Raw genomic sequence first — 1048356 nt, 5'->3', positions numbered from 1 at the left:
CAAGTAGTCAGAGGCCTTGAAAACTGGTTTATCAAAGTCGTTTTTTTCACTCTGAATGAAATAACATATTAGTGAGTCCAGGGGTGCTGCTAAACCTGTTACGGTGCATAGGGCAGCCCTCATAACAAAGGACTATCCGGTCCACAATGTCAGTGGTGCCAAGTTTACAAACCCTGGTCTAGGGTGTACGAGCCAGGCAGCCACAGGAATTTTTGCAGTGATGTACGTTAGTTGTTTCTTGTCTAACTGTATATGCAGTGATAGAGGGTGGGCCGTTATCCTTCCTCAAAAAAGTCCATATGGAAAAGGATAAATGGTGATTTATATGATTTTTTTCTTTTTTTTAATTGAAGTATAGTTAATTTACAATGTTGTGTTAGTTTCTGGTGTACAGCAAAGTGATTCAGATATATTTTTTTTTTCCATTATAGTTTATTACAAGATATTGAATATAGTTCCCTGTACTATACAATGGGACTTTGTTTATCTATTTTATATATAGTAGTTTGTATCTGCTAATCCCGAACTCCTACTTTATCCCCCCCACCCCTTTTCCCCTTTGGTAACCATCAGTTTGTTTTCTATGTCTGTGAGTCTGTTTCTGTTTTGTAAACAAGTCCATTTGTATCATATTTTAGATTCCACATATAAGTGATAGCATATTTGTCTTTCTCTGTCTGACTTATTCTACTTAGTATGATAATCTCTAGGTCCATCCATGTTGCTGCAAATGGCATTATTTCATTCTTTTTTATGGCTGAGTAGTATTCCATTTGTGTGTGTGTGTGTGTGTGTGTGTGTGTGTGTGTGTGTGTGTGTGTGTGTACGACATCTTCTTTATCCATTCATCTGTCAGTGGACACTTAGGTTGCTTCCATGTCTTGTCTGTTGTAAATAGTGCTGCTGTGAACACTGGAGTACATGTATCTTTTCGAATTTGAGTTTTTCCAGATATATGCCTAGGAGTGGGATTGCTGGATCATATGGTAACTCTACTTTTGTTTTTTAAGGAACCTCCATACTGTTCTTCATGATGGCTGCACCAATTTACATTCCCACCAACAGTGTAGGAGGGTTCCCTTTTCTCCACACCCTCTCCAGCATTTATTGTTTGCAGACTTTTTGATGATGGCCATTCTGACTGGTGTGAGGTGATACCTCATTGTAGTTTTGATTTGCATTTCTATAATAATTAGCAATGTTGAACATCTTTTCATGTGCTTCTTGGCCATCTGTATGTCTTTTTTAGGGAAATGTCTATTTAGATCTTCTGCCCATTTTTTGATTGGGTTGTTTGTTTTTTTGTTATTGAATTGTGTGAGCTGTTTGTATATTTTGGAAATTAATCCCTTGTCAGTCGCATCATTTGCAAATAGTTTTTCCCAGTCCATAGGCTGTCTGTGATTTATATGATTTGCTACCTGGGGGTATGTAGCTGGAACCAGGAGTCTTGAGTTCCACAATGAAGCTGCTTCCTCCCCTGCGTCAGCGGAACCCGACACCATTGCAACCCAGTCGCGTGGCTGAGGAAGGGATGAAGTTTTGGCTTTAGTGAATCATAAAAGCAGAAAAATGTGGTGTGACTGCATTTTCATTAACGATTGTTAATAACCTTCAGAGCTGAACTCTTCAAACTGAAAACGATAAATTTTTAAATCTTACTTTAGAAAATGGGGAAAGGAGTACTTTTTAACAAACATAGTTATGTCAGGAAAGTTGCCTTTTATTCTAAATAACAACTTATTCACTTGAAAATAACCTTTTCTTTCCTCATTGATTTGGCCTTTTCACTGACATTGCATGTTGCCATGAGGATGTTATTACCTGTATGGTAACAAGGAAGTCCAAACAAAGGATGGTGGCAACGCCCCTGAGAGTGTGGCAGTTACCACCAGGATCTTTGTTTAAAACAAAACAGTGAGTGACACTTAGGTTTTGTGTTTATTATACATGAATGTGATGATTCCAGATCTGAGCTGGACATGTTCAGAAAATGGTTTGTTCTTTAAAAAGAAGTGTCTGAAAATAAATTCCATTATGGGCTTTAAATGCTAGATCAAGGACTTTGGGGAAGGTTTATAAAGGATTTATAAAAGGGACATTATATCCTCTGATATACCCAGTGGTAAGAGAATTTGCTTGCCCTTTTGGTTTCCATGATGCTTCATCTCTGCAGAGTTCAACATATTAATTCTTAAAATGCCGAGGTTAATATGCCTAAGATGGTATCTGGAATAGACTCGGCAAGAATGCCCGCTAAGTTTCCTCCAGTGACAGTCTGCTTGGCCACTGTTGGGTGTCAGCGTTTTCCCGGCTCTGGTTCACAAACAATCATGTACCCATCTTGATTACACAAATTATATTTAACAACTGCTCTTTGTGAATGCCCATTCCTACGTAATTTAATCCTAATTAAATAAATCCTCTCTAATCCTTACAGCAACCCTTCAGGGCAGGGATTATTACCCTCATTTTGCAGAGGAGAAAACTGAGACTTATATGAATTGCCTAGGGCCACACAATTAATAAGTGGCAAGGACAATGCTTGAACCCATGCTTGTCTGATTCCAAAGCCCCTTTCAAACAACTACCCCCTATAATCACTGTGCTAATCTGGGACTAAGTACATTCATTCATTCGTTCAATCATTCAACAAATATTTATTGAACATCTAGTGTGTGTCAGGAATGGTTAAAATAGTCACTGAGGATACAGAAGGGAACAAAGTAGACTAAGATCCCTTCCCTCGTGGTGTTTCTAGTCTATGGAAGGAGACACATAAGTATATAACATGTCACGTGGTGATACGTGATACAGAGACAAAGCAAGGAAGAGGGAAAGAGAGTTCTGGTTAAGTGGTGGAGGTTGCAGCGTAACACAGGGTGGTGAGGGAAGGCCTTCCTGAGTAGATGACATTTGAAAAAAGACCCACGCGGATGAGGCTGAGGATCATAGAGTCACCTGGGGAAAAGCGTGGTAGACAAAGACACCAGTGCTGAGGCCCTGGAGGGAAGTGTGCCTAGAGTGTGTAAGGAAGGCCCGTGTGGCTGGAGCGGACTGTGCAAGGTGCAGAGCAGTGGGATTTGAGGCCAGGGAGATGAGGGGTAAAGGAAAGGACAGGTGGTGAAGGCCGCCAGCCCATTAGTAAGGACGTTGGCTTTTGCTCTGAGATGAGAACCCATTTGAAGGTTTTGAGCACCAGATGGCATGGTGCAACCTAACATTTTTAGAGTATTACTCTAGTCTAGCTGCTATGTGCAGATACTTGGAGGGCAAGGACAGGAAACAGGAGACCAGTTAGGGGGCTACTGCAGTTATCCAGGGGAGAAATGACTGGCCTGCACGACAGTAGTAACAGTGAACGTGAGGAGAAGGGGTTAGACTGGGTGTGTCTTGAAGGTGGAGCCAGCAGATCTGCTGACCGGCCAAGATTTTTGACCTGAGCAACTGGAATGATGTGTGTACCATTTACTGAGGTGGAAAAGCCTAAAAGGAGAAGCAGTCAGGGGAGACCAGGGATTTATTTGAGGACATGTTAAATTTGATTTGGGATGTTTTAAAGGTCCCTACTGCACATCCGAATGGAGCTTTTAATGGACAGCTGAATATATGAGTCTGGAGATCAGAGAAGAGGTACAGACTGGAGATACAAATTGTAAAAGTCATCAGTTGACACATAGCATTTAAATCCATGAGACTGCATTAAAGTAACATGCATTATTGGTTTGAGTCGGGGATAGTCGAAGCCATGAACTAGAACTGTGCCTACTTTTTAGGGCCGATTACCCCATGAACGTGGCCTCATAATGATGTTCCATCATCTGTGAAAACATTGCCAGTAACCCCCAGAGAATTAGCCAGAACTGCTCATATTAAAGGAATTGACTGTGACCAAAACTCAATCTGCCTGTATGGCTCCTGTGAATTTCTAAGACGTACAATATAAGATCAGAGAGGAAATGGTGGGATCCAGGATTATGCAAGAGACCCAAGAATTCATGAGTCAAGTGTGTGTTGGAAGGTCATTGTAGGGACACAGAGAAGCATCTAGAATGAGCAATACATTTATAAAGAGAAAGAAAATGTAGTCATAGTACCTTAACAGAACTTTGTTGATTTGCCTGCAAAATAGGAAAACAGAAACTGAAGAAAAGCTACCTTCAAAGTAGAAAAGGACCAGCTGGAAGGAGATGAACTCGTCGCCATCTCCGCCGTGCTCGGTCCGGAGGGAGTGGGATAGAAACACACGGAGGGGTTCAGGTATGGTCAACTGTGGGGCTTCCCTGGGGCTGAGGGGGTCCCCTGGGACACAGGACTTCCCATGCTGAAACCAGGGCAGTCCTGGCAAAGCAGGATGCTTGGTCACCCTGTGTTCAGGCCAGAAAGACTTCCTGGAACCGAGTAGTTTGGCAGTGGAATAGAAAACAACTTATTTAAATTTAATCTGACAGATGTAATCAAAATCTCTTGGTGATTATTTCCCACCCTGAGTTCTCACATGCTTAACCCTTTAATTTCTGGAGGGATTTCAGAATGCCTTCTGGTACACAGTGACTTCTAATGGGACCGGTCGACCAGCCCCATGGCTTGGAAGCACAGTGTAAGATTAAAAGGAGTGTTTGTGACAGAGGAACATCATTATGACTTCAGACAGACTGCAGTGGCCTTTTGAGGCCAAAGGACCATCTCTGAGGACAGACAAGACCAGGTACTGGAGGTCTGTTGATCACTCTGTGGGCACTTCTGTGGAGGGAATTGAGGCACACACACACCACACACACACACACACACACACACACAGTCTCAGTTTAGCCATCATTTCTGGTGCTTTTCCTATGGTCACCTTCACTCATCCTTGGATTTTGGGAGTCCCAGTCACCGCGTTCAGTTAGGGCAGGACTTAGGTTTTGCTCACCTTTAAACCCCCATGGTCTTACCCACTGCTGGGTATAGAGTGGGTACAATAATCATTGAATGATTGAGGAGAATTCCTCCTTTTTTTATTATTTATCATCACTTTTCCTAAAAATCTTTTAGTTCCTAGGTGTGAATCCAATCCACAGCATATTATGTTATATAGAGCTTACTCTGTAACTGAGCAAGAAACAAAAAAAGGAGATAACATATTGGATATATTGACTGAGTGTGATGGCTTTGTAGAGCCCCAGAAAGTCAGCCCTAGGAGGGATCATCCAGTTTGACCATCTTGTCAAATCCTCTCATTTTACAGGTAAGGAAAGGAGTTCCGGACGGATTAAGTGACTGAGGTCACACAGCCAGGTGTGGCAGAGCTAAGATTAAAACCTGGTTTTTGGTTTATATTGTGATTTAGTAGGAAACCCTCCCATTATCCTCCTTCAGATACACTGCTCTGTTGACTTTTTCTTTTTAAGCAATAATTTTAACTCTTTCTCTGATCTTCCGGTTTCTGTCCTTAAACCCCAAGGTCCTCTAGGGCTTGGCTACAAAAACAGTTGTAGAAATAGTAGCAGGGCCCTCTCAGCGGTTTACCAAAAGCCAGGGAGCCCACTCTGAAAAGAACACAATCAATCACCCCTTGTGAATGAACCCACCCACACACGCCTCAGCCCCCAACGCACCCAACTCAGTAACACACAACAAAAGCACAGCACACACACCAACTTTTGCCACTTTTGTATTTTATTGTGGAACTGAGGTGTTTTTTTTTTTTCTTTTACATCAAATATCCTCAATGGAAGAGGGGATATTGCACACAAATATCATAAAAGCACTACATATTACTTTCACTGGAAACTAATTTTCTACATTAGATATGACTGGATAGGATAGAAGTGATGCAGGATTATAAGACATAATACCATACACAGCTGCAGACTGACACAAACACCATTCAGAACAAGAGAGAGGAGTGGGAGGTGCTTCTCAGCCAGGCTCAAGACCATGTCCTTCCAGGGTGGAAGAAGGGCTGCATGCAGCTCCGTAAGCCTGACTCAGTGCCGCAGGGGCGTTCTGAAAAGGGCAGCCCCGGTCTTGAAGCCCCATCTCGATGGCTCCTTTTTTGGGGAGCTCCAAATGAGTGCAGAGAAGCTATTTATTTCTTCCCTTCCTTTTCAGTTGTTGATGCTGCCTTTTAAATTAATAAAGTCACAGATTATTTTTTCGTAGTAAATAGTTTTAATACCAGGTGAATAACCTAATTGCTTTCAAAGAAATGCTCATCCCCTAGGCTGCTTTTGGTGTGTTGTTCAGTTGGTTAAAAGATAAAAGCTTACAGTTCCTTTCAGATGGAAACAGGGTCTTTTCTTCTAAATCTGAAGCGCAAAAAAAAAGTTATTAATCTAACTCACAATGTCATTACTGAGCAAGAACCTCCTGTGACAGGTGACTAAAGAGGCAAGAAAAGCAATTTCAGAATTGTAGAGCAGCTCCTGAGAGCTGAAATTTGGTAACAGGGAAAATGGGAAGTGGTAAAATTTCCATTAGCAAATGATTAAATCTTATTAAATGAGTACTGGAAAGCTCCTAAACTGTGTAAGCTATTGGAGACACTTAAAACATTCATATACACTGGGGAAACCATTCACTATGATATGTAAGGTTAAGAAAAAAAAAAACATTTTTTTTTTTTTGGAACACCATGGAAAATGGCATTTAAGGGTTGGGAAGGGGGGGAGGGTCAGTCACTGTATCCAGCCCCACCACAAGACTGAGAAAGCATGCACAGGGATTGGGTTTTGAGAAAGGGGATAGAATTAGTTAAAATTGAAAATGGAGGATCATCTCTAACGTTTAGTCTCTGTAGAATTTTAAGAATACTACCAAAAAGTTCATGATCATGAGTGCTATCTCGATGGAATCCCATCATTTAAACAGAGTGTAAATTCCTTTCACTCAAATATTCAATCTATACAATTGGATTAAGTAATCAGTATGAATAAAGCTCCTAGAAGTCTGTGTCAATCTTTAGCTCTCACCATGAATGTACATGGTACATTGTGATGGCTGTTACTAAACTAATTGTGTATTTATGAAACTAGCAAAATTAGGTTAGTCACACAGGTAGGAAAGGTGTCTGGAAGGACAGGAGCAACCTGTAATGTAAATATTGCTGTTCCTGTTATATTCAGGCTCTGTGGTCATCACTGAGAACAATGGATGGAGAAAGGTACTGATCTGTTTCATAGGAAAAAGAGCCAGCTGACCAGTGACAGCTTTTGTATATTTTTTCCATTAAATTCCATAGCAAAAAAGAAAAGAAAAAAAAAAAAAAAAAAGGAGTGGGATAGAATGGTTATAATTGAAGACTGGCTATAATTTTCCTAAAATGTTTGGTTTTTTTCTTAAAGCAAAATAATGTACATGTTAAATAAATTTAATTTGGGAAATTGGAAAATAATTCCATCTTCTATCAAAGAAAAATCAACCAGAGGTCTGGATTTGGCAAGAAGGCTGGAAATCTGTTTCTCTTCCAATGCATCATGTGAACCAACTTAACAACTAATTATTGAATAATCATCTTGAGTATCTTAGGTTGTCTCTTAAAATACCTTTTAAGTAGGTGAGTTTATACTCACTGAAATCCTTTTTTGTCACAATGTGTTTTCCATCGTGTGCTCATTTTTTTGTACCCTAAATCAATGCGTTGTTCTTAAGGACTTCAAAGAAATAGGGTAATAAATAAAAGCTGCATTTCTAGAGAAGCCTAAAAAAAATAGAATATTAATTTTTAAAAAAAATTAAACATTTGAAAAATGTAATTCACAGCATTAAGTAGACTGCATTAGGTCCTCGGTGAAGGGACCTGGAAGAAGCATTGTTTAAACCCTCATAGTAGTTAGCAGTGCAAAACACACACTTATCAGACAAAAATAAACTAAAATGTTAATTCTGAAATAAATAACTAACATAGAAAATAAAACGAGGTGATTGTTGACTACTCCGTAGATCTTAGAGTCTGCAGGAGACGCAACTCGACAGAGCCCAGCACAGCTGTCACTGAAAAGTTTGCCACATCTGAACACTGGGTGCGCTGATCTGCAACTTGAAACTTAATGTCAGTTTTAATCATGATCTGGCTTCCCAGGTTCATAGTTCAATGATGACAATGATGGAAATGATCTCTGAACTCTACGTGATGAACCGTAGGAGTTGGGAATTCATTTGTTTTCAACGTATTTTTCTTTTTTTGTTTTTTTTTCCAAAAAAGAAAATCCCAAAGCAAATTTTTGCTAGGGTTCTTTGAACTTGTCTTGGCTCTTTTACCTCATGGTTGAAGATCTTGAAAGAAGTACGTAGGATACCACTGGGTGATGTACTCGTAAAGGCCTGGAAAAGTAGCCATTCTCCCCCACTCTAAGATAGCGCATACTCAGATTTTTGTTATGGGACTCAAGGGGTGGGAGGTATCACTATTCCTGGTAGTGATGGGCTTTTAATAAATATTATTACTGCAATATCAGACTTCAATCTCACCAGAACTTCAAAAAACATTATTCATTTTTTTTGTCTTACGAAACACTTTAAAAAAAAAAGAAAGACTGTCACTTGAAAATTTTCTTTGCATTTTCCTGTAAATGAAAACATTTGTTAAAAAGTTCATCTATGAAAAGTTCTCACATATCTAAAAAAAAAAAAAAATTCTTCTGTACACTTGTTCCCATAATTATGCTGAAATTAATGGAAAATTAAAAAAAAAAAAAAAGCCAATGTAAGACGAGGGAAGCTAAATACTGTACACTTGCTGAGAACCTCTTCCACCTTTAAGATTCACTGTTTTCCCAGTTCTGATCATAGAAGCCGTTTCAATCTTGAACTTGCAGTAGTAAAGAAGCTATGAAAGGCTCAACTTGCTTGGCTGAGGGGCCTGAGGTGGTATTCAACACACAATGCTCAGCATCAGACTGTTGCACCGATCAGGTAAGCTCCTAGTACCCCTCCCACGCGCACACACATGCTCCTTTAACTGGAGTGTCTATAATCCTACACGGATGTTTTATAAACTCGCTGTGTCACATTAAAAAATAAGTGCATCAAGTATCTTTGTACATTCAAGTCACTTCCTAAGGCAAATTGTCTACCGTATGTACTCCCAACTGCTTTGGTATTTGCTTGTTTATCGGGGTGGACTTGGGTGTCTCCGCATGCAGGTTAACTGACTCAGAGTGGACTAACTGGGTGCACAGATGCTGGGAGCATGCCTTAGATCAATCTACTCGTGTGTTTGAAGAGTCTGAGAGTTCTGAATGGGGTTCAAACCACTTGCATGTCCAGTCTACACTCACTACATTTTGTCAGTGTGCAGCCTTCAAACTGAAGGAGCTTAATTAAGGCGTGAAAAATCTCACATGCCCTCATTACAAGTTTTGTTCTTTTCTGTTTTCTTCCAGCCAACTTGTTTTAGGAAACTAAGACCCTTTTTGATGACTCAGACTGACACAAGTTACAAACTTTGCCTATGCAGACTACAGAATAGACAGAAAATGCAGACCTAACTAATGGTTATTTTCTCTTCTCTGCCCCACCCTGCTCTCTCTTTCTCTCTGGTATCTCACCAGCATTCTCTACCATTACATCTCCTCCTCTTGCATTCTTTTTTTCTTTCTCATTTTCTCCCTCTCTCTCTCTCTGTTCTGCGTTCCCTCTCTTTTGTGCGTGCGCGCTCTCTCTCTCTTTCTCTCTCTAAGACAGATGCGTCTACCTAGCAGAAATCAGTTGGGTTTGCTAGTGCATGGTTTCCAAATGTTCAGCAGAGATGAACTGGGGTAGGTAATTTTGCAGTAACTTGAACCCTAGTGTGGGAAGACTGCTACTTCCCTTAGCAATCAGCAAAAACTGAGAAATATTAGTGACTTGTATCACCATGACACAGTATAGCATTTGGCAGGTAACAGTTCAGCGACTTATTTAGGTGAATTGACTTTTGTTAGAAAAGGTGGTTTCAAACTGAAGAATTTCTGGAAACAAAGTTCAAACCCTGTGGTGTGGCTGGCCTGGTTGTTACAGTTCGATCTTACATGCAGGGAAGGATTCGTCTTGCATAACCACGGTACTGCTGCTTGCTAAAACCATGATGTTGAGGTCCTGCTGCTTCTCATGGGTCTCCTGATACCATTCCCTCATCACTTCTGAGTCATGAGTTGGGATCAGGGTCACCTGCAGGGAGAGAGAAAACAGCTGCTGAAGAGCAGAACCGGAAATCGGATGGAAAAAAAACAGAACAACAGCGAGGTATTAATTAGACCATTAGAAAAAGAAGGGCAAAGAGAAAAATCTTCTATTGTCCTTAGGAAATTCAAAGAACTTTTCAACTTAACGTTTTCTAGGAACCAGAATAAAGCTGCCAAAAAATCAGTTTTTCTGGGGGAGCTGAAGACTGGAACCAAAAGCAGGTCATGACTAGCTAATCAGTTTATCAATGAGTCGTCGGTTTTTCAGTTCTTTAGTGTTAAGAAAAGTGCTTCAGTTAAGGTGGAATTTCTTGTATTTCCTTTAACATAACTGATCCTAAGAACAAACGTTTGTATCTTTAATTTGTGTGTGTGTGCTTAGGGGCAAAGGAGTTGGGTGGGTAGGCGGGTACTGGCTTGAACAGTAAAAATTCCACCTCGTATTCAGTAAGAGGCCACTGGGTGTTTCTCATTAGATTTCATATGATGAAATAACCAGCATTTCTATTTAATGTTATGCAAGCACAGTTTACTAAATGACTGTACAAAACCATAAGGAAAACTTAGATAAGCAAAAACCACAGCTGAAATAGTATTAAGAGTGGTTCGTGCCTAGTTATGATGTTTGGGAGTTGGGAGTATCCTGCTGGGGACCATTTTCAGCACTGCTCCTCCTGCAGAATCTCACTGGACAGCTGATTTTCTAAATGGCCATATTCCAAGCTTTGGTCTACTTGTGAAGCACAAAGGAGTAAAAGGCAAGTCCTTATCCGCATCACATGGAAATATAACCACTTGGTTACATCGGTTAATATTCTTGGTATATTAGGGTGAAGGGCAAGTAATCTTGGTCCCATTTTGCAGATTAATGTATTATGCTTTAGGGTGGTAAAGTGGCTTTCCTCCAAGTCCCTCGTGGCTGGTGGTAACAAGAATACTTTTAGACCGCCTTCTGTGTGTTAAGTCCACTTTGTCCTCAGGATAGTTTATGTGTGGCAGACCCCCCGGGGTACCTCACGTGGATCCACAGTCATAATGGTGCCTCATTAAACATGATCCCTTGCCTCTGCCTCTGGACACAGCTCCATGTGCAGTGCGGACACTGTCCTGGAGCTCTTACCTGCATGTTGCTGCCCCACTGGGCCTTCCCTTCCAACAAGGCGTCCAGGACAGCCCGGCTGGGCTCCTCAGCAGCGGGGTCATTCCCACTCACCACGTAGTAGGACGACCTCACTCTCTTGAAAAATTCAACATCGACGTTCTTACTGTTGCTGTGGTTGGGAATATAGCACAGGTCCAAGTACACAGGGGGGCCTGGAGGCACAGCTGAGGGCTTGGATGTCTTGGTGTTTCCTGGCCCTTCAGTAAATGAACAAAAATACAGAGAAAGCCAGGGTCACAGGAATGCGAAGAGACCCGTCTGTCCAGTACACCTTCCCTACTCCTTCCCGAGAAGGTCCTCTAGCCCGTGGGGAGGGGGTACTGGGCATTCCCCTCTCTCACAGAGGGCATTTAACACTGGCAGTTTGAGAAACTATCACCTGGTTGTTTACCATCTCAGCAGGAGAAATGAAGAATGGAATGTTTCCCTTTGTGGACAACCCATTAGGAAGAAGAGTTCAGGCCTTCCTCAAAGCTGGAACTAGGTAGTAACACTCCTCCTGACAGAGGTACTCATGTGCATTTTAATTTGAAAAGTGGTCTAAGAAACAGATTTTAAAGGACAAAAGAAAATATCTGCATTTGGTAAAACACAGTTAAGCAATCTTTGTAATCCAGTTAAGATCTCATTTGAAAGCAATTTTGCCCACAGCTGAATATTATACCCTCACATTCGACCTAGCCAGTGGTCAGATCTTAATTAACACCATATGATTTCCAAGACCCTCAGCACCTCAACCTCATTCATAAACTGATGAAACACTGTATTCTCTCCTTAGGACAGTACTCTAAAATGTGAGACGTCTCCTTAGACAAGATCGGATACCAAACTTTGGCAAGAGGAAGGGTCAGAAAGACTAGGCTTTCTCTAGCCAATCAGGACATACCAGGCTGAGGTCAGGGGCATGTGGCAGCCAAAATTCCCAGTCTAAATCAGAAAGCCTGAGCAAAGGAAAGATTCAGACTAACCCCAAAGTTTCTGGGCACCTTGTTTGGTGAGCTGGCTTTCTGATTTGTTCTAATTAGAAGGTTTAAACTTTTTGAAACATTAATACAACTAGCATTCTAAGGCAGTGATTCTTTCCCTGGCCACATGATTAGAATCACTTAGCATGCTTAATACCAGGCCCCATGCCCCAGAGTCTGGCTTAATTGGGCTGGGGTAGGGCCTGGGTACCACCATTTTTTAAAAGCACCCCAGCTGATGCTAATGTGTATCTGGTATCTGGTTTGAGACCACTGCTGTAAAGCCATTTAAAATACTAGCTGGATCCTATATATTTAATCCTCTTGCCTTTCTCCATGGGATGTATAGAGGCTGTCATCCCAGAGTCGAAACCAGCAGTGAATTCCATCAATGGTCTAGTTTTATTTTCAGGGGGGTAGGGAAGTGGTGAGAATCAGGCAAACTGGTATTTGGATAAACCGACTCATTTTATGAATAGATTAGCCAGCCTTTATAATGAACCTAAGCTAAAAGCCCTCAACATATCCATGTGTAAGTCTCCCAGAGAATTCTGACTTGTAACAGAAGTTTGTGAGTTACATTTCTTCTAATATTTAAAAATGTCTGCGGTTTCCCCTTGCACGCTAAATCACTCCCATCAACACCAAAGGAACATGGCTCGTAGAAGCCCAAACCGAGGGAACTGCCAGAAGTCGACCCAGGTTTGTTTTAAAATTAATTAATAGTGCAATTTTTAAAAAGTTTAAAGTTTAAAAAAAATATCACTTGTGCGGGCTAGAGTGTATGTTCAGCAAGTTTGGTAGCAGATTTCAGTTGGATTTTATCTGTTTGGATGGATTTCATGTTTTCTCCTAAGTGCAGGTCAAGTTGTCAAGTCCTTTAGATCAAGGAGTTAATTATCTGGTGGTTTTCTATTAAGTCTAAGCATGAACAAATTCAGTTTGTTTTCTACGTGCAAGTAAAAAGAGGAAACCTGATAAGACCTGAGTCTTGAAATTGATGCTCCATGTTTCTTAAAAGTAAAAATTTGTACCTGTAACTAATACTTCCTAAAATGTACTGAATTTGAGAGTCCCAAAGGTTCATCTCTCAGATTTTCCATAATAAATCAAGGAAGTGTTGCTTAAATTACTGTTTGCTTTACACGTTTGAGTCAATTTATGTTACTTTGTGAACTGTGATCTAAAATCCCCAAATAACTGTGTAAAGCAAATAAAATATATGAATTCAAATCCCTGTAATTGGTTTGAAGCAACAAAATGAAGCTGGGCCATCAGAGACCTGTTGCATCAAAAACCCAGGTCATTGCTGAGACCTTGATAAGTCTAAGAATCTGAAGTCAGGGATATCTGCTCTTGCCAAGTGGAATTTCAATCTGAAATAGAATGCTGAGTCTCTGTTAGTGAGGCCTTGTGGTCAGAATGGGATAAGTAGAGCCTTGGATGCTTTTCTCTCTATTTGTACTGGGTACCCAGTGGTCAACTGAATTTGCTGGTTGATCAAACAAAGCATTGCCTTTAATGGGGATGCATCTCCAGCCTGGTAATTTTTTTCTATTTAAAAACTGTATAATTTTTAATTTTTAAAATGTTGTAACTTTATTTTAAATGTTTTTTTATTTTTAAAAAATGGAACCTAAATCTTGGACCTATGCTGCTTATTCCAGGCTTGGCTTGGAACTCTGGTTCTCCCTAGGCCTTTGAGAGCTCCTGGCCTGTGTCACCTCAGCTTGATTCTGGGGCCGGCGTGGCCGAAGCCAATGCCAACAGAATCTTCCCAAGGAGCATGGAACACACATCCTTGGTTCTGAAGATTCAGAACAAGGCTGCGGTTGCTGTGTTGCAAAAGGGAGCAAACCCAGGGGTCGCATCTGGGAAATCAGAGCTGCCCTGGGCCATAAGCTGAGCTATCCCCAGGCCTACAGGCTACACTGGGCTGAGATCTATACCTTTTGGCAGACGAAAACAGTGAAGGGAAGGGAGAGCACCAAGTCGTGTTCTCTCACCTCCCCAGTACAAAGTCGGATGGAAATGCAGAGGCTGCAGTGAAAAGTAGAATTGTCGTGTCCTGCACCAGGATGCCAGCACCTTCCACCTACCTGCAGTCGCCGTCTTTACCGATTTGGATGTGGAGGTGTTCGCGGCATTCTTGGTCTCCTTGTCTTTCTCTTCTCCACGTGCGGCTTTGACCTCAGGAGTGGTGGTGGTTTTTGTTGCTTTTTCCACAGATTCCTTCTTCTTAGGAGAAGCCACTCGGGACACCTTATCTGAGGATTCCTTCAAGGCCCCTGGCTTGGGTGAAGCTGCGGAGGGCTTGGACTTCCCATCACCCTTCTTGACAGGTGAGGATGACTTGGTCTTTGTACCTGGCTTTTTGGTTTTGGTCTTCTCCTTCAGGTCCTTCTTCAGAGCTTTGCCCAGGTTCTGCTCGATGGCCAAGGCCTCCGGGTCCATCATGGACACATCAGGGTGGCGTGGAGAAGGGCTGCGGTCCTGCATGGGGGCCGGAGGTGGATCCATGTGTTTGTACGTGACGGTCTTGTCTGTGGGGATGGTTTCTGATTCATCTTCCGAGTCGATGTTCGCATCAGCTGTGATGGAGGGGCACTCTTCTGTCTCCGGGGGGACATCAGAGTCCGTCTGGGACGGGGCTGACTCGCTGACTGAGGTGGGAGGGGTTTCATCACATTGTCGGCCCTGGGGCTTTCCTCCAGGAGGTGGTGGGGCTCCCCCTGATTGGGTGAGGGGCTTCTCCGATTCTTCCGTTGGCTCTTCACTGGCAAACCACTCGAGAGGATTGGGATTAATGAAGGAGGGTGAAAGCTCCGTCTTGGGATGCTTGTATTCACAGGAGGACACAAGGCATAAGTCAACATCCTGGCGAGCCTCGGAGGGGGACTTCTTTTCAGCAGTGTAGCACTGGTCTGGAGTCTCATAGGCATATGTAGACGCCTCGGGGGTTCTAGCGCTTTTATCGGGGGTCTCGTAACAGTATGCGGAGGTAACAGGGGTTCGTGTAGTTGTTGTCGATGTCTCATAGGAGTAACTTTCAGACCCAGGGAAGCTGGCAGTTTTCTCAGTGGTCTCATAAGAGTAGCTGGAATCCCCAAGTGTGTGGCCACCCTCTTCAGAGTCATCATAGCCATTGCTGATGTCATCCAGGAGCCTTTGAGACCGCTCAGTCTTTTCGTAGCTGTAAGCACTCACTTCAGGGGTCCTTATCGTCTTCTCACTTAACTCGTATGCGTACCCAGACTCTTCGGGGCTCCGCGTGGGCTTTTCAGTAATTTCATAGGCATAGCCGGCATCTTCGGGAGTCTTGGTGGTTTTCTCAATGGTCTCATAGGAGTAGCCTCTGTCACATGGGGATTTGATGGTGCCCTCTGTTTTCTCATAGTAATAGCCACTCACATCTGGGGTCCGGGTAGTTTTCTCATAAGCCTCATAGTCGTAACCTTCTTCATCTGGGGACCTGGTTGTCTTCTCAGGCTTCTGATAGGCATAGCTGAAGTCTCCAGGTGTCTTCCCTCCACTGTCCTTCTCCAGGCTGGATGTGGTCAAATCTCTCGTCAAGGCTAGATGGTGTGGCATCGTATCAAATAACATGGAGGCACGGAAGCCATACGGCTCTGCAGATGCTGCACCCATTGGTGGGGGAGAGGCAGTGTGGCAAGGTGCTGTGCTCTCTTTGACTGCAGAGGTAGAGTCTGAAAAACTAGGGGAATACAAAGGAGAGGACTCTCTCGGGGTGAGTGGAGAGATATCAGATTTTGGTGAGAGCTTCTCGCCTTCCAGACTTTGCACTTTTTCAGTGGTGAGCGAGGCATATAAGGATATATCCCTGGGAGGAACAACATCGGATAGAGTATCTTCTTGGAGAGGAGAAGCGATCTGAGAAGGGGTATGTGCAGAGGAGGTGGATGGGGAGGCCTCCACCTGAGAGACTGAGATGAGCTCAGAAAGATCATTATCTTGGGTGTAGGACGGCTCCTCCGTTGGTGGGATCTTGTGTGATAAACTCGAGTCCTGCATGTCAGAAGGACTGTAGTCCACCTCAGTTGGCCCATTTTCAGTGATGTGAAGCATACTTGCACCCACTGTAGGGTGATCTGGAGACTGACGACTGAAGTCCATAGCAAGGGAGTGCTCAGGGGATTCCTGGCCAAATTCAATTGACATCGAGGATTGTTCAGATCTGTGATCTTGAACTGGTGTCCTAGACTTGGCTGTTTTAGGGGAGAAGTCTGGTGGAGAAATTGACATTGGTCTTGGGCTTTCTTCCTTAGATGGAGACATTTCTGTTTCCTGGAAAGTGGTAGGCGTTTGCACGACAGACACTGAAAGGGAGTCGTCTACTTCAGTGGAATGTGGGGAACCAACCTCAGCATGCAGCGAGGGAGACGCGTCATCTGTTGTTGGCTCTGGAAATGAGCTCGTAGCCACAGAAGCTGTGGAGACCGAGGCCACACCCTCCATGTGAGAGTATGTGTCTTCTGCCACACCCTCATCAACAGGGGTAGCTGACTTGTCTGAGACAGTGCCTTCAGAAATGGACATCTTAGTGTCTTCTTTAAAAGATCCAAACTGACTGACATCTATTTGTGTAGGAGAAACATCTCCTCCTAACTTCCTTTCATCTAAAGCCAGTCCTGCTTGAGAACTCATGGCTTCAACATCATCAGTTTTCTTTTCTTGACCAAAGTCTTCCTTTATCGGTATAAAGTCTGTGCTTTTCCCTTCCTGTTTGTCTTGGAAAACACCAGTGGAAGTCATGTCAGAAACTGGACTTATTTGGTCTGGAAAGCCTTCTTTTCCATTCTTTCCTTCAAAGGGGCTTTCGGTACATCTATCAAGAGCCTTGTCATCCGCACTTGGAAAACTTTCATATGCAGACTCAGATCCAATTAGGGGAGGGCTCCGTAAAGGAGACAAAACTTTTTCAATAGGAGACTCCGAGTCAGGCACAGGTTCATCCATGGGGCTTATGGAAGCCCTTTCACTCTCATCTTTGGCATCACTGAATTCAAAGCTCACTGGCACTGCCGCTGGCTTTTCAATGACCTCTGTGGGAAGGTGACTAGATTTCTCGTCAGTGGGAGATTGGTAGTACGGTGTGTGGCCAGCACTGCCAGTCACAGACTGAGATGGAGACACCACTTCCAGGGTCTTATCCTCAGGACTGGCACAGTGTTCTTCCACTACTTCTTGGGTCACCTCCAGAGATGCTGGGACTACTTCTGCCTCTGCTGAGACTTTAATCTCACTGGGTGTCAGAGAAAAGTTCACGCTACGTTCACCCAGCGGGGTCTTTTCTATGGGTGATGGTGGAGATGGACTCAGGGACGGGCTCTTGGGTGGGCTAAGTTTTTCATCTGAAACTGCTGAGACGGTGTCTTTGATCTCCAGCATGGCACCGGCTCTCACGTCTTTCTCTTCAGAGCAGTAGGCATCACGTAGAGCAGATCTGCTGAACCTGTCTTCCTCCATGGACGAGGGTGGTGAGATGGTGGAGGCTGAAGCACTGTAATCCTTCCCATCAGTGGCATCTGTTTTTGACCCTTCAGAAAGTCCGTTGAGTGATGTCACAGCAGGTTTGGAGTATTCCTGAGGATACAGTGAAGACTCGTATTTGGTGATGTTTACAAATTCTTGAGATGGGGACTCGGTCTCTTCATTGTTGGTCTCGTCACTCATCACATCTCGAGGAGTAGACATCTCGTCCATGGGGGTGGGCTCGCTGGATATCTCAATGGTAGACTGGGTGTAGCCGGAGGTGGCAGTGAATTCTTCAGGCTGGTCTTCCCGATTCTCCTCGTCGGAGGCAGTGGCCTCACTCTCCGAGCCTCCGGGTAAAGTCTCATCGTGAATTGAAGATGCAGGTTCTTGGACAGGAGACTGGGCTCCCGCTAGCTTGGCGGGCGTGGTAAGGAATCCATACTGGTCCTCGGCACCGCTAGCCTCCGCAGCCTTGTCAACCACGGCCATCACGTAATCTTCAGCTTCAGCCTTTTCGGGCTCATAGTCTTCCTCTCTGGCATCCTCGGCTCTGTCCTCCTCGTCGCCCTCCTCCTCAGATTGTTCAGCTTCTCCCTTCTCCAGTGCCTCGTCCATGTCTTCCTCTGCTCGGTCATCACCACTGGCCACCGACTCCCTCTTCTCCTTGATGTACCCGTCAGCCTCAGCCTTCACACTCTCCTCCTCCTCCGCCAGGCTGTGCTTGGAGGTGCTCACACGCACGGTCTCCTCTCCGTCCTCTTCTGGCTCCTCGGCCTCCTCGGTTTCCGCCTTCTCTTCATAGTCTCCAGTCTCGGAGGACTCCTCAAAACCCGCTCCTTCGTCTTCAAATTTTTCAGTGTCCTCCACGCCCTGCTTCTCGACGGGCTCCAGCTCCTCGGGGGTTTGCTCACACTCACCCTCCCCTTCAGTGGTGGTGATGCCCTCATCGGGGGACTCGGCGGGACCTCTGGTGACTTCTGTCTCTTTCTGGATGACATAGGCTTCGACGGGCTCGGTTTCCTTCAGTTTCTCTTCATCTTCGATCAGCTCCAGCTGAGGCTTGATGTCTTTTGCTAAGTCGACCTCTTCAGCCTTCAGCTCTTCAAAGTCCTTGGTCAGATCCTCGGGGGATGACATAAGGGACCTCTCGGCTTCGAGTTCTTTGGCGGGGCCAGTGGTCGCTATTCCAGCTGCTGCCGCCACAGCCGCTGCAGTGGCCATGGTGCCGGCGGCCGCGGCCACAGCCTCTGCGGCCTTGCCTTCCTTCTTAACGACTTTAATTTTCCCCTTCTCCTTCAGCTGCCCAGCAGCAACAGAATCTTTCTTGACAGTCTCTTCCTTCTTGGGTACTTTTGGTTTTAATGCAGCCGGTTTTTTTGCTTCAGATACGGGAGTAGGTGATTTCTTTGTGTCTTTAGGAAGTTTCTTAATTTCTTTTTTGGGTTCCTTTTCCTCCTTTTTTATTTCCTTCTTTTCCTCCTTCTTAACTTCCTTCTTGGCTTCCTTCAGTGGGGTTTCTTTCTTAACCTCTTTTTTGACTTCTTTTTTCTCTTCTTTCTTGATTTCTTTTTTGACTTCCTTTTTCACCTCTTCCTTTTTTGGTTTTTCCTCCTTCTTGACAGGTGTTTTGTCCTCCTTTTTAGCCACTTCTTTCTTTGGCTTTTCCTTTTCCTTCTCCTCTTTCTTTTCTTCGGGTTTTGCCTTTGTTTCCTTTTTCACAGTCTTCTCCTTGGTGACTTTGGGTTTGATGTCTGTGCCTTGCTTTTCAGGCCCCTCGGCTTTGGCCGGAGGCAGCTCTTCTTTGCTGGGCACCTCCTTTTCTGTCACTGGAGGTTTGGTTTCTGCTTTTACTGGTTTGTCTTTTTTCACCGTTACCTTGTCTTTGCTTTCAACTTTGGGTGCCTTTTCCACGTGATTAGCTTTTGTGACTTCAGGGGTTTCTTCTTTCGACTCCTTTCGCACGGATTTGCTGGGGAGTGGTTTTGCAGCTGGCTTCAGGCTCTCCCGGCTGTCGGCCCTCTGCTTCAGTTTTACTTGTTTCACAGCAGGGGTGGCCACCTGGCCAGTTAGATCCTTCTGGGTGGCCAGCGGCTGTTTCAGGAAGTCCAAATGTTTGAGCTTTTCCAGTCCTTCCAGGATATTGTATTGGGTGCTGTTGCCAGGAAATAAGACTCGGATGATTTTCTCTGCAGGGTTTGCAGGATGCCACACGATCAAAGATGAGACTGAAGTTAAGTAGGAAATTGGGATGTCTATCTCTTGACCGTTAGGCAGGATTAGTTCAGCCTTGTCTTTGCTGGTGCCAGTCCACTGCTGCATAAAATACTGCATTTCCTTGCTGCTCTTGACTGGGTTAAGCACATACATCTCTAGTTTACCAACTCCCATTTTTTGGAAAAGAATGACAGGATCAATGGTATTGCCTACACTTCTGAACAGAGGTTCTGGCTTCATGGACAATTTGTTTAGGTACTGGAGAGTGAAGCAAGCTTCTTCTATGCTTCTCTTCATCTTGATGTTTGGCTCTGGGTTTTTCAGATTTTCAGGTACATTGAGAAATACAACTCCTAAGTCGGGGGAGATGAGGTTTTTCATCCAGTCACTATTTGTGGTGGAGCCCTGGGACTGTTCTTCCTCGAGCTCTGCGATTTTCCGCTGGAGCACGCTGTTTATTCCAGGCAAATTGTCATCCCCAATGTGGGTGAGCAGGATGGAGTCCACTCGGTCCAAGTGTCGGATGAGCTTCCAGAAGCAGGATTTTCTTTCTGATCCTCCGTTGATGAGCATATTGAATCCATTCACTGCAAACAAGGCAGAATCACCCCTCCCTCCTGGAAAAATGTAACAGCAGGGCTTGGAGAGCTTCAGAAATCCACCTGATGTGGGAGGTTCTAGGATATCAAAGGGAGATGGGACTTCCACGGATTCAGAGAGATACTCGGTAAACTCGGAAAGTCCTTCCATTTCTGGCAATATAGAAGCGGAGTTGAGTTTAATATTGATGAAGTCTTGGAGATTATGTCTGTCAAGATTGGAGTTTTTCCAGTCCCCTTCTTCGGGACAGAAAAGGGTTAAGCTGGCTTTGTTGGCGGGATGGGTGGTACTCAGTAACTCCCCAATCTGGGATTTAAAAAATCATAAGAAACAAAGAAAGAAGAAGTTTAAGTGACTGTCATCACCGATCCATCCTCTCCATCTGTTACTAGTTATGACAGGATCACTGGACGCACACAGGGCAAATGTCAGAGATGTTGGTTGGTAAATATTTCCATACTGGTAAGTGAACAGCCTCTGTCCTGACCACTCCTACCATTCCCTTCTCCCTCAACTCCCTACTCTGCTACCCCCGCCCCAAGCACCTCCCCCTCAGACCTCGCCACCATCTGTTCTTGCCCAGCAGGGAATTTTCAGAACGCTGCTCCACTTCTAAGACTAGTGACCATCTGGATGATCAGTGCCTGTGTGGTTATGAAATACTCTGGGTACAACCCCTGGGTACTTGCCATGCAAAAATGCCCTTTAAAAAGTAACAAACTATCACAGGGGATGGCTCGGTGAGTCATTTCACCACTGATATAAAATGTTTTCTTTTATTCCACTGGGCTGGGCAAAAAGGACTGATGACACATTAAATGAATTTTGATATAGTGCACATGGTGTCAATTTTTAGAATTTGGTAGGTAGAGAAGAAAAAAGTTTGGTGGTTTTTTTTTTGCATCTTGGAGACAGGAAGTTATAGACTGCACATTACTACAAAAAATTACTGGTTCTGGCATCAGTTCACACTATGTAAAGCATGAGTAGTTCATCCAGCAGATTCTCTGCAAATACAGACACTCTGAAACCAAGATGGTCAGAGCAGTTGGATAATTATGTGAGCAAGTAGCCAAAATTTGTCTCCCATTTGCTCTTGTTTGAATCCAAGGTGAGATATTCTACTCTATTACAATTCCTGTTCTTTTCAGGGCAAGCTGGGCATGAGTGGCTAAAATCAAATCTGGCTGAAAAGTTTTCAATACATTGTTTAGTACTGCAGGATGGGAATGCAGAAGAGTTAATTGGGACCAAAAGAGAGACTGTGACTTACTTACTTAATGAAAATGCTGTTTTCTTTCTCACTCCATATTATGGCCCTATGCCTAGTAGGTAGTGAGGGAGAATCATGCCATAAACTCCAGTCTTCTTCCTTCAGTTAACAGCAAAGCTCATAAATCAGCTCAGAGTTTCCAGTGAAAAGAGCTCTGTGTCCTTAATGGTAAATGATGAGGGCAAAGCAAAGATTTCATTTGGTCCAGGCATCCCTGAGCCAGTGGGTCTAAACTCTTCCCTTCTAATACTGGAGTGGTTTTCTCTGTCTCATACAACCTCCTGGATACCAGTATTCTGAGGCTACTAGTATGAATGTTTAGAAGTGTTATAAAATCTGAATTTTCCAATGTTAGATTGCAGTAAAATAGCCATTTTTGTTTTGTTAGCCAATTTGTCCTACATTTTATGTCAAGGGTCACAAAACAGCAAAACAACAAGTCTTTCTTTGACTTTGCTGTCTTCCTCTGACTTGACGATCTTCTACAAAAGGGATAAGAATCAACTATTTTGGAAGCTAAGAAAACTGATAAACAGTAAATGGTAGCCATCCATGGGGGAGTCTTTGCTCAAATTATTTGCTGACCAAAGCAAACATCAGCACCAACTATGGCTTCTTGTCCAGTAATTAGCATAGACCCACATCACCATCACTATAGAACAGTTACAATTGTCTCAATCCTAATTTTCACACAGAGCACACGTAAACTATTCATGTTTTATAACACATTTTTGAGGAGAAATCCAGGATAACTCAAACTGCTGAGTCTTTAATAGTGAAATGTAAAAATTAAGTTTAGTTCATTTTAATTTTTGAAATTCTACCCTGAGGGGTGTGGCAGGTAAAGGTATGATCCAACTGTGTGCAGGGGGTATTCAGTCACTAGCTCTTTTTATGTGAAGTAGGTAATCATCAAGATCAAGGAGAAGGTAAAAGGACTTGAGGAATACCTCCTTACTTTCCATCTTTTCACCTCTACCCAGAGAGTTTCTATGAAACAAAGGAAATGACCCCCCAAAGGAAACAAAGCTGTGCAGAATTCTGAGGAAGTCAAGGGCCTTGAAAAACAGCAAAGAGGCTGGGGAATGGAAAACTATGATGTACAAGAGAAAGCAGAAAAGAAAGTCAGCACTGCCAGACAGGTTTTTTTCAGAGAGGGAAAATCCGGTTCCTTTGGAGAAGCAACAACATACTGTGCATGAGACAAGAACACAGTCTCAGGCTGGAGAGAACCCATCTTGAAAGAGACAGATGGAAAGGGTCCGGGAGAAGGAGGAAGAACAAGTCCTACGGCCTTGGAGCAGCACAGCAGAAACAAAGCCCCGATGTCCCCCCCGAACCGGCTTCCAGACCTGTGCCAGCACGTACACTGGAGAGAGAGGGCCTCAAGGGCAAAGACCAGGTCTCACAAGTGCCCGCTCAACCAAGGAGCAGATGAGAGCAACGAGGAGGAGCCAACAATGTGAGCAGTGACAAGGAAACCTGGGAGTAGGTCTTAGACTTGGAACCTGAGGCTTCCTCTAAGAGAGTTTGGAAATCATCACCATGATAAATGGTAGCTAGTAGAGCCCGTTATACTAAAAGCTCCTGAATAGGCGGAAACACGTCTTCTCTATTTCTGCTATCTTTGTTTCCCCAGTACATCATCAGGCTCAATCGATGTTTGTTGAACCTCACTGAACTTGGCCAGTTCAATACGTGCTGTCCTCCTGAAGTGGACACTTGGGAAGTGACCAGAGCCCACTAATACTTTCCAAGCACACTGACTGCTACCCTCCCCTTGTTCTTACAAAGACGGGTGGGTGACATGACCAGAAGGAATATTGTTTGGGGCAAAGATAGTCTTTTTTGTTAATTACCTTTTCTAATTAAATGCAGGCATACTGGAAGAGGAAGGAAGATATAGGAAATAAATGACTTTACAGCAGATAATATTAATGAAATAAGATTGCAATTTCTAAACCATAGCCTACTAACTACATTTCCTTTTGTGGTTAGATTACTTGCTTGGCTAATGAGGAAATATAGCAGACAGTGTATCTGTGGGTTTTAGCAAGATGTTTAACAGGATCTCTGCACAGTGTGGCGGTAGAATTGGGTGATCTGTAGCCAGCCATATAAATTCTGCTGCTCCATGTCAACCTGGAGGGAGGTCTACGATGGGCTCATTTATGTCCTGTTGGTATTGACTTGAATGAAAATGGTGAAGGCATGCTTATCAAATCTGCGGACAGCATGAAAATAGGAGGCCTAGGCATTGTGGGGTGGCAGAATTAAGACATTTAGGAAAGCTCTTGACATTGGGATGATGATGACAAAGTCAACTCTAACAAACAGAGGTATTCTAAAGGGATAAATGTAAAGTCCAATAAACCAGCTGGGAAAGCAGGATTGGGAGATGGGGCTTATCAACAATATCCATGGAAAAGACTCAGGGATTTTAGTTGACTGACAGTCAAGTGCATTTATCATAAAGCTGAAGAAGCTTAAATTTCAAGGCTCCTCAGTGGCCTGGTCCCCTCCCAAAGTCCTGTACTTAATTGTGTATTAATAATTTTGTTTTCTTTTTCTTAAAGGGAACCCCCCCCCGAAAACTATGTTAATTACAGAGCTCCTCAGAGCCTGCATCCCTTCTTCACTGACGTTTAATTGTGGATGGTGATGGTCAAAAGTTAGTTTTAGACTTATTGAATAGAAAATTGTATTGAAAACTATAGAAGTCACTGACTCTCACAATCCTAACCTGGTCAGTGACCCCTGGAGTATGGTGTCCAGTGTGAGTCGTAGCATTTTAGAGAAACTGGATCAAAAACAAACAAACTGAAATTGCTCGCTCCTTCTCCTTGGCCTTAACCTCTAAATGCTAGACCTGGGCCCCCTTCTCTTCTAACACATTTCTCCCTCTAGATTACTTCATCTATTTTCTAATGTGCTGATGGCTTCCACATTAATGTCTCTAGCCCACTCTTAGTTCCCCGAGCTCTGGACTCCTATATCTAATTGTCTGATAACGCCAAGGCACTGAAACATGGCCAAGACTGAGCTCCTGAGTTTCCCCCATCCCCACCCTACCCCCGTTTCCTGCCAATGGACAGTGACCAGAGAATGTAAGGAACTTTTAATATCTTGTTTCATGGAGAACACTGAGTAGAACTGAAAGTGATTAATCTGGAGGGGAAAAAAACTGGCAGCACTGGTGAAGGGTGTTAAGACACTGTCAGGTGGAAAAGGGATCACATTCCTTCCATGAAGATACGATGAGACAAATGAGGAAAAACTTTCTAACAGAGAGAGAATGAAAAATGTCCCCAGGAGATGGTGATTTCACCATCCTCAGATTTCAGGGAGGGATGGGTTAGCCAGATGACTGTTCTATCTGTAGGTTCTGGTTTTGTCATTGACCTCCAATGACTCACAAAAGCTGAAGCTCAGAATGCACTGATAATTCTATTTTTCAGTCCATTTATTTTTAGCTCTTCTTGTTAAAAAAATGTGTCATTTTTGGTTTTGCCAAATTGTGTTTCTGGTTTCTCTGGAGTGACTAGTATGTTTCAAGGACTAAATAAAAGGAACAAGAGTAGACATCAAACGGCCTTTAAGATCCCTTAGTTACTGAGTCATTCTGTACTCAAAACCTTTTCCCAAGGCAACGATAGGCAATCACAGCTCTAAAAGCCTGCTAACCATTAGCCTGCTCCAGTGGTTTCCAATCCACTTTGGCTATGGCATCTTTTCTCCAAAGTCCAGAATGTAAAAAAGGTAAAGGCCCAGGTACTCTGGTTGGGACAAGGGGAAGTGAGTGAATTCTACCCTCTGTCTTCCCCTTTTCTTGTCTTCCCCCAGCACCCCTGACACCACTGATCTAGTCTGTAAGGGAAAGTTCTAGAGAGCTTTTAACGTGTGTTGAGCATTACTTCTCCAAAGTATCGGGGTGGGGGTTATGGGGCCGGCAGAGGAGAATATGACAGAGCCTCTGGCCTTTAAAACGCCTGCCTGATATTATGAAAACGTGTACCCTTCCGAACATGCCTCAGTGATTAGAATTCAGCCCTTGCACGGAACTCCCATTCGCCAGTTAAAGCTGTTTCTTTTTCTTCTTTTTCTTCTGTAATTAATGGTAAATTCTGATATATGCACAGTCCCTTGTGCTAAAATTCTACTCTTGTGGGCTAGTAAAAATGATTTAAGCAGCAATATTCACAACACGACCTTATTGACACTGCCTTATTTAAAGACAGAGAGAGAGGTATTATTTGGGGTCCAGATGGGTGGATTGTGATACCTCCAGATTTAAAATTCTGGCAATGACAAACCCTTTTGTTTACATATGTCCTCTGTTCTACTTTACTGTAAAAAAAAAAGACAAACCAATGACATGGGGGTAGAAACCAACCACTAGAAACTAACTGTGGAACTGCACAGGAATGTAGGAGAGGCACCTGTGTTCACGTAAAGGAGCTGAGGGTTCAGGGCTGAACTGAGCCTAGAGCAAGCCGGTTAACCGCCCACCCGTGGTACTGGGCCACGGGGCTGTTTCCAGGCCTCTGCAGCCCTCTCCCTTGCCCAGGCCAAGGTGCTGATAGTGTGTGTGACCTCTGAGCTACCAGACAGATGCCCAGCTGGCCCTGGGCAGAACACGAACCTGGGGACACAACCTTGCGTAAGATTCTGACATTACAGTGATCACACGCCCATCTCAGGGCAGCAGGGAGAGTGAGAATTAGAGCTCTGGCTTGGGAATCTCAGTGCAATCAAACAAGGTTGTGAGGGAGCCCTGGGCCCTTTCTCACTGTAGGGGGAACCTGGGCTATCTGCCTCGGGACCCAGATGACATCACAACTTCTGAAAGCTGGAGAAAAATGTTCCTTTTTATTCCTCCCCAGTGAATGAAGAAACAGTGATGTCATTCGATCAGTCTTTCTACAAAAAGCCTCCAGGTGAACCTAATGAAGCTGGGCAGTTTATTTACAGCTCTTGCCAATGATGGAAAGTACACAGAGGCCTCTCTGTGACTCTCGGGGCCAAGGAAGATTAAATGCAGAAAGACAGATGGCCCTTCCCAACGAGACTAAGACGCCGCCATCTCAGGAAGTTCTCGGGAAGATGGTTTTAAATAGATGCGGCAACTCCTCCTGTCAGCACGTCCCTCAACCTCTCCATGTAGAAATCTGCTATCAGCTACGGGCAGCCCCAAGCTGCTATGGTGACAGCCCTGAATTGTCGCTCTAACTAGGAGACAGAGGCGCGTTATTTTGCAAAGAGAAGTTTCCCAACCAGATAAATTCTCAAGCAGAAATAACCAAATTCAAATGTTCAATCTGATTTTACCAAATACCACTAGTATCCTATAATTTTCAAAACTTCACATGTATCATCCTTGAATAAGATATATTCATTAGAAATATTAATGATAAGGCTTCAGTCCAGCTACTTTAACCATCCTTCTCTTGGGGCATGGACATGGCCCATAGACACACCCCATTTTCCTACATGCCTCCCTCTCTTGGGCTATTCAAGCAGCCCAAGTTCAAACACTGGGGCCAGGCATTAAAAGTAAGAGAAATCAGAAGTTATTTAACCAGGATAAGTAAGTACATGCACTGAAAGAGATCAGGGCAGTTAAATCCTACCCAAAATCCAAGAGATCTTTGGAGTATTTCAGAAAACAGGAAACCTGGGTTTTCTTTTGGACTCTGTCATTCCAAGTTTCTCCATCATCTCTGCCATCTGTAAAATGCTGACTGTTCCAACCCCCCTCCATCTGTATCTCGGGCACATTCAGAATGGTTCCAATTAATTATAGATGAGTGCTCTAAATTCCTCGGGTGATGAGCCACAGGACTACAGGACACTGCACCACGCGGTTTTACTTATTTCAAAGGAGTGCAACACCCCCTCCCCTCCTCCTTCTATCTCCCACGAGCGCTTTCAAAGATCAGCCTAAGGCTACAACAATAACCGAGCAACTGTAAAGCTTGGATACTCCCAGACAGGAGCCTACCTCTTGATCGGTGAAAATCTCTATGAAGTTCTGGAAGGAGAAAGAGCCGGACTGGAGAATGAGCTCTCCGGTATTTTCAAAGCACTGCCCCGTCAACACGAGCAGCTTGTGTCGGGCAGCGTCCGTGATCATTAAGCGCACCTGAAACAAAGCACGGGGAGCATGAGCCATGGGGGGCACTGGAATCCCACCTTCTGGATTCGGCTGGCCCTTGGAGCTCTTGAAGTTTCTTACCAACAAGAATTATGCGTTCCCCGGTATTCACATTGCCCCTGGGGTGTTGGACGGAGCCAATGACTGTGGTCACCAGCTGCCCATGAATGCCATTTTCCAAATCTGGCTACCACCAAGACAGTAGTAGGAGTTAACTTTCTCCCCTTAGTTTCCTTGTCTTTTCCAAAGCAGTCTCCACAGCTGGCAATCATTTGTTGCACAGCTGTGCCCACTAGCAGCGTGCATACTAGCAGCGTGCAGTCCGTGAGACATGAATATCTCACAGGCTGACTCATCAAGTACAGTCCAGGTCTCCCAACTGCTGCCTCAGGAAACATAGGTTTCCAGCTAGGGTCCCAAGTCAGCCCCTCCCACCCAGGACCCCTTTCCTGCCAAGCCACACACCGAACACACAGCTCCAAAAGCAGTCTCCAATGGGAGCAGCAAGGTGCCTCACGTTGAACTTGAACATAAACAAAAGGCTGCCCTGATTGGGAATCTTTTAAATAGAATTGTAAACGGTTTGCACGAAAGAACTCTCTGTTCTTTAAGTGGCAGGGAGCCAGCCTGTCCTTCGGCAGAAACACCACTCCGAGCACCAAGGTTATTCATTCTGAGCCCGACTCAGTTCAGCACAAAGTGACCGCCAGGCATCACGCTAGGCACTAAGGGAGGGATGCAGAGTAAACAGGACGTGACCCACTGTCCCCACGGACCCCCGAGCCCAGGGCAATGCACGTGTACCGAAGTAATTGCTCCAGCCCCATCTGCTCCACAGGCAAGCCTGGGCTCCTTAAAGAAATTCCTCATTTTTTTCCTTCTTCATTTCTCACAGCTGTTCCAGGCAATGTGCCTGCACATGTATTCCACCTCCAGCTTTTTTCAAGTTGTATCTACTTCCTGATTCTGATGGCCAAAGACGGATTGCTAGCCCATCACCTGCCTCACCTTGTACCTTCATGGATTGTCAGAGGGGTCCTGCTGATCTGGAGCGGATGAAGTGGGATCAAAACAGGCTATATAATGCCAGCCACAAAGTGGAAGCAAACCAGATGTCCATCAGCTGATGAATGGATAAATAAAAGTGGTGTACCCATACACTGGAATACTATTCTGTCATAAAAAGGAATGAGGTACTGATATGGGCTACGATGTAGATGACTCTGGAAAACACTACGTAAAGTGAAATAAGCCAGACACAAAAGGCCACATGTCATATGATTCCACTGTCCGAAATACGTGCTCAGAATAGGAAAATCCATAGAGGCAAAAAGTAGATTAATGGTTGCCAGTGGTTGGGGGAATGGGGGTGACTGCTAATGAGCTTGGGGTTTTGGGCAACAATTTCATATGGTGGTAATAAAAATATTAATACTGAGAAAAGCCAACATACATGTTTTGGTTGTCATATGCCATGCTCTGTTCTAAGCACTTGACGCTTTTGGACACAAAACTAAATGTCAGTGCTATTATGATCTCCATTTTATAGAGGTGGAATGAGACAAAGAGATGGTCAATAACTTGCCCAAGGCCACCAGCTAACAAGTGGCAGAACCCAGGCAGTCTGGCAGCAGAGGCCGTGCTCCTGACAGCTGTGCTGTCCTGCCTTTCAGCAGTGACAAGGGGGTGGGCAGGACGCTCTGAAGGAGGCCTGCATCTGAGAAGCCGTTATTCTCCCAATTTGGGGCATGGAGGTCTCAGCCTGCAGGTTCGCAGTCTACTCCCCCTGCTACCTCCCAGCCAGACTCCATCCCAGCAGCCCACCCTCCGGGTGCACCCCACATTCCACACCCCCTTCACCTCTACAAAATACTACAGTTCTGGCCAGCGTCTTCCACTCTGTCCTTACTGAAAGGGGCAGTCTCGGGTGGTACTGATGCAGAGAACCAGCCGCTGACTAGGGGTACGGAAGCATCCCTGGACCCAGAACCTGTCTGTCCCTTGTCCCTCTCTTGCCACCTGCCCAGCCCCTCTCATCAGCTGGGTCTCCGTCCACTGTGTGAGGCCCTGCGGAGCCAGATACTTACCTCAGTGCTGACTGCTTCATCTGAGGGGTTGATCAGGACCACTGTTTCTAAAACGTCACTTCTGTGATGAAGGATCTTTTGTCCTGCAGGCACAAAAACACAGACAAAAGAGGAGACCTATAGCTTTTCCGAATTAAAACCGCCCCGCCTGCTTCTGGGACAGCAGAGGCGCCGCCGCCCAGGGTTCCAGGATTCCCCAGTGTCCTGGGAAACACAATTGGTGTCACCAAGCAAGATGGTCCGGGGCTCCACGGGCTCTCACAACCCTCTAGTTGTCAGGGTTGATCGCCAGGCTGCCTCTGCGCGTTAAGGGCGGTTTTCATCTGAGACAAGGGGTGGATGCCAGTAAAACGCAACAGGGCTCTCGACATTTCCTTTCTCATGGTAATTGGGGATGTTTCTCCGTATCAGCCTTTCTTCTGGTGAGAATGGCGCTGAGATTAACTAGGAGCCTTACTATGAAATGAATGACATCCAGAAACCCCAGCTAACAATTAGCCCAACAACCAGAATGTCTGTCTGAGGCAGGCTTACAGTCTGTTGGGGTATTCATTCATTAATTCACTTGCTCATAGAAAAGTGCAGGAACTGTGAGCAAATAAAGATGGGAGAACAACTCTCCCTCTGGACAGGGTGGCCAAAAAAAAAAGACAAGCAAAGTGGATGGAGACCACGAAAGCAAGGGGACGTGGGGATGGAGGAGCCTGTCTGAGGACGGCTGAAATTCTTCGGGGCTTCTGGCTCCACATCCCTGGCTCCCCACACCTGAAAGGTTTTAGGAACTTCATGAAACCACCTCCAGCCGAAGTGGTCTGAGGCCTATGGATGACCTTCTACAAGCGTCTCCCTCCTCAGACAATGAGATGAAAGGGATCAAGCGGATGTATGGCCAGAGTGGGTGATACATGCTCTGGCAGTGGGTGACGGACAGAGCAGCAGAGGGGTGTCCCTCAGACACACGGCTGGGAGACACGTGCTTGGGATGGTAGAAAAGGAAGGACAATGAAACTCCGGTGACAGGAGGAAATGGAATAGAATCTGAGGGAGACAGACACCAAAGGAGAGTATACAAGAGAGGATGGCCAGAAAGCAACTGCTTTCCAGGCAAACAGTTCTTCAAAAAGCTAAAACAGAATTTCTATATGGCCTAGCAATTCCACTTTAGGTGAACTGAAAGTAGGAACTTGAAAAGAGGCTTGTATGTCCATGTTCACTGCAGCATTATTCACAATAGCCAAAAGGTGGAGCCAACCCAAGTGTCCACCGATGGATGACTGGAAAACAAATTATGGTCTATCCATGCAATGGAATATAATTCAGCCATAAGAAGGAATGAAGTTCTGATACATGCATCAGTATGAACCTTGAAAACATGACAAGTGAAATAGGCCAGACACTAAAGGACAAATAACTGTATGATTCCATTTACATGAACTATCTAGAGTAGGCTAATTCATAGAGTCAGAGAGCAGATGAGAGATTTACCAGAGGCTGCAGGGGGAGGGATTGGGGAGTTACTGCTTAATGGGTACGAGTTTCTCTTTGGGGTGATGAAAAAGTTTTGGGAATAGCAGTGATGTTGCATAACACTGTGAATGTAATTAATGCCACTGAATTGTACATCTAGTAATGGTTAAAATGGCAAATTTTGTTTTTTATATATATTTTACCAGAAATTAAAAAAAAGTTATTAATGCAGTGTATCAAAACCGTTGAACAGCACACTTTAAAGGGGTGAATTATATGGTGTGTGAATTGAATCTCAATAAAGAGGTTAAGAAAAAAGGTGGCTTTAGTTAGGGCTTTTTTCCTTTATATCATCAAGGACCAGAAGTACTACAGAAACAATATGTTGAAATACTTACCACCATCACATTGACAAGCCCATTTTCCTCCGTTGTCTTACCTTTGCTAACAGCTAATATTTACCAGTAAACCCCACATTAGAAATGGAAAAAGCCCAAACTAAATAATGGTTTCAGGCACTGTTCCAAGCACCTCACAAGTACTAACTCATTTAGTCCGCAGAAGAGCTCTATGACATAGGTACCATGATTATCCCCTTTTACTGTTGAGGACAGTGAAGCCTATAGAGGAGAACTAACTAGCCCCAAGTCACAGAACTAAGAAGTGGTCAAGCCAGGACCTGCACCCAGGCTCCTGAGTCCTCCGCCTCACTGCTCTGTGGATGAGGGTTTGGAAAAACAGACATGGTGCAGACATCGAATGCCAAGGGAGAGCTTGGGAAAAATCCAAAGGAATAAAATCAGAGATGTGCTTAAAGAAGGAAGAATTCAGAAAGCATTAGGAGAAGAATATTGGCAAAAAGAAGAAAAAAAAAGCGAAGGTGACAGAACACCCACATAAAAGAGGGTAAAGTTAAGGGAAGGTATATGATGTTTTACTACAAATGCCTGAAAATGAAGAAACTCCAGAACAGAACAATGTCACCCAGTTTGAACAGGTGAAGGACTAAGCCTCAAGAAAAATAATTCAACTAAGCCATGGGAAAGAACATTTGTTTATTGTGAATGCTCAAGTCTGTAATTTATTAGACGTGGCTTTTTCGCTTAGTTGTTTTTGCTTTTGACAAGCATGTGCATTTCGAGCTAAAGCAAAAGAACATCAAACTGAATAAGCAAATGATAAAATGACAATCAGCAAAACATAGAAAACCATCCCTTTTCTAGGTCCCTCCATCAGTGGCCTCCTTTGAAACAAAGACTTCAGGAGCTTCAGAGGTGCTTAAGTTGAGATAAAATTAAGCGAAAGCTTAAGACTAAGGAAAAGTGAGTGTTCATTTCCTTGATCGTACTTTTGACGTGACTCTTTTTGGCACCCAAAGCCTCAGGCAGCATAATGCCAAGGTAGGGCTGTGGTCATGGCTATACTCTGTAGGAACCCACAAAAGTAGATCCAGCGAGGTACATGGAAGCGGCTCCTTCCCCAGAGCTCCTTTCTTTCCTAAGTGATCTACACAATGCCCAGACCCTGCTAGCTGCACCCTCCCAAATGCAAGTCCAAGCACAAAAGCCCAGCACCGCCTGAGCTTCTGCCCCAGCACCCTCTCCCCGAGACACGCAGTGAGGACCCTCCTGCCAAGCCCCCTGGAAGGAGGTTCTTACCATCCTCAGGAAGCTCCTTTCCTCTTTGGCTTCATCACTTGCAAACAACACAAATGCCATGTGACAGCTGCCGTTTACCTCTACTCCTTCCAAGTCAGTTTTTGGACCTGTTGGCTCAGGAATTCAACCAAGGATGTTTTTTCTGCCCATCTTTGGAAATACGGACAGCAGTGACACAGACATGCACCAAGATGCCACGGCTGCTCCTTCAAGAAAAGCCTTTTTACAGGATGGGATTTGAATGAAGAAGGGGATTTAAAGAGAGAGAGAGAAGCTTCAAGCTCTCATCACAGCCGACTGTTGGCCAGATTCTCGCCCCAGACGACTGACAACGTAAGCAGGGGCCGGGCCTTCCTGGCATCTGGCAAACCCAGGGCCTGCACGAGGGGCCCGGGCAAGCCATGCCCGCACTCCCACATCCCAGTGGGGTGCCAGCTCTCCTGGCGGCAGGCGGCTCTGGGCTCAGGCTGCTGCGACGCTCACGAAGTTGCATATTTGGGGAATGTTTCACACTGGGAAACAGGCCAGGCGTTCTGAAGGAGAGGCCGCCACCCTCGCCTGCAGAGGTCTCATTCAGTTGCTTCAGAAAAGAAGTTCCCAGAAGAGAAAGACAACACGGTTGCAGCCTCTCTCTTTGCCATTATCGCCTGCATTCTCCAGAAACAGCTCACAGGGAAACCATTAGGCAGCCCGGATGAATAGTCAGGTCTCCTCAGCACTGGTCTGGGGGCACCGAAAGCGGGGGCTTGAGATGGACTGATTGTGTCACTTACTGCTGGGATAAGAAAAAAGTCTTTGAGGGCTTCCCCACAAAACTCAGGGTAATTGTGAAGGCTCAATCCTGGGCGGCAGGGAGGGCGGGGAGGACTGTTATGTGACAAAAAGGGGTCTGCTCCACCTTGGAATCAAAAGAGGAAGGCCTGGGGACCCCCTGAAGCAGCAGGGCCTCACACACAATGAGACTTTTGTCTGTGGGCTCCCAAAGGCTACGCTTAAAACTCAAATAAGCCTGTATTTTTCAGTTATTGTTGGACCCTTTTTTAATTACTGAAATTCTGACAGATCAACTCAATCTATGTGTCTTGTAAGGTTGGGCTGTTTTAGTGGTTTACGTTTTACTGTATCCAGGTGACTTTGAAATCTCTGAAAGCAAAACGTCATTTTCTAGGTATGTAATTTTTAGGCTGCTTATAGGGTCTTATCTCCACAGAATTAATATTCATCTAAAGACACACACACGCACACACACAGGCTCTCTCCTGGTTTCAGCAGGGTCTGACCGTGGCTAAATTAAAAGACACGCACTGTTGAGGAACAGCCATAACCAAGCCCCGTAAAACTCAGAGCCTTCTCGCCGGCACACAGCTGGCCCTTCTCTCCCACACACACCTCACACGTCGGCCCCAGAGCACAGTGGCCTTAGGAGGCTGCAGCATCTCTGCTGCCAGGGCAACACCAGCAAGGGTCTCGGCCCAGGCAGGCAGCCGCTTAATGAAAAAGCTGAGCGCAACGGAGAGAGTGCTGGGCCCAAGCTGCAGGAGCGCTAAGAGATGGGAGAAAATCCTTGATGAAAATAATAACTAGTAATGCTAAAACCTTTTAGATTGTCTTTAAGAGGACGGTAACTGCATATCTTGGGGATGAATATGTAATTTCCATTTCCATTAATGATCACAATCCGGAACCTTATCCCTGCAACTTGCTTTTCCTAAAAAATGAACTCTTGGCGAGCATAATCAAGAAATGGATATGAAGACTAAAGATAGCTTCTGTATCCATTCAGTATCGAGGGGGGATGAGGAGGAGGGTCCTGAGTCACTGATAGGGACAGACCAGTAACTGGGACGGGAGAAGCAGAGCCCTCTGCCCGCCAGCCCTGCGCTTTCCTCCGCCAGCTCCCGCCGCTGCCCTGTCTTCACCCACAAGTCCTCCAGCCCCTGGCCCTGGTGAAAATCAGAGCGGACTCTTTTTGGAAAAGGAATTTGATATAATGATTTAGCACTAGAAAAAGGTCCAATGTGAAGAAGCAGAAATCTTGGAGAGGGTTAAAGAAGATTCTAGAGTTAGAAAGGGAAATGCGTGGGGTAAAGAAGGACTGTGATTATTTAACTAAATGGAAGGTTTGGTGGATCAAGAAAAGCCCACAAAGCACAGAAGGACTTGAGGTTAAAGTCTGTTTTCCTCAGAGGGAAGGGAGGGAGGCAGGGAAGAAAGAAAGAGAAAATGACAGCAATGAGAGCTCTCCAACTTTGCCTCTTCACCACAGCGGATTCTCAAAGAGGAAACCTCTCACCTCCAACCCCGACGTGCAGAAAACACCCCCGGGGTAAAATTTAGCAAAACGGATGAAAGCAAGAAGCGAACGGTGCTCAGCGCAGGAACTAAAAATTCATTACCAGCTGCTCTTCCAGCAGCTCGTTTCACGGCAGCTTTTTATTCGGAGTAACGTCCGGGACGCCCTTCTGCAGGAATCCACGTAACGATGTCAAGCAGTGGGTGAAGTGATGGGAGACGTTTGAAGAAAAAGGGAGCTGGTACGTAGGGACGGGGGACACCTGAACCTGTCAGGTTTTCTGGTGGATCTTCCTGTCTTCCGGCGCCCTCACAGAAGCCCCTCCACGCCTCTCGCCCAAGGCCAGGGCACAGAGCAGGCCCGAGGCCCAGGCGGGCGGGATCATGGCTCCCAGCTGCCTTCTCACAGGGGGGGACGGAAGAGCAAGTCTGGAGGCCGCACAGCAGCACACAGGCCCGCTCCCAAGAGCCCCTGATGGTCCCCCCCTGTGCTCCTGCTCCCACCCCATCACTGCTGAGCAAGAGAAACAGCGAGAGAAGAGGCAGTGGCCGTGGGTTCCTGGTAACGGCACTTCTGCGAGGCCACAATGCGCAGATGTCTCTTCCAGGGGCTCCCGCGGGAGGGCTCGGGGAGGGCCCAGGAGGAGCGCCGAGGAGCCCACCTAACAGAAGCCTCCCCTGGTTCCCTGGAATAAGAAACACCTCAGAGAGAGGGCGAAGGTGACCACGAGGAGGGCTAGACAGCTCAGTCCCTCGCCCCTGCCACTAAGGCGCCCTTAAAACAAAAAGTGCTGGGAGACTCGGTATCTCCTGATTCCACGGTCCCCAAAGGCCAACAGTGTCAGTGCAGACCACAGGACACCAGCCGTCAGGGAGACGACACAGATCCCCTGCCCAGGGCAGTAAAACTCCTAGCGCTAGAGGGAGTTTGATTCCCCAGGGGCTCTCGCACATCAAGATCAACTCTTTATCTTCCTCATCTGTCTGTTCTTGCAGCTTTCAGCCTGGGGCTGGGAAGAGGGCCCTTTCTAGGCAGGGTGTCCCAGAGGCAAGGGGGGAACAAGGGGGGAAAGACAGCAGAAGCATGACCCAACCCTGCGAGCTGGGTTTCAGGTCACACAGGTGTGGGAGCACCTTCTGTGTGCTTCCCGCTCTCCCACCTGGATCAAAACACACCTAAAATAGGAGGCAAACGCGTGGAAGTGAGAGCATCCAACTCTTTGATCACCAGAGAGCCCATCACAAGAACACAGCAGTAAACCCTTCTGCCTGTAGACGGCTTCAGAGTTCCCAGAGCACTTTGTCCTCTGGGTAGTGGTGCCCTGTTTAATCCTCATAATATTCCTGTGAAGTGATGGGAGCAAATATTCTTTTCCCCTCTTCATGGACCAAATATCTGAGGTCTAATGACTTGCCCAAGGCCTCGCAGACAGTACAGGAGAGCAGGACTAGGACCCATGTCACACGCCATGCAGTCACTCATGGCCAAGGCTGTGACGCTACCCTTTTCTCCCTCTTTTCCTGATCCACCTCGTCCAAAATAAAGGTTTTCAAGTTGTGATGCCAAGATTCTCTTTTGTAAGCAGTAAACATGCAGCCTGGGTCAGCCACTGGTCAGCCAATGCCTGCCCACTCACTCACTCACCCCTCCAGCGGGCACACTGGCCTCCCACACACCCCGAGGCCAATTCCCTCTTTGTTTCTGCTGCACAATCGGAGCCCAGTTCTCTCCCACCTTCCCCCTGAAATTCCTGGAAATGGTGTTTCTTTTCTGCTGGAAATACATTTTTTTCTGTTTCTGCATTTGTTTCAACCCTGATGTATGTTCCTAAGTGTCATGTCACTCCCCAAATTTTCAGTGTTTGTTTTTTTTAAGAGAATAAGAACTCAAATTCCATTATAAACAAGTTCAGGAGACTTCACAAATAATTTTTTAAATTTAAATAAGTTGATCATTGCTTGGGAGTTTTTTTCAAAAACTTAGATATCTTTTGCATTACAGAGAATTTAGTTATAATGGAATTTGAGTCTATACCTATTTTTCTTTACATTTTCTGGACTGAACTATCTTTCTTTTTTGTTGTCATTTGGTTTGGTTTGGTTTTTCATGTATCTGCTGGTCCTTCCACCCCATCATTCTCTTGGGTTCTCTGCCATCTTCTGCTTTATGTTTCCCTGACCTTTAGATGCCCAGATAAGCAAACAACCCAAATTGTCCAGACTTCCGAGGCTCCCTCGTCCCAAACACGTTCACCGCACAAAGGTGCAGGCACCCTTGTTCCTGGGGGCAGGGGGAGCCTCCTTTTGCATTTCCTTCCCATCGTGTTCCAGCTGCGCACACTAGGAGCACAGCCCGTGAGGAAATGGGACGCCAGGGACAAAAGGTCTGATTCCTTTTGCAGCGTTCTCACAGTGCACCGTTCTTCTAAATCCTCTCTTCGGGGTTTTCTCCTACCCAATCCTGCTCTCCTAGGTAATCTTCTTGCCTTTCCCCACTCCCTTTTCTAAGGGTCTCAAGGCAGAGGGATGAGAATCCAGGCTATCAGGGGTTAGAAGTGGAAGAGAGTGGAAGAAAGCTGTTTGTTTCCTTTTTCTTTCCCCCTATTTTATGCTCTGGCTGAAAGAAGTAGAAATAAATCTCAGAGATGGTGTTGATGAAAGTCTGGCTCCCTGGAGAGCATCTACAGGGAAACAGTAGCACCCAGCGTTGGCACCAGCTGAGGGTGCTAAGATAACCTGAAGGTTGTTTCTTCAAAATGTGCAGATGCTACAGATAAAAAAAAGGCACACCTAGTGAAGGGCGATGTATTAAACCTGTCAGGGCCGCCAACTCCAGAGATCAACATCTATCTAGCGCTTTACCATTTGCAAAGCGCCTCCCTCTGTGCTCACCCATTTAAACCTTGATGAAGGTGTTCCAAGTCTATGAGCCCAGTCCTCTGGGCTACAGAGAGGTGGGAGGTTTGAGTGCCCTGTTCTCAACGAAACCTGCTGCAGACAAAGAAAAATACGTATACGCTCCTCATGCATAAGACAGGAGCCCCTTCTGCCTCTGAGATGCAAGGAGTCGAGCAGGCCAAGGAGAGAACCGCCTACCCAAGAGCCTTGAGAAGAACTTGACAGCCCTGTGGAAGAAGAAACCATAATTTCCTCATCCCATAGAATGGGGGGACCTGAAGGAGCCCTGGCGACATTGCACCCCACTCTTCTCCCTCTACAGGAGAGGAAGCCGAGCCTCAGAGGCGCAGCGGCCTATCATAGGTGACTGTTGTATTTGCGCAGCTGCCAAAGGCAATTCCTATGCATATTGTAGACAGTTCTATCTGGGGGTAAGTGCTAAAATACTAACACTACCTTTCTTTGTTATGCACTTGGTGGCTTATAAAATCTTTTCTACTTTGCATGTTATCTCAGAGCATCACAAAGATCAAACTGTTATAATTATTCCTTTTTTACGGATGGGGAAATGGAAGCTGATGAAGCAGGTTGTCTAATAAGAGTTAGCTGCCTTATCCAGCAACACAGGGATAAAATAAGCTGTTGAAGTAGGTTTTGAATCTAGCCCGTCTGAATCCTGACCCCCATTCTCGTCACTGCCTCCCAATGCTTCTCAGGTTGATTTAGGAGTTTACAAGGTCTGAAACCTTATTTTTTAAAAATAAGGTTTATCTGAGATACATTTCTCTTAGTATATTATAGAATACTCCCAGAATTGGGGACCTAGGTTTGGAAATTCTTTTTGTATTGAGGGATACCTGCCATGTTCCAGGTACCCTGCCAAGTATTAGGTTAAACCATAAGATTGCCAATATTAGCGACTTTTTAACTCAAAAATGACACTTTCCTATGGTTCAACAATTAGACCTCACTTTCTTGAGATCAGAGTAGGTTTTGGAGAATGTTTTTTAATCTTACTGGTCTTTTCTTGCCTTTGTAAGAGATGTTATATTCCCTGTTTATTAAGACAATGTGAATTACTTAGAGAACACCCCTTTCTAAAGTTTAATTTGGGCAAATTAGTGCCTTCATAAAGTAGCATTGAGATTAAAGCACGAATGGGATGCTATACCTACCCTGAAGGGAAGATAGTTTCATGGGGAGACTTGGAATTTTGACAGTGTCTAATTTGGGAAACGTAAGTCAGAAGTAGTGGGGGCTTCCCTGGTGGCGCAGTGGTTGAGAATCTGCCTGCCAATGCAGGGGACACGGGTTCGAGCCCTGGTCTGGGAAGATCCCACATGCCGCGGATCAACTAGGCCCGTGAGCCACAACTACTGAGCCTGCACGTCTGGAGCCTGTGCTCCGCAACAAGAGAGGTCGCGATAGTGAGAGGCCCGTGCACCGCGATGAAGAGTGGCCCCCGCTTGCCGCAACTAGAGAAAGCCCTTGCACAGAAACGAAGACCCAACACAGCCATAAATAAATAAATAAATAAATAAATAATTAAAAAAAAAAAAGAAGTAGTGTCTGACACACAGCAGGGAGCTCAATCAATATTTGATAAAGGAATGAATAATAAAAATGGCTAAGATATACTGAATACCTGCCCTGGGTCAGGCACTGACCTAAGTTATTTATGCGCGGTTATCGCATTTAATCTGCACATTAACCCTATGAGGAAGTCATTACTCCCATTTTACAGATGAGAAAAATGAGGCACAGGGCAGTTAAGCAATAGCCCAAGGGAATATTAATGAAGGATGGAAACCTGGGTGGTTAGTGTCCAGAGCCCAGGCTCTTAGCCAAAAAAGTCATTTTAAACGGGAGGAGGGAAGACAGAAGACAGTGAGTTCGATTTGGGGCACGCTGAGTTTGAGGTCTCTCCCGTGGGAGAGCCAGGTGGCTCTGTCCAATAGGCAGGCAGAAACGTGGATCTGATGCTGAGGCCATAGGTTGGGCCATAAGCACAGATCAGGGAGGCAACAGCATATTTTAAGTGATGCTCTTGGAGAAAGAGCCTTTTGCTGAGAACAGTGTTGGGAGATGCCACTATTTAAAGGGTGGGCAAAAGCAGGAAAGAGCTGGTGAAGGTGATGGAGAAAAACTCGAGAGAAGTGATGGTGCCACTGACTTCTCTGCTCACCTTCAGCCCCAGACCCTGACGTGACCTGTAGCTGCAGTGCTGTCCTGATTTGCAAACTTAAACCACCTCCACATAGAGGAGAGTCAAGGCAGAATATTGCAAATACATTAAATAATCCAGTAATAACTGATACCTGCTTTACAAATTCAACCCAAAGCATACGCACTTTGACCTACATATCCACTGCCGTGATACTATGCTTAGCCCGTGGGCATGGCTTTATTTTCTGTCTGGGAGACATCTGCCTGGTGGAGGGAAAAGACTGTAGGTTGGCCGTCCTCAGGGTGCAATATTCCCCACAGTCACCTAAGAGACTTAATAAAATGCAGATCTGCATGGCCCACCCTCAGGCAGTCTGATTCAGGAGGCGTGGGTGGGGCCTGGGACTCTGCATTTCTGCAGTCTCAATTCTGATGGTTCTGTGGTCCCTTCTTTGAGAAACAAGACAGTGTAGATGCTGAATATGCTACTGATCAATAACAGCATAATCAGTGACCTTATTTTAAATCATCCTCACATTGATTTTATGCATTACTATCCTAAGGTCTGAACAGACTCTAGAATTATTTCCCTTGGGAGCCAATGTGATCATTAAAGGCTCAAACGACTTTTCCCAGTAAGTATCGATTCTCAGAATCATCTGACAGTTTTATCTGGCATTTAATTTGCCATCAAATTCCTGCCATTGATCAAATCCAGGGAAACGGTTGACCTCTCACCCTCATCTGTTACTGTTCAGAACCAAATCATCACACGATTCAACCTCAAAGCCAGCTGCCTTAAAAACAAAAATCAAATCAGTCCTTTTGGTACTGGCTATTGAAAAGGAAACAGAAAAAGAAAAAGAAAAATAGCTGACATAACATATATCACACGTACTAACTAATAATTACTAATCTCCTCGTAGCTCTTAGCCATACACCAGGGAGAAACAGCAGGAGTTGAATTTTTCCCGGTAACGTCCCGAGGGGTCAATGCTACCCGCTGTAGTAGCGTCAGGCTGGGGCACAGCAAACAGCTTGGTGATCTGCCAGGAGGGGACTTCTTGAGGTCACGATCCTGACCTGGAAGTATGAGGCTCAAGGGACCTGAGATCTGGCCTTAGCTGAAGTGGTGCCTCCACTGCCACCATCTGTAGTAAGTAATGAGAAGGGGGATACGCGGTCTTGTGTTCCAGCTGCTGTGAGTAAACCTGGTCATATCTTTTAAAGCCTTAGCCCAACACAAGGGAGCTGTAATTTTGTTGTTTGTGTTAGTTCTGTTTATTTATACACTGCCTCATTCAGAAGGGGGGGCGGAAATGGCTGCTCCGCCCAGCATCTGTATATTTCTCCTTCACATGTGCCTGTGTTGTCCCGTCCTGGCTTGGTGCCTGGGCTGCCCTGAAAAGTACACCCAATTCTGATTGACCTGGGTCTTCCCTCTCCTGGGGCTGAAGGGTGATGCGCAGCACACCAGGGCCAGAGCCGTGACTCCTCTTTGCTTTCCTGTTCTTCGCCCTCGGTTACGTGCCCCGTCTGCTGACCCAGGATGTGAAGTTTCACTGACAGCCTGGTCCTCAGCTTCTCTGACTCGGACGCTCTGCTCACATCTCACTGATTCCGGAGCACACTCTTTCCCTTTGTAAAGGACTTTTCTTTAGAAAACTCGTGGCTCCTAGCCAGTCTTTCATGATCTCTGCTGCACCTCGATCCCTTGCCGTGCTCTGACAAATGGCCCCAGCAGACTGACATCTTTGCTCACATGTTTTCCTCCTTAGTTTGCTCCTTTTCTTATTCTTTGTTTTTTATATTTATTTAGTTGGTTGCGCTGGGTCTTAGTTGCGGCAGGTGGGCTCCTTAGTTGTGAACTTGTGAACTCTTAGTTGCAGCATGCATGTGGGATCTAGTTCCCCGACCAGGGATCAAACCCAGGCCCCCTGCATTGCGAGTGTGTAGTCTTAACCACTGCGTCACCAGGGAAGTCCCCTCCTTTTCTTATTCTAAGTGAAGGAGAGGTAAGTTCCCCCCCCTGGCCGCTCCCATGTTATCCTCTCTACTCTGTGTGTGTGTTGTTCCAACAGGCAGCAGCAGGAGAAGGATGTCAGGAGTTGTCTGTGTTCATATTTTTCACCAGTGCACTGAATTTTGCCTCTGGTCATTCAGCCACCCCTTATGATTCCTTAAAGAATTAACATAGGGCATCATTAGGAAGATTCCATCTTGATTTTCTGTTCATCTACAAGGTCTCCACAAGGTCACCATCAGTGGGGTACCACTGTATGTCGCCAAACCACACTTGACCTTCTGCAGGAGATTGTAGCTGAATGACTACATCTGCGGACTTAGGAAAATTTAATGTAGGAAACAAGGACTAAATTCAGGGCCATATAATTAGTTAATATTTACTTAGCAGAGATTGGTTTTTGACATGATTCAATCAAATCTGGCTAAGGGACATTTTCAAGGCAGTGTTAAGTGTATTCTGAACCAACAGAGGTAGCTCTCCTGGAAAAAAGTCCAAACCCTGTGATGCAAAGTGATTCTAACAGATAGTCAGTCAGTCAAGCAAATTCTACCCTCTTCAATCATCTTTTAAGAAAGACTGAAATTCCAGTTTAGAATAAGTTCAAAGAAGATGGCAGGTAAATTGGGGACTTTGGGAAAACTTGCCTTTAAGAGAATCTCCAGATTTTAATTTCGGTGAGAAGTAACAGGTTCTCATAAGAAAATTAGCATGCATAAAATCACTTTCTACGTTCCTATCTTGTATTATTCTTTATTGGTTAATTTTTATGTATTTATACACATGGAATATATGCACTTTCCATGTGTATGCTAAGCAAAGTTCTTAGAATGCATTACTCTTTGTCCTTTCACAGATAAAAGAGTGTGAGTTGAGAGTATGTTTTGTCCCAAGTAAAAAATGCGGACAGGTAAGCCGGCTCTGGAGAACAGACAGAATCAGGCTCCCCAGAGCGTCGTCTGCTGGAGCCCTGGGGTATAACTGAAAGAAAGAACATCAAATTCTGCTCTAGAAAACAACACACTGAACACCTGCCCATTTATTTTGGAGTAGAGGCTGTCACTGGAGAAGCTAGAAAGGTGAGCCGGGTACACGAAGGTTGTAGCAGGTACCACTGACTCGATTGTGAGGTTGGAGCACAGGTCAGAGCCTGGAGTGTGCTGGTCACGACCAGGGGCTGCACAAGTGCACTAGAAGGTTCCTGGCTCTTCCCAATCCGGGTTTTGGAATCTTCAGTACGAGGTTCTCCTATACAGAGAACCAAGTACCAGTGGGTTTACTGCAGCCCGGACAGTTATTCTGCAAATCACACTGAAGAAAAGGGGCCACTGTTCATCCTGCCTCCAGGCAAATCCAATACCATCCTCCCTTTAAAGCCTTAACTTTTTTCCGTGAAGAGGTTCCAGGACCTGCTGGATGTCTTCCCTCTTTCAGAGAAACGCTTCTGGATCAGGGTCTGGATGTGGTTCTGGAGGCAACTTCCTAACTGAAATTGGACCAGAATACCAGCCCCAGACAAAGGGGATGCTCTTTCTCTCACAACTTTAGGCTTCACAAAAGGAATCTGCCCTCAGACAACCAGGACTTGGGGGGAGATGGGCCAGAAGAGGATTTCTGTATATAAAATAGACGCCTTCCCACACTGGCACTTGACTATGTATCCAGTATTTTTTGTGCAGTGTGGCTAAATGTTTAATCCTGGGACAAAAAGCCTTATAGGAAGTTTAAAACATCTGAAAAAGATGCTTAGATTTATGTCACTTTTTTCTCACAACTCTTAAAGGATATAATCTGATGCTTTGATGTGTTTTCTATACTGTTCCGGAAAATATCTACATTGTCTTGCTATCAGACCAATCAAAATCATTATGAAATTTCCTAAATGTCTCATGTCTCCAAAACTGCTTTAAAGAAGAAATTACATCTTTTTTTAATGATTAAAAAATTAAGGGTTATTGGGGTAAAGACAAGAAGTTCACTTATCAACACTACAACCCTTGGGATTTTGATGTCACTGATGAAGAAAATATATTTCTCTTCCCTAGCCCATTTTTTCCAATAGAAAATGTCTGTGCACTCTGATAAGCTTCATTTGAAAAACCATTATTTTAATATGTTGGTCTGTTTTTACTTGATTTAAAGAATGACAGTCATCCAAGGGTATCTAATGGGACACTAGGGTTACATGGTTTGACATGTTAAAAAAAAAGTTACTGAGAGAGTCTTTCCTATTAATGGATAATTATTTAAGTGGGCTCAGTTGCATGCCCTCCTCAGTTCTGCATTTCTGGCTTGGCCAGAAGAGTCGCAGAGAGAGAAACCAGCTCACGCTTTCTTATTAACATTTACTGGAAGCTGTGAGAACTATTCTGGAGTTTCATCTTGCTACCTCTATATTCATTCCGTAAATCCACAGCCCCGTTTCCCTTTGTTCCTCCTCCCTTTTTTGTAGCGTCTACACTTGGGCATTTCTGCGCTGCCTCTTTGGTTTCAAAGCTTTCCAACAGAGCGTTTCCAGTGTCAAAAATAAAGGAAATACAGCAATTAGCATACATTATGTGACTGTGCTAAACCAGCACACTCACAAACACGTCTGTGTGACAGGCAAGTCGGCCCTGTTTTGTCTTGTTTCCTGCCCGGCTCACAGCCTGCCATTTGCCAACCAGAGATGCCCGCCCCGTCCCCTCCTCCGCTCCCAGCTTTCCCAGCCACTGCACAGCCCAGCCAGCCTAACTGGCTCGAAGTATTTAATGAGTTTCTAATTCAGTTTTGGCTCTGGAAGCCGGCCAGCTGCCGGTGCCTGGGGCTTGTATTTCTCTTTCCACGTTATCAGAGGAGAGTCCCAGAGACAAATTGTGGCACTGTTGGACTTCCAAGGCCTCACGTTATCACAAGGGCTTGCTGGCTGCAGACAGTAAAGGAGCTAAAGGCAGTCACCCACCCCAGAGAGCCGAGGGGAAGATGAGGGAGACACCTCTGGGCGCCTGGAAGCGATTTCTAGGGAGTGAATACTGCTCTGTTATCACTGGGCCCCAGTCCAGCAGGTGAGAGCGAAGAACCAGACCACAATGAATGCTCTTTGGGCCAAAAACCACATGCTTTTTACACACAGGTGTCCTTCATATAGCAGGGCCCTGGAATACTCTCCACCACAATTCCAGTGGTCAGTTCTCTCCTCTCAGATGCGGGAAATGCGTCCCCGAGCTGCCCTTGCCCCCTGGACTCTCATGTGGGTCACGAAACAGCAGCACTGCTCAGAGGCAAGGCTCTGTGTGAGCCACAGAAGCCGCAGGGCTCTGGGAGGAAATGGTGAGAAGATGTTCTGAGGCTTCAAGTGCCGGGACACACCTCACAAATTAGGCAGTTTTCACATCATAGTCACACAAACCATAGCTAGGATGTTTCAACCTCTTCTACCTGGTCTTTCTGGGTTTTTACATATGTTGTTCCCTTTGTCTAGAAGACTGGTCCCCTCCTATTCACTTGGCTGCTTCCTATGTTCCTTCAGGTCTTGGAGACACATCATCACGTTTGGGGAGTCTTCCCTGAAGGGCCCAGCCCCAGAGCAGCTGGGGCTCACTCCCACGATCGTAAACGTCACTCTCAGCTTCCCCACGTGGTCAGCGCAGAGGCCCACGATGATGTCAGAAATCAGGTTTCAAGATGGAATCCGGTGCTTTCTTACAGGTGGGTGCTCGGCGTTTATTTATTATTCATCAGTGGGATGACAGTGTGAAGAAAAGGCCTCTTTAATGGAAATCGTAGTTCAAGGTTTTGAAAAGAGTATAGTACTATTAATTGAATAATGGATGCAGAATCATTAAAAAGAGACTTTGCAAATGAGGCAGACAGGGATAGATATTGATTCAGACTATGAGTTATACTCAGATATTTTTAAATAGCTGCATAAAGGTATCCCACATAAGCTGATTTATAACCACGTTTGACACTGTAAAAAGCAACTCCTCTGGGAAAGTTCTCCTCTTATCAATGTATCAAGACAGTCGTCTCTAGGATTTGAAACAGGAGATAATCTAAGGGGCTTTCACAAGTTAGAAAACAGGAAAAGAAAGAGGTGGCATGCTAGAATGAAAGAAAAAGACCTCCAGCCAGGAGGAAGCCAGGAGAGTGTAGAGTCAAAGAAGTCTGGAAGGAGCTAGAAGCCAATGTGAGAACAGGAACAAATGACTGGGCAGAGGCCGTGTTTTACTTCATGATCGGGTATAATTCGATTCACCAAATCCTGACAGAGTGCTGAACCTGGCCTGACCCTAGAACTGTGGGGCAGTGGTCAGCAAAAAGAGCAGGATGGCCCCTGCCTTCTGGGATGACGGCACTCAGTGATGGCACTCTGACCCGGGAGAGGAAGTGCTCAAGGGAGTAACCGGAGGGCTTAGGAAGGCTTCCGTACTAAGATGGCATCTAGATGGGAGTTAAAGGATGGCGGGGAAATGAAGCAAGAAGGTGTACAGCAGGGAGCCCCAAGCCCTAGAAATAAGCCATCAGGGATGAGGAGATCCAGTCCAGCTAGAAGGCCTACAGCCAGTAATCCAGGTTTGTAGAAATGTGAATTTGGATGGATCTATTCCAAACCCCTGTCTTACAGATATAGACATTAAGGTTCAGAAAGACTAAGTGACTTGTCCAGAGTCACACAGCAAGATAATGCGAGATCCAGGAGTCAAGCGTGGGTATCCCGACACCCAAGCTTTTTCCTCTCCTGGCAGGACCACTGCAGAGGCTGAGGATGCTCCCACAGAGCTTCGTGACCCCACGGCTCTGGGATCCAGATGCCTCCCTCCTGCACCTGCACTCTATCCCACGGCAAACGGAAGCATCCTGTTAAGTGACATAAAAGGTATCTGATTCTCAGTCTAGATATCGCTCAGATTCCTTAGTGGACTGCGAGAGAAGCCACTGAAGCCCTGTTCTTAGGTTACCTACTTGGATCAGTGATGGCAAGAACATCGAACTTCATCCACTTAGGCTACAACTGCTGGTCACACATCCTCTCTTCTTTTAGAAAAATAACAAACTGGAAAACATAACTATCTTATTTACAAAACGATACAGTGTGGAGGCAGGGAACTCTATCACAGAATGTCCAGTAAGTCCCCTCTCCTCAGGCTCCTCTTTTCCTGTCTTCGGAGACCCCTCGTGGCAAACTCTGGAGGATGGATGAAATGAAAATCCTCATACCCTGCACAGGAAGGCTTCAAGCCGGGTGGCGTAATCACCTCCGAGCAACACTCACTGTGCTGTAATTAATCTCTCTCCCCATGTGCATTCATAAAATGGAAAGATCTCAGAGTGAAGGAGGAAGTGTTTTTTAATGATAATGATTTTATATTTACAAAGTCCCCACTGTGTTGGGTCCCTCACGATGCACATAAACAAAATCTCTGGGCTCCACCAAAGCGACAACATCTAAAGAGGGAAAATCATGTGATCATCCTTATATTTCTTTAGAAATATTTCATTATCACGACCATAAGGTAACACAGGTAACCACAGGGGGTAAGGTGGTAAGCTGTTTAGAAAGAGCTATCTATCACCTTTTGTTTTTTATTAACTTTCTTTTGAAAAGAATGTTTTCCTTTTCCTCAGAGCCATTTTATTTTCATCTCTCCTCCAAGGAGTAAGATAAAAGTGGAGAAAAAGAAGATGCTTTCCACATCATGTCCTGACCCTCACATCAAAGACTTTTCAAGGTAATCACTTTGAAAAGATCTCAGAGGAAATGAAAAGGTCTTTAAAATGGTCATATCGACAATGACTTTCATAGGAGAAAAAAAACTTCTGCCTCTATTTTTGGTTCTTCCCTTTCTTTCCAGCTCAGACACTCATCTGGTCCATCATACCAGTTTTATCACAACAGGCCACATCCCTGATCACAGAATGTTAGGTCTTAAGCGCCACAGAAAGTCCAGTGCCTTTCACCTTGGATGGAGTAATGTTGCCTACAATGCTGTCTCAGACCTGAAGGCCCATAAGGTCTCTGAACTGCTGACAATTCTGGTTCTTTTAACACCTACCTTTTCACCACACCGTCAACAGAGCCAAGTGTGACTTGAGGGTGCAGAAAACCCCAGAAGTAGGTAAGAAGGGCAGAGGAAGCCAGCAACATCACCAACTGCGGCCACCGCAACTTTCCCAGTCCGTCCATCTGCCGGACTACGGGCTGTTATGGGGCAAGAGGCCCTTTCAGCTGAAAAGAATCTCAGGGAGGGAAGCATTTCAGTTCATTCATCCCTTCACTGTAGCACCAGTGCTAGTACTAATTAAGAGATTTCTTACAAGGCTTCCTGATATTGCCTATAGTACCTGTCTCCAGTAATAAGACTAGCCCTGTGCGCTCTGCTTAAAATAATATATTCCAGAAGAAGATGATCGCATTATAAGGCTACTGAATTGATTAAAAAAAAAAAGCACCATGGAACAACCAGCCACAGGGACATTTATGAGCCCTTCTCACCAGAAGAGATTGCCAAAAAAGGGGTTTATTTCTAAACAGTGTAATAATCAGCCAGTCTATTCCCAGCCCACATCCAATTCCTAGACAATAGTCATGGCTGCTGAAATAACGTCAGCTATTTCTAGCCAGGCAAAATAAATATAGGCTCAAAGAAAAGTATAACTTGTAGTAAAAGACCTAACACTACTGCTCTTGATTAAAGATGTTATTCTCCTTTCAGAGTCTTTTCAAGTGGCTGCAGGAGGTCTTTTTGCTTAGGGTGGGGTTTAGTTCTAGCTCAGCCCCCTTTTCCTCTGTCCCTATTGCACAGTAACATCTTCCTTTCTCCTGCTCCCCCAACCTCCTTTGTGCTCAAAGTGAAAATGGAAATACAAGGAAGAGAAAAGAATGGGTTGAAACCTTCCCTTGCTCAGTTCAAAAACATATTTTTGCCCTTCTCCACAAAAACTGAAATAGTCCTCACATTTTGGCTCGAGAAGAAACCACAGAAAGATAAGGAAGCAGAAAAGAAGCAAGTTGGGTGTGATTCCGATGGAGCCCCATCCTCTACCAGGTGAAAAGCATGATTTCCTGTGGACAGAGGAGGTGTTTGCGCCATTTCTCAAGTTAAACAACCATGAGGAAGGCCTGGATCTCACACTATTCGTGAAACATTGTTCCCCTGAAAACTGGACTCAGACTCAGATGTGAATTTGGTACGAAACTCTAGTTCCTGTAGGGCCCCTGAAATCCCTGTTGAATCTTTATAAATGTTCCTTTCTTCATTTCCATCATTCAATGGCTAGAGGGCACCCTCAAAAATCCATCAATGCCAACTTTTAATGAACATTAAGAGAGTCTAGAAGGCACTTCCTCCTCCAGGGCATAAGCTAAATCACTGGTATAATGATGTTTATCAACAACACAATATGTCAACTCAAACCAAATAATTTCATATACACAGCCAAGCTAGAAGATGGCCTATTGTTAATTACTTACCAGCCCTTAGGAAGTAAGCACCTAGCAATATTCTTCATTGTGTTAACATAGCCTATCTGCCTATTCAGGAGCTTCCAGACATTGGATATTTTTGCCCCTTCAAAAGACTCAGAGAGTTGTTGCTACTCTTAAGGATTCTTAAGAAATAAGTACAAATGTAGGCATAATGGAGTAGTAATCTATTATTTTGACTAATTCCTAACATCCTTCTTCAACGATGGATCACCTCTCTACAGCCTTTTATCGAAGACAGATTTTTTTCCCCAGTCTTGATTGTATAAAGCTCCTTCTCTCAATAGAGGCAGTGAAAGAAGCTGTGGAGAAAGCAAACCTGAGCTCAAATCCCAGCACTGCAACTGGCTATGACGCTGGGCAGATTACTGAATCCCTCTGATCCTCTGGTTCCTCATTCCCATCATTAAATGGGAATAACAGGACCCACACCTCATAGGGCTGTAGTGAGGATTAAATGAGGTCTTGTTCCTTAGGAGCCTGGCATGTGGGTGGCTCACTAAATGGGCGTAGCTATAATTACTATAATAATTAGAGTTGGATATATTGCCCAAATATCTAACTTCCTGCATAAATGAACCCTTTCAATATCAAAATGTAGACATTTATATATAACCCCCCGGACCATCCCTGTGCTCCTCTCCAAGACGCCCTGATTGTCTCCATTCAGTGTCCTCGACGCTTCAGCTCTCACTCCTGAACTGCTCGGCCGTAAGAGTCCTAGAACAGGGACAGCACAGTGCTTTGTGCACCTCAATCTTACCTGCCACTTCCTTTATCATTTCCACTGAGCATGAGTTTTAGATCTCACCAAAATTCCAAGCTGTCATTGCTTTACCAATCAATACATGGGTGATCCTCTCCGAATTAGTCATCCTAAAAATCACACAACTGTAAAACACCACTGAAAAGTTCCCCCTTTCAGCCACATGACATTTCCCTTGTGTATCCATTGCTGCTAGCGGGAAGGGAACCTGGTCACGCTTCCCGAACACCTCTCTTTCTTCTCTCCAATTGCTTTAGTCACCTAAACAGTTGTGCGAAATTAGGACAAGATTTAATGTTCATTTCATTTTGCATCATTTTAGAGTTTCCCACTCTCTCTTACTAATACATCTGATTATAAGGACTATAATATTATACAAATCAGATGAAAAAGTAACAACAACTAGCATTTAGTAGGTGCTTTCTAAGACATTTCTTAAAATAATTAATAATTATTTATTTCTGGCTGTGTTAGGTCTTCGTTGCTGCGGGCCGGCTTTCTCTAGTTGCAGCGAGCGGGGGCTACTCTTCGTCGTGGTGTGCGGGCTTCTCACTGCGGTGGCTTCCCTTGTTGCAGAGCACAGGCTCTAGAGCGCAGGGTCAGTAGTCGTGGCGCGCGGGCTTAGTCACTCCGCGGCATGTGGGATCTTCCCGGACCCGGGCTAGAACCTGTGTCTCCTGCATTGGCAGGCGGATTCTTAACCACTGCGCCACCAGGGATGCCCTGTGCAAGGCATTGTTGAAAGTGTTCTGCATGCATTATTTCCTTTACCACTGTCATTTCCCATAGTCCAGAGCAATTACTGGAAGGCTTGGACTTTGCTTCTCCAGCCATGATCCATTAGGGGATGGCCATGAATCTTATCAGGCAGGTATGGGCTCTCTAGTCATTTTTTCCACTTTGAGGGAATGAGATCAATGATTCCTTTTAGGTTTTGCTGCCCCCTTGCTCCTATACCCTCCCCCGTTCCCTGTAATCGAAGCCGTCCTCCCCAGTCAGTCCCCTGGGAGGGCGTGGGATCCCATATCCAGCTTGTCCCTTGCCTCCCACTGTCTTCAGCCCACAGCTGCAGCTGTTGACCTGTGTTTTGCTACTATCTGCATTTCAAATACGTTAAGAAAAAGCAAGAAATTAAATGACAAATTGGAGATTTGTGTTTAAAACAACTATAACAAAGGTCTTTGATTAACCCACAGTACTACAGAAAAGAGACTCATTATTACCACTGATGGTCCTTGATACACATACAGGGCCTCTCAGCTGATTGTCTCAGGATTTTTATAAACAACACCCTCTCAATCCAGAGTGAAAAATCACATCTTTGGGTAGGAAAACTAGGTCAAGACAGATATAAAAGAAATTTACTATTTGCATACGGTTACAACTGAAGGCAGTCAATCATTCATACATCTGTTCAACGCACATTTACTAAGCACTGACCAAGCGCTGGTCACGGGCCCCCAGCCAGTTAGGGTGGATGTGGGAGCTTACAATCCATTGCCCGGTACAAATAAGCCTACAGCAAAGTGATTAGGAGCCAGGAAGGCGGAAGGTCTGCTCCATGAGATGCCGCTGCTTCTCCGCTCTGACTCACAAGGTCTCCCTGGCCTCAGCTTCCTCATCTGTAAAGTGGGAACAGGTGGGGAGGGAGTTTGTACTGGCTTCCCTAGAGAGTCTCTTTCTGCTCTGACACTCCAGAGGAACTCGGGTACTTTGGTCTTGCTCTGTATTCCTGTGTGTGTCAGAAAAAAACAGTTTCCCACATTGTGCGTGGAAAAGTACGGCAACAGGAGCTGGAACCAGAAGAACCATAAAGTCCCTAAATCTTACTAGGTCCTAGTTTCCTGGTATACAATATGGGAACAATGACAATTCTTATCTACAGGGTTGTTGCAAAATTTAAAAGAGGTAACATGAGAACTGCTTTGGAAGGCACTGTACAAATACGAGTTATCACTCACATCCCTGAAATGTAACGACCTTCAGGATCAGGAATCGATAGCTTATCTTTCTACTGTGCTTAAGCATCTCTGTCATATTTTACGCTTATACCATTCAGTTAGCACACAGTGGATCTTACTATGTGGCCATGCTATACTCCATGATCAGGTGGCCTTTTGTTTGTAAGAAGATGAGATTTTTAAAAATTTCCTGCCTTCATCTATTGTCTCCTTGGTCCATAAGTAAATGTTTGCTTAGCCAGACAGATTTCTGTTTTGTCTCCTAAATTGAGTGCTTATCCCCAGAGGGGGCTTAAGAAACCCCATATAGAAGGAAGTTAGGCTGAGGAGCAGAAAGGGGTGGGTTTTGTGGGCAAGGCCCCCACCTCCCAGGCTGGCACTTGCCCCCTGCTGTTTTCACGCAGCCTGGAGTAGCAAGCATGATGGCACATGAATGCCATAAAGAAAATTCGGTGTTTCAGAAGCAGAGGAAGTGAAAATCGGGGGGCAGGGACAGAGGGGCGAGCCCGAGGAGCTAGATGTGTGTTCAACATGAAAATCCTTCAACTACCTCTGCACCATTCTTATTGGATGTTCTACCGAAAGGCTACTCAGAAGTGAGGGGGAAACTGTCAAGAAACAAAGTGATTTAGGAAATGTCTCAAAAACGGCCATCATGGAAAAACAAACTTATAGTTACCAAAGGGGAAAGGGCTGGGGAGGGATAAACTAGGAATTTGGGATTAATAGATACACACTACTACATATAAAATAGATAAACAACAAGGACCTACTGTATAGCACAGGGAACTATACTCAATATCTTGTAATAACCTATAATGGAAAAGAATCTGAAAAAGAAGAATATATATATATATATATATATATATATATATGTGTGTGTGTGTGTATATATATATGTGCATAACTGAATCACTTTGCTGTACACCTGAAACATTGTAAATCAACTATACTTCAATAAATAAATATATATACATATATATATATGCTTTTAAAGAAAAGGCCACCATAGACCAGAGAACATTACTGCTCTTCCAAGTCCACTGATGCTGGGAACACAGAGTGGAGACCCTGAATGTGGCTGTGTGAGCCTGGAAATGATGGGATGGTTGTGCAATTCCTTGATGAGGGACATTACCCTTCACAGACTTAAACACTATTTTCATGGAATCCATAACATATTTTTTTTGTTGTTAGCACAACTACCAGAAACTTTCAAGGACAGGAATACACAAAACCACAACCTCTGTTTTCGAGCCATCACACTCTCACTAAATCACATTCTCAATCACTGCTTTTGTTGAGTTAGTCCACAACTCAAGAACCACCAATGGCTCCCAGTGCCCTCAGGATTAAATCCAAGCTCCTCAGCCTAGAATTTAAGCCCTTTCCCAAGCTGGCTTTTTGCTATACTCTGGGGGGAACAAGATGTACAAAACATGGAATTATCACTCTTGAGGAGTTTAACATTCTAGTCAGTGAGGCCAGATTTTTGTATAGAAAATATTTAGAAAATATATGCTAGTATATATTCAAGTGCCAGGCCAGTGAAGGGACACAGTGGGTCAGGACACGGATTCATCTCCAATTCACCACACTGCTCAGCCCTCTATTTCTGGAAGAACACCTAATCTGTTGTCCAACCTGGAGTCTAGTATAATCTAGGCTTTGGAGCACGCTGATGACACTCAAAACTTTGCAGTGCGCCTGGATTTGTCAGGGCAAAATTTCCCCAGATAAAAGATTCCCTGTTTAGAAGACACTCTCAAGGCGAGCAGAGGTAGACAGGAGCTGTTAGGACGCCTGTTTACAGTGCGAGGAGGCGTACACAAAGGGGAGCAGTGAGGAAGCCCAGGCCTGCGGGGATCCAGAGCGCCTGGAGAAGAGAGGCCCCCGTGAACAAGCAGCGGCTCCTCAGCCCACAAGCCTGGGCTCAGAGAGTGGCACAGCTGCTCGCCTGGGGCCTGTGCGACATCCACCTTCTGTCTGCTAGGGGCCCTGTGCTTATCTATTCAGGAAACCCTGGCTGGCAAAGCTCACGAGCTCCACCAGACAGGATGCTGGGCACAGCTGAAACCACAAGGCCCACTGCTCCCCCACGTCCCGCTGACTCTCGCCTGCCCGTGGCCATCTGGAGCGGCCAAATTAACTATAAGTTGTCAAACCTCCTTTCATGTTGTAGAGACATCACCTCTATGTCTGTTTACAAACAGATTAAGTTGTTAACAGCAAACTGGAACAGGACCAAAAACATTCAACTGATCCAAAAATATGTCAGCCTAACACACACTTGGAAGAAAGTCACTCAGTCTGTGTGGCATTACACGTGGGCCCTGAGCAGGGCCATCCCTGTTCCTTGGCCCCAAATCCTGTCCCCTCTGCTCATGAGAACACTCCAGGTACATAACGTTCCTAGAGAACTTGACGGCCTCATGCCCACTGCGACAGACACCACGGGGTGGGCGAGGAAGAGGAGACAAGTAATAAAGACAATCAATCCCCCAGTGGAAATATAAGCAAATTAATAATTCTATACCACTATACTTGCTTTGGTTTTGCTTTTGTTCAATATATGAGAAATTTGCAGGGTGTTTTAGTCAGGAATTGGTCCCTAACTATAGTTCCGACCTGCAGGGTTTAGTCGGAATTTGTGTTTTGAACGTCATCTAAGGAAAAGAGATTTAAAAAAAAAAAAAAAATAGACAATGTAAAAGCAACAGCACAGGCTTTGGGAGTGAGTCCCTGCAGCACGCTGCCCACAGGGTCCCACAGCTGAGAGCTGGAGCTGTTCTGGGCATTTCCACTCTCATTTGCTCTTCAGAGTCAACCTGTGGTCTCTAAACCCAGGGTAAGGGATGCCCTCTCTCTCCCTGTTTCATGACCCCCAGGAGGGAACCCGGGGAATGGAAAGGGGAAAGTAAACTGATTCCGACATCTTCAGGGGTTTATATTCCTAACTGCCCATCTTATTCATCCCCCACCGCCCAAAGCCACACACCACCCGCTATGTGCGGTCCCACCCGGATTCAGTTCCAACCCACCCTTATAAGTCACCACCACACCAGCTTTAAGGCCTCAGTTCTGCCTGTCTCCACTTCATTTTTGAGTGCGACTATAATGGAAGATTGGTACCCGCGGAGAAAATGGCAAAATACTATTGCTTCTACCAAATATTTCCTGACTTGAGCCAATTAAAAGACCTCATACCTTCACAAGATCAAGTGAGTGCTTCTCGTCAAGTCAACTGCGGCCCCTGCCTATGTGTGAAACGGCTTCCAGGGGGTATGACGTGTGGGCTCGGCACCTGCACGCGCCCCGCCCCTCCCTCCCGGGAGAACTCGGGCGCTGAGAGCGCAGCCGGTTGCCATGCAACAAGGGTGACCTGTGGCCTCGCGTGTGCCGGTGGCACGCAAAGAAAGACAGACAAACCTATGCAAAAAGGTTCCGCAAATACGAGGTAACTGAGCGAACACTTGTCTATCGTCTGGTCAGAATCCATAGAGCCGGACGCCAGACACAGCCACAGTGCGATTCCCCGACTGACTTTTGTTTTCTTCCGCTCACTCCTGGGACCCTGGACGGGCTTTCTTCTCAGACTTCAGACGGCCTGGGTTTCCCTGTGGCTCTGCTGGGGGAACCACGGGGCTGCTTCCCGTTACAGCCAGGCCGGCCAGCAGCCCGGGGGGCCACGCTGCAGCCACACTGCTTTCAGAGGCCGAGCTGTACACTGTCCTCCCTTGAAATGCTATTTCTCAACAAAAGCTGGATTTTTTTTTTTTTTTTTTTACAGAACCTGATTTATTTATAAGAAATGCCATCAAAAATAATATGGGATTTTTCCAAATGCTCTCTTTTGTTCTGCTATTTTTCCCCTGCGGTTGTTCAACATAATGCTCAGGGTGGGAAGGGGATAGAATAGGACTAGACCCCTGGGTTTTGGAGAAAAAATAAATTCTCATTTTGAGAAGTTAGAGGCTGATTGCTTAACTGTGTCACTCCACCCCTAGAGGAAAAAAAATCTGGTTTTTATGTACATAAAACAGATACGATAATCTACAACAGATAGAATAATCTACATACACATCTGCTAGAATGCTGTTCTGGTTTGTACCTTTAAGAAGAACCACCCTCTAAATGCACTGTGGAATTCTTCCTTGGATCCTTGAACAATAAAAGGACATTAATGGGAAAAACTGGGGAAATTCCAATAAAATCTGTAGTTTCTTTACTAGCACTCTACCAATGTTAATTCCTTAGTTTTGATAAAGGTACCGTGGTTATAGAACTCGTTAATATTAGGAGAAGCTGGGTAAAGGGTCTAGAGGAACTCTCTGTACTACTTTTGCATAAATCCAGAATTATTCAAATGTATATCTAAAATTTTTCTGTAAACCTAAAATTATTCAAAAATAAAAGAAATGTCAAAAGTGATTAAAAATATGCTCAGTCCACACACAGGGGTTATTACCTACCCAAAAAACAAGGGAGGGAGCTGTGACAACCACGGAGGGATAGAACAAGGACCCTGGGGTCAGGCCAGTTCGGCGCTGCCGCCTTGGGAGGCCGCCTATACCAACAGCAAGACCACGCCCTTTTCAGTCTCACAGAGATGGATTTTCTAACACCTTTAACAAATTTTGAAAGTAAATGTAATGTCCCACTGTGGACAGTTTGGATGCCATAAATGAAGCAGCAGCTAGCATTCACCTAGACTCACCTTCCCCAGAAACAATCATTATTGTTCATCTTTCACTGTATTTCCTTTCATTTCTACACGCACATTTTTTACATAGTTGAAGGCATATTGGAAACACCGTTGTGCGGTCCTGCTTTCTTCACTTAATGTTCTTTCATAATTGACTTCCCGACATGAACCCAAAGCTTCGCAAACACAGGTTTAATGGCTGCCCACAAACTCCACTGAGCAACAGCTCTGCAGTTCACCCTAACCGGACACCCACTGCTGCGTCAGGGTGCATCCAAGTTGTGCCCACTCTGTTAATACACCACAGGGATGGCTTAAGAAAAAAAACAGTCCTGTATCCAGTTCTCTCTGGGGTTAAGTTACTCCTCACTGGTAAATTAGGCACAACAGGTTGTTGCAGAATGTTTGGGTCCATTTTGGCTTTGTGGTCAGTTAATGATGCTTAGAATAAAATGCCAGTGACCACCAGAGAAAATCTCAGCCCATAAGAAAAGAGAATGCAAGTACCCTGAGTTACATAGGTATAAAATCTTAAATGGATTCTGAATCAGAAATTAGTGAATAATAAAATAAAAATAGCAGACATCAAGACCTAGAAAACCATGGTGGTGTTTTAAATGAGCCAGTCTGCTTGTGTTGCATACTAAGTCAACATACTCATTTCTGTAAAAACCTAAATGGGAATAAATATCAGCCCGATATTAAGAAATGAGTGAAAACCTACGTATGTAAAGATGCAGAAATGGCCTACGCCTAGCTCCTAGTGGGGAAAATGGGATCCCATGTGATATACCCAATCAGACACACACACACACACACACACACACACACACACACACACAGCCAAATCCCAAAACAAACTTAATCCTGCCAAGATTTCTCTCCCCATGGTGCACTCAAGTGGCTACATCAATATTCAGGAAAAAACAAAAAACAAAAACCCAAACATACACAGAGAAGTTGGCTTTGAGGAATAAATTTAAATTCTTATTTTTGAATTTCATTTATCCCACTCTCTCCCTTCTGGCTATAGGGTATATGTAAGAGAAAACCTTCCTTTTGCTCCCTACCTCCACCCCATTTTCTGTTCCAACCCACTTGCCTCCATGGTTCTAAATAAAAGTTCAGAGGAGTGACAGAAGAAGACAGAGGCATCCCCACTGAGCAAACAAACTCTATCCAGAGGGTGTCCTGGGAGACTTTCAACAATCTGTTTAGAAAATCAAGTTCTCCAATCTTAGGAAGCTGGACCAGAGTCTTACTAATGAGCTAACAATCTTTTCAACAAAGGCAACAAATTACCAAACACTTCTTTCAAATGTAATGTTCATCAGATGTATGTTGAGAGTACACAGTGAAATAAATGTCTATTTTGAAAAAAGGGAAATTAGATTTTGCTCACCACCTCCCCTAACATGCTTGACTAGGACACTGCCCCAAGAGGGGATAAATCATTTGGTTAGAAATAGGAAATCTCTTCCTTGTTAGTTTGAAGGAACAGTGATGCTTAAGACCTCACGGATCTTAAAATGCTTAAGACCATGTCACCTTCCGAACTCTAGAAAGAGCAGAAAACTGCTCTGATGTGCACTGGAATCATGTGGCGAGCTCGTTCAAAATGCAGATTCCTAGATACCCCCCCTTGGAGGCTCCAGGTCAGCAGCTCTGGGATGAGACTCAGGAAGCTGTAGGTTCATCGCACGCATGCCCCCGCCAAGGGAGTCTGATGAAAGCTTTAGCTAAGTTGGACTTTCTGCAATGAATCTGAAGAGGAGAATATTGAAACCTAGCAGGGTAACCTCGAGGACGGGAGGCCAATTCCTTAGACGGTGCTAGCAAAGACCTCCCTGCATGAGGGCTCTTCTTTTGCACGCCTCCACTGGTCTCCAAGAACAGAGGGGCTGAGGGGGTGTCCTCTGAATCCCCAGGGGACTAGGAGGAAAGAGGACTTTAAGAAGCCCTGTGCTGCCTCAGGGTGAAATGAAAAGTTCCACAGAATAAAGCTTCAGAAGTGGCTTCACTAAGCTGGATATGTTCTTTGGTTCCAAGGAGCAATGCAAAAGACGTGTTTCAGGAAATAAGTATTTTATGAAATAATTCCTATTTTTAAAGTCTTCATACCCCTCATAACTACCATAAAATTGATTTATAATTAATATGGATCATTTGCTATAAACTAGGTACCATCTTTGTAAGAAACTGTTCTTCTATTTAGGGAAACTTACCATTTCCCTAATTTGGGTGCTTTTCTCTCCTCTGTACCCAAGAGATGTTTTGGAAACCACCGTCCTGAACACCACTTTGCAGAGACTCCTTTTCATTCTCACGTTAACTTTTCACTGGGGTCCGGTAAGAAGGCCTTGTTTCTCAGTCTATAAATCTGTCAGTGAAGACAGAAAACTGGTTCCTCCTCTGGTCCACTCTGTAGTCAGCAGGGTCTCCCAGGCAACAGCCACCAACCCCGGTCCATCCAATAGTCACCAGTTTTCTCCCTTGACAACTCTCCCAAGTCCTCCCCTGCCAGCAGGCCACCCCGATTCCACCACTGATCGTCCGACTGCAGTGGGAGGAGAGGATGGGCAGTCCTAGGAGGACACGTGAACACTGGCCAAGTCATCACTCAGCGGGGTGTCCTCTGTGGGCCTCACCCCAGGCTTTGGGCTTCCAGGGACTGAGCCTGCCTTTCCCTCCCAGACATCTCCCCCGTCTCTTTTTTAATCACTAAAAGGGATCCTTCCAGTAATGCCTCTAACGTGGACTATAAATAACTACAGAGCAAGTGATAAGGCACAGGTGTCCTTCAGGATGTTGGCCCAGTGACAAAAGACAGGCCTTTCTGGTACAGCCTTACTGAGAAAGTGGCCAGCAGTGTTGATTCTAGGCTTTGCTCATTTTTTTTTTAAAAAAGAGGATTTTGATAAGATATGTTCTTCCATCAGCTGTGTATGAGAGTATCCTTTAGCATATCTCATTGCCAATCAGGCTCCGCTTTTTCAAAAGGTTTTAGGTGCCCCAGAAAGGGGTCGATGCTGCATCTCAAATGCATGTACTACCTGTGCTTGGAATCCATTTACCCCAGACCTATAAGGTGCTCAGAGGGTCTGCCTTGGAATGCAGGAGTTCTTTACCTAGAGAACGCTCTCCACTCGTATTCAAAGGTTTGGAGAATTGAGGAGTGAGCCCTGGTGCCAGACTGCTGGAGTCTGAGCCCCATCTCTCTCCACCACTCACTGGCTATGTGACCTTGGGCAGGCTACGTAACTAATCTGTGCCTCAGTTGCTTCCTAGTTAAATGGGGATGATAATAGTACCTCCCTCTTGGGAGGTTGTGAGGATTACATTAGTTAATACATGTAAAGTGCTTAGAACAGTGCCTGGCACAAGGTGATCATTCAGCAAATGTTAGCTATTATTATTATTATTAACTCTCATCAAGAATGAGAAGCAGGGAGGGATATATTAGGAGTATGGGATTAACAGATACAGTCTACCATATATAAAATAGATAAACAACAAGGATTTACTGTATAGCACAGGGAACTATATTCAATACCTTGTAATAACCTATAAAGGAAAAGAATATATATATTCTTTTTGATTATATATGTATGTCTATATATGTATATATATACATCTATATAAATGAATCACTTTGCTATACACCTGAAACTAACACCATATTGTAAATCAACTATACTTCAACTGAAAAAAATAAATGAGGAGCAAGGCATGCTGGCATCATGGAGAAAAGGGGAACAAACGCAGACTCAGAAGCCACTAGCTCTGTCTGAGAAAGGCAAGCATTGTTCCCTAGAATATGATTCACCACAGAAATCCCTAGAAAGGTGGCCTGCCTGAAATTATTTTTAGATTTAATGAAAAAAGCAATCTAGTCCAAATTTGATGAGCTGGATGACTGTGAGGTCCAGCCCTGGGGCACTGTTCAGATTTTTGGTTCTGGTGTCATGCAGGGCTGAAATAAATTGATTTAAATGAGTTAATGAAAAATTCAGTCTCCCTCTTTGCAACTGGTATTGCAAGGGTTTCTGAAACAGCTCAACTGAGCAAGCTCCTTCCTTGTATAGATAAATGAGACCCTCTCCTTCAGAAAGAAAAGTATACATTTAACTTACGTAGCTCTTTCCAAATCACTCCCAATGAGTCTCTGATTTGGCCTACCTCTTTATTCAGCTTCTGCCTTTCTGTCAGGATTCCCGACAAACTGCCCATATTTCTGGGTCTGACTTTACTCCTGAATGGAATTTAATGGATTTGGCTGGTCGTTCCTTACTGGACCCGTGTGGGACAACATATCATGCTTCATGCATAATAAATAAAGGACATTTCTAAAACAATAAGGATGAATATATCTGAGATCTAGAGCAAGACCCTCTAGGTGCCCACTGGGCATTATCATAATTAGCCAGTGATTTAGGACAACTCAATTTCCCACCATCATTGCCTTGTGCCTTACAGAAATCCACCAACACTTCACTTCTTCTTGAAGGAGATGCTTGGAGTCTGAATGGAATATTGTAGGTGAAATTAGGCCACTTCTGAGTTGTGCAACATTCCCCTTCAAAATCTTGCTGATTATGCAAACACTGAATAATTACACCGATTCAGGCATTACACTCCATCAGAATGACAGAGCATTCGCACTGGCACCCCATTTCACTTTGTTAATGAAAAACAGCAAGCTTTTAAGACCACCATCCATCAAGAGAGAAAAAGAACTCATTCAGAGTAATGACAGGTGCACAACAATGGAAACAGGATTTTTTTTTTTAAGTATGTGGGCTGCTGCCAAAGATTAAAATCATTCTGTGTTTCATATCATTCTCTTTCTTTGTGTTCCTCTGAGGTTTAGTATTTTCTTTCGGCAGAGAAATAAAAAGGTTGGCGGCAAGGGCTCCCAAATTCCCAGGAAGATCTTTCCATAACTTCATACTGTGTGGATGACCATTTTCCACTAGGGTTGTTCTCATTTTCTTTAGAGGCCAATGCCCTCCCCCCACCCCCGTCCACAGTCTAGTGGGCAAATCTGCACAAGGGTAGTTCTTAAAAAATATTAATAAGTGGAACTGAGGAGGGAGTTTGTCCCAGACACTGTCCCCCACAGCTGTACAGAACATGATCTGCACCGACACAGAGAGTAATTCACCAGCAGCACTAGGGACAGGCAGGGATAGGCCCTCTTCTAAAATCACACACAAGCACCAACAGTCTCCAGCAACTCAGATGGGAAAGAAAAAAGAGGGATCTGTGTTTCAGTTGTAAGAAGGAATGCATTCTAGGACCTCTCCCACACAGCCTCTTCTTGCCCATTTCTGGTAATGGCCTAGACTACCTCTCAGAAGCATTACTTGGCTCATTTTCCCCCAGTACCCTACAAAGCGCTGTCTGAAGGATCCAACGATAACACATCATGTGTTTAGAGGTTCTTTACTCAGCAATCGCCACTACAGGACATTCAGGCTAGAGTCCAGGAAGAAAAGAAAAGAGCTCCAAAACAGATACAACTAAGTCAAAGCACTAAAGCTCAAGGACATTATTCCAGGGAAATCCCTCAAGGTTTAACACACGGGGTCAAGTCTCTCCTCTTTTCTTCTCCTTTAGATACGAGGTCTAATAGGCTTTGTTGCTGGATTTTGAATCTACTGCAGATTCAAAAGAACAAAATAGAAGGAAGAAAAATGTTCCCCCCAAATTCATGTCCACCTGGAACCTCAGGATGTGACCTTATTTGGAAATAGGCTCTTTGCAGATAGAGTTAGTTATGATGAGGTGATATCAGATTAGGGTGGGTGGGCCCTAATCCAATGACTGATGTCCTTATAAGAGGAGAAAACAGAGACAGAGATACAGGGAGAAAACACCATGGGATGACAGAGGCAGATATTGGACTGATCCATCTATGAGCCAAGGAATGTCAAGGATCGCCAGCAACCATAAGAAACCAGGAGGGAGGTATGAAACATAGTCTTCCTCAGAGCCTCCAGAAGCAATCAGCCTAACTGACATCTTGATTTCAGACTTCCGGCCTCCAGAAGTGTGAAAGAATAAGTCTCTGTTGCTATAAGCCACCCAGTTTGTGATTCTTCCTTAGGACAGCGGTAGAAAACTAACATGGAAGAGTACTTAGAAACAAGTGAAGGTAATTTAGAAAGAAACAACCTACAGCGTGATACCAATGGAGGAGATCAAGATGGATAAGTTTTCTAAAAGACTATGAATTAAAAAACCATAGCTGAAGCTATATGGGAAAAGCATCTAAAAAAGAGTGGCTGTATGTATATGTATAACTGATTCACTTTACTGTACTCCTGAAACTAACACAACACTGTAAGCCAACTATACTCCAATAAAAATTTTTTTAAAAATAAAAAATAAAAAACCATAGATGAGACCATTTAGTGTGATGGAAAAACCAACAGGTCCGCTCTGCTAGGACACTGAAGGCATAATGACATGATCCAATGGTGGACGTTCATAATGATCACCTTGAATCGGTTTTTAAAAGGCTGGATTTTGTTCAAGGGGTTCAAGCAAGGCCTCACTGCACTGCCTCACCCCAGGGTCTTTGAAAGGAAACATATTTGCCCCTTGGACTGCGCTGAACATTCTCTTTTATATAGCATCTCAACAAGGCAGTGTATTCTTCTGTTACTAAATTCCCGGGACCAATATTTCACATTTTCTTGTCTGGGAATCCTGGTCAAACTATACAGCTTATCTAAAGTAAATATAAAGATTTTCCACACTTCGTCAATAGTTGTGTGTTCCTGTAGAAACCACACACACACACACACACACACCCCTTAAGAACACAACAGAAGAATCCTTTATTAGAACACCAACGTGTTGGCACCTAGACAACGAAACTTCTCACTATGGATTTCACACAAGAACCAGAAAATCTTATTTCTGAAGGGTGAACTATGCAGTTGGACCTAGAATGATTATATCTTTCCTTCAAATCACTTAAAAACTCTATGCCTCAATCCACCCACTCACCCCCAACCTATTAAGAAATAGAAAATCAAAACTGGAAGTTAAAAATGTTTAAATATAGATTACAGGCCATATAAAAATGACCCACAACAGTTCTGATTTAGTCTTTTATTCTTTGCCCAAACACCATGTGCTAAACTCAGTTTGCCGGGGTGTTGTTTGCTTGTTTGTTTTCATTGAAATTTATGCTGGAGAATTTCTCTTGTTCCACTTGGAGAGCATTTTTTTCCCTGAGAAATCTTTTTCTTTATTTCAAGTCTCTTTGACTTGAAAAGTCTTGTCTTCTCAAATCATCTTTGAAAATTAGAAGTGCACAGCTTTATTTAACTACATTTTAAATAATACATTTAAGATTGGATATTGAATTTGTTTCCATGTCATTATTTCTCAACTAGCTCCAATATCCTGGCTCCAATATCCTACCTAGAAACGCCTAGGTACAGTTCTCGGCTCTTGCTCACCCATCAGAGGTTCTGGGTCATCACTGTGTTAAAGGACACTGAGAGGTTTCACAGAAAGCCTGCCCCTGGCTCCTCCCTGATGAAAGGAGGTGGATGTGAAAAGGCAGGCCCCACCCACAGGTGGACAGGCCCCACCCACAGGTGGACAGGCCCCACCCACAGGCAGGCAGGTCCCACCCACAGGCAGGCAAGTTTCCGGCACCACAATCTCATCTGCATCATAAGCAGCGCCCAGACCCCCATCCCACAGAGGTACCTTAATCAATTACTCCTCTTTACTGATTGGCCCTGAGCCCCCAGTCAACTCAGGGTAGCTAGGAGGGCTGGGGGTCCACGGTGGGCACAGGGAGGGTGTCCCAGCCCCTAAGCCGGTCCCCCACTGTTGTCACTCACTCCTCCGGGCACAGAGCCAGGTTGGAGAGGGTCAGCAAATTGTAGCTGGTTAAGGCCCCACACATCTCCTTCGCTTTTGCCCTGTCAGCATTTTAAGATTTAGGGCTGGGGGCTGCGTTCCAGAAATAATAAAAACCTCCCATTTACAGAAACACGTGGCAGGACTTCCCGGCCTCGCAGCCTGTCTGCAGCCCGCGCTGGGAGACACGGGCAGACAGCGTCTCATCAGGGAGGGCTTCCTTGGTCCAAAGGGTTCAAGATGCAGAGGAAGGTCGGCCAGAACCAGTGCAAATGATGGATTTGCTGTCGCCCCGACAGTAATCCAGAATTAGGGTGGAACGGATTGGAAAGGGTATTTTTCTTTCTCTAACCAAGCCTCTTAGTAATATGATATCATTCCCTTGCCTTAGGCTTTCCTTTCTTTTCTTTCTTTTTTAAAGCTGTGATCCTCTTACAAACCAAACATAAAATAGAGTCTCAGAACCTCTCCATATAAGGAGTTTCAGACAGACTGATTCTACACAATGTTTCTTGGGCTCAACAGAGAAAGTCATCCTAGGGCACTTTCAAGCTTTCTGAGTCATGCAGTACGGGGGACGGAGGGGGTAGCTCACACAGGAAAGAGCTTAACCTTTCCAAGCTCCAGGCTGGCCACGAGTGGGAAAGGTCAGTCTGGCTACTGGTCCCCGCTCGATGCATTAATAATTTCAAGAGACCCATTCGGCCCACAGACAGGGCTGGCCTGCTGATAAAGTGCCCGGCACAAAGGTCTTTTCATCTATTTCTAACTGGGCATCCGAGGCCATTAAAAACCTGCTGAAGAAATTAAAGACTTGTGGCTATCAAGTCTTATTCAAGGACCTCCAACCACTTAAATCCTGGCGCACTGGGTGACAAGTGTTCAGCCTTACCAGCCATACGCTGAGGTACGTTATGGTCACCGGTGCCACTAGCAAAGCAAAGGCAGAAGAGAGGGGAAGGGAGGAAAGGACGGGAGGAAAGAAGGAGAAAAGCTCGCGGGCAGGAGGAGGGCAGTGTGCAGGAACGGAGTGCAGGGAGTTACATGGTGGGAGTGGAGTGCTGGGGTTCAGGGCACTCCTGCCTACACTGGCCAAGGTGATGCTGCAGGAGACCCAGACACCAGAAAAAGCACATGATGTCGTGGGCATCCCCAGTAATCGAGTGGTCCAGAAGGCAGGTGGAAACTGGACAGTGCACCACCCCCCCCACCCCCAGGAGTTGCTGCCTAGAGCTGGTTTATTGTGTGGTAATCCTTTCAATCACAAGGACCCATACACTGAGGTTGGTGTTGAGACAAAAAGCAAAAAGAACTAGGTGGACGCGAGAAACAGGCCCACTTAGATCTTGGCCCTTTTCTTTTCCTGAGTTGTCTAAAGTCGGTGGCAATTTCCTCCACCTGCAGAGGTTTAAAGTGATTGCTTCCACAAGCACAATTTTACCTCTTTTCAGATGCATTCTTCTCACCTGAAAATTACTGGATACATGCAAACCTCCTCTTTAACATGTGCTTCCTATGTTATTTGTGTTCTTGTTTCCTCACAAAGAACCTAATACAGAAAGGATCTATTTTCCTTTCCTATTTCTCTGCAGAGAAATTTGCAAGTGATATTTAATATCTCTCAAGGTTAGTTAATAGTTTTTCTCTCCATTCTGGGCATCTCTTTAAAAAGCTCTATACCAGGGTTCTTCAAAATGAAGTTTGCAATACTGTAGTGTGGCAGGAAATCACATTAGTGAGTCGCAACCAGTATTTTTTAATAGAATAGAATAAAATAGAAGAGAAAATAATCCTAACGCACTGAAAATAGGAAGGACAGGTATTGTGAGAATTTTATTTCTATTTTATATGTATTCGTGAGTCACCACATATTTTTTATACTGCAGTTATGGTAAAACAAGTCTATAAAACATTCCTATACGTCTCTGAATATAAGTTCGTCTGGGTTAAACAATAAAATCTCCTGCACTGGGCCCACCTTATGTGCCAGTGTACTTACTGGATGCAGATCCACTGCCCCTAAAGTCTCAATTAGAAAACCACCTCTACCATTGATGGGATGAAAATTAACTTGGTAATTGCAAACTTGAATTTTTTTCTTTTCCCTTATGGTTTATTACAACATACTGAATATAGTTCCCTGTGCTATACACTACAATAGGATCTTGTTGTTTATCCATTCTATATGTAATAGTTTGCATCTGTTTGTCCCAAACTCCCAATCCATCCCTCCCCCTGCTCCCTCCCTCCCCCTCGGCAATCACAAGCCTGTTCTTTATGTCTGTGAGTCTGCAAACTTGAATTTTTATATAAGAAAAAAATATACTGTTAAAGTATACCAGGTCTGTTCACGTTCTGTGACATATCTCTGCTTTCATTTTGTGAGCTCCAAGAGAGAATGAAACTGCCTTTTTTACCCTCGACTGCAGTCCTTCTCAAGGATTTATGTCATAGTAACTTATTATTCAAAAATGACAGGACCAGGATTACGTCAGACGCATCTGATTCAAGGGTGTGACCCCAAAGGGGCCTCAATCCGCCTCAGCGTTGGCCAGACACCACAAGAGACTCACCTTATAGGGCTCAAAACTGTATCAGAATGCCAAACTGCAAAAAAAGAATAAACATCCAGCCCTGGAAGAAAACTCAGAGTTCAGAAAGCTTGGTGACTTGCCCAAGGTTAAGTACAAAATGTACCAGCAGAGCAGCCAGAAGGAGAACACAGGCCTCCAGTACCCAGCCCCAGCGCAATGCACCTTGATACAGATTAAATATGGCGGCACAGACTGACCCTAGAGGTTACCAGAGCTGGAGATAAGACACTAGTGAGTTTTCTCCTCTGTTGGCTGTATTATGTATTTGCCCTAACCTCCTTAACTCAAACTGACATCTGCGGCTTTTCGTGCCATGTCATTATTCCACTTCATACTGGTTTGAGGTTTCTGAGGTTAGTGTTTGTAAGAGCTTCCCAACCTCCGACTCAGATGAGCTCTATTTTCCCCAGACATATAACTTACTACTGAATCTCATTTCCATGAGAATCACAAAAGCACTCGTGACTCATGTCTCCAATGCTAGGCTTACCATTTTTGAAAAGTCTTATACTTTTCCCTCACTGTAAAATAGCGTGTGCCCGCTGTGTAAAATGTAAAAAATACAGAAAAAGACAAGGAAGACAATTAAAAGAACTTGTTGACATATTAGTCAGTGATAACCCATATTAAAAATGTGGGTGTAATTTGTCTATGAATATACAAAAATTCTTTCGGTACAACATTGTGATCAAACTGAAAAATACTTTCATATATCCTGCCCTTTTCACTCAACATTACACATCGGTAATGATTGTAAAGATTCATTAAATATATGAATCAGTAAAGATTCTTTAAATATATGCTTTATAAAACGGGCCAAATGTTGCATCCTACTGATGAATCATTATCCATTACACCATTCACTATTATTGACAACTTTGGAGTTTTTTTTTTTTTCCAGTTTTTCACATATATAAATAATGTGGCAGTAAGCATCTTTTTACATAGGTTTTCTTTTTTTGTATGTGTGTGTGTGTGTGCATATCTCTGCTTATTTTCCACAGAACAAATTCTCTGTAGGGAATTACTGAGTAAAGGGTGTGAGTACTGTTAAGACTCCAGATATATATTAAAAAATTCCATTCCAGAAAGGTTATTTATATTCAAAGAACAAAATATGAAGCTGCCTATCTTGTCCTTTTTGCCAATCATGAGTAGTATAAATTTTTAAAGCCTTACAAATTTATAGGTAAAAAATTGTACCTCATTGTGTTCATTTGTATTTCTTAATTGATAGAGAGGTTGAGTGGTTTTTATGTTATTATTTTATGTTATTGGCCATTTTTTATCCCTCACTTTTTCCTGACCCCCCCAACTCCCTGCTGTGTGTGTGTCTGTGTACATATGTGTAAACTGAATGTTCATGTCTACCCATTTCTCTACTGAAATGTTAAGGATTTACTTTTAATTTATAAAAGCTCTTTATATAATATGGATATTAATTTTGACTGTTATATTTTGAGCAAAACTTTGGGAATCACTTTTAACTCTAAAACAATTTAAAGTAACAAGATGCATTGGTTTTTACATTGTTACCAGCATAGCAATAACTCATGCCACCTGCTGGTAAAAAAACAAAACAAAATAGACGGCAATTCTCCATGTTTCCAAGATAGGATGCAGAGTTAATACTTTTTCCATGCCGATTATATTAAAGTGTTGGAAACAAAAGACAAATGGTGGACTGGAGTGATTTATGACATTTCATGCACATGGATCTTATGACTAAAAATCTCTGTTCACTAAATATTTTTAAGGTTACTTCACTTAAACAGACAAGCTTTGACTCATGTTAGATATTATTAAGAGAAAGCAAAGTTTAGTTCTGAAGCCATCTCTGGAACCAATTTTAGACACAGGTGTATGTGCCTTGCTTTAAGGAATCGTGATAATTGAAAACCCGAGTTTAAATATCAGATGAATGGAGAGAGGTTGCCTTATTATTTTTTTTCAAAAGACATTTTTAGAAAGAGATACCTTCAAACCAGAGCTTCTCCTACGCCATGATATGCACTAGTTACAGATCATTTAAAATCAATACAGGCTTGATTTGGCCAGGCCAATTAAGGGAAGAAGCTGCCACTTCATTTTGGATGAAGACGGGTCTTACCAGTTAAAGATCAGAAGGTTTTCATGTAATTCAAATGAAAAATATGGTTTAATGTGTGGTTTTCACGAAGCCACAGTTATGGAACACCTTTGTTGCCTGTACGTCCCGAGGAAACTTATCTGGGAAATACAATCCACTCCAAGGTTCTACAGAAACAGGCTGTCAAGATGATCAACCACTAAAGCAACAGGGCCAACAAGTCATTGATTTTACTCCTATCCATGGAGGTCAACAGCCAAGCTACAGGATCTATCACCAAATGGTCTGTCATCCCTAGGAAGATAAATGGAAAAGCTGCTGTGTAAAAAAGCATCCTAATGAATGAACTGAACTAACTTTGTGGAACTGTGAATTATCTTTCAACCCTTGAGACTGCTGCTGTAAACAAAAATGCCAGTCACTCTAAGAACCCCACTGATTTGGTGTGCCATAAACACAGCCTTCAGTAACAGTAAAAGCACTCGGTTCTTTGGGTGGAAGAAGATGCAGAAATCTGAATCTCTCTACAACTTGTAATGACCGAATGTAAAATACTCAAAACTGAATTCAATACATTTTTAATAAAATAAATTTTTATATTGTTTGCAAAAAAAAAAGATTCGCATATTATTCACTCATCTTAGCAAACTCTAGACAAGATTTTTCTTATAGGCTGACTTGGACTCAGTAGACAAAATTTCTAAGTCTGCAGTTTATAATCAGGGGAGAATGCAAAACAACTCAAGAATATCCTCTAATTGGAAGGGAAGGGAGTGGCTGGCCAACAATTAAGTAGAGAGAACAAAGCATTAGACCAGGTATGATCTGGGGCAGCTGAGAATGTTTCCCTTTTCCCACCATCTCAGCTATCAGGTCTGGGGAGATGGGGGGCAAGGGGGTGGAAAACAGATATTTAATTATCCTAGAGAACCAAACCCACAGATGAGGACAAGCCTAGGACGACAGCACCATGCTGAGAGCTTGGAGAGGACACAGTGAGGCACTGGGAAGATGACCTAACTGCCCCAACCAGCGGCCCAGGAAAGAGCATCTTGCCACCTACAGGGAGCAATTTCAACTTCCAAAAGCAACTGCCAATTTCCTACTTGTAATATGTCTCCTAGGAATTCCATCTACACACAGGTAACTTGTGCTAAGAGACCTGTCCTGTATTTCAGATAATCTAAGGAGTACTGGAGGTGGGGATGAAGGAAACAATGGCAAAGTTCCATAAATTCAGTAGAGAAACTCAGGGGAAACTCAGAGAGAGCACATGTACCCAGGTATGTCCAGGGCAGTAACTGGCACTTTACGTCGCAGGTAAGTGCTCAGCACGAGTCAGCGCCTTCTCCCTTCTCCTCATTCCATACAAGGGCAATGGGAGAGGCGATTTGGAGGGTCTAGTTCTTTCTAGAACACTCATGCAGAGCTTGACACATCTAGGTTCCCTTCCAGCACGACAATCAAACACATAGACCTTCGACCTTTGGTCAAACCCAGCTGTGCTACACCTCAAAACCACGTGTGGTTCAGGATCTTACTTCTAAAATGTCATTCTAACAAGCAACAATTAGCTAGGTAATTGAACCTGAGAAGTCAGATGAGAAAAAAGAAATAGCTTACCAAGCTACCTTTCAAAGCAAGACAAAAATGAAAATGGAAAGGTCCCAGGGCAGTGTGGATGGAAAATTATCACTCGGCAGGAGGGCCTGATTTGGACTGGATTCAGCCTTCTTCACAGGACGACTCTGTTCCAAAGAAACTGGATGCTAAGAAAATTCTGGTGTCCAAATATAGAGAACTGAGAAACATTAGAAGAGTTTGAAAATCTCCCAAGAAAAATCTGTGAGAACTTGTAAAAATTCTTCCAATGCTGTGACAAAATTCAAAAAGACTGAAATTCCAGAGCCTATCTAATCCAGGGACCCTCGATCTCCTCAATCTCACGGCTCCCAGCCCACGCTCCAGGGAGAGAATCTAGACTGACGAGAACCTAGGTCTGTGCCTGCAAGACGCTGAGGGAAATGGTGAGACAAAGGAAAAGAGGAGGTTGCCTCCTTTACTCACTGGAGTAATAAGGTCACTTCAGAACTATTTTCTGAAAGGAAATCATTTTGGGAGATGAAAAACAGCCAAAAGGTACCAGGCACAACCCTATGAGGTGCAGGCACTACTGCTAGTTAACTCGACTGTACAGATGAACAGACTAAGGCTCAGAGCAATTCAGCCGCCCAAGGTCACAGAGCTAAGTAAAAGCCAGAGCTGGCGTTTGAATCCAGCTTTCCTGATGCAGAATTATTGGTAGTTTGCTCCAAAGGAGGACAGGACTCCCTTTCCCAAGCCTGATCATGATCTTCTTCCTACGCTTATTTTTGTTGGAGGCACTGAAAATGATTGATATAAATTATGTTCTCCTATGGACTCAGCTCTGGGACCAAAGCATCCTTGACCATCAGGCCTCTCTCCCTGACTTATTTATTTTTTCCACATGGGAAGGGAACTAAGCTTTCCCCTAAGATGTAAGGAATGAGACTTTAAGACATCCTCGATCAATGCCATCATGAGAAAGGGAAACATTTCAAAGGTGGGTGGGACCAGCCGCCTGTATACCCTTTCAGCTGTAGCCACAGTCTTTGCTTTCCTTCTTTTCAGGAACATTTGCTGCAGCCAGGCCCAGGCCATTGTGGGCTTTGAGAAGAATGATATTCTGCTTTTGTAAGAAAGGGAGCAGATTTCCCAGGCATGCTTTGTGTCCCAGACTCTTTCACTAATTGATAGAGTAGCGCTACCGAGCACGTTCCCATTCATGCAGTCAGCGCATGCCTGCTTCTACGTTCTCAAGTTTTTCTTGTTTTTTTTTTTTTTTCCTTTTTAAAAATTTATCCTATGAAGTAAGACAACAGTTCCTGTTAACAAAATGAAGTAAAACCAAATTCTTCTTAATGAAAACGAACATGTCAGTAGGATTTCGCTCTTCATGCTAATCCCCTGTTTGACGGGTGATGACATCATCCCACAGAAGCTGGGGACAAATGTAATGTCCGCTGTAATTACAGGCTTAATAATGCAGAGTGATGGAGGCGCTGGGAGGGGCAGGCAAGCCCTTCCCACTGGGCCCTCTCTGTGAATACAATGGGACCCACGAATGCAGTGGTGGAGTCTTGCTGGGACAATACCAAAAGAAGCAGAAATCAAAGCACTACCTGGGCCATGGGTTCAGGCTTGATTTTTCTGATGCAAACTTTATGTCCCCAAGATACCACTTAAATAAAACTGCATCTTTCTCATTCAACCAAGTAGAACTGTAGTGTCACAAAAGACAACATGTGCACACATAAAAAACTCACAAACATGCACAAACTGAAGGTAAAAAAGAAAGCTGTAATTCACAAGGTTTTCATGTAGTGACATAAGAATGAATGTGGCACTTCGTTTGGCAGAAGCTAGAAGTTGCAGGAAGGAATTTTCTAAACTGTAAAGAAGAGAGGGATTTATATAAACTTTTGAAATGTGTAAAGCCTTGATTAGATACAGAGAAATAAAGATATTTAGCTCTAGGGAACTTCAAGTAAAGAGAACTGATAATGTTATAAAGAAACCATAAGCCCAAACAAATTATGCTTGAATAGTACTGTAGATTTTATGAGTAGCAAATGTTACAGGTCATTCGAACATTACATCAAGATGAATCAGCTTTTCCTGCTAACATTTCTAATTCATTTCCTTGAACAGCAGGTTAAAAGCATTAATCATTCACAAAGTTTTCTTTTAAAGCACTTTTATCTAAAAATCCCTTTAAAAAATATAACATATTTGGTAAAGTAAACTATTGGTTTATAGTACAGAATTCTACACATTATTTAGAATAAGAATGGTATGCTGTTTACCATGAAACGAATCAAGTTTACCAGAGGATTTGTTTTGTACAAATGACGTGTAATTCTCTCTTAAAAATGATTTTGAAGTGTATCCAAGATGCCAAAATGGCACATTATGTAAGCATTACAGATTTTCACAAATGAAGATTATATCCTTTAATTATTACTTTGAGTTGGAATTAGGAAGGCTAGTGGGTTAATGTGGTAGCAGAAGTGCCTAATATATCCTTATGCAAATTTATGAATTTTTGAAACATTCATGAAAATATATAAAACCAGAAAAACTGACCATGGTGATTTAAAGTAAATAGATGGGGCTTCCTTGGTGGCACAGCAGTTAAGAATCCGCCTGCCAATGCGGGGGACACGGGTTCAAGCCCTGGTCCAGGAAGATCCCACATGCCGCGGAGCAACTAAGCCTGTGCACCACAACTACTGAGCCTGCGCTCTAGAGCCCGTGAGCCACAACTACTGAGCCCGAGTGCCACAACTATTGAAGCCCACATGCCTAGAGCCCGTGCTTCACAACAAGAGAAGCCACCGCAATGAGAAGCCCGCGCACTGCAACAAGGAGTAGCCCCCGCTCGATGCAACTAAAGAAAGCCTGCGCACAGCAACGAAGACCCAACGCAGCCAAAAAAAAAAAAAAAAAAGTAAATAGATGGCCATATGCTGAAAGGTGGTGGGTAGAGGGGTTCAGCAGGGGGAGGAAGAACTGTACCAAAGGGAACTGAAATACACATTTTTGGGCACACTTGAACATACTCTCCACCCCAGAAAAACAGTACCTGTATTAACAATAGCTAACGTTTGTAGAGCACTTAGTATGTTCCATCCACCACTTCAATGCTTTACATGTCCTAATGCCACCAAATTTTCATAAATCCTCTGTAAGGTAGATTTATAGATGAAGAACATAAATCCCCTAAAGGTGGGGTTTATAGATGAGAAAACCATGACACAAAGAACTTAAGCATGAGGTGCAGCTTGTACTTGAACATGGGCACTCCACCTCTTGAGTCCCTGCCCTTCACCATTTTGCTGGATTCAAGAAGGTTAAAAAGGTTTTGACTCACCCTTTCAATATCTGCTCCTAAGTCTAGGATGCAAAGACCAGAAAAAGAGGTCTTAGTCCCTTACTGCAGGGTAACTGATAACTCTGTCCCCACTGCTCCCTGCCCCTCCCCTCCAGCTCCTCACCTTCAGAACCCAGCAGACACTGGGGGGAGAAAAATATTGCCATCCTGCATTACAACCTGAGCTGAATGGTTTCTCAGGAAAAGCAGTCACAAGTAGAAGCAGAGAGAGGAAGAACTCAGAGAGCAGCCCATACAGCACGGTCTTCCTGACATCTTATTTGCACAAAGCCGAACTGCAGGTTCCATCTAGTTCTCTATCAGAGGCAGAAGCTCTGACAGCAAAGACACACCATCGTTTCTCAGGCCTGCATCCCAAGCCACATGCTGGACCACGGACACGGGGTGGGGATATGCACCTGAGCCTGACTTCCAGGCTCTAGTTATGAAAGGGTGAAACTGCCAGCACCCAAGTGGGCAGTGGGGATCAGTAAGTAGTCTCCGCAACCCTCTGTTAGCCAGTGCTGTGCCTGGACAGACCTTCCTCTGTGTTATAAGAAGAAGAAAATAAATAGAAAAAAATGGGACCTTTGAAAAGACTCTGCAGCACAAGAAAAAATGAGCACTGTCTTGAGGCTTGGTGGAAAACCCGATCTCTAAAAATGACTTTCCATAGGGAACAAAATAAAATTTTAGAAAATGACACTCGATACAAAAGATGGCAGACATCATCTCTGTGAAATGACACAGAACAATAAAAATAGAATGGGCTGAATTATAGGTAGAGATTGAAAAAGAAGACAGTGGAATTAACAAAATAATTCTGGGAAAGACGAAATGCAGTAGCAGAAATTAAATTGGCAAGAAAGGGCAGGACAAACCCTGTAGAATATTGACCGGGATGTACAAGGCAAATGTGAGGTGTTCTAGAACATGTGGCAAAAGATCAAAGAAAAATGATGAGACAGAGGATGAGTATAAAAACAACTTATACTATTATAAGAATTATACATATTCTTAAGGCTAAATTCAGAACGGGAACAGAGACAATGACAAGGATATATGGAAAAGAACTTTGCACCTGAAAAAAGACCAAAGTCTGCAGTCTGAAAGGGTTCAAGAGTATTTCAGAAAAAAATAATGAAAAATACTTCTATCTCAATATTTCTTTACAACATATTTTAATTTCAGATAGCGTCAGAAGAGTAGCCAAGATCTGGGAGTGAACAAATGACTGGGAAAGTTAATCTGCATGCAACTGAATTTTTAACACCTTCACATAAAATCCTATGTAGAACAAGAAAGCCTGTTCTATACTAGACTTAATGGGAAAGTCAGGTTTTCTTTTTCCCAATAAGGGACACTGGTTTCCAATAATACATAGATTGTTTGCTATGGTCATATCCTCCAGGTTAAAGCAAAAGTATTTTTATACTTCATCAAGTAGGGCCAAGAGATATTAATTGCCATGCAAGAGGAGAAATGGACATTTAAACCAGAAGGTAAATGACAAATGATCAGAGAGGTGATGCGAGAAAGCTGCTTATAATTGGCCTGAAAAAAAAAGAAAACATCAGTAAGAGATGTCTGGCCTAACAGAGCCCTACAATTACCAGGTGAGTATCCCTGAAGGAGGCACAGGGAAGGTGCTGGGAAGAAGGTACTGAACGAACCTCTAAGAACCATGTATATGAGGGATGTTCCAGAGGGACTCAGGAACCATAATTATTTTGCAACACAAACCTTCAAATTCTGATTCAGAAATTTTGGTTGCTTCACTTCCCTCTCATTGGGATTTTTGCAGCCCAGCAAATTTGTAATTAAGGCCATGCTTTTAAGAGGCCAATGAATATTCAGATAGCTCTCTTGTACTTCCATTCTTAACTCAGAGCAAAGTAGTGGAATCCTTACAAGAATGTTAGTATCTTCACAGAAATATTTTAAAATCATGTCTATTTAATTGTTCCTATATCCTGAGAAATGTGCTATTGTCACCTCACATTGACCCCTGTGAAAGTCAAGAAATATCTGTGTACTCTAGAACCTGTAAAACCTGTAAAAGTTAAATTGCTAATGTTGCATTCAAAGGGAAAGATAAATACAGTGTCCACTGTTTTAATATAAAATAAAAAGCATTCATCACGAATCTCAGCTCTACAGTTCTCTCACTTTCCCCTTGTAGGTCAGTTTCCTCTTTTATATCCTTATATAGCACCATCTTCTCTTCCCTAGTACTTAGCACAGATTGTGATACATATTTACATGACTATTTGATTAATATCTGCCTCCTTACCTTGACTGAGAGCTCCATGGGAGACCATGTAGGAGATACGGATTTATTTATTTTGCTTATTATCGTTAACCTCAATATTTGACACAGTACCAGCCCTATCAGACAAGCAATATATATTTGTGAAATGAATAGACTGCGTGTATATGTTTTTATGCACTGTTCAGCCAAGCAAGTTATTGGATCCTAAGAATTCCAAAGAACTTTATACTAACAACACATCTTGCTTCTACACGTTGGCTATGCATATCAACTTTCCAGGCAAACCATTTTTTTTAAATATGTAAATGACTTTTTTCACTATGGGTTGGTATTATATCAGAGTACTGAACATAAAAGGAATCTTAGAGGTAATGAAACTGAAATTAATAAACGCTAAGTAATATGTCCACAACAGCACAATCTACTTAGCAGTAAAACTGGGATTGGAACACATTTTCTATCCCTCACCTCCACCCTCCAAAGGTTCTATCCATTGCTTCTCAAGACACTGGCTCTTAATCAGAGCTTCTAGGTTACCAAGTCTCTGAAAGTAATCAATAGTCTGTAAATAAACATTTTGCCACACCTCAATGTTTAAAGGAAATCTGCAATAAAGAAATTGTTTGCAATATAACTAATCACTACAAATTTTCAGATTTTTTATGCAGCTTATTTGTCAAGCCTAAGAGCTAATTATAGTTTCTCAAACCCATGACACCGCTTCTTCGTTGTCATACACATACTAAGCCAGTACTATGTGCCAGGCACTGTTCTACGGTTCTTTATTAAGGGACATTAGCCTAAGGCCTCCTTAGTTCTGTGGTTATGACCTAATTGCATTCCTTTTCTCTTATCATTCAGTTGCGACTGGGAAAAAGCCATTTCTGAAAAGTCAGAATCCTGAAAGATTAAAAATCTAGCCCTACGATTACTTGACTCAAGGTCTTTGGTCTCCATTTTTTTCATTCGAAATAGGTTTTTGTTTGGTTAGTTGGTTTTTTTCTTTTCCTTCTTTTTAAGTTGTAAGTTAGAGCTTGGGTTTTTTGTTTTGTTTTGTTTTTTAACAACTAGTTTCATATTTTTGATGAGTCTGCTTACCAAGCATAGAAAATCCATTTGCTGGCTAAAGGATCCCAAGAACAGAAATTTCTATCTGATGATGGAATCATATTTCTAGATGACCCCAGAGTGAGTCAATTTGCCAAATTATTTCATCTATATTTATATGCTGGAATGTTATTCCAAAGGCTCCAAATAGTCTCTGTTCTATGTATAAAACAATAAAACGAAAATAAGACACAGTATAATAATATGTATAACGAATACATAATATAATGCTTCTTTAAAAAGCAGACAACAATCTTGTCAGATGTTTTAAAATAACCCAAACCGGCATTATTTGTAGAAAAGAAAACTGTGATTGGAGAGTGGGGAGGGGCATATTAGGAAAAAGGGTAAGAAAAAGAAAAGAGAAACGGGGGAAATAGATGACATTAGATTAGAAAAAAAGGCTTGAGTGATACAGATGACAAAACAATGGAAGTAAAGGAGGTAAACCCACATGAAATGTCACTTTTTCATCAACGGATATTTACTTGGCTGTTGGAATGCTTCTTTAAAGAGGAAAGATGTTTTTGAAATAATGTAAAAGCAAAGTCATTCACGCACACACATATAATTACATACGTGCATGTAAATGTTTACACAATTTTAGCCACACAACCTGTCTATTCCCAGATCCAAAGCTATTCTAGACCATCTAAAAGCACAGGCCATAAGCCTTTAAAAATAATCTCACTTCTCATTTCCTTTACCACTTGGTTGGGTTTTTCTGTTTATTAGCTCATGAGGAGGGATATGGTGTAATGGAGAAGACAGTTCTCTATTTAAAAAATCATGTTTTCATATGCAAGAGACACAGGAAGCAGGAAAAATGGTGAGGACTTAGGAGTGGGGTGTAGTAGTTGTATATATAACAGGACAATGTAAATGCAGTGGGCTAACACATATTTTGCAAAGTCACATTTTGTGAAGCTACCTAGAAGACTGCCGTCGTCTCTTTCTCCACTCTCCCCTTCTTTCCCTACAGCAGTTCTGAGCTCCACTGCAATATTTAGATCCAATAACTCTTCTTCAAAAGCAGTGTAACTACCGGGGACATCCGATGTCTTATATAGAAACACAATCATATTAGTATTGAGGTGGCCATTTGGCTAGCTCAACATAAATGGTTTGCTCGCTAATGTTTCAATAACAAGAACTTGCTTCTAATCAGCACACCCCTGTGTAGATGGTGTAGTCACCACTGGCGTTTGTAATGAGGACCCGAAGCACAGGGGACTTTCCTCCTGAATTATCTAAGGAAGACTCACTTAGATTGTTCTGAGCTTGGGTTCCAAGTAGGTGTCAAACAAAGTGTGTTCTCTTGTGTGAGTGCATCTCTCTTGGCCCATGCTTCAATAAAATGCCAATATTTGCCCCAAAAGTACAATAGTTATTTATTAAAAACTCCCTTTGAAAATATCACCGTAATCGGAAGGAAAAAGGAACAACAGATTTCTAAGGGCATGTTTTCCATACGTTGTTTAAATATATCATGAGCTAAAGAAATAAATTTGGTTTAGGAATTCTAATTCTAGATAAATTTGAGGGTATATATAAAAGAAAGGACTGTATAACTAGATTCTAAAACTTTCAAAGAATAATAATCCCACAAGGAATTACTGGCAACTCTCTATTACCTAGTATATTTGATTAACCGGACCACCGGTCTTCTCATCCATAGAGATATTATCAGTAATGTCTTTGGTACAAAGATTATTTCATTTGGGTTTTAGAACACTCTGTGAGGTTTGCTGTAAAAATATTACACATAGGTCTTAGGAAGTGAATTAAACATTTTTTGCAAACATGATCAAATTAGGGAGAGGACAGATTGAAATTGTTCCCTCAAAGGTTATTAGATACCAAGAGTCAATCACATGACACATTACCATAAAAATCACTTTCCCTTCTGGACAATCATGGTTTTCTGATAATGATTACCTGCATGCAAGCTGTACACTGTCAGTAATAATTTGATTTGAGCGTTGCTTCCCAAAGGTGTTCATATCTGCATGTACTGACTTGTTAAATTGTGTTGTGCTAATTGATGGTTCACATGACAAGATATGCATAGCTGATCATGCTTATTAAAATGCAGGCCATTCTCAATTATCCAGAACAAACGAGGTCCCTGGCACTTTTAATACACTCAATCTACAGATTATCCCCAGAACTCAGGAGGTTTAGTCTTCAGCCTCCTTCCAAAGATCTGTGAATAAGTAACTAATCTGAAGCTCAATGCAGCACCAAACATCAACGTGGAAATTCTAATTTTAATGGAAAAAAAATGGAGCTATTTCCTATTTGGCATTACGTAGACAAAACGCTCAAGAATTTGACTTCTGAAATACTTTCCATGCAGGTGTTTGGCATCGTGCAAACACGATTAAGTTCTGTCTTGTTTGGTCTGTCTGCAAGGTAAAGACAGATGGGAAAAGCCAAGGGCCAAGAATTACCAAACTGGGAAGTCAGCCTGAGTGTCATAAAGCCGTGCATCTTCCCCTAAAATTAATAATCCTAGCAGATGCGACAGGCAGATTTTCTAAACTAAATTTGTTCACTGACATTTTAAAACTTGGATTAAAAGCCACTGTAAGCTAAACACAGAACAGGACAAATTCCCTTCTACATTTTACAGATGAGACAATTTAGTAAAAATCCATGAATCATGGAATACAAAAACTGGAAGGGACTCAGAGATCACTTAGTCCATCCTTTCCCAAATTGTGTTCTAGAGAAATTTAGATCCCTGGGAGACAGCAGCGGTGGAAGTGACAGGTCAAACAGGTTAAGGACATTTACGGTTATACAAAATTAAACAAGTTTATTTACACGCAGTTACATACCTTATGGCTCCTCAAAACGTAAGATCTAGTATGCCATAGTTCCCAGATTTATTTCACCATGGCATTCTTCCCCACTGACTATCTATTAATATTTTACAGAACTAACAGTTGGCAGAACAAAGCTTCGGATACCCCAATCTAGTCCAGCCCCTTTGTTTTGCAAGAAGGGGAAAGGCCTCACAGCAACTTTTCAGGGGGCTACGTGGGCGACAGTAATTTCAGGTGTGGCCCAGAGCTGCTGACTAGGTCAGCCTTCGAGGACTCTCTGGAGGGGGGCGGTCCTGGGAAGCAGCTCACAACAGATGTCCCCTCCCTGCTCTCTCCGAAGTGTCCCTTCTAGCCTCGGGGCAGTGAACCGATTACTTAAGATTTATTTCCATAAAACCTTTCACTGCCACAATCTCTCCCAAGTGTCTTCAGAGTCTGCCAATGGATAATTTTCCAGCACTCAAAAGATGAAGACAATTTTGAAATCAAGCCTCTACATTTAGTTCAGCAGTTCTGTTCTCACATGCTCTTTTTTTTGGGAAGGGGAGGAGAGAGGGGGAAGGAATCCTAAAACTTTCAATCTTTTCATAATTAAATTAAAGGGCTTACAATGTAGCTCCAAACTAGGGAATAATTAATTCAGTATGAATCCAAATTTCTTGATCACAAAGGGAATCCAGTACATTAGATCTGTTGTATTTATGCCTCAATTTGTATAGATAATAAGATTTTAGTGCATATTTTTATGCCTGTATATTTTTTTAAATAGCTTGAACAAAAAAATTTACAGAAGGATTCTCTCCTGCAAAATTCTCATTTGACACATTATTATACCCTGACTTGTTCTGTTAGTTATCTTATTTTCACGCTCAATTGTAAACAACTCCCAGGAACTGCCACGTAGATATTTAATGACAGACTGGCTGATACTAGGACACCTTCTCAAAAGACATAATGTGAAAAGATTATCTCCTTTCCAAATACGATAAGGTATCCCTCCCTCCATCTCTCTCTCACTCTCTCTCTCTGTCTTGGATGCACACAAACATTAAAGGGGAGGAGTTCCATCAATCAGTCTTCATGCCTATTTCACTGGTCTTTTTTTTTTACACAGGTCTACACTTCCAGATGAGAATTCAGAATGCAGAAAACAACTGCCCAAAATGGCTGAGGAGCTCTGTACCAAGAGAGTGTCGTCAGCCTGAGATGCAGAATTTATTCCGTCTTTAGTTTTATTGCTATCAAGTTAGCGTCCCCAAATGTGACATTTCCACCGACTGACATTTCTGGAACCAAAAAGCAACACCTGTATGCAGCAGCATCCTAGGGACAAGGTGCACCAAAATGCGGTGCCCCTCCGGGGAGCGGCTGTCCCTTCCCCAGACTATCCACGTGAGATGGGAACAGGGAATCTATGAATTTGGTCCAAAATGCTCCACTGTGCCTCACTTACTCACAGCCTGCAATGAAAATCAGTTTGATCAGGAAAGAAAGGGCCAGCAAAGGGCAGGATTAGAGGGCTTTCCAAATCAAGGCAATCCTAGGGATGTTCATATTTTATATCAAACCCTCAGGTAATTAACTCCATAAGGCAATTTTTAGAGGCAATTCAGTTTGCGTCTTTAAAATGAGCAATGCTGTAACTGCGGAAAGGAGCCACATCTCATAGAACGCCACCTTCCCCAGGCTTTTAATGCTCATTTTTAATTAGATAATTTTACTTTTAAATCATATGTAGACTCTCGTATTGCATTTTCTGCAAGCAGCCACCTCTGTAGTCCTGACTGTAGGCAAGTCTACGACATGGGTTAGAAAAGTTTATTTAAACAACATTATTTTTGTCTTGTGTTTATGTTAATTTCTCCAGTCCCTGTGGCCCACTTTTAAGTGCACGTCCCCAGGGGCACTTCTTACTTTCTCACATTTCTCTAGGACCAAGGAAATCTGACTTCACATGCAATAGAAATTACCCTTAGACCGCGGCAGAGAAAACAAAAGGCGTAAGCCCTGGAGTATGATGTTTGGAGATACTTGATGGTTGCCTGGGTAGCGTTTAATTAGGCTTGGGGTGCAGCTGGGGTGGGATGCTGGTACCTGGGTAACCTCTGTCGCTGTGACTCAATCTCTGGTTGAACAATCAAAATGCAATGCTTGTTATGATGTCCATTTCTCACCCCTTGTCTTCTTTAGGAATTTGACTAAATCCACCCCCGCGCCCCTCCTCCTGTGTCTGTCTCTCTCACACGCATGGTTTTTAAATTAAGGAAACACTCTTTGTTAGTGTCTTTTAAAGCTGTGAATGACGTATTTTCCCAACTAACTTATAAGCAGTGGGGATTCCTAATTCTTCCATAGATCCCTTTACAAATTCCTTGCTTATTCCTAAACACTCAGAAATATTACTTGACTTTTTAAAAAGAAATCTACTAGCTTATGCTTTATTCCTCATCTTCCACCATCATTTCCAGCATGTTTTCATAGATGCTGAACAAAACATCCTACAAAAAAACAAAAGCAGGCAGTAAAAATTAAAGGGACTGTACTTGCTGGTTGCTGTGTGGTGTGCTTTAAAAACAAACAAATACACACCCACCACAGCAACAAATCTAGCAAAGACCATGGGCTCTCTTTGGTCTCTGGAAATGAAGACAAAAGCACTGACATTCAGCGTAAGATGCCGTCCTTGGTGGGCGACGGTAGCAGCTGTTCTGGGATGCACCCAGTGAGATTTCATGGCGGGGTTACTGACAGTCCCCAAAATGGCTACTGGGCCCGGGCAGCCAATTTTCTGCTACCTTCCTGCCTGTGCTTGTCTATGTTGAGTGGTTCCGCAGTGCCCATTAGGAACTGCTTGAGAGCCATTACAGCCGGCAGAGTAAAGCATCCTTCTGACTCTGAAAAAAAAGTGAGATCTAGGGTGGTCTGAATGAGCCGTCATTAACAACCCTGGGGAATGAAGGCACCTGCACAGGGCAATGAAACACCATTTTATTCCTCTGGCCACACTTGCACCAGAAAAAGAAAAAAAAAAAAAAAAAATCACATGCGCTGTAAGGATCTATGGACATAAAGGATCGCCAAATTTCAAAGCTGAGCAAACTGCAAACCTCACAGGAATTAACGCCTGTATTGCATACACTACCAAATTCCGGATCTTCTCCTTGGAAAGTCTGGACCTCTCACTGTTTCAAAGGAATGCGGGTGGGGCGGGGGGGCGGGAGGCAAGCGGGCAGTTTGGGGCAGCGTGTGAATGGGAGCACTTGGGGGGAGCACGAAGCTGGAGGGGGCGGGAAGGCCGAGGGCAGGGGGCGAGTGGAGAAAGGCGAGTGATTTGCATTAAAATGGGAGTCCCCCTTCCCAGGCAGGCGGCATTGACCTCAATGGATGTTAAACAGAGGTCTGGTTACGTCAACAAAACTAAGGCTCTTTATTTGCCATTTTCTTCTAAGACCAGGATTCCTCCCATAACCTCATATGATGATGCAGTGAGAAAAGATGAGCCCGGTGGGCATGTGAGCAAGTGCCTGTACCTGTGCGTGTGCATGTGAGAGAGAGAACAGAGGATAATGCATCTGCTTTCCCTTGGAAATCACAGGATCCCTGAGGGTCGAGTCAGCCGCTCGAATGCAAGTGAACGTGTATTTGTGTGCTTTATCTTTTAAAGGTTGGGAGCAGGGCTGAAAACACATTCATTACTGGCTGTTATAGGGGGCTTGATATATTCTAGGCACATACAATTAGGCTATAATTCTGTACAACGACAGACTAAACATACAAGTCTAGGCAGAGAAAGAAGATGACTACAAACATTCTTAGACCTTTTCTAAGAGCATTTTAGTATTTTCTTATCATTCTACCAGCAAACGTTGTAAACCCTTGACTCTTCAACGTCAAAGGGAGGAAGGGATTCTCATGACTTAAATTCAAAGGGCTTGATTTTAATTCTCCGTCAAAAACCAATCTTGAGGCAAGATATATTTAGCAGTCACTCAGCACAAATCTGTGGTTTATTTACCTTCCAGAGAAAAGGCGTGGATTCTTAAACAGAACCACCCATATACACATTGCAAAGTCAATCACACCGCATGAAGCTTTTTTGTGAATGCGACCTAGGAGTTATAAAACTAGGGACAAAATGTAAATATACCAAAGTCTTACTATTTATTCAGTTGACTAAGAAAATAAGCCATAAGAAATCTCAGTTTCTTAAAACTGGAAAAGTCTATAGTCACTTGTTGTTTGGAGAGAAAAGAAGAGAGAACCGAGGGGTAGGAGGGATCGTAAGACGTCACCCGCGGACAGATCATCACAGCGAGAGGGCAGGCTAGCAACCTCACCCACATCAGCATCCTCAGAGAGGCAGCAACAGGACCACTTTGCACATGGTCTTCAACCCTGCCCTACGGTCCTGCTATGGCAGCACCTTAATGCATCACCTCCATTTCGCTCTCACACCCAAAGGACCTTCCTAAACTCAGCCAAAGAATGTTGCTGTCTCCTGCACATAACCAGCAACTATGTGCCTTCTGATAATGTCAATGGCAATTGCTTCTCTGAGAAACACCTTTCATACAAATTTTTTAATTATTACAAAAAGGAAGCCAGCCAATATCTAAAGCCACTATTTCCCCTAGATAATAATAATCACCAAATATACAAATCTGATAGATTTTCAACAAGGGCCACAATTTTAATACTAGCTTATGTTTATTGTTTTACCATGTGATAAGCACTGTTTCAAGATCTTTATACAAATTAATTCATTTGATCCTCATGAAAACTCTATGAGGTAGAAGCGATCATCTCTGTTTTACAAACAACAAAACTGAGGCATAGAATGGTTAGGTAACTTGTCAGAGATCCCACAGCAAGTAAGTTTTAGAGCTAGGATCCAGAATCTGCATCATGCTCTGTTGCTGGTGAGGATTTAGGTTAACAAAAATGTTGAATTACTTTTGCAGGCAGAAGTAGCAAAATGATGGAAAAAAAGACTGAAATTAATTTTCATTCTGGTGTCCCTTGTCCTAGGAATGCTCTACATTTGTTTGTTGTTTTGAAATGATGTTTGTCTAACACAGGCAATCATGGGACACTTTCTATAACCCTAGGAGATAGTCCTCTCTATTGTTAGGGACAGACAGATCTAAAGTTAAGTTAGGGAAAGAAGCAAATAGGAATGGAGAATGAAATAAATTCCATTCAGCATGGTGAATAAATTCCATTCACCTAGCTCTACTCTCGTGGTAAGATTTATCAAAATGATTCTCATCGAACACAATTAAGGTACAAAAAAATACTGTAATATATAAACAAAAATTTTACAATAGTATTTGAATTTGTACATATAAGGAAATATAAGACTATTCCTCTATTTTGAAAAGACTCAACTGTTGAACTTTGACTTGAATGAAAAGACTGGGGGGTGTTCATGAAAGAATACATAACCTTTTCTCTCAAGATAACTGGGTCTCACTTGAACCCTGCTTAGATGTGGCCAGGAGTGGTGTTACACCAGGGCTAATCAGCAGAGACCTGCCCTGGGAACAGAGACGTCTGTTGAAGGATATTGAGGAAGTCAATGCTGCAACAGGTTTGAGTGAGTAAGATGACCCTTGATGACTGACTATTCCAAGAATTAGAGTATGCCAGACTTGGACGGCACTTGGTGATCCCAGAGCTCACATTCTGGGGAGCTGGAGGACCCATCACCTCATTATTCATAGTAGATGACCTCCACCTCTGCAGAGAAAGCAACATATTCCAGCTTCCTGCTCAAAGGATATTTGTTCAAGATGACTAGGCCATTCAATCAGACCTGCAATCCTGAAGAAATAGGCCAACTGAATCTCAAAACCATATTTAAAAACTAGTACAAGACGTAAACTAGTACAAGGGAACAAATCTGACAAATCTGGCTGTGCTGCTCGCATGAGCTATTAGCTGCATTTGAGGCTATCACCGGTCTTTTATAAGGACTCTCCAATTTTTAAAAATAGCAACAGGGGTATAGTAGCATGAATGCAAAACAGATATATGAGCAACCCTAGCTCCTCATCTACAGTTGGCCCTCCGTATCTGCGGGTCCCACATCTGCAGATTCAACCAACCAAGGGTTGAAAATACTTTTCTTTAATTCCAGAAAGTTCCAAGAAGCAAAACTTGAATTTGCCACAGGCTGGCAACGATTTACATGGCTTTTAGGTATTATACATTGTATTATAAGTAATCTAGAGATGATTTAAAGTATATGAGAGGATGCATGTAGGTTATACGTAAACATCATGCATTTCATATAAGGGACTTGAGCATTCATCGGATTTGGTATCCACAGGAGTCCTGGACCAAATCTCTACAGATTCTGAGTGCCACTATACCTGTGTCATCAGGGAGGACAGTGAATATTTTATTAAAACTCTGCCAGCCTAGGCAAAGCAAAACAAAAAATGTTTGGATTTGATGCAGGGTGCTAGAGTTTGTGCTAGTCTGTATATGACTGTTAAATGCCTGCTCTTCTCACAAGAAGACAAGAGTAAGCAAAGCACTGACTGTGCTTTTTTGTTCATCACTGTCTGTTCACCTTCCCCACCCCACAGGGCCTGGCACACTGTAGGTGCTATTTAGGTATTTTTTAATTGGCTGAAGGAACAGCTTTATTTTTTTAGAGGTTTCAACCTTCATCTTGTTCCTTGCCTCTAAGTTAACTCAGACTCTTGAAACTCTAAATGCAGAGGTTCAGCTGACTCCATTTTAGGGGCCCGAGGTACATGCGTTAGCTTCTACAGACTATCAGTGAGTGGGGAAGACACACTAGATTTGAAGCCACTTAAAAAACAGATCTCAAATTTTCCCGTAAAACCCTTCAGTTTGTTCAGGAAAAGCTAAAGCCTTCTTTGGGTCCAATCCAGCGATCACCCTACGATCTCCGCTTACCCCAATATGGCATCCTCATCCTCTAACGTAACATCTCTTCTCTCTAAAACACACTAACCTGAACTGAATCTGACGTGCGCTTTTATCCTCTGTCGTAGTCTTGGTTAGAAACCTTCACCCCGCTCTGAATGCTTCCCACATAGGGCCTCACCCCCATGGCTGCATTCTGGATGCTCGGTTCTCAGAGCGGAGGCCCAGCCCTGCACAGCTGCACTCTTAGGCTGGGGAGGGAAGCTCATAACCTCTTCCTGGAGCTGGCAAGAATGGGAGGGTGCTGTGTGTCCAGGCGCCAATCTCTAGACACAGAGCCTAGCACAGCACTGCTACAACTAGGTCGGTAACCAATCTTTACTGCGGGTGACAGCAGGAAAAGAAGGGAGAATGGGCTACATGAGCCTAAGGTAGTGGTTTGTGGTGGGACCTGACCTTCCTTAGTCCACAAGAGTAATACTAGGTCCTTGGTTCAAAAATGGTTAATTCTTTAGCAATTCTTGCAGCCTTTCATTTCACAATATACTGTCATTCTATAAAGTCAAATACAAGTATGAATGAACACAATGCAAATCACAGGATTCATTTACCAAAAATAAAAAAAAAAAAAATATTCATAGTAAGAAAGCCAGAACAACCTACAGAGAAAGGATAAAAGCTTGAATTTTACATTTTGAAACATACTTGTTGGAAAAGGGTACTTCCCTTATTTTTCTTTTCATGAGATGAATTTAAAAGTCACGGAAATGTGCAAGACATAAAAAATACAATATAACAATGAGAGAAACAACCATATACTGTACCTTTACTTCAGCAAATCATGCTGTCTGATAGTCTCTGGATCATTCTTTTTGTCTCGACGCAAAGTTACAGAGCTGATTTTCACATGCCTTTACAGCAAATTTAACTTTTAATGAACCAGTTCTTGCTAAGTTTTTCTTAACACATTTACTCAACTCCATGCTTGAAAGCTACAATTCATTTGATAACTGAAAAGTATGGGATTTTATTCTAATAGCAAACTCAAAGAGAAGAACTATCCCAGTCTCATGGGCATACTGCTGCAGCCAAGTGTGACGCATGAAGGCACTGACATTCCGTAAGTGATTTCCAATCTCAGTATGTACAAGGCTAATGGAATATGATGTAATCAGTCAAAAAGGCTGAACCTCCTTGCTGGTTTTTTATCAATGCCAACAAAATTTGCAATCATACAACAAAATCATGTAAACAGAAAAGAGTGTTCTCTCTTTTACATAAAATTTAGATGATATTTAAGAAATAAAATGCAAAACAGTATCTGTGATAGATCAACGGCAGAGCTTTTGAGAAACACACCCCAGGGGCTTCCCTGGTGGCGCAGTGGTTGAGAATCTGCCTGCCAATGCAGGGGACACGGGTTCGAGCCCTGGTCTGGGAAGATCCCACATGCCGTGGAGCGACTGGGCCCGTGAGCCACAATTGCTGAGCCTGCGCGTCTGGAGCCTGTGCTCCGCAACGAGAGAGGCCGTGATAGTGAGAGGCCCGCGCACCGCGATGAAGAGTGGCCCCCGCTCGCCGCAAATAGAGAAAGCCCTCGCACAGAAACGAAGACCCAACACAGCCATAAATAAATAAATAAATAAATAAATGCCTTTAGAGACTATATTACAAAAAAAAAAAGAATGGCCCAAAGACAATTTTAGGTGATATATGGATGGCCTTTTTAAAAAAAAAAAAAAGAAACACACCCCAGGTTTAGAGTCTTTATGGGCAAGTAACTCTGTTCATAATCCTCAAATGTGACTAAGTGGGAGAAGTATGGGTCACAGCTCACATGAGGAAGACAAGGTGGGTGAGTCTGCCTACATCCCCAGGCCCAGAGGCACAGGTAGACTACATCCCCAGTGAAGCGGCAGCATCTTCATAAATGACAAATGTTTGTGTCCTTACCTTTAATTATTCTGTAGTATTCTTTTTCATCTCTGAAAGAAAGGCTATTTTAACAGTAGTTTGGAATTTCAGACTCTTTTACCCACACTAAGTAGGTGATAATGCAATGACGAAAATGATCATGTATATTTCATTGAGATAGAAAATGCAGAAAAGCAGATATTTCATTTTCTTGAGAGGGAAGGGCAGTTATGAAATTCTGGGAGCATCCAATTTGTATTCATAACTTCATGTGAGTAAAATTAACGTTTAAATAGTTTACAAACCCTTAAGCTCAGAGTACAGTGAGATAAATATGAAAAAATTTTTTTAAATTTACCCTAGAACTTAAAAACTTTTAAGACGCCACAAAATAGAAACCCACACAGTGACAACTTAAGAGTTAGTTGACTTTCCTAAAATATGGCTTCTTGCTAACCTAGTTCATAATAACAAACACAAAGAATCCTTTAGCAATAAGAGGAAATCTTTTCCATGCCCCAGGCAAAGCTTTCCAGCCAATGGCCTGTTTCTCATCCTTTCAAATTCTAGGTTGACTAATACTGAACTAAGCCTCACCTGGAACTTCAGGAGAGAATCTTGCAGAGTGTCGGGATACAAAAAGTTTCAGTTCTTGATCCAGGTTGCATTCAATCAGGTTTGTGTCCCATGATCGGATTCCTAAGGAAGGAAAGGAAGACAGATGACAGATCTCCAGTTACTCATTTCGAAGTGGTTTGGAAAGCATCACGGTAGCATTTCTCAGGCTTTAAGGAAGGATGTGGAAACTCCTTTCCTGAAGAGCGTGGTGACCAGCAGTGGATGCCCACAAAATGGGAGGGCCGGGGAAGTCTCTCCACCAGGCCGCAGGGGAAGGATAACTAGCAGTGTGGACTGAACTCCTGCCCCTCATAAAATGTAAATGCAGCTCTTCTGGAAGAGTAAAGGAAAACAGTTATTAGGAAAATGACAGGCTTTACTCCAGGGAGGGAGTAGAAAGGACAGGAAGATGGTGAGCCTGTAGCAGTTAGGGGGCTACCAGACAATTGCTAGCTTTCCCATGGTCCGCTTGTACGTGGCTAGAAAACGTAGAATGAGGGTGGGGAAGCAGAGATACGGAGGCTGGCATTCAAGTCCAGGGCTCTGTTTTTAAAGATTTTGCAGTGTGCATATGCATTTTGTGTGTGTATCTGGTTACTTTTCTTTACCCCTCCCATTCTTGACCTTGATTTCTCAACCCCTAGATATCAATCAAAATTTGTGTGATCTTTGCTAAGAAAGCTGGATCTCAATCTTAAAAGACGTGGCCTCTCTGTCCTCCCAGGCATTTACCTGACTAGCTTGGCAGACAGCTCTTTCATTCACAATTGTTAGTTGTCCTGAATTTTCTTATCCAGAGGCAAAGAAATGTGGCAACATTTTATATTGTATAAAACTTCTACAGAGTTGAGGGCCATGAACTGTCTATTCTCACAAAAGTTCAGGCTTCTGTTCACAAGACTGGAAGCTGGGGTGAGAGGAATGCGAGGGTAAGGAGTGCTGACGCCCTACCTCCCTCATCTCTTTCTGCTTCCTCTCTCCTGACCTTCCAAGAGAGATGGCTAAAGGGTAGAGCAGAGGTGGGAGTCCAGGGGAGCAGGCCAGGTGAAATTGGGGAACCACAGAACTGGGAGTGTGTGTTTGTTTTTCATGTATTTTTATATCTTCCCAAATAGACGGCTCATGGTAAGAGCCATTACGTAGGTAGTATCCTTGATTGTACCCCTGCATGGAACATCCTCAATTGCCGGAAACAAACCTCTGGAACAACAATCATTATTGCCTATCTACTAAAGGCAGGAACTTGAACCTCTAGGGGTACCACACAGGTAAACTATCTCTAAATAAACACTTGGTCATTTAATCATTTTTGCTGGTCATTAGTCATGCATACAGACTTGGGAGTATAAATGGCAGTGTGTTATTTAAACACACCTCTTAAATCCTTAAGGCATACGTGCATTTACCCCCATTTAAATCTTGTTCAGTTTTCCTGTCTTGCAAAGAATGAAGGTAGATACACACACACACACAGACTACAAAGATTCTGGAAACTGAGTTGACTACACATCTAAAATATCTTCAGATGATACACCAAACACCTTTACGAATATGAGAAATATTTTCAAATAGATGTACATCTACTACATAGAGGCAGAAATTTCTCATACAATCTTTGGGAAGAATTCAGGTGTGCAAGAGTTAACATTCCTAAAGAGAGGCTAAATTACAGGGAGAATTTTATGGGTCTCCCTGGAAACATTAACAGTCTCAGTTTGCATTTGTGCTAATGGAGTATTTAAATTTTAACAAGAAAGGCACGTTGTGATTTTGCGGATCTTTTTCATGCAGAAATGATAAATGGGGTTTTTTTTGTTTGTTTCACAGAAAGCCTGACAGGTCGAGAGGCCTGAATTCATTAGAATATTTTACTTCCACGTGTATATATACTGTGTATTCGGCTAGCATGGAAAATCATCGAGCTCCTGTCTGAGCTGCTTAACTGGAAATTGTTGACCGGATTATCTGTGCTCCAGGTCTGAGCTCCACTTTGTCTTCAGGCCTTGTCAAGTAGGGTCAATAAAGTTAATAATGAACATATGTATTAAAATTAAATTCGTATAATTTTTCTGCCTTTGTTCTAAGAAATGTCTAAATTGCTACATGATTTGAATGGCTTCATCTAGAGTTATACATAGACTTGTTCTTAGATTGTTGTTTGCCATTTTTCCCTTGGCTTCAATTAACTTCAATGTCATGACACATGCAGTTAAACATTTGCTTTTTATTTCATAAACTCCTGGTTCTATGATTTGTAATTTAGCAATGGAAAAAGTATGAAACAGTAGAAAAACCATTTAGTAATTTTTAAGTTACATTAGCAAACAGCTGATAATGTAACTTATACTCCCAGTGAAATTAAAAATTCAGGATTCTCTTTTCAAGGGAGCAATTTCCAGCCAAATTACGTCTTAACGATGCATCATCACTACTACCACTTATAAAATAAAGGTTACAATGGATTTACTCGTAATTTTAGTTGGAAAGGAAAAGTTTGGAACCAAGCCACTTTCTATATCAATTTTAGAAAGAAAATACTGTGTAATTACCTTGTACTTTCTACTGGATAATGTTAGTAAAGGGAAATACCACTTCTCAATGAAGATTCATATTGCATTTAGTCAGTTTATATATCGCTCCTTTGTGCCTAAGAGGAAGCCAGCAGTGGCCCCTCTAAAGTTCACAGGACAAAAAAAATGTCTTCTTTGGCTCTTCTCACATAGTCCCCTCCCTGAGTTCATGGCTGGAGGGGATAGTGGGGTGCTGGTAAAGAAGGTCTGAAGAGGCTTTCAGAAGCAGGTCATCCTGGTTTCCAGTGGGCAGTAGAAAAGCCATGGAATTTCCTGGCCCTTTTTCTGACTATCCCCCAATCCACGCCGGGTCAAGCTCTTCCCCGGGCCTTTGCTTCTCCAGCAAACTCTATCATGACTGTGCCCTTACAGGCTTACCCAGGTGGGGACAAAACAACCCCACCAGTTGGAGGAGATCAACCTCTACTTTTTAAACTGGGCCCAGAGAACATGTGTCACCCCTGGGCAGCTGGCCTATGGCTAGGCATCCTGAGAACACCCCTACCTAACCTGGCGCTGTCTTCCAGCCCTGGAAGCGAGTACTATCACTGTCTGTGTATAGCCTGATGACCAGGCGGGAACAAAGGATTATGGATTTCCATCTCAGTTCTCTGATTCCAGGGGTGGCAGTGCACAAAGGGGAGGCTAAAGTGCACATAAAGTTGACAGATGAAAAAAGGAGAAAAGAAAAGGGTGTGTGTGTGTGTGTGTGTGTGTGTGTGTGTATGTGTGTGTATTGTTGGGGGGGTGGGTATGACAGGACAAGTCAGGGTGAACAATAAGGAAGAGCCAGGTCGCCTTATTTTACATAGGTTAGATCTTGCCAAGTTTACTGATCATGCAAGCATTTTGCAGGATTATTTGATAAAACCAACAATTTTTTAAAAACACCTCTCATTTAAAGGCTAAAATCTATATCCTGAAAGAAACAATAGATTGAAGAAAGCAGAAAGAAATGACCATGCATTGTGTGCTGAAATGGTACACGGATTCTATCTGACTGCTATTTGAGCAAGTTGGTTTTCTTCCATGAGCTTTAGTTGCTCCCTCTCAGAAACAGACTTTGAATATTTTTTGCCCAAGTTCCTAAATTATTACTAAACTATAACCATAAGATTCTATTTTCAAAACTATGCTAAAACGTGATCTGAAGTCAGATTTGAATCATAAAGAAACAATTAAAACAAAGAAATGCTAAATTCCATAAGGTTTTCTTTCCTAGAGAAAAGTTTTCCTATTTTTTCCCTTGACCTAACCTTCAATTTGCTTTTTTCCTTTTGTTTTAAGCCAACAATTTGACGTTCATAATTTATATGTTATGTGTAATGCAGACAGTATCTTACAGAGTTCATCATTTCAAAGCATTGATGATAAATAATTTAGGTCTTGGCTAGCATTTCACATTAGAAGCAAGCAAAAAAAGTGATTTATAATAATTTATTTATTGGCCTAAAAGTTAGAACTTATTTAAAAAGTAAGCCTTTAGAGAACATTAATAATGACTCATCAATTTAATGACCTTAAGTTTAGTGTCTGGCTTATATTTCAGCATGGATCAAAGAACCCTTAGTAGGTAATACCAGTTAAGCAGTGCAAGCAGAAAGGCATCTGCCTTTTGACTTTGAAAAGTATGAAGATGAATATAATAAATTTAACAGTCCCCAACATTTCTTTTAATTCCCACCATGTTGTTGTTTTTTTCCTGTTGAAACAAAATGGAAATGAAACCCCAAATCTTTCCTGGGTTCTTAATTCTCTTAACCATCTTAGACTAAAAACATTCAATAAATGACATCAGAAACACTGTAATTAGCGAAACTTACATCTAAAAATCCAGGACATTAGATGTTACACACATCTATCTTTTTATGAACAAATCCTGCTGATTCCCAATGTTAACTAGAGGAAAGTTACACTCTTTAACAGTAATTGAAAACATCAAACGGACACTTTGTATTCTTTATATGTTTTAGTTTCTTTTAAAAAAATAAAATAAAGCAAAGAAAACTTTTCACAAGGCTCTAGAATTCCTTTTGCAAGGCATGGATATATGTAGTCCATGTCCTAAAATAAACAGGAGGAGTGGAGGCTCTGCTAAAAATAGGGATGACTGTTAAGTCCTTCTTGGGGACTAATTAGGAAGGGGGCAACAGAGGTGCCAAAGAGCAGTTGATGGAACAACAATGGTTTGGCATTGAGTCCTGCATAACTAACTAACTAAAGCTAGACCAGTCTGAGGAAAGTCTATTGTTTCAAATTTGAGAAGAAATGACCAGACCCTACATTATGCATTTTGAATACAGCTGAAGAAATGAGTGATGGTCTCTCTTCCTTGTGAAACCAAGCAGGACCCTATGGGGTCTTCCTGGGACAGATCCCTCCCCTATATCCTCTGCTTTAGCTCCTCTCTGAAGTACCTAGATATTAGTATCTGATGCATTACTTCCTGACTTGTTTTTCAGATGCTAAAACCACCACCAAATGGAAGAAATTAACTACTTGATGACCATGAGCACATAGTGCCCATTACCGCCTTGTTACCTCATCATCAATCAACCAGAGAATTGTGCACGAGCTCGTCACAAACCCTGGGACGCCCTCCCTCACCTTGCCTTTAAAAATGCTTCACTGAAACCCTTCGGGGAGTTCAGGGTTTTGAGCACAAACTACCCATTCTCCTTGTATTGGCACCTTACAATAAAGCTGCACTTTCCTTCACCACAACCTGGTGTCAGTAGATCGGCTTTACTGTGCGAGGGTGAGCAGACCCGAGTTTGGTTCAGTAACACCGGGTTTCATGAAGAATTTACTAAGCATCCATGCTGGGGTGTTTCAGGCCTGTTGATTTACTGCATTACCACCATCTTCCTACAGATCTATTTTCTGGACTTCCCAAAGAGCCCTAAGTCATCAAATGGCAAAAATCCAAGTCACCAGGGTCTCCAAACCCACAGAGCCTTTGTTAAGACAAGAGGGGAAATGGGAAGCAAGAGGAACAGAGGATGAACGGCTTTCCCAGCCTGCAGCACACAATCAGAGCCGAACCCCCTGGAGCATCTCCATCTTGCTTCACACAACGGGGTCCATGGGCACCAGTAACTACAGCCGTGGTATCAGAGTGACCTCTGGAGGAGGTCCAGCTGGGACCTGAAAGCTGAGGCAGCAGCGAGTCCGGCACAGGGAAACAGCCAGCCTGCCCTGTTGCTAAGTCATCTTAGACTGTCGGAAAAGCTACGGGAGCAGTATTTTCACTTAGCACTGGAAGGCCCTGCGGCTTGATCTGCATCCGAGACCCCAGGACCCAAGAGAGTGATCTCCAGAGGAAAAGCAGCATCTGTTACTGTGCGTTAGGAAATGGCTCTGCTCACTCACTTGGTTGATTCTTAATGGGATCAATACTGCCATTTCAGAGGTACCTGCAAAAACCTGACTGAATCAGTGAATTAAAAATCAGGAAGGCATGCTGACTGAAAAGAACACCTGAGGGGGCTTCTGGGATTCCAGTAATGTCTGCTTCTTGATCAGGATCATACAGGTATGTCGTTCTGTGAAAATTCACCAAGCTCCTCATTTATGACTTGTGCCTTTTCCTCTCTATATAATACATCAATAAAAAAATTTTTTTTAAAGACAGGAAGACAAATCTGAATATTATCCCTAAGCGCTAGTAGTGTAAAAATCAGTAGAGAGCACTTCACAGCGATACTTGAATGCCTCTAGTTTATCCTCAAACAGAAGCAGCTTGAATAAACCCCCCGAGAAATGGGGCACTAAAAGGATATCAGCAGAGTAACAAAGCAGGAATATAATTACATGGAAGGTGATTGCTGAACCACCTCCCTGCATGGGGCGCTGCCCACAAGTGGATGACTATTGCCTTTGTATAAAGGCAAGCTCTGAAAATTGCTGTTTGATCTCCTTGATGTTAGCTTGTCCTGCACTAACATCATGACAGGTACAGAAAACCAGTGATGCTGCAGTGCTGGCACCTCTGTCACTTATGAGTGGTGTCACCTTGAGCCGGTCCCTTTATCCTTCCTGCCTCTCTGGGCCCCCCATCTCCAAAATGGAGATGGTGGTCCCTCTCCTCGCACCACATTGGGTGGTTATGAACCTTTTATAGATAGAAAAACACTTCCTGATGTATTATTGCTTCCCAGCAAAGGTGCTGACAAATAATATTTTTTTAAAAATACAAAGTCATTGATTCATACAGTAGCCACACCCAAAATCAGTACGTGTGAAATCTTCCAAGGAGAAAATGTGCAAATAAACTAAATGAGTACAGAGCAGATTAAAGGGCTGTAGTTTGAAAATGAAGCGTTATTGAGATGCTCAAATGAGGCATTTCACTATTGACATACCCTATTCTTAAATATTGTTTTCCGAAGAAAATAACAAGACTGCTTGTTGCTCACATTCTTTTTCTTTTCTTTTTTCTTTCTGTCTTTCTTTTTTTTTTTTAATCTGAAAAGGAACATCAGTGCTTTTAAAGTTAAACAAAAGAACCAGGTCTGCAACTCCAGCCCCCACCCTGCAGCCTTTTGTTCTGGGGACAGGCGACCGTTTCCAAATGTAGAGGCAGACGACTAGCGTTTTTTTTTTTTTTCATCTAAAACGAGGTTTTTCTCTCGTCTTAAATTTATGGGGCGGTGGGGGTGGGGGGCGGGCGCGGGGAACGAGGGCTGCGTGAACGCCCTTTGTCCGCCTCGGGCTGCCGTAGAGACCGCAGTGCGGACTGCACCACGCCCACCAGCCGGTGTCTCCGGGCAGAACCGCTTCAGCACCACCCCGAGAGAATAGAGCGCGGTCTGGGCCTGCGGAGGGACCAGCGACCCCTGTCAGGGCGAGGGGAGGACTGGGACGCCGAGGGTAAAGGGAAAGGCAGAGGACAGACTGCCTACCCGGGGACTTCGAGCGCAACAAAGCCGGGCTGGGGAGAGGTGGGGGCACGTAGCACCCCCAAGCCCTGGCGGAGCGCACTCCCGGCCAGCCGCGCCCACTGGGGGCGCCGCAGTGCGGGGGGCAGGTGCGGCGGGCGGGGGCACTGCGGCAGCCCGGGTGGGGCTGCGGGGCGGGTCGGTCAGCGCGCCCGAGGCTGCGCCCGCCGGACCCTCACGGCCCCGCCCAGGGTTCCCGGCAAACCGCTATTCGGCCTCTGCAGGGCGCGCCCATAGTGCGCGCACCGGGCGAGGCGCCGGCCCCCCCTGCGGGCCTCCCGCCGGCCCCCTCCCTAAGCCATCACTCCCGAAGCCGAGAATTTTAGAAGAAGAAGCCCCACCCCACAACTTGGGGGTCCCATTGTCCTTGCTAAAAGCTGCAACCAAGGCCCCAGGGGCGGTAGCGAGGCAGGCGCCGTCTGGGAAGGAGGCGCAGGCGGTTCTCCATCTCTGCGTCCCGGGGGGTGGGGGGGGAGCGGGCGTGGCCCTAGGACTAGCCTAGTCATTCCAAGGAAAGAAAAGATGGGGAGGTTTTAAGCCAGCAAAGGCACTTCTCGGGGGCTGAGGTGGTTGTGGTGAGAATGATTCCCACGCGAGCCCTGGCACATGGTACTTCAGCCTGGGGTCTGCCGGCGAGGGGCAATCCCAGCATTTTGCGGGGGTGAGAGGGAGGCTGAAAGGAGTGGTCGCATCAGCGCCCCCCCCCCCCACCTTTGGTTTCCTGCGGTTGCGGCTTTATTGTGGCCTCTGCCCCTTTGACACCTGCATCTCATTTAGCGGGAGAGGCGGCAGCCAGCTGGGATCTGCCGACCCAGCCTGGTAACGGATCCATCAAGATTAGGAGAAGCTCTCCCACTGCGTCTCAAATCTGATAATTCAAATTATTCTCCGAAATGAGCCCAGAAAAAAAAGAGTCTGGACCGAGTGTGGGAAGTAGCGGGGAAAGACATGGGCGCGGGGCGTGCCGGAGGAGAAAGGTGGCCGTCGCGCCCTGGGTGGGGTCGCGTTTGCGCGTCTCCCCAAACGCGTCCCCTCGGGGCGCAGGGCCTCTTACCAAGTTCGATGTTGCCGATGGCGCGTCGCAGGTGCTCCTCGGTCACAATCTCGCCGACGACCACCAGCAGGTAGAACTTGCTGTCGAGGAAGCGATGCGACAGGCTGGGCGAGGTGGTCGCCGCCGGGCTGGTGATGCTGCCGGACGGCTCAGGCTCGGTGGCTTCCACCACCACGGTCGCCATCCTGCCGGCTTGCTATGCCTCGGCGAAGTGCCGCGCTCCAGCCGCTCCTCTCCTCTGCGGCAGGAGAAAGGATTATCTCCGAAGGTGCAGTCTCCGCTCCGCCCCCTGCGTCTCCCCTCCTCCTGGCGCTGCGCGCCGCCTCCCCCTCCGCCCTCTCCTAGAGCGCGCGGCGGAGAGGAGTGGGGAGTGAGAGAGGCGGGGAGGCGGCGCCTCTTTTATATGGAGACTAGGCAGGGAAGCGGGGAGGAGGAGGAAGAGGAGGAGGAAAGGACCACCCGGCACATCCTCACGGGGTGGCTGCCTCCGCTCTTCCAGCCGTTGGCCCAGGGCTGATGTCATCTGCAGCAAATCATCTCGCCCGCGGCCCGGAAGCTGGAGGGACGAGATGTGCGGACAATGGTCAGGGCAGGGCCGCGAGTCAAGGGGCAGGAGGACTCTAAGGGGGGAAAACACTCCCAACCTACACCCCACACCACACCCACCGCCCGCTGCAAACCCTCACCCCCGCTGGTGCAGGAGAATGGGATGGGTTTCCGTTTTCAGAGTCGGGATATTTTACCTTGTCCGAGGTGCACAAGTCAGGTCTCTGCCTTGTGTCCCATCTGCGTTGAAGCCAGGTTCTCAGGAGCTGTGTTAGCACAGCGGACGTGGGGCTGAGGGTACCCCGCCCGGGAAGATGGAACCTGTCTCTTCTTTGATGTGAATTCAGGAAGACATATTTACCAGTATTCACCACCTTCACTGTAAAGAATACATCAAAAATGCAAAACCTAAGCTTACCATTGTTCAGGCTTTGGACCTTACTCTGCAGGAGCCACTGATGAAAAAGTACTGGCTTTGTGGTGCTCGTGGGAAATGAGAAGAATGCAGATGCATTATTCCAGATACAGATTTTTCTTAATAATATGCTGAACAGATATGAGGCAGAACAAAGAATAAAGAGAAGATACTGTCTCTACCCAGCAGGATTATAGTGACTATAATATACTTTTCAGTTCCTTGGGGAACACACAAGAAAAATTATTTCATGTGACAATGATGTCTTTTAAAATACATGTAGCATTGGGAATTTTTATTGTCTTTGTCTATATTTAGAAGAACTCATAAAAATGTTGTTTAAAGGCAGCCCATCTACAACCATTTCTACAAACATACTGAACATACTGAATATAGCTTCTGTCCCAGGAAGGGGGAGGTGGTGGTGAAGAAGGAACAAAACATGCAAACACAGTACTATCACAAAAGACTGGGGGATAAGAGGCTTAGGAAGAGGAATGGATGGAAACTAGAGTAGTCAATATAGTTTTAGTACTAGAATGCATATTAGTAAAAAAAAAAAAAAAATCACCTGGATATAATAAGACTTCCAAAATAGCCCATGGTCTTAGCTGTTAACCACCCTGACTTATTGATAATGTACTCTTTGCTCTTAGCTCCTTCCTGAAACCCTGACACGGTCCTGGCCCCATCCTAAATGCCAGTCTGATCAGTGGGGACTAAAGATACCATCTGGCCCAGAGCACTTGGGGTCTGTGACAATCTTACTGGTGAGCTGCATTCACCAGTGAGCAGTGACAAAGAGTTTCCAAGTGAGATGGTAACAGATCACATTTTGGTCAAGAGAAGGCATTCAATTGCTGTTAGAGAGATGAGGAAGGCACCAAAGCCCATAATGGGGGGAGGAGATATGGCGAGGACCACTGTTTTCCAATTTCAGGCTTGGAATTAACGTCAGCTACTGATTGTCTTCCATTTCTCTGAACCACCATTACTTTTATTTATGTAATAGTTTTCATTAACTCTATTTCTTTTACTTAAATTTATTTTAAATGAAATTCTTTATTGCTGTATAGATGGAAACACTAATATTACTATAATTAGGAGGTATCCTTAAGAATAAACATAATGAAAATAAGTAATATGATAAAATTCCTGCTATACACTGTTGTTATTTGCTCAAGACTCTGACCCTGAGGTGTGCCCTAAGTTAAAAACAGAGATAGCAAGTGTTAGAGAGGTATTAAAGACATACTAGCACCTGAGTCATTCTCCGTTGTCATAACAGAAGGTTGGATGAAAACAACAGAAGAGCCTTCTTACTGTATGAGTTCGTGCAATTAAATGCCATGACCATGAACCACCTACATCATTACCCACACTTTGAAAAAGAGACAAAATGGAAGAACACAGACTAGAGATGCTGACTGCCACTGTAAAACTTTGTAACTTTGGGCAAGTGACTTATTCTTATCTTCAGTCTCTTCATCTATATACTGGGCAGAAAATATTTACAACTGTGTGAGTAACTACGTAAGAGAAGAGTAAATGATATAAATGTAAATGCCTAATACAGCGATTGGAATATAGTAAGCACTTAAGACATGATTGATGAATAGACCTGTTTTGACCAAGTTTCTCAGATAATGAAGTAAAAGCACCCTTACAAAATGTGTAAGTGACATCAAGTTGGGCACAACTACCAACACCTCTGAAACAAGAATTGAATATTAAGTGACACTACAAACTAGAAAAGTAGTTGCTCCCATCCCCATCTCAGGAAAAAAAGATACAGTCCTAAGGAAGAAGGGGAAAACTAACTTATAAGAGTACCTGTGTTAACTGCTGCCACTTGATATTACCTGGGTGTCCCAAAGGCCCCTCAGGCTCAACATGCTCCAAACCCAAATTATCTTTGCCCTCCAAACCTGATCCTCTCTCTTTTCCTATTTCAGTGAATGGTATCACCACCTATCCTGTGATCAAGCAGAAACCTCACAGGCATCTTGGACTCCTTCCTGACTCTTAGCCCCATGTACAATTTAGCATGGAGTCTGGTCAATTTTACCTCCTAAGTATCTTTTCAATCCTTCTACTTCTTTCCACTGTCCCCATCCTGGTCCAAGCTACCATCATCTTGAGAGGTAGTAGTGTACAGGTTAGAAATTGGGTTCTGGAGCCAGACTGCCTGCTTTCAAGTCCCAGCACCATAGTTTATTAGCTGTGTGACCTTGGGCAAGATGCTTAACCACTCTATGCCTTGGTTTCCTCATTTGCATAGTAGAGATGAGTGCCCACCTCACAGACAGGGAGACAGTTTAAACATGTAAAGTGCTTAAAATAGTGCCGTATATGTAATAAGCACTCAGTAAGGGTTAGTTGTTTCTGCTATTGTTAAACATTTTACTATGGAAAATTTCAAATGTATATAAAAGGAGAGAGAATAGTATAAGAAACCTCCATGTACCCATTATCCCAAATCAAATGATTTTTACAGTTTGCTTATTTAAATCAAGATCCAAATGAGATCCACATATTTCGATTGATTGATATGTTTTAAGTCTCAATCTATGTGTTCCTACCCTTTTTTTTCCTTTGAAACTTCTTGTTGAATAGTAGAAACATTTGTTCTGCAGAATTTCACAGTCTGAGTTTTGCTGATTCCATCTCTGTTATTTAACATGTTTGTCCATCTCCTGAATTATCTGTATATTGATAGTTAAATCTAAAGGCTTGATCACATTCAGGTTTGATATTTTTTTGCAATTATACTTCTTGGGTGATACTATGTTCTTCCATCAGGAAGCACATAAAGACTGGCTGACCTTGTCCTGAGGTCTTGGCAGCCATTGATGATCATTACCTAGATCCTTTATTTCATTAAAGGTTGGAATATAATAATATTCTAATTTTATTATTCTTTCTTCATTTGACAGCTGGGAGACTTCTGTTTGGAGAAATATCACCCTGTCACTTGGTTAGCCTGAGGTACACTTATGCAGGAAGGGAAAGATAAACACATGATTCTCTTTATTTACTAATTTTGAAAATAATGAATTCCATAACATCCTCCAAAGGTGATTAATAATTTTTTTGTATCATTAAGAATATAACTTAAGTCATTATTCATATTGATATTTTAACTTTTCAATCTTTGGGCAGTGATATGCTAAGATATTCCCAGCTCACCTTGAATATACCTGGCCTCAGAACATGGAATTAACCATTTCTCTAAGGAACCCTAGTTCCTTAAGAGGGAAATTGTATTTAGAGACCATAGTCTGAATACTAGGAGTGACTTGTTGCTACTATCTTAGTCATTGTTTGTAGGTATTTTCAGTGGACAGAAATAGAAAGTGAATTTTTTTTCAAGATAATAAGAGTTCATACTGAAATTGCCAATTCAGAGTCAGGACTGCAGAGATTTTGCTTACCCTTCAATTTTACAACTGTATTTCCTTTGTCTTATGCCAAGAATTCCAGTTCTCAAAGTCACCAAGGGTGAAAGAATTAGAAGAGTAGATAATTTCTCATTTTCTTTATCTGAAAATATATACAAATTATACTGACAGGAGTCTCAGGTCAAAATACTTTTGCTAACAATGATTACTAAAAGCAGTTTAAAATTTTTGCAATTACTTTTGTTCTTAGAATGTATCACACTAGAGAACCAAAATTACCAGTTGCCAAAAACAACAAAATGGTCATTTTTCTTTTTGTTTTATTTTACAATTCATATACAACCCTCTTAGAATAACAGAATAGCAATAAAAATGCTACTGATATCAATAGGATTACTGAAAGCAATTTAGGATTTATTTCTTTTTTTTTTTTGCAATTTTCTTTGTTATTAGATATATCCCACAGGGATGTAGTTTTAAAGTCACTTGAGTTAATTCCTTTTTATATATTATGCCACTAACTCAATACATAAATAGGTTCCTTTGTTACATTTCGTTCTCAGTTTTTATGAATGGATTTAAAATTTTTTCTCTTATTATAAGTGAGATGGACCATCTTTTCATACGTTTAAGGGTGATCTGCATTTCATCTTCTATGAGCTGTCTGCTTATATCCTTTGCCCATTTTTCTATTGGATGGTTAGTGTTTTTCTTATTGATCCGTGTCTATTTTTTATACATTAGGGAACTTTGCTTTTTTTCTGTAATATGATTTACAAATATTTTTTCTCATTTTGACTTTTTTTTGACTCTATGCATTGTAGATTTTGCCATGGGGAATATTTTTTATGTAGTTAAATTTAACTATTTTTTCATTTATGGTTTATGAGTCCTATGTTATATTTAGAAAGGCCTTTGCCATTCTGAGATTACGTAAGAAAAATTCACCCAGGGGTTTTCTAGTACTTTTAAGACTTTATTCTTAATGATTTGGATTTATCCAGATGAAAACTGGGAGACATGAATCCACTCATTTTGCCTCAGCTCCACATCACTTTGCTGAGAGAAGATTTTGCAATGACTTGGTAACCTATCTTTCTCCCCAGCCGATTTTGAATGTGTAAGAGCAGAAACTTTGATTTCATGTTTTTATTCCCTCACCTGCCCTGCCCTTTCATCCACTTCAACTCCAGCCCCAAGCTTCACCTAGTGTCTGGCAATTAAGCAGTTCTTACTTCTGCATTTCTTGATGGCTAGAGGTAAGATTCTGCCTGTGCTGAGGTAAGACCTGCCCAGGGAGTGCCTGAAAAGGAGACTGGGAAGTTCTCGGCCAGCCTTCTCATTAAGCTCAGGCCCTTACCAAGTACAAGTGCCCAGTGAGTCATACCAACACACGTAGAGGATGGCATCCTGAGGGAAAGAGAATTATAGTGGAAATAGCCAAGGCTGCTTGGAGACGGAGCTCCTCAGCTGGCACTGCAGACAAACTGCCGGGGCCACAGCAAACAGCAAAGCAATAACAAGCCGGCTTGGTGGGAAGCTGCAGACGTAAATGCCAACTCCCTTCCCGGGCCACAGGCAAACGGCCCCCGCCCCAGGGACAACTGTAGTCTAAGCAGCAAGATCCAACCAGCTTACGGTCAGGGAAGCCATCCCTCACGGGCAGAGGCGCTCCGGGGTGGGGGTGAGGGGTGCTGTCTGGGGACTCTGGGGGAAACCTCCGGATGGCCCCCGGCCCAGGGAGAAGTGGCTCACGTGTCCTCTGCTGAGCACCTGCAATGCGCTGCAGTGTTCTAGGCCCCAGGAGGGCACAGAGAGTTGGCTCTTGGCTCAGGTGAGTCAGGAAGGTAACACATGCACACACACATGTGGTGGAAGGCAGCAGAAAGGAATGCCCCGAGAGGGTCTGGCTTGCTCCAAGGAATGTGGAGAAAGAAGTAGGTGGCATCCGAATGGGAGGACCAGGAAAACTCAGAAGGAGGAAATGCCAGGAGGCCTCCAGCAGCCTGTGAGTGTGCTCAGCCTCGGGAGAGGGGAGACCCTGAGGCCACTTTGTGAGGCTATTAGGAAGAAAGCAGGGGGGTGGGGTAGTAGGCAGAATAATGCCCCCCACAAAACATTCATGTCTTAATCCCTGGAATGGGTGAATATGTTACTTTACCTGGCAAAAAAGACTTTGCAGATGTAATTAAGCTCAGGATTTTGAGATGGGGAGAATATCCTGAATTATTTGGGTGGGCCCAGTATAATCACAAAGGTCTTTATAAGAGGGAGACAGGAGTGTCTGAGTTAGAGAAGCAGATGTGATGATGGAAGAGAGATGTGATGAGGTGAGAGAGACAGAGACAGAGAGCTTGAGATTTGAAGGTACTCTGCTGGTTTGGAAGATGGGGGAAGAAGGCCACGAGCCAAGGAACGTGGGTGGCCTCTAGAAGCTGGAAAAGACACGCAAATGGATTCCCCCCTTGAATTTCCAGAAGGAACGAACCTCTGCTTGACACCTTGATTTTAGGGCTTCCGACCCCTAAAACTGTAAAATAATTCATCTGTGTTGTTTTAAGCCACTAAACTTGTAATTTGTTAACACAGGTAACACTTTGGGAACCTAATTCTTTGTGTCATGCCTTCTGGGAAGCTCCCACGTAGCCTGGCATTCTGGATGGCTATGTCCCAGTCCCACCCATTGTGGGCTGGGTCATGGGGAGAATGGGTCTGGGAACGAAGGATTGGGACTGTTTGTGAAGCTGCCTGATGCAGCATCTCTCATCTTTGTGCTTCTCATAGAGCACAGTCAGGGTACATGGTATTCACCCTCTAAATAGGCTGGAGCTGGGCAAGAACATCTGAAAACCACTGGGATTTAAAATAGCGATACAATCAAAGTTGCCCTTTAGAAAACTGTGGGCCATCTATCTCGAATCCCATAGTCAGCAAGTATCCGATTTCCCATTAGATGGTATTCAAGTTTTGCCATTTCTGAAAAGAGTTTGGTTCTGTTTAGAATTCCATAGTTGCTTATGGATTAGTTACTTCAGAGATGGATTCCTTCTGTGTGTACATGTGAGAAGTTTTTAAAAGTGATAGGAAAAAAAGGGAAATCATATACAGACAAGCAGAATAAAAGAAAGTTTTCCAAGATGTGATATCAGCACACAAAGGGATAGTCCTTTATTAAGTCACTCATACATTTATTCAGTCAGCATGTTTTTAATAACCATCTACCATGTACCAGATACTACTGTAGTTCCTCAAGATGCAATGATGAGAAAAACAAGCTTGGTCCCTACCCTCATAGAGCTTACTTCCCAGAAGGGAAGAAGTGCAGATACAGAAAACCAGGGAAAGGGGAGAAACGGCATCTTAAACATTCTTTAGATGATAATAAAGGAAGGTTCACTGGACAAAATGCCTCTGAAAGAACTGTGAAGTGGCACAGATTCAGTGTGGAATGAGATGCCATCTTGAATGCCCTTGAATCACTGTTTCTCCATCCACACCAGGGAGTGAGAAGCTGGCCGCTAGTGGACATGACACAAGAAATAGCCAACTGGCAGTAAGGAGTGTGGAGAATCTGCCAGAACTAAAGGGGCGTGGGGTGATGACCAGACTCAGAACAGCCCTCGTGTAACTGGGCATTTGTACTGCTTTCACAGCTTGTAGCAGGCTTCAGAAACATTGTCTCTCTCAATTCCCATGCTTCCATTTTCCAGGATACAAAACCGGCACAGGAAGGTCATTAGGACCATCACTAACAGGTATTATTATAACCTGGAGGCAACATGACTATATTGTCGTTTCTCAGCCTTTTAAACCATAGTCCCTCCTGTGGCAAATATAAAAATCGACTGCCTTTTAAGTATTTGAAACTTCAAAATGTATTAATCATCAGGATTACAAACAAACCAAACCAAATGGTAATTGTAAAAGAAGGTTCTGATTTGATCTGGAAAAGCATTTTTACCTTAATCATGACAGCAGCATGAAGTAGGGGCACACAGCAGGGAAGCATGCAAGAGGGGGCTACTTAGGTCATGTGAACACGAAGACCACTGTGCTAGTCTTGGAGCCACACATGCTGTCCCCTGAGATTTTCATCCACCACCCCCCTCACTGTCACCAATGAGATGACCACAATAAGTGATTACTGACAGCGAGGAAGTTAGACCATTATTTGTCAGTCTGACCTTTCATCCTAAAAAATAATTATTAAATATTCAATCATCATATTTGATGGAAAAATGTCACATTACCTAAATATAAATGATCTCTGAAAACTTCACTAACGGTATGTTCAAGCGTGGCATAGAGGTTAATCAAGTTTACAGTCAGGTTGCCTGACTTCCAAGCCCAGTCCCACCTTTTATTAGCTGTGTGTATTAGACAAGCTACCTCACCTCATTGTGTCTCAATTTCCTCGTTTGAAAACTGTGCATAACTATCATTTCTGTATCATAGAATTCAGTCATCCATTCATTTACTCATTCAGCATTTACTACATACACACTGGGTGTCAGACACACTGCTAGTTGCTGGGGATACAGTATGTTAACTGTCTGATGTCCTTTTAAATCTTTTAGGAGATATAGGCGGTGTCCACAGTTCCAGAGTTGATCTTATTTTTAAACGACTTAGTTTTACTGGTTTGACATATTTTTGCTGCTTTTTTGGTTTGTTTTTGATAGTACCTTAAAGTACAATAGACTATAAAAAATGTCACACTATAATCCACCCATGGTTGTATTATTTTGTCCTTTCAGAGTCTCAGGAACCACAAAAGATATAGACAAACAAAACAACATGCAACATATAATGCAGAAGATATACTGATAAAGCAACATGCATGCAGACTTACAAACAGAAGTTGACTAAATAATCTCTGGAGTGCCCTATAAATGTTTATGAATAAAGAGAGCCCTTCAGATGGTTTGTGAAGTGTAGCAATACAGCCTTGGCCACTGCATTTTCTTCACAGTGAATCCTAATTCTATAATACGTAACAGCAGCCTGCCATCCAAAGATTGCAGTGACGTGATTGCGGGTGGCTTTCTGTTCCAAGATACCAGTTAAACAGAGCCCAACCTCTGAGCCAGAAATATTTGTTTCTGCTTCTTCTGAACTCCTACCAAAAAGAGAAAAAATCACTCTCAGAAGCTCTGTTCCAGCTCATGAATACCCATGGGATAGACCAGGGGCGTTGAGTATGAACATGCCTCTTAGAGTTGCTGGTTACCTGGTCTTCAGGACACATGCCTACCTTGGCCTCTGCCAACATCTCACTCCTGGTGGAGTTTTCCAGGGCATTTGACTGAAAGGTTTTCTTTAGAGTGATGTGAAGACTCTATTAAAGAGAATGGAAATGAAAAAACAGGAAACCATGACCATATGGCAGACATGACAAAGAAGCCACCAAGATGTGGAGAAGTTGACATTACAATCTATGACACTTTTAGAGGAAATCGCTGTTGGATATAATCTGAATTCATGAGATAACTATCACTGATCGGGGTGAAAATAGTATTTATAAAGAATATAAGGCTTTAAACTTTAACATGTAATATTTCAAATTCAAATCAGACTTTAAATATCTCATTAGAATTCTTTTAAACATGAAAAAATCTTTTAAAGATAGTCTGAATTTTAGCTTAAGTTTAGAGATATTATGGAATGTAGACTACAACTTCTAATTAAATATTTGTGCCAACTTATTAAGGTGGTTCTTTTAAACTTTCCATAAATATTTACAGCACGCCAGAGACTATTTCCACCTTCCCCCCTTTATTAGTACTATGTATACTTGAGAGAGAGTCCATTTTTTACCCTTCACTGCACATATATGCTCGTTTTATTGAAATGATCATATAAGCAGAACAATCTAGGTTATCACGAACTAGTCTCTAGCTCTGCCAAGTAACTTTTATTTTCATAAATGAGCCATACTCTCTCTTTCCTCTGGACCTTTTCATCAGCTCCTCCTTCAATACTAAACATCTTACCCCTCTTACTATGCTAGCTTCTCAACCATCAAGTCCTAGCATAGAGAGAACTTCCTCCAGGGAACCTTCTCTGACTCTCCAAGACTGGGCTGGATCCCCTAGTCTCCCATGTTATCCTGTGCTTCTTCCTATCAAAGTCCATCTAGAAATAGGTTAGAATCAGTGACTTATAGGTCTGTGTCTTCTTTCTAGACCAGTGGTTCTTAAAGTTTTTGGACTCAAGATATTTGGTATTCTTAAAAATTATTAAGGACCCTGAAGAGCTTTTGTAAATGTGGCCATCACTATTGATATTTATTGTATTAGAAATTAGAATTGGGAAATTCTTAAAATATTTTTATCAATTCATTTAAAAATAATGGTAATAAACTTATTACATGTTAACATCTAAGGACATGTTTTTATGAAAATTATATTTTTCAAAACAAAAATTTCAGAGAGAAAATGGCATTGTTATACATTTTTAAATGGCATTGTTATACATTTGTACATGGACTCTGCTATCTGCCTTTGCATACGATATATTGCAATAAATTTTGGGTCGAAGTATATGAGGAGAATCCAGTTTCACACAGATAGTTGGAAAAGGGAAAGATAGTTTTATAACCTTTTCAGGTAATTGTGGATATTCTTCTTTGATTCTATGCTAAAACTCAACAAGTGGTAGATTCTTAAAGTTTACGTTCGATGTGTAATGTGAAAGCAAATCAATGAACTTTCTGTATTTTGTTATATTAAAATCCATTTGGTCTATTCTTCACTTTGAGTGAAATTTTTTATCCATGCGTGATTTCGTAACATACATTTTGGCAATCTGGAAAAGATTGGTTCACTGAATTATACACATCATTCTAATTTGACGAGTTCATTATATAATATTAAAAAGTTGTTAGTATCATTCTCATCAAACATATCTTTCATTATTGGGAAGCTGCAAGCTCTAGTTTTCCAAAACTCAAAGTGTCATCTGAAAGCTGAAATTATATTATTGGCAACCAATAATACAGGTTGTTTTCTTGAAGTGATAGGCTCACTTTTCTCACTTTTGACAAAATTTCTGCCAAATACCCAAGTTTGAACACAGTTTGTATGTCAATCACCCTTTCAAGTGAAAATTGTGTTCCATTAAAAAAGTGGCTAGTTCAGCTTGTAACTCAAGCAATCACACAAGTGTTTTTCCTCTAGACAACTATCATACTTCAACATGCAGCAAAAGTGATTCATGCATAACTCCCATTTCATTACATAGAATATTAAAAAGATATATATTTCAGGTTGAAATTTAATAAAATTGATCATTTTTCCTGCTATGTCAAGGACATTCTGCAGTGAAAGTGGCAGGAGTGTTTTGTTTGTTTGTTTGTTTGTTTTTGTTTCTTTCTGTGCATGGGGGGTGAATGATACAATAATTACTAGTATGTGTGGTGCCACTGTCTTGATTCATGCTAAGGAACCAGCAGTTTTACTCACCATTACTTTTGCACTATAAGTGAAAATGCCAAAACAGTGGGAAAAAAGCAAATGCAATCTTAGTATGTATTATTAATAAAAATAGCTTTGACCTTGAACATAGCCTGGAAGGATCTTATGGACCCCTAGGGGTTCCCTGACCATACTTTGAAAGCTCTGACTTAGAATGTGAGTTGTTTTTTTTTTTTATAAATTTATTTATTTTTATTTATTTATTTTTGGCTGCGTTAGGTCTTCGTTGTTGCATGCGGGCTTTCTCTAGTTGAAGCGAGTGGAGGCTACTCTTTGTTGCGGTGCGCGGGCTTCTCATTGCGGTGGCTTCTCTTGTTGCGGAGCACAGGCTCTAGGTGTACAGGCTTCAGTAGTTGTGGTTAGTGAGCTCTAGAGTGCAGGCTCAGTAGTTGGGGCACACGGACTTAGTTGCTCCACGGCATGTGGGATCTTCCCAGACAAGGGCTCGAACCCGTGTCCCCTGCATTGGCAGGCAGATTCTTAACCACTGTGCCACCAGGGAAGTCCCAGAATGTGAGTTTCTTGAGAGCAGGAACTGCTATCTCAGTATCTGTGTGTCCCCAAGACCTGCCTAGCACAGTACTTGGCACATAAATAAATATATTCAGTAAAGATTTGCTGAATGAATGAATAACTCAGAATAGCTTAATTTTCTGTTTGGCTAAACATTTCTCTCCATTTGTACACGGAATGTTCTGAATCTAACTTATCTTTCTTTGATGACTCAGGTTTATCATTGTGAACATTAGCTGAAACACAGTGACAGCTCTTGGGATTTTGTCCCTGTAATAAATAAATATCTACTTCATATAGGCAATTTCACTGGCTGGTTCTTGGTTCTTGGTTTGTTTACCTCCTTCATTGCTGATGAGCTTTCAGCCATCGCTTACTGATGATGATAATGTTATAACCTTGAAGAAATATCTCTAACTCCCTCTTTTTTATGTAGTGTTTAATCTGTAAGTTTATTTTTTATTTTTATTTTTTTGGCTGCGTTGGGTCTTCGTTGCTGCGCACAGGCTTTCTGTAGTTGCGGTGAGTGGGGGCTACTCTTCGTTGCGGTGCGCGGGCTTCTCATTGCAGTGGCTTCTCCTGTTGCGGAGCACGGGCTCTAGGCACAGGGGCTTCAGTAGTTGTGGCACGTGGGCTCAGTAGTTGTGGCTCGCAGGCTCTAGAGCGCAGGCTCAGTAGCTGTGGCGCACGGGCCGCGGCATGTGGGATCTTCCCGGACCAGGGCTTGAACCTGTGTTCCCTGCATTAGCAGGCGGTTTCCCAACCAGTGTGCCACCAGGGAAGTCCCAATCTGTAAGTTTAGAATGGTAAGTCAACTAGGCCAAAACAGATTCTGAGTTGCCACTTGAATCAAGTGCATGAGCTTTAGTGCATAGATTTTCCAAAATTTATTTGGTTAACCAGAGGCCTCTTTTACTTATTTACTTATCTATTTTAATTTTTTTGTGGTCCTGAGCCAACCCCTGTCTCCCTGAGATTTCAGGATAGCTGAGTTTTGTATAGATAAAGTTTTGCTGTATGTGTGATTGAAAAAAATATCCAAAATACACCAACTTATAATTCAAGGTAAATAAAACCATATGTCTGTTGTTACTGAGATAAAGGTAGATCTTATTTTGAGAACTCTTCAAATTGCTATAATTTAAAAAAATTCAAATTATTGGAATAGGGGAAAAGGAGATACAATGGGAGTACCAGAAGATCTGCTTAAACAGAATGTGAATTTCACTGCTTGCTTCATCTTTAAAAATTTCGTTTCAAACTTGTGAGCTCAGCTTGTACTGTATTGCTTTATATTTAGTCATATTGTTTTGTAAGGTGGTTACAACTTAATAGCACTTTAAGCTCATTTTAAAATACCACTTTTAAAAGTGACATCAATGCTTTGTGCTAATTCTGTTTTAAAAACTATTTTCAAAGAGGAGGTTGTTATATGAAATGTATCAGGCCTCAAAAATGTGCTCACAGAATACTGACTGTGACTCCTAGATGTATGGATAGCAAACTGCAACAAACAGTTTTTTAAATAAAATAATTTAACAACATTTTCATGGTCAGTGATTACATCACTTCTCACATGTACCTTAGTTAGTCTAGAAATAGAGAAAGCAACTTACCTGTCACACATCTTCCTTTGCAGTGGTAACTCCAGGATATTATGCAAGAAAAGGGAGTTGTCCAGGTTTCAGGTTTGAATGAGGAGAAAAGTTGTGAGTTAAGGCTGTAATTAGCTCGTCTAACAAAGAATCAAAGGCAGCTGGGCTCTAGCCTTTGCTTTTCCCAGGGGAGGGATTCCCCATCACTGGTGAGGGCTCGCCGATTTCCATTTTTCTTGAGCTTTAAGGTCTCTGGGAGGGTGAAGACAGTTGTGAAGGTCCAGCTCTTCACCTTGAGATCTGCAGTGAACCTGGGCCAACCTGGGGGTGGAGGAGCTGGTAGAGTGGGATGTGCAGCATCGGTCAATTTGGGGGGTCCACGGGGTAAGGCTTCCAGACACATACTGGTAGATTCCATTCTTCTCCAGACATTTGCTATTGTAGGAACATGGCATTAAAAATAAAAATCTTGGTTGCCACCATACTTCCAAAGGTCTGGAGATGTAGCATGTCTTATTTTTAGGCAGCCAATTGCAAACAATTAGCCTGATCAGGAACTCACCCAGGTTCTCCTCTCCTTCCAAGGCTACACCTGTGAGATTAGGATTTGTCTAAAGACAATCAGTGAACCTCAGGTACGATATTCACCAAGTTCCCAGTGCTCTTAAAGTCAGAGCAAATACTTAAAATCAGCTGAAAGTTGGGTTCTCAAAGGCTTTCATGCCCACTTTCAAGCCTCAAATAGTGGGATTTACCAGGTCATCAAACTGTTAAATTCCTTTTGGGGGAGGATGTGTCTATTGTATCAGAAGAGTCCCCTAAATGTGGGACTGAAAGCTCAAACATGGCCTTCCATTCCTAAAAAGAAATACTCTTCATGGTGGAAACCCAGTGTATAGCGGGCCTGGGTCTGGGCTTCCCTCTTTTGAGAAAATCATACACTACTCTAAACTGCTGGCCTCTCTGCCAGACAACCCCTCTGCTTCAATGCAGTTTCACTGGGCATGGGAAAACACAGCCGTTTACTAAAAATCAAACAGCACGAGAGTGAAAACACATGGCAAACATTGGAAGAGCCAGGATGTGTCTAACATGGATAGATTCCTCCTAGACTCACCTTGACCTAAAAGCCAATCAGGTTTCCAAGGGGTGGGGCACTATTAGCTGGTGTGAAGTGCTCAAACCTTGACTTTAATGTAATTTAACATAGCACTTGTTAACAGTTGAGCTTCAATATTCCAAGTCGACTCAACAAAAAGATTTGTTTTACCATGAAAGGGTAATAAAGAGAGTATTTCCTAGACCAGGATCAAGTTCTAGGGGCCCCATCCTGCCTGGCCCCCTGTGAACCAGAAGCAGATGCAAAGTCTCAGGGTACAAATATGAGGTGTCCTGGGTTCTGAAACCCAAATCAAGAAAGCACAAGAGTTTCTACAGTTTCAATACCAAAAGCTCAATTTTTAATAGTAATTGCATCTTAATTTTTACTGAACTCTTACAATGTGCATGGCACTTATGCCAAGTTTATGGGTATTATCTCATTTGAATCTTCAGATATCCCTATAAAATGGGTGCCACTCATGAACTGAACAAATATTTCTTGGGTGCCCTTACGGAGTTGTTACGTGCAACAGTGAACAGGGTGATAAAGTGCCTGCTCGAGTAGTGCTTACTTTCCAGTGGAGAGGGACAGACTATGAACTAATGGATTCTTCTGACCAGTAAACATTATTGATGACCTACTATGTGCCAAGTGTCCTGCTAAGCACTCAGGATACAGCAGTGACCCAAACAAACAAAAATGTCTGCCTTCACAGAGCTATATTCTAGTGGAGCAAAGACAGACAATAAACTAAAGAAGGAAGTAAATTAAATAGTATGCTATAAGTGCCAAGAAGAAAAATAAAGCAGGGAAGGGAAATAGGGGAGACATAGGGTGTAATTTTCCATAAGGAGTAAGGTGAGTTCTTACTGAGTGAGTGCAAAATCAGTGTGTAAACAAGTAAACAAGATAATTTCAAAGAGTAGCAAATTTTGTGAAGACCGTAGATCAGAATAAAAAAATGAACTTGAGTTTGGGGGAGAAGCTACTTGAGATTGTCTGGCCAAGGAAGGTATGATTGTGTGGCGAAGAGTGATATTTGAGTGAAGTCTGCAGGGTGAAGAGGAACCAGCCGTGGGAAGAACGGTGGGGAGAGCCTTCTGGAAGGTCTGAGATGGGATTGAGTTCAGGGTGTGTGAGAAACAGAAGAAGGCAGAATAGTGTGTGAGTGATGAACACAGGGGAAGAGGCAGCATGGAGTGCACATGGTATTAACAGCAGGTACAATCAGGACGCCCAGCAGCCCCCATACCCTATCTGGCCTCCGCAAGTTGGGTTGCCCTGGGGATGTATTGATACGTATATGCTAAGGAGAATGAATCCAAGGAAGCTGGAAGAACCACCTTTTGTGTCCCCGTCTCCCTCTGGGCCCCCCTCTGCACTCTCAGAGCTTTCCAAGGACAAGGTTTTTCTATAGACACTGAGTAAACTAGAATCTTTTTTCCCAGAATGGGGGTTTCAGTTCCCTGTTGTTGGTCATCTCCTTCTGCCTCGCCTCCCTCTACTCTCCGTGAAACACTCTGTGACTCCAAGCTTGTGCTTCGGGGGCGATCTGGCTACTGCCGGCAATTCGGAGTCTTGACTAGAAGAGAGAATTTTCTGCCCTTTTACTTAAATCCCAGCTCCTCCTGGTGACACTAGTTATCTGTAGGGTCCCCACTCTCCCTGAATCAGGCGATGGGATTGGCAGAAGTGCCAGTCCATAGAAAGGCTGTCAGGTGCAGCTGCCCCAGAAAGGCTGGCTGCCTGCCTCCGTCCCGGCTGACGTACTTCTCCTGGGCACTGGTCATGCCACTCCTTTCACCTTCTTCAGCTTTTGTATCCAGGAGGAGTCCCTGACGTTATTTTGCACCTCTTTCTTCCCAACCTTGAGCCCTTTCTGAAACGACCTCTTTTCTCAACAGTTCCCTGTGAGTCCGTGATTCTGAAGTGAGCCCGTGTCACCCTCCCCTCTGAATCTCCCTTGGGCCCCAATGCACTGGGAATTAAGCCAACTGGCCATGCCAATCAAACATGGCTGCACTGTCAGTTCCTGATCACCCCTTTTCTGAGGGATTCTGCCTCTGCCCATGTTTTTATCCTAATTTCCTTTGGCTTCTGATACAACTTACCCTGACCCTACGCTTACCCAGCTCTAGCTCCACTTTGACAGAGAGAAATGATTCACTTTATTTTACATTGTCTTTCAAATACACTGAAAACCTAATCACGGAAAAGTTCACATTGGTAGAGTGAACAGCAGGGTAAATGTTGCAAGAAGTGTCTCTTTTATGCCCCGGTGGAAAACGTAGTCTTTGAAAGGGAGCAGGTCAGAGGTTACAAACAGAGGCTCTGAGTTCATTCTGGTTCTTGGACCCAACAGCAGAAACGGCCATGGGCAAGTTGCTTAACCTCTCTGTGCCTTAATTTTCTTATCTCTAAAATGGGGTGATGACAGTACTTATTTCAAATGAGCATTGAATGACATTAAAAAACAACCATGTGGCCCTCCTCTCGCCAGGCATCCTGGAGTGAGTGACATCGTCTCTAAACCCAGCGTGGCAATCCCTGACACACCGCAGTGATGCCCAGGGAAGACAGGGCGACCTGGAAGTCCAATTACTTCCTTAAGATCATCCAGCTTCTGGATGATTATCCAAAATGCTTCATTGTGGGAGCAGACAATGTGGGCTCCAAGCAGATGCAGCAGATCCGCATGTCTCTCCGAGGGAAGGCCGTGGTACTGATGGGCAAGAATACAATGATGCGCAAGGCCATCCGAGGGCATCTGGAAAACAACCCAGCTTTGGAGAAACTGTTGCCTCACATCCGGGGGAACGTGGGCTTTGTGTTCACCAAGGAGGACCTCACTGAGATCAGGGACATGCTGCTGGCCAATAAGGTGCCAGCTGCCGCCCGTGCTGGTACCATAGCCCCATGCGAAGTCACTGTGCCTGCCCAGAACACTGGTCTGGGGCCTGAGAAGACCTCCTTCTTCCAGGCTTTAGGCATCACCACTAAAATCTCCAGGGGCACCATCGAAATCCTGAGTGATGTGCAGCTGATTAAGACTGGAGACAAAGTGGGAGCCAGTGAAGCCACGTGCTGAACATGCTGAACATCTCCCCCTTCTCCTTTGGGCTGGTCATCCAGCAGGTGTTTGACAATGGCAGCATCTACAACCCTGAAGTGCTTGACATCACAGAGGAAACTCTGCATTCTCGCTTTCTGGAGGGTGTCCGCAATGTTGCCAGCATATGTCTGCAGATTGGTTACCCAACTGTTGCATCTGTACCCCATTCTATCATCAGGGGGTACAAGCGGGTCCTGGCTTTGTCTGTGGAGACTGATTACACCTTCCCACTTGCTGAAAAGGTCAAGGCCTTCTTGGCTGATCCATCTGCATTTGTGGCTGCTGCCACCACGGTTGCTCCTGCTGCTGCCGCCGCAGCCCCAGCCAAGGTTGAAGCAAAGGAAGAGTCGGAGGAGTCGGACGAGAACATGGGATTTGGTCTCTTTGACTAATCACCAAAAAGCAGCCAACTCAGCCAGCTTTATTTGTGAAACAAGGAAATAAAGGCTTACTTCTCTTAAAAAAAAAAAAAAAAAAAAAAAAAAACCAAGTGCTTAGCACAGTATCAAGCACATATTAGGTACTCAATAGGTGTCAGCTATAGTTACAGGAAGCGCTGAGAGCATCTCTTCTCTTATCACCTCAGCACCGTCTGCAAGCCTTAGGCAGTAGGGCTTATTTCTCTTCACCTCTTTTTCACTGGACTGGGTACAGTGCCTGATGTGACTGGGTCCCCACTACAGCTTGATGATGGAGTCATCATGGAAGTATGAGTGTAGCTTTAGAGTTTCTCCATCACTTAGCCCAAACTTGGAATTTATTTCTAAACTGTGTATCCCAGTCAGCTGCAGAAGGAGTAAGCAAAGTATACATTTCCAGGCTTCTGTGTTGGTCACAGAGCCTGACCTGTTTGATAAATTTCAAGCTACCTTAGGTTGTTTATGGGTTCTATGTTTGGATCCTTCATTAAACCCAGCACACGTGGTCATTGCTGATTTTCTCCCTGAAATAACCCTTACTTAACTGTGCTCCATTTTTCTATATCCCCATTTTTGACCTTCAATGTTTGTTTTTACTTTCTTCGCATGCTACTAAATAGTACATGAATTCAGTCCAAAGGATTTTCTATTTTTCAGGGACAGTTTGTACCCCAAAGAAAAGCAAAAAGTATCTTTTGCCTCAAGGGTTTATTTGCATTTTAAATAGAACTCGATTTTTTTAGAACATGGTTTTGGCTTGAGCCTATTTATTCCCTTACTTATTGCTAATTTTTCTATGCTCCTGAAAATAACCTAAAAAGCCATTTAAAAGCCTGTCTGCCCGGTCAGTGTATAAGCTTCAGGAGGCTGGGGCATCTGGGAACAGTACCTGGCTGATTCAATTTATATCCATGGAGCTTGGTGTATAGTGTGGCCCATAAGAAGCTCTCAAGTGTTTGTTGAATGAATGTGAGGCAATTTTAAAGACTGCTTCTTCTATTAAAAAGAATCCTATACTTGAATATTTTGCATTATTCAATCTTCTGACAACCCTGTGAACCTGGTGGGCTGCAGTGTGGCTATAGCCTCCATCCTGCTTTGGCCACGAATTTTCTGCCTCACTCTCTAGAGGACCCCTAGTCTCCCTCCATCAGAAAGCAAAGCAGACCTGAGCAGTGGGGATGTGGAAGAGCCCACCCTGGGATATGGTTCCGGACCTTCCCATTGTGTTCGCTAAAATGTATTCTACAGAGCGCTCATCCCAAAAGATTCTCCAGACAAGGAAGGACTTCAGAGAGCTTACGACCTTGTGCTGGGAAACAGACTGGTGCAGAGCGTCATAAAAGGACCTCAGAGGAAACACAAAGTGGGGCTTCAGAGATGGAAGGAGACACAACCCACTGGGAAGCTGAGAAAAGACTTCACAGATGAGGCAGCCTTCAGAAGAGCTTTGAAAGGGGCAGAGATTTCAAAAGATTGAGAAGGGGGGCTTCCTTGATGGCACAGTGGTTAAGAATCCACCTGCCAATGCAGGGGACACGGGTTTGAGCCCTGGTCTGGGAAGATCCCACATGCCGCAGAGCAAGTAAGCCCATGGACCACAACTATTGAGCCTGCGCTCAAGAGCCCATGAGCCACAACTACTGAGCCCGTGCGCCACAACTACTGAAGCCCGCATGCCTAGAGCCCAGGCTCCGCAACAAGAGAAGTCACGACAATGAGAAGCCCACGCACCGCAACCAAGAGCAGCCCTCGCTCGCTGCAAATAGAGAAAGCCCGTGCACAACAACAAAGACCCAACGCAGCCAAAAATAAGAACAACAACAACAAAAAAAGATTGAGAAGGGAGGATATTGATGGCAGGGGGGCATTTGGAAGCAAGAGGCCGCATGTGGCTGAATATAGAGGTCACACTGGGGATGGGAAAAGAGAACCCTGGACCGGTTAGCTGCAGCCCTAGCCCAGAAATGCTTGCATGCCACATTGAGACAGTTGGTTGAATTCCATGGACAATGGGCAGCCACTGAAGGTTTTTAAGTAGGAGAGTGAGCCAAGGGGAGCCTTGTTTTAGGAATGATGGGAAACTATGACAGCTATGACCAGGATATGGTAAAATAGATAAACGGGACGCAGAGATGCCAAGTCATATTTCACTTGAGCAGAAGTCTAGGGGAATGGTAAGAAGAGCTTAACATAGGGGAGGGGGACGTGAAGGACAGTGGCTCCCTAGGGCCATGGCCTGTCCCCTACCTGTCTCTCCAGCCCAATATCTCACCACACCTATGCTGATCACAAGTTCCTTTAAACTCCTTGACATGCCATGCTGTCTCTCTTCCCTCCAAACCTGTGCATTTGCTGTCTCTTTTGCCTAAAATAATGATGAAGATGACGATGATGATGATAGCTGATGCTTACATGGTGCTTACTATCTGCCTATCACTGTTCTAAGTGTTTTCTTTTCCAGAAGAACCCTCATTTCTTGGACTAGTGCTACGCCTTCTCTCATCTTCCATTGCGGGCTGGTACCACTATGGAATACTAAATTGAGACTGGGGTTTCCAGCCATGCTAATGTTGTTGAGGCATAGACTTAATTATAACTGAATTTTGTTATAAAGGTAGAAGATTGATAGTCTGTATTTTTGGGTGTATGTTTCTGTGTCTGACTATTTTTATAAAAGTTACAACTATACTAAAAATGATCAGGAAATGACCTCACCTTATTGTGAATCCCTAAATGCAATGTTATTATCTGTTTCATCCCCATTTGTCTGTATCCACAGCATATAAAACAGTTCCTGGCACATAGTAAGAACATAATATATGTTTGTTGAATGCTTGAAAAACTGAATGAGTGAGCAAATTAATAAATTAGTGAAATTCTACAGACATATGCTATGGTCCCCAAGTCAGCTCCTAACCCTCAACTCTGCCTCTTTCTCTCCTAGTCAAACCCACCAAGACCACAGACACGTACTCACAGTGTGGTCTTTTCCCCTGTGGTCTTCTTTAAGGGTCACAGAGAATACAGCAGGACAGGAGTAGTAATCTCAGGACAACGTTAATGTTACTGCCTCCTGCCCACTCCTGTTTGCTGGCCCAGGATGTAGGGACAGGTGAAAACCTCGACAGGTTGGGCTCTGAGAGTGAGGGTATGGGAGACAGAGAAAGAACAGTGCTCGACACGACTTGTCACCAGTTCTTGTTGATGAAGGTAATTCTAAGATTCTAATTCTCAGACATCTGAACGGAGACTTGAACTCAGGGGACGCAGCCTTTGCTGTCCTGGGTTTTGTGGACAAAGACCTGAAGGCCAGCTGTCCCCTCTATAACCCCAGAATTTCCGATTTCAAGTTAGTTACCAGGTGATGGTGAGAGACGTGAGTTAGCAGGGCAGAAGATGCTTGGTGTTGAAGCAGAGTATGACCGTGTGGGTGAGGGGCTTAGAGACAGAACCAAGGCAGGTGGGAAATAGAAGCTCTTGACTCTTTTATCAACTTCCTGCAAAAACCTGCCAAATAGCGACGTGCATCCTCCCGTGAATATGAAGATTTTAACCTAGAGGGAGCCAGTTTAGCTCATATATTTTCATTTCACTTCCCCAAGTTAGAGTTATGATTACAAGGAAGCTAAAAAGACAACTTCATTCCTAGTGCTGGATGAAGAGAAATATGATATTGATTGAATGGAAGTAAACGTTTGGGAAAAGGTCAGTGAGTTCAAAGGCATACTTCTTTACATGGGAAAAAAAATGTAAGTTTTAACATGGCACTAATTCACTAGATCATTCCAGTAAAATAGAAAATAGCAAATTAATAAATAAATAGTCACTTTCAGAGAAAACCGGTTTGAACATTTTTGATATATACCCTTCCTGTGGGTATGTTTGTGTGTATGTTGCATATAGACTTGTTATTCTGTTTTTGAACAGAATTTTCCATTAAGAATGAAAATTAGCATTTTTCATTTTGAAAATGGAATCGTGTTTATATGCTATTTTGTACCAGAAAGGATATAGATTTCGTGGATCTGAAGCTTATGAAATTTGGGGTCTTCTCTAAGAAAACATATCAAAATGATGAATACAAATATATGTACAGGGCCTTGGAAGGGGCTGTGCACATCAGGGGTCCTGAAGTTTAAGCTCCATTAGCTTTTCAGTAAATCCCCCTCTTCATGCCCTATTTGGTTGGTTGGTTGGTTGGTTGGTTGGTTGGTTGGTTTTGTTCCGCACTTGACAACATGTGGTAAACATCCATAAGCTCCTTCACTGTCTCATGCCCAGAGTGAGGCCACTGGGAACAGCTCAGTTCAGTAAGCACACACTGAGCACCAAGTGTGTGCCTGACACGGGAACTACAATGAGAGGAAGCTGGGTGCCTGGCTTCAGCTCTCATCCATAAAGGAGTCATGGCAACAAGGCCTCTTGGCTGAGTCTCCGAATGGCCCGTGCACAATTCAGTTAATTCACAGGCTCCTACGAGTGAGACCTGGGAGGAGCACCACTCACCCTCTTCTCAGTTATAACTCAACAGCTCATCCTGGTAATTTATTTCAAGTCAAGATCTCCAAACTGGATTTCAGGAAGATAGGTTCTCCCATCTGCTGTCAGTTCCTGCAGTCACATTGTCTTTTGTCCCCTCCAGCACATGTTCCGAGGACCTTTGTTCTCCCACTATGGCTGATGAAGCATGGTACTGAGATCTATCAAAAATAGATGTTATGGGGCTTCTCTGGTGGTGCAGTGGTTAAGAATCTGCCTGCCAATGAAGAGAACATGGGTTCGAGCCCTGGTCTGGGAAGATCCCACATGCCGTGGAGCAACTAAGCCCGTGCGCCACAACTACAGAGACTGCACTCTAGAGCCCATGAGCCACAACTACTGAGCCCACGTGCCACAACTACTGAAGCCTGTGCACCTAGAACCCGTGCTCCGCAACAAGAGAAGCCACTGCAATGAGAAGTCCACGCATCTCAATGAAGAGTAGCCCCCAATCGCCACAGCTAGAGAAAGCCCACGTGCAGCAACGAAGACCCAACACAGCCAAAAATAAATAAATATAATAAATAAATTAAAAAAAAAAATAGATGTTATTATGTCAGTGACATAAATAACGTAGCTCCAAAAGTGGGGAAAATGGATTTGAAGGCTATAATTAAATATAGTTCAAATGTTGTTTAAAGTTAATCACTATAGCTTCAGTTTGAATCTTTAAAACTCCAAATTAGAAGGCAATTAATCCTTTTCTGCTGTATTTGCAATGCATACCATAAGACAAAGGGAGTGTTACCCCAGTTAAGTGCAATGGCAGAACAGAGCAGATGTCAAATATTTTCTATTTTAATACTGCAATTATAGTCGTTTAAAAGCAAATGTTAGAATAACCCTCATTTAAGCACACATGGATGTAAGTTTTTATCAAAATTATTTATTAATGTTTCACTTTCATTTTCTAAAATGCTGTAAAAGTGGGTGAACCCTTCTTAGCAACCACCCAGTGCCTTATGGCGTGCTGCGGAGGATTCGGGAGTCCAAGTTCTCAGGAATCCTCAGCTGACACTATTCAAAAGGAACTGTCTCACGGGCATTATTCAAATTGCTGTGTGATAAGAACTTATCTCATTTTCAGAAAATTTATTTATTTATTATTTATTTGGCTGGGTTGGGCCTTAGTTGCGGCACGCGGGATCTTTGCTGCAGCATGAGGGATCTTTCACTGCAGCGCACGGGCTCTTCGTTGCGGCGCGCAGGCGTCTCTCTGGTTGTGGCGCGTGGTCTCCAGAGCGCGCAGGCTCGGTAGTTGCAGTGTGCAGGGTCTCTAGTTGTGGTGTATGGGCTCCAGAGTGCGCGGGCTCAGTAGTCGTGGCACGCAGGCTTAGTTGCCCCGCGGCATGTGGGATCTTCGTTCCCTGACCAGGGCTTGAACCCGCGTCCCCTGCATTGGAAGGAGGACTCTTAACCACTGGACCACCAGGGAAGTCCCGAACTTATTTTTTATTTATTTATTTATTTATTTTATTTCATGTTTATTCCGAACTTATTTTTAAATACCTCTAAGTAGGCAGATTTTCAATGCTCTCAGTGACTAGTCCAGATTTTAATGGCCAAAACACAGGAAATTATTGGTCAACATTAGCGGACAGTACAAAAAAAAAATAGTACATTCACTTCGTGGAATACTGTGTGGCCATGAAAAAGAGAAGGCTCTTTATGTATTGATATTGAAAGATCTTTAAAATACATTGTAAAATGAAAAAAGAAAAATACCAAGGTGCTGAATACAACAGGTTATTATTATTTGGGGGAAAAGTAGCTAGATATATACGTGTCTTGCTTGTACTGTTGGCCCTCTGTATCCATGGGTTCCACATCTGTAGATTCAACTAACATCAGATTGAAGACACTTGAAAAAAAAATTCCAGAAATTTGTGAAAAGCAAAACTTGAATTTGCCATGCACGGGCAACTATTTACAAAGCATTTACATTGTATTAGGTGTTATAAGCAATCTAAAGGTGATTTAAAGTATACAGGAGGATGTGCGTAGGTTATATGCAAATACTATGCCATTTTGTAGAAGGTCCTTGAGCATCCATGGATTTTGGTATTCTTGGGGGTCCTGGAACCAGTCCCCCATGGATACCGAGGGATGTCCGTCTATGCAGAGAATATCTCTGGAAAGATACACAAGAGAGGAGAAAACCCAATGGCTAAGGCACAGAGAAGTGGGGAACTTTTTGCTGTATACATTTTGGAGTTTTGACCCATGTGACTATATTACCTATTTGAAAGTTTAATTAATTAATCATCACCTACAGAACACCTACATTTCTTACGCTATAATTCATATCTGGTTTCTGGGCTTCAAAGTCAGATGCTTCTCCATGTTTTCTGTGCCTTCACTTAGAAAAACAGACCATGGGGCAGTGTTCCATCTTGATTTCCCCTTACAAATACGATCTTTGAGAGGTTTCTCTCTGATAGCAAAATTATCAGGAAGAGAAATTAGGGCGTGTGGTGTCTTGATCCTTGAAAAGAGGACCTTTGTTTTCTGGATCATTCATTCAGTTTTCCCTGGAGAGGGGAAGAGGGTGACTGCAGGCTTCTCAGGCAGCTACTATAAGGTACTGGCAAGAGAAGTCCAGCCAGATCCCAAATCATCTTTGTGAACTGCGGTCATGATTGGCAGTGTCCCACTGCCCCAGGGATGGCAGGGAGAAGAGCAGCCCTCAGGAAGTTGCTCTGTGACTTCCTCCAGTAGGGGCTGAGGAGTTAACAGGACCTGAACCTGTGAATGTGGCTGGTCAACCCTTCTGGGCAGAAATCTTTGTCCTCTGGAGGAGACAGGACAGGAGGACACACAATTGCAGCAGCTCACATAGCCCTGATGCTAAGCAGAATAGTTCCAAGATGTAAATCTCTACGCTGCAGATGCAAACCACAAACTCTTTCTGAAAAATCTGAGATCTTTAATATTGAAAAGTCCCACCAAAAAAATCAAAACAGGACTGCAACCCTCTGTATTAGTTAAGAAAATGGTCTCCTTGAGAATAAATCGAAGAGCTTTCTAATTGCTCCTATTCTGTTTAGTGGATGTGGCAGTGACATTTTGTTCTCACAGAATCTTATCTGCCTAAAATACATAGCAAAAGATGACAGTGTCAATGGAAAATAAAAGACATTTCTGTTCACCAATAACTGGACAGTGATAAAAATAGGCCCTTAGAAGCCACAGCTAAAATGTGTACTCAAAGTTCTATGCTTTTGGGAGAAAATGGGTTCTCTGGCTGATGTCTGAAAACTCCTCAGCGGTAGTTGTTCTTTCAAGAGGCCCCCTCAGACCTCGGGCTCTTCTAAATGTCCCTTTCTTTCAATGCATCTCAGCATTGCTCAGGAGTTCCATCACGATGCCTTTGTTGGGCAACAAACAAGAAGTCCTGCTCCCTCTTCCCAACACCCCAGCATCAGCTGCTAAGAAGACATCTGACCCCAGATGTTGACACAAACCTAGAAACTGAAGTTCGAGGCAATTGGTTGTTTGTCATTTCTTTCAGTAAGAGTTTAAGCACCAGCTCTAAAAAGTTGAAGCTGAGAGGGTTGAAGAGCAAGGCAAGGGCCTTGGGGGAGGAAAAGAATGTTAAGGAAGAAAAAGAAAGAAAAGCTCCAATATTCTGCTTCACGTGAGCACCAAACCTCCATTTGTAGCCCAGCCACTTCTTGAGCAAATTATCTAATCTCTACACCTCAGACTCCTCATTTGTAAAAGGGAGATAAAAATAATCCACATCACAGGGTAGTTGTGAGTATGAGATAAGCAATGCCTATAAAACACATAGATACTGCATGGCACGGAGAAAATGCTCAAAAGTTGGGAGCTATTATTAACGTGGGGAGGTTGGGGAAGAAGCCAGTGCAAAGTTTCAAGCAGCCTTGCCTTGGGAGCAGCCCAGGTAGATCAGGGACGGGATCACATTTTGCTTTCCCTAGTGCAGGCCTGGAAACCACGTGGCAAAGTCGGCGAGAGCATGGCTGTGCTTCTCTCATCCCGTCCCACCGGCTCTTGGGAAGACTGTCCCCACAGGCCGGCCGTAACTCCTGTGCGAGTCCCCGTCACCCCCCATCTAATAACCGGAGCTTCCCTGTTTATCAGCAGCTCCCTGCCACGCTGTCATCCAGGTTATTCTAGACTTGATTTGTAGCCAACGCAATGGTAATCAACACAGTTATCACACCGTAAAACCCAAGGTCACGTGGAGGTGAAGATGGGCTAAAAAATCTATTACATTCAATGAAAACAATACGAATAAATCATCTTGATTTAAAAAAAAAAACGGTTATAGGAAAACACATAAACGTAAACAACACATCACCTTTCCGTGTGATTTGATGACTTGCTTCCCTTCCTCGAGGCACAGTGGCCTTCACTTGTCTGAGGCAAGGATCCTCTTTTGTTGCCCTTCGGTAACAACAGCGGAGAGAGCTGTTCCTGGAAAATATTTAGGGACCCATAACATGTATAATGAGAACACGGGTGGATTTCAGTTAAATAAATTTCTTTTTTTTTTTTTAATTAATTTATTTATTTATTTTTGGCTGTGTTGGGTCTTCGTTTCTGTGCGAGGGCTTTCTCTAGTTGTGGCAAGCGGGAGCCAATCCTCATTGAGGTGCACGGGCCTCTCACTATCGCGGCCTCTCACTATCGCGGCCTCTCACTATCGCGGCCTCTCTTGTTGCGGAGCACAGGCTCCAGACGCGCAGGCTCAGTAGTTGTGGCTCACGGGCCTAGTTGCTCCGTGGCATGTGGGATCTTCCCAGACCAGGGCTCGAAGCCGTGTCCCCTGCATTGGCAGGCAGACTCTCAACCACTGCGCCACCAGGGAAGCCCCAGTTAAATAATTTCTTAAAGGGCACTTTAAGGCAGGAGACTGCTGCTCTCAGTTGTCTAGGCTGCAAGTTTCTTCCCCTGAGAAAAGTGAAGATGGAACGCAATGACACGGCAGAGGATGGGCTTCTTGTCCTCGTGCCCACAGGCACTAGACCAGAAAGAAGAAGGATATGTCTGGACGTTTAAAGGTCCTCAAGACAACTTGGTAGTCATTTTAAGTTCAGCAGCTCTTCCACAAATGCTTCATGTGTTGAGCGCTCCACCTGTCCTGGAGCTGCTGCGGGTGATGTCCCGCAGACAGTGCAGAACACAGAAACACAGGGCGCGTTAAATATTACAGGGATCTGAGCTGCCTGGATTATAAAGACAAGCTGTTCAGCTCCAACAGGGTTAACCTGCTTTGTGAGTTCCCTAGACTGTCTGAATTACCTCAAACAACCGAGATGAAGTCAGAACCATCCAGGTGGAGGGCTTTCTTTACCTTTCTCTTGCCTAGTACGAGTGTATCTATTTCAGAATTCCTTCCAACCCCGATCTCTCTCACAAGGTTGAGCCTAATAATCTCCCGTACGTCACAGTCCCTTTCATTTGTAAATAGCAGCAATGTAGAAAATAATATCTTATTATTATTCTTTCTTATTACATCTTTTAAGTTATATACATTATACATTATTTATTTTCTTATATCCTATATTAGTATATATATTATATCTTATATGTTATTATTAGTCTCTCATTGTGTACCAAGCACTTTCACATGTAGTTGGGAGCATATTACTACATTGTCTGCATTATTACCCTAAATATTTATATGCATAGCCGGTTTAAAGGGGCCTAAAGGGTCCTGTAGTTTATTTTACAAGCTGCTCTAAATTAATACAGCAGAAGCCAATATAACAAAATAAACAGGTCCTAGTCTACCTCTGGTCAGCCATGCTCCAGGAAGATAACAGCTGCATAAATAAATATTTCACACTGGCGTGAGTTCTACCCGCTTGTCCCTGCCTTGCACAGGGCTGCTTCAGCACTTTGGCTTTATACAGCTCTTTTTGTTGAATAGCTCAGCAAGGAATTCAGATCTGTGGGCTCCTTTTAAGGGCCAATATCTGTACAATCCCCCTGACGGCAGCTTTCCAGCTTATGGGGGACTTTGGATAAAAGGTCTCTAGTACTGGGGAGACAGGTAGTTAGTTCCATCTTTCCAAATGGCTGGGGACCCATCACTATTTGTTGGCTTAAAAGGATTTTCTTTTCTTTTCTTTTTTCTGGCATTGTGTTTCAGGGCCCAGGGATGCCTTTAGTAACAGGAACTTAAGATTCCGCCTTCCCTATTAGGAGTGTTGGTAAGAAAAATGACACATGGGGCAGTTTTATCTGTGTGGCCGGACATCTGACAAAATATCTCTCTGTGCATTTGTATTTGTGCAGGAATTTTCTTGAAAATGCAATGTCCTTTAGGAGAGACAGAATCCATGGCCTATTATATAGCTATTATTTTTGTATGAATGGCCTCAGTTAGCCAAATTCGGTGAAACATCCCTAATTTGGAGGAGAATCATTCCTGGAAATATTCTAGCAAGAAGGAAAAATGTAGTACTTCCTTCCTCCATTTTACTGAGCTTGTCTCCTTGTTTCCTTCACAGCTCTTAAAGGGCTACAGAACATTTGAAGCTTGAGCAGAGAACCATGGCTCCCAACACAATTTAGAGAAGGGAGGCACCGTTTGGAGGGAAGCTGGCATTTGTGGAACAGACCTGCACCTCTGCTCGCCACCAGGAAGGACCCTCCTGCATGGGGAGGTGGCAGCTACATCAGGAAAGGAATTCAAGTTTGCGTAAGTTATTATTCATTGCAATAGTGCCATGCCTTCGTTTAAAAAAAAGATGACCAAAAAAACAAAAACACAAAAACAAGTGTTGCAAAACATGTAAGTACATTACCACCGTATTTTTCATTTTGCAGAAAAATTTGGCATCTGAGTACCTTACAGCACAGTGAAAACTGCATGCAATTTTTAAGAGTGAGTGTGTGGGGCTTCCCTGGTGGCACAGTGGTTGAGGGTCTGCCTGCCAATGCAGGGGACACGGGTTCGAGCCCTGGTCTGGGAAGATCCCACATGCCGCGGAGCAACTAGGCCCGTGAGCCACAATTACTGAACCTGCGCGTCTGGAGCCTGTGCTCCGCAACAAGAGAGGCCGCGATAGTGAGAGGCCCGCGCACTGCGATGAAGAGTGGCCCCCGCTTGCCACAACTAGAGAAAGCCCTTGCACAGAAACGAAGACCCAACACAGCCATAAATAAATAAATAAATTTTTTTTTTTAAAAAATTTAAAAAAAAAGAGTGAGTGTGTGTGTTTTACATATATGTTTTATGTATGCATTGATAGATGGGATTTTTATTATTTATGCAAACACCACATACAAAGCATTATTACAAGTATTTAAACAGCACATAGTTTACCTTCTTTAAAGCTATGGGTGAGCGAGGCAGAAAAATGTTCCATGTTCCAGTAGGATGAACCTCCTGACATTAGACAAAGTCTACTTAACCTCTACGGCACGGTTGACATCCCGGATGTATCCGTGATAAGCATTTGTACTCTGCTAACAACATCCTTAAGCGCACGTGGTATTGATCTGCTTGGGTTCCACCTCACTAACCCCAGCTGCTCCCAACATGAGGGAGAAGATGCTGAATAAGCAAAGGAAAGAGGGGACAGGCGGAGGGGACCAGTCCTTTCCTGCCCCCACTTGGGACAGCTTATGTGACCCTCAATCACAGCAACAACAAAAATTGCAGTGCAACCTGCCTTCGGTAGAGTACTGATCCTGCCTTGGAGGTCACATTGGGGGCCCACAGCATCAGAACATGACACAGTCCCTGCATTTATCTCTGGCCCCTCCTCTTGCCCTGGAATCCTACAAAAAGTTCTCTTGCCTTTGTTCTCTTGCAGCCAGAAACTGATGGAAGGTGGGCATTTTGGAGACCTCTATATGTTGTTCTACCACTTCTCTACTGGTGTCTCAATTTCCTCATCTGTAAAATAGATAGTACCCGCCTCACCAAGTGTGGTGATGATTAGATTAGCTAATGCCTATAAAGCATGTAGTGTACTGCCCAGCACAGGGTTACCGTTCGTAAAATGTGTGCTGCTACTGCTGCTATTATCTTTGCTCTCTGAGTTGATGCTGTAGGGCTACATGCAGAGCTGATGGGGATCCCAAAGGATGGAGAAAATACGATCTCCTCAGACGGTCTTGCTGACTTGCCTCCGTTTCTCTGCACAGGAGCAGAAGAATGTGGGGCTTCCTTCCAATTAGACTGGAAGCCTCCAAGGGCTGGAGTATCTATTGGTTTTTTCAAGGCCCTGCATTTGCAATCTGCCATGTTAAGCTTTACTGTTTCATGTCTCACAAATTTTTTCAAACAGTGTTTTTAGTTGAGGATTTGCTCTGTGAGCAGTTTTGTGTAGGACAGGATTAAGGGGGAAAAGGCATGCATATGTATTCCCAAGCAATTAACTTGTGAAAGTGGATATGAGCAAACCCAGAAACACAGTGCATTTTTCCACTTAAAATGAGAAACTGATTTCTTGATTTAGCATTGCAAACACTGCATTGTTGTCCAGTATCCAGAAGCCTAGAGACGAGTGTCTAAAAATAGAACCGAGGTTTATTGGATGATTACTATCTATATCCTACATAAACATGAAAGTTTTCTTTCCCTCCAAATGGTTAAATATGGAGATATGCTGAGAGAGAGGAGTTTCATGTCTTATTGATGTGACAGGCTCTATCTCAAGAGGTGCTTAATGCTGTGATAGATTAAGAGCACATTTCTTTAAATGTTCACAGCAGATCCAACAACTGGCTGTCTTCATCCTCCTCCAAAAATGCGTGAGATCCAAAGCTAAAGTCCTGAAGGCCAAAGGACCCATATGCATGTCTTGTTTCATAACTGGTGGCACGAAGCAGGGTCTTCCCTGTGGCTCCCGCCTCTGCTCAGAGTAGGAGGCATTTAGCTCTCTCCCCAGAGGATAGAGTGGAGGGTGTTTTCCCTCTACCAACTGTGTCTCTTGCTTTCATGCCTTTCTCCTACTTCTCTTGTTACTTAGAACCCCTCCAGTCTACCCCATTCTCTGTGGCCTGGACACAGTCTTTTTTTTTTTTTTGGCTGTGTTGGGTCTTCGTTGCTGCGCACAGGCTTTCTCTAGTTGCAGTGAGTCGGGGCTGCTCTTCATTGCAGTGCGCGGGCCTCTCATTGCAGTGGCTTCTCTTGTGGAGCACGGGCTCTAGGCACGTGGGCTTCAGTAGTTGTGGCACGCGGGCTCAGTAGTTGTGGCACACGGGCTTAGTTGCTCTGCAGCATGTGGGATCTTCCCGGACCAGGGCTCGAACCCATGTCCCCTGCACTGGCAGGCAGATTCTTAACCACTGCACCACCGGGGAAGTCCTGGACACAGTCATTTTGAAGCCACAGTTCAACTTCCCTGCCGCAGGAGAATGGGGACATTACAACCTCCTGCTGTGCCTTTAGTCAGGCATTGGATCCGGTGCTTCCTAAACAAGGGTGTGTACTGAGGCCACAGAGCTGTTTGGATGTGCGATGGTGCTTTCAGTCATCTCCCGACCACGGCACCTTTAGTGAAAGAAGGCCGGGGTGCCCCAACTCCCTGTAATGCACCGACAGTCCATACAATGAAGGGGTGTTCCAAAGCCCATAGAATCCTCATTATTGCTTCTAGGATCTGCCAGACTCTAAGGCACTCTGGTGTCAACTGTAAGCCTCTCTTCCCTTATCTGTGACAGATCTGTAAGACAACTGACCTCTCTTCCCTTATCTGTGACAGATCTGACCACTGACCTCTCTTTTTAGAAGCTCCCTCCACGCCCCATGTCTACCAGAGACCTAGGATAAGCTAACTGTGTGGTAATGTTAACTCTGTGTGTAATCCCAGCTTCCAGTTTGGACAAGATCCAACTGTAACGCCTGACCTCTTGCTGATGACATCATTTACAGGCACATAATGAAAACAGGACTGAGGATGAATGTCTGACTCTAGTAGCAAGGCCTCCATGTCCCTCTTGATGGTGCAGTTCCCTCTAATCCCTGATCTGTGACCTTCTTCCTGACTTGGCCAATGGTTTTGTCTGCTCAGACCTTAGCTTGATTCTGGCCACTTGTCCCCAATCCTATTGGTGCGACATCCCTTTTCTCTACTAGTGGAGACTTTCTGCCTGGACTGCAAATGCACCGTTCTGGGCTTGGGCGAGAACTGCCCCCCTAGTGAGGTTACATCTGAGTGGAAGAATTACGAATGGTTTTTCTTTTCTCCTTGTTCCATGAGTCTAATTTTATTTTTTAACAGTGGACATATATAGTCTTATACTCTCTCCCCGTTGTCTTTTATTTTTTTCTTTAGTTACAGAAGGAATATATGAATACATTTTTGTTACTAAAAAGAAATCTAACAACTTAGAGGTATTTAGAGTAAAAGGCAATCATTCCACTTCTCCCAACCCCCATTTCATTTTTTCCTCTCCAGAATTTGTTATCAGTTGGGTGTGTATCATTCCAAATCCTCTCTGTGCTTTTACCTATAAATATATGCATACATCAGTAATAAACTCAGAAAAAAAATGAAGGTTAACAAAGGGTCGTTTCTTAGCAGCCACGTGGTCCACCATCTTGGTTAGTCTCCACCATAATCTGTTTATTCTGAGATTCCTTCTATCTTGGTTCCAGTTCCTACACTGCCTTCTCAGGGCCTGATTGCCCTTCTCCAGATCCATTCTCCTGGCCACTCTCCATCCTTCAGAGCCACTGCTTCTCTCAACCTCACTCCTCTGCCATATCAGCACATTTGATGGATCTCCCCTGTTCATGTTGCTACCAGATTCCTTGCTAAGGAGGGGGTCAGGAGTCAGATGTTCAAGTATTAGACAGTAATGTGCAGGTAGGTAGCCAACATCCTCCTCTGGGTGTCTCAGAATTATACCTTATAACATATTTAAAACACTTTGCATTTCATCACATACTCCCTATAGGGTGCTGCTTCAATCTTAACAGTTTGAGGGGAGATGAAAATCATTTTTACCAGAACCTTCCACAGTTTACAAATAATAAAACTCTATGGTCAGTTTTTCATCCCCAAAGCAGATACTGTCCCCTTAGATACGTAGCTGAACATCTGATATGTGGAAAAATCCAACTGAGAAGCAATAGCTAAAAATAGAATTTAGAGAAGCAATGAGTCATGGCCTAAATGAACAAATACATTAAACGATATATTAAATAGAACAAACTTGCCAAAGGAACACTGAGGCTGCCTTAAGTTAATCTTCCCCATCTCGGAACGTAGATGTCAGAGGGGCTCAGGAATATTGAGAATCAACAACACTTTTCTGGTAACTTTATTATTTTGCATGTGTTTTTTTTTCTTCTTAAAGATGTAATTTGTACCCTCCTCTCTTCACCCCCCAACACACACTTATTTTAGTCCTAAAATAAAGATAGGTTCAGACTGATTTTTTCTCCCTTAAATGACTATAAACCTATCTTAGAAACAGATAAACAAACTAGCTCTGTGGGCTTAGCAGGACAGCAGCAACTATGTTAATCCCTGATCAGCCAGGTGCTTGCCCTCTGGGTGACCTTGAAGTAAGACCAGCTTCCCTGCTCTTCCTGCTCTCCAGTTACTTCCCCAGACAGTAAGTAACATCAGCATGCTCTTCTGCCCTCCCTGGCTACAGGGTAGGCTGACAAATGCAAAAAGGAAGCCCTTAGTGACACAGGCATGATTAGAAGAGACAGGTCAGTTCAGACAGGAAACTCTAAATCCTGAGTCTGGCTCCATCCTCATCCCAAAATCCAATCACCCCCAGTTGGGGTTCAGGCTCTGTGCTTGCAGTTGGGAGGGAAACAAAGATAAAACAGTCAATCTGGCTGGGCAGACCTGACTAAACCATGTGAAAAATCAGACAGTGGTACTAGAAAATAAGTAGTGCCATCACCAAGTGTCACAGGATGTGATTTCTGTTACTTGGAGTTTAAAATATCTCCTCTGCAAAATTTCCCACCTTCCCAGGCTATGTGCCTTCTCAGGACTGCAGCTCTTAACTCTCAAAGTAGCATCTGATTCTGGCCCACCTGGTATTGCTTATTGTTTCATATATGCTTGTCTTCCCTACTGGTCTGATAACTCCTTGTGGGAAAGAGCCACATCTGGATTATTTTCACTTTTTGGCTATTATGGATAATGCTGCTATGAACATTTACATGCAAGTCTTTGTGTAGGCACATATTTTCATTTCTTATGAGTATACAGCCAGGAGTGGAATTGCTGGTCAAATAGTAGCTCTATGTTTAACCTTTTGAGGAACTGTTAGACTATTTTTCAAAGTGGCTACCCCTTTTACACTCCCACTAGCTGTGTATAAGAGTTCTGATTTCTCCATATCCTTGTCAACAATTGCTATTATCTGACTTTTTGATTCTACCATCCTAGTGAGTGTAAAGAAGTACCTCACTGTGTTTTTTACGTTTTTCTGATGGCTAATGGCGTTGAGCATCTTTTCGTGTGCTTGATGGCCATTTGCGTATTTTCTTTGGAGAAATGTCTGTTCAAATCCTTGCCCATTTTTTAATTGGGTTATATATCTTTTTATTATTGAGTTGTAAGTAAGTTCTTTATACATTCTATATACAAGTCCCTTGTCAGATATATGACTTGTGTTTTCAGATATATGACTTGTGTTTTCCTTGTCAGATATATGACTTGTGTTTTCCCCATTATGTGGGTTGTCTTTTCACTTTCTTGATAGTGTCCTTTGAAATATAAACATATAAAATTTTGATGACACCCAATTTATCTATTTTTTCTTTTGTCATGTGTACTTTTGATGTCACATTGTAAGACTCCATTGCCAAATTCAATGTCATGAAGATTTACACTTACATTTTCTCCTAAGAGTTTCCTAGTTTTAACTCTTACGTTTAGATCTCTGATCCATTTTGAGTTAATTTTTGTGTATGGTTATAACGTCCTCTTAACACGACTGTTAACTGTCCATTTATTGTACAATTGAAAGAAAGTTCAAGCTGAGTTTTATCATTGATCAATCATTCAACAAGTATTAATTGAGGGCCTACTATGTGCCAGGTACTTAGGATACAAGAGTGGGCAAAACAGTTGAACCTTGCTCTTACTCAGTTCTAAATGTAGTGGGAGAGACAGATAGTAGCATTTCTCACAAATAGCAGTAAGGGCTCTGAAGGAAAAGTACAAGGTCGTTGAAAAGAGTTCAGCCAGGGGACCTGATCCAGCCTGGAAGGCCAGGGAAGGCAGTGATCTGAGGGGGTTGGAAAAGGGAGATCGGCAAGTGTGGCGTGAAGGATGGAAAGAATGTTCCTATCAGAAGAAGCATCACTGAGAGTGAGAGAGGGAGATGGGAGGAGACACGATTAGAGAGATGGGCAGGGGACAGAGCAGGCAAGACCATTTATTAAACACTTCCTATAGTAGTAAGCTCTTTCATATGCTGCATTCTTTCAAAGAGTTTTCATTCCAACGCTGGGAGATAGGGTCATTATGTATTCCTTGAATGAGGAAACCATAGCTCAGAGAGGTTAGGTGACTAGTAAGCTAACCCAGCTAGCAAGCGGCAGAGCTGGGACACAAACCCAGGGATGTATAAGTCTACACTCTGCTCCTATGGGTCTGCTACATGGCCTCTGCTCAGGACTGAAGTCATCCTAATTCATCCCTAACGTGGGGAACCTCTGAGGTTTAGGTTTAGGAAAGAACGGGCTTCACTGACATGTCTTAGTAAAGGATCTTGGAAGAGCTAGTCTGGGAGAAAGAGACTAGAGCACACACGTATAGGGCCAGAATCTCCTGGCCTGTGAAAGTGGGAAAATACCAGCTGCCCTACAAGTCCTTAGGGAGAAGCCTAGTCACCCTCATTGTTAGTCAACCAAGCTTAGTTGTCACTCAGGCAGAGAAGACACATTCTAAGACAAAGCCCTCTGGGGTCTTACGGCCTCAGCTTGGAGATCACAGTGTTTTTCTAGAGGTATTAGATGTGAGGTCATTCTCGGCTCACTCCAAGGACTTCAAAAACTGGACCACAACATTGAACCACCTCATGATGGTTCTTGCCTTGACCAGTGTGGCTAATTCCCCTGGTTAAAGAAAACCAATAAATGGTTTAATTTTAATTATACTCTCCTCTCCAAAAGACACCTCAGCCTCTTAAAGGGTGGGATTGCTGGTGTGGATACATGAGTCTGAACTCTGCAGGAGCCCGGGGAAGACTGATACAGCAGGAAATTCTAGACTCAGATGAAATTTCTCACCTGATCACCCAGAAGCAGGCAGGCTGGTGTGGCCATACATCTGTAATGGCAGCCAAATGCCCTCCTTCTCTGCAAGTTTGCAAGCTTTTAGCTTTCGGATTCTGTCCAGCTGGACGCTCACACAGGGATGATAAAGCAGAGCTACGGCAAAGCCTTATGAAAAGCAATCTGTTAAAAGCAGACAAGGAAAGTTGCTTGTCTCAGACTACAGTGCTTCTTGAGATTTCTGTGCATCTCTCCCCCACCCTGAACCAGCTTTTCTCTGCTCATCTGTGAGCGTGAAAATGACACTAGGGACCAACTGGCCTCAGTGACGAGCTTTTGCTCTCTGAGGGTGTGGCTGAGAGCAAGGATGCTTGCTCAGGTAACGGGGCCTCACCACCTCCTTCCTCTATTCCAGCTCTTCCTCTTATCTGATGTTTGATTCCAGCCTGCACTATGGGAGGCAGTGTCACAATCTCAAAACGCTAACAAGGGTCAGGCAAGTTCCATAAATGATTGAAATGGGCTAGGAGTTAGTTAAGAGGGAGCAGTGTAGACGAAAAAGATATCTCTAGGGAAATGGGAGATGCCCCCTCTAAAAGGGGCAGCATTCACTCAGCCCCAATTCATTATTGCCACGCAAAAAATTGGGCCATGGTTGGCAGATCTTATTATTTTTTTCAAGAAAATCAGAAATCCTGAATTTTATTAGACATTTCCATATTGTAATGTCGGGACCAGACCCGTTGAAGAGCACATCCAGCTTCATAGGCTACCAGCTTGCAACCTCTACAAAATAGCATAGGCCTTGAAAGCACAAACTCAGGATCCAATGAACTGAATTTGCATTCTGTGCTAACTGTAGGCCTGGAATAAATTATTTAATCTTTTACCATCATCATCAATTTAAAATTCCCTCATTGAGATGTTTTGAGAATTAAATGTGCTTAGCACAATATCTAACCTATAGTAAACTCTCAATAAAGACTATTCCTATTCTGCCTTGGTTTTCTTTGAAAAGACAGTCCTCCATCCTTGAAGAGCAGGTTTGTAAAGACTCCTAGTGCTGAAAACTGCTCAGCAACAGGCCCTGCTGGGAGTGGTGGAGCTGCAAGTGCAATGGAGCAGACACTCGCTTTCCTGCCACTCATCCAAAGCCAGACATCCAGCCCCTCCCCCACCAGGCATGCCCAGAAACTGTAGATCCTGCCTTAATTACCAGCAATAAGCCAGCTTCAGCCTGCAATGCAGGATCGGGTCTGGAACCCCGGCCTCCTGAGGCTCTTATAGGAATATGGCTCAGCCCTTCCCGAGCCTCCTCCATCTACAACAATTTATTAAGTCCCTGGGCCCCTCCCCCAACCCCATGCAAACCTCCCTGCTGTCAGAAACACCCCGAGCCATGGAAATCTGAAGATCTGGACAGGGGTGCACCATTAGCTGCATTCTAACCCTCTGCATCCGGACAGTTCTCAAGGGCAAACCACAGCTCACAAGATCCTTTTCAGATTGCGTAATGAAAGATGGAGCCCCCTGTCCTTGCCAGGACATTTTCTTCATTTGCTAATTTTCTTACAAACAAGAAGGAAATAATACATTCACTCAAGTAGAAAAGGAAATTGAGAAAAGAAACATAAAAGATCTTCTAGCATGGAAGAAAGGCAGCGTAGCAAAGGTAAACGTGTTTCTTTAGAGGAAGACCCTTTTCACACTAGTTGAGTGAGTCGGTTTTGAGAGTGAGGGATGAAGGGAAAGACAAGCCATCCACAGTTCTTTAGACACACCCGCCCTTGTCTCAGCTGACGCCTGTGCAGACTTTAAATAGCATATTGGTGAGAACCTCGGGACTCGGGCTTGGAGACAAGGCACTTTGGTAAAAGCACCTTCTGAATCTGAAGTGCTCTTGGACACAGGCAGGTAGGGGGTGCTTGGATAAGGCTGATTTTCCCCCTCCCCTCTGAGCCCTGCTTTCTGGCTCAGGCAGAAACAGCTAGGAAAGTCCTCTTCCTGGCTTTTGTTTGCAGTGTGGTTCTCCGAGCCACTCTTCCTAGCCCCTGGGGAGACTAGGCAAGTGGCCCACACCTGCTCTTGGCTCTGGGGCCCTGAGGCCAGATGAAGTTGGTGCTCAGGGCAGCTGAGCCACCTCCATCTGCGACCCAAGGTTACAATGAGCCTCTGGGAGGGTGAAGCAGGATCTTCTATGCTCTCCACTGCCACAGATGGCTTTGTTCTATTTACAGATCAGAAGTCAATGGCATTTTGCAATTCACTAGTTCAGTAGTTATTAATGTCAGCCCAGTTAAAAAACACACATTTAATTAGAACTGAACAAAGTTTTAAAGTGAAGATTAAATGTAGCTTCCTCAGATATATAAATCTTTCAGGCATGTCTGTGTTTACCTAGATAATTCAGGCAAGGAAACTTACCAGCTTAATCAGTGTGATTACCCATCTCAGCAGATTCTAGTCCTTTTGCTTCTTTTGTAAAAATTAATAGATTATGGCAGGAGCTCTTACTTCACTGCAAGTCTGCATGACTGGTCACTGGGTGCTTTACCCCTCTGTTCTTTCCCCTATCCTTCAACCTCATTAATTTATTCAAATGGCAGATCTATAGCCTCAATGAGCATAAAATCGTCCACACAGGACAAAAATAACATGAAATGCATACCAAGCTCTTTGAATCTTTCAGAAATCAATTCAGACCAATTAGAAACTTGGAAAATTAATAAAAAGTAGTGGTCATTTGCAGAAGCCCAGGAAGTTGGGGTGACACCAACCAGCAGCTCCTTTACACTTACAGATATAAAGTCCAGATTGGGGGTGCCAGATATAAACTCATTGCACAGGAAAATTCATTCACAAATTCACATTTCTGAGGATGCTTTTTCACTGGGATGGTGAATGGGGTCCCATGATAAGAGAGAATTCAACTGGTAGAAATCTCCATCAGAAGTGTTAAGAACAATCCCACAGGACTAGCCCTCTCTTGTTTTATCCCATCCCAGATTACAGTGAGTCCTGGATCTCTGCTACTTAGGACCAATGGGCTTGCTCTCTATTTGTGTTTCCTCAGTTGCCAAATTAAGGTGTTGGACTAGATACTTCCTAAAATTCTTTCCTGCTGTTATATCCTGAATTCTAAGACACCTTCTTTTTATTTGTTCTCAAACCTCCCCAAACCACCCCATCTGTACCTCATGTGATTGCACAAGCCCAGTAGCCTCACCTCCATGGAGGATGAGACATCCAGTTGAGAGAACACTATCCCTTAATCTCAGCGTTTCAGCACCACGGAGAGCAACATGCTCTAAACTAACCCCACCCATACCTTCAAACCCTTTGAGGTGAAATGCCTATGTCAAGTATGTATGTGTGTATATGTGTGTGTATGTGTATGTGTGTGTATGTGTGTGTGTGTATATATATGTGTATATATATACACATATGTATATGTATATATTTATGTATATATGTATGTATATTTTATATATATACATACACATACACACAATTATATTAAGCCCCTTTCAAGAAGTACTAATATGTTATATATAATATTATATATTACATATAATATATTATATCCAACATAAATATATAATATAATTTAATGTATATTTTATATGTATCATATGTCATATTATGTTACATTAATCTAAGAAAAACTATCAACAGAAATGAAGCCATTTAATAGATATATCCGACTCTATTTGCTCCCTTAGCCTTAAGTCAGTTGTCACAGTAGAACAGAAACATTTTCTTGTGTAGCTAAGCCCCTATGCCATTGTAGAATATTAGAGGTCAGTGGGTATAAGCTCCTCCCAGCACAGGAAACTCGTCTACAGTATCTCTGATGGTTAGCTATCACGTTTCTTCCTCATTATCTCCAGGCCCATAAAGCTTGGTACTTCACAGGAGATTATATACACTCTCTATTAGGAAGGTCCGTCTGTATTAAGCTGAAAGCTGACTGCTAATAACAATTCTACCACATTCATTTCCAGAATATCAACCACTTCCTACACCTCCACCACCAGCCCTCTAGCCCTAGTCACCATCATGTTTCATCTGCATTGTTGCAATAGCCTCTTAATTGGTCTTTCTATAGATGCCTTGACCCATATTGGTCCTTGTCAGTCTGTCTCTACAAAGCATCCCTTTTAAAAGGAGTAAACCTGTAAAAATCTAAGTTATACGTATGTCACTTTACTGCTTTATATCCTCCAATGGCTCACCATTTTTCTCAAAGCAAAAGTGAAGTTCTTTACAATCATCTAAAAGGTCTTTCATGATTTGCCTCTCACGCCCTCATCCATCTCTGATCTCATCCCCTATAACTCTCTGCTTCACTCACTCTGCTCCAGCCACACTACCCTTTTTTGCTGCCCCTTGAACTCCAAGCACACTCCTGCATCAGGTGCTTTGTATTTGCTGTTTCCTGTGACAAGAATGCTCATGCCTCAGATATCTACATGATTTATTTTTACACGCCTTTCTAGTCTTTTCCCAAATGCCACCTTAACATGGAAGTCTTCCCTGACCTCCTATTTAAAGCCTCATACACTCTCTATCACTATTTCACTCTTAGGCAGTAATTGGTAAGTGCTGGTAAATGTTTAACAACCCATGGTGGGGGTGGGGTGTCCCTGATTTGTAACATTTGCTCATGTAATACTATGATGTAACACTCCACCATGGTCACCTTCAAGCTATCAATATGAAGTTACTGAAGGCAAAGTTGGGAAAGGCTAACAGTCAACTCTCATCATCTGGTACAAGCCAGCTCAGCACACTATTGCAGGTAAAGGAAGGAAGGAGGATGCAGCATAGTCTTGGGGCTGAGTGCAATGGTGGCTTTGGGGTTGATTCAGGAGAACCCCAAAGGAAGGAAAAACTCCTGGGGAAGGAATTTTGCTATAGTAACAGGGAGCCTTCAGCTTTATTTCTCTCTTTCCAGCTGCTTTTGGGACACCTGAACCTGGATGCTCTGTCCACTCCTCGAATGTCATATGTTGAAAGCCAAACACTTGACTACCCTTCCAAACCAACATTTGGTCATTTTTCTGCTTCTGTCCAGGGAACCACAATTCTCCTTGTCTTCGACCTTTTGTTCTTCTTTGCCTAACATGTGCTCCCAGTAGCGCTGACCCTTCAGGATGATAGGACCATCATGCTCTGGGATAATAAAGCCCAGGAGGACATGGGAATACTCACAGACAACTGAGTTTATCAGGAACAATCCATTGCTCCTTTCTCTGATCTGATTACACCTTGTAATCCTGCCTTTGAGGGCTCTGGGAGCCACTGAGTCCATGTCATCCTCAGGTAGGGCAACTGAACTGTTCTGCATCTCCAGGACCATCTAACAGCATTGTCAAGGCCCCTGCATAATTGTTTTCATCCATCACTTCTACAGCACATTGATTTCTTGATCTTTTGAGGTTATGGATTCTCACTCCAGAAAAATATGCTTATGTACCTTCCCATAACATTTTGCATGTAACTTAAAGGGTAGATAGACCTACCTCCCATGAAGCCAACTCACTGATTCCCTAGGTATTCATGGCTTCTAGGTTAAGAGTCCTGGACCAGATCATCTCAAAGTCTTCTGCCAGAACACTCTATGACATAAATCACAGCAAGATCCTTTTTGACCCACCTCCTAGAGAAATGGAAATAAAAACACAAATAAACAAATGGGACCTAATGAAACTTAAAAGCTTTTGCACAGCAAAGGAAACCATAAACAAGACCAAAAGACAACCCTCAGAATGGGAGAAAATATTTGCAAATGAAGCAACTGACAAAGGATTAATCTCCAAGATTTACAAGCAGCTCATGCAGCTCAATAACAAAAAAACAAACAACCCAATCCAAAAATGGGCAGACGACCTAAATAGACATTTCTCCAAAGAAGATATACAGATGGCCAACAGACACATGAAAGAATGCTCAACATCATTAATCATTAGAGAAATGCAAATCAAAACTACAATGAGGTATCATCTCACACCAGTGAGAATGGCCATCATCAAAAAATCTAGAAACAATAAATGCTGGAGAGGGTGTGGAGAAAAGGGAACACTCTTGCACTGTTGGTGGGAATGTAAATTGATACAGCCACTATGGAGAACAGTATGGAGGTTCCTTAAAAAACTAAAAATAGAACTACCATACAACACAGCAATCCCACTACTGGGCATATACCCTGAGAAAACCATAATTCAAAAAGAGTCATGTACCACAATGTTCATTGCAGCTCTATTTACAATAGCCAGGACATGGAAGCAACCTAAGTGTCCATCATCGGATGAATGGATAAAGAAGATGTAGCACATATATACAATGGAATATTACTCAGCCATAAAAAGAAATGAAATGGAGGCATTTGTAATGAGGTGGATGGAGTTAGAGTCTGTCATACAGAGTGAAGTAAGTCAGAAAGAGAAAAACAAATACAGTATGCTAACACATATATATGGAATCTAAGGGGGAAAAAAAGGTCATGAAGAACCTAGTGGCAAGATGGGAATAAAGACACAGACTTACTAGAGAATGGACTTGAGGATATGGGGAGGGGGAGGGGTGAGATGTGACAGGGTGAGAGAGTGTCATGGACATATATACACTACCAAATGTAAAATAGATAGCTAGTGGGAAGCAGCCACATAGCACAGGGAGATCAGCTCGGTGCTTTGTGGTCACCTAGAGGGGTGGGATAGGGAGGGTGGGAGGGAGGGAGATGCAAGAGGGAAGAGATATGGGAACATATGTATATGTATGGCTGATTCACTTTGTTATAAAGCAGAAACTAACACACCATTGTAGAGCAATTATACTTCAATAAAGATGTTTAAAAATAAATAAATAAATAAAATAAAAAGTTAAAAAAAAAAAAAAGTCTTCTGCCAGTTCTAATACAGTATGGTTATTTTAATTCTTTTATGCTCCCCCAAGCTTGGTCAGCTTCTGTCTTTCTCTCTGAGAAAAAGAGAGAGAGAGAGAATTAAATTCTTCTTACTTAATTGGTTCTCTCCAGCCAAATAACAGCTTGTAATTATCAAATTAATAAAGCATCTCTGTTATTTATAATGTGCTCACAAACAAATGGATACAATCTTGTAAATTGTGTTTCATTGAAGGTATGACTAATGAGTTAATACACAAAAACTGAAAATGAATTATAATATTATTGCAACTTTTCTTCCATCATTCAGAATGTTTACCTGCAATATCTAAGGCAAATAAAAAACAGCCCCAAATAAGATGCTTAGTTTCATTTTTAAAAAGAGAAATGAGCTGTTGCAGTTGTTTTTACGCACTGATTTTGGATTTATTTTTTACATTGTGATCATTATGATGTAAATATATTACAAAATTCAGCAATTTTTTTGAGATTATTTTTACTTATCTTGACAACTCCTTCACAACCTTCATGTAGAGACTTCAATGTTATCTTCTGCTACTCAAAGACAATTCAGGATTTATTAAAAAAAAAAGAAGAAGAAGAAGAAGAAGAACCATACAAACTGTCATAGAGAGACTCAATGACAAGCAGCTATTGGTTATTTACTTCTCAGTTATGGGAAACTGAAAGGTAAAAATACTTGATGCCCTCTACTCCCTACCCTTACCCACCCAACTTCCATAGGTTAGCAGGAAATATCACCCAGGACAAAAGAAAGGGCCGTGGGGCGCAAGGGTTTGTTTATTTGGCAAATATTTATTGAGCACATCTATGTGCCAGCAACTTGAAAAGAAATTGGGATATGGAAGCAAAGAAGAGAAATATAAATACAGGCCCTAAGCTCATGGAGCTTACATTGGACAGATGAATAAGTGAACATAGTTGAGACAGAGCTAGTGGGGAAACCTTTAAGTCTAGTGAAACACACTCCTTTGCCTCGCCCTATGGACAGCTCCCAGCCCCTATGCATCTATGGCATCTTTGCAGAGTTGAGAGAATGTGCTACATTCCAGAGTAGGGAGGTTCCAGCATCGGCATTGGTGATGGTCTTTTTTTTTCCCTTTCAATATGCCAAATGGCTAATAAGTATATTAACTCATAATATGGTATTATGTCCTTATCTTATAAACAAGTTATAGGAGACACAAGTATTTTATGGTTGGCCAAAGAGGGCAAGGTGGGGGACAGGGGGAAGAAGACACTCTCACTCCTGGCTTGTCTAAGGAATTAGAAATATATTTGGTCTTTCTTCTCACCCCGATCAAGACAGCTAATCTCTACCTATGATTTGTTTTGTTTTTGGAGCAATAACAATGCTCAGTTGAATGGGCAAAGAAATGCTACATACATTAGTTTGGATCTGCCAAGGAACAGATGCCAAGATGGGATTAGATGTGCAAGAGATTTCCTGGAGGAAAGAGCCTGAAAGGCAAGGAGCACCTTCAGACCACAGTAGAGGTCTAACACCTGTAGAGGGAGAGGGGGAAGGAAGGAAGATTGGGTAAGAAGGGTCTCAGACTACAGCAAAGTTTCAAGAAAGATTCAAGCCTATGGAGCGTCCTTAAGACAAAGTTATCCTTGAAGGAGTTCTGCATCTCACAGAATGAGCCCACCTTAATGCCCTTGCTGTGGTGGCTAGGAGCAGCTGGGGGTAAGCATGGCCTTAACATGAGTGTCACGGTAGGTCCAGAGGGGCAGCAGCTGGGAATATCAATCTCCCATAGCGGGAGATCTGAGTGGTACATTTCCATGGCCACTACAGTATGTCACTCTGTTGACCTTGAGGAAGTCTCTTGCTTGCTCCAAGCTTCCATTTCCATTGCTTCAAGCTCTGTTCTGGGCTATAAGTTGTTTCTGGGAAGCAGTCTCCACTGGGCATTTCGGCAGCAGCCCTGGGTCACATTTGATGCCAAGAAGCACAAATTCCCCTCTCTTCTTCATACTCAGATTAAACATCAAGAACATTTTTATTCTTTGTTTCTAACCACATTTCCTGATACTCTGAGTGGGATGGAAATGCCAACTGCAATGAACGGCTACCCTGGTCCCTTCCAGTCACTAATTTAAAGTCAGTTCTGCAACAAAGTCTGTGGGTGAAGAAGATATCTGGTGACTGCATAACCCAAAGATGCTGCAGCCTGGAATTTAAAAAGCTAAAGCAACCCATTGTTCTAAGAGGAGCTTATACGAATGGCCTGCTCAGCCCCAGTTCGTTCCAAGGTAACTTTATTAATACCTGGTATTAGCCTTGCTTAGATTGCCTTATTGAAAGAATGCTGTTCTGCATTAGCCCTGGTTCTGGTTAGACAGGTTACATATGTCTGGATCTTCTAAGCATGATACTAGAAAGGAAGAGTCAGGCTGGAGAAATCTGAGATGGGCTCCACACAGTGATGGTGTCTTTCACATTGATCATGGGTGATTTTCTAGAAAATAATTATCAAAGGACAGACATGGGAGCACGTAAAGAAAACAATTAGTCATCATTCAGAGTCAGGTGGGTTCAGTTTATCAGGATTCAGTTTATCAGTCTGTCTGTGAGTTAACTGAAAATTATTTATTTTGTCTCTAGTATTGTGACAAAAACAGACATGCTTTCTATCATATTGGCTCTTACTGTCCAATAAGGGTGAGAGAAAATAGCACAAACAAGCACTCCAAGCTTACCTCAGTGCCTTTGCCAGACCACTAGTCTAGACAAATATGCTATGCATGGATTTAACAAAGTATTTGACAAAGTGTCTCTTGATAATCTTGAAAGCAAAATGGAATAATGTGAGCCGGCTAATAGAACAGTCCCATTTTATACTTGGGTCCAAAAATTTAGTTGTTCAAGAACAAAGTTGAGGACATGTGGGCCAAGAGAAGACTTCTTGGAAGAGACCTGGAGAGTGTGGGAAGGAAAAGCCAGCATGACTCAGCACTTCTCCATGATGCCCAAAGCTGCTGTATCTGGAGCCTACAGCACAGGACATGGAGGGTTAACAGCAGATCAGGGATGCTGTGGTCCAGGGGGATGGCTAGTGTCACCTAGGAAACCCCAGCGACTCCATTAGGTGTGGTCTGATCCACTACTGTAGACTTTTTAAGTCCCGGTCCAATTAGAGGGTTGTTATCAAAACACACCACAGAATATTTTTAAAATTGTACTTTCTTTGCAGAACACCAGCAGGGAGAGGTCAAAGGTATAATGCATGCCTGGATTAAAGTAAACAGTAACAAAAAGGAGCTCACAAATAAATTATTTGTTATAATTAACAATTAAGATTAGATTCGAAATGATTTTATTTTATGCAGGACAAAACCAACAAAAATATTGAGCTAGGTAAATTGAGAGTTTACTATGTGCCTGGTAATATGCTGTGTTTAATATGCACTGGCCCCTTTAAGACTCTCAGCAGTCTATGAAGTCAATGTTGTTATTATCCCCAGTTTGCAGGGAGGACACTGAGTGTTGACCAAGGCTAGAAAGTGCTAAGTCAGAATGTGAATCCAGGTCTGCCTTGCTCCAGAGCTTACTCATTAAACAATATTGCCTCTTGCAAGTAAAATTTTTCTTCTTATAAATAATAACATGAACAACATCAACCTTTTCAAAATGAGAAATATGTTTCAATTGGATATTTTTATATTATAGGAAAAATATTGTCATATATTCCCAACAGGTAAAGCATCAAGTCTATCCTTTTAGTTTGTTGTTTTTAGCATAACAGGAGAAATTCTTTTTTCAAAGATTTATTACAGAAAAGTAATGACAAGTGGCACCTCTCTGTTTAGTGATCGATATTCAATACAATTTTCTCTTAAAAATCATTAATTTCTTTATATTGTATACTTCAGTCTTAATTTTTTTAGAAATCTGAATCCACAGTTGTTTCCTTTTCCTTTGTAGAATTCTAGTTTTGTGTTGATTTGAATCAGAAACAGTTTAAAAGCTGACTTTTCATTTAACATTTTTTTTTTCTTAGGACCTGATCCATGGGAAGTGAGTTTTTGTGGTCCACACATTCAATATACAGCAGGTCACTGCACTCCATCACTGTTGTTCACCTAGGGATCTCCATCCCTGCATCTTTTTGCCTGGGAGAGACAATATGCTTAGCTCCCCTCTATGGATCTCGATTTCTTCCAATTAATAAATTGGAATTGGGATCCAATTTTTGCCAATGAAATATACGAGTGAAGCCTACTAGGGGAGGTTTTAGGAAAGATTTTATTTTCAGATAAAAGGACAGACACAAGAGGAAAAGCTTACAGGAGTCATGCCTTGGTAACCTTCTATTCAACTTGCTTCCTCAACTTGTTGCCTGGAAAGGCAACCTCCTTTGTGACCATGAGGTAACACGCTGAAGATGCCTGAGCAGAAAACTAGAAAGGCCTGGATCTTTTGTCTGGTCACTGAGCAGCTGAAACAAGCCTGCCACTGCCTGCCTCCCAACTACTCAGAAGGTAAGAATACCAAATTTTTAATTGTATAAGCCACTGTTAACCAAGTTTCCTATTTCTTGGTATTAAAAACCTTTTTAACTATTATACATCACAAATACATGTTAAATTTATAAGACAAAGTACCCCAGTGACACAGGTCAATGCAGTGATGGCTTGGTCAGTGCTTTTGAGATTAAAAGGCACATGCTCTTGCATTGGTGATTTCTCCACATTCTTGGGTATGACAGGCCACTCCCAAAAGGCTTGTTATCACATTACAATAGGAACAACTATATTAATACACCTAGTATTTTTCATCTGTGTTCAATACGAAATACATTTTAGAAGAACACCTGCTGCTGGTATTGATCTTTCCTCCAAGGATCCACCTGTGAACATCTGCAGGCTCCTGAATTGGAAAAGGCTGACTCTGCAAGCCCCTCTCTTCCCACTTAGTCATCCCCATGGCTACAGCTCAGAGCCTTGGGTAAATATGCTGATCACAGAGTGTAGCTGTAGTGGGATGCTCATTGAAAGAGACCAAACACGCTCAGAAACACAATCCCGGAAGGTTGCACTTGGGGAGTAAACTTGAAGCAATCACAGATATAATGCCTGAGAGTTCTCAGCAGTTGGTTTAAAGTCCTCATGACACCTCAGACTAGTGCTCCAGACCCAGAACTGCATGGCCCAAGAGGGAATGAGTGGGTGATGCAGACCTAGGATGATGAAAGGACTAGGACACAGGCTGCCTCCTAGCTCACCCCTGGGGAAGGCTTTTGGCAATTCCCCAGTGAAGAAAGATTAGATGTTATCATCAGAGCTGAATGACTAATTCCTTACTATTAGACATAATCATGCTTAGTAAACTTTTGAGCAAAACGACCTTCACTTCCTTTCTTGTAGTATGGTAATTTATAATTAGTCATCTTTTCGCCTTTGTAAACTTTCAAGTGAAAGAGACCCTTCAGGGTGATGTCTGGAATGGATGGACCCGACTGGTGATTTTAGTCAAAATTCTCATCCCCAAAGTGAGCCCCAGTAGGTAAGCAGAAGCACCCCTCCTCCTCTACCCGCTTCATGGGCATAAAGGGCTAATGCTTATAAAAGAGTCTGCCCACGGCAAACACCCACAGATAATAGCTTTCTCTCCCTGCCCAGACAGAATTCTCTCTCATCACAGCTTATATTTCTTATGAATAATTGTCATTGTCACTAATGAGGAGGGTGATAGTCACACCATGTTCATCTCTAGTCAGATCTTAACTTAAAGTGGGCAGCACACTGTAAGAGAGACAATAACAAAATTCTTCCAGCCGAGACTGAAAATTCACATCTTTAGAGGAATGGCTGATGTACCGAAAATGCTCAGTCTGGACTAAAGAAGCCTTAGAAGAAAAGTGTTTGATAAATGTGTCCAACTCTATGAAGGGCTGTCATGTTGAAGAAGGCTTTGACTTGTGCTGTCCCCAGAGGATGGAAATAGGATCAATGAGTCAGAGAAGTACAGAGATTATTTTTTATGTCTACGTCCTTTGGCAGTGTGGTTCTCAGGAATCCTGGGCTAACTGAAGGGAGTGCTGACATTGTTGGCTTGCAAATTTAAGTGACATGGACACCAGGTATACCCTTGTTCTAGCCCAAATCAGACCATGAAGATTTCACCAACATCTTGTAAGCTACCAGTTGAACTCTGCTCACAATCCCACCCCCTTCCTCACTGTGACCTGTAACAGAAGGGACAGGAGACATCTCTAATCCTAGTTTGTCTGGGGCCCTGTCTCAGAACCTTGACAACCAAAGATTTATAACATCAGCATGAGCCTCAGTGTTATGCTTTGAAGAAGCAAAAGAAACCCAAATACTACATACGGTTGGACCAGTTCCTAGGGGAATGGGTTTTCTGGAAATATTGTTATTCTAAAGCAATTTGTTGGGGGTAATGGAAAAAAAAAGAACCTAGGAAAGCCATTATGTAAATATGAGGTTATTCATGGCAATTCAAAACCACCTGCCTTGAAGAAATCATGTCAGTAGAGGGGATATGAAAGTTTTCCCCAGCCTGAGTTATTATCCCTTCTTGCGATTAACATCAGGCCTGTATGATTATCGATGTTATCGTTACACTGCTGCACATCTTCTCTCCTACTAGAAGGTACTCTTCCCTTGGCATCCTTTATCCTTGAAACACTGAAACCCCCGACATCTATCATCCCACCAGCGCCCCTCTGGGCTTAGAGGAATGGGAATCGGCTCACAATGGAGAAGAGGTAGCACTTTTATGAGGATGAGGTAGTGATGGGGGATGCGATCCCTCTTCCTGACCTCTGGCCCAAGTGTCCTGAGATTACCAGGCGGCCAGTTGTTCTTCTCTGTTAGCAATACCTGAGCACAACTCTAGCTGCCTAAAAAAATAATCCAGGTGAAACCACACCTCAAGGGAAAGCCAAGGAATTTATTTAAAGCCAAAAAAAACATAGCCTCATATACAGAGTCCTTGAACACTTAATAATAATGATAAAACAATAACAATAAAGGAGGCTGTAGTCAGATAGCAATTTTTTTTCTTTTTTCTTTTTCTTTTTTAGCAATTTTTTAAATTAACAGCCTTACTGAGGTATAATTTTCATACCATATTGTGGAGAAAAAAGAGTCCTCCTACACTGTTGGTGGGAGTGTAAACTGGTATAGCCACTAGGGAGAACGGTATGGAGGTTCCTTAAAAAACTAAGAATAGAGTCACCATATGATCCCGCAATCCCACTCCTGGGCATATATCCAAAGAAAACTATAATTCAAAGAGATACATGCACCCCAATGTTCATAACAGCACTATTTACAGTAGCCAAGACATGGATGCTACCTAAATGTCCATCGACAGATTAATGGATAAAAGAAGATGTGGTATATATACACACAATGGAATATTACTCAGTCATAAAAAAGAATGAAATAATGTCATTTGCAGCAAAATGGGTGGACCTAGAGATTATCATACTAAGTGAAGTAAGTCAGCCAAAGAAAGACAAATATTATGTGATATTGCTTATATGTGGAATCTAAAAAAAAAGATACAAATGAATCTATTTATAAAATAGAAATATACCCACAGACATAGAAAACAAATTTATGGTTACCAAAGGGGAAAGGGGGGAGACGGATAAATTAGGAGTTTGGGATTAACATATACACACTGTTACATATAAAATAGATAACTAACAAGGACCTACTGTATAGCACAGGGAACTATGCTCAATATTTTGTAATAACCTACAAGGGAAAAGAATATGAAAAAGAATATATATATGTATGTATAACTGAATCAGTTTGCTATACACCTGAAACTAACACAACATTGTAAATCAGCTACACTTCAATAAAAAAAAAATACTATCTGAAAAAAAATAATTTTCATACCATAAAGTCACCCATTTTAAATCTACAATAATATGATTTTCAGTAAGGCTACAGAACTGTGCAACCATCCGCATAACCTAATTTTATATTATTTCCATCATCCCCCAAAGAAATCTCCTATCTCTTTATAGTTACTCCTCATTTCCACCCTCAGCCCTAGGCTACCTCTAATCTACCTTCTATGTCTGTGAGTTTGCCTATTTGGACATTTCATACAAATGGAATCATGCAGTATGTGTTCTTTGATCTGACTGCTTTCACTGAGCATACGTTCTTTGAGGTTCATCCATGTTGTAGCATATATCATCACTTCATTCCTTTTAATTGCCAAATAATATTCCACTGTATGGATATACCATATTTGTTTATCCATTCATCAGTTAAGGGACACTTGGGCTGTTTCCACTTCTAGCCTATTGTGAATAAATCTCCTATGAACATTCATGTACAATAATTTTGAATTTTAAGGATTTATGTAAAATCTCATCCTATCTTTACTTTTCAGTTGGCTAAAAATTGTTCTAAATATTCAGATTCTTCCATCTGAGTGCCACTATTTGAACCTGTTTCCTTCTCCACATCTTTCTTTATGTCTGCCCTTTCCCATTCTTTTGTAACGGCATCCAGTACCAAACTGCTTGCTCATTCTCCAGAAGGCTTTATAGATTCCACCAACATATCTATTTAAAATACCTTATTTCAGACTGCATTCCAACTATCAGAATGTTTGAATCAATTTCCTTTCATTCTATCCTAAGATCCCCAAACAACCCCCATCCATCCCGATCTTGTGAGACATGGTATAATGGATGCTTTCAGGACATGGTGACATAAATAAGGGCCTGGTTCTCGGTGATTTTTAGGTGCAAAAATTAGATTCCAGATAGGGCCAGCCATTAGGTAAAACCCGCCACATCTTCTCTAACAGTTTGCCTTTTAACTAAGTAAGTAACTTGAATTATCCCAGCACTGATTATTAGGAGCAGAAGATTCAATTCCACTTTAGAAAGGAAAAAACTCACTCATTTAAACTTGGAATAAGTTCAAAACAGAGCAATGCTTCTATTAAAATGGTGTAAAAATGTTACCCTTTTTATTCAGATCTCACAATATAGTACATAGTCATACCTGTATTTCCTACAAAGAAAGGTAAGATTTCCACTTATTCTAATGAACACTTAGTTTATGATATCCAACTGGTAAACTTCATAACCTTGGCATTTTAGGAAATTGGACTCCAATAGCTAGAGGGATGGATTTTTAATTTCATGCCTTGGCATGAACACACACACAAACCCAAAACTATTAAAATTCCTCAAGATGCGTACAATTACTGACCTTTTTTCTTAAGGAAGGATTCCTTAAAGTTCTCTAACCCTAACAACCAATTCAGCCTACAACCTCAAGGACAATTTTTCAGGTTTACCACCTACATATTAAAGGAAAAGTTTGGACACATTTGTAGACAGAGTTGCAAAACTTGAGGAATTAAAAGTCCATGTATAAGCCCCAAGCCTGGTCTGATCCCAGGACATTTTCTCCCAGGTCATCCTTGTCCCCTTTAGATTTCCGTTTCCAGTAGTCAGGAGGTATGTTCTGGAAGGTGAGTTTTCCAGCAACTCTCTAGAGCCCAGTCCCTCCCATCAAAACATTGTGGTGTCCCAGGCCCTTTTTTTCTTTAATTAGTTCATTCAAGGAATGAGGCTGGTTATTAGCAGTCAGTTTCTCCTTTCCAACATTTCTAGGGGTAGAGACTTTCATAAGTACCGCCAACGGAGGGAACAAAGCCTAATTTTTCCATCTAATCCTGCTCCCCCTTTGTGGCAAGAGAGATTTATCCCTTTACTCATTTTCAAAAGATAGTTTACTAGAGGACTTTAACCTTCCTGTATTACAACCTGGAAGATGCTGTGAAAGAGAGCAGGATATGCCATCCCAAAATATGCCATTTTGGTGCAAGGATTATTTTCAGCTGGAAGTGATGAAGAATCAACTGATGCAAGAAGAGTTCTTTGCCTTCCTCTTTTTTTGCCTAAAAGCAGGGCATAAATTTCCCTTTGTGAAGATGTCTCCCACTTCCCAGGAAGAGGAAAGCCCTCATATCACTGGAGACAAAAGCTCAACACCAAAACAAGTTTGTGCAAACAGACCTTACTAAAATAACCCCTATCTTCCATTAATTCTCCCAAATATTTCCTAGTCACTTCCCCGTAATCTATTCTCCCTTAAATCCCAAATTCCCTTACCTTTGTTAAAATGATATATAAGCCCCCAAGTCTAGCCATTTCTTTGAGTTTCACGTCTTTTCTGTGAACTCCCATGTATGTAAAATATTAATAAAAATTGTATGCCTTTTTTGTTGTTGTTAACCTGTCTCCTGTTAGTTTAATTCACAGGCGTCTAATTTCAGAACCTAAGAGGGTAGAGCAAAAGCTTTTCCTCCCAGAAAATCTCCAGTCTGGATTCTGAGCATTTGTTAGTCAAGCCAAATGTAGCACCTGCACAAAGATGTGTCTAACCTATGTGTCTCTTAAAAGGTCTCACGCAGTAACTTTTTAATGATATGACCCATATAATGACCTGAACCCCTCCACAGAGCCCTGTGTGAATAAGTCCTTTAAAATTTCCTTTTGAATGCCAAATACATGTCCAGGGTTTTCTGCCTCAGTCTGAGGTGACTATGCCATAATTCAGTCCAAACTGAATGGTTCTCAGAACACACCGTAACTGTTTTGGTAGTTATGGCTCATCAGGGGTCCTATGAAGTAACTTAAAGGAATACAGAAATTATTGTCCCTTGTGACTTGGGTGTCAGAAAATTCCCTTCTAAAAATCTTTACAATGTGTTAAATTAAAATATTTTTCCAAGTCTTACATAATTTTTCCTTCATCCCATCACTGTTTAAAATAACAGTTATTCGACAGCAATTAGTCTGGACAATACAAAAACAAACAGAAAGAAAAAGAATGCCATTACACCAATGTGCGGCCAATTGTAATTGCTCAATATTTTCTTGCCACAAGAGACTAAAATCAGATAATGAGGGAGGATAGAGTATTTGAGAGTTTTTTGCTTGGCTGAGTTATTAAACCTCTTGGAAGGATTATTTGTCTTCTTCATGATTATTAACACTATTCCTCAACAATTTTGGGTTCAGAAAAGTATGAACCATGTAGCAATTAGAGCTGCCCTTTGAATAGAATTGGGTCTTTGGGAGCTAGTGAATTTCCCATCAGTAGTGTGTTGTTAATTGAGGGAATGAATGAACCGCTAGCAGTGTCCACTTGAGGTGGTTATGGGGGTGTGGTCTGTGCCCATGCTCAGTGGGCACAGCGCAGGGGACTGTGGGGCTCGCTAATGTCAAAGGTTTTCTGAAACCCCATGCTTCCATGAACCTCTGGTTAGCCTAAGGTGGCCAAAGAAAGACAGCTATAAGCAATTAGTATGTTTGATTTTATTTTCCACTCAATCTTTAAGTTCTTCAGGGAATTTAATGTGTTTTTCCTCAGTTTCATTGATTGTGCAATTCTGGTTCCTTTAGGAATTCTCACAATGTATCAGTGCCTCTTAGCAATTTCTTATAAATAAACTGCAATCCCAACAAAAAATATTGATGGAACAATTTCTGCCCAAACCCTCTGATCAGACTCTGATATAAACCTTCTGTTTTATTCTAGCTTGCTTTTTATTGCCTAATGAATAGAATTTCCTTTGGGAAGACACAGGCTGTCATCCTTCGATTTCATTTCAAGAATTCTGAGGCAGTTTCAGTTCTGGCCCAGGGAGTTGTACAATTCTCTGGCTGGCTGAATCATGCTTCGGAAAAAGGAGCTCTGAGAATTTATTTTGTAAGGTGTTTTTTGTTTTTTTTTAATTCATTTATTTATTTTTGGCTGCGTTGGGTACTCGTTGCTGCGTGCGGGCTTTTCTCTAGTTGCGGCGAGCAGGGGCTACTCTTCGCTGTGGTGCGTGGGCTTCTCATTGCGGTGGCTTCTCTTGTTGCAGAGCATGGGCTCTAGGCTCGTGGGCTTCAGTAGTTGTGGCGCACGGGCTCTAGAGCGCAGGCTCAGTAGTTGTGGCGCATGGACTTAGTGGCTCTGCGGCATGTGGGATCTTCCCGGACCAGGGCTCGAACCCGTGTCCCCTGCATTGGCAGGCGGATTCTTAACCACTGTGCCACCAGGGAAGCCCTGTAAAGTGTTTTTAAAGCTTTCAGGCAATAGTCAATGAATAGCTGAAATTCAGAATAATGCAAATTTATCTTTTATCTCAATCCATTGACCAAAGGCCTGTTTGAGGATTATCACCTGATTTACTGAAATGAAAACACATAAATTGTCCCAAAGCTAAGATTGGGACAGCATTGTGGATCTGGCAGCCGCTTCTGGGAAGAGAGTGTGGAGAGCCCCTGCTTTGTGTCTTTCTCAGTCAGCACGTGCCACATTTCTAGGCAAAGGAGAAGAGTTGCCTGGAATGTGATCCTTTCCCTGGGGGCCATGCTTCTGTGGGTCTCTTGGACACGTCCCTGGGCTGGCTCCAGCCCAGTCTCCAGCCCTCCCAAGCAAAAGCATTTCCAATGATACTGGCTTAGATGATAGTCCCAAAAGTCTGTTTATTTGGCCTGAAAGGATTCAGGACAGGGCACAGGGGCATCCTTATTCATCTTTAAGTCAAGTACTTACTTTTCTTGTTTTCCAAGATCTGACTAAAGAAGGCCTGTTAATCCTAAAACAGTTTTCCTGGGAGGGAAGATGAACTATATCATCATTCAAATTTGCTTCTGGCTTAGAGCTCTGAAATTTCTTTCTGGATATGGTTTCTATTTTCGTTGCAGCAGAAAGATTTGATTTCAAAGACAGATAGGAAAACTGTGTGTGGGTGAACCTCTGGGGCAGGAATTCTTTTTTTTTTTTTTTTTTAAGCCCTTAATTTGAACTTTGATGACAATAGCTAACGTTAATTGAGTGCCTTAGAGCTTATTAAGTGCTTTCTGATATGTGCTTATCCACACAACGAAGAGAGGGGATTCTTTTTTTTTTTTTTTTAATATTTATTTATTTATTTATTTATTTATTTATTTATTTATTTATTTATTTATTTATTTATTTATGGCTGTGTTGGGTCTTTGTTTCTGTGCTTGGGCTTTCTCCAGCTGTGGCAAGCACGGGCCACTCTTCATCGCGGTGCACGGGCCTGTCACTGTCGGGGCCTCTCTTGTTGCGGAGCACAGGCTCCAGACGCGCAGGCTCAGTAGTTGTGGCTCACGGGCCTAGTTGCTCTGCGGCATGTGTGATCCTCCCAGACCAGGGCTCGAACCCGTGTCCCCTGCATTAGCAGGCAGACTCTCAACCACTGCGCCACCAGGGAAGCCCAGGAATTCTTTTTTTTTTTTTTTTTTTTTTCCAGGAATTCTTAACGTGAGGTCCCTGACCTCTAACTGATGAGCAGCAGAGGCCTATGAACTCCCAAAATCGTATGTGAAATTGTGTTTCCGTGGATATTGGAGGGAGAACATTCATAGCTGCCATCAACTTCCCAAGGGAGTTCATGATGAAACAACAAAAACAAAAACAAAACCAATGAAGAATCATTGCTCTAAGAGAAGCGTTTGTTTAGTGAGGATGATTAACTCACTCTGAGTCCGGCTGTTCCTTCGTGAGCCTTTGAATGCGGTGGGAAGATGGGGAAGATGAGGAAGATGGCCGGGGAGGCTGGGACAGAGGAGCCTGATGGAGGGCTGAGTTCAGGGTGCCTCCACCCTTATTCATTCATTCATTCGCTCAACAAATATTTATTGAGCACCAACTATGTGCCAGGTGCTATTCCAGGCATTGCAGATATAGCAATGAACAAAAGAGATGAGGATTCCTGCCTTTATGAAGTGTACATTTGGGGAGGTGGCAGAGAATAAATCATAAACACAACATGAGTATATTATACAGATAAGGGGGACTCACTGTGAGGAGGGGAGGAGCAGTATGGTGGAAGGTGGGGCAATTTGTGCTCTTACACAGGGCAAATCTCAAAGAGAAGGTGTCATTCGATCAAAACCTTAGAGGTGAAGGAGTTTGCCTTGAAGATGTCTTATGTCTGGGGGAAGACCATTCTAGCAGAAGAAACAGGCAGTATGTTCCTAAGATGGAAGGGAAGGGAATGTCTGCTGGAAGACCAGTAAGAAGCAATCCAGGTGAGACCATGACTTGGACCAGGGTGGCGGCAGTGGAAGTGGTGAGAAGAGGCAGGATTCTGGACATATTTTGAAGGGAGAGCCAGTAGCATTTCTGTATGGATCGGGTATGGGTCGTGTATCAACACTTCTCAGCTCCTCCTCCTCCATGCCCGCTCATCACTGGGTGCTCCGCCCACTCTCTGTCCCAGGTTGGTCCACAGTCTACATCTGCACAGTCCAGTCCAGTAGCCACCAGCCACATGTGGCTGCTGAGCACTTAAATGTGGCTAGTCCAAGTTGAGATGGGCTTTAAGTATAAAATACACACTCGAATTTGAAGATTTAGTCCAAAAAAAAAAAGGTAAAGTATTATATTGGTAATTTTTAAAATATTGATTATATGTTGAAATGATGATATTTTGGATATATTGGGTTAAATATTAAAATCAATTTCATATCTTTCCTTTTATTTTCTTAATACAGCAATAGAAAACTAAAGTTACATATGTAGCACACATTATTTTATTTTTTTTAATATCTTTATTGGAATATAATTGCTTTACAGTGTTGTATCAGTTTCTGCTGTATAACAAAGTGAATCAGCTATATGCATACGTATATCCTCATATCCCCTCGCTCTTGGACAGCACTGGTCTAGAAGATATTTGAGAGACCCAGGGTTACATTTGAATCAAGAGTCCTCTGGGCTCATTCTTTCAAGAATGGAGATGATTTGAAACTGCCTAAGTGTGATAAAGGGCAATAAATTTCCAAAATACCTAACATGTTGCTTTCTTTGAAAAAAATGAGCTGTTTACCCATGTGCAGAAACCCTGAGATTGGCCCATCCAAACATCAACAACCAATGACTAGACCCAGCTTATAGGCACCCTTGAGAGCTCACTGCTCAGACAGCCTGAGATTGATTCCCCTCAAACATCTGCAGCAACACACCCTGAAGCCCCGAGGTGGCAATTCTTTCAGTCCGAAACCATGACCTCCAACTGGAAGTATCACTTCATATTGACCTAATAGCCTCATATGAATGTCTAAACCTCTGGTGAGCTGGATGGTGTCTGGGCATCTCTGCTGAGGATGGGTGTGGCTGGAGCTACGCATTTCTGAATTCTTTTCCCCACTTATCTTGTTGCTTAGACTCTTCTCTATATTATACACTCTATTTTATAGAGAGGGTAGTGCTGAATACTCTGATTAGTAAAAATGCTTTTACACCCGCGGGTCAGAACCTCTGAGGGGAGGGACTGGGAATTCACATTTTTATCAAGCTTCATAGATGATTTTGATGCTCCCTTAAGTTAGAGAGCTGCTAGAGAGAAAGGGCAACACACACAGGTATGTAAATACATGTGTGTGTGTGTGTGTGTGTGTGTGTATTATGAGAGAGAGAGACAGAGAGAGAGATATCTAACAATAGAAGATCAATATGCGTGACCACAACAACAAAAACCTCAACCTATTTTCATTGCTTGGGAGGAAAATTCCACCCTGAGTCACAGGCAGGCAGCTCTGGGCGGCTCCCACCTCGCAAGCTCAGGCTCTTCAGCCTTCCTCCTCCTCCTCCTCCTCCTGCCCAGAGCTGCCTAGGGCACGGGGAAGGAAAGGATCTGTTTGCCACTTGCTAGGGTGTCCTTTTAAAGCTCTGGTCTCCTTCTATATTCCTACCCTCCCCTGAGTCCTGCCAATTTCTTTCGAATTCTTTGTCTCAGTAGCCCAAAACATCTTTAGGGGATAGCAGACTCTCCCCTCTCTGAGTGTGGGCACAGGAAATTCAACCCCAAACCCACTGTCCTCCTACTCAGCAGCTAGGGCTGTGGACCACAGCCAATACCACACACAAAACGTCAAGGGCGCCCCCTCGACCACGCGCAGACAATGCTCTGCTGTTCCAACATCTCCCTGCTCTGCTTCCTTCAGATCGTAGTCTTTGGGGGAGACGTGACTTTACCTTTCTGCGGTGGAATTGACCCACGGAGCCACGCTCCTCAAATTGGGTTGTTTACGTGGATTGCATTTGTCAAGAAACCATGTGATATGCAGGAAGCCATGAATGTCTTTCTAACTCACAGTGGCCTGGAGTACCGTTCTAACAGCACTGTCTCAGTTCTGTCTACTGAAAATGGTGGCGCTCCTACGTGGTCTGAGTGTGACCTGAGAACAGGAACGCATTTCCCTGTGCCCGAGGGGAGGGAAGGGTGTTCCCACTAGGGGTGGGGATCAGGAGTGGGTGGGGAGGGGGTATGGGGAGGACTCTGGCTTGGCTGAGAGGGGAGCCAAGAAAATTTCTCTTGAGTTCTAGTAACTCGATCATTCTCTCTACTACGGAAGAGGGGCTCACAGTCTGGAAGGATTCTCAATGGGAATCAAGGGACAGGGGAGAGGGCTTTTTCTAGGAGCCTGAAATCATTCACAAGATGAGGGTTTGTAGGTGGGACACGGCCCACATTTTACTGATTTCCACTGTAGTCTTTCCACCAAGTATCTCAAGACCGGTCCATGAAACATTTCACACTTCGTGAGATTATCCTGCTTTTTAATATTTCTGACAGGTGTCCTACGGGTCCTTCTGGAGTGGCAATCTGTCCCTTTCTTCTGTTATGCTAATGTGCTCACCCTGTTTCCACTGTCTGGGAGAGGATCAGAGATGAAAGATGGCCCTCCTCACCAAGCTCTTCTCTCACTGGCCTATTAAAAATACTGGAAGCATCCAAATGCCGCAGACAGACTTCAGAGCTCCTGATTACAAACCCTGCTGTTTATCTCATGCTTTTACTTGCACTGTTTGTTGTTTGCATTTCTTTTCTTACAGAGGCCCTCTCCTGCCTCTGTGGCTATGGCTTAGATGGTGTTCATTTGTATTTCCGAGCTCTCTGACTTTTAATATTTGACCTTTGCTGAGACAGAAAGCATTTGAGAAAGCTGGACTGTCAGGAGAGGTTGGACGACATGGGGGCTGGCGTCAGTACAGAGTGGTTTCTTACCCACAGCATCTGTATCGGGTTATCTTTTAAAGATGATACCAAATTTAAATTGCATAAGATTAGAACATTTCTCAGAGCCAAATTATATATATTTTTTGCCTTTAAAGGCTAAAATAGGATTTTTAAGACTTATGGAAGAGCTAGAAGGTTGGAAGGAGAGAAAGATATGTTGGCAGATCACCAGAGCATGGAGTTAATTATGTCTCTTGTACAAACCTGTCAATATTTTTCTTCTCACTTTAAAACCGCACTCTCTCTCTTCTGCAACTGCATTGATGATATTAACCCTTTGTGACCCTTGAGAGAAGGAGGCAGGGCTTTATTGGGAGAGAGTACTACAAATGCAAAACAAACAGGGCTAGAATGATAAGCTGGGTTTCACACAAATCACTTTGAATAATCTGGCTGAATAGGAAGCTGGTGAGAAGGCAAGAACCTTCTGACTCATCACTGTTTTCTGTCCCTGAATTATGGTTTCGAGAATCTCAGGGCTGAAGGGGAACCTTAAGAACACCCAGTGTAATTCCCCCTACCCCAGTCTTTGCCCTCCCTACACCCTCTGCAAGCATCTTCTGGGCCCTTCTTGGCCACAGCCAGGTCTAGGGAGCTCTGTGCTATTAGAACTAGCCTTCATATTAAGAGGAGATTTGTCTTCCCATAGCTTCCGCCCTTTGGCACTGGTATCTTAAGGGCTCTGAGGAGATCTGGGATTACTCATCTCTGACAGCCTGTGATGGCCACCCATCACATCAAGCCAGAAAAGATGGTTCAAGGACACGCTGATTCCTTGGCCCTAAGCCCCAGACACACTGGTGTCCATAATGGGATGGCTGACCTACAGCCAATGTTAGCATCATTCACACCCCCGTCCTCTCCAGTGTGCACCATGCACCAGCAACACCAGTATCCCCCGGAGCGTACTGAAATGAGCCTGGAGTCCCCTCCCCAAAACTACTGCATCAGAATCTGCATTTGAATAAGATCCATCTGCACATTCGTAAGCACATCCTCACTTGCCCACGTGGCTTATGAAGAACACTGGCTGACTCTGACCCACGTGCCTGACTTGGGGCCCCAGAATCTTGGTGCACAGCATTCCTGCGAACCAGCGACCCCGTCCAGGAAAACTGGACTTGCACAGTGGAGGTGGTGCTTCCAAGGAGGACACCTTGAAAGATGACAAAGACATCAGGTGAGTGCTTTGAGGAGGTGACCTTGGGGAGGATCCCAGAGATGTTCCCCCAACACTGGGAGATACGAGCTTCAGGAAGCCTTCCTCCCTTCCTCTGGGACAGGCCCTCAGGCCTACTTACTGGGAAGAGATCCAGCTCGATGACTAAGAGAACTGTGAGTTTCTGGAGGCTCTGTAAATTTCCCAAGTTTGTTGTTATTGTTCTCAGTCTCTAACAATTTGTTTCAAAAAAGATTAATAGTATAAAACCACTTTAGGGGCCAACTTCCCAAAGACAGCAGGGAATCGGGGAAGTGGTGTATCCATCTATCACTCACAGCGAAGCTTGCAGACAGAGGAACTTCCAGAGCAGAAAAGATGGCATCAGTGTGGTCAAAAGGAAAAGGAGAGTCAGGAGCTGAAGGAACGGAACAGTGGAGACCTGGAGGTGGCCACACGTCAACCATCACCGCAGGGTTTAAGTGGCAGGAGGACCATGTGGCTGACTACTGAGTTATGGTAACCTTGCACCGGAAGGTCCTGGAAGGCAGTGCAATACAGTCGTGGAGAGCATGGCACTTACCAGCTGTGTGCCTCTGGCAAACCACTTAACCTCTCATTGATCATTTTCCCATCTGTGAATGTAGGTTGTACTAGCATTGACTTCACAGGATTAATGAGAACATACTCGTGGTGGGCACGGTGTCCTCTTCCCAACCCTCCATTCTACCCCAGCTGCTTAAGGCTTTAAAGAGTTTCTAGAACCCCATCTCCTCCACAGTGATTGTTAGGGATGGGCAGTTCTGAGCCAATTTGGGTCTCTCCTACAGTAGGACAAACGGGTCCTCAAACGGTAGGACAGAAAGACGCAAGGAGTCTTGGGTCTTTATCACTGAGCCTCTGAACGAACCTGTCCTGAAGGCTGTCAATCTCTGGTCTCCAAGTTATGTGACCTAACACATTTTTTTACTGTTTCACTGTGTTGGAGTAGAGTTTCATGGTACTTGCAGCCAGAAGTATCCATACAGATAGAAAGCTGTATGTAAAGTGTACCATGCGCAGCATGTAATAAGCTCTTGAAAATCGTTAGCACTTGTTGTTATTATTATTATTATTACAGACAGTGTACAAGACATGTACAGACCTTTGCTGGAAAAAGCATCAACCCAAAAAGGGTATAAAGAATGAGACCTCTCTTTTCAAGAGTTGAAAAAGAATATACAGTGATCTACTGTAACCAGGCAACAAGAAAGGTTTTGTTTTTTCTTTTCCTCCTGTCCACCCCCTAACTCCACCTCACTTTTCACTTACAAGAAAATCACTAAGAAAACTAGCAGATTGAAAGGATTTAGTGAACTTTCATCAGCAGTAATTCCCAAGCCATGTCCTAGCCTCTGAACAGCTTCAGGCCCTCCTGTCTGCCTTAATTTCTAAACTCATACAATAGCAAGAATACCAGCGTGCCAGTCAGAGGACAGGGGGCTGGACTGAATGCTATCTTTCTGTTTGTTTCTCTTCATTTTGAGAAGCTTTAGAAATACCGAAAAAGACAAAGAACAATCTAACAAGCCCCCAGGTTGTTGTGTTTACTTTGTTTAATAAAATAAAAATTACAGAAAATAGTTGGAAGACTCTTTGACCAATCCTTCTTTCTACTGATACATATGAATACGAATAGGTTTGATTCATATTTTTATACCCTATTTTTCTTCTATTCATATAGAATATACTATTTTAGCTGTGTTTTTAAAATTTACATACCTGGTAGGATATAATATAGTTCTAAAACTTGCTCTTTAGATTAGGCATTATGGTTTTAGATTTATCTTTGTTGATACACATAGCTTTAGTTTATCATTTTTATTCAGAATAGTGTTTCAACATAGACATTTAAGAGATTTTAGTTATCCATTACTTTGCTAATGGACACTTCTTGTTTTTTAATTTTTGGCCATCATAAGTATGGTAGCAATGAGCAGCCTTGTATGTGACCCATATCTTTAGATCTCTTTCACACTGAAATCTATACCTCAAAGCCTAATGCATAAAACATTTAACTCATCAACACATATTTGTTACGCTTAGTTGGCATCAGAGTAAAACAACTGGGCAAGAGAATCTTAATTAACAGCTCCAGACTTGCACAGGGACATGGTCTATAGCTTAAGGAGCTGTAAGCGCAGTTAGAAGTAAATATATACACCCAGGAAAATATAGCTAATAATGCAAGGCAGGAGATGCTAAGTATCAAATGAGTACAGTCAGTGCTGTTAGAACTGAAAAGATATGAGTTTGAAGTAAGGTGATCAAGAAGCAGAATGTCATTCTAGATCTGGAAGGACTTCAAGTAGAATTTCAACAGGCAAAAGATATTCAGGTCAGGGTCAATGATGTGAGCAAGGTAAAGAGGTGGGAAGCACTATAAAGTCGAGGCTCTAGGTGAAGGAAGACCCTAGAACTCCAGTTCACTCTCTCCACCCCAGGAGGAGTTACAAATCCAATTGCCAGATTCAGGACAATGATAGGACCAGGCTTTGGTGGCAGGGAAGAATATTGGAATTTTTAAAAGCTGAGGCAAAAAGCCGGGTGTGGCCCTCTCTTCTCCCTTTTCTCTCCACGTGGCTGGATGGGAAAGATAGGGATCACTTTGGCCTGAGGGGAGCCATCTTGGTTGCTTTCATTTCTCCTTGGTCATGAGTATTTGGGTTCTCTGTCTCATTCACATGAGGTTTGGGACTGGTGCTAAGCTCTAAGTTTGGGCTTAGAGGAGAAAGAATCTCCTTATAGGCCTTGCACCTTAGCCCAGTTCCAGCCAAGTTTGCCAGACAGTGTTATAGATTAGGTAAACAAGTTGACAGAGAAATGTTGTGTAGAAGATAAATTGATTTGAAAAGGTAGGATCTGGGTCACATTGTGATGGACACTGAATGTCAGGCTGTGGAGTTTTGACTGATTCTCAGGGACAGTTATGTTCCACTGAAGACTTTTGGGCCAAAGAGTATGGGGTCAAGGGATGATCTAGGAAGACCAGTCTGAATTAGAGGGGAGCGAGTTAAGAGGCTATGGAAGAAACCCAAACGTGTGATGATCTGAAATTCTATTTCTGGAAGTGGCAAGGGAACTAGACAAAATAAAAAATAATGGCTGTGAGAATTTTCAAGACTTATTGAATAACTGGATATGGAGGAAGATGGAAAGAAGTATGATTGTGATGTTTTTAGCCTAGGTAACAGATAATTAGTCAGAAAAAAGCAAGAAGGGGGGACTTCCCTGGTGGTGCAATGGTTAAGAATCCGCCTGCCAATGCAGGGGACACGGGTTCAAGACCTGGTCTGGGAAGATCTCACATGCTGCGGAGTAACTAAGCCCGTGCGCCGCAACTACTGAGCCTGCACTCTAGAGCCCGAGAGCCACAACTACTGAGCCCACATGCCACAACTACTGAGCCTGCGCTCTAGAGCCTGGGCTCCATAACAAGAGAAGCCACCACAATGAGAAGCCTGTGCACCATAACGAAGAGTAGCCTCCACTCGACGCAAATAGAGAAAGCCCGTGCGCAGCAAAAAAGACCCAGCGCAGCCAAAAATAAATAAATAATTAATTTTAAATAAAAAAGAAAGAAGGGGATCTGAGACTGATTAATGTTGAATTTGAGCTACTCATATTTCAATCAGGTGATAACATCCTTTCAGCTGTAAGAACTGTGAGCCTGAGGTTCAGAAGAGAGGTGGGGCGACGTGGGGTAATAATGAAAGGAGACATGTCTGCACTGTTGCCTAGTCTTTCACGTAAGAATGGCTACACTCACTGAGTGCTGACTGTATATATTTCAGCCACCTTTCCAAGTCCTTTATGTGTACTGATTAATTTAATGCTTATAGTAACCGTAAGAGATAGGTACAATTGTTATTCCAATTTTGTGTATGAAGAATCTGGGGCTCAGGGAGTTCTAAGTACTTGGGCAAGGTCCCAAAGCTCTAGGAAAGTGATTGATCAAGTATACAAGCCCAGGTAGTCTGACTTGAGGATTGGCTCCTAACTACCCTCTACTTCTTCAGTACTCAGACAGCCTTGTGCAATTGCACACAACATTGTTTTAACCATTGGACAATTCACTGCTACTGAGTACCACTGTCTTTTCTGGATGATATTTAAAAGTAGGAAAGCAATGATGATGGATGTTCACTAAACCTATGGTGGTAATCATTTCATGATGTATGTAAGTCAAATCATTATGTGGTACACCTTAAACTTATACAGTGCTGTATGTCAATTATATCTCAATAAAACTGGGGGTGGGGAGCAGAAAAGCAAGAAAACTGAGGTATTTTAAAGATTACTCAAAGAAAATGATACCTTTTGATCTGTGCAAGTGATAAATGTTTGAAAGAGGCTTAAAGAAGTTATTTTGTAGGTATCGTTTCTTCTTCTTGAAATAGCTATTAAAAGCCCTCTTTCTCCCTGCAGGCTTGAGGTGGGGAGATGGTGTCTTAGTGTGTATCCCATACACCTGTATTTTCTGCCATGGTCTATTTATATGCTTATTAGACTGTGAGGCCCTGTAGGGCTGGATACTTCCTGGCACCTTTTTAGAAACTTAATCTAATGTTTTATTAAATAAAGGAATAAATAAATAACTGACCATTTATACATGTGTTATGACATATCCCAAACCTTGGATATGTGCCAGGGAAACCTTCTGACAGCTGATGGTATCTAAGCTGAGTTGTGAAGGATGAATTGGAGCTAGCTGGGAGGAGCTAGGAGAAAGGGTTTCTGGGCAGAGGGACTAGTTTATGCAAGAGAGAGCAAGGCATATTCAGGGAGCTGTCAGCAGTCACTGTGGCTGGCGGAGAGGGGGCAAGGAATGAGGCAGGACGTGAAAATGAAGAGACACACATGGGCCACGCTGCAAAAGCTGTCCGTACCGTAAGAAAGGAGTCTGGACTCTGTCCTGAGGGCAATGGAGAGCTGTTGAAAACATTTTTTCCTTATTGATTTTTTTTTCTTTTCCAGATTTATAAAAATTGAGGAATAACATACATATGGCAAAGTGCACAAACCTAAAGTCAGGGACCAGTCATTCTGGTTTCCCCAGGACAGGACTTTTAGTTTTAAAACCAGGTCAGTTCCAGGTAATCTGAGACAAGTTGGTCATCCCATCTAAAGTGTCAATTTTACAGATGTCTACACCATGGACCCTCCTCATAGATCAAGCTCTAGGAGGCTTCTTCATGCCTCCTTATCAGTCAATTCTCCTCTCCTAAAGTAACCACTCTTCCAAAATCTCTCATTATAGACTAGTTTTGCCTCATTCTGAACTTTGTATAAATGGAATTATACAATATGTATCCTTTTGAGTCTAGCTTTTTCACTCAACTTTATGCCTGTGAGATTCATCCTGGTTATTGCTATAGTTTGTCCCTTTTCATTGCTGTGCAATATTCCATTGTAAGAACATATCTCAATATGTGTATCCATTCACCTGTTAATAGGCATTTACACTGAGTCCAGATTTTGGTGATTATGAATAAAGCTGCTGTGAATATTCTTGTACACATCTTTGGTCAACATATGCACTCATTTCTGTTGGGTAAATACCCAAGCGTAGAGTTGTATGCATAAGTTTGGCTTTAGTGGCAACTGCCAAGCTGTTTTCCAAAGAAGTTGTGTCATTCTACACTTCCAGCAACAATTTTGAAAATTCTTGTTTCTCCGCATTCTCAACCACTCCTGGTATTGTTTATTCAGTGGGTGTGAAGTCATATCTCATGGTTTTAATTTGCATTTCCGTAATGACTAATGATGTTGAGAATCTTTTATTGGCCGTTCATATGTCTTTTGCTAAGTGTCTGATCAAATCCGATCTCTACAAAGTTGGATTGTTTGCTTTTTATTGTTATTAAGGAGTTATTTATATAGTCTGGACATAAATCCTTTGCGAGATATATGTATTGCAGATATTTTCTCCCAGTCTGTGTGACTTGCTTTTTCACTCTTCTTAATAGAGTCTTTTGAAAAGCAAAAGTCAGGGTTTTAATTTTGAGATACAATTTATCATTTTTTTTCCTGTGGTGTTTTTTGTGCTTTATTTAAGAAATTATTGCTTGCATCCTTTACAATAGCCAAGATATGGAAACAACCTAAGTGTCCATTGACAGATGAATGAAGAAAATTCATATATCTATGAATTTTATTGGGCCATAAACAAATGAAATCTTGCCATTTGCGACAAACTTGCCATTTGGATGGCCCTGGAGGGCATTGTGCTAAATGAAATGTCAGAGAAAGATAAATACTGTATGACCTCATTTTCATGTGGAATCAGAAACAAAAACCAAAAACCTAGCTCATAGATATAGAGAACAGATTGGTGGTTGTCAGAGACAGGGGATGGAAGGCGGGCAAAGTGAGTGATGAAGTCAAAAGGTACAAACCTTCAGTTATAAAACAAATAAGTCTTAGGGATATAGCATACAGCATGATGACTATAGTTAGTAATACTGTATTGCATATTTGGAAGTTGCTAAGAGAATAAATCTTAAAAGTTCTCATCACAAGAAAAAAATTCTGTAACTATGTACGGTGACAGATTTAACTAGACTTACTGTGGTGATCATTTCACAATATATCAAATATCGAATTATGTTGTACATCTGAAACAAATATAATGTTGTAGGTCAATTATACTTCAATTTTAAAAATTAATGCTTAACCCATGGAGGTGAAGATATTTATTTTCTTCTAGAAGTTTTATGTTTTCTCTTTTGCATGAAGATCTATGATCTGAGACAAATTTTTATGATATACAATAGGGGTTGAGAATCATTTTTCCCTCATATAAATATCATTTTTTCTCACACAATTTGTTGGAATTCCCCATTGAATTATCTTGGAGCTTTTGTCAAAAATCAATTGACTATATATGTGTGGGTCTACTTATGGACTCTAATATGATCCATTGATCTATTAATCTATCCTTATGCCAATACCACATTGAATTGATGGCTGTAATTTTATAGTGAGTCTCAAAATCAGGTAATGTAAGTCTCCCAGATTTGTTCCTTTTGTTTTCAAAATTGTTAACTATTCTATATTCTGTGCACATCTATGTAAATTTTTAAATTTTGGCAATTTCTATTTTTTTAAAACCTGCTGGTATTTTGATTGGGATTGCATTTCATCTGTGGATCAATTTGGGGAAAACTGACATCTTAACAACACTGAGTCTTTCAACCCATTAACTTGGTATATTCATCCAACCATTTACTGAGGACTTAACATTTCTCTCAATAATGTTTTGTAGATTTTGGCATAGAGGTCTTGTGTAAGATTTACTCCTAGACGTTTTATTTTTTTATGCTACTATAAAATGACATTAAAATTTTTTTTTAATTTTTAATTGTTTTTTGCTAGTATGTACAAGTGATTGCTGTATGATGACCTTGCATAGAGTGATATTGTTAAATTATTTATTAATTTTAATAGTTTTTCAATTGATTCTTTTGAATTATTTATTTTTATACAATTATGTACTCTGTAAATAATGCTAGTTTTACTTCTTCCTTTCCAATCTTTGTACCTCCTTTATGCTAAGCTCACTGTACTGACCTGGGCCTCCAGTATAATATTGAATGGTAGTGGTGAAATTGGACATTTTTGTCTTTTTGCTGAACTCAGGGTGGGGAGCGTGTAATATTTTGCTATCAAGTATAATGTATGCTGTAGAACATTTCCTTTTATTTGCAGTTTGCTGAGATTTGTTTTTTAAATCAAGAACGGATGTTGAATTTTGTCAAATTTTTTTCTACATCTATTGAGAGGATTATAAGATTTTTCTCCCCTATTCTATTCATATAGTGAAACATTGATTGATTTTTGAATGTTAAATCAAACTTACATGCCTGGCATATAGCCATTATGTATTATCTTTTTTTGTATATTGATGGATTTAATTTATTAAATTTTGTTTAAGTTTATTTGCCTCTATGCTTATAAGTAAGATTGGTCTGTGATTTTCATTTCTTGAAATGTCATTCTCAGATGTTGATATCACCTGATGAAAGAAACGCTGGCTTTATAAAATGAGTTGGGAATTATTCATTGTTTTTCTTCTTTTTCCTGGAAGAGTTTGTGTAAGATTAGTATTATTTCTTCCAAAAATATCTGGAAGAATTAGAATATCTGGAAGCTATTAAAATATCTGGAAGCTATTAGAGCCTGGAGTTTTCCATATAGGAATGTTTTAAATTAGAAATCCAAATTATTTCATAGATACAGAAAGATTCTACTTATCTTTGTTTTAATTTTAGGAAATTGTGCTTTTCAAGAACTTGTTCATTTCATCCAAATTTTTTAATTTATTGGCATAAAGATGTATACTTAAAACCAAGTATATCAGTACTTACTAGTAATTATAAATAAATACTGAATGAAAGACAAAGATTTTCAACATTTATGAAAAAATTAAAAAACCAATTAAATGCTGTTTCTAAAAGACAAACTTTACATATAAGGATTGAAAGGGAAAAAACGCTCTATTTTCTTTACATACTGAACACTTCTGGCCACACACTGTATGGGTTTTACCCCACACCAACCAGTTCTCCAACAGCAGCTTCATGTCCTAAAATTCAATTCAATTCTGACTCTATGTACCTAGAGTTAGCATCAGATGCCACAGATGAAGGACTCAGTTCCACGGGACTGCCCCCACTTCAGATGCCAATCACAAGTAGTCCCCGGGTTACCCACACTTCCGTCCAAATTGGCTACAAACTGGGGAGTCCCACGACTCCCTCCTCAGGTTCAATAATTTGCTATAATGGCTCATAGAATTCAGGGAAATACTTACATGTACCAGTTTATTATACAGTATAAAGGATATGATAAAGGATACAGATGAACAGTCAGACAAACAGGTACATAGAGTGAGTGCAGGAGCTTCTATTCCCATGCAGTTGGGATGTGCCACCCTCCCAGCACATGGATGTATTCATCAACGCCAGAAACTCTCCAAACCCCATACTTTAGGGATTTTTATTGAGGCTTCATCACATAGGCATTATTAACTCAATCTCCAGCCTCTCTCCCCTCCCATGAGGATGGGTGTTGGGGTTGAAAGTTCCAAGGTTCTAAGCATGGTTTGGTCTTTCTGGTGACCAGTCCCCATCTAGGAGTCCAACAAGAGTCATATTATTAAAACAAAACATTCCTATTACCCAGGAAATTCCAAGGGATTTAGGAGGTCTGTGTCAGAGTCTGGAGTAAAAGATCAAATATTAGAATAAGAGATGCTCCTAGCACTCCTATTACTCAGAAGATTACAAGGGTTTTAGGAGCAATGTGTCAGGAACCAGGGGCAGAGATATATACATATACATATACGTATTCATACACATACACATATACAGGTACATATACATATTCATATACATGTACATATACACATATACATATTCATACACATATACATATACAGGTACATATACACATATAAATATACATATTCATACACATACACATATACAGGTACATATACACATATAAATATACATATTCATACACATATACATATACAGGTACATATACATATTCATACACATACACATATACATGTACATATACACATATACATATTCATACACATACACATATACAGGTACATATACACATATAAATATACATATTCATACACATACACATATACAGGTACATATACATATTCATATACATGTACATATACACATATACATATTCATACACATATACATATACAGGTACATATACACATATAAACATACATATTCATACACATACACATATACAGGTACATATACATATTCATACACATACACATATACATGTACATATACACATATACATATACATATTCATACACATACACACATACAGGTACACATACACATATACATATACATACATATATTCATATACATATACAGGTACATATATACTTATTATTTCACAAGGATATAGAAAGGTTGAAAGAAAAAAAGTGGAAAAAGATAAACTATATAAACCAAAGACTAGTATGGGTATCTAAATTTCAGACAAAAAGAGACCAATCAAAAAGTATTACTACATATAGAGTGCTGAAAAGATTAATAAAATTAATCTCTCTACTTAGACTAATGCAGTAAAAAAGAGAAAACATAAATTTTCATTATGACAAAAGGGTCAATTGAACAGAAAAGTTCTGAACTGTATGAACTTAGTAACAGCTTTAAGATAGGTAAAGCAAAATTTGACAGACTAAAAGGAGAAATAAACAAATACAAAATCATAACCGAAAATTTTAACATAACTCAGTAACTGATAGAGCAAGTAGACAAAAAAATCATTAAGGAAATAGAAGCTTGAAATATGGTTAGACAACTTTACCTAATTGAAAACTGCAACAAACAACTTCAGAACATATTCTTTTCAAGTATATATGAAACATTTACTAAATACTACCACATATTGGGCATTAAAGTAAAGAGATGATATTATAGATCTAACAGACATTAAAAGAAAATGAGTGTGTTATGAACAGTTTTATGCCAATAAATATGACAATTTAGAAGACTTTTTTTTAAAATGGAGTAATATGGCCAGACTTTCATTTCAGAAAGATTGCTCTGGCTGCAGTGTGGAAAATGGGCTAGATTGGTGGCAAGACCACAGGCAGTGAGGACATTAGAAGCCTACTGCAATCATCTAGGCAGTGACAATAATGACCTAGATAAGGAAGCGGTGGTAGGGAGACTGAGAAGGGATCCAATGAAAGAGGAAGTAAGAAAGGAAAGCCGAGGGTCAGTGATTATGTGACACTGCAAAACATTGATTCAAAAAATATTTATTGAGTGCCTACTAGATGCCAGGCACTGTTTGCAATCGTCAGCCAGACAGATATGGTCCCTGCCTTAGTGATGTAGCTTACCTATGACTGGTATCAGAGCTGGAAGTTGTACCTACGTGTCTTAACTCCAGATCCGAGCCTAGTACGCTTTCCACCAGATACAAGAGCCCAGACCTCCCCTCTGTCATATGATTCACTTTGTCTGTTACATCTGAGGCCAGTATAACTATCCTTGCGTCTGCCTTCTTGAGCCATCACAATGGCCAGGTTCTTCCAAGCAGCACTTATTGATTTAAAAACTTTATAAGAATAGACTGAACCCTCATAAATTTTCTTGGTTTGGCTCAAAGTTACATTCTCTAGGAGATGGCTATTCCAAAAATCAATATGCTTTCCTTTTAAAATGAAGCCCGGCTCTTTGTCATAGTGGCATTTGCAATCTGCTGGGCATTAGCACCTACTTCCTGGGATAGGGACAGCCTAGGTTTGGTGAAAATAGCTTCTTCCTCCGGCCACTTCAATCACCTTTGTCAAAAGCAAAGGATGTGGGGAGCCTGGCACCCTGAATTCATCTGGTTTGATCTTAGTTCCTCTTCTAACTATAGAACTGTAGAACACTGGAGCTGGAAGAAGTTGCAGAAAACATTTAATCCAACCCACACATTTTAGAGAGCAAGAAATCAAGGCTCACAGAAGTAGAATGACTTGAAAAGTCCCACAGCCACTTTTATACGAACCCAGGACTAGAATCCTTGTCTTTCCAGCGCTTTTTCCTCTAATACCACACATCTGTGCCATAGCATTGAGTCAGGGATCTATTCTTACTTGCTTTATATTTTGGAAAAATAAAACTTTAGTTTTTGCTCCAAAGGACTATTTCTAATTCAAATCCCCTTCTGTATTCACGTCCTGTGTTGGCCCTTCGCCATTGTGTCTGGCTGAAGGGAGGTTAGAACCTGTGCCAGGCAAAGGAGAAGCAGGTACTAGTTCAGGTGATTTCAAGGACCCAGGGAAGAGCCTTCTTCTTCTCACCTGCTTTAGGTATCTAAAATTTCTAAAAGACAAAACTTTTCATTATACAAGGAGAGCTAAAGCCCATGGTGCAAATATCCCACGAAGGAAAACGCAATGGCTTCAGCTGACACTGAATAGCAAATAACTGACATTGGATCCCTTCCTGAAGCACTTTTTTATAGTCAGAATGAGAGACAGTGCCAAAGGGCACTAGGATCCTTCAAAAGGATGGAGAGAAGTTCACTGTACTAGAAGAAAGGAATAGAAGGGGTGTGTGTGTGTATGTGCATGCAGGTATTATAGGGGTGGAACTAGGAGCTTTCAAAGACAAATTTGTCTACAATGACAACTCTATATATCACAGCTTGGTCCTGTCTTGACCCTATCTGTCAGTCTAAGGTGCCTGCATCCTCATCCTGGACCTGCATGTCTAAACACTTCCACCCCAGGAGCCAGCAGCAAGGAACGTGGGGAGCAGAATGTCTTCAAGCGAGTGAGCACCTAGGCAGCTGTGCGCCACAGATGAATCCCCAGACTAACAGCAACTGAGCCTTGTGATTCGTTCTTTGTTATAGTTGTCGTGAAAATTCTCTGTGCAAGAATTTTTAGTATGAGACAGTACATACCAGCACTCTGTATGATGCTGTAATGGTGGATATATGTCACCATACATTTATCCAAACCCACACATGGGCACCACCAAGAGTGAGCCGTAATATAAACTATGGACTCTGGGTGACTGCGATGTGTCAGGGTAGGTTCGTCACTTGCTACAAATGGACCACTCTGGCGGAGGATGTTGTTAATGGAGGAGGCTGTACGTGTGGGGGAGATCTCCGTACCTTCCACTCAACTTTGCTGTAAACCTAAAACAGTTCTGAAAGATAAAGTCGATTAAAAAAGAACTCTCAGTTCACGGTGCCTGGTGGGTTGGCTGGGAATTCCTGCAGGTGGTACAAAGCAGAGGTAGCAGGTGGAGTGAATGAGGCTCAGATGGGAACCACGGGCTCTACCATCTCTGCCTCTCACTGTGTGGCCTTGACCTCTGTTTCCTCGATTGTAAAATGAGGAGGACGGGCTCGGGGATCCACAGCTGCATTCTGATTTCATGGTCTTCATTAAAGATACTTTTCCAGGTTCTGTCTTCTTGAAAGAACTGTGCCTTGAAATAAAGGGATAACTAGGCACCCAAAAAAGACCCCACTTTCTCAGTGGAGGCCCTCAGGGCTCCATCCGGTTTTGTTGGCCAGGTCCAGAAGTATTGCCATTGATCCAGCTAAGGTTCTGTCCTCATCCAAGGGGGCCTCTGTGCTCTGGGTTCTACTCAGAGTAGGTGCTGGGGCTGCTCATGGGGGGGACAGAATCTCTTCTGCACTTCCCACAGCAAGCTGGCCTCTTACCCAGAAGGATCACGGTCTTCCTGGGAGAAGCTTCAGCCATGAGCCCAAGCCCAGGAACCTGACAGCGGGGTGGGTTTGCTGACATTCAGGACAGAAGGTCATTTCTCCTCAGGACTGTTTGGTTATTCTTCCTCCCTTCCCTTCCCAGGATGCCACCGTTGGGCCAGCAGGAGCTTCAGAGATGTGCTTATCTTTCTCTTGCAGTTCCTGGCAGACACTGAGTCTACCCAAAGCAGAATGTTATTTTTAACATCAGCCGGCAGTTCCCGAGTCTCTCATCCTGGGACTCATGCTTGCACTCCAGCCCCTCGTCAGGGCCTTGGCGTCTTCAAGCGAGCAGTAAACTCCAGCCCCGACGCCTGCTGGGTTGGGACTTCACAACCACATTTCTCTACTCCCTTTAAATTCAGATAAGCGTTTGCACGGCTCACCTACCACGCCTGTTTGGTAGCAGCAGGAGTTAAAGAACTCTGGCAGCTTCTAAGCCTTTGATCAGTGAAAGCACTTGATGGAATCAAGCAAGTTTTCAAGGTTTTGCTCCTGCTTATCTAGCAAAACACCAAACTCCAGCCCTCATTCAGGACTGCAGGCAGGCTTGGATGTCTGTACACTGACTTGCTACCTGCTGCCTCGCTGCAGGGACAAGCCCATCCATTTAGCGCTCCTTGTAATTGGAGGAGTAATTTATTTCCCTTGGTCTCTTTCCATTCCACCCAGCGCCCACATCTTTCTTTTCCTTCCAAGTGTTTTCGTACCTTCTTCTCCTCTTCGGAGTTCAGCAACCTCCCCCCGACTCTTTCTGCACTGCCCAAAGCACACACCTGTGGGCTGGTCCTGGGATATATGAGATGAGTGATAGAGATTCAAGCAGTTCAGGTCAGACCAGCGTATTACAAGCCCCCACCCTCCCCCCCCCACACACACACAGTGCTTCCATCCTTCTGGGTTAGCCCTGGAAATGGCTTTGGCAGGGTGGGTACTAGGCCAGTGACTGAGTCTTTAGATGAAGGGCTACCCAGGTTCTTTGCTCTTCCCTCTGAGAGAATTTCCCACAGAAGCAGGGAACCAGGTTGAGGATAGTCTACACAATTTTTCCTGGGTCTTTTCTGGAAATCTGTTGGTGGCTTGTTGTTGGAAAGGATCTAATTACATGGAAGAAAACAGCTGCATCCAGAGTTGGGGGCAGTGGTTTGCCGTGTACATAAAAATGAGAAGAGCAATTCCATGGCAAGGAAGCGTTGCCCTTCCAGGGAGCTGGCTACGCCCCAGAGTACTTCCAGTACCTGCTCTGTGCTGGGCAGCAAGCTGGGGCCTGGGCCTTGCTGAGAGTGCTAGGCCCTTGGTGGTCCAGCCCTGGGCATTCAATGATTCAGTGGAGAAGGGGTCCAGGGTTTCCATTTGATCACTTTCTTCCCTAGTCTTTTCTGCGTCATGGGAAAGACAAAGTCTACGGCAAAAAGTTCAGGAGATGAAAATTCATTCAGAAAGGAGCCCATAGGGTGTGTGTGTGTGTGTGTGTGTGTGTGTTGTGTGTTGTGTGTGTGTTGTGTGTACGTGTGCCTGTTGGGAGATACTTGTAACATTGATGGCTTTTATTTCAGGACAATGGAATGTAGCAAAAATGCTCTCTTTACGGACACACCCATGAATGCTCACTCTATATACATTCCCTGCAAAGGAAATGTTCTTCTTTCTGCTGTGTGTCCATCCAGTGGGGTCTTCCAGCATGCTAATTCAATATCTTAATTTTTTTAAGATCCTGGAAAAGGCTCAGATATACCCTCGGGAGCACGAGAGGATGCAGAGGAGCTGGCAGCAGCTTCCTCCCCTCCATGTCTCTCCCTCGAAGGCCTCCAAGGAGCCATGAAAGAGAAGAGCATGAGGCAGTCTGGGGAGCCGAGAGCTGGATGCAGAGTTCATCCTGGGGTCAGGGTTGGCAAGCTAAGTAGCTGAAGCTCTGCCTGGAAGGAGAGGCTGAGTCAAAAGCTGAGGGTCAAGATGAGAGGGTGGTTGGGAGAGGGACAGCTGTGGCTGGTTTACTTCTCAGGAGAAAGTCCTGAAGGCGGGGCATATGTTCAGAAATGGTCCTCTTCATAACCATCATCCACTCTCCGCTTCTACATGGCCTTCCGAATCCCCCCTCCCGCCTCTGCCAGACTGCAGCAAAATGGCTGTCAGGAAATCAATCATTTCCAACCTAGTGCAAATTTAAGCCAATGCATTCTCTCTCCCAGGGTCGTTTGCATTGTAAGCCTTAGCCCTGATTGCAAAATAAAAGCCTGTTCTCCTTATAAAGGACAGTCACACATCAACCCACCGACAGGAGAGAAATTTTAGGGGCAGGAGACCTTCTGGACTTCGGAACTTTAGTTCCTTCCAGCTCCAGTCCTGCTCTGGAGAAGAACAGGAGGCTGCTTCCAAGGTTTGACCTATCAAGTTGGACACCTCTCCTCCACTTGCCTTCAGTAGTACCTGAAATTCTCACTATTTGTCTCTTAAGGTTAAAGCATTTCCCTGCAAAGCCAAGTTTCCTCAACTGTTGTCTAGGATGCGGGCAATACAGTGACTGGACAAGGGACAATCATATTCATTTCCATATCATGGTGACATCTCAAACCTGGACATAACACAAAACGGTTCATTTTGATGTCCAGAAGAGGAAAGAAGCACGATGTGGTAGAAAGAGGCCTAAATTTAAAGTCAGGAGACCTGAGTCCATTAATAGCTATGTGGTCTTAAATAGCTTATCTTTTATATCCTCATCTGAAAAATGAAATGCAAGCTGTTTTTCATGGGATGGTTGTGAGAGTCAAAAGAGAGAGTTCATGTGAAAGAACTTTTAAAGTTGTAAGTCCTATAAAAATGTAAGTTTTTGTGATATTTGAATTTGTGAGACATAACTCCTTCCTTTTGCTGATGGGTCCCTCCAAGGCACTGGGCCTGCAATTCAGGTTCCTGCCACTAGAGGGACAGTGTTGTCTATTATGAGCCTGCAAAAACCAAGCATTGTACTTAGGCACTTCAAGCCTATGAACCACAGCAGTTACCTGGAGGTCTCTGTGCATGCTGGGACCCCAGGCTTGGATAACAGCCCCTTCACAATAATGTGAACTTTATTTGCTTTACATCAGGACCTGGAACTAAGTCTGTACTTCTTTTTAGATGCTTCCAGTCCCTGAAAGTAGTAAAGGAGCCCAAGAGTAACTGTCCTTAATAAATCAAGTCATGGACACTGCCTGATGTCATTTTGATAAACTGAGTTGTCTCACAGCCTGAAAATGAGGCTACTGGTTCTATCTTGCTCTTGGTTTCACAAAGCCAGACTTTTCCATCTTAGGTGAGCATGTAATAAGTGAGACTTTCTTTAAGCTTTATTGGGGGGATCCCAAATGGTCCAGTCTGTGGTGGTTAGTCCCAAAATGCACCATCACAGGTCACTTCATCCTCTGTCTACTAGGCAACATTTGCATCTCATTTAGACAATTGTTAATGTGGTACAGGCTGTAAGCCCTGAAACCCATCTCTCAGGGAATTTGGCTTTAACAGCAGAACATGAAGAACAGCTTTCCAGCCAATCGGTTGGATGCAGGGCTCATAAAACTTGAGGGTGGCCAGAATTACAAGGTCAGAGCCCAACATAGAGATACATGCAGGAGACATTCCAGCTTCTCCTTCCTCCAGCTGTGCACTAGCCAGGGGACTAGACAACTCAGTGATATTTTTACCCCATTCTCCATGTTCCTTCTTTACTTTGTCTCTATGCTACACTGTCTCCAGAGAGTTGGGGGTGAGGCTGTCAGTTTTCCCATAGTATCATTCCTGCCTGAGTGCTGGAGACTGAAGCACTGGGCTCCTGGACCCTGAGCAAAAGCTTAACTCATGTTAGAGCGGCAACCAATGTTAATTTTCTAAAAGATGTCCCATGCATCAGGAGCTACGTGGAAACCTGGGATCTGTAGGGCTGAGCCACTAAGCTAGGAACACTCCAACTTGCTCCTAGATTTCTAATGCATGTCAGTAGAGGATAGGTAGAGACCCTTTTCAGAGAGGAGGAGGAGGAGGAGGAGTGCTTTGCTCCCAGTACTTTTTGGAACAGAGAAGACCCAAGACCTATCTGTATTTGGCTCCAGGCTGTGTGTTACTTCTTAATGGAACTCCTCAAGTCTCTCTCTATAAACTTCCAGGGGGGGGAAGCGTCGTCATGTTAATAGCCTGAAATTGGCCATGGTCAGGTATTTATACCACAGAAATTGGCAAGCATGACAAACCAGGGTCCTTTTTTGTCCCAGATGGCTGGTTATTAAACATTTTCCACACCCCTGCACAAGGCCATCAGGGAAGGTGCAGCAGATAACACTAGCTGTTTGTCCATACTTATTCTTAACTAAGCTCTGCCCTTAAAACCCAACCACTGCGGCTCCCGGGGCACGGGCACGGCGGGCTGGTGGCAGGCGCTCCTGCGCACCGCCCGGCGCTACCCTTGGCCCACAAACGTGCTGCTCTACGCCGCGCTCTTCTCAGCCGGTGACACGCTGCAGCAGCGGCTGCAGGGCGGCCCTGCCGACGGGCGGCAGATGGGGCGCGTGGCCACCGTGGCCGTGGCCTTCCACGCGAACTTCAACTACGTGTGGCTGCACCTGCTGGAGCGCGCGCGCCGTCCTGGCCAAGGTGCTGTGCGACCAGGCGCTCGGCGGGCCGGTGTACGTCTCTGCCTTCTACTTTGGTATGAGTATTCTCTAGCAAAAGGATGACATATTTTTGGACCTGAGACAGAAATTCTGGAATACATATAAGAGTGGTCTGAGGTACTGGCCTTTTGTACAGGCAGCTGTTCTGTCTTAAGCTGGGCACGGTCCAGACCTTTACCTACTTTGGCTCCAGGCCCATAAAATTGTATTTTCTTGGAGATGGTTATGATTTGTAGGCTTTGATGCCCCTGGCCCAACCTGCACGTACCCTCTGAAAACCATCTCGTCACACCTCTCCCCAGCTCTACAAAGACTGGATTGTTTGTCTTTAAGAATTGGGTGGAGGGGGCTTCCCTGGTGGCGCAGTGGTTAAGAATCCACCTGCTAATGCAGGGGACATGGGTTCGAGCCCTGGTCCGGGAAGATCCCACATGCTGTGGAGCAACTAAGCCCGTGCACCACAACGACTGAACCTGTGCTCTAGAGCCCACGAGCCACAACTACTGAGCCCACGTGCCACAACTACTGAAGTCCGTGAGCCTAGAGCCCGTGCTCCGCAACAAGAGAAGCCACTGCAATGAGAAGCCCGCGCACCACAACGAAGAATAACCCCCGCTCACTGCAACTAGAGAAAGCCCGCATGCAGCAACCAAGATCCAACACAGCCAAAAATAAAATAAATTAAATAAATAAATTTAAAAAAAAAAGAATTGGGCGGAGGGAATTCCCTGCAGTCCAGTGGTTAGAACTCCATGCTTCCATTGCAGGGGCCCTGGGTTTGATCCCTGGTCAGGGAACGAAGATCCCGCAAGCCACGTGGCATGGCCAAAACAAAAAAGGGGGAATTGGGTGGAATCGTGATAGTTGGGCCTTCTCCAAACCACTAAATTACCCTTTGTGATGGTTAATTTTATCTGTCCACTTGACTGGGCCACAGGGTGCCCAGATATTTGGTCAAACATTATTCTGGGTGTTTCTCTGAAGGTGTTTTTGGATGAGAGTAACATTTCTGTTTTTTTTTTTGTCTGAAACATTTATATTAACATACTTCCATACAAATAACCCAATGAAAGTTTAGTATTAGTTGTTTTGTTTGTTTTATTTTATACTGCAGGTCCTTGTTAGTCATCAATTTTATACACATCAGTGTATACATGTCAATCCCAATCGCCCAATTCAGCACACCACCATCCCCACCCCACCGCAGTTTTCCTCCCTTGGTGTCCATATGTCTGTTCTCTACATCTGTGTCTCAACTTCTGCCCTGCAAACCGGCTCATCTGTACCATTTTTCTAGGTTCCACATACATGCGTTGATATACGATATTTGTTTTTCTCTTTCTGACTTACTTCACTCTGTATGACAGTCTCTAGATCTATCCACGTCTTAGCAAATGACTCAATTTCGTTCCTTTTTATGGCTGAGTAATATTCCATTGTACATATGTACCACAACTTCTTTAAGCATTCATCTGTCGATGGGCATTTAGGTTGCTTCCATGACCTGGCTATTGTAAAGAGTGCTGCAATGAACACTGGGGTGCATGTGTCTTTTTGAATTATGGTTTTCTCTGGGTATACGCCCAGTAGTGGGATTGCTGGATCATATGGTAAATCTATTTTTAGTTTTTCAAGGAACCTCCATACTGTTCCCCATAGTGGCTGTATCAATTTACATTCCCACCAACAGTGCAAGAGGGTGCCTTTTTCTCCACACCCTCTCCAGCATTTGTTGTTTGTAGATTTTCTGATGATGCCCATTCTAACTGGTGTGAGGTGATACCTCATTGTAGTTTTGATTTGCATTTCTCTAATACTTAGTGATGTTGAGCAGCGTTTCATGTGTTTCTTGGCCATCTGTATGTCTTCTTTGGAGAAATGTCTATTTAGGTCTTCTGCCCATTTTTGGATTGGGTTGTTTGTTTCTTTAATATTGAGCTGAATGAGCTGTTTATATATTTTGGAGATTAATCCTTTGTCTGTTGATTCATTTGCAAATATTTTCTCCCATTCTGAGGGTTGTCTTTACATCTTATTTATGATTTCCTTTGCTGTGCAAAAACTTTGAAGTTTCATTAGGTCCCATTTGTTTATTTTTGTTTTTATTTCCATTACTCTAGGAGGTGTATCAAAAAAGATCTTGCTGTGATTTATGTCAAAGAGTGTTCTTCCTATGTTTTCCACTAAGTTTTATAGTGTCCAGTCTTACATTTAGGTCTCGAATACATTTTGAGCTTATTTTTGTGTATGGTGTTAGGGAGTGTTCTAATTTCATTCTTTTACATGTAGCTGTCCAGTTTTCCCAGCACCACTTATTGAAGAGACTGTCTTTTCTCCATTGTATATCTTTGCCTCCTTTGTCATAGATTAGTTGACCATAGGTGCATGGGTTTATCTCTGGGCTTTCTATCCTGTTCCACTGATCTATGTTTCTGTTTTTGTGCCAGTACCATATTGCCTTGATTACTGTAGCTTTGTAGTATAGTCTGAAGTCAGGGAGTCTGATTCCACCAGCTCTGTTTTTTTCCCTCAAGACTGCTTTGGCTATTCGGGGTCTTTTGTGTCTCCATACAAATTTTAAGATGATTTGTTCTAGTTCCGTAAAAAATGCCATTGGTAATTTGATAGGGATTGCATTGAATCTGTAGATTACTTTGGGTAGTATAGTCATTTTCACAATATTGATTCTTCCAGTCCAAGAACATGGTATATCTCTCCACCTGTTGGTATCATCTTTAATTTCTTTCATCAGTGTCTTATAGTTTTCTGCATACAGGTCTTTTGTCTCCCTAGGTAGGTTTATTCCTAGATATTTTATTCTTTTCGTTGCAATGGTAAATGGGAGTGTTTCCATAATTTCTCTTTCAGATGTTTCATCATTGGTATATAGGAATGCAAGAGATTTCTGTGCATTAATTTTGTATCCTGCAACTTCACCAAATTCATTGATTAGCTCTAGTAGTTTTCTGGTGGCATTTTTAGGATTCTCTATGTATAGTATCATGTCATCTGCAAACAGTGACAGTTTTACTTCTTCTTTTCCAATTTGTATTCCTTTTATTTCTTTTGCTTCTCTGATTGCCGTGGCTAGGACTTCCAAAACTATGTTGAATAATAGTGGTGAGAGTGGACATCCTTGTCTTGTTCGTGATCTTAGAGGAAATGCTTCCAGTTTTTCACCATTGAGAATGATGTTTGCTGCGGGTTTGTCGTATATGGCCTTTATTATGCTGAGGAAAGTTCCCTCTACGCCCACTTTCTGGAGCGTTTTTATCATAAATGGGTGTTGAATTTTGTCAGAAGCTTTTTCTGCATCTATTGAGATGATCATATGGTTTTTCTTCTTCAATTTGTTAATATGGTATATCACATTGATTGATTTGCGTATATTGAAGAATCCTTGCATCCCTGGGATAAATCCCACTTGGTCGTGGTGTATGATCCTTTTAATGTGTTGTTGGATTCTGTTTGCCAGTATTTTGTTGAGGATTTTTGCATCTATATTCATCAGTGATATTGGTCTGTAATTTTCTTTTTTTGTAGTACCTTTGACTGGTTTTGGTATCAGGGTGCTGGTGGCCTCATAGAATGAGTTTAGGAGTGTTCCTTCCTCTGCAATTTTTTGGAAGAGTTTGAGAAGGATGGGTGTTAGCTCTTCTCCAAATGTTTGATAGAATCCACCTGTGAAGCCATCTGGTCCTGGACTTTTGTTTGTTGGAAGATTTTTAATCACAGTTTCAATTTCTTTACTTGTGATTGGTCTGTTCATATTTTCTGTTTCTTCCTGGTTCAGTCTTGGAAGTTTACACCTTTCTAAGAATTTGTCCATTTCTTCCAGGTCGTCCATTTTATTGGCATAGAGTTGCTTGTAGTAGTCTCTTAGGATGTTTTGTATTTCTGTGGTGTCTGTTGTAACTTCTCCTTTTTCATTTCTAATTTTATTGATTTGAGTCCTCTCCCTCTTTTTCTTGATGAGTCTGGCTAATGGCTTATCAATTTTGTTTATCTTCTCAAAGAACCAGCTTTTAGTTTTATTGATCTTTGCTATTGTTTTCTTTGTTTCTATTTATTTCTGCTCTGATCTTTATGATGTCTTTCCTTCTGCCAACTTTGGGTTTTGTTTGTTCTTCTTTCTCTAGTTCCTTTAGCTGTAAGGTTAGATTGTTTATTTGAGATTTTTCTTGTTTCTTTAGGTAGGCTTGTATAGCTCTAAACTTCCCTCTTAGAACTGCTTTTGCTGCATCTCATAGCTTTTGGATCGTCGTGTATTCATTGTCATTTGTCTCTAGATATTTTTCGATTTCCTCTTTGATTTCTTCAGTGATCTCTTGGTTATTTAGTAACGTATTGTTTAGCCTCCATGTGTTTGTCTTTTTTACGTTTTTTTCCCTGTAATTGATTTCTAATCTCATAGCATTATGGTCAGAAAAGATGCTTGATATGATTTCGATTTTCTTAAATTTACTGAGGTTTGATTTGTGACCCAAGATGTGATCTATCCTGGAGAATGTTCTGTGCGCACTTGAGAAGAAAGTTTAATCTGCTGGTTTTGGATGGAATGTCCTATAAATATCAATTAAATCTATCTGGTGTATTGTGTCATTTAAAGCTTCTGTTTCCTTATTTATTTTCATTTTGGATGATCTGTCCATTGGTGTAAGTGAGGTGTTAAAATCCCCCACTGTTATTGTGTTACTGTCGATTTCCTCTTTTATAGCTGTTAGCAGTTGCCATATGTATTGAGGTGCTCCTATGTTGGGTGCATATATATTTAGAATTGTTATATCTTCTTCTTGGATTGATCCCTTAATCATTATGTAGTGTCCTTCCTTGTCTCTTGTAACATTCTTTATTTTAAAGTCTATTTTATCTGATATGAGTATAGCTACTCCAGCTTCCTTTTGATTTCCATTTGCATGGAATATCTTTTTCCATCCCCTCACTTTCAGTCTGAATGTGTCCCTAGGTCTGAAGTGGGTCTCTTGTAGACAGCATATATATGGGTCTTGTCTTTGTATCCATTCAACAAGCCTGTGTCTTTTGGTTGGAGCATTTAATCCATTCACGTTTAAGGTAATTATCGATATGTATGTTCCTATGACCATTTTCTTAATTGTTTTGGGTTTGTTTTTGTAGGTCCTTTTCTTCTCTTGTGTTTCCCTCTTAGAGAAGTTCCTTTAGCATTTGTTGTAGAGCTGGTTTGGTGGTGCTGAATTCTCTTAGCTTTTGCTTGTCTGTAAAGCTTTTGATTTCTCCATCAAATCTGAATGAGATCCTTGCCGGGTAGAGTAATCTTGGTTGTAGTTTCCTTCCTTTCATCACTTTAAGTATATCATGCCACTCCCTTCTGGCTTGTAGAGTTTCTGCTGAGAAATCAGCTGTTAACCTTATGGGAGTTCCCCTGTATGTTATTTGTCGTTTTCCCCTTGCTGCTTTCAATAATTTTTTCTTTGTCTTTAATTTTTGCCAATTTGATTACTATGTGTCTCGGCCTGTTTCTCCTTGGGTTTATCCTGTATGGGACTCGCTGCGCTTCCTGGACTTGGGTGGCTATTTCCTTTCCCATGTTAGGGAAGTTTTTGACTATAATCTCTTCAAATATTTTCTCTGGTCCTTTCTCTCTCTCTTCTCCTTCTGGGACCCCTATAATGTGAATGTTGTTGCGTTTAATGTTGTCGCAGAGGTCTCTTAGGCTGTCTTCATTTCTTTTCATTCTTTTTTCTTTAGTCTGTTCCGCAGCAGTGAGTTCCACCATTCTGTCTTCCAGGTCACTTATCCGTTCTTCTGCCTCAGTTATTCTGCTATTGATTCCTTCTGCCAATGTAGTGTGTAGTGTAGTGTAGTGTAGTGTGTAGTGTAGTGTAGTTTTCATTTCAGTTATTGTATTGTTCATCTCTGTTTGTTTGTTCTTTAATTCTTCTAGGTCTTTGTTAAACATTTCTTGCATCTTCTTGATCTTTTTCCTCCGTTCTTATTCCGAGGTCCTGGATCATCTTCACTATGATTATTCTGAATTCTTTTTCTGGAAGGTTGCCTATCTCCACTTCATTTAGTTGTTTTTCTGGGGTTTTATCTTGTTCCTTCATCTGGTACATAGCCCTCTGCCTTTTCATCTTGTCTATCTTTCTGTGAATGTGGTTTTTGTTCCACAGGCTGCAGGATTATAGTTTTTCTTGCTTCTGCTGTCTGCCCTCTGGTGGTTGAGGCTATCTAAGAGGCTTGATGGGAGGCTCTGGTGGTGGGTAGAGCTCGAGAGTAACATTTATATTGGTAGACTAAGTCAAACAGATTGCCTTCCCTAATGTGGGTGGGCCCTGTCCAATCAGCTGAAGGCCTGAATAGAACAAAAAGGCTGCCCTCACCCCAAGTAATAGAATTCTTACTGCCTGACTGCCTTCAAACTGGGACACTGGCTTTTTTTCTACTGTTGGACTCGAAACATTGGCTATTCCTATGTCTTGAGCCTGTTGGCCTTCAAATGGGAGCTACCCCATCAGCTCACCTGGTTCTCAGGCCTTCAGACTCAGACTGGAACTAAACCATCACCCCTCCTGGGTCTCCAGCTTGCTGAGTCACCCTGCAGATTTGGGACCCTGTCTCCGTAATCATGTGAGTCAATTCCTTATAATAAATGTCCTTCTCTCTCTCTATACACAGCCCTTTGGTTCTGTTTTTTGGGAGAACCCTGAATGTTTCCCCCTGTTATGTATGTTAATATTTCATAGTTTGTGGTTCATGCAGTGTGGTTGTCTGGGTGATGACCACCAGCTCAGATTTACTCTGGACGTTAATTTTTGGGACCCCCCCCCGAAATCATAATATTTAGGTGGTCATCCACTCCTACTCCACAGCCTCTGTATATAACCTGAAAATGGAAATTCAGCCAGGTAGCCAGATAATGGCCCAACAACAGAACTGACTACATTTTCACTTTAGGTTGACAGTGGGTGGAATATGTATGTTGTGAATTCTGTGAATGTTGGGGACCGAGAATTGATTCTGGTAGGATTGCAAGCCATTTTGGAGCTGAGACTATCACAGTGTTTGATGATGCTTCCTAGTGAAGGACTCGGTCAATGTGATTGATACTCTACCTCAATACTGAGGTCCAAGAATTGGGCAGACACCTGCCGTGTCTGAATATTGCCTTTCTACTATTCATGATGAAGAACTATTTGTTCATTTTCTAACACTCATATCAGTGTCCTATCCCTCTGAGCCATGGAGCCAGAATACTCTTTTCACATTTTGGGTGGAAAGGGTTGTAAAAGCAACACCAGTTGCTTCATTTCTAAGTTTAAATTTTATGTGTAAATTATGTATATTAAATTTTTAGGGTAATGTGATTTAATGTAAATGAAAAATAAATGAATTTTAATTAAGTTAAAAAAACAAAACAGAAAAACGCAACCACTGTTTTGTTTATGGTGGCAACTTGCTCAGCCGAAAAACCACACATCACAGCCTCCCTGGAGGCTAGAGTCATATGACCCAGTTCTGGCCAGAAGGAACTAGAAACTTGCTGGGAAAGGTCTTGCTTCTTTACGTGGGCACCTCTCTTTCCTCCTTAATTTTTGCTGCTCCTTCATCCTACCTGGAATGATGACTGGAGGGTGTCTCTCTTATACCGTGGAGGGACACATTCCAAAAATGGTCAAGCAGAGAGCCAAAAGGAGCTAGGACGTGAATGACACCATGGAGCTGGCAGCCCCCTGAACTGCCCACTTCCAGACTTCTTAGGTGAAAAGTATCCCTATTTGGTCAAACTCCTCAGTTGGTTCTCTTTACATGCAGCCCAGTGCAATCTCTTACTAAGAACGAAGACTTTCCTTAAGAAGGGATGTTTGCGCTGACTCGATGGGAAGAGGCAGGAACTAAATGTCAGTTAAATGGAGCATTTACTTTGTGCCAAGTAAGCAGGTTCGCTGGGTTGCATAGCACTCGGATTTGCACCCCCTGAGCTCCTGATCTCTCCCTGCTACTAATGCCAGGAATTTGCCAGGTGAAAAGGAAAACCATGATGAGGTTGCTAAGGCGATCGAAGCTTTGTTTTGTCCCTAGGGGTATCATTTCGTGGATTAATTGGCAGTGGGCTCCCATACAGCAGGCTGAAGATGAATTCAGGCTGGAACCAGCCAACCTGGCATAGCAAACAGTAGCCTCTCTTCCTCCCTCTCCTACCCTGGTCCACCAACAGCCTTCCAATCTTATTCCCAAATTCTCAGCCTCCAGGCAAGCTAGCCCGCCCTCTTCTGCCTGCCACAAGCTGCTTTCCCAGGGAGGGGTCTTTTGAATTCAAGTACAGAAAATCCTCATATTAAAAAAAAAAAAAGGCCTTCAACCGGTTGCTAGGGTTTCCTGCTTACCGAGCTTTCCTAGGAAAGCGACTCGTCTCTATAGAGACGGCCAACGTCACTGGTGGCTGTACAGCAGCTCGGAGACAGGCTGCCTTTTCCAAAAATCATTCCTATCAGAGCCACTGTCACTGAAGTGTGTGCCTGGGGGCAGGGGAGGGAGAGGACCCTGGAGTCAATGGTGGCCTTAAATCCATCTCAACCTTTCTCTCTCTCCTTTGTATTGCAAACAGACAGAGCAGGCATTTCCAGTAATAAAGAGCATTTCTCTCTGTATTTCTACTTTTCTTCTGACCCATGGAAAGATTAGGTTCCTACCACACCCATTTATGTCAGTACACACAAACACACACACACACACACACATAGTTCCAACTGGATAAATGGCAGCTTAACGGGGGTGCATTTGATGGAACACTCAGGGATCCCATCTTGTTTATGAGGGCTCAAGGCTGTCTCAGCCCCAAGTCCCCAAGAGCCCTCGAGTCAACCCAAGACAAGGGAGTTTGGGGTGTGGGGAACCCTCTTCCATATCTTAGAGAGGAATGCAAAGTCATCTAGGCAAAGCTATCATACATCTGCACTAAGATGCCTTATAAATAGAGTGATCATATAGTTTATCGTCCATATCAGGACATCTATGAGAAGAAATCTTAATAATTATATTAAATATGGAACAACAACCAAACACCGTGAGTGTCTGAGCAAACTAGGACTTCGATCAGTTCACTTAATACTTGGAAATATGTGCTTCACAAACAATACACAGAAGAAAATGTCTTCCTGCATCCTGCTCTCCCCGGAGGGCCTCACTGCTCCTAAAAATTGAGAAATTTGGAAAAATTGGAAGTTTTTGAAGACCCTGTAGGTTCAGAAGTGAAGAAGAGAATGACATTATTGAAGGATTAGAAGATAGATTTTTAAGAATAAAGACCCTTGTATATATGATATTTTACACATGGTATCTGAGGATAATTACCTACCAGCAATATATGAGTGCCTGTTTCTACACACTTTCATCTACATGTGTCTTCTTAAATCTTTTAAGCCATTGTCTCTCCAATGTTCTTCAGAATCAAGCCATTCTTCTTATGTCTGGCCACTCTTTCTCTGTTCACAGCCAGACTTTCGTCTCCTCAAAAATTCAGTGCTGATTTGATGAAGACAAGCACAGGGACTGTATGTAGCTCACCTTGGCCTGTATCTGAGGAAAGTGCCATACTAGCGAGATGGAAGGAGCTGGCTTCTTCACATCATGTTATAAAATCCTGCAAGGCATCTACTGCTCTCCTTTTTCAGAAATTCTGGCCTCACGCTTGTTAGTTTGTCCAAGCAAACTTTAGCATCAGTGAATCACTTCCAGTTTTTTTTTTTCCTTGAAGTATTGTTTTGAGGTATTAACATACAGGTTAATGTAGGGGAAAATGACATCTTCACATTAAGTCTTCCTGTTTTCTTACGCAAGAAATTGGTTTACCTTTCCATTTTGTTTGTCTTCTTTTGTGTGAGGTTATTTTTTTTTAATACAAATTCTTGGACAACGATTCTGGATAATCTAATTTAGTGTACTTGGAGCTGGGCCAATGAAAAGAGCATCAGGGGTACAGGGAAAGAGCCCAAGGGCTCAAAAGACAAGCTTAGCATAGTTGATTTCACAACATCAGATTACAGATCATTTCACATCCTAGAGTCTGCCTCCAATCCTGAAATTGGGAGGCAAACATTTTCCCTAAATTGCAGTGTTAATAATCGTGGGTAAAACAGCTTTCTAAGTGTTGAACCAGGAACCTGGCCAACAGTGTTGACATGGAAAGATACTGGACTTAGAGTCCAAGGACATGGGCTAGCGATCTGGTTCTACCACTCACCAGCTCCATGAACTTGAAAAGTCTGACTTAGTTTCTCTGTCTCTTTTTACTCCACCATCTGTAATGTAGACTAATAATACTCCCTACCCGAAATCGTTGTGAGGATCAAATAAAATCACATAACAATTTACACATGAACACCTGAGCAATAGCTGAAAGCTATTAAACATGATTAAGAAGTGAGATGTCGTTTGTATAATTTTTTCTAATGGGAAATTATATTTTAAGTCACAAACATCTGACCTGTAGTTTTAGAAATCCAACATGCCCTTGAATTTGGGATACTTATAGACTGCAAGAATTCATACCTATGCTTCTCACATACTTCAAGAAAGAAAACCCATCATGGTGAGGTTATCTTTAAGGATAAGCAAACAGAAGGTGACTACCTGGGTGCATGGTGGTGACATCCTGGGAATCTCAGAGCAAGATACTCTCAACTCAATACTGTCAATAGCAATGCACATGTGGGTGTTTTGTTATTCAAATGAAATCCACCAGTGGGAAATTAAAGCTCAAACTCTTCCAAAAATGACACCTCCCCTTTCTCCCATTCATTGAAAGGGTCAATAAATAAACCCCAGGGTTTGCAATCTAAAGGTCTATATTCTGCCAATTGCTGGGCGTGTGAGCTCATTTCACACTCTTCTGATGGGAAAAGTATCTACCCTCCCAACCAAGGACCCAACCAAGTGATTAAAAATAAATGGGAAGTGTATGAGGCCCAAAGTACCAAAAAGTACCAGTAGTAAAGCTTCATGGCCAATAGGCTAACATATGGAATGATTCTATTGGATGCCCTGAAAGTTAAAGAAAGAAGCTATAATTCAAAAAGATACATGCACCCCAATGTTCATAGGAGCACTATTTATAATAGCCAAGACATGGAAGCAACCTAAATGTCCATCGACAGATGAAAGGATAAAGAAGATGTGGTACATATATATGAGGGAATATTACTCAGCCATAAAAAAGAATGAAATAATGCCATTTGCAGCAATATGGATGGACCTAGAGATTATCATACTAAGTGAAGCCAAAGACAAATATCATATGACATCGCTCGTATGAGGAGTCTAAAAAAAATGATATGAGTGAACTTATTTACAAAACAGAAAGAGCCTCGTAGACATAGAAAACAAACTTATGGTTACCAAAAGGGGAAGGGGGAGGGATACATTAGGAGGTTGGGATTAACATATACACACTACTATATATAAAAGAGATAACCAACAAGGACCTACTGTATAGCACAGGGAACTATACTCAATATTTTTTAATAACCTATAAGGGAAAAGAATCTAAAAAAGAATATATATATATACATATATATATAACTGAATCGCTGAATATAAAATTCTACTTTACTTTCTCTTAAAAAGAATCACCTCCACAGCAATGTTTGTTGACATTTTCTGGAAGTCCTAATAGTGATATGTGACAAAAACAACAATGTATTCACATTCTTTGATCTATTAATCCTAACCTTGGGAAAGGGTCCCAAAATAACATCTCAAAAGAAGAAAAAGAAAAAGGAGAAAGAAGAAAGAAAAAGAAGAAAAACTAAAAAGATATTTATAGGAAAATATTGGGAAATGTCCAATGATAGGGTCAAATAAACTTGCGGTGAATTTATAAGATAAAATCTCATACAATTTTAAAGGAGACAAGGGAAGACTTTGTAGAAACATTTTTAAATGGTTTATGGTGCGTGAAAAACGAAGACTGCAAAATAGTATTCATATGATGATCATAATTTCGCAGCAATTATGTTCGTAAGTGGAAATAATCATATAATCAGAAGAGAACAGAGAGAGAAGGGGCACAATGCCTGTGGAGCTGCTTTAATAATAGGCACCAAAAAGAAAGATGCTCTCACTGATTCCAACCGAGCAGCTCACTCTTCCTTCCGACGTTCCCAGTCTATTCCAGAATATTGTAAGAAAAAGGGAGGACTTTGCATGAAATAACGTGAATATTTTTATTTGCTAAAGGCGAAGTGTGCGTTTTTCACAGCTTCCCAACTGCCAACCCAACCACACCAGCTGCCACTAGAGAGGATCATTCGGTGGCTTCCTGTAAACATTGCACCGGTGGCAGTAAATAAAGGTATTTTTATAATTTTGAAAAGTGGTTACTCGATTTCCCTAAAGCAGGACCCCTCCTCAGGCTTGAGACTAGGGCTGGGGATGAGGAGGTGCAGCAGAGCCCCGTTTACATATTTTAAAATATTTTACTAAAATGTCGTTAACACTGTTCCCAAAATTTGACAGACACAGGGACCCAAACCACACCATGAGTCAAAAGCATAGACAGACTATACCAATTTGCTGGTGCTCAAACATAAATGTTTTATGTTTAACAGTATATCATTTTTTATGTTTAACATTTTACTAAAATATATATGTTGAGGCAGAAAACTAACTTAAAAAAATAAGAAAACTATTAGAACAAAACCTACTTAGTAATAAAATAGTGCAGAAGCATTAAAATATTCTATGGAAGGCAGGGATGTGTTATTCTATTCAAGTTCCTACAATCAAATCATAATTTATTTCCTAAATACTTTAGATTCACATCTGTACTGCTATAGGTTGGGGGCTGGGATATCATACTTACTGCCTACAGTAAGAATTTGTCTAAGTACTTTATGTGAATTAACTCATTTAACTATCCCAATAACCCTAAGATGTAGGTAGGATATTATCCCCATAGTACAGATGTGTAAATGGAGGCCCAGATAGGTCATGCTACTAGTGAGTCGCTAAGCCAGGAGTCAAATCCAGGCTATCTATCCCTGGAATGCGTGTTCTAAGCACCACACAGAGGAGTCACCTGTGTCAAATCAGTGTTCTTAGCTTTGACCCTGTAGCACCCTGTCCCAGTTCTCCAGGGGTTCCAAGAAAAAAGGGGGGGGGGTATTGCCAGGCAGGAAAAATGCAAGGTGAGGAGCCAGAAGAACCACGGCTAACCTGGACAATATATTTCAGCCTGGGACTTCCCTGGTGGCGCAGTGGTTAAGAATCTGCCTGCCAATGCAGGGACACAGGTTCGAGCCCTGGTCCAGGAAGATCTCACATGCTGCAGAGCAACTAAGCCCGTGCGCCACAACTACTGAGCCTGTGCTCTAGAGCCCATGAGCCACAACTATTGAGCCCACGTGCCACAACTACTGAAGCCCACCCACCTAGAGCCTGTGCTCCACAACAAGAGAAGCCACCGCAATAAGAAGCCTGCGCACCACAACTAGAGAAAGCCCACACGCAACAATGAAGACCCAACGTAGCCAAAAATAAATAAATAAAAAATTAAAAATAAATTCATTAAAATATCTGTATATATATTTAAGCCTATCTAGGTCTTGGTTTCCTTGTTCTTAAGGAAAATGCTTGGCCACCTGGGCTCACAATCTGGTTGTGAAGACAAGTTTTGTGAGAGTGTTTACTAAATTGCAAACTCTGCAGACATCGAGTACTATTTTGTCCCAAAGTTAAAATTTCCAAATACCTAAATTTCAATGGAAATGTTGCGAAAAAGTATCACAAAGCTTTCAGCCTTCTCTAAAGAGTTCAAGGCTTTTTCTTGATGACTCAGTTTCAAGCTGTATATAAAGAACTATTTGCCCTACACTAAAGGCCCCCAATTCTTACGTCTGACTCTGTTTTTCTCATTCATCAACCCGTGAGAGGATAAACACAGGAGTGCAGAGTAGGGGAGTTACAATTCTTTCCTGCCTGCTGTCTTCCCTTGTCAATCTCCCTGCATTAAAATTTCTATCTCTAATCTACTGTGGACTGGGAAATAATGAAACCAAGCTTGTCAGAGCCATGCTTGAAACAAGAGAGTAAGCAGTTTCCAGTTGAGGGCCACGTCACCCCTCTTCTGATTAAAGTTCATGAGCTTCAGTCTTTAGATTTACTTATTTGACTGTTCTGGGGCTTTTTCTGCTTCACTGCCCCGTGTCAAAATTTGATATAAGGGACCCAAGGTAAATGAGGTGGACTATATGCCTGGTATGAATTTACACGGAGACGTGGATGTTTGCAAGGTTATTGTTAATAGCCTTATAATGAACTCCTGACTTGTCCACTGCCTAGGCTATGAATTCTGAATATCAGGAGACAATTTGGGTTATCACAGCGCAACGATGTCTCCTCCCATGAGCACTGCCTTCTCCCTTCCACAGGGGTAGGTCACAGCATCCCTGTCTGTCCCCTGGGATCGCCCTCAGGCCACAGTTGAGAGAGCCAGGCTTTATCCCCTGGAGAACCCTCCCACATGTGTACTTGGGAGGCATGGCGCAATATTCACTGGAGCACTATTTGGGGTAGCAGAAGACTTAAAAATGACCTAAATGTCCATCTCCAGGAGAATGGGTAATAAATTGTGATATATTTAATCTTACATTAGAATATTATACAGCAGTTAAAGTGAATAAATAGAGCTACAGGTAAATTAACATATAACCTAGTTAATTTTCACAAAACATAATTTGAGCAAAAACACAAGTTTTAGAAGAATTTTAAAAGCAAGCTGTAGAATAATACCACTTACCTGAAACTTAACAGTACGTAAGCAATATCATATTTTGTTTATAGGTATATAGATTTGTTGTAAAGGATAAAGAAATGCATAGGAACACTAAACACAATAAACATCAAACTTTGCATACTAGTTAGCTCTGGTGAGTAAGAAAGGATATTATATATCCAATTTCTTTTTCTTGAATTGGGTGCATACATATGGAATGTTTATTATATTATTCTCTATACTTTATTGTGAGCAAAAAAAATTCAAAATCTTGTAAGTGGAAAAGAGAAGGAAAAATACACCAAAATATTTATAACAGTCAATTCTGAGGGATAGGATTATAGGTGGGATTCCTTTACTTTTCCTTTAAGAATTTCCCCCAATGTATCCATTATTACACTTGTTTTATGGCAGAAAAAGAACATCGATACACAAGAATGAAGTCTGAAAATTTCTCTAATCAGGTACAAAATGTTTTTTCCCCATAATGAGGAACTAAGCTATAAATACATACATATATATATATATATATATATATATATATATATATATATATATATATATATATATATATATATATATATACACACACACACGCACAGACATATACACTATATATGTATATATGTATTAATATATACTATATATGTATATGTATACTAAATATATGGAGTATGTACTCTATATACTTTATATAATATACATAGATACATACATACAATATATAATATTGTATATATGGGAAGCCACATTGGCTAAACTTCTTACTAAGGTGTGAATGATTGATATATGACTTAGCAACAACTGCAAGGGGAGAAGGGAAGAATAAGAGCAAGAGAGCACTGAATACCTGAAAAGATCATGAGTGAGTGAGTGTGTGTGTGTGTGTGTGTGTGTTTGTGTGTGTGTGTTGGGGAAGGGCATGTAGGGGTGGGAGGAGAAAGGGGTTGAAGTGAAAGGGACAATTAGAAACGACTGTCACAGGAGGAAATTGGAGACCCCAGGACGAAGTGTACGCTGCTACACGTGACTGGCATGTCAGGGGCCCCCACTCATCAGGCACGGCCCTGAGTTCTGTGCAGCTGTGGAGAATACCAGCCAGGTCCCCAGGATGGGGCCACTTTGCAGCAAGGAAATAGAGGCCTGGGTGTGCTGAGGTGCTGTCCCTTACCTCCCAAGACAAGGACAGGCTCATTCACGTCTGAGTTCCTCTTGCTGCCCAGCCTGCGGGGGCCTGTGGCATCTCACCAGGATCTGCTTCTCTGGAATTCTTTGGCATAAGGGTCTGTTTTACCCTGATCACTGTAAACAGAAGCATTTGACTTTTAATTAATGGAAGCGGATGCTTTTCTTTAATACACAGAAGTAGAAGATTGATTTATGTCTTCTGCACACACATAGGGCCGGCTTAATTTAATGGAGCTGAAGCGGGAGGGGAGAGGGTCTTAGCAACACCCATCTGGCCCAGCTCCGATTTAGCATGGATCACTTCCCACTCACGACAGAGATGCTAATTGTGAGCGCTACTTCCAAACACCATAGGATACAGTGTAATTACACTGCTCATAACAGAATTCCAAACAGGGCTCTGTTTTGAATTTGATGAAACATAATGAGAAATCTCTGTGGCAGATGACAACATTCTTCTTTCAATTAATGGGATACTTGCTCAGAGTCATCCCCCAAACCATCAGGAACTGATTAGAGAGATTTATGATATCTGAAAGGACCAAACACAAACATTTTTCAAGTAGAAAGTGCAGTAACACTATCTCCTTTGAGAACATCAGGGAGGACGTTTATTTAAATGAAATGTGAGTAGACAGAATAATTTTCTAGAACACCTTCCATCCAGATCTGAAAGTCAAATTGCCCAAAGCAAACAACATTAGGCCATTTCATGGAGAATTTCATTTATTCCTTCCCTCATTCAGTCATTCATTCACAAAAGTGAGCCAACAGATATGTATGGAACATAATCATGAGTAAGGTGTAGGGCTTGGCTGTGTTGAACAGCACTGATGAGTCACAAGGGGAAGTTTTCTGTAAGAAGACTTGGCATGTTTGAAAGAAAACAGATGTGAAGTTAGAAATCCTTAATTCAAGTTCAAGCTTTCCCTGCTAGGTATATGATTTTGGGCAAATCACTTAACCACCCTGAGCTTCGAAGTCTTCAAAATGAAGATAAGAATGCTTGTCTTTCTAACCTCATAGAATTGCTCTGAATAAAATGATGTACACAAAATCTGACTATAAGGTGCTATATAAATGTAAGAGTCTATTGATACGAAGATACTGACTGCCCAGTAGGGAAGATTTAAAGCACATAGAAATACCTATAATACAAGGCAAAAACGTCAATGCTATTTTGATAGAGGTACAAATTCATTTATTTATTCGTTCAAAATACCTATTGAGCTCAATATGGACCAGACGACATGCTCAAATGGAGTGCAAAGGAGTTCAGAAGGGAAGAATTACCTCCTTGTTCTTTAAATGCTGCCTGCCAAGGTTACTCCCCAGATCTTACAGTATCCCTGGTATCAGTGTGGCTCTCATTTTTGCCAACTATTGTAAAACTCATGATGTGGTTTGATTTCCTTTCACTACAAGGATTGCCACTGGTCTGAAAATGATTCCCCCCCAGCGTCTCCCTGCCCCTCCTCTATCTTTCTCTCACCTGAAGGTGAAAAGGTGAGAGGACGGACTAGCTTTGGAAACACACCTGCCTGGACTCTGCCTTGTCCAAGCTTCATGACCTGGGAACGTTCCCTGACATCTTTGAGTCTGGTGATCCCCTCTGCACAGTGGGGGAAATTATACTCACCTTGTAGTGTCCTTGGGGGTGAGAGCAGCTATGGAAAGCCGCTGGCACATTGCACACGCTCGGCCATTGCAGCCGTTATCATTGGAACGAAGGCCGTTTTCATCCATTCTCGTTTCCTTCATTCGTGGGATGACTCAGGTTTTGACAGAGGATTTGATTCAACGGAGTCATGGATATTTCCTTGTTTCATTTATTGATTTGGGAGGAGAAAAATGAGTGTGGTGAAAATTTTTTCAGTAGCTTCAAGCCTGTTGTTAAAAAAAATACAGACACGAGAAACGGCCTGCTGTAGGCAGAGCACCTGCTGCATCTTTTACAATTGCAGAGCGAGAGTCTGCTTCTCTTTCTGACCTATTTTTAGCCTCAGTTTTTTCTCAACAATTTCCCATATGGCCTTGCTTCTATTTCTTCTACCAAAAGCAGGGAATGTCACTTTTTCGGTTTGGCTCTAGTTTCAACTATTCGGTGTACAATTATATCTTACTTTTAAGCACATGATGGGGTGGAAGTGGCAAATCATCCAATTGCTTAAAAAAAGAGGTACCGGCAGAGACTCTCCTTGACCTGGCAGACACATGATTGGTAACAAGAAGATGGGCGAGGACATGCTCTCAGCCCATCAAGACAAGCTCCTAAAGTGCAATGTGTTAATGCTTTTTCACGACTCCCTCTGGAAGTCAGGAGGAGCGCCGCCCTTGGTGATCTCAGAGAGGCTGGGGAGAGATAAGATTTGGGCCAATCCCTTTCCAATCAAGATTCAGGACCACAAGTTCAATTATTGTCCTTTGCCACTCGGCAGGGAAACGTCCCAATCATGGCAGAGAACAAGAATTTGACCTGACAAGTATAAGAGCTTTCACACAAGTTAATAGAACTTGGAATTATGGAGACACTCGAAAATAGCTTTGGACTAAAGATTTTCTCTTTGACAGTTACTCCTGTTTCCTTGAATTTCTAAAAATGTCCAGAAAATGGATATCTGAATGCTTTCCCAATCACTTCTCCATCCAGCAGTAGACGGTATAATTTTTTCAATTTTTTAGTAGAGGTATCTTATTTACCATTTTCCGAGGCTTCCTGTGCCTCTTTGGGTCCTTGGAAAAGCAGATGCCAACCAGAATAAAACACACAGAAGGGAAATGTTTGTGAACGTTGCTTAGGGGAGAGGGAGCACAACTGGGCAGGGAGAGCCTTCAGACCCCTATGCAGGGCTGATAGCTGTTTAAGAGGAAGGGAAAAAGGAGAAGTGGGCAGGAGGAGGTTTAGACTGCAGTGAAACTCTGATAAAGCCTCAGCCAGGTCAATAGGGAGCCCCGGTGGAAAGACTGTCCATTAGAGGGGTCCCATATCGGGCAACAATGGCTCTGGTCTCCTTACCGTGCTTGGCCACTGGGTAAATGTAGCCCTTAGAAAGCAAGGCCTCAGCGTGAATGCTGCGTTAGATCCAAAGGCACACAGCAGGAAGCTGCCCATGAACTACTCTCCTTAGAGCGACTTCTCTTGAAGGGAGACTTCCATGGCTGCCATGTCCACACAGTTCCATTTTTCTACACGTGTTCAGCAAGCAGCATCTCCCCACTTCCCACTGGCATCTCCTCTAGAGGAGAAAATTAGAAGAGGTTAGTTGGGTAAACTATAGCCCCATCTCTGCAGCTGGTCATTGCCTCCACCCTCCACTATCCCTTCTAAATCCCCCTCACCTTCAGTGTCGCCTGGGCAGGTCTTGATGGCTTACCCAATGGTAGACCCCAATCTCTCATTCCTAAAGGGTCTGAGCCCCCAGTACCACTGAGCAAAGACTCCTAAAAGGTGCCCAATTGGCTCTACTGCATTTCACACATATTCCTCTCTGTCCCTATTGTGTCACAGTAGCCCTTCCTCCTCTGCCAAAATTACCAAGGACAATTACCCCTGCCAAAATGATGACTCCTCTTCTCACCAGCTGATCCTTGGACACTAGACATTCAAAATGCCGAGGTGGAAACCATAGCTTGTAGTACAATGGGATACATGATGTATCCTCTGACAAAAATGTATCCTCTCTGGAGACTAGAACCTCTAACCTTGCAAAGCCCAGAATTATGGGGATGGGAAGTGCAAAGCCCCCGTGTGGGTCACTGAGAGTGATGGCAAGTGGAGCTGTTCTTGCTTTCACCCTCTTGGTTTCTAGATGCTTCAGATCTATTCAGATTATGACAATGAGGGGGAATGTTTAACATAGCCCTGGGGTAAAACTAAATAAATATTGTTTGTTCAATGTGAATGCAAACTGTTTCTGATCTTTCGGTTTCTTGATTGGAGTAGAAAGGATGCAGGTGCCAAATCGATAGCCATCTACCTGAGACCTTATTAATCAGCTGTAGCAAAGATACTATGTCTGAAATAGCACTGTAATCAGGGCTACTACTTGGTTGAGCTTGTGGTAGTCTACAGCCATTCTCCATGATCTACCTTGTATCTGTAGGGTTCAGACTGGTAAATTAAATGGAAATGTGATAAGAACCACCATCCCTGTATCCTATAGATCTTAAATGGTGGTACTAATCTCCACCATCCATCTCCTTCCAAAAAAAAAAAAAAAACAAAACAAAACCTCTGGATGTGAGAGTGTTTTTACTAACTTTGGAGGCTTCCCCTATGACCTTCTCACTATGCAAGCTTTTACCCACAGGCCAAGGGTTAAAGTAAGGCTTATTCCAATTGCCAAGTACGGGTCTATGGACATTTGAACCCACTGTAAACCAGACTAAACTGGTCTTCATTCATTAGGGGGTTATAATAACATTTTGGGACTTTGAGTGTCAATTTTAACTCAGACTCTGTGTCCAACAGAAATGTTTGGGTATTCCTGTTTTCCAGTGTACAGTCACCCAAGTAAATGGCCATAGGTATTTTTGAGGATGGGAGTCATTATAGCATATACTTTTTGTGGTGTTTCTCCTGGAGATCTGGCCACCTCTTCAGTCAATGGATCCCAGGTCAGAATATTGGCTCAAGACTAGTAACTGAGCAAGTGATCATGACCTTATATCACAGTAACTGCCTTCAATCTCCTTCTCCTCTCTTCTTATCTTCTTCTGATTGTTATTAAGCAGTATTCTTGGCTTCTCATCTATTTGGCCATATTCCACAGACCATCTCCACAATTCCCTGTGGCCAAGCCCCCTTGGCTGCCCCTCTGACATTGCCAGTCATTATGGCAATTGCAGTCCCCTAGCTTCCAGTGGTTTAGTGCTGCCACCTGGCCTCTATTACTTCCAGGTTCCATTTTCCCATTGCTATCAATAAGCCCAGCTCACCCCTGCCGCCACTGAACTTCACAGAGTATTCCTGATGGCCTGATGAATGGTGTGTCCTCTGGACTCTCCTAAGCAATCCAGTCCTTCTGATGTCACATATAATATTGATTCCAGCATTCTCTCCTCCCTGGGTCTTTTAATTCCTTTCTCTACCATCTGCCAGAGCAATTCAGGAATGTCCACTTTGCTCAGTGTTACCCATTACATTCTTTAGGCTTCTAAGAGCCACTTTAGCCATGAATTTTCCCCATACCCCAGGGTGGGGTTTTGTCTGTGTCCCAAGAAACTGGGAAGTACATCTCTAAATAAAGAGGGGTGGGCTGTCTTAGCAAGTTTTAAAGGTTCAGGGGAGTCTACATAGCTAAAAGTCTTGGGGGCATCCACCAAGATGTCTTTATGCAAAGTTTCAGGGTCCAGGGTTTTCCCAGCCAGGGCCTTGATCTCAGCATAACAGCCCTGTTTTGGTTGATCATTTAAATGTCTCTGGAGCTCTGAGAAACTATTAGATTCTGAGTCTTCTCTTCAACTATGATCATTATTCCACTGCAGGGGATAAGAGACTTTTTAATTGTCCAAAGAGGCTGTCTGGCTCTCACACGTAGTCCTGAATTGTTTGTTAATGGCCCTTAGTTTCTAATGATCCCTCTACAGGGTGTCAATACAATATAGTAATGACTGTCGTTGTAGTTATCATTCCCTCATATATTTCAAATGCCTGAACCACTGTCTTGGCAAAGGTGTTCTCCTTCATTGGTACATTCTTCCAGGTCCCACCCATGAAATCTTCAGCATCTGAGCCACACTATTTTACTCCAGGGACTATCCAGGCCCCACATTTCTCTTGGGCTGGCATTCTCTTTGCCATCTGTGTGGTGAATAAGCTAGTTCCCAAACTCCACTCTATGTACCAACTATATAAGTTTGAGCCCTCCAAGAGTGGACACCAAGATGGAATTAGATGTGCTAGAGATTTGTTGGGAAAATGCTTGTGAAGAAGAAGCAGGGGTAGGTGGGAATTGCCTTCAGAACATGCAGGTAAAAGGAGAGAGGTAAGAAAGGAGGACAGGCAGGAGAACCCCTGACTGCAGGGCAGATCTGAGAAGGTCTCAGCTAGGCAGACGGGGATCCCCAGAGCAAAGATTTCCCATCATAGGAGTCTCGTGTCAAACAGGAATGGCATGGCTCTAGAGTCCCTGCTATGCTCAGTCCTGGCAGATGTCAAACCATGGAGAACATGGCCTCAGTGGGAGCTCTGCTGGAGACCTGAATTTGCAGCATCTGGAAGATATCCTCCAGGTACCATCTTTGCAGCAAGTTCTCTTGAAAGGGTATCTGAGCAGCACACCTCCATGGTTTGCACATCTCCCCACAGAGGTGGGAAGCCAGATATCTGGATGAAAGACCAATGGCCAACCTCCAGTGGCACAGAAGTTTGGAGAACTGAATTAGTTCCCCATTGGTTATATGGAAGAGTTCAAGCCATGGTTGAGGCCTTCCTTGGGCCATTTTAGGGGAGTAAGTTCTATACCTACGGTATCTCAAGATTTCCTTTGGTCCTGTCAGAATTCTTACCCCTGCAGGTTGAGCTTCTATATGCAGAAAAAGATCTTCCCATCTGCTATCTATGCAGCTGTGGTTCAGACATCTCCAGGAATGTGAACTGGATTCAAGCCCATAAAAGTGTTGGCTTATTTTGATCAAATTTGACCAAAATATCTCCTTCTAGACACTGGATCTTGGACTTCACTTAATTTTTATACTGAACACATTCTATGTCCTCTCTGATAGTTCTGTCTTCAAAGACTAGAGGTCTAATTTGTTCGATTAAGGAAGCAAACAAATGAAGGCTTAGAAATTGAAAGCCAGTAAATCAACTAAATTCTCCCTAAGATGAGGCTGATGAAAGAGACTTTCTAGGCAATGAGCTCTAAACCTTGCTGTATGGGACAATGGATTTGGGGAAACCCATTTCAAGGGAGTTATAAATAAAACTCTCTAAAGACTAGAGCAAAAGAAAAACCACAGTCCTTAGTGAGGAGGCAGGCAAGTGAGGAATGTAAAGTGCGTAGCCAGGCAGTGCATTACCAGGTTGTGCGTGGGCTTCAGAGAACTGGCTCGGCTCTCCTTCCAGCTAGCTGGAAGACTGTGGGCAAGTTGTTTGATGCCAGTGAGGCTTTGTTTCCTTTATAAAATGAAGTAAGAAAAATGCCTCTTGTTTATGATGCAGTTAAAGTAATTAAGAAACACAAAACAGAATAGCATAGTAAGAATGAGTTCTGGAGTTAGAAGTCCCAACTCTCCATCAGTAATTCAACCTTGATGAAGCTACTGAACCTCTCTGAGTCTCAGTTGCCTCTCTTTAAAATGAAGGCTATGGTACCAAGTCATAGAGTGGTGAGTGCTCAGTCAAAAATGCATAAGAAGCATTTAGCACAGTGCTGTTGTAGCAGATGTTGTTGGTGACCCACCTGCCTTACACTCCAGAGAACACCAGCTCCACCTTCAACTTTCCAACTGCCAACACCTGCATTTCTTTTCTGAGGGATTTTTCTTGCTGCTGGACCAGAGTTGCTGTCCAGCGTGCCAGGGACCAACGTGCCAGGGAATGAATATTCCCCCAAGGAACAACCCTCAACTAATGTCTAATGGTAGCTGTATAAGTAAGCCAGTAACCTTCCCTCTCGGTAGGGCAACTCAGGCTATTCTCTCATGTTCCCCTAGTGGTAACTGGCCAACAAAATGTACCTTTTATTGGCTGACTTTTCCTCCCTGTCTTACTTCCCTACTCTCCTACCAGTTTTTCCTCCATCTCCCAAACATTGATATAAAATACTCTCACTTCCCATCAACAGACAAATGGATAAAAAAGATGTGGTATATATAGACAATGGAATATTACTCAGCCATAAAAAGAATGACATTCTGCCACTTGCAGCAATGTGGATGGACCTAGAGAACATTATGCTTAGTAAAATAAATCAGAGAAGGACAAATACTATATGATGTGACATATGTGGAATCAAAAAAATAATACAAATGAATGTATATGCAAAACAGAGACAGACTCAGATATAGAAAACAAACTAGTGGTTACCAATGGGGAGAAGGAAGGGGGGAGGGGCAAATTCAGGGTATGGGATTAACAGATACAAACTACTATGTATAAGATAGATAAGCAACAGGGATATTCTGTATGGCACAAGGAATTATAGCCATTATCCTGTAACAGCTTTCTTTCAAAATTTTTATTAGAGTATAGTTGAGTTACAATGTTGTGTTAGTTTCAGGTGTACAGCAAAGTGAATCACTTATATATATATATATATATATATATATATATATATATATATATATATATATATACATACATATATATATGTATATATCTCCACTCTTTTTTAGATTCTTTTCCCATATAGGCCATTACAGAGTATTGAGTAGAGTTCCCTGTACTTGTAACAACTTTTAATGGAGTATAATCTGTAAAAATACTGAATCACTAGGCTGTACACCTGAAACTAATGTAATATTGTAAATCAACTATACTTCCAAAAAAACTTGCACTTGAATTCTTTTCTCAGAGTCTGCATTTAGGGGAACCTGAGTAAGATACTCAGGCGCACACACACACACACACACACACACACACACACACACACACACACACAATCAGTAAAGCTAGCTGTGATTATTATAAGAAATGTGCTTTATAAAATATGTCATTATGTAAATATTAGCAATGATAAAAAATTTGTCAAATTCTCAGTAGAAAAAGAAGGCATCCAACACCATCACAGTTAAGAGATCTAGAAGGAATCTTGAAAGTCACCTTGTTCATTTCTACCAGCAACTTCCCACTCATTCCCATCTCAGCACCTTCCAGCCCAAGACGCAAGTTCATACGACACCTTGGAACCCTGCCCCTAGAATAGTATATGATTGAGTAGCTTCCTGGGGAGGACTAGAACAGAGAAAGAGATGTCTTCACAACCACTTTTTACCTTCTCCTATCAACTTCTTACCTTCTCAGCCCCAAGACAGGTTTGGAAAGGGAAAACAAAGGGCCTAACTACTCACAAAAGGCTGAAAGCCCCTAGGATGGCTGGAGTTGCTGGACGCTGCCTGGGTTTAAACTTTGTCCTAGCAGGAGGTCTATTCTCCTGTGCCCCTTCAAGTCTGTCCCATGTGCTTTGTAAAGCATGCCTTTAACAGATGAGCTTAGGGCCCAGCCTCTGCAGATTGATAAGATCACAGGCTCTGCAGCAACCTCATTGCTGCCTCCCCTGCACCATCTGCCCAAACCAAGCCTGTCCCCATGAATCCCATTCAAAGCATGTAATTGAATGAATCCTGCTTTATGTGGAAATGAAATATGGCCCAGAGGAGTTTTCTTCCAGGGCTCATTTTCAGTTCACTTAACACATCTTGGTCTATAGGAAATACCAAATGCCAACACACCACTTCCCAACCAGGTGGACTGGCCTATCTCCACATCTTGAGAGCATCTACCATCAGGGCAGCAAGATGATTAATGGGAAGGGGTAAGGAGGTGTGACACCCTGAGCCATTTTCTACAGGCAGGGGGAAATCTGTGATTGCAGAGGTTCAATTTAGCACATCAGCATTTTATTGATACATCCGATGTGTAATCTAGAATTAACCTTCACAAGGGCAGGAACATTTTTGTCAGTTTGTTTACAGCTGTATCCCTAGCCCCTGGAACAATGCCAGAGAATAGCAGATACTCAATATTCTCTTGTTCTTTTCTTTAAAAAAATTTAGCTATAATTTACATAAAGAGAAATGCACAGGCATTAAGTATAGGATGAGTTTTGACAGATGTGTATACCCAATTAATCTAAACCCTCATCAAGATTGAGAACATTTCTGTTACCCCAAAATGTTCCTTAATGTCCCTTCCCAGTCAATCCCCCAGACCTTCCCAGAGACAACTGCTGTTTGGATTTCTATCAGCATAGATTAGCTTGGACTTTATATAAACGGAATCATAGTACAGTTTGTACTCTGTGATGTCTGACTTCTTTTGTTCCACTTAATACTTTTGAGATTCAGCCATTTTTCTTGCAGGTTTCAGTAATTTATTTCTTTTTGTTGCTAAGCAGATTCCATTTATGAATGCACCACAATTTGTTTGTCTATTCTCCTGGTGGTAGACATTGGAGTTTTTTCCAGATTTTGGTAATCATGACTAAAGCAGCTATAAATATTCTTATACAATTGTTTTTGTGAACATATGTTTTCATTTCTCTGGGTAAATAGCTAGGAATGGAATTTCTGGGTCATAGGACAGATATATGTTTAACTTGATGAAAAAAAGCCAATTTTCTGAAAGGATTGTATCAGCAATATACATTCTCACTAATATTTGGTATTGTTGATCTTTTTAATTTTAGCCATCCTAGTGGGTGTGAAATGGAATCTCACTGTGGCTTTAATTTGCATTTCTTTGATGGCCAGTAATATCAAGCACATTTCCATGTGCATGCCGATCATTTGCATATCTTCCGTTATGTAGTGTCTGTTTAACTCCTTGGTCAATTTCTGTATTGGGTTGTTTGTTTTCTTATTATTGATTTTAAGAAGTTTTTTAATATTCTGATTACAACTTTTTTTTTGTCAGAAAATAGAGAAGTATGCCTCAGACTAGGAGAAAGCTGAGCAGAAGTTTTTAATGTTGATTAAGTCAAATTTATAATTATTTTTGTGGTTAGTGCTTACTGTGTCCTGTCTAAAAAAATCTTTGCCTATCCGAAGCTCATGAAGATATTCTCCTAAGTTTCTTTAAGATGCTTCATAACTTTAGCCTTTACATTTAGGTCTATGATCCATCTCGACTTAATTCTAGCGTATGGTATAAAGTAGTAGTTGAGGTTCATTTTTTGCTGTACAGTTATCTAGCTATTCCAGCATCATTTGTAGAAAAGGCTTTCCTTTCCCCATTGAATTGTGATGGTGCTTTTATTAAAAAACAAAACAAAAACCAATTGACTATATCTATATCTGGAATCTGAATTCTATACCATTGACCTGTTTGTCTATCATTATGTCAATACCAACTCTTCTAATTACTACAGCTTTATATTTACTCTTTTTTTTTTAATTAATTAATTTATTTATTTTTGGCTGCCTTGGGTCTTCGTTGCTGCACGCAGGTTTTCTCTAGTTGCAGCGTGAGGGGGCTAATCTTCGTTGCGGTGCGCGGGCTTCTCATTGCGATGGCTTCTCTTGTTGTGGAGCACGGGCTCTAGGCACGCAGGCTTCAGGCTCCCAGGCTCTAGAGCGCAAGCTCAGTAGTTGTGGCGCACGGGCTTAGTTGCTCCACGGCATGTGGGATTTTCCCGGACCAGGGCTCGAATCCTTGTCCCCTGCATTGGCAGGCGGATTCTTAACCACTGCACCACCAGGGAAGTCCCTATATTTACTCTTGAAAGTAGGGAATGTTAGTTTTCCAACTTTGTTATTTTTTTCAAGATTGTTTTCCCTATTCTTGTTCCTTTTATTTTTATCTAAATTTTGGTACTGGCTTAACAATTTCTACCAGTAAAAAAGGCTGCTGGGATTTTAGTTGGGATTACGTTGAATTTTTTGGATTAAAGGGGGGAGAAATTACATTTTAACAATATTGGACTGTCTCATCCACGAACACAGTATATCTCTCCATTTATTTATGTCTTCTTCATTTTAGCAATGTTTTGTAGTTTATAGTTTTCAGTTTAGGAGTCTTGCACATCTTAAATGTATTCCTCAGTATGTTATACTTTACAATGCTATTGTAAATGTAAATGTAGACTTCTATATTTCATTTTCTAATTTTTATTTCTAGTATATAGAAATACAAATGATTTTTAGATACTGACTTTGTATCCTATGTCCTTACTAAATTCACTTATTAGTTTTAATAGTTTTTGGTAGATTCCTTTAATATCAGATTATCTGTGTATACAGCTATATCTCATCTGTGAATAAAAGTTTTACTTCTCCTTTCCAATCCTTCTGTCTTTTTTAATCTTTCTTTTTTGCCCTGCCTAGGATTTCCAATACAATGCTGAATACAAATTGTGAGAACACATATCCTTGACTTGTTTTCAATTCTATATTTTAGTTTTATTACATGATGTTAGCTATAATTATTTTGCAGATAGCCGTTATCAGGTTGAGGAAGTTTCCCTTTATGGAAAATTTGTTAAGAGCTTCTACTTTTGTCATGAATAAATGTTGGAATTTTGTCAAAGGCTTTTTTTGCATCTATTGAGCTAATTATAATTTTCTCCTTGATTCTGTTAATGTGCTTACTTACTTTTATTGATTTCCTAATATTAAACCAAACGTGCCTTCTTAAAACAATCTCCCACTTTGTCTTGATGTAAGTATCCTCTTTGTATCTTGTTTGATTCAACTGATAATATTGTTAAGGATTTTTACATCTAGTTATAGGAGGGATATAGGTCTGGATTTTTGGTTTGTTTGTTTGTATGTTTGTTTTGGTGTCTTGTCAGCTTTTGGTATCAGGATTATGCTGAACTCATAAAATCAGTTGTGAAGCATCCCATTTTTCTCTCTATTCTGCAAGATTTTTATAAGATTGATCTTATTTCCTACTTAAAAATGTTGAACAGAACTCACCAGTAAAACCATGCAGCCTGGAGTTTTCTTTTGTGTGAAAGTATTTTATTATTAATTCAATTTCCTTAACAGATATGTAGCTATTCAGATTTTGTATTTCTTGTGTTAGTTTTGCTAAGTTATATCTTTCAGTAAATTTATCTAGTTCATCTAAATTACCACATTTATTAGCATTAAAATGCATTCATAATATCTCATTATCTTTTCAATGTCTATAGATGCTATAGTGATGTCTTCTCTCATTGCTGGTATTATTTGTGTTTTCTCTCTTTTTTTCTTGGTCCATTTTGCTCTGGATTCATCAATTTCAAAAAAAAAATCTTTTTCAATGAAACAACTTTTGGCTTTGTTCATTTTGCCAATTATTTGTAGGCTTATTGTATTACTGATTTTCACTCATCTTTATGTTTTATATTTTGCTTATTTTGGTTTAATTTGCTCTTTTTTTCCTAGCTTTTTAGGTAAAAGTTTAGATCATTGACTTTATATCTTCTTTGTTCTCTAATATAAGCATTTAATGCCATAAATCCCTAAAATTTCTATAGCTGCATCTCACAAATTTTGACATGTTGTGCTCCCATTTCCATTCATTTCAAAATAATTTCTAATTTCTCTCATTATTTCCTCTTTGTTTCATGGACTATTTAGAAAATCTATTGTTAACTCTCCAAATAATTGAGGGGTTTTATAGATATATCTTTTTTGTTATTGATTTCTAATTTAATTATATTGTGGTGAGAGAACATCCATATAATCAACTGTTCATGTGCCCATCATTCCAGTTCTGGGTTGGCAATGATGAAGGTTGGCTAATGTCAACTAACTGAATCATTTTGTTTACTTTATTATTCAGCGGCTCTTCTGTTGGATGTTTTCTAGTGGGTGTCAAATCATCTCACATTGTTCCCACTCCCATGTGTCCATGTACAAGCCTCTACTCGATTGACACAGCCTTGTCTCTGATCTTCCTGTTTACCATCCAGGCCCCAGGCCAACCAGCCAGGCCACTGGACACTGTCTAGGAATCTGCATATATATTCTTACCTCGTGTTACTTCTCTTTCCATGCAAAGTGAATGACCAGGTGTGTCACTTGCCGTTCTGCCTACTGGGAAGATTTTCCCTTTTCACTGTCTCTCAAGGTCACCCATGAATGTGGATATAATGCAGCACCATCTGTTTTCAGCTGGCTTCCACATACTGAGTCAACTCAACTGGATAACAAGTTCAGGCTTTTACCTCCTCCCTCAGCTAATCATATGAGATCTTCCCTACAGCCACAGGCATGAGCTGGGAGATGGGTGTTGCTGCAACTATAGTGAGTGACATGGAAGTATGGGTGACCTGCCCATGCAGTTATCTGTGCTCTCTGTTCTGCGTAGGCTTGAACCTAGAACATTTCCATTTTATTATAGACCGATGCTGGGCTTGTCCAACTTTATGATTTGACAGATCTGATAGACCCCAGATCAGAATGGATAGTCCCAGGTGCAGGGTCATTTGGTTCTCCAGATAACCAAGCATTCTATCTCTACCAGGGCCCAATATCATGCCAAGAGCAGTTTTTCAAAAGGTGTATATTTCTCTGCTGCAAATGTCATGACCTTGCTCCAGAACCCCAGAGGCCTGTGTTGCCATTCTTTCACAGAGGCTTGCCATAAATTCCACCCTGCATCTTTTCCCACCACTGACACCTCCAACACCATAGGGCCTGTTAGACTGTATGACCCACATAGCAGGACTGCCTGCACCACAGCCTGGACTTGCTGCAGAGCTCTTTCTTACTCTGGACCCCACTCAAAGCTGGCAGCCTTCCGTGTCACTAGGTGTTCTGGCCAGGGCAATATTCCTAGGTGTGGAATGGGTTGTCTCTGGAACCCAAGCGGCCTACCAGGCACTGTGCTTCCTTCTTTGTGATAGGGGATGCAAAATGCTATCTTTTTTCTTTTACTTTGGTGGAGATATCCTAGCACATCCCTGACCACTACACCCTAAAAACTTTACTGAAGTGTCAGGTTCCCAAATTGTCTAGGGTTTTTCTCCCACTTTCTGGACCCCATGGGTTTTAAATGGACTTCAGTGCACTACCTCCTCTTGCTCATTTTTCCTAGTCAGTAATAGATTAATGTAATGTTCCACAGGACGTCTAGACAGTCCAGATCTCCTTGGAATATATTATGACAGAGAGTGGGGAAGTTAACATAGCCCTAGGGCAAAACTGAAAATGAATATTCATTGTCCATTTCATATAAATACAAACTCTTTCTAATCTTTTCTGATCAGAATAGAAAAGAACACATTCACAAAAGCCACAGATCTTAGGCCATATGTCTGAGGCCTTCTTAATCTCCTCTAGCAAGTGTCCCCAAGTGTAGCGCAGCAACTACAATTAAGGTTCTTGCAGCCACAGAAGAACAAAAGAGAAAGGAGACAAACAGGAAACAAATAGCAAAAAGGCACATCTATATCCAAACATGTTAATTATTAAATTAATGTGAAAGTACTATCACTCCAGTCAAAAGACAGATTGACACACCGGGTAAGAAAGGGAGATCCAAGTATATATTGTCTACAATTTTTTCAGGGCAATATAAATATTTTAAAAGTACATTATGATGGTTGCTAAATGTGTGCATTTTTCCAAAACTGATCAAACTGAACACTTTAAAAAGGTGAATGTTACTACCTATAAATTATACCTTAATAAAGATGTAAAAGAAAACATTAAAAAAAAAGAGGACATGCCCAATTCATTCTATGAGTCTAGAATATGAGTCTAGAATATCCCTGATAACATATCTAGACAAGGAAAGGCAAAGGAAGCTAGCAGGCCAGTAGAACTGATAAAAGTAGATGCAAAAATCCTAAGCAAAATATTAACAAAGTGAATTCAACAATGTGTAAAGAAAGATAAAACATCATGACCAAGTTGGGTATGCCCCAAGATTATATGATTGGTTTAAAAAGTTGGTTAATGTAATCCATCATATTAATAAATTATGAGTAAACACATAAGATCATCACGGGAGATGCAGAAAGAGCATTCAATAAAATATAACATCCATTCAGCTTTAAAAAAAAGAAATATAACTCTTGTCAAACTTGGAATAAAAAGAAACTTCCTAAACATAATTTACAGTAAACAACATACTTAATGGTAGAACGCTTAAGGTCATGAAGATCTGCTTTCACTACTCCTTTTCAACATTGGACTAGAGATCTTATCCATACGGATGGAAAAGAAAAAAAAGTATAAGCATTTGAAAAGAATATTTAACTGTCACTATTTGTAGGTGCTATGATTGTTCACAAAGAAATCCTGAGAATATGTATTTAAATTATTAGAATTAGTAGCAAGGTTGCTATATACAAAATCAATATTAAAAAATCAGTGACATTTCTATATATTAGACAAAATAAAAAATGTAACTTATTGAAAGATGTTACAATAACAGCAACAACAAAAGAATTTCTAAAAAGACATTTAAATACAGATGTACATACAATATATGCCTTTTTGGAAAAAAATTATAATTATAAAAATTTACTGAAAGACAGGGAAGAGCTAAATAAAGGAAGCAATATTCCATGTTATTGGACAGAAAGACTCAATATGATGAAGATGTTCATTCTCTCAAAAAATGTATCTATAAAATTAATGCAAGTCCAATCAAACTCCCAACTGGGTTTTTCATGGAACTCAGCAAGCTGACTTGTGTGTGTGTGTGTGTGTTCATATTCAAAGGACAAAGAATAATGCTTTGAAGAAGAACAAGGTGGGGCAGGGGAACCCCTTCTAACCTCTAGAAAGATTTATTATAAAGGTACAGAAATTAAGACAGTATAGTATAGGTGTAGGAATAGACAAACAGATGGCTGGGACAGACCAGAGAGCCTCAAAACAGGCTCATGTATATATGGAAACTGGATTTATAACAACAGGCATTACACATTAGCAAGGAAAGGATGAGCTATTTAATAAATGGAGTTTAGACAGTTTTTCATATAGAAAAATGAAATCTGATCCCTACCTCGTACCATACACAGAAATCAACTCCACGTGGATTAAAGACTTAAATGCGCATGGTACAATGAAGAGATTTTTAGAAGACAATAGAGGAGAAAGTCCTAAAAACTCAGCATAGAGAATTATTTCTTAAATATGACGAACAAAGTACAAACCATAAAGGAAAGCACATCCCTCTCAGCGCAGGCCTAGCTGTGCTCGCAGTGGCCTCTGGTGTCAGAGCCAATGTCTCCTGCCTCTTGCCATTCAGCAGACTTTAGCGGGGGCGGTTGGGGCTCTGAGGAGGTTCTGGATGAGCAACAAAAAGATGGATGCTTCCATCTTTGTAATCTCACGGCAGGAGATTGGTTCCATCTTCCCACAGAAAGAAAAGGTGTTCAAGAGACTGGGAAACACACCAATTTAATTTAGAAAGCACCTTTCAAGAGACAAGCAGTTAAGCTTTGAAATGTTGCTTCCCCAGTATAATACCTGCCAGTCGGGCAGCACATTTTCTTTGATGCAGAGCTAATGGGAGAAGGGTAGGATGATATGATGAGGAGCGATGATGGAAGAGGGTATATAAAGTGGGTGGGAGAGAAGGACCCTAGAAAAGGGGTGCATCGTAAGTGACCAAATCTCCACGGTGGAAAAGGAGATGTGCACCTCACTCCACACTATCCTGATGGTAGCACACAACGGTGGACACCCCTCTAGCCAGCCAGCTGGGAGGATCTGTCTTGGCTCACATGGGCCAACCCCAAGGGAGGGCTCTGATTGCACCTCCTTCCTGCTTCACCTGCTGAGGAAAGCACGAAAGATGTGCAAAGAAACCAACATGTTATAAGGAAGAAGGGGACCAGCTCTGAAAAACAGAACAACTGGTTATTCTACCACTGCTTTCTACCAGACTATTATCTACCCTTGAGAGCCCAGAGTTCTGCAGTTAAGTAACAAAATAAATCTTTGTTGTTGGACAGGCACCTTCAAATTCATTGGGATCATTTACGTCCAACTCTCTCAGTAAACTTTAACATTGCACCTGTCGTCTGGCAGACATTCAGAACCAGTGTTAAGTCTTGTGGCCATTTTATAGTGTTATCAATTTGCCATCTGTCCTTGTTTTAAAGACTAGTGCATTTTTACCATGGGTCCAGTGCATCGTAATGAAGTCTTTGGAAGATTAGCAAAGCATTTCAGGCTTTTAAACCTGCATGTGCACGGTGAGCAAGGTATGGGACCGTGGCTCCGGCGGCTACAAGGGAATGTGCAATGATTATACCTACTCAACAGACTGTATTTTTCACGTTGCCTAAGCCGCCCCTGGTGATAAGCTAGCCACTCTCACAGGCATTGTAACTCTGCTGAATAGTACTTTGCTATTTCCAATACATTCCTTAGGCCCTCGTGCCTTTATCTACACTGTGACTTCATCGGAACGTGCCTCTCTCTGCCTGCTCAAGCAGTCATCCTTTAGCTGACCGTATTTTTTTCATCTGACATTTATAAAACCCCCTCCATGGGTGAGACTCTTTGAGCATTTAGGCTACAAGATGGAAAACAAATAATCCTTGTCATGGAGAATCTGAGAGCTTGGTGGAGAAGAATGAAAGTTAAATACACACAGAGAATGGTTAAGATTTATGCACTTTGGCATCAGATGACATGGGTTGAAATCTCATCTCTGACATTTCCTAGTTGTGTGGCCTTGAATAAGCCACTTAATCTTTCTAAGTTTCCATATCCTCATCTGTAAAATGGAGACTCATTTATCTAACAAATATTTATTGAAGACCCACTATATGCCCAGCACAGGCTAGGTGCTATGGCTCTAGCTCTGGACCAGACAGACAAAATCCCTCCCAAGTGACGTTGGCGTTCAGATATTGACAAGTGGATATTAAAAATGAAAGAACAGATACATAATATGTCAGGAATGATAAGTGCTATGAAGAAAAATAGGGCAGGGTGAGTGGACCGTGAATGGAGGAGAAGGCTGCTTATTAGATGGTCAGGAAACACCTCTCTAAGGAGGCAGCATCCGTCAGAGATCTGGCTGAGTCAGCAGAGGTCCACATGGCAGTCTGGGAGGAGAGCATTCTAGGCAGAGAGAAGAGCAAGGTGGGAGCGTGCCTGCTGTGGCCGAACAGTAGGAAGGGACCAGGGTGGCGGAGGTTGTGAGCAAGGGGAAGTGGCAGTGGGTAGGAGAGCTGAGGCTGCGGCCAGGTCATACTGGGCTATGTAGACCAAGGTAAGAACAGTGTTAATTGGGGCCCATAATAGCAGCTTCCTTTAGGGATGGTGTTTGGGTAAAGCAAGGTCATGAACAGGAGTGCGGCATTCAGTAAGCACTCAGTGTGCATCAGCCATTACACCCAAGGGAAGAGAACATCATAGAGCTATGAGGCAAGCAACAGGAAAGCACAGCACAGGGCTCCGAGGAAAAGCACCAAAATGAAACAACTCGTGCCCTCAAGGAGTTTACAATCTAGTAGGAGAAATCAGATGAGGATCTGTACATACACCTACAGTAGATAAAATATGGCATGGACCACTGGGAAAGGATGGTCTTCTACATTGCAGGAAAAAGTACCATGATTTTCTTTTTGCCTGAAGATCGAGGAGAGCAGATGTGGACCTTTCTTCACTGCAGTGTCCCTGAGGTCTAGCACAGTGTGGCACATACAGTAGGTGCTCCATCAGTATTTGATTTGATAAGAGTAACCATATACACGGAAACTTTTTCAGCTTCTTGGTGCTGACAATATTGGTTTCTTAAACCTTCGGGCACAAATAAAATGATTTTTTTACATATTCATGGGGCCAATTCATTGAATGTTTAACTAGGTCACTGGGATTCTTAGAAATTGATGACAAAGGATCTCTTTAAGGCAGGAGAGTAGTTATGAGGAAATATCAGTTGCCCTTTGAAAGAGGACGACAAGGTTTCTTGTGAAATACATCCCAAGCATACCCCATGGTCCCTAGCATTGGTGTCCCCATCTGATCTGCTTTGTTTGAGATCTAGATTCATAGAACAAAAGGATAGCAGAGGCCCTAGAGGTCATTCTGACCAATTCTCACAAGCAGTATGCTTATATTGTGAGAGTAATCAATGTGAAGTTTTAAAAAACAAAACCAAAAACTTGTTCTATAGCAATTCCCAGCCCTACCATAGCTAAGGACCACTATTCTTAGTCTAGATGCAGAGCTTGGGATTAGTCCAGATGTGACTAATGGGTACATGGTAGAACAAAATCATCCATTACAGATACTATTCAACTCATCTCTCTGTTGGTCAGGAGCAGCCACTGAGGGTCCCTTTGAGTATCCAGCAATGAGGGTCAGAGAACGGGGGGTTGTGAAGCTGAGGGTGAGGCATGTTGTAGGTATTCATACGGCTGGTAGAATAGTTCTCCCCAAGATGGGGAAGAAATTCAGAAGCTAGTGAAAAAGGAGGAAACTAACCCAGTAAAGTCAGCATCAAATTGAGTTGCTAGGAAACAAGAAGATCCTGACACAGTGGGATCCTGGGTGTCAAGGTTAAGCGAGATAGGAGAAAGGAAGGAGAGGAATCAAAACATGAATGATTTCAGGGAAATGCTTAAACTGTAAAGGTGCCAAGCTCATCTTTAAAAGCAATACCAAAAAATTAAATGAAATAGGGCATTTGGAAAGAGATGAGGAACTTGAGCAACAGAAGTGGATAAAAGGTCAAGTGAAGCTAGTAGAGGGGTCTCCCGTTGTACAAACGTGCCAACAATTGCCCTCCCTCTCCCCTGAGCAGCCTGGCCCCTCTCTCACACCCACAACTAGAGGTCCTGATAGTACTGCCATGGGAATTTTTGTGATAAACCCTGGAGCCTTATGAATCTCTGAGATTGATGTTCAGAAAGAAAAGAAGACGCTATAACTAGCTGAGGGAAGCTGAACTCCAAAGCAAAAGACCAGCCTGAACCTGAAGTCTTCCCCACAATACTCCCCAAAGTATTCTTCTATGGGAAGTAGCTTCTTATACTGCCTGAAATTCTACTGGTTAAAGATGCATATGCATCACTGTATACCCTCTTTTTAAAAGATCAAAAACTCCGGGGATGTTATTAGAGATGTTAGTAGTCATTCACACATTAGTATAAATTACTAAAAAATTTGTCCACTTGTCTTTCTAACATCTTGCTGAGATCATCTGCTCTAAGGAAAAGGAAGTTTCAATTAAGGATGAAAGTTAGTAAATGACTGTATATTTCTTCATGTCTTTTGTTCCATTTTGTATTCCTGATACTTCTGAAAAGGATTTGAGGCAGCAAATATTTCTGGATTTTGAGGATTTTATGAAAAAAAGATAGACTGATTTTGCCCTCCCCTCTCCCTCTCCCTCCCATACACACATAAAATAGTGATGCTGTCTATAGTTGAATATGTAGTTGGAACATGGTTAGGGGGTTAGAAACATTAAATTGAAGTGACCTCCGTTAACATTGTTTCCTGCTAGTTAAACTACAAAACGCAATGGTTGGATCAGAACAGAGAGAGTGATACTACATCAGCTTTAAAGAATCAGTCCTATTGGGAAATCACATTTGGCTCTAATCTGATTGAAGAAATCACCACTGTTAGAGCAGGAATGTATCTAGCAAAGGACCCGGAAGCTTAGGAAAGGGAAGGTGAAAGAAGAAAGCCCTGAGTTTTGATTATGCATGCTGTAACCAGAGGAGAGAATAGTGGGGCCTAAAGGTGTCCTGTCCAGTCCTGTGACAGCTGATGTCCTGATCTAAGTGAGGCTCACCACGTAGCTTTCTGATTGCGCTCTAGCTTCCTTTATAGATTTGCTGCCAAGGAGGAAACTGGTAGCAACATGCTTATCCAGGGACTAGATAGCCAGTAATATTATTCTGATTGGTACATCAAGCTACTATAAGTTTGTTTAACAGGGGTCAGACCCTGAACTCTAATCCTTTTTGACTCTAAGACCACAAGAGACTGCCTGCATAAGACCTGATTATTATGAACTATGGTCCAAGACTAGAATTTTATTAATAATGGAGGGTGAAAAAAAGCTCCCTTCTACTCCCATTTCTTCTCCTATCTCCCCCACTCCCCTGTATACCCTCTCCTGTACCACCGGATATTCTGTTCCTAGACCCCTAATTTGCATTATAATTCAGCTTTGCTATGGATAAAATGGCTTCAGAAGGATGTCTTGAGCTGCCCCCCACCCCCACCCAGCACCATCATTGTACCTATGAGAAAAAACATTGTTAATTCCAATAGCTGATTCTCAAATGGATTTTGGACCATGACCCAGTGATAACTTGGGGACATTTTGTTCCCGTTAATTGGTCTTTCTAGCCAGCGTCTGGGAGCTGGCTGGGAAATGCCCTTAGTAAATCACTCCCAGTGGTTTGGGGAAGGACAGAGGAGGTTCTAGAAGAGAAAAGTCAGGCTAGGGGGTGGATAGCATGGAGGGGAGAGGAACAGAGAGCCAAGCAATATTCTGAAAATGGAATTTGTACCCAGCCAGAAATAACTGTCTGATCAGGCCTAGCTAAAGACTTTCTGAAATGATGAAGCAACTATTAAAGAGACATCTTTAAAAGCCTCTCTCAGTGAAGATTGAGAAAAAAAAGCCTCTCTCAGTGAAGATTATCACCTCTCTCATTGGTGATAAGCCGGGTGGGTTTATAAGTAACGTGCTCTGCCAGGCAATCTCGATAAGGCCTTATTCTCCCCTCCAGAGTTGGAAATTGAAGTTTTATATCTCACAAGAATATAGCATCTGATGCAATATCCCACCTAAGTGCTCTTGCCCAGTGGCTTGGGATGAACATGCTGATGTCACACTGACTCTATTGAAACAGAAGGACAATAGTCAGCTTACTTCCAAGCCCCTAAATGGAAATGCTGGGCTGGGGTAGGAATAGCCCAATACCAGGCTGCCCCTCACCTAGCTAGTGTGTGAGTTTCTCTCTGGCAGGCATGGGACGGGTCTGGGATGAAGCCAAAGCTATCAAAAGAGACAGAGGTCAGTACAATGTAGTTGCCACAATCCTTCTAGCCTGAAATTAAGCACGTGGATCCTTCCCAAGGGGATTATAACAGCAGTTCTGTCAGAGTGCCATGATTCTCTAGATACATGGAAAGTCTAATTCATTCATTCATTCATTCAACAAACATTTATTGGCTGTGCACCATGTTCCAGAGACTGCTGGTCTAGGAGAGGCAACAGAAGGTCAGTTGCAATCTTATAGGAAGGGAAAGTATGTCCAAGGGACTTTGAAAGTACAGTGGACAGGCATGGTAGGGGATCAGAAACAAGAGATGGCTCTGGCTAGGTTCAGCCCCGACTGGTCAATCACTTACAGAGAAAGGATGAGTGCCTCCGAAAAGGGATGGGGCAGAAAGTCTGGATCTGATTCTGTCTGGGGAAAAAAAGAAATGAAAACACTCAAAACTGAACCCAAACTAGTCACACCAAAGTGACAATGGCCCAAAGTGACAGGGAGCCAGGGTTTTCACCTAGAGAACAAGAATTAGCCTGACAGGGCAGAACACACTGCTATTTTTCACTGTGCCTGTCAACGTTGATTTACTCAAAGTATCCCCTCCACTTGAGAGAGTTGCTGCAGCTTCCCAAATAATCTGATGACAGAGAAGACACTGGCAGGGCAGTCACAGAGCAGGAGTGGCTGGGTTCATGTCGGGGCCAGGGCAAGCCTTCCAGCTCTGGGGGCAGAGTTGAGTTCAAGCAGAGTTCTACCACTTCCTTTGCATTAGAATTCAGTGTCCTCATCTGTAAAACTGAGAGAATAATAGGACCCACCTCTCAGAATTGCTTCAGAGCAAGGATGAAATAAAATAATGTACCAAGCTTAGCACATAATAAGTAGCTACAAATATTAGCCACCATGGCTGCCAACAGTAAAGGAAGGCTACTCTTACTTGGTGTCTGGGAAGACAGTGCTGCCCTGGGTGTCATGGGATGCAGAGCTGCAGTTTTTGGACAAGACAGAAACAAGCCAGGGAAGGGACGCACTCCCTCCTCACCTAGCCAAGCCCCTTCTCCTGGGGCCACACTCATTAAGCAAGGACTGGTGATTGTTCAGTCCCGGGTCTTGCCTGTCCCTTCCCCGAAGACCCACCAACACACTTGCAGATAAGCTTCAAGGAGGCTGTGGATAGGAACTAAGGGAAGGAAGAAGGGGTTGGGGAAAGCAACCAGGAGGCCTCTTTCTGAAGAAAAAAGGGTTTCTCCTAGTATGGGGGAAAGGAAAAGGGCTGGGACTTAGAGAGAAAACACCTCTACAGATTTAACACGCCATCTGAGAATAAGGGCAAAGCTACAGAAGACTTCCTAAGGTCTCTGAGGGGAGGGGAAACTGAAGTTTAAAAATGAAAAGACCTTCAGTCACATGAAGGGATCAGCCAGCTTGTTGGCCCACAGGAGCCGAGGGCCTCTATCCTGCCAAGGCCACATCCAGAGCTCCCATAAACAGCAACAGCTGCAGGTCAGGAATTGTCTGGAATGTAGAATTAGAAACAGTCCAAGATCTTGTGAAAAGAAATGCAGAGGATCTGGAACGCAAGCCAAACCTGAGGAGAGGACAGGGAGAAGGTGGGAAATGGCAGGACCTGATCACAGCCCTGCAGGGGTCAAGAGTGGGCAGGCACAGGACAGTGAGAGCTACCACTCTGATTTAGGGGAACAGTCAAAAGCACTCACACTAATTAATTGGGAGCTGTTCTTTCGGATTAATTCATTTGAATAAAGGTCTCCCCGAGAGCCTGGAAATTAATGCAAAACAAAAGACTGCAGCTGAGATATAAGAACTAACTCAGATGGAGCACCTCAGTCCGTCGTGTTGCTAACAGCCTCTGGTCCTCGCCCCATTCCAGGGAATAGACACATCACCTCCAGAGCATTGCCAAGACCTGCCCAAGCAGAACCACTCTTCTGCTTCCTGGCTGTTCAAACCCCCTGAAGGGAAGGAAGATGGTGTTTGGATTCACAAGTCTTACCAGGCATACCTGAGGATTAGGACTGAGAGATTTTGCCCCCTCCTCTTTTATCTTCTAATAATCCAAAGACCCCGTTAGAATCAAGCAGCCCAACTGTAGCTGACCCAAATGTCAAGAAGTTAGGTGCACAGAGGTGATGGTAGGATTACAAAAAGAAGGTAAATAAGTGCTATGGATGGCCCCTGATTAGGGTTTTTCATCATCTCTCTCAAATTCCTAGTTTCTTCCTTAATCCAAAGGATATCAACCAAGGTAAGCATGTTGACATAGAGATTCCTAGAGTAGAAACCTTTTTGTCAGGAGACAGTGGTCAAAGTGAAACCCAGTTTAACCTTCCTGTTTCCTTCTCTACCACCTCCACTGCCCCACATCCACCCCAAATCCTAGCTTTAGGCTATTTCTTACAGCCAGGGCTCTGCACACCTGGGGGAAATTGATGTAAAAACTAATAGATGCATTGGATTTTTCCATAACCTATCCAAGACACCTGGCCTTTGCTGGGACCCCAAAATCAGTCATCCTGGTGGAGGCAGAGCAAGGTTGGGAAACTGGGGTGCTCAAGAGACCCCATGACAACTTATTTGCACAGGACTTTTATGCCTCTCGTTCTCTACTTACACTTAAAGATGAGAAAGAGCCCCAGGTTAGTCACTGAGCCCTCACCCCTTGTCAAAATTCTCTTCATAGGTGTTCACAAACACTCACCTTCTTCTCATATTTGTGCAACTTGGTACCATGAGAACTTTTCAGTTCCCTTCCCATACACATGCATCTGGCCCAGGAGATGTGTAGGTAAGACACAATAGTTGGTTAACATTTATTACCACAGTACAGTACATGGGCGTATTTGGACAACTCCAAGGCACCAGGAAATAATACAAGTAGAAGAAGCAGTAAGGTGCGTCTGAAAAGGGAAATCTTCCTCATATTGTTTTTATCATCATATCAAGATTTTCAGAAATGGTAGAGAGTTGATTGTACATTCAGAACTAACATGTCCCTTGCAAACAGTGCTTCCATCTCACACATCTTAAAATCGAAGGTACAATCTGCAACCTGAAAGAAGATATTCCCCAAAGCAGAATCTTGGTAATAGGGAATTCAAGACACTCTGATTATTTTAAATGAGTAAGAAGCTTCAAGATCTTCTCAGGGAGGTGCATTATCAGGAAATATTCTGAGCTAAGAACATTCTGCAGAATCCCCCAATAGAAGATGAGGCATGTCAGATGCCCACAGACAGAGAGCAATAAAGTGTAAATAATTTAAAACTCCTTGATATTAACCTGCCTACGCATCACGTACGTCTTTAATAATTAATTCAGCTCAGTCTTTAAAGAAATTCTCTCCATGTAACTTAAATCATTCTCTCTGTTTTGCCTGTTAACAACAGGCGATCATTTCCTGTTTGGGACTCGTCCTTCCCAAGTGAGATGCATTTATTTACACAAGAGACATTTTCCTGCTGTTGCCGGTTTCCATGGATGCGTTCTGCACATGCTCAGTGAGCATCGTGGTTCAGATCAGAATTCTCATTAAGGTACTCACCGTTGTCAGGAACTGTTTTAGTGTTTTATATCTATTGGCATAATTTCCACAGCAATCCTATTGCCCCTCATTATTTCTCTATTTTACAGACGAAGAAAATGGTTAAATAACTTGAATAGAATGCTCCCATCACACCTGCCTGCCCCCAACAGATAAATCATTGCCTGACATATTCACCATGGGAACAAGGCTGTGCATAACTCGTATCATGGTGTTAACTGGGCTTAATTTTGTGTAGAAAAACTTGTCTTGCTGTAAAAGAAGCTGGTCCCTTTAAATACCTGATTACTGAGTCTTGCTAAATCATCCACACACAGAAAGCCTTGGGGGATGAGGAAAGGGGAGTGACAGGGTAATTGAAAATAGCTGAGGAATAGTGACATCAAATGCTTCTAATATAAAAGACACAGGACACCAGCCACAGGAGAAGATTTAGAGGTATAGGGAAGGGAACTGGAGCATGTTTATATTTTGTAGAATGCAGTTTGCTCCAGAAATGGAAATTATTCCAGGAAGGTCAGAGAGAAGATGCAGCTGTAGATGGAGGACAGTTGAGCAGAAACCCCAAGACCCAAAAAGAATCACATCAGGTATATTCACAACACTGTAACTCTATGTAATTTATTGATAGCAAAGTGGGATTTACACAGTGTTTATGCCCTGAGGCTTTGCCTATTAAAAAACGGCTGAGAAGGTCAAAGCAGAGGTGTCATAAATTAAGAAACCACATAGTATATCTTTTTTACTGCACACTATTATTTTCTTGTTTCACTTGCATATGCTACTTATTTGCAGTTTTTTAAAATGAGGTATAAAATTTTTTTAAAGTGAAATGTGTAAAGTACACAAACAAATCTCACCCGCATAGCTTCATGAATTTTTACATACATATTTCTATTTCAACATAACCAACCTCCAGATCAAGAGACAAAATATTTCCACCACCCCAGAAAGTTCCCAGGCAATAGCCACCAACCTCTGCCAGAAGTATTCTTACTTCTAACACAATAAATGAGTTTTGCCTGTCCTTGATAAATTACAGAAATGAAATCAGGCAGTCTATACTCTTTGGGTTCTGGCTTTTTCACTCAACATAATGTTTGTAAGATTCATCCATATTATTGTACATATCAGCAGTTTGTTCTTTTACATTGTGGTTTCATATTCCATTGTATGACAACACTCCTGATTGATTTATCTTTTCTCCTGTTCATGGACATTTGTGTTGTTTCAAGCTTGGGGCTATTATGAATAAAGCTGCTATGAAAATTGTTATATCTTTCTTTGTTGTTGTTGGACAAATGCACTCATTTCTTTTCCATGTTTACCTAAGAGAGGAATGTCTGGGTTATAGGGTAGGTATATCTTTAGCCGTAGTTGATACTTTTGTTGGACACTACAGTACATCCTTCAGATTCTCCTTCAAGACATTCCTCCTAGCTGCTGGGACTGGTGCCAGCTGTCAGCCCTCTTTGGAAATTGCTGCAGCTGAAGAGTGCTTCTCCTTCAGCTCATATCTGTGGCCACATCCGGGGGATCCCTTACGACCAGATAACAAAGGAGAAAAGAAGCCTAAGTTCAGTTCATAGATGCGTTGGTTTGGATGTGAGTATAAGCCAAAAACAGATGACTGTTCACACTCATGGGTGAACCTGAAGACAGTGGTGAGGGGAAATCCTCTCAATGAGCAGAGCCTGGCAGTGAATCTGGTCATCTACTTTGTGTGGCAAGAGAAATGGTCACAGGTTAGAACTCACAGAGACCCATGGGCAGTGGCAAATGGCATAGCCAGCTGACCAAAGTTTGGGAGGAAACAGATGGGAAGGTCAGGGACAAAGAAGAGGTAGAAGGCAGAGGGATGTGGATGGACAGATGGGAATAAGCTTGAAATAGGGAGACTTTAGTATTTCATGTTAATACCCACCCTGGAAGAACCATTAAAAATCCAGTTGGCATCAGCCAGCCCCTACCATTGGCCATGCCAGTTCCAATACAACGGTCTCGTGAATAGAGTAATCACAGTAGGGATGGAGACTGTATGGCACCAACAACATGCCTCCCACTTACAAAGGCTGACCTTGCCCATGCTGCTGTTGAATGTCCAACCTGCTAGCCTAAGTCACCAAGGATATGTCCCTGACATGGCACCATCCTTCAAGTAGGTCAACCAGTCACTTGGTGGCAGGTTGATTACATTGGACCTCTGTCATCCTGGAAGGGGAAGTGCATCACTCTGACAATAAGAGATACATACTCAGATATGGGTTTGTCTCCCCTGCCCACAGAGTCTAAGCCAACTCTACAACTGGAGGTTTACAGAGTAAGTCATCATTTTACAGCAAAGCATCTGTGTGAGGGGGATCCACTGGTTATATCAAATGCCATACAAGCCAGAAGCAGCTAACATGACAGAGTAATGGAATGACCTACTGAAGGAACAGCTAAAGTGCAAATTTGGAAGGGGTACCTTGCAATGATGGGGTGCCATCCTTCAGGACACAATGTATACTCTAAATTAGTGACTTCATGTTACCCCTTTATAGTTATACCTACCGCCTCCCACCCCCCACTATCTCTAACCTCTGGTGGTCACTCATCTGTTCTCCACCTCTATAATTTAGTCATTTTAAGAATGTTATATAGAGGACAGACAGGAGAAGCAAGAAGAACTACAATTCTGCAGCCTGTGGAACAAAAACTACACTCACAGAAAGACAGACAAGATGAAAAGGCAGAGGGCTATGTACCAGATGAAGGAACAAGATAAAACCCCAGGAAAACAACTAAATGAAGTGGAGATAGGCAACCTTCCAGAAAAAGAATTCAGAATAATGATAGTGAAGATGATCCAGGACTTTGGAAAAAGAATGGAGGCAAAGATCGAGAAGATGCAAGAAATGTTTAACAAAGACCTAGAAGAAATAAAGAACAAACAAACAGAGAGGAACAATACAATAACTGAAATGAAAACTACAGTAGAAGGAATCAATAACAGAATAACTGAGGTAGAAGAACGGATAAGTGGCCTGGAAGACAGAATGTTGGAATTCAGAGCTGTGGGACAGAATAAAGAAAAAAGAATGAAAAGAAATGAAGACAGCCTAAGAGACCTCTAGGACCACATTAAACGCAACAACATTCGCATTATAGGGGTCCCAGAAGGAGAAGAGAGAGAGAAAGGACCAGAGAAAATATTTGAAGAGATTATAGTCAAAAACTTCCCTAACATGGGAAAGGAAATACCCACCCAAGTCCAGGAGGTGCAGTGAGTCCCATACAGGATAAACCCAAGGAGAAACATGCCGAGACACATAGTAATCAATTTGGCAAAAATTAAAGACAAAGAAAAATTATTGAAAGCAGCAAGGGAAAAACGACAAATAACATACAAGGGAACTCCCATGAGGTTAACAGCTTCTTTCTCAGCAGAAACTCTACAAGCCAGAAGGGAGTGGCATGATATACTTAAAGTGATGAAAGGGAAGAACCTACAACCAAGATTACTCTACCTGCCAAGGATCTCATTCAGATTAGATGGAGAACTCAAAAGCTTTACAGACAAGCAAAAGCTAAGAGAATTCAGCACCACCAAACCAGCTCTACAACAAATGCTAAAGGAACTTCTCTAAGTGGGAAACACAAGAGAAGAAAATGACCTACAAAAACAAACCCAAAACAATTAAGAAAATGGTCATAGGAACATACATATCGATAATTACCTTAAATGTGAATGGATTAAATGCTCCAACCAAAAGACACAGGCTGGCTGAATGGTCACAAAAACAAGACCCATATATATGCTGTCTACAAGAGACCCACTTCAGACCTAGGGACACATACAGACTGCCAGTGTGGGGATGGAAAAAGATATTCCATGCAAATGGAAATCAAAAGGAAGCTGGAGTAGCTATACTCATATCAGATAAAATAGACTTTAAAATAAAGAATGTTACAAGAGACAAGGAAGGACACTACATAATGATCAAGGGATCAATCCAAGAAGAAGATATAACAATTATAAATATATATGTACCCAACATAAGAGCACCTGAATACATAAGGCAACTGCTAACAGCTGTAAAAGAGGAAATCGACAGTAACACAATAATAGTGGGGGACTTGAACACCTCACTTACACCAATGGACAGATCATCCAAAATGAAAATAAATAAGGAAACACAAGCTTTAAATGACACAATAGACCAGGTAGACTTAATTTATATTTGTAGGACACTCCATCCAAAAAGAGCAGATTACACTTTCTTCTCAAGTGCTCACGGAACATTCTCCAGGATAGATCACATCTTGGGTCACAAATCAAGCCTCAGTAAATTTAAGAAAATTGAAATCATATCAAGCATCTTTTCTGAGCACAACGCTATGAGATTAGAAATGAATTACAGGGGAAAAAATATAAAAAACACAAACACATGGAGGCTAAACACTACGTTACTAAATAAGCAAGCAATTACTGAAGAAATCAAAGAGGAAACCAAAAAACACCTAGAGACAAATGACAATGAAAACACGACGATCCAAAACCTATGGGATGCAGCAAAAGCAGTTCTAAGAGGGAACTTTTTAGCTATACAAGCCTACGTCAAGAAACAAGAAACATCTCAAATAAACAATCTAACCTTACACCTAAAGGAACTAGAGAAAGAAGAACAAACAAAACCCAAAGTTAGCAGAAGGAAAGAAATCATAAAGATGAGAGCAGAAATAAATGAAATAGAAACAAAGAAAACAATAGCAAAGATCAATAAAACTAAAAGCTGGTTCTTTGAGAAGATAAACTAAATGGATAAACCATTAGCCAGACTCATCAAGAAAAAGAGGGAGAGGACTCAAATCAATAAAATTAGAAATGAAAAAGGAGAAGTTACAACAGACACCGCAGAAATACCAAGCATCCTAAGAGACTACTACAATCAACTCTATGCCAATAAAATGGGCAACCTGGAAGAAATGGACAAATTCTTAGAAAGGTATAACCTTCCAAGACTGAACCAGGAAGAAATAGCAAATATGAACAGACCGATCACAAGTAATGAAATTGAAACTGTGATTAAAAATCTTCCAACAAACAAAAGTCCAGGACCAGATGGCTTCACAGGTGAATTCTATCAAACATTTAGAGAAGAGCTAACACCCATCCTTCTCAAACTCTTCCAAAAAATTGCAGAGGAAGGAACACTCCCAAACTCATTCTATGAGGCCACCATCACCCTGATACCAAAACCAGACAAAGGTACTACAAAAAAAGAAAATCACAGACCAATATCACTGATGAATATAGATGCAAAAATCCTCAACAAAATAATAGCAAACAGAATCCAGCAACACATTAAAAGGATCACACACCACGATCAAGTGGGATTTATCCCAGGGATGCAAGGATTCTTCAATATATGCAAATCAATCAATGTGATACACCATATTAACAAATTGAAGAAGAAAAACTACCTGATCATCTCAATGGATGCAGAAAAAGCTTTTGACAAAATTCAACACCCATTTATGATAAACACTCTCCAGAAAGTGGGCATAGAAGGAACCTACCTCAACATAATAAAGGCCATATAGGACAAACCCACAGCAAACATCATTCTCAATGGTGAAAAACTGAAAGCATTTCCTCTAAGATCAGGAACAAGACAAGGATGTCCCCTCTTGCCACTATTATTCAACATAGTTTTGGAAGTCCTAGCCACAGCAATCAGAGAAGAAAAAGAAAGAAAAGGAATCCAAATTGGAAAAGACGAAGTAAAACGGTCACTGTTTGCAGATGACATGATACTATACATAGAGAATCCTAAAGGTGCCACCAGAAAACTACTAGAGCTAATCAATGAATTTGGTAAAGTTGCAGGATACAAAATTAATGCACAGAAATCTCTTGCATTCTTATACACTAAAGATGAAATATCTGAAATAGAAATTAAGGTAACACTCCCATTTACCATTACAACAAAAAGAATAAAATACCTAGGAATAAACCTACCTAGGGAGACAAAAAACCTGTATGCAGAAAACTATAAGACACTGATGAAAAGAAATTAAAGATGATACAAACAGATGGAGAGATATACCATGTTCTTGGATTGGAAGAATCAATATTGTGAAAATGACTATATTACCCAAAGCAATCTATAGATCCAACGCAATCCCTATCAAATTACCACTGGCATTTTTTACAGAACTAGAACAAAAAAATCTTAAAATTTGTAGGGAGACACAAATGACCCCGAATAGCCAAAGCAGTCTTCAGGGAAAATAATGGAGCTGGAGGAATCAGACTCCCTGACTTCAGACTATACTACAAAGCTACAGTAATCAAGACAATATGGTACTGGCAGAAAAACAGAAACATAGATCAATGGAACAAGATAGAAAGCCCAGAGATAAACCCACGCACCTATGGTCAACTAATCTATGACAAAGGAGGCAAGGATATACAATGGAGAAAAGACAGTCTCTTCAATAAGTGGTGCTGGGAAAACTGGACAGCTACATGTAAAAGAATGAAATTAGAACACTCCCTAACATCATACACAAAAATAAACTCAAAATGGATTAGAAACCTAAATGTAAGACCAGACACTATAAAACTCTTAGAGGAAAACATAGGAAGAACACTCTTTGACATCAATCACAGCAAGATCTTTTTTGATACACTTCCTAGAGTAATGGAAATAAAAACAAAAATAAACAAATGGGACCTAATGAAACTTCAAAGCTTTTGCACAGCAAAGGAAACCATAAACAAGACGATAAGACAACCCTTAGAATGGGAGAAAATATTTGCAAACGAATCAATGGACAAAGGATTAATCTCCAAAATATATAAACAGCTCATGCAGCTTGATATTAAAAAAACAAACAACCCAATCCAAAAATGGGCAGAAGACCTAAATAGACATTTCTCCAAAGAAGACATATAGATGGCCAAGAAGCACATGAAAAGCTGCTCAACATCACTAATTATTAGAGAAATGCAAATCAAAACTACAATGAGGTATCACCTCACACCAGTTAGAATGGGCTTCATCAGAAAATCTACAAACAACAGATGCTGGAGAGGGTGTGGAGAAAAGGGAACCCTCTTGCACTGTTGGTGGGAATGTAAACTGGTACAGCCACTATGGAGAAGAATATGGAGGTTCCTTAAAAAACTAAAAATAGAATTACCATATGATCCAGCAATCCCATTACTGGGCATATACCCAGAGTAAACCATAATTCAAAAAGACACATGCACCCCAATGTTCATTGCAGCACTATTTACAATAGACAGGTCATGGAAGCAACCTAAATGCCCATTGACAGATGAATGGATAAAGAAGAGGTGGTACATATATACAATGGAATATTACTCAGCCATAAAAAGAAACAAAATTGAGCTATTTGTAGTGAGGTGCATGGACCTAGAGTCTGTCATACAGAGCAAAGTAAGTCAGAAAGAGAAAAACAAATACTGTATGCTAATGCATATATATGGAATCTAAAAAAAAAAAATGGTTCTAAAGAACATAGGGGCAGGACAGTAATAAAGATGCAGACGTAGGGAATGGATTTGAGGACACGGGGAGGGGGAAGAGTAAGCTGGGACAAAGTGAGAGAGTGGCGTGGACATATATACACTACCAAATGTAAAATAGATAGCTAGTGGGAAGCAGCCACATAGCACTGGGAGATCAGCTTGGTGCTTTGTGTTCACCTATAGGGGTGGGATAGGGAGGGTGGGAGGGAGACACAAGAGGGATGAGTTATGGGGATATATGTATATGTATAGCTGATTCATTTTGTTATAAAGCAGAAACTAACACACCATTGTAAAGCAATTATATGCCAATAAAAATGTTAAAAAAAAAAAGAGAATGATGAAACAGTTTTTAAATGGGGCATATTAATAACCTCATTTATTATTATCACTTCCAGAAGAAATTAGAGTATCATCTCTGAATGTAAAAGTGGTATTTTTACTGCAGGAGACAATATTTCTCTGAAGCTGGTGTCCCCTTCTGCCCTCCATGCCTCTGCAGCTTCCTGACAGCTTCAGGCCACCATGTCCTCGTACCTTCTCTGAGTTGTCTGCCATGAGCACTGAATCTTGAGATTGGGTCTGTGATTGTGCATGTTATTCAACAGCCTGCAAAACATCTCTGCCTTTCACTTTGAAAGGGACACACTTTGTGGTGTTTTATTTCAATTGATCCTCTTCGCATTCCAACCATATATTATAATATCACAGGTCATTAAAATAACGCAAGGGGCTTCCCTGGTGGTGCAGTGGTTGAGAATCTGCCTGCCAATGCAGGGGACGCGGGTTCGAGCCCTGGTCTGGGAAGATCCCACGTGCCACGGAGCAACTAAGCCCGTGAGCCACAACTACTGAGCCTGCGTGTCTGGAGCCTGTGCTCCGCAACAAGAGAGGCCACGATAGTGAGAGGCCCGCGCACCGCGATGAAGAGTGGCCCCCACTTGCCGCAACTAGAGAAAGCCCTCACACCGAAACGAAGACCCAACACAACCAAAAATAAATAAATAAATTAATAAAAAAAAATAACGCAAGAAGTGGCTGCTGCCTTCTCTCTCTGTCAGAGCCAGGGAGGTGAGGGAGAAGGAGAACTGAGTGGGTTTTCAAGGATGGATGGGAAATGTGCAAGGAACAGAACACTTCTAGGTTAGCTTGGGTGAGTATGGGGCTTGGCTGGAAGATTGCCTATTGAGAAACAATGGAAAGAGCATCTCGGGAACATCTCAGAACAGGAAGTGCCTGGGGGCCAAGCTTCCTGCACAGTGGAGCCGGAGGGCAGTTCTGGACCCCAGGAAGCATGGGGTCCCCTGCAGGAGGGTTTCCTGGATCTTCAGTCTGCAGCTGTCTAGCCATGCCTTAAGGAGACTGTGCCTCTCCTCTGCTTCTATTCTATTTTTCTCTGCTTCTCTACTTAAACAACCAAGTAAGTTTCAGTCCTTCCTAGTTCAAATTTTGGAGTGACTTGATTGGCTGAGCTAATCATTTTTTTCAGCCCAGCCTATGGGTCAGCTGTTCTTAGGTCAGCTGTCTGCCTCTGGTCCAATCAGATGTAGCTGGGAGAGATTGGGTTATACGTGTATGACTTAGAATGTGGCTGCCTAAGGCTGTCCTTCTACCAGTGGCTGTGGTGCATTTTGTTCTACATGGGTGTGACAGTCATCATGGTTGACATGTCTAATATAAAAGAAAAAAAAAGCTGTGGGGGGGCTGGGATGGATATGCAGTTGGTTTTCTATCCTTCAAAGAGTAGTTTCAAAGTGTGGCTCCAAGGGGAAAGGCAATGGCCGTTAACTGGGGCTGCAGTGAACCGATCTGTCCTAATTCACAGATAGATATCGCCTATCAACTAAAACGGTAACTAAGTTTTCCAACCATATTTGTGAATTTTCTGTCTGTATACCCTATGTGGATTCATCAGCTCTTTCTATAATAATGTTGCATATCTACTCCAACAACCCCAGTCACGTAAACAACAAATACTTATTTCTCATTCGTGGATCTGAGTTGTGGCTCTGTTGGCTTCAGCTGAACTCAAGCAGAGTCAGCTAGGCATGGCCTGAGGCTGCAAGTCAGAGTCGGGTCTGCTCCCTGTGTCTCTCATCCTGGGACAGGCTAAGAGGCTCCCAGGGATGTATTCCTTTCATGGTGGATGGAAGAAATGCAAGAGACCAAGCCAAACTCTGAAAGCACAATTAGAACCTCTGCTCACACTGTATCTGCCAATATTTTGCTGGCCAAAGCAGATGACGTGGCCAAACCCAACATGGGCAAGGAAGTACACTCTTCCCATGGGTCGGGGGAAGGTATAGCGGAAAGTGAATATTTGCTGAACAATAATATAATCTACTGGACCATGCAATTCTCCTTACTGCCCTGAATCACAGTAGAATTGCCAAACAAGACAATTGATGGCACGTTTGCTGACACTGCAACCTCCTCAAACGAAGAAACCATATCTCAACTTCTTTTGTGCCTAATTTCAAAGTATCTAACCCTATGTGTCACTCTCAGAAGGTGCTCAGTAAAAATCCCTTTAGTTGAACGAAATTATCAGAATTCTGGACCAGGATCAATACCAATCCACATGTCACTATGGTCAAATAAATTCATATTTTCTCTGCTTGAAGGGCTGTGTAAATAGAAGATGAAATGGCAGAATGTAGTCATTAAGAGCATGGGTTCTAAAGTCAACATGCCTGGGTTCTAATCCTAATTCACAGCTTCCTAGCTGTGTGACTTTGGGCAAGTTGCTTAGCCTCTCTGTCTCAATTTCCTCCTCTATAGAGTGAGGATAATAATAGTGACTGCCTGATAGCATTGTCTGAGGTTTACATGGTATATTCATGGAAAGCCCATCAAGGAGGGCCTGACTCATGGTAATTATTTCACTGTTGTAAGCAAGCTTAAAAAAATAAAAAAGCAACGTCTGCCTTTTAAGTGAGGCAGGATGATAAAGTGGAATGAGCTGGCATCTGGAGTCAAAAAACTTGTGTTGAGTCCCAGCTCCTCTATTCACACCATCTGTGACCTTGACCGAGTTCCAGTTTCCTCGCCTGTGAAATAATGGCTCCCTCCCCTGCCCGTGTGGGGATCAGGTGACATGTGTGAAGACACTTTTGCAAAGCGAAAACCAACAGAAAAATGTGAGCTGCTTTTATCAAATTATTCCATTCTTTGCATTGCTTATCTGATGACAGCTAATGGACAGTAAAGGGGTTCTCTGCTGGACATCATTAATCCCATCTTTAGAGACATAAGCATTTCTCTGAGGCTCTCAGTTGGGTAAATCGTCACCATCCCTGATCTAGCAGACACCCAGCAAGCTGATCCTCACAGATGCCCATAGACAGAAGTGAATTCCTCTTTCCTGAGTAAATACTCAGACTTTTCATAATTTCACTACATTGACAATGAATGCCTTGAGATTCTTGCCGAATGTTTGCTTTGAGCTACTATTTGGCCTCTACCTCTCATCTCCCCTTTCTCTCCTCCCATCCCCTCGTGAACCCCCTGCACATCAAATATTCCACTGCAGCTGTTCTTGTCAAGGTCACTGTTGACTTCAGCATTGCCAAAGTCAATGGCCATTGCTCAGCAAATCTGACTCAACCTATCAGCAGTTTTGATTTGATGGTTGATTTCTGCCTCACTCTAGAAAGACTTTCTTAACTGACCTCTGAGACACCAACCTCTTGTTTCCCCTCCTCTCGCCCTGGCTGCTCCTTCTTGAGCTCCTCTGATGTCATTCTCAGATCTCTTCACATCTCTATGTACACTCACTCCCTGCGTGATTTCATTCAGCTTAGTGGCCTCAAATGCCAGCTCCAGGTTGACAACTCCAAAATTTAATTCTGTAGCCCAGACATCACCCCAAACTGCAGAGTCATAAATCCAACTGCCCACTTGTTACCTCCACCTGGATATCTAAGTGACATCTCAAATGTGACATATCCAAAGCTAAGCTCCTGACTTTAATCTGCTTTCCCTCAGTCTGCCACTTCTCAGTAAACAGCAATGCCTTCTTGTTGCTCAGGACAAAAACACAGGAACCATCCTCACTCCTCTCTCTTGTCCTCTACATGCAATTTATCTGTATTCCTTTAGGCTCTGCCTTTGAGTTACATCTGGAATCTAACCCTTTTTTTTTTTTACCATCTCTACCACTGGCATCCTCTTCCGAGCCAGCATCATTTCTTGACGATTCCTACCCTTGTGCTACTCAACTCCCCTCTCCCAAGAAGAAAGATCCTTTTAGAAGTTTAGTCATATTATGTCACTCCCTTGATGAATACCTTTCAGTGGCTTCCTATCTCACTCAGAATAAAACCCCAAATCCTTGCTCTGACCTGTAAGATCTCGTAAGTTCTGGCCCCTGTTTATCTCTCTGACCACCTCTCCTAACATCCTCCTTCTTGCTGTTGGCTTACTCTGCTCCAGCGACACCTGCTCCTTCTTGGACACACCAACCTGCTCTCACCACAAAGCCTTTTCACTTTCCATCAAGCATTGTCCCTCTTCCGAAACGTTGTAGGTACAAACTCATCAGACAAAGGGAGATGTTACCAAGTGTGCATCTCAAGGGGTAGGATTTTGAAAGTTACTATTTTCTCCTTTGTGCTTTTTAAAATTTTTCTAATTATTTTCTTTTCTTAAATATTTATTTATTTATTTATTTTGGCCATGTTGTGTGGCGTGTGGGATCTTAGTTCCCCAACCAGGGATCGAACCTGCACCCCCTACAGTGGAAGTGCAGAGTCTTAACCACTGGACCGCTGGGCAAGTCCCTCTAATTATTTTCAATAAATACTGTTTTTTATTTATTTTGTAATCGGGAAATAAATATGATTTAAATTAAAGCCGAAGTCATGAAAGACTTCATGTTTAAAGACTGCTGCTTAGATACATTGTAAGATGGCTCCCTCCTCAGCAGAGGAGGTGCAGCCCAGAGGCTGGACCTGCAAATGGGCCCACACAATGCCCAAGAGCCTCCTCCTCCACATCCTCTCCACCTCTTCCCCATTTCCCCCAGTCAATGAGCTGCATACCACGATGATGAGAACTGATTTCTGGGTGAAGATTCTGACTCATCAGTTAAATTGCCGTGAAATGCTTTTTAATCCGTAATCTAGGATGATAAATAAATCGTTATTTTCCCCTTGTGAGTGGCATTACCTGTCATTCTACAAATGAATCTTATTTAAGAGATGCTTAAAATATGCATCAATAACATGGTTCTTGAGATCAAGCAGTTAAGGAGTAATTTAATCTGTGTGAATTATGAATCTGGATTCTTTCAATGCTATTTTCCTGTAGAGCTGTGAGTGACTCTCTTTTTTTCTCAGTTGTTATTGAGATTTACTTTCTGATTTTACAGAGGTCTCTATAAAGTTCTCTATAAAGAGAAAACCCTATTGGCCTACTTGAACTTAAGCAACAAAAATTTCTTTTGGTATAGTAATTGATAAAGGTCAGGACAGCAAGGTTGAGGGGTCTTCCTAAGGTTTGGTAGGTGGGTGTCCAGAGCACACAGAAAAGGTGACTCCTACCTCCTTCGGAAGAAAAATGACTTGGTGTGCCAAGCATCATAGCATTGCTAGAAGCGCTGGCTGCAACTTCATTTTTAAACTTCCCATGTTCCCTGGAAAATAATTGGACAAAGAACTGTGGCATGAGGTAAGAGATGGAGTGGGGAGATCTATTTATCATGGATTTTATTATGTGTTTCAAACCTTTTATGTATGTCTTTGAGGCCCTTCAGAAGTATTAAGCTGAAATCTGCTTTTAAAGGTCAATGGTCCTTATACTACTCTGCAGTTTGTTCTATTCCTCGGAGAGATAGGTAGAGAGGAGCAGATTTTAGAGCCTTGATTCAGCTCCAGGCCCTGTCCTGTGTTTGTACCTGTGAATCCCACTGTATTGCCCCACCCAAGGCCTGGAAGCCCATGACACAGAAGGCAACGCTTTTGCTGGCGTTAGCATAGCTCAGCTGTCCTGTGCTTAGAAGTGGGATAGAAGCACACTGTGGGACTAGCCCCGTGGTTTAAACAACTCCATCAGACCTCACCAAAAGTTATTGATTCTGCTCAAGATAAACACCAAATTTGGATTGTTTGTCTCCCTTTCTTCAGGGAGTGTGACCTCTCAGCCGCCGAAGGTAGCTCAGAACCTCTACTTTCCTTTTTTATTTATTTATTTATTTATTTATTTTTGGCTGTGTTGGATCTTCGTTTCTGTGCGAGGGCTTTCTCTAGTTGCGGCAAGTGGGGGCCACTCTTCATCGTGGTGCGCGGGCCTCTCATTATCACGGCCTCTCTTGTTGCGGAGCACAGGCTCCAGACATGCAGGCTCAGTAATTGTGGCTCACGGGCCCAGTTGCTCCGCGGCATGTGGGATCTTCCCAGACCAGGGCCCGAACCCGCGTCCCCTGCATTGGCAGGCAGACTCTCAACCACTGCGCCACCAGAGGAGCCCTACTTTCCTGTTTTTAAGTGGTCTGTGCTCCACCTTCCCTACATAACACCTGCCAACTATACCTTAATGGCCTGTCAACAGCCCAGGGACCACATCTGCCTTGTGTGTTGTTGTAACCCAGAGCCCAGCACAGAGTTTGGTACATGAAAATGCTCAATAAATATTTGGTGAATAAATGGATGGGCGAATTGACAGGTGAATGCTGTCACATCTCCTACGCAAGTCCCAACAAATGCTTTCTCCAACCTTTCCTCCAGGTTGCCAGCAGCCCTATACTGTGTTCATATGCGATGCACTTGGAGGAGGTTGGAGCCTGCCAGACTGCCTGCACTGACCCCTCAGCACTTGGCTTTGGTCTCCGCGTGTGAAAAAAGCACTGTTCCTGTCACTCCTGCCCAGGCTTGGAAACGGTGCATCGTAGTTCCCAATGAAACTAAAGCAAGGGCTTCACAACTGTATAAGCAATAAGCTAACTGACTAATGACTCAAAATTTAATAGCCGTGTACCCCAGCACCGCCATCTAAGCCCTCATGGTTGTTCCTTTTAATTACCACAGGTGGTTACGATGGGGAGGTCCCTCAGCCAGCATGACGCAGAGCCACCCAAGAAAATTCATATCCTAGGCTTTATTCTGTGACCCTACTCACTGCTGGGATCTACTATTATCATGTGTTCCTGAATTTTTGTTGCATCCTGGACACTGGTGTCTCTCCTCTGGTGTTCATTGTGCAACCAAGATTTCACTTTGAACATGATACAGATGTGACGGATGCTCCAGCTGTCATCACATTGCCACAGTGGTATCCAAGAACCGCTCATTTCAGCAACGTCTTTTATTCCCATGAGGGCCCCTCAGGCACTTGGGCCTGATGTTGGTAGCTCACAGATTTTTTTTTTACTTTGTCAATCAAACACTCTGGGGTTGGATACTTTGTGTTTATAGTTCATAACCAGTAAAGGTTTTTATTTAGCTCTAAGTAATTATATATACGAAACAACATAACAATAACATCAATAATACCATGTACAGCCAGTACCATGTAGCACTTACTACGTGCCAGACGCTGTTCTCAGTGTTTTATGTATTAACTCATTTTCTTATAACAGTCCTAAGTGATGGGTATTATTGTAATCATCCCCATTTACAAATGAGCAAACCCAGGTACAAAGAGGTAAATAACTTGCTGAATACACCTAGCATGAGGCAGAGTCGGGATATAAACCCAGACCGTCTTAGTCTAAGCCCAAGCTGAAAACTCTGCACCTTCAACGTTTACCTGAGATAACAAGCATCACCACAGAGACCCACTCTCAAATCTCAATGTCTCTAATCTACACATTTTCTCATTACCCACCTAGGTCCCTCCCCACCCTCTCAAGCTTATCAATTAACACTAACACTAATATTTATGTAACACTCACTGTGTGTCAGGCAGTGTAGTAAATACTTTACATCCAGTACCTCATTTGATTTTCACATTTACTTCTCAATATGTACGCTACTATTGTCCCTCATTTTCCAGAACAGGAGACTGCAGCCAGGCGAGGTGAAGTAACTTCCCCACAGTCTCACAGCGGGTTAAGTGGCTGAGCCAGGATTCCAGCCAGGTCTGAGCAGCCCTGAGATCACTACCCTGCATTTCCTGTGGAGGTGTTCTGAACCACACCCTTGGCCCAGATTGCTGACTTGCAGTTCCATGACAATCTTCCCTTTACCAAATCTCTTTCTTTGCAGCCCACTGAGGTCTTTTTCCATTTGGATCTCTGATCCCCACCCCATTCACCACACCCAGTCTGTGAGCTACTGGAAGGTGAGTCCACTATCTTATTTTTATTTCTTTTGCAGTCCCTCCCTGGACACTATAGACAGAGCATACCCACCCCATGTACGCTGACTCACTCACTTCGCCAGGTCACTTGACACAGAGAGGGTCAGCTCTTCAGGGCTGCACCTTCACTACAGCACTGTGGTCTTTTCTTTTCATGAGCTTTTCCTCCCTTGGCTTGAGGTTTGGGTTTACCATCTTTCTGGATAAATATCCCCCTCCTTTGTTGCCTGCACAGCTCCACCCAGTAGCGTCAGTGGGCTCTAGTCAAGGGCACTGGCCATCACCCCAGACCTGAAGACATTACTGAAAGCATCCATTATTCTCTCCAAATTTAAGTCAAGCACAGGGGTCAGAGCTGCTCTTCTTCAAGAAGGAAAGTCCCAGAGGAAATCAGCTCTAGGCTCCAGGTGTGCAGAAGAGAAGAAAGCCAAGTCCGACCACCAGTCCCCACTGATAACTACAGAACCAATCAACACACCCCCCAACCAGATGGTGAGAGTGGAGCATCCACACGAGACCCCCTTGGCAGCAGCATTTCCAGACAACCCCAAACCACCAGCTTTAGGAAACTTCATATTGCAGATGCCCCAGGCTAGACACATAGCTGAGTTTCAAGTATATCCATGTAAACAAGGTTGATTTCCTTCCACTGATGCCGCCTTTACTACGCACAAAGCATCTGTAAGATGTCAAGCTGCTTTTATACTGGACTTTTAAGAGCAGTTCATTTAGCCAACATGATAAACTTGCCAAGTCTCTTAGCCTTGAACTTTCATTCTGGGACACAACCCATCATCTCCCTGCAAAGCAGCCTTTCAATTGATCAATGGTTTATATTCTCCTATATTGTTTGTTTAAGGATATGTTTCTGCTATTTTTATAAGATACTCTCAGTCAACCTGGGTTATTCTTAGTAAATAAAGTCACACTCCTCATCCTTCCTCATGACGTCTATCCGATAAAGATTTTGCTGCTCCAGATGAAGCGAGGTGCGTTGGCTGATATTCTGGGCACCTTGTGTATGCCATTAGACTGAGGACTGGGACGTCCAGAGAATTCAGAACAGGAATCATTACCCCAGCACCGCCTACTTATCTCCCCTTATAAAAATAAATATTTGCCCAATAATATGGCAGATTTATGAGCTGCATTTTGTACGGTAATGAAAAAGTCTATCACTGTGTGTGAGAGAGAGAAAGGAAAAGAGTTAAGGTTGCCATGGGAGCCCTTGGCACTTCAGAGCCTTTATAATTATGAACAATAATTAGAGGTAATGCTTTATGGTGGTGAAGCACCTTGTGGGCTCCTGATAATTGTAAAGTGTTTGGCAATTCACTCACCCTCCCTGAGATTCGGGTGGGTGTAATTAACCCCACGAGGAGAAGCAGCCGCAGGGAAGGGGAGTCACGTGGGAAGAGCCACCCGGCTTTGCGGTGGCACAGACAAAGGGGTCACCCCAGCCCTTACCCCACACCACCTCCATCACAAATCGCTGCCACAGACCCCCTTCCTGGCCCAGGGCCCTTTGCTCCGATGTCTGGGTTGGGTCCATGGGGATGCTTGCCTAAACAGTGGAGAGGTGGGTAGGACCAAAGCCCAGGTGTCAGTCTGTCAGTGTTCCATTTCACTGGACGTGGACATGCAGCCCTGCACAGCTGTGGCAAGAGGAATGCAGAAAGCCACCTGGGGAAAGGGAAGTTGGAGATACGCCGCTCAGCTAAGATCAGCTAAGCCTTCGTGAAATCAGTACTCCTGCCCTCTCTTCCCCAAGCAGCTGCAACTGCGGATCGGTCCTTAGTCTGCCAGCTTCTCTGTTTATTGTCCCATGATACAAACATGCTTTTAGGCACCAATAGGAAGCTGGAGAAAGGACGGATCGTTTTAAAGCATAGTGTTATTGACATTTTATATGTATATATATGTATATATATATATATATATATATATACACACACACACACATATGTATGTACATATATAGTATATGTATATTATATGTCTCTATATTATAGACATATGTCATATTATAATATATTTTATGTATATTATACTATATAAATATATTACATATATATATATATATATATATATATATATATATATATATATATATATATATATATATATATATATATATATATATATATATATATATATATATATATCTGCAGGTAAATCCCTAAAATAAGTGGGTCATATGCTTTGGCTTTGTTATGTCAACCAAAAACTAGATCTCCATTTTCTCCAAAGAAAAACAGCTTATAACTCTTGAAAATTTCAGCCAACACCCCCCTTTGTGTCAACTTAAATTTCCATTAGCTAACTCAAACGTTTCCTTTTCTTGGCTGAAAGCTACTGCCTTTTGTAGGCTGACAGATTCCAGTGAGGGAAGGTGCTGGATCACGGCCGCTGACCATCGTTACCCCGTTTCTCAGTCCCTGCCCAATCCACCGGCGCAGCTCTGAGAGGGTTTGGTAATGGAACACAGCCTGGCTCGAGACGTGATACACGGAGACAGATACACAGAGCTGGCACGGAGGGCCATCTATGGCAGCACCGTGGTGAGTGGGAAGACGACACGAGTGTTTTCCCTCGATGCCGTGGTCTCGTTAATACCTGCTCCCAAGAATAATACCTGATCTCATTAGCGGGTACAGCTGCGCTGGCAGCTGAGCCAGGGATGGAGAGGACAGATGAGGTAAACCATGTCTTTTACTTCACTCCAAGGAAGAATCTGTGCAGCACAAGGCCTCTGGCATATTTTGAAAGAATGTTTTGTACCAGAGAAGTTAATTTGCTGTGATTAGTTCCATTACATTTGTGAGATTTCTGCTCTATATTTATTTGGAGGGCAGTTTGGAGTCCCTTTTGGTGATTTTCCTTTGTGCACCAAAGGCATTCTCTGAAACGTCTAACAACAACAACTACAGAATCCAAATGCAATGGATAATACCTCTTGGGTTCTAGGAAAAAGAAATGCTTGTGTGACATGAGAAGAAGAGGGTCCTGAGTCATTTGCAAGTCCCTGTGACAGCAGTTCAGAGGCTGGGGGAGGGAGCTGGAGGGCCAGGTGTAGGGCTGGGATCTGGGAGAGAGGGGAGTGGGGTCGTTCACTTTCCACCTTACACACTTCTGTACTGTTTGGAGCTCTTACAAATTTCATTTTGTTGACAAGAACAAATGTAGGTTATTTAGGATTCCTACTGCTTTTGAAGCTGCTCAGGGGTACATTATTTGCTGAGCTAGTGATAACAGGGAAGGTGCAAACTGCAGGAACAGGGCCTGAGCCAAATGCCAGATCAGACAGGAAGACACAGAGAAGTCCTCTGGGAAGTCCTGAGTGGTAGACAGGACTTGGGGGAGAATTAGAGGCTTCATGCGGAGGGAATGAAGAGAGAGGCACAGCCTGTGGCTGAACAGTGGGAAGTAAGACTTGAGGAAAGCAAAACCCTAATGAGGTTTCCCTCCCTCCCCCTCCCTCCCTCCACTCTTCCTTCCTTTCTTCCTTCCCTCCCTCCCTCCTTCCTTCCTTCCTTATTTCCTTCCTTCCTTCTTTCCTTCCCTCCTTCCCTCCTTCCTTCCCTCCCTCCTTCCTTCCCTCCCTCCTTCCTTCCTTCCCTCCTTCCTTCCTTCTTTCCTTCCTTCCTTCCCTCCCTTCCTCCTTCCTTCCTTCTTTCCTTCCTTCCTTCCCTCCCTCCTTCCTTCCTTCTTTCTTTCCTTCTTTCCTTCCTTCCTTCCTTCCTTCCTTCCTTCCTTCCTTCCTTCCTCTCTGTCTCACAAAATTCTCTGTGCTATGCAATACAGACCCCACTATAAACCATTAGTAAAGTCTACATTTCTCACTAATGCCTCTTGGAGAGAGTTTCCTTTCTAAGAGATGCAGGAAAATGCAAAATCCTGCTTTGGGGGTGGCGTGGGGGAAAACTAGGGGACAGCCACGTACATATGCACCTGATTCCTATGGTGATAAAAGATGGTTGGTGTATGGATGGGGGTGAGAAAAGACGATGGAAGTTTGGAATTCTGACCCCACATTCCTTTACATCTACTTAGCAGCCCTGGCCTCTGTCCTCCACATTCTGCAGGGCCCCCATCCACACCACCCTATACCTCCCCATCTCCCTTTTCCAAAGCAAGTCTACCCACGTGGTCATTCACAGGGGCAGTGCCCAGGATTGGGGGCAAACACCAGCCCCAGCACGTGGGCCCAGGCTGCCAGAGATCCAGGTGAAGGCAGCCCCATCTGGCCACACGCTCTCCTGGGCGCCGAGGGTAGCCAGCTAGGCCTGGCCTTTCCGATCCTGCACAAACTCATTGGGCAGGGGCTCAGGCAGGAGCAGAAAGTAGGAGAGCTGTTCCAAGTGCAAGCAACTGTGGTCCAGGCCATCTGGGAGCTGGGAACAGAGGACAAAATGCTCTGAAACCCCCTCTCAGGGTGTAGAGGCAAGCGTCAAAGAGGCGGCACCTCCTGCATATTCTTAACCCGTCTTTGCACGTCTACTCCACGGTGCTGATCAAAAGAGCTTTTCTGAGAGATTAGAAAAGAAAAGAAAGAAAAGGAAAGCCAAGCATTCACACATGCAGTCTTCCTAATTAACACTGCAGGCCCAGAGTGAGAGAGAAAGCAGGTTGGAATTTTTTGAGGCAGCTGCTCTCCCAACAGCAGTCTCTTCTCAGGGAAGCTGCAGGCTACTGTTCTCTGAGTCTGTGAATTCAGAGGGAGGCCTCTGACTGCTTCCCAAGGAAGGGCCAGCTGATGTCTGAGGCAAAGTAATCATTCCCAAACCAGCCATATGGGCAGCTGGAATCGCGTAACCTGGAATTCACGGGGGCCAAGCGTAACACAAGCGTGTGATGCTTGTCTACCGTATGCCAGGTCCTGTGCCATGTGAGCACAGAGAAGGGACCTCGGGTTAGGGACCGCTTCCTGGAGGAGGGCCAATAAAATGTCATGTCTATACTTATCAAGCTTGAATTCAGCCCCAACAATGCCAGGCCCTGGACACAGCCCAATATCTAAAGAAGGGTGAGCTACGAGGTAAAGCCCAACACGCTGGTGGAATGCACGAGGGGAACCCACGATGGACGGGCTTTGATTCAGACAAATCTGTCTGTGAACTTGTGTCCATTGCCTCCTTGCCGTGTTACCACAGGCAGTGATGTTTCCTCATTGGCAAGGGGGGGCACAGACACACCCTCTGTGCTCACGACACACCCACGTCCTGACCCTAGCAGGGTTCACATTGCATTTGTTACTATTGTTTACTCAATCTGCCTTTGTTGCACTACTGTGAACTCCTTGTGGGGAGAGGGATGGTAACTCTATTTATTCCCAGCACCTAGCACAATGCCTGATAATACATAGTAGATGTTCACAGAATGAGTGAATGACCTAAATGAGTGACATTTCCTGAATAAATTAAGCAACAAGATAACAATGGAGTAGCTTTATGCAATGGAGATGGCACCAGTTGTGGAATCAGAAATCCTGCCTTCACGTCTAGCTACTTTACCTAATAACTGTGTGTCTTTGGATAAATCACTTAGCCTTTCTGGGCTTCTGCTGCCATGTCTACAAGCGGAGACAGCTGGAATTAAGCTCCTCAAGGTCATATCCGATGCTGATATTCTATGGAGTTTAGGCTGAATAGAGTCCATGCAACTCCTTTATGAAGCAACCTGCTCAGATAAGATGCTCCAAGCTCAGCGTGAAGAAATGCCCTTCCTCAGACCCAGAGTTCAAGGATTTCTCTCCTGGGCTGGGCAGCCCCACAGCTCCGCCCCTACTCACCCCTGCCTCTGGTCCCTTGGCTACTGCTCTGCCCAGGTACCAACATGTCCACCACATCCCCTTTGCTTGGTCCTCACTTCAGTCTCTTTCTAATTTGAGTTCCTCCCTAACTACTCCCTTTATGTAGGCTTAGTCCTCAAGCTAATACCCCTCCCCACCTGCCCCGCCTTTGTGGGCAGGACCCACTCAGGAGCTTCGACACCTCTAATTAGAATGTCAGCCTCCATCTTAAAATGATTCCCTGGACTTGTGGCAGATCAGGAAATCTTCATGAAGGTTTAATTTTTAAGTTGCCAGTGCAAGGTGTTATTAATGGATTTGAACAAACAGATTGGAGGACACGCTGCAATACAGATATTGCTAATCAACACCATTCCAGCAGGCATATGCTAATTGGGCACCTCCTCTGCTTGAATCCACTCCCTCCATCAAGTGGCTTTGATAAGAGAGTGTGAGAGCAGGGTGTAAATTTGTTTGCAGAGACTCTCAGCCACTGCCCAGCGCACACAGGCAAGTAAGCAGCTGGCAGAGCAGGGACAGAGCGCTTCAGACAGAAAATGCCCTTTCCACTTCCCATTGCCTGTGAGTTTTGCGGTGAAAACGGCCAGAAGCGTTTTGCAGTGAAATGATGGCAGAGACACAGCAATTGAGTCAGCAATAACCTGGGAAGTCTAGTTTCTAAACCCGACATACTTGGGATGAAATGATTTAAATTTGTGTTTAAAATGGGGGGAAAAGTCACCCTGAGGCTTATTTGCAAAGGGCTTTTGTGTTGCGGGAATAAGAGGAAGCCATAAGAACTAAGGAAGCAGAACCTGGAGGAGAAGAGGCCCAGGCAGGGGGTGCCAGACCTTCACACACATGCAGGGTGGCATGAGGACAAGGGATCTGTCTGTGCCCCGCTGTGGGGCAGAGCGGGACCGGGGCCGGAAGATTTCAGCTCTATGTGAGGAGCACTCTTAAATGATTCGAGCTCTGGGCTAGCGAGCTTCCTGTCTCTGTTTGAGTCTGGATGACCATGGCAGGATGGTCACAAATGGGCCTCTGTCACATGGATGGGCTCACGTCACGTGAACATGAAGCTTCTCTCCGACCCTGGCATCTGACCAGATATGCTCGGCCTCATAACTGTGAGAGGGCAAAGCTGAGTCCGCAGGGGCTGGGGCATGGGAGTCCATCATGGGCCTGGGATACTTTGTTTTTTTAAATTCTTCCCACATCTTTATTATTCACGGCAGATATTTTGGTTCCCAACCCCTTGATATCCAGATGCCATACCTGAGTGACCCCTGTCCACACTCTACGGATGCTAAAGAAGTTTTATCTGACCCTGCCCGTGAGGACGTATCAGAGGACCTGACAGACTCCTCTCCCTGGTCCGGTGGACTCACTCACTGTTGGACAGCTCCACGGGCACTGGAAGGCCAGAGGACCTGGCCCTTCCGATGGGGAGAATCCTGCTATTCACAGACATCTGCCTACAGTTAATTGTCTGTGCCCTTTATTCACAGAGAGTGCACTTGTGTCATCGATACTTTCCCACCAAACACTGCAACTACACAATGTGTAAGTAACAATCCTGCCCCCAAGCAGCTTAAAATCTGGGGAGATAAAGCAGCATGTATGCAGGGAAGAATTAGAGGGCATCCAGACATTAAACTTTGTGGAAACAGCCCTAAGTGCGATCGAAATGACAGGCAGGCATTGGTCAGTAGGGGCAGGCAAACCACAGCCAGCATTCCAGACCTGCTGCATATTAGTTCAGTGACCTTGGACAGTTACTTAATCTCTCTGAGCCTCATTTTACTTATCTGTAAAATGCGAATAAGAATACTCACCTTTCTGGACTGTTTTAAAGATGACAGATAATACACATAAATTACCATATAGTGATAACATTCCTATAGTGCTTATTATCTACCACGTACTGTTACATAGATTAACTCTATGAGGTAGGTACTATTACCATCCCCAATATATAAAGCAGGTGACTGAGTCCCTAAGATATAAGTAACTTGCCCAAGGTCAGCAGCTAGTAGGTGAGGGAGCCAGAATTTATACCCAGACAGACTGGCTAGATGCAGTCTTAACCACTATACCACATTGGCTGACACAGTAGGTGCTTAATAATCTGTCATTGTTCCTACCAGGACCACCATCTCCACCATGACTAGTGTGGGCTAGACTATTTGGCAGAGTTTCCGTCAGGAATAGCATCTAGGCCTAAAGATCGAAGTGTTTTGTTAGTTAAGTGGGAAGAATAGAGGACATCCCAGGCAAAGGAACAGCAGGAGCAAAGGTGGGAGCAGCCCTGGCCCTGAGAGGGACAGAGCAGACCCGCCTGGCTGAAGCGTGGCATGAGCTGGGAGCCATAAAGAACGCCCCAGATCACTGGGGCTGGGGCCAGAACTTGGAAGCTCTGAAAAGCACGCAGAAGGCTCTGGAGTCAGTGACGGCCATAGGGGGCCAGGCCAGTGCTCAGGCCGGGCAATGTGACATATTGAATAGAAGCTGTGTTTTAGAAAATCAGCTAAACAGCAGACAGACCAGCCTTGGCAGGAAAGCCAGCAAGGACACTGTTGGTAATAATGAGGTCTAAAGTGATGACACCGTGAAATTGGAGAACAGGGCAGATGAGTGTCATTGTAAGGGTCTAAATTCAGTGAAGGAGACAGAGGAGTGAACGAAAGGGAATGGGAAGGAAACGTTAAAAGATGCCCCCCAGCTTTACCAGTGATAACCCTTAAAAGAGCTGTGGCCGCATTTTTCAACTTTCACTTCCCCATGTGGTCTCACCTCTGCTCGGGGCAGTGCAACAAACATTTATAAAGCATCCACAATCCACTAGGCCTGCGCACAATGGGCACCTGGGGAACGTGCACTACGTGGGCCTGAGGTCCCTGTCCTCAGAGTGGAGGATCCTTTCCTCCTCCGGGAAAGCAGACCAGAACCGTGCACCATGTCTGTGGCTCTCTGAAGCCCTTCCAGGAGATAGGCTGCATATCGGCAACAACAGAGGAAACAAGATGCTCTCTGAAAATCCTTTTTTAACAATCCTTCTGTTTAGAAATCACAATAGCTTGCTCTTTTGATGTGACCCACATGCCCACACATTTTTTAAAGGAAAGATGAGGGGAGAGCTCGTCCATTTGCACCCAAATAAGGTGAAAAGTGATAGAGAGTAAATGTTGCAGAGCTCTTAATTCCTGCCCTTGGTGAAACAAGAGATGGGACAGAATACTCCCCACCTTCAGAACCCAATTGCAGGGTCAATTGTTGCCAACTCAGAGCTCATCTGCAGGCCATTTGTTGCAAAGCCTTCTGCAGTCTGTCCCTGTCACCAAAGGAGACACCAGCTCTGAGGTTTTGAGGTTATTCGGAGGGTCGAATGATCCCACCTTTGGGTAGAAAGTTGAAGCAACATGGAAAATACCCAGCATTAAATAAAAGGGAATAAAGAGCAAGTGAAACCCTTTGTTCAGACTTCAGCTTCTCGGTATCTTCTATCTCATTTCCCTGTGACCATCTCCCCCTTGGGCAGGACTCCCCTTCTGGGGATGGGAGAGGCTAAGGAAGCTCCCTCCAACCTGGTAACAAACTCCAGAGACACCAGGGCCAAAGATGATGAGGGAGATCCCTAGTGGAGAGGCCCCGCCGGGTCCAGCCAAACCCTTACGCAGCAAGTCTGCTTCCTTCTCAACAGCCAAGCCTGGCTCCCAGGCCAGGAGAAATCAGATTAGTCTGACAAGATTTGTGCTGTCAGAAAGCAAGTTTTATTTTTGCCCTCAAGCCTGTGATCTTCTAGGTGTCTGCAAACTGGGGAATTATTTTTACCCAGATGTAGAAATCAAGGTATTCCACTTTGCCTTCCTGCCTTCACTTCCCACATGGTGTTGGCTCTGCTGGTTGGTGCCAGCTGACCTCTGCAGAGTCAGAACCGAGCTGGAATCTTGCCTGTGCCACTTTCAAGTTATGTTATTCTGGGTGAGTTTTTTTTTAACCCTCTCTGGATCTCAGTCTCCTTCTCTGGAAAACACACAGGGTTAGACTAGATGGCCTCTATGGTGTGAAAGAAATGCATCTATTTCAATACGATCTGTTTTGTCTTTTCACCTTATTTACAAAAAGGGCAGCATCTTATTTCTGTAGATCTGAGAACATTCGCCACATTTTGGAAATGCATTGTCCTTACCAAATGGAGGGAACGAGTAATGGAGGAAAACATAATAAACAGAGAGGGCAAGAAATGAAATGGTCTGGTTTGCAGAGACTGAAACATCCAGCCTGTAGTTTCAAAGGCGGAGCTTTGCAGACCCCCCGACTTGGTTCTCTCACTTACACCTGGCTGGAGTACCTCTCAATCATTAGCCTCCATGGGAAACACTTCCTGAAGCTCCATCTCTCAGACTCTGCCTCCCCAGTGACTTGACAGCCTCAGGGTTAAGAGCAAATGAGTCGAGCTGCAGAGGACGTGAGATGCTCTTGCTGGGCTTTCTGAGGAACGTAAGGGTGGCAGGACAAGAATTCTGCCCTCCGGACCAGCACACAGGGATCAACAGCATGATAAAGGGGCTTTGGGTGAGCACTGACTTTGTGGGACAATCACCGGCCCGCCAGCAGTTCAGAGGAGAGAGGTCAGGGAAGCTGGAACAGGTATGGCACAGGGGACACCAGCCACACACAATGCTGCAAGAGCCAAGAAAGAAGGAGCACGTCCCCTCTAGCAACCAAACTAGTGGCCCCATCATTCATCCACGCCTTTCTTCTACCAAGATGCATTGAGAACTACTACGCCCCAGAAAGGAGGATAAGGAGATTAATAAATAGGACCCCACCCTCCCAGATACTCCTGGTAGAAAAGCTTACAACTTAATGTATGACTATAGTTCAAGTACTTTACTTGAGGGAGAGTACCTGGGCTCCTCACTGAGCTCCTAATTACTCTTTTTAAAAACTTAACTTTATTGAGATATAATTTATATATTATAAAATTCACCCACTTTAAACATATAATTCAATGAGTTCCAGTAAGTTTATAGAGATGTGTAGCTATCACCATAATCCAGTTTTAGAACATTTTCCTCATCTCAACAAATTCATCTCATCTCATTTGCAATTAATCCCTGTTTCCATCCCTAACCAACCACTTGCCTACTTTCTATCTCCATATTTGCCTTTTCTGGGCACTTTATATAAATGGAATCATAGATATATGTAGTCTTTTGTGTCTGGGTTCTTTCATTTAGCATGATGATCGTGAGGTTCACCCATGTTGTAGCGTGTAGGAGTACTTCTTTCCCTTTTATGGTTGAATAATATTCCATTGTATGGATATATCACATTTTATTTATCCATTCATCAATTGATGGACATTCGGATTGTTTCCACTTTTTAGCTGTATGAATAGTGCTGCTATTAACATTTGTGTGCAAGTCTTTGTGTCAACGTGTTTTCATTTTTGGGGGGTAGAAACCTAGGAGTAGAATTGCTGTGCTATATGGTACACTTATGTTTAACTTTTTAAGAAACTGTCAAACTGTTTTCCAAAGTGGCTATACCATTTTATATGTTCACAGCAGCATAGGAGTGTTCCCATTTTTCTACATCTTCACCACCATTTGTTATCATCTGTCTTTTTGATTACAGCAATTCTAGTGGGTGTGAAATGGCACCTCATTGTGGCTTAAATCTGCATTTCCCTAACGACTAATGACGTTGAGCATCTTTTCAGGTCTTTAGTGATCATATATCTTCTTTCTCCACTGAATTGCCTTGCACCTTTGTCAAAATCCATCAACTTTAAGTACAAGGGTTTATTTCTAGACTCTCTGTTCTGTCTCATTGATCTATATGCCTATCCTTATGCCAGTACTACACTGTCTTGATCATCGTAGCTTTATAGCAAGATTTGAAATTAGGAAGTGAAAGTCCTCCAACTTTGTTCCTTTTTTTGCAGAATTGTTCTGGTTATTCTAGCTTTTGCTTTTCCATACAAATTTTAGGAATAGCCTGCCACTTTCTATAAAAGTAAAAAAAAGGTTGAAATTTTTATAGAAATTATAGATCAGTATGGGAATAACTGCCATCTTAACACTACTGAGTCTTCCAATCCACGAATGTGAAATGCCTCTCTGTTTAGTTAGAGCTTCTCTAATTTCCCTCAGCAGCATTTTGTAATTTTCAATGTATAATCTTGCCCTTCTTTTGTTAAATTGATTCCTAAGTATTTTATTCTTTTTAATGATATTATGAATGGGATTGTTTTCCTTCTTCTTCGAGTGTTCACTGCTCATATGTAGAAATATAATTGATTTTTTAAAATTTATTTATTTAATTTATTTTATTTTTGGCTGCGTTGGATCTTCGTTGTGGTGCACAGGCTTCTTATCACGGTGGCCTCTCTTGTTGCGGAGCACAGGCTCTAGGCACGCGGGCTTCAGTAGTTGTGGCACGTGGGCTGTAGAGCACAGGCTCAGTAGTTGTGGTGCACGGGCTTAGTTGCTCCACGGCATGTGGGATCTTCCCGGACCAGGGATCGAACCCGTGTCCCCTGCATTGGCAGGCGGATTCTTAACCACTGCACCACCAAGGAAGGCCCTATAATTGATTTTTGTATCACGTCAACTTGCTGAACTTGTTTAATAATTCCAATAGTGGTGTGTGGTGGTGGTGTGTGTGTGTGTGTGTGTGTGTATTCCTTAGGATTTATCTAATCATTTTTACTTTAAACATAATATAACAAGTTTATAAATCCAGTTTGCAAGCTCACAACAGACCAAAATCTACAAATTAGGGGAATGAGCGATCCAAGAAACAGGTGCACTGGTATCTCTAACAGATGACGTAGCTAACAATAAAGAAGACAGAAGGGGAAAAAGTAAAAAAGAAAAAGAAAAAGAAAGAGAATTCCAGAGACTCAGAGTCTAGGATCATTCAGGGAAGGGGTGAGCAGCATCGCACATCTCAAAAGACACTGACCACTCCACAGTATTAGCAGCCTGTGATAATTCGTCTCCCAAGAAAGAAAAAAATTAAATTAGGTTCAATGACTGCTATTCAAGAAAACTAAAGATATGTGTCTGTCTACCCCCTTAAAATTGTAATACTTTTAGGGTTTGACATTTGCTAGAATACATTTTTCTCTCCTAGAAGGTTCATTCACTCAGAGATGTTTCCTGAGGTATTGCTGTCTTCTCTTTTCCCCAAATCCAGGGTTACCCTGGCGGCCACCAGGCCCATCAGGTCTTTTCCCAGTGGTTCCTGGGATCCTCTGCATGGTGGAACCTTCTCAAGTTAATCTACCTTAGAAAATCATCTCCTGCCGGCATTGAGGAGTTTGCTGAGTCTGCGTGGAGGCCTGATGTTGCCTGTCTGTGTTCTCAGGACAATAGCCTGTGAGCCAGGCCCAGGGAGAAAATTATGCAAAGGAAATTAATACTGTGAATGACCTCCTATCTGAAGGGAGAAGAAAGCTGGTTGAAGCCATTAAAGTGAGTTAAGCGCTCAAACACCCAGCACGGCCCCTGCCCCTGGGGCAGGCTCTCTGTCTGCTAGCCTCCCAGCAGCTCGGATGGAACAGATGGGCAGGGCCCCGGGGACAAGGAGGCCAGGGTGTGCAAGAAGCAAACTCGAGCCAGTCCTTTGCAGAGCTCTGAAGAGAAACAGCCCCTTGGGTGGGGATGGAAAGGAGAGCCAGCTGTTCCACAAGGTCCAGGGACCCTGTAGCTGTGACCCTTAGAGAGGTTGGTGATTGTCGCAGGAATCCCTCTTGTTTCTATTGGTGACACTCGGGGTATGAATAGGATGCCGTTCTCACTCTGTATTGCAGATCCCAGAGTGGAAGAGAGAGGAGGAGGGGGAGAAAGAGAGAGAGAGAGAGAATGAGAATGCACATGAGCAACAAAGATGCCATGTCATCGCTGATCTTCCAGGCAGGACTTGGCTCCTACTGGACCTGAGGTGCTGGGAAGATGCTCATGCCTCCTCCCACCTCCTAGTTGCATCTGACCCCTGGTCTCCCCAGGCCCATTCTTACTCTCAGTTTCCCCTCCTTGGCTTCTCACAGACATCCCTATGGCAAACAGCCAGAGCAAATACCAGGTCGTGGCTCACAGCAACCCATGTGAATGTGAGCCACCCCACGCCCAACCCAAGGAGCCACTCGGCCCACCTGGCTACCCGCAGCTGCTGAGCCAGGTCCAGTTCAAACAGTGCCACCGCTGGGCTGCAGGCTCTGCTTCCCAACCCAGGGGGAGCGGGGGGAACCACATGCTGCTTTGCCTCTTAACAGGCAGGGGATAGTCCAGCAGGAGGGGAAAGCCACTGTCTGCAGAGGGGTGGGGGACACCCTATTCCCAGCTGCCAGCCTAGGCCTGGGGGGTCCCAGCTGCACCCTGCCCCAGTCTCCAGTACGCAACAGAGCAGTGGCTGAGCATGTGCTTACTGACCGCCTGACCTAACATCAAACCAGGGTCAGGAAAGGGCGAGAGTGGGTGCTGGTGCCCAGGAGAGGAATCAGGGTCATCACAACCAGAAACAGAGTCTAGATTCTCACCCAGAAGGCCTTAGAGAAAACCAGCAGCTAAAAACTGTTAGGCCTGCAAATAGGAACCCAAGCTGACAGGTAGAGAGGCTTCCTGAGTTATGAAACTATGGCCACAGTCCCTGGGTTTGGGGAGCATAGAAGGAGTGGACTGGTGAAAGCAAAAAATATTTGTTCTCATACGTTTGAGTGACTGACTAATCGGGACCTGGGGCAGTGGGACCAGGCCTGCTGGGGGCAGGGCAGATGAAGCACCAGCCTTGGGCATCTGTGGGAGAGCTAAATATGGGGATGGCACACAGAAGCACAGCTTGTCCCCTGCCAGGCAGCCAATCTGAGTTCTCCAAACATCAGCTGTTACAATAACAATGTAGGAACCTTCCCTGCTTCCAGCATTGTAAAGGACCAAGTTGTTCCACACGAGTGGGATCACCTCTCAAATGGCAGAACTTGTTTATATTAGTAACTTTAAATATCATGCTTCAACTCAACACTTGTGGCTCTTACCATTAAAAAAAAAAAAAAAAAAAAAAAACAGATAAATCATAAAGCCTGCGACCCCCACTATTCATATATGCAACCAATGAACATACATCAGGTTCCTCTCATATGCCAGGCACCAGAGTGCATATAACATGCCTCAGGCATGAACTCTGCTCTCTGAGAGCATATGGGGTGGTAGAGAATATCTGCTATGTACACAGACAATCAGAAGACAGGGTAGACGGTGGTACCTCACCTTATAGGAGAGATCTGAAACAAATACTATGAGCACAAGTAGGTTGGTTGACACATATGTACTTCCTAGTTTTGTCCGCAGAGACAGCCTAGAAACAGTTAACACCCAGTAGCCACATCATGCCCAATGCCCAGATCTTAGTTTCTAAATACCTTGCTCCAACTAAAGAACCCAAGGCTACTTGGGGAAATGGCTGATTCTAAGATGAAAAAAAAGGATGGAGGGGGCATATAGGAGCCAACCTGAAAAAGCTCTCAATAGCCAAACCTAGAACGATTTGAGACACTAATTAAATAATGATAATATTGGATTACAATGTAAAGAACAAAATAAATATCTGTGAGTCCATTCTGAGATGACTGAATAAATAAATAAATAAATAAATAGAAGGATAGATCTTCCTTAAAGAAGAATTCCAATTAATAAATGTAGAATAAATGAGCAACACAGCTCATCATTAGAATACCACAGTAATAATTGCTGTAGGCAGGATCCATTGATAAATGCTAAAATTAGTGGGAGAAAATTTAAGGGGAAACATAGCCTCAAAGTATTGCTCCCAAAATTCACTAATTATTGTGGTGGTTCTAAGATATGATCACAAATTCTTTGATATCCTGCCCTTCAGGAAATGGTGCTTAATTCCCCTCCCCTTGGGTGTGGGCTCGATGTAGAGACTCGTGAATATTTGTGGAAGGAGAAATATACAATAGTAATATTACAGTGGAGAAACCTGGCAAATATCACCCTAACAAAGGGATCAAGGTTAACATCACCAGTGATAAATCATGCTGACATCATGTGCCCACTGATAACATGGGATGAGAAGAGTACTTTTCCTCTGTGATATTTTTCCAAAAATCCATAACCTCGGCCTATTAATGAGAACACACAGATAAACCCAAATTGAGGGACATTCTAAAAATATCTAACTACTACTCTTCAAGAGTGTTAAGGTCATGGGACTTCCCTGGTGGCGCAGTGGTTAAGAATCCGCCTGCCAGTGCAGGGGACTCAGGTTCGATCCCTGGTCCAGGAAGATCCCACATGCCACGGAGAACTAAGCCCGTGCGCCACAACTACTGAAGCCTGCGCACCTAGAGCCCGTGCTCTGCAACAAGAGAAGTCACCTCAATGAGAAGCCCAAGCACCACAATGAAGAGTAGCCCCGCTCGCTGCAACTAGAGAAAGCCCACGCACAGCAACGAATGCCCAATGCAACCAAAAATAAATAAATAAAATAAAATAAAATTTCCATCCTGTTGGGAAGAAGTCTCTTGACTTTCCCCTTAGCTTTGAAAAAAAAAAAAGAGTGTTTAAGGTCATAGGAACTGTCACGGTTTGAGGGAGATTAAGAAAATATGATGAATAAATGTAATGTGGGGGACTTCCCTGGTGGTCCAGTGGGTAAGACTCCACAGAAAATCTGTTGAAAAAGTGAACAGAGCCTCAGGACCTGTGGGACAATATAAAAAGCTCTAATGTGCGTGTGATTGGAGGCCATGAGGAGAGGAGACAGATACTGGTACAGAAAACAAAATTCTGAAGAAGTAATTACAAAAAAATTCCCAAATTCAGTGAAAGACATAAATTTACAGATGCAAAGGTGCTCAGGGAACATTAAACAGAATAAATTCAAATAAAACCATCATAGTCAAACTGTGAAAACCAAAAGAAATAAAGAAATCTTGAAAGCAGCCAGAGAAAATGACACATTACAAGTAGAATAAAAATGTGATTGACTGTGATTTCTCACAGAAGCCATAGGGGCCAGAAAGAAAAAAGCTGTCAACTGAGAATTCTACATCTCATGAAAATATCCTTCAGGTATGCAGGTGAAATAAAGACATTCTCAAGTGAAAGAAAACTAAGAGGCTTCATTGCCCATAGACCTGCACTAAAATAAATGTTAAAGAAGTGCTTCAGATAGAGGGGAAATGATCTGAGAGGGAAAATTAGAACTTTGGAAATGAAGGAAGAGCAACGGAAATGGTAAACATCTGAGTAAATACAATAAATTACTTTTCTCTTCTTATATTTTAAAAATATGTATGAATATTGAAAGCCAAAATTATAATATCACTGGGTGGTTAGGGGGCTCTTATGTATGTAGATGTCATATATATGACCATATACATAACATAAAGGGGGAAGGTTAAAGGAACATATATGGTTGTAAGGTTTCTACATTCTACTAGAAGTGGTCAAATATTAAATTTAAACAGAATGTGAAAAGTTAGGTTATGTATATTATAATCCCTAGAGCAGCTACCAGAAATAAATACAAGGAAATATAGCCCGTGAGCAGGGCTGCCTGACCCCTCCCCAAGTCTGGCCCAGCCACTCCCCCTATCTGAGGCTGTGGGGAGTGATTGATCCCCTGCAGCTCCCCTAAACCTTCCCTCTGGGGCTCACCTGGAGGCCCCTCCTGCTGCCACATTTTCTAATCCCCAAAAAAATGTGCGGACAGAGGTGGCTCATGGTTCAATCCACATCCCAATGTCATAAGACAAGGAAGAGTGAGGAAATTCAGGCTGTTTCAGTCCAGTCTTCTGACCACACAGATGGGGAGGCAGAGGGCAAAGAAGGAAAACTATTTGCTCAAGACCCCACAGAAAGCCACTGTTAGAATGAGGCCTGGAACCAGATCTCCCAACACCACACACCACTGTGAAACAAGAGCTCTGGGGCTCCTGCCCCAGATCCTCTGCCCTACATGCAAGCAAGCTTTTGTGTCTGGCTGTCCTCCAGGTCTATTAATAACTGACACATACATAGACTATGTACCAGGAACTATTCTAAGTTTATCTGTCTGTCTATCGATCAGTCAATCCATCCATCTATCTATTTTCCCTTCTTTGTATCTATCTTTCCTTCTATCATCTATCTTCTCTTCTTTTTTTAAATCTATTTTTCCTTCTTTCCTTCCTATCTGTCTGTCTGTCTATCTTTATCTATCTATTTATCTATCTTCGCTTCTTGGTATCTATCTTTCCTTCTATCATCTATCTTCTCTTCTTTTTTTTTTTTCTGGCCTGGCTGTGCGCCTTGCGAGATCTTAGTTCCCCCATCAGGGATTGAACCCAGGCCCTGGCAGTGAAAGCGCCGAATCCTAACCATGGACCACCAGGGAATTCCCTCTTCTTTTTTAAAAATCTATTTATTTCCTATCTATTTTTCCTTCTTGCCTTCCTATCTATTTTCTATCCATCTGTTTTTCCTCCTTTTCTTCCATTTATCTTTCTACCTACCTACCTACATATTCACACCAAATCCTCACATTGCCTCAATCGAGGTAGGCACCATTATTCTCCCTGTTTTATAGATGGAAAAACTAAAGCATTGAGAGGTGAAGAAATTGCCTAAGAGCACACATCTATAAGTGTTGGTTCTGGCATTTGCGCCCAGATCTGGCTCTAGCATCTGAGTTGCGAACCATCACTGTCCTGCTCTCAGGAAGACCTATCCAGAGTAGAACTCTCTAAAACATTCCATTTGGTCCAGAGCAAAATGTGCCCTGGCTGCTGCTGACCCAGTTCCCACACCCTCGGGAGAGGAAATCTGGCTAAAAGGCATCTGAAAGGCAGGTTTGAAGGAAAAAACAAGGAGGTAGGAGCGGACAAGAGGCCCCAGCAGCCTGGAAAGCACAGTTGCTAGGCAACCCACCTCGGGCCTCTCGTCCTCTCAGGACTAGAGTCTCCTCCCAGGCTCCTCTGTTCTTTCTTAACAACAGCTGACGACACCAGCTCCTTCTCCCCTTCCAGCCTGCCGCCCCCTGAGTCACTGCCATCCCCAGTCACTGCCATCCCCAATCACACGGTGAAGGCAGCTTGGCTCTGCCCCAGGTCTCCTGGTGCAGCCAGATAAGGAGCCTCCAGCCATGCTGGAATCCAACCTCCCTTCCTCCCTGGGAAAGTCCAGTCTCCTATGGCCGCAAGGGATGCGGGCTCCAGCTAAGAAGGGGGTTTAGCCGAGCATCAGCAGACCATTTCTCAGCTGAGCTCAGTCTGACTGCGGGCAGTGGTCAGCAGCTTGCTGGTGGGGTGAAGATGGTTCTCCTTGTCCTGCTTTTCTTTCACCTTCCTCAAAGGTATCTGCTTTGCCACCAGTTCTGTCCAGGGATTAACAAAGTTTGGCTGCCGGTGGGGCCTCACCAATGTGCCCCTTGGATTCACTGGGAAGTCCAAAATGAGGCAGATTAATCACACTGCTCTCGAACCTCCTTGCCTGGTTTCACTGTGACTCATTGAAGGTGAAAGGCTATTTTCACAGCCCACTATAAAAGGCTAAAAAATGAGATCACCGTGACCCAGCAAAGAGGGGCAGACATTACTCCCTCCCCCAGGAAAGCCATCAAAGCCGTCGGGCTCTCCGAGGGCCTTCTTTGCCAACAAGCCCACTCATGGGAGCGACTCATGGTCCAGCCTCCTCCCCGAGAGGCCCCTCCTTTCGCCACCCTGCCCCATTCAGCTCACAAACCATTTAGCCACCTTCTGAAACAATGAATTGTACCACTTTCAGTAAACAGCCTCGCTGGATGCCTTGTATGGGCCAGATTCTTGACTTTTATAATTTATGTGTGTGGCAGCCAGCAATATACCAGAAATCATTCTCTATTAAGTTAATATCATTAGGAAACTTGCCAGTTGTTTTGCACAGGAAGAACTAAGAAGGGGAGCCCAGGAAAACAGCTTCCACCTTAAATGCATCCTGATGACAAATTGCTCAAATACCACTTTGCAGAGGTAAATGTGTTAGGCTGAGTCTTCACACCAACCGGGCCTGGAAAGGTACCAAGAAACCCATAGCTGCTTTCTGTTGAAGGCTAAAAGCATCCTTCAGCTACACTCAAATGTTTTCTCCCAGGCCGTTTCCAAAAGTGGGCTCCAATGCCAGGGTCACTGGGGAATATTGAGGGGGTATCAAGCCCACTTCCCACTCATTTCTTTTGGAACTCAGAGCTCTCCTGTGAATCTTTCAAAGAAGGGGGAGACACACAGGTGGAGGTGGAAGAGGGCAAGGCACATGAGGCTTTCGGAACTGTAAACTTCTCCCATTTGCACAGGAGGAAGTTGTGTTTCTAACATATTGTCAGTGTTCCAGAAACCAGCAAGTAACTGTCTGCCCTTCCCCTAACCTGGGATCCCAGGTTTGGACACCTGCCTTAAGAAACATGGAATAATTTTCACCAGTGCATCGGCGGAGTTCCCATGGGGAGGGAGCAGATAGCTCATTATTATTCTATCCTTCTGGTAAAACACAAAAAGGGCTAGTTTGTCTTGGTGAATGAAGCATAGAGCTCTCACTTGGTCCCCATTCCTCAGGAAGGTATCTTGGGTCTATTAGTCCCAAGGCTCTGAGTGGTCATACTGGGTAATTCTCCATTGGGGTGAAAGAAAGGAGATTGTGAGTAACTCCTGTGCTCAGAAAGAAGAGCAGGAAAGTTCTTTAACTTTTAATCTCAACAGCACTCCTGCCTTCCCCCTCCATCACACACACACGCACACACACACACACACACCATAATCGGAATAATAAATTAGTTTGCTTTCCTTAGAATGACAAAAATCTTCCTCAGTTCATCATCAGACCCTGTCCTATATCCTCACCTCACATCCTCTGAGACCATAAACGAGACATGGAGGACTGAATACGCTCAAAAGGACAAAAGAGGTCGTTCCTGGCTCTCACACCCATGGCAGAAAGCAAGGAAGAAGGAGGGAAAGAATAATACTGGAGTATGTGCTCTTGGGGAACCTCATCCACAAGCTTCAAGAAGCCTCTCTGGCCCTGGAATTAATCTGTTCCCAAAAGATATTTGTCGAATTGTGTCCCCAGATAAATTCTCAGGTTCCTCAGTCTCCATACGTCACATTCACCACCGGTGGTGGCATTTGATCATCTTCTCCAGATACCCAGAAAATCACAGGAGATCTGGGGAGAAGCAGCAACATTTCCTATGACGTCTGGATTTTTTCTAGGTGTTGATGTTGAGGCTTAGGAGGTGACATGGGCGGGAGGAAAATTCCTTTTTTGGAGATAAATAAAAATAATATCTTTCCAGTTACCATTGCTAAAAGACAGGACATCCCCAAACTCAGCGGTTTAAATGACAACAACCATGTATTTTGCTCACGAATCTGCAATTTGAACACAGTTCAGTGGAGCCAGCTCCACTACTTCCCTCCATTTAGCATCAGCTGAGGCAGCTTCGCTGAGACTGGAGGTTCCCCGCCTACAGTGGCTCATTCATATGGCTGGCCAGTTAATGCTGTCAGTTCTTCCTCAAATGGGACTCTCCACGGGGTGACTTGGGCTTCCTCACAGCATGGAAGCTTGGTTTCACTGTGAGCATCTTAACAGAAGCAAGAAGCTGTATCACTTCTTTATGACCCAGCCTCGGAAGTCACAAAGTATCATTCTCCCCATAGCCATATGTCCACCCACATACATGAACAGACCTTCTGGTGGGAGGAGAATTACTGTTGCCTTGTAAGAAGAGCACGTTGGATGAGAAACACTGTGGCAGCCATTTTGGGGAAATACAACCTGTCATAAATATTAGCTATAACTAATATATCAATATAATGATTCCTTACAATAGTCTAGACTCTGAGCTAAAGTGTTTAATACGAGTTTTGATTCTAAATCTCACAATAAGCCTATAACTCAGGTATTAGCTTTATCCCATTTTACAGATGAATAAACTGAGGCTTAGAGAGAGATTAAGTAATTTATCAGCTTGAAAGTGGCAGCACTGGACTTTGAATCCAGATCCACTTGGGCCAAGTGCCAGAGCTCACAACCACTGCGCTACAAGCTTCTCAGGACTGATGGCTAGCCCCAATTTGGGACTCATTAAAGTGATGCAGTGGAAAGAGAATAAAACTTGGGGATAGGAGGCAAGATTTTAGCTCCAGCTCCACTACTCATAATTAGAGGTGCCATTTATTACATGCCATGTGCTATGTTAAGCACTTTACATGCATTATCTCACATATTCCTTAAAATTATTCTGTGAGGGAGTTATTACATGATGTCCATTTAACAAGTGAGAGAATTAAGGCTCCAAGAGGTGAAGTAACTCGTCCAAGTTGCATAGATGTTAACTGAACTGGGATTTAACACTAGTTCTATCTTACTCCAAGGCTCTTAATCACCTCAATCCAAGGCCTGGGTCCTTGGACAAGCCCCTTCACTCTCTGAGCCTCAAACCCCTCACCTGTAAGAGGGGAAGATTATGATTTCTACGGTCCTTTCGGCTCCACTGTAGGTGGGTGGCCCTGGACACTAGGCACTGGGGTCTCTGGTGTTAAATCCCTTTAAGACATGGTTTCTCAACCTTAGCACAATTGATATCTTGGGCTGGACAATTCTTTGTTATTGGGGCTGTCCTGTGCATTATAGGAATTTTAGCAGCATCTCCGGTCTCTACCCATTAGATGCCTGTCACATCCCTCTCCCCAAGTTGTGACAACTAAAAATGTCTCCAGAGATCTGAATAGTGTAACAAACCCTCTTTTTTTTTTTTTTCCTTTTGTTGGGCTATTTTTTTTGCCTTAGACTTAGACCCTCACTGGTTCAGAAATTGGTGGCACTCATACGCCAGCAAGTGCCAAACGCCAAAACAAAGCACAGAGGCCAGCCCTTTTCCCCTCCCTCCCCCCGTCTTCTCTCCATTGCTCCTGCTTCCCCCGACTCTGTTTCTCTCTCCTATTCTCTCCTCTCCCCCCCACATGTCATCAGACGCTGGTAGAGCAGGAGAGACGCTGTCGCCAGTAAACTGTTTGCATTCTCAGGCACACCGCTTCCCAGCAGGCCTTTCCTCTGAGTGGAGCCTGAGGAGAGCCAGCTATGGTCCCCCAACACCAGACAGCCAGGCACCAGGGGTGCAAGCGAAAAACCGACTGTGCTAGGCTCTGTCTTCAGTAGGTACTGAGCCTGTGAAGGGACCCAACTCCTTTGTACACACTTCTCTCCCCACCCCCTCAGGCTCTGCTCACGGAAGCACTCCTGCTGTCACACAGAGCACCGCGGGGGGACATACCTGGAGCAATCTGCGGGACCCCTCAGGACCTCTTGCCTCCAAGGCGCAGAGCACTAGAGTAGGGGAGTTGCAAGAGAGAAAGCCCCTTGCCCGCAGCCTGAGGGCTCTGCTCTCTGCTCCTGGAGTCGAGCCAAGTTCTCACTACCTCACAAGGCATCTGGGACGCATCCACGGGTCAGAGGTGCTGGGTTCAGAGCCTGAATCTGTGGCAGCTTCTCCCCTTGGGTCCCACACCTACCCTTGTGAGAAGGAGTCTTGATTCTCCTCCTGCGTGAGAGCCCATGAAAACATCTGATGCATTATCCTGCCTCTCAACTCTTCTCTCCACAGGTTAAATACCCCAGTTCCTTTGAATAACAATCCTGTGATATGATTTGCAGACACAGCACTAGCCTGGATGTGTTTCCTTGCCAGTGGCACCTCTGAAGAAATAGATGTACTCAGAATTAAATCCACACATTATTATTATTATTTTTTTTTACCATTTCCCTATTCCCAGCAGCCTGTATAATAAATAACCTAGACATAGTGTATTGTTGCAAGCTTCAGTGCATTCTATGACATAACTGTCTTGACATGATTACTTTAGGTTTGTGTCATCATTGGGACATTGGGATTTCTCCCCATGTCCTTAACCAGTGGGGTCATTACTTCTCTTACTACTGAGTCTATATTTTTATTAACACAGCTGATGATGGCATTAGCTTCCTGACAGCCATATCACATTAATGACCCACAATGAGCTTGTAGTTAACAAAAGCTTTAAGGTGATTTTCACATTAACCTCTGGTAATGTGGTCAATGGTCACTGGTGCCAGGTATGTGCAGTTGATTTTTTTTAACTTAAGGACTGGACTGTACATTTGTCTCCATTCAGTGCTACCTTCATAGCTTCCTATATATTTTTTTTTTGAAAAAATATGTTTTAATCCAATAAAGATGCAAGAGAAAATATTTTAATTTGCTTGCAAAGAATCTATCTTTTTTAAATTTTATTTTATTTTTTTATACAGCAGGTTCTTATTAGTTATCTATTTTATACATATTAGTGTATATATGTCAATCCCAATCTCCCAATTCATCCCACCACCCCCTCACCCTACCCCCCCCGCTTTCCCCCCTTGGTGTCCATACGTTTGTTCTCTACATCTGTGTCTCTATTTCTGCCTTGCAAACCGGTTCATCTGTACCATTTTTCTAGATTCCACATACATGCGTTAACATACGAAATTTGCTTTTCTCTTTCTAACTTACTTCACTCTGTATGACAGTCTCTAGGTCTATCCTCATCTCTACATATGACCCAATTTCGTTCCTTTTTATGGCTGAGTAATATTCCATTGTATATATGTACCAAAACTTCTTTACCCATTCTTCTGTCGATGGGCATTTAGGTTGCTTCCATGACCTGGCTATTGTAAATAGTGTTGCAGTGAACATTGGGGTGCATGTGTCTTGTTGAATTATGGTTTTTTCTGGGTATATGCCCAGTAGTGGGATTGCTGGGTCATATGGTAATTCTATTTTTAGTTTTTTAAGGAACCTCCATACTGTTCTCCATAGCGGCTGTAACAATTTACATTCCCACCAACAGTGCAAGAGGGTCCCCTTTTCTCCACACCCTCTCCAGCATCTGTTGTTTGTAGATTTTCTGATGATGCCCATTCTAACCGGTATGAGGTGATACCTCATCGTAGTTTTGATTTGCATTTCTCTAATAACTAGTGATGTTGAGCAGCTTTTCATGTGCCTCTTGGCCATCTGCATGTCTTCTTTGGAGAGATGTCTATTTAGGTCTTCTGCCCATTTTTAGATTGGGTTGGTTTTTTTTTTACTATTGAGCTGCATGAGCTGTTTATATATTTTGGAGATTAATCCTTTGTCCGTTGATTCATTTGCAAATATTTTCTCCCATTCTGAAGGTTGTCTTTTTGTCTTGTTTATGGTTTCCTTTTCTGGGCAAAAGCTTTTAAGTTTCATTAGGTCCCATTTGCTTATTTTTGCTTTTATTTTCATTACTCTGGGAGGTGGGTCAAAAAAGATGTTGCTGTGATTTGTGTCAAAGAGTGTTCTTCCTATGTTTTCCTCTAAGAGTTTTATAGCATCCAGTCTTATATTTAGGTCTTTAATCCATTTGGAGTTTATTTTTGTGTATGGTGTTAGGTAATGTTCTAATTTCATTCTTTTACATGTAGCTGTCCAGTTTTCCCAGCACCACTTATTGAACAGACTCTCTTTTCTCCAGTGTATATCCTTGCCTCCTTTGTCATAGATTAGTTGACCATCAGTGCGTGGGTTTACTTCTGGGCTTCCTATCCTGTTCCATTCATCTATGTTTCTGTTTTTGCACCAGAAAGATATTGTCTTGATTACTGTAGCTGTGTAGTATAGTCTGAAGTCAGGGAGTCTGATTCCTCCAGCTCCGTTTTTTTCCCTCAAGATTGCCTTGGCTATTCGGGGTCTTTTGTGTCTCCATACAAATTTTAAGATTTTTTGTTCTAGTTCTGTAAAAAATGCCATTGGTAATTTGATAGGGATTGCATTGCATCTGTAGATTGCTTTGGGTAGTATAGTCGTTTTCACAACATTGATTCTTCCAATCCAAGAATGTGGTATATCTCTCCATCTGTTTGTGTCATCTTTGATTTCTTTCATCAGTGTCTTATAGTTTTCTGAGTACAGATCCTTTACCTCCTTAGGTAGGTTTATTCCTAGGCATTTTATTCTTTTTGTTGCAATGGTGAATCGGATTGTTTCCTTAATTTCTCTTTCTGATTTTTCGTTGTTAGTATATAAGAATGCGAGAGATTTCTGTGCATGAATTTTGTTTCCTGCAACTTTACTAAATTCATTGATTAGCTCTAGTAGTTTTCTGGTGGCATCTTTAGGATTCTCTATGTATAGTATCATGTCATCTGCAAACAGTGACTGTTTTACTTCTTCTTTTCTAATTTGTATTCCTTTTATTTCTTTTTCTTCTCTGATTGCTGCGGCTAGGACTTCCAAAACTATATTGATTAATAGTGGTGAGAGTGGACATCCTTGTCTCATTCCTGATCTTAGAGGAAATGCTTTCAGTTTTTCACCATTGAGAATGATGTTTGCTGTGGGTTTGTCGTGTATCACCTTTATTCTGTTGAGGTACGTTCTCTCTATGCCCACTTTCTGGAGAGTTTTTATCATAAATGGGTATTGAATTTTGTTGAAAGCTTTTTCTGCATCTATTGAGATGATTATATAGTTTTTATTCTTCCATTTGTTAATATGGTGCATCACATTGATTGATTTTCGTATATTGAAGAATCCTTGCATCCCCGGGATAAATCCCACTTGATCCTGGTGTTTGATCCTTTTTATGTGTTGCTGGATTCTGTTTGCTAGTATTTTGTTGAGGATTTTTGCATGTATATTCATCAGTGATATTGGTCCGTAATTTTCTTTTTTTGTAGTACCTTTGTCTGGTTTTGGTATCAGGGTAATGGTGGTCTCGTACAATGAGTTTGGGAGTGTTCCTTCCTCTGCAATTTTTTGGAAGAGTTTGAGAAGGATGGGTGTTAGCTCTTCTCTAAATGTTTGATAGAATTCACCTGTGAAGCCATCTGGTCCTGAACTTTTGTTTGTTGGAAGATTTTTAATCACAGTTTCAATTTCATTACTTGTGATTGGTCTATTCATATTTTCCATTTCTTCCTGGTTCCGTCTTGGAAGGTTATACCTTTCTAAGAATTTGTCCATTCCTTCCAGGTCGACCATTTTATTGGCATAGAGTTGCTTGTAGTAGTCTGTTATGATGCTTTGTATTTCTGCAGTCCATTGTAACTTCTCCTTTTTCATTTCTAATTTTATTGATTTGAGTCCTCCCCTTATTTTTCTTGATGAGTCTGGCTAAAGGTTTACCAATTTTGTTTATCTTCTCAAAGAATCAGCTTTTAGTTTTAACTACCTATATTTTTGAATCTTTGTTTTACCTTCCAAGATACTTGTTCCTATCCAAGGACTACACGATCAGCATATTTGAAAATCCAACCTTCTGTGTCTTCCTGCAGGTTGTTAAAAAAATATTAACCAGGGTGACATTGGGTTTTTAATTATCTACTGGAGAGATATGTCCATAAAACAGTAGTCTTAGGCACGGTTTTCTGAGCAGCTATGAATTCGTCGAAGCATGGTACCAGTGAGCCATTGTTTAAATCTTTGATACAGGGTCACCTTGAAACTTTGCTGAGAGTTTGTTAATTGGAGCATGGAATGGGAGTCTAGAGAGTTACTACAGTAAGAACTGAGTGGAGAAAGGTAGCTGGGACACCAGAATGTGGACTAGTTAAGCAGAGACAGTGCTGTTTGAGAAAGTGGAGTCAAACAGGGCACTGAAGTTAGAGAGACACTGAATGCCCAGTGCAAACTAAGAAGACAGGACCCATCTCAGCCTCGGGATCTGAAGCCAGATGGTGCCTTGTCACCCTGGCAACTTGTCTGATGGAATACACAAGAACTGATGTGTGAATAGTGTAAAAAAAAAAGGGGGGGGTGGTGTTGGGAAGCAAGTGAACATGCCTGATTGAGCCAGAAGCTAGTCTAAATGGTCAGGTTTCTGAAGAGACCTCTTTCAAAGGGTAGGGGGCCTCCTTTCTTTAAGAGGTTTGTTGGGCAAATGCTCAGGATACAGGATCTGATGTTGCTGAACTCCTTATCTACAATCTCTCCCATCTATCTACAGGGCAATATTATTAAAAAAAAAAAAAAGACAAAGCAGAGAGTTGGATACAACGTGTTTCCGCAGGACCTGTGCTGGCCCAAAGGATCACCACTCCTTTTCTAAGTTCTGCCAGATTATCTAATTTGTCATCTCTTCTAGGATTTTGCAAGGGATGAACATCTGTGGTTTCTGGAAAAAAAAACTTTAGGAAAAACCAGGACATTTTCTTGCCTCCTGTCATGTGGCACTTCTTTCTCCATAGACTTTAAAGATAACCAATAATAACATCTTTGTGATGCCAGTTTTTGGTGCTGTGTGATATAACTCATCTGGTCTTGAAAGTTGTACTCACTTTGTGCCATTAGTTCTTCTTTCCCACCCCTTCTCCTATCTTTGGATGACGTTTTCCCTAAGCCATGTTTATTCTGCAAATTTTCAGTTTGGAAGATCTTTCCCTCTGATGCAGTCAGGAAGAAAAACAGGAAATAAGCAGAGCTGCTTGCCCCATCATCTGTCAACATTACATCATCTGCTCCTGGCCTTTATTTCTTCATTGTTTTTGATCCCTGCGCAGCTTCTTAAAAGCCCTGTTTTTGTCCTTAGCATTTTCCGTGAGCCTCAGCTTGTTCTGGGATCTCACCTTTCTGGCATGATTCCTTCAGGTTTGTGTCACTCCTTTGAGTTTGTCTTTGACTCTTTGACCATTTTGTTCTCAACAGAATTTTATTATACCACTAATATTTTATTTAGTAGCCTCTTACTTCCCTCCTGACTAAGGCATCTTCCCTCTTAGAGTCTCTGGCTATAAGATCTTACCCCCATTTTTCTGGCTTCAGTCTTGAGCCTTCATGAGCCCAGACCATACACTAGCAGTGCAGTTCTACAGGTGCAGAGAACCAAAGAGCATGGCTTACAAAAGAAATCTCAACCCCAAGAGGGTGTGAGATTTAAAAACAAAACAAAAGGAAAATGAGAGTAATAAGGAAAATTAGAGCACTTGCAAACTCAAATTGCCCTGATCACCTGGGAAGTTTGTGGAAAGTGCAGATTCTTGGCCTCACTTAGGACTTCCTGAATCTCTAGGGTGGAAGCCAAGGCATTCATTTCTAAACAATGTCATCAAATGTTCCTCATGTAAACCAAAGTTTGACAGTCACTTTACTAGAGGCCAGAGAAAGAAGAACAGAGTAAGCTTTGATGGCTGAGATGGATTAGAAAATTCAAGCCTGCTCATTCTCTGTACTGCCACATCACTCTGAATTCAAACCCTACAAATTTCAGAGGAATCTTTCAACCTGGGTCAGAAGGGAGTTGAACACTGGAAGAAACAAGACCCTAACTGAAGTATTAACAGAGAAAGTTCTAGGGCTCAGTTGTAGAACTAGAATTTCGTGCTGACATTAAAATAGTCATTCTTGCATTATTTGTCTTCTTAAATCATTCCCATTTATGGGCATACCTCAGAGGTATTGTGGGTTCAGTTCCAGACCACCATGATAAAGTGAATATCACAACAAAGTGAGCACATGGATTTCTTTGGTTTACCAGTGCATAGAAAAGTTATGTTTACACAATATTGTAGTCTATTAAGGGTGCAATAGCATTATGTCTAAAAAAAAATGTATGTATCTTAATTTAAAAATATTTTATTGCTACCTAAATGTAAGGCTGGATACTATAAAACTCTTAGAGGAAAAAAGGCAGAGCCCTCTTTGACATAAATCACAGCAATATCTTTTTGAATCCACCTCCTAGAGTAATGGAAATAAAAACAAAAATAAACAAATGGGACCTAATTAAACTTAAAAGCTTTTGCACAGCAAAGGAAACCATAAACAAAATGAAAAGACAACCCACAGAATGGGAGAAAACATTTGCTAACGAAGTGACCAACAAGGGATTATTCTTGAAAATATACAAACAGTTCATGCAGCTCAATATCAAAAATCAAACAACCCAATCAAAAAATGGGCAGAAGACCTAAATAGACATTTCTTCAAAGAAGACATACAGATGGCCAAAAGTACATGAAAAGATACTCAACATCACTAATTATTAGAGAAATGCAAATCAAAACTGCAATGAGATATCAACTCACAGCAATTAGAATGGCTATCACCAAAAGTCTACAAAAAATAAATGCTGGAAAGGGTGTGGAGAAAAGGGAACCCTCTTGCTCTGTTGGTGGGAATGTAAATTGATACAGCCACTCTGGAGAACAGTATGGAGGTTCCTTAAAAAACTAAAAATAGAACTACCATATGATCCAGCAATCCCTCTCCTGGGCATATATCTGGAGAAAACCCCCCCAATGTTCATTGCAGCACTATTTACAATAGCCAAGACATGGAAGCAATCTAAATGTCCATTGACAGAAGAATGGATAAAGAAGATGTGGTACATATATAAAATGGAATATTACTCAGTTATTTAAAAAAAGAATGAAATAATGCCATTTGCAGCAACACGGATGGACCTAGAGATTATCATACTAAGTAGAGTAAGTCAGACAGAGAAAGACAAATATCATATGATATCACTTATATGTGGAATCTAAAAAAAAAAAAATGATACAAATGAACTTATTTGCAAAACAGAAACAGACTCACAGACTTTGAAAACAAACTTATGGTTACCAAAGGGGAAATGTGGGGGAACAGATAAATTAGGAGTTTGGGATTAATATTTACACACTACTATATATGAAATAGATAGTCAACAAGGAGAGGGAACACTACTCAATATTCTGTAATAACCTACATGGGAAAGGAATCTGAAAAAGAATGGATATATGTATATGTATACTGGAATCACTTAGCTGTAACCTGAAACTAACACAACAGTGTAAATCAACTATACTCCAATATAAAATAAAAATTAAATTTAAAAATAGTTTATTGCTGCAGAGAAGACAGTCTCTTCAATAAGTGGTGCAGGTAAAACTGGACAGCCACATGTAAAACAGTGAGATTAGAACATTCCTTCACACCATATATAAAAATAAACTCAAAATAGTTTAAAGACCTAAATGTAAGAACAGAAACCATAAAACTCCTAGAAGAGAACATAGGCGGAACCATCTTTGACATAAATTGTAGCAATATTTTCTTGGATCCGTCTCCTAACGCAAATGAAATAAAAGCAAAAATTTAAAAATGGGACCTAATTAAACTTAAAGCTTTGCATAACAAAGGAAACCATAGACAAAACAAAAAGAATACTTACAGAATGGGAGAAAATATTCGCAAATGATGCGACCAATAAGGGGTTAATATCCAAAATATCCAAAATGTTGATACAACTAAGTATCAAAAAAACAAACAACCCAATCAAAAAATGGAGAGAAGACCTGAATAGACATTTCTCCAAAGAAGACATACAGATGGCTAACAGGCCATGAAAAGATGCTCAACATTGATAATGGCTAGAAAAATGCAAATCAAAACCACAGTGAGGTATCACCTCACACCTGTCAGAATAGCTATCATCAAAACGTCTACAAATAACACATGTCAGAGAGGGTGTGGAGAAAAGGGAACCCTCATACACAGTTGGTGAGAACGTAAATTGGTGCAGCCACTGTAGGAAACAGTATGGAGGGTTCTCAATAAACTAAAAATAGAACTACCATATGACCCAGCAATTCCACTCTTGGGTATATATCCGGAAAAAATGAAAACACTAACTTGAAAAGATAACGCACTCCAATGATCATAGCAGCCCTATTTACAACAGCCAGGTCACAGAAGCAACCTAAATGTCCATATACAGATGAATGGCTAAAGATATTGTACATATATATACACAATGGAATATTACTCAGCCATAAAAAAGAATGAAATTCTGCCATTTGTAGTAACATGGATGGACCTAGAGAATATTACGCTTAGTGAAATAAATCAGACAGTGAAAGACAAATACTGTATGATATTACTTATATGTGTAATCTAAAAAATAATACAAATGAATGTATATGCAAAACAGAAACAGACTCACAGTTATAGAAAACAAACTGGTGGTTACCAAATGGGAAAGGGAAGTGGGGAGGGACAAATTAGGGGTAAGGGATTAACAGAAATAAATTACTATATATAAAAGAGATAAATAACAAGGATGTATTGCATAGCACAGGGAATTATACCTATTATCTTGTAATAACCTATAATGGAGTATATAATCACTATGCTGAATACCTGAAACTAAGACAATATTGAAAATCAACTATACTTCAATAAAAAAGTTTATTGCTTAAAGATACTAATCATCATTTGAGCCTTCAGCAAGTTATAGTAGTAACATGAAAGATCACTGATCACAGCTCTCCACAACAAATACATATAATAATACGAAAAAGTTTGAAATATTGTGAGAATTACCAAAATGTGACACAGAGACGCAAAGGGAGCAAATACTTTTGGAATAATGACGCTGACAGATTTGCTCAATGCAGGCTTGCCACAAACCTTTGATTTGTAAAAGATGCAGTACCTCCGAAGCACAGTAAAACAAAGTGCAATAAAAGGGTACACCTGTACTTGGACAAGAACTCGGTATGCACACACTCTTTGATAAATATCAGGGCATTGGACAGTGGAAACACATGAGTTTTGGAGTCTGGTAGACCTGCTCTGGAGTACTGTGTCTTCCACTTAATAGCTGAATGACCTTATTCAAGTTACTTAACTCTACATACAAAATGGGAATAGTAATACTAATCTTGATTTTTAAGAAAATCAATGAGTAAATAATACATTGGTAAAGCACATACTGCATATTAATTGTTCACCCTACATTCCTTTCTCTTCTTCCCTAAGGAAGATGTCAGGTACTAACCATTTTTCCCATTCCATGGAGAGTTCTTAAGGAAAACTTCACATCGAATTTAGTGAAACTGCTGTTATGAAACTGCGGCAAGCAGCCCAAAACCCCAGGACAAGAAGGACGGGGCCTGTCCTAAGTGGAGTTCTAATTTAAGGCTTGACTTCAATTATTTATTTATTACCTGTCCAAAGTGATTGTTGGTAGGTCATAATTTCAGAGTGAGTTTTCCTAATAAGGATCTAAAAACTAGAAACCTCTCTGTTTTGCAATGAATCTTGGAATTCTCTTCATGGGAAAATGCTTTTGGAATAGAAGGCTATGAGATTTTGGAATTCTCCTTCATACAAATTCCTTTCTTTTGAATAATATTTAATCTTTAATAACTACAGTATGGGATATTCTGGGAGACTATATCTATGATTATGGTTCTTTTTTTTTTTTTTTAACTAACAATGCTGACCCATTGACAATCAAGGGCTTTATCTATCCATCTACACACTACTTATGAACTACATAGCATCTAGTTTGACTTGATGGGTCGCTGCCCCCAAACTTAACTACACCTTAGTATCCCTCCTGACACTTGTTTTCAGACTGCCAGAACTTTTCTCAGATCCCTTAAGAGGAAGACTTCCTGAATTTAGGGGACTAATAAGGAGTTTTGGTTTGTGGTCACATCTTATATTTACATAATGACTCTTTTGATGATAAGCCCTTAGACTAGAATCCAAGAATACAGGTTACTGCCAAGGCCTTCAGTATGAGAAACAAGGCCTGGAATGTAACTTTTTCAGCTTCTTTGCTGGAGGGATGGTTAATGAGGTGACACATAGTTAAGGAAGTGTCAAGGGGCTGTCCAAGGGTAGAACTTCTTTTTAGACTCCAAGCAAGAAGTGACACTCTCTTCCAAACTGGAGTCTTAAAACTTCATTCTTAACACTATTGCAGAGAGAGGGCAGCAAAAGGGTCCTGGTAAGTGAGTCATTTTCACTAACAGTCAGCCATTTTTTATTAACGGATAATAGTCATTAGTAAGATTCGGTACATAAGGCAAGTACATGAAAAAAGAAGGATGGAAGGAAGAAAGGAAGGAAGGAAGGAAGGAAGGAAGGAAGGAAGGAAGGAAGGAAGGAAGAGAGGGAGGGAGGGAGGGAGGGAAGGCAGGAAGGAAGGTCGGTTCTGGCAGAAGGACCTGGGGACAATAGCAACTGAGACCCACAGAAGAGGATGCAGATTGCCCCAGAGCAAAACTCTTTCCTCAAACTCATTTGTCAAGGGTGACTAACTGTTCTGTAGTGAGCAGGAATTGGAGATTGAAGTGAAAATCCACTGTATGTTCTTTAAAGTTCTTGTAAATGACTATGTATACCAAATTGTATCTAATTTCCATTAATGATTTCATATGTGTACCAAATTGTATCTAATTTCCGTTAATGATTTCAGTCATTCTCAACTATGCCTTTCTTCATTTTCATGAACCCTTTTGAGTATGCTCAAATGGATATGCATGGCTAGGTGAATTGTACTTGCTACAGTTAACGCTTTGATGTCAAGATTAGTAAAATCTGGGTAATCTTAGCCCTTCCACATCCACCTTCAAAATTTTGTCATAACGAGACTTAATTCCCAAGATTCCTGGGTCTTAGAAAATAAAAAGCAGAAGTGCTCCATAAAATCAATAGGAGCTCCCAAATGTTGATTTCAGGTTACTTGGCCCCTCAAAAACCTTTGTATTTAACTCTTTTACTTGAGGAATTTTCAATAGGAAATGGGAAGCAAGAAAGGAGTATTAGTTAAGGACAGAGGTGACCAAGATGGCACCAGGCCTTTGGAACTAGCTGCTGTAACAAATAACAAAATATGGAACGATTCAAACACAGTAGTTTATTTACCTCAGTCCAAGGTGGATGTTCCTTCTCAGCAGAAGTTGGCTTGTCTCTGTCACCCAACTGTCATTCAAGGACTCAGAATGACAGGGGCTCTGCCATCTTCATCAAATGGTTTGTAAGGTCAGCATAATTATCTCCATCCTAAGGGGAAGAGCATGGAGTATTTATGGAAAATTTCTATGGGCCAGGCCTGGAAATGGGACATATGACTTCTGTTCAAATTCAGTTGGCTAGAACTTGGCATCACCTGACTGCAAGGGAAGCTGGGAAGTGTGGTCTTAGCTGTATGCCCAGGAATATGAGGAAATAGATTAGGGAATAGTTCACAATCTCTGACACAGAAGGCATTTATATTTACTCCCCCCCAGCCCTCCACAAATCTGGAATACTAATGCTTCATTTCCAGGACCACCACAGAAAGTCAAGAGATGGTTATGGTTATTATAATAAGAGACGGTGAGAGATACTATTTCCCGAACACTTACTGTGCTCTACAACCTGTGTTAAATGCACACATTATCTTATTTAATCCTCACATACATCGACCCTGATTTTACAACCAAGGAGACTGAGAGAGGATAAGTCACCTGACCAAGGTCTCACAGATAATCAGTGACAGAGCTGGGATTTGAACCCAGCCTGTCTAACTCTGATGGCCGAGCGCTTCACTGCCTCATTATACAACCATCACCACATTACAGAAGGACCAAAATATAAATTACCATCTACTGCAAAGTTAAGCCAGGATTCTATTTTCAACACAAGGAAAAGGAAGGAATGATCTTCAGATTTTGAAAATCCTCATGTGAATGAACTTGAAATAGAAAATCAGGAAAGCCTTTGGCCAAGTTTAGAAATCCCTGGAACTCCTTCGATTCTGCCATTGAAACCTCATTTGAGCATTTCCAGTTTATTTTTAGTTCTCACCAGGCACCATATCCTAGATCAGTGAAGCAGATTTTAAACAACCTTATGAGGAATTTTGATATAAGTGAGATTTTTTAACTGAGTGTGAAAGAAATGCAGCTAAACTACGAGACAAGAATATCTAAAATAAATAAGAGCCCAATATTTAAGTAGTAAGTGTCCACACCTATGAAAGCCTATTGGGCTTTGCTGTGACTGGTCCTCCTGAAAGAATGAGATCCCCCAGAATCTTCACCTGTTCCTCAAGTCTGTTGTCCCTGGCCTGAACCTGGAACCTGAAGGCTCTATAATTTACTTAGCACCCTTTCCTAACACTGTCTGAAACCCCAGCAAGGACAACGCAGATCTCTAAACTCTACAGACACTCCTGTAATCCTTATGGTTTGACCCTGGTTGATTGCCTGTATGGAATATAACACCTAGTTGGTCATGCAGGCCAAAATCAGAAAATGGAAGTAGAGATACACACCATAAATATCAAGTCAGTTGGGTTAGTGAATTCTGCTCACCATGACCTGTAGTTAGCAGGTTTTGGTACCTGTGAGCACTGGAGCCAGGAACACCCTTGGGTTTACACTCAATATGTCATCACGGATAGTGGTCCTCATACAAGGCCATTTGTTCTCCTGCCGGCACCTTGCTTACCTTCTGAGGCTGTTTGGGAAGAACAGTCACCTTCCACCTCTCCTGTAAATCTTCCAGGCACAGCCTCTCTAGCTACTTGTGTTAACATGCATCACGCCATACGTCATGCCGTGAATCATAACCACGGGAAGAAAGGAGGTAAAGACAAACAAACTTATCTTGTTGCCTATTGTGACAAGATCATCATTTTCTTCCACATAACTGTTTCCTCAAGAAAAGAAATAGAGTGAAGTGAAAACATTATTGGATGAGGATCTACTGTATAGCACAGGGAACTATACTCAATATCTTGTAATAACATATAATGGAAAAGAATATGTGTGTGTGTGTGTGTATAACTGAATCACTTTGCTGTACACTTGAAACTAATACAACATTGTAAGTTAACTGTACTTCAATTTAAAAAATTACTGGAATATGGCAAACTGTTTATAAAGTTGGGTAGTGTACAAGGGTGATCATTATATAATTCTATGCAATCATTTCATGATTTTTTACTACTTCATAATAAATCAAATATTAAAGAGAAATAATCTGGACTGAGTTTCTTGTTTTTATTTCCAACTCTTCTGCTCACCAGGGGGCCCTGAGCCACGAGGAACTGAATCCTACCAACAGCCGTGTGAACTTGGACGTGGATCCTTCCCCATTCAAGCTTTAAGATGAGACCTCAGCTCTGATTGTCACACTGATTACAGCCTCATGAGAGATGTAAAAGCAGAGCCACCAATTAAGTCATGCCTGCATTCCTGACCCACAGAAACTGCGAGATAATAAATGTGTGTTATTTAAGCCACTAAGTTTGTGGTAATATTGTTACACAGTGATAGATAACTGATGCAGTGTTTATACTGGGAGATGGCCAGCCTCCTCTCCTTTTAGGTCATCAGTGTAGGGGAGCTGGGGAGTTTATAGAATACTTTTGTCTGAGTGCCACCCTCAGAGACTCTGATTTAATTGGTTTGAGTTGTGGCCTGGATATTAGAATTTTTGAAACTACTTAGAGGATTCTAACGTGCTACAAAATATAAGAACCACTGCAAAGGTAGTAATCTCGTGTTTCCCTTCTTTTTCAACTGTCATCTTTTTTGCTATTCTCAGATTCTCTCCAAAAAGCACCTCACTTCAATACTCACTTCAGACTCTATGGAATGCCTGGGTATGCACAATCCTTCCCTTCTTGCACATGCTCATTCTTTAATACTTTGTTCCAGTCAAATAGCACTGACAAACCCAGACAGTTGTAGGGTATCCACAGAAAGTGACACTCAGAAAAGGGATAAGTAGTTCTCTGTGACTCCTGCGCCGTGACCCAACAGTAATGGTAACCAGCTGGGGAAATGTAAGATGGCTGTGTCTGTCAGGAAGGAGGGAGGAGTAGGAAAGCTGGGATGAGGTATAACTTTTTTGACCCATTAGTTACACATCCTGGTACTGTTTAAGAAGTTGTAAGAAACCATCAAATATTCTAGCTTATAAGTTTAACAAGTAATAAAATAAGAGCCACCATCAGAGAACATACAGTAAATGCTGGGTCTGTATCATCATCATTCAGTAAATGCTGAGTCTGTTATTTTTTTGAGAAACCCGTGGCCTTGCCCCTTCCTTTGATAAATCGCCTCATAATGACTATCTCTTCCTCAGTGCCTGTATTTAATGTCTATGCATGTCTGGGTGTAATATATAAAAGTATCAATTGTTAAGTTATTTTTGCTAGTTAGGATGGCTGGTGGCTGACTTGTTCTGACTGATAAATGTGTTTTTGATTTGTCTTTGCCATATGTCACAGAGGACACTGGGTAGAAATCTGCCCAGAGCGATATGATTATTACATTAATGATTTGGAAACTTGAGGTCCCCAAACCACAGTGCACAATAACCTGACTTGGGGGAGAAAATCCTGCTCTGGCTGGAGGCCAGGGGGACAGCTGACAAGGAACATAGCTTGCCTGTGTGCAACTGGCTTCCTGCTCTGCGCCATGCACCACGCTCTGCTGACCCCCGACCACAGAAGAGAGCCTTCCTGGCCGTCTGCAAACACTGCTGCCAACTATGAATGATCCTTGCCCTCTCTCCCGACCCTAGCTGCTAAACTATGCTAGAAGTTAGACATTGATTTATTGCTTAGTTTGCTGTTAAAATTGGCCTATATAAAAAGGAAAGCAATTGTAACAGTACCTTGCTGTGAGAGTTTTTAATCCCTTCTTAACCCTTCTCCTGGACAAAAGAACCTTTAGGTTAAGGCAGCAGTATACGTCACTCCCCACAGAGCTAAATTGCTCTGTGCCCCACCCAGAGTGCCATCTCTCAGAGGCAGTAAAACATAGTAGATGGGAACATGCACTTTGGCATTCATAGAGTAAGGTTTCCCAGCTCCACCATTTATCAGCTTCATGACCTTTGGGCATGATACTTAACCTCTCTAGGCCTCTGCTTTGTCATCTGCTCAACACAGTACCTGGCACATGTTAAGTGCTCAATGAATAGGAGCTATTATCATTGTTATTTACCTTTTTTCACCCAGAGGTGTGATGGATCCAGCCGCATAGTCACAGACTGGGGTACAGTTCACCCAAATTGGAATTTATTATCTCTATTCCCATCCATTCCCTCAAAGAGGAGGTCAAGCCAGGATAGTGGTTTTGTTCTTAGCTACCCATCCATATATTTCTATGTATAGAAGTTAGAATCCCCATCAGTTCTTAACAAGTACCATTTGTATGTGCAAAGCATAGTGTCAGGTGCTGGAAGAGACAAAAACACAAGATTTGTGAGCTTAGAAGTGGATCCTCTCCCATTTAAGCTTTCAGATGAGACCTCAGCTCTGAGGACACTGATCACAGTCTCACAGGGGAACTTGAAGCAGAGCCCCAATTTAGTCATGCCTGAATTCCTGGCCCACAGAAACTGTGAGATAATAAATGTGTATTGTTTGGGAATGTAAATTGGTGCAGCCACTATGGAAAACAGTATGGAAGTTTCTCAAAAAACTAAAAATAGAACTATCATATGACCCAGCAATTCCACTCCTGGGTATTTATCCAAAAAAAACAAAAACACTAGTTCGAAAAGATACATGCACCCCAATGTTCATAGCAGCACTATTTACAGTTGCTAAGATACAGAAACAACCTAGGTGTCCATCAACAGATGAATGGATAAAGAAGATGTGGTATGTATATACAATGGAATATTACTCAGCCATAAAAAAGAATGAAATTTTGCCACTTGCAACAACATGGATGGACTTAGAGAGCATTATGCTAAGTCAAATAAGTCAGACAGAGGAAGACAAATACTGTATCATATCACTTATACGTGGAATCTAAAAAATATAATAAACTAGTGAATATAGCAAAAAAGAAAGACTCACAGATATAGAGAACAAACTAGTGGTTACCAGTGGGGAGAGGGAAGGGAGGAGGGGCAAGATAGGAGTAGGGGATTAAGAGGTACAAACTACTATGTATAAAATCAATAAGCTGTAAGGATACAACACAGGGAATATAGCCAATATTTTATAATAACTATAAATGGAATATAATCTTTAAGAACTGTGAATCACTATGTTGTACACCTGAAACTTATATAATATTGTACATCGACTATACCTCAATTTTTTAAAAAGATAAATAAATAAATATGTGTTGTTTAAGCCACTAAGTCTGTGGTAATATTGTTACTAGAGGTGTCTGCCTTAGTTGGGGAAATATGACATGCCTACTATGTTAACCCACAGTAGGAGGTAGCAATTGACAAGTGGTAGAAAAATATGTTTAATTCCCAAAGTGATCTATGGTTAATCTACATGTGGAATTCTCACTATGTAATGGTAAGTAATAAATCCTAGCATACAGTATTGAGAGCTTATTTGTGTATGTTTAAACTGAGATGATAATTGTTAATAACATTTTTCAACTATGTAGCAGGTAGGTATGTGCTATCTTTAGTCATCCAATAAATATACAAGATAAATAGATGCATAAAGTAGGATTTAAAAATCTATACCTGCAAATTTTAGTACTGTCATACTGTCAGCTTTGGCTTCCACAATCTAGGGAAGAGTAAAGTTTTGATTTGTTTTGACACATCAACCATTTTTTGGACTAAGAATATGCCTGGGTGGAGTTGAGCCATGGTGCTACAGGGTCCACGCTTGAGGAATGATGAGGGAAGAAGCCCTCTAATTCTAAGCAGCTTAGCCCCGATTTGGGCAAAGCCAAGTGTGAGAACTATAAAGGTTTTTCTGGCCTCCCATAATCCTCTGCAAACTGTATTATGGAAATGATGGTAATTACTTCAAAGTCCCTGGTGATTACTGGGTCTTTGGTGCTGTTCATTGTCAATTCACCTCAGCCAACCAGCTGTCTCATGGACTTGCCTTTTGTACCAAACCTTTAATGAAACTGGCATTTGTGTCAATAAACTTTAAGTCCATCTTTGCTGAGATAATTATGTAGGTCGCTCAAATTTCAGCTACTTCAAATAATTATAGCCTTTTAGCCTCGAATATAAGGTGATGATTAAAGGAGAAGGAATCAGGGGTCCCCATGCCGAAGTCAATTAGATGAAAATGCTGGCAGTTCTCAGCTCAGGCCTCTGATTTGAATGCACAAGCCTCTGGGCTATATCAGGGCTTCACAAAGAATAAGTCACTCATAAAATACACATTTGTTTGCCTGAACCATGATCTAATTTGCAGACACAACAATTTCACCATATTAGCAGTTAAGGGGAAAAGCTCTTTCATGAACACCATCATAAAGACTGCTTTGTGGTCCAATGGCATTGAGCATCAACAACCAGAGTGCAATTCCATTTTCCCAACGAAGGGCAAAGATTATAGCAAAAACCACTGTATAGATTTCAAAACTATCCACACCCATGGACTAAAGACAAATTTAACAGTTTCACTAGATTTCTTTTCCGTGGCTTGGTAAAACTTCAAGGGACCAACTTTTAGCCATTTCATGTACTTGTCCTTATATACTTAAGGTAACAAAATTCACTAATTACAAAAAGAACGCATGTTCTCATTTTGGTCAAAAGCTTGAAATGTTCAGGAAAAACAAACAAACCTCTGGAGACCAGGAAATCATGACGCTTAAATCCCTTTCCTTCTGTGGACTAGAAAGACAAAGCCCTTTATTAATCACCCCCGCCTCCACTGCCATCTCCACCTGTCAACATTTAAAACTGGAGACTAATGGTAGACAGGCTTCTCCTGCAGGTCGTAATTGCCTTTCCAACAGAGAAGCTATCTCCAAAGCAACCAAGATACGAGCTATGAATTCAAGCTGTGACTCTCTATGTAAATTGCTTGCACTGAAATTGAAATTTCCCAAAAGAAAGCCGCACTGATTCAGTCTATTAAATGCATTCCTATCTCAGATGCAGGGATGTACTCTGGCAGCTAAGGAACTGTCCATACTCCATACATTGTACACAGAGATAAGACCCAAGGGCTTTTTAACCTGACCTTAAATTTAAAAAGAAATCCTGTCATTATTCATAATTCAATAATCATTGTTCATGACTTAAAGTAGCCCGACTGTCCACAGCTGCCCACATTAGTCCCAGAATGAAATAATGGTGTTTCATACACCATCATCTCACATTAGCTCATTTTTTCCTTATTAGCTTTGTCATGATTTTGTGCAATGTATTTTTGGTCTTTGGCATGCCTTGCCTATTCAGTATTAAATGTTCCCATAAGTTTTCCTGTTTGGTTTGGTTTTGTTTGCTTAATGGTTTTTTGTTTTGGTTTTTTTGCCATAAACTCCTCTACTCCAGAAACAGAATCTAGGATCAGATAAAGTTCTGTTGCACTAAGGCAACATTATTATTGTTCAGTCAATAGACAATTCACCTAAACGAGCCCGCCAGGGGATGAGATATGTGAACCCTTGGGGCCCACGGTTTGGCGAGCACTTGACACAGTCTTCCAGATCAATGAATCACTCACGCGTCATGTGGCCCACGTCCGCCTCCATCGAGTATCACCAGTCCTTTCCTCTCTTGGGCCCACCTTACTCCCCCCGCCTCTCCACCTCCCCACACTTGATACCTTTAGGCTCCCTCAAACTCTGTTTATGAAAATCAAGGAAAAGGGAAATAAACATAGGAGACTCACTCTGTGGCAAAGTGTCCCCCAATATTCATTCTCTCCTCCTCCCATTGCAATACAACTCTTGACTTTTAGCTGGGCCCACAGCTGCCTGGGATATAGTTAGGGATGCCATAAGACTAGTTCAAGCCAATAGCATATAAACAGAAGTTTCTTTTTGGCAATGTTTGGGAAATTCCATTAAGATGTGGCTAGCTTGAGCCATTTGCCCCATTTCTTCTTTTCCCTTTTCTCCAATCCTGCTATATCTGGTAAATATGGCGAGAGTTCCAGCCACCAAATTGGTGCAAGAAGTCAAGGGCCATACCCTATGGCAGAGAACTCTATGGAACAGAGCCACCATACCAGCCCTGGACTGTCTATCTCCAAACCTTCATGTGAAGGAGAAACACTTTTGTCTTGTTTAAGCCACAATTACTTGGCATGCCTGTTACTTGCAATGGAATTTGATCTTACCTATAGGCACTCTCTGATTTTCATTAGCACCAGGGGCTAATTTTGTTTGTGTCTACATTCAGATCATGAATCTTTTAAGCACCTGGTAAGATCATGCGCCTGACAAATATTTGACAAACTCATTAAAAGACTAACCCCATTAGTAAAGAAAAAGCTTATTTAATTTATTCATTTAATGCCAAAAATATCAGAATTTCAACAAATGAGAACAAAAAAGCATGTCTTACTTTTTGTAAGCAACTTTTTATGGAATTCAGGAATCCAGCTTCAGAAGTCTGCTCACTGTGTGATTTCATTTTCTGGGACACACTTTGCTCATTTGTAAGATGGGCCCCTTGTTCTCAGGGGACTGAGAACTGGGGAGGGAGCAGGGCCAAAAGAAAACCTAGTGGGTGAACCTCTTAGCTCTGCAGCCCCTGCTTCATCCCAAGCAATTCCACAGAAGATTTTGTTTTATAAGGAAATGAGAATCTTAAAAGAATCACTGGACCAGATCATCTATAAGAACCCTTCCAGTTCTGACATTTGATGATTAGAAAGACTCCCACATGGCCAGAATGAGGCAGGTGGTAGCACTGCTCTGAGCTGAGTCATACTGGGAATGGCATTGTCCTGGATGTGTTGCCAAAGGCAAAGCCTGAGCCCTGGAAGGGATGGGAAGATGTCAGATCCAGCAGAGAGGTTATAGGACAGGGTTGTTTTTTTCTTTTTGGCTCCAGTTATGCATTTAAACACAAGGACAAGTACATATTCAAGAACAGACATTTGCTTAATAGATGCATATTAAAGGCTATATACTGATGAATAGTTATACATGTTACAACTTAACTGAGCAGATGCTGCCTTGATGCGGCTCATCTCATTTATTCATGAGACGTTCAAGCAGAGGAAGGAGTGGAAGCCTGAGCCGTGGCGCTGGCCCGCACGCAAGGCTCACTAGGGGTGGGCCTGGCTGGAGAGGTCCTTGCTCCCAGAGCAGTGACCTGGGAACAGCCCTCCCAGCTCCACCCCAGACGTGGCACAGACACTGGTCTGGGAGCCAGGAGAGCCTGGGCTGCTCTCAGTTCTGCTTCTTCATCAAGTCATTCTCCCTCACTGAGTTTGTTTCCTCTTGTGTAAATGAGCAGGTTGGGCTAGATAATCTTGAAAGTACTTTTAGTTCTGAAATTCCAGGGTTTCCTGTGTAAAATGGGCGGGGGGGAGGAGTATGGAATGCTTCTTCTCCACTTGTGACATGTCTCTGGATAGAGGAAACTGCCCTAGAGGGACGCTTTCAGACACTTTTCACTCCTTGACTCACACTGTATCTGTGGAGGTGGGGACTTAGCTGGTTGGTCACTTTGGGGAGAACGAAGGGACAAATTTGACTCCATCCTTCCTGCCTGGCAGCGGGGGCAAGTGGCTGGCCTCCACTGCCACTGCCGTCTCCATCCGGCACTGCCTCAGACAGGGTGGGTGTCCCTCCTCCCAGCAGGCCCTCTGGGCTGCACCCCATCCACACATCCCTCCGCCTGCCTCCGTGTGACTTCACCTCACAGTCTGAATGTTGACGTGTCCACATGTCAGCATCAGAGGGGGTCCCTCTGTCCCGGTGATTCTTTTATTAAACAACCTTGTGAGGGAGGTACTATTATCCCCATTTTGAGGGAGGTACTATTATCCCCATTTTACATAGGAAGAAATTGAGACTCAGAGTTTAATTAACTTATCCACAGTCTCAAAGCTGGGCAATATTGTCTACCTCATAAGGTTGGTATAAGAATTGTACGAGCCGGGGCTTCCCTGGTGGCGCAGTGGTTGAGAGTCTGCCTGCCAATGCGGGGGACACGGGTTCGAGCCCTGGTCTGGGAGAATCCCACATGCCGCGGAGCAACTGGGCCCGTGTGCCACAACTACTGAGCCTGCGCGTCTGGAGCCTGTGCTCTGCAACAAGAGAGGCCGCGATGGTGAGAGGCCCACGCACCGCGATGAAGAGTGGCGCCCGCTTGCCGCAACTAGAGAAAGCCCTCGCACAGAAACGAAGACCCAACACAGCCAAAAATAAATAAATTAATTAATTAATTAATTAAAAAAAAAAAAAGAATTGTATGAGCCGTTTGTCAACATGGCTTTGTTTTGTTTTGTTTTTTATAAATTTATTTATTTATTTATTTTTGGCTACGTTGGGTCTTTGTTGCTGCACGCGGGCTTTCTCTAGTTGCGGTGAGCGGGCTACTCTTCGTTGTGGTGCGCAGGCTTCTCATTGCGGTGGCTTCTCTTGTTGCGGAGCACAGGCTCTAGGTGCACGGGCTTCAGTAGTTGTGGCGTGTGGGCTCAGTAGTTGTGGCTCGCGGGCTCTAGAGCACAGGCTCAGTAGTTGTGGCGCAGGGCTTAGTGGCTCCGCGGCATGTGGGATCTTCCAGACCGGGGCTAGAACCCATGTCCCTGGCATCGGCAGGAGGATTCTTAACCACTGCACTACCAGGGAAGCCACTGTCAACATGGTTTTTAAGGTTGTATCTTTGAGGCCTGGCTGTCCGACATGAATGAGGATCACGTGATGCAGTCTCTCTAGAGAGCAGCCCCCCATCGGCAGCCTGGTGGGTAAAGGGAGAAACCTGTCTTCAAAGTCACAGCTCCAAGAACCCTCCATCTACTCCTCACCCAGTTCCTGCTCAGGTGCAGCTAGCTGAGCAGAGGTGAGAGGTGGGGCCCCCAGGTTCCCAAGGAAACCACTTCTCTCAGTGGATGCCCGGTGCCTGGAGGAGAGGTTGAGGTGGGCAGGCTTGCAGTCTGGCCAAGTTTCTCTTAGGAGGTGCAGCCCACCTGGGAACCTCACCTGAGGGCGACCTCCCACCCTCCCTGTCAGAGAAGAGAAACTCCCCCTGGTGAAGCCGTCAGCTGCAGTTAGAATGAACCGTCTTCAAACTCCAGCAGCCCCTCGCTTAAACATTACCTCCTCCAGAGCTGTCTTCAACCATCTAGATCAGTGGTTCTCACCCCTGCGGGCCCCGAGAATCCCCCAAGAGGGCTTTAAAAAACAATGATGTCTGGACCCCATCCGTCCCCAGGCGAATCAGAATTTCTGGGGTTGGCCACAGAGGCCAGGGTTGGGGACCGCTGTTCAGGACAAAGCTCAGCCCTTACCACCCCCAGGCCCACATCCCACTTCGATGCAGTTTAACAGATGTCACAGCCATCATGTTTACCTGGATGGCTGCACTCTCTGCTAACTTGTGACCTCCCACCACGCAGGGAGTGCGTGCCGCCCCCCTCTCCAGTGCTTGACACAGTTCCTGATGTTCGGCAGCAGCTCAAATCACGTTTGGTGAATGAAATCAAATAGCAATAACTTGGAATTCAGGACATTTTCCCCAAAAAAGTCAGTAGACTTTTATATTGAAAATTAAGGACAAGTATATATGCTTGCATATGTATGTCTCATAGTTTCATAGTTGAAAAACATAGTCACAGACAGCTCACACGATTCTTACATAAACCCTGTGAGGTAGGTACTATTGCCCAGCTGTGAGAACTGGGGCAAGTTAGTCAAACTCTGAGCCTCAGTTTCGTCATCTTTAAAATGGGGATAATAGTGCCTCCCTCATAAGGTTATTAAGAAGATTAAATGAAATAACCTTAGCACTTAGCACATTGCCTGGCCCACAGAGAGGGTTCCAGAAAGCTAGCTACTGCTATTGCTATTACTGTTATCATTCCCTTCATGTTACAGCAGGTAAACTGAGGCTCAAATAGATAAAGACTTGACCAAGATCCCACAGGGTTAGGACTCACACCGAAGTCTTCTGACTCTCAATCTTGTACTCTTTTATATGCCATGTTGAGAATATTCTCTGGAGATAGGGAGAGGCAGGCAATATCAGCCTACTTTTCCGATGGGAACATAAATGACTGAAAGAGGTGATTTGCCTGGAAGCGATACGGCTAATGGCTCAGCGCCATGCGGAGGGAAGAGCCCCGGATCAGAAATCAGGGGATTGCTCCCTGTTCCCACAGCGGACTTTCACCAGGCCACATCTTCTCCCCGTGCCTCGGTGCCTGGCCCTAGCCCGGGGGACTGACAAGGCGACCACGAAGCATCCACAGCCCTGCCGGTCCAGGGCTGTGTGTGAGCTGCGTCCAGGGGGCCTCTCAGCACAGCAGGCAGCAGGTGTGCCTGTGAACTTCGGCCCCGCCCTTGGGCCAAGCAGCACATCCACGCTGAGCCCAAGCACAGGAGACAGTAAGCCAGTTCCCCGCCCCCACCCCTGAATGCCTGGCTCTCCAGGGAGCCGTGGAAAGATGAGGCCGCCCCTGGGACCCCCCCCCCCCGCCCCTGGCCAGGCTGCCGCATTCATTATGCACATCCTCAGCTGGGGGCTCTGGGGGGCCTGGTCCAGGAGCTGACGGTCTCAGGTTCTTCCTCTGGAGCTTTCTGCAAGGTGGTAAACAGACACTAACGAGCCTCTAGCTCCTCCGTGATGTGCCACACTGTCCCTCTCACAGGTTTTTGGGTTTTTTTGTTTTTGGGGGGTTTTTTTGGCTGTGTTGGGTCTTCGTTTCTGTGCGAGGGCTTTCTCCAGTTGCGGCGAGCGGGGGCCACTCTTCATCGCAGTGTGCGGGCCTCTCACTATCACGGCCTCTCTTGTTGCGGAGCACAGGCTCCAGACGTGCAGGCTCAGTACTTGTGGCTCACGGGCCTAGTTGCTCCGCAGCATGTGGGATCCTCCCAGACCAGGGCTCGAACCCGTGTACCCCGCATTGGCAGGCAGACTCTCAACCACTGCGCCACCAGGGAAGCCCTCTCACAGGTTTTGGCAGTAGCCGAGCTCCGTTATTCCAGGAAAAGTGGCTCTGGCCTCCCTCTTAGCCCAAGAACAAAAGGAAACTAGGCAGAGAGCTTTATGGAAAACCAGGCAGAAAAAGAAAAAAAAGAAAGACCCCCAAACCATACCAAAATATTTCCGTTAGTTCATTAGTTATTTCTGAGTGATTATTTTTCTTTGTGCTGTCCTAGGATTTTTTATTTTTTCTTTTTGTGAGTAGGTATTAGTTCTCCAAAGAGAAAAAGTCCACAACAATTTTTCATGTTTATCCAGGCAGGAGTTCATGAAGGCATGAATTGCCTGAGCTTCTTGCTTTCATTCTTGCTGCTGCCAGGAGAATCTAAGCTGTGGGCAGGGAGGGGCCTCCAGAGAAGCCCAGCACCCGGGGACAGGCAGGGCCGTCTTAGATGACCCAGGCGACCGAGGGCCACGGGCCCTGAGAAGTGGGACAGAGCCAGACACCATTCACTCAGATGAAATGACTGGGACAGCCCGTCCCCCTGCCCTGAGGCCACCTGTAGGTCAGCCCATCCCTTCTCCTCACCTAGCTGGTACCTGGATACGACTGTCCATGGATGGCCTCTGGCCAAGCTTCAGTTGTTCTCCAGGGCCTCTCTCCCTTAACCGCTCACAGCCATCAGGAGCTGAGGTTCAGGACAGACATCCACCTGATGACTCCCTAACCACCAGAAGCTCTAGCATTTAGCCTGTTAATTCAGTATCTCATCTTCACAAATCCAGGGACAAATCTTCAGAAGCCCCAGAGCAGTGAGGAAGAATGGCTATCCTTTATAGAGCACCCCCAATATGCCAGGATCTTTACATACCTTCCTTCATTCATTCAGCAAATACCTATTGACTTCCTGCTATGGGCCAGGCAATATGCTATGCTTGGGGCTGGGGATACTCTACTGAGTAATATGGATAAAGCTCCAACCCATGGGGAGTTAACAGACTTTATCTCAAATCCTCTCAAGAAATCTGCACAGGTGATATTATGTTTCTATTTTACAGTTGAGAAAATGAGGCTTACAGAGATTAAATAACTTGCCCCAAGGTCACACAGCCAGAAAGGAACAGAGCCAAGACTTGAACCCAGATCAGTTAGAACTCCAAAGCGTACTTCCTACCACACTACAGCATTTCTTAGCAAACCCAGAACAGGCCCCCCAGCTCTGCACTTCTGGGGCTTCACCAGCTAAATTGTACACACTGGAAAGGATGTCTTACATTTCTTTGCACCTTCATCATGCCGAGCACAATATCTGTTGCATAACAGACGCCTAAGAAATAGGTGAATGAACTATTTTAATATATTAACTCACTTTGAGCCCCCGGACAACTCACCTTCCCTTTCCATCTTCATCTCTAGTCACTACTCTCTCTTCTTCACAGCCAAAGTGTTAAAGAGTTTTAAAGAGTTACAATCCCTAGTCAACTTCCTCACATGCCACTCACTCCTCAGCCTTTTCTGGCCCCGGCTCTACACCCCCAAGCCCAAAATGCTCTCTGCAAGACGGTCAGTCACTTCTTTGTCATTAAATCCAGTAGGCCAGACCCATTTTACTTCGCCTTTCAGCAGCGTGCAAATCTGCTTGTCACTCCCCCTGCTTTAAATTATTTCAGTGGATTCCTCCTTGATTCAAACCCTTGAAATTCTATTGCCTTGGCTGCCAGGACTCTGGTTTTCCTCCTGCTCTGGCTGTTGCCCCCTGGTTCATTTTTCATGACTCTCCCATTGCTCCTCAATAAATGTGGGTGTTTCCCAGGGTTCCAGCCCAGGCCCTCTTCTCACCTCACTCCCTCCACTCTCCCTGGGCAACCACGCTCATATGCATCTCCGTCAATTTCCACCTCCTGCCCAGACCTCTCACCCAACGTGGACACAGTGGCCCTCTCCTCAGACTCAAACCTGAACTCAGTGCTCCCCTCCCACAAAGCTGTCCTCCTTCCCGTGTTACGTGAAGGATTAATCCCCGCCCCCTGCCCGCCCACCACCCAGACACTGGAACCTCCTCCTCCTCTCTTGCCTGCATCTTCAATCTGGCACCAAACCCTGTTGATTCTACTCCTCAGTAATGTCTTTAATTGTCCACTTCTCTCTCTCTCAAGACCACCACCTAATTTCAGGACCTCATTGTGTCCTACAATCACTGCAACAGCCATCAAATGATCTCATTTTCCTCAGCAAGTCTTGCCACCTTCAGTTCATTCTCCACCTTGAACCTGAAGAAACTTTTGAAAACTGCAAATCTGGGGACTTCCCTGGTGATCCAGTGGTTAAGGCTTCGCCTTCCAGTGAAGGGGATGCAGGTTCATTCCCTAGTCGGGAAGCTAAGATCCCACATGCCTCGCGACCAAAGAACCAAAACATGAAACAGAAGCAATATTGTAACATATTCAACAAAAGACTTTAAAAATGGTCCACATTTTAAAAAAAATCTTTAAAAACTGCAAATCTGATCATCACTCCCCTGCTTTAAATTATTTCAGTGGATTCCTCCTTGATTCAAACTCATTATCATGGCCTACAGGACTCTTGATGACCTACCTTCCTAGCATCACCTAGCACTCTCCACTCCTAGCCTGTGTTTAATGCTCTGACTATATTAAAATAGATTGGAGTTCCAGTACCATGCCAATATACCTTTGCACTTGCTGTTCCCTTTACTCAGAAAGCCCCTTTTATCCTTCAAGATTCAGTGCAGGTGAACCTTGGAACCTTCAATCCTGGGTTAGGGGTTGTCCCATCCTTCCTGGACATTCCTTTCCTACAGAATCCAGCACAGTGCTCTAGAACACTACGTGTACTGTCACACTATTATTAGACTTTAAGGGCCTTGGGGGCATGGACTGTCTTTTCCATCTTTGTACTTGCAGTTCCTCACACTGCCATGAAATTTGGTACATAGAAGATGCTCAATGGAAGGATTTGTGGGAAGGTGGGTGGACGGCTGGGTGGATACGAATGAATAGGTAGATGACTGAAACTCAGATGGAATTGTAGTTAAAGAAGTTGTCTCTCCACCTGTCCTTCAACTCATCTCTCAGGAATGGGAAGAGTAAGCTTGAAAAATAGTTCCAAAGACCTGGGCTAAGCAAATTTCTAAAAGCAATCTGGGAAAAACATAATGGCACAGACAAACAAAACACACAGAGTTTAATAACAAGCCACAATTTGTTAAATGGAGTATGTCCAGGTTGGCATGAAAAGATATTCAGAAAATGCTGATTTTTATTTAAAGTTATATCCACATATACATTCTAAAGGGAGGCAGAGAGCTGAGTTCTCACCCAACAAACGATCTAAATGTTCCATTGGATACAACTCATACCTCTCCACGCCACGCCACAAGGATCTCTGACAAAGGGGAATCTCCTAAAAACATCTAAGCACTTGCTTTGATGAGAAAAAACAAACACATAATTAAATAGTATGTTGGGAAAAGAAAGATTTTTCAAAATCAAAACTGAGATCTATAGCCAAGACCTAGAAATTGATGAAACAACTGACGGCTACTGTAACAATATAGATAATGACATGGAGACCTTACTGGATGTGGGACACTGTGCCTCCCTCCCCCAGAACTCAGCATTTCACACCAGCCACCCTCACGCCTCTTTTCATCTGATCTTCATGACAACGGTAGGAGGAGGGCAAGGCAGGGAAGATATTTTTATTCTGAGTAAATAGATAAGAAAAATGAATGGAAGGAAAGGAAAGGACTATGAGCTTGGGGAAAGATGATGCCAAGTTCCCTTTCTCAGCTCTAATTTGGGGCAACTAAGTGGAAAGTGGCCAAGAGGCAACCACCAGAGAATACCTGATGGAAACAAATGCTCACGTTTTCTCTGTCTGATAAAGTTGTCCCTCCGGTACTAAACTCGAAAGCTGCCTCCTTTTTCCCATCTTCTCCGTTCTTCTCCTTCTCTCGTATTCACTCTCCTCCTCACTCATGACATTCCAGCGACTCTGGATCACTTTGTTTCTGGTATACATCAAGGTTAATCTTATTTCAAGGCCTTTGCATCTTCTGTTCCCCATGCCTGGAACACATTCTATGAGGAACTCTTTTCAGCCCTTCGGGTCTCTGTTTAAATATTTGTCCCCTAGAAACAACTTCTTTGTACACACTTGCTAATAAGGACCCAGACACCTCCCACCCCAACTTTCTTCCATCCTGTTACCCCATTTTGCTTATGCAGGATAGGTCCTTGGGTCTAGAAGGGATTGATCAGGCTTCCTGAAAATGTAATGTGACCCCTACTTTCCCAGATATTATATCTGCAACTGGGTATCCTCTTAGAGAATTTTCTGTTCTGGAAACATTCACTGCTGTATGTCCTGGAAAATGATGCCAATCTCTCTGCTATGAGTCCTGACACTGCTGACTTCCTTCTCTATCACTAGGTAAGTACATTCTGTTTGATTTATATAAGGATTGTCGGGCTTCCCTGGTGGCGCAGTGGTTGAGAATCTGCCTGCTAATGCAGGGGACACGGGTTCGAGCCCTGGTCTGGGGAGATCCCACATGCCATGGAGCAACTGGGCCCGTGAGCCATAATTACTGAGCCTCCGCGTCTGGAGCCTGTGCTCTGCAACAAGAGAGGTCGCGATAGTGGGAGGTCCATGCACCGCGATGAAGAGTGGCCCCCGCTTGCCACAACTAGAGAAAGCCCTCGCACAGAAGCGAAGACCCAACACAGCCATAAATAAATAAATAAATAAATTTTAAAGTAGTATTATTAAAAAAAAAAGAATTGTCAGAGCCTGGTCTTTCTAGTAATGCAATTCTATTATGAACATTGTGAGTATAGTAGTTGTGCTAGTGATGATTGTGCTGAGACTGTTAGTTGTCCCTCAATATCTGTTCTCTTGTTCCTTCAATAAAAAAAATTTTTTTTTAGCTGGGTACAAGTTGTTCAGTATAAAGACTACACTTCCCAGATGCTCTTGTTTCTGGGTGTGGTCATATGACTAAGTATTGACCAATGGGATGTGAATTAAGTGATGTGTGCTACCTCCAGGTCATATCCTTAGAAGGAAGGGGAGTGTCCTCACTTTCTCTTCCCCTTCCCACTTGCTTGAAATTAATCTAGAGGAGGTGGTGAGCCATCTCCAACCTTGTGGATGACCACATCTAGTGATGGCAAATCAGCAAGACAGAAGGAACCTGAGTCCCTGACACCACGGAGCTGCTAACTGCCCTAGACTGTTCACCACCAGATTGTTACATGAGAAAGAAATGCAATTCTCTCTTGCTTAAACCACTGTTAATTGGTTCTTTCTGTTATAGCAGCCAACCTATACTCTGGCTAACAGAATCTGAAATCATCAAATTTATTCATGTATTGTATATTGTTCTCTACTGCCCCTAGAAAATAAATTCTAAAGAGGACAGAAACATTTATCCTTGATCATCACTTTATCCCTAGAACATGGAACAGTTCCTGGTGGATAATAAGGACACATTAGACAATAAGCAATATTTGCTACATGAATGAATAAGTGAAAGTAGAAATGAATCATTTGCTTTCATTGGCTGACTGAGATTCTTTCTGCCCAGGTTTTGGCTTTCCCCCTTCTTTTCTGGCCCTCCCTTTTAGCTTGTCTATTCCTGTTATAAAAGACTTTTCAGTACTGGGGGTGCCCCCATCTCTTCCACACACTCATCTGACCTTAATGTGGAAGAGGAAGCTTTCTGGCTCAGGGATCTGAACGTTTCCTCAGTTCTTTGCAGACCCAAGTAAGTTTGGAAAGACATTTTGACACAAGATCACAGTTCAAAGAAAGTCATGTGGGATATCAGAGACCATCTGGTCCCTCCCTGGGTTACCACCATCATGCTCTTCCTTTTCATGATGAAATATCAAAACATGGAAAACAGGGGGGTAGCTACTATGCAATTGGTTGGATTTTTCTCTCACCTCCTAGGGATCTTGGGGTGATTTGAGGCTGTGAGTCTGAAAACACATCGACCTAGAGCAATGCTGTCCAATGAAAACATGCAGACCACAAACACAAGCCACATGTGTAACTTCAAATGTTATAGTATCCACATCACATTTAAAAAGTAAAAAGAAACTGGTGAGAATAATTCAATAATATACTTAAGTTAACATGCTCATAATATCATTTCAACATGTATAAAAATTACTAAAAAGCAGTACAAAAATTAACAAAATATTTTACATGTTTTTATGCTAAATTGTTGTCTTTTACAGCACACCTCAGTTCAGACTAACCACACCTCAAGTCCTTAATAGCCACATGTGACTAGTGACCAGCACACTGGGTGGCATAGGTCTAGAGGAAAATGTACTGAGTTAGACTGTGTTCAGGTTCTGTTGTAGGCTGATCCCCAAGGCGATCTGACCTTCAGTGTCCTCATCTATAAAGTGGGGCTCGTTACACCTGTTTCACAATGTTTGGGGGAGGAATTATAGAGCTAATATAAGTGAAAGTGTTGAACAAGTGTGGGACAGTGCGGTTTTTGTGAAAAATAAAAACAGGTTCCAGCACACTCTCCCTCTGCTACTCCTCTCTATCAATGTCAATTATCCAGCAAAATGAGGCAAGAAGAAGAAGAAACCTCCCTGATCAATAGATGAATCCTGGGTGACGCCTTCCACTGCCACTGTCCATCTCAGACCCCAGAGGAGTTCGGGCTGGGGACACTCTGTTAGTCGGGGTGCTCCAGAGAAACAGAACCAATAGGATATAATGTTACAGATATATATCTAGAGAGGAAGAGAGAGAGATTTATTACCCACTGAAGACCAGAATGGAACAAAAAGGTGGGGGCGGGAGGTGGATTTGCTGTCTGCTAATGCCAACATCTATCTATCTTCTCCTGTCCTCAGACATTGGTGCTCCTGGTTCTCATGCCTTTGGACTCAGATGGGATTTATACCATCCACCCAGACATCCACTCCAACCATCATGGTTCAGACAACTGTTCTCAGTTCTGCCCTTACACATAGAAGAGAGACACTGTCCCCTAAGTGGAGTGATTTAGGAGGCTCTAGAAAATGCTTCTGTTTCCAAATGTCTTCCCACTGTACCTGAAACCCACCGTAATGGGTCCTTCTGAATGAGTGTCAACCATTGTCCTCTGCCCACCCCACCTCCATCCTTAAAATGTACATGCTGCTGAGGTTAAGGACACCCGAGAACACAGGGTTCCTAAACTTTCATGTGAGCAGCAAGTCTCAGTGTGGAGCCTGGGAGTCAGCATGCCTCCCCTGCACCCAGAAGAGATTTGTGGTGCGTGCTCTGAGCAACACTGCCCTTAAGCCAGAGCGTGGCCTTGTTTGTCTAGTGCTTTCCTCCTGTAGTGGCTGAAAACACAGACTGCTTGCAGGTCTGCCTTCCCTGCCACTCCTGCCACAGACCAGCTCCTGAGCTCCTAGAGCACCGAGCAGTATGGGCTCTGAGTGCTGATGCATGTGTGTGTGCACACACACACATTCTCCCTCTCTCTCTCTCACTCACACACACACACACACACACACACACACACACACAGCTGCTGAATGCATCCCCGCGGTGCCTGATCTGAACCCAGGACACCAATCAGCCTGCCTTTTGGGCCCCAAACCTTTCAAAAATGCTGGGAAGGTCACAGCCCTCCTCCTCCCACAGACAGAAACACAGCTCAGAGGCAGGCAGCACATTCCTGCCTGAGGACGCATATCTCTGGGCTGATTAAATAAACACAGCTTAATTAAATTAAAGTAAGATCAGAACCTGCCTAAACTCTGCTGGCAGCCCAGCGGAGTCCCTCATGAATCTTTCATTTTCATAAATGAATGACTGTGTACCTGCTTTGGGGCTTTCCCTGATAGAAGAGGGGCCTCTGGGTAGAAGTGGCTTCTTCTGGTCAGAAGAAAGCAGATACAGGGTATTTTTATTTAGGGAACCAAGAGGCTTTGGAACCTCTTTGTGCTTTTTGCTGGGGACGAGACATCATGCCCTGTTACTGGTCACAGGATGAGTGTGACTGAGGCTGCTCTCCTAAAACCAGAGGGTTATTAAGAGTCTGGAACAGTCGAGCAAATGTTTGGTGGAGAGAGAGATAGAGACAGAGACGGAGGTTGAGCACTGGTAAAGCTGCAAACTCACCCACAAGTGAGGTTGTTAGGAATATGCTTAGCAAATTCCGATAGACAGGCTTTGAATGGTGTTGGCTGTTGCCAGGAATCAGGAAGGAGAAAAAAAAAAAAAACAGAGCACCTTTTCCAGAAAATTTTCTCAAAGCAGGAGCTAGAAGAGATAAAGAAAAGCAACTGTGGTCTACCCTAAACTTATACAGTGCTGTATGTCAATTATGTCTCAATAAAACTGGGAAAAAAGCAAGCAACTGTGCAAACGTTATGGAACAGATAGAATTCCTCTGCTCAGCAGGGCAAAACCCATGTCTGCCCACAAGGCCTGCCTTGGGGGCCCATGAGAAAGAGTTTCTCAGCACAGCTGTGGACCAGCAGGTCCAGCGTGCTCCCCAGGAGCCTAGTTGACTGTTGCCGGGTGAGTCACCTGTGCTGGAGAGGAGGTGGGAGGATGGGACAGATATCACTGCCCTAGGGATGTCGAAATGGTGGGCCCAATGCCTGCACCCCGCCTGCACCCCATCTAAAACTTAGATCAGAAGAGGCAGTGTGCACAAAAGCCTGGTCTCCAACCAGCCAACTTAGGGGTCTCTGGGGAGTTGCCTCCTCAGTCCTCTCAGTCTCTTCTAGCAGGCTGGGAAGGGAAGGACAAAGAGGAGAAATGCATATTTTGCAAGTTCCGGTGGAAAGCCTTTGGGGAAGGAAGTTGAAACTAATGGGCAAGCTGTGGCTCTCATTCATCCACGTGACTGTTGCTTCCATTAGCCCGGAAATGTGAGAGGGGCCCTCTGCAATCTATCATTGTCCTTTGTGTGTGCTGGTGACACTGCTGACGGTGTTATTTTCTGGCTTCAAACTTACCCTCATTACAGGACTTTTGCTCAAATTTCTTACAGAACTGATCGCTTACATCACCTTATAGACTCTTTAAATTCCACCACTGGCTTCCCACTTAGCTCATCTCTCATCTACCCCTACTACCAACTCAGACTCAGCAACAACTGAGTGGACATTGCTGTTCCTATAACCCTACTTACCTGTTTCTACTTCCAAGCCCTAATCTGAGACTTAACCCAGCCTGGAATATCTCTCCATTAGCTTTCTGACCAGTAGCAGAGGTGTCTTCTTGTCATTCTGATCAAGTGCTCCCTACGTAGCGAAGCCTTCCAGGTGACTTTTCCAGTTCCATTGCCTCCAGTGATCCCAGAGTTGTGAGGATCAAATGAGAAAGTGCACTATAGACTATGGGGCATTTCACCAGACTAAGGTACACTGTCGTGTGTCATGGCTGCCTCTAAACTTTGAGCACATTAAAGAGCCATTTAAAACCCAAAGGACCGGGCTTCCCTGGTGGCGCAGTGGTTGAGAATCTGCCTGCCAATGCAGGGGACCCGGGTTCAAGCCCTGGTCTGGGAAGATCCCACATGCTGCGGAGCAACTAGGCCCGTGAGCCACAACTACTGAGCCTGCGCGTCTGGAGCCTGTGCTCCGCAACAAGAGAGGCCATGATAGTGAAAGGCCCGCGCACCACGATGAAGAGTGGCCCCCACTTGCCACAACTAGAGAAAGCCATCGCACAGAAACGAAGACCCAACACAGCCAAAAATAAATAAATAAATAAATAATTAAAAAAAAAAAAAACCCAAAGGACCAAGGGCTGCTAGTTCAAAGTGACAGATTCAGTCCACAGATTTGTTTATCTCCTCTCTCTACAAAGAAGCCAAGAGACACCTATCAAGACACTTACGATCTTAAAATCTTCCTATAACATGCAAAGCAGGTGGAGGAGTGTTAAATAGGAGCTGAGCAGAAGAGGCTGCTGAGAAGATAAAGACAATGGAGGGCAGGAGTGAAAAATGACGGTAGAAACAGGATCACTAATTGAAAGTCTGTATATAGAATAACACCCTTGACATTTCCCTCTAACGTCCCTGCTTGCAAAACATCTGGCATCCAGGTATTTACATCCAAGCCTGGGAGAAAAAAAAGCCTAAAATTAAAGAGGAAATTGTGCCTCTACAAGAAATGTGAATGGACTTCCTGGGAAGAATGAGGGCATCCAGTGTGGGATTGTGGCGTGCCACAGTAAACCATCTCACTCTGACATGCAGAGACCCTTCAGAGGAACGAGTGGCTGCCTTCCCACTCACTGAAGCCCAGCCCACCACAGTCAACAAGCTCACCCACCAACACAGAGCTCCTGGGCAGCCCTACTATGGTCTCATTCTTAAACAGCCAAGATCACAAGACTGTTGAGTAAAGCCTAAAATGTGAAATAGAAAGACTAAGATTAATAAAAAATAAAATGACCTTGGAGGAAAAATAAAGAATAGAAGAAAATCAAAGTGGGAAAAACCTCTAATTAATATTTCCAGAGATAGATGAAAAGATGTTGCATCCACAAAATATAAATGTAGAAAAGAGACCATCGGAGGAAAAAAAAGTCTTAGAAAAGAATAATATGACCACTAAAATTTTGTTAAAGTTAATGAGTTGAAAGATTAAATTCTTAAAAATATCTCAGAATGTAGAATATTAAGACAAAGAGGCAAAAAAAAAAAAGAGGGAGGAAGAAAGAGAAGACGTACATAGGAGCAATTCAACTAATAGGATTCCCAGAAAGAGAGAAGAGAAGAAATTAAAGGATGGAGATTATTAGTAAAATAACAAGAGAATTTCCCAAAGCTGAAGAAGGATACAAGTATTAGATTGAAAGATCTCACAATGTTCAGAACAGTCCATTTTTAAAAGTCCTCTGTTAAATCACATCATTGTGACATTTTGGAACAAAAAGGGCAACAGGAAAATTCTAAATGCATCCAGAGAAAAGAAAAGAGGTTCTTGGTTGCCACAACAACAAAAATGATTAACATAGAATAGAAATGCACTGGAGGGTTGTTGAGTAACTACCTATTAGTGGAATAACTGTAGAAAGAGGCTCAGAAAATAGGCAGAAACAAAGGGAGGCCAAAAAGCAAGAACACAGTCAAGGTCATACCACAGAAACAGCCTGATTCCAACAGAGCTGCCACTATTGCTGGGTCCTTCCAAGGAAGTGAACCACTTCCAAGATCACCACCACTACCAGTAGCATTGAACTCTGAGCACTTCCCCCACCAGCAAAATAAATTTTGCACCATTCACTCAGATTCAACGTCCCAGATGGGAGCATCTGATTGGCTAAGCTTAGGCAAATGCCAATTTCCCAGTTTTTAGAAGTCAGAGAGAAAAACTATCTGGCCTTCTGCATGGAAGCTGGAACCCTGCCTCCCACCAAGACTCACCCAAAGGTAGATTCTTCAAGCTTCACAAGAGGTTCAGACACCATGCAGTCAACACCAAAATAATAAATGTCTGCTATAGTTTGCCCCTCTGACTCTTCACCATCTTTATATATACCTCTCTCCATAGTTAAAATTCTAAAACAAACATTAAAATGTTCATAACTAACATATGCAAATATCTTCACACTCATCCCCTTAATAAAGCCAAAGTCCCATGAGTTGGTGCATCCAGGAACAATGCAAGACTTCCTAGGTGATGCATATTTTTCCTCTAGCTCTACCATAATCCCCTATTGATTTATACAACTTTTGGGCTAAATACCCTACACAGAACAGTGAGATAAAGAGAGAGAAATGAAAAAACAATTTAAATACATATATATAATGAAAATTACAGTCTTCATTTCTGCACTGGTCACAGGGTCATGTGGACTTTAATTCTTTTCAACTAGTAATGGTAATAGACATATTGTAGGTAATAAAAATAAATCTAAAGAATCTATCACAATGAGGACAAATCACTGCCTTCTATATGATAGAAAGAATCTAAAGCAATCTACCTTCCCCATGGTGCCCGGCTGACCCTCTCTGAGCACCATTTTGGAGTGCCAGAGTTGTACAGCCAAAGTGCACACTGAGAAGTGTCCGTCAGTAGATCAGCCTTTGTAAATGAAAGTGCTTCTGTTCATCTAATTATTAAGAACCACCCCATCCCTTGCTGCAACGAGTCTTTGGTGAGCAGCCTCATGGAACACAGCTATTCTCACACTTGGTTCGTTTGGAAAAACCCAATACACATGACTCTCCTCCAACCCTTCCACTCTCCTGTCCTCCAGTGCTGCTCCTTTCAGATCCCAACCACTCTGTGCAGCCCATGAGTCAGTGTACATTCTTTCCTCACGTCACTCTCTTCCCATGCAAATGGGCAGTAAGATGCACTGTTCAAAACTCTGACTACTAGGAGGATTTCTCTTCCTCAGTGTCCTTCAGGGAGAGCCCAAGTGAAGCTGCTGTTCCAGCCTACTTCTGTTTGATGCCAGAGCATTGAGCCGTTTGATTGATGTTCAGTTCTCGACACTTGCTTAACATCTTTCACTCCCTCCTACCACAGCTGCAGATACCCAGAGAATGAGTTCTACCACTTTTCAGTTGCAAGTCCCATCCCTGAGCATTAGGGGCAAGATTCCCCTTTACAGATACAAATACACGTGTGGAGGCTCAGGGAAAGACCCTGCAGTTCCTCTGGTCCAAGCACACCCTGACCATCCTTTCCTTCGGACCTACTCACAGTCCTCAGTTAAGGGTCATACACATAGTGAACACTCATGAGGTTGCTGACTGGCTGAACAGAAAAGGCAGAGATTTAAGACCACAGATGCTTGAGGTCCCAGAGGTCCCAGGTGTTTATTATACTATTTAAAAATAAATATATCCTAGCAGGTTGTGGTTCCAGGAAGCAGATTGTGAGGTGGGTATTGGTGGACAGACGGTTACTTAGGAAAACTCTTGGAATAAACACTTTTGGAAGGGAAGACAAATGCAGGAATGGGTCCAAGGAGCACACAGACTGTGATTCAGCATCAGCGAAGGTTTCAGCGACCCCGTTGGGAAGCTTAGAAGCTGAAATGCCCTTTCAGAGTGGTCCACAGTGGGGACAGAGAGTGCCTGGCCTTCAAACACTAAATTTTCATTGGCTATACTTGATCTATATTTAGATTTTATAAACTTACACCTTAAAAAGTAGATTCACATACCCAAGTTGTTCCAAACATACTTAAAAGTTTTCCAATAATTAAACTGCATATCGGTTTTAAAATTTAAATTAGTGAGAGTATATAAAATTTAAAAATCAGTTCCTCACTTGCACTAACCCCATATCAAGTATTCAATAGCCACATCTGGTGAGTGGCTGCCATAGTGGACAGTGCAGGCTTATACTATAAAAATTATATACTCGGAATTAAGAACGAAGATGGAGGAGGAGAAGGACGTGCTCTCACTCCCTCTTACAAGAACACCAGAATCACAGCTAACTGCTGAACAGTCTTCGACAGGAAGACACTGTAACTCACCAAAAAAGACACCCCACAAACAAAGACAAAGGATAAGCCACAATGAGACGGTAGGAGGGGGGCATTCACAATAAAATCAAATCCCATAACTGCTGGGTGGGTGACCCACAAACTGGAGAACACTTATACCACAGAAGTCCACCCACTGGAGTGAAGGTACTGAGCCCCACGTCAGGCTTCCCAACCTGGGGGTCTGGCAACGGGAGGAGGAATTCCTAGAGAATCAGATTTTGAAGGCTAGCAGGATTTGATCGCAGGACTCTGACAGGACTCGGGGAAACAGAGACTCCACTCTTGGAGGGCACACACAAAGTAGTGAGCACATCGGGACCCAGGGGAAGGAGCAGTGACCCCATACGAGACTGAACCAGACCTACCTGCTAGTGTTGGAGGGTCTCCTGCAGAGGTGGGGGGTGGCTGTGTCTCACCATGAGGACAAGGACACTGGCAGCAGAAGTTCTGGGAAGTACTCCTTGGCGTGAGCCCTCCCAGAGTCTGCCATTAGCCCCACCAAAGAGCCCGGGTAGGCTCCACTGTTGCCTCAGGCCAAACAACCAACAGGGAGGGAACCCAGCCCCAACCATCAGCAGACAAGTGGATTAAAGTTTTACTGAGCTCTGCCCACCAGAGCAACAGCCAGCTCTACCCACCACCAGTCCCTCCCATCAGGAAACTTGCACAAGCCTCTTAGATAGCCTCATCCACCAGAGGGCAGACGGCAAAAGCAAGAAGAACTACAATCCTGCAGCCGGTGGAACAAAAACCACATTCACAGAAAGATAGACAGCATGAAAACGCAGAGGGCTATGTACCAGATGAAGGAACAAGGTAAAACCCCAGGAAAACAACTAAATGAAGTGGAGATAGGCAACCTTCCACAAAAAGAATTCAGAATAATGATAGTGAAGATGATCCAGGACTTCGGAAAAACAATGGAGGCAAAGATCGAGAAGATGCAAGAAATGTTTAACAAAGACCTAGAAGAAATAAAGAACAAACAAACAGAGAGGAACAATACAATAACTGAAAAGAAGACTACACTAGAAGGAATCAATAGCAGAATAACTGAGGCAGAAGAACGAATAAGTGACCTGGAAGACAGAATGGTGGAATTCACTGCTGCGGAACAGACTAAAGAAAAAAGAATGAAAAGAAATGAAGACAGCCTAAGAGACCTCTGGGACAACATTAAACGCAACAACATTTGCATTATAGGTGTCCCAGAAGGAGAAGAGAGAGAGAAAGAACCTGAGAAAATATTTGAAGAGATTATAGTCAAAAACTCCCCTAACATGGGAAAGGAAATAGCCACCCAAGTCCAGAAAGTGCAGAGAGTCCCATACAGGATAAACCCAAGGAGAAACATGCTGAGTCACATAGTAATCAAACTGGCAAAAAATTAAACACAAAGAAAAATTACTGAAAGCAGCAAGGGAAAAACGACAAATATATACAAGAGAACTCCCATAAGGTTAACAGCTGATTTCTCGCAGAAACTCTACAAGCCAGAAGGGAGGGGCATGATATAGTTAAAGTGATGAAAGGGAAAAACCTACAAGATTACTCTACCCGGCAAGGATCTCATCCAGATTCGACGGAGAAATCAAAAGCTTTACAGACAAGCAAAAGCTAAGAGAAATCAGCACCACCAAACCAGCTCTACAACAAATGCTAAAGGAACGTCTCTAAGTGGGAAACACAAGAGAAGAAAAGGACCTACAAAAACAAACCCAAAACAATTAAGAAAATGGTCATAGGAACATACATATCAATAATTACCTTAAACGTGAATGGATTAAATGCTCCAACCAAAAGACACAGGCTTGCTCTATGGATACAAAAACAAGACCCATATATATGCTGTCTACAAGAGACCCACTTCAGACCTAGGGACACATTCAGACTGAAAGTGAGGGGATGGAAAAAGATATTCCATGCAAATGAAAATCCAAAGAAAGCTGGAGTAGCAATATTCATATCAGATAAAATAGACTTTAAAATAAAGAATGTTACAAGAGACAAGGAAGGACACTACATAATGATCAAGGGATCAATCCAAGAAGAAATAACAATTATAAATATATATGCACCCAACATAGGAGCACCTCAATACATAAGGCAACTGCTAAAAGCTATAAAAGAGGAAATTGACAGTAGCACAGTAATAGTGGGGGATTTTAACACTTCGACAGTAACACAGTAATAGTGGGGGACTTTAACACTTCACTTACACCAATGGACAGATCATCCAAAATGAAAATAAATAAGGAAACAGAAGCTTTAAATGACCCAATACACCAGATAGATTTAATTGATATTTATAGGACATTCCATCCAAAAACAGCAGATTACACTTTCTTCTCAAGTGCGCATGGAACATTCTCCAGGGTAGATCACATCTTGGGTCACAAATCAAGCCTCAGTAAATTTAAGAAAATTGAAATCATATCAAGCATCTTCTGTGAGCACAACGCTATGAGATTAGAAATGAATTACAAGGAAAAAAACGTAAAAAACACAAACACATGGAGGCTAAACAATACGTTACTAAATAACCAAGAGATCACTGAAGAAATCAAAGAGGAAATCAAAAAATACCTAGAGACAAATGACAATGAAAACACGATGATCCAAAACCTATGGGATGCAGCAAAAGCAGTTCTAAGAGGGAAGTTTATAGCTATACAAGCCTACCTCAAGAAACAAGAAAAATCTCAAATAAACAATCTAACCTTACAGCTAAAGGAACTAGAGAAAGAAGAACAAACAAAACCCAAAGTTAGCAGAAGGAAAGAAATCATAAAAATCAGAGAAGAAATAAATGAAATAGAAACAAAGAAAACAATAGCAAAGATCAATAAAACTAAAAGCTGGTTCTTTGAGAAGATAAACAAAATTGTTAAACCATTAGCCAGCCTCATCAAGAAAAAGAGGGAGAGGATTCAAATCAATAAAATTAGAAATGAAAAAGGAGCATTTACAACAGACACCGCAGAAATACAAAGCATCCTAAGAGACTACTACAAGCAACTATATGCCAATAAAATGGAAGACCTGCAAGAAATGGACAAATTCTTAGAAAGGTATAACCTTCCAAGACTGAACCAGGAAGAAATAGAAAATATGAACAGACCAATCACAAGTAATGAAATTGAAACTGTGATTAAAAATCTTCCAACAAACAAAAGTCCAGGACCAGATCGCTTCACAGGTGAATTCTATCAAACATTTAGAGAAGAGCTAACACCCATCCTTCTCAAACTCTTCCAAAAAATTGCAGAGGAAGGAACACTCCCAAACTCATTCTGTGAGGCCACCATCACCCTGATACCAAAACCAGACAAAGGTACTACAAAAAAAGAAAATTACAGATCAATATCACTGATGAATATAGGTGCAAAAATCCTCAACAAAATGCTAGCAAACAGAATCCAACAACACATTAAAAGGATCATACACCACGACCAAGTGGGATTTATCCCAGGGATGCAAGGATTCTTCAATATACGCAAATCAATCAATGTGATACACCATATTAACAAATTGAAGAAGAAAAACCATATGATCATCTCAATAGATGCAGAAAAAGCTTTTGACAAAATTCAACACCCATTTATGATAAAAACTCTCCAGAAAGTGGGCATACAGGGAACCTACCTCAACATAATAAAGGCCATATACGACAAACCCACAACAAACATCATTCTCAATGGTGAAAAACTGAAAGCATTTCCTCTAAGACCAGGAACGAGACAAAGATGTCCACTCTCGCCACTATTATTCAACATAGTTTTGGAAGTCCTAGCCACGGCAATCAGGGAAAAAAAAGAAATAAAAGGAATACAAATTGGAAAAGAAGAAGTAAAACGGTCACTGTTTGCAGATGGCATGATACTATACACAGAGAATCCTAAGGATGCCACCAGAAAACTACTAGAGCTAATCAATGAATTTAGTAAAGTTGCAGGAAACAAAATTCATGCACAGAAATCTCTTGCATTACTATACACTAATGATGAAAGATCTGAAAGAGAAATTAAGGTAACCCTCCCATTTACCACTGCAACAAAAAGAATAAAATACCTAGGAATAAACCTACCTAGGGAGACAAAAGACCTGTATGTGGAAAACTATAAGACACTGATGAAAGAAATTAAAGATGATACCAACAGATGGGGAGATATACCATGTTCTTGGATTGGAAGAATCAGTGTTGTGATAATTTCTATACTACCCAAAGCAATCTACAGATTCAATGGGATCCCTATCAAATTACCAATGGCATTTTTTACAGAATTAGAACAAAAAATCTTAAAATTTGTACAGAGACACAAAAGACCCCGAATAGCCAAAGCAGTCTTCAGGGAAAAAAATGGAGCTCTAGGAATTAGACTCCCTGACTTCAGACTATACTACAAAGCTACAGTAATCAAGACAATATGGTACTGGCACAAAACAGAAATACAGATCAATGGAACAGGATAGAAAGCCCAGAGATAAACCCACGCACCTATGGTTAACTAATCTATGACAAAGGAGGCAAGGATATACAATGGAGAAAAGACAGTCTCTTCAATAAGTGGTGCTGGGAAAACTGGACAGCTACATGTAAAAGAATGAAATTAGAACACTCCCTATCACCATACTCAGAAATAAACTCAAAATGGATTAGAGACCTAAATGTAAGACTAGACACTATAAAACTCTTAGAGGAAAACAGAGGAAGAACACTCTTTGACATAAATCACAGCAAGATCTTTTTTGATCCACCTCCAGAGTAATGGAAATAAAAACAAAAATAAACAAATGGCACCTAATGAAACTTCAAAGCTTTTGCACAGCAAAGGAAACCTTAAACAAGACGAAAACACAACCCTCAGTATGGGAGAGAATATTTGCAAATGAATCAATGGACAAAGGATTAATCTCCAAAATATATAAACACCTCATGCAGCTCAATATTAAAAAAAACAAACAACCCAATCCAAAAATGGGCAGAAGACCTAAACAGACATTTTTCCGAAGAAGACATACAGATGGCCAAGAAGCACATGAATAGCTGCTCAGCATCACTAATTATTAGAGAAATGCAAATCAAAACTACAATGAGGTATCACTTCACACCAGTTAGAATGGGCATCATCAGAAAATCTACAAACAACAAATGCTGGAGAGGGTGTGGAGAAAAGGGAACACTCTTGCACTGTTGGTGGGAATGTAAATTGATACAGCCACTATGGGGAACAGTATGGAGGTTCCTTAAAAAACTAAAAATAGAATTACCTTATGATCCAGCAATCCCACTACTGGGCATATACACAGAGAAAACCATAATTCAAAAAGACACATGCACCCCAATGTTCACTGCAGCACTATTTACAATAGCCAGGTCATGGAAGCAACCTAAATGCCCATTGACAGACGAATGGATAAAGAAGATGTGGTACATATATACAATGGAATATTACTCAGCCATAAAAAGCAATGAAATTGGGTCATTTGTTGAGATGTGGATGGATCTAGAGAGTGTCATACAGAGTGAAGTAGTCAGAAAGAGAAAAACAAATATCGTATATTAACGCATATATGGGGAACCTAGACAAATGGTACAGATGAACCGGTTTGCAGGGCAGAAATTGAGACACAGATGTAGAGAACAAACGTATGGACACCAAGGGGGGAAAGCGGCGGGGTGGTGGTGGTGGTGGTGTGATGAATTCGGAGATTGGGATTGACATGTATACACTTATGTGTATAAAATTGATGACTAATAACCTGCTGTATACAAAAATAAATAAAATTCAAGAATTCAAAAAAAGGAAAAACAAAGCAAAGAAAAAAATCATATACTCCTTGTGCTAAAAAGGATATGGCTTTAGTCCGTAAGTGCCTCAATTTCCTCATCTTCAACTTGGAGCCAATAATGTAGAGCACATGTACAGGTTGTTACAAACTCATTAACAGCCAACTTATGAAAATAAATGTATACAGGTGACCACTTCTGCCATAAAGTTTTTAGAGAATCTGTGGTTCAGAAATGGAAAAAAGAGAAGAAACTGAAGAGTGACCAAGGCAGATTCCAAGAAGTGTCCCAGGCAAGACTAGCTTGTCTATATGGTTGTTTTTTGGGTTTTGGGGTGTTTATTTTTTAACATCTTTATTAGAGTATAATTGCTTTACAATGGTGTGTTAGTTTCTGCTGTATAACAAAGTGAAACAGCTATACATATACATATATCCCCATATCTCTTCCCTCTTGCATCTCCCTCCCACCCTCCCTATCCCACCCCTCTAGGTGGTCACAAAGCACCAAGCTGATCTCCCAGTGCTATGTGGCTGCTTCCCACTAGCTATCTATTTTACATTTGGTAGTGTATATATGTCCATGCCACTCTCTCACTTCATCCCAGCTCACCCTTCCCCCTCCCCATGTCCTCAAGTCCATTCTCTACGTCTGCGTCTTTATTCTTGCACCACCCCTAGGTTCTTCAGAACCTTTTTTTTTTTTTTAGATTCCGTATATATGAGTTAGCATACGGTATTTTTTTTCTCTTTCTGACTTACTTCACTCTGTATGACAGACTCTAGGTCCATCCACCTTACTACAAAGAACTCAATTTCGTTTCTTTTTATGGCTGAGTAATATTCCATTGTATATATGTGCCACATCTTCTTTATCCATTCATCTGTCGATGGACACTTAGGTTGCTTCCATGTCCTGGCTATTGTAAATAGAGCTGCAATGAACATTGTGGTATATGACTCTTCTTGAATTATGATTTTCTCAGGGTATATGCCCAGTAGGTCTATAGGGTTTTGCTCTGATCAAAGATCTCAATCCCTAATTCCAAAAGGTCAGAACATCCCACTTTCCGTTTTTATGGTGATCACAGTTCTACCAATTAGAGATTCCTCTGCTTCTACTTTAGCAATTCAAATAACTCTTAACAGATACAAGGTTATTAGTCATTCCTATCTTACAGATAGTTTGATCAGATGGCTTTCCTCTTAACACCTAAGTGAGATCAACAGTGAATTCAAGATCATTCAGTAAATTGGTAATTTGGGGGCATAAAGCGCCTCCTTCAGGTGAGGGTAGCTGGGTACAGTACCTCCTTGGGAATCTTAGAGCAACCTGGAAGCACTGGGGAGTCTGGGACGGGACATGAGGATATGGAAAGGGTGCAGAAATACAGAGGAAGCTGCCAGGGAAATGCCGGAGAGCGCAGTCCTGTGGTAGAAAAGGCACAATGGCACACTTTTTCATTCTTCACCTCCTCACTGATTTTCTTTTTGTACTTCTCTTTCCTCTCCTGCCTCCTCTTCCTTCCCTTTCCTCTTCCTCCTCCATCTCCTTCATCCCTCCTCCCTTTCTCATCTCCTCTCTCCGTCTTCCCTGTCTCTGCTTTCCCTACTCACCTCCACTAAGAGCCTCTGCTCCCAGTGAACAGGAATTTGCAGCAATATATGTCTCAGCTATGTACCTAGTTAAATTTCCTTTTTTGGACTATCCTGGGAACTGACCACTGCATATAGTATTATTTTTGTAAGAAAATGAGTTCCTAATTCCAAGCAACCCTTTGCTTGGCTGGTTACTCCCTGTATATAGATTCTGGCATGCAGTGCCTTGCCCATAGTAAATCTCAATAAATATTGGTTTATTAGAAATAAACAAAGATGCTGACGTTCTTGGGTGTAAGAATATTCCTTCACAAAGAAACAAACCAAGCACATTCTGGTATGTTAGTGGCCAGGTTTAGACCAGACGGGGATTAAAACATTCATCCATCAACTCAGAAGCCACCTTTTGTTATAACAACAACAATCTTCCAATAGCTGGAGGACGTATGTTAAATAAATGTGAGGAAATATTTTCATCAGTAAATGTCAGCTTCTAAAGCCGTCAGAATGATGAGTTCTAAAACTTAACCAAAATTCAGTTTCATATTTATAAATGGAAGGTTATTTTTGTTTCCAACACATGCAAATAAGCAAATGTCACATTCAAATTTGACTGAATTCCCTGGTTAAATTTTCAAGTTAAATAAAATTAAAATTTAGTTAAGAAATGCCTGCATGTAATTTGTATTAAATGTCAGTTTAGTGTTTCTTTTCTTTTGTCTGAATATACATACAATGAAGATCATTCTGTTTTGGGGGGAAAGTGCTTTGGTTTGTTTTTACTGTTATCATTCATTACATAAAAGAAACATTATAACGATATTATAAGAAAAGAAAAATTTGCTTATAATTTCACCACCTCTGCAAATCAAAATGTTTTTATTTCTTTAACTTTATAACTGAAACTTCCATCTGGATGTAGGCAAAACTGTCACACATATTGATGTCATTAACAAATTAATTATGCAAACAAATCTTCCTCAAATACTAACATGTGTAATACCATCCTTATAGCTTTATAGCTGAGAAAATAAGTAATATAGTTAGTGTGGAGCCAGAGCATGATTCTCCAAGAGTTCACACTTGACCCTGCCTCCCACCCATTCAAGCACACTGGGGTCAAAGCAAGCTCTTCCTCTATTTCCTTACAAACTGCCGCTTCCATGTGGCAGAGTCAGATACCTGGATCAAGAAGAGTCACTCTAGCTTCGGAGCAGGGGCCTCCTGGTCATCAGCAGTGCAATTATCTCTAGAAATTTAGGTGTGGCTCAGAAAGCTGTCATGGACTGAGAAGTACTAAAGTAGCCTTTGTCAACCAAAGTGATTGAACCTCTGGCCTCAGCCTGACTGGCCTGACTTTCCCCTCTCAGGATGGACTCAGAGACCCTGGCTACACCCATTCACTGTGCTGTCACTTGAGCCAATTAGTAAAGACGGTCTCCCTCCACAGGGGTGATGTTAAGAAAGGATGAAAGGAAGAGAGGACACAGTGCCCAACACAGTCTTACAAACAAACATTAGGTGCTTAACAAATATTCGCTTGTTGAATTACGTGTGGAAAAGTACATGATTAATAAGCTCAGTAAATTATTCCAAAGTAAAGACATCAAAGTATCCACAATTCAGATCAAGAAATACAACATTACCAGCAACCCAGAAGCCTCCCCAGAGCCCCTGCAGTCACTACCCCCTTTTCTCCCCAAAGGTAAACACTATCCTAATTTGTAACACCACAGTTTATTCAGTTTTACAGCCATGGCACCTCACACAGGGAAGACAACAAATGTTCATTCTAATACCATCATTTAGATGCATGTTTTGAACTTTATATAAATGTGATTATACAGTATGTATGTTTGTGAAATTCATCCATGTTGAGGCATTTCGTTGTAACTGAATCAATTTTTTACCCCTGTATTCAACTGCACGCATGTATCTTGATACATATATGTACCTTTCCTACTGTTGAAAGATATCCGGGTTGTTTCCAGCACTGCGCTATTACAAATAATGCAACAGTGAACATTCTCGTCCATCTGTCAGTGTTCATATGTATGCATCTGGTTTTTTTTTTTTTTTAGGATTGACAGGATTGCAAGCTTTTGAATTTAATTTTATTTATTTTTTTATACAGCAGGTTCTTATTAGTCACCCATTATATACACATCAGTGTATACATGTCAATCACAATCTCTCAGTTCATCAAACCACCACCCCCACCTCTGCCGCTTTCCCCCCTTGGTGTCCATACGTTTGTTCTCTACATCTGTGTCTCAATTTCTGCCCTGCAAACTGGTTCATCTGTACCATTTTTCTAGGTTCCACATATATGCGTTAATATACGATATTTGTTTTTCCCTTTCTGACTTACTTCACTCTGTATGACAGTCTCTAGATCCATCCACGTCTCAACAAATGACCCAATTATGTTCCTTTATATGGCTGAGTAATATTCCATTGCATATAGGTACCACATGTTCTTTCTCCATTTGTCTGTCAATGGGCATTTAGGTTGCTTCCATGACCTGGCTATTGTAAATAGTGCTGCAATGAACATTGGGGTGCATGTGTCCTTTTGTATTATGGTTTTCTCTGGGTATATGCCCAGTAGTGGGATTGCTGGATCATATGGTAATTCTAATTTTACTTTTTTAAGGAACCTCCATACTGTTTTCCATAGTGGCTGGATCAATCTACATTCCCACCAACAGTGCAAGAGGGTTCCCTTTTCTCCACACCCTCTCCAGCATTTGTTCTTAGTAGATTTTCTAATGATGCCCATTCTAACTGGTGTGAGGTGATACCTCATTGTAGTTTTGATTTGCATTTCTCTAATAATTAGCAATGTTGAGCAGCTTTTCATGTGCTTCTTGGCCATCTGTATGTCTTCTTCGGAGAAATGTCTATTTAGGTCTTCTGCCCATTTTTGAATTGGGTTGTTTGTTTTTTTAATATTGAGCTGCATGAGCTGTTTATATATTTTGGAGATTAATCCTTTGTCTGTTGATTCATTTGCAAATATTTTTTCCCATTCTGACAGTTGTCTTTTCATCTTGTTTGTGGTTTCCTTTGCTGTGCAAAAGCTTTTAAGTTCCATTAAGTCCCATTTGTTTATTTTTGTTTTTATTTCCATTACTCTAGGAGATGGATCAAAAAGGATCTTACTGTGATTTATGTCAAAGAGTGTTCTTCCTCTGTTTTCCTCTAAGAGTTTTATAGTGTCTGGTCTTACATTTAGGTCTCTAATCCATTTGGAGTTTATTTTTGTGTATGGTGTTAGGGAGTGTTCTAATTTCATTCTTTTACATGTAGCTATCCAGTTTTCCCAGCACCACTTATTGAAGAGACTGGCATTTCTCCATTGTCTATCCTTGCCTCCTTTGTCATAGATAAGTTGACCATAGGTGCGTGGGTTTATCTCTGGGCTTTCTATCCTGTTCCATTGATCTGTATTTGTTTTGTGCCAGTACCATATTGTCTTGATTACTGTAGCTTTGTAGTATAGTCTGAAGTCAGGGAGTCTGATTCCTCCAGCTCTGTTTTTTTCCCTGAAGACTGCTTTGGCTATTCGGGGTCTTTTGTGTCTCCGTACAAATTTTAAGATTTTTTGTTCTAATTCTGTAAAAAATGCCATTGGTAATTTGATAGGGATTCCATTGAATCTGTAGATTGCTTTGGGTAGTATACAAATTATCACAACACTGATTCTTCCAATCCAAGAACATGGTATATCTCTCCATCTGTTGGTATCATCTTTAATTTCTTTCATCAGTGTCTTATAGTTTTCTGCATACAGTTCTTTTGTCTCCCTAGGTAGGTTTATCCCTCGGTATTTTATTCTTTTTGTTGCAGTGGTAAATGGGAGGGTTACCTTAATTTCTCTTTCAGATCTTTCATCATTAGTGTATAGCAATGCAAGAGATTTCTGTGCATGAATTTTGTTTCCTGCAACTTTACTAAATTCATTGATTAGCTCTAGTAGTTTTCTGGTGGCATCTTTAGGATTCTCTATGTATAGTATCATGCCATCTGCAAACAGTGACCGTTTTACTTCTTCTTTTCCAATTTGTATTGCTTTTATTTCTTTTTTTCCCTGATTGCTGTGGCTAGGACTTCCAAAACTATGTTGAATAATAGTGGCGAGAGTGGACATCTTTGTCTTATTCCTGATCTAAGAGGAAATGCTTTCAGTTTTTCACCATTGAGAATGATGTTTGTTGTGGGTTTGTCATATATGTGGCCTTTATTATGTTGAGCTAGGTTCCTTCTATGCCCACTTTCTGGAGAGTTTTTATCATAAATGGGTGTTGAATTTTGTCAAAAGCTTTTTCTGCATCTATTGAGATGATCATATGGTTTTTCTTCTTCAATTTGTTAATATGGTGTATCACACTGATTGATTTGCATATATTGAAGAATCCTTGCATCCCTGGGATAAATCCCACTTGGTCGTGGTGTATGATCCTTTTAATGTGTTGTTGGATTCTGTTTGCTAGCATTTTGTTGAGGATTTTTGCACCTATATTCATCAGTGATATTGGTCTGTAATTGTCTTTTTTTGTAGTACCTTTGTCTGGTTTTGGTATCAGGGTGATGGTGGCCTCATAGAATGAGTTTGGGAGTGTTCCTTCCTCTGCAATTTTTGGAAGAGTTTGAGAAGGATGGGTGTTAGCTCTTCTCCAAATGTTTGATAGAATTCACCTGTGAAGCGATCTGGTCCTGGACTTTTGTTTGTTGGAAGATTTTTAATCACAGTTTCAATTTCATTACTTGTGATTGGTCTGTTCATATTTTCTATTTCTTCCTGGTTCAGTCTTGGAAGGTTATACCTTTCTAAGAATGTGTCCATTTCTTCCAGGTTGTCCATTTTATTGGCATATAGTTGTTCGTAGTAATGTCTTATAATCCTTTGTATTTCTGCCGTGTCAGCTGTGTTTTCTCCTTTTTCATTTCTAATTTTATTGATTTGAGTCCTCTCCCTCCCTCTTTTCCTTGATGAGTCTGGCTAATGGTTTATCAATTTAGTTTATCTTCTCAATGAACCAGCTTTTAGTTTTATTGATCTTTGCTATTGTTTTCTTTGTTTCTGTTTCATTTATTTCTGCTCTGATCTTTATGATGTCTTTCCTTCTGCTAACTTTGGGTTTTGTTTGTTCTTCTTTCTCTAGTTCCTTTAGCTGTAAGGTTAGATTGTTTATTTGCGATTTTTCTTGTTTCTTTAGGTAGTCTTGTGTAGCTATAAACTTCCCTCTTAGAACTGCTTTTGCTGCATCCCATAGGTTTTGGATCGTCGTGTTTTCATTGTCATTTGTCTCTAGGTATTTTTTGATTTCCTCTTTGATTTCTTCAGTGATCTCTTGGTTATTTAGTAACGTATTGTTTAGCCTCCATGTGTTTGTCTTTTTTACGTTTTTTTCCCTGTAATTCATTTCTAATCTCATAGCGTTGTGCTCAGAAAAGATGCTTGATATGATTTCAATTTTCTTAAATTTACTGAGGCTTGATTTGTGACCCAAGATGTGATCTACCCTGGAGAATGTTCCGTGCGCACTTGAGAAGAAAGTGTGATCTGCGGTTTTTGGATGGACTGTCCTATAGATATCAATTAAATCTATCTGGTCTATTGTGTCATTTAAAGCTTGTGTTTCTTATTAATTTTCTGTTTGGATGATCTGTCCATTGGTGTAAGTGAGGTGTTAAAGTCCCCCAGTATTATTGTGTTACTGTCGATTTCCTCTTTTACAGCTGTTAGCAGTTGCCTTATATATTGAGGTGCTCCTATGTTGGGTGCATATATATTTATAATTGTTATATCTTCTTCTTGGATTGATCCCTTGATCATTACGTAGTGTCCTTCCTTGTCTCTTGTAACATTCTTTATTTTAAAGTCTATTTTATCTGATATGAGTATTGCTACTCCAGCTTTCTTTTGATTTCCATTTGCATGGAATATCTTTTTCCATCCCCTCACTTTCAGTCTGAATGTGTCCCTAGGTCTGAAGTGGGTCTCTTGTAGACAGCATGTATATGGGTCTTGTTTTTGTATCCATTCAGCAAGCCTGTGTCTTTTGGTTGGAGCATTTAATCCATTCACGTTTAAAGTAATTATCAATATGTATGTTCCTGTTACCATTTTCTTAATTGTTTTGGGTTTGTTTTTGTAGGTCCTTTTCTTCTCTTGTGTTTCCCACTTAGAGAAGTTCCATTAGCATTTGTTATTGAGCTGGTTTGGTGGTGCTGAATTCTCTTAGCTTTTGCTTGTCTGTAAAGCTTTTGATTTCTCCATCAAATCTGCATGAGATCCTTGCTGGGTAGAGTAATCTTGCTTGTAGGTTCTTCCCTTTCATCACTTTAACTATGTCATGCCACTCCCTTCTGGCTTGTAGAGTTTCTGCTGAGAAATCAGCTGTTAACCTTATGGGAGTTCCCCTGTATGTTATTTGTCGTTTTTCCCCTGCTGCTTTCAATAATTTTTCTTTGTCTCAAATTTTTTCCAAATTGATTACTATGTGTCTCGGTGTGTCTCTCCTTGGGTTTATCCTGCATGGGACTCACTGTGCTTTCTGGACTTGGGTAGCTATTTCCTTTCCCATGTTAGGGAAGTTTTCAACTATAATCTCTTCAAATATTTTCTCTGGTCCTTTCTCTCTCTCTTCTCCTTCTGGGACCCCTTTAATGCAAATGTTGTTGCGTTTAATGTGGTCCCAGAGGTCTCTTAGGCTGTCTTCATTTCTTTTCATTCTTTTTTCCTTATTCTGTCCCACAGCAGTGAATTCCACCATTCTGTCTTCCAGGTCACTTATCCGTTCTTCTGCCTCAGTTATTCTGCTATTGATTCCTTCTAGTGTGGTCTTCATTTCAGTTATTGTATTGTTCCTCTCTGTTTGTTTGTTCTTTATTTCTTCTAGGTCTTTGTTAAACATTTCTTGCATCTTCTCGATCTTTGCCTCCATTTTTTTCCAAAGTCCTGGATCATCTTCACTATCATTATTCTGAATTCTTTTTCTGGGAGGTTGCCTATCTCCACTTCATTTAGTAGTTTTCCTGGGGTTTTAGCTCGTTCCTTCATCTGGTACATAGCCCTCTGCCTTTTCATGTTGTCTATCTTTCCGTGAGTGTGGTTTTTGTTCCACCGGCTGCAGGATTGTAGTTCTTCTTGCTTTTGCTGTCTGCCCTCTGGTGGATGAGGCTATCTAAGAGGCTTGTGCAAGTTTCCTGATGGGAGGGACTGGTGGTGGGTAGAGCTGGCTGTTGCTCTGGTGGGCAGAGCTCAGTAAAACTTTAATCCACTTGTCTGCTGATGGTTGGGGCTGGGTTCCCTCCCTGTTGGTTGTTTGGCCTGAGGCGACCCAACACTGGAGCCTACCCGGGCTCTTTGGTGGGGCTAATGGCAGACTCTGGGAGGGCTCACGCCAAGGAGTACTTCCCAGAACTTCTGCTGCCAGTGTCCTTGTCCTCATGGTGAGACACAGCCACCCCCTGCCTCTGCAGGAGACCCTCCAACACTAGCAGGTAGGTCTGGTTCAGTCTCGTATGGGGTCACTGCTCCTTTCCCTGGGTCCCGATGTGCACACTACTTTGTGTGTGCCCTCCAAGAGTGGAGTCTCTGTTCCCCCCAGTCCTGTTGAAGTCCTGCAGTCAAATCCTGCTAGCCTTCAAAGTCTGATTCTCTAGGAATTCCTCCTCCCGTTGCCAGATCCCCAGGTTGGGAAGCCTTACGTGGGGCTCAGAACCTTCACTCCAGTGGGTGGACTTCTGTGGTATAAGTGTTCTCCAGTTTGTGAGTCACCCACCCAGCAGTTATGGGATTTGATTTTATTGTGACTGCACCCCTCCTATCGTCTCATTGTGGCTTCTCCTTTGTCTTTGGATGTGGGGTATCTTTTTTGGTGAGTTCCAGTGTCTTCATGTCGATGACTGTTCAGCAGTTAGTTGTGATTCCGGTGTTCTCGCAAGAGGGAGTGAGTGCACGTCCTTCTACTCCGCCATCTTGAACCAATCTGTATGCATTTCTGTTGGGTGTGATCTGGGAGTGAATTGCTAGGTCCTAGAGTATATGTAAATTTAACTTTGTTAGAAGGTGCCAAACTTTTCCAAAGTGATTGTATCAATTTGCACACCCACCAGGAGTATATGAGAGTTCCAGTGGTTCCACGTCTTTAACAACACTTGTGTTTTCAGTCTTTTTTAGCATAAGTCATTCTGGCAACAGTGACGGGGTATTTCATGGTTTTCAATTTAAACATCCTAGACCAGTACAATGACTGAGCAGCTTTTCGTATGTTTAGTGGACATTAAATATCCTCATTTGCAAAGTTCCTTGTCAGGTCTTTTGCCCAGTTTTTAAAATTAGATTGTTTGTCTTTTTCTTACTGATATGAAGATACCTTTTCGTACTCTGCAAATGACCCCTCTCGTATATGTACTGCGAATATCTTCTCTCACTCAGTGACTTGTCTTTACAACTCTTAATGGTGTCTTTTGATGAACAAAAGATCCTAATGTTAATACAGTCCAACTTGTGAATCTTTTTTTTCTGAGTAGTGTTTTTTGTGTTCATTTTATCTTTGTCCTCCCAAGGTCATGGGGAAACTCTCATATGTAACCTTGCAGAAGATTGTTTTTTATTTTTCACATTCAATTTACAATCTGCCTGAAATATATTTATTTTATGTGGCAGAGGTTAAGATTTATTTTTTCCAAAAGCATATCTAATTGGCCCAGTACCATTTACTTAAAACATCATCTTTTTTCTATTGCTCTAGAATTCCACCTTTATCATAAATCACATGTTCATACACATGTAGGTGTATTTCTGAACTCTATTCTATTCCATTTGCTTTTTTTAAGAGGGAGGATGGTTATCTCTGCACAAATACACTGCCTTTTAAATTATTGCAACTTTAAAATAAGACTCGATATTCATTAAAGTAAGTCCTCCAGCTTACTTCTTCTTCAAGATTGTGTTGGCTATTCTTGGCCCTTTGCAATTCCATATAAATTTTAGAGTCAGCTTGTCAATTTCCACCAGAACAGCTGCTAGGATATTGAATGGGACTCACTGAATTGATAGGTCAATTTGCAAAGAATTGATATCTTTTTTAAGGTGAGTTATTTAGTCTATAAATAGAGTCCATCCCTCCATTTAACTAGGTTTTAATTAATTTCAACAATTTTTTTTTAGTTTTCATTATGGAGGTATTACACACATCTTTTTATTAGATTACTAGGTATTTGATACATTTTGATGTTATTATAAATGACATAATTTTTTAAATTATTTTCTAATTTTTTGTTCCTGAAATAGAGAAATATATTTTATTTTTACATATTGACCTTTATCAAGTGATCTTGATAAATTCACTTATTAATGTCAATAGTTTATCTGTAGATTCTTTTGTGTTTTCTATATGCACAATTACATCATCTGTAAATAATGATACTTCCAATTCAATTACCCTTTCAAAAAATTGTATTGCCTATTGCACTGTCTAGAATTTCCAACACAAAGTTGAATAGAAGTTGTAATAACAAGCACACTTGTCCCATTTCCAATTCCTGAAAGATAACATTCAATATTTCACCATTAAGTGTGATGTTTGCTATAGGTTTTTGTACATACATTTTCTCTGGCTAAAAATATTTTCTTCTGTAATAGGGAAGAAACTTTGTATTCTATTACAAGTTAATTGCTAAAGGGATGTTGCCTATAAGGTTAAATTATACATAATGGCCCATCTCTGGAAACCCTGCTTCCCAGGCAATGAGCAGTAAGCTAAAGTACTTTTGTTTAGCTCACAGGAAACATCCTGACCAGGCCCAACTGTGAATGACTGCAGGAAGGAAGAAATTAACACTACCCCTCTGGAGGCTGTTAGGAACCAGGAAATGTTTGGCTTTACTCTCTCCCCTTTTAGTATAAAAGAAGCCTGAATTCTAACACAGGCAAGATGGTTCTTTGGGACACAAGTCCACCATCTTCTCGGTCTGCCAGCTTTTAAAGTCACTATTCCTTGCCCCAACAACTTGTCTCTCGATTTATTGGCCTGTCGTGCAGTGAGCAGTATGAGCTTGGACTTGGTAACACTTCCATTCTTAGTTTTTTAAGAAGTTACTATTATTATTATAAATGGATATTGAATTATATCAGGTAATTTTTTGCCTATTGAGATAACTGTACAATTTTTCTCCCTTATTTTGTTAATGACATGAATTACATTGATTGACTTTTGAATGCAAAAATCAACATCACATTAATAGAATAAAGCATAGTCATGACATGTTATCCTTTTTATATATCACTGAATTTAATTTGCTAATATATTGTTTAGGATTTTTGCATTTCTGTTCATGAAAGAGATTGCTTTGTAATTTTTATTTTTTGTAAAGAACTGTCAGGTCTGGGTGTCTTAAAATGAGTTGGAAAGTTTTCTTCCTATTCTCTAGAAGAATTTATCTAAGAGCAGTGTTAATTTTATTCTTTTACAGTAATTTTGAATTCTGATGAAACCATATGGGCCTGGAGTTTATTTTGTGGGAAGTTTTCTTTATGAATTCAATTTCTTTGAGACCTATCAGACTATTCAGACATTTTATTTCTTCTGTGTCACTTATGGTAAGTTGGTTTTTTTCTGAAAATTTATCAATTTCAACTAAGTTACCTAACTTATTGGAATAAAGTAGTTCATCATACCATTTTATTATCTTTTGAATGTCTGTAACATTTGTAATTTTGTCCTCTTTTTCATTCCTGAAATTATTACGTTATGCCTTCTTTCTTTGTGATTGCTCTTGCCAAGAGTTTATCAACTTTATCAGTCTTTTTACAGAACTAACTTTTGGCTTTTCTTTTTGTATGGAAACAAAAAAGACCCCAAATACCCAAGACAATCTTAAGAAAGAAGAAAAATACTGGAGGTATCATATGCCCTGATTTCAAACTATACTACAAAGCTACAGTAATTTAAACAGTATGGTACTGGCACAAAAACAAGACATAGATCAATGGAACAGAATAGAGAGCCCAGAAATAAAACCATGTTTATATGGTCAATTAATATATAAGAAAGGAGGCAAGAATATACAATGTGGAAAAGACAGCCTCTTCAATAAATGGTGTTGGGAATACTCAATAGCTACATGCAAAAGAATCAAAACTGGACTATTTTATCACACCATCTACAAAAAAAAAAAAACCTCAAAATGGATTAAAGACTGGGACTTCTCTGGTGGTGCAATGGTTAAGAATCTGCCTGCCAGCACAGGGGACACGGGTTCGAGCCCTGGCCTGGGAAGATCCCACATGCCGCGGAGCAACTAACCCCATGTGCCACAACTACTGAGCCTGCGCTCTAGAGCCCACGAGCCACAACTACTGAAGCCCACGTGCCTACACCCTGTGTTCTGCAACAAGAGAAGCCACTGCAATGAGAAGCCTCACACTGCAATGAAGAATAGCCCTTGCTCGCCGCAACTAGAGAAAGCCCGCATGCAGCAATGAAGACCCAATGCAGTCAAAAACAAACAAATAAATAAATAAATTTATTTTTAAAAAATGGATTAAAGACTTAAATGTAAAACTCCTAGAAGAAAACATAGGCAGTATACTCTTTGACACTAGTTTTAGCAATTTTTTCTTTTGGATATGTCTCCTCAGGCAAGGAAAACAAGAGTAAAAATAAATAAATGGTACTACATCAAACCAAAAAACTTTTGCAAAGCAAAAGTAACTATCAACACAATGAAAAGGCACCCTACTGAATAGGAGAAGATATTTGCAAATGATATATCTGAAAAGGGGTTAATATCCAAAATATACAAAGAACTCATACAATTCAACATTAAAAAAACCAACAACAACCTGATTAAAAAGTGGGCAGAGGACCTGAATAGACATTTTTCCAAAGAAAGCATACAGATGGCCAACAGACACATGAAAATATGCTCAACATCACTAATCACCAGGGAAATGTAAATCAAAACCACAGTGAGATACCACCTCACACGTCAGAATGGCTATCATCAAAAAGACAACAAATAAAAAGTGTTGGCTAAGATGCGGAGAAAAGGGAAACTTCATGTACTTTGGTAGGAATGTAAATTGGTGCAGCCACTATAGAAAACAGTATGGAGGTCCCTCAAAAAATTAAAAATAGAAGTACCATATCCAGCAATTTTACGTCTGGGTATTTACCCAAATAAAACAAAAACACTGATTCGAAAAGATATAGCCACTCCAGTGTTCATTGCAGCATTATTAACAATAGCAAAGATATGGAAACAACCTAAGTGTCCACTGATAGATGAATGGATAAAGAGGATGTGATATATATACACAATGGAATATTAGCCATACAAAAATGAAATCTTGCTATTTGTGGCAACATGTATGGACCTAGAGAGTATTATTCTATGAGAAATAAGTCTGACAGAGAAAGACAAATACCACATGATCCCACTTATATATGGAATCTAAAAAACAAAACAAACAAACAAAGCAAAATGAAACAGACTCAAAAGTATAGAGAACAAATGGATGGTTACCAGAAGGAAGCAGGTGGCAGGATGGGCAAAATAGGTGAAGGCGACTAAGAGGTCCCCTTCTCTTAGGGGACCTCTTATATACAAACCTCCCATTGTATATAAGTCACAGAGATGTAATATATAGCATTAAAAAATATGGTCAATAATATGGCAATAACTTTGTATGCAGACAGATGGTTACTAAACTTATCCTGGTGATCATTTCATAATGTATGCAAATATGAAATCATTATGTTGTACACCTGACACTAATATAATATTGTATGTCAATTATATTTCAATTAAAAAAATTTTAAGTCAAAATTTAGAAGCTAGAAAACTATAATAGAGAAAAAGATTTCATTTACATTAGCAAGAACTACAATAACAAGAAACATAAATTTCTTAGGAAATTCAATAATAAACACATAATTTTAAAAATTCACCAAAAAAATTCCAGAGGACACAGCAGAACATATAAACAAATGGGAAAGCATATCATATTTTTAGACGAGATGACTCAAGGTCATTTTCCTTTTTTGTACCAAAAGTATGCTGATCTTCCTAATTTGATTTTTAAATTCAGCATAACCTCATTAAACCTGCAAAGAGGGCTGGGTTTGTTTTTTTTTTCAGTATACAAAGGAATTCTACACTTCATACTGGGAAATAAGCAAATAAAATTTGAAAGGGAAACTGATAAAAAAAATCAAAGAGGGATTACCAGATGCAAAAATATTCTCCAAAGCTCGGTAATTGAAGCAACAAAGTACTGGCTCATGAATAGGTGAACCAATAGAATAGAAAGAAATGTCCAGAAAAAGAACACAAATACCAAGTCAGTGGGGAAAATTGAACTATTGAATAATGGTGGAAAAACTAGATAGCGATATGCGAAATGTTAATGTTGTACTCATATCTCTCTCTGTGTTCAAGATATGTTCCAAATGGAACAAATCTTTAAATATAAATTTTTAAAAAATCAGTAAAGGTACTAAATGAATAGATGGGACAATTTTTCTTAATCAGGAGGGATTTTAACTATGACCCCAAATCCAGAAACCATGAAAAAAATATCAATCCATTCAACTATATAAAAACAAATTTTTAAAATCTTGGCCTAACAAAAGTAAACCCCATCATCAAAAAAAAAAAAAGACAGATTGGTTCAAGATGGTGGAGTAGAAGGATGTGCTCTCACTCCCTCTTACAAGAACACCAGAATCACAGCTAACTGCAGAACAATCATCTACAGGAAGACACTGGAACTCACCAAAAAAGATACCCCACATCCAAAGACAAAGGAGAAGCCACAATGAGACGATAGGAGGGGTGCAGTCACAATAAAATCAAATCCCATAACTGCTGGGTGGGTGACTCACAAACTGGAGAACACTTATACCACAGAAGTCCACCCACTGGAGTGAAGGTTCTGAGCCCCACGTAAGGCTTCCCAACCTGGGGATCTGGCAACGGGAGGAGGAATTCCTAGAGAATCAGACTTTGAAGGCTAGCGGGATTTGACTGCAGGACTTCAACAGGACTGGGGGGAACAGAGACTCCACTCTTGGAGGGCACACACAAAGTAGTGTGCACATCGGGACCCAGGGAAAGGAGCAGTGACCCCATACGAGACTGAACCAGACCTACCTGCTAGTGTTGGAGGGTCTCCTGCAGAGGCAGGGGGTGGCTGTGTCTCACCATGAGGACAAGGACACTGGCAGCAGAAGTTCTGGGAAGTACTCCTTGGCGTGAGCCCTCCCAGAGTCTGCCATTAGCCCCACCAAAGAGCCCGGGTAGGCTCCAGTGTTGGGTCGCCTCAGGCCAAACAACCAACAGGGAGGGAACCCAGCCCCAACCATCAGCAGACAAGTGGATTAAAGTTTTACTGAGCTCTGCCCACCAGAGCAACAGCCAGCTCTACCCACCACCAGTCCCTCCCATCAGGAAACTTGCACAAGCCTCTTAGATAGCCTCATCCACCAGAGGGCAGACAGCAAAAGCAAGAAGAACTACAATCCTGCAGCCGGTGGAACAAAAACCACACTCACGGAAAGATAGACAACATGAAAAGGCAGAGGGCTATGTACCAGATGAAGGAACGAGCTAAAACCCCAGGAAAACTACTAAATGAAGTGGAGATAGGCAACCTCCCAGAAAAAGAATTCAGAATAATGATAGTGAAGATGATCCAGGACTTTGGAAAAAAATGGAGGCAAAGATCGAGAAGATGCAAGAAATGTTTAACAAAGACCTAGAAGAAATAAAGAACAAACAAACAGAGAGGAACAATACAATAACTGAAATGAAGACCACACTAGAAGGAATCAATAGCAGAATAACTGAGGCAGAAGAACGGATAAGTGACCTGGAAGACAGAATGGTGGAATTCACTGCTGTGGGACAGAATAAGGAAAAAAGAATGAAAAGAAATGAAGACAGCCTAAGAGACCTCTGGGACCACATTAAACGCAACAACATTTGCATTAAAGGGGTCCCAGAAGGAGAAGAGAGAGAGAAAGGACCAGAGAAAATATTTGAAGAGATTATAGTTGAAAACTTCCCTAACATGGGAAAGGAAATAGCTACCCAAGTCCAGAAAGCACAGTGAGTCCCATGCAGGATAAACCCAAGGAGAGACACACCGAGACACATAGTAATCAATTTGGAAAAAATTTGAGACAAAGAAAAATTATTGAAAGCAGCAGGGGAAAAACGACAAATAACATACAGGGGAACTCCCATAAGGTTAACAGCTGATTTCTCAGCAGAAACTCTACAAGCCAGAAGGGAGTGGCATGACATAGTTAAAGTGATGAAAGGGAAGAACCTACAAGCAAGATTACTCTACCCAGCAAGGATCTCATGCAGATTTGATGGAGAAATCAAAAGCTTTACAGACAAGCAAAAGCTAAGAGAATTCAGCACCACCAAACCAGCTCAATAACAAATGCTAATGGAACTTCTCTAAGTGGGAAACACAAGAGAAGAAAAGGACCTACAAAAACAAACCCAAAGCAATTAAGAAAATGGTAACAGGAACATACATATTGATAATTACTTTAAACGTGAATGGATTAAATGCTCCAACCAAAAGACACAGGCTTGCTGAATGGATACAAAAACAAGACCCATATACATGCTGTCTACAAGAGACCCACTTCAGACCTAGGGACACATTCAGACTGAAAGTGAGGGGATGGAAAAAGATATTCCATGCAAATGGAAATCAAAAGAAAGCTGGAGTAGCAATACTCATATCAGATAAAATAGACTTTAAAATAAAGAATGTTACAAGAGACAAGGAAGGACACTACGTAATGATCAAGGGATCAATCCAAGAAGAAGATATAACAATTATAAATATATATGCACCCAACATAGGAGCACCTCAATATATAAGGCAACTGCTAACAGCTGTAAAAGAGGAAATCGACAGTAACACAATAATACTGGGGGACTTTAACACCTCACTTACACCAATGGACAGATCATCCAAACAGAAAATTAATAAGAAACACAAGCTTTAAATGACACAATAGACCAGATAGATTTAATTGATATCTATAGGACAGTCCATCCAAAAACCGCAGATCACACTTTCTTCTCAAGTGCGCACGGAACATTCTCCAGGGTAGATCACATCTTGGGTCACAAATCAAGCCTCAGTAAATTTAAGAAAATTGAAATCATATCAAGCATCTTTTCTGAGCACAACGCTATGAGATTAGAAATGAATTACAGGGAAAAAAACGTAAAAAAGACAAACACATGGAGGCTAAACAATACGTTACTAAATAACCAAGAGATCACTGAAGAAATCAAAGAGGAAATCAAAAAATACCTAGAGACAAATGACAATGAAAACACGACGATCCAAAACCTATGGGATGCAGCAAAAGCAGTTCTAAGAGGGAAGTTTATAGCTACACAAGACTACCTAAAGAAACAAGAAAAATCGCAAATAAACAATCTAACCTTACAGCTAAAGGAACTAGAGAAAGAAGAACAAACAAAACCCAAAGTTAGCAGAAGGAAAGACATCATAAAGATCAGAGCAGAAATAAATGAAACAGAAACAAAGAAAACAATAGCAAAGATCAATAAAACTAAAAGCTGGTTCATTGAGAAGATAAACTAAATTGATAAACCATTAGCCAGACTCATCAAGGAAAAGAGGGAGGGAGAGGACTCAAATCAATAAAATTAGAAATGAAAAAGGAGAAAACACAGCTGACACGGCAGAAATACAAAGGATTATAAGACATTACTACGAACAACTATATGCCAATAAAATGGACAACCTGGAAGAAATGGACACATTCTTAGAAAGGTATAACCTTCCAAGACTGAACCAGGAAGAAATAGAAAATATGAACAGACCAATCACAAGTAATGAAATTGAAACTGTGATTAAAAATCTTCCAACAAACAAAAGTCCAGGACCAGATCGCTTCACAGGTGAATTCTATCAAACATTTGGAGAAGAGCTAACACCCATCCTTCTCAAACTCTTCCAAAAATTGCAGAGGAAGGAACACTCCCAAACTCATTCTATGAGGCCACCATCACCCTGATACCAAAACCAGACAAAGGTACTACAAAAAAAGACAATTACAGACCAATATCACTGATGAATATAGGTGCAAAAATCCTCAACAAAATGCTAGCAAACAGAATCCAACAACACATTAAAAGGATCATACACCACGACCAAGTGGGATTTATCCCAGGGATGCAAGGATTCTTCAATATATGCAAATCAATCAGTGTGATACACCATATTAACAAATTGAAGAAGAAAAACCATATGATCATCTCAATAGATGCAGAAAAAGCTTTTGACAAAATTCAACACCCATTTATGATAAAAACTCTCCAGAAAGTGGGCATAGAAGGAACCTAGCTCAACATAATAAAGGCCACATATATGACAAACCCACAACAAACATCATTCTCAATGGTGAAAAACTGAAAGCATTTCCTCTTAGATCAGGAATAAGACAAAGATGTCCACTCTCGCCACTATTATTCAACATAGTTTTGGAAGTCCTAGCCACAGCAATCAGGGAAAAAAAGAAATAAAAGCAATACAAATTGGAAAAGAAGAAGTAAAACGGTCACTGTTTGCAGATGGCATGATACTATACATAGAGAATCCTAAAGATGCCACCAGAAAACTACTAGAGCTAATCAATGAATTTAGTAAAGTTGCAGGAAACAAAATTCATGCACAGAAATCTCTTGCATTGCTATACACTAATGATGAAAGATCTGAAAGAGAAATTAAGGTAACCCTCCCATTTACCACTGCAACAAAAAGAATAAAATACCGAGGAAAAAACCTACCTAAGGAGACAAAAGACCTGTATGCAGAAAACTATAAGACACTGATGAAAGAAATTAAAGATGATACCAACAGATGGAGAGATATACCATGTTCTTGGATTGGAAGAATCAACACTGTGAAAATGACTATACTACCCAAAGCAATCTACAGATTCAATGCAATCCCTATCAAATTACCAATGGCATTTTTTGCAGAACTAGAAGAAATCATCTTAAAATTTGTATGGAGACACAAAAGACCCCGAGTAGCCAAAGCAGTTTTGAGGGAAAAAAACGGAGCTGGAGGAATCAGACTCCCTGACTTCAGACTATACTACAAAGCTACAGTAATCAAGACAATATGGTACTGGCACAAAAACAGAAACATAGATCAATGGAACAAGATAGAAAGCCCAGAGATAAACCCACGCACCTATGGTCAACTAATCTATGACAAAGGAGGCAAAGATATACAATGGAGAAATGCCAGTCTCTTCAATAAGTGGTGCTGGGAAAACTGGACAGCTACGTGTAAAACAATGAAATTAGAACACTCCCTAACACCATACACAAAAATAAACTCCAAATGGATTAGAGACCTAAATGTAAGACCAGACACTATAAAACTCTTAGAGGAAAACAGAGGAAGAACACTCTTTGACATAAATCACAGCAAGATCCTTTTTGATCCATCTCCTAGAGTAATGGAAATAAAAACAAAAATAAACAAATGGGACTTAATGGAACTTAAAAGCTTTTGCACAGCAAAGGAAACCACAAACAAGATGAAAAGACAACCGTCAGAATGGGAAAAAATATTTGCAAATGAATCAACGGACAAAGGATTAATCTCCAAAATATATAAACAGCTCATGCAGCTCAATATTAAAAAAACAAACAACCCAATTCAAAAATGGGCAGAAGACCTAAATAGACATTTCTCCAAAGAAGACATACAGACGGCCACGAAGCACATGAAAAGCTGCTCAACATCACGAATTATTAGAGAAATGCAAATCAAAACTACAATGAGGTATCACCTCACACCAGTTAGAATGGGCATCATTAGAAAATCTACAAAGAACAAATGCTGGAGAGGGTGTGGAGAAAAGGGAACCCTCTTGCACTGTTGGTGGGAATGTAAATTGATACAGCCACTATGGAGAACGGTATGGAGGTTCCTTAAAAAACTAAAAATAGAATTACCATATGATCCAACAATCCCACTACTGGGCATATACCCAGAGAAAACCATAATTCAAAAAGACACATGCACCCCAATGTTTACTGCAGCACTATTTACAATAGCCAGGTCATGGAAGGCACCTAAATGCCCATCGACAGAAGAATGGGTAAAGAAGTTTTGGTACATATATACAATGGAATATTACTTAGCCATAAAAAAGGAATGAAATTGCATCATTTGTTGAGACGTGGATGAATATATAGACTGTCATACAGAGTGAAGTAAGTCAGGAAGAGAAAAACAAATATCATATATTAATGCATATATGTGGAACCTAGAAAAATAGTACAGATGAACCAGTTTGCAGGGCAGAAATTGAGACACAGATGTAGAGAACAAATGTATGGACACCAAGGGGGGAAAGCACTGGGGGGATGGGGATGGTGGTGTGATGAATTGGGAGATTGGGGTTGACATGTGTACACTGATGTGTATAAAATGGATGACTAGTAAGAACCTGGTGTATAAAAAAATAAATTAAATAAAATTCAAAAAAATAAAAAGACAAACTGGGAAACATAATTAAACTCATCACAGACATAGAATAATCTTCCCAGTATATAAAAAGCTCGAGATTGATAAGAAAAAAGGCCAATAACCCATTAGAAAAATGGACAAATATTATAAACAGACAATTCAAAGAACATGTAAATTATTCCAAAAAATATTTTTAAATGCTCAATTTTACTCATAGTAAGAACTATGCAAATTAAAACTTCCCTAAGATATCATTTTTCACCATAAATTTAGCCCAAATCCAAAATTTGATAGCATGTTCTGTTGCCAGGGCTGTGGGAAACTGGTACTGTCATAAGCTGCTGGTGGGAGTATAAATTTGCACAACCCAGATGGATGGCAATTTAGCAATATCTATCAGAATTCCAAATGTATGTACTCTTGGATCCAGTTGCCCCACTCTGGGGAGTTTACGCCAGAGATCTATTTGCATATCTACAGAGCGGCATACATACATCTTACTAATTGCGGCACTACAGTCTACAGGGTAAGATTGGAGAGAACCTGGATCCTCTTCAGCGGGGGACTGGTTAAATAAATTCAATGAAGTGTTCTGTAGCTATAAAAAAAAAAAATAAGGGGGCTCTTTATGTATTGATATGGAAAACTCAGACATATTAATTGAAAAAAGCAAGGTACCGAATGATGTGTATAGCATACTAACATCTATATTACAAAGGAGGAAAACGATATATTTGTTTTATTTATGTTTATTTTCAGAATCTCTGGAAGGGTGAATAAAACAGTGGTTATCTGGCCATTGGGACCTAAGAATTGAGAACATAAATGGCCCATGTAGGAGGGAGGTTCTTTTATGGTAAGCCTTTTCATACTTTTTGATGTTTTTACCATGTGAGCATATTACTATTAAAATTTTCTTAATAATTTAAAGCAAAGAACTATACTAACAATACTGTCACATACATTTAACTTCACACATGGTTTAAATGCAGTAACTCTAACAAGTTACAGCTGTAATTCTAGCAAGGCCCTCTGTGCCATTACTACGTACATCAGTTAGGATGTTTTGGACTGTAAGTGTTGAAAAAGCCTTAAACAACAAGACAATTTATTATCCCATATTACAAAACATCCAAGGGCAGATGGTCCCAGGGCTGGAATTGCCTCTGCAATTTCAGGCATCACGTAGAGACCTGACCATGCCAAAAGGGACAATGCCATGACCTCCCATGCATTGCCCAGAAGTCCCCAGGAGACACCCTCACAGGTCCACTTGGCCAGTAATGTGTAATATGTCCACACCCAAGCTTCAGGAGAGACTGGGACATAATAGCAATAATACTAACAATAATCACTAACATTTATTGAGTACGTCTTATATGCCAGCTACTGTCATAATCACTTTATGTGCATTAACTCACTTCCTCTTCAAAGCCACCTGTTATGGATGTAGTATTATTATACCTATTTTACAGATGAGAAATCGAGGCACAGAGAAGTTAAATAAGGTTGCAGTGAGTAAGTCGTGGAACTGAGATTCACACTCTGGCCATCTGGCTCCAAAATCATTGATCCCAACTGCCATGTGTATTACCTGAGAATGAATCTTCAACGTCTTCAATAGCAGGAGGTTGATTCCACGACCAAGCAAGAAGGGAGAAGAATGGCTACTGGATATACAACCAGCAGTGTTTCTTCCTAGGAACAAACTGCCCAATCTGCAGCCCTTGACTGGCAGACTCTAAGCCCTCAGTGACAGACACTGGCCATTTTGTTAACACTTTCCATGTTCTCCAGAATTGTGTGTTGAGTTAACAGGCAGGAGAAAACCCTGGGATCTTTCTGGAAGGAACAGTAGCAGCAGCTCCACCTACAGAAATCTGCAAACCAGTAGTCACCATGCCTACCGGGGGGCACTGGAATGAGATCTGGGGAACAGACACGCTTCTCACAGGCAGGACAGCAACAGCAGGCTGGGGACCCCCATGGAAGACTCTGGGGTGCTCTCTTCAGCTGCCACACACCCACAGGTCACCTGCAGCCCAAGTTTCCATGCTTCTTTGTACCCAGGCAGAAGTGGTGCTGGACTGCCAGCCCAGCATCTTACTTGTACCAGCAGAGATGCATCCTGGGGCTCTAATGGAGTTCTTGGTTTGCAAGGAGGCCAGCCATGCCTGGGCTTCACAGACAAATCCCCCAGCCAGTCTACTCTGCTGTTAATAAGATCATCACGGGCTATTTCCCCACTGCAGAGTCTTCACCCCTCTCTGTGCCTCACTTGCCACTCAAGAGCCCCCACTGCTAAATACGTCTAAAACACTGAAGGTGAAGAGCTCTTTTTTCAAATAAAACTTCTGTCTTCTAGGACTTTACAGCAAGTAACTCTGCCCTCGTGTGCTAAAAATAACAATTTTTTCCCTGTCATTAATCCAGTAGTTTTTTCATATATTTGTCTTTTCACAGAGTCAGAGATGCAATGAGTCAGTTTCCTCACCTCCCAGGCATATCGCCCAGGGAAGGGGGTGGGTATATTCTTAGCCCGAGAGCACTTTGCTCTGCTTTATGTAAACCCCCGGGAGCTAGATGTCTCTAGACTCAGATAAAAAGGAGCCCAGGGTGAGCAGAGGCGACAAGAGAATGAAGCTCCTGAACAATGAGCCCATCTCTCTACCAAACCATTTGCCACCTGCAGATCTGAAATAGAGCTGCCGGCCTGGGGGACACCACCTTCTCTCCAAGAGCAGTAAACAGAGGAGGAATTCCGCTCCATGTTTCTTCCCCCAGGGGTGTCAGAACAGTTCACACAGTGGGCCCCATGTCTTCTCATTGGCCTGAGAGCTGGTGCCTGTGTCAAGGAGGGACAATGGGGTCTGGCCACCAGGGCACCCAGGACCCCTAAGCAGAAATTGTTAGAACTGTAAGAATAAGATGGGGTATGTTTCGCTCGCCATCGTGACCAAGCATCCTCAGGCTGCAGAGAGGCCACAGTCATGTTCACATATGCCCCAGCCATCGTGTTATTGATTTGAGCTTTCTAGAGCCAAGAAAGCCACAGTCACTTTTCTCTTCAAGGCTGTGCAGTCTGTTGGAACCACCTGTCTTAGAAGCTTAATGGCAAAAAGGCCAAAGATCTAAGAGACATGTTTAAATTCCGAACATGTCAGGCTTTATCACAGCTGCTTTCAGAACTCTTTGGCTTTGGTGTAGCCATGGCCTTGGCCAAGTCTTGTCGCCTCTCTGGGCCTCCATGGCCCCATCTTGTGGGGGAAGGCAGGTTCTGATCTCCACCAGTCTCTCCAGGTCAGAGGTTCTGAGCTTCACAAGTGGATTTTACTTCACTTTTAAGGGTGGAAGTGCCCTGCATCTGGCTTTAGGTCCCTTCACTCTCTCTATTCAGCCCTGCCCAGCATCTAGTGGAAATGCTGGGCAGACACCCCGGCAAAGGTTGCAACAGCTACTCACCCTTGGGCAACCAAGATAATTAATGAATTATTTATAGAGTGTTGTAGGCCAGATAATGCTCCCCACCCAGATGTTCACACCCTAATCTCTGGAACCTGTGAATATATTATCAATTACAAAAAGGACTTTGAAACTGGAACGAAGGTTATTAATCAAGGAACCTTAAAACTGAGAGAGTATCCTGGATTATCCAAGTAAATTCAATCTAATCATAGAAGCCTTAACTTGAAAGCAGAGAATTTTCTCTGGCTGGAAGTCGGAGTGATGCTGTAAAAAGGAAAAATCAGAGCGATTCAAAGCATGAGAGATGGGGCACATGGAAAGCATGAGATGGAAAATGGGCAGGCAGCCTTTAAGAGCAAAAGACCAGCCCCCCCCGCCACTGGCAGCCACCAAGGAAATCTCAGTCCAACAACCACAAGGAACCGAATTCAACCAACCACCTGAATGAGCATGGCAACAGACTCATTCCCAGAGCTTCCAAAAAGAAACACAGTCCTGCCAACACCTGCGAGAATCTAAGCAGAGGACCTTCGAAGCCATCCTGTATCCAGACTTATGACTACAGAACTGTGAGTAAACAGATGGGCGTTGTTTTAAGGCACAGAATTTGTGGTAATTTGTTACAGCTCCAGTAGAAAACGAATACATAGGATGTCCCTGACAACTGCAATATCTTAACATGGAAAGCTTGTCCACACAGGACACCTCCTTCTGCCTCTGGAGGCAGGATGGCAAAGCCTGGCCAGGCCAGTGGGCCACTGGACTCTGTCTTGCTTCTAGGAATGGACATATTTCAGAAGCTTGAAAGAAGGGAAGAGAAAGAGATGGAAGAAGGGAGGGAGGAAGAGGAGGAAAGAACTGGCTCTGATATTGTTATTACTATAACTCCCATGGGTATCAAAGTCCCAACAACCTTCTCTTCATAATTAAAAAATGTGAAGTTGGCTGCACTGACCTTATGGAAGAAGAGGGACCCAGAGTGCCCTGGGGATACTTTGGAATCCAGCAACTTAAATGTCTGCAGAGAACATCTTGTGAGCAGCCCTTTGGCTGTGAAAAGGCAAATGACCCAGGCTGGCTGACAAGTGTCACCTGCGAGGCCCAGCTGACACAGGAGTCAGGGCTGAGCTCCGTTCTCCACTCTCCCTCCCACGGGGCCAAGGTGATGGAACATTCAGAGCAAGTCACACCAAGCCCGCCCAGGGATGCTCAGCCAGGGAGCGAGGCAGTGTGCTCCACGCCCCACGCCCCACCTCTGCGGCTCTGGGGCTGGTCCCACCTCTGCAAGTGAGCCCTCTGTCTCTCTGTCTCTCTCACTCTCACCCTCTCCTTCCCCCTTGCCTCCCTTTCAAGTTCCAAAGTAACAAGTGAAAATTAACCCTGCCCTCTCCAGCTCTCCTTCCTCCTGTATCTTCTCAAATTTATGTAGTGAGATTGTATCATTAATTTCTATTCCTCATAAACAGGAAAAGGATAAAAAGACAAAATTTAAGAGATCTTTCGAAGATCAGCTTTCTCTAGCTCTAGAAAGTCACCCCATCCCTACACAGACCGTGCGTGTCCACACACACTCACCCTGTACCTCTGACCGCCTCCTAGCAAACCCCTGTTGCCCAAGCTGTAGGGAAGCAGACAGCTAGGGGAGCAGAGGAAGGGTGACAACAGATAATCTACCACGGGGAAGAAACATTTTGAGATCATCAACAGCATTTAGACCCTGAGAGACTCTGAGAGTTCTTCCTATCTAGTAAAATAATTATAATGACTAAATTCATTCCTCAAACGGCCTCAACACCCAGTGGGGATGTGTGCTCCATTTTAAAGGTCACAAAGATTGGGGATAAAAATCCATGACCTAAGTCAATGTTTCCTGAACTTCCAGTGGATGATTTGTTTACAAACTTCACACAGAGGAAAGAGAAACGTGGTAAGAACTGGGGAGCAGGAGAAGAGTCCCTTCCCTGGATGCGCCCCCGTGCAGATAAATACTTCACCCACTTGTCCTTCCAACCACTCCCATCACCCTACATGCACAGGTGTGCATGCGCAGGCATGTGCGTACACACACATGCGCACACGCGCGTCAGCCCCCTGCTTTATTCTTCCACGCCCAAACCCCATTTCAACACCAACTCCAGCCTACTTGGGAATGACACATGAAAAGCAACTGGGTCTGAAGGGCGCCCCTTCTCATACAAGAGTCAGCTTGGAAAGGGAGAAAGTTGCCAACCTCAAAGACACAAGCACCGGCCTGGAAGCAGAGCTACTGCCGCCCAGCCCCATGGAACACAGGGGCCCAAACTTCTAATGTGATTTTAATTATGAGACTCGAGGGAAAGATCTGTCCCAGCATTTGGAAAAAAATGTCCCCTGATTTGCTCGTTGTTCTTTCTCCAATACCATCTGTTGATGGCTATTACTCCACTGAAACACAAGCTGTGACAGTCCTCATTTCTCTTTCTCACCTGCTTCCAACCCTCATGATACGTACAAATAATTCTCCAAAAAGAGACTTTCAGCATTTGAGTTCCTGCCCTCTGAAAAACAACATAACACAGAGCCATTATCAAGTGCTAAGTGCCATTCGAAGCACTTTCCATAAATTAATTCATTTAATCCTCACGACAGACCTGTGAGGTAGATTCTATTATTAGCCCCATCTTACAGTCAAGGACACTGAGGCAAGGGAAGTGAAGTGGGTTGCCTGCAGTCAGAGAGTTAGTAAATAGCAAATCCGGGATTCAAATCCAGAGAGCATAGCTCCAGAGTCCACAGCCTTACATCTTAACCACTGTGTTTTCCAGATTCCCAAACACTGTATCTAAGGACCTGTCCAGCCCCTGGGAAGAAGACAGTGAGGAGATAACGCAGACCAACAGCACGTTGTCTATAAGAGAAAAGAAATGTGTCCTCAGCAAACACATTCCCACATTCCCTCTCTCTCTCTCTCTCTCTCTCTCTCTCTCTCTCTCTCTCACACACACACACACACACACACACACACACACACACACACTCACATTTACCCATACATTCCTGTCATACCTGGATCCAGTACCACCATGCAATAGGATTTAACCTTGACTCAGTTATCTGGGGTGCATGGACACAAACACAGACTCTTTTCCTTACCTTATTACCTTATGCTCTTGGGTACTGTGATAGTTAATTTTACACGTCAACTTGGCTGTGCCACAGTGCCCAGATATTTGGTCAAGTATTATCATTTTTATATCTACGACTGAATAACAGAGGCACTGACAGCCCTGAGAGGCCACACTTTCCTTTCAAACCAGAACTTGCTTCAAATGCAGAAAGAAGGAAATGGCATTCTGAGGAACACAAACCACCAAGGAATTCTATCACATTCTTTCTTACTCTGGTTGCTTCCTTGTTTATCTGACCACTTACTCCAAAAATGATAGCAAGTAAGGGGGGAGGGGCGCAGAATAAGCCAATAAATCCATCATTCGTTTTCCTTTCAGACCTTCCTTACTCACCAATAAGCCAAAAATAGAGAGTGTTGGTAGAACATGCACATATCAAGTGAAATGAACATAGCTGAGTTCGTTTTGTGTAGCATTTCCATTGTTCTGGTAAGAATACAATATATATGCATGTATGAGCTACGAAATACAATTTGTGTGGTTTCAGTTACTCTGCATGTGAGTTAAATTCTCTTATATTTGCATTTAAAACTAGGATTGCACCATCTAAAGATGAACTGTGAAATTCACACTGACAATTTAAATTTTTAATCTTTCTTTGCTTAGAATAAAATTAAATAGCAAATTTAAAAAAAAACACTATGACTAGACAAGAGAGAGACTTGGAAGAAAGGAAAATATTTTATATTTTAGTATTTACCTTTAACAACACTGTTTTCCTGTTTTTTGAACAAAGGACCCCATGTTTTTATTTTGTACTAGGACCCTCAAATTATGTAGCTGGCCTTGAGAAATGAAGTCTATTCTGCTATGATGTAAGAATTACAATAATTATAATTCTTTTCTAAAAATCACACATAATCAAAAAATTTATTATAAAAATGTTTGCTTCAGAGCCCCTTCCATTATGTGAGGACATGGCTAGAAGACGCTGCCTATGAAACAAGAAGGGGCTCTCACCAGAAAGTGACCATGCTGGCACCTTGACCTTGGATTTCCCAGCCTCCAGAACTGTGAGCTGTTTATTTTTTTTAAAAATTGGTTGCTTCATTGGAAATAAGAGGTTATATACTAGAGAATTTCAGACTCATCAAAGACATTTTCCTGTTTTCTAATGTTTACTAATAGAGGGAGGTTTTATAACTATAAGTGTATGGCTACAATATCTAAACAACACCTAGCAAATCCAGCATATGAATATGTCTACCTTTTGCTCCAGAGTAATAGCCTTTCTTTTTCCATTACCATCAGCATTATCAGCAGTAAGAGCTTCTTTCCTGTTCTCAACAGATTTTTCATCCATTGTCATGTTAAAACAAAGCAAGAAGTTCAAACAAAGCTACTGTGTCTCCTCAGGGGCTTGTTTCCTTTCTCTGTGGGTGCTTCTTCCTTGTTGCTATTCATTCCCTCTCATGAGAACTTTCTCGTCTGTCTCTGTAATGCAAACCATGCTCCCGGAATAACACACAACTTATATCCAATTCTTAGCATGACACACTCAGGAAAAATGTCTATAATTATGATGCTTCAAAATCTTGACAGGGTGAAAAGTAAGAAAACTTCAAAAGTTGAGAACCAAGAAATCAAGGTGCTATCTAGAAAACAGCAATCCAAAATCTCAAAGAAAACCGGTTCCTTCATGTTACATCTGGAAGGTGGCTTAACAAATCAAGTCAATTCCTTTCATATTATAGCTGTGGAACTTGAAGCCAGGGTATTAAACAACTCTTATAAGATCTTGCACTTGATGGCAGAGTTACCATACACGTACAAGTATCTTGACTCCTGATTGCGAACCCCTCTATCCCACCCCAATAAAATTTGCAGAAAGAATTCCTTGAGTTAAACCACAACACGGGCACGTATATTCAACCCTTTGAATGGAAAATTGTTATTCTCTGTGAGTCAAGTCAATAATGATCATTTGCAGTCTGGCTAGCCATGTGTCAAACACTATCCAAGCTAAGATTACACACTGACAGATGAAAGAGAAGACCCCTGTCCTGGTGCTCATAACCAGGAAAAGAAAATAGGCACTCAAACAGCTAAGCATGATATAATGGGTTGAGAGCCACACCTTCTCCTTAAGTTGGGTGCTGTAAAACTACAGATGAGGAAGTCTTGATTCTGCCTGAGGGCTCCAGGAAGACTTGAAGGATATTTGTAATTTACAGGTGTGCAACGGTGAGGGGAAAAAAAAGGTTTATCAGTTATCTTTTTAACTGTGAATATTCCTTATACTCCTTGGAGGTGTGAAAATTAATAAACAGAAACCTCATTTAAAATGGAATTAGGAGGCCAGAAGGGGAAGCTCTCATACCCTATCACTGGACATCAATTGCAGACCCAACAGAAAGAGATGTACCTTGCATCTCCAACAGGATGAAGGTTACTGTTTTACTACCCAGCAGAAGGAAGGAAGAATTTCTCCTTACCCGGCAACAGCCCAACAAATGAAAGGTTGTCACAACTCAACCAATGAAAAGTAACTACATTTCAAACTTCTAGTTTCTTCGGATGGACTCTGTTTATAACAGCCCCTCCCAACTCTCCCATCTCCTTTATAAAAGAATGTTTCCCTCCTTCATATTCATTTTACTATAAAATTTCCCCAAACTTCTAGCAAATGTGGAAGAACATTCATCTCTAAATTCCATGCTTATTCCTTGTATTCAAATATCCTCTAAAACACTGCTGACATTCCCCAGGATCACTAGCCAGAATCTGAAGACCAGAAGTCCATACCTGGGGGTTAAACAGCAGAGATTTTCAGTGCAGTCCATGGCTGTAGAGTAAAGCACAACTAACTGGACAGCAGAGATGACAAGCTGGAGACCTCATCCAGCACCACAATCTGATGGTCAGAGCTAACTCAGTAATTCACCCTGAGTCAGCTTAGCCTGTAGCCTAAGGACTGAAGTTTCCTTTCCACGGATCTTCACAAGAAAAGGCTTCTATTTGCCCTCCTGGTTCTCAGGAAGTCTCAAAGTCTTTAATCCAAACCTCCTTTACTTGAGTTTTAGGGATATGTACTATTCAACACTTAGCATTTCCATAAACCTGGAACTAAATATGTTAATAACTGTCTCAGGCATAATCCTACATTTCTGAGATTGGTCAGTGACAATCATTCTGCTAAAGGTATTGTTGATTTTTTCTGAGCACAAAAATATATTGAGTTGGATTATTTACAGAGATTGAGAAAAGAAGAACGCAAAAAAAAAAAAAAAAAGGTCCCCTTCTTTGTTCTCTGGTCTTGCCTGTGGTTTGCCAATGACTGCAGGTCTCGAACTGTAATTCTTCGCTGTTCCCGCATAAATCCATTTTCCTGGTGAATAGCTGGTTGTTTTATTGTTTTATGTCAACAGAGAAATAATAGCTTGCTATTTACTTAGTTTATTTATCCTCTAAACAACTCAGTATCATCTCTCTCACAAAGCCTCTCTCCTTGACCAAACTTTAGTCAGGGTCCCCTGAGTCCTCTTCACAACTAAGCTTCAATCTTGGCCCCCATCCTTGATGGATCTGCAGAGTCCCATCTTAGCAAAGATCGTGTTAAGTCAGTTTAGCAGAAATGCCCTTACTCTTTTTTTTTTTTTGACTTTAATTTTTTTATACAGCAGGTTCTAATTAGTTATCTAGTTTATACTTATTAGTGTATATATGTCAATCCCAATCTCCCAATTCATCCCACCACCACCACCCCCCCAAGGAATGTCCTTACTCTTGATGTCTCTTATTAGTAATTCTCCATCCACTGACCCCCTCACTCTGCTTTTTGGCTGTAAGTCCCCACCTGTCTTGGCTGTATTTGGAGTTGAGCCCAATCTCTCTCCACTGTTGCAATAGTCTTAACACTTATTGCAATAGTCGTGAATAAAGGCTTCCTTACTGTTTTGACAAGTGTCAGAATAATTTTTTCTTTAACACTACTTTCAAAATCATCAACTCCTGGGTATTTTTTTCTTTTACTAAAATTTAGAGCAGTGGGTTTTCAACCAGAATAACACAACGCACTATCTTAATCAGTTGTGAAATGAGAATCAAATAAAAAATGTAGAGTCACAAGAAAATATTAGCTCCTAATATGATTTCCTGAACAGCCCTTGTCATCAACAGTCTCCCCTGCCTCCCATTAAGGGGCCTATATGCCTTAGATAAGACCCCCTCAGGGCTTCATAAAACCCACTGTTTTGGTATTGACCTCTGACCCTAGTCTGGGAACCCCAAAGCACTCCACATATGGACCCTAACGCATATGCCTCAGGTCCTATCTCTCTGTCTGCACTCTGCCTTGACCTTCCCATGTGGCCCCTTGAGGCATGCCTCGTATTTCCTCCAGGACCTGTGAGTAATAAACTCAATTCCTCTGTAGTCTGTTGTTGAATTGCAGCTCACCATCTGGCACTCTGTGTTCCACATAACAAATGTTAATTTAACAACTTCATAACAGACACATAAGGCAAGCACACAGATAGTATCATACTCAACAGTGAAAAGCTGAAAGTTTTTCTTCTATGATCAGAAACAAGACAAGGATGTCTACTCTCACTATTTCTATTCAACGTAGTCCTGGAAGTCCTAACCAGAGCAATTAGGCAAGAAATAAATAAATAAATAATAGGCATCCAAATCAGAAAGGAAGAAGTAAAATAGTCTCTGTTTGCAGATGACATCATATTATATGTAGAAAACCTTAAAGATTCCACCAAAAAACTGTTAGCACTAATAAATGAATTCAGCAAGTTTGCAGGATATGAAATTGATATACAAAAATCAGTCAACTGTAGTGACTCTACACTAACAGTCAACTGTCAGAAAGAGAAACTAAGAAAACAATCTCATATACAACAGCATCAAAAAAGAATAAAATACTTAAGAATAGGGAATTCCCTCCCTGGTGGTCCAATGATTAGAACGCTGCACTTCCACTGCTGGGGGCCTGGGTTTGATCCCTGGTCAGAGAACTAAGATCCCACAAGCCACATGGCATGGTCAAAAAAATGAAATAAAATAAAATACTTAGGACTAAATTAAACCAAGGAGGGGAAAGATCTGTATGCTGAAGACTATAAAACACTGATGAGAGCAATTGAAAAGATAAAAAATAAATGGAAAGATATTCCATATTCATGGATTGGAAGAATTAATATTGTTAAAATGTCCATACTATCCAAAGTGATCCACAGAGTCAATGCAATCCCTGTCAATTTCCAATGGCATTTTTTACAGAAATAGAAAAAAAAAGTCCTACAATTTGTATGGAAACACAAAAGACCCTCAATAGTCAAGCAACCTTAAGACAGAAGAACAAAGCTGGAGGTATCACACTTCCAACTTTAAACTCTGTTACAAAGCTACAGTATTCAAAGTAGTTTGGTATTGGCATAAAAACAAAAACATAGGTCAATGGAACAGAATAGAGAGCCCAGAAATAACCCTATGCATATATGTCAACTGGTTTTTGACAAAAGAGCCAAGAATATACAATGGGGAGAAGATAGTCTCTTCAATAAATGGTCTTGGAAAAAACTGCATATCCACATGCAAAATAATGAAACTGGGCCTTTATCTTACACCATACACAAAAATCAACTCAAAATGAATTAAAGATTTGGTGTAATACCTGAAACCATAAAACTCCTAGAAGAAAACATAGGGGTACTTTTATTGACATCAGACTTGGCAGTGACTTTTTGGATTTGACACCAAAAGCAAAGGTGACAAATACAAAAATAAACAAGATGGACTGCATCAAACTAAAAAGCTACTGCACAACAAAGGAAACAATCAGCAAAAAGAAAAGGCAACTTTTAGAATGGGAGAAAATATTTGCAAACCACAGATCTGATAGGGGGTTAATGTCCAAAATACTGGCATACCTCGTTTTATTGTGCTTCACTTTATTACGCTTCAATTACTGTGATTCACAGGTATGGCATTTTTTACAAATTGAAGGTTTGTGGCAACCTTATTGTCAGATAATGGTTAACATTTTTTAGCAATGAAGTACTCTTTAATTAAGGTATGTACATTGTCTTTTTAGGCATAATGCTCTTGTACATTTAATAGACTACAGTATAGTGTAAACATAACCTTTATATACACCAAAAAATTCGTATGACTCACTTCACTGTGATATTCACTTTATTGCAATGGTCTGGAACCAAACCTGAAATATCTCCAAGATATGCATGTATACAAGGAACTCATGCAACTCACTAGCAAAAAACAAATAATCCAATTTTAAAATGGGCAAAGGGCCTGAATAGGCATTTTTTCAAATAAGACAAAGGGCCAACAGGTACATAAAAAGGTGCTAGACATCACTAATCACTTGGAAATGCAAATAAAAAACACCATGAGATATCACCTCACGCCTGTTAGGACATCTATTATCAAAAAGACAAGAGATAACAAATGTTGGTAAGGATATGGAGAAAAGGAAACACTTGAGCACCCTTGGTAGAAATATATTAACTTGTACAGCCTCTATGAAAAGCAGTAGGGAGTTTCCTCAAGAAATGAAAAACAGAACTACCATATGATCCAGCACTTCTGGGTACATATCCAAAGAAAATGAAACTCTTATCTCAAAGAGACATCTTCACTCCCATGTTCATTGCAGCATTCTTCACAACAGCCAAAGCATGGAAACAACCCAGTGTCCATAGGCAGATGAATGGATATAGAGAACGTGGTGTATATATTCACAATGGAATATTACTCAACCTTTAAAAAGCAGGAAATTCTGCCATTTGTGATAACATGGATGAACCTGGAGGGCATTGTGCTAAGTGAAATAAACCAGACAGGGAAACACATACTGCATGGTGTCACTTATATGTAGAATCTAAAAGAAAAAAGTTGAACTCATACAAAGAAGGAATAGAATGGTGGTAGCAGGGGCTATGGGTGGTGAGCGAAGTTGTATCTAGAGAGAAGCTGGTGAAAGGGCACAGACTTTCAGTTATCTGAATAAGGTCCTAGGATCTAATGCATAACATTGCGACTACAGTTGAAAATACTGTATCGCATAATTGAAATTTGTTAAGAGAGTAGAACGTAAGTGTTCTCACCAAAACAACAAAAACAAAAACAAAAACAAAAAAGGGTAAATATCTGAGGTGACTCTTGTGTTAACTCAATGGTGGGAATCTTTTCACAATGTATACACATGTCGAATCATCTGTACAATTTTATCTGTCAATTATACCTCAATAAAATTGGGAGAAAAAATAGAAAATAACAAGTGTTGACTGAAGGGAAGTAACAGATTCAAAAATTCCAAATAACTTACCCAAGGTCCCGAAGTTCACAGATGGAGACAGAGCTGGGAACACAAGCTTGTCTCAGGCCAAACCCCAAACTTTGGGTCGCCCCTGCCACAAGGCAGAGGCATTAAGCCTTAGAGTATAATAAACGGGCCATGAGAAAAGAACACAAAGCCACAGATAGTAAGACTTCACACAATTGCTAGGAGGATTAGATGAGGACTTGGTTAAAGGCCGCTGTAGGGACATTGCAGGTGTATGTCAACCACCCCTCCGTTCTGCCCAGCAAGATTCCAGCCCGACAACTTAATGGGAATCTGTTTAAGTTGCTGCCCTTCCCAGGAGTATCTGCATTTTAAGTAAAAGACATAGAAGTTCAGGCACCCAGTCAGTTGGAAGATAATTTGGGACTCAGGGCTCAGATCACGGGAGGAAGCCCTATTCTACTCTTCCTACATAGAAATGCGGCCAAACTCAGCACTACCATCCTCCTTGAGCTTCTCCAGGTTTTGCTGAGGGAAGAAAGGAATTCCTTGCTCTTGTATCTGGGGAACAATGGCAGACTAGCACTGGTTTCAGGGCTAACTAATGCCTCTTAATAAGCCCCTCGCTGGGGGAGGCCTGGGCCTACATCTGCTCTGAAATCTGCTTCCGCAAGCCCACTCAGGGAGTGTCATTTAAAATCTGTCCATCTCCAAAGACAGCATCTCATCTCATGACAGCCAAGCCTGGGGAAGCAGGATGTTACAGACAGAAGTGTCCTTTCTAATGACGCATGCAAGACAGCAGAAGAGCTTGCCGGGGAAGAGGCCACGGAAGGGAACAGTGAATAACACAGCTGCCTGGGGAGCACAGGCTTGGAGACCATGTTGCTCTGAGAAACATCCTCCGATGGGCGTTTAAGAGGAGCTGCAGATAACAGTTTAATTGCGTTGACTCAGACCTTGTTTCCCAGGGGTTTATTCTGTAATTTGTTCAAACTTTTGTTATAAGTCATTCTGCACTCAGGAAGCACTATCGATCCTGGCTAATCTGATCTATAAGGAGCCATTTAAACAGACAGTCAGGTTGCCATGGTAACGTTCCTATTTTATTTATAGTAACAAGTTCAAGGTATGGGATGTGAGAGGCAGCGCATCTCACTGCTGTGATTTTCGAGCTGTGTTCTGAGGAGGGGTAGTTTAGGGAAAGACGCTAAACACTGTGAGATCCGGTGGGAGCTCTGGTTCCCACCTCCATTACACCCAGAGCAGTCTCACTTTGATGTCTTTTACATTTTAGGATCACACAGTCTAAAAAAATTGAAAAGAAAACCAGAGAACTGTTGTAAAGAGCACTGGATCAGGATTTAGAAGGCTGGGTCCTTGTCCCCTTTGCACCCCCAACAGGCAGAGCCCGGTGGCCATGGTGTTTCCCGGCCCTAATAGCCATCCCTGTTGCCCTCATGCTTTTGGCCAGAACTTCCACCCTCCTAAGAGCACCCTTACCTTCGGGGGTTGGTCACAGAGGTGTTCCTGGGCCTCACCCTTGTGTTCCCCTTCCTCCCGCACCTCTCTCACTCCCCAGGGGTGGCAAATGGGCAGCCGGTCCCCTTCTTCAAGTCTGGCAGAGACCTCTCTCATGCCGTATTCTCCTCCTTCCTATGGTGGCCTTCACCTCCTCCCTTCCCAGGGCCAGAATGGCAGATAGGATGCACAGAGAGAAACAACAAAGGGAAGAACCCAAACTATTAGCCCTACAATACACGTAGGCCTGAGGGTAGCATGTATCAAATCAGAGTCTAGGTACAGAGGGCTGTGATGACAGCCTCGGCTCTTCTTCTATCAGCCTTAGCTGCTGAGGCTTTCGTCTCTCCACTCCCACCACTCTGTCTTCTCCTCTTCCTCTTCTTCTTTGCTATCAAGGACACCCTATTCACCTGCATAAACAGTTGAAAGGAAGCAAATTTTATAACAGCTCCCCCTGCAGTCTCAAGATTCTCCTTCATAAACAGAGATGGCAGGGTCTGTGCAAAAACAAGTGAATTTGACCTTGCAAGGTGCTGGGCTGTGCACGTGTGTCCTCGCACTGGGGGGAGAACGAGAGATAGGGTTGGGGCAGAAACCAGGTCCAGAGGCAAGCAAAGCATGGTGACTCTGAAGAGCCTAGAACAGAGGTTAAGACTGGTGCACAGGCCTCTGCCTAGGCCTGCATGAGAGCAGCAGGGTAAGGGACCCTGACTTGTGGTGTTCACCAATTTCTGTGGTGTAAATATCCCTCCATGATCAATTTCAGGTTACCAATGTGATGGCATCAAATGTGATGTGATGGAGTTGGGAAGAAACGTGCAAATAGCACATCATTATATAGTATTTCTACCACAAAGATACAGTAGATAGAGATAACTCCAGGGGCAGAGACAACAGTAAAAATAGTAAAACAATTAGGAAGCAGTGTTTTATATATTCATTATCTTCGTTTTAATATAAGTTATTTAATTGTAAGTTTATATAATTTAATTCCTAAAACTAGCAAGATTCCTGCAAATGTAACAGTTGGCTCTGATAAGCTGCTGTGAGCCTGCCCCAGCACATCACTGCGCCCGCCCTACCCCTATTGCCTACTCCCGCTGAAGGGGGACATTTGTGAGGAAAACTCTCTATCTCAATGATTTTTTTTAAATTGTAATACAAAGCTATGGGTTCTTTCCAAATCTAAAGAGGCAGTCTATTAATTTCTGACCCACTATGTATCTTCCTGAGTTTTGCCTGCTTTTGGGCCTAAGCATCTCAGTTAGGTCTCTTCTCGTATTACCTTAGACCTGGGCAACAGATCCCTGCCCTAGAGCCTACACTTTGGAAGGCCCTGCTCAGCCCTCCTTCATCTTTGCTTCTGCTCACTGGATGAGGAGTTCAGGGGGCTAAGGGGATGTGCCCACAAGGACCTCATGCCTCCCCTTCTAGCCCATAGCCCAGGTGTGCAGGATCCCAGAATTCCCTGCCCCATGGGCCATGAGCCTGCTTCCAGAACCCGTGTGGGCCCCTTCCCTGGATTTATGCTCCTAAGGGCAAACTCCACTGCGACTCATGTAAATACACATAGGCCTGAGTGGTGACCAACGAGAGGCTCTTTATGGCAGGGGCCATGGATGGAGGCTGGACGTTCAGGCTAGGATGTCCTCAGCTACGTGTGCAATGTTCCTCATAGTACTAGCTGGATCTGAGGATGGCATGAGAAGGGGGTCTCTATTTGCACTCTAGCTCAGGGTCCCCACAGGCAAGTATGGGCTCCTTCCTTGAGCCCCCAGCTCCACAGAACCCGTCTTTCTTTCCTTGCCCCTCTCATGACTACAAGGTCATGCTCCACAAATATCAGAGAAGGAGACTCAGCCAAAAGCTAAACTTGATCATTTCTTTGGTATAAGAGTCTGTCTCAACGTTAGCAGAGCTAACACGATTGTCCTTGAAGAAGAGATGATGACAAGTCTTACCAATGCTATGACAAGCAGTCGTAACCAGGTCTGCAACACTCATGAACCTGAAAAACTTCCCTAAAGGCCCCAGGTCCTCTAGCAGAGTGAGAAATCTAATACCTATTCACTTCAAACAGCATTTGCTGAGTACTTATTATGGGCAAGGCACTTTTATCACTGGCTTTATGCCTAATCATGCGAGAAAGACATTAGGCTCTGCTGTCAGGGAATATATCATCTAATATAGTGGAGAAGGTAGGGGCTGATGAGACTTGCATGTAAAAAAACTACAATAGCAGGTAAAATATTTTCAGTATGATAAAAGTTTAAAAAGTACATGAGAAGTTGCCAAAAGCCAAGATAAACAAACCATGATGTGTCCATAAAATATCACATTATTCAGCAATAAAAAGAAATGAGTTATCAAGTCATCAAGAAAACATGGAAGAAACTTGAATTGCTAAGTGCAAGAAGCCAATCTAAAAAGGCTTTATACTGTGTGATTCCAACTATAGGACATTCTGGACGAGGAAAAATTATAGAGACAATTTAAAAAAATCAGTGGTTGCCAGTGTTTCAGGGGGAGGGGGATGAATAGGGAATTTCTAGAGCTGTGAAATTATTCTGTACCATACTGTATATGGTGGGTGCATGACATTATGCATTTGCCAAAACCCATCACAAAGAGTGAAACTTTATGTGAACTATGGACTTTAGTTAGTAATAATGTATCAATATTTGTTCATTAATTGTAACAAATGTACCACAGTAATGCAAGATGTTAATAATAGGGGAAACAGAAAATAACAAGCATTGGTTAGGATGTGGAGAAGTTAGAGCACTGTGCAATGCTGATACGAATGTAAATTGTGTAGTCACTGTGGAAAACAGTATAGCTGTTCCTTGAAAAATTCAACATAGAATTATCATATTATCCAACAATCCTAATTCTGGGTATATGACTAAAAGAACTGCAAACAGAGACTTGAACAGATATTTGTACACCCAGGTTCATTGCAGCATAATTCACAATAGCCAAGAGGTGGAAACAATCCAAATGTTCACCAATGTATACACGGATAAACAAAAATGTTATATCTACATATAGTGGAATATTCTTCAGCCTTTAAAAGGGATGATATTCTGACATGCTACAACACATATGAACCTTGAGGACATTATGCTAAGTAAAATAAAAGCACACACAAAAGCACAAATGTTGTTTGATTCCACTTACATGTTATCTAGACTAGGCAAATTCATAGGGACAGAAAGCAGAATAGAGGTTACCAGGAACTTAGGGAAGGGGGAAGGGGGAATGGGAAGTTACTGTTTAATGGGTACAGAATTTCAGTTTGAGAAGATGAAAAAGCTCTGAAGATGGATGGTGGTGATGGATGGACAACAATGTGAATGTACTCAAATGCTACAGAAATCTACACTTAAAGGACTTGAGTCCAACAAGGACTCAGAGGCAAAGAATATACAAATCAATTTTCACTGCAAAGTAAAGGAGCTGTTACAGTGGAGGATTACTGGACTGAATGTCAATATTATGACATAGTATGAGTGTGTTTCATGTTTGGTAATTGCAATCATTGTTGCTTTTGTTGTGGTCATCCATGTACAATGCTTGGTGTCAGTCTATTTATCTCTTGTAAAAATAAAATACAGTGTGTGTGTGTGAAAAAAATAAAAAAATTTTAAAAAAAAGGGTAAACTTTGTTACTAAAAAAAAAAATTATTAAAATGGTAAATTTTATGTTATGTATATTTTACTACAATAAATAATGATAATAGGGGAAACATGCACGGGGAGGTGAATATATGGGAACTCTCTGTACTATCTGCTTAATTTTCTGTAAACCTAAAACTGTTCTAAAAAGTAATTAACTTTTTAAGTACATGAGAGTACACTTAAAATTAATGTGTTGTATGTCAGTTATATCTCAGGTTTTTTTTTAAGCACATGAGAGATTAAAGCAAGGAGAGATCCCATCCAGTTAAGGGTACAGGCCAGGAAAGACTTCATGGAGCAGATAGTTTTTGAGACAAGTCTTAAAAGATGCTAGGATTTCAACAAAGGAAGAGGCAAGAGAGGGAAACCATTACAGAGAGAAGCAACAATATGAGCAAATGTACAGCAAAAATAAAGGATAGATGATTGGGATGGATGACCAGACTGACTGCAGTCTATAAGGATGTAGGTGAACAATGACAAAAATATTTAGAAATGTAAGTACATTCATTTATTAAACAATAATTATTAAAAATTTGCTATGTTCCAGACAGTTACAGGTGAGGATGGAACAGTGAAAGTCCTTGTCTGCATGCAGTTCATATTCTAGTGGACTATACTATAGAGGTTTTGAATATCAGGTCAGTGTTTATACTTAATTCATCAGTCAATGGGGAGCCACAGAAGGGTTTTGAGCAGAAAAACTAATATATATTCTTTTCTGGGCAGTTTCTGTGGTAATCTAAAAGCAGTGGGGTTAGAGATTATTTATTTTACTGTAATGTAACCTCATGAAGTATACTGATCCCTGAAGACTGTGACCTTCTCCAAGGAAATCTCATCCTTAATCTCATTAAGCAGGTTATGAAAGTCCAAAATCATTATACACGGAATTCTCAACTGCTGGTGAGGGGCAAGGTGTTTCTCCACTCCTCAGGAAGCTGAGGGGGAATTTCAGACAGATTGAATTTAAAACTGTGCATGCCTTTAGGGATTCTGAGACATGTCTTGAGAAGAGCATGACACCTATAACACACACACTCTATAAAACAGGATTTGGTCAGAAAAACAGGAACCATTCAAGGTATTTCAAGGAAGGGATTTAATTTAGGGAACTGGAGGCTCAAAAAACTGTTGCGAAGGCTGAAGAAGCAAAGTCAGGGAAAGATGTCATTAGCTTCCAAGAAATCTGGAATTACAGGAGTTTCAGAAAACTACCAATGATGATATCAGCTTACTACAACACCAAAGGAGACAATTTGCAGGAAGACACCCAGAAGTTATTGCAGAATCTCACATCTGCCATCTATCAGTGCCTGTATCTTTACCTGCTGCTACTACAGTAGCAATAACTATTTCATTGCACAAATGACTCTTATTGGCACAAAATAAAGCAGAAGTCTGATACCCAGAGATTCTGAAGAATATAGCTCTCAGGCTTCCAGACTCTGCAACATAGGAGGACGTATAGATGGAACTAGGACTGAATTCTAGTTTCCAAAAAATACCCCCTGTTGTGGATTGACCTGTGTCCTCCAAAACGATATGTTCAAGTCTTAACCCTGGAACCTGATTTTATTTGGAAGTAGGAGTTTATAGACGTAATCAAGTTTAAATGAGGTCATACTGAATTAGGGTGGATCGTAATCCAATGATAAATGTCCTCATAAGAAGAAGGAAATTCAGACACAGAGACAGAGGACAATGCCAAGTGAAGATGGAGACAGAGATTGGAGTGACGTATCTACACACCAAGGAATGTCAAGGACTGCCACCAACCACCAAAAGAATCAAGGAAGAATCCTCCCACAGAGCTTTCAAAGGGAACATGACCCTGTTGACACCTTGGTTTCAGACTTCTAGCCTCCAGAACTGTGAAACAATAAATTTCTGCTATTTTAAACTATCAGTTTATGGAAATTTGTTACAGCAGTCCTAGGAAACTAATATACTACCCGCCTCCCACCCTGCCACACACATAAACACACACATTATATACAGCCCAGTGCCCTAGTGAGCTGCTATTACAGATAGGAGTGTGTTTGGGAGCAGAGGTTGGGAGATGAACAACTACTACTGTGTTGGGTGGGGTGCCCCTACACTTAGAGGACAGGTATCAGTGAAGGAAGCAGGACGATAACAACCACGCCCCAAAGCCATAGCCCAAACAGGACAGAAGTACCTAAAAGATGATTCTGGTTTCACCAGATACGGACAGTTGGTTACTTCCTTACCCTTGATTATTGTTGAAGGAGCTATGTATCTTTGGCACAAATTGGCACACAAAGTATTTTTCATTGATTTACTTGGTGTATAGCTATACTGATTTTAAAGCAGCTAGAAAATCTATTTCTAAAATTGAAGGGCTATCTTCTAAAAGCATATCTAGTTACCAAGTTCATGATGTTCTTGGACCAGTGGTTTAGGGGGGAAGAAAAGCCTGCCTCTGTTTTTCCATCTTTCCCTCAAGCCATAGATCCATGAGTTCTTATGGCCCACTCCTCACACAACTCCTACCCAGGACATTTCAGCTTATTATTGGCTTCAAGACTCATCCTCTTCTTAGACAAATTTCCCAGAATTAAATAGAAAAATCCTGGGAGTGGGCAGGTTGGCAGAACGAAGAGAGAAGGCCTATTTGGCTGTGTCACGTGGGTGGAGGTAAGAAATAAGATGATGCCACAAACCTACAAATACTGTGAGATTTTTAAACTGTAGTTCTTAAGAAACTCATTTTTTTGGACTGGTATCAAAGAGACTATTTTCTCTGCATTTTCCTGGGTAGTATTTCTCCAACAGAGTAAATCTCAGAAATTACAAAATACAGATAAGTAGCAACTACAATACTATGTCTTGGGAAGTCTAAACTGAGCACCTGCTTTTATTTGGCTATCAGGGAAGGTGACTAAGAAACAGAATTGAATTTTGTAGATTTGGCCTAGTCTGAAAGCAGACCCAACTAGAGGCAGGAGACTGAAGCTATTGACCCCTGGGGTAACTTTCCAGCAGACTGTGATGTGTGTTGGATAATACTAGTGGCTTCTTCTTTGTCTTTAGCAACCTAGAAGCTTATTCATTTGCTAGGACCACTTCCTAAGTCACATGGTTAATCATGTTCAGAGGTGTTCCATGGGCAGAAAATCTTACTGCCTTTTCCAATTACATGAAGCTTCATGTCAAAAAACTGTCAGAGGTGGGGCTTTTAGTGGCAGAATTTTCCTACTAAAACCTGGCAAGGCCAAGCACATGCTTGTTTTGCCATTCTGACCCGTTTCTGGAGGGCTGGCAGGAAAAAGCAGCCCAGCAATGAGCTCCATGACACTGACGTGTTCTGCCCTAAGCTACATGCTCAGATACTATAACTCCAGGGCCCATCTTTGCATGACATTTATCCAGGTCTTTAAGTCTCGAGTCTCCTCTTCAACACCAGCCCAGGAAAACGTAGAGGCAATAACCAGGCGGTTGACTGCACATTTGCAGGTTTTGCCCAAAGGTGATTTCTTTTCCTTCATCAGAATTCATTATCATCAAGATGGTAGGTTATCTTATTAATAACCATGACAGTGACCAGCCCTCCTCATTTATCAACTTATTGCTCATCCAAAAATGTCAAGTGATCTAATCTGATTAGGTAGCTGTATGCAAGTGTCTCCTATCTCAGTCCCCTTCTGGACAATCTAGGAAACAACCTTTGCCTCTGCATAAAACTAAATAATCATTAAAGAGTCTACACAAGACTATGGAATCATAGGGCTCAAAGAAATCTCAAGATGTTAGTTAACTTATTCTTTCTGTGTTTAGACAGAAGTGTATGCAAGCCATTTAAGACAGTAGTCATATCTCGTCCATACCTCGAACTATGGAGAACACGTTACCAAAAAAAAAAAAAATATATATATATATATATATAAAAGAAAGGTGCCTCATACTATATTAAGTACTTTACATGCATTATAGCTACTCTATGAGGTATTAATTTTATTACCGGTTCATAAAAGTATAAATAAAGGTTGAGAAAAATTAAATAACTCATCCAAATCAATGGCAGAGGTAAGATTTAAATACAGGCACCATTACTATCCCAGAGGGTCCTTGTGACTAAAAAAATTGTATTCTTAATGTTGTGGTTGTTCTTTTCACATGAATCCATAGGGGAAGGGAAAAAATTTTTTCCTCTATCCCCTAGGTTTAGTGCCTGGGGCCCTGCAAATTAGATTGACAAAAGGCAGGTTAACAGGAGAAAGGTTTATTATTACATATGCATATGGAGAACTTCATAGAGAAGTGAAAACCCAAAAAAACAGATGGGCCTGGGAGTTGATACACCTTTTTAACAAAGAATGATAAATTGTGCAGTCATGACAAGACAAAGGAAAAATGGATTTGGGCTGGAGTGGCAAATTGTTAGAGAAAGCTTATTTTGGTAATGTTTGTTTGCAGACCAATTTCAGTGCTAACTTTCTGCCTTCTTCCTGGCTATAAAACTACTCTGGGAGAGGGGATTTATGGCAGTCCCCATTTCTCAGGAATTTTTGCTTTTAGTCAGATAAGGGAAGATCTAAGAATGTTTCTTTCTGCATCTGTTGATTCTCATTTGCCTCCAGCTCAAAATAATCATGCCAGAGTGGCATATTTTGGGGAGGAATATTCTGATCCCCTTCAAATCCATGCCATCTTTCTTGGAATACAATTTAGCAAATATTTTGAATGTCTACAAGATGCACATTCTTTTCTCATTTTTTAAATCAACTGGATACTACAACCCTTTGGTGCTTCCCAACCCCTCCTATGAGGAAGTTCTTCATAAAGTTTAATTTTCATGCTTCCCATTGCAATACAAGCCCACTCTCCATTATTGTGTCTTGAGGGAAAGCAGAACAGATGCTTCTTTTTTTTTTTTTTAACATGGTTGAATATTGTTAACTTTGTGTGTGTGTGTGTGTGTGTGTGAGAGAGAGAGAGAGAGAAGAAAGAGAGAGAGATTTCTAACTACAGAGAGGAATGATTTTTCTATCAGTAATTAGGAAAGGACCTGCCCTTTGGCAGATAATCTCCAGCTTCTTTACATATTCAGATTGTTGCACTTGCATTGTTAACTGTCACAGTCAAAATGGAAGATTTAGTGTGGCATTTATACCACTACTACCACCCTAGTAATCCTCTTCTGAGATTCAAAAAGTGCCAACAACACTCTTGACTTATGAATAAACAGTTTCTACTCCTCATGGTCTGCAACCATGGCCCAACTGATCAAAGTGAAAAAATTTAATGCAGCATCCAAGCTCTGAGTAATAAAGACTTAAAGGAGCCTCAGAGAAACCATTTGTCTCTGAAAAGAATCTTCCAGGAATCAGCAGAATTAACTTTATCAGAAGCAGCAGCAAGCCTGGCTTTGAGGGCAGATGCATTATTTTAAAACAGGATGAATTTCTGATGTCTTTAAAGTTAGAGACATTTAGGCCAATAGGCACACGAAAAGATCCTCAACATCACTAATTATTAGAGAAATGCAAATCAAAACTACAATGAGGTACCACCTCACACGGGTCAGAATGGCCATCATTAAAAACTTTACAAATAACAAATGCTGGGGGGACTTCCCTGGTGATGCAGTGGTTAAGAATCTGCCTGCCAATGCAGGGGATGTGGGTTCAATCCCTGGTCTGGGAAGATGCCACATGCCACAGAGCAACTAAGCCCATGTGCCACAACTACTGAGCCTGCGCTCTACAGCCCATGTGCCACAACTACTGAAGCCCACGTGCCTAGAGCCCGTGCTCCACAGCAAGAGAAGCCACTGCAAAGAGAAGCCCACGCACCGCAACGAAGAGTAGCCCCCGCTCGCCGCAACCAGAGAAAGCCCACGCACAGCAATGAAGACCCAACGCAGCCAAAAATAAATAAATAAATAAATAAATAAATAATTTTTAAAAAACAAAAACAAACGCTGGAGAGGGTGTGGAGAAAAGGGAACCTTCCTATGCTGTTGGTGGGAATGTAAATTGGTGCGGCCACTATGGAAAACAGTATGGAGTTTCCTCAGAAAACTAAAAATGGAATTACCATATGATCCAGCAATCCTACTCCTGGGCATATATCCAGACGAAGCTATAATTCAAAAAGATACATGCACTCCTATGTTCATAGCAGCACTATTCACAATAGCCAAGACACGGAAGCAACCTAAATGTCCATCAACAGATGAATGAATAAAGAAGATGTGGTGAATATATACAATGGATTACTACTCAGCCATAAAAAAAAGAATGAAATAATGCCATTTGCAGAAACATGGATGCAACCAGAGATGATCGTACTGAGTGAAGTAAGTCAGAAAGAGAAAGACAAATACCATATGATATCACTTATATGTGGAATCTAAAATATGACACAAATGAACCTATCTATGAAACAGAAACAGACTCACAGACATAGAGAACAGACTGGTGGTTGCCGGGGGAGGGGGGAGATGGAGTAGGAGGTTCGGGTTAGCAGATGTAAGCTATTATATAGAGAATGGATAAACAACAAGGTCCTACTGTATAGCACAGGGAACTATATTCAATATCGATGATAAACCATAATGGAAAAGAATATTAAAAACAGAATGTATATATATGTATACTGAATCACTTTGCTGTGCAGCAGAAGTTAACACACATGGTGAATCGACTATACTTCAATTTTTAAGAAGTTGACTAAAGTTAGAGATATTTAAAAAGGAGGAAAATTGTCTTTAATGACTGATTTTTTAATTGTTTAAATTGTTTAATTACCTATTTCTATAGAAGCCTCTTGGAAGGCTAGCTAAATAAACATTATGATTTCTAACAGCTCTGCACCATTTGCAGTAGCTATTCCCTAAATATCATAACCAGTTCCATTTCTCCTTCACAGTGCTAGCATATCACGGAGGAACCAGGAACGCGTTCATTTCAAACACCCAAATGTAAGCCAGGATGGGGTTTTTCAGGTGTCAGGGCACTAAAGTAGACCCTTAGGAACGCATGGAAGAAGAACCACAGCTATTCTCGAAGACAGGAGACCAGTGCTATAGGTCAATATTTACCTTCAGGGAACCAGATGAACTAAACTATGTTCAGCCAGGTTTTAACTTTTTCAATCCCATTACAGTGAGGACTCTGACCATTGCATACTATGATAACTGTTCTCAAACTGAGTTAACATCAGCATTACCTGAAGAACTACTAATGCATCCCAAGTTGTTAGCCCAGGAGTTTGCTTTTTTTTTTTTTTTTTTTTACGTTCCTCCAGTAATTATGATGATCCTCCAGGTTGAGGAACCATTGGTCAGTGGCGCTCTACACCTGGACTTCCCTAAACAGAATTGAGACCTGGGCGAAGGGAGGCATGGGGACAAGCGAGGTTGTCTCAAGGAGTTGGGAAGAACTAGAAAACAAAGAAGAATGAGAGAAGTGGGCAGGTGGAGGAAAGAGAGGGCAGAAAAAAAAGGGTAGAAAGCCAACCTTGGCCCAGATCTCAACCCAGCTTAGGAAGTGCTCAGCCTAGGAGCAGGCTTGGTGATTGGTGGGTGACTCCACCCCCATGGATTCATGGCTTATGGCCCAGTGCGGTGGGGGAAAGCATACACCCTGCAGTCAGACGGCCTGGCTGTGAACCCAGCTCTGCCACTTGTAAGCTGTGGGACCTTGTGCAAATGACATAACCTCTCTAGGTCTCAGTTTCCTCATTTCTAGAAGGGGGATAATACAGTAGCTACCATAGGAACGCTGAAAGGATTAAAAGAGCTTTAAGTGCTTAGCACAGTGCCTGGTTGCTAGTACACAGAAGCTACTGTTATCTCTCCCCATTGTGACCAAGGCACCCAGCTGTTAATATTAAGGCCAGATATATGTGTATATAAACTACATTTATTTATTTATTTTTATAAATTTATTTATTTATTTATTTATTTATTTATTTATTTATTTATTTATTTATTTATTTTTGGCTGCCTTGGGTCTTCATTGCTGCGCACGGGCTTTTCTCTAGTTGCGGCGAGCGGGGGCTGCTCTTCATTGTGGTGCGAGTGCTTCTCACTGCAGTGGCTTCTCTTGTTGCAGAGCACGGGCTCTAGGCACACAGGCTTCAGTAGTTGTGGCACGTAGTCTCAGTAGTTGTGTCTCGCGGGCTCTAGAGCACAGGCTCAGTAGTTGTGGCACACGGGCTTAGTTGCTCCGTGGCATGTGGGATCTTCCCAGACCAGGACTTGAACCCGTGTCCCCTGCACTGGTAGGCAGATTCCTAACCACTGCACCACCAGGGAAGTCCTAAACTACATTTAAAGACTAACATTGTGTGATGGTCACATCCATGGCCTGGACCTCAAGAACATCTCCCATTAACTGGGCCACCCAGTCACCAATATACGAAGGAGGTAGATCAAAGTTTGAAAATTGCAGTGGTCTAGAGGAACTTAGCACAATTTCTCAGTAAACTCTTTGGAAAGTATATCACATATAGTGAAGGACACCAGTAATATAAGTTGAGGGAGATCTAAAGCTGCTTATCATCGACAGATCACTGCTCTATCATCTAGCAGGACAGCTTGAATGAGTCAGGTCACTGGACATTGCCCTTCTCAGAGCTGCACTTCCCTCACCCATAACATAGGCATCATAATACCTTCTGCAGAGGACAGTGAGGGTTAAATAAAACTGTGACAGCAGACAGTAAAACTGTGAGAAGTACGTGGTCATTGTTACAGTTTCCTCACAATATTATTTTACCCACACAGCCATTCAGAGATTCCTGAAACATGAATTTAAAGTTACCAATAAGTAGGCTGCATATCTCCAGTGCTTAGTAACCAATGCCAGAAAGTAACCAGGAAAGCTTTGTTTTACTTATTTTTGTGTTTGAGGATTTTGTGTTTTGTTTTTTAGGGAGGGAAGGAGGGAGGGAGGGAAGGAGGGAGGTTAGGGAAGGAGGGAGAGAGAGGAGAGATGAACTACTTATTGACAGACAATAGGCTTTTCCTGAGAAAGTGATAATGACAAGGGAATCAGCAAGACAAATGCCCAGACTCCTTTTCTGCCTCATTCCTCTGGGTCTTAGTCCCCTGGGAGGAGCTTAGGCCTTGGGCCAACCTGAGCTACAAGCCAGGCTCACTCAGGACTATTTATAGTGCTGGCCTGTTGGGCGGATCTCTTCCGAAGTGGATATTTCCAGCTCTTTCTAATTCACAACAGCTCTTGACAGCTCTGGGCCATAACAGTGTATGTTTAAGTGCTTTTACATATCAATATCTTGGGTCTCACCGGATGCATAGATCAAAACAATATTAATCATCCTGGTTTACTCCGTGGAGTGAAATATTAATCAGTACTAGCCATGCACTGTTCTCCTTTGTATTGTAGGAGAAAGGACTAGCACCTGTTGTCACTGATTTAGTCTTTTCTATGCCTTGGAAAGATAAAACCCAACTGAAACAATGGCTTCAGCTGTACTTGTTTTAAGCATGTTTATTCCTCTTCCCTCTAATAAGGATTCTGAGATTACAATGTATCCTCTCTCGAACTTAGATGGCGTTATGAATTATGGATACACCATCCACAGTGAGGCCCACCAGTCACTGATATTGAACAGTAGTGATGAAATACTACAACCAGCTTAAGTTGTTTTCCAGAGATTCAGACTACTGATAAAAAGCTCCAACTGCCAAAGCCAGTTCATGGTAAAGAGTGTGTCTTTATTTGGTGAGAAAGTTTGAGTAGCCTTGGATTAGCATAAAAATTGAAGAAGGAATTAGAGATAGAAAGCAAATGGGATCAAGAATGGGAGGACTTCAAATCCTATTTCTTGGGGTTTATTTTGCACTAGAATGAATTGGGGGGAGGTGGGTGTAGAATGGCAGTTGTCCTTATTTTTTTCCCAGCAAGCCACATAATATAAAAATATGCATTAATATTAACTTTGGTGGGTAACTAGTCATCCAATTGACAGCAAAATGAATTTCTTAATAGTAACAAAATGATATATATAAAAACCACCTTTCAAAAGAGTGGCATAGAATCTCATGGGGCTTTACACTCTTTCTTCTTATAGTATAAGACGTTGCCACTATATTGGGCTACACTACATACTTGCTGTTTTGTCTGTTTTTTCTAGAACTTCTGTGTAAACTTGAAACCCAGAACCTGAGAGTAGAGGTCAGCTGAGTCATGGAGCCCTTAGATTTCCTTCAGGTTTTCCTCATTTTTTTTCCTTTTCTAATTATAAAACTAATATATATTCAATGCATAAAATTTGGAAAACATAAAAAGTATGAAGAAAAAAACTACTCATTATTCCATTCCCAGAGGTAACTGTTGTTCACATCTTTCTAGTCTTTTTTCTTTGCACATACATACATATATGTGCATATTTTTTACAAAACTGATGACATACTACAAATTTATTTTATATATTACTTTTGTCACTTAGCAAGTTATTGTAAACATTCTTCTGATATGGTAAATTTGATTTTTAATGGCTGTATAGTATCCTAGCACACGGATGTACAATGACTTAATAAATCCACTATATTTTTGTATTAGGTTGATCCACTTTTGTAAAAATTCTACAGGGAGCTTTTTATTTTTCATGTATATTTTGCTATAACACTGCTGATTTCTTTAGGATGGAGGCCATAGGCATACTTTTAAAGCTTTTAGTCATAGTATCAAAATTACCTCCAGAAATGATGCAGCTGTTAACTGTCTCCAGACTAGGTATGGAAGTGCCTATTTTGCCAACACCCTCACCATCACTGGATATTATCATTTTTAAATGATAATTTGCTGATGTGATACCAAAAAGGAAAAATGGTAATACTGTTTCATTGCTTTCACTTCCATTTTTTGATTCTTAAACACATGCATATACTTGTATATACTATTAATATTTTTTCTCTTGTGACTTGCCCATCTAGGCTATTTGCCATTTTTATACTGAACTATTTATATCTTTCCCATACATTTGTAAGAGCTCTTGTTTTCAAATAAAATCAATGTTTTGTCTAGCATTTGTTTTATAAACGTTTCCTGATTTTCTGTTTTGTTAATTATGTTTTACCACACCAAAATTTCCTAACTTTTGTATATTTAAATCTATTATTCTTGCCTGTCCTTTCTTTTCTACCTTACATAGTCCTTCCCCTTCTCTACCCCAAAGTTATGTAATATTTATCCAGTTTTATTTTTCTTATAGTTTCGTTTCTATGCTTAATTTTTGTTATCAGTTAAGCATTTATTTTGGAACTAACACAATAATGTAAGTCAACTATACTTCGATAAAAAAATCTTTTTAAGAGTTTCCTTTAGGGTAAATAATGAGTTAGGGAAGGTAACTTGATTGTTTCCCAGGTGATCAGACAGTTGCTGAAAAGTCATCTATGACATTGGCTACCTTTTCCTCTCTAACGTGAAGTGAAAAGCTTTGTTACATACTAATTTTAAGATATATATGTAAGACCTATTTATAGGCTTTCAAAGCTTTTCTATTTTTTTCTTTTTGTTTATTTATCTACCAGTTAAAATGCTTGAACTATTTGACTTTCTAAATGTGTTTTGACATTTGGTGGCGATAGATACCCCATTATTCTTATTTTAACACGTGTTATTATTGTTCTCATTGTTTATTCTCCCAGATAAACTGGAGACTCATTCTTAAGTTAAAAAATAATGTTTGTGACATATATACACTACCAAATGTAAAATAGTTAGCTAGTGGGAAGCAGCGCATAGCACAGGGAGATCAGCTCGCTGCTTTGTGTTCTCCTAGAGGGGTGGGATAGGGAGGGTGGGAGGGAGACGCAAGAGGGAGGGATATGGGGATATATGTATATGTATAGCTGATTCACTTTGTTATAAAGCAGAAACTAACACACCATTGTAAAGCAATTATACTCCAATAAAGATGTTAAAAAAATAATAACAATGTTTGGAAGTTTATTGGAGTTGTGTAATTAATTTATAATTAATTTTGGGAGAATTGATATCTCTATAATAGTGAGAATTATCATCCAGAAACAGTTCCCCCATTTGTCTAGCTCCTTTTATTTTATTTTATTTTATTTTTTATTGAAGTATAGTTGATTTGCAATGTTGTGTTAGTTTCAGGTACACAGCAAAGTGATTAAGATATACAGATATATATATTCTTTTTCAGATTCTTTTCCCATATAGGTTATTATAGAATATTGAGTATAGTTCCCAGTGCTATACAGTAGGTCCTTGTTGGTTATCTATTTTATATATTGTCTAGCTGCTTTTAAAGTTTCACAGTTTCCTTTATATAAGTACTGTGACCTTTATAAGGATTTACCTCCTAATTATTTTATATTTTGGATGTAAAAAAAACAACATAAAAAAACGTAAAAAAACAGAAACAAAAAAACGTACTGATTTTATGGTATTCTCTCATTAATTCTGAAGAGTTTTTCATTGATATTCTTGGATTTTTCCACGTGGTCAATTTTATAATCCATAAATAATAATAATTTTATCTCTTCTTCCCAATATTTGACCCCACTTAATTTTTTATGTCTAATTGCTTTTTATCAATGATGTTGAACAAAAATGGTTAGCATTCTCATGAATTTTTTTACTTTATTAAGATTTTTTTATACTTTAATAATAGCTAATATTCTGTAAAGGCTTATATGTAAGACACTGTTCTAAGCAATTTACATGTTAACCCATTGAATCCAACCAATGGCCCAAAGGTAAGTACTCTTATTCCCATTTTACAGGGAAAGAAACTGATATACTGAGTAACTTGCCAAAGGGCATACTACAAGTAACTAGCAGAACCAAGATTTGAATCCAGGCATTATGATGAGTGGGGTGGTGATAACATACAATGTCATCAATTAATAGACCCTCTCAGGGACTTCCCTCGTAGTGCAGTGGTTAAGAACCCACCTGCCAATGCAGGGTACACAGGTTCGATCCCTGGTCCGGGAAGATCCCACATGCCGTGGAGCAACTAAGCCCGTGTGCCACAACTACTGAGCCTGCGCTCTAGAGCCCGTGAGCCACAACTACTGAGCAGGCGTGCTGCAACTACTGAAGTGCGCACACCTAGAGTCCGTGCTCCGCAACAAGAGAAGCCACCGCAATGAGAAGCCCGCGCACCACAACAAAGAGTAGCCCCCGCTCTCCACTACTAGAGGAAGCCTGTGCCCAGCAACAAAGACCCAACGTAGCCAAAAATAAAAAAATTTAATAGACTCTCTCGGCATGAACTGGGATAGGATACAGGTTGAAGGGGCTCAGCAGTATCTCTAGCATCTCATACTGTCCATACTAGCCTAAACAGGAAAGCCACCACTGGACCTCCTAGTACCAGTGGGGATGATGAGATTCCAGAAGGACAGAGGCCAGGCAGTAGAACTTAGCCATCAGATGAAATGGTGGGTCATAATTATCATTATGGAGATAAGGTCACAATGGCACCTGGGGCTGCCATGGTGTTCCTGAGGACAAGATAGATGGCCAGACAGCAACTGTATTGCTTGTCAGCTACCCCAGTGGAAAGTTATAATCATTCACTCAGTTTCCAGACCTGAGCCAATTCTCAGGAGATCCAGAACCAATCAATTGAAGGAGTGGCTGGGTCCCCTTGTGGAGAACTCGGCAATGCCACAGCTAGTGTCCACAGGAGTGATTCTACCAGTCCCTTCCAAAGCAACAGAGCCACTCACCTGAGTAACTGTACACCAGAGAAAGAAGAATATCCATGATTTTTCAAGAGCCACTGGGTACAGGATATGGGTTGACACTAACACTTAGGCACTCAGAATACCATCAGGGCCCCCATGTTACAGACGGGGCATTCGAGGCCAGGTGATAAGTGGGGTCTGGGGTCAAGCCTACCTTATAGTTCCAGCGTGTTGGTAGACCTTCCCTGTGGTCATTTCCCTGTTCTTGAGTGCATAAGCTAGATGAATATCCGCTGGTAGACTCTCATACTGGTAGCCTGACCTGTGGAATAAGAGCCCTCTGCTAGTTATTAAGCTGTTGTCTCTCAACTTCAACCCCACCCCCTTCCCGTGTCCTCCTCTGTGATGCTGGGACTGGGCCTCTGCAAACCACCTTTCTGCTTTGCCAGTCAACTCTACATTCAGCTCTGCCGATAGGGGATACTAGCAGGATAGGAAACTTGTGCTTCCTATTTGCTTCATGTTCCTGTCAGCAACACCTTAGTCTCATTCCTCACCCTGGCGTTGGCAGTTTGTTGCAGTCACGGCCATTGAATCCAGTTTGCAGTTTTTCCAACACGTGCAGGAAGAGTCTCATAGTGGCTCTCAGAAACCCCAGTACCAGCTTCGCCAGGGCTTGCCTCAGAGTTCTTGACCATAGGCCATGGTCCCCCCCTTTCAACTCAGAGCTATCAGCACAAGATGGGAAGTGGCCCCTTTCAAAGATCTGAGTTTCAGCTCCTAGTCCAAGCTTCTAAGTGACAAATTCCAACTTCTTTCTGTTCCCCGAGCCATAAGAATGGTAACTGCTATCTGCAGTTTCTGGGATACCTTAGTGTTCTCTCTTTGCCTTTCTAATTTTTCAATAACTACTTAATAATCCTTTATATTAAATTCTCTTTGTTAAAATAACTTGTGTAGAATTTGTCTCCTGACTAGATCCCGACTGATACATTGCAGGAAAAGCAGGTGAAAACCTTGATATTGCCCCCGTCTACCACTGACAAGAAAATCAGAAGCAGTGTTCCACGATAGGCAGAATGGCAGAGATTAGGGCCATCCTCCAAGACCCTCAAAGACTTCAGGAGGCTAGGATGGTAGGCATCATATTCCCATTAGTTCACCAGTCTGTCCCCTAGAAAAAGCCAATTGGATCATGTTGCTGGTGGTAGACCACCATAAACTTAACCAACCACTAACACCAACCACAGCTGCTGTTTCAGATGCAGTATCCTTATTTACTACAACAGATCAACATGGCCTCTGGCACTTGGTATAAGGCTGTTGAATTGGAAAATGTTTTCTTTTCAACCCCCACGAGAAAGGAGGATCAAAGCAGTTGCTGTCACTTGGAACAGACAGAAATATACATTCACCGCCATATCCTCAGGGCTATGTTAACCTCCCTGCTCTAGGTCACAACAGAATTTAACAGGATCTTGATCACCTGAGTATTCTGTTCAAGGTCCGGGTGTTTCACTGTACTGATGACATCATTTAATCATGCCTGGGGAGCAGGAAGTGCTAAGTACTCTGGATGCAAGAGTCAGGCACACATGGATTAGAGAGATGACAAGAACCTCATAAACAATCAAGGGCTTTGCCTTGATCAGTAAAGTTTTCAGGGGTCCAGTAGTAGTGGTCTGGGACCTGCCAGGTCACTCCAAGGAGAAGCAAATTAGTGTACTTTGTACCTCTACCACTAAGAAAGTGGCACACTGCTCGGTAGAATTTTTCAAATTTTGAAAATTGCATCCATCACACTTGAATGCTCCTCCAATCCATTTATTACTGAGTCAGAAGGTTGTCAGTTTTGAGTGGGTGTTATGGGCTGCCTTGTGTCCCCCTAAACTGATATACTGAAGCCCTAACTTCCAGTACCTCAGAATGCAACTATATTTGGAGATAGGGCCTTTAAAGAGGTGACTGAGTTAGAGTGAGATGACTAGGGTGGGTCCTGACTGATACCCTTATAAGAAGAGGAAATTTGGACATACAAAGAGACACCAGGGGTACACACACAGGGGCAAGTCTATGTGAGAACACAGCAAGGAGGCAGCCATCGGCAATCCTAGGAGAGAGACCTGAGAAGAAACCAAACCTGCCGACACCTTGATCTAGACCTGTTGTCTCCAGAACTGTGAGATAATAAATTTCTATTGTTTAAGCCACACAGTCTGTGGTATTTAGTTATAGCAGCCCAAGCAAATGGATACAGTGGGCCTGTTGCAAGAGAGAACTCTGCAGCTGGCCCAGGTGTGGTACAAGCAACCCTAGTGCTTAGGCTCTATGACCAGAGGATCCTATGGCGCTCAAGTCTGTAGGATCTTTGACAACCCTCAACAGGAGAATCACAATGCAGACCCCTTGAGGTCTGGAGCTAGCCCATGGCATCTGCAGCAGAAGGCTCTTCACTGTGCAGAAAGCAGCTCCTGAATGCTTCTGGGCCCATGGGATGGCTGAGCACCTGAGCATAGGACATCAAGGGACCGTGCAACCAGCACCGCCTTTTGTGAGTCAGATATTATCAGACCCACCAGGTCACAAGGGTTGCACAGAAGAAATCTATCATAACCTGGGACCTAGACCTCTCTCAAAGATAAAGCTCTGGGTTACTCCACCAGGCAAGCCTCCTAAACCTGCAGAAATGCTGGCCAAGGAGGAGGAGCCTCTACAAAGAGTGGAAGAGAAAGGAGATGGTGGATGAACATTTTAGGACAAACTGCAGCAGCAGACAGGGAGAACTTGGCCCACCAGTCTTCCTGTTGTAGGTTCTTTTGCTCTTTCTTTGTGACTTTGAAGAATCAATGACAGGGTAGAGTAACCTAACGCAGGGCAGAGCGGTTGTGAGTGGTGCAAAGTCTGGACTGTAGTAGATGCTGTCAGTGGCCTGCCCAGACTCCCTCATCCTTAGTACTTCTGAACACATCAGTTGTCTACCTGTCAGCACCTAGATTTATTTGCCTAGGGGTTTTCTCTGGCCTACAGAACAACTCTACTCCTGTGTACAGCACCCAGATGTACCAGGGAAATGGCACCATGCCCCCAGGAGCCACTTTTAACTAATAACTGATACGAATGTGAGCATAAATATTCAGCTCCTTCACCTCTTTAGGTGGGCTGTGACTCCAGTCACCCACAGTGCTGACTTGCATGATAAGAACCTTTATTTACTGCCCTCTCTTCCTGTGTCACTAACTCCCCTACCACACTTTCCTGTGATCACTTCCAAAGTAAATAATTTGCTTTATTGTCTCAATGTCTGCTTCTAGAGGACCCCAAACTACAATAAGGCAATGTACCTATCAAAATATAGACAACCTCTAATCAACAGCATATTCCTCATTCCCTCTCATTGTTGTCCAGGATTCTTTCTATTATGCATGCAGAAAAATGAGGTAGTGGGCTGGGGAAGTAATGGGAATAGAGTAATTTGGTCACTTAATGGGTCAACACCTGCAAGGTCAGGCAACTACCCTATTTTCTGGTGGGTACAATCCCTGGGTCTCTGTCTAAGGAGAGTAGAGAGCATATTATCTCCTTACATTTTTCAGTTGTCAATCTTGCATGATCTAAAACCTGGGTGTACCATAAGGCATTCCTTAAATCTACTCCATTTGCCTTTTATGTAATGAGGAGGGACTCCTCCAAGATTCTGGCATTTGTTGTCCATCAATATTCCTTTTAGTCATCCTTGTAAATTTCCACATTTTCCATGTCTTTGTTTTCTGTGCTATCGTAGGTATTTTAATGAAAGTTGAATAAGACTGCATGGCTCAGGCTGCTGGCCATATGATACCTTGATCTGAATGTCTGCAGTATTCTATCTCAAGAAGCAGTGAAGTGATAAAATGGAAGATGGAATTCCAAAGGTTCATGGGGGCCATCTTCCTGGAATAAGGCCATCTTTCCATATAGAACTGCATTGGAGATATACTGTCACCAGTAATAATCAGCATTAGGTACAGAACTGGAAGTTTAAGTCCTCATTAGCATGGTTCCTCAAATGATTCCTAAGAAAATTATTCATGAGCTTGGGGAGAGAGAGAGAGAGAGAGGTGGGGAGGTGGGTCTACATTTCAAAGAGGCCTTAAGTCATGATTATTTCTCCAGAGACCTAAACTGGTCATTCAATAATGCTCAGAATATTTTGAGAAGAATTAAAAAACTATTTCATACTGAAGTCAGCATCCTCAATTATTTCATCCTGCAAGTGACATTTTAATGGCCAAATAATCACAGTGTTACACTAAATTCTGGAAGTGTAAAGTTTATTTTCCTTTTGGGCTAGGTCATGATTTGAGTGATTTTTCACTGGTTAAGTTCCATTATTATCTGGGTGACACTTCTTGTAATAATAAGCTTGCTTTGTTCCCCACCTTGTCATATTTATCTTTCTTGACCAGCTGCCATTCATACTCTGACCCTGTGATAGCAGCTAGTCTGCCCTGACCTTTGCAGCTATCAAACTCAAGGGTGCTAATAAGCTACCAACCCACACCAACCCTAATTAGATATTTCCAATGGCTGTAAGAAAGGGGCAGTTCGTAATGATATTTCCATCATAAAAATTTAAAGTTAACCTAAGCTGGAAAGGAAAAACCAAAAGGAAAGCACCTTGGAAAATCCAAGAAGCTTCTCAGCCAGACTGAAATCCCATTTTAGCATTTCCAAAGCCTTCCAGTATGACTCTGAGCACTTACTCTGGGAATGATGATATTGGTTTAAAGATTCAAACAAATATTCTGTGTGATGCACCCAAAAGGTGTTATGAGGTGAAGAATCATGAGACCATATAAATGAGCTGGCCTAGCAAATAAGATGCATTACACATTTCAATATAAAACTTTTGGGTCACCTAGATATCTTATCTTCCTGAATCCTCCATTTAATATTGTCTGGGAGTATGCTTTGAAATCATGTCATAATTATATTTTTTAATCAACAATGAGACAGATTGGAACAAAGATGGCGGAGTAGAAGGACGTGCTCTCACTCCCTCTTGCGAGAACACCAGGATCACAACTAGCTGCTGGACAATCATCAACAGGAGGACACTGGAACTCACCAAAAAAGATACCCCACATCCAAGGACAAAGGAGAAGCCACAGTGAGACAGTAGGAGGGGCACGATCACAGTAAAATCAAGTCCCATAACTGCTGGGTGGGTGACTCACAGACTGGAGAACACTTATACCACAGAAATTCACCCACTGGAGTGAAGGTTCTGAGCCCCACATCAAGCTTCCCAACCTGGGGGTCTGGCAACGGGAGGAGGAATTCCTAGAGAATCAGACTTTGAAGGCTACTGGGATTTGATTGAAGGACTTTGACAGAACTGGGGGAAACAGAGACTCCACTCTTGGAGGGCACACACAAAGTGGTGTGTGAATCGGGACCCAGGGGAAGGAGAAGTGACCCCAGGGGAGACTGAACCAGACCTACCTGCTAGTGTTGGAGGGTCTCTTGTGGAGGCGGGGGATGGCTGTGGCACACTGTGGGGACAAGGACACTGGCAGCAGAAGTTCTGGGAAGTACTCCTTGGCATGAGCCCTCCCAGAGTCTGCCATTAGCCCCACCAAAGAGCCCAGGTAGGCTCCAGTGTTGGGTTGCCTCAGGCCAAGCAACCAACAGGGAGGGAACCCAGTCCCAACCATCAGCAGTCAAGCAGATTAAAGTTTTACTGAGCTCCGCCCACCATAGCAACAGTCAGATCTACCCACCACCAGTCCCTCCCATCAGAAAACTTGCATAAGCCTCTTAGATAGCCTCATCCACCAGAGGGCAGACAGCAGAAGCAAGAAGAACTACAATCCTGCAGCCGGTGGAACAAAAACCACATACACAGAAAGATAGACAAGATGAAAAGGCAGAGGGCTATGTACCAGATGAAGGAACAAGATAAAACCTCAGAAAAACAACTAAATGAAGTGGAGAGAGGCAACCTTTCAGAAAAAGAATTCAGAATAATGATAGTGAAGATGATCCAGGACCTCGGAACAAGAATGGAGGCAAAGATCGAGAAGATGCAAGAAATGATAAACAAAGACCTAGAAAAATTAAAGAACAAACAAACAGAGAGGAACAATACAATAACTGAAATGAAAACTACACTAGAAGGAATCAATAGCAGAATAACTGAGGCAGAAGAATGGATAAGTGACCTGGAAGACAGAATGGTGGAATTCACTGCTGCGGAACACAATAAAGACAAAAGAATGAAAAGATATGAAGACAGCCTAAGAGACCTCTGGGACAACATTAAACACAACAACATTCACATTATAGGGGTCCCAGAAGGAGAAGAGAGAGAGAAAGGACCAGAGAAAATATTTGAAGAGATTATAGTCAAAAACTTCCCTAACATGGGAAAGGAAATAGCTACCCAAGTCCAGGAAGTGCAGAGTCCCATACAGGATAAACCTGAGGAGAAACACACCGAGACACATAGTAATCAAACTGGCAAAAATTAAGGACAAAGAAAAATTATTAAAAGCAGCAAGGGAAAAACGACAAATAACATACAAGGGAACTCCCACAAGGTTAACAGCTGATTTCTCAGCAGAAACTCTACAAGCCAGAAGGGAGTGGCATGATATACTTAAGGTGATGAAAGGGAAGAAACTACAACCAAGATTACTCTACCTGGCAAGGATCTCATTCAGATTCAATGGAGAAATCAAAAGCTTTACAGAAGAGCAAATGCTAAGAGAATTCAGCACCACCAAACCAGCGCTACAACAAACGCTAAAAGAACTTCTCTAAGTGGGAAACACAAGAAAAGAAAAGGACCCACAAAAACAAACCCAAAACAATTAAGAAAATGGTCATAGGAACACACATATCGATAATTAACCTAAACGTGAATGGATTAAATGCTCCAACCAAAAGACACAGGCTTGCTGAATGGATACAGAAACAAGACCCATATACATACTGTCTACAAGAGACCTACTTCAGACCTAGGGACACATTCAGACTGAAAGTGAGGGGATGGAAAAAGATATTCCATGCAAATGGAAATCAAAAGAAAGCTGGAGTAGCAATACTCATATCAGATAAAATAGACCTTAAAATACAGAATGTGACAAGAGACAAGGAAGGACTCTACATAATGATCAGGGGATCAATCCAAGAAGAAGATATAACAATTACAAATATATATGCACCCAACATAGGAGCACCTCAATACATAAAGCACACTGCTAACACCTATAAAAGAGGAAATCAACAGTAACACAATAATAGTGGGAGATTTTAACACCTCACTTACACCAATGGACAGGTCATCCAAAATGAAAATAAATATGGAAACAGAAGCTCTAAATGAGACAACAGACCAGATAGATTTAATTGATATTTATAGGACATTCCATCCAAAAACAGCAGATTACACTTTCTTCTCAATTGCACACAGAACATTCTCCAGGATAGATCACATCTTGGGTCACAAATCAAGCCTCAGTAAATTTAAGAAAATTGAAATCATATCAAGCATCTTTTCTGACCACAATGCTATGAGATTAGAAATAAATTACAGGGAAAAAAACGTAAAAAACACAAACACATGGAGATGAAACAATACATTACTAGATAACCAAGAGATTACTGAAGAAATCAAAAAATACCTACAGACAAATGACAATGAAAACACGATGATCCAAAACCTATGGGATGCAGCAAAAGCAGTTCTAAGAGGGAAGTTTATAGCTATACAAACCTACCTCAAGAAACAAGAAAAATCTCAAATAAACAATCTAACCTTACAGCTAAAGGAACTAGAGAAAGAAGAACAAACAAAACCCAAAGTTAGCAGAAGGAAAGAAATCATAAAAATCAGAGCAGAAATAAATGAAAAAGAAACAAAGAAAACAATAGCAAAGATCAATAAAACTAAAAGCTGGTTCATTGAGAAGATAAACTAAATTGATAAACCATTAGCCAGACTCATCAAGAAAACGAGGGAGAGGACTCAAATCAATAAAATTAGAAATAAAAAAGGAGAAGTTACAACAGACACCGCAGATATACAAAGCCTCCTAAGAAATTACTACAAGCAACTGTATGCCAATAAAATGGACAACCTGGAAGAAATGGACAAATTCTTAGAAAGGTATAACCTTCCAAGACTGAACCAGGAAGAAATAGAAAATATGAACAGACCAATCACAAGTAATGAAACTGAAACTGTGATTAAAAATCTTCCAACAAACAAAAGTCCAGGACCGGATGGCGTCACAGGTGAATTCTATCAAACATTTAGAGAAGAGCTAACACCCATCCTTCTCAAACGTTTCAAAAAAAATTGCAGAGGAAGGAACACTCCCAAACTCATTTTATGAGGCCACCAGCACCCTGATACCAAAACCAGACAAAGGTACTACAAAAAAAGAAAATTACAGACCAATATCACTGATGAGTATAGGTGCAAAAATCCTCAACAAAATACTAGCAAACAGAAACCAACAACATATTAAAAGGATCATACACCACGACCAAGTGGGATTTATCCCAGGGATGCAAGGATTCTTCAATATACGCAAATCAATCAATGTGATACACCATATTATCAAATTGAAGAAGAAAAAGCATATGATCATCTCAATAGATGCAGAAAAAGCTTTTGACAAAATTCAACACCCATTTATGATAAAAACTCTCCAGAAAGTGGGCATAGAGGGAAACCTACCTCAACATAATAAAGGCCATATATGACAAACCCACAGCAAACATCATTCTCAATGGTGAAAAACTGAAAGCATTTCCTCTAAGATCAGGAACAAGACAAGGATGTCCCCTCTCGCCACTATTATTCAACATAGTTTTGGAAGTCCTAGCCATGGCAATCAGAGAAAAAAAAGAAATAAAAGGAATACAAATTGGAAAAGAAGAAGTAAAACGGTCACTGTTTGCAGATGACATGATACTATACATAGAGAATCCTAAAGATGCCACCAGAAAACTACTAGAGCTAATCAATGAATTTGGTAAAGTTGCAGGATACAAAATTAATGCACAGAAATCTCTTGCATTCCTATACACTAATGATGAAAGATCTGAAAGAGAAATTAAGGAAACACTCCCATTTACCATTGCAACAAAAAGAATAAAATACCTAGGAATAAACCTACCTAGGGAGACAAAAGACCTGTATGCAGAAAACTGTAAGACACTGATGAAAAAAATTAAAGATGATACCAACAGATGGAGAGATATACCATGTTCTTGGATTTGAAGAATCAATGTTTTGAAAATGACTATACTACCCAAAGTAATCTACAGATTCAATGCAATCCCTATCAAATTACCAATGGCATTTTTTACAGAACTAGAACAAAAAATCTTAAAATTTGTATGGAGACACATAAGACCCCAAATAGCCAAAGCAGTCTTGAGGGAAAAAGACAGAGCTGGAGGAATCAGACTCCCTGACTTCAGACTATATTATAAAGCTACAGTAATCAAGACAATATGGTACTGGCACAAAAACAGAAATACAGATCAATGGAACAAGATAGAATGCCCAGAGATAAACCCACGCACCTATGGTCAACTAATCTATGACAAAGGAGGCAAGGATATACAATGGAGAAAAGACAGTCTCTTCAATAAGTGGTGCTGGGAAAACTGGACAGCTACATGTAAAAGAATGAAATTAGAACACTCCCTAACACCATACACAAAAATAAACTCAAAATGGATTAGAGACCTAAATGTAAGACCGGACACTATAAAACTCTTAGAGGAAAACATAGGAAGAACACTCTTTGATATAAATCACAGCAAGATCTTTTTTGATCCACCTCCTAGAGTAATGGAAATAAAAACAAAAATAAACAAATGGGACCTAATGAAACTTCAAAGCTTTTGCACAGCAAAGGAAACCATGAACAAGACAAAAAGACAAACCTCAGAATGGGAGAAAATATTTGCAAACGAATCAACAGACAAAGGATTAATCTCCAAAATATATAAACAGCTCATGCAGCTCAATATTAAAAAAACAAACAACCCAATCCAAAGACGGGCAGAAGACCTAAATAGACATTTCTCCAAAGAAGACATACAGATGGCCAAGAAGCACATGAAATGCTGCTCAACATCACTAATTATTAGAGAAATGCAAATCAAAACTGCAATGAGGTATCACCTCACACCAGTTAGAATGGGCATCATCAGAAAATCTACAAACAACAAATGCTGGAGAGGGTGTGGAGAAAAGGGAACCCTCCTGCACTGTTGGTGGGAATGTAAATTGATACAGCCACTAGGGAGAACAGTATGGAAGTTCCTTAAAAAACTAAAAATAGAATTACCATATGACCCAGCAATCCCACTACTGGGCATATACCCAGAGAAAACCATAATTCAAAAAGGCACATGCACCCCAGTGTTCATTGCAGCACTATTTACAATAGCCAGGTCATGGAAGCAACCTAAATGCCCGTCGACAGAAGAATGGGTAAAGAAGTTTTGGTACATATATACAATGGAATATTACTCAGCCATAAAAAGGAACGAAATTGGGTCATTTGTTGAGATGTGGATGGATCTAGAGAGTGTCATACAGAGTGAAGTAAGTCAGAAAGAGAAAAACAAATATCGTATATTAACGCATATATGTGGAACCTGGAAAAATGGTACCGATGAACCGGTTTGCAGGGCAGAAATTGAGACACAGATGTAGAGAACAAACGTATGGACACCAAGGGGGGAAAGCGGCGGGGGGGTGGGGGTGGGGGTGTGATGAATTGTGAGGTTGGGATTGACATGTATACACTGATGTGGATAAAATGGATGACTAATAAGAACCTGCTGTATTAAAAAAAAATCAGCATTGAAAATCCTATGTAACAATGTTTATTTTTTAACTTTAATGTGCATTATAAGTCTACCTGGAAAGGTCATTTCAAGCCTCCGATGGTCTGGGATAGAACCTGAGAATCTGTATTTTAAACAAATATGAATGAAGCTTATTCTGAATTCTGCTTTTAAAAGTTCCAATGAATAAATATCAAAACAGAATTTGTGGTAAAACCCAAACCTTCACCATGATTTAATATCTTCGCCAGTAGGAAAGAGATATGCAAATAGAGCATCGGAGATGTCAGAATGAGTCAGATTACTGCAGCCCATAAGCCCCACAGCTGTTGAAGTTTGTATCACATTTTTCAACTGGCCCTTTTATATCCAAACTGCTCTCAAAATAAAAATTATCCCCAGGACACAAAAATGCAGACTTACTCCCTGAGCACCTAATTTGTCTAGAACTGTTCTAGTTATTACAGGCAAGTCAGAAGTAACAGAAGACATGATCCCTGTCTTCGAGGAATCAAGAGATTATTACATCACCCCACTAAAACCAGAAAAGAACAATGAAATTCTAAATCGGTCCCTGATCTTAAGAATAAAGAAATCCATGCAGGGGGCAGTTACACTGGAACTAGTCTTGGGAAAAAACCTGGACTGGATTGGAAAAAAGAAGAAAGAGCAGAAGAAATTATTCGATATTTGGCATGAACATGCATGTCAGAAGTCTAAGCCAAATAAGTACCTCAGGTGCCTCCAGCTAATTGGATTTATCTGGGGGTCCCAGATCTCACATAGCTTTAGAAGAGAAGAACTCACAGGAGATTAGAGCCGAACCCAAATTACAACTTTCAGAGTGATCTGGGGGAGAAAAAAACGAGTAAATGGCTGAGATGAGCAACTGAAGTGGGCTAGCCCTGGGCCCCTTGCCTGGGTCTGCAACTGCCTGCTGGGTCACCTGGATCTTACATCTCACCTCTCTGTGGACTGGCCTCCCTTCTCCCTGTTCCTCCAAGGTGGGGTCAACACTGCTTCCCTTATAAGGATCTCCTTGAGTTCTGAATAGATGCGAGGCACCTGCAAAGGGCTGAGAAGTAGCTCATAAAAAGGAAGCTTGAGAATTTACAAAAACAAAAGAAAAGAGAGTGACCAGTAACCAGAGGGAAGAGCTCCCTTAGCTGACGGAGCTTGGGGCAGCCTAAGGGTTGGGATCAGAAAAGAAAGTCAAGTGCCCTACTCCCTGGGATCAGCTACCTGAGCAGAAGAAGACCTCTCTAAGAACCACAGTCACAAGCCCCAGATGTGAGCAGGAGAGTACAAACGCAAAACTTTGTAAACATCTTACCAAGAGGCCTCATGACAACCTTACAGTCAAACAGAGAAAAGGCATGATGTGTTTGATAGTCATGGTTAAAGGGGACTTCAGGGTTTGCTGCCAGCCTCCAGCCACCCATGGAGAGATCTTTTCTCCTCCCCTTATGCACATATCATTCCCATCAAGGCCAAATCAGACCTAATCCCACCCACACTCTACTCCTACATGGGAAAACAGATCCAAAGGTATTTAAGTAACTAGGACAAAACAGATCAGACAAATGTCTTCAGAAGAGAAAAGTTTTGTCTCCCAATATAAATCTCAAAGAGGATGTTTCAGGCCAGAAGCTCTCAGATTTTTCTTTTTAACCTTAAACCCGTAACACTTTTAATGCTATTTTTCAGAAACAAATCTAAAGGAGAAAGTTACAGGCAGTGACACGGTGACATCTGCCATCATTTTAGAGGTTGTTTACGTCCTTTGAATTGTTATACTTGCGATTGGGTATTTAACCAGGTAAGTGGTGGTGCCTGGGTTAATTATACCTTATGGGCAGAGAAGAACTCAGCCTGTGTAGGCACTAAGTACCCCATCCATTCTTGTAAATCTTATCTACAATGAACCCATCAGCAATGGCTTGACAGCCTCTTGCAGTGAGTGTACCCCACCTGTCTATACATTTCTGAATGGAGCCAAAGACTATGCTTCTATCAGATCTGCCCACAGATTGTCAGTTGACTAGCTGATGAGCCCAGGCTCAGACCACGTGGGGTTTAGGGCCTTTGCCCCACATTGTCAAGCTGCCTGCTAACCTCAGAGCCAACAGGGGACGCCCCATACTGAAGACTGGTGTTGGGTGCATCATTGATTTGTTCACTGAGCATTTGTGGGTATGTGCTATTAAGCTACCATTATGCTAGGTACAGGAGACACCATGGTGGGCAAGCTGTACTAAAGATTGTGTTTTATCCTGAGGACAAAGGGAAATCGTTGAAGGATTTCAGGCTGGGGAGTACATTGCTTAGGTCTGCATTTGAGAATTTCATCTGACTACAGTGTGAGCAATGGATGGTGAGAGGGGGCTGTCATCTCCTTCCATACTTGAAGAACACATGGACAATACTGGAAGCCTTTGGAAGGTGGGTGGGGGGAGGAAATACCTCCTTCACACAGGTGAGGCTAACCTCCCTGATGTGTCAGGCAGTTTCCAGACACCAATATACCTTCCTGTTCCCCTCAGTGTCCCCACATTACACACAGCATCTAAGGCCACTAAAGTGACAGAAGACAAGCAACCTAATTATTAAAGTTTGGTTACTCAAATCAGTTCTGTTAAAGACTGAATTTTGTCCTCCCAAAATTCATATGTGGAAGCTCTAACCCCAATGGGACTATTTGGAGATTGTGAAACTGAGTCCCCCTCAAACTGAGTTCTCTTATCAAGTTTATGATTAATCTCTCCATCCAAAACTTTATTCCCTTTCTTGTCCCCTCTGACCTCAATCCTGTGCTAACTGAGCACTAATCAACCAGAGTCAGATGACTAAAATTGCTGTTGCAGATATCATCATTAAGGTACAAACTCAGATGGTTTCTCCAGGGCACGATGAGCTAACAGGGCCCCCAAGCCGTGGACCACCTGGCCAGAGAATTGTAAACTGGAGACATCCTGACTGCCGAAACTATGATCAAGACGTGTCACAGACATAGAAAACAGATTTATAGCCTCCAAAGGGGAAAGGGGTGGGGAGGGATAAATTAGGAGTTTGGGATTAGCAGATACAAACCACTATATATAAAATAAACAGTAAGGTCCTACTATATAGCACAGGGAACTATATTCAATATCTTGTAATATAATGAAAAATCTGAAATACAAATATATATACGTATAACGGAATCAGTTTGCTGTACACCAGAAACTAACACAACGTTATAAATTGACTATACTTCAATAAAAATAAATAAATAAATAAATGTCACAGAAATGTCACAAGACAATGATTAATTTCAGCTTCTTTGTTCTTCCCCTTTAAAAACACCCCAAACTCAAAGACCAAGTTGGAGTGGATCTGAGGCTTGTCTCCCACTCCCTTGATTGACACCCTGCAATAAGCCCTTACATTGCTGTAAACACCCACTGCCAGCATTCAACTTTCTGTGCTGAGGGCACATGAGCCCTTGTTTGGTTACAACTGGGCCTATCAGGAAGTAATAAAAATTAAATGAGGTCCTAAGGGTGGAGCCTCATCTGATAGGGCTGGTGTCCTTGTAAGAAGGAGAGACACCGGAGATCTCTCGCTCCACATGAGCACAGAGCAAAAGCCATGTGAGGACATAGCAAGAAGGCAGCATCTACAAGCCTCACCAGACACCAAACCTGACAGCACCTTGATCTTGGACTTATGGCCTTCAGAAGTGTGAGAAAATATATTTCTACAGTTTAAGCCACCCAGTTGGTGGTATCTTGATATGGCAACCCTAGCAGACTAATACAGTTTTAAGCTGAGAAAATTATAATAGCTTTCTATTTCCATTTTCTGTGATCATAAATACTTTCCCCCAAGTTTCCCTTATGATGAAAGGAAATGGAAGGGCTGGAGAACAATTTGTTTTTCAAAAGCAGTGGGGCTTCTTCTAAACTAGTGAGGAAAGAAGGCAGGCGGGATTCTAGTTATTACACTGCTTGATGCGGTGGTTTCAATCATCAAAATCTCTTTAATGAGATTACCCTTGACCCCACAGAAGCTAAATCCTCTGACAGGAGGGCTTCAGGTATTTGTCACAACCAGAGTTAGGAAAATTCAGCCATCGACACAAAATTAAGCAGACGTGTCTGAAATATATTCTGAAATACATTCCCTTTTCTTCTTTTTTTGTTTTAAAGCAAGGCTTAGCAGTAGAATATTTACTACCCTCCACTTAGTTCCTGAAAATCCTTCAGTGGAATCAGCAGTGAGCAGTCAGGAACTGGTTATGAGGTATCCTACCTTTCAGCTGAAGAATTCCTAGGTGTGAAAAAGAGTGGGTGCCACAGGGCCAGGAAAGTAGTACAAGTAATGTTAGCAAGTAAACAGATTGCTGTGTCAGTCAGAATAGGTTAGATTCTGCTGCAGTAACAAAAATCTCAGTGACTTAACCCAACCAAGGTTCATTTCTCACAAAGTCCTCTGTGAGTGTCTGTCAGCTCTCAAGGGCAGCTCCCCTCCAAGGCATGACCTGGGGTTCCAGGCGGATAGAATCCCCACTGTTTTGTAGCTGGAACGTGAGGCCTCCACACTCACTACGGTAGAGGAAGAGAAGCTACAATATCATAAAGGAGTTTTTCCCTGTCTCAGCCAGGCAGTGACATGTCACATTTCATTGGCCTCAACTAGTCACGAGGCCCCCTCTAAACATCAAGGGGTTGGGAAGCATAATTTCCCATGTGCCCAGAGGAGGCACATGAAAATGGATTTGATGAACACATAGCTTTTTCTCTGCCACCGTTGCCAAACAGTGAAAACTACCAGGTGGAAAGAAGCATTCCTGATTATCAGACGCCAAATTGAGTTCTGAGTGGAACAGTTCTTAAATGTGTGGTTATAGAGCTGGAACTCAGGACGCCACTCACCCTCCTCCCCTCTGGGGACTTGGCAGATGAGTTGTCTACACAAACACCACTAGACACATAAAAATCAAATACTCAGCCATCCATGACCAGGCAGGCTATAGTACCCCAGCATAAAACTTGGTCATAGCTGCATAGAGAACACATCTTAGGCTAGAAGCTGAAATGGGCTTCCTTTTTCCTGATCCTTGCTCCTTGAACTTAAATCTTGGGAGAGAGAGAGAATGACCTATCCCAACCAGCAGCACAGACAATGGCAGCAGGCCCGGCTCCCCCAGCCAGGCACAAGCAAAAGTACATTTATTATATTACTTAATTCTCAAAACAAGATAATTGCCACTATCCCCATTTTACAGATGAGGAAACAGAGTTAAAGCAGTAACTTGTCTAAGTCCCTACAGCCGGTCAGGGTGAAGCTAAGATTTGAATGCTCATCTGACTCCAGAGCTCGCTCCTAGCCACACCGCGAACGGAAGGAAAGATTTCCTGTTTGAGATATTCTTACATGGCAGTCCTCTAAGTACAAGGTAGAAATCAGTTCCCCCAGTTCCATAAGTCAGAGGGAGATGCCCACAAATTTGTGATGGTGAGCCCATGCTGAGTGACGAATTCCTGATACAGCCTCTGGGCTTAGTTTAGCATAAACCTAATCCAGCACCCAGACCACTCCAAAAATCAGCCTGAGCCACAGCAACCCACAGAAGGGTGGTTTCTCATTTCCCAATCTAGCCATCAAGGAAAATTATTTTTAAAGTCCCAAATCTTTATAGTCAACTGAACTATCTATTATCTGATAGAAACTAGAAGGCAAAACATTGTTAGGAAAAATAAACAAAAACATACCTTGTGCTATTACCCTGGGTTAATGGCTGCTTCTGGGTTCAAAAGAGCCATGGTTTTATCTCCCTTCACATCTGTGATTAGCCTGTTTCCTGCCCTTGATTCACTTGGCCAAAAGCTCTCAGAGTTCATTGGCTGGGAGGCTGAGGTGCAGAGATTGAAGTAGCCGTGGCCCACATCTCTGCTTGCTTACAGGGGTGAGCACACACTTGTGGGCGACGGATCTCTCCCTCCAGTGGGCAGGGAGGGCCGGCTCAGAGCTGCATTTCAGGAGGGTAATTCAACCCAGATGGGGAGTAACTGTTTCCAGCTGAGGGAGCTGGCGGCCTTGCCTGATTACTCCCACGGCAGAAGCAGGGTGAGATTGACATCACCCGGGGCCACCTCCATGGGCCCTGCTGGCCCCCATCACAGACAGAAAGGTGAGCCTCTACCAACTGAATTCAGCCCTTTTTCCACCCTAGAGGTTCCTCCTTGGTGAAACACACACCTGTTTCCATTTGCATCGGGGCTCATTTTCGCGACTTACTCACCCGGCCCCAAATCAACCAGGCCCTCAACTGTGTGTGAGAATCTGCAGTTCGCAGGAGGAGAGCCTCAGTCACCTCCTGGATGCGTGCACACAGAATGGCCTCTGACCCGCCTTCCAAATGGTCTCCTGGCAAAATCCAATTAGCCCAATATACGTCACTCATCTGGCTAGAAATGTCTATTCAGATAAATCTCAGCGTAAAAAAAAAGAAAAAGAAAAAAAAAACTGCTTCTTTTTAAACAAGGTAATAGGGGTGAATTGTTTTGGTTTCCTGAGCAATTATCTTTTAAAGAGCAAAATCCTCATCTGTATGCTAAAATATAATGGGCTTAACCAGTGTGGGCCTGGTGATGACTCAACCCATCTGGTCAGATGGGAGACCAGCAGATGAAGCTCACAATTCAGCTTTAGAGGAACTGAGTTCTGAACTGCAGAAAAATTCAATTGTGATTTCATCACAAAGCGAAACGTCATTAGAGAACTTTCATTACCTACTTGCATGCCTAAAGCTGAGGAGAATGCCAAGTTATTAATTTTTTTTTTCCCTTTGGATGTAGGTTTGGCAGGGTTTATACCATTACAGCACCTTTCATTTTAGAACTCAAATGGCTGCTCGCTTTTTCATTAATTATGGGACAGTTGCTATTTATCATGATAGGGAGCCAGTATCAGAACCTTCATTTTTCAAATAAAAAACCTGAAACACAATCAAATTCAGTGGCACAGCCAAAGTCACAAACAAAGACTTGCTCTCTGGAAACACTGGTCTTCAAATTTCTCAAATTCCTTTTTGTCTGGAATGTTCTTTTCACCCTCCCTCCCCACCTCCCAGCAATTTTCACCTGGTTAATTCCTAGCCATTCTTCAGATCTCAGTTTAAACATCTCTTTCCTTATTATATGCTTTCATACAACTATGCGCCTATTTTTCATGGCACTTACTATAATTTGAAACCACACATTTAGTTTTTTTCAAAAACCATACATGTATTTTTGTGTTTATTTGACTAACATTTGTCTCCCCCACCGAATGTAAGCCTGTCGAAGGCTGGGACTGGGTCTGTGCTTGCCCATCACCACATCCCTAATGCCCAGCCCCATATGCAATGTAATCCGCTCACTGAGTACACGTTGAATGGATGGAGGGAGGGAGGCACAGACGGATGGATTTGCTCTCTGTGTAGCGTACAATTTTGCAGGCAGAACTACATATTTAAATGCTATTGTGATACTAATCAAAAGTTATGCACTGTTTTCTAGCCTTGATATACTAATCAAAAGTTATGCACTGTTTTCTAGCCTTGATATAAAAATGAAAGTAATGATTTCAAAATAAAAGCCAAGGTAGCCTTCCCTCAAACAACACCTACTGATTGCTTGCCACTTTGTCACCACTGCCATGAGAGAGCCCTTTGTTAAAGGGAAAAGATCATTCTTTCCCCAAACATGAACACATGGTGTTTATACACATGGAATAACACTGTAATACCAAATCGTAGAAAATAATTGGCTGAGTTCTCCATACCTCAGAGATAGCTACAACCCTAATCCTTAGTTACAGCGTAGGTGAGATGCACCAAGATGTGACAAAATCACCCACGTGATTTCTCAAATAAGTGAGCATCTCTAAGATTGCACTGTGCCTCAAGAATATTAAATGTGGGACTTCCCTGGTGGCACAGTGGCTAAGAATCCGCCTGCCAATGCAGGGGACACAGGTTCAAGCCCTGGTCCGGGAAGATCCCACATGCCGCGGAGCAACTAAGCCCGTGAGCCACAACTACTGAGCCCATGTGCCACAACTACTGAAGCCCGTGCTCCACGACAAGACAAGTCACCGCAATGAGAAGCCCGTGCACTGCAACGAAGTATAGCCCCTGCTCGCCACAACTAGAGAAAGCCCCCGTGCAGCAATGAAGACCAGACTCTGCCAAAAAGAAATAAATAAAATTTTTAAAAAAAGAATATTAAGTGTGTCTGTCCCGAGTTGCAGTTCTTAATTACTTCAATATTCAAAGATCTCTAATGACAATACCAGTCAGCCAAGTAAACAAGGTCTCTGTAGGAAACCTCAATGAACAATAGAAGCAGCAACGTGAAAGTGTGTATTAAGCTTTTGCCTCCCTCCTCCCGGTTTTTTCTTGGCCACGCAGCTTGTAGGATCTTAGTTCCCTGACCAGGGATTCAAACCCAGGTCCTCGTCAGTGAAAGCACCGAGTCCTAACCACTGGACCGCCAGGGAATTCCCTGCCTTCCCCTTTTGATGCAGACTTCCCTATGCCAAATACAGAGCAGGCTTAGTTCCTGACAATATTAGGAAGCAGGTGAAATCTGCCTTAGATCCTGTCCCGCCCCTTTCCAGCAACCCTCCCCCCTCACCTTTTCCTGTTCTCTGTACTGTACGCTCTGTTCCTCTGCCAGCTCAAGGCTCAGCCCCCACCCCATGGTTCAGAACCCCCTGCCCAGCCCCTTCACCGTCCCACCTAACCCATGGCCCAGCCACTAACTAGGGCTTGCTCTCTCCACCACTATCCATGTGCCAGGTCTCATCCTTCTCTGTATTGTACCATCCAGCTGGGTCCTAGGAAACCAAGCCTTGACCAAATGTCAATAACTGACAACAGCTTATGTGATACCCATGACTGTATTTTAATTAGGAGCAGTATCACCCCAAAAAAGTGCTTTTGCTAATGGTGGGATATCAGGCGTCAGTTTTGAGACAGTCGTATACCCCAAAATTAAAATACGCTGAGACCTAATTTTTCTATACATAAGACAACTTCATCCATCCCAGAGAAGATTCTCTCTGGTGTAGCAAAGTACCCAAGAAGCCAGAATTATATCATTGTTTTACTTCTGAAATTTCCAAGACTCTTTTTGTAGCTGTAAGATATCCTGAAAAGACCTATGCCCCAAAAAACCAAAAACCTGCCTGTGTCCCCTGCAACTCCCTCCATTCCCCCGACCCTGGTATTTATCTGTTCAAACTATTTAACAGAAAAGTGAGGGCTTTTCATTTTTATCACCTTAATATACCTTTGAGCTGAAAGGGTACAACACAACAAAACACATGTAGTCAATAAGTCACTTTGCAATGAGAATTTGCGGTCAGCATTATGCCCTCTGGAAAAAACAGAAGTTCCTCCTGCTTTTTTGCCTGATTTATCTGCTTCTGACATCTTTGAAGGTGAAGTCCGTTTCAGACAACAGAGAACAGAGGTCATGCAAGGTCGGATGAACGGTTCCTCTCCGAGCCTGCCAGCGGTAGCGGGACAGGCCATCCTAACTGTGTCAGTGAGACAGGCATCCAGATAGTTCTCACTCGACTCCCCCTCTCTGTCTGCTCCCAGCCCAGACCCTCATCTGCGGCAGCCTCTTAGCCCCATGCCCTGCCACCAAGCTGGGGACTCTCCCATCGATCCTCCTCACTCATGACCGGTGTAATCTACCTAAACACAGCAAATGCGCTGGCACAGGAGAAGGTCTACTTGTTGGTAGAGTGAATAATGTGAATGGATAAAATCTTACACCAAACTCTCAGACCTTTCTTAATCTGGGGAGCAATTTAGTTTCATTTTTCACATTTCTGTTGAGCTGCTAGGAGAAAGAGCTGGCATTTTGAACTAATAGATATTCCTAACAACTGCACTCTGTTTTTAATCACCAAAGTAGTATGCAAAACAGATTTCCCTCCAGTAAAGGGCAAAGTTCAGAGAAGCTATTCAGGCTGGAATAGCGTTAGGCAAGAGGTAGGGGGTCTGAGATGGGGTGAAGTTATCTGTTGTGTATATTACATGGACATTTCTTTAACTTAAATAGGCAATGCATTCTTATGGTTCAAATATTTTTTAAAAACCTTTAAAGGTCCACAGTTAAAAGTCTTCTCACCACTCCTGACTTTTCTCCAGTTCCCTATCATCCAGGCAACTACTATTGTTTTGTTGTGAATTCCTAGAGTTTCTTTATGCATATGCCGTGAATAAATATTATGCACCCTCAACCTTTTAAAACAAAATGCAGCATACTATGTACACTGTTCTGCTCATTCTTTTTTTATAGTTGTAAAGTATTTCATTGTATGGATATACTATGATTAACTAGTCCTCTGTTAATGAACATTTGTGTTGCTTCTAATATTCTGTTATTATAAATGGGGCTACAATGAATAACCTTGTACAAAATTCATCTGGCATCTGTGCAAGTATATCTGCAGAATGAATTCACAGAAGTGGAATTGCTCTGTCCTTTTTCCATCTGCTTTTAGTGGGTCAAAACAGCCCTGGGTCAAGATGTCTGCATCAAAATAACCACATCAGCATTGACACAGATGGGAAAACCATTTTAACAGCACTGACCAATGTTGGAAAAGAAGTTGGTCTTTTCTTTCTTAGAAAGCTGAAGAACTTTCAGCTTCTACCAATGCCTTTCTTAAAAGTTGTGGGCATGTGTTGTTTTTTTTTGGACACTCAATCAAAATCCTTAAAAATGGCCTGGTGTCAAACCTTCAATAGTGCATCTCCTGTTTACATTTCCCAGAAATAGGAACAACCTTAGGCAAAAATCTACACTGAATCACAGCGAGTGCTTAATGGTTCCTTTAGATAGTCAGAGACCTGGCAGGAGCAAGATAAGAGAAGTGGTGAAAAAGAAGAAGGATGTTTGGACGAAAACTACACAGATGAACACTTCAGACCTAGGTCCAGAGAATGAGACTATTTGTGCCCCATGTGCACACATGCTCACCAACAGGCATCGGTGTGGAAGCAGTCTTTAATAACCAGGTTGTTCTATATATACAATAAAAATCAAGGCAAGCATATAAAAGAAATCTTCAATAAATGAAGAGATAGATGTTGTTATTAGATAAAAAGGATTCAGTATTGTAACCAGTAACTCAGCTCAGCCTCACTCCTGAACTCAGATCCATATTCCCAACTGCCTACTTAACATCTTCATTTCAATGTCTCAAACTTAACACGTCCAAAACTGAACTATCGATGTGCCCCTCAAAACTCTGCTCCACGTACAGTCTTTCCCATCACAGCTGAAGGCGGATCCATTCTTCCAATTGCTTGAGCCAAAAAACCTGGAGTCACCTTTGACTCTTCTTTTTCATATATATCCCCACATCTAGTCCATCAGAACTCATGTTGGCTCTAACTCCAAGAATATTCAGAATCCCAGCAATTCTCACCATCTCTACTGCTACCAGCCTGGTCCAGACCACCATCCTCTCTAACCTGGATTATCATATGAGCCTCCTACGTGGTCTCCCTGATTTTACCCTTGCCCCCCACAGTCTATTCCTTACACAGCTGCTAGAGTAAACCTTTTAAAATACAGAGTCAGGTTATCTTATGCCTCTGATCAAAACCTTCCAGTGGCCTCTCATTTCACTCATGACCTGGTCCCTATCACTGCTCTAATCTCACATTTTCTACTCTCTCCCTTACCCACTCTCTCCTTGGCACAGGGGACTTTTGCACTGGCCATTGCCTCTGCCTGAAGCAGTGTCTCACTGATGTCTACCCCAACCATCCTTTCAAATGAGAACTCTACAAGTTATCATCTAAGTGATAGACAGATATGCTTGCAACTGAAAGGAAGGGGGTATAGTGGCCAGGCGCACAGATTCTGGAGTAAGCCTACACTAACTTGAGTCCTTTCTTTACCACTTGTCTATGACCTGGGGCAAGTTACAGTGTCCCAAATGGAAATTAGAACAGTAGGATTGATAATAGAATATCTGCCATAGGATTGTTTTGAGAATTAAATGAATCACACCTGCTACAAAGTAAGTTTCCATCAAATGACAGTTTAACTTATTATGCAAGCTATACTGCAGAACAGTTCCCTAGCTGCCCCACTTAGAACCAGATCAGTGCCCTAAGCCCCTTTCATTTAGAAAGTTTGGGGGAACTCCTGATTTAGACAGGATTTGCCAAGCATTTCCTAGTTTTCCATGGTCACTACTCTACCAGCTCGTAAAAGGAGATGTCTATTTGCCCATGTTGTAAGGTTGCCTGCGTGGAAACACCCTCCAATACCTGAACTCAGTAAGCCTTCAGTGGAGAATCAGATAACCAGAAGAGCACAGGCCAGTGAAGAAACACTTATTCTCTGGTCTGGGAGCAATGGTAAGGTTGGCATTTTCAGATGAAATCTGGTACTGAGCAGAAATCATCCATCCTAGAGTCTATATTTCCACAACCACCCCAATCCCACATTTCTGCAACCCCAACTATTGTTCTTCACTGTTGCTGCTTGATAAGACTCACCAATCAATGTGTACAAATGCCATTAAGACTTGAGGCATACCCCATTTTCCATTTTAGTCAAAGATATCAATGCCAAGCAAATTCTTGAAAAGTTAGAGTTTTCAGAACTCTGTGCCCAAATTTTAGACCAAGAGCTGGAATTGATGGAAACCCCACGTAATCCTAACCCCACACAACCTTCTCAGGTTTCTAACATTTTACCCAAGTGATCTCATCTGGATGAAAAGAAAATTTTATTTATTGCAGAATTGTATTATGTTCTAAATAGATTAAGATAATTTGTTTTATTTGCCTTGCCCTCCAAGAAGGCATCTCGGGAAGAGAGAGTGGATTGTCAGGCTGATGTCTTGAGTGCTCTGCTCAATTCCAAGAGACAGGGAGGGGACCTGCAGGCACAAGGAAGCAATTCTACTCAGAATTGTCACACTGCAGGTTGCCAGTTAAAAACCTTGGTTGAGATGCAGTCAGGCATGGAAGATGTCTTGTGTTGTAAGAAGATTTAGAAGCACCTGTGCCACTGGTGGATGAATTGCTCTCACTGGCTTTGGCATAGGGTGGTATCCAGGCACCACCCCCCCATAAAGTGAGGGAGGGCACTCCTGCCAATAACTCTGGGGCTCAAAGAAAGCGTGTCCAGGGAATGCAGAACAGCAGTCTGAAACTCAGATTATTCTCCTACTACTAATTATATGATGAAACTATCTGTTCTCTGGGCCTCAGTTTACCTTTTGTATAGTGAGGGTTTTGAGCTGGAGGCTCTCCAAGGTCTCTGATTGCAGCTTCAGGAAATGGAAGACTGCTTCCTTTCACAAAGGCCCTTTGTTGTGGAATTCCTTGATGCTAACCCTCCAGACCCCATGCACACACAATCTTTAGAAATTAGCATTTTATGGACTTTGACATGTGCTGTCACTGACGCTTCTGTTTTATGTGTTTTAATTAAATGTTATTATTTGCCACTGTGTCCCGAGGCCATGTGTTGGGAATGGGCGAGATTTCATAAATCAGGCCCGGGCTTCTATGTTGGGAGTTCATTGATTCTTCTCGTGATGTCACTGTAATTATTTCTCTTCGATCGATAGCGAAGCTTTGATGTTCTCTTTATATCTGAAAGAAGGCTTCTTTCCATTTATCTCCCACCTTGTTGAAAATGCACAAAGCCCTTCTCCAAAACTCACCCTCCTCTGATATAAAAATGAGCATCTTGTTTTGTTTTCAGTGTGGCTGCTATTATTAGATGCTACTATCTCTTTTAGAGCCACGACCACTTGGGACGTGTGAGCCCGTTTTACTCTGGGGCATGAAGTCCATACCTGCGACTATGGCTTCTGTCTGTCCCTCTCTCTGCCCCCACTTTGGTGCCCCCTTTGTTCCCTACAAACCGCACTGCAGGCTCTGGACCAACTTTAATTTGAAACTTCTTCTAGATGCTCAGGTTGTCAGGGGTGTCATTTTTATTACCTTCTCTACACCCTGCATGCCTGCCTTGCACGAAGTTAGTGCTTAATGCACATTGGTTGAATTTAATTGAGGGGAGAGAGTGAGGAATTTGCATTTCTCTCAAGTAGAATCATTCTAGAGCCAGTTGAGATAAACCCCAGAGCCTGCATCTCGACTGGGACAGGAAAGACCTTGTCTAGAGGGGGAAGAGACTGTGGGTTTGTTTTTCTTTTTAAAGCATCGTTGTGCGTGATAAATCCAAACAATATTATTGTTCTCCTCCCCAAATCCCATTATACATAGTGAATTCCTAGAATATTTGAAGGGATGGAGGATGGACGGGTGGGAGAGATTGTTTATCGACCATTTTTTGCTCATGCTCAACAAATATTTCTTGAGTAAATATCTATGTAGAAATTAGGGACCAGAGCAAATGCAAGCATCCCTTCAGGCTCCCCTGTCTCCCTTGATCCAAATCCAGCCTCCTACAAGAAGCAGGGCCTTCCCTCACGCTAGCAGTTTATTTTCCCAAACTTCAAAAGCCACAGGTTTTTATTTGATTATATTTTTATTTATTTAACAAATACTTGTAGAGCACTGTGTGCCAGGCACCATTCTAAGCACACCACATATATTAACTCATTTAATCCTCATAACACTCCCATGAGGTATTATTATTATTATTAATTGTATTATTAATCTTCAACATACTGATGAGGAAAATGAGGCACAAAAGAACGAAATAATTTGGCCAAGATCACACAGCTAGCGGGTACCAGAGTCAGGATTTAAACCCAGGCAGTTAAGCCCCAGACTCTATTTTTTTAACCACTATTCCAGGCTGCCTCCAGATTTGCCATGCATTGACCACTGGTTGTTTCGTGTCAGCTGGGACTCTCTAGTTGTACTGCCAGCTTCCTGACAAGTGGGACCACAGCTCCTACTGCCTTTGTCACATCCTCCCACCATGTTCATTCAATAAATATTTTTTAAGGACCTCCTCTGTATCTGGAACATTCTAGATTCTAGGAATACAGCAATGAACAGACTGTCAGGACTCCTGCCTCACAGAGCTTACCTTCTGATGAGGAGAAACACACTACACCAGGTAAACCAACCAACCAACCAGTTGAGAAGATAATTAGAAATCATCACAAGTGCAATGAAGGGAATGAAAGAAAGTCATGGACGAGGGGGACCTGGGGCAGAGAAACCTCGTTAGATGATGTCGTGAGAGACTCTCAGAGGAGGTCACGTCTGTGCTGATTCCTGAGGAAAAACAACAAGCCCTGTGAGGATTTGAAGGAAGAGAGCTCCAGTCAGAGGGTCAGCAGGTGCAAAGGCCCTGAGGTAGGAACGGGCTGGGCAAATTCCAGAAAGAGAAAGGTGCCTGGAGAAAGGTGCCTCCCGTCTCTCCCTCTTGGAGAGATGGGAGGGAAGCAGAGCTCAGATGGTGAGGTCTCAGAATGTGGGGTCTCTGTGTTATATTGCAAGAAGCCACGGGACATGGCACAGGGCTAAGTCCCCGGAGAACTTTAAGCAATTCCCACATCTCTGAGTCTGTGTGCCCTCAGCACGGTGAGCTACCTGGGACCACTGAGCACTGCCTTCAGGGTATCAAGTTATCGCCCACAGTCACCAACTGTCTCAGTATGTGCAGGGAACAACAACACGGACCCCGAGTCTGATTTCCTGGTTTTCAGTCCCTGCTCTCTTATTCATTAGTTGAATGACTTTGGGCAAATTTTTGAACCTAAGCTTCAGTGTTCTGGTCTGGAAAATGGGATCATAAAGTACATACCCCAGAAGATTACTGAGAAAATTAAATGCGATGATGACTGTCACATGCTTAGCACAGCGCTGGGATGTAGGAAGCAAGCACTGAAGGCAGTTTTTATGTTGTGGTGTTTATTTTTACATTAATCTTAGTAGGAAATCAGCCCTGAAGTGTAAACACTGCCTGGTAGAAAGTGCTGGAATCTCGGGCATCAGCTCTATTGGTTTCTAGGCTGACTGCAGCAGATCAGTGAAGAGGGTCTGAAAAGAAAAAAACTAGCATAATCCAAAACATCTACTACTTTCCCAAATAACGTGATCTCTACTATTTTTTTTCCATGCACATACTGGAACGTTCCAACCTTATTCATTCAAAATCGCTCTCCAAGCTGCATTCTGTTTCATGTTAGTGTGGGTACCGAGACAACATCAGAAGCAAGGTGACCCTCTAATGGAGAATCGCTAAGTGATAATGTAGGGCACCATGATACAAAACTCAATTCTTAGTCGGATGAAAAGAGAAGAGAATTTAACCCGAGGAACGCCAAGGCCGGGTTTTCTGTTCAGATTTCAGGAGAAATGGTTTCACCCAAAAGCAAAGACTGGAGTTACACCAAGCATTTTCCTTTCCTTGGTTCTCCCAGGGTCCATTCAGAACCAAGCCCTGGCGCCATCTCCTGGCTGTCTCCAAACCCCTCCACATCCTTGAGAGAAATTAAGTTCGGGAAAAAAACTGGTAATTTCATAGTAACTTCTGTGTTTTCAACCTCCTTAAATATTTGAATCGAGACGAGCAGATGGGAACAGTCTTAGCCATTTACAGTCCCCACAAGGGACAGTCCCTGCTATGCCACACTCCCTTTGTTTCTGTAAGAGCTTGTCACCCAACAGAGGTACCCAGAGATCAGAGACAGCGTATTTATTTTCAAGGGGCCAGTGCCCGTTGACCCCACTCCTGCCAACGCACCCAATCTTACAAGAGGATAGTCCTCGCTGCCCAAATTTATATCCCTGAATACTTCCACTTACAGAAGATACTTTACACAAAGAAATCATGCCCAGAAACTGCCTTCAAAGAGTTGCGCTCCCAGCTCACTACACAACTGCAAGCCTAAATTCCCAGAATCTCATGATAAGGATCAGTTTAGGCTCTGCTCTCCCTAAGGTAAGAAAAGAGGGCCACCCTTGTTATCTTGACCACTTTCATTTTCCAGGGCTTTGGTGAGAGCAGGTGGCTTGCTGCCTGGGCAGCTTCAGCCGTTTGTATCTAGCTCCCTACTCACCTTCAAGCCAGGTAACTTGGCCTCGGAAGGCATACAGCCTGAAATGGCTAGGGAAAATAAATCTACAGGCTTGCTAGCCAAGGAGTGAACCAACATCCCAAAGAATTCTGGCTCATTCCTCCAAGGGGATAAGCAGGACAGTTTTGAAGACAAGAAAGTCATTGGCTGGGCTGGTTCCTCCCTTCTTTACTCAAGAATGTATATTTACTTATTTAAAATGCATTGAGCCTTTTCTGCTTGTCAGATAAGCACTTTACCTATGGCTCCTCACTTAATCTCAACAACAATCCATGCACTTGGTACCATTTTTGTTTCCACCTAACAGATAAGAAAACAGGCTTAGAGAGAACTTAACTTGCCCATGTACAGCAGAAATTAAACACAACATTGTAAATCAACTATACTTCAATTAATTTTTTAAAATATATATATATTTATATATATATATATATTTTAAAGTTTTTAAAAGAAAAAGAGCTCAGAGCTCTCTCTCCAAAAAATAAATAAATAAATAACTTGCCCAGAATCTTAGAGCAAGTAAATAGTAGGTGCAGGATTCAAACTCATACCTCCTCATTCCTCTTAATCACCCAAAGTGTCCCTCAGAGACCCAGGACTTAGGATTTTCCCAGGCACTGCTGAAAACACAGCCACTCCTTACATTTGCAGGAAGAATGAAATGGGATAATTCTCCATAGATAAAGAAGATGCTCTCCAAAGCCCTGCGGATGTGTGTGGTGGGGAGAGGAGGCGGGTTAGCACCAGGCACTGTCTAATCCTACTTCTTCTTGGACAGCACATACCCAGTATAAACCCTTCCCCTTCGTCTTCATACATTTGATGCAGTTACTGAACCGTAGTCCTCATCCCCAGCCAGTTTCCTAGGACCCTGACAGTAATTTTCTCACACCATCCATGCCTGACGATTGATTTCTCATGGTTATCTGCAAAAGCACAAATACAAATGTTATTAACTGCTAATAAAACTAGCCAGCCGTTTCTAAAACCCAGCGCTGGCAACAGCTCTGTGGTCTTTGGGGACCCTTCATTTGCCATATCCTGCTAAAGCAAACATTTCTTTCTGATAAGAAAATGCCAAAGGAGGCAACCTTGTCTTTTGCTCTTTCCAAAATTTATAGAATGATGAGGTCTGATTAGGTCAGGAGTAGGGAGACAGTCTTTTAAAAATCATAGAAAGCCTTCAGGATTCCTGATTCCAGAAACCACCCACCAGCTTCCATATAAAGATTCCATATTTTTTTCCAGATAATATTGCTTTTTTAATTTTTTTTTATTTTATTTTTTTAATTTTTTTTTTTAAGAAATTCACATTCTTTTATTTATTTATTTATGGCTGTGTTGGGTCTTCGTTTCTGTGCGAGGGCTTTCTCTAGCTGCGGTAAGCAGGGGCCACTCTTCATCGCGGTGCGCGGGCCTCTCACTATCGCGGCCTCTCTTGTTGCGGAGCACAGGCTCCAGACGCACAGGCTCAGTAGTTGTGGCTCACGGGCCTAGTTGCTCCGTGGCATGTGGGATCCTCCCAGACCAGGGCTCGAACCCGTGTCCCCTGCATTGGCAGGCAGACTCCCAACCACTGCGCCACCAGGGAAGCCCGCTTTTTTTAAAAAAAAGTCGGAATTTAATAAGCATTCATTAACCATCTGTTGGGTTCCTGGCACTGTGCTAGGCACTGTAGATACCAAAGAAAGGTACCATACCTGCCCTCCAGGTGATTATAATCTAGTTATGGAGACATGGCCCACACACGAAGCAACTCAAGAATAAGACGAGGCAGGTCTCAGTCAGGCATGAGATGGCAAGGTACGGATAATAGGGACTGCCACGCTCAGATATGGAAATGGTCAGCCTGGTGGGAGCAGTCAAGGGGTGAAGGCCCCGGTTCTGAGACTCACTAGCCCCTGACCTCATGCACCTAATCAGACCTTGGTTATGGGATCTGTAAAATGACAGCGCTCAGCCATTCATACAACAAATTTGTCTGAGCACTGACCATAAACCAGGCACTATTGTGGTTCTGGTGATACGGTGTTGAACAAGACAATGAAGTGCCCTATAGTCTGGTGGGGGGAAGGGGTAAGGCAGACAATAAATAGATGGACGGATGACTATATTACATGGCAGTAGTGACAAGCAAATCAAAGTAAGGGGATAGAGAGTGGCACAGGGCTGTGTCAGGAAGGGTGACTAGGGGTAATCTCACCAATCAAAGAATATTCAAGTGTGGATGTGGATGATGTGAGCAAAAGATCCAAACTGATGTCTATGGGATGAGCGTTCCTGGAAGAAGAAAAGCAAGGCAAAGGCCCTGAGATAGGAATGGCTCGCAATGTTTGAGGAATGGCAAGGATGCCGGTGTGGCTGGATCACCATGAGTGTCTGGGGACTGGTGGGAAACGAAGAGCAGCCAGAAGCCAGATCATGAAGGGCCCAGAGGGCCAAGGTGAGGAGTTCAGATGGGAAGCCAGGAAGGCTTCAGAATATGTACCAGAGTATCCAAACCATCTCCGATGCTAAGAGGTGGGACTTGAGCATTCAGTCCTAATGAGTAGGATCTAGAATGGAGAAGTCTAGATGCTAAGTACCTACATGTAAGATGGTCTGGGTTCTTTGCACTTGACAGTAATTTAATTAGAGAAGTAACCAAATTAAGGGGGTAAAAAAATCAGGGGTATAATCCTAGAGACTGAGGAGAGTCGCAGGTATTTCATGAGCAGATTGAGATGGTGCCTTTGACACTCTTTAGGCAACAAGTGCCCTGATGCCATCCTTCTTCTGTCCAAAGACTCCCCATGTGGTACCCGATTAGAACCACGCCAAGATCCCATCCCCCTCGACAACAACCTGCCATTTGAAGCTCACTCCTCGGTGTTTCATGGCCACAGTTATCTCTAAAATAGGTAGCAGGTGAGTGCTAATGTTGAATAAATTCAAGCTAATTGGTTAGCACTTCTCAAATTTTCTGCTCTCTATTTACTATTCCTTCCTCAGATAGAAGACAGAAAATACACGGCCCCAGAATGTCTGGAAGTTGTGCAGTGAAACAGTCCATTGCAAGCAGGAAATTAATTGAAGATGAATGTTTCATCTTAAGACTTATGTGAATGTTGTATTTTATTTCAGATCTACTTGTAAGAACTTAACAGCCATGTTTTATAGTACTCAAGGAGCAAACATGGCCCTCCCAGAAGATATGCCACATTTATCCTGTGCTTTGCCACACATCTGGCACACTAGGGCAAGTCCCTAGGGCTAGACAAACTCAACTGGAAGTGGATAACTAAATTTAACCTAATTAAAACACTCTTCTCTCCAGAAGAACCCTAAGTAGTTGCTGATATTTGGGATTTCGAGGATCATGAACCACTACTGGGGGCAATGTACAAGCAGAGGACTCCTAAAGCACATCTGGATGTTTTCTTAAACGAAGTCCATAATGCTAGGCCTGATTCCACAATTGTTTACTTATGAAAGCACAAGTCATCTCAAATGTGACTTGTGTTACCAGCACAAGTTGGAAATATTCTGCATCTTAACCATCCCCGAGCATCAGCAGGCATAATGCGAATAGCACATGCGATCTGTCAGCTCCATAGCCATTACATAAATTTCAGTAAATTCTTTCAGTATCACGTGCTCTTAGGAAGTGATGCCGTCACCGTGAGTAAGACAGCATTCACAAAGAAACTGACACTTCTTCTGTTTCCTAAACGGTAGTTTACAGCATCTCTGAGGGGCTATGTTGCTCATATTGTGTTTGTTTAATATTTGACAGTATCTTGACTCATACCATAGTGGATCTGAGATAAAATGATTACTTGTAATGCACAGTTGCCCACACAGATGGGAGAATGTTTATTTGGGAAAGAAAAAGAAATTAGAAGGAAAAAACCCTCCACGATGCAGGCATCAAAACTACTATGATTACACAATACTATATTAGCAATATTTTGAAGGACTTACTCTAAATTACCGTCCTTCCTTCCAACTCAGCATCCACATAATTACAGCTTTCTAGCTAGTAGGAAACGAAAGGATGCCATGGTGAACGCTGCCCACGCTAGTGGGTTGGGCAGGCTGCTGCTGCCACACCGTGGGGATTGTTGAGATGGCAACCACGGGAAGCTTCGCCTGCTTCCAGCCGGAGAAAGTATAAAATATTTACTTTCTATGCAATTCCTATTTTCAATTCTCTCCTATTAACAGCAATTATAATCAATAACAAACACAGGATGCTTTATGTAATTCCAGCTGCATTGTGCAGCACAAAAGGTACTGAATATATAAATATTTATATATTAAATATATATTTAATACACATTAAATATATAAACATACATTTAAATACAAACATACTTCATTTTGTCATTTTACCTTATTCCCTAAATATCTAGCTTATGTTGTAATTATATACAGATTACTTTTTTAAATTTAGGTCTGATATATGGTTTTTATGCTTAGTAAAAAGTGAATATCCCAAATCCAAAAAATTATCATTTTTGCTTTAGGGTGCAAAAATATCTCAGTCTCTGATGACAACTTTTGTTCTTCCTTTTTGATTACGCTAAGTGGTGATTTTACGTAGAATCCCCCTACCTAAAGATTCTAAGAATTCTTATAAATTAAATGGAAGCCTTTGTTTAACACAGAAATTAATTTTTAAACTGGATATGAAAACAATATTCTAATGATGGATTTCACAAACTGGTAGAGGCAGATGCAGGGGTGGGTTAGCTGGGCAGCTCTCCAGAAAACCAATCAACAGGGAGCACTGAAACATGAAGGAAACTGAAACGAAATGGGAAAAAACTGAATTTATGAAATCTCTTAGATATTCAGATTTGCGAGAAAGACCCCCAAGTAGAATGATAAAACTGCCTTTAAGAAGACAGTTTAGGGACTTCCCTGGTGGGGCAGTGGTTAAAACTCCACACTCCCAATGCAGGGGACCCAAGTTCGATCCCTGGTCAGGGAACTAGATCCCACATGCATGAAGCAACTAAGAGTTCACATGCCAAGACTAAGGAGCCTGTGTGCCGCAACTAAAACCCAGCACAAGTAAATAAATAAATAAATAAATATTTTTTTTAAAAAAGGAAGACAGTTTAAAATACCTAGTAAACTTGGATTAGGGGGTTACTTTCTTAATTTGATTAAGGGCCAAATTTGTATTGTATTGTTTCCATCAATCAAAGAATGGACCAATAAACTGTGGCGTTATTTTACAACAGAATACTAAATAGCAGTTAAAATTAATTAGCCATGTGGATCTATATCAATAGTGCTTGAAAATACAACACTTTGTGAAAACAGCCTGTTTCAGAATGTTGAGTGCAGCATACTACCATTCACATAAATTTAAAATACACACAGCATCGTTATATATTGTTCATAGTTTCATACAAGTATAAACATATGGACTAGATTCGCAACCAAACCCATGACAGCATCGCCTCTGGGGAGACTGGAAAATATATAGGTTTTCACCTTTATGTGTAATATTTTATTCCATTTTTTTTTCAAAAAGAGAGGGAGAAGAAAATATGACGAAAGATAAACATTTTTTTTTACTTGGTATGGTGGTTACATAAGTGTTTGCCTATTAACCTTTCCTTATTCCATTAAAAAGAAAAGAGGCTGATTTAGTTCATTGCAAGATCTTTGTTATACTGAGTGTGATGTGCAAGTCCAGGGCCAGAGCTAAACAGACAAGGCGTCCCAAGTGTCCTCCTTCCTCCACAGAGTGATCGGCCTTCCCTCTAAATAATTTCAGATCAAATATTTCAAGAACACTGGTTTGAAGATACATCAGATCATTATTCTGCCCACGGTGGCCTCATGTCCCCTCCAGCCCTTACATTAAAACATTAAGTCTCAAAACTTCAGGGAGACATAACCATCAGCTTTTTTGGTCCAGAGTAGCCCTGCTGATATCCTGATACTCCTGGATTAACAGCTGAAAAAAATTCCAGTGATAAATTTTCAGAGAAAAAATAAAGAATAAAATAGAAGGGCAAATGTTTTTAACTAACATATGTACTATACATACACATACACACACGTATGTATATTTATATATAATCATCCTATGTAAGTAAAAAGGATACCATGAGAATTGGAGGAAAAAAAAAAACTTGTTACTTTATCTTCCATAGGCATATAACCATTGTCTGAAATTCATTAAATTCGTAAACTCTCACTCTGCCCTCGATGTCTGGTCATAGGAAGAATAACTAGGAAAAATCACTGAAAACCTTAACAGCAGCAAGAGAATAGAGGCAGATGGGATACCGTCGATTTTTATTTTTATTTGAATTATCAGTTTAGCAAATAGGAAAATTCCTAATTTGTGCTTTTGTTCTAACTCAATAGAGATGCAACAAAAACAATTTTATAGACTTCTATGACTCCCAAACACAGCAGATTTATTTGGAACAGGAAATTGGCAGACATTGATAGGGGAAATTTTAATTTAATTCACTACCATAAATTGCAGAAATGTGTCCATGCATTAGAAGCTCCCTGGAGGTTCTTTATTTCTTCGGAAATAAAAAGAAAATGGATTTGGAAGAAGTGTATTTTAGGTTATTTTTTCTCTGTGTAGGGAAGCTAAATCTTGCCCCAAAATAAATTTTGTCATTTAGACTACAGTCTAGAGGGAAATGAGACTGTAATCTACTCATTCCTCTTGCTTTCAGAATAGAACAAATCACAGTTGTGATGAGAATCATCCCAAATTATAAGGCATAAAAACTGGCGTTGCCTCACATGTTATTAGTTTATTTGCAGATGGCACCACAATTTACAACCCAGTCGTATTACAAGAAATGCTGATTCCACAAATACTCTGCTTGTGAGCAGGAATAAAACACTCAGAAATCACAGCAGTGCCATACTCTGTTTAAGCTTTCCAAAATTTACATTATGGCAGTTCTTGAAAGTTATAGGAAATACCTCTATCATCTTCAAGCCATTGCAAATATTTTTGGACCAAATGTGGATATAAACCAATAAATATCTTTGTGGCTCTCTAATTTGATCATGAACAATTACACATAATTATATCATAAAGTGGGAATTTAAAAGGACCTAATATGTTGAACCGTTAGCAAACATAGCCAACAAAATTTTAATTAAGATTCATCTAGCATAAAATAAAAAATATGGAGTATAGCGCTGCCAAATCCAAAACCAGGCAATTTTACTAACAGCAAAAAGGCAGATACTAGGCGATTCATCTTAAATAAAGACTGCGAATTTCAATTCTTAGGTCTCTTTTCTGACGATTTACATTTATGAGTTGCCCTAAGTCTACAGGTTTTAATGTAAAAGCCAAAGTAACCAGCCAAATTAACCAGTCTACTCCTTATATGTATATTTAACATTTGGACAGATGGAAATCCAAATTACCCTCACAAATCTGTCATTTTTGACTCAACAAACAGCCACAGAAGACCTGCTTTTTGTATAATGCTCTGTGGTAAGAAATATATCTAGATAATTCTTACCACAATTTCATCACCTCCTCCAGCAAGCCTTTGCAGCTGTATTCTTCCATTTTTGTCTGATTTTTTAAAATTAGCTTTATGTTATCATTATTAAATAATATATGCTCATCACGAGACACTTGGAAAATACAGAGAAATAGAATAAGGGAGGAAAGCCATCCTTGGTCCCACCAGGCAGAAGTAATTATTAAAATCATTATGGATTCCCTCAATATTTTGTTGAGAATTTTTATCTAATTTCAATTATGTAATGTATCCAAGATTGTGCAAGTTATCTTTACAAAGTAATACATAACATCATAAAACAACTAGACCAGTGTGGAGAAAAGGGAACCCTCCTACACTGTTGGTGGGAATGTAAATTGGTGCAGTCACTATGGAGAGCAGTATGGAGGTTCCTTAAAAAACTAAAACCAGAGCTACCATATGATCCAGCAATCCCACTCCTGGGCATATATCTGGAGAAAATCATAATTCAAAAAGATACATGCACCCCAATATTCACTGCAGCACAGTTTACAATAGCCAGGACATGGAAGCAACCAAAATGTCCATCAACAGAGAAACGGATAAAGAATATGTGGTACATATATACAATGGAATATTACTCAGCCATAAAAAAAAGAATGAAATAATGCCATTTGAAGTAACATGGATGGACCTACAGATTATCATACTGAGTGAAGTAAGTCAGTCAGAGAAAGACAAATATATGATAACGCTTATATGTGGAATCTAAAAAAATGGTACAAATGAACTTATTTACAAAACAGAAATAGAGTCACAAATATAGAAAACACACTTATGGTTACCTGGGGGAAGGGGGGATAAATTGGGAGATTGGGATTGACATATACACACTACTACATATAAAATAGATAACTAATAACCTACTGTACAGCACAGGGAACTCTACTCAATACTCTGTAATGACCTATATGGGAAAAGAATCTGAAAAAGAATGGATATATGTATATGTATAACCGATTCACTTTGCTGTACAGCAGAAACTAACACAGCATTGTAAATCAACTATACTCCAATAAAGTTTTTTTTAAATAAATAAATAAAACAACTAGACCTAACAGAACACTTTATCCAACAACAGCAAATATGTAATCTTCTAAAGCACACATGGAACATTCTCGAGGATAGACCATATAATAGCCATAAAATGAGCCTTAATAATTTTACAAGATTGAAAATAGACAGAATGTGCTCTCTAACCACAATGGAATAAAATTAGAAGTCAATGACAGAAGGAAATTTGGGGAATTCACAAGTGTGGAAATTAATCACACCCTTAAAGAACCAAGAAGTCAAAGAAAAAATAACCACAAAGGAAATTAGAAAATATTTTAATATGACTGAGAATTAAAACACAGCATATTAAAACTTACGGAATGGAGCTAAAGCAGTGCTTAAAGGCAAATTTATAGCAGTATATTCCTATATTAAAATTTTTTTTAAATCTTGAATCAATAACAACCTTCCACCTTAAGAAACTAAAAAAGAAGGGCAAATCAAACCTAAAGGAAGAAGAAAGAAGGAGATAATATTAAAGCAGGAAATATATTAAATAAAAAATAGAAAGACAATAAATAAAACCAACAAAACCAAAAGTTGCTTCTTTGAAAAGGTCAACAAAATTGACAAACAGCTAGACTGACCAAGAAAAAAAACAGAAAGAAGCTCAAATTACTAAAATCAGGAATGAAATAGGAGACATAAATACGGACCTTACAAAACTGAAATGATTATAGACAAACACAATTAACAATGTTTGGAACAAATTACGTAACTTAGATGAAATGGACAAATTCCTAGAAAGATACAAACTACTGAAACTGACTTAAGAAGGAACAGACCTGTGACAAGTAAAGAAATTGAATTAGTAATCCAAAAACTACCCCACAAGTAAAGCCCAGAACCAGATGGCTTCAATGGTAAATTCTACAAACTATTTAAAGAAGAATTAACAACACTTTTCACAAACTCTTCCAAAAGTTTGCAAAGGAAAGAATGCTCCCCAATTCATTTTATGGGGCCAGTTTTACCCTGATACCAAAACTAGACAAAGATCACAAGAGAAAACCAAAAATCAATATCTCTTATAAATTTAGATGCAAAAAATCTTTAGCAAAATACTAACAAACTGAATCCAGCAACATATAAAAAGGATTATACACAATGACCAAGTGGGACTTAACCTAAGAGTGAAAGGTTGGTTTAACATCTAATAAGCAGTCCATATAATACATCATATTAAAAGAATAAAGGATTAAAACTACATGGTTATCTCAACAGATGCAGAAAAAACATTTGACAATGGAAATAATGGGTACGTTTATGGTATAGATTGTGGTAATGGTTTCACTCGTGTACATCTCCAAGTTCATCAAGTTGTGTACATTAAATAAGTACAGCTTTTTGTATGTCCCATCATACCTAAATACAGTGGCTTTTGCTGTTATTGTTAATTAACAAAATCCAATACCCTTTCACAATTAAAAAACAAACACTCAACAAACTAGGAATAAAAGGGAGCTTCCTCAATAAAGAATTTAAAATAAAGAGCATCTAAAAAAAGCCCCTCACTAACATCATACTTAATAGTGAAAGACTGAATGCCTTCCCCCTACAATTTTTTTTAATAGATCTTTATTGGGGTATAATTGCTTCACTGTATTAGTTTCTTTTGTACACCAAAGTGAATCAGCCATATGCATACATATGTCCCCATATCCCCTCCCTCTTGGGCCTCCCTCGCATCCTCCCTATCCCACCACTCTAGGTCATCGCAAAGCACAAAGCTGATCTCCTTGTGCTGTGCTGCTGCTTCCCACTAACTAACTATTTTACATTCGGTAGTGTATATATGTCGATGTTACTCTCAGTTCGCCCCAGCTTCCCCCTCCCACCATGTGTCCTCAAATCCATTCTCTATGTCTACGTCTTTATTCCTGCCCTGCAACTAGGTTCATCAGTACCATTTTTTTATTTTCCAGATTCCATATATATGTGTTAGCATACGGTATTTGTTTGTTTTTTTTTTTTTCTGACTTACTCCACTCTGTATGACAGACTCTAGGTCCATCCACCTCACTACAAATAACTCAATTTTGTTTCTTTTTATGGCTGGGTAATATTCCGTTGTATATATGTGCCACATCTTCTTTATCCATTCATCTGTCAATGGATATTTAAGTTGGTTCCATGTCCTGGCTATTGTAAATAGTCCTGCTGTGAACATTGTGGTACACGTTGTCGTTTATGTCAAAGAGTGTTTTTCCTGTTTTCCTTTAACAGTTTTATAGAGTCTGGTCTTACATTTAGGTCTTTAATCCATTTGGAGTTTATTTTTGTGTATAGCGTTAGGTAGTGTTTTAATTTCATTCTTTTACATGTAGCTGTCCAGTTCTCCAGGCACCACTTACTGAAGAGGCTGTCTTTTCTACATTGTATGTTCTTGCCTCCTTTGTCGTAAATTAGGTGACCATATGTGCATGGGTTTATCTCTGGGCATTCTATCCTGTACCATTGATCTATATTTCTGTTCTTGTGCCAGTACCATACTGTCTTGATTACTGTAGCATTGTGGTATAGTCTGAAGTCAGGCAGTCTGATTCCTCCAGCTCCGTTTTTCTTTCTCAAGATTGCTTTGGCTATTCGGGGTCTTTTGTGTTTCCATACAAATTGTAAAAATTTTTTGTTCTAATTCTGTGGAGAATGCCTTTGGTGGTTTGATAGGGATTGCACTGAATCTGTAGATTGCTTTGGGTAGTATAGTGATTTTCAAAATATTGATTCTTCCAATCCTACAACAAGGAATATTTCTCCATCTGTTTATGTCATCTTTGATTTCTTTCTTCAGTGTTTTATAGTTTTTTGAGTACAAGTTCTTTGCCTTCTTAGGCAGGTTTATTCCTAGGTATTTTATTCTTTTTGTTGCAGTGGTAAATGGGAGTGTTTCCTTAATTTCTCTCTCTGATTTTTTATCATTAGTATATAGGAATGCAAGAGATTTCTGTGCATTAATTTTGTATCCTGCAACCTTACCGAATTCATTGATTAGCTCTAGTAGTTTTCTGTTGGCATCTTTAGGATTTTCTATGTATAGTATCATGTCACCTCAAACAGTGACAGTTTTACTTCTTCTTTTCCAATTTGTATTCCTTTTATTTCTTTTCCTTCTCTGATTGCCATGGCTAGGACATCCAAAACTATGTTGAATAAGAGTGGCAAGAGGGGACATCCTTGTCTTGTTCCTGATCTTAGTGGAAATGCTTTCAGTTTTTCACCATTATGATGTTTGCTGTGGGTTTGTCACATATGGCCTTTATTATGTTGAGGTATGTTCTCTCTATGCCCATTTTCTGGAGAGTTTTTATCATAAATGGGTGTTGAATTTTGTCAGAAGCTTTTTCTGCATCTATTGAGAAGATCATATGGTTTTTATTCCTTAATTTGTTAATGTGGTGTACCACATTGATTGATTTGCATATACTGAAGAATCCTTGCATTCCTGGGATAAATCCCACTTGATCATGGTGTATGATACTTTTAATGTGTTGTTGGATTCTGTTTGCTAGTATTTTGTTCAGGATTTTTGCATCTGTGTTCATCAGTGATATTGGTCTATAATTTTCTTTTATTATGATATCTTTTTCTGGTTTTGGTATCAGGGTGAGGGTGGCTTCATAGAATAAATTTGGGAGTGTTTCTCTCTCTGCAATTTTTTGTAAGAGTTTGAGAAGGATCAGTGTTAGCTTTTCTCTAAATGTTTGATAGAATTCGCCTGTGAAGCCATCTGGTCCTGGACTTTTGTTTGTTGGAAGATTTTTAATTACAGTTTCAATTTCATTACTTGTGATAGTTCTGTTCATATTTTCTAATTCTTCCTGGTTCAGTCTTGGAAAATCGTACTTTTCTAAGAATTTGTCCATTTCTTCATGGTTGTCCATTTTATTGGCATATAGTTGTTTGTCGTAGTCTCTTATAATCCTTGTATTTATGTGGTGTCAGTTGTGATTTCTCCTTTTTCATTTCTAATTTTATTGATTTGCATCCTCTCCCTTTTTTTCTTGATGAGTCTGGCTAAGGGTTTATCAATTTTGTTTATCTTCTCAAAGAACCAGCTTTTAGTTTTATTGATCTTTTTGATTTTTGCTATTGTTTTCTTCGTTTCTTTTTCATTTATTTCTGCTCTGATCTTTCTGATTTCTTTCCTTCTACTGACTTTGGGTTTTCTTTGTTCTTCTTTCTCTAGTTGTTTTAAGCGTAGGATTAGATTGTTTATTTGAGATTTTTCTTGTTTCTTGAGTTGAGATTGAATTGCTTCCCTCATAGAACTGCTTTTGCTGCATCCCATAGGATTTGGGTTGTCGCGTTTTCCCTGTCATTTGTTTCTATGTATTTTTTTATCTCTTCTTTGAGTTCTACAGTGATCTCTTGGTTATTTAGTAGTGCACTGTTTAGTCTCCATGTATTTGTGTTTTTTACAGTTTTTTTCCCTGTAATTCATGTCCTATCTCATAACGTTGTGGCCAGAAAAGATGCTTGATATGATTTCAGTTTTCTTAAATTTTCTGAGGCTTGATATGTGACCCACGATGTGATCTATCCTGGAGAATGTTCTGTGTGCACTTGAGAAGAAAGTGTATTCTGCCACTTTCGGGTGGAATGTTCTATAAATTTCAACTAAATCTATCTGGTCAATTGTGTCATTTAAAGTTTCTGCTTCCTTATTTAATTTCTGTTTGGATGATCTGTCCATTGGTGTAAGTGGGGTGTTAAAGTCTCCTACTATTATTTTGTTACTGTCAATTTCTCCTTTCATGGTTGTTAGCAATTACCTTCTGTATTGAGGTGCTCCTATATTGGGTGCATAAACGTTTATAATTGTTTTATCTTCTTCTTGGATTGATCCCTTTATCATTATGTAGTGTCCCTTCTTATTTCCTGTAACAGTCTTTATTTTAAAGAATATTTTATCTGATAAGAGTATTGCCACTCCAACTTAGTTTTGATTTCCATTTGCAAGGAATATATTTTTCGATCCCTTCACTTTCAGTCTGTATGTGTCCTTAGGTCTGAAGTGGGTCTCTTGTATACAGCATATATATGGGTTTTGTTTTTGTATCCATTCAGTGAGCCTGTGTCTTTTGGTTGGGGCATTTAATCCATTTACATGCAAGGTTATTATCAATATGTATGTTCCTATTACCATTTTCTTAATTGTTCTGGATTTGTTTTTGTGGGTCTTTTTCTTCTCTTGTGTTTCCTGCCTAAAGAAGTTCCTTTAGCATTTGTTGTAAAACTGGTTTAGTGGTGCTGAATTCTCTTAGCTTTTGCTTGTCTGAAAATCTTTTGATTTCTCCATCGAATCTTAATGAGATCCTTGTTGGGTAGAGTAATCTTGGCTGTAGGTTCTTCCCTTTCATCACTTTAAATATGTCATGCCACTTCCTTCTGGCTTGTAGAGTTTCTGCTGAGAAATCAGCTCTTAACCTTCTGGGAGTTCCCTTGTATGTTATTTGTCGTTTTTCCCTTGCTGCTTTCAATAATTTTTCTTTGTCTTTTTAATTTTTGCCATTCGATTACTATGTGTCTAGGCGTGTTTCTCCTTGGGTTTATCCTGTATGGGACTCTCTGCACTTCCTGGATTTGGATGGCTATTTCCTTTCCCATGTTAGGGAAGTTTTCTACTATAATCTCTTCAAATATTTTCTCAGGTCCTTTCTTTTTCTCTTCTTCTTCTGGGACCCCTGTAATTTGAAAGTTGGTGCATTTAGTGTTGTCCAAGAGGTCTCTGAGATTGTCTTCAATTCTTTTCATTCTTTCTTCTTTATTCTGCTCCTTGGCAGTTATTTCTACCATTTTGTCTTCCAGCTCACTTATTCATTCTTCTGCCTCAGTTATTCTGTTATTGATTCCTTCTAGTGTATTCCTCATTTCAGTTATTGTGTTTTTCATCTCTGTTTGTTTGTTCTTTAGTTCTAGATCTTTGTTAAACATTTCTTGTATTTTCTCAGTCCATGCCTCCATTCTATTTCTGAGATTCTGGATCATCTTAACTATCATTACTCTGAATTCTTTTTCAGGTAGATTGCCTATTTCCTCTTCATTTATTTGGTCTTGTAGGTTTTTACCTTGCTCCTTCATCTGTGATGTATCTTTTGCCGTTTCTTTTTTTTTTTCTTTTTAAGAGTGGGATTGTGTTCCTATCCTACTGGTTGTTTGGCTTGAGGCTTCCAACACTAGAGTTTGTAGGCTGTTGTGTAGAGCTGGGTCTTGGTGCTGAGATGAGGACCTCTGTGAGACCTCACTCTGCTGAATATTCTCTGGGGTACGAGGTTCTCTCTTGGTCCAGTGGTTCAGACTCGGAGCTCCCACCGCAGAAGCTTTGGCCCGACCCCAGGTACGTGAACCAAGACCCCACAAGCTGCATGGGGTGAAAAAGAAAAAGAACAATAACAAAGTAAAAAATAAAATTAGGGGAGATTAGTTCAAGATGGCGGAGTAGAAAGATGTGCTCTCACTCCCTCTTGCGAGAGCATTGGAATCACAACTAACTGCAGAACAATCATCAAAGGGAAGACACTGGAACTCAACAAAAAAGATACCCCACATCCAAAGACAAAGAAGAAGCCACAATGAGATGGCAAGAGGGACACAATCACAATAAAATCAACTCGCATAACTGCTGGGTGGGTGACTCACAAACTGGAGAACACTTATACCACAGAAGTCCACCCACTGGAGTGAAGGTCCTGAGCCCCACTTCAGGCTTCCCAACCTGGGGATGCAGAAATGGGAGGAGGAATTCCTAGAGAATCAGACTTTGAAGGCTAGCAGGAGTTGATTACTTACACAAGCCTCTTAGATAGCCTCATCTACCAGAGCGCAGACAGCAGAAGCAAGAAGAGCTACAATCCAGAAGCCTGTGGAACAAAAACCACATTCACAGAAAGATAGACAAGATGAAAAGGCAGAGGGCTATGTACCAGATGAAGGGAAAAGATAAAACCCCAGAAAAACAACTAAATGAAGTGGAGATAGGCAACCTTCCAGAAAAAGAATTCAGAATAATGATAGTGAAGATGATCCAGGACCTCAGAAAAAGAATGGAGGCAAAGATCGAGAAGATGCAAGAAATGTTTAACAAAGACCTAGAAGAATTAAAGAACAAACAGAGACGAGCAATACAATAACTGAAATGAAAAATACACTAGAAGGAATCAATAGCAGAATAACTGAGGCAGAAGAACGGATAAGTGACCTGGAAGACAGAATGGTGGAATTCATTGCTGTGGAACAGAATAAAGAAAAAAGAATGAAAAGAAATGAAGACAGCCTAAGAGACCTCTGGGACAACTTTAAACACAACAACATTCGCATTATAGGCGTCTCAGAAGGATAAGAGAGAGAGAAAGGACCTGAGAAAATATTTGAAGAGATTATAGTCGAAAACTTCCCTAACATGGGAAAGGAAATAGCCACCCAAGTCCAGGAAGCACTGAGTCCCATACAGGATAAACCCAAGGAGAAACACGCTGAGACACGTAGTCATCGAATGGCAAACATTAAAGACAAAGAAAAATTATTAAAAGCAGCAAGGGAAAAATGACAAATAACATACAAGGGAACTCCCAGAAGGTTAACAGCTGATTTCTCAGCAGAAACTCTACAAGCCAGAAGGGAGTGGCATGACATATTTAAAGTGATGAAAGGGAAGAACCTACAACCAAGATTACTCTACCCGGCAAGGATCTCATTCAGATTCGATGGAGAAATCAAAACCTTTACAGACAAGCAAAAGCTAAGAGAATTCAGCACCACCAAACCAGCTCCACAACAAATGCTAATGGAACTTCTCTAAGTGGGAAACACAAGAGAAGAAAAGGACCCCCAAAAGAAACCCAAAACAATTTAAAAAATGGTAATAGGAACGTACATATCGATAATTACCTTAAACATGAATGGATTAAATGCTCCAACCAAAAGACACAGGCTCACTGAATGGATACAAAAACAAAACTCATATATATGCTGTCTACAAGAGACCCACTTCAGACCTAGGGACACATACAGACTGACAGTGAGGGAATGGAAAAAGATATTCCATGCAAATGGAAATCAAAAAGCTGGAGTAGCAATACTCATATCAGATAAAATAGACTTCAAAATAAAGAATGTTACAAGAGACAAGGAAGGACACTACATAATGATCAAGGGATCAATCCAAGAAGAAGATATAACAATTATAAATACATATGCACCCAACATAGGAGCACCTCAATACATAAGGCAACTGCTAACAGCTCTAAAAGAGGAAATCGACAGTAACACTATAATACTGGGGGACTTTAACACCTCACTTACACCAATGGACAGATCATCCAAACAGAAAATTTATAAGGAAACAGAAGCTTTAAATGACACAATAGACCAGGTAGATTTAATTGATATTTATAGGGCATTCCATCCAAAAACAGCAGATTACACTTTCTTCTCAAGTGCGCACGGAACATTCTCCAGGATACATCACATCTTGGGTCACCAATCAAGCCGCAGTAAACTTAAGAAAATTGAAATCATAGCAAGCATCTTTTCTGACCACAACACTATGAGATTAGAAATGAATTACAAGGAAAAAAATGTAAAAAACACAAACACATGGAGGCTAAACAATACATTACTAAATAACCAAGAAATCAAAGAGGAAATCAAAAAATACCTAGAGACAAATGACAATAAAAACACAATGATCCAAAACCTATGGGTGCAGCAAAAGCAGTTCTAAGAGGGAAGTTTATAGCAATACAAGCATACCTCAGGAAACAACAAACATCTCAAATAAACAATCTAACCTTACACCTAAAAGAACTAGAGAAAGAAGAACAAACAAAACCCAAAGTTAGTAGAAGGAAAGAAATCATAAAGATCAGAGCAGAAATAAATGAAATAGAAACAAAGAAAACAATAGCAAAGATCAATAAAACTAAAAGCTGGTTCTTTGAGAAGATTAACAAAATTGATAAACCATTAGCCAGACTCATTAAGAAAAAGAAGGAGAGGACTCAAATCATTAAAATTAGAAATGAAAAATGAGAAGTTACAACAGACACTACCGAAATACAAAGCATCCTAAGAGACTACTACGAGCAACTCTATGCTTGGAGAGCATAAAATGGACAACCTGGAAGAAATGGACAAATTCTTAGAAAGGTATAACCTTCCAAGACTGTACCAGGAAAAAATAGAAAATATGAACAGACCAATCACAAGTAATGAAATTGAAACTGTGATTAAAAATCTTCCAACAAACAAAAGTCCAGGACCAGATGGCTTCACAGGTGAATTCTATCAAACATTTAGAGAAGAGCTAACACCCATCCTTCTCAAACTCTTCCAAAAAATTACAGAGGAAGGAACACTCCCAAACTCATTCTATGAGGCCACCATCACCCTGATACCAAAACCAGACAAAGATACTACAAAAAAAGAAAATTACAGACCAATATCACTGATGAATATAGATGCAAAAATTCTCAACAAAATACTATCAAACAGGATCCAACAGCACATTAAAAGGATTATACACCATGACCAAGTGGGATTTATCCCAGGGATGCAAGAATTCTTCAATATACGCAAATCAATCAATGTGATACACCATATTAACAAATTGAAGAAGAAAAAGCATATGATCATCTCAATAGATGCAGAAAAAGCTTTTGACAAAATTCAACACCCATTTATGATAAAAACTCTCCAGAAAGTGGGCATAGTGGGAACCAACCTCAACATAATAAAGGTCATATATGACAAACCCACATGGTGAAAAACTGAAAGCGTTTCCTCTAAGATCAGGAACAAAACAAGGATGTCCACTCTCACCACTACTATTCAACATAGTTTTGGAAGTCCTAGCCATGGCAATCAGAGAAAAAAAAGAAATACAAATTGGAAAGGAAGAAGTAAAACTGTCACTGTTTGTAGATGACATGATACTATACATAGAGAATCCTAAAGATGCCACCAGAAAACTACTAGAGCTGATCAATGAATTTGGTAAAGTTGCAGGATACAAAATTAATGCACAGAAATCTCTTGCATTCCTATACACTAATGATGAAACATCTGAAAAAGAAATTAAGGAAACACTCCCATTTACCATTGCAACAAAAAGAATAAAATACCTAGGAATAAACCTATCTAGGGAGACAAAAGACCTGTATGCAGAAAACTATAAGACACTGATGAAAGAAATTAAGGATGATACAAACAGATGGAGAGATATACCATGTTCTTGGATTGGAAGAATCAATACTGTGAAAATGAGTATACTACCCAAAGCAATCTACAGATTCAATGCAATCCCTATCAAATTACCAATGGCATTTTTTACGGAAGTAGAACAAAAAATCTTAAAATTTGTATGGAGACACAAAAGACCCCAAATAGCCAAAGCAGTCCTGAGGGAAAAAAACGGAGCTGGATCAGGCTCCTGGACTTCAGACTATACTACAAAGCTATAGTAATGAAGACAATATGGTACTGGCACAAAAACAGAAATATAGATCAATGGAACAGGACAGAAAGCCCAGAGATAAACCCACGCACCTATTGTCAACTAATCTATGACAAAGGAGGCAAGGATATACAGTGGAGAAAAGACAGTCTCTTCAATAAGTGGTGCTGGGAAAACTGGACAGCTACATGTAAATGAATGAAATTAGAACACTCCCTAACACCATACTCAAAAATAAACTCAAAATGGATTTGAGACCTAAATGTAAGACCAGACACTATAAAACTCTTAGAGGAAAACATAGGAAGAACACTCTTGAACATAAATCACAGCAACATCTTTTTTGATCCACCTCTGAGAGTAATGGAAATAAAAACAAAAATAAACAAATGGGACCTAATGAAACTTCAAACCTTTTGCACAGCAAAGGAAACTACAAACAAGACGAAAAGACAACCCTCAGAATGGGAGAAAATATTTGCAAATGAATCAACGGACAAAGGATTAATCTCCAAAATATATAAACAGCTCATTCAGCTCAATATTAAAGAAACAAACACCCCAATCCAAAAATGGGCAGAAGACCTAAATAGACATTTCTCCAAAGAAGACATACAGGCGGCCACGAAGCACATGAAAAGATGCTCAACATCACTAATTATTAGAGAAATGCAAATCAAAACTACAATGAGGTATCACCTCACTCCTGTTAGAATGGGCATCATCAGAAAATCAACAAACAACAAATGCTGGAGAGGGTGTGGAGAAAAGGGGACCCTCTTGCACTGTTGGTGGGAATGTAAATTGATACAGCCACTATGGAGAACAATATGGAGGTTCCTTAAAAAACTAAAAATAGAATTACCATATGACCCAGCAATCCCACTACTGGGCATATACCCAGAGAAAACCATAATTCAAAAAGACACATGCACCCGAATGTTCATTGCAGCACTATTTTCAATAGCCAGGTCATGGAAGCAACCTAAATGCCCATCAACAGACGAATGGATAAAGAAGAGGTGGTACATATATACAATGGAATATTACGCAGCCATAAAAAGGAACGAAATTGAGTCATTTGCTGAGAAGTGGATGGATCTAGAGACTGTCATACAGAGTGAAGTCAGAAAGAGAAAAACAAATATTGTATATTAACGCATATATATGGAACCTAGATAAATAGTACAGATGAACTGGTTTACAGGGCAGAAATTGAGACACAGATGCAGATGCAGAGAACAAACGTATGGACACCAAAGGGGGATAGTGATGGGGAGGCCCTGGTGGTGTGATGAATTGGGAGATCGGGATTGACATGTATACACCAATATGTATAAAATGGATAACTAATAAGAACCTGCTGTATAAAAAATATATAAAATTAAATTTAAAATATTAAAAAATTAAATAAAATTAGACTAGGAAACTAACAGATATGTTAGAAAGAATATAAAAATATAGGGCTTCCCTGGTGGCGCAGTGGTTGAGAATCTGCCTGGCAATGCAGGGGACACGGGTTCGAGCCCTGGTCTGGGAAGATCCCACATGCCACGGAGCAACTGGGCCCATGAGCCACAATTACTGAGCCTGCGCGTCTGGAGCCTGTGCTCCGCAACAAGAGAGGCCGCGATGGTGAGAGGCCCGCGCACCGCGATGAAGAGTGGTCCCCACTTGCCACAACTAGAGAAAGCCCTCGCACAGAAAAGAAGACTCAACACAGTCATAAATAAATAAATAAATAAATAAATAAAAGAACGTGAATTTCTTTAAAAAAAATATATATATATATATAGATGAAACAACAACTGGAAGGTACAACAGTACCACAATATTAAAGAAGAGGAGGGGGGAAAAGAAAAAAAACAATGCCTTGTCTGTGGTGGGCAGGGCCTAAGCAAGGGCAAGGTTTGGGTGGTGGGCGGGGCCTATGCTTAGGACCCACAGGGCTGGAAAAGGCCCTGGGGGTCTGTGGAGGGTGGGGCTTAGGCTCAATGGAACAAAAGCGGCCCAGGTGTGCCCCCCACCCCTGATCTCAGAGGGTGGAGAACCTCACCTGGGAGCCCAGCAGGCTTCCTGGGCCCGAGTGGGTGGGGCAAACTCCCTCCTCTCCTCTCCTGCTCCTCCAGTCCCTGAGAGCCCTTCCCACCTGCCTCTCCTGTTCTCCCCACCCCCTGCAATTAAAAACAGGACAGATGTCCGCTCTCATCACATCTATTCAATGTTGTGCTAGATGCAAATAAGCCCGGGCAAAAGAAATAAATGGCATCAAGACTGAGGAAGAAGTAGAACTATCTGTATTCAGAGATGACATGATCTCAAATATAGAAAGTCCTAAGGAATACCAAAAAATAAAAGCTACTAGAATTAAAGCATTCAGCAAGGTTCAGAATACAAGATCAGTATACAAAAAACAGTTGTATTTCTATACACTAGCAATGAACAATCTGAAAATGAAATTAAGAAAACAGTTATAATCACAAAAGCATCAAAAACAATAAAATACTTTAGAAACAATTTATCAGGAAAGTATAAGACTTGTACTCTGAAAACTACAAAAAAAAAATCATTGAAAGAAATTTAAGAAGATCTAAATAAATAGAGAGACATCTCATGTTCATGGATTGGAAGACTTATTGTTAAGATGACCAAACTGTCCAAACTAATCTGCAGATTCAATGCAATCCCTATCAGAATCCACCGGGTTTCTTTGTAGAAGTTGACAAGCTGATTCTCAATTCATATAGAGATGCAAGGGACCCAGAATAGCCAAATAATCTTGAAAAAGAAAAAGAAAGTTGGAGGACTCACACTTCCCAATTGCAAAACTTATTTCTAAGCTACATTAATCAAGAAAGTGTAATATTGGCATAAGGATAGATATATAGATCAATGGTATCTAATTGAGAGTCCAGAAATAAGCTCATATGTCTATGATAAACTGATTTTTGACAAGGGTGTCAAGACAACTGAATGGGAAAGAATAGTCTTTTCAACAATGTTGCTGGGACAACAGGATATACACATGCAAAAACAAAAAACAAACTCAAGTCTGACCCCAACCTCACACCATATATAAAAAAATAACTCAAAATGAATCACTGACCTAAATGCAAGAGCTACAATAGAACTATAAAACTTTTAAAAGAAATATAGGAATAAATCTTTACAACCTTGGATTAGGTAATGGTTTCTTAAATACAATTCAAAAAGCACAAACATAGGGACTTCCCTGGCGGTCCAATGGTTAAGACTCCACGCTCCCAATGCAGGGGGCATGGGTTTGACCCCTGGTCAGGAAACTAAGATCCTGCATGCTGCATGGCACAGCCTAAGAAAAAAGAAAAGCACAAACATAAATAAGAAAAAATAAATGAGATTACATCAAAATTAAAAACTTTCAAGTGATACTATCAAGAAAATGATGACAACCCACAGAATCAGAGAAAATATCTGCAAATCGCATTATCTGCTAAGGGACATCTTTCTAGAATGTACAAAGAGCTCTTACATTCCAACAATTAAAAGACAAATAACCCAATTTTTTTAATGAGCAAAGGATTTGAAAAGACATTTATTCAAAAAAGAAATACAAATGGCTGACAGACCATTAAAAATAACACCATTAGGAAAAAGTAAATCAAAACCATTTCATACACACCAGGATGGCTAAAATAAACAACAGAAAATAAGAAGTGGTGGCCAGGATGTGAAGAAAGTAGAATTCTCCTGCATTCCTTGTGATGTAAAATGGCATAGCTGCTTTGGCAGTGTCCAAAAATGTTAAACATTGAGTTACCACATGACTCAGCAATTCTACCCTAAGTATATACCAAAAAGAATTGAAAACTGTGTCTACACAAAAACTTGTTCACAAATGTTCAAAGCAGTGTTATTCAATAAATAGACACAAAGTAGAAACAATGCAAATGTCAATCAAATCATGAATAGATAAACAAAAGTAATATGTCCATGTAATGAAATACTATTTGTCTATAAAAGGAATTAAATACTGACACATGATACAACATGAAAAAAACTTGACAACATTACACTAATTGCAAGAAGCCAGACACAAATATTGTATGAGCATTTATATGAAGTCCCATAAAAGGCAAATCCACAGACACAAGCGGTAGATTAGTAGCTGCCAGGAGCTGGGAGGAGGAAGAATGGAGAATGACTGCCAATGGGTATGGGATTTCTTTTTGGAGTAATGAAAATGGTCTGTAATTGGATAGTAGTAAAAGTTGCGCAACTCCAAATACTTTAAAAACCACCAAACTGCAGGCTTTTTTTTTTTTTTTTTTTTTTTTTTGCCTGCATTGGGTCTTCGTTTCTATGCTCAGGCTTTCTCTAGTTGTGGTGAGCAGGGGCCACTCTTCATTACGGTGCCCAGGTTTCTCATTGCAGTGGCTTCTCTTGTTGTGGAGCACGGGCTCTAGGGGCGCGAGCTTCAGTAGTTGTGGCACGTGGGCTCAGTAGTTGTGGCTCGGGGGCTCTAGAGCGCAGGCTCAGTAGTTGTGGTGCACAGGCTTAGTTGCTCTGTGGCATGTGGGATCTTCCCAGACCAGGGATCGAACCCGTGTCTTCTGCATTAGCAGGCAGATTCTTAACCACTGTGCCACCAGGGAAGCCCAAATTGCAGGCTTTTAAAGGATGAATTTTATGGTATGTGAATTATTAAGTTGAGAACTTTCAACATATAGTAATTTTTAAGAAGTTAGCACTGGAACAGTCATAGATCATACACAAAAATGATATGCAAAGGGATTTGACACCATATTTGTCCCTGGATGAGATATTCATCCTTCCCAATTAAAAAGAAAATACTGAAGTCATTCTGGATGAGTTATCTTTAATACTTACTTCATTGGATTTTTCTTTCAAACTAAAAAGCAATACATACTTTTATTGCTTTTTACTACAAGTCCCCCCAAATCCTAAAAGTATCAAAGAAAAACCCAACAATATTTGCCTTCCCTATGACCCTCACTCTCACCACCACCTCACCCTGAAGAGGATAAATGTTAACAGCTTAAGGTCCACATTCTTCTCTATGTTCATAGCAATGCACCCAAATGAAAATCTTCACACCAATAAAAGGTTTTTCTCTGATTTTACAAAAATAGGTCATGCCACACACATTTCTCTTCAACTTGCTTTCTTATGACTTTTCCCACAGGTAAATACATGTAAATCACACTCCTCCTTTTGAATAGTTACATAATATTCCAGAAATAGGGGCATGTCACAGCTTATTCAATCACTCTCTTGATAGCATTCAAGATGTTTCCTTTTTTTTTTCACCTAATGTATATCTTTGTATATTTACTTACAAGCCAATTCTTTTATTTCTGTAGGATAAAACTGTTCAATCCAAGTTTTAAAGATGCAGAAAATCATTACTTTTCATGACAATTAAAAAGGTCTTTATGTTGCAGTAAGCATCCTGCTGGGTGCAAATGGGAAAATCTATTTCTGAGCTCTGAGTCACAGCCCTGTGGATAGATTAGGCTTTGTTTGCAAATACATAAACAAAATACAAATCACAAGTACTCACCAAACAAGGTATTAGATTCTACGAGTATGAGGGGGCAAAGGATGTGCCAACGATAGACACATTTCCTGGTATAGGAAAATGAGCAGCCAAGGAAGGAAGCAGCTTAGGGGAGCACAAGCTGAACCAAGCTTCTCTCTTTGACTGCAAAATTCCCCTGACAACAAAGAATCCAACGGGGCTCCCAAGTTCAGAGTTAGGCTTAGGTTGGAACCAAGATTCCTTTCAGACCATGGGTCCCCTTATTTAGCTCTCTACTTTGCTTCTTCTCTTCGTTGGCTGGAGCGCTTTTTTCAAGAAGGGAATGTGGACCCCTATGCCTTTACATATCTAAGGATCGTTTTCTATTGTGGTCATACACAAAACACAACATGGCTTATTTTAAATACTTGGGTCACAGCCTTTTCTTCCTCCAAATTCCACCGATACTGTACTTTTAAAAGGCTTCTAGCTTGCAGTGATTCTGAAGACAACCCAATTTTGGCTTCTCAGCTAGTAACTTGTGTGTGTGCATGTGTACAGAATATAAATATAGTAAACTGTAAATGCACTCTCTGTCGTTAAAATGGCCAAAAGCTAAAGTGTCTGCTCTGATATATTCTTAGCTTATCCAAAATGATAAGACAAGGAAGGAACTCCACATGAACCATGCCTCTGGCAATATGTCCATTATATCAGTAATTGTGAGTCTTGAAGCCCCCAAATAGTCAGGCCACAGCAAATTAGCCCGAGGCAATAATTTAGAGATTTGATTTTACTCTTGTCTTGCTTCAGGTTATCCAATGCCATCAGAAGCAGCCATCCAACGCCACTGTTCCAGAATGCCTCTTTTATTTGGGGGCATCAGCTATTATGTTAGTCATAGCACCACCCTCTGGTGTACCTAGGGAGACTGGAATGCTTAGTTTTGCAGGGATATACTGTGGGTTGTTGGGACCTGACTTATGAAGGGGAATGTAACGGCTTTCTTCCTCATTCTGACCAGTTCTTCAGCCCCCCAAAATCTGCCTCTTTTTTTATTATTTATTTATTTGTTTGTTTGATTTATTTATTTATGTATTTTGGCTGTGCTGGGTCTTAGTTGCAGCAGGCTGGCTCTTAGTTGCGGCAGGCGGGCTTCTTAGTTACAGCATGCGGACTCTTAGTTGCTTAGGGTCTCTTGCCAACTGGAGCAAAAGTGGAATTTATGGAAACAATATAGGGAAATATCCTCAAAATCTAAAAGAAGGACCAACAGGTTTTAAAAGACAGAAACAGAGCTTCTCCTGGAATTTCAGTTGAAGAAACTGACAATGGATATCATGACATTGCAACGAGGGTGAATGATCAGAAGCAACTATCTTCTGTCTTTCTGTTAACTCTGTTAAAGTTCCAGTTCCACAGAGACTGTTCTATTGGTCTCAGGTCACATTCCCACTTCTTGGCAGGAAAGGATAAAGTATCTGACAGTTCCATTGTACTGACTCAAGTGGGAAAGAGTCAATTCCCCAAAACAGTATCAGAATGCTTTTAGCAAAAAAAAATACTCAATTTATCCTTCCAATTTATAGATAAACTGCCTTTCCAAGTGGATATTTGCAGGATTTTTTTAAACTCATGTAATACAAAATGTTTTCTTTGGGTATATCTAGATGTGGGTCCCTTCTGTTTTTGTCAGGAATGTACTGAGCCCCTTCAGCCTGTGTACTTAGGTTTTGTTTCATCCTTTATTATTGTTTCTATTTCGTATGTTATGCTATCTTCCCTAGGAACACCTTTGCTTTGGCTTTCATTTTCTGTTTCCTTCTGCTTGTGCTTTTTTTCTGCATCCTGGAAAAGCTTTCCAAATCTGTTCTCCACATAATTGATGCTGATTTACATGCAACCAGTCATGTACCAATTATGTTATTACACTTTTATCTTACTTGAAAGTCTTCCATATCTCAACCTGTTGTCCTTTCTTTTCAGCCTGTTTTCTCTTCATGGCATTATGTTCCTGTTTCACAACATTCAGTGTCTCATTGAATCCTATTACTGTAGAATCTAAACAATATCCTACAGTTTTCTTCTGAACCCTTTAGGCTCTTCAGAGATAGGAAATTTCTTTAAGGTTCCAGGATACTGTCCCCTATCCTTTGATCTGCAGTATTTTCAACTGGACTCATAAGTTCTTTTGTTTATGTTTACTCATTCTCAAACAAGGCAGGATTTATTCAGACTCACTGATAGCTAACAGGTAGGCATTTGCCCCTGACCCCACTCTCTGTCTACTTATATATGAGTCAAATAATCTACCTAAGTCTACAACTAAAGGATAGATCAGTGTGCCCAGCTCAAAGCTTATTACCCAGATAGTCATCTTGAGCAACAACCTGCTGGTGAGGTAGCCTCTTCCCCTAGCCCCACAGTCCAGTTCTCTGATAAGCCTCACTGTGATATAAAATCATACTTCTCAGCAATACCACCTAGTACCTGGGCCCCATGTTTCAGAGAACCCACTCTGGTCATTTTTTGGTTATGCATACCCCACCAAGAGAAGAATCTGCGAGACCAAAAGGATGTGCCCACCTATGAGCCCTTCTAGACCACATTGTGGTCAGGACCCTGGAATTCTCTGCCCAAATAGCCCAAGCCTGTTTGCAGAGTCTACACAGGCCATGCCCACAGGTCCACCCTCCTGAGGGTAACCCATGCCACAAGCATGTGCACTCCCAGACCCAACGAATGGCCAAGGGCAGCTATTTGCAGAGGCTCTGGATACTCCGGCTGGGGTACCACTCACACGTGCTAAGGCTGCTTGCAATTCAGGAGACAGTGATGGGGAGAGAAGATGACCAAGCTGGGGGTTAATGGACTTGAGGCCAGCATTCTCCAATCACCAATATTCCAGCATGGAACTCCAAGGAACTGGAAATTCTAAATTTGAACCTGGCTTTCCAGATTATTTTAAAGGAATATTTGTTGAGGTAAAATGATAGAATTTATTTTCTTTTATCTTGACTTATAATTTTTAATAATTTAGACAGAGGGTGCATGAGCCTGCATTTCTCCTCCTTGCCCCGGGTCCTACAAATATTAGGGGAGCCTAATAAACAGCTTCCAAGGCTCTTCCTTCCTCCCTTCCTGCCTCCCTGTCACCCACACAAAAGCAGCTCTGTTTAGGAATAGGTTAGTTCCAGAAGCTCTTCATTAGCCCATCAGAAAGTAAAAAATAACCAAGAAAGATACTGCAAGAATGCAGCCCCTGGATGGATTGCCATTAAATTACTGTGTGAGTTGGCCCTTGGAAGCTTTGTACCCTTCTTACTTTACCCACATCCTATCAGACATCTTGTTCTAAAATTGAACTGTTGCATCTACATCAAAAATCTCTTTAGGCAAATGTCATCCCTCTGCTCCCAACTCCCTCACTCCTTTGATGGTCTCCAACAGTATTCTAAGGAATTTTCAGCAACCATGGTTTGGTGCTCCAACCAGAACTCCTTGGATCTCTTTTACCAATTCTGTCCACTCCTCCAGCTTCTGTGTGCTTTTGCCTCTAGCAGCCTGTACCTATGACACTTTCAGGAGACTGCCATCAAGCTACAAAAGCCCCACTTTGCCCCAGTAGGCAGAGAGCTGGAAACACTTGGGAATTTACATCTCTCCAGAGTGACCCTTAGCCAATGACCACCTTGTATCAAAATATAAAGCCCAGCTCCCTGGCCTGGATCTGGAAAAATTTTATAGGTCACTTTCACTCCAGAGTTCCCCTGATAAATCAAGGTGAAGCTACGCTCCATGAGACCTTACCTGAAACCACATGCTTCCCCTCATAGTTACATGTAGAACTTGTCATTTTTTCACCATTTTGAATTCGTAAAATTATCTTGATTTTCATTTTCATCACAATCATATGCCTCTTCTTATCAGCAAATTTAACACATTCTTTGCTTTTGCACTTTCAGACATGATTGAATTAAATATTTTATAAAATATCTCCAAAATCAGCAAACAAGGCCCATATCACACTGTAGTTACATGCAATATAATACAGAAGGGTGGAAACCAAAATGCTTGCTCACCACTTCCTTCTTCTGTTGGGGACTCACAAAACTGACATGGTTTTCCTTGCGTCTATAAAGATTTGTGATATAGCAGAGTAGCAGTTAATTCACAGTGCAACTTGGATTTAATGCAAAAAAATCTAATTTCTTTATTTTTGTCTATAATTAATCTGGTCTTCCTACTATAATTGCCCACCACTGGTTAGCAGAGGAAAATTAACTAAGTGTCCGATACAAGTTAAAGTTTAGTTCAGGGCTTCCTTGGTGGCGCAGTGGTTGAGAATCTGCCTGCCAATGCAGGGGACACGGGTTCGAGCCCTGGTCTGGGAAGATCCCACGTGCCGCAGAGCAACTAGGCCCGTGAGCCACAACTACTGAGCCTGCGCGTCTGGAGCCTGTGCTCCGCAACAAGAGAGGCCGCGATAGTGAGAGGCCCGCGCACCGCGATGAAGAGTGGCCCCTGCTCGCCACAACTAGAGAAAGCCCTCGCACAGAAACAAAGACCCAACGCAGCCAAAAATAAATTAATTAATTAATTTTTTTTTTTTTTAAAGAAATTTGAAAAAAAAAAAAGTTTAGTTCAATCCAGTAATTTATGTTGTCTCTTCAGATAGTGTCAACCTCTTAAATAAAACAAACACTTGGCCTCTCAGATGGCTTCCTCCGTCCTTGGTTCTCCCTAAGCTGTCATCCAGATATACAGGGAAAGGGATGGTGGCTTACAGGTCTCCTAAAGTTGGGACAAGCAGGGCTCCCACTCGTACTGGTCCTTGAATGCGCCCTGTCCAATGTCGGGGGCTCTTGGGCGGTGTTACTGCCCACCTGAAAGCTGCCACCCTCCCACCCTTTGATGCTGCAATCAGCAGCTGCTGATCTAGACTGTTCTTTTGATTCAGACATTCTCCAAGGGAAACTGGCCATCTCCCCTTGCTGACTCTCCCTTGGCCTCTCGTGAGCCACGTGCCCCTGGGTTTCCGCTTCATCCCCCACTCCCACCCCCAGTCTGGCTCCTGGATCCCCTCACCTCATTGCAGCAGGCCCCGCAGCAGGCCCACCAGAAGTCTGGCAAGCGGAGCTTAGAGGACTCCCTCTGCCAAACCACACTGTGCCACCAAGTGTATTTATTTTTATGTGACTTTACTCAAAATGAGAGACAGCCCCTCCTGGGGCCCAAACAGGTACAGTCAAGAGGCTCCTACCCTCAGACTTCCTCTCAGTTTATACAACATACCTGCTCGTCTGTGGGTCAAAACCCCAAGAGGGCATTTCTGAAAACAAAAATCTCACAGCTTTGTTCTCTGGCCTCACTCAACCCGATCCCTTCACACATGGAAGGAACCTGCTTTGTGTAAAACTCTATGGTCACACCAAGCATGGACCTTCTACAAAGAAAATGAAGCAACCCTTTCTCAAGACAAATAGCTTGCAAGGCAGTTACCTTGCTGGAAATTCATACATTTTATGTCAAGAAATAAATTTTACCCTGAGTTTCTTTCTGTATTCTTCCTGCAATATTTCTCATCTTCACCTAGGCTTATGGATGCCTTGGGCAATGAGGGCGAAGGTGTGTACTCCACAAGGTAAGGAGAAGCAGATTGTTTTCAAAACACTATCTGTTGAAATTTCTGAAGTGGGGGAGCTCTGCGTTGCTTCATTCATGGGGACTACACCTTGGAAAGGAAATTTACCAATTCTATCTCCCCATCTCCATCCCCTTCCTGTAGTGTGTGTGTGTGTGTGTGTGTGTGTGTGTGTGTGTGTGTGTGTGTTGCTGCCTCTGAGATGAGCTGTGGAGGGGGAGGGAAAGGAAAGGACTGCCTCAGAAATCAGTACCATGTAGCAGAGAGATGGGTGCTTTATTGTGACAGGCTCTGAGCACTGGTTTGGTGCCAAAAAGTGAGGGAGACATCAAGCATCTTTCTCCTTCTGAGAGTGATTCCTGTTATAATACTTAGTGGCAATTCTCAGATTCTGGTATTAAGTTTTCCCTTTTAGGTTTCAGTGTTGTTAGGACCTTTCTGCTTTTTCTGTGTCTTCATAGGGGTTTTAAATTTATAGCATCTACTCAGGAGGCAGCTACAAAATGCCAGTTTCAACCAGAAGTCCTAGATCCCTCGTCCATCCTCGGACACATCTGCATCAGACGCCTCTTCTCTCTGCTCCCTTAATACTCTTTACATTCCTCTTTCATTGAAGTTACAGGTACCAGGTATGCCTCTAGGTATAGGTACAGGTGTATATTATACAGCTAGTTATTTACTTTTCAGTCTCCTCAGAAAAACTGTAATCTCCTTTAAAAGAATTGCCATGCCTTACTTCATTTTGAATCACCAGCATCTAACACAGTGCCTGACATATAGTGTCTATGAAGACGGACACTCATAATCTAGGGGCTTTCACGTTCCTCATACAGAATTGTTTCCAACCAGGCCCAAATTCATAATCTTTCATAATCTTCATAATGAATTCATTAGCCTCACAAAATTGAAATGATGCAAAGCTCAATGGGAAAGTAACAAAAGGGAAAAAGAAAAGGAATGATTTTAGGCCTTACATTGCTTACTTGCTTGCTTGGAATTTAGACACTTATTTTTAATTAATCAAATTTTGCAATAAGCCACAAAAAAATCTCTTTTGGAATTTGAAAGATTTGTGTTTGAACACCCAATAGACATTGTGCCAGAATTGTACAAACATCTCCAGTTGATAATAAAAATCATAGAAGACATTTAACCTAGGCACCTCCGTCTATGGTGGTGCCTCCGTCTAATTTACATCCCAATGATGTAAAACTTTTTGCCTTTAAATGTTTCCTGCCAACTTTCTTACCTCTCAGTTTGTGGTTATGGCACTGCCAATCTTGGCCTTTAGATTGTAAATACTTCCATTGTTACAGTAATAAAAACCCATGATGATATACAAGGTATCATGATGTCAGACCAGCAGCGTTTGTGACACCTCTTCCCAATTTCCCATGAAATATCTAACAAAAAGAAAAGGACTATATCAGTCATAGTATAATAAGTAATGATAAGAAAAGACTCACAAAAGTCCAGCTGCATCATCAATAGGGATGGATTGAGGAATAAAATGCTGGGCTTCAGCAGACTGACACAGTCTCTCCCAGAAAGCAAAAAGAGGCTCTGGCTCTCTCTCACTGTCCCACATAGAAAGACTCCATTGACCGAGAAATAACAGTCATTCCACCACTGCACACAAACTGACTTTTGAACTGGCGGGTGCCAGGTCCTTCCACTCCCCCTTCAGCCATTTACACTATTACACCTGTTGACCAACTGTAGCCACTATCAAGATACAAGGAAGGTAGTGATCATACCTATGCTAAGCCATGCCAGGTGACCAGCATCAGCAGTCCACATCACTGAACACATCATATACCCCATATGCACTCAGATGGTCCTGAAATACCTTCCCATGTGCATAGTCAGGGATGAAGAAGATGGAAAATAACAGCAGAGATTCAGCTGTCATGGGCATGTTACTTATTCTTTAGGAGTCTTTAATGAAGTGATTGTCTTAGTCCGGTCTGCTACAACAAATTACCGTAGAGTGGGTGACTTATAAACAACAGAAATTTCTCACAGTTCTGGAGGCTGGAAGTCTGAGATCAGGGTGGCAGCCCTCTTCCAGGTTGCAGACCGCCAACTTCTAGTTGTGTCCCCACACGGCAAAAGGGGCAAAAGAGCTCGCCAGAGCCTTTTTTATAAGGGCACTAATCCCATTCAGGAGGGCTCTGCCCTCATGACCTAATTACCTCCCAAAGGCCCCATGTCCTAATACCATCACACTGAGATTAGAGTTTCAACACATGAATTTTGAGGGGCCCATTCAGTCCATTGCAACAATCATGAATTATATACAAAAGAAATTAGAATACTAGAACTAGAGAAAGTAATTTCCAATAACAAAAATCACCAGATGAAACATCTGTATGAAAAGTTAAAAACCACCAAAGCCGCTTGACTTTGGTAGTCTGTTCCTCAGAGCGCAGCTGTTGCCTCTTGAAAAGATAAGCCCCCGGACAACTGGCAGTGTCCTCTTTCTGCTGTAGAGGGCAGCGGAGGACCAGTCTTTGCAGCGCCAAGTACAGGATTTTAAGAGAACAGGACTACTCAAACCATGCCACTATTTCAAGGCCACGGTGCAAAGTGATAAGCAGGTTAACGGTGAGGTTAAAGACTCCTATGACCCCAAAGAGTGTGCCTGTATTCCGGTCCTTCCTGTGTGAGGCAGACTTTACAGAGCCAGAGCTGGTGAAATAAAGACCATCAAGCCCTGCTAAACTCTCTAATTCTGGAAGTGGCAAATATGAAGGCTCTTGGGGATAGGGGTTGTGAGGATAAATCTGAGAGGAAGTTTTCTTGCATCCTGTCCATGGCACAGCAATCTTCTTCATATTTGAGAGTGGTGACTTTATTTCTCTCACCACACACAAGATTTTAACTGTAGTCTTTTTCCTTTGAGTACCTCTGAAGGGGTTCAGAATATGCCACCCCAAAATACGCCACTGTGGTATAAGGATTATTGTGAGCTGAAGGCAATTGAGAAGAAGCAGGCACAAGAGAAATTCTCAGCCCTCCCCCTCTCTGCCAGGAAGGGCAAGACAATTCTTAATCACCTGAGACAATTCCAGACTCACCCCAGAGACCACACCACTGGCATCTACATAACAAACCTCACTAAAACAACCCTTATCTTCCATTAGTTTCTCCTATATATTTACCTTCCTACAATTTGCTGCACCTAGAAGCACAAAGTCCCTTTCCTTTGTCACTTCTCTACAAAGGTATTGTTCTTTTGTTAAGATGCTATATAAGCCCAGGTTCTAACCCCCAATCTGAGTTGCTCATCACTGACTTCTCCCGTGTGTACTCAGATGCACGCGCGTTAACAAACTTCTGATTGTTTTTCTCCTGTTAATCTGTCTTTTGACAGTCTCATTTGCAGAGCCCCAGCCAACGAACCTAGGTTTGAGGAAAAGGTTTTTTCCTTCCCTGCGTCTCCCTCCCATCCTTCGTATCCTTCATGCTGAACAAAGTCAATTATTATCATCGTCTCTCTTAACTTGCCAGCCAAGAGCTGTCTACCCAGTGTCCCGGGCAGGCACGTGGCTCTTGAACAGGCCTGGATAGTGTGAGTGGAGGGTGCTGGGGCAGCCTGGGTGGCCTACATGGGGCTGTCTGCACATGCGGAGTCCGGAGTAGAGTCCACACAGCTGCCAATTTCTCAAGGTTGGATTTTTTTTAATCCATCTCTCTCATTTCATTCCTTTTCCTTTTAAAAGCTATTATTCACTTTCAATTACACAAATAAACACAAGTACATTCCCACAGTAAAAATATTAAATGTTACTTATAGCTAACTATTTCCCAGAACCTCCAAATCCCAGTCTCTCCACAGAGAAAACCATCATTGCCGGTTTGGCTTGAATACTTCTAGGCATGTTTCTACGCTTGGATTACCTATAGTTAGACTTATCAAAATAAACAGTTTCATTTTTTTGTCATCGCTAATTGTTACTTTACAGAAATGACATCAGATTATACCTACTGATCTGTGACTTTCCTTTTGTTCACTCAACAATAGATTTCTGATAATGCTCACGCCACTTTACAGACCTATAGATCTAACCGCATACTCAGCACCTGCTATGTAGCATTCCCTATATGTTCACATTGTTCATTAAAGCACCCCCATAATGAAGGATATTTAAATTATTTCTAATTTTTATTAGAAATAAATAATACAGTGAATAGCTACATATTTGTAAATGTTTTATTACAATAAATTCTAGGAAGTAAAGTTGCTGGGCAAAAGATACACACAGTTATATATCTTAACATGGTTTTAAACCTCTCTCAGTCTGACCTTGAGAATGATGAGCAAGGGGCAGCAGAAGTGGGGAAGAGTCCAAGGAGCCCAGATGGATAGAGCTAAGACAACTCAGACTGCCATGGTAGGCAGAGCCTTTTCCCCTGAGGGTGTCTGAAATGGGCTATACAATAAATCTTTGAAAACCCTCAGTGGGCAAAGGCTACTCAAGCTGATTTGAGAGAGCTAGGTATGGCCATGGAGCTCATTAGTAAAGCAACTACTAGTCACTGGCAGCAAAAAAACTTACCACCACTCTGGGATCCATTCTGGTCCCACAACACAGCTCCTTCTTTGAATGATAAAGGCAATCCTGAGGAAGTAGATGTGGACCTCACTTAAGTCCTGCAGAAAAGGGAACAAGGATTTTCTCAGTCTTTCCTTCAAGAAGTAGCTGATTGATGGACAACATGCAATGATCTAAGCTGAGTGAATACAAGCTGCTAAACTCCTTGACCTCATGTACACAGCTTGATGCAGCCCATCCAACCAACGTCCAGTGCTTGGCTGAATTATTACAGGTGATGAGACATGCCATTGTAAAACTAATTAAATTATCAAGATGATGCATAAGAGATCAGCTGCACACACAATGAATTGTAGTTGGTCCCTGATTATGACTCGGATGTAGACATTTTGAACCAGGATGGAAAGGGCTCCTCACCTGTAACTATTTCTTCCAAATACATGCTTTCCACAACTGCTGCTATGTTCCACCCATGGAAGTATGACAGCAACAAGCATAATCCAGTAAATGAAAAAATTGTGGAATGCAATCCTATTCACACAAAAGTGTATAATTTGGACAAAAGGCAAGATTTCATGTAAGTCCAACAATAGCCTCTATGAGATGGTGGATGTGGAAGTTGAACCATACCTGGAAGTCCATAGTTAAGGTAAAGAGCATCCTGGGCCATATCTGCCTTTTGGTGTTAACTGGTCATACAATAAAGATTATAGCTTGGACTCAGCAATGTCCTCCAAGTCACCAGCAAGAAGGACATAACACACAAAACAAAAGCCTCTTGTCTCTCCATACCTACTTGGCATACCATTATACTGTTTTTGAATTATTGCAAATGATACGTGAAAGGATTTCAGCTTTACCGATTGACCACATATAAACTCAATAAGCTTAACATTAGTCCCATGAAGATCTTCCTACCATTCCTTCCTGTTTAATTGCATCATGTGAAAGACTGCTCAAAGTTCAGAAATAGTTCTGAAGAAGAATAGTTCTGACTTTGGTTTGAATTCCTCAGGTAAAACCTTAAAGCTTGCATTCCACCACTTTTCAGAATATTATTATTAAAGAGAGAGACAGCATCTTCAGTACCCTGGTTATGGTCTGCTGAGCTTCATGTAAATGTAAATCCTCAGTATATTTATTAGAACCTGGATCCCACCACTAGCCAGAAAAATCAGCTTGCTTTCTTGGTTGCCATAAGAAAAAGTTTAAAGGAAACCTATTGTAACAGGTTGAGCAAGACAACCTCTCTAAACTTGCTCAGGACGTAGAAGCTGCCCAAGTTATTGAAAATAATGGAGCTATAACTCTTCTGACAGAATTCCTTCACTCTAAAAATAAGGATATGGCAACATGAAACTATAGGGTTTTTTTCCCAAATGTGTGAGAATGAACCGCCTTTCAGTTGAGTTGACTAGCTCTCTCTCTTTCTTCAGAACTGAGCCAGTGGCTTAGGATGAGCCCATTGGTCTTGGACTTTATTGGCTATTTTCAGAATGATCCAGACTGTGGATAGAATGTCCAAGGTATGGACCCATGTTGAAACATGAGACCATGACCACCATTCAGATGCTGACCAGCTAGATGCTTGGCTGCCAGATCTGGGACGTTATGGATGGACTGCCCTAGGTCACCACCATCAGCTGTCCTAGCTTGATATTGATACTATAAATTATGAATAAGAGTGACAATACAAATGGATTTGGGGACTAACTCCAGGAAAAGAATGCACAAGAGTGGATCATAAGATAGACTTTTTAAAACCCTAGCCTTTATTTAACAAAATAATAAATTTAAAGTATTGGTAATAGAATTGCCTTTGCTTGCTTTGAAGTAGCTCTTTAATTTTTTGTTTTGAATAATGGTTAGTTTTTTAAGTTATAGTAAATAGTGTTATAGAAATTTCTAATTTTTAAGAAACAAGTAATAATGCAGAACAAAGGTTGGCAAACTAAGGCCTGCAGGCCAAATCCAGCCTACTGCCTGTTTTTGTATAGTCCCCAAGATTATAATGGTTTTTACTTTTTTTAATGCTTGTGGGTGGAAATCAAAAGAATGATACATAATGATATGTGCAACTTATATGAAACACAATTTTTAGTGTCCCTAAATAAAGTTTTCCTGGAACACCACTTCACTCATTAGCCTACAGTTTTTCTAACCTGCTCTTATAAGATGCTCCAGGAGAAAATGAAATTACAAAAACAATCCTGAATCAAAATAAATTTTTAAATTGACAAAAATTTTAACATATACTGACAAAACTTTTAATATATACTGATAAATTGCCCTCCAGAATACAGTGAAATTTACAATCCCACCTGCAGTATATCATATGTCCTTGTATATCTATTTCTCCATATCCTTGCCAACACAGTAATTTTTACCAATCTGATTAATGAGAAATGATGTCTTTACATTTGTAGTTTCCTGCTTACTAGTGACAAAGAGCACCTTTTTATGTTTCTTGATCAGTGTACATTTCTTATTCTGTTAATTGTCTGTTAATACCTTTGGCTTGTTGAAAAAAATCTATCTTACTGTCTTTTAACTATTTCCCTGATTACTAGAGCAGTTGTGTTCTTTAACGTTTATTGGTCATTTTTTTCTTTCCTATTCTGTGAATTGCCTGTTTATATCTTGGCCAATTTTTCTACTTTGTTGCTTGCCTTGTTCTTATTAATATTGAATTCTTAAGATTTACTATTGTTTAGGGGGTCTCAAAGTGCAGTCAGTTTTCAGAAAACAAACATAATCTGACACAATAACCTAAATTAAACTCTTGTCCAAGCCAGTCCTGGGGTTAGCATATTGCCCCTTGTCTGTGTTGTACACCTACAGCAAAGCACAGAAAACTGCCAGATAACAAATTAGTTATCTCCTCCAGTGAATGCCACACGCCTCTTCTTTCCTTTTCTAATAAGCCGTTCAAAGAAAGAAGGGAATTGATCATTAAAAATAGCTGCTGGGGACAGGAATAAAGATGTAGACGTAGAGAATGGACTTGAGGATGCGGGGAGGGGGAAGGGTAAGCTAGGACGAAGTGAGAGAGTGGCATGGACATATATACACTACCAAATGTAAAATAGATTGCTAGTGGGAAGCAGCCGCATAGCACAGGGAGATCAGTTTGGTGCTTTGTGACCACCTAGAGGGATGGGATAGGGAGGGTGGGAGGGAGACTCAAGAGGGAGGAGATATGGGGATGTATGTATATGTATAGCTGATTCACTTTGTTATACAGCAGAAACTAACACACCATTGTAAAGCAATTATACTCCAATAAAGATGTTAAAAAAAAATAGCTGCTGGTTTTATCAGTAGCACTCAGTCAATAATCAAAAGCAGCTTTGGGCTCAGACAGCAACAGCATGTATTGAACATCCTCTGTGTGTGCTGGTGATTCATTAAGAAGCTAGAAAAGGACCTTCTAGACCCCCTGGTGGTGGAGGGATGGGGGGAGGTGGTGCTAAGCAGGACCAGACCAGCCCACCAGGGGATAAGATACTAGAAGGGGTCCAGGTTGAAGCCCTTAGAGACTGCCATGGTCAATCCAGGAAACAGGGATGAGTTGACAAGTCCAGAGGGCAGGAACGGGGCCAAAGGTAGGAAACAAGATTTAGGACATGGATGGACCTGGAAAGAAAGGGGAAGAGGGAGTGAAGCAAGGCAAGCCCTGGAAGCTGTTCAAGGTCCCCAACCCGCTGCTGTAACAGCCACAAGACATCTTACGTGAGTCCTCATGTAGAGTGGCTTAAAGTAAGTTCTCCACTCTCACTGAGCAACCCATAGAGTCCTTGACCCCTCCCCAGAGAGACGGATTCATTGGCCTGGGGTGGAGCCCAGGCATCTGTATTTTTTAAAACATGAAGCTAGGGTTGAGAACTACAAGCTTAAAGAGTCAATCAGCTGACATAGAAGGAAGAGACATGGCCACAGTCTTGTATATGTTACAGTTGTCCCTTGGTATCCAGGGGAGATTGTTCCCAGTACCTCCACAGATACCAAAAGCCAAGGATGCTCAAGTCCCTTATATTAAATGGCATAATATTTGCATATAACCTACCCACATCCTCCCATAGACTTTAAATCATCTCTAGATTACTTATAACACCTAATGCAATGTAAATGCTAGGCAAAAAGTCATAAATACAATGTAAATGTATGTAAATAGTTGCCTGTGCATGGCAAGTTCAAGTTTTGCTCTTTGGAACTTTCTGGAATTTTTCTTCTGCCTATTTTCAATCTCTGGTTGGTCGAATCCACAGATGTGGAACCTGTGGATATAGGGGGCCAACTGTAATAACTGCTCTGCTAAGAAGCCCAGCCCTGGGTGGACAGCTGCTCTGGACCACCCAAAGTCAGGCCTGAGAGGGAAATAAAACTCAAGTGCCACAAGGGAGGAGTCGATGCCTAGAAGAACTGCAGTGCCACTAGTTAATCTAGGAAACATTGAACAGAAGATAATGTGTTCTGTGACACCCCCATGAGTCCATGAGTTAACTATGTCAATTTGTTTCAGTTAGAAATATAGATGGATTGCTCAGCAGAGAATTCTGGGCCAAGAATGTGCACTAGGAAATCACCAAGAGCTGCTATTGTGCCCGCCTATATTCATATGTTGAAGCCTTAGCCCTCATTGTGATGGGATTTGGAGATGGGGCCTTTGGGAGATAATTAGGTTTAGATGAAATAACAAGGCTGGGTCCCTTGTGATGAGATTAGTGCCCTTATAAGAAGAGACACCAGAGAGCTTGCACTCTTTCTCCCTCCTCCATGTGAGGACACAGCAAGAAGGCAGCCATCTACAAGCCAGGAAGAGAATCTTCACCAGAAAATGACTATGCTGGCACCTTGATCTTGGACTTGTAGCCTCCAGAAGTGTGAGAACATACATTTCTACTGTTTAAACCAAATATTTTGTTATGGTAATTTGTCACGGCAGCCCCAGCTGACTAATACAAGAGCCATGGGAATGGACCAGATTACACAAAGAGAGATCAGAGAGTGAGATGAGAAATATATCAGGAATAGAAACTTGGAGAGTCTGACATTTAAGGTAGGGCAGAGTAAAGAGATCCAGGGAAGGGCAAGCCAGCCACCAGAGAGACAGAAAGAAAATGAGGAATGTGCCGCGAGAGAGGAGATTTGAAGAAAGCAGGGATGCTGTGCACAGTCACTGGAGAGAAGGGCACAGTTTGAGGAAAGGAGAGAGGCCTTTCAAACCTTCTGCAGTGAAGTCACTGCTAACCTCAGAGAGACAATTTCAGGCAAAGGAGAGAGGCTTTTCTCTTCTTCCCCTTGTAGGGCTGGCTGCCTGGCCCTGCTCGGCACAGTTATGGGTCCTGAGGCTTGTGGACTGGAAACATTAGGAGCTCCTTCTGTACCAGCTGGTCCATCAGGATGCTGTGCTGCCTGTGTCTGGAGTCCACAGAAGAAGCAAATGGTGCTTAGCTCATCCCCAGACTGTCAGACTACATGGTAGGCCTATGCTCACGTCCCAAGTTACTAGATGGAACCCCACTGAGGCTGGAGCCCAGCCCCTGCCCCATCCTAATGAAATGGAGACCTCGACTCCCTCAGCTATCTCCTGCCAGCTCCTTTCCTTGGGGCTGGTTCTTTCTTCCCTATATTAGCTTAGGTAAACCTCTGATTTATACTTTGGACACTTAGATGCAACCAAGAGCCACAGCCATCTCCTGGAAGCCCTGATTTCGTGCTACATTAGGCACGGCTGAGGGCAAGATCAGACATTTCAGCATGCCCCCTTGCACTGGGGATTTGGTACCACCATCCCATTGGTCCTCGTTGGTCCCCTTCCTCATCACAGCACTGCCTCGTGCCAGTTTAGTCTTTTCACTGCCCCCTTTTCCTCTGCCCTGGGAGCCCCAATCATGCTATGGGGTAGGGGCCACAGCACTGATAAGCATGCACTCACACTTTTCTCCAAGGTGCTGTCCTAACTGGCCTTTCCGAGTGCCTCAATGCCTCTGCCAATGTGGGAGTTCTTTCATCACTTTTTTTTTTTTAATAATGTTAACAGACATATCAACACATTTGTCAAAATCACAAGTCAACAGAAAAAATTCAAACACTTAACAGAGTAAATATGAGAGCTGTCTCCAGGCTGCAATAACCTTGCTGGAATGCAGGCAGACACAACAAACCTCCTCTCATCTCCCTCCCACTACATCCTTTACACCAAGGCCATCGCCTGTCCTTCCTGGACCCTGATGATCTCTCCAATGAATAAACAATTAGGCTTGAAGCAAGTTTCCGGATCAAGCTGAGCCCATGCTGCCGGCAGCCTGATCTGTGATGAATGATCAGGGATCTTGGAGAATGTTGTGCGCCATATTTCACCCAGGGAATAATTTCTTGGTGTTAACTTTTTAAAAAGTGATTTCTAAGAGGGCTTAGAAAAAAGCCTACAAGACATCACCACAGTCATTCGGTTTTGTAGAATCCTTTGATATGCTCAGATAGAAGAGACAGTCCTGTGTAATTAATCTAAACCTGTGGACGATCACCTAAGGTCTAATGGGTGTTGGACCAAGCCTGATGGATGCAGGGGAGGCGGCATGGGATATCCCAGCCCTGTTTGTTGCCAGCCCCAAGGGTAGTTAGATGAGCCCTGTGTCTCTTGTCACCTCCCTCTCATAAACAGGACAGAAATGAAATCCAAACCAGGGTCTCTGCTGATAACCTGGATACACAGAAAGGATATGTTTATCTTCAGCCCTGGTAAAACTGCTAAACTGCCTCAGTTTCTCCACTGGGAATGAGGGTGGATGCAGCTTGGAGCAGATGCAGTGTTTGTCTATCCCAATCCTATACTATGCAGATGTGCACCTTTGCTCCACCCCAGCCCCTCCCTCCTGCCCTTAGCCACTCTATTCCAGGAGAAGAGCCAGAATGGTCAGCCCATCAATCCAAATATCAATATCTCCAAGAAATGATATTGGACCTCCTTCCTCAAAATCTGGATGTTGCTAAGTACCTCCAGTGGTCAGATTCTATCTGCTTCTTTAGGTCTTGGATATTGATCTTTGATTGCTATGTCTATTTTTCTTGGCTTATCCCATAATCCTTGGGTGGGTGAAGGATACAATATTATACAGAAATACAGATAACACGGCCTGGGTAGTCTGCCTTGCTAAACCATATCATCCTGTACACACAAACATCTATCCTGACCATCTCAATGAGTCCAGCATCAGGACCAAAGACATGCCAATCACTTTCTGAGTTGCCTGGGCCAGAGGCTCGTTAGTGGAGAAAGTGATGGGAGTGATGGCAGAGAACATGCCGCCCCCTGCTCACGGGTAGCAGCTGCCACGATTCAGAACGGGCCAGTAGGAAGCAGTGGGAACATCACGTCCCAGTCCTGGTTTTATCCCAGGGTCACTCTAGGACTTTGTTCTCTCTCTGCCTCACCTCCCTCCTCTGTGGCAGGAAAACACCAGCTGTCACCCAGGGAGGGTCAGGTTGAGAAGTTCCTAATGAGGGACCCGGCAGCAGTTGATAGCTGTCCTGTGTGGAACAGCAAGTCCTTCTTAGGCCACATCCCTCGCCTCGCCTCAGGGATATCGGCAGCTGGTGGCAGGCAGCTGAGAGAATACAGACACCCACAGACCTGTCAGCTCCGTGAGCCGCCTCCCTGCCCCACAGTGATCTGGGGGCCACTCATTGGATTGTTGCTGCTCATAACAATATAATGCCTGTGCTTCTACTTCCTCCAATGATAACTCATTTACTTAGGAGACTTAATAAAAGCCAAACATCATCACCTCATTGCCAGCTCACCAGTGGCGTTCATTCCATAAATACTGCTGAGGTTTTGTGTGGAGTTTGTTTTTGATCCAGGATGCTACAGAGAGGCTCACAGCCAATGCGAGGGAGTGGAGTGACTCGTCAGGAAAGACTTTTGCCTGCCCAAGTGGTGGGAAAAGTTCAGCTCTAGGCCAATCTTTTAACTTGCTCCTCTCCACTTGTCATCTTGTTTAGTGTCACTTAAAATAAATTGTCCCTTTCTTCGGTGAAACTGGACCTTGGATCACAAGGAATTACTCTTGGAGGCAACCTGTGGAAGCTGCATCAGGCATTCAGTAATGGATGGCATTCTGATCGCCAGAGCCTCGCCTCTGGCAGCTCACCATCTCTCTCCTCCTTCCCCTCCTCATTCCTTCTCCCTCAGGAGCAGCAGTGGTGACCACTCAGAGCTGGAAGCCATCACTGCATAATGAGTTCTTACCTCAGAATGATTATTAGGAGGAAGGGTGAGGTTGTTTTCACTCTATTCATGGTCATACGGTCAGAGACCCAGGAATGACAAATTCTGCCCTGCAATCGCATCTGCTCCCCACAGCAAGATTCTAGGAAGGTATATGCAAGGTTCAGTGGCAAAATGAACATATCAAAACAATTCATGAATAGCTGTCAAATGCCTGACGTTCCGAAAAGAGCTCTGTGAAAAATGCAGAGTAGATTCTGCTTGAGACCTTCATTGAACTTACTTCTTCCCCATGCACTTGAATCTAGGAACTTACAAGTTCCTATGGAGGGGAATAAAGAGATGGATGACCCTCAGGGCCCCCCAGGATCCAATTATCCAACTCCTTGGACTCAACATGAAAGAGGAAGAAGTGACAGTTTACCAATTCTACAGAATAAGGAGAATGACAAAGAACAAGAGAGAGGCGGGGGACCCAAAGATGGAACCTTTCAAGGCACAATGCCCTCACACACAAGTAATTGTCTGGGACTCTGTTCCATCACCAGATTAGCAAGTCTTCAGCCCTCGAGGAGGTGGACAGAGGTCAGTGCTCTTGAGTGGGAGGAAGAGGGAGCAGTGTTCCCTCTCTTACAACTGACATCATCATTGTTATCATCACGCCTAGACAAACACCTCCATGTCTATGCAGCCATTCTGGTGAACTTCTGTTTATTTACCATGCTTCTCCTATGGACCAGGCATGATACATGGCACTCTACAACCTGAATAGAGCTCTCTTCAGTGATTACAGCTAAGACAGCACTATTAACTCAGGTATTACATTTCAGGATGCAACTGGGATTGAAAGGGTACGTTGAAACTGGCTAGAGAAGCCCCAAAGACAGACCTAGGGGTTAGAAATGGAGCTCCTCACGTGGTAGAGCAGGCTCTCAGCTTCAGTTCATGGGGGAAACTCTACCTAAGAAATTAGTTCTGGTACTTAGAGAGTGAGTAGCCTGAAGTCCAGCCAAAAGTAACAGGGGTGTCCTGTCAAGCAGACAGGCATGCAAAGCCCACGAGGGTTGAAAGGAGGCAGTGAAAAGGGAGGGAAGAAGGCAAAAAGGGTGAGAAAACATTTAAGGTAAAATCTTAAGGTGACTAGCAGTCATTTTTTTCCAAGTTGTGGATGGGTGGGGAGTTGACCAGGGAAAGATTGACTCAGGCAGATGGACGGTATGTGTAAAAGATGCAAGTTGGCCAGTTGTACATACAAGTTAAGTACTGGAAACTAGGGAAAGAAACAGACATCTGGGAAAAAAAAGAGAAATTTATTTCTCTCTTAAGTAAGAGTCCAAAAGTGGACATTTCTGAGCTGATGTATCAACCCCACAGAGTCTTCACTGACCTGGACTCCAATCTTGCTATTCCACATATTACCATTGGATTGTTGCCTCACAATCCAAGACAGCTACTTGAGCTCCATCCTTGGCATCTACATTAAGGAGACTGATGTGATCAGATTTGTCATCTTGGACAATTGCTATACCTGCAACGTAAAGAATGCTTCGGAGGAGACAATGTAATGTAAGTAGGCCATTGAAAGAATTCAGGCAAAAGATAACTGTGATCTGAGCTATGCCAAGCTGCCACTAGTATAGCTTTTGCCAGAATTACTTCAATAGAGGACAATACTGATGACATAGTAAGTGACAACATGGAATATAAAACTAAATGAAGAAGCACATAGGGCAGAGTCCAGGAAAAGTGCCAAATGTGGAGCTTCCACGGTCCTCTCCCCATGGAATCATGGAAATATTAATGTATGACAATACACACTAAGTATTGCCATCCAGGGAAGCTCACCTGAGCCTTTGGTGTCTAGAGTTTTCATTTGGGCTCAATCATACTGTGAAAATTAATAAAGGGAAACCTCACTAAAATGGAGTCCAGAAGAAGGATGGAGCTTTCACATGCATACCACTCAGAGACATACCTTACATCTCCAGCAGGAAGTGACACTACTTTACTATGTCAGCAGGAGGAAGAAAGATTTTCTCTTTGCCTGACAACAGTTCGGTCAGTAAGAGACTGTTACCACTCAGTCAATGAAAAGCCACTATACTCTGAACTCCCAGTTTCCTCCAATGGACTTTTTGTTTATAACAGCCTCTCCCAATTTTCCCTTCTCCTCTATAAAGAAAAACTTCCTCTCCTTTGCTTTACTAAACTTGAATATGGCTTGCCATATTTGCATGTCCCGAATTGCAATTCTTCACTGCTCCCATATAAACCCATTTTTCTGGTAAAATAACTGGCTGTTCCATTGTTTTAGGTTAGCAACATATATCCCATGTGGCTGACCTTTAGTCTCCAGCCCTCTCAGAGGTCAGGCTGATACCTATAATCTCCAACCCCTTTGAGAGGCAAAACTGATAGTAGTGATAATGGGCCCAACGCCCCCAGTATAAATCACACTGTTGACTCTCTAGTGGCCAAAGTCCCTAGGCAAACAAACACACTCCTATCAGACATAGTATTCCAAAGGCCTGGAGATCACCCTCCAGTAGCTGAGGGAAAAGTCCAGATCTTCAGGTAGGGTTAATTCTTCACTACTCAATAAGGTAAAGTAGTGCCATGTCAATAGCACCTCATATCCTCCAAGCATCTTCAATTCAGGCCAGCAGAATTAAGGTCAGACAATAAACTCACAAAGTTAACCAAGCCCTTGAGAAATTAAGCCATCATGTGGGACAGCCAATGGAAACAAACAATAGATTTAGACCCCTGGAGGCTGATAGTATTGGAACTCTCAGACTCAAAATATGCAATAGATATAAAGAAAATATTTAAATAAATAAATAATGGAATTTGAAATACGAACAAAAAACAAGATACTGTAAGGAATAGCAGACACATTTGGAAAAAAACTAATGAAACTTGTAAGAATAAAAAGGGAATTAGTAAACTGGAAAACAGAGGTGAAATGATTATCCAGACTGCGGCACAGAGAGGTGAGTATATGGAAAATACAAAGGGAAGAAAAGAGATAGGCAGGATAGGTTGAGAAGTTCTAAGTGTTTGAGAATGTGTCTGGGATTTGTTTTAATCAGGTGTGGTAAGAAATGCAAACACAAAAATGACTGTCATGAAGAAAGAAGTTGTTATACCCACAGATCCCTAGAAACAGAGGGCATAATGTGCCACACAGGACTACACAGGGAAGCCCTGGGTTGGTTAGAAGGCAGAGGGAACAAGGGAAAAACATGGGCAAGAGCTTTTATTGTGGTTTCCATGGGAAGGAATGGGTGAGGCAGGGTAAGCAGGCTTAGGGTTGGCTACTTTGAATAATTTCAGTGGGCTCTGGGGTGTAGGAGCTGTCTCTACTTGTCTGGTACCTGGCCTTGGGGTGATTAGGGCAGGGGGATATTGGCCCCGAGTATGACAGCTCAATAGAGGAAGTGGTGGGGTTTGTGGGCTTTGGATTGGTTAGTTTGCATGTGAAAGGCACGTTCCCAGGTGACTCATCTACTATCTCTAGGAATTGGCTATCCCTGGCAGGGGCAATCTCTCCTGGGTCAGCAGGTCCCCAAGACATCAAAGCACTAGGAAATATAAAAAATAAAAAAACGTGATTAATACATTAACATATATCTAACATGAGTCTGAGGGAATAAAGAACACCAAAGATGGAAAAGAGAGTATTTGAAGAGATAATGACCGGAAATTTTTCAGAACTAGTGATAATCATGAATCCACAAATCTAGACAACACAACATATCTCAAAAAGGGAAAAGAAAAAAGAAATCCACGCCTAGATATGTTGTAGTGAAACAGAATCAGAAAGACAAGAGAAGATACTGAAAAGTAGTCAGAGAGAACTGATAGGTTACATTCAAAGTAATGGTAGTTTAACTGAGAGCAAATCTCTCAACAGCAACACTGAGTAGTTAGAAGAGAAATAAAAATAACTATCAACTCAGAGCTATAATCCCAACAAAACCATCATCAAAATGACAATGGGGTCCTGGTTCCGGACAAGATGCAAGATGGAGTAAACACATTTGTATCTGTCTCTCATTGAATACGACTAAAAACCATGGCCAGAATGTGTGGGACAGCTATCTGAGGCATCTTAAAGATTGATAACAGATTGTGGAAGGAGGCCAAAATTTTACAAACTAAACTGGCATTGAGTATCTGATTTTTTTCCTTTCCAGTATTACCCAGCCTAGACTCAAAAAGCAGCTCAAAAGTTGGGTGAGGAAAGAAAGAACGCCAGGAGAAGCCCTCTCTTTCCGGTCTGAAGGGGAATTCTAAAGGTCAGAGAGAGTACGGGGAAAACCATGTTCTTTTTTTCCCCATTCTCTCTCAACCCAGACTCCAGGGACCACACAACAGCAGTATGATGGCATCAGTGGCCAGACGGGCACTTACAACTCCCAGGGCAAGGAATTCTTCTCTCTGACCAGAGGAAAAGGATAGGAGGATGGGATAAATACCTGTTCCTTTTCTTCCTCTCTCTCTCTCTCTCTCTCTCTCCTCTCTCCCCCCTCCCCCTCCCCCCATTGCTTTGCCTTGGGTGGAGGTGCAGTAAAGGAAAAGACACAGAAGAAGGGGGAAACTAAGACCCCAGGTTTTGGGTCAGAAGACTAGGAACGGGTACTCAAATCAACTGGAAATTGTTAGATCATGGAGAAAAAAGAGCTCAAGAGAGAGATCTCACAAAGTTGTGTATAAAACTCTGGACTCAACTCCAAGCTGTGCATACATGGATCTGACTCTGAAGAGTATATTAAAAGCTTTGAGAACTCTACTATAAGGTAGACCACTGCCAGGGTCCTGGACTGGCTGGGGCACACGCAGGACAGATCCAAGTAGAAGTGCAAACTGACTGACATTGGAAACATAGTCCATAGAGAAGAGACCTGAACCTAACCAGGTTCTGTCTGCTTTAAAACACATCAACATTCTCCTTAGGATTTAAATAAGTCTCATAATGGAGAAATTTTACCACAAACAAATCTTCACTTCAAAAAAAAACTCTAGGGGTTTCCCTGGTGGCGCAGTGGTTGAGAATCTGCCTGCCAATGCAGGGGACACAGGTTCGAGCCCTGGTCTGGGAAGATCCCACATGCCGCGGAGCAACTGGGCCTGTGAGCCACAACTACTGAGCCTGCGCGTCTGGAGCCTGTGCTCCGCAACAAGAGAGGCCGCGATAGTGAGAGGCCCGCGCACCGCGATGAAGAGTGGCCCCCGCTTGCTGCAACTAGAGGAAGCCCTCGCACAGAAACAAAGACCCAACACAGCCAAAAAACAAATAAATAAATAATAATTAAAGGTGTTAATAATTTTTTAAAAAAAGTTGTGTCAATGTAGCATCCATTTAAAAAAAAAACTCTAAAGAATAAACCTCAGCAAAAATGAAAATTTTCCATAAAAATAGACTAGGATGCAAGAAGGAAAGATGAAAAAATAAAATGACAAAATACTTGTAAACCTTTTTTTTAATTGCATGATGAAGTGAAAGTACTTAATGGAAACATAGCTATGAAGTCTCCATGAATATGTCATGTTTCTGCAGAGTCTGGGTCCTCTGAGAGAAGACAGTTATAACTAATGTTTACATAAGCGAGACATTCCAGGATAGTAAAGCTTAGAGACATCTCTCTCCCCAGAGGCAACCCTGGGTAATAAAGATAAAGACCTCTTCTTCCCTGTCTGCAGATTTGCTTACATTCCAGGATAAGAGCAATCTCTCTCTGAAAGGAGGGTGGGCAGATCCCAGCAGCTCTTTATAAGTCAGTTTCCTAATTCAGGGTTCTCCTGAAATGCTCTCCATTGCATGTACATGTACTATCAGAGTCTCAGCATTTCACCCCATGGGGATGTGGACTTAAGAAACCAGTGCCATGAAGCTACTCTGGCTGCTGCTTTTGACCTGAATAGTAAATAGTGCTTGTCTCAACCCAGGGGTCTTAAGTCTCCTGTTGGGGTGTGTGTGTGTGTGTGTGTGAGAGAGAGAGAGAGAGAGAATGAGAGAGAAAGATTGTGATTCATAACAAGAAATATATATTTGGTCTTCTGACCACTCCCCAAACCCTTGGAATCTCCTAAGCAATGGGAGCATATTTTGCTATGATATTTGGTCTTTTGTTCTCAGTTTCTGAAATCACTTCAGAGCCATGAAGGTTAAATGGGTGTCTTGTTATTCATAACGAGCCCCTTTCAACTACAATCGAGTTTATATTAACAAGGTGACTTACAAACTTCCTAAAGATGGGGTGGGCTTGGAGTCTGGTTGCACGGGAACCAACCATGAATAGAGGGTTGGAACTTTCAGTCCTACCCCTTAACATTCAGGGAGATTGAGTTTAATCACCAATGGCCAATGATATAATCAATCGCACCTGTGTAATGAAGCCTCCATAAAAACCCAAAAGAGCAGGGTTCAGAGAGCTTCCACGTTTGGGAATCAGAATGCTACCACGTGCCACTGTGCTGGGTCTCAAACTCCATGGGGAGAGAAACTCCTTTGTTTAAGATCTCAGCCTATGTATCTCTTCATTTGGCCGTTGATATATATCCTTTAATATCCTTTGTGATGAACCGGTAATCTATGGGTAAACTGGTTTCCTGAGTCCTGTGAGCCACTCTAGCAAATTAATCAAACACAAGGAAGGGATCATGGGAACCTCTGATTTATAGCCAGTAAGTCAGAAGCCCAGGTAACAACCTGGACTTGCAATTGGCATCTGAAGTGGGGGCAGTCTTGTGAGACTGAGTCCTTAACCTGTGGAATGTGATGCTATCTCCAGGTAGATGGTGTCAGAGTTGAACTGAGTTGTCGGGAGAACTACTTGGTGGTGTGAGAAAACTCCAACACGTTCAAATTGAGAGCAGAGTCATAGCGGATTGCACTCTTCACCATTTCTGATTTAACAATAGTCTTTAGTATCTATATTAGAAAATAAAAAGGCTAAAAGTTTATGAGCTAAGCATTCAACATAAGAGATTAGAAAAGAACAACAAAATGAATCCAAATAGAAGAAAATATATTTCATTTAATTTGAAGTGTTATTGATTTTATGCATTGTTATTTTATATTTATATTCTTAGACATAGTTTTTCCCACATATCGTTCAATTATTTTTCAACTCCGAGTTATCAATGTCTGTAATTTTTCTACATAATATTGTTTTCTGTGCTATCAGGAACATGAGTGATGTAGCATTTCTTAAGAGAGTGTGCCACTACTGTCTTGGGGATTTTGTTCCTTTCTACAAGTTTTGGTTGCATATGCAGAGCAATGACACGTATGTCATAACTGGTACCTGGCTGACAACAAATAAAAGCCACATCCACATTTGAGGTATGTTATGATAAGAAAAGTTATACACCTTAGAATCAATAAAATATGGAAATAAAGATAAGATCAAAAATTAGTGAAATTAAAAAAAGGAACAATAGAAAGCATAAGCAAAGCTAAAATGAGCTCTTTGAAAAACTAATAACAAACCTCCTGAGAAATTAATCTAAAATAAGATCAAGGCTCAATATTAGCAATGAAGAGGTAAACATAACTGCATATATAGCAGAGGTTAAAAAGATAATACTATTGTCAACTGAAAAAAAATGCACAACCTAAAAGGTGAGAGTTATGCTTTATTCAGCAGACATTCTTAGGACTTTAGCTGGGGCCAGTATCCTTTGTTTTCTCATCCTGACTCTCTTCAGGGTGCACCGTTGGGGGTGGCTGCAGACTGACTCTGCTAGCTGGTGGGCATTCCTTGTTTCCTTCCTGAGTTCCCTCAGGGCTCACTTCTGGGGGTAGCTACAACATCCTTTATTTACTGATGTGGCAGGCTGCTTTCCTAGTCCACACTATGAGTAACTTTTTGATGATATATTTGAAATTTTAGATGAATAAAAAACTCATAAAAATGAAAACTTACTAAGATTGAATCAACAGGAAATGTAAACCCTGAGAATTTCCATAAATATTAAAGCTTTTAAATCAGTACTTAAAATTATTACCACAAAGAAATCACCAAATCCAGATAATTTATAGAAAAATCCTATCAAACTTCCAAGAAACATATCATTGTAATATTTTATGAACTCTTCCAAATACCAAAAAAAGAGAGAATATTCCTCAATTTAAGTTGGCTGGTATAATCATGATATCAAAACCAGACAAGTACTGTACAAGAAAGGAAAATAATAAGCCAGTTACATTCATGAACATGAGTGCAAAGACGCCAATCAAAATGTTAGCAAATTTAAGCTAGAATTTAAAGAGAGATAATACATCAAACTTAAGTTGAATATATGCCAAGAATGCAAGAATGTATTAATCATGTTAACAGATTAAATTAGAAAGAAATCATCTCTGCAGGTTCAAGAAAAACATTTATCAAAATTCTACATGTATTTATAGTCTTTAGAAACCTCCCAACAAACTAGGAAGGAAAGAGAACGTTTTAACCTGCTAAAGGATATCTTCATAAAATCCATTGCAAGCATCATTTTTAATAGGGAAATTTATGAAGCATTACCTTCATGAAAAGGAACAAGACAAGAATGCCCATTTTTATCATTTTAATTCAGCATAGTGTGGGAGGTTCTAACCAGCACAGTTAGATAATAACAACAAATTAAAGGCAGAATACTGAAAAGAAAAAATGAAAACCATTATTACTTAGGGTAATATAATTATATCTACATTAAAAACTCAGAGACTTTACAGAAAAATTATTAGATGTAATAAGATAATTTAGCAAGGAGCCTGGCTAAAAGATCAACATACAAAAAGTAATTACATTTGTATACACCAGAAATCATTCACTAGAAAACATAACATTTAAAAGATTCTATCACAGACTCATAGACTTAGAAAACAAACTTATGGTTACCAAAGGGGGAAGGTGTGGGGGGAGGGATAAATTAGGAGGTTGGGATTAACATATACACACTACTATACATAAAATAGATAACCAACAAGGGCTTACTGTATAGCACAGGGAACTCTACTCAGTACTCTGTAATAACATATATGGGAAAAGAATCTGAAAAAGAATAGATATATGTATATGTATAACTGACTCACTTTGCTGTACACCTGAAACTAACACAACATTATAAATCAAATATACTACAATATAAAATAAAAACTTTAAAAAAGACTTACTAAGGTACAAAATTTTTCTATAAAATAAATAAGCTACGGGATGCAAAAATAAATAAATAAAAAAGATTCTATCTACAAGAGTTATAAAAACAGAAGATACTCAGAAATAAATCTGAAAGCTATACATGAGACCTATATGGAGAAAAATTCTAAATTTCATTGGAAGGCATTAAAGAAAATCTAAATAATGAGTAAGACGTGCCATGTTTAATAAGACAACTTAATGTCATAAAGATATCAGTATAGTCCAAACTGATTTATAGATTCAATATAATTAATCAAAATCCCAACAGATTTTTTTTTTTTCAGAGAACTTAGAAAGCCAATTCTAAGATGTATATGGAAGAACAAAGGGTCAAGAATAACCAAGACACTCCTGAAGACAATTAGGTTGAGGGAACTGTCCTAGCAGATACCAAGATTTATTATAAAACTTTAGTTATTAAAACAGTGTGATACCAGCACAGAAATGGATAAGTTGACCAATGAAACAAAACAGAGACCTTAGAATCAGGTCCATGCACAAGTGGAATCTTGAATTTACTACAAAGGTGGCATTGTAGATCATGAGAAATAGCCTCCCTTTGTCTAAAAGGAAGTGAAACAGTTGTGATGGGGACAGAGTAAAGGGACAAAGTAGGTAATTAAATAGTTAACCCCACTAGGGGACTGTAAGTAAAGAAAAAAGTAGGGGAGACCCCTGTAAATTAATGATCACTCAAGAAAGTAGGTTTACTTAACCACAAAACCAAGCAGGCTTGCTTAGCCAGAAAACCATACAACAGAAGCATGAGATATGCCCCAGAACAATAAAACAATGGCGGCGTGAGACCCACATCCTGCCCAGTGAGCCCAATAAGTTATTGATTCCTAGGACACACTCCTTTGCGTGCACTAAAAACAAAAATATTAGGAAAAGGTGATATTATACTAAAACCTGAGATGATTTACCATTTTTAGCATATGTTACCACCTTTTTGCTTATTTCCATGGCACTATGACAGTCCCTGCTTGACCATGTAGGGACAAGAAAACTCCCCCACCCAACATGGGGGAGGAAGTGATGATGGAAGCATGATGTCTCCTCAAAAATGAGGAAGAAAATGGTCTTTTCCCCCTCCCTACTTTTCCTTTGATTTTAAAACAGTAGCCCACTAAGTTCTCGGGGCATGGCACCCTCTCACCCACCCATGTCTAAGCTTCACAAGCATCCTATTCTAATAAATCACTTCTTATCTAACACTTTGCCTCTCACTGAATTCTTTCTGTACTGAGACATAAAGAACCAGAACTCCTCGGAGCCCCCCTAAATGCTACCTAGTGGTTTCAGTTGGTTAGTCAGGGAGGACAAAATGGAATAGGATTCCTACCTCTGGAATCTAGCAGTTCTACATAGATTAAGGACTCAAATCTGAAAGACCAAACTTCAAAACTCTTAGAGGAAAATGCAGGCAGGTATATATCTTTCTGACCTTGAGGCATGGAAAATTTTCTCAAACGATATTTTGTATAAAAAAGGAATTCCCTGGCGGTCCAGTGGTTAGGACTCCAAGCTTCCACTGCCAGGGGCCCGGGTTCAATCCTGGTCAAGGAACTAAGATCCCACAAGCCACATGGCACAGCCAAAAAAAAAAAAAAAAACCATAAAAAGCAGTAACAAAAGAAAGAGTGATAAGTTTGGCTACATTAAAATTAAGAGCTCACTAGCTACACGTGGCTACACTAGTGAACAACCATAGTCTCTACAGTTAAACATTCGTGTACCCTTTCACCCAGTAAGTCCACACCTAAACAAGTTCCCTACAGCAGTGGTTCTCAAACTTCAAGCATCAGAATACTTGAAGGGCTGGTTAAAACATGGATTGCTGGGCCCATCCTAGAGTTTTTTTTTTTTAAACATCTTTATTGGCGTATAATTGCCCCACAATGGTGTGTTAGTTTCTGCTCTACAACAAAGTGAATCAGTTATACATATACACATGTTCCCATATCTCCTCCCTCTTGCATCTCCCTCCCTCCCACCCTCCCCATCCCACCCCTCTAGGTGGTCACAAAGCACCGAGCCCATCTCCCTGTGCCACACGGCTGCTTCCCACCAGCTATCCACCCTACACTTGGTAGTGTACACATGTCCATGCCACCCCCTCACCCTGTCACATCTTACCCCTCCCCCTCCCCACATCCCCAAGTCCACCCTCCAGCAGGTCTGTGTCTCCATTCCCGCATCCTAGAGTTTTTGATTCAATAGGTCTTGGATGAAGTTCAAGAATTTGCATTTCTAACCATTTTTCAGTCAATAACTGACACTGCCCTATATGACATGTACACAAAAGTTCATTGCAGCCCTGTAATAGCAAAAAACTAGAAACAACATACATATCCATCAACAGAAGAATGGATTTTTGTAAAGTATGGTATAAGCACACAATACAATACTATACAGAACTGAAAATGATTTGTTGTCAAATACAGCAAGATGGATAAAGTTATATCCATTTATGGAAATAGAATGTTGATTTTTTAAATCAGTTTCAAGAAGATTACAGACAATATGATGCTTTTCTTTATAAAACTCAAAAACAAATAATATATTACTTGGACATAGATAAAACAATTTTTATTTTAAAAGCAAGGGAATGAAAAACACAAAATTTGGGATAGTCATTACCTCAGGGGGTAGAGAGGAGGAATAAAGATTAGAGTACATTCATAGGTGTTCATTATATCATTATGCTTTATAAGTTACATATATGTCATATTATTTTGACATATATAAAACATAATAAAGAAAATAAAATATAAAAATTAAAATAATACTACATAGCACAAAATCTTAAATATCTTTAAAAATACACGTATTTATAGATGCAAAGAAAAAAAAATCTGGAAGAAAAAATATCAGAATGTTAAGAGTGGTTATTTCTGGATTGTGGAGTTCGGATATATTTTTTCTTTTTGTATAATTGTATGTTTTCTACATAAATATGCAATGCTTTATAATTAGACAAGTTTGTTTCTTTTTATCTTCAACACATATGGGATTCAACTTGCTGTACTCAGTTAATCCCCAAACCCTCTGTTCATTTCTGCACTGCCTCAGTACAAACCTTTAAAAGGATCCATTTCTATTATCTATAATATATGTCTCAGATGTCTTTTCATATGTTCATCAATGATAACAGTAACAATGATAGCTGACATTTATTAAGCACCTACTATGTGTTCTTGTGTTCTAAGTATTTAGTGAATAAGTCCGGTTAATCTTTACAAAAACCCAAGAGCTAGGTACAATTATTTTTCTCACTGTACAAATGTAGAAAGAGAGGTACAGCGCCTACTTAAGTAGCCTGGATAAACTGCTTGCCCAAGGCCACACAGCTAGGAAGGTGGTTTCCCATGAAGAACAGTAAAGAGGAAAGCAACAGTTTGCATTTCATGTTAAGTCCTGTTTTAGGGCCCATTTTCTCAGAAATAACTTGGTGAGATTATTCCACATACCAGCAAAAAGTGGGGAGAGGACTCATGGAGAATTTATTAGATGTCCTGATCTAATAAATCTAAAAAACAATTGTAATTACTACTGATGACAGAACTTCCTGGCCAAAATCAATATCTGTCTAATGAGCAGTGTTTGGCTATTCTCAATCTAATCAAGACAAGCAGAAACCTGAATGACATCAGCAGTGGTCAGAGTCACAGAGCCCTCAGCTTCATCAGGCCCTGGGGACTTCTGCAGTTTGGTTCACCTTCCAAAGAGAAGAGCCCAAAATTCACGAGCTGTCCTGTTGACTGCTAGAGAAAGTTTCAGTGGCAATTTCCTTCACTGTCCACGTGCGTATACATTTCATCTTTCATGGGGAGATAGTCAATCATCTTACTTGCCAGGTACAGTGGAAAATAGATGTTATTGGGTTTTTCTGGCAACATCATGCTGGGATACTGAGGCCATATCAGTCCACAGATGTTGCCTTTTCACCGAAAGTGGCCTGAGTCGTCAATCGTCAAGCAGCTTATTTAATTTTATTCTAATAAAAATCCCCAAATACATCACTTACTCTACCCAAGCCTAGTACCAAGGCTCTTGGGATCTTCATGTTTCTGTCTTCTTTTCTCTATTTTCACCTTCCTTATACCTCAGTGACAACTTAGAGTTATTGAAAGCCCCAATTTCTGTCCTTTCAAAAAATGTCTATTTAGTTTCAATTTTAAGAAAGTAAGAATGTTGTTAGAAAACCCAAGATCTCAAATCTATGATGGTACAAAACATGGGGGACAGGCTGAGCATCCTGTGTTTGGGTCTGACCAGGCCAAGAGTGACTGTGGAGGCCAATGGCTTGGGTCAGCTGGCAGGAAGGGCAGAGCCACACCCCAGCCCAGCACCTGAGAACAGAGGATAGTCTAGGCAGAGAAAACAACACCCAGTGAGCCCAAAGTATTTGCAGGGGTCCTTAAAAGTAGAAGAGAACATTAGAAGAGGGAACCAGAGAGATGGCAGCATGAGATGGACTCTGCCTGATGTTGTTGACTTTAAAGATGCAGGAAGGGGGGCATGAGCCAAGGATAGTGAGCAGCCTCTAAAAGTTGGAAACGGTAGGAAAATATATTTTCTGAATTGATTGTTAGGCTCTACTTACAAATATAATCCACATCCTCTTGTGAGCCATGCACACAGCCCCTCCTACTCCCACAATTCTATTTCCTGTAATTTTCTTAGTTTCTCTATTTCTCCAAATAGAGCAGAGCACAAATGCCTTGGTGCAGCTGTTGGTACAGGCCATGCCTACCCCTCAGCGACCCTGGAAACACAACATATCCTTGGCCATGTTCTTAACTCCAAAACCCAGGGATTCCTCAACTATTTTGTTTCTCTGACTTTGAAGAACCTTAAGCCATTTAAAAACATTCTCTCCGACAAGTATTCACTGCACTTCTATCATGTTCTAGGCATTGTGCTTATCTCTGGCAACCCAGTGGTGAGCAAGATAAACACTGTCCTTGTCCTTGGGAAGCTATTGAGGGAAAAAAGTAGTAAACGATTAACCACATTTTTTTAGAAAAGCCAACACTTAAATAGACACAAATAGGTACTTAACACACATTAACATTTTATCTTCCCAGCAATCCTAAAGGTTGTTATTATTTATGTCCCCATTTTACAGATGAGAAAAATGAATATCAGAGGGGTTAAGTAACTTGGCCAAGGTTATCTATCTAAATAGTAATGGAGCTAGGATTCAAACCCAGGCCCTCAGGGCCCAGATTCTATGTTCTCAGTCTTTTCTATACATTATCTCTTTGTGACTCTGTGAATACAAATATTCCTTATACTACCCATTTTTATTCTGCAACAAGATCTACTTTATCTAGAGTGACAGACCAGAAATAAGATTGCTGAAAAGCAGGGCAAAGGAAAATATGATGATGGTTAAATGCCTGACACCAAGCTCAGAAGCCCAGTCTAGTTTTGGAGGAACTTGTTCTGGTCCAAGAAACGATGCCAGTGTTAGATCTCGCTAACCAGACAGCAGAACTCTCTACTATTCACAATGTCCTTGCCCCAGAGAAGTATGACTGTGCTGCAGATAACAGTTCTGGATAAGCCTGCTCTGGCCCCAGAATAGATCCCTGACTTTATCAAAACCAGATTCCATCTATTACATTCTCTCCTAGTGCAACAGCCTGGATCTCTGCCTGAGACTTCGCCTACAAGGAAATGCAACTGCATTACCTGTATACAATCACTAAGAAACCTGCCCTCAGCCAAAAACCTCTTCCCCTCCTTGCAAAACTCAAACATGACCAGCCCCATGGTGGGTATAGCCCAGCAGCATCCAGCTGCAAGTGACATTTGAAGCGTCACTGTGAGAGGTCTCCCAGTGAAGGAGGAGCCCCACTCTTTGTGTAGGACTTTTCCCCTGAGGATATACCCAGCTCAGTCTGCAGAATACACCAATGTGTGTCTAAGAAGGAAAGAAACAGGAAAAAGGGAATGAGACCCCTAAACTCTCCAGCACCTGCCTCCTAAGGTCAAAGAGACCCTAGCTAGATCCCTGTAAAAGATATGAACACAGGGGATAAAGCCAAAATATTTAGTATTACCAGATAGAGCTTTGCTCCCCACCTTCTCTGAGGAACGCTGGATGAATAGACTGGACCATATTTCACAGGGTCTTGCTTTGGCTGGTCTAGATTGATTGATTGAGCAGCCTGATTCAAAAACCATTTGAGTGGCTTCCTTGTTCCACTGTCTCTAGGTCCATACCCTCTCTTAGTCCTGAAGATCTCACCAGGGTGAAAAGAGACAGGGAAAGATAAATCTATGGGAAAACACACCCCAAAGAGGGGAGTCTTTCCCAAAAGGTCCCCAGTATTGGCCTAAAGCTACCTACCTAGGAGAGAGAGGAGGAGGAAGCCTCCCAAGGGGCAGAAGTCTCCAGATTCTCTCACTGCATTAACAGAGGGAGCATTCCAAAGGAGACAGCTCCAGCTAGAACACACACGGGGGAGAACAGGCGTCAGTCTCATGGGGAAGATTCAGGAAGGAACACCCCCCCCCCCAAAAGTCTTGAACAATAAACAGGAGTGATGACTTTCTTGTTATTTTCTATTTTACCTGTTATGAAAAATAGTAATAAAGTTAGAAACAAAAAACTTTTTTAAAAAATTTAGCACCTAGGACAGTGCTTATTATTCAAATATTTGTTGGGTGAATGCATACTCCCTTCTCCCAACCTAGAAAAAATTGCCAGACTTCCAAAACAGGTTCAGTATCCTATAACTACACACTGGATCCAAAAGGCTGGTAAAATTTTGGCACATTTAGCCTCAAGCTTCCCTGCCTGTTTTGATATGGGACATCCCATTTGGGAGTCTACCTCCAGACACCTCCAGACACCGCCTTCTTGCTAAGAGGGCAGGAGTGACCTGACAGTTCCTCAGATGCAATAGTGAAACACCTCCGTTATGTCCCACAATGTCTGAAACAAATCCTATAGAAGCCAGCCACAAATTCAGAGCATAGGAAATGATGCAGACTTTCCTTTATTCTTTGGAATACTGAATACTTATTGCGTTCAGGTACTGTTCATACATTTAAACTCACTTAGTCCTCCTTGGGTCAACAAGGTCAGATCAAATGGGGGAAAAAAACTGCCTTCTTAGAGAGCAGGTGTCATCATCTTAACAAGGCATCAGTGGCTTTATAAGACTGTCTCATTTTAAGAGTGCTATGTCCAGTTCCTGGTGTCACATTTTTAAGAAAGTCTCCACCTGTACTGAGAAGACGTCTCGGTAGAGGTGACCCCAACTCCTAGGTGACAGAATAGACAGACTAAATGACAGCACATAAACATTGATATTCAAACAGTGATCTTCACCTGCTTCACTTTATCTTATTATGCCTAGTTTCACCTCCTCTCTCTCTGTGAAGGAAGAGTTCAAAGGAACTCAAGGCAAATGCCCACATATTATGAAATATGATCTGTCTGCACTGAGCCTGGAGGGGGAATTACTTTTCCCTTTTCCTGAGGGACATCATTAGCAGAGTGATAATTAATGAAAGGCAGCAGCCAGAGTTTGGTAAATTATTAATGGTTTCAATCATCCAGACGGCAGACAGCCCCTGTGTGCAGTTGTCCTTGGCGACAGTGTGGAAGTGCTCTGGGGAAACAGGGATGGTGGACAGAGAACTAGAGCCGTGTGTGTAGCTCTGCCTTCCAGAGTCTGTACACACAGATTCAGCCTCTCTCATCCAAGCAGGCTGGGTTTTCACACAGAAGTGTTCAAGGATTATGACTGGGAGCAGGTCCCTATGGCAGACAGTGGATACTATCAGATTCTCCCCATAAAATGGCTAAGTGGGAGGGAATTAGGCCTGGTCCCAGGGACCTGTTAGAACACTGTGGGGAGGGAGTAGTGGGTCTTTTACAGCAACCACAGATATTGGGGCCCAGAGAGTAAAACTGAGAACTGCCTTAGGAAATCAGTGCCAAAGTGTAGCTGAAGAGTGTTTCAAAGAGGGTTATCAGAGCCAACGGGTTGGAAACAAATGTCAGGAGCTGAGATACACAGACAAAAGGAATTCCAGGCAACCTGGGAAAATGACAGGGAAGAGAACCATGTAGGAACAGGTAAAAGAAAGATTATCAGGACAAATTCTCAGGGGAGAGGGATTCAATGCCATAGCAGGAATCTTTCTTCCTCCCTACATCCACCTGCATGGGTCCCTCTTAAACAGGGCCTTCTATTACATAAAAGCATAAGCTCCTTGAGGGTGGCAACTTGACTGTTTTCTTCTCTGCTCTATCCTGGAGCCTATCACAGTGCCTGACACAGAGTAGGTGCTCAAAAATGTTTGTTGAGGACTTCCCTGGTGGCACAGTGGTTACAAATCTGCCTGCCAATGCAGGGGACACGGGTTCGAGCCCTGGTCCGGGAAGATCCCACTTGCCGCGGAGCAGCTAAGCCCGTGTGCCACAACTACTGAGCCTGCGCTCTAGAGCCCGCGAGCCACAACTACTGAGCCCACGTGCCACAACTACTGAAGCCTGTGTGCCTGGAGCCCGTGCTCCACAACAAGAGGAGCCACGGCAATGAGAAGCCCACGCACCGCAAGGAAGAGTGGCCCCCGCTCACTGCAACTAGAGAAAGCCACATGCAGCAACAAAGAACCAAAGCAGCCAAAAGTAAATAAATAAATTTTTTTTTAAAATGTTTGTTGAAACAGACTCACAGGTATAGAGAACTAGGGGTTCCCAGGAGGGAGAGGAAAGGGGGGAAGGGCACGATGGGGGGAGGGGAAAGATAGGGGTAGGGATTAAGAAATACAAACTACTATGTATAAAATAAATAAGCAACAAGGATATATTGTACAGCACAGGGAAATATAGCCAATATTTTGCAGTAACTTTAAATGGAGTATAATCTATAAAATATTGAATCACTATGTTGTATACCTGAAACTAACATAATATTGTAAATCAACTATGCTACAATTAAAACATGTTTGTTGAATAATGAGTAAAGGGATGAATGAATGGATATAGCTATCTTACCACGCTAGCCATTGGCTAAAGGAAAGAAATATTGATAAGCATTTTTTTCAATGAAACCACATCAATTGTTACTTTGAGAAACAAAGAATTTACTGAAGAATTCATTGGAGAGCAGGAAGAAAGGTTTCTAATATACATAAACATACAGCAAATAGCTAGATAAATGTTCATGAGACATATTATTTATGTTCTTCCTATAGATTCCTTTTCCAAACGACTTCTTCTTCAACCCTTCCCCAACACAGCACACAAGCGTTCTCACTCTCTGTCTCTCCCTCTCTCTCCCCCAACCCTTACTAAGTGCAAAATAAAAACAAAAAGTTCTTTCCATATTGCATGTGGTTAAGAAAACCACTCCTCCCATCATGATGTGATTTGAAGAATGAGAGGTGCCACTCCCACATGCCATCTTGGAGCCCTTGGTACTCTTTTTCCCTTTGGGGGTGTGTGCTGAGCCTTTGAGATCTCCAGCCAGGCTTTAGCAAAGTGTGAAGCTGATAAAGCTAGTCCCAGTGTCTCCCTATGGGGCCCTGATACCTCAGTCTTTCTGCCGTCACCAAAAAAGAGGCTGTGGAAAACCCACCCTAACATAAGCATGAGTAAATGAGTGGTCTGCGTCTTTCAGGAGTATTTGCTTTTTACATCAGAACCACAAGAAAAGGGAGTTTGAGGAAATTTCCTTTGTGGGGACTGATCTAGTGAACAGAAGATGAGTTACTGAATAAAACCAAATTATGGGGTTTCCCTGGTGGTGCAGTTGTTAAGAATCTGCCTGCCAATGCAGGGGACACAGGTTCGAGCCCTGGTCTGGGAAGATCCCACATGCTGTGGAGCAACTAAGTCCGTGCACCACAACTACTCTGAGCCTGTGCTCTAGAGCCCACGAGCCACAATTACTGAGCCCGTGTGCTGCAACTACTAAAGTCTGCATGCCTAGAGCCAGTGCTCCACAAAAAGAGAAGCCACTGCGATGAGAAGCCCGCGTACCACAACGAAGAGTAGCCCCCGCTCGCCGCAACTAGACAAAACCCACATGCAACAACGAAGATCCAACAGAGCCAATAATAAATAAATTTTTTAAAAAAACAAATTATGAATTAGAGAACCACCTCAAAAATTTTCCCCAGGACTCAGAGGGAAAAGATCAAGGTAAAAAGGAGAAAAGATATAGTTCACATAAACATAGATATAAGAGATTCTATATTTATGTAAAAGAATCCCAGAAAGAGAACTAAACACACAGCAGATATAAGAGATTCTATGTTTATATAAAAGAATCCCAGAAAGAGAACTAAACATACAGCAGAGAAACAATAATCAAAGAAATGAGAAAAATATCTTTCACTTAACCAAAGAAAATCTAGAATCTTTCCATTGAAGGGGCTCAACAAGATTCAGGCGAGATTATGGAGACAGACCTACCCTAAGATACCCTGAGTGATATTTCTGAAGTGCAAGTATAGGAAATAATCTCTACTCAGATATTGAGGGAGAGACAACACTCCAACAACAACAAAAAAATGACAATTACAGTGAAAGACTTCCCTTACCCCAATGCCAGGAAATGATAGACCAACAGCATGACGACACTTCTACATCAATTAATAAAAACTATGTTTTTTGAAAAAGCAAAATAAACACAAATTCAAGTATGCGAGGATTCAGAAACACAATACCCAAGTACCCAGTCCCCAGAAAGGTGCTCGAAGAAAGATTCCCATGAATTGGAATAAAGAACTCAAAAATTGCGACAATGTTAAGAAGAATCAATGATGAGCAATACCAATAAAACTTAGAATTAAGTCAAGAAAAGTGTTGCTACTGGTTGGGTAGTTTAATGCAAAGGTTAACATATTACTCCTAAGGTAAAAATATAGAAAAATTTAAATGTTAAAAACCTGGATATAAAATACTAGATTATTTTAAAAGAGACTAGAAGGTACCAGTTATGAGTTTAAGATTCTACTACACAACCCAATAGAGCTGCCGTGAGGAGTCAGGAAAAGGAATAGTTGTAGGAGTAGCAGTGACAGGAGAGGAAAACCTGGAGATGGAGGTAAACTGAAAGAAGAAAAGCTATCAATAAATTAGAAAATCTATCAATAAATTCACCATGTCAAGCAGACAAGGTGAAGGACCGGCAGCAAAAACAGCAAGTCTAGAAAAGCATTGTTGGGAGAAATTTGTTATGGGGACAAGAGCAGGAGCAGGTATGTGGTCCCCCACTGCCCGCCCAGGGCATAGAAGAATCAGATTGCAGCCTCTCAGAAAGGGATCCAGGCCCTCAGGCTGTGAGAAGTATTAGCCGCTCACCTGGCAGGATCAAGGGCTATGGCTGTAGGACATGGAGGAATCTTAGACTCCAGTCCTGATCTTTCCACCTTAGAACTCCACCAAGATTGATTGCTCAACCACTAGCATGTATCCATGGAGTCTGCTAGAGGCTGACTACTTCTCTAGGATGTAGATTAAGTCAGATTATTAAAAGGTCAAGTAAAATATTAATAGATTAAGTAAGATAAAATGATTATTTCAATAAATGCAGAAAAAATTCTTTGAAACTCAATACTCATTTATTTTTGAAAAAAAAAAAAAACTTATCAAACCAGGAATAAAAGTAAACTTCCTCAATCTAAGAAAGGGTATATATTTTTTTTAATACACACACACACACATTTTCTGTTAAACTTAAGAAACACTGTCGCTGAAATCAAGCATAAATAAGAATGCCTGCTGTCACCTCTATACCATTGACATTACACTGACAGACCCAGTCAATGTAATAAAACAGTAAGAAAAGGATAAGAATTAGAAAGGAAGCGAAAACTATCTTTATTTTCAGATAACATGATTGTCTACATAGAAAATTCAAGAGAATATATAAAAAATATTTAAAACTAACTAATGGGAAAGTTCAGAAACATTATAGGAGCTCATGTTTATACATGATATGTAACATTCCTATATACCAATAAACCAGTTATGAAACATGATAGAATTAAAAAGCATACATACTTGCAACAAAAAGATACCAAATAATAAATCTAAAACTTGAAAAAATTCTAAAACCTATACGAAGAAAATTATTAGTTATTTTAAAATCCAAACTTAAATTGAGGTGATTTTAGGTTTAATCTTTCTTGTTAAAGCCTGTAGTTCAAATAAAGTCAAAACCAATTTGGACCGAGGCATATTTGCTTTATTTCCCAGTTGCTCAAACATAGAATATTAGATATGATCAAATAAAGTAGAATTCAGTCTCCAAATACCTCACCTGGAAGGGGAATCTTAGATGTCAGCCTGTCCGAATCCCTGCAAGGCTACACAGGTAACGAGCGGCAGAGCCATGACTAGAAACCAGGCTTCCTGCTTCCACTGCAGAGCTGCCCTGCCCTTACCTGCATTCTGGTGAAACCACACCTGAACTGGAACCTAGAGCAAACCTAGAGAAGCTCCAGGTTCCTTAGAGATTCAAAACCTCAGTCCTCTCTCTCCACTGCAAGCATCTCTCCCCATGTCTCCTTTCTCTGGCATCTACCATCCTCCCAGCCTTTCAGATTCCTCATTTCACAAGTCTCCAGGAGTTCAATGGCTTCCAGATTTCCAGATTTTCTAGACCAGTCAAATTTCCCCCCAAATTCTGGCATCTGAAAATAGAGATCCCAAATTTTGTTTTGTTAATGGAAACATCAGGAAAACAACCATCTATTTCCACTATCATTTCATAAAAGAAAGAACATTTTATAGAGAATGTACATTTCAAAAGGATGAATTTTATTGTATATAAATTATACCCAAACAAAGCTGACTTTTCAAATGCAAGTATGCTAAACTTTGAATTAAAACAGTTAGAAATTGGATATATCTAGCTTTGGTATCCCAACTTCCACACCACTTTACCATAGAAGATGAAATAAAACACCATTACAAACAGAAGAGTTTTGGGAAACCACCGCTTCAGACTTTTCCTGAACGATGTCTTCTTTGTCACTCTTGTCCATCCTTACTGCTCTTATCCATCCAGGCCCTCATCACTTCTTTTCTGGACTACTGCAATATCCTCCCGCCTGTCCTTTCTGTGCCCATGTCTCCCTTTCTGGTCCCTCCATTAGTGTGCTATCAGAGAGCTTCCTAAAACACAGCCCTGATCATATCATTCTGCTACCAGGAATAAAGCCTTGGCCCCTTACCCCACAATCTGAGCCAAACTTGTCTCCTTCATCATTTTACACCACATGGACCCAGTGCTCAAGTTATTTCTAACTGCATTCTCTTTTCCCTGTGTACTTTCATTCACACTACTTCCCACACCTTAAACAAGTTTTCCCAATCTTCACCCTTTGAAATATTACACACTCTTCAAAGAACATTCAAATACCACTTTGTCTGCAAGCCTTGATAACTCACCTCTTGTGCCTTCTAAATTGATTTTTCTCTCTGTCTAGTATTAGATGTATCATGTCTTATGGTGAAACTCTCACTTTATGGCAGAGACCTGGCTATCATCAATTTCTTTTTTTTTTTTTTTGAATTTTTGAAGTTTATTTTATTTATTTTTTTATACAGCAGGTTCTTATTAGTTACCCATTTTATACATATTAGTGTATACATGTCAATCCCAATCTCCCAATTCATCACACCACCCACCCACCCCTCCCCGCTTGCCCCCCTTGGTGTCCATACGTTTGTTCTCTACATCTGTGTCTCAATTTCTACCCTGCAAACCGGTTCATCTATGCCATTTTTCTAGGTTCCACACTGGCTATCATCAATTTCTATATGGTGTATATATAATTATTGAATGGACAAGTTGCTTCTTCTCCTCAGCAGAATGACTTTACATCCTACTTCCCTCAGAAAACAGAAGCCATAAATAACCACCCCAACTTCCTGCCAACACACCTACAAATTCACCTGCATCCGTGCACATCATGTTCTCCCACCTTCCCACTCCTCCTTCAAACTAATCTTTTTCTTGGCTCTGAATCCCATCCCCTCATCCCTGACAAGAGTCTTGCTTCATCAATTATCTCCTCTTTCTTCTAAATTTGTAACCTCTTCCTTTCTTCTGATTCCTCTTCTCAATAGTGCAGGGAACACCAGCTAGAAATATTTACATACACTATTTTCAAGCCAAAAAAATTTTGCTGATAGACCCTCAAAACTAGATACCCTGAAAAAAAGCACACCCACACTTAGGAAGGTAAAGGAAATAAACCATAAATACACATTAGCCAGGCAAGAGAGAATTATATTCATCCATCACTGAGACAAAGATGATTAAAAGTTGATGCCAGGACAACCACCCTCCTTATTCTCAGTCCTACTTTCCCGTGAGAAATTCCTAACCTATGAACATCTGTTAATTTCACCTGGCACCTGATTAAGGCAACTGTGTACACCCAAGGGGGCCCAAAGAACTGTTCACAGGGGTAGCCACTTGTGCCTCTCCTCGTGGGGCATTCATCTGCTAAGAGTCCTTGGTCTTCTCTCAGGTCCTCAAGCATGTCAACATCTATCCTGCCTTGGAACATGTCAAACCCTCTGCCTGAAGCCCTTGTGGCAGAGTACTCCAACCACTCTGTCTTTGACATGACTGGCTCCTTATCCTTCAACTCTCAGCTCATATATCACCTTTCCTGACCACTCATTTGATACCACAATGTCCTTCATAGAATTTCTCATGGCTTGCAATTTTTATTTGTTTGTTTCTTATTAATTTTTCTCACCACTAGACTATCAAGCACTAGACTATAAACTCTATGAGAACAGGAATTATGTCTATCTTACTTACCATTATGTTCTCAGTACCTAGCACATGGAAGGTACTCAAAAAAGTGTGGAATGAATGAATTATATTAAAAGCTAGCTCAGCATTGCAGTGGTTCTAGAACAGGAAGCTTAGCAGAACCACCTGAGGATCTTATTTAAGCTAAACAATCCTAAACCCCCTTCCCTAACTACACTTCAAACTGTCAAAGAAAAACTATAGCTAGACAGTAGTTAAAGCCATAAAAACAGATTTTATTCAGGACTGTCACAATAATGGAAAAGAGACCTCAGTATAGAACAGGGCTCAATTCCAAATACAGCATGGACAAGTAGTAATTTATGGCCAAGGGACAGGGTTGGGGTGTCTATGAAGGGAAAGTTATTAAGAGGTAAAAGGGGAGATCCTGGCTAAACTGATCTAACAGGATCTTTGCTGAAGGTGGGCCAGGGTGAACAGACATCACCTCGGGGGTGGTGGAGGGAAAGGAACTTGATCATATTTGGAGAGTGATCAGATGTCCAGGGTGGGGAGTTCTTGATCAACTGACTTAGCAGGGTTCTTGCTAATACTGTATTTTACAAGGAAGCACACAGATGGGTCTAGGACAAGGTTCAGGAAGCTGACTAAAGTTTGGTCAAGCAAAGAATCTTTGTCAATACCTAGAGTCAGATGTGCCCTTTTCAGGATTGGGAGAGGGTACAGGTACACAGGTAGACTATGTATCCCTCGCAGCCCTCCAGATTCTGGCATAGGGTGAGGGGTATAATATCAATAATCATCATGGGAAGGGGAATGTTTGTATGCAATTGAGAAAAGTCCTCCAGGAACTTTCACACATCATCTCCAGGCCCCTGTGAGAAACACTGCTCCATTCCTATGCCTTGTAATATTATTCCCCAGATCTTTAGATCGAGCAGCTTGTCAACTTTCAGACCCCTGATCTTTCAGCCAATCTCAAAAGGTCTCTAAGGCACACACATGGAAGCCTCCATATGGGCGACAACTTTTCTCATTTAAACTTTCTTGATCTTTAATATTCTTGTCCTCTACCAAAGGGACCTTCAATCATTAAACATACTAAGACATTCTATTGGAAGAGGAGCTCTAATACTGATAAAATGAAAAGGCAAAGTTACTTCTAACAAGCCACTTGAGATTAAATGTTGCCATTGTTAATGTAAAAATGTTACTAGCACTATGAACTTAAAATCTGGGCACCTGCACAAAATTTTTGGAAAAAGCCTTTTCATACCGAGCCCACAGATTCTCCATCATCAATCCCCCGTAAGTCCATACCCTTTAATTGTATTAAACAAGAAAGGAGGGATGACATAGTAAGGGTAGGGGTGAGGGGGCAAGTTAAAGGGGGTTAGAGCAACATTCTTATTCTTTTCTTTGAACTACAAATTCCTCCAACACTTCTTGCTTTTGGGTGAAACATTCCAGGGCGAAATAGGAAGCAGTTCTAAGTGTTTTCCCTGACGGTCCTATCTGTGCACTAACCAAGGATTAAAGCAATTTCCTCATCTTATTTATGTAGGACTGACACGAATGGGAAGAGTGAAGGTACTCGAGAAGAAAGATAGAATTTCAACTGAAATGCTTTCTGGAAAAGCAGTGGACTATGAAGCTATTAAATAACTCTTCTCAGTTTTTAAAGATGAAAATGCAACACATTTCAATCACAACTAAAGCCTGGAATTCAAATGGAAGTGTGACCCTCCCAAAATACATTGGCATCCCAATGAGCTAATTTCTACTAAAGAAAGAAGAGCTTCTGGGGAATTTGGGAGTCCATACAGCCTGTTCTGGAGTGACATGGAGAGAAAAGACAAATCTTTGGAGTCAGAGAAATTAGAGCTGAAGTCATGATTTAGGATTGGGTAACTTGAGCTAGTTCTGTCTCCTCTCTTGGTGTCTGTTTTCTCCTCTGGGGTGGGGGCAGAGGACTGATAACAGTATCTTGCAAGATTATTAGGAAGACCAGCCATGATAACAGTAACAATAAGAACACCGCAAAAGGCAGTTGTGTATGAAAATATTTTTTAACAGCATACTCTAGGTCCCCAAGAATCAGTGGAGGGACTTTATTTTTAAATTCTACTACTATGCAGGTGCCTCCTGAGTTTGCATTAGGAAAAAGCATCTGTTCCTCTCATGATGCTTCTACCTAAATGTTACTTAGTTTGGTTTAAACCCCCAGAAACGTGACCTCGGGTAAGCACTCAGAAACATTTTAAGACTCTAAAACTTTACATTTAAGATTTTTGTATTTCTTGAGTTGAAACTGCCCCCATTAATTTTCACTTGTTCCCCTCAAAACTATTTACTGAAATGACTCTTATTCCTCTGAAGTGAGAATATTTCCAAGATGGTGTATTAAACAGTGCGAATGATTGTGTCTCACATCCTTAGGGTACCTGAAATAGCTATTTACCTTCCTTTGGACAAACAACAACTCCCAAAGAGCCCACTTTTTTTTTTTTAACCAATGCATATCTTCTAATAAAGAGGTGTCAAAACAAAAGTCCTAATTTTTCAAATTGCTTTTAATGTGGCTAAAGTATGAGACAATTTCTCTTGTATTGGTCTCCCTGTTAAAATTAAGTATTCTAGCGAAAGCGTTTAATAAACAAAATATATCAACTCAACTCCAACCATCTTCATTTTATTTCCTCCCTCTCTCTCTCTCTCTCTCTCTCTCTCTCTCTCTCTCACACACACACACACACACACACACACCCCACACCACTGCAATCAAAGAAAAATTGTGTACAAAAGCTTGCGTGGCAAACTCCTAATTAATGATGAAAACTCCTTGGAGCCGCAGTGCCGTTTTCCCAATAGACTGCTATTTTAAAAATATTTCTCCTTGAAAACAACAGTATGATTAATGCCACCATTCCTGTTGAAATTATTTATGCAGAAACAACAAAGCACTATGAGCAATTATGAAAAACGCTTTATTATGTATAATTTGTACATGCTTCAATTTGTGATGCTTGGGGTGATTTATTTTCCAGGTTGTGATGTCATCTACCAGATTTACCTGATCTAATTTTCATCCTGTCATGCCACCTACAAAAATACAATTTTCAAAGTGAAGTTCTCCTTCTTTACTTAAATAAAAAGTAAAAGCTTTTTATTTGAAAAAGCTTTGAAAAGCTTGTCAGACAGATAAAATAAGAATAGAATACTTTGCACACGTATCAACACCATACAAGGCATTACCCTTCACACAGTAACACCTAATGTGTTCTTTTATTTGGAAACAGCAGGAAAAGAGCCCCCTTTTCCTCAGAGGGAGATGCAAACTTTGTTGCTAAAGCCAAACTCCGGGGATGAAGGTATGGTCCTCTGGGGAAAGTGGGGGCAGGGGGACTTATGGAGAAGGGTGGACGCCTCATAAGCACTTCAGGAGGAAGGAATTGCAGGAGGTTCCTCGGGGACAGTCGCACAGCTTCCCGATCCTAGCTCCTTTTCGCACGGCGCACTGCTCTCCCGCGTCACACTGCGAACAACACAATGTGTCGTCATCCTGCACAAGCATACCCATGTCTCCCCATCAACACAAAGTCTGCCTCATGGGAGAGACAGATGAACCCTACCACCATCACCATGGGTCTAAGTATAGTCAGGCCTGAAACGAGGAGAGCCTTGTGCTTATAATTTCAGTGAGAGAACATAAAAAGAAAGAAATTTAAATTATTGAACCCCTCTTACTTTCTTCTACCTTTTGTGGGGAAGTTACATTTCCTGGCTCCTTTAATTGCTCATCCAAAAGAAAAAAAAATCAACAAGACCTTTTTATCTAAGAGATAAACAATAGACCTATATATTCTCACAACCCCTGCTACCTGTGTTCACCTCCTCACCCCAAGAAGAAAGATTAAAGTGTGTGTGTGTGTGTGTGTGTGTGTGTGTGTGTGTGTGTGTGTGTGTGTTCTTCAAGGAAGGTGACCAGACCTGAATCAAGATTTCTGACCCGAGAACTTAGATGTTTAACAAGCTGGCAGTGGTCCGGAAGGCAGGAAGAAAATTAGGGGAACAAGCACTGACTGGATTTAAGGGCTCTTCCAACTCAGAGAATTCTTCGTGAGGTGAAAAAAGCACATTTTTAGGAAATACTGCTTTCCACGGAAACCCAAGGGCTGATTCCTGGTACAAGCTGTTCAACCCTCCGAAACGGCCGATCTACTCTTTAACCTTAGAGACCAAGGGGCAAGGGCTGACGGTGGAAACAAAGGGGAGCCCGCAGAAGGCTGCAAACCCATTATCTGAATTATTAGCCACACCCTGGAGAGAAGGTTGTGTAAAAGACTCCAGGTGGTGTATTTCCTCTTGGAAAAGCATGGGGAGGGGTGACCCCAAAGCCTTACCATGGGGACTTGGCCATACTTCTTCTCATAAATCGGAATACGTTTACTCTTGAGCTTCTTCAGAACTTCCTGCAGCGCTTCGATCTGCAACACAGCGCCCGCAGAGCCCCAAGTTGCCGCCTTGGCTGTGCGCCCAGCCCCGGTGCTCTCTTCCAGCCCTAGTTATAAGGAACCCCAGAGCCACACACACCCCTCCCCTGCTCTCCACAAAGACGGATGTTCAAGGGGTGGAAACTCAGCGAGCGCTGTCCCACGAACTGACCGCAGGTCCAGAAGCCTCGGAGACTCCTGTTGCTCCGAGGGGCCGGGATCAGGGATTCGCTCTACAGACTGTCCGGAGCCCGTGGGTAACAGCGGGAGCCGGGAATCTGTGCCCACCTCCCCGGGCCCTGACTTAGGAATGGGGGTGGGGAGGCAGGGAGAGAGGAAGGACGCGCACAAAGGAAGGAACCTCGCGGCAGCCCAGGGGAGTCTGGGGCGGGGGGGATACAGACCAGCTGCTTCTCGTGGGAGGCGTCCTCCACGGCGGAGTAGATGTCCAGGGCTCGCGGCTGGAGCTCGGCGTCCTCCTGGGCTAGGGTGCCCAGCAGAGGCAGCAGCAACAGCAGGGCGGCACCCAGGAGGGGCAGCAGCCGCAGGCGGGGGCTCTCCATGGTGCTGAAATCCGGCGCTACGGGGGCAACCCGCGCTCCCGCCTTTTATAGCGAGCCTGAGCCTGGGCGCAGGGAAGAAGGAGGGGGCGATGAAGGAAGGGGGTGTGGAGGAGGGTCCGGGTCAACCGTCTGTAGGCAGCGCTTCGCCGCCGCTTGACGTCAATGCCCGCTGGGCTCCAGGCGCCCCGGAACGAGGCTCTGCTCACAGATGGGCAAGAGCGCGGAGAACAGGGACCCCGCGCCCCCGAGTGCTGTCAGCCCCGCGGCAAGAGACGCTCCCCAGGGGCCTGAGCTGAAGTCGAGGGGCAAGAGGTGAGGGATGGAGAGAGGGAGGGGACTAGGAAACGGAAAATGCCTTCGAGTCAAGGCACAGACAGGAGAGTCCTTCCCCATCACCTAGCAGCCACAGGGGCGGCACGATCCACTCCCAGCACCGCCGTGCTTCTTATCCCAGCCCCATTTGTGGCAGCAAGAAGACGGTGTTGCCTCCAGGCAGGCGTGTTTGCTGAGCACCTTACGAGGTACTCTGTGGTGGAGGGGAGGCAAATATAGTACATAAAAGAAAGAGAAAGCATGGCCTTTCTCATGCTGGGTTCTTTGGTGGAGTCTGTGTGGTAATAAGAAAAGAAGGCAAAGAGACCAACCCCAGTTCAGCGGCGGCGTGGAGAGTGTAGAGAGCCAGGTTCTGGTTTCAGGCCTGGCTCTACCACTTACAAGCTGGGTGACTTTGGACAACATGAAGAACATATCTGAGCCTCACCCTTTTCTTTTGTAAAACTGGAATTTTAAAATGTACCTCACAGTGTTTTCAGGAGAATGGAATGACGGATTAGGTATGTAAAACCCCTGGCCCGTAGCACAATGAGCACCAAGCCTCTCCTTCGAACTCTGAGGCTGACCAGACAAGTGGCTGTGTGTGCAGTGTCTCGGCTTTTCCTCAGGGCAAATTCAACCATCCTCAGAACCCCTCCTACCCACTGCCCACCCCTGATATCTAAGAAGCCTAACTAGAAAGAAAGAAGAAAAGGGGTGGAAAAAAAATGCAACTTCCTGATTATGGAAATATCTCCGAAGATTAAAAGTCAGTGGTGAGCCAGGTCCTCAGTGACTTGTGAAGACTCTGTTTTTTCAGAGGTTGGAGTCCCTACAGCCTGAACGCAAATGAAAGTTCCTGTAGGGGAGGCAATGTTTTCCTACTTAGACCTAGAGGCTTATCCCACCTGCCTGCCCACCTGGCTTCTTCTGTCACCACACCCTCTTTTTCTCAGCTGCTCCTGAATCCATCCACTCTCATCCATCCCCATTACTACCACCTGAGTCCTGGACAGCTGCCCCAACCTACTTCTTGCCTACCCCCAACTCCCACGTCATCTTCTCTTGCTTTCCTCTAATCCGTAAGTCACCCTCAGCCAGAATGCTTTTCCCCTTAAAATACACTAATGGCTTCCCCTTACTTCCCATACTAAGCAAGGAATCTAAATTCCTTATCCTGACTTACCAAGTACTACATGATCTGTACCCCTGTCCAACCTCATGTCCTACCATTCTGCCCTCTCCACTCCAACCTCAGTAGCCTTCTTTTTGGTCCTCTAACAGGCCAAGCTCATTCCCACTTTGAGGCCTTTACACTTACCTTACCTAGAATGGTATTCCTTCATCTCCAAATGATTGACTATTTCCTGTCATTGAAATCTCAGTTTAAATGTCCTTGACCACCCCATCTAAAGTATCCACTAATTTATTCTCCCACAGATTTATTGTTTAGCAGATGCTTTGGGTCATTGGGATAGTTAATGCATAATATGTGTCTGGTTATTACATTTATCAAGTATTTAATTATTACTCAAATGCACACTGGGAAGCAATTCAAGAAGTAATATCTCAAAAGAAAAAAAGAAGTAATATCTCTTCTAATAACTGGCACACATATTAACAGCATCAAAACATTTTCCTTTGGGATAAATGCAACTTGAAAATTAATCTAGCACCTCCTGTAGCTCTGCCTTTCACACATACCTTGCAATTCTATACAATAAAACTTCAGTAGCAGCACATATTGCCACTCAAACTTTACAGACACATGTTGGCACTTGTTGCAAAACCCATCTCCAGTGATAAAAGTATTCTAAGCTTTAGAAGAAAAACAGTCCCTAATAAGATTTTAGCCCATCCTTCTGCAAAGATGGGGATATTCCCAATGTAATACTTTCTCTCAAACTGTTATCTATCAAGACACAAAAAATAGCTTTTCCTTTGTGCCACTCTTATTGGAAAAACAGCTCAAAGTTCAGGTCCTGCTGATGCTTAGTTGGTGCTATCCTCTTCATGGAAGGAGGACACCACATTTAGTTGAAGGGTTGGGAAAGGGACACTTGGACAATCCTGTGAAGCAAGCCACAGGTATCTTGGTCATTTACACGCTGCACTGCTTTTTTCATCTATGAATAGAATGACTTGATAACCTATCTTTAGGGATCATATGGTACAATAAGATTTAGACCATTTTATTCCCAAAGATAACTTATGTAAGTTATAACAAGGGAGGGCACAAAAGCATGAGATGTTCTGCAGTCTGTACACCATGCCCTGGCAGGAGAATTTATGTATCCTTGCTACTTTCTAATGACTCCATTAGAAAGAAAAAAAAACCCACCTTTGATACCCCCAAGCAAGTAAAGTCATAAGTGGATTTAATCACTACTTCTCATCTCAGATATAGAAATGGGAGTCAAGTCACCTCTCAAAAGAGAAGCAGTGACCAGGATGTGTCTACGGAGATTTACTGTAGACAAATCTCTCAATCACTCCTCCTAAGATAGAGTAGGTCTCCCGTTCTGCTCTTTGAAATAGCTCAAGAAGAGAAATCTCATCAGCAGAGAGCTGAGAAACTAATGCCAGTAAGATCTACTTATAATGTACTGATATCCGAATTAAAAAGATTGGAAAAACCTCTTCTGACCGTTGTCTATCTCTTGGAGTTCTAAAATTTTCACTATAAAAAATTAAGTAATTAACCCATTAATTGATTTGTGACTTGGCAAGAGAAGAGAGTCTGGTTCTGGTCTAAAAGCCCTAAAAATACAGGGGCTGGTCAGTATTACTAAATGATAACTCTGGAGCCCTAAAATGTTAAATAATGAGAAGACCATGGAGAATCAGACACCAAAATGACATTCCAAATTCCAGTACTTCCCTCTCCCTCCTTCTTTCAAATTTTGAATCATTTCTTCTCCTATATGGCCCACAAGAGCACCAGCCTTTTGAATTGTCATATTGCTCATATGTCAGACTACTCTGTTGTCCATTAACGCCCTCTCTACCCCCCACAACCAAGTCTTGTTCAACAGTAAAACTTCCTCAGTTTCATTAACTTCTTTTTTTTTTTAATTAATTAATTAATTTATTTGCTGCATTGGGTCTTTGTTGCTGTGCGTGGGCTTTCTCTAGTTGCGGTTGAGTGGGAGTTACTCTTCACTGTGGTGCGTGGGCTTCTCATTGCAGTGGCTTCTCTTGTTGCGGAGCACGGGCTCTAGGCGTGCGGGCTCCAGTAGTTGCAGCACGCAGGCTCAGTAGTTGTGGTGCGCGGGCTCAGTTGCTCCGCGGCATGTGGGATCTTCCTGGACCAGGGCTCGAACCCGTGTCCCCTGCATTGACAGGCGGATTCTTAACCACTGGACCACCAGGGAAGTCCCTTAAATCCTTAAATATTTGTATTTAAGATTGTTTCTCTTTATCTGTGCTTGCTGCACTTTCCCCCCAAGTTAAACATCATTCTGTCTCCTTTGGTACATGTTTATAATCTCTCAGGTGGCACACTTTCATTTCTACATTGTCTGCTCTCCACCCTCCCTGCCTCTGGAAGAGAGATTACTTTCCATTGGCATTCATCTTCTGTTTACTGACTTTCAGTCCAGAGCCTTCCTTCCAAAGGAACTGATGTTCACTCTGTTCTGACTAAACATCTTTATCACTATGTGAAAGAAAATAATCTTTCAGGGAAGGACATTTGGTGTTGGTGCTAAATTGGGAGGTGTTGGAGACGTAGTAGGGAAGAATATGTGCTTTACAGGCAGCCTCTGAAGGAATAAAGCAGGGGAAATTAGACAAAGCTTTTCATTAATTTTTTTATGCTTTCAGTTAAAAGGCTTTCAATTTCAAGGTTTTCAATTTTTAAAAATATGAATGCCAATATGTTCACAACACTGCTAAGTACTAGGAGGACTGCTAAGATAATCAAGACAAATTCTTGCCCTTGATCTTTGCGTCTGGTCATGCCCACCAATACCCATAATATAACAACTCAGTGAACTTAGGGTCCTAATAGAGAAGGAGAAGCCCAGAAAATTCAGAGATTAATTCCCTCTAAAGATAGGAAGCTTCACAAAAAAATGGCATGTGAGTGGGTCCTAGAGGGTGGGTAGAATTTCAGTGATACCAAACATCCCACTGTGGGGACTCGGGTACAAGCAGGCTATGTAAATGAAGTCACAGAGGCAAGGACATCTCAGGGAACACTGAGTGATCTGGTTTGCTGGCGAGTAGGCTACATGGAGAATCTGAGAGGTGGCAACGTGTAATGGGAAACATGACTAAAAAAGGAACTGTAGAGCAGAAAAAGAACATCCAAAGCAGCAATAAATAGTTCCAATTTTGGATCCAATGAACAGGAAACACGAGAATAGACGAAACCAAATAATTCAATTTTTAAAATACTAACACTAAAAGCAAGCTTCTTGACCTGAAAGGTCTAGCCTAAGAAAAGTAGGATATAAGGAGGAATCACTGATGAAGAGATACTTGTCCCAGGACAAAGCAAGCAATCTTCCTCTGGTTTCTTTTGCATAGCACACCTGGAACACAGCAGACGGAGCTCCACACCTAGCCCACACTCCCTGTGCCACATCTATCCCATCTTCTCCTCTAACTCTTCTGGATCCAGATCTCCTAAGCTTACAGGAAGTATAGGGTTAGCACTAAAGCAGTAGACTAGGATGCCCCAAGAGATGAACTCTATGACTTAATAGTGAGCAATTTGAATCCTTCAATGGCTGCTCGTTGCCTATAGATTCTAGTTAACTTCACAGCAATGGTGTCAAAGTTTCTCATAATTTGGTCCTAGCCCATATTTCCAATCTCATTTTTCTCCATTCCCAACAAGTCCCATCAGATATCTTGTATCTTATTTTGCAGGCACACCATACTTATTTCTTAATTTTGCACTGAATTAGAGAAATAGACCAGGTTATGCTAAGTAACAATCAAAAATCTCAGTGACTTGAAAAAAGCAGGTATATTTCTTACTCATGTCACATGTACATCAAGGGTTGATGGAGTGCTGTGATCATCATGGTCAGTCAAGGACCCAGACTGACAGAACATTCACCATGTCTGATGTTTCTGGTTGTGTTCCAAAGGGAAAAAAGAGCTCTGGACAGTCTTAAACAAGCTATTAAAAGCTTTGGCCCAGAAGTGATATTTCACTTTTGTTTCCAACTCACTGTCCTGAACTAGTCACATGGCTCCACCAAGGTAAAAGGGACAAAATAAGAAGCACAGTGTTACCAGGAACCTAGAATGCATTAATGATTACCACATGTTCTCTGCATGTTTGTACCTCTGCCTCTGTCCATGTCCTTCCCTATGAACCTCACCTTGAACATCTAAAAAGCTCATGCTTCAAGATGCATCTTACCTGAAGCCCTCCTCATCCACTGCTCCATCACACCACCAGGTTTGCCTTGCCTTTGTTTCCATAGAGCTTTGTACATATACTTATTAAAACACCTAACCTGCATTACATCATATTATCCTATGTCTATCTCATTTGCTAGACAAGATCTTTGAGGGCAGAGAATATATCTAGTCACCTATGTATTCTCAGTATGTAGCATGGCACCTGACACAGATGAGGAAGGGAACATTAGTTGCTATGAAATGAAAGATTACCTTTAGACACTAACAAGATGACCATCCAATAAAGTACACAATCTATTGCAGAATAGCTTCATCCAAGCAGCTTAAAAGTACTACCAATTTACTATCCAGAAACACCATCGTCACCCTTGTGTGAGGGGAAAAAATGTGCCAGAAGGGGTAAAACTGTTTCATGGTAGTCTATTTCAGAGGTAGGATTTCTGAGGTTCAGACTATGGCCTCTCTCAACATTTCCTCAGGGCATTTCAGTTGCAAAATGGAAAATTTTTCTCAAATGCAAAACTTGCTTTGTCACTAGGAAGAAGGATATTGTCTCCATGCTCTTCTTATAGACTTCTACTTCATTGCTTTCCCCTCACACTCACCATGGTGCAATATGGAAAGAAAACTGGAATAGGATCAATCCTAAAAAAATTCTTAGGAAGTTTAAAACCTGTCCCTGATCACCAATCTCCAAATTATGGAGACATGAAGAAGTGACTTCTGTGCTGGACAGGGGTTTGGCTTAGACAGCATCTAAGGTCACTTTAAAAACGACTATTCTGGGACTCTTCTATGCCTCCTTCAGAACTCATCAAAGTGAAGTCTATTTCTTTTGACATAAACTATAACCTCAGGAGAAACAGAATACCATCTGGCATGATCCAAAGAGGCAGGGCCTGAGGGCAAAAGTATATTTTATAAGAAGAAAGATTTTCAACAAGTTTCTCCTCTACTTTTTAGAAGCTCTCTGGCCCTGACATTTCTCCACTGCACATCAACAGAAGTTTAATCTGGTTCTGGTTTTAACAGTACATTCATCACATTGGCTTGACTTACCAGCTAAGTCAGACCCCACTTCTCCTGTTCTGCAAGCTAGATGTATTGACATTCAGGTCTCTGTTCTTCCCATCAAACTGCCTCTCTAAAGCCAGACTGGCAGCCTCTGAGATGGATGGGCTAGGAAGCATTCCTTAAGCTCCTCCAACATTTGCAGGACATCCACAGGGACTGCGCTTATAACTCAGGAAGGGGAGATTAGAGTGGACTTTGAAAAGACTGCAATCCAGAGAACGCCAAGCTTGCCCAAGGTAACATGTCAACATTTTCCTCTCCTATTAATGATTGCTGGAAGACAGTTGTTTGAAAACCCAGTTTAACTTTATGAACAGTATTATAGACAAGGAAGGTTCTTATATTTCTATACAAAAGAAGCTTAGAGACTTTAGGGAAGGCAATCCAGTTAGAAGAGTGGGGACAGAGGGGCGTGTCTTAAAGCTGCACTTGCCAAAGAGTTGACTGTTTTAGGGGGATGTTAGAGAGGTAACAGTGAAGATTATGGACATGCTTTAAAACTCCTCAGCTTTCTTCAGTACCCCATATTCCCTTAATTTTCCACCCTTCTCTGGAAAAGAGAGCTCTTTACTAACTCTCCTCTCTTAGGCTCTGGGGCCTCTACTCTCATTCATCTGAGGATATGAGCTATTCCTTCTCTTTTCTGTATATCATGACAGTCTGTGGCTACCCCTCTCTCTGATGGTATATTATACGTTGTGTTCCTGTTCACGATTATTTAGTGCTCCACCCCGGGGTAAGATTATACTTTGGGTCCTGTTCAACTCATACGTGACCACATGACTTGCTTTGGCCAGTGAAATACTAAGCAGAAGTATGATGTGTTGTTTTCATGGGGAAGATTTAAAAGTCAGTACATACTTGGCCCTGTTCTCTTTTTCCTCGTCCATGATGATTGGCAATGTTCCAAAAAGGAGCGGCTCTGTCAGCCTGGGTTATGGAGAGTTTTGGAGGGAGGAAAATATTGAGCACAGCTACAACCAACCTTCAGTGGACATAGAGTGTGAGCAAGGAATAAACTTTTGTAGATATGAGCCACTGAGTTTGGGGGGTTATTTGTTACTGCAGCATAATTTAGCTTAATCTGACCCGTTCAGGTAGACAGACTACCATATCCATCAACACATCTCATAGATAATATTAGTTATCTATTGCTACATAACAAGTTACCTCAAAACTTAGTGGCTTAAAACAATCCATGTTTATTATCTCACCATTTCTGTGAGTCAGGAATGCAGGTGTGGCTCAGCAATGCAGGTGTGTCTTAGCTAGGTCCTTCAGGGTTTGTTATAGGGCTACAATCAAGGTGTCAGCCCAGGGTCTCTCAGAAGGCTGCAATCAGAAGAAGTTGGGGCTGCCGTCATCTCAAGGCTCAACTAGAGTAGGATCCACCTCCAAGATAACTCAGTGGATGTTGGTAAGGTTCACTTCCTCAAAGGCTATTTTACTGAGGCCTCAGTTACTTTCTGACTCTTGACTAGAGGCCACCCTCAATTCTTTCCAGGAAGCCCTCTCCATCAGAGCAAGCATGCGATAAGAGCCTGAAAGAGAATGCCAACAAAAGAGCAGGCCCAGTCCCTCCTAGCCTAATCACAGAAGTGACATCCCATCATTTTTGCCAAATTCTATTCACTGGGTCCTGCCCACGCTCAAGGGCAGGGGATTACATAAAGGTGTGACTATCAAGAGGCAGGGATCATTGGGAACCATGTTAGAAACTGTCTACCACAATGACTCTGTCAAAAAAGAAAAAAAAAATTGATTAACACGAATTGTGCAAGAACCTAGGCTTGACTGGTGAGGTAAAGAAGAGAACTGCAGAATTTAACAACTGGGCTCTGAAACCCAAGAAGTCTAAATATCTTGCCTAAGATATACAGTTAGAAGTCAAGCCAGAACTAAACCTCAGATCTGTATTATTTCCACTAGACAGAGATAATATTAAATAGCAAGACAAATTGCATTCAACTGAAACAGAAGCTAGCCATCAATTGCTAATTGATTGTCAAATAAATCATCTGGACAATGAGTGAATAAGAAGCGCACGGAAGACAAGCTCTTTAGGCTGGAACAATTGGAAAGGTAGGTCAAGGAAGGATGGAATGTTTGAGCAGAGAAGACGGGAAAGTGTTCTTGGCAAGGGATTGGTCAAACTGAGGGTTCTTCAGGGAATGCTAGTGTCATTGGAAAAAGTTGCCCCAAGTGATTCTGATATAACCTGAATGATATAAACCCCTGGTTGAAGAGCACTGCTCAGGGATTTCTGCATCATCTAGTGAGGTGTCAGGAAGCACGCTTTGCCCTACAAAGATCTCCAAGGCCAAATCTTTTCAAGATCCCAATACACTTTGTTCATAAAACATGAATAGCTCAATAGCTATATAGACTCTACCCAGTATAGATGGGTAGAGTCAAGTCACTGCCAGTTCAGCAAAGACTTCTATGGCCCCCTGATCTAAGGGGTCATGAACACATCTCAAGGGGCTTTCCAAGGGCTCCTAGCATGCAGAAATAAGCCCCCAAAATATAATAAGTAATTAAACCTTGAAGAAAGACTTATTTGTATTCACCTTGAGCAGATACTGTGTTCCTAACTCTGTAGGCGATAAAATTGATAATTTAAGTAACTGGATCCAGGTCCCCAGACAAGTGAGAAGGAAGTTGGACCCAAATCCTCTGAAAAACTAGTGTTTTCTTATTTATACCTTCCTTCCATTTTATTTTATCAACTTGATCATTTTTGTAAGGGGGTTAAAAAAAAAAGAGGGAGCAAAAGAGAAGGAGAAAGTAAAACTTGAATTCTAAAATAATTTTTAAATACAGTAAAAGATAGTGCCTAATGGTCAAGATTCCCCCTTGCTCCCTGAAAAACCAGGTCATTTTCCACTGGAAGCTGCAAAAATGGCAGATTAAGTCTCCAAGTGCAAGCTTTGACTTTCGAAATGTGAACTGGGACTGGCCATGTTATGACAGAGACCTTAATGTCAGGTACACGAGAGGGCTTAGGGCCTTTTAGCCGTTGGAAGAGCAAAGATCTCAGCCTATGAGGACACAAAACCCCACATGCCTGACTGATGAGGAGGGGGCCCTGCGGAGCCACAGTGGCAAGCATTTGTGATGCTTTGTACCCAGATGCAAATGTCATTTTCTGCCATTTGCACTCTTGGCCAGGGTAGCCCTGGATGAAGACAGCGCTGATGGACATGGCCTTTGCCCAGAGCCCTGCACTGAGGGTTGGAATGGACAAAAGCTGGAGCTTTGCCCACAGCAGCCACCAGATAACCACAGAGACCAATGTCCTCCAGTGTTTGCTAATGAAAAGGACTTCAAAGAAACCTGTCCAGTTTATTGTATTTTTTTTGTCATTATGTTTTATTTCTGAAGCAAGGGTGAACATAAAAGAGTAAGTAGCTTCTAAATGTTTCCTCTTTCCTAGGAATCTTAATATTTGCCATAAAACAGTCTTGATATTTGAGCATTTCAAAGGAAGACTTTGAAATAACTCTTTGTTCCTTTCTCATCTTCTCTCTTTCTCCAGAATTCTATAAAATCTTAGCACTGGAGGTGCAAACATAAAAGTCAAAAAAGCCCAATTACATGTGAGTAAATCAGGATGAGGTGAATGGGGCTACCCCGGAGGTGCTGGGAGACAGGTAAAAACAGCAACTTTGATGCAAGACTTCATAAGCCCATTTCTCTGACATAGAGAACTGAGGCTGGAGTGCTACTTATGGGCAAGCCCTACTTATTGTTCCTAACTTGGCTGCAGATTAGAACCACCCTGGGAGCTTTTCTAGTAATGCCTATCTAGCCTCAGACTCTGATTCAATCGGCCTGAAGTAGTGCCCAGGCAAGGGCCATTTAAAAGCTCCCCATTCATCTGCCAATGGACACTTAGGTTGTTTCCATGTCTTGGCTGTTGTGAATAGTGCTGCTATGGAGATAGGGGTGCATGTGTCTCTTTGAATTATAGTTCTGTCTGGATATACGCCCAGGAATGGGATCGCTGGGTCATATGGTAATTCGATTTTTAGTTTTCTGAGGAACCTCCATACTGTTTTCCATAGTGGCCACACCAACTTACATTCCCACCAACAGTGTAGGAGGGTTCCCTTTTCTCCACACCCGCTCTGGCATTTGTTATTCACAGAATTTTTTTTTTTTTAGTTTGCAAACTTGTGTTTCCAATTTTTTTTTTTTTTTTGCAAGACATTTATTGAAGTAAGAGATTTGGGGGGTTTTTTTGGACGTTTTAATGATGGCCATTCTCACTGGTGTGAGGTGGGTACCTCATTGTAGTTTTGATTTACATTTCTCTAGTAATTAGCGATGTTGAGCATCTTTTCGTGTACCTATTGGGCATCTGTATATACAGAATGGATAAACAACAAAGTCCTACTGTATAGCACAGAGAACTATATTCAATATCTTATGAAAAACCATAATAGAAAAGAATATTTTAAAAGTAGATATATATATACATGTATAATTGAATCAGTTTGCTGTACAGCAGTAATGAACACAACACTCTAAATCAACTATACTTCAGTTTAAATAAATAAATAAATAAATACTCCCCAGGTGGAAGCCAGACGTATCTCATTCTTTCAATGATCAGATGGCCTTCTTGGTGCCTACACTGAACTAGTCTTTGGGTCAATTAGCTTTGTTCTAGCCTTGGGGTTGCAAACTCAGATATTTAAGAGGGCCAGTAAGGTAAGGCATGAAGAGGGCCATATACAAGGCAATAGAGAGTGGTAGAACTTCTGGTTTTTCAATAGATGGAAATTTGGATTTTTACATGAAACTTCCTGATTTTAAAATGTTGACAACTGATTTAACATGAAACTCTTTTAAGGTACACAAGGCAATAGCTTTGGTTCCCCTTCACAGCAGTTCCTACAATGGGTCCTCAGATGATCTGGTTATCTCTTTCTTTCCAGGATAAACTAACAAAATTAAGGAAAGAGAGAGCAGGTCTACAGAGCTTGATTGCATGACCTGGTAAACACTGGCCCCCATCAATATGGGGAAGAGAGGTGGGTTCTCATTTATACCCTTGTATCTTTAGTTGGCATTTAATAAGACTCTGGTTACAGAGAAAGCACAGGAATATCCCCATAACCAAGAGGGGTACCTCTGAGCCCGAGGCTAGCCCTTACGGTAACCCTAAGCCCAGGCCTTAGACAAGGACGCACCACTGGGTCCAGGACTTCAGAAGAAACTCAACAAAAATAAGACGGGGAATAACTGAACCCCCAAAAGATCACTGTTGAGCCTTTTTGTTAGGACCACCAATAAGAGAGTGTGATGTATAGGAAAAAGCACAGGCACTGAAGCCAGACACTTACCCACTGTACGGCACTAGAGAAACCAAGCCATCTACCAGACTTCACATCCATAAAATGGGCATAAAAATACCTCCCCCATAGAGCTGTAATGATGACATAAAATGAATATAGAGCACTCAGCACAGTGCCTGGCACATAGAAGGCACTCCATAAACTCCCAATCAGAAAAGGCAACGATTTTCATCCCTTTGTAATCGAATTAAAGCATCTCAGAACACTTACAGTTGGAGAGCTCTTCCAAACACCCAATTTAATTCTAAATTCCTTTTGTTTATCTGCAACAGCTGGCAAATACATGTTCCTTCCACGTAGGGAACACAGGTAACAAATGTCCCCTCCCTTCACAGCTCTTTTCTCCTTCCAGCATTTTCCCAAGCCTCTAGTGATTCCTGTTGCCCTCTGAATTCTGCCTTCCTTCCCACATACCTCAGGTACATCACGTATTACTATATCTACTATAGCACCTGCCAATCAGTTCACCAGGATGTGAAAATGCCGCACTTTAGCAGTCTGCATGCAGTCTCCCAACAGAATTAACCTTAGGGATGAGACTGTGTGCTGTTTACCTTTTCATCCTCTTCAGATACAGAAACATCACCCAGGAGACGAAAAACGTCACCCAGGGCACCTTCTCCCAGCCTCTTTCTGCAAAGCCCTATCTTGCCTCCAGCACCCACAGCCAGTTCTGAAATTACATTTTCCATCTTGGCGGGCTTTGCATTCCGCAAAGCAGCTACATTCACGGTTCACAACCTTCCATGAAATCTGTTTACGTACAGTTTAATTTACAAACATGTAGTGACTTCTATCTCCAACCACTCTACTAAGGCCTTGAGGAGGACAAGCTGAACAATACAGAGTCCTTTACCTGAGCTCCGACATTAGAGAACAAGTTTTCTTGAGGAGATGACATCCCGTCAGTGGTTAGGCAGCTTTTTATGAATACTTCTCTGCTCTGTATCTCTTTACCAAGATATCCACCTCTGATTCAGATTCCCTGGCCCAGAAGTGGAGTGGGTATGACTATTAACTAATATAACTGATTTTTTGTTAATTTATTTTTATGAAGGTGACATTGCTTTGCAACATTCTATAAGTTTCATGTGTACAATGTTATATTTCTATTTCTGTATATACTACAGCATGTTCACCACCAAAAATTTAGTTTCCATCCATCACCATACAGTTGAAACCCTTTACCTATTTTGCCTTCCCCACCTTCCAACTTTTCCCCTCTGGTAACCATTACTCTGTTCTCCATATCTACATGTTTGTTTTTGTTTGATTTGGCTTATTCATTTATTTTGTTTGTTTATTTTCTTTATATTCCACACATGAGTGAAATCTTACAGTATTTGTCTTTCTTTGTCTGACTTATTTCACTTAGCATAATACCCACAAGGTCTACCCATGTTGTGAAAGATGGAAGAGTTCAGCCTTTTTTATGGCTGAGTAATATTCTTTCTATATATACCACATCTTCTTTATCCATTCATCCATTGATGGGCACTTAGGTTGTTCCCACATCTTGACTACCGTAAATAATGCTGCTATGAACACTGCATATATCTTTTTGAATTAGCTGTAACTGATTATTTAACATTAAGAGCTTTCGTGTGCAAATAGATCTGGAAGGAGGTCAGGGTATGCTACCCCACAATATGCCACTTTAGCATAAGGATTATTTTGATAAGAATTTGAGCTGAAGGCAATTGAGAATCAATAAACACAGAAAGAGTTCTCTGCCCTCCCCTTATCTGCCTATAAGCAGAAAATAATATTTTCTTTGTGAAGGTATCCCCCTCTCCTGTACCAGAAGAGGAGAGTGACCCTTATCACCGAAGATAGAGAGACAGCAATGAGTTTTGCAGAAACAAAGCTTACTAAAATAGCCCTCCTCTTCCATTAGTTTCCCCCATGTATTTCCTAGTCACTTCCTTACAATTTATTGTCCCTTGAAGCTCAAACTCTCTTTCCTTTGTTAAGAAGCGTATATAAGCTCCCAAGTCTAACTGCTTCTTTGAGTTTCACTTCTTTTCTGTGAAGTCCCATGCGTGTAAATATTAATAAAAATTCTGTGTTTTTAAGCCTGCTAATCTATCTAATGTCAGTCAAATTTGCAGGTCCCCAGTCACTGAATCTAAGCGGCTGGAGGAAAAGATTTTCCTCCCTAACAATTTCCTTCAAAGCAGACATTCTTGGAGACAGTATACTTACACTCCAAACCTAAAGACCGGCACCCCCTTCTTGGAAGATTCATTGTAGTTTATTTATTAAGCAAACAATTGTTGAGCCCGTATGCATTCAGGGCTGATGGTGGAGAATTATAAACATTTAATGGCCCTTAAGCCATGGGTAAGCTACTGGAGGTGGGATGAGGGGACATCAAACAATTCCAGTACAGTGTGAGATGAGCTATAAAAGAGAAAAGCACAGAACGCTCCAAACTGGAACTCGAAAGCTGTGCTTCTAGCTCCTTCAAATCCCATGCTCCATCATAGCAGACATAGTGATCTTTTTTAAATATAAACTGAGTCTTGTTCTTCCCCTGCTTAGATCCCTTGAAGGCTTACTTCGCCCTTTGAATTCCTAACTCTTTTCATGGCCTACAAGACGCAGAGTGAGCTGGTCCTTGCTGCCCTCTCCACCCACATTCACTGGTTCTTTGAGCATCTACTAGGCTGTAGGCCTCCACTCACCTCATTTCAGGCCACTCCCCTTGACCCTCACCTACTCCTGAGTGGTTTCTTCTCATCCTCCAGGTCTTTTGCTCTAATGTCACCTCGACAGCCACTTAAAATAGCTGTCCTTTGTTATTCTTAATTACAGAACTCCATTTCCTTCAGAGCACTTATCACTATCTGAAATGGATTAATTTGTTTCCTTGCCAAAGGTTTATTTTCCTCCATAGATTGCAAACTCAGTGAGGACGAGCTTCTGGTCTGAGTGGAACAGCACCAGGCACAGAGCGTCTCAGGAATGAACAGTTCTTTTTTTTTTTTTATAAATTTATTTATTTATTTATTCGTTTATTTTTGGCTGTGTTGGGTCTTCCTTGTTGCACACGGGCTTTCTCTAGTTGTGGTGAGCAGGGGCTACTCTTCCTTGCAGTGCGCGGGCTTCTCAGTGCAGTGGCTTCTCTTGTTGCGGAGCACGGGCTCTAGGCACGCGGGCTTCAGTAGTTGTGGCTCGCAAGCTCTAGAGCACAGGCTCAGTAGTTGTGACGCACGGGCTTAGTTGCTCCGCGGCATGTGGGATCTTCCCGGACCAGGGCTCGAACCCGTGCCCCCTGCATTGGCAGGTGGATTCTTAACCACTGAGCCGCCAGGGAAGCCCCGGAATGAACAGCTCTGAATGAGGAAACAAGTGGAAGGTCAACCTTCTGGGCAGCCCCCGCCACCCACTCCCCTGCCATGTGGAGCTCGTGCTATCTGCAGTCAGCCATCCTTCACCTGCCCACGGCCAAACTGGTGCGAATGCTCCCACACACCTGGCACGTCCAGCAATGTCTCAGGGCCCCTTTGCAGCTGTGTTCCTGGCTTCCTTCCCCCTCCCCACCCCCGCCCCCAGGAAAGCCTTTGGAAAGCAGACTGGATGGAAATAGAAGGCTGTGCCTCCCCCCTCCCTCTTCATCACACCTCCCATATAGGCACTGTCACTCACGCACGCACACACTCACACACACTCACACACACACACACACACACACCCAGAGAAGCATGGCTAGGTGTCTACAGAGGGAGACACAAACTGCACAACTGGTACAATTCTGGCTTTATTCTGAGACCTTAAACTCCTGGCCCCTCACTCCCAACTTTCTTCCCAAAGGGAGTCTATGCTGGGTCTTTGCTCTGGGGCTCCTGCTGAACCCCACCACAGGTCAGCCTCAGGGAAGGCCTTGCCGCTGCTGCCCAGGACATCCGGCATGACCAGAGTTTGGGACGGTGCCAGTCAGTGAGGGTGGGCACTGGGTGACATCACACATGAGCTGGCACTGGACTTCCAATGCTGCACAGCATGAACTTCATCATAAGAACGGGAAAATACCGACTTGATGCCTCCAGAAAGAAATGGCTAGGATCTCTTTTCCTAGGGATCAGACAGATCAAGCTGAAATGGCTGTTGGTAATACCCACTGATTGCATCTCAAGGGCCATTTCCCTGAACTAAGCCTGGGTCTTGTCGTCAGGCAGCTTATTCCTTTATAGCTGCATCTACTGGGAAAATTTTGGTTCTAAAATACATTGCATTAGACAAATGGAAAAAACCTTTTACAATTTTGTAGTGAAGAGGAGGGGGGCATAACAACCTAATTAATTTTTAGGATAGCATAGAGCTTACTGAAGACCAGCTCTGAAGACAAGATGCATTAGTGTCTTAGGGGTTACACTCAATAGATTTTGACATCAGAACCCCGCCGTGTATGCTAATGGAGCCCTTACTCTGGGCCAGGCATTGAGCAAAGCACCTGACAGGCATTTCTCATTTAAACTGAGGATCAGGTATTATTCTCCCATTTCCACATGAGGAAACTCAGGCTCAGAGCGGTTAAGTAGTCACACAGCTTGTGAGTGGTGAGTCTGAGCCCTTTGCCACATGGTTCCATCAGGTCTTCCTGCCACCATCTCTGTGCTTTTGAACTCAAGGGTCAGCGAGAAAGCCAGGGGAGGTAACCAGGTTAAAATCCACCATCCAGGGCTTCCCTGGTGGTGCAGTGCTTGAGAATCTGCCTGCCCATGCAGGGGACACGGGTTCGAGCCCTGGTCTGGGAAGATCCCTCATGCCGCGGAGCAACTAGGCCCGTGAGCCACAGCTACTGAGCCTGCGCGTCTGGAGCCTGTGCTCCGCAACAAGAGAGGCCGCGACAGTGTGAGGCCCGCGCACCGCGATGAAGAGTGGCCCCCGCTCGCCGCAACTAGAGAAAGCCCTCGCACAGAAACGAAGACCCAAGACAGCCAAAAATAAATAAATGAAAATTTTTTTAAAAAAAATAGCTTTGAAATTACAAACATTATCACTGTTAAAAAAAAAAAAATCCACCATCCACTGCCACAGTGTCCACTTCCTGTTCCCATCTAGGTGGCCTCATCACCAGCCGCCTTAGGCAGACAGCTCTCAAGGTTGCTGCGTGGAAATTGGACCTGCGGGAGCAGTGAGAAGAACAAAGGGCCAGAGGGCAAAAGCCTTGAGACCCTCTCCTGCCACCTACTCACACAGCCCCCAGTCACCCACATCCAGCTCCCACACCACACAGGATACTGATGACATGGCTTTCAAACAGTAACAGTGCTCAGCGTGAGTCACCACATTTCTGCTGAACCTGAAAACAATGTGCTTTCAATAAACTGCTCTTTCAAAGCTCTAAGACAGAGCTGAATCTAGTGGGTGCCCTTTAAATACAATCCAGCATATATTCCTTTCCTGATAGATAATTATTAGTAGTATAGAATTATTATCATAGAATTATATAATAATAGTAATAAATGGCTACTGTTTACTGAATATCTACTATGTGTCAGATGAATTACATAGATATTTCTCTTAAACAGCTGTATCATGAATAACGTACACTGTACTAATATTTTAAGTTATTAATTTAATAGTTATTAATAGTATCTTACTAGTATGAATTTACTATTAAAGTATTTTATTTATCCATTTCAAATCATTTGCAAAGTTAATAATTTCATTCTTTCAGACCTTTTTTTTTTTAGAAACAGAAATCAATTCTGACTGCCTTCAGCAAACGAGGGTTTTTTTGTTTTGTTTTTGCTTTTTGTTTTGTTGTTGTTGCTTTTTTTTTTTTAAGTATTTGTTTATTTATTTATTTATAGCTGTGCTGGGTCTTCGTTCCTGCGCGAGGGCCCTCTCCAGTTGCGGCAAGCGGGGGCCACTCCTCATCGCGGTGCGCGGGCCTCTCACTATCACGGCCTCTCTTGTTTCGGAGCACAGGCTCCAGACGCGCAGGCTCAGTAGTTGTGGCTCACAGGCCCAGTTGCTCCGCGGCATGTGGGATCTTCCCAGACCAGGGCTCAAACCCGTGTCCCCTGCATTGGCAGGCAGACTCTCAACCACTGCGCCACCAGGGAAGCCCCATTCTTTCAGACTTTTATAGCAATTACAGTTTAGAATAGGGCAGGCCCTATAAAGATTAATTCATTTAGTTCTTCTTAACAACACTATATATTATCCCATTTTTTTGCAGATGAGGAAACTGAGGCCCAGAGAGAGTAAGTAATTTGCCCAAGGTCACACAGCAAGTAGGTAGCAGAGTTGAGATTCGAACCCTAGCAGTCTGATTTCAGAGTCCAAGCTTATGGTCTCTACTCTTTGCTGCTACAAATGAGCCCAATGGCTAAACTCTTGAGAGAGCAAATGATAACTACATAAAACTAATAATTGTAAAAAAAAAAAAAGGATTAGCAGATTCAGACGAGTTCAGCCTGTGACAGAGTCAGAATCACATACATTTCATAGAAACACTTTTACACGCTGAGTTGAGATCACAATAAACAATAAGTGCTTAATGTTACATACTATAGAGATTCTAATTTTTTTTAAGATTAAGTACATAAAGACTTAGAAATGCTTAAAAGACTTAGAAATGCTTACAACACTTATCAGCATTCCTAACTGTAATTTGTTAGTGTCACCATTTATAACTCAACAGGAATGGTGTGTAATGTGTTCATTGGATATTCATGCCATCAGTGGATGCTCAGCTAAAACCCACATGCAGGTGAATCTTGGGGAAACATACTTAATTAGTTGTGTGTGTGTGTGTGTGTGTGTGTGTGTGTGTGTGTGTGTATAACATACAATAGCGTGGATGATTTATTGGTGGGAAACAGGACACTCAGGTAGAATATGTAATGTGTCCACCATCACACAGCTGGATGAGTGGTGGAGCCAGGATTTGAAGCAGATCTGATGCAAAGCCCACATCCTTTCTACTCACTACACTGCCTTTCTGAAAAAATAGGATGAGAAGGGATTTCAGCTATGTTTTCCTATAAAACCTTGAAAATATGTTAAAAGCTATTCATCAAGAGGAGATAAACAGACCTAACTCTCATAAAGTATAATTTATCTGCCATTCTTTGATCTATTTATTTTCTATCCTCCATAGATTCTGTATCCCCAGGGTCTTTCATAAGTCATATTGGTTGTCATTAAAAAGATTATCTATTTAATTGATTGTTTTTAGTTTAAAATTCTGTAAAGTAAGTTTGCTATAAGCTGGGAATTCATGTTTTACAGTATTTCTTTTTAGTGTACCATAGACTAATTGTTCCTTTTTCTAAATGACTTATTTTAACCCAAAATAATAGCAACGGAAACCAAGGAATTTTGTGGGAAACATATCTGTGGATATTGCTATTATTTTGTTGTCTATTGTTACTCATTGAAATCATGATCCTTATCACAATGGTGACAGGATAATTCCGGATAACATACATTGTCTACAAAGCGGGTGAGAGAAAAAGGGAAGAAATGAGAAAAATGGTTAGACCTCATCACAGCTGGGTCACGCACACAGAAGAAAATGCCTGTAAGCTGTTTTTTCCTTAAACTGCTTTATTAAAAAGCGCAGTTTGCTTTTTCTGCCTTTAACTTCATCTTTGAGGCAAGTTTCTACCCTTTGCTTTACTTCAACTAGCTAGCTAACCCTAAGGTCATTCAAGATAACCTCCCAAATGTCACGCACACATAGAAAAGGATAAGGGCTGTAAGGTTTAAGACACAGGCTGCTCCTGACCAGAACCGACCTGCCTGGAGTGGGGGGGGTCCAGCTGCCCCAGCCCCCCACCAACTCAAAGAAGTAAGGGGTCCACTTAAGGCCTGTCGTCTGTGAGTGTCTCTCAAACTACTTGAGAGACCAGGGTTAAGGTTAGGGTTGGGGATAGGCATGAGTGAAAGCAAAGCCCTGAATTTTCACAGGCTGAGGCTACTCCCCTCTTCCTCTGCAATCACACTGAAGTGCTCTTCTTGTGTCCTGAGGAATCATAATGGCAGAGCCCTTTCTCGACACCGTGCTGAGTCTTACCCACATTATACAGCAACCCTATGGAGTGAGTGCTATCATTTGCATCTTTGCCCAGAAGAGGAAAAGGAGGTGCAGGCTGGGACTACAAAACCCGTGAGCCAGCTGCAGAGCTCACTACCAAGGACCACAATTCTGCCAGCGGGGCATCCCCGCACCTCTGCAGGTGTCTTGATGCATTAGGTAGAAAAATGGGGAGTAGGAAGGCCAGAGACTCGGGAAGAGAAGGGGAAGCCCAGAGCAGGGGACTGAGGACCAAGGGAAAGGCTCAGCACCTGCACCATGTCCTCCACTCCCTGGGCCTGGAGAGAAGAACACAAGCTTCCAGACCCACCTTCAGGGCTGCCATCACGGTCCTCAGAGGCCTGAAGGAGAGGAAGTGGGGCTAAACCTGAATTTTCAGATTTCTTTTTCAGCCTGCTAAAAGCTAAGAAAAGTCTGCTTGAGGGAGATTGTAGAGTCTGTCCCTAGAAATGGACTTTACAAGAGAGACAGAGAGGACAGTCCTCTCTGCTGCATATTGAACGTCCTTCCATCAAACCAGGATGTTCTGCTACTGCCCCATCCCCACCCCAGTGAAGTCCTCTTTCTTGTCTTCTCTCTGCCCCTTTCTTTCTCCTTTTCTACCAGTCTTCACTAATTTGACACTTTGAAATACTCCACCTCTTAGCCACACCATCTAATAATTTCTTGACCTCCTTGATATACAGACAACTAAATAGTTTTTGGCTCAGTAATAAGACTTACTATGTCAGACTGAAAAAGAAATAACGCCTACACAGGGAGATCAGTTCAGTGCTTTGCGACCACCTAGAGGGGTGGGATAGGGAGGGTGGGAGGGAGATGCAAGAGGGAGGGGATATGGGGATATATGTATATGTATAGCTGATTCACTTTGTTATGCAGCAGAAACTAACACACCATTGTAAAGCAATTATACTCCAATAAAGATGTTTAAAAAAAAAAGAAAGAACGTCTAAAACATCTTGTCCCCACAAATCACCACTCTTTCAAGTCTATAGCAAATATTTACAATTAAGTATCAAGTGAATAAATAAAATTAAAATTTTGTTTGCTGACTCTTGGAGCAATAAAAACTGTTTGTGTGACAATATCCCTGTAGCTCTTTTTTTTTTTCTGTTGGTCTCACGTGTTCACATTCAGCTAAATGTTCAACGTGGATTCATTTATGGAGCGAGGAGATTTTTAATGTCTCCCTGGCCAAAGACCTCTCTGGATGACTGCTGACATTGCCTCTCCAGGACAATGTTCACCTCTGGGGGATTTTTCCGTTGGTCGTGGGTCATCACCATTCTCAGAATGTATTGTTTGTCTCTACCTAGGACCCTGTAAGTGAGAGAAACATAACTGAGGGCTTTGGCATTAAACAGGCCTGGGTTCAGTCCCAACCCAGCAATTCTATTCTCTCCCATGTGCACAACGCCCCCATGGTCGTGGATGAATATTTCAGCACTGTGTTCAGAGAAACAAAGGAGACAACCCAAATGCCGACCCTAAGGAAATGTACTGCTCTGCTGGAATACTACACAAGAATTAAAAGAAGTGATCTAGACGTTTACAAGACTGTACATTTATCAAGTGCTTACCATGGAATAACTGGACAAATTTCTGTTCTATGGCTAATGATTTCAAATCCACCCCCCATGCAGCAATGTTGGTAATGCTTGCTTGAGAACACAAGAGGGATTCTGTGGAAATCTGTATCAGTGATAGAAATAAATAATTCAGCATCTTTGTCTCAGTGATGGACAGCCAGGGGCATCTTTCATAACAGCAATGACAACAAACGGCAGTTACTGAGCCCTTTCTGTGTCAGGCACTGTTCTACACGCTTTACATGTTAAACTCAATTTCTCCTCCAACAGTGCAATAAAGTAAAGACTACAGGAACATGCGTGTCACAGATAAAGAAATTAAGGCACAAAGAAAATAGGGAATTTGCCCTAGGTCACACACTAGTGATGGTAGGACTGGAATCCAACCCAGACAGGCTGACTTCAGATCCTGTGGCCCTAACCACATTGCTGCCTGTATTTCTATTGGAATCAAAATGGATAGATGTCAAAATAAAATGTGAATGGGGAAAAAAGGATGCAGAATTTTATGTAAGACATCATTTATGGAAACTTGAAGAGCACATATATATTATAATAATACCACGTACTAGCTACTAGCGTATAAATGTATTATGTAAAAGTATTTTTATGCGGATTGGAAGACGCTACACCTAGCTGCTGAGAGCAGCTCATTAGAGAAAGAGGGGGAAACAAGGCCTCAGGAGGGGGAGGGGAGAAAAGAAATTGAACAGAACTGTATCCCTAATATTTTATCTAATATTTTATCTCTTTAAAAAGATTTCTTCAACTTTGATTAGTATGTGAAGTCAATGCACTGCCCTTTTAGCTTTCCCAGTACTCTTACAAAATGTCTCATTTTTTCCTGTCATTCATATCTGCAAAGCCCAGAATCCATGAACATGCTTTAAATTTAATCCTACCAATTAACATTTGTATTATTAGGAGACAGTTTAAATGACATTTACTTCTATTGAGTTATGCATTTTAATAGTATGAAAAGATCTGAAGGCAAAACCAAATAGGTTAAACAAATAAACTTTACTTTCTAATGATGAAAGTGAGGCAGGTTCATTTTAGAAACTTTAGAAAATTCCAGTATGCAAGAGGACACTTCACTGAAATACCACTGTTTACAGTCCCATGTATATTGTTCCAGGGTTATTCTGTGATTAAATATACATACATAATTTTATATAAAATGACATTATACTGTATATTCATCTCCATAAACTGCTATTTTCCACTTAACACACAGCAAATGTCTTTAAATGCATTTCTGCATTAAACAGTTACATATGTTTGATTCTGTGGATGTATATATTTAACCAACTGTTATTCCCCCCCTCCAAGAAAAAGAAGTTTAAATAAAGACATTTTTGGAAAAATGAAAGCTGAAAGAACTTGTTGCTAGCAGACCTACACTACAAACAAGTGTAAAAAGAAGTTCCTAAGGCTGAATGAAAATTATTCCAGATGGAAATTCAGGAAACTCTTCAAAGGAGTGAAGAGCATCAGAGGTAAATAAGTGAGTAAACAACTTTTTGTTGTTTTTTTTTTATATTTCTATAAAAGATAATTTAAAATTTAAAGCAAAAAGGAATAACAGTGTATTGTAGGTTTTATAACATAAGTAAAATTAAAAGATATGACAATAATAACACAAAAGATGGCAGGAGAAAATGGAAGCAAACTCTAGTACTGTTCTTATATTATTCAGGAAGTTGTACAATATTATTTGAAGCAAAATGTGATAAGAGGCACATTGTAGACCCAAGAGCAACTACTAAATAATTAAAACAAAAAATATGAAACAAGACAGTAATTATATGATTGAAAGTAATAACTGATATTTAAAGAAAGGGAGACCTTACTTAAACTTAAAAGCTTTTACACAGCAAAGGAAACCACTGACAAAATGAAAAGACAACTTACTGAATGGGAGAAAGTACTTGCAAATGATATGACCAATAATGGATTAACAGCCAACATATATAAACAGCTCAAACAACTCAACATCAAAAAAATCAAACAACCTGATTAAAAAATAGGTAGAAAAATAGACATTTTTCCAAGGAAGACATGCAGGTGGCCAACAGGCACATGAGAAGATGCTCAACATCACTAATCATCAGGGAAATACAAGTCAAAACCACAATGAGATATCACTGCACCTGTCAGAATGGTTATTTTCAAAAAGAGCACAAATAACAAATGTTGACAAGGATGTAGAGAAAAGGAAACCCTCGTACACTTGATGGGAATGTGAATTGGTGCAGCCACTGTGGTAAACAGTATGGAGGTTTCTCAAAAAGCTAAAAAAAGAACTACCATATGACCCAGCAATTCCACTCCTGGGTATATATCCGAAAAAAATAAAAACACTAATTCGAGAAGATACACACACCCCAATGTTCGCAGCAGCATTATTCATAATTGCCAAGATATGGAAGCAACCTGAGTGTCCATCAGCAGATGAATGGGTAAAGAAGATGTGGTATACACACACACTCACACACACACAATGGAATACTACTCAGCCATAAAAAAGAACAAAATTTTGCCATTTGCAGCAACATGGTTGGACTTGGAGGGCATTATGCTAAGTGAAATAAGTCAGACAGAGAAAGACACACACTGTACATTATCACATATGTGGAATCTAAAAAATACAACAAACTAGTGAATATAACCAAAAAAGAAGCAGACTCATAGACATAGAGAACAAAATAGTGGTTACCAGTGCAGAGAGGGGGAAGAGAGGCAACATAGAGGCTGGGGAGTGGACATACAAACTACTGGGAGCAAGAAAGGCTACAAGGATGTATTGTACAACACAGGGAATATTACAATATTTTGTAATAACTATAAATGGAGTGAAACCTTTAAAAACTGTATACAAATTTTTTTTTTATTTAAAATAAATAAATAATAAAAAATAAAGAAAGGAAGGACTCATCATTGAGAGATGCAGGCCGACTTCACCATTTTCACCTGCTGCTCTTCCAGGAATAAAAATATCCTCTAACATTTTGACTCTGGTCTACTTCCTTAGTCCCACCTTTCAACTCAAAATATGGAGGCTGAGACTTCCCTGGTGGTGCAGTGGTTAAGAATCCGCCTGCCAATGCAGGGGACATGCGTTCAAGCCCTGGTCCGGGAAGATCCCACATGCCATGGAGCAACTAAGTCCGTGCGCCACAACTACCGAGCCCGCGTGCCACAACTACAGAAGCCCACGTGCCTAGAGCCTGTGCTCTGCAACAAAGAGAAGCCACCACAATGAGAAGCCCACACACCACAACGAAGAGTAGCCCCCGCTCGCCGCAACTAGAGAAAGCCCACGTGCAGCAATGAAGACCCAACGCAGCCAAAAGTAAAATAAATAAAGTAAATAAATAAATTTTAAAAAATATATATGGAGGCAACCAAACCCACCTGAGCAAACTTTTAAAGAAAATGGACATAGGCAAATAGTCCATAGGGGTCCATAGAGAGAATTGAACTAGATGAGAGCCAGGTACCCTCATCATGAGCCCGTGACTTAACCAGAGAAGCTTGGGTCCTGAAGCTTTGACATTAATCACTTTTATTTCAATTTTAACAATGTTTATCATCACTGAAGAAATTTTAGATTCACTTTTTAATACAGTTTAATGTCTGATAACCAAAGTGGAAGTCTGCTGGCATTTTCAATACCAAGGGATAAATTTTTCTAAGACTCAGTTCCTTTTTGCATCCATGTGTCCACAGAGACAAAACACAGCAACTTGGGCTTGAACGTGCCCTTCAGGAACAGCCAGCTGTTGATGCCAAATACATCGGCGCTTGGGTGATGGAAATCAAACAGACTTTATGAATCATCCCATTTTGTTGCCTGGATCCAGGCACAGCTCTGCATATGCCTCTGACAAGTCCTCTTGCTCAGTGACGTGCAGCCAGTGGCTGCAGGCCTCTGGCAGCTGGGACTTTTTTTAATGGTTCATCAATCTCAAAGTATAGTAATCACTTAAGACCCATCCCAGGCTTCCTTTGTGGCTATGGGCAAACCAGCTGACCTCCTAGAATCTTGCATTAGTCACTGGTAATTATTATATTAATAAAACCTAATACTTAGGCCTTAATATGTGCCATGAATGGGCTCTAAGTGACTATATAATACATATGTATAATAAATAATACATACATATATATAATAATATAATAAATAATACATATTCACTATAATCCTCACAATAGATAATGAAACTGAGACAGAGAGAATTTGAGTACCCTCCCCTCAAATACAAAATGAAGAAATGACAGAGCTGAAGCTGCAAACCCAAGACTCAGCTCCAGCTCTTCACCTTGGTACCACACAGCCTCTGGTAAAGGAATGGTGAGAGACTGAGCCATCACAAAATCAACTCATTTTTAGCACCAATTTCAAGGTGACAATAGACAAACTCTAGGACAGAACACAGTAACCTCATTTCTTACCCATGTCCCTACCACTAATCCGCTGTCCCCACAGCCTCCTTTTGACTGCCCCAAATGTTCATCTTGGAAACACTTCCCCCAAAGAGTTAGAGACAACTCCCCTGAAGTCACTCTGGAGGGTCCACCTGTGTACTGGATCTCGCTCTAGTGCTGACAGGTCAAGCCAAGTTGGCTTTCTTACCCTTAACGAATGAATTCATTTGTTCATTAAACAAATATTTATCAAGCACCTGTTATGTGCCAGCCCAGGCACTGTGTCAGGAACTGGGAATACAGCACTAGATAAACAGGCATAGCCCTTGCCCTTGCAGAACATACAACCAAGTAAAGGAGACAGATAGTGAACTCATAATCATTAACTGTTTGAAGAGGGAGGGAAAATTTAGGGGAAATGTAATAGAAGAGCTGACATCTGAGCAGAAATTTCAGGGTTTAGTGGGTGTTTGTCAGTCAACCAAGGAGAATAAAATTCCAAGTTGGGGGTGAGCACGTGCAAAGGCATGAAAGAGGGAAACAGATTTGAGGGTTCCATGACTGTGGGATTATGGTCAAATGATGGCAGAACAGGAAATCAGGTGAAAGAGATTAGGCAGGCTTTGCCTGAAGAAGGCAAACTAAGCAAGGACATGTGTCTCCTCGCTCCCTTTACGCGCCAATAAAATCACAGAAAGGAGCACAAAAGGAGGAAGCCAACAAAAACAAAGATACAGCAAGGAGGTCATCAGTGGATGCATCAAGGTGGAAAGCACTAGAAACGGTGTTGACTCATGAAGCAGTGTAGATGTCAGACATCTAAGTTTGAGGCTTCCCCAAAGCAGACCCTGAGACAAAGACTTGTGTACAGGTAGTTTATTTGGAAGGTGATCCCAAAAAAGCATAATGAGGGAGATGGGAAAGAAAGGGAGAAAAAGCCAATCAAGTGCATGTTCATTTGAAGGTTATTAGTGGGCAACTAGGGCTCCATCCCGGTGGGGATGTAATGCACCTCAGAGCTGGAGTATTTATCCAACAAATTCCATCCCTCACTGGTTGAAGGTTGTCCCTGGAGGCTTAACCCTCCAGCACTTTCAGGCTGCCCTGCTTGCTGACCCAAGCCCTCCTGACCCAGGAGAAAGCCTCCAAGCAAGTAAAGGCAGGTACCTGAAGTAGGAAATTGTTGGTATCTACAGGAACTGGAACTGCAGGTGAACTCAGAGGTGAGCTGCAGGGATGTGGTGCCAGGTAGCAACAGCTTCTGCTACGTACAATAGGCTCCAAACTCAGAATGTGTGAAGGACAGCAGGAAAGGGGCAGGACTTAACCGGAAATTAGCTGAAATTCAGTTCACCGAGCAAACATTCTCTCACAACACCATGCATGGTAGACTCTGCAGCCAGATCATTACCCTTCTCTTGCTCTATTATTCATCCAAAACTGAAAAGTTACAAAGGGTGGTAATACAATACTCAAATATGTTTCTTCCAAAATCCAAAAAGGCCTACCAAGTGCTGTGCCTCCTTTTATTGGTAGACAACGAAAGATACAGCAACCTGTCTTTTACCTTGCAGGCGCTGTTTCAACTGGACCCCCAGAAACCACTAGGGAGACAGACCATTAAATGTTCACAGGCTTTATCTCCCACCTTGGGTTCACATATGTCTCATTAAGGCATCTTAAGTACTTGCTACTTTGGGCTCATCAGATCTAATTAGTATAGGCATCAAAATTGTGGTCCATTATAATGTTGCATGGAATGTCAAAATGTCCAAGGCTTTGGGGGACCATATTACAACAGAAGGCAGAACAGATTGTGTAGACCCGAGGCAAGACTGGGGAAATATACGGTTGGTTCTTTTGGGTAAAAGCAATTTGCGTCTGGTGATACAAAGTAGTAAAGAGAAAAAAGCATTTTCTGGGTCAATATCTGAATACCAGGTGCCCAGGGCTGTATTAATTTGCTCCAGCATGTACACCATACCTGAAAGAGCATGTAAAATTGCAATCACGTTTACAATCATCTACAGTCATTCTCCAAGATTTTTCTGCCTTCTTCAAAGGCCAAAGAGGAAAGTTAAATGAGGATGCAGCAAGTCGCAGCAGCTCACATCTTTTGTGTTCAACAATAGCAGTATTAGCTATTTCCTCCCATGTCAGACTTTGTGCTTGTCAACCTAATTATGGATCTAGTGACAACAAGGGGAGATTGGAGTGGGTCTTGACGATGATTGGCATCCTCTTGTAAGGCAACTTCCCCAAGTAAAATTATTACTATCTTCAAGCTAGAGAAGACTAGTCTTCTCAGATGCAGAAGGGTAGCCTGCTTCCACCAACAAGGGAAGCTTGAAATGACTTGGGGATTTGAGATTCTCAACTCTACCTGAGCCCATAATACGTCCGCATCCAAGTCTTAAGATTTCATTCCTTCTCAATGTTCTAACTGTCACAAGAGAGACATGGCAAAGCTGTGAATTCAGTTAAATTTTGTATTTCATTTTCAGCTAGATTGGCTCTGTGGCTATAAGAAATAAGAGATTATTTTACGGCTGCCCTAGAAGCTCTCTGGTTCTCTATAACTAGAGCTGAGAATTTAAACATCTAAGCTTGTCATTTTCTTTCTCTAAGTGCTCCCAAGTACCCAGAAGAATCCATCCCAGGCTATTGTCCTCTGTAGCCATCATTACTGCCACAATGGTCAAGTGCAGCAGCCACTTGTTCCCAAGGATACTTGCTTCTGTAGATGCTTCATCACAACTGACCACACATGAGATAGGTTAGAGATTAAATTTGCCAGCAAATGGGTTTTGACACCAAGATTTCAAAAAAAAAATCTTTCAGATTTCATAGACTTTTGAATTTTAAAACTGTTGATAAAAAATTATGAACTTGTGATAATATAACTATACTGAGGGGAGAAAAAGAGGAGATGGGGATGGCTGTGTAAGAGAGCTAAAATTTTTATTATAGCAAGCATTAAATAGATGATTTCTAAAGCTGAAAAGCAAAGAAATATTAATATAAGCTTTTAAATAGGGCTATCACCAAAAGAACAAAATAGAAATGATTAAAAGTGGTTGCTTCTATGGATAAAGATGGATGAGAAAAGTGGATCAAGGGACTATTATGAGACTGCTTGTTCTATTTATTTTAACCATTTGTAGGTATCATTTGATTTTTTTTTTTTAAAGAATTTAAGCCAGGCCCAGAACACTCAAGGATACCAAGGAAAGACATGTAACTTTTACCCCTGAGTGACAGAGAACTAACAAAAGTATTTAAGCAAGAGAATGGTATGATCAAAAACTGTTTTTAAGAAAGGTCTGGGGGGGTCTACAATGTGAAGAGTGTACTATATGATCTCATTTACATGTGGAATCTAAAAAAGTCAAACTCATAGAAACAGAAAGTAGAATGGTGGTGACCAAGGGCTGAAGGGTGGGAGAAATGGGGAGATGTTAGTGAAAGGGCACACACTTTCAGTTAGAAATGAGTACATTCTGGTGACCTAATATACAACATTATGACTATAGTTAATAATAATGTGTTGTATCCTTGAAATTTGCTAAGAGACTAGATCTTAAGTGTTCTCACCACACACACACACACACACACACACACACACACAAATGGTAACTATGTGAGGTGATGGCTATGTTAGCTCCACTGTGGTAATCATTTCAACAATGTTTATGGGTATCAGAACATCACGTTGCACACCTTAAATATATATATTTTTTATTCGTCAATTGTACACAATAAAACTCGAAAAAATAAAGATTTTTTTTTAATGTAAAAAAAGAAAAGAGTTACTTTCCACACTCATGGTTCCCATAGCTCAGTAGTTCAGGACCTATTTCACTTGCAATTCCAAGTTCCAGCAGTGAGAATACATAAGCTCATACCTCACACAGCTCTCCAATAGTAGGACAGCACACTGACACAGGCTTTTTCATTTATTCTATCAGTTATCATTATTGCCTTGGGGTACAAAGAGTTATATGTGGCCCCATATTGTACTGAAGCCCGATCTGGAGGTTTAGAAGAAAAAAATCTTCCTCTAAGAACCAAAGAGACAAGATGAATTCCTGGGGTTTAATGGCCATGGGATAAAGGTGTGGACAGAACGAGGATCTGAATAGCACCCTCCAGATGCCTCAGGTGCTTCCATGCCCATTTCCCTGCTGGCATGTGTGGGTGGGACTTGGAGAGGGAGATGACCAAGAGTTAACATACTCAGTCTTTGAACTGATCCTGAATTTGCAAATCATATTTGAAAATATTCCCCATTAAATTTTAATCCAAATATTTATGTGGTATGAATGGACGAAGAAAGAGAGGAGGGAAGAGCTTCAAAACGGTGGTTCTGTGACTCAATGATGTGACCAAGGACACAGATCCTTTCATCCTGCTCTGCCAACACAATGTCAGCTTCATCATTTGATGGGCAGCAACAAGTCTCCAATCCCAGAGCCACATCCCCACAAGACAAGACCCAGAAGAAGAAAGAGACCAAATTTCTGGTTTTTCCCTGGAGCAAAGAAACATCTCCTAGAACCACCCCTCTACAGACTTCCTCCCATGCCAATTCCTGGGCTAATCACTGGGGAAGAGAATGGGAAACCTGTAAACCAGGAAGGCCCACCTGGGGCTGAGGGCTGACCGGCTTCCCCGAGGCATGTGCATGCATTCGTAAGTATGAACAACTGAAGAAAGAACAAATAGAGCTCCACAGGAGAGAAAACAGGAGGATGGACGCTGGGCAGACATCCATTAGCATCCATTACAACATCTCAATGGAAAAACTAACTTACGGGGTCAGGAAATCAAACTATATTAACTGGTAATTTTGTTCAAAATCAGTAGAGAAAATATCCTGATTTTTGGAAGGTGAAAGTAAGAAAATGCTAACAGTAAGGACATAAGACCTACAAAAACGTAATTCCAGTTAATCTCATAGAAATCTGGGAGAACACCTGGTCTCTGAGATCGCACAGGCACACTCCGTGGGCAGAGCACTCAAGAATCCTCTAAGAACATAGGAGGCCCAGGAAGGGTAACAATGCAGAGCCCATGCATGTTTAAATGAATAATAAATATAATAACAGACAGCATTCCTCAAGCACTTGCTCTACACTAAGCGCTTTACATACACTAGCACACGAAATGTTCGTAAAAACTCAGCGAGGGGTTATCAGAGATGAAGAAAATGAGGCTCAGGTGGGTTGTTACTTGCTCAGCTTCATAATCCTAGTAATGAGGAAGGCAAGACACAAACTCAAGTTTATTTGATTCTGAAGATCATGCCCTTGGTCACTCATCTACAATAACTAGATTCTAGAGAATTGGAAGAAGTAAACTAAACAAGTTAAAGCATCGTCCACACCAAAAGTTCTGAAGGATACCAGTGTAGTTTTGGTAGCGTGCTTCTCCATCGTCAATTAACGAACCATTCCTAAATACCCACTCTGCCCTGAGACATCTTCTAGGTCATCTGGCCAACCAGTACCAGCATCCCCTACAGTCTTCTACTAGAGTGTGGCCCACAGACCAGAAGTCTTGGCATCGGTAAAAGCTTGATAGAAATGCAGAGCCGCAGGTCCTACCCCAAACCTAGTAGATTAGTATTGCATTTTAATAAGATCCCCAGGCAATTCATAGGCGCATTAAAGTTTGAATTACCACCCTACAGCATCCCTGACATCTGGGCTCCTCTAATCTTTCCTGGGGCAGCTAGGTCCATAACCACACAGCTCTCATTATTAGTAAATTCTTACTAAAGCTTCCCTGATCATTCTACACCTTCCCCTCGGGCTGCCATCTCAACTTGCAAATGGCAACCCTTCAGATTTTGGAAACACCTATTACATTTCCCCATAGTCCTCCCTCTCTAAGTTCCTTCAATATTTTCCAGATCATACTATTTATTTCGTTCATATCAGTGGTCCCTGACCTAATATGTGCATTGGAATCACCTGAAAATACCCAGGGGTAGATCCCAGGAATCTGTGTTTTTTACATACTCCACAAGTTCAGCCAAGGCCCAGTTCTATGCCTCAGAACCACTGCTCTGCATGCTCTCTAGTTTGTTAATTTTCTCCCTAGAATACAGCTTATAGAGCTGAAGACAATGCTTTGCCTTAAATATAGGCACTATTATGGCCCATAATTAGAGCAGCCTAAAGTGTGACTAGCTCTTATAAGGAGTCTCATCACACTGTTAACCCTTATTAAGCCTGCCGATAACCAAAACTTCAGGGTCTTTTTTTTTTCCATATGAACTGCTGCAAAGCCAGGTTTCCCCAGTTCTATACATAAGCTCTTTATCATCCTTTAGAATTAGATGTAGGACTATGCACTTATTACTCTTAAAATTCCTCTTGATGTTTTGACTCCTTAATTTCACCTGCCAAGTGTCTTGAATCTTTAGTCCACCCTTTATTGGAAGGCAGTGAATGGACTGGGGAAAGCTGGCCTCTAGAATCAGACATGCTTGGGTACAATCAGATTTATGTTATTGAGACAAATGGCTCAAATGGCTATACGCAAGGCTCTGTAACTTAAGAGGCCAGCTCAATGCCTGACAAGTAATGTTTGTGCAATATAATATTTGTTGAGTGAATTAATGATGTAATGACTGATGGCAGTGATAACCAGGGAGACCGGTTAGGAGGCTCTGGTACTGATACAAGTAAGAATAGATGGAGGTCTGAACTGAGGTTGGTTGAGTGATAAAGAAGGAGGATTTAGGGAGCTATTGAGAGGTAGAATCAATAACATTTATTGGGCAAGAATAAGAATGTCAGGGTAAGGAAGAGGGAAGAATCACAATGACACCCATGTATCTGGACTGAGCAACTAGGAGGATGCTGGTGCCTGGCGCAGGACCATCCCATATACTGCCTCAGCCCATCCCACGTGGTTGCCTAAAGGCTGCAGGGAAATAGGAGTATTCTCCGTCACCTGCGTGTGTGTTTAATTGAAATGAGGCTGATACCTTTATGGACCTAACTCAATTGTGGCACGGATATAACTGATCAAAAATAATCTCCGGATAGCCTGGAAGATATTATGCTAAGTGAAATAAGCCAGACACGAAAGAACAGATATTGTGTGATTCCACTTATATAAGATACCTAAAACAGGCAAATTCATAGTGACAGAAAATAGAATAGCTGTTACCAGGGCCTGGGGGAAAGGGAAGAATGGGGAATTATTTTTTAATGAATACAGAGCCTCAGTTTGGGATGATGAAAAAGCTCTGGACATGCGTGGTGGTGATGGTCGCACAACAGTGTGGATATACCTAATACCACTGAATTGCACACTTAAGAATAGTTAAAATGGAAAATTTTTATGTATGTTTTGCCACAACAAAACATGTTTTAAATGTACCTCAAGTTATCAACCATCCATGTGGATGAATATTCCCCTTTTTATCTAGTTACGGTTGGTTGGGAGTGAGGAACTGACAGAAGTCCTCAGAGGCTTAAACCCTCTGTTTAATTCACTGAGAAGTTACAACAAAGGCACTAAGGCATAAAGAACTGACTCAGAAAACAATTCTGTGGAAGCAAAATATCAGCTGCTGTTATGGCCCATGATGCAGAATACTTCTCCTGTTTTTAGGTGTTTGTTTTTGCTCTGATCTTATTTCTTTCCATCACCTTGAAAAAAATCTCATTAGAAACTTTTAGCTATTGGTAACCACTTTCAACAAATAGCCTGAAATAAGGTACATACAGACGTCAAAATAAGGCAAACTTTTATCTGAGCTGTGAGCTATACCTAAAAAAAAAAAAAAAATGTATATACGATCTGAAATTTAAGATCGTAAATTTATGGAAGTGTCTTGAGACGCACAGTGGCTCCATTTTGCAATCTCCTGACCTCACCTTACCCTGTGAAGTGACTCTCAGCCTTGGCCACACACTGGGATCACTTGAGGCAGCTTTACTAATTGCATCCTGAGCTGAAAGAGTCTGATTTATTATCTGGGGTCCAGCCTGGGCAGCAGAATTTTTCGTAAGCTGAGTTCCTCAGGTGATTCTAATGTTCAGTCCAGGCTGTGAATCACTGGCTTAGAATTTAAGAGAAATTCACCCTACCCTGAAAATGGGAGAGGGAGAGAAATGTACCTAACCAAAAACATACAAGAATGATCATATCACCAAAGCAGAAACTGATCTTAGAATCCTAAAACTTTAGAAGGAACTTCAAGATAATCTAGAGCAGTCAGTGGTTCTCAAGGCACAATCCCCAGATGGGCAACATCTGCATCAGCAGGAAATGTGTTAGAAAAGCATAGTCTGGGGCCCACTCCAGACCTGTGGAATCAGAATCTGAGGTGGAGCCCAGCGATCTGTATTTTAAGAAGTCCTCCAGGCCATTCTGCTATCAGCTGAATTTGAGAACCATTGTTCTAGAGCAGTTACAGGGAGCTTTAAACAATATCCCATCATGCCCCAAAGATTCTGATTCAACGATTTTTTTTTTTTAAACCTCCTCAGCTGTTTCTAGTGGAAAACCACTAATCTATTCCCACCCTTATATTAAAAGATAAGGAAAGACTAGCCCAAGATTAGACAGCTAGTTAGTACCACCAGCTAGAAAAGAGCCCAAATCCCTTGATCCCAAATTGAGCTCTCTGTCCAGCAAGCAATTCAAGTTCTCCTACTCAGAATGCTAGATCCATTCTAGTATAGATTTAAATTGTGACGCAGTCTGAAGACTCCATTGTCCCTTTACTTATAGGGCTCAGTTCTAGGAGCCTGATCCTCTGGTTACCTTTCCTATATCCCTCATGGTGGAAGGAGAAGGTTAGAAGGCAGGCCACATTAAAATCAAGACAAAGTAGGAATAAAATAAAATAAAAATACCAATAGCTCCAAAATAAAAAAAGGAGCCTCACAAATACTTGCAAACATCCATATAATAAATGCAAAGTGTTTTCGTTTCAGAAGGGATTATGGACAATATATTTACCATTCAATTAAGACCAGCACTGTGGTCTTAAGGCTACCCAAAAGGTCACTTAAGGCTATCTACGAAGTCACTTAGTTCTACTTTCTGTCTCTTGATATGGCTTTAAATTATCCCCAATGGAAGACTGTCAGATTTTTTAACCAGATTGCCAATTAAAAGTAACCTAAAGTCTTATTCAGTGACTTATTTCAGCAATCAAAAGGTTGCAATAAATTGAGTTTCCCTTGGACTTCCCTGGTGGTCCAGTGTGTAAGATTCTGCACCTCTAATTCAGGGGGCCTGGGTTCGATCCCTGGTCAGGGAACTAGATCCCGCATGCGTGCCGCAACTAAGAGTCCACATGCTGCAACTAAAAAAAAGATCTCTCATGCTGCAACAAAGATCTCACGTGCCCCAACTAAGACCCGGCGCAGCCAAAATAAATAAATAACAATAAATCCTTAAAAAAAATACAAAGTAGAAATACTCAAATAAATCAGCGTTCTTAAAAATAATTGAGTTTCCCTTGTGGCAATTTAAACACCCAATCCAGCCTCACTATTGGCGCGGTGGTGGGAAGTTACCACCTTCCTCTGAATGTTCTGAGTCTGAGGGTCAATACCTTCAGTTTACTTTTCTGTTTACATTATCTTTTTTACTTAGTTTCAGTGTTCCAGTGGTTTCATTTCTGAAAAGTCTTGTTTTTAGTGCAGGCAGTAAAGCTTTCACCAAGTTGGAAAATATAGAGGAATTTATTTTAACCTATGGCTTGCAGAACATGCTACCAGTTAGTGTTTGTTGCTACAAGCTCTGGAGCCTGACGGTGGCAAATTTTTTTCAAAGGTTGTTGGAAACATGTAGGATGCCAGGATGCCCCGGGCTCACAGAGTCCAGCAACCAGGCTAGTGCCAGGGAGCCCAGAGCAAGAATGAACGACCAGCCTCATCAACTCCGCTGGAACAACTCAGGGCCAGGCGCCTCCCATCGTTGTCCCTCTGCTCAAGAGTCAAAGCACTGGAGAGAGTCAGCCTGGCCAAGCCTCGGTCATGTGTCCAGCTCTCGGCTAGGGACCAGGGCTCTCTGCTTGACATGCTCACCAAGATCGCACAGGAGAGGGGTAGTTCCCAAATGAGAATGAAGGCGCAGAGGAGCTGAAGGGGTACTAGGCAGGTGGAAAGACCCTTCCAAGTCACTGCCTCACTGCTACAAGAGGACAGGGGGCGTGCTCTACTTATCTTTGCATCCCATCCCAAAGCCAGACAGACAGTAGGCCTTCAGTAAGTGTTTGTTCATTTGAATAAAATAAACTCTGACAAAGCTGAAGAATGCATCATCATCCTGCTAAATGTTCTCCACCATCAGTCTTACCAAGCCAGCTAGTGCATACACTTACGTGTAGAATTTAAAAAGTCCTGGGCTTCCCTGGTGGCTCAGTGGTTGAGAATCTGCCTGCCAATGCCGGAGACATGGGTTCGAGCCCTGGTCTGGGAAGATCCCACATGCCAAGGAGCAACTGGGCCCGTGAGCCACAACTACTGAGCCTGCGCGTCTGGAGCCTGTGCTCCGCAACAAGAGAGGCCGCGATAGTGAGAGGCCTGCGCACCGCGATGAAGAGTGGTCCCCACTCGCCACAACTAGAGAAAGCCCTCGCACAGAAACGAAGACCCAACACAGCCAAAATAAATACATTAATTAATTAATATTAAAAAAAAATTAACTTAAAAAAAAGTCCTTAGCACACCCTTTTTGTTTTCCCCTCCCGCTTCACTTCTAGTAAGTAGTTATGGTCATGTTTTCTCTTCAGAAAGTTCTCTATTAAATCCCCACCTTCTAAGACCTTCCCTTCCCTCATATCCTTACCTCCTCTGCCCACTTGCCCTAGTACTGGCAGAGATAAAGGGGACCTGAGGAGGTGGAAAGAAAACTTGGGCCTCTGGAAAAAGAAAGAAAACTACTAGGTCAGAGAGGCTGGTTTTGGTCCCCTGCCATCTTCCCCAAGTTCACACAACTTTTTAGTAGCAGAACTAGGACTGAACTGGTCCTCTCCCAGTCCTTCTCAGTCTAGTGTTCTTTCCACGACCATGACGTCTCCCATGCATTTATGCTGAGTCTTCACAACTTGTTACTGATGTGACATTGTCACCTAGACACAATTTTTAAAAATTAAAGGAAACACTCGATTTGTAAACCATTTAATTCTACTAGAAGCTATTTCAGTATCTGAAAGCACCACGGTCATCATTATATCCAGCAGTACTTGTACCATAAATGTACATTTATAGAGCACAATTTAGCAACATGCCTTAAAAGTCTACATACACTTTTGGGAATTTGTACTAACAAAATAATCACAGTCATATAAAGAAACTACAAGATATTTGTTGCAGCATTATCTATAATAGTGGGAAACCAGAAACAACCTAAGTATCCAACAATAAGGGAGTGGTTAAATCAAACAGGGCATCTATACAATGTAATATCATGCAACAACAAAATTATTGTAGAGGAAATATTAAATGACATGAAAACATGTCAACACACTTATACTACATTAAGTGAAAATGCAGATTACAGAATAACATTTTTGCAAAAAAAATTCCTACAGATAGAAAAAAGAGAATAGTATACAAGAAAATATTAATAGCAGTTATCTCTAGGTGGTGAAATTACAGAGAATTTTACTTTATTTTCTTCACTGTCTCTAAATTTTTTACAAATAACATTGTTGGATTTTTAATTATAAATAATTTTGCAACAAAAGTTATTTTTAATTATCCTACAGCTATAGGAATGTGACGAATAGAGCTATAGTTGAAAATATCAAATACATCTTCTACAGAAACCTCTTGATACTAGTCTGAGTTCTCCAAAATTCTACTTGTTCACATCTTACAATTAATATCTGCTCAATTACACATTAAAAAAAAATGTCTTTTCTCCAGCTTACTTCTGACAAGTAGTTTGGTCACATTTTCTCTTCAATAAGTTCTCCATTAAATCCCCACCTTCTAAGACCTTGTCCTCTCTCAGACACTCCCCTCCATTAACATAAGCTCAAACCTGTGATTTGGGTCATCTTTGTGAAAGAAAAAGCTTCCAGACATACTGAAATGCTGGCTGCCACAGAAAATCAAATTACCCCTGCCTTATGGTAAATTCTCCTCTTGAGTCAATTACATAGCTCTCTAAAATGTTAAAGCATATCATGTGTTTGATATCATACTGAAATCTATATTAAAATTTACACATCAGGCAGACAGCCTCCAGAAGCTGAAATCAGCAAGGAATTAGATTTTCCCCTCAAAGCCTCAGAAGGAATGCAGCCCTGCCATTTTGATTTTAGACTTCTGATCTCCAGAACTGTAAGAGAATAATTCTGTTTTAAGCCACTAAAAAGCTACAGAGCAAGGCTTCCCTGGTGGCGCAGTGGTTAAGAATCTGCCTGCCAATGCAGGGGACATGGGTTCGAGCCCTGGTCCAGGAAGATACCACATGCCGCGGAGCAACTAAGCCCGTGTGCCACACCTACTGAGCCTGCGCTATAGAGCCTGCGCGCCACAACTACTAAGCCCGTGCGCCTAGAGCCCATGCTCTGTAACAAGAGAAGCCACCACAATGAAGAGTAACCCCCGCTCACCGCAACTAGAGAAAGCCCATGCGCAGCAATGAAGACCCAACGCAGCCAAAAATAAATAAATGAAACAAATTTTTTTAAAAAACGAAAGCTCCAAAGCAGCTATCTGGAATACCGGCTTGTAAGAATTATCAACACCTGATGTGTAACATCAGTACCCAGTCCATGATAGTGAGTTACAGAGAGAGCAACCATACATCCAGGCTGCCTGGTCAGTCCTGGCTCACACCTGTTTCCCAGTGTAATTATTAGCAGTAGGGCCCTTTCACTCTCAAGTGGCCCAGGGTGGATGGTCAATTACACAGTCACGTTGATTATAAGCCTCCTCATCTGGAATGCACATTTGCCTACAAAGGTCAAAGGCAGACAGAAATTTCATTTAGCTACAAGAACAACTTTATCCTTAGCATCCTGATTCCAGATACAAGAGAATCCGAGGCACATTAAATAATAAATTATTTTTAAGTGTTTGTCGAAAGGCTTTTTTTCAAAACAGAAAAAACAATGTCATCATTAAATATTAGTTGTATTTAATTTGTACCATTTATAAATGTTATAAATGACAGGAGACCATAAGTGTCTAGTTCATTTTCTTGCCATTTTTCTAAATACTGAATTTCAGAGCCCATCATTAGAGATCCAGTTTTGATCAGGACAGTCAACAATCATCCTTCCAGAACACCATTATCAATAATACATTTTACAACTAACAAGAACTACGCGATCTCCCCTCCCAAAAGTCTTATTAATGAAATCATTCAAAAACCTGCTCTTGCCCCTGTAAATGTAATATACGGCCTCTAGTCATACCTTGCACGTAACCATGCATGTTTGGTGAATCAGTTTTTCACTTGCACATTCAATAGTGCCTTCTGCTAGTGTGACAAATTCTCAGTTGAAAACATTTTTCTTGAAAACTGAAAAACAGAAGTAATTTTGTCTCTTTTTCATTCTGTAAGTGCCCAGAAGGGCTAATTTAGAGACTAATTAGCTGTATATTTCTCAAAATTCTAAGTTACTCATATTATCCTGGCTGAAATTATTTTTAATAACTGTTTAAAAAATTCTCATTAAAAAAAATTAGTAGTTACGTGAGGTGATTCATGTGCTAAGTAACCATATTGAGGTAATCACTTCACAATATATGTGTGCCAAATCATCACATTGCATACCTTACAGTTACATAATGATGTATGTCAATTCTATGTAAATAAAGCCGGAAGGGCAGACAAAAAAGGCTGCCTATTTTGGTAAAATGTTTTTTATCAGATAAAACATACAAAATAATTTAATTAATTTAAGTGTGGTGCCAGTGATGACTGGGATTTTTCCTAAAGAGAGAAAGGTAAAAACACTCCTAAAATATTCATGAATCTTTGACTTGTGGATGGTTCCTACCCATGGAACACCAACTAGTCTTGATAAAAAATCACTTTGTTTTCTGACCTGGTTGTAAATGTTAACCGAAATTTTAATATAATTTACTATTTAAAAATACTCACTGTGTTCCTTTGTTGGTTGGCAAACTAGCCGCCATACGCGCAGGGCTAGGAGAGCTGAGGAAAGAGGCAGCCGCTCCAGATTGGGAGGTGGCAGGTTTAATAAGCCAGGGAACTCACAAACGAGGCTTGGCGGTGGCAGCCGCAAGACGAGGGGATCTCCCCGCCCGCCAGCCAGAATCTTCAAAGTTTATATAGAGGCCTTATCGGGGTTCAGTCACGTATTTAGTCCAGGTGGTCTCAGCAACATCTTACTCTCTCAAGGCTTCGTCCTGCAAGCTATGGGGATGGTAGGCCGTAGGGGAGGCGGGGAGGAGCCAATGATTGATTGGCTGGTTCTGGGTCAGAGGTCATCTAGTGGGTCAGGGGTCAACTGGCAGTCACATCCTCCCCATGACCTCCTCCAACATTCTTCTGAAAATGCAACTTACCCCTGAATTGTGATCTTCTATCTATATACTTCTCAAAAAACTAAATTGACTTCTGATACACACTGCAGCCTAAACTGAACATCACACACAAATGTTTGAAATATTAATTTTATTAGGAAAGCATTTGATAGTTGCTTTAGATCATATGATCAATCACTTTATTTTAAAATGATGTGGCCTGAGGATACAATTAAAATATGGACTTTTCATTCATTCAACAAATATTCGAGCATCTACAAGTGCCAGGCATTGGAGATACAGGCCAAACAGGTGGATCCCTGCTCTCACAGAGCTTACATTCTAGCAGGAGGGCAATATTAAAGAAATGTTTGTATTTCTTATAAACATATAAGACAGAGGAAGTGACAGAGGAAGAAGATGGTGCTCTACAAGAGCACACAACAGGTGTCTAACCCAGCCCAGGGAAATCACAGAGACAAAAGATAGGTGTTTAAGCAGAGGGAGAAGAGAACGGTTCAGGCACAGGGAACCTCGTAGGCTCTAAGGGGGCAAGGACTTCGTAGGTTTAAGGAACTGGAAGAAGTCTAGAATGGGTGGAGCACCCAGAGTGAAAAGAGGAGTCAGGGAGATGAGACTGAAGAGCTGAGGATCAAGACCCGTGGAGGCCATGAGGGGTCTGGCCCTTCAGGGAACCAGTGAAAGAAGTAAGGAAGGAAGCAGCACGACAGATGTGCACCTGAGAATGGCCATTCTAATTCCAGAGTGATGGAGAGACTGGACTAGGTAAGACTGGATGCAGGTAGACCCCTTCTAAGGCCTGCATAAAAGACAAAAATAGTAGGGGAATTCAAGAGACAGTTAGGAGGCAAAAATCAGTAGAACTTGATGATTGAGTCTGAGGTTCCTTAGACCTGTTAGACAGACAGGTCTGGAGCTCAGGGGAGAACTGTGTTAAGAACTGTCAACACAGGAATCATCCCCATTTAGATGGCAACTAAAACCATAAGAAGGGCTGAAATGGCCCAGCGAGAATAAATCAAGCCATGTAAAACACATACATTCAAGGATGAGGAGGAATAAAATTCAGCCATAAAAAAGAATGAAATCTTGCCATTTGCAACAGCATGGATGGACCTTGAGGTCACTATGTTAAGTGAAGTGAGAAAGACAAACACCATAAGATCTCACTTATATGTGGAATCTAAAAAACAAAACAAACAAAGCAAAACAGAAAACCAAGCTTATAGATACAAAGAACAGACTGGTGTTTGCCAGAAAGGAGAGGGACGTGGGGTGGACAGAATGAGTGTAGGGGGTCAAAAGGCACAAACTTCCAGCTACAAAATAAATAAGTCCTGGGGATGTAACGTACAGCAAGGTGACTATAGTTAATACTGTACTGCATATTTGAAAGTTGCTAAGCGAGTAAATCTTAAAAGTTCTCATCACAGGAAAAAAAAAGAAAAAAGTCTGTAACTGTGCTTGATGATAGATGGTAACTAGACTTATTTTCGTGATCATTTGCAGTGTATATAAATATTGAATCATTATGTGGTACACCTGAAACTAATATAATGTTATATTCAATTATATCTCAATTAAAAAAAAAGGAAAAAGGAAATGTGCCAGCGGCAGGGAGAAGAGAGAATGGGGAGTTATTGTTTAATAATAGAGTTTCAATTTGGGATGATGAAAAGTTCTGGAGATGGATGGTGGTGATGTAAATGTACTTAATGTCACAGAACTGCACACAAAAAAGTGGTTAAAATGGTACACTTTATGTTATGTCTATTTTACCACAATTATTATTTTAATAAGAATAATGAAATAATGAGATACTTTTGTGCTATTTGTATCTTTCAAAATAAGAATGCATTCACATATGACTAATGAAAAATCAAGACAAATGGTAAAGGGAAGGAGGAATGAGCAGAGGAAATGGGGCCTGCAAAGGAAGCTGAACAAGAATGGCCATGGAGGCTGGTGGAAAACCTAGAGTGTTACAGCAATGGAAGCTAAGGACAGAATTTCTAGGAGGAAGTGTTTGACTGATTTGAATGCCCCAGAGAATTAAATCAGGTAAAATCGGAAAAGGACCCACTGGTTTCAGGAACATGGAGGTCAGTGGTGACCTTGGAGAGGGCTGTTGGCAGTAGAAGCCAGAAAATGAGAGGGTGAGGAGAGAACGGGTAGGAAACAGAGCCCAGAGTGCAGACAAGAAGTCTGACAACTATGGAGAGGAGGATGGTGGTGGCTGGAGGGAAAAGTAACAGATGCTTATTTTTAAAAGTACATTAAAATATCACCATGCATAATCTGCAAAGCCATCAGTTCAGTGGAAATACAACTTTATGTTAAAAATCTCAACAATACCTGGAATTTACAGATTACAGAACTTTTCATAGTACTTATGGCTTAGAAAGGATAACTCTAAGTTATTCTCTTCCTTTTCAGGGTGGTAAAGCTGAGCCATAGAAAAATTTCTCTAAGAGTTTCTCTAAGAGAATTTACAAGGAACTGAGCTGCATCAAATAAATATCTTCACTGATTTTTTTTTTTAAAGGTAGAAAAGTATAATGCACTGTGGTAAGAAAACAATTTTACTGTAATAGCCACATATTGAAAAAGTCTAAAATTTTAAGGCTACTAATTTATTAATTTTTGGTACATGTCCAATGGAAGATGCTTTATATTCCAATTACATCCTCAAGATACCGAAGTTAGTCTTCTGGATGGGTGCGTTGAGGGCTGCACTAAGACTGAGACCCAGGACCAGCCTGGTGTCCACTGGATCGATAATCCCATCATCCCACAACCTGATAAAAGAAGAAAAACCGAGTGATTAGGAGTCCACCACCAAACCACCAGTTATACACCCTATGCCCAAAAGTGCCGAGGAGGTTTTCCTTCAGGTAATACGTGGATCTACTGATTAGCTACTATAATCTCGCAATGGAAACAATGTTCAAGAGGGGAATAAAGAGAGAAAGAAAAATAACATGACTCTTACACAGCTTTAGGAACAGCTTACTGCAAGGAACTTCAAAATAAACCCTGGTTTTATTTATTTCAGGAAAAACTTTCCTGTCCCTCCTCCGCCCACACAAACATACAAATCAAGTTGATATATTACTGTTATTATTATGGAGAGCCACATAAACCAAGGTAACAGTCTCCAACCAAAGTCCCTACTAGAAAAGGTATATTCCTCCAAACTCCCAAACTCTTAAGAAACTATGAAAATTACTGAATAGACTTCCGTACATTTTATTAATAAAATAAATACCTTCATACGTAGTTCTTTATTTTTTGCTACAATAGGAAAAACAAGTAATGGCTTTAAACTGCTTTCAGAAGAAACTCAAGTAGAAATCTTAGTTTGCTTTTCATGGACAACCTCACATTTATAAAAAAAAAAATGAGTAAGAAATATTGTTTTTTAAAGGTCATTAGTGGGTGGCAGTTTTGCTTTCTTTAAACAAACTGCCTTCAGTATCTGGACATAGCATCAATTATTAAACCATACTTACATCGACAGACCATGAATCAAATCATTGCTCATAAAATATTCATAATAGGGATCTTAAAGTATCAACAGCCAAAAAAAAAAAAATATTTCTCTTGTAGTTTGTAACCCGGTCAATTGATTACACTCCCTTCTGAAGCCTACAGCAGAGTAATATAGCAAGCACGATGGTGCCGGGGCTGTTCCAGGTAAGAGGCCCTAATCAAATGTCTGGAAAAGCTTGATTATAAAAACAACTGAGCAGAAGAAAATTGGCATGCTGTACATGTAACATGTAAGGATTAGGAAAAACATAGGAGGTTACAGTACTGTACAGATGATGACAGAGCTCTCCGAAAAGACAGGTCTAGCCACGTTAAAGCCTAAACAGACCACAGAATTTTACTGTTAACCTGAGATTTATTAAACCGAAGGAAGGTGACATAAACTGGCTTGAAAATCCTTTCATCTTTGAAACAAAGTTGGTGTCTCCATGCCACCAACTGTTTCAACAGAAGGGTTAAACATCTATAAATTAGAAGAAAAACCTTGTTGTTTTTCAATATTAATTTCCAAAGATAAGTCTATCTGGGCCATATGCTCTCCTGTCTTGAATATAATCCCCTAAAAACAATAATAATGTAAGTATGAAAATAATAAAGGATTCAGTCTTTCTTAAGAGATGACTTAGCCAGGGCTGAAAAACAAATTAATGGTTCACACAAAATATGCTATTTTTCAAAGTTTAATACTCTAACTGTCCTTGTGAATTTCAAAGTCTTATGTAAAAACAAACAAAAAACTATAGGTGAGCTTACAATGTATATTTTCTCTTTAACCTTTTATATGATTTTCTATTTCCTCTTTGCTTCTACTGGCTACTATGTAAGCCTATTTAAGTGATGTAAAAAGAACGTTTATTTCTCAAATCAAAGACTACAGAATATTTTGTTCTTAATTAAGTGAATCAATGACCCACCACAGCAAAATATACCTGTACATTTGCTTGTAGAAATACATATTAACAAGAAAAGAAACAGGCTTTTCAAAAATCCCAAATGGTATTAATTGAATTTTGAAACTAATTATGCTCTGAGAAATAAGTATGTTCAGTCTTTCCTGCCCCCCCAACATCAGGAGCAGTGCCTGCCACAAAAGATGCATTTGAGGAACTGACATGGATTCTAACTTTTGATTTTCTTTTCTCCCTCCTCTCCAGTTTGCCTTCACAGTAAACGGCATAAATCACAGCATAACCCAATTTTTAAAGGACACAAATAGTTATTTTCTTTTTTCCATCTGCCCAAGGGATAAAAGAAAAACATGAAGCTTCAATTATTCTTCAGAATGTAGAACACTGAAGTTGTTGAAAAAAGAGGTATGAAAGCACACGCATGTCTCCAACGGGGACAGCTGTGATAATTTATTACCTCATTTAAGTGGTGTAAGAAACAAACAGAATAAGAGCCGCCATGGTGTGTGAGGTAATTGCTTAGTGTTGACATGTGGACCCTGGCTATGAATAATCACCTTCTGAATGCACAAGCTCACGTGTTAACAAGTGTCAGTAAGTGTTCAACCATTTTCATCTTTAAATGGGGTAAAAACAAAATAATCAGAGAGGGCGATGACAGGAACCCATTAGTGCAGAACTAATTCCTGAAGGTGACACAGCCAGAACTATAGCCCTCAACTTCCCAGCCCCAGTGCGGTCCACCTCTGGCCACGGTGCTCCTGCAGGCCTTGGACCACTTCAACTAGGAGCAGGGTAAGGGAAGAGGGGTGGAGAGTGGCAGAATCAGACCAATGGTGATGGATCCAAAGCCTAGCCTGGGAGAAGGAGCGGCATTTCAGCAGTAAGCATTCCCATTATAGAAACAACAGTACAAAATTGTGTCCAAACGTTATTTTTTGGTTCCCATGAGGGTTGGATCATGCCAACTGCTCAGATCTCTGTAAAGCTGCTGCCCTGACTGCCAAGATGTGCCCATCAAGGAGTCAGTTATTCTCTGGCTCTCACCTTGCACTGGAATAGTAAGGGTTTCCTTCCTCTTCAAACCTCTTAATGATGGGCTCTTTTAAAGTTGCTTCATCAGCACTGGAGAACTGAAAGAAAAGGCACAATGAGTAAGGCCGCTGCAGGGGAACAACAGATCCACTCAAGAGAACCTCAAGAAAAAAGGGGCAACAGATTTCATGAACGATAATGTTACAACCAACATCTGCACATTGATGTATCGATTACGTGGGATGCTTTAATATACATGATCTCACCTGAGACATGAGTATCAAATTAGTGCACTGTTATATCCCCCTTACCAGAGCCAATGTCCTGAGGCTGTTTAATGTCAGGTCAAAACCAAAGGTATCACATATTCCAGCAGGGTATAGCAATGGATGTGAATTATACAATATAACAAAGGGCTATATTACATCTTGCAGTTTCTGTATAAGGAGGTGGAACAGTAGGGTATTTTCATTCAAAACAGCTAAAATGTTAAACATTTTAAAGCTTAAAGGGATAAAACAATAAGGCCCATTTTAAATAACCTCTTCAATTTCCCAGATAGCTGAGAGAGATTTTTCCCTAATTAAAAATTTAATGGCTTGCCCATCCGTATTGCCAGAAACAAGTGATAATTCAGATGTTAAAATCTTTATGCAAACTAATTTTGAAATCCTGAAAAGTATTTTCAACTTAAAAAATATTCCACACCAAAAACCAAGTGATTTTTTTTTCAAATAAATCCAACCTTTTATGTACTTTCATCGTTTAATATCATTTATAGGTCCAGAATTTGGAGGGAGAACCACTAAAATCCTATACTTTCCTTTCACATATAAAAATAGATGAATTCATATATCTGTATATCAAATTAATCAAAGCACAACTATTTAATAAGATATCGCCATGCTGGGCTAGAATTTAAGACATGCCTTCAAAATATCAGGTAGAATTTCATATCCCCCACTCCCCACTACATACACACAAAAGTAAAGCTTTCCTTTTGCTTGGATACTAGTTAGTACTAAAGTGCATCTGAAACTTCAACTTAAGTCTGCAGAGTCACTGCTGCTTGGAGAAGACAGCTGGGGATGTGAGGCATGGATGCGATGCATTCAGGGAGGCAGGAACCACCCTCTGGCTGTATATTATCCCCACTCCGCAAACTAGGCGGTTGACCAGATGATCAATCTCTAAATGGCAGAAGTGAGAGCCTGAGAAGGCAGGGCTTCCTCCACATTATGCCCTGTTACGATGAAACAGTACCCCTAAGCAACTTTAGGAACATGCACCAATCATTTTATAGGCCTGCTGCTTACACAAAATCGTTGTAAGTTACAATAAAATGTAAGGCAAAATTTCAGATGAATCTCTAACAGAGACACAAACAAAAGAATCCATCTCAAAAGCAGCTATTAGCTGATTTGCTTTTCATTAAGCTTCCAGTGCCCTTTCCCTCCTTCTTCATTGATACTTTCACAGTATAATAATGGTATTCAATTCTCATTACATGACGGGGCCCTCCCACTAGAGGTATCCTTAACAACAATCTAAAAGTAAAATAGGAGACACAAAATTCTGCTGCTTTAGGTCATAAAATCAAAGACATAAGTCAGATTTATTTAAATCTCACTAACTGCAAATGACTAAGAATCAAACATCTTCATGCCTCAGGCACCCAGAGACAAGAGTTTGTTAAGTGTTTTCTTGGAGATTCTGAAAAGTTTGTAAATTACCGCAAGAAGGTACTTCAAGTGAAATGGCTCTAAAAAGAGAGATGGAGAATGTGTAAGTCTAAGTTGCTAAAACAATTTCCAGGTCAGCGTCTTCTAGATAGAGCCAGGCCCTGAATGTTGGAATCCTAGCCACAAACTTGGAGGGGTTTTGGGTATGCTGCTCCCTGGCTCCAGTGTTCTGGTGAAAGTCAAGCCCGGAAACAAAGAAACAGCACTTACCTGTTTCCCTTCCCGTGCTCTTTGGTCCTTTGCTACTGTCGCTAGCACATTAGCTGCCTGCTCTCCTCCCATCACTGAGATGCGAGCATTTGGCCACAGGTAGAGAAATCTTGGGCTATGGGGGGAAAAAGGAAAGAATGATCAAATGAATTCACTGTACTACACAGAGATTTTCAGAGGCCCACGTTTACCTTTTACATCAGTGGTTCTTCATTCTGGCTGCGCATTACAATTATCTGGGGATTAAAAAAAAAAAACAATGCCCAGAACCCACCCCAGAGTAATCTCCATCAGTGGGGCTTCAGCATGGTAGAATTTTTAAGCTCTCCAGGTGATTCTGATGTCTGTTTTGATAAATAGTATTTTTCCATTTCATCCAAATTTACTGGGCAAAAAGGTATTCAAAATATCCTCTTATTATGTGAGTTATGTGCTGTTTTCCATTCCTAAAATTGGTGATATGTGCCTTCTCCCTTTATTTTTTAGTTTTCACAGGGGATTCTCAAGTTTGTTAACCCTTTTAAACAAAGCAACTTTGGGCTTTCCTGATTCTTCTATTTTTATAATGTTTGTACTTTACTATGTCCTGTTTTTATTTTTCTTGTTTTAATATGCTGCTCTTCTTTGAACCTCTTCAGCTGGCTGCTTGGCTCAGTGATTTTCAGCCTTACTTCTCTTCCAGTATATAATATATAATTAAGTCTACACACCTGTCTCAAAGCAAGACTTTAGACACATCACACAAGTTACGACCTGTAGTATTTTCATTATCAGCCATTTCAAAATATTTCCTGATTCCCACTGTGGATTTCTTCCAAGTGGTACTTTTAGCATTGAATTTCATTTCACCCCTCCAGATGATACAAATTATGGTATACTGATTAAGATTTGTGAATGTCATTCTATATTTCAAATAGCCTTGAAGTAAACTGACCATTCATAATGATACTTGAAGTATGATTCATTCTTTCAGAGAAAATCATGACAACCACCTACCTAAATGCTCTGCCACACATCCCATAGTTTCCAGCTCCGTAAGAGCCCCCGATGATGACAGTTATCTTCGGCACATTGGCACAGGCTACGGCAGTCACCATCTTGGCGCCATCCTTGGCAATTCCTTCAGCTTCGTAGTCTCTACCAACCATAAATCCTGTGAGAAAAGAACAGAAAGAGAGCCTCAGGGTGATGAGATTAGTGCGCAGAAGTCATTTTCATCAAGGTACTAGAAGGACATCTTGTCAACCTTATATTTTACCACAGGCCTCTCACCCTAATAAAATATTTATATGTGAAATATGCCCCCCACAAATTTGCATTAAAAGGTAAAATAAAATCTTCTCTAATCATTTAAAAAATTGTTTAAATGGTTCATCTGGATGCACACAGAGATCCTCAAACAAGGTAAGAATACAACGTATCTTCAAGAAATTATCTCAGAACAATAGCTTGGTGATGAAAGAACAGGATATGGCAAGCTAAGGAAAAAGTACTATGGCAAGCCCAACTGTGAGGGCTTTAGGATTCACTGACCTGGTTTAAAATATAGATTATTCCTTCTGAAGCACTGCTTTAAAACTTTGATGAAATAAAATTAATGTTTCATAGAGATGCTGAGTCCCTGTCAGCGACTCAATAGCAAGATAAAAGAAGTCTCATTATAATTATAGGATCCTTCTACTTCTCCAAGCTCCCACCCAGCTCTGTTGAAACTGGTCTGCAGTGTCACTGGGCTTTCCAGGCCTTGGGGTTCTTCCTCTTCACCTTATAAACGTCGCATCAGGCTTCATTTGTCTCCCTCCGCACCCAAAGACTCACGTGCCTACGTGATGGTCGCTGTTCTTGCTTTGCAAATCTCCAGCAATGGGTAATCCAATTCAATTAAACCATGTTTTATGGATCACCTGTACTTGCTGTGGATACAACAGTACTGATGTAACAAGCCCTGCCCGCACCAGGCACCATCTGCTTCCCCTGGTCACCTGTCTTGCCCTCTGAACTGGGCCCTCAGAATAGCTCAGAGACTCCTTTATCTATTTTATCTCGACTCCCTGTAACATTCCCACAATAGCTATCTCAAATATCGACTCTCTTTAAAAACCCTCACCCACCACCCACCACCCTATCACCCCACTGTGCCTCTAGTCCCCGTGAGTGATTCTGCCTTGAAAAAGAAGACCGAGGCCATCTCACTCGGCTTTCTCTAACCCTTCTTTTTCTCACCATAAAGAACAACATAATCATGCTGCCTTTCTTCCTTTACTCTCATCTCTGTGGAAGAAATTAGAGTTACTCAAAGATTATCCCTGAGCCCTTTCTCTTCTCTCTGGGTGTTATCTATTCCCACAGCTTTAAACACCATCTTCATGTTCTGAGGATGTCTCCACGTTCGCCTCCAGCTAACACACCTCTTCAGTGCTCAAGACTTTTCAACTGCCCACCATATATTTCCAAACGGATACATTTGAGGTCCCTCAAATGCAATGTTGCAAAACCAAACTCAAACTCTGCTCTCTGACCCCAACCCAACAAAAAATAAAGCACAGCGAAAATGTACGAATCTTCCAAGCACACAGTTTAACTTACTGGTGGTTAATAAATCATGAGTCATTATTAGAAACAAGGTCTCTGGCCTAGTGAAGATTCAGAGTACTTTTACCTGCCCTCTTAGAAGGTTTGCCACATAGGGCCCTTTCTGGCTGCCATCTGGATATAACTCCTCTCAAGAGTCATCTAACCAAATATCTTAAACTTAAGAACAGCACCAGATGAAGATGTTTTAGCACCAGTACTATGTAAAGCCCTGCTGACTGTCAAGGCCAAACTCCTTCTCATAAAGGCATGCCTGATCCCAACAACTAATTAAGGACCTCTCCTTCCTTTGAACCTGAGATAACCACATGTGACTTAGAACAGCGGTCCCCAACATTTTTTGGCACCAGGGACCGGTTTCATGGAAGACAATTTTTCCACGAGCGGGGTGGCGGCGGGCGGGGGGAAGGCTCAGGCGGTAATGCGAGCGATGGGGAGCAGCACAGGAAGCTTCACTCCCTCACCCACCGCTCAGCTCCTGCTGTGCGGCCCGGTTCCTAACAGGCCGTGGGTCAGTACCAGTCCGCGGCCCGGGGGTGGGAACCCCTGACTTAGAAGACTGCGGGAAACATTTTTTTAGCTAATCAACATATCGGAGTGCCTCCTATCTGTCAGGCACCATGCAACACACAAAAAGTATAAATAAGAGAATCACAGAATGCCAGGAAGAAGAACTCTAGAACCCTAAGAGCCCTTAAAAATCATTTCATCCGTCATGCTAGGATCACCCATGGAACATGAAATCAGACAGTTGACATTGGTCTTATCACTCTTTGGAGTCAAAACACAAATCGCAGAACTTCCCTGGTGGTCCAGTGGTAAAGAATCCGCCTTACAATGCAGGGGACGCGGGTTTGATCTCTGGTCAAGGAACTAAGATACTACATGCCAGGGCAACTAAGCCCGTGCGCCACAACTACTGAGCTCATGTGCCTCAACTAGAGAGCCTGCATGCTGCAAACTACAGAGCCCATGCACTCTGGAGCCCACGTGCCACAGAGCCTGCGCGCCACAACTAGAGAGAGGAAACCCCCTGCCACAACTAGAGAGAAGCCCACGCACCACAACGAAAGAGCCCGCATGCCACAACTAAGACTCGACGCAGCCAAAAATTAAATAAATAAATAAATAATCTTAAAAAAAAAACCCTCAAATCCCAGACTTTGGTTCAGGATGTGCATGTCCATTTAAGATGTTGCTTCAGGTAGAATTAACTGCACAATGAAAGATAAGGAAAAGGGAGGACCACAGCATGTACTTAAAGTCCTTTATGGGGAACAAAGTACTGAGAAAGAGACCATGGGTCAGATAACACCATCCAGCACTAATGAGAGTGTTACTGGCCGAGGATACTCTGCTGTTTTCTGGGTGGGTGGGTGCACATGTGCAGGAGTAAAGGAAGGCCACTCAAATGTTTGTGATACACTTGAAACTCAGAAATTGCTTCACTCAAAAACATGGATAAATTCCCCCAAATATTCAAGATTTTTGAAGTGTTAACCTTTAAAGATAATCTAGAGATAGCATGTCCAATAAAGCTGTTATGATGGAAGCATTCTATGTCCGCACTGTCCAATACATGAGCCATACCGGACACTGCAGCTCTCGAATAAATGCAACCAAACTGGTTAAGCTATTTTCTTTTTCTTTTTTTTTGGCTGCGTTGGGTCTTCGTTGCTGCATGCAGGCTTTCTCTAATTGCTGAGAGCAGGGTCTACTCTTCGTTGCAGTGCGTGGGCTTCTCATCGCGGTGGCTTCTCTTGTTGCGGAGCACGGGCTCTAGGCGTGCAGGCTTCAGTAGTTGCGGCGTGGACTCAGTAGTTGTGGCTCGCAGGCTCTAGAGCACAGGCTCAGTAGTTGTGCCGCACAGGCTTAGTTGCTCTGTGGCATGTGGGATCTTCCCAGACCAGGGCTCGAACCCATGTCCCCTGCATTAGCAGGCAGATTCTTAACCCCTGCGTGGCCACCAGGGAAGTCCAAGCTATTTTCTTACCAGTAATGTTTTGAAGGAACAGCAGAGGGATATTCCTTTGGCAGCATAACTGGATAAAATGAGCTCCCTATAAGCAGATAAAATAAAAATCTTTTTAGTGGGAGGTTAACAAATCTAATCATCATTTACCCTGCAAACAACACATTTGGGTCAAAGAAAGAGTACCCTTTGCTTGGCTAGTCTGACCTTATAGTAACAGTAATAATAATACTACCATGGGGACCCACTGTCAATGGAACATGTGACTACAATTTGCACTGTACTTGTTTTGCACAGGCACCTGTGTGATCACTGGCACATGACTGTAGGCCAACTCCTGTGTCAGAGATGAAGTCAACCACTAATATTCCAAACAGCAAGTGAAACTTCAGGAACAGAGAAGAAAGAACTGCTTGTCAATGAGAATTTCTGAGCCTCACCGTAAGGCAATTCTCTGGCTCTCCACTTTAAAAAAGATAGAATATAAACCCTGCTGGGATACCTACGTTTTGACGATCACTTGAAATTCTTTCATGCACCAAGATTATAGTAAAATATATCTTTCTTACCAACATACTTGAAATAAAGGGGATTTTTTTTTTTTTTGGCTGCGTTGGGTCTTCATTGCTGCGCACGGGCTTTCTCTAGTTACAGCAAGCGGGGGTTACTCTTCGTTGTGGTACGCGGGCTTCTCATTGCGGTGGCTGCTCTTGTTGCAGAGCACAGGCTCTAGGCATGCGGGCTTCAGTAGTTGTGGAATGTGGGCTCAGTAGTTGTGGCTCACGGGCTTAGTTGCTCTGTGGCATGTGGGATCTTCCCAGACCAGGGCTCGAACCCGTGTCCCCTGCATTGGCAGGCAGATTCTTAACCACTGCGCCACCAGGGAAGCCCAAATGGGATTTTAGATGACTGCTAGACACCTTTTAACCCTGAGTTTAGGAAATTAGTTATTTAATGACACAAAAATATAACTATTCCTTTCCCTATCTTCTAAAGATTATGTGAGTAAGAAAACACTTAAAGCTGTTTCCTTTATATTTTACTCTCTATTTGCACATGCCTTTAACTTAGCTGGAAATGCCTTGGCAAGTACAAGATTGCAAAGCAATTGCTCGACCTCAAATATGAGAATGAGGAAATCACACAGACTTGTGGGGTTTACTTCAACAAATGAAATGTCAGACAGAGGCCAAACATAGCTCTCCTCCCGGATTTATCTGTGACAAGCCAACAAATAAAACAAGGCGGCGTTTGTTGGCCTCAGTCTGACATACCCTCTATTGAAATAAGTATATTATATAGTCATTAAAAGTCAGTGTATTAGGAGCTTCCCTGGTGTCTCAGTGGTTAAGAATCCACCTGCCAATGCAGGGGACACAGGTTCGAGCTCTGGTCCGGGAAGATCCCACATGCAGCAGAGCAAATAAGCCTGTGCGCCACAACAACTGAGCCTGCGTGCCTAGAGCCCGTGCTCCGCAACAAGAGAAGCCACCACAATGAGAAGGCCACGCACTGCAACGAACAGTAGCCCCCGCTCACCGCAACTAGAGAGAGCCGGCACGCAGCAACAAAGACCCAATGCAGCCAAAAATAAATAAATTAAATAAACTTTAAAAAGAAACTCAGTGTATTAGAAATATTTAATTTTTTGGAAACGCTCACTATACATACTATTAAGTGAAAACCAGCAAAACTTCTCTATACATGGCAAAACCAATTTTGTTTAAAAAAAGAAGGGGAATAGAAAAAACTAAGGAACCATAATAAAATGTTACTCAAGGTTATTTCCGGCATGAATGTAGATGACTTTTATTTTCTTTATTTTTACTCTCTTATTTTCGTCTTATAATCTCAGTGGGGGAACAAGAGTGAATAGCAAAATCCAGAAACTAACTTTACTAATAAAACATTCTGCCAAAGACAAATTCTTCCTAATTAGGGTATGAAAGTGCTTAATCTCCTGTTACCTGCCTCAGTAAGAGAACTTTTACCTTGTTATTCACTCTATCATTTGAAGAGGAAAAACAAGGCTAAACCTTTTTATTTTCTTAAGAAAATATTTTATCAAATAAGTACATGAATTGGGCTTCCCTGGTGGCGCAGTGTTTAAGAACCTGCCTGCCAATGCAGGGGACACGGGTTCAAGCCCTGGTCTGGGACGATCCCACATGCCGTGGAGCAACTAAGCCCATGAGCCACAACTACTGAGCCTGAGCGTCTGGAGCCTGTGCTCTGCAACGGGAGAGGCCGCGACAGCGAGAGGCCCGCGCACCGCGATGAAGATTGGCCCCCGCTCGCCGCAACTGGAGAAAGCCCTCGCACAGAAACGAAGACCCAACACAGCCAAAAATAAATAAATAAATAAATTTATATTAAAAAAAAAAGTAAGTACATGAATTACATTTATCCAAGTTTAGGTAAATCTGAGACAATGATGTATGAAATTGAATACTAAGCCAAAAGATATTCATGAATTCCCTCTTTTAAAACCAGAGCTTCAGTAACAAGACCCATTATCTTTCCGTTTCCAAAAAGTGAAAATATAATCAAGTTAAACTGATTACGCGATAGAACAGAGCAGATCATGTCTCAGAACCATATGAATAGTATGCTTGAACCCCTCGAGTGCATGAAATACTTTCAAGACAAGTATTCCTATATTTTTAGAAAATGTATACGTCATCCACAGCAGTTATAATTCAAGTATTAAAAGAACTTACCTAAAACAAACATTTGTATTTTTAACAGTGCTCAAGACAGTTCATCATATTCACGTAAACCTCCCTAAAGCTGTTTCAAACATTTAACACGCACACACATACATGTTCACACGTATAGGCACACAATGTTCTGTTTGCTAAAGCATCTGGTTAAATATTTTAAAGCTTTTATGTAATAATTTTCATTCATTACTTGATAACGTTTAAATTAAAACAGAAAAACCTTGAAACATTTTTAACAGTACTTGCCTTTTTTGCAGATTCAGAAAAGAGAACTCCATTGTTTCCAACGATACCTATTGGGTATCCAAATATTCTAGCAAATCCTCAAAAGACAATTGAAAAAAAGATATATGTATTTCAGAGGGCTTTTAATTCACAACGAACAGACATATTTATACATTGTTTAATTTCAAATCAATGTTTAAAATGTAGAGATTTCGTCTATGGTACAAAATAGCTCATGGCTTAATTTATTTCTAAGGTACCGGAGTCTGGGTTTTTTGCTTTCTTGAAAGGGGTGTGTTACATATAAACTTATCCACTTGTCTGACCAACCAGTTTGGTTAGATGATTGGATTAGTGTGTCATCCGTTCACTCATGTAACATATATGAGTGCCTACTATGTACCAGACATGAAGGGTATTCTGATATAGAACAAATCAGAGACACAGATCCCTTTAAAGGTCAATGTTCAGAGCCATCAGCCAGTTTCAGGTGACTAGCTTGCTTTAAAACGCCTGAGGTAATGACAGGCCCTTGAAATAAAAGGGATAAACTCAACAAAGACAAACTTTTTTAAAAAGCAGGAATGCAGTCAAGCCTGGTGGTAACCGAGTTTAAGGTAAGAAATCCAGTTAAGCTTAGAAGAAGAATAAATCACTACACTTTCATTTTCTCTGTTTGCATCTTTTTCTTTCTCCTTTCCACAAGTTTTGTTTTTGTCTCACTACCACTTCCACTCCACACACACACACACACACACACACACACAGAGAAATAAGAGAGAAGAAAAAGGGGGAAGAAAACCCTGTTATTTTGTGAAGTAGACACTTTAGGTGATTCCAGGAGGCTATTTTGTAAATATGAAGGATGTGACTAGAGACCTTCCCAAGAGTGATTTTCAACAAACCTACTTGACTAAAAATAGGTGTCAAATACTTGGAAGCCAAGTGTCAACAAACTGTGCTTGTGAGAGGGGTCACAGGAAGCTCAATGCCAAAGTTCCTGGACCAGGCTCTGTGTCCAAGCTCAAGCTTGGACAGGCTGCCACTAAGGCCCCTGGCATGGGGCGCCCGACACAAAGCAGGTGCTCGAAGAATGAATGGATAAGAGAGAATGTCAACCTACTGACAAGCCAGAACACCTAAATTTTTAAGACTTATTTTTGTTCTTTACTCTGGCTTTGTCTCGATTTATTTTTTTAAATCCTTATGTTTATTTAACATGTTAAAATGAAACACTGATTTGCCGGTCACCTTGATTTCTCTTGGTCTTTCAGACCTAAAATCCCAGCCAAAACCCTAGGCTACACAGCCTAAATGGCACTGCCACTTACAGAGGCAATTCAGAGAGGGGCAAACCTCCCCAAAGTTCTAACAATCCACTCTGAGTCCTGACCCATCCCACAAAAAGAGCTGGGAACCTCGCACGTGTCTCAGCTGCACGGTGCTACCCCTGAAGGTGTTCTGCCCTGTGAGCTGTTTAAACTTTCCATCCACCCTTAGTCCTGCTGAGTAGGGCGCATGCCCCACTACACGAGGGTCACCCATGGAGGGAGCACCTTCACCAACTTCCTATGGGCCAAACAAGAAAGCAAAATGTCTACGAAACTCCTAGGCCCACCTATGGCAAGTGCAGGGGCAGGAGGAAAGCTGTAAGAACTGCCAGAGACACCTGATACTTAGAAAAATCTGTCCTTCTCCCTCCTCACTCCCACTCATGGCCCCCGCATTCATCCCTCCCTCTTCCTTTCATGCCCCTTCCCCCTCATGCCCCTCCCCCTCATGCCCCCTTTCATCCTCTCTTACTGCCTCCTCACTCTCTCATCCTCCCATCTCCCCTCATGCTCTCTCCTTCCCCCTTCACCCTCTCATTCCTCTCTTCTCCCTCTCACTCCCTGCCCCCAAACCTTATTTGAATTCCAGTACAGACAAGAAGAGATGGAGATCTGCCATCTGGTAGATCTACCGCTGGTATTTTAGGGGGCAAAGGTACCATAAGCATTTTAGCAAGTCCAGGGCAAATACATAAAAACAGATGACAAAGACAGCCCATCCGTCTCTGGGAAAGAAGCAGAAACACTTCTGACTTGTTTTAAACTGCTGCACAATGAGGGTTACATCCTGAACTATTTGGTGACAAATCCTGTCTATATATCAAAGAAAAAGCTCTTAATCACTTAAACACCTAAGTACAAACACATAAATTCCACTTCCAGTGTGAACCCTTCTCTTGCTCATAAATCAGACCAGGAGAAACTGCTGTGACTTATCCTTAAGCCTCAATGTATATTTGCAATTTGGATTTTTGCAGCTAGTTGTTTTTTCTACTCTGATATGCTGTCTTCAGATTAACTACTACATTTTGGAGCTTCTTTAAGACCAAGTAAAATGCCCAAATTTGTTTTGCCATTTGTCCAAGATAGATTACTATGGACCTGGTGTCTATGTTTCAAATATTTCTTCAAAGGCCTACAAACGTAACAGTTTAGGTGAATGAATTAACTTTTATAAACATTCTTATTTTGTTTTTTCAGACTTGGTATTCTGTCCTGTATTCTCAATCTAGTCTTTGTGTGGATCAGCATAAGACCTACAAAGAGGTGGTGAGAAGGTTTAACTCAGTCTACAGTCTTCTGGGAAACGAAAACATCACACGAAACTTCACAGTCTAACTGAAGACTAAAGAATAAAGAAGACAGTGCTGAAATTTTCAAAATAATTATAGTCATCCAGAGAAATTTTTAAAACTACAAATATTTTTGTTAATTTTACTATGCTAAGAGCCTTTTTATACAGCTAATGCTACAAAGTCACAGAATAATGGTCTGGATCAGAGCACCTTGCCCTCATCATTTTAAATTCTGGATCCATGAAGGCATTCAGCTACAAGTGATCTTCACAAAACAGCTCCTTTTGAGTACTGACTCACACGTTTATACCTCTCTAAATAACAAAGCTCATGCCAAGTGCATCAGGGCCATGAGACAAGAGACCACTTATTTTCAAAGCAGCATAAAATGTTCACATTTTCAGTTCTTCATCTTTATACCTGTAACTAATGTGTCTCCATATAAGGCTTTAAATTCATTGAATCTGCTTCCATCCACGATCCTAGCAATGACCTAAGAGGAAAAATAACAATGTCCCTGAGCAATTATATTATAAAAGAATTTTTGCATTCAAGTTATTTGTAAGGAAAACAAATTTGTAATGAAGTTGTCACTTTCACAAAATTTCACCCTACTCAGAAAGTCTTCTCAGTAGAATTTCACTTGACATGCATGGTTAATGCCCTGAAGTCATTCTGGGCCCTGATTTTACACTTCACTATAAAAGCAACATGTTGTATACCAGAGAAGCACAGAGACTACATGGGCTGGTTGCTAGACTCAGAGCTTCAGGGGCTGTCAAATGTATTGGCTGAGAGTCAGGGATTCAATCAGAAAGCAAGGTCCTACTACATGTCACAGGGAATAATACTCAATATTTTGTAATAACCTATAAGGGAAAAGAATCTGAAAAAGAATATATATATATATATATAACTGAATCACCGTGCTGTACACCTGAAGTTAACACAACATTGTAAATCAACTATACTTCAATTAAAAGATTATATTAAGAAAAAAAAAAGAAGAAAGAAAGCAAGGTCCAGCCTTAGAGTCAGAAGACTTAGGCTCCAACCTAGGGTATAACATATGATTTATGTGTCCTGGAGTAAGGCATTTAACCCCTCTGAGTCTCGGTTCTCACTTCTGCAAAGACGGAACAAAGTTGTGAAGATGTGATGAACTAGTAATAAAGGAACCTAAGAAAATAATGCTGAGATGAAGAACCAGCTCTGACTCCCAGCTTCTCCCAGCTCTACCACTGGGAAACTAGAGTCACAGGCTGGGTTACCTAAAATCCCTGAAGCTCAGTTTCCTCATCTGTTTAAAAAAAAAAGTAATAACAATAATAATAATACTTAAGAGCTAATAACATTGCCTGGTACTCATCAAAAGGTAGCTATTATTATTAAGCCTTCAATAAAGGTTCACTGATTCTGAATCTGATACACATACACATACACACATATAATTAATCTACACAGAATCAAAGTTACTAGTTTATCTTCCATATTCATCATTATACATCAGGACTATTTCAAAGTGTTCTAAACATGAAGCATATTTCAAATTTTTTCAGAAACTATTTTAGATGCTACACATCATTTTTTCTATCCAGTTTGAGCTTCCTTTTTCCTGTTTACCACATCAATCAAAGCCTTATTTTATAAGCTGCAAAGGCTGAAAAATGAGTGAATAGCTTACTTTGAATTATATTTTAGTTATTTGCCTGAAAGATCAAATAACATAATGTAGATATAACAGTTGTCTAAGTGCTATGTGGCTCCAAAATTACACCTTTTGAAAAACAAACACATAGCAACGACCATTCTTCCACACAAAGATAAAGCCACTCAAAAGGTCAGAGCAACCTAGGGCCACTTAACGTGAAACCCCCTTCTATTTGCTTTACGATGAAGTCCACTCAGCCACATAAAATATACTAACCCATCTTCACAAAGACTCAAACTTTAGGAAGCAGACATATCATATGGCACTACTCCTATTTCCAGGAGCAGAAATCAATGCTCAGAGAGGTTCAACCCCAGTACCACTGACTAGGGAAACAAGGACTAGAACCTGGGTTTTTCAATTAATATCCCAATGTTGTCCCACAGCTCCATATACTAGTAAGACCTCCATACAAGGCTTATTTGTAATTACAGAAAAATATAATAAATTAACATCACAATGATGAACATGAGTCAGCTAAAGGTAGAAGTCCAGGATACAATTTAAGAAGGCAGAAGTCTATCTTTATAAAAAGATATCCATTAAAATGAAATTGAACTACCATGAAGGCATGGATTCACATCTGTTTTGCTCATTTCTGTACCCCTAGTGCCTGAAACAATACCTTCATGGAAAAAGCACTCAATAAATACTGTCGAATAAATGAAAAAAGTGATTATGCTTGAAAGAATGAATCCTTAGCCACCTAGAAAACTTGACTATTAGAACAACTCATTTTTCAGGCACATCAGATTGTAAGTGCCATTTTTTTCTGTGCCTGTAATTAATTAAAAAGTCAAACTAAAAACCTAATTCTAAAACTTACAGTTAACTAAATTACCTTGCTAAAGTGAAGTACCAGTTGAAGTTCCATTAAAATCCAGCATTTAAGACCCTCTAACAATAATAGGGTATTGCCTAAATAAATATTTGTACATATCCATAAGTGGGGTATTACATTCATTCATCAATTCATCCAAAAAAATATTTACTGAGTGCCTACCATGTCACCAGGTACTAGTATAAGAATCAGGACCTAACCACAAAAAACACTTCATGAAGAAGTTTTAAATAATGGGGAGATGTTTATAATTTAAACCGGAAAAAGTAGAATTAAATATATATATATCAATATACGTATATATGTATATACTATCTGAACTACATAAAAATGTATACATACACACTAAGCCAAAACACCAAAATACTGGCTGCTTTCTCTGCATGGTGGAATTACAAGCAATTTTATGTTTTTCTGTATTTTCTATATTTTTCACAGTTAGTACATAATAGTTTTATAGTCAAGGGAAAACATAACAAAATATTAAGGCACAGAATCTGATATTAGGACAATTTCCTAATTTAGAAAGTATCCTACCAGATATGGATACTGAACAAAATAAAAGACTACATGCTATATGCAAGCACTAAAAATTGTCAATCTAGACTACAGAAGACAATCTGTAACCATAGCAACATCTTCAACTGCAATCAAATGTCTAATCTTTGCTTATGTCATATTGATCTAAAAGGGTATGTTTTTTCCTTTCAACAACTTACTGACATTTCATCCATTTCGCAAAATAAGAACCCAAAAAAGAAATAGCTGGAAATTATAAAGTTGCGCTACATCATTCCTAATGTCCACAGGAATATGGAGTTATGAACAAAGCAAGCTTAGTCATCGTGCAATGAAAACTTTCCAGTAATTAAGAGGTTTTCCCCCCTCTCTCTTTTAGTAAGATATCTTTCCCTTATATGTCACTCCTTACTGAGACCCACAACAGTCCCTTAGTTTAGGGATGAACATATCTAAAACAGACTTCAGCCTTGAAAATGGATACACACAGCTTATAGTTCAAACAAAGTTTAAACACACGTCATAAACTATGATAGCATAGCTTACAGCTCACAGTTCCACTTTACACACCTCTCGGACATCAAAGTTCCTCTTAAGGTTGGCTCCAACTATTCCATACAATTCATCAGCAGGAAATAAAGGATCTTCAGAAGGTTCAATGGTAACCTGCAGAAATATAGAACAATCACATTAGCCTATTTAAAGACATTATTTCAAGGTGACATAAGCCAAAATGCTTTGGGAAAATAAAAAATATAAGAACAGATCCAACTCACATCCATTTTCTTCTGGTAATTTAGATTCCTTACAATCTTCCTAGCTAAGTGAAGGGCATGATTATCATCCAAAGCGTAGTAGTCACTTACTCCAGACTTTCTACAGAGTAAAGCACACTAAAAGAATCAGAACAGGGAAAAGGAAAATAATTAAATCTTAAACCCCAAGTATCTTCTCTCATCTAAGGATGACGTCTTTTTACTTCCAAAACACTTTAATAACTGTCATCTAATTTGATCTTCATAACGTCCCTGGCAAAACAGTATTAACCTTGTTTTACAAACAGGAAAAACTGAGGTACACAAAAGTTAAGTACCTTGTCCTAGGACCACCAGTACCTGCATAAGAACCCACACCTTCTATTTTTCAATCTTGACCTTCTTCTACTGGACCACAGGGCCTTATTTAATGCTCATCCCATACACCTCAGACAAAATCGCATATGATAAAGTTCAACCACAGCTGGCATGCTTTCGTGATGTAGTTGGTAACAACAAAAAGTGTTCGTACCTCACTGAGGCCCCAGTGAAGATGCCAACTATGGCCTCTCATTTCTGAGAGACTGCTGAGGCCTTCCTTACCAAGTTACACCCCAAGAGTAAGCTGCTGCAGGTAGCACACACGAAGGCTTGAAAACGCTGTTCCTCAGATCAATGGTAAAAATGGGTATTGATAACATGGAACTGTGGTAAGGGCCTGCTCAATTTCAAGTGCAACGTGAATAAAGCATGGGCGTGCTCTGGTTCCAATTAGATGGCTTGTTGTTTCACTTGTAGATGTACTATGACTTTCTAATAAAGTATTAAAAAAAAAAAAACTATGAAGTCAGGCAAAAATATACACCTAAAGGGACTTCAGTGGCAGTCCACTGGTTAAGACACCACGCTTCCACTGCAGGGGGCACGGGTTTGATCCCTGGTCGGGGAACTATAAGATCCCACATGCCACGCAGCACAGCCAAAAAATAGAAAAAAAAAAAAAAAATATATATATATATATATGTGTGTGTGTACACACACACACACACACACACACACACAAAACCCCTGAAAAAAACAGAATTTTAGTTCATTTTATGAGTAAGAACTAAGCTGCAGCAATCTAAATTTTGATGTCTTGTCTAAGGAAAACACCAACTCCTTAGGCGACGTCTTAGAACTGGGTTCTCACAGTGGTTTCATGTCACTGTCCCCCTCGGGCTTGGGTGCTCCTCAACAAGAGCAAGGACCATGTGTGCTCCTCTTTATAGTCCTCCAACCCTTTGCAAATAGCAGACCCTTAAGTTTCTTTAATTTAGTAGGACGTTTTACAACTGACCCTGTCTTCCAAATGCTTCACAAATATCAGCTACAATTGCTGACTTCTAGCTACACTGTAGTAACTCAGTAAGCAAAGAAAAGCAGAAGGGACTGCTTCCAAATCAGTAAATATTTAAAATAAAATGCCGCCTTTTTTTTTTTTTTAATAACTATTTATTTATTTTGGACTGCATTGGGTCTTCATTGCTGTGCATGGGCTTTTCTCTAGTTGTGGAGAGCGGGGGCTACTCTTCATTATGGTGCGCAGGCTTCTCATTGCGGTGGCTTCTCTTGTCGTGGAGCACGGGCTCTAGGCGCGCAGGCTCAGCAGTTGTGGCACGTGGGCTTCAGTAGTTGTGGCTCGCCGGCTCTAGAGCGCAGGCTCAGTAGTTGTGACGCACGGGCTTCGTTGCTCCGCGGCATGTGGGATCTTCCTGGACCAGGGCTCGAACCCGTGTCCCCTGTATTGGCAGGCGGATTTTTAACCACTGCACCACCAGGGAAGTCCTATAATGTCTTCTTTTAAAAACTGTCTAGCATTTACCAAAACAACAGGAAAGGGAAAACTTTTGATGAGACACTCTACTATGTAAAGCTTTGTGTCAAATTAACTATGAAGGATGACGAATCGGAGACGTACAAATACGTATTTACAATGACAGAGAGAACCCAAAGCAAGTTGTGACTAGTAAATTTTATGACACTGTTCCCAAAAAAGCCATCACCATCTAACCACTGTCCCATGATTTTAAACAGGCTATTATGAATGATAATAGCTAAAAGTAATAGAGCACTTAGTATGCCACAGACACTGTGTTGTGACACAGGAACGATTCATATCTTCATTTTACAGATGAGGAAATGAGGCTCCAGGAAGTTATGTAGTTTGTCTAGTCACAAGGGTAACAAGTGAGGCAAATGGAAGATGAATCCTAGAACCTACACGCCTCACTTGATATACCACCTACACCTTTTATGGGCACCAGATGACTTTTTTTAAACTGTCAAAAAAATTTTTTTAGTTAATGCTCCTCAAATACTATCTTCATCTCCTTCCCCTGATTAAGCACCTACAAACAGTGGCAGCCCACTTTGTCCTGTTTCTATTCTACCCGCATCCTCTCTCTCTCCAGGCTGAAACATCTACTTCACTGTCTCCCTGAAATGGTCAGTAAATGGCCAGATAAGAGAGAAATGCTACACCTCTGCTCATAGTAGTGTTCACTGAAATAAGCAAGTCTTCTGTTTAAACCCAGGCAGAAAACTCAAGCTCTCCAAGCTTTTCTCTGCCTACCTCAATTCTGCTCCAGCTCTTCCCTTAATCATTCCTCCTTTTGCCTCTAGTTGTAAAACCGGAAGCATAATAGCTTATTTGTTTTGTAATTGTTTTTTAGTTCATTCATTTATATCTCTTACCTGCCGAGTTAAATTATAAATCCTTGAGGGCAGGGACTAGGCCTGACATTTTTCTGTATTACTCATAACACTTAGTACAATCAATCTATCCACAAATAATTGCTCAAAAAGAAAGGAGTGAATGAAAAACTGAGGCAAAGGTAGGTTCCTTAGCCAACTCTTCAAAAGGCAAGGCAGTGTTCTTTGATAGGAGGGTGGAAATGTACCTATTTTCCGTCTCCCACCTACTAGACTGCTCCCACAGTCACCTGCCTCCCTGGTTTGGCAAAGCAAAGAAAGGTTTACTGCACCTCCCAGGCCACCGAGCTCAATGGTTAGATCTACCTGTCAGTTATGTCTGGGTTCTTTAGGGTCTAGTCCTGGGCCCTCTTCCTTATCTACACTCACCTCAGGGTGAGCTCACCTAGTCCTATGGTTTAAATTCCACCTCTCTGTTGATGGTTCTTGAGCACGGATCTGGGCTCCAGACTCCTACAGTTAACTGCCTATTCGGCATCTCTACTTGGATGTCTGGATCATCTCTAACTTAGCAGGTTCAAAAGCAACACTTGATCCCCCTGCCCTATCCCCAACCCTGCCCCTCCCCCCGTCTTCCCAATCTCAGGAAATGAAACCATTTTATGTTATCATCTTTGTCACCTCACTTTACTGTGCCCCATATATGAAATCCATCAACAAGTCCTTCAATTCCACCGCTAAAATAGAGCACAAATCTGATTACTCCCCTCCTCCGTTCACTACCACCATAATTATCTAAGCCACCGGCACCTCTCACCCAACTCTAGCAATAGTTGTATGCTATTGATACAACCACCCAACTGGTCCCTCACACACACTACTGCCAACCCTCTAAGCATTCATTCTCCATTTAGCAGACAGAGGGATTTTTTTTTTTCCTAATGAAATGTTTAATAATAACACAATCTCTCCTTAAAACTCTTTGATGGTTTCCTAATTGCTCATAAAAGAAAAAGTCCAAAACATTTAATGACCAATTACGATGGTAAACCATAATAATAATGGCAGTTAACAATTACAGGTACTTATTTTAAAGCAGGTATTGTTTCAAGCAATTTACACATACCATCTCATTTAATTCTCACAAAATTCTAGGAGGTAGATGATCTTCTTACTCCTGAACTCTAACCTGAAATGGGAAGACCAGCGATGTGATGGAGCGGCTCATGCCTGACTCACGAGAGCCAACTGTGTGCATCTCTTCCTGATTCCACGTTCAGTGGTGTCCCGCTGGTAGCTTAAAATCAGCTATGGCGGCATAATTCATACCACAGATATTGGCAGATGCCACAAAGCGGACATTTTCCCTCCTCAGTGAATCGGCTAAGCATTTACCTGCTACTGAGCATTTAGCTAAGCTTTTCCCCGGCATTGCAAGCAGCCTGCATGGACCTTCAATGGACACTAGCCCTCAAGCAAGCCCTAGATAGCAGCTCAGTCACAAGCAAATGTAAGTCCTCATATGACTTCCCCAACAGCCCTTAAGATCAACAGTCTCCCCTGCCTCTCCGCACCTGTATGCTTAGATAAAATCCCCATGGAACTTACCAATATCCCAATCTTCTGGCTTGATTGACCAATCCAGCTGTAGTCAGGGGACCCCAAATCACTCCAACCATGGACCCTAATAAAAACATGTACCCCAGGTCCTGTCTCTCTCTCTGGGCACTCTGCCTGGACCGCCTCATGTGGCCCCTCAAGGTGTGCTGTGTACTTCCTCCGGGACCTGTGACTGATAAACTTCTCTATTTCAAATTCTCTTGTGGTCTGTTGTTGAACCACGGCTCACTATCCAGCACCCTGTGCTCCACTTAACAAGTGTTAATTAAACAAAGGCATAATGCCTGCACACCACTGGGTTAGCCCCACCTTCTATATGCCTATACTTCTTTGTAGCCCTTATCATGTATACATATTTATATAATTTTTTGGTGATTATTTCTTTATTGCCCACCTCTCTGACTAGACTATAAGCTTCTTGAGATCAAAGACAATGTCTATCTTATTATCTCAAATACCTAAACAGTGCCTGGCACATAACAGGTGCTCAATGGATGTTTGTTAAATAAATAAGAAACCTGTTTCTCCAGTCTTTCTAGGCTATAATGAAAACGTTGATGTTCTTGCTTAGAAATGGAACTCTAAAGAATTGGACCCTAAAAGAGCAGATCTAGAACAAATAAACTGGTTTGATCTGGCAAGTTTAACACCTGGAAAAAATAATTTAACACTTCTTTTAAACAAACAAGTGACAATCAATCCTGGAAAGAAACAACTGCTTCTGTTTCACCTGCAGTGAAGATCAGCACCTCCAAGATCCTCAGCTGACACCTCTTCTCCAGTGGCTGCTTTAACCTACAACAAGGATAAAAGTCAATGGTGAGTTTTCTCCATCAGAGGTACAGTAAGTCTCCTACAAACAAACAAGTTCCGTTCTGAGAGCGTGTTCGTAAGTCCAATTTGTTCGTTAAGTCCAACAAAGTTAGCCTAAGTATCCAATTAACACAATCGGCTATACAGTACTATACTGTAATAGGTTTATAATACTTTTCACACAAATAATACATAAAAAACAAACAAACACAAAAAATAAAGAAAATATTTTTCATCTTACAATACAGTACCTTGAAAAGTACAGTAGTACAGTACAACAGCTGACATACAGGGGCACGTTTGCATCTTCAAAAGTTCGCAACTTGAAGGTTCGTATGTAGGGGAATTACTGTATTAAAATGCTGTCCTACACACCTCCTAACCTGATTATATCTACCATTCTTTCTTCCATAGAACTAGACATTTTGTTTCTCATCCCACCCACCTAGGTAAACCTAGATAATATTGTCTCTAGTCTACAGACGAGAAATGTGAACCCACAGTCACTAAGGAACTTGCCCACAGCCCCTGAGCAAGGGATGGAACCTGATTTGAACCCAGACATTCCTGGTCTGAAAGCACACTCTCTTTCCCCTACATTATTCTGCCTCCACACCCATGTTAAAGCCTTTGTGTCTGTGCACATGCTGAGCCTACTGCTGGGCTCCCTTCTCCCTCTCACCCACCCGGTGAATCCCCAATTATCCTTCAAGCCCTGTCTGCTCTGTGTGGCTTTCCCTGACCTGCCCAGGCCTTTTAACCATTAACAACACTCCATGGTTTTAACAGAGCAATGTTTGCTCATCTGTGGTTCAAGAGCATTCCACCTACACCTCCAACATGGCGCCTACCATACTATATGTCAGTAATTTGCATGTGTCTCTGTCCTCTCCTCTATACTGTGAGTTCCTTGATGGCAGAAACTGTGATTTATTCACCTTTGGACACAATACATATATTGAAGTAACGCTATTTTTTCACCTTTGCTGAAAAATTCCAGTGACTATCAAAAACAAACTCTTAAAGGTATAATATCTTTAAGATGGGGGAAAAAATCTCCATGATCACCCACATCTAAGATTCAGCATAATATGACCAAAAAGAAAGAAACCTTAAGTAATAAATTAAGAATGACTTAATTATAGGGACTTCCCTGGTGGCGCATGGGTTAAGAATCCGCCTGCCAATGCAGGGGACGCGGGTTTGATCCCTGGTCAAGGAAGATCCCACATGCCGCGGAGCAACTAAGCCCGTGCGCCACAACTACTGAGCCTGTGCTCTAGAGCCCGCGAGCCACAACTACTGCAGCCCGCGCACCTAGAGCCCGTGCTCCGCAACAAGAGAAGCCACCGCGATGAGAAGCCCGCGCACCGCACAGAGAGTAGCCCCCGCTCGCCACAACTAGAGAAAGCCCACACACAGCAATTAAGACCCAACACAGCCAAAAATAAATAAATTAATTAATAATAATTTTAAAAAAGAATGACAGTTATAGCCTGAGAAATTCGAACAAGAAAAAGCAAGAAAAATCATTTAATGCTAAATGCCAACCTGATCCCTTAGGAATCATTTATTGATTCCTACTTCTTTGGGGTGGTCGATTTGTTTCTTTTTCTTCAAGTAATAAAAGAAAAGCTTTTATTAGAATAAGGAACACTAATCTAAAATACAGCATAGAAATGACTTATTCACTACATCAAAAGCTCTGTCTTAAATAAAATATTAGTCCACAGGGAGAGGTAATTAAATTTTTCACCTCCAATTATGCACCCCCAGAACTAAATTCTTGATTCTCTTCCTCCCAAAAAATTTGGTGTAAAATAACATTCAGTCCAGACAATAACTACTTATAAGAGGTGTCTGGATATTTAAAGTTGTAAAAACGAATAAACGTCTGACATATGATAATTCATTTTCAGGGAACTGACTGATATCAACTGAAAAAATAAAGATTTGTCATCAGTTAATATTTATGGAACACCCACAACATGTTTGAAACTGTGATATGTATAAAGATGATAAAAGTCCAAGAGAAAATGAAAACTGCTCATTCTATTAAGTAACAAGTTTGGATGATAAACAAAAGGTAGGAGAACAAAAAAACTCCTTCAAAAATTTGTCTTATTCCACAGGAAACTTTGCTCAATACTATGTAACAACCTAAATGGGAAAAGAATTTGAAAAAGAATAGATACATGTTTATGTATAACTGAATCACTTTGTTGTACACCTGAAACTATTACAACATTGTTAATCAACTATACTCCAATATAAAATAAAAAGTTAAAAAAATTTATCTTATTAGTATGCATTTTTTTCCAACCACGTTAAGCTACTGAAAGCTACAACCTCACATTATGTGTGAAACCTACAAAGCCTTTTCTCAATTTTCAGTGAAACAAGCATCAAAATTTAGAATTCTCAAGCAGATAAGGCTGCTGCTGCTTCTTTTTCTACCTGTAAATACAGCCTTTTGATGGTAGACTACTGAACAAGGTTTAGTTCTCTAACAGAACTGCAGACTTCAGCTGCTACGTTGCTTCTTTCTGAGGCACAAGTTAAATCTGAATCCACTGAATAGACATTGTAATGCTGACCTTTAGACAAAATCTTCTCTTGAAAACAGCATTATTTCAGTATCATGACACTACCTATATTCCCAAAAAGATGTTTTAAAATTTTAGTCATATCTTTACTTATTCTCTAGTGAAAAATAAACAAGAATTACCCAGGAAAGTTTACTACACATAGGTAAATTAACAAACGATTGCTATCACACATAGCTAGAGAAATATTGAAGAATAATATTTAATATTATGCTGTAGGCTTTTTGAATAATGCCTTGAGACTTTTAATTCATTTGAAAAGGCAGCTCTTCAGGCTTATCTGATCCTCAGTAAAAGTTATTAAAAATTAACACAATCATTTGGAAAATACACTTATTTAACATCAAAGTATAACATCTTTTAACGTACTCTTTTTAATAAACTTGTGTTAATATTCCAAAACCAGATTAATTCCTTGACAGACTTTTGAAGCAATAAACTTACTTTTTAAGATATGATTCACATACCACAAAATTTACCATTTAAAAGAATACAATTCAGTGGTTTTTATTATATTAACAAGGCTGTATAACAACCATCACCACCACCTAATTCCAGAACATTTCATCGCTCCCAAAAGAAACCCCATACTCATTAGCAGTCCCTCCCCATTCTACCCCGTCCCAGTCCTTGGCGACAGCCAATCTACTTTCTGTCTCTATTAATTTGCCTATTCTACATATTTCAGAGAAGGGTAACTATACAATATTTGTTCTTTGTGTCTGGCCCAATGTTTTCAAGGTTTGTCCATGTTGTAGGATGTGTCAAAACTTCTTTCCTTTTTATGGCTGAATTACTCCACTTGTAGGTTTATTATAGTTTTAGAAGTTCCTTGACATTATTCTTTTTACCTATTTAATATTCTTGGATTTTACTTACGTAATGGGATGTTTTGTTGTAATCAGTAGAAATTACCTGTGTCTTCACCCAGCCTCTCTTTATCACTCTGAAGCCTAGGATCATGTTGTGACATAAGCAAAGCAGGGTGACAACTGCTTTCCTGGAAATCACAATGGAGACGTCCAAAGGAGAGATGAGGAAGCGCCGAGGATGACATAATCCAGTCCTCAGTGCCTGCATCACGGGCAGGTGGCCAGTGAAGTTGCACAGGGCCCCACTCTCAGAAGGGCCCTGTGCTTGGGGTTTAATGCTCAGTGGTCACCCTAGTGAAAGTCTAACTAACTTTATCTTTGAATTTGTGTTCTGTAAGTGAAGTCTGATGGGACAATGGAGCATGTGTGTTGAGGTTTAGAGCCTCAGATCTTGTGCAGTCTGCCTCCCCCCATCTCCCTGGGATGGGCTCTTGGCTCCCTGCTTCCCTGCTGACTGGTGCCTGGGCCCTGGGTCCTGCCCTACCTTCTCCTCCCCACCCCTGCCTAGCACCTGTTACACCCGCCCCCAGTGGGGGCCTGACACAGGTGTAGGGAGGATCAGAGGTCAGGTGTGCCCCCCATGGTGTCTCAGGGAAGAGCATGGCAGCTCCATCACTGTCCTGGGCTGGCAGTGCTGAGGTGTGCTCTCCAACAGGCCACTCTGTGTGTTGGGGGGGCACCGGGGGGGATGCTAAAGGCTAGCCTTTTGCTCGTTCCCTATCTGGGTACCAAGCACATTCTCACATGGAGGCAGCACATCCTTGGGGACATGGTGGGTCCATGGGAAGTAGAGATGCCTGGCGGGGGTGGGGGCGGGGGGGGTGGGGCCTGTCATTAAATAACAAATAAAAACACCATGACTGGTAGAAAGACCACAGAAGAAGGGAACATGTTTCATATTTTAGTATCTTTAACAGTAGTTTTCTCCTTTTTGAACAAAGGGTTCCATATTTTCATTTTGCACTGGGGTCTGCAAATCATGTAGCTGCCCTACCAGTGATGCATAAAGCTTGCTAGTATTAAAAATTTAGAGCACCACTCATAGCTATTCTAACTCTTTTTTCTTGGGGGGTGGGGGGACTTAACCTTTTGAAAAGATAATGTTTTCACAAGACTCGGAAAGTCAAAGGTCTCTCTCCCACCCTGCTTCACCTCCTCTGCGTTTAAACAACATTTACTCTATCTTTTCCAGTTTCTTTATGCATATACAAGCTTACAAATGTATAATTCCCCCCTTCACTTTCGCAAAAGTGAACACACTATGTGTAAGCACCTTGCTGTTTTCACTTAACAATTTATTGGTTTGTTATTGACCTTGAGTAGAAGAAAAGATAAGTACAAGTATTTTTCTTCAGCCAGCACCATTCAAGGGGGAAAGGATAGTCCTTTCAACACATGATGCTGAGACAAACGCATGTTCACGTACAGAAAAATGTCGAACCCCTTCCTGAAACCGCACCAAAAAACAACTCAGAATGGATCACAGACCCAAACATAAGAGCTAAAATTATAAAACTCTTAGAAGAAAACAAAGGATTAAATCTTTGCAACCTTGGAATAGGCAATACCTTCACAGATAGGACACCAAAAGCACAAGCAAAAAAAAAAGAAAAAAATATAAAAATTGGACTTCATCAAAATTTAAAACGTTTATGCTTCAAAGGAAAATACCATCAAGAGGGTGAAAAGACAACCCATAGAAGAAAATATTTGCAAATCATACATCTGATAAGAGACTTGTATCCAGAACACATGAAGAATTCTTACAACTCAATAAAAAAGACAAGAGCCCAATTACAAAATGGGCAAAGGATCTGAATAGACAGTTCTCCAAAGAAGATATACAAATAGCCAACAAGCACATGAAAGATGCTCAGTATCATTAGCCATTAGGCAAATGAAAATCAAAACCACAGTGAGGTACCATGTCACACCCACTATGATGGCTACCATCAAACAGACACACAGTAACAAGTGTTGGAGAGAATGTAGAGAAATCAGAACCCTCACACACTGCTGGCAAGAATGTAAAATATGCTCTGGACAGTTTGGCTATTCTTCAAAATGTTAACCTTAGAGCTACCATATGACCTAGAAATTGTACTTGTAGGTTTATATCCAATAGAAATGAAAACATACCCATATAAAAACTTATACATGAATGTTCATAGTAGCATTATTCATAATATCCAAAAAGTGGAAACAACCCAAATGTCCATCAACCGATAAATGGATAAACAAAATGCAGCCTATCCATACAATGAAATATTATTCAGCCATAAAGAGGAATGAAGTGATTCCTCCAAAATTTGAACATAGAATTACCACATGATTCAGCAATTCCACTTCTGAGTATATACCCAAAAGAAATGAAAGCAGGGACTCACACAGATATTTGTATACTCATGGTCACAGCAGCATTATTCCAAATAGCCCCAAAGTGGAAGCAACCCAAAAGTCCACTGATGGATAAACAGACAAAATGTGGTATGTACATACATTGGAGTATTATTCAGCCTTAAAGAGGAAGGAAATTCTGAAACATGTTACAACATGGATAAGTCTTGAGGACATTTTGCTAAGTGAAATATGCCAAACACAAAAGGACAGATATTATATGATCCCACTTAAATGAGGTTCCTAGAGGAGCCAAATTCATAGACAAAGTAGAATCATGGTTGTCGGGGCAGTGAAGGAGGTGGGGAATAGGGAGTTAGTGTTTAATGGGGACAGAGTTTCAGTTTGGGAAGATAACAACGTTCTGGAGATGGATGGTGGTGATAGTTGCACAACAAAGTGAATATACTTAATGCCAGAGCACTGTATATTTAAAAATGGTTAGAATGGTAAATTTCATATTATGCATGTTTTACTTCCATCAAGCAAGCAAGTAAGCAAACAAGACTATGTTCTTACCAAAAAGAAACAAACAAGCAACTAGCTTCTTACCAAGGGAGGTCCTCCCAAGAAAATGGTACCCTGCTTGCGTACGATGATGTTTTCATCAGCCATCGCAGGCACGTAAGCTCCTCCTGCTGTACAGGAGCCCATGACCACTGCTATCTGGAATCCAAGCACACAAGAAACTCATGCAGTACAGCTCAGACAGTGAATTTATACAGTCCCTGGATCTATAGTTCCACAAACACTGCAGTACCAGGGGATATTACTAGCTTGTACCCGTGTTTCTCTCTTTTTTCTTGGCTGTGCCGTGCGGCTTGTGGGATCTCAGTTCCCGACCAGGGATTGAACCCAGGCCACGGCAGTGAAAGCCCAGAATCCTAACCACTAGGCCACCAGGGAAGTCCCTGTGTTTCATTTTTAAAATGTAGTCCTCTAAGTGTTTAGAATAGTTTCCTAACTTTTGTATCAAAGCATTTTGAAGGACTTACGTCACACTTTACAAAGCTTGTGGACAATCTCCCTGTTAAAGAGAAGACTGGCCAAACAGACCTTTACCCTGAGCAACTAATGGAGAGAAGAAACTCACAATCCATCCATAAATTAGCAAAATTATATTAAAAGGACAACTTTTAAATCTAATAATAATAACAGTAATAAGTCCTCTAAACAATTGCCACTTACCTCATAGGAATACTGAAATAATTCTCCCAATGAGTAATGTTAATTTTGTGTTACCCTGAATATAAGACTTTCTAAATATAAAACTAATGTTAGCATCACAATTGAAAATCTTGCTAAAAAGAAAGTCCACTGTGTTGAAGCTCAGTGATGCATACCTGAGGGTTCACAGTACTATTTTCTCTACTTTTGTGTGTGTTTGAAACTTTCCATGATAAAAGCTTAAAAAAATTCTTGCTTAGAGATTAGTATGACACATAATAAATATGGGTTTTGCTGATTACCCCTAGACAGGAATAAACAAGACCACAGAGAAAAGTAAGAGAAGTATGTGGTGAATATTTTCTTAAATTATCACATGAAAGTAGATTTTGCTAATTCCAATATGCCATCAGTTTCCCTTCTAGTCATACAAGTATCTGTTCCGGAAAAAAAAAAAAAAAAAATGCCACACTAGTATTAATCCAAAAGTGAAAGGCAGCATGAGTTAACATTTTTCCATCTAAATGGCTGTCACAAAAGGCATTTTCCCCTATTTCATGTAACGTTATGAAAAATGGCTGTAACATTTCCTTGTCAACATACTACAGAAGTGTTTATCACTTATGGTTTTGCTTATCAATCACCCAGTTTTTTTTCTTTCAGTTTTATTGGAATATAATTGATATACAGCACTGTATAAGTTTAAAGTGTATAGCATAATGATTTGACTTACATATAGCATGAAATGATACTTAGTAAGTTATAGAAAATATCCATCAGGGACGTTGCTGGCGGTGCAGTGGTCAGGACTCCGTGCTTGCACTTCAGGGGGCTCGGGTTCAATCCCTGGTGGAGGAACTAATATCCCGCATGCCGTGTGGCAAATTTAAAAAAAAAAGCGGAGCCTAACCACTGGACCGCCAGGGAAGTCCCCAAAATTTTTAAAATAGAAGAAAAATATTTTCTTTATGATGAAAAAACCCCTTAGGATCTACTCTTAACTTTCATATATAACATAGAGCAGTGTTAATTATATTATTCATATTGCACATTACATCACATTACTTATTTATCTTATAACTGGAAGTCTGTACCTTTCGACCTCCTTCACCCAATTCCCCTTCCCCCCATCCCTCGTCTCTGGTAATTACAAATCTGATCTCTTTTTTTATGGGCTTGTTTCTTTGGTTGGTTTTGAAGTATAATCAACCTACAGCACTATGTTAGCTACTGTAATACAACAGAGGGATTTGATATTTCTATACATTTCAAAATGATCACCACAATAAGTCTAGTTACAGTATGTCACCATATAAAGATATTACATAATTACTGACTATATTCCCCCCACTGTACATTTCATACCCACGACTCATTTATTTTACAACTGGAGATCTGCACCTCTTAATCCCCCTCACTTATTTCTCTCCCTCCACCCACACCTCACCTCCCCACAGAAGTCTGTTTTAAAGATATCTATGGCTAGAAAAACTCTTGCCCACAAGCACAAGGAAACATTCATCATAGCAGTGTTTATAATAGCAAAATATGCAAATAGCCAACATGTCCGTCAATACAATATTTTGAAAGGGATATTGTAGATAAATAAATTCTTTAAAAATCTGGGGCAAAAAATAACACAGGAAAGGTTAGTACTTCATAAATCCAAGTGGAGGGTACATGAGTATTCTGGTCTATTATTCTCTGTACTTTCTTCAAGTTTGAAATATTTTATGGGTTTTTCTTTAAGTTCATATCAGGAGCAAAGGACACGATTTCACCTTATCACCCTGTTCTCTGCGCTAGAACACTAGAATCCACCATCAAAAAAAGAAGTCAAGGAACTAGAGAAGAGTCACAATGTTGTAAGAGTATGAAAGGGGACAATTTTCAAAAGTAAGCTCTAAAGAACTATATAGGCACAGCAGGGTTCCATGAAAACAAATATTGAGCAAAAGGAGAGAAAAGAAGAGCAACTGCCAGCAAGTGGTGTTCCAAGACCAAGGACTGGGGGTTGGGGGGTGGGGATGGAGCAAAGACGAATTATTTTGTCAAAATGTCATAAGACAAAAATGAGGGAAATGAAACTAAATGTCATCCTGTCATCTCAGGGTAGAGAGAAAAGATGTACCAATTTAGCAGAAAAGTCTCTCAAGTGAATAGCTGACAAATTATTAGCACATAAGGCAAACAACAGTCTCTCCAGCCCTCGGATCTTCCAATGTCCGTCTGAGATGGGCAGTCAGGGTTTCGATCATGCTGCAGCCCCTTTGTACCCCGCAGCTCCAAGGGGCAGTGCTGCCGGGCTCCACATCAGGGACCCATTTAAACCCCAGTCCCACCTCCTTTGATTCTTCTCTGTCTTGCTGGCTGATATTCCCCCATCTCTGAACCTAGACTGGTGGGGAGGGTGGGGAAGAGAATACCATACTCACTTTGTATTCTCCTCTATCTTGTTTTTTAAACTTATGGTTTGAGATGTCCAAGCCCCTTTTTAACTATCACAAATGCTCTCTCACAAAACGAATTTTACCATATTCTTAAGAACACTTCAGATGCCTTTTCGCCACAGAATCTCTGCAATCAAGGAAATCAACAATCCACTTCTCAGACACCAGGTGAGGCATCACAAACATATACAGAAGACTTTTGCTCAGTAACAGAGTAGGAGACTGTGGTAGGCAGCTTCTAAAACGCCACCGCCCTGCCCCTTGCCATACTAGACTCTTGGTATTCACCTCCTGTATAATCACGTCCCCTTGAGCGTGCAGTGGATCCGGTGACATGCTGCTAATGAATGGAATATGGCAAGTGATGGGACATCACTGCTGTGCTCAGGGTATGAGGGACCGTGTCTTCTGTCTTGCTGGCCCTCTTTCTCGCCCACCTGCTTGCTTACTCTGATGCAGCTAGCTGACATGCTGTGACATGCTGTATGGAGAGGCCCACAAAGGAAAGAACCTACAACAGCTCATAAGGAACTGAGGGGTTTCTGCAAAGAACTGAATCCTACCAACAGCCACATGAATGAGGTAGGGGGCGGAGCCTTGAGAGGACTGCAGTCAGTCACATGATCCAGCTAAGCTGTGCTCAGACCCCTAACCCACAGAAACTGTGCGATAATAAATGTTGTTGTTTTAAACTGTTATGTTTGGGGGTAATTTGTTCTGCAGTAATAGAGAACTAATACAGAGAACAAAAACCATCTCCCTTAAGCGCCTGCAATTGAGGCCCATCTGAAGACCTAGGAAAGTCTCTGTTTGAAGTGCTTTGTCGCTGTTGCTCTTTAATGTATCTGTGAACTATTCCTCTAGTCGAGATGGGAGACAGACCAGCATCAGCATTCTGTACCATCCCAGAGAGTGACGAAAATCCAAGAGAAAGACGTGGATGAGCCTTGAAGCCACTATGCTAAGTGAAAGAAACCAGGCACAAAAGACCACTTAGCACAATTCCATTTATATGAAATGTCCAGAACAGGCAAATCCATAGGTTACCAGGGTCTGGAGGGACTGTGTAAAAATGAGATTAACTGCCAGTGGGTATGGCATTTCCTTCTGGGGTGATAAAAGTGTTCTAAAATTGATTCAACCCTGTAAATACCCTAAAAACCATTGAATTATACATATTAAATGAGTAAATTTTATGGTATGTGAATTATAGCTCAATAAATTACCCCTCAATAAAACTTATAAAATTAAAAAAAAAAATACAAGAGCTAGAGTTACTAAGTATACAGGAATCAGAATTCTCAAATTTTTCATCAATAAGAAAGAGAGGCTATTCTAGTTCCAAGTATCTAACAGACACAAAACTTAATACTGCTAAAGCAAGGACTTCCCTGGTGGCACAATGGTTAAGAATCCACCTGCCAATGCAGGGGACACGGGTTCGAGCCCTGGTCCAGGAAGCTCTCACATGCCGCGGAGCAACTAAGCCTGTGCGCCACAACTACTGAGCCTGCGCTCTAGAGCCCGTGAGGCACAACTACTGAGCCCGAGTGCCACAACTACTGAAGCCCGCGCACCTAGAGCCCATGCTCCGCAACAAGAGAAGCCACTGCAATGAGAAGCCCGCGCACCACAACGAAGAGTAGCCCCCGCTCGCTGCAACTAGAGAAAGCCCGTGCACAGCAACTAAGACCCAACACAGCCAAAAATAAATAAATTTATAAAAAATATATATATATTGCTCAATAGAAATAAAAGAACACAGTTAAGTCACCACTGTCACACAATCTCCTCTTCTGCATTTAATTCTGAGCCCTTCACTCACAAAATAGAGTGAACGTGCACCAAGAGCTCCGCCACTGTGTCTACTGCTGCTTCTCACAGAGCATGGGGACCCCAGGGCCCAAACAGCACCAATGACTTTCCACATCCCAAAGCATTCGTCTGTAGTACAATGAAGACCTTACATTGGGCCACACTGGACAAATGATTCAGAACCCCAGAAAGAAAATTCTGCTGCTTTCTTGTACTAAAGGGACATTAAAGGGACATAAGGAAGCTGCGTGACCACAGGCTGTTCCGACCGTGCTCAGAGTACAGGTTTGGCTGTGTGGGCAAATCCCAGGCACTATGTCAGGAGAGACATGACTGCGCCCCTCATGTGCATCAGAACAAAAGACAGCTCCCACGAGTTCCACTGAGAGGCCACCATCCACCCTGTCACCAGTGAAGTGGGCCTGCTCTGTGACAAGGACAAGACAAGAGATCCCTCTTGCAGGGTCGGGAGCCCCATGGCAACTCAAAAACTTGAATCCAGAGCAAGAAAACAGCAAGTAGGCTAAGAATGATGTGTAACTGACAGTAACAATCTTTGTCATCACTGGCACAGACCGCACAGCAAAAGCTGGAAGTGAAAGGAAACGAGAGGCTACAAAACAGAGGTAATAGTCTGGAAGAACTTTGGGCAAAATTTCATTACCCTCCAGGTCTTGCCTGCACAAGTAGAGGCTGGTTCTCATCACACCAAAAACAAATTACCTATTGTAGGTCAGCAGCCTGCCCTATGGAAGGGGTGTCTGAGAGGGAGTCAAGAGGTTTCATACCCAATTCTGAGAAGCTGTGTGAACTTTAGACCTCCATCTTTCCACTGAAAAATTGCAGAAGACTATCTAGTTCAAAGGCTCTCTGTGATAAATGTAATAGAACTTGAGGAGGGAGATTTCCAGTTGCTTGGTGGAAAAGCCATTAAAATTATATGTTTTTTAAATCTCTCATCTTTCTTCTTTTTCCATTCAAAGTATTGTAGAAAGCAAATACTGCCTGTATCACTTTTTTCTTCCTCTACCTAGAGTCACCATTAAAAACTAAAAGCCATAATACACAAGTATCTATTCAATGGCTATCCAGAATTTAAGAACATTATCAACTATACCGACGATCACACTGCTGACCCTAGAACATACATGCTTATCCGTGCTCACTGGATAGGATGAAATGTACATAGAGAACAAAAAGTCCATCTCACCCAGAACATTCTGTTTCTTCCTCAATCTTTTTATCAGAGAGCCTCAAAACAAAAAAAAAAAACAGAGTGGTTTCTTCTACCCCTGACCCTATCTGGCTTCATGAGCAGGTTGAAATGCATTTTTAAAATAATAACATACAGTGTTTATCCTAACTAGGACCCTCAAAACAATTACCAAGGTCTGAAGCAAAGAAAATAAATTTCAAAAATAATGAGCTAAGCCAAGGAGGGAAGAGGGAAAAGTTTAGAAAAGAGGAAGGGAGGGACACTTGAGAATAATTTCAGGCACATCTCCAAAAAGAAGAACAAACAGGCAGAAGTGCAAAGAAGAAAAAAGGGGGAAAGGCCTGAGGAGCTGCAACTAAGCATAGCTAGGTGAATAACAGCTATTTCAGAAGAAATAAACTGTTAATAAAAAACAGAAACATTTGCTGCTGGTGTGGTAAGGATCACAGTAAAACAAGGAAGAGAATTAATGCATCAGAGCAAAACCAGTCTAGAATAGACTCTCACTAGACTATAAAAATTAATGGTAATGTAAGACTTGAAGAAAACAAACACCAAGATCCCACTTCTGAAGAGAACTGTAAGTCTCACATTTAAAAAGCCAGCAACATGGGAACCACATCAGGAAAATAAAAGAAGCACAGCCCCAAGATCATCACGGCATCAGGCATGGATTGTGGAGAAGGACCAGAGAAGGTATCCTCGGGACATGAGGCTCAGAGAAAGACCACTGGACACCAATACGCCAAGTCTTTAAACTTCAAAACAAACCAGGGTCCTAAAACCTACCAGAAAGTAAGGAAAAATGAAACAGAAGAGAATACAAAGGTAACTACCTAGTTAACTGTTTTTTCTCAAGTGCAAAAACAAAATTGTTGAAACTGGGAGGTCTGTAGGAATCTGGCCACATCTTTACAGCTGCAAAAATATAGGAAAAAACAGAGATATGGTTGTCAAGAGACATACTTCTTAGAAATCAGTGGATAAACGGACTTACAAAGGGCAAGGTTAATAACATTAAATAAAAACCAATCTTGGGGAGGAAGAGGAATTGAACAAGTAAGGGAAGCTAGTGCTCACTATCAAAATGCACACATAACATAACTGCAGTTACAACAGTTATTGCTTTATGTAGAAAATACAAAAAATTGTTTTTAACAGTCCACCTAAACCGAAGTCTTAAATAAATATTAAAATATATTGGAAATTCCCTGGCCGTCCAGTGGTTAGGACTCGGCACTTTTACTGCAGTGGCCTGGGTTGAATCTCTGCTCGGGGAACTAAGATCCTGCAAGCCATGTGGCGCAGCCAAAAATAATGATGATGATGGTAATAATAATAATAATAAACATACATTAAAATATAGGAAATAGAACTACTCAGTATGTTAGGTATCACTTTAATGGTTATTAAGGAGTTTCACTCAAATAATAAATTATTAAGTAGGTAAGTAAATGCGTTGGGATATAAACAATCCAATATTGTCTCTAATCTCAAGTGGCAAAGAGTCGAGTAAGGGAAATTAGTCAGGATATGTCTAGATAAAAGGGATAAATGCCATTAGTAAGGTATAGCTCAAGAATTATGCGAGTTGGGGGGGGGAGATCACTTCCGGTAAGGGATTCTGGGAACCTTTCCTGGAAAAGGTGGCATCTGAGATGCACCTTGGAAAATGGGTTGGAGACTCAGATCAACCCATATGGAAGGACTGGGGGAAAGAGAGTCCGGCATGGACCTGAGCAGAAACTCATAAAGGTCACGATGCACATGAAAAATAGCAAGTGCTTCAGACTGATGGCAGTTTACAATGCATGATCAGTAAGGCTAGAAAGTTAGGTTGGAACCAGATCACACGAAGTCTTAAGTATCAGGCTATGAAGTTTGGTCTGGAACAAGGGAACTAGATAAAGAATAACCTAATAGTAATGTGTACAATAGACAGAAAATGCCTGAACTAACTATGGTGATGGCAGTAGGAATGGAGTGGAGAGGACCAATCCAAAGGTAAAAACCAACATGACTTGATTCATCAAAGGTTTACTATGTATTGATTATCTGCCCAGCATCAAAGGACCTCCCAGGGGTACAAAAATGAGGAAGATATATATTTCTGACCTAAAAGGATTAAGTAGGGGAAAAAGCAGAGAAGAGTCAATGATGACATCAAAGTTTCAATCCTAGAGAAAAGAGCAAGAAGGAAGTACCATCAACAGCACACAGAAACATGGGTGAAGGAACAAATCAGCAGGGGCAGCTAAATACGGAATGTCTACTCTGAGCCTCTGGTACCAGCAGGAAATCTAACCAAACAACAGAACCCCAAGGGTAGGTGGAGGTGGATGGAGGCCAGGACCAGAGAATGATCATGGAAATGACAGGTATATCATTAGATTTTATTAAACTACTAAGGACAAGTTCTTGAATGGGATTGGGAGGATTTAATGAAGAGAGTGGGAGAAGAAGGAAACCAGTGGCACGAAGCCTAAGGAGAATTTCAAGAAAGGGAACAATAACAAAACCAACAGGTTGTACAGCATGAGAATCTCTAGGAGGTTAAGGTTAGCGGGACCCTCCGAGGGCAGCAAGGTTTTTAGGAAAGTGAGTGGTCAGGAACGAAGATGCTGGGCCAATCCTTAAGAAGTCTGGTAATCCAGGGAGGGAGAGAAGCTTCAAAAACAGCAGAAGCTAGAAAAGGTCTTTTTCTTTGTGCATCATTTTTTGCTACTTTTCCCTTTAAAAAAAAAAAAAGAGGAAGTCAACATGATTATTGGCTGTGAGAAAAAAAATTAAGTGGATGTGAAATATTAAAGCAAAAGAGAGAAAGAGGATTAATGACGAAGCACAAATGAGGGATCAGTATTAAGATTATAAATGACAAGTCTAGTCTTGGAGAACAGAGACAATTCTTCCTGGGATTAAAAAAAAAGACAGAGTAAGCAGTATTGTTTTTAATAGAACAGTGCTCACACATGACTTTCTCAGTAAAGTACGAAGCAATAGCTTCAGTGGCGATATCAGGTTTATAGTTCATAAACTATAAAAAAAGGGGAAAAGATGAGAAGAGGCACCATGGACACTAGGATACAATAACAATTAGATTTTTTTTTTAATTCCACGAGGTTCATAAGAATATAAGAAGGCAAACCTCAACCACAAACTTCCTATTGGGTTGAAACAGAAAAAATAAATGCTGAGAAGTGGCTCAGTTAAAGAAATACTGATGTTAAAATTTTTAGGAAACAAAAATTAAATAGGCAAACTGAAGGCATTCAGTCAAATGTCCCTTAGATATTTTAGATTTTTTTATCATAAGCAGATATTGCTTATTCAAAATTATAAGGACACTTTTAATTTTAAAAAGACCTAGTTTTTAAAGCACTTCAAGCTTCAGGTTCCACAGGAGCAGAGACCCTACCTGGTTTGATTCATCTAGTACAGGGCCTGGCTTACAGTAGCTTCTCCATAAATATCTGTTAGATGTTGGCTGACGTTTTATATAGTCCCACAAAAGCTACATGAAGAGAAAGAGCACAGAATAAGCATGCAAGGTGGCAGAGGTCTACAGTGAGTTGAATGGTGCCCCTCCAAGCCCCAAATTTGTCCACACCCAAATCTCCGGAACCTGTGAATGTGACCTTATTCGAAAAAAAATGGGTCTTTGCAGATGTAATTAAGTTAAGGATCTTGAGATAAGATCACTCTAGATTACCCAGGGGCGCCCTAAATCGAGTGACAAGTGTCCTTATAAGGGAGAGAGGGCACAGAGGAGAAGACCATGGGAAGACCAAATCAGAGACTGGAGTCACATAGCCACAAGCCAAGGGAACGCCTGGAGCCATCAGAAGCTCAAAGAGGCAAGGATCGGAATCTTCCTTAGAGCCTTCTGAGGGAGCACGGCCCTGCCGCCACCTTGATTTCAGATGTCTAGCCTCCAGAAACTTGAGAGAATAAATTTCTGTTGTTTTAAGCCACCTTGTTTGTGGTAATTTGTTACGGCAACCCTAGGAAACTAATACAAGTTTTGTATAGCTATATAAATTATAATACCAGGTTAAATGGGCTAATTTCCCCTATAAGACAAAAGATCACAATAAGAATTTCATAACAGATAATGGATGCAAGGGCCATCTGGGTAAAAGTGAGCAAAGCTGAAGTTTCTATTTAGATAAACAAAGCATAGATATACGCAAGGTCTCCACATAACAGTAAAATATATAATAAATAATAACAACACATTGTATTGGTAGATTATAAAGAAGAGAGATATAATAATTGCAAGTGATGACTAATTAATTAGAATACTAATAAAACTACTACAAACTTAAGAAATTCAATAACAAAACAAAAACAAAGGAGTTGCAGCAGTATTATGAAGTATTTCAAACATACAAAAAAGATTAGAATAGTAAAATAAATATTCTTTACCTAATACCCAGTCTTAATAAATCTTAACATTTGGTCAAACTTACTTCTGAATTTTTTTAAATGAATAAAATGTTTCAGATACAGTTGAAGCCTCTATAGACCTCCTACTTGGCCTTTATTCTCCTCCTCCCTCCCACCTCAAAGGTAACCACTGTTCTAAAGTTGAGTCTATCATTCCCATGTACCTGTTTATACATAATAGATTATTTGATATATTTAACACTTGCATACATAGCAATTTGCTATACATTTATTCTACACTTTTTTTTTTTTACCCAACATATTTTTTGAGGCTTATTTCTGTTGATGCACACAATTCTAGTTCATTCATTTTAACAGCTAACTATTATAACTCTCCTATGAATGGGCATTTACTTTGTTCTTTAACTTTTGCTATAACAAACAATGCTACAAGGAACTTTCTTGTACATGTCTCCTCATATATATACTAGAACTCCTCCAGAGTATAGTCCTAAAAAAGCAATTTTACTCAGTGTTCTTTCTTTTTAAAAACTCTTTTCCTTTGGTAAATAACCTTTATTATAGCATAACAGTATTCCCATATTTAGCAGATGAATCTGACTGGAGATATCCTTATGATGCTTTCTGTGGAGAAAGACTAAATTCTGTATTAAATTCTGTTCTGCAAATTCCCTGGCGGTCCAGTGGTTTGGACTCCATGTTTTCACTGCCAAGGGCCTGGGTTCAATCCCTGGTCAGGGAACTAAGATCCTGCAAGCTGCATGGCACAGCCAAAAAAAAAACAAAACAAATTCTGTTTTAAGTCATCTCAGAATACCTGGTTAGCAAAGACATTTGATGCAAAAAGCAATACATCTCATTAATGAGAAATTACCTGTATAATACTTTTAGAAGACATAACTGCCTGATTATAGAATATGCGGCCAAAGTGATCTCGATCTGGAAATACCTCTGCTTGTCGAGGTAAGTTTGCTCCTCCCGAATCAACTGAAGAGAAATAAGTACATCTCAGTGAACAAAACATGCTACACACAGGAACACTTATCTCAATGATAACATCAGTTCTTAATTACATTCACAAAAAACTTGCCCTATCTTTCTAAACTCTTCTACAGCCTCTTTCTCCATTCCTTCAACACAGCCCCCAAAAATGTACTGTTTTCTTCAAACACATTAGGCTCTCCTACCCCTGTGCAGAATTCCACTTGAAATGTTTAGGACATTCTCTCCCTTGAGGATTAGCCCCAGAAACACCAAAAATCCTTAACCAGTTCAGCTAAAATTGGATCTTTCTCTCTTTTAAGACAATCTGAAAATCATCTACAGAATTCATGTGGTAATTTTATTGCACATTGCCTCTGGTACTCTTTTTACTGCAGATTACAGTGGTGGATAAGAATGTCAGCTGAGTTCAAAACAGAGCTTCATTACCTCACAACAGCTGTGTGATCACAGGTGTGTTTCCGAACCAGTCTACTGCCGCCTCGGTCTCCCCACCAGTGAAATGAAGGTAACAGCGGCTATCCCATAGGGTTGTTATTGGGATGACATGAAATAGTGTATGTGAAGCACTTAGCTCAGCACATACTGTGAGTGCACAGAGTGAACGTTACAAAAAGTTAGCTAGTCTTACACCTATCACTCTTGCCTGCAACCACGAAGTCTTCTATTGATATTTAATTCATTAGAGACAGGGACAACACAATACTCTTCACTGCATCCCCTAGAGTGTTGGGCACAGCACCTGCAAGCAGTGGGGCCTCATTCGCTGTTTTCTATACATGAAAAGCAGTTCACACTCTGAGTCAATGAGGTAAATTCACTTTCATAGGAGAAAATAATCTCATCAGTACCTGTTCAAATATCCATAAAAATGAACAGTATATACTGGCGTTTTTACAAACTAAGCCAATATCCAGGAAGTACCAATTTTCAACTGCCTTGCTTTTATGTTCTTTTAAAAATATCCTTAGATTTAAATGTACTTTCATTCCAAATATAAATTTACTTTCATTGAATATTAAATTTCTTTAAATTACGTCTGCTCACACTATGTACATAATCAAGCATTTAACCTAGTACCTGGCACTCAAGAGACCCATATATATTAGCTATTATTTTTTCATGGTTTGAACCCATTATGGTGAACAGAAAAACAAAATATTGGGTTGGTCAAAAAGTTCGTTCGTTTTTTTCCACAACATGGTTCTAACTAGTGCTTAGTTGTCCTTAACTTCACTCGAAACAATTTTGTTAGATTGTATGGTGAAAGCTGTCATAACAGCAGTGCATTTTTAAAAAAAACTTATCAAAACTGGTGAATTTTTGTGTAGCCATTTTAATATTGAAGATGGAAGAAAAAAGGCAACATTTTCAGCATATTATGCTTTATTATTTCAAGAAAGGTAAAAACGCAACTGAAATGCAAAAAAAGATTTGTGCAGTGTATGGAGAGGGCACTGCAACAGATCAAATGTGTCAAAAGTGGTTTGCGAAGTTTCATGCTGGAGATTTCTTGCTGGACGATGGTCCATGGTCAGGTAGACCAGTTGAAGTTGATAGCAATCAAATCGAGACACTAATTGAGAACAATCAGTGTTATACCACGCGGGAGATAGCCAACATACTCAAAATATCCAAATCAAGTGTTGAAAATCATTTGCACCAGCTTGGTTATGTGAATCGCTTTGACGTTTGGGTTCCACATAAGTTAAGTGAAAAAAACCTTCTTGACCATATTTCTGCATGCAATTCTCTACTTAAACATAATGAAAACATGCCATTTTTAAAACAAATTGTGACGGGTGATGAAAAGTGGACGCTGTACAATAATGTGGAATAGAGGTGATTGTGGGGCAAGGGAAATGCACCACCACCAACCACACCAAAGGCCGGCGGTGTTCATCCAAAGAAGGTGATGTTGTGTATATGGTGGGATTGGAAGGGAGTCCTCTATTATGAGCTCCTTCTGGAAAACCAAACGATTAATTCCAACAAGTACTGTTCCCAATTAGACCAACTGAAAGCAGCACTCTAGGAAAAGCGTCCCGAATTAGTCAACAGAAAAGGTATAATCTTCTATCCGGATAACGCAGGACCCCATGCTTCTTTGATGACCAGGCAAAAACTGTTAGAGCTTGGCTGGGAAGTTCTGATTCATCCACCATATTCACCAGACACTGCACCTTCGGATTTCCATTTATTTAGGTTTTTATAAAATTCTCTTAATGGAAAAAATTTCAATTCCCTGGAAGACTGTAAAAAGTACCTGGAACAGTTTTTTGCTCAAAAAAATAAAAAGTTTTGGGAAGATGGAATTATGAAGTTGCCTGAAAAATGGCAGAAGGTAGTGGAACAAAATGGTGAATACATTGTTCAATAAAGTTCTTGGTGAAAATGAAAAATGTCTTTTATTTTTACTCAAAAACCAAAGGAACTTTTTGGCCCACCCAATATATAGAAGAAGAAAACACCACTCATGTAGAGAACAAAATGGGAAACCCCAAAATGCTGTCAGGGATTCTTCCTCAGTGATGTTATTACGGGTAGTGCTCGTTTACTGTTTCTCCCAGAGTTTTTAGCAAAGAATATGCGTCTCTTCCGTAATTATAAGAGAAGCCAACAGTTTTTAAAAAATATCCATTGATAATGTCATATATATATATAGACTTCTAAACAATCTTGTATTTTTCTAGCTAATAATCATTCATTTTACAGTTCTCATGACTTGCCCAAGTAAATGCAGGGGAGCCTGTTTTGCATCGCAATTTCTTGTGCCCGTAAGTGTTTCTTCACAGTCACCGGGTAGTAGGTACCTCCCTTGACAGTGGCATCATTGGCAACAATAATGCATTCTACTCTGAAAGGCAGAAATTTCATCGGAAAGAGAACATGAGAGAGTTCTTCAAAGTAAAGACCAATTGCATCTCATTACAAGACACTCCCAATACAGCCTCGCAATTTCTAGTACATATCCCCAGTGACAGCCATTAGTAGACAATCTTATGATATGAAAGTTTTAATCACTGTTCACATATTTATTTATATAAAATGAACCACTTTTAATAAGTTTACAAACTCTACCTTGATTTATAAAGAATCATCACCCCATATTAGTAGAGAAAAACTAACAACCTAAGCCACACTTCGTAATGGTTCTTTGAATGAAGGGGTCCTAATAAGATAATACAAAAACAACAACAAGGAATCCAAGTCTCGGGGTGAGAAAGTCCCTCATGATAAACCTTTAAAATTTGCTTTTAGGAAGGTAATTTTCAAAAAGGAAAACTGATCCATCAAAAGTATTTATTTTTCGTATTTTCTTCATGTCACTGCCATATGCTTTTCTATAAAACTAAAAGAAGTTTAAAGTACAACACTTACCTTGCTTAAAGTAACAATAGGTACAAACTTTAAAATAGTAGTTTGAAAGCATATACTACAATGAGTCATTAGTGGTGCCCTTTCTCACCAAAACCAGTCTGTCAGGTACCATGGCCCACAAGTAACACGCAAGAAGCAGGGAAGTGAATGAAGAGGGCCAGTAAGGGAGGCTGCTTAGTATTGCCAGGAAACCCGAAGATCAGAGGCTCGCTTGAAACTGGAGAGAACAACAGTGTGGTCTTTACAAAATTTAATCTTTATATTTATGATGTTTTTGTTACCTCACTTTATATTCTCTAGAATTCTAAAAAGAAACTTACTGAATCCTTGCTGAAAATGAAGTAGAGAACAGCAACTGAGCACATGGCCTCAGGTGGTGTTGTACTTCTTTTATTAGGGTATGTGGCTCCTCTCCTTTGAGCATCAGTTTTATTCACTAGGTTATATAAAGCCTTTTTCCACATTATAATTAACATTTTATACAGTGAGATGTACATTTTTAATGACTTTAACATTGAACAAACTAGACTTCAGAAGGAATTTAGGCTTTGGCGGGTGCTGGGCCATAACCCCACACCTCCAGAGTATGGTCACTCCTCCGTCCTGGGGGTGCTGCGCTAGAAAAGCTTAAGAAGCTCTGGTACAGGAAAGAGCCCACGCTATGAAGTCAGACAAAGCTAGGGTGAAATTCTGACTCTGCCACTTGCTATATATGCGACCTTGGACAAGAGACATAACCACTTTTACTTGTCTTATTAAAAGGTCACAGACATGTTACAGAATAAGAAAATTAGTCCACAAAAATACTGTATTAGACATCTATTGGTTTTGCCTACCCAGCATCCATTATTTTGGCGACAAAACTAAACTTTCTTTCAGAAACTGCCCTTTCTCTATTTTTGATCCGTGTGGCTTTAGAGGGACTGACCCCAAAGCCCATCTTCAGAGGTGAGCACAAGAACCAGGCCTTTCTACTCAGTGTCCACGCTGTGGGCTCAACAGTGGGCTCTGGTCCCAGGCCTTCACCCTCAGGAGCTCTCAGCCCACTGCAGCTGCTAAGCTTAGAGCGCAGAAGCCGGGGATGCCTGGGGCCAGCTCGGCCTGCCTAGGAACAAAACCAAAACCCAGCCTGTGACCTGGTAACACCATTTGTGCTCCTCGACCCAGCTAGGCCCAGACGTATCAGTTAAGAGAGTCAATAGATTCTTTTTTGGTTTAAACTAGTTTGCACATCTATCATCTGCCAGAGAAAGAGTGCTGACCATATTCAACCATATGATTATGTAAGAAAGGTCAATTTCAATTACTATGAAGTACTACTTTAGACCTTTTTAAACGAGTGAGATCTTTTTCAGTCATACTATCCAACACTAGAGCAGCTCTAGTGAAAAGATAAAATCAGTCTTGCCTTGGCCCTTGCCTCCACGGAATCTCAACAGCTAAAATGCACACACTGCACAGATGAATCTAACACATGTCTGGGTAGGAAGCCTCAGTCCTAAATAATATCACGAGCATAAAACTCACACGCTCATATGCAGAGCAGTGAGTGCTGGACACCCTGCCTCTTCGGCCTGCTTCCTGAAGCACATGGCAGAGTGTGGGCAGAATACTCACCCTGACACTCTCCCAATGCCTGTAATAATGCCACCGGCGGGGACCTCCTCATCACCATACAACTGGTAACCGGCAAATTGGGATAATTCCAGGAATGGAGACCTGAACGGAAGAAAAGATGCTGCTTGAATTAATGTCGTTTTTCAAAAAATCATATTTAAACAGTTAACATGTGGAAAAGGAAATTTTTTTCTTTAATGGGGCAATGTTTCAAATACACGTGTTGGACATAAAATTTACCAAAAAAATGTCAAAAACAAAATCTAGGGGACTTCCCTGGTGGTGCAGTGGTTAAGAATCCGCCTGCCAATGCAGGAGACACGGGTTCGAGCCCTGGTCCAGGAAGATCCCACATGCCATGGAGTCACTAAGCCTGTGTGCCACAACTACTGAGCCTGCGCTCTAGAGCCCGCAAGCCACAACTGCTGAAGCCCGTGCGCCACAACTACTGAAGCCCGTGCGCCTAGAGCCTGTGCTCTGCAACAAGAGAAGCCACCGCAATGAGAAGGCTGCACACCACAATGAAGAGTAGCCCCCGCTCACCGCAACTAGAGAAAGCCCGCCAGCAGCAACGAAGACCCAACGCGGCCAAAAATAAATAAGTAAATTTAAAAGAAAAAAAAAAATCTAGTGTGACCACCCTGGGGATTTATACGGTATAGCCATACAAAGGAACAGTAGGTTCTTATTTTTAAAGACGTTGTACAGATGTGTTTATTAATATAGAAAGAGAATGGCACCTAACACTTACGTAGCACCTACCACGTGCCAGCCTCTCTCCTAGGAGCTTCAGAAACACTCACTCATTCATTCCTCAGAACTACCTCCTGATATGGATCCTATTATGATCCCCACTGACTGATGAGGAAACTGAAACACAGAGATTAGGTCAGTTGTCTAAGGTCACACAACTACTAGTAAGTGGCAGAGTTGGGTTTTAATAAGCTCCGTAATAAGGGACCAGGCTCTTAACCACTGTATTATTCTCTCACTTAAATGTTCAGGATACACTGGGGGGACGGGGGACAGGGGGAGGCAGGGGGTTATAAAACACCACATTTAGTATGATTCCATTTTTCTTTAAAAAAAAAAAAAAGTGATTCACATTTGCATAAAAACAGTGTAGAAGGATACACACTAGGTGTTAACGGTGTTTGTCTCCAGGCTGGGCGTGTGTGTGCATGTCCCCAGAAACAATACTTCTGAGCCTTCATTTCTCTCTCTAACTGGTCTTTTTTTTTTTTTATGATTTATTTATTTGTTTGTTTGTTTATTTATTTATTTGTTTGGCTGCACTGGGTCTTAGTTGCGGCATGTGGGATCTAAGTTCCCTGACCGGGCACTGGCAGCGTGGAGTCTTAGCCACTGGACCACCAGGGAAGTCCCTCTCTCTAACTGGTCTTGGTGCTTCCACCCTCAAGGCCCACAGTCTACTCACAAGACAACAGCCAGAATAACTTTTTAAAACCTAAGTCAGATAAGGCCTACAAAGTCTCCCCATTTCTGTCAGAGTAAAAGCCCAAACTCTTACACTGGCCTACAAACCTCTTACCGAAATCGCCCGTCTCCTGCTACTCCCCCGTTCACTCCCTCCACCCCACCACACGGCCTTCTAGCCCCTTTAGCATATCAGCATCTGTGACCTGCCCCCATCGCAGAACCTTCGCACTGGCCACTCCCCTCCGCCTGCAACGCTCTCTCCCCAGATATTTAGAGCCCATCTCTCTTTACTCCTTCCAATCTTTGCTCAAATGTCACCACCTCAATGAGGCCTATTCTAACCACCTCATTTGAAACTACAACTTGACCTTCATCTTTCTCTCCCATACTCTGGTCTACCTTTTCTTTATCCCATGACATTTATCACCTTCTAACATACTATATAATTTATGACACTTATCGTTTATTTTCTATCTCCTCCTGCTACAATGTAAATTCCAGTAGGGCAAGGAACTTTGTCTATTTTGTTCAGTGATGTATCACTAGCACCTAGAACAGCACCTGACACATAGTAGCCTCGCAATAAACATCTGTTGTTGAATCTTACGATAAGAACCAGAATTTAAAATCATTTATTTATAAAACTATCTAAGATGGGAATTCCCTGGTGGTCCAGTGGTTAGGACTCTGCACTGTAACTGCCGAGGGCCTGGGTTCAATCCCTGGTCAGGGAACTAAGATCCTACGAGCCATGTGGCACGTCCAAAAAACAAAACAAAACAAAACAAAACAAAAAAAAACTATCTAAGAAAGCACCATGGAATAGAGAACACCCTGAGCCAGCACTTGGGTATGTACCAACCCTGGGTCTATAAGATTGTCAACTCTTTCTCTTGGTAACAGTTTTCCTCTTGATATGTGACGTGCTCGGGCTTTCTCACCACCTCCTGTGATAAAAAATAGGATTAGATTAGATGAATTCATTATAAGGTCTCCATTTAACTTAATACCAGAAAAACATATAACACTTAATCCAAAATATGGTACTTTTTAAAAAATTTAACATATCCTGTGAAAAACAGCTAATTTTTCAGATCATTCAAACTGGCATTTTTTAAAATCAATCTATCCCTGAGCCCACAGTATATTATACATTTTCTAAATTCAGTAGTAATTACTTAAGGAAATAACACAGTACTTTTCTCTGCATCTCATACATTGCAAATACTGTCTCATCTCCACCACACTTATTACACCTACTATAAATACTAGCACTGTCCTATATGCTACGTGAAATTTGAAAAGTTCCTAACTTCATTTGTACCAGGTAAAAAGCATTATTTTAGAAATGATTTCCATAATAAGCACAACAAAACTTAGCTAAAGGTGCTATTTTTAGGCCCCCAAATAGGAGAGAATTGAACACCTTATACAGCAATTTAAAAGTCCCCTTTTGTTAGTATCCTGAATCAGAGATGATCTTCGGTGTTTCCTGACATTGCTCCAGACTAAAGGAAATTACAATAATTGAAGAGTCCGCTGGGGTAACCAACCCAGTGAGGCTGCTTGAGGTGAGGGGTACACCAAACCTCACCCAGCCTGAGAACAGCTGGGTTCGGTACCTGAGGAATATCCATAACCCACTCTCAGCAAACCAAGGTAAATAATCAGAACAGATGATCAAATTGTACCTTAATATGTTTACCTTCACTGTTGCCCAAGAGTTCCATCTTAATATACTCCTTGTCTACTGAAATGTTCAGCTGTTGAAGAAAGCTATTTGTTTTTTAGGTGAGCAAATAAGTTCATACAGATTTCAAACAAGCCTCCAAGTAGTGCAACCTTATTTTCAAATCAGGACTTTCCTGTGTCTAAGGGGATTTTTTTTTTTTTCTGAAAAGGTAGAGGGCATACTTTTTTTTTTTTTTTTTTTTAGGGCATATTTTTAAGACTAAATCTGCCTTAAGGTAACTAAGAAAATCATAACATACATCTAATCTTTTAAAATGAAAATAATTCTGGGAGGGAAAGCCTTACAAGATAGTATGAATTAAATCAAACAGCTTTCCTCTTTTCTCCCAGCCACCAAAAACTCAGAGTGCCCTACTGAGGTGTGTATAGTTATAGGAGAGAGGGAGGACGAAAGAGTGACAAAGGGCAGAGGAAACTTCTGAGAGTGACACATTCATCATCTTGATTGTGGTGACGGTTTCACGGGTGTATACATATGTCAAAACTCATCAAACTGTACGCTTTAAATAATGCGGCTTATATCAATTATACCTTAATAAAGCTGTTTAAAAGTAAGTATTAAAGAAAAATAAACCTAAGACACTGCAAAGAAGACCAGGCTTGGGTGAGGGTCTTTGGAGAGTTTGGCGACATAAGCGTCCACTAAGGGGCTAGCAGGGAAAAGCATGGCAGGGGAGGGTGGGATGAAAAAGAGATAAGAAAACATATCTGTGTTTTGGTTTTTTTTTTTTTTAGTACTTAAAGCAACATTATTCTTAATTCTGCCTAGAGCTTCACTTTGCTATTCCGAGCACCTAGTGAATTCTGTTTTTATTAGGAAAACCCAGAAAGAGTGCTATCCTTGATACAGATTCTCAGGTCACAGAATTCAGCTCCTCTGGCATTTAAACTGGCCTAGGATATGTGGACCACCACAAAAAGACAGAATGTCACAGCACCTTAGTTTTCCAAGGATTACTCTTAAAAGATTTTGCATTAACTATCTCCACTCCCACAGACTCAGAGCCAGAAAAGTCTGATGTTTTCCTTCTATCTCATTTACCATACTGCACTGATTCTAAAACACACATTTTGTTCACATTTTAACACCCCTAAAATCAGGAAGCATTTTACAGTTTATAGCATCTTTTCATCTCTGTCACCAGGGGGCAGTCGCGACATAGCTGTCTGCCTCTGGGTGCACAGCACAAATGTCTAACTGTGGTCACTTCAATGGTGCTATATGCATTGCTGGAACTACCTGCATGCAGTTTAACGTGAATTTTCAAATGTTTTCAAAAACTACACAAGCCTTAAACAACAAGGTCCTACTGTATAGCACAGGGAACTATATTTAACATCCTGTAATAAATTGTAATTGAAGAGAATATGAAAAATGTATATATATGTATAACTGAATCACTTTGCTGTACAGCAGAAATTAACATGACATGTAAATCAACTATACTTCAGTAAAGTAAATTTTTTTAAAAACTACACAAGCCTTATCTTAAGGTCATTAAAAGACCCCCTTTCAACCACCAAAAACTATTCGTGTTTTTCTGTATCAATAAAGTTACTACCCAGTTTTAGAAAAACTAAGCACTCTGAATCTATCAAAACACTTAGAGCCCTTCAATTAACTTTCGTTAATCAAAGTACTTAGTTCTGGCTACCACGAATAACACAGCTGGGTTAATCCTTGTTCCATGTACAGAAATGACTAAGCCACTCCTAGCAATCCTACATGCTCCAACAGGAACCAAAGGGGATAGCAAAGACGGTGCCCTGAGAAGAAATCTGAAACAAAGATAGCAGTGAGGCAGAAAGAAAGGAAAAGACAAAAATGAGGACAAGAGTCCACTCATTATTGTCAACCTTTTTATTATCAGAAGTTCTATCAAATGAAAACTTCAAGGATTAACTTTCGAAGCAACCTGAAACACTGTCCCTTCTTCTTATCTGAAAATTACTTAGGAAATCTTATGAATTTTAAAGCCAGGATGGGGCTTCCCTGGTGGCGCAGTGGTTAAGAATCTGCCTGCCAGTGCAGGGGACATGGGTTCGAGCCCTGGTCCGGGAAGATCCCACATGCCACGGAGCAACTAAGCCCGTGCTCCACAACAAGAGAAGCCACCACAATGAGAAGCCCACGCACCGCAACAAAGAGTAGCCCCTGCTCGCTGCAACTAGAGAAAGCCCACATGCAGCAATGAAGACCCAATGCAAACAAAAATAAATAAATAAAATAAATAAATTTATTTTTAAAATAAATAAATAAATAAAAGTCAGGATGTCTATACAGGTGGCCAACAGGCACAAGAAAAGACGCTCAACATCGTTAATTATATATTAGAGAAATGCAAATCAAAACTACAATGAAGTGCCACCTCACGTCAGTCAGAATGGCCATCATTAAAAAGTCTACAAATAACAAATGCCGGAGAGGGTGTGGAGAAAAGGGAAACCTCCTACACTGTTGGTGGGAATGTAAACTGGTGCAGCCACTATGGAAAACAGCGTGGAGGTTCCTCAAAAAACTAAAAATAGAGTTGCCATATGATCCAGCAATCCCACTCCTGGGCATATATCCGGACAAAACTATAATTCAAAAAGATACACGCACCCCTATGTTCATAGCAGTACTATTCACAATGGCCAAGACATGGAAACAACCTAAATGGCCACTGACAGATGAATCGATAAAGAAGATGTGGTGTGTGTATATATATATATATATATATATATATATATATATATACACACACACACACACACACACACACACACACACACACACACACACAATGGAATACTACTCAGCCATAAAAAAGAATGAAATAATGCCATTTGCAGCAACATGGATGACCTACAGATTATCACACTAAGTGAAGTAAATCAGAAAGACAAATACCACATATTAATCTAAAATATGATAAAAACGAACTTATCTACGAAGAGAAACAGACTCCCAGACACAGAGAATAGACTTGTGGTTGCCGAGGGAGGAGGGGGTTGGAGAGGAATGGGTTGGGAGTTTGGGATTAGCAGATACAAACTATTACATATAGGATGTACATATAGGATAAACAATAAGGTCCTATTGTATAGCACAGGGAACTATATTTAATATCCTGTGATAAACCATAATGGAAAAGAATATGAAAAAGAATGTGTGTATATATACACATATATATATATATGCGTGAATGACTGCTATACAGCAGAAATTAACACAACATTGTAAATCAACAATACTTCCATAATATAATTTTTTTTAAATGTGTGTTTAGAGGTATTACTGATAGGTGATTTTTTTTTCTTCTTTATACTTTTCTCTATTTTCCAAAATTTCTGTAAGTATAATATATATATTATATAACATAAGCATATATTACTTTTAAATTATATATACCTGTGTAATATCCATTTTCCTGGCATAACAGTATTAGTTCCAGGCAACACTGTGAAGAAGGCTTTGTCCTTTCCTGGCTTCCCTCCCAAGGAGCGCTGCTCAGTCCTCTCCTCCCCTTTAGAGCCCAGACCGTCAGATGATGAGAACCCGCCATCCCCAGCAGATGCTCACCTCTCTTCCCCTTTAGAGCCCAGACCGTCAGATGATGGAACCCGCCATCCCCAGCAGATGCTCACCTCTCCTCCCCTTTAGAGCCCAGACCGTCAGATGATGAGAACCCGCCATCCCCAGCAGATGCTCACTTCTCTTCCCCTTTAGAGCCCAGACCGTCAGATGATGGAACCCGCCATCCCCAGCAGATGCTCACCTCTCCTCCCCTTTAGAGCCCAGACCGTCAGATGATGGAACCCGCCATCCCCAGCAGATGCTCACCTCTCCTCCCCTTTAGAGCCCAGACCGTCAGATGATGGAACCCGCCATCCCCAGCAGATGCTCACCTCTCCTCCCCTTTAGAGCCCAGACCGTCAGATGATGGAACCCGCCATCCCCAGAAGATGCTCACCTCTCCTCCCCTTTAGAGCCCAGACCGTCAGATGATGAGAACCCGCCATCCCCAGCAGATGCTCACCTCTCCTCCCCTTTAGAGCCCAGACCGTCAGATGATAAGAACCCGCCATCCCCAGCAGATGCTCACCTCTCTTCCCCTTTAGAGCCCAGACCGTCAGATGATAAGAACCCGCCATCCCCAGCAGATGCTCACCTCTCCTCCCCTTTAGAGCCCAGACCGTCAGATGATGGAACCCGCCATCCCCAGCAGATGCTCACCTCTCTTCCCCTTTAGAGCCCAGACCGTCAGATGATAAGAACCCGCCATCCCCAGCAGATGCTCACCTCTCCTCCCCTTTAGAGCCCAGACCGTCAGATGATGGAACCCGCCATCCCCAGCAGATGCTCACCTCTCCTCCCCTTTAGAGCCCAGACCGTCAGATGATGAGAACCCGCCATCCCCAGCAGATGCTCAGTGCTGGAGGACTCTACCACCTCTTATTCAAACCCTCTAGTCTTAACATCCAAAGGGAATGATCAATTCATCAATTCTGCTCCCTAACAAAGCATACTTTCATCTCAACAAGGGTTTTGGGTCTTTTTCAGGAGACAAGACCTTATTCCAAGACGGTTTCTAGTCATCGTTCTAGTCATCATTCTGAAAAGCCTACCAGCAGGATATTTTGCCTCTCGAATCATACCCAGTAGACAAAAACTCATGTCATTTTTTAACACCATTTCCTCACACTTAGAACAGGGGTTCGAGAGCTACCTGGTCAAAAAGGATGACCAATGTCCACTACCCCTGTTTTCACAAGTCACCCTCCTACTTACACACCCCTCTCTCCCTAGAGAGAAATTCGGGTGGTCTGGGGACAGTGTAATTGACATTCTTTGCTTTTTGACTGCTTGCTTTCCTTTCCCCTTTTCCTGAAAACAGTACTGCCACCACCATGAAGTTCCAGGAGCTGCCAGCCACAGTACACTTGAGCCCTGGTGGACATGGGTCCAGGCTGGCACCATTATAGTATATCCCCCTGGATATAGTGGCTGGGCCAAAGAATGAACATGGGACCCAAGTGAACCCATCAAAGTTTTCCAAATCGAAGATGAAAGGATAACTAGATCTTTCCTTCAGATTGTAAACTGTAAGAATGTAATCCCTGACCTGCCAGCAACATGGTTCCCCACCTCACAGAGAAGCCAGAGAGAACGCAGTCCACACATACATACATATCCTGAAATGAGAGAAGATGGGCAGAGACAGTGAGTCCTGGAGGGGCTGGAGCCCCCCGGTTCATTCACCACTTCCTTTCCATGGTTTGGTTGTTGGTTTCTGGATTAAACAAGTTTGATTTGGATATTTGTGACTTAAATCCAAAGGGACTGAATACAGCCATCAACAAAATAATATTCTTCATATATTACAAATACCTAACTTAGAAGGAGCTATATGAAGTTTTTTGTTTGTTTTTTTTTTTAATTCTCCCCTGTACCATCATAGATAGAATGGGAGCAACTACTGCCATCTGAATGAGGTCTTTGCTTCAACTGGTCCCACACTGAGTTGCATATCTGTTTGTTTATGTCATGGTAACTTTTACAGGATTTAATTGATTTTGATCCTAAACTACTATAGTACAAAAGACAGAGACCAAGATATTCCAAATGGATTTAATTTCTGGTCTTTTCAATTAATTTTGATTAATCTATTAAGTCAAAAGAAGACAGCAATGTGTGCTTGGAATGAATAATGCCTATAATTCATAGACCCACTCCTAAGTCTCAAGTTATGAATGAGGTACTTAAAATTTACAAGAGGGATTAAATAACTGGACCAAAGTTGCTTAATTATTAGAGTAACCAGTCCAGCCTTCCACCCTCAAAATTCTACAAAGAACCAAAATACTGAGCTTATTTCTTCCCTAACACCTACACAAGTGAATATACAACTTTGGATGGTCTTTCTGTTCATCTGCCATTAATTAATTACCTTGCCTCCATCCTTAAAGTCCTCAGAGGAAAAAAATATAAAAAACATTTTTATTTAAACTAAAGAGAAATCTATCAAGGTTTTGCTAAATTATTTCACTAATGACTTCTACTGAAAGTCTGTCCTCTGAGTGTGATAAGATCATACCCAGGAATGAAACAATACCCTTAAACCACAGGTTTACAGATAAAATAGATTCTTTATGAGGACACTGGGGAGAATTCTTTTTAAATGAAGGCTGTAAAATTCATATAGTTCCTTCTCAGTTAGGTACTGTAATATATTAAGACTCTTACTTTGGAAATGGCCATTAGTTTCAAGTCACATAGCCTTCTAAATTGTCATATACACCAATAAGGGCACAATAGAATGCAATGTGGTACCTGTTTATACATTAATATTTTATATTCCTCCCTATGATGCAATTTCTTCCAAGCAAAAAAATGTCTATTATGTCCACAATTTAAAAATAAAAAATAATGTCAATTTACAAAGTTTTTAGGATATCTCATTTATTTAATTAGCAATAAACCCATATAGAAATTATTTCCAAATTACATGACACAGCAGAAAATGCACAATTACGCAAAAGGTAGTATGTAGTATGAATATGACTAATGGACAGAAAATGTTTTAGTTGCTTCAAGTGAAACAAAAATTTCAGTGTGATGATGTAGCTGAAATAAAAACCTTAAGAAGAAATAGTTTTAAAAACTGATGAGGGAGTTCTCTGGTGGTCTAGTGGTTAGGATTCGGTGCTTTTACTGCCGTGGCCCAGGTTCAATCCCTGGTAGAGGAACTGAGGTCCCACAAGCCTCACAGCGCAGCCAAAAAAGAAACTGATGAACCTGAATTTCTACTTTCCCCCAAATAATGGCAGTGCTATAAGAGCAGAAAAACTGTCCAAGTAATAGGAAAAAATAAGATGTCTGCATGCCAACAAATGCAGTTTTTTTTTAAATTAAAGTATAGTTGATTTACATTACTGTGTTAGTTTCAGGTGTACAGCAAAGTGATTCAGTTTTATATTTTTTTTTTCAGATTATTTTCCATTATCAGTTATCACAAGATAGTGAATATTGTTCCCTGTGTTATGCAGTAAATCCTTGTTGCTTATCTATTTTACGTATAGTAATTTGTATCTGTTAATCCCATACTCCTAATTTATCTCTCCCCCCTTCCCTTTCCCCTTTGATAACCACAAGTTTGTTTCCTATGTGTGTCTGTTTCTGTTTTGTATATAGATTCATCTGCATTATTTTTTAGATTCCACATATAAGTGATATCATATAATATTTGTCTTTCTCTTCCTGACTTACTTCCCTTAGTATGATATTCTCTAGGTCCATCCATGTTGCTACAAATGGCAATATTCCATTCTTTTTTATGGCTGAGTATATACCCATATATTTATGTGGATATATATACCACATCTTAAACCAATCGCCTCTTGATGGGCATTTGGGTTGTTTCCATGTCTTGGCTCTTGTAAATAGTGCTGCTATGAACACTGGGGTGCACTGTATCTTTTTGAATTACAGTTTTCATCTTTTCCAGATATATGCCTAGGAGTGGAACTGCTGGATCATATGGTAGCTCTCTTTTTAGTTTTTTAAGGACCTCCATACTGTGTTCCATAGTGGCTGCCCCAATTTACATTCCCACCAACAGCAAATGCACAGTCTTGAAAAGTCAAAAGCTTGATGCTACTAGTTTTTCCTAAAATGAATAATTACAAGGGACATCTTAATTAAAAGCATAAACTGAAGAATAAATGAGTGCTTACCCAGTCTGATGTTCTGTGCTCGTTCACGGAGTTGATTTACTAGTGCTTTCATCTGCTCATAGTTTTCCTAAAACAAAAGCAAAGAAAAAGAGGGAGAGTATTATAGGAAAGCAATGATTTTTTTTACCATAATAAGGGTTAAGGAGAACAGCATTACATGCCAACCCCATGTGGCCTCCACACTGGGCCACTTTGCCACCCGTGTGGCCTCCGTGCTGGGCCAACTCCAACGTGTAAAAAAGATTAATTCGTGCCTTTCTGTCTTTGCTCAAGCTCTTCTGCACTACTACCACCCTCTCTGGTCCATCTATCCAAATCTCACCCCCTTTTTAAAGCCTAACTGATGTTCCATCTCATCTCCAACACAATTTCTGGCTACTCCCACTCATTTTAACAACTTCCTTCCTTACACATCTACAGAACTTAACTGATCTCTAGTTTTGTTTTCTTTTGTCAATGAATATAAGCCCTTTGATGGTTAGAATGCCATCTTATTTTTTCTGTCCCGTCAACCACTATCGTGAGGAGATTCCAACCAATGCAGAAATACTTGTTTTACACTTACTGACAAATTACACTTAAAAACAAAGTCCAGGGGGAAAATGGATTCTATTTTATGTTTAAAAAGGAACAAGGGGGAATTCCCAGGTGGTCCAGTGGTTAGGATTCCGGGCTTTCACTGTCAATGGCATGGGTTCAATCCCTGGTTGGGGAACTAGGATCCCACAAGCCACACGGCAGGGCCAAAAAATTAAAAAATAAAATAATCCCAGCCTCCTTTTTCAGACAAGTGTGGCCATGTGACTAAACGTTAACCAATGAGATATAAGCAGAAGTTGTTAGGTATGACTTCTAGAAAGGCTCCTTTAAAAAAAGGACAAGAAGGTGAGGGTGTCCTTTTACCTATTCACCCTTTCTCCTCCTTTGCACCTGGAACTCAGACATAATAGCTGGAGCTTAAGCAGCCATCTTAGACCATAAGGTAAACTGTACTACTTATTTTAAATTCTTCCTTCCCTCCCATCCTAGCCAAGGTTCACTGTGAGATTATACTTCCCTACCCCACAGTCTCTGAATCTGTCCATATTACTTGCTTTGATGAGTGGAATGTGGGCAAAGGTGACAGTGTACCAATTGCAAGAAGAGGCTTTAAGAAGGACAAAGTGTTTCCATGCTCTCCTCTTGTGCCCCAGCCTTCCATTATGAGAGGAGCATCCCACAGCAGCCACTGCCCCTTCATTCTGGGTCCTGGAATAAGAAACAAGTAGAGCAGACCTGAATCTACTACAGTCCTAGAGCAGAACTGCCACAACCAACCCATAGATCCAAGCACAAAAAATAAATACTTGTTCTTTTGAACACTGAGATCTTGGCATTGGTTGCTACTCAGCATTACTGAAGCAAAATCTGGCTAATATAGTAATTAGTCCAAGGTCACTCAGCTAACAAGTAGTAGAATTAGGATTTAAACCAAAATCCACCAACTCCAGAAACTCGCTCTTAAAGCAACATGCTACAATGTCTCTTCTGCCCACTGAAAGGGCCACTGTTGACACTTTAGCACATTTCCACCAGGTCTTTTTCCCCCTCAGGAAATATGTTGCTTGTTAGCTTTTAAACATACCTGAAATACTAAGCCAGTGCTTTTTCCACCATAGCACAGCTACTTCCCTATTCTAATTACTGGCGCACAGACTGAACCAGAACATACAACATTTTACACAGAGAAAGAAGTTATAATCTCAGGCTCACACTCCCTAAGCCCTAGCTAGCAGCCGCCGTCAAGTACATCAGCCACGACGTGACTTCAAAAAATGGCAGAGCAGGAAGCTCCAGGCCCTTATTCCCCCACAGAGACATCACAAAACAACCCCAAACTGGCTAAAGTAACCTTACAGGAGCTCTGGAAAACACTCAGAGGTCTACAGCAACCAAGAGAACACCCAGCCGAGAAGCCATATTCAAAATGGTGGGAAACCCATTCTCCACACTGCAGTCACACTGACTATTCTACCATGTCCATAGGATCATGCCACTTCTTTATTTAAATATCTTAGCAGACAGACTGCAAAGTGAAATCTAAATGTGGCTTCTACACATGGCTTCCCTCCTCTACCTGGCTGCATAAGCAATCCCATCTACTCCATGAATTCCCCACCCTGGCCGGGACTTCCAAGTTCTCACTCCCACTAACCACTTTCATAACTTGGTACCTATGTTCTCATAACTCCTTTAGTTTGTATAATCTTGCCTCCCATTCTCCACCCTGAACCTGGCCAGTTCTTACCCAACTCAAGATCCAACTCACTCATTGCCTCCTAACTGCAACCACCTTTTTTAAGCTTTAGACATCACTCATCACAATGCATTGCTTTCTTGTCGTCTCCCCCACAAAATTATGATTCCATTCCTACACATCTATTCCAAATACCTAAAATAGTGGTTAGACCACAGTAGCCACTTAAAGTTTCTGAATTAAACATTCTCTCCTGATCCCAGGACATCTAAAGACTTTTGGAAGTCTCCCATTGGATACTGTTTCTGCCTCAGCCTGCTGATTTCCTTTCAACCTCCTTGTTTTCCCAAAGGCAGGAATTATTTAAAATGTATTCTCTGAGGGACCTTCCTGGCGGTCCAGTAGTTAAGACTCTGAGCTTCCAATGCAGGGGGTGCGGGTTCGATCCCTGGTCGGGGAACTAAGATCCCACCTGCCGCAGCGGCGCGGCCAGAAAAAGTCTTCTCTGAAAGTTATTTGCACAATTTAAATGTTATCTGTACAGGCTTAGAAACCATGGGACAGACTGAAAATTTCCAGCTCTGATATTTCACAAACCAGGAGTTGTTTTTTTAACGCCGTGATACCTCCCAATTCCAAGAAAAGCCATTTAAAGATAAATATTTCTCTATTAACATAACCAACCATTTCAAGTCTGATAGGCACAACCCAGGGTCAGCTGTGCTAGACCAGTTGTTCCCAAAGCTGGCTGCCACCAAGGCCCTGCCCTCCCCTCTCACCAACTTCATTAACAATGCAAACACCAAGACCCCACCCCAGAGACGGAAAAGGTCCAGGGTGAGGCTAAGGCAGCCGTATATTCAACAAGCTCCCAGGTGACTGCTAAACCAGAGAGCCACTGGTTTTGAGAACCACTGATTTTAAAGATACAAAGTATAGTGCCAGTGCTAAAAGTGAACTAAAATGTATCTGATTTGGAATTGTTTTCTTTTTCAAACTTCACGACCCCCTGGTGCGTCCCAGAATCATGACTGGGGATCCAGAGAAAAGAGCAGCGACTGTTGAAGTGCGCCTACCCTGTACCTGCTTCCCAGTCTGGCCAACGCCTTGTGCCGTCGGTGAAGAGGAATCACTGACTCGGGCTGGGTACTCCAGGCCCGGGCCGCTCACCCGCCCTACCTGGTAGATGGCAGAGCTCGAGTCCGGTTGGGTGCCCAGCGTCGCCACAGAGTCCCCATGATAGGCGCGCGGCGCGGGGGCAGCGGCGCGGGCGCACGGCCGCAAAGCTAATCTCAGGGCGGCCCACATGGCAGCAGGCACAGAGGCAGGAAAGAGTGTGAGAGACCGGCCTGCGCCGGTCCGGAGCCGAAGCTTTCCCCTCCAACTCCCACGCTTCGGGATACAGCTCAGCCGAGGCCTTTGCAGTCCCAACCCGCCTGAAACCTCCCGGATTCTGAGGCCAGCCTCGGCACGTGCCGGCGCACGCCGCCCGTGATTGGTCAGCGCTGAGCACCACGCCCCCCGAATTCAGCGAATAAGGGACAGAGGTGCAGCCCCGCGAGGCCTGTCCCATCGCGAGCCCCGGAGCGTTGCGGTTACCGGGGTGGAGCGACCCTTTTGCGTCTTCCCAGTCTCCCGAGATGCTGAGCTTAGAAGCTGCGGCTGAGTTTCCTTGCTGTCGGCCTCCGTGCTATTTCTGTGTGCTGTTTTCTTCTTCCCCTGCTGCTAGAAAGGGTGTTCCGGGGCTTGAAAAAGCTTATCCTTATATGAGAGCTGGAAACTGAACAGGCTTATTAAGCTGCCCTAAGAAACTCTTTAAGGAGATAACCATTCATTCAACAAATATGTCTTTAATGTCCCCTATCAAGTGCTTTTCTGGAGCAGGGAATACCGTGGAGAACAGGCAAAGCGTCCTCTTTTATAAAGCGGAGAGAACATAACAAGTAAATAAAAATAAAAATTCTAATAGTGATAAATTACAACTTAGATGTACAATTATAACGTACTTCTATAACTTTGCCTATAACAAATCTGAGCTTCCTCACAATTTCTCATCCACTGGACAGTGAGGAAAAATTAATCTTATTTAGTCCACTTAAGTCTTAGATTTGAGTTAATTTTTGTATATGGTGTTAGGTAAGGGTGTGGCTTCATTCTTTTGTATGTAGATATCCAGTTTTCCCAATATCATTTGTTGTAAAGACTGTCCTTTCCCCATTGAATAGTCTTGGCACCCTTGTGAAAACTTATTTCATAAGCAATGGTTTATTTCTGGACTCTGTATTCTATTACATTGGCTGTATGTCTGTCCTTATGCCAGTACCACACAGTTTTTTGATTACTGTAGGTGTGTAGTAAGTTTTGAAATGATTAAGTGTGAGTCTTCCAGCTTTGTTCTTTTCCAAGATTTTTTGGCTATCCAGGATCCCTTGAGATTCCATATTAATTTTAGGGTGGGTTTTTGTATTTCTGCAAAAAATGCCAGGATTTTGATAGGGACTGCATTGAATCTGTTGATAATGTTGGGTAGCATTGACATCTTAACAATATTAAGTCTTCCAATCCATGAACATGGGATGTGTTTCCATTTATTTATGTCTTCTTTAATTTCTTTCAGCAGTGTTTTTTCGTTTTCATTGTGCAAGTCTTCCACCTCCTTGGTTAATTCCTATTTTATTCTTTTTGATGCTATTGTAAATGGAATTGTTTTCATAATTTCCTTTTCAGTTTGTTCATTATTAGTGTAACTGATTTTTGTGTGCTAAGTTAGTATACTGCCACTTTGCTGAATTCATTTATTCTAACAGGTTTTGTGTGTGTGTGTGTGTGTGTAATCTTTAGGGCTTTGTAATAAGTCATCTGTGAATAGAGATAATTTTACTTTTTCCTTTCCAATTTAAATGTCTTTTATTTCTCATTCTTACCTAATTGCTCCAGCTAAAACTTCTAGTACTATGTTGAATTGAAGTGGTGAAAGTGAACATCCTTGCCTTGTTCCTGGTCTTAGAGGAAAACTTTTCAGCCTTTCACCATTGAGTGTAATGTTTGCTGTGAGTTTTTCACATGTGGCTTTTTTTTTTTTTTTTTTTTTTGGCCGCATTGGGTCTCCATTGCTGTGCACGGGCTTTCTCTAGTTGTGGTGAGCGGGGGCTACTCTTTGTTGCGGTGCACAGGCTTTTCATTGTGGTGGCTTCTCTTGTTGCGGAGCACGGGCTCTAGGTGCGTGGGCTTCAGTAGTTGTGGAGAGCTGGTTTCAGTAGTTGTGGCTTGCAGGCTCTAGAGCGCAGGCTCAGTAGTTGTGGCATACAGGCTTAGTTGCTCCGTGGCCTGTGGGATCTTCCCGGACCAGGGCTTGAACCCATGTCCCCTGTGTTGGCAGGCGGATTCTTAACCACTGTGCCACCAGGGAAGTCCCTCACATGTGGCTTTTATGATGTTAAGGAGGTTTCCTTCTATTTCTAGTTTGTTGAATATTTTTATCATGAAAAAGTGTTGAATTTTGTCATCTACTTTTTCTGCATCAATTGAGATGATCATGTGAAGTTTGTTCCTTCATTCTGTTAATGTTGTGAACTACATTGATCAATTTTTTCTATGTTGTACCATCCTTGCATTTCAGGAATAAACCTCACTTGGTCATGATGTATAATCCTTTTAGTATGCCGCTGAATTCAGTTGCCAGTATTTTATTAAGGATATTTGCATCAATGTTCATAAGGGATATTGGTCTATAGTTTTGTTTTGTTTTGTTTTTGTAGCGTCTTTGTCCTTTCATGTCAGGATAATGCTGGCCTTATAGAATGAGTTAGGGAGTGTTCCCTCCTCTCCAAGTTTTTGGAAAAGTTTGAGAAAGATTGGTATTTGTTCTTCTTCAAATGTTTGGTAGAATTCACCAGTGAAGCCATCATATTCAGTGCTTTTCTTTGTGGGGATATTTTTTGGTTACTGTTTAGTCTTCTTACTAGCTATAGGTCTATACAGGTTATCTATTTCTTCGTGATGTAGTCTTGGTAGGTTTTGTTTCTAAGAATTTGTCCATTTCATCTACATAATCCAATTTGTTGGTGTTCAGTTGTTCATAGTATTCAGATTTACTTTTTACGTTTTTCTTTATTTTCATTTTTAAGGGAATACAATAATTCAACTTTTATCATGAAAATAAAGATATTTTTTACCTCCTTCTCTCAGAAATGATCCCAGAGCAACAAAGAAACGCAAAAAATAATTCATATCCCACCTTCAATTAAACTAGGGGATATATGAAGGCAATAGGCAAAAATTGGAATAATAAATTTAGCAAAATAAAGGAAGTTGAAATCTAAGTGCTTGCAGTGGAAAATACAAACAAGTAACAAGTCAATTTGCCTCTCAGAATTGGTGGTACCAGGAATTGGTGGTACCAGGTACAGAGAAATATGTGCATGGAAGTGGAGAAAGGTGGTAGAGACCAAGAAATGGTGGAACTACTTGAAAATTTGCATAAGAAGTAGTTAAAACCCCAGATTTCCACCCCCCAGTCTGTCCAGGAGATATATATTCCCTGGAGAAACTGAATCTGAAATGTTCCAAATTTAGGGACACTAGGCACTAGTGAAGTGCCAAATTGAGACCAGAGAGGTTAAGTGACAGTCTGGAGGCCAAATCAAGAGAGCCCCCTCCCCCCAAGTCTGTTTTCCCACCCAGTTCCAAAATGCTGGCTACCAGGTTTATATAGAAGGGAGTCTAGAGAAACCTTACCATTTTACAGAAAAGATCTACAAAGTGACATTTGAGGTTCTCCAGTGAAAAAGCTCCCTGGAAGATTGATCTACAGGGATTTCCCTGGGGGTCCAGTGGTTAAGACTCCCTGCTCCCAATGCAGGGGGCCCAGGTTCAATCCCAGGTCAGAGAAATAGATCCCGCATGCTGCAACTAAGACCCAGTGCAGCCATTAAAAAAACAAAAAGCAACATTTAAAAAAAAAAAAAAGAAAATTGACCTACAGTGTAACCTACAAATAGACATATCCTACCTACCCTCCAATAAGCTTGTAAAAGCTCCTAATCAGCTTTTTTAGACACTTTCTCTAACATATGCATGGATAGCCAAGGATCAATGGGCATTTGAAGAAAGCTTTCTGTTGCAGTTCCATAATGGTTAACACTCTGGATTCTGAAGAAAGCTTTCAATATGAAAAAAAAACAAAGAAATTTTAAAAAGGAAAAGAAAAAGACACACACTACCACACCAAGAAAACAAAAACAAAAAAAACTCCAAAGAAACCATCAGTGCAAGGAACAGAAGAAAATATAACATCCTTGGAGAAATGAAAATATATTGCATCCATCAAAGACCAGGATTATGAAAAAATTTTAAAAAGCTTTTGAAAAAAATATAAAATCAAGAATTCCTTGGGTAGGGGACTTCCCTGGTGGTCCAGTGGTTAAGAAAGAGCCTTCCAATGCAGGGGATGTAGGTTCAATCCCTGGTTGGGGAACTAAGATCCCACATGCCACGGGGCAACTAAGCCCGTGTGCCGCAACTAAGGAGCTTGTGTGCCACAACTATAGAGACTGTGCGCTCTAGAGCCCGCATGCCACAACTAGAGAGAAGACCGTGTGCTGCAACGAAGAACCCCATGTGCCGCAACGAAAATCACGTGTGCCGCAACTAAGACCCAACACAGCCAAATAAATAAATAAATAAAAAAGAATTCCTTGTCTAGAAAATGTAACAAAAGCTAGAGGTTACAGAGTTTAATTAGCCATTTAATGAGAAAGTTCTTTTTCTTTTATTGGCTGTGCCAACCGGCATGCGGAATCTTAGTTTCCCAACCAATGATTGAACCCGTGCCCCTTGCAGTGGAAGCAGGGAGTCCTAACCACTGGACTGCCAGGGAATTTACTAGGGAGAAATTATTGAAAGGATGGGAAAACAGATGTTCTAAGGAGATAAGATACTCTACTAGCCTTTAAATTTATTAAATAAATGAGAGGTTAGCAAATATTTCCCATTGGCATTACATTTTATACTTTTTTTTATTTTTTTTTTATTTTTTTTTATTTTATTTTTTTTTTAAAGACTATTTTTCGAGGGGATGATTTTTTTTTTTATAGCTACTTTATTATTTATTTATTTATTTATTTATTTTTGGCTGTGTTTGGGTCTTCGGTTCGTGCGAAGGCTTTCTCTAGTTGCGGCAAGCGGGGGCCACTCTTCATCGCGGTGCGGGGACCGCTCTTCATTGCGGTGCGCAGGCCTTTTCACTATCGCGGCCCCTCCCGTTGCGGGGCACAGGCTCCAGACGCGCAGGCTCAGTAGTTGTGGCTCACGGGTCCAGCTGCTCCGTGGCATGTGGGATCTTCCCAGACCAGGGCTCGAACCCGTGTCCCCTGCATTGGCAGGCAGATTCTCAACCACTGCGCCACCAGGGAAGCCCCTATACTTATTTAATGTTATAGTTACTTAAAATTTTACTTGTTTATATTTATCCTGTTTATCTTATCATTATAATTCAGTTTCTAAGTCTGTGTGCTAAGAACAAAGAGCATTCCTATAATACTTAAAAAAAAAAGTCTTGCCTTAATAGCTCCAAGGGCTAGACTGTGAGAGGATGTTAGAGAAAGTACATTTGTGGACTTCCCTGGTGGCACAGTGGTTAAGAATCCGCCTGCCAATGCGGGGAACGCAGGTTCGAGCCCTGGTCCGGGAAGATGGTACATGCTGCGGAGCAACTAAGCCCGCAGGCCACAACTACTGAAGCCCGTGCTCCACAATAAGAGAAGCTGCCACAATGAGAAGCACGCACACAGCAACAAAGAGTAGCCCCCGCTCGCTGCAACTACAGAAAGCTGCATGCAGCAACGAAGACCCAATGCAACCAAAAATAAATTAATTTAAAAAAAAAAGAAAGTACATTTGTTAAAATCTTTTTTTTTTTTTTTTGGCCATGCCGCACGACCTCGGCAGTGAAAGCGTGTGGAGTCCTAACCACTGGACTGCCAGGGAATTCCCCATTTGTTAAAATCTTAACTGCAATACAAAAATCAGCTGTTTTTCTATGTTCCAGCAATAAACATACAAATGAAAATAAGCATTTAAAAACCACCATTTATAAAGGCATCAGAGAACATCAAGTGCTTAAAAAATAAATCTAAGAAAAGATGTGCCTCTCCTAGGCATTTACACAAGAGAAATAAAAACATGTCTTCAAAAAGATTTGTACAACAATATTTATAGTATCTTTATTCGAAAGAGCCAAAATTCGGAAACAATCAGTAGGAAAATAGATAGCAATTATGGTATATTCATATGTGGTATACGGATAAAATGGAATACAACTTAGCAACAAGGAACTACTAACACTCTACAAAAATGGATGAATCCCAAAAATGTGTTGAGCAAAAGTAAACAGATACAAAAGTATACATAATATAAAGTTCATATACTGCATATATATATAAAGCTCAAGATCAGGCAAAACTGACCTGTGGGTGGCAGTGGGGAAAGGGCTTAAAGGAACTTTCTGGGATGATGGAAATGTTGTCTATTTGTCTTGTGGGGTGGTACACAGGTGTATACATTGTCAGTAATCAAACTAAAAGCTTAAGATCTGTGTACTTTTTTAAATGTAAATTATGCCTTAAAAACGTTCATTGCAGAAAACTGTGCTGATTCAAAATTATGAACTAAGTCAAAGGATGATTCACATTCTGTGACTTTGATTCTGCACATTTGTTAATCAGAAGTATCAAGATTCTTAGCCTTCTCTCTACGGCTTTTGTGACTAACAAAGTTACTTCTAAAAAGGAATTGACACTTGATTTTTCTCCAGTTGTAGAAGTAAAAATTGAGAAAATCTCCCCCTGCAAAAAAAGGGGGGAACAAAAAAATAAGGAGAGAGAGAAGGGGATGGAGAAATGGAAAATAGCAGAGAAAAGATAACTTAGGGAACAAGTAAAGGAGATTAAAAAATCTGATTAATAGGAATTCCAGATATCAGAACAGTGAAAATGAAAGAGAGAAATTATCAAAGGAATAATGCAAGAACATTTCCCAGAAAGGAAGGAAATGAGTTTCCATATTTTAAAAGGCCCATGACATGCCCAGGAGCATGAATGTAGGGGCAGGAAAGGGTGGGTGCACATTACTGAGCAGAATACCAGGGTCAAAGAATACGTAAATAGAAGGCCACATTCGAAGGATAGAGAATCAGAATGGCAAAAGATTTTTAAACACTGAAAACTAGAATATAACCAGAGCATGACTTTGAAATGAAGTGGAAGTTATTTTCAAATTATTCAAGAATTCTATTCAGAGCCCAACTAAGTGAGAGAGTAGAATAAAGAACTCTCAGACATGTAAAGTCTCAAGTTATGTTATCATCCATGCACCCTTTTGCAGTAAACAGTGGAAGATGTGCTTCTCCTCAAGAAAGACAATGACATTGGCTCCAGAATAGGGAATCCAAACCAGAAAAGATGGGTAGGGAATTCACAGAGAAGTCCCAGTATGGCAGCTGCACTGCACATGGAGACCTGTGAAGCCTCAGTCCAGATTAAAGCAGGAAGGAAGAGCTCCATAAAGTTTTCCAGGAAAAAAAAGAGAGAAGGAAACAGTTCATCTGACAGCTTGACCATGTGAAAAGTATAAACAGAGCATTTATAACTAAGTATAAACAGACTTGCCAGAGGGTGTTGAAAGTTAAGCCACAGGTTCAAAAACAAACCCAAAGCAAATGAAAAAGTGAAACAATTCTTAACTCCAAGAAAAACAAAAAGTCGTACCAGAAAGGAAATGTCGTCTTAGTTCATTAGGTGGTACAGCAGTGAAAAATTACAATTAAAACAGTACAAATACTGAATATGGATTAACCCCAAATTGTGATTAACATTGGGAGAAAGCAGGAAAAGAGTGAGAATTGTAAGAAAGTAAAATCCTTATATACCATAATAAAAGGTCAACTGACCATGTAAAAAGTCCAGGTTTACAGTATATCCATAACTAAACTTTCCCACTTGTCTTTCTCTACAGAGAAAAAAAAGTGGGAAGAAAAAAGAGTAAAAGAGATTGAGTTCTTTTATCCAAAAATTCATTGCAAAAGGAGCAAATAAACAAAAAAGTAAGCAACTCTTCACATGTCCCAAATGTGGGGGAAAGTCTATTTTTATTCTTACAAAATCAAAATAATATCCTTCAGAGCATGCACATAAGAAAAAATTAATTCTCCCAAATATACTATACTCTCGTGGAAGGAGGGAAGGAAGGAAGGGTAAGCTGTACTTACAAAACTATTTTTTGCTCACTAACACATTAATATCTTTATTAAGTCATTTGAAAAAAGAGGACACAACAGAAATAATATAAAATAACTTTTATTTACATAATTTACATCTATAGAATATAACTGCTTTCTTTAGAACAAGAAAATTTACAACGACAGATATTGCTTTTTGTCAAAGACTTCTTCAAGCAAGATAGTATACATGGTCACTTCTATTTCAAAAAACATGGTGGTAAACAGTGGATATTCATATTTTTATCTGTGCCTCAATCATTTACCAACAATTAGGCTTTGAAGCCATCATGTTGATCACTTGCTAAGACGTAAGTGTTCAGGAGGAAAAGTCAAGAAAAAAATAAAGACCTTTAAACATATCTCTTTTAAGATTTATAAAATACAAATTCTTCACAACATCATCTTTACATGAGTCACATTAAACACAGGTATGAACAAGTCTGTCCACCTTGTAAGGTAAATACACTGACTAAGTTTCTTTTTCCAAGAGTAGTTTTAAGGATATCATAGTAGGATAATTTAGTTGTCTGACTTGATTCTCTAACACAATGAATGCCCAAAGATAAAATTATCCTTTATACAGTAAGAAGTTACATCTTCCATAAAATTAACTCATTGTAGATGAACAAGAGACAGATGTTAACAAAGTTAAAATGTAACATTGAACAAGGGATAAAATAATAGTTTAGCTATGACAACCTAACACCCAAACTAACATGAACTAAATGAAAGAAGCCTTTTCAGAATACGAGATTTTTAAAATTTATAAAAACAGGGCATTAAAATGGCAATGCGATTTGCTACCATGATTTCTATGACATATTAATCCCGTGAAATAAATAACTGCATATCTATAGAGAATTTCCTTAGAGATCCTCCTTTATGACAAAAAAGTTTAAACTGCAAATTTCACTATAAAGCAATGAATAAGAAATGCTCTAATATCAACTGTTTTCATAAATTAGGATTACTGTTATACTTGCCAAGCCAAATCCAACTTTACTAATGAACTTGAAAACTAGCCACCATTTTTTTCAAATTACAAACGTAATTAGACATTAAAATATCTTCCCAACTGAAATACTGATTTCATAATGCAATCAAGGGTTGAAGGGTCAGGCAGAACTCATAACTCCAGTGACAAATATCTCATAGGTAATGACATCAGCACCTTAAGGTAAGAAAACTACTGTCTAATGTATGGGTCAAACTAAAAACCCAACCCATCCATGTCCATCATTTAAGTATTGCCTGTAGCTGTTTTCATACTGAAATGGCAGAGTTGACTAGTTACCACAGAGGGCATCTGGCCCACAAACTCGAAAATATTTTCCAGAAAATGTTTCTGACTCCTGATCTAATGTATTATCAACCCAGAAGGCTTTTCAAATAAAAGAATAAATCTGTTCTTTCAGAAGTTTAATTTGAACCACCAAAGATTTGCTTGGGTGGGTAACAGAATTACCTATGTAAATCACAAAATCTCAAAATTAAAACCAACCCTTAAATTCATATTGAAGATAATCACTGACTTAATAAAGTCTTATCTTATTTTCTGTTTTTAACATCACAATTATGTTCTGTGCATAAAGGTCTAAGTACTTAGTTCCTTATGGAGAATTTAATGGGGGAAAAAAAACTACCAAGAAATTGTTTTTTAAAGAAGGAATGTGTGTATGTGAGCATATGTGTGTGTAATGGAGACAGAGTTTTGTATGGAAATTTGCCTCATAAATAAAGTTAAGGGTTTTTTTCCCCATACAAATCCTGAGATTATCCAAGAAATAAGAAAAACAAAAAATTCACAGTACAAAGTCAATATACTAAACTATGAGAAAAAAATGTATTCAAAATGTATATACTAGCCAAACAATTTAGTTTTATCACTTTAAATACCTTTAAAATTAAAGAGGGAAAGGAGACAAACATGAATTTGTTAATGATTTCTTTACCCATAATCTCAGGGGTAAAAATAATTAAAACTGAATATTCTTTTAAATAAAAAATTTAAAAATAAATAAGCTTTTTGATGTTTTATCTTTATAAATAGTAAGTTTAAATACTAGTTCTTCAATTAGGACTAATGTTACATCAACACGAATTAGAAAAATACACATTTTTCAGTCAAATAGCTGATAATAGAAAAGTTTTTAACATTTACCATACTAAAGTGGAGTTTCACAATTTCCTTTCACACACTTCGAGGCAACTGAAAAGGCCCTCACCATCCAAAAAAACAAAAAAACCCTAAACAAACAGAGAAAAACCTTCACAAAAGGTTTGCTAAATGTTAACTACAATCCATCTCCAAATACGTCGGCACTGTGATTTATACAGAGACATTTATCCACAACATTCCAAGATGTCCATGTGTGTTCAACACAGGAAGAGTCAAAATGTAAACAAGAGCTGTTATTTCTGTCTGAGAAAGCAGTCTTAATTGCTTGGTATTTCCAAAATGCTGAATCAATCAGAACGAAAGGAACCTCAGCAATGTTTTTCACTGATTATAAAAGCTTCAAATCAAGCCTATTAAATATTCAAAATCAACCTAAAGAAAAATTGCCAGTGAGGCTTTTTGCTAGATACTGCTTTGTTGATATAACTGACTGTGGAAATCCTAGCCTTAGAAAAAAAAAAAGAAAAAAAAAGAAGACTTTTATTCTGTTTCATCCACTTCAATAAAGATATCACTAAAGAAATATTCAGAGACTGTCATTGGTTCCTCTTCCGGTTGCCGGTTTTGGACATCTTTACATTCTCCTTTCGGTAAGGGATGATTACAAGAAACCTAAAAAGATAATAAAAGTAAGTATGCAGTATAACATTTATATATTGATAGTGGTATTCTAAATCGAGATCTGTTTGAAAAGCAATATAGCAATAAATATTATGAGTTTTAAATATGTTTATACTCACTGACCCAATAATTTCATTTCTATGCTGTTATATTAAGGAAATAATCCTAAACATAGTAAGAGATAACCTTTGTAGCATTCGTTATAATAATAAAATTAAAATCAACAAATATACAACACTAAACATGATTAGGTTAACTGTAGTTTACACATGATTACTTTACCTTAATTTCTGTGAAAAAAAATAATATTGAAAAACATAACATTATTAAATCGATAATGAAAACATTTTAATGACCAGAATAGAAGGACCCATGAAACAGAACAGTACGTAAGGAAATATAAGAAATTAAAGCAATCCTATCAAAAATTAGCATACTTATAAATCTAGAAAAAATGAAGACAGCATGGTATTGGCAAAGGAACAGACATACATATCAATGAAACAGAAGACTAGAAATATCCCTGACACATATGGATGGAAATTTAGTATCTGATAAAAGTGATATCTCCAAAAAAATTTGAGAAATTTGGATGATCCAATAAATAATGTTGGACAACTGTATAACTATCTCACAAAAAGGAAAAGTCAAACCTATACTTCACCAATATATAATAAATTCTAGATGAATCAATAAACTTAAATGTAAAAACATTTTTTAAAAATCTACTATAAAATACCATGGGAAAATGTTTTTATAATCCTAGAGTTGGGGAGAGAGAGTGTGAAGCAATGACATGAAAGCCAGAAGCCATAAAAGATCGATAAATTCACATATGTAAAAATAAAAAATGTCTGCATGGCACAAACCACCATACACAAAATCAAAAGATAAATGCCATAGAGGGAAAAAAATTTACAACCTGTATCACAGACATATGTGTTCATTAAGTCTATGAAGAATGTCAAAAACGAACAACATTGATAATACGCTAATGTAAGGAAAAAGGCCCTCTCATACACTGCTGATAAGAACAGAAACTTATATAATCCCTATGCAGGACAATCAGGCAGTGTCTGGCAAAAGAATAATCATTCCTTTAGACCAGCAATTCTATTTCCAGGAATTTAACCTATAAATGTGAAAAACTGTCCATTTATAAGTTAGCTGTTACCACATTGTTTGAAATAGCAAGTAAGTAGGAATAACCTAAATGCCTACCAGTGTGAGGCCAGTATCACTCTATGGTACATCCAAACAATGGAATATTATGTAGTCATTAAAAATAATGAGGGCACTTAGTCCTGAAAATAGGAAAATTTATGTCCACGCAAAAAGCTGTGTACAAAAGTTCACAGCTTTATTCATAAAAGCAAGCGCTAGATGTCCTTTGGTGGGTAAATGAATAAACAAAACTGGTACATCCATACTATGGAATACTATTCAGCAATAAAAAGAAACAAACCATTTGATACATAAAATCATCTGGATGACTCTCTAGGGAACTACCATTGAGTGAAAAGACGCCAATCCCAAATATATGATTCCATTCATATAACACTCTTGCAATGATGAATTTAATGGCAACCAGCTTGCCAGAAGATAAAGAGAGAGTGGGGAGCGGGAAGGAAGTAGGTGTGTCTATAAAAGGGCAACACAAAGGATCTCTGTGGTGATGGAACTGTTCTGTATGTTGACTGTAGCAGTGCAATATAGTGGTTATGATATTATAGGAGAGTTTTGTAAGATGTTACCACTGGGGAAAACTGGGTGAAGGGTAGATGGGATCTCTCTGTATAGTTGTTTACAACTGCATGTGAATCTACAGTTATCTCAAAATAAGAAGTTAATAATTTAAATTTTTTAAAGAGAGCAAGAGAGAGGAAGAAGCCCTTTATCTACTGTTTTACAAGGTCTCCAAGACATACTATTAGGTGAAAAAAGCAAAGCAGAGACCGATATGCTATTATTTATGTAAAAAAGAAGAAAAATGTTTATATTTGTGTATATTAAAATGTCTCTGGAAAAGTAAACCAAAATCTGATAATACCAAATACCTGTGGAAAGGAGGAACTAGGAAGCTAAAGGACAGATGTGGGAAACTTTTTACTATAAACTCTCTTTTGTAGGTTATGAATTTTAAGACATGTGGAATATATTGCTTACTCAAAAAAATGAAGTAGCAATTTGAGAATAACATTTAGTTTAAATTCTTCCCTCACACTACATACCAAAGTCAATAACCATGAACAGAGTTAAAGTTTTAAAATTTTATACCTCTGGAGAAAAACTTTTCATTATAAAAGCAATTTAACAAATTGCAAAGAAACAAGTAATGGATTTGACTAAACACTGAAAAGTTATGTATAACAAAAATTCCTCCAAATTTAAAAAAAGTAAATAAACTTGGAAAAAATACTTGCAGTAAAGAGCTAAAAGGTACGTGGCTTATTTACATACATAAGGATCTCATACAAATTGGTAAGAAAACCAGTAAGATCCCAAAACCTATAAATCAGCAGAAGATAGGAACAAAAAAGAAAAAAAAAAAAATCAGAAAATCTAGTAAATATATGGGAAAGAACACAACTTACTAATAACTGAAGAAATGCAAATTTTAAAAATGAAATGACATTTCCACCCCCCCCCACACCATTATATTAAATAAGAAAAACAAATGTATTTTGAAGAGTAATATCTCTGGCTGGCAAGAATGTGATTAAACTGGCACTGTTACACTGCTGGTAATTACAACTATTCTCCAAAGTAATTTGGCAATAATAATAAAGACTCATACAATCCTGGTCTCAGAATATAGTTGTAAGAAATAATTTAAAATATTTTTAAAACGTTAAAAATGTTCTTTACAAAAGGACTCCTTCCTTTGAGGCTCATGCTATCCAATAGATGGTCACCAGCCTTTTCTTTGTTGAGATCTGAAGTCACCCCAATATTCTTCCAAAGTCTTTGATACAAGTTCACAAAATTTTCTGCCCCAGTACTTGCTATCACAGCTTCAGAGTGCACAGAAATGAAACATGCAAACGAATTCTAATTTTACTGTTCCTTCAATTTTTGTAGGTGTCATGACATTTGCCCCAAAGGAAATAAAATGCAAGCACTGCTTTGTTTTGCTTCCACAGGTCAGAAGGGTCTTTGCAGTAAAGGAATGGCAATTAAGTGTCCATTTATGGTTAGTTCAATGGCTCTATATTAAACTAGCTGTAACTTTCTAATTCAACACCTTATCTTCTTCCAGTATAGTGGGGTAGGATAGGGAGGAGATGGAGTGGAGTTGCTCTGCAATTATTTCTGATATTCAGATGAAAATAACAATTGCCATGTTTTTCCTAGTTGAGTCTGATAGCCAACCCATTCTATACAAACAAACAAACAAAGAGTAGTTATCACATACCTGAGTTGCTGAACTATCAATATTTTTAGGTTGAGTATTAACAACAACACTTGGAGATGGAAGATCAGAGGACTCTTGAGTTTTTTCCTGGCTTGTATTGAGCGGATTAGATCTTTTCAGATTCTGTCTTGATACAGGTATAAGAGGTTTCAGGCGTTTCTTGCTATGAACCTGAGTAGGTTCATCAGACTCCAAACTATTCTTTGAACATATTAAAGACAAAAATCCCAGGGGTCTTCTGCCAGGTCTAGAAATGCAAATGTAAAGATATTCAAGAATATCCAGGAAGACACATTCTTTTTTTTTTTTTTTTTTTTTTTGGCCATGCCGCCCAGCGTGTGGGATCTTAGTTCCCCGACCAAAGATCGAACCCATGCTCCCTGCATTGGAAGCACACAGTCTTAACCACTGGGCCACCAGGGAAGTCCCAGGAAGACACATTCTTAATGCCAACTTCTTTCCATGAATGCTAAAATGGCACATGTGATACCACAGGAGTGGCACACCTACTAAATACTGATACACTAAGTACTGATATCACTCTGCCATGATGTATATTTGTGACAAAGGTCAAAGCTTACTCTAGAGCAGTACTTCTCAAGCTTGAAAGGCATACAAATCATGTGGGGATCTTATCAAAATGAAGATTCTGACTGAGTTGGTGGGGAAGTGGGACCTGAGTCCTGTATTTCTACTGAGTTCTCAAATGATGTCCCTGCTGCTGGTGCCAGGACCACACTTTGAGTAGAAGGGCTCTAGAGCAGGGGTCAGCAAGCTATGATACACAGGCCAAGTGAAGTCCACCACCTGATTCTATAAATAAGTTTACTGGAACACAGCATGCTCATCTGTTTACATATATGGTTACATATTACATATGTGGTATATTATATATACACACACCACATATGTAATATGTAACCATATATGTAAAAAGATGTGATTACATATCTGTTGAGTAGCTGAGTAGTTGCGACAGAGATATATGGCCCACAAAGCCTAAAATATATACTACATGATCTTTTACCCCAAAAATTTGCTGACCCTTGTTCTAGAATACTGCTTCTCAACTGTTTTAACCCAAACCCCCATGATGCTACCCTCATTCTATTTTCAGCACATCTCTACGCCAGAAAAGATGTAGTTTATATAACAAAAACAACAGGTTCGTTAAATATGCCTTTTCAAGTTATACATGTCCTTTCCCCCACTTTCCTTTAGTGGAGGCTAGTACATGTCTTCCCTCTCCAACTCACCAACTCCACGTTAATGACTTGAATGTTGCTGACAAGCCAATAGTTATCCATAACCCAGAAGACTCACTTCTAGAGTATGAGGAAATAATGTGGGAGAGGCTGGCTTTGGGCTTAAATTCCACACTTAGTCTTATAGGGAGAAAGCCAGGGTTTACCTCTTCGGTATGCCACAAGAGAGAAAAACGCACACAGTATTTGGGACTTCAATAAAACAACCCCCAGAGCTACTTCTGATGTTAGCCCTATGTCTCAGACCATCTACATCTGCACTGGCAGCTACTGTATGGTAGAATAAATAATTATTAAAATAATAACCATGAACAATCTGGAAAAGAAAGTGTGCAATACTAAGTTCTAAAGATTTTCTATCTAAAATCAAAGTTTCAGCACTTAAAGTTAAGCTCTTGTCATATGCAATGTCCTCCGAAAGTGTTTGACCTTACTGTATTTCCTTTGGTGACACCCCTTCCCTTTACATTTCTGACAGAGGGGTATGATTACAAAACACCATCCTTAGTACTGGACTTAGTCGTTATACATGTTACACCTATTCCATATAGGTAATGTTTATCCACTGAGAGAGAAAAATGGAGAGAGAGAAACATTTATTAAAGATTTTCTCATGATACCTGGATAGTGGGGTTTTTGAAGACGATGTGATGCTATCCATTTGTTCAGACTTAGAAGCAGCACAAGTTCTTTTTTCCTTATCAGACACCACTATCTCATCCTGAGGTAACTGAGATGTATTCTTTTCTTGTGTATCTGTTATTTTATCAAGAGGTTTAGATCTGATACTCTGAAAAGTTGGTTCAAGTTGCTCTTTCTGAGGTTCTGGAATTGTATGTGTGTTTCCTGAGGTAGGGAAGATACCTTGTCCCTTGTAAGACTCTCCTTCAAAAAAGAAAATAAATGGTAAGCACACATATTGAAATTAATACATCCAATTAAATTGCAATATTTGAAGAAGAAAACTCATGATATTCTATCATGAACCTACCCTAACAAGAGTAAGCTAAATTAAAAATTAGTGGACTATTAGGAATATTATAATGGGTAAAAGCTATGGCAACAGCTTCTACCTTCAGATGTAAAATAGTCATATCAATATATTTTGACTTAGAAAAGCTTTCTCCATAAATATTTCCTAAACTAGCAAAATGAAAAAGTGATCACTTTCTAATTAAGGGTAAAGCTAAGGTCAGAATGGCCATCATTACAAAATCTACAGTCAATAAATGCTGGAGAGGGTGTGGAGAAAAGGGAACCCTCCTACACTGTTGGTGGGAATATAAATTGGTACAGTCACTATGGAGAACAGTATGGAGTTTCCTTAAAAAAACTAAAAATAGAGCTACCATATGATCCAGCAATACCACTCCTGGGCACATAACTGGAGAAAACAATAATTCGAAAAGATACATGTACCCCAATGTTCATTGCAGCACTATTTACAGTAGCCATGACATGGAAGCAACCTCAATATCCATCAACGGAGGAATGGATAAAGAAGATGTGGTACACGGGGCTTCCCTGGTGGCACAGTGGTTGAGAATCTGCCTGCCAATGCAGGGGACACAGGTTCGAGCCCTGGTCTGGGAAGATCCCACATGCCGCGGAGCAACTGGGCCCGTGAGCCACAACTACTGAGCCTGCGCGTCTGGAGCCTGTGCTCCGCAACAAGAGAGGCTGCGATAGTGAGAGGCCCGCGCACCGCGACGAAGAGGGGCCCCCGCTCGCTGCAACTAGAGAAAGCCCTCGCACAGAAACGAAGACCCAACACAGCCAAAAATAAATAAATAGATAAATAAATTTATTAAAAAAAAAAAAGAAGATGTGGTACATATATACAATGAAATATTACTCAGCCATAAGAAAGAACGAAAAATGCCATTTGTAGCAACATGGATGGACCTAGAGATTGTCATACTGAGTGAAGTTAAGTCAGACAGAGAAAGACAAATATCACATGATATCGCTTATATGTGGAATCTAAAAAGATGGTACAAATGAACCTATTTACAAAACAGAAATAGAGTCACAGATATAGAAAACAAACTTATGGTTACCAAGGGGGAAAGGGCGGAGGGCGGGGAGAGGGATAAATTAGGAGATTGGGATTGACATATACACACTACTATATATAAAATAGGTAACTAATAAGAACCTACTGTATAGCACAGGGAGCTCTACTCAATACTCTGTAATGACCTATATGGGAATAAAATCTAAAAAAGAGTGGAGTTATACATATACATACGTATCAGTTATACATATATATAACTGATTCACTTTGCTGTACAGCAGAAACTAACACAACATTGTAAATCAACTATACTCCAATAAAAATTAATTAAAAACAAAAAAAGGTAAAGCTAAGGACCTATAAAAACTCCTTAATACCCAGCTTTCTAATTCCTTAAATGTAGTTGTTGAGCTTTTACAGGAAATCCTGGAGCCATATCGTTTTCTATTAAATACAGGATGAAAGTAGCTTTTCATGGCCACCAAAGTGCCAAATCTAAGATCTCAGAAGGGAAGAAAAACTTCTAATAATAAAGCCGTGATTCTTAGAGAAAAATGAGCAAAACTCTGCTTCAATCCCAAATTTAAACAAGATATATCAAAAATAATCAGGGGTACTTAGCAAAATGCAATCACATTAAAATTTATTTACTCACCTGTTTTCTCCAAAACATTTATTAATTCCTTTGAACACACCTGTTTTAAGAAAATTTACAAAAAAAAATTAGAAATCTATTTGTCAAATAAAATTAATTTTATTTCCTTCTTTCTTTCTTAAGAAAACCTGTACTTCCCAGAAAGCGCTAGGGTCAGACATGTTTTATGGGAATTCTACCAAACATTTATGAAAAACACACTGCAACTATTATTTAAATTATTCCACAGCATAGCAGAAGAGGGAAAGCTTCCAAATGCCTTTTATAAATCAAGCATAATAATGATACCAACTAACCAGTCTCAAATCAGTGCAAAAATATCAAATGAAATATGACAAGCATAATTTAGCAGCACATCAAAAGACTAAAACATCACGCAAATAGAGTTTGTTTGGGAATTCCCTGGGGGTCCAGTGGTTAGGACTCCACGCTTTCACTGCTGAGGGTGCGGGTTCAATCCCTGGTCAGGGAACTAAGATCCCACAAGCTTCGAGGCACAGCCAAAAAAAAAAAAAAAAGTTTGTTTCAGGAATACAAAGATGATTTAATATTATAAAACATATTAATAAAAATCAACAGATCTGAGGAGAAAAATAATATCATCTCTCTATTTGTAGGAAAAGTGTCCGATAATATCATTCTTTGAAAAAACGTAAAATTGAACAGACAGGAATTTTCTTAACACCGTAAAATACAACTATTGCAATCCGAAAGGCAGCATCCCGCTTCATAAACACTGAAAGTATTCCCATTAAAATCAGGAATAAGAAAAAGTTGCCCACTATTAGGACTATTTTCTGATTTTTTTTAAGTTGTATTAGCCAATATAATTAGAAAAAAAGAAATTAAAGGTGTAAAAAGTAGAAGAGAAGAATTAAAATTATATTTGCAGATGATATGACTGTTTACTAAGAAAACTCAAGAGACCAAGTGAAAAATTACTACACAAAATGAGGGTAATTCAGTAAAGCTCTCTAGATTAAAAAGAATTCAATGATAATAGCAACAAAAAAGATAAAATTCTTAGATATAATCCAATAAGAAATGTACCAGATTTATATGAAGAAGAACTTAAAATACCCCTGAGAGACAGACACAAAAGAAGTCTTAAACAATTGGAAAGACACACTGTGTTTCTGGACAGGAAGATTCAACATCACATTTATGATGTCAATTTTCTCTATGTTTATCTGTCAACTTAGTATGATCCTAACACAAGTACCAATAGGGTTTTGTTTTTTTTTTAAGCTCTGAATAAGCTAATTCTGAAATTAATATAAACTTTAAAACATATAAGCAGACTTCCCTGGTGGCACAGTGGTTAAGACATCCGCCTGCCAATGCAGGGGACACAGGTTCGAGCCCTGGTCCAGGAAGATCCCACATGCTGCTGAGCAACTAAGCCCGTGCGCCACAACTACTGAGCCTGCGCTCTAGAGCCTGTGAGCCACAGTTACTGAAGCCCGCATGCCTAGAGCCCGTGCTCCGCAACAAGAGAAGCCACCGCAGTGAGAAGCCCGTGCACCGCAATGAAGAGTAGCCCCCGTTCGATGCAACTAGAGAAAGTCCGCGTGCAGCAACGAAGACCCAACACAGCCAAGAAAAAAAAAAAACATAAGCAACTAGGAAAAACTTGGAAAAAGAAGAAAATTGTATTGGTGGTTGGGGAGAGGGACAGACTATCCCTTTTTTTTTTTTTCTTAATTTATTTTATTTATTTATTTTTGGCTGCGTTGGGTCTTAGTTGCTGTGTGCGGTCTTTCTCTAGTTGTGGAGAGTGGGAGCTACTCTTGTTGCGGAGCATGGGCTCTAGGCGCGAGGGCTTCAGTAGTTGTGGCTCACAGGCTCTAGAACGCAGGCTCAGTAGTTGTGGCGCACAGGCTCAGTTGCTCCACGGCATGTGGGATCTTCTTGGACCAGGGCTCGAACCCGTGTCCCCTGCATTGGCAGGCGGATTCTTAATCACTGCGCCACCAGGGAAGCTCCCAGACTATCCCTTTTTAAGATAGTAAAGCACTTAAAAGCTACAATAATTAAAACAGTGTGATACTAGCTCCAGAACAAATACGTAAATCAATGAAGAAGAAAGGAAAGTTCAGGAATATGCCCAAATATGTATGGGAATTTAATATCTGACAAAAGTGGAATTTCATTTTATTTTTTAAAAACTACACCTTTATTTTATTTTTCGGCCACACCGTGCAGCATGCAGGATCTTAGTTCCCTGACCAGGGATTGAACCCGTGCCCCCTGTGGTGGAAGCTCAGAGCCTTAACCACTGGACCGCCAGGGAAGTCCCCAAAAGTAGAATTTTAAATCAGCGGACAAAAGATGAATTATTCAATAAATGGTGCTGGGACAAACGGATAGGCATCTGGGGAAAATTAAGTTGGTTCCACCGTTCTTAAAACCAAAATAAATTCTATAGAAATCAATATTAATTAAAAGAATTTATATTAAATTCAAGGTAGACCTTCAATATAACATACTCCATAAGCTATACATAAAAAGATAATAGGGACTTCCCTGGTGGCACAGTGGTTAAGAAACCACCTGCCAATGCAGGGGACACGGGTTCAAGCCCTGGTCCAGGAAGATCCCACATGCCGCAGAGCAACTAAGTCCGTGCGCCACAACTACTGAGTCCACATGCCACAACTGCTGAAGTCCGCGTGCCTAGAGCCCGTGCTCCACGGCAGGAGAGGCCACTGCAATGAGAGGCCCATGCACCACAAGGAGGAGTAGCCCCCGCTCACTGCAACTAGAAAAAGCCCACACGCAGCAATGAAGACCCAATGCAGCCAAAAATAAATAAGTAAATAAATAAATTAAAAAAAAAAAAAGACTAATAAAAAAAATTTTTTTTTTTTTTTGGCCATGCTCCACGGCTTGCGAGATCTTAGTTCCCCTACCAGGGATTGAACCCAGGTCCCAGCAGTGAGAGCACCGAGTCCTAACCACTGGAATGCCAGGGAATTCCCCAAAAGACTGATATATCTGATCACAGAAAAATAAAAAGTATTTGTATGTCTATCTGAGTGTGGTGTATATACATTCTAGAATTTAAAATTATAACTTCGGCTATTTATTAGCAACTTTTTATTATTAAAATGCTGAAAACAGTTTAGAAAATAAAAGCCACAAACAGGCCCAAGAGACACTATACATACTTTTCTTATATATTGAGTCACACCAATGTATATCTATCATTTTTTAAATGGCCTATTTTAAACTGGTGACCTAGTTTTGCATGTAGTGATGTACTGTGATCTTTTTTCCATGTCATTAAATATATTTTTAGAATAAAATGAAACAATGTCTGCATGGAATGCTGACAAAATGTTGAAACAGGATGACTGATACATAGGGATACATTATACTAGCCAGTCTACCTTTTTAAATGTTTGAAAACTTTCTCATTAAAAAGTTAAGCAGGGGGCTTCCCTGGTGGCGCAGTGGTTGAGAATCTGCCTGCTGGTGCAGGGGACACGGGTTCGAGCCCTGGTCTGGGAAGATCCCACATGCCACGGAGCGGCTGGGCCCGTGAGCCACAACTGCTGAGCCTGCGCGTCTGGAGCCTGTGCCCCGCAACGGGAGGGGCCGCGATGGTGAGAGGCCCGCGCACCGCGATGAAGAGCGGTCCCCGCACCGCGATGAAGAGTGGCCCCCGCTTGCCGCGGCTGGAGAAAGCCCTCGCACGAACCGAAGACCCAACACAGACAAAAATAAAAGTAAATAAATAAATAAATTTTTAAAAAAGTTAAGCAAAAAAAGTCTGTATGAGAAAATCACAAAAAGTAGAGTTAAAAGACAACAATCTGAGAAAAAAAAATTTGCAACTCATATCACAGACATAAAAAAACAGAGAGTTCCTCCAAATCTACAAGACAAAGATCAACAAACCCAATTGAAAAATGGGTAAACAGTATAGAGTCACGTCAAAGGAAAGGAAATACAACTGGTTCTTAAGCATATGAAAAGATGTTCAACCTTACTCATAGTAAGAGAAATTAAAAACTATTCCAGGATACCATTTTTTAACCTATCAGATATGGCAGAATACACCGCCTCTGTTGTCTACTATCATCTAAGGACTATTGGTCTTCAACTGTCCCTTTGAGAACACAGATTCTAATTTTTCCATAGTGTTGTTCTATAGTGTAGTAACTTATGATTACCAGAAACAAAAACAAGAGGGTGCTTAAGAAACTTACAACACAGTGGCTGGTAACTGAATCTGCACTGTATTGTCAGGCGTCCCTAAGGTAGTGATGATTGAGCTAAAGAAGTCTGTGTTTTGCAAGGGAATGTTTCATAAATGAAGAGACAGCAAAAGAAAAGCCCTGGGACATGAGGAGTATGGTGCATTTGAGAAACTGAAAGATGGTCAATATGGCTAGCGAGGCAGAGACCAGCACAAGATGAGATTGGACACAGAAAACAGCCAAACAAAAACAGTGCCTTAGAGGTTCTGGTTTTATTCCTAAGAGCAACGGGAAGCTTTAAGCATTATGATAATGGTAGTGATAATATCACTATTACCATTTTACACAGTAGGGAACTCATTCAGAGAAGTGAAGAATCTTGCCTAAGATCCCACAGCTGTTAAGTGGTACAGCCAAGATCCACATCTGTATGATGCTTTCAGCTTAATTTTTAGCCAATGACACTGAGCTAGGAATGGGTTTTCTGATTAATATCCATCAATTTTCACCTAGAACTGGCTGGAAGTAAAAATCCAAAACTGGTTTTATCTGGATTATTTATGGCAAAAAGTATTAGAGCTATCTTTATATAAAGAGTCTAAAGGAAAAAGAAAAATAGATCCGTTGCAATACGGCTGTCTTACTTGCTTAATGATACCATCTTACCTCAGAGGTATACTTTTGACAATCGTCTCTTAAAGTGAGTGAACTTTTTTTGGCAGGAGGAACATGGTCACTTTCGTCAAGCCTACAATGAAATCTCTTCCTAGATACAAGATCCAAATTAGCAGGAGGCTTTTCGGAATCATCTCTTCCAGAATTAGATAAACACATGTCATCCTGACCAGCTGAAGTTACTGGAAAACTGATACTGCATAGAAAATACACACACATTAAATTAGTTATTTTATGAGGTTAAAGCCTGAGCTATTCCAATGAAAACTGCCAAAAAACTTCAAAGTAACTATTATATACATGGCCATGGTCACGAAAATGTTAGTTTTGAGCTCCATTCATACTTAAAAGCTCACAACTTAAGTTCCATAATATTGAATTAAATCTGAGGCAGGGCTTCCCTGGTGGCGCAGTGGTTGAGAGTCTGCCTGCCAATGCAGGGGACACGGGTTCGAGCCCTGGTCTGGGAAGATCCCACATGCCACAGAGCAACTGGGCCCGTGAGCCACAATTACTGAGCCTGCGCGTCTGGAGCATGTGCTCCGCAACAAGAGAGGCCGAGACAGTGAGAGGCCCGCGCACCGCGATGAAGAGTGGCCCCCGCTTGCCACAACTAGAGAAAGCCCTCGCACAGAAACGAAGACCCAACACAGCCAAAAATAAATTAATTAATTAATTAAAAAAAAAAAAATCTGAGGCATAAAAATAATGTTTTCTTTGCCAGTAAAGTTAAATTTTAGTCTAAAATGCCTCTTCCTAATATAAAAGGCTTCAATTTCTAATGTTACTTGATAGACAATTAAGCATCTTAACCAATGACTATTAAAATACAACTTAAGAATTCTACAGCAAAGAATTAAAATGAATATCAAAAATATTTTTAAATGTATCCTTTGTACTATTTTTGCAACTTTCTGTGAATGTATATTTATTTCAGAATTTAAAAAATATATAAATGTATACAAAGTAACCTTTAACATGCTATTTTATGATCCAGATTGCTAAATTTTTTTAGCTTTCAAAATACTTAATATACCAACAAAGTTTCATACAAAAGTATTATATTATACATTTAAATGGCATCCTTATCAGATATAAAATCAGTAATTTCTTCTCTAATTTACCACATAATTACTAAATAAGATCTCCACGACAATTACAAATAATGTTGGTGAATGGCTTGTTCAATCGATACTATTCAATTCATAAAGCACCCCTTCCCCCTAGCAAAAACAATTTAGTTGATTCATTACCTCATGTCCCCCCTTTCTTCTGTATTCACTGATTTGACCAATATGGGGGCTGGCAGTAAAGGGTTTGGCATTAACTGCATAGTAGTATCAGCAAATTCTTCTACTGCACTGGTTGGGATTTCCACCAGAGTTAAAATGAATGCTTGTTCATCCTCACCTTCTTGATGTACATTAGCAACTAGATTCATTATCAAAGTTTAAAAGTTAGTAATGAAAAGTTGAACCATGAAATGACAGAAAATCATTAATTTATTTCACTTCTAAAAAGTCTCACGACAACTTATCCCGAAGAATAAAAAACTAAATTATACCCCTCAAGAAACAAATAAATAAAAATTTCGTAAAGGATAAAGATGATTCACTATGGAGAAGATTCATAATTCCTTTTTTTTTTAAGATTTATAATTCTGAATAACAAAACTTATATACAAAATACTTCAAGTTTTTTGTTTGTTTTTTTAATTTAAGGCCATCATAGACCAACAAAAACTGCTTTGTTTTTCCATAGTCAAATGGGCAGTGAAAAAACATACTATTAGGTTCTAAGACTCCACTGAAGCAGATTATCATACCTGTTAGGTCTTGAGGATTGTTTATATTCTCTTGTTGGACTTCTGGAATACTACACTGCCATAAAAAATTAAAATGAAAGAGTGAGGTTGACCAAATCTCAGTTTTAAAAAGTTTTCCTGACAATGTGATATTGTGAACAGTTATTGTTTCAAAACTCAACAACTTATCTAACCTATATATAGAATTTTTCAAGTGTTTTGAAACTTTTAGTTGTACCAATAAAATTTTGATTCATTTAAATAAATACATATATATATACACAAGGGAATTATGACTAAATTGTTAAATACGTGTAGGCTATGAAATGATTTTTGAAGTAACAGAAAAGGGAGATCCAAACCCTTCAACCTTCTCTCTATCCCCATCACAGCAGCCACTGTACCATGAGTAGGTGACATGTATATGGAAGCAAATTGGTCTCCTTGCCCCCAGCATGGCTCTCTCCAATCTGTTTTCCACAAAACTGTAAACACTGTTTTCTCTAAAATGAAATTCCAATTGTAATTCTCTACTGCTTAAGATCTTAAAACTTTCATTTTGCAACCAACAATGTCAGTAATTGATTCAGGCAAGAATCATCAATGCATACTAAATTACTTACTAAGTGGAAAAGATGCAATTATAATGGAGAAAACTGGTAGGTACCATTCTACCCAAGTGATCAGTCAGCAACACCAATAATGGGACAAACCTACATTATGTGTGCCCTGATATGATGCAAAAGAAGAGCAAAACATCACCTATGTAGTACTCTTGCAAAAAAACGTTTAACCTGAATCTAATAATGAGGAAGCAGTAAAAGAAATCCAGATTATAGACTAGCTTGGACTCTTCTAAAATGTCAAGTACACAAAAGAGGAAAAAGGGCAAGAGGACTACTCTAGATTAAAAAAGTAAGAAGAAATGACAGCTAAATGCACTGTAAGAGGTTTGGCTGCAACTGTATATTACACATTATTATTAAATCAATTCTAGGTAGTATGGTAATATTGAGTGTGGTAATAGTATTGTCATTTTTCTGTAAGAGAATGTCCTTGGTCTTTGATACAAGCTGGAGTATTTGTGAGTGAAGGCTCATGTCTACAACTTACTTTCAGATGGTTTAGTTGTTTTAAAGTACCTACCAAGATGGAGAGCAACACAGAGAGAGAATAATGTTTAGAGCTAGGTATGCACGCAAATGAGGCAAAATGTTCACAGATTTCTATGTAAGATTCTTGCAACTTTTCTCTAAATTTGAAATTATTTCAAAATAAAAAGTAAAAATTAAAAAGTTGGGGGGTAGGGGAAAATCCCATAACTTTGGATATAACCCAAACTCCTTAGCAAGCCATAAAAATTCATTTTATGATCTGTCCCCAGGCTACCTAACTTCACCTCTAAGCACTTTCTTCATTTATATTCCACTCACAGCTACTTATACAGTCCCTGAGCATGTCATACTGTTTCACACTTGTTCTTTGTACATGTTCCTCTTCCTGTAACTGGCTAATTCATACTTGTTCTTCCAGATCAAGGATTTGCTCAGTGCTAGATGCACATTAGAATAACCTGGGGAACTTTAAAAAAAAAAAAAGCTAATGCCTGGGCTCCGCCCACTGCCCCCACCAGATTAGTTTTGCTGGATTGGGTTGAGGGCCACTCCAACTGAGTCTCACACAACTCTCTTTCATAGCACCTATCAGACTGAGTTTAACCATTCATTTACTCATCTGTTCCTCACAAGGCTGTATTCCAAGTATCTCACACAGTATTGCACACACAACATCTCAATAAACACTTGCTCTGAGAATGAACTTCTCAGATCCAGAGGCTAAGAAGCAAGAGTTCTCTCTGTACAAAACACTTTCTTTTTCAAAGCTTTTACAACAAAGCTAGGTATTGGTTATTTTATCTCTATGTTCCAGAGACTAAAAACATATTCAGTACATTCTCGCAAAGGTAAAATTATAGGGGAAAAAAAAAGATCAGTGGTTGTCAGAGGTGGGGGGTGGAGAGAAGGAGTAATTAAAAAAGGACCCTGGAAAAGTTGGGGAGTGATGGAATTGTTCATGTATTGGTTATACGATTATATACGTTTATGAAAATCTGTAGAACTGAACACTAAAAAGGACAAAGTTTATTGTGTGTAAATTAGAACTTAACATTTTAAATAAGGAATAAACAGCTAGCCACCCCGTTATATTTTACATTCTTTTACCTCTGGCACATGAAGTATAAGCACACTGTCTCCGTTAGAGTCCTTTCCCAGGGGCTCTTCGACAGAACTCTCACCAAGACCCGTACCCAAACCAAGTGTGTGGGGCCTTGACTCAGACGAAACAACAGGGGCAACTGAAGACAGCTGAACCTCTGCAGACCTCCCTTCTTCATCTTCATCTCTGAAAGACAGATTAGTATGTATCTGAAATCAAGGAGACAACCACAGAACTATGTTTAGAGCTAGGTATGTCAAAGTTCATCTAATTTAATGGTTTTCAAACTTTTAAGATAGATTTAATGCAACAGAACAAATTCTTACCGCTACTGCTTATGCCTATAGTTGACACAGAATATAAATCAAATACCAGAATATCTTTCCTCTTTTACCTTCCAGTTAGGCGTGCTTCTTGTGAAATACTGGTTTCTTCAATACCGTGTACAGATGCCAATTTGCTCTGCTCCTTACTCTCTGCTGTTGTAACTGATTCAAGGTTTTTATCTTCTAATTCTCTTCCTTTAGAAGCATTTTTCTCCGTTTCTTAAATAAAAAACACATTTAAAATACAGCCCAAAATAGTAAAGTCAAAATCTCCATATGAGAAACATATTCTTTTTTCAAAGATCACTACATAGTGGCTCTTCCAAACTTCTCTTAATCCAAAAAGCAAGCTTATTCACATGGCAAAAAGGTGGTCTGGGTCAATTACACTTTTTCACATAAATGAGATCATTACTGAGTCTGCACTGCACACATTTCACTCCTGGCAGCCGCAGCTATTGTATCTCTACTTTACTGTCATAGCAGGTGTAATCGGAAACCCACATACAGAAGAGGTTTAGAGGTGGGTACACATCAGGCCTGGCTGGTTCCACCTTGGGGGAAGTGTTGGGGAGGGAGCTGTTCTGTGATGAATAATGTCACAAAGCGGAAGAAAATGACGTCTGTATAAAAGAGGTAACTGGGGTCTGCACACTGAGAGACCTTCCGGGTACCGCTCAAGCCAAAGTAATGAATTAACTAATTGAACCACAGGAATTGTTGGCGAAAGGAAAATCCCAGAGATCAAGAACCCCAAAACAGGGAAAAGATGATGCTAACTATCCAGATCTTCCACGTGTGGGGTTGAATACAACCTAGGCAGCCCACCACTTACACTGCTTCGCCTGCTCCCACTAGTACCCTAAGGGATTGGGACCTTGGCAGGGAGGGGACATGGAAAATATAGTGAGGCTATTGAAAAAATGAAATAAGAGCACTATGCAACCATACAGAAAGATTTTTTGTCAATATATTAATCTTTAAAAACAGCACTAACATATAAAGAACTCAATAATAAAAAGACAAATAACTCAATTCTAAAATGAGCATAGGGACTTCCCTTGCGGTTCAGTGGTTAAGACTCTGCCTTCCAATATAGGGAGTGCGGGTTTGATCCCTGGTCGGGGAGCTAAGATCCCACATGCCTCACAGCCAAAAAAAAAAAAAAACCAAAACAGAAGCAATACTGTAACAAATTCAATAAAGACTTTAAAAATGATCCACATCAAAAAAAAAAACTTAAAAAATAAAAAAAAATAAAACGAGCATAGATCTTGAGAGACATTTCTCTAAAGAAGATATGCAAATAAGCACATAAAAAGATACTCAACATCATTAGTGAACAGGGAAATGCAAATCAAAACCACAATGAGACACCACAGAAATACAAAGGATCATAAGAGACTACTACAAACAACTATATGCCAATAAAATGGACAACTTGGAAGAAATGGACAAATTCTTAGAAAGGTACAACCTTCCAAGACTGAACCAGGAAGAAACAGAAAATATAAACAGACCAATCACAAGTAATGAAATTGAAACTTCAATTAAAAATCTTCCAACAAACAAAAGTCCAGGACCAGATGGCTTCACAGGCAAATTCTATCAAACATTTGGAGAAGAGCTAACACCCATCCTTCTCAAGCTCTTCCAAAAAATTGCAGAGGAAGGAACACTCCCAAGATCATTCTACGAAGCCACCATCACCCTGATACCAAAACCAGACAAAGATATCACAAAGAAAGAAAATTACAGGCCAATATCACTGATGAACATAGACACAAAAATCCTCAACAGAATACTAGCAAACAGAATCCAACAACACAAATCAATCAATGTGATACACCATATTAACAAATTAAAGAATAAAAACCATATGATCATCTCATTAGATGCAGAAAAAGCTTTTGACAAAATTCAACACCCATTTATGATAAAAACTCTCCAGAAAGTGGGCATAGAGAGAACCTACCTCAACATAATAAAGGCCATATATGACAAACCCACAGCAAACATCATTCTCAATGGTGAAAAACTGAAAGCATTTCCTCTAAGATCAGGAACAAGACAAGGATGTCCACTCTCACCACTATTAATCAACATAGTTTTGGAAGTCCTAGCCACGGAAATCAGAGAAGAAAAAGAAAGAGAAGGAATCCAAATTGGAAAAGAAGAAGTAAAACTGTCACTGTTTGCAGATGACATGATACTATACATAGAGAATCCTAAAGATGCCACCAGAAAACTACTACAGCTAATCAGTGAATGTGGTAAAGCTGCAAGACACAAAATTAATGCACAGAAATCTCTTGCATTCCTATACACTAACAACAAAAGGTCAGAAAGAGAAATTAAGGAAACAATCCCATTTACCACTGCAACAAAAAGAATAAAATACCTAGGAATAAGCCTACCTAAGGAGGTAAAGACTTGTACTCAGAAAACTATAAGACACTGATGAAAGAAATCAAAAATGACACAAACAGAGAGATATACCATGTTCTTGGATTGGAAGAATAAATATTGTCAAAATAACTATACTACCCAAAGCAATCTACAGATTCAATGCAATCTCTATCAAATTACCAATGGCATTTTTCACAGAACTAGAACAAAACATTTTACAATTTATATGGAAACACAAAAGACCCTGAATAGCCAAAGCAATCTTGAAAAAGAAAAACGGAGCTGGAAGAACCAGGCTCCCTGACCTCTGACTATACTACAAAGCTACAATAATCAAGACAGTATGGTACTGGCACAAAAACAGAAATATAGATCAATGGTACAGGATAGAAAGCCCAGAGATGAACCAACACACCTATGGTTACCTAATCTATGACAAAGTAGGCAAGACTATACAATGGAGAAAAGACTGTCTCTTCAATAAGTGGTGCTGGGAAAACTGGACAGCTACATGTAAAAGAATGAAATTAGAATACTCCCTAACACCATACACAAAAATAAACTCAAAATGGATTAAAGTCCTAAATGTAAAACCAGACACTATAAAACTCTTAGAGGAAAACACAGGAAGAACACTCTTTGACATAAATCACAGCAAGATCTTTTTTGACCCACCTCCTAGAGTAATGACTATAAAAACAAAAATAAACAAATGGGACCTAATTAAACTTAAAAGCTTTTGCCCAAAAGGAACCCATAAACGAGACAAAAAGACAACCCTCAGAAAGGGAGAAAATATTTGCAAACGAAGCAACTGACAAGGGATTAATCTCCAAAATATACTAACAGCTCATGAAGCTCAGTATCAAGAAAAACAAACAACCCAATCAAAAAATGGGCAGAAGACCTAAATAGACTTTTCTCCAAAGAAGACATACAGATGGCCAAGAGGCACATAAAAAGATGCTCAACATCACTAATTATTAGAGAAATGCAGATCAAAACTACAATGGGGTATCACCTCACACCGGTCAGAATAGCCATTATCAAAAAATCCACAAACAGTAAATGCTGGAGAAGGTGTGGAGAAAAGGGAACTCTCTTGCTCTGTTGGTGGGAATGTAAATTGATACAGCCACTATGAAGAACAGTATGGAGGTTCCCTAAAAAACTAAAAATAGAACTACCATACGACCCAACAATCCCACTACTAGACATATACCCTGAGAAAACTATAATTCAAAAAGACACATGCACCCCAATGTTCATTGCAGCACTATTTACAACAGCCAGGACATGGAAGCAACATAAATGTCCATGAACAGATGCATGGATAAAGAAGATGTGGTACATATATATAATGGAATATTACTCAGCCATAAAAAGGAACGAAATTGGGTCATTTGTAGAGACGTGGGTGGACCTAGAATCTGTCATACAGAGTGAAGTAAGTCAGAAAGAGAAAAATATTGTATATTTTAATGCATATACGTGGAATCTAGAAAAATGTTACAGATGAACCTATTTGCAGGGCAGGAATAGAGACACAGACATAGATAACAGACATGTGGACACAGTGGGGGAAAGAGAGGGTGGGACGAATTGGGAGATTAGGACTGACATATATACACTGCCATGTGTAAAACAGACAGCTAGTGGGAACCTGCTGTATAGTGCAGGGGGCTCAGCTCGTTGCTCTGTGACCTAGATGGGTGGGATGGGGGCGGGGGGTGGGAGGGAGGTCCAGGAGCAAGGGGATATATGTATACATATAGCTGATTCACTTCGTTGTACAGCAAAAACACAACATTGTAAAGCAATTATACCCCAATTAAAACACACACACACGCACACAATGAGATAGCACTTCACACCCATAGGATAGCTATACTCAAAGAGACAAATAATAACAAGTGTATGGGAGGATGCAGAGAAACTGAAACCCTCACCGAATATTGCTAAAAATATAAAATGGTGCAGCCACTTTTGTAACAGTTTGGCAGTTCCTCAAAAGGTTAAACACAGAATTACCACATGACCCAACAATTCTACTTGTAGGTATAAACCCAAGAGAAATAAAAATATATGTCCACACAAAAACTTATAAATGACTGTTCTTAGCAGTATTATTTATAATATGCAAAAGTTGAATATACTAACTATTGAATTGTACACTTTTTTCTTTTTTTTTGGCCACTCAGCACAGTTTATGGGATCTTAGTTCCCTGACCAGGGATCGAACCCATGCCCCTGCAGTGGAAGCGTGGAGTCCTAACCACCGGACCACCAGGAAAATCCCGACTTGTACACTTTAAATGGGTGAATTCTATGGTATGTGAATTATCTCAATAAAATTGTTATTTTTAAGAAGTGCTGAATAGTATATATGATATAGTATACATATATTTTTGTTCTTGCTGAAAGGAATATACATGTGTATACATATATATGTATGTGTGTATGTATATATATGGGTGCTTGTCTGTATATACACACACCCTTATTTAGATGCTTATGTGTAAAAAACATTTTTAGAAGTCTACAATAAAAACTGATACTGGAAATGGGATTAGGGGCTGGGAACCAAGAAAGAGGGAGGTTTTAAAATTTTTGACTTTTGGGTACTGTCTTATTTTTTGCCACATGCATGTATGCCTAAGAAATGTTTGCTTGAGTATTCATGTATAAACACACAGAAAAAAATATATATGAAGAGAAAGTTTGATCAAGTAAATATAGTGAAAGGGTAATAATTACTGAAACTAGTTGTTGGGTTTATGGGTATTTATTTTATAGCTCATTCTACTTTCTGTATGTTTTAACTTTTTAACAGTTAAAATAATTGTAACAACTGAATATTCCATTTGAAATGCTAATGAAATTTCTTGGGTCAAAGTAATTTTGTAACTTTCAAGGGAACAATAAAGTTTACCTCTTTGAATTTCCACTTCTCCTTTAGTTACAAACAAACTGGGAACTTCCTGATGAGCACCAAACCTGCTGGTCCCTAAAATTTTCTTAAGATTTGGCTTAGGCTTGGCAAATCTACTTCTTATTCTCAAATTATTGGTCACTTCTGAAGTTGTCCTAGAAAGAGATGGGAAGAAAGAGAAATTGATCAACTGTGTAAGAATTCTCTCAGGATTCTGTGTAAGAATCTGGACCATGTCTGTAAAACTGGGACTATATTTACACAAAACTGTTTCATTAAAGCTTAAAACACCCATTGTGGTCATTTTAATATGCAAACTATTAAACTAAAATCAAAATCTGCTAAACCTTACTTTAAAGAGTGAAAAATTAGCACTGCCCACCTTACATTTATTTGTTACTCAAAGCTATTGGCCAAATTGATGGTTGGTTTATATATATTTATTAATTGAACACTAATTTATTTTGTAAAACTCAAAAAACAATAATAGTTTAATAAAGCAAAATAAACCTGGATGATATAGAGTTTTCCTTTACTTCTTCCATTAAACCAATTTCTTCTTTAGTACTTTGTTCATCCAATATAATCTTGTTTTCTTCTACTGATGGAGATGTACTACGGATAGGTGAAGAAGGTTCCTGACATTCATGAACAATTTTGAGATTTGTATTATCTGGGCAAAACGGAATATGGCTTTTATCGTCTGAGTGAACATCAGGAAGTACACATACTCCTACTGCAGAAAAAACCAGAAAATTAAAATTGACCAAATACAAATAGATGTCCAAATAAATCCTTTAACATGCAGCAACGGTAGAATTCTGTTATTTTTATTTTTAATTTTTTTTTTTTTCTGGCCGCACCATGCAGCATGCAGGATCTTAGTTCCCCGACCAGGGATTGAACCTGTGCCCACTTCAGTGGAAGCAGGGAGTCTTAACCACTGGACCGCCAGGGAATTCCCTAATTTTTTTTTTTTTTTTTTTGAGTAAGCAATGTGTTAAAGATTTATTCAATTCATTAGGAGAGGACTAGCAGAATGATAAAATGGGTAAAACACATTTGAGAAACTATGTTTTTTTAAAGTCTGCTCTTTTTGGCTCCAACTTGAAATTTATGACCTCATATTTCATGCCAGAGATTTGACATGTTCTAAGTTTAATAATTCTTATAGACTGAAACTTTTCTGTTATTACAATTAAAAATAAATCTTTTTGTTACTTTCAGTAACTATATAACCTCAGATGAATTTCCAGATAGGATTATCTTCATTTATAATTTTTTAAAACCTGTATTTTACGTTCTAGACATTTGTGACAGGCTACAATGCAATACTCTGCCATTGAAAAAGGAGCTCTATAGGGAACACAAATCAGAGACTTTCCTGATAAATATATAGTTATGGGCCAAGAAATCTGACACTTAAAACAAATGGCAGGTCACTCATCAGCAGTTAAAATGATTAACAGGATTATAAGTAACATGATTGTCCATTTAATGTAAAGTAGAAGGTACTTTGATAGTAAAGACCATAGCCTAAAATAAAATACTAAGAGTCTGGGTTGACATATTTTTTGGCTCAGTCCAAACTAACAGAATAGTCTAAACTAAATTATCTCAATGACTACTATTGCCCCTTCATACTGTATTTGACTGTCACGTAATTGTGAAGACTATCTAAAGCAGCGGCTCCTTCGCTAAAGAAACATGTATGAAGAGATCAGTGATCAAGGAGTTCAGTTAACCAATGACGTTTATGATGATAAAGGTAGAGGATTCACTAGATTAACTATTCTACAAATACAAATTATCCTTAATAAACCCAGTGCACTATATGGAAATGGAGGCCATTAGAGGGCTAAGTAAGTAGGATGGATCAATGCATACATATTACCTTTTCTGGAAAAATAACACAGTGATGCCAACTTCAAATGTAAAAGGCAGATAGTCACTTAATATTCAAATATGGGTATACTTCTTAAAAGTTGGATTTTAAAGGTTTCTTTTTTTGGTAGGACTTATCTTTTATTCTTACCGTCACTCTGTTCTGTACTGATCTCTGACTGCAACACCAGACCTCCCATTGTAAGTAAAGTTATGGCAGCTTCAGTGCTTCCATCGTTGGTACCTTGTGAAAAACCAGATCAACATTAAAATAGAAGAATGAATCGGGAAATTTATGTTTGGTTGCTTAGAAAAGAATTTTAATTTAGGTGTTTATCCTCTAGTAACAAGTTTCAAAACCCTCCATACCACTAACCCCTTACTAGGGTAGTATTTCATTCAGCTTATATACTGTAAATAGAGCATCAACTGTTGACTTTTACTCACTGAAAATGCCTCCTCCTCGTTAAATAACTTAATACCTTCAACGGAAATACATCTGTGCAAATCAGAGAAAATAAATACTTCTTTATCAAACATCTAATCACTCTCTAAAGTAGCATTCCAAGAATCCAAGTTTCTCCTAGAGATAACATATTCAAACTGCTGGATCTTTTCATTCAATTCTCCAGCAAACTGACTCATTTACTAATTACCACCACTATTAAATCACTCTGTTTGTTGGTGTTAACCAAGTATTTTTAGCTGTTTCCTTATTAACAGTTACCTGTTTCTGCTTGGGAATGTTCACCTGTGGTCATTTCCTAAAAGAGGAAAAGAAAATAATAGCTTAGGTATTTTCCCAAACACATGTTCTATATCTCAAAGCACTACATTTTACAGGTCTTTCTATGCTTTTGGTTACAATGGAGTGGAAATTTATAATTATTCATAAAATTTCATAAACAAGAACAGAAATCATTTAAAAGCCAAATATTTTCATCTCTTGCTCCTTCTTTTACCTTTTGCTTGTATTATATGCAAATTTTAATTCTGATCATATGCAACAAGCATCTGCCCTTCTTACTTCTTCAATTTCATAATCCAACTTTAGTCACATCTGCTGCTAGTTTTGACTCAATGGAAACCAAGGTCTGAACAATATCACAAATTTTTTACACTACTAGGTAGCTTAAAAATTAAATGAATATTAATAAATTAAGAAGTTATAGGATCTATGTCCAGCATGACAGCATGAGGAGCTCTGCTGACCCTCTCCCCAATGAAACTGGTAAAATTTATTAAAGAACCACCATTTAAAGCCTCTGGAAATGGTCCTAAGGGCGTAAGATGCAAATATATTCGATAAAATTGTTGAAAATTCAGTAACAAAGGTGAAAGTCTGTGGTATTTGAGCTAAGACTGCTCTCTCCCTCCTTCCAGCTCAGTGAGGCAGACTCCACCTCAGACTGCTGCGGCCAGGAAAACAGGGTCCCTTCTCCCTGCAGGCCCCACTTGGAGGGCTTTCAGCTCCTAATACCACAAGAACCTGGTGTCAGATTCATCAGAGATAATAGGCCAGTATCTATTATGAATATGGACAAAAAAATCCTCACTAAAATACTAGCAAACTGAATCCAACAACATATAAAAATTATATGCCATGGGGACTTCCCTGGTGGTCCAGTGGTAAAGAATCCACCTTCCAATGCAGGGGACAGGGGTTCGATCCCTGGTCGGGGAACTAAGATCCCACATTTCGCGGGGCAACTAAGCCCGCGTGCCACAACTACTGGGTTCACGTGCCTGAACAAGAGAGCCACAAACTACGGAGCCCATGCGCCCTGGAGCCCATGTGCCACAACGAAGACCTGACGCAGCCAAAAAAATAAAGAAAATAAATAAATATCAAAAAAAAAACTATATGCCATGACTAAGTAGAACTTATCCCAGGGATACAACTTTTGGTTTAACATCCAAAATTCAATCAATGTAATACATCATATCAATACAATAAAAGACAATTACGTGATCATCTCAAGAGATGCAGAAAAAGCATATGACAAATTCCAACACTCTTTCATGATAAAACACTCACACAAACTAGGAATAGAATGGAACTTTTTCAATTTGAAAAAGGGTATCTATGAAAAAAATCACATCTAACATCAAACTTAATGGTGAAAGACTGGATGCTTTCCCCAACTTTTATTCAACATTGTACTGGAGTTCTAGACAGGGTAATTAGGCAAGAAAAGAAATAAAAGACATCCAGACTGGAATGTGTTATAAACTGAATTATGTCTTTCAGAAAGATATGTTGAAGTCTTAACCCCCAGTACTGTGAAGGTGACCTTATTTGGAAATAGGGTCTTCCTAGATGTAATCAAGTGAAGATGAGGTTATAGTGGATTAGGGTTAGCCTTAATCCAATAAGACTGGTGTCCTTATAAGAAAAGAAACACAGACACGCATACAGGGACAACACCATGTGGCAATGGAGGCAAAGGTTGGACTTGTGTTGCCACAAGCCAAGGAATGACAAGGAATGCCAGCAACTGCCATTAGGTAAGAGAAAGGCCCAAGATGATTTCTACCTCAGAGCCACCAGAAGGACCCATCACCAGGGGCATCTTGATTTTAGAATTCTAGCCTCTAGAACTATGACAGAATAAATTTCTGTGGTTTTAAGCCACCCAGTTCGTGGTACTTTGTTACAGCAGCGCTACAAAAGTAATACAGAAAGACAGAAGTAAAACTATCTCTATTCACATATGCCATGATCTTATATGTAGAAAATCCTAAGGAATCCACTAAAAAACTATTAGAACTAATAAATGAGTCCAGCAAAGTTGCAGGATACAAGACCAATATACAAAATCAAAAGTATTCCTATAAACTTGCAATAAACAAACCAAAAATGAAATTAAGGAAACAATTCCATTCACAATAGCATCAAAAATAACAATATACTTGAAAATGAAGTTAAGGAAATGCAAAGCTCATGCTCTGAAAACTACAAAACATTGTTGAAAGAAACCAAAGAAGAGCTAAGTAAATGGGAAAATATCCCATGTTCATTGACTGAAAGACTCAAACATTGTTAAGAGGGCAACACCTGCTCCCCCAACTGATCTACAGATTCAGTGCAATCCCAACCAGAATCTCAGCTGACGTCTTTGTAGAAACTGACAAGTTGATTTCAAAATTCATATGGAATTGCAAGGGACCTATGACAGCCAAAACAATCCTAAAAAGAGAATAAAATAGGATGACTTACACTTTTTAATTCCAAAACTTATTACAAAGCAACAAATCAATAGAGTCTCACCAGCAGAAAGACAGACAAATAAATCAATGGGATAGAATTGAGCATCCACATATCTGCAGCCAACGAATTTTTGACAAAAATAAAAGACCATTCAATAGGGAAAGAACAGTTTTTTCAAAGAAATGGTGCAACAACTAGATAGTCATACGCAAAAGAATGAAGTGGGACTCTAATCTCACACCATATAAAAAATTAACTCCAAATGGGGAGAATTCCCTGGCAGTCCAACAGTTAGTACTTGGTGCTTCCACTGCTGGGGGCCCGGGTTCAATCCCTGGTCAGAGAACTAAGATCCCACAAGCCGTGTGGCATGGCCAAAAAAAAAAAAAAAAATTAACTCAAAATGGATTAAAGACTTAAATGTAAAACAGGAGTAAATCTTCAGGATCTTGGCTTTGGGAAAGGATTCTTAGATATGACAACAAAAGCATGAGCAACAAAAGAAAAAAATAGATAAATGAAGTCCAAATACTCTAAAGCAGTGGTCTGCAACCTTTTTTGGCACCAGGGACCAGTTTCGTGGAAGACAATTTTTCCACGGATGGGGGAGGAGGGCAGATGGTTCAGGTGGTAATGAAAGTGATAGGGAGCAATGGGGAGCGGCAGGTGAAGCTTCACTCGCTCACCCTCTGCTCACCTCCTGCTGTGTGGCCCAGTTCCAAACAGGCCTCAGACCTGTACCGGTCCACGGCCCAGGGGTTGGGGACCCCTGCTCTAAAGGAAACCATCAAGAAAATGAAAAGACAACCCACAGAATGAGAAAAAATATCTGAAAATCATATATACGATTAGGAACTTGTACCCAGAATATAAAAAAATTCTTACAACTCAATAAAAAAAAGACAAATAGACCAAAAAAATGTTTAAATGGGCAAAGACTCCAAATAGACATTTCTCCAAAGAAGATACAAAAATGGCCAATAATAGCACATGAAAAGATGCTCAACATCATTAATCATTAGGGAATGCAAATCAAAACCATAATGAGGTACCATTTCACACCTACTAGGATGGTTAGATCCAAAAAATCAAATAACAAATATTGTCAGGATGTGAAGAAATTGGAACCCTCATACACTGCTGGTGGGAATATAAAATGGTCCAGCAGCTTTGGAAAGCAGTTTGCTAGTTCCTGAAACGATTAAACAAAGTTACCATACGACACAGCAATTATACTCCTAGGAATGTACCCAAAAGAAATGAAAACATACGTCCATACAGAAACTTGTACACAAATGTTTATAGCAGCATTATTTATAATGGCCAAAAGATGGAAACAACCTATATGTCCATGAACAGATGAATGAATAAAGGAAATGTAGTATATTCATATGGAATATGATTTGACCACAAAGAGGAATGAAGTACTGATACATGCTACAACATGAATGAACCTTGAAAACACTAGGCTAAGTGAAAGAAACCAGGCACAAAGGACCATACTGTGTGTATATCTCCAGAATAGAGAAATCTATAGAGACAAAAAGTAGATCACTGGTTGCCTAGGCCTGGGGAAGGCTGGAAGGAAATGGGGGAACAACTGCCACTGGGCATAAGACTTCTTTCTGAGGTGATGAAAATGTTCTAAATTTGACTGTGCATATAGCTGTAAATACACTAAAAGCCACTGAATTATATACTTTAAATGGATGAATTGTATAGTGTATGAATTGTATCTTAATAAAACTGTTTTTGAAAAAGTTGTAAGTCTTCATTTACAAAAACAAGATAAATACCAACTAAATAAGGAAGAGTGCCAAGCAAAAGGCAACTAAATATGTTTTAAATAATTTACATTCAGTATATATTTAATGCATCAGAATTTTAACATAAGTCTATGAAGATATTGAGCTATTCCCACACACAGGAATCTATGCTTTTCAAGTTAAATATAAAATCTATGAATTATTCACTAGTTTCTACCATTCATACTTAACAGCTCCTAGAAATAATAGAATAATTTCTATCATACTAGTTAAGAACCATCTGTAAACCTAAAGCTTTCAAAATAAACTTAGTCTTTTGAAAGTAAACAAAGAATTAAAGACAAAACATATTAAAATAGATGCTTACAATTGATAATGCATTCAAATTTTCTTCTTGTTTCATTTCCTGAGTAGTCAAATCTATGTTTGATGAGAGCTGATGTTCAACAACAGCTATGCATCCTACATCTGGGATATTCATGGGTATTTCAAACTGTCAAAATGAAAAGTTTCATTAATTCATTTTTGCATACTATCACAGAAAAACAAAATGAATCATAAAATAAAATATTAAACTGAAGACATAATTCACATTTATACATGATTTAAAAAACTGAAATATAGTAATTCTTAAACTGATTGACATCAACTTGGCAAAAGTGAAACACTTAATGTTTTTGAGGGGTCTGTGATTCTTACAAACAGTAAGCAAAACTTCCAGAGCTAAACTACTTAGTACCTAGCATTTCATTTTCCATTATCCCCAATTTGTCCCTACTTTCCCACAGTTTCTCTCATCAGTCTGTCAACATTTATGAAATGCTTCCTAAAAACTAGAGGGCTACAGGTACAAGAATACAAAGCTCAATAAGACAAGTCGGTCCCTGCCCACAAGGAACTCACAATCTAAGAAAAACAGACATGTAATCAACTATACACTGTTCCAAGTGCTATCATACAGATGAGTTGAAAGTACTTAGAAAGATTTATCCCACACATGACCCACCAAGGCAATTACCCTCTCCCACAACCCCAAAACCTGTATGATTCTTGATAGCGATGAATGGCCATGTAAAATAACGAGTCCACTCACATTTACTCTTCATTTAGCAGGCTTATTTCAAAGATCCTTACAGTCTGGGGGTTAAAAAGACTAAGATTTATCTCCTAGACTATAAAGAAGGGAGTCTGGTTCCTATTCCCTTATTAACAGAGAGATGAGTATAAAAGACTGTGATTCAGTAGAAACTGAGCAGTCAAGTTTGAAAATCTACCTTTGAGACATTTATTATGGTAACACCTATGTGTTCTGTGTCTGTCTGCTCAGATGCAATTAGAGAAAAATCTTTGCTAATATCCTATAGGCCTGGGATGAATTTTAAAAGTTCAAGTGATTTGAAAAGACAAAATATTTTCTGAAAAGCTGGGATTGGGGGGATAATGGGAATATTCTAGGTAACTGAAAGTTGGTTCTATAAGCACTACACAGTTTCAAAGCTTTATTTTTTTAACAGCTTTATCTAGATATAATTTACATTCCATACAATTCACCCATTTATATTGTATAATTCAATGTTTTCTGGTGATGGAAGCACAGATATGTGCAACCATCAACATAGTTACTTTTAGAACATTTTCATCACTTCAAAAAAGAAACCCTATACCGACTCCTTTAACTCCTCATCTCCAAATCCCTAAGCAACCATTGATCTACTTTCTGTCTCTATAGATTTTCTTATTTTGGACATTTCACATGAATGGAATCATATAATATGTGATTTTTTGATAACTGGTTTCTTTCACTTAGCATAATGTTTTCAAGGTTTCAAGGTTCATGCTGAAGTATATATCAATATTTTAGATCCCTTTATGACTTAATAATATGCCATTGCATTTCAACACTTCTTAAAGGGGACTTTTTCTAACATATAAACAAATTTCCCTGCCTTCGTAAACTGGCCATTAAGAATACAATTTAAGCTTTCCTTGCTCTATTATTATAATCAATGCTATTTAAGAAGGCATTCTGTGGGGCTTCCCTGGTGGCGCAGTGGTTAAGAATCCGCTTGCCAATGCAGGGGATACTGGTTCAAGCCCTGGTCTGGGAAGATCCCACATTGCCGTGGAGCCACTAAGCCCGTGCGCCACAACTACTGAGCCTGTGCTCTAGGGTCCGTGTGCCACAACTACTGAGCCCGCGTGCCACAGCTACTGAAGCCCCCGTGCCTAGAGCCCATGCTCCACAACAAGAGAAGCCACTGCAATGAGAAGCCCGCGCACTGCAACGAAGAGTAGCTCCCGCTCGCCACAACTAGAGAAACCCACGTGCAGCAACGAAGACCCAACGCAGCCTAAATAAATAAATAAAATAAATTAAAAAAAAAAAAAGGCATTCTGTATTAATTCAGGGATATATCCTAGAACCTGATTTTCAGAAGTTAATTTCTAATATTAGTTTTCACGAGCAATTTGCCTTTCACCCAAAGAAATTGTAAAATACAAAACATATAGCTAAATGAATTTTCATGCAGTGGTAACCAGCCATCCTTGCACAAAATTAACTTTCCTTTTACCTTTTCTTGGCTTCAACCAAAATTTAAATTCATTATCTTTACTTTGAACTTTAATTACAAGAAACCACTTTACATCATTTTTATTTAGCTTCAACCATTCCAACTAACTTTATAACATTTAGCATGGTATTATTAACAATGAATTAAAAAAGGTGAGTTTGGAATTTCATTTGTAATTCAAATGGCTTTTGAATCTACCATGAATACAAAACTGATTCAGATATGATGCTCTATAAGCAAAATAAGTTACTAAAAATGGAGGCAGAACAGAAAACTTTGAAGTTACGAAGTTAGACCAAGAGGCAAAAGAGTAAGGAGCTTTCATAATAAAGTAAGTTGAAGTAATATGTTCCTCTACCTCACATCCATTAGGATGGCTACTATCAAAAAAAACCAAAAAAACAAAAATCAGAAAAAACAAGTGTTGGTAAGGATGTGGAGACATTGGAACCCTTGTACACTATTGATAGGATGGTAGAATGAGGCAGCTGCTATGGAAAACAGTATGGGGGTTGCTCATAAAATTAAACATCGATTTACAATTTACCATATTATCCAGCATTTCCACTTGCAGAATTGACAGCAGGGATTAGAAGAGATATTTTTACACCCATGTACATAGCAGTGTTCTTCATAATAGCCAAAAGGTGGAAGCAACCCAACTGTCCACTGACAGAAGAATAAACAAAATGTGGTACTGTATATACTGAATGGAATATTATTTAGCCCTTAAAAAGGACATCCTGGACTTCCCTGGTGGCACAGTGGTTAAGAATCTGCCTGCCAATGCAGGGGACACGGGTTTAATCCCTGGTCTGGGAAGATTCCACATGCCACAGAGCAACTAAGCCCGTGCACCACAACTACTGAGCCTGCGCTCTAGAGCCCGCGCGCCACAACTACTGAGCCCATGCACTACAACTACTGAAGCCCGCGCGCCTAGAGCCCACGCACCACAACTGAGCACATGTGCTGCAACTATTGAAGCCTGTGCGCCTAGAGCCCACGCTCCACAACAAGAGAAGCCACCACAATGAGAAGCCCGTGCACTGCAACAAGAGTAGCCTCTGCTCATCACAACTAGAGGAAGCCCGTGTGCAGTAACGAAGACCCAATGCAGCCAAAAAAAAAAAAAAAAAAAGGACATCTTGACATATGCTACAGTATAGATGAAACTTGAAAGCATTATGCTAAGTGAAATAAGCCAGTCACAAAAAGGACAAACACTGTATGATTCCACTTACATGAGGGACCTAGAGTAAGTGGTTGCCACAGGCTAGAGAGGAGGGAATAATCAGAATTATTGTTTAATAAGTACAGAGTTGTAGTTTTTCAAGATTAAAAAAAGTTCTGTGGATGGATGCACTTAATGCCACTGAACTGTAGGCTTTAAAATGGCTAAGACGGTAAATTTTATGTTACCTGTAATTTACCACAATTAAAAAAAGAGAGAGGGCTTCCCTGGTGGCACAGTGGTTAAGAATCCACCTGCCAGTGCAGGGGACACAGGTTCAAGACCTGATCCAGGAAGATTCCACATGCCGAGGAGCAACTGGGCCTGTGCGCAACAACTACTGAGAGTGCGTGCCTAGAGCCCGTGCTCCACAACAAGAGAAGCCACTGCAATGAGAAACCCACGCACTGCAATGAAGACCCAACACAGCCAAAAATAAAGTAAACAAAATAAATAAATTCATTAAAAAAAAAAGAGAGAGACAAAGAGAAAGAAATATGTCCCTTCTACCTTCTCTACCAAGCAGAGCTTAACTTGAGCTTACCACAAAGAGTTAATAGAAAACATCTGCCAAGTTTTTTGTTTTTTTTTTAATTAACCAGAAAGGAGATTAAGTAGCCCCCAGATACAAGTGAAATTAGATTTCTCTCAGTATTGTTATACTGATTACCTTGTGCTGGGCCTGGGTTGCAGGGGCTGAGTAAACACAGGAGATCACACAAGCCTATTTCTACTGATTTCCTAGGCTATGCAGCACGCCCCAAACAAATTACTCTAATAATCTTCAAATCCTAATAATCACTAAGAGAAGAGATAATGATCCACTAAAAGCAAAAAACAAGTAAGATAAAGTTCCAAGGATTCAAAATTCAAACTACCTCTTCCATGGTTTCCTCAATCTGAGCAGAAACCGGTTCAGGAGATCTGAGACCAACAGGTACAAACACTGGAGCTTTGTTTACTTCTTCAGGAGCAAGATGATAGCTTTCTTCTTCATAGTCAGACTCAAAGTCTTCCGCATCATCTTCGTCTTCTTCCTGGGAAGCTCGAAGAGTCACCAGCACAGGCTTAGAAGCTCTAGGTTCCTTCTTAGAGGTCTTACTCCGAATTCGTTTTGATCCACGCCCTTTGGGGACGTTTGGTTTAATCTTTCGACGCATTCTCCTTTCACTACGATCTATCTTACATTCAGAGGCAGAAGAGAGAGCTGTTCTTCGATCCACAGCAATTTTAGAATAATGTGATTCTTTTAACAGCTGTGGAGAGCTGGAGGTTTAATCAAAATAGCAACATAGTCATTACATGCACAAGGATAATTTTAATGAAAACCCAACTTATAAAGTGAAATCTCAATTCAAGCCATTAATATAAAATGCCCACCACCCATTCTATCAAACACTAATGTTATGACGAGAATGAATGGAATTTACTGTTAGGATTTAGTTTCTCACTCAAAGTTAAATATTAGTTATCTACCTACAAATTTTTCACAGTAAGTTTTTAAATCTGAGCCATTTTTCCCCCTTGCTATTTAAGTGGTGATGAAATACAACACTGGAAATTATTAGAAGAAAATGGGATCAAGAACACTGGACCAATAAATACAGAATATGAGACCAAAAAATGATACGGTTTATCCTATTGGGTAAACAGATTAGGTCAAAAGAAAAAAGCAGAATGAGGAAATCCAACAGAACAACATTTTTTAGAACTTAGGGTCCCTTCCACTTTCCTTGAAAACTGTGGAAGAAAGGTACCCTTCACTTGTGTTTGTGACTCCAATTCGAATCAGCACCCTAGTTATTTAGGTAATATGTACTACTCTTTCGTCAGGCTTCTGCTCATGTCTAATATACTCAAACTCAACACCCAGAAATTTTAAATGTAGGAAAGAAAAATCTTTCTGAGAAGATCATAAAAAAAGGAAATTTTAGTAAATAAAAATCAAAAGTGGGAAAGAAACAGACCTGCCAATAAAAAACAACCAATACTTCTGTTAACAAACCATCTTTTTACTCTATCAATAAGTTAGAGTAGGACATCCATTAAGAATAAGTTACTTGTATTTACTATTCTGAAAGTACTTGTTAAATAAAACTTTACCTTGCTGGTTTACTGACATACTGCTCTTCGACAACTGAACACACAGAATTATCGCCTACGGTTTTCTCTCCAACACTTCCTGATGGTCCAACTTCTGATTGAGCATCTTTTTTTGCCAAACCAATCTCCTTGGAACCTACAGAACCTTTTCTTGCTGAAATCTCCAGAGATGTCAGAAACTCAGCTTTTCCCTTAAATTTAAGAAGAAACAACTAATATTACCATGGAAACAATCTGTATGGTAATTTGGTTTGGTAGTTTGGCCTAAAGCGCTAAGCTTACACACATATACACAAGTGACTGGTCTCTAAACTTTCATAATATTGGAAAGTCAACAAATTTTCATGAAAATAGTTATAGTACAAAAGGCAAAACTATTTTTTTAATGTTCTCCTTCATGATATTGATAAAATAGAGCCCACTAATAAGTTCTTTTTTTCAAACTTACTTTTTGAAGAAGCTGGGTGTCAGAATCTCCATGCTGCAGCAAATTATCTTCTGGCTTCCTTGCCTTACTCTGATCTGCTCTGTCTTTTTCTATGTCTGATTCCTCTTTCTTACCTTGTGCTCTTCCCAAATTTGGCTTAGCCTTTTGGAATTGCCTTCTTAACATTTGTGGTGGACTAGGAACATACGTTTTATGTTCATGTCTAGAATGAAAAACAAATCATGCTGAAGAACGAAAATCAGAATTCTTGTTGAAGTATCTGCTGTTAAGCAATTTTGGGGCACAAACCAATTCTATGTCCGAAGGACTATATATAAATAGTCTATAAAACTAAACATATAAAATGAAACCACACATGCTGATATGAAAGAAAGAACATAGAAGCTTTTATAACTTCCATTTTCTATATAGCCTGGGAAATACTTTCACAATAATATTTAATCTTTTTTTTACTTTCATTCATTGATTCTGGTGTGTCATTGTATGCTACTTTAAGTAATTTTCAGAGAAATAACTAGATACAAAACAAAAATGCCAGTAGTTGAAGATGGACTTCATAATGACACTTTAAACAAATGCTTCAACTGGGCTCTGAAGCATGAACAAATATACAATGGTCACAACAACCCTGGTCCTTCTGGTTCAAGAGCAGGCTTGAAAGCTAGAGTCTGTTCTCCTACCACATGCCTGTCACTTCATAGAAAAGGGTTTATTGACAGCCAGTGTCATAAGGATCTCAATATAACCCATTTGTATCTGCCAAATCAGAGAAAGACAAGGTTTTAACATTCAATACAGTAGCCATAGCTCCCAAGGCAACACAAACAGCTTCCTTAAGGTTTCCTGGAAAATATTTAATAACTGGCAAGGATCTGAATTAGCTAGTTTAAAACTAATATAAATCTGGATACTTATAAAGAAAAACTGGGTCTGTAAGTATCGATCATAAGTTCTCTGAAAGATCTGTATTAAAGACTAATCTTAAGTAATATTTGTAATAAATTACCTACAAGAGAAAGTAGTTAGTTACATTTCTAAATGTTCCAATCCTGCTAAGTTCTTCCAGCAGTGAAATACCAAGGAAGTTCACAGGAAGTTCTAACAAAGTAATGATGCTGGTTAATACATTCCAGCGTAGGCTAATGTATTTGGGAAAACGTGTTATGTTTAACTTAAGTATAAGCTACTTACAATCAAGTGTGATTCTACAAAGCTACTTAAGAATAAAGTATATATATATATATATATATATATATATATATATATATATATAAGCTCAATGTGCTACTGGGGTTAAAAGGGGGTAAGAAACTGCTGGACATAAGAATAAGCTAACTTAAAACTATACAGAATATATACTCTGAAGTAAGTATCAGTCATGATAAAGCTAAAAGCTTGAACAAACTTCATAAACAGAAAAGATTTTAAAAAGAGGGGTGGGTGGGTAATGGGTTTCTATACAGGAAATTTGAAAGTTAGATCTTGCTCATTAAAAATGCAAAGGCTGAGCATAAAATCTCTTGAAACACGTGAAGTTTCTTTCAGGAAGCTCTGCCTATAAACTATAGGAATTTGCTAGTCTTAAAGTCATAAATTCTGAAAACTTAAGTTTAAAAACTAAACTGCCAATGTTACTTTGAGCAAGCCATTGAAATCCTCTAGATCCATACAGTCAATTATAAATGAAGGCATTAGGAAAGGCTGAACTCAAAGGTCAATGGTCTTTAAAGGCTCATTTAGAGTAAAACTCAAAATCCTTACAATGGTCCTACATAATCTGTGCTTCTCCCCACTCAGCCTTTACCTTTCATATATCTACTACTCTTCCCCTCTTCCCCTGTTTCACACTGGCCCCCTCTGCTGTTCAGCAGATTTAAACTATTCTAGCTTCATAATTACTTTTTTCTTTCATAAAACTTACTAAATGTGAAATTACATAAAATCGATTATTCAAATATCCAACCTTTATCTTTGAAAAGTTTTATGCTTTTCTGATTAAAAGCAAACTTACCTCGTCTTTTCATCTGAAACATTTACTTTGTTAACATGAAGGTTTTCTAAAAGAACGTGACTCTGGTTTTCATACATTCTGCCTTCTGAATCTTTGGAGGATACAACTTCAATTTCCGTTGCAATTTGAGAATTTGGCTGAAATGCAAAACTATATTAGTTTTGTTCTTTTTTTTAACAACAGAACACACCTCCTAAAATATTTTAATCATTAAGAAAGGTATTTAGGGACTTCCCTGGTGGCACAGTAGTTAAGAATCTGCCTGCCAATGAAGGAGACATGGGTTCGATCCCTGGTCCAGGAAGATCCCACATGCCGCGGAGCAACTAAGCCCATGTGCCACAACTACTGAGCCTGCGCTCTACAGCCTGCAAGCCACAACTACTGAGCCCGCAAGCCACAACTACTGAGCCCGTGTGCCACAACTACTGAAGCCCACGCACCTAGAGCCCATGCTCCACAACAAGAGAAGCCACCGCAATGAGAAGCCAGCGCAAAACAACAAAGAGTAGCCCCTGTTCGCGCAACTAAAGAAAGTCCGTGTGCAACAACGAAGACCCAATGCAGCGATAAATAAATAAATTAATTAATTAATAATAATAAAAAAGAAACGTATTTAGTTTCTTAAAATGAAGTCTCAAACTTGAGTATGCAATGTTCATGTTTTGCTGCCCAAAACAAAATTGCCTATGTACAGAGAAAGTTTCAAAGATTACTGCAGTAATATGTCCACATAATGCTTTAAAAACTACAATAACCATCTGTTGTGAACCTCCCTCCCAAAAAGTTCAATGTGTTTTTTTTTAATTTGGGGGGGGGGGTTCAAATAAGGATTACAATCACTTTATTTTAAATGTAGATTTTTCCCTTGGTAGAGAAAAGGACAAAAAAACAATATCTGTTGAAATGGGCATTAAACTACTTAGATTTGTTTCTAATATCAAAAGATCCATCAGTAAGAGATTGGTTAAACTGTCATTCCAAATAGCAGAATGTTACACTGCAGTTAAAAATGATGTATCTCCATATTTCATGACATGGAAAGCCACTTAATATAATAAGTGAAAAACAGTAAGTCACAAAATAACATGATTACAATGATTTTATTATTTAAATTTACATGAGTATGCACACATGCATGCATGGAGATATATCCGGTAAGATATGTCAAAAGGTTTTCAGTGGTTACCTCAGAGTGGTGAGACTAGGGGTAATTATTATATTATTTTGTATTGATTGAACATTTTCACAATGAATAGGTTCATTAGTTAGGGAAAAAAAATTTATTTTCATTAAAAAAAAAAATCCACAATGGTAAATCTGAAACAAAACTAGACACGTTATGTATGAAGTAGAGTATCAGATGCCTATATTCTAAGCCAAGTCTGAGCTACCATTTGATATTTTAATATGCATTAAAAGGCTTGATTTAATTACATAGCAATAACTCACCACAGTCAGGAATTTTTTAGTTTCATCTTTTTGTAGTGTCCTTTCTTCCTTAACTGTTTCTTTGGCTTCACTTTTTTCTATTACTTGCCTCTGTCCAACCTTTCTTAAGTTTGGACTGGGTCTCTGAAGTCGGCCCCTTCCTGGTGGAGCAGTTTGGATAACGCTTTCCTTCATTTCTTGTTCGCAAGTGTTTATATGATAAGTTCTAGAAAAGGGGACAGGAGAAAAGAGAGAAAGCTTGATTGTAAAAAGATGAAAACTACTATAAAAATATAAAATTTGAATCTAATAAACTCTGTAAAACTGTTTTGTACATTAAAGGAAAATTAAATTACTTTCTGATTATATCTCATTTTACAAAAAAATAGTTATTTCAATTCTCAAAAGGTACTGAACTTATATGAGGTACCTACAATATTCAAATTCATGGTAACAGAAAGCACAATGGTAGCTGCCAGGGACTGGAGGTAGGGGGAATGGGAAGTTATTGTTTAATGGGGACAGAGTTTCAGTTTGGGAAGAAGAATGTTCTGGAGATGAACGGTGGTAATGGTGTCCAACGATGTGAATGTACTTAATGCCATTGGACTGTACACTTAAAAATGGTTAAAATAGTAAATTTTATGTTATATGTATCTTACTACAATTTTTAAAAAGGTAATGAATACATACCCTATATACATATACTTTTAAATGCATTGCTTTGTATAAGATCTTAAGCAGCTAACAGTGAATATAAGCAGGCAAGTGTTAAAAGGTGTTGAACTCAACCTGATTTTGTATTTTAGGCCATATGAATAAAAATAAACCAAGTATTCTTGATACTCACTTTCAAAATACATTAACACATTTCTTAAAAAAAGAAATGAAGAACTATTTGAAATAATTCTCCTATTTTAGATTTTTAATAAAACTATCACTGCTTACCCCATAGAGACAACTAATTCCTTTTCCTGGGCTTGTGTAGACTGAGACTCCTCTATAGGTTCACAAGAACTCGAAGGGGAAAGGTCCTTTTCAGTCTGTACACATGGTAATATCACAGCCTCCTCTTGACTGTGATCTGATTTGTCTTTTTCTCTTGATGTCATTAGGGAAGCCACATCCTAGAAGGTAGATTAAAAAAACAAAATTTCATCGAGGGTTGGTAAAAGTATAGGGAAATAGAAACTTTAATAAACTGTTAGAAAAATAAACTGATACAGTCTTTGTAGACAACAGGGCAATATCTATCAAGAATTTTTATTTCTAGCAATTCTACTTCTAGAAATATATCTTATAAAAACACTCAAATAACTATCTAGAAAATTATACACAAGGATATTTATTACAGCAATATAATAGCCCCCCCAAAAAAGGAAAGAAAAAGAAAAAGAAAAACAAAAAATTGGAAACAAGACAAATCAGTAGGGAACTAAATAAATTATAATTTCTTTACAATGAAACAGTACAGAGTCATTTAAAAGAAGTTTAATTTCTATATACTGATCCAAAAAGATGTTCATGGACTTCCCTGGTGGTGCAGTAGTTAAGAATCCGCCTGCCAATGCAGGGGACACAGGTTCGAGCCCTAGTCCGGGAAGATCCCACATGCTGCGGAGCAACTAAGCTCGTGCGCCACAACTACTGAGCCCACAACTACTGAAGCCCATGCGCCTAGAGCCCATGCTCTGCAACAAGAGAAGCCACCGCAATAAGCCCGTGCACCGCAAGGAAGAGTAGCCCCCGCTCACCACGACTACAGAAAGCCCGTGTGCATCAACGAACACCCATCACAGCCATAAATAAATTATTTAAAAAAAAAAAAAAAAGATGTTCACAATACTGTGTTAAGTGAAAAAAAATCAGAAGGCAGGATATGATGCCATTTTTGTAAAACAATGAAAATAAATACCCGCACATTTTATTATTTATATAAATAAGTATCTATACAGAAAAGTTTAGGTAGACATATTTAAAATTGCTAACTTGGGAGGGAGAGATGGACTAACTTGGGAGAGAAAGATGGAACATTATAAAGGACTCTAACTTTTTAGATGATATATTTTTCCCAATTTGCAATTTTTTTTTTTTTTTTTAAATTTATGGCTGTGTTGGGTCTTCGTTTCTGTGCGAGGGCTTTCTCTAGTTGTGGCAAGCGGGGGCCACTTTTCATCGCGGTGTGCTGGCCTCTCACTATCGCGGCCTCTCTTGTTGCGGAGCACAGGCTCCAGACGCGCAGGCTCAGTAATTGTGGCTCACGGGCCCAGTTGCTCCGCGGCATGTGGGATCTTCCCAGACCAGGGCTCGAACCCGTGTCCCCTGCACTGGCAGGCAGATTCTCAACCACTGTGCCACCAGGGAAGCCTTGCAATTTTTATAATCATTTAAAATAATCAATAAAAAGTGATTTTGGGTACTTCCCTGGTGGTCCAGTGGTTAAGACTCTGCACTTGGGCCTTCCCTGTGGGCACAGTGGTTAAGAATCCGCCTGCCAATGCAGGGGACACGGGTTCAATCCCTGGTCCAGGAAAATCCCACATGCCGCAGAGCAACTAAGCCCGTGCACCACAACTACTGAGCCCGCGTGCCACAACTACTGAAGCCCGTGCACCTAGAGCCCGTGCTCCGCAACAAGAGAAGCCACCGCAATGAGAAGCCCATGCACCGCAACGAAGAGTAGCCCCTGCTCACCGCAACTAGAGAAAGCTCACACGCAGCAACGAAGACCCAACGCAGCCAAAAAATAAATAAAAAAAAAAAAAAAAAAAAAGACTCTGTGCTTCCACCACAGGGGGCACAAGTTCAATCCCTGGTCAGCAAACTAAGATCCCACATGCCACATGGCATGGCCAAAAAATAAATTAATTAAATTAAATTAAATTAAAATAAATAAATAAATGAAAGTGGTGGTTTTTTTGTCTTTGTTTTTGTTTTTGTTTCTTTTGGCCATGCCTCATAGCTTGTGGGATTTTAGTTCCCCAACCAGGATTGAACCCGGGCCCTCGGCAGTGAAAGTGCAGAGCCCTAACCACTGGACCACCAGGGAATTCCCATGATTTATCCTTTTTAAACATAAGATTAGGAGGAAAAAGTACAAATGTTCAAGCACAGTAAGAACTGAGCTAAGATGTAAAAGAAGAATTTTAATTCAAAAAAGTACTTCATATGTTTAGAACGCTCAACTTATGAGTGTTAATGTTTCATTTCAAGGTTTTTGATGCTGTATCACACATCTTAATCTCTTACAGACCAAGTTAATCAAGTAAATAAAATAATCTCCTTTAACTCATATCAAGCTTTTAACTTTTTATTTCACCTTCACAACAGAGGGAAATAAAGATGGACTCTCATTCTCATTTTTCCTGTGAAGAAACTAGTTGCATCATTTGGCTATGGTCACATATAATGAATAAAGGTCAGAACTTGAACTAGAGCCTGGGCCTCTTAAAATCCTTCCCATGACACATTTGCCCACCATCAGAGATTCAAGATTCTTACACAAACCACATGGAACAATGAGGTACATTAAGTACAGCACCAATATCACACACAGCAAAAATTACATAAGGAAATATTTGCCAATTTTTAATTCCAAGTGTTTTACTTTAGTAATTTTAATAACTAAAACAGAAAACCTCCATCTTAAATAACACTCACACGTTGAGAAGGGAGAGTTCTCGTTTGTTCTCCATTCTGCTGTATCACAACAGTCCCTTTTTTATCAGCTTCCACTTTCTTCCCAGGTGCGTGTTTTTCTGCTTCTATAGTCTCTCTTTTTGAAGCTGCTCTTGCTAAGTTTGGTTTTGGTCTTTTGAATCTACTTCTCACAAAAGGTGCTGGTTTCACTTCAAATGGCTTCTGTTCTTGAGGAAGAGATTTGCTTTTGGAACAAGGATTATCAAGCTTTAGGATGACATGAAGGGGCAGTGGGAGCGGAGTCTTAGCACAACCTTAGAGACTGGCAGTAAATATTTAATTCTAATTCTTAACAGGAAAACAAATCGGACTATTTGGTAGATCCTGAAAAACATGAGTGGTACAATCCAGGTATAAGCCTAGGAATTATATCATCTTCGCACAAAGAAAATACAGGTTTGTCACACCTGTATTGACTTAAAAGTATGTGTTGTACACAATTTTGTATGTTAGTAATTCTTACAATCTACTGTCAGAAGGACCTCAAATCTCTCCTAGTCTTCCCCAAACCAGCTTAAAATTTCCAACACTATGCTATAGATGATATGTCTTAAAACCTTATTTAGTTTAACATAATCTGCAAATATAACTTTATATGCTTTCTCTTTACAAGCACACAGACCTATATACTTGTACCTTAAATTAGTATCTGAAAACTGCTCTGGAACATCTGGAGATCGCATCCTCTGGTCTTCTATTTTATCAAGCTCAGAAGTCTGTGAAGAAATGTTCAAGTGACTCAACTGACTTGATATTTCCTTTTCAGAATTTCTTTTTTCTTCTACAGATACATGCATCATGGATTGTACTTCACTGCTAATGTCCTGGAAATAAATCAGCACACATATAAAATACTCCTTAAGCATGTCATACATTTCAAACAAAAGCCTATATTCTTCACACTGTTTTTAAAAATGCAGAAGTTTGGGGGTTTTTAATTTGTAAGTAAAATAAAATTTAATTTACAAATGCTAAAACACAGAATTTGGAAAACTCTTCTTTCTATATTGCATATTATTATATGTTTTTTCCAAACTACAAATGCCATTACCTATCCAAAAAAAAGTTAGAAAACTGGAAAATGTTAGAATAGCTTCAACTTCAATTAACTGGAAACTTTTAATAAGATGAACTTTTAAAAGTGGAGTGAAGCGGGGTGGGACAGGAAATAAAGAGAAAAACTGATACAGATATGGTCAAAAGAAATAATTCCAGTGTATGTTCATACTAGAATTAGCACAAATTCAGTCCAATCTCTTATATTCCTTTTATCTAAGAGCAACTTTAAACTGACATTAAGAACAGTAACTTTTCCACAATTATAAAATTTTTTCAATTATTAAAAAAAAAAAAAGAATATATAATTTCTTTAAGGTCCTGAAACACAGAATTTAGGACTGGGAAAGACATTATGCTTTTAGAAACTTTAAATGTTGTTGGACTTAAGGGCAATGATCCTGGAATTATTTTGATTTGTTTTTCTCTGAAAAAGTATTCAAAAAAATATTTTTTAAAGGACAGAAAAATACATACTTTAATATTTAGTGAAGGCACAGCACTGCAGTCACCAGTACCCCTCTGCAATGAATCTGTCTCAGTTTGTCTTGAGGTCCCAATCTCCTCTGGTTCATTTTCCCTTAGAGAAATGTCTATTTTTCCAGTTTTTTCCAAATCTGTCACCTTTTCCTCAGAAGCACTGATCTCTTCTGATCCGCTTTTCCTCAAGGAAATTTCTCTTCCAGTTTCTTTCAAATCTGCCTCTGTTTCCTCAATGGCAGTCATCTTTCCTGATACCTTCTCCATCAGGGAAATGTCTCTTTTTCCAGTTTCTTCCAAATCAATCTCCCTTTCCCCTGTGGCACTGGTCCCCACTAGTACATTTTCCCTTGGGGAAATTTCTATTCCAATTTTGTTCAAATCTGTCTCCATTTCATCATCTATAGTTTTGAGCCCTGAGGTCTTTTCTTGTGTAGGTATTTCTCTTCTTTCAGTTTCTTCTAAATCTGTCTCTACTTCCTCAGCGGCATCAATCATCTCTGGTATCTCCTCCCTCGGGGAAATCTCTCTTCCAGTTTCTTTCAAACCTGTCTTCACTTCACCAATAGTATCGACCTCCTCCGGGGCATTTTCCTGTAGGGATATTTCTCTTCCTTCAGTCTCTTCCAAATCTGTCTCTCTTTCCTCAGTGGCATCAGTCACCTTTGTTATCTTCTCCCTTGGGAAAATCTCTCTTCCAGTCTCTCTCAAATCTGTCTCCATTTCCACAGTGACATCAATCATTTCTGGTATTTTCTCCCTGGGAGAGATATCTTTTCTTTCAGTTTCTTTTAAATCTGGCTCCATTTCCTTAGCAGTATTAGCCTCCACAGGCACCTTTTCCCTTGGTGAGGTTTCCAATCTTGCAGTTTCTCTCAAAGCTGCTGTCGTCTCCTCGGAGGCAAGAACTTCCTTTGGTACCTCTTCTTCCTTTGAGAAAATTTCTCTTCTTCCAGTTCTTCTTCCTATATTTGGCTTTGGTTTCTGAAATCGAGTCTTTAGAATTTGAACTTGTTTAGTTGCTTTATTATCCTCTTGAATACTATTAAAAAAAAAAAAAAGACACACAATCAAATTGTAAACTAGACTGCCAACTGAAGAGATATGGTTGAGAAATCACTACTGAAAAACCAGGAACTCTCAAATTAAAAAAAAAAAAAAATTAACGAAGCACCAGGAATCTCTGGGCAAAATTTAAAAATTAAAGTAGAGAAGAAATTCCATCCTTGGAAATTACAGCAAATTTTTTAAATAATTAAATATATTTATTATATAGAGACATATATACAGAGAAATCTGTCAATAAGGTCAATTAGAGTAGCAGCTAATCGGGCTTAAATAGTCTCTTTCTAATTGTCATCCACATCAACCTCGGCAAATACTGGCTGAGAAAGACTCTCCGAGTCCTCTACATTGGAGCTAGACCAATTTGTGTCTGCTATTCCTACCTTTTCGCCCCTACTCTCCTTTATCCAGACATATGTCTTGCTATAAGAGTTAAAGAACTCATTTATATGGCCAGAACTAACCAGGATCTCAAATAGCTGGGTGGAGGTATAATTTGAATAAGGTACAGCCTTATGACGAAAAACTAGGTCTGCCCCTCCTCACTTTTTAAAAACAATTAAAAATGAGATTTCCTGTACAGTCACTTCTCTAAAAGCTTGTGATTTCATAATACAATGTGGGAATGAAAGAAAAGAGTAAATAAACAACAACGTTTCGCAGTCTGTTGAATGCTACTGGGCACACAACAATCACTATCTTGTATAAGCACCTTGTTCTTCAAAAAAGCAGCAGCATGCTCTGCTTTGTGCTTTATCAATAATAATAGAGAGTAAAACCAATAAAAGTATACAAATGAATGAAAGAGCACTTAGTGACTGGTTAAGATTTTGACCTCTGAGGCCCTTTTCTTGTGTAGATATTTCTCTTCTTTCAGTTTCTTACATAGCATCTTGAACAGTTCAAAGTGTTTGAGACTGGGGAGGAGGGAAACTGCCTATTGGATATAAACAGGCATATGATTTGATAAAACACAGAATCTTAGAATTGTTTTTATGAATACTGGAGATTCAAAGGCCAGAAAGGCCACTGCCTTTGGAGAGGAAAGTTGTTGATATCAGACTGGATATTAGTTATGAACAATCCAGCAGGGTTCTAAAACCCAAAGGCCACCCAGGGAAAACTTGGTTTTCTACTAAGCCACATGAAAATGGAGTCTGGCTTAAACTAAAAAAATACAAACAAAATATCCAAATTGTCAGATATCTGTAATTAATATTTGTATCAGAGATATGCAACAAGTAATGCAGTTGTACAGGCTTCTACCCAGAGTTTGTGTGGCAGAGAAGTAAAATAGGTTGGGGGTGTAGGGAAGGGGTACAAAGGAATAGAGAAAGAAGAGAGGAATAAAGGAATTTTTCTGTCTTCTAATAAAGATCTTTTGAGTAGTTCAGGAAACCTAGCTTTCACTCTCAGGTTAGGTAGTATTTAAACAGGCTCATACAGCTGTAATAAAGTATACAATAGGCCAGACTTTAAATGTAAAGATTGGTAAACTATAAATAATTGTTGCAACTAGATAGTAGGTACATGGGAGTCTGTTATTCTGTTCTCAGTACTTTTGTGCATTGAATATTCCCAAAAGGAAAAAAGTTTTTAAAGCACACTAATAATTCCGTTGATCTGGTTTAATATCCTGCAGAGGGGAAACAACAAATTCAGAGAGCTTTGGCTATGGGAAGTATGAGTTTTACTTAAAATTTACATAAACCTTAAATAAAGGTAATATGTGATCAATCTAATCCCAAAGAAACAAATATTAAGAAAGTAGCATTTTCACATCTGGATATAAACATGTAATTTACTATGCATGTGAAGTGATAATACTATCCATGTTAACTCAAGGTCTAATTTGCGATGGGTAAATCAATTCATCAAAATACCAATAAGTGAGAAATCAACGTGAAGGCAATGACATAAACTGCCTTGAAAGGTGAATTTACACTTGTAAATATTATGTAATTTGATATACAGATAACAAAATCAGTCTGATTTGCTATTTTTAAAAAATGATTAAGAATTTCTAAAACTTTACACATAATTCAAACATTATGTCATTAATAAGATGATGCTTACCTTCGACATTCATTAAGAGCCTTGGGCTCATCTGACTGCACATTTTGAAAAGAAGTATCTTTTTTTTCAGACTGTGATGTGATGTCTTCACAATCAAAATTTTTACATGACTGATCTTCTATTTGTTCAGGAGTCTTAAAAACAAACACATTTTTTAAAAAGTTTTAGGTCTCACAATGTAACACACATTTATAAAAGACTTCATTGAAAATTATGTATGACTTGAGTATAAGGAAAATGGTAAACATTTCAAAATTATAAAATGATATTCAAGGGGCACTCTTTTTTTTGGCGGGGGTGTGGGGTGGTGCCACGCTGTGCAGCTTGCGGAATCTTACCCGGGCCCCCTGCAGCGGAAGCACGGAGTCCTAACCACTGGACCACCAGGGAATTCCCTAAGCGGCACTTTTTAATGTTTGTTCTTTAGATATAGGAAATTTCACAAGCCACACCTTTTACCTCATCTCAAAGCCCCCATTCTTTTCCTCCTAATCAGAAAGCAAGTAACTGCTTCAGTCTGATCTGTTAAAATTATCCCTTGGGGTCTATCTTTCTAAATCTTTTTGATTATTATCATCACATTATAGACCCTGGGAATCATAACAGAAGAAATTCAAATCTCAAATCATGCCAACTCTTACTCTTATCACAAAGACCAGCTATTAGGTAAACAATCTAAAATTTATCATCTTTGTTGTTGGAATATTTTAGGAGGGAGCTTTTAACATTTTATTTTGTTTAAGTCAGTATTAAAATTCATATACCTAGCTATATTTTCAGAAGGGAAGTATAATTCAAACACCTGCTGAGTGATGGGGGAAGGCAAGTCCAAACATGAGTAAGGTGAAAGCAGATGATTCATCATATAAATGCTTCAAACCCACAGAGCTGAGAGCTAAGTGCCTTCACAATTAGCAAAGCTGCTGGCTATGAGATTTGGGCATTAAATTTAAAGAACAATATACATAATTGTATACAGTATTGCTGTTTAAAAAGGGGGATGAAAGGAGGCTTATGTATTTGTTTAACAAAAAACTGGAGGGCATCAGAGTACTTACATCTCTATCAATACAGGACTCATTTTCATTCTTTTCTACACTGGCCCCAATTTTTTCCTGTGATGTAACAGTTTCTTTTCTTTCAGCAGCTTTACCTACATTTGGCTTTGGCCTTTGCAATAAGCCCCTCATTAGGCGTGCAGGTCTGAAAGCCTTCAGTTGATCATCTTCCTGCAGACAAATTTTTTCACTCAAACTAGAGTAATTACAAAGGAATAAAATCAATGGTTATTCTGAAGTCACATAATTACTTGTATATCACATACATGCTTGTTTTCAGTATTCTCTTCTCCCAGGTATAAATAAGTAAACCATTTGGAATACAAAATAATTCACAAGGATCCTTAAGAACACCCTCAAAGATACACACCTCTCTATACCTTAACCCTCTAGAACAGACATAGTCCTAAAAGCATGACTATAAAGAAGCATTTTAAAATCAAATTGTTACCACAAAATTGGAAAAATCTATACCTGACAAGCATGGAATACTATTCCCCACTCAGGACACCATTGTGTACATACACCTCCAGGGCACTGGACACAGAATATGGAATAAACATACAGTCCAGAATCCACTGGTTCAGATTTATATTGGAGCAAGGCCTATTCTAGATCTCTACTCCAAGTTAAAGGTTCCCCACCGCCCTTTTTTTCTGGTCACACTGCGCGGCATGCGAGATCTTAGTTCCCCAACCAGGGATCAAACCTGTGCCCCCGGCAGTAGCAGCACGGAGCACTAACCACTGGACCACTAGGGAATTCCCCTAAATATTCCCTTTGGAAACCCCTTGCTATAAATAAAATTATCCAGAAACATATATCTTAACCATTAATTTATCTAACAAGACTTTGTTAAAATCTTGTTAGTAAGTTGAGGGAGAAACGTAATTGCTCACCAGTGGATCCATACTATAATTTATTTCTACAATACCAAGCATAAAGAGCATTATTAAAATGTTTCAACAATCCCTATAGTTAAAAATGGACACTAGCTGAAAATAAAATGCAGACATTATTAAGTAGAAAATAAGTCATTACAATCATTCCTAAGAGTTACTATTTTTATTCTATTTCCTAAATACTTACTTAGATGCAGTGTCAGCTTCTGGATTCTCTTTCTCTTTATTCTCCATTCCAGAAATACCAAGTGCATTCATTTTATCCTTTTCCATATGATTCTACGAATTTAATTTTTTATATTTAATCTACTTAACATAAAGTTCAAACTTTGTAATAAATAAATAAATGGAAATTAAAACAATAAAGTTTCACTTTTTTGTACTCCTAATTATTAAAAGACAGTTGTTAAAATCATAAAGGCAGATGAGAACCTTTTAAACATATAATCTCATACATCACTGATAGAAGCACAAATTGGTATATCCTTTCTGGAAAGCCTTTTGCCAACATGAATCAAGAGCTTTAATAATGTTCATACTCTTTGACCCAGTAATATCATTTCTAAGACTCTACTCTAAAAAAATATCTAGACAAAGATTTAAGTACAAGGATGTTCACTGGAACATTATGCAAAACAGCAAACACTGTAAACTGACAAAATATCCAATAATGAATAAACAGTTAAATAAATACAGTTATACCCATTGATAGAATACTATGAAGTCACTAAAAACCATGTTTTCAAAAGATATTTAATGATATGGAAAAATATTTATGAAATGTTAAAATACCAGAGGATACAAAAGTGAATTAATACTACTTACTACTCAAGTATGTACAAGAAAAGCTGGAAGGATATAGTCTAAAAGGTTGGTTGCATGTAGATAATAAAATTAACTTTTGTTTTAATTTTTACATGAATCTGTATTTTCCCAATCTTCTAGAATTTAAAAACATCTCATAAGATTATAATAATATAGTTACAGTTATATTATTAAAATAAAAAAGATTTCACATAAGAGGAAAAATGACTAAAATTTTAAAAATTATTTTAGCAAAAATAAAACATTTTTAATAATATAATGCTGGCAAGGATATAAGGAAACAGGAACATTCATTTAATGCTTAAAGCAATGTAAATAGATTCTTTTTTTTTTTTTTTTTTTGGTCACGGGGCTTGTGGGATCTTAGTTCCCCAACCAGGGATCGAATCCTGGCCCAGGCAGTAAAAGCGTCCTAACAACTGGACCTCCAGGGAATTCCCAAGATTCCTTTTTTTGACTGTCAGTTTGACAATGCCTAACGAGAGCCAAAAAATATTTAAAATACTTTGGCGCATTAATCCCACCACTTCTGGAAATTTATTCTTTGCCTATTTACAAAATTGTTTGCTTTTATTTACAAGGGTTAAAAAAATGGAAACAACCTAAACATTAGAGAAATGGTTAGGTAAATTAATAATAATGTTAACCTGATGCAGCTATTAAAAAGATCAATTAACTCCAAGAAAGTGTAAATGGATAGTTTCAGAGAAAAAAGTTTTGTATTTTATATATGGCTAAAAACTACAAAAATGTTTACTTCCATAAAAAGAGAAATAAAGTTTATGAAGGACAAACAGAGGAATATTCTGTGTATAGATAAGAGGGTTGTGGTTATAATTTTATTATAGCTGGTTTAAAAAATATTTTGAATAAATACTTTATATAAGTAAACAAAAGACATATTTGTTACTACTAAGGACGTTCGAAATGATATATCCTATATTCTAAAGAAAATGTATACAACATGAGACTAGTAAGACAAATTTAATATTAATGTGTGAAGTTCTCATATCTTGGCTTTACTATTGGTAACATTACTTTGTAATTACAAGTTAAACATTTTTATTCCCAACTATTTAGAAAAAATACTTTATAATTTTAATTTCCATTAAGTCTCTTACTCCATACCTTTTCAACCGAAGTTTCTGTATGTAAACTCTTGTTCTCTGCATCTGTTTTCCCTTGTGAAAGAACTGATTTCTTCCCAACTGCCCTTGATAAATTGGGTTTAGGTCTCTGGAGTCGTCCTCTTGTCATCGGTTTAATACTTTCTGTTTGATCAGTTTCCCTAGAAAATTAACATTATTTAAATTGTACCAACATGCAGGCATATTCAAAAGAAATTCTGGAAAATTCTTTAAAAATCCATTCACAGCTAGAAAAGAACTCCTTTAAGCTTACTTACAATAAACGTAGCAAAGAAGACTGAACAAGAAGAGCAATGAAGGGAAACTAATTTGTTTTATCAGATGTTAAAAATATACTACTTAGCATCAATAATTAAAATATTGTGGTACTAACACACGAATAACAGATAAATGAAACACAAAAGAAAACTGAGATGATGACTCCAAAATACATGATTTTAGTATACAATAAAGTTGGCATTTCAAAATAGAATAAGATGACCACAAAAATAATATATTTTTTTAAATAAATGTTAAATTAACGGTGATGGGAAAACTAGCAATACTGGGGAATAAAATAAAATTAGCTCCATTCCTTGCACTGTACTCACAATGTATTCTAAATGGATCAAAGATTTAAGTGAAACCATACAGAAAACATGAATGAATTCTTTTGTAACTTTGAGGTGGAGTAAGCCTTTCTAAAACTTGATTAAAAGATCAGGAGCCATAAAAGAAAAAAAAAAAAAAAGGAGAGCGATCTGACAACAAAAAAATCAAAAACTTTTACATGGCCAAAACATATGTCAGAAGTCAAACTACAAACCAAGAAAACATGTTTTACAACCATATCACAAAATGTACTCTCTAAAATGTAAAGACCTCCTACAGAACAATACCAGTAACTCATTAGAAAACTGGAAAAAGGATATGAACTCACAAAAAAAAAAATAAAAATAGGTTTTAAATGTGAATAGATGCTCAGCTTCACTCCCAATAAGAAATGTACAAATTAAAAGTGGAGTGAGCTGGACTTCCCTGGCAGTCCAGTGGTTAAGACGCCACGTTTCCAACGCAGTGGGTGCAGGTTCGATCCCACATGCCGTGCAGCACGGCCAAAAAAGAAAAAAAGAAAAAAAAGATTGAAAAAGAAAAAGTAGAGCGAGCAAGCACAAATGTGAAAAGATATTAAGAATCGGAGAATCTATGGGGAATTATATACAGATGTTCATTGTTCTTTTGACTTTTCCTTAGGTTAGAAAATTTTTAAGTAAGCAACTGAAGGAAAAAAAAAAATAGAATTACATACCCCTGTCAAAAAAGGAGGAGTGGGGTATATATACCATACTGTGATATTATTTTATTTTATAATCTATCAAGACCAGCAAAAATCCAAGTTTGATAACACTCTTGGAAGGGAGCCATTTCTTACATTGTTAGTGGGAATATAAACTAGAATAACTCCTATGGAGAGCATTTTGGAAGTATCTATCAAAATCATAAATGTATAAATGTACACACACTCACATACAAATGTGTCCTTTGGGCTAGCAATTTCATTTTAGGAACTTTCCCTACAAATACACTGGCACAAAGGTGAAAGGATAGAGGTATAAGTTTCTAAGCATTGTTTGTAAAAACAACATATATAGCCATCAACAGGGCACCGATAATATAAACTGTGATTCATCCATACAACAGAACACTATGCAACTATAAAAAGAATAAAGGTCTTTAAGTAAAGATATGAAGATATAAGATAAAAAAATTACAAAATGGTATTATACTATGCTACCATTAGGGTTTTAAAAAGAGTAAAATATATATAAACTTTATGTATTTGTATTAGCTTTAATGGTTTTTTTTCTTTTAAATCTCTGAAAGACTAAGAAATAAATAACACTGGTTACTTGTTAGGGTAAATGGGAACATGACAGGAGGGATACTTCACTCTATACCTTCTCACACTTTTGGACATTTGAACCACAGGAATATATTGCCTATTCCAAAGACTAGTTTAAATTTTTATTTAAAAAAATAAGTTTGATTCTCTGGGACTTCCCTGGTGGCGCAGTGGTTAAGAATCCACCTGCCAATGCAGGGGACACAGGGTCCGAGCCCTGGTCTGGGAAGATCCCACATGCTGCAGAGAAACTAAGCCCATGCGCCACAACTACTGAGCCTGCACTCTAGAGCCCGCGAGAAACAGCTACTGAGCCCGCGTGCCACAACTACTAAAGCCCACGCACCTAGAGCCCGTGCTCCGCAACAAGAGAAGCCACCTCAATGAGAAGCCCGTGCGCCGTAAGGAAGAGTAGCCCCCGCTCGCTACAACTAGAGAAAGCCCATGCGCATCAACGAAGACCCAACGCAGCCAAAAATAAATAAATAAAAAATAAATTTAAAAATCATCTTTAAAAAAAAAAGTTTGATTCTCAATGTAACTATGCTTTACTGAAAATAAGAATTCATAAACTAAACAACTTTTAAGCCCATATGAGGAGCTATGAAGGAGATAAAAAGGAAGTCTGAACTTTTGAGATATCTTTTCAAAGGGAGATTCTTGTGGTGCTTTTATTGTTTTTAGTGAAGATATTAATTTAACCAGTATTTTCATACTAGAAAACATAATACATAATCTCTTTAAAGTCATATCAAAATCTACTACTTTGACAACAAGCATGAAAAATAACTCAAACCAAGCAAAAGTTAAATCTCATAGCAAATATTTAGGCTTCCAAATTATTTTAGAATTTCATCGTAAGTTACCAGTTTGCTATAACTTGTATCACTAAGATAATCTTTCTATAATGAAATATAAAGTGAAAAACCTTAATGTCACTAAGACCACAGTACAATTACATATTAAATGGTCTACAGTCCTCTCCTAATCCCTAAAGGAAGCAACATTATTATCATTTTTTAAATGGTAATAAATTACCAAAATTTTGAAAACAAATTTTAAAATCCTACCATGTAAAATACTTACAGTGCTTTATCTTTTAGTTCACCATTTCCTTCTTCTGTACAACTACTCTCAGAATTATTCACCTCACACAATGCTCTAATCCCACCTTCTGATGAAGGCAAATCTGAAGTGCTTGATTCTGAAGTCTCAGTTGCTACTGATACAGCATCTTGTTCACTACGACGGAAATGAAAATATATCAGGGGAAAAGAACCCTTAGTAATGCACATTTTATACTAATTATTTAAAAGATTGTTAAAAAATATACAAAGCCAAAACTCTGGAAGATGATCCTTCATATCACGGAATAATCAAAATGGATATTTTGGTTTCTCTATGATCCTCCTTGCACCATGTTATTAAAACACTGTATCTTAGGAGATAATAACAGTCACAAATGAACAGGGAAAGTGCTCAAGAAGTCACAAAATGAAAAACTCATAACTACATGGGGTTCACAAATCAAATGTATGTGTAAAATCATAGTTTAGGAATGATAGTTCCTATGATTCCTAAATCATAGTTTAGGAATCAATGTTTAGGAGTTATCTTTCATTAAAATTTTGTATTGGCAGTCTTTGCTTTGCATGGTACTGTGTTACCCAAGAGCCATGGAAATCGAAGACACAGCTGCAACATGCACAAGTTGCAGTTAATGCTGTAGCGTGCAAGAAGAGGACTGCTGTATTAGGAAATACTTCAACTAACAATAATATAAATGATGACCATGTACTAACGAGCACTCAGTTTCAACACAAATTCACATTTAGCCATGCTTTATTTTTTTGTTCTTTTTTCTACTGGGTGTTTGTCTTTTCCCAGAGCTCTTTTTATATTCTTTTTTGGTTAGATGTTACATATAAAACCTCCCAATCAATAGCTTGCCTTTTACTTTCTTCATGGAGCCTTTTGTCAACAGAAGTATTTAATTTTACTGCAGTTGAATTTATCAATTTCATCCTTTAAAGTTTGTGCTTTTTATGTCTTAAGAAATCCTTAACATCACAAAAATATTTTTCTACATTTTCTCCTAAAAGTTTTAAAGATTCGCTTTATATATATCGTCTTTAATCTATGAGGAAGTTAGTGCATAGGGTAAAATAGGGATCTACTATTATCTTTTTCATATCTAAGCACCATTTAATGAATGGTTAATTCAATCTTTCCCACTAATTTCTAATGCTACCTCTGCCATCTAAATAATGCCTAAATTTCTCTTCCTAGATTCTACATCCAATTATCCTCTCAGTCAATTTGTTTGTCCTTTTCCAGTACCACACTATTTTAATTACTCTAGCTTTAGAATAAGTCTTAATACATTTCCTCTCTAGAGTTGTTTTTCAAAATTGTCTTTACCATTCATGACCCTTTGCTCTTATGTATATAACAATTTTAGAATCAGCTCACTGTTTTACAAAACCAACTGGTATTTTAACATTCATTAAAGGGTAGTTTTCCCCCCTAAAAAAAGTCATCAGTATTGTTTTGTGCATAGTCTATGAAATTAGTTGTGTCTCTGAGATCAGAATTTAGATGTCTGTCACCCAGCAAGTTAAGGGCCTGAGGTCTATGGCTTGGCTTCAAAGAAATTATTAATCTTCTTAATTGTATGAATAAATTGGCACAGGTGCATATAGGTATTTTTCTACATGAGAATAAATGGCTTTCATCAAAATTTTCAGAAGAGGGTACATGCTGACCAATGGAACAGAAAAGACCCATGCATACACAGTCAAATGATCTTTGACAGGGTGCCAAAACTACACGGTATGAAAAGGATAATCTCTTCAGCAAATGATGTTGGGAAAGCTAGATATCCATATGCAAAAAAAGAGAAACTGGACCTTTATCTTATACCATACACAAAAATCAACTCAAAATGGAATAAAGATTTAAAGGTAACACCTTTTATTTTTTTCTTTTTCAGCTATGCCACGTGGCTTGCAGGATCTTAGTTCCCCAACCAGGGATTGAACCCAGGCCCACCACATTAAAGGTAACGCCTTAAAGTATAAAATTCCTAAAGGAAAACATGGGGGAAAGCTTCATAAGATTGGTATTGGTAATAATTTCTTGGACATGACACAAAAGGCACAGGCAGGAAAAGTAAAAATAGACAAGTGGGTCTATATCAAACCAAAAACCTTCTGTACAGCAAAAGAAACAATCAAGAGTCAAAAGGCAACCTATGGAATGGGAGAAAAGATTTGTAAACCATATACTGGATAAGGGCTTAATATCCAAAATATAAAAGGAACTCCTAGAACTCAGTAACAGAAAAACAAATAACTCAATTAAAAAACTGGAAAAGGAATTGAATAGACATTTCTCCACAGAAGACATACAAATGGCCAACAAGTAACATTTAAAGATGCTCAAGGGACTTCCCTGGTGGCGCAGTGGTTAAGAGTCTGCCTGCCAATGCCGGGGGCACGAGTTTGAGCCCTGGTCTGGGAAGATCCCACATGCCGTGGAGCAACTAAGCCCGTGAGCCACAACTACTGAGCCTGCGCTCTAGAGCCTGCGAGCCACAACTACTGAGCCCGCGTGCCGCAGCTACTGAAGCCCACGCGCCTAGGGCCCATGCTCTACAACAAGAGAAGCCACTGCAATGAGAAGCCCGCGCACCACAACGAAGAGTAGCTCCCACTCGCCGCAACTAAAAAAAGCCCGCGTGCAGCAACGAAGACCCAACGTAGCCAAAAATAAATAAATAAATAAATAAATAATAAAATAAAATGAAGATGCTCAACATCACAATCATCAGGGAAATGCAAATCAAAACCACAGTGAGGTATCACCTCACACCTGTTAGGAACTGTTATATTATACTAACATTAATTTTTAAAAATATATATGTAATTAAAAATATGTATTAATTAAAATATATATATTAACTTTTTAGAAAAACAGAAAATAATAAATGCTGGCAAGAGTATGGAAAAACTGGAATTCTTATGAACTGTGGGTGGGAATGTAAAATGCGGCCACAATGAAAAACAGTATGGAGGCTCTTCAAAAAAAATTTTTTTTTTTTCACAGCAATGTTGCTGTTTTTTTTTATTTTATTTTATTTATTTATTTATTTATTATTATTTTTTTTTTTTGGCTGTGTTGGGTCTTCATTTCTGTGCGAGGGCTTTCTCTAGTTGTGGCAAGCGGGGGCCACTCTTCATCACGGTGCGCGGGCCTCTCACTGTCGCAGCCTCTCTTGTTGCGGAGCACAGGCTCCAGACGCGCAGGCTCAGTAGTTGTGGCTCACGGGCACAGTTGCTCCGCGGCATGTGGGATCTTCCCAGACCAGGGCTTGAACCCGTGTCCCCTGCATTGACAGGCAGATTCTCAACCACTGCTCCACCAGGGAAGCCCCAAAAAATTTAAAATAGAATTATCATATGATCCAGCAATTTTCCTTCTGGGTATTTATCCAGAAGAACTGAAAACAGGATCTCAAAGAAATATCTTCAGTTCCATGTTTATTGCAGCATTATTCATAATAGCCAAGAGATGGAAACAACCTAAATGTCCATTGACAGATAAATGAATAAACAAAATGTGCTATATATTTACAATGGAATATTATTCGACCATAAAAATGGAAATCCTTCATATGCTACAACATGGATGAACTTTGAAAACATCATGCTAGGTGAAATAAGCCACTCATAGAAGGATAAATATTTATGATTCCACTTACATGAAGTATCTAAAGTAACCAAACTCATAGAAAGTAGAAGGGTGGTTACCAGGGGCTGGGGTAAGGAGGAAATAAAGAGTTACTGTTCAACAGATACAGAGTTTCAGTCATGCAAGATGAAAACGTTCTAGAGATTTGCTGTACAACAATGTGCCCATAGTTAACAACGCTGTACATTTTAAAACCTCGTAAGAAGAGCAGATCTCATGTTATGTGTTTTTTACCACAAGTAAAAACAAACAAACAAACAAAAAACCTCAGCAGGATACATCACATTCAAATTGCTGAAAACCAAAAATCAAGAGAATCTCTTTACAGAAAATGATAAACCCATGCAAACATGAACCACAAGAAAGCGGTAGTGGCATAGCAATCATCAGAACAGAGAGCAATACCAGAATGATATCACACGAATGATAAAAGGGTGATTTCACCAAGAAGATACAACAATCCTAGATATGTACACACCTAACAAAAGAGCTTCAAAAGACATGAAGAAAAACAAATAGAACTGAAAAGAGAAATAAGCAAATTCACAATTACAGGTGGAGATTTCCCACTCCTTTGGTAACTGATAGAAGATGTAGACAAAGTGAGTAAAGATACATAAAATACCTTGGTGAAAGAGCAGGGTCAGTTCTTTCCTCAGCCTTTTCATTAGAGGATAGACCCACAATGTCATCTGTGTTCTGTACACAGGGAAGCTTTTGTTCCTTATTGCTTTCATCTTCATTTATCTCAGGACTTAAAGACAGGCATTTATCTATTAATACAAAATGCATATTATTATAAAAATGATAGCAAAAACATATATTTAAAGCACAAAGGAATTTACATATAACACTGTAATGTAATGATTAAGAAATTATCGCAAAGTCCAATTTCTTAAAAGCTGAGCTTTTCTGCTTTATATGTAATGTCTTTACTAGTAAGCCACAAAGAGTGTATTATGACGCTTATAAATCACACTATGCTATCTATCAGGATTCACTTACTAAAATCTTATTGGTGAAGTTGAACCACATAAAACTTAAATTCTACAGAAAGGTTGTTCTGGTCTGCTAATATCTTTTTCTCCTCTCTTTACTTGGTTATCTGCTTTAAGTAATCTATATGTGAACTCTTAAAGAAAGAGACCGAGACTTCCCTAAACTCTTAGCTCTCATTCCCTAGTGACTCACAAGTGTCAAAATGTCTGTATTCTAGGGAATTTTAAAAAAGAAAAATGAGAGGAATACTTATTCTAGTACCTTTTATACAAATTAAACAACTTATTTTGGGTTCATAGAGGTGCTCTGTAGAGGCAGAACATGAAAACCTGTGATTTATTAACAGACACAATACACATTTAATTATATGCACGTGACTTAGAATAATTGTTAATGTGAGTACATAGGAGGTAACACATCTCAGAGACAAACTTGAGAGAAAAATCTCCCCATTTCACTCTTTTTTCAATAAACGTTTTTTCTTTAAATTAAAAGTAAAAGGGTTTAACACAGTACCGAGAATACAGAACCAATTAACAAGCGTTATTAGTTGCTACTATCCAGAAGAAAAGTAGTTAAGTTATACATCATATTAGTGTACATGTCTTCACAAGTAATATAGGGGCTATTAAAATATGTAATACACTTACTTTTGTGTTTTTCTCCTTTAGAAGAGCCTGGCTGAACAGTGGCATTTCCTGAAAGATTTACCTCTTGTTCACTACCTTCATCCTGATTCTTTCTTCTCCTTTTCTTTTGATTTATATCTTGTTCTAATGCATTCTGTTCTGAATCCTGTCCTGATAAAGTCAGAGACTGTTGTTCTTCTTCAACTGTCTGAGCATCCTTCTGAGATCCTTCTGTGTCTGAAATTCTAGTGCTCACAGACTCATCTGGATTATCATTCACTCTTTCACTGGCAACTTTTTTCACTTAAAGTAAGAGAAATTGTTATAAATATAAAAACAACCTACAGAAAAATTCTTAAAGGTGGAGAAGATAAATACTTAAGGATGTCTGAGTGAAAATTTAAAGACAACCTAAACTGTCCAATAGAGAATGACTAACTAAGTTATAATACATTTATGCTATAGAAATCCATGCCGCAAATAACAATGAGGTAGGTTTGTATGTAGTCATGTAAAAGATTTCAAAAAATACTGTTGCCTTAAAAAAAAAATCAAGTTGCAGAACAATACACAGTATCACCACACTTTTATTTTAAGAAAAACAATTACATAGACTCTAAGACACATACACATATATAGGCATAGAAAAGTTTACTAACAATCATCCCCAAGAAAGCTGAAGACTTTGAGGGCAGGGTACAAGAGAGAGTTCAAGTACTTTATTTTCTGTATCCTTTGTTTTTCAATGAACAACCTTATTAACAAATATTTTTAAACAATTTCTAGTGTCTTTTTTGAAGGCATATTAATAGTTAACTGTATCAAAAGATGAAAATAATGAATTACATTTTAAAAAACAAAAATAATAAAATGTCATTTATTTTTACTCAAAAAAAGTCAAAACAAGATTTTAAAACTAAGAAAATATGCTGGATTTATTCTTTATCAAAATAATAATCAGCAATTTTTAAATCCTGAGACTTGTAACAAAGTACCTGAAAAGTTCTCACATTAAATAAGATACGGTGAGTTACTTATGCTATCACTGTAACATAATAACCACAAGATTAGTGATAGATTAATATATCTATTTTAATTTCCCAGGGCTATGTAAGTAAAAAAAATGACTAAAGAATGAAATAACTTTGCAGTTATCAATACTACTTTTAAAAAGACAGGGGCACTATGCTCTAGAAAAAGAAGTTCTATATTGGCTCTGTGCAGAAGGAGTTAACAAAGCAGGCCTCACTGCTCTCCTTTGAAAGGCCTGCTTAAAAGGTTGGCCCTTGGGCTGTGTCTGGAAACGTGGGTTTGGGGAGAGTTCCCACCAGCCTAACTGACAAAAGTGGCTCGCTACACCTAAATTCTTTAAACAAACAATGTGGTTTATGCTGAACAAATGCTTTCCTTTTGGGAGTTTTGAATTCTGGTACATGCCAGGAAGAAGGTGTCTACATGACCAACTTCTAATAAAAATCTTGGGTGCTGACTTTCTAACAAGCTTCCCTGGTAGACAGCTTTTTACATACCTCATTCCTACTTGTTGTTGGGGAATTAAGCACATCTTGTGTGACTCTACTGGAAGAGGACTCTTGGAAGCTTTACTTCTTTTCCCTAGACTTTGACCTATGTGCCTTTCCCTTTGCCAATTTTGCTCTGTATACTTTCATTGTAATAAATCTCAGCTGTCTGTACAACTATATGCTGAATCCTGTGAGTCCTAGCAAATAATTGAACCTGGGGGTGCTCTGGGGTCCCCCTACACAGGCTCTCACAGTCCTAGCTTGAGTCCTGCCTCTACCACTACTAACACTGTGAGACCTTAGGAAAAAATGACTTAGGATCTCTGAGGTTATTAAAACAAAAGGAAATGGGCTGGAATGTATAACTAATATATAAGGTTCCCTGTAGTTCAAAGATTCTTTAAATTATGTGATTATAGCTAAACATTGTCCTCAGATCAGAATTCAAATAGTTAAGAAAATATAAGCCTAAAAATAGAAATACCCACATATAAACAATTTCCTACCTGGTACAAGTCAACGTTAACCCTCAGAAATAAGGTGTGCTCAAACAATACAGTTGAGTCACAAGCCCAAAGTATTAGAGTTCCATTTTTTTATTTTAGACTTTTGTGCCAGATTTGTTTTACAAAGAAAATTGATAATAAGTAACCAAACATGACACCCCAATATTCTGATGCTCCTTTATTAGCTACAACTATGCCCTCGATGCAAGAAAGATGTCAAATAGCCCAGCCATCCAATTATAAAATTTAAAAGGGAGCTGCTGTTTGGGGCCAGATAACTAGAAGATTGAAGAAAAATCAATTCCCTCCAGTCGGATGTCCTGATGATCTCAACTACCTGAACTACATATGAACACCCTAAGACTTGAGGGACAATATTGCAAGTCTATTATTATTAAGTAAAATAACACACTTTCTTTTAAATAAATACCTTTTACATTTTTCCGTGATTTAGAGGACTTCTTCTCCTTTAAAGTCTGATTTTTAACAGATTTTTGTTTTCTTTTCTCTTCTTCAGCAAGAACTTTCTGAAGCAAATGAGCAAAAAAATCGAAGTCAAAAGGGCGCTTTTCCTCTGTTTAAAAAAAAAAAAGAAAAGAAACTTCAAGTTTTTATTTTAAAAAAAGGAAAAGAACTTTCAAGTTTTCATTTTTCTTAAGTATAACATCAAAAGCGAATGGGCTTAGCAGCAGAACGGACAAAAAACTCTAATCACTATAGTACAGTCACACAACAGAACACCACTGAGCAATAAAAAGGAACAAACTATATTAGTTTAAAAAATAAAAATAAAAAGAAGGAACTACTGATACAAGCAATAATATACGTGAATCTCAAAAACATGCTGAGTGAAAGAAGCCAAACACAAAAGAGTATATACCGTATGATTCTATGAATAAGACGTTCTAGAACAAGATAAACTAACCTATGATGATTCAAATGAAAATAGTAGTTGCCTGGGTCAGGATTAGGAGTGGAGATTGACTAGAAAGGGAAAGAAGTGGCCTCGCTGGAATGATGAAAATGTTCCATGGCTTGTTTTGTGTGGTGGTTACACAGGTGTACTCTCTGTCAAAACTCAAACTATAAATTGCACTGTCCATAATTATAAATATACTTTTTTAAAAGGCTAGGATGATTAAGAAGTCCTCAAAAGCCTATCCACCACTTTATGTCCTCACTTTATTACAACTCTTTCACTATTAACTCTTACTCTTCCAAATATCAGCAAAGAGGATAGTAAATGAATATTGATCAGGACGACTCTCACTAAATACCTATTAACAGTATTGTATCAGAAAGAGTAATGTATGAACAAACCAGAATGAATCCACTCCAGGAGTCAATCCTTGCCTCAGCTCTATGTCTATAAATACAGTGAATACAGAGAAATGAATACAGGGAAAATGGTGCTCTATATACATAAGCTCCAAGATTGTTTTGATTACAAGATGATTACAAGATGGCCTCAGAAAAAGAGGTATATACCAAAACAAAAATAAATTAGCCTCAGGAAACTAAGCCCAAACCTGATATGCTTGAAAGCCCTATTTTATTGTGGACCCAGCTTTTTATCTGTTCTGACCTTCCACACAAATGATTCTGAAAAACACAGCACTAAAATAATCCATAAAGTTCTCAGAGGAATTAAAAATATAAGTTCTAAAAAACACCATTTGGGTTTTTTTGTTTGTTTGTTTGTTTTAACAATTTCCACTACAAAGCAGCAAACAGTGAATTTTAAAGGTTCTATTATAATGGTTTTAACAATGGTTCCACACCCCATAAAGACTGTTTATAGATTTATGGACTCTTTTCTGATTACAATGCATTAAACATAACGAAAAGTTTCAAGACTACTTCTCTAAAATGGAGACGGTTGAGGACTAAAATATTCCAGATCTTCCAGGAGCCATTCCTGGAAGTGGTTTTCCTGAGGACTCAATACCACATTGGTAAGGTATAGGGTCCACTCATCTACCTTTGTGTCTACTCATAAAATAAATGTACATGCTATACAATCTAAGTACCTCTCTTTAGAATTTTTTTCTAAGATTAGCACTATGGCAAATGAACATTGAATACACTTATTAATCATGAAATATTGGTAATTATATTCCAAACAAAGAATAAAGGAACTACTTTAAATAGTACATTTAATTCTGTTTTTCTTTACAGATCCCTTGATGTAGTTCTCTGGACTTAAAAAGAAACAATGTTCATTTTAATGAGGTTATTAGTTAAAAGCTGAAAGGTATACATCATTTCTTCAAATCAGGTCTAAATTCAAAAGTCACCTCTTCGAGGGCTTCCCTGGTGGCACAGTGGTTAAGAATCTGCCTGCCAATGCAGGGGACACGGGTTCGAGCCCTGGTCCGGGAAGATCCCACATGCTGTGGAGCAGCTAAGCCCGTGCGCCACAACTACTGAGTCTGTGCTCTAGAGCCCACGAGCCACAACTACTGAGCCTGCAAGCCACAGCTACTGAAGCCCGTGCGCCTAGAGCCCGTGCTCCGCAGCAAGAGAAGCCACCGCAGTGAGACGCCCGCGCACCGCAGCAAAGAGTAGCCCCCGCTCGCTGCAACTAGAGAAAAGCCCGTGCGCAGCATCGAAGACCCAATGCAGCCAAAAATAAATAAAAATAAATAAATTTATTAAATTTAATAAATTTATTTTAAAAAACGTCACCTCTTCAGACAGAACTTCCCTTAATACCCAATCTAAACACCCACCCCCTAACTCCCTCTTTTTTCTTCTTAGAAATTAATCACTATCTGAAATTATCCTGCTTACCAATTATATTCCTCCCCCACCCAATTAGACCTAAGGCTCTAAAAGCAGGATTCCCATCTGCCCTGTTCACCATGATATCCTCCATGCCTACAACAGTGACTAGCACACAGCAGGTGGTCTGTATTACTGACTGAATGACAGACTTACCACGGTAGGTAAGGAATCATCTACAGTGTAATATCGTCCAGAAACAATTAACTTCTTCTTCAATACAGTTCCCCCAGAATAAAGAGCACTTAGAAATAGTATCTTCAGTCCCCCTAATTTCTTGGACTCAGAACTCTGCTTACTTGCTTCTTGATGTTTTAGCTATTCCCTTGCCTATAGATCTGTATCAACCACCCGACCTGAACTGCTAAAGAGAAAAATTTCCAGTCTTACTCTTCCTATGACAATATAGGGATAAAACAAATCTAAAACACACTGGAACCGAAGACAAAACATTGGTCATTTTTTAGAATCTCCAAATGATTCCTTGTGAAAGAGGTCTTAATACTTACGGAATGCTTTGTCTATTCTCCATCCATTTGTTTTCTCCTCACGTTTAAATTTATTCTGTTAACAAAACAAAACAAAAACCCTTTGGTAATTTTCTCCCATGAAACAAGTGCAGATTATGTCTTAAAAAAAGCATCAAAATAAAATTCTTATTATAACATATGATTCTCTAATAAATAACACATCTTTGCTAATAGGCAAGTTACTTAAACCCTTAGCTTGTAAAAAATAGAAATGAAAGATTTATACTGAGCTCTGTGCTCCTCCTTATGATCAATAACATGAATTAGCAATGGAAACTGGATTTACAGAGGATAGAAAAAAAATAAAGTCAACTAGCATGGAAACAGATCAAACTGTAATCAATTAAGCTAACCAGTATTAACTCTTTAAAAACTAGTATACTCATATCAAGTTAAACCTCTTACATTATTATTCTAATATGATTTTAATGGCATGCACGGGAAACTGTAAAGAAAAAACTAAGCAAAATTTTGAAGCAGGCCAAGTTTATGTTTAGAAACTTCTTTATATTAAGGAAAATTTCCTCATGCTTTTCTGAGCACCAAAGAGCCCCATTCCCAATTCCACTCCAGATTACCTCCTTTAAGATGGAGATGGTTAAGGTTTAGGGTTCAATGAATCCTAAGGTCATTAGAAAGTCTGAGGGCATACACATATACAAACACACCCTGCAGGAGGGAATGATCAGCCAATCTCTCCCTTCTACAGATCAGTGGTCTAAAAGCTTTTATTAAAAATACAAAAATCGTTTTATTGAAAAAAAAGAGAGAAAAATAACACAAAATAAAGAACCTCTTCACGGCCCCTTTCTTCCTTCCAAAAGAAACTACCCACTAACCTGACTTTATTTTTTTTAATTAATTAATTAATTTATTTATTTATTTATTGGCTGTGTTGGGTCTTTGTTGCTGCACGCAGGCTTTCTCTAGTTGCAGCGAGCAGGGGCTACTCTTCACTGGGGTGCACAGGCTTCTCCTTGCGGTGGCTTCTCTTGTTGAGGAGCACAGGCTCTAGGCGCTCCAGCTTCAGTAGTTGCGGCATGTGGGCTCAGTAGTTGTGGCTCACAGGATCTAGAGCACAGGCTCAGTAGTTGTGGCGCACAGGCTTACTTGCTCCACGGCATGTGGGATCTTCCCAGACCAGGGATCCAACCTGTGTCCCCTGCATTGGCAGGTGGATTCTTAACCACTGCGCCACCAGGGAAGTCCTAACCTGACTTTAAAGCAATCACTTTCTTACATTTCCTCACTGTTTATCATCCAAGTGTGCATCCTTAGCTCTATAGTTTAGCCTTTCCTATTTTTTAAAACTTCATGTGACTAACATCTTTCAATCTACAGATTATCCCTCTATTCCATTCTATATTTTTCTTCATAAAACTTATTACCAAGTAATACAGAAGTTTTCAAGGAAGATCATCTTTCTCCCTTAAAAGATCATATTATTCTTTAAACATTTCCTCAAAAGTTAACAAAAGTCAGGTCCACATGTAACAAAAGTCACATAAAAAGTGACAGACTACAATCACTAAATTAAACATCCTGAGAGAAATACCAGTAGGCTTTAGGCATTACTCAATTCTAAAACATTGCTACAACATATTTTACTTAATTCAGAATATAATCCAGAATAATTTAAAACTTTTTTGAAGAATGTATTGATGTTAGTCATTTTTTTTTTTCTGGCCACCCCACACAGCTTGTGAGATCTTAGTTCCCGGACCAGGGATCAAATCCAGGCCCTAGCAGTGAAAGCGCAGAGTTCTAACCATTGGACCACCAGGGAATTCCCTGATATTAGTCATTGAATTCATAGGCAGGAACCATTGTAGGCCAAATTCCACGATTATAAAATAAATCCCATAATTTCCATCCCTGGCCCTGACAAAAACTGGTAACGAGCTTGTTCCACATATCCAACCCAAAATAAATAACTTTAACACCAAACAAAATAAGTGCATCAACTATTTTCAAGCACTGGACAATAGGCAGAGCAAGACTACAATCCCACAATCCCAGAGAGAAGGGAAACACAAAAGATGTACCAATGTTCACCCTGGCTGTCTGCCTGGGCTAAATTTCCTAACCAATGAAAAAGAGAAAGGCCAAACAGAGCACAGACATCCTACTGAGCTGCGGAAGTAGACAATCTTTAGGGGCAGGGTTCTACAGAGAAGAGAGCTATTTAAAGAGGAGTCTCACAAGCCTGGTAGAAGTATCCCATAGGCTGTTGGTCTGGGTTCCATATGCCCAGAGCATAAGCTCTAGTGGAGAACAGCTACTACAGGGATGGGAGCAAAAAGAAGATGCTAGAGGTCACGTAACATAGTGAGATGACAGGGTTCTTCCCACACGAATGGAAAGATTTTGTTAACATCCAAACATTCACCTCAGACACCAGAACAACCACCACTTAGAGACAGGGATCACACCCTAGAGCAGCCTTTCTCAATTGAGGTTCTAGCATGAGAATTAAGCCCTAATGTCCTAAGGGATATACTACATGTAATGAATCACCTTCTTTCCTGTACACCTAGAATGGTGTAATATGACCATCCTTAGAAAAAATTAGAAAACAGTAACACAAATTATTTTCTGTAGTTCAGATGAGAAACCTAGAGTAAGGACCAGTCTTAATAAAGCCTAAAACCAAGCCTTGGGAAGAATAAGGAGAGTTGGCAATATATTAACCGCCTTCTAGAACTAAACACTCTTTAAAGGAAAAAAATATAAAATAAAAACAAACATAATCCAGACACTGTGCAACATATCCACAATGTCCAGCATGCAACTGAAAAAAAAAAAATCCACAAGACATGAGAAAAGACAGGAAAATGTGATGCACAGTCAAGGAAATAAAAAGAGTCAACAGAAACAGATCCCAATATGACCCAGATGTTGAAATAAGCAGATGAGAAAGTTAAAGCAGCTGTTATATGTTCAAGGATTTAAAGGAAAATATGGAATGAACAGATACAGAAATCTTAGCAGAGGAATGGAAGCTAAGAAAAATAACCAAGGTGAAATCACAGAAATGAAAGGTATAATATCAGAAATGAAACATTCACTGAATGGCCTTAACAGCAGACTGACGATAGCAGAAGACAGGATCAGTGAACTTATAAACATGATACCAGAAACTAACCAAACTGAAATAAAGAAAAAAGACTGGGAAAAAAAATGGACAGAGCTTTAGTAATCTGTAGTACAATGTCATGCAAACTAACACAGGTAAGCGGAGTACCAGAAGTAGGGAACAAAGCAGAAAAAACATTTTTAAAAAACAACTCTTGGGCAAATCATAAACAAACTGCTGAACACCAAAGTTAAAGAAAAAATCTTGAAAGCAGTCATAGAAAAGCAATTCATATATGTGTATAACTGAATCACTCTGCTGTACAGCAGAAATTAACACAACACTGCAAATCAACTATACTTGAATAAAATAAATTTAAAAAAAAGAAAACCTTAAAAACAGAAAAGAAAAGCAATTCATGACATGAATGACATGAGTGATGGCTGAATTTTCATCAGAAACACTGGAGGCCAGTGGACAATGGAATGACATTTTAAAAGCACTGAAAGGAAAAACTATCCAACCAGACTTGTATACCTAGCAAAAATGAGACTAAAAAAAGTCTTTCAGAAAAATGAAAGCTGAAAGAATTTTTCAACAGCAGATAGGGTATTCAGAACTACAAGGAGTGAAAAGCATCAGAAATGGTAAACATGTGGCTAAATATTAAAGACTACAGTTGACTCTTGAACAACCTAACTTTGAACTGTGTGGGTCCACTTAAATACGTGAATTTTTTTCAATAGTAAATACTACAGTACTACACAATCCGAGTTTGGCTGAATCCATGGATACATAACTGCAGATACAGAGGAATCGCAGATATGAAAGGCCAACTGTAAGTTATACTCAGATTTTTGACTGCAAGGAGGATCGACACTCCTAACCCCTGCATTATTCAAGGGTTAACTGTAGTTTCTTTAATCTACTAAATTTCTGTTAAAGACAAAAGACTCTCTAAGCTAAAATAAGTTCATGTGTAGTGGGGTTTATAAGTAGAAGTAAAACATGTAATAGAATGAAGGATGGAAGGTAAATAGAATTCTTCTTCTAAGAGGATATTATGTAAAGGGTAAAAAGGTACAATAGAAATAAAATATAATACTAAAAAAATTTGATTAACCCCAAATAAAGCAGGAAAAGATGAGTAAAAAACAGATGGAATGAATGGGAAATAGTGAGATGGTAGACTTAAACACAGCCATATCAATTATCACATTAAACATAAATGAACTAAGCTATTAACAGAAATGTAAAACAGACATTTTGTTTTATTTTTATCAGGGGCAACATAAGAATACAAAGAACATTTCCTGTAGATACAATGAACCTATCTACAAAACAGAAACAGACTCATAGACATAGAGAACAGACTTGTGGTTGCCTGGGGGGTTGGAGGGTGGGGAGAGGGATGGACTAGGAGTGTGGGGTTGGCAGATGCAATCTATTACATTTAGAATGGATAAACAACAAGGTCCTACTGTATAGCACAGGGATCTATATTCAATATCCTGTGATAATAAACCATAATGGAAAAGAATATAAAAAAAGAATGTCTCTATGTGTATAACTGAGTCACTGCTGTACAGCAAAGATTGGCAGAGCATTGTAAATCAACTATACTTCAATTTAAAAAATAAATAAATAAAAATAAATGATCTGTGCCAAAAAAAAAAAAAAAAAAGAAAAGAAAAGGAAAGGAAAAAAAATGGATCAATCTAAAGAGAGAAACACAAATCTGCAATTGTGGTTAGACGTGTCAACTCTTCTCTCAGTAACTGACAGAACTAGATGACCCCACACCCAACAACTGCAGAACACACATTGATTTCAAGTGCACACTGACCAAGGTGAGAGTATGATAGGCTTTTTTTTTTTTTTGGCCATGCAGTGCGTCACGTGGGATCTTATAACCCGACCAGGGATCGAACCCACTCCCCCTGCAGTGGAAGTGCAGAATCTTAACCACTGGACTGCCAGAGAAGTCCCACAAGTATGATAGGTTTTAAAATAAATCTCAACAAATTTCAAAAAGATTGAAATCTTACAGATTATGTCCTTTGACATTCAGAATGTCAAAGAAAACAATAACAGTAAGATATTTAGAAATGTCCCAATGTTGGAAATTAAACACACTTCTAAACAATTGACATGTCAAGGAAGAAATCACAAGGGAAGGACTTCCCTGGTGGCTCAGTGGTTAAGAATCCACCTGCCAATGCAGGGGACACGGGTTCAAGCCCTGGTCTGGGAAGATCCCACATGCCGTGGAGCAACTAAGCCCATGCGCCACAACTACTGAGCCCACGTGTCTGGAGACCGTGCCCTGCAACAAGAGAAGCCACCGCAATGAGAAGCAGGCACACCGCAACAAAGAGTAGCCCCTGCTCACCACAACTTGAGAAAGCCCACACGCAGCAACGAAGACCCAATGAAGCCAAAAATAAATAAATAAATAAATAAAAATTTTTTAAAAAAAGGAAATCATAAGGGCAACTAGAAAATATTTTTAACTGAATGATAATGAAAACACTGTATCAATATTATGGGATACATCTATAGCTTAGATGAAAATGTATAGCTTTAAATGTCTACATTAAAAAAGAAGGGTTTAAAATCTATGTTCTAAGTTTTCATCTAAGGAAGCTAGAAAAGAACAGAGAAAATTAAACCCAAAGTAAATACAGGCATACCTTGAGGATATTGCAGGTTCAGTTCCAGACCACTGCAATAAAGCGAATATCGCAATAAAGTAAGTCACACAGGTTTTTTTTTTTTTTTGGTTTCCCAGTGCACACAAGAGTTATGTTTACATTACAGTGAAGTAGTCTATTAAGTGTACAGTAGCATTATGTCTAAAAAAAACAATGTACATACTTAATTAAAAAATACTTTATTGTTAAAAAATGCTAACCATCATCTGACAATGCAGATGGTTTGCCACAAACCTTCAATTTGTAAAAAAAAAACGCAGTATCTGTGACATGCAATAAAACGAGGTATGCCTGAAGAAGGAAAGAAATGCTAAAGAGTTTTTTAAAAACCAATGAAAACACACAAACAACTGAAAACTTAACATAGCTAAAAGCTGGCTCATTAAAAGAGTTTTGGAAGTCAAAAACCTTTAGCAAAACAAGGAAAAAAAAAGAGAAAGAAAAATCATTAATCAGTGAGATATATCACTATAAATCCTACAAACGTTAAAATGGTAAGTGAATAGTATGAATTTTTATGCCTATAAATTCAACAACTTAGCATCTAAACTGACACAAGAAGAAACTGAAACTATAAATACCCCTATATGTATTAAAGAAATTGCATTTACAATCAAAACCTTTCCTCCAAAGGAAACCATAGGCCCAGATGGTTTCACTGGTAAATTCTATCAAACATTAAAAGCAGGAATAATACTAATCTTAAACAAATTTTCTCAGATAACAAGAGGGAACACTTTCCAACTCATTTTCTATGACCACCATAACCTTGGTACCAAAAACACAAAGACACTAAAAGAAAATTATGAACCAATACTCTCATGAACAAAGATGCAAAAAGTCCTCAAGAAAATATAACAAAAATCAGCAACATATAAAAAGAAGAATACAGTATGACTAATTGGGATTTATCACAGGAATACAAGGTTGGTTCAAAATTTGAAAATCAAGGACTTCCCTGGTGGTGCAGTGGTTAAGAATCCGCCTGCCAATGCAGGGGACATGGGTTCGAGCCCTGGTCCGGGAAGATCCCAAATGCCGCGGAGCAACTAAGCCCGTGAGCCACAACTACTGAGCCCACGTTCCACAACTACTGAAGCCCACACGCCTAGAGCCCGTGCTCCACAACAAGAGAAGCCACCACAATGAGAAGCCTGTGCACCGCAACGAAGAGTAGCCCCCACTCACCGCAACTAGAGAAAGCCCGTGCACAGCAACAAAGACCCAACACAGCCAAAAATAAAATGCATAAAATAAATAAATTTTTTTTAAAAAAATTGAAAATTGATGTAATTCACTAGTCCATTTTTACTTTTCTATACTTTGCCCAAAGACCTGCTGGGACCACCCTAAACTTTTAATGGAAGAGTCTAAACTGCTTCTAAAAGAAATAGTCTACTGACAAACTTATCGTTAGTCACATCTGAGGGCTCCCCTATACGATCAACTTCTAGCCTTCACAGAACTTTAACATTCTGTTCTCCTTATATCAGAGATCAACATTTGAAAAGGAACATAAAGAATATAAAAAATGCCTCATCTTTTGTAGAAATAGAATGACTATTACACTGTACACTGGTTCCCAGTAAATCAGTCCATGCCTAGTCTAGTTCAAGAAAAAAAAAAAAATCTTTCTTAATGGTCCCTTTAATTAATGAAAGAAAAAGCCCATGGTTGGATAAAAATCTCACTATGAATTAGAAATGCACTAGAGCAACATGGTGTGCACTCAAATGCACTCCAACCCAGGAAACTTGTAATGAAATTTCTCAGCAAAAGGAACTATAAGATAGAGAAAGATCATTCTTTTAGGCATATTAAAGCACTAATTGATTAACATCATTGCTGTTGTTAATAGTATCACTGGAAAAAAAAAAAAATAGTATCACTGGTTGCCCCCAAAGTTAAGGTGGCCTAGGAAAGCAATGGTTAGACCAGATATTGAGAACTATATAACTCAGCATGTTCTCTTCCTAGGAAATTCTGATATATTTTGTGTTCAAAATCTACCCTTAACCCAAAAGTTCTGGTACATTTATCTCCCCTTTTCATTACCTAACTCTTCTTTTATCTTAGTTTCACTGGCTTTATTGGTACTCCCTCAAATCCATTTTAGAAGTAGGAAGATATAAATAAGAAAATATAATACTGAGGTTAAAGAGATTGTACTCATTTTATTTTATTATTTTTTAAAATTTATTTATTTATTTGTTTCTTCTATTTTTGGTTGTGTTGGGTCTTCGTTGCTGCATGCAGGTTTTCTCTAGTTGTGGTGAGCAGGTGCTACTCTTCGTTGCGGTGCACGGGCTTCTCATTGCAGTGGCTTCTCTTGTTGCGAAGCACAGGCTCTAGGCATGCAGGCTTCAGTAGTTAAGGCACGTGGGCACAGTAGTTGTGGCTTGCGGGTTCTAGAGCGCAGGCTCAGTAGTTGTGGCACACGGGCTTACTTGCTCCGCGGCATGTGGGATCTTCCCAGGCCAGGGCTTGAACCCGTGTCCCTTGCATTGGCAGGCGGATTCTTAACCACTGCGCCACCAGGGAAGCCCTGTACTCATCTCAGAATTGAGAAATACTACATTACTTTTTGAGCTATAAAGAAGGACAGATGTACCAAAAACACAGTAGTGAAAAAGGATGGACTGATATTTCAACCAAAGGTTAAAAAAATAGTAATTTTTAGTCTCTTTTCGATCAACAAACATAATGGGTTTACTTTACCTTAATTTCTATCCTTGCTCTGTGAGGAAAAAGCTGTCCAATCATAGAAAAGTCAGTTCCTACCATGCTGATGGCCAAAAAAAACATATCTGTTTCTGTAAAAGTAAAAGATTTAGAAAGACTGAGAATAATCTTCTAAATATTTCAGAGGAAAAAAATCTTACCTTAGTATATATTTTGAGTTAAAAATAAATTTGACAGTACTTAAGTTTTTTATTAAAGTCCAGTAAATCTTTTATCATAGAAATATTTCTACATACACGTACATAGACATATCTCAATTTTACTGCAAGGAACCTCATGGATCTATAAACACCCCCTTTAAACTTTTATACAGAAACATGGTTTAAGAAATTTGCATGTTCAAACCAAAGCAGCTGGAATTTTTAAAAGACATTCTGCCTATCTGGTCTCAAGTGCCTTGAAGAAAACTGTCAGTCATAACCAGTATAATACTGCTGCTACGTAAGCAACTAAGACGTTCTAAGTAGTATGTGAAAGAAAGTAGCTAGAAAAATACACAAGAAACTGCTAATAGAAGTAACCTCAAGAGAACAGGATGGGGGAAGTCAAAGAAGGGAATCTTTCTTTTCATTCTGTATTATTCTGTTGTGTCTGATTTTTTTCCCAAAACAAACTGTATTATTTTTATAATAAAAGTAAGTACTAAGTAACAGCTTGCAATAGGTAATGTATACTTCTCTGTGTACTTTTTATCATTAAAGACTGTATTACACAATAGTGAGGTAGAACATTACTAGGAGCATTAAAAATATTGTTCATTTTTCATTAAAATGGTATTTGTTGTACAGGGATTTGACAAAGAAGAATATTCCAGCCAAAATGACCATAATGCTAACTCCTCAAAAGATTTCTAAGATAAAGTCAGAGATATAGTTCCATCGTGGGGGGCAGGGGAAAGGTGCCAATAAAATTAGCTAGAGAGAAAAATTTGCTAGTTCACATTTTTTTTTTTTTTTTTTTACTTAGGGGAGACCTGGTTTAATTCAGAAACCGAGAAAATAATTCACCTTATTTCCAATAAATAATCTACACAACTTAAAATGAAAATCAGTTACCTTTATTTGACCATGGTTTAGAGTAATAGTTTTTCCTAAAGCTGGAGTATGTAGTTGTAGAACCACGCTCAAATATGGGGTCATTTTCCTCAACAACACAGGGGCCTTTCGTCCTTAAAACTTCTACAGTTAAACTGAAAAACAAGTAAGGAAACAAATAGTAAGTGAGATTTTAATAGCTATATTTTGAAATTTACCATGGCAAAGTCATATCAAAAGTATAATATACATTTGAAGTATGCATATTTTCCAAGAATCTGCAGATTTTCACTCTAGGAAGCAAAAATAAATGTCAACTTTTTTTCAAAATCCTTAACAGCAATACAAAATTTACAAAATATCTTTGGGCCGCCTAAATAATTGTTGTTTACTGACTTCTGCATGTCCCCTATATTTAATATATATTATCTTATCATGCAATACCCAACAGGGGATATTGCAAAATATAAGCATTTTATATTTACATTTTATATTCCTGCACACAAAGCAGTTAAATATGCTTTTAAGAATTTAATTACCAATAAAATCATCATCACCAAATAGTGGAAACAATATGCAAAAACAATTATCATTAATAGTATTACATTTACGTTTATCATAGAATTTACATACTATAAAACAATTCATTACTAATAAAACTGTCAGAAGACTTTCCATCCCTCTTTTTTATTTCCTTACTAATTTAATTTCTTTTTTTATTTTTTAAAATATTTATTTATTTGGCTGCACCAGGTCTTAGTTGCAGCACACGGGATCTTCATACCCTCGAGCAGGATCTTTAGTTGCAGCACGCAGGATCTAGTTCCCTGACCAGGGATCGAACCTGGGCCCCCTGCATTGGGAGCACGGAGTCTTAATCACTGGTCCACCAGGGAAGTCTCTTATCTTCTTTTTTCAAAAAACACACATTGGAAAGACAACTAAATTCCACAATGCCAAATTCAAGAAATTTAATGTTGTAACTAAGAAATTAAGCCAGAAAGTCAACTAAAAATCATAAAATATGTTAAACCTATGTTTCATTGTATTTTCAATAGTTAACACCACACACCAGAATATGGTATTAGTTAATAATACATAGCTTGAATATTGACATCAAGGCTGAGTCAATCTTCGAAATATATTCTCAGTGGAGGACAGCATGTGATTAGTTCAATAGCTCATCTCAATTACCAGTAAAATTAGTAAAACAATGGTAGTAGGTTAGTGGGTGGCAGGTCAGCAGTACCACCTTCTCATATAAAGGACAGCATTATAAAAATTTCTAAAAATTATAAATGAATGTAATCCATCTTCCTATTTATAACATCCATTATGCAAATATAAACATTAGAGTCTAAGTGACAGTGACAAATACAGAAACTCAATGTCTCTCATTAGACAAAGCTCGTTTGTTCTCATAAAACCACAATCTATCTCTCTCTCTCTTTTTTAACTTACCTTTCTTCATCCAAAATAATAGAACCATCTTCTGCCACTTTTACTCGAGGAACCAGCAATGGCCCATCATCCATCTCCTCTTCTATTTCTTCATTATCTTCACCATCAGGAGTACTCTTACCTTCTTGCCTACCAAATGTAAAGGTAGGTTAATTCATACAGCTATGAGAAATATTCCCTGAACATTATGAACTTCTAAAACAAATTACTGCACTTTCAACCTTCTAGCTATTTCCCACTTTCCCTATAACCTAATTGAAAATACTATGTGTTGTTAAGGCCATGGTTATAAGATTTTCTCAAATTTTATCTAGTAGCTTATAATAGGAGTCTTTATTAAAGAGAAATAAAGAGAAATAAATGTTCATCTTTTCTATCTCAATAGAGTATAAGAATAAACCATCCAGATATTATGGAATTAACAAAAATAACCCTTACAGCATTAGTTTCCAGATCATGTTATTACCTCTTCAGAACAACCCTTGGGGGTTAGTTTTTCACGCCCATTTGAAACTTGGAGAAGATAAATTACTTTTGCTCTAGATTACACAACAATAAGAACAGACCAAGAAGCCAAACACAGTTTTCCAAATAATGACTCCGAATTCCATATACTTTCCATTCAATTACATTATCTCCTTAAGGTCTTATTGAAAGAAACATAACCTATAAATCTGTAAAAACATAACCTATTTCTGAAGCTTGTGAGTTCTGCTTTAAAACAATGTGGATTCTAAGAAAGAGTAATCATTACAGGGAATTCCCTGGCAGTCCAGTGGTTAGGACTTGGCACTTTCACTGCCGTGGCCTGGGTTTAATCCCTGATTGGGGAACTAAGATCCGGAAAGCCACATGGTGTGGCAAAAAAAAAAAAAAAAAGTAATCATTACTTAATGATTGTTACTTGAAGTAACAACCAGAAAATCCCAATGTTTCTGCTAATTTTCCACAATTCCCTACCTTGAATTACAAGTCTACAATAACTTCCTAGGAGGTCTCTTGGAGGGATTTCTTAGGAATAAACTAATATATGACAGTGAAGGCTTGTACACAAAAAGAGACTCTCTAACTGGCATCAAAACTATACCTATTGAAGGACAGTGTATGCAAAATGCTTTAAAAAAAAAAAAGGGGGCTTCCCTGGTGGCGCAGTGGTTGAGAATCTGCCTGCTAATGCAGGGGACACGGGTTCGAGCCCTGGTCTGGGAGGATCCCACATGCTGCCGGACAACTAGGCCTGTGAGCCACAACTACTGAGCCTGCACGTCTGGAGCCTGTGCTCCGCAACAAGAGAGGCCATGATAGTGAGAGGCCCGCGCACCGCGATGAAGAGCAGCCCCCGCTTGCCGCAACTAGAGGAAGCCCTCACACAGAAACGAAGACCCAACACAGCCCAAAAAATAAATAAATAAATAATAATTAAAGGTGCTAATAATTTTAAAAAAAGAAAAGAAAAGGAAGGGGAAAGGAGAAAGGAAAGAAAAGGAAATAGAAAAAAAACTATGTTTGCTTGGATAGTCATAGACTAGAACTAGAAAGATACGTTAAAAATGTGGTAACATTTGTGGCCTGCAGGAAGACGGACTAGACGGCAGAAAAACAAAGTTGGAAAACTTTTCTCAGTACACGTTTGTTCCTTTTGAATTTTGTACCATGTGAATATTATCATTCTGAAACAAAACCCTTTTTAATTCTAAAAGCTTTCATTTAAAGTCATAACTCTATTTATACATGTAATACACAAGGAGTGTGAGGCTTTCATGTTGACTTAAATCAAGCAGTAACTTTTATTCTTGTGATTCCATTTAAAAATTCCTATCACATGTAATTTAACTAAAACAGGAGGCATCATTTTATTTCATTTTTTAAAAAAATTTACCCATAACAGAATATATTCAAAACAGATGAGATGCTTACTCTCTTGTCTGGACTGGTGTCAACGATTTTTCAGTTTTCTTTTCTTGCTCCAGTGAAGAACTATTAAACACAAGTCAAAACATACCTTTTAATAAATAAGCAATTTACATTTTGTCAATTCTATCTGAGGAAGAAGCAAATAATTTTAACTTGCAATTTTTTTTTTATGATATACCATAACACTACCATTAATGATGGTGTGGTCCAACACTCCATTTTTCAGTCAAAGACTTTTGTCATCAATATAAACAATTTGTTAGGCCCTAAGTAGGGAACACTCTTCCCTCTAATTCCTCAGTGAAGGCATGAAACAACCTAAGTGGCTTGTTTCCAAGTCCTAGATGTCAAACAACTCAAAACCTAGGTTTCTGGCTCTTCTCTTAACTAAGCCAAAGACGTACTGAGCCTGAAAAAGACTACACTGAAAATATGCCATTACTCCTACATTCACCTGCTACACCATCAACAACACAGTGAGGAGATTTATTATAAACTCTCTGCCTCCCCAGGCTAACTTTGATTAAAGAAGCTTTGTTCTTGGAGGATTTGTTAATCAAATGCCACTGTATTTAATGAGGAGGTAGGATATAAAAATTAGATCACCCCTGGCTTCCCTGGTGGCGCAGTGGTTGAGAGTCTGCCTGCTAATGCAGGGGACATGGGTTCGAGCCCTGGTCTGGGAAGATCCCACATGCCGCGGAGCAACTAGGCCCGTGAGCCACAACTACTGAGCCTGCGCGTCTGGAGCCTGTGCTCCGCAACAAGAGAGGCCGCGATAGTGAGAGGCCCGCGCACCGCGATGAAGAGTGGCCCCCGCTTGCCGCAACTAGAGAAAGCCCTAGCACAGAAACAAAGACCTAACATAGCAATCAATCAATCAATCAATCAATAAATAAATCTTTAAAAAAAAAAAAATTAGATCACCCCTTTAGATCACCTTATAGTATGTAAGAAATGTAAATGGCAAACTTGATTAGAGAAAAGTTGTTTAGTTGGTTTTACTACATCTCAGTAATATAACAAAAGAAATTTTTTTTTTAATCTCAGAGGTAAAGGGCATCTTTACCATCCCAAGAAAAGTTACTTGAAATAGCACTAATTTGTTTTTTTTGTTTTTTTTGTTTTTTGGCTGTGTTGCGTCTTCATCACTGCGTGCGGGCTTTCTCTAGTTGCGGCAAGCGGGGGCTACTCTTTGTTGCGGTGCGCGGGCTTCTCACTGCAGTGGCTTCTCTTGTTGCGGAGCACAGGCTCTAGGCACACGGGCTTCAGTAGTTGTGGCTCATGGGCTCTGAGGCGCAGGCTCACAGGCTCTGGGGTGCAGGCTCGTTTGTGGCACATGGGCTTAGTTGCTCTGCGGCATGTGGGATCTTCCTGGACCAGGGATCGAACCCGTGTCCCTTGCATTGGCAGGCAGATTCTTAACCACTGAGCCACCAGGGAAGTCCAAAATACCACTAATTTTTGTTATAAAATTCTTATCCAAAAAAACATCATATGTGCTATAAATTTTGTCAACATGTTGTTGGAAAACATGAAACTGTACTCTAAAAGTGATACTTACTTAAATCACTATATACTCAAAGAAAGTAAAATAGAAATAAAGTTTACTTACGTCATTGGATTGTTATCTGGCAGGTAATATATGAAGTCTCTCATAGTCATTTTGGAACGATCTGGTGGCCTCTGACTTTCATTTACAGCATATTTGTTTTTCCATTGCTTCTAGATACACAAACACACAGAGATACTTTTATTTTATAAATATGTTATTTATATATTTTATAAATATATAAATTTTACTTTATTTTATAAATATATAAATTTTAGGGGAATTCCCTGGCAGTCCAAAAAAATAAAAATAAATTTAAAAAAAATTTTAAAACGAAGAATTTTAGATGTATATATTTAAGTATACAGCCTATTGTTGCATTCATTGCAAATGCTTGAACATTATTCCTATCACAATTATGCCTAATTTGAGGAAAAATTTTATAAACGGAATATTAAAAAGTTGTAGCACATAAAGGGATTTTAAAACACTAAAGTGACTGGGACTTGGGACTTCCCTGGCGGTCCAGTCGTTAGGACTCCAGGCTTCCACTGCAGGGGGCCGGGGTTCAATCCCTGGTCAGGTAACTAAGATCCCGCGTGCCATGTGGCACAGCCAAAAAATAATAAATAAATAAATAAAGTGACTGGGACTACATAAAAGCTCAATGTATAAAATCATGCTTACTGATGCTGACTAACTACAATAGTGTACTGAAAATTTATACATAGCTTTTATTTGCCCTGTAGTGAACTGGAATTCTGCATATTTTATAAAATTCTTGAAGCAAATGTTTAATTTTTAATTCCCCCAAATAAATCTAATTAAGCAGATTCTATAAAACAGAGAACATTTTTAGAGGCTTAGATTTTAGAAGATATGAATTCAAATCCCATATCCTCCACTGATGTTGGATACAAAGCAAATAACCTCTCTGAGCTTATTTCCTCCTCCTCCTGTGTAAATAGTGATAGCCACTTCACACAGTTGAGATATTTAAATGAGATAATGAATATAAAGCACCAAGGGGGAATTCCCTGGCGGTCCAGTGCTTAGGACTCCATGCTTTACTGCCAAGGGCGTGGGTTCAATCCCTGGTCAAGAAACTAAGATCCTGCAAGCTGTGTGGCACGGCCAAAAAAAAAAAAGCGCCAAGATAAGTGCCTTCGGGCTTCCCTGGTGGCGCAGTGGTTGAGAGTCTGCCTGCCAATGCAGGGGACACAGGTTCGAGCCTTGGTCTGGGAAGATCCCACATGCTGCGGAGCAACTGGGCCCGTGAGCCACAACTACTGAGCCTGCGCATCTGGAGCCTGTGCTCCATAACAAGAGAGGCCGCGATAGTGAGAGGTCCGCGCACCGCGATGAAGAGTGGCCCCTGCTTGCCGCAGCTAGAGAAAGCCTTCGCACAGAAACGAAGACCCAACACAGCCAAAAATAAATAAATTAATTAATTTTAAAAAAAAAAGATAAGTGCCTTCCTCTTAGTTAAAAAAAGGGGGGCATTCTATAAATTAATAATAAGAGCTGACATTTGTCGGGCTCTTACTATTTGCTAGACACTAGTCTAAATTTGTCAATTTAGAAAACATCACCAATTCATTTTGTTCACCTACACTTGTCTTAATTCAAATGAATATAACTCGCGTCAACTGGACATTTTCACGAAAAATCTCACTGAAGGTTTAGTTTATAAATACATCTGTACGTGTATCTGTATACGTGTGTGCACACATGTAAAACTTCTATTTGTGGCCTCCGCCAAAAACAATGAAATATAGATGAAAAAAATATGCAAAAATTAATATCGTGGAAAAAATAGCTTATTAACTCTATGGTGCTTCTCAATCATTCTGTTAACAAAAGGGGATATTGTGGGACTTCCCTGGCAGTCCAGTGGTTAAGACTCTGCGCTTCCACTGCAGGGGGCACGGGTCCAATCCCTTGTTGGGAAAGATCTGGGCAGCAAAAAACAAACAAACAAACAAACAAAAGGGGATATTCTATTAACATGAGGGCTGTTACTTGGTTTTGTTTTCCTCATCAAAATGCTACAGATGCTTGTTCTTCCTCCAAATGATGCCTAACATAAAAACAGAAATCTAGCAGGCAACAATCAGAATTCTGATTTTTCTACCATACCTTCTCTTTCCTCAATTCTTCTTTTAACATTTCTCTCAGTTTCTGGGCTTTATATATCCGGTATCTGTCTGAGCATGGCTGTTTCTCTTTTGTTGGAACAGGGTTTGGCTGTGGAGCTTCTTGATTAACTGTAGATAAAGGATGAGGTTCTGAAGGAACACTGACACTAGGTTTAACCAGACTAAAAGTACTTGATACTCGCTTTCTTCTCTGTGAAACGGTAGAGGAAGATTTACTGGATTCTTCAACATCCTTCCCACCATCAGTCTTTTCATCACTGTTGAAATTTAAAAAGAAAAAAAAAAAAAGGGCACCATGGATCTTCTTTTAAATATTTGAGGCTTAACAACTAGTCTGACAAAAATCCAAAAGAGCAAAATCTCATTAGTAATAATCAATGACTTAAACAGTGGTTGCAATAAAATTTTTGTTCAGTACATATTTTTAACAGATATGGAATTCTAATGAAGACTGATGATCCTTTTCAAACTTCAAATCCCTAAGAACATTATAGCACATAATTTTATGCTCATGCTAGGTACCTCAAAAAACAAACAAAAAACCTAAGTTACAAAACAAAGCTTAATTTGCCTAATTTGAATTACTCGATAACTGAGAGGTTTTTTTTCTTTTGATAGCTCTAAAAAAATTTTTTTAATTAAAATATAGTTGATTTACAATATTATATTAGTTTCTGGTGTACAGCATAGTGATTCAGTATTTTTACAGACTGTACACCATTAAATGAGAGTTGTTTTATAAAATTAAGTTTATAATTCACATTGACACTTCCTAAAGTGATCTAAATTTTTGGCATTTTACTTTAATTATCAACTTGAGATTAGTTAAACCAAACAAAATATCAAACCTCTGAAATATTTGTATTGCAGTATTTGAAGACATTCATTTAGCTACATTAATCAAACCAAATTCTGTTTGAGGCAAAAATCATTTATCTTTTGTCAGGTATAACTCTACTTATTCAGCTATCAAAATAAACTCTTCACTCAAAAAAAGTACTCAGTCACTTCAAATTACATATCCAAATTCAGATTGGATATAAATATTTCAGGAATGGCCTGAAAGCAAATTAAGAGGGTATAAGTCAAGAATTAAAAGCAGTCTACTTTTTTCATATGTTATGATTAGTTGTATATAAAAGTGAAAAAATGCCTAAACCTATAGAATAATTTTTCCAAAAAGTATCCAATTTAAATTCTTATCTCAGCCCTTATAATGTGATACATGTGCCATTTGCATTTCACCCAATCAAGATGAATGCATAAGGACAGAACATATACCCTATGGATTTTTACAATTAGCAAAGACCCACCAAAAAAAAAAGGAAACACATGATAAAAAACCAAGTATAGTCCCTAAATGTCAAGTCTAAGAAAGCAATATCCTTGAGCTTAAATGTCTCAAGACTACAGAATAAGTAATTTACTAAATTATCAATAATCATACATTCACATGTAGTTAACAGGATCTCTGTGAACTTTATTAATTTAACAGTAACTGGTATTTCTATTCCACTGTTGGGAGAAATTCTGAAACAAATTCATGTAAGAAACTTGGAAATTACTAAGCATCATTAAGCTATCAAAATAATACTCTATACTCAGCACCAGCTGAGGTCAACAGAAGCCAAGCCAAAAGAGAAAAGAATAAGATTGTCACCTTCCTGTCACAGTATAAATTTATACCATCTCACTGTTATTTAATAGGGTTGGTTTTCACTGGTTTCCTCACATTTATAGTATAAAAACAGAGGCCATTATTAGCTCAACATGTCTTAACTTTAACTACTTTGCTCCATCACCTTTAAACACCTAAAGGTAGGCAACTATTCTGTCATGTCCTGTGCAAGACAGTTTATATCAGTTATTTCTAATCTCCACAATAACTCTCCGAAGCAAGAGTTACATTATCCCCATTTTGCAGATGAGTACATTCTGCCTGGGCAAAGTCCATAAATTGTTAACTTAAGAAGAAGAATCCTGAATCTAAACGTGGTACATGACACATGCTTTTCTGTTCAGAAAACATGGTCACCATAGTTAAAGGGGCACACCCTCAAATCAAAATAAGTAACCAGACTTCCTTTCCATTGACATAAATCAGCAGAATCAAAGTAACACTGCACTTCTTTTAAAAATAAATGTTTTCAAGATTTAAAAAAAGACAACTTGCTCCCGTAAAGTACTCCAAAAGAATGAAAACTGCAGTTTTCATTGAATAGTACCACGTGTGGATTTTCTTGGACTGCTAGACCTGGATTCCTCCCACCACCACTTGAAGACATGGTCCCCTCCCCGAGAATCTACACGCTGTAACAAAATCCACACTTGCCACACCGTAGTTAGAGGGACCAACTACAGTTGGCAGTGTGTTCTTCGGCCTCAACTGTCAGGCTTAGTACAAGCGAGGGGGTACTTCTACGGTAAAGTTTCTTTGCTCAGCTTCCAGGTGACACGCCCGGAGAGGCGGGGCAGATGAAAATGCTCCCCTCTGCAAGTACTTACCTGCTCTTGGGAGTCTTTTCTCGGGGCTCCGCTTCCCCGCAGTCCACTGGAGGCACATCTGTGGATTCCGCTGGCTTCGGGACAGAGGCCGCTGCAGGCTCCGGCGGCCTGGGAGCCTCTCGTTCACGCTGTGGATTGGGGGCGGTGGAGCCCCTGGCGCCTGCTCCAGGCCTGACATTGGGCTTCACACTAAGGCGTGCCCTGCGGAACATGGCGGAGCCAGGGGGCCCGGGGAGGCGACCCCACGGCCGCTCTCAACCCCGAGCCCCGGCCGCTGCCCAGAGAGGGCTTTAGGAACTACGCCTTTCCCACAAAGCCACACCACCAGCCCAGCGGGCAGCTACCGCAGTTTCACGCCCCCGCCGCCGCCTCCGATCTCCCGCCGCCGCCTCTTCTTCATGACCCTGCTACACTAATAGCTAAGTTTCCCCCGGTACCTTATTCCCCGCCCTCAGAGGGCGCCGGAACTGATTGCGTCATCATCCAGCGCCGCGGAATGACGCACAGCACCGGAGCCATGGTAACCGTCAAGTTATGGAGCCTGGGTTACCTGCGAACCGGAAATTGAGACGCCAGACGATGTACTCTTACCTCTCCAGGGCTCCTCAGGATTTGTTCAAAAGAGAGGAAGGAGGTAGTCAGTCCTTCAGCCCAAACTTTTACAGGAACTATTAAAATCCCTGGCCGTAGGACTTCCCTGGCTGTCCAGTGGTTAAGACTCCGCGCATCCACTGGGGGTGGTGCGGACTCCATCCCTGGTTGGGAACTAAGATCCCGCAAGCTGCGCGGCGAGGCGGGGTGGGGGTGGGGGGGAGAATGCTGGCAAAACCAGAAAACAAACAAAAACAAATTGCTGGCTTTTTTTTTTTTTAAGAGGGTCCTGTAGAACACTGCCTGTTCATCAGCACATCCCTAAGGCTTAAAAATTCTAAAATGAGAGGCTTCCCTGGTGGCGCAGTGGTTAAGAATCTGCCTGCCAATGCAAGGGACAGGGGTTCGAGCCCTGAGCCCTGGAGGGGGAAGATCCCCGTGCGCCACAACTACTGAGCCTGAGCTCTAGAGCCTGCGAGCCACAACTACTGAGCCCACGTGCCACAACTACTGAAGCCCGCGCACCTAGAGGCCGTGCTCCGCAACAAGAGAAGCCACGACGATGAGAAGCCCTCGCACCACAACGAAGAGTAGCCACCGCTCACCGCAACTCGAGAAAGCCCAAGCACAGCAACGAAGACCCAACACAGCCATAAATAAATAAATAAATTTATTTTTTTTTTAATTCTAAAATGAGTAGAACATAGATTAGAAATTAAAGTGTGAAGAAAGTGATAATAGTTAACTCCTAGAAAGGGAACTGCGTTTCTGGGAAACACAACGTGGGAAAAAAGAACATTCACTGTATATCCTTGTTTAGTTTTTAATGTGAATGTAATACCTGTTCGAAAATTATTATAGTTAATGGGAATTCCCTGGCGGTCCAGTGGTTAGGACTCCGCACTTTCACTGCTGAGGGCATGGGTTCCATCCCTGATCAGGGAACTAAGGTCCCGCAAGCCCCGCAGCACAGCCAAAAGTTTAAAAAGAAGAAAAAAAGGAAAAAAATATGGTTAAAACTTTGTAAAATTTTTAAAAAATATGTTATTAGGCTCATTTGGGGAGAAACATGGAACTTTTTAAAAATATATATTTTTTTTAATTTATTTTGGTGCACCGGGTCTTAGTTGCTGCGCTTGGGCTCGTCATTGTGGCATGCAGGATCTTAACTGGTGCCATGCATGCAGCATCTAGTTCCCTGACCAGGGATCGAACCCTGGGCCCCCTGCAGTGGGCGCTCAGAGTCTTACCCACTGGACCACCAGGCTAGTCCCAAAACTTTGTGAATTAACGTGAGCATTCTTAATCTGCTTCAGGAGGGAGCAACAGAGCAATAAGCAAGACATTCTGTGTGGGAAAGGAAAATTCAACAAATGAACAAGATAATTTAAGAATTATTAAATGCCATGAAAGAAATTTAGAGGGTAATATGACAGAGGTTAATGGGAGGCTGGCTTACTTTATGTAGGGTGGTTAGGGAAGTCCTCTATGATAAGAGGGAAAATGTCCAGAGATGAGGCTGACTCTAGAGATTATGGGCCAGTGTTTGAACCAGTAATACAATTCCCCTGATTCATGGAAAACAAAGGCCTGACTTCCTTCTTGGAAGGAGAAGAAAATTCTACAAGAACATCCTGCTACATTAATGACAAAATGTCAAAGAAATAAAATCCCAAACTGATCGAAGAGATTGCTAGGTCATCCAGAAGGAGAAAGAAGAGAGACAAGTGTTTTTAAGAGTAGGAAAGCAAGGCTGAAAGTACAGAGAGAAAAGATTCTTTCAAGACTGGGAAGGAAATGGAGGTCTGTGGGCTCCCTCCAGTACTCTGGAGAGGGAATAGGACCTCAAACACACCTAAGGAAGCCCAAGGAGTTGAGAAAAATAACCCCTGCTGCAGATATCTCAGGAGTCTTGGAGCTACTGCCAGAACCATACAGCTTTAAGCAACATATTCCGGTATAGACTGAAGACATGAGGCCTTTCCCCAAACTCTCTGTTTCACCTAAGAGTCTATGGTACTCCCACAATTCTGCAGGTAAAGAAGTAAATAATGACTAGGATTTAATTTCCCATTTGTAAAGGGATGGGAACAGAGTCAGATTCAATTTTACTATTTAACATAAAATCATAAGCTATTTGTTACACATCCCAAGTTTGTACAGTCTTTTTTTTTGAATTTTTGAATTTTATTTTATTTACTTTTTTATACAGCAGGTTCTTATTAGTCATCAATTTTATACACATCAGTGTATACATGTCAATCCCAATCGCCCAATTCATCATTTTAAAATAATTCTGAGACTCACGTTTTGATCGTGGCTCAGCTCACGGCTAGCTGTGTGACCTTGGGCGGTCACATAATTCCTCCTAGTTTGTACAGTCTTAACGGCATCATAGTAATTTTGAAAGTCTCCAGTTTTCTCTGGCAAACACACCCAACATTTCTTGTATACATGGGATACATCATGTGTATCCCTACAACTCAAAAACTATATTTTCAGTTGCAAAGAAAAAGCTCAATTAGACTCTTAAGACCACACAGAGAAACAACTCTACTTAAGTTCAATCCCAAACTCCTTCCCTCCCTTCCTCTTTAGATGGTCTCTTTATAAAGAGCCTGGCCAGAAAGTCAATCTTTTCCCCTGCTCAAGTTACTGCAGAAGAGGTCCCTAAGTGGAGACACCTGGCCTGTAAGCAGTATTGAGGAGGAGGGGTGGGACGTAGGGAGAGTGATAAGCACGAAAGGCTCTCTGAGGTTGAAAGAATGATGACAAGTATAGCTAATATGTTGAGTGCTATCCTGTGCTGGGCACTTACTACTTCACATATATTAACTTGATTAATGAAGGAGGTACAATTACCTCCCCATTTTACTAATAAGGAAGCTTTAATGCAATGAAATGACATTCCCAAGTTCACATAACTACTCATTGGGAGAGCTGGGCTTTGTACCCAGACATTCCATCTCCAGAACCCTCAGGTAATTTTTATGAGATGAAATAAAAATTGTTGAAGCTTGGTCTTATATACTTGGAGGTCCATTATAGTATTTTCTATACTTTTGTATATGTTTGAAATCTTCCAAATTAAAAACTTTAAAAAAAAAGGGTTATTTCAGGGTGTCCAGACTAACTCTACACATTTCTCAGTTTGTAATAATTAACGGAATAGATGAAGAAAATAAGTATCAAGCATCTTTACACATCTGTTTCTAGCAATGGCAGATGCTCCATAGCTTTTACATAGGTTTAAGGTTATTCTGGGCTATTCTGAATTCGTGGTAAGACTTCATTCCCTAGCATTCTCTCCCCATCACACAACCCAGGCACAGAGCCACAGAACTCCTAAAGTACTGTCGAGTGACAAGGGCACTGGGATCAAACGGGAAATGAACAGACTTTGAAGTCCGTTTTAAATCTGAATCTTATTTCTACCCGTCCCTACCTATTAGGTCAGCGCTTCTGGTCTCAGAGTCTCGGCCGCCTGTTTCATAAAATGAGAACAATGAAGTCTACCTTGCAGGCTTGGTGCGTGAATAAAGAAGGAAAATATGAAGGGCCAACACTGGCTTTCAAAGAGTTAACCCTCAATCTGTTCTGTCCCCTTACTCCCCTTCCCGCCTCTGCAACGGGATGAAAAAAAGCAACGTTCCTTTTCGAAAAGTTAGATATTGTAGCGTTTAACGTCGTTATCAAAAAAATAAGGGCTGGTTAAGTCCCAGTGACCGGTACACAGAGGGAAAATCCACACACGTCTATGCCTCGCTCAGACACAGGACCTGCTTTCTCGACTCTAGCAAAATTGCACGGCCGAAAGGCCCCGGGGGCGGATGACTAACCCCGGAGCCGCGGCTCCTGGGCCCTAGTCGGGCACCGCCCCGCCCTCCCGGCCACGCACGCGCAGTCACTCGCCGGCCTCGCCGTCTGCTGTTGTCTGGCCTCGTTGGGCTGGGCCGTCCACCGAGCACAGGCGTATCCCTGCTGAGGGCCCGCGCGGGCTTAGGCTTCCAGATCGACGGGTGGGGACGGCCGCTGAGCGTGCGAGCAAGTCGTTGCTTTTCCGAGTCGCTCTTTTCCAGGCTCGGTCCGGTGGTCAGCATGGCCCGTGAGTATACGGACGGGTAGGGGAAGCGGCGGGGAGCGTCCGGCGAGCAAGTCGAGTTCCAAGGCGCGGCGGGCGGGCAGGCGGAGTACAGCTGGTGAAACCCCTTCCGTCCGGCGCGGTGGTGACCCGGTTTTTAGTCAGCAGAGGGAGAGGGACGGTTGGCTCCGGTCCGGCCTGAAAGGTCGGGCAGGTGCCCCTCGGGTGCGAGTTTACACGGTAAGGAACACCTCCCCGGTGGTGGGGTGTGTGGAGCCCCGGGAGGGATCCTGGTCTGGAGGTGGTTTATAGCTGGTACTTAATACTCAAGGTCGTGAGGCCTAACGAGGACAGGGAGCTGCAAGTCTCCTCTCTAGTTCTTTTGTTTGGCCCTCGAAGGTAATGTTTTACAGGCATCTGTAATGCTCGCTTAACAGTTGAATTATGGTGGGCCAACGTGTGCGAGGTGTAATCTGTGGTGTATCTTTCTCTCTCCACCCACACCTCTCAAAAGCCAGAACTTATTTTGGAATACTGGCCCACAGAGGCAGACGATTGGAACGCCTCTTTTAAGAGATCTGGTGTTTATAGCCAGTGAACATCTTAACTGGTATCATAAAACTGTCAGGAACTTAAGTGTTTACCTTTAAGCGTCCTCCTTGTCGTCAGATCCCCGGAACACCATTCAGTGCAGTACTCTGCTGGCTTATCTCTTAAAAAGCAAACTTCAGATGCATTTAAATAAGACCCTTAGAATGGAATTATTAATTTTGGAGATGGAAAAATAACATCACTATTTCTCTTTGTAGGCGGAAATCAACGAGAACTTGCCCGCCAGAAAAACATGAAGAAATCCCAGGAAATTAGTAAGGGAAAAAGAAAAGAGGATAGCTTGAGTGCCTCTCAGAGGAAACAGAGGTGAGTTATACTAAAGGAATTCTCAAGTCGCAGAAGTTTTCATTTTGGAGAATGGAAAGCAGTTTTTAAATCCTTAGTAGAACTAGGCCTGCAGGAAGGGGTAACAGCTGCATATCTGTTGTGTGCCAGGCATACTAAAATTATAAGCGGTAGTCATTATCCCAACCCATGGATGAAGAATTTAAAGCTCTCAAGCTATAATTTGTCTTGCAGAGAATCTCATGCAACTCCACCACAACCATAAGAATTTCATTTAGCTTCCATGTGCAAGACATTGTTAGGTGCTGAGGGTAAACATTTTCCAAGCAGACATCCTACTCATACTAGTCTGGATGACAGGTCACCAATTATATTGATAACTTCTGAAAGAGACACAAAGTATATGTAGTTATATTGACTTCTGAAGATCCATTGGATTGGAGAGAGTGCAGGTGCACTGTCTTGACATACAAGTGACAATACAAAACTGCTACAGAAATATCAGTACTTTGAGACTACAGCTTAAGATTTTTTTAAAAAAACATTCATCTTTCTAAAAAATAGTTAGCCAAATTTCATTTTGTTCTAAAATCAAATTTTGTTGTTCATGTGAAACTTGGAGGCGAGGTGAAGAATTGACTACACAGGCTCCATCGTGGCTTCTCTGTGGTTCTCAAGGCTGGCTGCACATTAGAACCACCTGGGAAAACTTGATGTCTGCTCAAGCCTGTGCCTTACACCCAGCCCTGATTTAATTGGTGTGGGGTTGGACATTAAAAGGTGCTCTAGGTAAATTTTATTATACTTAAGTTAAACCTGACTTTAAAAGCTCCCCAGGTGATTCTGATATGCAGTCAGAGTTTAATGAAGTTGAAGCCCTTAATTATCACTTCACACTGTCTTTCTATGACATTTATTGTTAAAGTGATAAGCTTTGCTTTAAATTTGTTTACTTACATTGGAGTAGAAGTGAACCAATCAGTGGAATGGTACAGATCAGTAACCCTGAAATAATATTTTTATTGGGAAACTTAGTGTAGCTTGGCTCAGTGATAGTCACTGCTCAATGACTACCCACTGCTTACAAAGCTCTGTGCTAGATGCTCTATATTTATTACCTCTATTCATCATAATCATGAAAAGTGCTATTAGCCCCAATACATGCAATGAGAGACTGGGGCTCTGAACCTCAATAACATTACTAAGATCATACAGCAAGCACAGCAGAGTTTGGTTACAAACAGAAAAATAACTATTACAGTTTTTATTCAGAACACCTCATTTTTTTTTGTAGCTGTCTTGTTTTTCCTTCCTTCTCATTCCTTGTTTTTGCTATTGGCCTCTCAGAAATGTCTTACTAACATGGACAGAGCTACTCATCCTGAATTAAAATCTAATACTAAATATATGCAATAACAACATAGGAAAGAGCCTGGACTTTGAAATTGGACAGACCTTAGTTTTTATGTGATTTGGGGCAAATTATTTAGCTCTAAGCCTTTAACTTTTTTTTTTTAATCTGAAACATAGGGACAATAACTCAAGGTTGTTGTGGGACTTAATCCAGAGCCAGCCAAGTGCCTGGCACATAGTAGGTGTTGAATACATAGACATTTAATATATTTTTTAATACGGGCTCATGGACCATCCAGCCCAAGTAATCTGGTTTTAGTTCACAGTATGTGAAGGTTCAGCCAGAGACACAAAGGGTTAAGAAAATGCCCTGAATATCCTGCTTTTTGGCTTGTAAGAAACTGAATTGATTCATAACATCTATGTCCTAATCCTAGGTACCACTTAGGATATCTAGAAGACTTCTGAAATGCCCCTTCATTCACGAAAAAATTTATAGTGAATTAACTTTGTTGACAACCAAGATTAATTGCCATTATTTCTACATATAGCTGCCTCATGTCAGATGGTGTGCTTGTGTGTGTGTGTGTGTGTGTGTGTGTGTGTGTGTGTGTGTGTGTGTGTGTGTGTGTGTTCCTCAGAACAACCTGGTATGTATTACTCTAATTTTGAAAAGACTTGGAGGTTATTTATCCAAGGTCATGACAACAGTACAGACTGTATTCAAAATAAGATCTGACTTCAAAGCCTTTCCATTCTTCACCTTCCCATTTTATCTCCGTCCATGCAAATGGAAAGACATGAAAGTTTATATCTTCTTTTAAATTGTTTTCTAATATACTGAATGGATTATTATAGAAAACAAATGAGAACATAAAATCAGTTTTTCTGTAACAACTTACAGCCTTTTTCCCCCATATAGGGACTCTGAGATCATGCAACAAAAGCAGAAGGCAGCCAATGAGAAGAAGTCTATGCAGACAAGAGAAAAATGATGACTATTGGAAAACCTGGGTGCTGCTGCTAACTAAGTGTATCATAAGTTCTATGATCAAGATTTCGTAGCGTGAACAGTCAGTACATATGTTATATCCCTATACAACTATTTTACACGTTACCTTTCAGCCTGACTTAGTGTGATGTTTCAGAACCATTCTTCAAAGAATAAAGCACTAACCATGCGTGTGACATATTGGTGAACATTGTTTTTTATCACCAGTGAGCATTTGTACAATTTATTAGAGAGGTAATATGATCAGGTAACAGGATATTATATATAAATCTAGAATCTTTGTCATAAACTTTTTAAAAGTATATCTTTAAAGTCAACTTTATTGTATAATAGAATTTGAGATACATTTATCTAATTTTGCTTTGTAATCAGCTAGTTTGCTTGAAAATTTTACAAAAAATAGTACAAACCACCTGGAATAGCAGCTAAATGAACATAAACTAAATGAGGTCTCAGTAAGAGTTCTACTTAGAGCTTTAAAATTTTCTGGAATAAGTGCTTTTTTTTTTTTTAAAGAATTTCTTTTTCTTTTTTTTTTTAAAGAAATTTATTTTATTTTTGGCTGTGTTGGTTCTTCGTTGCTGCATGTGGGCTTTCTCTAGTTGCGGCAAATGGGGGCTACTCTTCGTTGCGGTGCGCCGGCTTCTCGTTGCAGTGGCTTCTCTTGTTGCAGAGCATGGGCTCTAGGCATGCGGCTTCAGTAGTTGTGGCATGCGGGCTCAGCAGTTATGGCTCGTGGGCCCTAGAGCACAGGCTCAGTAGTTGTGGCACACGGGCTTAGTTGCTCCACAGCATGTGGGATCTTCCCAGACCAGGGCTCGAATCCATGTCCCCTGAGTTGGCAGGTGGATTCTTAACCACTGCACCACCAGGGAAGCCCCTGCCTTTTTTTTTCTTAATAGAGTTTATTTTGCAGAGCAAAATTAGGGTTGCAAAAAAATTTAGATTTCTCCTCTACCCCCTTGCCCTACTCATACATAGCCTCCCCATTATGAACATCCCCTATCAGAGTGGTACCCTTGCTGTAACTGATGAACCTACATTGACACATCATTATCACCCAAAGTACATAGTTTACATTAGGATTCACTCTTTGCGTTCTAAGGGTGCCTTTTTTTTTTTGTGGATATGTTAATGTTTATTGTTTTTAGTTGAAGTATAATTGACTTAGAATATTAGTTTCAGGTGTGCAACATAGTGATTCAATGTTTTTATACATTACAAAGTGATCACCACAATGTCTAGTCACCATCACCACAAAAAGTTACTATAATATTATTGACTATATTCCTTCCCTACGCTGTACATTATGTCCCTGTGACTTTTTTATTTTTTAGCTAAGTTTGTATCTCTTAATCTTTTTCCCATATACTGTGCATTTTCCCACCTTCCTCCACTCTGGTGACACCAGTTTGTTCTCTGTACCTGTGAGTGAATTGCTGTTTTGTTACATTTGTTCATTTGTTTTGTTTTTTAGATTGCACATGTAAGTGAAACCATATGGTATTTGTCTTTCTCTGTCTGGCTTATTTCACTTAGCATAATACTCTCTGTGTCCATTCATGTTGTCACAAATGGTAAGATTTCATTCTTTTTTATTGCTGAGTAATATTCCATTGTATATGTGTACATATACACCATAGCTCCTTTATCCATTCATCTCTCAAGGGACAGTTAGGTTGCTTCCATATCTTGGCCATTGTAAGTGCTGCAGTGAACGTAGGGGCAGATAAATCTTTTCAAATTAGTGTGTTTGTTTTCTTCAGATATTTTTAATTTTTTGAGGAACCTCCATACTGTTTTGCATTGTGACTATACCAATTTACATTCCCACCAACAGTACACAGGGGTTCCCTTTTCTCCACATCCTCACCAACGCTCGTTATTTCTTTTTGATAAAAGTCATTCTGACAAGTGTGAGGTGATATCTTATTATGGTTTTGATTTTCATTTCCCTGATGATTAGTGGTGGTGGGCATCTTTTCATGGACTGGTTGGCCATCTGTATGTCTTTGGAAAAATGTCTGTTCAGATCCTCTGACCATTTTTTAATCAGATTGTTTTTTTTTTTTATATTGAGTTGTATAAGTTCTCTCTGTATTTTTTATATTAACCCCTTATTGGACATATCATTTGCAAATATCTTCTCCCATTCAGCCATTCAGGATGTTGCCTTTTCATTTTGTTGATGGTTTCCTTTGCCATGCAAAAGCTTTTTAGTTTGGTGTAGCGCCATTTGTTTATTTTTGTTTTTTGGTTTTTTTGGGTTTTTTTGGCTGTGCTATGTGGCTTGTGGGATCTTAGTTCCCTGACCAGGGATTGAACCTACACAGAAAGCACAGAGTCCTAATCACTGGACCGCCAGGGAATTCCCTGTTTATTTTTGCTTTTGTTGCCCTTGTCTGAGGAGATGGATCCAAAAAAATACTGCTAATGCTGATGTGAAATATCATACATAATGCCTATATTTTCTTTTAAGAGCTTTGTGGTTTCATGTCTTACATTTAAGTCTTTAATCTGTTTTGAGTTTATTTTCATACATGGTGTAAAAAAGTTGTCTAGTTTCATTCTTTTACATATAACTCTACAGTTTTGCCACCACCACTTATTGAAGAGTCTGTCTTTCCCCTATTTTGTATTCTTGCCACCTTTGTTGTAGATTAATTGTACATTTAAGTGTGGGTTCATTTCTGGGCTCTGTATTCTGTTCAGTTGATCTATATGTCTGTTTTTGTGCCAGTACCATACTGTTTTGATGACTGTAACTTAGTAGTATAGTTTGAAATCAGGGACCATGATACCTTCAACTTTTCTTTCTTAAGATTGCTTTGGCTATTTGAGGTTAAGATTTGTTCTTTTTCTGTGAAAAATGCAATGGGTATTTTGATAGAGATTGCATTGAATCTGTAGATTGCTTTCGGTGTTATGGACATTTTGACCATAATAATTCTTCCAATCCATGAACACAGAATAGCTTTCTATTTATTTGAGTTGCCTACAATTTCATTCATCAGTGTTTTACAGTTTTCAGAGCACAGGTCTTTCACCTCCTTGAGCAAATTAATTCCTAGGTATTTTATTCTTTTTGATGCAGTTCTAAATGGATTGTTTTCTTAATTTCTCTGTCTGCTAATTCATTATTAAGGTATAAAAATGCAACAGGTTTCTGTATATTCATTTTGTATCCTGAAACTATACTAATTTTTTTTTAGTTCTAATAGTCTTTTTGCTGGCATCTTTAAGGTTTTCTATATATAGTATAATGTTGTCTGCAAATAGTGACAGTTTTATTTCTTCCTGTCCAATTTGGTTGACTTTTTGTTTGTTTTTTGTCCATGCTGCACAGCATGTGGGATCCTAGTTCCCCGACCAGGGATCAAACCCACACCCCCTGCAGTGGAAGCACAGAGTCTTAACCACTGGACCACCAGGGAGGTCCCTGGATGACTTTTATTTATTTTCTTGTCTGACTGCTCTGACTGGGATGTCTATGTTGAATAACAGTGGCAAGAGTGTCCTTGTCTTGTTCTCAATTTTAGAGGAAAAGCTTTCAGCTTTCCAGTATTGTGTATGAAGTTAGCTATGGGTTTGTCATATATGGCCTTAATTATGTTGAGGTATGTTCCCTCTGTAACCACTTTGTTGAGAGCTTTTATCATAAATGGATGTTGAATTTTTGTCAGCAGCTTTTTCTGCATCTACTTATATGATTTTTATTCTTCAGTTTGTTAATACGGTATATAACATTGATGGATTTGTAGATATTGAACCATCCTTGCATCCCTGGGATAAATCCCACTTGGTTATAGCGTATGATCCTTTTAATGTATTGTTGAATTCAGTTTGCTAATATTTTGTTGAGGATTTTTGCATCTTTGTTCATCAGTGATATTGGCCTATAATTTTCTTTTTTTATAGTGTCTTTGTCTGGTTTGGATCGGTTAATGCTGGACTCATGGAATGAATTTGGAAGCATTCCTTATTCTTCCGTGTTTTGAAACAGTTTGAGAAGGGTAGGTATTAATTAACTGTTACTTAAATGTTTGGTAGAATTTACCTGTGAAGCTGTCTGATCCTGGACTTCTATTTGTTGGCAGTTTTTGGTTACTGATTCAATTTCATTACTAGTAAACAGTCTGTTCAGATTTTCTGTTCTTCCTGATTCATTCTTGGAAAATTGTACGTTTCTAGGAATTTATCCATTTCTTCTATGTTGTCCAGTTTGTTGGTGTAATTGTGGTAGTCTCATGATTCTTTGTATTTCTGTGGTATTAATTGTAACTTCTGCCCTTTCATTTCTGATTTTATTTGGGGCCCCTCTTTCTCTTGATGAGTCTTGCTAAAGGTTTATAAATTTTGTTTATCTTTTCAAAGAACCAGCTCTTAGTTTCACGGATCTTTTTAAATGATTTTTTTTAGCCTCTATTTCATTTATTTCTGCTCTAATCTTTATTATTTCCTGACTTCTACTAACTTTGGGCTTTGTTCTTCTTTTTCTAGTTCCTTTATATGTAAAGTTAGATTGTTTATTTGAGATTTTTCTTGTTCTTGAGGCAGGCCTGTATTGCTATGAACTACCCAATTAGAATTGCTATTGCTGTGTCCCATAGATTTTGGAAAATTGTGTTTCCATTTTCATTTGTCTCAAGGTATTTTTTTAATTTCCTTTTTCATTTCTTCATTAAACCATTGGTGGATTAGTAAAAAGTTGTTTAGTCGCCACATGTTATGTGTTTTCCAGTTTTCTTCTTATAACTGATTACTGGTTTCATACTGTTGTGGTTAGAAAAGATGCGTGATATGATTTCAGTCTCCTTATATTTATTGAGACTTGTTTCGTGGACTAACGTGATCTCTCCTAGACAGTGTTTCATGTGCACTTGAAAAGAATGCATGCCCTGCAGTTTTGGGGGGTTTTTTTCTTTTTTGTTGTTTTTTTTCTTAACGTCTTTATTGGAGTATAATAATTGCTTTACAGTGTTGTGTTAGTTTCTCCTGTATAACAAAATGAATCAGCTATATGTATACGTATATCCCCATATCCCCTCCCTCTTGCATCTCCCTCCCACCCTCCTTATCCCACCCCTCTAGGTGGTCGCAAAGCACCAAGCTGATCTCCCTGTGCCATGCAGCTGCTTCCCACTAGCTAGCTATTTTACATTTGGTAGTGTATACATATCAATGCTACTCTCTCCCTTCGTCCCAGCTTACCCTTCCCCCTCCCCGTGTCCTCAAGTCCATTCTCTAGGTCTGTGTCTTTATTTCTGTCCTGCCCCTAGGTTCATCAGAACCATTTTTTTTTTTTATATTCTATCTATATGTGTTAGCATACGGTATTTGTTTTTCTCTTTCTGACTTACTTCACTCTGTATGACAGACTCTAGGTCCATCCACCTCACTACAAATAACTGAATTTCGTTTCTTTTTATGGCCGAGTAATATTCCATTGTATATATGTGCCACATCTTCTTTATCCATTCATCTGTCGATGGACACTTAGGTTGCTTCCATGTCCTGGCTATTGTAAATAGTGCTGCAATGAACATTGTGGTACATGACTCCTTTTGAATTATGGTTTTCTCAGCGTATATGCCCAGTAGTGGGATTGTTGGGTCATACGGTAGTTCTATTTTTAGTTTTTTAAGGAACCTCCATACTGTTCTCCATAGTGGCTGTATCAATTTACATTCCCACCAACAGTGCAAGAGTGTTCCCTTTTCTCCACACCCTCTCCAGCATTTGTTGTTTGTAGATTTTTTGACAGTGGCTACTCTGACTGGTGTGAGGTGGTACCTCATTGTAGTTTTGATTTGCATTTCTCTAATGATTAGTGATATTGAACATCTTTTCATGTGTTTCTTGGCAATCTATGTATCTTCTTTGAAGAAATGTCTATTTAGATCTTCTGCCTATTTTTGGGTTGGGTTGTTTGTTTTTTTGATATTGAGCTGCATGAGCTGCTTGTATATTTTGGAGATTAATCCTTTGTCCGTTGCTTCATTTGGAAATATTTTCTCCCATTCTGAGGGTTGTCTTTTCGTCTTGTTCATGGTTTCCTTTGCTGTGCAAAAGCTTTTAAGTTTCATTAGGTCCCATTTGTTTATTTTCGTTTTTATTTCCATTTCTCTAGGAGGTGGGTCAAAAAGGATCTTGCTGTGATTTATGTCATAGAGTGTTCTGCCTATGTTTTCCTCTAAGAGTTTTATAATATCTGGCCATACATTTAGGTCTGTAATCCATTTTGAGTTTACTTTTGGGTTTGCTGTTAGGGAGTGTTCTAATTTCATTCTTTTACATGTAGCTGTCCAGTTTTCCCAGCACCACTTATTGAAGAGGCTGTCTTTTCTCCATTGTATATTCTTGCCTCCTTTATCAAAGATAAGATGACCATAGGTGCGTGGGTTTATCTCTGGGCTTTCTATCCTGTTCCATTGATCTATATTTCTGTTTTTGTGCCAGTACCATATTGTCTTCATTACTGTAGCCTTGTAGTATAGTCTGAAGTCCAGGAGCCTGATTCCTCCCGCTCCATTTTTCTTTCTCAAGATCGTTTTGGCTATTTGGGGTCTTTTGTGTTTCCATACAAATTGTGCAATTTTTTGTTCTGGTTCTGTGAAAAACGCCATTGGCAGTCTGATAGGGATTGCACTGAATCTGTAGATTGCTTTGGGTAGTAGAGTCATTTTCACAATGTTGATTCTTCCTCTCCAAGAACATAGTATATCTCTTCATCTGTTTGTATCATCTTTAATTTCTTTCATCAGTGTCTTATAGTTTTCTGCATACAGGTCTTTTGTCTCCTTAGGTAGGTTTATTCCTAGGTATTTTATTCTTTTTGTTGTAGTAGTAAATGGGAGTTTTTCCTTAATTTCTCTTTCAGATTTTTCATCATTAGTGTATAGGAATGCAAGAGATTTCTGTGCATTAATTTTGTATCCTGCTACTCTACCAAATTCATTGATTAGCTCTAGTAGTTTTCAGGTAGCATCTTTAGGGTTCTCTATGTATAGTATCATGTCATCTGCAAACAGTGACAGTTTTACTTCTGCTTTTCCGGTTTGGATTCCTTTTATTTCTTTTTCTTCTCTGATTGCTGTGGCTAAAACTTCCAAAACTATGTTGAATAATAGTGGTAAGAGTGTGCAACCTTGTCTTGTTTCTGATCTTAGAGGAAATGGTTTCAGTTTTTCACCATTGAGAACGATGTTGGCTGTGGATTTGTCATATACGGCCTTTATTTTGTTGAGGTAGGTTCCCTCTATGCCTACTTTCTGGAGAGTTTTTATCATAAATGGGTATTGCATTTTGTCAAAAGCTTTTTCTGCATCTATTGAGATGATCATATGGTTTTTCTCCTTCAATTTGTTAATATGGTGTATCACATTGATTGATTTGCATATATTGAAGAATCCTTACATTCCTGGGATAAACCCCAGTTGATCATGGTGTATGATCCTTTTAATGTGCCATTGGATTCTATTTGCTAGTATTTTGTTGAGGATTTTTGCATCTATGTTCATCAGAGATATTGGCCTGTAGTTTTCTTTCTTTGTGACATCTTTGTCTGGTTTTGGTATCAGGGTGATGGTGGCCTCATAGAATGGGTTTGGGAGTGTTCTTCACTCTGAAATATATTGGAAGAGTTTGAGAAGGATAGGTGTTAGCTCTTCTCTAAATGTTTGATAGAATTTGCCTGTGAAGCCATCTGGTCCTGGGCTTTTGTTTGTTGGAACATTTTTAATCACAGTCTCAATTTCAGTGCTTATGATTGGTCTGTTTATATTTTCTGTTTCTTCCTGGTTCAGTCTCAGAAGGTTGTGCTTTTCTAAGAATGTGTCCATTTCTTTCACGTTGTCCATTTTATTGGCATATAGTTGCTTATAGAAATCTCTCATGATCCTTTGTATTTCTGCAGTGTCAGTTGTTACTTCTCCTTTTTCATTTCTAATTCTGTTGATTTGAGTCTTTTCCCTTTTTTCTTGATGAGTCTGGCTAATGGTTTATCAATTTTGTTTATCTTCTCAAAGAACCAGCTTTTAGTTTTATTGATCTTTGCTATTGTTTTCTTCATTTCTATTTCATTTATTTCTGCTCTGATTTTTATGATTTCTTTCCTTCTACTGACTTTGGGTTTTCTTTGTTATTTTTTCTCTAATTGTTTTAAGTGTAAGGTTGGATTGTTTGTTTGATATTTTTCTTGTTTCTTGAGTTGAGATTCAATTGCTATAAACTTCCCTCTTAGAACTGCTTTTGCTGCATCCCATAGCTTTTGGGTTGTTGTGTTTTCATTGTTATTGTTTCTGTGTATTTTTAAATTTCTTCTTTGATTTCTTCAGTGATCTCTTGGTTATTTAGTAGTGTATTGTTTAGCCTCCATGTGTTTGTATTTTTTACAGATTTTTTTCTGTAATTGGTATCTAGTCTCATAGCACTGTGGTCGGAAAAGATACTTGACATGATTTCAATTTTCTTAAATTTACCAAGGCTTGATTTGTGACCCAAGATATGGTCTATTCTGGAGAATGTTCCATGAGCACTTGAGAAGAAAGTGTGTTCTGTTGTTTTTGGATGGAATGTCCTATAAATATCAATTAAGTCCATCTTGTTTAATGTATCATTTAAAGCTTGTGTTTCCTATTTATTTTCATTTTGGATGATCTGTCCATTGGTGAAAGTGGGGTGTTAAAGTCCCCTACTCTGATTGTGTTACTGTCGATTTCCCCTTTTATGGCTGTTAGTATTTGCCTTATGTATTGAGGTGCTCCTATGTTGGGTGCATAAGTATTTACAATTGTTATATCTTCTTCTTGGATTGATCCCTTTATCATTACATAGTGTCCTTCTTTGTCTATTGTAATAGTCTTTATTTTAAAGTCTATTTTGTCTGATATGAGAATTGCTACTCCAGCTTTCTTTTGATTTCCATTTGCATGGAATATCTTTTTCCATTCCCTCACTTTCAGTCTGTATGTGTCCCTAGGTCTGAAGTGGGTCTCTTGTGGACAGCATATGTACGGATCTTGTTTTTGTATCCATTCAGCCAGTCTGTGTCTTTAGGTTGGAGCATTTAATCCATTTACATTTAAGGTAATTATTGATATGTATGTTCCTATTACCATTTTCTTAATTGTTTTGGGTTTGTTTTTGTAAGTCATTTCTTTCTCTTGTGTTTCCTACCTAGAGACTTTCTGTTAGCATTTGTTGTAAAGCTGGTTTGGTGGTGCTGAATTCTATTAACTTTTGCTTATCTGTAAAGGTTTTAATTTCTCCATTGAATGTGAATGAGATCCTTGCTGGGTAGAGTAATCTTGGTTGTAGGTTTTTTCCTTTCATCACTTTAAATATGTCCTGCCACTCCCTTCTGGCTTGCAGAGTTTCTGCTGAAAAATCAGCTGTTAACCTTATGGGGATTCCCTTATATGTTATTTGTTGCTTTTCCCTTGCTGCTTTTAATATTTTTTCTTTGTATTTAATTTTTGATAGTTTGATTAATAAGTGTCTCAGCGTGTCTCTCTTTGGGTTTATTCTGTATGGTACTCTCTGTGCTTCCTGGACTTGACTATTTCCCTTCCCATGTTAGGGAAGTTTTTGACTATAATCTCTTCAAATATTTTCTCAGACCCTTTCTTTTTCTCTTCTTCTTCTGGGACCCCTATAATTCAAATGTTGGTGTGTTTAATATTGTCCCAGAGGTCTCTGAGACTGTCCTCAATACTTTTCATTCTTTTTTCTTTATTCTTCTCCCTGGCAGTTATTTCCACCATTTTATCTTCCAGCTCACTTATCCGTTCTTCTGCCTCAGTTATTCTGTTATTGATTCCTTCTAGAATATTTTTAATTTCAGTAATTGTGTTGTTCATCACTGTTTGTTTGCTCTTTAGTTCTTCTAGATCTTTGTTAAATGTTTCTTGTATTTTCTCCATTCTGTTTCTGAGATTTTGGATCATCTTTACTATCATTACTCTGAATTCTTTTTCGGGTAGATTGCCTATTTCGTCTTCATTTATTTGGTCTTGTAGGTTTTTATCTTGCTTTTTCATCTGTAACATATTTTTTTGTCATTTCTTTTTTTTTTTTTTTTTGATGGGTGGTGCTGTATTGCTGTCTTACTGGTTGTTTGGCCTGAGATGTCCAGCACTGGAGTTTGCAGGCAGTTGGATAGAGCTGGGTCTTGGTGCTGAGATGAGGACCTCTGGGAGGCCTCACTCTGATTGATATTCCCTGGGGTCTGAGGTTCTTCGTTAGTCCAGCAGTTTGGACTTGGAGCTCCCACCAAAGGAGCCTGGGCCCGACCTCCGGCCTGGGAACCAAGATCACGCAAGCTTTGTGGTGGGGTTAAAAAAAAAAAAAAAAAAAAAAGCAGTACAATATCAAAGAATAAAAAATAAAATAAAATTAGAAAGATAAAAAGTATATTAGGAAAAATTATAATTGAAACAACTGCAACAAGGTAAAATAAAACCACAACAGAAAAAAGAAAAAAAAAGGGGGATGGAAACAAGCCAAAAGGAGAAATCACTAACAAAGTATAAAGAATAAAATAAAATTAGAAAAATAAAAGATTTATTAGGAAAATTTAAAATATGAAAGAATCAACAACAATGAATCAACAAGGCAAAACAGAACCCCAATCTAAGAAAGGAAGAAAGAAAAAGAAAAAGCCTTGGCTCTGGTGGTGGAGTTTAGGCGAGGGGTGGAACTTAGGCAGGGGTGGGGTTTAAGGTGGGGCAGGACCTAGGCAGGAGTGGGGGGTGACGTTTGAGCATGTGGCAGGGCCTAGGCGGGGCAATGTTCAGGCATGGGGTGGTGCCTCTGCTTAGGACCTGCACGGAAGGGGAGAGGCAGTATGTCTAAAGGAAGGTCTCTGGAATGTTGAGTTCTGGAGTTTGGAGGTAGGGCCCTGAGTGAGGGTGTGTGGGTGGGGTTTAGGCCCAGCTTGTTGGAGGGGGTCTCCAAGTGTAGAAGTAGGGCCCTGGGTGGGCGTGTAGGGGCGGGGCTTGGGTTCTGCACGGCAGGAGGGAGGCTCCGAGGACAGAGGATTAGGCCTGGGAACCCAACAGGCTCCCCAGTACCTAAATGGACAGGGAAAGCACTGGCCACGTTCCCTTCTTTCCCTTAGTGCCCCTCCCCCACCGTCTCCCCCAACGTCTCCCCCTTTGCCGCTGGACCCCTAACCATGGGTGGGTCCCGCTGGTTGTAGGAACTCCTTCCCTCCCCAGCCACCCCTCAGGGGTGCCAGTCCTGGAGGTCCAGCCTTTACTTTTGCTCCCCCTTCCCTCCCTCCCACTCCCTCAGGACCCGCATGGCTGGAGGGGACCTAGGTGGGCAGAGGGTCAGGCCCAGGATCTGAACAGGTTCCTGGGGGTCCAAGTGGGCAGGGGAAACCTGACCACAGTCCCTTTTGATCCTCTGCCCTCCCAATGGTTCCCCAATATACCCCTTCAGGCGTGGGATCCCTTCCCCTCCCCCAGCCGCCCCTCAGGGGTACCAGTCCCGTCCTGCCTCCACTTCTCCTCCTTCACTCCCCCCACGCCCCACGTGGGGGTTCCTCCCGTCCCCTTTGGTGTCCGTGGTCCCCCACTGGTGCCTGCTAGGTGCCCTAGTTGTACGGAGATGTGGATTCCGTGTCCTCCTAGTACGCCATCTTGACTCTGCCCCCTCTCCAGTTTTTGTATGGAATGTCCGGCATATATGTATTAAGTACATCTGGTTTAATGTGTTGTTTAAAGCCAGTGTTTGCTTATTGATTTGTCTGTCCAGATAATCTATCCATTTGATATACGTGGGATATGAAAGTCCCCCGCTATTATTGTATTGCTATTAATTTCTCCCTTTATGTCAATATTTGCTTTATGTATTTAGGTGCTCCTATGTTGAGTGCATAGGTATTTATGAATGTTATATCCTCTTCTTGGATTGACCCCTTTATCATTATGAAAGGCCTTCTTAGTCTCTTATTACAATCTTTATTTACAGTCTGTTTTGTTTTATATGTGTATTGCTACCACAGCTTTCTTTTTGTTTCTATTTGCATGGCATATCCTTTCCCATCCCTTCACTTTCAGTCAGTGTGTCTTTAAATCTGAAGTGAATCTCCTGTTGGCAGCATATAGATTGGTCTTTTTTTTTAAAATCAATTCAGCCACACTGTGTCTTTAGTCCATTTACATTTAAAGTGATAAATGATAGTTATATGCTTATTGCCATTTTGTTAATTGTTCTGGTTGTTTTTGTAGTTCTTCTCTGTTCCCTATTTTCTCTTTTGTCTCTTCCCTTGTAGTTTGATGATTTTGTATAGAGTTATATATGTTCTATATAACTATATATAAACTATATTTCTTTAGTGTTATAGCTTGTGTATCCATTTTAAGTTTTTGGTTTGTGGTTAAGTTCGAACGCATTCTAAAAACATTACATTTTTTCTCCCCCTCCCACATTTTATGTTTTTATTTTTTAATTGTGATATAGTTTATTTACAATATTATATAAATTTGAGGTGTACAACATAGTGATTCACAATTTTTAAAGATTATATTCCATTAGTAGTTATTATAGGACTTCCCTGGTGGTCCAGTGGTTAAGACTGCGCTTCCAATGCAGGGGGCAAGGGTTCGATCCCTGGTCAGGGAAGTTCCGCCTGCTGCGCAGTGCAGCCAAAAAAAAAAACTGGTTACTATAAATTATCGGCTATATCCCCTGTGATATATCCTTATAGCTTATTCCTTTTATACCTAGTAGTTTGTACCTCTTAATCCCCTACCTCAATCTTGCCCCTCCCTCCTTCCCACTCCCTACTGGTAACCACTAGTTTGTTCTCTATATCTGTGAGTCTGTTTCTCTTTTGTTATATTCACTAATTTACTTTATTTTTTAGATTCCACATATAAGTGATAACATAAGTATTTGTCTTTCTCTGTCTGAGTTATTTCACTCAGCAAAATACCCTCTAAGTCCATACTTGGTGCAAATGGCAAAATTTCATTCTTTTTTATGGCTGAGTATTTAATTGTGTGTGTGTATACACACACACAGACCACATCTTCTTTACCCATTTATCTGTTGATGAACACTTAGATTGTGTCCATATCTTGGCTATTGTAAATAGTGGTGCTGTGAACATTGGACTGCATGCATCTTTTCAAATTAGTGTTTTCATTTTCTTCAAATACCCAGGAGTGGAATTGCTGGATCATGTGGTACTTCTATTTTTAGTTTTTTAGCACCTTCCATGGTGTTTTACACAGTGGCTGCGCCAATTTACATACCCACCAACAGTGCACAAGTCTCCACATCCTACACTTTATGTTTTTGACATCACATTTTACATCTTTTTATTTTGTGTATTACTTAACTACTAATTGTAGTTATAGTTTATTTTGCCACTGTTGTCTTTTAATCTTCATACTAGCTTTTACTGGCTGATCCACTGCCTTTACTATATATACTTGCCAATTTTAGTCTGTTCTGAGACTCTTCAAAAATTTATGACTTGAGGATTTTTAATTTGGAAATACATTAACTTAGAGAAACTGAGGTTTGAGACCTTGTTCTGTATGAAGTAAATATGCATAATTATTACAAAAAGAATAAAAATACCATTGAAGTAATAAATAACTTTAAAGTATTCAGATACTTCATTTTTCACATCATGCAATTCAACAGGTTTTTACTGATCATCTATTATGTCTGCCACTACATGAATGGACATATCTTCAAGAGTTACATAATATCTTAACACATTATTGACCAGAGACGTAGTAATACGTCTTTTGTTACCCTAACGTTATTGACTGGAGACGTTTCTTTCTTTCTTTTTTTTTTTCATAAATTTATTTATTTATTTATTTATTTATTTTTGGCTGCTTTGGGTCTTTGTTGCTGCGTGGGCTTTCTCTAGTTGCAACGAGTGGGGGATACTCTTCATTGAGGTGTGCGGGCTTCTCATTGTGGTGGCTTCTCTTGTTGTGGAGCGTGGGCTCTAGGTGCACGGGCTTCAGTAGTTGTGGCATGCGGGCTCAATAGTTGTGGCTCATGGGCTCTAGAGCGCAGGCTCAGCAGTTGTGCACAGGCTTAGTTGCTCTGCGACATGTGGGATCTTCCCGGACCAGGGATTGAACCCGTGTCCCCTGCATTGGCAGGCAGATTCTTTTTTTAATTTTTATTTTTTTATTAATTTATTTATTTTTGGCTGCGTCCTTTGTCTGGTTGCAGAGAGTGGGGGCTGTTCTTTGTTCTGGTACACAGGCTTCTCATTGCATTGGCTTCTCTTGTTGCGGAGCATGGGCTCTAGGCTTGCGGGCTTCAGGAGTTGTGGCTTGCGTGCTCTAGAGCGCAGTCTTAGTAGTTGTGGTGTACGGGCTTAGTTGGTCCACGGCATGTGGGATCTTCCTGGACCAGGGCTCAAACCCACGTCCCCTGCATTGGCAGGCGGATTCTTAACCACTGCACCACGAGGGAAGTCACGGGAGATGTTTCAATATTCATTCATATAACAAATTACTGGACACAGGCATTAGTTTCTGCAAAAATCCCCTGGTCAATAATGAGTTAATGATGGTTCTGGTGATCTTGTGATAGATCATGTACCAATGGTACCGCCCTTAAATAGGATGGAATCCTGCATGTGCCTAATACGAATGAGGCAAACGTGAAGTTTTTTAGCCTGAGTTATCTTCCTATTAACACAGATTTTCAGTTAAAGTAAAGCTTTGTTCTATTTTTTGGGTGATCACAAGGGCAAAAGGATTACAACAGCTTAAGTTACTTTCTAATAAAAGATATAATAGGGCTTCCCTGGTGGCTCAGTGGTTAAGAATCCGCCTGCCAATTCAGGGGACACGGTTCGAGCCCTGGTCCAGGAAGATCCCACATGCTGTGGAGCAACTAAGCCTGTGCACCACAAGTACTGAGCCTGTGCTCTAGAGCCCACGAGCCACAACTACTGAGCCCACATGCCACAACTACTGAAGCCCGCGCCTAGAGCCTGTGCTCCACAGGGAGAAGACACTGCAATTAGAAACCCGCACACCGCAAGGAAGAGTAACCTCCGCTCGCCGCAGCTAGAGAAGCCTGTGCAGTAACAAAGACCAAGTACAGACAAAAATTAATAAATAAAATAATAAATTAAAAAAATAAAATATTTTAAAAAAGGTATAATGAAGAAGTCTGCTTGTATCACAAAGATTCTTTATGGGTCTGATTTCTGTAATCCTGTCTTCAGAATTTCTATACAGAATGGTAAGCCTTGAGTACAAAGAGCTTGTTATGCTTTAAGCCATATCCTTTATTTCCTTTTTTTAAAAATGAATAATTTCCATGTTTAAAATATCCTGTGTAGTGGAATGTCTTTGGGCTTTTAAAATTTTAATTCTTAAAAATCTAGGAAAAACTATGGTGTCCGAAAGAACATATGTATTAGGGTAAGGAAGATCTCTAGGTTGTAATTAATCATTAAAATTTAAATGCAGGGGACTTCCCTGGCAGTCCAGTGGTTAGGACTCCGCCCTTCCACTGCAGGGGGTGCAGGTTTGATCCGTGGTCAGGGAACTAAGATCCCACATGCCACATAGCGTGGCCAAAAAAAAAAAAAATTAAATCCAAAATTCAATGTTCTTGATTAAATTTTATGGCACTTACTTAAATGAACTCATTATTCAGATAAAGCATTTAATTTTTAACTTCAACGTGATTCTATAGGTAAATTCTTAATTGCCTTTGGTGATGAGGACCTATTAAAAAAAATTCAATTGAAGAATTGAATTATTTCTATGGAATTGTCAATCATGGTTTTCTATTAGATCAAATTGAGTAAAAACACTTATTAAACTGCTTCTTACAACTTTACCTACTGAAGTACTACTTGCTATATAGTAATCACATATTGGAATATATTGTCTTTACAGATGGCCAAGTCATGAAAATATCACTGAGAAAAGAAGAATGACTATAAGTTGCTCAAATGCACTTCCCTATAAATTCCAGAAAGGTTTAAAACCTACTACACGCTTTTCCTTTTGCTCCTTAAAACCAAACAAAAACCTTTTAGATAGCCCTAATTAGCTAATACACATCAAAAGATCACAGGTAGCCTTTTATTGGAGCATTTGCCTGGGAAAATTGATTTTAAAATAACATAACTTTTATAGAAATACTTTCTATGTCACATACTACTCTTGCTCCTTTATCAGTTGGATGTGACTTTGCTTGCTGGTATATCAGTACAGGAACATTTCCTGGCACTATGGTTTGGTGGTTGCACGAAATTGCCTTCCAACCTGGCTACAATCAAGACACAGTGCTATTGGAAATTCCCTGGCGGTCCAGTGGTTAGGACTCTGCGCTTCTGCGGGGGGCCTTGGTTCAATCCCTGGTCAGGGAACTAAGATCCTGCAAGATGCTCGGTGAGGCCAAAAAAGAAAAAAAGACACAATCCTATTGAATACTTGCCTTTTATAAACTGTGTCACAAAGACTTTTGTCAAGGACTTTTGGGTGGGGGAGGGCATCAAGGCTCATTTGGCCTTGTACCACTCAAAGTATCTATTAGGGTGGCTTACGAATGGACATTTAATATAGAGTTATGTATTTTAATGTATGCTTGGAAGAAATTTAACCACATCTAACCTGTGATTTCATGGTATATTGAAATTTCTGTTTGCAAATAGAATCATTAGTTAACTTATTAATAACTACATTATTTGAAAGGATGAGACACTCCAGAGTCCAAGGAAAAGTTGAAGACTCAAGGCTTTGGAAAGGTCCAGAGTTAGAACAGCTCCAGGTACTATGAGACAGTTCTTTCCCACAGTGCTGATATCAGGTTGAAATTCTGACAACCATTTTTTTTTTTTAATTTTTATTTATTTATTTATTTATGGCTGTGTTGGGTCTTCGTTTCTGTGCGAGGGCTTTCTCTAGTTGTGGCAAGCGGGGGCCACTCCTCATCGCGGTGCGCGGGCCTTTCACTATTGGCCTCTCTTGTTGCGGAGCACAGGCTCCAGACGCGCAGGCTCAGTAGTTGTGGCTCACGGGCCCAGCCGCTCCGCGGCATGTGGGATCTTCCCAGACCAGGGCTCGAAGCCGCGTCCCCTGCACTGGCAGGCAGATTCTCAACCACTGCGCCACCAGGGAAGCCCCTGACAACCATTTTTAGTATTTATGTCACACACAGTGCCTCCAAATGGACTAGTTTGGGTTATGTGCACACTCCTCAGTGAGAGGAGGGCAGGTTGCCTAAGTTGACGGTATAACTAAGACTATCCAGTGAGGACTAGGTGGTCCCCCAAACAAACCTGGGGTTCTGTTGCCGGAAGGAAAGGGGAATGGCTGCTGAGCAGTCCAATACTCTTATTCCAAGGCTATGACTGGAGTTTAAAACTACAGATAAATGATATGGCAAATCGTGGAGGCAGTAAGTGATTGTGTGTGGTGTGGGAAACTATGACGAAGCTTAGAGCATTCTTATCTCTATCAACTTTCACAGCCCCAAAATCCAATGCCTACTCATTATAGAAAATTGGGAAAAGGCAACAAAAGGGCTAAAAGAAATTTAGCAATAAATTAGGCAGTTACTTAAAAAACTAAACATACTCTTTCTATCTAACCCAGTAATTGCACTCCTGGGTATTTATTCCAGTGAAATGATAATAAAGAGCATATATTTTAAATGTACATGTTGATTGACCTTTACATATAAATATTCCACCCAGATCAAGATATGTAGACATTTCTAGCACCTTAACAGGCTCTCTGTGACCACTTTAGATTATACCCTCTATCAGATAATACCTATCACCATAGATTAGTTCTGCCTGTTTTTAAATTTCATGTAAGTGGAACCATGTAGTATGTACTCTTGTGAGTTTGACTTCTTTGCTCAACATTGTATCTCTGTGACTCCTCTGTCATGTGTGTAGCAGTAATTCAGTCTTTCATTGCTGTGTAGCATTCTGTTATATGAAGATACCATGATTTAGTTATTTACTTTTCATGGACATTTGGATTGCTCTTAGTTTGCGGCTATTATGAATATTTCTGCCATAACATTTATATAGATATCTCTTGGTGGTCATAAGCACTTATTTCTGTTGAATATATGCCTAGGAGTGGAATTCTTGGTCATATTTGGGGTATATAAAATAGTTGTGTATTTCTCTCAATGCTCATGTAAAAGTGTGTGTGTGTGTGTGTGTGTGTATATATATATATATATATATATATATATATATATATATATATATAGAATTAAGGGAGATGGGGAGTTTCCTAGGGCTGCCGTAACAAATCACCACAAACTTGGTGGCTTGCAACAACAGAACTTTATTCTCTCACACTTCTAGAGGCCAGAAGTCTAAAAGCAAGGTGTCAGCAGGGCCAGACTTCCTCTCAAGATTCTAGGGGAAAATCCTAGCTTGCCTCTTCTAGCTTCTAGAGGCTCCAGGCTTTACTTGGCTTGTGGCAGCATAACTCCTATCTCTGCCTTTGTCTTCACGTGGTCTTCTTTTCTCTGTCTTCTTCCTGTCTCTTCTAAGGACATTCGTCACTGGATTTAGGGCCCAGTCTAATCCAGGTGATCTCATCTCAAGATCCTTATTACATCAGCAAAACCATTTTCCCAAATAAGGTCACATTCATAGGTGTCTGGTGGACATATCATTTTGGGGACCACCATTCAACCCAGTACAGGGGAGTTTTTTTAAACAAAAATGGGAAACTTAGTTGTAACTTGGTACTTTTTTGAAAATAGCCATGGCTACAGGTCAGTGCATACAGGTCTAACCATGGTATGGTTGTACAGTAATTTATCCAGTCATTTGCTTACTCGTGGACAATCAGGATGTTTGGAAGCTTTTGTCACTATGAACAGTTCTGTAATGTATGTCGGCATCCTTATCCCCATGTACTGGTGCATTTATTTCTCTAAGAATCAATTCTTAAAGATAGGATCCCTAGGGCAAAGGTATACTTGTTTGTAATTTTAACAGATATTGTCCAACAAGAGTTTAGTTCTTCATATCCCCATGTCCTCAATAACATTAGATACTATTAATCTCTAATAATTTTGCCGACCCGAGTGAAAAATGGTATCTTAGGTTTTTTTTGTATAATTTTATTACAAAATTTTTTTAAAAAAACAAAATGCAACATTCTCATTCTAGAAAACCCCAAATTTACTATTGATACTAATTTCTATGAGTTTGCTGTGCTACCATACACAAGTCAAGAAGTTAAAGAAATCATTAAATATTCAGAAACATTCAACATCAGAAGCTTTAAAATCTAACTGTATGTAGTAACCCCTCAAAAAGCTACAACCTGCATTTTTAAAAAAGTATTTTCTATACAAAGAATCTTATCAGCTATACAAAAATCTGTACAGTTTTTATACTGAAGCTAATATTGAGCTGCACTTGAATTCACATTCTTAGCAAAACAATTGCCTAAGCACACACGCACACTCCACACACATCATTACAGGATAGCCATTTACTCCCCATCTTCATCCTCTTCCTCCTCATCTTCATCTTCCTCTTCCTCCTTATCTTCTGGTTCATTCTTCTTGGAGCCTGTTGGCCTGCCAGGGCCCTTCTTTCCTGCTTCACTCTTGCCCTTGGCACGGTATGCGGCAATATCCTTTTCATATTTCTCCTTTAGCTTAGCTGCTTTCTGTTCATAGGGTTGTTTACCTTTGGCTGACTGCTCAGACCACATTTCACCCACTTTTTTTGCAGTATCTCCAATGGATAAGCCAGGGTGTTCACTTTTGATCTTTGGGCGATGTTCGGAGCAAAACCGGAAGAAGGCAGATGGAGGCCTTTTAGGCGCATTGGGATCTTTTTTCTTTCCCTTCTTGTCACCTTTGGAAGGAACATAATTTTTCATCTCCCTGTCATAGCGAGCTTTGTCACTTTTTGCCATATCTTCAAACTTGGATTTTTCCTTGGCAGACATGGTCTTCCATCTCTCGGGACATTTCTTGGAGAAATCGGCGAAGTTGGCTGAGGAGTCGGGGTGTTTCTTCTTGTGCTCCTCGCGGCAGGTCTGCATGAAGAAGGCATACGAGGACATCTTGCCCCGCGGCTTGTTGGGGTTGCCCTTCCCCATGATGCTGCTGCGGCGGCGGCGGCGGCGGCGCGTCCACCTGGCGGTAGCTGTTTCTCACAGTACCGCGCAGTGGCCGGGTCCGACCGTGACGCTGCTGCCCGCGGCTCCGGCGCGAACTGGTCCGTCGCTAACGCAATCCTCCGCCTCTTGTTTTGCAGACTTCTCCGCGCCTGGTATCTTAGTTTTTAATTTGCAGTTCTCTGACCAGAGAGGTTGAGCATTTTTTCATGTATTTATTGGACATTTGGATTTTCTTTCTTTTTAAATTTTTATTTATTTTTATTATCAGATTGATTGGCCATGTGGCTTGCAGAATCTTAGTTCCCCAACCAGGGATTGAACCCGGGCCCTTTCAGTGAAAGCACTGAGTCCTAACCACTGGACTGCGGGGAAATTAATTCCCTGGATTTTCCTTTTATTTGGGGGGGGGGTGTTATATATGTATATTTTAATATTTATTTATTTGGTTGCACCGGGTCTTAGTTGCGGCACGTGAGCTCCTTAGTTGTGGCATGCAAACCCTTAGTTGGGGTATGCATATGGGATCTAGTTCCCTGCCCAGGGATCCAACCCAGGCCCCCCGCATTGGGGGCAGACTCTTAACCACTGCACCACCAGGAAAGTCCCATGGATTTTCCTTTTTGTGAAATACCTATGTTTTTTCTCTCTGCTTTATGCTTTTTGTTTCACTTAGTCTTCACATGTAGGTGCTACGGTTATGTCCATTTTTATAGATTTCATAGAAATTGAGATTTTGGTTAAGGAATTTACCCAAGGTCGCGCAGCTAGTAAGTGGCAGGTTAAGGATATAAATCCAAGCAGACAGAATACAGAGCTTCCAGAGTATGGGCATATGTTCATATTTATTGGCCCTTTTGGTTTTTTCTTCTATGAATAGCTTGCTTTGCTGTTATTTTTATTTGACAAAGTTTTTCTTTAATATAAAAGAATATTCGTTTCTCTTATGTTACAAATATTTTCTAAACTATTGTTTGTCCTTTCATTTTATTTATGTTGCTTTTGCCACAATTTTTATTCACATGATCAAATGCCTAGTTTCTTTTTTTTAATTGAAGTATAGTTGATTTACAGTATTGTGTTAGGTGTACAGCAAAGTGATTCAGTTATACATATATATACCTATTCTTTTTCAGATTCTTTTCCCTTATAGGTTATTACAAAATATTGAGTATAGTTCCCTGTGCTATACAATAGGTCCTTGTTGGTTATCTGTTTTATATATAATAGTGTGTATATGGTAATCCCAAACTCCTAATTTATCCCCTCCCTTTCCCCTTTGGTAACCATAAGTTTGCTTTCTATGTCTGTGGGTCTGTTTCTGTTTTGCATATACGTTCATTTGTATTTTTTTTTTTTTTTAGATTCCACATATAAGCAATATATTTTTCTTTCTCTGGCTTACTTCACTTAGTATGTTAATCTCTGGGTCCATCCATGTTGCTGCAAATGACATTATTTCATTTTTTTATGGCTGAGTAATATTCCATTGTGTATATATACCACATCATTTTTTTCTTTTTATTTATTTTATTTTTGTCTGTGTTGGGTCTTCATTGCTGCACACAGGCTTTTCTCTGGTTGTGGCGAGGGGGGGCTACTCTTAGTTGCCATGCGCAGGCTTCTCACTGCGGTGGCCTCTCTTGTTGTGGAGCACAGGCTCCAGTAGTTGTGGCACACGGTCTCAGTAGTTGTGGCTCGCAGGCTCTAGAGTGCAGGCTCAGTAGTTGTGGCACACGGGCTTAGTTGCTCCGCGGCATGTGGGATCTTCTCAGACCAGGGATTGAACCCGTGTCCCCTGCACTGGCAGGCGGATTCCCAACCACTGTGCCGCCAGGGAAGCCCTATACCATGTCTTCTTTATCCATTCATCTGTCCATGGACATTTAGTTTGCTTCCATGTTTTGGTTATTGTAAATAGTGCTGCAATGAACTTTGGGGTGCATGTATCTTTTCAAATTATGGTTTTCTCCAGATATATGCCCATGAGGAGTGGGACTGCAGGATCATGTTGTAGCTCTATTTTTAGATTTTTAAGAAACCTCCACACTGTTCTCCATAATGGCTGTACCAATTTACATTCCCACCAACAGTGTAGGAGGGTTCCCTTTTTCCACACCCTCTCCAGCATTTATTATTTGTAGACTTTTTGATAATTGCCATTCTGACCGGTGTGAGGTGATACCTCATCGTAATTTTTAATTAAATGTCTAGTTTCTTTATTAACTGAAGATGCAGACTGACAGCCCACAGACTTGTCCTGACATGTTAAAAAATTTTTTTTCCACTTTTTCTTACATTGAAGTATACTTGATTTACAATGTTGTGTTTATTTCTACTGTACAGCAAAGTGATTCAGTTATACATATATACATATTCTTTTCCATTATGGTCTGTCACAATATACTGAATATAGTTCCCTGTGCTATACAGTAGGACCTTGTTGTTTATCCATTCTATATATAATAGCTTGCTTCTGCTAAACCCAAACTCCCACTCCATCCCTCCCCCATCCCCTCCCCCCCAAAATTTTTAATATGAACTTGAATGCCTTTGGGCAGGGAGTGGGTGGAATGAGTGGGGGGGTGGGGTGGAGGGATAGTCTCGAGGTAACTGATTACAGTACCCACCACCCCTTATTGCTTACTCCTCTTTAACGCATCTCCTTTACCTGCCCGACCCCCAAAATGTATTCGAGTTTTCAATCCTTGCATAGTTTCTTATTTCTGTCTTAAAATCTCCTCCATCCCAAGTTTATAAAAGTCACCTAGAATGTATTTTGGTATATGATGTGAGGGTAATGAATCCAAGCCTTACATACTGGATGTCTAATTAGATCTGTGTCATTTATGAATTATACTACCATTTGTCCATAATATCGTTCAAATATTCTTCCAAAACATCATTTGGAATTTTCAACTTTCTGCTGCGGTAATAGTTCAGTGAGCAGTCTTTTTTTTTTTTTTATTGGAGTGTAGTTGCTTTACAATGTTGTGTTAGTTTCTGCTGTACAGCAAAGTGAATCAGCTATACGTTTACGTATATCCCCTCTTTTTTGGATTTCCTTCCCATTTAGGTCACCACAGAGCATTGAGTAGAGTTCCCTGTGCCATACAGTAGGTTCTCATTAGTTATCTATTTTATACACAGTAGTGTATATATGTCAATCCCAATCAGTGAGCATTCTTGTACACAAATCACTGACACATCTCTGATCTCCTGACCCTAGACTCTGAAGGTAAGGTAAGGGTAAGGAACTAATTAATTTTGGCCTTCTCTTTTGTTTATTCGCTATTCTACATGACAATACCAATATATATTATCCTAACTGGAAACTTGATCACTAGTCATTTGAATCCTTTATTTTATCATCGGCAAGTTCCAAGAGTCACCAAATATAGGTTTTTGGTATGAGAATTCCATATGCAGAAAGATTGGTTCCAGTTCATGAAGTTAAATTTTTCTTTCTTCTAAGATTTATTTTATAACCGTGTTAAGAAAAGTTCTACATCAGGGACTTCACAGCATGGCACCGTGGTTAAGAATCCGCCTGCTAGTGCAGGGGACACGGGTTCGAGCCCTGGTCTGGGAAGATCCCACAGGCCACAGAGCAACTAAGCTCGTGTGCCACAACTACTGAAGCCCGCACTCTAGAGCCCGTGCTTAACAAGAGAAGCCACCGCACTGAGAAGCCTGCGCCTCGCAACGAAGACCCAGCGCAGCCAAAAATAAAATAAATAAATTTTTAAAATGTTCTACATCATTGTTGGTTAGATTACACAACAACAGTCTGCCTTGAAACCAGTATGCTGTTCTCAAGGTCATCAAAGACATTCTGTCCTTTTAGTTCTTCAGAGAAAAAAATGGTTTGACTTCTAATTTACTTCTTGCCATGTAAGATTTAAAAGCAAATACTTACACATCAATTTATTTGTGCAGCAATTAATCTGTGAAGCCATGATTTGCTGTTAACTTTAATCCAAACTGCCTGTTAGCATTTCACCATAACTTTAAAACTGCACCATGTGACAGTGGGAAGGTTACTTTAGGCAAAAGAGCTATTGCCAGGAAAGAGTTCTGTTTCTCTGAGCCTTTTTGAACTGCTGTCACTTTCCTCACCAATTGAATCAGATGCTAAGAAATGGCCCAACAGACCCTCTTTGGGGCCTCTCATGTACCTGCCAGCTTCCTTTCCTGCTCACCTGGGGGCAGATAAGTGCTTTCTAAAAAATATTCTGGACTATCTACGTGACTTTCCAGCAAATTCTTTATAAAGCTGGGTAAGCTTCACCTCGGATATGGCCAGATCATCAAAATTTGAATTTTATGGAGGTCTACTTAATGAGATTCTTTCTTATGCAAGTGCAATTTATGCACTTGTGAATAACCTTCCTCTTTTTGAATCTGGTAGTCTAGCCTGCAGACAAAAGTGCCAGAGCTGGGTTGGGTTCCCACAATTCATTGATTTACCAGACTTTCCTGGCACCACTTACTCTGGATTGGCCTGGTAGAAGGAACAGAGATAACAACATGAAGACGCCTGGTCACAGGTGCTGCTAGCAGGGAAAACAGAATACGAAAATAAAGTGTTGTGTGTACAAGGCAGAACCATGAGGACTAGCCTGTAAGAGGATCCTGGGGCCTCAGAAAATGGAGCTGTTCCTGCAGCTGGGGGATTTACACATTCAGCCATGTGTATGGGGGACCTGCCAGGTGCCAGGCACGGTACTCAGATTGGCAACCCCCCATGATCATAAAGTTAAATTTAATGTTTACGTAAGTGCCTTCAAATCTGATGAAACGGTTTCCTTTGGAAATCCTCTACATTATGCTTTGAGTGCTTTGTCTATCATATGGAATAACTGTAAAATACGTATAGTGATTCAAATCTGGATGTCACCATCAAGAAAAAAAGAACATGTTTTCTTCGAGGACAAAAATGCCATAGGTTCATTTTTGTTGAGGAACAAGGTAGGTGGAAATCTACTTATCTACTTCCTGATAAGTAGAAATACTTTTTCAACAAAGAACTTGCCATTTAAAATTCATTAAAGCGAATTCCTCCTTGAAATCATTATACTAAGTGAAAAAAGACACAAAAGGTCACATGTGATATGATTCCATTTATATGAAATATCCAGAGCAAGTAAATCTATAGAGACAGTGGTTGTGAAAGGAGGAGAGACTGTGGAGTGACTTATAATGGATACAAGGTTTCTTTTGGGGGCGATGAAAATGTTCTGGAATTAGATAGTGGTGGTAGCTGCACAATCTTGTGACCATACCAAAACCCACTAAATTGCATGCTTTAAAATGATGAATTTTATGGTATGTAAATTCTATCTAAAAAATAAATAAATAAAAAGAAACCTGGTTCCAAATTGTTTAAATTTCTGTATCATATGCCACTGTGAGAATTATGATTGAACAAATCTAAGTGAGCTTTTAAAAAATACATCTAAAAAAAAAAAATTAAAAAAAAAAATACATCTATTTCTGGTATCTACAGAAGCCAAGGGAAGCCATCAAAGTTCCCTGGGTGACCTTTAAAAAAAAGAAAAAATTACAATAGGTACTTGGAAGCCATTTAGCAACCCTAAATGTTTAATAAAGAATACTGGAAAAGTAGAGGGTAAGCTCGTACTAAGAACTAAAAGCCTGCTTGACCCATGTAAAGACAAACATGAAAAAACGAGCAAACAAAAAGCACATTCTTAAACAGAATACAACAATTCATCTCATATTTTTAAATTCAAAAAGTTACTAAAGGGCTTCCCTGGTGGTGCAGTGGTTAAGAATCTGCCTGCCAATGCAAGGGACACGGGTTTGAGCCCTGGTCTGGGAAGATCCCAAATGCCGCGGAGCGGCTGAGCCCGTGCACCACAACTACTGAGCCTGAGCTCTAGAGCCTGCGAGCCACAGCTACTGAAGCGCACGTGCCTAGAGCCCGTGCTCCGCAGCACGAGAAGCCACCGCAATGAGAAGCCCCCGCACAGCAACAAAGACCCAACGCAGCCATAAATAAACAAACAAATAAATACATAAATTAAAAAAAAATTACTAGAGAAGATTTGGGATAAGAGATATTAAACTAAATGCCAAGGTTGGGAAATGTTACAGAGATGCTGGATTCCAGGCATTTGTGTAAACGCTCTGTGCCTCAGTTTCCCATCTTTAAATGAGAAAATAGCCCCTAATTCATAGGGTTGTGAAAATAAAATTAAAATAAGTATATAAAACTCTTAAAAGCACTTTTTAAAAATGGTAGCTATATTATTATTGGTTACCAAGGGACTGCTTTTTATTTTACTGCTTGCTTACCCATATTTTCTAAGTGACCTGCAACGAACGCTATTTTCCTAAGAGGATTTATTATTTAAAACAAACAAACAAACAAACTCTGGTCGAGTCACTCTAGGAACAGACGAAAAAGTGAAATCAAAGAATTGAGAGGATACGGAGAAGAAACACCAATGCGGCCGACAGGGGTAGGCGGCGCCCGCGGGCGGAGAGCGCGGAGACTCCTCCCCGCCGGCCGGCGGCCCTCGGGCCGCCATGCTCTTCCGCTCCCGGAGGCCGGGCGGCGGAAGTCGTCACTCGCCGAGGAACCTAGCCCACGCTGCGTACCCGGCAGCAGGTTAGCCATGGCGATGGGTGGCGGCGGCGGCGGCAGCAGCAGCGGCGTCCCAGAGCTGGAAGACTCGGTGCTGTTCCGGCGCGGCACAGGCCAGGTGAGGTCGCAGCCGGCACTCTCCCCGACCAGCCCCCCGCGCTCTTTCCCCGGCCAGTCGGCTCACTGCGGGGCGGTGGGTCCGCATGTTTCTACATGTTTGCCCACTTGGGAGCCTCAGCCGCAAGCTCGTTCCTCGCCCAGTTTGAGCTCCCTAATGACTTTGAGCCTAGGCCCTGTTGCTACTAGATTGTGCCTTGGTCTTCCACCTCTCTCTCCGACTGCGAGGAGTGCGGGGGCAGGCCAGGGCGAAGCAGGGAAACCAGTTAGGAGTCTCTTGGAATAATCCCGCTGTTAGCAGTGGACAGCAGGTTACTTGGACAGCAGGTTACTTGGCTTCTGGATATATTTTGAAATCAGAGGCAACAGGTTGTGCACGGGTATACGATAATACAGGCTTGAGAGAGGAAAGTCAGTACTCCAGGATTGCTCTGAACAGCTGAAAAGATGAAGTTGCCTTTTACTGAGATGAGGAAGACTGCAAGTAAGGCAGGTTTATAAGGGGGTAAGATTAGAACTCATTCTTGGCTGAAATGTGATTGGAGCGAGTTCGAGAGTCGGAGAGGAGAAACTCAAGGCAACATATGTGAGCAAATATTTCAAGTTTTATTGTGGGTACTGGAAGATAGAGAAATTGACCAATGGATGGAGAAGTAAGTGAGATAAAGAGGATTCTTAATTGTGTTCTTGTTTTTAAGTTGGGAGAAATGTTTCAGCATGTTTCTGGGCTGATAGGAAAGATCCAGTAAGGACGGTGTAATTGACGTTGCAGGAAGGAAGAGAATTGCACAAGCAACATTCTAGCGTAGTAAGAAGAAATGGATTTAGTCTTTGTTAGAAATATTGACAGTTCATGTGGTGACAGTTATATGGGTACAGATTTGTGTGGATGGGCAGATACAGTGACAGGAGATTATGAAAATTCTGTTTTGATTGTTGCTGTTCTCTCAGTAAAAGAAGCAAGGTCATCAGCCTGCTAGTGAGGAGGGGGTAGGAGGCAGGTGTCGGAGGTTAGAGAAGAGAGAAGGTAGGAAGTAAACCTCTAGGAGAGTGGATGAGTGTTGCGTTAGGGAAATGTAGTGGAAATGTTGCTAGGCAACATTAAAGGCCTACTTCAGATTTGTGGTTATGAGTTTAAAGGAGACTAGATAGGACTTCCCTGGTGGCGCAGTGGTTAAGAATTCGCTGCCAATTCAGGGGACAAGGGTTCGAGCCCTGGTCCGGGAAGATTCCCACACGCCGCGGAGCAACTAAGCCTGTGTGCTCCACAACTGCTGAGCCTGCGCGCCTAGAGCCCGTGCTCCGCAACAAGAGAAGCCACCGCAATGAGAAGCCCTCGCACCACAACGAAGAGTAGCCCCTGCTCGCCACAACTAGAGAAATCCCGTGCACAACAACGAAGACCCAATGCAGACAGAAATAAATAAATAAATTTATTTTTTAAAAAAGAGAGACTAGGCAGCATGATAGTATTTTTCGCTAGCTAAATTCAAATTCAGGTGTGTGAAGGCAGACACAAAGTAAATGAATAGGTGAAATTAATAGGGTTGTAGTTTTACCTGGTATGAAGTGAGAAGGGGGCGGTACAGGGAGTTGTCTTAATGACCGATGGTGGAATTAAAGCTGGCTAAGAAAGGAAGTGAGGACATTACCATGGTGAGAAACAGTTTAAATAGTTGAGGATCACTGTTTTACCAGTCCCAGTGAAGTGGAATGATTGTCATCATCAACCTACTGGAAAGAATAAGTTGCAGAGCCTAGAAGGTGGTAGTTGGAGAGTAGGATTCTTGCAGTTGAGTTTATGGAGAGATTATAATGAATGGTTATAATAAAGACCATAGAAGTGAGTAGCTGAGATTGGGTACTATAAAAGGTCATGGGTAGCGAAGCGTTTAAAGACGTAGTAAGGGTAGGGTATTGGAAGGATCACGTACATGGTTTTTTTTTTTTTTAATTATCTCAATTTATTTGGTTTATTTTTGAGTAATACTTTTTTATCGTTATTTATTTAATTATTTTTTTGCCTGCGTTGGGTCTTTGTTGCTGTGCACGGGCTTTCTCTAGTTGCGACGAGTGGGGGCTACTCTTCGTTGTGGTGCGAGGGCGTCTCATTGTGGTGGCTTCTCTTGTTGCGGAGCACAGGCTGTAGGTGTGCGGGCTTCAGTAGTTGTGGTGCACAGCCTCAGTAGTTGTGGCTCACGGGCTCTAGAACTCAGGCTCAGTTGTTGTGGTGCATGGGCTTAGTTGCTCCACGACATGTAGGATCTTCCCACACCAGGGCTTGAACTCATGTACCCTGCGTTAGCAGGCGGATTCTTAAGCACTGCGCCACCAGGGAAGTCCCTGTACATGGGTTTTTAAATAACCAAAAATTATGACAGGATTAGTGTTGGAGGGAGTACTGTGATATAAACCTCAAGGAATGAGGAAGAGTGACCCAGGAAGATACAGATGATTGCAATGAGGAGGGATAGTGGACAGTGGAGTTTGGTGACAGGATTTTCAAACCTGGGAGTTTTTAGGGAGGAAGAATAATCTGGAAGTGGAAGTGAGGAACAAGGAAGATTCCTTCCCCATCTCTGGTACAGTAATTTGAGGGATATGGAGAAGAAAACATTTCATTTTGAAATGCCTGCAAGGAAGGAGGTGGGCTTCTTTTGGTGTCTGAGAAACAGATATAAAGGCAGTCCTGATGGTCTGTTCTCTTTGCTATTGCTGTGTAACAAATCACCCAAAACTTAGTGGCTTGAAACAGTAATCATTTTTTATTCTCTCTCATAGTTTCTGTGGGTCAGGAATTTGTGAAGGCCTTGGTGGGCAGTTCTCCTTCAGACATTTCGTGTAGTTGCATCCACATAGGAATCGGAGCTACAGTAGCTGGGGACTGAGCTGCTAGGGATTGACAGGTCATCTCTTTTCTTCACGTTGTCTCAGCTTCTCCACGTGGTCCCAGTGTGTGGGATGGTTCAATTTCCTTACACCCCTTTGTAATCCTTCCCTTTCGTCCCTCCTCATCTCCTGTCCCCAGACAACTGCCAATCCACTTTCTGCCACCATTGGTTAGTCTGCATTTTCTAGAATTTTACAAATATGGAATCTTTTTTATCTGGCTTCTTTTACTCAGCATAGTTATTTTGAGTTTCATCCATTTTCTTGTGTATATCAGTCATTCATTTCTTTTCATTGCTGTAGGATTCTGTTGCACGAATATACTACAATTTGTTTATCCATTCACTTGTTCATGAACATTTGGGTTGCTTGCAGTTTGGGGCTGTTACAAATAGAACCACCATGAGTATTAGTGCAGAAGACTTTGTATGGGCATATGCTTTCATTTCTCTTTGGCAAACACCTAGGTCATGGAGTAGATGTATTTTAATTTTTCTTATTTTTCTTTTTTTCCCATGCCTTGTGGGATCTTAGTTCCCTGACCAGAGAGTGAACCCAGGCCCACGGCAGTGAGAGTGCAGAGTCCTAACCACTGGACCACCAGGGAACTCCCTATTTTAATTCTATTGGTTTTTTTTTTTAAGTTGAATTTTATTGTTTTTATTTATTTTTATCTATTTATTTATTTTTGGCTGCGTTGGGTCTCTGTTGCTGTGCACGGGCTTTTTGTAGTTGTGGTGAGCGGGGGCTACTCTTCATTGTGGTGCGCGGGCTTCTCATTGCGGTGGCTTCCTTTGTTGCGGAGCACAGGCTCTAGGTGCGTGGGCTTCAGCAGTTGCAGCATGCAGGCTCAGTAGTTGTGGCACACGGGCCCTAGAGTGTGCGGACTTCAGTAGTTGCGGTGGCATGTGGGCTCAGTAGTTGTGGCTTGTGGGCTCTAGAGGGCAGGCTCAGTAGTTGTGGCGCACGGGCTTAGTTGCTCTGAGGCGTGTGGGATCTTCCTGGACCAGGGATTGAACCCGTGTGCCCTGCATTCACAGGCACATTCTTAACCACTGCGCCACCAGGGAAGTCCACTATTTTGATTCTTTAAGAAGCTGCCAAACTTTTCTTCCAAGTGATTGTACCATTTTACGTTTCAACCAGCAATGTATGAAAAGTTCCATTTGTTCCACATCCTTGCTAACACTTGGTATGGTCAGTCTTGTTAATTTTAGACATTCTAATGTGTAGTGGTGTCTTGTTGTTGTGGTTTTAATTAGCATTTCCCTAATGACTGATGATGTTGATTGTCATTTCATGTGCTTATTTGCCATCCATGTATCTTCTTAGGCAAAGTGTCTGTTCAAATCTTTTGCCCATTTTTAAATTGAATTATTTTATTTTTTGTTGAGATTTGAGAGTTTTTTTGTGTATGCTAGATACAAAACCTTTATCAGATAGGTAATTTGCAAATATTTTCTACCAGTTTGTGAGTTCATTCATTTTTTCATTCTCTTAACAGTATCTTTTTGGGAATTCCCTGGCAGTCCAGTGGGTAGGACTCCACCCTCTCACTGCCAAGGGCCCGGGTTCAATCCCTGGTTGGGCAGCTGAGATCCCACAAGCCGTGCAGTGCAGCCAAAAAAAAAATAAAAACACAACAACTTAGTCTTGAAGGACAGCTAGGGTGTATATAAAGTCCTTGGCTCATACTTTTTTCCCATAAATTTCTATGAGGAAGTCTAATACTAACTAGTTTTCTGTATTTTGTAAATGACTTGATCTTTTTGCTTAGAGGCTCTGAGAATTCTTTTTAGAGACTTTTGTTTATTTATTTGTTTAGCTTTTATTCTTCAGGGACCCCATTTATACATAAGTTAAATATTCTTTGCCAGTCCCCACTTCACTTATTTTCTTTTTCTTTTTTTTTTTTTTTCATGTCTTTTCCTTGGTACCCATTAGATTTTCAATCAAATGTATTCTTCTTTGGGTACCTTGCAGTCAGTATTACTTTTTCTTCCATTTTGTTCTTGATTTTGTTTAACTCCTCATTTGACTGTTTCCCTTTTGCCTTCTTTTCTCATCTGAGTTTTTAGAAATTTTGATTCAAGGTGTTTTCTTTCCATATTGCGAATGCTAGTTTAAGACAATTTAATTTCAGATGGTTATTGTATTTTCTTCTGTTTGTGATTGTCAGTTGAGAAGTTTTATCACCTAAAATGTTTCATCTCATAATAGCTTTGTATGGATGTCTTTGTTTGCTGTTCGTTTTGAAATGTCTTATAACAGTTGTAATGTGATGAGTTTGGGTTCCTATGTATTTGTATCCTACTTTTAAGAGTGCCCACTTCTATTGATACAGTGGAGTACACTTTCCTTTATTAGTAGTACCTTTTCCATTTGCAGAATTGATATATCTTCTGCTTTAAGAAACGTCTCCCATTCCAAGGGGCAGCATAACCTTGAACAAGTCAATTACCTGTTTGTGATTACTTTCCTTATCTGCAAAATGACTTAATGATTTTTAAGTACTTTTTATCATATAGCAAGATTAACAGTTTTATATCAGAACATATTTCTCTATGTATAATGGAGATTAACAAGAAAATGACAAAAATTCACTTTACAACTAAATGAGTTTTATAGCAAACTTCTTCGGAGCTCATTGATTGACTAATATTGTACAAAATCCAACATACTAATTGATGGTGTTTTATAACCTGTCTTCCCATCACCAACATTACGTATCCAAACTTACCTTCAACTACTCTATAGTGTAAGAATGAGTCTGGTTGGACTTGTTGCTTCACTGATCTGTCAAATACAATGTTTTATTTTTATTTTTAATTGTGGTAAAAAAAAAACCCATAAAATTTATCATCTTAACCACTTTTAAGTGTACACTTCAGTAGTGTTAAGTATATTCACACTGTTGTGCAGTAGATCTCCAGAACTTTTTAATCTTGCAAAACTGAAACTCTACCCATTGAACAGTTCCTTATTTCCTGCTCTCCCACAGCCCCTGGTAACTGCCATTCTACTTTGTTTCTGTGAATTTGACTACCTAGGAGCCTCATATGAGTGGAATCATACAGTCAGTGTGTTTATTTTTGCTTACGTGCTCTTTTGGCTCATGGTTGTCCTTGGAGTGCTTTCTATTTTCTTTTCTATCTATCCAGATCCTTTTAGTTTTTATTTCCTAGCCTGATTCCTCCATGATCATCCACCATACATTCCTTTCCCTTTTTTTTTCCTTTTTTTATTGAGGTATAATTGACATATAACAGTATATTAATTTTAGTTGTACGACATAATGATTTGCTATTTATACATATTGCAAAATGATCACAATAAGTCTAGTTAATATCTGCCACCATACATAGTTATAATATTTTTTTCCTTGTGTTGAGAATTTTATGTCTTTGCAACTTTCAAATATGCAATACAGTGTTACTAACTATAGGCACCGTGTTGCACATTACATCCCCGTGACTTATTTACTTGATAACTGGAAGTTGGTACTTTTTGACCCCCTTTGCCTGTTTCAGTCCCCTCCCCCATCCCCTCCACCCCCACCTCTGGAAACCACCAATCTTTTCTTTGTATTTATGAGGTTGGGTTTTTTTTGTTTGTTCTGTTTTTTTGTTTTTAAATTCCACAAATAAGTAAGATCACATGGTATTCGTCTCTCTGTCTTACTTACTTCACTTAGTGTAATGACCTCAAGATCCATTCATGTTGTCTCAAATGACAAGATTTCTTTTTTATGGCTGAATAATATTCTATTGTATATGAACAGTTATCCCCTGCTTTTTAAAAGTTTGCTTTATACCACCTCACTTTTATAAAAGACCTACATTAGTAACTATTTTCACTAACTGAAATCCAAAGAGGATTTTTGCTTTTATGGAAAAAAAAAAAAAAGGTGAAAAGCAAAAATAACATTCAGTGTTTTGTTTTGCAGCAAGCCATTATAGAGGCAGCAGGCAACCCAAGCAGTGAGAGTGGCACCACCAAGCTCCTTCCCCAGGAGCTACACTCAACATCTCAGCATCAAGCCACCATAGCTTTGAACTGTGCCTGTGAGCATCTGTACTTTATCCTGATTTATTTTGTTTATCCATTAGCAAGTTGTGTTCTGACATAATTGATTCTTTGCTTTACTCCATTTCCATTTACAAAAGCTTTCATAGGAACACTACTTTCATATAGTGGGGGATACCTGTGTACATTTTCTTTTTTAAAGATTTATTTATTATTTATTTATTTATTTAATTTATTTTCAGCTGTGTAGGGTCTTAGTTGTGGCACGCAGGATCTTCGTTGAGGCATGCAGCATCTTTCGTTGCAGCACACAGGCTTCTCTCTAGTTGTGGCATGCGGGTTTCTCTTCTCTAGTTGTGGCGCATGGGCTTAGTTGCCCCGGCATGTGGGATCTTAGTTCCCTGACCAGGGATTGAACGCACGTCCCCTGCATTGTAAGGCAGATTCTTTACCACTGGACGACCAGGGAAGTCCCTGTATACATTTTCTTTATCCATTCACCCATTGTTGGACACTTAGGTTGTTTCCATATCTTGTCTGTTGTAAAATTTTTAATTTTGGGGGGAACGTTCATACTATTTTCCATAGTGGCTGCACCAGTTTACATTCCTACCAACAGTGTACTAGTGTCCCTTTTCTCTACATCCTCATCAATACTTGTTATTGTCTTTTTTTCTTCTTTTTTTTTTAGTAAATTTATTTATTTATTTTTGGCTGCGTTGGATCTTCGTTGCTGTGCAAGAGTTTTCTCCAGTTGCGGCAAGCAGGGGCTACTGTTTCGTTGTGGTGTGCAGGCTTCTCATTGTGGTGGCCTCTCTTGTTGTGGAGCTCAGGCTCTAGGCGCGCGGGCTTCAGTAGTTGTGGCACACAGGCTCAGTAGCTGTGGCTCGTGGGCTCTAGAGCGCAGGCTCAGTAGTTGTGGCACATGGGCTTAGCTGCTCCGCGGCATGTGGGATCTTCCCAGACCAGGGCTCAAACCCGTGTCCCCTGCATTGGCAGGCGGATTCTTAACCACTGCGCCACCAGGGAAGCCCAGTTATTGTCTTTTTGATAATAGCCATTCTAACAGGTGTGAGGTGATATATCACTGTGGTTTTAATTTGCATTTCCCTAATGATTGGTGATGTTGAGCATCTTTTCACTTACCTGTTAGCCGTCTGTATGTCTTCTTTGGAAAAATGTCTATTCAGATCTTCTGCCCTTTTTTTTTTAATAAATCTATTTTATTTTGTTTATTTTTGGCTGCGTGGGGTCTTCTTTGCTGCACGTGGGCTTTCTCTAGTTGTGGCGAGCGGGGGCTACTGTTCGTTGTGGTGCACGTGCTTCTCATTCTGGTGGTTTCTCTTGTTGCGGAGCACGGGCTCTAGGTTCACTGTCTTCAGTATTTGTGGCACGTGGGCTTCAGTAGTTATGGTGCATGGGCTCAGTAGTTGTGGTGCACAGGCTTAGTTGCTCCACAGCATGTGGAATCTTCTGGACCAGGGATTGAACCGTGTCCCTAGCATCGGCAGGCAGATTCTTAACCACTGTGTCACCAGGGAAGTCCCTTTTGCCTATTTTTAGTTGAATTGTTTGGGGTTTTGCTCTTGAGTTGCATGAGTTCTTTACATATCTTGGATATTAACCCCTTATCAGATAAGTGATTTGCAAATATTTTCTCCCATTGAGTTGGTTGCCTTTTCATTTTGTTGATTTTTTTTTTTTTTTTTTTTTTTTTTTTTTTGCTATGCAGAAGCTTTTAAGTTTGGTGTATTCCCACTTGTTAGTTTTTGCTTCTGTTGCTTTTGCTTTGATGTCAAATCCAAAAACATCATTGCCAAGACTGATATCGAGGAGCTTACTGCCTATGTTTTCTTCTAGGAGTTTTATGATTTTAGGCCTTACATTTAAGTTTTTAATCCATTTTTAGTTAATTCTTTTCTTAAAAATTTATTTTATTGAAATATAATTGGTTTACAATGTTGTTAATTTATACTGTACAACAAAGTGATTCAGTTATACATATATATATACATTCTTTTTCATATTCTTTTCCATTATGTTTTATCACAGGATATTGAATAGTTTCCTGTCCTTTACAGTAGCATTTTGAGTTAATTCTTATATGTGGTATATGACAATGGTCCAGTTTCATTCTTTTGCATGTGGCTCTCCAGGGTTTTTTTTGCATCATTTATTGAAGAGACTGTCTTTTCCCCATTATATATTCTTGGCTCTTTTGTCATATATTAATTGACCATATATGTGTGGCTTTATTTCTGGGCACTCTATTCTGTACGACTGATTTGTCTGTCTTTATACCAGTACCATACTGTTTTGATTACTGTGGCTTTGTAATATAGTTTGAAATCAGGGAGCATGGTGCCTCCAGCTTTGTTGTTCTTTCTCAAGATTGCTTTGGCTATTTGGGGTCTTTTGTGGTTCCATACAAATTTTGGGATTTTGCTAGGGGTTGCATTGAATCTGTAGGTTGCTTTAGGTAGTATGGACATTTTAACAATGTTAATATTTCCAATCCATGAGTACAGAACATCCTTCCATTTATTTCTATTTTCTTCAGTTACTTTAATAATATCTTATAGTTATCAGTGTACAAGTCTTTCTTTTCCTTTGTTAGGTTTATTCCTAGGCATTTTATTCTTTTTGATGCAGTTGTAAATGGGATTGTATTAATTTCTCTTTCTGATACTTTGTTTTCATGGTATAGAAATTCAACACGTTTCTATGTATTGATTTTGTGTCCTGCAACTTTACAAATTTGTTTATTCTAACAGTGTTTTGGTGGGGTCTTTAAGGCTTTCTATGTATAATATCACGTTATCTGCAAATAGTGACATTTTTATTTCTTCCTTTACAAATTGGATGCCTTTTATTTATTTCTCTTGCCTAATTGCTCTGGCTAGGATTTCTAATGCTTTGTTGAATAAAAGTGGTAAGAGTGGACATCCTTGTCTTGTGCCTGATGTTAGAGGAAAAGCTTTCAGCTTTTCATCATTTAGGATGATGTTAGCTGTGAGTTTGTCATGTATATAGCCTTTATGATGTTGAGGTATGTTCCCTCTATACCCACTTTGTTGAGAGTTTTTATCATAAATGGATGTTGAATTTTGTCAAATGCTTTTTCTGCATCTATTGAGATGATCATATGATTTTCATCCTTCTTTTTGTTAATGTGATGTATCACATAGATTAATTTGTGAATGTTGAACCGTCCTTGCATCCCTGTGATAAATCCCACTTGATCATGGTATAAGATTCTTTTAAATGTGTTGTTGAATTCGGATTGCTAATATTTTGTTGAGGATTTTTACATCTGTGTTAATCAGGGATGTTGGCCTGTGGTTTTCTTTTTTTGTGGTGTCCTTGTTTGGTTTTGATATTAGGGTAATGTTGGCCTCATGAAATGAGTTTGGAAGTGTTCCTTCCTCTTCTATTTTTTTTGGAAAGGTTTGAGAAGGATTAGTATTAATTCTTATTTGAATGTTTGAAAGAATTGACCTGTGAAGCTATCTGGTCTTGAACTTTTGTTTCAATTAATAATCAAAAGCCTCTAACAATCTTCTTACTAGTAATTGGTCTATTGAGATTTTCTGTTTCTTCGTGATTCACTCTTGGTAGGGTGTATGTTTCTTTGAATTTTGTCCATTTCTTCTAGGTTGTCAGATTTGTTGGCATATAATTGTTCATAGTACAGTCAGCCTTTCACATCCTAAGGTTACACATTTGAACATTCAGCCGACTTCAGATCAATCATATTTGGGTAAAAAAAATTTCCAGAAAGTTCCAAAAAACAAAACTTGAATTTGCTGTATGCCAGCAACTATTTACATAACATTTATGTTATATTAGGTATTACTAACAATAAAGTATGCAGGATTGTACGCAAATACTATGCCATTTTATATAAAGGACTTGAGCAAGCATCAATTTTGGTATCCATGGTGGGTCCTGGAACCAGTTCCCTGCGGATATTGAGGGATGACTGTAGTTACTTAAGATCCTTTGTATTTCTGTGGTATCAGTTGTAATGTCTCCACTTCCATTTCCGATTATATTTATTTGAGTCCTATGTTTTTTTCTTTGTGAGTCCATCTAGAGGTTTGTCAATTTTATCTTTTTAAAGAACCTACTGTTAGCTTCATTGATCTTTTCTGTTGTCTTTTAGTTTCTGTTTCGTTTATTTTCACTCTGATCTTTGTTAATTCCTTCCTTTTACCAACTTTGAGTTTCATTGGGTTCCTCTTTTTCTAATACTTAGGTGAAACTTAGGTTGTTTGAGACTTTTTCTTCTTTCTTTCTTTCTTTCTTTTTGGCTGCGTTGGGTCTTCGTAGCTGCACGCAGACTTTCTCTAGCTGCGACGAGCGGGGGCTACTCTTCGTTGTGCGCGGGCTTCTCATTGCAGTGGCTTCTCGTTTTGTGAAGCACGGGCTCTAGGCTCACGGGCTTCAGTAGTTGTGGCACGTGGGCTCAGTATTTGGTGGCTCGAGGGCTCCAGAGCACAGGCTCAGTAGTTGTGGCACACGGGCTTAGTTGCTCCGCGGCATGTGGGATCTTCCCGGACCAGGGCTCGAACCCGTTGGAAGGCGGATTCTTAACCACTGTGCCTCCAGGGAAGTCCTCTTGTTTCTTGATATTGGCATTTATTACTATGAACTTGCTGCTTAGAACTACTTTTGCTAAGTTTGGTACGTTATGTTTCTATTTTCATTTGTATCAAGGTATTTTTTGATTTCTCTTTTGATTCCTTCTTTAACCTATTGGTTGTTCAGTAGCATGTTGTTTAATCTCCACGTATTTGTGAATTTTCCAGTTTTTTTCTTATAATTGGTTTCTGCTTTCATACACTGTGGTCAGACAAATGCTTGATATGATTTCCATTTTCTTAAATTTATTAAGACTTGTGTCCTGACATATGATCTATCCTGGAGAATATTCTTTCGCACTTGAGAAGAATGTGTATTTCTGTTGCTCTGTATATATCCATTAAGTTAATCTGATTGACATATCTTTCAAGGCAGATGGTTCCTTATTGATTTTTTATCTGAATGATATGTCCGTTGCTGGGGTGTTAAAGTTCCCTACCATTATTGTATTGTCTGTCTCTCCCTTTAGGTCTGTTAATATTTGCTTTATATATTTAGGGGCACCTGTGTTGGGTGCATAAATATTGCCGAATGTTGTATCCTTTTCATGGATTGACACCTTTATTATTATGTAGTGCTCTTCTTTATCTTTTATTTCAGTCTTTGTTTTAAAGTCTACTTGTCTTACGAGTATTGCTACCCCAGCCTTCTTTTCATTTCCATTTGCATGGAACATCTTTTTCCATCTCTTCACTTTGAGTCTGTGTGTGTTCTTACATCTGAAGTGAGTCTCCTGTAGGCAGCATATAGGTGAGTTTTGTTTTTTTATCCATTCAACCAGTCTGTGTCTTTTGATTGGAGAATTTAAATTTAGTCCATTTACATTTTAAGTAATTATTGATAGGTGTGTGCTTATTGCCATTTTGTTAAATTTCTTCTGGAGGTTTTGTAGTTCTTCTGTTTCCTTCTTTCCTCTCTCTTCATTTGTGGTTTGATCATTTTCTCTAATGGTATGCTTAGATATTTTTCTCTTTATCTTTTGTGTATTTCCTATAGATTTTTGCCTTGTGGTTACCATGAGTCTTACATATAAAAACTTATATTTATTACCATCTATTTTAAGTTGATAATAAGTTAAATTTGAACTCATTCTAAAGCTCTACATTTTTACTCCCCTTCACATTTTGTCTTTGATGTCACATTTTACATTAAGCTCCTTTCTGGGAGATGCAGTGAGCTTGAGCCAGGCAGAGAGAGAGTGCAGATGTTGCATACAGGAGCCTCTGAGCATCTCTGTAGATCCCTAGCTATGCACCAAACTAGAAGCCTCCTCCTCAAGACTAATTTCCTTTACAAGCAAATAGGCCTTTTTCACAGAAAGAATGGGGTGTGTTTCAGTCTGCTGTCTGTGCAGTTTCCTGGGGGTGGTAGCCCGCCAAGGACTGTCTCTTTGATTGTTACAGCCCCATGGGACCCAAGAACACAGTAAGCCCCACCCTGGGCTGCAGCTGTAAAAACCAGGACACCAGACATAAAAACTGGGACTCTCTTTGATTGTTAACAGTCCCACGGGACCCAAGAACACAGTAAGCCCCACCCTGGGCTGCAGCTGTAAAAACCAGGACACCAGACATAAAAACTGGGACATCAGATGTGCATAAAAGCTCCCCTCTAGGAGTTACTGCTGCTGTGGAGAGCAGCAGAGGGCAAAGATGGCCCTTGCTGGCTGGAGTGAGGCAGATAGCATAAAGATGGTGCTGCTAGCCTCTGTCCTTAGTGTCCCAGCAGGTCCCTAGATGTATGTTAAATTAAATGCCTACTCTGCAGGTCAGCACTTTAAGATAAGCAAATGAGCCTCTGACAGAAAGTCTGGGCGCCTCTCAATCAGCTGCTTCTGCGCTGGGTCGTTGGAGGGGAGGGGTGATTCCAAGCATGGGAACCCTTTCAGTCACTGTTCCCTTGTGGGTTTCGCGGATGTGAATCCCCTTGGTTTTTAAAGTTAGATGTTTTGGGAACTCATCTCTCAGGTGCTGATCTTAAAACCTAGGGTGCCCAATTTGGAGTTCAGACCCGTTGCTCCTCAGGGAAAAGCTCCAGGTTGTGAGTTCACTCCTGACTGTGGGTCTCCACACCGGGAGAGGGGTTTATGGCAAGAGTGTTTCTCAGCCTCTCCTTCCCACTTTTGAATTAAAACATTTGTTTGTACTTCATGTTTTAATATTTTATCATATTTATTTTATATTATTCTTTTGTGTGACAGTATGTCTTAAATCCCTGGTGGCCGGTTGTTTTCCCGTTCTGCCAAACTAAACCCTTTATCTGCTCTTAGAAAAGACTGAAACGTGGATTACCCTTGAGCAGATCCACTTATGGTTGGTGGATAGGAATTAAATTGTGGAGTGTTTACTTCATGGCACTCTTAGAACATTTACGTATGTCTAGCTTTGGGGGTAATGTCCCATAATCTCTAAGCAGGTAGGCTTCTTGTGGTTTATTTAGGATTTAAAATACCCATTTTTAATGTAATTTCATTATGTCTGAATTAAGATAGCTCTTATTACTTGTTACTAACACACATTTTTGATGAAATCCAACCAAACATGAATTGTTTTTATTCTTTACCCTTCCCAGAGTGATGATTCTGACATTTGGGATGATACAGCATTGATAAAAGCTTATGATAAAGCTGTAGCTTCATTTAAGGTATGAAATGCTTATTTATTCTTTTCCTTATTTCCTCATGTGTACTCATTCGGGGAAAAAAATGATAGCATACTTACAGTAAAATGTTAAAGTACATATTAGTCTAATTTTGAAGATTAAAAGATAACAGGTTAGATAAATTAGTTATCTTCCTTTAGAAGTTGGTAGCCAGTCTATATGTCATCCCTTTAACAGAGGCAATTTAAGCAGAGTTTTAAACGTTTATAATTTTTAATGTGTTTAGACTGTATCAAACTATCATGGTCTTCTAATTCAGATTAGTGGAAGGACAATCTGAATGATACTTTTGAAACATTTAACAAGCCTTTATTGAAATAATATTGAGGATAAATAGCCTCGTGCAGTAATGAATACTTGCAGAGTGTTTACAGTGTTCTAGGCACTGTTCCACGTGCTTTACATACATTAAATTAATGTAATCCTCCCCAGATCCTATGAGGTGTCAAGTCAGGTGTTCCTGATGGTGATGAATGTCAAGGAATATACATTTCTTTTGCAGGGCGAAGTCTATTTTTTTGTGGCTCAAACAAGACATTTACACAGTTGTCCAATATCATCATTTTCCCCACTAAGGTGCTTAGTCTTATTGATCATCATACATGGGCCGTCAGTAGTCCAGGCACAGAGCATACGCTCATACAGAGCACCAAGCATGGAGTCCACTTCCACCCCTAGTCACTCCTGTAGCATGAGGTAGAGGTCAGATCTGTATGTCATCCTTGAAGCTGAACTCTAGATTTGTCAATAACATGCTTTCCAACATACATTTAGACTAGAAGTAACACTAATGCAGAGTTACCAAGAGAGTTCTATAAAACGCAGATTAAAATGGGGCTCGATGTGGGACGGGGTTGGTGATATTGCATGGGGAAGTAGACTGAGCAGAGAAAAAGAACTGATTTGGGCAAGAGAGAGTTTACTTTTAATTGTGTTGCATTTGAGGTAAATGTGAAGATATGAAATTGGTAATTGGAAATGTTGAACTAAGGAGAAAAGTCAGAGCTGGATAATAGCTTTGGAAGTTTGTTTGCATAGAAAGTATAATTGAAGTAATAGGAATAGATGATCATAAGCTGGTAAAGAAGGATGGCCAGTTCTTGTTGGGAGTGCCCAAGTTTTAGACTTGATCAGAGAAGTAATAAAAGCATTAGGGCCCAACATTGCTATGTCATCAAAAATGTTGTGACTATCAAAAAGAAAAATGATTGACAGAGTCTAATGTTATGGAAAGGTTGAGAGTGAGGAGACTTGCTTAAAAGGGTCCTTAGAGCTGATTATCAGATATATGGTACCTTCAAGAGCAGTTTCTGTAGCATGTGGGATAGTGAAAAGAGGAAATAGAAGCTATCTGAGACGGTGGGGCCTGGAGACCAGTTTATAGTGACTGAGTTACATTGTGACTTTTTCAGTATATCACCCTGTAACATGTACGTTTCTATTCATGTTTTCATAGCACGCTCTAAAGAACGGTGACATTTCCGAAGTTTCAGAAAAACCAAAAGGCACACCTAAAAGAAAACCTGCTAAGAAGAATAAAAGCCAAAGAAAGAATACCACAACTCCCTTGAAGCAGGTTATTTTAAAACCTTGAGATTTAACTTCAAAGAATTTCTTGTTACTGTCCTTATTAAATAGTATAAAATACCTTTAAATTATTAGGACAGTGTTTTCTATTGACATATAATCATAAAATTTCTAAAGCACTTATTAAACTTTCTATTGTTTAGGAACATGCATGTTAATATAAAGAATTAGGAGGAAATGATAAATACTAAATTCAGGATAGTGTTTATGTTGGGGGTAGAGGGGAAGAAGGCAGTGCAACTTGGAAGAAGTACCTGAAGGCTTAAACTGAATTGGCAGTGTTTGACTTTTCTAAAACTGAGAGAGGTATCCTTTTTTTTCCTTCAAAAATCCTAAAACTGTTAATACCTGGGGACCAGATATTCTGCGTAGAGTCATTTCTGCTATTTAAAACAGTCCACATAGAGGCTAATTATTTTGGTGTCTCATTAATTAGTTGCTTTAGTTTCATCATTACCAAGGGGGAAGAGAGCTGATGTTTGATAAGCACGTGCTATGTGCTGGGCTAGCGTACTGGACACTTTACATGTTTCCCCTCCTTTCTGTTCTTCACAACAAATATGTGAGGCAGATTATACTACACCCGCTTAACAGATGAGGAAGATAAGACTCAAGGAGATTAAGAAACTGGTCCATGATTATATAAACGGCAGGACTATGTCATGTTATATTTATATTAGAATTCAGATTTCTGTGGTTTTGGCCCGAAGTTTTTTCACTATAACGTTCTGCATCCCAGAACAGTTAACTGGAGACTATCCCCTCCACCCCCAACCCTACCCCACCCAAACAAGATTATAGTTTACCCTCTTTTAAAGAAATGTGCGTGTGTGTGTGTGTGTGTGTGTGTCTATCTTTGGTTTCTTTTATAGTGGAAAGTTGGTGACAAATGTGCTGCCATTTGGTCAGAAGATGGCTGTGTTTACCCAGCTACCATTGCCTCGATTGACTTTAAGAGAGAAACCTGTGTTGTCATTTACACTGGATATGGAAATAGAGAGGAGCAAAATCTGTCTGATCTACTTTCCACAACCTCTGAAGTAGCTAATAATATAGAACAGAATGCTCGGGAGGTAAGGATAAAAAAATGGAATTCTTGGAAGCAGAAACTAGATGAGAAATTAAGCAGTAAAACTGGTTGTCAGTTTGGTCCACTGAAGCATTATATTTTTCTTAATGATGCCTTTATAACAAAAATACATGTATTTCTTTCTCTTAAAAGAATGAAAATGAAAGTCAAATTTCAACAGATGAAAGCGAGAACTCCTCCAGGTCTCCTGTAAATAAACCAAATAGCATCAAGTCAAAAGCTGCTCCATGGAACTCTTTTCTCCCTCCACCACCCCATATGCCAGGATCAGGTCTGGGACCAGGAAAGGTAAACTTCTACCCAGAAAAGGTTTTCCAGGAAATAGTTAATATAGTATTGGAACATTCAGCCCCTCCATTAAGTGAATTGTAGCTTTTCTCACGAAACTTTTTTTTCTGGCTGCGCCCTGCAGCTTGCAGGATTTTAGTTCCCGGACCAGGGATTGAACCCGGGCCACCTGGACCGCTAGGGATTTCCCTCATGAAGCTTTCGTAGCTTTCCATAGATGTTGTAAATACATACCTGAGAATTCTTTGAAAAGGAAATAAGATAGTAATGCAGCATAGTTTATAATGAAAGCCTTTCCTAACAATTTTTATAGAGTATTAGGTATATTAGAGTAATAACTTAACCAACTTTTGGAGATTGACATATATACTGTACTATGTGTAAAACAGAGAACTAATAAGAACCTACTGTATAGCACAGGGAACTCTACTCAATGCTCTGTGGTGACCTAAATGGGAAGGAAATTGAAAAAAGAGGGGATATATGTACATGTATAACTGATTCACTTTGCTGTACAGCAGAAACTAACATAACATTGTAAAGCAACTATACTCCAATAAAAATTAATTTTAAAAAAATAGATTAGCAAACTTAAGTTTGAAAGTATAATATTTTATCATCAGCTGGATGTTGTGCTGTAGTTCCCTGTGTCACTTGTATAAGGTATATAAAAATTGGAAGAGAACACAATATTTACATCTGATACAGGTGAAATCCAAAGAAGCTCCCAGACTGTTTTGTAGAGCAAAATGTAAATACTGTTTTTATTCATGGTTCTTTTGGTTATCAGTAGCAAATCAACTTAAACAAAAAGGATTTTTAGTTTAGGTTATATCATGGAATCCAAGTCCCTGTCCAGTAGTTTTGTATAAAGCATTGATTTCTTCAGGCAGTGATAATAATAAAGATTTTTAAAATCAAGCGTGACATTAAAACTTTCCCTTAGAATTCCCTGTTGAGAGCTTCCTTGTTGAGGTTTATATTCTATTACATTTTTCAGAATGGTCAGACCTCTTAATTTATATACATAACGAACATGCTTCATTGGTCTCAGGGGGCTGATTTTTCTTGTTAAGTGAGAGACACTAATTTTTATAATATATGCGCTAAATTAGCATATGTACGTGAAAGGACGTCCAATAGATTATGCAATTTAGTTAATGAAATTGCGGGAGATACAGTCTTTTATGATGGAAATGTCTTGCTGAGTGTACGGTCTCTGATTTATTAGGTAATTTTAAATTTTTCTTACTTTGGCTTTACTGTCTGAATGTCTACATAGAAAGGAAACGAGAAAAATCTAAATTTATGAGTCTATATGACTTCAGCATTTGGTACGTGAAATTCTATTTAACCTTTTTGATATGAATAATATAGATATTATTCTGGGCAATTATTTCGATTCTTTTGACATTGAATTCTTTTTTGCTCTTTACATATTGAAACTGTTAAATTGGTCTTTCTTTGAAATGTTCTTTACAGCCAGGTCTAAAATTCAGTGGCCCACCGCCGCCGCCACCCTTCCCGTCATGCTGGCCGCCTCCATTTCCTTCTGGACCACCAGTAAGTGCAAAAGAATTCAGATTAAACTTTGCTTTCATACACAGTTTGGGATTTAGCAGAACATAGGTAGTTCGGAAATGTCACAGCCAAGTTCTGATGGGTAAAAATTTGGACTAAACTTCAGGGTTTTGTTTTTGTTTTTTGGGTTTTTTTTAATTTATTTTTGGCTGCGTTGGGTCTTCGTTGCTGTGCGCAGGTTTTCTCTAGCTGCGGCGAGCAGTGGCTGCTCTTCCTTGCGGTGCCCGGGTTTCTCATTGCGGTGGCTTCTCTTGTTGCGGAGCATGGGCTCTAGGCACGTGGGCTCAGTAGTTATGGCTCGCGGGCTTTAGAGCGCAGGCTCAGTAGTTGTGGCACACGGGCTTAGTTGCTCCGTGGCATGTGGGATCTTCCCCGACCAGGGCTTGAACCCGTGTCCCCTGCATTGGCAGGCGGATTCTTAACCACTGTGCCACCAGGGAAGTCCCAGGGTTTTTGTTTTTAATGACCTTCTGCTACCCAGACTCAATCCTCTTATAGCCCATATTATTCATCCTTCCTTCCTGGCAGCAGTATCTCATTCTAAGGGAGATAGCGCCTATCCAAAAGGATTTAATTACACCATACCTTAAGATTAATGTTTTACCCTTCCAGGCATGGTCTGATCATGTAGACTGTCCGGATATCTAATGGTAAACTTTTAGATATCAACAATAGGCAAAATACAAAGACACTTTTTGGCAGACTGCGTTGGGGTGGGGGCAGTGCAGATGTTCTAGCCAGAACTTTTACTTGAAACGCTGTGTGGGTGTTTTTTGAGGAAAACCATGGAAGTATTTATCCTTGGTTTTTACCTATAGCTTCATAATGGCACAGAAAAATAGGTCTAATGAAAGCAAAATGTTTAAATATTTTATGTGACCTGTTGCCTTTTGATTCTTGTTCAATTTAATTTTATTGGTCTCTTGTTGTTGTTACTGGTTGGCTTTCTCCAAATCCCAGATTTTTAAAAAAATTTTAACTAGGAGATGACATGGAATGTAGGAAAAGATACAACTAACATCCAGCATTCTGTACATAAAATAGGTTTCCAGACCTTATGTTTTTGTCTACTGATTTTAAAGTGTATCTTTCTCTTTCCAGATAATTCCCCCACCACCTCCCATATGTCCAGATTCTCTGGATGATGCTGATGCTTTGGGAAGTATGTTAATCTCTTGGTACATGAGTGGTTATCATACTGGTTACTATATGGTAAGTGATCACTCAGCATCTTTCCTGACAGTCACTTTGTGGTTTTGTGACTTTGTTTCGTTTGTGACTAAAAAGTGGTTTCTTATGTTAGGTATATCCTAAGAGTTGAAAACTATAGGCAGGTTCAGTTCCAGACCACTGCAATGAAGTGAGTGTCACAATTAAGCAAGTCATGAATTATTTGGTTTCCTAGTACATATAAACGTTATGTTTACACTATACTGTATTCTAGTACGTATTATGTACGTACGTAGCATTATGTCTTAAAAACAGTGTACCTACCTTAATTTTAAAATATTTTATTGCTGAGAAAAGCTAGCTACTATCTGACAACACAGGGTTGCCCCAGCCTTCAATTTGTGCAGAATACAGTATCTGCAAAGTACAATAAAGCAAGGTATGTCTGTACCTTACAGTTTTAAACAATACAGCTATCTAAGGCTAAAATTACTCGTGTATTGTCCCCACTAAGTACAGTTGTAGTGCATTTAAAAACCTTTCATATTATTAGGTTATTTTTATTACAGTTGGCCCTCTGTATCCATGGGTTCTGCACCCATGCGTTCAACCAACTGTGAATGTTCGAAGGAAAAAAATTCCAGAAAGTTCCAAAAAAGCAAAACTTGAATTTACTGCATGCTGACAACTATTTACATAGTATTAGATATTATAAGTAACCTAGAGGTGATTTAAAGTATATGAGAGGACGTGCATAGATTACCTGCAAGTACTGTGCCATTTTATATAAGGGACTGGAGCATCTGCAGATTTTGGTGTTCAGTGGCAGGGCGGGATGGGGGTGTATCCTGGAACTCATCCCCCATGGCTATCAAGGGACAAATGTGTACATTTTCTAATTTAATGAAACTTTTTCTAAATTATTTTCCAATCTCATTAGTCTTTCTGTTTTGATTTGAAATAAAATGGGTTGTAGGAGATGGAAAAAGAAAGGATAATACCCCCCACTCCCCCAGCCCCCCCCCCAAAAAAAAGGAAAAGAAAGACCAAAAAATAGGTTATTTTTGTGCACAGTGAAAGTCTGGTGTGATAAATGCCAAACTGGACCTTAGGGACTGAGGCTCCAAACTTCTCGTTTTATGCATCCATCTGTTGCACACATGTTCTATTGTAATTTAGCAGGAAATTTTAAAGTTTTTTAAAAATGAAACTAATATGGCATGCTAAGATTATGATGTGATACTTGAATTTTTAGTTAACTAATATATAGAAGAAACTAAACAACTGACTTGAAGATGTAATTATTTTATAAGTATATCATCTGTACATTCCTCCACCAATATTCTTACTTTAAAGCTACTCTTCAGCTGTTGTATAACCCTGATATATTTGTACGATATGATGAAGTTCCCCTTTTAATGACCGAAATGATAATGGAAACTAAATTAATAGTTCGTAATGTGTTTTGAGACCAGTCATCTGATAACTTTCTAAGCTTCCCCCTTCTGCACTTCAAATTTCTCTGCATGTTTTCTGTAAATTATGAAATATAGTCGTTTCTCGGTATCTGCAGGCGATTGGCTCCAGGATCCCTGCAGGTACCAAAATTCAGGGATGCTCACATCCCTTATAGAAAATGGCATACTGCTTGCATATAACCTACACACATTCTCCTGTCTACTTTGAATCATCTTTAGATTACTTATAATACCTAATACAATGTAAATGATATGTAAGTAGTTGCTGGTGTGTAGCAAATTAAAGTTTTGCTTTTTGGAACTTTCTGGAATTCCTTTTTTCTAATATTTTTGATCTGCAGTTGGTTGAATCTGCAGATGTGGAATCTGTGGATACAGAAGGCCAACTGTATTTTGAAAAATAATTATATGTAAAGTATTGGCATAAGTTATGTTTACTTTTAAACTTTTTAGACAGGAAAGATAGAGGGGGCAAAATCCATCCATAGTTCTAGTACCCAGATGCACCATATTTTGCCTTGTTTTCAGGTTCATATTATGCAAACGTTCATGGCTTTGTTTGGCTGTTGTTGTTAGTGTAAACTTTTTATTGAAATATGCAAGCAGAAGAGTACACATATTAGAAGTCTACAGATTGATGAATTTTCACAAAGTGACCACATTTGTGTAATCAGCGCTAATATCAAGAAAAAGACCACAATCCTAAAGTTTCCTTTTATCCCCTTCCAGTCATTACCAATCCCTTTCCTAAGGGTAACCCTTTTCCTGACTTACAATGTCATCAAATTTTTAAATTTTGTGAATAGAATCACACATATACTCCTTTATGGCTGGCTAATTTTGCTCAGCACTTTGTGAGATTAATCTACATTGTTGTGTGTGGTTGTAGCTGTATTTCATTCCATTGTATACATATACCATAATCTGTTTATTCATTTTAACCGTTGATGGACATTTGGTTTGTTTCCAATTTGAGGCTATTAAATATTTTTAATAAGTAAGCTTTATTAAGATACAATTTACATGGTATACAGGTCACCCATTTAAAGTGCAGGAATAGAGGTGTATGAAACCACAGGTCAGTGGTTTTAGTTTTTATTCACAATTATGTAGCCATCACTATAATCAATTTTATTTTATTTAATTTCATTTCGTTTCGTTTCATTTTGTTTCATTTCATTTTATTTGTTTTTGGTCACACTGCACGGCATGTGGGATCTTAGTTCCCTGACTAGGGATTGAACCTGCGCCCCCTGCATTGGAAGTGCAGAGTCTTAACCACTGGACCGCCAGGGAAGTCCCTACAATCAATTTTAGAATAATTTCATTATCTAACCCCCAACCCCAAGAAAATCACAAACCCTCATTTTCCCCAACCTCCCAGCAGTAGGCAATGACTAAACTACTTTCTATCTTCTTTTGGATTTGCCTATTCTGGACATTTTGAATAAATAGAATTGTACTGTATGTGATCTTTTGTGTGTATCCTTTTTCACTCAGCATAATATTTTCTAGATCCATCTGTGTTGTAGCATGTATCAGTACTTCATTTTTTATTGCCAAATAATACTCTGTTGTGTATACCACATTTTATCCATTTGGGTTGTTTCCACTTTTTGGCAGTAATGAATAATGCTGCTACGTACATTCGTGTACAAGTTTTTGTGTGGATGTACGTTTTCATTTCTCTTGGGTATATACCTAGGAGTGGAATTGCTGGATCACATGGTATGTGAAGGTTCAGCTTTGGTAGGTAACCAAAACAAAATACAAGTGTGTTGTTGTTTTAATAATTTCAGACTTACAGAAAAGTTGCAAAAATAGTACAAGAATTTCCATGTGTAGGTTCCCCAAATGTCAACTTTTTACCCCTTTAGGTTTCTCATTCTCATTCATTTCATTTTTCCTTCTCTCTCCTCTCTCTTTCTCTCTCTTTCTCTGTATCTATCTATATTTTTCCCCCCGAAGCTATTCAGAATCAGTTGCAGATACGATGCCCCTAGCATTTAAATACACTATGTATTTCCTGAAAGCAAGAACATTCTTTTGTATAATCACCATATAGTTATCAAATCAGGAACTTAAATCGATTAATACTGATACTGTGATCTTATCTACTGTCCTTATTCAAATTTTGCCAGTTGTCTTATGAATGCCCTTTACAACAAAAGAAGGTTGTTTTTTTAATCTAGAATTCAGTCCAGGGCCACATGTTACCTTTTGTTGTCATATCTCTTTAGTCTTACATGACTGACTTTTTAAATATAGTTTTGTCCTCATACCATTTACATTGTTTTGTATCCTTTAAAAATATATATTTGTTAATTACAAGTGATAAATGTAAAACCTTGTAAAATTTTCAAAAATTAAAGGTGAGACAAAAATCCTGTTGGTGACCAAAGGCATGCCCATAAATTGGGAGACTGAGATTGACATATGCACACTACTATATGTAAAATAGATAACTAATAAGAACTTACTATATAGCACAGGGAACTCTTATTCAATACTCTGTAATGACCTATATGGGAATAGAATCTAAAAAAGAGTGGATATATGTATATGTATAACCTGATTCACTTTGCTCTAGAGCAGAAACTAACACAACATTGTAAATCAACTGTACTCCAATAAAAATTAAAAAAAAAAAAAAAGCCAGGCCCAGTTTCTACCCGTTCTCCAGAGGTCACCACTGATACTAGTTTGCCGTATAGCCTATCAAAATCTCTTTCTCTGTGTTCAGGTATATATGAGTGCTCATAAGAAATGTATTGTTTTTATGTTCATCTTTCTATATATAAAGACATTCTATAAGAATTTAGTTCAGGATTTCCCTGGCAGTCCAGTGGTTAGGACTCCAAACTTCCACTGCAGGGGGCACAGGTTCGATCCCTGGTTGGGGAACTAAGGTCCCCCATGCCACGTTGTGTAGCCAAAAAAAAAAAAAAAAAACTTTACTGACCATTTACTTCAACTATATTCTTTCTAACTTCCCTGGTGATCACATCATTTCTCTCCTCCGCTTCATAGACAAACTTCTTCCAAAAATTACCTCTAGTTGTCCTCCTTACTCCCTTATCTCACATTCTCTTCAGGCCTGTCACGTAGACTTCTGTCTTTCCTACTGTATTGAGATTTTTTTGTTTTTAAAGATTTTTTTAAATTAATTAATTAATTAATTTTTGGCTGTGTTGGGTCTTCGTTGCTGCGTGCCGGCTTTCTCTAGTTGCAGTGAGCGGGGGCTACTCTTCATTGCGGTGTGCGGGCTTCCCATTGTGGTGGCTTCTCTTGTTGCGGAGCACAGGCTCTAGGCACGCAGGCTTCAGTAGTTGTGGCATGTGGGCTTAGTTGCTCCACAGCATGTGGGATCTTCCCGGACCAGGGCTCGAACCCATGTCCCCTGCATTGGCAGGTGGATTCTTAACCACTGTGCCACCAGGGGAGCCCTGTATTGAGATTTTACCTCCAGATTGCTGACTCAGTGGTCAGTTCTCTGCTTTATGTCTCTTACCTCTCAGCAACATTTTAATATATTTGACTACACTTTTGAAAGACTTTTTTCTCCTGCCTTCAGTAACACGTTTTAGTCTACTAGTCTTATACCTTCTTCCTTGGCTGCTCCTTTTAGACTCCTTTAACAGCTTTTCCTCCTCTACCCAATATCTGTGTGGGATTCCTTATGCCCAACCCATAGCCCCCTTCTCTTCTCTAACTATAAACTTTCACTAGGTGACCTCATCTGCTCTAGGACTTAAAATGGCATGTCTGTACTGGAAGTTCTCAGATGTCTAGCTCTGAATTTGAGACTTGTTTATCCAACTGCCTGTTTTCCCTCACCACATGAATGTCTGTTAGGTACATCTCAAACCAAATATAGCCAAAACCGAACTGTCAGTGTTATTTCATACACCTCTATTCCCACAGCCTTTCCATCTCAGTAAGCAGTGACATTGATGCACTGCCAGCACCAGTTTCTCAAGCCACAAATGTGGAATTAGCATTGATTGATTCCTCACTTTCCTTCGCTTTTTATAACCAATTTGTAAGAAAGTTCTGTTGACTATTTCCATACAGATCCTGAATCAGTGCACTTTGATTTTTCTCCACTAATACCCATTCAAGATACTATCATCTCTTTTTTTAACCGGGATATATTGGATTGGCCAAAAAGTTCGTTCGGGTCCCCATTTCTTTTAATTGCATGGATGTACCACGTTGTGCTTATCCATTCATCAGTTGATGGACATTTGGGTTGTCTCGTCTTTTTGGCTACAATGAATAATTCTGTTACCAACATTTGTGTGTAAAATTTTGTATGGACATATGTTTTCAGTTTTCTTGGGTATGTATTTAGGCGTAGAATTGCTGGCTCAAAAGATCACTGTAGCGGAACCATGGTCGGGGAGCTAAGATCCCACATGCCTCTTGGCCAAAAAACCAAAACATAAAACAGAAGCAATATTGTAACAAATTCAATAAAGACTTTAAAAAAATGGTACACATCAAAAAGAAGTCTTTAAAAAATAAATAAGTAAATAAATAAAGTGACTGCACCATTTTATTATAACCACCAGTGATGTGTGAGGGTTTCTGTTTCTCCACATCGTCACCAACACTTACTATTGTCTCCTTGTTTGATTATAGCCATCCTAGTGGGTATGAAGTGATAGTTATTATGGTTTTGATTTGCACTTCCCTAATGACTAAATGATGTTGAGCATCTTTTCATGTGCTTGTTGGCCATTTATATATCTTTTTTTGGAGAACTGTCTATTCACATCCTTTGCCTATTTTTTAAATAGGTTGTTTGTCTTTTTGTTGATGAGTTGTAATAGCTCTTTATATATTCTGGATAAGACATCATTATCTCTCACCTTACTGCAGCAGATCCCAAGTATTCTTTTTGCTTACGAAATTTCAAGTCCCATCCTGCCAAATCCATTCTGAATACAGCAGCTAGAGTGATATTTTATTTTATTTTATTTTTTCAAGTATTTATTTATTTATTTGCATGGGGTCTTAGTTGCACCATGCGGGATCTTTAGTTGCACCATGCAGTCTTCTTAGTTGCAGCATGTGGACTCTTAATTGCAGCATGCATGCAGGATCTAGTTCCCCGACCAGGGATCGAACCCGGGCATTGGGTGCGTAGAGCTTACCCACCGGACCACCAGGGAAGTTCCTCCACACTCTTCTTACTCAGTACACTCCTGCAACACTGGCCTCTTTTCTTGCTCATGTCCAGATTTATACCTTCTTCTGGGCCTTTGCACTCGTTATTCTTTAGTCTGGAAAGCTATTACCCTGTATTTCACTTGTCTGGCTTCTTACTCAGATCTCAACTGAAATTTCATCTTCCTGATTAAGCTAGAAGTGATCCGCCCTCATTCTCTATTATATCACCCCACTTAGATTCTCTGTGTGGCATTTATCGTTCTTGGTATGATTTTCTTTACCTGTTTATCTGTCTCCTTCTAGTAGAATGTGAGCTCCATGGGAGCAGGGACCTTGTCTGTCTTATAACCTTGGATCTTTAGCATCTGGAATAGTGCCTGGTTCATAGTAAGTCTGGTTCAGAATAAGTTCATCATTTGCTAAATGTTGAACATTAGCAAGTTTTTCCTCTGGTAATTAGATAACCATTCTTATATATAAAGCTTCTTGCAGATTATTTCCTTATGACATCTGGAATTATCATTATTGGGTCAGAAAGTATAAACATTTTATTTTAGTTTAGTTTTTAAACATTTTAGTAGCTTTGGATACTGTTGACTGCCTTTCCACAATTCTTTCCATGTGTATTGCCACTGGCGCAACTTGAAAATGTTTGTTTTACCACAGCCTTAAATAGTTATACACCTTATTGCTTTCTTCTTTGATAACTCTAGCAGCAGTTAAAAAATATGAGTGTTCTAACGTTTCAGAATATATTTGATTTGAAGGATGACCTGGATGAAAATTAAAGTTGGTTAATTGTACTCATAAACTTTCATATTTCACATACTTGATTGTACTGTTATTAAAACCTAGCAGATTTTCAACCGACTTTGAACTCTAGTCCTAACCAACAAAATGCAGATGTTTCTGTTTCTTTTGTGAGTTCAAGCAGCAGTTCCTAGGAAAGCAGCCTTGTCCAGTATATTTGCCACAAATTCAGGGCTAAGCTATGATTAACTTGTTCCAGAGAAATGATCTTTACTTTTTGCAGTATTATTTGTATATCTGCATAAATTAAAATATAAACCTATGTGCATATTCAGAAGTGTAAACAAATTGCCATTTCCTAGATCTTGCATTTTTGTCCCTTGGAAATTTTTACCATTAAAAAGAAGAAGCTACTGTTCATTGTCATGTTTTCCAATAGCTTATGTGTGTTTTAGAGAGCGTTGCCTTCAGGTAGCGATTCTGAACCATTGCTTCACAGAAGCATACGTGATTGACAACTTTTCCATTACTAACCTGTTCCCATAAGAGCAGCCAGACAGGATTTGGGCCTAGCTCTTAGCCTATACATTTTCCTCTTTCTAGAAGTCCTAGCAGAATGCAGATGAATGAGAGTAATGTTACTGAAATAACATAGCACAGGCTCTAACTTTGGTACTTGTTAGTAACAAATCTCCTTTAATACATCTTGTGGCCTCAAAGATATAGATTAATAGTGAAGTCGAAAGCTAGTATATATGTAGGGAAGGATAGAAGGCATCGAGGCCGGAAGAGAGAAGAGAGGAGTAGGACATTTGTGCTAAGTATAACCAGGAAAAACAGTAAATATTTGAGTCTTGATTTTTTTTTTTTTAACTTCTAAAGTATTTTTGTCTAGTGAGTACTGGTTTTTAATGGTTTTATTTTAATAAATGAGTATGACACATTATATATTTTATTTGACAGAAAATAGGATATAAGTTGGCTTAGGAACATCTTCAGACTTAGTGAAAGAAGAAAACTTTCTTAATTGCAGCCTAATAATTGTTTACTTTGGAGTCACTTTTAAAGTACATTTGAAGGCGGTAGACTTATTTTCTGATGATATTTTGTTAAAGAGAATTAATGAAATGTCTTATGTGAAACAAAATGTTCACTTCTGTATAAAATGTGTGTTCTATTCTTTTTTTTTTTAACATCTTTATTGGAGTATAATTGCTTTATAATGTTGTGTTAGTTTCTGCTGTATAACAAAGTGAATCAGCTATATGTATAATATATCCCCATATCCCCTCCCTCTTGCGTTTCCCTCCCACCCTCCCTGTCCCTTAGGTTGTCACAAAGCACCGAGCTGATCTCCCTGTGCGATGCAGCTGCTTCCCACTAGCTAGCTATTTTACACTTGGTAGTGTATATATGTCGATGCTACTCTCTCACTTTGTCCCAGCTTACCCTTCCCCCTCCCCGTGTCTTCAAGTCCATTCTCTATGTCTGCGTCTTTATTCCTGTCCTGCCCTTAAGTTCATCAGAACCATTTTTTCTTTTTTTTTTCCTTTTCTTTTTTTTATGTGTTAGCATACGGTATTTGTTTTTCTCTTTCTGACTTACTTCACTCTGTATGACAGACTCTGGGTCCATCCACCTCACTACAAATAACTCAATTTCGTTTCTTTTTATGGCTGAGTAATATTACACTGTATATATGTGCCACATCTTCTTTATCCATTCATCTGTCGATGGACACTTAGGTTGCTTCCATGTCCCGGCTATTGTAAATAGCGCTGCAATGAACATTGTGGTACATGACTCTTTTTGAATTATGGTTTTCTCAGGGTGGGATTGCTGGGTCATTTGGTAATTCTATTTTTAGTTTTTTAAGGAACCTCCATACTGTTCTCCATAGTGGCTGTATCGATTTACATTCCCACCAACACTGCAAGAGGTTTCCCTTTTCTCCACACCCTCTCCAGCATTTATTGTTTGTAGATTTTTTGATGATGGACATTCTGACCTGTGTGAGGTGATACCTCATTGTAGTTTTGATTTGCATTTCTCTAATGATTAGTGATGTTGAGCATCCTTTCATGTGTTTATTGGCAATCTGTATATCTTTGGAGAAACGTCTATTTAGATCTTCTGCCCATTTTTGGATTGGGTTGTTTGTTTTTTTGATATTGAGCTGCATGAGCTGCTTGTACATTTTGGAGATTAATCCTTTGTCAGTTGCTTCGTTTGCAAATACTTTCTCCCGTGTTCTATGCTTCTAAATTCCTTTATTTTCCTTACAGGGTTTCAAACAAAGTCAAAAAGAAAGAAGGTGCTCACATTTCAATTAAGGAGTAAGTCTGCCATCATTATAAAAGAGAATCTTACTTTTTTATAAATTTTGTAGTTTGTAGAAAATACATGTTTAAAAATTGAAATACTGAAAAGTAGAAAAGTTAATGTAAAACAATATTAAAGACGTTTTGATGCAAAAACTATTTGATGAAAGATTGATCTAAATCCCCTCTAGAATTCTCATGATGTCAAAGTATCATCTCAGCAAATACTTGTTGGTTGGTTGTATTGAAAGGAAAACATACCTTTATAATAAAGAGATCCTTAGAATCAGAGGTGAAATTTTGCGTCACTGTAATCAGACAGTCAGACTTGCTTTTTCATTTGAGATGCAGTATGAAATACACTGTATTACCTATGAAGTGTTATGGTCAAAAAAGTTTAACTGGAATTTAAACAAACCTTTAGGATCTACTTTCCCATTTATCAGAAATACTGGGGATAGAGCAACAAGTTAAATGACACCACAAAAGAAATGATCAGAGAGGTCCAGAACGTGGAATGTTGTAGAAGATAACTGGCCTCCTTTCTTCAAAAAGTCACTGTCATGAAAGAAAAAATCACATGGAGTGGGTAACTATTCCAGATTAAAAGTGACGAGATATAACAGCCAAATACAATGTGGCATCCTTCATTATTCATTAGACCCTGGTTTTGAAAAGCTATTTATAAGAGACTTGGGGGTTGAGGAAATTTGAATATAGACTGGATTTTAAATGATATTAGATAACTATTGCTAATTTTATGAGCTGTGATAAGGGTGTTGTAGTTTCTGGAGAATGTCTTTAAATTTGCATACTAAAGTATTTAGAAGTGAAGTGTTACAGTGTTTGTAATACATTTCTAAATGATTTAGAAAAATGTATATATGTGTGTGCATGAAGCATATATGGCTGTTATTGAATCTAAGTGGTGTTCATATGGGTGTTCACTGTACTATTTTTTTCTATTTTCTGTGTGTTTGAAAAGTACATAAGAAAAATGTTCAGTATTTTTAACTAAATTAGTAAAATCTATGTGTCTATTATTGTATTCCCTTTTTACATATTATTTTACACTTTTGGTCCATATTCATCCATATTTTGATGTTTGTCATCAGTATTTTGTGCATGTGTGTGTGTATATATATCCCCACTTAATATCACATTTTTTTTTTCACATTTTTAATATTTTTACATATTCTTTCTATCAGCTTGTTTGCCTGTATGTTATGCCGCTGTTCCTTTAGTTCAGTAGCTTTTGGCATTCTCAATAACATTAGTAAATACCTTCGTATATGTAGTACTCGATTCTATTCTGTCATAACGTTAGGGTAACTTCATGTGTTGTGACTATTTAATAAAAGGTTGTGGACATTATGATTCTTAGTGGATGTTTCCATGTTGCCTTGAAAAGCAAATTTCAAAAAACATCTTTTCAAAATCTATGCATTCCTGGGAGGGATATTTTTTAAATTATATAAATCCTCACATTTAAAAGTGTAGTTACCTGTATCTCATTCTTCGATTAAAGTCGGTTTTATTCAATTGAAGTTCTTCAGCTAGGTTATTCAGCTAAGTCTAAAGAGAATAGAAAAACTAGGCAGGGGATGAATTGGACTGAAGTATTCCAGGCAGAGAATGCACAAGCTAGAAGCATTAAGGCAGTGTGTTTCAAGGCCTAAGGCTATAGCCCAAATGTCATACCACTGTTATCTGTTCTCCATCCATGTAAGTTCCCCTCTTTGAATCTGTTCTCTGCTTATTTCTATTACATAGTTTTTCACAGTATATTATCTTTATGGTTTATATATCTGTCTTTCCTCTGTCATTAGAGGCAAGGCACTACATCTCATTCTTCATCATGTCTACCATATCTGGCACAGTTTTTTGAAGTCTAGAATGGGCTTAGAGCACAGATTGGAGGGAATGTCAAAGAAGAGAGAAAATGAAGTCAAAACAGCTTGTTTTCTGGCTTTCACTGTAGTAATTGTCCTTGTGGTTATGAAGAATCCTAGATGGAAAATTCCATGGTCTGTACCTATATTCAGAAGATAGGCAAATAGAAGGTGAGATGTCATATTTGAAGAGTACCTTCATTAAAGGATCAGCCAGGGATTACTTTATCAAAGTCATGTTGTAAGTTTAGCTTTTCTGTATGGTTGCCATTAACAGAAATAAACTACAGGGTTAATGGTTATGAACTTAAGTTATGTGTTGTTTGAAGCTCTTGGTGAATGGAAAACAGTGAATTCAGTTCAGAAATAAAATTCTGAAAGTTTAACCAAAGCAACTCCTGCTTCTGCAGAAATCCATGTTTATATATAGCAATCAGTAGAAGACATTCAGTATTCAGGTATTTCACAAAATACTTGGCGTTTTATCATTTTTATGTATGAATTGTGGCCTTTCAAGAGGATTCAAGAACATTTTTACATTGCTCTCATTTTTTTTTCCAAATACTTCTTTCGAGGTTAATTTATATACAATAAAATGCACAGATTGGGACTTCCCTGGTGGCACAGTGGTTAAGAATCCGCCTGCCAATGCAGGGGACATGGGTTCAAGCCCTGGTCTGGGAAGATCCCACATGCTGCAGAGCAACTAAGCCCGTGCGCCACAACTACTGAGCCTGCGCTCTAGAACCTGCGTGCCACAACTACTGAAGCCCTCGTGCCTAGAGCCCGTGCTCCGCAACGAGAAGACACCGCGGTGAGAAGCCCGCACACCGCAACGAAGAGTAGCCCCCTCTCACCTCAACTAGAGAAAAGCCTGCACTCAGCAATGAAGACCCAACGCAGCCAAAAATTAAATAAATAAATAAACCTTTTTAAAAAATGCACAGATTTAAAGTGAAGAGTTTGATCAGTTTTGAGAACGTATACCATTGTTACTACATCAAGATAAAAGAACATTTCCCTCAGTCCAGAAGTTCCTTTGTACCCCTTTCTAGTCATTCACCACACTTACCTATCCTGGCAATCACCATTCTGACCTCTATGAACAAAGATTAGTTTTACTTAGTTTAGAACTGCAATCATACAGTATGTACTCTTTTGCACAGGAATGTTTTAAATTATTATTACTTGTGGGTTCAGCTATTGTCCTGAGATTATATATGTAACATATTTTGAAGACACCAAGTAATATAGTTGGAGAAGCTTTTGGAGAAACTAATTTCTCTTCTTTTTTTCTTTTTTTTTAAATTTTTTTTAATGGAAGTATAGTTGGATTTACAGTGTTTTAGGTGTACAGTAAAGTGATTTCAGTTATACATATACATGTATGTATACCCATTCTTTTTCAGATTCTTTTCCATTATATGTTATTATAAGATACCGAATATAGTTTCCAGTGCTATACAGTAGGTCCTTGTTGTTTATCTGTTTTATATGTAATAGTGTGTATCTGTTAATTCCAAATTCCAAACTTATCCCTGTTCCCCCTTTCCTTTTTGGTAACCATACGTTTGTTTTCTATGTGAGTCTATTTCTATTTTGTAAATAAGTTCATTTGTATCATTTTTTTAGATTCCACATGTAAGTGATGTCATATGATGTTTGTCTTTCTCTGTCTGACTTACTTCACTCAGTATGATAATCTCTAGGTCCATCCATGTTGCTGCAAATGGCATTGCTTCATTCTTTTTAATGCCTGAGTAATATTCCGTTGTATATGTATATATCACATCTTCTTTATCCATTCATCTTTCAATAGACATTTAGGTTGCTTCCATGTCATGGCTATTGTAAATAGTGCTGCTATGAACATTGGGGTGCATGTATCTTTTCAAATTAGAGTTTTCTCTGGATATATGCCCAGGAGTGGGATTACTGGATCATGTGGTAGCTCTATTTTTAGTTTTTTAAGAAACCTCCATACTGTAGGAGAAAGTAATTTTCTGAGCTTAGAAGTTCTGATCCTTTCATCACTAGTTATTGTGACACGTAAATTGACCTTTTACATTTTAAAATGGCATATAATTTAGAGTTGAGCTGCATTCCACTTTAAATAAAACTTGGTTTCTAGGCAGAAGAAGAAAGATGTGAAGCAGTGTACCTGAATATTAATGAGTCTTTGTGTTTAGATAGATACTTCTGGTTAAGAGTAAATAAAATCTTATTTTATATATATATATATATATATATATATATATATATATATATATATAAAAAGATAGCATAGCTACCTTGTTTGATACCACTCAGTTGTTAGTTAGGGGAGCAGGGGTTTGATTTGAAATTTGTTTGCTTACAGACTTCATGTTTTTTCCAGTTAAGCTGCTGATCTGGAAAGTTGTACGTTGTTTGGTAAAATTTGGACTCTGTAGTTTCCCTACTCTTGCCATTACCTGTAGGTAGAATTTTGACTTCTAGGATGTTGTTCATTTTACTTTTACTGTAAAATTTATAATAAAAATTTAAATTAAATTTGTAAAAAAAAAAATCTTACTTTATAGAACTTCGTTTCAGTAGACTCTTAGCTCTGTGTTAGTTGGGTTTTTTTTGTACAGGAAACTAGAAACTGTCACATCATATTTTTCTTCCCTTTACAAGTAATAATAGCTATATTTTTTGAATGATTACTATGTGTTTCTAGGCATTGTGATTTCATTGAATCTTAATAGCACTCTCAAGTTAGTTACTATTATTATTCCCAAATGACTTGCTTTGGACCACATAGTGAGTGGTAGAACTCTGTATGACTTCAGAACTCTCTCTCCAGCTCTTAGCCCCCCAGCAACTGCTTCTGCCAGGCTCTGTGGAGTCTTGTCCTGCATGTGCAAGGACCTAAGTGGAAATCCTACACAGATTTCTGGGGCTCCTTCTCTTTAAGTCCCTCCTCTCTAGACCTTACCTCCTCAAATTCCAGCTGCCTTATTCCAGAGCCTAGACTCCAATCTCCGTTTCTTCCACCCACCCAGGAAGAACAGTACTCTCTACTCAGGCTCCACCTTTCATGCTGCAGTTTGGAAATTGTGTCCAGCCAAAGGAGGTGAATGCAAAGCTCACCTGTTTCCCTTTCTCAAGAATCTCACCCTGTGCTCTCTGTTGCCCAATGCCTGGAAACAGTTGCATCGTAAATTGTGCCCAGTTTTATAACCTATCACAGGAAAACAAGTACACTACCAGCTATTCCTCCTATTTTTAAACAAACATTTTATCTTTTTTTTTTTTTTTTAAACATCTCAATGGCTATGATTTTAAACTTTTTTGGGGGGGGGTTATTGATTGATTGATTGATTGATTGATTGATTGCTGTGTTGGGTCTTCGTTTCTGTGCCAGGGCTTTCTCTAGTTGCAGCAAGTGGGGGCCACTCTTAATCGCGGTGCACGGGCCTCTCATCGTCGCGGCCTCTCCTATTGCGGAGCACAGGCTCCAGACGCGCAGGCTCAGCAGTTGTGGCTCACGGGCCCAGTTGCTCCGCGGCATGTGGGATCTTCCCAGACCAGGGCTCGAACCCATGTCCCCTGCATTGGCAGGCAGATTCTCAACCACTGCACCACCAGGGAAGCCCTATCATTTTCTTGAATACTAGGTTGGATGGCACAGTTCATCGCATCACCTTTTCATTTTGGAACAATTAATTTTCAGTTGTTGGATGATTTCTGAAAGATTAATCTGTTGTGATGGTTAAAACAAAATGTGCTAAACAATGATATTACACTCTATCTCTCAAGTACATAAGGTTCATATGCCAAATTTGGGGTTATTGGTATGTGTGTGTGTGTGTATATGTGTGTGTGTCTGTGTGTGTGTGTGTATATATATATATACTTCTCTGTGACAGTAGTAGGTCTATTTTGGGCTTTTTTTGTTTGTAGTTCCATAGAATTATTTTTGTGAATTGTTGATTAGTTTCATGTATTGGGCCTCAGAATCTAAATAGTGCTGTAGATCATCATATGTTGTCATATTGCTTCCCCAAAAGAATAAATAGTTACTAAAGCCCTCATCCTTTACACTTATCGTTATTAGAGTATCTACTTGTTATAGTTTATTTAAATTATTTGTTTCTCCATCGTTATTCATGTTATAAAGTAAAAGTTCTAAAATAGTTTGAATCAGTTTTTGAACATTATTCAGTTTATTCTTTTAATTCTTTCTGTGTGTGTGTTTTTCTTAAACTACATTGTTGCTTGTTATGTATAGCAATCTGATAGGAAAATATATTTAAATGAAAAAAGTAAGGTGCAGAACAGTGTGTATTATGCTACCTGCCATTTGTGTCAATATGCATTTACATGTATGCATGTATGTGCGTTGATTATCATCTCACGGCGATAGTCTAGTTGCTACTGAAGAGGGACTGGAAGACACAGGGAGGTGAGGGAAACCTCACAGTGTACCTTTTTGTATTTTTTCTACTTTTGTGCTGTTTACATTTACTGACAGTAAAAAAATAAATATGTAATTAAGTTAAACTTGGTAAGATATTGATAGATCATCTTACTCCTTTAAATTATTTTTCTTTTTTTTTTTTTTTTTTTTATTAATTTTATTTATGGCTGTGTTGGGTCTTTGTTTCTGTGCGAGGGCTTTCTCTAGTTGCAGCAAGTGGGGGCCACTCTTCATCGCGGTGCGCGGGCCTCTCACTATCGCGGCCTCTCTTGTTACAGAGCACAGGCTCCAGACGCGCAGGCTCAGTAATTGTGGTTCACGGGCCCAGTTGCTCCGCGGCATGTGGGATCTTCCCAGACCAGGGCTCGAACCCGTGTCCCCTGCATTGGCAGGCAGATTCTCAACCACTGCGCCACCAGGGAAGCCCCAAATTATTTTTCTTAATCAATATTTTTTTATTGAAGTATAGTTGATTTACAGTGTTGTGTTAATTTCTGCTGTACAGCAAAGTGACTCAGTTATACATAGATATAGTCTTTTTTTTTTTATTCTTTTCCATTATGGTTTATCATAGGATACTGAATATAGTTCCCTGTGCTATACAGTAGGACCTTGTTGTGTATCCATTCTATATATAAAAGCTTACATCTGCTAACCCCAACCTCCCACTCCATCCATCCCCCAACCCCCTCCCCCTTGGCAACCACCAGTCTGTTTCTATGTCCGTGATTCTGTTTCTGTTTCATAGATAGGTTCATTTGTGTCATACAGTAAGTCCCCTACATACGAACCTTCAAGTTGCAGACTTTCAAAGATGTGAATGTGCCCCTCTATGCCAGCTGCTGTACTGTACTACTGTGCTTTTCAAAGTACTATACTGTAAGATTAAAAATGTTTTATTTTGGGGGACTTCCCTGGTGGCACAGTGGTTAAGCATCTACATGCCAATGCAGGGGACATGGGTTTGAGCCCTGGTCCAGGAAGATCCCACATGCTGCGGAGCAACTAAGCCTGTGCACCACAACTACTGAGCTTGCGCTCTAGAGCCCGCGAGCCACAACTACTGAGCCTGCACACCACAATTATTGAGGCCACGTGCCACAACTACTGAAGCCCGTGTGCCTAGAGCCCATGCTCCGCAACAAGAGAAGCCACTGCAACGAGAAGCCCGCGCACTGCAACGAAGAGTAGCCCCTGCTTGCCGCAACTAGAGAGAGCCCGCAGGCAGCAACGAAGACCCAACACAGCCAGCCAGCCATCCATACATACATACATACATACATAAATAAATAAAAATATTTTTTTAAGTTTTATTTTTCTTGTTTGTTTTTTATGTATAATTTGTATGAAAAGTATTATAAACCTATTACAGTACAGTACTATATAGCCGATTGTGTTAGTTGGGTACCTAGGCTAACTTTGTTGGACTTACAAACAAATTGGACTTACGAACACGCTCTTGGAACAGAACTCATTCGTTATGCAGGGGACTTACTGTATTTTAGATTCCACATATAAGTGATATCATATGGTATTTGTCTTTCTCTCTCTGACTTACTTCACTCAGTATGATACTCTCTAGCTCCTTACATGTTGCTGCAAATGGCATGATTTCATTCTTTTTAATGGCTGAGTAATATTCCATTGTATATATGTACCACATCATCTTTATCCATTCATCTGTCGATGGACATTTAGGTTGTTTCCATGTCTTGGCTATTGTGAATAGTGCTGCTGTGAGCATAGGGGTACATGTATCTTTTTGAATTATGAACTTCACAGTATACTCTTTTGTATTCTATTTTTGTGCTGTGTACATTTACTGACAATAAAAAATAAATAATATGTAATGAAGGTACACTTGGTAAGCTATATCTATCATCTAACTCCTTTAAACTTTTTTATTTTTCCATTTTTATAGGTAATTCGTATAGTGCTTTATAATAGGTAAGTACTCTTTCCTCAGTATTTCTTGGAGAACACTTCATATCAGTATGTAAAACTGTCTTGTTTTAAACATTTGCAAGATATTCTTATATATAGATTTGTACCATACTTATTTGATTGAGCTCTTACGGATGGAAGTTTAGGTTGCTTCCAGTTGTTTGCTATTTAATACTACAGTCCGTGTTCTTTTACATAATTCTTTTTGTCTGAATACATCCTTAAGATTATCTAAATAGATTGAATTAGAATCAAGAATTAGATTCTAGAATTAGAACTCCTGGATTGAAGAAGATACACATTTATAATTTTAAAAGATTTTTGCCAAATTGCTCTCAGTAGAGATTGTATTAATTTCCATTTCCACCAACATTGTATGAGAGTCGCTGTTTCCCACAGTCTAGCCAATAATTTATCAGACCTTTGGATCTTTGTCAGTCTAATAGTTGGAAATGATTGTCTCATTGTATTTATAATTTATTTATCTTATTATTGTGAAGTTCACCTTTTCTTGTATTTAAGAGAACTGTGTATCTTTTCTGAAAACTTGAGAAACATCACCTTTGCCTACTTTTCAACTGGGATGTGTGTTTTTCCTTTTTGATTTGCAAGAATTCTTTGTGATATGAGTTGCAAATACTTTTTTCCTAGCTTGTCATTTATTTTGGCCTTGCTTATGGTTGTAGTGGTTGTCATTTTGACAGAAATATTTGCTTTTTATGTAGTCATAGTGCTTAATTTTCATATAGTCAGAATCATCCCGCCTTTTCAGGCTTTTCTTCTAATGCTTCTGCTGTTTAATTTTTTTCCTGTACCTATGTGGTAATTTTTCCATTATCATTTTAGATATTTGTGCTTACTTTCTCTTTTCAACTTTTGCTTATAAAATTTTATCTGCAGATGATCCTCATTATTCATAGATTCTATATTTGCAAATTTGCTAGCTTGCTAAAATTTATCTGTAATCCCGAAGTCATTATTTGTGGAGCTTTCACCATCATTCATGGACACATGCAGAGGGTGAAAAATTTGAGTCACCTGACAGACATTTTCAGCTGAGATAAAGCTGAAAATGTAGTGCCCTGTTTTCTTGTTTCAGCTTTCATACTATAAACAAAGGTCATTTTCACAATCTATTTAGTTCTGCGCTTTTTACATTTTTCTGTCTTTTGTGCCTTTTGACTTCACTCTTTAAAATAGCCCCCAAGTATTGTGCTGTAGTGATATCTAATGTTCCCAAGTGCAAGAAGGCTGTGATGTGCCTTACAGGGAGAATACATGTGTTAGATGTGTTCAGGCATGAGTTGTAGTGCTGTTGGCTATGAGTTCAGTGTTATTGAATCAACAATATATATGAAATAGTGTGTCTTTCAACAGAAACACACATAAGGTTATGTACTGATCAGCTGGTAATGTGACCAGAGGCTTGCAGGAACCTAGCCCTGTGTTTCTTCTAGGAGTAATGGCTCAGTATTCACAAATTCATTGTTTGTGGTGACTTTTAAAAATATAACCGCCATGAATAATGAGAATTGACTCTATGTAATTTCAAGTCATTTTACAGTTTACAGAATAAAGAGTGAAAATAGTTTTGTTAGCAATTTCAATGAGAATTTAAATACAGCAAACCCCAATTTTTATTATGTATTTTCCTAGTATTGAATGTTTATATATATCTCCAAATCAGATAATATTCTTTGAATGCAACTAACTGTTCATTGGCTGTTATGCATGAACCTGAAATATATTTATCTTATAAATACTGACTCTAATAAATTTCTTTTTTTTTTTGAATTTTTGAATTTTATTTTATTTATTTATTTATTTATTTTATTTTTGGCTGTGTTGGGTCTTCATTTCTGTGCGAGGGCTTTCTCCAGTTGCGGCAAGCGGGGGCCACTCTTCATTGCAGTGCGCGGGCCTCTCACTATCGTGGCGTCTCTTACTGCGGAGCACAAGCTCCAGACGCACAGGCTCAGTAGTTGTGGCTCACGGGCCTAGTTGCTCCGCAGCATGTGGGATCTTCCCAGACCAGGGCTCAAACCCGTGTCCCCCTGCATTGGCAGGCAGATTCTCAACCACTGCGCCACCAGGGAAGCCCTATTTATTTTTTTATAGAGCAGGTTCTTATTAGTCATCCATTTTATACATATTAGTGTATACATGTCAATCCCAATCTCCCAATTCATCCCACCATCTCCCTCTCCCCCCGCCGCTTTCCCCCCGTGGTGTCCATACGTTTGTTCTCTACATCTGTGTCTCTGTTTCTGCCCTGCAAACTGGTTCATCTGTACCATGTTTCTAGGTTCCACATATATGCGTTAATATACGATATTTGTTTTTCTCTTTCTGACTTACTTCATTCTGTATGACAGTCTCTACATCCATCCACGACTGACTCTAAATTTCAAATGCAACTCTGCTGTGTTCTAGCTTATCGTTACCTTGATTCTTCATGCACTTGGTTCGTCAAAACAGTACTTTTGAAAGCTTCTATTTGTTGGATAGACAGTTGATAGCTATCCTCTTTGTTGCCTAATAGCAAAACATTTCATTTTTTTTTATAGATACCAGTTAGAATGATCTTATTGTTTTTCATTTCTACATATTTATTACCTTCCAATTACTTTGTTTACACATCTGTCTTCCATATCTGTCCACAAACTGTAAGTAAATTTTAGTGTACAAGCATTATAAAAGATGAAAGAATATTGTCACATGTCCTTTTAGCAAAATGGGATGGTTCAGGTTTTTAATCATAAAATATTATATAATGAAGTCCTTCCTGTTGAAGGACTAACTAAATGATACTACCATATTTTCTTTTTTGTCCTGAGAAATATATCAGTTCCTTTATTTACAAAACAGAAACAGACTCACAGACTTAGAGAACGAACTTATGGTTACCAGGGGGGAAGGGTGGGGGAAACAGATAGTTAGGGAGTTTGGGATTCACATGTACACACTGCTATATTTAAAATGGATAACCAACAAGGACTTACTGTATAGCATAGGGAACTCTGCTCAGTATTATGTAACAACCTAGATGGGAAAAGAATTTGAAAAAGAATAGATACCTGTATATGTATAACTGAGTCACTTTGCTTTACACCTGAAACTATCACAACATTATTAATCAACTATACTCCAATATATAAAATAAAAAGTTTTAAAAAAAAGTATATCATTTCTTGAGTTTGGGAAAATTCACCTAAGTAGAATATGTCATCTGAAGACTCATCGTCTGAGACTTTACTTACATGAACAATTTCACCATTATTGGTCCAGAATAAAGATCAAAATTTTTTTCTTAAAGGGTTAGGTAGTAAATATGTTAGGCCATAGTTTTCCAGCCGCTGGCCTAGATGTTACTCTCTATCCCTTTACATTCATCTTCTAATTGCTTTAATAATTTTGAAATGACTTTCTCTGTCGATTTTGTTCTCTTTGCTATTATGGACAGAAAATGAAAAAGTCTGAATTCTCAACTGTGTTCAGGGAAAGCTTTAAAAAAAAAGAGAATACAAGGATTGTGTCTCCATAGTTCCATTAAAACTTCTTGAAAGATAATCCAGTACTTTGGGCAACAGAATAAGAAAACTGAAGGATGGTGTAATAGTGATGCTTTATTTCACTACTAATGATTTATTTCATCATCGTTTTAGGTGATTCCATCCTTTCATGTCCTTATTTTAGTCTTTTTTCTTATGCATAGCTAGAGGTCACTGGTGAACGTATTATCTATTGCTACGTAACAAATTACCCTAAAATTTAGCACCTTAAAACAGCAAATAGTTATTTATTTATCTTTAGTTTCTGTGGGTCAGGAATGCAGGGGCAGCTGAGGTGGGTGGTTCTCCTAAGGCTGCAAATCAGGTTGTCAGCCTCAAGGCAATAGTCATCTCAGAGTTCTACTGGGGCTGGAGAATCTGCTTCAAGCTCACCCAGATGGTTGTTGTCAAGAGGCCCTCTTGCTACCGGGGGTTCTCCATAGGCAGCCTGAGAGTCCTCACAAACTGATAGTTGGCTTCTCCAGACTGGGTGATCCAGTATAGAATGAGCAACACCACACGTACTTTTATAACTTAGTCTCTGAATCACACACCATCAGTTCCACCTTTTTCTATCCTTTTGACGTAAGTGCAGCCCACAGCCAACTGGAGGGGATGAGACAAGGGCAGGAATCATTGGGGACCATCTTGAAGACTGGCTACCACAATGAGTTAAAATATATCCTGAGATGAAGAATAACAAAATGTTTCAAGATAAGGGATAATAAAATCACTAAGATTCTATATTGTAGATTTATAAAAGAGTCCAGTAGAGTTACAGCATAATTGCAAGATAGGAGTTTTATTTGTTTAGTTTTTTAAATAAAGAAATTTTCTCTTTGTTCTTTGGCAGACCTCTAAGAGTGAGTCATGAATGTAAGGACAAATAGTTAGAACTGATCGAATAAGAAACTCAAAAATTGGGAATTCCCTGGCAGTCCAGTGGTTAGGACTCGGTGCTTTCACTTCCGTGGCCCAGGTTCAATCCCTGGTTGGGGAACTAAGATCTAAAAAAAAAAACTCAAAAATTAAAATTGGGTTCATTGGGTCCAGATGATATACTCGGGATTAATTTCCACTTTCTGCTTTCCTTAGAAGTTTTTAAAAATTTTCTTCCTATCTGTTGTTTATTAAAATGGATATTTCAGGACCATAAATTTTTCTCTGACAATTTAGTTGTATTCTGTAGAATTCTTATTTTCTAGATATTCCAAATTTCAAAATTTTGTTTTTAACTCTAGAAATGTTTTAATTTCAGGTTAATTTCAATTAATTTCAGTTAATTAATTTTTAGGTTAATTTTAATTTCAGTTAGGTTTAATTTCTAGTTTTATTGTAGTTATAGAATATTGTTTGTATTGTTCTAATCACTATTTTTTTAACACATAATTTTGATCATTGTTTTTAATATGTTTTAAATTCTGTTAGGACAGATCAAATACCAGTGCTCCTTAAGAATTTTTTTAAAAAATACTCTTGCCCATTTATTCCTTCACATGAATTTCACAATTAATTTGTCTAAATATCTAACTATCCCATAAAGATTGAAATTAGTATTGTTTTTTACACTGGCATATTTTTATTCTAGTTTTATTTACCATGATGAGTGTGTTGCTTTCTGTTTTCTTCTTTATGATTTTATAAGAAAATAGATTTTTAAATTTCATAATTGTATGTAGACTTTTTATCTTTCAGATTCAGTGCAGCTCTCTCCCAAGGAGGATGGTATATTGATGCGCCCTGGTCAATGTGAACAGAAGTTTCATCATTTTCCTCATGAACACTTGGATGGGTGCATGTCATCTTCATCTCCCCTTGTTGCATGTGACTTATGCTTAAATAACCAGTTAGCTATTTTGAGGGAATAATCAGTTTGAATAACTGAACAATGGAAATATGAGTGATTAAAAGAAATTCAAGGTCACACACAGTGCAGAAATTCAATCTGTCAAAATCACAACTGAACCCGTTTGTATATTATAACTTTCTTAGTAAGTATGTTAAGATTTTTATTAATGCCTTTAAAAATAAATAACTTTTTTTTTTTTTTAAACCTTGACTATCTGAGTATTTTTCTTTGGAATATATATGGCAGGTTGGAGTCTGTCTAAAGATGTAGAGAAAACTACTCAGGCTTATTTGGGTAAAGGGTAGTATTGTAAAGATACAACCAACTGTAAAACAATGTTGCTGATGATCCGAGGTTAGGGAACAAAGCCTAGCTGAAGCTGAATGTCAGAGGACTGGACCTGGCCAGTCAGGAACCAAGGCTGTGTTCTGTTGCTTGGATGTCATATTGTCATTCTCCTCCTGCACCTTTTCTTATCTGTCTGCCTCTCTTCTAGCCTCCTCCACACCCTCCTCATGCACACTGCCTAACATGATTGCCCAGGCCATTCTCTCTTCATCATTACCTTGCAGTTCCATCTACCATCCATTTGACTATATCTGTGTCTCTCAGTTCAGATTCTCTGGAGAGGTAGAACATAGTACTGTTTTAGTTTAGTCTAAAGGATTGGTGTTCATACGCCTGAGATTCTCCCTAGTCCATTTAGCTGTGGGAGAAGATGTTAATATGTAAGTGCTATTTCTTTCAGAGGTTTTGCTTGGGCAAACCATGTGCCTAGCATATTAGTAGCTGCCCAGTATTTTTTGAATAAATAAGTGAATATTCAAGTGCCTGGTAAGTAAGCTTCGCAGAATGGAATGTTCTATGGCTTAAGCTTTTTTGTACAGGGTAAGTAGAGTTTTATCATTTTTCATGACAATTAGCTAATATTTTATATTAATTGTCTAAAATATGCCAGGTTAAATTTAGTTATGAAGGTAGCTTATTTGCTTTCTAAGATTTTTGGATGTTACCTCCCTTAATATTGTACCTAATACAGTTGGAGAGTAGTTGTAGGTTCAGGAAAGTCATTCAGTTCAGCAAATATTTATTCAACTTTGGGTTAGGCACTGTTCTAGGTGCTTGGGAACAAAACAGATGAAAGTTCCTGCTTGAAGTGGTGGGAACTAGCTAGTAAACAAGTGAAATTTATAAGGTGTCACGTAGTGATTCATGTCACAGAGAAAAGGGAAACAGGAAAGGGAGCTGGCAGAGTGGGATTGGAAGCAGGGATGCTTTTTAAAAAAAGAACAGGGAACTCCTAATTGAGATGACATTTGAGCAGAGATCTGCAGAAAATGAGAGCCATTAACATAAGTGAAGAACCTCCCGAGCAAAGAAAATGACAGGTGCAAAGGTCCTAAGACAAGAGTGTGTTTAGCATGTTCAGGGAACAGCAAAGAAACCAGCTTGGCTGGAGTGGAAGTGAACAAGGAGGAGAGATTAAGGTCATATGTAGGCCATTGCAAGGTCTTCAGCGTTTCTTGGGAATCCATTGGAAGGTTTTGAACCAAAGGTGTTGCATGATCGGATGCATAAAAAGAGGCTTCTGGGGGGAATTCCCTGGGGGTCCAGTGGTTAGGACTCTGGACTTCCACTGCAGGGAGAACGGGTTTGATCCCTAGTCGAGGAACTAAGATCCCACATGCCAAGCAGCGTGGCCCAAAAAAATAATAATTTAAACAAAAAAGAGGCTTCTGACTGCTCTGTTGAAAATAGACCATAAGTTTCAAGGGAGAGAGAGCAGGCCGAGTAGGGCTTGGATCTGAGTGTATTTTCCAAGTGGAGCTCAGGATTTGCCAGTAGATTCCATGTGGAGTATGAAAGAAAGGAGTCAAGAATGACCCCCCAAGGTTTTTGGCCTGAGCAAGTGGGAGAATAAAGTAATGAGATGGGGACTTCCCTGGTGGCGCAGTGGTTAAGAATCCACCTGCCAATGCAGGGGACACGGGTTCGAGCCCTGGTCCGGGAAGATCCCACATGCCGCGGAGCCACTAAGCTCGTGAGCCACAACTACTGAGCCTGCGCGTCTGGAGCCTGTGCTCCACAACAACAGAAGCCACCACAATGAGAAGCCCACACACTGCAATGAAGACCCAACACAGCCAAGAATAAATAAATTCATATAAAGTAATGAGATGGAGAAGTCTGCATAAAGAGTACTTTTGTAGAAAGGAAGGAGAAGGAGTTGGGTTTGGACCTGTGTAGTCTGAGGAGTTGGATATGAGTAAAGTGTTCAAAGGAGAGACCTGGGATAAAGATGAAATTTTAGAAGTTAGCATAGACCTAGAATTTAAAGCTGTTCATCAGGATGAGATAGCCGAGGAAGTGCATATAAATAGAGATGTTAGAGGAGAACTCTGGGGTACTCCCAATGTTTAGAGATGAGATATGAGAAGCAGTAAAACAGACTGAGAGGGAGCTCGCAATTAATTAGGAGGAAACCCAGAGTGATGCCCTGGAAGCCAAATGGAGAAAGTGTTTCGAGGAGTGATGGGCCATATCAAAGCTACCAATAGGTCAGATGCTGCTAGCAAGTCACATAGGATGAGGACTAAGAAGTATTTGTTGAATTCAGCAGTGACCCTCATAAGGGCTGTTTTGGTGCAATGGAGGAGGTGGTAGAGAATGGAAAAGAACAGATGAAGACAGCACATGTAAACAACTCTTTCAAGAATCTTTGTATTTCTGAATTTTTGTTATATTTGGGTATTAGTAAAATTATATTTGACATAGCTTTAGAATTTTTTGTGAATCTTGTATATATGTGTACGTGTGTAAATTTTTTAATGTAAGATTTCTTACTGTGGGTCATGGTGAAAAAAAGGTTTAAAAAATATGGGAATTAGAACAAGAAGGTGAAGAGAATGTTTAGAAAAGAGGTAAAGGATATGGGAGATGTTACTCATGTGAGCACAGGGGAAGGATTTGGGGAGTTGGAGAAGGTTGGGATATGTGATCAGAAAGGGAGAAGTTTTGAAACATAAGGATGAGTGTCAGGGCAATGAGGGATGATCTAGGAGTCCTGTGGAAATTGATGTATACTGGAATAAAGGGCATAGTGATCTTATGATCCAGAAGTAATCCATTCTCTGTAAAGGGCCAGGGTAAATTAATTTAGCTTTGTGGGCCTCTAAAAATGTAAAAAAACATTCTTAGCTTATAGGCTGTGGTCATACTTTGCTGCCCCCTGCTTTTTTTTTTTTTTTTTTTTTTTGGGCCATGCCACGTGGCTTATGGGATCTTAGTTCCCAGACCAGGGATTGAACCCAGGCCCTCAGCAGTGAAAGCACAGAGTCCTAACCTCTGGACCACCAGGGAATTCCCACTGCCCCCTGCTTTATACTAGAAGCCCTTGGCAGAAGCTCTGGACAAATAATTTGCATGGAGTCCTGTTATTTTTTAAAGTATCATTTTTAATACTACATGTATACGGTACAGAATTCAGATGATTATATGCAGGATAAAGTAAGCCTCCCTACTGTGTCCACTAGCTATCCTGCTCCCCTTTCTGGAATCTATCATCATTACCAGTTTCTTATTTAAGAAGTTTTCTATGAAGGTATGAACATGCATGTATATATATGCTCTCAGTCAATCTTAAATTTAACTAGATTCTTTTTCCTTTAGGTCTGAACTATGAAATGTAGTAAGTAATACTTGTACCGCTTATGACGTTATTGCCTTCATGTCCAAATCCAGCCTTCACTGCCTACTCTGCAATAATGAATCTGGACCCTGTAACTACCCCTCCCTTGTCAGCAGGTACAGTGTAAAGCTTTGTCAGTAGAGGGTGCTGGTGAGACACAGGAGGGGCAGGGGACTACTTTTCTTGGGTCCAATGTGCCTCTCTAGCAGACACCTGCAGCACATGGTTTCTGCAGCACATGGTTTCTACAGCCTTGTGCAGTGCCTGGCTTCAGCAGTGTCCAGTGGCCAGCAGCACTCAGCAGCCCCACGTGGATGGCTTTCCCTGGCACCCCCAAAACACTTCCTAAGCAAAGTGCTCCAAGCTTATACCTTCTTGGGCTGCACCTCTTTCATTAAGCCAACCTCTCTGTTGTCCATGGCTGTGCCTTCTCTGTCGAAGTCTAGATCTCAGCCCTGGGGTACTTTCTTTGGGTGCTGTGTCTCAGCCTAGCATGAAGAGCCATAAGCTATTCCCTATACCTGCTTAGAGTTCTCAATTTCATAATCAATCCTCATTATCCAGTTTCCTGTTACAGTGAATAACTCTTTATAGTAAACTTTCCCCAAATTACTGTGTGGTTTCTATCTCCTGATTGGACTCATACAAAACTTAAAACCTTTCTGATTACAAAAGCATTAGATATAAAATCAGACAAGAAGATAACCCATCTCACCTTCTAGTAATCTCACCCTCCAGAGCAACTATTAATGTTGTAATGCTAAACTAGTTTTATGCTTTAAATATAAAAATAAAAACAGCTACTTGTAAAACAAAGCAGTACAAAAAGGACAAAAGTAAAAAAGAATGCCTTCCTGTCCCCTTTCTACCCACTTAAAATAGTTACCACTATTAACATTTTCTTGTGTATTCTTCCAGAAATTCTTAATGCATCTAGAAACATGAGAGTATAGTTTTTAAACAAATGGAATCATACCATATATACCGTCCCTGTGTTTCATGGTAAAAATAAAAATTAAGGTAAAAGAATGGTTGTTTTCCAACTTATACTAGCATTATGAATTTGGATTGGCCTTCTAACCATTCAGAAAACTCTGTAGATTAACTGGTAGGAATGAAATTTTGGACACAGGCACAGATGTAGACATTCACATCAAATGTAATACCTTGAACATTATGAAGTCACTGACAAAATATGTTCTCCCTGAGCAAAGTGGATTCATAAGAAAGTTTTAAGGCCATTATAAATGCATATGTTGGACTCTTAAACATGTGGTTATCTAAAAAAACACTGATACTCAAGACTCTTGAAAACACAGATTTAGCTAATTTCCAATAATGCTAAATTCTATTCTACACTTTTTTGCTTCTACAATAAGCATTGAATCAAAAGCCTCTAGAATACAAGCATTTTCCCTAAATCCTATTTCTTCATATCCAACACAGTTGGTAAAGGGAAGGTGTAAGTAAACCCTACTATACCAAAGTTAATTAAATATACAAAACAGACCCTACAAGGATTAAGGAATATCTCTTGTTTCACCTATGTGTGAAAGTGATTCAGTCCTTAAGTTAGCCATTTTCTAATAACTTGAATACTCCTTTCATACGGTGGCTTTAAGATAGATTGGTACAGCTCTCCCTACCCCCTTCCCTGTGGCTTTGTTTGTTACTGTTTACCATAGTTAGCCTGAAAGCCTGATGCTGACCCTGATGCTTGATTAAAGGGCTGATCTTTGGTTGGGGAGGATCATTTAGGGACTTCAGAGTTACTGGTAATAATCTGTTTCTTGAACTCAGTAATGGGTAAGCGAGTGTTTGGTTTTTTTATTACATGCCTTATGCATTTTATTCTTTTGTATGCAGTATTTAATAACAAGTTTTTGGATAATTAGGTTTTTTAAATTGTTTGACAAAATTTTTCTTGATTTAGCAGTTTTTAGCTAAATCTTCTATTTCTGAATGATTGGAGAGAATGGCAGTACCCATTTCCAGTGAAGGGTGAAGTGTTTAGATAGAGGATGCCTTTCTATCATGGCAGTAAGCAGTGTGATGTCTTCTGCATCCAGGAGCCAACTTAACATGTTAAGTCTAGTGAGTCTTCGCAGTCGTAACACACATTGACTCAAAGACTTGACTGTTGTGGCCTGAGCTTTGATACATTCTTTGAAATGCCTGGAAATAGTTAACTCTTGCAAGTTGGGCATGTTGTCCAGTGTTTGAAAGAAGTTTCTGTATCCTTCCTCTGTAATCTTGTGGTTGATTGAAAGATTAAGATTCTCGAGTTTCTGGAAACCTCCATTGATTGCTACCTTGGCTATAAATATAAAAGCAAAATATTTATGAAAACAGAATCATAAGGACTTCTTTTTCAATACTGGTAGACTAGGTTATTTGAACCAACCTCTTCTACCACCATCACTTAAAGTACAAAATGCCCAATTTTAATAAAGATACATAAATTTAACAATAAGTACATTAGATAGATTTACTTCTAATTGGAGTATTAAAAATTAATAAATTACATTTAAAAAACCAAACTGTATATTTTTACAAGAGACACACTTTAAATATAAGGACATAGAAAGATTAAAAGTAAAAGGGATACATCTCTAAATAACTGGTGTGGCAAAAAAATGACAACTGAAATTAGAAAATATTTTGCACTGAATGAGAATGAAAATATGACACTAAAACTTGTGAGAGGGAGCTAAAGCCAAAGTTAGTGCTCTAACTATCCATCTCAGAAAATTAGGATATCAAAAAAAAAGAAAGAGGGCTTCCCTGGTGGCGCAGTGGTTGAGAATCTGCCTGCCAATGCAGGGGACACGGGTTCGAGCCCTGGTCTGGGAAGATCCCACATGCTGCGGAGCAACTGGGCTCGTGAGCCACAACTTCTGAGCCTGCGCGTCTGGAGCCTGTGCTCCGCAGCAAGAGAGGCCGCACCACGATGAAGAGTGGCCCCCACTCGCCGCGACTAGAGAAAGCCCTCGCACAGAAACGAAGACCCAACACAGCCATAAATAAATAGATAGATAGATAGATAGATGATAGATAGATAGATAGATAGAAAGAAAGAAAGAAATTAAGACAAAAAAGGCAAATTATATCCAAAGAAAGTAGCAGGGGATAATAGAGGTAAAAGCAGAATAAATGAAAAACGTGTAGAGAAAAAAAATTTAATAAAATTGAAAAACCAATCAGGTAAAAAAAAAAGTATTGAATATATCAGGAATGAAAAGGGGACTCTCACCACAGATCATACAGATATTTTTAAAATTATAAATAAATATTATGGGCAATTTTAGAAAAGTTTTTAAATCCTTAGAAAAATGTAACTTGCCCAAACTGAACCAATGATAACACAAACGTATACCAATAGAAAACCCACAATGAGATATCACAACAGATTCATCAGAATGGCTAAAGTTTAAAGGTCTGACAATACCAAGCAGTAGCCAGAATGTGAAACAACTGCTGGTAGGAATGTAAGTTGGTACAACTATGGAAAACAATATTTACCAAATGACTCAAAGTCCACCCTAGAAATACCTCCGTATATGCATCAACAGTCATGTATAAAATGTTCATAGCAGCATTATTCATAGTAGCCAACTCATATCCAGTTGAATGGATAAATAAATTGGCGTACGTATAGTCATACATGGGATAATATACAGCAGTGAAAATCTGAACTCTATAGTCACACGCATCAGTATGAATCAGTATCACAAGTATGTTGAGCCCGAAGAGGCAGGCACAAGAGCACATACTGTGGAGGATTCCGTGACATATATTTTTAAAACAGGTAAAACTAATCTATGGTGAAAGAAAGCAGTATGGTGGTCACCTTTGGGAAGGAGGGGAATGCAGTGTCAGAAGGGACACAAAGGCGGCTTCTGGGATGTAATATTCTATATTGTAACCTAATGAGTAATTGTTACACAAGTATGAGTAACAAGATTTAAGTATGTTCACTTGAAAACTCATTGAGCTGTACACTTACGATTTTGTACTTTTCTTTATGTGTATTAATTTTCTATTTTTAAAAAAGTACTATAAAAAGGAGTACATGGTGGGTATGTGGCCAGGTGTCTGAAACACTAGGTGTTAAGAGTGGACTTGAGGGCTTGTGTAGTCTCAAGTGGGAGGCTATCTTTTACTTCTAAATCTGACCAGAATGAACCAAAATCCACAGAACATTAGAGGGAACAATATGATAGCAAAAATGAGGAAGTGGGTTGAACATTTTTAGAGGGACGAATGTTTTTGTAGACATTTTGCAGCAGAAAGCTTGAGTAATACCACTGGCTTTCATGTGAGCTGAAAGAGTTTATCTGAGGGTATCTCACCAATTTCCACCACACTGTCATCATCCAAAGTCTGGAAAAATGAGAGAATGCGAAGACATTGAAGATGCTGACATTGCTGGATGATCAGTTTGGCCACTTGATGAATCCCATCCCCAGTAGGAAGGATCAATTCTTCCAGGTTATTTAAAGAACCTAAAGTGTAGGCTATATCAGAAGAGATAAAAAAGCTATTCTCTGTAGTGTGTTCCCAAACAATTGTAATTGAAAGTCTCAAAAGCATGCACATTCTACGAGTCCCCATGTAGCATAGAGGCTATTCCTCTTTCTCTCCAAGGGCTAGAGAAAGGGGTCAGCCTACACCTTGATCTTCATTGCTACCTCTAGACAACCATTCCTCCACCCTTCCCCAACCAGTCTCTCCTGTACTGAAGTCCAAAAGGCCTATCACATCTCCATTTCCTTTTTTTTTTTTTTTTTTTGGCTGCACCACATAGCTTGCAGTTCCCCAACCTGGGATTGAACCCGGGCCCTCGGCAGTGAAAGAGTGCAGTCCTAACCACTGGACCACCAGGGAATTCCTATCCATTTCCTCTTTTAGACTGAAGCTTCTACTGGCCTCCAGGATACTCTCCTAGCTCCTCAATGCCTTCAGCCCCCTTCCTTTCTGGCCTGGTGTCATCCTTAGTGAGTTCTGCCTCTTCCTCCTAGCACTAAATCCTCACAATCCACCACTCTCATAACTTGACTTTTCACTTTGATCCCTCCTTAGCATGGCTTCGCTTGTTGCAGAGCACAGGCTCTTGGAGCGTGGGCTTCAGTAGTTCTGGCTCGCAGGCTCTAGAGCGCAGGCTCAGTAGTTGTAGCACACGGGCTTAGTTGCTCTGCAGCATGTGCTATCTTCCCGGACCAGGGCTCCAACTTGTGTCCCCTGCATTGGCAGGCAGATTCTTAACCACTGCGCCACCAGGGAAGTCCCCATTTTTGTTCAAATAAATTCTTAATTTTTAATATGCTTCAGTTTATCTTTTAAGACCTGTTAGAAAAGTTATTAGAACTTTTTTCCAGAGCATACGTTGCTTTTGTAATCATAAAAAAATAAGTTGAAAAAGTAATCTCTATAGTTATCATTTTGTTAAATCTAGGTTTTCATATACTGAGTTTTCATAACCTTAAAAGATAGTTTCACCTATATTCTAGAAACCTTTGAAACAACAGGTATTTAACTTGGCTGGATTGGATACCTGGCAATGAAATTGCATGGTGCTGGGACTTCTCTGTTGGTCCAGTGGCTAAGACTCTGCGCTCCCAATGCAGGGGGCCCAGGTTCGATCCCTGGTCAGGGAACTAGATCCCAATGCCGCAACTAAAGATCCCGCATGCCGCAACTAAAAGATCCAGCATGCCGCAATGAAGATCCTGCACGTGGCAACGAAGATCCCGCATGCCATAACTAAGACCCAGCGCAGCCAAATAAATAAATAAATAAGAAATTGCATAGTGCGGTAACAAACAAATCTGTATTCAAAGAAATGAGTCACTCTGAGAACATTGCTTTGAAAGACATCAAGTGAAATCAAGGCATTTGGAGGGTAAAAGTTGAGCAGCACTGTCCCTCCTAATGAGCAAGGGTAGCTAATACATGTTGTAATTTGTTATAGCTAATGCGAAATAGGAGGATTTTGTGGGGGAAAGAATAAGGAGCAAGCTTTAGGCACTGTTTTATAAACATACCAAATTTTTCAGCTGTTTCCTTATCAGTAATATATTGGTGCTCAAGATTTAATATCTTCAGAGAAATAAAATTTGGTAAAACAACGACTATAAAAGGGAAAAGAAAAATTTAGTTATGTCAGCTACATTTCTTATACCAAAAAGTAATGTGTTTAAAGAGTATTTTAAAAGTGATAGAAATTAATATAATAATTCAGATAGAATTAATTAGTATGACAGGTAGGTAACACAAATCTTTGCTCAGGAAACAATTCTCATAACTAGAAATGTTTAAACATCTAGAAACAAATATACCTTACTTGAAAATTCATTTAAGATCAGATATTTATTGCAATAGTTTTGTTCTTTGACATCAATTGCATTTTTTAAATTTGGCTGTTAAAAAATGACTGTCCACAGAAGCATCTTAAACCAAAATTTTACAATTATAGCTCTTACCAAATGGGGCAGCTTTAAAAAATGGTCCAGTAAGCTTAATTTCTTCAAGTTTCTTGCAGGAAGCAAGTACAGTCATGAGAGACTCAAGATCCGAAAAGAAATTACATTGCAGATGGAAAACACGAAGGTTTGGAGAATTCTGAATTAATTTGACTGTAAAATATCAGATTTAAGGCATCAGAGATTGAAAATTTCTATCAGAATTAGTCATATAATTTATTAACTTGTTTCAACAATAGTGAATGAAAATAAAGCATCATGATGTAATGAATTGGGCTTAGGTTCAGGGTCTGTGACTAATTGATGAGCTACGTGAACCCTCATTACTGACCCTCTCTGGGGAATCAGTTTTCTCCTCTATAAAGTGATGGCATTGACTCAGCTAAAACCTTCAGCTTTAACATCCTTATGTCTCTAAGTTTGCACATGATGTTTACACTATAGAAACACTATGCAAAGAAACATAACAGCAGTGACAACTCTGAAGCAAAACTCAAATTTGATGAAAAAATTGCTGAGAAATATAAGAAAACTACTACTTCCAGCTTCAGCTACAAATTTTTTTGCATGCAGCTCTGCATGTCAGTTCAGTAGAGATTTACCTTTTTTTAGTCTTTAGTGTTTAGTCTTTACTAAACTAAGGAATTGATGATACCTAAGTCATTTTGCTAAATGATATATTTAAGAAAGATAGCTGTACAGGTTGTTCATCAACCATGAGAATAGGCTGATGAGAAACAGGGAAAGGCTTCTGATTACTACCAATCATCAGATTTCCTTCCCTCTTATCTGGCAGATCTCTAAGTTGCAATGTAAGAGCAACTTGAACAAAAACAAAAGAACTCTACAAACTATTTTTGGAGAGGCAGTATATACCACTGGTTAAGAGCTCAGACTTAATAGTCAGAATTCTTGTGTTTAATTGCAAATTTACCATTTTCTTATCTGGGTGACCTTGAGCAAATTATCAATATTTAACCTCTATAACTCCATTTCCCCAACTGTAAAAATGAGAATATAACAGTATTTACCTTGTAGAATGGGTATGAAGGTTAAATGAGTTAATATTTATAAAGTGCTTAGAACAATTCCTACCATGTAGTAACAGCTCAATAATTACAAATAGCTGTCATTTTTTAATGACAACAAGTGCTATTCCCACAATTTACCTTGGATACAGGCTACACCCTCAGATCCACAGAAGCTTTAACTTAAATAAATTATTGGCCAAGTAGGTTTTCCAAGTGATATAAAAACAAGTAAATCAAAGTGCCACACTTACCTAGTTTGGAAGGACCGTATTCAGCTAAAATTCGGATCAATAATTTCTCCATATGGTGGAGATTTAGGAATTCTTCAGGAATGACTGAAAAAACATCTCGTTTATCATCCAGATTCACAGACAGTTCTTTCAGGCACAAGAACTTGTCCAAACTAAGAAAGAGTTGATCTAGAAAGTAGCACACAGTTTCCCATTATTAATCTAAAGAGTTCCAAATGGAAAATTTCAAACTGTCATTTGATTCATCAAACTATTTTCATATTTCAAATGAAAACCTTTCACATACCATAAGACTTCCTTTTTAGAAAGCACATATATGAAGATAATGCTTTCTGCAGCATTTACTGATTATCTGTGTCAACTAAAAAAAAAAAAAAATGCACAACCTAAAAGTTTTGAGTTATGTTTTATTCGGTGGGCATTCTTAGGACTTCAAGTCTGGGAGGCAGCATCTCAAGTAATCCTGAGAAAACTGCTCCAAGGAGGTGAGGCGGGGAGCTAGGATATATAGGCGTTTTGCAACAAAGGCAGGTAGTCAGAACAAAAGATTACTGTTAATAAAAGAAAACTAGATATCTCAAGTTAAGGAATTTAGCACTTTTCTATGTATGGGAAGATGCAAGAATCTGGGGTCACTAAAATCATTCTTTTGATATGCACCTCAGCTATCTGGGGCCAGTATCCTGTGCTTTCACATCCTGAGTTTCTTCAAGCTGCACCCTTTGGGGTGGCTGCAGTCTGATGGCTGTTAGATGGCAGGTATTCTTTGTTTCCTTCCTGAGTTTCCGCAGGGCTCACTAGCAGGGGTGGCTGCAATTGCTGATAGCTACAACATCCTTTGTTTACTGATATGGCAGGCAATATTTTATTTCTCATCTACTATATGAGAAGCCCTGTACTACACTCTGGATTCACAAAGACATCTCAGCAAATGGGGGTGGGACAACTGAATTTCTCCATGCAAAGAAGTTGGACCCTTACTTCCCACTACCATATACAGAATTGGCTCAAAATGAATCAACAAGGGCTTCCCTGGTGGCGCAGTGGTTAAGAATCCGCCTGCCAATGCAGGAGACACGGGTTCGAGCCCTGGTCTGGGAAGATCCCACATGCCGCGGAGCAACTAGGCCCGTGAGCCACAATTACTGAGCCTGCGCATCTGGAGCCTGTGCTCCGGAACAAGAGAGGCCCCGATAGTGAGAGGCCCGCGCACCGCGATGAAGAGTGGCCCCCACTTGCCGCAACTGGAGAAAGCCCTCGCACAGAAACGAAGACCCAACACAGCCAGAAATATAAAAATAAAAAATAAAAAAATTTAAAAAAATGAATCAACAACCTAAATATAAGAGCTAAAACCATACAACTCTTAGAAGAAAACAGGAATAAATCTTCATGACCTTGGATTTGACAATAGGTTCTTAGATATGCTACCAAGAGCACTAGCACAAAAGAAAAACACAAATTGGACTTCCTTGAAATTTGAAACTTTACAGATTGAAGTACATTATTGAGACAGTGAAAAGGGCAATCTACAGGACAAAATATTTTAAAACCAAGTGTCCAATAAAGATTTAATTATACAAAGAACTCCTATAACTCAAAACAAAAAGACAACACAATTTAAAAAATGGACAAAGGAACAAACAACCCAATCACAAAATGGGCAGGAGACCTAAAGAGACATTTCTCCAAAGAAGACATACAGATGGCTAACAAGCACATAAGATGCTCAACATTGCTAATTATTAGAGAAATGCAAATCAAAACTATGAGGTATCACCTGACAATGGTCAGAATGGCTATCATCAAAAAGTCTACAAATAGGGACTTCCCTGGTGGTGCAATGGTTAAGAATCCGCCTGCCGATGCAGGGGACACGGGTTCAAGCCTTGGTCCAGGAAGATCCCACATGCCACAGAGCAACTAAGCCCGTGCACCACAACTACTGAGCCTGTGCTCTAGAGCCCACGAGCCACAACTACTGAACCTGCGAGCCACAACTACTGAAGCCCGCAGACCTAGAGCCTGTGCTCTGCAACAAGAGAAGCCACTGCAATGAGAAGACCACACACTGCAATGAAGAGCAGCCCGCGCGCAGCAACGAAGACCAAACGCAGCCAAAAATAAATAAATAAATAAAATTAAAAAAAAAAAAAAAGGTCTCCAAAAATAAATGCTGGAGAGGATGTGGAAAAAAGGAAACCCTCCTACACTGTTGGTGGGAATGTAAATTGGTGCAGCCACTATGGAAAACGGTAAAGAGGTTCTTTAAAAAACTAAAAATAGGGACTTCCCTGGTGGCGCAGTGGTTAAGAATCTGCCTGCCAATGCAGGGGGCATGGGTTCAATCCCTGGTCCAGGAAGATCCCACATGCTGTGGAGCAACTAAGCCCGTGCACCACAACTACTGAGCCTGTGCTCTAGAGCCTGCGAGCCACAACTACTGAAGCCCGCGCTCCTAGAGCCCGTGCTCCACAACAAGAGAAGCCACCACAATGAGAGGCCCGCACACTGCAAATACAGAAAGGCTGCACGCAGCAATGAAGACCCAACGCAGCCAAAAAAAAAAAAAAAAAGAAACTAAAAATAGAGTTACCATATGATCCAGCGATCCCACTCCTGGGGATGTATCAGGAGAAAACCATGGTTTGAAAGGGTACATGCACCACAGTGTTCACAGCAGTACTATTTACAATAGCCAAGACATGGAAGCAACCTAAATGTCCATCAACAGATGACTGGATAAAGAGGATGTGATGCACACACACAACGGAATATTACTCAGCCATAAAAAAGAATGAAATAATGCCATTTGCAGCTACATGGATGGACCTAGAGATTATCATACTAAATGAAGTAAGTCAGACAGAAAGACAAATATCATATGATATCACTTCTACATGGAATCTAAAAAAGTGATACAAATGAACTTATTTACAAAACAGAAATAGACTCACAGACATAGAAAAAAACTTATGGTTAACAAAGGGGAAAGGGGAGGGAGGGAGGGATAAATTAGGAGTTTGAGATTAACAGATATAGACTACTATGTATAAAATAAACAAGGGCCTACAGTATAACACAGGGAACTATATTCAATATCTCGTAATGATCTATAATGGTAAAGAATCTGAAAAAGTTTATATATATATATATATATATATATACACACACACACACACACACACACACACACACTATCTGAATCACTTTGCTGTACATCAGAAACTAACACAAAATTGTAAATAAACTACACTTCAATTTTTTTAAATGGGCAAAAGGATTTAATAGACTGTCTCCAAAAAAGACACACTAACAGCCAATAAGCACATGAAAAGATGCTCAACAGCATTAGTCATTAGGAAAATGCAAATCAAAACCAACGTGAGATACAATTTCACACCTATTAGGATGTCTCTGATTTAAAAAAAACAAAAAAGCATTGAGGATGTGAAGAAACTGGAGCCCTTGTACATTGCTTGTAGGAATGAAAAATGCTGCAGCCAGCGTGGAAAACAGTTTGGAGTTTCCTTGAAAATTAAAATAGAATTACTATCATTAATATCCAATAATTCCACTTCTGGGTATATATCCAAAAGAATTGAAAGTCGGGTCTCAAAGTAATATTTGTGCACCCATGTTCATGGCAACTTTAGCCAGAATAAACAGTGCAAGTGTCCATCAACAGATGAATTGATTTAAAATGTGATATATACATACAATGAAATATTATTCAGCTATAAAAGTAGTGAAGTTCTGACGCATGCTACAACATGGATGAACCTTAAAAACGTGAAAGAAGCCAGACACAAAAGGACAAAATATTGTATGGATTCACTTACGTGAAATAGAATAGACAAATTCGTAGAGACATCAGCAGCTGGGGAGAAGCAGGAGTTATTGTTTAATAGGTACAGAGTTGGGGATGATGAAAAGGTTCTGGAAGTGGACAGTGGTGATGGTTGCACAACACTGTAATTGTACTTAATGCCACTGAATTGTATACTGAAAAATGCTTTTAAAGTTTCATGTATGTTTTACCATGATAAAAAATATTTGAAAAAACAAAATTTTTCTAAATTTGATGATAAATGTCAACCCACAGATCCAAAAAAATGTTCAGTGACCCTCAAGTAAGATAGATACAAAGCAAAGCACATCTAGGCATTTTACAAACTGCTGAAAATCAAACCCATACTAGCAACTATCAGAAAATGAAAAAATTGAAATACCATTTACAAGAGTATCAAAAACACAGGTACCTAGGAATAAATTTAATGAAAGATGATAAAGTCTACACTGAAAACTCTCAAACACTGCTTAGACAAGTGAAAGGAGACACAAATAACTGGGAGATACTACTTCCCACTTGTTTATGTCCCAGAGTACAAGCCCTTTCTTCCATGAAGCAGGTGGGGTGAGGGTAATTCTCAAGCATCATTTACATATAGATCATTCTTTTACTAATAACAAGTCATTTGTTTATTAAGAGACTTCATTAGTCATTTTATTATTTTTATCAGAGTTTGAAAGCCATTCTGTTATTTGGAAGCCTTTCACTAATTCATATTACTGACAGAAATAAGTTAGTAAAGATTTATTTTATATCTGTTCAATCAGCAAGGGTTTATGGTCTCACACTTCCAGAAGTTTTCATCCACCTAAAACTAAGAGTGAGAAGATAAAAGTACACATCCTCACAGTCATCTAAAACAGGTGCAGGTTTACCTTGTAGATGGGTTGTCTCTGAGACTTCAAGAGATTCTAGGGAAGGCAGAGTGAGAAGCAATTCCTGTTCTACTGCACTCAGCTCAAATTGGCTTATGGAGCACTTGGTGAACGAGGCCTTATACTGCTCAAGAGCTGGGCGGATGCTTTCAATAAAACCCCCGCTGCTGGTCAAGTGGAGTTCAATGCGCTGTGAAGCTGAGAAAACTTTCATTAGAAATCTTAGCATCTCCTGATCCACAGCATCAGTACCAGTCACACGAACTTCCAGAAGGGGAATCTTGTACTGCTTTGGAGAAAGGTTCCAATAGCCAGTGCTGATATCTGCTGGTGCCTTGAGTTGCATGTTCAGAAAACGGTTCATGGTTTCCTGTTTTTCAACTAAATTCTGCTTCCATTCACTCTCAAGTTCAAAGGCAGAAGCATAGTCCTGATCTATAGTTGGTGCCTGGGATTTGTCAAAACTTTTTTCCAGGAATGAAAAATCTGATTTGGGTAACCTATTTCCTCTTATGGAGACCCGGATGCTCCCCAACAATAACAGGCTTTCTGGGTGGTCAAAAAAATACGGTAACTTAAGCACACTCAAAGACAGGGTTCTCCCCCGAAGGAACTGCAAAATAAATGGAGAACAGGCAGCAACAGTGTTGCTTCGATAAGCAATTTTTATAGCCAGAGCCAATAAATGTTTTGAAACCAGTGAAAGGTAATCTTCTGGAGAGTATTGCCACAACACCCTGAGAACCTGCATCTTCTCTGAAATCTCTGGATGATGCTTCAGGTAGTCATCATTTTCAGATATATTCTCCAGTGTCTCTTGATTATCCACCAAAAGAAGCAATTGGGATACAACTGTTGGCCCTGCCTTTGTTGAAGGGTGGCAAGAGACATAGTTCAAAAAATTTTCATAGGGACCTATAGCCATCATGGTTGAGTTAATTTGTTTCAAATAACGAAGTCCCGAATCTTGATCCTCTTGCCTATCTGAATCCAGGAGTTCAGTCAGCCTCATCCCAGCAAGAAATTCTTGGAATGCGGCATTCAAAAACTGATAGACTGGCCTCAGTCTCTGGGCTGTGAATTTGCTCATCAGGTACATGGCTAGATCTTCATCTTCACCAATCCCTACTTCTATGAGATCATCATCACTAAACTCAAAGCAAGATGAAAAAAACCCTTTCAAGGCCAGCTCGCCACAGGAGGACACAGTTGCTTTGAGAAGGTCAGCTGCAGTTTTGTGCTTTAAGAAAAGGCATTCTATATAGGACTTGAAAACAGCCACATCATCAAAGGACTGACAAAGAGGATACCGAAGCCAATTAGCACAGATTGCTGCTACGACGAAGGGAGTTTTCTGAATTCCCAGCAATGTTTCATTCATTCTAAAGTCAATCATAAACTTTCGCAGACGGGTCAAATTGTCTGGAAAGAGCTTCCGTAATATATAGATGGTATTACAGAAGGGAAACGCTTTGATCTCTAGAATTGTATCTAGGTATCGGCGGATGTCCTTGGCCCTGTTTGTATGGACAGCAATCAATAAGCAGGTCCTTGACAAATGGTTTTTTTGAATCATCCTCTGTATGATTTGGGGGATTGAGCCCATCTCTTTGTAGTCATCCAAAAGGAATAACACCTGGTTCTTTAACTGCTGGATGATGTTCCTCAGGCCCATTTCAGTAACAGATCCTTCTGTCTCTAGGAGCTGGTCACAAATGACATTGGCCAGCCCCTGGTCCAGTCTGGTAGAGCCAAGGGAGACGTAGAAAACCAGCTGGAACCTGTGTAACAAGGGACAGCATCCTGATGCCCATAGAAGAGCTACTTTCTTCAGGAGGACCGTCTTTCCACTACCAGCTTCACCCTCCACACACACGACAGAGTTCAAGTTAGCAAAGACCTCAGGCAACACCACAGGCTCCTGCACAGTACTGATGATGTGTTTTGAAGCAAGGGACAGATCACAACTCAGCAGCTGATCGGTGGCTGGACAGGAAGAGACCTCAAGCAAAGACATGTGGGAGAAAGGGGCACTGGTGTAGGCTTTTCTCAGGCGCTCACTTAGACTCTTTGCCTCCTGAAGCCACTGGGCTTCACCATGGGCCACCTCTGTGGAGAAAAGCAAGGAGGCACAGTTATAAATACTCTTTTAAAATCCCCTACGTAGAAATATATGTACACATTCATATAATCCCATGTGCTACTTCCAGATCCTTACCTGGCACTACAGAACTCACTGCTGACTCTTCAAGATTGCTTTCACTTGTAGTTTCCTTTGAAAAGAAAATCCTCTATTAAATCAACATTTGTATAAGAGGGTGGGGCTTTGAATTACAATTAGGGACCAGACATTTTCTAAACCCAACCCACCCTCAAGTATTTATGCCAGTTGCAGGGAGGAGTGCTACAAATATGAAACAATAAGTGATCTGCAAACACACGCAAGCGTGTGCTCCTGGGTGATATCCAAACAGTTCATTCCATGGGTGACTTGGGCCGTGATTACCATCCAGGTGGTTAGAATCACAGTGTCTAGAGCAAGACGGACCCTCCAGAAATCATTAGGTGCAACTTCTGATCTTAGTTATCAACAGTTTTTTAAATATTACATACCTGGGATATAGGAAGGTTATGTTTCTTCCTTTAAAAATAAGCTATTTAAGGGGCTCCCCTGGTTGTCCAGTGGGTAAGACTCCAGCTTCCAGTGCAGGGGGCCCGGGTTCCATCCCTGGTCGGGGAACTAGATCCTGCACGCATGCCGCAACTAAGAATCCACATGCCACAACTATGAGCCTCCGTGCCACAACTAAAAGATCCCACATGCCACAACTAAGATCCAGCACAGCCATAATAAATAAATATTTTTTTAAAATAAGCTATTTAAAGGAGGTGGGGGGATGAGCAAAGATGAATCAAGTGAACGACAAATTACCTTGTTTTCTTTTGGGGGGATGATGAACATAATACACCTAACATACAGCCTCAAATAAGGGGTGTGTGTGTATTAAATTGGCAGTGGCTAATCTCCTAGAGAACTATGTAGAATTTCTCAGTTTAAAAAGGGGTCAACCTATTAATCTGTATTTTTGATTTGGTTGGTTGGTTGCTGTTGTAAAAGAAACATATCTTCCCAGCTTTGAGAAAGGCCAACTACCAAGTCAGACCTTACTGTCCTCCAAATGATGATCACAGATGGAATCCAGGTAGCCTGGACGCTAATTAACTTTTAGGTCCAAACGAGTCTGGGCCTCAAAGTAGAAGGGATTGACTCTACATTTCATGAAACTAGGTATTATGTTTTGTTTATTGTAGCATCCCCATCTGCAACTGGCACATGATCGGTGCTTAACAGATATTTGTAGAATTCATTTATTTATTTTTTTTATGATGAGCAGTTCCTGTTCAAAAACAGTTTTTAATCACATGATCACACACTCTGAAAATAAACAAGGTGGTGTTCATACCGTTAAGTCAGAAAGTTCACCATGGCTCTGAAGGTCTGGAATTACTTCTGCAGAGCACTTCATATTTTGGAGAAACTGACAACTAAGCACAAAAGTTAAAAGTTATAAAAATAATTGTATGGGACTTCCCTGGTGGCGCAGTGTTTAAGAATCCGCCTGCCAATGCAGGGGACACGGGTTCGAGCCCTGGTCCGGGAAGATCCCACATGCTGCGGAGCAACTAAGTCCATGCACCACAACTACTGAGCCTGTGAGCCACAACTACTGAGCCCACATGCCACAACTACTGAAACCTGTGCACCTAGAGCCTGTGCTCCGCAACAAGAGAAGCTACTGTGATGAGAAGCCTGCACGTAGCAACGAAGACCCAATGCAGCCAAAAATAAATAAATTAATTAATTAATTTTTAAAAATAGTTGTATGCAATTAAGCATTTGCATTAGGTTTTCAAAAACACTGTTAGAGTTTTAGTGGCAAAAATTAAGTATAAAATTAACATTTCCAGTGATTCTGTCAGTGTCTTTATCAAACAAGACATGTAGACTGTAAATCTCAGCAGTAGAGATATAAATGGTTCATAAAGTAATGGTGGGCATAACCAGCCAATTTGGTGGAATGGGAGCATATTTAACACTCATCCATGAAACCAACTAAAATGAAGCTAAAGGAAAAAAAAATAGAGAAGACAGCTCTATCTATGGATTCTGGAATAATGACAACAAAAAGGACATTAGTAGAAAAAATGGTGAAATACGTATAACATCTGGAGTTGGTAGCAATGTACCAGTGTTGGTTTTTAAATTTTAACAAATGTACCAGGATAATATAAGGTGTTAGTATTAGAGGAAACTGGGTGTGGGAATATAGGAACTCTCTGTATTATCTTTTCACCTTTTCTCTAAGTCAAAAATTATTCCCAAATAAAAAGTTTATTTGGGCTTCCCTGGTGGCGCAGTGGTTGAGAGTCTGCCTGCCAATGCAGGGGACACGGGTTCGCGCCCTGGTCTGGGAGGATCCCACATGCCGCGGAGCGACTGGGCCTGTGAGCCACATTTACTGAGCCTGCACGTCTGGAGCCTGTGCTCCACAACAAGAGAGGCCGCGACAGTGAGAGGCCCGCGCACCGCGATGAAGAATGGCCCCCACTTGCCACAACTGGAGAAAGCCCTCGCACAGAAACGAAGACCCAACACAGCCATAAATAAATAAATAAAATATTAAAAAAAAAAAAAGTTTATTTTAGAAAAAAACTCCATCAATATGAAGACTAAAGAATGGCCATAAACATACTCTCTAAAAACAATTTGCTAGACATCATGAAACTGGAACATAAAATACCTTCTAAATTCAGGTATGATGTCTGCCTGAAGAACCAAGGAAGAAAATTCTAAAGAGCTCTACCCACAATCATTAACTTGGATAGGTGAGAACTATAAATGTCAGTAGGTAAATGATAAAACTAGAAACAACTATCTTGGTTTATTTTTATGCTGCTAAATTACAGGAAAGCAGGAGATAAAGCAAGAGGACACATCATTTTTATCTTCCTACTTGAAGATGAGCCCAGGAATAGAAGGGTAGCTACAGGAAAATAGCTAGTAGGACTTCAAATGCTTCTGTCCAAGGTCACTATGCAGATAGACCCATCAAGGAAAAGGACTCTGAAGGAAGGTAACATACAGGCATTTTCATACAAGTAAAGCCAGTATAGTTAGTTGCCAGCAGATCAGCACTACAAGAAATGTTAAAGGAAGTTCTTCAGTTAAAAGGAAAATGATAACAGATGGAAACTTGGTTCTACCCAAAGGAATGAAGTGTGCCAGGGATGGTAACTCAATGGGTAAATAAGAAATACATTTTTTCTCTTTTTAAAATGTATTTAAAAGATAATTTTTAAAGCAAAGATATAACACTATATTGTGAGATTTAGAATATATGTGATGTAAAAATATATGAAAACAAAATCGCAATAGGAGGGGGAAAATAGAAGTATACTGTTATATGGTTCATACATTATATGTCAACTGTGATAATATTATTTGAACATGACTGTGATGTGTTAAATATGCATTATGTAGATTCTAGAGCAGGTACTAAAAAGATAAAGATGTACATCTAAAAAGCCAACAATAGAGATAAAATGGAATACTAAAAAATACTCAAATGCAAGTCAGGAAAAGAAGAAGAAACAAAGAAGAGATGGGATAAATAGAAGACAAATAGCAAAATAGTAGATTTAAATCCAACCATATTAATAATTATATTAAATGTAAATGTTCTAAACACTCCCATTAGAAAACAGATATTGGGGAATTTCTTGGGGGTCCAGTGGCTAGGACTCTGAGCTCTCACAGCCAGGGGCCCAGGTTAGATCCCTGGTCAGGGAACTAAGATCCCATGAGCTGGCAATACGGCCAAAAAAACTCAAACAAACAAAAACAAACAACAACAACAAAAAAGAAAGCAGATATTGTCAGACTGTTAAAAAAAAGCAAGACCCAACTATGTTGCCTACAAGAAACTCACCTTAAATATAAAGTCATAAATATAAAGTCATAGATTAAAAGTAAAATGATTTCGGGAATTCCATGGTGGTCCAGTGGTTAGGACTCGATGCTCTCTGGGTTCAATCCCTGGTCGGGGAACTAAGGTCCCTCAAGCCACGCAGCGTGGCCAAAAAAAAAAAAGTAAAACGCTTTCAAAAAAGGTAGTATCATGTAAAAACTATACAAAAGCTGGAGTAGCTACATATATTAATATCAGATAAAGACTTAAGAATAAGGAGTACTATGAGAGATAAAGAGGGCCATTTCATATATTCTCTGAATATGAAAGAGGAAAGGGCAAAGAATAGCCAAGATATGGTCCTGAAGAAAAAGAACAAGGAAACTGTATGGGAAAATATGAAAATATGCTCAACATTACTAGTAATTAGATTGACCAAAATTAAAATTTGGGCATTACTAAATTAGTGAGGAAGCAGACAGAATGGAAACATCTATGCTAGTGAGAATATAAATCAGTACAACCACTTTAAGAAAAGTTTTGCATAATCTAGTAAAGTGGAATATGTGCAAACCCTATTACACTGCAATTCCATGGTTGGTTATGCATCCTGGAGAAACACATATGAGTACTGGGAATTATGTACAAGAGGGTTCATAGTGGCATTATTTGAATTGCAACACTCTGAAAACAACCCAGATGTTGAATCGAGAATAGAATGGATAAATTATATATTCATAAAACAATATACTATATAGCAATGAGAACAAGTGAACTACAACTCTATACATAATTATGAATGAGTCTCAAAAACTTTGTGTAAAGTTTGAGTAAAATAAGTCAGTCATCACAGAAAAACCATGCAGTATGCTTCCGTTTATTTGAACTTCAAGAATAGGCAAAGTTAAATGTGTTTAATGATACACATGTAGTTGGTGAAACCATTAGGAGAAGAAGGAACAATTAACCCAAATTTCAGGATCATGTTTACCTCTGAATTGGAGGGACAAGGATATAATCAGAATTGGGAAGGTGGGCACACAGTAGCATTCTAAGGACTTGATAATATTCAATTTCTTAACTTTAGTGCTGGGTTCATTTGTTTCTTTGTTAATTGTCCTTTAAATCATACATAAATATTTTAGGTACTCCTTTAAATGCATCGTACTTTGTGATTTTAAAAAAGAGGCAGAAGATTTGAGCCTCACATGGAGCACCAAAAAACAAAAACAACAACAAAAACCAGAAAACAAACAAACAAAAAAGGCAGAGGAAAAATAAAAAGCCATACAAAAAGGGAGTTGATAGAGTCCAAAAGAGGTTCTAAATAAAATTAGACTGCATCCTAGTTTATTTTTCCAAGAATTAAGAAGAATATCCCCACTGTTTAAAAATTTACAAAATACTAAATCCAAATAAGAAAGAAAAAAACACAACTACTTCTGTCAAAACACCTTCAAAACTGTATCCTCTTTAGCATCTTAGAATTAGATGGAAGTATTTAAGACCTGTTTGTATTAATATTTATTTCTGGAAGAGCACTTACTAATTACAAAGTGAAAACAAAAAAATGTTCTCTTACAGTTGAACATTTTTGAAGAGTTTGGTGAGTGAAAAATAAGCCAAAAAAAAAAAAAAAAGGTTAAAGAGCTACAGAAAATAAATATTAAAAAGTAGCCATTTATTCATGAAATTTTAGAACACTAGAAACAAACAGAAAATCCTAAATGCATCCAGGATGGGAAAAAGTAGTTTGCAATAAAAGGATTAAGAATCAGAAAGACATGGAATTTCAACAGCAGTATTGGAAGCTATTAGAAAATATAGCAATGTCTGTACAACTTAGAATGACTTCCAACCTGGAATTCTATAACTAGCTAAACTACCAAACGAGTGTGAGAAAAAATATATAAATATTCAGATATATGCATTAAATGGAAGCTAATAACATGTATCGCTTATGCAGTCTTTCCCAGGGAACTGTGGAGGAGTGTTCCAAAGTGAATGAATAGAGTGAAGTAAGTCAGAAAGAGAAAAACAAATATCATATATTAACACATACATGTGGAATCTAGAAAAATGGTATAGATGATTTTATTTGCAAAGCAGAAAAAGGAATAGAGAACAAATGTATGGATAACAAGGGGGAAGGGGGGGGTGGGAGGAATTGGGAGATTGGGATTGACACACATACACTATTGACACTATGTATAAAATAGATAACTAATGAGAACATACTGTATAGCACAAGGAACTCTATCGAATGCACTGTGGTGACCTAAATGGGAAGGAAATCCAAAAAAGAGGGGATATATGTATATGTATAGCTGATTCATTTTGCTGTACAGCAGAAACTAACACAATATTGTAAAGCAACATACTCTGATAAAAATTAATCAAAAAAATAAAAAGACATAATCCAATTCCACAATTAAACAAAACAAAACAACAACAAAGTGAGTGAATAAACCAAGAAGAGGATGACAGTAGATCCAGGAAACAGGAGCTACAACACAGGAGAGAGGCAATAGGAATCCCTAGAATGACCGTGAAGAATGATCCCAGGATCCTAGGGTGACTACAGGACAAATAGTTCATATTGAAGCAGGTCAGAGACTTCACAACAGACTCCTTTAAGAAAATGAAAATGGTGGGCTATCTTACAAGTTTGAATGACCGGAGAGAAGATTTAAACATTTGGGAGAATTTGAAGATGAACTGGTGCTAAATACATTTTAAAACTAAGAAAATGGGTATATTTTTTAAAAAGGAAAATAACAAGTGTTGGCGAGGAGATGGAGAAACTGAAATACATACATATATATACACATATACGATTACATATGTCTCAGCCATAAAAAAGAATGAAGTACTGATACATTCTACAAGACAGATGAACGTCAAAACATTGTGCTAAGTGAAGCCAAATACAAAAGATCATATTACATGCTTCCATTTACATGAAATATCCAGAACAGTAAATCTATAGAGACAGAAAGCCGACTGGTAGCTCTAAGGAGCTAGGGTGCACTGGGGAGATAGGGAATGACTGCTTAATGGGTACAGAGTTCTCTTTTGGGATAATGAAAATGTTTTGGAATTAGCAGTGGGTGCTTGCATAACATTGTGCATGTACTAAATGCCACTGGACTGTGCACTTTTAAATAGTTTATGTGTGAATTTCACCTCAAAAACCAAAAAACTAAGCAAACATACTAATAAGACAATTGTTACTTACTACAAAAATTGGAAGTGGTACAGGGAGGGAAGGTAAATTATTTATTACTAGGCTCCGCCTTTATGAAGTCATGATAATGTAAACATGTAATGTGAAAATAATGATCGAACCAAAACTGTGCTGTGACTATAGTGAGAGGAAGGCTAGATGGGAAAGGGGTCATGAAAGCAAGGGCATGAAAGAGAGAAAGACTCATCCTTCATCGTAAGAATCAGAGAGGTGGGCAAAGACTTAATCAGAATATAAAATGAGGGGAAAATTGCTAAAGTATCAATACATCCAGATTCATAGACACTAAACATTCATTCTACTCACTTGGGAAAATATTTGGTGTGTCCTTCTAATGGGTCATCACCTTCCTCGAACTTATACAAACATCCTCCACAGGAAAAACACTGGACGGTGTCGCTTTTACCTAGAAGTAAGGAAATTTGATCAGTGCCACTGGCCAGTGTATTTGTCAAGTGACACACATAATAACTACCAGGCCTTTATTAGCAAAACCCTACTTGCACTTTCAATCAGATTTTGTGACAAAGTCACAAACTGGGTCACCAGTGAGGAAATATTCTGTTCAGGGCTCTTCTCTCACCAGTGGGGTCATGAACAAGTATCATTCAATGTTTCCATGTACCTGTACCATGCACTGATTAACACCCTCTCCCTGTCCCCTCCTCATTCTATGGAGCAAGAGATTTGCAAATCAGAATGTGGAATTGAAGTTCCATGAAGGAAGAGATTTTTTCCTGTTTTGCTCCCTAATGAATCTCATGGACCTAGAAGAGTGCCTAGGACTTACTAGGCACTCAGTAAGTTATTTATTTAATGAATAAATCAGAAAGAAAATATTTGGAGCTCAGGAAAATATATATGAGCAAATATAGCAACTCTCATGTAAGTAAGTTCGTGAAGAATCAAATGCCTCTTACTACATTATTGCTAGGTTTATCCCACTAGAAGTAGGATCAAGTCTTCATGTGAGACTCTATTTCTTTGGACGGAAATTGGCATTTGGATCTGCCAAAAGACTGAACTAGAAATGGAGCATCCACCATCTTCCTTCTCTTCTTGGACTCCTGTAGGCATTGTAAAGCCAGAGCAGAGGAAAACCTCCCTTTGTGTCTGGATAACAATAGGAGGTCCTAGAGCTTGCAAGACCCCGAAAGGGTGAGATGCCTAGGATTTGTGGGGAGAGGAGGAGGCTCAAAAGGAAGAGGGTGAGGACACTGGACAGAGGGTCCTAGAGGAAGGCTGGCAAGAGGAAGACAGAATGGAGAGAGCAGGAAGAAAGGGTGGAACACCGCCTTTCCAAATGCTTAAGACTGTGAGGCATTAAGATTTTTTCTACCAATGGAACATGTCTGTTAGTTCGAGTGAACACTACATTCCCCTACTCTGTACTGCTCTGTGGTATTCTTGACTTGACCCCTCTGTAAAAGGTCCACATGGACCTCCACTGTAACTTAGCATGTGTGTTTGGTCTGAAGAAGGCCAGCAAGTTCCCAGGAAGGACACAATATCCTTTCACCTTATTGTACCTCTGGCAGAGGTTTAGCTGAGGGGAACCTGCCTGCTCTTTGTGCATTACAGAGTGGAACTCCCTGATGACCAGCAGCTCAAGAGAGAATACTATGAACCGATGGAAGATTCTACATGCTTAGGAATCATTAAAAGGAATTTCCTTACTTTCTCTTCCAAGGAGTGTGTGGCAAAAACCGCTATCCACACTCCTAGTTATCTCTCATTCTTCCTTAGTAACAGAAACCCCAATTTTCAGCTGGGCACATTGCTACCCAGAAAAAAAGTTAAACGTCCCAGCTCCTCTTATAGGTAGGTATGGCCATCTGACACAGAAAGGAAAAGGAATATATAAGGAATAATGAGGGAATTCCCTGGCGGTCCAGTGGGTAAGACTCGGCGCTCCCAATGCAGGGGGCCCGGGTTCAATCCCTGGTAGGGGAACTAGATCCCACACGCAGGCCACAACTAAGAGTTCACATGCCGCAACTAGGGAGCCCACCTGCCGCAACTAAAAAAAAGATCCCGCACGCCACAATGAAGATCCCATGCGCTGCATCTAAGACACGGCGCAGCCTAAATACATAATTTTTTTTTAAAAAAAAAGGAGTAATGAAAAGAAGTAGGGATTGTTGAGCTTAGTTAAATATGAGCCCAGGATCATGAAGTGTATGTGGGGTTTAAATGGGCAGCAAGGCAAGAGCTTGGGGCAAACTGCTGACTCACCTATGTAGAAAAAACCTGCGTTGGCCAGAGCTGCAGCTCCCACAGGGGATGCCTGGGGCCAGTTCTTGAAAGAGTCCAGTCGGAGTTCTTCATTAGCAAAGATGTTGCCATTGCAACACACTTGAATAAAAAGCATATGGTGAGACCAGCAAGCTTTGATATTGCAAGTATCAGTGTTTGAGTTATCCTTTCACATTTACAGACAGAATGATATGTTTGGCGTCTGCTTCAATATAATTGAAGGAGGGAATTAGAAAAGAAGAAACAGGCAAGGCCAGACTGACCACATGTTGAAGCAGAGTGGTGGATGCATGGTGGGGATTTACTATGGTCTTATTTCTATATAGATTCAAATTTTTTTATAATAAAATATTTTCTAATTATCTTTTCATCATATAGCATCAGGATAAAGCAAGAAAAAGCTAGAGGAGCTTCCCTTCCACCCCAAGTTAGTATCAGATTTGAGAAAGACAAATTTTCCTCGCAGCTCCCTTAAGAGCAGGCAGATTTGCTTCTTGCCCTTTGGGTGTCCACTCTATGGGGTGGTTTCTATTAGACTTTCCACATTGGGCTGCCTCTGGGGTTTGGTTCTTGTCTTCTGCACCCTTTGAGGATTTGAAAACCAACTTATGTTTATTAAATATGTTAATAAAATTAGATACTGCGAAACTCCTTAAGATGAAAGCTTGCTTCATTATTCCACTTAGCCCCAGGATTCCTGCTGTCACTTGAGTTTTAATTGGAATATGACTTAATGTACTGGAAAAACCTCAGTCTTTTCCTCCTGTGTGTCTCCTTTATTCTCACACTACTGTCCCATTCACGATACTTCTGATACAAGATGTATGGGGGTTTTCTCCCAGTAAGCAATTCTCTGCAACACCAGCTGGGTGTCCTACAATTTAACTCTGTTCCAACACTGTCTACTTAGTAGTATCAGATCCTACAGGTTAAAGGCTCAATCCCATAACACTGCTCCTACCCCATTTCATTTGTTAGAGTGGATCACAGAACTCAGAGAAACACTTACGTTTGTTTAGTAAAGGATATGATCAAGGGTACAGATGAACAGCCAGATGAACTGGCTCATAGAGTGAGATCTGGGGGCTTCTATCCTCATGGAGTTGGAATGTGTCACATTCCCAGTGTGGATGTGTTCACGTACCTGAAGGCTCCTGGAAACCTGTACTACTGGGATTTTTATGGAGGCTTCCTCACACAGGCATGATCGATCATTAACTCCATTTATACCCCTCTCCCTGCTCTGAAGAATAGGGGATGGGGCTGAAAATTCCAAGCTTCTAATCATGGCTTGCTCTTTCCAGTGACCAGCTCCCATCCAGAAGCCATCCAGGAGCTCACCCAGAATCACCTCATTAGAAATCAAAGATGCTCCCAGTGTTCTTATCACTTAGGAGTTTACAAGGATTTTAGGAGCCCTGTGTCAGGGACAGCGTCAAAGATCCAGTATTAGAACAAGAGATGCACCTCATGATGTTATCACTTAGGAAATTACATGGATTTTAGGAGCTCTGTGCCAGGAACTAGGGGCAGAGACCAATATTTATTTTCTGTTATTTCACATTTGATTTCTTAACAGACACTGATCCGTTTAAGAATGTTTTCAAAACCATTTTATCCAGAAACCTTAATTGTTTTAAAGAAAATTCAGTCAAGGACCCAACCCTGACATATTTCCCTATGCTCATTTATGTTAAAAAACTAAGTTACTCCAGGAGACCAGAAATCTCTAATGAAATGTTTTTTAAAAAAATTACTATGGCACCATAAAATGAGGAGAAAAATGGAGGGGTTAAAAAAAAATTAGGCTGACAAAAAAAAAGCAGAAGAAGAAATAAACAAGCAAAGCTTTTTGAAATACATCTGAATCTTTACCTGAAGCCATAGGTAAATCTCTCTTGACCCAGGAATTCACAAAATGTTCTCCCTGAAGAAAATTAAAACTCAAGTTATCCTACAAACTACTATGTATAAAACAAATAAGCTACAAGTATCTAATGTACAGCACAGGGAACATATCCAATATTTTATAGTAACTATAAATGGAGTACAACCTTTAAAAATTGTGAATCATTGTGTTGTGCACCTGAAACAAATATTATGCATCAATACCTCAATTTTAAAAGATTCAAGTTATCGACTTGGAGCATACAACTATCTATGAATAAAAATTAAAAGAACTCCCTCCTTACAGACAGTTCTGTGTGTACTCTGATGCTTTTGCAAATATGTTCCTATAAAAGGGTTTCATCTTTAAGAAATTCATGGAAAAGACTCTGACAAGTACAGGTTTCTGGTAACTGACTGTACTGCTGAACTGAATGAATAAGCAGAACTGAATTTTCAGAACTCTAATGAAAAACTGATGAACTCATAAAAGTGCTAACAAAAGATCAAGATGAAAAAAAAAATTAATTACATGGGACTGAGTGAACTGATGAGGATGAGTATAATTTTTGTGACTTTCTGTCTGAATTAAAAAAAAAAAAAATCCAACAAGGACTCAGAGGCAAAGAATATACAAATCAATTTTCACTGCAAAGTAAAGGAGCTGTTACAGTGGAGGATTAGTGGACTGAATGTCAATATTATGACATAGTATGAGTGTGTTTCATGTTTGGTAATTGCAATCATTGTTGCTTTTGTTGTGGTCATCCATGTACAATGCTTGGTGTCAGTCTACTTATCTCTTGTAAAAATAAAATACACTGTGTGTGTGTGAAAAAAAAAAAAAGAACTCCCTCCTCCATCCCCTGCCCCCAAATGAAGAGTTTCATTGGATTGAGTAGCAGTGTTGTTAGAGAATTATTCCTTTAATTATTATTTCTATTAATGTTGTAATTTTTTATGCAGTGTAAAGGGAAGAAAAAAAACTGTGAATGTTTATTTATACTCAACAGGAAGCCGTCTCCGGGTCGGTTTTTCCAGAGATCCAACTCAAAAGCTAAGTTACAACAAGATATCACAGAGGTCCTTTGACTAATGAGAAGTATGAGATATAGGAAGGAAACTGGATTCAGAAGGGTGGTTAGGTATTGAGTAACTGATTCTTCTCTGAAAATTGCACCCAGATTGCTCTCTGAAGAAACACTCCTCCCCCACTTTCAGGCCATGTTTTCTGCAGGGTTCTCATCTGAGTCGTGTTAGCCAATAAATTCACTATTTTTGCCTAAGCAATTTAAGCTGGGTTTTCCCATCACCTGTCACTAGGGAAGCCTTCCTGATAGAGCATAAAGTAACCAGCTCTGAGGCCCGCTGTGGTAGTGTGCAGTGGTCTGAATGTCTTATGCGGGCACTCAGATGGGGGTGGCCAAGGGAAGCTAGGGGAGGTGACCTCAGTCAAAGAGGGGAAGACTACCAGGAAGGCAGACAGACCAATCAAAAGGCAGCCCTGAAAAAAAATTCTAAGGGCTCTAGTTGACCAAGAGAACATGCTTTTCTTCAAACTGCCCAATGAGAGGTAGGGGAATGAAATAAGGGAAGAAGAAAGAAGGAGAGCCCATGACAAAAGAGTGATGCCACCCCCTTCTCACTCAGATATTAGGTACTCAAAAGCCAACTTGAGAAAAAATTTGCTGTTGTAAATTACCGTGACACCAACAAATCCCTTGTAGTTTTGAATATACTGGGTAATTTCCTCTGAGGATTTCTTACTTTGAAGAAATTCACATCTATAATTAATAAACAGAATTAAAATTTACCCTGATACTGTAATAGAGATGTCCTGTATCTTTATATAACTGCAGTGACACAATGAACATTTGTTAAAACTTACTGCATTGTATGCTTTAAATTGCTCAATTTTATTTTACTTTGATAAAACTGTCAAAAAATTTACCCCAAAACTTATGACAATTATCATTATTCTCATATAATTATTATTTCCATTAACAACATGTGTAATAATTTAAAACTAAATCTTCAGATTATCTTTTCTCTTGAAACAAAATATAATTCAATCAAAGAGACAGATTTACAGTAATATATAGACTGGAGGGGGTTTTTTTTTGTTAAATTAAACTATGGTGACTATATCTAGTTCCTGTGGTTAAATGAAAGTTACTGGCAGTAAGGATAACAAACAATAATAAATTTCATCCACTGAAAAACATATATCACTACTCTGTAAAAAAATACAATGGAAATTAATATATTGAATTTTTTAAAAAGAGCATATGGAATACATTTTAAAAACACATCCCTTTCCACAAAACAGAAGCAATTTTTAAGTTAACTTTTAAAAAAATCTCTCTCATTCAAATGTAAGGTTCCTTTCTAGTGATGTTATAGTAACATGAGGGCTGAGAGTCAGGAGGCCAGAATTATAGTCCCAGTCCTGCCACTAACGGGAAGTGATCAATCTTGCCACTGTTCTCTTGTACAGACATGAGAAAGTGAACTCCACTAGTTGAGTCATATATTGCTCCAGGGCCACCACTCTGGGTAGCTAAGGTCCCCAGGTTTTAGGTGTACAGATCCTTCTGAGGAGAGCCCCAAACCTGTACGCAACCCAAATCCGTACACAATCCACATAGCACGTGACGGACGGGGCCCTCCCCACATGCTTAGTGTGGATTGAGAAGGTGCTCGATAGATACTACTTCTTTAAAAAAATACAACAAAGGGCTTCCCTGGTGGCACAGTGGTTAAGAATCCGCCTGCCAATGCAGGGGACACGGGTTCGAGTCCTGATCCGCAAAGATCCCACATACCGTGGAGCAACTAAGCCCTTGCGCCACAACTACTGAGCCTGTGCTCTAGAGCCCGCGAGCTACAACTACTGAGTCTGCGCTCCAGAGCCCGTGCTCTGCAGCAAGAGAAGCCACCACAATGAGAAGCCCGTGCACTGCAACGAAGACCCAACGCAGCCAAAAATAAAATAAATAACAAATAAATTACAAATATATACATAATGTTTAAAAAAATACAATAAAGATCAGCTTATTTTATTTATTTACAATTATTTAGTACACTGAGTACTACGTTTTAAAGAGTAGGAGTAGACTCAGACATTGTGTCCGTAGTTTATAAAAGCAGCAAACAAAGCCAAAATTGATGCCCAAACAGCTAAGGTTAGAGCACAACCAACAAGAAACTGGGGAATTCTTAGTTCTAATTCCAGCTCTGAAAAGTATTGGCTAAGCATAAGCTCATGATGACAAACAGGTGGAAGGTGAAACAGTCATGGAATACACAGGAGTTTTTACAAGGCATTTGCTCCATATACTTTACTTATCACCCTTATAACAACCCTACCAGCTATGGATTATCATTTTCATTTTTACACACGAGACTCAGAGGGTCAGTAACGTGGCTAGGGTCGGGGGGTCAGGAAGCGGCCGGCTCTGTGTATCTGTGAGCCTCTGCGCTCTGCCCTGCCCTTTGTATTGATAGCAGCAGACCTTAGCTCCTTCTACCTCTGGAGCTGAGTGCTGGACTCACATCTTCTCCCTATGCTTCTCACCTTTCCCTCAGTCCTACGTCAGAGAAGGTGTACCAGGGCCACCCGAGACAGGATGTGCAACTCTTGTTGGTGTTAGACCATCACATGATGGTTGATGTGAATGGTGCTGCTGGGAGTTGCCCAGTGTATAACCCAGTGACACTAAGCATTGTGGCCATGAGAATAAGTGAAGCATTGGCTAAGGCTACAGCTACGACAGGTGCCCAAGAGCCAGGGCTGATATTCACTCGGTACACACCCATGTGGTTCACTGCCAACACTCAGTATGATTGGCTGGGTGTCTATTCTTGATTGGTCAAGGAACCAGAATGACATGCAAAGTATTTAACCATCTGGCTTCCTGTATCCCTATAACTATCTCATCTGCTTGTCAGGAAGAGCTCCCCTCCCTTTCCAATCTCCCTCTCCATCTCTCTCTCTCCCCCTCTTCCTTCTCTCCTTTGTTTCCTTCCTCCCTCCCACCCCCTCACTTTCTTTTCAACCATAAAAGAAATACACATTTGTTTCCCAGAATTTAAACAAGATAGAAGTGAACAAAGTAAAATATGAAAATCCCTCTCCACCTCATCTCCTGACAAACCCAAACCTCAAGAGTTCGATTGTTTGGTTTGTATATTTTCTTAACTTTTTCTATATATATTTCAAACAAGTCCATATATAGGTTGAATGGTTTTAAAGGCTTATACTACACATTATTTTGCATATTGCTTTTTTCACTTAACATATCAGACATACTTCCATTTTTGTGAGCATGGCTGTCCATGTGAAAGATGACTTATAAACCTAAAGAACAGCCCAGTTGTTTTGTGGTTGACCTACGATCCAACCAGAAACTTCTTTGCATGTGGTAGGTGTATGACAAATATGTTAAAGAAATAAACTATGAGCTGAAGCACACTGCTAGATCCAATTATTAGATTATAGGAAATACAGGAAGTAGAGAAACATGTTAAATGACACCACAGAAACATTCAGCCAAACATAGAGTGTAGGCAGTTTTACAGGACAGACTACATGGCTCCTTTCATGAGTAAGTGACAAGAAAAAGTCAGGGAGGAGGAAATCTGTAAATTAAAAATCTTGAGATATATCAACTAAATGTAATGTATGGACCTTGTTTGGATCCTGATTCAAATCAACCAATGGCAAAGAGAAAGTGAGTTGGGGGGATGTGGACATTTGAACACTGTCTCAGATATTTGATGTTATTGAGGAATTACTGATAATCCTCTTTAGAAGACAGAATGATACTGTGGTTATGTTTCTTTAAAATATTCTTATATTTTAGAGTTATATACTAAAATATCAACAAGTGACATTATATGATGTCTGGGATTTGCTTTAAAATAAGTTGGTTATTTTTATTTCTGGGGAAGAAGTGGGTGAGAGATGGATGAAATAAGATTTGGCCATGTGTTGATAAGTGTTCTCTCTACTTGTATATGAAATTTTCCAAAATGAAAGTTTTAAAAATTGTTAAAGGAATGAATCTGTATTTGGTAGATACAGTCAGGTAGAAAATACTAGTAAACGTAACATTAGAAATAATTTTTAAAAACACTTCATTTTCTAAGCAGAGAACTCAAGACCATTGTAATAATCAAAACTCTTACTGAGTTTTTGAAATACAATGTTTTCATTTGGTATATATTCAGCAGTGCATGCAACCATTTGTAATAATGTTTTAAACATTGTCTTACTTTCCAACTTCCTTTATGTACCATTTTACATCATCCCTATGAAAATTATTCATGTTTATTAAGGCAGATCCTGAAACTTATACTTGGCAAAACATATCTTAGTATTTTGGATAATAAAACAGTAAGAAACTATTTTGAAATTATATAATTAAAAGTTTTCACGATATCATCAGGGCTTTCTTGCTTGAATAAATCCTGGAGTGTTCCAATTTAGGAGAGAGAAAGATCAAAACTGAAGGTTCTACTCTGAGAAGGTGACTCTTGCCTTTAGTTTTGTTTTGTCTTAAAAAAAAATTACAAGCAAAAAATATTTATCTACTTACTTGGGGAACCACTTGGCATGTTCCTTCCAGGGATCATCATCATCTTCCCAATTTCCTAAACAGCCACCACAGGAAAAGCACTGTACAGTGTCACGTTTACCTGCATATGAAGGAAGACACTTATATTGCCCGGCAACAGCACCATGGGATGGTCCAGAAGGGGTGTCTCCAGAAGTTGACTGCTCTGTGCATGAATGAGACACGCTCCATCCCATCTGCCCACTCACACTCTCATCTGGCTGAATCCTCATCCACAGCCCCACTGCCCTAAGTGACCATTTCCGAAGCCTGGGACCCCACCTCTCAGATGTGGCCCACACAGAACTCTAAGCTGTTGGACTCAATATGACCCCTGAAGTAGTGGGGAAGCAGAGGAATCCCCGTACTCATGAAGTAAAGCACAGTTAGAAGACCTAAGCTGTAGCTTTGCTATGAAATTTCAGTGGAAACTTAGGCACATTCCTTTTTTTTTTCTTCACATTTGACATTTGTATTTGACAAGTATATTTTTCTTTTCTGACAATTGTTTTTAGGGAAACTACAAAGGGATCAACTCACTAGCTTTCAAAACTAAGAAGAAAACTCACTTGAGATTTAAGGCATTTTGAGATGTAAATGGTACACAAACTGGTAGGCAAATTACAATCAAACTACAGACTCCAACCTTTTTGAACACGACAGAAAGATCCGTTTTTTCTGTGTTTTACTCTGCTTCAGTCTCTATGTCAATTAGGACATTAACTATAACATCTTGAAGAAATAAGTGATAAGCACACTGTGACATCTGGGGAATTCTATACCAGAAATCTCTTAAATTTTCTTCTTGGGTCCAACTTGGGTAACACCATCAAGGTGAATATCTTCAGCTTCTGCTATTAATTAATTAACAATAGTAACAACATTTCATATATCCAACATACACTGTGTGCCAAGCACTATGCAGTGTACCTGTGATGAATTGAAATATTTTCTTTTTTTTTAAACTTTTATTTTATATTGGAGTACAGCTGATTAACAATGTTGTGATAGTTTCAGGTGCACAGTAAAGCTACTCAGCCATACATATGCATGTATCCATTGTCCCCCAAACTCCCCTCCCATCCAGCCTGCCACATAACATTGAGCAGAGTTCCCTGTGCTATACAGTAGGTCCATGTTGGTTATCCTTAGGCACATTTCTTAAACTCTTTGAGCCTCAATGAAGTCAACTGTGAAACGGGGGAAAAGGGCAAGTTTGTCAGATTAGTATTAGTGCTTAATCCGTGCCTAGCATCAAGTAGGTACTCAGTAAATGATAGCTGTTTTTGTTATCACAATTCTCACTCAGATCTGTCATAACATTTATGGCGTGGCTAGGATAATTCAAACAAAGTACAATTTTCTGAAATGCAACTTGCCCTATATGTTAGAGTTAGCTTTAAGGTTAAAACAAAAACAAAAACAAAAACCCTACAATACTGCTGCAATTAAAAGAATCAAAGAAAGATCATTTCAGAGCAGCAAAAGGAGGATGGGTGAGAAGGAGACTGGGGTCAGGCTGACCTCACAGCTTATTTTCAGGGCCTTAGAAATCCAGTCAAGTATTGTCTAAGGTCCAAAATTTTAGGAAAAGTCACTTTCTTATTTTTTATATATTTTTGGTAAATTGACGTGTTGTACTACACATAAAATAAAGCTAAAGTGAAATTACTGAAGTTGAATTTTAATAAAAGAGACCTTATACCTAATATAACACATTGACCAAGTGAGGAAAGATTTACAAAATATTGCAACTGAAATATGGAACCTAAACTTAATTCCAGCAAAATATTTCAGAAAATGACTTCAATCTACCTGTAAAGACAAAGCCAGCAGCTGAGAGCTCCCTTGGGGCTGTCCCTTGGGCATAAAATGGCCATTTCTTGTAGGATTTGAGTCTGGCCTTCTCTTCTTGGTATCTTGCTTTGTCGTCCCTCCTCAACTTGTTCTCTGGATTCTTTACTCTTATATCATACTTGGCAATGTTACCAACATCTTTGCCCAAAAGGAACTCGCAATCCGGATGGAACTTCTTATGGTCTTCTATGGGGAGTCTCTGGGGGCCAGTACCAAAGAGGATTAAGCTACAGCAGAAGCACTGAACCCCAGATTTTATGCCAGTGAAATAAAACCCAGCCGCTGCCATCTCCTGGGGTGTCCATGCACGGTAGTCATCATAGGTCACAAAAGTCTTTAACCTTTTTGCTTCACTACGCATTTGGGAATTAAAGCCTTTTTGCATTTTTTCTCGTTCTTTCTGCTCCTCTTCTTCTACTTCCTTTACATATTGAAGCATATCTATGCCTAGAAGACCAGACAGCTCCGGGAGCAAAGCATAATCAAACTGGGAAATCCTCTCGTCAGGGGCTTTCTCCTGGGCGGCCATTTTCTGAAAAGGGGAAGAAAATGTTCATGAACATCGCCACCTGGTTTACTAGTCCTGAGGTTTGTTTCAGCCCTTTATTCTTTCCGTTTTTTCTTCTGAATAACATTGATCTTCTGCTCATCATTTAGCCCAATTCAGAGCAAATATGCTAGTAGGTCTGTGACAGCAGACCTTTATCCTGCCCTCAACAGTAAGGTCACCTATGGAGTCCAAACAGTTGGAGGTCCCCTTATCACAGCATCAATTGTCACTTAAGTTAAAGGCATAAAATAGGGGATACCCATATCATCATATAACGAGTTCAAAGATGCGTGCTTGCATTCTCAACATTTCAAGAATCAACAAGGTATTCCATTTAATACCTACAGGTGGAGTTGGATATTTCCACTCTACCAGCTTTGCTTTATGTGCCCCGCCTTAATCCAGCTCAGCTGATTTAGAATTTGCCCATCTACCCACATTTCTGCAAAGGCTGCAGCTAATTGAAGATCTTGATTAAGCCCAAGCATGCCCTTCATTTGGCAGTACCTAATGCAAGGAAAAGAGCTCCTTTGTCACTAATATGTTCAGTACATTTCAGCAATGGTTCCTCAGGAAGCTCTATCAGCCCACAAGGTTACTTGGCTTTTTGACTGAAGAGCCCCTTCATTTCAGTTGTCTCTTCATGCCCTCTCCTGTAGAGTCCCTTTAGTGGATATCAGATGAGGGTCACATTCTGAACAAAAGAAATGTCTGCCCAATTCTCCCTCTGGTATCATGTTCCTTCCTTTTACAGAAGGAACCAGCCAAAGCTTGGTGGACTTGGAAGCCTAGGGCTCTTTCTTAGTACTTTCATTTTGCCAAAGCAGCCCAAACCATGAAAAGTGGGAAAGAGATTTAGAACCAGGGATGCCAGGCTGGCTGCTGAGGACTTCCTTATTTGCCTCACTATTCTTGGCTGACTTCCCCTCTGTCCATATTTCTGTTTTAACTCATTTAGCTGCTTCTTCTGGCTCTGGATCTATCACCTTTAAATTCCATTGCTGGGGGCGGGGGAGGGATAAATTGGGAATTTGGGATTAACAGATACCCACTACTACATATAGAATAGATAAACAACAAGGATCTACTATATAGCACAGGAAACTATATTCAATATCTTGTAATAACCTATAATGGGAAAAGAATCTTAAAAAGATAGATACATATATAACTGAATCACTGTGTTGTACACCTGAAACATTGTGAATCAACTAACTATACTTCAATAAATTTTAAAAAAATAGTAAAAAAAAAAAAAATTCCATTGCTGTGCTTTTCTTCCCATGAATAATTAAAGTACTAGGGCAAATTCAAACCAGGATGGCCTCAGCAGCCAACCTGGCATCAGTGGTTCTATGTCTTTCTCCCACTTTTCATCTTTTCTTCTCCTAAACAAAGCCGGAGCCAGCATTTAAATTAAGTCAAAAACGGTTCCCGGGACTTCCCTGGTGGTCCAGTGGGTGAGACTCCGTGCTCCCAATGCAGGGGGCCCAGGTTCCATCCCTGTTCGGGGAACTAGATCCTGCATGCATGCTCCAACTAAGTCCACATGCCACAACTAAAAAAAAAAAAAAAGGATCCCGCGTGCCGCAACTAAGACCCAGCACAACCAAAATAAGTAAATAAATAATAAATTTTAAAAAATAACAAAAAATTGTTCCCATTATCCCATTCACACTGCCAACTTCAGCAAGTACACAGGGTCAGATAACTGAAAAAACTCACAAGCCTCTACATAGTATACTTACTTCAGAATTTAATAAAGGTAGAGGATACGGGTACAAAAATAAAACCCAAAAATACAGGCAAACATCAGAGAGGTCTCAGACTCCAGCCCCAGTTTCTAGGACCCTTTCTCTGTTGTTCAGGACATGCTTCATTTTAGGTAATGAACCACCTAGATATGTTCAAGGTACCTTGGTCTCAGGGAAACCACACTGTCACCTGAGGAGGGGTCTTTTATGCCGCTCCAGTCACGTGGCCCAAAGTAGGATGCCTGACCAGTCTCAAACAAGCTGGTACAGACTGCCCCCTGGTCGCTCAGATCCTAGCACAGGGCTACATTCATCGCTAGTTAGTATGTTTCATTTAGGTTTGGCCGACAGACAACACCATGGCTCCAGGCCTCCCTGGAGATAAATAAGCACAGGGTAGCAACAAACCAGCTGGAATCAATCCTGCACTTCTACAGCAAAGTTCAGCGGTCAGTTTTGCTGGTACCCGGGGCATTTCCAGGAGGAGAGAAGATCTCCAAGGCCCTCTCCAGGTTTCATGCTCATTAATTACAAGTGCTAAGAGTACCAGTGACGCTGCTGTGTCGTGCAAAGGATTTAAATCCACATCTGTACGACTCCAGTGCCTGTCCTCTTGCCTCCAAAGACAGAAACAAGAGCAAGAGAAATAAGAGGGTCATAAGTTTAGGTGTGGAAGAAAAGCACTTTTGCCAGAGATGGTAATTTACTTACCTAGAGGTTTATCCAGAGCCGCAGTCAAATGGAAGGAGAATGCATAGTGTAAATACGAATGCTCTCTTTGTCTTTTAATGGGAAGCAGTGAGAACATATTTGAGGAACTGAAACTCAAAACAAGTTGCAGTTTTCTGAGAAATCACCAGTAAATGGTCTAGGGTGCTGAGTCAGCAGGGCTTAGTCAGGAACCAAAAGGTCTCACAAAACCTACAAAGTCCCACAGCAGAAGTGTTTTATTCTAAATAATTTAAGATTGGTTAATGTTTCTGGTGCTAGTATAAGTCTTATTTCTTTGACGGCAGTTTCCATCTTTCTGGTATCTTTTAGCATTTTCTCTTTTATCTGTGGGTTATAAAATTTCAAAGTTATCGTGTCTCAGTGTGGGTCTTTCTACATTCACTGGACCCAGTGGACTTGTTTCAAGCTGAACGTGTGGGTCTCCCATCAACCCTGGGAAATTATCTTCTATAATTTCTTTGGTAATTCCCTACTGCCTACTATTCTCTTTTCCCTCTTTCTGGTATTCCCATTATTCAGATGGAAATTTATCACTGAAGTTCTTATCTTTTTTTTTTTGCTCACATATTCTCCCGTGCTTTGGCTTTACTTTCTGGGAGGTTTCCTCTTCATTATCTTCCAACTTTCCAATAAAAATTCTTTTTTTAATATTTATTTATTTGGCTGCACCGGGTCTTAGTTGCGGCACGCGGGATCTTTCAGTTGGGGCACGTGGGATCTTAGTTGCGGCATGCAGGATCTAGTTTCCCGACCACAGATGGAACCTGGACACCCTGCATTGGGAGCGTGGAGTCTTAACCACCGGACCACCAGGGAAGTCCCACCAATAGTAATTAAGTTCAGCAATTATATTTTCAATTTCCCACAGCTCTTTCTTGTTGTCTCTTATTTTCACAAGATCTGATTTTTTTAGCCAACGCAATCTTTTATGAACCTCTCCTATACTGTCAAATGACAAAATTAAAACAACTTAATAATGAGTTTGTTGTCCTTTAGTCAAGGGAAAGCAATCCATAGACTGGGGGGAGCATAGTATCCCACAGCACTGCTCCAGAGGGATGGGGGGAAAGAGTGGGTTTTATAGAGAAGAGGCATGATTGGCTAGGAGGTCGGGGATTCATTAAACGTCTAGCAGGTCCTGTTTTCTAGGGTCAGGCAAACTAGGTAAAGCTGAGTTGGGGGATTGTGATTGGTTTATATTAGGTTTCCTTGACAGGTGTTTCCTGTAAGTGCAGGCTGACTTGGGTTTAGATTTGTGACTTGGGCCGGGCCACTGAGGCAGCCCCCATTTTGTGGGTCCCGATATACAAATTATCTTTATCAGCACTAATACAAATAAAGTTCACCTGCCTCCTGAATGATATGTTTCCTCCAAGGCTAATTACCATTTACCTTTTTGTTCATTTTTCACATTACCAACTTTCCTCAAATGTGTAATGATCCTTGGTTTTCAATTCATGTTTGAAAATTAGGCGATTTCAAAGCTGATTGATCAAAATTATGACTAAAAATTCTGATTAAAAGCCACATGAGTGTGACCTGAACCTAAGCCCTTTACTTTATGGAGAACAGATTGGGGAGCCAAGATTTACCCTGGAGAAGCCCTCAATGTCAGAGAAACACCTCAGAAAATGATTTCAAGTTAGCTGTAAAGTCAGAGCTAGTAGCTGAAAGCTCATTTGGGGTGTTCCTTGAGCATAAAATGGTCAGTTCGTGAAGTATTCTTCGTTTTGGGATGCCCAGGGCCTACCCTAGCTCCTCTAAGTCAGCTGAAACAGTTTATTCCATTTTTTTAGAAGAGAAGAATCCACTGATTTTTTGCCTCAGTTTTAATAACACCTGAATATTAAATAGTCTGATGGTGGGGTAGATGGAGCCAACTGTCTCATGCAGAGACTTTAATTTAGTCTCTTGATTTTCAGCCCTTCCCATCATTCCTGTCCGCCTTCAACCTGGCATTCTGGGCCCCCAGCTGCTCCAGGGTTCTGTACAATGTACAGAGTCTCCCAGGGGTTACATGTGTATTCAGGCTGTGGGCTCCTTTGGTCTGTTTCACTGGTTACTAGTATTCCATTTGAGTTTCCACCTTCCAAAAATTTGTTAAGATATTCTGTATGCTGATGGTCCTCTCCTGCTTTCTTAATTTTTCTGGGTTTATAGTTTTAAAAATCATTTCAATAATATTGTGTAATTATTACCAATAATAACTAAAATTTGCTTAGAGCCTACTACTTGCCAGGCACAGTTCTAAAAACCTTAGATATGTCCATTTAATCCCTTTAACAGTCCAAATGAAGTAGCTATTTTTATTACCTACAATTTACAGATGAGAAAACCCAGGCACAAAGGGGTTCAGATTAACCAGACAGTCTGGCAACAGAGTCTGCACTTTTAACCACTGTGTTTGGCTGCCATAAAGGCTAGATATTAAGGAAAGGCAAACCCAGGTGTCCCAGAAAGCTCATGCTCTCCCTATTTTGGTAGTTTAGCCAATTGCTGAGTTGGCAAGTCTTCTAGCTGTTACCAGCCTCGTTGGCATGTGAACTCCTCTAGCCAAGCTCTGGTCCAACAGGGCCCTTTACCCAGCCAAGAAGCAATCATTGTTAAATAGCTGACCCCTCCTAACTTTTGTATTAACACATATAACAAGGACAGTGTTTTTTTGAAACACTTTCCCTGGTACATCCAGCTGCTCCTAGACCAGCAATTCTTTTTACAGGAAGTTCAGAGGTCAGGGGAACCTCTCTGCACTGCTGACCATTCTGCCTGTAAAATTTTGCCCAATCAACCTTACTTTTCATCTATTATGTTATGTACATCTGTGTCCAATGCACATTACATTTATTGTAGCACCCTGTAGATTTTGTTGCCGTTGTGAATTTTTTTTTTTTTTTACTATTCTATTTTCTAAATGTTTATTGAAGATGTATAGGACTCTTTCTGATCTACTTTTTTTTAATATAAATTTATTTTATTTCTTTATTTTTGGCTGCATTGTGTCTTCATTGCTGCGTGAGGGCTTTCTCTAGTTGCGACGAGCAGCGCCTACTCTTCATTGTGGTGCGTGTGCTTCTCATTGCGGTGGCTTCTGTTGTTGCGGAGCACGGGCTCTAGGCGCACGGGCTCAGTAGTTGTGGCACGTGGGCTCAATTGTTCTGCGGCATGTGGGATCCTCCTGGCAGGGCTCGAACCTGTGTCCCCTACATTGGCAGGGGATTCTCAATCACTGTGCCACCAGGGAAGTCCCTGGTCTACTTTTAATATATGATTGCAAATCCTCTTGAATTTTCTAAGTAGCTATTTGTATTATCTGAATATTATGATAGTTTTATCTTTTATGTCATTTCATTTTCTTGTCGAATTGAGTATATCCTTTAATATAATGTTGATTAATAACAGTGGTGGGCTTCCCTGGTGGCGCAGTGGTTGAGAATCTGCCTGCCAATGCAGGGCACATGGGTTCGAGCCCTGGTCTGGGAAGATCCCACATGCCGCGGAGCAACTGGGCCTGTGAGCCACAACTACTGAGCCTGTGCGTCTGGAGCCTGTGCTCCGCAATGAGAGAGGCCACGACAGTGAGAGGCCCGCGCACCGCGATGAAGAGTGGCCCCCGCTTGCCACAATGAGAGAAAGCCCTTGCACAGAAACGAAGAACCAACACAGCCAAATAATAATAATAATAATAATAAATAAATTAAAAACTTAAAAAAAATAACAGTGGTAATAGATACCCTATTCTTGACTTTGGTAGGAATTCTTCTAAAGTTTGTAGATGTTTAGTGGATACCCTTTATCAGTCGAAAGAGCTGCCCTTTTACTCCTAGTGACAGGGAAAACTTCTGCACAGCCTTAATTGGAAAAAGATATACATATCACCTCTACATGGCAGGAAGGGAAAAAAATCCCCAAAGGAAGAGAAAATTTGGGTAGCCAAAAACAAACACTCACAAATGTCCACTACACGATCTGAAGAGAGGATTTGATGTTTTGAGTTTTAAAATAATACTATTTTCAATTACTTTTTTCAACCAAAACATAAATACACACCTAGAGAGCAGTACAATTTAGCCATTTTAGGACATCAGTATGTACCTCATTGTGGCTTTAATTTAATGGCTTATTGGCTATTCATATATCTTCTTTGGTAAGGTGACCAAATCTCTTGCCCATTTTTAAATCGGGTTGTTTAGTAGAGGGAGGATTCTGGGGTGGTGCCTGTCAGCACCAGTGTCCTCATGGTGGAATGAGCTCCCCAAATGGCTGCCACCAGCATCTCTGTCCCCAGGGAGTGATCGGAGAGATGTGAGGGGGCACCGCCACGCCTGTGAGGGACAGCCAGTGACGTCATGGCTGGCCATCATCTGTGGAACATCTTGTCACATGAGGATAGGCACAAAACCGGATTTTTCTACCAGGCATCTGGGGCACTTGTTTTTCAGCCACGGTCCCCGAGTCTTGGCTGAATGAAGGTGGTCAGAGCATTACTGGAAAATTGATAGACCACATGGGACAGGGCCACACCAGCTTCCCTGAACTACGAGCCAAGGCTACAGCCAGATACCAGAGTGGATCTGATTAAGAAGGCTCAGCCTATGGGGTTCCTCGCTGTTGATTTACATGTTTGGTCAGATTTCCATGGCAATGGGTCTCCCTTAGCAGATCTGATACTAAAGAGCATGGCCACTGTATTGAAACGGTCTCAGGACCTTGATAATCTTGCCATTCTCTACCTGCTTTCAGGAACTTGCCTCCGTCCAGAAGCCAGGGAGGAAGCCAGGCTCTCTGTCATCACTCTCTTCCTGTGTGGCGGCCTGAGCAAGAATCCCCTTTCTGTGCAAATGTGTGGAGACATCACTGGCAGGCCTGTGGTCCTGTCACAAGAGGTGGAATCTGTCCTTGTGAATGCTGGTCGTCTGAGAGCCTGTGCCTCAGGGGATCTCACTTCTGTACAGGAGGCCATGGCAAGAATGAGCCAAGTTGGGCAAGTTGTGTTTCCTGGATGAGAGGATAAGAGGACACGAAATATCAAATATTCCTGAAGCTAGTTGAACACCAGAAAGAGTATGCAGCAATCAAGAAAGGAGACCTAACATAAATTGCAGGTGCTGATGCCAGATTTTATGTCATTGCATCGGGGACCTCTGTCATTTCCAGGATCCTCAGACATCGTTTCATCATTTCTGTATTGTCTTTCAATAAAAAAAAAAAACCAAAACTGAGATGTGCAATCAGAAAAGGAATAAAAATGAATTGGGTTGTTTACCTTTTTATTATTGAATTGCAAAAATTCTTTATATATTTTGGATACCAGTCCTTTGTTATATGTTTGCACTGCAAACATACTCCCTCAGTCTGTGAATTGTCTTTTTGTTTTCTTAATGGTGTCTTCCAAAGCAGATGTTTTAAATTTTGATGAAGCCTGATTTTAATTTTTTCCTTTATGACAGATGCTTTTTGTGTCCTAAGAAATCATTGCCTACTCTTAAGGTTGTGAAGATGTTCTAAAAATTAACATTTGGATTGCACAATACCAACTTTTGTTTAAGGATGTGTGGAGCAACTGAAACCATCATACATGGCTTGTGGGAGTGTAAAATGGTGCAATTCTTTGGAAAAATAGCTTGGCAGTGTCATGTAAAGTTAAGTATACACTTACCATTCAACCTAGCAATTCCATTCCTATGTATTTACCCAAGAAAAACGGAAACATACGAACACACAAGGACTTATACAGGAATGTTCATAGTAGCTTTATTCATAATAACCAAAAACCAGAAACAATATCAATGGCCATTGGGAATAAACAAATGATAAAGTATCCATGCAATGGGATACTAGTAGGCAGTAAAAAAGAAAAAACTGTTTATATACACAACCTGGACGAATCTTAAAAACATGCTAAGCAAAAGAAGCCACATATACTGTATGATTCAATTTGTAAGAAACTGTGTAACAGGCAAAACTAATCTACAGTGATGGAAAACACAGATGAGTGGCACCTGGGGCTAGAAGTCCTTGGGGATACTGACTGCAAAGAGGCCTGTTGGGCAAGATGAAAGTGTTCTCTTCTGATCGTAGTTGTCATTGCATGTGTGTATTTGTCAAAAGGTATCAAACTGCCCGCTTAAAATGGGGGCATTTTATCATCTGTTAATTATAACTATGATTTTTTTTTTATTCTAATACAAATAACTTCTTAAGGAGAATCTAAAGAAATGAAAAATCAATTCCAGGTTTGGGATTTGGTTTCTGTAAAGCTACCTGAGTTAATTTTTTTTTTAAGTTCAGAATTCTATGACCAGGAACCCATTTTTTTAAGTTATCTATGTATCTCTGTAACATGATTAGAGGCAGTGGTTCTCCTACTTTAGCATTTATCACAGCCACCTGGAGGACTTGTTGAAACAGATTGCTAGGCCCACTCCCAGAGTCTCTGATTCAATACGCCTGTGATGGGGCCCAAGCATTTGCATTTCTAACAGGTTCCCGGTGATGCTGTTGATGCTACCGAGACAGACACCACCCTTAGAATCACCGATTCCAGAGATCCTTAAAAGTTCCCTCTTCCTCTAAAGAATCCATTCTAAATACCTAAAATCTAAATTGAATTATCCCCTAAAATGGGTATATCCCAGAAAAGCCTGACACCTAAAAGTGAAAAGATTCTCTGCCCTAATAAGGGACAGAGAAGAGACTGGCCAGGCCAAAGTGTGTTAACTGGTGGCCTGCAAGCAAGTTTTATTTAGCCCGTGTGGTTTTAAAAAATTAGACGTCAACATTTAAAACTTAGGAGAATACACTTAAAAATCCAGTTTTTCAGTTTCTGTTTAAATATCAAAATATACTGCCCAAGGGAAACTACATTCCCAGAAAGAAAAAGTAGGCTGCGGCTGAGTAATAGTTACCTCCTTTGAAAAAAACGTTTTTTCTTTTGGACTAGGTAACAAATGCACATGTATAAAATTCAAAAGGTACAAAGAAAGGTGTACAGTGAAATTGACATCTCTCTTCTACCCGAGCCCAGCATCTAGAGGCTGCCTCCTTTACATGGAACCAGTGTTTTCCAGATGCTACCACTTTGAATTTACCTGGCCCCTTTTCAAGTATTTGCATTACCTGCCTGGTCTCCTCGGGCATCTGAATTTGCATCTGAGCCCATTTTACAGACCCTCTTCTGCATTCCCAGGCACTTGGTTTATCATTAGCACTTTCACACTTTTTTTAAAAATTAATTATTATTATTATTATCTTTTTTAGCCGCGCCACACGGCATGTGGGACCTTAGTGCCCCAACCAGGAATCGAACCCATGGCCCCTGCAGTGGAAGTGCAGAGTCTTAACCACTGGACCGCCAGGGAAGTCCCCACGCGGACGTCTTTAAAGGTCTGCCTCTTAGACTGGGAGGGTCACAGAGCCACAAGGTTAGGGTTTGTGTCTTCTTCTTGGTGTCTATATCCTGAAGGCTAGGGTCTCATCAGACAGCAGGTGTACAAGGTTTGTTGAGTGAATTAATGAATAAATGAACAAACTGTGCATTACTTCCAGGGCTCTGGCCTGAGGTGTGACTCAAATAACAATTTAGTCACGTGAAATCAAGAATTTAAATCCCATAAGGACCCATCCCATCAGTCTCCCAAGAAGAGAATTAGAAAATGTGGAAAAGGGCTTCCCTGGTGGCGCAGTGGTTGAGAATCTGCCTGCTAATGCAGGGGACACGGGTTCGAGCCCTGGTCTGGGAAGATCCCACATGCCGCGGAGCAACTAGGCCCGTGAGCCACAACTACTGAGCCTGCGCGTCTGGAGCCTGTGCTCTGCAACAAGAGAGGCCGCGATAGTGAGAGGCCCGCGCACCGCGATGAGGAGTGGCCCCCGCTTGCCGCAACTAGAGAAAGCCCTAACACAGAAACGAAGACCCAACACAGCCAAAAATAAAAATAAATAAATAAATTAAAAAAAAAAAAAAAAGAAAATGTGGAAAAAAAATAATGAGTCTTCTATTCTTATAGAACTGGACCCAAATGGACCCAAAAGGGGTATCAGGACACTCCCGAGGCTACTTCCCAGAAGCATGACAATCTCCTGTGCCCTTTTCTTCCTTACTATAGGCCTCAGGGACTCAAACTTCTTGCCCTTTCACCTAAACTCTATCACCTACTAAAGATCATGGGATTCTACCGCTCCACTTCCCAAGGGCTGGTTGTACCCTTTCTTTCTCACCACTCAAGAAATTATTTCATGTTATAAATTTGCCGATCATTACAGAGATACAGACAGCTGAACACAGATAGGACCACAAACATGAGGAATTTCACAAAGTATTGAGAAATCTTACAAAATGTTTACAGTTCTTCTTCCCTACTGCCATTCCGAGCAGCAGAAGCCCTGTTGTTCCCTCACTGTTTCAACATACATTAGTGTTTTGATTATGGCATGTACTCGGATATACAGTGGGTCACCTGTGCTTCTTAAATACAGGACTTACATGCTTTTAATCTAATTATCTCTCTTCTTCAGCCTCCAAATAGTACTGCAATCTTCACCTTGTAGTTATTCTCAAGGGCAAACAAGGTCACAACAAACAGAAACAGTGCACATATTGCCACATATAGGTGGAAATGTATTGTTTGCACTACGACCCAAATAAATGAAAAATAAATTTTATTACAGTTCCCCTCCAACCTCCAGTTCCATACCTATTACCTTATTTGATGAACATGATTGCTTTCAGGCCCTCAACTAACAGCTAACATTAGCTACATTACTTTCATCTCCCTCACCACAACTTCCCAGGATTCCATAAGTTTTATTATTTTTGAATACTTAATTCATTTACAGGGCTTAAAATTTTTAACTATATAAAAATATTTAAAAATAATTCTTACTCTCCACTGTGCTACACCACCACCCCAGGCAACCATTTTTATTAGTTCCCTATGTATTCTTCCAGTGTTTCTTTTTATTGAAAAAAAAGAAATTTTTTTTTCGGCCACGTGGTGCGGCTTGTGGGATCTTAGTTCCCCGACCAGGGATCGAACCCGTACCCCCTGCAATGGAAGCGCAGAGTCCTAACCACTGGACCGCTAGAGAATTCCCTCATTTTTTTAAAAGACAGCTTTCTTGAGATATACTTCACGTACCATGTAACTTAACTTATTCAAATTGTGTAATTCAGTGGTTTTTAGTATGTTCACAGAGTTGAACAGCCATCACCACAATCAATCTTAGAACATTTTCATCACTCCAAGAAGAAACGCTATACCCATTAAAATTCACTCTTTCGTCCAGCTGTTTGTAGTATTCCCCTATAATCTTTATTTTTGTAAGGTCCATAGTGATGTCTCCTCTTTCACTCGATCTTAGTAATTTGAGTCTTCTTTGTTTTTCTCTTGGTCAACTTAGCAAAATATTTGTCAATTGGTTGAACCAACTTCTGGTTTCATCGACTTTCTCTATTGTTTTCCACTGTTTCTTTTGCTAAGACAAATATATATTCTTATTTTTCCTTCTTCCGTACGTAACAGGTAGCATACTATATACTCTGAACACTAGTATATATATATTCTGAAGAATGTACTTCAGGTCGAAGGAAAATGATCCTCAACAGATCTGAGATGTAAGAATAAATCAAGAGCCATGAAAGTGGTAAATATGTGATTAAATCTTAATAAACACTAACTGATTAAAACAAATATAAATGTCTAGTGAAACACCAAAAGAATTAAATGTACAACAATAATAATAAATAAGTGAGGAAGGAGGAAAGTGAGGTTAAATGTGTTATCCGTGGGGAGGGTAAAGGTACAAGTTAACTTTAGGTTTTGATGTTATGAAGGAGTACTGGAAGCAGTGCTTCCTCAGATTCTCTTGGTCATGCCCTTCTTTCCAAGGTGCTGCCCGCCTCCTCCTCTGCACTGCTGCTGCCTTTGCCCAGCTTCCTGAGTGGGCTGGAGTCCAAACTGAACCACACCAAGCCTATCTGACCTTCCAGAGTTGGCTCCAACGCCACACCACTGAGCCTGACAGCTGGCTTCCTTAGCAGTTACCAAAGGACCAGATGACACAGCCCTGTGTGGCAAGCCTTGGCTAGTGGGAAATGGAAGAAGTTAGGAAATTGCATTACCCTCCCCTCCTCCCTTCGGTAGACTGTGCAGAGGGGCAGCTTCTCTTTATAAACCTTCTGGAGAAGTCCCAAACTCTAAGTGAACACACTTGCTGGGAGACTCCTATGACTCTTCACAGTTTGTCATCAAGCCTGGCCACTGTGATAACATATTGTTTTTCCTTGTCTCACTTTCCCTTTTTTTCCTTACCCATACTTCCCTAGATCTGCATCTCCCAAATAAAGCAACAATACTTTCACCTTTGCCTGAGGTTCTACTTTCTAGAGGACCCAAGTTAAGGAATTATGTGTACTGTAATTTCTAGATAACCTCTAAAAAAATAAAAATAGAGTATACAATTTCCAAACTAGTTTAAGAAAACAAAGAATGGTGGGAAACAAGCAATCCAAAAAAAGGCAAGAGGGACTTCCCTGGTGGCGCAGTGGTTAAGAATCCGCCTGCCAATGCAGGGGACACAGGTTTGATCCCTGCCAGGAAGATTCCACATGCCACGGAGCAACTAAGCCCGTGCGCCACAACTACTAAGCCTGCACTCTACAGCCCGTGTGCCACAACTACTGAATTCCATGCGCCTAGAGCCCGTGCTCCACAACAAGAGAAACCACCGCAATGAGAAGCCTGCGCACCGCAATGAAGACTAGCCCCCACTCACCGCAACTAGAGAAAGCCCACGCACAACAACAAACACCCAACGCAGCCCAAAATAAATAAAATAAATTTTAAAAAACAAACAAAAAAAGGCAAGAAAGAAGAGAAAAATGAAGATGGAGTAGTTGAAACAAATAGCACAAAGTAAGATGATAGATTTAAACTAAAATGTATCAGTAGGCACATTAAATATAAATGGACTAAATGCTTCAGTTAAAAGAAAATGACTTTCAGGAAAATAAAAAAGAATATGAAGTGAAATGTATACATTCAAAAGTATTTAAAATAAATCTAATTTTCATAATGAATTTTAAGCTTTAAGGAGTTTTCTAATCAAACAGAACTCAGAAAGACATACTATTCAGAAAGATTCCTAATGTTAAAAAGTTTCCTTCATTATTGTAGTATACTGTGGAGTTCCATGAGGGAAACTAAGGCCAGAACTAACAGTATTATTAGATCACCATTTTTATTTCTATAATCTTAAACAAACCAGGATTTTCTCAATAATTTTTTTTAAATTAATTAGTTTATTTATTTTTGGCTTCGTTGGGTCTTCGTTGCTGTGCGCAGGCTTTCTCTAGTTGCGGCGAGCGGGGGGCTACTCTTTGTTGCGGTGTGCGGGCTTCTCGTTGTGGTGGCTTCTCTTGTTGCAGAGCACAGGCCCTAGGCGTGCGCGCTTCAGTAGTTGCAGCACGTGGGCTCAGCAGTTGTGGCTCGTGGGCTCTAGAGCGCAGGCTCAGTAGCTGTGGCTCATGGGCTTAGTTGCTCCGTGGCATGTGGGATCTTCCCGGACCAGGGCTCAAACCTGTGTCCCCTGCATTGGCAGGCAGATTCTTAACTACTGCGCCACCAGGGAAGCCCTCTCTATAATTTTGAGACTGGAAACTCCTCCTTACGTCTAACTAAAATATTCACTTTAACCTTATCAAGTATACAAATAAAACCCAAAATTGTAGAAAGAGATAAAGCATCCCCCCAAAAGGCACTCAATGTCCCTTTTATATACAGTAGTGTGAGTGTGTGTCTAATATATTTCTAAGTAACTTTTCAAGAGGTGCCTACTCATAGCCTTTCTTTTAATTCAAGTAGGGGGAGATAAAATATTCTGATTATGTTAAAGGCATCTCCTTCAAGCCACTGATACCTCTTGTGGACAGAGCAAAAGGAAGGAAGACAGCAGTTAATTTGGTTACCTAGAGCCGAAGTCTGTTTACTTGTAAAGAACCCTTTGGGTCTAGGCGCGGAGAGTATGACTCTTGGGAGAAAGATCTGTACTTTGGTCAAATTATGTCTTAGTGTGTGTGTGCACACATGTGCTGCTAAAAATACATATTCTTTCTAATAACCTATAAGGGAAAAGAATCTGAAAAAGAATATATATATATATATATATATATATATATATATATATATATATATATATATATAAAAAACTGAAAATAATGCATATTCCTGGGCTTCCTCCAAGATTTATTGAATAGACTCTCCAGGGTGGGATTACATTGTCTTTACTGATAACATTCTTCACTAAGAATTGTTATTTATAAAATCATGCATATCATAGTGAAACTCAATTTAGAGTGACTAAAGTTCGTAGATTTAAAATAAACATACCTTTGCTATGGAAACCTGATTCACTCTCAGAAGGGTATACCCTAGAAAGAGTCCTGCCTATAACAGTATATCTTCATTGAACCTGAAACATGGACCTCATCATACATTCTCACCTACATTTTTCTGATGACCCAGGGTAGGAAAGTTGAGGGGGATTAAGTTAAACAGTCCCTGGGTATGAACATGAGTGAGGCTAACAAGGATAGTTCATTAACCTGAACTATAAAAGGTAAGCCAGTCTCAGATAACAAACCACCAAAATGGCGGTATTAGATATACATCATTAAGTAAATACTTTACCAATCATTACAGAGGAAGCTTTAAAGTAATAGGTTTCTTAGATCAGACTTTCCTTTTGAACTGTTCTTCACTGGAGTTTCTTCTAAAGAATCATTTTATTTACAGTCGCAAATGTCTTTTTAACACACTCAATGTGTATTATATGCTGGAATCAAATAGCTGAAGGAGCTGGAATCTTATGAATACAGCCAGGACAACAATGGAGAGAGTCATGAACAAAAATATCACAGTCCACACAAAAAACATTTTGGCACACAGTGCAAACATAGACCTGCAGTGAAAAGAAGAAAACTAAATTTAAAAAGTAGTTTCCAAAAGTTAAGTACAGCATAGTTAGAAGACATTCAAGTTGCTTTGGTCTTTTATATCTCTATTACTTTTTCCCTACTCACCTACCAACTTTATTAGTTCCAATGTACTATATATTCTCAAATCGAAGGCAATTAATTTTTTCCAAAAAATTATTCCTTAGAAATGAAGGAGGGGGCTTCCCTGGTGGCGCAGTGGTTAAGAATCTGCCTGCCAATGCAGGGGACATGGGTTCAAGCCCTGGTCTGGGAAGATTGACCCCACGTGTCGCGGAGCAACTAAGCCCATGTGCCACAGCTACTGAGCCTGAGCTCTGGAGCCCACGAGACACAACTACTGAGCCCACGTGCCACAACTACTGAAGCCCGTGTGCCTAGAGCCCGTGCTCTGCAACAAGAGAAGACACCGCAATGAGAAGCCCGTGCACCGCAACAAAGAGTAGCTCCTGCTCGCTGCAACTAGAGAAAGCCTGCGCACAGCAACAAAGACCCAATGAATGCAGCCAAAAATAAATAAATAAAATAAATAAATTTATAAAAGGAAAAAAAAAGAAATGAGGGAATAACTTCGTTTTTGAGTCCTTAAAGTCCCTTGGGGACTTCCCTGGTGGCACAGTGGTTAAGAATCCGCCTGCCAATGCAGGAGACAAAGGTTCGAGCCCTGGTCGGGGAAGATCCCACATGCCGCGGAGCAACTAAGCCCGTGTGCCACAACCACTGAGCCTGCGCTCTAGAGCCCGCGAGCCACAACTACTGAGCCCGTGCACCACAACTACTGAAGCCCACGCGCCTAGAGCCCATGCTCTGCAACAAGGGAAGGCACTGCAATGAGAAGCCCTCGCACTGCAACAAAGAACAGCCCCCGCTCGCCACAACTAGAGAAAGCCCACGCGCAGCAGCAAAGACCCAGCGCAGCCAAAAATAAATAAAAATAAGATAATTTTATAAAAAAAAAGATGGTGTCTTCTTAAAAACTTTCAAATGAGTCAAAAAGTGGTTCTAGTGAGGATGCAGCTACTGATGTCAAAGAGGCATGTAAAACTTAATAAAATTGTTTTTTTTAATTGGTTTTTTATATATATATTTGGGTTTTGGGGGGGTTTTTTTTGCCATGCCTCAAGGCTTGTGGGATCTCAGTTCCCCAACCAGGGATTGAACCTGGGCCACGGCAGTGAAAGCACCAAATCCTAACCACTAGACCACCAGGAAACTCCGATACAACTGTTTTATGAAATTTGAGAGTAGAATAAAACAAGCCATCCTTTCAACTAATATTTTATATAGTTTATAAAGTATAGTTTTAAATATGGACATGTAACTAAATTAACAAAAAATTAAAACTAGACAGTGATATATCTTATTTGCAACTTTATATAAGTTTATATGTTCAAATTGGCCCCAGCAAAATTTTAAAAAATATTTTCTCAGTGGCACAATGGGGGGATAACCTTTGGTCTGTGGTCACCTTAAATGGTAACTTCAAAATGACTTATGAGTGCCTAAAGTATATCATGGAGAAAAAAACTTTTAGTATTTCCAAACTAATATTTCAGTATTTCAGTTTAGCTTGCAAACTGAAGACAAAGTACTAAAATATCTTTATAGCAAAATAAGAATGCAGAATTACAAAACAACTGTTTGTAACAGCTCCCATTTTATCTCTACCTACTGTTATACTTCTGAGGAATAACCCGATATGAGTCTGGTCTTCAACAATCTATTGAAAACTTATAATACTATTTCCTCAATATTTATTGTACAATACTTAATATTTACAAAGCACATGAACTTACATGTTGGTCTTTCAGTTCCCCCTGACAGGCATAACAAAATCTGAAAAAGAAAGTTTAAGAATCATTTTGTTAAGGACTCACTCATTAAAATAGCTCAGGAAAATTTCAACAAGAATTCTCTTATTACTAAGTACAGTTGACCCCTGAACAACACGCAGGCTAGGGGTACCAATGCCCAAGGTCAAAAATCTGAGTATAACTTTACAGTTGGCCCTCTGGCTCTCTGACCCTCCATATCAGCAGTTCCACATCCGAGGATTCAACCAACTGTAGATCATGTACTGTAATATGTATTTATGGAAAAAATCTACAAGTATGTGGACCCTTGCAATTCAAATCCGTGTTGTTCAAGGGTCAACTGTAATTATCTTTACATATGATTTTTAGGAGAAAGAATTAAGAATACCAGTAATTTAAGAAAATTCCACAGTAAATCCCAAGGTCATCTGACAGCTTAAAATCTTCCTTAAACAAATTTTATTTTATTTTCGTCAAGGTTAAATATGAATATGATTTCTCAACTGGTATTCTGCAAGGGAATTAAGACCTACAGAAAATGATTTGCATGATTATTTTTCAACTTTCCCAAAGACAGCAGACAGCTGGTACAAGTCTGGATGGATAGAAGTTAATTTATCATAAAAATGGATGCCTAAGGGCTTAATTTTCAAGGAATGGTTTAAAGAATTAAAAGTTCTCAAAATTTATTACAAAAGAGAGCAGTTCTGTCCCTACCCACCCCCACTTCATTTCCAGAGCAAATGCTCATAGTGCTGCCTCTTGGTTTTTTTCATAGGCCATTGGCTATGATTCTCCCACTATAGAAGATGAGATTTTAATTCTCTTTCAACTATCTTGAACCAATAGCATGGGTACACATAACTACATAGAAAGAATTGAGATTGACATTTGTTAAGTCATTTTGGATAGAACAATATTAAATGTTTAGTTTATTATGACTATATAGACATATTCAGCTGAGCCATGCCATACACATTTTCCTCTCTGTAAAACACTTTTTCCTGGAGTTAATAACTGTATTGTTATTCATAAGCTTAAGTTTTCTAATTACCACTAACTCAGCCCCAACCGATCCCTGAGACGTCTGAATATCCTCTTGTTATGTTCAGCTACATCAGGAATTCTACAGTTTCCATCCTCTGGTGACATCTCTCCTGGAGCATTCTGACTTTCTCCAAACAGGACTGACTGTTCTCCATATCTGACATACAAGTGTCATTCTAGGACGTCATCCTACAGCTTTCTTTAGCCACTTTTGAATTAGGTAAATATTCCTATTCTCTTTCATTCATTCTCTTTCTCAGTTCTTTTGAATCATCTCTTCCACAGTTTCCTAAGAAAGTCTCTTGAGACCTTACAAGTCTGAAAATATCTTTATTCTACCTACATTTTTTTTTTTTGGCTGCGTTGTGCGGCATGTAGGAACTTAGTTCCCCGACCAGAGATCGAACCCACACCCCTGCATTGGAAGCACGGAGTCTTAACCACTGGACCGCCAGGGAAGTCCCTATTCTACCTACACTTAAATACCTTGGTTAGGTATATGATTCAGGTTGGTAATAATTCTCATTCCAAATTTTGAAGGAAACTGCTCCGTGTCAGCATCCAGTGTTGCTCACGAGAAGCCAAACAATTTTAATTCCAGGTCATGTGCCCCAATTCTCCCTCTCCAGAAATGTTTAGGGTTAGTATTTTGCTGTGTATTCTGAAATTTCCCAATGATACACTTTAGTGCAGGTCTGCCTTCAATATGTCAGGCACTTGACAGTCCCTTTCAATCTAGAAAGTTCTTTCCTTCGATAGTAGAAAATATCTTTGAATATTTCTTTCATATTCTTCATTTGATCTTGTCTTTATTTGTTATATTATTTTGATATTAGGCCTTCTGGATAAATCTTCCAGTTTTACACCATGGAAATCAGCAAATGCTACAAATCGGGGCTTTTTTTTTTCTTTTTTGGAGAGCTGATTCACCAACATACCACCACTCTTACTACACATAGATGGGTTTAGGGAAATTAATAGATCTCTGGAGATCCAGATCTGTTTAATGAATCATTTCAGTCATAAACAAGGCATTCTACATCTCATTTTCTATATTAGCAGTAATCTTGACCAAGTGAATATGACTCTTTTTTAATGTAGTAACAATATATTCAAACATTACCACTTGTAACAGATACAAATTAATCAAAACTCATGTACCTTTCTCCATTATGTTCTTCCAGGGGAATATCTTGAAAAGCATCCAAAGGAAATAAGTGATGGTAAGACCGTGCCAAGTGGGGAGCAGACACCAGAGTAAGACCTAACACATAAAGCAGAAAGACATATTTAATAACCCAAACCTCATAAAGATGATGGCTGAAATGTCAAATGATATAACTTAGGCTAAATATTTTCAAGTTCTTTTTTTTTAGGATTGCAGGCATTCATTTCTTTAGTTTACCTGTGGCCATAAAAGGAGACTCCAGGATGGAGTCTTAGTTCTGTCACTAAGTATGTGACCTCTCTTGGCATATTTCCTTACTTATAAATTAAATAAAATTCTACAATTCTGTTACTTTAACTTCTCATTCTCCTTATATATATATTTATTTTATGAAGAGCTGCAAAAACGTCTACTAGATCTACTGCACTGCCTATAAAGAACATAATTCTTTTCAGAAAGAGAATTAGGAAACTCTTTTAGAATGCCATGTTTATTTTTAAAAATGGAATACTAGGCACACAATGAAAAAAAGTAATCTATGTCTTTTTTCACAGATTAAATCCAGAAACATAGGCAGAGCTTAATATTTATATTTATTTTAATAGCAATATAGGTAAGAAGTTATTCAAGATTAATTTACTGGATAATGAACAGTTGGTTTCTTACCACAGATTTTACATTCAACAGGAAGCTCACAGTACTTTGCCCGACACTGGGGGCAGAAATAGCCTCCTAATGTAAGTCCTGGCTCAGTGTTGCTATCCAGATGCCTGTGGGGGGAAACATTACTTTTTAAAAAGTGATATATAAAGATGTGAGCAGTTAGAGCAAAAGCCACTTTGATTTTAAAAACTTCAAGTTGTTTCACTGCTCACTTACACTGTTCATTTTTGTCTTTTTTTTCCTCTCTGCATTTTGTTTTGAATAGTTTCCATTAATGTCTTTGAATTCACTCATCTCCTCTTCTTCAGTAACTAATCTGCTGTTAATCCTAGTCCAGCTTATTTTTCATCTAAAACACTGTATTCTTCATCTCTAGAAATTTGACTGGGGTCTTTTTTCTATCTTCCATATCTCCTATGATACTCATGTACTCCTCAACTTTCCTGAGCATATGGAGTATACTTATAATAATTATTTTAACACCAAACCTACTACTTCTATCAACTGTGTTATTTCTGGATATGTTTCCATTCTATAATTTTTCTCCTTGTTATGGGTCATACTTTCCCACTTCTTTGCATGACTGGTAATTTTTGATTGGTTGCCAGATATTGTGAATTTTGCTCTGTTTTGGGTGCTGGATTTTTTTTTGCATTGCCTTAAATACACTGTGGCTTTTTCTGGAATATACTTAAGTAACTGTGAAATAGTTTGATGCCAAGACTTGCTTTTAAGTTTGTTAGGCTGTCCAGAACAGCTGATAGTCTAGAGTTAATTTGGTTTCATGACTGTGGACTCTATTCAATGCCTGTGGTGTTAAGAGGCCTTTCCACACTGACTGGTGGGAACACGGACTACTCCCTGCCCCGTGTGAGCTCTAGGGATTGTTCTGCTGCTCCTCTCCAGCTCTTCTTTCCCTGGCCTCCAGGAGTTTCCGGACAGGAATGTACAGATCAACACTCAGCTAATGACTCGTGGGGAGGTCTCTGAAGCTCTCCAGAGCTCTCTGTGCAGCTCTTTACTCTTGAGTACTCTGCCCTGCAAAATGGTAGTCGCTTCCACCCCACCCCCGCAAACTCTGAACTTTGTTTCTGAACGGAGCAAAACCTCCTGGCTCTGTGTGGGTCTTCCCTCCCTGCACAGCAGCCTGGAAATTCTCTCTAGGCAGTAAGCTGCAATCAGAGGGCCCACCTCATTTGTTTCCCCAGGGATCATTATCTGCACTGCCTGTTGTCCAATGTACGAAAACCACAGTTTTGTATATTTTGTTTGGTTTTCTGCAAGGAGACAGAAGTGTAAATCTAGTCCCTATTACACTTTTATAGCTAAAGACAGTAGTCTTATTTCTTATTTATGAGTTTTAAGAATTACTTTCTTAAATTTACTTTTGTTTTATAATTATGTAAAATGTAAAGCTCCAAAGTTAAAACAAGTTATATGCAGAAAAGTCTAGGATCTATCTCTTTGCCTTTCTCCACACATTGCGTTAGTAAACATTTTTTTACTTTTTACTTTTTGGTTTCATTCCTATTTTTATTATTAATATAAACAAGAATGTGTCTACTCAAACCTCCACCCTCTTCTTAGATGATTGGTAGCACACTATACACTTTTCTCTACCTTACTGTTTTACTTAGTAATATTACAGAAGTATATATAGTTTTCTCTCCTTTTTACAGCTACATAGAAAGTAATCTTCTACAAAAGCCATTACATTTCAAGTCCATCTTTTAAATTTATAACTTACAGGAAGGACTTAACAATGTAAAAACATTATCACGGACAGTTTCAAGGTTTTTACTTACGCCATACTGAAAGAGGGTTTTGCATCTTGATCAGACAGAGAAGCAATGGTATGCTGAGGAAATCCTTCACAGAAGAAAATGTATTACTTTTTTTTCCCCAAGGAAACAGAAAAATTCTAGTAATAGAAACCTAAAAATGTTCCTACCAGAAAGCCCACTAAGTTGTGCAAAAGTTCTCTTTCCTGCCTTTTAGATATGTTTATTATAGCACGGTCAAACTGACAGTAATTCCCAGTTTGAAAAAGAATTAATAGTGGAGGAAATGGGGGAAAGATCTGTCCATACATATGGCCTCAGATTCTAAAGTTCATATCCATATTTTCTAATTTAACAACACTTAACACACATTGCTTTTTAAAAAGAAAATGTGTGTAATTTTTAAATACTTTGATATAACAGAGGAGTCTATAATATAGTCTACTTTCATTTTATATAAGAACATACTTCTAGTTAAAAATTTTGGAATGTCCAAACCCATGTAGTTTATTTTCCATATATATTTTTAAATTCTGAAAACAAGTCTAAGAAAAGCAGAAACCATAAAAAAAGAGAAATTTCATTCTATATAAAAATTTTAAACCTATCTACATTTCAAAACAAATAAATAAAAGTAAAGTGACCAATTGAAAAAACATTTGTATCAGGTGACTGAAAATGGGTTGATATTCCTAAATGGTTCTAATAAATCAATTTGGAGAATTATTATAAGTTTAAAAATAACTTTAAGATAGGCTAAGGAAATGTATCAGTAAATCCAAAAGATTAGCCAACATAATATCTAAAATGTACTGAGTATTTATATCAAGCATTACTCTAAATACTTGGTCTGTATTAACTCAATCGTTGCAACACACAATGAAATAGATACTAATATCACGTGAGATGAGGAAACAGGAAAGAGAGGTTGAACAGTGCTATAAATGGCCAAAAACAAGGCAGAAAAGCATTCCATCTCACTGACAGTTTAAAAATGCACATTAAACAAGGAGTCTCTTTTTGTATTGAAAGTTGGGCTTTTTCAATTACAAATTACAAAAAAGTTGGGCTTTTTCAATTTCAATTTACAAATAAATGTTTACTATAAAATAATAATTGTATTACATAGCTTTGATAAAACAGTACAGATTTTATAGCTTTTTTGATTTCTTAATACAAGAATTTCTCTATAAACAGTGTCTTTATACCTTTCTAACCTTAACAATTAAAAAAAAAAAACCAGTAGTGTTCCTTGAGTGATAGGACTACAAGTGAGTTTAATTTTCTTTTTACTTCTCTGTATGTCCCAAAATTGCTTCAACAGCATAATTTTCTCTAATTATAAAACATTTAAGTTAAATACAAGAAACTCTTAAACGTTAAAATAACTTGTGCAAATGAGATAGAAAGTCTAGCTTGAGTCAAAATATATTTTTTTAAATGTCTATTTTAAAATAACACAAAATAGGGAATTCCCTGGCAGTCCAGTGGTTAGGACTTGGCACTTTCACTGCAGTGGCCGGGGTTCGATCCCGGGTTGGGGAACTATTTAAGATTCTGCAAGTGGTGCGGCCGAAAAGAAAATTAAAAATAAAAATTAATTAATTAATTACTTAAATAACACAAAATAAATACTTACCCATACGAATAAGTGAGCATTCAGAGCTTGAGCTGGCAGGCGGAGGACTAACATGATGTGTCAGCAATTCTTTGTAATGGCTTTCATCTAAAATAACATGGTATGTGCCTAACAAGACGAGAAGTAAAAGAGAAGAAACAACAGCTTTCCAGACATAAGAATGAACTGTAATTTCTATATAATTCTGTAAAAGTTTTACCATCTGAAAATGTTCATTTTCAAAGTAAATACTTAAGTTAAATTATCATTTTTCAAAAACTTTAAATAACATCTCTAAATTGACTTCTCTAGGAATAACTGTAATTATAATTTAATTAAAGCCAAGTTACAAGTTCTTCACTAAGTATTAATATAGTAAAATTTCCAGCTTTTCAAGAGTTCTAATGCTTCCTCTGAACACTGACATAACTACTGAAAATTCCTTGTATTCTGAGATGATAGCTTATAGAATCGGTGATATATTTAATGTAACTACCCATATTTTGGACTTCAGAACATGAACTGATTTAAGTTTAGCAGCTTAAAAAACATATAAAAACATCCTAATTAATAAACTGTTACTTTACATAGTAATTATGAGTAAATATTGAAGATTCTAGATATATACCACCAGTTTCACGAGCAAGCACAGTGCAAACCCGAACCTCTGCAGACAATCCAATAACAGACACTCTAATTTTAGCTGCCTTTAGGGTCTTCGTAAAATCCAAGAAAATGGAGAGTTTTGAGGAAAGAAAAAAAAATTGAATAATTAATGAGTTTGAAAAATAGAATGTTCTGAAAACTAGTAATAAATTCACTATAGAATTCTCTTTAGAGTTGTAACTTTGATTTTGATTATGAAGAAATTATTGGTTCTACCTTGATTAGATCATAGATATTAGATGGATCACAGGTTGTGAGACTGCTAAAGATGATTAGGACTTCTCTACTTGTATGTCCGGGCATGTGTCTAAAGAAAGATAAAAACCACTCCAATTAGGTATAACAAATAACACTAATAAAAAACTTAACTCAGAAACAATAGTACACATGGTTTACACACTTAAGACTACAGAATAACCCCATTTGTTTCAACATTACAAAGGAATGAATTGTGAGTATACCCTAAAAACCTTAATGCCAATTTTTCTAAAATTAGCTACACACTTAAAAAAAATTCACTGATTCACTTATTCATTCAATAAATATTTCTTGAATACTCTTTTAAGTTCTGGGGATAAAGTGATAAACGAGACCAACAAGGTTCCTGACATCATGAAGCTTACATTCTAATAGATTTGTTTCATACAAAGTCTAAAGTGTACATTGGAAAGTATGACAATACTATAGGAATCAACTTTAAGGTGCGTATGTGTGGCTTGAAAATAGTAACATACTTCTTTTTTAAAGACTATAATTTAATCTCATGTTGATTCAGTCATAATATTCATAAACAGTAATGTTTGTGTACCATTTAATTAAATGATGCTTTATGGGATTTTAAGATGTGATGAACTGTTCTCCTCTATACCAAATAGATATTTCTATGCTTTTTGGAGCAATTTTATCAATTATTTGTAGCTTTCCTGCTTATATTTTCATTGTTAGGCTCAGCTTTCACTTGTGGATGCTGCTATTGTGCCTACCTTCACTATGTGTGTTACCTCCTTCTCATCTACTTCAAAACTAAAAAACTATCATATAAAAGTATAAAAATCTGAGTCAGGACAGACTATCCAGGGATAAAATATATAAGCTTTAAATATATTGAACACTTTCTTTGGGGCTTTAACTATATTCCACATAGTTAAACTTGCTAGAAAAGTGCTATTAATTTATAGATGTATTACAAAATAAGTTAATAAAAAACAACGTACAACAAACTCAGTTATTATATCACATTAAATTCCATATACAATCAATTTTCAATAAAATATTTTTTATATTTCTTTTGTACTAATATTACTACAGCTTTAATTTTATTTTTCTAAAACCTTTAAGGATATACCTCAGCAACTAAAATGTAAAATAAAAATTACTTACCAACACCATACTAAACATTATAAATGACATTACATATTTCTCTCAATAATGATTTCATTATAGCTGGGTTTATGGAGACACATATTAACATATCATTTCAACTTAACTCATTCAAAAAACTTTGAAATAAATTATAAACAATAAGTGTAAAATACTAACTTTAGAGTCTGCATAGCCATGCTTAAGGAGTTATAAAGAGATGGCTCTCCATGGCAAGTCATATCTACAGCTTTCTTCAAAGATATTATGTGTTTCCTTGGGTTTCCTAAAATAGAAATGGAATAATCTACTTTTAATAAAAATCTATATATACATTATAGAAATTTACCTTTCTCCCAAATTTACATATCTATGATGTTAAACAACAGAATCCCTTTGATTTACATTTTTAGCAAGTTGCATTTTTTTTGAATTTTTGAATTTTATTTATTTTTTATATAGCAGGTTCTTATCAGCAAGTTGCACTTTCATCAGAAATGTTTTGTTATATAAAGTCTCACTCATACTGAAAAAACAGAATACAAATAATCTCTTTGTCTATTAGCACACATTTTAATAATATTAACCTAGAGTGTGTAAATTTTTACTCTTAATATTTCCTATTTCATCATTTTTAATACTAATATATGTTCACATTTTAACAGCTCTGAAATCACGATGTGTCTTACAATCACTGGCAGCCAGGCAGCGTTTGTGACACAGCTGTCACTGCCTGCTCATGGGCGAACCTATGAATGCTGTTGATGTGTTGCTGCTTCAACTGTATCACGTGCATTGTTTGTGCTGTTCATGTTGAGTTTAACTGTAATTTAAAGTGTTTTTAGAAAGGCTAATACAGACGGTTATATTTTTATGTAGAAAGGCATGGAACAGAACAGTGAGGTGTAAATTTGTTATTGGTGAAGCAAAAACTCATTGATAGAAGAATGCCTGCAATTCCATTTTTTTCTTCAGGGGTAAAAAACAAGCACTTTATAAGACCCAAAAAAGAGGATTTCCACAAAGAGACAAAACTGTGTTACGTTGTTATTGAAATAACATCTGAAAAGACTGTCTGTCTCATGCTAAGCAATACAAATGAAGGGAAGAGAAACCGCCAAATTCTTTAGAATAGTTGACAGGCATGTCAAACCACCAAGAAGCTGGTATGAACAATTCACGTATCATTTGACATTGTATCAAAGATTAATTTCTAGAGTGTTTCCTTCTTGATGGCTCATAAAATAAAGGTATCTTACAAATGGCAGAATCTGAGATTCAGTAAAATATGGTATTCTTCAGACATTTCCTCCTATTTCAACATTGTCTTCATATTAATTAACAACAATGAAACATCGAGTTTATCATATAGCAAACTACCTTCATACCACTGAACATTTACTTCCAATTTGTCACTATTATAGTGGGTTGGCCAGAGTTCATTCAGGTTTTTCTGTAACATCATCGGAAAAGCCCGAACGAACTTTTTGGCCAGCCCAATACATACCATTGCAGACAGTATATTTGTGGAGTGAGGCTTTTTCTTCTTTTATAACATTTCCTAAGTATACTCCAAGGAATATTTTTTTTTAATACCTTTTTTTTTTCCCTCTTGGCCGTGCCGCACGGCTTGCGGGATCTTAGTTCCCCGACCAGGGATTGAACCCGTGCCCTCAGCAATGAAAGTGTGGAGTCCTAACCACAGGACCACCAGGGAAGTCCTCCAAGGAACATTTTTATGGCTCTTTTCCAGAAAATGTTAAACAAATTAACCAGACTATCAGCATTATAAGTACCAGTTTCTCCATGGTTCAGCAAGCCATATATTGCTTTTGAAACTTCATTTTGGTCATTTAAAATATGTAAAATGTTGTTGAGCGGGATTTTTTTTTTTTTAACACTAGTTTGGCTAAACTTTCTTTTTTTTTTTTTTTTTTCTGAAACCCTTTTATAGGAACATATTTGCAAAATCATCAGAGTACACCCAGAACTGTCTGTAAATGACAAAAGACTTAAAAATGACCACGGTTAAAGATTTGATGAAAGTTCATAATAATGCAGTTGACAAGAAAATTAGTTATTTCTGAGATATACATTTTAAAGTAATAACTAGGATTATTACTTATAACATTATACCAGAACATATAAGATTTTTAGAAATTTCATGCAATGTCTGAAACATTTATATTAACATATTTCCATACATATTTCCATACAAATACAAATATAAGATTTTTAGAAATTTCATGTTAAACTTTCTTTTTTAATCGTTATTTAATTCCTCTTTTTATTCTGGCATGAATTGTCTATCTTCTTTGCCCATACATCTAGTTGGAGCTTCTTGGTGTTCTTATTTATTTGAATAAGTTTTAAAATATTAACCATTTGCCATAGTTAATATACAGTGGACCCTTGAACAATAAGTGTATGAACTATGTGGGTCTACTTATATGCAGATTTTTTTTCACTAAGTATGTACTAGAGTACTACATGATATGCAGTTGGTTGAACTCACGGATGTGGAACCACGGAAAAAGAGTACCGACTGTAAAGTTATACGCAGATTTTCAACTGTGCAGAGGGTCAGCATTCCTAATCCTCAAGTTGTTCAAGGGTCAGCTATATACTGCAAGTATTTATTCTTGGAATCATAAAATTTTAGAAATGAAAAGTACCTAAGTCTAATTCCTTCATTTCATAACTGAGAAACAAATCTAATAAGTTAAGTGATTTGCCCAAAGACATATGCCTACCCAGTGGCAGGACCAGCACTCAAAATCTTCTGGCTCTCTATCCACTTTTCTTTCTACCATACCATACAAAACAATTTTTTATCTCCTACTGTGTTATGAGTACAGAAAAAAAGCATACTTACATTATTGTCAGTGTGGTTTATAGCAGTGATTCTGTTCAGAGGAAGAGAGGGTACTTTCAAGAGGCCTATAAGAATCACCAGAGGATTTTTCATCTCTGTGCACCCATAGAATATTACTATTAACTTGGGGGAGGGGGCACGCAAGAGGGTCGGCCCTACATCCTTTTCTTAGGGGAACCATCCTTCCTTCACTGTGTAAGAATCCAGTTTAGACTATGTGGTTCAAATGGAACTTACCCTGCTTCTACCCTACTCCAGACACAGACATGTAAGCCAGGCCTACCAACAAAATACTTCATTCCCTTGGCCACTTTGACGGCTCATGGATGGGCAGATCATAATAAGGGTCAATAAGAGTCCTCTTTGGAACCTGTGCTGAGGCTACGGACTAGGAGGGTCATGTAGACTTGGGCTATTAATAGACATCTTTTCACCTCTCAGAAAACCTATCAGAGAATGAAGCCAGACAGAAACAACTATATGTGAAGTCAGCCCACCTTTCAACATGAGCCGGTAATTTCCCCTTTGCCCTTAAGCTAGTTTGTGATTTTTTGGATTACTTCCAACTGAGTTTCCTGGATGACCCCAGGCTAACATACACTTCACTACTTACTGCCATAATGAAAAATTACTAATGATGGAAGTGTGTCAATTTTATGTGTATTGGTGAGGATGAAAGGTTGAGAACCACATTTAAGGGATAGTGTATTTTACAGAAAATAAAATAGAATTAGTGATGTAAGTTTGCAATAGCACATATACCAAAGCAAATAAAATCTGCCATTATTATCTCTTAAGAGAATAAAATTCAGTTAGGCATGTCATGCAAGCAGAAAATCTAATCATTAACAACTACAATTCAATTTTTATACTCTTTGTTCTTTAAATTAGAGGTTTACCTTTAAAAAATTAATTTTAAGATTAAGTGGATCTTCTGAATGGTTAAAATAATTTTATCTTAATGCTTTCAGCGTAAGAATAAACATTTACATTCATTATAATACTATTCACGACTGCGCAGAACTCAATTAAAAAAAAAAAAATGAAAAAACAGAACTCAATTTAAAACAGGTCATTTTAGGGACTTCCCTGGCAGTCCAGTGGTTAAGACTCCGCGCTTCCATTGCAGGGGACATGGGTTTGATCCCTGGCTGGGGAACTAAGATCCCTCATGCCGTGTGGGCGGCAAAACAAAACAAGACAAAAAAACAGGTCATTTTAGAGACCAAGAGTTTAATAGAGGGTTTTTTAAGTGTTTTAGCTAAAAAGCCTGCAGAAAGGCTTCATTTTACTTATTAGGCAACCTTACAAACAGAGTTACAAGGTTGGGTAAATAAAGCCAAGTCCTTGAGTGCTATAAAGGTAATTTTATGCATACCTGAGAGTTCAGTCAGTTTTTCAGCTCTTTTACTCTTTGTTACAATTATTCCAATCTCAAAATAAAAAAAAAAAAAGATTATTAATTTAACAAATTATTTCTTCTTGATAAGAATGTACGTAACTAAAATAAATGACTAATTACAAAAGGAATAAGTAACATGAGAAACTTCTGATATAAACTGAGCTATGTGTTCACTGTACATTAACTTCTAGAGTTATCTTGCTTTTCATTGCTAAGTGTCCCAGAAACTTGTACACGATCTGAATCACTTAATCACCAATAGAATATATGTACAATGTTTTAAAAAAATAAATTATATTTGGCAATAATATCAGGATGCTAATTCTGAATTATATCACTTATCCACGTACCTGACTAATAGGATTTTGATCAAAATATTCCTCTACGAAGTATTCCAACAACTGTTTAAAGAAAACAAAAAGGAAATACTAGATAAGGGCAAAACAACAACCACAGAAAACAGGTTTTGTGCAATCTTTTTTTTTTAAATTATTTGTTTTTGGCTGCGTTGGGTCTTCATTGCTGCATGTGGGCTTTCTCTAGTTGCGGCGAGCAGGGGCTATTCTTCGTTGCGGTGCACAGGCTTCTCATTGCGGTGGCTTCTCTTGTTGCAGAGCACAGGCTCTAGGCATGTGGGCTTCAGTAGTTATGGCACGCGGGCTTCAGTAGTTGTGGCTCGCAGGCTCTAGAGCGTGGCTTCAGTAGTTGTGGCGCACAGGTTTCGTTGCTCCACAGCATGTGGGATCTTCCTGGACCAGGGACTGAACCCATGTCCCCTGCATTGGCAGGCGGATTCTTAACCACTGCACCACCAGGGAAGTCCTTGTGAAATCTACTTATCAAGCATTGTTTCTAATGATTTTTAAGTTTATAGATTTTCAAAAAATGCTCAGAAGTAAAAATATTAAATAAATAAAAAATAATAAATTTTGAAATATTAAATAAATAAAAATTAAAATATTAAATAAACTTGAATTTGAAATGGTAAGTGATGAGATAGGTTTGAGCTAAGCCTTAAAAGATGGAACCATTTGGACATATGAGACAGAAACAATCTAAACAAGGAAAAGATCCAATAAAGACAAACAGGAGAATAAGCAAAATTGAGGATGGGTTTTAATAAATTAGGAATAATCTGAATGTGTTTATAAGCTGAGGAGATTGATTCAAGTAAGTCAAAGGAGAATGAAGATTCAATAAAGAAAAGGGATAACTGACAAAGCAAGATCCTAACATGGAGTGGAATTAAGGGCATAAATAATTAGCTATTTTGGTATACCATTTCCGTAAATGATCCGGTAGCACTTCTACTTAGCTATAGTTTGTATTAGCTCAAAAAAAAAAAAAAAGATTGCTTCCTTTAAAACCGTTTCTTTTATAGAATTCAGCATCCTTCCTCACATGTAGTACAAATTAGAATAATTTTAGTATACCTTTAAAGTACATGTCAGTCTATTTGGCTTTAAATCCTGGTCTTCCATTGTTCTTGATCCATCTACTACCACATAAAGATGGCGCATCTACCAAAAAAAAACCCCAAAAACAAAACACACAAATAAGAACAATTTTCAAATACATTTTTGATCAAGAAGTAAAAATGTCATTTAGTATTCATATATTCTACACATATATTTTTAATATATTCCTTTAAAAAGTTTGTTTTACTGTTGTTTATTCTATTAAGCCAGAATGTTTCTCTAACTCAAACTAGTCCTGTACCAGAAAAGGAAAAAAGAATAACATACCATTCCAAGTCGAACTTGTCCATGGTGCTCAAATACCCTGTTAAAATCATGCAAACATTTTAATGGAATACCATCTACTACCTGAAAAATCATTACAACTTTTCAACTAACCTGCATTTTTTTAGTGAAATAAATTATTAACTTATGGATGCATATAATTATGGGCATTTTGGACAGTCCCTGAAGATCAATTTCCCTGCTGAGGCACTAGGTTGCAGGCTCCTTCCCCCTATTTAGAAGGCTACAAGTCAGTTTCCCTGAAACACAGCTCAAATGAAGTACCAAGGAGTGGCCGTAAGTGGACAGAAACGCTTAAAGGAATATATTTTACCTTTTGTAACACACACAAAGTTTACCTACCTTTTTCTCTTTGCTTTGAAGAGAATGTCTTCTATTGTAGCTTTAAGTGATCCTGATTCATCTTCTTTAAGAATCTCCCTGTAAGCAATAATTACTTGTTTGAAAAGATAAGCTAAAATTTTATTAACCCAAGAGAAATGAAAACATATGTCCACACAAAGATTGGCACCTGAATGTTCACAGCTGCATTATTCATAACAGCCAAAAATTATAAACAATCTAAATGTCCATCAAATGGTGAAAGGATGAATAAAAACATGGCATAAACATATTAACAGAATACTATTCAGCAATAAAAAGGAATGAATTACTGATACATGCAACAACATGGATGAACTTGAAAACAGTATGTTCAGTTAAAGAAGTCAGACACAACTGACCACATATTATATGATTACATTTACATGAAATGTCCAGAAAGGGCAAATCTAGAGAAACAGAAAGCACACAGTAGTTGCCTAGGACTGGAGGTGGGAATGGAATTAATTGTAAATGGACATGAGGGATATTACTGGGGTGGTAAAAATGTTCTAAAACTGATTTATGTTGATGATTGCACAATCTAGTAAATTTTCTAAAAATCATTGAATTATACATAAGAAACAGGTGAATGTTAACATGTGTAAAATATACTTCAATAAAGTTGTAAAAACAAACCAAAAAAAACAAAACCCAAAACAACGTCTAAAAGGGAAGGGAAAGTAATAATGCCCTACTTACCATGTTCTTTCATAGCCTCCTTCCCATCGCTTAGTTCTTTCAGGCTCTTCATCCATTTTTTTCTTACTGTATTGTATTACTCAATATTCTGTTAAAAAAAAACATTAGATTGTGAATTGATTAAAGATGTTTGTCACCAAATGCATACAATTAAATTTGAAAAGTAAAGAGAGGGAAGTAAACATACAAAGTAAAAAAAAAAACTCAGAATGCAAAATCATCTTATTCTTTGCAATTTATTCAATAATTGTAGCTGAATGAAAAATACTTTAAAATCCTCATGGAACTCTTTTCCCATCCCCAAGAACGAATATGAATAATTATGCACAAATTTGGCACCACCAGAAATAAGCATCTCTTTACAACTTAAAAAAAAACAAAAATGTATTAAAGATGTGTCATAGGCCAGAACCATAGAATTATGGGAACTGGGTACAGGTATAGATGAAACATGAGCCACAACTGCTGCTTATTATAGCTGAGTGATGAATACATGGTGATTCACTGTACTATCTTTCCACCTTTGTGTTTGTGTGAATTTTCTCATAATCAAGTTTTTAAATGAAACTTATTATTATTCATAAATGATAAATGCTTATGGCTCACAATTTTAAAAAAAATACAATATTAAACCTACACTATAACCCCAACTATTAAAAGAAAAAGGAAATATTTAGTAATTCAATAAATAGGACAAATGGTTTTGATGGGATATTACAATTAAGGATGATTGGTTTTTTGCTTCTCTATTCTTTTCTGCATTTTCATATTTTCAATATGAACATGTATTTCTTTAATAATCAGGGATACCCCATCTTGATTTTGAGCTCAATTAATTTATTTTAAATTTTATTTAATTATTTAATAATTTCATTATTATTTAAATAATTTTAGTAAGCATTTGGAAAGGAACTTTATACATTAGCTCAGGCTGTCTCAAGTGGGAGGTTATATAGAAACTCTGTACTTTTCTTTTTTTGCAACTTTTCTGTAAATCTAAAATCATTTCAAAGTTAAAAATTTAAAACATTTGCATTTTGTTTTGTCTGGATTTCACATGTTATTTTAGAAAAAAGATCATAGGATCTGAAAAAAAAAATAATAATAATAATCAGGGAAAAATTTGGTGTTGGGAGGACTCTATTAACCATAACCAAGTAATAAACACCCCCATCACATCCACACCTCCAACCTCCCCAATGGAATCTCCCTCCCCATTCTACATTCTCACTTTCAACTTCCTTCTACCATAAATGAAAGATCAAAGGAATCCCAAGTGCCAAGACATTAAGGACAAAACAAATCCCATCATTGGCAGGGGCAAAGATTAATTTTTGTGATGAGGACGATAACCAAGACCTCAACCTCATTTATTTCATTTTCCCTATAGAAAAATATACTTAAAATCTAAATATATATAGATTTTTATAAATGGACTTCTGGAATTAAAACCTATTGACAAGTTGAAGACTGCTTTTATGGCATCACCGCTTTCTCTGGCACCTGCTACAATCAGATATTATTTGCTAAAGTTCTGTGTGTCTCAGTGAATTAAGAAGCCACTCCCTGGCACTGGAAGAGATTCATTTGTTTCAGGAGATCAGGTGATCCACTTTAGTATCCTGAAATAACAAGAAGTGCCTTAATTCTGACATCAGTGCTATTTCAACACACCATGTTGGTGCCTTGTAGGTTTAATGATGAGTGTAGTAACACAGCATACAGTGACTAAATTGGACATTTTGATCTTCCGTGGAGGTGTTTTTGTATTTATCATGAATGTCAAAAATCAAAAGCTTAAATTCTTAAAGACGTGGCTACTGCCATCCATCACATCAATATTTAAACTGTATTTTATTTTATTACTTTTAATTCTCTGAAAGTTCAGAAACAAAGTGAGAACTGTATGAGCAGAAACTGCAAGCAGGACCACCTCTGGCTCACTGCATACAAGGACTTCTTAATTCGAACTGTCTGCAATGGGAAATTACAGGGATACGACAGAGGTATTAAGATCCCCACAACTGCAGATGTTCAAAGGGAAGTTGGATGTTTACAATGCATGCAGTTAATAGAGAAGGGATTTATGCAGCCTGGAGGAAAATATACTTGGTAAACTCTTAGGTCAATATCTCCAACTGCCTATGACTGCCCAATATTCCATCTTCTTACAAATATCGCTGGGAATCCAACCCCAGGAAAGCCACTTCCCCCTGGGGAAGCCTGGTGGTATGATTCCTTCACATGAGCTCAGAGAGCTACCTGTAAACAAATGAGATCTGCACCCCACATCGCAATTTATGAAGCTTTCCCTCACACCTAACCCTGCCAAGCGCTGTGCGACAGGCAAGGGTGATAACTGTCCTGCTTTTCAGGTGTGGAACTCAAGGCTCTGAGGCTGGTAACTCTATTGAGGCCACACAGCTGGAGGCTGGTGACGAGCTAGAACCCAGGACCACAAGTCCCCAAACTCGTGCCCTGCCTTAGGGCAGGAGAGCCGCTCTCCAGACTGCTGCCCCAGACGCTTCTATGCAGCTCCCTAGACGGAAGTTGCCCTCCGCCCCCTCCCACACATCCTCATTCCCTACGAGGCGGTTCTGGGCCCTGCAACCCCCGCTTCCAGCCGCGAAGGCCCCTCCCGCTGCCACACTTCCCAGGCCTCGAATCCCCGCCTCGGCTCCGGGCAAACCTCTACCACGGCCTCACCGGTCCTGCTGAGGGCCGCTCTGCCGGAAGCTCTTCACAATTTGCTCTGAGGGCGCCGCCGAAGTCCTTCCGCCACGCGCGGTGGCGACGCGCAAACGTTCCGGCTGCTGGGAGCGGTGGTGGCCGGAGCGTGGCGCTCGCAGGCCGGAGCAACCGTGTTGCTGACTTTGCGGGGAGGGACGTCCTGCTTCCTTCCAGCTCTTCGCAAAGAGGCGGGAAGAGTGGTGGCCATTCGCTCTTGGAAAGTTGGAGGCCCGGTAGCCGTCCATCCGGGATCTGAGACTTGATTTTATTCTTTACAAAAGGTTGGCATGAAGGACTCTGACCACATCAGCAGACTCAGCGGAGCCAGCTTGCCGTGCAGCGGTTTTCCTGGACTGCTCCGCTGCTCCTGCTAAATGACACAAATATTTATTGAGCACCTATTTTGGGCCTGGTACAGTTCTAAGCACTGAGGAAATAGAAATGAAAAACTGACAAAAATCCTTGCCCTCATGACAATTATGAAGAAAAACATACTGTATCAAATGGTGATTGTGCCATAGAGAAAAATTAAGCATGGAAGGGGGAAAGTGTTGCGGTTTAAAATAGGTGGTCAGGGGACTTCCCTGGTGGTCCGGTGGTTAAGACTTCCACTGCAGGGTTCACAGGTTCGATCCCTGGTGGGGGAAATAAGATCCCGCATGCCAAGAAGACAGTCGAACCATGATCAGAATGAGGGAGGGAGTTAACCGTGCTGATACTTAGGGAAAGATTTCTCCAGGGAAAGGCAGCTGCAAGTACAAAGGCCCCTGGGGTGGAAGCACATTGGTGTGTTTGAGGGACGGCATGGGCAAGCAGGGGATGAGTGGTGGCAACTGAATCATAAGTGCGGGTCTCGAAGCACTGTCAGATGGCAGTGCAGCTAGTGAAAAACGGCTGGATTCTCAATCTTGTCAATAGACTGGATGTTTGTTATGAAAAAAGAATCAATGACTCCAAAGGTTGTTGCTGAGCAGCTGAAAGGCTGGAGTTGCAATTACTGAGAGGGTGGGGGGTTGGTAAGATCAGTTCAATTTTGAACAAGTTGTTTGAGATATCTGCTAATACACACAAAATTACTAGCATTTCCCATATCTGAGAAATTGAGAGGCAAGGCACCCCAAAGCCTCAGGAAAGGATTATACCCAGGAAAAGGAGAAAGGAACTGCCGGAACCTTTTTGCTTCCCCATCACCGCACGCTTCCCCTCTGTTGCCTATATTGTGTTGTTGGTACTAAAATCTTTCCATGTATTCTTCCCCCTCAAAAACATAAACAGAAGCCATCCTGCACAGCAGTGGAAAGAACAGACGTGAATTAAAAATCAGGCTCTGCCACACTAGCTGGGTGACCTGAAGCAAGTCACAACCCAAGTCTGATCTATAAGATGGGATTATTTCCACCTACCCTACAGGGCTTGCACATCACATCTTGGCAACTCCATAACCAGCTCCTTTTATTTCTCCCCAGAAGACAAGGTCTCATTGTTTAGTTCTGATGTTGTCTTTAAAAGGTGAGGAGGGGAAATTAGCATTGCTGATTCCCAGTGCCAGTTGGCTTCCATCTTTGCCTCCCCTACATCTTTGACTCCTTTACAGGACTCACACACAAACTCCACCCTTTTTCCTTTTATTTCCTTCCTAGTATCCCCTTCCTCCCTCCCTTCCTTCCACAAACCCCCCACTTTTCTTTCCTTCTGTTCTGATTAGCCATTCTGTTCCAAGACAGGATTCACACCTATAGAACAAACAGTTACAACCCCAAGCCCCAAGTTTCTCATTTATGTTTACTATCCACCTGTCTGGGAAGACTTTGTGGAAAAACAGGAAAAGGACAGAGGACTCTCCAAAGAATTTAAAGCATATTTGTAGACAGGAGGCCGAATCATTCAAGCTTTTCCCAACTGTAAAGTTTACTCTCCTCTGAATATATCTGTCTCAGATCTTGAATCAAGTAGGAATGGTATAAGGCAAAACAAAACAAAAAAGCATAAATCCATGGTAATCTTTTGCCATTATTATGACCGACACAATATTTTAATTGCTTACAAAGTGGTAGAATAAAGAAATGATATAACCTAGTCAAACGTTTCAATTTGTAAAACTAAGCAACAACTATAAAGAATGGAACAGTCTGTTCTCTGCCCATGGGTGGCTGGACACAATCCAGAGAGTTAGGAAATTCACAAACAGCTCAGCCGGTGGAATCAAGCTGAAATTCAAAGTGTAAACTTCAAAGACTGGGAGAGATGAGCTTGCCTATTGCAATACCTTTAGATGGAACCTCAATCATTCGAGACTCATTAAAACCCTCCAGAGTTGCTTATAAGAGTACCTGATAATCTTTAACTTGATATGTAAACTCTATACTATCTTTTAAAGCATTTGTTCATTATCTATGAATTACCACAATGCCAAACATAAGGCAATTATCTGCCTAAAACTAAAAAGAATTTACACCGTAAAGCTGTACCCAGCACACACCAAGCATATGGGATTGGGATGATACATGTACTTTTAAAACCCAGTTTGCTTTTAAAAACTTGTTTTCACCATTTGACTTTGGAAAGTAGGTATAACTGGCCATACTTATTTATTTATTAATTTATTTGGCTGCATTGGGTCTTCGTTGCTGAATGCAGGCTTTCTCTAGTCGCAGCAAGCGGGGGCTACTCTTCCTTGTGGTGCGTGGGCTTCTCACTGCAGTGGCTTCTCTTGTCACGGAGCACAGGCTCTAGGTGCACGGGCTTCAGTAGTTGCGGCACTTGGACTCAGTAGTTGTGGCTCGCAGACTCTAGAGCGCAGGCTCAGTAGTTGTGGCGCACGGGCTTAGTTGCTCCACAGCATGTGGGATCTTCCTGGACCAAGGATCAAATCCATGTCCCCTGCATTGGCAGGCGGATTCTTAACCACTGCACCACCACGGAAATCCCGAACCACACGCTTTTTCAACAAAATCTTTGGAACAATGGTTAATAGCAGAAAGCAGAATGCAAACATAACCACAGAAGGTCAGAGATGGAAGAGACCTCTTAAATCTAATCTAAACCTCTATTTTCCAGACTAGAAAACTGCCTGAGTGGTTTTTCAAAGTTATGTCCCGATGGTTAATGCCAACCCCCCCAGGGGAATTCCCTGGCAGTTCAGTGGCTAGGACTCCACGCTTCCATTGCAGGGGGCACGGGTTCAATCCCTGGTCAGGAAACTAAGATCCCACAAGCCGCATGGCACAGACAAAAAAAGAAAAAAAAAAGCCACCTCCCCCCACACAAAAGAACCACCCTGATTCTGGCTCAGAGATCAAATGTGTGTAAGTACATTTGAAAAATGATTTTTTTAACTTTCAAGGTTCAATTTTATGGCACAATTTTACAGCGCAAACTCATGCTATTTGACTTTCTGCATTTAGCTGAATGGTTTTGTTCAGTCACAACACTGGCAAACTTGCCTTCATAAACTAAGTGTGCTGACTTCAGTTTAAATTTTAAGACATATAAAAATCAATTGAGGGCTTCCCTGGTGGCGCAGTGGTTGAGAATCCGCCTGCCAATGCAGGGGACACGGGTTCGAGCCCTGGTCTGGGAAGATCCCACGTGCTGCGGAGCAACTAGGCCCGTGAGCCACAACTACTGAGCCTGCGCGTCTGGAGCCTGTGCTCCGCAACAAGAGAGGCCGCGATAGTGAGAGGCCCGTGCACCGCTATGAAGAGGGGCCCCCGCTTGCCGCAACTAGAGAAAGCCCTCGCACAGAAACGAAGACCCAACACAGCCATAAATAAATAAATAAATAAATAAAAATTAAAAAAAAAAAATCAATTGAGGGCTTCCCTGGTGGCGCAGTGGTTAAGAATCTGCCTGCCAATGCAGGGGACACGGGTTCAAGCCCTGGTCTGGGAAGATCCCACATGCCGCGGAGCGACTAAGCCCGTGCGCCACAACTACTGAGCCTGCGCTCCGCAACGGGAGCGGCCGCAATGGTGAGAGGCCCGCGCACCGCGATGTAGGGCGGCCCCCGCTCGCCGCAACTGGAGAAAGCCCTCGCACAGAAACGAAGACCCAACACAGCCAAAAATAAATATAAATAAATTAAAAAAAAAAAAGACATATACCTTTCAAAAAAAAATTAAGTTGCTCGATAGAGTCCTTACCATTTGGTATGAATTCAAAAGATATGAAAAACATAAACTATTTATTACCTTTTGTAGTATGAGCAGCACATAGAAAATTAAGAATTTCTTCAACTTGAAGAACTGTATCAGTGTTATAATGGAAACCTTATTTTTATCTTTGGAAAATGATTCAGACTTACATATTAAGAACAATATACTTAAATGAGAGTTCCAAACTGAGGGGATAATCACAATCCACTTGGTTAGCTATATATCCAGTATTATCAGCTAATTCTACTTTACCAGAAAAAAACTGAATTAAAAAAAATGCTGAGATTTAAGGGCACCATTTGAAATAATTTGGTGTTTTATGATATTGGATTCCATTTCCAGACAAATCAGCCTTCTGTTAGCCAAAGGATTTAGGAAGCTACCAACCAGCACAGCACCCAAAATAGTTTAAAACAGTAACAGATACAACTTCTGAGTGTAGTTTTCCATAGCTTAATATTAACAGCACTAATGACATCAAAAAGGTACATTATAGAAAGGAAACACCAGTTTTAATAATTATAAAATATGTACAAAACTTGAAAATTCCCGTAAGATACAATTCAAGTCACAATTGAATTATAAATGTAATTGGATACTTTGATATAATGGAAAAGGCTAGTTGGTTTAAAAAAAGCATGTAAACCATAAAAGATAAAAAGCATTTAAAAATACACAACAAAATTCTAACCAGTAGGTTTAAACTTTGATTTTTAAAAAGTAAACATATATTTACAATCTTCAAATTTCACACATTTGTTACTTTTACATGATCTTTATTACCAGGATAACATGAAATAAAAAGCTCTTAAGCATTTATACACAGAAAAAAATCAATAGGGAGGCTGGTAGGACTCAGTATCCGTAGTAGCTAAAATAGGAAAAGGCCAGGGACTTTATCAATGGAGTCATAAAACAGACTTAACCAAAACTGCAAGCTAGGCAACAAGCAGTTTCACTTCAGAGACTTTATTGCAGGGCCCCAGTTTCCTTATCTGAAAATAAATGATTATAAGTAACAGTTATCTGAAGGGAGAATTCTGGGAGAATTAAACTATCCCCTACAAGACCCAATGAGCGTACTTAGGTATTAAGACCTGATTGCCTAGGGTGTGAAAGTTCACAGCACAGTGTACTCCAGGACCTTCCTTAGAGGTTTAAAAACCTCAAACAAAAGTTCTTAATACAAGAACCAATGTTTAAAGCATAAAATCCTTACTTGGAGTGTTCAGCCCAGTTGATTATCAAAAGCTATTTATAAAATGCTTCAATACTGATGATATTAAAACTACCAAAACTCTGTAATGATCACAAAGATTTGGCCTCCCAGGTTAGAGTCCAAAGTCATTTTGACTCCTGATAACATTGCAGAGATGTCAGTCAGATACTTCTTAACCTAACAATGTGGCATCCGCTATCTATGTTTTCCGTCGATCATAATCTCCAACCATCTTCTTAATGTGTGACAATTTGCTCTTCAACTGCTTGCAATAATTCTTCTTACTTTTGTAATCTGCAGACTAAAAAAGGGGGGGAAAAAAAAGGGGGGAGGGAAGAAAAAAGAATCGCGTAAATTGAACAAACTAAAAACGAGTTATGTTTTAGCTGCTGGGAAGGCAGAGGTGAACAACAACAAAAGGGGAGCGTTAGTCATATAGAATTGCAGGGAGTGTTAAACGAAGTGACATGCATAAGGCACCTGGCAGTTATCTCTAACCACATGAGCAGCTGATTCTCTTTTCTCAATCATATCTTCTAACCTGAGTTTTACAAAGGATACACTCATTTCTAATGATTTGTAAAGTCACCAAGAAAATTTATCGGCCTTTTTTTGCTAAAACATGATTTAAAAAAAAAAAAAATCAGTAAAACAAGAAACTGGGTGATATGGATTTACTTAGAATAAAGAAACAGGGTAAATGGGGAGTGAGACAGGAAATTTTACTATGTACGTTTTTAAACTCTTGAATTTAAATTCATGATGTTCTGGGAATTCCCTGGTGGTCCAGCGGTTAAGACTCGGCACTTTCACTGCCGTGGGCCCGGGTTTGATCCCTGGTCTGGGAACTAAGATCCCACAAGTCGTGCAGCACAGCCAAAAAAAAATTAATGACTTTTGGAATTTTAAAAATTAATATAAAGTCTTTTAAAAACCCAAAATGTTTTAAGGCAATAAAGACTGATGATGCTGGGAAATTCCCTGGCAGTCCAATGGGTGGTTGGGACTCTGTGCTTTTATTGCTGAGGGCCCGGGTTCGATCCCTTGCTGGGGAAGTAAGATCCCACAAGCCGCGCTGTGTGGCCAAAGGAGAAAAACAAAAAGAAGACTGATGATGCCAAGTGTTGGCAAGGATATGGAGCAATAGGAATCCACACTGCTTGTTAGGAATGTAAAGTGGCACAAACCAGGGATGCTGTTGACAGTCCCTACCCAAGGCAGGATCCCCACTTGCTCAATGACCTTGCAATTTCATGACTATGTATATACCTAGCAAATGTGTGCCTGTGTGCATACACACTTAAAAACGAACCACTGCTTCATGCCACCATCTGAATGATTCTCACAAACAATACTGAGCAAAAGAAATCACACACAAATTACATACTGTATGATTCCATTTATATAAAGTTCAAAATAGGCAATACTAATACATGATGTTAGAACTTAGGATGGTGGTTACCTCTGGGTTGAGTGTAAAAATTGGATGAGCATACAAGGGGTACTACGAAATGTATTTCTTTATTGGGATGCCAGGTACAAAGGTGTGTGGTTGCTCTGTGAAAATTTACCAAGTTGTATACTTACAATCTGTGTATTTTTCTGTATGTATACTTCAAACTAAAAAAAAAAAATTTTTTTTTTTTTTTTTGCATCAGTGCTGGTTGTAGTTGCAAACAACCGAAATTAAGGTTCCAACTTCTTACAGTTTTCATCTTGCAATTATAGGGCCTTTTGTCTATAATCAGTGCATGTGTGACAAGGTATTCAGAGTCATTCTAAAGGTTAAATGAAAAGCACATAATAGATAAGTTCTTCCTAAAAGAATCTTACAATCTGGGATACTTACTCCCTTAACTTGTTTCAGTCTGTTGTATTCATCAGCAGCAGCCTATTAATGAGAAACAAAGGAATATGTTTAGTGGGGCATTTTCTCTTCCAAAAATAACACTCCTGATGTTATATTTTGAAGCTAAAAATGTCATCTTATGACAAAAATATAGGGAATTAAAATAACGAAGTCTTAAAGTTCTCAAAACTATTATGGTCAGTAGGAGGACCTGAGGAATCCAGTGACGGGAAATTTATGACATTAAGATACTTCTCACATTCCACTCACACAGACAGGTAACTATTTGTTCTGTTGCCTCTCACCTCTCCCCATGCCAGTCCACGTGGCAAGTAGACCCCAGAGAACTTTTTCATAAAGCACGGCTCTGATCAGGTTACATCCCATTATAAAACTGGTCTAAGCACTCCATTAAATTCTCTACTAATCTAGTCTCCTACCTTTCCAGTCTCTGTGCCCACCATTTGCAATTCTTTAAAAAATTAAGCACATTAATGCTTCCAGATTTCCATCACGTTCCCCTTATAGCTGTACTCATGTACCTCCCCTACTGTCTGGAGAATGTGTACTGGTTACCTCTCAGTGAAGCCTCCTCTAAACTCTCCAGGCCTTCAGCAGACTTTATTCCTTCTCAGAGAAGTTAGTTACAGTACTTTCTATACATAACGTAAATATGGCATTAGTCCCATTGTCAAAGTTGTTTAGGTGTCAGTTTCTCCCTTTGAATATGAGCTCTTTGAGGGTGGAAACATGATTTGTCTCTGTAACCTCAGCACTTCCACATCAAGGACACAGTAACAATGAATAAGCATTGATTGGATAAGAAAGGTTTATGATACCATAGAGAAGCCATAAAAGAAAACAATAAATAAATCAAACTATATACGAAGCAAATACTTTGAAACCGGAAAGCAGATCACCCCAATTAAAAATGGCAAAGGGTATTTCATAAAAGGACTATGAAGTTCCAATAAATACATGATGTGATAAAAAAGTTTAAATACTGCTATCTAAGACACAAGTCACTAATTTTTCAGACATAAAATGTTAGTGAGATGTGGGTCAGAGGAGCCTCTAGAGCATTACTAGCAGGAATACAGTTGATATAATCTTTCTGGAGGGCACTCTTGCAACAAAAGTTTAAATGTACTAACCTCTGACTCAGCAATTTCACATTCTGGAATTCGTTCTAGCAGATAAGTGGGTAAGTGTGTAAGGATGGAGAGGTTCATCAGTGTATTACTAGTAGGGGCAGAGTGTATGTGTGGCAGTGGGGAGACATACCTAAATGTCTATTCATAGAGGATCACTCAAGTAAATTATGGTACAACCACAAAATTGAAAATTGTGGAGTTATTTTTTTAACACATAAAAATATTTTCTCAGTAAGTAGATCTTTATCATTGACATGAAGTGATAACCACAAATTATTGTTGAATAAAAAAGCAAGATATAAGCAGTGCCAGTAAGTATTTAAAAAGAAAAACCTTCACAATGATGGGGATATCTCAAAGAAACACAGGAGGCAACCAGAAGAGTTCCCAATGGTCCTAGCTAAAACAATTCAAGGAACAAAACGAAGTAGTATTGGATTATAACCCAAAGTATAAAACAAATATCCATGAGTCTATACTGACATAAATGATTAAATAAATGGGAGGAAGTGACAAATTTCCCATGCAGACGAATTCCAAATAATTTGTGTAGGTATACCGCTGGAGTATAATTCCCCAGTCCTTAAGTGTGATCTATGCATAGTGACTTCCTTCTAAAGAGCACAATATGGAGATGGGGGTTAAAAAGTAATGAGTAACTTTACATGGACAAACACTACTCCAGCCAGGTGATCAAGGAAAAAAAAAAAAAAAAAAAAAGAGCCATAAGCTATTATTGAGTAAAAAAGCAGGAAGGATATAAGTAAAACTTATGATTCTTTATCAAAGATTGTGTCTAGGTGCACTTCTGCACAGAGGGGACATTTTAACAACTAATATTTTGGTGACAAAATTTAAGGCAATTTATTTTTCTGTATGTAATTCTGTATTATTTGAAATTTTTACAGAAAGAGTGAACTTTGTTTATAAACAGAAAAACTAATGTGTAGCTATTTTCTTTTAAGCAGGAAGGGATGGATTATGGACGAACCCGAACGAACTTTTTGGCCAATTCAATATGTACACAGACCATTGCTTTGTAATTCTTAACTACGTTAGTACACTTTTCAATTTGGAAAGACTTTAATCTAAGACTTGATTTCAATTACTCTTCAATGAAATTACAGTTTGATAATTACTAGCAAAATCTGTATCAATATTAGTATAAAGGATAATGTACTCCATAGATTAGAATAAAATTCTATGTAATATATAATTATCAGATTTCAATTTACCATGTACTCTTCACTCTCTTCTCTATAGTCATCCAGTTCTTTATCCAGACGAGAGAGTTCTTTATTGATCTCATCAAGCTCTGCCTGTAAGCTCTTGTATTCCTGCAGGCCAGTGTCAAAATTCCTCTTGTAGAGTTGTCTTTGTTGATCTGAAGTGATAGGTGGATATTCCCTAAAAATTCAGTGAGAAAATGATTACTTATGTATCCTTAGCAGACCTAAGATCCAGTGCTTCTTCCTCAAAGATGATAAGCTGGTGGGATGTGGAGACTGACATTCTCTTGGTTTTGTTTTTGTTGTTGTTGCTTATGGGTAGAGAAAGGTGGGATGCAAATGAGTTCTTTTAAGAATGATTATGCTTTTTACGTTGCTGCTCATGTTTTTTAAAAAAAACCATGCCTACTGATTTTTAGAAATAAGTTGAAAATCATTTATGAAATTTCAGGGTTGTCTTAGGAACTCATTTATTCTGAATACACCACACCACATGAGAATGGATACTTAACGTTAGAAGTGTTAAAACTGGAATTGTGGAACTCAAAGGATATTTTCATCACTTCAGTGGCAGAGCAGCTGACTGGCAGCTGGCTGTTTTCTGCTACCACCTACAGTTTTCAGACTGTTTTGAGCAATTTTTTGGTTGGGGCGGCAGGGGGGATCTTGTTTCTCCTTAATAGAAATCACTTTGATTGTAAAAGTAGACATTAAAAAGTACATGTATGAAAATGTATGCTCATTGTAAAAATAATCTGGCAATGTGTTAAGCTATTAAAAAAACCCTGAAATTCTGTACCACTTGTATCTCTCAATATGCCAGCTATTCTTTACATACGACAGTGATGCTATTAACCACCCATAATCCACTGAGGAAATACTCTGAACTGTTTCACGGGACTAAGGAACTTCATAGCAATATGGAATTTTAAATGTCATATCTAAGACAGTCTAAATATCTCCATTTTACAGACAGGAGAAATTAAATGATTTGCTCAGAAGGGAAACAAGAATTCAGAATTTCGAAAAGTTTTCATTTAAATCTTGCATGATACAAGACAGGCAAATATTTTATAGACAGATGACTGAACTAGGCCAAAACTCTTGAGGGGTAAGGGGGAGATGAAATATGAGAGCCACCAGTGAGTACGGCACTTCTAGCTATACTTGCCCCATCCATCCCTCCTAATACCTTGAGAAGCAATGTTTTGATTAACCACACAGCAAATATTTCTGATTTGTGTCCCATTCCTCAGAATACTTGGGCAAAAGAAGGCTACAGGTCATACACGAGTACAGCTGGCAATGATGGACTAGAACAAAACCACTGACACACAAAGTAACTTAACCACGACACTAAATTGTTAACTCCACTGTTTACAAAACTGTTTGCCAAAGTCCTCTGGATTAAACTTTTAAAAGACTCTCTGGTCTCATCGTGAAAGCTTAACTTAAAAGTAAACGCCAAAGGAAAGCCATAGCACTGGTCCGGAATTTTATAATTAGTAAAACAAAGTTCCTCTATACTTGTATTTCATTTATTCGAAAAACCTTTCTTGGGTGACTATTGGTAAAAGCATACAGCAGTGGCGAAGTTTATCAGTCATTTTGTGGAGGTGCGCTGAAAGTGTTTTTAAGCCAAAGTGCTATTAAGCCAAACACATTCCCTCCAGGTCAATCTTTATTATAAAGGAGTACTTAGGGGAAAAAAAAAGTATCAAGAAACTGTCTCCAGCCCTGGTTGGCAAAGAATGAAGCTGTACCACCCACCCCAGTTGAGGAGGCGACACCACCAAAACCTGGCTGTATAATCATCAGGTGCGCAAGGGGTTCCAGCAAGAGGCGCCCCAGTACCTGATCCAGTCCTCCTCCAGCTCATCACAGGACTCGCCGCCCGTCGTGTAGTCTGTTTCATAGTGGTCTTGCTCTGATCTCCTCGACTTTCCTGCCCTGCCCTTCGAGGGAGCCCTTTTTGAAAGCGTCTCCAAGTTACCACTGTTGCTGTAATGAGGCTGCCGGAAGTCCTCCACAGGTGAAGTCACTGGCAGCTCCTGAGCCACTTCAGGCACCCTAACAAAACAGGAATCATCTGTCCGTGAGCATTACCAGCTTTTGTCAGAGCACCGAGACCACAGAGGGCAGCAACACGTGGGCCGCATTCACTCAACCAGCCACCTGCCCAGCACTGGGCAGATCCCCAGCTTCCTGCGCTCAACCCAGCACCAGCCCAGCTCCCCTAATACACACGAACAGCTTTAAGGCTCTGATGTAAGGGGAGCTCATTAGTAAACCTTGTACGAAAAATGGATGTAAGATTTCACTTTAGGAAACACGCTGATCTGGAAGAGAATTACTGACCTGACCCGTGCCAGGGACTTACTCCACAAAAGGCTGTTAGGAAAATAACAATCATGACTCTTTTCTACAGGTTCTTCTACTTCCACGGAATGCTGAGTGGGGAGAGGAATGCACATACATATCTACCTTTAGAGGCTGACTCTCAGAGATAAGCTCTTGGTAATATTAATTTTAGACTCCTCTGTATCAATTCTCTTTTCAAGATACAATGTTGAAAAATGAAAAATACTGAAAATTTAAACTAAAAAACCTAAAAACAAAAAACCTAAAAAGCTTTATATTGTAATAGATGAAAGAGCTCGTTAAGACTTCTTTTTAAAATTGCACTGTTAATCCTGAAGCCCCGTACAATGAATGAAATGGAAGAGTTCACATTACACTTATTTTTCTAACGCCAATTATTTAATATTGCATCAGATTTTTGATTGCATATAATGTTTCTGCCACAAGCAGAAAAACGAAGCCTAACATGGAATAAAAGACCAAGAGCTGTGGCAACTGTAGACTACTTCTGAGTAACAGAAATGCAAAGCTGCGCTTTCCCCTTGTAGCAGAGCTGGAGAAGGGCAAGAGGAGAAACAAGGCACCTGAGACTTTCCAACATCAGCCTTGCTATTCAAGTCAACTATTTAAAAGTCTGAAGAATTTTTTTTTTTTTTATTGCTTTCAACTTACAGAACTGTCATCTTGAGCTTTATCCACGAGGTGGACTGTTTTCTAGGTGATCCAAAACTGCTTGGTTCTAACTGTTGCCAAAGTCTTAGATTTCTAATCACACTTATTAATTTCTTATAGACTCCTAAAGCTTTAGGAGGGGTGGTGGCTGGGGAGGGCTGATATTTATTTCTTCTTTCTAAATTTATCCAGGTTAACATGGCTTTGAGTGCTCTGTTAATGCTACTTCTAAAGGAAGGAAAATGTGACTTTCTCTGTGAGTCAATGATTAATGAGTTCCTAGACACTCTGCCAGGTACTATGCTTCTTAGCTTTGAGGTGGCAAATAAAACCTTTAGAATGCAGTGGGTTTGTTTGAAGTGCTGGGGGCCAGAGGGGGAGGATGCTAAAGGGCAAAAGAAATTAGAAAAAACCCCAAAATATCAAGGCGGCCCTTCTCCTGTAATTTTATATTAGATATTGATATTTATAAATCTTCACCTTAGAAGTTTTCCATCTCCCCTCTTCCTACACCCTTTCAAACACTAAACAATAACTTGATACAACATGAAAGCTAAAAACGAAATGCTTGGCAAGAAAAGTATATATAAATGTAACAGTTAGGGGATATGTGCACTCTTAGTCACCTTCAAACCTGCTTTTAGAGACAAGTCTGATTAGGTCGAAAATCTGCACAAGCCAGAAGTAACCACCTGTATACTTTCCTCAGTATCTGACTCAGTCCCCTAGGTGCGGAAATCTGCCCTTGTGTAGTTTTTGACTTCCTTCTTTTTTAAACTTGTTCTATTCTCTCTCTCACACACACACACACACACACACACACACACACACACACCCTCACATGCCTTTGCTGCTCTATCTCACCCCAACATTGTAGTTATTGGCACTTCCTTCCGCCTCTGTTGTATTGCAACCTCCATGGGAACACGAACTCCGTATTCCCAGGGGCACCTGGCCCAGTACATGGCAGGGGTTCAAGGTAATTACTGAATTGAAAAGACATTCACAAGAATCCTCTTTACTGAGGACACCCAGTATCAGGGAGGAGAGAGAAACAAAATTGCATGATCACATCAGTGTCATGACTGTCGGAATGACATCCATGATATACATGGTATTTTAAAACTGCCATCATCACTGAGGGGAATATCCAAGCCTTGCCAACCAGAGAACTCCATCTTCCTGGACCCAAAAAGGACCAATCAGAATCTTTCCAATAGATTTGATATGTAAGTTTTGGGAAAGTAAATTCCATTCTCTGAATCTGGTGCTAGAAGATCAAGACAGCCTGGGGAATGTGCATGGCTAGCCTGCTACAAAAGAAGCTGTACTGAGAATAACACCAGCATAGCAACAAGAACCCTGATATCTTCTGAGTCCCTGGATCATGCTGTGCCCGAAGCTAGCACCATCTCCGGGCCTTAGGCGAACCAGTGAATTCCTACAACCTGCGTAAAAGCCCTAACAGATTATCCAACCAGCCTAAATACTACTACCAGACAATGGTCTCATTGGGCACTCTAAGGTGTCAGCCTGCCCTGAAAGCTCTGCATCGCATCAGCACTCCACTTCTTCGATTTACAAAGGTTAATTCACCCTGGGTGTGGAAAAGAGAGTAGGGAGTGTACCTACTACCTCCCAAATTCACTTAGAGAGGGTGGAGAAGAAACCATCTTCAGCTACATTCTGCTGTCTCCTAATCCAGGATTAATTCTAACTGCCTTAAAATTCTAAGGTTAGGACATTATGGTGAGAGCAAAAGGAGCCAGACACCAGAATAATTTCCACATGATTCCATTTTATAAGAACTGTGATATGGTGACAGGCGTCAAAAGAGTGGTGGTGGGGAAGGGGGGTACCCGTGGAGAAGACAACGTTTTGGAGCGCTTGAAATGCCTCTCTCTCGGTCTGAGGGTAGTTACTTCAGTGGTCACATGCGTGAACTCTCATCAAGCTGTATAGCAAGATCAGTGCCCTTTACTGAATGTACGTTATGCCTCGAGGGGAAAAAACATCCTAGTATTGAGGTACCTCATTCTTAACCTGGACCTCAGACAATGTTCCGATTCTAATTCCTTCCCCATCCACTACAATAATAAGGAGGAGAGGCACTGGTGAGTTACTAAACACCTTCAAGAAACACCTGAGGAAAGACAGATCCCTTCGTCATCCAGGAGGACGTACACTGAATCCTCCGTAGCGCTCAATGCTCTGCCACAGACAACAATCAACAATGTCTATTACCCGCCAGAGGCTGCAAGTTCCTCCCGTCATTACTACACACTGTTGCATTCGTTATCCCTTACCTTGGCACCATCCCCATCCTCCCCTTCTGCTGGGTTCTAAAACTAAGCATCATATTTGCATTTTCCAGGCCTTCAAAAAACTTCTAGGGTGTACTCCGGGAGTATAAACTGGTACAACCCATATGGAGTACAATTTGACTACATCTATCAAAATAAAATATGCAATTTCCTTTAACCTAGCAATTGTGCTTTTAATATTTTTCCTCCAGATACACTGACATATTTGCAAAGTGATAAATGTGCAAGTTCACTCTCTGCAGAGGTCTGTAATAACAAAACATTGGGGAAAAGTGTGCATCGATGTGGGATTAATAAAACAAACTTTAGTATACCCATTTAATGGAATATTATGTAGCTATAAAACAGATCAGTAAACTCTATACTGATAAGGACAATCACTAAGATATATTGCTAACAATGCATTTAATATGCTATTGTCTTTTAAAAGGCAAAAATAACCAACATCGTATTTGGCCAGCATATTTATTTAAAAATAACCTCTGGAAGGACGTAAAAGAAATTGGTAACACTAGCTGCCCCTGGGGAGAGAAACTAGACAGCTAGAGACAAAAGGGATTCCCTTTTGCTCCTTATAAATTTTACATCATGAATGTACTGGCCTATTGAAGAATAAGTAAGATATTTAAATTGTTCCAAATGAATTTGTGAAAATATCTTAGTTCTCATAAAAAGGGACAGCATGTGGGAACACTGTGGAGTCCTGCAGGCCTTACAATTAATTTGGAGGCACAGCTGGTCACAAGATGCATTATAGATATTTATTTTGTATGCATGGAAGTCATGTAGATCATAGCTTGAACCTTTTACAAGGACTGCATCTCTACTGTGTACCTCTGCCTCTCATAGCCTCACGTGATTTGGTTTTTGTCAAAATCCAAAGAGAAGAAGAACAGAGAAAATGCTCTTCCTCCAAATCATTTACAACTGAAATCAAAAGTAAGCTTGATGCTGAAGACCAAATAAAATAAAATAAAATATATGGAGGGTAAGGCAGAATGCCAGTCTACTTCCAAATTCCATTCCAGGGTAATAATAAAATCTATTCTCTTCAAACTGATTCCATACTTAACTCAGCTGCTGGTGTCATCTTAGGGACTCCAGGCACCCAAACTACTATGCACTCAGAGTGGATCTCTACAAACTCGGCCCCCTAAGTGGTGGTGGAGGTTGGAGATAAAACTTTGAACAAAAATTTCCCAGCAGATAAACCTTTAACTTAGAACGATCAAATTAGCTAAAGGGAAGGTTTATTTTTTTGGTCTACAAAGGAACTCGGGGTTCTAGAATTATATACAGGAACGTTAATTTATCATCCTTAGGCAAACTACATCCAAGTCCTTAACAATATCCCCAACATCTCTCTCTTGTCATTAAGGTGAATTAGACTTAGGCTTCAGGGTAACCTAAAACCGCAACAGGGATACTATTTCAATAACCTGAATGGCACCTACTCTAGGTCAGAAACTCACTGTGAGGTTTTTCACACCACATGTAAAACAAAATCTAGAGGCTTTATCAGTTTCACATCCCCCAGCAAAAGAGATCTAATAATTACAGGCAGGAGGAGAGACTGAGAACCACACTTAGCTCTGCTATCAATCTGTAATACCCTTCCACCCTCATCTAAACTTCAAAACCAGAAATAGGAAAGAACCACATTCTGCCTCCACCTATAAGGCAGAGATCAGTCTCCAGCCTTTGTGAAAACTGTTGGTTTTTTTTTTTTTTTTTTAAGGCAAATGGCACAAAACAGCAACTGATTTATAAACACATGCAAATACTCACTTTTTCAGACTCATTCTAGCAAAAGAAGGAAGACGCTACTTACGGTGTTGATTTATAGGAAGACTCTGGATACAGTCGCTTCTCGTTCACTTTACCATTGGAAGAGTAGGCCACGGGGCTGTCCACTCTCTCCACGTAGTCAGAAAGGGGAGGAGGCATGTCTTGTGTGCCTGCAGAAACGTTTTTAACCTAAGGAAACAGTCCCAAGAGACTCAGTTATTATTTAGCCTGTAACATAAAAGGGGGAAGAAATGAAAGAAAAATATCATATATAAAATTACCTAATATTTATCGGGCTCATTAAATATTATTAACCTATCTGACTACCTTGTTATTATCCAGTGTTAACAGTCAAATCACAGGAATGGTGCTATCGTTAGTTTAACAAATCCAGAAATCAATTACAAACAAGAAAAAAATCCAAATTACCTGATCCTCATCCTGATGTGATTAGGTTTAGTAATTATCCACCCCATCTTAGGAAGACTAATCTCATTTTATCCGGCCTAGGTCTGAGTTAGAACGAGAATTTTCATTTCTAACAAGTTCTAAGGTAATGCTTATGCCGCTGTCTGGGCACCACTCTTGGAAAACCACTAATCTAGGAGAAAGAACATTGATTCTTCTCAATCCGTTCACCCTAAACATGGAAGGTTAAAACTACATTAAGAAGCAAAAACTGATTTCTGCTATGGTTCTTTAGTAACAGATTTGTCTGTTCTCCCTTTACTTTCTCAATGGCTCTATCACTAATAGCATCACTGCCTTCCCTCTCTACCTTTCTTATTCCATTCTGATGTGTGAGTGAATGTGTTCTAAGAAGTAATACACATTGGAGATGATGCCTTGTTAACATGAAAGGTTTCCCAGAGAACCTTTGGGAGAAAGTTTTGTATATAAATAAGCATAGCCAATTAGAGTCTCAACATTACCTGTTAGATGTAGTAGGTCCGACACTCTTTAAATTTCACCTAAAAATCTTCACATTATTGCATACTACTCTGCCAGAAAAATAATAACTGCTAAGCCCAGACAAGTCATTGAGTTGGTCTGAAGTCAAGGAATAAAACTAAGGTGTGGGGGGAAAAGAAAAAAAACTTAAAATAACACTAAAAATTATTTCTGTGAAAAAGAGCAACTTTTCAAACTTAGGGAGGGTGGGACTGCTTTAGCTTGGTGATGAGCACAATGGCATCCAATTACCTGGGCTCACTCCAGATCTGCCAACTACCCAACTACAAGTTCTAGAAAGCCTCAATACCTTCAACTGTAAGAAATGCGGAAGCTCCCTGCTTCATAAAGTTGTTTTGACAATTAAATGAGATGACAAGGTATCACATTCAGCACAGGGCTTTTATGAACACAGTAAAGACTCAGAAGATGCTGGTTTCTGGAATTAAAGCCATTGGATCTAAACAAAGAATTTTTACAAGTATTTAAAGGGGATGGCAGACTTTTAATTGGATTATTTTGCTATTATAAATCTTCGCAATTAGATTCAACATAGCGTATGTCCCTGCCACACACACAAACTTTACATTCTGTTGTCCTCAAGCACAGCATTAAAACGTGACCTGCTCCTTTCCTGTCACTGCACCATCACATGTCAAAAGATATTTACTTCCCCACCCCTGAAGTACATAGAGATATTTAATCTTGATTGTTTAATATTCCCGTGAGTCAGAAAGGAATGGAATCACTTCCTTCTGAAAGTGGAATTTGGCAGCAACTGGGAAACCAGGGGGTGGGTTGCCAGGGAGTGTGCTCAGATCCCACCACAGGGGGGCCGGGTGGGAACCATTCTTGGCACCCACTGAATTCCTGAGGACTTGACACCACCGCTAAGCTTCACAGGCAAATACCTGGCCAAGCCAAAGGCGTATTCTTATTCTGGAGACTTCAGATTTAAAAGACCTCCCTTTCTTAAAAACCCATTTAACTCTTCTCTTTGCAAATTTAGCAGAGGGTGCAGAGCTCATGGATTTCCTACTGACCCTGGCAAACCGGAAACCAAAACCTTACAAAAGAGGTGTCTGGGTGTCTTTGCAGAGACTTCCTACTGCCCAGAATGGAAATGTTCTTCCCCCTTTCTTTGCCAGCTAATCCTTAAGTGGACTTCAAGTCCTGGCTCACTACCAAGTTGGGATGGTGCCACTACTCCCGGGGGCCTTCCACAAATGTCCCTGCTGGGTGAGGCACCTCCCTGTCCTCCTGTCTCGCCAGCACCTGGGCACACAAACCTCCCAGCAGAGCACATGTGTTCTTCGGACAGACTGTTTACACACAGAGTGACGCTGCTCCCACACCTCTAACTTCACTGGGCAGTGGGCTGCTCTTAAAGCCACCACTGTCTGCCTGCTTACCGCATGCCACATACTGAACTGAGGGATCATTTAGTAGGTACAACCTTACAGATAAATACTATAAGCAGATAAGTTAGGGGGTCCCTGGAGAAACAGAACCAGGAATGGCTTTCTTGACATAAGAGAAGCCATTTTGTGATCTAAGCCTGGCCACCATGCTCACCCTTGAACAGGTCTCAGTAATTTATGATCTTGAGGGAACAAAGGAATGCAGGAACAGGGAAAAGGCACTCAAACGACAGTGCAGTGATAAAGCAGAGTCCTAATTCCTCCTCAGGGGATACACATCAAAATATATCTTTGAGCTCTGCAGGTACTAAGGACCCCACCCAGCTGGAGGATGGAATCATGATGGTGCCACTCTTGACTTCAATCAACTAAAGCTTGGACTCTGTGGACCTCTGCCCCAATTCTATGCTGAATTCTCCTCTGCTCAAGCCCCTTCATGAATACGCAAGTACCCTTAGCTTAAAGCTTCCCTAATTTCGCTGTTCGGACAGACACTGCTTTGGAGAAGATCCCCGGTGTTCTCCTCACTTGCTGCAAGTAATAATAAATTCTTCCTTCTCCCGACCTTTGGCTTGGTTGTGTCTATTAGCTCAACAGCCACCAAGAGGTGAACCCAGTTTTCAGCTAACAATGCTAGTACTCCCTTTTCAGAAAAGAGGAAGCGAGGGCTCAGGGTGCTAGACAACTTTCCCAAGGACCTACACCTAATAAATGGTAAGGTGGGGTTTAAATACTTCAAAGCCTCAGCTCCAATCCACCGCCCCTCCCTGGGCAGCCTCCTACCTTCCTTCCTCTATGGGTCTTCAAAGCCCAGCCCAGTACCTGGCACAAAGCAGGAGCCCAGAGTTTGCTGCATAAAGGTTACTTCATTTATTACTGTTTTACTTCTACACTGTGTGTATCCAACTGCCTTATCAGATGAGCTGCCCTGAGCTGACGTTTATCTCGAGTCAGCAGAACTAGACTAGCCCGAACACTGACTTCACCCTCCAGCACAGGTCTTTCATTACTTCAACCTTTTTCACACACGTGCACAAAAAATTCCAAGGCCATGCTCGCTTGGGCAGAACATACACTAAAATTAGAACAATACAGAGAAGATTAATTATTAGCATGGCCCCTGCGCAAGGATGACATGCAAATCTGTGACGTGATACATAGTTTTGGAAAACAAACACCCAGCCAGACTCAAAGGTGAGTAAGAAGCAGCCTTTGTCCTCGAAAGGAGCTTAAGTGTCTAGAGGCAGAAGCAAAATATATTTGTAAAACAAGGAGTAAGTTCATTTTTTTCCTTTTATGCTTCATGTTTCCCAAAAGAAGATAAAATATTACTTTTTCTCACGGTACCAATGCAAAGTGAGTATAAACCTGCTGTTTTCAAAAGACAGTGGGAGGAAGCGGGGAAGCCCCAGTGAGGAGGGACCAGTAGTAGAAATTTATGAGTCCTCAGCCTGTGTTTCCTATGATGAGAACAGGGATTTGAGACTCACTGTGATTACTGATAGGATCCCAAGCCAGTCCATAATGCCTGATGATGTAGCTAAAGTTCTTTAAAACAACAACAACGAAACAACCCTACCATTTTAATAACTATAGTAAAATTTTAAAGATTTAGAACCTGAGAAAAACTCGGCTTAATTCTGAACAGCAAATGGTGAACAGTTTTCCTCAAGTAACTTGAAACTAGCTCTACGAAATTAGGGGCAGAAGAAAGCAAAGTGAAAAAACACAAATGCAGGAAGATTTGCCTTCTACTAAGCACTGAGGGGAAAGGAAAGTTTGAGAGTCAAGCAAACGTTGGAACTGCTGCTGTGAAGCCAAGAGAAGCCTCGGGCCTGGGGGGCTGATCCGGGGCTCCCACCCGCAGGTCCTCCAGCGGGGGAGCTGGGGTTCGGGGGCAGCCGTGGGGCGGAAGGGCACCGCACGCACAGAAATCCACACGGCAGGGCCCAGCTGGCCGCTCTTCACTGGGATCTGCCTGAAGAGTTCCTGGCCCTAGTGGCAGCCTTGCCGCAGACAGACTTTACAAAAGGGAAAGACGAGACAGGAGAAGACAGACCCTTAACCAATCAAAGAATGACACAGGCAGACTCTAGAGACTAAATTCAAAAAGGACAAGCACTCTCACAGACCATGTTTAACGAGTATGAATTATTAATTTAAGGGGACAGGAAACGTTTTACCAAGATTCACATTCCAATCAAGAAAGAACTAAAGTGTTTCTGAAATGTCAAAATGAAATAAATTCAAGTGAAATAATTTCAAAAGATCTTCACAAGAGGTAGTTACAATGAGGATAAATTTTTTTTAAACAAGAGGACAAATTTTTATTCAGAATTTAATTATACTCATTAGAAGTGTTCTAGGGCTTCCCTGGTGGCGCAGTGGCTGAGAGTCTGCCTGCCAATGCAGGGGACACGGGTTCGAGCCCTGGTCTGGGAGGATCCCACATGCCACGGAGCAACTGGGCCCGTGAGCCACAACTACTGAGCCTGCGCGTCTGGAGCCTGTGCTCCGCAACAAGAGAGGCCGCGACAGTGAGAGGCCCGCACACCGCGATGAAGAGTGGCCCCCGCTTGCCGCAACTAGAGAAAGCCCTCGCACAGAAACGAAGACCCAACACACCCCAAAATAAATAAATAAATTAATTAATTAATTAAAAAAAAAAAAAGAAGTGTTCTATGTCACTTGTGAAAAAAATCTTTGTTAACTAACCGTCTTTGGAGAATTAATGAAAACATCGTATATCCCTGTGGGGTGCCAAGGGAAAAACAAAGAGGGCAACTCAGAGCAGCTCTCATCCCAACACCTGTCAGCATGGAGCCGTCCTCCCCTGGGACCAGGATGGAGCTGCACGATCATGCTTATCAACGCCACTGACTCACAAGCAGCCTCTCCACCCCGACTCCTTGAAGTCAGGGATGGAATAAAAAAAAGGTCAAGAATGTTTTTAGGTCAATTCACCCCTGTAAAACAAAGTTTGGGAAAAACCTTTCTCTCCACACAAATCAACTGCATCTGGAATGAGTACAAGCAAAAAGGAGTGATGACAGCCACGCCCCATTTTGCTCTTCCTTCCTAGCTCACACAACACGGGAAGAGAGTCAGACTAGACCTGCATCATGAGAGGGAAGTTCATGTGTCAGGCAAAACCTGACCCCATTTGTTCCTCACCATTGCCCGGTGAGACAGGACTATCTCCATACTCAGATGAGGAAACTGAGTCTCTAAGGTCCAATTAATTTGCTCAAGGTCGCACACAAGGTGACAGGGTAGAGGGCGGATGTAAACCCGGTCCACCTGACTCCCAAGCTCAGCTGTTTCTGTTTCTGTTTCTGGCATGATAAACTGACACCTCAGTAATGTAAATATGGCTTGAGGTACCCATCTCATCTGGGCACTGACTATTCCCAGTAAGACAAGGAACCATTCTCATTGCCTTAACTCCTCACCACATCCGAATAAGATACGATGTGAATCCATTTTGAAGAGTTTTATTTGCCTACTGGACTATCATTCTAAAAGCAGCTTTTGACACAAAATTGCTATGATATGTGTTTAGTCATCGGGTTCCTTTTGTTTAGGTCAGAGTGTAGGAACACCACCCTCAAAAGGCAAACAGAAGGGGTTTTCCTGCTTGGTAATTAAAGTGGAGAAATATACCAGACATCAAAGGGAGGGGCGCCTTCATCTCTAAGTACCATCTCCAGTTTTACAACCCGAGGTCCACCTTCCCCGGGCCATGTGCCCTTGCACTACAAGTTTTCAAAACACTAAGTGGTCCAACTCGTTTTTCCCGTTTTGATATTTTACACTCACAGATGCTCCCCCAACAAGAGCCTCAAAACTGCCTCTGGAAAGTTCCCTCAGACTTTTCTCCACCCTTGGTGGCTTGAAGGCAAATGCTCCCAAACAGACTAATCCCACAAAGGAAGAGATCATGGACCAGGTTTGGGCAAGTCTGATTAATTTACGCTGATCAGATGGCTCTGGGGATTTAGCAAACACCATGTTCCCTATCCAAACTGCAGGCTGCCCACAGGGAAGTCCTAACATACACCAGGCAAAGGTGAATCCTGAAGCTCCTAAGAGCCAGTGAGCTGTTAGAGCTTTGGGAGGGGTGAGGTGGAGAAGCTTACACTCAGTAAGCGATCCCATTCGAGGCCCCTTGCTCTAGAAAGGAAAACCCTGGTTCAGCCTGCAGCATTTTAACACTCGTGTATCTCATGCCAGCCTCCCCAGCAGGTGTGCCACAGGCACAGTACACCTTAGTCCTCAGAGCCCATGCCAGCCACCACCTAGGGTTCCAAATCCCCTTCAGTTTACTGTAGTACTCCATACAGCCTCAGCATTTTCTACGTATGCCATGCCTGGAAGAGACCTTGTGCACACCTTAACTCAGAGCTCACTGGGCTTGCAGTATTATAGCTGCAGCCTGGCTCTATGGAACAGTGGTTCTCAAAGTGTGTTCCCCATCAACATCACCTGGGAACTCTGGGAACTCAGAAATGCAAGTTCTCAGGCCCCATTCCAGATCCACTGCACGAGAAACACTGAGGGTGGGCCCAGCAAGCTGTTTTAACTAGCTCTCCCTGTGATTCTGATGCTTGCTAAGGTTTGAGAACCACTGATGGAGGACAGTTTTCCTCGACGTCACAGACAACTGCCCTGTTTAGACCATTATACCTATAGTTAGAATTAACTCTATTTAGTGCTGGAAATCTAGGAATCCCTGCATTCAGAAAGCCACAAAGACACTCACCAGCTCTAGCACACATCCTACCTCACCTTCCATTACAACTCTCTACACCAGCCCCTCACGATGCCCTGGACAGACAGGGCCTTCCGTCCTCCACGCCGCTGGGTTCTGAAGGTCAGTCCATGGATAGGACACTTCCATTCTTGTTCCATTTCATGCCACCTGAGACCACAGATAATAGCGAAACCTTTCCCAGGGTGAGAGCCCAGTATACCAATTGTCGGCAGCCCACAGAACTGCTCTTACATTAAAGAACACTTGTACTTACTGGTTGAAAATAAGAAAGCTATTCGAGTTTCTTCAGCTGTCTAACACTGATTACCACCACCGCCCTGTGCCAGTCACCTGCCCCACCTGGACCTGTTCCCCGCTCCTGTGTGCAAGGAGATGATACGCAGAGCCTGTCTACACCCTTCAAAAAAACATCTGGGCCGCGGCGCGCGCGCCCGTCGGAGGGGGAGGGACAGGGAGAAAAAAAAAAAAATCTGTTCTTATCCCGCAGCAAGCTTACAAGTAAGAGGAAGATTAATAGTTTAACAACTGCAACCAACATTAAATGTATTTATATTTTGGGTACTCTTACCCAAGCTCCCTTATTTGATGCCATCATTGCAAATACTAACAATTATTACTCTGGCTAAAATTTATTGGGCATTAATAAATTATGTGCTGGCCCTGACCTAAGCCCTTTAATTGTTACAGGATCAGCATATACATGCTGTAGGTGGAACTTCTATTTTCCCCATTTACACATGAGAAACCTATTAAATGAACAGACAAAGTGATTACCTTCATCAGAGTCCAAGGATACCAAAAGCTACCCAAGGCTGACCACAAAGGACAGGGTCCAGGACCCTGACCCCTCTCTACACCCAGGCCTGATCATCCTTACTAGCTCCTACCTTGACAGGTAAATGCTGGGAACAATGCTATAACAATGCTGCATCACAATGTCAAAGCCTTAGAAACTTCTAGAAATAGGCTACCTAAATAATACACTTACCTTTTATTTTTAGTTAATTAATTAATTAATTTATTTATTTATTTATTTTTGGCTGCATTGGGTCTTCGTTGCTGCACGCGGGCTTTCTCCAGTTGCAGCAAGTGGGGGCTACTCTTCGTTGTGGTGTGCAGGCTTCTCACTGCAGAGCACGGGCTCTAAGCATGAGGGCTTCAGTAGTTGTGGCATGCAGGCTCAGTAGTTGTGGCTCTCAGGCTTTAGAGGGCAGGCGCAGTAGTTGTGGCCACACGGGCTTAGCTGCCCCGCAGCATGTGAGATCTTCCTGGACCAGGGCTCGAACCCGTGTCCCCTGCATTGGCAGGCGGATTCTTAACCACCGCACCACCAGGGAAGTGCCTACACTCAGCTTTTAGATCTAAACATTTCGTACTTAAAAACAGGATCTTGTTTAACAACCTTTATTTACTACTTGGTAATAATGAAGAAATAGTTTATGGCATGGTCTCTCCAAACTTAGTTTATTCTTGCTTCTGACATAATCATGTGGCATAACAAGAAAAGGTGCAACTTAAGAGACAGACAGAAAATACCCCCTGAGAACTGGCATGCTGATTTGTGGTAGAGATAATAAGCACTTTACACATACATTATCTCATTTTAATGATAGTTTTATTAACTATGAACTATTTCCCCCAATTCTACTGGCAAAGAAAACTGAGGCTCAGAGATCTCAGAGAAAAAAAAAAAACACACACACCAAAAAAAATACAAGTTATAAAGGCAAATGTAACACTTGTCCTGCTGGTTATTAGTACATCAGGCTTGAGACAAATTACTGAAGCCCTCTGCAAACCTCACTGCCCCTTGTATAAGAAGAATTATTCACACTGTAAAGATGTACAGAGTGGCTACGCCTATAATGGCTACTTAGGACATGGTGGTTCTTACCTTTCTTTTACTGTGACTTTTTAAGAAACTTTATTGCCAAAATTAAGACGTGAAGCTCAATCCCAAGTCAGCCTGATGTACTATACTGAAAAGAGCACTGAGAAACCAGAGTCCAAACTTCTAGCCCTGACTCATCAAATCACCACCAACAGGCCTCCTTCTTACTACTGTGTCTACCTCGCAGGTCTGCAGCTTCCTTTGTGTAAGTTCACTGAGACAGACTGGATGACCTTATCCCTAAGGTCCCAGGCTGCTCTCAGATTCTGTTTTCTTTCACTTGACCAAAGCCAAACCAAAAGTTATTCACAGGAGCACCGGAAACTGAAGCGCATAACTTTCAGTTACTATTTCACCAGAATACTGCAGGTACCAATAAAAACTAATCTCAAGTACACACATTTTACAATCAACTCTTTAATATTTACCGTAGGTGTGTGCTTTTCCAAAGCCAGACCCCAGTTCTAAGTATTTACTCTAGAGAAAATGAAGATATATGTCTTGATATTTATATTTATGACCTTCTGGAAATGCAGGTGGGGGAAGAGAGATTTGAACACAAAGATTAACATGAAATACTCATCTTCATGGGCATAAGGGTATCAGCCCCTCCCAACTCAGCTCCAGCACTCCTGGCTGAATAGTCCCCCTACCAGCATTCTCAGTGTGTTGGCAGGACACAGCTCCTTAAACCACAGTCCCCTGCTGTTCTGTGAGGCCAAGCTCAAAGGGGCAGAAAGGGATCTGAGTAGCGTGACACCCTCCCAGGAAGAGCCAGCAGACTACTGCGGAGCACTGGGGTGAGACAGGAGCCAGTGGAGTACTGAGGGGCACTGGGGTGAAGCAGGCACATTCAAAGCTGCTCAGAAACACGTCCTAAGCTATTCAAATGGCACTCTGCATTTAAACCTGGTCAGATGACGCACACATAAAAAATAAAAGGGCAATTACAATTAATCTATGTAGCTCATATTCAGGTAGTAAGTATTAGCTACAGAGCAGTTTCTCTAGAAACCATCTCCCCATTCCACACAGTAATTGTGGGAACTGCCACATGCTGGATTATGTGAGAAGGGCCCTGCCCTTGGGCACAGTGGGTTAGTGTGAGGATGGCCGCCTGACCCAAGGCTACTTATTCATCAGGGCCCCTTCCCCAGGCAAGTCTTAGACGAAGCACTAATATGAACAACTCAAGAGCTCTAAGTAGCTGCTTTCTGCTCCCCTTCTCCATGCGAAAATGAAGCCTACCAGGCAGGAGGGAGTCAAGATGAGAAAGCAGATCCCAATGGACTTGAAGTCCTGATTTTAGCTGTTCATGAAACACAGCCACATCCCTACTTCTGTGGCTAAGTTGTTTCAACTCTTTCTAGGTTTTCATAAATCACCACCCAAAATCTTGCAGATATATTCCTCTTTTTACCTATGCTAACTTAAGTTCTGTTTTTGTCAACTGTAACTAGTACTCATGCAACACCAAAATTCTTTTCTGCACAGCCAGCTGTTTTCCTTTCAATATCCCTGTAAGGCAGACAGCCATATATCACTGGTCTTCTTCATTTTCTCACATGCATCTCACATTAGTCTTGAGAGGCAGACCAAATAATATAGCCAATTTTATAGATAAGAAAACTGAGGATCAGAAGGGGTAATCTGTTTACCAAAGAATGCTGGAGTCAGGACTCAAACCCACAGCTTTAGGGTCCAGTGCTGTTTTCCCTCCACCAGGAATTCTCCCCAAACTAGACTTCCTTGACATACATATGGGTTAAAAATAACAGAAATGATCTACCTAGAGTCACAGCAAAAGCAATGAAGCCAGAATTCAAACCCTCGTATTCCACCTCCCTGATATACTGCTTCTATTAGACAGAAGTAGAAAAGACAGCATTACACAGCAAGAGAAGAAAGGGGAAGACTACCAGTCCCACAGGGCTGTTCATCTGAAACTAAACGAAGGGTCTCCTCTAAAGCAACGCAAAAACCCTGCAGAGCCTAGTTTTCTGGCCAGTACATGGTAACATTACTTAGGGCAACGGAGAGGAAGTCCACTCAGAGTGAGAACAGCTGAGGGAACCTTCTCTGATCACAACGGAACCATCAGTTCCATTCCCAGAACTGAGAAGCACTTCAGTCATGCAATCAAGACAACAGAAAAGGGAAGGAACACATCATGGTCTTTTCTAATTAAAGTAGGGAAGTCACTCTGGAGACAGGTCACCTCTGGGAGCAGGTAGAAGCAGGTGGATGGGAGAGTAAAAAACACATGGGGTAATGTAATGTAGACCTCGTACTGTTAACTCTTGGGTAGGATGATGGGTGTTCATTATGAAACAAATCAATAAATACAAAAAGGCTATGAATGGACCAAAGACGACAAGGTCATGAACCAAGAATCGGGAATAATTTATTTCTGTGTACCTGAAACCAATCTGGAAAAAAAAAAAAAAAAGAGACAGACAGAAAATGTAATTACTAAGGCTTTCCTAGGAGCACATTGGCATGGAAATGCTAGACTAGGGCTCTAGTCCTGGCTTTGTCACATTATGTGAGCCCAGGCATGTAAATTAAAAATGCCAAAAATAAATAATAAATAAAAATTAAAAAAAAAAAAAAAAAAATGTCTTCCAGGGCTTCCCTGGTGGCGCAGTGGTTGAGGATCCGCCTGCCAATGCAGGGGACACGGGTTCGAGCCCTGGTCTGGGAAGATCCCACATGCCGCGGAGCAACTACGCCCGTGAGCCACAACTACTGAGCCTGCGCGTCTGGAGCCTGTGCTCCGCAGCAAGAGAGGCCGCGATAGTGAGAGGCCCGCGCACCGCGATGAAGAGTGGCCCCCGCTCGCCGCAACTAGAGAAAGCCCTCGCACAGAAACGAAGACCCAACACAGCCAAAAATAAATAATAAATAAAAATTTAAAAAATAAAAAATAATAAAAATGCCTTCCAGGGCTTCCCTGGTGGCGCAGTGGTTGAGAGTCTGCCTGCCAATGCAGGGGACACGGGTTCGAGCCCTGGTCTGGGAGGATCCCACATGCCGCGGAGCAACTAAAGCCCGCGAGCCACAACTACTGAGACTGCGCGTCTGGAGCCTGTGCTCCACAACAAGAGAGGCCGCGATAGTGAGAGGCCCACGCACCGCGATGAAGAGTGGCCCCCGCTTGCCGCAACTAGCGAAAGCCCTCGCACAGAAACGAAGACCCAACACAGCCATAAATAAATAAATAAATAAATAAGTTAAAAAAAAAAAAAAAAAAAGCCTTCCATTTACATAACAGGTAAGTTACCTTCAACATCAATTTTCTCCATTTTCAAAAAAAAAGTACCACATATTTACTGTAAGAAAATTACTTTTTACATAATTATTATGGTCAAAAATTGGAAAAAAACTAATATGCAACAACAGGGATTGGTCAAATACATCTCTACAATGGAATGTTATTAGAAAAGGTGTGTGGAACCAGAATTTCACACACCACTGATGGCTGTATAAATTCGTACATCTCCTTTGAAGGGCAATTTCTTACTATCTACCAAAGTTACAGACGTGTGTATATACATACCCCTTGACTCAGTAATACTCCGTGAAATTTAGCCTATAGGAGTATATATATACACAGACATATATACAAGGTATACAAAGTTTTCTTTTTTTAAATCCTATCATTGTTTACAATATTAAATAATAAATATATCCAACAATGAGAGATTGATTACATAAACCACGGTACATCCATACCACAAAGAGGCTATGAAGTGGTAAGGAAAGATCACCAAGACACACTGCAAAGTAAAAAGGGGATGTGTAGACAGAATGGTATTATCAGTACACTAACTTCTGCATAAAAAAGCAGGAAGTGTATTTTTCTTTGGTTTTATTTTCACAAAATAAAACACTGAAAGGAATCACAAGAAACTAAGAAGAGTACGTACAAGTGTGGAGAGAGGGTGAGGAAAGATACCCAGAAATGGGCAAATGGAAACACAAGGATGGCAGGGAGACTGCCTGAAAACCTGTTTTTTTGAAAAATTGTAATTCTGGCCATAGGTTTTTTATTTATTTATTTATTTTAAAAATATATTTATTTATTTATTTTTGGCTGAGTTGGGTCTTTGTTGCTGCACGTGGGCTTTCTCTAGTTGCGGTGAGTGGGGGTTACTCTTCGTTGCAGTGCACAGACTTCTCACTGCGGTGGCTTCTCTTGTTGCAGAGCACAGGCTCTAGGTGCACGGGCTTCAGTAGTTGTGGCACGTGGGCTCAGTAGTTGTGGCTCGCGGGCTCTAGAGCGCAGGCTCAGTAGTTGTGGCAGATGGGCTTAGCTACTCCACGGCATGTGGGATCTTCCCGGGCCAGGGCTTGAACCCGTGTCTGCTGCATTGGCAGGCGGATCCTTAACCACTGCACCACCAGGGAAGCCCTGGCCATAGGCTTTTTAAAAAGGGGTAATTAGAAAGCTTTTATCTTGCCAGAAAATACAAAAATTAAAACAGTACCACACCAACCAATGCAACAACCTAAATGAATCTTATAGCATTATGTTGAGTGGACATAAAAGCACACAGGACGTAATTCCATTTATGTGAAGTTTAAAAATAGGCAAAACTAATTGATGTGATAGGAATAAGAGGAGTTACCAACCCCTAGAGGATACTAAGAGGCATGAGGAAACCTTGGACACTGGAATGTATTATATCTTGATTTAGAGGCTGGTTATAAATGGGCTTATACGTGTAAAACTTCACCAAGCCATACAATTAAATTAGTGCATTTAATGTACTTTACTGTGTGTGTATAGATATACATTACACTTCAGTAAAAATTTTTAACAATATCAGAATTGTTTTTGAGAAATATTTAATGTGATAAAAAGCCTGTATCATGTTAAATCAAAAAAAGGTAGAATTTTACACTGATAAGGACTAAAATCATACTTCTGAATTAGAATAAGAAGTAGGAAGAGGAGGAAAGGATTAAAGAAAATACACCAAAAAGGTAACTCAGGATGGCAGAATTTTCTTTATACTTCACAGTATTTTCAAAATTATTTAGTTAAAATAATCATATTCTTTTAATTCAGAAAAAGTACTAATTAACCTGGGGTTTGAGGACATAATAGAAAAAATAAAGATCTACAACTTTAAAAGAGCCTTTAAGCCTTTAAACATTTAAAATACAACAACATTGGTACAAACTTGAGTGACTGACTACAAAGGACCAGGTTAACATCCAAACAGTGTGCAAACATGGCCTGTTTATTTTACAAAGTACAAGATATCCAGAAAGGGGAGGGGAAAAAAAAACAAGCCTAAAAATCCCTAAGAAGGGGGTGGGGGAAAAAAAAAAAAAATCCCTAAGAAGGCAGAGAAACCATTGTGCCGGAGATTCAGAGACAGGAAATTAGAAAATTAAACATTTTCCCACAGATAATACAAAAGGACTGAAATCTGCTTAAAACTCTGAAGGCTCAGCTGTTGAGGTGCCTTTGCTCTGGGGGTTCTTATCTTAAAGATTTTAAAAATTCAAGAAAGGCAGTAAGATTTAATTATGAATGTCAGGACCTACCTCAATGTGTAGGGAAGGAGTAAATTTAGTAGGTAATTGTTCCTTTAGTAAGTTTAGTAAGATACCACCCCCGCACCCCAAACAATCCATTATTAGCTGTATGGAGAGTATCTTGTCTTAGTTCTCCACAACTAGAATTCAAATTTTAATTCTCATTTAGTACAAGTAATTAATTCTAGATTCTCTTCCATTATTTCAACTGGAGATAATTTTTACGATATTACTTTCTAATGACCAAAAGGAAGAAAAAACACTAATCCACTCCACTGCCAGGCACTTTATTTTATTTTGCTTTATTTTTTAATTAATTTTTTTTTTTTTTGGCCGTGCCACGCAGCTTGCAGGATCTTAGTTCCCCGACCGGGGATTGAACCCGGGCCCCAGCAGTGAAAGTGCCAACCAAGTTCTAACCACTGGACTGCCAGGGAATTCCCCACTTTATTTATTTTATTGGAGTATAGTTGATTTACAATGTTGTGTTACTTTCTGCTATACGGCAAAGTGATTCAGTTATACATATACATATAGCCACTCTTTTTTAGATTCTTTTCCCATATTCTACTCAATACTCTGTAATGCCAGGCACTTCGGATGCAGCATCAAACATTTCCACTTGCGCAGCTATGTTATCGGAGTGAAACCCATTCGAGCAGAATATTGCGTAAGAGCAGAGAAACCTGAGGAACAGTCTGCATCTGGTTGTGGAAGTAAATTGAGGCAAGAATGAAAATGTGGGATTAGTTCAGCAAAGCAAACCTGGGCAGGTGAAGGGAGAATGGAAGGTAAAGCACAATACCTGTGACTAAAACTGCCTCCCAAGAGCTTATTTCCAATAGCCTTCCTTAGGCATTTGAGTTGGGGGAACAAGGGAAAAAAGGACATGAGGAATTCTCAAGTAATTAAGTACCACATAAAACATCAGTGTACTCAAAATCCTATGTCTACTATTCAACAGATGATTATTTAAGTTTCATATGACGAAACATTTATTACTACAGAGAAACTATGATGTGTGAAACAACCTACAGGCTGGCTATCACATTTCCAGGGATTCAGCGAGGAAGCATTATAAAAATAATGCCTCTTTAAAAGTTAAGCCCTTTTGGCTTTATTGTCATCATCACCTCCATAAGTTATTATGGCTATCTTTTGTCAAATTATCCAAAGTACCTAGAACTGATTGAACTTTCATGACAGTAAAATCAGATGAGAAGCCAAAGTTCACTGGGACTCTAATATTACTGGCACTGGTATCTCTTGAGTCAGTTTTTTAGGCTCTCCAAACCTTAAGTAAACAAATCCAACGGCCAGTGAAAACTGACACACCCAGAAACTCTCAGTGAAACCTTGACTTCACAGTTCACAATAGACTGTCCTATTCCCTCTACAGGTGGCCTTGCCTGGAGCTAAAGGTCAAAAGAAAACAATCCCCAACACCTTCACACTTTACGGGGGGGAAAAAATGAGGAAGAAAAAAACAACAAGCAGGCTTCAAGGAGAGGTCGGGAACACGGGTACATACGTACCATACCTTCTGTTTTTCCTGACTGCTTCGTCTTAGTACCTTAACTAGAAAAATTTCATCTACATTCAAATTTCTTCAAACATCAGATGGACAGGATGCTAGAGCTAGGAGCCTTCAAGATGATCAGTATCTTCAGCCCCAACCTGACCAGCAGGACCCACCCTCAGCCCACTCCGCTCTACTCCCACAGGCCAAAATCAACCTACCCTGGAACCAGGGTCCAGGATTCTCAACTAACCTTCATGACAAGAAACCAATCTGCTCAAAGAAACCTATGAAGGCAGATTCTGAGGCTGCTCTCAACAACATCCTAACAAAGTGTTTCTAAGAAACAAAGTTTGGAACATCCCTAAAAACAGGTTAGCTATCAGGAACATGCATTTGGGAGGTATTTTTGGTAAGAGGGACTTTCTGCACTTCAGCAAATCGCATCATTTAGGAAGCAACCTACTGGTAGTATTAACAGTATATGCAAAAAAAAAAACTGCCCTAATCTGTCTCTGCCTTCACTAAAGGATTTCATATGTCAATATTAGTACAGAATTAGTCCCTGTGATTCTCCAGGCTGTTCCATATGTAAAAAGTTTAAAGACCTGCCACCTGCTACCACCCCAAAAACACCCTTGCCAATCTTGACCAAAGACAGTAAACATCCTGAGCAATGGTATTTACTTCCAAAACGATCAGCAGGATAATAAAAAGGAAGGGGAGAGGAGATGCTTTTGTTTTCCAAAGCCACGTTATTTCCTTCGTGATTTCTTTAAAAGCCATTTCTTCTCAGTGCCTAGATCCACTTCTTAGAAATAGAAATCTGGCTTTTACCTGTAGCAAAACCATGTCCACTCACCCCACTTTCTAAACATTCGAAGTAAAACCTGAGGCCACAACTTTTGCAATATACAAAGACAATAATTCTAAAAATAAAGTTTCACAAAGCAGTATAGGTCAAATTTAGAGACAAATCTGGGGGTCTAATAAAAAAACTGGACATTTACTGACTTTCTTAAAACACTTACCCACTCTTCCACATTGGGGGGCTGCTCATCATAAATACGTTCCTTGTCCCACAAAATATTTGACTTGTCATACTGGTCCATCTTTCTTCGAGTTTTCACGGCAAAGAAAATTATTAAAGCAAAAGCCACAATAACCATAAACCCCAGCACAATGGCAATGGCCTAAAAAGAGATGAAAGATATTGACATATTTAGCTTTTAATTGCTTACTTTATCCCAACCCACACTCTACAAATACCTAAGGCCCTACTAAATATCTATTGTTTAACTGCTATAAAACTGATACAAATGGTTACATTTTAGAAATATAAAACCTAACCCAAACTAGTTCAGCTAAGGCTAGCAACACACACACACACCAACCTTGATTCAATCCTTGGAATGAACATAAATCCCTGTTTTAGAATTATAGAAAACTAGTTCCAAAGCCTGAGCACCAAGGGGCCATATTTTCATAAACAGATGAGAATGGCCAATAAATTAACTCATCACTGGTATACTTCTAAAGGGCTGGAAAATGTTATTCTCAGAAGTAGTTTTATTATTATTTTTTTTAACATCTTTATTGGAGTATAATTGCTTTACAATGGTGTGTTAGTTTCTGCTTTATAACAAAGTGAATCAGTTATACATATACCTATGTCCCCATATCTCTTCCCTCTTGTGTCTCCCTCCCACCCTCCCTATCCCACCCCTCTAGGTGGTCACAATGCACCGAGCTGTCAAAAGTAGTTTTAAGTACCCAATCATGCTTATAGCCTTGTTCGTAACACAAGCCTGGCACAACTTTTTACACTGAATTTAAATTTCAGTCTTACCAAAAATTATGCAGATACACTCTAACCAAGCTATAAATTAGAGAGAATGGGCTAATGATCCATTTAGTCTGTTAGTTTCCTCTGTTTTAGGTGTCTTTTGTGTGCTTACTAGAAGAGCCTGTGACAAGGAAACCCTACCCCTGACAGTTCTCCTAGTGTCTGACAGGTATGTTAAGTGGTACACTGGCCTGGAGGCACTTGGGAGTTGAGACAGGTACCAGGGCTCTGGCCTGGATGTCTGGTAATGGGTAACAGGAAGCTCTCTTTGCAGCTGTCTATGTAACAGTGGTATCCTTTTTCAAAGAATACAGGTTTCAGGTAGTCAGAGGACTAAGAGGGATGTCAGTATGGTAAGAAAGGAATACCAGCCCTCAGCCCTATTTACCACAGACACTCTGAATGTCAACAACAAAACTCTGAAACCTATATTTCAGTCTTCAAAATAATGGTAGTTATTGGAGAAGGTCTAACCCCCAAAAAGAGACTCATCCTGGTAAAAGAATGAAAATTCCTGGGTCAGTATACAGAGAAAGAAAAAAAGGAAAAAAGATTAGTAAGTTAGAAACATTTTCTTAATTAGGATGACTCATGGTTACTGAAAAGCAGGGTTCTCCACCCCACCTGCACATTTGAATCACCTGACAGCTTTTTGAAATACTGATTTACACAGTGAAAATTAGAAAACATTTTTATAAGAAATTAAAGAAGACCTAAGTAAATGGAAAGACACCCTATGTTCATGGATCAGAAGACTTATTGTAAATATGACAATTCTTCTCCCAGCTAGGATTTTGAAGGATTGCATTGATCTACAAATTCAACATGATCCTAACATTCATGTGAAAATGCAAGAGACCTAGAATCTAGCCAAAAGAATCTTGAAAAAGAAGAACAAAGTTGGAGGACCCCCACTTCCCAATTTCAAAATTGACGACAAAGCTACAGCAATCAAGAAGTGTGGTACTGACCTAAGGACAGAAACACAGGTAATGGAAACAAATTGAGAGTCTAGAAAAATATCGTCACATTTATGGTCAATTCATTTTTGACAAGGGCATGAAAATAACTCAATGGAGAAACAGTCCTTTCCACAAATAACACTAAGACAACTGGATATCCACATGCAAGAAATGTTGGACCCCTTCCTTATAACATGCCCCAAATTAACTCAAAATGGATCATGGACCTAACTGTTAAGAGCTAAAATTATAAAACTCTTAGAAGAAAACATATAGGAGTAAATCTTTGTGACCTCAAATTAGGCAAAGTGTTTTTAGATACGACACCCTTTTGGGGTGCAAAAGCAATGAAGAAAAATTAAATTAGACCTCACCAAAATTAAAAAACTTTTGTGCAAAGAACATCATCCAGAAAGTGAAAAGAGAATGACAAAACGGAGAGAAAATATTTGCAAATCATATTATAAGGGACTTGTATCCAAATATATAAAATTTCTTACAACTCAATAAATATCCAAATAGCCCAACTAAAAAATGGGCAAAGATTCTGAATAACCGTTTCTCCAAAGAAGATATACTAATAGCCAATAAGCACAAGAAAATATCATTAGCTATCAAGGAAATGCAAATCAAAACCAAAATGAGGTACCACTTCACACCCATTAGCATGGTTAGACTCAGACAAAAACAATGCTGGGGGATGTGGAGAAATTGGAATCCTCATACATTTCTGGTAAATGTATAATAACGCAACCTCTTTGTAGAAGAATGTGACAGTTCCTCAAAAGGTTAAACACAGAATCTCCGTAAGACCCATCAATTCTACCCCTAGGTATATACTGAACTCAAGAGCCGTTAAAACATAGGTTTCACACAAAAATTCGTAACAGCCAACGTGGAAATAGCCCAAATGTCTGTTAACTGGCGAATAAATAAAATGTGGTATATCCCCACAATGGAACGGTATTCAGCAATAAAAAGGAATGAAGTACTGGTACATGTTCTAACATGGATGCACCTTAAAACATTAATGCTAAGTGAAAGAAGCCAATCATAAAAAAACACATCTTGTATGAGTCTGCTTATATGAAATATCCAGAATAGGCAAAACCATAGAACAGGATAAGTGGTTTCTCGATCTGGGGACGGTTAGTGAAATGAGGAGTGACCGCTAATGAGGATGGGGGTTTTTTCTGGGGTAGTGAAAATGTTCTAAGATCAACTGTGGTGATGGTTGCACAACTCTGTGAATATACTAAAAATACTGAACTGTATTTTAAATGGATGAATTAGATGGTATGTTTAATCATACCTTAATGACACCCAGCCCTTCTCCCAGTTTCTGATTTAAATAGAAGTGGGGCGTGGCATCAATATCTTTTTAAACATTCCCAAAGTGAATCTATTAAGCATCCCAAGATGAGAGCCTCTGACCCAAGGAAAGAGGGGAGGAAAAAAACAAAACTATCCATACCTCCTGGGGATCCACCACACAGTAGTGATATAAATATTGATCCACATAGATTCCAGCAGCTGCAGGTGTATAAAACTGGTTGCAGAGGGCATATATTTGTGAACTGTAGAGAGACCCAGATGCCTGGGCAGTTGGGTTGACTCCAATTATATAGACAATTGTGGCAATAAACACCATAATGGCCAGGACAGCACTCACTATTATCACAGTCAAATAAAATCTTCTTGTTCTAGATATTTCAGATCTTATAACGCTGGTAACAAATATCACCAATGCAGCCATGAAACAAAAGGCAGCCATGGCCAGTAGGAATCCCTTTGCAGCTCTTGGATCTGTATAGCCTCCTCCATAGCCATAACCGTAGCCATAACCATAGCCATATCCACTTCCGTAGCTACCAAAGCCACTTCCTCCATAAGGGTAGCCAATACCACCTCCTATTAAGGTTCCATAGCCTCTGTCCCAGGCAAGAGTGGAGGCAACACAGGCAAAAATGGCAATGCACATCACGATAATAAGCATAGACAGAATCCGAATCACTCCTGGAGGAGAGGTCCATTTGTAGAAGTGGAGAATTTCATCTTCCGGGTAGAAAGAATACGCTGGCTGAGAGAGCATTGGTCGAACGTGCATCTCTCCACCATATACGTCATTGCTTGGTGCATAATGATTGGGTTTGCTGAAAAGCACATGAAAATTTTAAGTTAGCAATTTGTAGTGGTGAGCAGAAAGAACAAATAAAGTACCTGGAATAATCTGAACAAACCACTGGCAAATAAAACTATTATTTGTACTGTTCCACTGTAATGGGGCAATCTGTATCCTCCCACACCCCTACCAAATTCAAATATCAAAATCCTAACTCCCGGACTTACCCAGTGGCACAGTGGTTAAGAATCCGCCTGCCAATGCAGGGGACACAGGTTCGAGCCCTGGTCTGGGAAGATCCCACATGCCGCGGAACAACTAAGCCCGTGCGCCACAACTACTGAGCCCGCGTGCCCAGAGCCTGCACACCACAACGAAGAGTAACCCCCGCTTGCTGCAACTAGAGAAAGCCCACGCGCAGCAACGAAGACCCAACACAGCCAAAAATAAATAAATAAATAAATTTTTTTTAAAAAAGAGGCCCCAGAGACCTCTCTCACCCCTTCTACAATGTGAGGATACAAGAAGTCTGCAATCTGGAAGATGGCCTCCACCAGAACCGGACCATGTTTGCACCATATCTTGGGCTTCCAGCCTCCAGACTGTGAGAAATAAGTTTCTGTTGTTTATAAGCCACCCAGTCTATGGTACTCTATTACAGTAGCCCCAACTGACTCAGACATCCATTGAACAGTAAACATATCTGTGCATGATGCATCAGAATCACCTGGAGGGTTTGTTGGCCCTCATCCCCAGAGCTGCTGAGTCTGCAGGTCTGGGGTAGAACAAGTTTCTAGATGCTGTTGATGCTGCAGTCTGGAAACCACACATTGAGAATGACTGCTTAGTTTCTACGGAACAGAGGTTCTCAAATTTTGCAGCATGTTAGAATCACCTGGGGATGTATAAAATCCCCAGACGGAGCACTCCAGACCAGTTAAATCATAATCCCTGGGGATGGGACCCAGGGAGTTTAGAACAGTGGTATCAGCCCTTTTGCCTTTGTGACTGAAGACCGATTCCTTCAGACTTGACACTTACAGTGGCCTCCACTGGGTCACGTGTAAATCCTGGCAGCCTCGCTCTCTGACCTAAGAAAGCACATTCATTCACTTATTCATTTGGCGGCTATTTACTGGAGTTGCCAGGCTGACGCGTGCTGGGCTCTGTGCTAGGTACTGGGGATACAACAGTGAACAGGACAGCCTCAGTCCAGGCCCATCACAGAGTACAGTCTGTCAGGGCAGTAAGACATTAAACGAAGCACTACATGAACTACAGCCAGTTAAGACAAGAGCTACAAAGTAGATCAGTTACCAATGAGGGCTCATCAGAATGGTGGCTAATCAGATCAGAATCTCCTTTATAAAAATACCTTGCAAACTCCAGTAATTTAATGATAAACACACAGCTTGTAACAGACACACTGATGCGTGGACACATTGAATCTAAAAACTGTGGGCCCTGGCGAGGCAAAATTCAACTCCTAAACCAACTAAAGCCCCTTTTGTTTTTGTCATTATTTCTATAGACCGCCTTCCTCACTCCAAAGGAGACATCTTACTACTGGGTGCCACTAACCATAGGAATTAGAATTACCTGAGTCCCGTAAATGAGAATGAAAAGGAAATGGAGAAACTGGAGAGAACAATGAAATTGACAAGGAAGAAAATTCAGTAAAACATTCTACTTAGATACTTGGGTTGTTTCCATTTGGGGCTGTCATGAACAGCGTAGCTCTGACACAGTCTCCAACATACATCCTGATACACACAGGCACTTTTTTTTAGGGTATATATCCAGGAGTAGAATTTCTGGGTCAAATTTTTTTTTTAATTTTCAGCTCTACTAGACAATGTCAAACTGTTTTCTAAAGTGACTGATTCACTTATACTCCCATTAACAGTGTAATGTTCACAGAAACATTGCTTATGATAACGCCAAGCTGGAAACAGTCCAAACGTCTGCCTACAGTGCCATGGGTAACTGTGATAGAGCCTCACAATGGAATGCTACGGAGCTGTGCTATTATGACAGCCGCTAGCCGCACAGATGGACGGAGCACTTGAAATGCGGCCAGTCCCAAATGAGATGTGCTGTGAAGTGTAAAACACAAAGTGCTCATAGTATGAGGGAAGAATGTAACATCAGCAGGAGAGAACCCTAGTCCTGACTATGGACTTTGAGTGATAATGATGTGTCAATGTAGGTTCCTCAGTTGTAACAAATGCACCACTCTGGTGGGGATGTTGATAGTGGGGAAGCTATGCATGTGTGGGCAGGGGGCCTATAGGAAATCTCTGTACGTGTCTCTCAATTGTGCTGTGAACCTAGAACTGCTCTAAAAAATAAAGACTGCTAAAAAAAGAATATAAACTATCTTGTAAACCAGTGTTTATATCAATCACATGTTGAAATGATAACATTTTGGATATATTGAGTTAAGTGAAATATATTAGTAAAATTAATTTCTTTTTAATATGGTTACAAGAAAACATGAAACTACATATATGGCTCACACTGTATTTCTTTAGCACTGCTCTGAAGCAAAAAAATGAACTACAAATTCATGTAGATAAATCTTACAAGTTGAAAGAAACAAAGCAGAAAAGAATACATACAGCATATTACGTTCATACAAAGTTTAAGAACAAGTAAAACTAAACCATATTGTTCAGGATGTACAAAGTGGTAAAATAATAGAGAAAAGCAAGTGATGGCCATATGTCAGAACAGTGGTTTCCACAGGAAGGAGAGGACACAGGCAAAGACTGAGGTGCTCTATTTCTTGACTGAGATGATGATTTTGCTTTGTATTTAATTTATTCATCATTTTATATGCACATTCTGTGCCCTTTTCTATATGTATATTTCACCACTGTTTACAAAAATAAGTATGAGGTTAATGGAGCACTACTCAGTTACTATATTCTCCAGCATATCTCATTGCCATAAACAACTGTGTCCCTACCACATTCAGGTATCGGTCAGGAGGCTATGTAATAGAAGCACATCCCCTTAACTACAGTTATCAGAGTTAAAGCTACAAACTACTTAAAGGAGGAAACCCTTATCAATGTTTGACAGCAAATTTAAAACTTAAGAATTCATTGTTAAATCTCCAAATGGCTAAAGACACCAAGAACCCTCAACTTTGTTTCTTTCTTTTTTTTTTTTTTTTTTAAATGGACATTTTCTACTTTGGGGAGCTTTTTATTTTTATTTTTTTTAATTAATTTATTTTTATTTTTGGTTGCGTTGAGTCTTCGTTTCTGTGCGAGGGCTTTCTCTAGTTATGGCAAGTGGGGGCCACTCTTCATGGCGGTGCGCGGGCCTCTCACTATCGCGGCCTCTTTTGTTGTGGAGCACAGGCTCCAGACGCGCAGGCTCAGCAGTTGTGGCTCACGGGCCTAGTTGCTCCGCGGCATGTGGGATCTTCCCAGACCAGGGCTCGAACCCGTGCCCCCTGCATTGGCAGGCAGATTCTCAACCACTGTGCCACCAGGGAAGCCCCATGTTTCTTGTTTTAATATAATTAAGGAATCACTTAAAATTAACAATGTGGAAAACATTATTGCTAAGTGAAAGAAGTCAGTCACAAAAGACCAAACATTGTATGATTCCATTTCTATGAAATATCCAGAATGGACAAATCTAGAAACAAAGTGGACTGGTGGTTGCCTAGTACTAGGGGGAAATGGGGAATGACCGCTAACGGATAGAGGGGTTTCTTTGGGAAGGGGATGATGAAAATATTCTAAAACTGATTGCGGTAATGGCTGCACAACTCTGTGGATACACCCAAACCAATGAACTGCCCATTCTAAATGGGTGAATTGTCAGGTGTGTGACTTATACCTCAATAAAGGTGTTATCTGAAAAACTGACAATCTATTGCCAACAGTCATCTAAAAAAGGCATTAATATGGAAGCTTCATACCACTTGTGAAAAACAAAAAGGAACAAATATACACACAAATATAAGCCTAGACTATATTAGAGCAAACATTAAAATCAAGTGATAATAGCTCCCACTGCAGAAAAAAGCTGTCATCCTGGAAGTTATAGGTAAGAGGGAAACTCACTCTTCACTGCATACCCTTTGGTTCAATTTGATTTTACAAATCACCAAACACATAACAGTTTTATTTTATTTTATTCTATTCTATTCTATTTTATAGCAAACACATAACAGATGAAAGTTTCAACTACACCTTTTTTTTTTTTTTTTTTTTTAACATGTAATAGACTTAAAAAAAAGAAAAGGGGAATCCCCTGGTGGTCCAGTGGTTAGGACTCCATGCTCTCACTGCCGAGGGCCTGGGTTCAATCCCTGGTCAGGGAACTCAAATCCCACAAGCTGCGAGGCTCAGTCAAAGAAAAAGAAGAAGACTTACGTATTTACTTACAATTCATCAGGTCTATAAGGAGGTGGACTTTCAAGAGGCCTGGATGACATGGCTGATGTCGGTGGTCACCTGATCTTCAGGATGAGCAATGCCCCGTAGCTCCCAAGATAAGCCAATCTAAGCAACAGAAGTAGGGTAATGACATTACTACTGAGCTCATAGTTTCCTTGCATCACTAAGAAAACTAATGATATCAATCTCCAGTGACCTCTCACTCCATGGTTATTTCTCTTGTCCTTTCCACTGTCATTTTTACACACTGGACCATTAATTCTTTGAGCACAAGAAAGCATTGAGTGTAGGACTCATTCGGCCTGGTAGCCCTCAGGGCACCTACCATCATGCTCTGCATATCACTGGCATATGAATATTGTTTAAACTTGAAACTTAAAGTTGCAATAATGAAAATTTCACAAAGCTTTTTACAGCATAGGCAAAAGTGGTATTTTTTAAAATAGTCACTTCAAAGAACACAAATAAAGATGTATAAAAGATAAAATTTCTTAAAATACATTTATTCTGTTTCATATTACTTTTCAAAGTTCATATAAAATGAGAATGCATATGGAAGGGCATACATAGCTGTGTCCAGCATATACCAGCCCTTCAATGTTAACTAAAGCATAATCTGGTTTAAAAGTATGCTTTTATCATTAAAAAGGGTTACAAAAAGCATCTATAAACAGTACGATTATGGACATTTTCCCCTTATCTCCTTTTCCAAGTCTTCAAAATGGAATATAATTTTCAAAAAAGGAAAAACATCACACACTGTATTAAAGAGTCCTCTTCACTAAGAGAAAAGCAGAATAATTTTCTTCTAAGAGTCCTCAGAACAAAAATCCCTGAACATCTGAGAGGCAATTTCACTCAATCAACAAGTATTTATTAAATGCCTACACTGTACCATAGGAGCCCGTGGAAGTTAAGTATGAGACCAAGTTCTCCCGAAGGTCACGCACAAAGTAAACAGCATCTACAACAGGCATTATTTAGGGCTGAACTACATGATTAAGTGCAGTTTGGAGATAACAGGGAAGACTTAGAAAGAAAGAGCCAGAAGCTTGGGGGTGGATGGTGGGAAGTACATGAGAAAGATCTATAACCGGAGTATATTAAAGTGTCTAATATTTTTTCCTTTTCAAATAAGGGTTGTGTAATCACACATTACCATGTTTGGAACAGTAAATCAATTCAAACTCTTTAAACTTTGTTCTTTAAAATCAACAGCAACTATCCTCCACATCCTTAAGAATAGTCAATTACAAATGTCTCGGAATAAAATATTGCCCAAATGTATCTAGGTGAAACCTCAAAGATGGAAATATATTAAATGTTAGTAATGCCAACACAACTAGAATAATTTTCCAAACACAGTAAAGAAAGACAACTTCTCTACATTCTTTTATTTCTAAAAACTGCTTTATTGAAGTATAACATACAGAAAAGTGCACAAATCTAAGTGTATACAGCCCTGTAACTAGCACCCAAACACACATACAGATGAGCAATTTAGGCCAAAATATTACAGTGCTATGAAAGAGTGAAAGTCCAGATTAACTGTCTTCCTAAATTGATGTTCAGAAAAAGAACATTAAGGAAAACTGAATTTAAACACTATTAAATATGGAACCCTATTTCTGAAGCTGAATGTCAAATACTGACACACTGACCTTAGAGGAATCTTACCTCTTCTATAACTAGGTCTCACTCATTCAAGACTATGCCAAAAATTCCAGGCTCAGTGGTAGTTCTTAAAAATCCTAAATTAATCCAGACTCAGGCTGAAGTCTTGTTTTGTCGAAAATCCAGCAAACAAAATCCCTTTCCAAACTTCTATTTCCTGGAGTTTGTCATGTCTCCCCTAAGAGCAGAGGTTTTAAATTGTGAAGCAAATAATTTCAGAAAATTAATTAAGTACAAGCCAGGACTTCCCTGGTGGTCCAGAGGGTAAGACTCCATCCCAAAGCAGGGGGCCTGGGTTCAACCCCTGGTCAGGAAACTAGATCCCACACACATGCCACAACAACAACAAAAAATCCGTATGCAGCAACTAAGACCTGGAGCAGCCTAAATAAATAAATAAAAATAAATCTTAAAGAACAAGGGGCTTCCCTGGTGGCGCAGTGGTTGAGAATCTGCCTGCCAATGCAGGGGACACGGGTTTGAGCCCTGGTCTGGGAAGATCCCACATGCCGCGGAGCAACTAGGCCCGTGAGCCACAATTACACAGCCTGCGCGTCTGGAGCCTGTGCTCCGCAACAATAGAGGCTGCGATGAGAGGCCCGCGCACCGCGATGAAGAGTGGCCCCCACTTGCCGCAACTAGAGAAAGCCCTCGCACAGAAACGAAGACCCAACACAGCCATAAAATAAATAAATAAATAAATAAAACCAAAGTTAAAAAAAAAAAAAAAGAACAAGTCATGCCAAATCAATTTCATTTTCTTTTTTGAGAAGGTTACCAGACTGGTAGATGAGGGGAATACAGAGAGAATGCTGAGAATCTTGGACACGTCCTCGTGTAACAGAGTGTGGGTAGGCAGATTCCTACAGGGCTGAATAATGGAAGCTAATTAGGATGAATGAATGAACCATTTATGTCCACCTGGAGGGAGGTATCAAGTCGAGACCACAGACAAAGTGGACAAGTGTATCCAGATCTGCAGCTGACAAGACACTGGAAAGGACAGGTAACCCACTGGCTACAAGTACATCGACACTGATCAAGGTCTCTGTAAGGCTAAAATGATGAGCTAAAACAAACCTAGTTAAAAGCTCACAATCTGAGGGGACAAATTCTTCTCTTCTGTGAGCATCGCTACCTTCCTGTGTCAAAGAGGGGGATAATCCTGACCTCTGGACTGGGATAAATAGGTAAGATAATGTATTAAAGAAGATGAGCAAAAAGCATTTACAGCAAGGTGATTATTCTGAAGGTGAGAAATTTCAGTGTTTAGGCACTTAGGTATATTGTATCTATTTTCAAATACTGGTGGCAGGATAAATCATTTTAAATACGTAAAACTCAATTTTTAAAAACTAATAGTATAAGTACTAGATAACGGAAATCTGGCTTAATAACTGTTCATTTTTATAAGTTTATTTCCTTGATCAGAATTTCAACAAAAGCTAACAAGCTATCCCAAACTTACCCAGTATTTACAGAGCTAGTGCTTAGATCTAGGAATGATACAGTTATTAAAAAGAAACAAACCTATAAAAAATAATAAAATCAAATAAAATCAAAAAAAAAAAAAAAAGAAAGAAACAAACCCCTGCAGAACTGTGAAATCTGAACATCATGTTCCAACTAGGTGCCTCTCCAGGAGGCAGACTTAGATTGTTAAAGATCTAGAAAAACCATGTCTTAGGACAAATGACTGGAAAAACAGGAAATGTTTGGCCTGGAGAACTCAACATTAGAAGGACCACTATGGCAGCCTTCAAATAGCTGTAGAGCTGTCTTTGTAGTCCTAGAAATGGTTCCTTTAAAAAAAAAAAAAAAACACTCCAGAGGGTCAGATCTCATCTCAACGTTAGGAAGTCTCTCCACACACCCTCCCAAAATAACAAATAACAATTTGACCTCATGCCATTTATGCCAAGCTTGTTTGGTATTTGCAGGGGGTGGGGAGAAGTGGACCAGAGGACTTCTAAGGTATCTTTCAAGGCAGCCTGTGACTGGGTTTTAAGGTAAGGCAAGAGGAAACAGAGGACCAAGAACGCTGCCCAATGCCCAGCACGGCAACATGAACAATATCTGGTCAATAAGTGTATGTTGAATGAAGGAAAACATGAGAAGTGAAAAGGCCACAGGATCTGGCTGAAGGGGCTCACTGGTCACCTTCACAGAACCTTCGCAGAAACTGTGTCGTAAGAATGATAGGGACAAAAGTCAAACAGCTGACTCAGAGTCAGGGCCAAAAGGGAAGCAGTTGACCCTTACTGAATATGTTAAGTTGATGTTAAAGTATAAAAAGTTCTCTTTGAAAATATTTACTGGCCAAAAAAATCTTAGAAAACTAAGTTAAGATAAAAAAGGAAAGCCTGGGACTTCGCGGTGGCACAGTATATAAGACTCCACACTCCCAATGCAGGGGGCCCGGGTTCGATGCCTGGTCAGGGAACTAGATCCCACATGTGTGCTGCAACTAAGAATTTGCGTGCCACAACTAAGGAGCCCGTGTTCCGCAGTTAAGAAGCCCGCCGGCTGCAACTAAGACACGACACAACCAAATAGAAATAAATAAATAAGTAAATATTTTTTAAAAAGGAAAGCCTGAAAAAAAAAAAAAAAAAGGAAAGCCTGAAAATGCTATGCTTCAAAAGTATTCTTTAAAGCAAACTGTCAACAAGTAAAAATAAATAAACACTATTATATTTAAGGGCAGTCTGTTCCTTTTCGATCACATGCCTTTCATTAACTTGCTTTTAAGTTTTTTATGTTTATATTAAATGATTCTATTTAGATTTTGAAATTAGGCAGATTTTGAAATAGACTAGCTCTGAGTCAGAAGCCACATTTTAAATTTGCTCTCCAGCTGATTTTTAACCACGCCATATATTTTGAGAATCATTGCCTAGAATAAAGGCATCAATCCAAGGAGGGCCTTGATCCTGAGGGTTTCCTGTTTAGAACGCCCAATCTTTACATGGCAGGCACCTCCCGATCAGGTCTCAGCTCAAATGTCACCTCCTCAGAGAAGTCCTCCCAGTTACTCATTCCATCCACCAAACCAATTTATTTTCAGAGCAAATTTCCCCTCTAATTATTTTTTTCTTTCTTTCTTTCTTTTAAACTGCTACCATCTCCACCCCAAAAGGAATACCAGCTTCCCAAGCACTTAAATGTCTGTCTTGATCATCACTCTCATTCCTGATCCCTAGATCTAGTCCCTGTTACAAAGGGATGCTCAATCAATATTTGATTTATAAAATCAACAGCCCAAATTAGAGTTGGGATTTCAATCCAGCAGTGAATGCCTTGAAGCTCTTCACATAACTAACACCCAGGAAATACAATCCTTCAAGTTAAGTTCAAGAAAAGTAGTTAAGTGCTTACAGTGTGAGGGAAAGGGAGAAAAAAGGGTCAAACTCACAACTGTACAGGCATCACCTGGGAACTTATTAGAAAGGCAGAATTCCAGGCTCCACCTTTGACCTATGAATCAGAATCTGTATTTTAATAAGATCCCCAGATGATTCATACCACATTCAAGATTGGAAAGCATGAAGGTACAGAACAGCTGCAACCCTGGAGGCGAATTTTGTGAAAAGGTGTAACAATGGTCTTTTTACTCCAATAGTTCCATAAATAGTAATGCGGATGAAAAAAGCCCACTAAAATTCTAATCAAGTAAGCCTTGAAATGCAACTAAAGAAAACTTCCCTCTGGGAGGTTCCTGGGAAGGTGAAAGACATACCAGTTACTTTCCGTGGTTGAAAGCAATCTTCTATCATTTTGAAAGGGCAATAACTACAGCATTATCTTTAGAAGAAAACAGGAAAAGTTCTACCTTTACATCAAGCAAGATGGGGAACACTTATATGAGGCCATAAGGACTAGTCAAAGGTAGAGAATTCCAGAAAAACTCCCCAAATCTGGTTCTCACGCTGGAATATCAAGGACTGTTGCTTTAATGATATACCTTCCCTGATTAGCTGAAGTAGTTTTCAAGCCAGCCCATTTGTAACATGTTTCCCCTACCCGGTGTTTACTCACTTTTAAAATGGAGTTCTAATAAGATCTAGCTTTTAGAGATGCTGGGGTGATTACATGATATAAAGCACAACAGGCTTTTAGCACAGTGCCTTACACATAGGAGGCAATGCTCATCGTTTCCCTAAATTGCCTGGAAGTTGTGGAAATCTCGCTCTCCTCCCCTCCATATTCTAACAAAGAAGGTGCCAAATAACCAAATAAATGCAAAACTACAAAAAAAAAGGACTGCTGCTTTGTCCGAGGAGATATCAATTACTGTGGCGCCACCTTTTAAAATGTCTATTTTAAAACACCAGGAAAAGAAAATAAAGATTCAATACGTACAGTGCAAAAGTAAACATTGCTACACTAGGGAATACACAGTTTGAGAAATTCACCTCTGTCTGGAAAGAACCAGTTTTCAATCACAAAAAAACACAAGTGCCTTAACGGGAAGGGGTTCTCTTTTCCCGGCATCCCAATAATACACCTGTTGTGCATGAGGGCCACACACTAACCTGGAAGGCTGCCTCCTCCCCGCCCTGGGTCATTTCCCAGGTGGGCAGGTTGCCCGGCCAGCCCCAGGGCCGGCCCGAGGATGCCGTGCCTCTCCTCCGGCTCAGCTGCTTCACCTGGGACACGAGGGGCTTGGGCTTGCTCTCCCAGCCGCAAGGTGCAGAGGCCATTTTGGCCCCTCATCCCACCTGCCCCGCACACTTCCTCCAACGCAGGCAACATGTCGGCTGCGCGCGGGGCCTGCCCTTCCCGGGGTCTCAAGACCCGGCGGCCTGGCCGAGAGCAGGTCCCGGCGGCCGTGCGTTCCCGCAGCGCCCAGGAGCACCCCGGACGGTGCGCGCCCGCGCTGGCCGAGCAGGGACGGCCCCGAGGCAGGTCCGCCAGTCTCGCGGCGGCCTTTAGGTCACGGGTGAGAATCCCATGCGTGAGCGGCTTCCCTCGAAGTACAGCTTCATTCGAAATTTAATCCCCGCCCCCCAGCTTAAATCGACGCGGGCTCACACAGCTCCCACCGAGGGGGTTGAAAACAGCCGATCGGCCCGCCCCAGGTCTCCAGGAATACTGCACGGATTAAACCCGGCCACCCCCTCTCCTCCAGGAACACCCAAAGCGGGTGGGATGGGGGCGGAGAACAGCAGGCTCCCCTCGGAGTCCGAGCCGCCCCGCCCCGGCCAGCGAGCGGCCCCTTTGCTTCAGCTTTCAAGCTCAGGGCCCTCTCCCCGAGGACCTCCCAGAACCGCAGCCCGGAGAGCTGGGCGCAGGATTCTCGTTGTTCACCAACCTCCCGCCGGCCCCCAGGAAAGCGAAAAGTTGCCCGCGCCGCCTAGACACTGGTGGCTTTAAGCGTTTCCGCCGAAGGAGCTGACGGGCGGCTCCAAGCGGCCCCTCGCCCCTGGGAGGCAGCCTCCAAGTTCGCCCGGCGCGGCTCTCTCCGCCGCCCCGTGCCTCTCCGGTTCCCGCGAGTCCCAGCCCAGGAGCGAAACCGCCACCGAAACCAGCGCTGGGCGTCCTCCCCCTGCGCCTCCCCTACAAGACCGGGGGGCCTTGGTCCCCCCCGTGCGACCCAGGCGCCGCGCCCGGCTCTCACCTCCTCACTGCAGCCGGGCCCAACCCACCAAGGACTGCGGGAGCCCACGAGCGCGCTCACCTGGAGGGCGCACCTGACGACGTGCAGACAGCCAGCTCTCAGCCGGGACTCCGCAGGGGACCCAGCCCTCCTCCTCTCCCTCCCCCTCCTCCCCTCCCCCCTCCCCCCACCCACCCCGCCGTCCTGCCCCCGGACATGCGCACCAACCCCAGGCCCGGGGGCTGGAGGTTCGTGGCCACGCGCCTGCGAGCCGCGCCGGCGAGCCTCACCTGCTGCACCCGGCTCGGGCTCCTCGGCGATCTGGCTAGTTCTCCCCGGAGTCCCGCCGCCTCGGCCAGACGAAGGAGAAGGGGGGAGGTGGACGCGGGCGAGAAGGAGTGGTGTGGCGGCCTCCTCCCTCTGTGACCCATTCACCTGAAACTCCGATGGGAGAGGGAAGGGAGCGGTATGGAAGGAGGCGGGAGGAACCGGCCTTTCCCTGCACACCCTTGCCGCTCCCGGCCTTAAAGGAACAGCGCGGCGTTTCTGCCCGGGTGGGCGGGGACGGATAGCAGAGGGGTGGCGTGGGGTAGAGGCTTGGGCTCCCCGAGGGTGGAGGGTGGCCCTGGACCACTCTAGGGAACGGTCGGAGCTCCGCGGGCTTCGGGTAGAAGTGCGGAGTGTTTGGCGTGTGAGGTCTGGAGGGGACCGTTCCTCCTGACGAGTGTTAAAGGGTGCTCAGCACTTTGGCAGGAAAAGCACGACCTGACACAAAACTTTCCTGCTCCAAAACTTTGGTTAAAGTTTTGTTGGAAAGAAGCATCTAGATGTGGGAGATTTTCAAAAGTCATGCGTAAATTTAGGAACTGTTTCTGAATCTCTGGATCCAGAAAAAGACCATTACTCAGTGGTTCAGTGAAGGTGACGTATTGTAGATACTGGTGTCGGTAAATTTGCCATCAAAATTCAGTGTATACTAAGATATACGTTATTACCATTTCAGGGTCCTCTGCCCTTCCTCCCCAAATTTAACTATGGCATGACTGAGAGTCTGCTCTTGAGGGGATTTAAATTATTTGAATATTCCCTGAAGCTTAAGGAAAAAGGAAAAAAAAGCCCTAGTTCTGTGTGCTATGTTCTACTTCTTGATCTGGAGGCTGTTTCCAAAGGAGTGTTGAATTTAGGGAAACTCATAGTCTACACTTAACGATGTGTACACTTACCTATATGATGTAGTTCAATATAAAAAAAATTGCACTGCTGAATGGGACAGTTTTAGTTCTTGCTATTTAAGTGTCTGCATATTGAAGGCTAGAATTTAGGTTTCTTACGTCCTGCTTCGCTTTGTGTTCCAATCTGCAAAGTCAGCATTGCTACATTCAGTCCAATCCCACCCACTTCTCTGCCTCTAATTAAGTGGTTAGAGATGTGACTTTGCCATACATTAGATCTCAAGGCACAATTCAACACTTAAGGAAGTAAAACCATTATATAAATATAAGGTATTTAAAATGATGACAGCCTTAATGAGTAATTAATCTAATTGGTTTTCTTTGTGGAAGTCATTGCTGCAGTTACTTTAATATGACTATGTAGTTTTTGAATGATGCAGTTTAAATTGGTATTGTTAACACTGGGGAAGTCAGGTTAATCCTCTTAAGTTCCCTGTCAGATTACTGAAATCTCCAAACATTCCACTCGGTTTATAATTAAACAAGGGAACATTTCCTAATACTCTTACATTTATAAACACATGTCTATTATTTTATAGTGTACTTTTGACTTGTTCTGAAGAGGAGAACTTAAGTTTTTTTCCCCACTTTTCAAAAATTGAAATACATTTCATATACTGTAAAATTCGCCCTTAATTTTAAAGTGTGTATATAATTCAGTGGGTTTTAGTATATTCACAAGGCTGTACAATTATCACCACTAATTCCAGAACATTTGCATCACTGAAAAAGTCTGTTAGGAGTCTCTCTTCATTTCCTCTTGCCTCTAAACCCTGGCATCCACTGATATACTTTCTGTCTCTCTTGATTTGCCCATTCTGGACATTTTATACTAACTGTTAATATAATATGTGGCCTTTTGTGTCTGGATTCTTTCACTTAGCGTAATGTTTTCAAGTTTCGTTCATGTTGTAGTTCCTACCGGTAAATCATTCCTTTTTATGACTCAATAATATTCCATTGCATGGATATACCACATTTTATTTAAACCTTCATCAGTTGATGGACATTTGGGTTATTTCCACTTTTTGGTTATTATTAATAATGCTGCTATAAACCTTCATGTACAAGTTTTTGTGTGAAATTATGTTTTCAGTTCTCTTGGGTAAATTAAGTATTTAAACTTTTTATCATTTGAAGAGACTAACATTCATATCATGTTATTTTTCTTATTCGCATTTTAAACCTAAACCCAAAGAGATGTTAGGATGGAAGGTTAGTTACTATGTTTGATTTGCTTTCCTAATTCATTCATTCAACAACCATTTTCTAAGTGCCTACCATGTGCACAATAGTGAACAAAACCCCAAAATCCCTTTCTTGGCAAAGATTACACTCTAGTTACTGCTGCATTCAGGCGTATGGAATAGTAGAATTTTTTTAACTTGAACTATATGAAACTGGTAATAGTTGATCATTTTAAACTACAAAATGGCAATTTAATATGGTTTAACTTAAAACTAAACTAAATTTCTATTGGAATGTTGTATACCATTTTTGTTCCATTCAGATTAATTTTCCAAACAATACTCATAACATTAAAAAATCTAAAAACTGTATTCTTTTAACTATTACCTAATAGCGTGCCTATTAGGTAGTAGTTGAAAATGTTCAGAAAGAAAATTCAGCCTTAAAACCTAAACACATGGGCTTCCCTGGTGGCGCAGTGGTTGAGAATCTGCCTGCCAATGCAGGGAACACGGGTTCGAGCCCTGGTCTGGAAAGATCCCACATGCCGCGGAGTAACTGGGCCCGTGAGCCACAACTACTGAGGCTGCGCGTCTGGAGCCTGTGCTCCGCAACAAGAGAGGCCACGACAGTGAAAGGCCCGCGCACCGCGATGAAGAGTGGCCCTCGCTCTCTGCAACTGGAGAAAGCCCTCACACAGAAACGAAGACCCAACATAGACAAAAATAAAATAAATAAATTTTAAAAAATTAAAAAAAAAAAACAACTAAACACATCAGTAGCAAAATAAAATTTGTTAGATGGTAAATGATGCAATGCTGAATGTAATCATGTTACATAATCATAAATTGTGACAAAATTTTAATTAGTCAAATATTTCTTCTTGGCAATTCATTGTAGTATTAACCACTATTATCCACTAATGAACATTATTTGGTGAAAATCCTCATGACTCAGAAACAAAGTAAATATTATTCTCAGAGGACCCATGATTAGAAATTTGTTGACTGTACTTGCAGTAAAATGAATAAGATTAAAAAAACAATTCTTTTATTCCTTTTCATATGTAAAGGAGAAAGTTAAGAGCTCAGATTATAGTGTCAGAAATTTGGGTTCAAAATCTCAGTGTTAAGAGTTAAAAAAAAAAAACAACTCAGTGTTGCCACTTATTAGCTGGAAGGGAAGCTAAATGCATAAGCTTCATTTTTCTCCTCTGTAAATTTGGGATGATAATAAGTAATATTCTTCATAAGATTGCTGGGAGGCACATGGACCATTCACCAAGATAAACCAAATGCTGGGTAAGAAAACAAGTCTTGATACTTTTAATAAATCATTGCTGTATCCTGGCTACCTGAAACAGTCCCTGTCATGTCACACAGTTATTCTATAAATATTTGTTGAATGAGTGAATGAATGTAACCCTGATTCCTGAATCCAACATGCCTGTGGAATTGTGTGCATCTCTCAGGTAGCATGCTGCCCCTGTGAAAGCAGTACATTCTTAATAGCACGTCAAGGGTTACATCTCTAGTACACGGTCTTTTTTTTTTTTTTAACAAAATTTATTTATTTGGCCACACCACTCGGCTTGTGGGATCTCAGTTCCCTGACAAGGGATTGAACCTGGGCCATGACAGTGAAAGGGCTGAATCCTAACCACTAGACCACCAGGGAACTCCTTAGTACTCAGTCTTAGAAGAGAAAAGATGGGGGATTAGAATATTTCTACTCTGCCTCACCTGCTTAGTGGATGAATGCAACAATTGGTGTTTGTTCAAGGGCAATTCAAGGGCAACTCAGTTTGGAGTCACCGAGGGCTCTAGGTTCCTCACCCATTCATAAGGTGGGAGGCTGCCTGTCCACATAGCACAGTTTCCTTGGATAGATTTATGGAGGAATTTATGGGGAAATCACCAGGAAGGCAATTTCTGAGAGGACGATGACACTTGGTGACTAAAGCTCTACCTCCTCAATTCCTGTGTATTAAGCAAGATCCTTCCAGAAGAGACAGTTCTTGAACTGGAAATTCAACAAGTGGAATAATAATAATAGTAACCACCATCATTTACTCAGGATATCTGTGTCCGTGTGCCAGGCACTGTACTATGTGCTTTATGAACTTTTGTTTTTCTTTGTAACAATTTTATGATGTATTATCATTTCCCCCATTTTTGAAAAGCTAAAAGCTCAGAAAGTTTTGATCATTTACTCAAGATTTCTGCTAAGTTGTGGAGTCAGGACTCAAACACATGTCATCTACCTCCAGAACTAATGTTCTTAACAGTTTTACTATACTTTAGCATCACTTTTTGTCTTTAAGAACACCCAAACTTTCCCAAAAAACTACCCATAAAAAGAGTTCATAGGGCAGCTGTAGAAAAAAAGTAATCCTAAAAAAAAAAATTGAGTACAACTCAGTGTTACGGATATGAATGAACCAATTAGAGCTACTCCCAAAAACAGGGTGAATCTTTCAAACATAAAACTGAACAAAATAAAGGAGTCCCCCCCTGCCAATACAGTATGATTCCATTTATATAAAGTTCAAAAACAGGCAAAACTAAGCTACATCCTTTGGGGATTCATACATAAGTGGCAAAGCAACAAAGGAAAGCAAAGGAATTGTTATAAAAGTCAAGAGAGTGGTTATCTGTAGGAGAAAAGGGAGGGTAAGGATGGGAATACAGGAGTGGGGATGCTCTTGGGGTGCTGGCAATAATCTGTTTCTTCACCTGTGTGCAGGTTACACGGCTGTGAGCGTTACAACAAGTTATTAAACCGTACACATATGCTTTATACACTTTCTGGTAGGAATTTTATATTTTATAATAAAAATTTTATTTAAATGAATAGAGTTTAGGGACATTCTTAAAAGGTGGTTGGATACCCGTATCTAGGTGTTTTGTTTTGTGAGTGATATTCCTCAAATACTACAGAAGATCACTTTACAGGATCAGAGTAAGTAGAGGTCATCATCTGAAGAGGGAGAGGAAGTGTCTTGATCTGGATCTGGACAGAATATTTCCATAATTATATGGATGATGCAGAGAAAGAGATTTGGGGCTGATGTTTTGTGTTTTAAACTGCATCAGTCATCCACTGCAGTGGAAAATTGGCCTTACAAGGCCTTTTCAGGAACTGGCCTTCCGGAATATTCAGCTCAAAAAAGAAGAAAAAGTAAGCATTAACCAAATACTTCAAATGCTGTGTTCTCATATCGAATTTTAACTTCTTGGGGCTCTTTGCCTCCTGGGTCCCCAAACTTTGAAAAGTACTGATAATAACCTTGTAACTTATGACAAGGAATCCCAACCCTAGAAAAATCACTTGAACTGGGTCAGTATGAAACGGATATACTCTAAGCAGACAACAAACTTCCCATGACATTCTAGACATTCTACTGGTTTTAAGACACATTCTCTTATCCATTACAGGGGCTTCCACATGGCAGCTTTTCTGATTTTCTTTGGAATTTCTTATTTTATGTTTTTAATTAATTATTTAATTTAATTTAATTTATTTATTTGGCTGAGCCGAGCGGCTTGCGGGGTCTTAGTTCCCAGACCAGGGATTGAACCCAGGCCACAGCAGTTGAAAGCACCGCGTCCTAACCACTGGACCGCCAGGGAATTCCCTTTACTTGGAATTTCTTTAGGAGAAAATTTAGGAGCCTGTAAAGGGGAGCTCACTACAGCTCCTGAAATGTTGATGCTACACACAGAGAGTGTGGTCTAAATGGCTCATTTGTCAACTGCATACCTAAAGAAATATTTATTCAGTCAAAAAATATTTACTCAATATCTTCTATGTACTGGATCCTGTTCAGCCCTGGAGATACAAGTGGACTCAAGACAGACAGGATCCCTTGTGGAGGTTTACACTCTAGTTGGGAGAAGCCATGCAATAGTGATGACTAAACTGGAAATGAACAAGATAATGGCAGACAGTGATGAGTGACTTGAGGAAACAGGCTAAGGGGACAGAGAGGGCTGGGAGAGGCAGCAGGGAGGAGCTGCCTTGGGCAGAGTGGTCACAGGCTGCTGCTCTGAAGAGGTGACATTTGAGCTGAGACTTTAATGATGAGAAGGAGCCAGATCTGGGCCAAGAACACCCTAGGGCAAAATCTAGGGCCACTTTGGAGATTCAAAGCACAGGAGGCCAGAAGAAGGGGAGACAGTGGGAGGTGAAGTCTGAGGAAGGCAGAGGTCAGATCCTGGATGCTGTGCCACCTGAGTGTTTGTTTTCTTCTATCTGCAACCAGAAGGCTATGGAGGGTTTTAGGCATTTTATAGTGATGAATTGATGTTTTGAATTTCGTGGGATGTTGTGTCAACCTCAGCATTTTCCTGTTTTTTAAAATAATTTTTGGTAACTCTTGAGTATTTATCTTTAAAGTTTGTAGCTTCTAAGTAGAAAGGATTAAACCTGAGAAAGGGAGCCAGGGTGATCTGAAACCCAATTGATACTATCTTTGAGAAATGTAAACCACTCCTATTCATCTTCCTACATGAATCTTAATTAGAAAGGTTGGCCTCTGTGCCTAAGAGGTACCAGATGCAGAGGGACTAGAAAAGGAGAGGGTAAGAGAAGCTCTACCATAATCACGTAATTATTTATTTCTCTTGCTTTTTCTATATTTTTCTAAAATTTCTCATTGAACAAGCCTGTATTATTTTTTTAAATTAGGAAAAAGATATTAAATTTCCCCCTAATTTACTATGTTGGAAAATTTAAACCTGTAGAATAGTTGAGAAAATAGCACAATGAATTATGTTCTTCACTTAAATTCAGATTGTTAACATTGTCCACATCTGCTTGCTTGCCCTCTCTCTCTCTCTCTCACACACACACCCCATACATACACGAAATGTATACATAGTGTATTTTTTTCGCTCAAACATTTATACCCAAACCCATTTATACCCATTTATACTTTTATTTGGTTCAACCATTTAAAAGTAATTTGCAGATATGATGACACTTCACCCCTGCATACTTCAGCACGTATCTCCTAAGAACCAAGCCGTTTTCCAACTCAACCACTGCCTTAGTTTGTGATGCTTTAACAGAATACCATAGACTAGGTGGATAATAAACAACAGAAATTTATTTCTCACAATTCTGGAGGAAAGAAGTCTGAGATCAGGGTACCAGCATGGTCAGGTTCTGGTGAGAACCCTCTTCGGGCTTGCAGATGGCTGTTTCCTCCTTATACGGTGGAGAGGGCAAGAGGGCTCTCTGGGATGTCTTTTATAAGGGCGCTTTTCCCATTCATGAGGGCTCCACCCTCATGACCTTATCACCTCCCCAAAGGTTCCACCTCCTAATACAATCACATTGGAGGTTTGGATTTCAACATATGAATATGGGGGAGACACAAACATTCACTCCATAACAACTATCATACTATTAACATATGCCCACAAATGAACATTAATACATAATCTTATCTAATATGCAGGACATATTCACACTGCTCCAATTGTACCAAAAATGTCTTTTACTGTTTGTTGTTTTATTTTTAATCCAGAAGCCAGTTAAGGATCATTCCTTGCATTTCATTGTCATGTCTCTTTAATCTCCTTAATTCCTGAACAGTCCCAATGCCATTTTTATCTATCATGACATTGTCTTTTCTAAAAGAATATGGTCTAGTTGTTCTGTTGAATGTCTCACAGTCTGGATTTGTATGTCCCCATCCCCAGAACTATTAGATTTGGAGGAAACACTGTTGGTAAGAATACCATCTCGGTGATGTTGTGGACTTCATACTCCATCACGTCCAGAGGCTGACACTATCAAGTTGTCCCAGGGTGAGTGATGGTCAGTTTGAATCAGGTGATACCTTCCAGAACTCCCTTTTCCCTTAATAATTAATATGTATTCTGGTGGGGTGGGGGGAATACTTTGATTCTTTGTGACTATCTTTTCCCCCAACAACCTTTTATCCAGTGAAAGCTTTTTAGTGCCCATTGCTGATTCTTGCCTGACTCAAGTATTGCATCAGTTGGTGCACAATGTTTTTTTCTAACACTATCAAATATTAGTATCAACACTAACTAGGGAATTCCCTGGCGGTCCAGTGGTTAGAACTCCACGCTTCCACTGTTGGGGCATGGGATCGATCCTTGGTTGGGAACTAAGATCCCGCATGCCGGGCAGTGTGGCTAAAAAACAAACAAACAAACAAACAAACACTACCTAGTACTCTGAAGGAAAAAAACCCAAGAATTTAAAAGTGTGATTAAAAGAAGGTGGAAAATATTTTAATTCATTAAAATATTGACCTTACATGAAAAAACAATTTTTAGTGATGCAATTTCTTTCTGTTTTGCCTTTAAGGAGTCAACCAACCTCCTCACCTGCATAATATATGTATTGCTTGTTTAGTTACTAAGGAGGGTCGGTGATGTGGGAAGAAATCAAAGCATACTGTTGTATAGCACTCTTCCCTCACGTAGTCTAGGAGATGAAGTGTACACTCATACAAACAAAAAATAATAAAAGGACAGCTAAGTGCAGGATGAGTGGTAGAGATAACAACACTTCCTCAGTGGAACTGCTCACCTGGCTGCCCATGTGCTCCTCCCACCCCTGTCTCTGTGACTTGCCCTTTGCTCACACTAATTTCTCTACCTGGAATGTTCCCCGTCCACCCTGGTGTCTGCAGGTTCGTGTACGAAAATATTGCCAAGTGCTTCAAGACTGAGCTACCACCTCTTCTATTAAACAATAACAAAACCTTCTTTAGCTTCTCTTCTTCTCTAAGAAATGGCTTCTCCCAATTCTCCACGTATTCCAAAAACAATTTACCTCAATCTTTTGACTGTCCAATGTTAAATCACTGTCTAACTTGGGTTATGTAAGTATGTGGGCCCTTCTCTTAGACTATATGCTCTCTGAGGGTGAGCTCTCCTTGCCTGGGCGCCCTGGAGACCCCTCCTTCTTGTACTTTGCACTTCAGTTACTTTGAGTAAATGAACAATAGTCAATGCCTCAATAAACTATCCCTAAGTATACCGGGGTTGAATTATGCCGGTAATAATCTTGATGAGAAACTCTACTCTTGCCCTCTGTGCTTATTTTTTTCAAACATGTCCCTTACAGTAGTAGGTTAACAAGGAAGTTTCCTTTACTCCTTCCTCTAGACAGAGGGGAAAAAATAACAGGAAACCAACCCACCGCAAACAATGAAGATGAATATCAAATATTTGTTCCTTTCCATACAAGAGGAGTTATGCATGATATTAGGTCATCACAGTTGCACTTGAAAGAATCAAAGTTGCTTTGAGCTTTAAGAATTTCCAGTAGAGCAATTTGGCTGTTTTTATCTAACGGAAGTAGTTAAAATACAGCCTTTTAACAGAAATAAGTAGATATTATTTCAAATATCCATAATCATCATCTGAAAGCTGCATTCATTTTCAAACTTGTGATCCAGGAACCTGGTCTGATGCAGCAGGCAGATAACTTGCTTCCCTTCTGTGTTCCCATACACTTTGTGCATTGTTAAAAAAAGAAATAGAACATACAATTTGTTGAGTAACTTTTCTGTGTCACTAAAATATCACATGTTAAAGATTATGAACATTTTATAGATAAGAAAACTGGGTTTCATAGATGATTAAAAAAAAAAAAAAACTGCCTTCAAATACACAGCTAGAAGAGCATAAAGCTGGGATTTTAAAACACATGTGTTTCTGACCCCAAATCCATGCCATCATCATAGGACTGTGCTTATTCAGATACCTGCCCCCTACATCAAACTGTGAGGTCCTATGTCCACATTCCCCACCCCAATCCTTGGTGCATGAATTCGGAACACAACTGAATCTCTCCCAGTTGCCATTGCCACTTTCTTCCTATCATACTGAATCTCAGTTTTATTCTTATATTCACCTTCCCCATGCGGTGAGGGGCTGAGAGGCTGACCCTATCCTAGCTCCAGGGGAGGAGCATATTGGCTAAAGATAATTCTAGTCTAAAGAACTCATACAACTCAACAGCAAAAAAACAAATAATCCAATTTTAAAAATGGGCAAATGACTTGAATAGACATTTCTCTAAAGAAGATATATGAAAGGTCAACAGGTACATGAGAAGGTGCTCAACATTACTAGTCATTAGGAAAATGCAAATGAAAACCGCAATGAGGTATCACCTCATGCCTGTTAGAATGGCCATCCACAAAAGACAAGAGATAACAAACGCCACACTGTTGGTGGGCTTGTAAACTGGTAAAACTACTATAGAAGACGGTATGGAGGATCCTCAGAAAATTAAAAATAGAACTACCATATGATCTAGCAATTCCACTTCTGGGAATATATCCAAAAGGAACAAAACACTAACTTAAATAGATATCTGCACCTCCATGCTTATAGCAGCATTATTTACAATAGCCAAGACATAGAAACAACGTAAGTGTCCATCGAATGGATAAAGAAAATGTGGTGTACATACAATAGAATATATGGATGGACCTTGAAGGCATTATGCTAAGTGAAATAAGTCAGACAGAGAAAGACAAATACTGTATGATCTCACTTATTTGTAGAATCTAAAGAAAAGAAACAAAAACAAAACACCTCATAGAAAAAGAGATCAGACTTGTGGTTACCAGCGGTGGAGAGGAAGAGGAGGGGGGCACTGGGGGAAGACAGACAAAAGGTACAAACTTCCAGGTATAAGATAAATAAGTACTAGGGATGAAATGAACAACATGTGACTATAGCAAGCACTGCTGTATGATATATGGGAAAGGTGTTAAGAGAGTCAATTCTAAGAGCTCTCATCACAAAGAGAACATTTTTTTCCTTTCTTCTCCCTTTTCTTTTTATTTTCTCTGTATGAGAAGGTGGATGTCAGCTGAACCCATTGTGATAACAATTTAACAATACACATAAATCAAACCATTATGCCATACGCCTCAGACTTATTTAGTGATGAATGTCAATTATTTCTCAATAAAACTGGAAAAAAATATTTTAAAAAATGAAAAAGTGAAAACCATTAAAAAAACCAAGAAAGACACCTAAACCCCTTGCCAGTGATTGGCTCAGGAACTCGCACCCAAACCTAATCAGCGCTGTGCGTAGCTGGACACGTTGCTCTAGCACTGTTGGTAGCCATCATACAACCACAAGGGGAACCAGCCCAGAGATCAAGTCCACGCCCAGAGGAGGCAGAGCCAAAAGAACTAAGGAAAACCAGAGACTGGAGCCCACTCTGGACTTCCAGTTATGTGAGATAATACATTGCCATATTATGTAAGCTACTTTAAACTTGGGTTTTTTTGCTGCATTGAGCTAAAATAATCCTGATATAGAAAGTATAGTCATTTAGTAAATATCCATTGAATAATAGTGCTTTAGTGCCAGGAAAAAGGCTAGTCACTTTATAAATAACCCTTCCAAGGTGGGAATGATCATCACCCCCATTTTATAGATAAGGAAATTAAGCCCAGCTGGTTAAGTGATTTGCTTAAAGTCACAGAGCTGGTCAATACTGAATTTGGGAATCAAACTAGGATCTTTTGACACCGTGGCTCCATTGCCTTCTATACCAGTGAAGGGATGAAGGTCCTCACTTTCGCTTAAGGAAGAACTCATTCACAAGAAGTTATAAAACCATTACTTGGCAAGATTCACTTCTTCCGCCTCTTTTACTAAAGAGACATTGCCACAAACCTTCAGTGACATAAATGAAAACATCCATGTCCAAAATGTCCCAGCCAATCTTGAGGATTCAGCTGAGATGGGCTAGGTTATGCTGACATAACAAAAACCTCAAAAAATTGTGGTGTCTTTAGAACAACAAAGGTTTATTTTTGCTCATGCTGCATGTCTAAAGAGAGTTGGCTAGGGGTTTGGTTTCATGATTTTCTTATTCTAGGACCCAGGTGTCAGAGAAACCACCATTTCTCATATTACCAGACATAGTAAAGGAAAAGAAAGTTCTGGAGGGTCTCACACTGGCAATTGAATGCTCTGACTCGGAACTGATCAGGTCACTTTCGTTAACAACATACTGTCAGAACTAGACATACGGCTTCACCCAGCCAGTTTTCCATGTGCCTAGAAGGAGAAGAAAACTGGGTATCTTTTCTGTGACCACAGTTGATTATACAGATAGGAGAGAATGCCTGTTATTAATGTTTGTTCTTAAAATAAGACATAATAATGTAAGATCAATAGCTTATAAATTTCATGGAGCCCTTCAGGACACCTTACTGAGGTACTTTTACAAATACGACCTTATTTCTTCTTCACCACAACCCTGTGGATTAGGTATAGTAGACAGATGTTAATATCACCCTATTCTGTAGGAGACTAAGGCTCATGGAGGTTACCCGGTTTGCCCAAAGTTACAAGTAACAGAGCTGAGATTCAAACACAGTTTGCCTCTACATCCTACATTACCTGTAGTACACTACACTACCTTTAAGTACCATCTTCATGACTGAGTGTTAGCACATTAAAGTATTGTCAAACACACGGGCAAATATTAGCCTTAGAAACAAAATAAAATTAGCCTGGCAGATTCCATAACTCAATGAATTAATAGTCCAAATAGTGATGACAGCCATCTGTTACATATACCTATAATTAGTCTGAAAGAGGCAACCTACCTGCCACCTACCACCATCATGGCCTTCTAGGGACAAAACCCTATCAAGCCTTCTGAGAAGTACTAAAAATATGACCAAAATGTCTCTCTCTTCTTTCCTTCCACTTTGACATCAGTCCTGGCAGCAAGAGAGAAGAAAAGAGGAAGACTTCCTAAGGGAACTGGACTGGAAACTGGGAGATGCAGTTATAAACTCAGCTCTATCAGAAATCAGCTGTGTAACTTTAAGCAAGTTATTTAATCTGCTGTTACTGTTGACAATAAAATAATGTCTGTGGAAATGCTTTGAAAGTGTAAAGTGCCATCAATAGTTATTCATTCAATATGTAAAGCTAAGCTTCTTCTATGTGCTTGGTCTTAAGGAGAGTACCGAATAATTAAGGCATGGTCTATGCTGTGGGCATCTGTTGCTTTTGCATGTGTAGATTCTATTAAGAGCACACAGCTTTTCCTTTGAGGACTTGTCCCTCCCCTGACTTCATGAGGTCTGATGGGGTTGTCAGTCACAATGCCCCCCCAACAAAAGTGGGGATGAGATCCAGGCTGGCTGGTTAGATGTGGTGACTGGTTCAGCGATGGACACACGACCCACATCAAGGCCTATCAGAGGCTTCTCAGACATGTATGTGATAGAGGGTTGCTGGAGGAGCACCTCTTCGTGTGTTCCGTAGAGACAACCATGCTGCATGCTGGAGCTGAGCCATCTTCCTCAGTTACCCAGAGGAAGTGCAAGTATGAGAACATGAGACTAATATGCTGTGAGAAGCAGAGGAGACAGGAGAGATGGGCTGAGAAGAAACCCTGAGGCCAAGTCAACTCCTGGACTCTTCAGTTCTCTAAATCACTAGATTCCCTTTTATGCATAAGCTGGTTTGAGTTCAGTTTCTGTCACTTGCAACCAAAGAAGTTCTGACTGATGCAGTCTCAGTCCTCAAATAACTCATATCTTATAAACCATATACTTACTTACGTGATAAAGAACAGAGACCATTTTAAAAACCATACCAGCTATTTCTATAACATACCAGCTGAGTTTAAGTACTTTGTGATGCCCTCAGCACCTTGGAATCTCACAGTTGGAAGGCAAGTTTCTACTGAACTGTCCTAACTCTCCTCCCAACAGTGGAATTGGTGGTAGCAACCTTTGTGCTTTACCCAAATGTGATATTGCCACTTGTACTTGTTATTTTATATATACACACACACACACACACAAATTAATTAAATATTATATAAACTGATGAAATACGACAGACCCCCAAAAGAAAGATGTTTCTATGAAAAACAAGTTAATTGTTAAAAGACTCAATAAAGATGTTGTTAAAACATTTGTTGTCAAGTTAGACATGGTAGAGACAACTGTAAAAGACTGGAACGAAAAAATACAAAAACTCAGAAGGCTTCTGTACTCAGGTTGCTTCCCAAGTACCTTTCATTTCTCACTCAACTTTAAGGAAACCGAAACTAAAAATCATAGTTTATGAAAATAATGAGAAAGTTGAAAATGAGAAAAGGAGGAAAAAGTCCATATGCAAAGGAAAAGTCTTGATCCTACATCAAACTAATAGCAAATGAATGCACATTGTATAGTTCAAATTAAATGGAACTGTTTAAGGTATCTATGTGTCACTCTTTGATCCTCAGTACAACCTACTTTTTGTAGTTGACATTCAAATTTCTGGTCCTGACTACGTCAGGTAAGGGAGCAACAATCTGTTGACTTCAAAACTGCCCTACCTGAACAATAGGAGGTACAAACTTACTTATGGGTTGAAATATTCATTTCAATCATTAAAAATCCACGTAAGCTTCTGAAATTTTTAAATTTATTTTCAGACAAAACTTCAAGATGATTCATGTATTAGGTGACAGAGTCCACTTAATATGAAATGTTTAATTACCTTTATGTTTAATACCATTTGGCCTGTAAGTCATATAATCTTGATGTTGTATACATCTTTGTATTTCCATGGTTGAACAGAATGCTTGGCACCTAAGAGGTGAATGCATTAGAATATTGAAAGAAACTTAGCTAGGGTATAAAAGGGGCATTCTAGAAACAAGTAAGAACATATGCAAAAGCCTGCCTCCCTGAAGTGGACAGCCTCTCACACCACCCCACTCTTACACCACTGGGATGATGTGCAAAGCAGACCATGGAGTGTGCTGTATACGCTGGAATTTTCGATTTCATGGTGTAGGCAAGGAGAGGGAGCTTATGAAGGAAGTTACACAAATGAAACTGTGTTAACACAAAGACTGCTTGGGACTGTGGGGAGAATGAATGGGAGGAGACGAAGGTTTGAGACTGATGATTGCTAATGTGTGGTCTTTCCAAAATCTGGCACTTTCCTGACCTCCCAAACCCTCCAGGGTTCTGAGTTCTCAGTAACCTAAAGTTGAACTTGCCATACCCTCTTCTACCTGCGTCTGTGCATTCTTTGGGACTCACCTCCAATTCAGTCAATCTCACCTTCTCAGAGCCTCTTAACACATCCTATTTTGGAAAACCCAGCTCAGGGCTCAACTCCAAACTTACTTCTTTATCCAAACACTTTCTGGCCACTCCAGCCTACTGTAGTCTCTCCAGAACTCCCTCTCTAGGGGCTGTCAATCCTAAAATAAACTATGTAAAAGGGCTTAAGAATAAAGGTCATATAAATGTAAAAGTAGAGTATCACTTGAATTGCTATTTAAACATAAACATATCCCCTCATCCTCAGCTCTGTGGAAAATTCCTAAAGGGCCAAAAATGCTTTTCAGGCTTCTCTGAATTCGAAAAACCACAGTACTTACTAACACAGAGCACTTCATAATTCTCAACTGCACCTAGCCTTCACATTCTTTCCAGCTTAGCTCAAGAGAGTTCTGCTTTTACTGTGAAATCTAGGCCACTTTTATCTTTCTCCAAGGGTCTCTGGAGTCAACCCTCTTCTTTGGTCCTCCACTCCCTCACCTCACCCCATATCACACACCCTTCTCAGGGTTAGCTTTTTTTCTCCAAGTGCACCTCCTAAGGGGCCGTCCACTAACCCAAAACTTGAAAGTCCTTTCCCTGGTTCCTACATACAAAAAATGCAGGAGTTCTTTTTTTTCTTTTTAAGGGGTAAATTTTTTTTTTGGCCACACCCTGGGGCATGTGGGATCTCCCCTGACCAGGGAACAAACCCATGCCCCCTGCAGTGGAAACATGGAGTATTAACCACTGGACCACCAGGGAAGTCCCTAAAGGGTAAATTTTTATGTAACTCTAAAGACTACTAATAACCTACAGAAGTTATTAAAGGTAACTCATCTTTGCTATTCATAAACCAGAGTATTGACCCTTAACTCCAGTTTACACAGGAATTGATTCAGCATTGTACTGAGAAGTTGAGTTGTCAACAACTTTGCAAGGATCCCACAATGCAAACACCCAGATAGCTGGAATTCCTCTGTTTTCCAGCTAGAAGGCTTTGTTAAGTGTGTACTGTCAATGTTGACTCAGGTTGGTCTTTAGGTATTAAGTTGGCTTAGTCTTTCCTTTAAATGTCAATTATTGTTAGTTTAGCTTTATTATTGTCAATTTAGTGTTTTACTTTGTTCATTGTATGGTTTTTGTGATTCTCGTTTGCATCAGTAAGATTTTTGGACCACAATTTTCAAGGAACTAGACTTTAAGATGGGTATGGGTTGATATTCTAATAGAAGTCTTTTATACTTCTATTGCTAAATCAGATATTTTTATAATTCCCTAGAAATATCCTTGCACTGGTACTTCATTGGTTATGTGTTTCTCATGAATTTGTGCTATTTATATAGGTTATAACATGGAATCCAGGTTAAGTGTAATGAAACAATGGGTTATTTTTAAATGTATAAGGTATTGCTTCATAATATAAGATACTGTGGGCAAGCTCATATTCTTCTGTTATCAAGTAAATACCAAGTGATTTTATATTATGTATCCAGCAGTAAATCTATCTCAATTTGTTTATGAGGAAAAACATATTAATGATATTCTATACTGTGCTATCACATTGTGATATGATATTGACAACATATTTGTTGTTTTGTTTAAAATATATTGCTATCTTAGACAAAAGTGCCAAGACCATTCAATGAGGAAAGAACAGTCTCTTCAAAAAGTGGTGCTGGAAAAAAAAAAAAAAAAAAAGTGGCGCTGGGAACACTAGATATCCATAATATGCAAGAAAATGAAGGCAAACCCTTACCTTACACCACATAATAAAACTGACTCAAACAGATCAAAGACCCAAAATAAGAGCTAAAACAATAAAACAGTTAGAAGAAATATAGAGAAAAGTTTTTACCACGTTGGATTTGGCAATGATTTCTTAGATATGACACCAAAGACATAGGCAACAAAAGAAAAAATAGATAAGTTGGACTTCATCAAAATTGAGAACCTGGGCTTCCCTGGTGGCACAGTGGTTGAAAATCCACCTGCCAATGCAGGGGACACGGGTTTGAGCCCTGGTCCAGGAAGATCCCACATGCTGCAAAGCAGCTAAGCCCATGTGCCACAACTACTGAGCCTGCGCTCTAGAGCCTGTGAACCACAACTACTGAGCCCACTGAAGACCACACGCCTAGAGCCTGTGCTCCACAATAAGAGAAGCCACCGCAATGAGAAGCCTGCGCACAACGAAAAAGAGTAGCACCAGCTCACTGCAACTAAAGAAAGCCCGCATGCAGCAACGAAGACTCAACACAGCCAAAAATAAAATTAATTTATTAATTTAAAAAAAATTGAAAACCAGTGTGCATCAAAGGACACTATCAATAGAGTGAAAAGGCAACCCAAGGAATGGGAGAAAATATTTGGAAATCATATATCTAATAAAAGATAGATACCTAGAATACATAAAGAATTCCTAAAACTCAACAACAAAAATACCAAACAACTGAATTAAAAACGGGCAAAGGACTTGAGTGGACATTTCCCTAAAGAAGATACATAAATGGTCAATAAGCACATAAAAAGATGCTCAATATCTCTAATCATTAGGGAAATGCAAATCAGATCTACTGTGAGATACCTCCTCACACCCATTTAGCTTGGCTACAATAAAAAAAATAGAAAATAAAGATTGGCAAAGATGTGGAGAAACGCAACTGTTGTGCACTGTTGGTGGGAATGTAAAATGATGCAGCCACTGTGGTAAACTTAAACATAGAATTACCATATGACCCAGCTAGGGGAAGAAAAACTTTTCTTCTACCCTCCTAGGTTCTGTTACTAGGTCCTGTGAATTACATTGACAAAAGACAGATTAATAAGAGAAAAGCATATAGATTTTTTTTGATGTTAATATTTTTATGTGGCATCTGGAGCTTCATGGAAAAGAAATGAAAAACTCAAAGAAGTGATTAGACTTGGGGGCTTATATACAATTTTAACAAAGGGCCAAAAAATGTGGAGAAATGACTAGGAAAAAAAGGAAAAGGAGGGGGGGTACTTCCTGGTGGTGCAGTGGTTAAGAATCCGCCTGCCAATGCAGGGGACACGGGTTTGAGCCCTGGTCCAGGAATATCCCACATGCTGGGGAGCAACTAAGCCTGTGTGCCACGACTACTGAATCTGCGCTCTAGAGCGTACGAGCCACAACTACTGAGCCTGCATGCCACAACTACTGAAGCCCGCACGCTTGGAGCCCATGCTCCACAACAAGAGAAGCCACCGCAATGAGAAGCCTGCGCACCGCAAAGAAGAGTAGCCCCCACTCGCCGCAAATAGAGAAAGCCCGCATGCAGCAACGAAGACCCAATGCAGCCAAAAATAAATAAATAAATTTATCAAAAAAAAAAAAAGGAAAAGGGGGGTTGGGTTTTTAAGGGTGGTAAATTTTGGGAAAGTGGCTAGGAAATATACGGGGGCAAATAACGGAAGATAAGGATTACTTCAGAAAGGTTTGTTTGTGCAGACTCATCTTGGCATCAACTCCCCAGCTCCAGTAATAAAAATGTTCTCTCCTTCCTGGTACCAGGAGGTCATCTTTCTCCTAGAAGTGAGAGTATTCCAAAGGATGTGTTCATTTTAAATTTTCATAGATATTGCCAAATTGCCCTCTATAGAGGATGCACCAATTTACACACCTACTGGTAATATATGTACATGACCGTTTCCCAAACTCTGGTCAACAGTGGGTTATCAAATCTTTGGCACTATGATAGATGACCAAAAAATGGTATTTTGGTATAATTTCAATTTGCAATGAATGAGATGAGCAACTTTTCATATGTTTAAGAGCCATTTGTATTCCTTTCAGTGAACTGTCTTAATCCTGTGCCATTTTCTATTGGATTATTCATCTTTATCGATTTACAGGGACTTTTCATATATTAATGAAATTGGCCCTTTTGCACTGTAACAGATTTTTTTTTTTGCCAGTTTGTCATCTGTCTTTTTGTTTGTTTTGGGGTGGGGGACCTGGGGCATTGCCACTAAGACATATGATGAAATACTGTACACTAAAATAAATTTCAGATGGATCACAGAATTACTCACCAATAATGAAATGATAAGCATCTATAAGAAACTATGGGAGAATATTTTTAGCCTCAGAGTGGGGAAGGCCTTTCTAAGGATGACTTAAACCCTCACAAAAACTGATAAGTTTGACCATATGAAAATTTAAAAAGGCTTCATGCAGCTTATGAAATACTAACCCCCAGTATCTCAGAATGTGACCTTATTTGGCAATAGGGTCCTTGAAGATACAATTAGTTAAGTTAAAATGAGGTCTTACTGAAAAACTATAATCAAAAACATACATGCACCCTTGTGTTCATAGCAGCACTATTTTACAATAGCCAAGATATGGAAACAACATAAATGTCCATTGACAGATGAATGGACAAAGAAGATGTGGCACATATATACAATGGAATATTATTCAGCCATAAAAAAGAATGAAACAATGTCATTTACAGCAACATGCATGGACCTAGAGATTATCATACTAATGAAGTAAGTCAGATAGAGAAAAACAAATATCATATGATATCACTTATATGTGGAATCTAAAATATGACACAAATGAACATCTCTGTGAAACAGAAACAGACTTCACAGACATAGAGAACAGACTTGTGGTTGCCAAGGGGGAGGGATGGATCGGGAGTTTGGGATTAGCAGATGCAAACTATTATATAGAGAATGGATAAACAACAAGGTCCTACTGTATAGCACAGGGAACTATATTCAATATCCTGTGATAAACCATAATGAAAAAGAATATATATATATGTATATGTGATCTTGCTGTACAGCAGAAATTAACACAACATTGTAGATCAACTATACTTCAATAAAATTTAAAAAAAAAATTTTTTTTTAAATGAGCTCATACTGGAGAAGGATGGGCCCTTAATCCAACATGACTGGTGTCCTTATAAGAAGAGGAAACACAGAGACAGACACAGGGCAAACACTGTGTAACAACGGAGGCAGAGATTGCAGCTGTAAGCTAAGGGCTGCCAAGGATCACCGCAAGCCACCAGAAGCTAGGAGCGAGGCAAGAAAAGATTCTCCCCTGAGGTTTCAGAAGGAACATGGCCCTGCTGACAGCTTAATTTCAGACTTCTAGCCTCCAGAACCGTGAGACATACATTTCTGTTGTTTTAAGCCACCCAGTTTTGTGGTACTTTGCTACAGGAGCCCTAGGAAACAAATATACCCAGCTTCCTCTCTTCCCTGTTCTAAAAACTAGTCTGACCCTCCTAAAGATTTTACTTTTTTACCACTCTGGGAAAATGGACAGAGGTATAAAACATAAAGTATATCTGTAGAGGTTACAGAGACTTAAAAAGTTGCCTTCCCAGGCTTCCCTGGTGGTGCAATGGTTAAGAATCCACCTGCCAATGCAGGGTACACGGGTTCAAGCCCTGGTCCGGGAAGATTCCACATGTCGCGAGGCAACTCAGCTCGTGCTCCACAACTACTGAGCCTGCGCTCTAGAGTCCGCAAGCCACAACTACTGAGCCCATGAGCCGCAACTACTGAAGCCCGCGTGCCTAGAGCCTGCGCACTGCAACAAAGAGTAGCCCCCACTCACCGCAACTAGAGAAAGCCGGAGCGCAGCAACGAAGACCCAATGCAGCCAAAAAAAAAAAAAAAAAGTTGCCTTCCCTGACCACCCAGAGTTAAGTAGCCATCCAGCTACTCTGACATAATTCCTGTTTTCTTATTTAGTATTTGTCTCCTTCACTAGAATATAAACTGCATGACATCAGGGACCTATTCTTTTCTGTTCACCACTATATCCTGAGGACATGCCTGATACATGGTGAATGATCAATACTTTTTGGATGATGAACGAATAAGATTCTTAGAGAGAGAATTCTAGCCGATTACCAAGTGTGACCTAGGGCATGTTACGTAATGGTCCCAGCCCTCAGTGTTTTCATCTGTGAAATGGGGAGAAGTGTATTTGCCAAGAGTTAGGAGGGAAAAGTGACCAGTGCTACGGGGAGCTGGCCTAGTTTTTTGGTTTGGTTTGGCTTAGTTGGGGAGCAATCAACCAGACTGTGAGCTCTACTGGGTTCTCCACTAGAGTTGTTTTACTCTTGTATCTCCAGTAGCTAGCAGAGCCTGACACACAGTAGATGGTCAATAAATTTGTTGAATAAATGAATGGAAGACAAGGGTTTTGAGAGATATTTCTCATGTAAAACCTGGTAATGAATTGGATATTGGGGAGAGTAAGAATGTGCACAGGTTTCAGAGAGGAAAATGAATATTTCACACATGTGGGTGGGGCTCCTTTGACCTGGCCTGCATACTTTTTTTTTTTTTTTTTTTTTTTTTTTTTAATTTTACTTATTTATTTATGGTTGTGTTGGGTCTTCGTTTCTGTGCGAGGGCTTTCTCCAGTTGTGGCAAGCGGGGGCCACTCTTCATCGCGGTGCGCGGGCCTCTCACTATCGTGGCCTCTCTTGTTGCGGAGCACAGGCTCCAGACGCGCAGGCTCAGTAGCCGTGGCTCACGGGCCCAGTTGCTCCGCGGCATGTGGGATCTTCCCAGACCAGGGATCGAACCCGTGTCCCCTGCACTAGCAGGCGGACTCCCAACCACTGCGCCACCAGGGAAGCCCCTGGCCTGCATACTTTAAAAGCTTTTCACTGGGAGGACAATTCTAAAGTCTAGAGCAGGGACTTCCTTGGTGGTCCAGTGGGTAAGACTCCTTGCTCCCAATGCAGGGGACCCGGGTTTGATCCCTGGTCAGGGAACCAGCTCCCACATGCATGCCACAACAAAGATCCCATGTGCCGCAACTAAGACCTGGAGCAGCCAAAACAAATAAATAAATATTTTTAAAAAAAATAAAAATAAAAAAATAAAGTCTAGAGCAAGCTTCTAGAAGAAGAGCAATAGATCTGACCCCAGTCCAGTTCTTTAATTTAAGGGAGCAATTAGCTTCTCTGAGACCAATGCCCTCTCCTCTTTCAGTATTCCTTTGGGATTAAGCCTGAGTCATTTCCTGGTAAGGGGCATCTCAAGAGTGGGCAGGGAAGAGAGAAGGTGAAGTCAGTTACTGTAAGCCAGTCGAAAATAAAACAAAGGCTTCATGAGGGAAGATAGAGGACGGTGGCTCCGTTGGTAGGTCATGTCCTTAGAAACTGAGAGTCACAAATCAGAGCCACAGATTCTTCACCTTCCCTGCTCTCAGAGTAAAAATGTTAATGAACTTAATCTAGGACTTCCAATGGATGTGGTCCTGCCGCCAAAGTTACCAAGAGGAGTGACGCCACATCCTCTCCCCACCCTTGGGGACTGGTCTTAGGCGTCCACAGCTTTTAAACTTGTGAAGAAAAGGAAGCAACACCCCTCCGGGTCTTTTGAACTGGTGGGCCATACCCTCCGATTTGCACCACGCCCCCAGTCCCTCAAAGAAACGGCAGACTTTCAAAGCTGGCAAAATAACAAAGTTTGGTTTTTTAAATGGAAACAAAAACAAACACTTACAACCCATTTTCCACTTCTCAGCCTCCTCCAGGCAAAGATTTAAGATGAAAATATTTACCCTCTGTCCTCTCCCACTTTTTAACAAGAAAATAACCCACACCACTTTTTTCTCAATTAAATTGTATGTTTAAATTAAATTAAATGTATACTTTATACATACACACAAATATATGATTTTTAAATATATGATATGATTTAGGTCCTTCTTTAAACCTTTTTAAAAATAGATTAATAAAATCCATAAATTTTATTTATTCATTCATATTATTTAAAGAGCTTTTTAACTGGTTTGAGAATTTTAAAACAGTTTTCCTTCCTCTTGTTTGGAATATATGTTGAATAATTATAATGAAATAACAAGATAAAAATAGTTTTCTGTAAATTAGATATAACCAATTTTGTGTTGCTAATTTGAAAAGGTCAATTTTTGTTGGCATGGTGCTTCAATTATTTATAATATTCATGTAATTATCTCAAAACTTAAATCCTTTTATCCTTTTGTCTTCAGTCTAAAGGCTTAAACTCAACTACAAACAAGGCAAAGGTTATAGCATGAAAGTAAATATTTAAATTGCCTCTTAAAATAACTCTTGTTGGCTGTCTCTTAAAATAACTTTAATTCCCATAGAATAGTGTTTCTGAAACCACTTATGGGGGTGAAAAGCATAATTAGGTGGTTTGTTGTGACTTTAAAATCTTGGTCCCAAACACTTACTTCTGAATAACTACTTTCATATTCTCTCATTCAATATTTCTATCTAAATGCCCATTCTCTCAATGTCTCTGAAACTGCTTCCCCTTAATGCACTCCTCATTTCATTCCTATGTCTCATACTATGTTCACCAAGTGTATACTCCATTTTCTTCAGAACCTTTTGACATAGAAGATCCCGAATGATTCACTGGAGCACTCCTTCCCCCACTACAAGCCAAAAACACCTCAGAAATGTGTCCCCTCCATCTCCCATCAGTTTATGGACACCCAGGCTGGAGTAGAAGGCTACAGCAGGCTCGGGTACCAAGGGACACAGCAAACACAGGAATGAAAGGAGTCTTGGCTTTTGTTGCTTGACATTCACTTTTTGGTGACCTATTGTCCTTAAGTAATCTGGCCAGCCCAGCCAACAGTCCAGAAGTAACGTTTGACCAATTTCTGTGTTGTTATGTACCCTCCACCACCATTAAGCCCCGTCAGATTATATTATTTTATATATTTTTGCTTCTAAAGATAAGCTAGGCTTCCCTGGTGGCACAGTGGTTAAGAATCCGCCTGCCAATGCAGGGGACACGGGTTTGATCCCTGGTCCAGGAAGATCCCACATGCCGCAGAGCAACTAAGCCCGTGCGCCACAACTACTGAGCCTGTGCTCTAGAGCCTACGAGCCACAGCTGCTGAGCCTGTGTGCCACAGCTACTGAAGCCCGCTCGCCTAGAGCCCGTGCTCCGCAACAAGAGAAGCCACCGCAATGAGAAGCCTGTGCACCACAACAAGGAGTAGCCCCTGCTCACTGCAACTAGAGAAAGTCTGCACGCAGCAATGAAGACCCAACGCAGCCAAAAAATAAATTAATTAATTTTAAAAAATTAAATTAAATTAAAAAATAAAGATAATCTAGTTGAGAATATTTTCTGGAGTCTACGTTTATAAGTCTTCTGATGAACTGATGGATTTAGTCCAATTCAAAACTAAATCAAATCCAGAGTATATAAAGAACTCTTACCACTCAACAACAACAAAAAACACCCAATTAAAAAATGGTCAAAGGACTTGAACAGATATTTCTGTACAAAAGATACACACATCAAAAGATGATCAACATCACTAATCATTAGGAAAACAAATGAAAACCATAATGAGATATCACTTCACACCCATTCAGATGGCCATTCTAAAAAAAGAGAAAATAACAAGAGTTGGTGAGAAAGTGGAGAAATTGGAACCCTCATGCATTGCTGGTAGGAATGTAAAATGGTGCAGTTACTGTTGAAACTAGTATAGTGGTTCCTCAAGAAGTATAGAATTACCACATGATCCAGCAATTTCCATCCTAGGTATATATCCCAAACAACTGAAAGTGGGGATTCAAATAAACATCAATATTCATAGCAGCATTATTCACAATAGCCAGAAGATGGAAACAACCCATGTCCATCAACAGATGAATAGATAAGAACAATGTAATATATACACACAGTGGACTATTATTCAGCCAAAAAAAAGGAATGATGTTCTGACACGTTACAACATGGGTAAATCTTGAAACATTATGTTAAGTGAAATAAACCAGACACAAGAGGACAAATATTGTAGGATTCCACTTATATTAGGTATCTAGAATAGGCAAATTCATATATTGGACACAGAGAGTAGAATAGAGGCTACCAGGGACTGTGAGGAGGTAGGAATGAGGAGTTATAGTTTAATGGGCACAGAGTTTCTGTTCTGGATGATGAAAAAATTCTGTAAATGGATAGTTGTGGCAGTTGCACAACATTATGACTGTACTTAATGCCACTGAATTGCACACTTAAGAATTGTGCATTTTAAAATAAGAATCTAGGAGTAAAATCTCTGAGGGGGAAATGAAACAGGAGGGAAGGGGGCAGGGCACAACCTTTAAAAGAATGACATAGCCATAGGACATGACAAAAACTGGTTAGAACCAACTAGGTCTGAGACGGAGGAAGATTCGACTTCCACTAGACCTTGAGCCTCATTATACGCTCATTGTAATACATCAGCATCTAAATGACACACCCACAGGTGCCATGACTGTTCTGAGGCTGACCATAAAAGGTCAAAAAGTGGGCAGTGGCCCAATTCCTGGATATCTTCCCCCCCCTTTCCCCAAAATAGTTGGAATAATTCTCCCACTCATTAGCCTATGAAATTACCCAGCCCATAAAAACTAACCACCCCATATTCCGGGGCCTCTTGTCTTCTGAGGTGGCCTATACTCTGTCTGTGGAATGTGTTTCTCTCTAAATAAATCCACTTCTTATATTAAAAAAAAAAAAAAAAAAAAGGTTAAAATGGTAAATTTTATGTATATTTTACCACAATAAGAAAAGAACCATGGGGGCTTCCCTGGTGGGAAGTGGAAAAAAAATATATATATATAAGCAAAGTATAACTGTATATAGATCATACTATAACTATGTTTCCTTTTTTTCACCCAAAATTACTTCAGGAGCATTTACCATTGACTTTTCTTCAAAAAACTTGATTTTCACTCACTGTATAATATTCTGCCATATAGATACACCATTTTCTATTGTCAGGTGCTTTGGGTTGTTTCCAGTTGTGGAAATAAAGGAAGACCACCCAAATGAGAATGAGCAGGCTGTTTATTCAGAGCTTGCTATAGCTAGGAAGTCAGCCACCATCGCATGCATATGGCAGAGACTCAAAGGCAGGCAGGCAGGCAGAGGAGTTGACAGGCTTTATTGAAAGAAGTTGAGGGACTTCCCTGGTGGTCCAGTGGCTAAGAATCCACCTTCCAATACAGGGGATGCGGGTTCGATCCCCGGTCGGGGAACTAAGATCCCACATGCCGTGGGGCAACTAAGCCCATGCGCTCTAGAGCCCACAGGCCACCACTAGAGCGCCCGCGCGCTGCAGCTACTGAGCACGCACGCCCTGGAGCCCACACACAACTAGAGAGAAGCCCACACACCACAACTAGAGAGAAGCCCGCACACCACAACTAGAGAGAAGCCCGCACACCACAACTAGAGAGAAGCCCGCACACCACAACTAGAGAGAAGCCCGCACACCACAATGACAGATCCCAAACGCTGCAGCAAAAGATCCCGCCTGCTGCCACTAAGACCCGATGCAGGGAAAAATAAAGAAGGAGAGAGAGAGAAGACAGAAAGAGAGAAAGAAAGGGGACTTCCCTGGTAGCGCAGTGGTTAAGAATCCGCCTGCCAATGTAGGGGACGTGCGTGCGATCCCTGGTCTGGGAAGATCCCACATGCCATGGAGCAACTAAGCCCATGTGCCACAACTACTGAGCTTGTGCTCTAGAGCCCACGTGCCTAGAGCCCATGCTCCGCAACGAGAGAAGCCACCGCAATGAGAAGCCCACACACGGCAACGAATAGCCCCCGCTCGCCGCAACTAGAGAGAGCCTGCGCAAAGCAGTGAAGACCCAATGCAGCCAAAAAATAAATTAATTAATTAAAAAAAAAACGTTTAAGAGAAAGGAAGAAAGGAAGAAAGAAAAAGAAAGTTGAAAGAAAAGAAAGGCTTCAGGCATGTCCTGATTGGAAGTTGTTGCCAAGGGAAGCTAGAGGTGGGCTAATGAGAAACAGGCATCATGTACTTGGTTAGGAGAGCATATTTGGTTTTTTCTGGTTGATCCTAAATTGGAAGGGGGGAAGGAGGGCAAAAATTAGGGAAGCTGGCAATTATTGATCAAGTCCTTGCTGTTTGGTGCCGATTGATACAGAGGTTGTGGTTTATGTTCCTGGACTCCTTGCTGCCAGGTTGTGGGCCAGAATTCTCTTTTTATATACGGTTTGATCATTGCCTGTATCAGTCTCTCACGATCTATGTATGTTCGTATGTGTAGTTATACTCATGAGATACCGAGATGAACATATGTGTCCATAAATCTGCATGTATCTATGAATTTATCTTTGGGTTGAACTCCTAGAAGTGAGATTGCCAAGTCAGAAGGTACAGCTTTTTTAAAGGATTGCATTATATTTGACATTTTGGCAATGGACATTTGGATGGTTTAACAATTTCTACTCTCAACAGCTGTGAATGAGGATGTTTGTTTCTCTCTCACCTTCAGGCTAAAATAGCTCATCTGCTATTTAACTAAAAATATTAGCCAACCAAACCAATCAAAATGAATTTGTTGAGTATCAGCAATGCGTTCGTTACACTCTGATAAGAGGGTGGAAGATAGAGATGATATAAAAGACTTGACTTCTGCCCTCCTGCGGCTTACAGTCTAGTCAGGGAATGGAAAATGAATACATGAACTGGATCTTGGGCTGCCAAATTATTGTATAAAATAAGAGAGCTGGGGACTTCCCTGGTGGTCCAGTGGTTAAGACTCCGTGTTCCCAATGCAGGGGGCCCGGGTTTGATCCCTGGTCAGGGAACTAGATCCTGCATGCCGCAACTAAGCCCCTGTGCAGCCAGATAAATAAATAAATATTAAATAAAGAAAGAAATGAGTTGGATGACACCTCCTTGAACTCCCTGATTCCAACAGTCTATATGTAAATGGAACCAGGACAGTAATGAATTGTGGCCTCTGCAGCTCTGACCACAAATGCTGCAGAAGAACAAAGGAGGATGAGAAAGGTGAGGCGTTAAATAAGCTGGGTATTCAATGAGAGGTATCTAGGCCATATGAGCTTCAGTACAAATCCTGTTAAGATTAATGCCTCGTAGGTAGAACTGAGCATTGCTTGTGTGGGAAACTTGAGTGTCTGCCTCTGGGCCCCAGTGACCTCAGTTGTAAAATAGTATAACGATAGCACGCATATCATGGAGTTGACGATGGTTGGGATTTGGTGAGGTAACACGGATGCTGGATGTCTTCCTCCAGACCCACTTTCCACCCTTCTCCATACTGACCCCAGGAGCTGACCTGGGTAGACCACATCATCAGACTCCTTGTCTCTGCCTTCTGGTTGGGTTATTGGGAGGTACCAGCAGGACATGGAAGGAGGAGGAGAAAAAGGTGGGAGTTTTTTTTCCCTGGGTCTCTTCCCTGGGTCTCTCTCATAATACATAATAAACACAAATACATAACAAATACAAGTCCTGGTCCCCACTCCAAACAGGTCAGAAAATCCCAGGGAGGGAACTAGGAACCTAAACTAATAACAGCATCCCAGGTGATTCTGATAATCAGACCAACCACTTCAAGGGCCTAAGCAGAGGCACAAAAATGATGGAGTCATGGTCCCTACTCTCTGAGAGATGAAGTAACTTGCCCAAGGTTACACAGCTAATAAGTGGCATTGCCAGGATTTGGACCCAGGCAGTCTGGTCCCAGAGCCAGTACTCTTAACCACTCTACAGCTTCTAACATAGTTCATGGCCATATGGTACACCAGTGACTTCTATGAAAGCAAAAACCATGGTTAAGTCTCATGAGAAGCACTATAAGCAAAGCATCTGCTTTGTATACGTGAGAAGCTCAATTCCTGTTCAACTAACATCACAAAACGGAGCTGGGAAGAGCAGGTAGGTGGCTATTCCAGCCTCAGTGTGAGCTGCTGAGGATATGAATGTCACAAAGATAAAGAAGAATTTCTACAGTCCTATTGTTCGGTACCAATTTCTCATCATGAGAATAGGGGAAAATCAAGGAGCAGCCTGTAGGGAAACAGTGAAACTACGAAAGTGACTCATGAAGAATTACTCACTGACACATGGCATGGTGACATCAGATACCTACGATAACATTCTTGCAGTATGTAATCTCTCTACAGTCTCTGATTTCAAACGCTTAATCCTGAGGGTTTCTAAGAAAATCCTGGATATCACCACTAATTATATGAAGAGCAACAGACCGTTTCCACCACCCTGTTGCATCTGGGCAGCTGAATCACATGGCAGGCACCTCCAAATACTTGGATGGTAGTTGAGCATAACTTTGTCCCACGGTTTAACTTGAGTTTGCCCTTTGGCAAAAACAATCCCCAGAGTACCCTTGAATATTAACAACATTGGCAGCCTTCCTGATCACAAACAAGATTTAAATAGGGAAGGGCTGCTGTGTTTCACACGTTACTAACAAACAGTATTTTCCTCACCTGTCATATACCCATCAGCCTCCTGCCCTATGCACAAAAAGAATCAATAGCCACGAATTCAACAGTGTGAGAATAAAAGCATTTAAACAGGTATAAATAATCTTCAGGGTCATTCATGTGTAGACCATCTGTTTTTGGACAGTTCATGGAGGAAAAGAGGAAGAAAATGGTTATAATCTGCCCTCTCTGATATGGGGGTCGGTTCCCAGTCACAAACACGCACAACTTTGGGTTTCAAATATAACTAACTGAATCAGCAGTTGTAAGACTGTTGTGCTGCCCCAGCTATAACTTCGCAGATGTTCTCCAAAGACCACCTGAACACTAGGCAGTCCTCAATTTATGAAAGGACTGTGTTCCCAAATTCACATTGTTTTAAATTGGGGATATACTTTTCTTCAAACATACATATGATTGTTAAAAATTGAGGTATTACATATATGCATTAAAAGGCACTAATTTTAAGTCTTCAGCTTGATGAACTTTTACCTATCTATATACCCAGGTAACCAACCAGATCAAGGTATAGCACCCCAAAGGCTCCCACATGCCCCATCCCAGCCAATAACCATCTCTCAGAGGTAACCTCTATTCTGAATTCTATCACCAGAGATTAGATTTTTATAATACAGTAGCTTTTTTATTGATATAGAACAGACATATGTTAAGTGTATAAAATGAACCCAACAGCGCAGTGAAATAAATATTTAAATATTTATATAGCCATGTAACTACCATCCAGAGCAAAGTATGGAACATTTTCATACCCTAGAAGGCTCCCTCATACCCCTTCCCAGTTAATAACTGGCTTTCCAAAGTTAATCCCTATTCTTAGATCACCATTGTTTAATCTTGCCTGATTTGGGGCTTTGTATAAACAGAATTGTGCAGTATGTGCTCTGGTCTGGCTTTTGTTCAACGTTGTGTTGTGTTTTGCATGTAACAGCAATTCACTCTTCTTTAAAACTGCTCTGTAGTATTCTATGACTATACCACAATTTCTCATTTCTACTACTCTACTGTTGATGGGCATCTGAGTTATTGCTAGGTCGGGGCTATTATGAGTAAAGCTGCTATGAACATTCTTGTACACGCCTTTTGGTAAACACTTGTACTCATTTCAATAAGAGGTACAAGTGTAGAAGAGCATATAGTAGGAAGATTTGACCTCATCTGGAAAGGCCAGGAAATTACTGTACTGCCATGCTTTCTGGGTGATAATGTTTTTCTGAATCTCAAACCTGAGGGCCAGGGACACATTCCTACATCTTAGGACCTTAGTGGGGACCCTTCCTGTCTTTCCTCTCAGCTCTGGAAGCATTAAGGTTAAAGGTGTTCTGGCACTGGCTGTCATGAGTGTATCTGGCCTGTTCGTAAATGAGTAAGATAAATCCCTGACTACACTCACAATTAGGACAACTACTAATCTGTAGGTGATATTTGCTTCCTCTTTGGCTGTCAGCATCCAAATCCCTTCATACTTTGGGGAATTCTCCAAGTGACGAATCTCAGTAGGAAGCCAGGTCTGCCTGCTGAAGCTCAAAAGGCCCTTCCCATCCCAGTCTCCTTTGCAATTAGAGCATGGCAAGGGACCTAGCTTCCACCAATCCATCTCTCACTCTGAATCATCTGAATCTGAGTCACGCTTCCAAGGATGGCAGGGTTGGTAGTTCATTTGGCACACAGAGGGCAGCAGGAGCAGGAGAGCTGTTTTCACCAGACTGGATTTTAGGTGTGATTTTGGGCATTTTTCCTGCTGCATAGCCTCCAACTCAGTTTTCCAGGTCTCCCAGCAATTCTGTAAGCTAGACAGTAGATAGTAATAAATCCCTCTTCTTAAGTCAACCAGCTTTGGCTTCTGTGGCTTATGACTGAGAACACTGACTGCTAAATCCTCCTACTAAAATTCCCCCATAAATAATGATTATAAATATTTATTGTTTTAATTGGTAGCACAAAATGGTGTTTTGTGTAAAAAGAGCAACCTTGTACACTGCTTACAATTCAAACGGTCTTGATAAACGCCTATTTGGGGTCTAATATCTTGCAATAACTTTAGTTTCTCCAAAGCAATTAAGTGGCAGGGTTATCCATTAAACAAATTACGAGGCAAACAGAATTGCCATTAAATACATACCTGGAGGTGGGGTGCGTGATGAAGTTCTTATATCTTGGGGCCTTTTTTCTACTTTATAAAGAAGAAAGGAAGGTGCCAAATCTGTGCTCTATTAATTGGAAAATTCCTCCCCTGTTCCCAAGTGGCCTGCTCTTTCCTTCTTTCACACTGGCACACGCTGTGGCTTCCAAGTCAATCAGCTGAAATGGAAATATTCTTTGTATGTGTCAAGGCCATTCTGGTTGTACCAGAATATACAGACCTCCGAAGAAGCCCTGATTATATAGTAAATATGCTTATTAACAGCTCAAGTTATTAATAATGAACTAAAGAAAATTTCTTATTGATAACATTATCAGAACAAAAATATAAAAATAAATGCAAGGATTTTTCAGAGATTTATGGTTTACGAAATTATTTCAGGTAATTTTTTTTTTTTTTTTTTTTTTTTGCCGTGCCACAAGCCTGTGGGATCTTAGTTCCCCCACCAGGGACTGAAGCACTGGAAGCTCGGAGTTTTAACCACTGGAGGGCCAGGGAAGTTCCCACCTTACGTACTTTTATCTCACCTAATCCCATTGCTCAAAGGAGTTAAGTGACTTGCCTGAGGCCACACAGCTTGAATCTAGACCTAACTCCCATTCCTTGCTTTTTCTGACATACAATATGAACATCAGTAACTAAAACAATGATAATATAACTGCATTAAAATGAAATAAATAGAAAACATAAAAACTCTAAATTCAGAAAAATTACATGTCTAGTTTTATTAATTAAAACACAAAACACAACGTACTATATAATAAACTCATTTTGTAAATACCAAAACTTTCTGTATATAATATGCTTATACAAATACATACCTGTGTAAGATGAGAATGGAAGGATATGATCTCAAATGTTAACAGTGACTATCTCCAAGGGGCAGAATTATGGGCAATTTTATTTGTGTGAGCTTGGAAGAGTTCATTTTCTAAATTTTTCTACAATAAATGCATTACCTATACACTTTCAAAAACAGCCCTTTATTATTGTTATTATTAAAGTCATTTTGAGGGATTCCCTGGTGGCACAGTGGTTGAGAATCTGCCTGCTAATGCAGGGGACATGGGTTCGAGCCCTGGTCTGGGAAGATCCCACATGCCGCGGAGCAACTGGGCCCGTGAGCCACAACTGCTGAGCCTGCACGTCTGGAGCCTGTGCCCTGCAATGGGAGGGGCCACGACAGTGAGAGGCCCGTGCATCGCGATGAAGAGTGGCCCCCGCACCACGATGAAGAGTGGCCCCTCCTTGCCGCAACTAGAGAAAGCCCTCGCACGAAATGAAGACCCAACACAGCTAAAAATAAAATAAATAAATAAATAAATAAATAAATAAATAGAGTAGCTATTAAAAAAAAAAAAAAGTCATTTTGATATTCTACCTTTAAAACAGCCAATTCATTATCTAACTTAGTGAAAAGCACAGTTTGAACTGAATATCTAGCCACCACTAATTGAGCAAGCATCTTCCTGATATTTTACAAACATTATTCTATTTAATTTTGATAACAGTTTCATCAGGTAGTAATATTATCCCGTCACAGATAAGGAGGCTGATGCTTAGGTTCAAGATCACACAGGAAATAATGGAGTCTTTGTTGTGGTGAGCTTGAAGTCCACTTTGCCCTTCTGCTGGGCTCCTCCTACCTTCCTTCTAAGCCTGGCTTGTCTAATGTAGGAGAGCTGCTCTACCACATGCTGGTGCAACCTCCCAGATACTCTTCTTTGAAAACACTTACGGTATTAAAGTAGACCATTCAAAAATGATTACATGTATTATAAAAAGACTGGAAGGGACTTCCCTGGTGGCGCAGTGGTTAAGAATCCGCCTGTCAATGCAGGGGACACGGGTTCGAGCCCTGGTCCGGGAAGATCCTACATGCCGCTGAGCAACTAAGCCCGTGAGCCACAACTACTGAGTCCACGTGCCACAACTACTGAAGCCCGCGTGCCTAGAGCCCGTGCTCCGCAACAAGAGAAGCCACTGCAATGAGAAGCCCACGCACCGCAACAAAGAGTAGCCCCCGCTCGCCGCAACTAGAGAAAGCCCGTGTGCTGCAACGAAGACCCAATGCAGTCAAAAATAAACAAATACATAAAATAAAATAAAAATAAAAAAAATAAAAAGACTGGAAGGATATGCTCCGAACAGTATATATCACCAGGGTGGCGGGACTTCCATTTTCTATGCTTTTGTATCTATTCGGTTTTTTTCTTTTAAAAATTTTTCTCTGACAGTTTAAAAAAATTGAGTCAGAAAAAATTATAGATTTTTCCTATATTGTCTATCTTTTGAACATTGGTGCATCTCAGTATCAGGGTCTCTACACAAACCATTTATAGAAAAGCACATAAGAAAATTGCACACTTCATCACCAACCCTTTATCTTCTCATTCAGATCTCCTGTTAGACAGTAACCTCAGGGTCTCTACCTGTTTTACTGACTACTGTATCTTCAGTGCTAGAACATCTGGCCAATGAAAGCATTTGGCACATAACTGACAAATGAATGAGTGAAGGATATATACTTTTCTCTTTTCAAGTTTTAGATATGCTGATATCTTCTCATATTAAGTTTCAAAATAGAATACATGTTAAAAGTCAGGTGAGAAAAAAAATGTACAGGGAACTATCTTTTTCTGAATCTCATAACTTGCTAAAGGTGGCTGTTATGGGTTGAACTGTGTCCTCTCCAAAGAAGATGGGTTGAAGTCTTAACCTCTGGGACCTCAGAATGTGACATTATTTGGACATAGGGTCTTTGCAGGTGTAATTAGTTAAGGTGAGGTCATACTAGAGAGGGTGGGTCCCTGATCCAATACGACTGGTGTCCTTATAAGAACATAGCCTTGTTAAGACAGAGGCACAGGGAGAAGGCCACGTGAAGATGGAGGATTGGGGCGATATGTACACAAGCCAAGGAATGTCAGAGACTGCCAGCCCAAACCACCAGAAGCTGGGAAGGATTCCCCTATAGGCTTCAAGGGAGGTTGGCCCTGCTGACACCTTGATTTCAGACTTCGAGCCTGCAGAACTGTGAGACAATACATTTCTGTTGTTTTAAGCTTGTGGTACTTGGTTACGGCAGGCAGCCCGAGGAAACCAACAGTGGCCTTGACTTTGAATTCTTGCAAATAATGGGGGAGGAGGAAATAGTCACCTGAGCACCATGATCCGCAAGTTTTCAATGACTTTCCAGTTTATTTTCTGATAATGGAGAATATGCCCAGTCAACTCAGGAACGCTAGAAAAGTAAACAATAAAGGATACACACAAAACAACAGGTGACTGAAATTTTAATATGCCTAGGTATTCACATAAAAACTGTAAAAATCAGCATTACAACACTGGTTTTCAAAGATTAACATTTACAACTGTAGTAAAATAAAGTTTCACAAAGTCAAATTTCCTTAACACTTCATTTCAATATTAATCTCTTTACAGTTCACCAAAATGGTATTATTTCATCTTTCTTTTTTTTTTAAAGCATGGGTACTCTTCTTAAGCGAAATGTTAACATGGGGTCCCAATATGTAAAACGGAAAGTACAGCTGTTCTAGTTCGGGGGGCGGTCCAGAGGGAGCCTAGCCTCACACTTTCCTCGGTTTCACCTCTTAAGACTCTTAGCACCCTAAACATAGTCTGAGAACCATGGATTGAAAATAGTAACAATATACACTAAATAAGATATCATTGACAAAGAAGAACTAGGAAGTTTATTCAGTAATCAATACTTCGTAAGCCTTTGCTTTTCCAAATTCTTTTCTTTGGTTTCATCACTTAGAAAATTCCTCCAGTATTAATTGTTTGAATGGCAACTATATGAAGCAGAAATTGTATTTCTACACCTGGGGAATTATCTACAAGATAGATGCTCCGGAAGAGGAACCAATAACAATGATTTTTTAAAACATTTTTAAAGCAGTCTCTTGTTCACGTTAATAAAAATAAAACATTTCTCATGAATAAAGCCTCAAAGCCAAGATAATTCTTGGGACAATGAAGCATTCCAATAAATCAAAGGGAGATTCTAAGCAGATACAACATCATGGGGCCTTAGGATGGACATCTAAACAGGATAGAAACGGCAACAATATTCACACAATCCTTGTTTTCGAGGTTTACAGGAAGGGCTGGGCTGTGGGGACGTTGAGAGATGTGCACAGTGATGCTGATTAAAGATAAGAAGGCTTCCCTGGACCCCAGTAGGCACAGGGCCACAGGGAAGCATGTGCTTAAGGCGACGTGCGTAAGATTTATTTACAGCACAAAAAAAAAGAAAGTCATGAGGCCATGGCCTTGGGTTAGCTGGCTGGACCTGCTCGTTAAGGTCCTTTCCTTGAGACTTATTCTATGTAGTTTATTCATTCCACAAACACGTCTATATAGTTCACAAACCCTAATGCAGTGCTTACAAATGTGCCAGGCTCTGTTCTAAGTGCTTTACGAATATTAACTCTTTTAATCCTCATAACAACCCTAGGAGGTAGGTCCTATGATTAGCCCCATTTTACAGATGAGGAAATAGGCACAGGCAGATTAAGCAACTTGCCCAAGATCATAAGGCTTCAAAATGTTGAATTCAAACCCCTTTCAAGAGCAGAAATGACATCTTTGGCTAGGAAGAGAAATTTGTCCTAAAAGAATCCCAGGAACTGGCCTAAGTAAAAAAGGAAAAAGCAGCACCAGAATTGATACTCCACTTGATCATCACACCACAAGGACACAATGCTTAAATCAATTTTAACAAGATAAATATAAATTGTACGCAGATGAATCCAGAATTTCTTTCACTTTTAGTAAAGGCCCTTAGTAAATTTGAATTTGTTTTGAAATGTCTGAAATGCAATCACATACTGTTTTAACTTGACATACCAGCTAAACCAACTACAAGCTGATTCAGGAGGCATTTGCTTCTCTATCACAGAGACGAGCATAAAAAAAGACAGTAAATAAATATGAAGCTTGATATAAAAAAGTAGTTTCAAATAAGTTTTAAGAATAACCCTGTACATCCCAATTCATTACTTTATCATATTCTTGAATCCTTTGCTTTATGTGAGAAAGTTTATTCTTCAGATAATCACAGCGTTCTTTTTTTTCCAGAAATGTAGGATCCTACAAAAGAAACATAGCTATTATCTCAGCCTCTGGCTTCCTCAGCGAAAAACACAGAAACACACATTATCACCCAGAAAATGACCTTTCATAGTAGATTTTCTGGCAGCAGATTTCAAAATCTGCCTAACAAGAATAACAGGTAAGCTCTCTACATTTTTTTTCAGTGGATTTTATTTTTTAGAAGCTTTTGGTTCACAGCGAAATTGAGTTGAAGTAGAGAGCTGAGGCACCCTTAAGTATTAAAATACATTAAAAAGTAATTAATGGGGCTTCCCTGGTGGCGCAGTGGTTGAGAATCTGCCTGCCAATGCAGGGGACGCGGGTTCGAGCCCTGGTCTGGGAAGATCCCTCATGCCGCGGAGCAACTAGGCCCGTGAGCCACAACTACTGAGCCTGCGCGTCTGGAGCCTGTGCTCCGCAACAAGAGAGGCCGCGACAGTGAGAGGCCCACGCACTGCGATGAAGAGTGGCCCCCGCTCGCCACAACTAGAGAAAGCCCTCGCACAGAAACGAAGACACAACACAGCCAAAAATAAAATAAAATAAATAAATAAAAATTTAAAAAAAAAAGTAATTAATGGATTAATAAAAGCTCTCTTCATCCTCTACTAATTTGTGCAATTAAGTTAAGGATGGAATTAGAAACCTGTAAAAGAACTTAATCTTTGTGAATGAAATGTGGGTGAAGAGCTCTATATGGGTGCTCATTTCCCTGGGTTCCTAAATCAGGACACAGCAGAACGTATTCAGGACAGAGACGAGAAGAAAAGGCACCTAAGGGCTTCCCTGGTGGCTCAGTGTTTAAGAATCCGCCTGCCAATGCAGAGGACACGTGTTCGGCCCTGGTCCGGGAAGATCCCACATGCCGTGGAGCAACTAAGCCCGTGAGCCACAACTACTGAGCCCACACGCCGCAACTACTGAAACCTGTGCGCTCTAGGGCCCACGTGTCATAACTACTGAGCCCGTGTGTTGCAACTACTGAAGCCTGCACTCTGCAACAAGAAAAGCCACCTCAATGAGAAGCCCGTACACCGCAACGAAGAGTAGACCCCACTCGCTGCAACTACTGAAACCTGCACTCTGCAACAAAAAAAGCCACCGCAATGAGAAGCCTGTGCACCGCAAGGAAGAGTAGACCCCACTCGCTGCAACTAGAGAAAGCCTGCGCGCAGAGCAACGAACACCCAACGCAGCCAAAAGGTAAATAAAAAAAAAAAAAAGGCACCCAGCAGCCACCCATGGTCCCTAACAAGTAGCATCTTAAGAAATACAAAAAAACAACTACTTTAGCTGCAAGAATCTAAAATCTGTCAGTTGTCACCACTGTACCTGGATAAGAATACACTTTAAAGAAGAAAATGGTTTTACTCACATTCCTTTTTTTCTTAAACTCTTCATGGATTCTTGAAATTCTCTCATGTTCCTAAAAATAATATACTGTATATGTGAATGAAAATACTTGCAGTTACTCAAATCATATCTCAAGAATGTCTCAAGAGTACAGTGGGCATAGGAACAGAAAACAATTTTTACCTAAGACTATAATGAAAATATTCATACACGAACAAATTCAACTCACTGGATAAATATTTGAGGGCTTACTCTTGGCCAGGCCCTGGGATCCAGGGATGAACAGTAGGGCGAGGCCCCTGCTCGTGTAAAACCTGGACCGAGTCCCAGGGCCACTGCTTGCCGGCGGTGTGACTTGGGCAAGCTCTTTACCGTCAGATTTGGTTTCCTTATCAGTAAAATGGGAATAATAACCGTAACTATCTCATAGTGTTGCGAGAAGGTTCATTTATTTGAAATGATCCTTCTAAAGTGCTTGGCACATAATAACCACATTAGCTATAATTAGGTAGCATTTTCATCCCCTTTGGCAAGTTGAGACTATTCAACTTTTGAAAATAGCTAATATGAGGTTCCTTCCAACTTTATTCTAAGTTTAATAATAAATATGAAATTTGTTAAAGGGTTGAATAGTCTATCCAAAGGAAATAGGTTACTAGAGCAATGCCCTCATTTATCCAGGTAAACCTATGCTTTGGAGATTGCGAAACACTGTAAACCTAATAAATACAAAATAAAATGTAATAATTTATAGTTCTAAAAGCTTCCCCTGAGAACATTTTCCATCACAAATCCACACCCTTTTCCCAATATATTTTAACTCTTCAATGTTTTTTACATACTAAGATCATGAGCATTGTTTGTGTTTTGACTGCTTGCCATCAGTGAGATGAACCTGGTTATCCAGTTGTCATCTACATGAACAGGTCCTGGCCTGGGACTGAACTAGCTGCCTGGGGGGCAGGGGTGCTGTGCTGCAGACGCAGGCAGAGATGAGAGTTGTAAAATCTATCCTAGAGTCGGTCAGAGAGACTGAATTAGGAGGGTGAGGACCGGAGAGAGTATTTTGAGCAAAACTCCTATTTGATGGGCTTAGAAAAGTCATGTGATGGTTTAATTTTTCACGGGTGCATGAGCAGTTGTGTGTGAGAACCCATGCCCCCAGCAGGCCTGCTGGGCACAGAGACACCTCCCTGGGGACGTGCTAGGGGACGAGTGAGCCTGGCCAGCAGACTCTTGCACACGGGAAAGCTCAGCCTGTGGCTGAGAAGAAGTTCACTTTTGTGATACAATTGATATCTCCACTTTAGATAAGGCCTGGAGGAGACACCGCGACTAACTGCAGCCCTGTCATTTGGCTACTTACTTGCCAAGCCATGCTGAAAACCAAAGGAAATGACTATTGTCGAGACTGTGTACGAGTACTGTGGGAGGACTCAGTTTCTCAGCACCTGCCGTCATCAGGACCCTCCCACTCCCAATCGCACACCCACAAGCCTGAGCCCTTGCCCACGCATACACAGCCTACACACCCGACGCCACTGGGCCTAGGCTCAAAGGCCACATGTCACATTCAGGTTTCTCAGCGTTATGTCTGTTAACCAGCTTGCTCTTCCCGACCTGCGGTGATCCAGACGCTTGGTGCCTGCTCCTTCCTTCCTGCACTCCTTTCAGGGCATCTAAACCTGGTCACCCTTCTTGGACCTGTGGACCTTGCTTGTTTTCCAAATGGTACTAACTGACCCTGAACCTGCAGTATGTGCTGGATTTCTCCTGCTTCCTGGTACTGGCATCTCTTAGCCAACACCCTTCCATCAATCCAAGACTGGGAAAATGTCACTACTCTATACATTTGGCTTAGAGGACTTGTAATTACAACTCATTTAAATGTACACGTAAAGGTCTGGTCAAAACAAAGATGCCCAACTAATGCAGGTCTCAGGAGAAGAATATATCTATCTATCTATATAAAAAATATGTGTATATATTATATATACATACACTTGACATTTACTAAAAAATGCTGTATGTTTTTAAAATTTCAATTACACAAATAGATTAGATTAACACATTCTCTTTAAAAAGGACAGGATATTACACACAAATGTTCATAGCAGCATTATTTATAATAGCCAAAAAGTGGAAACAACCCACTGTCCATCATCTGATAAATGGTATATTCACACAATGGAATATTATTAGTCCACCACAAAAAATAATGGAATATTGATTCTCGACACACAGATGAACCTTGAAAACATGATGCTACGCAAAAGAAGCCAGACGTGAGGCCACATATTATATCGCTGCATTTACCCAGACAGACAGAAAGTACATTAGTAGTTGTCAGTGGTTGGAGAGGGGGTAAATGGGGAAAAAGTGCTAATGGGTATGGGTTATTTCTTGGGGGGGGTGATGAAAATGTTCTGGAATTACAGTGGTAATGGTTATACCCCTTTGTGAAAATACTAAAACCCACAGAATTGTACACTTAAAAGCAGTGGATTTTATGGTATGTGAATTATTTCTCAATGAAAAAATATATGTCAGGTAAAAAATGCCATTGATTATGAGGGCATCCTGATTTCCCAGATAGTAAGATGTGAAGAAAAAAAAAAGACAGAACATTAGAGAAAACACTTCCGTCCCCTATGACTGCCATCTCCACCCTGGTTTTCCTCTCTGCCATAATCACGGTTATTGGTCTGAAGCATGAGCCTGTAGCTCATGTATGCAGCTTCAGATCCCCTCTCCATCTCTACCCACTGTGCTCCCTGGGCTTGGGGTGCTAGCTGCTCGGCTGTGACTTACCCTGGAGAATGCATGGCCACCGGCAGCTCCTCTACACCCCCGGCCACCGTCTGTGAATAAACCTTCCTCAAATTACCTTACAGTGTGCTATCTGTCTCCTCTGGGACCCTGATTGATACGGTGTGTATCTTAGGCAAATTTATATTTTACTTAAGTAAGAAAATAAAATACTGTTTAATAACTGAAGGCAAAAGACGTTAAATTACATATTTTGAACTGTCACCCTGAAGATCTCCAGTGAGCTTCCGAGACAGCAGATGCAGACGGTTATGCCTTCTCTACCCTTCACGCGAGGTCGGAGTTCGTCCTTCCGCCACCAGAGCCCCCCCCCCCCCACGCCGGCAGCTGCAGGCACGCACCTGCTGGTTTTCTGAACGATGCGGCAATCTGCTCATCACTGCATCCAGCTGATCAAACTTCTTCAAGACGGCGTGAACTTCTGCAGAGAGCTCTTTGTACTCTGAAAACTGGTCCTGGAACACAGCTTTATAGCGTTCTCGTTCATCATCCGTCTGAATCATAGGGTATTTCCTGAGGAGAAAAAATAAACCAAAGTTGAGGAGCGGCCAAGATGGCGGAGGAGGAAGACCCTGAGCTCACCTCCTCCCACGGGCATGCCTAAGTTACAACTATTGACAGAGCAACTACTGATGAGAAAGACTGGACGACTAGCAGAAGATATCTTCTACAATTAAAGATATAAAGTAGGCACCACCAGATGGATAGGAGGGTAGAGACATGGTATAGTCAGGACCCATACCCTTGGGTGGGTGACCCGCAAACGGGAGGATAACTGCAAGTGCCGAGGGTCTCCCCAGTGAGTGAGGTGTCTAAGCCCCACATTGGGCTCCCCAGCACTGGGAAGACAAGCCCCGAGAACGTCTGGTTTTGAAGGTCATCAGGGCTGACTTTCGGGACTCTGAGGGCTGTGGGAAATAGAGACTCCACCCTTACAGGGCACGCACAAAATCTCACACGCTCCAGGACCCAAAGCAGAAGCAGTGATCTGAAAGGAGCCTGGGTCAGACCCACCTGCTGATCCTGGAGAGCCTCCCGCAGAGGCAGGAGGCCACTGGAGCTCACCCTGGGGACACAGACACTGACAGCAGCTATGCTGGGGAGCTCATTCTACCACGAGGACACTGGTGCTGGCAGGCGCCATTCTGTAATCCTCCCTCTAGCTTGTCAGCAAAGGGACTGGGCCCTGCCCACCAGCCTGTCAGCACCGGGACTGGGATGCCTCAGGCCAAGCAGCTAGCCAGGTGGGGACACAGTGCCACCCACCAACAGGCCAGCTGTCTTCAGATCCCCTGATCCCCCTGGTGGGTGGGGCCAGGATCCCATCCACCAGAGGACCAACACCAGCTCTGGGACGCCTGGGCCCTGCAGCCAGAGACCCCAGGACCCAGCTCTGCCCACCAGTGGGCCAGCACTAGCCCCAGGACCCCAGGACCTGGCCCCATCGACCAGCAGGCTGGTACTAGCCCCAGGATCCCCTGGGTCCCAGCCCTGTCTACCAGCAGGCTGAAGTCATGGGACCCCCAGATCCCAGCACACCCACCAGAAGGCCAGCATCAGCGCTGAAGACACTCTGGGTCCCTAAGCCAGCTGCCCTGGGATCTGACACCAGCTTTGAGACACTCTGGACCCCACACAGTCAGCCATGTCAGGAACCAGTCTCACTCAAGCAGGCTGACACTAGATATGGGACTCCCAGGCCTGCAGCCACCAACCCTGGAAACCAGCTCTGCCCATCCATGGACCAGCACTAGCCCTGGGACCCCTCAGGACTCCACAGACAGCAACCTTATGACCCAGCTCCACCCACCAGTGGCCGGCAGCCTCCACACAAGGCAGGGCCTGGCAACCAACAGGACTGGGGGCTGGCCATGCCTATCAGACCACCCACAGTAGTCAGCCTGCCACAACAGAAGGACCCACACAGCCCACAAAGGGGACACCATTAGAGCATATAGCCCTGGTGACCAGAAGGGAGTGCACTGCTGGGACACACAGGACGTCTTCTACAAAAGGCCACTTCTCCAAGGTCGAGAAACAAAACCAACCTACCAAATACACAGAAATAAAACAGCAAATTAGGCAAAATTAGGCTACAGGCAATTATGTTCCAAATGAAGCAACACGATAAAACTCCAGAAAAACCAAGTAAAGTGGAAATAGGCAAACTACCCAATAATACTCGTAAACATGTTCAAAGAACTTGGGAGAAGAATGGATGAACAGAGTGAGAAGTTAGAAGTTTCAAACAAAGAGTGAAAAAATAAAAAGACATATTAAGCACAGCTGAAGAATACAGTAACTAAAATGAAAAATATACTAAAAGGAATCAACAGTAGATTAGATGATACAGAGCAACGGATCAGCTAACTGGAAGACAGAGCAGTGGAAATGACTCAAGCTGAATGGAAAAAAGAAAAGAAAAAAAAAAAAAGGAGAACAGTTTAAGAGACCTCTGGGACAACATCATGCATACTAACATTCACATTATAGGGGTCCCAGAAGGCGAATAGAGAGAGAAAGGGGCAGAGAACATATTTGGAGGCATAATAGCTGAAAACTTCCCTAACCTGGGCAGCAAGGGAAAAGCAACAATTTACTACAAGGGAACTGGCATAAGGTTATCACATGGCTTTTCAGTAAAAACTCTGCAGGCCAGAAAGGAGTGACATAATATATTTAAAGTGATGATAAGGAAATACCTACAACCAAGAATACTCCACCTCAGCGGTCCCCACCCTTTTTGGCACTAGGGACCAGTTTCATGGAAGACAATTTTTCCACGGACGGGGTGGGGGTGTGGGATGGGTCAGGTGGTAATGCGAGTGATGGGGAGCGATGGAGAGCAGCAGATGAAGCTTTGCTCGCTTGCCCACCCCTCACCTCCTGCTGTGCGGCCCAGTTCCTAACAGGGATTGGTACTGGTCCGCAGCCCTGGGGTTGGGGACCCCTGCTCTACCTGGCAAGGCTTTCGTTCAGATTTGTTGGAGAGATCAAAAGTTTTACAGACAAGCAAAAGAGAAAAGAGTCAGCACCACCAAACCAGCTTTACAAGAAATGTTAAAGGAACTTCTCTAAGTAGAAAAGAAAAGGCCACAGCTAGAAATCTGAAAATTACAAAAGGAAAAATCTTACTGGCAAAGGCAAATATACAGTAAAGGTAGTAAATCAGCCCTGTTACAAAGCCAGTAGGAAGGTTAAAATACAAAAGTCATAAAGTCATCTATATCCCCAATAAGTAGTTAAGGGAGACACAAAACAAAAAGATGTAAAATTTGATGTCAAAAACAGTAAACGCTGGGGATGGAGAGCAAAATATAGGGTTGTTAAAAAGTGTTCAAACTTAAGAGATCAGCAACTTAAAATAATCACAGATATATATATATATATATATATATATATATATATATATATATATATATATATATATATATATATATACAGTTTGCTATATATAAATCTCATGGTAACCCAAACCAAAAATCTATAATAGAGGGGACTTCCCTGGTGGTCCAGTAGCTAAGACTCCACGCTCCCAATGCAGGAGGGCCAGGTTCAATCTCTGGTCAGGGAACTAGATCCCACATGCATGCCGCAACTAAGAGTTCACGTGTGGCAACTAAAGATCCCGCATGCCACAATGAAGATACCACATGCCGCAACTAAGACCTGGTGTGGCCAAATAAATAAAAAAATATTTTTAAAAAATCTATAATAGATACGCACACAAAAAAGAGCAAGAAATCCAAACATAACACTAATGATAGTCATCAAATCATAAGGAAAGAGAGCAAAAGAAGAAGAAAGGAACAAAAAAGAACCATAAAAACAACTCCCAAACAATTAACAAAATGGCAATATGTACACACCTATGAATAATTATTTTAAATGTAAATGGACTAAATGCTCCAATCAAAAGACACAGAATGTTTGAAAGGAATATTACTGAGCCATAAAAAAGAATGAATGTTATGTGGCAGCCTGGATGGGAGGGGAGTTTGGGAGAGAATGGATACATGCATATGTATGGCTGAGTCCCTTTGCTGTGCACCTGAAACTATCACAACATTGTTAATCGGCTATACTCCAATATAAAATAAAAAGTTAAAAAAAAAAAAGGAATGAAATCTTGCCATTTGCAACAACATGGATGGACCTAGAGGGTATCATGCTTACTGAAATAAGTCAAACAGAGAAAGACAAATACTGTATGATTTCACTTACATGAGGAATCTAGAAAACAAAACAACTGAACAAATATAACCAAACAGAAACACACTCATAGGTACAGAAAACAAACAGGTGGTTGCCAGAGGGGAGGGGGGTGGGGGAAGTGAAGAAATAGGTGAAGGAGATTAAGAGGTAAAAACTTCCAGATGCAAAATAAATGAGTCACAGGTACAACATGTACAGTATGGGGAATACAGTCAATAACTATGTAATATCTTTGTACAGTGAGAAATAATAACCAGAGTTATCCTGGGGATGATTTTGAAATGTATAGAAATATACATTTCACTATGTTGTGCACCAGGAACTAACAGTGCTGTAGGTCAATTATACTTCAAAAACAAACAGACAAACTCACAGAAAAAGAGATCAGATTTGTGGTTACCAGAGGCGGGGGGAGGAAGTAGGGGGAGAGGGAATTGGATGAAGGTAGTCAAAACCTATAAACTTCCAGTTATAAGATAAATAAGTATTAGTGATGTAATGTACAACATGATAAATATAATTAACACTGCTGTATGTTACATATGAAAGTTAAGAGAGTAAATCCTAATAGTCCTCATCACAAGGAAAAAATTTTTTTCTATTTCTTTAATTTTGTATCTATATGAGATGACGGGTGCTCACTAAACCTACTGTGATAATCATTTCAGGATGCATGTAAGTCAAACTATTACGCTGCACACTTCAAACTTATACAGTGCTATAGGTCAATTATATCTCAATAAAACTGAAAGAAAAAAAATAAGGTGAAGTGACAACTTTTTCACTAAAACAAGAGGAATAGGAAATCAGCTTATTAGCTTATTCCTCAATGACCATACTGTACCTTCAATTCAATATACTACCTCTCAGGAAACAAACAACTGTTCAAATATAATTGACTTTAAGCAGAGTATTAACTTGTAGACAAACAGACGAGAGAAAACCCAAATGGAAACTCTCTATTTTTACCTTGAAGAAGGACTTAGGTAGATACTCACGCCACATAATCTGGCATCACGATCGGTTTCGGGATGTGGCCAGGGGGGATATGTCCACTCAGTCGCTCAGGTTTCATTTTTGTTGCTCTCAGTTCTTTAAAATTAACTTCTTGGTCTCTCTGTCTGTCACAACCGGTGGCCATGTCACACTACAGTTAGAGAGAAAAAGAGGATTTATTTATAAATGAAGGCAGAAGAAAAAAAAAAAAATCCCAACTTTATTCTTAGAAGGAAACTGGGGGGTGGGAGTAGGAGGAAGAAAAGTAGAGACAGCAATCAACAATTTCCCTTCAGAATTACGTGTTTTATAGTCACATAGTTGTTCTGAACACTTTTGTAACAGTTAAGGGAAACACAGTGAGCTACGAGACTATATAATAAATAAAACACCCTCCAATCCCAATCGTGGGATCATCAAAGGTGGATGATGAAATGGTAAATGTGTCTTCAGTACTTTTAAGATTAATACCCCAACTAACTGTAAAAGAACAGAAAATGTAGTTCAAAATAAGAAATTCAGCGATAAAAATGGAACAAGTCGACTTAAATGGAAAGAGAAAAAAATGACACCAGCAACTTGAGATGAATCAATTACAAGTAGCCACTGAGTAGGTCAGAATGGGGGACGAGTCACGTTGCTTCATCATCTGAAAAGGAGAGCAAGCAAAACCAAGGGAAGGGCGGTGGATGTCTTTACTTTCCCAGGTGTTCTTAACCTGCGGTTCCTTGAAGAGGTCCATGAGAATGCTGGAGATAGTGGTTTAAGTCACCTGGCTTCTACACTGGAGAGCTCCTAGAGGTCTCTGTAGGAAAAGGATCCATTTAAAGAGGGGGAAAGAACATGAGACAGAAATGCCCAAGGAGGAAGCATGGGGACAGACCTTAAGAGCTAAAATAGGGCTTCCCTGGTGGTACAGTGGTTAATAAGAGTCCACCTACCAATGCAGGGGACACGGGTTTGAGCCCTGGTCCGGGAAGATCCCACACGTGCGGAGCAACTGGGCCCGTGTGCCACAACTACTGAGCCTGCGCCCTAGAGCCCACGAGCCACAACTACTGAGCCTGCGTGCCGCAACTACTGAAGCCCACGCTCTAGAGCCCACATGCCACAACTGCTGAGCCCGTGTGTCTAGAGCCTGTGCTCCGCAGCAAGAGAAGCCACCACAATGAGAAGCCTGTGCACCACAAAGAAGAACAGCCCCCTCTCGCTGCAACTAGAGAAAGCCGGCACACAGCAATGAAGACCCAACGCAGCCAAAAATAAAAATAAATAAATAAATAAATTTATTAAAAAAAAAAAAAAAGAGCTAAAATAGCTAACAGGAGGGACGCATTAGTGGAAGACCCAGGGGAGCCCACTCCAGAATGGGCAGGGTGAGGTGGATGTGTAGCTTTGGGGTTAGGAAAAGAGTGCTTGGGGGCCCCGCTGGGCAGCGCCCAGAACACCAACCAAATTGGTGAGGCTGGTGGATGCCAGGAGAGGGGTTTCCATGTTACACATAAAGGAGCAAGGTTCAGAGAGGTTCAGTAAATTCTCCAAGGTCTCAAAGCTCTGAGTGGAAAAGCCGCAATGAAAACCCAGCACTCTTCCGGGAATTCCCTGGCAGTCCAGCGGTTACAACTCCTCGCTCTTACGGCCAAGGGCCTGGGTCCTATAAGCTGCATGGCACGGCCAAAAAAAACCACACCTAAAAACCAAAACCCAACCAACCAACCAAACAAGCCAGCACTTTTTTGGCTCGTTGATTCTTTAAATGAGCAACACGAGGAAACAGGTTTACTTAAATGTATACTGCTCAATCCTAAAGCCAGAAATGAGTTTGTGATGGGGAGGGGGGCGGGCAGAGCCATACTGCTTGAGCATGTTGATCCCATGACACAGAAGAAAGCTCCCTCCACTCACCCCTTGGGGCTTCAGTCCATGCTTGCTGAATTAAACTCGCCGAACTAACCGAGAGTTGCTCGGGAGCTACCTGACTCCATTGAAAACAAAATATAAAACAAGATTTTAAAAAACCTTGCTCTTTACCTTGTCAGGCAGCTTTTAAAATCCTTTGTTTCCTGATTTCTCTATCTCTGAGGCTGCCTTTGAGGTCTGGTTTAACATTAGCTCATTCTAGAAACTACCAGCTGTTAACTCACCAAATAGCGCAGCCCACGGATTAGTGGGTTAGTCGGATTAGATGTGGAGGCTGCTGACCTGCCCTGGGGTAGGGCTACCAAGAGGGGAAGCTTGCACCCGAGGCGCTGGGTGGAAGGGGAGCCAGGTCCCCTCGGCCAGAAAGGACGCCCAGCCATCGGCCCCAAACAGCAAGAACATGAGTGGGGAGCGGAAAACCCAGAGGAAAGGAGATCAAACAAGAGTATTTCAGGAAACATATTCTGAGGTCAGTATCTATCCCACTTTGTTCCTCGCTGGTCGGGATGTCATTTCTTCATCCTAATGAATTCTTTTATGTTTAATCTTGAAAATCCATCATGGTATTAAAATTCGGGGAAACTTTTTTGGCTTAAATAAGTGGATTTCCATTTCATGGCATCCCTTTTTAGCTTCTAAGTATTTAAAACCATCCGTTTCTCCCGCGGCTGCCTGAGTGGCCAGGGAGCACATTGACTCCCTAGTCAGCAGCTCCAGGCGTCAGGCTCGGTTTTCCTGGTCAAAATCACGAATTCTACCCAGGTAGTCACGTTGGGGAGGAGAGTCCATATGAGTTTTCTCCCCTCTCAGGTAAAGTTTTTTCAAGTAGAAACTATTCATTTTCCTTACTTGCCCATCTCTAATTCCGAGATTCACCTTTTAATATGAAAAGGGAGTTCTAAGAAGTCAGAATATTTCCACACAGACTATTTCACCTGCTTTACTTTTTTTTTTTTTCTGTTTTTATGCTCTTAAAATTTTCTTTCACTCTTTTTGGGTGAACCTCACTGATCATCAGTGCAGAAAACCCTACTGGGGAAAAAATATCTAGAACTAGATATGACTCAAAAAATTAAAATCTCTTCGGTCTTTCACGGGAAGGAGGTAGTTGGGCTCCAGCCCTGGGACACACCACTTTCAAACAGTACTCCTGATTACAAACACAAGGCCCCAGATTTCATAGGACCTTTCTTTGCATCTAGCAAAAACTAGCCTTGTCAGCACATATAAGAAAAGCTTTACTATGAAGCAAGAGAAAGTAATTAAGCCATGGGGTAAGTAATGCTATGGATATAATTACTAAGGTTTTCAAATTAAAAATGGGCTGAATGGGACTTCCCTGGTGGCGCAGTGGTTAAGGATCCGCCTGTCAATGCAGGGGACAAGGGTTCAAGCTCTGGTCCAGGAAGATCCCACATGCCGCAGAGCAACTAAGCCCGTGCACCACAACTACTGAGCCCGTGCTCTAGACCCACGTGCTACAACTACTGAAGCCCGTGTGCCTAGAGCCTGTGCTCTGCAACAAGAGAAGCCACCGCAATGAGAAGCCCGTGAACCACAATGAAGAGTAGCCCCCGCTCACCACAACTAGAGAAAGCCCGTGTGCAGCAACGAAGACCCAAAGCAGCCAAAAATAAATAAATAATAATAAAATGTTTAAAAAATTAAATTTAAATATGTAAGGAGAACCAACTAGGTTCACTTGTAGAAGCTTCATCTAACAAAATTAAAAGATGCTACAAATAGCCTTGTCTGATCTGCTCCTCTTAGTATTAGAAAAAAGCTGAGGGACTTCCCTGGTGGTGCAGTGGTTAAGAATCCGCCTACCACGCAGTGGTTGAGAGTCTGCCTGCCAATGCAGGGGGACACGGGTTCGAGCCCTGGACCGGGAAGATCCCACATGCCGCGGAGCAACTGGGCCCGTGAGCCACACCTGCTGAGCCTGTGCGTCTGGAGCCTGTGCTCCGCAACGGGAGAGGCCGCGACAGTGAGAGGCCTGCGCACCGCGATGAAGAGTGGCCCCCGCTTGCCACAACTAGAGAAAGCCCTCGCACAGAAACGAGGACCCAACACAGCCAAAAATAAATAAATAAAATAAATTTAAAAAAAAAAACTTAAAAAAAAAAAAGAATCCGCCTACCAATGCAGGGGACACAGGTTCGATCCCTGGGCTGGGAAGATCCCACATGCCGTGGCGCAACTAAGCCTGTGCCCCACAACTACTGAGCCTGCGCTCTAGAGCCCACGAGCCAGAACTACTGAGCCCGCGCGCCACAACTACTGAAGCCCGCGTGCCTAGAGCCCGTGCTGTACAACAAGAGAAGCCACCGCAATGAGAAGCCCGCGCACCGCAACGAAGAGTAGCCCCCACTCACCACAACTAGAGAAAGCCCACGCAAGCAACGAAGACCCAACGCAGCCAAAATGTAAATAAATAAAATTTTAAAAAGAATTAAAAAAAAAAAAAGAAAGAAAAAAGCTGAAAGTCCTATTATGAACTTAATGCAATAGATACACTTTTACAGACAGATGATCTACTCTATAGATAAACAGATAAGAGAGAAAATTATTTAACAAATCTAGAGATAAAATATAACGTGAACTTTATTCTTACCATTTTCCTTTTCGATGGCAATGATGGCTCACTTATCTGGAACAAAAAGAGTTAAAATGACTTTTCAGAGGTGTGTGAAGCTACTTTGCAAATATTTTTGTCCATTTGCATCTATAGCCCAATCTCAATTTTACAGATGTTGATTCTCTACTGTACAGATGATCCTCCTACTCTTTTGGCCACGTTTTGATGGGCCAGTGGAGAACCAGAGGAGCAGGGATAACTGTGATTCCCTGTCAATCAGGAGCAGAGAGCAGAGTTGGAAATACGGAGATGGTGGTGACTCTTATGTGAATTGCTTTGAATTACCTAGAGATTTTATTTATTCTTGGTTCCTATTACCTTGCACAATTAAAGAGTTTGGGATGGTTAAATTATAAAATTAATAGAAAAAAGCTATATGCCATTACGTCTTTTAACATTTAGGAAGTTATAGCAACACACAAACAGGAATCATAGGTGACTCAAGTTTAATTAACCATTATGTGAAGTCTTATAAAAACAAATTTTTGTTGAGGAAAGGAAAAGAAATAAAAGTACTGTTGATAACAGTCATATTCATGTAGAATTTGAAATGATATTAAGAACTTCGTTGTTATTAAACTTATATAAAATTATAAGGAAGTGTGTGCTTCACTATCTGGATTTCACACTGATTAGAATTTAAAGTTCCTTACTTTGTATACACAGATGTAAATTTAAAAAATAGGTGGCTCAGTGGCTAAGAATCCGCCTGCCAATGCAGGGGACATGGCTTTGAGCCCTGGTCCGGGAAGATCCCACATGCCGTGGAGCAACTAAGCCCGTGCACCACAACTACTGAGCCTGCGCTCTAGAGCCCATGAGCCACAACTACTGAGCCCGCGCTCCATAACAAGAGAAGCCACCGCGATGAGAAGCCCACGTACCGCAGCAAAGAGTAGCCCCCGCTCAACTCAACTAGAGAAAGCCTGCGCGCAGCAACGAAGACCCAATGCAGCCAAAAATAAATTAATTAAATAAATAAATTAAAAAAAAATATGTTTACAGTGCTGAGATAAATTTTGAGAAACAACTTGAATCTATGTCAAGTTCTAGTAAGATAAATATATTTTATGACACTAGAGTATGGGGTTCTGTGTAGAACACATAAGGTACCTATTATAAAGTTAGTCAAGTTTTTTGCTGTTGTTATGAATAAGATTAAAAAAAATACATAGGTCAGTGAGTAAATACGTAGGTTATTGAGTATATAAGGAAGGATTTTATTTTTAGCTATAGTTTTGCCCAATATACACCATGTGCCATTGTACCTAGGAAGTCTTTGGAAAAGTGGGGAAAAAAAATGCACGGTATAGTTGACTTAAAATTAAGAAAATATTTAAGGTAATACTGACATTTTCAGAGGCACAGGAAATTCTACTATACACTCCTCCTTAGAAGAAGAAAGCAAAACATCAACTTATTTCAGGGAATAATGAAGTTAGCAGAACATACTCTAACATTTTTGCTACCATTCCTAAGAAAATATTTTTAATAGGGCTTTTATATAATCTTATGCAGGTATTATCATCATTTCTTCTTTGTAGAAATTCAGTAGTTGTTTTCCCCTTAAGTATCGGACAGACAATACTGCAACCGACAAACTATATATTGTATTACACATCTGGGGTCTACCTGCAACATTCTACAAATGACACACCAGAGTGCATTATCCTGGTCAGAGCATATCAGATGCTGAGTGGGGCCTTTTGAACTTCGGACCCTTAAAAACAACAACAGCTTTGTTTTGAGAACTATACATATTTAAGGAGGGAGGAAACAGAAAGAAAGAAGAAAGATCGTGAAATCCCTTACCTCCTGTTGCTCCATGTATTCCCTGTGTCTCCGAGCCGCCTCGTGCCTCCATAACTTCAGGCAAACCAAAGCTCCAATGAGATAAACAATCATGGTGACAAAGAGGAAGATCATCGCTGCTATCTGTCCTCCTTCCACCCGGCAGAACGCTGCATTCACTGGTGTGTTAAATAATGGATAGTAGCAGAGTCCACCTCGGTTGGTATCGTTCACATAGACTATGGCTGCGGCCATGTACAAGATAAACAAGGAGACGTTAATCCCAAATTCAGTTAGGGGCCACCAATTTGAGTCCAAAAGAATGGTCCGATAATACATGGACATGCCAAGCACCAGAATAATAATGGTGGTGATCCAAGCCAATCCAGCAACCACAAGCACAAAAGGGGTTTTGGGGCCACTATAGTAATAGCCCCCATACATACTGCCCAGGCCGCCAACGCCTCCCATGCCATAGGGCTGTGAATATCCGAACAGGTTATACCACTCGCTGTCCTTGTGAATGTACGCTGTGACACAAGCGAAGACGCCGGCCCCCAGAAGCAGCTCCACCACACCCAGAATCCGCAGCAGGCCTGCCCATGACTTCATGTAGGAATACCTCAGGTGATACTCCTCCACCTTCTCACTGTAGGTTCGGGCTGTGTGTGTGCGTCGGCCTAGGGATCCGTAGGGATCGTGGGGAAACACTGCCTCGGCCTCTTTCCGGGAACAACAGCTGCCTTCTGACCCGCCCTGAGGATCTTTGCAGGAGTTGGGGGGTGAACAGTGGTTTGGTCTTGCGGGAGAGGCTGGAGGTGAACACTCCACTCCATCGGAGATGTATCTGATGTCTGACACCGGCTTATCCCACTCTGGGTCCTTTTTCTTCCCTCTGAAGAAGTTCTTCCAGGACTCAGGGACAAAGCGCCTTACAGGCTTGAGATCTGGCGCTACGGCCGGTTCCTCTGTGTCACTTGAGTAGAATTCTGGGCCGAATGGTGGCTGTAATGGGAGAGGGGGAGGTGGCAACGGATCAGCGCTCACAGCCAGCTCACTGTCGTGAAGAGTCTGGAAGGTTCTTACGGTGCCATCTTGATAGTCTGAGTCCCTTGGGACCTCATCGTAGCGCCTGTCCCGATTCCTGGATCTCCCGTCACTTGACAACATTTGTGATGTTCACACCTGGGGCCAAGATTAAAGTTATCACTTATGCTTAGTTATTTATCCTTTCAATGATGCCGGTTTTATTCACTTAGTAGCAAATGATCATATTCAGGAAACCAACATGATCATATCTAATTATCATGATATATAAAAATGACAACATAAATCATGTACACTTTAAACATGTGTAACAATTATGTTAGCCAGGGATCTACTAATTATTCTATGAGATTTTAAGGGCAATCAAAATTTTAAATCTTAGCTCCTGATTAAAACATAAGTTGAATTTACCTATGAGCCCTATAAACAACAAAATACAAAAATCCAAAAATGAGACTAAATTTTAATAATACAGGATGCTAACACATTCCAAGTAGAGTCCTTTCCTCAAATATCTAAATCAACATATTTAAGAGTTTGAACATACCAAAATGTGATGGGTCAGCAAATACTCTTCACTTTCATTAACTGAAGTCTGCTTTGGAATGGCCCAGGAGAAGCAGTCTGATAAACACAGGGAGTGGAGAGTCCCTTTCTTTTCTAACTCGGGAAGTCACGTTACAGGAGTTGCTTCTTCCGCTCTAATAGTATAACACTTGATGCTAGATATAAAAAATTGAATTCTCAGAAAAAAAAAATCACCAAAGGCTAAGATTCCCTGAAAGTACAGCACAGAGCGGCAGCAATGGCCATGGATATCACTCTTTCCAGAGCAATTATTTAAAGGTGACTTGCTGTTGCCATGGAAAGACTCAAAAAGTATCTTACAGGGTATTCAATCCACCTGAAAAATAAAGCATAGAAAAAGCACTTTTTATCAAATCTGTTGATTTCCTTCATGAAATCAATGACCTGGACATGTATGTAAAACGGAAACTATTTGCTAATATAACTACTAGGTTTAAGGCACAATGATTTTCTCCCTCAAATTGCTCATGAGTATTTACTGAAGACTCGCTGGACACATGGTATTGTACTTGGCACTGTAAAGGTCTCAAAATTAAAGCTGGTAATCCCACCTTTACGGTGTTGAACAATTTAGAAACTCCTAAGGCTTTGTTGTGTTTTACTTTGTAAAATGGAGATCTATCACTCAACAAGTATTTACTGAGTGCCTGCCATGCACCAGGCTTGCTGAAGATGTATCAGTGAACAAAGCCAATGGAAATCCTTGCCTTCGTGGAGCTTAAATTCCAGTGGGGGGGGTGGGGGTGACAGATGATAGATAAAGCAAGTGAAATATATCGGATGCCAAGGAACAAAGTTAAGAAAGAGGATAAGAAGTGCAGTGTGGACAGGGTGTTATAATTTTAAACAGAGTGACGAGGGAAGTCTTCAGAGAGAACATGACATCTGAATATAGAAATGAAGGAGATGAGGGAGGAAGCCAGGCAGGTATAAGGGGTAAGTGTTCCACACAGATGGAACAGCCTAGTGTAAAAGCCTTAAAGTGGGAGTGCCTGGCATATTCGAGCACTGTTAAGGAATGGAGGCAGCAGCAGGGTGAGTGAGAGGGTGAGTAGTAGAATTGAAGCCATCTGAATTGTTAGGGCTTAAAAATCATTAGAGGGACTTCCCTGGTGGTGCAGTGGTTAAGAATCCGCCTGCCAACGCAGGGGACATGGGTTTGAGCCCTGGTCTGGGAAGATATCACATGCGCGGAGCAACTAAGCCCGTGCGCCACAACTACTGAGCCTGCGCTCTACAGCCCTTGAGCCACAACTCCTGAGCCTACGTGCCACAACTACTGAAGCCCACACACCTAGAGCCCGTGGTCCGCAACAAGGGAAGACACCACAATAAGAAGCCCGCGCACCGCAACGAAGAGTAGCTCCTGCTCGCCCCAACTAGAGAAAGCCCGCGCGCAGCAATAAAGACCCAATGCAGCCAAAAATAAACAAATAAATTGTAAAAATAAATAAATAAATAAAAATCATTAGAAAGATTTAGGCTTCTATTGGGAGTGAGAAGCCATTGGAAAATTTTCAGTAGAGGTCTGACATGATATGACTTATTTTAACCGGATCACCCTGGGTGCTCTGTTAAGAGTACATTCCAGGAGAAAAGGGTGAAAAGAGGGAGACTGGCTAGGAGGCCACTGAAATACAGTTGACCCTTGACCAACATAGGGGTTAGGGGCACCAACTCTCTTCGCAGTCAAAAACCCAAGTGTAACTTTATAGTCGGTAATATGTAGTTGTGGTCCCAAATCCAAGGATTCAACCAATTGCAGACCACGCAGCACTGCAGTACATATTTATTGAAAAAAAAAAAAAAAACGCATATAAGTGGACTCCTGCGGTTCAAACCTGTGTTGTCCAACTGTAATCCAATGGACCATGGTGGTAGCAACAAAGATAGCAAGAAGAGGTTAAACTCTATGTTCAGGGAATTAAAAATTTTTATTTTAGAAATTTCCAAACACAATAAAAAGTGGAAAGAACAGTATTATGAGCCCTTATGTGCCCATCAACCACTTTCAATAATTATCAATTTACGACCAATCTTGTTTCGTCTATACCCTCTACCTTATTCCTTTTGTCAATAGATTACTTTAAAGCAAATCCCAGACACCAGATCATTTCATCTGCAACATTTCTCCAACCCTCCAGCTTAGTCCTAGGAGAAGCCACCTGAAGAGAGCCTGAGATACCTGTTAGAAGTCCAGGTAAAGATATCAAGTAGGCAGTCTACCCACAGAAGGGTATATACCACCACAGACTAAATACAGTCACCTGGGTACTGGGTGGAGATGGAGAAGAGGTCTAAATTCTAGGGTCTTCTAATGGGCCACTCCAATTTTAGAGAATTAACTGTGAGTCCCAGCATGGTGCCCAATGCAAAGTAGGAGACAAAATTTAGTACAGAAAAAAAATTCTACAATGATAGCAATTAGCAGTTATTTTTTTGTCTTTCATCGCTTTATCTGTTGTCTAAAAACATTTAAATTCTAGGAATGCATAGTACTAGTATAATTCTTGAAATACATTTTCCTAAAAATAGTAGAGGCAAAAGCACAACAAATAACTTTAGCAAGTTTTACATATCCTTCAATATCTTTGATATACAGGCATTTAAAGGATACCAGTTGCTTAATTTAACTCACTGGCAAAAGTATGCTTCACTATAATGGATTTAATTCATGCTCACCTGTGAAATGTGGCTTATTTGAATTAGATCACCTTATCAGTGTTTAAATAAAAAGCCAAAATTACAAATTTGAAGAATTGTGGAATAGCAAATTATGTAATTTTCGAAGGGAATAATAGTCAGTTGTATTTTACCACATTTCAATGTCTGGATACCCCTAGCATCTCTCAGGGTGTCACTGAGAGTCCACTTAGAATCAGCACGCTGAGGCAGAGAGAGTCTTTGTTTTGTTCCAGCCCCCGGGGCCCGACTCCATTCTGTTGGCACACAAATCTCCGAAAGTCAAAGCGGTGGGAGGAGAAATGGTTCTCCCCAGCGAAGTGTTATAGGAATCCAGTTGGTCACCTTTACACCAACAGAATCACCACCTAAGCTGGCTTTAAAGTTTTGCTGGCCCCGAGAAAGGGGCCGATTTCAGACGTTTCTGGGTTTCCAGGGGGATGGGAAATCCCCTGCGCTCTGAACTGAACCCTCGAGCGAGTGCCCGGGGATACAGAGCATCCTCGTCGGGGGTCCCTCCCCAGGCCGCGGCTCAGCGCTACGCCCCCGACCCACCAACCTCGCTCAGTCCTCAGCTCTGCCCACCCAGGTGCGCGTCTCCGCGTCAGAGGGAAAATACACTCTTCGTCTCCCGAGACTGTCCCCAAAGTGGCCGGAAATAAGTCGGGCCGGACGTGCCCAGGTCTGGATAACCCCGCGCCCGGAAGGACCGCGGCTTCGCGGCTGTGGGTGGGCGCGTCTCGCCCCGCACCTGTGTCCGCCGAATGCAACCTGGCTGGCCGAGGGGCCCTCCGGCCTCCCAGGCTCCCGCTCTCCCCAGGGCCCCGCACCCCTTACCGCGCCGGCGCCCGGCCTCGGGTGCAGGTAGTGGCCGGCCGCGCAGCAAGCGCGCCGCTCCTAGGGGCCGAGGGACGCCGAGGGCTCCCTCCCCGCCGCACGCCTGCCTGCGGTCCGCCGCCCCCTCCCCGGGGTATGCCGGCCCCTCCCCGCCCACGTCCCGGTCACGTGGGCCCCACCCCTGGCGCTCCGCTCACCTGCGCAGCCGCCGGGAAGTGCGCGCCCGCCGCCCGCGGCTCTGAAACCAGGATTGGGCGCCGGGGGCGGGGCCGGGCCGAGCTGAACTTCGCCCTGTCCGGCTTTGTCAGGCCCGGACTCCCGCCTGGGGCCCGGGCGGGTCGGTTCCCTCACCCCCAGCGCACCTCTGGGCAACAGCTAGGAGAGCTCTGGAAAGGTCGTTAAGGGTGAGAGCAAACCCTCCGGAGAGTTTTCTTCGCAAGGTTGCAATCCCCTTCCTATTTTTGAAAAAGTTTGGCACTGGATGAAGGAGACTTGCGTACTATGCCCAGTGACACACGGCAGACCGTGCGTGTTAAGAATCATTGAAAGACAGGAGAAACAAAACAAAACAAAACAAATTCAACATTTTAATTTTGATATAAATTATGTAAATAGTTTCCAGAAAGTATCTAAAATATTCCACTGTACAACATATAAAAATGGTATCTGAAAAAGCTAGAGACCAGAGAGAAATTGTGAATAAGGCACAAAGTTTATTTACACTCTTAATTGCATACTAAACTGTTTTATAATTCTTATTTACAACCCACAGAGTTTCTGTATTCTGAATTATTCCTTCACATCTTCTGATATTTGGCATAATGTTCAAACACATTTCATACACACTGACCTCTCCCAACACCACTCACAAGACTAAATAAATACTAGAGAAAAAGATTAAGAGATTATTTGACGGTTTGATCTTCTATTTACTTCAACATGACAGAAATCAGTTCTCTGTGCTGAAATACTACAAGAGTGAAGAATTAACAAACTAATTCACCTGAAAAGTCTATTATCTCTGTTCAAGTACCACTGAATAAAATGAATATGAATCTGTCAAGTAACAATCTCATGGGCAGGCTGCTTTCTATGTCTCATCACTCTCATAGTCTTCTATTATCATGTCTTCTTCTTCCATGTCTCTCTGGGCTGAAAAGGGCTGAGGCTGGCTGGCAGGCAGTTCACTCCCACTATCCTGACTCAAAGGAAGAGACCAGGTTTCAGGTTCAGCTGTTTGAGTGCGTTCACCCAGCGCTTCCTTTGCAGGCTGCCCTCCACTAAGCTGGGCTTCATCTCCACTGTCCAGGTCTATCATTCCATGCTCCCTGTCAGTCAGGGCTTCCATTTTCAATCTGCCAGATTCATAACACAGGCATTAATAATAATCAAAGGAGGGGATTCCTTTAAATTACACCATGAGTGTGGTGTTTATGAAACCCTCTCCTGTAGTCTCTCAGTTACCTTCCTTGTGCTGTTTAGCCAGGTGGTCCGGTTTATTTAACAATATAAACAAAACTAAAAAGTAAATGACAAACTGAATAAATCATTACAACTTGTAACACAACCAAGTTAATTAATATCTTTAGTAAAGAGTTCTTAAAAAAAGAATTAAATGGAACAGGAAAACAGACATAAAACATGTACAGATAGCTTACAGAAGAATGGTTACTAAATAAATTGCTCAACCTAATTTGTAATTTTAAAATGGAAATTAAAATAATATTGTCATCTTTCAAACTGGTAAAGACCTTTTAAAATAATAAAACCCAGTGGTGGTAAGAGGAGAAAAGAACATGCTGAAACACTGTTTAATGGGCATAAGATTGGCAAAATATTCTTGGAAGCAATCTGGCAATACAGAGCAAAGGTGTATATCCATTGATCCAGCAATTTTATTTCTAGGAATTCATCCTACATAAATAGTATTTGATATGCATGATGATTTAGCTTCAAGGAAGGCTGTGACAACAAAAGCTGGAAACAAGCTAAATGTACAAAACCAAGGTGTAGGAGGACTTCCCTTGTGGTCCAGTGGTTAAGAATCAGCATCCCAACACAGGGGATGCGGGTTTGAACCCTAGTCGGGGAACTAAGATGCCACGGGGCAACTAAGCCTGTGCGCCACAACTAGAGAGAAGCCCACGTGCCACAACTAGAGAGAAGCCCTCGCATTGTTAACGAAAGATCCTATGTGCCACAACTAAGACCCAACGCAGCCAAAAATAATAAATAAACAAAACAAAACAAGGTGTAGGTTCAATTATAGGAAATTATGCAGCTATTAAATAGCAATATTAAATGTTAAGTTTAAGTATTAATATTCAATATTATCAATATAAATCAAAGATAATGTTAAAATGGTCACTAATGTTAAAATGGTCACTATAAATGAAAGACAACAGTACTAGTCATTGTAATAAGTAGCAGACAAATCCTGCCTCCCAATTCAGATCAAGTAGCTGAACCAATAATAAAACAGTGACTCCCATTCTTTTAATTACATCTTAGGAGAAAAAAGACAATAGAAGACAATGGTCTTCCCTTGATTTTGATGTCATAATCTTGTGGGGAAAGGAGCCAGTGAAAACAGCTGGTCCTTCTTTGATTCAGAGGAAAGTGAGGAGAAAAGGGAAGTTTATAAAAGGTCTGAGCCCTGATCACATCCCAGTGGGACGATGCTGTAAGATCCATCCATCACTGTATTTCTGTAAAAGGAAAGATGGGCTCCCAATAGCTAAGTCATTATAAGGAAGAAACCATTAACACTACAAAGGCCTTTACTGAATCTATGAAGGCAGAGGAAAAAAAAGCCCAGATAAGCAAGTTTTCCATTTGGGACCAGGAATAGGAGAACTAGTAGAAGGGGTAATAGATGCCATTTCTATCATTTACTTTTATCCTTGCAACCAGGAAGCAAGCACTTTTTAACCTTTTTTAGAATACCTGAGTGCATAATTTGACCTTACAAATAAGCCAAGTAGAAATGAACTATAAGCACTGTGTTAATCACTGATGTTAGGCCAGAAGCCATTTTGCAATGGAATGAACAGTATAGACGTAGATTTATCTCTCTATATCTATATATTTTTTTACTTGTCTGAATTTTCTGTGATAAAGAAATAAAAAAGACAGTGCTCTTTTGAGGTAGTTCCTGATTACTGCAGTCTCCAAATATAGGCTAAGAACACCTCTTGGCATGAAAACTGAAAAGGGGTTTTCAGCTATGCAAAATTTGAACTCAAGGATTTTAAAGGTTCCTCTGCCTCTGTGATTCAATGATTCTATTTAGCCTAATAGTCCATTCTGAGATGGTGAAAATAGCTGTTACATGTAATATATATAATAGATGGTCTACAATGCAATCACATGGTCTCTGATCACTGGTACAACATGTATTTCTTGGCCTTTACAGATAACATTTATTGACTGTATAATGAATAAATACATAAGGTATTTGGTGGTTATTTCAGTAACAGCTCTTTGAAAATTAAAATGATCAGCTTACCTTCCAAAGTGTCGCTTCAGAGGAAGTCTTCCAATATCTTGGATAAAAGAAATCTGAGCTAAAAGAGATTTTTAAAAAGCTTTAAATAGACATTTCTCCAAAGAAGAATGGCCAAAAAGCACATGAAAAGATGCTTAAAGTCACAAATTGTTAGGAAAATGCAAACCAAAACCATGAGATACTATTTCATACCCCTTAAGATGGCTATTATCAAAACACCCCATAAAACAACAAGGTTTGACAAGGACGTGGAGAAAGCTGTAGAAATATAAAATGGTGTAGCTGCTGTGGAAAATGGTAAGGTAGTTCCTCAAAAAATTAAAAACAGAATTACTATATGATCTAGCAATTCCACTTCTGGGTATACACCCAAAAGAATTGAAAGCAAGATCTCAAAGAAACATCTGTATATCCATATTTATAACAACATTATTCATAACAGTCAAAAAATGGAAGCATATATGTATACATATAGCTGATTCACTGTTATACAGCAGAAACTAACACACCATTGTAAAGCAATTATACTCCAATAATGGTGTTTAAAAAAAAAAAAAGTGGAAGAAACTTAAGTGTCCAAAAACAGATGAATGGATAAGCAAAATGTGGTAAATATATACAATGTAATATTATCCAGCCTTAAAAAGGAAGGAAATTCTGACACATGCTATAACATGAATAAACCCTGATGACATGCTAAATGAAATAAACCAGTCACAAAAAGACAAATATTGTATGGTTGCACTTAAGTGGGTACCTAGGGTGGTCAAATTCATAGACAAAAGGTAGGTAGTGTTGGACTTCCCTGGTGGCACAGTGGTTAAGAATCCATCTGCCAATGCAGAGGACACAGGTTCAAGCCCTGGTCTGGGAAGATCCCACATGCCACGGAGCAACTAAGCCCGTGTGCCACAACTACTGAGCCTGTGCTCTAGAGTCCGCAAGCCACAACTACTGAGCCCACGTGCCACAACTACTGAAGTCCATGTGCCTAGAGCCTGTGCTCCACAACAAGAGAAGCCACCACAATGAGAAGCCCACGCATCACAACAAAGAGTAGCCCCTGCTCGCCGCAACTAGAGAAAGCCCGTGTGCAGCAATGAAGACCAAACACAGTCAAAAATAAATAAATGAAATAAATAAATTTAAAAAATAAAATAAAAAAAAGAAGTAAAGGGAGCTATAATGACAATGACTCATCAAATAGGGAATATCAGTAAAGAGAAGGAAATTGCAAAAAAGAACCAAATGGAAATTCTGGACTTGAAAAGTACAATAACCAAAATGAAAAGTCCACTACAGGGGCTCAACAGTAGATATGAACTGGGAGAAGAAATAATCAGTAACCTGGAACACAGACTGATAGAGATTATGCAATCAAGGAGAAAACAGAATGAAACGTGAGATACCTGTAAGCATTCCAACAAACACTAATGGAGGACTAGAAAAGAGGACAGAGAGAAATGAGCAGAAGAAACATAAAGAGAAAATGTCTGAAATGACATAGTAAAGTGAAAGAAATGGGATAAAAATTGATGAAGAAAAAGAAAAGCCAAGGGCTTCCCTGGTGGCACAGTGGTTAAGAATCCGCCTGCTAATGCAGGGGACACAGGTTTGAGCCCTGGTGAGGGAAGATCCCACATGCCTCGGAGCAACCAAGCCCATGTGCCACAACTACTAAGCCTGTGCTCTAGAGCCCACAAGCCACAACTACTGAGCCCACGTGCCACAACTACTGAAGCCCGCACGCCTAGAGCCCGTGTTCCACAACAAGAGAAGCCACCGCAATGAGAAGCCCGCACACCACAAGGAAGAGTAGCCACTGCTCACCACAACTAGAGAAAGCCCGCGCGCAGCAAAGACCCAACACAGCCAAAAAAAAAAAAAAAGTCAGACCACAAGACTTAAAAAAAAAAAAAGCCAAACATCCTATTTTTGACTAAATTTTATAAACCTTCTAAAGTTTGCAAATCAAACACTACCTTACCTTTTTAAAAATCCACTACACAATACAATTAGGATTTTTAAAAAACAGCTTTTTGATATGGAAAACTTAAGAGTTGTGATCTTGGAATCTGAACTTTCTAGTGGATATAATGATTCTCTAGATGATTCCAATGTGAGTAATCCAAACCAATACTTCTCAAACTCCTCAAACATCTCCTGCATAAGAATCACCTGGAGAATCTTGCTAATTGATCTTGCAGATTAATTCAGTAGGTCTTGGTTGAGGCTGAGATTCTGCATTTTTCTCAAGCTTCCAGGTGATGCTGATGATTCTGGTCCAAGGAGACTCTTACTAATCAAACCGATTCATTGTCCCACAGCTAGGAGTGGGACAAAGAATGTGAATGGCTGTGCCAATGTAAGTTGGTGGCAGTAGGGCTGGGACTGAAGGAGCAGCCTGCATTGTCAGGAGATAGGTTATAGACATAGGGATTAAGTAAACAAGTGAATATATTTAGCAAAGTGGGAGATGGGTCCATATCCACTAAAAGGAACCAGGACTCATTGAGATTTCTAAGTCCATGTAGGGACAGTATGAAATAATCCGGGAACACTTTGTATCGGAAAGAAAGTACTCTAAGAGTAAAGGCACAGAGTTACCTTAAAGCAGCTTGCACTGCCCAAATCTGGAGAATTTAAGTCCAAAATAAATAATGATAGAAACAACAGCTGAAAAAGCTCCAGAGTCCATACAAATATAAACAAACAAACAAACAAACAAATGGGGAAGAAGGCGAAGCAATACCTTACAGCAGAATTTATTAACACAAATACAGAAGGAATAATGCCATTAGAAAATCACTTGCCAACCATGACGGATTCAGGAAATAATTATCAAAAGATGCTATAACTAGTGGGTGAAATTTTAATGGGAAATAGGATATTTACATAGTCTCAAAGTGTCTCCCCACAAAACACTTAATAACTTTACATTGGAGAACCTGAGAGATGTTATCTTACCAAATAATAAAAGTTAACTTCACCAGCATGGTATAAATAGACAACATATTCCCCTGATGTGATGCACTGAGAAGAACACAGCATCACTTCTGTGGTATTCCTGCCCAAAATATATATCCTGAATCCACTCATGAGGAATCCTCAGATAAACCCAAATTGAGGGGCAGTCCATGTTATAACAATCTGCTTCAAAAATGTAATGGATGAAGAAAGACCACAGTACTATTCTAAATCAAAGGAGACTAAAGAGATAGCAACTAAGTAACTAAATGTATCATGTGATCTGGCATTGGATTTCTAGACAAGAGAACAAGTTTTTGTTGTTATTTCACAAGGGGCATTATTAGGACAATTGGCAAAATTTGAATGGAATCTATAAATTACAAATGGAGTCTAATAATTAAACTATAAATTAACAGTAATATATCAATGTTGATTTCCCGATTTTGATGTATATACTGTGGTTATGCAGGAGAATGTCCTTGTTTTCAGGAAGTACATGCTGAAGTGTTTAAGAATAATGGGCATAATGTCTGCACTTTACTCACACATGGTTCAGAAAAAAATACATATATTTGTGTACATGTATGTATAAAGAAAAAGAATAAAAGGCAAATATGGTAAAAAATGAAACACTGAGGAATCTTGGTGAAGGATATACAAGAACTTCTTTGTCCATTCTTCTAATTTCTAAGTTTGAAATTACTTCAAAATAAAGTTTAAAAACTAGTATAACCTGGGAGTTCCCTGGTGGTCCAGTGGTTAGGACTCCATACCTTCACTGCTGAGGGCCCGGGTTCAATCCCTGGTCGGGGAACTAAGATCCCACAAGCCATGCAGCACAGCCAAAACGATAAATAAATAAAAACTAGTATAATCTAAAAATAATAGTCAAGGATAGGGAACTCTCTGGATTCTGACTCACAGATTAATCATTCCCATTGCTCAAAAGTCATCTCACTTCTGCCTGTAAATACAGAATATTTTAAATCTTTAAGTATCAATATTCTTAAAAGATGAGACTCTCATTGTATGAAGGCAGACATTTACTCTATTATCCTCTCTTCTGATAATTCATAAGGCAAACCCTATCTTTAAAATTTGAGAAGTTTTGCACTTTCCTCGTGGCGCAGTGGTTAAGAATCCACCTACCAGTGCAGGGGACATGGGTTTGAGCCCTGGTCTGGGAAGATCCCACATGCCGCGGAGCAACTAAGCCCGTGAGCCACAACTACTGAGCCAATGTGCCACAACTACTGAAGCCCACACACCTAGAGCCTGTGCTCCGCAACAAGAGAAGCCACCGCAATGAGAAGACTGCCCACAGCAACGAAGAGTAGCCTCCGCTTGCCGCAACTAGAGAAAGCCCGTGTGCAGCAACAAAGACCCAACACAGCCAAAAATAATTAAAAAAAAAAAAAATTTGAAAGTTTAAAAAAAACTTGAGAAGTTTGATGAGTTATGTAGTAGATTAGCAATATTTTCAATGTTACACAAATTCTCTGTTCTACCTTGAAGATCAGAACCACAGACATGTGACCTAGGACTATTAATGAAATGTGGCCCTTAAGACACACATTAAAAAAGAGAAACTGATGGAAAAATTGGTAAAGTTCAAAAAAAGGCAAACCTCAGTAGACATAAACTAGGCAAATGTGTATTGCCAAAGGCATACTAATTTTTTTAGCATTATTTATAATTTCAAAACTTGGAAAGACAATGTAAACATACTATTAATGAATACTGCTTGTAATATTGAAATCAACCAAAATACCTATCAATAAGGTTGAATAAAATTATTATAAATTTTGAAAAAATATGAGTTAGGTTTGAATATACTTTTGCATTGCTGCTGTTACAGACTAAATGCTTCTGTCACCCCAAATTCATATTTTGAAATCCTAACCCCTGAAGTGATGTTATTAGGAGATGGAGCCTTGGGAGGTGCTTAGGTCATGAGGGTAGAGCCCTCATGAATGGGATTAGTGCCTTTATATAACAGAACCCAGAGAGAGCTCTCTTTTACTCTGCTCTTTACCATGTGAGAATACAATGAGAAGATGGCCATCTGAAAACTAGGAAGCAGGCCCTCACGAGACACTGGATCTGATGGCACCTTGATTTTGGACTTCCCAGCCTCTAGAGCTCCTTTGCCCGAATTATAAAATATGGAGCGCTATGCATGATAAGTGACAAAAAAAATTAAAGCTTACATCTAACATTTGTATACGCACAGGAAAAAGTCTAGAAGAATTTACACCAATCTGTCAAAAGGAATTACGCATGGTTATAGGGGACTTTCAATTTTTACTTTATGTACTTCTTTATTATTTAATTTCTTTCTTTTTTAATCAAAAAGCATGTATTAATTCTGATTCAAAAAATAAAGGGGGGGGGGCTTCCCTGGTGGTGCAGTGGTTGAGAATCTGCCTGCCAATGCAGGGGACACGGGTTCGAGCCCTGGTCTGGGAAGATCCCACATGCCATGGAGCAACTGGGCCCATGAGCCACAATTACTGAGCCTGCGCGTCTGGAGCCTGAGCTCCACAACAAGAGAGGCCGCGATGGTGAGAGGCCCGCGCACCGCGATGAAGAGTGGTCCCCACTTGCCGCAACTAGAGAAAGCCCTCGCACAGAAACGAAGACTCAACACAGTCATAAATAAATAAATAAATAAATAAAAGAACGTGAATTTCTAAAAAATAAATAAATAAATAAATAAAGGGGAAAAAAACTTAGTGTCACTGGTACACAGGAATAAGTTGATCCACAAAAACATAATGTTATAAAACACTACTTCTTGGGGATAAGGAAAACCCATGTTATTACCTTGATTTCTCATTGGAATGGTTAGCAAAGCAAGGTATGGCAACAGCTGAGTTTGGAGGCATAAAGCTGGTAAGCAGAAGTCAGAAAAAAGTGCTTTTGCTGCCAGGCAATTTTCCCGATACTGCAGAGAAGGAAAAAAATGGTGAAATGAAAAATAAAAATTTAAATATGGATATTTATTCCTAGACTAAGTTTATTATATCACCAAGTATTTGGGTTTATATGTTACAAATACACTCTAAGAGTTTATCTGATCAGTCCCTTTTTTTTTTTTTTTTTGGCCACGCTGGGCAGCTTGATTAGTCCTTTATAACTGTCCTAGCATTATCTAACAAAGCATTTTATCTACACAACTATTTCACACTTGATATAACAGCAATAAGAACAAGACTTAAGGTAGAAGAAAAACAAACTTAAAAATTAAAGGACTTCTGTTTATGAGCATACACATATCACAAATTATGTGAGGATATTGTTTCTCAATGAAAGAAGGTATTTTCTTCAGTTAAGAGAGGCACTATGCTACAGTGATGATAAGAGAAGTATGATCTCTGCCTTTCAGGCGCTCACAGTCTTAGATCATTTATGTGTAACAAATGCAAAATTAATATACATGCTATAAAGCACAAAGCAAGTCAATAAGGGACATAAATTGCTTAAAAGTAATGAAATTCTCCAAGAAATCCAATGAAAATTTTCTTAGGTAATGAATGATAGGTTCATATGTAGCCATATGAATTTAAAACTGGAAGACATCTTAGAGATGACGTAGTCTGGGGGTCACAAATTCAGATGCTATAGGAGTCAGGCAGTTAATAGAAATCAGTGCAGTGGAACAGCTTGGGGAGGTGGTACTGACCACTCCCATCACCAAGGGGCAGATTATACTTGGCTTGAGCAGACCGCTGCCATGTAAAATATGGACCAGTGTTGCCTTACTTCCAATTTTTTTTTTCAGGAGATCGCAGAAATTCTGAAGCCAGAAATCCTTACCTGAGTTTTAACTATTATACTAGTTTTTAAAGATTGGCAATTCATTTAAAAAAATCCGTGTGTGGGTTGTATTCAACTTGTGAGCCACCTGTTTTTGACCTCTAAATAATTCAGTCCTCCATATTTATAGCTGTGGGAACTAATGGCATATTAAGTGAAATAACTTGTGCAGATGGTTAGAGGTAAAGCCAGGATTTATTTTCAACTGAAACGAAAATATAATTATAACTACAGGCATACCTCAGAGATACTGTGGGTTTAGTTCCAGACCACTACTATAAAGTGAATATCACAATAAAGCAAGTCACACAAATTTTGTGGTTTCCCAGTGCATATAAAAGTTATGCTTGGGAATTCCCTGGTGGTCCAGTGGTTAAGACTGTGCTCCCACTGCAGGGGGGCACGGGTTCAGTCTCTGGTCGGGGAACTAAGATCCTGCATGCCATTCGGTGTGGCCAAAAAAAAAAAAAGGTATGCTCACACTAGACTATAGTCTCCTAAGTGTGCAATAGCATTATGTCTAAAAAAACAATGTACATACTTTAATTAAAAAATACTTCATTGCTAAAAAATGCTAACTATCACCTGAGCCGTCATCCAGTCATACTCTTTTTGCTGGTAGAGGGTTTGAAATACTGCTAGAATTATCAAAATGTTACACAGAGACACGAGGTGAGCAAATGCGGTTGGAAAAATGGTGCTGATAGACTTGCTTGATGCAGAATTGCCACAAACCTTCAATTTGTAAAAAACACATTATCTGTGAAACGCTTTAAAAGTGCTATAAAACGAGGTAGGCCTGTATACTTTGATGCCAATAAAATAGGTATATGCTTTCAATTTTTGAGTGCTTTTTCCTTAAAAAAATGACTAAGCATTTAAGAAGACTGTCCTTTTTATGTTTTATCATAATTCTAAGAAAACTGTGGGCCTTAGCAACTATTTCTCATTAAGAATGAAAGATCACTTTTCTTTTTCAATTAAAAGAAAAAACCAACTTTATTGAGATATAATTCACATACCATAAATAGTTCACTCTTCGAAAATGTACAATTCTTTTTTTTTACCTTTTTATTTATTAGAAACCATTGGGGTTTATGCAAGGGTCGAAAACTTGTTCCTCCTCCTTGGCAATGAGCAAATCCTCGGGCTTTGTTGGAATGTATCACACCTCTCGTAGCTATAGATGTACTATATTCCCTGAGTAAAGAGCGCATCTAGAGAAGGAGACAAGATGTGAAATAAAGAAAATAAGAGATTTATAAAACTGTACTTATTGGTACTGACCCCCAAAAAAGGCTAATCATATTTAGTTACTGTATGTTCATTTTTTTCAACCTCACCACAGCCCTAAAAATAATAGTGCTACAAAATTTTGAAGAAAATTCAACTGTGACATAATAATCAAACGCTATGCGTGAATATTAACTGGATGTTGGATGGAGGTGGTGGAAATAACTTTAAATACATTTTTGAGATAGCTGGGGAAACAGGAATAAGGACATTATATTACTGAATTTATGTTTATTTTCTTAGGTATGATAATGCTATTGTGGTTGTAATAAAGCAATGTCCTTATGCATGCTTAAGTGTTAAGTGTTGTGATGCTACAATTACTTTCCAATTATTCAGCCAAAACAAGTGTGTCAATACAGATTAAGCAAATGTGGAAAAATGTGAAAAACTGGTGAACAAAAGTTAAAGGTATTCAGGTAGTCACTGTGTATTCTTTCTATTTGTCAACAGGTTGGAAAATCTCAAAATAAAAAAGAAGCAATATAAAAAAATTAAGCAAATGCAACCGCTGAATAATGAAACTCTAAATATATAACAGAAACTGTATCATAACTGTTTAAATGATGGAAATATGGCTAGTGTGACCAGGGAACTGAATTTTTTTTTTAATTTTTTTTTTTTTTTTAATTTTTATTTTGGCTGTGCTGGGTCTTAGTTGCGGCATGTGGGATCTTTAGTTGCAGCATGCGGGCTTCTTAGTTGCGGCATGCATGTGGGATCTAGTTCCCCGATCAGGGATCGAACCTGGGGCCCCCTGTATTGGGAGCACAGGGTCTTACCCACTGGACCACCAGGGAAATCCCTGAATTTTTAATTTAATTTAAATAGCCACAAGTGTCTAGTAACTACTATACAAGTCAGAGCAGAGTTAAACTGTTAAGAAAAAATACAAACTTTATAGTGAATAATTTCAAATGTGCAAATAAATAAATAAATAAATTTAAAAACCATCAGAAAGTATAGCAAGAAGCACAGGGGACTTCCCTGGAGGTTCAGTGATTAAGATTCCACGCTTCCACTGGAAGGAGCATGGGTTCGATCCCTGGTCGGGGAACTAAGAGCGCATGCCACGCAGTGTGGCCAAAAAAAAAAAAAGAGAAAAGATAGAGGCACAGTTCCTTTCCTTCTGTCTACTTTTCAATGGTTGTCAAGTTTTCCGACTATGTATTAGTTTTATAATCAGAAAATAACTTTAGAAAAAATTAGTGTATATTATTATCGAAAAATCAGATTCACTGCTGAAGTTTCACTGGGTTGGATGAATTAATTTTGTCATTGTTATTAAGAAGTTACTTAAAATAATGTCAAATCAGTATGAATAAAAGTAAACTTTCTTTCTCAATTCTGAGGAAATAGTCATAAACAAAAACATTTAAGTCAAATGGTCTTACATTCCAGTCACCACTGAGGATATCTGCAAAACTCAGAAATTCACTGGCTCTCACAAGATCATCCACTTCTGTGAAGAAATCTACGTAGTTCTGGTGAAGATATAAATTAAATAATTCTCCTGGCATGTGTGACATTTCTACTACTTCCTATAAAAAGAAGTATATATAATTTTGGTAAAAATTCAGTGGTCAAATTTATATGGACACATATTTAATATTAATAGTAGACAGCGTGTAAATAGTATTAAGTGTTATTAAAGACTTTACCTCAGGTTGAACAAGCAATGTATCCCGCTCATACTCTGATAAATGAGAAGGCAATCGAGGTGAGTCTAATTCTGTTACAGATGCTCCTATTAAAAAAAATGTCTGGAGTTATTAAAAATAACACCACCTTTATAATTATATAGCACCTCTCATTTGAAGGTTTTTCAACAGTTGGTTTTAATGTTTAATCCCACTCATAATCCAAAAATACTCTATCTAAATACATTTTTCTGCTATGCCTTTCTTAGGTCCTGCCAAAGAGTATCTGACCTAGTCCTAGCTCTTTCTTGTAACTGAACCAAATATATGACATTTTAAAAAATGTATTTTATTTCAATTGTAAGATAATAACAGATTTTTTAAAAATGTATAAGGTTTTCTTACGTTTACAATATAGTATTTTCCCCAAAGCTCTGAAGAGAAAAAGAGAAACATCTTTGCCACCAATAGCTTGGACCTCTTGATTTTCAAATATCCTATCAGGTTTTTGTCTTCCTTTTGCTTTTGACAGCAGAGCATCTGATTTTAATGAAGACATTCGTTTTTTCCTTGGCCATAAATTGTTCTTTCCTAAATAATATACACCCAAGAAACAACATTTAAAATAAAATTAAAATATGAAAATTAAAACGGAGAACATTTCAGATATAGTTACACTAAGTGTTCTAATTTAAATGTTTTTCTAATAAATAATTATGAAGTATACAGAGTCCTCTTTCAGTTACTAAACTATTAAAACGAAATTAAATGTCATCTAAAAGTATGTCATGACACAGACTTCAAATTTTCACATACACAATGACATACTCTTAACATAGTCATATCACCTTGGTTTCTCACAGTGTTAATGGCAAGGTACTATTCTTGGTGCATGGTATGTACTAACTAATTTAGTCCTCATAACAACCCTATTAGAGGAGAACTATTATTATGCAGAGTAAAGAAATGAGACATAAAGAGGTTAAGTAACTGGCTAAAGGTCAGCAGCTAGTAAGTGATTTGAATCCAGACAGTCTGGTTCTGCAATCCATGCTTAACGACGATGCTATATTACTTCTTTACTGATTTGGGCAGTCTCCAATTTATGAATAAGCCCGTGTTCAAATTTCACTGGGAAATCTACTTTTTAAAACTCAGGGACTCCCTGGTGGTGCAGTGGTTAAGAATCTGCCTGCCAACGCACGGGTTCGATCCCTGGTCCGGGAAGACCTCATATGCTGCGGAGGAACTGAGCCCGTGTGCCACAACTACTGAAGCCCGGGTGCCTAGAGCCCATGCTCCGCAACAAGAGAAGCCACCGCAATAAGAAGCCTGCGCACTGCAACGAAGAGTAGCCCCCGCTCACCACAACTAGAGAAAGCCCCTGCGCAGCAACAAAGACCCAATGCACCCAGAAATAAATAAATTTATAACAAAACAAAAACAACTCAGAATGCATGACTTCAGAAAACCAGCCTGGAGTATTAGAAAAACACAGGATCTAGGTTTGAATCCTACTATTGTCTATCTCATTAGGCTGGTCTGAGAATTAAATGAAAAAACATAATTGCTAATACAGTTCCTGACCCACTATTATTTTCTTCCCTCTGAAATTTCTGAGCTCAGAGCAATAACATTATAAATGGTAGTTAGGATCCCAAACTGACCCATCCCTAATTCTAGTAGTGAACCTAAGCACAATTTACATTTATGTTTCTACAGCAAGAAGCAGAATTCTGGTTTCAGTTGTGTTAGGATGTCTATTTCTGTAGAGTTATTTGGAAAAACAGATGTCACTAAATGAACAGGTTACACTTGTGGGTAGAAACTAGGATTTCAGGTGCATTTTGAGATCTCCAAAGAGCTTTTAATTCTTTAAGGTCAATTCCTCAATGTTAAGCATCAAGTAGGTCACTTGTTAAATGTTTTCTGATGAAGACTGTATGCAGTAAATTATGATCATTAAGTGCAAAAATTAACTCATTGCTATTAGTGGGGCTATCTCTTTACTATAGCATGGCTAGGGACCCTTTTTATATATTAACAAGTGTAAATGCATTTGTTAAACATATCATATATGAACTATTATTAAATTCATTAACAGCTGGCCATTTGAGCACTGAATGTGTGTCAAGCACTGGAATAAACACTCTACAAGGATTACCTCACTCTTCACACATCTCGATCAGACAGGTTCTCATATAAAAGGTGAAAAAATAAAGGCATGGAAAGATTAAGTAACTTGCAAGATTCAGTCACTGAGAAGTGGCAGAGCCAGGATTTTCTCCCAGGAAGTCTCATTCCAAATTAACTTTGAAGGGTAAAGTGGCAAGCCACGTAAATAAATCAGCTTTTGTCTCAGATATATAAATATATATGGTGACACATAGTGGTGTGTGTATGCATGTGTACATACGTAATTTTATTACACTGTCTCAATAAAAAAATAGTAAGTGGAGATAGGTATATACCAATTTTAAGTTAAAATGTTTAGTTTAATTTCATTTCATGAACCATTAAGAAAAAGTTAGTCACCTATAAAATACCATAAGAGTGTATCTTTTCCAGTTACCTGTTGAAGAAGAAAACTGGAGGCTGTTTATTGCACTTCTGATATCACCAGAACATCCTTGACAGAGCAACTCTAGAGAAGTTTTATCAGGGACAACAATCTTTCCTCCATCCTAAAATGAAAAAATTAAAATTAAAAAAGCTATTTTCTAAGCAAAAAACAAACAAAACCACCTATTTTCTAAACTTAATGGAAGTATAATAGAATCTTTCCAATTTGAATGCTAAAAAGCCTACATGTTAAACAGTAGTCTGCTTATGAAGGTACAAGTGTCAATGACATCACAGTTTAAGGTAAAATTTCAAGGTTATAAAATATCGTTTTACTTTTTTACTTGGACTAGGTTATATTTTGAAGTTCTCTCTCTTTCACTATATACATACATATATACAAATATATATAAACACACACACACACTCACACACAAATGCATAAATACGTGAATACGATATATCACCTATCACACCCTTGGTAGATCAAGTATAAGACAAGAAAAACTTATCCTCTCTTCCCCCTCAGAAACTCTTAATAGTTACTGACAACATAACTTAAGCTGAATTCATGTGATTGTTCATAGATGATCCCATTTCAGCTCTTGATAGAAAAATAGTACTGTGCTACGATCTTCAATATATTTTTAACTTTATTAACCAAAGCTGTTTCAAAAGTTCTTTATGAAAGTTATCCTTTTGCTCCACAGATCCCAACTTTGTAACATTTGTTACCACTTTAGGAGGAGCCTTTCCAGACCACTTTTTGTGCACACATATCTGTAAGTATATATAGTATCTGTAAGTATATTCAGAGTTAATTTTTTAAACGTAAGTGGGATTATATCATATGTATTATTCTATGAATTAACACCATTCTTTGTGATCTTTCTATGTTAGTACCTTTAAGTCTACATAATTTAAAAAAAAATATTATGGGTAGACAGTAATTTAACTAATATTTCCCCAAATGAAGGGACATTTACATTGTTTCCACTTTTTTACTATTCCAGACCTATATATATACTATATATACAGCTGACCCTTGAATAATGTGGGGTTAGGGACGCCAGCCCTCCTCACAGTCGAAAATCCAAGTGTAACTTATAGCTTGCCCTCTGTAGCCGTGGTTCTGCATCCTCGGATTCAACCAATCATGGATCAGTAGTACTGCAGCATTCACTACTGAAAGAAATGCACATATATGTGGCCCATGCAGTTCAAACCCATGTTGCTCAAGGGTCAACTGTATACCTTTGCCAACATGCATGAACATTTCTGTAGAAGCAGAGTGCCCTTCAAAGTGTCTGTAACATTTACCAGTTTTATTTTTCCTAGCAATGGTAGGTGAGAGTGTTCATTTTTCCATATCTTTGGCAACCCTGTATATAAATCTTAAATTTTTTGTACTCTGATATGTGAAAAATGTTACCTGGTTTAAATATGAATTTCTCTGATTACTACGTAGGGCTGAACACCTCTCATGTTTACTATCCATTTGTATTTCTTTGTGTACTGGCTTCTGTTCTTAGCCTTTTTTTTTTGTAGGCATATTTTTATGTATTCAGGTATTAGTGGGGCTTCCCTGGCGGCCCATTGGTTAAGAATCCGTCTGCCAGTGCAAGGGACATGGGTTCGAGCCCTGGTCTGGGAAGATCCCACATGCCGTGGAACAGCTAAGCCCGTGCGCCGCAGCTACTGAGCCTGCGCTCTAGAGCCTGCAAGCCACAACTACTGAAGCCTGTGCTCTAGAACCCATGCTCCGCAACAAGAGAAGCCACCGCAATAAGTCCGCGCACCGCAATGAAGAGTAGCTCCCCCTTGCCACAAGTAGAGAAAGCCCACACACGGCAACGAAGACCCAACACAGCCAAAAATAAAATAAATAGAAAATATAAAAATATATTCAGGTATTAATGCTTTTCTGTTAAAAAACTGCAAATATTTTCTTTCATTCTCATGCTTGTTTTTTATCTTTGTTTACCATGCCTTCTGTCATTTCCTAAGTTTTCCATTTTTTCTGAAGTAAATCCATGGCTTTCAGGTTTTTGTTTCTTGCTTAGAAGACTTTCCCCCAACCCAAAGTCAGTATTTTTTCCTAATACTCTTCTAATTTTTGTATTCAAATCTTTAATCAAGGTTTAAATTATTTTTGTGCATAGTATGAACTAAAGAGGCAACCTTATGTTTTTCTATACGAATATCCAATTGTTCCAACACCAGTTGTTAACCGTAATAGTCTACTTTCCTTCCCCAGTGATGTAAAATACCACTTCCATTATATAAAAAATTCCCATTTACACATACTGATCTATTTCTGTGCTGTCTTCTCATTTTATTCTTCCATTTGTCTATTACTGTGCTAATACCACACTGCTGTACTTCCTATAGTTTCATCATATTATGTTCCAATACCTAGACAGCAAGTCTCCCTTCATCACTCTTTTACAAAATTTTCTTGCTCATGCCTTCTCTTCCAGATTAACTTTATTTTTATTGGGACTATATTTACCTTAAAAATTGTTTTGAGAGGAGTACTTGTTTTTGAAAAATTCTAGATATGGATTACTTGCCAGTAAGGAAATATAATTTGAAATTATAATCCTTGGTAGCTGAAGAAAATACTATGGATGTTAATTACTGTGCACATGGCAAATATGGCTAAGATGTATGATCAGCAGTTCCTTCCACACTTTATATACCTCATGATATCAGAAAAGACTAAAGATCTTTCTTCCTATGAATACAGAGAAACATTTATTTAACTTAAAGAAAAACACTTAAGATATTCAACACTCTTTCTTATTATAACTCATTCACTTAAGATGTCAACACTCTTCCCTAATATAATTAACTAAGCTACAGAATACCAGAGATTAAACTCTCCTTTAAATCTTCTTATACTATCATTATCATCCTTGGAGACTCCAGACAGTATCATAACATTTCATTTTATATTTGATTTATATTTATATGTAAATATTGTGCTTGTTGCTGCTCCTTTTATGTAACATATCAGTGATGATATCAAAAGTATACTAGCTCTAAAATTCTTGCAGGTCAACTATTTAAGGTAAAGCACATTAACCACATAACAAAGAAGTTATGGTATCTCCTTTTACTAACTTGCTAGAGTAAATGCCATTTGCAATTTAATGACTTAGTCTTAAAAGAAGTTGTGAGTAACATGATACAGTAGTATGACGCTATTTTTATTTCTTCAATGTTTAATAAATATTTAAATATAGTTTATAATTATCATGCTTATAGTAGAAAACATAGATTTTTTTCAAAAAGACAATAAAAAAATCACAAGTAATCCTACCATCCAGAATCACACTTAGCATTTTTATGTATTTCTTCTAGTATGTATAGGTTTATGTATATATGTGCATTGTGTTGTCATTGACAACTGTATGTTTTGTTTTAGCACAGTGAATTGGAGTCAGAACAAAACTTAAACTCATCTGATACTTAATAGTCATGGAATATTATTCGAGTTATTTCCCTCGAAAGTTCAGCTTCCTTACCTATAAAATGGGGATAATTCTGTATGGTTGTGGTGAGGGTTTAATAAGATCAGGTACGTAAAAATACTTTGCATAGGGCTTGACAGATATATCAAGGGCTGGAAACACCATTTCTATTGTTAGAATTATCATATAACTTTGCATCTTGTTATTTTTAACTTGACATTAAATTGTATTTCCCCATGTCACTGAATATTTTCAAAACGCTAATTAATGACATAATAGTTCACCACAGTAACTGCTCCCTCTATTACTGGACTCAGGGTGTTTCTAATATTTCACTATTAATACTTGTACTTATTCAGCTAAGTGCTCTACATACATACATTATTTTGTTTAATCCTCAAAATAACCTCTCCCTTGGAGAATTCCCTCAGTTCCTGTGATCCAGCACTCCAAATATATTATGATGTAAGATCCAGTTGATTTATAGCAGTAGGGCCCCCTAGAACCATGCTACTGGGAGTAGAAGTTTCATCAATTTATTTTAACATCATCTTGATTTGAAAGATAGAGAAAAATGATGCGTTAAAACTAACAGCTATGGGACTTCCCTGTGGCACAGTGGTTAAGAATCCGCCTGCCAATGCAGGGGACACGGGTTCAAGCCCTGGTCTGGGAAGATCCCACATGCCGCGGAGCAACTAAGCCCGTGCGCCACAACTACTGAGCCCGCGTGCCACAACTACTGAAGCCCGCGCTCCTGGAGCCCGTGCTCTGCAACAGGAGAGGCCACTGCAACGAGAGGTCTAGGCACACAACGAAGAGTAGCCCCTGCTGGCCGCAACTAGAGAAAGCCCCCATGCAGCAACGAAGACCCAAAGCAGCCAAATAAATAAATAAATAAATAAAATAAATTTATGGGGGGAAAAGGTAACAGCTATTTCAGGGACTTCACTGATGGCGCAGTGGATAAGACTCTGTGCTCCCAATGCAGGGGGCCCGGGTTCAATCCCTGGTCAGGGAACTAGATTCCACATGCATGCCGCAACTAAGATTTCGCATGCCACAACTAAGGAGCCTACCTGCCGCAACTAAGACCCCGCGCAACCAAATTAAAAAAAAAAAAAAAAAAGTACAGCTATTTCAGAACAATGTTAGTATACTTAACAATATTGAACTGGATGGTTAAAAATGGTTAAGATGTTTCTAATACATAATACAGCTAATAATACTGTATTACATATTTGAAAATTGCTAAGAGAAAAAAATCTTAAATGTTCTCACCACAAAAAACAAATGGTAATTACATGACATGATGGAGGTGTTAGATAACCCTATGGTGGTAATCATTTTTCATTACATAAGTTTATCAAATCAATGTGTCATACACCTTAAACTTACATGATGTTATACGTCAGTTATATCTCAATAAAGCTGGAATAAAATGGTTAAGATAGTAAATTTTATGATATGTATTTTTATCAAAATAAAAAATACATTAAATCTTTAAAAAGTGACAACAGGACAAAAGTAGAGTTGGACTGTTGCTGACTAATGGACCTAGATACCAGAAAACAGCTTCTTGATAACAGATACAATTTAGAACACTAAGCCAAGCAAAGGGAAATTTACCTCAATGTGAAAAAGAAAATTAAGTTTAAAAGTAGAAAAAGGTTAAGGATTTTTAAAATTAGTATTTCCTACATTTTCTAAAATGACGTGCTTTATGAGCGTAATTAAAATTCTTTAATTTTAAAAACTGAAATAGTTTGTATCTCTAACTCCTCAAGTTTATATAATACTACTTAAGTTTGGCTTCTATAATTACAATGTAAGATTCAAATTAATCAGTTCTTAAAAGACTTACCTTATTAGCTTCTTTTGTCACTATTCGATTAAGAAATTTCATCATAATTGTTGGTGCCACAGGGTTGAAACTGTCAAAGTTTTATAAAGAAAGATAGTGGTTACGTGATTAATTAAAAAATACAGTACGTACATGAAATTTTAAGCAGAAATTTCATTCTTACCTAATATTTGATATAGCACACTCTTCCTGAATTTCTTTGGGAAACAGTAACCTTTGATTATTACCTCCACTGAGACTGTCAGAGATTATAAATATTAGAGGACATCGACCAATCTGCACGTACTTCCTAAAATAACAAAAGATAGCAAGCAAGTAAACAAATGGGACCTAATGAAACTTAAAAGCTTTTGCACAGCAAAGGAAACCATAAACAAGACCAAAAGACAACCCTCAGAATGAGAGAAAATATTTGCAAATGAAGCAACTGACAAAGGACTAATCTCCAAACTTTACAAGCAGCTCATGCAGCTCAATATCAAAAATACAAAAAACCCAATCCAAAAATGGGCAGAAGACCTAAATAGACATTTCTCCAAAGGAGATATACAGATTGCCAAAAACACATGAAAGAATGCTCAACATCATTAATCATTAGAGAAATGCAAATCAAAACTACAATGAGGTATCATCTCACACTGGTCAGAATGGCCATCATCAAAAAAATCTACAAACAATAAATGCTGGAGAGGGTGTGGAGAAAAGGGAACCCTCTTGCACTGTTGGTGGGAATGTAAATTGATAACAGCCACTATGGAGAACAGTATGGAGGTTCCTTAAAAAACTAAAAATAGAACTACCATACGACCCAGCAATCCCACTACTGGGCATATACCCTGAGAAAACCATAATTCAAAGAGTCATGTACCAAAATGTTCATTGCAGCTCTATTTACAATAGCCAGGACATGGAAGCAACCTAAGTGCCCATCAACAGATGAATGGATAAAGAAGATGTGGCACATACATACAATGGAATATTACTCAGCCATAAAAAGAAACGAAATTGAGTTATTTGTAGTGAGGTGGATGGACCTAGAGTCTGTCATACAGAGTGAAGTAAGTCAGAAAGAGAGAAACAAATACCATATGCTAACACATATATATGGAATCTAAGGAAAAAAAAAAAAGGTCATGAAGAACCTAGGGGCAAGATGGGAATAAAGACACAGACCTACTAGAGAATGGACTTGAGGATATGGGGAGGGGGAAGGGGAAGCTGGGACAAAGTGAGAGAGTGACATGGACATATATACACTACCAAATGTAAAATAGATAGCTAGTGGGAAGCAGCCACATAGCACAGGGAGATCAGCTCGGTGCTTTGTGACCACCTAGAGGGGTGGGATAGGGAGGGTGGGAGGGAGGGAGATGCAAGAGGGAAGAGATATGGGAACATATGTATATGTATAACTGATTCACTTTGTTATAAAGCAGAAACTAACACACGATTGTAAAGCAATTATACTCCAATAAAGATGTTAAAAAAAGAAAAAAGATAGCAAGCAAGGTTGAAATTTAAACCACCTGCCATTTAATCTGGAGTTTTAGAAAAGTTCACTGAAACTCACCTCAGAACTTCATGTAAAGTATGAGAATCTCGATAAAACTGGTTAGGTAAATCCTACCAAAAACAAAGGAGAAATATTAGCTCAGTTTTATTCCCATGTAAATTTATTTTCAGATTTATATTTACCAAAACAGGAAAAATGTTATCTATTCAATGTACTGTAACCAGAACTTTTGTAGAAATTAAGGGAGACATCAGATAGCTGGTATCCTAAATAGTAATACACATCAATGGGATTTTGATAGCAAATTCATTAGGGTCACTACAGATTATAACATTTTTACTAAGACGTCACTTTCCAAATGTTTTTTGCCTTTCTATACTTAGGCCATTAAATTCTTAAAGTTCATTAACCTGTAGCTACTCTATCCAAGTTTACTGCAAAAAACTTTAGGTTTCTTCTATTACACAAAGCCTTTATGTTATATTTTACCAGTACTAATACTATGGAGAGAGTAAATGTCATTATCACATAAAATATATCTTACAATTGTTTACTCAATAGTTATAGCAGAATTTCAAAAGCTGTCCTTACTTCAACTAGAATTATCTTCTTATCAGTTCTCAGATCATCTCCAAGCATTTGTAGTTTGTTATATTTTGTCGCTCTTAGTAGAAACTCTTTAAAAACTGCTATCTGAGACTGATAAGGAAATACATGGAAGCTTGATTCTGAAAGGAAACATATTTAATACTTTTATTTTCAACCAAATATACACACCAATATTATACATATGTATGTAATATACATATACATTAATGAATACATTTACATATACATGAAGGAGCACACAATATTGTAGACTGTTTTTTAATTAGGCAAAACTGTTCAAATTTAAAATAGAATATTCATTTCAAAAGACAAAAGTCACTATGAACAACAGTAACTTTTCTGTACCAATGAAGGTAATATGGAGTTAACTGATTTCAGAACACAGCTGTTAGTATAAAAGTCATACAATTGGTAAAAATATTTATGACTCTGCCTACACATTGAAGATTCTCCCAATTAGTGCATGACTATAAATGAGCTGTTTTCAATAACAGTAAGTTTTAATTTAATTTAATAATAAGTTTTGGGCTTCCCTGGTGGTGCAGTGGTTAAGAATCCGCCTGCAAATGCAGGGGACACGGGTTCAAGCCCTGGTCTGGGAAGATCCCACATGCCGCGGAGCAACTAAGCCCATGCGCCACAACTACTGAGCCTGTGCTCTAGAGCCCGCGAGCCACAACTACTGAGCCCGTGTGCCATAACTACTGAAGCCCGCGTGCCTAGAGCCCGTGCTCTGCAACAAGAGAAGCCACCGCAATGAGAAGCCCGTGCACGGCAACGAAGAGTAGCCCCTGCTTGCTGCAACTAGAGAAAGCCCGCGCACAGCAACGAAGACCCAATGCAGCCAAAAATAAATAAATAAATTTTAAAAATAAACAAACAAACAAAAAAACCCATATACCCAGTAGGGTCTTAGAAATCTTAAAGATATAGATGGGGGGCTTGTTACAAACTTCCTGTAAACCAGACTTTCCCCACTATTTCCACTACCTTCAGAGCAAACCTTACCAGGATTAAATATCTCCTTGAAATCATCATTTTGGAATTGTGGTAAAACTGGATTAATCCACTCTTGTACTTGAATACCATGCTCCTTTGACAGTATTTTTATAGTTGTTGTTTTTCCACATCCAGGGGGTCCTGTTATTAATAAAATAGATCCACCCTAAAACCAAATATAAACATGAATAAAAAATCAAAATCATTGGAATGCTAGAATATTATGTTTGAATATTCTTTCTAAATATTAATTACCTCTACAGATATTTACTGAATGTCGGGTATAAGCAGACTAAATTTCATGATGCTAGCTGGAATAAACCAGCTTTAGATAAGAGAATCTTATTTCCTGAACTTCTAAGCATAGCTTCTGATAATTCCTCAATTCTTGCATTATGTTCCTCCCAAGGACTACTCAGTAGCCAAATTAAAACAACTTCAGCTAGATTAAAGAGGTAATGTCTGAAACAAGTATTTTCAGGGGTTACCTGAACTCATAAAATTCAACCTTAATACAGACCTCTCTTTGGATTATATACTTCAATATTATATAAGTATAATATTCTTATGGAAAAACCTCAGTTTAGATATCAGATTCTTTAAGAAATGTATATTAAGAAATATATTACCAGAGACAGGACTCTAAAGACAGACTAGAGGATGCAGCTACCAGTAACATTCCCTCATTCAGTAAATCTGATAAAAAAGTTAAAACTGAAAAATTATCAGGGGAAGATGTCCTACACATAATGGTGGGCTGTAATCCTTGCTCATTTGTTTACCTTTATTAACTACAGTAAATAAGGGCCTGTATACCTGGACCCAGAGAAGAGCCAGTTACACTTTAATTTTATTATTTATTTATTTATGTTTTGGTCATGCTGTGCGGCTTGTGGAAAGAGAAGGTGAAGGCAACTGTACTAGATTTTAAAAGCCCTAAGAGATAGAACAATCAAATGTAACGGGTGGTCCTTGATTAGATACTGGTTGTAACAAACCAGATATAAAAGACAACTGGAAAAATGTGAGTATGAACTGAGCATTAGATAACATTAGAGAATTAAATGCCAAACATTTATAATTTACGTTAAAATACTCATGGGAGAAAATGATGGGTATTTTTTACAGGTACATGAATATTCACTTACTATTCTATTTTTACTATTCTATTTTTTCTTTATGTTTCAAGAATCTCAAAATTAAAAAAGTTTAAAAAGAGAGAGAGAGAATATTCTAGCTTGGGGGCCAAGGGTAATTATGGAATTAGGAAGTGAAAGAAAAAACATAAGCGTAAGATGAATGACTATTTTAGGCTATATTTAATACAGAAACTAATATGCAATTTGCCTACTTGCTTTAGTGTGAGATAATCTGATATGCTAAATATATTAGCACCCTAATGGTTTACTATGCTTTATATATAAGAGGGAAAAAGAGGTACAAGTCAAGGGGGAAACGCAAAGTCTCTTGAGTGTTTTAATGAGGAAGAAGTAGTAAGGTCAGACAGTTTTCTACTGCAGGTGATCTGGACTTATGAGAACAAAGTCAACATGAAAGTTTTTAACTTCTTATAACCAACTAGAAGCCAGAGAAACATCTGAGGCCAAATGTTTTTAAACACATTTCTTATTTAGTTACCTGCTTTGGCTGCCTTTCTAAGACTTCAGCTTTTAACCAGGTTTCAACTTCTTCAATTTTCTTTTTATGCACAGCAAGTTCATGCTAAAATTTTCAAGTTTCAAATAAAACATTTTAACTCAAAAATTTTTGATACATCAGCACAGGTTAATCTACACATTTTTAATGAAAAAAACTAGAAACAAGTAACATGATATAGTAATAAAAAGGTCCTTTTGATTATACTTAATTCAATTCTTTATATTGATATGGAAAAATTCTATTCTTAAACTGACCCCAGTATATGAAAATTTGAGGCACATATGCAATTATAAAATATTTTAAACTCCTGTAATACATTTTGGGAAGAGGATTAATAGGGAGGGGTATTACATTTAGCAAAAAATTAAATGGATCAAGTCTATGTTGGGGGTTAAATTAAATCGAAGACAAATAACCAATGGTATACCTTCTGAATAACTGTTGGGAAAATTTGAGCCTTGGAATATAAAAAACCTAGAAATTATTATTCTTTTTCTAATTCATTTAGGCAGAAAGATTTTTATGAATAATATCTGAAAATGCACATCCCTCTCCTTCCTGAAACTAAATTACGTAGACTTGTTTGTATGCCATTTGTTACCTGCGTTTCTGGTTTGTATTTATCCACCCATGGTTCATTTTCTGACAGATATTCTTTTGAATTTTCTAGACCATAAATCTGCTTTGAGGAAGATAGGTTTCCTCTTTTTCTAGCTGGAAATTTGCTACTTTCTAGTGTGGAAGACACCTTTTTTCTTCTAAGACTTGAGTTATTCACACCTAATGATGTGGCAGTAATAGTAGAGATGCTTGTAGTCTCCGAAAAATCATCAAATGATGAGTCTACCCAGTTTGTTGTCTGAAAAAAAGAAACCACGTAAACACTATTACATTTTTTTTGCATCTATTCCCTATATAACTAAACTACTCTATTAAAAAAATTCTTATACTTGTAACATTTAAAATAAAAATCTCACAAATTAACTCTTTAAATAAAATTGACTCTGTATTAGTCATTTTTGTACTTTACAATAAGCATAAATGTATACTTATCTACTTGACCATGGTAATGATGGATGTCATATAAATGAATAGAGAATACAAACTTAATTCCTTTTATTAATTATAATCTTCCCAGAATAAAGATTAGACTGATACTTTAAAAACTCATTTGTAGCCCTGAAACACAAATATTAAAATTACCTACCAAAAAAGAAGTAAAACAGAATAAAGAAAAAAAGGCATTATTTTAACCATGTAGAGCAGTAAGAAAAGTAACACTTCTGCCTTGACCAGGTTAATACATTCACAAACTAAGAACCATTTTATACATTCAAATAATCCCTACTGGCTTTAAGAGATGTGAAGATAGGTCTAAGAATACTGAAGCTATGAATAGTTTGTAATTATGACTTGATTATATTTTTCTTCAGCTCATGAAGCAACTAATATGTTTATGAAAGGGAGGCAGGCTTTCCAGGGAGGGTGATTTGTCAGATTTGTTTAGGAAAAAGAGTACTGGTTTAAGAGAGCAGGAAAATCAGTGAGTTCTATTTCATGGTCTTCTGGTTTATAGAAACTATTAACCCCTCTACGTTTCCCTCCAACATTTCCTTTTCTTTAAAATCCTTTGTAAGAATACATAGAGAAAAATGCTAAGTTAAGCAATTTTAACCTAAAAATATTTAGGAGTATTAAAAAGCGTTCTTTTTTTAATAATTAGAATTTTAAAAGTGGACTTTTTCTTAACATTCCAACAGTATAAATCTAAAAAAATCTAGCTTAGTACCTGACTTTTGTAATTCCCTGCCTGACTAACAAGATTATATTTTCCTTAAAGAATACCCAACCATAGTTGTGAACGATTTATTTGACAGCGTTCCTTTCTGGAAGACAAACAAAACAAAAAACAGAGGTTGGAGCTGAAAGTAGGCTCGGGAGAAGCAATACTTACAAGTATTTTATGAATGTGAAATCAAACTTCATTCCTTTTATAAACAGAATCTAGGATTATGATCAGCAGTGGGTAAAGAAATGAAGACGTTTTGGAAAAAAAATTTTAGTCATAGCTACCCAATTCATTTCCTCCTCTTTAAAAAGACTATTACTAGTATTACAATTTTGGCCCCTTTCCTCTATTTTTAAGAGTACATAAAAATAGTAGTAGTAGTAAAACTCTTGATAGCAACTCTGATCTAGCGATTCCTATCTCCATGTTACTTATACATTTTACAGTTTTATTTCTTATGTAAATGTGGATTTCCATTTACTTTAAAAAAAAAAGAGGAAGAGGAAGAGAAACAGCAAAGTTAAATAATTCACTTAGAGTAAAAGAAAAATCAGATCCACCACTAGGAAAACAGCTAACTTTCAGTATACTGTCTGATACCCATCCTACCCACCCGCTAGCCTTGTTGAGAACTGGCACACTGAACCACATAATTTCTAAGAAGCAGGGCTTGTTGTTAAGCTATAACACCAACTACAGCTCACGTATTTTTCTTCTATTGCTCTTTCATTCAAGAGTTTTCAGCCTTTTCTTTGTGACCAGGATTGTAAATAAACATTTTTTCAAAATTAAGGTTGTGTTTTCAGTGTACAGTTGTTTCACAATTTATTATTGAACTTTTTAGATCACTAATTACAACAAATACTGGGCACCATTACTCTCACAGCAGTAATAAGTCATTGGGAACACATATAAAAATTTATAACTCCTTTTGGCAGTTATCATATGGCCATTTTAGTGTATCATACCTTTGTGGAAGATACCTTTGGTCTAAGAAAAGTTTTTGACATTATAAACTTTAATAGTTCCCATCCGTAGCATACAACCTGTAGTACATTAAAGTATAATTCACCTAGGGGAAAAAAAGACAAAAAAAATTCTCAAATTAAGAAAAACTGTAAAACAGAAGTAATTAATATATATTGATAAAAATCAACGACATAATAAAAGTAAGGCTCAAGAACTAGTGAAAGAGAACACAGCAAACATACATGCAGCAAGAAATCAAAATGCTAAAATAAATTTTACTTTTAATGACTATAACTGTCAAATTATCTGTGGTGATGTAACGTTTTTCCTATGAACTCAATAATGTATTAGAGAAAACAGAAAAACTACACATTTGAGTACCTACCTTTTGTCATTAAGAAAAATTAAACAATTTTATTTGTGTAGTTTTCATACTGAAAATTAAAATTCCCCACATTTCAAATTATAAAATTTCAAAAAATTTTCCAAAATTTCAAAAATAATAACAAAAAAAAGCACCATACAATGAATTCAGACTTATCACTTACTTTGGACAAAGACTTTATATCTTACTGTAAACTTTTTCTATAACTGTTGTTATTTGAATACGTTATTACGAAATTTTTTGGCAACACTGTTTTCTGACTTTCATAGTTCTTCAACGTTTATACAAACTAGTGAACTCACCAGTTTTAAGTTAGCCAGAAAGAAAGTTTTTTAAGGTCTACAAACCTGTAAACTGAGCTTTATAGTTTGGAGTCACACATAATTTATGTGTAAATACTTCCACACACTAGAAAACAAATCATACACACACATATAGAAATTGTTCACGACTAGAGAAGTTTTTGCTTTGCGGTTTCAAAGCGTTACATAGGTGGAAAACACAGAGTTGGCAGGTCGAAATAAAAGACGCAGACTGTTGTCATAGTCAGGATTCTAGTCGCTCTTTGAAAGCAAGACTGACAGTTACCTCCTTTAAAAAGCAGGCAACTGTCCTTGATGGTACCAGGTTTCTGAAATGAGACGTCAGAGATAGAAGAGAACCTGAAGAGTATTTCTAGCAAACCCACCACCATCCTACACACTGCACTGGGGATACTAAGCTCACACATTTGTCCAACGTTAATACTGCTAGTCAAGGGAAAGCCGAGATGAGCTCGCGTGCCCCGGCTCCAGGCCAGAGCTCTGCACCCCGACCCGTCTCATCCCCAGATGGGATGGGCAGGTCGGGAGGAGGAGCCATGAGAGTCTGGGAAGGCGTGAAGGCAGAGATGGACTCGCGTCTCTAGAACATATATACACCGCAGCCGCAGCCGCGGCAGCCTTACCTTCCGGTAGCTGCATCCCCTCGTGGGCCGAGAGGAGCGGTGGAGCCCAGGCTCAGCTCCAGGTGCAAGGGAAACCACCCAGCCCCACCCGGGCTCAGCGCGGAACCCTCTTGGAGGTCCCGCCTCCCGGGGACCTTCCAGGTCGGTGGGCGCTTCCGCGACACAGCCCGAAAGGCGGGGCCTCCTAAGGAGCTACTGTCTTAGGCATCCAGCGCATTGCCTGACCCGAAGTGCCGACCCGACCTGTGCTCGTACTTCGGACCCTGCGATGGAAGCGTGTCATAGAAAGCCAGGTAACCCAATGGTGGGTGACGAGGCGGCGGAGGTGGGTCGCGAGCGCCACTCCAGGCCTCGAGTACCCCGGCGCCACTGGCGCTTGCCGTTACCCTCCCCTTCCGGCCCCTCCCTGTCGCGTGTAGGGCGCCTGTGCTGAGGCGTCGGGAGCCAGCGCGGCGAAGACCATGTTGCTTCCGAACATCCTGCTCACCGGTCAGGGGGCGCGCTGGGGGTGGTGGTGGGCGGCGGGGCTGGCGCGGGGCGCGGAGTGCTCTGCGGCCTGGAAAGTCCGAAGGGGGGTCGTTTAGTGTTCTATTGAGAGGCTCGGTGAGGGTCGCGTGGCGTTGATAGTTGTCAGGGCCTGTACTCCCGGCCCTCGCGACGGTTTTGCAGGAGGCGGGGGGGCGAGGGGACGACGGACGTTAATTGTTTTGCTCAGAGGTTGGCTACTCGGTGAGGCGGAGAGAGGTAGATAATATCCAGCTCCCTTTTTTGGCAAGCTGCCTAATCTTTCGTAATCAGGTTTTTGTCTGTAAAATGGCTGTTGCTTCTTTACTTGGCAGAGCTGTCTTTGGGTTGTTAGCGAGATAAGGTAAGGCAGTATTTGGCCCTTAGTAGATCCGTTAATGGTGGATGTTTTAGTCCTTAGGCTTCTAGGGCCGTCTCTTATTTTCTCTTTGTATCTGAGAGTCAGGTTTCGATGAACGGGTTTGGATGTTTGCCGTGTGGGGTGATGAATTTGCTGTATACGCTCGCGGAGTTAGCATCAGGGGCTTTTTCTTTGTGTTTTAAGAAGCAAAGGCATCTACCGAGTATCTCTGGTCGTTTCTCGTAGAGATGCTGTAAAATTTCCGGGCTGTTCGTGGGTTTTTTTCTGGGTCTTTGGATCCATACTCAGGGCGCTTGTTACATGTGAGGGGTAGTAAAATGCCGCATACCGACTTTAAAAAATATTATTTCTGGTCGTTTAACTCTGAAAATGTTTACTAAATTGTAGCATTTAATAGCATCATAGGGCATTCCTGGAAAAATCTAATGGGTGTAGATGCTGTTGCAGCACAATAAAATTTGAGGCGCTGTTTGTGGAACAAAGCCAAGTTTTATCCTTTAACAAAACGTAAGCATATTGGCAGCGCACAAGTCCTGTCTGTTTCTGAGAGCAGCAGATTAACCTCAACAGATTAATATTTAGCCTTTAAGCGTCCTTAAGGGGAAGATTTTACAACATCTGATTTGTTTGGGTCAGACAGTGTCTTGGTTTTTTAATATTAAGCCATATCGTCAAAAGTCTAAATGTGAGCGTTTTATTGAGAACATGGTGAGTTGAGGATTCAGACTTGGTGTATTATAGTGGACTGGAGGTAAAAATGTTATTGCCCTTATAGGTAGAGTTGACTTATTCCTTTTATCTTTAATTATAATGATCAGGTTTTATAATTTCAGTGGCATTAGTTCAAGCTGAAAATTAAGTGTTTGATTATTTATCTTGAAACAATAAATATAAAAAAGGGAAGGTGAAGAACAATGTATAGTATGGCCATTTATGTAGAAGGAAATATATGGTGTGTGTATGTATGTATGCACGCAATGTGTGTATATGTACACGTATGTACTATGCTACCATATGTATGCATATATATGGATGTATACACAAACATATGTATATGATTTATTTGGAGAGATACGTAAGAAAGTGGTTTACACTGGTTGACTCTAGGGAAGAGTATAGTGGATATTCTTTCATACTGCTTAACTTTTTTCCATGAACAATTTAATTTTTTTAAATTAAAGCAAATAAATGATGGCAGTTTATTTGAGGTGGCTAGTTTTATTCTGGGAATTTCCATGGTGGTGGCAGACAGTCTGTAGTTGTCATCAGATTCTCCCAAGCACCACTCCTGGTAAAATCAGGTACACTGGGTGAAATTCTGATATTCAGCAGGCTTTGGGTAGTTTTGATTAGATTATGGTGTGTGTAATTTTATATAGGATTGCTAATTAGGAAACTTTTCAGTTGTTAAGAACCTTAAGGGCACATTGGTGGCTAAAGTCTAATTAGTATTTCATGAACAGTATTTTTCTGTGGCTTGTCTTGCAGGTACACCAGGGGTTGGAAAAACCACGCTAGGCAAAGAACTTGCATCAAGATCAGGACTGAAATACGTTAATGTGGGTGATTTAGCTCGAGAAGGTAAGGGGCACTTTGGTGTTAGATTTGTTTAAAAAAGTGAGAGAAATAATGGAGTATTAGTACTGTAATTGTGAGAAGGTACAAAAAGCAGAGAAAAATTGCCATGAAGGAATTTATGCTCTGTGGGGGACCCATAGAAATAGAACATATTGTCTCATGCTGTGTCCTAGTTATTTTGACCACTACATCCCCTCTGCAGTTGGCTAGCAGTTCTTGTGGACAGTAATAAGTGGGATAGCTTCCACGAAGATTGGACTTAGGACAGTTTGAATATGAGGAAGAGGGAGAGTATTTTGGGCGAACACGTAAAGGTCAGGGCGGTGCTAAGCATATATATCTATGGAGACAGTGAGTATATGAGCTCACTGGAAGGACATGATTTTGAACTCAGGCCGTAGGACATGGCTGTCCTGTGGTCTTTTCTTAGATTAGTTTATAGGTGCATGCCTGTAAGCAACTGCACATATTTTAAAGTGATGTATGTTTTTGGTTATTTTACCCGGTTTTTCCCCAATCTTTTATCACTCCCTTATTTGTGTCTTCATCTTTTTATATTCTCTAATGGGTAGAAACTCAATAAATTTAAGTGAAGGGAACTTTAAATGTGCCTCATTAAAATTAAAAAGATTTAACGTATTTTTTTAATTCAAATTTTAAAAAATTTAACATGTATTTAAAAATTTTAAAGTTCCTGACAGTTGCTACTAAAGTAACTATTTCAGGTTTGATCTAATGTACATATTTTTTTCAAATGATCTAAAGTCTGATCACCGGATATCATGGAGTCTGGCAAGATGGCTTCTCCCAAGAGCATGCCGAAAGATGCACAGATGATGGCACAAATCCTGAAGGATATGGGGATTACAGAATATGAACCAAGAGTTATAAATCAGATGTTGGAGTTTGCCTTCCGATATGTGACCACAATTCTAGATGATGCAAAAATTTATTCAAGTCATGCTAAGAAGGCTACTGTCGATGCAGATGATGTGCGATTGGCAATCCAGTGTCGTGCTGACCAGTCTTTTACCTCTCCTCCCCCAAGAGATTTTTTATTAGATATTGCAAGGCAAAGGAATCAAACCCCTTTGCCATTAATCAAGCCATATTCAGGTCCTAGATTGCCACCTGATAGATATTGCTTGACTGCTCCAAATTATAGACTTAAATCCTTACAAAAAAAGGCATCTACTTCTGCAGGAAGAATAACAGTTCCACGGTTAAGTGTTGGTTCAGTTACTAGCAGACCAAGTACTCCCACGCTTGGCACGCCAACCCCACAAACCATGTCTGTTTCAACTAAAGTAGGGACTCCAGTGTCCCTCACAGGGCAAAGGTTCACAGTACAGATGCCCACTTCACAATCCCCAGCTGTAAAAGCATCAATTCCTGCAACATCAGCAGTTCAGAATGTTCTAATTAATCCATCACTAATTGGGTCCAAAAATATTCTTATTACCACTAACATGGTGTCATCACAGAATACTGCCAATGAAGCATCAAATGCATTGAAAAGAAAACGTGAAGATGATGATGATGATGATGACGATGATGATGATGACTATGATAATTTGTAATTTAGCCTTGATGCATGTAACCTGTATGCTTGGTTTTGAATCCATTGTACTGAGATTAAACATGCATGCTAGATGTTTCCATGTTGTGTTTTAGAGAAATAGTATTTAATGAGTAAATATGGTTACCGTACTTTTCAATTGAGATGTTGTGTTGGATTTTCTTTAATAGGATTAGTAATCGTTTTTCATCAGCCTTTAAGTGTAAAAAATAAAGTTGTAATTCATCCATTTGATTGTTGGTACTTTGGCGATAATGTTTTTACGTTTTTAGATGCAATTTTCTGCCTCATTATCACCAACAGAAATAACAGTTGCAAAAGCTTGAAGTTGTTGCAGTCTGTTCCTTACCAATAGAGTCACTTCTACTGTCTTCAGATATTTAGGTCATACTATGATCTCTGGTGTATAAGTCACTCTTACCAGCCATTCTTTCAGATTGCTGAAGTATATACCATGTCTGTTTTTTAGAGACACCACTTGGTCAGGATTTTTATTTATAGCGAATCTTCAGCCAATTGCCAGACTTCTTCCTAGGTCCCATTTTTCTATCCCTTTGGATATATTTAAGGACCCTTGGTGTGGCTCCCAGTATCTTACCACTTAAAAATTTTTGAAGTTTTTTTCCCATTATCCCTTTTAGCAGATCACTTTTTGTGCATCTTTGCTTGTCATATTCTTGATACTATAAACTAGTATCATGCTTATATTTTTAATCCAGGTTTGGCATTCAAATTATAGTTAATAAAACTTAGGTCTTTATTTGCTACTGTGCATAGCTTGTCATTCTCCGTTTTATACCTATATGAAATCTGGTTTTGTTCCTTTGCCTGTTGAACTTTACTATTTTTGACAAGTGATTTCAGAGTCACATACATCAGTCAATTTCAGTCATGTCTTCCAGTTCTCATCTCACCCACTCAATATTTCTAAACTTAATGAAATTACTGTATAATCTGTCATGAATAGCACTGAGAGCAACAGTAACACCAGACCAAGGATAATCCACGGTGAGACACTCCTCTTCCTCTTCACTGAGTCTCTACTTGTACTCAAACCATGTGTGTACACTTGATGGTGCATGGTCCTGACCATCCTCTTTGTATTTTATTGATGAGATTATTTCATGAGAATCTGCCTTAAAGGAAAAGTGGAGATTTTTTCCCTCCCATTATGCCAGATAAAGGATTTCTGATCTGATTTGACATGTGTTAGATGAGGTGCTTTATAGTGTTTTTCAAAATGTACCAGATTTTTTCCCCCAGATGCCATCTGAGTGTATCTGAAAATCTTACTAGGAAATAGTCTGAGACATTCAGCCTCCTCATTTTTTCCAAATGGTAATGTGTTTTAAGGGAAACCACGCAATCTTCTATAAAGCAGTGGTTCTCAACAGGGGGTGATTTTGCCCTCCAGGGGACATATGGCACCTTCTGAGATATTTTGGTAGTCATAACTGGGGTGAGGGGGTTGCTACTGACCTCTAATGGGTAGAGTCTAGGGATTCTGCTGAACATCCTACAACTCACAGGACAGCCCTCCACGCCCATAACAATTATCAAACTCAAAAGTTGAGTAGTATTTCAGGTTTAGAAACCCTGCTATAAGTAATGAGACAAAAAACAAAACTGGTTTTAAACAACTGTGTCTCAGTGGAGTTTATTGCCATCCTAGTAGTCATGTTGAATGGCTGTATTTGTAAGAGACCTTCTTTATGACATTTAGAACTAAAGCAGGAAAAATTAGGTGGGGAATTAAGCTTAATAAAACTATGGAGAGTCCTGAATGTGGAGTGACTAAGAATGCTTTTCTTATCCCTGTTCTTCCAGTCTTGCATTCCTCACTTGATGTCCTTTCCCATATGCAATCATTTAATTAAACTTTTACCAGCATCCTTAATTTTCCTGCCACCAGTTTTATCAGTCTTCAGCCTCTGTGCCTAACCCCAGGATGCTCATACGTCTAGACATTGGATGCATTTCAAATGTCTGGCCCTCAACACTTAAAATCTTGATGTGTTTCTAATGCAGGGGTTGGCAAGCTGCAGCTGTTTTTGTAGGAGCCACTAGCTAAAGACTAGGCTGCAAATCCTGAAGTATTTATTGTCTGGCCCTTTACAGAAGTTTGCCATTCCCGCTCTAACCTATGTGTATCGCATTTTTTTCCCTCACCTGAATCAACTACCACTGGAAGGCTTTGAAACTAACTTCGCCGTTGTCCTCTCTCCAACACTGCTCTCCCAATCTTTTCATCTGATTCTCTCCTTCCCACCATATACCTCTTTCCCCTGTGAACTCATTGCAGCCATCTTGTAATCCTGCCCCTCCCTCTGGTAATTTCATTGACTCAGGACTAGTTAGTCCTTTTTGCTTATAACTCTTAAATTTATAATTAACACTTAGCCCAATATCTAGACATCTACTAGATCTAAGAATTTGGATAGTTCCCAGGTATTTCCAAATTAATGTTTAAAAAGCACATGTTCTGAAATCATCCCTGACTCTGCTTGCCCATTCCTGATTCCTGTCACCCACACATTACAAACCCATTTACACACTACACAGATGCACTTGTCTCCTAATCTTGATAGTTTAAAAAATCCCTTTGATACCCCTATCCCATTCCTGAGACCATTAACGCTGTGTCCCTTTGGTACCGCTATACCATTCTCAAGACCGTTCATGCTGAATCTCTTCTTCAGTATCTCTTCCCTCCCTCTTCTGTACACCATCATTATGTCCTTTAAAAAGGGGGCGGGCGGGGAGAGGGGATGAAATTACTTGAACTTTTTAATGATAGAGGCCATCCACCTTAATGAAGTAATGAACTGGCCACAGTTTACCTTCAGCCTTCCCTGCAGCCACTATGCCGTATGTCCCCTTAAGTCTACCCACAGTGCACTATTCTTCAAACGCATGGGGAGTCTTCCATCTCCATGTCCTTATACATGCTATTCCCTTTATCTGTACATGCCCTTCCTCATCTGTCTTATAAACAGTTCCTTCAAAGGCTCTACTCGAATGCCACATCTTTTGGTGCTAACTTCTCTTGGCAGAATTCATTGCTCTCTTCTCTGCATAAAAGGCCAGGTATCAAAGCTCCCAATCCTTCTAAACCAATTAACTTCTTATACTAATTGCATTACAGTTATAAGCTTCTTGTTGGATTGAGATAAATATGTTTCCAAAGGAGGAAATCTTGAAAATGTTTTTAAGTACTGGCAGCAGCATCAAAATAGATGACTAGCATCCCTATATCGTTAGCTTTAAAGAACGGCTTTCACGTAAGTGTATAAATGATAGGATGGCAGTTAAAGGAAAGGTCATGTTTTTATAGCTTGACTAACGACAGCTGGGAAGGTCTTTTTAAGGTAAGAAGGTCTTTTAAGCCTTTTAACCGGCTCCACAATCGATTTTTTTCTGCAAGTAATTTAAGTAAATCATAAAACTTTGTTTAGGAAACTGATTTAATTTTCTAAGTTTCGATAATTTGATGAAATCAAGCTTTGCCATATGAAGATCCACTGTATAGACAATTATAAATGTGACTACCAGTTGAAGTTTCTAAAGTAGCACAAATTTTTCCTCTTTTTGGAAATTTGAAACAAAGTTTAGAATTCATCTCTCTCCGTTCCCTGTAGTACAGGTTATAATTATCACTCACCTAAAATTCTGCAGTAGCTTTTATATGGTATCCATGCTTTTTCTGGACTTGCTTCCTTCCAACTCCACACACAAATCAAAATGATTTTTAAAAATTTGAAATTAATCATGTCATTTCATGCTTAAAATGCTTTAATGATTTTCGTTTGCTTTGGGATAAAGTCTAAACTCAGTGCAGCCTTCAAGGTCTTTTTTTTTTTTAATTTATTTTATTTTTTTTGGCTGTGTTGGGTCTTCGTTGCTGCGTGGGAGCGTTCTCTAGCAGCGGTGAGCGGGGGCTACTCTTCGTTGCGGTGCGCGGTCTCACTGCGGTGGCTTCTCTTTGTTGTGGAGCGCGGGCTGTAGGCGCGCGGGCTTCAGTAGTTGTGGCACTCAGGCTCAGTAATTGTGGCTCGCGGGCTCTAGAGCGCAGGCTCAGTAGTTGTGGCGCACGGGCTTAGTTGCTCCGCGGCATGTGGGATCTTCCCGGACCAGGGCTCAAACCCGTGTGCCCTGCATTGGCGCCACCAGGGAAGTCCCTCAAGGTATTTTTTAATCTGGCCTTAATCCCCCTGAGCGCTTATCACTTATTTTCTAACTATTCTTAAAGACTTTTCCTCCCTTGAAAGGCTTGCCCTCCTTAGTCTCTCTGCCTTTGAATATCTTGTTTTCTCTGTTAAGAATCGTCTTACCGGGCTTCCCTGGTGGCGCAGTGGTTGAGGGTCTGTCTACCAATGCTAGGGGACACGGGTTCGAGGCCTGGTCTGGGAAGATCCCACATGCCGCGGAGCAACTAGGCCCGTGAGCCACAACTACTGAGCCTGCGCGTCTGGAGCCTGTGCTCCGCAACGGGAGAGGCCGCGATAATGAGAGGCCCGCGCACCGCGATGAGGGGTGGCCCCCGCTTGCTGCAACTAGAGAAGGCCCTCACGCAGAAATAAGGACCCAACACAGCCATAAATAATAAATAAATAAATAAATAAATAATTTAAAAAAGAGAAAAGAATAAAGATGTAAATCTGAGATCACAAAACGATCTTTAAAAAAAAAAAAAAAAAAGAATCGTCTTACCTACCTTTTTTTCCTGAACTAACTGCTTCAAGTTTCCACTTAGAAGTTACCTGCTTCAGGAAGCCTCCCCTAATATTCCAAGTTTATGTTCCTAACCTAAAAGGTCCCCATGTTATTGCTCCCAGAGCACCATGATCCACAGCATTAAATATTACAATTTCCAGGTTACTTGTCTGTCATCTCCCATTTTATTGTGAACTCTTCGAGGGAAGGACTGAGTCGGTCTTCTTGTTCAATTGTTCACTATTATATATTCCTTACCTCTGTAATTACTGGTACATGGTGTTTGATAAATGTTTTTTGAAATGAATGTTGGAAAGCTTGGATTACACTATTTTATTAATATGTATTAACATGACTTAAGAAATCCTGCATTTCAGCATTGCAGTATATAAAGACTTTAATTCTAAAAGTTAATACTGCTATAGTTGTCTGTGTTTTAGACAGCATATATTTTTAAAGATTTAACTAGTCTGGATTTAAAATATGAAGGAACATTTATCTACTCCAGATTCCCACATAGTACAAAATCAGCTGTAGGTATTCTTAGATTTTGTGTCATTGTAAAAAAAAAAAAAAAAATATATATATATATATATATATATATAGTATTGTAAAAATAATAGAAATTTAACAACCTAATATTTTACTTAAGTTTAATTACATAATATTTTAGCAAGTTAGTAAACAAGATTTAACTAATTTGCTATTGTTGAACATTTTAAAGCATCTTTTTAAATTTTTTTCTGGTTAGAAATTCAACGGTCAAAAGAAATCTCTGAACGGGTATGACGTTTTTCTTTTAAAAATTATACGTTTCCAGAGTCAGTTTACTAAATGCATGTATAACTAATATAACAGGTATCAAAAGCCTCATTTAAATTTTCATCTCTTTAGTAGCTGGGAAAGTACAGTATTTTTTCATGTATTGTTTACTAATTATCTTTTCCATCCTGTGTGAATGTTTTTCTTATTCTTTGTTAAGCTACTTACTGTTATTTTGAATTTCAGGTATTTATATAATCTACATTTCAGTCCTTTGTCCTAGTATTTCTCCCTGCCATTTTTCATTTTTTAAAAATTATATTATTTTTCATCAAACAGAGATATAACATTTTATATGTTTCAATCAATTATTTTATTTTTTTCACAAACTCAAATGTATCATACCTTTGTAGGTTTAATTTTCCATTAGTTATCTTTGGAATTAAGAAATTAGCTCTTTAATTCACCTAGGGTTTGTGGTGTAAAGTAAGGGTTTAGATTATTTTCTGTATTGTTAACCAATTTTCCCCATACCAAGACAGTTTAACTTTTTAGCTGGTAAGAGTTTCTGGTAACTGAACTGTAACCCAAGAAGTCAGAGGCCACACTGGGGTGCTAGAGAAGTGGTTCACGTGCCCAGAATCAGCCCACAGACCCTCCAGGAAGACAGTTAAAACTGCCTCTGTGCCTTCCACTAACCCTCAGGACCACCGCTTCGTCACTTCAGAACTCATGCTCCTTTGAAGCTCATTTCAACCTGTGCCAAAATATTAAGGGGAAAGAGGCGGGAAGACTATAGCATGCTCTTCGAGATGGCTGAAAGAATGATCTAAGCCTGCCTTAGAGTATCTACCTCCTAGGGATTCAGGGTGAGGGTGGGATTGGTACGGCTCACCTCCTTAAGGCACACTTCCTTTGAAAGGAAGCTTTAATTTGTTGAAAAGTTCTTATGTTAGATTTAAATCTGCCTTCTTTATGCCTGCCCCCATCATTCTTGTTTTACCTTCTGAAATAAGATATTCAACCCTTGGCTTTTGGGGATGCTGGAATTCTAGAAGTAAAGGAGCATCTGGGTACTGACTCTTCTTCCCCAAACCCCATGAAGATGTGACCTCAGTGACAAAGGGGTCATTTCTGGAATCGAGAACCTGCTGTTCCTTTTAATAAGTTTCATATCCTTGGCCTAATAAATTTGGAACTTAATCTGTTAGTGTGTGTATGAGTGTTTGTATCCATGTGTCTCCTCTTCGCACCAATCTGTAGCTCAATGAAACTAGTTCTCTTCTACTAATAGCCCCACAAATTCTGAAGTTGGCTATTATTCATTCTTTTTCAGGTATTTTGTTATCCAAGTTTCCTTCTAGACAAAATTCTAATTTATCAATACTGCTCTTTATATTTGCTATTCGTGTGACATCTATTGTATTAGTGCCCTCCCTTGTCTCTAAGAGTAATTGAAAATTACTGAAAGTTACTTAGAAAATACTACTTTAATATGCCAATGTAAATCTCTTTTAGGGCAGTTATATGATGGCTATGATGAAGAGTATGATTGTCCCATTTTAGATGAAGACAGAGTAAGTACAATCTTTTTTATACAGTATACATTTAAAAAAATTTTATAGGAAAGTTGACCTCAGTTTTTTTAAAGAGTATTCATCTTTTTTTTTTTCCTCCCCTTTCTTACAGGTAGTTGATGAGTTAGAAAACCAAATGAGTGAAGGTGGAGTTATTGTTGATTACCATGGTTGTGATTTCTTCCCTGAACGCTGGTTTCATATAGTATTTGTGCTGAAAACAGATAACAGTGTTTTGTACAAAAGACTTGAAACTAGGTAAGGAAGGAAGAACACTGAATCCTTAAAGTATTATATAAACTTTTACTCAGATTCCTGAAGTTGGCCAACATGAACATCATAAAAGGTTCTATTTGAAAACGTGACTACTTTATTTTGGTCTTATTATAAACCAAGTCTGTACGGTACCAACATTCTGAACCTAACGGAAAAAGGTGCATTCGTAAAACATAAGCAGTAGTTTCTGAGTAAATGAATACCTCAACTGACAGTCTGATTCAGTAAAATGTACTATATATCAACCCTACATAGTCATGCTTTTTCCTTAATGTAAAACTTTTATAGGAAAACAGCCAAGCCAATAACATACTCTTTGCTATGGAATGAACATTACCCACTCAAATCATCCTCACAACAGAAATGGGAAAGCTTATGAAAAACTAAAGATAAATGAATATTTTACAACCTTTAACAAGATAAATTAACATTTCACAATATATTTGAGTTCATCCCTTCAAGAGAGCATCAGACTTAATCCAGAATAACCAGAAAAGCAAAATTTTATGGAAGACATTTTCCCACTGTCTTTTGACTCAAGCTGTGGAAAAAGGGGGATTTTACAGGAATTTAGAAAGCAGTCTCCAGAAGGAAAACTCCAGAAGTTTGCCTAACTTCAGGTTCAGAATTTGTGGTTCTCACTGACTATAGTCAGCTCTAAGCACCATTGGATGGGATACTCGCAAATTCTTGCACAAAAAAGTATAGTGGCAAATATATAAGGAAAGTTAGGTTGGAGCTATACCTAAAACTTTCATCATCTTTCTTTAGTCAGGGAAAAGCCATTAAAAATATTTGAACAGAGCAGTAATAGAGACAATACAGTACATATGTGTTTTCTCAAAGACCATTTAACATTTTTATTAAAAATTACTATTTTATGTAAATAACTAAAGACTAAAGTATGAAAAAACTATGAGAAAGTAGTCTTGTTTTAACCGTTGAAAAAACTTACAAAGTTAATCACCTTCTTAAAAAAAGCTTTATTGAGATAAATTCACATACCATGTGAATTGTACACCCATTTGAAGTGTACAATTAAGTGGTTTTGAGTATATTCACAGAGTTATATATCCATTACTATAACCAATTTTTAAAAATGTTCATCAACCCTCCCCCACCAAAAAACCCATACCCATTGGCAGTCACTCCCCATTTCCCCTCAGTCCCCAGTCCTAAGCAACCAGAAATTTACCTTCTATCTCTGTGGATTTGCCTGTTCTGGACTTTTTATATAAATGAAATCATACAAAATGTGATCTTTTGTGTCTGGCTGCTTTTACTTAGTATAACGTTTTCAAGGTTCATCTGTGTTATGGCATGTATCAGTACTTCATTTCTCTTTAATGCCAAATAATATTCCATTATATGGATATACCATATTTTATTTATCCATTTATCAGATTATAGACATTTGGATTGTTTGCAATTTTTGGCAATTACGAATAATGCTGCCATGAACATTCATACATGTGTTTTTGTGTGAACATTACATGTTCATTCATTTATCTTGGGTATTGAATTTCTTTAGGAATAGGATTGCTAGGTCATACATTAACTACGTAACCTTTTGGGGAACTGTCAGACCATTTTCCAGAGTGGCTGCACCACTTCACATTGCCAAGAGTAGTGTATGAAGCCGCCAGTATTTTACATCCTTGTTATCTTTTTGATTGTAGCCATCCTACTGGATGTGAAGTAGTATCGCATTGTGGTTTTCATTTGCATTTCCTTGGTGGCTAATGATGTTGAGCATCTTTTCATGTGCTTATTGGCCATTTGTATATCTTTTTGGGAGAAATATCTATTCAGATCTTTTGCCCAATTTTTAATTTGGTTATTTGTCCTTTTTTTATTAAGTTACAAGAGTTCTTTATGTATTTTAGATGTAAGTCCCTTATCAGATATAAGATTTGCAGAAATTTTCTCCCATTCTGTGGGTTTTTTCATAAAGTTAATCCTCTTTTAAGTACTTCAATTTAATTTTGATTGTTACAAAGTTTAACTAATTTGAGTTTGAATTTTCCTTATCTTTTTTCACTAGCTAATTAGTTGGCTAATTTACATCCACATAAAGATTATATAATTTTTTCAATGTCTTTGGAATTGGTAAAGTACAGATACATCCGTGTGATCAAGTACCCAATCAGTATATGCTATTCCTTATCATATGCATTTTATTTTATTATATGCCATCTATTTGTTTTATGTGTCTATACCTTAACTCCTTAACTCTTTTGAAATTTAGGAACGTAGCTATAGACTATTTATCTCATAGCTTGGCATCTGGCTTGAGGTAGGTAGATGTTTGCTAATTGAGTGGCTGACAGATTGTAGGGAAAAAAGTCTCAGACAAAGCTAAACTTTGGTCCTTAGTTTAACCCTCTCTCTTGTCCAAGAAGTCTCTCATATTCACAGATGCCAATCTGTTTTCTCTAGGTAAAGAGCCTACAAGAAGTATTTTTGCGTGATTTTTCATGTGTTCAAAAGTGTCCAGTTTCTAGTTTGTTCCTAAAACTCCAGTTAATGCCATTCAGTTTGTTTATCTTCTCTTTACCTTCTAGGGGTTATAATCAGAAGAAACTAAAAGACAATATTCAGTGTGAAATTTTTCAAGTTCTTTATGAAGAAGCCTTGGGATCCTACAAGGAAGAAATAGTGCATCCGCTGCCGAGCAATAAACCAGAAGATCTAGAGGATAATATCAATCAGATATTGAAATGGATAGAGCAGTGGGTCAAAGATCATAGCTCTTGACTTAACAAGAATGCCACTTTACAATCACTCTTGATACCTCTCTGCTGACATCATATAAATTGTTCAATTATCAGTATCAGTACAACTTCCTTATTGAAATTGTGCTGTTGGACTCATAGGTGGATAGTATAAAGGTTTATGTTTAGTTTTTTTCTCCATGAGAAAGCTAAACAATCTCAAATATAATGAATAGTACTATTAAGGATTGAGAGTTAAAACTGTAATTGTTTAATGCTTCAGTTACTAAAGAATAAATAAATCTGATCAAATGGTTGGATATCTTTTATTACAGAAGAAATTGAAGATGATCTCTTAAAATAAAACTTAGACTAAAGATAAAGCATCAGTCTTCCATTTTTATTTCTTTCTTTAAATAAAAAAAAATGAAGTGGTAATACGTGCACTCTGTATAAAATTCAAAAGGTACAAAAGCGTATACAGATGGTGCCCGACTTACAATGGTTCAACTTAGGATTTTTCGACTTTACTATGGTGCAAAAGCGATACGTGTTCACTAGAAACCACACTTTGAATTTTGATTTTTCCTGGGCTAGCAACACGCAGCACAGTACCCGTGACGCTGCGCAGCAGCAGGGAGCCACGGCTCCCAGCCAGCCAGGTGCTCGTGAGAGCAAACAGCTGATAAACACAACCATTCTGTACCCATGCAACCATTCTATGTTTCACTTTCACTACAGTAGTCAATAAATTACAAGAGATAGTTAATACTTTATTATAAAATAGGCTTTATGTTAAGATGATTTTGCCCAGTTGTAAGTTAATGAAAGTATTCTGAGCATGTTTAAGGTAGGCTAGGCCGGGGACTTCCCTGGCGGTCCAGTCGTTAGGACTCCAGGCTTCCACTGCAGGAGGTGCGGGTTCCGTCCCTGGTCTCGGAACTAAGATCCCACATGCCGCGCGGCGCAGCCAAAAAAAAATTTTTTTAAGTAAGCTAGGCTAAGCTGTGATGTTTGGCAGGTCAGGTGTATTGAACGCATTTTTTTTTTTTTTTATAAGTTGATAGAATTTTTTTTTTAATTTTCATTTAAATTTTATTTATTTATTTATTTATATAAATGGCTGTGTTGGGTCTTCGTTTCTGCGCGAGGGCTTTCTCTAGTTGCGGCGAGTGGGGGCCACTCTTTTTTTTGGGGGGGGGCCACTCTTCATCGCAGTGCGTGGGGTTCTCATTATCGCGGCCTACCTTGTAGCGGAGCACAGGCTCCAGACGCGCAGGCTCAGTAGTTGTGGCTCACGGGCCTAGTTGCTCCGTGGCATGTGGGATCTTCTCAGACCAGGGCTCAAACCCGCGTCCCCTGCATTGGCAGGCAGACTCTCAACCACTGCGCCACCAGGGAAGCCCTGAACGCATTTTTGACTTAGGATATTTTCAACTTATAATGCGTTTATCGGGAAGTAACCCCGTCGTAAGTCAAGGAAGATGTGTACCGGAAAGGTAGGTTTCCCTTCCACGCCACCCTGTTCTTCAGTTACCACTAGATTCCCTTCCTTTAGGAAATAATGTTACTTGTTTCCTGTGTATCTTTTCAGAGATTTTATGCCTGCAAAGCATGTGTGTGTGTGTACTTTTTTTTTTAAAGCATATGGTAGCATACCATGCAAACTTCTGTAATTTCTTTTTCATTTAATATATTTTGGATATTATACCATCTTAGAACATACAGACCTTCCAATTCTTCATCCACTTTATTAAGGTGTAATTCACATATCATAAAATTCACCATTTTAAAGTGTACAATCCATTTTAAAAATCGTATTCACAAGATTGTGCAACTATCCCATTCTGTAACATTTTCATCACCCCACCCAAAAGACATCCCATACCTATTAGCAGTCGCTTCCCATTCTTCCCTTCTAGCCCCTTGCTATCACTAATCTACTTTGTTGCTATAGATTTGCATATTCTGGACATTTTATATAAATGGAATCATACAATATGTGGTCTTTTGTGTCTGGCTTCTTTCAATTAGCATAGTGTTTTCAAGATCATCCATGTTGAAGCTTTACGAATACCTCGTTCCTTTATATGGCTGAATAATATTCCACTGTATGGCTATTCCACAGTTTGTTTATACATTCCATCAGTGGCAGAGTTGGGTTGCATCCACTTTGGGTATTATGAATTATGAACATTTGTGTTCAAGTTTTTGTGTGGATGTATGTTTTCAACTCTTGGATTTAGCTAAGAAGGAAACTGCTGGGTCATATTGCAACTGAGTTTAACATTTTGAGGAAATGTCAAACTTTTCCAGAGTGGTTGCACTACTTTATATTCTTACCATCCATGTATTAGGGATCTAATTTCTCCATATCCTTGCCAACACTTGCTACTGTTCATCTAATAGCCATCCTGTAGATGTACAGTCATATTTCATTTTGGTTTTGATTTACATTTCTCTAATGATTAATGATGTTGAGCATCTTTGCATTGTTTGAGTCCCCTATTGATGGACATTTAAGTTGTTTCCAGCTTTTTACTATTACAAATGGTGCAAGAATAATAAGAAAGAATAGCATAGGGAACTATATTTAATATCTTGTGATGAACCGTAATGGAAAAGAATACAAAAAAGAATGTATATATATATGTATAACTGAATCACTTTGCTGTACAGCAAAAATTAACATTGTAAATCAACTATACTTCAATAAAAAAATATTAAAAAAAAGAGAATAGCACATATATTACTATGTGGCAGGCACTGTTTTAAACACATTTCAAAAGTGAACTCTTAATTCACATGACTACTGTCTGAGGTGTAGGTATTATTATTATTGCCATTACAGGTGATGGAACCAAGGCACAGAAGGATTAAGTGACTTAACTCAAGATCACAGCAAAGTTATCAGAGTTAGGATTCCATCTTAGGCTCTTACCCACTGAGTTGTGCTGCCTAATGCGTATGCAACTTTGCACATGAGCAGGTTTATCAAGTAAATTCCTGGAAGATAAACTGTATGCAAGTATAACATTTAAAAGGTTCATTTTAATAAACACAGATTACCTATAATGTAGACTCCATGCAAATCACTGTGGTGCGGAAGTCCTCCTAAGATAAATTCTTGACCTCCAGATGATCTTAATCTAGTACACAAAGAAGATAAACACTCAAATGGACACTTTAAACAAACAGTAGATTGTGATATGTGCCCTTCTGGAGGTTCTAACATAGTAAGAGAATAAAAGAAAAAAATTAAGGATACATGACGTAGGATGCAGGTCCTTGAAGGATGGGTATGGAGAAGAAAGCTTACCCAGACTAGTAGTTACTATCACAAAGGTTTTACCAGTACTACGTGGGATCAAATCATATATAGAATGAGGACAACTACTACTTCAGAGGACTACTATAAGGACGAAACAAACAGTGTTTTGCACATACTAAGTACCATATATGTGTTTGTTATTTTTAGTAGTACTAGGCTGCCTTTTTTTTTTTTTTTTTTTTTTTTTGGCCACGTGGCTTGTGGGATCTTAGTTCCCTGACAAGGGATCAAACCCACCCACCCTGCAGTGGAAGCATGGAGTCCTAACCAATGGTCCGCCAGGGAATTCCCACTAATGGCTGTTTTGAAAAGACAATATTCTTTTCACTACTGGGATTCACTAAATTCTCTTGCTTGACAACTGATTGCTAATAATTATCCATCCTAACACTAACATTGGCTCATAATAATAAAGATTTTCCTTCAACAGAAAGGAAATAATGGAATCTAATACATTATGAGAATCTTAAAAATATTAATAAACTTATTAATTTCAGCCCTAGGTTTTCATGTGAAACTAGTGACAATGCTTTAACATCTTATAGTTGCTTGAAAAAGGTCTTAAAAATAATCCTATTTACTGTTTGTCTCTGGTTTTATCCAAACCTACTTGTTAACTTTTTGTTTAAATAGGCTGATTTAAATCAAACTTAAGGAGATAAAAGTGTGGCAAATTTTAAATCATTTTATATTTCTTTAAATGAGACTTCTTAACATGATTTATTCATTTTCTCAAGAGTGTCTTAAGATAATAAGCTTTGATATGTGGATAACTAGTCATTTTTTCCCCTTATGCCCTTCTTGGTATATTTTTATTTTTGCGGGCTTTGAAATAAGGTATTGGCCCTACTTGAGCTATATTTCTTCTGCATTCTAAGCATGTCCTACCACCAATCCCTACCAACATTTAAATCTGTGTTTATCTTTAACACAAAAGTGATAAGGGTCAAAACTGCAGAGAACTATTTATTCTTTCCTATCAACGGTGGAGAGGGCAAAGTAAAAACAAAAACAAAAAACACTGTTCTTAATAACTGGTTGCTGCATATGTGAAAAACAAGATCATGAAAATTATACCTATGCTTTTACTTAAAATTTATTCCTTAATCCTTTTGATGACATAAATCCCTATGGTAGTCTGATGTAAGCTATGAACCCACTTCCTCCAAGGAAATACAGATATACATACTAACATAAAATGTTGCTTATATTTTTCAAAGATTCACAGGTCCCTGAAATCCATCTAGAGGTTTATTTTTTAAGGGGTTTATTTTTATGGAAGGGGAGATTAGAAAAATATAATTTGTTAAGCAAGACTAGCAAATAAAAAGCAAATTGGTCTTCCTGGAAGTCCTAGCCAGTGCATTAAGCAAGAAAATAAATAAAAGAGCTGAAAGGAATAAATAAGCTATTCTCAATTAACATGATTATTTATGCAGAAATTCCAAAGAGAAACCACACAAAAGCTACCTGAATAACTGACTTTAGCAAGGTCGCAGGATACAAGACCAATACACAAAAATCAATTGCATTTCCATATAGTAGTGACAAACAACTGGAAATTAAAATTAAAACAACAATACCATTTACAATAGTACCAAAAAGCATTACATACTTAGGTATAAATCTAACAAAATATGTGCAAGATCTGCATGCAGAAAATTCAAATGAGAGAAATCAAAGATCCAAACGGATGGCTATACCATGTTCATGAATTTCAAGACTCATAAATATTATTAACATGTCAGTTTTCTCCAAATTGATCTATAAATTCAATCCCAAGCAAAATCACAGCATACTGTTTTTTTTAACATCTTTATTGGAGTATAATTGCTTTACAATGGTGTGTTAGTTTCTGCTTTATAACAAAGTGAATCAGCTATACATATACATATATCCCCACATCTCCTCCCTCTTGCGTCTCCCTCCCACCCTCCCTATCCCACCCCTCTAGGTGGTCACAAAGCACCGAGCTGATCTCCCTGTGCTATGCAGCTGCTTCCCACTAGCTATTTTCCATTTGGTAGTATTTATAAGTCCATGCCACTCTCTCACTTCGTCCCAGCTTACCCTTCCCCCTCCCCATGTCCTCAAGTCCATTCTCTACATCTGCGTCTTTATTCCTATCCTGCCCCTAGGTTCTTCAAAACCATTTTTTTTTTTTGGTTCCATATATATATATGTTAGCATACGGTATTTGTTTTTCTGACTTACTTCACTGTGTATGACAGACTCTAGGTCCATCCACCTCACTACAAATAACTCAATTTCATTTCTTTTTATGGCTGAGTAATATTCCATCGTATATATGTGCCACATCTTCTTTATCCATTCATCTGTCGATGGACACTTAGGTGCCAGCATACTCTTTTAAAGTAAAAATTGATAAGCTGATTCTAAAATTTATATGGAAACATATAGGAACTAGAATAACCAATGATGAAAAAGAACAAAGTTAAAAGACTTACAGTAACTGATTTAAAGATATGCTATAAAGAGTAAAGTAAGTCAGTGTGGTATTGGTGGAAGGATGAACACATATCAATGGAACAGAATAGAGTCCAGAAATAAACCCACGCATATAGGGGCAATTTTTGATGGAGGTGCAAAGACAAATCAATGGGGGAAATAATAATCTTTCAACAAATGATGTACCTCCATACACAAAAAATAAACCACAAACTTAACTGCATACCACATTAGTTCAAAATGTTTCATAATAAATTTTATATGCATGCAATCAAAGTTCTGCATTCTGGAGAAGTTCTGACAAAGAAAACAGAGTTATTTAAGTTTTTTTTTAGGGGGAGAGACTTGAAAAATTTTAAAGACTGCTATTTTAAATAGTTAAGTCACAGTTTTAAGTGAAGAAAAATTATTTGCAGTTTGTAAAGCTACTGAATATGCTCATCACACTAAACAAGACAGCAGGCAAACTGGCTTTAAAGTTATAAACATATTGATCTTTTATGGTAATCTAAATCCCTGAGCTTCTAGAATGCTCATAATCAGGAGAAATTAAAGCCTCAGTTCTAAGTCTCGTTTTCCTCATATCTAGGTATCTTTACTTTGGGGAAATGGATGGTTATGGATTTGCAGAAGAGGAAGATTAAGAAGCTTGTTACTGCGAGAAAAGGGTTTACTAGTGATGAAATAAAATGTATACTTTAAGGCAGGACAAGAAAAATTAAACATAAAACTCTCTCTGTGTGTCCCTTTGGGCCTCCTCCCTTCCTAATGTGCACGTGCATCTGCATTAAACATTAACCAGAGCTCCTCAAAGATGGGAGCGCATGCTCCACCGTAGAGATCAATTTTTTCCCTTTCTTCTGATGCTAGCCATGTAACTTCCTAAAAGAAGAGCAGCTCTGTAGGCGGTCATGGTGCCTTGCTGCGCGCTTTGCACGTGCTTACCTGGGCTATGTATCTTTGGTGAACTTTATGTAAAAATATCAGTATGTCATTTTCATGTAAGATCCTCCGTCTTGAAAATGCATATAATTGTGTCTTGGACTTCTAACAGGTGGAACAGTTCTCAGGGCTTTCTGAGAGTCTGTCTTCTGGGTTATAATCCTCAGTTTGGCTCCAATAAAATTCCCTATTTTTCTTCTTAATGTCATTGTTAACTGAATTTTCTTTGGCATTAGTTTATTTCTAATCCAGAGTAATCATTAAATCTGGTCAAGTTTTTGACCACTACAAAATTCCTTCAGTTATTTCAAGGATGTTGGGTGTTAGGGAATAGTACCAAAATCATTGCACCAGGTGAAGCTAATGACCCAGCACATTTTGGGAGGGGTTAAAAGGAGGTAGGGCCTTTCGCCGTATATTCACAGGAATGGGTGGCCCGTATAGCAGCTTTCCAGGCGCACCAGGCCCTGCCCTCTGGCTCCTTCCCACCGCCTGGCCTTTGCCCCAGCAGTTCCTCTGGCCTACAAGCCCCCCCCCCACCCCATTCCTTAGCTCTGAAAGCCTGCTTTTCAAGAGCCGCCGCTCCAGCTCAGCTCCATCTTTCTCTTACTCGATTCCTAGACGCTTAATATTTGAACCAGCTAATTTTACCTTCATTGACACACGCACGGCCTCACCCTGTTTTTCTAGGTCTCGCGCTATTATTTATAACTCGGTTGCGCACAGCTGGTGACGTTACCGGCGTCTAAGTCAGACAGAGCTACCAGCGCCGCCCCCTAATCACGTGAGCTCCGGCTCTGGCGCAGAGCCAGGGGGCGGTGTCGGGACCCGGGCCACTACGCCCGCCTTTCCGGTTGGGGCAGCGCAGCGCGGTCACGTGGCTGGAGGAGTGGCGGCTCGCGCGGCGTGGAGTCTCGGCGTCCGGTGAGCGCGCTAAGGGGGTGGAGGAACGGGGGCGGCGCGAGGCGGCTGGGGTCCAGCTCTCGTAGCCCCGCTCTTGGTTCCTCACCCGCCAAGGACAGTGGAGAGGGTCCGGGGCTGCGCAAATTCGAGAAACTCGGCAGGTTATGCGCAAGCTGGTAAACTGGCTCCTTCCCCTCTTGCTAGTTGAATGGCCTCATCTGGTATTGTAGAAATAAGGAATAGATTTGAAAGACTCTTTATACCTCTCTCATCTCCTCCTTTATTATTATTTTTTCTATATTTTTCTGCTAATTATGAGCCTTAAAACTACAGCGCGCTAAATGCAATGTGGTATCCTGGATTGGATCCTAGAACAGAAAAAGGACATCAGTAGAGAAACTGGGGAAATCCTGATGAAGTATTTGGTAAGTGCGTGTATCAATGTTAATTTCTCATTTTTGATAAATGTACTCTAATATTGCATTAGAGGAATTTGGGTAGAGGGCATACAGGAGCTCACTGTACTATCTTTGCAACTTACTGTAAATCTAAAATTATTTTAACATTAAAATTTAAGCAAAATCCTACAGCGGTATGCCACAGATCACTGTTTACAGAAAGGGCGGAAGTCAGTTCCTTTTTTGCCAAGCCTGACAGGAATTAGGTGTCTGTTTGATCAACTTGTTTGCTGAGGAAGTAGTTGTCCGGCTAGTGGGTGTGGATGCTTCTAGTTCAAGTTTTCCGGGCAGGAATCTGTTTTCTTTTTCAATTCCATCCATTAAGTGTCTCTGGAACACCTGTTATGCACAAGTAAATGAGACACACTCATTCCCTCCAGTAGGGCCGTGTGTGATAAAAAAGCAAGTCAGGTAGGAAATACAGACTATTAGAAAGATACAATGCAGAGCTAGGAGGGCTCAGAGGTAGAAGAAAGCACATCTGGCCCAGGGGAGTCAGGAGGGGCTGCTGGAGGGAGTGGCTGTCATGAACTGAGGGGGGCCTGAGAGGAGAAAGCATTCTGGGTGGAGAATGGCTCCAGCAGAGGCTTTAAAGAGACCAGGCTGAGGGGGCCTGGGAGCAGCAGGTACAATCCCTTTTCCACGGAAGCACAGAGCATGCCCAGGGAGTACTGGCAAATGGCACAGGAAGTGAAAACTGGTTACATTATAGAAAACAAGGTGACACCTACTTTAATCATATATACCGTGGGCGCTATGGAATGTTTTTGGGCAGGAGAGGGGCATCATTGGATCTGTGCTTGCAGATGACTGAGTTGGCAGCAATGGCTTGGAGTGGATCAGTTAGGGAAGTATTGGTTTAGCCCAGGAGAGGTAAAAGAAGTTCATCCGGGCCTGTGAAGTTGATGTGCAAAGAAGGACATGGTTTGGGGAGATTTTGTGGACCTACAGGACTTGGCAACTGAAGGCACTGAAAGGAAGAAAAAAGAAAAAAACCCCAAATCCCAAAGTTTTGGCCCTGGATGTTTTGGGGCGTGATTGATGGGTTTGCGGAAACAGAGGACTCAGCAGGAGACCTGGGGTGGCAGTGGGGAGGGTAGTGCATTTGTTTTTGAACAAGCTGTGTTTGAATTGCTGGCAGGATATCGAGCTGGAGATGTGTATTTTAAGAGTGTTCAGGAGTGGAAGCCAGACATATACAGAAGGGACAGGAAGAGGCAAAAGAGTCTGAGTGGGCAGGTGGGAGCCAGTCAGGGATCCCTGTGGGGTTGAGGAGCCAGGGTGGACCAGGGGACTTGGACCTGGTGAGTCAGTAGTATCACAGCTTCTGCAGAGGTGCGGGAACCTGAGGAATGAGGCTAGATCTTAGGTTTAGCAATTAGGAAGATACACGTCACTTTCAGAGTTGTTTTAATGGAAGAGTAGATTGTGTGCTCACAGTCTGTAGTCTGTTCATTCAGTCGCCATTCCCAAGGGGGCCAGGAGCCAGGGATATGGATTCTAGTTCTGGCCCTGCCACTGCCTGTGTAATTTTGGGCAAGTCATGTATGCTTGGGCTGGCATAAGAAGACACCCATAATAAGACCAAAAGGACCTTTTTAGGGCTTCCCTGGTGGCGCAGTGGTTGAGAATCTGCCTGCTAATGCAGGGGACACGGGTTCGAGCCCTGGTCTGGGAAGATCCCACATGCCACGGAGCAGCTGGGCCCGTGAGCCACAACTACTGAGCCTGCGCGTCTGGAGCCTGTGCTCCGCAACAAGAGAGGACGCGATAGTGAGAGGCCCGCGCACCGCGATGAAGAGTGGCCCCCACTTGCCGCAACTAGAGAAAGCCCTCGCACGAACCGAAGACCCAGCACAGCCAAAAATAAATAAATAAATAAAAGGACCTTTTTATTTCTAGCAACACCTAATAGTCCATAGAGCCAGGGTTCCATGGGGCACACTTTGGAAAATGCTGCTATAGAGCTAGAATTTTAGAGGTCTAAAGAACGAAAGAATCTTATCCAGTCCCCTGACTTGACAAATGAAGAAACTAATACTCAAATTCATATTAATGAACATTGATTTCAAATATATTGATAGTGTCCAAAATACCCCTATAAAGTAGTTATGCTTAAAGCCATTTTGGAAATCCTAAAATAGGCTCTGAGAGATTAAATGACTTGCCCAGGATCACAGAGCAGCACGTGGTGGTGTGAGATTTGAACCCAGGCCTTCTGGGTCAGGGCCCTTCTCTGTCACACATCCTGCTGCCTCCTTGGTTGTCAGCCTTGAATGCATTTAAAACTGGTTGAATGGAATGTTAGTAACTTCAACTTTTTTCCCCTTTCTTAGAAGAAATGTGTTCCAAAAGTCAAGTCTTAACCACTGGACCACCAGGGAAGTCCCAACTGCATTACATATTAATATTACTATATAATTAGTATATAAAAGTGGGAGAGTACACAGCCAACAATTCCCAAAGTTACATTTTAAAAAACACTAGAGCATTAGACCATGTGAAAGCTCATTTTGTTCAACTCTGAACAGTGGGAAGGTGTACTTGTGACGCCTGAATATATGTGGCACATTGAAAAATATTCTTAGCTGATCCTGTGATTGCTTACTCTTTCCTCTTATTGCTTTTTTCCTTTGCGTTGACCAATTCTATTTTCTTCACTGTTGGCTACCAGACCCTGACCACACCCTTCTTAACAGAGGCAGGAGGCTGCATTTATAAGCAGGAATCTGCACTAGAGGTAAAATACAGCCTCTTAGGGATTAGTCTTTGATTCAGTAAGTAATATCCTATCTACCTTGACAAATAAAAATAGACGAACATTTTAAAAAAATTATTTATTTATGTATTTATTTATTTTGGCTGCGCCGGGTCTTAGTTGCAACACGTGCGATCTTCTTGCGGCGTGAGGGCTTCTTAGTTGCAGCATGCGAACTCTTAGTTGCAGCATATGTGCGGGATCTAGTTCCCCGACCAGGGATCGAACCCAGGCCCCCTGCTTTGGGAGCACAGAGTCCTACCCACTGGACCACCAGGGAAGTCCCTAGACAAACTTATTTAGGAAATAAACTTGTAAAGGAACCAAGATGATTTCATTAAAATTGGGGGAAAAAATGGGTCCAATATACTTTGTTGAGTGTTGCCAAACTAGCTATTTTAGACTTTTACTCTCAGTTTTACTTGATATCATAAATAATAGAAACTTGGTTTACTCTGATGTTAATCTCATTGAAGTTCTCTGAAAGATAGAAAGCAGTGGCTAAGAGTCTAACAGTATCTCTGGTGTGAGGGGTCTAGATTCAGAATCTGGCTCTATCTCTTTTTAGCTATGTTATTTAACCTCTCTGTACTTGAGTGTAATTGTCTAGACTTAAACAATAATAGTATTGTCTTGTAAAGTGTTTGTGAAGATTAAATAGAATAATCTAAGTAGAGCACTTAGAGTAGTGCCTAGCACACAGAAAGCAAGCAACAAGTGCTAGCTGTTATTAGATCATGGCTTAAAAGTTGTTGCCGATTTTTTTTTTAAATTAATTAATTAATTTATTATTTATTTTTGGCCGTGTTGGGTCTTCCTTGTGGCACACGGGCTTTCTCTAGTTGTGGTGAGCGGGGGCTGCTCTTCGTTGCAGTGCACGGGCTTCTCATTGCGGTGGCTTCTCTTGTTGCGGAGCACGGGCTCTAGGCGTGTGGGCTCAGTAGTTGTGGCTTGCAGGCTCTAGAGCACAGGCTCAGTAGTTGTGGCACACGGGCTTAGTTGCTCCGCGGCATTTGGGATCTTCCCGGACCAGGGCTCGAACCCGTGTCCCCTGCATTGGCAGGCGGATTCCCAGCCACTGCGCCACCAGGGAAGCCCATGTTGTTGCCAGTTTAAGGCATCCAGTTTAATCATTTTCTTTTCTAGGAGGACACAGCTGATTAACACACTTCTCGTCTTTTCCCCTAATCCAGTTAAAAGGTCTCTTATTTTTTTTTCTGTTTTTTTAAAAAAATTTTAATATCATATTATTGAGGTATAATTTACATATAATAAAATGTACCATTGTAAGTATATGGTTTAATGAGTTTTGACAAACCATCATTCCAGTCAAGATACAAGACTTTTTCATCACCCCAGAAAAGTTCCCTCCCCAGGGTTCCCACCCCAGGTAACCATTGATCTGTTGTCTGTCATGTACATTAGTTTTGCCTGGATTTCATACAATACACGGTTCTTCTGTTAGCATAATGTAAGATTCATCCACATTATTGCATATATCAGAAATTTATTATTTATTACTGAATATATTCTGTGTGTGGACTACCACAATTTGTCCATTTTCTTGTTGATGGACATTTGGGTTGTTTTCAGTTTTTTGGCTAATTTGAATAATACTCTGAACATTCATGCACACATCTTTGTATGAACACATGTTTTCATTTCTCATGGGTAAAGCTTAAGAATGCAGTTGTTGGGTCACTTGTTTGAAAGAAACTGTCAAACTTTTTCACAGTGGTTGTACCATCTTATACTCCTGCCATCAGTGTATTTGGGTGTCCACATCCTTGGCAACACCTGGAATTGACAGTGGTATGTGGTGGAATCTCATTGTAGTTTTTTGTAATTGTAATCTGTATAATTCCTTGATGAATGATGTTGAGCCTCTTTCCATCTATGTATCTTCTTCTTCTTCTTTTTTTTTTTTTTGGCTGCGCCCTGTGGCTGGATCTCAGTTCCCCGACCAGGGATTGAACCCGGGCCCCGGCAGTGAAAGTCTGGAATCCTAACCACTAGGCCACTGGGGAACTCTCCAGGTATCTTCTTTTATGATGTATCTCTCTAAAATTTTTAAGGGCCTTTGTTTGTTTTGTTTTGTTTTGTTTTTTAATTTTTTAAGGGTCTTTGTTTTTAAACATTGAAAATGTATGGTACCTTGACCCTAAAAATAACAGAAACCCCTTCAAACATGATAGATTTATTTGGCATCTTTGTGTGGTTTTAAAAGTGGGAGACTAAGAGAGAGACTTCAGCAAAAATACAAGACTGAGATTTAATTATTTTTGAATGTCCTGGTAAGCAATTACTTAAACGGCAGGATATTTAGAAAGGATTTCAGATGTGTTTATTTTCCTTTTTTTAAAAAAAAAAAAATGTCTTGAGAAAAGGATGAAATATTTCTAAATACCTTCAGCAAAGCAGCTGTTTTGAAATGCCTGGTGGTGAAAGTCCCTCTTCACTGCCCTTGTACTGGAGGGACAAGGCTGAGCAATTCCGGTGCTCTCCAGCCAACAGGTGGCCACTGTCACCAGGTGGGTGCCCACAGTGGGCTCCACATGGCAGGGGGCTCAGTGATGGGCATTTCTCTGTAGGGCATTTTTACCCAGAGTTAGCCCCAGGTTATCCAGTGTGGAGCATTACAGAGGTGGCTGTGTTGTTTTTTGCCCCAGGCAAGTATTTCAGTTTATTGGTTTTATTTATTTAATTAACTGATTTATCTGTCTATCTATCTATTTATTTTGGCTGCACTGCGAGGCATGCAGGATCTTAGTTCCCCTACCAGGAATCAAACCTGCGCCCTTTGCAGTGGAAGCACAGAGTCTTAACCACTGGACCGCCAGGGAAGTCCCTCTGTTTGTTTGTTTATTCCTTTCTCCCTTTATCCATTTATTTAAAAGTACTGTCGAGCACTGATCATGTCTTAGATAACTGTGTAGGCACTGGGCATGCAGTGTGACCCAAACAGACCAAAATCTCTGCCCTGTGGAGCTTGCATTCCACTTCGGGCCCTCGGGAGCAGGTTTGGGCTCTGGTAGAGGAAATGTCCAGGGCGCACTACCTTTTGAGAAGCGTAACAGGCAGGCCAGAGCCACCTTCTTCTTCCCTAGGCTCCCATTTGTACTGCCTTCCCCCTTTGAATGGTGTGCTTTGAAAAATGAGTGAAATATGGAGGGGTGTGTTAGAAGGTCATAAATGCCAAGCAGAAAAATCAAGCAGAGAAGTGGGATAGGGAAGAGGAGTTGGCAGTTTTAGGTGGGGTGCCAGGAAAGGCCACACTGAGAAGGTGACACTGCAGGAAAGACCCAAGGAGGTGAGGAACCAGCTGTGCATCTGGCTGGGGGAAGCACGTTCCAGGCAGAGGGAACTCGAAGCTCTGGGGCAGGAATGCCTGGCTCGGTCAATAATACCAGGGAGGCTGGGGAGGCCAGGGCAGCTGGCCCAGGGTGAGGGTACGGGGCAGAGGTGAGCTTGGGGCCCCTCGCCACTGGAAGAGCTTTGACTTTTACTCTGTGCTGAGAAACACTGGAGGGTTTTGAACACAGGTGTGGCGTGGTTAGAGAAAGAGAGGGAGGGACGATGGGGGGACCTTCTTCCCTCCCATCTGTCACTGTCCCGACAAAACCTCTCCTAATCGTATCTGCACAGAACTAGAAAATGAACCAAGTAGAGCTGTAGGAGAGAGCGTAAGGGCCCTGAGCACCTGAAGTAGATAAAGGGTTGTGAGGAACAGAGGCAAGATGGTCTTAGTCATTGGAAGCTGGGTTTTCAGAGACTCTTCTGAATTTTATACAGCTCTTCGGCTTGTGAAAACTGATCCCTTTCCTTTGTAAGCTCGTTTGTCAGGTGTGTTCTTTTTCCTTGGCAAAGCCTGATCTGCTTTATCCTGATCAGCAGATTATTGGATTCCGTAAAAATCTTTCCTATTTCCTTGGAAATAAGGAGTCAGATCTTTTCTTACCCGAAAAGTCCTGACATGTTAAACAGCTTCAGTTGGATTGCAAGGGGCGTATCTGTGTGCTTGCGCATTGCTGGCTGTGCCTGCAAAGTATAGGAAGGAACTTTTCTTCCCTGGCAAACCCAACTTTGATTATGCTGACGGCTTTTTAACTACTGTTTTCTCTTAACTGCAGATAACTGGGTTATCCCTACGGTAAAGAAGGCACGTGGCTGATGAGCAGGGAGGCGAGGCCGCAGAGTGAGGCAGAGGGGCAGGCCTGGGAAGCAGAGGACGATGACATGGCAGAAGGCGATTTAGGGTATGGCCTCAGAAGAAGGCCCGGCGGCATTTATGAAGTGCAAGTTTCACACTTCTTTACATCTAGAAAAAGATCAGATGGAAAGACCTTTCGTCCTCCCCCATTTTCAAGAAATGGGGAAGAAAGAAACAGTGCCGTTTTTCAGTATTCCAAGCATAAGAGCTTGCCTGATACATACCCAGAAGGACCCCGAGGAGTTCCCTATCACGGCCGACAAGGTAGCGCTGGTAAGATGCCTAGCACCCTCTCTCCCCTCTTTTCTGCCCCGTGGATTTTATCAGCGCTGTCAGCCTCCCAGCACACGAAGACGGGTCACCATCGTGGATTTCAGAAGTTTATCTTTATTCACCTCTAGAGGTCGATTGGTGATGGTAAAAGTAATTGATGTTTCTGTCTCCACGTATTATACAAATTGTGAAGCACCGTAATTATTCTGCATCAATACATACATGTTAGTTATATCAATAAGTAATTACTTACCTTGCTTTTCTTGTGAAGTAGTGGTATACTTCATTGGTTCTTTTTTTGTCTTATTCAACAAACATTTATTGGGTACCTATTAGGTGCCCAGGACAGTACCAGGCTCTGGGAATCGCATCAGTAAATAAAATAGTCAAAGGCCCTAATGTCATGGAGTTCACATTCTGGTAGAGCAGACAGAAAATAAACCTGCAAATCAACAGCTATGTAACATCAGGCGGTGGTTAAGTGAAAAGACAGTGAGTGAGTGGAGGGGCTGGGGCACTGCTGTTTGAGGCACAGGTCAAGAGAGGCCTCTCTAAGGAGGTGACATTGGAACACTGCAAGCCTGATGCTCATCTGGGGAAGGAGTGTTACAGGCAGAACACACAGGCTTCAGGTTATTCTAGGGATGTCATAAAATTCTCAAAACAAAATTAATTTATCATAAGTAAAAATAAATTGTGCTGTACACTAAGGGGAGAATAAAATTCAGAATCCTATTGTGATAGAATGTTACAACTGCGAAGTGACCCGGAACTGGGGGACGAGTCCCAGCCTGCACTGTGGTACAGCTCAGATGTGGCTGAATCTTTTGTAATCCACATTGTAAAACTTCCCCACCAAAGTGGAACACACACAATTAGAACAACATGAAAATAATTTAAGAAACATTTCAGATTTACGAAAACATGGTGCATCTGGGGATCGATCTCTGTCCTTCAAAATCCTTCTTGAAATTAGGATGGGATTATTTATATATTTTTCTTCCAAATCCTTATCATGCATAGAGGATGGATACTGTTTTGCAAGCAAGATGTTGAAAATTGAACATTATGCTAAGATGCCTTTACAAAAATGTGAGGAAACTACTGGGATAGAAACAAGAAGTAATAGTAATGGTATGAGCTCCTATTTTTTTTGAGTTATGGACTTTTGTCTTTTTATCAAAGTTGACTTGATCCTAGGTAAGAATATTGTGTTAGTTTCCTCTTGCTAATAGGCAGTTTCCAAATTACCAGAAATTTAATGGTTTAAACCAACATAAATTTTATTCTCTTACAGTTCTGTAGGTCAAAAATCCAAAACAGGTTTCTCTGGACTAAAATCGCGGTGTTGGCATAGCCCCTCCAGAAGGGAGGCTCTAGGGGAGAACCCACTCTCTTGCCTTTTCCACCTTCTAGAGGCTGCCTTCCCTGGCCGTGGTACCCTTCCTCCGTCTTCATAGCCACTTCTCCCTCTGCCTCATGGTGATACTGACTCCCCTGCTTCCTTTCATTTATAAGGACCCTTGTGATTACATCAGGCCCACTTGGGTAATCCAGAATAATCTCCTATCTCCAAGTATTTAATCACACCTGCAAAATTCTTTTTGCTAGGTATTCACAGGTTCTGGGATTAAGATGTGGACATCTTTGGGGGCCATTATTCTGCCTACCACAGGTGTTAATAGAATAGAACTTGTCATTGTCAACCCAGTGTTACTTTTTTAAAAATTTTATTTATTTTTAAATTTTTGGCCACACCATGCTGCATGCAGGATCTTAGTTCCCCGACCAGGGATTGAACCCATGTCCCCTGCACTGGACCGCCAAGGAAGTTCCCCAATGTCACTTTTGTCCCTCATTGGAACCCTGAATTATCAGAGTAAAAACATGACTTAGGTTTTCCCTTGGTTACTGTCATGTTGATGAAAGTTCAGAATAGCAAAGAATTGTTTTGAGAAATTTTTAATGTCCCTCAAAATATTCTTTCTAAATTTTTTTGCTTCTTTTTACTTCCTGTTCTCTTGCTGTAATTTATCACTTCAATGTTTTTCTATTGCCAGTGAAACTGCAATGTAAATGAAGTTCCTGGGAAGCCCAGTTTAATGTCTCAGTTGATCGATCCCATTAAGGAGAGAATAATTGAAGTTACTGGAGACTTCTAGTGATTCTCCTTGGAAAGAAATTAAATTCAGGTTATTTCTTAGATATTCATATCACGATATTGATCAGGCTTAAGCCAAACACCAAAATTTATTTACTTTACTCACCAACATTCATTAATACTGTGTTTGGATGTAGTAAGCAATTCATTAACAACAGTTTTATTTTAGAGTCCTTTTTTTAAGAGTCTTTTGATTCAAAAGTATGTGTTGTTTCATTTGTGGAATGTTTTAAGCTATCTGTTTTTATCATCGTTTGGTTATTACAGTTATTTTCTTGTTTCAGTTTAGGGAAAGGCTGTATTTGATATTTTGTAAACAAATGTCCCATATTTAACTAGTTAAAGAAAATATTTTTTTTCCCTCTAATAGATTCTAATTCAGAGTTGTCAAATGTGGAATTAAGGCAACGTCTTCATGAAACTTTAGAGGTAGGTTCTCTGGCTAACATACAAATTCTCATGTGAATAAAGTCCACTGATAGATATTTTGTGTAAGTATTACTAACATGGTATGGAAGGCAACTGTTGGCTTTCCAGATATTCTCGAGCCACACTGTCAAGCTCATAGCTTCCAACTGGCCTCCTCCTCTCGGTGGCTTCGTCTCCTCATCTCTCAGAAAGGCTGTTCGTATAAACATGCCCTCCTGTTCTCCTTTCCAACTTATTTCTCTAACTCCTCCTGGAGAAAATAATCACTCCCTTCCATCTGTCTTCCCAGTATGTGTGACTTGGAATAACCTGACTTAATTTAACCTCTTTGAAGTCAGAGGACTAGAAAGTACCCCAGATGGTCTGAGGAGGCCATCCATCTTGCTGGGAGTTGGAGTTTCTATGAGGGTGCTTGTCCTTTCAGGAACAGAAAGCCCATCTTAGTGTGCATTTGTTTTTTTGTTTGTTTGTTTTTTTGGGTTTTTTTGGCCGCAGCATGTGGGATCTTAGTTTCCCGACCAGAGATCAAACCTCAGGCCCCCTGCAGTGGACGCATGGGGTCTTAACCACTGGACCTCCAGGGAAGTCCCTTAGTGTGCATTTGTGTCTCTTCTGGTGATCGCTACTCTACTAGTTTCCTAGGGCTGCCCTGACAAACTGGTGTCTTAAAAGAGCAGATCGATTCTCTCTCAGCTATGGAAGCTAGAGGTCTGAAATCAAGGTGTGGGTGGGCTGTGTTCCCTCTGAAGGGTCTACAGGAGAATCCTTTGCCACCTCCTAGCTTCTGGTGGTTGCCGCCAACAACCTTTGGCTTGTAGCTGCGTCACACCAGTCATTGGATTGAGGCCTACTCTAATCTAGTATGACATTAATTACATCTGCAAAGGCCCTATTTCCAAATAAGGTCGAATTTATGGTACCAGGGGTTAGGACTTGAACATATCTTTTGGGGTGGGGGGCACAGTTCTACCCATAATAGCTACTGTAGCTGTGTAGCCGATCATGTTCTTATTTTATGTGGTCTAAAGCTTTTTCTCCAAATTATTAACTGTGTGTGTGGCCTAGATGGGTAAAAGCAAAAGATTTGGGCTTTTAGTCATAACTGGCACCTGACAGCGAGCATCTCAGTTTTAGCCTCTCTGGTCCACTTATAAAGCCTGGAGGAATTTCCAACCTCATTTTGTAAGGTCAGAGCACTTTGAGTCAAAGTGAATGTTGAGCTTAAATGTAAACTGTCTAAACTGATCATTTGGGGTTGCATATCTCGCAGATAGGAAGACTAATTGTGTTTTTCTCCTCAGGAGGTAGAAATTTTGAAAACTGAACTTGAGGCATCTCAAAGACAACTTGAAGGTAAAGAGGAAGCATTGAGAATTCTTCAAAGCAATGTAAGAAGTTACTTTTACACTTTCATCAGGTACACATTCCAATGATAGGTAGTATGGTTTTATCTTTTTAATTTAATTTTATTTTTATATTTTTGGCCATGCTGCGCGGCTTGCCGGATCTCAGTTCCCCAACCAGGGATTGAACCCGGGCCATGGCAGTGAAAGTGCCGAATCCTAACCACTAGACCACCAGGGAACTCCCTGGTTTTAGCTTTTAAAATAAAAGCATTAGTGTTTAATATAGTTTTTTTTTTTTTTTGAGCTATAGATTTTTAAAACAGCTTTATTAAGATGCAACTTAACGTCATGAATTTCTCTCGTTTTAAGCATACAATTTATTTTTACTAAACTTAGAATTGTGTAACTATCATCACAACTTAACTTAGAACATTTCCATCACCCCAAAAAAGGAACCTCTTACCCATTAGCAGTTATTCCCATTCCCATCCCCAGCCTTTTCTATTTCATAAATAGAATCATACAGTATATGTCTAGATTCTTTTGCCTCTGGATTCTTCTAGTTAGCATATTTTTAAGGTTCATGCATGTTGTAGCATGTGTCAGTGCTTTCTTCCTTTTTTATTGCCAAATAATATTCCATTATATAGATATGCCACATTTTGTTTATCCATTTACCAGTTGATAGCTATTTTGGGCTATTATGAATAATACTGCTATGAATGTTCATGTACATGTCTTTGTGTGCAAAATCCATTCATTCATTCTCATGTTCATTGGGAAAGAACCAAACCAAGATCTTCTGACTTTTGAACTATCAAACTATACAAAAGGTCTCTGTGGGAATCTCATCTCAAGGTAATTTTCTACTGTCTTAAAATAAAAATGTGAACTTCACCTTGCATATAAGGGTGATTGGAAATTTAATTTATACTGATACAATCTTTATTTTTCTTAGGCAATATTTGGCAAAGCCACAAGTCATACCCAGGCAGTGCTTCAAAAAACTGTGGAACAAAAGAGATCCTTGGAGAAGGTATTTGACCACATATAGTGTATAGTGTGGACTTGTTCAATTCAATAAGCTTTCAAACAGAATTCCCTTAAAAATCACCATACCAGTGGATATGTCATTTGTGCATACCCTCTGCTAGGTGTACTTCAACTTCATGCAGTCCCTTCCCTTTTGGAGCTTATAATCCAAAACAGATTGTCACATGGGCTAAGCCTGCCAAATTGACACTTCCTGTTTTTCTTTTCCTATTTTTCTTCTTCTGCTTGCCCTGCAGAGCCTGCCTCTTTCTGACCATCTCATCTTCACTAAAAAGGTGGTTAGGAATCACCCTAGATGGTCATATTCCTATTCCTGTTTTACTCTCCCTTGGTGGGAGTGTCCTGGGCTCAGACTTCCAGGAGTATATGTTGGGGTCTGCATGGGTTGTGGGCAGCGAGAAATCTAGGTTCAGGCCAGCAAATTTGAAATGTTCCCTATAATAAGTAAACTTCAGCAAAGCTTTTTGAGTGCTAAAGAGGCATGTCATATGTGTTTACAAATGTCATAGACTCTTTTTGAGCAGTAATTAGTTTTTCGTCTTTAACCTATTTCTGTGAAGTGACTAAATGATTTATTTCAGATATTCATAAGTCATGAAATGATTTATTTGTAGTAATTTCCTTGAAAGTGCTAATTTTTTTCTATAGGAAATAAATGCCTTGCAGTGGGAAATAGAATTTGATCGCAATAGATTTAAAAATATAGAGGAATCTTGGATCCAAAAATATGACAGGTTTGTATATTATTATTCCATAATTTTTCTTTGGAAATTTTTAAACTGTGTATAATTCAAATGTAGCTTAGGCTTTCTTCTTTTTTGAGCACACTAAGTATAAAATTCAGGGAATTCCCTGGTTGTCCAGTGGTTAGGACTTGGTGCTTTCATCGCCATGGCCCGGGTTCAATCCCTGGTCGGGGAGCTAAGATCCTGCAAACCACGTGGCACAGCCAAAAAATAAATAAAATAAAATAAGATTCATATTGCTTACCCACTTACCAGTTCCATATTTTACCGTTACTGTTAATTTTCTTTCTTTAAAAACTAGTATAAACTGTATATTAAAATACAGTTTAAGAGCCATGTTTCCCAAGTTATTTTAGCCTTGTACTGTTTTTGCAAAGTCTTTTGAGCAACTCTTGTATTAGTGTGAATTTATTTAATAACTTTGACCTTATGAATATGCTATAATTTAATCACTGAGAAATTGTTTTGGTATCTGGGGTTATAGGTGGCTTTAGTACCTAATTTTTAAATTTATTACTTCTTAACTTTTAATTTGAGATAATTGAAGACTTACAGAAAAGTTTTAAGAATAGAACAACTCCTGTATATCTTTCACCAAGATTCTCCAAATTTTAACTCTTTACCACATTTACTTTATCATTCTTTTTTCCTTTCTTTCTCTCTCTTTGTAGTTAAATACATAAATATAGAGGTAATATTTTCTGAACCATTTTGCATATATAGGGTCCCATTACTCTAAATACTTTAGTTTGTATTTTTTTTTAAAAGGGACGTTCTTATTTATAACCATAATAAAGTTATAAAAATCAAGACCTTAACCCAATACTATTATTTAATGTGCAGACCTTCTTTATATTACCAGCTATCTTAATAATGTTCTCAGAGCAAAAGAGAAAAAACAATTTCCCCTGTTCAGGACCAATCCAGAACCACAAGTTGCATTTGGTTGTCACGTCTAAATTTTAGTCTCCTTTAATCTGAAACAGTTCTTCAGTGTTTATCTTTTATAACCTTTACATTGTTTTGAGGCGGACAGGCCCATTATTTTATAGAATATCCTACAATGAGGGTATCTGATGCTTCTGGATTGAATTGGGTTATGCATTTTGGGCAATATTACCACTGAAACAATGTATTCTTAGTGCATCATATCAGGAGGCATGTGATGCTGATTTGTCCTATTCCTAGGATGTGAATCTTGATCACTTGGTTAAGGTATGGTGTCTGCCCTCATTCTGCACGATTAAGTCACTATTTTTCCCCTTGTAATTAATAAGCATCTTGTGGAGAGATACTTGAAAATTATGTAAATATATGTGACTCATCAGACTTTTCACCCACTCGTTTTTATATCCACTGATATTCTACCTGAAGCAATTATTACTACAATGGTTGCCAAATGGTAATTTTCTAATTCCCTTATTCCTTCTACATTTGTATGCTGGCATTTTACTGTAAAAAAGAGTTTTTCCTTCTTGTTTGTTTGTTTATACCAATACAGATTCAGGGATTCTTGTATTATTCAGTGGGTTAAAAGCTATTACTACCATAATTTCTTTTGATGTTTAAAATTTTCCAACTTCGGTCAGTGGGAGCCCCATCAAGCACAGGTGTTCCTGTGGCTTTTTTTTTTTTTTTTTAAATAAATTTATTTATTTAATTATTTTTGGCTGCGTTGGTTTTTGTTGCTGCCTGTGGGCTTTCTCTAGTTGCAGTGAGCGGGGGCTACTCCTTGTTGTGGTGCACGGGCTTCTCATTGTGGTGGCTTCTCTTGTTGCAAAGCACGGGCTCTAGGCACGCAGGCTTCAGTAGTTGTGGTGCACGGGCTTAGCTGTGGCATGTGAGATCTTCCCGAACCAGGGATTGAACCCGTGTCCCCTGCATTGGCAGGCGGATTCTAAACCACTGTGCCACCAGGGAAGTCCTTCCTGTGACTTTTTGACATCTCTTTTTCTTTGAGCACTTTCTTGCGTTCTGGTACAAGATATTCTAGGCCAGTATGCCTACAATATTAGGTATTTCTTCAAGGAGCAGCAGTTCCTTTTAATGGGGAATGGTGTTTAGAAATCAAGATCTGAGTGCTAGGTGTGCTCAGTACTACTGAGGGTTCACTGCGTGGAGTTCCTCTCAGAGGACAGAGTTGGAAAATACACAGATGCAGACACACATATATATGCATCTATCTATCTGTCTGTCTGTGTCATCGATTTATCATCTATCTACCTGTCTCTTTATCATTTATGTATGTATGTATCTGTCACATATCAATGAGATCATACTCATATCTCCAATTGCAGAGCACCACCACAGGGTTCATCTTAGCCTTGCCCCTCTCTGCATTTGTAAGTCCCACAAGGAGAAACCTGGCTCCTGTTATCCTGTATGTTTACTTATTTGTTCCATCATAGACTATACAGAAGGTAACTTTAGAACTGCTAATACATACCATTGTAAAATCAAACCCATTAACTAGAGTTCCATATTTGTTTACAGTTTTGTTTTTAGCCTGAAGGTATATGGTCAAAATACAGTGTTTAAAACTTACTTGGTTAGTTTCCTCTTTCTTATCTTCAGTATGGTTATTCTCTTCATTTAAGTTCATTTGTTTCCATTTGTATTCTGTTTTAGAGTTTTTCACTATCCTTATTAATTTACTTATTTATTTTGTTTGTCTACTTTTGACTTTGTGAAACATTGACATGCTTCCAACAGTCAGAAGTATTCAGACAGGTACATTCAGAGAAATGTCCTTCGCCCCTCTACCCCATTCCCAATGTCCTGCCATTCCTCCTTCCCTTCACTATCTGTACATAATCAATCTTACTATTTTTTGATTTATCCTTCCTCTGTTTCTGTTTACACAAATAGGCAGGTATATGTATGTTTTCTTATTTCCCCTTCTTTCTTACATCAAAGATAGTTTACTGTAGATACTCTTTTGTGCTTTTTCTGTTTAATGATATATCCTGGAAATCACTCTATTGTGTGGCTGTGAAATAGTTACTCAACCACTCTCCTATATATAGGCACTTAGATTGTTTCCATTATTTTGCTGTTATAAACAATGCTGCAATAAATAGCCTTGACATATACTTTTGTGTTGCTGGAGATGTATTTTCAAGGTAAATTCTTAGAAGTAGAATTGCTGGGTCAAAAGGTAGATACATATGTAGACTTATTAGACGTTGCCTAATTCCCCTCTATGAGGCTTGTACCAATTTGCATTCCTAACGGTAACTCATGAGAGTGCTTGTTTCCCCATAGCCTCATCAAGAGAATATGTCATACGTTTTGATATTTGCCAATGTGATAGTGTTGTTTACCCAGTTTTTTTTTTTGTATTTTGTTTTGGCTGCACAGAACCCAGAAAATTCGGATTCACATACACAGATTTATACTTGGTCAACAGGTTATCTCTTAGGATGCTCTTCAGTTAGGCAGAACTGGCAGAGGATGCTTTATAGTGAGGTCTGCACAAAAATAGTTAATCAGACAGCAAAGTTAATGCATTTGACTGAGTAGGTTGTGATTTGTTTTTGGTTTTTTGGTTTTTAAAAATGTTTATTTATTTATTTAGCTAGGCCGGGTCTTAGTTGCAGCATATGAGACCTTCATTGCGGCATGCAGGATCTTTAGTTGTGGCATGCAGGCTCTTAGTTTTGGCACGTGGAATCTAGTTCCCTGACCAGGGATCAAACCTTGGCCTCCTGCATTGGGAGCGTGGAGTCTTAACCACTGGACCACCAGGGAAGTCCCTGAGTAGGTTGTTTTTTAAAATTAATTTATAAAGTAGTTTGCATGCATCTCATAAAATGTTTGTGAGCATCTGAACGTCCTCATAAGCTTAGAATTATTCAGAGTTCAGTTTGAGAATCACAGACCTAGAGTCCTAGGAAGAGGTTGTGCTAAGAAAGGTGCTTTAGGACTTCCCTGGTGGCACAGTGGTTAAGAATCCACCTGCCAATGCAGGGGACACGGGTTTGAGCCCTGGTCCGGGAAGATCCCACATGCGTGGAGCAACTAAGCCCATGCGCCACAACTACTGAGCCTGCGCTCTAGAGCCCACGAGCCACAACTGCTGAAGCCCGCATGCCTAGAGTCCATGCTCCACAACAAGAGAAGCCACCACAATGAGAAGCCCGTGCACCGCAACCAAGAGTAGCCCCCGCTTGCCACAACTAGAGAAAGCCCGCGCACAGCAATGAAGACCCAACGCAGCCAAAAATAAATAAATAAATAAATAAATTTATAAAGGAAAAAAAAAGTGCTTTATTCCTCAAGGGCTATAGACATTGCTTGAGAAACTGATTTCACGTTTTATTAATTTGTAGGTAATTCATGGAAAGGGAATGTCTTAGATTTACATTTCTTGTTTTTTAGATATAACTGACATATTACATTAGTTCAGGTGTACAACACAATGACTCAACACCTGTACATATCACAAAATGTTCACCACAATACAGTCAACATCCGTCACCATACATGGTTACAGAATTTTTTTTTCTTGTGATGTGAACCACATTTCACTTTTAATTGAGAAACTTTAACTTCATGACCACTGTTTTAATGATATGAGGCCTGTCCCAAGCACAGCATGTAATATTCCCTAGGAATATCACGTTTTGATAGGTATTTTATTTAAAGTTATAAATTAGACCAGGTGATCTGGCGACTTTTTAATTACAAAAGCGCAATTTTTTAAGCCTCTGATACTGGGCTATTTATTTATTTTTTAAAACAAATTTATTTATTTATTTATTTTAAAAATAAATTTATTTATTTACTTATTTTTGGCTGCGTTGGGTCTTCGTTGCTGCATGCGGGCTTTCTCTAGTCGCGGCGAGTGGGGGCTACTCTTCGTTGTGGTGCTCACGCTTCTCATTTCTCATTATGGTGCCTTTTCTTGTTGCGGAGAATGGGCTCCAGGCACGCAGGCTTCAGTAGTTGTGGTACGCGGGCTCACTAGTTGTGGCACGCGGACTCAGTAGCTGTGGCTTGTGGGCTTAGTTGCTCTGTGGCATGTGGGATCTTCCCGGACCAGGGCTCGAACGTGTCCCCTGCATTGGCAGGCGGATTCTTAACCACCGTGCCACCAGGGAAGTCCTGATGCTGGGCAATTTAGGAACTCTTGTAAGTAATTCCAATTTTCATTCAATAGATAAAGCTCCCTATGTATCTTTTTCTTAAATTGAGGTATAATTGACATATAACAGTGTATTAGTTTCAGGTATACAATATAATGATTTGATATTTGTATATGTTGCAAAATGATCATCACAATAAATCTAGTTAACATTCATTGCCGTACATCATTACAGTTTTTTTCTTATGTTGAGAACTTTTAAGGTCTACTCTCTTAGCAGCTTTCAAATACTGTACAATAATTGTTAGCTACAGTCTTCATGCTGTACATTGCGTCCCCAGGACTTACTTATTTTACAACTGGAAGTTTGTACCTCCCTATGTATCTTTTTATGCAAATTTTGGAAGGTGGCCTAAGCATGTAGTTGGTGTTCAAATGGTTATTAACTTGACTGAAACTTTAGTAAAGAGAATGAGTGTTCAAAATAGATGACTTAGAGGTATTTCTTGTTCTGATACTTTCTCAGCTGAGTATACAGAAGGGTTAAGAGTAAGTTCAAAGTCTAACCACACTCCTTTAAATTTTTATTTTATTACATATATAAATTCTAGACTGTTTTGATATAAGAAAAATTATATTAGGGTTTTCGTGTTCTAATTATGGGATTAAATGTTCTCATTCACCTACAAAGTATTAATGTTTTAGTTATTTAGGGGGTACTTTTTTCCAGGCTAAACTGTGAAAATGCAGTCCTCAAAGAAACTTTGAAACTGAAAACAGAGGAAATTAAAATGCTCAAGTCTAAAAATACAAGTAAGTAGAGTGGTATTTTTGATAATTCTTTAAAAATACTATGTTAAAAGATCAGTTTTATATAGAATGTCCTATGTTAAGAACACAATATCAATAGACAAAGTGCTAATATTTTGAAGTAACATATTTTAAGGATAAAAGAGAAGAAGTGCATCAGTTAGGTTTTTTTTTTTAACATCTTTATTGGAGTATAATTGCTTTACAATGTTGTGTTCGTTTCTACTGTATAACAAAGTGAATCAGCTATATGTATACATATATCCCCATATCCTCTCCCTCTTGCATCTCCCTCCCACCCTCCTTATCCCACCCCTCTAGGTGGTTGCAAAGCACCGAGCTGATCTCACTGTGCTGTGCAGCTGCTTCCCACTAGCTATCTGTTTTACATTTGGTAGTGTATATATGTCCATGCCACTCTCTCACTTCGCCCCAGCTTACCCTTCTCCCTCCCCGTGTCTTCAAGTCCATGCTCTTATGTCTGTGTCTTTATTCCTGTCCTGCCCCTAGGTTCATCAGAACTATTTTTTTTTTTTAGATTCCATACATATGTATTAGTATACGGTATTTGTTTTTCTCTTTCTAACTGACTTCACTCTGTATGACAGACTCTAGGTCCATCCACCTCACTACAAATAACTCAATTTCATTTCTTTTTATGGCTGAGTAATACTCCATTGTATATATGTGCCACATCTTTATCCATTCATCTGTCGAAGGATACTTAGGTTGCTTCCATGTCCTGGCTGTTGTAGATAGAGCTGCAATGAACATTGTGGTACATGACTCTTTTTGAATTATGGTTTTCTCAGGATATATGCCCAGTAGTGGGATTGCTGGGTCATCTGGTAGTTCTACTTTTAGTTTTTTAAGGAACCTCCATACTGTTCTCCATAGTGGCTGTATCAATTTACATTCCCACCAACAGTGCAAGAGGGTTCCCTTTTCTCCACACCCTCTTCAGTATTTATTGTTTGTAGATTTTTTGATGATGGCCATTCTGACTGGTGTGAGGTGATACCTCATTGTAGTTTTGACTTGCATTTCTCTAATGATTAGTGATGTTGAGCATCCTTTCATGTGTTTGTTGGCAATCTATATCTTCTTTGGAGAAATGTCTATCTAGGTCTTCTGCCCATTTTTGGATTTTTTTTAAAAAATTAATTAATTAATTAATTAATTTGGCTGCATTGGGTCTTTGTTGCAGTGCACGGGCTTGTCACTTGCAGTGGCTTCTCTTGTTGCGGAGCATGGGCTCTAGGCGCGCGGGCTCAGTAGTTGTGGCTCGTGGATTCTAGAGCACAGGCTCAGTAGTTGTGGCGCACGGGCTTAGTTGCTCCGTGGCATGTGGGATCTTCCCGGCCCAGGGATCAAACCCATGTCCCCTGCATTGGCAGGCAGATTCTTAACCACTGCATCACCAGGGAAGTCCAGGTTGTTTGTTTTTTTGATATTGAGCTGCATGAGCTGCTTGTATATTTTTTGGAAATTAATCCTTTGTCAGTTGCTTTGTTTGTAAATACTTTCTCGCATTCTGAGGGTTGCCTTTTTGTCTTGTTTGTGGTTTCCTTTGCTGTGCAAAAGCTTTTAAGTTTCATTAGGTCCCATTTGTTTATGCTTATTTCCATTTCTCTAGGAGGTGGGTCAAAAAGGATCTTGCTGCGACTTATGTCAGAGCATTCTGCCTGTGTTTTCCTCTAAGAGTTTTATAGTGTCTGGCCTTACATTTAGGTCTTTAATCCATTTTGAGTTTATTTTTGTGTATGGTGTTAGGAAGTGTTCTAATTTCATTCTTTTACATGTAGCTGTCCAGTTTTCCCAGCACCACTTATTGAAGAGGCTGTCTTTTCTCCATTGTATACTCTTGCCTCCTTATCAAAGATAAGGTGACCATATGTGCATGGGTTTATCTCTGGGCTTTCTGTCCTGTTCCATTGATCTATATTTCTGTTTTTGTGCCAGTACCATAGTGTCTTGATTACTGTAACTTTGTAGTATAGTCTGAAGTCAGGGAGCCTGATTCCCCCAGCTCTGTTTTTGTTTCTCAAGATTGCTTTGGCTATTTGGGGTCTTTTGTGTTTCCATACAAATTGTGCAATTTTTTGTTTTAGTTCTGTGAAAAATGCCACTGGTAGTTTGATAGGGATTGCATTGAATCTGTAGATTGCTTTGGGTAGTATAGTCATTTTCACCATGTTGATTCTTCCAATCCAAGAACATGGTGTATCTCTCCATCTGTTTGTATTATCTTTAATTTCTTTCATCAGTGTCTTATAGTTTTCTGCATACAGGGCTTTTGTCTCCTTAGGTAGGTTTATTCCTGGGTATTTTATTCTTTTTGTTGCAATGGTAAATGGGAGTGTTTCCTTAATTTCTCTTTCAGATTTTTCATCATTAGTGTATAGGAATGCAAGAGGTTTCTGTGCATTAATTTTGTATCCTGCTACTCTACCAAATTCATTGATTAGCTCTAGTAGTTTTCTGGTAGCATCTTTAGGATTCTCTATGTATAGTGTCATGTCATCTGCAAACAGTGACAGTTTACTTCTTTTCTGATTTGGATTCCTTTTATTTCTTTTTCTTCTCTGATTGCTGTGGCTACAACTTCCAAAACTATGTTGAGTAATAGTGGTGAGAGTGGGCTTGTCTTGTTCCTGACCTTAGAGGAAATGGTTTCAGTTTTTCACCATTGAGAACGATGTTGGCTGTGGGTTTGATCAGTTAGGTTTTCGAATTAAAAAAAAATTTGAGGTGAAATTCACATAACTTAAAATTAACCATTTAAAAGTGAACAATTCATAACACAAACATCTAGTTCTAAAACGTTTCCATGACTACAAAATAAAACCTTATACCCATTAAGCAGTTTCTCCTGATTCTCCCTTTATCCTTTAGCTTTTATACTCAGTGTAAACAAAATGGTAGAGCACCTGATGTTTGAGGAACCTGAGTAGGTGTATGTTTATTGGGAATCTAGTAGGAAAAGTATAAAATTGTATAGTTATTCAACATAATTTTTTCTCATAAAAGTGTCTTCTGTGACTTTGTCACTAATACAAATATTTTTCAAAATATTATTTGACTCATTAAGAACTTGAAATTTATAGATGTGCATATACACACACACACAGAGCATATCTTTTATATAATGAGTCACTATATGACAAAAGTTAATGAAAGAGTATTAAGGTGGTACCAACTTTTTAGAAATCTTTTTTTTGGCCACACCATGTGGCATGTGGGATCTTAGTTCCCTGACCAGGGATCAAACCTGGGCCCCTGGCAGTGAGAGCCCGGAGCCCTAACCACTGGACTGCCAGGGAATTCCCAGCAGAAACTATTTTAAAGTGGTGGCTTGAAAGGCGTAAAATGAGTGCTCCGTCAGGTCATGGGCCTGAGAGCGGCACTTTACATAGTGTAGTAAGTGAACTGTGGCAATGCCCTGGGTGAGAACTGCACACACAGATATGCTTCTCCACACCAGTGATTTGAGCAGATAGTGATTTCCCCCTTGTTATGTTGGTGCCAGGACAGAAGTTGCTCATAACCACTACTCCTGTCCCTTCCTCCCTATCCTTCCACCCTACAAGAAGAGAGGGAAAGTTACTGTTATTCTGCTTTCCAGTAAATAGCAGGACCCCTCTTGTTCTAAATATTTGGGTTGAGAGCCTCTTGTGAAAACTCTTAACTAAAAGAAAAGTCTGATAGAGTTTGGAGAGCTGGTACAGTTGACATTAATACAATATATGAGATTTCATCATCTGATCGTCTCACAGTGTGGATAATTAGCCTTTGTATGTTCTCTTTTTGAAAATCCTACAAATTTTCTTTGAGCAAATGAAGACCAGACTTTGGTTGCAAAGTTATTTCCACATTAAAAATAACATTTTATCTAGTGTTAACTCACTTGATACCCACTATTCTATCAGATTTTCTGGTTGGAGACAGATTTTGTGGGTAGTTGTATATCCCTTGCTTAGAAGTGAGTATGTGGTGTTGGTTTAACTGGATTAGGTGAGGCTGGGGTTAGACCTCCTAACACTTTCTTACATGGCCCTTCCTAGTTTTGAATCAACAGTATTTGGAGGCCCTCGCCCTGCTTGATATCAAACAGCAGAAGATGGCTCAGGAAAACATGTGCCAGGACACAAGTGGCTTTACCGAGGTTTCAGGTCTTGAGGTAGGTAAGCAGGTATGAAAGTTTAGTAGGAGGGAAATTTTCCACTTCCATTTTCTTTCTGCTGTCGCCATCAGCTCCACTTCTAGGATAGAACCATACTTAGCAATTTGAGACTGAGGGTGAGAGAGGCCGAGGTCCACTCTTCAGCCTTGCTGGTACCATACCTTTCAGGTACAGCATTCTTGGACATTAGGGGATGTGCTAGCCACTTCCTGTCCCTTTTATTTCCTTTTTCTACAGCTTTAGCAGAAAGTATGTTAGTAGTATCTTCCCTGGGTAGAGGCTTACAGCATCAGAGTACTTTCCCACACATTTTTTAATCTGATCTTGGTAATGGTCTTGTGAGGGCTGCAAAGCAGGTATTATCCCCATTTTACAGATGAGGAAACTCAGGCTCAGATAGTTTTAGTTACTTTCCCAAAGTGATGCAGTCACTCTGGGGTTGAGCCAGGTCCAGGACAAAGATCTGCTGATGCATTGCTAATTGCTTACTGAGGTGTGAAAGGTCTTACAAGTGTCCTGGGGACTCATGAGAAATGAGCCTACCAGTGGAGTGAGAAGGGGTAGCCATTCACTTATTATAGAACTTCAAATAAAGCAACTACTACTAATAATAGCAAATACATAGTCCTTAGTAAGTGCCAGGCACTGTTCTAAGTGCTTCACATAGATTAACACATTTAATTTCTCACAACTACCAAATAAGGTGAGTACAGTTAAATCCCTATTTTACAAATGAGGTAATTTTTGCACAGAAGGGTTCAGTGATTTGCCCAAAGTCACAAAGCTACTAAGTGGTGGAGCTGGGATTTACACCCAGGTAGAGTTTAGAGTCTGTGCTTTTGATCACCATGCTCTACTGCCTGGGTGGAAAACTAGTGTAATAGCAAAAAAAAGAAAAATAAAAGAAACTGAACGGAGAGAAAGTTCAGAAAAAGCGTGCTTTATTATAATCTTGAGTAGGCTCTAAGTAACTTTATGGCAGGCAAGAAGAAGGGCCCTGAGCCAGTTGATGAAGGAGCACTGAGGTAAGGACATAGAATTAGGATGCAGAGGTCCTTGCAGAAACCTTGCATGTTTATATTGGCCCTACCCAGGTCTTAAGTTGCTTTTGGCAACTTTCACAGGGACAATTATCAGGAGCCGGAAGTTGAAAAGGGAAGATACCAATCTGCCACATAGCCGCCATTTGTACACTTGAGTCAACTGAAAGCTCACTGTGTACTTCACAGTTATCATTAATGCGAGAAGGAATTTTCTGAAATAGCCTTTACATTAAGAGAGACCGTGGAATCTTCCTGTCTAAACAGTCTCTAAAATAAGATTCTACTTTAAGCCAGTCCATGTGAAATTTATAGCAGCAGGAAGCTTAGACAATAATTTTATAGTATGTTCCACATGAAACTTTAAAAGATATGGCACAATATGTTACATAGACCGCCTCCATTAAATTGGAAGCTGTTGGAATATTTTGGGAAAGCAACTTGTGGTTAGTTGCCAAAATGGGTTTTAAAAAAAAGTACAACAGTTCTTACTTTTCTTCTGGCTACAGTGGTCAACCAGGAGTGACCCACATGGACTCGTTTCTTCATTGTGATCCAAAGACAGGTTTTGAAGGATCAGGGCCATATGCAATTCCAGAACAGTGGCTGAGCCAAGAAATATATAAGAATTTATTACATGATCAGAGACCATTTTTTTAGGAGTGGCAGGATGATTGTTTTCCTTAAAATTCACTCATCGTTTGAGCATGCATCTCTCCTGGCAGGACCTGACAGTAATGAACGCTGGGTAGCAAGGCCAAACCCAGTCACAGGAAATCCATATTGTGGATGTTTATATTCACTTCGTTAGGTCTAGTTCCTGCCAAGAACTCGGAAGTGTAGGAAACTGGTACCAAGTGCAAGGTTTCGGAGCGTGCGCAGAAGGAATGCAGAATTCCTGTGTATTTTTGTTCCAAGTAATAACAGTCTCCTCATTTGTAGTTCATTTCCCCTTGGGTCCTGAAATCATGGTCTCAGCTTCCTATTTTTGTTTTCCTTTGCAGCTTCTTTGAATTAGGTGCTTGAATAAAATGTGCATGGGTTTGTGTGTGCGCCCCGTGTTTGTGTACGGCTGAGCAATGTGACACTTAGTAACGGATAATTCTTTTGGATTTAAAGCTTGCAGTTCTGGGAGCCTGCCTTTGTCACGGTCCCAGAGGGAGCCCCTGTACCTGTGCCAGACTGGCAGCATCTACTCAGAAAATGCTCCTTCAGGTCAAACAGGAGGTATTGTGTTATCAAAACAGTAAAAGCTTTGGTTTTGCTTCTCCATTAACACAAAGTAGAATAAATGGAAGTATATGTAATAATTAGCTTAATTTGGTAGTCTTTGGCTATGGAACTTATCCTTAGTTTTAAATGATAACATTAACGTATAAACTGGATTTTGTTTACATTACTTGGCACGATATTGCAGCCATGAAAAGTTGTTTGCTTGTGTTTTAGTTAATATTTCCTAAGTTCATATTTCTTTTGTCTATATGTGGCCCTAAAATTACTAGATATTAGAGGAAAAGGCACACATGCTTAAAATCACCAGTATGTGCAACACTGATTAGCCGAGAGATAAACATGAAGCTTATTAGAAAAGCTGCAAGGTACAGTGGAAGGAACCTTTGTGCCAGCCAGACCTAGGTTTGAATCTCAGCTCCATCATTTTCCAGCTTTGTGGTTTTGGACGCATATGTTAAATGGAGGCTGATAACTAGTTTGGAGGGTTGTTGTGAAAAATAAAAAACGGTAGACATATAATGTTTAGCACAGGGCCATGCCTGGCATTTAATCAAATGATAGCTGCCATTATAATTAGGCTTTCACAACAAATACAGTATGGACCATAATTTTTAAAATGTTTTTATTGAAGATTTGGAATTTAGTCTTCAGAGTATATATGAAAGCAAACAGCTAAACATTAGCAATTCATCAGGAAAAGCATAAGATTACAAAGATCAGAGGCAGCTGTGAGAGGTATCTGAAAGATGGTATTCATAATTGTTTTCAGTGGTATTTTCTGGCATGGCCCAAGGCAGAACTGAAATGCAGCCATTGGCATCCTCCCTTCTTCCTCGCTGGGCAGGACATACACAAGGCCCATCTAGGATATTGAGGTCTAAGAGGAGTAGGATTACCAGGGAACTGACAGGCACAAGAGAAACTCCTGGTAATCTAGTTCAGAGTGGGCAGCTACTGCAGAAGAGAATGGCATGTACTAATTAGATTAAGTGGATGCACTAGATCAAGGGCAGGCAGAAGACTCCTACTAGGCAGGGAGACTGCATTTGCTAATCTGACTCAGCATTCAGGCAAGAATTGTTCTGGTTTTGCCTCTAACACCTCTCAAACTTTCTTTCAAAACCAGTTGGAACTTCTGCAGAAGAGTAAAGAAGAAGCCTACATAATGGCAGATGCATTCAGAATTGCATTTGAGCAACAATTAATGAGGAAAAATGACCAGGCGCTAAGATTGACACAAATGGATAAAATGTGTAAGAAAGCAACAAAAGGGACAAATTGGAAGCACCTTAAAGATGATGGTAAATATGAATTATAATGGTAATAATCAGGTGTAATTTCAGTTGTTTTTGGTTATAATCATAGTTGATTAAGCACAGTTAATATGGTGAATATAATTGAAATTTCACATATAGTTAGGATTTATCTAAAAATGTAACAACTATGGGAAAAAAGGAGTCACTGGGTGTTACTTACGCAGATGAAACCATAAAATAACAGGAGAATCTCTTTTTTAGTAGAGATTTTTAGTGGAAAAAATTTATAATAAGAGCACTAGAACCCAACAGTGGAACCCAACATTAAATTTATCTATCTAATTAAACTTTATTGAAATGTGTGACTTTGGAAGGAGACATTGAGCAGTAGAGGAATAATCTTAAATTGGACAAATTAATAAAATATTCTTATAAAAAGTGAAACAGAAGTTAAGGTTTGGTTTTGGTTCACAAGCCTATCAAAAGTTCATGGCCATTTTGGAGTCATTATGGTATTAGTGTAAACAAAATATATAAAAATGGCATGAGAGAATAAATTGCCATTGAAGTATGTAGACTGTCCAATATAAACAAAGTAGCTGTTGTTTTTTAGAAATTTTAGTTTCTCTAAATGGTCAATCTCAATTTTCATTTGTAAGTATTATTCAGTAGGCTTCATATGGCTCCAATTTAAAATTCCAATTTGAAACCATTTATCAGTCAAGAAAGATTAAAGTGAAGTTTATTAAGAAGTGTAAATTTCTAGTATTCAAATTCTGACATGACCCTGTTTCTAAATCTTTTTTGACAAAATCTATAATCCTAGTTCCAGTATCTCTCATTTTCAGATTAATTTAGGACCAATAAGAATCTTATAGTATTAAAAATGAAACTTTTAATAGTAGATACCTAATTTTGTTTGAAATATCTCTTTTCAAACAGTGCATATTAGCATTAGTATATGGGTCAAGTGTTGTGAATTTTAGCTTCATTAACTAAACTTTACCCATCTCTTTGCTGAAGTGTTAAGAAATAGCTTATAGGGATAATAAAAATAGAAGTAGTAAACAAGAACTGTGAAAGCAGATTATAAAAGCTATGTATTTAGAGTCAGGTGGAAGTCAGGGCAAAAGGGGGGAAATAATGTTCCTCAGCTCTTGTTCGTTCTTAATCAGGCATTCCACATTGTACTGAAATTAACTTCTAAAGGTGTTTTCTGATATGAGATTTACGGAGGCCAGTGAGCAAATATAATGGCTAAGTCCTCAACAGTCACTTATAATAGATAAAAAATTAGTATTTACGTGGCTGTTTTCTATAATAATTCCTTGATAAAAGATAAAGGTATAACCTTAATGTCAAGGTAAGTGATTTGCCAGGGGAATAAGCTAACATAGTCCAATGTACTTAGCCTTTGAGGAATTGGTGGAAAACATTAAGAATATCTAGTTCTACCGTGAACAACAAATGTGTAGGTGATCTTCCTCAAGCACCTCTTCTTTCAGTGAGGCCCTTGATAGGAGCTGGATTGCAAAATTTTCAAAGGTATACTCTTAGAGGGCAGCCTAGGTGTTTTGTGTTAACTGAAGTCAAATCCCTTTGAAAATCTGATTTTGTTTTGATGGAAGGTAGAGAGAAGAGTAGGGAGAAAGAAGCGGTAGATTTCATATTCAGTTCAGCACTTGTACTCATTTTATATTCCAGAATTCCTGCCTTTCTTAGCTTTTTACAGAATTCAGGAACTTTTCCATAGAAAATATGATTTGAGAGGTACAGCTCCCAATCTTTGCTTTCCGTTAAGGTACTGAGAGAGACTGGAAGCAGCATTTAAAATAACTAGTTCATCTCTGAAGAGCCTTTACAAGTCCGTAAAAGGTTTAGTAGCTCTTTGTGAGTTTCTTAGTGACAAGACTTTGATTCATTTTAATATACTTCAATAATCTGGTACAAAATGATTGTTACAGGTCATTTTCTTATTTGTGGTTAACACTATGTTAACTTTTCTTCTTGATACGGCTGCTTAGACAAGTTCCGAGAGAGAGCGTATAAGCATGTTTCCTTGTTTTTAGCTTGAAAATAGAGAGATTCATCCACTCTCAGAACTGGTGAGCTGGTCAGCTTGTCTGGCTTTTCCCCTTGGCCACAGCTGCTATTGAAGAAGGTCAGGTGTGCGGCCCAGTCACTGGGGTTTATCAGGATTGGGTGGAAAGGGAATTGTCCCTTTAGACTTTATCTGATCATTAGACCATTTGCAGAGCATTCTAAAAACATTCTTGAAACTTGCTTTGTATAAATCTATAAATTTTGTATTTTCTGCTACAAATTGCATCCTTTCTATGGATGAAGAAGAGTATCAGTGTACATATTGCAGGATGTGGACTTTTAAGCGATATGTCAGTAGCTGGGCTAGGTGCTTTCACAACTGTTTTGTTTTTTTTAATTGTGATAAAATATGCATAAAACTTACCATTCTTTTTTAAGTAGGTACATTTTTTTTAACATCTTTATTGGAGTATTATTGCTTTACAATGGTGTGTTAGTTTCTGCTTTATAACAAAGTGAATCAGCTATACATATACATATATCCCCATATCTCCTCCCTCTTGCGTCTCCCTCCCACTCTCCCTATCCCACCCCTCTAGGTGGTCACAAAGCACCGAGTTGATCTCCCTGTGCTATGCGGCTGCTTCCCACTAGCTATCTTACATTTGGTAGTGTATATATGTCCATGCCACTCTCTCACTTTGTCCCAGCTTACCCTTTCCCCTCCCTGTGTCCTCAAGTCCATTCTCTATGTCTGTGTCTTTATTCATGTCCTGCCCCTAGGCTCTTTAGAACCATTTTCTTAAAACTTACCATTTTAACCATTTTTAAGTGACAAGAAGTCCATTCACATTGTTGTATAATCATCACCACCATCCATCTCCAGAACTTTTTCATCTTCCCAAACTCTGTACCCCCATTCAATACTAACTGCCCACTCCCTTCCCCCAGCCCGTGCTCTATTATTTAATGGCACAGCAACCCAACAATAGAGCATAGGTACTATTATTCTCATTCTGGAAGTGAGGACATGTAGCTCAGAGAACTTGTCCAACATGATACCATTAGGAAGTGGTTAAATGGGGATTCAAGTCCAGGTCTTTCTGGCTCTAAAGCAGAGTTTGCATGGTTCAGAGGCCACCTGTCTGCAGACATGTTTTGTTGGGAGTGAATAGTGTTCTCAAATATTGTGGGCAGGTGGCTAACCTTCACACTGGGAGATTTCACATGCAGATGTGGATTGCTGGCTCCTTTGGAAGACTGAGATTATCAGGTAGCACAGGCTGCATTCTCCCATGGGCAGCTGCTGAGCAATGAGAGTGGCAGGGCGCTGCTCTGGGTTCTCACACTGTGGCCTCTCACCTGCGTTTGCCATCCTGGCTCTAAAGTCTGCTTTTCCCACTGCACTGTGCTGCCTGACTCACTCGTGCTAGAGGTCACCTGAAGAGGACAAGGTCCTGACTGATTTAGGAATGAATTAGCCTTGGTTCACACTTACCCCTTTTTCTGGAAGTACTTCAGTGAGTGTCTTTTTGTGTCTCAGCTGGATTTTCATGTTCCATTTTAGGGTTACCATCACAAAGGAGTAAGAAGACCTTAGGGCAGAAACTGTTGGGTATGCTCCCTTTGGAAAACAGTTCTAAGAGTACTGATGACCAGCATGATCCTCAGGAAGTCTTTAAGATGCTAATAGATTTGGTTAGTATCTTTGCTTTTTGTTAGAGGCTGTGGATGAGCTTATCTTTTTCCTTCCTATTAATTCAACTCTTTATCGCTCTATACTTGACTTTTATGCTCTGTTCCCATTTCAGGTACCATTTTCCAGAATTATGATCTTCATCTCCTTTAACACCCCACACATGCTTCCCACTTCTCCCATCCGTGTTCTTCCTGTGCAGCTTTAAAGCTCCACCTCTGAAAAGAGGAGGCTCCCTGAAATTAAGTCCAGGCATCTCCGTCATCTGCAGTTACATATACAGTTCATGACAAGACTTATATATTCAGGAATTTTTCAAGTGTTCAAGGAACTTCCTCATGCATTCTATCCTTTAATCATTACCACAACCCTGAAATCGGTCCTGTTATCCTCAATTTCATAGATGACTATACAAAGAAACTCATGTTATATGAACATACTTATCTATAGAAGAGTATTAAAGTTTATTTGCATATAAAAATATTAAAATTTTTATATAAATAACTTCAACATTCTTTCACAGAGGTAAGTACATGTTGGTATTATATATACATATATACACATATACACACATACCATGTAAATATATACTTTCTTCTTTCTCCTCTCTCTTCAGATGACTTAAAAAATTTTTCAACAGAAAGAACGCTGTTTTCTATTTTTCCTTTAAAAAAAAATCCTCAGTAACATGTAGCATTAATGCTTAGGAATCAGTGGACACCTAATTGATTTATTCATACTGACTGGCTTAGATTGGAGATTGAACATTTTCATGAAATACTTCTGACTATAGCTCTGTACTCTGTGATTTACTAACTGGTACGTTTTTAATTTCTGTGCATGCAGTTAAATGATAAAGAAGAAGCTTTGGCTCATCAAAGAAAAGTTAGTTACATGCTTGCTCGGGCTTTGGAAGACAAAGGCACCACCTCAAAAGAAAATAAAGGAAAAAATCCTATGAAAGACAATTCTCCATTATTAAAAAACCCCTGGCAGAAGACTTCAGAATTCCCTGTTTTACGTGATCCTGTACATTCAAGTGTTCAAATTTTTAATTCTGTGGGCTGCATTTTTTCAATTCAGCACTTTCAAACAGATCAAAACTACACAAGAACTCTTAAAAGATCCTATTCTTTGCCATCAAATATCATGTACTGAAGACAAACCAGTTGAAATTAGAACTGAGAGCTGTTTATATTAAGACTTTGAAAACAGACCATGTAAATGTTGCTACATCTTCAGAAGTTGTATGTTTTCCGGGTATTTCTAAATTTGGGGAAGCAGCTTAAATAAATGTTCTCTACAAGAAATTTATTAGTATTCTGTGTTGACATATTTCATTACTATATTTTTGAAATTTTCAGTATTTGCCAACATCTTAAAAACAAATAGTGATTTTGATAAGAAAATTAACTATTTAGATTGACTTATAGAGATCTTTGGCTCAAGCAACAACAGGAGTGACTGAATGTTAATTTTTGGAATACATTTATCTGGTTTTGTGTTTTTCTGGATTTTTCATTTGCCATATAAAGTTTAAAAATAATTTCCTTCACTTCAATAAAAAAGTTATTATGGTGGGACTTTGGCAGCAATATATTCAAAGTCATTGCTAGTTACCTATTTCATAGCTTCCTTTTCGTCAGAGTGGTGACATTCTGTAGCCAGATCTACGCAGAATTCTGGCATTTAGGCCACTCTGAATTAACTTCTTGGTTTTGATGCTGAATTTTAGGCCATTTAAAATTATTTTCTCTTTCTAGAAATATTACATAGTAATAATCTTTAATACCTTTTGGGAATATTACTATATTAATAGCATCACAATGATATCAAAGGAAGTGCATTACCTTGTCAGCAGTTATAAAACTAATCTCTAGTGAAATGATCTCTAGTGAAAAGAAATTACTACTAGCTAACAGTAGGATAATAAGGTAACAATATAAACCATTTATAGTTGTGTTACAGGAACAGCACTGGTTGGCATTAATAATAAAAGCTGAAAAATTGGCAAATACATTTTGAAAAAAGGAATAATGAGGATCTACTGTTACCAGATATTAAAATGTATTATCCTATCAACTATACTCCAATATAAAACAAAAATTAAATTAAAAAAAAGTCCTGATGGTAATACAAGCTACATTATTTAAAACAATGTAACAGCAGGTCAATGAGAATCGGATAAAGACCATACACACCTAGTATATATAATAATTTAACATAAAAGGTAGGGAAAGGAAGGATCTGGGATTATTTAATAATACCAAAGTGGGAAGTGTAAAAAAAATCAAATTATAAAAACTAGAAAGAAGTATGTGTATATATAAAACAAACTCAAATAAATTGATAAAATTTATATTCCAATTGATAAATGGACAAAGAATCTGAATCAGTCTCAAGTAAAGGAAACAAAAGCAAAAATAAACAAATGGGACCTAATTAAACTTAAAAGCTTTTGCACAGCAAAGGAAACCAACAATATGAAAAGACAACCTACTGAACAGGAGAAAATATTTGCAAATGATATGATAAAGGATTAATGTCCAACATACATAAACAGCTCATACAACTCAACATCAAAAAAACAAACAACCCAATTAAAAAATGGGCAGAAGTCTTGAAAAGATATTTTTCCAAAGAGGAAATGCAGATGGCCAACAGGCACATGAAAAGATGCTCAACATTGCTAATCATCAGGGAAATGCCAATCAAAACCACAATGAGACATCACCTCACACCTGTCAGAATGGTTGTCATCAAAAACACAAATAACAAATGTTGGTGAGGGTGTGGAGAAAAGGGAACCCTATACACTGTTGGTGGGAATGTAAACCGGTGCAGCCACTGTGGAAAACAGTATGAAGGTTTCTCAGAAAACTAAAAATAGAACTACCACATGATCCAAAAATTCCACTCCTGCGTATATATCCAAAAAAACCAAAATCATTGATTCATAAAGATACATGCACCTCAATGTTCACAGCAGCGTTATTCACAATTGCCAAGGTATGGAAGCAACCTAAGTGTCCATAAACAGATGATGGATAAAGAAGATGTTGTATATATATACACGCAGTGGAATACTACTCAGTCATAACAAAGAACGAAATTTTGCCATTTGCAGCAACATGGATGGACTTGGAGGGCATTATGCTAAGTGAAATAAATCACAGAGACAAATACTGCATGATATCACTTGTATGTAGAACCTAAAAAAATACAACAAACTAGTGAATTTAACAACAAAGCAGCAGACTCACAAATACAGAGAACAAACTAGTGGTTGCAGGGGGAGGGTTCATATAGGGGTGGGGAATGGGGGTACAAACTATAGGGTGTGAGATAGGCTCAAAGATGTATTGTACAACATGGGGAATACAGCCGATATTTTGTAATAACTAAATGGAAAATACCTTTAAAAATTGTATTAAAAAAAAAACTGAACCAACAGTTCACAAAGGAGGGATTATATATGATTAGCAACACAGTAGAAATCAAAGAAAAGTAAATTAGAATGAGATACCAAATTAGCAAAGACCCCAAACATTATGAATGCTAGAGATTATGAAGTGAAATAGATTCTTACATAAAGGTTAACGAATGCATACATTTGGGATCTCACATTCAATTTTTTTGTGCATATACTCATAAGTGAAGCTGCTGGATCATATGGTAATTCCATTTTAAATTTTTTGAGGAAACACCACAGTTTCCCACAGCTGCTGCACTGTTTTTATACATTCCCACCAATAGTTTACAAGGGTCCCAATTTCTCCACATGCTCACTAACACTTGTTATTTTCTGGGTTTTTTTGGTAGTAGCCATCCTAATAGGTATAAGGTGGTAATCTCACTGTGGTTTTGACTTGCATTTCCCTAATGATTAGTGATGTTGGGCATCTTTTCATGGGCTTTTTTGGCCATTTCTATATCATCTTTGGTGAAATGTCTATTTCAAGTCCTTTGCCCATTTTTTATTTGGATTTTGTTGTTGTTGAGCTATAACAACATATATTCTTCACATATTCTGGATATGAACCCCTTATCAGATACATGATTTGCAAATATTTTCTCTCATTCCATAGGTTGTCTTTTCATTCTATTGATTATGTTCCTTTGATGCACACAAGCTTTTAATTTTGATATAGTCCAAATGGTCTATTTTTTACTCTTGTTGCCTGTGCTTTTTGGGATCATATCCAGGAAGTCCCTGCCAAATCTGATGTCATGAAGCTTTTCCTCTATGTTATTTTCTAAGAATTTTTATAGTTTTAGGCCTGGTGTTTAGGTCTTTGATATATTTTGAGTTAGTTTCTGTATACAGTTTAAGGTAAGGGGCTTCTTCATTTTTAAGAACTACTGAACAGCTGCTGGGGGTGTAAACTGATACAACTACTTTGGAGAAATATGGCAATATCAACACTAATTGAAAATACACACTATGACGTCACGATTACAATTCTAAGTATGTACATTAGAGAAACGCTTGCATGTGCATATAAACAATCCTTTTTAAATAACCTAAATGTCCATGTGACAGAATTCTAAAGATGGCCCTCTCATGATTCCTGTCCTGATTATTCAAGCACTAATCTAGGAACTGCTATGAAGGGATTTTTAAGATGTATAATTAAGCCCTTAGTAAGCTGACATCATTTATCAGGTGAGTCCTTAAAAAAAAAAAAAAAAAAAAAAAAAAAAACGGCAGAATTTTCTCTCTTGGCAGCAGATGAGGAAGCCAGACAGATGTGACACTGTTGCCGGTTTGCAGATGGAGAGTGAGATGCAACAAGGCAAGTGGACTGCCTTAAGAAGATAAGAGAGGCCCCTGGCCGACAACCAGCAAGGATAAGGAGGCATGTGCATTAAAATGGCATAAACTGTATGAATTCGGAAGCAGATTCTTCCCTAGAGCCTCAGAGAAGAGCCCAGAGTCCAACTGACACCTTGATATTGGCCTATGCAAAAAAAACACAGTTGAGCCATGAGAGGTAACTGACCTACAGGACGGGGAACTAAGTTTTAAAGTTTTGAGTAAGAATAAAAATGCTGTATGAGATGTACCGTCTACCACTGAAATTCTGAGACCCAAAACAGTACTGTATACTACTACATGCATTCTTATAAAATAGCAGTGTAAAATCATGGAAGGACAAACTCATTTCCTGAGAGCCATTCTCTTTTGGGGAGGGTAAAAAGGAAAAAATAAAATGGAATGATGTATTAAAGGGAGCTCAATTTTATCTGTAATGTTATTTTTTTTTCCTATTTAGTATATTAACATATGTTAAGTCAGGGTAGCAGGTATTTGGTATATTACTACTATCTTTCTATTTTTAAATAATACCCCCTTTACTACAAATCTGTAATGCTGTATGGGCCAGATCATTAAAATAACTGATAGTTATTTTTATTAAGAATTCCTTAAATGCATTTTCAACTCTACATTTCAGAGAATTAAACTTATCTTACTGTTGCACTCTAATCAGAAAAATCAGAATTAAGTTTGTTTTAAAATACATTTAATAAAATAACCCAGTTTTACATATTTTACATGTATAGAATATTTACAAATTTCTTTTAAAGCATTTATTAATGTTTACTATTTTGCCTTTTTCACTATCTCCTTCAGTAGTAGAATACTGTCCAGTGTTCTCTGTAACTAAAAAATTAGCTTCTTGGGTAATCCTCCTGGGGGGAAAAATGAGGTTGTTTACATTTAATCTTATAGCAATTTTAACCAGTCATTGCATTCCAACTACCTCTATTTTTACTCGCTTTGATTTTCCAATAGCACTAGTTAAACATTAAGCATACAGTGTACCAGCAGGAATTTATGAAAAGAGTAGGGTGCACATGGATAGTAGTACTTGTAACTCTGAGGTATACTCAAAAGTGCCCATGTCCATTTAAAAAGCATGATGTAAGTATTCTCAATGGAAGTAAACATAGCTAAAACACTACACTCCACTTTATCCAATTTAAATTTATACAAGTAAACAGCTCACAGTCTACATTTCTTAGCTGCCCTTCAGTCACTAGCTATATGTTAGCTATCTGGAGTTTTCTGAATTCATTTCTTGTGAAAATGAGAGTTTTACCTTGTTCCAAGGCCTCTGTTCTCTTCCGTTTTGTTGCCATGGCTGGATTGGACTGCTCCTTTAAAGCATCCACTGGACAGTTTGGTCTTGGCAGCTGACATCCAGGTGTTGGCCCTGGCCGATTACTGAAATACTTAGTTTTCAATGCCTTTCAGAAGAAAAGATACCAGAGAAAGTAAGGTTTTAAGTGAATATCTGAACTGTGTTTAAGAAAAGCTAACCTCCAAAATTATAAGGAGCATTAAAAATACTATGTGAATACACCCCCTCCCCAAGCAAACTTAATTTCAAGTATTTGCACATGCAGATTACTACAAATAAACATCTAGCAGCCTAAGATTGACTGATAATTCCATTACTATAAGAAAAAGACACTACCTTCAAATTTTTCCACAATTAAGTAGCCTATACTAAGTACAAAATATCCTTAGTAAGATATAAAATTCACCTCTCTACACATTACAGTCTCTGTAGTTCAAAACACAGAGACTTGCTTAAAAAGAACTTCCAAGTTTATTTGTCACATCTATATGTATTCAAATTCCAAATCACATAAATTCTTAAAAATAAAGCTTTTAAAAAGATGCAATAGGTTGGAAACAACGGATTAAAATCCAACAATCCATTACAAATTAATAGAAATTTTACTTGGAAGGACTTGACCAAGGTTACTTCTATTTACTACCAGTCCAATGTTCTATTATATGATATTTTTACTTAGTTCCAAAATTCCAATAAAAACAGTTTTATTCTAGATGACAAAGTTGTCAAGTTCATACTTTATCTGCATCACAGTACTGTTCAATAGCCACAATAATTAAAGGTATTTCCTTTTGGATAATTCTCTTATGAACAAAAAGAAGTCATATAAATTTGTCAAGCATACCTCCCCCTACTTGCCAACATATTATTTGCAGTAATAATAATTTAGAGATTTCTTACTTCAGAAGAGTTGCATTTATAAAATATTACTTCCAAATCATAGCAGTTCCATAAGTAAATTAAACTAATTTTGAGCTACATAGAGATCTAAGAAGAGTATCTCATTCCAACTTTTAGATATCTACAAGCCAAAACCCATTAAAGAAATTCATTCTATCAAAATACAACCCCAGTAAGTCATCACAACTAGTATTTTTCTATATATTTTGAGTTTTACTATTAATGAAAACAACTTTCTAGATAATCTGACCTGGTCTCAAGTTTCTTATGATGGAGATAATATGCATATATGCATGAGTGAAAAGGTAAAAATGAGTTACTTGTCTGAAATTAGAAGAGTAATTCCAATGGTAAAATATTTAGTATATATGTATTAATGTGGCATGTACTGCTACAAAGAGAAGGCTTGTACAAGCAAATGCATTAAACAATGATTTGGTAGTCTGCAATAAACTTAAGTGAAAAAAAACCACTTTGTATCCCTCATATATTGTACATTAATATGTTTTGTGAGATATGAAGATTTGTGACATTTCAATTGGTCTCTTCCTTTATGAAGGCAAATCATTGTACCGTGTTGCGTTTTTGCATTGCCTGTCCCTGCCCCAGTTTTGTGTGCTTGTTTTTAAAACAAAGAAAAAAAACCTTTTCAAATCTATAGGTCTTATATTTTTGTATTGGATAACATTTCTCTCTTCTTTTATAAGAGCAGATGTTCTTGGTCTTCCACATTTTTCTTGAGTTTGATTCTTATTTCCTTTAAATAACTCAGTTTCAGTGTTTTTCTGTTTAGAATACCTTTCAATCTCTTATAAGTATACAGTTGTATCAGACTATACCATTTTCTCCCTATTATCACTTTCTGACTGTGACAATGACCAGAATGCATATTTGAACTGCATTTTATGGGGAAAAAACAAAACACTTTTGGCATTGATTTTAGCACAGAATTTTAGTTAATACATACGAGTTTAACTGAAATATACCAGTGCTGTAACAAATACAAAAACCTTTTTTTCCCTCTCTAGTGAACTATTTGAAAGCAAATTAATTATGAAATTGAAATGTATTTATATGTTTTTAAGCAAGAATAAACCCTCCTGTACTTGTGTGCATCATATAATTTAATACCAGTCTGAACAGTGCTTGTAGCTTAGGGAAAAAATAAAATTTGTTACTCCTTAAAACAAAACAGAAACACATCTTTTCAGTATTTAAAGAATGTTAGAAAATCTTAAGAAATTCTAAAGATATGCTAAAATACCTGTGTGGCTGTAATTCGAGTACACGGATTAAATAAGAATAAGCCTTGTATAAGATCTAGCAAGTCATCTCCTGCTGCAATGAAGATATGCTGTAACGGGATTCCAGGGAAACTCTTAAATGTCACGAAATCTGGAAGACTACACATGTCCTGTAAAAATATTTTTATAATTCAAACTTAAGTAAAGGATTGAAAGGCATGTAGATCTCAAATGAATAAATAGAACTGTCATACGGATGATATGAGGATCTATGTAGAAAATCTCAAGAAATCTATTAAAAAACTCCTACAACTAGTGAGCAGACAAGGTTACAGGAAGGTAAACATAAAAAAATCAACAGTAGTTCTCCATACTAGCAAAGAACATGTGGACACTGAAATGAAAAACAATGCCATTTAGAATCACTCAAAAATAATGATGGAATGCTCTGGTGAAAATCTAACAAAACATGTGTAGGACTCATATACTGAAAGCTATACAACACTGATGAAATAAATCAAAGCTCTAAATAAATGGTGAGACCTATCATGTTCGTGTATTGGAAGATTCAACTCCATAAGGATGTCTATTCTCCTCAAATTGGTATACAGGTTTAATGCAATTCTTACCAAAATTCTGGCAAAATTATTATAGATATAGACAGGTTATTCTAAAATTTATATGGAAAGGAAAAAGAACTAAAATAGCTAAAACAACTTTGAAAAAGAACAGAAGTGGGAGGAATCAGTCTACCTGATATCAAGACTTAATATATAGCTACTTAATTAAGACTGTGGTATTGGCAGAGGGAGAGGTATCATAAACAGCACTGTCCCCTCCAAAGACATTTTTAATCTCACACCTCATATAAAAATTAACTCAAAAAGGATCACAGACTTAAATGTTAAATGTAAAACTATGAAACTTACAGGAAAAAGAAAATCATCAGGAATATCTTTTTGTTAGGACAAGAGTTCTTTGACTTGACATCAAAGGCATTATTCATAAAAAGAAAAACTGATAAAAACAGACTTGATCAAAATTAAAAACTTTTACTCTGGAAACACTGTGAAAAGGATGAAAAGACAAACTACAGTGTAAGAGAAAATTTGCAAACCACATATACAATCAAAGGACGAGTATCTCAAATATATAAAGTGCTCAATACTCAGCCGAAGTACAAACAATCCAATTAAAAAACAAGGAAAAGACATGAAGAGACATTTCATTAAAGCTATACAGATGACAAATAAGTACATGAAAAGATATTCAACACCATTCATTAGTCATTAGGGAAGAGAAAATCCCTCAGAATGCTTAAAGTAAAAAAGTGACAACACCAAATGCTAGAGAGGATGCAGAGAAAATGGATTACTCATATATTGCTGGTGAGAACAGAAAATGGTACAGCCCCTTTTGAAAGCAGTTTGGCAGTTTCTTAAGCTAAATGTGCAACCCATGACTCAGCAACTGCACTCCTGGTCATCTGTCCCGTAGAAGTAAATGCTTATGCTTACACAAAAGCCTGTATGTGCATTTTTTTTTTTTTTTGGCCGTGCAGCTTGTGGGATGTTAGTTCCCCGACCAGGGATGGAACCTGGGCCCTCGGCAGTAAGAGTACAGAGTTCTAACCACTGGACCACCAGGGAATTCCCTTGTACATGCATGTTTATAATAGTTTTATTTGTAATAGCCCCAAACTGGAAACAATGCAGATATGCTTCAATGAGTGAACAGTTAAGACGAACTGTGGTACATTCATATCACTCATCAATAAAAAGGAACGACTTATTGATACACACAACAATCTGGATGAATCGCCAGAGAATTATGTTGAATGTGAAAAAAAAAATCAATCCCTAAAGCTTACATATTATGTGACTCCATTTATAACATTCTTGAAATGACAAAGTTATAAAAATGGAGAACATATTAGTGATTACCAGAGGTTAAGGAAGGGGTAGGAGTGGAATGAAAGTGGGTATGACTGTAAAAGGGCTCTTTGTGGTGATGTCCTGTATATTAACTGTATCAATGTCAGCATGCTGGTTGTGATTTTTATCCTAACTTTGCAAGATGTTACCACTGTGGGAAGCTGGGTAAAGGGTGCAAGGGATATATCTGTATTATTTCCTTCTGCATGTAAATCAAAATAAGAATTTTTAAAAATCCATGGAAAACATCAGTAAGCAACTATTATTTAGAAAATCATGTCAAATAGTACAGAATAAATATTATGAACATGGCTCTGGAGTCACTAAGACCCAGACTGCAGTCCTAGCTCTGACACTGGGTAGCTTCAGGCAAGTTACTTAACCTCACTAAACCTCAGTTGTCTCATCTGTAAAATGGGAATACAGTACCTACCTTAATAGGATTGCTGGGAGAATTAAATATAATTTATGAAACCCTACCATTAATGGCATACAGTAAGTGTTCAATAAATGAAAGCTATGAGAGCACGTTTCACAATTAGAACATACAGCCAACTTTCAGTTAGAAAGTTGAGGAAGTAACAGCACAAAAGAAACTCCTTAATTTCAGTTTCAGATAATTTCATTACAGTTTTAACCAGAAGATAAAGAGACTGATCAAAATTTCTCTTTTCTAGTATTTATTTTTCCCCCAGAAGATGAGGCTATAACAGAAAGGAAAATAAAAAGGTCTTCAATTATAATTTAAGAATGAACAAATGGGGACTTCCCTGGTGGTGCAGTGGTTAAGAATCCGCCTGCCAATGCAGGGGACGTGGGTTCAATCCCTGGTCCAGGAAGACCTCACATACCGCAGAGCAACTAAGCCTGCGAGCCACAACTACTGAGCCTGCACGTCTGGAGCCTGTGCTCCACAAAAGAAGCCACCGCAATGAGAAGCCCGCACACAGCAACGAAGAGTAGCCCCCGCTCGCCACAACTAGAGAAAGCCCGCGCACAGCAATGAAGACCCAACACAGCCATACATACATACATACATACATACATAAGAAAAAAGAATGAACAAGTGAGAATTTCACTGAACTGTAATATATAAAATTTAGCAATTTATATTGTTTTAAATTTTATCACAGATTTAGTATTTCTTTTTTATAGACATGTAATGGTTTAAAAATAAATAATAGGGAGTTCCCTGGTGGCTTAGTGGTTAGGATTCTGGGCTTCCACTGTTGTGGCCCAGGTTCAGTCCCTGGTTGGGGAGTTGAGATCCCGCAAGCCATGCAGCGTGGCCAACAACAACAACAAAATTATAATACTAAAAAATCTTGATTGTGTTAGCGAAAATTCAATAAATACATCCAAATCCATCAAGATATTGATAAACTAACATGGACCATCCATAAAATTAAATATTATATGGCTTAAAAAGGAAAAGGTCAATAATATTAAATAAAAAGCAAGTTGGTTGCAAAAATTTGTATGGTGTGATCCCATTTTTGCTAAAGAACAAAAGAAAAAGCAACTCTATATGTCTATATGTGCGTATGTGTTTGTGTGTGCATCCTCATAGCAAGGCTTTACAACAAAATAAGAGTGATTAACCCTGGAATGGGAATTACTGGGATGAGGGAGGGCTATAAGTATATAGAAGGCTGGATGGTATATCATAATTTTAACTTTTACTTTGTATAACTTTTGCAATGAGTATATATTACTAATAAATTAAGACAATTACTACATTTCTTTAAGTAATATTCACGTTATACACTATACAGAATTCTAACTAAATTTCAAAGAACATGTATGAAGGCTTACAGGCCACTGTTCTTCAGTTGGTGTGCCCAAAGTTTCAAATATTCTTGTTAGTTGATCAAGGTCTGAATCTCCTGGCAAAAAAGGAACCTGAAAGAAAGTGAGAGGCAGCCACTTCAAGATGGTTTTCGATAGCTGTTACACAAATAATACTATAAATTTAATTTAATAAGAAACACTAAACTATAACAAAAATTTAGTCTGAGGCATACTGGATACGGTATTAGATCCTGCCATTGCTATCCAAGTAAAGAGTACCACACTGTCCATGTGATTCACGCCTCACATCTTTAATAAACACTTACCATGTAAGAGGCACTGTGCTAAGCCCTAGGCATTTAAACAAGGGAATAAGACAGTCCCTGCTCTCCCCTGGGGTGGACATGGTGAACAACGATGATACCAGTAAAGTGGCATTTACAAGATGATGTGTTCAGTGAGAGCACAGGATAGGATCCCAGCCCATACGGGAACAGCACCTAACCCACTCTGGACAGGTGAGGGAAGGCTTCCTACAGGAAGTGGCCATGAAAGTTGACAGATAAAGATGAGAGTTGCCGGAAGACTAAGATGGAAGAAGAAAACTATCCTAACAAAAGGGCAGGTGCAAAGGCTGGGAGGCAAGAGAGAGAACACATCTCTATTCCAATATTATTTAAACAATCTCTTGGCAAATTCTTTCTTTGAAGAGGTATACTGGCCAACTTTTTTTTTTTTTTTTAAAGGAACGCCTTTATTTATTTATTTATTTTATTTATTTTATTTATTTATTTGTTTATTTATGGCTGTGTTGGGTCTTCATTTCTGTGCGAGGGCTTTCTCTAGTTGCAGCAAGTGGGGGCCACTCTTCATCGCGGTGCGCGGGCCTCTCACTATCACGGCCTTTCTTGTTGCGGAGCACAGGCTCCAGACGTGCAGGCTCAGTAGTTTGTGGCTCACGGGCCTAGTCGCTCCGTGGCATGTGGGATCTTCCCAGACCAGGGCTCGAACCCGTGTCCCCTGCATTGGCAGGCAGACTCTCAACCACTGCGCCACCAGGGAAGCCCCTGGCCAACTTTAAGAGGATAAATAATTATAAGTTAAACATCAGTAAGCTGATAAGAAATGATCAAAATCTTTGCTACACAAAGACATTATTTTCCAATTCATTCTCAGACATGTAAGTATACAGGAAAAAAAAAAAAAAGGAGTTTTCTCTACTCTGTGAGTAAGAGGCCTTTGGCACTGTTAAAGGCAATGAAAAAGTTTATAGAATCACTGGGAAGACATGAAATTAAGTACCAAGTCTCCAACATTTTTATTACTGTGGACCTCTACCAGCAACAAAACATAACAAAAACACCTCTGCCAGTTATCAATATATTCCAAATTCACCCTTTTGACTCTCTGTAAAAATGGATCTGGGCCCTTTAAATATTTTTCCTTTGCCAAGTGAAGCTTTGTCGGTAGAGAATGCTGGAGAGACATCACAGGAAGAAAAGTTTTGCTTCCTGGTTCCAGTCGGCTTGCCTGGCAGACTCCTGCACCACTCTCAGCTTCTAGAATCAGTACCAGGTTCCTGAAGTGTGGCCAGTTTCTCCAGTGTTCAGCTCCAACAGTGCACAGAGGCCAGCAGCTTCCCTCTAGAATGCCCTGCAGATGGTTTTGTAGCAGAGTGCCTCCAGAGAAATGCTTTCCTCAGCACCTGAAATGCCCTGAACACTTTCCTCAGCATCCAAGAGGACAGATTTCCGGCAAGTTCAGCACAGCTCTAGAGCAGCTTCTCTGCCAACCAGTGAGCCACACTGTGCCCTCTTCAAGAGGTCTAAATCTCAGCCCTGGGTGTCCTCTCATTGGGTGCTCTGTCCTTAGTCCTAGGGTTACCCCTAGGTATAAGGGTGACTGCTCCTTATATCTGCTATTCCTATATTCTTTAGAGTTCTCTTTACTTTTTGCTAGTCAATCCCTCATTACTACAACCTCTTGTCATAATTCTTTATATTAAACTTCCCTTTTCAAATTAATGTGTGGTTTCTATATTCTGATTGGACCCAGACTTAACACAACCCCTATTTAAATTATATATTTATAATAGTGTGCTATTATATATATTAAATGTGAATAAAATAGAAACTAGAAGGGATATTAAATAACATTTCATAAATCTTTTTTTTTTAAATATTTATTTATTTTTGGCTGTCGGGTCTTAGTTGCGGCACATGGGCTCTGTAGTTGCGGCACGCGGGCTTAGTTGCCCCGCAGCATGTGGGATCTTAGTTCCCCTGACCAGGGATCGAACCCGCGTCCCCTGCACTGGAAAGCGGATTCTTAACCACTGGACCACCAGGGAAGTCCCCATAAATCTTTTTAGACATGTTCACATTTTCTTCTTATACCTCAAAGGATTTTCTGCTACTTTGCAAACCACCAACGTAAATTGTACTATGAGATCTGAAGACAGGGACACTCATCATCATAGCCTGAGTTTTGTGAGCAAGCTTGCAATTTAACCAGATTTTAAGGATGGCTGCTTTTGTCCGATGTAAGAAATTTAAATTAAAATGAGCTGCCTCATGTGTGGACTTTGGATCCCTCACAATGTGTTCTGTTGTCTTCCAATGTTGCTTTTGAGAAGTCTGATGCCATCTTTTCCCTAATCCTTTATTTTGGTTTCTGTGTAAGCTTTTCATGTTTTGTCTCTCTGTGGAAATAAAGGCTTTTAATTAAGAATCCCCTGGTATTCTGAAATTTCACAATGTGTCTGGGCATGGGTCTTCTTTCATTCATTGTGCAGAATCTTTATGGCACTTCCAACCTATTCACATCCATCAAAGCTGTGCTATTTTCTTATGAATTTCCTACCCTCGATCTTCTTTCTTCTCCTTTGCTATATTCTAAGATCACTCCTGGATCAATCTCCTAATTTTCTTATCTTTTCCCTACTACAGTCCATCTCTTTTATCTTTTGGTTCTATTTAATGAAAGAGTTCTTTAGCTTACTTTTCTAGTATTTTTGTTTGCTTTTAGTTATCCTATTTGAAAAATTTCAAGTATATTCTTTGATTGTTCCTCTGGTAAAAGAGCATCATGTTCTTGTTTTATGTATGCAGTATATGCTCTCAGTTCTCTGAAGATTTGGTGTGGGTGGGGAGGCGAGGATGAATTTTCTTCTGCTACCTGATAGTTTCTATTTTTTCCAAGTTTCTTTTTTAGTTTGTTTCAGTTTGTCATTCATGTTGGACGCTTTCATCAAACATCTGATGATCCTTGCCAATTATCTAGTGATCCTTACATGTTGGAAGCAGTCATTAAATACCTGAAAATCCTTGATAATTATCTGATCACTGGCTAACCATTCATATTTAAAGGTAAAGTACTAAAAAAGCTGATTCAAAGCATTCTATCTATGAAAAGAGCTTGTTAACTCATGGCCTTTATCTAGAAAGATTGGACAGGTAGCTTAATGCCAGTTACCTATGGGTCTATTCTCTGGGACCGTTCAGTTCTTCCAGTGAAGGATCCTCTAATCTTTTACCTGAGTTAAAATGAGTTTTACACTGGCAGCCAGGGTTCTGGGAGCTGAACAGGGAAATAAGTTGGAGGTTTTACTGTTTAGTGTACAGACTTTCATGTAATCTGTGTGTTTTCACCCTGGCATCTCACCCCCATCCTCCACTGTGTCTAAGGATGCCCATGTCTAAAGATTCCTGTTTCAGTTTCTTTGGAGAATAAACCTTTCCCTGGTGGAGGAATAAGTCAGGGGGAAGTATAGCTGGGGGAAGGAAAGTAACCTGGTTGTGTTGGGGACCTTGGTATTAAGTGCTCAATATACAGGTTTTTCAACCAACCCTTCTGTTTTTAGTCCTGCACCTCATTATTGCCATCAATGATCACTGGTGCCTCTCACTGCTAAGCAACTCCAGGATTCTGTGTGAGAAACAAAATTTGCCTTCAGTTGGTATCCGTTTCTGAAGACTTTTAGCCTTCTTCATTTCTGGTTTCATATCCTCTGGCATAGTGTTATAGGCACCTCCTAATTTCAAACATTTATATTTGTTTCTTTTTAGAGATAATTTCTGAGCGGGGGAGATTTTTGCCTTGCCATCTTAAAAATCCTTAAGATATAATTATCACTTTATTTTAAAATGTCTTCATTGTATTAAGCATCAATGCAATGCTGACTAAAAAAATCCACTGTCTGGGACTTCCCTGGTGGTCCAGTGGTAAAGAATCTGCCTTACAATGCAGGGGATGATGGTTCGACGCCTGGTCAGGGAACTAAGATCCCACATGCTGCAGGGAAACTAAGCCCGCGTGCTGCAACTACTGAGCTTGCATGCCTCAAGTAGAGAGCCCGCATGCAGCAAACTACAGAGTCCATGCACTCTGGAACCCATGTGCCACAACTACAGAGCCCACGTGCCCTGGAGCCTGTGCGCCACAACTAGAGAAAACCCTCACGCCACAACTAGAGAGAAGCCTGCGCGCCACAATGAGAGATCCCACACGCCTCAACAAAGATCCTGCATGCCGCAACTAAGACCCAACGCAGCCAAAAATAAATTAAATAAATAAATAATAAATAAATCTTTTTTTTTTTTATGATTTGGCCTCCCAGGTCCTAGTCAGTATTTTTAATATTTATTTATTTGTTTGTTTGTTTATTTTTGACTGCATTGGGTCTTCCTGGCTGCGCACAGGCTTTCTCTAGTTGCGGTGAGCAGGGGCTACTCTTCGTTGCGGTGCGTGGGCCTCTCATTGCGGTGGCTTCTCTTGTTGTGGAGCATGGGCCCTAGGCGCATGGGCTCAGTAGTTGTGGCTCGCGGGCTCTAGAGCGCAGGCTCAGTAGTTGTGGTGCACTGGCTTAGCTGCTCTGCAGCACGTAGGATCTTCCCAGACCAGGGCTCAAACCCGTGTCCCCTGCATTGGCAGGTGGATTCTCAACCACTGCGCCACCAAGGAAGCCCTTTATTGTTCTTTTATCCTGTTCTATAACAGCTTCTTAGAGGACAACAGAATTTAATCAATACAATTGTGACTAAGCATATGAATGAAAACTTTTCAGTTTTAGGAAAAAGAGTCCAATTAATCCTAAAAGGAAGAGAAGTACTGAGTTCAACAGTACAGGAACACAAGAGGGACTTCTCTCTGGTTCTTTTCAGTATGACTTCTCTTTTAAAATTGTGTTGAGACTGATTCATCTTTTTAAGAACAATGACATTGCAGAAATCTATTTTTTCTTTCTCATGTCTTCATAGAGAGGCAGGGATCACAAACCAAATATCAGAAAATCAGCAAGTTTTTTTATGCAATAGGCATGAACAATAACGTTCTTGAACATCTGATATCCTATAGCCTCTAACACCCATGTGCATCCAGAAGCCTATGCAAAAACTGATGGAAGCTCTGTTCTGAGCTGATACAGCCAAACTGAAGTACTGGAATGTCAGAGGGCTGAAGGTCAACCACAGGCCAAGCCATTAGCTCTGGAACTCACCATTTGGATGAAGTAAGAGTATGGCAGGCAGCTGCTGGTTGATCAAATCTTTGTATCACCACATCATCTCTAGGGAATGCTCTAATGCAGGCCAGTAGGATGCCCAGTGACCTTCCTATAAAGCATAAAGTGTCTCCCCCAAACTACTTCTTATTTACAAACTAAAATGGTTATCTTTGAAACTATCTAGACCAGATAGTGGCATTTGCTCAGTAGGTAATATCCAAGTTTAGATTTTCTATTAATCACTATGTCTCATAACATGATTAAGAAAAAAGAACATAAACAGATCATAAATTAAAAAGTAGATTTGTGTTATTTAGTGACATAATACTCCACTAGTATAAATATTTCTCAATTCCTTTTCAGAGGTCAGAATGCAGACCAATTTGCTTCTAAAATGTTTTAAACTATATAGACTACTTTGGTTGGATATAGGCTTACTTATTATTGCTCCTGTTTTCTAGTTATTAAACCTTTTATAAAATTTATATAGAAAAAGACAACACTTTAAAAAAGTTAAACGCTTATATTAGCAAATCTTCTGAACTACCCTGGCTTTCAACTATTATCTATTTGGACTGCAGAATCTCACCACAGATTTAGAACTGTGTGGACAGCATTTCCATGGATATTTTCAAATGAGCAGAGACAGTTTAAAATAGGAAGCATTTTTCTTTAATTGTGTAGGAAAAATATATGGCAAAATGGTACAATTCTTCACCAAATAGGGCTGCCTGTCAACTCCTTCATAACCTTAATAATATTTCCAACAACGATGCCAATGGTTAGTAAGACTCCAACTATGACTTCAACCAGGTCCACAATTTCTAGCCCATCTATTCTCAACTGCTGTCTCTCTCTCCTTACTTTCTAAATGGAATGATCAGTCGTAACACTAGGGGCTATGGAATTCTGTTTCTGTCTTGGTCATGAATGAACTGGGCTTTTGAGAGTTAACAGATTCTCAAATGTACCCTTCCAGTAAACTCTGTTTTTGTGAGTAGCAGAGTTGTCACACCAGGTGATTCAGAGGACCCATTACTAGCACAGGGATTATTTATATCATCTTCAAGCCTAAATGTGAGGGTTTCTTCACCAAGCATTCAGAAGGGTGAGCATCTCAAAATGATGCACAGAACTCACACTAAACTAAAAAAGACATTTAAGAAGGTATCTTCTCTCTGGCGTACAGAAGCTATTTTCTGTGTTCAAGGAAATAAATAGCTGTATTTTTGTGTTTTGGGTTCACACTTCTTTAAATACACATGGCTTGAGGAGAGGGGGAGTAGAGGCTGGAATCTGGAATGTAAGATGGAAAAAAACTTAGCCTCAGTGTGATTTCCCAATATTCCTCTGCCTTCATCATCGAGAAGGGCTAAACTAAACTTCATAGCTAAAGAAAACTTACCAAGTTGGCATCTTTCTCTACAGTGAGGGAAGGGAGAGGATGTTTCATTGTAAGATGGTCTCAGTTTGAGAAATGCTATAGGACCACCACGTCTGCTCTGCTTGAACAGAACTAAAATGCTCCTCTCACACAATATTTAAAGTTATGCAGAGTTGCATCTGCAGTGGTTGGTATTACATATCTCTTAAAGTGTACTTTTAAACAGCCCAAACAAAAAAGTACCAGAAGTACAGAAGTTTATCCTAACACTTTTAGTTACTGTAGAGATAGTACCATATTACAACCCAATGAGTTTTATTATAGTTACATTTCAGAACACAGAATGATCTATAATAAAACCTTTATTGTCCTAAGTGGGAGATCTCATCTTGCATTAGCATTAATAAAAAGGTTGTACTTGGCAGAGGTTTTTTTTTTTATTAACCTGTTCGTTGGCTTTTTGTTTTAAGGATGGTACTCCTCTCTGGGAATTACCTCTGGGAAGATAATTATTACACAAATTATAAAAACAAATTCCTATAACAATACTGAAGTGTGTACATCAATCCCAGACTTACCCTTAGGAGCAACTCTGCTAATATACAGCCAACAGCCCACATGTCCACACCTACACCATACATTCTAGCTCCAAATAGTAGCTCAGGGGCCCGATACCACCTGAAGAACAAAAAGAAATACTGTCATTTTAGGATGGAATTAAAGTATTTCTTAGAGAAAACTCCTCAGCAAAACATCATCTGCTGATGAAAGGCACTTTTATGGATATATTAACTCAAGAAAAATTGGCTATAAAACCAACAAGTTCCATATTGCTGCCAGGAAATTACATACACCCTTAGTCCATTCACTCTCCCACTTGGAGATGAGTAACACCTTCTTTCTCCAGGAACCCTCAACACCATCCTTCCTCTCAGCTGATGACCTTATTTCCTAATTCACTGAAATAATGCAAGTAATGAAAAAAAATTTCTACAGACTCACCTTCAGTCATTTGTATTCTCACAATCCACCTTCCCATCCATAACTACAGATGAACTATCCTTGATTGTTTTTAAAGTCAATCCCTCAACTTGGGCACTGACACCCCACTCTCCTGCCTATTTTCAAGGATATTGCTCCTGCAATTCTCTCTTCTTTCTCCTACATCAACTTTTTGTTCTTACTAGATTTTTAACATCAATGACAAACGTACCATTATTTTTTCTAGCCTTAAAAAATAAACTAAAATATAAAGAAACAAAAAACAAAAACTTCTTTGGACCCTACTTCCCCTAACAGTTACCCCTCATTCTCTGGTTGTCTGTTCTTACTGTCTCCATTTCCTCTTCTCTCATCCTCTTAAACCCATTTCAGTCAGGCTTTCATCCCACCGCTCCACCAAAACTGCTCTTGTCTAGGTTATCTAAATTGTTAATTCTCAGTCCTCACGTTAATTTGACCTATTAGTAGCATTTGATTTGCAAGAAGAGAAAGTATGAGAAATGGGTAGATGAAAAGCAGTGGCACACAATACTCATGTATGTGGGTCCCTGTTTTCCTGAGTCCCCAGTGTTCCTGAATGATGGGCTTAATCTTTCCAGAAATTACATGAACAACTACTTATATCCCTTACTTTTTACTCAGGGCTCAGGTGATTGACACTCAGTGAGATCTATCTGGAGGAAGGTGACAAAGTAATTTAAAAGGACAGAGAATCTGATGATCTTCTCAGATCCTTAAAAGAGTCAGAGAAATTAACAAATGTCATCTTGACAAGATAAAATCTACCATCCCTATCTATTTAATGTGATTTTTAGTTTTTACACATAAAAAGTATAAACAGAAAATGGAAGAAACTAATATGCAAAACCCAAATAAAAATGCACTGCTTTGTTTAGAGAATTTTCATTCACACTGAATGATATAAAATGTGGAACCAAGACTGACCAATAAAATAAACACAGGCCCCCCCAAATCACGTGCTTATGTACAACAATAGGGACTACAGTCCCAACCTACCTAACTAAACTGTATAAGAAGTATAAATTAGTCCCAAAAATAACTTGGTAAATCTCTGAGGACAGACTTAAATTCAACTCCATTTGAAAGAAGGGCTGTATATTTTTTTCACTGTGGCAAGATATACATAATATAAAAAAGGGCTATATTTTTAATAAAATACCAATAGTAATCCCTGAACTCTGCCAAAATTTCAGAGAAGACAAATGCTCATTTGTGTAATCACAATCATTTGTGTATATCCTACACAATATAAGGTTTCAGTTAGTTAAGGAATCCTTACCTGGTTACAACCTGATGTGTATAAGCTCTATTGGGGCTCCCAAATGATTTGGCCAGGCCAAAATCTGCCAGTTTTAGAACTCCATTTTCATCTAGCAACAAGTTGTTTGGTTTTAGGTCCTATATAATGGAGGTTTTAAACAAACAAGTAAGCAGGGTGGAGAAGAATATCACAATGATACATTTAGTTGGCTTAAATTTAAACTTAGCAGAAATGGGCTAACACCCCAAATGTAAACAACCACCAATATTATTTTTATTGACAAAAAGCCTACAAAGCAAAATAAGATTGGCCATATTACTTAGTGAGACATTGGGTCAAGATACTTAATTTCACTGAACTTCAATTTACCTACTTCACAGGTTTGCTGTGAGGATTAAATTTAATATTTCCTGTAAAAACCCTAGTGTAGTGACTGGCTCATAGTAAGCACTCAATAAATAGCTGCTGCTATTTAATTTAGTAACAATATATATGGGGAATTCCCTGGCGGTTCAGAGGTTAGGGACTCTGCACTCTCACTGCTGAGGGCCCGAGTTCAATCCCTGGTCGGGGAACTAAGATCCCACAAGCCACGAGGCCAAAAACAAAACAAAAACAAACAAACAAAAAAACCCCCACTAGGTATGAACTTCAGTAAATAAAAATATTAGGCATTTATAAGGATGAGGAATACAGTCTTCACAATCTATGCTAAAAATATATTAGCAATAACCTAAAAGGGATTCCAAGTGTAAGTATGAGAATTACTAACTATAACTTATATATTTTTAGCTATTTCATCTAAATAGGGTGCCTACGAACATCTACCTATCTAAATTATCAGCCTTGTTCTAGTAGCTGAATGCTCCTAACAATGACTCAGCCATTTCAGAAATTTTATTTCATTATTTCCTAGAATTTTGGAGCTACTAGAAATATTTTTCCAAAGGTATTTTTGCATTGCATAATTTAATCCAGACTCCCACTGTTTTTGGTTTTGTTTATTTTTTTCCCATTACAACAGTATAGCACAAAGAACACTGGACTTCAGGCCAAAATGTCTCGGTTCTAATACTGTTGTCAGTTGTCAGCTGCTGACCTTGAAAAAAAATATGTAACTTTGGTCAGCAACTTAGCTCTTCAACTATGAAAAACACGAAGGACTAGGTCTCTTCCATTTCTAAATTTCACATAGTAATTCAGAGTCCTCACAGCACCACGTCGTGGAACTGAAGGGAGCACACAGAGGAAGAAGGTTGGATAAAATGGCCCAGCTCTATCTTGTAACAATTCACATATTCAGACCTTTTGTGTAATAAATTGGCTACATAAAGTCTGACTACAACGTGAAGAAGCAATACTACTTGGTTAAAAACCTTACCCTATGTAGAATCCAATGTTGATGTAAATATTCTAATCCTTGAAGAGTCATCAACATGTAGGCTTTGATGTGTGATGGTGTCAGCACAAGACTGTTATCTTTTATTATAACCTGTAAAGCAGGCATACAATATACAGGTACGCTTTATTATTCCAAATGGACTCTACTATATAAAATCATTTACAGACATAAAATGGATTTATTCATAGAGGAGAATCTCAAGAGAGATTGCCTAACTCTCCTTAGGAAGTACTGACAGAACCTCCAATTATACGGTTAGGGAAAGTATCTTTGGTTTGGAAAGAAAGCAGTGCTTTATGTCCTACTGCTTTGTTTTTAGGCATCCATGTAGCAAACATCTGTTGTTTTCACTTGCCCCCAGATACACAGCCCCTTCTGACAACAGCATTCAACACTCCATCTGTTCCCAGCTTAGTCCACGTGGTTAAAACAGGACTGTGCACTACCTGTAGCCTTCAGAGGTAGACACACGACCCAGGCATGGTCAGTCACCACACTGCAGCCTGCTTTCCAAACTAGCTCAGGGATGGATATGTGAGCCAAGCCAAGGCAAATACTTGTGCTAGAATCAAAGGGAACAAAGCACTTTCTTTCCTCAGGGATTTTTAAACTCTAAGGATAGAAGCCTGCAAGTGCCTGAGCCACTATATTGAGAAATTCTACCCATGAACAAGGCAACAGAGAAGAAAACACTGAGTTAAAGTGAAAGACTGTGTTACGTTAGCATTATTTGTGAACTATGCCCCAAGTCAGTCAGTTTATTCCTAGACTTTTCGTTATATGAGCTAAAAATTCACATTTTCTTTTTTTTAAAATAGGTAAAATATACCTTTTTAATCTCACAGTTCTATGAATTTTAACAAACACATCCAGTTGTGTAACCACTACCATAATCAAGACATAGCTTCATAACCCCCTAAACTCTCCCCAGGCCACTCTCTACTCAATCCTCCCCTCGATTCCCAACCCAGGCAACCACTGATCTGATTTCTGTTCCTTTAATTTTGCCTTTTCCAAAAAATCATACATGGAATCATATAATATCAATAGCTTTTTGAGCCTGGCTTCTTTCATTTAGTATAATGTATTTGAGATTCACCTATACTGTTGCATATGTTAGTAGTTTGTTTCTTTTTATTCTCAAATAGTATTCCACTTTATGATTATACATTCACTTAATGAAAGCTATTTGGATTGTTTCCAGTTTGGGTAGTGACAAATAAAGCTAAACATCTGTGTAGTCATGTTTTTGTTTCTCTTGGATAAATAAATATGTAGAGGTGGTATTTACTAGATTGTACCTTAAGTGTATATTTAATTGTATAAGAAACTGCCTAACTGTTCTCCAAAGTGGCTGCATCACTTTGCATTCTCATCAGCAGTGTATGAGAATTCCACTTGTTCCACATCCTTGGAATGTCCATTATTGAGATTCAATTAATATTAATGAAAAGCATAAAATCTTATTTTTCTCAAAAAGAAACCTGGCTTTCAAAAGGATATTCTGTGATAATATCACAAAGAAGTTCCAAATCCTCCAAAGCCAAACACTCATTTTTCTAAAAAGTAATGTCAATAAGGTATTGGGAACTTGGTAGACACAATGTTATTGAAATCCAACTCTTGTATTTAACCCTGGGAATATGGCTGAATGATTCAGAAGATCTTTGACTTGAGAACACATCTAGATTTCAACAAAATTAAGCATTCTTTTGACTGCCAGTATCTTCAAAGGTAGAAAATAAACATTTAGATTCTCTTTTGATAAATAGAGAAAAAAAATTCCTCCAGGAATTTTAATCTTACCTCTAGGTCAGTTTCCATAAAATCAAAGACAAGGCTAATATTAGATTTATGTCCAAAAGCATCAAGGAGCTGCAAAGCAAAATTAAAAAAAAATCAACATGTGATTCTCTATTAAACACTTGACAGTATTATACCAACTGAAGTAATTTTAAAAAACTTAAACAAGCATTTGGATTGTTGATAATTCTCTGTAAAGTTTAAATAATTTTATTAAATTTAATATTTATCCTTTTTTTTCGCTAGGAATTAGTACTTTGAAGCACAAGATATTAAACCTTACTATTAAAAAAAAATCACTAAATACTAACCTCTCCCTCCAAATTTTGGAGTTATAATAAAGATATGAATTAATGAAAACCTCATTTAAGTCTCCAATTTAGAAAAATTCCCAAACTTGGTACTTAAGAATATCCTACAAATAGCATCAGCAGCTATCATTCATTGAATGAGCACGTTCTCTATGCCAGGCACTATCCCAGGTACTTTACGTGTATTCAGTGAGCTAGTCTCATAACAACGCTGTGAGGTAGGGACTATGGCACAGAGTTCAAGGGAACTTGCTAAAGGTCTTACACATGCTAGAGCTCTCTAGGCTTCAAAATGATCTCTGACAAAGTTAGCCTGTATGCCAATATTTATTTAATCAGTTGTATAGTTTTTAAGACACTGCCTACAAGAACAATTAGGATAGAAAATAAATTTCAGCCTTTTTGCAAGGCTCATCTAGAACAACTTATCTTGCTGAGCCTTCAATCAACATCTACCACATTCAGGAAAGGCAGGGTCCCAAATCCCAGAAACAACTTAGATCATACTCACACCAATTATATTTGGATGACTTAGCTCCTGTAATAATTTTATCTCTCTTAAAGCTGTTCTATTTATACCTACATAAAAAGGCAAAGAAAAAAGTGAAAAATAATTCTGAAATCTCAAACCTTCTTGTAAACGTATTTTTTGGGAAAGGTCAGTCTGACGAAATAGCGATGACTATTCCTCAGGAAAAAAAATAACAATTTTTATGACATACTTGTTTCCATTTTATATTGCTTTATTTTTAAAATAGCTTAGCACAGACTATGATAAATGGTGAAAAAAGTATTCACTTTATCTGTGAGATATCAGATCTGAAGACTGCTGGAACATGTACACAAGTGTGTAGCATTTGGTGAGAAGTTAATGGCTCCCTTCTCTTGCCTTATGAATATCAGTGGCAGATTCTTTAAGCTAACAGCAAACTAGTGATTAGATACCATCTTGCCCAATGTGAAGGATGGAACTCAACATTTAAAATAAAATCTGGTACTAGTTATTACAGAGATGATGGATCCTTTATATAGGAACTATTTCTTGATGACTAAATAGGACTTAGCACTCTAGCAAATAAGGCTTTGGAAGAAGGTATAAAAAAATCTTTCCCCCCCATACATTTATTCTATAGTAAGCTTTGTATACTTCCATGAATCCTGAAATTTTCAAAGTAATCAGAAGCTCAGAAGAAGAAGAAACAATGGCTTGTAACAACACCTAAAGCAGTAATGAAGACATCAAGACAAGTCACTAATAACCTTGCTGTCTTCCATCTACTTAGGTGACTTGAATATTCTTCTGAACACCCAAATGGTGAAAATCACAAATATCCTATCTCTATCCTGAGTCTATCTTTACTCTTCTGGGACCCTGCAATAACTCTATCCAGAACCATTGTTAACTTTAATTAATACTTTGTTCTCTTCCTCACTGAGAATACGAACCTTTCCTGTTCTGTCAGATTACATGAAATAAGTTACTTACCATCTTTAGCTTCTGATCTATGTCCAAGTTTGATCTGGCAGAGGAAAAAACAAACACATTAGAAATATGTTAAATTATTTAGACCAATGCATATATATAAACACTTCAAGGACTTCGCTGGTGGCGCAGTGGTTAAGAATCCACCTGCCAATGCAGGGGACACAGATTTGAGCCCTGTTTCAGGAAGATCCCACATGCCGCAGAGCAACTAAGCCCGTGCGCCACAACTATTGAGCCTGCACTCTAGAGCCCGCGAGCCACAACTACTGAGCCCGCGTGCCACAACTACTGAAGCCCATGCACCTAGAGCCTGTGCTCCACGACAAGAGAAGCCACTGCAATGAGAAGCCCACGTACCACAACAAAGAGTAGCCCCCGCTTGCCACAACTAGAGAAAGCCCACGCGCAGCAACAAAGACCCAAAGCAGCCAAAAATAAATTAATTAATTAAAAATTTTTTAAAATTCTTAAAAAAATAACTTATAGCAAAAATACATAGCAACTCATATGTAGCTAGTATTAGTAGGCAAGAAGGGAGTGGGAATCATGAATCAGAAAGGCAAAATTAACAATATAAGAAAGGATCAAGTACCTATCATTCCTTTCCCCTTAAGTTTTGAATTACACATCTTTGTTAGATTAAATGAGGAACAAATAATTAAACGCATAGAGGCTAATAAACAAAACAAGCACTTCAAGTTAGACTACTTGGGAGGAAATACGTAACATATAAAATAAGATGCTTAATGTGTCCAATAATATGCTCCCAGGGACCACATTTTCCAAAAAGAAAAATTACAAATTGCGATGGATATAGAAAATGGTTATACTGTTGTTACTGTGAACAAGCACATCAAACTGCATTAAAAGGTTCAGTCTTACACAAAACCAAGTACCAGGTTAAAGAACAAGAGCTAACTACTTTATACAATGATAGTGTAACCAAGAATACAAAAAAAAAAATCCTACTCCAGAAAATCAACTATTCTACTTTAAAAAATATCCCCCACCTATATACTACAAACAGAACTTTTAATTTAAAGGTAGGCTATTTATTATAGCACCAAAAAATATAAGGCACTTAGGAATAAAGCCAACAAGAGATGTATGAAGCTTTCCATGAACACTATAAAGCACTCTTAAAACATGCTTAAGAAATGAGATCAAAATAAACATAGATAGTATGTTCATGGATAGAAAGACTCAATATCATAAATACGTCAAATATGTCAATTCTCTTTAATGGAACTAAATGTAAAGTACAACAGCATTTTTCAAGGACATTGACAAATGGATTCTAAACTTTATATGGAAAAGTAAGGAGCTAAGAACAGATAATTTAAAACATTATTACATTTTCTAAACACAATTAAAAATAGACTAGTTTCATGAAGTCATCTACTTCATCACCCAGATTCAATAATTACCAATATTTTGCCATACTTAATTCATTCATCCTCCCCTTTTTGTTGGCTACAATATACACTTTTTCAAGTCCCAGACTTCATGTTATTTCATCCCTATACTCTTTAAGTAGGCACCTCTAAAACGTGGACATTTTCTTACATAACTATAATGCCATTCTCATACCTAACAAAATTAATAATAATGCCAAAGTAGCATATAATAACTAGTTCATATTCAAATTCTCCTGATCTGTTTCAAATTTCTCAACTGACCCATACAGTAAGCCAAGATAATTTTGAAGAAAAACAGCTATGTGGGACTTACCAGACTTCAAGACTTTATAAGGCAATAGTAATTATAGACTTATTGTATTGGAGCAGGGATGGGGGAAAAAAAAAGTCAACCAGTAAAAAAGAATAGTGTGCCCAGAAACAGATCCAAGTGGAAACTGGAACTTGGCATTACAACTCACCAGGAAAAGGATATACTATCAATAGTGTTGAGAGAGCTGGGGAAAAAATATTGGATCCCCATACTACACAACAAAGAAAATTTAATTCCAAATGGAATGTAGACCTAAATGTGAAAAGCAATACTTTAAAATTTTTAGACGAAAATATAGTAGAATTCTTTATAACCTGGAGGTAGGGAAGCACACAAAAAAGGGAACCAATAAAGGAAAAAAACGGACAAATTTAACCAGATTAAAATTTTAAATATCTGTGCCTCAAAACATACCATAAATCAACTAAAAGCCCAGCCAAAGACTGGGAGATGATGATGGAAAAAATTTTTACATACTGAAGTATGGAGAAGTCATTCTGGTTTATACATGATTTAACAAACTTTTTGCTAACTAGAACAGCCTGTTTTGTGGTCTATCAAACACACATTGTACATCTGCTTTTAACCATTGAAAAAAAAAAGGGTGCATTTTCCCGAAGTAAAGAATGTCCATTTTGAAGATAGGGATAAATGCCTCCCTTCTAGGGACTTCAGTAGTAGTACTCCTTTGATGATAAGGCTCCCTTCCCAGGAGCCAAGGCCATACTGACTCACTGCGTACTCGGTGATCTGTCTTCAGCTGAGCTTTTTTTTTGAAACTTTGAAGGAATGTACCCTGTCATGCTTGATGTCTTCTGTGTTTTCTGTTCTGACAAGATATAAACTATGCTGAAAACCATACTTCTTCAGAACAGTTCCTCAGAGCTATCTGACAGACTGTCTTCTGGGCTATAATCCTCAGTTTGGTCTGAATAATACTCTTCTATTCTTATTATAGATCGGTTATTGATTGTTTACAGCAAAGAGGGTATCTTCAGTGCATATTTCTGATAAAGGATCGGTATCCAGAATATATAAGAAATTCCCCACCAAATCAACAGGAAAGAAAAAAATGTAGGCAACCTAACAGAAAAAGTCTAAAAAGCCAATAAATCTAGGAAAAGATGATCAACCTCGCTGGTAATCAGAGAAATATTAATTGAAAAAACAACCATATACCATTTTTGATCCATCTAATTGACAACTGTTGTAAAGTCTGACAATACAAAGATGGTGAGAATGTGGTGGGAGGTTAAACTTATCCCACTATTTTGGAGAGCAATTTGACAATATCTGGCGACGCTGCTGTGTATTCTCTATGCAGCAACAATTCATAATCGCTTTCAACTAAAGATACATTCTCTAGAGAAACTCATATGTATAAGAGTGTCTGTAGAAGGACTGTATAAAAGTAAAACATTAAAAAAACCCAGCTTAAATGTTTATCAACAAGAGTTTGGATAGACCAATTTTAGTGTAGCCACATAACAAAATCTAATCATTGATGAGCATGAATAAACCAGATCTACATGTATCCATCTGGAAGATTTCAGAAATAATACTGATTCAGAAAAACAAGTTGCAGAAGAATATCGCGTGCACGCGTGCCTGTGTGTGTGTGTGTAGGGAGAGAAAGAGTTTAGAAGTATGCAATATTATATATATTGTTGAGATACATAAAACAAATACTGAAAAATGAGAAAGGCTCCAAAAGACTACCATAGGGGACTGGTTAAATAAATTGGGAAACATAAATTCAATACAATTGTTTAAAAAGGATAAGGTAGATTAATGATGTCTTAAAAGTCCAAAATACAATAGGCAAAAGAATACAGAATACATAGCTTATTATTCATTTTTTTTTGTAAAATTAAACATGTCAGTAAATGAGTGGGAGTAGAAATTGAGTGTTGGGAGAGGAAGGTGCACAAGCACCAAATCTCCAATGTTTACAGTATGAAGTATAGAAAATGCCTAAAACTAGGGGAAGAGACCACTCAAGAAATAATGATAAGCATGCTATCTAAAGAAATGTATGTAAATAGCAGAGAAAACAGTTTTGGAGTTGAAAGTGATTGCTCCAAGGAGTGAAAACCAGGGGTAGAGGAGACAGGCATGCTTGGCCTAGTAATTGACTTTTTTAAAAAAAAAGTTTTGAGAAATAACTGGTTTGGTAGAAGGAGAAATATTTCTGCTTCTTTTTTTTTTTGAGGTACAGTTGATATACACTATTATATAAGTTTCAGGTGTACAACATAGTGATTCACAATTTTTAAAGGTTATATATTCATTTATATAAAGGTTATATTGCATAAAACCACAAAGATGTACTATTTGAAATAAAAATTAAATGTAAAAGAATATTCCATTATGAGTCACTTTCAAGGGGTACAAGTCTATCACTGAGAAATAGGATGAATTCTAAATCCTAGTTTATGATAAAAGTAAGCAAACAAGAAAACCCACTAGGATTTTCAGAAAACCACAGAATTCAATGAGATTATACCAATTTGAAGAGACCATATCAGTCAGTCAATACATTTTTAATGAGTGTCTGCAAATGTACTAGACACAGTCCTAAATATAATTCAAGTGGTAGTAAATATAAAATAAACTCATAGGTAAAAGATTTTAGATTTTGATAAACACTATGAAATAATAATAGAGAAATATGCAAAGAACACCAGGTACGAAGGGAGGCACACCTGTTTTAGCTAGAATGACCAGCAAAGGCATGTATGTACAGGAGATATTTGACTGAGATCTAAATGATAAGGAATCAGTCATGATTCCTGATTACATGATTACTCAAGTTTTCGAGTAAAAATATACTAACCAGAAGGCAGAGCAAATGCAATGATACTGGGACTGGGATGAATTTAATGTGTTCAAGGGACAGAAAGGTCAGTGTGGCTAGAATAACGTGAACCAGGGGTAGAATCAGAAAAATAACTTTAGAAAGAATTAACAAAGTTAAGGGTTTCACAAGGGAGTAGCTATGGCATTGGTTTATAGAACATAAACTGGAAAAGGAGATGAGACACGTCAGAAAAAGTAAAAAAGATAACAATGGCAGGAATAATTGTGGAAAGGAAGAGTGGGAAGCAGGTGTTAAGAGTATGAGAGGGATATGCTTCAAAGGAATTAGGGATTTTCAAGGAGAAAGATTCAAAGCAGCAACAGGAATAATAAGGAAGGTGGTCACCTAAGCCACCAACAGGCCTGAGGTGTGAAGAAACCAAGCTTCTCTTGAGAAGGTTACTGATTTCCGTAGTATGGGAAAAGGCAATCAACCTGGGAGCAGGACACCTGGATCTAAATCCCGGCTCTAGCAATTACTATCTGTGCCATCTTGATGAGTCACCTAATCTCTCTCAGCTTCAGCCACCTCAAGTGTAAAATAGAGATACTTTACCTACTTCATGGGCTCTTACGAGGATTAAACGAAAAAACGAGGGTGAAAATGCTTGGTATATAGAAAGTTAGCTAAACACGACCGAAGTTTCTTGAATGAATGCGAGTAAAAAAGCTACTGACACCATTAAAAAAAAACCCCGCGCCACAGCAATGTCATTAATGCTGGCAAAAGCCTTTCATGGTAAACCTGTACTCAGGAAATACCGATATACAAAGTGGATGCAGGTGAGGCAGAAATAGGGACCTGGAAAGGTCAGGTGTTCTGAGGACCCAACAGACGAGCAGTATTTGTCCCCTTTGCCAATGTCTGAGTTTACAGAACAATCATAACACACAGCTTCCTCTTCATTTCAATTTCAATGAATGCAACGAAACACAAGTTCAACACGAGTTCCACCCTGGAACACAAGACACGAAGAAATTCTAGTTTCTTTGAAAATGACCTAAGTAACTCCTCACTAGCAGAGCACGGTCAAGAGAAGTAAAACGGCCAGGCGCCAGCTCCCATATACACAATCTTCAAGGAGACTCAAGGAAAAACAAACTGCAACTCACTTTCTTAATGGCGACAATTCGGTTGGTGTTCTTGTCTCTGGCCTTGTAAACCGTGGCAAACTAGAGAGAAGAAGAGGAATAAAGTTAAGTTGGTGAGAGTTTTTTTGGTTTGTGTTTGCCTTTTTACTTTTTTAGATTTGGGGACGCAAGGAACCCAGGGTTCTTGGGAAAAAACTCGCGGCGGCTTGAAACGTGGTGGGGCCGTCCACGTTCCGTTCCAGTCTATTCTTCGGAGGAGGCCGCTCAAGGTCTCATGTCCAGGGTGGACAGAGGGGCCGCAGGAGGGGTCTGGGCAGCCTCCCGCAAGCAGAACGAGTAGCGTGGCCCGTCCCCTGGCTTCCACAAGAAAACCCGCGACGGTGTGAGGCGGCCCGGCGTTCCCCGCTCAGGGCCCTCCGAGCCCCGCCCGAGAATCTCACCTGTCCCTCCCCGAGGAAGTCCAGTTTTTCATAACGCTTTGCTCGCGACTTGACGTCCACAGCCATCTGTCGCGCTGAGCTCGACTCCAACTGAAAGGTGGGGGAACTCCCAAGACAGCAAGAATTTAAAGCACCTTAAAGCCTCCCACAGCCACTTCCGCCCACTGAGCACCGATGCTTCATTAGCTCCGCCCCACTTCCGGGGTGGGCGGGGATGCTGTTAAGTAGGTCCGGCCAGAGCCCGCCCTAAGGGAGCAGCAAGAGGCAGGGCTGGAGGGCTCTTCTGCGCAGCACCCCGCCCTACCACGTGACCGCAGATTGTACCGGAAGCGGGGTGCTCTCGGTGGTGGCTGTGTCACCCTGTTACCGTTTTAACTTAGATACTTTTTTCACTACCGAAGACGGATCAGCGCTCTGATACGATGCTCTGTGTTCACGATTTAATAGGTGTGTATGAGTGCGGAAGGCTCGGTCTTGTCTGTGATCTCGCTCTCTAGTTTTTGCTCAAGGATGTCCTGTCACCATGGTTACTGTGGACGCCTAAGCCGACAATTTCAGGTTACTTAAGCGAGTGCCCAGTTCTTAAGGGCTGATCAAGAGGCATTCTGAGTCCTTGAAGAAGCACGTCTAGGCAAACAAGTTCCAAGTCAACTGAACAATTTTGTGCTGTGGAACAGACTTCTGGCCATCAGTTTTCTACCCTGTAAGGTGGAACTAGTAGACTACGTCATAGGTGGTTGCGAGAATTAAATGAAACTTGCACAAAGTTTAGACATAGTGCTCAATGGTTAACTGTGATCAGTACCCAACTTTGATTCTCATAAGTTTTCATACAAATCAACAAACAATTAATTCATTTATTCAACGAATATATATTGAATGCTTACTATATGCCAGGCTCTGTTGCAGACTCTGAGAAATCAGCAGGGGAAAAACAAATATCAGTGCCTTCCAATGGGAGGAGATAATTAAAATATGCTATAATACATAGTGATAAGTGCTACAGAGATAATAAAGCTGGGAAAGGGGATAGATAGTAGGGTTTGTGATTTTAAATAGGGTGGTACCAGAAAGACATTACTGAAAAGCCACTGCAGAGTTTTGAGCAGACAAGTGATATCAGACTTAATGTTTTAAAACTCGCCCTTTGACTGTTGTGAGAGATTACACTGTAAACTTAGAGGGGCAAGGAAAACCAAGAAGGCCAGTTAAAGAATTAGTGCAGGAATCCAGATGGTTGTATTGAGGGTACCAGTTTGGCTTCTAGCCAATACGATTTGCTGACAGACTGGACATGGGTTGTGGGGGAAGAAAAGGATAATTCTAAGGTTTTGAGCTGGAGCATTTGATGTTTCTAAGAGTTGAGAATCCTGATTTTCAGAGTTAGGTTGAAGAAGGCAGCAGAATACAAAAACTCATAACTTACTCAAGGTAATACAGTGTAAAGGCTGAGTCCTTACTCTGGATCTAGGCTACCTGCATATGAATACTGGCCCCACCACTATTCATTTACTAGGTTTATGATTTGGGCAAATTATTTAACATTTCTGTTGCTAGTTTCTTCTGTAATAGGACCTACTCACTGGGTTGCTGTAAGGCTTAAATGACTGCACACGTCAGAAACCCTTAGGATACTGACTGTGCAGTTTATATTAGCCATCACATAACTATTACTGGTCACCTTCCAGATCTTTGTCACTACTTGGGTCTTTATTGAGCGTTGATATATTCATTAAGCAAAATTCTCCTATGTTGCAGAAACCATACCATCTCTACCACTTCTATCTCTTAATTGTGGCAAGTCATACCTAGTGATATGTGGTGTCACATGGCTTAGGTCATCGTTCCGTCTAAAAGACATCACTGTTAACAGTAATCTAACCTCACTTGTAGTAGAAACAAGCTAAATAGTGAGCTAAATTTGAGGCTTGAGGTTCCCAAGTGTGCCATGGCATATGAATTGATAATCACATTATACCATGCTGCTGACAAGTAAATTCCTATATTGGGACATTTAAATAGGGTAACAAAGGCAATGTTTAAGTGATAGTCTGGGTTCATTAGGGCACTGTATAAATATACCATTCAGCATCTGTATAGCATTTACAATTAAGAAAGCGCTTTCACACACCAGTAGTAGCCAGCTTCCAAGATGGCCCTAATGATTCTTGCCTTCTGGTATTAATGCACTTGTGTAGTTTCCTCACACAATGAAACAGGCTGTTCTGTGTGACTAATAGAGTATTGCAGAAATGAATGTGTATAACTTGAGTTTAGATCATAAAGAGGTATTGCTGCTTCTGCCTGTACACTTGGATCATTTGCTCTGGGGGAAGTCAGCCATCATGTCATGAATTCATTCAGGCAGCCCTGTAGAGAGGCCTAGGTGGAGGGGAACTGAGGCCTCCTGCCAACAGCCAGCATCAACCTGCCAGCTATGTGAGTGAGCTATCTTGGAGATGGATGGTCCAGCCCCAGTGAAACCGTCAGATAACTGCAGCCCCAGGTGGCATTGATTGCAACCTCATGAGAAACACTGAGCAGAACTGCCCAGCCAAGCTGCCCCAGAATTCCTGACCCAGAGAAACCATGAGCTATTAAGTGAGTGTTATTTTCAGCCACTAAATCTGGGGGTGATTTGTTACAGTGTAGTAGACAATACACTAATTTGATCCTGCCTATCACACTGTATAGTACTGGAGAAAAAACTCCAAGTTGGACAAACTGAGCAATTTGCTAACGGTTACAGATACATAAGTGTTTAACTCCTAAATGAAAACACAAGCTATTTACTCGATAAGTCAAGCCCAAATTCTTTCTATGACACCATCCTCCTTGGGAGCTCATCCTATGACAGCAATTCCCACTAACATCCTTTTGCCATACCTCTAGTCATAAATTCTGTAAAGGTAATGTATTTTTTCATTGGAACTTTCATGGCAGCAGCTATAGCAAAGGTGGTCCTCAGACGGTTCCAGTATTGGGGTTTCTAACTGCTGGCCCACGGCATTACTCAAGCCACTCTTCATTTCCTGCACCTACTCTGTTTCTGAGAGCAAAAAAATTGCCTTGGGCTTCCTTTTACTGAAATGAGAAAGCTAAGGAGAAAAAAGAGAATAGTGCTAGTTTTTAAAGAAATTTTTCCAAGTATATTTTTGAAATAATAAAAAAGAAATCATGAGTCATGTATTTCTCATGAGTTACCAGAATAGCTCATTGCTAGCACCAAACTCCTATTTCACATTCGAGTTGGGCAACATTTATACTAGGCCACAATACAGAATTTACACGAAAAGCAGATCAACTCTGAAATAGTAAAAAAGAAAAAAAAGTATAAAGATTAATCCATACTCAACTGGGCAAATACAAAAACGTACTCAACAATTCTACTGTGTCAATTACTCATGAGTTACCCTTACTATTAGGGATGACTTCTTTAACGCATAGTCTAGAAATCATTAAAGGTATAGAAGAGAATTTATTTCACTTTGTGAGGCTTTACTTTCACAATCATACATACCCTTGGCACAGGAGAGCCTATTAAAATTCTGTAAATTGCCTTAATAAGGTGAATAGGTTGATTTTATGAGGCTTTCGGACAATGAAGTTTGAGAAAGTTTATGATTATCAGGATTTGTACACATGATCACAATCAAAACAGTAAAATAAACCAAAGAACAAGACTTTCTTAACACCCCTAAAAACATAATAACTTAAAATTTCTGGTCAAATGTTATTCCTATGCTATATTCATTTTGATCTCTTATTTTCCATTTTATACAGTGACATTTTTTTCTGAACACAGGTTACATAATCTTTTGTGTTAACTCCCTAGTCTTAATACCACAAAGTCATCTGTTTTACCATGGCTGTATTTTTATTATTTAGAGTACGATATGCTTATTGAGCCAGTTATTCTCCAGTCACTTTGTGAATGCAAAAACACTGAGAGAATTAAAAACAAATAATGGAGTCATTATTTCACTGATCCTTATCCAATTCCAGGAAAATTAATTCCAGAAAGCTGCAATTCTACCGGATATATTCTTTCCACATTTAAACAGAAACTGAAAGAGAAGTGAAATTATGGTAAACCTATGATTGTTCACTAGACATTGTGTACTTTTAATAGTTCAACACTGTAATGCTTGATAATTTGAGTAAATTAATAGGCTAACATTTAAAAATGTATACTTTAATAAGTATAAAGTATATAAACAATCAGGTAAGCTTGTGGAGAAGCTGACCAAGATACATAAATTAGGAGATACAAGTGTCCATCTAAATTTTCTATACTTCTTCTTTTTTTTTTTTTTTTTTACAGAAATTTTATTAAAGTTATTTAATGTACAATTTCTCATTTGTCATTCTGGAAGTCCTTCATTGTAAAGACTCTTCTTTGTCTGATTAAACAAACAGCAGCCACATTGTCAGGGATTATTCTGGACCTCCACGCTGAAAAGGAAGAAATAAAGCAATAAGATTAGGTGTTTCATTTACAAAGAAATGTTTTCATGGCCACTATACAAATTTGAAACATTTTAAGCCAATGATCTTTAGGTTTTAAAAACAATTTCAGATTTTTCATAGCTTTTGGGCACTCCTATCAATGTTATAAAGAATTTCAGATCTGAAGGGGACTCAAGGTTGACGTAGATCAATGGTCCTCAAATTTCTTGGTCCTTTACACTCTAAAAAATCAATGAGGGGGCTTCCCTGGAGGCACAGTGGTTAAGAATCTGCCTGCCGATGCAGGGGACACAGGTCCGAGCCCTGGTCCGGGAAGATCACACATGCTGCAAAGCAACTAAGCCCACGCGCCACGACTGCTCAGCCTGTGCTCTAGAGCCCGCAAGCCACAACTACGGAGTCCATGCGCCACAACTACTGAAGCCTGCGCGCCTAGAGCCCGTGCTCCGCAACAAGAGAAGCCACCGCAATGAGAAGCCCACGCACCGCAACAAAGAGTAGCCCCCGCTCGCCGCAACTAGAGAAAGCCTGTGCACAGCAACGAAGACCCAACGCAGCCAAAAATAAATTAATTTAAAAAAAATTAATGAGGACCCTAAAGCGCTTTTTTCCATGGGGTGTATGTATTTTGCTATTTACCATACTATACTTCTACACATATATTCCTTCATGCACATTTACTGAGGGCTCGAACATCGTTTATTTCTCATAGTCCAGGCCTACATGACCATCCCTGTCTTAGCTATGGACACACCTTGACAAGACAATGGGAAGAACATGGAAATCAGCAATATGAAACTCCAAAGCCAATAACGTTAAGGTGTTTTCCACAGTATTGGGATAAAGAGCAACAACGTACTTGGATAAATTCAATTTCTTCTTGAGATACAGGTTTCCTTCTGTACTTCTGAGGTAAAGTTTTTATTATCTCTGCAGTGTCTGGTGGGCCCTGATGCATCAGCCAGTCTGGCGATTTACTTCCCTTAGAATGCTGTGAAATTGAAGAAGAGTGAGATGGTAGTCCTGCTGATCTCAGAATTTCTGACACTGAAATTAGAAAAAAAAAAAATAGAGGCATTGTTCAGTGTCTTAAAATACTATTTTGAATTATCTATCATTAAATAATCAAGTTATTCTTAAAATGATAAGTATTACAATCCAAGAGCTAAGCATTATAGAGTAACTTAGTTGGGTAGCTATATATAGTTTCATAATATAGTTTCATAAAGTTCTTTTTAAAGCAAATGAGGTAGTTTTAAGTGAATGAATTACTAAATTGAAGAATAAGTTCATAAAATAATGAAATTTCTAGGTAGTGGAGTTCAACCCGTATGGATAACTTACATTACTTAAATTTTGTCATATGGCAGAGATTACAGGTAATACCATACAATGGAGAATAAGAAAGTTGGTAAATGCAGATGAGATTTGTTTTCTCCATACTTGTTTGTCACCTATATCTTAATTTTTCAAGAGTTACAATAAGTTAAAAATATCCATACAAAATTTGTTAAAATTCTCCCTGAATTAAAGGTCAAGTATCTTATAATTAAAGACAGTGACAGAGCAGTAAGAGAAAAACAGAACTTGTTCAGAATCTTCAGTTACTTTAATAGGCAATGATTGCTAAGTTCTAAGGCAATCCAAGAAATATTTACTGCCTGAATGAACAGATAAATCAGTGAATGAAAGAAAAGAAGGTTAGCTGGGAGAGAAATATAGGAATGGTGGTTATTCATCATAATCTCTGCAAATATAAGCATGGGAGATTCTTCTGAAGGACAGAAGGTGGAACAAAAATTCCCATATATAAACACAGTATCATTAAAAATTCAGAAATATCTACTGTCAAGTTACTACTTTTTTACAAGGAGGTAATAGAAAGTTAGTTAATGCAACCTAACGTACCATTGTGATCTACGCTACCTTGTCTACCTGATTCTAAAATAAGAAATATTGTGTATAATAGAATATTCATGTATAAATCTGCATGTACATATTTTTTTAGTATAAATAAACTACAGCTTACCATTGGGTTTAGGATTGTCTCTTCTGTCAGGGAACCTTATTAATGGAGTATGTGGCTTGACTACCTAAAGGAAAAATAAAATGCACGAAAAAGAAATGAAGCACTAAAATAACCTCATTTACTACATAAGAAATAATCTAATGAACCCTACAAGCAGATGCCTTTGTTAAATAACTGAGTACCTGACAGCAACTTTAAATTTTACTATTTTAAATTTTACTCTTTCCCAACAAGGATAGCTAGTCTATGAACTATTATCTTATCTGATAGTCATAAGAACTTTGTACTTTATACATCACAAGATATTTTACTGTACTGCCTACTGACCTCAAAACAACCCTATAAGGTGACAAGGATTTTATGTTGCATGACTTCTAAATCACCCTGCTGATTGGTAAGAATTGGAAGTTTCCTGACTTGTACTGAGTGTTGTTTCTCTACTATGTTAATACCTAGTGGTTTAGAATAGGATAAAAAGCATATTGAAAATTAGGTAATCAAAAAAATACTTTTTCTGACTACAAAAGTAACACATGTTCTGTGTAAAAAATCTGGAAAAAACACAGAAAAGCACAAAGAAGAAAACACCAACTATAAGCCAAAACCCACATAAAACAGATTTAAACATTTGATAGCCCTTGACTTCAGCCTTTTTCCTATACCCATAGAAATACATGTATTTAGAACACTGTTTTTAATAAGATATTTGAAGAGTATTAATGTTTTATCCCTAAAATTCCAGTTAATGCTACAGAGGAGCTTAAGCAGAACTTTCAGTATGAAATCTGAATATATATAAAATGCTGAGACTCTAATAAACAGAGCACTATTTTTTACTAACGTAATCTATAAGTTGCTGTGTTACTAGTGAGACAGGTGTGTGTTTATCTGCAATATATTTGTATATATGTACTACACATTACACATTTTATATGAGTACAGAAGCAAATAGGCTTGTAGGGATGGGTCTGAAAACTAACCACCATAATTCTGCTGCTGTGAGAAAATGCTGGAAGATAGTTGTCTCCCTAAGCATAAAAGCATGTTCACATCTTTCGTGTTAAAAAACAAATCTTCTCACTCCATCTAGTACCTGTTTCTTTTCATAGCCAGGCTTCTTGTTCTTTCCTTCCTATAGTCCTAAGCTTTTCAGGATAAACTTCAAACTCGCATTTGGCACACACAGGCCCATCATGATCAGGCCTCTCCCTACCTCTCTAGCCTCATTCCCCACCACTGTACCTTTCACTCCAAGTATTCTGAAGTACTTTTCATTTCCCTAACTCCTCATACCATTTCCATCCCCATTCAATCTACAGCTTGTGTGCTCTGCCACGAAATCTCTCCCAGGTCCCAACCCGCTTCCATGCCTCCACTTTCATCTGACTGCTTATCTTTGAAAACAGCTCAGCTGTCACTCCTCTCTAAGAAGATTCCCGATTCCTAAATCTGATTTAAAAACTCCTCCTGTGTTTCCACAGCAACCTGAACATCTTAAGAATATTGTGTAGAGGACAGTAAATGAGCCAATGATTACAGGAGAGCAAAGCTCCTGGAAAGGCAGAGATGGAAAATTAAGTACTTCTGCAGCAGTAGCCAGTACGTAGTAAATGCTCAGCAAACATTTGACAAATGAGTGAATAGACCATTTGTAAGTAAGGGCTAACTGTATAGGTATGTAAGTATGTATATACACACTTAAACAAATGTACATACACCAGAGAGAAAGAAGCCATTTCAACATTGCTTTTGTACACTTAAAAATATGGTAATATGCCCATATAGATTAAATTCCCACAGTTTGGTATCCCCCCTTTTTAAGAGAAAATTTTAAAAATACATAAAAGTAGACAGAGTAGTAAAATAAACCCTGATAAACACATCACACAATTTCAGCAGTAATCAATCTTATTTCATCAACCCTTCCCCCATTAAACAAATCCCAGTCATCTCATCTGTTAATACCATCTACATGTATCACTAACAGAAAAGGATTTTGGTTAAACCATAATCCCAATACTTTTCCCACACTTAACAAAAATAATTCTTTAATATCATCTATTATTTAGCTATGCTCAAATTTTCCTATCTCAAAATTGTCTTTTTAAAACTCTAAATGGGGCTTCCCTGGTGGCGCAGTGGTTGGGAGTCTGCCTGCCAGTGCAGGGGACACGGGTTCGAGCCCTGGTCTGGGAAGATCCCACATGCTGCGGAGCGACTGGGCCCGTGAGCCACAACTGCTGAGCCTGCGCGTCTGGAGCCTGTGCTCCGCAACAAGAGAGGCCGCGATAATGAGAGGCCCGCGCACCGTGATGAACAGTGGCCCCCACTTGCCGCAACTAGAGAAAGCCCTCGCACAGAAACGAAGACCCAACACAGCCATAAATAAATAAATAAATAAATAAATAAAATTAAAAAAAAAAAAAACTCTAAATGTAAATACAAAGAGAAACAAGTCTGTCAATTAGTTGAGCAGCTTATAACTAAGGAAAAAAAAGCTAATCCAAATAACTTTCATAGTGCTTGGACTATATACCTTCAGTCTAAAGACAAAAAGAAATACAAAGAAATCTTTAACTTTTTACTTAGTAGGTTGGTTGTATAGATATAGCTATACGTTTTGTATATATTGTAGGACTAAGCAAATGAGTATATACATATATTGATGGTTGGGGAAGGCAGGGATTTCCCTGTGAGAGAAAGAAAATACAAATATGGGATGAGGGAAGGCAAGGAAGAATACTGTAGTGTTAAGACTGGAATCTGAGGGAATCAGTAGGAAGTCATGATAAATGCCATGAGTTTATTCAACCAGCCCCCTGTTAATTTGGGTTGTTAATTTGAGTCGTTTCCAATCTTCTTCCAGTTCTCATATACCACTGGGCACCCCCCCCACTCACCCCACCCCCCCAGCCTTCCTCACTATGGACATCTCCCACCAGAGTATTCTATTTGTTACAAATGATGAAACTATATTAACATGTCATTATCACCCGAAGTTTTACATTAGAGTTCATTCTTGGTGTTGTACATTCTAAGGGTTTTGACAAATGTACAATGACATATTCACTATTATAGCATCTTCTGTGTTCTGCCTACTCATCCCTTCATTCCCCAATCTCTGGCAACCACTGATCTGTTTACCGTCTCCATAGTTTTGCCTTTTCCAGAACATCATGCAGATGGAATCATACAGCATGTAGCCTTTTCAGATTGGCTTCTTTCATTTAGTAAGACGCATGTATGTTTCTTCCATGTTTTTTCCTGGCTTGGTAGTTTATTTCTTTTTGAAATAACATTACAAATTACATTTGTATAATATACAAATATATAATTATATAATAATATAATATTACAATAATATAATATTGTATTGAATAATATTACATTGTTTGGATGTACCAGTTTATTTATCCATTCACCTACTGAAAGACATCTTGGTTGTTTCTAAGTTTTGGCAATTATAAATGAAGCTGCTATAAACATCCATGTGCAGGTTTTTGTTTGGATGTAAGTTTTCAATTCATTTGGGTAAAAGTGTGACTGTTCAACCATATGGTAAAAGCATGTTTAGTTGTGTAAGAAACTGCCAAACTGCCTTCCGAAGTGGCTGTAGCACTTTGCATTCTCAACAGCAGTGAATGAGAGTTCCCATTGCTCCACTTCCTTGTCAGCACTTGGTGGTGTCAGTATTCTGGGTTTCAGCCATTCTAATAGGTATATAGAGGTGTCTTACTGTTGTTTTAATTTGAAATTAATTCCCTAATGACTATGATGTTGAACATCTTTTCATATGATTGTCATCTGTATATCTTCTTTGATGAGGTGTTTGTTCAGCTCTTTTGCCCATTTCTTAGTCAGGCTGTTTTTATCATTGACTTTTTTTTTTTTTTATAAATTTATTTATTATTTTTGGCTGCGTTGGGCCCTTGTTGCTGTGAGCGGGCTTCCTCTAGTTGCAGGTGAGCGTGGGCTCCTCATTGCGGTGGCTTCTCTTGTTGCGGAGCACGTGCTCTAGGGAGTATGAGCTTCAGTAGTTGTGGTTTGTGGGCTCTAGAGCGCAGGCTCAGTAGCTGTGGTGCACGGGCTTAGCTCCTCCATGGCATATGGGATCTTCCCAGACCAGGGCTCGAACCCGTGTCCCCTGCATTGGCAGGCAGATTCTTAACCACTGTGCCACCAGGCAACTTTTAAGAGTTCTTTATATATCTTGAATAACATCCTTTATTAGATATTCTTTTTGCAAATATTTTCTCCCAATCTGTGGCTTGTCTTCTCATTCTCTTCAGTGTCTTTTGCAGACCAAAAGTTTTTAATTTTAATGACATCCAGTTTATCAATTATTTCTTTCATGGATTGTGCATTTGGTGTTGTATTTAAGAAGTCACTGCCAAACCCAAGATCATCTAAGTTTTCTTCTCTGTTATCTTCTAGAAGTTTTATAGTTTTCCACTTTACATATAGGCCTATGATCCATTCTGAGTTAATTTTTGTGAAGGGTATAAGGTCTGTGTCTAGATTCATGTTTTGCAAGTGGACGTCTAGTTGTTCCAGCACCATTTATTGAAAAGACTATCTTTTCTCTATTGTATTGCCTTTGCTTCTTTGTCAAAGATCAGTTGACTATCCTGTTATTTCTACCTTTCTAAGTCTCTTAGTTTTAGCTGTGCCTCATATATAGCATAGCATTGAATATTCATTTGTTGGCTAATCTGAGAATACTTTTAAAAGGGCAGTTACACCATTTAAATTTATAGATATAACTCACAAGTTTGGTGTATTTTCTGTCATATCATTATATGATTATTTAAATATAAAGTCTTTTGTCATATGATCTTTCTCTCTGCTTTCATTTGTGGGGTTTGTTGTTTTGTTTTTTGGTATTTGGAAAGATTTGTACTTTTGTATAATGTTTATGTTATGTTGCTACCTTTAGATAATACTCTTAGTTGCCCATTTCTGAGATACTATCTGTTGGTTCACTATTATGAGAAAGAATGAAAGGAGCTGATGGTAATCTCTTCTCTGCCTTCCCTCCCCATCTTTTACTACCATTTAATAACCAGAGGCAATTAGCAAGTTTATTCTACTTTCTGTATACTCTTCCCCTTATTCCCTCCATTTTAAAAGTTTTATTAGATCTATACTGTCAAAAAAAATAATATTACCAACAAGTCTTTCTCCCTTATCTGCATCATTTAGTCTTAGTTCTATAGTTAAATACATTCAGTGCTTATACCCAGTTCCTATATTAAAACAGTCACAAGTACAAATAAGTATTTCTTAGTTGTCTGAAGCTTATTCTCTGTGAGAGCTGTAAGAAGAGCTTCAGGGAACAATATTCCCTGAGTTATTAAAGGTTTAGAAGAGTTTGTGGCCTTTACACTTGAAGGTCAATGTAGCTAGATAAAGCTTTGGTTCACATTTTCTTTAACTACCTTAAATATGTTATCCACATGTTTTCCTTAATGAAGTATTATTGTTGAAAACTCTGATAACTTCCATTCTCTTTTAAGTGCTTGGTCTTGTCGCTTGGATCACCAAATAATTTTTTCTTTAAAATTTAATGATTTTACTAGAATATACTCATTAATCAAACATACTGGATCAAATCTCTCAACTACAAGGTATAACTTTAAGTCTTCTTTTGTATCAGGAAAGTTTTATTAAATTATAGGTTTTGAGACTTGGTCAACTCTATCTACTTTCACTTTTTCAGAGACTACTTATTATACAAAAGTTGCATCGTCTTGTCTTTATCTACTTCTATGATTTTCTCTGAATCCCTTTCATCTTTTTTCATTATCAGTGATTTCTTTTGGAAACTATTATTCTATTAAGGAATTCACTTCTATGATTCATGAAGCCCAGGCAGAGTTAACAGTGACGAGTTCTGGAGGTAACACTCCACTCTGGACTTTCTGGTTATAACCACCATCTCCTCTCTCTACCTCAACTAAAAACCGAGCCTCATGAGGCCTCAATCCCTGCCCTACTATTCCTGGAAGATGCCAAAGCCAACTATGTAAGAGGCTTTTTTAGAGGAGAAGACAACTCTTGTCTTCCCAGAAGACAAACCCTCTACTTTGCTTTATGAGGCAGATAGCAACCCCAAACCATGGACAGGTTGGGACCTGCGTAGGCCTCATTCATTATCTGTGACTTTTAAAAAAAATCATTTTTCTCCTTTCCTCCACTATTTCCTTTAGCAAAACTTCCAAGTTGCCTATTGACCTTTATATTCTTTCCAGTTTAGCATCTATTCCTGAAAGGTTCTTTTCTTTTACTCTTAATTCTTTTTTTTAAAAATAAATTTATTTATTTTATTTATTTATTTTTGGCTGCTTTGGGTCTTCGTTACTGCTCTTGTGAGCTTTCTCTAGTTGCGGCGAGCGGGGGCTACTCTTCGTTGCAGTGCATGGGCTTCTCACTGTGGTGGCTTCTCTTGTTGCAGAGCACGGGCTCTAGGCACACGGGCTTCAGTAGTTGCAGCACGCAGGTTCGGTAGTTGTGGCGCACTGGCTCTAGAGTGCAGGCTCAGTAGTTGTGGCACATGGGCTCTGTGGCTCTGTGGCATGTGGGATCTTCCCGGACCAGGGTTCGAACCCGTGTCCCCTGCATTTGCAGGCGGATTCTCAACCACTGCGCCACCAGGGAAGCCCTACTCTTAATTCTTTACTGAGTTCAGAACTGTACCGTCCCTAAACTCTTAATCTAAAATCTAAACTCAACTACAACCTTTTAACTTACAACTCTCTTCTCTGTTATTTCCCACCATCAGTTCCAGCAAGCCCTTCATTTCCTTTATCGTTCCCTTTTCTCCCAGTCAATTGGTTCCATCCTGACTTTACTTCCTTTCTCATCTAGCCTAGAACCTACAGTCCATTCAAAAATCTCTTACCACTCTCAACTGCCTTGCTGGAGGTTTACTTTCACCTCACCTGTAAAGCTCAAACCCTGAATTAATCCAACCACTTATCTTCTTCCCCTGTGTCTCATGCAGCCAAACAATTTCCTAAATGATTAACTATCTCCTTTCTACTATTGCATCATCCCAAACATATCAAATATATACTGCTTGGTATTTATTTTATTATTATTATTTTTAAATAAATTTATTTATGCATTTATTTTTGGCTGCGTTGGGTCTTCGTTGCTGCATGCGGGCTTTCTCTAGTTGTGTTGAGTGGGGGCTACTCTTCATTGTGGTGCACAGGCTTCTTGTTGCGGTGTCTTCTCTTGTTGTGGAGCACGGGCTCTAGACACACAGGCTTCAGTAGTTGTGGCACGCGGGCTCAGTAGTTGTGGATCACAGGCTGTAAAGAGCAGGCTCAGTAGTTGTGGTGCACGGGCTCAGTTGCTCCGCAGCATGTGGGATCTCCCTGGACCAGGGCTTGAACCTGTGTCCCCTGCACTGGCAGGCGGATTCTTAGCCACTGCACCACCAGGGAAGCCCCTGCTTGGCATTTAGCAGGCATTTAATGAACACCTATAAATTACTCTTCTAAAATTACTTTTGAATACCCTGTGGTTCAGCCAAATCCCTCTACTTAATGGTGACACTATGCTTTGTGAATTCCTATCAGTTTGTGCCAGCCTGTTGAAATACTACTCTTTCTTCAAGACACCAATCAACAGCCAAGTTCTAAGCTCTGTGGAGGCACCATGTATTGTCTTGTTGGCACTGCAGTCTCAGCACTGAGTATAGGCCTGGCACAGAAGTACTCAATACATTTTGCTAATGTTAACATGTAATTATTACATGTCAGCACATACTGCTTTGTATTATGAACCTGAATACAAGTCTTTGCAGCTTTGTTAAAAGGAAACAGACCATTTCTTACTGTATACCTCACAGCATCTTTTTTGTTGTTGTTGCATATATCAATAGTAAGTTCTTTATTATTGCTGGGTACTGTTCCATTTTAACAAATCTACCACACCTTATCTTGCTAATGGACATTTGGATAATTTCTGGTTTAGGGGCTATTATTAATAAAACAACTATGAACATTTTTATATAGTTTTTTAAATAGGTATATGCACTCATTTCTCTGGGATATAAACCTATGAGAAAAACTGCTTGGACACAGGGTAGGTATGTTTAACTAGTATTAGAGGCCCACAAAAGTTTTCCAAAGTGACTGTACCATTTTATATTCCCACCAGCATTGTATGAGAGTTTCAGGTGCTTCATGTTCTCATCACCACTTGGTATTGTCAGTTTTTTAAAATAATTTTGGTGGGTGTGGTAGTACTTCCTGGTTTTAATTTGCATTTTCCTGGCAAGTAATGATGTTGAGTATCTTTTCATTGGCTTAGTGCTCATTTGAATATCTTGCTTTGTGCAATATCAAGTTTTTCTTACCCATTTTAAAAATTGGGCTATATATTATGGATATATATAATTATCTGTTATGGATACCAGTCCTTTGTCGGATGTTCTGTCCTCACAGCATCTTTAACGCTGAATAACTACCCGTTGAATGAATAAGTGAGGATCATTCGTTGCAATGGGAGCAAAGACTGGGATCTAGGATTCTCTTTCAGAGCGAAATAACTTTAAGAAAAGGTCTTTTAAGAGATGTGCAAAGGGAAATGCACTTCTCGTGTCAAAGTTAAAAGTTAATTGTACAATAATACACTTTAAGAGTTGAAAAAAAACTCGTGTAAAGCAACCACAAAAGTGGAGATTGTGGCCCATTATATACCAATTTTTTTTTTTTTTAATACCAATCTTACCTCTCCTATTTAAGCTAGAGATCACAGTTGGAGAAGCAAAAACAAAAGCTGTCAGGAGTTAGTAATTGATGTGTGGATTAACAATAAAGTTCCTCTAGCGCCAATCTAAATTCAGGGGAAAAAAGCTTAGGAAACCAACACTATACATATATTACAGATAAACTTAAATATGTATTTTTTCCATTCTCCCCCATCCAGCCTGTAACGAGACGCTGGTTGGTGGGGGAGAACCCGCCTCCGCGAGGACGGCGAGGACGCAGCCCGCGGGGCCAGTTCTCTGGCCATTTCCAAGACCTTGAAGGGACGCCAGGTCAGACGCAGGGTTCGCTTCCTTTCACTCAACGCTACCGCCTTCCTTCCGATTGGCTGATCCGCGACAACACAGACAATACTGGTCGCTGATTGGCCAGGATATTGCCAGGACAGCCAAGCCTGCATACTCCTAACAGGCTAACGAGGTCCCGGTGGAGGGCAGTCCAGGGACTTCGGAACAGCTACGTGCCTAGCTGCTGAGATGCACTCCCGCGACCTGGCTCGAACCCTCAGCTGCGGTCCCCGGCTCACTGCCCGACCCAACGAGCTCAAGGTCCAATTCTCACATACACCCCGGGAAGCCGCTACTGGCCCTACGCAGGGCCGTGGTCACCGCGCAGTCTCCACCACCGCCTTTCCTCCCCAGCGCCGGTGCTACAGTCAGCACCATCTCTACTGCCTACGGCGCGGAAAGGCAACCGAGTCTCCTTACCTGAACGACCCTGCTGGCAGACGCCATCTTACTGCCCATCATGACCCCCGAGAGGGGCAGCTTCCGGGGCCCTAGCGAGCAGCGGCTATAACAGGAGTCCTGGGCGGCTGTGGGCGGGCTCTACCTGTGACGTCACGGAGGAGGAGCGGGCTCTCGGGAGAGACACTCCTCCACTGCGGAGCTAGCCCCACCCACTTGTGCGTGACACCGCCCCTCCTCTCTTCCTGCCTGGGAACTGACCCAGGTGTTTCCCATTGCTTCGTTTTGCAGACGAAGGTTTGTGGTATTGTATTTATTTTGTTCACCGGCCTATGAGTGATCTGGGACCATTTCTTCTCCAGATAGCCAGTTTCCAGTTTCAGTGTAGTCCAAAATTTAATCTGAAACCAAATAAGTAATGTAAATTCTTGAGTCTTCCTAAAACGAACAATCTTGTTAAAGTTTAGGAGTAAGAAGCAAACTCAGAAAGAGTGGTCAGTTCCGGGTCCATACAAGGCCACCTAATACTCCGTTGCTTTTTTTTTTTTTTATTGAAGTGTTGTTGTTTTACAATGTTGTATTAATTCCCGTTGCTTATTAACATTTCTCGATTTGGTATTCTGATTCCTTTCTCTACCATTAGTCCTGATATTAAACTGCTGCCTACTTCGAGTTTGAGAAAACTCAGAAGTTCAAGTTTTTCTTTTTGAAACATGAGCCATCCATATCATTCCCCCACGTTATATTAAATTCTATGGTAAATATTAATGTTTACAATGTTAAAAAATTTTAATACACAATATGTTGCAGCCATTTAACTTTGTAGGTAATGTAGCCTTACACTATTGTAAATATTTAGAGTGACAAATTTGTTTTGATAATCTAGGTCAATGGTTTCTAAATCTAGGAGGGTTATTGAGCCTAAATATGGGCCCTTCTGATTCAGTATGTGTGTGGAGGACACCAGGAATCTTTTTTTTTTTTTTAAAGCTTTCAAAGCTTGTTTTAGCAGCACATATTCTAAAATCAGATTGATAAAGTGGTTAAATGGGCAAAGCACATGAACGGGGAAATTACAGAAAAGAAACACAAATTGCCCTTAAAAACGTTAAAAGACATTCAACCTCCCTTTAAGAAAAATTTAAACTACACTGAAATGCTATTTTCAATCCGTCAAATTGGCCAACAGACAGAATTTGGACAATATGATCTGGGGAGGCTGTAGGGAAAGAGGCACTAATGTATATCGTTGGTGGTGATGAAATGAAACTTGTATTTTAAGACAGGACAAGAAAAATTAAACATAAAATTCTGTGTGTCCCTTTGGGCCTCCTCCCTCCCTAATGTGCGCTGTGCATCTGCATTACACATTAACCAGAGCTCATCAAACATGGGAGCACTTGCTCAACTGCAAAGTTCTGACGCTAGCAATGTAACTTCTTAAAACAATAGCCTTCTTTCCCAGCTCTGTAGGGAGTCACGGTGACTTGCTGCTCACCTGGTTTATGTATGCTTGGTGAACTTTATGTAAAATATCAGTTTGTCATTTTGATGTACAATCCTTTGTCTCAAAAATGTATGACTGTGCCTTAGACTTCTAACAGGCGGAAAAGTTCTCAGAGCTTTCTGAGAATCTGCTACCTGGATTATAATCCTCAGTTTGGCTTGAATAAAATTCCTTTTTTCCCCCCC

The 1048356-nt window shown here is 40.2% G+C and overlaps 17 protein-coding genes and 2 pseudogenes across 68 annotated transcripts; 7 read left to right on the top strand and 12 right to left on the bottom strand.

The window, feature by feature from the left end:
• Positions 1–5643: 5643 nt before the first annotated feature.
• On the bottom strand, positions 5644–99604 carry MAP1B (microtubule associated protein 1B). Of its 2 annotated transcripts, XM_082373183.1 has the most exons (7): positions 99231–99604; positions 90646–90747; positions 30100–30182; positions 27860–28000; positions 14375–20891; positions 11269–11507; positions 5644–10134 (listed from the first exon to the last, which is right to left on the bottom strand). In XM_082373183.1, exons 1-7 carry the CDS (start codon positions 99412–99414, stop codon positions 9979–9981), a joined length of 7422 nt encoding a protein of 2473 aa, XP_082229309.1. In that variant the 5' UTR covers positions 99415–99604; the 3' UTR covers positions 5644–9978. The 2 variants fall into 2 exon arrangements, with proteins under 2 accessions (XP_082229309.1, XP_082229310.1); XM_082373184.1 differs by lacking the exons at positions 90646–90747; positions 99231–99604 and adding an exon at positions 33225–33693.
• LOC309619330 (uncharacterized protein) lies at positions 45026–47918 on the top strand. Its single transcript, XM_082374446.1, has 3 exons — positions 45026–45647; positions 46112–46290; positions 47331–47918. Exons 1-3 carry the CDS (start codon positions 45565–45567, stop codon positions 47447–47449), a joined length of 381 nt encoding a protein of 126 aa, XP_082230572.1. The 5' UTR covers positions 45026–45564; the 3' UTR covers positions 47450–47918.
• A 17149-nt stretch (positions 99605–116753) lies between the features above and the next one.
• On the top strand, positions 116754–123388 carry LOC309619200 (large ribosomal subunit protein uL10 pseudogene; annotated as a pseudogene). The gene has a single exon. The product of its transcript is annotated as a large ribosomal subunit protein uL10 pseudogene (transcript).
• Positions 123389–456152: 332764 nt separating this feature from the next.
• CARTPT (CART prepropeptide) lies at positions 456153–504543 on the bottom strand. Its single transcript, XM_082374454.1, has 4 exons — positions 504462–504543; positions 458079–458299; positions 457585–457668; positions 456153–456716 (listed from the first exon to the last, which is right to left on the bottom strand). The coding sequence occupies exons 2-4, from the start codon at positions 458235–458237 to the stop codon at positions 456609–456611; spliced, it is 351 nt and encodes a 116-aa protein (XP_082230580.1). The 5' UTR covers positions 458238–458299; positions 504462–504543; the 3' UTR covers positions 456153–456608.
• MCCC2 (methylcrotonyl-CoA carboxylase subunit 2) lies at positions 499068–563041 on the bottom strand. Its single transcript, XM_082373759.1, has 17 exons — positions 562749–563041; positions 559334–559400; positions 550725–550809; positions 548423–548524; positions 546154–546281; positions 543297–543409; positions 531920–532033; positions 525410–525474; positions 520387–520486; positions 520181–520276; positions 516960–517032; positions 513931–514011; positions 510987–511049; positions 507398–507554; positions 506402–506516; positions 504462–504547; positions 499068–501752 (listed from the first exon to the last, which is right to left on the bottom strand). The coding sequence occupies exons 1-17, from the start codon at positions 562875–562877 to the stop codon at positions 501635–501637; spliced, it is 1692 nt and encodes a 563-aa protein (XP_082229885.1). The 5' UTR covers positions 562878–563041; the 3' UTR covers positions 499068–501634.
• Positions 563042–570906: 7865 nt separating this feature from the next.
• Positions 570907–658090, bottom strand: BDP1 (BDP1 general transcription factor IIIB subunit). Of its 5 annotated transcripts, none has more exons than XM_082373211.1 (39): positions 657299–658090; positions 654774–655050; positions 652698–652804; positions 651086–651145; positions 649169–649297; positions 647729–647862; positions 646650–646744; positions 638121–638175; positions 635258–635401; positions 632820–633101; positions 631796–631943; positions 627505–627660; positions 624517–624676; positions 622751–622842; positions 621662–621857; positions 620604–620737; positions 617460–618504; positions 616563–616750; positions 615888–616110; positions 613176–613354; positions 612249–612453; positions 610797–610933; positions 608786–608987; positions 608338–608528; positions 607113–607500; positions 602795–602920; positions 598178–598214; positions 597602–597694; positions 596077–596302; positions 595567–595721; positions 590294–590444; positions 589905–590085; positions 587704–587758; positions 587132–587309; positions 585870–586074; positions 580999–581038; positions 578947–579211; positions 577062–577308; positions 570907–573637 (listed from the first exon to the last, which is right to left on the bottom strand). In XM_082373211.1, the coding sequence occupies exons 1-39, from the start codon at positions 657508–657510 to the stop codon at positions 573506–573508; spliced, it is 7230 nt and encodes a 2409-aa protein (XP_082229337.1). In that variant the 5' UTR covers positions 657511–658090; the 3' UTR covers positions 570907–573505. The 5 variants fall into 5 exon arrangements, with proteins under 5 accessions (XP_082229337.1, XP_082229336.1, XP_082229338.1 ...); XM_082373210.1 differs by having other exon boundaries at positions 652698–652807; positions 657299–658088; XM_082373212.1 differs by having other exon boundaries at positions 596077–596239; positions 652698–652807; positions 657299–658088.
• A 3684-nt stretch (positions 658091–661774) lies between these two features.
• On the top strand, positions 661775–665408 carry LOC309619386 (small EDRK-rich factor 1). The gene is made up of 3 exons (XM_082374543.1): positions 661775–661994; positions 662780–662888; positions 665143–665408. The coding sequence occupies exons 1-3, from the start codon at positions 661988–661990 to the stop codon at positions 665213–665215; spliced, it is 189 nt and encodes a 62-aa protein (XP_082230669.1). The 5' UTR covers positions 661775–661987; the 3' UTR covers positions 665216–665408.
• A 3487-nt stretch (positions 665409–668895) lies between these two features.
• On the bottom strand, positions 668896–690807 carry LOC309619261 (high mobility group protein B2 pseudogene; annotated as a pseudogene). The gene has a single exon. The product of its transcript is annotated as a high mobility group protein B2 pseudogene (transcript).
• A 1117-nt stretch (positions 690808–691924) lies between these two features.
• Positions 691925–953761, top strand: LOC309619161 (survival motor neuron protein). Of its 8 annotated transcripts, none has more exons than XM_082374101.1 (10): positions 691925–692083; positions 706213–706284; positions 707759–707878; positions 708762–708962; positions 709112–709267; positions 710750–710830; positions 711950–712060; positions 721707–721757; positions 730000–730025; positions 953749–953761. In XM_082374101.1, exons 1-8 carry the CDS (start codon positions 691997–691999, stop codon positions 721752–721754), a joined length of 876 nt encoding a protein of 291 aa, XP_082230227.1. In that variant the 5' UTR covers positions 691925–691996; the 3' UTR covers positions 721755–721757; positions 730000–730025; positions 953749–953761. The 8 variants fall into 8 exon arrangements, with proteins under 8 accessions (XP_082230227.1, XP_082230225.1, XP_082230226.1 ...); XM_082374099.1 differs by lacking the exon at positions 953749–953761 and adding an exon at positions 735269–735626; XM_082374100.1 differs by lacking the exon at positions 953749–953761 and adding an exon at positions 735253–735626.
• Positions 740928–780308, bottom strand: NAIP (NLR family apoptosis inhibitory protein). Of its 10 annotated transcripts, none has more exons than XM_082373394.1 (15): positions 780203–780308; positions 772395–772968; positions 770562–770661; positions 766664–766745; positions 764950–765001; positions 763054–763173; positions 761125–761224; positions 755067–755148; positions 753821–753875; positions 751603–753711; positions 746875–747042; positions 745593–745745; positions 745155–745241; positions 743463–743627; positions 740928–741427 (listed from the first exon to the last, which is right to left on the bottom strand). In XM_082373394.1, exons 2-15 carry the CDS (start codon positions 772963–772965, stop codon positions 741063–741065), a joined length of 4209 nt encoding a protein of 1402 aa, XP_082229520.1. In that variant the 5' UTR covers positions 772966–772968; positions 780203–780308; the 3' UTR covers positions 740928–741062. The 10 variants fall into 10 exon arrangements, with proteins under 10 accessions (XP_082229520.1, XP_082229517.1, XP_082229519.1 ...); XM_082373391.1 differs by lacking the exon at positions 780203–780308 and adding an exon at positions 779204–779302 and having other exon boundaries at positions 772395–775796; XM_082373393.1 differs by lacking the exon at positions 780203–780308 and adding an exon at positions 775452–775518.
• Positions 776397–810314, bottom strand: LOC309619137 (general transcription factor IIH subunit 2). Of its 5 annotated transcripts, none has more exons than XM_082374016.1 (16): positions 808388–810314; positions 805682–805769; positions 804962–805039; positions 804602–804638; positions 804290–804376; positions 803207–803257; positions 802833–802887; positions 798760–798865; positions 797437–797527; positions 797183–797270; positions 796576–796683; positions 794961–795024; positions 793159–793262; positions 792486–792588; positions 790260–790299; positions 776397–780467 (listed from the first exon to the last, which is right to left on the bottom strand). In XM_082374016.1, the coding sequence occupies exons 2-16, from the start codon at positions 805735–805737 to the stop codon at positions 780411–780413; spliced, it is 1125 nt and encodes a 374-aa protein (XP_082230142.1). In that variant the 5' UTR covers positions 805738–805769; positions 808388–810314; the 3' UTR covers positions 776397–780410. The 5 variants fall into 5 exon arrangements, with proteins under 5 accessions (XP_082230142.1, XP_082230144.1, XP_082230140.1 ...); XM_082374014.1 differs by lacking the exon at positions 776397–780467 and adding an exon at positions 781210–788429 and having other exon boundaries at positions 808388–808747; XM_082374015.1 differs by lacking the exons at positions 776397–780467; positions 808388–810314 and adding exons at positions 781210–788429; positions 807944–808367.
• Positions 810409–858421, bottom strand: OCLN (occludin). 7 transcript variants are annotated; one of them, XM_082373883.1, is made up of 9 exons: positions 858182–858421; positions 850607–850723; positions 845550–846228; positions 842299–842460; positions 825205–825350; positions 819871–820086; positions 818023–818194; positions 815634–815675; positions 810409–814085 (listed from the first exon to the last, which is right to left on the bottom strand). In XM_082373883.1, exons 2-9 carry the CDS (start codon positions 850654–850656, stop codon positions 813984–813986), a joined length of 1569 nt encoding a protein of 522 aa, XP_082230009.1. In that variant the 5' UTR covers positions 850657–850723; positions 858182–858421; the 3' UTR covers positions 810409–813983. The 7 variants fall into 7 exon arrangements, with proteins under 7 accessions (XP_082230009.1, XP_082230011.1, XP_082230010.1 ...); XM_082373885.1 differs by lacking the exon at positions 858182–858421 and adding an exon at positions 857973–858054; XM_082373884.1 differs by lacking the exon at positions 858182–858421 and adding an exon at positions 857913–858030.
• Positions 893140–916364, bottom strand: MARVELD2 (MARVEL domain containing 2). 5 transcript variants are annotated; one of them, XM_082373799.1, is made up of 8 exons: positions 915878–916020; positions 912318–912674; positions 910745–911908; positions 908909–908944; positions 904377–904525; positions 899505–899676; positions 896357–896407; positions 893140–894978 (listed from the first exon to the last, which is right to left on the bottom strand). In XM_082373799.1, exons 3-8 carry the CDS (start codon positions 911891–911893, stop codon positions 894856–894858), a joined length of 1680 nt encoding a protein of 559 aa, XP_082229925.1. In that variant the 5' UTR covers positions 911894–911908; positions 912318–912674; positions 915878–916020; the 3' UTR covers positions 893140–894855. The 5 variants fall into 5 exon arrangements, with proteins under 5 accessions (XP_082229925.1, XP_082229926.1, XP_082229928.1 ...); XM_082373800.1 differs by having other exon boundaries at positions 912318–912492; XM_082373802.1 differs by lacking the exons at positions 912318–912674; positions 915878–916020 and adding an exon at positions 916075–916364.
• On the bottom strand, positions 916571–946032 carry RAD17 (RAD17 checkpoint clamp loader component). 7 transcript variants are annotated; one of them, XM_082373565.1, is made up of 19 exons: positions 945879–945987; positions 945521–945563; positions 944547–944650; positions 942391–942648; positions 941769–941852; positions 940140–940296; positions 939114–939250; positions 938580–938632; positions 937173–937298; positions 937010–937079; positions 932405–932449; positions 931680–931791; positions 929513–929698; positions 929129–929214; positions 928862–929008; positions 927242–927391; positions 925182–925302; positions 919386–919443; positions 916571–917232 (listed from the first exon to the last, which is right to left on the bottom strand). In XM_082373565.1, exons 3-19 carry the CDS (start codon positions 944586–944588, stop codon positions 916968–916970), a joined length of 2097 nt encoding a protein of 698 aa, XP_082229691.1. In that variant the 5' UTR covers positions 944589–944650; positions 945521–945563; positions 945879–945987; the 3' UTR covers positions 916571–916967. The 7 variants fall into 7 exon arrangements, with proteins under 7 accessions (XP_082229691.1, XP_082229686.1, XP_082229688.1 ...); XM_082373560.1 differs by lacking the exon at positions 945521–945563 and having other exon boundaries at positions 945879–946032; XM_082373562.1 differs by lacking the exon at positions 945521–945563 and having other exon boundaries at positions 928862–928951; positions 945879–946032.
• On the top strand, positions 946046–960346 carry AK6 (adenylate kinase 6). Of its 2 annotated transcripts, none has more exons than XM_082374427.1 (5): positions 946046–946171; positions 948253–948345; positions 956915–956973; positions 957086–957231; positions 959814–960346. In XM_082374427.1, exons 1-5 carry the CDS (start codon positions 946147–946149, stop codon positions 960004–960006), a joined length of 516 nt encoding a protein of 171 aa, XP_082230553.1. In that variant the 5' UTR covers positions 946046–946146; the 3' UTR covers positions 960007–960346. The 2 variants fall into 2 exon arrangements, with proteins under 2 accessions (XP_082230553.1, XP_082230552.1); XM_082374426.1 differs by lacking the exon at positions 946046–946171 and adding an exon at positions 946260–946367.
• On the top strand, positions 946349–950150 carry TAF9 (TATA-box binding protein associated factor 9). Its single transcript, XM_082374263.1, has 3 exons — positions 946349–946367; positions 948253–948345; positions 949108–950150. The coding sequence occupies exon 3, from the start codon at positions 949125–949127 to the stop codon at positions 949920–949922; it is 798 nt and encodes a 265-aa protein (XP_082230389.1). The 5' UTR covers positions 946349–946367; positions 948253–948345; positions 949108–949124; the 3' UTR covers positions 949923–950150.
• A 7201-nt stretch (positions 960347–967547) lies between the features above and the next one.
• CCDC125 (coiled-coil domain containing 125) lies at positions 967548–999703 on the top strand. Of its 6 annotated transcripts, XM_082373836.1 has the most exons (15): positions 967548–967629; positions 967942–968033; positions 972780–972860; positions 974955–975307; positions 976331–976441; positions 977839–977897; positions 979199–979285; positions 980202–980279; positions 980945–981030; positions 986859–986941; positions 991003–991118; positions 993281–993388; positions 994521–994695; positions 998261–998391; positions 999236–999703. In XM_082373836.1, exons 4-15 carry the CDS (start codon positions 974995–974997, stop codon positions 999545–999547), a joined length of 1659 nt encoding a protein of 552 aa, XP_082229962.1. In that variant the 5' UTR covers positions 967548–967629; positions 967942–968033; positions 972780–972860; positions 974955–974994; the 3' UTR covers positions 999548–999703. The 6 variants fall into 6 exon arrangements, with proteins under 6 accessions (XP_082229962.1, XP_082229963.1, XP_082229966.1 ...); XM_082373837.1 differs by lacking the exons at positions 967548–967629; positions 972780–972860 and having other exon boundaries at positions 967636–968033; XM_082373840.1 differs by lacking the exons at positions 967548–967629; positions 976331–976441 and having other exon boundaries at positions 967636–968033.
• A 4194-nt stretch (positions 999704–1003897) lies between these two features.
• On the bottom strand, positions 1003898–1030907 carry CDK7 (cyclin dependent kinase 7). 3 transcript variants are annotated; one of them, XM_082374168.1, is made up of 12 exons: positions 1030700–1030904; positions 1030281–1030340; positions 1024578–1024611; positions 1023603–1023670; positions 1022784–1022852; positions 1020957–1021067; positions 1019594–1019712; positions 1017870–1017969; positions 1010429–1010515; positions 1006700–1006849; positions 1004494–1004641; positions 1003898–1004083 (listed from the first exon to the last, which is right to left on the bottom strand). In XM_082374168.1, the coding sequence occupies exons 1-12, from the start codon at positions 1030763–1030765 to the stop codon at positions 1004055–1004057; spliced, it is 1041 nt and encodes a 346-aa protein (XP_082230294.1). In that variant the 5' UTR covers positions 1030766–1030904; the 3' UTR covers positions 1003898–1004054. The 3 variants fall into 3 exon arrangements, with proteins under 3 accessions (XP_082230294.1, XP_082230295.1, XP_082230296.1); XM_082374169.1 differs by lacking the exon at positions 1010429–1010515 and having other exon boundaries at positions 1030700–1030907; XM_082374170.1 differs by lacking the exon at positions 1023603–1023670 and having other exon boundaries at positions 1030700–1030894.
• A 3250-nt stretch (positions 1030908–1034157) lies between these two features.
• Positions 1034158–1046823, bottom strand: KGD4 (alpha-ketoglutarate dehydrogenase subunit 4). Its single transcript, XM_082374460.1, has 4 exons — positions 1046686–1046823; positions 1037199–1037262; positions 1036029–1036216; positions 1034158–1035154 (listed from the first exon to the last, which is right to left on the bottom strand). The coding sequence occupies exons 1-4, from the start codon at positions 1046725–1046727 to the stop codon at positions 1035137–1035139; spliced, it is 312 nt and encodes a 103-aa protein (XP_082230586.1). The 5' UTR covers positions 1046728–1046823; the 3' UTR covers positions 1034158–1035136.
• Positions 1046824–1048356: the final 1533 nt, after the last annotated feature.

Source organism: Balaenoptera borealis (genome assembly GCF_965194805.1).
Source record: "Balaenoptera borealis genome assembly, chromosome: 2".
NCBI lineage: Eukaryota > Metazoa > Chordata > Mammalia > Artiodactyla > Balaenopteridae > Balaenoptera > Balaenoptera borealis.
Note: the sequence above shows the minus strand (reverse complement) of the source record. Positions and strands in the feature narration are given on the sequence as shown.

Bases quoted from the DNA above. Each gene is read 5' to 3' on its own strand.
- LOC309619330 (XM_082374446.1), top strand. From the start codon at position 45,565: ATGAGGGAGACACCTCTGGGCGCCTGGAAGCGATTTCTAGGGAGTGAA. The intron at 45,648-46,111 runs GTGAGAGCGAAG...ATGTTCCTTCAG, and splicing joins ACTGGGCCCCAGTCCAGCAG to GTCTTGGAGACACATCATCA. The intron at 46,291-47,330 runs GTGGGTGCTCGG...CTCTCCTGGCAG, and splicing joins AATCCGGTGCTTTCTTACAG to GACCACTGCAGAGGCTGAGG.
- MAP1B (XM_082373183.1), bottom strand. From the start codon at position 99,414: ATGGCGACCGTGGTGGTGGAAGCCACCGAGCCTGAGCCGTCCGGCAGC. The intron at 30,183-90,645 runs GTGAGGCTTAGT...TTGTGCCTGCAG, and splicing joins ATTCTCTCCTGAAGTTCCAG to GACAAAAGATCCTTCATCAC. The intron at 10,135-11,268 runs GTAAGAGCTCCA...CTCTCCCTGCAG, and splicing joins AGTGGGGCAGCAACATGCAG to GTGACCCTGATCCCAACTCA.
- CARTPT (XM_082374454.1), bottom strand. From the start codon at position 458,237: ATGGAGAGCCCCCGCCTGCGGCTGCTGCCCCTCCTGGGTGCCGCCCTG. The intron at 457,669-458,078 runs GTCTGTATCCCC...GCTGTGTTGCAG, and splicing joins CCTCCCACGAGAAGCAGCTG to ATCGAAGCGCTGCAGGAAGT. The intron at 456,717-457,584 runs GTAAGGCTTTGG...TGTTGTTCGCAG, and splicing joins AGTATGGCCAAGTCCCCATG to TGTGACGCGGGAGAGCAGTG.
- MCCC2 (XM_082373759.1), bottom strand. From the start codon at position 562,877: ATGTGGGCCGCCCTGAGATTAGCTTTGCGGCCGTGCGCCCGCGCCGCT. The intron at 550,810-559,333 runs GTAAGCACTCAT...TTTTTATCACAG, and splicing joins AGCACAGAACATCAGACTGG to GAGGTGGTGAGAAAGCCCGA. The intron at 532,034-543,296 runs GTAATTTCTCAT...CTTGGATTCCAG, and splicing joins CTTCTAAAAGTATTATACAG to ATAGCAGTGGTCATGGGCTC.
- BDP1 (XM_082373210.1), bottom strand. From the start codon at position 657,510: ATGTTCCGCAGGGCACGCCTTAGTGTGAAGCCCAATGTCAGGCCTGGA. The intron at 651,146-652,697 runs GTAAGTAAACTT...TGTGTTTAATAG, and splicing joins CCAGATAACAATCCAATGAC to TTCTTCACTGGAGCAAGAAA. The intron at 646,745-647,728 runs GTAACTGATTTT...TTACTTTTACAG, and splicing joins TAAACCATGGTCAAATAAAG to AAACAGATATGTTTTTTTTG.
- LOC309619386 (XM_082374543.1), top strand. The intron at 662,889-665,142 runs GTGAGTTATACT...TCCCCCATATAG, and splicing joins GCCTCTCAGAGGAAACAGAG to GGACTCTGAGATCATGCAAC.
- LOC309619161 (XM_082374101.1), top strand. From the start codon at position 691,997: ATGGCGATGGGTGGCGGCGGCGGCGGCAGCAGCAGCGGCGTCCCAGAG. The intron at 710,831-711,949 runs GTAAGTGCAAAA...TTCTCTTTCCAG, and splicing joins CATTTCCTTCTGGACCACCA to ATAATTCCCCCACCACCTCC. The intron at 712,061-721,706 runs GTAAGTGATCAC...TTTTCCTTACAG, and splicing joins ATCATACTGGTTACTATATG to GGTTTCAAACAAAGTCAAAA.
- NAIP (XM_082373394.1), bottom strand. From the start codon at position 772,965: ATGGCCGCCCAGGAGAAAGCCCCTGACGAGAGGATTTCCCAGTTTGAT. The intron at 753,876-755,066 runs GTATGAACACCA...TTCTTTTCAAAG, and splicing joins GTGAACTTTCTGACTTAACG to GAAACTACAAGTGAAAGCAA. The intron at 745,746-746,874 runs GTAAGTGTGGCA...GATATTTTACAG, and splicing joins ATACGGTCCTTCCAAACTAG to TCAAATTAATTCAGAATTCT.
- LOC309619137 (XM_082374014.1), bottom strand. From the start codon at position 805,737: ATGGATGAAGAGCCTGAAAGAACTAAGCGATGGGAAGGAGGCTATGAA. The intron at 792,589-793,158 runs GTAAGAAACCAA...TTTATGTGTTAG, and splicing joins TGTTGAATGTAAAATCTGTG to GTCTTACTCTGGTGTCTGCT. The intron at 790,300-792,485 runs GTACATGAGTTT...TTTCTTTTTCAG, and splicing joins GAAGAACATAATGGAGAAAG to ATTTTGTTATGCCTGTCAGG.
- OCLN (XM_082373883.1), bottom strand. From the start codon at position 850,656: ATGTCATCCAGGCCTCTTGAAAGTCCACCTCCTTATAGACCTGATGAA. The intron at 825,351-842,298 runs GTAAGTGTTTTA...CTGTTTCCTTAG, and splicing joins CCCCCAATGTGGAAGAGTGG to GTTAAAAACGTTTCTGCAGG. The intron at 815,676-818,022 runs GTAAATTGAAAT...TCTCATTAATAG, and splicing joins AAGAGAGTGAAGAGTACATG to GCTGCTGCTGATGAATACAA.
- MARVELD2 (XM_082373802.1), bottom strand. From the start codon at position 911,893: ATGTTGTCAAGTGACGGGAGATCCAGGAATCGGGACAGGCGCTACGAT. The intron at 908,945-910,744 runs GTAAGGGATTTC...TTTTTGTTCCAG, and splicing joins AATACATGGAGCAACAGGAG to ATAAGTGAGCCATCATTGCC. The intron at 894,979-896,356 runs GTGAGTAAAACC...TTTCTTTTGTAG, and splicing joins AGTTTAAGAAAAAAAGGAAT to GATCCTACATTTCTGGAAAA.
- RAD17 (XM_082373560.1), bottom strand. The intron at 939,251-940,139 runs GTAAGGTTTGCT...GTTTCCTTTCAG, and splicing joins CAAGGAGATATTTAATCCTG to AATCAAGCTTCCATGTATTT. The intron at 929,009-929,128 runs GTAAAGTCTTTA...TTCTTTTTATAG, and splicing joins CATTGCTTGTTCAACCTGAG to GAAGTAGTAGAAATGTCACA.
- AK6 (XM_082374426.1), top strand. From the start codon at position 946,340: ATGTTGCTTCCGAACATCCTGCTCACCG. The intron at 956,974-957,085 runs GTAAGTACAATC...CCTTTCTTACAG, and splicing joins CCATTTTAGATGAAGACAGA to GTAGTTGATGAGTTAGAAAA. The intron at 957,232-959,813 runs GTAAGGAAGGAA...TTTACCTTCTAG, and splicing joins TACAAAAGACTTGAAACTAG to GGGTTATAATCAGAAGAAAC.
- TAF9 (XM_082374263.1), top strand. From the start codon at position 949,125: ATGGAGTCTGGCAAGATGGCTTCTCCCAAGAGCATGCCGAAAGATGCA.
- CCDC125 (XM_082373836.1), top strand. From the start codon at position 974,995: ATGAGCAGGGAGGCGAGGCCGCAGAGTGAGGCAGAGGGGCAGGCCTGG. The intron at 986,942-991,002 runs GTAAGTAGAGTG...GGCCCTTCCTAG, and splicing joins GCTCAAGTCTAAAAATACAA to TTTTGAATCAACAGTATTTG. The intron at 998,392-999,235 runs GTTAGTATCTTT...CTGTGCATGCAG, and splicing joins TTAAGATGCTAATAGATTTG to TTAAATGATAAAGAAGAAGC.
- CDK7 (XM_082374168.1), bottom strand. From the start codon at position 1,030,765: ATGGCTGTGGACGTCAAGTCGCGAGCAAAGCGTTATGAAAAACTGGAC. The intron at 1,023,671-1,024,577 runs GTAAGTAACTTA...CTTTTTATGTAG, and splicing joins TAGATCAGAAGCTAAAGATG to GTATAAATAGAACAGCTTTA. The intron at 1,004,642-1,006,699 runs GTATTTTAGCAT...TTCTTCTGAAAG, and splicing joins CTCGAATTACAGCCACACAG to GCATTGAAAACTAAGTATTT.
- KGD4 (XM_082374460.1), bottom strand. From the start codon at position 1,046,727: ATGATGGGCAGTAAGATGGCGTCTGCCAGCAGGGTCGTTCAG. The intron at 1,037,263-1,046,685 runs GTAAGGAGACTC...TTTTTCCTTTAG, and splicing joins CTGCCAGCAGGGTCGTTCAG to GTAGTCAAGCCACATACTCC. The intron at 1,036,217-1,037,198 runs GTAAGCTGTAGT...TTCTAATTTCAG, and splicing joins AGACAATCCTAAACCCAATG to TGTCAGAAATTCTGAGATCA.